Source organism: Anabrus simplex, chromosome 2 (genome assembly GCF_040414725.1).
Source record: "Anabrus simplex isolate iqAnaSimp1 chromosome 2, ASM4041472v1, whole genome shotgun sequence".
Classification (NCBI taxonomy): Eukaryota; Metazoa; Arthropoda; class Insecta; order Orthoptera; family Tettigoniidae; genus Anabrus; species Anabrus simplex.
Window position 1 is genome coordinate 233,049,616 of NC_090266.1, and position 1,153,433 is coordinate 234,203,048.

Below are 1,153,433 nucleotides of genomic sequence, written 5' to 3' on the forward strand. Positions count from 1 at the left end.
TCGGACCATTGGAATTAACCAATTAAGGTTAAAGTCCCCGACCCGGCCGGGAATCGAACCCGGGACCCCCTGAACCGAAGACCAGTGCGCTGGCCATTCAGCCAACGAGTGGGACTATTTTCAAGTAATTAACTGTTAATGTTTTGTTACGAAAGTGTAATACGTGGAAACACTGAAGTAAGCTAGGCAATTTTATGAACGACCTGGAGTAAATTGCATGATATTTTTAAAGGTGATCTATGATTGTTTTTGTTGCAGTTGTTCCTTACAGCAGTGTATTTGACCGACGACACCGGCGCCAAGCACTCAGTACCCGGGCTACGCGGGGGGAGGGCTGGAGGACGTCTGCTAGGAGCTTGCGGCGAGCTCCGGCAGATGGGCTTGTGGTCTTCGTCTGGCATAGATCGGTTGTCCGTACGGGACCGAGAAACAGCGTGGGCATAGGCACAGTCGGTTGTAAGCCAGCCGCGTATTCGTGTGTGAGGGGAGAATCCGATTAGCCCGCGAGAATCAACTGAGCACCAGGGCGGGTTATGTCCTCAGCCCTGAGTGTCAACACTCAGTTTGTTCTTAGTGTTCTTTCAATATATATGGAACTTAAAAAATCTGTGGGCATCGGTGCCTCGATGTGAAGTGTTCTCTGCAACTGACTTCGCACCGGGTATCTAACCCATGACAGCAGGTGGGCGTAATCTATTTACATTATCCGATGAATAACACCCTCAATTACTGCTTTTCTACATCCGCAGTTAAATCGCATTCTTTGTGAGTAACTGTGCCAGTGGAACAGATGTTCATATTGGACCACTTGGCAAAATAAGAGAAAGGAAATGAATAAAGCACGATATTTTACATAAATTAAGAAAATATGGTAGTTGTAGATGTTGATGCCTGTATGCCTCCTGCTTCAATCCCTTGGACTTATAAGTATTACCGTACGAATAAAATTGCTAAAGTAAAATACTGTATGCGCTTTTGTAAATATTTGCAGTTCCATTAGATGACTTCCTGTTGCTTCTGTCTTCTGCTCCTTTTGTTTTAAATAATTCATAGATGTTCTATCGTTATTAGAGAACGATGGTGATGAGAATTCCGGGTATTTGTTGCTTTGCGAAAGATCATTCTTAACATCAAAACATTGTGTTTTAAGAATTTTTTTCTTTTGCTATTTGCTTTACGTCGCACCGACACAGATATGTCTTATGGTGACGATGGGATAGGAAAGGCCTAGGAAGTGGAAGTAAGCACCCGTGGCCTTAATTAAGGTACAACACCGGCATTTGCCTGGCGTGAAAATGGGAAACCACGGAAAAACATCTTCAGGGCTGCCGACAGTGGGGCTCGAACCCACTATCCCCGATTACTGGATACTGGCCGCACTTAAGCGACTGCAGCTATCGAGCTCGGTTTTAAGAATGTTATGCTTAATTTCATTGTATATCGTGTTCCCTAATTGGCCTGTAAGTTGCATCGGGGTGGTTCTGCTTAGTCCTGTACTACTTATTTTTTCATGTAATTACGCGTCATGTTGTCCGCAAGGCATCACAGAAACATAAATTTAACTGGCATGTCGACGCGAATTAATCACTGCTTCTTAATGATATTTAGAACTGGCATTTTAAAGTCGACATTATAAAAACATGCTCTTAAAATTCTATATTCTCTCGTGAATAGTTGCTCTACTGTACGTCGCACCGACACAGATTGGTCTTATGGCGACGATAGGATAGGGAAGGGCTAGGCGTGGGAGGAAAGCGGCCATGACCTTAATTAAGGTACAGCTCCAGCATTTGCCTGATGTTAAAATGGGAAACCACGGAAAACCATCTTCAGGGCTGCCAACATTTGGGTTCGAGCCCACTATCTCCCGGATGCAAGCTCACAGCTGCGCGCCCCTAATCGCACGGCCAACTCGCCCGGTATATGCCAATTTCAGCGGCTCAATCGTTGTCCTTCCGCCGTAGGTAATGGTTCGATCTTGACTGGAGTTGATGGCAATTAAGGTAGACATGTTTAAACACGACAACACCGAATCGTTGGTTTCCAGTAAAAGAAATAATATAATGATATCATCCACATCATCATCACTTCTTCAGCCATTACAGTCAACACAGCTAGTACGGCCTGAATGGAACTTAAACTTTTTTGGAAGGCTGAGATGTTGACTAAATAAGTCATTAGCTAGTTAATATATCCATCAAATTTGGAAAGTAGACAAGCTGAATGGCTCAGATAGTTGAGCATTGGCTTTCTGAGTACAAGATTATAGGTTCGCTCCTCGTTTTATACTGTACGGTGATATTTGAAACTACTGTACACAAAGTACACCATCCTAATTTGGGTGGGGGCTCGACAGCCATGTGGCATCCTCACTAGCTCTTCACCCACGCGGCTACGGTTCTAATTCCAGCTAATTACTGCGTTGTTGGGTGAAAGTTCCCTTTGGGGATCATTGCAAATACCTAGGTATTAATATAAGGAAAGATCTTCATTGCGGTAATCATATAAATATGATTGTAAATAAAGGGTACAGATCTCTGCACATGGTTATGAGAGTATTTAGGGGTTGTAGTAATGATGTAAAGGAGAGAGCATATTTGTCCCTGGTGAGACCCCAACTAGAATATGGCTCCAGTGTACGGGACCCTTACCAGGATTACTTGATTCAGGAACTGGAAAAAATCCAAAGAAAAGCAGCTCGATTTGTTCTGGGCGATTTCCGACAAAAGAGTAGCGTTACAAAAATGTTGCATAGTTTGGGCTGTGAAGACTTGGGAGAAAGGAGACGAGCTGCTCGACTAAGTGGTATGTTCCGGGCTATCAGTGGAGAGATGGCGTGGGAGGACATCAGTAGACGAATAAGTTTGGATGGCGTCTTTAAAAGTGGGAAATACAAGCTCACAGCTGCACGCCCCTAACCGCACAGCCAACTCGCCCGTTATTATTATTATTATTATTATTATTATTATTATTATTATTATTATTATTATTATTATTATTATTATTATTATTATAGACAAGTTCAAATACATTTTGCAACTCTACTGAATTACCACGTTTGGGATACTCTACATCTACAAGATATTGGGTAGTTCTCACTGCGAAACCTCGTGTTGTATTGAAATAAAAATGATGGTGTAAATTCGTTTGGTTGGGCAGTGAAGTCCTGTGCTAAAATTTAGAAATATATTCCTCACACCGTCGTATGATATTCAAGAGTACATTTACTGCCATTATGAAACACCACTTCGAAGGAAAATATTCTAGGACTCTGCCTCCTTTAATAGCTGCTCTACCTGAAGAGACGTTTTAGGGGTTATTACTATTTGAGAAACTGAACATAAAATTGTTAAAAAAGCGATTCCATATATATGTACAGCAGCTTACCTGAATATATAATTTCTGCAGCGTCCTTAACTTACATCTGTTATCGAATGATGTGTTTATACACATAATTAGTTGTTGTGCCCGATCTTGACTGGAAAATCACCTAGCATGTGAGTGATTACATTTTTGACGACTCATCATGTTATTGCTGAAATCTGAGTCATGTGGGTGGGAACGCCTCTATTTGCCTGCGGCTTGTTGTGATAAACTTTTTTTCTGGCACTCTCTGGTCCTTTGCAGTTCAATCGCTTTTGCATTAGGCCTGTTGTTGTTCTTAATTTGGCCTCTCCTTTCTGATATAAAAATCGAGTACCAGGTTGATATTGAAAATGTACAGACGGTTGTACACAGCCTTTAAAACGTTGCTGGATGATCTCCATAGGAATTTTCCATAAAATTAGTTATCGGCTATTCGACCTTCACACGGCCACAGCAGATGTTTCCCTTGTTTTTAACTGTATGGTAAAAAGTTTGAGAAGAACAAAGTTTGTAAAGAACATTCTAAATCAGTTTAGTTTTGAGTGATTTTCCAGTAAAACCAATCGTAATTACGATAGGCCTACATGAAGTTTAATGTTGTAGAGGTCCAAGCGCGTTGGCTATGCGGTTTGGGTCACATAGCTGCGAGCTTGTATTCTGGAGACGGGGGATTCGTACCTCAGTGTCTGTCTCCCCGTCAGTGCCTATCTGTGGTTTCCCCATTCTCACGCCATGCAAATGCTAGGAATGTATCTCAATTAAGGACTACCCCTGTCCTATACCATCGTCGGCCTATCTCCTATCTGTGCCTGTGCGACGTAAAAGAAATAGCAAAGCATATACATATTTTAGGGCCCGTCTGAATCATCTTCTTGATTTTTTTATCAATCTATGGCTAAGATCCTTCTCGCCTTTATTCTTAACTTAAATGTCGGTTTTTATGGAATTCCGTCTATTTATTTTCCAATTATACTGTAATACACATAAAAACGGACAAACAGACAGACAGACAGGCAAAAATTAAACTTAACCCAATACAGGCAATTATTTGGCCTATTCCGTATAAAGTGCAAATATCAGGCTAACATTGAAAAAATACAGTTAAGAAGACCATTGTATATAATATGGAGATGAAATATCAATGGAAACTAACAAAGAAAGATGTATCAAATCTTAGGGGAGGGTGAGAGGATTCCAATGATTCTTAATTAACAATAGTTCTTCACGATGACCGAAAAAGTTCATCATATAAACCCAGCACATACCTACATAACCTTACGGGAACGAATCCAATGCAGGAAGAAATACGTTTTGTGCGGTTGATATGTAAGATCTGGGTGAAATATGCCACACATAATGAACATGAACGTGTCTCATGTTTCTCTGAAGTTCACAGATGATGGAGCAGAGCCTTATTTGCGATTCTAGGACACTTTTCCAAATATTAATCACCAATTAGTCATTGGTAAATGTTGGCTACTGAGTGTATGATTGGAGGCAGTGTGTCGATTCATTCAACTGTCCTAGTGAAACGAATCGCAGCAACGGTGTGCTCACGGCACACGATTCAACTGTCTAGCAGCAGACACTGCTGAATGGTGCACTCGCGGATCACTGAGACAACACACACACGGTTCATTATCGGAACAGTGGACATTGGCGGAGAGCCGAACTTCCGCTGCAGGCGAGACATGCAGACCTATAGCTCGCTGAAATAATCGTAGGCTACAACGGACTCTCGCTCTCAGCACATTTGAAAATAATATCCTCTTTCTTTCACTGTCCTGTTGTACAGAGAGGTTTAAGTAATCACTGGATTTATTTGCAGTGTTAAAATGGTAGTAAAAAATAGTTAGTAAGTAGGTAGGCTATTAGGGTATATTTTGATTAGGTTAATGAATTTTATAGCCTGCCTACTTTACAACTTGGTTGTTATTCGGCAATTAGTTCAACTCAGATCTCTAGCCTACCCTATGACTAAGAATCGTGCTGATGACCACTCAAAATTATCTGTTTTATTTCGGGAAGAACCACGCAGTATTCTCTCAGTTCGTACGTCGCATCATTGCATAAGATTTAAATAACCAAATTATGAGATCACAGGTGTACGTAGACAGCGAAAAAGCGAGCCGACTGACGAAATAATTTAACTAAGCAGATGTTGAATCAGGAAACCGTGAATACGGTGAAATATCCAAGTTATTTGAAACAATTTAAGAAAAGACTGGGCAACCAATTGGTAGGGAATTCGCCACCAGGGCGGCAGCCATAAATGCAGATCATTGATGACTGTGTGTACAGATATTTTTCATCCAATTCTATATACTCACTTAATGGAGCTTTCTCTGCGGGGAAAGGCTTTGTAACAGATTCAGTAACGTGAACGGAATTAAATGAATCGATTCAGTAAAATCACTACTGGTACGTACACCTATATCCTAGCCGTCGACTCTTTTTGACACTTTTCAGTAGACTAGGCACTTGGGGCTCATGATTATGATGCTGCCAGCTTGAAACATAAAGCAATGTTGAAAGCAATACATTTATAATATTTGGTAACGCTTTCACAAAATACGGATTTGATTAATCGACCAACTAACAAAACCCGTGGCCAATACAGTCCATTAATGGGTTAAGGTCTGTCAAGCTGACTGCTAACCAACTAGGTGTCGGGCTAATATTTGGATGTCACGTTGTCAAAGGACTTCTTCCCCAGCCGCATTGGTTGGTTTGATTGGCTGGACTCAACACCGCTCACATTAGTATGCTCCTCTTCTGACACAAGGGGCTAAATAAGCCCGTAGTCGCCTTCCGACTAAGATTAAATTCCTTGGACAGACGTGCTGGTACATGGGGAATTAAAATAATAATAATAAGAAGAATAAGGACATTCGTGGGCTGAACATATATGGAATCCGAAAATGAAATTAAATGAAATGTAGTATGGCTTTTAGTGCCGGGATATCCCAGGACGGGTTCGGCTCGCCAGGTGCAGGTCTTTCTATTTGACTCCCGTAGGCGACCTGCGCGTCGCGATGACGATGAAATGGTGATGAAAACAACCCATACACCCAGGCCCCGTGCCACTGGAATTAACCAATTAAGGTTAAAATCCCCGAACCAGCCGGGAATCGAACCCGGGGCCCTCTGAACCGAAGGCCAGTACGCTGACCGTTCAGCCAACGAGTATTCGAAAATTATTCTGAAGATCTCCAGAAACAACAACACGATATTCACCTTCGTGGACCTGAAGAAAGCGGTGACCCTGTGGAGAGACAGACCTTGTTCGACACGCTACAAGAATTTCGAGTGGGCAAAAAGCACATGTCCGCCTCTGTGGTGTAGTGGTTAGTGTGATTAGCTGCCACCCCCGGAGGTCCGGGTTGGATTCCCGGCTCTGCCATAAAATTTGAAAAGTGGTACGATGGTTGGAACGGGGTCCACTCAGCCTCGGGAGGTCAACTGAGTAGAGGTGGGTTCGATTCCCACCTCAGCCATTCTGGAAGTGGTTTTCCGTGGTTTTCCACTTCTCCTCCAGGCGAATGCCGGATGGTAACTAACTTAAGGCCACAGCCGCTTCCTTCCCTCTTCCTTGCCTATCCCTTCCAATCTTCCCATCCTTCCACAAGGCCCCTGTTCAGCATAGCAGGTGAGGCCGCCTGGGCGAGGTATTGGTCATTCTCCCCAGTTGTATCCCCGACCAAGAGTCTGAAGCTCCAGGACACTGCCCTTGAGGCGGTAGAGGTGGGATCCCTCGCTGAGTCCGAGGGAAAAGCCGAACCTGGAGGGTAAACAGATGATGATGATGAAAAACCACATCAGGGAACTGATTTGTGAGACACCCACAAACATAAAATTAAGGTGAATTTTTGGGCGAAATTGATTTCTTATTTTTTTATTTTTTATTTTTTTACAATTTGCTTTATGTCGCACCGATACAGATAGGTCTTATGGCAACTAAGGGAGAGAAAAGGGCTAGGAATGGGAATGAAGTGACCGTGGCCTTAATTAATGTACAGCCCCAGCATCTGCCTGGTGTGAAAATGAGGAACCACGGTAAAACTTCTTCAGGGCTTCCGACAATAGGGTTCGATCACACGATCTGCCGAATGCAGCTCAAAGCTCCGCGACTCTAACCGCACGGTCAACTCGCTCGGTGTGTGTGTCTGTGTGTGTGGTGGGGGATTTCTGACCCTTTTGAAGTACACCCGGGTGTTCGGGAAGGAGATTGACTCTCCCCTCTGCTGCTTAACTTGGTTTTCCATTAATTCATCAGAGAGTGGGAAAAGGATATCACAGGCATGAACATCGGGACTGCTGGGAACAACATCAAAGTGAAATGCTTGGTTTGCACAGATGGCTAGCGATCATCACTAAGAAGAAGTAGGAAACTAGGTATGCTATAGAGACATCGCGCAGATCAGCCTCCCAAGCAGGCCTTCAGATATTATTCATAAAAAACAAGAAGGCCTATATGCAGAAATTTCAGCGATTGTGCAAGAAAGATAGAATTGAAACGGCATGCGGGACAATCTCGTGGGTATCCCTTTCTAAATACCTTGGAGAAATAATTCCTCGTTGGAGATTAGAGAGTTTGGCCAATAGAGAAAATGCCTCAGAAACTTCGATGGGCATTTAGACTAACATGTGATCGCTACAGTGAAAGAGTTATGTCCCGTAAAGTTAAATTGAAACATTGCAAAACGTTTGCCCTGCCGGTTTAGGAGGTAATACTAAAATTGCAGATATTGAAATGCAAGGAACATTTTCTGTCTCACACAAGAAAATGGAATTTGGTTAAAAAGGCTAACTGCAACCTATATACCCACACAGATAGTTTCATCAATACAGAACGGAAAAGACGATTGATATTTTTGGGCACATTTTTCGGATGGAGAGCAATAAACTCACAAGTAGGTTATTCAAAGCAAAAAATACTCAAAGTAGAAAATACTGTACATTTGCTGAAGGAAACTTTTTGTTTAGAATTTGCTTTACGTCACACCGACACACATAGGTCTTATGACGACGATGGGATAGGAAAGGGTCAGGAGTGGAAGGAAGCAGCTGTGGTATTAATTAAAAGTTGCAGCCCCAGCATTTGCCTGATGTGAAAATGGAGAAACCACGGAAAACCATCTTCAGGACTGCCAATAGTAGGATTTGAACCCACTATCTCCTGGATATAAGCTCACAGCTGCGCGCCCCTAACCGCACGCCCAACTCGCTCGGTATTGAAGGAAACAAGAGGAGTTCTGAATGAATTGAACATCGGGGAAGACACCATGAGAAGAAGCGAAGTCGTCAGGACCTCAGTAAATAAAAACATATTTATGGTGAAAACTAGCAGTAGGACTGGTACAAAGTGGTCAGAAAAACGGAAGAGGCACCATAATGAATAGGGCCCGGATTTTTAGGTTTTAAACTATTTTATTCCTTGCTAGTTAACTGCAGTATTTTAACTTACTTATCCATTTCATTACCAATGGAGTAAATTACTCGAATATTATAAAACCTAAAAATAACTAAATAAGACGTTAAAACCTAAAAAAACCTAAATGGGCTATTCAAGACAGTATTACGTTATTTTGAAATAGAAGTACCAAATATTAATGAAATTGAATGATTTTTTTAAAAATAAACATTTTTCAAGACTTTTTGAAATGACTTCATGGTTTGGAACTGGAAGTGGTTTGTAAGTATAACTAGTGCGAGCGAAACAACGTGATACGATACTATTCCACTAGGGTAGAGCACAAATCAAGAGACAACCCCCTGGCGTTCACTGACCTGTATCTAGCAGGTACAAGCCCGCCTAACTTGCCAGCTTCAGTGCATCTCTCATTGTGTACGGTCGACTACCGCCAGCTACGGCGCTGTTCACTGTTTAGCTCTATACACATTATTACGCGACAGACTAAAATTAATTTTCCCTATAAATCAATTTATTATTGAAGGCAGTTTAAGAAGCTTACGCATCTCAGAAGTAGCGATGCCTAAAGGCAAGTCATCTCGAAGTTGGTTGATTCGCCAGTGGATTGGTAACGATCCGGACTTTACTACAGATGGCAAAATTATATTTAGTCAAGTCTGCCAAAAGCAGGTAAGGAATTATTTAGCATACATCCAATAAAAAAATTCCCCATTACTATAACGAAAAGTAAGTTTTTTTGCTATTTGCTTTACGTCGCACCGGCACAGATATGTCTTACTGCGACGATGGGATAGGAAAGGCCTAGGAACTGGAAGGAAGCGGCCGTGGCCTTAATTAAGGTACAGCCCCGGCATTTGCCTGGTGTGAAAATGGGAAACCACGGAAAATCATCTTCAGAGCTGCCGACAGTGGGGTTCGAACCCACTAACCCCCGATTACTGGATACTGGCCGCACTTAAGTGACTGAAGCTATCGAGCTCGGTAATATCCGTTTATGTGAAGCGCTGGTTTCGGCAAAATTGCCGTGGAATACGCTCACCATAGCTTGCACCGTCCGAGATGCTCTTCGCATTCTTTGGCCAAGAGAAAAACAGGATGGCAAGTTTTTACTTCTTTTGAGTGATAGTGCGGCATATATGACCAAAGCTGGTGAAGTATTGAAGAGTTTCTGCCCTAACATGCTGCGTGCAACTTGCATAGCCCATGGCTTACACAGATTGGCTGAAGAGGTTAGAAATAATTTTCCATGAGTAAACAGTATTGTTTATTCTGTGAGAAAGGTGTTTCTTAAAGCTCCTAGCTGCATTCTCACATTCAAGGAAATGTTGCCTCAAACTCCTCTTCCTCCCAAACCCATAATCACTCGTGGGGGGACATGGCTCAATGCAGCCCTATACTATGCCAATCACTTTGAGGACATTAAAAACGTTATAAATTCTTTTGATGTCGATGATGCACTCTGCATAGTGTAGGCTAAAACAGCTCTCACGAACAAGAACGCTATTTCACTTGCCTTCATTAGGGCACACTTTTCTGATCTTCCTGCAGCTATTGAGCGTGTTGAGTCGGCATCGTTGCCATTAAAAGATTCAATAGAAGTTGTGGACTCCGTTTCGAAGAAGGAAATACCAGGACCAGTGGGTGAAGCCTATTCACTCAAGCTCACCAAAATTCTACAGTGGAACCCTGGATTTTCAGCAATGAACAGTGTGTCTGCAATACTTCAGGGACAAGAAATTGCTGGCGAGGTACCATGGGGACCGAGAGCTATTGCTTCAATGAAGCTTGCTCCAATGACTTCTTGTTGTGTGGAGCGTACATTTTCCTGCTATAAGAATATTTTGAGACATAACAGGAAAAGTTTTACTTTGAAAAACCTGGAAATGTATTTAGTTGTACAATGTAACAGCAAGTGAAAACTGTGTTCTGTGCTTCTGAAAATGTTTCTTGATGCATTGGAAGTGACAAAAATTTAACCTACATGAACCATTCATTGTATTTGCGCATAAATATTTTGTTATTTTTAATTTCAGTTGGTATGATGTGTTTGAAATGCTTTCATTAAGTCATTCTGTCCCATATTTTGAAATGAGTGGTATAGTTTTGTACTAGAGAGACGTGAAAGTTACAATAAAGTACAAAAAATTTGAATGAATAGTATAACTTTAGTAATGATTGAAATGATCATTAAAAACTATTTCAGGAAGATAAAAACCTAAAAAAACTACTTTGAGCTATTAAAAAAACTAAAACGTGCTTTTTAAGAACCTAAAAATCCGGGCCCTAATAATGAATTCATGAAGAGATTTTAAAGAAAATGTAAGGCGAAAGTCATCAAGCCAATGAACGAGTCCAAACGTGCTCTAAGAATGTGCATAATAATAATAATAATAATAATAATAATAATAATAATAATAATAATAATAATAATAATAATAATAATAATAATAATGAAAAACCTACAACCTGTTTTCCAATCAATGACCGGGTCAGGGATGGGATGCATGAAGCCCCCAACTTGCGGCGAGGATGTGAATTGTGCCGGCTGCCGAGGCCTGGCTCACTCCTCTGGGGAAATGATTAATGACTGCCAGATGAAATCAAATGATAGTGGAGAGTGTTGCTGGAATGAAAGATGACAGGGACAACCGGAGTACCCGCAGAAAATCCTGTCCCGCCTCCGCTTTCTCCAGCAAAATTCTCACGTGCAGTAACCGGGATTTGAACCACGTTATCCACCGGTGAGAGGCTGGCGCGCTGCCGCCTGAGCCATGTAGGCTCTAATAATAATAATAATAATAATAATAATAATAATAATAATAATAATAATAATAATAATAATAATAACAATAATATTAATAATAATAATAATAATAATAATAATAATAATAATAATAATAATAATAATAATAATAATAATAATAATATACGTTAGACATCGCTAGAGTGCCAGTAAATTTAGTGACATGGATGTCTCACTTTCGCCTGTAAACGATGTGACCTCATCACGCTGGAGAGACTAGTGTGTCTTAATGAAGCGGATAACTGAGCCGTAGATGCGATCATTCTGGATCGTTACGCTCTCGGCCATTGCGGGTAAGGCCAGGATTATTAGTAAAAAGAGACTCATTGAGACAATTACTCGCTAGCCACTTACTCACTGTGATTTAATTCCTATCTTCTTATCAAAATGATGCTAGAAAAGAGAGATTGGTTTGTTCTGGCAGTGCACTCTGAGGTCCCACTGATACCAAATTAATTATTTGAAGTGTCCTTTAATCCCGCTACACAGCTAGATTTTCGCCACCTTCGAGATAGACAAGAGTGGTAAGTCACTGGTTTGCCGTAGTTACTTATTTAAAGTACAGACCCAACTTTTGCCGATGTGAAAATGGGAAACCATAGAATATTGTTTCCAGGGCTGTCGACGCTGGTGTTCAAACCCATCTCCTGAAGGGAATGGGATACGACCAGTACCCAGAAGCCAAATCACTCAATTTAGTGCCCTAAACTGTTATTATGCGATGTTCTCCCCTGAAGGACGCCTGCCCAACTTTTTCAATGCCAAAGAGCATTAGTCGGCAAGTGACAGCGAGCAATTTGTCTCATATTTTACATGTTTTTTTAAAAGTAGTTCAGTAGACCCCAGAGAGAAATTTGCGTAGCTTTCAATTAAGCGTCTGATAGGAGTGTAAATGATAAGCCATCTTGTAAGACGATAAAGAGTTTCCTTTTGTAAGTATGTAAGGCGAACATACTCTGACTTTAGAAGAAACAATTACCGCTAAGTGTATTATTGAATAAATTCGACACACGGATACAGTAAATTACTACACATATGCTGGGGCAGTACCTTAATTAAGGCCACGGCTGCTTCCTTCCCACTCCTAACCCTTTCCTATCGCATCGTCACCATAAGACCTATCTGTGTCGGTGTGACGTAAAGCGGATAGTAAAATTATTACACTTTCATAGCATACTACCTGGAGATGCTCCTATTTTTATTCCTTCTTTCTTTATTTCCGTCGTCGCCATAAGACATATCTGTGTCGGTGCAACGTAAAGCAAATAGCACCAAAAAAGTCTTAATTTCCTTCTTTCTTTCTTTCTTCCTTTCTTCACTCCTACATGTATTGCAAATTCGAGAACTACTTTGGGTACAATTTTGTCATCTGAACGGTTGTCGCAGCACAATAAGGAGATGATTAGTTTAACTTCATGTGCAAAAGAGAGCTGATTCTGAATCAGTCCCAAAAAACGAACATTTTACGTAGTTTCAACACCTCATTTTTAGGAAAATGCAAGAATGATGATCATAAAACACATCAAGGCTGCTTTCAATCTTCTTCTTTATCTGTTTACCCTCCAGGGTCGGTCTTTCCCTCGGACTCAGTGGGGGATCCCACCTCTACCACCTCAAGAGCAGTGGCCTGGAGCTTCAGACTCAGGGTCGGGGGATACAAATGGGGAGGACTGCTTCCAATCAAATGACCTATTCCACTCCTTCCCCCTATAATCACAAAAAATTGCTAGTTCTTATTAGATGGCAAGGTTTCGTAGACAGTTGCATTCCATAGTGATTGCAACAGCTTGAAGACAATGTCAGGAGAAGACAATCCTGTAGCTTTCAGTATGGAGTCTGGTGTACTCGATGTATTTCAAAGTAGCAGGGTTAGAAAATATGTGTTTAGCCGAGTGACATTGTCATTACTGTCTCACAAAGGTAAAAGCTGCTCAAAACCCAGTCACTACACGCAAAACTTCTGAAATGAAATATATCTCTGAGCTTCGTAATGCATATAGTACTGAAAGACCCCACTGTTATTCCAGTATTAACAGTTAGCTAACTGAAAGATTGTTCTAACGTCGGCCTTGACCGTTAAATGTTGGTCACCACAACTACGGAAAGCCATTTCTATAATGACTGAAATTGCGATATTTTATTTCCTCCATAACTTTATTCACATAATACTAACTGCGCCAAAAATTCTTAAATTCCTTATGGAATCATCCGAGTTTATCCACAAAATACGTAACATATTAAAATTTATGAAAGTAAGTTTCTTATCTAATGGAGATTGTAAGGCTGATGGCGTTACGTCAAAAATGAAATTAAACAATCCAATCTAAATCACGAACTAATGGGCTGTCACAAGGACATTCCCTTATTTTTAATAAATATTAAATCCCAAAGCATATTACATAGTTACCATTTTCGAAGTTAACTTTCATCAATGTTTTGTCAACATGGATGGGTTTGGAGTCACTCCTGGTGAAAAACCAACCTTTAAGAAAATAGACAAATTAGAAATAAAATAAAAGCCTGGCGTACAAAATTCTATAAAATTATTACTATTAAACCGAGGCATTAATACCTGGTAGCGTTTTATTTTAACCTTTTCCCAGTAATACATCTTGTGAAAATTTACTTTAATTAAATAAATCAAATATCCTATCTGACTCGAAATTAAACTTGAAATGACTGACTGGTATCTCAGTCTCCAAATACTACAGAAAAATCAAAACACTGTGTCATAAATGAAATAAGAGAAATCATCCCTGGACTGACAAAATTCTAGCGATAATATCAATTTGAAAAACATAATTTTCGTAAAATATATTTCAATGATCACAAAAAATACCATCTAAAAATCAAGAAATTGCGGAACATGTTAATCATTATACTCCGCAGGTTTTTATTTAAAAGATTATAGTACTCGAAATATTAAATTGCAGAACTACGACTACAAGTCATAGAAATCTAAGTCATCTCTCCACATAGCACATGTCGCGTTAAGGGTTGATTTGATAAGTAACAATTCACTCAAATAATCTGATATCAGGTAATCAGATTTGTAACATAAGATGCACACACTTTCTGGCAATAACTTAGAAATAATTTTGGGCATGTCAGTAGAATCTCCTGTTAATAACGCATTATTATGGGAAGGCTTTCCTAACTATTACATAACAACTTGAAAAATTGAGTGTATCTTCAAAGAAACAATCGCAAAAGTACGGTGTGGCTATTTATAATTTGCACAATCTCGCCAAATCATTCTTCGTAAGGAATCTATTATATCAGAGTAATCTAGATATTCAACCACTTACGTTAACATTTCACGCTAGTGCTGAGAACGAGCGGAGCCGAGCGGAGCCGAGGGAAGCCGGTGGTTCCCGCGCATTCAGTCTGAGGCACCGAGTACAACGGCAAGTGAAATCATGGCGGGAAAACAATCGTTTCCTTCGAAACCTCCGTTTCACTCACCGTTTCCTTTACATATAGTAGAGTTGCTGCATTTTCTTTTGGACGTTACGTACATCTGTACAACGTTTTAGAAAGCAATTATGATGAATGGGTGCTGGTTGTAGGCCTTATTAGCAAATTATAACAAATGAGGTTACAACTCGCAATCGTGTAACAACACACCTTTGATGTTCCGAATATTCATTTTGAGAAGGAACTATTTTCGTCATTGATGTCTGGCTGCATGTCTAAAAGGTTAGCGCGCTGGCCTTTGGTTGCTGGGATGCCGGGTTTGATTCCCAGCAGGGTCGGGAAATTTAACCATCATTGGTTAAAACATAATATAATTTTAATGTTCCTCAAACTGTAAACATGTGTCATCGAAACCTAATTGCCTCCTGTCAATAAATTATCATCTGCCTCTGAATTGATTAATGGCGTATGATATCACGTTCAACACCTCCTATAAACACGTGTTCAGATCTCACAATTTGTGCTGTAGAACCCATGTTTATTAGTTGTCGTCGCTGGTAGAGTTATTTTTGTCGTTTTTGGTTGGTCTTCTTTTCTGGATGCTGCGAAGGTAAGAACATGAAAACTGTAGTGGGTGTTTCTTGAACTGAAAGTCCGCATGACTTCATCTGGTCGATATCCTTCTCCATAATTGGTCATTGACAGATATCGTCTAGTTCAGCGCTCCCTCCTTATTTAAGACCGTACCTAAGGCCCCTTTTTTTCGTCGGGAAATATGTAGTCACGAACGGCTGCCCTTTCGCCTTCGAAGAAATATCTATCGTAGAAGGATGTTGTCTTTCTCATTTTTGCAAATACGTACTCAACGGTATCCGGTTTCATGATGTCCAATCTGGACAATATCTCACGTTGTAAAAACCGTTAGTTGCGCTGGTTGGGGTGAAGACTTTTCAAATTAGAAGTTCCTCCTCCTTTGCAAATGAACGCTTACACATTTTAGATGTGGCCCACTTATTGCCCGAAAAACGTGGGCACCGGACAGGGCTTACTAATACACTAACCACTCCTTCCTTCTTACGGTCCTCCGGTTGCTTCGGTGTCACTCGCTACTCCGAGTACTTCGCTGCCACTTGGTTACCACCGGTTATCTCCGGAGAGGCACTGTAATCGCTACTACCGATTCAATCACTCGGAGCAGGCGCTTCGCTCCCAGCACCATTTCACACAGAAGACTCCTATCGCACATTTCACTAATAAGTACTATACATCATTTCAAGTTCGAATCCCTTTGTCGGCAGCCCTGAAGATGGTTTTTAGTTGTTTCCCATTTTCACACCAGGCAAATGCCGGGGCTGTACCTTAAATAAGGCCACGGCCGCTTCCTTCCAACTCCTAGGCCTTTCCGATTCCTATCGTCGCCATAAGACATATCTGTGTCGGTGCGACATAAAGTCACTACCAGAAACATCATTTCAACACATCATGAATGACAAGACGGATCAAATGGCCGTGCGGTAAAGGTCACGCAGCTGTGAGCTTTCATTCAAGAGATAATGGGTTCGAACCGGACTTTCTGGAGCCCTGAAGATGGTTTCCTGTCGTCTCCCATTTTCACACCGGGCAAATGCTTGGTCTGTACCTTAATTAAGGCGCAGACCAGTTCTTTCCCATTCTTCGCCCATTTCCTATCCCATCGTTGTCATAAGACCTATCTATATTTCTTTTTTGCTAGTGGCTTTACGTCGTACCGACACAGATAGGTCTTATGGCGACGATAGGATAGGAAAGGCCTGGGAGTTGGAAGTAAGCGGCCGTGGCCTTAATTAAGGTACAGCCCCAGCATTTGCCTGGTGTGAAAATGGGAAACAAGTGGAAACCATCTAAAGGGCTGCCGACAGTAGGATTCGAACCCACTATCTCCCGGATGCAAGCTCACAGCCGCACGCCCCTAACCGCACGGCCAACTCTCCCGGTATCTATCTATATTTATATTAATTATTCAGTTCTTATTTATAATTTTTGTTATCATCATCGCTGATACTGCCTATCTGTTATGATTTATAATCATTATTTTTACATTATTTATTCTTACCATATTTCAACAGATTAATGACATTGGAAATAGAAGATACTGAAATTATTTTCTCCTCATATGATATTATCGAGGATAGTAACAACCTTCGAATTCCAGTGTCATAAAATGTATGCAAGAATTAGTAGCAAGTTTAAGATTAGTTTATCTCAGTGATCCGTAATTATTCATGTAATTATTATTATTATTATTATTATTATTATTATTATTATTATTATTATTATTATTATTATTATTATTATCTGCCATACACTCTACCGAAATTAAATATACGAAGACTCTATCATAGCAAACATGACAAAACACGACGTAGAAATAACATATTTCAATTAACACGCGAGGTTGGTGATGAACACATTATATTTCACAAACAAAGCAACCACCGAGCTCGATAGCTGCAGTCCCTTAAGTGCGGCCAGTATCCAATATTCGGGACATAGTGGTTTCGAACCCTCCTGTCGGCAGCTCCGTGGTTTACCATCTTCACACCAGGCAAATATTGGGGCTGTACCCTAATTAAAGCCACGGATGCTTCCTTCCCACTCCTAGCCCTTTCCTGTCTCATCGTCGCCATAAGACCTATCTGTATCTGTGCGACAGGAAACAACTTGCAAAAAACCCTTCCTATTTATAATCTAGGTTTACTAAAAGTCCTAGGCTATTCTAACAAAATCTATATTATAGAAAAAGGAAAGGATAGATACTTTCAGTTACTCGCATCACTCTATTGTCTGGTCTTCAGCTTTATGAAGACGGTGTGCAGGGTTTTAGCACTCCATTATATCTTCATGGTGCATACTCAAACTATCCATTTCCATCTTTGTAACTCCGCACGTTTCCAAAATATATCCAGGCGGAAAAGGATAGTAAGTAGTCCTAGTTTCCCGTTTCCTTGAAAATATATTTTGGAGTGATCTTGCAGTACAATTCTCAAGTATGAAACAAAAAGTCTGTAAGCACTCCACTGAACGCGGTCCTCCCACTTGGCAGCGTGGAAAAGGCACTTATATTATCAAGTGTAGAATAGTAACTTAGCTTCCAATCGAGAAGTTTCCAAGAGAGAAGTCTCAAAGGGAGTAGGAAGTTTCCTCTGAATGCACTTCTGATATGAGCGCAATGCTCTCCACGAGATGATAAATCGTCACTAACCTGCATTTAGGGCTGCCACCTAGGTTGCAGATTCTCTATCAGTTGTTTACTTCATCTTTTCTTAAATAATTTCTAAGAACACGCAAGTTTATCAAACAATTCCCTTGGTAAATTATTACAATTCGTAGACGTCCTTCCAATAAACAAACGTTTACCTCAATTTTTCCTTTTGAATTCCAACTTCATCTTCACGTTATGATCTTTCCTACCTTTAAAATCTCAAATTAAACTTATCATCTACCAACGCCATTCCACGCCATCTCTCCAATGACATCTCGGAATATGCCGCTCAGCCGGGCAGCTCGCCTCTTTACTACCAAGTCTTCCCAATTCAATGTTTGCAACATTTTCGTAACACTACTCGTTTGTCGGATATCAACCAGAAACAATCGTCCATCTTTCCTTTGCATTTTTTTCAGTTCTCTATCTCCTTTATATCATTACCACAACCCCTGAATAATGTCCTCGGAGGGTAGCGACCATAGCCTTAATTAAGGTACAATCCCAGCTGTGTTTTATTGTGAATAACTTAATTATCATAGATATATTATTTCTGTACTCCTCCAGTATCTGTAACCGTCTCTACCTGGATATTTTCCTTATATCCTGCTTTATTTAAATTATGCTGACTGAATATTTTCGCTTTCTGTAAGTCCTCACATACACGCCCTCTTGTTCATTCCTTTATTTACAGTTTCGTTAATGAGTTGACCCCAATGAAGATCTTTCCCTGTATTAACACCTAGATATTTACAGTGATCCCATTGAAGTACTTTCAACGCATCAACACAGTAATAGAAACTGAGAGGACGTTGCCTCTTGGTTAAACTTACAACCTGACTTTTCATTCCTTTTCCCATCATACAAATCTCTGCTGCCTATCTCCCAATATTTTCGAAATCATTTTGCAATCACAAACAATCCTGCAAATTACTCTGTACAGAATAACATGATATGCAAACAGCCTCATCTGTCTTTACTCATGTAATTTACATTCACAAAAGAATACAAAAGTCCATTAATAATACCCAACTGGACCCTCATGGTAGTCGTTACGGGATCAGATAATGCTTCACCTACTCTAATATTCTGAGCTCTATTTTCTATAAATTTAACCACCCATTCAATCACTCTTTTGTCTAGCCCAATGGCTGCCATTTTAGCCAGCAGTCTCCCATGATCTAACCTATCAAAAGAACTGGATAGGTTAATAGAGATACAGTCCATTTGACCATTTGAATCTAAAATATCTGTTATATCTTGCTGAAATCCTACAAGTTGATCCTCACTGGAATAACCATTCAAAACTCCAACAGTGCTTCCTTGGTCGTTTCTAGTCTAGCATATAATGCATTCTGTTCATGCTCTTGTTTCTGAATGCATTAATAAATTAGTTTCGGTACACTGAAGTACCTGACAGTTACTTAAAAAGCAGATTCCTGAATATTTACACCATTTACCACTTCAGTTTTTCTATAGATCTCATTTGGTTCAATCAGTATCACGTCTACAATAGTTTCCCCTCTATTTCGTGCCTTCACTTTCTGATTCAGCTGTCTACCCCAAATTATTAATTTATTTATTTCATCTTTTCCCAACTGAAGGCTGCCCCTGAGGATAAAGTATACAGTAAAACAAGATAGATTTGAACAGTATTTTTGAATTTATTACATAATGGTTGGTTAGTACATTTGACAAACAGTATGTTGTTGCAATAAAACAATTGGCATATATGGTTCTTCAGAATTTGGATGAATATTTCAAGGCGATCACTGCAACTTCTCTTATTAATACCTGATCTAGGTTAAAAGGTTCGCAGAACTTGACAGAAAAGACAGGAATGGTTCCTTTAGCGCAAACAATTAATCCGATGTCTTCGATACCATCCAACTGGTATTCCTTTAGGTAGATTGGAATGGTTGGTTCATAAGTTGTTTTCTCTTCGTAATGTACCTGACTGGGTTGTGTTTCAGATGTTTCGGACCTGATCGTCGGATCTAATATAAAGCCCTTTCGGTGGTCTTTGAAGGCTATCGTGTGAATTTGAAGAGTGCTTCCTGTAACAGAGAGAGTTCATATTTTATGATGCCTTGTATTTCGTAGAGCTTCCCCATGCGAACAGTAAACGAGCAATCGTTTCTACCTTGTTGTAGCAACGCCGACAAATGTCAGTGTCCATGGTCCTGCCTGGAATATCTCGTCAGGCTCGAACATTGCCTGTCATTTTCAAGTCATCACGCGATTCGCTACAAGATAAATCTTGAAGGCAACTAACCCACGGATTGGCTGGAGGGTGTTGACAAAAGAGGATAGCTCCTTTCCTTTTCAGTGGGAGGTCAAAAATTCCACTTCTCTCAAATTGTTTCATTCTCCCGGGGTCTAAAAGGTCATCCTTTTTAATGAACACACTGTCATCTTTTGTTAGATGATGCCAATTCAAAGAGTTCCTTTCTTTTCGTTCCCCTGTATTTACTATGTAAGGATCTCTGGAATTGAAGAGTATTCTAGAGGTATTAATGCCTTACAAACAGCCTCCCTACACGAATGGAATAGTCTTAGCCCTTGAATTTGTTAGGACTGTATAGAATGGTATCCGGCATATCAGCGGGAACTTGTAAGATTTCTCTCAGTGTGCATCTGATCATTTTATCTGAATTTTCCAGGAATTTTATATGAATTTACTCTGAGGGAATTGTTTGGAACTGGTAAATAAGAGACGGACAAATTGAGGTTGTTGGAATGCACACTTTTTAAATGCTTGCGAAGGATGTGGTCGTGGCAGAGATTTTAATCTCTTTGTTAGAACAATCATTAAGGCTTAAGTGTTGAATGTGATAATTCGAGACGAGAATTACAGGCACTAAAAACAGTTAAAATAGGCAGGCATATAGGCTCATAAATTAGTGAAATTAGTCATTTAAGTAGGTACTAACGTTTAAAATAGGATACAAAATAGGCATGAAAAATTACTGATAATTTAATAACACAATAAATTACAATAAAAGGAATTTATAAGCAACGTTTCAATGTTTTCCTGTAACAATCTTGTTCTCCTCTGCCACGACTTGGTGTTTGCACCTGGCAGTTTGTTAAAATTTGAAGATGCTCCGATTTATGCAGGGGCAAATTAGCTCCCAACATTGCAGTGCATAGGTCTGAAGATAATGGATTTTGGTCCCTGCCCAAAGTGGATTGGTAGAAACACTGCGTTGATACAAATTTCTGTACTCGTATCAGATGCATCGCTGTATTTCTAAGTTGATCTATGTGGAATTTTTCTCTTTGATCTGAAAAATAATAAAATTGACAGATTACGTTGTCCCTACATCTTAAATTTCTACAGTTGGGCTAATTGGCAATAATGAAAAGTATATATCATGCATTTGTTTCATTAGAGACTATTAGGGATGATGTTTTAAGAAGTAAAAATTTCTAAAGTAGGAACAAGGGAATTAGTAATATACGTGGAAATATGTCCTCAAGGATTTTCAGTTAAAATTTGGCAGTATTGTGTCGAGTTCACCGGGTGAAACATATAATTAAAAAAGGCGTGAAACGATACCGGAGTAGCGTAGAGGAGAGATCCGCCCTTTTTGCTTTCCGAGGACCCACCAAACTGGCCCTAGCAGTATTCTTACTTATATAGAAGAATGAAACTGGAGGCACTATAAATCTCAGATTTGTGAACATTTATTCGTTTCTATTCGCCGGCTTTGGTCAGCCGGGTCAGCTGTCATGAAGACTATTTTATGTTGCCTGCAATAGATCCTGCATCATGTGTGCCCACAAGCCCACCACCCTCGTTGAAAATTAAAACCAAGTTATTTGAAATTGATGTGACATGCGCCCATAAACTTATTTTTGTCACAATTTAGCAAGACTCTAGAGGGGATGCTAGAGGCTTGTTAACATGGGACTTTACGCCCCTCAGACTCTCTCTGCACCCCCCCCCCCCCCACCCAAGCACAACGGTTACTAACCGGTCCTCACCAATCCAGACCAACAGTCTTTTCGTTGGCCCGGTCTTGTAAAGATAGTCTTGGCAACCTTGTAAAACACGCTGTGGCATCGTCCTGGAATTCACGATTTTTAAAGGGAGTTTTAAAAATTGTACTCCAGTTGTAAATCTCTATTTTCACAGGGAATGAATCACAGTTCAAAATACCGATTCTGTCTATTCTGTGACAAGAGACCACCAGTGTTCTAACTCCTCGTTCAGTAATTTAATGATTATATACTGTGCCATATCACTGTTAGCAGTGAAGTTTTCTGGAGCAAAAATTTTCGCTATGCCGCGAGAACGTCGGAAATAACATGCTAACCTATTCATAAATGTCAAGAAATGGTGCTTTCACCAAGTATAATAATAATAATAATAATAATAATAATAATAACAATAATAATAATAATAATAATAATAATAATAATAATAATAATAATAAGTGTAAGCTGCTGGCCTCCCATCGGGTCACCCGAACAAGCTACAGTAGCTCAAGACAATCATGGCGGAACACAAGAACCTGATTATCATACCGCACCTGGTGCGAGTGCTTTTGTGCCAAGTACGACCTCTCGTATCAGTAAGCCCAAAAAACGCATTAAATGAAACAATGATATGAATGAATTTATCATGCGGACATATCTTCGAATAACTCGTCTTGAAACTGAAATTGCAGGATATAGGCCACAACTACACACAGCCTTTACAAATCAGTACCCAACAATGAAAGTTACTGAACAGCGCATTGCAGATCAACGAAGATCAATCATCAAGAACAATTTGATCCCGGGTCCTGTTCTTAGTAGAATCAGACAAGAAGTAACACAAGAACTCTTTCCACATCTTGAAAGTACCGAGTCTGACTCAACGGTTAACAGTCCACCTGATACTGATATAACAGTACATACAAGTACTCCCGAAGTGATACTTTCAGATAACTCTGACCTCCATGACAAGACACATGTTGAATTCTACAAGGCCCTTCTAGAATATTCTGGTACCGATCCTACACAACGACCCATACTGCCAAGGCAGCAATCATCCAAAAAGTTTGGAAAAATCATTGAAGAACTTAATTCGAAAGTCTTGCCAGAATATCTGAAAGAGCATCAGACGTTCCTTGAAGTACATACTGCTATATACTGTGCAGCACTTGCCGCAGTACGACTGAACAATGGAAAGCCATGTTTGCCTAACAATAAGTCTGTCAAGAAAAAATTGAGAGAACCACCTTGGGCAAAACGCCTGAAAGAACGCATCATCCAAATCCGCCAGGACGTGAATCGCCTGCAGCAATACAAGAATGGAGTAAGAGGGAAACGCCTAAATAACAGAATTATTCGAATTCTGAAAATCAGTTCAAGGCAGAGTCTGGAGGAACCTGGAAGCACAGTACTACTAGAAACCCTCGAAACCATGAAGCAAACGTTGGCCGCATTATCCAAGCGCCTCAAAAGATACCAAAACACCACAGAGAGAAAATCACAGAACGCAATGTTCGAAAGAAATGAGAAACAGTTCTACAACAATCTGAACGAGAGAACACAAGATGCAGCACAAGATGGAAATACGCCCAGCGAAGAAAAAATTCACAGCTATTGGTCGGGAGTATGGTCGAACCCAACAGAACACAATGCGGAAGCCCATTGGATCAGTGAACTGAAAGATAGAACTAATGAAGTGAAGCATATGGCAACCAAGGCTCTTGAGATCGGAGAAATACAACATAGCATCAAGAAACTGCAGAACTGGAAGGCCCCAGGCATTGATCGTATACACAATTATTACTACAAGAAATTTACATGTACTCATTTCCTTCTGACTCAACATTTCCAGAAATTTTTAGACAACCCAGCAACATTCCCAGCTTTCCTGTGCACTGGCATCACATATCTGAAATCAAAGGATGAAAATCTGCAAAATCCAGCGACGTATCGGCCTATAACATGTCTATCTACTCTATATAAGATATTTACATCTATAAAAGCCAACCGAATTCTGAAACACTGCGAGGAAAACCACATCATTGTCGAGGAGCAAAAGGGTTGCAAGAAGAATACCAAGGGGTGCAAGGAGCAACTGATTATCGACTCTGTGGTCCTGGAACAAGCACACCATAAATTCAGGAACCTATACACGTGCTTCATTGACTACTAAAAGGCCTTTGATTCAGTACCACACACTTGGCTCATACATGTTCTGGAACTATATAAAGTTGACCCCTCAATCATTCACTTCCTGAAGACGGTAATGGCAGACTGGAACACCTCACTTCACGTTTCTCTAAGAAACTGCAGTGTTGCAACAAGACCCATATAAATACGACGAGGGATCTTCCAAGGGGACTCACTGAGTCCATTATGGTTCTGCATGGCATTAAATCCACTATCCTACCTACTGAACACAAGTCTGTATGGATTTAGCATTGAGAATAAGCGAGAAGAGCTATTCAAAATCAGCCACCTACTCTATATGGATGACATTAAGCTGTATGCCTCTACCAAACCCCATCTCCAACATCTCTTCTCAATTACCAAGACATTTTCTTCAGATATAGGCATGCGGTTTGGATTGGACAAATGCAGAACCCAAACTGTCATCAAAGGATCCTACTCAGCACAAGGGACACCTTGGAGTTTAAGCGACGAACCCATACAACAGCTGGAGGAAGAAGAAATGTACAAATACCTCGGTTTTCATCAGAGCACTCGTATGAAACATGCCGACATCAAGAGAAATGTCACGCAGCAATATATAACACGTCTCAACAAGGTACTCTCATCAAAACTCACAGCTAAACATCTTACCAAAGCAGTCAATACGTACGCCGTACCACTGCTCACATACTCCTTTGGTATCATAAAATGGACCCAAACAGAACTTCAGCAGTTACAAACGAAAACAGCAGTTTCACTCACCCGGTACCATATGCACCTTCCTAAATCTGCAACCGAACGTCTTACACTCCCGAGATCAGAAGGTGGTAGGGGCTTCTTATCCATTGTCAATTTACATAGCAATCTGATATCAAGTCTAAGAGAATATTTCCACTCGAGAGCTGATACATCGTGTCTTCATCATGCTGTTTGCAGAGCTGATATAAACTATACACCTCTCAACCTGTCGTCGCCAGAAATGCCTGTTTCTAAACCACCTACAAAAGAGATAAATATGGCCATGTGGAAGCAAAAACCTCTTCACGGGAAATACCCCCATGAACAGGATCAGCCTCATATCGACAAACCTGCGTCGCACGCTTGGCTGACCTACTCCGGTCTTTTCCCAGAAACAGAAGGATTTGTTCTGGCCATCCAAGATCAAGTAATTGCTACACGGAACTACCGTAGATGTATCATGAAGGATCCAACAGTTGTCTCAGACAACTGCCGCCGCTGTTCCAGAACTACAGGGAGCATACAGCACATCATCCCTGGTTGCCCACACTTGGTCAACACCGATTATAAGCACCGACATGATCAGGTAGCAAAATTCATTCACCTGAAACTTTCTGTAAGATGTGGATTTCTTCAGTCATCAACTGCATATTGGAAATATACACCTCCACCCATTCTCTAAAACTCTTCATATAAACTACTATGGGACCGAGAAGTCATAACCGATGTCACGCTCAGCAACAATAGGCCAGATATTATTCTAATCGATAAATCAAAAAGATCCGCATCCCTTATAGAAATTGCTTGTCCAAATACCTCCAATCTGCAAACAACAATAGCCACAAAGATATCAAAATACACAGAACTGGCAATAGAAATACAACGCCTGTGGAAACTAGAATCAGTCACCACAGTTCCAATAGTAATATCATGTACCGGTGTCATTCCAAAATGCTTGCACAGCTCTCTGGCCGCATTAAACCTGCATCATCACACATGCGTAGAATTACAAAAAGCCACCCTCCTGAGCACTTGCCACATTGTGAGAAAGTTCCTAGAAACGACTTTTCCTCTGACTCACGCCAAACAGCATGAAGTTCCAGGCCGCAGTTCCAGTAACACTGAAGAACAGATTCCCAAAACGGGGACATAAGAAGTCTGAAGTTGTTTGTATTTATTGTATAAATGTACATGTTGTAATTATTTCTGTTGTAAATATTTGTACATATATGTACCTGTAGTTTCATAATCAAGAGGGTGACTCCTTGCTTAGGCCGAGTCAGCCCATTATGTTACCGGCACAAGCCGAGCCTTCCTAAATTGATAATAATAATAATAATAATAATAATAATAATAATAATAATAATAATAATAATAATAATAATAATAATAATAATAATAATAAGAGTAATAATAATTCCGTACGTCTATTTCTAGCCGAGTGCAACCCTTGCAAGGCAGACCCTCCGATGAGGGTGGGCGGCATCTGCCATGTGTAGGTAACTGCGTGTTATTGTAGTGGAGGATAGTGGCATGTGTGGTGTGTGAGTTGCAGGGATGTTGCGGACAGCACAAATACCCAGCCCCCGAGCCATTGGAATTAACCAATGAAGGTTAAAATCCCCGACCAGGCCGGGAATCGAACCCGGGACCCTCTGGACCAAAGGCCAGTACGCTGACCATTCAGTCAACGAGTCGGAATTTCACCAGGTACAAGTAAGGGAATGAAATATAGAAGGCGGTGAAAAAGAAAGAAGACGGAATATTGTTAAAAATTTATTATTGAAAAAAAGTCGATTCGAGAAAGAGCTACAAGCAGATCGCTACGGCAAACTAATTCAAGAAGAAGACAGCTTATAGAAGAAGGTTGAAATTAAAAGATAAACAAGAATAGTCGTCGACAAGAACCCTGCAAGACATCGGCGATACAGCATTTATATAGCTTCATAAAATAAAATAGAACAGCTGGATCAAATGTCTACCTAACTACTACGCCACGATATACCGAGAAGACGACGTTCCCAGCAACAAAATTCAATCTCAAGAAATTATAGAGAAATATTAACCAGTAGAGCAAGCTATAGGAAATTAAATAACATTACGATTGAAGCTTTAATAGCCATATTGACAGACTGCAGAATTCTAATAAGATACCATTATAAGAAGCATTAGTCGCATCATATTACTAGATTATAGCAGGCCTCGTAATCATAAGATGACGAAAATGACCATATCAATGTGTATTTCTGTTTCAACTGCGCAAGAAACCAGCTACGTCATATGCTAAGAAGTGTGAGGCGGAGACTACTTGGATTATGGGGACTCGAGTCGACAAATCTATTCCCTGATGACCGTAGAAGACCAAAGACCACCTCAGATGTGCCCAGAGGCTGATACGATGTCGTAATCGCAAAATATAGCATGTCCTACGCAGTTGGACATGTAACAGCGACGAGGGAAATAGGAGGAAAAGGTAAGTCATTAAAGCATTTCATATGTAAGCAATTCAAATAATGTTTTGTTTGTGAAGTGCCATTTTCTATTTTTGTGAAATATACATGTGAAGTGCTATCTTGAGTTATCCAAAGAAGTGATGTTACGCGGAAAGTCAACCAGATTAATAACATTAGAGGTTATTAGGTAGTCATCTGACCAGAATGACAAGTTCATTGGATTAGGAAGTATTTAACCAGAGATAATCAAACTTTGCGTTCGTAATGTTGTCAATGTGCAATGAAAAGGTTAACTTAGCTTAAATGCAGATATGATACCACATTGAGGTTAATATTAGGTCTACATTCGAGCATAGTACTGCGAAGTGGAGTTGAAATAAGGTCGTATACAGCTTATAGCAACATCTTACGAAGACATATGAAGATAATTAATGGAATCTGAGGAAAATTGAGAACAGAATGGGATAATTAAGTGGATGAATAATGATTACATAGTAACATGTGTCAAATTAAAATGGATTATTTTGCTCAGTGTAATGTAAAGTGAGACATGAGACGTGTAATATGAAGTAGATGATATATATGTGAAGAATGGTCGAGTATTATGAAGAGTAATGATGATGATTATTGTTTCGTCGAGAGTGAAGAAATAGATAATTTTATCGACGGTGTTAGGTCAATTGACGCAATTTTAGGGTTGAGGATAGTTATACTTGATTCCTTAGTGCATGTTACTTCTTCAGTAATTCCACATATAATACCGAGTACGATCTATATAACGTGCCTATATTAACTAAGTACCTGCAGATCATCAAATTAAATCCACATAGGGAAGATAACACAAACGTGGCCTATATTAGTACGAATTTCTGACCACAAATATTTTCATTCAAATAAGAAAAGTTAGGAAGCTTATTTGGTTACATTCAATGACATCACTAGTAATATTATCTATAATTGAAGGTTGACAGTGACTGATAGAGTCTTCTTACAAGTCAGACTACTGAATATCTAGAAGAATTTCATTGAATAGTTGTCAGATGTAAATGATAGCATAATGACAGAACTCATATGATTAATGTGTTGGCACTTACATTGATGTTTGAAATTAATATTTATTTGTGATGAACAATTTGAATATTTCGATAATTTTTAGACTGAAGTAATGACTTAATGAATTGTCTTCTCTTGCATATAAAGTGAATGACAAGCATGAGAACTTTGAAATACGCAAGAATTTTTTAAATGAAAGAGGAGACCAATGTTTTTCTCTTCATGACAATTAACAAACACTGATGCTGATAATTAAGTATGGACTGCTATTTACAGATGAACTAACTTACTATGAACTGATTAGTAAAGGTGATATTTGTGTAAATTAAAGGAAAAATTTAAGAAACTAGATTTTGTAAAGATGGATGAAAGGAAGAAATGTGACTTTTATAGTTGATTCCACCCTGAATAATCTGCATCAGAGACATTTTCCAGCTCCCAATCGAAGCTTGTATGTAATTTGAACTTATTCTTGTTTTCAGTTTAATTAAAAGTCTGTATTTTAAAATATTGTAAGAATAATAGGTGAACTTCGAAGTCAGCTGATAATAATTAGATTCCTTATTACTTGATATCAGATTATTTAATTTAGTTTTCAAGATTTCCTCTTTATTTAATAAAATAATATTAGGAAAACTTATTCACTCTTTCAATGACTTATTAGGCTAAGTATGTAGTCATAAGTAAACGTAGGTTAAGAATCAATGAAAATTTTGCGGAAATAAACCGTATCGCGAACTGGAGACGTCCAATGCATAGGTTATGTTTATTCAACCGTTTACCACGATGCGCCACTCTGGATATTGAACTCATGACCCTAATTCGACCCCGATTGAAAGTTAACGATACTTCGAGCTAGTCTGGATCTAATTGCGACTCGACCTGGGCGCGGAAACGCGCATTATATTTTAGCAATATAAATTGTTGAAAGTTCACGACTTGCCACAATACATAAAGTAATAGGCCTATCTATGCTACAATGAAATGCGATCATAGTTCTCAATCGCAGAAAAGATGAAAGGAACAAACGAATTTACCTCTTTACACCAAGTTTGACAGATCTGTAGTGAAATTGGGATCCCCTGTGATCCACAGCTTCAGCCACTAGAACTTAGATGATTTTTCTATGGGCATTGCCACAAACACTTCTTATTCTTATTCTTCCACTTCACAATAAATCTCAACACATTCTGAACATAAAGCGTACGCGTGCAACAGTTCGCATCGAAAGTGATGTACAGGGCATATGGGTTGTGCAACATAGTTCAACGTTGACTGGTTCTCGCATATGTCTTAGGAGATTGGAGGGGTTGAAGGCTTCGTGGTCAAATTGTTCCTTGTTTCTCCTGATGGAAACTTCCCTAGAACTATTTCTGGTAACTTCTGAGAATTCTCATTTTTGTTCGGGGAGTGAGAAGGTGCTAACATAAGGGCCTAGGAAAATAGGAACATTCCCAGAGAGGAAGCTAGGTGGACCGAGGTGAGGGAGCTTTCCATCTGTAAATCCATCTGTCTTTTATTCACTGACAACAACATATGTACAACATTATGTATAACATTATAGCTGAAACACACTCTTTAAAGGTAAACCAATAAACTTCTATTGGCCTCTTACGTATAAGACAGAACAGGAGATCTGTTATCCCCAGAAAATATAATAGAGACAAGTAGTTAACATTAAAGAAAAGAAACGGCCTTCAACTGGCCATAGGCCCCTGGACTACGAACCCGGCCCATCCAAACAGCACAGCACACACACAAGCACAACTCAAATCCACTTACACACACCCATTCGCGGCCACAAGCATTAACCATTCACTCAATACACACACATACAACATTCACTCACGACTTACGCTCCGATGTTCGCAGCCCAGAAGCCTTGGGTTCGAAAGGAAACTCCGAGTAGTTGCTCAAGAGAGCGACAAATAATTAGTGAGAATCTAACGCTGGATGCAACCAGCAACCAAGACTACGTTTGAGAAGGGAAGGGAAAGGGACAGGAGGGGGAACAACCAATGTAGAAACTCACTCACAGCGCAGGCGCACTTCAAGTGTCTGTTAGATTCTTGTGAGAGAGCGTAATAGAAGTTCCTCGTAACACAATTTCTTAAATAAAAAATGAAAATATTTCTTAAATAAAAATATCTGTGATAGGAGTAAACAGTTATATTGAGAAAAGAGAAGGTAATTCTGTCAAGAACACTAGCTACAATATAATGCACTGGAAGAAAATCGGCTGTTTTAAAATACAGTCAAAAGGCATCCAATAGACAATTAAACTCCAAATAGGCACAAACACCTGAAATAGGCATTTTAGGTACAATAAAACCAACGAAATATAGCTATAAAACCCTAAAACGGATTTAAATCTCAAAAGCCTACGTTTCTGAACACAGGAATGAAATAGGCAAATTGGCAAATTCCCGTCTCTTGTGATAATACTCTAAAATTCGCTCCCAAATATTTCATTGATTTTCTCGGAGAGATGCTCTTGACGTCCCCTCTGTACGTTCATATATCTTCACCAGTGAGGTTACCTCGAGCAACGTTGGCACATACCGACTTGGAAATATTGATATTCAAACCAGTCTCATTGAATCCTTGAACTGCCATTTGCACAAGATCGAGAGCGGATTGTTTATCTTTGCCGATGATGTCGGTATCATTCGCGAAGACGAGGACTGTTGACTAATTCGGGTTTTAATGGAAATCCATGGATTGTTGCAACAGGTTCTTCGTTGAGTACTCCAAAATATGATCCGTTGCAAGATTGTGTGGTGCTGGGTATAAACGAGATCCCTGAAAACCGCCTCTTCTAAACGGTATTGGCTTGGTTTGGAAGTGGTTATATTAAATTTGTGCTCGGTTTTCTTATTATATTGAGCCAACCAGAGAAGAAAGCTTTGAGGTAGCAGCGGAATTTTTCAATGTTGTTCTAGGATGTTCGTGACCCATGTTGTCAAAGGCCTTATGAATATAAAAAAATATAGTAGCATTGCTGCTATTTCTCATCGCCCATTGCAATATCGACTGTAATATGGATGTATTCGATATTGTGCCAGGTGAATTTGTGAAACCTCTTTGGTGCTCGTTAAACAAAAATAGGAATTCCCATGACTTCCGGTCGAGGACTCACTCGATCACTCTTCTGAGAATTGAAACTGTTGTTAATGGCAGACAATCTGAGCTTGACCATTCATCTCCAGATTTAAATATTAATACAATTCTAGCCTTGTTGAAAAAAGTTGGGGCCGATGACCTTCTATGTTAAGCCTCTTAAAACAACAACAAACAACAAAAAAGTTGGTAAATGTGATGTCACTACCATACGAGTAACTATAAGAGGAAATAGATCAAAACCATGTCCTCTCTGTCAATTCTCATTAACACGTGATCAGGGCCGGGTGACGTATCAAATGCTATTATCTGAACTTCTGATAGAATTTCCTCTTTCTAAATTAGTTACTGATACGTATCATCTAGAATAATTCTCTGAGGATCAGCTGATTGATTCGGTAGGAACTTCTGATACAATCGCTACTGACAGAAAAAATCTGGGAAAAATGTTCTAGATCCTGAAGAGAAATGTTTCATTGGGTCCCTCTATTAACAAGAACACTGTGAACTGCTTGTTGGTCATGCTTTTTGTCATTTTCATTACCTTACCAGTTAACATTCCGTAAATTGAGATCACTCGCTACAATAACGCTCCTGTCTGTGTAGTTCCTCACGTAGCTGATTTTCTTATCAAGCAACTCCGTGTCAGCATCAGTGCCACCCTTCCCAGGTGTGTACACTCCAAAAACATCAAGTTGCCTATTGCCTTTAGGGATGATTCTTTCGTGGCTTACAGATTCCTCCTTCACCAGTATGATTACTCTCCCTCGTACTGTCCCCACCCAGTTACTACGATTAACACGCCAGACATTTTTTACATCCAAAATATCACTTATTAGCCATATTCAACTCCTATTAACATTTCTGGTTGGTATGCATATACCGGGCGAGTTGACAGTGCGCTTAGGGGCGCGTAGCAGTGTCGGTGCGACGTAAGGCAAATAGCAAAAAAAAGAAAAGAAAAAAATATGCACACATTTATTAAATTACTTAATTCTATTATTTTCTTCATGTTAGTCATCCTTAGTCCTAGGAATACAGTATTGCTAATTGCGAGATGAACATCCGTCACCCTTCATTTCGTCCAAAAAGCATTGTTAACGGCACGATGAACATTTGTCATCCTTCTTCTTTGTCTCTTTTCCTGTACTTTGGATTTAAGGAATGGCTGTCTCAACATCGACGCCACATAAATATTCTTTAATAATTCTCTCATGGCACAAAATGTTAATTGTAATACATTTGGTGGTTTATACCATGAGAAACGAAACAAATATAAGGCGGTTACATTGTGCAGAATAAAACAGTGATCTTCCACCCACGTCCGAAGGGAGATGTATCAATATGAGGGGAATAACTCCTCAATGCGCAGCGATAAATTGAGTGCGCACACTGTGTCAGTGGAATACATTATACTGTTACTGGAAATAACCACAAGAGCAGCATTACACAAAATCACCTCTTTTGAATCAGCCGTTCCTCGCAGTAATAGAATGGGTTTTCAGGTACATAAAAGGGCGCTTCCATTAACTTCACAATGCTACATTTATCACATGGCTGATAAATGATCTAAGTAAGTGCTCACCAGAGAACGGATTATCATTGCTACCAGTTACAGGTACCGGTATTGAAAGAGTGAGGTCATAAAATCACTCTTTAATATTCAGAGAATATATTTAGTAATTATAGTAATAGCGACCTCGCTATTCAGCTCTGTTTCGGCTTCACTCGTTAGCATGGTATTATTAGGTACTTATGAGCAAGTATCTTCTAACCGATGGCAGATTATGTCCAATTTTGAGCCTTGACTTGTCAAGACGACAGCTATATAGCCGTGCGGCCTGCGGATATTAGTCAGTGTGACGTCATTCTCCAGTCTATTGCTTGGATTTCGTGACCGGGTCCGCTACCTCCCATATCAACAGAACTTCAGTTGATCTCACGATGCTGAGCGAATACCGTTTTTAGCTCTCAGTGCAGAATTCATATTCGTAGACTGGCCGCGAATCGAACCTGGGGCTTCTCGTAAGATGCAGATACACTGACCCTTCACCATGGAGGTAGAAAAAAATTGAACGCACAATTTATTTTTCTTATTTTCCATATGCCACGGGCATTAATATTTATGAAATACATTAATTAATCGACTGATTTTACGAGTAATGTACATCCTTTAACTTCAACAGCCGAAACAGTTTTAATTCAACATAACGTTGTGAATTTATTTATTTTATTTTATTTTATTTACCGTATGGCTCTTAGTTTTTTTTTTTTTTTTTTTGCTATTTGTTTTACGTCGCACCGACACAGATAGGTCTTATGGCGACGATGGGAGAGGAAAGGCCTAGGAATGGGAAGGATGCGGCCTTGGCTTTAATTAAGGTACAGCCCCAATATTTGCCTGGTGTGAATATGGGAAACCCCGGAGAACCATCTTCAGGGCTGCCGACAGTGGGCTGGCGACGAACCCACTCTCTCCCGGATGCAAACTCACAGCTGCGCGCTCCTAACTGCACGGCCAATTCGTCCGGTATGGCTTTTAGTGCCGGGAGTGTCCGGGGACATGTTTCTATTTGATCCCCATAGGTGACCTGCGTACCTCAATGTGGGATGATAGTGATGATGGTGACAATAATAATGAGGAGGGGAGAGGGTGAAACCCCGTGTCGGCACTTAGCCTACCCCTGTCGAATAACACCAAGTGGTCTGCTCAAGGCTTAACGAACCGTCGGACGAACGAATCACCGTCAACAGCGGCATATTCCCTCACTCCATCTGAGTACTGCGGAGGTTGGAATTTAATCCGGGATTTTAGTACGCAATCTGGTGATTAAAAATTGTATACCACCACCTTTCCTACCCTGCCGACCAACATTCTGATGGTGAATATTGTTTCGACCAACGGGACTCCAACCGGTTATCTATGGTGTCAGACGAGAAAGACTTCAAAGCCTTAACGATCATGGCCACCAAGCGGGTTCACGTTGTAGTGAAATGTAATGCTGCTGTAGTTGATTTATATAAGGGGCTCTGGTCATTATGTTATCAGTACCCTGTAATTGGCGTATGTGATGTGTTCGTAACGGCAATTGCATTTTGAAGTACCGTAATCGGGGCAGAATTGGGAAAGAAACTGCTAAGGCTTGCATGTTAATTACTAGCTGTGAATTCGTCGGAGCCCGCCTCTGTGGTGTTGTGGTTTGTGTGAATAGCTGCCACCCCCGGAGGCCCAGGTTCGATTCCTGGCTCTGCCACGAAATTTGAAAGTGGTACGAGGGCTGGAACGGGGCCCAATCAGCCTCGGGAAATCAACTGAGTAGAGGCCGGTTCGATTCCCACCTCAGCTATTCTGGAAGCGGTTTTCCGTGGTTTCCCAATTCTCCTCCAGGCAAATGCCGGGATGGTACCAAACTTAAGGCCACGGCCGCTTTCTTCCCTCTTCCTTGTCTATCCCTTCCAATCTTCACATCCCCGCACAAGGCCCCTGTTCATAATAGCAGGTGAGGCCGGCTGGTCGAGGTACTAGCCATCCTCCCCAGTTGTATCCCCGACCAAGATTCTGAAGCTCCAGGACACTGCCCTTGGGCGGTAGATGTGGGATCCCTCGCTGAGTCGGAGGGAAGAAACGACCTTGGAGGGTAAACAGGTAAAGAAGAAGAAGAATTCGTCGGAAGTTGAAGCAGAGCACCATGGAAAGCGATATGTAGGATAACGAAGAGTGGATGAAGAAACAACCCCTCCTCCCAGAGGTATAATCCTGTATACCAATTCCAAACCCTCAATCCAGGTTTCGATTCGTGACACAACCGGAACCGAACCTAGGTGTTACGTTAATCTCCGGCCGATTGCCGTGCTAGGAATAAATTTAAACCTATAGTATCCGTTGAATGTGTTGTGTTTTTGAGTCATCAGTCCATAGCCTGGTTTGATGCAGCCTCCATGCCATCCTATCCTATGCTAATATTTTAATTTCTACACAACTGCTGCATCATAAGTCTGCACCAATATGCTTGTGATAATCATACCTTGGTCTAACCCTACCGTTCTTACCACCTACACTTCCCTCAAAGAAAACTGAACAAGTCCTGGGTGACAATGCCACGCTCCGGATGAAAGTCTTAAGGAACATCTTTCTAATTCCTACATCAATGTATGAAGTGAGCAAATTTCTCTTCTTAAGAAAGCTCTGCCTTGCTTGTGCTAGTCTGCATTTTATGTCCTCCTTACTTCTGCCATCGTTAGTTAATATCTCCTGCATCAACTGCCTTCGTTCGACTGCACTCCATTACTTTTGTTTTAGACTTATATATTTTCATCTTGGACTCCTTATCCAAGACTTCGTCCATACCATTGAGCAGCTTCTTGAGATCTTCTACAGTCTCAGATAAAATAACAATATCATCGGCAAATCTCACGGTTTTGATTTCCTCGCAATCGATTGTAATTCCCTTTCCAGATTCCTCTTTGATTTCCTTTACTGCCTGTTCTATATAAACATTTCAAAGGAGGGGGACAAACTGCAAACTTTCCACACTTCTTTCTGGATTGCTGTTTCTTTTTTCGAAGCCCTCGATTCTTATCACTGCAGACTGATTTGTATACAGATTGTAGATAATTCTTTTTTATCGGTAGGGTCTATTTGATCTCGATCATCATCAGTATCTCAAATAGCTTGGTCCAATCGACGTTATCGAATGTTCTTTTTTCTAGATCTACGAGCGCCATGTACGTGGGCTTGTCTTTCTCATTTCGGCATTCTAAGATCAGACGTAAAGTCAGGATTGCTTCACGTGTTCCTACATTTCTTCTGAAGCCAAATTGATCTTCTCCCAACTGTTTCAACTTGTATTTCCATTCTTCTGTAAATAATAGGTGTAAAAATTTTGCAAGCATGAGATACTAAAATAATGGTGCGGTCGTTTTAACACTTGTCAGCACCACCTGTTTTTGGAAATAGTTACAACAACATTCTGCTGAAAATCAGATGTCACATCTCCTGTCTCATATATCTTACACACTAGATGTTACCACGTCGCCATGCTGGTTTCTCCTAAGGCAGTCAATAATTCAGAGGGAAATCATCAATTCCAGTTCCCTTGTCCCTATTTAGGTCTCTCAAAGCTCTATCAAATTCTGACCTCAAAATTGAGTCTCCCATTTCATCAGTATCAACAGCCCCTTCTTGCTCCACAGCCATATCATCTACGTCTTTACCTTTACACAACTGTTGGATATGTCCCTGTCATCTTTCTGTCTTGTCCTCGATCCCTTGAAGTGTTTGTCCATCTGAGTTCTTAATATTCATACACCTAGATACCCTTTCTCCAAAGGTTTCCTTTTTTTCTTGTATGCAGCATCTACCTTTCCTAGGACCACGTAATCCACAACATTCTCGCACTTCTCCTTAAGCCATTCTTCCTTATCTGTCCTGCACTTTCTATCCACCTCATTCTTTAATCGCCTATATTCATTTTCCCGGTCTTCATTTTTATGCATTCTTGTATTTTCGTCGTTCATCAATCAGATCTAATACTGTAATTCCTCAGTTGTCCATTGATCCTTAGGTGTCCTCTCCTTTCTTCCTAACATTCCTTCAGCAGCCGTACTGACCTCATTCTCCACGACTGTCCAGTCTTCGTCTATTGTGTATCCTTCAGTCTCTTCATTTAGTCCTTGGGCAACGTGTTCTTTGAAACAATCCCTTGCTCTATTCTCTTTCAACTTGTCTAGACCCCATCTCTTTGCACTACTTCCTTTCTTCAATTTCTTCAACTTCAGATGGCATTTCATGACCAAGGTGTTGTTGTCAGAGTCCACGCCTGCTCCTGGGAAACTTTTGTAATCAATACCTGGTTTCTTCATCTTTGCCCAATCATAATGAAGTCTATTTGATACCCTCCGGTGTCTCCAGGGCTCGTCCATGTATACAGGCGTCGTTTTTGGTGTTTGAACTATGTATTAGCAAGGACTAAATTATGACATGTGCACAATTCAATCAGCCGAATTTCTTCTTCATTCCTTTGACCCAATCACAATTCTCTTACTGTATTACCTTCACTTCCTCGCCCAACCACTGCATTCCAGTCTTCCATCAAAATTAGATTCTCCTCACATTTTGCATATTGTATTAACTCTTCTATCTCCTCATATATTCTTTCTTCATCATCCGTTGAGCTGGTAGGCATATAGACTTGCACTATTGTGGTGGGCATTGGTTTGGTGTCTATCTTGACGATAATAATCCTTTCACTATGCTGGCCGTAGCAGCTTATCCACTGTCCTATTTTATTATTCATTATTAAACTAACTCCTGTATTTCCCCTGTTTGATTCTGTGTTGATAATTCTGTAGTAGAAACTCCGCGGCTCAGACGGCAGCGCGTCGGCCTCTCACTGCTGGATACCGTGGTTCAAATGCCGGTCACTCCATGTGAGATTTGTGCTGGACAAAGCGGAGGCGGCACAGGTTTTTCTCCGGGTACTCCGGTTTTCCCTGTCATCTTTCATTCCAGCAACACTCTCCATTCTCAATTCATAACATCTATCAGTCATTAATAAAATCACTTTGGGAGTGGCGACCCCATCGTACTAATAGCCTATATATGATTCATTCATTTCATTCCTGAACCGGTCAATGACTGGAAATCAGGTTGTAGGTTTTCATTTTTTTCAATTCTGTAGTGACCTGACCAAAAGTCCTGTTCTTCCTGTAAACGCATTTCACTTATACTAACCACATCTAACTTTAGCCTGTCCATCTCCCTTCTCAAATTCTCTAACTTATCACAACGATTCAAACTTCTAACATTCCACGCCCCGACTCGCAGAATGCCGGTATCCAGCTTCCTGATGATTGCACCCGGAGATCCGAATGGGGGACTATTTTACCTCCGGAATATTTTACCCGGGAGTATGCCATCATCAGTACCTCATTCATAGAGAGAGAGAGCTGCATGTCCTCGGGAGTTAGTTACGGCTATAGTTTCCCGTTGATTTCAGTCGTGTGGCAGTGTCAAGGCAGCTAAGCCATGTTCAGTGTTATTACAAGGCCATATCAGTTAATCATCTAGACTACAGTCCTTGCGCCTTCCGAAAGACTGCTACCCCCCTTTCGTTGAACCATTCGTTAGTCTGGTCTCTTGACAGATACCCATCCGATATGGTTACACCTGCGGCTTAGCTATCTGCTTCATTGGGACACGCAAGCCTCCCCACCGCAGCGAGGTCACATGGTTCGCAGGGCAGGGTCCACTGAATAATAATAATAATAATAATAATAATAATAATAATAATAATAATAATAATAATAATAATAATAGTCCGACTCGTTGTCTGAATGGTCAGCGTACTGACCTTCGGTTCAGAGGGTCCCGGGTTCGATTCCCGGCCGGGTCGGGGATTTTAATCGCTTCTGATTAATTCTTCTGGCTCGGGGACTGGGTGTTTGTGTCCGTCCCAACACTCTCCTCTTCATATTCACACAACACACTACACTACCATCCACCACAGAAACACGCAATAGTGATTACATCCCTCCATATAGGGTTGCGTCAGGAAGGGCATCCGGCCGTAAAACAGGGCCAAATCCACATGTGCTACACAGATCGCACCCGCGACCCCACAGGTGTGGGAAAAGCGGTAGGAAAAGAATAATAATAATAATAATAATAATAATAATAATAATAATAATCCATTCGTGCATAAGCGAAGTTTAAAGAAGGCTGTAATGCATTCCAGTGTACATTCTGCAAGCCTGTTTGGATGGATTAAGGACCTCCATAATCTTCCAGTTATGGCTGTCCCTGTAGCTCCTTACACACAGCTTGCGTTGAAAATTTTTGGCCAGCGTCAGCGTCTAGGCCTTCGGCCCTCGGCATCCAGGATTCTATTCCCGGTTCTTCCAGATTAATTCCCATAGTTCAAGTCAGGGTAGTTTTGCTGTACCCAACATTCCTACAACTCAAATACCGCACACGACACCATCCGCCACGACACCAATAAGCAGTTCCCTATACAGGAATGACACTGCCCGCCCTTGTCAAATTGTCTGCTTTATTCGGGCTGAATCATGCTAGCGATAGCCTCACATTACTATTTTACATTGAAATAATCAACATTTTATTCTAATGATTATTGTCTTGATCTCCCTCTGCTTTTGACACTCCAACGCTGAGTCCATTACTCCCTTACCTAATTTATCCTCGTACATTCGCTTCATATGACCTCATCAAAGAAGCCGTTTCATGATGACAGAGCTATGCAACGCTTGTGAACACAATTCTTCTTCTTCCGGAACTTTTGCGCAATTTATTGGCGTAGGCACCTGATGTAGATTTCTTTTCTATTGGCTTTACGTCGCACCGACACAGATATGCCTTATGGTGACGATGGAACAGGAAAGTGGTAGGACTGGGAAGGAAGCGGCCGTGGCCTTAATTAAGGTACATCCCCAGGACTTGCCTGGTGTGAAAATAGGAAACCACGGAAAACCATCTTCAGGGCTGCCGACAGTGGGATTCGAATCTACCATCTCCCGAATACTGGATACTGGTCGCACTTAAGCGACTGCAGCTATCGAGTTCGGTCCTGATGTAGATTTAACCCAGTTTTATGGCCGGATGTTATTCCTGAGGCCAACACTATGTGGAGGGGTGTATTGCCTATTGCATGTTTCTGTGGTGGTTGGTTGTGTGATGTGTTGTATGGAGACGGAAAAAAAAGTATAGTAACATGTACTCAAACACCAAGCCCCCTTGCCAGAGGAATATTAGGCATACGCTATTAAATTTCCCGGTCTGACTGCGAATACCGAGCTCGATAGCTGCAGTCGCTTAAGTGCGGCCAGTATCCAGTATTCGGGAGACAGTAGGTTCGAGCCTCACTGTCGGCAGCCCTGAAGATGGTTTTCCGTGGTTTCCCATTTTCACACCTTAATTAAAGCCACGGCCCCTTCCTTCCCACTCCTAGCCCTTTCTTGTCCCATCGTCGCCATAAGACCTATCTGTGTCGGTGCGACGTAAAGCAACTTGCAAAAAAAAAATGACTGCGAATAGAGCAGGACTACGATTATTATAGTTGTCAGTGATTTAAAAAATATCTAAATCTTGAAACCAGAACATGTAAGAAAACACAAATTTAATATCGAAGTGACTATAAAGGTTTCCAGCATATTGCAATCCGCTGACTAGATAAAAATATTTCTGACAGGTCTACGTTCCTCGTGTCAGCCATGGTCTCTTCTTATCTATATCTTTTCGAAGGATGAACAACACATGTACCTCCGTGGATCTGACGGATGGTCCCAATTCATGGATTCGAGAGTTGTTTGAAGCTTACCCAGTCTGGTATTTGCGACAGAAAAAGTTATTATTGACCGAATTATGATCACCTTCAGTGAACTGTATTACGATCGCCGAATCTACTCTACATATTCCTACCTTGTTTACTGCTGCTCGCTTCTACTTCCTTCTCGCCGCACCATGCACCTCGCTCACCTGTCGTCTACTTGACTGATTACGTCATCTTTGCTGCCCTTCGCTCTGCCTGTGCGTTGTGTAACCACGTGACATTATGTTTCTAGAACTCACTGGCTTGTAGCCTGCGTTCTTTTTCTGGAATCTTCCTTTCCATTATATATTGCTCTCTCCGCCTTTCCACCGTTGAGTCGGGCTTCCTGGCGGAGTGGTGGACCGCACACTAATACAGTGCTTATTGTAATCATGTCAAATTCATCTGGACACTATCTACAGCGACTCGGTGAGCAAGACTTATAATATTTATCTTCATTTGGACTCTAAACTTTCATTCGGGCTAATGCCTGCTGTAATACTTTCTTCTGTCGAGTAGTTATGCTTTCCTTTAAAAACTCATAACTTAGACTGCTTCTACTCACGCACTGCGCTACGGACGATTGTAAATTATTTCCAGACGTCATCCTAGATCTATGCTATTACTAAACTTCAAGAATACCCGGTGAAGAAAATCCTTTCCCCGTCCTAATCCTCATCCTACTTCCCTTCCCCCTCCCTTTCATGCTTTTTCTCTTTCAGGGTTCAGTTTCGATGTATATTGTACACTTCCAATGTATTCAACAGGCTTTCTTTTTATCTACCATTGGATAATCATTTGTAAATGTGGCACACTTTTGGATTTTTCTTCTACTTGCAATTATTTACCTTGTTGTTAAATTATGGTTGTTAAATATATATTCTATTTCGCATTGTTATTTTGGTGATCTTCTATTGGGCCTAGCTTCTTCCTTACTGCGCGATTTTCCTTTATTTATACTACTCCTCATCGTCATTTATTATTATTATTATTATTATTATTATTATTATTATTCTAGTACGCTGAGCTTTCTACTGTATCGCTATATATCTTTGCATATTTCACTGCGTACTTCTGATTTATTATCGTTACTTGTACTTTTGTCTAAACACGCTACCACCCCGACTGTTATGGTAGCGCTATTATTATAGTATGATAGCAGAGGTCCTCCCTCACTACAACTGTGACGGAGTTTTGTGTCATTATTTGACCAAGTACTTGTATGAAACAAAAATGGTCACGATATAATTGCAACTATGCGCTAAAAACCTTCAAATTTGTACTTGAATATCGATTAAAAACTTCAAATTTCGCACTTAGATATGCATTAAAATTGAAAGTCAACAACTTATGAAGCTCTTCAGCGCAAACCGGGCGATTTGGCCGTACAGTTAGGGGCGCGAATCTGTGAGCTTGCATCCGGGATATAGGGGGTTCGATCCCCCTTTTCGACAGCCCTGAAGATGGTTTTCCGTGGTTTCCCATTTTCACACCAGCCAAATGCGGGGGCTGTACTTTAACTAAGACCACTACCGCTTTCTTCCCATTCCTAGGCCTTTCCTATCCCATCGTCGCCATAAAACCTATCTGTGCCGGTGCGACGTAAAAGCAAAAATTAGAATCTTCAGCGTAATCATAAATGATAATGAATAATTGTGTAATAATATAAGAAAAAAGGTTGAGGAGATAGAGTGAGATATGCAAACAATTCTAACAATGCCTTCTCTGTGAACAGAACAATAGTTTAATCGCAAATTAATAATAATATTTTAAAGAATATTTGCGTAGTTCAAATGACAGTAAACCACAATAGTTTTTTCAAAGTTTACGGTTCTGAAGGAATGCAGTGGTTTAGTAAATACAAGCCTTTGTACTGAGAACGAATGGTCAACCTCACAACTTGTAGTCGGGGAACAATTAAAAAAGAAGAACTCTGGAAAGTTAGCCAATATTTAAACCAGAGTCCCTTTGACGCTATAGAACACATACCACTTCCTGTATGTACATTAACCCTGAATTCTCCCGGCATATAGTTTTGCATTTTCACAAAATCATTCAGAGGGTACTGAATTTAGCTTGACTTTTATATATGCCACAGCTACCATGGAATCCAGAATATGCAGGTACTCTAGTCTCAAGCCTCTCAGTGGCCAGAGTCAGGAAAGAATAATGTGCTGCCTTAAACACCGGATTCTCCTGCAGACCAGTATTCCTTGGCTCCGTCTTAAACGAAGTTTATCCTCTGAACAGAAGGATATTACAACCTACGACATAAATATTATCATCCTCAAATAAATATTCTAGTCTTCAGATGTACACATCTGTTAACATGGAGTTTAAATATATACCAGGTGGCTCTCGAACGCCGTGCATTCTACTTATAAATGGCCCGCATGCACAAACGATAAATGGGATGTCTACGAACTGATTTTCACAGGCGAACTACTGCCAGCGGGCAGGTTGCGTCAGAATATGAAGAGATAAGAAACGGAGTGTCGCTCGCAGCACGTTATTCAGCGCTACCGATCTAATGCACCCCTTGTATTTGTGAACATCGTTTTCGACCGTATAGTTCTAGGCTGGTGTATGGTACAGCCGCACTATATTTGCTGTCTGCACATCAGCAATGGCTAGTAAGATCAGCAGCGACGAATACACAGACATTATTTTAATTTGGACAATCTGGTCGGAATGCAGCCGAAGCTCCAAACAGACGTATGCCTTCTACACATGTACTTCACCGAACAGTATTAGTTTTTGTTTCATACAAGCAACTCTGTTATCGAGTGGAATGTCTACATGTGTATAAATCAATAAGTTGCCCGTTGGCAGTAGTTCCCCTGTGAAAATCAGTTGGTGGACATCCCATTCATCATCTTTGTATGCGGGGCATTTATAAGTAGAGAGTACGGCGTTCGAGAGCCATCTGATATATATATATATATTGTTAAAAAAGTGATACAAAATAATTTTCCCAAACCTCTTCCTTCTTCCTGTCTTGAATTAAATACATCCAAATTTTCAGTTTTTTTTTGTAATACCAAGAAAAGAATACAAATGTCTTAATTGCGTCAAAGTATGAAGAGAAAAGCGTTAGTGGTAGTCTTCTTCAGCATTTGTACTTTTGTTCGGAATAAAATAAAATTAATGGCCTGATGCCAGGAAGAGATATGCCATAAAAACTTAAAATGTAAAAATCAGTATGCTAAATTGTATATATGCATGAAAAATTGAAAAAAGTGGCAATTATATGCGAAGTAAAATGAAAAATAAATCATTTATCTTCCAATCTCAGAAAATATGTAAAAAGAAATGTCGTGTATGGCTATTTCTTTCCAAAAACGAAGAAATATAACGCTTCATTGAAAACACGCATGCATACATACAGTATATATACACATAACCCCATGTCGGCAACCCTAGAGATGGTTTCTGTGGTGTTCCATTTCCATACCTGTCAGTACCTTAATTAAGGTCACGGTCGCTTATTTCTTACTACTATCCGTTTCCTATCCCATCGTCATCAGAAGGCTTCCCTGTGCCGGTGCGATGTAAAACAAATTGCAATTTAGTAGTAATACCTGTATGTTCACTAACTAGTTTTAATATTTTCGGGGGGAGATAGTGGGTTCGAGCCCCACTGTCGGCATCCATGAAGATGTTTCTCCATGGTTTTCATTTTCACACCAGGCAAATGCTGGGGCTGTACCTTAAACAAGGCCACGGCCGTTACCTTCCCAATTCTAGCCCTTTCTTCTCCCATCGTCACCATGTCGGTGCGACATAAAGCAACTTGCAAGAAAGAGTATTTTCGGAGACGCCGAACTAGATACTTTTTGTTTCTTGAACCTTCCCAAACAAGGCTTGCGAACTTGAGCAAATGTTTCCACTTAAGCACCTTCGAGTACAACAGGAATGAGCCAGGATCAAATCCATCAGTCTGGGCTCGGAAAGTTAAAGTTCTAACATTTGAGCTACTTAGCCCAGAAGTAGTTTATGGCGGCCAGTAGTTACATATTTTCAAAGGAGACAAAGGAATATACGTAATGCATTCCTGCTTAGCGTATAAATATAATCATCAGAGAAATTACACGATCAAACTTCGGTAAATTAACCTTTATTTGGGTATATTCTTTCTCCACGTGCTCTATTTTAAATAATACATTCCATCAGCAGTTGAGCAGTTTACGTCGATACTGAGCACAGGCATCTCATTTAGATATCCCATCTAAAGTTCTCCCTTACCCGTTCACCACAATTTGATGGGAACTTTCTTGGACGGAGACTTTGGCCACAATCCAGGTGGCACTGTTGTAGATGTTTCTACTAATTTATAGAACTTTAAGTGCTTGTATAGTTAAAAAACAGTTTTCTTCTTCGCTTTCGTACGGGAAATAAATAACGAGGAGTGTTCATCGGGAAGAAAGCTTTTGCACTCGCAACATAGTGTGCAACAAAGCCATCTTTCACGTAGCGAAAATGTCTGAGTATGTTCATTGGCGTCTCTAATTAGCGTAATGGCTCTTTCATTGACACCCAGAAGGCCTAATCCACTCAAGGCGAGGCCCCTACAAGTGTAAAGTAGTCATTCCCATTTAATGCGTACTCCAGTGACACACTCTCATAGTCATTGAGCGAATAGAAGCTGGTTGACTCCAGTGCAATATATTACAGTGAGTAATGGAGAACTTTACGAGATGAGTACATTGCAGCTTCTGTCGCGGGGACATTGATGAGTGAGGTCGGGCGTGTCTGCGTCGATTATTAATGACGTTATAAATTTCGATCTTAAAAAGTACCAAAGGTTAGTGTAGTAAAGCGTCCCATATGGGAACGGCGCAACGACAAAGGAAAACTATTTACCCCCAACCCCTCGTATGGAATAGTAACACCAACCGTGCAGTGTTACCCATAGTCCAAGCTGTGTCACGCAACTGTCGTCGGCGTGCCGTACATTTAGTGATGGTACACTTAAGCATGAAATGTGAATGTCTTAAGCCTGTTTCTTCTACAGATCTTATTTTACGAGTACGAAGTTCAGTAAATCTCCGTGAAACATATACTGGAATGGCTGAAGAGGACTCTTGTTTTACAAATTGCTTTGTGTCCCATCGACAGAGATAGGTCTTATGGCGACGATGGGAAAGGAAAGGGATAGGAGTGCGAAGGAATCGGCTGTGGCTTTAATTAAGGTACAGTCCCAGCATTTACCTGATGTGAAAATTGGAAACCATGGAAAACCATCTTCAGGCCTGCCGACAGTGGGGTTCGAACCCACTGTCTCCAGAATTCTGGACACTGCAACTATCGAGCTCGGTGAGGAAGGATTTAGGGAGCCAACCGAAGTTAGTTATTGTAAATGTAGTTAACCAGCTCACGTATTTTGTAAACTACAGAAATGTGTAATGTTAGCCTTCACTCGGGTCAAGGACGTGTATATGAAGCAAAATCTACTCCTCTGTACAAAACAATGCTGGTGCCCCACAGGAAAAAGTATAAAGAGGAGAAACTCTTATGTTTCTAATAATCTCGACACTGAAAACCATAAACTATTCAAAATTCTGATGCAGATTAATTATGCAAACAAAAAATACTCACTGTGTCTTGTACAGCGTACGATTTCAGCTATCACGTTATCGATGCTCAGCTAGTGATATTTATAGCGCCACTTTCAGTAGAAACTAACATACCTATAAAAACCAAACCCCATGGTACAGCAGCCCCGAAGGGCCACAGTCTTCCAAGTGATCGCTTGCAGGTTATGATGTGCCGTTTGGTCTGCACAACGAATCATCTCGGCCGTTCTTCTTGGCTTCCTAGACCGAACATACACAAAAAGAAAAAAGCCTTCGGACAAATATATAATTCGAACGATTTCCCAGTTATTCCTGCAGATGGAATTTTGCGGGCAAGAAAGAATGATAAATATCCTCGCGTATTGAAAATGTCAACATACGATTTCCTGGTCTAAATACAGGGCACTTGGTTTTATTGTGTTTTTTTTTCACAGTTGGCTTTTCGTCGCACCGACACATAGGCCTACAGGTCTTACGGCGACAACGGGGTGGTTCAGGAATCTTGGCGTCTCAGAAAATCGTAAAAGTACTTATTGGGTCGTAAACCTATTATTATTATTATTATTATTATTATTATTATTATTATTATTATTATTATTATTATTATTATTATTATTATTATTATTATTATTGCAGGCCTCGTGGTGTAGGGGTAGCGTGCCTGCCTCTTACCCGGAGGCCCCGGGTTCGATTCCCGGCCAGGCCAGGGATTTTTACCTGGACCTGAGGGCTGGTTCGAAGTCTACTCAGCCTACGTGATTAGAATTGAGGAGCTATCTGACGGTGAGATAGCGGCCCCGATCTACAAAGCCAAGAATAACGACTGAGAGGATCCGCCTTGCTGACCACACGACACCTCGTAATCTGCAGGCCTTCGAGCTGAGCAGCTGTCGCTTGGTAGGCCAAGGCCCTTCAAGGGCTGTAGTGCCATGTGGTTTGGTTTATTATTATTATTATTATTATTATTAGTATTATTAGTATTATTATTATTATTATTATTATTATTATTATGAATAAATAATAAGAAGTTAGTATTTTAAAATGAAAATATAAGAGAAGTAAAAATAAAAATGATAAATAATACAACAAATATTGTACTCTTGTTGTTTGCAGCAGTATGTTTAGTAAAAATATTAATGTTATTATAAGAAATAAAATTTTTCTAACATTATATTTTAACAAAAACCTGTTATATCCGTATTTTATTTACACTAACTGCCAAATAATGATATGGTATTTGATTTTAGATCAGAGGATTTGATTTTAGATCAGATGATTTGATTTTAGATCAGAGGATGTTATCTGTGTGAAACTACAGTTTCCACATGATGCATGAAGTCTCGAAGAGACATAGTAAAATCAGTTCTCTGATACCTGCAGCTATTTTGTTGAAATATAACACATTCGAACCACTGGAGTATTTTTTTATGGATCACTGTTTCAGATTATTCGCAATAAGACGTGTTCTTGTCTGTAAATTCGTAATGTTCACATTAAAGTTCACTCTAGCAAGTAGATCACTGTCATCACTCACATTATTTATGAGTTTGTACAACAATATTTGTTGCAGAATATCCATTCTATACTGTATAATGAAAATGTTTAAATTCATTTAGTAAGTTATTAACTGAAACAATTTTCCAGTGCTGAAGTATGGTGTCTTTTGTAATACGGAATGCGAAGAAACTTTTCCTGAACATTCTCGATCTCATTTATGTGGGACTGATAATGTTGTGTCAACGCAACACATTGCATATTCAGTTTAATGCGTACAAATGTATTATAGAGAGTAATTAATGTACCAACAATTTTAGTTCCCTCGAATTCCGAGCCACAAAACCTAACGATCTGTAGAATTCGTTTGTAACTTTTTCAGTGAGCCCTTTTAATGGATATTGTACTATCCATTAATATTCACAATTCTTTTACTAATTTAGATCTTCCCAAAACATTGTTATGCATTTACATTAACATTTGTAACTTTTTCAGTGAGCCCTTTTAATGGATATTGTACTATCCATTAATATTCACAATTCTTTTACTAATTTAGATCTTCCCAAAACATTGTTATGCATTTACATTAACATATTACTGTAGATTTACTCCCTGAAAAGGTTACTATGAGAAACTTTTTGATATTGAAATGCTTTTTGTTGTTCCTACTCCACATATACATATTACTGATATCAGTTTTTTGATTTTAAAGCATCATGATTGGCGAGAGATCAGCGCAATTTAATATCATCAGCATACATTATACGTTTTGAGTACCTGATGACCATTGGTAATAAATATTGTGAATAAAGGAGACCTAGATTCGAGCCTTGAAGCATACCAGATTAACACTGAATACAGATGACTTTTCTTCGAGAATCTTTACAAATTGTTTTCTGCCAGAGAGATAAGATTCAATTAAATTCAAAAACTCACGGGACAGGCCACAGTTAGAAATTTTTTGCCATAGTATATCGTGATCCAATTTATCAAAGGCTTTCGAAAGAATCATTGTAAATAACATCTGTTTGATTCGTAATATCTGTTCTATCATAAAAGTCTTGAGTAAAATTTACAAAATTGTTAACTGTGCACCTTATCGGAAGAAAACCATGTTGAAAGGGATTAATGTAACATTTTATTCGAGCAAAAATTCGGTAATAAATTATTTGTTCCAAAACCTTCGCCGGAGAACACAGTATTGACAAAGGTCTATAATATTCCAGCTTTGCGTTATCACCAGACTTGAAGATAAGGCGTACTCTGCTAATCTTCCATAAACGTGGAAATGAGTACTTATAATTAAGCTATATATTTTGCATAAAGGCTTCATAAACAGTTCAGAACAACCTTTTAATACGTACACTGGTTACCATCAGTTCTACCAGACTTACTCTATTTTAGATTTTTCAATTGCTTTCCGATACTCATACTCGCTAATAATATATATTGGCAAGATGTGAGATACTTGCAATTGATCTGACTCGCTGTTAACGTAATAAGGTGCTTTTAAAATACGTTTAAAATCTCACTATTATTCAGTGATGTTCCATTAAATTGATATCTCTTCCTGTGATATTATTTTAGCTTGAATACAGAAATAATATCCTTGGTTTACCAATATGGATAGGTTCTGATTTTATAGCACATTTTTGTAGTACAGCATCCTCCATCATCAAATTAATTGTTCTGTAGAAACAAGTAAGTGACTTATTTGGATCTCTCAGGTTGTCTAATTCCTCCACGATTCCTCTCGTAGTTGAACACCCACTTTAAAATATTAGCCTAACGAAAATTGTGACTTTCAACCACTTGAGGTTTCATAGAAAAATTGGATCGTTTAATAGACAATTCAATCGCAGAGTTGGATAGTAAGGGTATTCAGGCATTAAAGGAAGAGTTTATCTGATTACAACTGTAATACTGGCGAAGCTTGTAAAATTAAGACTAGAGTTTTACTGTATGAATTCTCACGGAATTAACAGATTCAATTTTTTGTAATTGTAAAAAAATTGAAAGGAGTTTTGTGGTGTACTGAAGTGTAGTAAGCAATCGCTGTATGAAGCCAGTTATGCAATGCGAACAGGAAAATTTATAAGACATTTATAAGACATACAGCATTGCCACATTATTTATCATTTTTAAACTTCAATAATAGAATATACGTCCACACCACTGTTGAAAAGTGATAAGATCACTTCATCCCAATGCCGTATAAATGAGTCTTCTTTCAGGGCTACCTGACATACACTGTCAGTCATACCCTCCACAAGGTTCTGTTATACAAAAAGGTTAAATGTCCTTCATACAGAATGTATAGGTATATTCAATTCTTTGACAGTGGAGTACTGCTTCCCTTCTTCATATACAGTCCTGCAAGGGAATGCCCGCAAGTTTTCAGTAGAATTGTGGTCTGGAGAAACGGCTGTCCACTCCATTACATTAATATCTTTGCGCTGAAATATGTTATTTTTGAACATAGCGCTATGGATTAATGCTTTGACTTCTAGGAATGCCCGGGATTCTCTCTGAACTTGTAAACGATGATCTACAAACAGTTTCTGGTAGTTTTTGGTTTTCACACGGCACGGCTGTCTGAAAATATCTGTTCTACATGTCTGAAGTCATGCCAATAGTATAAGCAACCACCAGGACCATCCCAACTGAATTTATCTTCATCGCTGTATACCACCTACTTTCATTCTTTCTTCCAATTCACATGCTGTTGGCTTAAGAAGTGTCCAGGGTGCTAACTATACGGCGTAACGGAAAACAGTCCTTGTAAGTGACGTAATTTTACTTGCGGTAACTGACACAGAAACGGAGGTCAAAATTCTTCATCTTCTTCTCCTTCTTTTTCTTCACCAAGACCACTGGTGACGACCACGGCGGTTCGAATCCTAGATGACTTCTAGCTGTTTCATGTCATCCAGCATTTGTTAAATTTCCGCCTTCATGGCCAGGGGCAAACTACGGTGTGGTTGCCGGACCTGGGTGGCGTCGCCGGTGTTGATGCTATGATACAACCTGCCTGTCATTCAGTAGTCGCCTCGTGGATGTGTTCTTTTAGCTCCCTAAGCTGCCCCACCTCCAGATGTGTCCGGGCGTTGGAAATAAGCTTCCGGAGCTTGTCCGAGTTTTTACTTGCTTCCGGGGTCTGTGCATCCGTGCCGTCTACGGGTACGACACACGTGACTGGATCACACTCTCAAGCTTGGTCCCGCATGGCGTCCCTCTGATTCCACGACATCGCATTCAGTATTTGTACCGGTACGCAACTTCGTGCAGCGACAAGCGTCCTAGCCAGGTGAAGCCCGTGCCTGGCGATCGTCGGTCCATGTTCCACGAGCACGCTCCCCCCTTACGTGTATCCGTCAATCCACGTTTTCACCATTACCTCGCTGCCGGTGGGCATCACACCGTTGCTAGGAAGCGTTAGTTGCACTAATCGTTATTGCGTTCATGGGCGTCGGAGCGTTATCTCCTCTCTGCCGAGCCACGGCACACGTAGTCCCACGTCGACAGTCAACTGGTACGCCCGCAGAGCGTTTAGGCCTAGGATGACCTCGTTCGTGACTCCAGCGACGACAGCCCACACTCATAGGCGTTGTTGTCCCTGCGCCAGGTTGAATAACGGCTCCTTCAGGATAGCTGGTGATATTGCAGGGGCTTCAACATCTCGGCCGAGGGGCGCGCCGCTCTAATGTTGCTGGTTGAACCTCCAGTGTGTCCTCACTCTTCAAGGCTCTTACCCTTGGTGACGGTGTCGCGGTTCCCTTCACTACCTTTATCTTAAGGACTATCGTCAAGGCCCCACTCAGCGTCGACCCATGACGAATCTCGTCGTCGTGAAGCCCATCGGCTTAAGTATAGGTTGCGTCGCATAGGGTGAGAGAAAGCGCCCAGAGCCTTGTGAGCTAGCTGGTCTACCACGGTGGCTAATACTTGTACAGTTTTTTTTTTTTTTGGCACGTTGTTTCCCCTTCTTTAGTTGGACTCGTTGGAGATCTAACTTTCGAGTTGGTCCTGGCTATATTTTAATTCCCTCTGAAATTCAGTGAGCATATTAAGAAGAGCCTGGTACAGTTCGGTATCCTTTTTCATGTTTACTAGTTATGTCTATCAGCTACAAAATACGCTACCAACCGATCCTGATTTTGACACATATTATATTACGAACTAACCAATGTTTTAGCGGTATAATTTAATTCTAGGATTGCCTGAATTAATACAGACACACAATTCTATTCAACCATGAATGAACAGACCCCGCTAATTACTGACTATTCACATATCTCACAGCAGGACTCCAGCTGTGCAGTTTTTACCTGCACAGGCGTTAATCGTTAATAGAAGGCTCCATCTTTCACTTTTGCTTGCACGCTTAATCACTTCACACACAACAGCTGCACGGGATAGGTTTGAAAACAGGACTGCTGTACCCAGAACACACGAGGACTGATCCTTGGCCCGACAGCCAACACTACTGCCGAACCAGTTCAACAAATCCCATTACTGACTCTCTGTTCGCTTCTTTTTCTTAAATTTTTCAGGATGGGGGGCGAAACCCGCTCTTCCCGCGTGGCAATCGCCAACATTCTACATTGCCTCCGACATGCTATTAGTTATAGAAGAAAAGGATAGCAGGACGGAGTGGGAGTGTGATACTACTGGTTCGGCAGTAGTGTTGCCTGTCCCCATGCTCACCATGTTACCAGGCCAGATGTGGTGATGGGTATCAATAACGGCTAGCCCACTTTTTATATTCTAATCATGGAGTACTAGACACTTCTCGGCTCGACTAGAGATAGAACATTCTCGTCGCACTTTCCAGAAGGCGCACGGGGAAACCGGACGACGACAACGATACAAGGAAAGGCTGGCTGGGTGCTCACCGGTCCGACTCACAAATCCCTTCCAGGAAATACCGAAGGAAGCTACGACAGGGCTGACACGTAAAACCAACATCGTGTTCCGCTTCATTCTTTGATGGAGAGGAGTGCCTTTGCTCCGTCATTCCAGAATTATTCCTTTACATATTAAAATGAGAATGAAGCCTTGATGTAATCATCCTTTCATTAGAATAGCGAATACTGATGCTATGTAAATTATTATTATAGTAATTATCATTAACAGTGTCCTGCACCATGGCTAAATGGTTAGCGTGCTGGCCTTTGGTCACAGGGGTCCCGGGTTCGATTCCCGACAGGGTCGGGAATTTGAACCATAATTGGTTGGGGTGTATGGGTGTGTGTGTCGTTTCCATCATCATTTCACCTTCATCACGACGCGCAGGTCGCCTACGGGAGTCAAATCGAAAGACCTGCACCTGGCGAGCTGAACATGTCCTCGGACACTCTCAGCACTAAAAGCCATACGCCATTTCATTTTCATTAACAGTAATAATATGATACTTCGTACTTGAAATGCACAACGCACCATAATATTGACCACCTCAAAAATGCGTGATACTGAACATAGTCCTCCGCATGGAGTGGGAATCGAGAAGAGTATCCGACTGCACTACTGGGATTAATCCACATTTTATGCCGATCTGAAGTAATTAGAAAAGGACCTGAAAAGAAAATAAGCTTCCAGTCTTGATATAGAGATTAAAGATTTAATTGTTTCGGCACGTCATCGGCTTTGTAAGTTACAACCAAGCGTCGTTTAAGTGTAATTTGTTATATTCTACTCCATTCTCGATTTGGTTTGTCTAGATGGAACAGGGAGGCATCTCGTGGTATTGATTTATTTAGCGTTGCTCTCATGTTACAAGATGGAGAATGTTACACATGTGTCATGGCTAATAAGGACGTTAATATACCTTTCCTTAACTCTACGGCACATTTTGTATACCATGAAAAAATACAACTGAATATCCTTTGAAGCTCTATCCATGATGAATATAAACAATCAGTGCGTTCACTGGTAAGACATGTGAGAAAGAAATAGTAAGCATGAAGGATGCAAACTTACTTCACGCTTGTTTTATGAAAAGTAAAAAAATGAATTTAAAATTTGTGCCTTATTTGAAGCTCATTTAAAAGTTTTCCAAAGGATACGTTTATTTGTAAAGTACCCTTCAACTTTAAAGTTGAAAAGAAACAGGCATATACAGTATTTTAAATATTTCTTATGGTACAGAGAATGTATTTTTAGGTAAAATAGCTTAGGAAGTAATATAGGGAAAACATATGATCGGTTGAAAAAATGGTTAGAGTGAACACAAAACCCAGGAAACGAGCCAGAGGAATTAACCTCAAGCGGCTAAAATCCTAGAACTGAACACAGCGTCCTATGAACCGAAGGCCACTACAATGACCGTTCCACCAAAAAACTGGACTCAATGCATGAAGCGATGGTTTACATACTTCTGAATTTTCTGAAGTCTTTAAATGTATGGTCACCTTTACTCTACTGACACCGAGGGGCAGTTGGGGAAGTAATGTTTGAGTGAATGAAGAGGACTCTGAGAAATTTAATTATCTCATGCGAATGGATTTGGCCCAACTTATCAAAAAGCCCAACTTATCCATGAGAGTCAACAAGTTGGAACTTGCCTGTCGACTGAAAAAGAACACGTATAACAATAAATGCCTGTCACGCAACATGAAACTGGAAGCACTATATGTCAGTCATACGTCCAGAAGCTCTCTATGTCATGGAGTGTCTTTCATTGAACGGAAAGGTCTGATGGAGAAAATGAAGACAGAGAAATGCGAATTCTCAAGAACATTTTAGGTCCAGCAAAGGAAGATGAGGAATTTCGTATAAGGCACAATTCCAAGATCTACGAGCATATAGAGAGGCCCTCTGATTGTTCTAGGAAAAGAAGAGTATCTTTCTACGCCCATATAGTAAGACTGCCCTTCAAATTACTGACCAATCACGTGTTCATCTTCCGGCAGAAGAAGAAGATTCATACCACTTGGCTGACAGAAACTGTAAAGGACATTAAAGGCTGGGAATATTAGATCTTCAAGACTGACGGTCTGTACGACATACCCTGAAAGGAGTCCATGGATTTCAGGAAAAACCCCGGAAGAACGGTACTTCCCGCACAGATGAAAGAAAGGCGTTACACAGGCAGAAAATGAGACAATACTGGGTAAAGATCAAAGCCCAACAGTTGAAAAGCGTGGTCCAACTAGGCGCACTCAAACAAATACTACTACTACTACTACTACTACTACTACTACTACTACTACTACTACTAATAATAATAATAATAATAATAATAATATAATAATAATAATAATAATAATAATAATAATAATAATAATAATAATAATAATAATAATAATAATAATAATAATAATAATAATATGTTTTATTTATTCTAGCAAAGTTAGGGATGTACTTCCTATCTTACACTTAATCTGTCTTAACCTATAACACTTAACAATAACTACTGGTAACCATAACATGATAGTATTAACAATAATAACAGTAATAGTATTAATAAAAGTAACCACACTTAAAAAATCATATCATCTATTTAATACACATCGTACGTAGAGTACATTAAAATACATGAATTATGAGTACTCTAACTACTTAAAAGAGAAAGTTTAGAAAATTTATACATTTCTACAGTACACCGAAATATCGCCTTCAATTGAGAGGTGAAGAGAAGGATTAGTAAGAAGAAGAAGAGGAAGATAAAGATCTGTGAAAGGAAGATGGAAATAATGATTAAGAGGAAGTAGGAGGAGGTGTTTTCAGGTCATAATTTGATGATTCATGCATGTTTACCTAGTATTTCGACACAGGCATGTTTGAAAGCTGAGCTGCTGGGCATGCTTCTGACGTCCACTGGTAAGAGATTCCATTGTCGGGCTGCGGTAACGGTGAATGATTTCGTGTAGATTACTGTTCTGTGTACAGGAAGGGATAAACACATGGTGTTACAGGATCGGGTATTTTTGTTATGGTCTGTTGAGAGGAGCTTGATGCGATCATGGATATAGGCTGGTTGGGAAGTTTTAAGAATATTGTGCAAAAAGCAAAGAGTATAAAGTGTGCGTCGTCCTTGCAGGCGAAGCCACCCGAGCCGCGTGACTGGATGAACCCTCGACTTACACTTTACCATGAGAAACACACATAAATTCATATAGTAGAGGGAATGTATCACAATATTGGTCAAAATACTCCACAAATCCAAAGGGACCACCATATATAGAACTGGACCCTAGATACCAGTAATTTACAATGATGATTATCATTAAGGTACAATTCTACGAGCTATGTAACGATGCTTAGGAGAAAGTTTAAGTTTCGATTATAAAATAGTCAGCTAGGGAGACTAGGTTGAAACCTAACCTGAAATAGGTGTGCATGAAGTGACAGGTGCCAGATATTAGATTTTGCCGTGAATCGTGAGATACTAAGATTAAAAATCAATAGGAGGACGTAGACAGAGAAAAGGTAAAGAGTGAGAAGGAAAATGTTAACACCTCATTACACCCTTCCGGGCCTCGAATGGGCGACCCGCGCATAAGAATGCCTCCGCGTAACCTGGTAACCAACCACGGATGAGACTATAGTGAAGAGCGGCTCGAATTGCCTAACGAGCTTCGAACCGCTCCTCTCCTATTTTCTGTGCTGGCCTCGGCAAGGAAACCTTTCGGGGTGAGATGGGTGTTTGACCCGAACTTCTTCGGCTCGTCATTCGTCATCCGGATGAGATTGTATACGGGAAGTGCTCCGCTCTCTTGCGGGGTCGACCTTCCCCGAGGTGCGCTGTGCAATGGCCCAATTTCATTTCCCTGCGAAATGTCAGCGTTCGCCTCGTGGCCAATACTACTGGGCGGACTCACTCGGTCAACGCTCTCCTGCTTCTTGAGGATCGATCGCATCACGATCTCACCTCTCGCCTCTTGGAACTTTAACAACTCGACCTCCTCTCGGATCTCCTTGATAAGCTCAGTGTGGACCTCTACTTGGACGGCAGCCTTGTGAGTTTTATTGTCCCACTCTTCCACTTGCCGATTCAGGCCTCGGATCTTCCCTCGGATTTCTTCTTGTCCCGCTTCCATCTCTTCGGTCACCTCCTCCCGAAGCTCCATGACTTCCCCATGGGCCTGAGTCTGGACTTCCTTGAGCTTGGTGGTCGCAGTATCCTGCACATGGGCCAGGCGGTCACTGAGCTCATTCGCCACCTTGTCGAGGGACTCCGTCGTCTGTGTCCTTAGCTCTCGGACTTCCGCCTTGGTATCCTGCACGTCTCTAGCGACATCCTCTACACGGGTGCTCACCATCTCTATCTCTTCCTCGCACGCGCTGACCCTGTTGACCGTCAGGTCGATCCTATTCGTTACCCTAATCTCCAACTGCCTTAATTGCTGGATGATGTCCTCTAACTTCCCCTCTAACGCCTCGGTCATCTTTGCCTCCAATCTCGCGGCGTTCTCGTCGCTACGTTCACGACCTTATCTCATATCCTCTGCGAGCTCGTCTAACGAAGCCTTTTTCGTAGCCGCCTGAGCCTGGCAAAGCTCTGCCTGATTGTCTGTTTGTTCTTTTAAAAGTTCCCCTTGCTTTTCGAACTGCGCTTTAACGTCTGTCACCTGCTGATCCGCACGTTCCGTCAGTCTCTCTAATAATTGTTCTTTTAAACGTTCCCTCTCTTCCTTTGCCTTTTCCTGGTGTTCTGCCAACAGTTGGCGCATCATCTCCCTCATGGCCTGTATATCCATATTAGATTCAATCTTCGAGAATGCGGATGTCCCGTGGGCAGAAATTTGACCACCGGTGATCGACAGAAAGCATAGATACATATAAGATTTAATATAAATATCAGCGTGACTTCTCTTTACTTGAAATTCCAACAAATTAACCCAAACTGAGACTACAAACGACTTATGTCACGCCCCCTATCACAAAAACGTCACAATTCAGTTTATAGAAAATTTTATCATATCACCCGACAATAATAATAATAATAATAATAATAATAATAATAATAATAATAATAATAATAATAATTCTACGTTAGCCCTTAACCTGGAATAAATTTGCCGGTCTCGCACGCGACCTACCGTGGACTCGATCTTACGTATGCCGGAAACATGGCATACTCAAGTCACAAATGGATGTTATCACCTTGAGATTGGCAAGATGGCATTAGCAGACAATTGTCCGTCTCAAACTGGCAACATCGCATCCGTCACTGCGCAAAAACTAGAGCATGGGTTGAGGTACCCTGCTCTCATCCGCGGCATCTAAAGTCCTCTCGAAAGAAATATTTACTTCTGCCAAAATATTATTACTCAGCGCACAATCCTTGCCTGATAACCGTAGCTGGCGAAATTTGAAGAATTTCACCGGCCGTTATAACCTCACACTGAGGGAATCATAACCTTGTCTCCCAATGAACTGACGACTTCGTAGTCTGTTCCAGGTATCAATTTTAATTTATGAGCGACACTCATGTGGGTTTCCACTTAAACTGGACACAAGATTTTGTTGTTCTTGTCATTTTCCTATCCTATTTATTATTCACGTCGCTCCCTCTCGTGGCTCATCTTGTGTGAATTATTATCACGAGTTGTGACTTCCGCACACCCGTACGATAACCTTGACTGTCATGCTGAGTATATACAATCTGAACAACTACTGCAGTATCCAATTTATAATTATGAATCTTAGCACTTCGGAAGTGTGCTTAACGTCTCCATCCGTTCGGTTACGTGGCGGGTACTCCACTTCAAATAACTGCCAACCAGTTAGATACCAAATGTACTCAGATAGTGGCACGAACCTGGCTGTTTGACTCCATCATAGCACACTATCCTTCCCGTGGCGGCCTATCTATTACAAAAATGCTCCAGCGTAAAATATGAACAATGCCTGCCATGCAGGGCGCCAAGCATACACCCTTCCGGGCCTCGAATGGACGACCCACGCATAAGAATGCCTCCGCGTAACCTGGTAACCAACCACGGATGTGACTATAGTGAAGAGCGGCTCGAATTGCCTAACGAGCTTGGAACCGCTCCCCTCCTATATTCTGTGCTGGCCTCGGCAACTCGAGCATAAGGGGGGTGGTACGTTCACAAAAAAAAAAAAAAAAAAAAAAAAAAAAAAAAAAAACTTAAGATGGAGCCTTATATAATATGAAATTAGGATCTCTGGGTTCAACTATCTACTGGATACTGCTTAGCACTACTACAAATGACAAGAATCATATAATGGGGGTTACGAAGACTAATTTATTCAGAATTATGAGATTAAAAAAGGACAACCCTATACAATGAATTGTCCGCATACGGGAGGAAAATAAAATAATTAACACTTGAAATTGACTCGCCTGAGGGCGTCGTCTGCACAAAGGTATAATTGAGGTTTTGCGACCAATATCGTCTATCTTTCTCTCATTATTTTCGTACCTTTGTCGTTAAATATATTATTCCGTCGATCACACCGTGTTAATCTAAGCTGATGTTCTCCTACATAATACATTATATTCTTACCACGTAATTAACCGGTTCCTTCACTACACGATTGTCATATTAAAAAGGATATTTACATAATACACATAAACAAAGACACACATACGACTGAGCTAAACTCCGGACTCCCTTAGTCTGGCACCAAGAAAAACAACGTTGAACATCGGTTCTGTTTGAACTCAAAGTAATGCACACTAAGCACCATACATACTCATATGTATACATCATGTATAAATGTGGCCATTCCTGTAAGAAAAACATGGTTATCAATACCTTCTGACCCCGGTGCAAGCCTAGTGGACCTTCTAAATCTCCGTGATATTATAATTTACGTAAGTGTTCTTAGGCGAACCATTTAAAACAAACAAACAGGCACGATGTGAAAAATCCAGAGCCCCGAGTCTTTAACTACAGTAGCACGGCAGGGCCGCCTTTTTGCGAGGGTTATTCAGAATTGCCTCACGAAAAACTAATCACTAAGGAAGAAAAAAAAAAAAGAAGGGAAGGTCATTCGTGCTCCTACTGTCACTCATTCATTGGCTACGCGGGATTTCTGACCCCTCTCAATTACAACAGCCAGCTCTCCTTTCCCGGAGACCATATTTCTGGCCCACTTCATTTGTTTATTTCATCTTACCGCAGAATTTCCAAGAAATACTCATTTATTCTCTACCCTCTCATTCTTATCGTAGAGCGCCGAATGTGGGCAACATCACTTCCGAATTATCTCATCGTAAAACTATCTGGCCTTCGGCCCTCTCATTACGTCTCATATCGCGTATCTTCTTTCTTTGGGCATAAGACTCTCATGATTCCTCTGTTCCATGCTTCTCATTTTCTTCGCTCATCGCCTCTAAGAAATATGTATATTTTATGTGTTGACCATACATTAAAGACTCCGGCCTTTCTGTGTCTCATCCCGATTACAGACAAAAAAAACACTCCAGACAATTCTGGTCAAATAACCAAGAATCGAGGGAAAGTCGCAAATTGTTCCTCACAATTACCTAAATAACACAGTTATGTACCTCTCTCAGCCGGGACTTCTTCTTTCTTGCTGCACATGCCATAATCATATATAAACTACGCATGCATCATCTGACTGACCCATGAGTTTCTCCAGCATATACGATAGCCATATTGGACATTAACCAACAACCTTTAGACATGGTCTTCCCTGCTCATCAACACTATTATTCCAGCCACCCCTAGGGGAACTCAAAATATTCTTCTATCCTTGCTTCCCATACTTGCTAGGATATTCTACATATTACTAATAATAACTCCTCACGAAAAACTAATCACTAAGGAAGAAATGGGTCGTCCGGGGAGTTAGCTCCCTTGAATTTACGTTTTCATGACAAAGAACAATAACATTTCCATATTAGGACATGCATTATTTTACAACATTTAAGTATTACAAAGGAAAATCTCATCCTATGACCCCAGTTATACATTATCGTGCTAAGAAAATTATATTTTGACATCAACTCATCTGTTTGGTGGCCATGGTTTTTCCTTCCACGGGAGACCCATGCGGAGCTTACTGCTGCATGGCCTCGGCGCTGGAGACTAGCGTGTTGTCCTTCGACCCTGGTCCACACAATTCCGTCATCCTGGTTGGCTCGTTCACTGCTACAATCTTAAAGTATTCCAAAGGGGTAACACTCCACAACTCGTCACACGGTCCTCTGTTTACCGCGACACAAACACAGTATTTACACAATAAACAGGCAGGTCATTATAATCACAGGCGGATTCATTCACAGCATGAATCAGGTGGCTCACAGTATTTGGGGACCCTGACTCAGAGTAGCGATTTGGTTTATACTAGTTTATTGATACCACGTACTCATTTAGGCCGACACTGTCCATAGCTGACTCCCGCTATTCGTTCATAAATTATGCTCGCATCTTAAATAATTGACACGCGACACTGAGACATTTGCCTAGGCTCGCTTAGCTATTACTTGGCTTCCCATCTACACTTCACGAGGCTTTTATAATTCACGGCCACGACGGACACAATAACTCTGTCTTAGTAAGCGGTCAATAGGTTTAGGACTGTAAAAACTGGAACACAATGTAACACACTGTCCTCTCTAAACGACCCGCTAGGAAGTGTGTCCAGTGAGGGCCAGCCTGGCCTTTATTATCTTCACGCCGGAAGACTGGGGGCGTAAACCTTTTACGGTTCATTAAGGACAACAGCTCCTTTCATTACGGGAATCCAAGACATTTAAATGGTGCGTATTGTAACCCTCTATTCCTTCGGCCATTTGAGTCAGGTGCGATCGACCTGTGATCGGCAGTTCTCACTTAATTTGATTTCCGCCTTTGATTATTTCATTAGCGTCCTTTGGTAGGTGGAGTCATCTTTGAGCGTGATTCTTAGCTTGGGGGACGCTTTACATTCACATGTGTTAGCAATACGTTACAGCTGGACATCTGGTGACCTCCTTTCGCCCCTTGAATAAAGTATTCCATATTTTCAGTCTGCGATACGCAGAAAATTCAGCTCTATTCATTGGTGTGCCTCCCATAATTTTCCCAGTCTGAATCAAAATATCTTAAAAATTTTACGCGCCAAAATTCGACGTTGGCATCCGTGGAACGTGCATAAAAAACCTGAAGTTCCTTCTGTTAGCTTGGATCCCTGGGAAACTAGGCCACATCTCGGGGCGTGTTTGACTACCGTAGCGTCACGTCGTATCTCCAACTCTGTCTGCAAGTTGAAAGGGCTTTATCACGCGGGCTTGGCTCCAGCCCAACCTTTCCTTTGTTTTCCAGGCGATCTTTCGCGGGTTTCGTTCTGGCCACACGCTGCTCGGTCCCCTTCGCCCATCATCCTACAAATTACGTGACTTTCAGAAATGATTTTAGTAGGGTAGAAAGGCACCTATGATTTCAATGAGCAGTACAGGACACTGTACGGTTTCAACATATACTATTCTCGGTTATCAAAAGTTAACAACAATATAATTGATATTATCTAATATACAAAGTCTAACCGCAGATTACAAAACTGTATGAAAATATTTCTTAAGACCTCATAGGCTTGTTCAAAACTCGACATCGTAAAATGGCCCGTGATTAAAAAATCCCAAAAACAAAGGAGCTTATAATCTACTAATAGACAACGCTGAAAGCACAACATTCGTTAACCAGACGATTTTAGAATTATAAAGACTGTGTATAAAATCTTTGCATATAATTGAAAGAAAATCTGTTGTTTTTTTCTTTGCTAGTTGCTTTACGTCGCACGGACACAGATACGTCTTATGGCGACGACGGCACAGGAAATGGCTAGGAGTGGGAAGGAAGCGGCCGTGGCTTTAATTAAGGCACAGCCCCAGCATTTGCCTGGTGTGAAAATGGGGAAACCACGGAAAACCATTTTCAGGGCTGCCGACAGTGGGGTTCGAACCTACTATCTCCCGAGTACTGGATACTGGCGGCACTTAAGCGACTGCAGCTATCGAACTCGGTGAAAATCGTTTAGACTAACAACTTAAGCAATTAAAATAACCTATGTTTACATTACCGAGGACACAGAAAGGATATTTACATGAAATCCAAAAAAGGAGTGCATTCATTTAAAACCTTTACCATAAATAGAAAAGCCTATTTCGATTGAACGAATGTCAAATGCAAGAAAAGGAAGAGGAAAGACGGGGATTATTCCCTCAACCAAAATATAATTAACAGGTTAATAAGAAGATATTAAAGGAGTCCTATCATTCAAACAACAAACAAGAACATCTAATCATACTCAATCGAATGCTAGTAAAATGAATGAATTAATACTCAATTATTCGTGAGTGGCTTACAATAATTAAGTTCATAGTAATACTCGAAGAAGGGGAGAGTGTACTCCAAATTTACATACTGTGCACCAAGTAATTTAAGTTCATAATTGCGCATTAGTGGGGAAATTCTACGTATACGCGATTAGAATTTAAAACCCAGGATGGGTTGTACGGGGAAAATAATTTCATCTTAACGTTTGAGTTCGAATGCATCCACAGGAAGATTTTTGCGAAAGTGTCTTAGGCCCAGTTAGTTCCTTTGGCAAGAAATTCAATTTACAGTTGGTTTCGGAACAAAGGTGAGTTTTAGAAAGAAGAATGATAATTGTCCCACTGATTCTTCCTTACTTCCGTAAATGCACTGCATAATGATTTCTCATTGAAATGTGTAAGTTCATAGTTCAGTAATAATCACATCTACCGGAGAAGTTTAAGAAGCAATTCCTTGTAGAAAATTTAAGGGGTCATTCTGTCCTCTTATCTTAAAATGTATGTCGATGTTATACGTGGGAGAAAAGCTCCCGACATAAAACTGAGACCTCCACCTCGACACTCGACGCACCGAAAGCAATGACGAACGCAAGGAGCATAGCTCAATGCATAGTGGTCGAGGAGGGTTGAAAATGAGGGGAACACACGCACACGAGGAATTCCAGCTTATTGTGAAATAGAATTCAGTGACATCAGAGGAAACCAAAGTTCAAAGTTGTGCACTCAGTCAGTTGTTGACATCGTGCGAGTTCGGAGCAGTGCAAACATGTAGCGAAGCGGTGAGTAGCGGGTTCGATTTGGCAGCGGGTGACGAATGGTAAGTAGGATAAAGCAAAGCAAAGTCAAAGTAATGGTAATGAATCATATTATGCTGAGAAACAAAAAGAATTCATGTTGGAGAAAGAATGAGTATAATACTGCTTGGTACCGGGGTGAGTAAGTCAGATGGTAGAGAGTTAGTCTTCTGAACTCAAGTGAGTTCGACCCCGGCTCAGTCCGGTGGTATCTGAAGATGCTCGCGTCAGTAGATTTAATGCAACGTAGAAGTACTCCTGTGGAACAGAATTCTGGTTCCTCGGCGTCTGTAAAAACCATACGAGTAGTTAGCGGAATATAAAGCTGAATACATGATAACATAATGAATAATTATATTATTATTATTATTATTATTATTATTATTATTATTATTATTATTATTATTATTATTATTATTATTATTATTATTAATTACGTTTGTTGATGGATTTGTGATTGATGAAAGGATGAGAATGAGATCGAAAAAGCGTCTGTTTTAGTAAATGAGAAGTTCGAAAGTATAGCGAATGTTAACCTATGAGGAGGAAAGGAGATGGAGAAATGACAGACCAGCTATAGAAATTGGATATAAAGGTACGTAAGTGGTGGAGAGAAAATAGGTCGACGTGTATGAACTTACCGCATGGTGTAGGAGTCATGTAGGTACTGTACAAGAATATACTGCCCTCTTTGTAACACTATACTGGACTGAAAAACATGAAGAGACCATTTGCCCTGAACTGTAAAATTCCCCAGGCTGTTATTACCCATAAAACCCTACATCTCTTATGATAAATCAGAGCAAGATATGGAGTATGTCTTGAATTACCGGTATTGATGGACATGCTAGGAATTAATTGGTAGTTAATGAGACATACCTCCGTGTATAATCAGAACATGTTTGCTTCGATCGATATTGGTTCAGCATGGCATGACCTCGTATATGCTACTGGGGGTTCAGCTTATTTCATAAACATATCAGTGTATTCCAGATTAACTCTTGAATGTAATAATAACAATAATCATATTAGTTCTACTTCACATCGACGCGGATCCTTCTCCTGGTGACGAAGATATAGGCGAGGTCTAGGATTGGGAAGAAAAATGCTGTGGCCTTAGTTAAGGTGCCACCGGGCGAGTTGGCCTTGCGGTAAGGAGCGCGCAGCTGTGAGCTCGCATCCCGAAGATACTGGGTTTGAACACCACTATCGACAGCCCTGAAGATTGTTTTCCCTGGTCTCCCATTTTCACACCAGGCAAATGCTGGGGCTGTACCTAGGCCTTTTCTCTCCCATCGTCACCATAAGATCTATCTGTGTCGGTGCCACGCAAAGCAATTAGCAAAAAAAAAATAAGGTGCCGACTAAGCATTTTTCTTGTTTGTGAAAGGGAAATCACGGAAGAACATAATCAGAGCGGCAGACAGTGGAATTCGAACCCTTCAACTTCCGAACGCAAGCACAGAGTTACGCAACCCAAACCATACAGGAGACTGGCTCGGTAATAATAATGAATAAATATGTCCATTTTAGATAGTGGATAATCTGTAAGCATTCCTGAAATAAATATTGTATTTGTATTATTTTTTTTCATTCGCTGCTAGAAGTGATGCCTCATTTGCCTCTGGGCCCTTTACTTTAAAATCATTGAGAACGAGACCAGAATCGTCGCCTACGTGTCCCTCGACATCCCTTGGGTGAAATACTGTAATACCATTCGATTCGCACACTCCACCACAAAAGCCGAAACATAATATATGTGTTGCATTTGTTTTCACTTACACACAACAAAAATAATATCCTCTCTGCAGTCATGTCTATTGCCTTCAGCTAGTGAAAACTATATCCATAGTACACTGCTGCCGTACAATAAAGTTCAACTTAGAATCAGAATATCGTAGTTGCGCCTGGGAAAAACGCCATGTGATATTTCAGCTTACAACTCTGACCAGAAAGGTTCTGTCATCCAAGGTTCAGTATTCCGTGAACTACGAGTATAAAAGAGAAAGTTCGTTCATAACTGTATTTCGAGGCGCAATGACGATATTCAGAAACCGTTCTGTTGGAGTAATTATATTCTTCCTTTATAACTTGAAAACTTACTAAGTTTAGCTTTCCTTCAGAATAGTTGAAATTTTTTCACTGAAGTTCAAACGTGCTGAAAGGAGCAGTGACCGAGTATTGAAATGGTATACTGGTTCCAATTACCTATTTCATATCTGGTATTCAATAATGTTAAGCCCCTATCTTGAAAACATCATTAACTTACAGTTTTGAAGATGTTGATTAACTTAACTTACTTATAGAGTCAGCTAAGCAGGATATGCACGTGAGTGAACATTTTTGCATGCTGTCCACCTAACTTAACCCGGTCCTGTCATTTTAAATATTTCATTAAATGATCCAATTGAACTTCGAAAGAAACAGTGCGAAGATTCGTAAATGATATATGCAAGTTCTCTCAGCCAGAACATCATTTTATTACCGTCTCTCACAACATATTGTTTAGAGATATAAACGAATTCTATTTTTGTTATGTAAATTTAAGTGTGTGTGTTTTTCATGAAATATTGAGGATAGCCTGGGTAGCTGTGATGTTGGTAACTGCCGAGTTTCTCTAATTACTTAAGGCTAAGTTTTTTACAGTCCATTAGCTCAGCATCGTGTCCGACTCGTTGGCTGAATTGTCAGCGTACTGGCCTTCGGTTCAGAGGGTCCCGGGTTCAATTCCCGGCCGGGTCGGGGAATTTAACCTTAATTGGTTAATTCCAGTGGCCCGGGGGCTGGGTGTTTGTGATGTCCCCAACATCCCTGCAACTCTCACACCACAATAACACGCAGTTACCTATACATGGCAGATGCCGCCCACCCTCATCGGAGGGTCTGCCTTACAAGGGCTGCAATCGGCTAGTAATAGCCATACGAAATTAATTAATTAGCTCAGCATCGTTACTGAACACAGAAAGCCACTTCCATGATAACTGAGAGTGAAATACCAAGCCACACCTCTTCTCAGTCGTGTTTCCGAGGCTGATCATACCACGTTTCAAATCGACAAAACTAGTCCAAAATATCAGGCAGGACCATGAATAGAGACATTCCTTGTATCTGATTGAACTCAGTTCCCCTTGGTAGCATAATACCTGATAATGATTAATATACTGAACTTCAATTGGTAATACTATGTTTCTCCTGCAGGTCTATAAAATATAAATATAGGCTACGAAAGATATACGTATTAGTGAATTAATGATTGTTGAAGTGAAATAAGTCAGTTATAACGAACATACATAAGAGAAGAAAAACATAATTATAGAAATATTAGATGTATTTTCACCTAATAGTTTACCTGCTTCTTCAGCGTCTAACCCGTAATTTTTTAGGATTGTTTTGTGCCTTTCACTAACATGCGATATTTTTGTTTACATTTAATACATTAACCTATACTGTTTCAGCACTCAACAGAATGAAAAATACAATATTTTGTATTGTATATAAACAAAATTCCTTTATGTTAATTCTAGAAATTAAGTATTAAACCGAGATGGTAAATTTATCATAGCAGATTCATTTTTTCAACATTTTGTACGTGGAATTTTCCATTCGCTTCTCCAGCCCTTAATCTTATGTCCATGTTGTAGGCCAAGATGGTTTATCATGATAAAAGTCCTGAGATGCTATTGGCACATATTGAATTACCCGCTGTGCAGGGATATATTGATTGAGTCTTGAAATGAAGTGTCACTGACTCATTCAGTTTTATACATCGCTAGAAATGTTGTACCGAGCTCGATAGCTTCAGTCGCTTAAGTGCGGCCAGTACTCAGTATTCGGGAGATAGTTGGTTCGAACCCCACATTCGGCAGCCCTGAATATGGTTTTCGGTGGTTTCCAATTTTCACACCGGAAAAATTCTGGGAATATACCTTAATTAAGGCCACGGCCTCTTCATTCGCACTCCTAGCCCTTTCCTGTCCTATCGTCGCCATCAAACCTATCTGTGTCGGTGTGACATAAAGCAAATTGTAGAAATAATGTAAGGAGGGACGTGCCATTTTCTGTTTCAAAAGCTAACGAAGGGTTATACCTTTTTTCTGTTTTAACACAATACAGTGAAATATTTGATATAAGGGGCTATAAAAAATATTCCGTTCGACGGCCGTACAGTCCCGAATCAGGATGCCAATCAGGCAAAATCACCGTGAGCATTGAGGCGTACAACCCGAAGACACACTAGGTTGATGATCCCCGTGCGGTAAAACACTGTGACCTGCTGGGTAAGAAAATCCGTAACCACCTGCTGCACAGCTTCGCACGACAGGAAGCGTGGAAACTTCAAGGCCTCTTTCATGGGACCGAGGGTGTGATAATCGCATGGAAAGAGATCAAGACAACAAGGCGCGTGCTCGAGTGTCTCTCACCATCCGCTTATTGTTGTCCGTAATGGATGAGGATGGCTTCCCAGATCGTCTTGTGTTGAAACGCGAGCCGCATGGAATTTGGTTCACCATTCCACAGCGGTGGTTTTCAACAGACATGCTGCCCTATACACAGTCTTCATTCTCCTATGGATGTTCACCGGTGTTTGTACTTCTACAGCCGAGAACAGAATAACAGTACGTTGGTCCTATTTGGTAACAACATCGCCATAGTTAACGCGCCCGCATTTGACGGACGCACCTCGTTCGACACGACTGCCACACTAATCCCTTTGCAAATATATCCGTGCTTATATACGCGCATCGGATGCGCGCTACGTTGCATACCCATTGCAGCAATACCCTCAAAAGTAAACTTATTTGATCACGCCTTGTACATTAAAAAAACAAGTGGTGAATAGTGAATTTTGACATATTCTGTTTTAACACTCGTTCTTGTTGTTGTTCGAGTTATCAGTCCATAGACTGGGTTGATGCAGCTCTCCATGCCAGCTTATCCTGTGATAACCTTTTCATTTCTACGTAATTATTGCATCATACATCTGCTCTAATATGCTTGTCACATTAATGCTTTGGTCTACCCCTACCGTTCATACTGCCTACACCTCCCTCAAAAACCAAGAAAGCAAGTCCTGGGCGTCTCAAGTTGTGTCCAATCATTCTATCCCTTCTTCTCGTCAAATTTACCCAAATCGATCTCCTCTCACCAATTCGATGAAGTATCTCTTCATTTGAGATTCGATCTGTCCACCTCACCTTCAGCATTCTTCTGTAACACCACATTACAAAAGCTTAGATTCTTTTTCTTTCTGAGCTGGTTATCGTCCATGTTTCACTTCCATACAATGCCATACTCCAGATGAAAGTTTTAAAAAACATCTTTCTAATTCCTACATCAATGTATACCGAGCTCGATAGCTGCAGTCACTTGAGTGCGGCCAGTATCCACTATTCGGGAGATAGTAGGTTCGAACCCCACTGTCGGCAGCCCTGAAAATGGTTTTCCGTGGTTTCCCATTTTCACACCAGGCAAATGATGGGGCTGTACCTTCATGAAGGCCACGGCCGCTTCCTTCCCACTCCTAGCCCTTCCCTGTCCCTTCGTCGCCACAAGACCTATCTGTGTCGGTGCGACGTAAAGGAATTAGCAAAAAAAAACATCAATGTATGAAGTGAGCAAATTTCTTTTCTTAAGAAATCTCTGCCTTGTTTGTGCTAGTCTGCATTTTATGTCCTCCTTAATTCTGCCATCGTTGGTTATTTTACTACCCAAGTAACAATATTCATCTACTTCCTTTAAGACTTCATTTCCTAACCTAACTGCCTTCGTTCGACTGCACTCTATTACTTTTATTTTGGACTTATTTATTTTCATTTTGTCTCCCTTACCCAAGACTTCGTCCATACCATTCAGCAATTTCTTGAAATCTTCTGCAGTCTCAGATAAAATAACAATATCATCGGCATATCTCAAGGTTTTGATTTCCTCTCCTTGGGTTGTGATTCCGTTTCCAAATTCCTCTTTGATATCCTTTACTGCCTGTTCTATGTAAACATTGAAAAGGCGGGAGGACACACTGCAGCTTTGCTCACTCCTTCCTGATTGCTGCTTCTTCATCGGAGCCCTCGATTATTATCCCTGCAGACTGATTTTTTTACAGATTGTAGATAACTCTTCGTTCTCGGTATCTGATACCAGTAACCTTCAGAATTTAAATAGCTTGGTCCAATCAACATTATAGAATGCCTTTTCTAGATCTACGAACGCTATTTACGTGGGCTTGTCCTTCTTGATTCGATCCTCTAAGGTCAGACGTAAAGTCAGGATTGCTTCATGTGTTCCTACATTTCTTCTGAAGGCGAATTGATCTTCTCCCAACTCAGCTTCAACTCGTCTTTCCATCCTTCTGTAAATAAGACGTGTTAAAATTTTGCAAGCATGAGATACTAATCAATGGTGCGTTAGTTTTCACACTTGTCAGCACCGGCTTTCTTGGTAGTAGGTAAAACAACATTCTGCCGAAAATCAGATTGCACTTCTCGTGTCCCATACATCTTGCACACTGAATGGAATAACTTTCCCGTGCTGGTTTCTCCTAAGGCAGTAAGTAATTCAGACGGAATGTCATCAGTTCCAGGGGCCTTGTTCCTATTTAGATCCCTCACAGTTCTTGTCAAACTCTGACTACAAAATTGGGTCTCCCATTTCATCAAAATCAAGAGCCTCTTCTTGCTCCAAAACCAAATTATCTTGATACAACTGTTGGATATGTTCCTGCCATATTTCTGTTTTGTCTTCTTTCTCTCGTAGTGGCTTTCCATCTGAGCTCTTAATATTCATATACCTAGATTTCCTTCCTCCAAAGGTTTCCTTGACTTTCCTGTATGCAGTATCTACCTTTTCTAGGACCATACAATCTTCGACATACTTGCACTTCTCCTTTAGCCATTCTTCATTAGCAACCTTGCACTTTCTATCCACTTCCTCCTTTAATCGACCGTATTCTTTTCTGCCCTGTTCATTTCTAGCATTCTTGTATTTTCGTCGTTCATCAATCAGGTCTAGTATCTCCTGGGTTATCCACTGATTCTTAGTTGATCTTTTGTTCCTCCCCAGCGTTTATTCAGCAGCCATACTTACTTCATGTTTTATGACCATCCACACTTCCTCTATTGTGTTTCCTTTAGCCTCTTCATTCTGTTCTTGTGCAACATGTTCCTTGAAACAATCCTTCACACTATTTTCTTGAACTTGTCTATATCCCATCCCCTTTCATTTGCTTACTTTCTTCAGTTTCTTCAACTTCAAATTCCAATGCATGACCAACATGATGTGTTCAGAGTTCACGTCTGCTTCTGGGAAAGATTTGCAGTACAACACCTGGTTCCTGAATCTCTGCCTAATCATTTTGAAGTTTATTTGATACCTTCTAGCGTCTCCAGGTCTCGCCCACGTATACAGCCGTCGTTTGTGGTCTTTGAACTATGTATTAGGAAGGACTAAATAATGATCAGTGCAGAATTCAACCAGCCGACTTCCTCTTTCGTTCCTTTGTCCCAATCGTAATTCTCCTAACGCATTACCTTTCCTTCCTTGGCCTACCACTGGATTCCAGTCTCCCTTCACAATTAGATTCTCGTCATCTTTTACATATTGTATTAAATCTTCTATCTCTTCACATATTCTTTTGATTTCCTCACCATCCGCTGAAATAGTAGGCATACAATCCTGCACTATTGTGGCGGATATTGACAACAATAATTATTTCACTATGCTGATCGTAGTAGCTTACGAGCTGCCCTATTTCCTTATTCGTTATGAAATCAGCTCCTGAATTTCCTCTGTTTGATTTTGTGTTGATAATTGTGTAGTCGCCTGACCAAAAATCCTTTTCTCTCTGCCAACGTACTTCGCTTATACCAATTACATCTAATTTTAGTCTATCCATCTCACTTTTCATATTCGCTAACCTACCTCAACGATTCAAACTTCTAACATTCCACGCTCCGACTCGCAGAATGTCAATATCTCTCTTCCTGATGATCGCCCCCTCTCATGTAGTCCCCACCTGGAGATCCGACTGGCGGACTAGTTTACCTCGGGAATATTTTAGCCGGGAGGGAGCCGTCATCAGTATATCATTCATACAGAGAGAACTGTTTGTTCTCGGGAGGTAGTTACAGCTGTAGTTTCCCGTTGCTTTCAGCCGTGTAGCAGTATCAACACAGCTAAGACATTTTGAGTATTATTACAAGGCCATATTACTTAATCATCTAGACTGCTGCTCTTGCAACTTCCTAAGTGCTGCCACCCCCCTTTCAATGAACCATTAGTTAGTCTGGTCTCTCAACAGATACCCGTCCGATATGGTTGCACCTGCCACTAACCGGTTCAATTGTCTATTTCTCCTTTGTCTATTCTCAACGCAAAGAAACATTGGCTCTGCTAACCTATTGTCATCAAAAACCACTCTGCATTTCATTCACCATTTTCTGCACTCAAGGAATCTATCTTTCTACTTTCAAGTTCAGCTCCATGGCTGAATGGTTAGCGTGCTGGGCTATAGTACAAGGGTCGCCGTGTTCGATTTGTAGATTTTAACCTTAGTCGGTTATTTCCACTTGCTCGGGGACTGGGTGTGTGTGTGGTTCTTAAATATAAAATAAAAAGAAATATTGAGAAAAATAAGAAAAATATCGGTAATTAATACAAAATAAAAAATATTTAAAAAAGTAAAAATCTCCTTAGCCATAATGTAGGACCTTGATGGTTGTTAAAAACCTTGACAATCCCTTTCCTGCACAGTATTGTTATATATACCTTCGTAGAAATAGAGAAGATATTACCAAAATCATACATTAGAACCATTATTTCACTCCCACCTGACAAATATATTTCACCACCCCTACTTACATGCATCCACTCTTGTAATACTGCGATACAGTATACTTTAATCAGTAATTTTACCAATAATTAATTTTTTAATATATTGTTAGCATCATCATTATCAACCCGCCGAATTCATTACTTCATGATATCAAAGAAGAACTCCCATTCATATTCAACATATTTTCAAAGTATTTTTGCAATATATTCAGTACTTAAATTGGATATCGCTTCTTCGATTAATTATAAGGCATATTCTTTCGCCACTGAGCGATAAACCGACCGTCTTACCTAACTGTTAATGCTAATTTTAATATTCCATTAACTTGTTGTCTTTTATAGCTTCAGGTAAGAATCCATAAACACGGCTATTCTGTTGTGATAACTTTTCTCATATTCCTCCTTGTGTTCTTGAGTTTTCCATTCGCTGCTCCAATCCTTAATCTTATGTCTATGTTGTAGTCCTGAGCTGCGATTGGTACGTATTGAATTCCTCGCTGTGCTAGTAAATATGCATGAGTGTTGAAGTGAAATGTCTCTGACTCATTCGGCAAATTCATTTGCAACTCTACTATTAACTATTATTAAACCGTTACCTTCATTCCCGAGTAGATCTAGAAACTATTCATTTCATTTGGCTTGTGGTTTATATGGACCTGCACACTGTTCACTTGATTTATCCTCCATTTAGTGGACTTTTGCTACACTTCAGAACAATTTTCTGACGTCTGGTTTAACTTTTTCTGCACTTGGTAGAGAAATATGAATTGAAATTGACCGATTTGTGAAATAAATTTACATTCACAGACCAGAGCATAAACGAGTATTTCAGTAATAGTAAAAGTTAAATTATGTATTGATTCTAGGAACAGGTAACGTAGAATCCTACCATCGATAGTTTAAGGAAGGTTCAGTTGTTTCCCAGCTTAACTCTAGTTAAGCGCTGGGATGTTGTCTGATTCCTAATCGGTGGACACTTACTTGCCTATTCACGATTTAAATTAGGGATAAACGGTAACATTCATGAAACACAATGCTGATTACACTATATTAGGTCATACAGCGGTCTTCAGGTTAGCGTGTATATGTGTACTATATGGACTGGTGCTGATATACATAGAGCTGTTTGTAAAATACAAGAGCTGAACAACTACTGACGTGACCACATATGCTTCAAAATCATTCGAAAGCAAACATAAAAAATGTGACTGATACGCCTATTTTGGAACTCTAATCCGTTTTTAATATCATGAATCACGTTCTTATACTTCATTATTGTTTAACAAGATTTTTACGTGACTATGTAAAGACCTTCATAAGTTTGCAGCAAAGGAATATTGTTAAGTGTTGACATACGATATTTTCATAACAAAGAGGGATATATAATATTACAATGGCATATGCGTATGCTTCTATAAGTTAGTTATGATTTCATGTCCATAATTTCAAGTTTATTTTCAGTTAACTTGTCAACTAGAAAGGGTCTTCTTGTGTATGCGAGAGTAGTATTGTTAAAATGTTTTAGTTCCGAAGAATATGTCGCCAAGATGTATAAAAATAACCCTGATAAGTTCTTTCACGTCTATAGTAATGTAATTGTTTGAAAAAAGGCAAAAAATTCAGATAAAACATTTTTATGCTTTGGTATGAAAGTATCTGATGTTTAAACCTTCTTGGTATCGAAGTTCAGTTAGGATAAGGAAGGTGAGGGTTGTATTTTATTACTTGTTTTCGGTCTCTGCAATTCTCGAAATCAGATACGAACAGGACTATATGACTTAAAATAGTGCATTATACACCTTAATATTGAATTACCACGCATTACATGGCATCGACGAAAGGAAACTGAAATCCTGCCCCAGATATGGCATAAACCAGGTCTCAGTATTGAAATGAGACGTACTGGTACCTCACTAAAGAAGGAGCTGCCTACCCCAGGCAGCAATAGCGTCCTCGGTTCCCTCGGAAGGACATGGATTCGATTCCCCGTCAGTAAGTCGAAAAATTTTGAAACAGACTTACTACTGCTGAAAGGGAACGCAGCTCTGATGTTCATTGAGTCAGTAATCAAAATGAGTACCAGCTCATTCCTGAGGGAAAAGGCGGCCAGATATAATGATAACCATTTTGTCCCATATAGTATCCAGTTTACGAGAAATAGAAGCCTTCAACTTCCACTGCTTTAAAAACGTTACTGGCCACTACGAAGATGGCTTCGCATTGCTTTGTATTTGAAATAACTACATTGATCTCAATGCTTCCAATCCGAAATAATTTGATCTATCTGATACATTAGTAACATTATATTAGATGAAACAACTTACATTTTAATGGTACTCTAGGGACAGGTGTGATCTTCTTAACCATTTACCTAGTTAAAATTTTACTTTTTTTTTAATGAAAACACACTTCCATTAGAGTAAAAGTAGTTAATTGTGTTCATTGTTACTTCTATTGGTTACTAATGTAGAGTAAGTGTTTGCCTTAGTACAGAGTTCTGTACGTGCAGAGAATGCCCCATAAACTGTTTTGTTGCTGGAGTGGAAATGATGTACTGAAATATAATGGGACTGATTGCAATTTGGAATACGTGCCCTGGAATTTGAAATGACGTACATCTGTATCCAAGCAATTATTAATATTTGGCTTGACAGGTAAACGGTATCAGTACCAAAGTTAAAACTAATGTTTTCCAAGTGACACAGTTTTCCAGTTGTCTTCATTGTCTTTATACATAAAACGTGCTATAAATTGTAAATATATACCCAGTGTGACTCTCAGTGTAAGTAAGTAAACTCGTGTCCTCATCCCGAGGTGGTACAGCTCTTTTCAGGCACACCCCATTGGAGGTGAGCTGCATGTACCATTTCAACCACATACCAGCCCTCCTGCCAATTTTAAATTTCTGGCAGTACCGGGAATCGAACCCGGGCCCCCGAGGACGGTAGCTAATAACACTAACCGTTACGCTACGGAGGTGGACACTCTCAGTGTGATTCGCAGGTTGAAATTGATTGCTTAAACAATCGCTAGTTCGCTTTTACAGTTTTCCAAAATCAGATTATTATATAATATTCGATGTGGAGAGTGTATACATTAGTACCTGTGATGGCAATACCTAGTTTTTATAGTGAACTTTCTTTTCTGGTAAGCGTTAGATCAATTCTGTTATTTTCTTCTCATCCTTGGTTTTGACGATTTGAAAGTGACTGAAGTATGAGCGATGCTTCCACTTAAATACTACATCAGGAGGTGAACACGATCCATGGTTGATGCATGCATTTCAGTGGGCTTGACAGATTTATATATAATAGCAATATCTGTCTAGGGGAGGGAAGCAACGGGTATCTACCTCACGCTCCTTTCTCTTTAATGCCACTTCAGTGTCACTTAAGACATTTATGACAGCTGGTGGCGGAGATGTTGAGGATCAAACCAGCCTTCGGTTTGTATAATCAACTGTAAATACATTAAGCAAATAAAATATTACATTGTTTCTGAATATCATGGCCACAGATTATTTCATAGCATCTCAGGCGCTCCTTATGTATAATTTCGCACTTTGGAAAATGTTTTAAAGAACAGTTACAAACTGTATGTTTTAGACCGAACATTGTAACTTCTAATTAACAAAATGTCGTTCTATAAGATGGTAGCGGGTCAATGAAAATATAACTGTGAAGTGATTATACGTAGAAGTGAATAAAAGTTAAACAGCTCTTTGTGAACTGTCATTTGCCAAATGGATGTATGTATATCTAGTAACTTATTTTCGTATGTAAAGCGTAGTATTGGTGAATACACGATGTAAAAAGCAAAGCAAAGTCACCTCCGTACAGGCCATGAATGCCCTTGGAGGAGTGGAAGGTAAAGGCTTCCGCCATTGTTAACCTCGGCACGTGATAGGGTAGAGTAGTTAGCCATACACCAGGCCGCCTTTTCCCCTAGGAATTAACCTGATACTCATTTTTGGTGTAGGCTGAGTGAACCTCAGGGCACCTTCGGAAGTGGAAATCATGTTTCTTAAATTTTACGACTTTCTGACGGTGATTCCAGCCCACGTCCTTCCAGGCGAACCAAGCACGCCTTTACCGCCTCGGCCAGGCAGCCCCTGAATACAGGATGTATACTGTATAAATGTTGAAGAACCAGTGTATTCATATGAGAGTCACATTGAGTAAATATTTACAATTTATTACACGTATTAAGTATAAAGATAATAAATATTCTATTTTACAGTTTTAATACACCGCTTTTATATCCCTTACTTGTGACGTCATTACTACTTTCTCACTGCACAATTCTCCAATTCAGTTTACAGAAATGAGGCATTTCTTCCGCCATTGATGGAATAAAATGAACATAACGAAATTAATGAAATAATGAACTTAACGAAATAAAGTGTTAAATGATTCTTCTTATTCTTTATTGCAGACTTTGGTTGGAATCATGCATTTCCGGTACTGTGCTGAAAAATGATTTTTTTTTTTTGCTATTTTGCTTTACGTCGCACCGACACAGGTCTTATGGCGACGATAGGACGGGAAAGGCCTAGGAATGGGAAGGAAGTGGCCGGGGCCTTAATTAAGGTACAGCCCCAGCATTTTCCTGGTGTGAAAATGGGAAACCAAGGAAAACCATCTTCAGGGCTGCCGACAGTGGCATTCGAACCCACTATCTCCCGGATGCGAACTCACAGCTGCGCGCTCCTAACCGCACGGCCAACTCGCCCGGTAAACTGAATACTGCAGTACTGAGAATTATTGAATATAATCTTACAAATTACAAGGAACGCATAATGAAGAGACATCCAGTCTGATTTAGTGATTATTGTGATATACTATAGGTGGAAGGGGAGCCTCTCTCCTTGTATAAATAGTCGGTGAGCTGATCTTCTGTTGTTAAATCGTAGTTAACAGTTACCTCACAGTTAATCTCATCATATAATTCATACGGAAATTCACCAATAATTTATAGTGAAATGCAGAAGGTTTGAATATAAGCATATCCAACTTACTACCAAACATTTTATTATTTACTTGTATAAGAATGTGTGAAATATTTTACATTGATTGAGTATTCTAGGCAAGTATTTATTGTCTGTAAAAAAAGGTGCATTGTTAACTTTTATATAACATTATTTCATGTTGGACTGTACGAAGTAGATTTTATTTCTGTCTGGATGTAATTGTGCTGTCTGTTGGCGAGCCCAGCGTTGCATGGTCGGCAAGACAGATATCACACGATATGATGGTAACCCTGTCACTATACAACAGCTGTTTAGTTTCAGCATAGCTGGCTTGCTTGCTTGACGTGAAGGCAGAATGTAATATGAATCGTGAGGTTATGGAATTCAAATGCTCGCCTTCTATGTCGAATATAATCCCTCCGTATGTGTGAGACAGGACCAGAGATGGAGAGACATAGGGAACAGTAGGAAGTTATATTTTGGTCTATTTAAAATATTTTATGTGAATAACCGAAGTGTATTTTGAAATTTCTGTTAAAAATATGAAGCATGCTATTAAGCTTTAAAAAGAGACTCTGCAGTCACTTAAGTGCGGCCATTATCCAGTATTCGGGAGATAGTGGGTGCGAACCCCACTGCCGGCAGCTCGGCAGGTGGTTTTCCGTGGTTTCCACATTTTAACAGGAAAATACTGGGGCTTACCTTAATTAAGGTCCGACTCGTTGGCTGAATGGTCAGCGTACTGGCCTTCGGTTCAGAGGGTCCCGGGTTCGATTCCCGGCCGGGTCGGAGATTTTAACCTTCATTGGTTAATTCCAGTGGCCCGGGGGCTGGGTGTTTGTGCTGTCCTCAACATCCCTGCAACTCACACACCACACATAACACTATCCACCACAATAACACGCAGTTACCTACACATGGCAGATGCCGCCCACCCTCATGGAGGGTCTGCCTTAAAAGGGCTGCACTCGGCCAGTAATAGCCACACGAAATTATTATTACCTTAATTAAGGTCATGGTCGCTTCCTTCCCACGCCTAGCCCTTTCCTCTCCCATCGTCACCATAACACCTATCAGTGTCGTTGCGACGTAAAGCAACTTGAAGTGAAAACTTTCAAGGTTCTCGTCATACGTACCACGAGGGGCGTAATATATTGTTTTACACTCTGTTTGTTTGTACGTCTGGGTATTGTTCACATTTCACTTTTAAAGGTGGTAATGTGTAACTAGTGTTTTGTTCCACCGTTCGGCAGCAGCACACGCACAGGGGCCAACGAATGCACTCGTCATAGCCATTTCATAAGAACACTATCAGCGTAGGAGAAGACAACATTGTAAGCAACTGCCAGGGACTGCGCTATACGACTTGATTCCTATGAAAAAAGGCGTGACTACTACATACATTCATCGGCGACAGTCTGTGGAGGACATACCCCGTCACGGAAAACAGTTTACAAGTGGGTGGAAGCCTGGAAAACAGGGCTCATGCTAATGGAGCAATGTCTCATCACCAGTCACAAGCCTAGCCGTGAAGTCGGCTGGATCTTGATCATGGCGTTGCAAAAGTTCTCTGCACACGTGAACACGCCACTGCTTTTCGTCTGCAGACAAGAGTCTAGGCAGCCACGTGGATAACAACTTCCCCAACTGTAAGTGGCCGTGCACGATCCGCTGCAGGGTTTTTCGGCTAATTCCCGTGGCTGACTCCATTTCCGTAAATGTGATACATTTGTTTCCTTGGATGGCCTGTTCGACCCGGACAATGTTGCTGGTGCTGACACTGTCACATTCCTTCTATAACTGGTTCCTTTGTCCACCGATGTGCGCACTAGGTCAAATTTAGGTAAATTTCCAACTTCCTTGAAATTACAGGCATTTTAGAAACGAATAGGTAAAAAACTGAGAGGGAATCTGCCGCCTGGGGAACTTCCGTAAGTGCATGTAAAAGTGATTTATTGTATGAATTTCTATTCTGGGACAGGTATATTGAACCCTTCTTAGGTCCTTCGTAGGATACCTACCTCTCACACCTATCAGCAAATCGGCATTAAATCTTTTTTGCTCGTCTAAGGGTTCTTAGTCACCTGCTTAGGTAAGGGGTGGGTTTCAGTAATTTAAAATATTTTCTACCATAAGATGTTTTATGTATCATAAAATTTAAATCGAAGCAACTTGTGACATTTTATCACTTTAAAATAACAAACTCAGTCTAGTCCGTTAAAATGTAATAACAATAATAGCGATGATGAGAGATACTGGCTTTGGGGACTTTAATTCAATTGCCTGAGGGGTATCCTTACTAGAAACCACCGTCTTAATTTAAGAATGAAATAACGAAAGTCTGGAGATTCCTAAGATGGGTTTCCATGTGAGACTGCATGTACCACCATAGTGATTCGCGATAATCCAGCTCCTTTAACACGAGCTCTGGACTCTTGGTATAATTAAGGCAGTCCAATCGGTATGTGCCGCACAGTGGTTGTAAGGCATGGACCCTTCATTGAATCGATGTGACCTGCGACTATATCATGGAACGACATCTAAATTTGTGATTTACCTTAAAGTCATTGTGGGTGATGACCGCAAGGAAAATGATGCTACAATGGCAGATGGCCATAATCCAAGTCACTGAAATTGATGACCCCATGACCATCCAACTTCTAAACTGAAAGCTGAGCACATTTTTTTTTGATCAAGTTTTCCACATTAATAATTTCCCAGCACATCTAATGTTCAAGAAATCAAAATCGAAATAACAACAACAACAAACGCTCAAAACACTTCTGGCAGTTAAATCCCTTGCCATCGGGCATGTCCCCTTAATCGTTACGTTAATAAGTTGAAATATCCCAGCAAATAAAAATAAGATTTCCAGAATACATTTTCAAGTTAGTCACTTCGTTTTAAGCTAATTATCAAAATACGATTCCACTGAATTAAATAAATTAATAAATGAAGTAATCTCATAATCCTAATTAACAACAAATTTTATCTATCCGCACGAATGGGTTCTTTAAACTAGCTAACTATTTAACTGCATTTGATTATCATTCGGACCTGTTTATAAGAAATATTCCCTTTGACGGATATATTGATCTAATATTATTTATGCTCTAAGTTTTCTTCACAGCAGCTAAATAGCGGAATACATTTTCGTAATTACCAGTACCATTTATTTATTTCATGACATCACTCAAAAATTTAAATTATAACACTAATAATTAATAAGTAACTAGCTTGGATAACCCTAAACTTACATCCTATAATCTGCATAAATTTATACACAACGCAAAATAAAACAACCCACGTCAATCGCATATAACGCCTACGGTTATCCCTTGGACTAATTCCAGCACCTCCTTTGATATGATTTCAGGCCAATGAGACCCAAGTGTCGTAATGCACTTACCCATCTCTAGGGTGGATGGTCTACTGCACTCCATGTGCTCCACAATCATGACCTCATACCACATAAACCTACACTTATGCCTTGGAAACCAACAACAACAACAACATAACCATCCATCAGGAACTCTATGGATTGACGAGCTATTGTGACATTCAAATAAAATAAATAATCATAAGACTTTGGAAAGCCCTCTACAACACGAAGCAATATCACTAATTCTCAAATTTTGACACCCCTGAAAATGGTTATTCACAACATAACACAACATCGTACGATCCCCGTAACACCGATAACGAATCTCAAGTTCTCTACTAAATGATTCTCTTCTTAAATAACGAAATCTAATTACAAACATTTATTATGAATGACATTTCAGTTACAATTCCTTTCTGACAATGAAATGGCTCGCTTCCCCAAAACTCAGGTGGCTTATTATCTTGAAAGAAGGCCCCTCCTCGCTATATCTTAAAAACACACACGTTATCTAGAACTGAATCAAATGAAACCTGACCTCGTTGTCAACTCGCGTGAAATACAATTCTTAACCAACACAGAATATGCGAAGAGATTTAATGTAAAACGTCACTTGAAATATTACTATCCATCACGGCCCTAACGTTTCACGTGGGATCCTAACTATGGATTGACCCTATTTCCATATCATCAAATTACACAAAATAATTTCTTGATTTGCCTATAATGAAAAATCCCGGCACAAACATCTCTTCAAAACTACAGGTTTTCAATAACATGAGCCACAATTCTTCCTAACTCTGCAAGACTTGAACCACTTGCTACTCCAAATTCCCTACACGACAATAATATGGAATATTTCTCTTACGTGATGCACTATATTATTACATAGAGCAATCTGTGACAAACTAACTATCCCTCCTCGCATATCTGAATTTGACAACAAACATATTTCAAACCGAAACTCACAACATGACATACACAATTTTACCGTTATTTTCCTCTCATCAATTTCACACAGATTTTAACAGACCTGTGGAACAACACTTCCCTTTCACAAATCACACGCCAGTTTGGCCTCGTACCTTCCTTTGACAAATTTACCGCTCCGAACACATGACGGTGTGCTTTGCGCAACAGCTGGCATCCCATAATTACTACGCAACCGCTCTAAATGGTAAACGGCAGATTACACTTACAGGAATTGCATATTAACATTGAAAATAATTTCGTGGTAAATTATTATTTCAACTTTGGCAAACAACAAAATATCGGAAATAAACGTACGGAAATGATACTTCCCTGTAGACATTACATTCGTTTTTACAACTATCAAATCTACTACTGTACAACATTTCACACGCCAGTTTTGCGGCTCTACCGATTATCCAAGAAACATAAAAAAACCTTTCGTCGTATTCCTCTGATATTTTAACGAAATAAAAGGGTGAACAAAGTGCGTCACAGATACACAAATAAAATGGTGACATAATGACATCAAAAAATGCACTTTACATGGGTAATTTAACATACTTGGAAGTCGTACGTGGCCTTGCATCATAACAGGCCCACCTGCCTGTCTCAGTCTCTTATCTAGCCATCTCGAAAAATAGTGGTCTTACAAAATATACTCTACCTTTCGTTTTTATTTTTATATCATTCATCTGAAAATAACGACATAAAATGCCCTTCACAGGGTTTCTTCCTCGCGAACCGAACACGTTCTTCAAATCACCAATCCGCACACGCAATAAAGTAAAACAATGATATTTTCTAATTTATCTGCAGAATTTCGGCATTACAATGACCGTCTGTTACCTGGACGTAAATCTACATGGCGGTTCCACATTCCGGAATACTGTCAATTTACCTTCTAATCTATCTTCACTTGGGGATTACGTTATATAGCTATCTTTGGCCAAAACTAACCTTCCCTTCTGCGGACTTAGTCTTCCCAATAAGTGTACAATACTAGTCTGAACTACGTGCAGTCACCTCAAATTCACTGGGCACAATGCGGGAATTGCAAATGGCGCGGCGTGTTTTTATAAATGTCTCTCACACTGATATGCCATCCGCATTTACCGCCAAACTTTACTGACACTGTCTTCACCTCACAGAAATGTAATTATGACTGATTCTGCCATAACACATAATTGTTTAGTTTAGGAGCTGTGTTGATGGTAAGCATTAAGGGGTTTTCTTAACAAATTTGAGTCGTTAAATTAACTCAACTCGATAGGCACTATATTGTGTTCGATGTAACAGAGTTTAAAAAACAGCCGCGTCCTTTCGACAATTTTCCTTCTGGAGCTATTTAGCGGTCTGAAGTCCTTACCACTAACAACCAAATTGTTTCACTTATGATTTCCCGAAGTTTACCACAGCGGATTTCATTGCCAATTCTTCTTCAAATGGACTTATACCCACCCAAAAGGAAATAGTTCCGCCAAATTACTTTGTATCCCTGCATATTCTACACGAGTGGGTGCCATAATTTCTGTAGCGTGAGAATGAGAATTATCCCACCTGTTCTTCACGTGCCGTCTCTGGTCAGAAATAAAAATGCAACTACGGCTCCTCATGACCTGTAATTTAAATGGTGCCTCATGTAATGAATTTAGGACTCCGGCTCCTTATGACTCAAAAGTCAGGGATTAAACATTTAGAAAATCACTGACCCACAGTTTATGTTCATTCAAAGGAAACGTTATGAATATGTGTGTTTATACAACAAGGAGAAAAGTGTAACTTTGAGAGTTCCCTTCTTTCTTTCAGAATGGAGAATACTCCGACCTCACTACTTCAGCTTTGCTACACCTTAAAACAATTTCACTTAATACTACTCCGGGAGAATTCACATACAGAGTATTGGAATGATCAGTTTGTTCCAGTTCAGTATTCTGCACCTCACATTCACTCATATTATTTTTCTATTTTCAAATTTTGCTTTGCTTCACGCCGATACAGATAGGTCTCATTACTATGCCAGTATTCTTGGGTTTTTTCAGTCTTCGGTTACATTAGGTGGAATTTCTATCCCAGCGTAGTGAAACCTGTATTGATCTTCTGATTTCCTTCCAATATATGTCCTTCAAATCCGTATTCAGCACTTTTCCTCATAATGTTAGTGATTTCTGAAACCACCGTATACTACAGTTCAATATAAATATTCTTCTTGGGGTTTAGCTGAAAAAATACAAGACTCAGCTACTGAGAAATTTCCCTAGTGCGCCCCCCTCTCTCCCATGCTGAAAATGACAACTTTATCGGATACCAATCTCTCAAATTTCACTGGTCGGAAGCGGGTACATTGAGAACATTTCCGTGATTGTCTTCTGGATGTCTTCAGGAGGTTGGGCATTGGTCGGTAAGGTTCTGTCATAAAAGGTTCAACATTTTGCGAACATTTCAAGTAATTTCCGCTCTCCATAATATTTGTGCTGCGCGTCAGTATTTCCGCCGCCCACGGCACCTAGAGGCCCCGGTTTCGATTCCCGGCCAGGTCAAGAATTTTTACCTTGATCTGAGTGCTAGTTCGAAGTCCATTCGGCCCACGTGATTACAATTGAGGAGCTATCTGACGGTGAGATGGCGGCTGCGGTCTAGAGAGCCAAGAAGAAAGGCTCAAAGGATTCGTCATGTTGAACACACGACACCTCCTAATCGGCAGGCCTACGGGCTGAGCAGCGGTCGCTTGGTTGGCCATGGCCCTTCGGCACTGTTGCACCCTGGGGTTAGGATTGGTTTGGCTTGGTCAGTATTTCTCCAAAAAATATTTTCACGTAGCAGTTTTCGCAGACGTAACGACGATATGATTTTTTATTACGCCTTCTCTGTCAGTACATGGGGCTGGTTGAAATTCGGCATTCCTTCCGACTGTGTACTTCTGCTTCAGTACACTTTCCATTCCTGGACGTAAACCGGGTGTTTATCTACAGTTGGGTGCACGCTCCATGACCAGAGCTTTGTCTAAACAGCCGCTGATGAATAACTTCTTCTTACGCGACGTTTTCTTCTTCTTCTTCTTATTATTAATTTTACACAAAATATTCTAGGAATGCGTAAAAAACTGTACATTTCTGTATCATTTATATTGTTACTGCTTCAAAAGAGCTAATTATAACACAAATATCCAAAGAAGAAATTACTCGCAACGCTGGAGCAAGATCACCCGTGAATATATTTCTGTATGAAACGGACTTAATGAAGTTTAAAGTCTACAGTTTTTCTTACCTGTCGGAGAAAGTCGCAAACGTCTTCACAGGTCGAGCTAACAATGTTATCACAGAGATAGACTCAGGGACAGAGGGTATCGCTTTCGATTGAGGATGGGTAAGTGGATTACTGAACGGTCTGCTAAACTCAAGATGACTCTTAGATTGCCTCTGGCTTCTATATAATAGCTTGGCAGGAGAAATATCGCGCTTGGAAGAACATTATTTCTCTTTCATTTTCTTCCTAGAAATGGCAGTAGTCCTAATGAGGTTAAAATTTCACCAAACATGAAGTGTATGGGAAATATTTCCCTAACACCAAGTTTTTATTATGAGTGGTAACATTGAGCAGAATTCAGCGACCTTCACGAAGGTATAGACGGGAAAATGTACAGTTGTTCAACAAAATTTCATATTTGATCACAACAAAAGACCCTTAAAGCCTTAAATTAATTATTTCCTGTTTTAATATTCCTTTATTGTTATTTGATTCGCTTGAAGATCTTGAGAAAGATGTAGATTGATATTCCAAAACAATAACCAACAAAACACATTCTACGTATTAATATCTGACATAAACGTCTTACACAACATTCCTCTACATGCCTTAACTACATATGCGCAAGTAACTAGTGTTTATCCCTTAACAACAAAATTAAAATCTGACAACTGCTGGATGGTCGTTGGGACATTTGGACATGCTGCAATACTTTTTCCCAACGCATCCCACACGTGCTCGATGCGATTTGCTGTACATCGAGGGAACGGGAATACCAGTCCATTCGCCGAATATCATCCCGTTCCAAGAGTTCGTCCACCTGCGCTGTTCAATGCGGTTGCGAATTGCTGTCTATTAAAATGAATTTATGGCCGAATGCACCCTGAAAGTAACGCACGTGGGGAAGGAGTACACCTTCACAATAACCGTGGAGGTCAGTATGCCCAAGCAACATTATGCCTGCACATACAATAACACCTGGACCACCGAAACGATCATATTCGACAATGTTCGTGGGTGCATTACGTATTCCCACCGCTCGCCAGATGAGGGTATGTCTAGAATCACTACTGAGACTGAATTTGCTCTCCTATGAGCAGAGCACGTGATCCCACTCTTCGTGGGTCCAGTTCTGATGCTCATGGCTCCATCGCAAACGGCGCCTCCGATGTGCATGTGACAGCGTAACACAGCGCAATGTTCGTTAGCCAAGAAGGCCACTCCCATGTAGTCAGCGTGCAACTGTGGAGCGTGAGATTGCGTGGCTTGCCGTCCTGTTGAATGTGGTTGCAATTGCATCCGCTGTTTGACGTGGATCCCATCTTGCGTGTAGCACAATATAGCGGTTATCTGCTGCTGTAGTTGGCGGTGGTCGACCACCTCCTCCCCTTCGGGCAGCAGTGCCTGTGGTTTAAAAAGCTCCCCATGTACGGGAAACGATGCAGTGAGCAATACCAAATTCCTGGGCTACAATCTTCACACTTCGTCCTTCCTCCAATTTCTCAATGATTCTCCCTTATGTAAAATCATCCAAATGTTGTCTCCGGGCCATGTTGTAATGAAGAATACCTCCACAGTGTATCGTAACAGATTACTGATTGACAAACACTGACTTCTCCCGTTCCTTCAAGTGCCTCGTTTTGCTGGACCAGTATCATTTGGCGCTATAGTCGCGCTGATGTCACGACAACTTTTTGTACATGTGTGGGAGACCTCTTGCAACATGCTCCCGAACATTAATTAATTTCCGTGGAGTAGTTAATATGTTACGTCACTTCATCTATATCGCCCTTATGTTTTGTACAGCAGTGTACATACTCGTGTTATTATTGTATTAATGTTACTGTATTGATTTTCGTCCCACTACATTATATAATATATAACTTGCTCTTTATTACTGGATGTCGGTACTTAAGTGATTTTTTTTTTTTTTTTTTTTTGCTATTTGCTTTACGTCGCACCGACACAGATATGTCTTATGGCGACGACAGGATGGGAAAGGCCTAGGAAGTGGAAGGAAGCGGCCGTGGCCTTAATTAAGGTATAGTCCCGGCATTTGCCTGGTGTGAAAATGGGAAACCACGGAAAACCATCTTCAGGGTTGCCGACAGTGGGGCTCGAACCCACGATCTCCCGATTACTGGATACTAACCGCACTTAAGCGACTGCAGCTATCGAGCTCGGTAAGTGATATTTTTGAGAAGGATACACCGTTAGTTTACTGTGTATGTTTTCGAATGAAATTAAAACTCGTAAATCCAATGTTAGTGACAATACAGATCTCTTTTGTGCCCAAATGTCGATTTGGAGATATATTATATAGATATGGACAGTTATTTCCACCACCTAAAGATGAAACCTTTTCCATGTGGCCTAGGGTTATTCCAGGAATCTGAACAACTTTTAGGCGTAAATCTGCTGTTTGTGAAAGTCATATATTCAAGGATCTCTTAATTATATCAAACTCGTTCGTTGTGATTTGTAAACATGTAGTAATTCCCAGAGTTAGGTGGAGTGTGATGTCGGGAAATTTTTAAATAATTTTCCTAACTTGCCCTGAAATTTCAGTGATGTTTTAACGGTCGCTGATCCCATGTCACTGAGAATTACGTGAATAACACACTGAGATTTGCAAAGTAAGGTAACAGCAGAAGCTAAGAAATAAATTACACCAATCATTATCTACCACTTACATCTAAAACAATAAATTCTGACTTAGTTGTTCCCCGTGCCATTCTAAATTTTAAGATTAGAATTAACGATTTAAACATGAATCTGAGAAGAATAACTTTAAACAAAGATAACATTTCTTGGAATATTGGGCATTCCAGAACTGGTAGATCGAAGGTGAAAATGACTTAAATTGCCCTATTCAGTATAAGAAATGATTGTGAATACAATGGTGGGGGAATATAGCGCTAGTCGGAAAAGTTTGCTTTGTTCAAATAGTTCATATTGCATAATTTCTTTGTAAAAATAAAGTCACTTGGGGTTGTCTGAGCAACTACTGTCTTTGCTTGCAGAATCTCACCTTGAAGAGTTATTTAGAGTTTCCAAATGTAATTGGGCTGTGAACGGGAATTCACAAACGCATTCGAGGGAGTTTACGGACAAAAAGAAACATAAAAAAGTCCATTGCTGCTCTTTTCTGAATATATATATTCATGAGGAGGCAACCGTTTTAACCCATACACAATTAATGCCGATGGAAAAAACATCTTGAGGGCTGTTGACTGCGGGAATCGAACCCACCATCTTCCGATTGCAAACTAACAACAACTCGATCCAAACCATACAGCCAACTTGCTCGGTGTCAGGTTAGTTCTTGTACCACTGCAAAATGAATGTCGTCTAGCCGATGTGAGTGGCTGCAGAACAGAGAGATCACACGTCAATTGACCTGCTAATGAGTTTGTATTCACCGGTAGGTTCACTACTGCTCGTGGCAGATGGCCTATCTTCTTATGAAATACGCGCGTGTTGATGTTGTTCATCGATAGAGACTAAACATATTTTTGTGTCTCTTTGGATGTATCTGTGACTAGCCTCAACTGTCGTATTTTGTAAACAATAATGGCGGGCCAAGTAGGTCGCAAAATGAAGAAGAAAAATTACGAGATATTACAAGTGCCGAGTCACACAGAGATGAAAACCGATTTCAGTGTGTTAGGGGATGACACTTTGTCAACAGTCATCAGTGTAGTTCACGACAGTGAAGGAAGTTGAATGTGTAGTTAACGAGAGCGATAGGTCTACAGATATATATTTTTTAGCAAGTTGTTTTACGTCGCACTCACACAGATAGGTTGACGTAACCACACAGATGCACATGAGATGCTGTCAGTTGGTACAATTAATTTTATTCAACATATATTCACATATATTCATAAATTAACACACACATAACCTTAACCAGAGTATCAAAATATTTCACTTCGAGAATATCAACAAAGCCGCCATTATTAAAAACAACTGCCAACACTTCAATATGGAGGTTACAACCAAAACATTGAAACACATTCGAAAACAGATGACTGCTTATTTCAATTTGGAGACTGCAAATAATCCATGTCAGCCCGGGATATATACTTGCTACACCATAACTCTACTAAACAACAACTAAATTCCAACAACTCTCTGTCAAAGAGTAACTTCACCGTCACGATCGTCTCCTTATTTATGTGCCTGGCCAGTGTGTCTAGAAAGTTACCTTACACAAATATACCTTCTCGAAAACTCGAGATTGCATAATACACAGATTATAATGTATAGAATATTCTCTATCGTTCTCGTTCCTAGACCATTCTGGAAGTTACAGTGTTTTATCAAAATTATGGATTACAATTTATATATACAGGTAAGAATAAATTATAATATTAATTTAGAGGCATTTAAATTAACTGAACTGATATAAATGTTTATATACAGTGCCTGTTTCATGGCATAACCTCAAAAATAACGTGATCATATCGCATGTACACATGATGCAATACTAATACCAAATGGATGTAACATTTCACAGCTATACATACAATAATAATAATAATAATATTGTAAAATAGTAATAATAATAGTGGTATCAGACTTTCGGTTGTTGCAAGGGCAGCAGTCCAGATGATTGACTGATATGCCCTTGTAATAATACTCAAAATGGCTTAGCTGTGTTGATACTGCTACACGGCTGAAAGCAACGGAAAACTACAGCCGTAACTAACTTCCGAGGACATGTAGCTCTCTCTGTATGAATTACACTGATGATGGCTTCCTCCCAGGTAAACTAGTTCCCCATTCGGATCTCCGGGTGGGGAATACACTAGAGGGGGCGATTATCAGGAAGATGGATACTGATATTCTGCGAGCCGAAGCGTGGAATGTTAGATGTTTGAATCGTTGTGGTAGGTTAGAGAATTTGAAAAGGGAGATGGATAGACTGAGGTTAGATGTAGTTGGTATAAGTGAAGTATGTTGGCAGGAAGAACAGGATTTTTGGTCAGGCGACTACAGAATTATCAACACAAAATCAAACAGAGGAAATGCAGGAGTTGGTTTGGCAGTGGGTACGCTACTACGACCAGCATAGTGAAAGAATTATTGTCGTCAAGATAGACCCCAAACCAATGCCTACCACAATAGTGCAGGTCTATATGCCTACCAGTTCAGCGGATGGTGAGGAAATCGACAGAATATATGATGAGATAGAAGATTTAATACAATATGGAAAAGGTGATGACAATCTAATTGTGATGGGAGACTGGAATGCAGTGGTAGGCCAAGGAAGAGAAGGTAATACAGTAGGAGAATTCGGATTAGGACAAAGGAACGAAAGAGGAAGTCGTCTGGTTGAAATCTGCAATGATCATAATTTAGTCCTTGCCAATACTTGGTTCAAACACCACAAACGGCGTCTGTATACGTGGACGAAGCCTGGAGACACTGGAAGGTATCAAATAGACTTCATTATGATTGGGCAGAGATTCAGAAACCAGGTGTTGGATTGCAAAACTTTCCCAGGAGCAGGCGTGGATTCTGACCACAACTTTTTGGTCATGAAATGCCATCTGAAGTTGAAGAAATTGAAGAAAGGAAAGAATGCAAAAAGATGGGATCTAGACAAGTTGAAAGAAACGAGAGTGAGGGATCGTTTTAAGGAACATGTTGCACAAGTGTTAAATGAAAATGATGAAGGAAGCACAATAGAGGAAGAGTGGATAGTCATGAAAAATGAAGTCAGTAGTGTTGCTGAAGAAATGTTAGGAAGGAAGAAAAATCAACTAATAATCAGTGGATAACTCAGGATATCCTAGACCTGATTGATGAACGACGAAAATACAAGAATGCTAGAAAATGAAGAGGGCAGAAATGAATACAGGCGATTAAGGAATCAAGAATCAAGTGGATAGAAAGTGCAAGGTAGCTAGGAAAAATGTCTGAAAGAGAAGTGCAAGTATGTCGAAGGTTGTATGGTCCTGGGAAAGGTAGATGGTTCATATAGGAAAATCAAGGAAACATTTGGAGAAAGGAAATCTAGGTGTATGAATATTAAGAGCTCAGATGGAAAGCCACTTCTAGGGAAAGGAGACAAAGCAGAAAGATGGCATGAACATATCCAACAATTGTATCAACGTAAAGATATAGATAATTTGGTTCTGGAACTAGAGGAGGCTGTTGATGCTGATGAAATGGGAGACCCATTTGAGGTAAGAGTTTGACAGAGCTGTGAGTGACCTAAAGAGGAACAAGGCACCTGGAATTCATGACATTCCGTCTGAATTACTGACTGCCTTAGGAGAAACCAGCATGGCAAGGTTATTCCATTTAGTGTGGAAGATGTATGAGACAAGAGAAGTCCCATCCGATTTTCGGCAGAATGTTCTTATACCTATTCCCAAGAAAGCCGGTGCTGACAGGTGTGAAAACTATCGCACCATTAGTTTAGTATCTCATGCCTGCAAAATTTTAACACATATTATTTACAGAAGAATGGGAAAACAAGTTAAGGCTGAGTTGGGAGAAGATCAGTTTGGTTTCAGAAGAAATGTAGGAACACGTGAAGCAATCCTGACTTTACGTCTGACCTTAGAGGGTCGAATCAAGAAAGACAATCCCACGTACATGGCATTCGTATATGTAGAAATGGCATTCGATAATGTTGATTGGACCAAGCTGTTTAAGATTCTGAAGGTGATTGTGATCAGATACCGAGAACGAATAATTTTCTACAATCTGTATAAAAATCAGTCTGCAGTGATAAGAAACGAGGGCAAATCAATCAATACTGAAGAAGAGATGAAATGATAGGACACATCTTAAGACACCCAGGACTTGTTCAGTTGGTTTCTGAAGGAAGTGTAGGCGGTAAGAAAATAGTAGGCGTGGACCAAGGTATCAATATGACAAGCAGATAAGAGCTGATGTAGGATGCAATAGTTACGTAGAAATGAAAAGGTTAGCACAAGATAGGTTGGCATGGAGTGCTGCATCAAACCAGTCTATGGACTGATGACTCAAACACGCAATAATAATAATCGGAAAATAATATTAATTATTCGAGCTCGATATCTGCATTAGTTACCCCTGGGAGCGAGAATATTGTTTTCAAGTTATACCTGTTACCGCATTTCTGTTATCGCACTTGCGTCAAGGTCTTGTGGCGACGATAGGATAGGAAAGACCTAGGAGTGGGAAGGAAGCGGCTGTGGCCTTAATTAGTGTACAACCCCAGCATTTACCTGGTGTGAAAATGGGAAACCACGGAAAACTATCTTCAGGGCTGCCAACAGTGGGGCTCGAACCCACTAGGTATCTCCCGAATACTGGATACTGGCCGCACCTAAGCGACTGCAGCTATCCAGTTCGGTTAGTGACATTCAGCCGAAACTCGGGTGGTATATAAGTTACATCAATTCAAGAGAAATTTCAACTGAAAATCAAACTAATGAGAAATGAGTTTTTCAAAATGTGAAATATAACCACGTACAGGAGGCAGTTCCGCATGTTCGACACGTAGGCCGTATACGGTTGACAGAAATCAGGCTGTGCAGTCCTATAAATGAGTAGCTGTTTGCATAATTTTATCCGTAATGTCATGTAGCGGCAACAAGTGATGGCAGGAGAAGACACAGATGACACCTTAACCAACAACAGTCAGTCAGCGTTATATTCTTGTTGATCAGGCCATTGCAGGCCATCACATTTGGTTTTCATTCGGTTCTGTGATATAAGAGAATACGAAGCCTAGAAGGCCTCCCTCCCGCTTCTACGTTAAGTTTCCTTTTCCCCTCATTCTTAGACTGCTCGTTCCTTCACGTATTTTACTCGTTTTGCTAGTCAGATAATATTCCTGATTAAAAGTGGCAAATGATCACAAGGTTATGCAAAGACAATCACGACTACAACTGCCACTAACCACATGACGATATAACGATACTCCCGTGTCAGCGAAACTAGCCGCTGATTGACTGGCAATTAGAATATCAACTAGTGGATATTTCCGCTGGGGCTGTCATGACATAAATGAACAAAATTAATTTTAAACTGAATTCTGTTTGAAACTAATCTCTATAAAGCTCACCGTTTTCAAAATATTAACAGATGGTTTTCATGTGTTACATGTGGAACCAATTATAAGAAGAGATGCATACATACTTACATATATTTTATACAGGAATTGATCCGGTGGTCACTATAGTCTTTACATGGCATGGGAAGTTTTTCAGTAAAAAGAATAAATCATTTATATAATGCACAAAAAACGTAATTTTCAATTGGGCCTATTTAGAGATTAGTTTTATCGGCTTAGGATATCTACAATTTTTTATAAATGCCCCATAACTTTGAATAAGGTACTACCACAGCTTTTTCCGAGAGAGTACGTAATACCTTTGGAGAAAACTACATCCAGTGCACTTGCATCGTTAAAAATATTACCTACAGTTACCATGTAGGGGCTGCCTGGCCGAGGCGGTAAAGGTGTACTCCTACAAGTCCAAAGAGTCAAGAAAATACCTTACATATAGTTACAGCCCAAGTCGTAATATGTTATTACAATTTAGAGTGAAGTTAAACGTACCTTTCAAAATCTCTGAAACACATAATTGAAAAAGGGTAAAATCGGAAATATCTAAACTTGGCGCAGAGGCCAGTTCAACTAGGTCACACACCAAAAACACTTCTGATGCGGGGAAGTGGAAAACTAGCGTGCATCAAGTGACATGGAACTACCAGAGGCAAAACCTCAAGGTAAATACATAAAGCTACAATTTACATGTTACGGAAACAAGGAAAGGGGAATGCCTCGAAAACAAACAGGCAAGCCCAGCTGAAAAGCATAGGCACCTGAAATAATTGAGTGGCGAGTCTGGGTGAGGTTAGGGCAAACTCCTATATGAAATGCAAGCGAACATTAAATGAAATTTAGGGTGGAACAGAAATCAAGAGTGCTTACCCCAAAATGGCCCATCCCGGTAGCGAGGTGTCGCTGACGACGTCAAAAATTCGGACAGTCAATAGATAGAAGACAGACAGACAGACAGACAGACAGACCACGAAATGCTGCCTCGCTCTCTTTGAAAAGGGAACCCTGGCCTTGGAGTAGCCAATCAGAACGCAGGAGCCCGCCTATCACCACCCAGCTTCACCAATCACAACACTTACTTCAGTCGCGATGTTTAAATAACTTTCTCGAATACACACGATCGCGAATCTTCCATTTCCATACTTTCTAGAACACCTAACTAACAAAGGCCAACACACCCTGTTCCAAAATTCATGTCACCTCTCTGGACAGTTCCAGTAAATATAGAAATGAAATCTAGTTGTTACAAATACCATATGTTACCAAAACATTTACACTGTACAGGTTAGGTCGTTACATGGGATACAAATGAAACATTCTATCACCGCACTTCAGATCATATAGTAAGTACTACTTAACAAGGTTTACAAATAAAATCTTCTATAAACACTTTCCACTTCCAATATATTTTACACCTATGTCAGAAGTATTCCTTGAGAATTGGAACTGTAGAGCATTTATAGATAAATAATGGGGAAGAAGGATAGGACTGGTGACTCGTAACTTGAAATAGGTTTTAGCCCTGCATCTCCGTGCAGGGAGTTTTGAAAACTATTCCTAGGAATGTCGCTAATTACTGTTCATCATGAAACGAATCGTACCGAGCAATTGGCTGCGGGGTTTGGGTTACGTACCTGTCAGCTTTTTAAATAAAATGCTATTTGTTCGGGGCGTCAACCTATGAAGATCTTTTGCCCCTACTTGCACCATATGTGAGGAACCTGCGTGTATTATGAAAACGGCGGAAGTTTAAAGTGTTGAATGTGAGGAAAGGAACAGCTGTCAGTTTGCATTCGGGTGTTAGTTGGTTCGAACCACACGGTCGGCATCCCTGAAAATGGTTTTCAGTGGTTTCCAATGTTCACACCATGCAAATGTTGATCCTGTACCTTCATTAAGACGACGGTCACTGCCTTCCCACTCCTAGTCCTTTCTTGTCCGATCGTCGCCACAATGCCTATCTGTGTTGGTGCGACGTAAAGTAATAATAATAATAATAATAATAATAATAATAATAATAATAATAATAATAATAGTAATAAAGAGAACCTGAGAACCTCCGTAAAGTACTCAATTACAATTCTACGAAGGCGAGTTTGCAGTTACCAGCATTCATTTTATTAAACAAGAAAGTAGCTCAAATACGGACACGGCGGTAATGGAAGTGCTTTCCGCCTAAAAGACGGAAATTTTATTTATATGTTGGTTTTTATAAACAAATTTGTATTTTCGAAAATACACAAGTGTCTACGCAAACAGCGAGATTATAGCTGGAATTGAAAGCTCTCCCAGACAGCTCCGATATGTCACGATAATTCCCTTCAGTATGCTATTTGCAGATATTAATTCATATTGCAAAAAATTTATTACATACAGATTGTCAGACCACATTACCAGCCCATCCCGCAACGGGAGCCTGTCACTGTCCAATGTTGGCGATGGAAGGTAAAAATGAGCGCTTGTTAGCTTCGACGTCCCTATATCATGTTTACAATCGTGCCATAGTTTGAACCTAACTTTATGCGGTATGTAACACGTTAATACTTCCTATTGCAATGTTTGGCGCTTAGTCCACAATCTGATAAAAAGTTACCTTTGACAACCTGTGGACCTGTGTCATTAAAAGTTTTAAAAACCGTTTAATGAAACTGTAATTACAAACGATTCACCTTTCTCCCGCCTAAGCGTTATCAAGATGAAATAACGTCCCTCCAACGTAAATATACATTCAGCTATGATTTTTGTTTGTTTGCTAGTGACAGTGATTTAACGTCGCACTAATACATCGAAGATTTTGGCGACACAAGGACGGAAAAGGAGTGGGATCGGGGAGGTAGTGACCGTGGCCTAAAGATATATCCCCAGCATTTGTCTGATGTGAACATTGGACACCACGGTAAATATCCTCAGGGCTGCTGAGGATGGAGCTCGAAACCGCCATCTCCCGAATGCAAGTTCACAGCTACGCGACCAGGACTATGCGGTAACTTCGTCGGTTTTTTGCTTTGTAGGTTGATTTTTCACCTCAAAGTATATTATACTAAACTGGAATTTCCTTGCGGTACGGTAGCTTCTACTTTTCTACTCTTAACATCTGATACCGCTAGATGATCATACAACCGGTCATCCGGTGAGTTAAACGCCTGATCTCGCGCCTTATTCAGAGTTTCATTAAGAGTACGACGCTGGCGCATAGCCATATCATAGACATAATATAGGATTTTAGGCTTATGCCATGTCAAGGAAATGAGGTGAAATTTTTTACCTTTCGCAGAGAACTTTGCTCTGCGTCATCAGAAGAAAATCTCGACTGTCCACGAGAAAGGCTTCTCAAACAATGAGCTATGAAGTTATACGTTACAATAGAAGTGGAAATGTACGTTCAATGGTCACCAGATGGCTCCCCGGCTGCGGTACAGCGCTAGCGTTCGAAGCGGAAGCTGACGGAACCATCAGAATCAGTCTGAGACGTTCACATAACATAACAGGTGTACGCAACATATGACATTGACACAAGCCCGGAATGAAACATCTGGCGATGAGGAATGTGCGAATTTGTAAAACACCGAAACGAAATAACAATAGTGAAGGGACAGGGGAAGGTACTACCTACGTAAAACTTTAATGGCTGGCAACCAGATATTACTTAACTGATAGCCAGTGTCCCTGATGAAATTGTTGGGATTTCTACGCATATAAAAACCGTGTTTGGCACCGTCACTAAAATTCGTCACAGTCTAGGTAAAACGAAGGACAAATTGTTCCCACTTTTACATCCTGGGTTATACGAAATTCCCTGCACTTGTGGTAAGGTATACCTTGGCCAAACATGCCGGTCCATAGGTACCCGTATCAAGGAACATGAACGTAATATTCGTCTCTATCAGCCAGACAAATCAACCGTAGCAAAGCACGCTCTATCGTCGGGTCATGATGTCATGTTCCAAGATGCTCGAGCTCTTACCCACACAAGACATTACAGGTCCAGGATTATACGTGAAACTGTGGAAATACGTAGAAATCCTAACAATTTCAACAGCGACACTTTTTATCAATTAAGTAATACCTGGTTGTCAGCCATTAGGGATTTACGTAGGTAGCTCCCTTCCCTGTCTCTTCACTATTGTTATTTCGTTTCGGTGTTTTCTAAATTCGTACGTTCCTCATCGCCAGATGCTTCATTCCGGGCTTTAGTCAATGTCATATGTTGCGTACATCTGTTATGTTATGTGACACTCTCAGACTGATTCTGATGGTTCCGTCAGCTTCCACTTCGAACGCTAGCTCTGTACCGCACCCGGGGAGCCATCTGTTGACGAATGAACGTACCATTTCCACTTCTATTATAACGTCTAAATTCAAAGCTCATTGTTTGAGAAGCCTTTCTCGAGGACAGTCGAGATTTTCTTCTGATGACGCAGTGCAAAATTCTCTGCGAAACGTAAAGAATTTCACCTTATTTTCTCGACATGGCCTAAGCCCAAAAGCCTATATCGTGTCTATAAGTACGAACAGTGAAAGCGTCAATAGCCATATAATTCTTGCCAGTGGACAAACAACTTAACACGGTTTAAAACAGAAACCGAACTATAACATGAGCGATAATAATAATAATAATAATAATAATAATAATAATAATAATAATAATAATAATAATAATAAAAGCCGTCCTGAGTGTCTTCGATGACGGTGTGTCTTGCTTTCTTAGCTCAAAAGCGGCGAGTATGATCGCAACTCGGTCCGGTGGTAATCAAAGGTGCTTAAATCCACAGTCTCGTATTGGTAGATTTGCTGGCAATTATAAGTAATCCTGTTTGACAAAATTCCGGGACTTTATTTTCCATGAAAACCATGCGAGTAGTTAGTGAGACGTGAAACCTGTGATATAAATAATTTCGTGTGGATATTTCTAGCCGAGTGCCGCCCTTCTAAGGTAGACCCTCCGATAAGAGTGGGCGGCATCTGCCATGTCTAGGTGACTGCGTGTTATTGTGGTGGAGAAAAGTGTTATGTGTGGTGTGTGAGTTGCAGGGATGTTTTGGACAGCACAAACACCCAGCCCCCGAAACATTGGAATTAACCAATGAAGATTAACACCCACGAACCGGCCGGGAATCTAACCCAGGACCCTCTGAACCGAAGGCCAGCACGCTGACCGTTCAGTATAGGGGTCGGACAAAGCCGGTGATATTATTATTATTATTATTATTATTATTATTATTATTATTATTATTATTATTATTATTATTATTATTATATTAAAGCCGTGCGTATAAATCGACCTCGGTGGTGGTGTTATGTGAAGTGGGTGTAGAAGGATAGGTTATCTAGGAGAAAAATTGACCGACGGTGTAAAGTAAGACGGGCAGTCTCACGTTAAAACACATGTCTCATTGTCTTAGTTGTCCGCCTCCTTAGCGTAACGGTTAGTGTTATTAGCTGCCGTCCTCGGGGACCCGGGTTCGATTCCCGGTACTGCCACAAATTTGAAACTGGCAGGAGGGCTGGTGTGTGGTTGAAATGGTTCCTGCAGCTCACCTCCATTGGGGGTGTGCCTGAAAAGAGCTGCACCGCCTCTGAATGAGGACACGAGTTTACTATTGTCTTTCGTGCTCTTAAGGGTCGCTCACGTTCTTCAAAACTGGTGAGATAAGCCGTTCATTCAGAGGGTACCCAGAATCACCTGCGTTATTGCGTCTGGAAATGTATGTCATCCAGTATTGAAACCCTAAATAAATGTACTATTTCGTAGCACAGGAGTGAACACATCCAGGTAAATTCGCACTTGCATAGTAACCCTTAATATCACGACCGAGCGCTACCATGCAGCTAACGGAGGCATTCTCATGTGCCACTAGTGAATCAGTAATTGTCAGATTTCCATCCATACATCCACACACCTGGGGCATGAGAGTAACATCATGGAACTGTCGAACTGTTTGCTCGATATCTTCTAACCTGTCAACAACCGTAGGAAATTTAATGAACTGCTATGCATACACTGGATTTTGACATACCATGAATATCACTAACAATATGGTATTTTCCAATATTTCCATCCAACGTAAATCAATACTCAGTTGCCTTTTGGCGAATGACCACAACTTCCCTTAGAAGCATGTTTAAATTGACTGATTTCCTATATCTTGTAAGAGCGACTTTAGCTCATTCCAAATCTTTCACCGTATTTTTAAAATGTTGTAAATGCCATGTTAAGTCTGTTACTGTAAGCTTTTCTACGTCTTTGCCAATCAACAACAAGATAACCACTATCACTACTACTCGAACAGGAATTCATACTTATGTACACAAACGTTCCTCAAATGAAATTAACAAAATATTAATCGACTAAATCAATGGCATTTAAACATTTATTTTAGCGTATTCCGAATATCCAATTGTTTTGCGTTCGTATCCCCGAAGTCCGAGTTGCGATTATAACAGAAACAACAAGGGGTTGTTGGTGGATTGTAGAAAATATTAACTATAATAATAATAATAATAATAATAATAATAATAATAATAATAATAATAATAATAATAATAATCACCACCATCATCGCCATCGTCATCTTTCGCAGCTTATCCTGCTTGCTCAGAATGCCTGCATGCACTGAGGCATGTGAGTTGTGGTCGGGGATTAAAGTGAATGATTGGATTTCGAAACGAAAAATAAACAAAAGCATTGCAGCCTAAGTAAGCATTATTAATAACTAGTCAATGGGAGGTACAAACTGGTACATATTTGAAATGCATAGTTCGGAATTGGGACTCTGTCCACTGGTAGACAAAAACTCTAAATCAAAACAAGATTTTATTGAAAATGAGCTGGTTCAACTATTTTCTGAACCGACCACTAAAAAACAGAAGCTACGATAAGTTTGCGTACCCCTTGAGAAGACTCAACGTACCATACTAGAGGACCCGTGCTGCTCCACTGCATTCTTTATAAATAGTTCAGATAACGTGTCTTGATATAACATTGCTCCATGTGTTGAATATTTACTTTTAGGGTTTGTATTACCTGTTAATTATGTGAGAAGTGAAATTCTGTAGATGTCCTTATTGTGATGACGAATGATCTTTTACGAAAGAACTTTTTATGTTTTACCATTTGTTCTATGCCGCACCGAGATAGATAGGTCTATGGCGACGATGGAATAGGAAACGGCTAGCAGTTGGAAGAAAGCGACCGTGGCCTTAATTAAGGTACAGCCCACACCATTTGCCTGGTGTGAAAATACGACCACGGAAAACCACCTTCAGAGCTGACGACAGTGAGGCTCGAACCAACTCTCTCCCGAATTCAAGCTGATAGCTAGGTGACTCAAACAACGCAGCCACTTGCTGTAGTTTTATATTATTTTGTTCTGCGTGGAACTTCGACTGTTTGGCAGCACAGATTGCCGGCCGTGAACCAGCAAGTGGCCTTGAAGTACTGGCGAGCTCTTTGGCCAAACAGAATGCTACATTTTTCTTCAATAATTTACTTACCGGTATAACAATAACTTTTCAATTATAAGTGATAACTGTATATATTTACACGTCTCGCTACAGATATGATGTACACGATTCTAGCTTCCATTGCGAATGTCACTAATTAGCTAAGCGGACCCGAAAACTGTACGTTAAATATTCTCGACAAACCACGAGTCAACGACCGACCACTCAGCTATGTAGACTACTACAGCGAGTAGACGTCATACTAGACGGCGCATACGTGTGCACCCTTTAGAATTTCCGTCTGGTATATGGCCGGCAGTGGACCAGCAAGTGGTCTTGAAGTACTGGCGAGCTCTTTGGCCAAACAGAATGCTACATTTTTCTTCAATAATTTATTTACCGGTATAACAAGAATTGTGTATGCTTTTAAAGACACTCTGCACATCTACATGCCAAGAACTTTCGTCAGAATACTTTACGATGTCAATCGGTTCAGTCGATCTGTCCAAATCATGGTAACATAAATCAACGTATTTTACTTGTTCACAAGACTTGTAATCCAAATCAAACCCCATGGTACAACAGCCCCAAAGAGCCATGGCCAACCAAGCGACCGCTTGTAGGCACAGCGAATCCTCTTGACCGTTATTCTTTGCTTTCTGGAACGGGACCGATAACTCATTGTCAGGCAGCTCCTCAATTGTAATCATGTTGGCTGTGTGGACCTTGAACGTGCCCTCAGATGCAGGTACAAATTCCTGACCTGATCTGGAATCGAACCGGAGCCTCCGGGTAAGTGACAGGCATGCTACCTCTACACCGCGGACCTGGCATGACAAGAATTTTAACCTGCACAAATTCACTTGTAGCAATAAGCGCTTTTTTCAGAAACGATAAAACATGCTTTTCTACAACTTGTAGGACATTTTACTTTGTAGCCTGCAGACTTGTAGCTAAATCAAACAGCCCCGTGGCAGTAGAGGTGGAAAGGGGTTACTGGCACAGGGCCCCTCACAAGATGGTGACTGTGCACACCCACCAAGGGAATCCCATCAAACGTTCAGAGGGCATGGGGCTTCTGGATAGGCTGTTTGCAACAACCCTAACCGATTAATTCGCGATGACATAGCATCAACCATTCATGTCAAGTGAAATGGAGTACCAGAAAATACAGATGACCATTAATATCACTGATTGGATTGCGGTGTTGTCTGGTCAGTACGTAGCTAGTACTATACAAACCTCAGGATGGTTTTGTCGCCGCATTCTCCTCCTCCTCCACAAGCGTTACGGGGAGCATTTCGTCCTCTCTTGAGCATAGTGCGGTACGTGGTCTGTATTCTTATAAGTGAGGGTGTGAGTAGTGCTTCCTTGCCGTGGACTGTAAAACTCATTATAGTTCTCGAATAATTGTACGATAACTCTATCGACCTCCATTGGTCATCACGTTCTCTTCTCAGTAACAGGGCATCCGAGAATTAATGTATATTTCTTCCTCATTTGCAAGCTCTAGGGTTAAGTTACGTTGCTCGTGTGTGTATATATATTATAACGGATAAACAGTACGAAAGTACGGGTATCAACCCTGTATGCTTGAAATGTTAAGAGGTAACATTTGTTATTGTAGTTTCTGCAGTGTTGGCTGTGTGTAAAGTACAGCTATTGTTATAGATGTTGCACAAAATTGTGGGTTGATGTAGGAGTTGAATATAAGTTTCAAACAGATTTCCTCTCTGATAATTGTAACATCATAGTTATAGAAGAATATCAGCAGTCTTGCATAAAAACTTGCCGTCTCACAGAGAAAGCTCTAAATAACAGCTTAAGGATCACGAACTGTTCTTATCTCTCCTTCACATGAAATCGGAACCGTAAAATATCATGCGAAATCAGATATTTGTGGCCAGGAAATTAGCAAGCTCTGAAGGCGATAGAAAGTAGTTTCTGCTGTGTGCATTGTAAATTATCCGGACTTGTGTGGGAATGAATAGAGGGTTCTGCCCCTCTCGCTTGTAGAAACGTGAAAGAATCCAGGTAAATAGTGAACATAAGAAAACTCGCATCAAGTATTACTGTTTACATTGTGCATGCTTTCTGATAGACTCCCTTTAAGGCTAGCGATAAGAAAGGTGGCCTAGTTTTCTGAGAAGCCGGCTTCGATTCTTAATAATTACACAGGGAACCAGGGTTCGATATCTAAACGATAGATCAGAAGGATTAGGTATAATAATAATAATAATAATAATAATAATAATAATAATAATAATAATAATAATAATAATAATAATAATGTTTATGTATCACTAACTACTTCGACGGTTATCAGAGACGCCTTAGTTTCCGGAATATTGTCCAATTGAGTTCTTTTCCATGCCATTAAATTTACCTACACGAGACTGGCGTGTTTGAGCATATTCAAATACCAGTAGTCTGAGCAGGGATCGAACTCTCCAACTTTGCCTCTACCCTCTAGAGCACTCATCCCGGCACGTGGAAGAAGGGTTAGGATTTTAATCTTTGTCCGAGGGTTAGAAGGGTGGATTCATTCAAATTACCGGTCTTCTAGGACTCAAACCATGTGAGACGAGGATTGCGTGGTTGGGTTCGTGATTGTTTCTATTTACGTACCTCCTAACTCATAACACACCTTACGTTCTTGTACCGGAACCCTAAGAACCTCCGTTGGTCATAGATTGTTCTCTTCAAAGTATGTGGGCATTCCAGGTCAAATGTAGTGTATTAAGTATCTCTAGACATAGGGTAAAGAAAGCGAAATCTGCAAACGAATAAGGGTAGAGGATCTCCGGGACAAGGAAATTAGACAGAACTACATTGATATAATTAGTGGAAAGTTCTCGCCAATAGTCAGTAAGCAAGTTCAGGATATAAACAAGGAATGGTTGGCTTAAAGTGATAATGCATTAGAAGCAGTAAGTGAATGCCTGAGAACAACTGGGTATAAAGATGGAGGAAAAAGCGAACATCTTCGTGAAATGATGAAGTGAGAGCAGCTCATAAACTTAAAAGTCGTGTCGGAAATGGCTCTAAACAGACAGTGGACTGAACGCAGAAACAGAGCTAAACAAACAATCGTTGATTCCTAGAAGAAGTTAAGGGGTGATTTCGGTAATAACATGAAATGGTGAGACCAAGCGACAGGGAAAACGTCTGGACAGTATTTAACAATATTAGGAAGGGAGAAAAAGGGAATACTTTGGGTAAATCAGGTTAACTCATAACAGATCCAAGGGAATTACTCGACGGGTGAATTCGTTCTAGTGACGCCACGAACACGCGAGCTGATGGGGAGGAAGACAATGATATTGGTGAAATTACTCTTGAGAAAGGTGGAAGTTGAAAGGATGGTAAATAATCTCAATTGTAATAAAACAGCAGGTATGGATGAAATTAGATCTGAAATTGTGAATTGTGAATGAAATGGATTTTTAGAATAATGGCGTTAGCTATGAGTATTAGTAAAGTAACTTGTGAGTAGTCTTAAGCACTAATTGCACTTATCTATATACAAGGAGGATTGTAATAGCTATCGGGGTAATTCATTAAACAATATACCAGGCAAGGTGTTGGACGTGGGGCGCGATCAGTGGATGAAATTAAAGTAAATGAAAACTAGTGTGGTTTTAGACCACAGGGCCGATGACCTTCGATATTAGGCCCCTTTAAACAACAAGGAAGCAGGCATTTTAGACCACAGGGGGACTGTCAGGTTCAGATTTTCAACATGCGCCAGGAAATTAGAAAATGCTACGAGCGGAATAGACAGTTATGTTTATATTTAGTAGATCTAGAGAAGGCATGTGGCAGGGTACTGAGGGAAAGTATGTTAGCTGCACTGGGGAACTATGAGAGTGCGAGTAAATTATTAAAGGCAATCGAATTCATTTATGTTGACAATTGGGCTGCAGTGAGGATTGATGGTAGCATGAGTTCTTGGTTCTGGGTACTTTCAGGGGTTATTTGTTAACAAGGAGGCCGTACTTTCCAGTATTGACTCAGTTAAATGTACTGACGAGCAGGGAGAGCAGTGGCTTATATATCACATCCTTGCGTATTGCTAAATGTAGTACATCCGGCATCTAAAATATTGTAAAATGTGTTATGACAAGTTATGTATAAGTATTACACTATAAAATACCCATAAAAACCGAAATTTAGAAACAAGGAATGGTATAATTTTTAGTGAAATACCTGCATAGTTGTTGTAGTCCTTCTTAGTTCCCTTGCTTTCATATAAGTCCAGTCACAAGATACCTTACTAATATTTCACGCTAATCATAATAGCGTGTATTTTTATTCCTTTTTTCATAATATATAGGTCTGTAAAGGGATTAATTTATTCATTTTGTGGAACTGAAAGCATTTAGAGCTGGGTTTGGGGAGAATTCCTACTAACTCCATTTTTGCAATATTGCACCAACTCAGGAATGTGTAAGGGAAGAATATTTCAAACCATTTTGAGGTCATTAAAGGACTTCCGGGTTTAATTGTTTTTAACTGGGAACTTCGGCTTTTTAATGTCTAGTCTTTGCTCTAACTGGATTGGTGACAATAACTTCGTGCTTGTGTTAGTTGGGTTGTGTGTAACATATTATGTAGTGAATACAGGGAGAACAGTGGCTTATATGTCACATCCTTGCGTATTGCTAAATGTAGTAAAGCTGACATCCAAAATATTGTAAAATGTGTAATGACAAATTAAATCTAGTTCCTAGACACAAAGTCTTCTGAATAACGCTCCATTTGAGCTATTCAGTTTATGTCATTTTCATCATTTCAGAGTCCCGTGTCTCATTCTTTATAAGTGTGTTATAAACCCTGGCTGCTTTCGACTTAATGAATACTGCATACTTCACTGATATATGACTGGAAGATACTCACTTGATGAGCAGGTCGCGCTAGTTATAAAAAGCCGTGTGGTCCTGTGGTCTTGTGGAATCGTAAAAGTTTGTGACTCACAACTGCACCATACGCTTACTTTCATCGTTAAGAGTTTTTCTCGCCACGTTATACGTCCTTAGGGATTCATGGTGAAGATTCTGCAGTGTCTTGCCTCCGTTTTCCGGGAAATTAAACATCTCTATTCTCCATCCTCTCTCTCTCTCTCCCTCCCACCCTCTGCGTTCCTAATTATTATCAACCCGCTTACCCTCTAATATCTTCCACCATTTCTTCCCAGATAGGAGGTGAGAGGCCCGCGGATGGCTTACAGTAAAATGACTAATATAACACATATATAGCCACTATCACGCTCCGCCAGTTAACGGGTGCACCATCGTAAAATTTGCTATCTCCGTGCTCGAGGCACAGATTCGTAAAGCTATTTGCCTTCGCAAATAGGATGGTGTGATGACGCGGCTAAATTATGATTGAAATGGTATCGCATGATGTATACTGATGCGTTTAAGTATTTTAATCTCGCTCTTATAGACTATGCGGCGTGCCCTCCCCTCCGAGATGGATCTTCTCACTTCCCGCTTCCAATTATGCGTGACATTGGTGCAGTGTGTTGTAGCTCTGAATAGCATCTGCTGTGTACACATGTCAGACAGTGCCGTTTCTATCAAGATCTGGCAGGACCAACTGGTAGAACTCCCTAACTGTTTCAATTATTCCAGTGATTGGTTATGACAGTTTATTAAATTATATTCATTAATCTCTTCATCCAATTCATATCCCCATTGAATCATTTTAACTACAAATCACTTGATCGTTTTAGAGTATATATTGTCGTAGTATAATTAATTGTGGCAAACTAGTAGTGATATATTCCGCTGTTAAATTCTGATTGTATATCACAAATCATTCATTTTTTCTCTGGTTTAATCGTCTTCCAATTGTCGCCATAAGACCTATCTGTATCGGTGCGGCGTAAAGTAAGTAGCATAAAAAAGCGTCTTCCATTGCTATAGGCAGGGACCTCTAGGTCTGAGCGGAACATCCTGGTAATCTGCAACTGAGAATTGGGCTTTAAATGTTCTCCTTAAATTTTAAAATGATTTCTTGACATTCATTCACATCATTCATTGACATTCACATTCACATTCACAATCACATTCATTGACATCTACGGGGGTTCTAAACTTAATTAATGCGACTTTCCATTTCGATAACAACACTGATTCCCATTTATTCCACACGTATCTTAGTCAAGTAACTAAACGGTTGCTCATGAGGTTTCTAGTCGCATAAGTTACATAATAATTGGTATAACAACACACGTTAGAATAGAGGCTACTATAGAACACATCAACCGTCATCATGCATACACACTAAGTACATGAGAAAGATAAATCACCTTCTCCAACCCACTAAACTGAAGCAGGGAAATAATTCACACGAAATCAAATCTGTGCTGTTAGAAAAAAATTGACTTATATACATATGAATTTTCGGACTTTCACTACTCCAATTTTGTTCATACCGGGCGAGTTGGCCGTGCGCGTAGAGGCGCGCGGCTGTGAGCTTGCATCCGGGAGATAGTAGGTTCGAATCCCACTATCGGCAGCCCTGAAGATGGTTTTCCGTGGTTTACCATTTTCACACCAGGCAAATGCTGGGGCTGTACCTTAATTAAGGCCACGGCCGCTTCCTTCCAACTCCTAGGCCTTTTCTACCCCATCGTCGCCATAAGACCTATCTGTGTCGGTGCGACGTAAAGGCCCTAGCAAAAAAAGAAATGTTCATGGGGCCCATTGATAATGTACAATAGATTCTGTAAAACATATTCTATGAATGACGAACCAACCAAAGGACTACCAAACGAAACCTTCCCCATCGTACAGTATGGGCAAGAATATCTTTACATTCTTTAGGGAGTTTCGGTATATTGCAAGCGTATTTCAGAGAACTGCAAATAATCTCCCTTGCTTTGGGTGAAATTTAGGTTCCTATGTATGCTTATTCGAAGTGTGTCATCGGACATGATCATATTGCATGGCTATACATATTCGTAAACCATTACACTATAAAGGTGGACTGCCGACGCAAGTTGCATTCTCTTAAAAACTAAATTTAGTGTTTTGCATGGTGACCAGTGTTACTATAAAATCTTTTCTGTCCGTACAAACAATTGAAATAAATAATAGCAAATTTCAGTCATTGCTATGGTATAATTCCGCCAGAACTTTTCAGTTCAGGAGCAAGCTGTAACTTAAAATACTCCGAGTAACATGTCTGATTTCTAACAGAGAAGTGAAATTGGAGGGACAAGGAGTATGGGTAAAACTCAATATATATTTTCTTAATTTCTCTCCAGAAATTCAGTCTGCTTTCTTTTTATCTAATTACGATTATCGTTTGTGAGGTTCTAAGAGGTATACCATCGTTTTCATTCATAAATATCCTTTCAGTTAATATTATCTTTTTGTCTTACTATTGTGAGATTCAGTACTAAATTTATTAATTTATATTGATAGTAGATTATGAAAGGCCTCTGTGGTGTAGTGGTTAGTGTGATTAGCTGCCACCCCCGGAGGCCCGGGTTCGATTCCCGGCTCTGCCACGAAATTTGAAAAATGGTACGAGTGCTGGAACTTGGTCTACTCAGTCCTGGGTGGTCAACTGAGTCGAGATGCGTTCGATTCCCACCTCAGCCATCCTGGAAGTGGTCTTCCGTGGTTTCCCACTTCTCCTCCAGGCAAATGCCGGGATGGTACCTAACTTAAGGCCTCGGCCGCTTCCTTCCCTCTTCCTTGACTATTCCTTCCAAACTTCCCATCCCCCCGCAAGGCCCCTGTTCAGCACAGCAGGTGAGGCCGCCTGGGTGAGGTACTGATCATCCTCCTCAGTTGTATCCCCCGATCCAATTTATCACGCTCCAGGACACTGCGCTTTAGGCGGTAGAAGTGGGATCCCTCGATGAGTCGAAGGGAAAAAACCAACCCTTTATGGTAAACAGATTAAGAAAGAAAGTAGATTATGAAATAGTGATTATGATGAATAAATTACTTGCTCTTATTCTTGTTTCCATCTAACAGCTCAATCATTATAAAACATTTATTTATGCTTAAGTTACAATTTTAATTCAGCAACACGTTTAAGTACGTTTACGTTATGGTAAGTTTACGTTGTAGGGCTTGATGATGGAGCAAAACATTAGTATAAAAAACTGAAAATAAATTGTTAAAGTTGAGTCTCCAGGCAACCTATGTTTTTTTTAAACCCGTACTCCTGCTAGGCCTTACTTTGCCGTTATATTTCACTGTAATTTTGTTTTAAAAGTGTAGAAGTGTTTGTTACTCCACGTGACGGGCTAACATATTTTCAGGTCAGGGAAACTTCGGACCTAACAATCTGGAAGACATCTCGGACAAATATGATATAGCAGTTGTGCTTCATTCGCTACAGTATTTTAACATTGGTGAACAGTAACGTCTTATCCGTCCGGCCCCCCGGTGTAGGGGGCAACGCGTCCATTTGTCACCCGGCGGCCCCTGGTTCGATTCCAGGCCGGGTCAGGGGTTTTTAATTGTACCTATCCCTGGCCTGGGGACTGGGGTTTGTGTCGTCCTTAATGTTCAAAACTTTACACTTCCGCAATTTCCAAATACACGCAGGTTCATAACATATGGTGCAAAGTCTCATCTAATGTGTTCTGCTGACGTACATTATCACTGATTGCAGTACAATATCTGTGCTCGTTACATTATCTAAAAGTATGCCACGGAAAACCTGTCATAAGACTAACAGGTTGCATTGATGCGTCGGAAGAGATGACTGGAGGAAGGGATGGCATAATATCGTGATTTTCGAAATATCACACTCTCGTTTAGATATATATGTTTAAAGGGCTTCATGGTACTGCTCATTGACTTCAATTCTGGTAAATGAGTAACATAACTTTCGATGAAAGTGAAGCAGAAAAGAGTATATCTGTGGATCATATACCGCGTATCCATGGGCAAGATTTATATGGTCACGTATCTCACATACTGCAAAAGGGCGGACGGTTGATCATCTTAGTTATGTAAACGGAAGATCGCAGAAAATAACCCTCCACTATTATTCGTTTGTAAAATAATAGTAAAGTCATCTCCCTACAGGCCATGAAGGCCCTTGGAGGGGTGGAAGTTAAAGGCTTCCACTATCTGAAACCTCAGAAGTTGACGGGGTTGAGTGGTTAGCTTTTCGCCCGGCCGCCTTTGCCCCCAGGAATTAACCTGGTACACATTTTTGGTGTAGGCTGAGTGAACCTCAGGGCCATGTGCACCTCCGGAAGTGGAAATCTCGTTTCGTAAATTTTACAACTTCCTGACGGGGATTCGAATCCACGACCTTCCGGGAACCCCAGCACGCCTTTACCGTCTCGGCTAGGTAGCCCCTTTTGTAAACTAATGTCACTAGAAGATATAATGCTTTACCGACAGCAGTTATAAAGCACTTCTTCAAAAATGTACTTTAGCTTATTGAAGACATCATTGAAAATCACATCAATATGATAGTAACTATGATTCCTATGAGTCGGTGTTAGTGACGTTAAATTCGCCTTTCGTACGTGTCCTGGTCATTATAATACAACGATACCCGTTATGCAGCTGTTGGAATTATCTGAAGTTCTTTAAATCAGATGTATCTCTGCTGTAGAACAACCTCCTACGTACGATATGAGATCGGGTACCCATGCCAAGAAACATTATTATTATTATTATTATTATTATTATTATTATTATTATTATTATTATTATTATTATTATTATTATTATTATTATTATTATTATTATTATTATATTTGCCTTTATTTGTAGTGGCGAAGTTAGGACTCATGGTCCTCTCTTACACTTAACCACACTTCATTAACATAGTACATCTGAGAGCAATATTCATAATCTTATCTTAAAACTACCATTACAAACTAGAAACAAAATAACATAAACTCTATAAATATTCTTAGTCATGTCTTAAACTATCGTTACAAATTAAAAGTTGATTGACACTAAATACCCTAAGCACAGTAAACGTACATTCATACACACATTCACTCTGCCAGATTCATTCAGCCTGGCGGCACATATCGAGGAGATGCTCACGGCAAGACAACTTGAAGGAATTTAAGGATTGTATGGCTCTAATGTTGTGGGGGAGAGAATTCCATATTCTAGCTCCATTTGCAACAAAGGAACGGCTGAATGCTGCTGACCTGCTGAGAGGGATAGCAAGTGTACTGCCAGAGCGTGTATTATGCTGGTGGAAAGAGGATAGGAAATTGAGTTGTGAAGATAAGTAGTATGGGATATTCTCTTTTAATACTCGAAAGATTAATACTGCCACGTGGAGGTTTCTATATTGTTCAAATTTTAGAAGGGAAAGTTGTCGATAATAAGGGGTAACATGAACATCATAGCGTAAGGAAAAGATAAATCTAATACACGAATTCATAGCACGTTGTAATCGGTTTAGTTGTTCTCTCGTGGCATCAATTAGTACTACGTCACAGTAGGAAAATATAGGGAGGATAAGAGTATTTATAAGCCTAATTCTCATGTTTAGTGGCAGCATATTTTGATGATATTTTAGTGGGTGAAGGGACGCGTACACTTTTCTACAGATATTTGTAATGTGCTCTCCCCAGTTAAGATTCTCGTTTATAATTACCCCAAGATTTATTACCGAGTTTTCGTACGGAATAATTTTACCAGATAAAGTTAGTGGAGGAATGTTTTTGTTTTTTGCCGCACTGATTTGTTTCGTTTGCCCAACAATAATAGCTTTAGATTTTGATGGATTAATTAAAATACAGTTTTCATGAGCGTATGCACAGATATTATTTAAGTCAGAGTTCATATAACCTATTGCTTGATTGATGTCTGAAATTTTGGAATGGTAATAGATCTGCAGATCGTCAGCATACAAGTGGTATTTACAGTGTCTTAGCCGTGTCGATATATCGTTAATATAGATAACAAAGAGAAGTGGTCCAAGTACAGAGCCTTGTTGTACTCCTGAAAATTTCATTACCCATTCGGATGACCTATTCTGAATAATTACGCGTTGTTTTCGTTCCGTAAGATATGAGAGAAAGAATTCTAGGGCTGTCTGTCCAAGGTGAAGCGATTTCAATTTAGCAACCAGTACGTCTATATTTACTGTGTCAAAAGCGCTGCTAAAATCAAGAAGTGTAAGTAACGTCACCTGCCTTTCGTCCATAGCGCGTCTCATGTCGTCTGTAACTTTCAGCAGGGCAGTGGCCGTACTGTGTCCCTTTTTGAAACCCGATTGTAAAGGGTCAAGTAGTTTGTATTTATTTAAATAGTCGGTTAATTGCACGTGTACTATGCGTTCAAGAGGCTTGGAGGGAGATGAAAGTATGCAAACAGGTCGATAATCTGTTATAAGTACAGGTGACGAAGTTTTGGGAACAGGATTTATAATGGCATTTTTCCACATTTTTGGAAAGTGGCCACTTGTGAGGCACGTGTTGTATATATGAGTAATGGCAGGAAGAATAATGTCAATGATGTGTTGTATTATGAGTATGGGTATTTCATCAGGTCCTACAGCAGATGATGTAATTGATAATACCTCGCGTTTCACGCCAATCTCTGTGACTTCGCGAAATTCAAAGAATGGCCTATTTGGTGGTGGCTGGTTCAGAAGAGATTTTATAGTCTGTGATATTGTGCGTATTTCCGGTATAATTTTTACTTCAGAAAAATGAGCATTCAATCTCTCCAGAGAGATGTCTGGATTACATGGCTGGCGCAAAGCTTTCCCAATTCCAATGGAACGAAGTTGTTTCCAAGTGTTTGACGCATTTAAATTTCCAGCCAGGTGATTGTAAAAAGAGAATTTCTTATTTCGAATTATTACTTTAATTCTATTCCGAAGTTGTCGATACTGTTCAAGCGCACTGGAAGAGTGTGTGCGTCTGTAGAGCCGGTGTAACGCGTCACGGTGAGACATCATTTGTTTAATGTCATCGGTCAGCCATGGAGAAGGAGGTCGGGAGACTTTGGCCGTACGCTTAGGTGCATGTTTATCAAGGAGACCAAGTATCTTATCGATACCGTTTATATTTTTTACGTCATCCCAAGGTCTATTCAATGCGTCAACTCTCAGATGATCTAAGTTTATATGTTTAATGTCCCTGAATGTGATGTATCTGGACTTATACTTCGGTACTTTGAGCGAGTAAGATAAGTATATTAAGTCATGTGTCGATATACTAGGGGTAGGAATTTGTCCATGTGATACTATTTTCTGTGGGTTGTTAGTGACCATTAAGTCAATTAGTGTATGTGAAGATGAGGTATGATTTGTCGGTTTTAGTGGAAGTATTGTCATGTCACACGTCTGGAAAATACTTAAGAGTTGCTTTGTATCTCCAGTCTGTTCCAGTAAATTAGTACTGAAGTCTCCAAATATTAAAATATGTTCATAAGCAGGTAATAGTCTCTGCAGGATGTCTTCAATGTCTGAGAGGTGACCTACCCGTGGTGGCCGATAAACAACTCCTATTAGGGCTTTAACTGTTGTCACAGTTATCTCGGCAAAAATGAACTCAGGTCTCGGGTCAGGACAGTGGGCAGATGTGCATACGATTTTACATTTAATATCATCTCTACAGTACAAGGCTACTCCTCCGCCTCTTTTATCTATTCGGTCATGCCTGTAAATATTATAGCCCGTTATGTGTACCATACTACTAGGGATAGTTGCGCGTAACCAACTCTCACTGATACAAGCTACGTGTACATTACTGTTTTCAAGGAGAGTTGTTAGCTCCTCATGGTGATCAGGTAGGGATTGAGAATTTAAATGAATGCAGTTCAATGAACGTGCGTTGGCCTGAAATACTTTCGCTAATGAGCCTTGGCAGCGGGGTGTCTCCGTTATTTATCTATGATCTTGTCTATAATAATTCTTACAAATGTAACGTCCGTTCAGAACTGGACAGATTGATCCTGGTTCAGTCCTGTGGCATTTGAATGTGCTCTCGTACGTCGGCCTCGCGACGGTAGATTTACTGGCTGTTAAAGAACTCCTGCGTGATGAATTCCAACACCCCGGAGTTTTCGAAAACCGTGAAAGAGTTAGTGGGACATAAAGCCATTAATATAATTATCAACTGGACAGTTCATGTTCGAAGACTCAGCCGGTGCAAGAACTAAAATTATAAATGAACTTCTCTACAAGGAATTTGACGCTGACTGACATGAAGTAGATGTGGCCAATATGGCGATACAGTGAGATTCATCAATCAGTATCTAATACTTTTTTCTGGGTAATGAATAACATATGGCGGACTACGTGATTTCTTGTGGGAAACACTATTTATTCCCCACTTCTGGCCTATTCTTTTCAATTATTATTAGGTAACGTTTCACCATAGAGATCAGGATACACGAAGTAACTGTATGAATAGTTGTTGATAGTAGAGAATCTTTTTGACATTTACTGGACTAGTGCAGAATTTTCCGTTCATGAATGTTCCGTTTCCGTTCATGAGATACTTGACAGTTTGATCCAAGATTCATTCCTGATCTATATTGTCATAAAAAAATGTATCTTTGAACTTCTGCCAATATTACCTTCAAATGCAATATTTCTGGTGTAAGTTGTGTGGCATCCATACATCGTAACCATTAGTACATTGAAGCTACGTAAGAATTTCTAGGGTATTTTTAGAGTGTAAAAGCTTCCACCATCCCAACCATCAGCACTAAGTGCGATTGTCTCGTTATCTCGAAGCCCTTTGCCTCCAAGAAGTGATATGGTACTCATTTATGTTCTGGCTGAGTGAATATGGGGGTCTTATGCTTCATTAGATGTTAAAACACTCACCTATACATTTCTAGATTTTCTGACAGGGAAACGAGCCAAAGTTCTTTCCGTTTTCCTGAGCACTCCATTACTTCCTCGGCTAGGCTGAACACTGATAGGAAACATCATATTTAGGTGATGTTGTTCCTACTCTTCTATATTCAAAATTCATCAATAATACATTGTTTACTGCGTACATTCGCCGCAAATGCTTGTTGAATATTCTGAATTAATAATAATAATAATAATAATAATAATAATAATAATAATAATAATAATAATAATAATAGAATGAGTTTGGACGTGGAGCACAAACAAACTTGATCACAAAATTCTTGAATACAGTAATCGGACAGACACTATTAACTCCTGAACGTCTTTTCATTAAATATACGAAGTACGAAAATATTCTACTCTGTATTGTGATACGACTGCTGCCATTTTAATGCTCCTTCCCACATATACCATAAAAGGTTATATCCATGTCCATTGGAAGCTCTACTACAACAGTGATGTTGTATTTAAAGCGTGTTTGAAAAGAGATGATATTGGTTAACAGTTGTAATAAAACATGTCAGTTATTAATATTGTGGTTTTATCCATAAATATCACTCAAAACCGAACGTATAGTTGTACGCTCTTCGGCGTGGTGTGTTCTATATATTGGTCTCCCAGAGTGGTAAAACGAACCAGCTTGCAATTTCTGTGGTTCACTACTTTGTGGCGGGTGCTGGGCTCGTGACCCGGTCACATACCGTGACGTCAAGAGTCACATTGATTGTCCTGTGAAACAGACCGTTGGGTATTTGTCTACCTGTGCGAGTGAAGTTAATATTGTTATTAACTTTAAATTTTGTCGTTTGAGAACGAATGGGATGATATCAGAGTAGTATTTTACGATTGGTACATAGAAACTATGATTCACTTTTGTGTAAATTACCTTCTGTCTTTAACCCGCCATCGGTATCGTTGTTAGGTAGCCCCTAACAAAACATTCCTTATTAAGAAAAGTTTTTTGGTTTAAGACTCAAACTTTTCAAACTCCAGGTATCCTCAAATGAGTTTATGAGTCACATGTTTTCCTTCGTTACGCGATGATTCACGCACACGTGTCACGTGGAGGAGTGGGAGAAGTGCTTTCTGTCTGGCGTGTTAGTCCGCGCCTCGCTACGATACCGGTCGCGTCACAGGCAGTGTTAGGCACATTCTAGCCTCGATACCTTTGGCGTCACAGTTTTTGCGCATTCCGTGCTGGTGTAATGTTTTAGTAAACAGTATCACAGTGAAATTATAATGTCTAATAGGCCTAGTGAATCTGTTATTTTGAGCTGGATTGAAGACTCTTGCCGTGGAAATCGTAAAGCCACATCTGTAGAGACGTGATTTAGTCGATGTTCTGTCAACTGGTCTCAGAAATTCCATCAAAAATATCTTTGGACAAGAACTTCCCGTCAGAAATGCGACACCAGCAGCCCCAGGTAAGTATTGCTAAGAATTCTCACTTTTCCATTTTTACAAGTATCTAATTGAACACTTTGTAAAACTTGTTTATAATCATTACCACAAAAAGCTATGGTGTTTACTGTATATATTTTCAGACGTTTCCGGGCTGAATCCAAGATGTGCCTACTCCCAGTTCGAAAAAAAAACGATTTACGTCAGCTCGCTGTGATGCGTGCAAACGCTCAACGTGTAAAGAGCACACTGGACTAACAAAAGTAGTATGCAGTGAATGTTTTTCGCAAGAAGTTGAAAGAAATTAATGAACAGGACAATGATACAAAATAATGAGGTCTACAATCATGTTAACATTTGTTTTGTACTGTAATATGTATTTGTAATGCCAAGGATTTTTTGTTATTTTTCATAATATTTAGTAATAGTTATGTAAATTTATATAAATAGTTAGCATAAAACCAGTCTGTAAAAAAAACAAAATTATAATTACCTTCTAAAAGACCGAAAACAGTGTACGAGTCGAAATTGTAGTAGCAAATATTTAGGTAATAAACAATTGTGGATATATACAAATATGTAAGTATATATACTAAACAACCAAATACTAGTATAATTTATTCAAACTGCCGAGAAGAGCTCGTATAAGAACTAAAAACTTATACCAACCCGATGTAAGTGCGGACAACGATACCGATGGCGGGTTAAAACAAAACAATTTGTAATTATTTTGTATATTTACTGAGCCAGTTACTTGCTATAAACCACACCAAACTCCTTGGCGCATCACCCCCCTAGGGCCATGGCCTACCAAGCGAACGCTGCTCAGCACGAAGGCTTTCAGATTATAAGGTGCCGTGTAGTCAGCACGATGCATTCTCTCGGCCGTTATTGCTGGCATCATAGACCGGGGCTGCCATCTCACCGTTAAATAGTTGCTCACTTGTAAACACAAAGGCTGATTAGACCTCGAATCAGCCCACAGATCCGGGTAAAAATCCCTGACCAGGCCGGGAATCGAGCCCCGGGGCCTCTGGGTAAGTGGTAGACACGCTACCCCTACACCGCCGGGCCGGCTACTTATAACATGGTGCATTTATAAATAAGCCAAAAATGCAGAAAAGGAAATATAATAACTTATTAATTTATACGCGTGCAGACATTCCATTCTACAAACGATATTTTTGTATAAAACAAATGCTAATACATATTATTATAGCTTCAAAGCTCAGAAAACTAAAATGTCACAATTGGATCTAGCAGAACGTTTCCTTGTACAACTGCTCATAATAGCTATGCTCAGAAACATGTCCCTGATGTGCAGGTAGTGTTGAACATGTCGTGCAGTGTCTGCATGGACACGTCATAACATTTCAGGAGTCACAATAGCACAAGCCTCGCGATATAGTTGTTGTAATTGTTCAGAATTTTCTCGTTCTGTTTCGTAGAAATTCGGTTTAATATACGGTATCCCAAAAGGTTAAAGTCCAGAGGAGTCAGATCAGGTGATCGTGGTAGACACTGTCAGGGTCCACCACGACTTAGCCACTGATCGGGATATCGCGCATTAAGATGTTCCCTAACGGCTCGAAAATAGTGAGGTGGTACACCACTATTCTGGAACCAATGTTGTGGTACTAGCTGCAGTGGAATATCTTGTTAGACGGTTTCCTAGAGATGAGTCAGTCTCTCAAAATTCCAGATAACGCCTACCAATGAGCCTAAGGGCTATAAAAACAGGCCAAATTATGTTGTCTACCATAATACTGCACCACCCTTACCCCTCTCCTCCATTCCCGTACTCTGGAGTTGAGTATGCTGCGCTGGAACCCAGTGGAGGTTTGCTGGAGCCCAATAATGAAGATTGTGAGTGTTGGTGAAGGAATCATTCGAAAAGTAACATTCATCCCTCCACAGTACATTCCTGCTAAAATGTGGATCTTGCTGCATTGTCGCGACCATTCTTCGACAGTATGTTACCCGGCGATCAAAATCATCTCCATAGAGTTGCTGAAGTAGGTGTGCTTTATGCTGGAGCCATTTCTTTCCCTTCAGGATCATTTGTATTGACGTTCGGGATCCTCCTAGCTCATCTGCAAATCGTCTTTGTCTTAAGTAACATTGAACATGTGCACGTTGTAACAATTATGGTTTATTATTATTATTATTATTATTATTATTATTATTATTATTATTATTATTATTATTATTATATCAACACAGTAAGGTGAAGATGGACTTACTGTGCGAAGGATTGTGTTCAAAGTGCTGCAGTACATTCTGCACAACCACAGCATTGTTGAAGAAGGGTCTGTCTTTGCTGGTATGGGCCTTAAACGATAAATCAGTTCTTAATTGCAGCTCTGTTCGACGAAATACTTGTATAGAAGGCAGACGTCTATTTGGAAACTCCTGCGTATACCGTCTGCCAGCTTAGTCTGCATTCAGACCAGATTCTGCGTAGATTAAAATGATGTCTGAGTATTCTTCGTTGCTGAACACACCAACCGCTGTCGGTATGTTGACAGCAACTGTAGTGCTACTGTACCGTATAACAGCCTAGTGCTATGCTGTCGAAAATGAGGCTTACTAAAACAAAGGGGCGCATTAGGTGGGTAGCTCTGATGAACATGCTGCGAACAACTGTCCGGTTGTTATCACCTCATATTCTGACGTAATCTGCCTGCTGGCAGTAGTGCCCCTGCGAAAATCAGTCAGTAGATAACCCATTCGTCATTAGTGCATGCGGAACATTTATAAGAAGAAAGTACGGCGCTGGTGGGCCACCTACTACTTATATAGTATAAAACTGTGTGAGTGGCTGCACAGTTAGGGTCACGTAGATATCGGTTTGAATTTGGGAGATAGTGGGTCCGAACCCCACTGTAGGCAGCCCTGAAGATGGTTTTGCGTGGCTTCCTATTTTCACACCAGACAAATTCTGCGGCTGTACTTTAGTTAAAGAAACGGCCGATTTATTTCCACTCCTAACACTTTCTTATCCCATCGTCACTATAAGACCTCTCTGTGTCGGTGCGACGTAAAGGAACTTGTAAAAGGAATAATGTGGAGTGTAGAAAACTCCCACCATGTTGTTGCAACACACCAAAAAAGGATAAATGACGCTAGGCTACCCTCAAAATAAAAAAGGAGAGGTGGTCCCAAGGAATTACGAAACAATTCACACAATAAACGACACCATGATTTACAAGAAAATTTATAATAAAAATAATTAATAAATAATGTTTACATTACAATTTAGATTGGAAAAAATTAAATAACTCTGAGAAAAAGAAAAAGAATGCTTTTTTTTTGCTAGTTGTTTTACGTCGCACCGACACAGATAGGTCTTACGGCGACGATGGGACAGGAAAGGGCTAGGAGTGGGAAGGAAACGGCCGTGGCCTTAATTAAGGTACAGCCTGGTGTGAAAATGGGAAACCACGGAAAACCATTTTCAGGGCTGCCGACAGTGGGGTTCGAACCTACTATCTCCCGAATACTGGATACTGACCGCACTTAAGCGACTGCAGCTATCGAGCTCGGTTAATAATCCTTCTAAGGAGAAACTTGCAAATAATAAAATATTAGGGAGTAATATTCAATAAATAAATAATCTAGATGTAAATAAGGTTAGTTCTGAAGTAAATCAAAACATTCTGTCACCCAAACTATACTGGTGCACCAGCACCTAACATAACACATATTGGTAAAATATCTGCATTAAGTGAAATTTAAAATTTAACGCAGGAAAAATGGGTTGAATGGCAAATAGAGGGCCTTTGACAGCACCCAGTGGAGGCTAGTTCCCCACAATACCCACATAAATGAATGTCACCCGACAAGTACCTTGAACATAATCAGAACACAAATACCGACATAATGTCACCATCCGAGCTCGCCCAGAATAGAAATATAGCCGAAATTAAAAATAATTTAAAATCACAAAATCATAGTAAGCAAGGGCAATAAATAAAAAAACCAGAAACACATTAAAAGGGATGATCCAGTTCATTCATAAGACTGAGACCGAAAAACGAAGACGGCTTAATAAGGAAACAATTCATTGTAATATTAACGGAGCAATGCACAAGATGCTGTTATCGCGGCCAAGACAATCCACAATAATCATAAATTACATAACCGCCAAGAACGAAGAGATAAGCAACAATTGGCAGAATAATAAGACCAGAGCCCCATATCTCTCGCACTAGGGCTGTCCAAGACCCTCGATATAAAACCCCTAGACGTTACAAGTACATTGTTGAAAAGTTAAGATAACATTAATGCGGTATTACACGAATAATTTGAGTAAGAATTACATGAAACGCCCGCAATAGAAATGAAAATGAAGCATACCAACCCAAATAAAATATTCCCCAAGAGATATAAAATTTACACACTTACGAAAGTAGTAATAATATAATAACAAAATTTTGAAAAAAGAGATACTAGTAGTAAGCGCAGTATTAACTCGAAACGCGGGCAAAGAAGTCCGAAACACATGAAAGGATGCAGTAATAATGAGGAGAAATACCCAACACAAAATACACACAAATCCTAGCACAAAACACTGCCACGTTAGCAGTAAATAAAAATGTAAATGAATATTTTAAGGTGAAAACCCCACACGCATCCAAGATAAAGCAAAGAAAAACACTCACAAAATGCACAGGAAATTAGAATTAATCCAAGGGGAAAACAAATTTAGATAAAAGCAACGGATAATTTTGACGGTTACCTACTGTAAGCATGACACTGGCCTCAGTATACCATACAATACTCACTTGAAGCAAGACGCCACACCGGAAAACTTAGATACATTTCACGTTCAAATTAAAATACAAATAGAATCTACATGCTACACACCAATAAAATAATATTAACACAAATACTTCATAAGGCGTACTTACAGGAATAACATTCATGCCTAGATAACTCACTCGTGTTTCGAATTAACTACTACACCTACCCGTGAGAAAAAATTACATACTGCATATTTACACTAGAAGAACTATTATACAATAAATAAAAAGTTAACACAATTCCCCTGGTGGGGTGGGTTTTAGGGCTTCTCCCATTTCCAGATGGTAAATACATTGTGTTAACAGCGGTAACATAAGCCACCGCTCCAAATCAACGTCTGCTTTCAAACAGTCTTAAAGTGTAGACAGCCGCACTTCACTATCCGCCGCTGGAAGCGACACAGTCTAGTCTTGGTACACGACCTGGCGGGCACTGTCAAAACACACACTGTAGTTGCAATATACGCACACAGGGCGTGAGAATACGCGTTGCTGTCCACACGCCAGATACAACTTGCAGGATACCTAGGTGCTGTCATATTCTAATAGCCATACATACAATGAGTAGTTTACAAGTAGATCAAATGTCCAATGCGCCCATGCACTAAAATTATAGGAGCTCACCAGATGTGTAGTTTAGTCATCCAATACGTCAAATAGTGTTGGATTTCAGTGTCATATAGTTATGACAGTATTACAGCTCACTATATAGGCACCTGGCTCAGAATGGAGAGTTCAATAGCAGAATGCATAACTCACAAAGGTTACTTGTGCCGATAATGTACACAATTTAAATATGTGTCGCGTAGACTGTCCAAATTAAATCACGTTATTACTGTGGTTTGCATAATAACGCCTCAGACACCTCCGCCTGAAAGAGGACCACAGGGGCCGAGAATAGTCAGGTAGCGTACAGTCATATGCACATGAAGAAGTTCCACTCAGTCACAGAGTACAAGAGTGTCCAAAGAGTTTGGCGTCGGTCACAAGGTAAGTCCATTTTTTTGGCTATTTGTTTTACGTCACACCGACACTGATAGATCTTATGGCGAAGATGGGACAGGAAAGGCCTAGGAAGTAGAAGGAAGCGGTCGTGGCCTTAATTAAGGTACAGCCCCGGCATTTGCCTGGTGTGAAAATGGGAAACCACGGAAAACCATCTTCAGGGCTACCGACAGTGGGGCTCGAACCCACTATCCCCCTATTACTGGATACTGGCCACACTTAAGCGACTGCAGCTATCGAGCTCGGCAGTCCAATTATTGAGGCGATACGAGTTTAATATCAGAGTTTCTCGACGTCAATTATGTTTCCTTTCATGCCAAGAGAATAAACTTTTGGAATAGTCTTACTTGGTATTAGATGACATCGAAGAATCAACACAGGGCATAGCACGGACTGTTCACTGTGCAGGAAGACGGTATTCAAATGGCCAGTAAGGATACCTCCAATGACATCCTTCGATGTACCACTCCTCGGGTACTTAGGGAATAGCAGCTTCAGGGTGGAGAACGCGGGCACAGAATGCAACATGAACGAGGAACCAGACAACGAGGAACAAGTACACCACATATATACTGAGGAATTCAAAATGGTCCAGTCACGTACATTAGGGAATTCATTTAATTACAAACTTTGTTCTCACGACCCGAAGTAACAGTAAGATTTTAGAAAATCAACACTTACAGTGACACGAGATATCATCTCAAAATTTTCCATGAGAAAATACGTGCACACAGCGCGGTAAACTGTTTTACAATTTGCCTAGGGCTACCATAACAGGTACCAACCCACAAAATGATCACAAGGCGTGATAAGGAGGACATAATCATCAGTTAGTTACATAGAATTACTTAAGCCATTAAGGCCATACACATGAAATGGCACATATAAGGGCGGACATCATCATCATCATCATCATCCGTTTACCCTCCAGGTTCGGTTTTTCCCTCGGACTTAGCGAGGGATCCCACCTCTACCGCCTCAAGGGCAGTGTCCTGGAGCTACAGAATCTTGGTCGGGGATACAACTGGGGAGTATGACCAGTACCACGCCCAGGCGGCCTCACCTGCTATGCTGAACAGAGGCCTTGTGGAGGGATAGGAAGATTGGAAGGGATAGGCAAGGAAGAGGGAAGGAAGCGGCCGTGGCCTTAAGTTAGGTACCATCCCGGCATTCGCCTGGAGGAGAAGTGGGAAACCACGGAAAACCACTTCCAGGATGGCTGAGGTGGTAATCGAACTCACCTCTACTCAGTTGACCTCCCGAGGCTGAGTGGACCCCGTTCCAGCCCTCGTACCACTTTCAAATTTCGTGGCAGAGCCGGGAATCGAACCCGGACCTCCGGGGGTGGCAGCTAATCACGCTAACCACTACACCACAGAGGCGGACAAGGGCAGACATATTAAATCATACAACTGGGGCTTTATATTACAACTGACATAAATTAACAATGTAAGCGGGTTTTACTTTGCTGAGATGTACTCGACGGATTCTTTTAAAAGGGGGTCATTTATCAACACAGAAACAGGGGTCAAAAACTCAAGAATAGGACAAGGACCATGAAAACGGGGAACAAGCTTTCGAGTAAATTTGTCAACTGCCTTACTTTGGTAATGTGTGTTGACAAAGTCTTCGTCACCAACAGCCAGGTCAGTAGGTCGACGATCCTTGTTATATTGCTTCTCCACTTTAGCATATGAAACTTTTAATCTATCTTTGGCTTTCTTCCACATTCTTTTAATCACCTCATGATCTTTTTCCTCAGGAAGCAACTCATCAATCCTCAGCAAATTAGAAATGGGGGAAAATGGTGTGAAAGTGAACATAAGTGACATAGGTGTTTGCATATGAGACTCATGAACAGCGGAATTTAATGCATTTGTTAACCAGTGTAGAGAGGAATCCCAATTTTGATGATCTTTATGATGAAATGCAATCAAAGCAGACTTAAGGTTCCGATTCACTCTCCCAGCATATGATGGGGCAGGGTGACAGGGAGATATAGTGACATGGGGAATAGACAAGTTGATACTGAATTTGTTGAACAGATTACATGAGAAGTATTTAGCATTATCCGTTAAGAAAAATTTAAGTGGGCCAAAGGAACAAAAGATGGAGTTCAAACACTTAATAACCGTAGGAGCGTTATCTGAACGAGTCTAGAAGGTCCAGGAAAAGCGAGAATATCCGTCTACACACACAAGTCTAAATCTGGAGCCTCGCCTCGAACGAGGTAACGGACCCGCGAAGTTCACAAATAGCCTCTCCATGGGCTTAGAAGCGCGGGATGATGCTAACATACCAGTCTTAGTGTTCAACGCCGGTTTGATAATCGCACACATATGACAAGATTATACCATCTCAGTAATCGGAAAATCCATACCCTTCCAAATGAAGTAATGTCTGATCATTTGACGAGTTTTAAATATACCAAGATGTCCGCCAATAGCAGAATTATGATAGTACTGGAAAACAACAGGGATTCAATCAATATCATCAATCACTGCTGATCTTCATTTAGGGCAATCGTCCAGGTGGCAGATTCCCTATCTGTTGTTTTCAGAGATTTTTCTTAAATGATCGCAAAGAAATTGGAAAATTATTGAACATTTCCCTTGGTAGGTTATACCAACCCTAACTCACCTTCCTATAAACGAATATTTGTCCCAAATTGTACTCCTGAATTCCAACTTTATCTTCATATTGTGATCTTTCCTATTTTTAAAGACACCACTCAAACTTATTCTTCCACAGATGTCCTCCCACGCCATCTCTCCACTGACAGCTCGAAATATATCACTTAATCGAGCAGCTCGTCTCCTTTCTCCCAAGTCTTCCCAGCCCAAACTTTGCAACATTTTTGTACGCTACTCTTTTGTCGGAAATCACCCAGAAAATATCGAGCTGCTTTTCTTTGGATTTTTCCAGTTCTTGAATCAAATAATCCTGGTAACGGTCCCATACACCGGAACCATACTCTAGTTGGGGTCTTACCAGAGACTTACATACCCTCTCCCTTACATCCTTACTACAACCCCTAAATACCTTCATAACCAAGTGCAGAGATCTGTACACTTTATTAACAATCATATTTATATGATTACCCCAATGAAGGTATTTTCTTATATTAACACCTAGGTACTTACAATGATCCCCAAAAGGAACTTTCACCCCGTCAACACAGTAATAAAAAACTGAGAGGACTTCTCCTATTTAGATTTATTCTATTTGTGGAACTCACAACCAGACTTTTAACCACGTTTATCAACATACCATTGCCCACCGTCCATCTCACAACACTATCGAGGTCACCCTGCAGCCGCTCACAATCTCTTAAACTTATTTATTACTCTGTACAATATAACAGCATCTGCAAACAGCCTTATCTCTGATTCAACTTTTTTTACACACTTCATTGATATATATATATGAAAAAAGGTCCAATATTACTGCCTTGAGGAATTCCCCTATTAATTATTACAGGGCTTCGCCTACTCTAATTCTCTGAGTTCTATTTTTTAGAAATATAGCCACCTATTCAGTTACTCTTTTTTCTAGTCCAATAGCACTCATTATTGTCAGTAGTCTTCATGATCTACCCTATCAAATGCCTTAGATAGGTCAATCGCAGTACAGTTCATATGGCCTCCTGAATCCAGGATATCTGCTGTATCATGCTGAAATCCTACAAGCTGAGGTTCAGTGGAATATCCTTTCCTAAACACAAACCACAAACTACCTTCTGTCAAACCAGATATTAAGTTCGCAAACATGTCTAATATAATCAGAAAGAATATTTTCCAAATCTTACATGCAATGCATGTCAAACTGACTGGCCTGTAATTTTCAGCTTTATGCCTATCACCCTTTCCTTTATTCACAGGGGCTACTATAGGAACTCTCCATTCATTTGGTATAGATCCTTTAACCAAACAATAATCAAGTAAGTATTTCAGATATTTCAGTATTTTGAGCATGGTACAATAACCCAACATATTGCCTTTAGTATATCCCCAGAAATCTTATCAATTCTAGCTGCTTTTCTAGTTTTCAACTTTTTTATCTTACTGTAAATGTCGTTGAGTTGAGGACATACAATTTCTCATTTCATGTCATTACGTGCCTTGCAACACAAGGCACCAATGCGCATACAATAGGTTTTTACACTTTTACCACCTTCGATATCATTGATTATCAATTTCAATTCAGGGTCTCAATTCTGAGGCTTACTAATGTCTTGATATAACAATGGGCCGTCAGATAATATTACATTGACACAACCAGAGACAAAATGACATGGTTGAGGAAGATCGATTTTCACAGGTTCATTATTCTCAACAGGGGAGTCACAAAACATACGGCTCAGACAGTCGGCAATGGCGTTGTCAGTTCCTTTTATGTGACGTACCTCAAATTTCAAGGCGGAAGTACGAATTGCCCATCTAGTAAGACGACCAGTACGATGTGGGCGATTCAGAATCCAACTTAAGGCCATGTGATCAGCTTCCAAGCGGAAAGGAGTATGCTCAATATACATCCGGAATTTCTCCAGAGCAAGAATGACCGCCAAATATTCGAGTTCACACACGGCGTACTTATATTCTAATGAGCTCAATGCACGAGATGCGTAAGCAATAGGACGCCTACCGAGTTCACATTCCTGAAGAAGAACTCCAGCAACAGCAGAACAAGAAATATCAGTTTGTACGATTAATTTTTCGGAAAAATCAGGAATGGCCAAGACGGGAGAGTTAAACAATGCAGTTTTCAATTTTTCGAAAGCTTCCTTCTGAGGCAGATCCCAAACAAACATAGCATCTTTGCGTCTTAACGCATTGAGAGTGGCAGCTATGTCAGCGAAATTTGGTACAAATTTACGGAAGAATTTAGCCATGCCAATGAAACGAGCTATATTTTCTTGATTTTGGGAAGAGTGAAGTCGTGAATCGTTTGAGTTCGACTTTTATCGATAGCAACTCCTTTGGGAGACCAAATGTGGCCAAGAAAGGACATCCTGGGTTTAGCGAACTACACCTTAGCAATTTTGATTGTCAGGCCAGCTTTCTTCAACCGAGTAAGGACCTCATGAATATGTTGGACATGTTCCTGAAAGGTTTTGGAATAAATGATCAGATCATCCAAATAATGATATACGTGCTAAAATTTAATGTCCAAGAGGACAGAATCTAGGAGGCGCGTGAGAACTGCAGCTCCAATCCAGAGGACAAAGGGCACGCGACAGAATTCATACAGATTCCAGTCCATTACAAAGGCAGTTAGATGACGAGACTCTTCGGCAAGAGGAATTTGGAGGTGCGCACTGTTCAAATCGAATGATGTGTAAAATTTTGCTCCATGGAACCAAGAAAACAAGAATGAATATCAGGCAACGGCACACACTGGAGAGCCACCTTACGGTTCAAGGCACGATAATCAACTACAGGATGAAAACCACCATTAGGTTTAGGCACAAGAAAAATTGTTGAGGAATAAGCAGAGGTCGATGACCGGATGACACCCTTGTTCAGCATAATTTGGATAATGTCCTTCAAAATTTTCATGCGGGGAGGAGCAAAGCGATAAGGAGGTGATCTGACAGGAATGTTATCGGACACATCAATTTTGTACTCAAGGGCGTTAGTCAACCCAAGGTTATCGGTGAAAACATCAGGAAATTTAGCACACAACTCACGAATTTGTACAGCTTGGTCACTAGGTAAATGCTCTACATTAATTTGAGCGGAATCAACATTAGCAGTGCTCTCGAGGGAAGAAATTAAGTTTCAGGCAATAATATGCCTGCCAAATAATGGAACATTAGAATCAGGAGAAAACTTGAAAAACAATTTCCTTTCCTGAAGGTCAATCACCAAACCAACATGAGTCAAGAAATCAGCTCTCAAGATGAGGTTACAGCATAATTCCTTAACTACTACTAATTTAAATTTCCACGTGAAGTTCAAAATTATAATTTTGGTAACAGTAGACCCGATAACACATACAGCAGAACCATTAGCAGTGACACAATTTATAGTTACCGGTTGTAGCTCAGGAAGGTTAGAAGAGGACTTATACCTTTCGTACCAAGACATGTTGGCAAATAAATACACGCTCCCACAATCCACGAGAGCGAACACGGGCTCACCGTTGATCTCAGCTGCAATAAAAGGCAAGTTAACACATACATGGGCAGAGATACACTGACAATTAATATGACACTGGACATCATTAGACTTGTTACGCAAGTTCATATGTTTTGTTGAGACAGGAGAAAAACTCACTGTATCCTTAGTTCGGGTAGTCAAATACAGGATTGATTGGGATTATTTGGGCAAGAACTCTTACTATGTTGCTTGGATCCACAAATGAAACAGGCGAAATTGGGGTTAGTAATATTATTAGATGTTGTGTGTTGTTTCAGACTCGGACACTTGTCCCGAAGGTGTTCCCCGGCGCCACATGCGTAACATTTCTTAACTGGCTTACTAACTGGAGTTAACGTCTGAGAAAAACTGGGTGGTCAAGGTAACGGTGGAGGAATGTTCGTTACACGACAATAATCCTCATGTCTAACACTCTCCGCTTCGACACAAGCAGCCTCAAGTTCCTTAAGGGTTACAAGTCTACCAGTAAAACACATTTAGGACCGATACTGCGGCGAAATGCCCCTGATCAAGTGGTTCACCAAATTAGTTACACCGAGCTCGATAGCTGCAGTCGTTTAAGTGCGGCCAGTATCCAGTATTCGGGAGATAGTAGGTTCGAACCCCACTGTCGGCAGCCCTGAAGATGGTTTTCCGTGGTTTCCCATTTTCACACCAAGCAAATGCTGGGGCTGTACCTTAATTAAGGCCACGGCCGCTTCCTTCCCACTCCTAGCCCTTCCCTGTTCCATCGTCGCCATAAGACCTATCTGTGTCGGTGCGACGTAAAGCAAGTATTAAAAAAATATTAGTTTCAGGGATGGATTGCCTCAAGACTTTGCAATAATACTTGTCGTCTTTTATGTAGTTCGATAACTTTTCATTTAAGGATTGCCTCCTACAACAACAAGTCTGAATAAGGGACTGATGGGCAGTCCAAGGGATATACTCGTTTAAAATAGCATCATGAATATTTTCCACAATAACATTTTCAGAGATGGTGTCACGTAATTCATCTTTTAACATCCCCTGACAATGAGGGAAGCAGAGCCTGGAGACATTGAAAGAAGTTAATTCGAAAACATATGCTGCTTCCAACAAGTCGACCCAGAACCTCAAAAATCGAAGGGTTCCTTCGATGGAATCAACGGTGAAATCGGCCAAACCCTTAAATAATTCCAAGACCGGAGATAGTACAATGAACGAGTTATCAGGTGAGCTTCCTAGACATTTATTTTTACTCCGGGGAGACAAGGTACCAGTCGGACTAGGGTTGGATGAATTAAGATGTTCGACCCTACTCGCCTGGGTATCAACATATGTGAGGGTAAGCTTCTGGACATCAATAAACACTTCAAGTGCGTGGACATCACATGACAAAGAAATGGCTTTATATAACAAATCCGAAACTACTTGACGATTATCTGGGCGAAGGATTAAAGAAAGCAGATCCTTAATTCGATTCAAGTAGTGCTCTACCCGTACATTGATTATTTTTAATTGTGCCTTAGACGGCGTAATATCAGCAAATGAACATAATTCAGTCAACTCACCACCATTTTAAGTAACAAGGACAATCGACTCACTGACTGACCGTTGATCCAACTCCGGTACATTAATGGGAAGGTGGGCGACTTCCAAGAGCGTCTGTATCTTATAAGCATTGGTCCCACCGCTTTCAAGTCTTCTAATCTCCATTTCATAGGCCAACTCAGCACGTCGCAGGAACTGGGGGGATTATGGTGCAGCCATCATGGAAGGGTACATGCAACAATAAAACCAAAAGAATCAGTAGGTTCCTCCTCAGCTCACAAATTCTTGCACAAAATTTCACTTATTTTTGGTTTCATTTTGGGTGCCTGCCTCGGAATTCTACGACTAGCCATTCAGCGTAGGTTCAACACAAAAAACCTTGCGACGAGGCTACCAACTGCAACACCCCTAAAAGAGGTAAATGAAGGGGGGCTAGTGTAGCGTCATTGTGGAGTGCGCACACAAGACAAGTTAAAAATAGAGCAAATGATTCAGAATAAATCAATTAATAACACATCAAACATACTAGGAAGCAAGGATGAGTACTGGAACCTACCCGTCAAATAAAATAGGAGAGGTGGGGACCACAAGGAATTACGAAAAATTCACCCCGAAAAAGACACGAATATTTACAAGAAAATAAAAATAAAAATGTAATGAATAATATTACATTACAATTTAGATGGGAAGAAAATTAAATAACTCTGAGAAAAAGTAAAAATATTGATTTTAAGGAGAAACTTGCTAATAGTAAAATATTAGGGAGTATAAAAATATTCATTAAATAAATAATCAAGATGTAAATAAGGTTAGTTCTGAAGTAAATCAAATCATTTTATCACCCAAACTATCCTAGTGCACCAGCCCCTAACATAAAACATATTGCAAAAATATCTACATTAAGTGAAATTTAAAATTTATCAAACGAAAATGGGTTGAATGGCAAATAGAGGGCCTTGGACAGCACCCAGTGGAGATTAGTTCCCCCACAATACCCACATAAATGAAGGTCACACGACAAGTACCTTGAACATAATCAGAACACAAATACCGACATAATGTCACCATCCGAGCTCGCCCAGAATAGAAATATAGCCGAAATTAAAAATAATTTAAAATCACAAAATCATAGTAAGCAAGGGCAATAAATAAAAAAACCAGAAACACATTAAAAGGGATGATCCAGTTCATTCATAAGACTGAGACCGAAAAACGAAGACGGCTTAATAAGGAAACAATTCATTGTAATATTAACGGAGCAATGCACAAGATGCTGTTATCGCGGCCGAGACAATCCACAATAATCATAAATTACATAACCGCCAAGCACGAAGAGATAAGCAACAATTGGAAGAATAATAAGACCAGAGCCCCATATCTCTCGCACTAGGGCTGTCCAAGACCCTCGATTTAAAACCCCTAGACGTTATAAGTACATTGTTGAAAAGTTAAGATAATAGAATGCGGGATTACAAGAATAATTTGAATAAGAATTACATCAAATGCCCGCAATAGAAATTCAAATGAAGCATTTCAACCCAAATAAAATATTTCCCAACAGATATAAAACTTACACACTTACGAAAGTAGTAATAATATAATAATAAAATTTGGAAAAAATAGATACTAGTAGTAAGCGCAGTATTAACTCGAAACACGGGCAAAGAAGTCCGAAACACACGAAAGGATGCAGTAATAATGAGGAGAAATACTCAACACAAAATACACACAAATTCTAGCATAAAACACTGCCACGTTGGGAGTAAATAAAAAATTTAAATGAATATTTTAAGATGAAAACCCCCACACGCATCCAAGATAAAGCAAAAAAACACTCGCAAAATGCACAGGGAAATAGAATTAATCCAAGGGAAAACAAATTTAGATGAAAGCAACGGATAATTTTGATGGTTACCTACTGTAAGCATGACACTGGCCTTCAGTATACCATACAATACTCACTTGAAGCAAGACGCCACACCGGAAAACTTAGATACATTTCACGTTCAAATTAAAATACAAAGGGAATCTACATGCTACACACCAATAAAATAATATTAACACAAATACTTCATAAGGCGTACTTACAGGAATAGCATTCATGCCTAGATAACTCACTCGTGTTTCGAATTAACTACTGCACTTACCCGTGGAAAATAAAATTACATACTACATATTTACCCTAGAAGAACTATTATACAATAAATAAAAAGTAAACGCAATTCCCCAGGTGGGGTGGGTTATAGGGCTTCACCCAATTCCAGATGGTAAATGCATTATGTTAGCAGCGGTAACATAAGTCATCGCTCTAAATTAACGTCTGCTTTCAAACAGTTTAAAGTGTAGACAGCCGAACTTCACTATCCGCCGCTGGAAGCGACACAGTCTAGTCTTGGTACACGACCTGGCGGGCATTGTCAAAACACACACTGTAGTTGAAATATACGCACACAGATGGCGTAGGAATACGCGTTGCTGTCCACAGTACGATCTACACGCCAGATAAATCTTGCAGGATAATTAGGTGCTGTCATATTCTAATAGCCATACATACAATGAGTAGTTTACAAGTAGATCAAATGTCCAATGCGCCCATGCACTGAAATTATAAGAGCCCACCAGATGTGTAGTTTAATCATCCAATACGTCAAATAGTGTTGGATTCCAGTGTCGTATAGTTATGATAGTATTACAGCTAACTATACAGGCACCTGGCTCAGAATGCAGAGTTCAATAGCAGAATGCTTAACTCACAAAGATTACTTGTGCCGATAATGCACACAATTTAAATATGTATCACGTAGACAGTTGTTATTTCAAATTATATCACGTTATTAATGTATTTTTCATAATGACGCCTCATTATCCAGAGGCACCTTCAAGAGTTTTTCTCCTTAGGGTACGGGTAGGCACTGCATGGACACAGGCCTATTTATTGGCCTCGTTACATAGTAGAACTCTACTTGCTATTTTTCACGGATATGTTAGTGGAAGAATATACTTAGAAATGCGTGATTCCTACGTGGTGGTGCGCCCTCTCAATTTTCCCGACCTGCATGCCAGATTTTAAGTAACACATTTCTGGAAAACCGGACTGGACTTGGAAAAGTATTAAAAGTATTTCGTAAATGTGAGATAGGAGTAATGGAATGCAGTCGAACAAAATCAGGTCATGGAAACGGATTCTGTAGGCTATTACATGAAAATTGTTTCTTGGTCAGTAGAGCAGTCAGTGGTGAAAGAAGTAGGAAGGTCATAGACTAAGCAAAGGAAGAAGATAAATTTACTCAATTCACACAAAAAAAACCAAACCAAACCCCATGGCGCAACAGCCCCGAAGGATCATGGCTAACCAAGCGACCGCTGCTCAGCCTGGAAGCCTGCAGATTTCGAGGTGTCGTGTGGTCAGCACGTCGGATCCTCTCAGCCGTTATTCTTGACTTTCTTGACCGGGGCCGCCATCTCACTGTCAGATCGTTCCTCAATTGTAATCACGCAGGCTGAGTGGACCTCGAACCAGCCCTCAGATTCAGGTAAAAGTCCCTGTCCTGGTCGGGAATCGAAACCGGGGCCTCTGGGTAAGATGCATGCACGCTACCCCTACACCGCGGGGCTGGCACTCATTTCACACACCGATATGGATTCCGAAAAGCTGTTTCGGGGGACTTAGGAGTCAATAAAGGTGGTTGAATGAATTAACATCAATCAGTTATGACAACCTATTTTCATACAGGAGAGAAAGGAAGTACTGTATATTACTCACAGTCGATCGTACGCAGTACGTCATAGGAAGACCGAAGCCTGCAGTACACCACGTATAAATTAGTCGTGGTACCTATACCATTGGTGTGACAAACAGTTTTATTTCTGCCTGACTCTAAGAGCACTTATGTCGTACCAAGGGCCACGACACAGTGCTCTGTGAGATGAAATGTGGACAGTAATTAGTGCAATAACAACGAGCAGGTCATTGAAACGTGATGCTACAGATGAAAGTCAAGTGTGATATGCGTACTTTGGATCGCAATATTTGGATACTGAATCAGGTCGATGAGAGGAGAACGAGTTGGTTAAATTCCACCATGGAACGATATATTTAAAGATCACTTCTTGGGACACCAATGATTCATGCGCTTAGTTTCTTAAGAAAGTGCAAGTGGTAAAAATGGTAGTGGGTGATTATCGTGTGAATATGAAGAATGGATAGTATAATATCGCTGGCTGAGAACAATAGTCCTCTCAACCGAAGGCGACTGCCATTCAGCCGAGCAGTGGACGATGAAGACTGGCTGTAATATTTGATATTAAAAATTCCACATACATTAGCCAGTATACGAAATGAATCCGCCAAGGTGAGAATCCAGTGACCATGATACTAGCCTATCATGTTCTCGCCTCCGTTAGAATTTATTACTTTGGCATGAACTGATTAATTAGTATGAACCCGTATAATTTGATGTACTGGCGGTGAGTGCCACATTTCTGAGTGTTCGAAGTATTAATCGAATGTGGTATTAAGCTCGTGGTTTAAGTTAGGTTCGACATTGGGAATGGTTCTTATTCATTATTTGCCTCTTTTGTGATCTCATAGCTGTTGCGCTAGTGTAGCCACTTGGCTCTCAGTGTAAGCGTCCCCGCAGAACTCGGTTTATATTTTCAACAAGACCAGAGAGTGGCGACAGGAAGGGCATCTGGAATAAAACCCTCAGCCTGTTCATAAAACGAGCTTGGGTACTCCACATAAACGTGGGAAGATAACACTGAAATTCAAAGGAGGACCAAATAAGGACACAGAGCGGCAGCTATCCGAATGTACAGCAGCGTTATATCTGCATAAATGAATGAAGGGAAACTGGTAAGGTTTTATTACTCGCTTATTTACTTCCATTGTCAGTCTTAGCAAGAAATGTCTGATACAATGCAAAGTTATTGCAAAATTTTTCATAATTCACGAAATGGATGATCGAACAGTAAAATTGAAGACAGGATTCAGAAGCCTGCTTAATCTGTAAATTCATACATGTACAACAAGCTCAGAACATGCCATATTGTACTAAGAACGCTGGTCAAGCATTGGAGTTTAAAATTTCAAACTTAAAATACGCGCCGCTTGCCAACAGAGAAGCTGGCGACAGCAAGCATGCATGTCGCGAGTGACGTAGGAGCCATTCCCGGCTCGCCAAGGCTAAGTTGCATCATCTATAAAACTTTCTAAACATTCTATCATAAATAACTCGTATAGGAATTGAAATACGAATATAAAAATAACATCGCCGTATACACCCTATTAATATTTCCAATACCACCAAGGTTCCTTAAAATCCACGTCGGATTAGGGAAGATATTGAAAGAAATGAAACAGCTGCAATCTCCGCGACTTTGCTATCAAAAAGGAGCGAGAATTCAACACGGCACAGCCTTGTCCCACAGTCGAACCAGAACGATTTGCTGCCGGAAGTTCGTGCCGCGATGTCACAGTACGGAATCGGAGTCTACAGCTAACCATACGGTGAGAAGTGATTGAAACATTTCGATAGTCTTGCAAACTTGGAATCTTGGACAGTGCATTAGGACTTGTATTTGCTTCGGTGGTAAACATCTCAAAGTGATTGGAATATTTCTGTAGGGTGCGAATTTAGATTATTGTACATTGCATTAAGACATGTATTCAACATGATTAAAATATTTCTACTGATAGCAAACTTAGAACATTTAACAGTGCATTAGGACTTGTATTTTTCAAGTGAAATCTGAATGTTAGGAAAACATCAAAACTTCACACGTTAATTAACTTTGCCTTTCACGGTAAGGACCTTTAGTGAACGGAACTCATTTTCACTATCAAAGTTACACTGACTGACAGAGCAAATGCAACACCAAGAAGGAGTGGTTCGAAAGGGATGAAAGTTGGTGAAAAAACAGAGACGTCACGGACGAATAATTGATGTTTATTTCAAACCGATATGCAGGTTACACAATGCGCACGGCATCGACTCAGTAGGATGTAGGACCACCGCGAGCGGCGATGCACGCAGAAACACGTCGAGGTACAGAGTCAATAAGAGTGCGGATGGTGTCCTGAGGGATGGTTCTCCATTCTCTGTCAACCATTTGCCACAGTTGGTCGTCCGTACGAGGCTGGGGCAGAGTTTGCAAACGGCGTCCAATGAGATCCCACACGTGTTCGATTGGTGAGAGATCCGGAGAGTACGCTGGCCACGGAAGCATCTGTACACCTCGTAGAGCCTGTTGGGAGATGCGAGCAGAGTATGGGCGGGCATTATCCTGCTGAAACAGAGCATTGGGCAGCCCCTGAAGGTACGGGAGTGCCACCGGCCGCAGCACATGCTGCACGTAGCGGTGGGCATTTAACGTGCCTTGAATACGCACTAGAGGTGACGTGGAATCATACGCAATAGCGCCCCAAACCATGATGCCGCGTTGTCTAGCGGTAGGGCGCTCCACAGTTACGGCCGGATTTGACCTTTCTCCACGCCGACGCCACACTCGTCTGCGGTGACTATCACTGACAGAACAGAAGCGGGACTCATCGGAGAACACGACGTTCCGTCATTCCCTCATCCAAGTCGCTCTAGCCCGGCACCATGCCAGGCGTGCACGTCTATGCTGTGGAGTCAATGGTAGTCTTCTGAGCGAACGCCGGGAGTGCAGGCCTCCTTCAACCAATCGACGGGAAATTGTTCTGGTCGATATTGGAACAGCCAGGGTGTCTTGCACATGCTGAAGAATGGCGGTTGACGTGGCGTGCGGGGCTGCCACCGCTTGGCGACGGATGCGCCGATCCTCGCGTGCTGACGTCACTCGGGCTGCGCCTGGACCCCTCGCACGTGCCACATGTCCCTGCGCCAACCATCTTCGCCACAGGCGCTGCACCGTGGACACATCCCTATGGGTATCGGCTGCGATTTGACGAAGCGACCAAACTTCCCTTCTCAGCTCGATCACCATACCCCTCGTAAAGTCGTCTGTCTGCTGGAAATGCCTCCGTTGACGGCGGCCTGGCATTCTTAGCTATGCACGTGTCCTGTGGCACACGACAACACTGACTGTCGGCTGAGAAATCACGGTACGAAGTGGGCCATTCGCCAACGCCGTGTCCCATTTATCGTTCGCTACGTGCGCAGCACAGCGGCGCATTTCACATCATGAGCATACATCAGTGACGTCAGTCTACCCTGCAATTGGCAAAAAGTTCTGACCACTCCTTCTTGGTGTTGCATTTGCTCTGTCAGTCAGTGTATATAAAGCCTTACCAATGTTATTATTCAGATTTTGAACATAGACATGACCGTGTGAGTGAAGGGAACAATTTCACGCCTCCAGTAATAGTCTAATAGTGCGACTTCTTGTCATCTAACAGTGCGTGTGAACGGAACTAATTTCACATGTAAAGTATTTACCTCCTTCTACGAAAGTGAAGTAATTGCCATTCATAGTGCCATCACAGTGCTAAATAAACTTTGTAAATACGTGCAAAGCAATCATAAAAGAGTAGGACTCTACAAATAATCGTGTTGTATTCTTCGAATGTTAAAAGCTTGAGTGAACTATTTGTGAACAATATCATAATTTGTGTCAAGTGTCACGTACTTTAAAAATAATGCGGGTTCGATTATATTGACATTCGGCCCCATGAAAATTAATTTCTTTATTTCCTCAAGTGACCAATTTATTTGCGGGTTCGATTCTATTGACGTTCGGCCGCAAGAATGTTAATTTATTTATTTTCTCAAGTTACTAGTTTATTTGCCTTAAACTATTTGCGTCGAATTCATTGACATTCGATGCGGCATCCTTTCACTTAGTTTCTTATCCTGTCATGGGAATTCTTAAAGTGAGTTCAGAAATGGCACCTCACACTAGTACCTCCAATATGTACAAATGCTGTATTCGCGCTATTGGCGAACCAAATCCCCAGACCTTCAAGATCTTCAAGAACTTCAGGAAATTCTAGAATTTCTAGAACTTATAGAGATTTCCTCGTTGGAATGGACGTGGTTCTATGGTCCTGAGAGCTGTTCCATGGTGAGGACGAGAGGAGTTGCAGAGCAGCGCGGGACATCGTCAGCCACATGACGGAGAAAGGTCATGCTCAATCCATCATCTACTGTACTGAGGTGATATGAACTTGAATGTTCAAAATAAAACAAACAGTTTCAAATTTGTTTTAGAAATTCATTCAAAGCAAATCCTCTCACTCTCTGTACCACTCCAATTTAATGTGTCGTACACGCCCAGCGTACCATCTCATGCTCTTCAAGCATAAATTACGGGAATCTCTTGTTACAATATATTCAATCTTCTGCATATTTGGGACACTGGATATATATCTAATTTTAAGAAGACTTCAATCCTCACATTGTAGGCTACGTTGAATTTCATTAGCTTCTTAAATGTTATCTCTGATGAACTACCACATTACATTCAACACAATTGTTCTTTCCTGTATCTGCGTAATTAACCTAACAAACATTATTATTATTATTATTATTATTATTCATAATTATAATTTCTACAGATAACAATGTGATGACGGAGAAAATAGTCTTGGACATTAGGATAATATAACTGTCTACGAGCTAAATTGGTACCTGTAAATTAATCTGCCTCTTTGTAAGATGAATCGTGTAACAGATCAGAGTTTAGTTATTTACTTACAATTTCCATCCCATACCGTGAAATTTCGCAGTCGAAACTTCCAGTGGTCAGTTGTGCGACAATGCGGTATCAGTATCACATAGCTGGGAAGCAAGTACTCTATTCAATTTGGATTGAGTAGGAGATTGCAAGTAAATGTACGTATGTATAAATATTACAATCCTCAATGCATATAAATAAATCCCTTCTAATTCTCCTCACTAGACTTCAACTGAAATGAAAGTGTCCAGTCGTGATATTGAGAAATATTTCTCATCAGCATTTTCATAAATCACTCGAGGCATCACTGCATAACTGTGTGACAAATCATAAGTGGACATTGAGAAGAAAATGAGCCACTTATTACAAACTGGGCCCGTAGTAACGTTGAGCGGCCACTTTGAGAATCAAAGCAAAGCCAACTTCGTACTTTTCATGAAAGCTCTTATTGAAGTGGAACGTGAAATATACATAAACTCGGCGCTAAGTGGGATAAAGTGGTTAGCCGCATTTTTGGGCACCTTTAACCTGGCACTCATTTTTTGTCGACACTGAGTGAACCTCAGAAGCCTGTCCAGAATTTTGAGTCTCATTTTTATATGTTCCAGTTCACTTCAGGGGATACGAACACAATTCTTTCCAGGAGAACCGAGTATGCCTTTACCACCTTAGCTAGGCAACCTCTGGCAATGAATTTGACTGCATGTTATTTTAATAATTATTTTTCTAATGCTGTTGGTTCACCTTTTATACAACCGACTTCAACCGCGTTAATATCTCATAAGAGTAAACATAACGTGATAATACAAAACTTACGGCAAGTTTACACACGTAGTAAAAGAACTAAAAGTTGATTTTTCCAACCTTGACGGGGAAATCACTTCGAATGAGTTGGACAGTAAACAATACAGGTCAACTAAATAAACAATGACATTTATTATTATTATTATTATTATTATTATTATTATTATTATTGATATATACAGTCGTATCAGCACACACTTTATTAAAACATAACCGGATTTCGGACACTAAGGTCCATCATCAGTGTTAATATTTAAATTTTAAATTTAATTTCACATAAGTATGTCGTCAAAATGAGTTAAAATAAGTTTAAACTTTGTAGCCCTGTTGACATCAACATGGTAAGGCTGGCTTTTCTTCGTGCTCAGGCTGTTGGTCGAGTATAAAGATTATAATTCGTTAAACAATGACACTCACACAACAATATAACCTCCATGAGGTTTGCATGGCTGGGTGCGAATATACGTGACAGACTGAAAGATCGAAACGACTCAGGCAGGAAGTCGAGCCGATAGGAAGGCGAGTTTTCCGACTCTCACACTTCCCTCTCCTCCCAGACACCTTACTCGTCGTATAAGAAAATGAGCAAGCGGTAGAATATGGGAGATGAGGTTTACTCCAGCCTTAATAATACGTACTATTCCGATGCGTATAATATTAACTTAAGGGAGATTTTACAGATTCCTTTGTTATACTTGTGTTCATGCCTTCCTCTCAACACCCCTCCTATACAATACGAGCATCCAAGACTGTAATCAACCTTAACCTTGATTTACATTTTCGGAGTGACCCGAATTTTTACCCAGTGATGATGAAGCCTAACAGACAAAAATTAAACTGAATCTGACATTGGTTATTCTTTCCCCATCCGACATTTAAAAAAATAGGCATGAAGTTAATATTTGAAACACTGAGCTGACAAACTCAGGCGTGAGGGTGCAAGCCTTCTGAGCCCAAGTTTGTGGATTTGATCATGGTTCTGTCCGGTGGTATTTGAAAGTACTCAAATATCCAATTTTTATGTTGGTAGATTCACTGGCATATAAGAGAACTCCTGCGGGACAAACGTCCGGAACCTTGGCTACTACTAAAACCCAATTATTCAAGATACACAGACAAAAATACTATTATGGTATTTTGGGAGATAAGTAAAACTAACTTTAGGTAAGGTAGGGGTGAATGTTCGCATTTCATAAAACATGCTTTTGTTTACATTTAGGGGATGGTTCGTCCGAGCGAGGAGCTTCAAGTAGATTGAGATGTTATTAAGGTGGGTAGTAGTTTCGTTTGCCTCTCAGCTTGTACGACCCGCCGTACCACGCTTCAGCCAGTACGCATGCTTAGAGTGTAATGAGCAATTCTTAGTACAACATTGGACTGCAACTATATGTATCACTTCACTGAGACTTCAGGGCATATTCTTCATGCGTATCTTGTATGAAGCGATCCTAAATATATCACTGCACTACATATTCAGATAGTAGACATGAAAAAGCGGTATGAAAACGTTCTACGTTCATGAAGCGAACGTTTCCTCAGTGGAAAATATTTTAATTTATGTCAGGAAACCTCTGAGTCGCACCTAATCAAATACTACCTGAGATACTTAAATCAAATATTCAACTTCATTTTTATATTTTTTAAATAGGTCATTATTTCGAAGTCATATGTATTGAGGGCCCTACCAATAACCAAAAACACAGTAGTTATTATCAAATCGCTTGGCACTCGTGAAATAAAGCCTCTTCACCATTGACTCAGGCCTCTTTACTTCTATTGGACATGACAGAAGACAGATATCCGAAATTTATCCCGTAAACGCTTTCTTTAACTTGCCAGTAAATCACCTGATAGAGGTGTCTACAGAAGGTATACATTTCACATTATTTGTTGGCTGTAATAAATAATGTTGTCATATCAGTATCCATTGAAGTGCCAAGGACCATCCACACCGGAGAAGATCAGCACATACTTTAGTACTTAGAAACAAGAACTGAGTGTGGTTACAGGGAAAGAGAGTACATCTTCAGACCTTACCTTCTGCTTAGTGAAATTACATTGTTTTTCAATGAAAACCACAAAAGCGCTGTCTATATGAACTTCGAATTCTTCGACACTGGCTCTTCACAGTGAACAGTACTGTCAATGATATCGACCCTTGGCACTTGTTGGGTTGAAGAACTTATTTAGGACAAATTTCCTGGGTGCTAATGTCTCTTCAAAACCATAAAAACTTAAGGGACATGTTCCTGAGCCTTTACGTGTTAGTAAACGTTGTGTAAGAGTTGTTAGAATGAATGTTATGGAAGTGCTGTAGGAAATGTCGCTTGTTGATCGTTCCTTTCTATGTGCTGTCAGCTAGAAACAATTTTTCTCTAATGACAATTAACTGAAGCAATTGGCAAGACCAATTGATATGCACTGCGTTGTTATGTGTACTGTACTTTCTATGTAACTGGAATGGATGGCAGATAACACTCTTACTCCTTATAGGGCTATATCGGCGGAAAGTGTTCGTTCTCCGTAGGTAAACTGTCTTCTCACGCGGGGCAGCAGAGATCTGCATTGTGTACTTCGTTCTCTTTTAGAGATTAGGTTTTCTTGTGTCGAATGCAATAAGGATGTTATTGGACACAATTTCTCACAATGCACAGCCTACTGTTCTCAGAAATTCCCTGCAGTATAGTACGCATCAACCTAGTGTGAATTGAATGGATCGAATCCATGCCTTTCGGCAGCTTTATACAGTTTTCAAAATTTGTGTCCCCAACGAAAGCAAGACTTACTCAGCAAAGTGTTAATGAAGTTTCGTAACAACCTAATCAATGTACCAAAGAAAAATGTGCTGATATAAACATCGTAAAATAAAACTAACGGTTACATTTTTTATCTGAATTTTACAAAGTCGATAATTTCTACCATTTACTCTAGTTCTTTGCATCGTTCAGTGTATGAAGGTCTGTGGTCATCTGCAGTCCCTCAGCTACAGCTAAAGCCCCCTCGTCTCATTTTACATATCTACGCAATAATAGAGGGCTAAAATAGGAAATTGGAAAATTATGATGAATATTTATGTATTTAATTTGGACATTTTCAAGAACGTTATTATCTCTTCTACTGTGGATACTTCATTAACTAGCATTACGACTGATTTCTCACCTTGTACTCTTAAGTATATTTTTCCGATAGACAGTCTCTGCTAATCCATTTGCATCATTAACACTAGTAAGGAAATCCCATTATCAGATTGTGTCTCATACAACGTACCCATTACTGTTTACGCACTTATTTCATTAACGGTAACTCCACTCATATCCTCCAAAATTTTGCAATGGTAATTATCGTCGAATTAAAGTTCACTACTAATAAAATACTTCATTGTCCACACTCATCTTCGACTTTTGAAACAAAAGTGAGTCTTCGGACGGATCGGTTTGTTTCCTTCTCGGAAAAACAGTTAATGTAGCAGACATTTCAATGAACTTAGATGTCATAAATTTGATTAAATGTAATTCATAACATTTCAATAAATGTTGTTAATCCATTTTCAGATGTAATACGAAATGTTTAATTTATGACGCTTGTTGCTTAAACGGGCCTAACATCTAAGGCCATCGGCCCAAATTTGTAACTTCAATGATGTATGTGGGGCTTATTGCACATCTCACCACCCATTTATGCCACGGCTGCTTCTCAGGGAGGAAACTAAACATGCATACATACATACATACATACATACATACATACATACATACATACATACATACATACATACATACATACATACATACATACATACATACATACATACATACATCATTTTAGACCGATATGCCTTTTAGCGTTCAGTCTGCAAGCCTCTGTGAATTTGTTAAGCGTCAGCACAATCCTCTATTTGCAACTACTGCTGTGGCCTCTTTAGTTCTATACCTCTTATCTTTAAGGGCCGGTTTCATCAACTTGGGTTAAACCTTAACCCCGAGTTATACAGTTTTAACTCTGAATTTGACTATTCATTCTGTTTCATCAAGGAGGGTTATTTTTAACTCTAGGCTAAGATCGGAGTTAAGTTAACCCTCTTTTCACTTGGGTTAAACTGTTTATTCCAGGTTAATACGTAGCAAAATGACCGCCGCAAAAGATGCGTTCTATGAAGAGTTGCTTTATTTAGATTTGTTAAACGGTGTACCTAACATAAATAGGCATATAACAAGAAGGAAAGTCTTTCAAAATGTATCTGAGGAACAATTTCTGAAGAGATAGACTGTCAAAAACCGTCGTCAGTAAATTCATCGATGAAGTTCGCGAGATCGAAACAAACTTGGGCTTGCGAACTAAACTAGAAACTACGTTGACCGTAATAGTAGCAACAGCGGTATTAAACAATATTGCTGTGGAGACCCGAGATGAACTTCCCCCACGGGACTTGACTCTGCATCAGTATCTCAGAGGAAGGAGAAGGAACAGGAATGTTGGAACTGAGAATAACATCATTCATCACACTGATAACGACAGCACTGCAGTGGCATACAGGAATGAAGTTGAACAACACCACTTCAATAGTACAACACTTATGAACATTATACTGTGTATTACGTAGTGGTTATACAGAAATGCACTTTGAAATTGAACTGTGTATTTACTTTCGTGTGTGTTATTGCTGTGAAAGTGTGCCTACTTTCAGAAAAACAACTCTTGGCACAGAGAAGCTACTCTTTTTATAGAACTGTTTTATTTGTTCCTTAGATCGCTCTCTAACGTGGGCAATACTATTAAATTCCCTTGATATTATTTTCCATGTGTCCTCCTTTTCTTTTAATTTTATACCGTCAGTCTTCTTGCATTCTATAGTGCTTCGGTACTCGGTAGCTAATTCAATAAGTAATGCATTTTCTAAAGCAAAAAATTCGTGTCGCTATTTCTCTTCTGCACTTCTTCCATCTTTCGATTACGATCACGAAATAATAAAGTCTATCGCTGACCTGAGGAAGAAAACAAAATACCACGCAAGAAATGAACAAAAGAACCACGCAAGAAGTGTGTTCATGATCTCTGATTTTTAGTCACTGCCTCCTTGATCAGTACGGCAGCTGTTTCCAGCGAAGGTTAATGCGGTGTTAGTTAACCCTGTGCCGAAATAGTTTGGTGACTCGTAAGAATGAGTTAAAATATTAACCCTAAGTCAACAAACCCAAGGTTAGGGTATATTTAACCCACGTTGATGAAACCGGGCCTAAATCGTTAAAAATTGAGTCTAACCACCGTCGTCTAGGTCTTCCCTTACTCCTCTTACCCTGTAAAACAGAGTCTATTATTCTTCTAGGTAACCAATACTCTTCCATTGCCTGACATGACCTCACAACTGAAGCCGGATTATGCGTACAAATTCATCCATCGAGTTCATTCTAACTCAGCCTTTATCTCCTCATTCCGAGTACCTTCCTGCCATTGTTCCCACCTGTTTGTACCAGCAATCATTCTACCTATTTTCATGACCGATACGCCGCTTTCACTCCCGTAAAGCAAAGTTAGTCTGAAAACAGACCGATGTATGCATAGTTTCATCTTTGAGCTGCTTCCTTCTTACAGAATACTGTTGATCGCAACTGTGAGCTCACTGCTTTAGCTTTACTTCACCCTGATTCAGCATAGGTCAGACTACTTACTACATTTCCACCTAAATGAACACCTCCCTGCCATTATATATCTTTCAGCAGATGATCCATGTAAACTACGAACAGCAAAGGTGAAAGATTACAGCCTTGTCTAACTCCTATAAGTAACCTGAACCAAAACTCATTCTACCATCAATTCTCACTGCAGCGCAATGGTCAACATAAATGCCTATGATTGATTATAATAATCTAACCTTAATCCCATAGTCTCCTAGTATGGCGAACATCTTTTCCCTTGGTACCCTGTCATTTGCTTTCTCTAAATCTACGAAACATAAGCACAACTGTATATTCCTCTCGTAACATTTTTCAATTACCTGGCGCATACTGAAAATCTGATCCTGACAGCCTGAAACCACACTTGTTTCCAACCAACTTCATCTCAACCGCTGATCGCACCCTCCCTTTAAAGATGCCAGTGAATACTTTGCCTGATATATTAATCAATGAGATACCTCGATGGTTGTTGCAATACTTCCTGTTCCCTTGCTTATAAATAGGCGCAATTACTGCTTTTGTCCAATCTGAAGGTACCTTACCAACTCCCCATGTTAATCTTATTACTCTATGAAGCCATTTAATCCCTGTCTTTCCACTGTACTTCACCGTTTCAGGTCTAATTTCATCCATTCCTGCTGCTTTAAGACAACGGAGTCTATTTACCACCCTTTCCACTTGCTGAAGCGTAATTTCACCAACATCACATCCCTCCTCCCCATGAGCTCGATTGTTCGCGACACCACCAGGTAGTTTTCCTTTTACGTTGAGAAGATTTTCAAAATATTCCCTCCACCTGTCCAGTGATTACCTGAGATATATACTGAGTTCACCTGAATTACCCAAAACACTGTTCATTTACATTTTCTATCACTTCCTAAGATTGTTTTTTACTGTCCAGAAATGTTTCCCAGCTGCTTGTCCTAGCCTTTCCAGGCTATTACCAAAGTCATACCACGACTTCTTTTTGGTTTCAACAACTATTTGTTTCGCTCTGTTTCTTTCATCTACGTGCACTGCTCTCACTTCATCATTCCACCAATATGTTAACTTTTTCCCACCTTTATACACAGTTGTTCCTAGGCATTCCCTTCCTCTTTCTACTACAGCATCCCTGTATACCACCCATTCTCTTTCTATATTCTGAACCTGCTTACTGTCCAATTAACTTCTCACTAATCATATCCATGTACTTCTGACTAATGGAGGATCTGTAAAATAATAAGTCTAAATAAGTTGGTGTGAAGATACATAACTGCTGTGAGAGAAGAAGTCAGTAAGTAGTGTTTTACAAATATACTACTCTTAAACATGAGAAATAGAAAGCATATCATTAATAAAATTCACTAATAATTCGGTGCATGTTCAAGCTACAACTTTGACAGCCTTACCTGCTATTATTTGGATTTTGGAATCCTTTACTTTGGGAAATCAAAATGACTACCTCTTATAAATGTTGGGCTGGGGACCCTAGGATTTGATAATTAACACGGTAGTAAATAATATCGCACGCATCCAATGTCCCGTCATCATTCCGGGAACGAATATATACAAGAAATAACATAGCACAATATCAAGTGAGACCCAACACAAGTAAACACACTCACCCAAAATAACACAGAAGCTAATATGCGAACATGCCACACGCCACCCGACAGGACTGAACCTACGACCTTGCCGTCAGATATAAACAAAAGAAACATTCCATGCACGGTAACAGAATGAAAAGCAGCACAGATATATTTACATTACAACGATACTATTTTAAATGTTATTATCTTATTTAGAAGTAGATACGCATCCGACTCCTTCTGGTGGTAGCTCTGGAACCATTTAGGCCCTACTGACAATTTAGCATATCATTACTACACTGCTGGAGTCCTCAGAAGACACCCCGATCCAACGATGGAAGTTCCATACTCCACTGAAGTCTCCTTCACCCGTGATGTTGACACAGTCTGCTGCCAGCAGGACAATGACTCGTTACTGGCTGAATGCTTGATTACAGTTCCGAAAGAACCGTTCCAAATGTTTTCTGTATGAGTCGGGCCGAAATTTGAACAGGCCTACTGCGCAACCCTCAACACCCAAAACATCACTATATATAACTAGTGTCTTATTCCACCGTTTGGTAGCAGCGCACGCACAGGGACCAACGCATGCACTCGTCATAGCCATTTCATAACAACACTCTCAGCGTAGGAGCAGGCAAAATGGAAGGCAACTGTCAGGGACAGCTCTATACGTCTTGGTTCCTGTAGAAAGAAGGCGTGACTACTGCAGAAATTCATCGGCGCTTGATGGCAGTCTGTGGAGAACATGCGCTCTAATGGAAAACAGTTTACAACTTTTGTGGAAGGTTGGAAAACAGGGTGCATATCGGTGGACAAGGGAACCAGTTCTAGAAGGAATGTGACAGTGTCAACACCAGCCAACATTGCTCGGATCGAACAAGCCATCCAAGGAAACAAATGCATCACATTTACGGAAATTGAGGCAGCCACGGAACTTAGCCGAAGTACCCTGCAGCGGATCGTGCACGGCCACTTGCAGTTGGGGAAGGTGTCATCCACGTGGGTGCCTAGACTATTGTCTACAGACGAAAAGCAGTGGCGTGTGGACGTGTGCAGAGAACTTTTCCAACGCCATGATCAAGATCCAGCCGACTTCATGGCTAGGGTTGTGACTGATGATAAGACACTGCTCCATTACCATGAGCCACAAACGAAGCAACAATGCAATTTGAAGCATAGGGGCAGTCCACCGCCAAAGAAATGTCGAACAGTGATTATCACCTGTTCGGGAATATGAAGAAACCTGTGCGTGGTCACCGTTTTCCGGATTTTGCAGAAGTGGACACAGCTGTCAAGGCATGGGTACGTAGCACTCCGTAAGAATGGTTTCAGGAAGGTCTGGAGAGACTCACACATCGATGGCAAAGGTGCATACAGTTGCAAGGAGATTATGTTGAGAATGTGTACGTAACAACTGATGTGTAATATACGTCAATTGGTAGGAAAAAATAAAGTGTAAACGATATAGTACACCCTTCGTATATATTATTATTATTATTATTATTATTATTATTATTATTATTATTATTATTATTATTATTATTATTATTAATATTATTATTATTATTATTTTGCTTTCGTGAATTTATCTGTTAATGCAGTCACTTCCTTCGTACACATTGCCTACCACATCGTGAATTCAACTAAGTTATTGAAAACGTATTGGTTAATAAGTCATTCTCTATAATTTTCAGCAGTATGTTACTACATAATGCGCGATTTCCATGACGGAACGGTACAAATCCGATCAGCGCGAACTTCAGACAGACAATCTCTCCCTTCATTGTGAGCAGCTGGGGTATATTGAGGGTTCTGAAATGGGTCAGATGAGGCACATTCATAAGGTAAGTTCCGCTGTTCGGCCAGCGATCTTGCTCAAATTATTCTTCGGGATAAAAGAAGAATTTTTGACATACTCTTGTATCAAATCACATTGCAGACTATTGAGACATCAATTAATGACGGATAGCATCCTCATGGAATCCCATAAGCTGCACAGGGGAATTTCTTCAACCGTCCTTTTCCATCTTTCCGCAGTGACATAGATTCTCGCCAACGGTTTCAACCGTCTGTATATATTTTAAAATCTTACTCTTAAGACCAAATCTTCTTCTACATTATTCCAAAAATTCTATATTTATATGCTTAAGAAGTATTATTCGCACTACTTTCCTTCCACAGGCAAGAAATCCGAATATTTAAACTGCTCACATTTCTTGGTGGATCTGTCCTGGCTGTCATGGCTCCCTTATGCGCTTACATTTTAGGTCTTGACCTCGATACCGGTAAGGTAGAGTGTTATATCTTTAAAAATGAATAACTTAGCAAAATACAGTTGTAAATTTGCCGCGAATTTTCCGTGAATGCACTGTGTAAAATTAAAATGTAAACCTATTTTTTTAAATGATATATTAGAAATTTAGTAATGAATGGGCTGGCGGTTCAATTTAAGGATATATCTTAATACGAAAGCGTGCTGCGTATTTCAAGCGGAGTGTAGTTTTGACACGTCTAATTCATAAGCGTTTTACCTGTCAAGGCAATGGCATTACTCAACATACATAGTGTGGATGTTTAAAAATTGTCCCAAATCTTTAATGGGACTAAGTAGCAATACTCATTAAGCTTTATAATTACCATTTGATCAAGGGTATCCGAACACATATTCGAAGATATCCTCCATGTGTCCCACGGATATACTATTTAGATGAGTAAAAATAAAATATCCGACTCGTTGGCTGAATGGTCAGCGTACTGGCCTTCATTTCTAGGGGTCCCGAGTTCGATTCCCGGTCGGATCGGGGGTTTTAATCGCTTCTGATTAATTTTTCTGGCAGCGGGACTGGGCGTTTACGTCCGACCCAACACTCTCCTCTTCATATTCACACAACACACTACACTACCAACCACCACAGAAACACGCAATAATGATTACATCCCTCCATATAGTGTTGGTATCAGGATGGGTACTCGGCCGTAAAGAAAGGCCAAATCCACATGTGTGACGCAGGTCGTACCCGCGAACCCACAGGTGTGGGAAAAGCGGTAGTAAAAGAAGAAGAAGGTTAGTAACAAATAAAAAAACTCGAAGAAAATGTTTCTCCGTTGTCAATCGATTTAGACTTCTGAAAACTTGTCAGATGAATACAATATTTATAGTAAGTTAGGAGACACTAGTGAGAAAGGAAAATAAATGCAGTAAGAATTCAAATAACGAAGTTGTAAAACTTTACAACTTACAACTAACTTATAAGTGCACTTATTCACATCATCTGGTATAGAGCTACAGGCAGTCTTCTTTGGAAACTTCGTCCTAAGGCTCGGTGCCATGACACTTCAATTCAGCCATGTTCTTTGGTTTCAACTCACCAAACTTAAAGCCACGGTATTCCAAGTATTCGATAAATTTTCTATTATTTTTAAGATGTACTGCGTGATAAGGCAGAGGTTCGACTTCATGGTCCTCAAACCTTAGTTTAGTGATTTTTGATTCGTGTACTGGCTTTTTTTTTTTTTTTTTGCTTAAAAATATTTTTTTCACCAAGGAGGTCAGTGAGGGATGGCTGCACCATTTCTTCTATTGCTTCACAATACTCAGCACCACTGATTGATCCATTAAACATTCTCAACTCCCCAGGGCCTCCGGTCATAATGCAGCCCAATATCAAAATCGTCTCCCCAACTTGCTGGACGGCGGGAGCAACGAACAAAAGAAAGTCTCTGTCTCTGTACGTCAAACTAAAATATTTCTCTTCATAAACAACTGCACAAGTGATTATTCTGAGAAAAAACAGCACGTCTACGTGCTCCTTTTAACCAGAGACGACGCTACCCACAAAAGTGCAAGCGTGCTTTCCTGTGCACCCTAGACGAAAGAGGTTTTGGAATAGCATAAATAATCTTCGGGCCTCTTTCATGAAACCTTGAGGAAAATGTGTTAAAACTACTATTAAAACCGTAAATATTCCTTAAATGTGTTGCGCAGCAGAACTGGAATCCTCTGAATACACATGGTGTCAAAGGCATAGGTTCATAATATTTAAGTCCGACTCGTTGGCTGAATGGTCAGCGTACTGGCCTTCGGTTCAGAGGGTCCCGGGTTCGATTCCCGGCCGGGTCGGCGATTTTAACCTTAATTGGTTAATTCCATTGTCCCGGGGGCTGGGTGTTTGTGCTGTCCCCAACATTCCTGCAACTCACACACCACACAGCACACTATCCTCAACCACAAATAACACGCAGTTACCTACAAATGGCACATGCCGCCCACCCTCATCGGAGGGTCTGCCTTACAAGGGCTGCACTCGGCTAGAAATAGCCACACGAAATAATATTAAAGATGATTTTCTTTCCCATTATTTTATATCATTTACTCCTAAAATTCAAAAACAAATCAACACACTCTCAAAATGACGCACAGTTGTTTAGTTCCATGATCGAAGCAGATACATTCTATTATTAAAAAAATACATCGCAATTGGGAAATATCCCGGTGCGAATGATCACTTACAGTAGTGTGATAATAAAGTAAAGTTAAAACATAATTACCCAATAACAATAACAACAAAAACAAAAACAACTACAACAAGAGCGCAACAAGCAATTCCATGGAAAGAAAATATTGCAAGAAGTGTTACTAGTTTAACACTGTAAATCCAGCAACATCATATACAAATTCACACACAAAATAAGTACTGTATTTCCAGTGCTTCACACCACGGCTTACTGTACTATAGGTTCAGCTTACTGCTAGCTTAACATTACAACACTGTCATATAAAAATTCACACGAACCCTAAGTATTTCAAAATTTTACCCGTTGATTTACAACAACAACAAGAGTACAGCAAGCAATTCCCTGGAATGAATATATTACGAGAAATACAACTAGTTTTACGTACATCTGTGGGCGATACTTCATTAATTCAACTTCAAAAATCAACAACTACGAATATTTTACCTTAAGAGGCCGAGTGCTTTGACCATGTGACCTAAATTTGCAAATACTTATAAATCATTAATAGATAAAAAAATGGCTGGGGTTCTCACTGAAAAACTCTATTTTCAAAGTATTATCGTATACAAATATTTAATGTTTAGATTATTGATGGAAATATAGGAAGACGAGCTGCTAAACTACTTTGCAGGGGTGTCCCTAAAGCGCAATACTTGTTGCATTCACAAACAGGTTGCTATGGAAATTCAGAAGAAGCATATCGATAAAACAGCATACACACTCAGACTGATCGAAAGGAACCAGTTGCTTCTAATACCTTCATTCATGGCACTACATTACGTCCAATCGCTTTGGAACATAAGCGGTTCTTAGTCCAAATATACCGCGCACAGCACTGTAATCTTGAATGGTAGAGTTCAAACGACGGAAAATACACATCGTAGTGGACGAATCTATTCAGATACACTCATCGACCGTCCAAATAAGGATGATACTTTCACTGAAAAGTGAGAAATCTATTTTTTTCGGAGGAACTTCAAGGTGGCCACTTATTTAACGGACTTGAGTCGATTTGGCATAGAATCATTTAGTTCACATACATATACAAAGGAAGTTTTCGGACCTCAATGTAGCAGTCTTCTCGAAACTTTCTAAGGTGAGCAAGCAAGAGACTGAAGTAACTGATGTGAAGTGCGGAATTTCGAAATCAATCCACAACCCATTAAAAACGCTTATGAATGTCGGATGTGACTGCAATGATTGCCGTCATCACGTGCCAAACATGTACCTGTAAAATACGGTACACGTAAATGCTGAGATTAAGCATCATTGCTGCAACGGTCATCTTTATACTGTTGTATGCATTTCTGTTTTCCAAAAAAATATTCGTGTACATTTTTCCATTTCACTCTGTTTTATAGCAACTGGAACTGGCTGTCCTCATGATCACTAACTTCAGGTAAAATGTCCGATGTTCTGTCAGTGTCACATGACAAGGTCACCACGATTATGTAGACCAAGTAGGCTATACAACTCCTGTGCAATACGCCATTCGATGTACATTGGAGGTGTGCTGTCCGCTTGGTAGTTCGTCACCTCATTTTCCAGTATTTATACAACAGCATGAGGGCTACAATAAAATTAATTTTTCTAAATACATATAAATACACAATAGTACACACGGTACTTCACATACAGTATATTTAGCCTGGGAACACATCCATAAATGCAAAATAAAAGCTTTAAATTTCTCAATTTGTTGTTTCTATGTCATAGATCACTATCCCTTTCTAGAAATTTATGGTAGTTTACTTTAACGATTTTAGAGAACGTTTTATTGATACAATTGTTATAGTATCACTTAAAACAGGCTGCTTTCATTTATTTATGCCTTTATTTACATGGCGTGACTCAGGCCATGACGCCCGCTATTCTGCCAGACCATGTCTTACAATGTACATACATTTCACAGTATATTACACATATTACACATAAAAACGCACACACTATAATACCAAACGGTACACTTGGTTATAAAAAGCATTAAAGGAAAGGAAAAGAAACGTATCTAAAATAATTCCAGAATCAATAAAATGGTCCTAATGGATCAATAAAAACAATTTAAATAAAACTTAGTGACACACGGAAAGAAATAACCAAACAGGAAAGAAGAATTCATGAAATTACACTCAACATTTCTTTTTAAATACCGGTTTATAAAGGGTGTCCCTCAGGTCATTAGGCAACGAGTTTCATATTAAAATTTTAGTGACAACAAAGGAGTTGTTGTAGACGGTTGATCTGTGATGTGGTATTTTGAGGCTTAGGTTAGCTGCATCTCTGGTAGGCATGTTATGAATGGTTGAGGGCAACTGGAAAGAATCTAATTGATGCCTGTAGGAGATAATATTTAAGATTCTGCATTCGATTAGAATCGCGTACAGAGGAAGAAAAGAAATCAGCAGCAGTGATAATATTCGGGGATGTGAAATAAAAGTGACTGTTCATTAAATTAATCTAATCTTCTTTTTCTGACCTAATATGTCTGGCAGCATGGCTGATACAACTGCGTACTGGCCTTTGTTTCAGGAAGATGTGCTTTGATTGCCGGCTTGGCCTAGGATTTTAATTACGTATATTTGATTCCTTTTCTTGAGGATCGGGTATTCATGTCAGTCTTAATACATTATTCATAATCCACATAAACACATCACACCAGCAACCAACAACCACAGAAATACGCAAGAGTGAATCCATCCCTCCATGTAGGGTTGGCGTCAGGGAGGTCATTCAGCCATAAAAATAGATCAAATTTGTATACATTTGCAGTACGGCAAAGAAGGAGTTGAAGAAGAAGATTAAGAGGAAGAAGAATAAATTTTACCTTGTAGAAATTTACTGAGGATGAGAACACTGACGTGAACAATATGGACACACTATTGCAAACAGAGTTCAAGATGAATTTTAAATAAATATGGATCAAATTTAATCCAAGTAATACTATCGAGACGAGTGATATCAGATTAGAAATTCTAATCGTGAAGAAAGTAGATTATTTTCTAAGGATGGTTAATTAACATATGTCAAAGGAACCACCGAGGATAATGCGTGAAGATTATCATAATTTACAATATTCCTTCTGAATAGGAAAAATCATACTAATTTCATGTCTAGTCATATATGAGGTTGTAAGAACCAAGGCACTGAGTTTGAATGGTTCATGGAAAGGAACTTGTGGTGAAGGGAAGTAACTACAAGAGCTAGAATATCCTGGCAAAAAATAATTACAGATGTGATGGTACAGGTGTGTAGGTAAGTTTAAGACAAGTATGACGATGCATTTCTAGAAAGTGCATGCCATATTAGTTAGTGGAGATTAAAAATATTGCAATTGGTAGGAAGTCAAACAGAGCTGCGTCATAAAGTTCACTGGGTTGGTGATCCATAATATGAATCAATACTTTAGTTTCGTGTTCCCTAGCCAGTATTCCAAGAATTACAAGGAGTAGGGCCAGCGTGTTGACAGTGACCATTTGGTATATGTTGCAATAAATTACAGTGAGGTTAAAGCAATGAACGCTTAGGGTCACAGAGGCTCTCACTAGATTTCTCAAGCGCTCCTTGTTTCTGGAAGCTTGCCAGCAACTGTGGTACATATTTTATATTCTCGGAAGCATTTGTACCTACTACTGCACATGGTTTTATGAGCATTCTCCTGGGGATTACATCATAAGCTCTCCTCAGGCTGTGTTAAAACCGGAATTTGCATAAGGATGCAGCCGCTAATTAATAGAGAAAATAATCCTCTGTGCTACCGAGTTTACCGTAATCTGGAAATTATGAAGCAATGGTTGCCGATACATCTCTCGCTTTCCATGAATCAGTTACCATAGTCCTCTAATTCATATTCATTGAAGTAAAAGATAAAATTATCCTAACATATGGGTAAGATGGATAACATTCTGTAAACTACATTTGAATTCACTTATTCTATATGAAGAAACTAAATAGAGTTAAATATTTCAGATATTTATTCATTTCGGGATCAGGCTCCCTTAAGTATTATCGAATATATGCTTAAAGGAGGAGTGTAAAGGCTCATTGGATTCCCAGCTGTTCCGTCGTACGATGTTATGGATTGCTCATGTGTCACCAAAGAGACGTGTTAGCAAAATGTGGAGTGAGGCAGTTCCCTTTATTTCTCCACTGATGTATTAGATGTTATGAGCGACGTTCACTGAACCATACACATGTATCCACTTTGTAAGCCAAATTTTCGCTCCATTCTACACAGGGATTGGCTTAATAAAGAATGGAGTTATTCACAGAGTCTAAAATCCATATAGTAATACCCGAGAATATTGTGCAGTAAAATTAATATATTTCGTCAAAGATAGGTATCCACATATGAGCAATTACATTTGTTATAAAAATACTGAATGAAAAGTTAAACTGATAAAAATAGAACTCAACATCGTATTTTCCCAAATATTGAAATTAGTCCCTAAAGTGATTAGAAGCTGTTACAATCCTCATAGACCTGTGTGTGTATGTGTATGTGTGTTTGTGTGTGTGTTGTGGTAGAGCTGTAAAAGAAGCAGCCGTAGCCTTGAGCCTGCAGTTGAAATGGAAACCAAAGTAAAATATAATATACTAGCAAGATACCCGTGCTTCGCTACGGTATTATACTGAAATTTGTAATTGAATGCTTATTGTTTTAGATATATAATCCGCCGAAATTCGCGATCTGATTCCTTTTCTGCGAGAATCCGCCAAAATTCGCGATCTGTCTCGTTTTCTAATACGTTACGGCAAGCTTCCTCCCATTTTTCAATCTTTCTTTCCAGCAATCGATTTCATACTTCCCGGGCTAGGTCCAGGTATTCCACCCAGTTAGTTGGGTCCCTAAATCTTTGCCATCTTTTCCTATAAGCATTTTTAATATGGATCAAATCCTTCAGGGGATCTGTCGTGGCGTCGTCTTGAGTGCATTGGCGGTAGCCTACTGAACCCGCGGCCGGACTGCATTCTTAGTCAGTAGCCGTCCAGGAACCGTTTCCAGCGTTGGCGGCACATGTGACGACGGTCCAGAATATTATCATTATTATTATTATTATTATTATTATTATTATTATTATTATTATTATTATTATTATTATTATTATTATTATTATATGTTCTGGACCCCACAGCAATATGCAAGACCGCTACTTGGCGGTAAATTACATCTGCTGCCATTGTCATTGTTGACAATGTGACCAGCACCATTGTCGCGCGTAGGCAAGTGTGTGGGATTTCTGGCGATACGAATGACATACCTCCGTGTATTATTGACCTTATTATAGAGGTGAACAATTTGACGGCCAATCTCATTCCTACCGTTTATTTCAAATGTGTTTAAATTTTTATTTATATGCCAGGAGAATCTACTGTAATCTAAGAACGTCCTCCGAAGGAAAAGTTGGCTGTTGAAAAAGAACCCAGGAAAGATTAAAAATGATCGGTTAATGATCAGAATAAGTACATCGAAAGTCTACAGCCTGTTTCCTATCATTCGACAGGATCAGAGATGGAATGAATAAAGCCCAATCTAGCGGCGACAATAAGAATTGTGCCGGCTGCCGAAGCTCCCCTCTAGGGCAATGATCGATGGGTGACAAATGAAATGAAATATTGTACAGTGTTGCTGGAATGAATGATGACAGGGAAAGCCGGAGTATCCGGAGAAAAACCTCTCCCGCCTCCATTTTCTCCAGCACGAATGTCACATGGAGTGACCGGGATTTGAAACACGGAACCCAGCTGTGAGAGGCCGGCGCGCTGCCGCCTGAGCAACGGAGGCTCCTTATAAGTACATTATGAAGAGAAAAATCAATTGGTCTCACCTTCTTTTACACCCCACCGACGTTAAGTTTATTTACCCCCCCCCCCCAAGAAAAAGAAAACTAAAAGAAGGCGTGTTTCTTTATGTTTAATGGAGATTCCAAATACCAATGTTCACGTTTATTACCTTCAGTTTTGAGATATAAGTATCCCCTTAAAAATAATTCACTTTTTTTAACTTCCTTTCACACTACCCTCCCTTCACAAAGTGATATTAAGGCAAAAAATACTTGTTCGTTTAATAGGATTGGATCTTCTAAATACCAGTTATCACCACTCTAACCTCTTCAGTTTTTGATTTATGTGTCCTCATGAAAGGAATTCAACTCCTTTTCACTCCCGCTCCCCCCCCCCCAAGATTGTTTCCCCCCAAAACGCGCTTTTCATTGTTTTTAAAGGAGATCAAAATACCAATTTTCACGCCTGTAACAACTTTAGTTTTTATTAGATGTATGTATTCTCATACAATTAAGTCAATTAATTTTTTCAATCCTTTAACCCTCCAAACCCCCTTCATTGGATTCTCCGAGAATACGTGTTTGTTTACTTTTAAAGCAGATTCCAGAAATAAATTTTCACGTGTGTAACATCTTCATTTATGAGATATCAGTAGCCTAATTAAAATAATTCGACACCATTTTCAGTCACTTTTACCCCCCCCCCCACTACCCAAGTGGTATTTCCGAAAACTAAAAATACACGTTTCTTTATTTTAATAGAATAAAAAGTTACCATTTTTCACTTGTGTAACATGTTAAGTTTTTGAGATATACTATAGAAATTCTCATTTTAAAATTTCACCCCTTTTTAGTTCCCCTTAATTGGAGTTTCCAAAGACAAATCACCTATGTTTCTTTACACTTACAGGAGATTCCAAATACCCATTTTTTACGTCTGTAACATTTTACGCTTCTCAGATATTCTGTAGATATAGTCTTTCAAAAAATTCACCCCAATTTGCCACTCCTGTTTAACCGCCATTAATTGAATTTTCCAAAAGCAAGAATATACGTGTTTCTTTATTCTTAAAGGAGATCCCATTTACAAATTTTCAGTTCTGTAATATCTTCAGTTTCTGAGATATATATATCCTCGTTAAAGGCATTCAACCCATTATTCACCCTTTTACACCCCTCCTATTGGGATTTAGAGAAAACAAAGAAATACGTGTTCCTTTATTTTTAAGGGAGACTCTAAACACCAATTATTACATCTGTAAACGCTTAAAGTTTTAAGATGTGGACACACTCATTTTAAAAATTCACCCCCCCCCCTTTTCACCCCCCATTATTTGGATTCTCGAAAAACGACAAAATACCTGTTTCTTTATTTTTAAAGTAGATCCCAAATACCAATTTTCAGGTCTGTAATATCTTCAGGTTCTGAAATATAAGTAGCCTCATTAAAGGCATTCAACCTATTTTTCACCCTTTTCCACCCTTCCTATTAGGATTTTCCGAAAACAAAGAAATACGTGTTTCTTTATTTTTAAAGGAGATTCTAAATACCAAATTTTACATCTAAAAACTTTAAAATTTTTGAGATATAGATACACTCATTTTAAAAATTTCATCCCCCCTTTTTACCCCACATTATTTGGATTTTCCCAAAACGAAAAATACCTGTTTCTTTATTTTTAAAGTAGATCCCAAATACCAATTTTCAGGTCTGTAATATATTCAGTTTCTAAGATATAAGTATTCTCTTTAAAGGCATCCAACCCATTTTTAACCCCTTTTCACCCCTCCTATTGGGATTTTCCGAAAACAAAAAATACGTGTTCCTTTATTTTTAATGAAGATTCTAAATACCAATTTTTACATCTCTGAACTATAGAACTTTTGAGATATAGATGCACTTATTTTAAAAATTAACCCCCTTTTCGCCCTGGCATTAATAGGATTTTCCAAAAACAAAAAAATATGTCTTTCTTTATTTTTGAAAGCGATCAAAAGTACCAATTATGAGGTCTGTAATATCTTCGGATTCTAGGATATAAGTATTCTCTTTAAAGGCATTCAACCCATTTTTCACCCCTTTTCATCCCTCCTATTGGGATTTTCGGAAAACAAAAATATACTTGTTCCTTTATTTTTAATGAAGATTCTAAATACCAATTTTTACATCTCTAAACTTTAAAACGTTTGAGATATAGATGCACTCATTTTAAAAATTCACCCCCCCTTTCACCCTCGCATTAATTGGATTTTCCAAAAACAAAAAAATATATGTTTCTTTATTTTTGACAGCGATCAAAAGTACCAATTTTGAGGTCTGTAATATCTTCAGTTTCTGAGAAATAAGTAGCGGTATCCTGATTAAAGGCATTCAACCCGTTTTTCACCCTTTTTCACCACTCCTATTGGGATTGTCTGAAAACAAAAAAATACGTGTTTCCTTATTTTTAAAGAAGATTCTAAATACCAATTTTCCCATCTGTAAACTTTTAAAGTTTTGAGATATAGACACACTCATTTTAAAATTTCACCCCCTTTTTCACCCCCTTAGCGACGGAATATCCAAAAATCCTCTCTCAGCGAGCACCTACATCTTAATGTGAATACATCCCCAAACTTTCATTTCTTTATGTCCAGTAGTTTTGGCTCGGCGATGATGAATCAGTCAGTCAGTCAGTCAGTCAGTCAGTCAGTCAGGACAAGCTACTTTATATATATAGATATACAGGTTTATCCCGAGTTCGTTCATAGCATGAGTCTCAAAGAATTCGAAACACGTGGTAGTACAGTATTCAATCTGGAACTCAGGGTGGCTTATTTACCTCTTATCCCTTCAGACATGAAAGTCAACAGGCTGTAATTATAAGCCCACACTTACCATCGGCTTTAGAATTTCTAACATCACTAACAGTTATGTTGTTTTTCTTCTTGTTGTAGTGCTTGCTTGGGTGACTAGGATGAAGATGATAAACACCAGAACACAGAGAAATGTTCCTCCTGATCAACATGTCTACAAACATTGTACCCCATTATACCAGTTGGAGTATTAAAGTATGACATATAGCTAAAGTTTTTTGGAGCTATAGAGATTAAAATGTAAACATTTACTTCAAGAATATTTCGGAATCAGGTCTCCCTTAAGAATTATGGAGTATGTGCTATCCGAATATTTAGGGCAAATAATGTTTCCACCCAAGTAATTTCTAGAGTGTCTGTGGATAACTCTGAAGAAATTCCACCTTATTATGCCTGCTAACAGTCACTGAAAGCGTTACCAAACTTCCTCTCATTGGCTTCTCTATCCTATCATACAACGTATCTTAGGGCGTTCAGTCACCATACATCATGTGACATTATTGTTTAACAATTTTGCATACAATTCACAAACAAAAGTATGTTCTCTCACATATCCAACAAGAATGTGATGGTACAGGCATCGCACACAAATATTACGATTAATTTCTAGAAAATGCATCCTATATTTAGTTTAGACTAAAAATATTACGAAGGTGGTCCCTTTATAACTTAAGTCACTTTAGTTATGTTATAAATACTTGTGGGCTTCTTAAATCTTTGTACTTAATTTATGAGCTCTATTAGTTTCTACCTACAGTATAATTATTTCCGTGTTAAGATCGTTATTTCGAGGAGAAAAAATAACACTTTCGGGACTATTACACACGGAATAGATGACATTCACCACAGGATGTTAACCCTGGTCATTCAAGGGATGAATCTACCTTTCATCATCTATATCGGAATGTGAATTAAAGATCAACGCGAAGAGATGTTCTGTATGATCCTTTAGTCCATGAAATACATGAGGTCTTCATACCACGGACTGCTGTGGGATCCTTACGAACACTGCTCCTCATGAAAGAACTGTACACCATGAAAAAACAATGGAAATATTCTGAGTTAGTCAGGACAGGTTTGCAATGCAACGGCGGTAAAATGTTTAGCATTGTGTTTTCATTGATCAAAGTATTCTGTATAGTGATCTTATAAAGTTATGTGATATTGAATGTAAATTAACTGATCGGTGGATCACGCTGTTTATATGTACAAATATGTTTCAGTAAGGACAAAATATATTCTACAAGTCTGACACTGACAAAATGTTAAAGAGTATTTCTACCTTGTCAGTACTACAGTGAGTAATTGCTCTGCTTTATCTCTTGCATTAGTGTCTCATTGGTGAATACATTGACCAAAGTCTTGTACAATAGAACGTTATTGAGTATGACTGTAAAACTTGCGTACCATTGCCCTGACTGATATCCATTGTTGACAAACTATCAGAAAGCTAGCTGTCTGAATTTTTGCATGGAACTGAATGAATGGAATCGGAGAATGACAGAATATTTCATTTCCCGATGTACGATGTTTTTCAAAACGACGATCTTGTGAGCAGTGTCATCAGATTAGTTACTCGTATTCGCACGAGGCATATCCTACAAATGCACGGGTTTATGGTTTGTTATGTTACTGGGTAATTTAGCAAATCATATGGAATTGGAATTCGTACCACTATTACGAGTGTACCTTGTATCAATGATATTCTGAGACCAGTATGGCGTTCGTTCTTTAGCATACATCACCAAGACTCTAGCATCCAGTAGCTTCGACCATATAAGACTTACTGTTCTGCATAGTTCCGTAGACCGGAAGAATTGTCATGCAATATAAATATCTGGACATAAACAAAAAAGCACTGACAACTTTATTTTATATTTGTAACCAGAGAAGTATAAACCAACTGGATAAGCAGGATAGGAAGTCTCTTGAAAAGAATGAATGGCCAGCTGAACAAGGAGACGTAACGGGCCTAAATGCTTTATCCTTGAAGTTTATAATAATGATGATGATGGTGATAATGGTGGTGGTGGTGGTGGTGGTGGTGGTGGTGGTGAGGATGATGATAATGAAAAATCGACTGCACGACAAACCGGAATAAATGAGAAAATTGGACGACTATCACAACTTCCGTCAGGTGATCAGATATTTATTAACAGTGGCATATTTTTGGGGCCACCGTTATTTATTTCACTGTATATTTCTTGATATTCTCTGCAGTTAAAATAGCTAGTAAATATTATTTGCTTGATTTCTGATTTAATTTAGAACACGTATTAACGATTGCTAGAGGAAAATTTATATGAGATAGAGACATAATCTCTATTTCAAATATTACTTATTATATAACATTACGAGGACATAAGGCTTCCTCCTTACCAGTGTTATGCTGGTCGCTTACTTATAATTTTTCAATCCTCCAGTAGTACAAATGTTTTTAAGACGAGTAGTACAATATTGGACTTCATCTCTTTATGTTGCAATCACAGCTCAAATTACAATTTGCATGTTCGATAAAATCTTCTTGTTTGGATTTCACTCACTTCAGTAATGCTTCGGCATATTTCATTAATTTCCCGTCGTCTCGAAGAAGGCCTTGCCAGCTGGCACATTTATACACATTGGCGCTGAATATGGCACTCGTCCGTTGATCCTGTACTTGGCTGGAATTAGATAACTAGAGTTTAACGATTACTTCTAACAAACGATAAATTAAAATGAGCTAACACTGGTGACAATCCTCTGAGTTATTTAAGATACTCGTTGGTGCCGCAGTATATTCCCCTATCACGAGAGAATTTAATTTCAAATACTCAATTAACAACAGATTTTTAAAAACTTACAGATTGGATATCACAACATAATTTAGTATTGCGTGTCCTAATGGTTACCAATATTGAGAAACATTAAGAATTTTACAATCTTTTAATGCAACTGTCGATCAGTAGTATGGACGTTTCAGCACAGTATTGTGTAAAGTGCTTAATCTGACATTATATCTCGGTTATCAATTTTCAAGTGAAAATTAGGGCTATTCAATCGCGTGCATTCCAACTACAGAGGAAGTGTGAGATAGCAATGCATGTGGAGAAGGACTGCTCTGGTTGTGGTGCTTAATGTTCGATTTGTATCTGAAGCCATTTTGTCAAAATTTTGAATGATCACCAAACCATTTGCATTAGAACTCCTGAAGAAAATGTTTATCCAGTGCTGTCTGAGGATCCAATTAATGTCCCGGCTGATGAATTAGCAGATAGACTTGAAAATGGAACATCCACACAATATTTCTTTGAATTGTGTTCTATTTCTAAACTATAAATTCCTGAACTCTATCCGGAAGCATCTAGAGAGCTGTGGCTATATGAATATTCGTATGTATGTTCACGGTATTTCTCCATGCTTAAAACTACTAAACCAAGAACGTCGTGTTCATGAACACAAACTTGCCAATCATTCACAAATTCAATATCGATTCGATATTTTCTCCTCTTAATTCAGTTCTTTATTCATAGACGACCCAAACAGGAATAAATAACGTGTCATATTACTTATTTTCGTCCTTTAAAACATACTTGTAAAGTTTTAAGCAGCGTGTGTTGGTTTGGAGACAGCTCAAATCGTAGTGCGAGAACTCACAAAGAAGAGAGCGCGAGAGGGAGAGAGATATAGATAGATAGATAGATAGATAGATAGATAGATAGATAGATAGATAGATAGATAGATAGATAGATAAAGAAAGAGAGGCTGGGGAAGTGTGACATGGGGTTACTTTCTCAACACAAATTGCTTACCCAGGGTGCTATGCCAAGCTCCGTGCACAACTTTATTCTAAAAGGTTTTGGTTTCGGTCTCTGGCCCTCTGTCTATTCTTCTATTCGCCAGTCAATATTATTAAGCTGCAAAATGATGGGCACATTTCAGACAGGTTATAGGATAAATATTATTGCACAAAAATTAACAGAAATTATGGTTTTACAGTTAGTATTCGCTGTTGTAGGGAATCTGAGTTAAAAGTTGTTGTTCCATAATCATTTCTATAACCGTTCTACATAGGAAATTAATTCAGAAATACAGGTGTGGATATGATGGCCTCCATAGAATGTTGCTTCAAGAGAGAACCATTTCTTAAATTAATCTATATCTAGATAAGTTAAGGAACGGTTGTATAAATGGTGTTCTGCGGAACCATGTGTACAGGTATCCGTGTAAAACATCTCCTGAAAGATGGAAGTAGACCTTATTTTTTTCTTGGACACGGTAAGTACTTTTATACAAATGTAAATTATTAGATCCATCGATATAAATGAATGAATAAACAATTTTTTCTTCAACAAAGATGTTTATTGGTATTGTGAATGCTCTTCTTATTGACTCCTTACACCGATGATTAGAATTTATGAGAGTAGTAAAAGCAAATTGCGGCGCCATGGTGTAGGGGTAGCGTGCCCACCTATTACCCGCAGGCCCCGGGTTCGATTCCCGGCCAGGGCAGGTATTTTTACCTGGACCTGAGGGCTGGTTCGAGGTCCACTCAGCCTACGTGATTGGAATTGATGAGCTATCTGACGGTGAGATAGCGGCCCCGATCTAGAAAGCCAAGAATAACGGCCGAGAGGATTCGTCGTGCTGACCACACGACACCTCGTAATCTGCAGGCCTCCGGGATGAGCAGCGGTCGCTTGGTAGGCCAAGGTCCTTCAAGGGCTGTAGTGCTATGGGTTATGGTTTGGTTTGGTTTTGAGTAAAAGCAAATTACCTTTCAATGTAGTGCTACTGTTGCTATTGTTATGGCGTTTAATGTCAGTAGCAGTTGGGTGACTTTCAGTCCCTTGTAAAAAATGCCGTAATGTGATATCGGGTACACCAGTTGTATTTTTGTATACCTTATTATTAACAGCGCCATCCAGCAAGGTTTGGTCAGCGTGTTGCGGCGCTAGCTGGATTAAAGGAACTACAGCTATTCTAAATTTGATTTTACTTGGATGTCCATACTCTCTGGAGGAAAATATCGAGATTATGTCTGTTTTGTAGATTGTGGTTGTTTGTTTGCGCACTTAATGTAAAATATATGTTAGATGAGATCCGATCGGATGGCGCAGAGAAGAATCGGCTGCAGGCACTCATAATTCGAACGCTAATCTACTTCATCCCTATCTCTGCGAATAAATGAGACAAATACAGAATATGACAAGGTATAGTCGGCTAGGAAAATGTACCACTGTTGAAAAAAGTACTTGATAATTAAAATCCGTCCGCCTCTGTGGTGTAGTGGTTAGCGTGATTAGCTGCCACCCCCGGAGGTCCGGGTTCGATTCCCGGCTCTGCCACGAAAATTTGACAAGTGGTTCGAGGGCTGGAACGGGGTCCACTCAGCCTCGTGAGGTTAAATGAGTAGCGGTGGGTTCGATTCCCACCTCAGCCATCCTCGAAGTGGTTTTCCGTGGTTTCCCACTTCTCCTCCAGGCGAATGCCGGGATGGTACCTAACTTAAGGCCACGGCCGCTTCCTTCCCTCTTCCTTGTCTATCCCTTCCAATCTTCCCATCCCTCCACAAGGCCCCTGTTCAGCATAGCAGGTGAGGCCGCCTGGGCGAGGTACTGGTCATTCTCCCTAGTTGTATCCCCCGACCAAGAGTCTGAAGCTCCAGGACACTGCCCTTGAGGCGGTAGAGGTGGGATCCCTCGCTGAGTCCGAGGGAAAAGCCGAACCTGGAGGGTAAACAGATGATGATGATGATGAATTAAAATCCACATTCTATTTCCAGTCATTTGACCGGGTCAGGAATGGAATGAATAAAGCTCCCATTTAGCGGCGAGGATAGAAATTGTGCCGGCTGCCGAACCCTTTCGCATCCTCTGAGGCAATAAATAGTGACTTATAAATGAAATGATATTGGAGAGTGTTGCTGGAATGAAAGATGACAGGATAAGGAGTGACCCGGATTTGAACCACGGAAACCGGCGGTGAGAGGCCGACGCGCAGCCCTCTGAGCCACGGAGGCTGACATGCCATAATTAAATTTCAAGTTGTCGACATGCATCTGTCAGCAGAAATGACCGATAATCATACGAGAACATATTTCTATATAATATAATATAATATAATATAATATAATATAATATAATATAATATAATATAATATAATATAATATAATATAATATCCTTAGACGAGACTTCATTAGCGTATAAGTTCATTAGTTACCGGATTTGTAACATCACTAGAAATTGTTACGTACGTAAATACCGAGATATTTCCAGAAACAAACAACACTATTTTGTAATTTGTAAAACGATGATCATATATTTTATGACACTATAAGGGATTGTGAATCCTGGCAATTTTAGAAATGTCGTTCCAGACGTCACAGCCTGGGATCCTCGTTCTTCACTTCCTTATAACCATGAGTTCCAGATCATTCTACAGTGAACCGAGCCGCTTTCAATTTTTATCTCCCGGTTTATGGAGAGTCAAATCATCACGCGGATTCTGATGTTGGATCCTTACGATATACCCTTGAATTTTTCTTCACTCATTCCAGCTTCCTGATGCGGGGTCGGGGATGAGGTAAAGATGAAATTTTATGGCTTGTGTTTATGTCGGACGCTAACCTCATTTGAGGAGCTATTGCAGAAGAAATGAATGATGGTGAATGAAATTGATTGGGGAGGTGGAAGGAATCGGCCATCTCCAGCGAATAGAAAATTTTCTGGCCTTTGTCTGCAAATGCAAATGGGACACCACAGAAAACCATTCTCAGGACAGCCGAAGGTGAGATTGTAACCCACTCGTCTCGCTCATGCAGAACTTGGATTAACGGCCGTAACGCGGTTAACATGTGCGGCAAATCCTCGTGGGCAACACTTTTCTTCCTAATTGGATAAATGTTGAAATATGTGAATCCTTGAAGAATTTATACACTGACGTTCCAAAAGTCCTGGGATAACATATTTAAAATTAAAAGTCATTGGCGCAACCGTACATTGATGTTTTCGAAGTGCACAGACCTTTATCAGGTGTAAGTAATGTGAAATCTAGAGGGTGAATATAAACACCACCAGTGCTGATCCTAGAAATAAGAAGTGAATTGCCGTCTTTCGTTCGGTGCATGGTAGTGGGGGTCAGTCAATCATTCACTACTGATCTGCATTTAGGGCAGTCGCCCAGGTGGCAGATTCCCTACCTGTTGTTTCCCAAGCCCTTTCTTAAATGATTGCAAAGAAATTGGAAATTTATTGAACATCTACCTTGGTAAGTTATTCCAATCCCTAATTCCCCTTCCTAGAAACGATTATTCGCCCCAAATTTTCCCCTTGAATTCCAACCTTGCCTTCATATTGTGATCTTTCCTACTTTTAAAGACACCATCCAAACTTATTCGTACCGAGCTCGATAGCTGCAGTCGCTTAAGTGCGGCCAGTATCCAGTAATCGGGAGATCGTGGGTTCGAGCCCCACTGTCGGCAGCCCTGAAGATGGTTTTCCGTGGTTTCCCATTTTCACACCAGGCAAATGCCGGGACTGTACCTTAATTAAGGCCACGGCCGCTTCCTTCCACTTCCTAGGCCCTTCCCATCCCATCGTCGCCATAAGACATATATGTGTCGGTGCGACGTAAAACAAATAGCAAAACTTATTCGTCTACTGATGTCCTCCCACGCCATCTCTCTACTGACATCTCGGAACATACCACTTAGTCGAGCAGCTCGTCTCCTTTCTCCCAAGTCCTCCCAGCCCAAACATTGCAACATTTTTGTAACGCTACTCTTTTGTCGGAAATCGCCCAGAAAAAATCGAGCTGCTTTTCTTTGGATTCTTTCCAGTTCCTGAATCAAGTAATCCTGGTGAGGGTCCCATACACTGGAACCATACTCTAGTTGGGGTCTCACCAGAGACAAATATTCTCTCTCCTTTACACCCTTACTGCAACCCCTAAATACCCCCATAACCATGTGCAGAGATCTGTACCCTTTATTTGCAATCATATTTATGTGATTACCCCAATGAAGATCTTTCCTTATATTAATACCTAGGTATTTACAATGATCCCCAAAGGGAACCTTCACCCATCAAGGCAGTAAGTAAAACTGAGAGGACTTTTCCTATTTGTGAAACCCAGAACCTGACTTTTATCCCCGTTTATCATCATCCCATTGCCTACTGTCCATCTCACAACATTATCAAGGTCATTTTCCAGTAGCTCACAATCTTGTAACTTATTTATTACTCTGTACAGAATAACATAATCTGCGGAAAGCCTTATCTCTGATTCCACTTCTTTATGCATATCATTGATATATATATATATAAGAAAACATACAGGTCCAATAATACTGCCTTGAGGAGTTCCCCTATTAATTATTACAGGGACAGATAAAGCTTCACCTACTCTAATTCTCTGAGTTCTATTTTCTAGAAACAGAGCCACCCATTCACTCACTCTTTTGTCAAGTCCAATTGCACTAATTTTTGCCAGTAGTCTCCCATGATCTACCCTATCAAATACCTTAGACAGGTCAATCGCGATACAGTCCAATTGACCTCCTGAATCCAGGATATCTGCTATAGCTTGCTGGATTCCTACAAGTTGGGCTTCAGTGGAATAACCTTTCCTAAACCCAAAGTGCCTTTTATCAAACGAGTTATTAATTTCGCAAACATGTCTTATATAATCAGAAAGAATGCTTACATACAATGCATGTCAAAATGACTGGCCTGTAATTTTCAGCTTTATGTCTATCACCCTTTCCTTTATATACAGGGGCTACTATAGCAACTCTCCATTCATTTGGTAAAGTTCCCTCATGCAAACAATAATCAAACAAGTACTTCAGATATGGTACTATATCCCAACCCATTGTCTTTAGTATATCCCCCGAAACCTTATCAATTCCAGCTGCTTTTCTAGTTTTCAACTTTTGTATCTTACTGTAAATGTCTTTGCTGTCATATGTAAATTGTAATACTTCTTTAGTATTAGTCACCTCCTCTGTCTGGACATTATCCTTGTAATCAACAATATTTACATATAGCTGACTGAATACTTCTGCCTTTTGAATATCCTCGCATACACACTCCCCTAGTACATTAATGATTCCTGGAATGTCCTTCTTGGAACCTGTTTCTGCCTTAAAGTACCTATACATACTCTTCAATTTTTCAATAAAATTTTTATGGCCACCAATTATGCTTGCCATCATGTTATCCTTAGCTGACTTCTTTCCTACATTCAATTACCTAGTAAGTTCCTTCAATTTCTCCTTACTTCCACAGCTTTTTCGAACTCCATTTCTTTCCAATCTGCACCTCCTTCTTAGTTTCTTTACATCCCTGTTATAATATAGTGGATATGTACCATTCATTACCACCTTTAAATGTACATGCCTTTTTTTCACATTCCTGAGCAATTGACTTAAACCCATCCCAGAGTCTTTTTACGTTTTTATTTACCGTTTTCCACCGATCATAGTTACTTATTAAAAACTCCCTCATGCCTGTTTTATCAGACATATGGTACTGTCTAATAGTCCTAATTTTAATATCTTCCTTTCTTTCACATTTATTTTTAATTACCACATAAAAAAAAGCTTCGTGATCACTAATACTGTCTGTTACTTCGGTTACTCTATAGATTTCATCTGGTTTTATCAGCACCACACCTAGGATATTCTTCCCTCTAGTTGGTTCCATCAATTTATGAATCAGGTGCCCTTCCCATATTAACTTATTTGCCATTTGTTGGTCATGCTTCCTGTCGTTCGCATTACCTTCCCAACTGATATTTGGTAAATTGAGATCACCCGCTACAATCACGTTTCTTTCCTTATCGTTTCCCACATAGTTGATTATCCTATCAAATAATTCTGAATCAGCATTTGCGCTACCCTTTCCTGATCTGTAAACTCCGACAATATCAAGTTGCCTATAATCTTTAGAGATGAGCCTTACCCCTAGAATTTCTTTTTTGTCATCTTTAACTTTCTCGTACCTTACAAATTCTTCTTTCCGAGAAAGAATTCTCCCCCTCCTACCATTCCTACCCTATTTCTACGATACACCCTCCAGTTCTGTGAGAAAATTTCTGCATCCATTATGTCATTTCTCAGCCATGATTCAACTCCTATTACAATATCTGGTAAGTATATATCTATTAAATTACTTAATTTAATTTTATTCCCTTCTTTACAATACTTCTACACTTGAGCACTAACAGTTTTATGCCATCCCTACTTGATTTCCAGTTCCCTGTTCCCTTAACACCGCTCCCTAGCCCACCATGTTTCCCTGAATGTACTGCATCCGCCCCCTCCCTAATAGGCACCGGCATGGAATCTACAGGGTCGCACATGGGTCAAGAAAAAATAAAATAAATAGGCGCTGAACTAAAGTAATATTAAAGGCGTACAGGGGAGGAGAAACGGGGCATACTTAACTAAAATGAGAACACATTCGAATTAAAAATTTAACTCACAGACCGGTTTATTCAACCTTAATGATGATGGAAAATGGCGCATTAAAATACACTAATGAACTACATTAAAATTTATAAATGTTTGTTGTGAATTATTGTGTGGACATCTGTCCATTATGCTTGATAGAAATGAGTACGTTTATCGAGAAGCGATGTATCGTGACATGAAGCGAATGGAAAATCATACCATAACACTGAGGCTATATTATCACTAACACATAAAACTCACATGCACCGACAACGTGTCTGAGCAATCTCTACTCTAATAGAAACCTAGATTTACCAATGAAATGACGTAAAAGGAAAATGCACTCATATGAAACAACACCTGGGTTCGAACCGACCCTCGCTATTATAGACATCGCCAGGCTGATGGACAGAACCACCACTGACCTTATTTACAACCACACATGACATAAAGAACACATAAAATCATACATGATATGCAACAAAATACGTAAGGCACTTTGATTTTCCTTCGGACACCGTAAACCTCCAATGTCTACGTTGAGCATCGAACTGACAACCTCTTGCGATGACGACGGGGTCCTGTAATCCCTATCTATATTATACTCGAACAATTAACAATTATTCACTGGCAAACATTAACATCATCGGCCGGGCCACTTGTTAATAAATACACTACTCTGGCGTGTTGATTAAATCACATATTTTAGCCGTCAAACAGGCCTCTTTCTCTTCACTTTAAAAGCCCTTCCTCTTCGCTGGGACACACAAAAAAAACGCGACCGGTGGCAGGGACAGACGAAATGCTCCCTTCTCCACGTGCGGTCAACAGCCCACCATTAACAGGCGTAACATTCCCTTTCATAAGGACACAAGACCACTCCACTCGGAAGTACGTCGACAATAAACTGAGGTCTCAAAGACTCGCGCAAATCACCTCCAATTCAACACATATTTTCCCAACAGTATCACGTCACTTTCACAACGCGGCTCCGGTATTACAATGCTAATATTTGCCCGATCATTATTATTATTATTGTTATTATTATTATTATTCCTGCCGTTCTACATAACTTACCCGCAACATTAATCATACCTGGTCATCGTGCGGAATCTATCCAGCAATTACAACACAAATACGTGCTCGCACGGCACTTAACATCTGATTACTGACTGATAATTAATCGATGATCAGCACTTGGTTACTTTATCGTCACACGGCAATACCTTAATTAATTAGTTAATTAATATTAACATGGATTGATATTTGACACTCGCACTATGATCACATCCTGGTAAGCTTAATCACATAATCAATTTAAATCATAACGCTCCCTATCTAAGTATTTCAAAGGGGGGGTTGGCTGTCAGTTCGGCCGCTGAGCCTCGTAGTTACGTGCCTTACACACTGTAGTACTTACCGTTTTTACTTGCCATGCACTTATCAAATAATAATTACTCTAATTAATAACTACTCCCACTGCACTCCCCTAAACTCATTACTCCCGGTCTTCTGACGCAAATAATCAAATAAAATTTCCCAAGAAAGAAATAATTGAATAAGTCTATACCACATGCAAAACTAAAGTATTATATTCCCTAAATTATTTACAATCAATTACTCAGGCCTGTCGTCGGTTTTCTAAACTAAGAATTAACAACTACGCGCCCATTTCGGCGCTCTATTTCAACTGGACTACATCTTTAATCTTTTATAGCGTCAGCTTACGATAAACATTTCCCATCCCCTCTAGGCATGCCAGATATTACAAATTAGTACTCATCTCTATCACATGATGACACCTTCGTCAGCTCAGGAGGTCCATCCTGGGCTTACTCCTGGTCCATGGGCACCGCGCTGATTACTTCCATTTCCATACCACCTTGAAGTTGAGGGTCCATGGTTCGATGCTGGTGGAGCCGCTGGCGGTTAGTCCTGTGCACACACAACGTCACTGTTTAATTCCACACTCCGGTTAACAGCGTCCGGTCACGATCTCGGATAGGACTACGTAGTCCGCGGTTCAGTCCCGAATCCCGTCTATCTCTCAGCCACTATTCAGTCTGCTGCTACGTAAGATTATTATGCTATAGTAATGATAATAATATTACTTTACACATCACGGTTTATAAAAAGTTAACACTGATATCACGGAGACCAAAACTATACATTGTTTATGCGAATTCTATTATTTCACTTGAAATGGGAGTTAACTTCACTTGAACAAAGAACTAACGAGGCCTTAACCAAGCATAGCTTCGCCGTCGATGAGCCCCGAGTCCCGAGTGACGCTCGTCCCTTACTGCAGTGGTTTTTAGAAGGGAGCGATACCCCTTCCACTAATTTGCGTATTGCCTATTCACGGCATAATCGAGGTGTAATAGTACGGCTAATCGGTGACCAGTATTTAGTTGATGCGATTGAGACATAACCACTCAATTATCCTTCAGTGGATCTCCTCCAATTAATTAAAATCTGTCCGGCTTCCCCTTACACACGGGGTGAAGTCCCTCCGTCGAGGACGTGTCATGAGAATAAACAGATGGCCCCAGTACTTTTCCACGCAGAAGCAACACAGTATTCTTTCTTCTTCTGAAAGTTATCAAGAAAAGGGGACGTTAGACACTCTAAATAAATGTCCCAGTGACATTTATCCCTTTTAAATCGGGAGACGACTCCATAATTCGAGTTTCATTAATTTTCTAGATCGTAGTTAATTAAGTTGGCTAGTCCGAATCCAAGATGGCTCCTATATTTCGTTTCGAAAAAGCTGGTTTCCCCTCATTCCCTGAGTCTTGAGGAGGAATGTCTTCTCTCGAGTGATGTCACGGGGAATCCCCATTCATAACCCCTCCCAGGGCTGGATGAGCTTGCGTTCCTCTGCGGGCCCCCGCTGCACAAAGGATAATATGGCGCAAACAAAGAAATCTCGTAAACTAACTTCCAAAGCCTCAATTTATCTATCTTAATGATATGAATATTAATTAGTTTCGGTATCACCTGTAATAATGTTATGAATATTAATCAATTCAGCATTGTTTTCCTTAAACAGCATTGCGTGCGTAATTACGAAGATCAATATCAACCAAAGGTCCTTGGGTCATGCCCCTGTCGGGTTCAGTACCTCCCTATAACCCTTCTAAACAAATTTCCTAACTTATATGTACCACTGTGGTTTAAGTGAAGGCCATCTGAGCGCTGTTCCCTATCTCCTACCCACCCATTAGGATCTAGAAATCTCACTCCCAGTTTCCCACATACCCACTCCATAGTCTTACTTAAATCCCCAATCACCTTCCAGTCAGTATCCTTCCTACACAGTATTCCACTGATAACAATCTCCGCTTCCTTAAACTTCACCCTTGCTGCATTTACCAGATCCCACACATCCCCAACTATGTTGGTACTTATACCTGCGTGTCTTACGTTGTTAGTACCAACGTGAAACACTACCACCTTCTCCATTCCCTCCTCCTTCCCTTCTACCTTCCTCAACTTCTGCGTTAACCTAATTCCTGGATGAAACTCTACCCTGATACCCTTCCCTCCACACACTTTACCGACATGTCTAACGATAGAATCCCCCATGACCAGAGCCTCGACCCTACCCACCTCATTTGATCCCCTCTCCTCCTGTTCGGTCCTATCTTTCCTGACAGCCGCAGAAGCTACTTTCTCCTCCCTTTTCTCCATCCCGTGACCCTGTTCCACCTTTCTTTTCCTATCCACTACTCCAAATTTCCCTTTCCTACCTCTTCCCTTTCTCCTACTTCCACACTTCTCGGAAACAGTTCCCTGTTCTACGTGCAGTGACTCGTACCGATTTCCCACCGACACCTGTTCTGAATTTTGATCCTGAATTGATCCCTTGGACTGAAATCTCCTTCCCCTTAAAACATTGGACAACGTGTCTTCTAAAATTCCTCTTTTTCTTCCCATCGTTCTATTACACCTACTGTATTCTGTACATTGTTTGGAGGCCTTCTTTCCTTCCTGTCCTCTGAGAGAATCCTAATTAACGACGGCGACGCATGTGTATCGGGAATGCCTCGTTGAATGCATTACCACCCATATTTAACACCTCAGTGATAGACTAAGAATGCTTAATGATCGTGATTGGCGACGTCTGGCTAGAAATGTCCGTGGTAACAAACAAGTCACATTGTCTCAGATCACATCCACGTTCTATGCAGGAGATACCAGATGCATACCCAGCGGGTCAGTGCGCTTTTTTAACGTCAATGGGATATGGAAGATGAAGACCAACCAGAGTGCGCTCGTTAACATCACGGCACTGGGCACAGCTTCTCACCTGGGTGCGTGACGTTATCGATTGGACCCTGGGGGACTTGCTCCGATGCGTCACTGTTCCAGTAGTTTCGAGCTGATGGTAGGGTACGAATATGGTGCAGTCCTCATGAAGGCAATGGTTCCAGTTGTCAACGAGGCATTATACAGGCTTATAGTAGCTCCACAATACTCGTATTTGGCGTGTGTTCATATGGCATGGGCTGGATCCACTGATCCACCTGAACAGGTCATTGACGAGAGTCTTCAACTTTGAAATGTCTGGTGACCACTTTGCAGCCCTATCAAGGACTTCAGGTACCCCAAAACGGTGAGATATTCCAGCAGGATAATGGAACGTGTCATCGGACACAAGTTGTATAGAATTGGTTGGAGGAACGTTCTGGAGAGTTTCAATTACTGCTGTAGCAACCTCGTTTGCCTGATATGAACCCTAACGAGCATTTAAGGCACATAGTGGTGATTATCATTCACACCCAAGCCCATACACCCACAAATAGCAGGAAGCTGTGGGTAGCTATCCAAACGGCATGGGTCAGAATCTCTCCGCAGGTGTTTCTTCCACTTGTAGAATCGAGGCCATGACGAGTTACTATACTTATCAGAGCTAAAGGAGGACCTATACAATACTAGAACACTATCCCGTGACCTTTGGCATGTTAGTATACAATACATTGCGAAATATTACTCCATACTCTCCATTCACCTCTCTTCTTAACACTTACAGGACGTACGGACGACACATCATCTACGCCTGTCATTGCTAAAAGGATTCTCTGATGATACCGCCGTAGCCACTGCGACTAGGAAGTTCGATTAGAGGTATTTGGTCAATGGAATGAATCTAAAACATCCCTAAAATATTTATTTTATTCAAAGCGTCATTATTGCATTTCCAGTAAATTAAAAAATGTTCTGTCAACATTGAGAGAAAAAGTAATGTAGAAATTATAATAACTTCTTATCTTATGGATTTATGAAAATGGAACTGTAAACTGTTCCACAAAATGCTTGGACTTTGAATCACAATGACCTGGTAAGCACCATGCCTTCTACGTGCACTCTCCTTGAACAAGCTATCGTAAGAATGTTATTTAACCTACGTCCCGCTAGCTACTTTTACCGCTTTTCGAAGAAACCGAATTGCTGGAATTATGTCCCGCCGAAGTTCTGAATGTAAATCTACCGACACGAGGCCGGCGTATTTGAGAAACTTGAAATACTAGCGTACTGTGTCTGAATCGAACCTGCCGACTTGGAGTCAGAAGGCCAGTGCTTCACCGTCCGAGGTTATCACCCCAGTAAGCTGAGTCCGAACTGGGTTAATAGGTCAACAATTTTTATTTGAGTTCTCCTTTTAAATATTACAAGCATGTTTATGTGTCAAATTTAAGACGAGAGCTCTTGTTGGCACATGTTAGTACAGGATGGATTTATGAAACATGCATTGTGTCTGTCGTCGTAGATATTATAACTAAAGATGTTTCATTGAAAACTAATTCGAAGTTAATAATTTTAAGTTCTGATTACCTCCTAATGTTGATTCAGATGCTTTTTTTTAATGTACAGAGATAATTGAATTCTTTAAATCTTTCAAATGCTAGGAGATCAATTTTCTTCATTTTATTGTTAGTTGATCAATAACTTACCAACTTCTGTTTACTTGTCTTCCGTGCAGTGGCTCTTGGTCCCGTTGTCTGGGATACGGTAATGAGCTTCTTAACTGTATAGCTCTATAAATCACGGGATCTAGAGACTATAACAACGACATCTGCATAAGCAACAACTTGATATACTTTGTCGTGTATGGTGCGTTTACTTTCTGTGACCAAGTCTCTATCTTTTCTGGGATCACATTGAAAAGTTTACACGACAATTGGTTATTTTTGAGCCTTGACTCAGCAATGCACACTTTGCGCATTGATCTCAGCTTGTAAAAGTTTATCACTTCACTAGGAAATTCGACAGAAGACCTAATCCCACGCTTCCTTCGACTGCTGTTTATTGGGCAGATTTTAAGCACACTTACGTTCCCAGAGTTGTTAGTCGGTATGTACCAAGATCCAAACCTAAATTAAATGCGATTGTTATCAGTTCGAGGGATTTAATTTCGATGACTACAGGTGACGGAAACTGGACTTAAATTAGTCATCTCGAATAAACTCCTTATGTCAAGTGCAGGAGGGGATGGAGTATAGATTACGTTGTCGAGAGAATTCTCATTCTTGGGATTAAATTAAAAGTTGAGATCAGTATTATGAAGCTTTAGTGCAAACTTCATAATTAAAAATGGAACTGTACCGTTATTTTAGCTCTATCTTGTAATTACTTGCGCTGCATCTTTCGTATAATTGTGGTAAAAGTTGAAATAAAACCACTCGACTTGGATATGAACTCTCCGGGCGAAGATTAAATGTGTTTAGCCAAGAAATGTAACCGTTTCAAGTTATGTTCTAGCAGCGTATATCTCTGCCCTCACACGGTTTATAAATGTACAATTTATTTCGGATTTTATTTCAGCAATCCCTTTCAGTGTATTAAGAAGTTTCTAGTGACATTTGCATCCTACAAACCCATACATACATACAAACATATAAGTTAGAGACTGTTTTACCTACCGGTGTTCAGTCTGCAAGCTGCTGTGAATTGACTATATGTCTAGAAAATCCTCTATTTGCAATGGTGCTTTGACTGTGTTTATTAGCTCATTTCTCATCTTTAAGTTGTTAAGACCTGAATCTAAGAATTGCCATTATGGTCTCTCTCTTAATTGCGGAGCAAAATTTTCTCCTAGGGGTCCTCGTCTATTCGCCATTCATGACTACACCACCAACGCCGGTTTATACCCACAGGTTCAAACACCGATTTAATGAATGAATGAATGAATGAATGAATGAATGAATGAATGAATCAATCAATCAATCAATCAATCAATCAATCAATCAATCAATCAATCAATCAATCAATCAATCAATCAATCAATCAATCAATCAATCAATCAATCAATCAATCAATCAATCAATCAATCAATCAATCAATCAATCAATCAATCAATCAATCAATCGATCAATCAATCAATCAATCAATCAATCAATCAATCAATCAATCAATCAATCATCTGCACTTAGGGCTGCCACCCAGGTAGTAGATTCCCTATCGATTGATTCAGAGAATTTGTAAACTTATGGAACATTCCCATTGATAAATTATTCCGTTTCCTAATTCATCTTCCTCTAAATTAACATTTGCCCCAACTTTCCTCTTGAATTCCAAATTTTTTGAATATTGTGGTCTTTCCTACCTTTAAACGATCCACTCAATCCTGTTCGCCTACTACTGTACATACACGCCATCTATCTACTGATATCTTGGAACCTACCAGTTTGTCGAGCAGCTCGACTCCTTAGTCCCAAGTCTTCCCAACCCAATGTATGCAACATTTTCATAACACTGCTTGGTTGTTGTAAATTACCTATAACTAATCGTGCTGCATTCTTTTGGACCCTTTTCGGTTCTCGTATCAATTAATCCTTGTGCGGGTCCCATACACTGGAACCATACGCTCACTGGGGTCTTACCCGCAACTTATTTGTTCTCTCCTTTCAACTATCTCATAACCTACGGGGTCTTAGCCTTTATATTCATATAGCGAGTACACTCCCTCCGTTATTCCCATCCGATTTACCAGCAAGTATCACCTATAACTTCATGTCTGTTGTATTCTGTTTATAAATTACGCTGGGTCCATCTAAGTTCCGTTCCAGTAAAGTAAAATCGATGTGAGTGGTAAACGATAAATAGAATAGCATTCCTCGCAACTGTGAGCTCACTGCATTTCTTTTGACATCTAAAGTACATTTCACTAACAATACTGCCACCCTGTTAGGATACATATTGGAAATTATCCACCTAAATCATTTTTGTATCATCCAACATTTCAGTTATATTAGGCCAGTTCTTAGGTGATATCACTTTAGTCTTGGAAATGCTGATTTTCATATCAAATTTGCTTTATCTCTTGCGAAACCCCAGGATATTAAGATTGGTATCTGGAACCAACACTACAAACCTTGTCTAGCCGAATTTTACTTTAGCAAATTTTCGGTTATCGGTATATAACGCGTACCTTTTACGAAAGGAATGCGTATTCTCACGGTAACCATCAGGATATGCTACATTTATCATTAACTGTTATGCTCATTATAAATTAACTTTGGTTTTCTACGTCCACGTAAGTTATGATTTAATTGAAGTGGTATTAAAATTAAAAGTCCTATTTAACGAATTTCAAGCACTATTGATGACAAATCGCTTAAACATTAGTGGATGAGGAATGATGCGATTAAGAAGGAAATTGAGGACTAGGTAGTCACTATAGTTTAGCATGATAATATTATTTCATCCGTACTTGAATGACCTCACTTAATTAGAAATGTTGTTCCCACTGCATTGGTGGATATAAAAAAGAACAACACTGAGAACGTCTAATAACATATTTGACATTTAACGAGAAGTTGGTAGTTATAAAATCATGTTATTGATTTGAATGTGGTATTTGTCTTACTGAAGATGAGTTTGTGACTCAAGATGTACTGAAGTACCGTGCATAGTCACTTCGTTCTAGGACGGCTAGATACCGGCATTGGAGGTATCGTATGCTGCTGAAGCACTGTTGAAATTGCACAACGGTATTGGAGAACAGTGAAACGTTATCCGATGTCTTGTACTCTAGATTGTCTCTGTGTGGCTTCCACACTTGCCGTCTGAATGTTCACCGATGACAAACAATTACAAGCTTATCATGGCTTAAGGAACAGTGTAACTGGAAAGAGAATTATGTGAATGGTGCCTTTCCGTTGAATAAAGCTTCTGTTTAAATGAGCATAATAGACATTGCCTTACCGGATAACGACGCACAGTGTGTCGAATCCCATATATAGGTGGAAAAAATTCACTGTCGCCAATCAAAGCGCAACCTGGCTCATTCGATAGTAAACAAACCAGATGTTGACCTTCAGTCTTTCTTTTCGCTTTCTGGTACGTAGGATGGAGGGGACAGGTGCTGAAACATCTTCCTTGCAGTTATCAACTCAGTTGATAGGAGGTGTCGGAGAGAACCGAACGTTGTGTTTCTAGTAAGTTCAACGAGGTGTGGTATTCTGTGGTTCATGGAATAGTGAAAAGAGGTATGTGTTCTCATTTTAAGCATAATACAAGCGTTCTGCAGTAAACAAGTTATTTACAGTGCGTTGTAAAAGGAAGCAGTTGTAGAAAATTAGATTGTTTTTACGATTTGCTCGAAAAAAACTTTATGAGTGCCTCATAGTGCCACTTTACTTTAAACGTCATTCGATGGGAAATTTAATGTAGATTCAGGATCTGTAGTGGTTTGGTTGCGCACGAATGTGCATGATGGTTTATTTTCTTATTTTCAGTGACTATGTGGGCGTTACCGCGAGAAGAATATTTCAACGCGTGGCGGTCATGTCGTAATGAGGGGCGTTTAGAAGTCATATTTCAATATGTTATGGATAAATTAGAGCCTACAACTCTTACTGACACTCAATTTCAGGAGCTAAGAAACAAAATTATATTGATATCCCGTAATATCAACAAAAATGCGAGAGTGCAGGAAGAAAAGAACAACGATACCGAGAAAAATTCGGTGATTAGGGAAATGTGACGGATTTCATCGTGTTAAGTGAACAAGACGACATTGATCCAGCGTATGATCCAAAAACAAGTTGTGTTCCTAACAAAGCCGGCCGTCACCCTAAGGAATTTAAGGACTCTTCCATAAAGACGAAGAAGCAAAATGTTTGTGATATTACCGAATCGCGTAGTTTGGAGGAAGTCGCGTTTGCTGCTGAAGATTCTTTTCGATCAAGCGGGAAAAGATGAAGGCTTAATAAAAAGATATCGTGTATTACTAGCTGCTCTTTCTTCAGGCTCTGAAATAAATGTGAAAAAATTCAAAGAATTTCGTGCGCAAACTGCGGCTTTGTATGTCAAACTATATCCATGGAATCATATGCCCGTAACTGTGCATACCATATTAGTACACATTACTCAAGTAATTAAACATTTCCTTGTGCCAATAGGAACTTTATCTGAAGAAGCTCAAGAAGCTAGAAATAAAGATTGTCGGAGGTTTCGTGAACTTCATACTCGAAAATGTAGCAGCTTAAGATGTTGTTGATTACATCAAATCCCTTAATAAACAAGTACCGAACAATGCCACGTAAAACTCCTGGTAATCTACATATGGAAGCTATTGAGTTACTTACTGACTCCCAAGATCCTTTCACATCAAATGAAGAAGACCAGTATAGCAACGACTACGATTCTCTGGACTCTACAGACGAATCAGGGGACGATTGAACATTGGACATGTTGTTATTATGAACAGGATGAGATTGATGAGACAATTACTTGCAAATACTGTAATATGATCCTTTCACGTTTTTTATGAAATGTTTCTGAGTGTAATCTTAACCTTTTTATATGGAAATATAATATATATAATATTGTTTTCGTGTGTAAGGTGTGTTTTACGTATTTAAAATAAGTTTTCAATCTGGAAGAATTTACATACAATGCCTTCGTCTATTCCCTCAAATAAGGTGTAACAAGAATACTGGACTGAAATTCTCATTGTTATTCATATTTTATCCAGTTTTAAATAGTATGTTTACCACTGTTATAAACTATAATATACACATCCAAATCGTGTTTTTACTCCCGTAAATGGACGATTCTTTTGTTGCTTTCGGTCATTTTTTAAATCTCCCCTTGCCCCTCACCCCTATATATTTACCCCCGAACATCGTACACTTTAGACGATGCCAGATATGAATTCAGCGACCTTGAAAACGGTATAGTGCCAACTTGTAATAGGATCCCAGGACTATTAACGACGTTATTAATTTTTTCCACCTAGATCGGGGATTCGGCACACTGTGCGACGTGGTGAGGAATGTACTGAAAGATATGAAGTGTAATTTTGTATGTCAGATAATCGCTTTCGAAATAACAAGATTAAATTTATTCCTTATCCCACCAGATTGCCTGATTTGCCGTCCAATAGAAATATCTATAAATAATCAAACTAATCGTGCAACGTGCTGACTATTGCAAGGAAATCTTACTACAGGACAAAGTTAAGCAACGTAAGTGTGACTATTCATGAGGTCAATATTAAAATCCATTTTATTCCAATGTAAGACGAATGCAATAGGTTATACAAGCATACAGTCAACACAGTAATTAATGGTTTATTCCACACAATTTGTGCTTATGACAGTGAAGCGTTAAGTGATTCTTTCACTTCGGGTTAATAAACATACCCGGTGGAAATTGGGTGAATATCTCAGGTTCTACATTTAATTCCGATATTTATGCTCAGAAGTGTAGTTATTCTACGGCTCTTTGGCTGAATGATCAGTGTAGTGACCTTCTGTTCAGAGGGTTCCCAGATTGATTCCCGAGCAGGTTGGGAATTTTAACCTCGTTTTTAACCTCCTTTAGCGGCTGGAGCTGGATGATTGTGATCTACATACGTTGCCGGGCTGAGTAGCTGAAGTGGTAGAGCTCTGGTCTTCTGAGCTGAAGTTGGCGGTTTCAATTCCGGCTCAGTTCAGTGGTGTTTCAAATACGTCAGTCTCACGTTGGTAGATTTAATAATACGTAAATGAACACACAAACAACGACATGATCACAAAATTGAGAATACCTCTCTGCACGTAGTGTGGGCGGCTGGGCATACTGCGTAAAACTAGGCTTAATTATCACTTTGTCTACTCTAGACACTTAGCGTGAAGGCCAGAAAATAGAATAAATGTACTTAGATTCATAACATTATTAGATCTTGTGTCCCCATCGTTCACGTGTTAGTTTTATTTCATTGTACCACTAAAGGCAGTGAGTGTAGAGCACATCTCAACATTCGTCAGACAGTGTAGTGTTATTTCTAATAATTGTTAAGCGGTTAGTACGTTGTACGTTGTAGGGCATCACACTTTTTTAAAATTCTGGTTTGGCGATGTTAGGGTATTAAAATCCCTCTTTCACCCTGTATTTTATTATTCATATTCTCCGTATTCTCCGAGTGAGCGTCCCTTCAAATTTTATCTGTTCATTTTGATAGCAGTATTCATTATCTTCTCGATATATAGGAGATGATGACCACAAGATTTTGCACCTTATAAATGGAATCATGACAGGAACCACAATTTTTCAAACGTATTCCCTTACCATGCCGATTGAAAGATGTTTGCACGTCAGCGATGATCTTCTTTTTTTGTTTTTTTTTCTTGCTAGGGGATTTACGTCGCACCGACACAGATAGGTCTTATGGCGACGATGGGATAGGAAAGGCCTAGGAGTTGGAAGGAAGCGGCCGTGGCCTTAATTAAGGTACAGCCCCAGCATTTGCCTGGTGTGACCGCGATGATCTTTAAGGGCTATATAAATTTGATGTGCTTTCGAATTAGCCATTTGGTGGCTCTTGTGTAACTGAATGATTTATTATTAACTGTACCAATTAATCTATTTCTCCTTTATATCCTACAAATGTAACTCGCTGACTTTTGTTTAATCCATATGTAATCATGATTCAAATTACTTATATTTTATTTGTTTTTATTATACCTTTTGTTTATTTGCTTATATACAGATTAGTTAATAATAATTTACTGAATGACTTATTTTGTGTTGCTTAATAATTATTATAATTTCCTATTTTCACCCTACATAACCTTGCAAATATGTTGAACAACTAAAACACAGTATGCGTATCTTGCATATGATGTAGACCTATATAAATGTATATATTTTAAGACATAAGTTCCTATTTCGTAATGATTAAAGAGTTTTGTTTAAACTTGTTATACTTTTAATTTAGTTAGGCAAAATAATTTTGTTATTAGGGTCTACTGTAATTACTTATTTTATATTATTTAATAATTTTGTTTAAACTATTTCGAATCTTCTAAAAGTGTTTAGCAGATAAAACACAATATTCATATCTTGCCTCCTTATATACGCATGTTCTTTTAATATTATCTGTTACTGGTAATATATAACTTAGGGATATACTTATATACTGTAGTCGTGAACAATTTGCTGTAAACAGTCCTTTAAAGCAGTTAGATGTAAGAGAAGGATGAATAATTAATTAATTTTTCATTAATCAATCATTTATGGATTTAGCTATGAAACTTTGTACTAGTTAATAAATCATATGCTAAAGCGTATTTGGCATGAATGATTGGAAATTACGTTTTGTACATACCTCATTAATTACAGCTTTTAGATAGGCCCAGCTAATATTAACAGATCAATTGACCTATTTCTGTTTTGTCCCCTGATGTTGCTTCGTTATTAAAGCCTACTAAACTCAAGTACACTTAAGAAAATGGAAATTGCAACACCATGAAGCATTGATGGTTTGTGTTAATTTTCAAGATATGGAACGATGCCAGGTAGCTATGTAAACGATCAAAGTTTCAGACCCATTGGATTGTTGCTCAAGTCTCCCCACGACATTGGTCGCGGAGGAATCAACTCCAGTATACGGACTCTGGTGTAGCGTAGTTGACTTGCAGTCTGTGCAGTGAAGTCTTCCCCGTCAAACATGCCTCGACGACACAGAAGAGCACGCTATCAACAGCTGTCGCCGTTTAGAGGGCTCGGATAATTGGGCTGTGTGAGGCTGGATTATCGCTAAGGACTGTCGCTGCACGTGTTGGCCGACAGGCATCTATGGTACAACGTGTATGGCAGAAGTGGTTAAATGAAGGTACCCACACTCGTAGACCTGGCACCGGCCCAGCGCGACAGACAACTGTGAGAGAGGATCGCCGCATCATTCGGATGGCCCGGATGGAAACGCATGCAACAGCAGCGCAAATTCAAGCAGCTATGGCACCCCACGTTACACAACAGACAGTTGGTAATCGCTTGCGTGTAGCTGGCTTACGAGTCCGTGTCCCTGCAGAAGGTGTTCCATTGACCCAGCAACAGCGATGTGCAAGGGTGGCCTGGTGTCGAGAAAGATCGACGTGGGTCGACGAATGGCATAGGGTCGTCTTTAGTGATGAATAGAGCTTTTGTCTTGCCCGCAGTGATCGCCGGAGTCGTATGCGCCGACGTACCGGGGAGAGGGACCGCCCAGATCTTATTGCCGAGAGGCACACAGGGCCAACACCAAGCATTATGGTCTGGGGAGCTATTGGCTTTAATGTGAAATTACAATTAGTGCTTGTTGAGGGCACTATGACTCCTCGACTGTACGTTGATCGGGTACTCAATCCAGTGGTTGTCCCTATGATGTCGAACATTGCTAATGGGATATTTCAGAAGGACAGTGCCCGGGTTCACACTGCACGCATCTCCAGAGAAGCTCTCCACGACATCACAACCTTAGAATGGCCCGCCAGATCACCGGACCTCAGTCCTATTGAGTATGTGTGGGACATGATGGGTCGACAACTGGCCACCCGTCCTCAGCCACTCAAAACTCTGGAACAACTGACCCGTGCAGTGCAGCAAGCATGGGCCACAATTCCTCAGGAAGCGATACAGGGCCTTAATGACTCCATGCCTCGACGAATTCATCAATGTATTGCAGCTCGTGTGGGCACATCCTGTATTGATTGTTGTCCAAACTTGCGGTCAGAGGGACGTGAAAGTGTAATCATCGAATCACAACCGAACACTCGTCCTGCATGTTCAATTGCAGCAATGTAGCACCACTCTTTCTGGGTGTTGCAATTTCCATTTTCTTCAGTGTAATACATAGCCTAGTACACAACCCGACAGACCTGAACTTAAATACATGGCTTCGAGAATTTCTGTGTTGCCGTTTAGTGTTATGTTTTAAGAAACCAACAAACAGACAGACAGAAGCACCCAGACCAATTTTAACTGAGCTTTCTTTCTACATTTCACTATCTATATATAGATATATTAAAACTTAAAATATTACATGTACGGAAAACGATATAATTTTACTTATATAGACGTCATAGCCTGTGTAAAGAGACGTTCTGGATACCACACGTTAAAATCCTAGTATTCTAACTGCAGCTGTGAAGTTAGCGGATCACAGTTTCACAAGTTGGGAACAGAACACCTGAACGGCCATCCCTGCCTCGAACTCACATGATCCCTCCCTCCACTAACTATAAAGCCCAGGTTCACTCGCAGGAATGACAAACTACTTCAACAAATTTATCAAATGTTGCTCACAGGTGGCCTAGTAATACGATGGTCTTTGTTAAGTTGCCAAGTGTGAAGTTATCAAATCCGTAACAATATTTATTGTTGAAGCAACGATCTCATAAATTGTCTTAAATTATCCTTCTGTTAAGGTTTCAAATTTACTGCGGAATCGAATCGATGTTTCAGCCACGTATGTTACATATACACTGTAATTCTGGCATTAATGATACCAGGACTCCAGTGTCACGGACTTACACATATGAAGTCTTCATATCTCAAGGAGTGATTGCTGTTAGTTGTAGTCACATCTTCTTCTGATTGGCAATATATATATGAAGATATTAACTACTTGAAATTCAAGAAAGAGATTTCCTGTACTGAGATTTATTTCGCCCAAGACGAATGAAACTTTAAAAGGTGAAGATAAATTAAAAATGAATTTATTCACCAAAACAAATTAAACTTGAAAAGGCGAAGAAAAATTAAAAGTAAATTATGTCGCGTCGACAAATAAAAATGACATTATCAGAGCAAATTCCATGAAAAAAAACATGACCAATACATTAATCTAACCTAATTAATGGCTTTCTAAGATTGAAATTCATTTAGTGATAAATTGTGAAACGGCGAAAAAATTTAAAAGTAAATTATGTCGTGTCGACAAAGAAAAAAGACAGTATCAGAGCAAACTCCACGAAAAAAAAAAACATGACCAATACATTTGTCTAACCTAATTAATGGCTTTCTAGGATTGAAATTCATTTAGTGATAAATTGTGAAAAAGAGGAAGAAGAAAACGAACCTGAGAACTAAGTCGGATTTCAAGTTAACAGCAAGTTAAGTTGTCTGCGTGTGAAGATTCGGTTTCTCGTACACTGGATTGCAAAACTTCACCTACGTTGAAGATGTAAAATGATTAAAATCGCCAACATGGTACCAGGCAGTCACCGGATAAACCCTTAACTGTTGCGACCTAACCATCCGACTCGTTGGCTGAATGGTCAACGTACTGGCCTTCGATTCAGAGGGTCCGGGGCTCGATTCCCGGCTGGTTCGGAGATTTTAACCTTCATTGGTTAATTCCAATGGCCCTGGAGCTGGGTGTTTGTGCTGTCCCCAACATCCCTGGAACTCACACCCCACACTCAACGCTATCCTCCACCACAATATCACGCAGTTACCTACAAATGACACATGCCGCCCACCCTTATCTGGGGGTCTGCCTTACAAGGGATGCACCCGGCTAGAAATAGCCACACGAAATTAAATACGACCTAACCTTCCATCTAACATGTACCATCGCTAATTCTTAATCAACATTTTATGAAGTCAATGTGCTTCATCGAAAATGTTAATACAAAAATGATTTAACTTTTCTAAAAACAAGGAATGTGTCCTACACTTTCATGAAAATCACTACTACTCTTTTACTAATAAAGCTAGGGTTATCCTACTACTTTTCCACACGAAAATAGCGAACTGCACATGAAGTTAAATATCATTAAAAAATTAGCCATGACACTGGAACCTATCACGCCGAGTCTGTTCTCCATTTTAGGGGTGTCTGCAAACAGTGTTTGTTCTCCATGTTAGGGGTGGTTGAACAAGAAATCCAGAAGGCAACAGGAAACCACTGCATCAATATATTGACAAGATTCACAACCATGGATAAGAGTGCAGATGGAGATGTTTTTACTGATCATGGGCTTCGAATCCACGATCTGGCAGATCCAATTAGCAGCAAGGCGTCTCAGATCGTTAGTATGCGAAGTCCTTGCACAACAACTTGATAAATGTACGTTCTTAAAATGTGAGAACACTTTCGAGAGCGGGAAATTAAAATAGATAAAATATGTGATGAGAAAGAAAGGTATGAATATTCTATGTATATAGGATGGCAGGGTATTTTAGACTTCTATTCTGAATTATTCAGAGTTATTCACGGCGGAGTAGAATTACCTGGGATGAATGGAATAGTACTAATCATAAGTGCTAAGTACTCACGTAATGTAATAAACACTAATCACATCAGTGACATGCTGTTTATGATGAAGATGAGTAGTCGACAAAAAGAGTTAGTCATCATTCAGGCATACTTTCCCACATCCATCCAAGATGGCGAAGAGGTAGAACTACTTATTTTATGAGCAAATCGACGATCTACTCAAGCTGAGCAATTGCAAAGACAATGTATCTTAATGGGTGATTTCAATGCAGTGGGTGGCTCACACAATGACAAGCAAACCACAGGAAATTTTGGTTTAGGAGAAACGAACCAGAAGCATGAAAGTCTTCTAGAACTCTGTGAAGAGCATGAAATGGTAATTACAAATACACCCTGTGAAATGCGTGATATAGGAAGATGTAAATTGTAAGCACCAGATAACATCATATGATTCCCGATATATTACATTTTGGTTAAACAACGTTACCGCAGTCAAGTTAAATCTAGCCACAGTTACTCAGGTCCAAATGTTGACAGTGACCATAGTCTTGTCCTAGCTAAATGCAATATTCAGCTAAGAAGAATACAGGAAACCAAAAAAAAAGTCACTTGGATGGTGTGAAGAATGAGGAAACAAAGCAACTATTCAAATAAAAGACCAATGAAGTGATATCAAGACATGAAGGACAATTAAGAGGATGGATTAAGATAACGGATGGAATAGTAGAGGCTGCAAATTAGGTTTTAGGTCAGAAGAAATTGGAGCATTAAATTTGAATTCTTCTTGACCGGACATTTAACAATTATACACAAAATTTATCCCTCACTGGTTCACTTGACTCTGCCTTCAACACTTTGAGTGTAATTACGACATATTCCTTTGAGTTGGTGTTTGCTGTAGATGTATCAAGCCTAATTTGGTGATGTGTCCTTTTTGTTTCACTAACGACTAAGTATCCATGTGACTGCTGTTTCTCCATCCACATGACTGACTACTATCATCTCAGTACAACACTTCTTGGCAAGTGTCTTCATCCATATGACTTCTTGGCAAGTCTCTCCTTCCAATACACATCATGACAAGTCTCTCCCTCCCATTCAAGTAACTGGCCGACTGAGGTCCCTCCTTCCAATTGACGCACTCACTGTTCACTATCCATTTGCCTGACCGACCAATTGTGGCCTCACTCTCCCAATGACCAATGACTGACGCTACAATATACAGCCACCTGATAAAGTCATTAGTTGACACACCTACGCAATCTCCTCAAATAACTATGATATTCTCCCACCCGGCTCCAAATGTTACACACTACGTTGAAATTGCCTGGGGCAGAGTAGGTTTCTCCAAAAAAGGAGCTCACCGCTAATTGCACATATTGACGGAGCGATGACTAGGCAGTTACGCTAGCAGTATTGCAACATGTGCCTTGCAATGTCAAAACTTACTACAAAGCATATTCATATAAATGATATTATGTAGCAAGTCTTACTGTATATGGTTAGATGCTAATATTCACACACACACATATATACACACAATAAATGAAATACAATCACGCAAGCGATAAACATTGCAGAATTGATTTGAATAACAACAACAACAATAATAATAATAATAATAATAATAATAATAATAATAATAATAATAATAATAATTCATGGTGTGGGTTAATGTAGTCACGTCCTACTTCGTGAACCATGGGCAACGGCTGAATGGCCTAGTAAGTGGTCCTGAGAGTCGGGATACCAGTTGCAATGGAATTGGAGTGGGCATCTCAGAAATATTCTGGGTCATGGCCCTCCTTGTGCTCAGGACTATACAATTCAACGGCGGTCCATAACCCGTTAGAGCAGAGATTCTCAATTGGACTGTGTGCAAGTGGAGTAGCATCCTGCTTCATGAATATACCGAGCTCAGAACATTTTAAGGAAGCCTGTGACCTATGGGAGTAACGGAGTCCCACTTCCATTTGACAGGCGAGGGACTCCATATAAACAACTTGGCGAACGAAATGGAATTCGATGGGGAGCTACCAATGTTAATGGGGCTTATGGAAGAAAGAAGGTAGAACTGGCTGAGTCAGCAAAGAGGATGCATCTGGATGTGCTAGGAGTAAGTGATATTCGGGTAAGGGGAGATAACGAGGAAGAGATAGGAGATTATAAAGTGTACTTGACGGGTGTTAGAAAGGGAAGGGCAGAGTCTGGGGTAGGGATCTTTACCAGGAATACCATTGCACGGAACATAGTTTCTGTTAGGCACTTAAATGAGCGAATGATGTGGGTAGATTTGTCAGTTGGAGGAATTAGGACTAGAATTGTCTACGTGTATTCACAATGTAAGGGTGCAGATGAGGATGAAGTTAACAAGTTTTATGAAACATTGAGTGACATCGTGGTCAGGGTCAAGAGCAAGGATAGAATAGTGCTAATGGGCGATTTCAATGCGAGAGTTGGAAATAGAACTGAAAGATACGAAAGGGTGATTGGTAAATTTGGGGAGGATATGGAAGCTAATGAGAATGGGAAGCGTTTGCAGATCTTCTCTGCTAGTATGGGTTTAGTTGTTTTGAATACATTCTTCAAGCATAAGGCTATTCACCGCTACACATGGGAGGCTAGAGGTACCAGATTCATAATAGACTATATCTTAACAGACCTCGAATTCAGGAAATCTGTTATTAATGTACGAGTTTTCCGAGCATTTTTCGATGATACAGACCACTATCTGATCTGTAGTGAACTAAGTATCTCTAGGCTTAGGGTAGGTGAAGTGAAATCTGTGTGCAAACGAATAAGGGTAGGAAATCTCCAGGACGAGGAAATTAGACAGAAGTACATGAATATGATTAGTGAGAAATTTCGTACAGTGGACAGTAAGCAGGTTCAGGATATAGAAAGTGAATGGGTGGCATACAGGGATGCTGTAGTAGACACAGCAAGGGAATGCCTAGGATCAACTGAGTGTAATGATGGGAAAAGGCGAACATCATGGTGGAATGATGTAGTGAGAGCAGCCTGTAAACGTAAAAAGAAGGCTTATCAGAAGTGGCTCCAAACAAGGGCCGAGGCAGACAGGTATTTGTACGTAGATGAAAGAAACATAGCGAAACAAATAGTTGTTGAATCCAAAAAGAAATCATGGGAAGATTTTGGTAATAACCTGGAAAGGCTAGGTCAAGCAGCAGGGAAACCTTTCTGGACAGTAATAAAGAATCTTAGGAAGGGAGGGAAAAAGGAAGTGAACGGTGTTTTTAGTAATCAGGTGAACTCATAATAGATTCGAGGGAATCAACGGAGAGGTGGAGGGAATATTTTGAACATCTTCTCAATCTAAAAGGAAATCATCCTGGTGGTGTTGCAAAATGCCAAGCTCATGGGAAGGAGGAAAATGATGTTGGTGAAATTATGCTTGAGGAAGTGGAAAGGATGGTAAATAAACTCCATTGTCTTAAGGCAGCAGGAATATATGAAATTAGACCTGAAATTGTGAAATACAGTGGGAAGGCAGGGATGAAGTGGCTTCATAGAGTAGTGAGATTAGCATGGAATGTTCGTAAGGTACCTTCAGTTTGGACAAAAGCAGTAATTGCACCTATTTATAAGCAAGGGAACAGGAAGGATTGCAACAACTATCGAGGTATCTCATTGATTAGTATACCAGGCAAATTATTCACTGGCATCTTGGAAGGTTGGGTGCGATCAGTTGTTGAGAGGAATTTGGATGAAAACCAGTGTGGTTCCAGACCACAGAGAGGCTGTCAGGATCAGATTTTCAGTATGTGCCAGGTAATTGAAAAATGCTACGAGAGGAATAGGCAGTTGTGTTTATGTTTCGTAGATCTAGAGAAAGCATATGGCAGGTTACCGAGGGAAAAGATGTTAGCTATACTGGGGGACTATAGAATTAACGGTAGATTATTAAAATCAATCAAATTGGGCTTCAGTGAGAATTGATGGTAGAATGAGTTCTTGATTCAGGGTACTTACAGGGGGTAGACAAGCCTGCATTCTTTCACCTTTGCTGTTCGTAGTTTACATGGATCATCTCATGAAAAGTATAAAATGGCAGGGAGGGATTCAGTTAGGTGGAAATGTAGTAAGCAGTCTGGCCTATGCTGACGACTTGGTCTTAATGGCTGATTGCGCCGAAAGCCAGCAGTCTAATATCTTTGAACTTGAAAATACAGTAGGTGCAATGAGTATGGTATGAACATTAGCCTCTCGAAGACTAAATTGATGTCAGTAGGTATGAAATTCAACAGAATTGAGTGTCATATTGGTGATACAAAGCTAGAACTGGTCGGTAATTTCAAGTATTTGGGTTGTGTTTTCTCCCAGGATGTTAATATAGTAAGTGAGATTGAATCAAGGTGTCTTAAAGCTAATGCACTGAGCTCGCATTTGCGATCAACATTATTCTATAAGAAGGAAGTCAGCTTCCAGACGAAACTATCTTTACATCAGTCTGTTTTCAGACCAACTTTGCTTTACGGGAGCGACAGCTCGGTGGACTCGGGATATCTTATTCATAAGTTAGAAATAACAGACATGAAAGTAGAAAGAATGAACGCTGGTACAAACAGGTGGGAACAATGGCAGGAGGGAACGCGGAAATAGGAGATAAAGGATAATTTAGGATTGAACTCGAAGGATGAAGTTGTACGCTTAAACCGGCTTCGGTGGTGGGGTCACGTGAGGCGAATGAAGGAGGATAGGTTACCTAGGAGAATAATGGACTCTGTTATTGAGAGTAAGAGAAGTAGAGGTAGACCAAGAAGACGATGGTTAAACTCGGTTTCTAACGATTTAAGGATAAGAGGTATAGAAATAACTGAGGCCACAACATTAGTTCCAAATCGAGGATTGTGGCGACGTATAGTAAATTCTCAGAGGCTTGCAGACTGAACACTGAAAGGCATAAGAGTCTATAATGATAATGTATGTATATATGTATGTATGTATGTATGTATGTACGTATGTAAGTAGGTATAAGAATAAGAATAAGAATAAGAATAAGAAGAAGAAGAAGAATAATATCACAGATGAAATATTAATAATAATAAATATACAGATATCAACTTGTAACGGGATTTGAACCGTTACAGAATGTTATGCGTGATACATTGAAAGATTAATATTGAACCCGACAGGGGCATGATCGAAGGACCTTTGGTTGATATTGATCTCCGTAATTACGCACGCAATGCTATTTAAGGGAAATAATGCTGAAACTGATTAATATTCCTTTAAAAATTATTCTACGAGATTTCTTTGTCTGCAACTTATTGCGCAGTATTGTCCTTTGTATGGCGGGGGCCCACAGAGGAAGCCAAGCCATCTTAGACCCGGGAGGGGTTATGAATGGGGATTCCCCGTGACATCACTCGAGAGAAGTCATCCCTCCTCAAGACTCACAGAATGAGGGGAAACCAACTTTTTCGAAACGAAATATAGGAGCCATCTTGGACTCGGACTAGCCAACTTAATTACCTGCTATCCAGAAAATTAATGAAACTCAAATTATGGAGTCGTCTCCCGATTTAAAAGGGATAAATGTCACTGGGACATTTATTTAGAGTGTTTAATGTTCCTTTTCTTGATAACTTTCAGAAGAAGAAAGAATACTGTGTGGTTTCTGCGTGGAAAAGTACTGGGCCATCTGGTTAGTGTCATGACACGTCCTCGAAGAAGGGACTTCACCCCGTGTGGTAGGGGAAGCCGGACAGATTTTAATTAATTGAAGGAGATCCACCGAACTATAATGGAATGGTTATGTCTCAATCGCATCAACTAAATATTGGTCACCGATTAGCCGTACTATTGTACCTCGAGTATGCCGTGAATAGGCGATACGCAAATTAGTGGAAGGGGTATCGCTCCCTTGTAAAAACTACTGCAGTAAGGGACGAGCGTCATTCGGGGCTAGCGGCTCATCGACGGCGAAGCTATGCTCGGTTAAGCCCTCGTTAGTTCTTTGTTCAAGTGAAGTTAACTCCCATTTTAAGTGAAATAATTGAATTCGCATAAACAGTGTATAGTTTGGTCTCTGTGACGCCAGTGTTAACTTTTTATAAAACCGTGATGTGTAAAGTAATATTATTATCATTACTACGGCATAATAATCTTACGTAGCAGCAGACTGAGTAGTGGCTGAGAGATAGACGGGATTCGGTACTGAACCGCGGATTACGCAGTCGTATCCGAGATCGTGACCGGACGTTCCCTTCGAACGCTGTTAACCGGAGTGTGAATTAAACAGTGACATTGTGTGTGTACAGGATTAACTGCCAGCGGCTCCACCAGCATCAAACAATGGATCTTCAACTTCAAGGTGGAATGGAAATGGAAGTAATCACCGCGGTGCCCATGGACCAGGAGTAAGCTCAGGATGGACCTCCTGAGCTGACGAAGGTGTCATCAGGTGATAGAGATGAGTACAAAGTTTTAATATCTGACATGCATAGAGGGGATGGGAATGTTTATTGTAAACTGACGCTATAAGATATTAAAGATGTAGTCCAGTTGAAATAGAGCGCCGAAATGGGAGCGTAGTTGTTAATTCCTAGTTTAGGAAACCGACGACAGGTCTGAGTAATTGATTGTAAATAATTTAGGGAATATAATACTTTAGCTTTGCATGGGGTAGAGATTCATTCAATTATTTCTTTCTTGGGAGATTCTGTTTTGTTTATTGGCGTCAGAAGACCAGGAGTAATCAGTTTAAGGGAGTGCAGTGAGAGTAGTTATTAATTAGAGTAATCATTAAATTGATAAGTGCATGGCAATTAAAACGGTAAGTACTACAGTGCGTAGGGCACGTAACTACGAGGCTCAGCGGCCGAACTGACAGCCAAAAAAAAAATACCCACCCTTTGAAATACTTAGATAGGAAATTATATGATTTAAATTGATTATGTGGTTAAATTTACCAGAAAGTGATCATAATGCGTGTGTCAAATATCAATCCGTGTGAATATTAATTAATTAATGAATGTACTGCCGCGTGACGATAAAGCAACCATGTGCTGACCATCGATTAATTAGCAGTCAGTAATCAGATGTTAATTGCCGCGCGAGCACTTAATTGTGTTGTAATTGCTGAATAGATTCCGCACGATGACCATGCATAATTAATGTAGCGGGTAAGCCATGTAGGACGGCACGAATAATAATAATAATAATAATAATAATAATAATAATAATAATAATAATAATAATAGTGATCGGGCAAAATTACCATTGTAATACCGGAGTCGCGTTGTGAAAATGACGTGATACTGTTGGGTAAATATGTGTTGAATTCAAGGTGATTTGCGCGAGTCTTTGAGACCGCAGTTAATGTAGACGTACTTCCGAGTGAAGTGTTACTGTTTCCTTTGAAAAGGGAATGTCACGCGTGTTATGTGGGCTGTTGACCCTTGGGGTGGCGGACGCGCCCGTCTGACCTTGCCCCAGTTGTGTTTCCTTTTTTTTTTCTTGTTTGGGTGTCCTGTAAGCTGAGGAAGGAGGGACATTGCTGTTAAAGAGAAGTTGGCTTCTTTGAACGGCAAAATATGTGATTTACCTAACACGCCAGAGTAGTGTAGTTATTGACAAGCGACCCGGCCGATAATGATAATGTTTGCCAATGAATCATTGTTAATTGTTCGAGTATTATATAGATAGGGATTACAGGACCCTGCCTTCATCGCAAGAGGTTGTCAGTTCGATGCTCAACGTAGGCATAGGAGGCCTACAGCGTCAGAAGAAAGATCAAAGTGCCTTTACGTATTTGTTGCATATCATGTATGATTTATGTGTTCTTTATGTCATGTGTGGTTGTAAATAAGGTCAGTGGTGGTTCTGTCCATCAGCTTGGCGATGTCTATAATAGCGAGGGTCGGTTCGAACCCAGATGTTGTATCAAATGTGTGTATTTTCTTTTACGTCATTTCATTGGGGAATCTAGGTCTTCATTAGAATAGGGATTGCTCAGACGTGTTGTCGGGTGCATGTTAGTTTTATGTGTTAGTGATAATATAGCCTCAGTGTTATGATAAAATTACCATTCGCTACATGTCACGATACACCGCTTCGCGGTAAACGTACTCATTTCTATCAAGCCTAACGAACAGATGTTCACATAACAAGTCACAACAAACATTTATAAATTTTAATGTAATTCATTAGTGTTATTTAATGCGTCATTTCCCATCATCATTAAGGTTGAATAAACCGGTTTGTGAGTTAAATATTTTAATTCGAATGTGTTCTCATTTTAGTTATGTATGCCCCGCTTCTCCTCCCCTGTACGCCTTTAAGTTTACTTTAGTTCAGCGCCTATTTATTTCATTCTTCTTGACCCATGTGCGACCCTGTAGATTCCATGCCGGTGCCATATAGGGAGGGGGCTGGTGCAATATCAATGGTAAGAAAATCAATATTTTAGTCGTGAGCAAAGATAGGAGGGGCAGTAATAGAAACATAAGAATAGGAAGTTACCAAGTAGAACAAGTACAAAATCTCTGTTTCATAGAAATCATTATAACTGAAGACAATAGATGCACAGAGGGTATTAAAAGAAGAATAGCTTTTGCTAAACAGGCCATTCAAAATAAAAGATATCTTTTAACATGTATCCATATACGTTTAGAAACAAGGCTGGAGTGCACTACTTTAAGGTTGTGGGAGCTGGACTATCGGAGGAAAGGACAGAGATTCATTTGAAGGAACTGAAATGTGGATTTGGAGTAAAATGAATAGTAGATGCTGGACTCAAAAGAGGAATAATGGAGTTGTTCCAAAGGAAGTCAATGAGCAACGGAGACTGATAAAGGATATGGATAGAAGGAAGCTGAAACGTGTAGGTCATATCCTGAGACATAATGACTTCCTATAATATATGCCTTTGAATTAAAACTAGGAATGGGAGGAAGAGGAAGACCAGGGAAAGAGAAATTTTATTGGATGGAAGGACTACAAGGAAGTGAAGAGAACGACAGAACTGGGAGGAGAATGTTTGCAGGGACAAGGCATAGCGTTTAATGTAAGATTAATACTATTATTATTATTATTATTATTATTATTATTATTATTATTATTATTATTATTATTATTATTATTATTATTATAACATTGAAATAGGTGACTTACTGAACCTGCTCTACCTTGTGTATGACTCATATTTATCGACTGACAATTCTCTACTTTGACACTTGACACGTTATGAAAATAACAAATATATTTCGTCGTGGAAAACGATTCAGCGAAGAGCAGTTTAATATCTATTACTGATTGTACTATCTCACATACTATCCTCTGTAACATACAATTAGTTTGCATTGTTAACTTCCTGAAGTTGATTACTAGATGATATAGACCTATGTATGTGTGTGTACTTGTTTCATTTCAATTACTAAATACACTCCATATTCGTTGAGGATTGTACTACTGTCGATACTATGTATAGGCATGAATGAGTGCCTAAATTTGGATGAAATAGTATTAACCGTCCCAAATATAAATGAATGTCGACGACTTGAAAGGCAGGAAAGAAAGCGACCTTGGCCTTAATGCTAAGAACCATCCCCACTTTCACTTGGGGGTGAAAGGAAAACGAATTTATGGAACTTCGAGGATGACCAAGTTGTATCTCTGAGACAAGGAGCTCGTGCGTTCATTAGGGCGGTAAGTCGGAGTAAGCAGAATACTTCAGTTTAAATGGCATTTTTATTCTTGAATGTTTAAGAGGTGAGGTTTAGTCATTTGCTGACACATATATATTTTCTGATGGTCAAAATGTAGACTGCTTACGTCCGTGTGAAATATAATTATTAGAATGGACGGGGTTATTTCAGAATAACTACAAGCTACAAAGTCAGTCCTTAAGCATTAGATGATACTGTGCCACTACACATGAGTCAGGGCCCACGAGGCAGTTCACACTGAATGGATTAAAAAAACGATTTGTTCCAAGTGATATCCAAAATGCATTCTAAGTTGAACTTCGGTTGGTAAAGATGGATATTCAAATACCGAAACTATCAACGACATTGAATTTTGTAGTCTCATCAGATCTGTTAAGCATGTGTGGAAGTATAAAAATATTTTTCAGCATTAGTCTGCAAACGAGCTTACGGATCATCAATTCGTAACACACGGTAGCCTATATTTGCAGCTCATAGCAGTCGACGTAATTTATATTGTGGGAACCTTCACTTTGCTGTATATTTAGAAAAGCGATAATGCGTCTATTTCACCGAAGATATCGCAAATACTCTTTGTGAGATGACTAATATAATAATTCAAATAATACATTGACGATGGATTTCCAAAAAAGCCCTTCTTTATCGTAAATTATGGTTAGAATTTTTGAATATTTTAATTACTTTTTCTTTGAATCTTTTGAGGAAGTAACCATTATGACGTATTATAGCTATGATGATTTTGAAAGAGCCCTAAACGCTTTTCAGACTGTACGTAGTCCACCCCAACAAATGTGGAGTGTTTCGTGTTGAAAAGTCGTAATTCGTTTGAATATCTGAGAACTGTAGAATATATAACATATGTAGTAACGCGCGGATTGATGGAACTGGTGGAATACGATCTTCATTGGAAAGGATATTTGCGATGTCTTTGGTGAAATAAACGCATTATTGCTTTTCTAAATATACAGTAAAGTGAAGGTTCACACAATATAAATTACGTCGACTGCTATGAGCTGCAAATATAGGCTACTGTGTGTTACGAATTGATGATCCGTAAGCTCGATTGCAGACTAATGCTGAAAAATATTTTTATACTTCCCCACATGCTTCTACACTCTCATCCATGTACTTTGATTCAATCATTATCGTTCTTTCCGTAGAGTAACTGATCTAGTGAACCCACAATCTACCAAACGATAACGCGCATCTGGAGAAATAATAATAATTTCGTGTGGCTATTTCTAGCCGAGTGCAGCCCTTGTAAGACAGGTCCTCCGATGAGGGTGGGCGGCATCTGCCATGTGTAGGTAACTGCGTGTTATTGTGGTGGAGGATAGTGTTATGTGTGGTGTGTGAGTTACAGGGATGTTGGGGATAGCACAAACACTCAGAACCCAGGCCACTGGAATTAACCAATTAAGGTTAAAATCCTCGACCCAGCCGGGAATCGAACCCGGGTTCCTCTGAACCGAAGGCCAGTATGCCGACCATTAAGCCAACGAGTCGGACATCTGGAGAAATATAGCACTGAGAACAGATAGAGTAACCTTTGCAAAAAGTAAACCAGGGATGTGCAGGTTCGGCTCGCTAGAACGGCCAACGAGCAGCCACCAACAGTGAACTAGCGATGACCTTCCGAATGCCAACAGCAACCCGTAGAGTACGGTCACGGAAGGTTTTTCCTTTCAAGCATTGCTTTTCAATCTACTGGCCTACCACTATCATAAATAATTTTTTTCTGGCGTAATACTATCAGTTGAATCTTATAGAAGAAAATATATTACTTACCTTTTTAATTTAATAACTTTCCATAATAATGGTCAGCCATGTATACAAATTACAAGTATTTTAACCCGAGAGGGGGTCGCGTCCGGTCGTTTCAACTATTTATGTTTATTTTGATCAATCCTTCCGCGAACACTCTTTATTATACTTCTTCCCTCTCAGTACCTTTCAGTGGACTCGTCCACACTTCTGTCACACCACTGTTAATCCTCTCCACTCCTTCAGTGAGTGACAAGCTAGCTATCGGATCGTCTCGTTCGCACGCGACTCCTTACGTTACCTGTCCCCGGTCTATTCAACCATACGCGACTAAAGGCGTAGATTTATTTATAATGCGGAATTTGCACTGTTATCAATAATTGTTGAGTAGTGGGAGAAGAACCATTGTCTAGATGTGTATTAAATGAAATTAAACATTATTTTAAAAGCATTTTCCATAGACAGAATTTGATTTATTTTAAATTCCATCAGCAAAAGGCACTCTCATTATTATAATGTTTATGTTAAAAGTGTTTGTCTATGCTTAAATAATATTACCGTATATTACTGTAACAACAAATAGCGTATCAAGTAAGTGTTTGGTGTCTTATTGATTTCCGGTCGAAATGACCGTACGCGACTCCTGGCGTTACACTCGGCACGCGACCCCTCGAGGGTTAAACCAGGTAAATTCTCAGAACGTAAGAAAAAAATTGGCCACAGAGGAAGATATGATATGCATGAATTATATTTTGTATAGGTGGTTTTTTACAAAGAAATTCCTTATTAGGGCTGCAAGAGCTATTATGATACCATCTTTATTATTATGAAAGGAATTATACTACTATTTTTGTTCAAGAGAGGAACATACTTTCATTGATTGCATTTTTATGAATAATTTTTTTCGGTGTTTGATGTTATGTTTTTATATGAATGAATTGTTAAACCCTGTTTAAAGTTTATATCTGGTTGTCTACTTCTACAGCTGACTTGCGTATTTTCATCACTGAGAAGAGCTGTTCAGATGAATGCGTCGATCGAAACTTACTCAAAAACTTTCCATTCATTTCGAAGCAAAGTCGACAGCCTCTGCTTCGGCAGTAAGCTCCATTATGAGAATAACTAATGCAGCCTGCAGTTCTACAGTGCACTAGAGCACATGGACTGTGACGTCACACCTCTCTGCCAATACAATGTCCTCGCTGCCCGCGTAACCGTTCGTTGCCAGTTTCCCAGCATCTGCATATCGTTGACCTAAACCATAAACAAAATACTGTATATTCAGTGAAGCATTAGTTCACGAAGGAACATATAGAAAAACACTTTAAAGCCAAACGAAAATTAATACTATATATACTTAGAGTAAGAGAGCACTTACAAGCGTTCTCTTAGAAAGGAAGAGATATGAATTATTTTTAGAAATATGCTAATAATGACCTCATTATTATCTAGAGTAATAAGCAATGTAAACGGGACGTTTGAGGTCGGGGGATGCAGAGAGGGTCTCGGCCTACAAGTGGTCCGACAGCTCTGCATTCCGACCGGCTCCACGCCTCTGTATTCGGGAGACGGAGAGGGGCTGGTCTCCACCGTCGGCTGTCCTGAGAATGGTCTCCCGTGGGTTCCCATTCTCCTGCACTAAGGTGAATGCCCAGACAGTTCCTAGTGTAGGCCACGGCTGCCAACCCCCTCACCTTCTCCGAGTATCTCCTTCACCGTGACAAATCTCCTGCCCTGAGATTTGGCGTCAATATCTAAGAGGCCCGCTTCCCCCTTCAGGGGAGGAATGAAAACAATTTAGTAGAAGTAGACGTCCAAAATGCCAGGCGTCATTGGAAAAATCAGACGGTGATATTACTCTTTCCGTAGCATAGTATGGACGTCAGGTATTCATTTGTAAGGGTAGAGAACGGCACACGTGACAATCAAAGGCAGGGCCTCTCAGGGTGCATGCGCTTGGTGTATGCACTGTGCACGGTGCAAAAGACGACTTCACTTGCTTGGCCAGAGTACAGACCCCCCACTCCTCCATTTGGAGCAATAGGGCTTACTCTCTCTTTTCTCACGCCTGTCTCGCTCGCTTCCTCTGTCTTCCTCTGCCCATTTGTTCCATAGCGCTCCAAATCTGAGCTGAGTTGAGCCGAGTAGAGGCGAGCTTAGCCGAACTTAGTCGAGTAGCCCAGAAACGAAGCGTTGGTCCGAGCCAAGCCGACCGGCACCGATGCACAGTGCACGGAGCTCTTGCGCCTCGATCTGCACGCGTGAGATTTTGGGCGTTTGAGAGGCCCTGTTCTAAGGTTGTTCTGAAAGTGTATAATGTAATGCAAGTCAACGTAACACAAAATTAAATGTAAGACCACCAAATACCCAAAACTACGTGGAGGGATGTACAGTAACGTATTTCCTACTGGCATTTGTACCCGCTCATCGTACGGGAAAATGCCGCGGATTAGATGCTACCGTCACATATTTATGCGAAATAACATGACTCTATTCACACGTTTAATGCGAAATGTTAAAATGATATTTTCGTGTGGCAGTAACGTGAAATATGATGAAACTGTACAAAGTCGAGAGAAAATGATGACGATTTCCGAATTTATTGTACGGTACAGTTCCTGGACTGAAGTTGTGTGAAATTCGCCATGGTTCTTAGGTTGCGTATTGCATCTCTGACCACTGTCGGGGAGCTATGACATCGGTGATGCTTCCCATAATATCTGTCTTATCGAAAAGAGTAAATGGCTCTTTAGTTTTTCCCGTTGCCCATCTTTAAGTGACATGCACGACATGTCCCACGGGACTTGGACTAAAAATAGAATTTTCCGGAATCATCTGCGTTATTTTCCGTCGTACGATAAATACGTACATGGAATAATGGAACGGAAATAATATATGCTTAAACGTTTGTTGTATACAGTCTTTTGATAGGCCTAATATTAACGAAAATAAGAGAGAATAATCTTCTTATAAATACCAACTCCATGCGACGACCATCACATAGGAACCTGATAACACAATCCTGAGTGAGAAGAATCCAAATACGTACCTTGATTGAAGTAAGTCCAGCGGTTTTCCACTTTCGCAATATACAGACAGATAACCAGACAGACAGGCAAGCAGAAAGACCAGAGAGACAGACATACTGACACCAAAGGGAAATACTCTACCTCATGTTACCTCACTGTTCAGATACATTTTAAAACCGAGAGAAATATGATGCATCCGGTTGTGGATCTCTCAAATAAATGTACGTCTGCGAGGGTGTCCGTCAGTGGCTGCAGAGCATGGAGCTCGTAGAAAATAGCCATTTTCTCCCTCATTAGACGAGTAAGTGAAATTATGTACAAAAATATTAAAAATGAAGGGGCGTTTCACATATAGTGTATATATTTAATATAGATATGGTCAATAGAGTACGAGAAAATTGAAAATAAAACGTTCTCTTCTTCCTATAAACTGCCAGCCTATTCAGTGATTTTTAAATGATACGCATGTGGAAACCTGATTCTGGTTGAGTAGACACAAAATATGAAGTTTGGCCGAGAAAGAAAACACTTCTGGTCTTCTTGTAAACCCCAGTCTATTTAGTGATTTCAAAATTATTTGCATATTAAAACATGCTCCTGGATTAGTAGACTCTAAATATGAAGTTTGGTCGAGATATAATCAATAGTCTAGGAGAAAATGGAAGAAATCTCTTCTGCTCTTCGTATAAATCACCAGTCTATTTAGTGAATTTTAAATGACGTGCATATCAAAACCTGCTCCTGGATGAGTAAAATCCAAACATGAAGTTTGGTGGAGATATAAACAACCGAGTAAGAGAAAAATGAAAAAGAATCTCTTCTGGTCTTCGGACAAACCCCTAGTCTGTTCTGTGACTTTTAAATGACATGAATATGGAAACCTGTGCCTGGATGAATAGGTTCTAAATATGAAGTTTCATCTAGACATATTCAATAGTGTAAGAGAAAATTGAAAAATACTCTTCTTCTCTTCCTATAAACCCCCGGCCTATTCAGGGATTTTTAAATGATATGCATAACAAAACCTCCTCCGGCATAAAGACTCTAAATATGAACTGTAAAAGAAAATTTAATTAAAAAACTGTTCTGTTCTTTCCATAAACCCCGAGTGATTTCTAAATGACATGCCCACATGCATATCGAAATCAGATCCTGGATGAGTAGACTCCAAATATGAAGTTTGGTTGAGATCTATTCAGGCGTTTACCGTGATGGCGGAACAAACAAACAGGGTAACAAATAAACAAACAAACAAACAAACAAACAAACAAACAAAAAGCCAAACAGACACGAAAGCTGAAAACTTCTGATACGACCTTGAATTGACCTGAATCGGATAAATGTATCAAAATTTGGCGGAATTAATGGCATTACAGACAACGGAGCCTCTAGAATTTTATATATAAGACTAGCATTTTTTGCCCGTTCTTCGTGCGGTAATTTGCAGTGGATTACACGTTACCTTCAGGAATTTATGCGAAGTAACATGGCTCTATTCACACGTTTAATGCGATATGTTGAAATGTTATTTTCATACGAAAGCGCGTGTTAGTAACGTGAAATACAATGAAGCAAAGTAGAGAGGGAATGATGTCGATTACCGAATTTATTGTATGGTACAGTTCCTGGTCCGAAGTTGTTCGAAATTCTCCATGGTTCTCAGGTTGCATACTGTAAATCAGTCCAATCAATCAACATTTATCTGAATTTAGGGCAGGCACCCAGGTAATCGTAATCGTCTGCGTTATTATCCGTCGTACTATAAATACATACATGGCATAAAGGAACGGAAGTAACATATTCTTAAATGTTTGTTGTATACAGTCTTTTGATAGACCTAATGTTAACGAAAATAATATTGAGAACAATCTTCCTATAAATACCAACTACATGTGATTACCATGGCATCATATGCACCTGATAACACAATCCTGAGTGAGTGGAATCCTATAAACATAGTTCGGTTGAAATAAGTTCAGCAGTTTTCCACTTTTAGAAATAGACAGACAGACAGACAGACAGACAGACAGACAGACAGACAGACAGACAGACAGACAGACAGACAGACAGACAGACAGACACACTGAAACCACAGGGAACTGTTCTACCTCATGTTACCTCGGTGTTCAGATACATTAGGTGGCGGGTTTTAAAGCTGAGAGAAATACAGCATTCTCTGATTTTCTCCTGTTACGGATCTTTCAAATAACTGTAGGTCTGCGAGGGTATCCGTCACTAGTGCAGAGCATGAAGCCAGTAGTAAATAGTAATTTGCACTGTCATTTGAAGTGTAAGTGAAATTATGTACGTAACGAAATGAAGGGGCCTTTCACATATAGTCTACAGATTTTGTATATAATGAATAGTGTAAGAGAGAATTCAAAGAACTCTCCTGCTTTCCTAAAACCTGCCAGTCGGTTCAGTGATTTTTAGACGATATGCATATCGAAACCTGCTCCTGGATGAGTAGAATAGATATAAAGTTTGGCCGAGATACTCTAAAAGCAATAATGTAGAAGAAAATGCAAAAGGAAACTGTTCTGGTCTTCCTGTGCACTCCCAGGCTATTTAGTGATTTTAAAATTGTATGCTTATCGAAACCTGCTCCTGGATTAGTATTATCCGCACACTTTATCTTGGTGCATTTACACCCTAGTGTGAATCGGTCGACCTCGGTGATCTTCGAGATTCGTACTGGCATCCTTTGAAACACAAACCATGAATCGCTTAAGCATCGTTGTGCGACATCTGGCGTACACTTTACGTACTAGTACTGTTGTTGTTTACACAACAAAGCCAAAGTATAGAATTCATGCTAGGAACAAGATTCGCACAGAGAAATGTTTTATAATGTTATATAATGTGTATGTGGCATAGTTGTTGGCTTAAGATGATAACGGTTTAGAAATTTCATATCGATCGATCATATTCTCGATTCAATTCAGATTTCATTTTCATTCAGTTGGCAGCACCAGGCAGCACTATCGATACCTGGACAGCTCCCTCCCTACTCCTCACCCCCGTACACTTATGCACCAAGATAAAGTGTGCGGATAATATACTTTAGGGTATAAAGTTTGGCCGAGATATAAGCATTAGTGGAGGAGAAAACACCCCCTTCTATTTAGTAGATTTTAAATGATATGCATATTGAAACCTGCTCCTCGATGAGTAAACTGTAAATATAGGGTTTAGTCGAGATATAATCAATAGTGCAAGATAAAATGGAAAAGAAATATCTTCTGGTATTCGTATAAACCCTCAGTTTTTTCAGTGATTTTTAAACGATATCGGTATGCATATCGAAACCTGCTCCTGGATGTATAGACTCTAAATTTGAAGTTTGGTCGAGATACATACGACAGCGTAAGAGAAAATTTAAAAAAATCTCGTCTGGTCTTCCTATTAAACCGCAGTCTCTCCAGTGATTTCTAAATGATACGTGTATCGAAACCTGCTCCTGGATGAGTAGACATTAAATATGAAAGTTGGTCGAGATTACTCAGCCGTTTAATGGTGATGGCGGAACAAACAGAAAAACAAACAAATATGCACGAAAGCTAAAAACTACCGATACCATCTTGAATTGATCTGAAACGGAAAAATACAGTATAACAAGATTTGGCGAATTAAATGACATTAACGGACCCCCTAGAATTTTGTTTATAATATTGCGTGTTTCTGCTGTGGTTGGTAGTGTCGTATGTTGTATGTATATGAAAAGAAGTGCAAAGTCAAAAACTCAAACATCCAATTCCAGATGCAGAGGAATCAGCCATACGCAGTTAAATTCTCAACCCTTTCGGGAATCGAATCGGGAGCCTTCTCAACCGAAGGCCAGTACGCTGCCCATTCATACAATGAGCCGGAATACTTGTCAGATGGAAATTATACACAAAAATGATGAAACTTGATGTCTTCCATTTTGGAGTTTTCCACAGTTATATGGGGTCAGCGCTGATGTAGTTAATTCCTTTTATTGTGGCTGGATGCTTTTCCTAACGCCAACCTTAAATATTCACATTTGCATGTTTCTGTGTTGATTATTTTGTAGTATTATATGTGATTAACCAATAAATATAGCGAAGTTGTCCGGCTCCATGGCTAAGTGTTTAGCGTGCTGGCCTTTGGTCGCAGGTGTCCCGGGTTCGATTCCCGGCAGGGTTGGGTATTTTAACCATCATTGGTTAATTTTGCTGGCATGGGGGATGGGTGTAGGTAGCCTACGGGCATGAAATTACAAGAGCTGCACTTGGCGAACCAAACATCTCTTGCGGCCCTCCTGGCACTAAAAGCCATACTCCATTTCATGGCCAAATTTGATTGATCAATCTCAGAGTAGGTGTATGTAAATTTCCATCACAGTTTCTATCGGACATTGATAACCATTTGCGATGTGCTGGGTTACCGCAAACTGCCCTAGTAAGACGATGAACGTTCGAGGACGGGGTTTAACTAAGGCCGGGTGGAAAACGCATGTAAAGCATTTCAACATTGCTCAAAAGTTGCCCCGACTTGATGATGATCATTTCATTATTTGCAGAGATCTTCAACTAAAAATGTAAAATATATTGCCATATCTGGGCATACGATTCGATGAGGACACGACGTCAAATTCCGGGTGTTGGATGCGCACTCAGATAGAAAACGATGTTATGAAGAATGTTGCTAGCTCCTTCATAGAGAGAAAGAAGTTGAAGTTTAAGGGCAACATCTGAAGGCTAACTCAAGGGTGACGCACCGTTTTTCACGGCACGTTATTCATTACTCGTGTTCTGGTTTGTACTCGAACTTGTATATCTGTCTTATGCTTAATTCAGTGACTCTACAAAATTCAATATTTCCGATTTTTGTCGTCAGATGGCAATGCTACGCCATCTTTAATTTCCAGGCCTTGCTTCCTGCCGAAAGTAGGTAATGATGGTTACTCCTTGTTTTTTTTTTCTTAATGGGATCGCGAGGAGAAACAAGAAGATGGACTCCACACTAAACGAGACCGCTTTTCTGACCTATCAGAAGGTTTTTAGCAAATTTAAGCCGTGATTATCCCTATCTGACCATTTTATATTTCTCAGGTACGTGCATTTTTATTTTACCCTTTGGTGCGTGTTGTTCTGTCCTTGAGCACACGGTTGTGTGCGTGTAGATGTGTCGGGCGTGTTATCTGATCGTCTCATTTGGTGACCCTGCTTAGAGAGGAAACCGCTGTAAGTGAAGTTACTCTTTGACGGGCCAATGGCCTCGCAACACATATTTATTACTAGCAAGATACCCGTGCTTCGCTACGGTATTATACTGAAATTTATAATTGAATGCTTATTGTTTTATATATAATCCGCCGAAATTCGCGATCTGACTGGTTATCTGAGAGAATCCGCCAAAATTCGCGATCTGACTCGTTTTCTAATAGATTACAGCAAGTTTCTTCCCATTTCTCAATCTTTCTTTCCAGCAATCGATTTCGTACTTCCCGGGCTAGGTCCAGGTATTCCACCCGGTCAGTTGGGTCCCTAAATCTTTGCCATCTTTTCCTATAAGAATTTTTAATATGGATCAAATCCGTGAGGAGATCCGTCGTGGTGTCCTTTTGGGTGCCTTGGCGGTACGGAACGCGCGGCCGGATTGCATTCTTAGTCATTACCCGTCCAGGACCCGTTTCCAGCGCGGTCTGCACATTTGACGACGGTCCTTAACATTATCATTATCATTATTATTATTATTATTATTATTATTATTATTATTATTATTATTATTATTATTATAGATGTTCTGGACCCCACAGCAAGATGCAAGACCGCTACTTGGCGGTAAATTACATCTGCTGCCACTGTCATTGTTAACAATGTGACCAGCACCATTGTCGCGCGTAGCCAAGTGTGCGGGATTTCTGGTGATTCGAATGACATATTCCGTGCATTGTTGACCTTATTATAGAGGTGAACAATTGGACGGTCAATCTCATTTCTATCGTTTATTTCAAAGGCGTTTAAATTTTTATTTATATGCCAGGAGAATGTACTGTAATCTAAGAATGTTCTCCGAAGAAAAATATGGCTCTTGAAAACGAACCCAGGAAAGATAAGAAATGATAGGTTTATGATCAGAATAAGTACATCGGAAATCTACAGACTGTTTTCAGTCATTCGACAAGGTCAGGAATGGAATGAATAAAGCCCCCATCTGGCGGCGCCAATGGGAATTGGGCCAGCTGCCGAAGCCTGTCGCACTCCTCTGGGGCAATGGACAATGAATGACAAATGAAATGAAATGATATTGGACAGCGTTGCTGGAATGAATGATGACAGGGAAAACCGGAGTATCCGGAGAAAACCCTGTCCTGCCTCCGTTTTGTTCAGCACGAATGTCTCATGGAGTGACCGGGATTTGAACCACATAACCCAGCTGTGAGAGGCAGGGGCTCTGCCACCTGAGCAACGGAGGCTCCTTATAAGAACATTATGAACAGTAAAATCAATTATTCTCACCTACTTTTACACCCCACCGCCGTTAAGTTCATTTACCCCCCGCCCACCCCTCACAAAAATAACAGAAAGGCATGTTTCTTTATGTTTAAAGGAGATTCCAAACACCAATGTTCACGTCTATTACCTTCAGTTTTGAGATATAAGTATCCCCATAAAAATAATTCACTTTTTTCACTTCCTTTCACACTCCTCCCCCCCCCCAATTGAATTTTCCGGCAAAAACCTTGTTTCTTTAATAGTAAAGGATCTTCTAAATACCATTTATCACGACTCTAACTTCCTCAGTTTTTGATTTGTGTGACCTCATGAAAGGAATTCAACTCCTTTTCACACCCGCCCACCAAGATGATTCCCCCCCTCCCAAAAAAAACCCCGCGTTTTCCTTGTTTCTAAAGGAGATCCAAATACCAATTTTCACGTCTGTAACAACTTTAGTTTTTATTAGACGTAAGTATTCTCATACAATTAGGTCATTTAATTTTTCAATTCTTTCACCCCCCCCCCCACTTCAATGGATTTATCGAGAATACGTGCTTCTTTACTTTAAAGCAGAATCCAAATATCAAATTTCACGTCTGTAACATCTTCATTTTTGAGATATCAGTAGCTTAATTAAAATAATGGCATTCAACCCATTATTCACCCTTTTTCACCCCTTCTATTGGGATTTTCCGAAAACAAAAAATACAAGTTTCTTTATTTTTAAAGGAGGTTTAAAATACCAATTTTTACATCTGTAAACTTTTCAAGTTTTAACATGTAGATACACTCATCTTAAAAATTCACCCACCTTTTCATCCCCCATATTTGGATTTTCCAAGAACGAAAAATAGCTGTTTCTTTACTTTTAAAGTAGATCCCAAATACCAATTTTCAGGTCTGTAATATCTTCAGGTTCTGAAATAAAAGTAGCCTCATTAAAGGCATTCAACCAATTTTTCACCCTTTTCCACCCTTCCTATTGGGATTTTCCGAAAAGACAAATATACGTGTTTCTTTATTTTTAAAGGAGATTCTAAATACTAATTTCTTACATCTATAAACTATAAAAGTTTTGTGATATAGATACACCCATTTTAAATATTTACCCCCTCTCACCCCCCATTAATTGGATTTTCAAAAAGCAAAAAAATACCTGTTTCTTTATTTTTAAAGTAGATCCAAAACACCAATTTTTCAGGTCTGTAATATATTCAGTTTCTGAGATATAAGTATCCTCATTAAATGCATTCAACCAATTTTTCACCCCTTTCCACCTTTCCTATTGGGATTTTCCGAAAGCAAAAAAATACGTGTTTCTTTATTTTTAATGAAGATTCTAAATACCAATTTTTACATCTGTAAACTTCCAAAGTTTTGAGATATAGATACACTGATTTTAAAAATTCACCCCCCTTTTCACACTCTCATTAATTGGATTTTCCAAAAACAAAAAAATACGTGTTTCTTTATTTTTAAAAGAAATCAAAAATACCAATTGTCCCAATTTTCAGGTCTGTATTACCTTCAGTTTCTGAGATAGTAGTATAATTGGATGGTTCGGCGGCCACCGCCACCTCCGGCTCCCAGTGGCCACCTCCACCTCCACCTCAGCCAGAGGCCTCCCAGTGGCCACCTCCACCTCCACCTCAGCCAGAGGCCTCCCAGTGGCCACCTCCACCTCCACCTCAGCCAGAGGCCTCCCAGATGCCTCCTCCACCTCCCGCGGGAGATTTGAATTTGTAAACAAAGCCACGTGCTTTTTGACAGCTGTCATCGACAACAACGCATCGCAAACCTCAGTACTGCCATCTTGACGGGCCTAAACCTCAGTAGTGCCAACTTAACCTAACTAGCGCGAGGTAAACAAAGCCACGTATTTTTTGACAGCCACGTGCTTTTTGACAGATTTGTAAACAAAGCCACGTGCTTTTTGACAGCTGTCATCGACAACAACGCATCGCAAACCTCAGTACTACCATCTTGACGGGCCTAAACCCCAGTAGTGCCAACTTAACCTAACTAGCATGAGGTAAACAAAGCCACGTGTTTTTTGACAGCCACGTGCTTTTTGACAGATTTGTAAACAAAGCCACGTGCTTTTTGACAGACAACAACGCATCGCTAACCTCAGTACTGCCATCTTGACGGGAATAAACCTCAGTAGTGCCAACTTAACCTAACTAGCTCGAGATAAACAAAGCCACGTGCTTTTTGACAGCCACATGCTTTTTGACAGCTGCCATCCGCCATCTTTAAACTACAGAGCGCTGTGCTGCCCTCTTGCGTCACCTGTCATCGGCAGTGCTGCCATCTTGGCGGGCCTAAACCTTAGTGCTACCAACTTAACCTCACTAGCTCGAGATAAACAAATCCACGTGCTTTTTGACAGCCACGTGCTTTTTTGACAGCTGTCATCCACCATCTTTAATCCATAGAGCACAGTGCTGCCCTCTTTAGCTACTTACCTTTGAAATGTGGTGGCGGATAATTTGAAAAATGCTTTTTGACAGCAGCCATCTTGCATCGCAAACCTCAGTGCTGCCCTCTTTAGCTAGATACCTGTGGTAGCAGACAATTCCACGTGACAGCAGCCATCTTTAATCAAGAGAGCACCGTGCTGCCCTCTATGTGGTGGCGGCAAATTGAAAAATTCCACGTGCTCTTGTTTGGAAACAAACTCACGTGCTTTTTTGACAGCTACCATCCACCATCTTTAATCAACAGAGCACAGTGCTGTACTCTTTAGCTAGATACCTTTGAAATGTGGTGGCGGCAATTTGAAAAATTCTATGTGCTCTTGTTGGGAAACAAAGCCACGTGCTTTTTTGACAGCAGTCATCCGCCATCTTTAATCAATAGAGCACCGTGCTGCTATCATGCGGGCAATTTCATCACCTATCACCCGCCATCTTTAATCTACAGAACATCGTGCTGCCCTCTTTATGGCTACTACCTTAAGCATGTAGTAGCGGGCAATTTGAAAAGTTCTGTTAGCTATCATCCGCCATCTTTAATCAAGAGAGCACCGTGCTGCCATCTTTAGCTAGATACCTTTGAAATGTGGTGGCGGCAAATTGAAAAATTCCACATGCTCTTGTTTGGAAACAAACTCACGTGCTTTTTGACAGCTACCATCCGCCATCTTTAATCAACAGAGCATAGTGCTGCCCTCTTTAGTTTGAAATGTGGTGGCGGCAAATTCCACATGCTCTTGTTTGGTAAACATAGCCACGTGCAGCTATCATCCGCCATCTTTAATCCAGAGAGCACCGTGCTGCCCTCTTTATCGCAGTAGATGTAAATTCGTCACCTGTCATACGCAGTGCTGCTATCTTTAGCTAGATACCTTTGAAATGTGGTGGTGGATAATTTAAAAAGAAAAATTCTACAGCAGTCCTCTCTCGACGCTAATTGCATAAGATGGCGGCTATACATGACTCCTTAAGGGTGCTTACGCAAGATGGCTGCTATACACAGGTTCTTATGAGACGCCCTTGGGATGCTTGCGCAAGATGGTGGTTATACAAGGCTCCTTATGAGACACCCTAGTGATGCTTGCGCAAGATGGCGGTTGCTCTTATGAGGCGGCTTAAGGGTCCTTGCACAAGATGGCTAGAGACGCCCTAAGGATGCTTGCGCAAGATGGCGGACACAAGATGGCGGCTATACACGTCTCCTTATGAGACGCCTTAAGGGTGCTTGCGCAAGATGGCTGCTGCTCTTAGCTTAGAGGCTAACGTGTCGTGCTAGTTCGATTCATTAAATTTAGGGCTTAAATGCAAAATGTTAAATATCTCGAAAGCAGTGCACCGTAGAGCAAAACGGACAAAATTTTTCTGCCTAATACCTAGGTTCGCAGTATGAGGAACAAGAAAATCATAGTCTAATGATGGGATCAACGGTTCGGTTCCTACTTAGGCCCTTTGGCATTTGCTCTGTTTTAGCTTGTATTGAAGCGAGTCTTCGTAACATGATCAGGTTTAGCTATGGTAGAGAGTATAACGTGCCGTGCAGGTTCGATTCATTAAATTTGGAGGCTTAAATGCAAAATGTTAAATATCTCGAAAACGATGCATCGTAGAGCAAAACGGACAAAATTTTTCCGCCTAATACGTAGGTTCGTAGTATCAGGAACAACAAAAAACATAGTCTAATGATGAGATCAACGGTTCGATTCCTACTTAAGCCCTTTGCCATTCGCAGCTATCTATTTCTACAAGATGGTGGCTGCTCTTATGAGAAACAAGATGCCTTGAGACGTCCTAGGGATGCTTACGCAAGATGGCAGACACAAAATGGTGACTATACATAGCTCCTTATGAGACGGCCTAGGGGTGCTCGCACAAGATGGCGGCTACTCTTATGAAGAAAGCTAGCTTAGAGGCTACTGCGCAAGATAACAGCTGCTGTTATGCATGTGGTGGAGGGCAATTTGAAATTCTATGTGCTTAATCAACAGAGCACCCTGCTGCCCTCTTTAGCTGAAATGTGGTGGTGGATAATTCGAAAAATTCTTTTGACAGCTATCATCTTTAAACAAAGGCGACTATACATAGGCTGTTAAGGCCTTATCATTCTCCTCCTCCTCCTCCTCCTCCTCCTCCTCCTCCTCCTCCTCCTCCTCCTCCTCCTCCTCCTCCTCCTCCGCCTCTTATGTCAAGGCATAGCTTTATATCGAACAAGTTTAAACCTGCATCGCGAAGGCAAGCGTGTGCAGCGATAACATTATTGTGCATGTTTAGACTTTCGAAACATAAGAAGAGTAGAATCAAACGCTGTACTCGATACGACATGTGATCAGAACATTGATTGATGCGTTCAGAAAACAAAATAAGTGATCAAGACTAGAATCGAACAATGTACTCAATACATCATGTGTTTAGAATATGTCAGGGGATACGCTTGTTCTAAGAAGATCAGATTGAAACATAACAAGACTAGAATAGAACACTGTAATCGATGTTGTTAACTTCAACATGTGATCAGAACATTGATTGATGTGTTCAGAACACAAAATAAGTGATCATGACTAGAATCGAACACTGTACTCGATACAACATGTGATCAGAACATTGATCGATGTGTTCAGAACACGAAATAAGTGATCAAGACTAGAATCGAACACTGTACTCAATACAACATGTGTTTAGAACATGTTAGGGGGTACCCTCGTTCTAAGAAGATCAGAATGAAACATAACAAGACTAGAATCGAACACTGTAATCGATGTTGTTAACCTCAACATATGATCAGAACATTGTTTGATGTGTTCAGAGCAAAAGTACAATTTTGATGATTTGCGCAGCTAACTCGCTCGGTAAACGATATAGCCAAAGTATAACTTCAAATTATTTACCTTCCATCATTCGTCTTGTGTGTAAAAATCAGTAGAACAAGTTATCGCATAAACATGGCTGAAAAAAAATCGTGATAGGGTATGGAACCCAGGGGTTACATCTTATCAGAAGGGCAAAAAGGATGAAAGGACTCTTCCTCCTCCTTACCGCACATTCCTTGGCTAAAGGGCTAATGGGCTAAAGGGCTAATGGGCTAAAGGGCTAAAGGGCTAATGGGCTAAAGGGCTAAAGGGCTAAAGGTGCAACAACCTCATCGATCGCTATCAGCAAGAACGCTTGTACTTTGTTAAGTGTAGAAAATTAATCTTTATTGGTAAATGGTTTTATGTTCAGAACAAGGAATGGAACCTAGGGGTTACGTCTTACCTAATAAAATCCCCGAGGTGCGATGAGTTACGTTTTTCGAACTAGTGTTTGGAACACTGAACTTTTCAAGATGGCAAGAGTGAGGTTAGCAATGTTCTGTTGTTGGATTTTAAATTCCGCGCTACAACATGCATAAGGTGGCAGCCCTTGAGGTTTACTCCCGTAAAGATGGCAAGAGTGAGGTTAGCAATGTTCCGTTGTTGGATTTTTAAAATTCCCCGCTATAACATGCAAAAGGTGGCAGCCTTGAGGTTTACCACCGTAAAGATGGCAGCAGTGAGGTTAGCGACGCTCCATTGTCCTTCAAAGTGAGGTTAGGGTTCGTCAAGAAGACAGCTGTCAAAAAATCACGTGGCTATGTTTACCAAACAAGAGCACGTGGTCGTGACGTCACGGTCACGTAGTATGCTGCCTCAGCATGTAAAGTTCAATGTCTACACCTACGTAGTTAACACTCTGCTATGTTCACAAGATTTTTATACATCACTATTCTTTAAGCTTTAAGTTCATTCACATAGGCTATGCTAAGATAGCAGCACAAACACATGCGAACTTTGTACATTCTAATGGAATAAGTTTAGTACTGTGTGCGTCATGGATACGTGATGTGTGCACGCATTTAATCTTAACTATACGTAATGCTGCTGCTTTGTTTACAAGATTTTTATACATTGCTATTCTTTATGCTTTAAGTTCGTGCACGCACAAGCGATACTCGTACGCTCTAGCAGGAGAAGTTTAGTACGATATTCGATACATACATTATCGATAGGTGATGTGTACACGCTTTAGAACATAGCTCATCTTTATGCTTTAAGTTCATGCACATGGGTTAGGGATACTCAAAAGCGATTGCTACATGCTCTAGCGGAAGAAGTCTAGTACGATAGTAGATGCATGTAAAATCGATAGGTTATGCTAAGATAGCAGCACACTTACATGATTTTAGCACAATCTAGTGGGAAATGTTTAGTATGATAGTCGTTTCGTGCAAAATCATTAGGTAATGTGTAAACGCTTCGAAACAAGGCTATTCTTTGTACTTTAAGTTCATGCGTACAGGTTATGCTAAGATAGCGGCAAAATCTAGCGCAAGAAGTTTAGTACGAGAGTCGATGTATGTAAAATCGATAAGTAATGAGTACACGCTTTAAAACATGGTTATTCTTCGTACTTTCAGTTCATGCATCTTAGTTATGCTAAGATAGCAGCACAATCTAGCGGAAGAAGTTTAGTACGATATTTGTTGCATGCAAATCGATAGGTGATGTGTACACACTTTGAAACATGGCTATTCTTTTTACTTTAAGGTCATGCGTATAGGTTATGCTAGGATAGCAGCACAATCTAGCGGGAGGAGATTAGTACGAGAGTCAATGCATGCAAAATCCATAGGTAATGTGTACATGCTTTGAAACATGGCTATTCTTTGTACTTTTAAGTTCATGTGTATAAGTTATGCTAAGATGTCAGCACAATCTAGCGGAAGAAGTTTAGTACGAGAGTCAATGCATGCAAAATCGATAGGTAATGTGTACACGCTTTGAAACATGGCTATTCTTTGTACCTTAAGGCCATGCGTATAGGTTATGCTAAGATACCAGCACAATCTAGCGGAAGAAGTTTAGTACGAGAGTCGATGCTTGTAAAATCGATAGGTAATGTGTACATGCTTTGAGACATAGCTATTCTTTGTACTTTAAGTTCATGCGTCTTAGTTATGCTAAGATAGCAGCACAATCTACCTGCAGAAGTTTAGTACGAGAGTCGATACATGCAAATTCGATAGTTGATGTGTACACGCTTTGAAACATGACTAATCATTGTACTTTAAGTTCATTGGTATAGGTTATGCTAAGATAGCAGCACAATCTAGCGGAATAAATTTAGTACGAGATTTGATGCATGCAAAATCAATAAGTAATGTGTACACGCTTTGAAACATGGCTATTCTTTGTACTTTAAGTACATGCGTACAGGTTATGCTAAGATAGCAGCACAACCTAGCGGAAGAAGTTTAGTACAATATTTGTTGCATGCAAAGTCGATAGGTAATGTGTACACACTTTGAAACATGGCTATTCTTTTTTACTTTAAGGTCATGCGTATTGGTTATGCTAAGATAGCAGCACGATCTAGCGGAAGGAGTTTAGTACGAGAGTCAATACATGCAAATTCGATAGTTGATGTGTACACGCTTTGAAACATGGCTATTCTTTGTACTTTTAAGTTCATGTGTATAAGTTATGCTAAGATACCAGCACAATCTAGCGGACGAAGTTCAGTACGAGATTCGATGTATGCAAAATCGATAGGTGATGTGTACACACCTTTTTACTTTAAGGTCATGCGTATAGGTTGTGTTAAGATAGCAGCACAATCTAGCGGAAGGAGTTTAGTACGATATTTGATGCATGCAAAATCAATAAGTAATGTGTGCACGCTTTGAAACATGGCTATTCTTTCTACTTTTAAGTTCATGTGTATAAGTTATGCTAAGATAGCAGTACAATCTAGAGGAAGAAGTTTAGTACGATATTTGTTGCATGCAAAATCAATAAGTAATGTGTACACGCTTTGAGACATAGCTATTCTCTGTACTTTAAGTTCATGCGTATAAGTTATGCTAAGATAGCAGCACAATCTACCTGCAGAAGTTTAGTACGAGAGTCGATACATGCAAAGTCGATAGGTAATGTGTACACGCTTTAAAACATGGTTATTCTTCGTACTTTCAGTTCATGCATCTTAGTCATGCTAAGATAGCAGCACAATCTAGCGGGAGAAGTTTAGTACGAGAGTCGATGCGTGCAAAATCGATAGGTAATGTGTACACGCTTTGAAACATGGCTATTCATTGTACTTTAAAGTCATGCTAAGATAGCAGCACGATCTAGCGGATGAAGTTTAGTTCGATGGTCGATGTATGTAAAATCGATAGGTGATGTGTACACGCTTTGAAACATAGCAATTCATACTGCTGCTCTATTCCCAAGACTTTTAAGCATAGCTAATCCTAATGCTGCTCTTAGCGACGTCGAGCTAAGGATTGATTACGTGACCGTGACGTCACGACCGCGTGCTCTTGTTTGGTAAACATAGCCACGTGATTTTTTGACAGCTGTCTTCTTGACGAACCCTAACCTCACTTTGAAGGACAATGGAGCGTCGCTAACCTCACTGCTGCCATCTTTACGGCGGTAAACCTCAAGGCTGCCACCTTTTGCATGTTATAGCGGGGAATTTTAAAAATCCAACAACGGAACATTGCTAACCTCACTCTTGCCATCTTTACGGGAGTAAACCTCAAGGGCTGCCACCTTATGTATGTTGTAGCGCGGAATTTAAAATCCAACAACAGAACATTGCTAACCTCACTCTTGCCATCTTGAAAAGTTCAGTGTTCCAAACACTAGTTCGAAAAACGTAACTCATCGCACCTCGGGGATTTTATTAGGTAAGACGTAACCCCTAGGTTCCATTCCTTGTTCTGAACATAAAACCATTTACCAATAAAGATTAATTTTCTACACTTAACAAAGTACAAGCGTTCTTGCTGATAGCGATCGATGAGGTTGTTGCACCTTTAGCCCTTTAGCCCTTTAGCCCATTAGCCCTTTAGCCCTTTAGCCCATTAGCCCTTTAGCCCATTAGCCCTTTAGCCAAGGAATGTGCAGTAAGGAGGAGGAAGAGTCCTTTCATCCTTTTTGCCCTTCTGATAAGATGTAACCCCTGGGTTCCATACCCTATCACGATTTTTTTTCAGCCATGTTTATGCGATAACTTGTTCGACTGATTTTTACACACAAGACGAATGATGGAAGGTAAATAATTTGAAGTTATACTTTGGCTATATCGTTTACCGAGCGAGTTAGCTGCGCAAATCATCAAAATTGTACTTTTGCTCTGAACACATCAAACAATGTTCTGATCATATGTTGAGGTTAACAACATCGATTACAGTGTTCGATTCTAGTCTTGTTATGTTTCATTCTGATCTTCTTAGAACGAGGGTACCCCCTAACATGTTCTAAACACATGTTGTATTGAGTACAGTGTTCGATTCTAGTCTTGATCACTTATTTCGTGTTCTGAACACATCGATCAATGTTCTGATCACATGTTGTATCGAGTACAGTGTTCGATTCTAGTCATGATCACTTATTTTGTGTTCTGAACACATCAATCAATGTTCTGATCACATGTTGAAGTTAACAACATCGATTACAGTGTTCTATTCTAGTCTTGTTATGTTTCAATCTGATCTTCTTAGAACAAGCGTATCCCCTGACATATTCTAAACACATGATGTATTGAGTACATTGTTCGATTCTAGTCTTGATCACTTATTTTGTTTTCTGAACGCATCAATCAATGTTCTGATCACATGTCGTATCGAGTACAGCGTTTGATTCTACTCTTCTTATGTTTCGAAAGTCTAAACATGCACAATAATGTTATCGCTGCACACGCTTGCCTTCGCGATGCAGGTTTAAACTTGTTCGATATAAAGCTATGCCTTGACATAAGAGGCGGAGGAGGAGGAGGAGGAGGAGGAGGAGGAGGAGGAGGAGGAGGAGGAGGAGGAGGAGGAGGAGGAGAATGATAAGGCCTTAACAGCCTATGTATAGTCGCCTTTGTTTAAAGATGATAGCTGTCAAAAGAATTTTTCGAATTATCCACCACCACATTTCAGCTAAAGAGGGCAGCAGGGTGCTCTGTTGATTAAGCACATAGAATTTCAAATTGCCCTCCACCACATGCATAACAGCAGCTGTTATCTTGCGCAGTAGCCTCTAAGCTAGCTTTCTTCATAAGAGTAGCCGCCATCTTGTGCGAGCACCCCTAGGCCGTCTCATAAGGAGCTATGTATAGTCACCATTTTGTGTCTGCCATCTTGCGTAAGCATCCCTAGGACGTCTCAAGGCATCTTGTTTCTCATAAGAGCAGCCACCATCTTGTAGAAATAGATAGCTGCGAATGGCAAAGGGCTTAAGTAGGAATCGAACCGTTGATCTCATCATTAGACTATGTTTTTTGTTATTCCTGATACTACGAACCTACGTATTAGGCGGAAAAATTTTGTCCGTTTTGCTCTACGATGCATCGTTTTCGAGATATTTAACATTTGCATTTAAGCCTCCAAATTTAATGAATCGAACCTGCACGGCACGTTATACTCTCTACCATAGCTAAACCTGATCATGTTACGAAGACTCGCTTCAATACAAGCTAAAACAGAGCAAATGCCAAAGGGCCTAAGTAGGAACCGAACCGTTGATCCCATCATTAGACTATGATTTTCTTGTTCCTCATACTGCGAACCTAGGTATTAGGCAGAAAAATTTTGTCCGTTTTGCTCTACGGTGCACTGCTTTCGAGATATTTAACATTTTGCATTTAAGCCCTAAATTTAATGAATCGAACTAGCACGACACGTTAGCCTCTAAGCTAAGAGCAGCAGCCATCTTGCGCAAGCACCCTTAAGGCGTCTCATAAGGAGACGTGTATAGCCGCCATCTTGTGTCCGCCATCTTGCGCAAGCATCCTTAGGGCGTCTCTAGCCATCTTGTGCAAGGACCCTTAAGCCGCCTCATAAGAGCAACCGCCATCTTGCGCAAGCATCACTAGGGTGTCTCATAAGGAGCCTTGTATAACCACCATCTTGCGCAAGCATCCCAAGGGCGTCTCATAAGAACCTGTGTATAGCAGCCATCTTGCGTAAGCACCCTTAAGGAGTCATGTATAGCCGCCATCTTATGCAATTAGCGTCGAGAGAGGACTGCTGTAGAATTTTTCTTTTTAAATTATCCACCACCACATTTCAAAGGTATCTAGCTAAAGATAGCAGCACTGCGTATGACAGGTGACGAATTTACATCTACTGCGATAAAGAGGGCAGCACGGTGCTCTCTGGATTAAAGATGGCGGATGATAGCTGCACGTGGCTATGTTTACCAAACAAGAGCATGTGGAATTTGCCGCCACCACATTTCAAACTAAAGAGGGCAGCACTATGCTCTGTTGATTAAAGATGGCGGATGGTAGCTGTCAAAAAGCACGTGAGTTTGTTTCCAAACAAGAGCATGTGGAATTTTTCAATTTGCCGCCACCACATTTCAAAGGTATCTAGCTAAAGATGGCAGCACGGTGCTCTCTTGATTAAAGATGGCGGATGATAGCTAACAGAACTTTTCAAATTGCCCGCTACTACATGCTTAAGGTAGTAGCCATAAAGAGGGCAGCACGATGTTCTGTAGATTAAAGATGGCGGGTGATAGGTGATGAAATTGCCCGCATGATAGCAGCACGGTGCTCTATTAATTAAAGATGGCGGATGACAGCTGTCAAAAAAGCACGTGGCTTTGTTTCCCAACAAGAGCACATAGAATTTTTCAAATTGCCGCCACCACATTTCAAAGGTATCTAGCTAAAGAGTACAGCACTGTGCTCTGTTGATTAAAGATGGTGGATGGTAGCTGTCAAAAAAGCACGTGAGTTTGTTTCCAAACAAGAGCACGTGGAATTTTTCAATTTGCCGCCACCACATAGAGGGCAGCACGGTGCTCTCTTGATTAAAGATGGCTGCTGTCACGTGGAATTGTCTGCTACCACAGGTATCTAGCTAAAGAGGGCAGCACTGAGGTTTGCGATGCAAGATGGCTGCTGTCAAAAAGCATTTTTCAAATTATCCGCCACCACATTTCAAAGGTAAGTAGCTAAAGAGGGCAGCACTGTGCTCTATGGATTAAAGATGGTGGATGACAGCTGTCAAAAAAGCACGTGGCTGTCAAAAAGCACGTGGATTTGTTTATCTCGAGCTAGTGAGGTTAAGTTGGTAGCACTAAGGTTTAGGCCCGCCAAGATGGCAGCACTGCCGATGACAGGTGACGCAAGAGGGCAGCACAGCGCTCTGTAGTTTAAAGATGGCGGATGGCAGCTGTCAAAAAGCATGTGGCTGTCAAAAAGCACGTGGCTTTGTTTATCTCGAGCTAGTTAGGTTAAGTTGGCACTACTGAGGTTTATTCCCGTCAAGATGGCAGTACTGAGGTTAGCGATGCGTTGTTGTCTGCCAAAAAGCACGTGGCTTTGTTTACAAATCTGTCAAAAAGCACGTGGCTGTCAAAAAACACGTGGCTTTGTTTACCTCATGCTAGTTAGGTTAAGTTGGCACTACTGGGGTTTAGGCCCGTCAAGATGGTAGTACTGAGGTTTGCGATGCGTTGTTGTCGATGGCAGCTGTCAAAAAGCACGTGGCTTTGTTTACAAATCTGTCAAAAAGCACGTGGCTGTCAAAAAATACGTGGCTTTGTTTACCTCGCGCTAGTTAGGTTAAGTTGGCACTACTGAGGTTTAGGCCCGTCAAGATGGCAGTACTGAGGTTTGCGATGCGTTGTTGTCGATGACAGCTGTCAAAAAGCACGTGGCTTTGTTTACAAATTCAAATTTCCCGCGGGAGGTGGAGGAGGCATCTGGGAGGCCTCTGGCTGAGGTGGAGGTGGCCACTGGGAGGCCTCTGGCTGAGGTGGAGGTGGAGGTGGCCACTGGGAGGCCTCTGGCTGAGGTGGAGGTGGAGGTGGCCACTGGGAGCCGGAGGTGGCGGTGGCCGCCGAACCATCCAATTATACTACTTGAGATATAAGTACCGGTATCCTTATTAAAGGCATTCGACCCATTTTTCACCCTTTTTCACCCCTCCTATTGAGATTTTCTGAAAACAAAAAAATACGTATTTCCTTATTTTTAAAGAAGATTCTAAATACCAATCTTTTACATTTGTAAACTTTTAAAGTTTTGAGATATAGATTCACTCATTTTTAAATTTTACCCCCCTTTTCACCCCCTTAGCGACGGAATATCCAAAAATCCTCTCTTAGCGAGCATCTACATCTTAATATGAATGTATCACCAAAATTGCATTTCATTATGTCTAGTAGTTGTGGCTCGGCGATGATGAATCAGTCAGTCAGTCAGTCAGTCAGTCAGTCAGTCAGTCAGTCAGTCAGTCAGGACAAGCTATTTTATATATATAGATTATGTTCGGGTGGTTGGTTGTGCGTGCGTCAGTGTTAGGTGTATGGACTGGACGCAGCAGAAAGCCGCACCATATTATGTATATTTTTCCCTTATTAATTCATGTGATGTCTCTGTATTGCCCTTTCATTTATGCTCATACTTGACAGGACCAGTATTTGACTTATTTTTGATTCCTATGGCCGTCATTTTATTTCTCATTTCCCGCTTCCTTTTTCTTTTTCTTCTGCGATACTTGACTTATAGTGTGCGCAATCTCGTGGCTTCCAGCCATGGAGGTTTATGACTAATTTGCTCGGATCCCTCGTCCGTTTTGACGCATGTTTTTCTTTTCGTTCTGATGGGTCGTCTAATGAAATATATAATTAATAAGAGGAAAGATATAAGGAAATGAACATTGACCGTGTGGGCGCTTTGGGATATATGTAAGAAAGGAGAAGGAATAGAGTATTTTGAAATATAATTTTTTGGTTTGAGCTCTTTTACCGTTTGTAATTCGGTACGTAGCCTGGCTGAGAAGAGGCTTAAGCATTTATTTGTGAAACAGATTTATATGATAGAAATTTGACGTCCGCCCGTAAGGAGTGGAGGAACTTGTATCTTTCCTTGGTAATAAAAGTGGATGATCTTGGGAAACAACATCCTGGTCCAGCGCTGTCGAAATTGGATGTTTATGCTCTCTACGTATGTATTTCCTTTTAACTTTCTCCTTTCATTGTATTTCTTTCCATGTTTATTTATTAATTTCTCCTCAATTTACTCTTGAATAAAATTGAGATTTGTGTGTTAATTTGCATTTGTTTCATAGTAGGTAGTCCTTTGGCATTATTACTATTATTAAGGGACTGACCACCAGTTCGAGGCTTATATGATGTGGCCTTTCCCTATCGCGATCGCCGGACCTCGTGTTATTTAGTGTATTCGTTTCCTCGCGTTTCCCTTATCATTTCTCCCTTGTCCCCTTTACCTGGATATTGGTGCGGATATCGGCTCAGAAATGGTAGCAGAACGAGCTCCATGGGGATGTCTCTTCCGAAATTGCATCGGACGGGGTCGAGCTGGAGATCTTGACGCTACAACTATCGTATCATACTAACTTGATAGTACTGTTCTGTTTTACTAAGTATTACTTATACTCCTTCATTTATACAAATGGATTTCTCCGTTCACGTATTTTGAAAAGTTTCCACGTACGTTGATCATTTATGACATAGTTGTAACAATGGAAAATGATGACGATATGAGTTTGAGTAAAGAAAGTGAAATATTTACTGGGGAAGTCTCTGGTGTTGAGAATTAAAAAAGAAAAAAGTTACCTGTTTGCGACGAAGTGCTTGTATCGAGACACGACAACGTTGATGAAGTTTAGGGTGACGTTGTTGCACGTTGTGGGAACTACATGTTAGTTGATGGTCCATCTATATAGGAGATTAACATGTACTAAAACTATTCTTAAAAACTATTTTTTCCAACAATTTAAACTAATGTATAAAAACATATGGTACATTTGTAAATGAACTGGCAGATCTTGTCTTTTTAATAGAGATTCGCAGTTCTTTAAGAATGTAATGTTGATAGATAGAAGATTTTGGCTATCCCAAAAACCGTACGAGCCGAACGTGTTTGATCTCCAATATATGCTAAAATAAATGTGTAAGTGTTGTGATTCCAATAGTCTTAAATTGCCGTCCCAGTATCGGCATTATGGGTGTTGATATTTGTATATTATCTCCATTGAATGTGGACATGAGTAGGACGTCGCAATAGAACTTTAAGACACGAATAGTCAGTGCGAACTCCCAAAAGCGATTATAATAAAAAGTAATAATAATAAACCGAACGAGATGGCCATGTGGTGAGGGACGCGTTACTGAGCATCTTCACACACCACCGGACAGAGCCAGCACCGAACCTGCCAAGTTGGACTCAAAAGAGCAGGGCTCTACTGTTTAAGTTACTCAACCTTGCACTTCGACTCCTAGTTGGATGTGTAATGTTTGTTCAAACTTCACTTCATAGAGTAAGAAATACGTGGTCATTAACTTCGCGTAGTTCAACTGCTTGTTTGTGCATCAGTTTTCATATCCAGAGCCCACTGTAGTGGCGCAGAGGGTTGAATATTTGTATTCTGTTCTCAAGAGAGCGGGTTCGATCCTGGCTGTATCGCGGGCAATTTAATGCAGCTTCAATGTGACAAGTCCGTATTGCACTCGGTTTCTAAGCAGATAAAGTAACTACAAATAATCTTACATTTGAATTTTGGCATGATCATAATAATTTTGATGATAGTAATGATGTCCACCACTATGGTTTGGTGTCTGGTGTGATCAGCTGCATCCCCGGAGGCCCGGGTTCGATTCCCAGCTCTGCCACGAAATTTAAAAAGTGTTACGCGAGCTGGAACGTGGACCACTCAACCTCGAGAGGTCATCTGAGTAGAGGAGATTCGATTCGATTGAAGTGGTTTTCGGTGGTTTCCTACTTCTCCTCCAAACAAATGTCGGGATGGTACCTAACTAACTTAACGCCACGGCCGTTACCTTCCCATTTCCTTGCCTATCCCTTCCAATATTTCCATCCCCCACAAGGCCGCAATTCAGCATATCAGGTGAGGTCGCCTGGGCGAGGTACTGGTCCTCCTCTCCAGATTATCCCCAACCCAAAGTCTCACGCTCCAGGATACTGCCCTTGAGGTGGTAGAGGTGGGATTCTTCGATGCATCCGAGGGGGAAACCAACCCTAGAGGTTAAACGGATTAAGAAAGGAAGAAAGAATGTGTGGAAGAAAGAAAGAAAAAAGAAAGAAATTATAATGGTAAATGCTAATTCTGAAATAAAATAATTTAGATACTTAGTACAAAATATCCATTCAAAACTTCTTGCTCTTGAACTTCTGCCCAATTTATTGCGTAGACACTTACAGTCGAATTGGCCCAGTTTTTTGATCGGGTGCCCTTTGTGACGCCATCCCAATTAAGAGAGATTTATGCACTACTGCGTGTTTCTCTGGTGGCTGTTATTGTGATATGTCGTATGTGAATGAAGACGTATGTATTGTGCCCTTTTCAAGGCCAACGATGCGGTATTCTTCTTTCTCGATTGATGCGCCGGCTGCTCCTCTAAACAAATGACAGTTACATAATACCTACCGCTCATGTAGACTCTTCTCTTCTCAGGGATGGTTACGTCCTTCAGCTTTCCTCGGGGTTGACAGGCCACACACAATCGGGGGTGAGGAAGTGAAAGACGAGGGGTCACAAACTACTAAAATTACGGTACCCAGAGACTGAATTAAATTTGAATAATAAAATAGTTTATTTAACAAAGTCGGCAAAATGTGTAAAAATAAAATAAAATGAAGATAAATTAAATTAAAATTAATAAGGTTACTGGAAAATATTACCACACAAAATCTCCTCAACAAAATATAGAAACATCTTCCTAAATGAATTCGACTGAAGGTCAATAAATTTTAATAATACTTATCACCATCGAACTGGTGCCTCTTATGTACGAGATACAGCCACAACAGACTACAGGTCCATTAATATCCAGCATTTAAATAAGGCACCATGAAATGCATCTAAATCATATATCAAATAACTGGACTTGCGTAACATTAAATAATTAATTAATTAAATGATTTCATAATGTGGATGTCCTAGACTTGTTGACACTAAGTTCAATTAAGTTGATAACTGCCCAACTGTAAGAATATTATTGTGTACAATACCCATTGTTAATAAAGAAAATCCATGAACACTGTGTCTCACCACCATTCTATTTCTTAGCCACAAACTGAATAAACATTGGCTGAACCAAGAAAAGTTATAAATCAAACGTTGATGACGAATAGTTACTTATTTAGTTAATTTACACATTACCAGCTGTGATAGCCTGGACACTTTACAAATGAAATAGAACAAATTAGGCCAAATGCCTTAGTTTTACCTTATTAAATGAATTCGACCCTTTTACAAATTTATTTATTTTACCTTGCCGCTGTCTGTATTTACACAGAGAGTGATTAAAATTATATGGCATCACCATCGATGGAGGCAGATTCCATCTTGACTACTCATTTTACGGCACTTATGACACAACTCTTTTTTTATCAAGGGTCGAACCATTTACCTACTTTAACTTTTGTAGAGGGGTTCAAAGTTTTGTGAATTACGATGTCCTAGAGCATAAATGTTTACTTTGACATTGGCTATGAACGATCTGTGGTCTTGCTAACCTAACACAGTGAAATTATTATTTACAAAGTGTACATGACAATGGAGTAATCACAGTGCTCCAAAAGAAAACAAATAAATTAAAAAATAACCTAACTACTCCTATCTTATTTACATCAATTAAATCATGAACAATCTTTCACGTACCGATTGTCACTACAAAAAAAATATTAAAACACGGTGCTCAAAAATAAAATATCCGTGCAAAGCAAAAAGAAACCGTATAAGGAAAATCGCAATAAAATGGACGTGATCACTGCCTACCAAAATTTAAATAAAAATACGCACAGATGCAGAAAAATTCGTAATCAAACAGATTTTAAGTAACAATAGGGTGAATTTGATGGCAATCTAGTGATATCAGGCGTAAATGTTTGGGCATGACCTCTCACAACTTTCAAGGATTCTAACTAGGAATATTACATGTCAATTATGATTATAATTGATTTTCAAAATTTCACACATTGCTTGGTCAGTCCGTTCCATGTTTTAACTCGGTCTTTGATTTGCATATTTCCGAGTGTTCTATTCATCCCTGGAAAAATTATAAATATGTAAGCCTTCTACCTGCAAATGTCACATATATCGTCGAAGATTTAACTATCCTAGTTAAATTGTTTACCTCTCAATTCATATCCATCTTATTATTCTCAAAGTGGCATTTCTTTGCCAATGCAGCCTCGCTCATTTGAATACGGGCCAATCATTAATAATACATTGTGTCGTACGCATCCATTTATTACGACACCATAATACAACATGGTCCTCAAGCTTCTTATTCTCCATTTTTCAAATGTTATTATCAGGGATATTACCATCTCATTGCTCATCTATTTCATCTTATTTCGACATTCACATGCCACGGATTATCAGATTTGACCTGCAATGGTTTCCCTATCCTTATTTATTGACTGTAACAACAAGATTTGCCTGTCAAATACCCAGTTGTCGAAAATGTGAATCCACGTACACACAAAGAAAATAAAAACATTAAGGTAAGATGTCCAACGAAAACGATCATCTAAAAATGTGATAGTGCAAAATGAATAACAAAATTGGATGCGCTATAATTACAGTTAGTTAAAAATCCAAAACAACTCGGCAGCGTCCATAAAAATCAAAATGTTACCAAAACACCTATATTATTATGTTAAAAATCAGAACTTGAACAGGGCATAAAATATCTACAGAAATTTTTAGATTCACGACCTGGTCTCACATCTAACTCTAACTACAAATAACATCGAAGAATATAATTACACCATCCTGTACGTAAAATTTATAATTATTAAGCCTACATAAATCGCTACCCTAAATTTGACCACTGATTGTTCATAGCCCTCAAGTAAATTGTTACATGATTATAATATGCTCACTTTACCTTTGTGCTGAAAGGCGGGTTGGATCCTCACAGTCCCCGCTGCATGATTTTATTCCATCTTCTTCATCTTGCGGAGGCTATTCAACACTGTATACCCACGAATTGGATCCATTCTCATGCTTGCGTTGCACACGTAAGATTATTTCACACGCCTTTTAACAATCATAAGAGAAAAAAACATAAATTACACTGCAATAGCTCTCGATGAGTTGACGTGCACTGGAAGAAAAGATCTATCTGGCGATTCTCCTGCTGGGCGTCTCTGTTCAGCACCCTCCTTCTACCGCTTGTTTACACAAGGGATTTTAGCAGCCATCGACCTCTCTCTGACAAACGAAAGTGCATACCAGTCCTTGTACCGTTAAGCTCCAGTAGTAAACAAAGTTTAACCCTGCAATTTGCTCACCTAATATTTCCTCCCAAATGTCTCAGATGAAATAACCATTTTATAGACTGCTCACGTTTAGTTGTAATGTTCCCATGTAAGATATGGAGAAATGTTTATGAAAATACCGTCCTCCAAAACAATACTTCTCCACTAGAATCGTAACGTGCAAGCTAATTGTGAGCTAAGGAAAGTTATATAATTACAGATTAAGCAAACTCCTATTGTCCGTCTCTGTTGTCCGCCAGCCTCATTACATTAAATGTTCATTTATGAAAAGTTTGTAAAACAGCTACCATTTTCATTTTTGCTAGGATAATTGTTTGACTGATTCCTAAAATCTGATATAATTTTAGAGTTCTCCCTAAGTGTTCTTTGCTTGCCTAATTCTTTACTCACACAAATGTTAAGTCGTCTCTTGGCGCTGCACTCACTGTAGAATCAGCTGTCTGCACTAAAATTTCAAGTAGGACTGATATATCACCACACTGCGGCTACTGCTTTTGTAAATTATCACACCCTCACTTCAAAATAGTCCGATTGGAGGGGATGCGGCGTAGTAATACGGTACCTTGGATCGTTTTTCCACTTGTCCGTAGGTTAAATTGTTCGGAAATGCACTCTAAATACTCCAAAATTTGGTTTGCTTTGAGTGTTGACTGCGTTATCAGGAATGATCGTAGCTTAATTTTTAAATTGAAAAGCGTCATAGGACGTATTTACACTGGGAACATGGCGCCTTGCCGCCATGACACTCCGCTCTCTGGGGGCAACCACTCTTCCAAACAATGTTGAAAACTTATATTTTGAGAAATATTTAACCACGTATTTGCGTGAAATATTCGTTAAATATTATTTGCAAGTCAGGACACTGTATTCCACTAATACTTTCGACACTGAATCACGGAAAACTGGATACAGATTCCCGCTAGGACATGACACTTAAATTTCGTAAATTGCGATTGGTTGAAATTTTGCCGCTCCTCGTGGCTTGGGTTGAACCACATTCTTCCGAGGGGTGACAGGTATTTTCTTTTTCTTTGTCGCACACTAGGGATGGGCACATTCCATAGTGCCGATTTCCCTTGAGAAACCAGATAGACGGTCTGCATTCTGCGGTGTAATAAAACTTTATTAGAGGGAGGCTTTTAGTTAGCTATTTCCTGTTCGTGACTTGAAGCATATTTGACGGATGTACTTCCAGCCAACACGGCTCCTGGGTGGTGCTTTGTGAGACTGCTAGCTTTTCCCTGCCTGTGCAGTGCTCACATATGCGAATTTCAATAATTTAACTATCATTTTCATTAGGCTCATTCGATTATGGGTGCAGTATAGACGAACATAACCAACACAACCCGGACCGCAAATTGAGGAATTAATCATGAGAAGATAGAATCCTAGGCTTGGCTGGAAATCGAACCCGGGACCCTCTGAATCGAGGGCCACTACATTGACCATTCAGTCAAGAAACTGAAGTATTTTAATATCAATCCCGGTAATTAACTATTTGGTAATTTGGAAATTGAGTGTAAATGCCAGTGTTGTGACTAGAAGCCACTGCACCTACACGTTTTTGTGAAATTCGAAGAATGAAAATGATATTTGATGATCCATTCTTGCAGATTTAAGCCACAATAACTTCAATGGCTAGCTATACGCGATGTTTCCGGCCCATTTTACGTCCTCCTTCTACATTGTCCTTCCGTTTCACAAGGTACATCGAGCATATCAGGGACGTTGGCATTCCAAGACAGCTGCTGCCCAGCCAGGTAGCCGGCAGACTGGTTTACTGCCTTATGTTCAGCCTAACGACATCCACAGTGTACTGCTTGGCTCTCATGCGCGGATCTGCGTCTTTCATATCAAGCTGCTCATCAAATGACCCCGCGTGGTAGAGTGAACCCCGTTCCAGCCCTTAGTCCGGGATTAAAATCCTTGGACAAACCAGGAATCGAATCCGGGGATCCTGGTTAGCGGAAGACCCTTACACCATGGTACTGGTTGTGTAACCTATTTTTACAACTGGGTTTATGTCACACCGACACACACAGGTCTTATGGCGACGATGGTCTAGGAAAGGGTTAAGAGTGGGAAGGAAGCGTCCATGGTATTAATTAAGTTGCAGCCCCAGCATTTGCCTTGTGGAAAAATGGGATACCACGGAAAAGCATCTTCAGAGCTGCCGACAGTGGGATTCTAACCCACTATATCCCGAATGCAAGCTCACTTCTGCGCGCCCCTAACCACACGGCCGACTCTCCCGGTGGTTCTGTAACTCATGACTTTAGAGATATTAGAAAATTTCTGACTACTGTATATAACTTTTCAGTTGTTTGTGTTTACTGTTTATTATAAGAAATATTTGTCTCTAATATATCACTTTCATCCTTGATTTGGTCATATTTTGATGGCAAATAGGAAATCATGAGTGTTCAAATCTATATCTGTATCTACACTACTGTATATCTTTATCCTTGGCGATATTAAACAGGCAGCCTCTGTGTGGTATACTGAAGGCCAGTTGCAAAGACTTCACTTGTACTGTTGAGTTTCATATTTCAAGAATGAGCATTAATCAGTGACTCTCAGCCAACATTTTCTCGTCCCAGCTCCCCCGCACATCCCTTTGGGAGATCTGCTGAACATGGAGACAGACAACTCGGAGCCAGAACAGAGTCAATGCGAGTTTCAAACAAGTAATATATGACAGCGCTACGTCGCGTGGGGTTTGAGACTCGACGGAGTCGGTACTGGCTGCTAGAGCGGAGAGGAGAATAGTAGCTCGCATAGACATGAGGCTTCGCTGGCTGGTTTTCTTCCTACTTATTGGCACCGTATACCACCCTGGCCCCCACGGAAGCTGAAAATACGCTGTTGGCTAAAATAATATTTTATCTCAGCTCTTTTAAATCCCATGCATGTTCGATCTAAGAACGAGAGGGAGATTCATCAGTTTTTAATCAATCAATCAATCAATCAATCAATCAATCAATCAATCAATCAATCAATCAATCAATCAATCAATCAATCAATCAATCAATCAATCAATCAATCAATCAATCAATCAATCAATCAATCAATCAATCAATCAATCAATCAATCAATCAATCAATACTGATCTCTATTTAGGGCAGTCGAACAGATGGCAGATTCCCTATCCGCTGTTTTCCTAGCCTTTTCTTAAATGATTTCAATGAGACTGGAAATTTATTGCACATCCCCCCTGGTAAGTTATTCCAATCCATAACTCCCCTTCCTATAAATGAATATTTGCCCTAATTTGTCCTCTTGAATTCCAACCTGACCTTCATATTGTGATCTTTCCTACTTTTACAGACGCCACTCAAACTTATTCGTCCACTGATGTCATTCCACGCCATCTGTCCGCTGACAGCTCGGAACATACCACTTAGTCGAGCAGCTCGTCTTCTTTCTCCCAGTTCTTCCCAGTCCAAACTTTGCAACATTTTTGTAACGCTACTCTTTTGTTGGAAATTGCCCAGAACTAATCGAGCTATTTTTATTTGGATTTTTTCCAGTTCATGAATCAAGTAATCCTGGTGATGGTACCATACACTGGAACCAGAGACTTGTATGCCCTCTCCTTTACATCCTTACTACAACCTCTAAATACCCTCATGACCATGTGCAGAGATATGTATCCTTTATTTACAATTATGTGATTACCCCACTGAAGACCTTTCCTTATGTTAACACCCAGATAGTTACAATGATCCCCATAAGGAACTTTCACCCCATCAACGCAGTAATTAAAACTGAGAGGACTTTTCCAATTTGTGAAACTCACAACCTGACTTTTAACCCCGTTTATCATCGTACCATTCACTGCTATCCATCTCACAACATTATCGAGGTCATGTTGCAGTTGCTCACAATGCTGTAACTTATTTATTACTCTATACAGAAAAGCATCATCGGCAAAAAGCCTTACCTCTGATTCCACTCCTTTATTCATATCATTTATATATATAAGAAAACACTAAGGTCCAATAATACTGCCTTGAGGAACTCCGCCCTTAATTATTACAGGGTCAGATAAAGCTTCGCCTACTCTAATTCTCTGAGATATATTTTCTAGAAATATAGCAACCCATTCAGTGACGCCTTTGTCTAGTCCAATTGCACTGATTTTTGTCAGTAGTCGCCCATGACTACCATATCAAATGCTAATTCTTCCTTGGCACATTTTACATTTCATATGAGAGATTGATTACTTCCGCAATCGACATTTAGCCTGTGATCTACTGTCCAATGATCGACTGTGTACTATTTGATTTATAGCTTGTTTATTCATTGCATCATGGGCATCTGAGCCTCAGCTCGTGTAGGTTCACTACATGCATACTTGTTTCTCAGCAAGAACTTTGGAGTAGCGCCTAACGGACTACTGAGCGGGCAATTTGCAAAACTGTCGTTACCTGTCAGAGATAATTTTCCACTAATGAGAAATGTAATTGCTTAGTAAAATAAATCTTCTCCTGACGTAATAATATATTTTATATCCCACTAACTACTTTTGACGGTTTTCGGAGAAGCTGAGGTGCCAGAATTATGTCGCACAGGAGAACGTTTACGTGCCAGTAAATCTACCAACACGAGAATGATGTATTTGAGCACCTTCAAATACCACCGGACTGAGCCCGGATCGAATCTGCCAAGTTGGGGTCAGATGGCCAGAGCCCAAACCGTGTGAGTAAAACAGTTACAGACGAATGAGTTGTTTTCAGAATTACCATAAATATTATTCTAAAAGCTTTTAGTTTTATTTGAAATAATATCTCCGAAAGAAAATAATTTTGTTGCAAACTAGGCGAAATGGTCAGGTTTTAGAAAAGAAAAAACTCGTTAGACTGGGAGAGATTTGAAACAGGAAAATCAGATTTTCAATTCATACGAATTTATTGTTTTAATTATACAGTAATAATGCTAAGAGGAAGAATGCAATAACAATGCAAGTTATTGAACAGCATAACACTAAATTTTCATCTTCTTAAAAAATTTACAGGCATCACTTGGTGTAGCAGAGAGGTGAGATGTTCAACGTTAATCCACTCCCTACCAAAATGTTTGGACAAAGAGTTGTCAACATCATCCAGTTTAGCGCTTTCCATTGGACCAGAACGTTACCAATATTTCTAGATTCATGTAATCCACAATCATTCCCCTCTTCATGAAGGAGAAATCTATTCATATAACAAGAAGGATATGCAGTTAACTTGCCCTCTAACACAGAATCATCCACGTAGATTTTTATTTGGAATTATCCTCTGGCACAAGTTTAACCGTAAGTGCCGTGGATTATTATTATTATTATTATTATTATTATTATTATTATTATTATTATTATTATTATTATTATTATTTATTGATGTTCTGGACCCCACAGCAAGATGCAAGACCGCTACTTGCCGGTGAATTACATCTGCTGCCATTGTCGTCGCTGAAAATGCGACCATCACTATTGTCGCGCGTAGGCAAGTGCGCGGGATTTCTGGCGATACGAATGACATAATTCCGTGCATTATTGACCTTATTATAGAGGTGAATAATTGAATCTACTCTAATCTAAAAACGTTCTCCAAAAGATGAGATGGCTTATTGAAAACGAACCTAGGAAAGATTAAAAATGATCGGTTTATGAGCAGAAGAAGTACATTGAAAATCTACGGCCTGATTCCAGTCATTCGACCTATCAGAAATGGAATGAATAAAGCCCCATCTAGGGGCGAGGATAGGAATTTTGCCGGCTGCCGACGCCTGTAGCACTCCACTGGGGCAATAAATGATGAATGACAGATGAAATGAAATGATATTGGATAGTTTTGCTCGAATGAATGATGACAGGGAAAACCGGAGTACCCGGAGAAAAAAAATCTGTCCGTCTCCAGCACAAATCTCACATAGAGTGACCGTAATTTGAATCACGGAACCCAGCGGTGAGAGGCCGGCGCGCTGCCGCCTGAGCCACGGAGGCTCCTTATAGGTACATTAAGAACACTAAAATCAATTAGTCTCAACTCCTTTTTCACCCCACCGCTGTTAAGTTGATTTACACCCCCTCCCCTCCCAGGAAAAGACAGATGGCGTGTTTAATCATGTTTAAAGGAGATTCCAAATACCAATGTTCACGTCTCTTACCTTCAGTTTTGAGATATAAGTATCCCCATATATGTAATTAACCTGTATTTACTTCCTTTCACACTCCCCCTTAAGTGAATTTTCCGGCAAAATACTTTCTTCTTGAATAGTAAAGGATCTATATACCAATTATCACGACTCCAATATCTTCAGTTTTTGAGATATGTGGCCTAATGAAAGGAATTCAACTCCTATTCCCTCCCATCCCCCAAGATGATCCCCCCCCTCCAAAGTATTTTTCTTTGTTTTTAACGGAGATCCAAATACCAGTTTTCACGTCTGTAATAACTTTAGTTTTTAATATATGTAAGAATCCTCATGCAATTAATTCAATTCATTTTACAATTCTTTAGCCTCCCCCCACCTATTCATTGGATTTTCCGAGAATACGTGTTTCTTTACTTTTAAAGCAGATTCCAAATACCAAATATCACGTCCGTAACATCTTAAGTTTTTGTGATATCAGTATCCCAATTGAAAGAATTCAAACCCAGAACCCGAGTGTTTTTTCCGAAAACTTAAAATACGCGTTTCTTTATTTATAATAGAGATTAAAAATACCATTTTTCACTACTGTAAAATGTTAAGTTTTTTATATATACTGTAGAAATTCTCATTGTAAAATCTCACCCCATTTTTATTTCTCCTTATGTGGAGTTTAAAAAAGCAAATCACCTGTTTTTCTTTCCCTTTACAGGAGATTCCAAGTACCAATTTTACGTCTGTCACATTTTACGTTTCTGAGATATACTGTCTTTCAAAAATTTCACCCCTAATTGTCACTCCTGTTTAACGCCCATTAATCGGATTTTCTAAAAACAAAAAATCGTGTTTCTTTATTTTTAAAGCAGATCCCAAGTGTCAATTTTCAGGTCTGTAATATCTTCAGTTTCTGACATATAAGTATCCTCATTAAAGGCATTCAACCAATTTTTCACCGTTTTTCACCATTCCTATTGGGATTTTCCGAAAAAAATCGTGTTTGTTTTTAAGCGAGATTCTAAATATCCATTTTACGCCGGTAATATTTAAACATATGAGATATATATATACACTCATTTTAAAAATTCACCCCCATTTTCACCCCCCCCCCACTATTTGGATTTTCCAAAAACAAAAAAGCGGGTTTCTTTATTTTTAAAGGAGATCCCAAATACCATTTTTCAGGTCTGTAATATCTTCAGTTTCTGAGATGTAACTATCCGCATTAAAGGCATTCAACCAATTTTTCACCCCTTTTCATCCCTCCTGTAGGGATTTTCCGAAAACAAAAAATGTGTGCTTCTTTATTTTTAAAGGAGATTCTAAATTTAAATTTTTACATCTGTAAACTTCTAAGTTTTGAGATATAGATACACACATTTTAAAAATTCACCCCCTCCCCCACATTATTTGGATTTTCCAAAAAAATACGTGTTTCTTTATTTTTAAAGGTGATCCCAAATATCAAATTTCAGGTCTGTTATATCTTCAGTTTCTGAAATATAAGTAGCCTCATTAAATGCATTCAACCTATGTTTCACCCTTTTTCACCCCTCCTATTGGGATTTTCCGGAAACAAAAAAGTACATGTTTCTTTATTTATAAAGAAGATTCTACATTCCAATTTTTACATCTGTAAACTTTAAAGTTTTGAGATATAGATACACTCATTTTAAAATTTCACCCCGTTTTATCCCTCTTAGCGACGGAATATCCAAAAATCCTCCCTTAGCGAGCACCTACATTGTAACATACATGTATCCTCAAAGTTTCATTTCTTTATGGCGAGTAGTTTTGGCTCGGAGATTATGAATCTGTCAGTCAGTCAGTCAGTCAGTCAGTCAGTCAGTCAGTCAGTCAGTCAGTCAGTCAGTCAGTCGGTCAGTCAGTCAGGACATGTTCTTTTATATATATATACCAGCAATTACCCGCGGCTTCGCTCGCGTGGATTTCGTAATTTGATCAAAGTAATCGTTCCTTGGTATTGTACTAAGACATTATCTGAAAATTCCTAAACCCAAAAATTGAGTTACAATTACCGTAGAAATTCTTTGTTAATCATATTTGTGGTATTAACCTTTGGGGCTAAGACGACCATGCGACATAGAACTGCACATGTGAGAAACAGCTTTCTCTCAAGTCGAAAAAATAAATACATGTTTCTTTATTTTTAAAGGAGATTCCAAATACCAATTTTTACGTCTGTAACATCTTCATTTTTTAAGAAATAAAAAATTATTCAACTATTTTTCACTTATTTTCGTCCCTCGTTAAGTGCGTTTTCCGAAAACAATAAGGTGCATGTTCCCGTATTCTTAAACGACTTTCTAAATACAACTTTATTGTGTCTAACATGTTAAATTTTGGACATATAATGAAGATATTCCGGTACTCATTTTAAAAATTCACGCACTTTTCCAATTCTTTTCAGCTCCTTAACTGAATTTTCCGAAAACAAATAAGAAGTATTTTTATTATTTTTTAAGGAGATTCCAAATACCAGTTTTCATGTCTGTACGTCTGTAACCCCTTCAGTTTTTGTGATAAATGTATACTCATAAGAAAAATTCATCTTCTTCTACTTGACGTATTTCCAACCCTCTGCTGCCATAAGTGGACTTCCGAAAAAATACGTGTTTCTTTATTTTGAAAATAAATTCAAAATACCAACTACAAGAGCTTCAAATTTTAGGATATCAGTTTTTAAGATAAAGTATAATCATAAACATATTTCAACTCTTAATTTATTTATTTTCAACCCAACACCCCTAACGTCGGTTTTCCGAAAACAACAAATGCGTGTTTCTTTATTTATAAAGGGAATTCCAAATACTAATTTTCACGTCTGTAACGTCTTCAGTTTTGAGATATAAATATCCTCATAAAAGTAATTCAACTCCTTCTTCACCCCCCATTTCCTACCCGTTAAGTTGATTCCCCCCCTCCCCAAAAGTGCGTGCTTCCTTTTCTTTTAAAGGAGATTCAAATACCGGTACCAAATTTCACGTCTTTAATATCTTTAGCTTTTGAAATATAAGTATCGTCATACAAAGAATTCAACTAATTCTTTAATTCATTCACCCCTCCTTAAGTGGATTTTTCGAAGACAAAAAACACGTGTTTCTTTATTTTGTATGAATATTCCAAATACACCCGTTAATGCCTTTTAACATCTTCAGTTTTTGAGATATAAGTATCCTGATGAAAAGAAAACAACACCCTTTTCACCCCAGCCCGTTAAGTTGATTCCCCACCCCCTCCAAACAATGCGTGTTTCTTTATTTTTAAGAGATTACAAATACAAATTTTCACGTGTGTAACCTTAAGTTTTTGAGATATAAGTTTATTCATAATAAGAAATAAATTCTTTCACTTCCTTTCACCCTTCCCCCCATTAAGTGAATTTTCCGAAAACAAAAAATGTTTCTTTATTTATAAAGGAGCTTAAAAATGTCATTTATCATGACTGTAACATCTTCAGTTTTGAGATACATGTATCCTCATAAAAAGGAATTAAACTTCTTTTTCACCGCCCCAAGTTGATTTTCCCTCCCAAAATTCATGTTTCTTTATTTTTTAAGGAGATTCCAAATACTAATTTTCACGTCTGTAACATCTTAGGTTTTGATATATAAGTATCCTCATACAAAGTATTAAACTAATTTGTCAATTAATTCATCCCCCCCTTAAGTAGATTTTCCAAAGACAAAAGATTACGTGTTTCTTTGCTTTGAAAGCAAATTCCAAATACAAACTTTCATGCCTGTAACATCTTCAGTTTTTGAGATATATGTATCCTCATTAAAAGAATTAAACTCCTTTTTTTCACTCCACCCCCGCACGTTAATTTGGTTTCCCCCACCCAAGAAATGCGTGTTTCCTTATTTTTAAAGGAGATTCCAAATACCAATATCCACGTCTGTAACCTTCAGTTTTGAAATATAAGTTTCTCCAGAAAGGAATTCATTTTTTAACTTCCTTTCACACTCCCCACTCATGTGAACTTTACAAAAACAAACAGTACCTGTTTCTTTAACAGAGCTTCCAAATACCAGTGATCACGACTGTAACATCTTCTGTTTTTGAGACACATATATCCTCGTAAGAGGAATTCATCTCCGATTTCATCCCCCCTCTACCAAGTTTATCCCCCCCCAAATGCGTGTTTCTTTATTTTTAAAGGAGATTCCAAACACCAGTTTTCAAGTTTGTAACTCATTTAGATTTTTTGGTATACATATATATGCATTCTCACACAAATAATTCTACTATTTTTCAATTCTCTAAACCGCCTCCCCTGTTAAATATTATTTTTACGAAAACCAAAGGATACGTGTTTCCTTATATTTAAGGGATATGCCAAATACCCATTTTCACGTCTGTAACACGTTATGTTTTTGAAATACTGTATACTGTATATACGATAACTTTAAAAATTCACCCCCTTTTTCACTTCCCCTTAAGTGGATTTCCCAAAAAAAAAGTTTTTTTACTTTTACAGGAAATTCTAAACACCAGTTTTCAAATATGTAATATGTTACCTGTCTGAGATAATTTGCAGATATAGTCTTCTTAAAATATCACTCCGTTTGTCACTCCTGCTCACCCCCTATTCATCGGATTATCCAAGAACAAAAAATACGTGTTCCTTTATTATCAAAGGAGATTCCAAATTTCAATTTTCAAGTCTGTAATATCTTCAGTTTTTGAGATATAAGTCTCCTTGTATAACGTGTTCAACACGCATTCCCCCTTTTTCACCCCCCCCTCAGTATGATTATCCGAAAACAAAAAAAGTACGGGTTTCTTTATTTTTAAAGGTGATTCCAAATACCATCTTTTATATCTGTAAACTTTTAAGTTTTTGAGATATAGATATCCTCATTTTTAAAATTCACCCCCCTTTTTCACCCCTTAGCGACGGAATATCAAAAAAAATCCTCCCTCAGCGAGCACCTACATGTTAATGTGTATTTGTTCCCGAAATTTAATTTCTGTCTGTCCAGTAGTTTTGGCTCGGCGATGATGAATCAGTCAGTCAGTCAGTCTGGACAAGTTATTTTATATATATATATACAGTGGATATAGATAGATTGAGGGATATGTGAAACACCATTCTGTAGAGGTGTTCTTGATTTATGCCTTTGCTAGTGGCAAAGAAATGGTTCTCGGCCCTTTCGTACACTTAAACACATTCTGGATTACAGGTTGCATTAAATAAATTAGGTTATGATTATGATAGCGATAAATCAATCAATCAATCAATCAATCAATCAATCAATCAATCAATCAATCAATCAATCAATCAATCAATCAATCAATCAATCAATCAATCAATCAATCAATCAATCAATCAATCAATCAATCAATCATCTGCATTTAGGCCCGTCTCCCAGGTGACAGATTTCCTATCAATTGTTTATCTAATATTTACATTTATTTATAGTTGTTTACCTAGCTTATTCTTAAATGTTTTCAACGAACTTTGAAATTTACCGAACATTTCCTTTGATAATTTATTCTAGTCCCTTACTCCTCGTCCTATAAGTGAATATGTGCTCCCATGTGTCCTCTTGAATTCATATTACGCATCTTTTGTACTTTGAACAGCTCCACTCAAGCTTATTCTTCTACTTATGTCATTCCACTCCAACTCACCACTGACAGCTCGAAACATACCACATCCTCGAGCATCTCGTCTCCTTACTCCCAAGTCTTCCCAACTCAACATTTGTAACATTTTAGTAACACTACCCCTTTGTCGGAAATCACACAGAACAAATCGTGCTGCTTTCCTTTGGATTTTTGGTGCCATTCCTCGTATCAAGTAGTCCTGGTGAGGGTACCATACACTGCGAACTTACTAGAGATTTATACGACCTCTCTTTTACATCCTTTCTACCACCCCTAAATACTCTCATAACCATGTGAAGAGATCTCTAACCATTGTTCACTACCTCATTACTATGATTACCCCAATGAAGATCATTCCGTATATTAACACCTAGGTACTTACATTATTCCCCATGAGGTACTATTAATCCATCAACATTATAATTAAAACTGAGAGGACCTTTTCTCTTAATGAATCTTACAACTTGACCTATCATCCCATTTACATTCATACCATTGTCTTCTGTCCATCTCCACGAACCTGCTACGCAGGCGTAGCAGGGGGAGAGGTGATACTCCCACGTGGCGCGTCCCAGGTGGGGGATAGGGGGTTCCTAACCGGCTTGCCGGCGGACTTGAGGGAAAAAAAATACCTCTCGTGGACCAAACACACTACCCCCTGCGTGTGGGGGACGCACATGTAGAATACACCCGCGGTATCCCCTGCCTGTCGTAAGAGGCGACTACAAGGGGCGACCAAGGGATGATTGAATTAGAACCATGAAACTACTCTTGATTCGCACCATCATGCGGGGAACACCATGGGTTGCATGTACTTGCGAGTTGTATCACTAAATTGGTACGAAATAGATTTGTGATTAGTTGCAGTAAAAAGCCTGGCCTGGTGGATTCCAGTACCCGTGCGTTGTACCCATGTGAGCAGCACTGCGGGTCTGGGCGTAGCCTGTGAGTTGTACCGCTATATGAGCGGCACCGTGGGTCAGCGTTGCCTGTGATTGGTACCCACTATGTGAGGAACACCACGGGAATACCGGAGCCCGTGACTAGTACACCTAGGTGAGGAGCCTTACCGGTTTGCGTTGGCTATGAGTGGCGCCATTGTGTGAGAAACACCATAGGTCTGCGTTCCCTGTACGAATTGCAATACTTGTGAGTAGTACCATCTTGTGTGGACCAGCGTGAGTCTTAGCTACTTTTGATCAGTACCCCAAAATGACAAATACCATGGTTCTACTTTACTCGCGACATGTACCATTCTGTGGGGCCTTAGACGTGAATTTAGCACCTTCAGACATCAAGCATCATTGTGCTTTATAAATGGTCCCTGTCCGACTCGTTGGCTGAATGGTCAGCGTACTGGCCTTCGGTTCAGAGGGTCCCGGGTTCGATTCCCGGCCGGGTCGGGGATTTTAACCTCCATTGGTTAATTCCAATGGCCCGGGGGCTGGGTGTTTGTGCTGTCCCCAACATCCCTGCAACTCACACACCACACATAACACTATCCTCCACCACAATAACACGCAGTTACCTACACATGGCAGATGCCGCCCACCCTCACCGGAGGGTCTGCCTTAGAAGGGCTGCACCCGGCTAGAAATAGCCACACGAAATTATTATTAATGGTCCCTTACAAACCAAACCAAACCCCATGGCACTACAGCCCTTGAAGGGCTTTGGCCTACCAAGCGACCGCTGCTCAGCCCGAAGGCGTGCAGATTACGAGGTGTCGTGTGGTCAGCACGACGAATCCTCTCGGCCGTTATAAATGGTCCCTTGGTCAGTAATTCTCTAATTAACTACCTTCTTTTTGAGTCTGATCCACTGTTTTTGTTTGTTTGTTTGTTTGTTTGTTTTTGATTTTTGTAGGGTTCATGTCCATCCATTCATTCTTTATGACATTTTTTATTTTATTTTAGTCAGTGGATGAATTTGAAATTTTTGTTATTTCATTTCGTACCATTAGGGGCCGATGACCTCGATGTTAGGCCCCTTTAAACAATAAGCATCATCATCATCATCTGTCCATCTCAGTACATTGTATAAGGCACCCCGCAGTCACTCACAATACTGAAACTCATTTACTACTCTATAGAGTATAACATCATCCTCAAATTCTATGATTACAGATCTCTACTCATAGCATTTATACATGAGAAAGAATAAAGGTCCAATAATACCCCCCTGCTGCACCCCTTCCCCCTCTTATTCATAACAGGATCAGATAACGTTTCACCTACTCTAATTCTCTGAGTTCTATTTTCTAAAAATGTAGTCACTGTTAATGGCATAGGGGTTTTAACAATCAGTCTGCTTTGAAAACAGAAAGTATGGTAATTTATAGACTTAAACATAGTTCTGTGGAAAACTAGATTTCTGGAGAAAATAATAGTGATACTAATGATAATAAGAAAGTAACTTGCAACCTAACAAACACAAGAAGCACGCATAACGTAAGGCGTCGTATTACAATTATATTATTACATGGAAACACTTGAGAACTACGCCATTCATTCTCACATTAACCCACGCATTCATACAAGATGTTACGCCGTTAGGGGAAAATTCCGGCAACATCGTTTAAAAGGAAATAAAGTAGCTCAGTTCCTAACACTTAGTGAGAGAAAATTCCATAGTCTAGCACCAGACACGAAAAATGAATGAATGTACACTGATGCATGGTCCACAAGTACAGTGAACGATATTCCTTTAATAATAATAATAATAATAATAATAATAATAATAATAATAATAATAATAATAATAATAATAATAATAATATTTCTTGAGTGTTTCTGTAGACGTCACTGTCCCGCAGTATTTCCTTCACGTTTCGCTGATTTGGAACAAAATAGTACCGTGAACTAATCGCGCGAGTACAAACATGGTTAAAGGATGGCATTTTCAATCATTGCTGATTGCTTGCCTGAAAGTGGCAATAAGTGGCATACACATCTGTATGTCATCCATAGATGCAAGACACCAAATAAGGCTTCAGTAGCAGTGTGAACAGCATGAGCCACGAAGCTAAGGTGAGGGAACACGCACCATGCACCGACGGCACATTCGATCAGCCTTAGACCAGCTAGATGAGTTTGAGAATGACAGTATCATTGGACTAAGAGAGACAGGTTGAGCGCTTCGACGCATTGCTCGCCACTTGAACCGCTCTGATTACACTGTTTGTCGGTGTTGGACGCAGTGGGAACGGCTGGGTACAAACATGTGTTAAGGAGTAGACCCCAGTGGGCCCCCATATGGGATGAGTGTTTCATCGTGTGACACGTGTAAGCGCTACACGGGCGTCACTATGCACCATCTAGAGACGTGTCACGGAAGCTGGGGATACACACCAGCACCATATCTAGGTGGCTAGCAGAGCAGCGTCTTCACGGCGTCCTTTACGACGACCTGAGCATCGCCAAGCATATTTGAACATTTGCCAGGAACGAGCAGCTTGACAACTTGGAAACTGGCAATTAATGGGGTTCAGCGACGAATATCGATTCTGAATGGCTATAAACGACCGACGAATTCGCCCCAGCGAGACGTGACATGATGCAAGGTGCCATTTTCTACAGTTCCTGCTCTGCACTGTTGGTAACTGAAGGAAACCTGACATCCAGGAAGTTCTGCGACCATGTGTGCTTCCCTTCCTGGTGCACTTCGATCACCCCATTTTCCAGCAGGTCAATGCCCGGCCATACTCAGCACGGGTATCTGTGACCTGCCTTCGTGATGTCAACATGCTTCCTTGACTAGCTTGTGCTCCAGACCTCTTGCCCTTCGAGCGCATTTGGGATCAGATTGCATGGCAAATTCGACCAGCGATAACTACGGCAGATTTGGAGGGTCAGTGGCGCAGCTGTGGCGAATATTTCTTAGGAGAACATCGATGTCTGTATGTTTCGATGCCCGACAGTGTCGGCATGTACCTATCTGCTGCAGGCCCTCCACCGTCGTACTAACTGTATCTTCGAAGTGTTTGCAAACGTATCATAAATGCTCGGTGTGGCTTCAATATTTTGATCCTTCCTTCGTAGTACCACATCCTGTCTTTTTACCAACTCACGTGCCTCGGTGATAGTTCCTTCTGTGTGTGTTATTTTAAATGAGTGTATATCATCTCTAGGCTAGCGTATATGAGCACTTTCAAATACCGACGGACTTAGCCAGGGTCGAATCCCAAACATGGACTTAGAAAGCTATTGCTCAACTGTTTCAGTCATTCAGCAATGCCCATTATAAGTGAACGATGCTTGTTGTTTATTCCTTGTTGTTTAGGGAGGGTCACAAGCCGATTTCATAATAGATGAAAACTAGGAATGATAGGGGCTATTCAGAGGGTTGGTCTATTAATGGTGCAAGCATAAAAACTCCAAGGGCTTCTCAGACCAAATTTCTCAGCTGAAGGAAGATAACAAGTATTAGAAAAAAGAGAAATAAATAAATAAATAAATAAATAAATAAATAAATAAATAAATAAATAAATAAATAAATAAATAAATAAAACTTAAATAAATAAATAGTTAATAAGTGAATCCTGGAAAATATCTACTGGAACCGTGGATTCTGTGTATATTCGTCAGTTTGTCAGGTATTTGTTTCGTTATTATTATCGATGGTATGATTGAGTAACTCTTTAGGAGTGTCTTGCTTAATAATTACGTACAGTTTGAGAAAACCGGAGTGTATCTTACTAATAAGTAGCTGATGTATCCGTGCTTTGCTACGGAATTCAACATTCTATACAGAATTCTAGGCTAAGTAGTGTTCATGTTGTGAGTAGGATTGTATTAAATTGCATAGCTCTTAAAGTTACCACAGAAATACGACGCGAAGTTACCATACGTCTTTTCTCGTGTGAAAACTGGGTTAGGTAAGGAATTTTCATTGTAATGAGAGGCCCTCTTGACTTCTATCAGTCACTATCAATTTGAGGAGATTTAACTTATTATGGCAGGCCCACTTACCTACTGGCAGTCACAATCGAGTTGGGCAGTTTTCATTTCCCGTCCTCAGAAAGACCGCCTTTGTGCTTTACAAACTGAAGTCAACATAGGTCACTAAAATGACGTCGGTAGGAGTGTCGCGATTAAAAGGAATGTTAAAATATGAAACACTCGATCAAATGGAAAGCCGCACATTATCTCAGTTTTAACGAACAGTACTGCGCTGCTGATCAAACAGTCCAAAGTTCCAGGGCTGGAATGACCAACCCCAAGACAGCCGTGAACATTCCTCTGCCGTTATTCCGTTAAGTGTGCACACTGCTCATTCCCATGAGCTCCTGAGAGTAAGGATTTAACAGGTTGAATACTATGATGTACCTGTGTGTTACGTACTAGTATTACCAGATAATTGAGGGACCAGAGGAATGGCATACTGAAGAAGAAAGTTATCTAACTCCCCAACTACTTTCCGCCAATATTCAGGCATGCAGTTATAATTGGTAGGCAGCAGTAATCCCATATATCGGAGATGAGTGGCAGCAGAAGGGTCAAAGTATATCACAACAAAAAAACAACGGTCAATGTAATGTTATTGTTGATCAATTTTATGAGCAGATTGTTTATGAGAGTTACCGGGCGAGTTGGCCGTGCGTTTAGTGCCGCGCGGCTGTGAGCTTGCATCCGGGAGATAGTGGGTTCGAATCCCACCGTCAGCTGCCCCGAGGATTGTTTTGCGTGATTTCCCACTTTCACACCAGGCAAATGCTGGGGCTGTACCTTAATTAAGGCCACAACCGCTTCCTTCCCACTCCTAGGCCTTTCCTATCCCATCGTCGCCATAAAACCTATCTGTGTCAGTGCGACGAAAAGCCACTAGCAAAAAAAGTATAAGCTTTCGATATCGTAGGCCTCAACATTTAGTTTTCTTCCGACTATGTGATATTAGGGTATTTAACGTAAAGGGAGAACTCCTTTCTTTCACGATTCCCTCTTGTCTTAATCATCAAGCGATCGTTCCTTCATATTTTTCTTATTTTACAATCAGCTTCACAACTTTCCTTGTCGATATGGATGTATGACCATGCGTTTATACACCTTAAGACAATCACGACAAAAATCGTCGCCAGTTAACTCGATTAAACAATTTTTCCACATCAGCAATGCTCGGTGTTGATATAGACTAATGAACAAAAGTCTAAGTTAATTTATGATCATGAATTAACTTATCACAGTCGTTCCCCCTTGGGTGGGAGGTGTAAAAAAGCATCCACGGTATCCCCTTCGTGTCGTAAGAGTCGATCAAAAGTGCTCCAACGAACTTGGGAGCGTGGATTGACGACCAATAGGGTATTAGCCGAGTCCTGGCTTTGCTTCCACTTTCTTGTCCCAGGGATCCTCACTTTCATATATCTTATCCGACCTCCCTTGGTCAACTCTAGTTCTTTTCTGACTCCGACATTTTATATATGGAGGTCTAGAGAGTCGTTCATTGTCGCGCCCTTCGTGGCCCTTGTCTTTGTTAAGCCGATACCTTCATTTTTCGAAGTGTCGTACACTTTCTATTTTTTCTCTCTGATTACTGTTAATAGATGATGGTTGCCGAGTTGTATTTCCTCTTAAAACAGTAATCTCTACCACTAACACCACTGTTATTATAGTCGGTACGGTAAAAGTGATTCAGACATAAATGATCGGAAATTTGTTCTCTAGGCCTATACCATTTTAAGCAGTAATTTTCGGTAAGACCAATAACATAGGTATATAAAAAATAAATTTTAGGTGTCTTCCTCTAAATTACCATTTCATCCAGGGCGAGTATATTTTTTATTTTTTTTTGCTTTACGTCGCACCGACACAGATAGGTCTCCTGGCGACGAGGACAGGAAAGAGCCAGGAGTGGGAAGGAAGCGGCCGTGGCCTTAATTAAGGTACAGCTCCGGCATTTGCCTAGTGTGAAAGTGGGAATCCACGGAAAACCATCTTCAGGTCTGCCGAGAGTGGGGTTCGAACCTACTATCTCCCGAATACTGGATACTGGCCGCACTTAAGCGTCTGCAGCTATCGAGCTCGGTGTAAAATTGTTTATAGCCTAGATTGTAGTTCCTCAATCCCCGACTTTACATACCGATTTCCATTAAATTCTGTTTACCCATTTTCTCGTGGCTCGGCGTTGGTATGGATTTTGCAACAAAAATTTCTAATTCATGAATATATCTCTTATCATAGCCGGTACGGTAAAAACATACAACAAATAAATGATCAGAAATTTAATTTTGTGCAACTTAAGTTATACACTATTTATCGATATTACCACTAATAACATAAATATTTGAGAATTCAACTTGAGGCCTTCCACTAAACTACCATTTCACTCATTGTGAATAACATTATTTATGGCCTAGATCTAGCGGCTCGTTACCCGGCTTTACATACCGATGTTAATTAAATTCTCTTCAGACATTTTCTCGTGATACACATACATATATACATACATACATACATACATATAGACAGACAAACAGACAGACAGACGACAGACAAGGAGACACAGGTGACGGAAAAATAATGCAATTCCTTGTTACTGTCGACACGACCGATACATAAATACCATATTTTGAAAAATTCTGAGCAATGTACAGACAAAATTATTATTTTATATACAGTATAATACATTATTATCATACTGACGATAATTACAGTAACAATAGCGAACCTTACACGAACAACAAAATGATATTGAGTATCACCTTTTTGTGCATTACACTATCACAGGAAACATTATAAGGTGTTGTTGTTGTTGTTATTTGTTTTACGTCCCACTAACTACTTTTGCGGTTTTCGGGGACACCGAGGTGCCGGAATTTTGTCCCGCAGGAGTTATTTTACGTGACAGTAAATACAGCGACACGAGGCTGTCGTATTTGAGCACCTTCAAATACCACCGGACTGAGCCAGGATCGAATCTGCCAAGTTGGGGTCAGAAGGCCAGCGCCTCAACCGTCTGAGCCACTAAGCCTGGCCATTAAAAGGTGTAGACATTTCAAATCCTTCCTGTTAGAATGTACAATGTTTTAAAAAAGGAAGATCGTATTCTCTTCATATTTGTTACCCACAATGTAATAAAACTCTTGTATGATTTGTCTTCAATTTTTATGTCAAACGTACAATTTTAAACAATATCCGTATGTGCTCCTAATGGACTCATAAACTGATTATGAAACTAGAAGTGATTTATTGAAATAATGAATCGTATTAATTGTTTCCACTATAGTGGTAAAAACCGCACAATACCGGGATGCAATAATGTACGTACGCTGTGTTATATTTCGCTTCAGCACGCTGTTCTGTACCCAAATCAGATGTATCACTATTCTGGTACTCAGTAGGTCAACTCATTGGGCAGAAAGCATGTACGTAAATATCTTTATATTAACATTGAAATCTTTGATTTATAAACAACGAGCGCTGTAGTTTCTTACAGAAAACGGAACACATTTCTACATTTTCTGTCAGTTGAAACAGTAGACATGTTGGTTTAAAAGAAGCTACCATTGATGTAGGTAAAGATATGACCTAACAACTATTTTCTGCCCGCATCGAATTTCATTGTTCGGTTCCAGAGCGCACTATGCATCGTCAACAACCTTACTTCGTCCATCTTGCAGAGCGACCAACTTAACAGAGCATTTTATCCTGACTGCAACTCCAGCTGACGTCATTGTCGTTCATGTCGTACACTGTCTACTATTTACAATTTACTAGAACTTTCGATCCCCCTACATGCCCCTCTCAGTTCACTTAGGCCCCAACTAAAATAATACCCAACGCTTCTGCTGTCTCTACAGTCCCTGTTCAGCTACTGTTGTTCAAGATGGAGGGTAGTTGGGCTTATCATGGAGCTAGTTCTCCTTATTGCTAAGTCTGCTATTATTGAGGTAAGATAATGAGAGAAAGAGACATTTATTGTGTCAAATTACACTGCGGGGTGGAGTGTAAAACTTTAGTTAGTCTTAACTTGGAGTCATACAGACTCTTTATTTACCCTTGATGTATAAGTAAAGTAAACGGCCAGTCATTGCAGTGGCACGGCTAACATCTCCACCAATACTTTCGATTGTTTGATCGCCCTATTTATTAAAATAAAATTTACTGTGTTTTCAAGCGCTCTTATTGTGGTACCACTCTACTAATGATCAATATGAGACACTTTTTGAAATTTACCTTCGGAAACTAGATGTTTCGGTGGATCAGGGACACTTAATGAGTGTATGAGTGTATTTTAAGCCTTCAAACTATAATTGTTTTGGAATTCTTGTAATTGTTTTCGGTACATGTACCGGTATGCTTGCTACTTCGTCACACCCACTTCTCACTTCTTAGTTCCCACTCTCACTTCTTGTTTCTCACTCCGATTCTCACCCCATTCCTCCCCGTCCCCTCTAATCCTCTCCTATTTTTTCACTACCACTATCTCTCCATACTACATATTTCCTAGTATGTTACCGTTAAACTAAGGGTTAGAGAATATAAACGTTAGATGTCTTCTCCTTTACTGTAAAAAGGTCTGATATTGTGAGTTCGAGGGAAAGGTCTTAGAAAAGTTTCTCCCAAGTATCAGCTTAAACGTTTGTTATCGTACTTGTTTCTTCTACATTCTTACCGAGCTGTCCTCTTACTTCTTGTAAAAATACAGGAAAAAACGGTACTTTCCGACGGACACTGGAGATGAACTGTGCAACACAATTAATGAAAGGATATGAGACCAAAAGTTGCAAATAAAAGAAACTACACGGAATGAAGAAAAGACAGAATGAGAATAAAATACACAAGGACACAGTGCGGAGCAGACTTAGAAATGAGAGAGGGATATTTTACCGATATGTTAATGAAGGAGCATAATCTTTTAAACCAAGGAATGCAGTCTGAATATAGAGGCGGTAAGAGTTTAAATCTGAAGACCGATATTTTAGGAAGATGGAATCACATAATCTTTGCATTTTTCCACTTACCTGGGGTCTGCCTTCTTACAATGTTTCCTCCACTTCTGTTGTTCCATAGCGTTCCGGGGGCTCAGTTTTATATTCTTATCCGGTCCAGCCAGAGTGTTTGAGGTCACCCACGAGGTCGGCGATACTCCACGTTCAGTTGAAGGACAGTCTTTGCAACTGAGGTTTCACTGCTACGGAATACATCCCCATACCATCACGGGCGGGATTCACGCATTTTCTCTCTGATTGGGGCAACCTTGAATTTCTTCCGCACAGCATAGTTCTTGATATGATCTAGTCGAATCAAGCCATTTTACCACCGCTGCATCTGCATTTCCATTGTATGACGTGCCTGTTCATGATTTGATGTTGTAAGCTGGCTTTTAGCTTCAGAAAGATACATTGCTGTGGTCATTGTGCGATAGGCTTAAGATTTTAGATGCGATGGAAATTCCTTACGCACATGACTCCAGTAACCTGGCGCCATGTTATCCATGCGGCACTGACTCTTGCCTGTACATCTAGATTCGTACTGCAGTCCGAGGTGGTGCATGACCCTACGTATTTGAATTGAGAATCTTTATTAAGTTGAACTCTACACGCAGTCACCGTGCCATCAGTTTGGTTACCTCATTCCAGATACTCAGTCCTCTTCAGATTTAATGTCACCCCAAAATGTTTGAGACGCAACTTCCACGCTTATATTTGCTGTTCGAGACGCTTACGTGTCTTGTTTGCTAGAATGACATCGTCAGCGTATAATAACATCCACCCATGCCTCATCTGGCTGTCATTTGTGATTAAATTCATGCAGAGTATGAAGAGCAACAACAACATTGATTTGGAAGCTACCGATTATTCCTATTGCACACCGCATTGAACTTGTGGACTTTATGTACAGACGTTTCACCCCGCTGACATAGGCGTCAGGTACATTGTGTAATCTCATTGCCGTCCAAGTGAGATCAAGTAGTATCCTGTCGAACGCCCTTTCCAAATATAAACAGCCATGTGAACTGTCTTCCTTGTCCTCTTGGTGTCTTTCCGTCAGTAGAAGAAGTACACGGATGACGTCTGTTGTTCCGCATTTTTTTAACAAAGCCATACTGCTTAGGTGAGTCAGCGTTGATGGTTCGTAATCTTGCATCGAGAATACGTTCAAATATTTTTATAGTGGGGCACAAGAGGCGGAATGGGCTATAATTTGAGCAGTCATGTATGGCTCCTTTTCTTTTCCAAATTAGAATTGTAATACAGGTCTGTCAGGCCTCGGGTGCTGTATCCTCCTTAATAAACTCGTTGAAGAACTCAATAGGCTATGGTATACCTTGTTCTTCAAGAAGATTCCATACATCGTCCGGGATATCATCTGCACCAGTGGCTCTCACAGGCTTCATTTTATTGATGGGCGTGGACACTTCTTCTGTAGTAATTGTGCAATGGGCAGTGGATGTGATCTGCTGTAGGCAGAGGTGGATGATAGAAGACCTTGTTGCATGTATCCTCAAAACACTTTTTTCCAGTGAGGGAGTATACCATGTCCCTTTTGTAGCAGGAACCCACTTTTGTCTTTGTCATTGTTAACATGACCTAGATCTTGTGTGGCTCGATCGCGAGTGCAGGCAAATTTTATATATTCTACTCGTGCTATCAGACTTATTCAGCTGGTCCATGATGACTTTGTAATGTACCGCTCTTGCAGTTGCTACACCTCGAGTGTACTTAAGAGCCCGGTACCATTCTAAATCCTCCTTGCTGCGTGTCTGATGCCATGTCTTATGACCAGCCTTGTTCTGCCTGGTTGCCTCTTACACATCATCATTCAACCACCAGATCTGCTTGTCGACAAGGCATCGATGTGTTTTGGTGACACATATGGTGCATGTGGTACATGCCTTGATGGATTCAGACAGTGTGTAAGTTCAGCTCATTTTACGTTACTGACATGCCAAATAGACAGTACGGACCAGCCGTGTTGCGTGCCATGGATCTTGAGGGACTGGTGGACCACTGTTTACAGCGCTGTTTGTTTGATAGTAGGCCTACCTCCTGCTGCATTTTCAATTGATTTTGAGCTTTTGGTATCACTGGATTAAACATTTCAACTATTATGTCAAAAACGACATTTTAATGACATTTTGGGACAGAATAACGTAAATATCACATCTCTTCGTGGTACTGTATTCACTTTATGACAAAGATGTTAACTAATGTCAGCAATATTGATGAACAGTGAAATTAAATGGCGTATGCCGTTTAGTGCCGGGAGTGTCCGTGGATTTATTCGGCTCGCCAGGTGCAGGTCATTTGATTTGACGCCCGTAGGCAACCTCCGCGTCGTGATGAGGATTAAATGATGATGAAGACGGCACATACACCCAGTCCCCATGCCAGCGAAATTAACTAATTATGGTTGAAATTCCAGACCCTGCCAGGAATCGAACCCCGGTCCTCTTTGACCACTGGCCAGCATGATAACTATTTATCCATGGAGCCGTATATTGATGAACAGTTATTTCTGAGTAGCTGGTTGATGTTATGTAATTCACCACTAAACATCAAGGAGACATTTTACTGATATTTCATAAACATAGAGCGGCCATAGCGATTTATAAATAGGTATTCATTGGATATAATTTCATTCAGAAAGTAAATCAAATGCTAATTTTAGATTTAACGGTAAACAATATTGTTCCAATTGCTGTTGAGTTCAAGTGACTTCAATTAATCTTATCTTTTTTCCGAAGGGAGACCGTTCTATTATCACATAACGTCTGTAAATGAAGTTCATACCTATCACAAGTATAGAATAGATATCAAACCACTGAAAGTTCTGAAGAATAGGGCTATGAGAAATTTGTTAAGAGTACCACTTTAAGTCGTACTAATTTTTTTAATGAAAAGTATAGGATACTACATTTGGATTTAGATATGAAGTTCAGTGCTACTGTTTATATTCGTATTTGCAAAACTGTTAACTATGAAATACATAACAATTTCTTTACAATATTTTGAAGTTATACATCAGAATACACTCTCAAAATTCTGAATATTTATATCTGTCAGTCAGGAACAATAACTATGGAGCAAAGGGTTTAAAGAATGATCTGTCTAAAATGTGTAACGAACTGCCCATGGAATAAAGAATATTTCAACTCTTAATACACTCAAACTTCAATTTTTAAAAAAATCCAACTTTTGTCCTTTGCTAGGCTATAGTTTAATTTTAAAATGTTTTCTAGTTCTTTGATTAGATTAACCAGAATAATTTACTTCAAATTCCGTTCTACCTTATTGATTTTTCACCCATATTGAAATGGTTACAATTCCATCATCTGTATGTTATTAATATGCCCAACCTATAAAACCCATTTTGAAGCAAGATTTGCTCGTCAGAAATTTCCAAGCATAAATTACATTTAAGAACAGCTTGTGCTCTTGTGTGAATTACCAAGCGAGCAGGGAAGGGTCATGTGAACTTACCCTCATTAAATCAATTTTATTGAAACTTTCCACGTCACATTGAATGCGAATGTTTAGTATTAACAAAAACATGGCGGTAGGCTGTCACTATTATAACGGCCGCAGTGTTTTGAGGGTTTCAAGGACTTACTTTCTTTTGCACATTTTTGCAGAGTCCTAAGCAGATCTTTCTTTTCCATTGTTAAATTTGTTATTCTGTACAACTAAGAACGATCAATTCACGACGGCAGCTAACTTCCAACTGAGCGCGAGAATCAACACAGAGCCATCTTCTAAGAGAGGACGAGTGTGGATTCACATATTTAGCATAAATTTTGCCTTATTTGAAGCGCAATTTTAAGAAAAATGCGTTCCGGTTCTTCATGGTTTGCAACAGGCAGCCTCCTCTTTTATATGACAACTGAGACTGTAAACATAATCGTAAGTTAAATAATCTCGGCAATATACGCGTACTACCCAAACACTAGAGCGTCTTACATTTTTTCTTTCCATGCAGGTCTACCCGTTTTCGAGGACCTAAGTCCAAGTTAAAAGTTCAAGTGTTACGAATACGTGACAATTAAATATGTTTGCCACGTAGTATTACGGAGTGATGCATGAAGACCAACAGACGGTGCTTTAAATGTACAACACACACACAGTGAAAGAAAACACTAAAAACAGAAGTGAAGTACGTCCTTGCACTGATAAATTTCGAGAATGAAGACGTTCTGACACCTTTTAGAAAATGAGTTGCAAAACTTACGCATTCGTGAAATTAAGATTCTAACTACCAGGAAATTTAGGATGATCACAAAAGTGAAATTTGACATTTTTAATTGCGACCACATTTGACAAGGGAAATAAGACATTTCATATGGATAATGGCAATGTAGATTAATAGTTAACATTGTCAGACTTGTACAGAAAGCATAACGTCCTACCTTCTAACACAGAGGTCCTGGAATTCATTTGAGCCAAGTCTAAGGATTTTAATCGCGCTCTCAGCATTGAAATGGGGTTCACTATGCTTCATAAGACAGGCTAAAGAATCGTTCGGTTTGAAAGGTGGTTAATCTGTAAGGAGCGTGAAGTCATACAGGTGAGGAATTCGTAACGCCGTCCAATGGCCACTCCAGTAATGCAGGTTGTCAATCAGCTCAAGAAACGATCTATGTAGATTGCGGTACGTCTTTGGTCTTTATTTCCGTTAATTATTGCACAGCAAGTAATATATGTTACGGAGATTTCCGTGGTAGGTAGAGGTGAAAGAAGGTGCGGGTGTGAATAGGTCTCCAGCTACGAAAGCAAAATTAATTTAAAATTTAACAAGGTTATATTTTCTTTTCAAAAACAAAGAAATAACAAGCATGGCAGGTACAAAGTAGCAAATCAAAAAGGATAGTTACAATATTTACAGGAATTGGGCTTCGCGCCCTGATTTTACACTGCTTGGGCAATCAGCTCAGTTTTACCCCAAACACGAGTTTTAACAGAGGGGCAGAAAACCCCATTCATACCTAGGAGCCCTTGCTCCAAATTACACAGAAAAGCCTCCACGAGGCATACAACACTCAATTTTCAAAAGAGCCACTCGCTCTCAAAATTTAAGCCTCTCCCAGGCCACACCAAACTCCACCTTCAAGTTGTCCTCACTGGACATAGACACAGGGGTAAAATACCCAACCTACTGAGGTCTATTAAATAAAAATGGGCAATTACATGACCTCTAAAATAACAATTTGAGAGGAGGCGATCTTGCACTCCTAATACACTTGTTTTTAAAAACCTAATCTGGCTCTAGGCCACTAATGCAAGGGCTAATCCCATACTACCGAGGTGACTTTAGAAAAGAGCAATTTGTTTTACATTAACGAAGAATAGGTTGAGAAAATAAGTTCACCTCAAGACAATGTGAGTGGGAGCTCGAGAGGGTTAGCACTCTCTATCCCAATATGCAGCTTGAAAGAGAATAGAAGAAAAGATCGTTACATTTTAGGAAAAGGTTACATGGAGGAACGCTTCGCACCCGCCCTGAGAGTTAAACTGCTGAGCTAGCAAAGAAAGAATTTATTAATCGGCCATTACCTTATTGATGACCGCTGCCGAGGAAAGAGGCGCTTCCCGCCTCCTGCTATGTACTTTATACACTGAAAGATGGAACAGAAGTGGCCCGGAGACCCTAAAATCAGCAGTTTAAATACTCTCGCAGAAGGTTCTAGGCGTTAGGGGAATGAAAACACCCTCCCGCGATGATTTTATTGGTAGATCAATAAACCCCCTACACAATACTAAGAAGAAACACATAATTGGTGGAAAATTAATTCAAGAAATTCGGGATAGGCTAGATTTAAAACAAGGGGAAAGAAGGGGTTAATATTGCCAACTTAACCAAAGACTGAAAAAAATTTAGCAAAGAACAAACATTTGAAATAAAAATTTCTCCAACAAAATAGTTCTTTGACTCCGCACTAGGTTGCACTATTGTTGATCTTCAGTAGTGTCCTCTAGAAGAGAAAGTTCACACTTCTTACTTCAAGCGAAACAAAACCACATCAAAAATGACACAGTTCAAAAACTCAAAATTTTCCACGTGGTGACATCTTCAGAGAAAGTAAAGAATTAATAGCGTAGATAAAGTTCAGACTTCCTCCAGCAGAGGAGTTTCAACTGGCGCACATTTTAAATTAGCGGAGTGGAGGTGTACCGCCCGGTACAGACCTCCCCCCCCAAAAGTTCCTCCCGGGGTGACACATGAAATTGTTTGAAAACAAGGTCCAAGTTTTGATGTAGATATGGAGATTAATTGCCAAAAAAATTTATAAGATTTTCTTAATTTGGTTTGATTTAGTTTCAAAATTTTGTTGTTGCAGATGAAGAATAGTTTTTAAGTTTGTAGAAGTAGAATTCTGAGGATAAACTTTTAATACTTAAAAGTGATGAAAAATTTTGCAATGTCCACCAAATATTGCTGTTGAATTCCCGAGTGTAGTCATTGCTTATCGTAACTGTCCATGTAGTTGAGGTTGATGAAGTTGGATGGCCAGACCGGCCGTTGCAGCTTGCGTCCAAAGGAGGCCGCTCGGACCCCTCAAGTACCCTGAGATACCGCTCGCCCGCACTATGAGGGGAGCAGAGGTGTTGAAACACGCCGCGCCCGCGGTGAACATATACAGGCTGCGGGCAAGTAGCAGTTCGTGCGCCGCACATCAGCCTTGGCCGGGAGGGGAGCTCCGGCTCGCCGTGCACATGTCGTCCTCGCTGGGGCCGAGGGGGCCCTTCCTCAAACCCAGTTTCGGCGCGGCGCCGCGCGGCTGCGGGGGCACTGAAACATTAAAGCTAGGCGGCAGAATTGTGTTGGACCATCATGTTTCTTTTGAGGGCACAGGCATGTAGAGAGATTGAGGAGCCAGCGGCGTGCAGATATCCATGGCATTTCATCTAAGCCAGCCACTGTGTGTAGTGGAGCAGGAGACGGGAGCGTGGTAATGGCCGTGGCAAGGACAGGATGGCAGTTTAACAAATCGGGGGAGGTTTCACAGAAATGCTTACATATAAAATAAAATAGAAGGAGCAGAATGCCATAAGAGTGGAACTCAAAAAAAAAATATAACCTTCATATTCCTATCAAATGATATGAAGCAAGTTGACACAAAATTTACACCGGTTTCACCTGGGACAGGTGAACCCTAAATATCCTCTCGGTGGTTGGATTGCTTACTAACAATGTAACCGGCGTAAGAAAATCGAGAATGATGCATGGCCCATGAAATCTGGGGGCAAGCTTGCCCGCGGGAACAAAATTCTTGACCATCACCTGGTCACCTACCTTCAAAGTGGTGGGTCTCCGTCCACGATCATACTTTTCCCTAGCCTTTTCATGAGATACCTTAAGATTGGCTTTAGCCTTCTTCCAAAGATCTTTAATATTATCCGGATCTATTGTCTCGGGTAGAATGTCACTCAGAGACCAAAGGTTAGAGAGCGGCGTGTTGGGAACAAACTTGAACATCAAGGAAGCTGGAGTGAACTTATGAGATTCATGAACCGCCGAATTCAAAGCAAAAGCTAACCAATGCAGGGACGTGTCCCACCTGGAATGATCTTCATGATGATAGGCAATAAGTGCGGACCTGAGATTACGATTAACCCGTTCAGCCAGAGATGGTTGAGGGTAATAAGCAGAAGTAGTTACATGAGAGATGGATAAGTCAAAACAGAATTTACGAAATAAGTTAGATGTAAAAGCCTTAGCATTATCAGATACAATATATTAGCACGGACCAAAAGAAGCAAAAATAGAATTTAAGCAAGTAATGGTAGACTGAGCGGTAGCCAGCTTAGTCGGAAATAACCAAGAAAATCTGGTAAAACCATCTACACACACAAGGATGAACTTGTTGGCATTACCCTTTGACTGGGGGAATGGTCCTACATAATCAATATACAGGCGTTCCATGGGGCGCGACGCTTGCTGAGAAGACAAAAGGCCTACCTTGGTGGACATGGTCGGTTTACGAAGCAAACAGGATTTACAAGCCTTTACTAGTTCACGGATTTCACCGTCCATACCTTTCCAGATGAACATTTCACGAATCTTTTCACGGGTTTTAAAGATTCCAAGATGCCCTCCTAATGGGGTCTCATGATAATACTTGAAGATCATAGGTACAAGAACCGCTGGAACAACAACTTTCATCATCTTATCATGCCTCGAAGGGCAACATAGAACACCATTCCTCAGAACATAAGGGACAACATGTTCCCCAGAAGAAAGGGTTTCCATTATCGAAGCCAGCGTCGGATCTTCACGTTGGTATTTCTCGATATCCCTAAAGAGCATGGGAGCATCTGTTAGGATGGCATTAACCTTAGATAGTATGGACTCGGAAGGTGATGAACTGTCGACCGGTTCGTGGGTCTCGACGTCGTTAGAAAACATACGGCTGAGTCCATCAGCAACAACATTTTCGGTACCTCTGATATGTCTAACATCAAACTGGAAGGCAGAAATACGGATGGCCCAGCGGGCTATACGACCAGTACGACGCGGCCTACCTAAGACCCAGCTTAAGGCTTGATTATCTGTCTCCAGGTCGAATTTGACATGTTCCAGATAGAGACGGAACTTCTCTAAGGCGAATAAGACTGCCAAACCTTCGGGCTCATAGATGGAATACTTGGCTTCTTGAGCCGACAATGTCCTAGACGCATAGGCAATGGGGCGCCTCCCTAGTTCAGTCTCTTGAAGAAGGACTGCAGCTACTGCTGACGACGATGCGTCGGTTTGGACAATGAATTTCTTCGAGAAATCAGGCATAGCAAGTACAGGGGCATTACAAAGAGCTAATTTAAGGTCTTCAAAAGCGGCTTGTTGAGAAGGTCCCCACTCGAATTTGATGCCTTTCCTACGAAGAAGGTTTAAGGGCGCCGCTCTATTAGCGAAGTTAGGAATAAACGTCCTGAAGAAATTCACCATACCAATGAACCTGGCGATACCTTTAATGTCCTTGGGAGGTTTAAAATCACGGATGGCCTGTGTTCTAGAATGATCGACTGCTACACCATCCGGTGACACAATATGCCCTAGGAAAGACATAGAGGGCTTAGCAAAGGCAACCTTGGACAACTTAACAGTTAACCCAGCCTTACGAAGGCGATCGAGAACTTCTCGCAGATGATCTAGATGTTCTTCAAAAGTCTCTGAAAATACGACGACATCGTCCAAGTAGTGATATAAGTACTCAAATTTGATGTCGGAGAAGACCCTATCTAGTAGCCTAGTGAGTACAGCTGCTCCCGTGGGGAGCCCGAAAGGCACGCGGTTGTATTCTTATAAATTCCAGTCCGTGGCAAACGCTGTAAGATGTTTAGACTCTTCGGCAAGGGGAATTTGATTATAGGCCTGATTCAAGTCCAAGATAGTAAAGAACTTGGCCTTACGAAACCATGAAAAACAAGAATGAAGGTCGGGAAGGGGCACAGATTGTAACACCACCTTCCGATTGAGAGCCCTGTAATCAATGACAGGCCTGAAGCCTCCTTGGGGTTTCGGGACTAAAAAAATAGGCGAAGAATACGCTGACTTAGAGGGCCTAATAATACCGTCCTTCAACATCTGATCGATGATTTCTTTTAGAGCCTTCATTTTAGGTGGAGATAGCCTATAAGGTGGAAAACGGACAGGAATCGAATCCGTGACCTCAATTTTGTATTCAATAAGGTCAGTAACACCAAGAGTATCAGAGAACACCTCGGGAAACGACTGACACAATTTGCGAATACTATCAGCCTGCTCCTCAGGTAGATGTCTAAGGTCTAACAACATCTCATCCTGGGTAGGCGAAATAGAAGAACATGATGCAGAATTACACTTTAATAGAGGGATATTACAATTAGAGGCAAATTTGAAAGTGCAAGACCTACTCTGAAGATCGAGCACAAGACCAGTGTGAGAAATAAAGTCCGCTCCCAATATAATGGGGCAAGACAAATGCTTGGCCACAAACAATTTAACTTTCCATGTGAATTGAAAAATACGAATTTTGACATATAAGGAGCCGAGAATTTCTAATGGAGAGGAATTAGCCGAAACGTATTGGATCGCCGACAAACAATAGTTAGGAAGCTTACAAACAGATTTCAATTTTGAATACCAATCAGCCGAAATAATAGAACAAACACTACCTGAATCTAAGAGAGCTGTTATAGGCTCGTTATTTAACTCAATTTTGAGAAAGGGGACCGGTGCGGGGGAATCCGCCGCAATCCTAAGACACTCTTTGGGACCTTCAAAAGATGAATTTGAAAATTGCTCGTTCCCTTAATTTACAACCTGTTTACCCGGGGCTGAGTCTCGGGAAGATGGATTAGTCGACTCAGCCGAAGCCACTAGTCACTTTTTATTATTGGCATAGGTGGAATTTGCACCAGAAGTTGAGCAGGAGGGGGTGCTATTCGAATTGGGACAATTCTTGGCGATATGTGAGAAAGCCCCACATTTAAAACAGCCTTGTGATGACCCGGCTCCATTCCTTGTCCCACTTGACTTGATCAGTGGACACTTGTCGCGCAGATGGTCAGGCGACCCGCAAGCATAACATTTACGGGGATTGACTGGTCGGCGAGGTGGAGGCCGAGTATTACTAAAGGAAGGCGGGGGTTCTTTCGCGACACGCAAAGAATCGGCGTATCTAACTCCTTCCGCTGAGACGGCCAATGCTTCAAGTTCAGAGAAAGTTTGCGGGCACGCCGCGAAACACAAATATGACCTGTAGGGTGGTGAAATCCCTTCCACAATAGCTTGTACAATCTGATCCTCAGGGAAATGAAGAGCAAACACCCTAGTATAAAACTTAATGTCCTGTATGAAATCAGCCAACTTTTCATCCAAGCGTTGTACACGGTAATAGTACTTCTGAATAAGGGAGGACCTGGCCCTAGCCGGGATGAAGTTAGCTAGCAAATGGGCATGGAAATCCTCAATAGATGATTGCTCGGCAATGGCTCTTACGATTTTATCTGAGAGAATACCAATAGCATACGGATAGATAATTTGCAAAATTTGACATGGAGAAAGAGAAAACACAAGGGCATGATCCTGAAATTCAACTAGAAATCTTAAAAAAGAAATTACATCACTGGTGGTATTAACGGAAAACTTAGAGATACCTCTGAGCAACATTGCCAATGGATGAGGCAAGCTGCTAAACCCGGGTGACATAGTAGGTAAAGGTTTCAATGGCAAGGAAGTTAATTCAGAACGGATGTTACTCAATGATGCACGACGTTCAGATTCGTTGTCCAATGGGGCAGGGATAGTTTGAGCAGCAACGGTTATCCTATTAACTTCTCCCTTGGGAGGCGCTTCCTCACTACCTGCATTCACTGTGGTGGGTAGATCGCTTTTGGGAGGAACCTCCCCTGTTAACAATTGAGTGACCTTGCTAGATAATTCAGACATATTTTCAAGCAGCGTACTAGCTTCCTTCTTCTGAACGTCATTCAACTTTAGAGACAACAGATCGTTAACCCTATTCGAAAAGTGATATAGCCTAGCTTGCACACGCTTAATTTGATTAGGAGAAGGATCATTTTCATCAAAAAAACTAACTACAGAAGCTAGCCCAGTAATATTCTCCGTGATCGTGGAAAGAGAGTCGTCAATTTATTTCTCTCCCAAATTGGGGATGGAAATGGGCAAATCTAGGGACTCTCTAAGCTTGTTTGTGTCTACTGCAACCGTGCCTCCAGATTGTACATTTCTAATAGTCAATTCATAGATCAACTCCTCCTTGCGCAAATAGTTAAGATGGAGAACATCGCGAGGGCCGGGCATGGTGACAGAACAATTTTGAAAAACTCAAAAAATTCCACCAACTGGGAAAATAGTTAGAGTTCGGAACAAACAATGTTTAGCCGTCAAAAGGGGCTAAATTGAGACCCATTCAACCACGCTCTGCTACCACTTGTTACGGAGATTTCCGTGGTAGGTAGAGGTGAAAGAAGGTGCGGGTGTGAATAGGTCTCCAGCTACGAAAGCAAAATTAATTTAAAATTTAACAAGGTTATATTTTCTTTTCAAAAACAAAGAAATAACAAGCATGGCAGGTACAAAGTAGCAAATCAAAAAGGATAGTTACAATATTTACAGGAATTGGGCTTCGCGCCCTGATTTTACACTGCTTGGGCAATCAGCTCAGTTTTACCCCAAACACGAGTTTTAACAGAGGGGCAGAAAACCCCATTCATACCTAGGAGCCCTTGCTCCAAATTACACAGAAAAGCCTCCACGAGGCATACAACACTCAATTTTCAAAAGAGCCACTCGCTCTCAAAATTTAAGCCTCTCCCAGGCCACACCAAACTCCACCTTCAAGTTGTCCTCACTGGACATAGACACAGGGGTAAAATACCCAACCTACTGAGGTCTATTAAATAAAAATGGGCAATTACATGACCTCTAAAATAACAATTTGAGAGGAGGCGATCTTGCACTCCTAATACACTTGTTTTTAAAAACCTAATCTGGCTCTAGGCCACTAATGCAAGGGCTAATCCCATACTACCAAGGTGACTTTAGAAAAGAGCAATTTGTTTTACATTAACGAAGAATAGGTTGAGAAAATAAGTTCACCTCAAGACAATGTGAGTGGGAGCTCGAGAGGGTTAGCACTCTCTAACCCAATATGCAGCTTAAAAGAGAATAGAAGAAAAGATCGTTACATTTTAGGAAAAGGTTACATGGAGGAACGCTTCGCACCCGCCCCGAGAGTTAAACTGCTGAGCTAGCAAAGAAAGAATTTATTAATCGGCCATTACCTTATTGATGACCGCTGCCGAGGAAAGAGGCGCTTCCCGCCTCCTGCTATGTACTTTATACACTGAAAGATGGAACAGAAGTGGCCCGGAGACCCTAAAATCAGCAGTTTAAATACTCTCGCAGAAGGTTCTAGGCGTTAGGGGAATGAAAACACCCTCCCGCGATGATTTTATTGGTAGATCAATAAACCCCCTACACAATACTAAGAAGAAACACATAATTGGTGGAAAATTAATTCAAGAAATTCGGGATAGGCTAGATTTAAAACAAGGGGAAAGAAGGGGTTAATATTGCCAACTTAACCAAAGACTGAAAAAATTTTAGCAAAGAACAAACATTTGAAATAAAAATTTCTCCAACAAAATAGTTCTTTGACTCCGCACTAGGTTGCACTATTGTTGATCTTCAGTAGTGTCCTCTAGAAGAGAAAGTTCACACTTCTTACTTCAAGCGAAACAAAACCACATCAAAAATGACACAGTTCAAAAACTCAAAATTTTCCACGTGGTGACATCTTCAGAGAAAGTAAAGAATTAATAGCGTAGATAAAGTTCAGACTTCCTCCAGCAGAGGAGTTTCAACTGGCGCACATTTTAAATTAGCGGAGTGGAGGTGTACCGCCCGGTACAATATACATATAGTACTTGTCATCATTTCCTCTAATCTAATCACGACTCTTATCAGGATGTGGAGACACAATGGGAGTATTATTATTATTATTATTATTATTATTATTATTATTATTATTATTATTATGTGGTTCAGCTCTATGCACAAGGTAGCTTAAAAAACGAAGGCAACAAGAGCTCACATGTAGAAACTTTATTTTACCGACCGATATAAAGATACAGATTTGGAGGGCACTTATACGAATTTCTATTCAACTGTCATCTTTCTTGTCCAAGTGCTTCTTTCAACGGTACACCAAGGCATCAACGCGGGCTAGAAGGAAATCTGCGTCCGATTCAAGAAAACACGTCATGACCGCATGCTGAGCGACAGTAGCTTCGTTTAATCGCTTACCACCCAGGTGCTTATTCAAAGGTGTGAAGAAATGGAAATCATTTGGTTTCAGGTCGAGGCTGTAGTGAGGATTGTCCAGTACTTCTCACCCGAACCTACGAGGCAGTTCACGCGTACTGTTGTCCACGTGTTGTCTGGCATTGTCGTGCAGCAATAAGACGCCTGTTGAAAGACGTCCAGGTCGTTTTCTGTGAACTGCTACGAGAAAACTCTTCAGCATATTATAGTAACCAGTACCGTTCACTGTAACTCCTTTGATGATGAAATTAACTCTTTGGACCATTGTCCTTACAGCCCCGGTCTGGTACCCAGTGATTTCCATCACTTCGGACCAATGAACAAGCACCTGGGAAGTAAGCTATTCAACAACAATACAGTCGTATAGCATGCTGTGATGACGTGGAATGCTGTAACTACAAGCAGATTTCTTCCATCGATGCCTTGATGCACCGTTGCAGTAAGTACTCGGGCAAGAACGGTGACTACGTTGAATAGTAATGTGTGTCAGAGCCCAGCTATTGTGTATCCTCATAACTGCCTGCAAAGAGTTCCTTCGTGCGAGATCTCGTTACATATTTTTTAAATTTAATTGTAATTCACTGAAAATCATATATTAGTACTAATAAACAAATCACTCCTGCGAAAAAATAAAAAGTTTACGAGGAGTGATAAGGAAGGAGATAATAACAATAATAATAATAATAATAATAATTTATCATTATTTATTCCTTAAGGGAGACATATGGTATTAGAAACGTTCATTTGTTCAACGTCCTTTCAATTGCTATACAATTTAAGATACACTGAGGTGTCGGAAATTTTGCCCATAGAAGTAATTAAATCTACCGAAGTGTAAGGATATGAAGTCGTCTCACGACTCTTATCCGGATGTGCAAAAACAGTGGGAGAATTATTATTATTATTATTATTATTATTGTTATTATTATTATTATTATTATTATTATTATTATTATTATTATTATTATTATTATTATTATTATTATTATTATTATTTCTTTCTTTCTTTCTTTCTTAATCGGTTTACCCTCCAGGGTTGTTTTTTCCCTCGGACAGAGCGATGGATCCCACCTTTACCGCCTCAAGGGCAGTGTCCTGGAGCGTGAGACAATGGGTCAGGGATACAACTGGGGAGAATGACCGGTACCTCGCCCAGACGACCTCACCTGCTATGTTGAAGAGGGGCCTTGTGAGGGGGATGAGAGATTGGAAGGGATATGCAAGGAAGATGGAAGGAAGCGGCCGTGGCCTTAAGTTAGGTACCATCCCGGCATTTGCCAGAAGGAGAAGAGGGAAACCACGGAAAACCACTTCCAGGATGGCTGAGGAGGGAACTGAATCCACCTCTACTCATTTGACTTCCCGAGGCTGAGTGTACCCCGTTGTAGCTCTAGTACAAATTTTCAGATTTCGTGGCAGACTCAGATATCGAACCCGGGCCTCCGAGGGTGGCAGCTAATCACACTAACTACGCCATCTCAGAGGCGGTCATTATTATTATTATTATTATTATTATTATTATTATTATTGCTATAGGTTTTACATCTCTCTGTATCAGGAAGTTCTTATGGAAGAGGACAAGGCTAGGACTGGGAGGGAAGTGACCGTGGTGTCAAGATGTGCCGGGAGTGAAATGGGTAAACACAGGAAAACATCTTCAGGACTACTGATAATGGGCTCGTGCCCACCATCTCCCGAATGCAAGGTCTGAATCTCGCAGCCGTCTCGCTAAAAATTATTATTATTATTATTATTATTATTATTATTATTATTATTATTATTATTATTATTATTATTATTATTATTAACTTGCCACAGCTACTAAATTCCATCTGAAGTTTCGCCCAAGTACCCTACTACTGAACAATGTTTTATCACTCGTGTTGGAATAACGTCCGAATTCTACCATTCCCGCAGTTTCAGAGTAGTGGATTGCTCGCGTAGTGCATGTTTCCTCGTTTTACCTCTCATGATGCTATAAACTTCTTTGCTCGGTCAGAAACTCAATATTAGTGGTCTGAGAATGCAGGCATGCAGCCAGTAACATAACTTGGAACTCAAGCTCATAAACATCTTTTGTAACTTTTCACCTGCTCGTGACTCTTGGGTCCCGTTGCTCAATAAAAGTCTATGATTGTAAAATATTGTTCGGCTGGAAATGCTCTGTTTCAATAGCCTTCCACGCCTTGCCTTACTTTGAGGAAGTTTATTTCTCTGGGAATTCGATGCCTGTGGCAAGAACGACAACTAAATAAACAAAAGTGTGAGTAGGTCTCACTAATAGCTCAACATTATGTAGCACGTCGCCATAACTGGCATTGCCAACTTCCAAGACGTGAAATGAACGGAATGATATTTATTTCCTACGCATAGAATTTTAATGCTGTTTCATTTTATTTTATCTTTTGGAATTGCACAAACGCACTTTTGAATTACTACCCTCAGTTCTGAATGAGAGCAAAATGAATGATAGAGTAGAATTGCACGTTTTTAAGATTACACTGGAACTGATGTTATATTCAGTTTAGATTATTATTTAATTAATTAATTAATGTATTTATTTATTTATTTATTTATTTATTTATTTATTTATTTATTTATTTATTTATTTATTTATTTATTTATTTATTTATGGTTTGAATTGGATGAAATATGATACTTATTTTCATACGTACATATTTAAACCACTGCTAATATCATAACGAAATCTCTTGAAGGGCCATATTCGGGTAAGAGGATGCGACACTGTATCTACACATACTTTAACCCTTCTCCGTAAATGGTTTACATAATATATATTGTTAGTTATCTAATAATGGGTAAGTGTTTTCATTTCGCACGTATGTTCTTATATTCAGTTTTCGATTTTGTTACTGCTGTTAGTTCACAGTCACAGGTTGTGAGTTTCATTCCCACAAACTCATTCCAGCTCTTTCCGTCCGCTTTAGAATCAATCAATCAATCAATCAATCAATCAATCAATCAATCAATCAATCAATCAATCAATCAATCAATCAATCAATCAATCAATCAATCAATCAATAAATCAATCAATCAATCAATCAATCAATCAATCAATCAATCAATCACTACGGATCTGCATTTAGGGCAGTCGCCCTGGTGGCAGATCTCCTATCTGTTGTCCCCCTAGCCATTTCTTAAATGATCGCAAAGAAATTGGAAAATTATTGAACATTTCCCTTGGCAAGTTATTCCAATCCCTAACTTCCCTTCCTATAAACGAATATTTGCCCCAATTTGTCCTCTTGAATTCCAACTTTATCTTCATATTGTGATCTTTCCTACTTTTAAAGACACCACTCAATCTTATTCGTCTGCTGATGTCCTCTCACGCCATCTCTCCACTGACAGCTCGGAACATACCACCTAGTCGAGCAGCTCGTCTCCTTTTTCCCAAGTCTTCCCAGCCCAAACTTTGAAACATTTTTGTAACGCTACTCTTTTGTCGGAAATTGCCCAGAACAAATCGGGCTGCTTTTCTTTGGATTTTTTCCAGTTCTTGAATCAAGTAACCCTCGTGAGGGTCCCATACACTGGAAACATACTCTAGTTGGGGTCTTACCAGAGACTTATACGCCCTCTCCTTTACATCCTTACTACAACCCCTAAATACCGCCATAACCATGTGCAGAGATCTGTACCCTTTATTAACAATCATATTTATGTGATTACCCCAATGAAGGTCTTTTCTTATATTAACACCTAGGTACTTACAATGATCCCCAAAAGGAACTTTCACCCCATCAACACAGGAATCAAAACTTAGAGGACTTTTCTTATTTGTGAAACTCACAACCTGACTTTTAACCCCGTTTATCATCATACCATTGCCCACCGTCCAAACGTTGTTCTACCTGTGAAGTATATTTCCTTATATCATTCATGTAGATCATTGCAACATACCGCCTGCAATTTTTCACTCAGATTTCATATTGAAATTACCCTAGATGTTCTTATTGTTTTAAAATAAAGGACATTTCAAGAATTTGAATGTACTGTTAAGAACTGAATTCCTGTTTAGACCGAATTCTTTCAGCTTTTTCTCAATAATTCACATAAGCTCCTCTAACTTCCGTCGAATTTTGTATAAGGTTCTTAACACCTATTCACATGGAATTTCTGAATATATGACTTCACATATTATAAAGACAAATTCCACATAAACCTATGACCTCGACATTTGACCCGTTAAAGCAGAATTATTGATCAAAATCCGTAAACGGTTTACTTTTAAAGCTCATTAATGATGTACGCACTGCAAGACTCTTTTTACTTGAAATAAGTATACCGTATTTAGAGAAAAATTACTCAAAATGTACAGATCACATATGCGTATGAAACTGAAGTAAAAAGGCTATGTACACAAAAGAAAACTGAAGAGAAAGCATCTTGAATGACGTGAATAATGAAAACATACTTGTACATGCAATAGGGGAAAGCAGACGGTAATATGTTCAAGAACTCAGCACTGTGGAAATATCAGGGCCCCACTATTCTCGGTAGAATATATGAGCCTAATGCGCAGTGGTGTACATGCTTTGACATCTCCTTATTGTGCTTGAAAAATGTTTTTAAACATGGTTGATATGTGAAGATGGTGTAGGCTTGCACTGTTTCTGCAATGAACGAAGTTTGAGCGAGGCTGTGTAGTGGTTCTCTATGACGCTGGATGGCTACACTTGAAAACAACGCGAAACTTTGCGCACGGGGAAGTGCATCGACGTTGGCTTTGTTGACTAAAGAAGGGTACACATATCAGTACACCTTGTTCCGTTCACCAGCAAAATAGAGATACCAGTACTTAAAAACAGTCACATCGTACGAGTTGCCATAGCAGACCACACAGCGACACAGAATAGGTTAGTTGCGCCGAATTTGTTCACGCTAAGACTATGCGCAACTCTGCCTGAAGCTGGTTTGTATGCACATATGTTGTTAGTCAGACAGTCACTCACATCTGAGCACCTTGCAAATCGCTCATAATGGTATCGGAAATGGAGTGCCAGAAATGCGAAAGACGTTGATCGAGAATATCAGGTTTGCTCCGGAGCTAAGGATGTTTGTTTGCATGTGAAGCATCTTCCAGGAGAGTAAAAACATTCACAGAGTATACGATGGTGACAAAAGATTGCCACATGGAAGCACGCCGTAGGAAACTACAACCTCAAGTAACAGTTCGCAGCTGTTGTTTGCACCATGAACGATACATTCAACTAATCGTCGCAAAATCATTCTTCAGACATTCGTGGGACGACAGGGATTTGTATCTACTTTCCCAATAGGGGCATAATCCCCCCTTCCCCCCATATCCTACGCACTATTCAATGCTCACGCCGAGTTGTTTGGCAAATCGCCAGAGCTTTCCCGCATGTGTTTTACTAGGCCAGACCCCGTCTGATCCAGCCTTCTGCAACAGTAAAATCGCTGGCCCAAATACAACATCAGTTTAAATGTGGTGGGAGCTCTACCGAATAGGATGGTATTCATCACCTCTACAGACGTTCCCGGGCGAGGTTTCCAGCCTACGCTAGTACGTCAAATACCGATACCGATCACTTGAGTGAATGGTCAGCGATCTTGTCTTAGATTCAGAGTGCCCCTGGTTCGATTCCCTGACGGAATGCGGACTTTAACTCCATATGGTTAATTCCTCCATCACAGGCACTCGGCTTTTGTGTTCGTTTTAATACACTTCTTCTCATCTCCACACAACGCATCACGCAACCTACAACCAAAAAACTTGTAATACAGAAAACATTCCTCTACATGGGGTTGGCGTCAGGAACGAAATCCTGTCGTGAAAGTAGGACAATTCCACACCGGGTACATGCACCAATGAATTGGGTAAAGGCCAGAAAGAAGAATAAATAAGTGGAATATAGTATAAGTCTTGATCCTCCCTGGCTCAGGCGGCAGCGCGCCGGCCTCTCCGCTGGGTTTCGTGGTTCAAATCCCGGTCACTCCATGTGAGATTTGTGCTGGACAAAGCGGAGGCAAGAGAGACTTTTTCTGGGTGCAAATGTTTTCCCTGTCATATTTCATTCCAGCGAGACTCTCCAATATCATTTCATTTCATCTGTCATTCATTAATCATTGCCCCAGAAGAGTGCGACAGGCTTCGGCAGCCGGCACAATTCCTATCCTCGCTGCTAGATGGGGCTTCATTCTTGCCATTCCCGACCCGGTCGAATGACTAGAAACAGGTTGTGGATTTTCATTTCGTAGTATAAGTCTTTTGCATGCATAGCGGAACGTAGTATGTCCAAGAATGGCCTCGTGCAAAGGACTGTGTACGGTGTGTTATCTGCAGTGTGTATGTGTGTGCGTGAATTGTCCCAGAACAAAGACTTCATGATGTTTCTTTCTTTACTTTTTGTTAATGTAGAAAGAAATTAAATTTACGAACAGAATATTTCAGAATCTCTAGGGAAGCATTAACCGAATTATATCTTGTAATTGTTCAACTCAGCTACAAGCATTCCTCATCATAAATTATTATTATTAATTAAACATCATCATTTTTTGTATTCTATTCCGTCATCATGTAATTTCATTAAACATATATTCCATTGGGATTGATCATATGTATATATGTATTATATTTAAAGATAAACATTTGTACGTACGCTGAAATTTGTCGAAGTAGAGTAGATGTTAACATGCAACAAATTCAGAAGCTGGCACAGTTGCGTAACGCAGGTATTAATAGTTAGTAGTGTGGGCATGCTTCGGAATATCCACTTCCCAAGGGCAAGGTGGGACACAACAACATCAGGCTAACAATTTCAGTAGCGTTATGGCGGGGTGGTGGAGAGGGAACAATTCAAACAAAGCGTCATCACGTGTGAGCTTTGCGGAGAGACTATTGGCTGGTTGTCTGATGGATGTCGTGAGCGGGGATACTCGTAATGGGAGAAGCCACGTGACTTTGCAAAATGATTAAAGGGATTTCATCCCTTGTACTGGCACATTATAACCTGGAAAACTTCTGTTCTGCTGACATCTAACATCTGTGTATCACAGATCTCGTACCACAGACTTCTAGCTTGTCCTCATTTGAAGGAAGTTCTGGATCGAATCTGATCTCACATGGTTTGGCATAGCTTTACCGTAATGGGAAATAAGTTCATCATCATTATCATCTGTTTACCCTCCAGGTTCGGCTTTTCCCTCGGACTGAGCGAGGGATCCCACCTCTACCGCCTCAAGGGCAGTGTCCTGGAGCTTCAGACTCTTGGTCGGGGGATACAACTGGGGAGTATGACCAATACCTCGCCCAGGCGGCCTCACCTGCTATAGTGAACAGGGGCCTAGTAGGGGGATGGGAAGATTGGAAGGGATAGGCAAGGATGAGGGAAGGAAGCGGCCGTGGCCTTAAGATAGGTACCATCCCGGCATTTGCCTGGAGGTGAAGTGGGAAACCACGGAAAACCACTTCGAGGATGGCTGAGGTGGGAATCGAACCCGCCTCTACTCAGTTGACCTCCCGAGGCTGAGTGGACCCCGTTCCAGCCCTCGTACCACTTTTCAAATTTCGTGGCAGAGCCGGGAATCGAACCCGGACCTCCGGGGGTGGCAGCTAATCACGCTAACCACTACACCACAGAGGCGGCTGGGAAATAAGTTTCTAAATAAAATTGAGTTGAGTTGAGATTATGCGCAGTACCGCTAGTTAAATCTATCTGAAATGTAAGTAGAACGTGTGAAGTTATCATAGGAAGCAGTTCGCCTAATTATTTCAGTCAATGCTTACGGCTATTTTCCTTGGCGAACCACGTATAGGTCGTGGGATGGGATTAGGTCACCAACATTAAAGTAGAACTTCCAGTTATATAAGTGGAAACACTACACGAGCGAACGAGAAAAGGTCATTGATGTCCACAGCCAAAAATGAAGTTTGAGCAACACCCCAGGCTGTTTCAGGGTAACGTGAATCAGCGGAGTTTAGACCACATTTACTGAGACGCGTTATCATCCACCGGACTGTAATCTCAAATAAATTCCTGTAGTTTCATTTTTATTGCCATTTCAGTACGGCTTCATGGCTAAATGGTTAGCATGCTGGCCTTTGGTTACAGGGGTACGGGGTTCGATTCACGGCAGGGTCGGGAATTTTAACCATAATTGGTTCATTTCGCTGGCACGGGGGCTGGGTGTATGTGCTATCTTCATCATCATTTCATCCTCATCACGACGCTCAGGTCGCCTACGGGAGTCAAATCAAAAGACCTGCATCTGGCGAACCGAACTTGTCCTCGGGCACTCGAAGCACTAAGAGCCATACGCCATTTCATTTCATTATTGCTATTTCAGACTTAGATAAGGTTCAACCATGCTGTAACAGAAAAACTCATAATTTCCGATTTAAATTCGCAGAATATAACTTTGTTTAGTTATAAATCGAGTAAATTAATTATGTTATGTAGTAAAACCTTAAGTAATCATAGATTTAGGGTGGAAATCTAACCACCATATCCTTTCAGGGAACAGTATCATGGTACGTTGCCAAGTAAGCATATTAGCTCACACCTTTAAGATAATATAACAGTCATGCTTTAGCCGTTTAATGTATATCAATCAGTCTAATAGTTGTGACGGGAATAGTATATAGATTTTGAAAATAGTCATGACCAGGTTAATGTGAATAAGGGCAGAGCCCTATATTATACTCAGCCACTACATTATGGTCATAAAGTTAGTTTGCTGTCTTGCATACCACTAATCTATTATTTCTCTCACAGCACAATTATTCCTACCTTGAGGATGGCCCTGTGTTCAGATTTATTGAATCACGACAGGTTTGTTTGCAATTTGAAAAAAGAAAATCGAAAAACATCAAAATTCGTCAAGTTTATCATAAAAAGAATTACATATCTATATATATAAAATAAGAGTTTTGTCTGTACATTGCTCAGAATTTGAAAAGAATGATATATTTGTATCGGTCATGTTCACAGTAACAAGAAAATGCATTTTTTACTTTTCCGTAATTTCTGCCTGCCTGTCTGTCTGTATGTATGTATGTATGTATGTATGTACACGCATCACGACAAAACGGCTGAAGAGAATTTAATGAAAATCGGAATGTAAAGTCGGGTGATGAACCGCTACTATCTAAGCTATAAATTATTTTAATCGCGCTGAGCGAAATGGTAGTTTAGGGAAGGCCTGAAATTTAATTCTCAAATATTTATGTTATTAGTGGTCGTGTCTTACTGAAAATCGGTAGACAAAGATGGGAAATAAGTCGCCACAATATAGGCTATACTCGCTGAGAATAATGGTAGTTTAGGGAAAGGCCTTAAATTTCATCATCATCATCTGTTTACCCTCCAGGTTCGGCTTTTCCCTCGGACTCAGCGAGGGATCCCAACTCTACCGCCTCAAGGGCAGTGTCCTGGAGCTTCAGACTCTTGGTCGGGGGATACAACTGGGGAGAATGACCAGTACCTCGCCCAGGCGGCCTCACCTGCTATGCTGAACAGGGGCCTTGTGGAGGGATGGGAAGATTGGAAGGGATAGACAAGGAAGAGGGAAGGAAGCGGCCGTGGCCTTAAGTTAGGTACCATCCCGGCATTCGCCTGGAGGAGAAGTGGGAAACCACGGAAAACCATTTCCAGGATGGCTGAGGTGGGAATCGAACCCACCTCTACTCAGTTGACCTCCCGAGGCTGAGTGGACCCCGTTCCAGCCCTCGTACCACTTTTCAAATTTTCGTGGCAGAGCCGGGAATCGAACCCGGACCTCCGGGGGTGGCAGCTAATCACGCTAACCACTACACCACAGAGGCGGACAAGGCCTTAAATTTAATTGTCAAATATTTATTGTATTAGCGGTCGTATCTTCACAAAAATTGGCATGCAAAGTCGGGAAATAGGTCGCTATAATCTAGGCTATCAATAATGTTATTCACACTGAGTAAAATGGTAGTTTAGGGGAAGGCCTGAAATGTAATCTATATACAGAGTGAAGCGTAATTCGCGCACTCGGGCGTCACAGTGCGACTCCCCACATGCCAGCAATAAAAAAATGTATTTCACAAAAGTGCGTCCTGCGAGTATATCAGGCAGAAAAAGGACGTTGAATAGTGGCAATCTGGCAACACTGTAACCACATGTACGGTAAGTACCTCTGTCAGCAACGTTTACCCGTGCTGTACAGTGGGTGCAGTGGATATAGGTTAGGGTTGGCATGCAGGAGGTAGAGGGTTCGATCCTTGGTTGAGGCGCAATTCTTTATTTACTAATTCCCATCGGACATTACATACTGTTATACATTACGACACCGTACCTTAGGTCTCATGTATCCTACATGTACAACATTTTGTAACGCTGAACACAACAAATACTTTGCTAGGCCTACTGGTAACGTAAGCCCTAACGAAATATAATGGACTTTAACGAGGCAAGAATAATAGTTCCTACTAATCTATGAGATCATTGGAGGAGGGTAGAAAGAAAACAGGTTTCGCATTTAGTATATGAAGTGGTGCGAATAAATTCACGCCCACGAAGTGGAAAGGACGTCTTTCAAAGCTGACCAAGGAAAACAATTGTTCGTCCATTTGTAGGATCGTAGTATGTAAGTACAAATGGTTTCTAGAGGACCCGCTGCAATGGCTGTTGACAATTAAGTTGCCACATACCATACAACCTGGACTACATTTATGAAATAGAAAAACACGCTTCAACCCAGGATCGACCCCTCGACCTCCTGAATGCTAACCCAAGACTGTATCCACTGCACCAACTGTACAGCACGAACAATACGTGCTGACAGAGGTAGTTACCCTACATGTGGTTACAGTGTTGCCAGATTGCCACTCTTCAACGCCCTTTTTCTGCCGGATATACTCGAAGGACGAACTTTTGTGAAAGACAATTTTTTATTGCTGGCATGTGAGCAGTCGCGCTGCGACGCCCGAGTGCGCGAATTTCGCTTCACCCTGTATATAAAATAAGAATTTTGTCTGTACATTGCTTATAATTTGAAAAGAATGGTATTTCTGTATCGGTCATGTTCACAGTAACAAGAAAATGCATTTTTTACTTTTCCGTAATTTCTGTCTGTCTGTCTGTCTGTCTGTCTGTCTGTCTGTACACGCATAACGAGAAAACGGCTGAAGAGTATTTAATGAAAATCGGAATGTAAAGTCGGGTGATTAACCGGTACAATCTAGGCTATGAATTATTTTAATCACGCTGAGTGAAATGATAGTTCAGGGGAAGGCCTGAAATTTAATTCTCAAATATTTATGTTATTAGTGGTCGTGTCTTAATGAAAATCGGTAGACAAACATGGGAAATAAGTCGCTACAACATAGGCTATACACGCTGAGAAAAATGGTAGTTTAGGGGAAGGCCTAAAATTTAATTCTCAAAAATGTATTGTATTAGTGGTCGTATCTTCTCGAAAATTGGTATGCAGTGTCGGGGAATAGGTCACTATAATCTAGGCTATCAATAATGTCATTCACACTGAGTGAAATGGTAGTTTATGGGAAGGCCTGAAATGTAATCTATATATAAAGTAAGTGTTTTGTCTGTACATTGCTCAGAATTTGAAATGAATTGTATTTCTGTGTCTGTCATGTCCACAGTAACAAGGAAATGCATTTTTTTTACTTTCCCGTAATTTCTGTCTGTCCGTCTGTATGTATGTATGTACACGCATCAAGAGAAAACGGCTGAAGAGAATTTAATGAAAATCGTCATGTAATGTCGGGTGATGAACCACTACAATCTAGGCTATAAATTATTTTATTCACGCTGAGTGAAATGGTAGTTTAGGGGAAGGCCTGAAATGTAATTCTGAAATAAGTTATTTATGTCATTAGTGGTCGTATCGATAAATCTATATATATCAATCTCACAGCTGCGCGCCCCTAACCACACGGCCAACTCGCCTGGTCGTACCGACTGAATCAGCCTGCCTGTATATTGGCGGGAGGTAGCTGGGGAGTAAGATAACGTTCTTCTTTAGCATGCCATTCCTCTGGTTCATACATTTTCTGGTATATCTGGTTCGTAACACACTGGTTCATCATAGTATTTGAGCTAATCAATACCTACTCTGAGGCACTGATTGGAATGAGTAGTGTGCATGTTTAACGGAATAATGACAGAGGAGTGTTCACGGCAGTCTGCGAGCTGTTTATTCCAGCTCTGGAACTTTGGACTCTTAGATCGGCACCGTAGTACTGTTCGTTGAAAGTGTGCGGTGTTTCATTTGATCGAGTATTTTATATGATAACATTGCTTTCAATCGCTACATTCCTACTGACGCTTTTGTAATGACCTATGTTGGATTAAGTTAGAAAAACCACCAAGTCAGTCTTTCTGAGAATCCCGTAGCGAAGCACGGGTACATCAGCTAGTAAATTAAAAAGACAGTATACCTGATATGACTGCTTAGGTATTGAGGGATGTCGAATCTAAGTCTGTATTCGTATTTTATCTGTCGTGCTCCATTTTATGTAATTTTTAGAAATAAGAACTAAAACTTCAAAATTTGATCAAGAACTTCGATAAGATTACATATAATATTACATAAAATATAATAGTCTAGTGCATAAAATTATCTATGAAATATTGATTTATATTCATAAATGTACTTACAGCCATTCAGATGTTCAATGTCATCATCATCATCATCATCTGTTTACCCTCCAGGTTCGGTTTTACCCTCGGACTTAGCGAGGGATCCCACCTCTACCGCCTCAAGGGCAGTGTCCTGGAGCTTCAGACTCTTGGTCGGGGGATACAACTGGGGAGTATGACCAGTAAATCGCCCAGGCGGCCTCACGTGCTATACTGAACAGGGGCCTTGTGGGGGGATGGAAAGATTGGAAGGGATAGGCAAGGAAGAGGGAAGGAAGCGGCCGTGGCCTTAAGTTAGGTACCATCCCGGCATTTGCCTGGAGGAGAAGTGGAAAACCACGGAAAACCACTTCCAGGATGGCTGAGGTGGGAATCGAACCCACCTCTACTCAGTTGACCTCCCGAGGCTGAGTGGACCCCGTTCCAGCCCTCGTACCACTTTTCAAATTTCGTGGCAGAGCCGGGAATCGAACCCGGGCCTCCGGGGGTGGCAGCTAATCACGCTAACCACTACACCACAGAGGCGGCCGGATGTTCAATGTTCCGTTCGAAATATTGCGCCGTTTTGATGCCCTGCTGTGATTTCGAGATGTAGTCCTCTTTATGCAACAGCAATAATACGCTAACATTGCTTCATTTTACTTGCCAGTGTGTCTTATCTCCATCGTTTTAATGTGTTAATGAAATCTATCAAGAAATGGAATTAATACAAATGTACAAATGAACTGAGCTTTTCCAAGTGTCCTTGCAATATTAAGCAAGAGAAAAAGAATTGTACGACACTTCGTTCAATTTCAAATTTTCAGTTGTTTTATAAGGTTTGAATGATCTCATTACGTCTAAATTACCAGCTTTGATGCATTAATAGTAGTAAAATTTATGTAAGGATATATATTAATTTCAGTACCGTTTATTTAGACATTTTCATGAATTTCAAAATAAGTTTCTTTTAATTGGACGTGATGAAACGAAGCTACATATGGGCTCTGTAACTACCCATGGGGGTGGGGGTGGGGGGCTACTGAAAAATATAAACAGTTTCTCTGTGGCGAAATGGTTGCACATCAGTGTATGAAGTGAATAATAATTAATATATGGCTATTACATAGCATAAAAAGTTTTAGTCTGCATGTAGAACCCTTTGTAATAACGCAGTGTAAAGGTAGTTATTAGCGTTTTCAATGAAGGTCTTTTGAAAACCAAATCAGACAGTTTGAGATTTCAAACAGAATTCTGTGAAAGTTTTGCGACATTCTGTAGAATGCCGGGAAGCAACCAGAAGAAATACCTGTGAGATGTATAACAATCAACGGGAAGAGTATACTGCGATGTTGAGTATGTTTAACAGTCTATCTTTTGATCAATTAGAGCAAATAAATATTTGTGTATTTAAGTGAACGAGGAAGGAATGGACCAAGGCTAGTAGATAGATAAAGACGAATTTGGTACCTAGGGAATTTTCTCTAAGCCCACATGGTGTGTAAGGCCACTATTGAAGAGCGCACATCCCTTTTGAGTCACTCATATTGAGATATTCAGATTCTTCTTATTCTTGCTCGTCGCATTAACTACCCTCCTGTTGTAAGAGTCACGAATCTTCTCTTTGTCTAAGACACAGTTGTAAGTGCAACGTTAGTACACAGTATGTACGATGTGAATTTAAAGTACAGCTGATAAAACATTCCATCTATTATGCGTAGATGTTTCGTGCAAGAAGTGCTAGATGTGAGTTCTACTACAAAGTCTCGTACACTCAAGCAGACACTAATTCAGTATATGGGTCTACATTACGGACACACTGCCATAGTCTAATTAGCGCGAATGGAAAATAAGGTGTACTAATTAAGACACTCAGTTCTGCGAGTTGCTATCATGGGAATAGACAATAAAGGTTAGATGTACGGTATTCTTTTATTCAAATACCATCGTGTGCAAATGGTGTATATATATTCTATGGATGCAAAATATGTGTAACTGCGTTGAGCAAGACACCAACTGCATTGCAGAACCTGGAGCAAGAGATCGACTCTGCGAGTATTACGGTAACAAAGTATCTAAGCAAATTTCGTGCATCTCGTAAAATTAGGAGGATCACGCACCTGACTAATAAGTTGTCATTCTATTTTGAATGTAATTATGTACATGGAAGTTCTGTGGATAGGAAAATGTACAGTGAGAGGGTATGTAATATTATGTATGTATGTATGTATGTATGTGTGAGTTTATTAAATTTTTAAGAAAGTATGATTCAAGCTAATTTGTTGTTTTGATAGAATGTTTAATCCTGGTATATTCCCACTTTATTTAAATTATTTCAGCAGTTACTAAGGTAAGATATTATAGTCCGCCCATGATCCACGCTTGAGAGGTAAACACATTTCAGAAAACATCTACAGGGAAGAACATTCTGGACGTAGTGCTGGTAAAACCAGATGAGGTCTATAGAGAAACTGAAGTAATAGAGATATTAGAGATAACGAAGTTGTTTTTCTCGTAGTTAAAAATAAATGTGATAGAAATCAAAGTCTTAAAAGTAGGACACTTAGGCAGTACCATACGGCTGATGAGACAGGCATGAGTGAGTTCAAAAAAGTAATTATGATCGGTGTAACACGGTAAATATAAATGTAAACAGACTCTAGGATGGGTTTAAAGCAATTGTTGAGGAATGTGAAACTAGGCTTTTACCTTTGAAGGTGGTAAGGAATGGTAAAGACACACTATATTGTAACAGAGAAGTAAAGAGACTAAGAAGGGGGTGCAGGTTCGAAATAAATAGAGTCAATGATTATGATGATGAATGACGATGAGAATGATGCTTGTTGTTCAAAGGGGCATAATAAAAAATAGGGTTATGAATGGCTGTGGATGTTTGGAGAAATTGAAAGAACTTACTAGGAAACTGAATCAAGCAAAGGATAACAATATAGCAAGCATAATTGGGAGTCATACAAATTTAAGTAAACGATGGAAGGGTATATATAGGTACCTTCAGGCAGAAACAAGTTCCAAGCAGGACATTCCAGGAATTTACAATGAACAAGCGGAGTGTGTATGCGAGGATCTTCAAAAGGCAGAAGTATTCAGTCATCAGTATGTAAAGTTTGTTCGTTTGAAGGATAATGTCCAGATAGTGGAAGTGACTAATACTAAATAAGTATTAAAATTTACATATGCTAAAATAGATGCAATACAATAAGATACAAAAGTTAAAAATTAGAAAAGCAGCTGGAATTGATAATTCTTGGGATATTTTACCAGATGTATGCATAAATCTTTTACGGTTTCACTAAGAGTTGGCACCAGAAAACAGTACACAGCTTTTCAATTTGACACATACGTCAGTTTGTTCATCTGACATTAATCTACCAACACACAAAAGTTGAGTCCGCCAAACACAAGCATCTGTGTTGTATCGTTCAGTCGACGATTGTGCCTGAAAAACAATATTTTTGGCACGCATATCTTTTCGTATTTAATCAAAAGAAGAATGCTGTAAAAAGTCATCGTTTGCTGGCAGAAACATATGGTGAACACGCTCCATCGATTAGAAGATGTGAAACATGGTTTCGAAAACTTAAACATGGTAATTTCAATGTGAAAGTCATTGCGCGCTCTGGATGATGACCCAACTCAAACTCAACAATAATTGGCACAAGCATTAAATGTGTCACAAGAAACAATCAGCAGACGTTTACGAGCAATGGGGAGATCAATAAACTCGGTAAATGGGTCCCACACGATTTGAATGACCGAAGGAGAAGCGGCAAACGGAAAATCGCATAGTCACTTGTGAAATGCTGCTTCAACGCTCCGAAAGAAAATAATTTTGCACAGAATTGTGACGGGTGATGAAAACTGGATTTATTTTGAAAATCCGAAGCGGAGAAAATCGTGTCTGTCACCTGGCGAAGCCGGTCCTTGAACACCAAGGCCAAATCGCTTCGGAAAGAAGACCGTGATTTGTGTCTGGTGGGGCCAAAGCAGTATTGTGTTTTATGAACACTTGAATCCCGACGAAACCGTTAATGAACAAATGATTAATTTAAATCACGCCTTGATCGAAGGATGTCTGTAATGGGCCAGACGACATGGCAAAGTGATTTTGTTACACGACAACGCGCCGTCTCACACAGCAAAACCAGTGAAAGACACCTTGAAATCGCATGGATGGGACATCCTTCCGCACCCGCCGTACTACTCCAGCCTGGCGCCATCTGACTTTCACATCTTCCCATCAATGGGGCACGCGCTCGCAGAGCAGCACTTCAGCAATTTCGAGGAAGTTGGAAAATGGTTCGACGAATGGTTTGCCACAAAAGACAAGCAGTTTTCTGGCATGGTATTCATAACTTAGCTGACAGATGGGCGATGTGTGTAGAAGCCGATGGCCAATATTTTGAATAAACAAAAATGATTTTCCATTGAAAATTATGTGTTTCCTTTACCACAGAAACGGGAAAATATTTATGAAAACACATGGTAAAAACAATGGTTTTGGATACCAAATCTGTAGTACTTATTTGATTATTGGTTGCATGGAGGAGCTATACCAAATGAATGGAGAGTTACTATAGTAGCCCCTGTGTATAAGGGAGAGGTTGCTAGACATAAAACTGACAATTTGAGGGCAGTCAATTTGACATGCATTGAATCTAAGCTTTGGGAAAGCATTCTTTCTGATTATATTAAACATGCTTGCGAAATTAATAACTGGATCGAAAGGAGGCATTTCTGGTTTAGGAAATGCTATTCCAGTGAAGCTCATCTTGTAGAATTCTAGCAAGATATAGGAGATACCTTGGATACAGGAGATCAAATGGACTCTATCGCGATTGACCTATCTAAGGCATTTGATAGGGTAGATCATGGGAGACTACTGGCAAAAATGAGTCCAATTGGACTACACAAGAGAGTGACAGAACTGGTGGCTATCTTCTTCTTCTTCTTCTTTTGCTACCGCTTTCCCCACACCTGTGGGATCGCGGGTGCGAACTGCACGGCATATTTGGATCTGGTCCTGTTTAACAGCCGGATGACCTTCCTGACGCCAACCATATATGGAAGAATGTAATCACTACTCTTCGTGTTCCTGTGATGGTTGGAAGTGTGGTATGTTGTCTGATTATGATGAGGAGAGTATTGGTACGGACACATACACCCAATTCCCGAGCCAGAAGAATTAAATAGAAGCGATTAAAATCCCCGACCCGGCCGGGAATCGAACCCGCGATAATCTGAACCGAAGGCCAGTAAGCTGACCATACTGAATTGGTGGCTATATTTCTAGAAAATAGAACCCAGATAATTAGAGTAGGCGGAGGTATATTTGACCCTGTAATAATTAAGAGGGGAATTCCTCGAGGCAATATTATTAGACCTTTATGTTTTCGTGTATGTATATAGGCCCTACGTGATATGAGTAAAGAAGTGGTATCAAAGATAAGGCTTTTTGGGCATGATATTCTGTATGTTGCAAGCTTGTGAGCAACTGCAAAATGACCTCGATAATGTTGTGAGAAGGACAGTAGGCAATGGTATGAAGATAAACGGTGTCAAAAGTCAGGTTGTGAATTTCACAAATAGGAAAAGTCTTCACAGTTTGAATTACTATGGGTTAAAAGTTCCTTTTGGGGATCATTGTAAGTATCTAGGTGTTTTTATAAGAAAATATCTTTTTTTTTTTGCTGGTGGCTTTAGGTCGCACCGACACAGATAGGTCTTATGGCGACGATGGAATTGGAAAAGCCTAGGAGTTGGAACAGTTGGAATTCAAGGGGGCAAATTGTGTCAAATATTCGCTTGTAGGAAGGGGAGTTAGATTTTGGAATAACTTATCAAGGGAGAATATCAATACACTTCCAATTCCTTTGCAACCGTTTAAGAAAAGGCTAGGAAAATAACAGACAGGGTATCTGCCACCTGGGCGACTGCCGTAAATGCAGATCAGTAATGACTGATTGATTGATGCTAAGTAATATTTGTATTTATTCTTCAACATGGTCATTTTGCCACCTACAGAATGTGTTTTGATTGTGATTTCAATTTAATGGTCCTCGTCTGGAGTTTGATCGATATTTTTTAAATTAATTTAATTTGAATTAAGGGGTACATGTGATGTGGATCAATGCATGCCAGTATAATGATACATAATCATTTCGGTAAAATACTGTATAGCCTACTTTAACATCATGCAACACTGTATTCCAAAGGGCGACTTTGCCAGACGGTGAAGAATGGCAGAATATTCTTAAGTGCCCTGATATTATTGAATTAATTTCCGACTCGTTGGCTGAATGGTCAGCGTACTGGCCTTCGGTTCAGAGGGTCCCGGGTTCGATTCCCGGCCGGGTTGGGGATTTTAACCTTCATTGGTTAATTCCAATGGCCCGGGGGCCGGGTGTTTGTGCTGTCCCCAACATCCCTGCACCTCACACACCACACATAACACTAGCCTCCACCACAACAACACGCAGTAACCTACACATGGCAGATGCCGCCCACCCTCATCGGAGGGTCTGCCTTACAAGGGCTGCACTCGGCTACGAAATTAATTAATTAATTGAATTAATGTTTCACTTCATATTTAAAGGGGGATGTAAGGGTAAAATAAGATTTTTCTGATTAAAAAATGTCGGAGGTAAATATACATGAATGATGACCGGAAGTTTCAGATATTTATCTGCATGTAAATCATATGAACTGGGGATAAAGGAGAGTTAAGTTCATCCTCAAATTTATGTGTTCGCTCCTCAGTCATGACGAAGAGTCATGAAATTTAGGACAGAAGCTTCCATTTCTGATAAGTCACACTGTAATAGATTACTTATTCCTATTGGCGAAAGCGACAGGATTTTTAGCTGATCATTTCATCCCATTTATGACAGAGGTTTCTGATCATCATCATCATCACCATCTGTTTACCCTCCAGGTTCGGTTTTTCCCTCGGACTTAGCGAGGGATCCCACCTCTACCGCCTCAAGGGCAGTGTCCTGGAGCTTCAGACTCTTGGTCGGGGATACAACTGGGGAGTATGACCAGTACCTCGCCCAGGCGGCCTCACCTGCTATGCTGAACAGGGGCCTTGTGGAGGGATGGGAAGATTGGAAGGGATAGGCAAGGAAGCGGGAAGGAAACGGCCGTGGCCTTAAGTTAGGTACCATCCCGGCATTCGCCTGGAGGAGAAGTGGGAAACCACGGAAAACCACTTCCAGGATGGCTGAGGTGGGAATCGAACCCACCTCTACTCAGTTGACCTCCCGAGGCTGAGTGTACCCCGTTCCAGCCCTCGTACCACTTTTCAAATTTCGTGGCAGAGCCGGGAATCGAACCCGGGCCTCCGGGGGTGGCAGCTAATCACGCTAACCACTACACCACAGAGGCGGCGAGGTTTCTGATATTGGATACAATTAGTTTCCACTTTCCATTGGCTTGTGACGGGTTTTTTCTGCTTTATATTATACCCAGTGTAGAAATTGTTCATTTTATCCCGCAGCCTGAAAACTTTGATACCACCTTATTAATTGTACACACGCCCTCGTGAAAATGAACTGCGTCAGTGACCAAAGGGTCAAAAAGTACATTAGCTTAATCACTTAAAACAGAATAATCCGGTAAGTAGAGAGTGACATAGCAACATAATCAGAGCTATTTGGCTGACTGGAACTATGGTTGTTATCCTGGAAGGCTTGCAGTGTTGAGCAAAAACAGAATTACTGGAAAATACCATAACTTTAATATAGAGTAAATGGTTAACTAGACTGACTGAAGGTCATTTACATTTAGGCCATCAACCGTCAGTCCTAGTGTGATAGGTCTGATAGATAAAAGTGGGTGTGTGATGCTGGATGCTAAAATGAAAAGAGCACGGTTATGTGCCATATACCGGGTGGTACAGCTGCCCCTATTCACGCAGTTTTATGGAACCCGCAGATTATAGTCGAACCTAAAAATATTGACCTTAACTACTCACTACAATGTCTGCTCTTACAACGCTTTCCATAATTCGTTTATTCGTGTCAAGCAAATCAGCATTAATGATAAAATACCGATTGATGGTAAAGAATCGTGAAAATTATGTGTCGCAGAAACGTCCTGTACAGAGAATATTATTGGCGAATGACTAGAAGTACAAGCAACACAACAGCGCTAAACAGCAACCCGTGATAGCCGAGCTTGCTAAAAGTTAGAGGAGAGTACTGGTGTTCGTTAGTAGGCGGCTCGAGTCCTGTGTACGACGAATATTTTTATTGCGTTGTTGATGTTCGTGAGAGTCGTGTTGTTGACGACAAATCTAAATCATGATCAGTTCTCATATTGCAGGTACTCAGATATGTTTGTTTTTTAAGGAGCTCTTAAAAGAGATATTTGCAATAAAGTGACATTGTACCGACAGCGGTGCGATGGGCTTATGCATGACCATTCGATTAATGAAGCAAATGTTCAAAATGACCACCTGCTTCGTTAATGCACATCTGAGCACGGTGGAGGAGAGACATTCTTGCTTGCTGCAACATATGTGGTGGAATCTGCCTGCAGGCTTCCGTGATGAGCCGCCGTAAATGATTCGGGCTCTCAGGCTCATGCTCATAGACTCTTTCCTTTAAATAACCCCAGAGGAAAAAGTCGAGTGGAGTAAGGTCATGTGATCTAGCCGGCCATGTGACCGGACCCCCTCGTCCAATCCATCGTCCAGGATATGTCCTATGCAAGTGGTTCCGTACTGCCAACGACCAGTGTGGGGGAGCTCCATCCTGCTGGAACCACATCCGTAACCGTGTCATAAGGGGCACATCCTCCAATAAGAGTGGGAGGTACTCACAAAGAAACTCTAGATAGCGTCGTCCTGTGAGGTTTCCTTCGAAGAAATATGGTCCAATTATCTTGTCGCCTAGTATACCGCACCACACGTTGACGCCCCATTGTACCTGAAATCGAGCTCCCCTGATCCAATGAGGATTTTCAACGCTCCAGTAATGGAAGTTGTGACGATTAACAGTTCCGTTGTTGTGAAATCTGGATTCATCACTAAAGAGAATGTCCATTAAGAAATTCGCATCAGCTTCAACTCTTTGTAATATCCATTGCGAAAATTCTATCCGTTTTGGAAAGTCATCTCCGTGAAGTTCCTGGTGCAGCTGTTGATGGAAAGGGTGGAATTTATGGCGGTGCAATATTCGCAGTACAGATACATGACTGATGTTCAGTTCATTTCCTATGGCCCGTGAGCTTGTGTGCGGGTTGTATGCAATTGCATTTTGAACAGCTTCGTCGTTATTTCCAGACGTCACTGGAGCATCCCGAACGGGGGGTAATGTATGAAATGACCCCGTTGCACGCAACCGTCTTTCAACACGTCGAAATGTATCTGCAGTTGGCAGCCTTCGTCCAGGAAATCGTTCTTGATACAAGCGTCTGTCTTCCCGTGCATTTTGCCTTGCTTCTCCATAAAGTAGTACCATATTCACATAATCATCCCGTGAATACATAATGTTTGCTTTCGTGCTAACCGTACAGTACGTGCTCACACGTTGCTGCTAGGATTACGATATGCTGTTTCATGTGCCCTACGTATGAAGTGTAGACCACTGTTAGTTGGTCTTCGAGTCGAACGTGCGCAGTTGCTTGGTTGAATGGGTGGGTCAGAATGTTGACAACACGTGCACTGCGCTTCATTCCCTGTAGTCGTTTGCCATATGGAAGTCGCATATTATTATTCCTTTCGTATGTATGCTTTCTTTGTAAAGGTGGCAAATTACTTTTGAGACTTAAGAACGTTAAATATTTATTACGAATGGCCTTACAAGTATAATATAAAAATAAAATTGAATAGCTCGTAACTAGATTCGAACTCTAAATGCCTGCTAACATATCGTATGCTCGCTGCGATTGGTGCCATGTAGCCACTGCAGGCGACAAAGAATTAGTCTCGTAGCTCTGTACTAATGGAATTACCTAGGCTATCGCTTCGATACTGATCGTTGATGTAAAAAGTTCTGAACTCGAATGTGCAAACACCACAGTGAACTAAAGAATCGCGTCTCTCTTACGCCCAGAGAGTTGCAACCATTTTCTACGCGTTACTTGGTTGAATGAGTCCAGCGTTATGTTTCAGGTGGTATTCACAATCGGTGCGTATGTGGCGATATTTATGATACCTGTTTATTATAACTTCCGTAGAAGAATATCGGAGACTTCAGAAAGGTCTTCGTAAACGATGCCTAGGCGAATACGAAATGACATTGAAAAAATGCATGACTCAAGAAAGGTTGGAACCCTTCCTGCTTCAGGTAATCTATCTAGGTACGTCTCATCATCATCATCATCATCATCTGTTTACCCTCCAGGTTCGGTTTTTCCCTCGGACTGAGCGAGGGATCCCACCTCTACCGCCTCAAGGGCAGTGTCCTGGAGCTTCAGACTCTTGGTCGGGGGATACAACTGGGGAGTATGACCAGTACCTCGCCCAGGCGGCCTCACCTGCTATGCTGAACAGGGGCCTTGTGGAGGGATGGGAAGATTGGAAGGGATAGGCAAGGAAGAGGGAAGGAAGCGGCCGTGGCCTTAAGTTAGGTACCATCCCGGCATTCGCCTGGAGGAGAAGTGGGAAACCACGGAAAACCACTTCCAGGATGGCTGAGGTGGGAATCGAACCCACCTCTACTCAGTTGACCTCCCGAGGCTGAGTGGACCCTGTTCCAGCCCTCGTACCACTTTTCAAATTTCGTGGCAGAGCCGGGAATCGAACCCGGACCTCTGGGGGTGGCAGCTAATCACGCTAACCACTACACCACAGAGGCGGACCTAGGTACGTCTTCCATACGCAATTCCGCGCAGCTATTTTTTTTTTTTTTTAGCCAACGATTTTTATTTATTCTATACTTCAATATTTACATTCACACATGAAATAAATCGGCACTTGCCAGGTATTGGTGAAATAGTGTTGAAATAGTTCATTTGTTCATGCACTGTCTGGTATTAAAAAAAAATCACTGATACCTTCGAGGTGTTCATTCAAAACTAAAACGTAAAAACACAAAGACACATTATATATCAAGACAGTTCAAGTAATGGCCATATCTATCTTCTAGCTGTCCACTTTCACTCAGTTTCCATCTCTCTTTCCTTAGGTGGTACAAGAGAGCCGGTAGTATGACACCATCAACACTGTCCAACATGTATGTAATGTAGTGACCTAGGAGCCATACAATCGCTTGCTGTTTTATCTGAGGAAAGGCCGTTACAGACAGGCGAATCAGTTTCCTGTCATCGATGTCTCCAAGAGGAAGGTTCATGAGGCGACACACCTGTCGTTTACACCAGCTCCATGTGCGCACGGCATGTGTGCATGTTGTCAAGCGATGTATCACTGTGTCCATCTGACCACACACCGTACACCAAGGCGATTGTTCCAGATGTATTTGGTAGCGACGTTGTGCTGTTGGTACCAGATTGTTTAGGAAAAGGAATATTTGGGAACGTGCGTGGGACGAGAGTTTCATACGGCTAAAGTTGACCCACACCGTTGACCAGTGGGTGTAGAGTGCCGTGGACTCAATCCGCGGGGTGAAGTGCACAGCTCGTCGTAACATAGTGTAGATGGTCTTGGTAGTAGCATTCGTTCCAGACGGGAGTTCACTGACGAACTTTTGGAGTTTCAGGTGGTGATCTCTAAACATTTTCGGCAAGGAACTAGAGTCACAGTTATCTGGGCTCCAAGTGTCTTTGTACAGTGCCTTCGAGAAATTGTCCGATTGTAATAATATAGAAATATCATTTTTAAGAAGTAGGGCTTGGCATTTCGTTCCGTGTGCGATGAGTCCTAATCCACCAAGTTTACATGGAAGATACAGCTGTTCCCGTTGTACTCTAAATAAATAGCCTTGCCAGATGAACCAGCCAATATATTTTGAGAGCTGGCTTTCAAAGTTGTTGGGTAGCGGGAACACTTGAGCTAAGTACCAAACCTTTGAGAGAGCATAGATGTTTGTCACCACAATCCGTTGAGTTATATTCAAAGTTCGTGTACGAAAGTTCATCATCACACCCCTAACATTAGCAATAACAGTAGCCCAGTTGGTTTCTAAAGTACCCATCACAGTTTTTGTCCATTTAATACCAAGGATCTTCACTTCATCAACAATGTTAAACCAGTCCTTCTGTACGATGCCGGGCCCATCGTTTAAGTTCAGTAAAGTAGTTTTCCTTGGATTGGCTTTTGCCCCTGAACCGGCGCTGTATGTGCTGAGAGCTTGAGAGATATGTTGAATGTCCTGTTCACCTCTGACTAATATCGATATGTCATCTGCGTAAACACACATTGAAAAGGTATGGATATTCACTCTGTATCCTTGTAACTTTGGTTGAAGTGTCCTAATAAATGGTTCCAGGCCTATGACGAAGAGTAACATGGAGAGGGGGCATCCCTGTCTTACTGATCTTTCTATCGGTATGGGCGTCGAGAGGAAGCCGTTAACAAGGATTCGAGATATAGAGTGGCAGTTTATCATTCGAATGTAATCGATCACTGTGTCAGGGAATTGGAAGTGCTTTAAAACGATGTAGAGGTACTGATGGCTAATACGATCAAATGCTTTATCAAGATCTATATTCAGGAGACTGAGGTGGTCACTCGGCTGAGAGGCTGTTTTCAGATGGATATCACGTAGTGTTCTTAAATTGGTCAAAATTGTACGTCCGGGAACGCTGCAACACTGTTCGGGTCCAATTATATCTATGAGGACTGTCTTCATACGACGGGATAACACTCTGGTTAGTATTTTATAATCACTGCATAGTAGAGTAATAGGCCTGAAGTCCTCCACCTGAAGGGTTCCTTTCTTTTTGGGGATGAGAACTATGATACCTTCATAGTGGGTTTTACATAGGGAACGACGTCTTAAGATAGTGCGGATAACGTCACAAAACTCTTTGCCAATAATAAACCAGTACTGTTTATAAAATTCATAAGGGACCCCGTCGATTCCTGGAGAGCGATTGGTCGGAAGATTTCTTATGACGGCTTGAATTTCATCATCAGTAATGTCCATGCCAAGCAGTTCTTTACTTGCTGGAGTAAGGTGGGCATCGCAGGACTGAAGCAAAGTATTGACTTCGTGTACATCGATAGATTCCCTGGCATAGAATTGTTGATACAATGAGGAAATTTCTCTTCTGATGTCTTCTTGTGACGTCACCTCTCTTCCATCGGACGATCTTATTGTATGAATGTACCGGCGTTGTTGCTCTCGCTGTGTACGTGCAATATAATAGACACTTGCAACCTCATCAGGTAGTGCCGTCTGATCCTTCAGGGTTACGTTTAATTTTGTGAGCGTCCTCTGCTGTACCGTCAACAGTTTATCTTTAACATCTGTAATCTCATGGTAATTTCGTTCGCCAGCGTTATTCCTCTCCTGGAGCTGTCGGAGAACCCTGTAATAGAAGTCAGCTGTATCGCGTCTCTCTTGGGCCTTTTGATACGCAATATTTTTGAAGAGTCTTCTTATCCCCGGTTTGATTAACTGGTCCCACCATTCTGCACTATCGCTATATTTACATTTCTGAAGTAACCATTTGTTCCATTGTCGTAGAAAAGCTTCCGTGCATTGATCATCCTGTAACAGTGAGCAGTTCAGTTTCCAGTACCCTCTCCCTATATAGTATACTTTGTGTGGGAAATTTATTTTACATACAACTGCGTGGTGATTGGTGAAGCTAACGGGGATCACCTCGTAAGTTCTAGGGTGAATGAGTGTTCGGGAAACATACATACGGTCAAGGCGGGAGGAGGAGTTATACTGGATGTAGGTATAGTGGGGAAGGGGTACATGCAACTTATCCACAACATCGATCAGGTTTAATGAGGTTATGAGATCATTTAAGGCAGGGTTGGTCGCATAAGTTTGCCCCGTCGAATCTTCTGTTCGTTGAACACAATTAAAGTCCCCGGCGAGGATTGTTTTTTTCTTCCATATTATGCAGGTGTTGGAGTATATCGTTCTGAAAGAAGTTCTTACGTTGAACACGATTGTGGGTCCCTGATGGTGCATAAATATTTATTAGCGTAGTGTCATTAATGTGTCCAGATATGATCCTTCCTGAAGGGTGACTGTGAACATCTTCCAGTTTCAGGTCGTGCCGGGTAAGGAATCCTGTTCCCCTACTAGCATTGCCAATGTTGATATATTGGTTGAAGTATGAGGATATGGGTAACACAGGGAGTGCGACTTCTTGTAAAAAAGCAATGTCAATATCATTAGAACGAAGAAATCGTTCAAACACTTGAAATTTAAGGTGGCTTTGGATGACATTGATGTTTACAGTAGCGAGAGTCAGAATCTGCACCATCAGCAATATAACCAACTCCCTTGTACACAATATCCTATCAAAGGTGCGTCCCATTATCAATCTATTTACGAGCCTCTGGAGATTTGCGGCGGCTTCGGGAATTACTGCGGGGTTGTGTACGATACGGTTTAGCTCCCTCTCGAGCACTATTTTTACTGGCAGCTTTCGTTGTTAGAGTGAACGAATCTTTAGGAACTATAGGCATGGGTTTCTTATTATCCAGATTTCCAGTAGGTAATATTCGTTGTTCTACGGCTACTAAGTCCGTCCTCAGGTCAGGTGTTAGTGTAGACTCAAGTTGCTGTACGATGTCAATATTAGGAGGTGCGACTTCAGTGTCTTTAGTGACATCTACAGGCACTAATTGGTGTTGGTGTGACGGCATCATATGGTTGGCAGGCTCATGGTGAATGTCCACTGGAAGGAGTTTATGGAACTGGGGCTCATTGTCTTCTAGGACGTCCATCTGTTCCGCCCATGAGGAGGATTTCACTACGGTAGCTGCATTAACATTAAGTTTGCTATCCTCTGGTCCCTGTTCAACAGTCTGGCCTGTCACTGTGTTATGTGTGTGTCCCTCAGCAGAAGGTTCGAGTACTACTTCTTCAATATCCTGTGTATGTGAAGCTGGTTCATCCGTGTTAATGTGCTGTACGGCTGGTTCCATGGTGTTGTCTATGTCTGTGAGATCTGCAGGTGAAGTATTAAGGTCTTCTAAGCTAGGAAGTGGTGGTGAACTAACGTCTCCACCATCCTCAGTAATGTTATTTATATTGCCAGTTCCGTCAGAAGCAGTCAACACAGTGCTGTATGTCGGCTGCCTGACGTTCAAAGCCGGTCGGCTTCTACGATGCGGACAATCTACTTGTAAATGTGTCGTTTCCTTACAGTAAAAACATGATTTCATTTGGCCCTCATACGTTAGGAGAATTCTACAGTCATTAACAGTTAGTTGAGTGGGTATAGGGTACTTAAGTTCAATATTGACAACACGAATGCCGTTACTCACGTCAGAAAATTCGTAGGGGTCACTCCACTTCTCGTCCCGAATGTCCTTGACCAGCCCGTAAGTTGACAGCACGCGGGCAAGCCGTTCGTTGTTTACTTCAGGTGGTAAGTTGAATACACGCACTCGCTTAGTAGAGGTGTCCGCAGCAGTAATTGTCACATTAGTTGAAAGACCAGTAGAAAGACGGAATACTTTCACACCTTCATGCCGTGATAATAAGTTTTCATATAGTACAACAGAGACTAATTTAATATACACTGCATTTTCCCCATTATGAAGTTGAATGCCTATAATTTGGTCCTTGTTAAGTTTGAGTTCTATTCCTATCCAGCGATGAATTTCCAGTGGAGTAGGCCTATTATTCCTATCCTCAAACACACATTTAATAGTATTTTTCCGTATACTTGCCATATTAGTACTGAGGCTAGTTCCAAGGAAGTAACGAGAACACAAGTCGCAATGACTTTCGCACTAGCTCACTGTCACCGCTTGGCTGCTTGCCGTGTTACCTCGACCGAGGTTGCGCACGAACTACTATTTGCAACGTGCAAGACCCATCCTTGTAACTCTGTATTCACGAGGAGAGCGGAAGTTCCCGCTTCGACAAGTTACTGATGAGTTACAGCCTTATGGTCCCGTTTTATGCCTTTTTTGATCGCTCTAACGGTAGTAATTACATGGCGTAAGCTATCACATCTGCTGTACAGCATTTGCGTGCCACAGATTATAAAGTACAGTGCAAAACACGTTTCTATCAATTTCGATGTGATGAGATTGTACAAAATGGTGGTGCATTGACATGTCTGTAATTGGTCTTACCCTATCACGTTTTCTATGATACCACGACCGCCCTTTCTATCAAAAGAAAATGGCCTCTTGGACCAATCAGGTGCGCAATTCTCTATCGACAGCTATAGGCGTGTTTATGGTTTATACAGTATAGTAACATTTCGTAAAATTTACTAGAGTATTGGACACCGCTCTACATACAATGGTTCAGTGTTTTTGAGATGGACCTCACTTACTGCCTCTTGTACCATTTTTCCATTGTGCGGAGAAGTCTACATCGGGTTAACTGCACATAACATTGCTGTAAGGTGTTGCGCAAGATGGGACTAAGAGGCATTTACGTCCTAGCTGGTTGCATATATATTCGGGAAAAAGTAGGGGCAGCTGTACCACCCGGTATAATGCCTATACGAAGAAGCCAGCTAGGGGAGTGTTGAACAGTCGACAAGAAAAGCCATTCTACATAAGCAGCACCTATCATTCACGTGAAGTAAAAGTGGATTGCAGATAAATAGCAATGGTAAATACAGGCGGAGTTCGTCGTGCTATTGTTGGAGCGCAGCTGTCAGCTTGCATTCGGGAGATAGCGCGTTCGATTCCCACTGTCGGCAGCGCTGAAAATGTTCTTCTGTATTTCCATTTTCACTCCAGACAAATACTGGGAATGTACCTTAATTAAAGCCACGGCCACTTCCTTCCCACTCTTAGCCCTTTCCTATCCCGTCGTCACCCTAAGACCTATCTGTGTCGGTGCGACATAAAGCAACTTGTAAACAATGGCAAATATGCGTTTGTAATTCGGAGAAATGATAATTGGAATGCGTTACATGCAGCAGCCTTCGAGACTTTTCCCCTGAAATGTAAGTTGCTTCAAGTACTGACTCCAGTATCTTGTAAATTCTGTGTAAATGTCTATGTGAAGTGGTTAAATGTTAAGATCTTGGTAAGTCATCGTACCGTACAATCGACTGTAAATCGTGGCGTTGAGGTGTTGGACATATTTAAGTTCATCATCATCATCATCTGTTTACCCTCCAGGGTCGGCTTTTCCCTCGGACACAGCGAGGGATCCCACCTCTACCGCCTCAAGGGCAGTGTCCTGGAGCTTCAGACTCTTGGTCGGGGATACAACTGGGGAGAATGACCAGTACCTCGCCCAGGCGGCCTCACCTGCTATGCTGAACAGGGGCCTTGTGGAGGGATGGGAAGATTGGAAGGGATAGGCAAGGAAGAGGGAAGGAAGCGGCCGTGGCCTTATGTTAGGTACCATCCCGGCATTCGCCTGGAGGAGAAGTGGGAAACCACGGAAAACCACTTCCAGGATGGCTGAGGTGGGAATCGAACCCACCTCTACTCAGTTGACCTCCCGAGGCTGAGTGGACCCCGTTCCAGCCCTCATGCCACTTTTCAAATTTCGTGGCAGAGCCGGGAATCGAACCCGGGCCTCCGGGGGTGGCAGCTAATCACACTAACCACTACACCACAGAGGCGGACCATATTTAAGTTACTTGTGAATTTTGTATTTACAATTTTTAGCTAGTAGTAAGTCATTGCTTCGTTCAATCTACTATCCGTCGTAATATTAGGGCAGTGGGTTTAATTTTTGTGTGAATTTGAATGTGATCGTGTAGTATTTACAATGTTAAGCTAATATTAAGTAATTTTATTAAGTCATTTTACCTTTCTGTCTACTTTGAATCGTAGTGTTAAGGCAGTGGCAATATTTAAGTTACCTGTGAATACGCATGTGGTGGTGCTGTATTTATTTATGCTAATAACTCAATCATAGGAAAATCGTAGTGTTAAGGTACTGGAAATAATTAATTTATACGTGAGATTGTATATACGTTCTACGTGTTCGTGTACGGACCTACAAAACATAAGCCAGGAGCGGTTTGACTTATACCTATACCGTAATGCGGCATTGTGCTGGCGTAAAAATAATTTGTTTCATCAAAGTCGATTGTTGTATACAACATGGTGGCATCCTCGCATGCTCTGTATTTAACTAATGCAGCTCTCGAACGCATATTACGTGAAAGTAGTGACGAGAATAATCCGAGTGATAATGAAAATATTAGTGATGGTGATTATGCATAGCACGAAATTACGTGTTATATAGGCATACATAATGATAGTGAGGTAAGTGAATGCTCACCCAAGTGGTCATGGACACCTGTTGATTCGAATTTTATTCCAGCAAGTAGGTAATTTGGCATTCTTTACTTTGCATGCCACCTTTTAGTATATAGATACGACATCTGCATCATATCAACTGCGTATCCACTTATTTTGAACATAATCGGGCAAGTCATTTAGAAGTTATAGCAATGTTTGTGACAGCATGTAAAATTGTGATGCTTGCTTGATGATGCTTGTTGTTTAAAGGGGCTTAACATCGAAGGTCATGGGCCCTAAAATTGTGATGTATTTCTAAAATTTATTACCGCTGTAGGGTAAAACTTGGCAAAAGTATAATACCGGGTACGTGTACGGACTAGGCTAGCAATGTTTTAGATTTACTCCCGTTTACAAGACTCTTGTCATCATGTTTCTCCGATTTCATTTCGTCAACGCTCGATATTTTCCAACTGGAATGACGGTATGTTCATGAAGTCCACGGAAAGTTCGTTTTCCGGTGTTTCATATTTCTTCTAATGTTCTATCGATACTCTTAGATGCATCGCAGTCCAGCTACTTGGCTGAATGTTCATCATAATGGTCTTCAGTTCAAAGGGCCTCGAGTTTGGTTGCTGGCCGGCTCGGAGATTTTATCAACGTCTGGTTCATTCTCGAAGCTCGGGGACCGGGATTTTGTGTTCGTTTTAATGCACAAATGCATTTTTACACTACACTATCAACCACCACAGAAACACGCTTTAGTGAGTACATCCGTCCATACAGGCTTGGCGCCAAGAAACGCATCCGGCAGTAAAGCCAGGCTTAACTCACTTCAGTACCGAACAAAGGCAATTAATATAAGACCAGGAAAAAGAAGAAAGAATACTCGTAGAGCTTTGCAGCTGTTCTCTATCGTCCCTTGCGGTGATGTTACAAGGGACAGGTTACATACTTAGCTTGTTACTCAGAAAAACAAATACCAGTATATAAATCCTTCATGCTTGACAATGATTATTATTTTCTCTCTCACGAGGAATTTCAAACATCCGGTAATAGATACTGAAATGGATACGGATTGTGAGAATTTCGAGGATTGTGAGCTGCTCCCTGAACTGGTTCAGAAATGTCTGAGGTTTCTTTTTGGATATTAAGTCAGCAACAATTTTACTGTCGACCATAAATATCAACTGTGTAGCTCTATACCGAACACCTAATTTTATAATTTATCTCCTTAAAATTACAAAACTTCAAATAATGCAACCTAGGAAATTAAAAAAATATGTTTATATTGTCATGTTGTACATTCTACAATCATTTCTATTACTATTACTACCCCCTTTTTTGATATTAGTACTACTATATGTTTTTTCTCAAATGAATTGTTGTATTTTTTAAAATTATATTTCTGTTAATTTTTTAAATGTTGTGGTTAAGTGTAAGAGAGCGCCTTAAGCCCTAACTCCGCCACGAAGAAAGACGAATTACTTACACTCATCATTTCAGGTCAAATCTTTATTCAGTTCGACAGGGATGACAAACAATCTTCAAAAATGCACTTTCAACTTCAGAATTCACGAATCTTTCATTCATTAATTTACTTTCACTAACGCACTTTGTGAGTGACTGTATCATTGGCGTAAACATTCTTCATTCACAATGAGATACATTTCTGGAAGAGAGCCTCAGCCCTGGAAATTGTTAAGATGAATACTGCCCAGCCTGATGGTCTCCAACTGAAACAGTGTAATGTGATCAGTGTGATGACATCCCAGGTCGTACTGTCTAGTTTTCATGCTTAGGTCAATCGTCTCTCATACCAGGCAGCTTCTCAGTTTTACTCACAAGTCTGAGTGAAACACATGCCAACACTCATTCCTGAAATAAAAGATTTGAACAAGCCAGGAATGTAACTGGAGACCTAGAGTAAGAAGCCGCCGCGTTACTCCTATACCACGTGGCTGGTCACGTGCAAAAGATGAAATGTTGATTAAATCACATTTCATTGTCGTGCAGGCGAATGAAGAGAGATCTTTTTGCTCAGAAGCTCTTGCGCAAAGCATCGGGGGCTGATTGCCGAGATGCCATACCATTCTATTGAGGTACTGGTCTCATTCAACATATCAATTGAAGTTCTAGACGCGTGATCCACACATCAAACAATGCACAACTTCCTACACAGGACTTACGGCGGAAGGAAATCTCATTATTGGTCGTGATATGAAATATCTGCCGTTATTTATATTGTACGGTATTATGGACAATTAAGAGGCAGTTTACCATTGAGGGGATGTCTTTGTGCGGTTTGTGGGGCATCATTATTGGCGTGGAATGCCGGGCGCTCCACCACGCGATATGAGGTAGAACCCAGCGCTTCGCACACGTGTCGCGACATACGTAGTCTGGCCAAGAATGCAGTAGGGCCTATGGTAGCCTTCGTGTTCGACGACCGATAGATGTGCACTGCTGTGGCACTCCAGCTATTCCAATATGAGTCCGCCCCTTCTTCGTTTCCTTCTCCTTCGTTCCTTGCCATTTCTTTCCGACACACCACGTTCTGAAGACCTAACTTACACTAAAGAAACCTATTATACACAATTACAAAGAATATAATGTTACCATTCAATAAATAAAGCTCCAAAACTAGTTGCTACCTCTTGTAAACGGAATATTTCTGAATATAGGGAGGTATTTTAATCATTAATAATCATAATCATAATAAAAATACGAAAAACAAGAAGAAGATTATTATTAACCTGGACGTTAACATTTGCCATGAAGTGCTCTAGTTGAACCACCTACTTAGATATGCATGTGAACTAAGAGGGTAGCCGTGTATAACTAGTGTTACGTCTGTCAATTAGAGTCAAATTCTGTGGATTTATTTCAGCATTTTTGGTTGTGCTATAATGTATAATTAGCGATTATCGCTTCTTAATTTATTACTCAATTGATTAACATAACTCAGTCATCCTAAATGGGCATCCTAATTGAAGAAATTTGCATGTCGAATAACCCGTGACTAAGTGTGGGATCAGGAGTCCCACAATTTACCGAGAGGCTATTTTTACTGAATGCAGCCTTAATCACTTCCACTAATTCACCTTTTTTAGCTTTTTGGTGTTTACTTACGTCCTCATTATCGTCCCATTTATGGTTAAACATACAACTAGAGCACTTCATGGCAAATGTTAACGTCCAGGTTAATAATAATCTTCTTCTTGTTTATCGTATTTTTATTATGATTATGATTATTAATGGTATATATTTCTGCTTACAACTAGAAAGTTGTAGTATTACTACAGTTTACTTTAATCTGCTAGACCCGTGTTGCAAATACAGTATAACGTAACAGCAACTTACAAGGAAGCTCAAGGTTCGATTTCCGGTCTGTAGAATGATTTTTATTACTCGAATGGGGTTTATTAAGCTTCGTTGGAAAACTGGGAAGCTGTCTAATATGAGATACAGTGGACTTTATTAGAAAAGCGAGCAATGCTGCCGAGGATTTTATCACACCGCTTCAATATCTGCAAGTCTTCTGGCTAGGCAACAGTCTTCGTGACGGGTCAGGACTTATGATGGATTGTACAGCAAACGTCACGGATGTGCTTGTTTTGTTACGTTGTATTAAATTGTTCAGTTAGCTTTTGCAAACCATACACACACTTGTTAATTATAGCGTAAGTCGATGACCTGGAGTTTAAGCACCAGAAAACAATAATCGTCATCATCATCATCATCGTCATCACAATGTTCTATATTTAGTCCTGCTTCTCCTCCGAACTGTCATCAAAGGTTCTTTCGGTTGAGAGCACCCCAGCTTCGATTCCGGTGTGTCCAGGGAATTTACCTGCGTCTTAGAGTTGGCGTCAGGAAGGGTATATTGCCTAACCAACACATACGACAGAGATCACATCCCAAGATGAGTAAAAAGGGGTGCAGAAAGAAAGGTTGGTGGTCATTAAATATCACCATAAATTGGAACACAAAGAAAATAATTAACTGTAGCTCATGCGTAAAGGTCTTACGTTCATTCCCAGTTACAGGCACTTTGGGTGCTATCCTGAATATGAACAACACCGGTATCAATCGATTATCATTTTGGATGAAAGGTCCCTTATTATCTAATTTCTGGTCTTCGTGAACGTTCACCAATCTTCGCTGGAGTTTCTTCAATCAATCAATACTGATCTGCATTTAGGGCAGTCGCCCAGGTGGCAGATTTTTCTAGCATTTTCTTAACCGAGCTTGATAACTGCAGTCGCTTAAGTGCGGCCAGTATCCAGTATTCGGGAGACAGTGCGACGTAAAGCAAAAAAAAAAAAAGAAGCATTTTCTTAAATAATTTCAATGAGATTGGATTCTTCTACACACCACAGCAATACAATTTATCAAATGTACTTCACTAATAAAATATACAGATTGACCAGAATGTCTGCAACAATGACATCAGTAAGAAGACTACATACTTGTTTACAAGCAGAGGAATCAGGGATTGAAATTCAGTAATTTACCAAGGTAGAGTTTGATAAATTTTCCACATCTTTGAAATCATTTAAGAAAATACTAGGTAAACAACTAATAGGGAATATGCCACTTGCGTGCCATCCCAAAATGCAGATCAGTGGTGAATGATTGATAGATTTATTGATTGAATGATTTAACAACTCCGTAATAAAACATTAGAAATCTTCTTCTCAACTTACTAAGTCGACTTTGTATTATCTTCCACCATTATATCCTATATAAGGATCTGTTTGCTACTTTATTTTATTTACCAGTCGTTGATTCTTCCATTGCCTGCCCCGTGGTGTAGGGATAGCTTGCCTGCCTCTTGCCCGGAGGCCCCGGGTTCGATTCCCGGCCAGGTCATGGATTTTTACCTGGACCATATTGCTTGTTTCGAGGACCACTCAGCCTACGTGCTTAGAATTGAGGAGCTATCTGGCGGTGAGATAGGGGCCCCGGTCTAGAAATCCAAGAATAACGGCCGAGAGGATTCGGCGTGCTGACCACACGACAGTTCGTAATCTGCAGGCCTTCGGGCTGAGCAGCGGTCACTTGGTAGGCCAAGGCCCTTCAACGGCTGTAGTGCCATGAGATTTTGGGGGTTTGATTCTTCCATGATATCTGGCTTCATGTGTATCACCTGTCAGCCTTTATCCGATAAATCGACCCTCATGCTAACAGTCAATAAAAATTGAAATATTCCAGTTTGTAAATAGTCCGACGTGTCTCTGATATTTAACATGTATACGTTTTATTTATAGTATTATGTGAAAAATCTCTGCGTTGTCCATGTGAAACGTACGTTAATAAATACGAAATGTGTAATAAAGAAACGATATAGATATTAATTAGAGAATCCTAAGAAGAGAACAAATTTCAATAACATGTAAGTAATTCAACTACCCTCATACCTAATGTGAACCATCGGTCGTTATGTCCAGACACTGTTGAATTTACTTCGTAACCGACAGGTATGAGTGATTATAATGTTGTCAATAATTCAACGTCAACCTTGTCTGTTGCTTTTAGTGCCTATCAAGTCTGCCACAGTTGTGTTTACACGGTCTTCTTTATGGATGTGTATGTTTATTACTTTATGGAAGATGATCCATTTCAATGAATGTTATATATATATATTACAAGAGCCCTGATGGGCAGCAACCGCTGCTGAAACCAAAATGCCTAGATATTACGAGGTTCCATCCCATCAGCGCAACGAATCTTCTCGGCCATTACGCTTGGCTTTCTAGAAAACATTTAATGAATAAGGAAAAAAACAAGAGGCGTTGGAATAGCTTATAAACATTATAAGTAAAGGCAGACTATCAAGGAGAACGTCTAAGGGAAGAATACCAAGGTGATCCCGGCTACAAAGTAGGCATGTTGAATGTGTGACTTTAATGGCTTTTTTCCGCAACTTCTATCTTGTGTGCCGCTGAGATACCACTGCAAGCCTCCTTTGTAAGCCGGAAGAGTATTGGAAAGTCGTGCCCAGGGTTGCCAATGTAGCCACTCTGTAGATAGATCTGGCCATTTCGTGTATTAAGTCAGCCATAAATTTTAGAAAAATCCACAAGCAGCATTTTGGCCACTTTCTTTTCCTAACTTCACCATTTTTAGCCATATTTACTCTGAAATTAAATGGTGTATGGCTTTTAGTGCCAGGAGTGTCCGAGGACAAGTTCGGCTCGCCAGGTCGAGGTCTTTTGATTTGTCACCCGTGGGCGACCTGCGCGTCGTAATGAGGAAGAAATGATGATGAAGACGACACATACACCCAGACAGGAGGCCATCGGGATTAACCAATTATGGTTAAAATTCCAGACCCTACCGGGAATAGAACACCGGACCCTTGTGACCAAAGGCTAGCACGCTATCCATTTAGCCATGGAGCCGGACATATTTACTCTAAAGGTTTATATTACGCGCTTCAGTGTAGCAACAAGTTCTAATGTTTCTAGTTTTAGAATTTTGTGAAATAATTCTTATATTAATGACAAAAGTAATTGAATATTTCTGTTTCGCTAATAACCATAGAAAACTTTTCTCACACGTTGATCCCTTGTATGCAAAGGATATATTGGTTCGTTGCGAATGAAATAATTTCCAATTTGTCCCATGACACCAAGGAGAACATAAGAGAAATTGTATACATTTCACAAACAAAAAATAGTTGAAGAAACTGAAATTGAAGATCGGCTACCGGTACCTATCAACTTCGGAATTCTCAGAAAAATGTCTTGAAAACAGTTTAGTTGCCTGCAATGGACTTGGCTTTAAGATTTGTAATGAATGTTGAAAAAGATGAAAATTAGTGAAAGAATATATGTTTTCAGTTATGGATAAATACGGCTTCCAAGAGTGACTCTATTCTTTCCTTTTCTTTATCCGTTTACACTCCAGGGTTGATTTTTCTCTAGGACTCAGCGAGGGATCACACCTCTACCGTCTCAAGGGCAGAGTCCTGGAACGTGAGACATTGGGTAGGGGTGATACTTATGAGGAGGACCAGTATCTCGCCCAGTCGGCCTAACCTGCTATGCTGAACAGGGGGCTTGTGGGTGGATGGGAAGATCGGAAGGGATAGACAAGGAAGAGGCCGTGGCTTTTTGTTAGGTACTATCCCGGTAATTTGTCTGGGGGAGAAGTGGAAAACCACGGAAAACTACTTCGAGGATGGCTGAGGTGGGAATCGAACCCCTTCCCACCCCCCTCAACTCATTTGATCTCTCAAGGCTGAGTGGAACCCGTTCCAGTGCTCGTACCACTTTTCAAACTTCGTGGCAGAGCCGGGAACTGAAGCTGGGCCTCCGGGTTGGCAGCTAATCACACTAAAACTGAACCATAGATCCGGACCCATGAATGAATTATGGCTGGAATTCATTAAGTAATACGGTGCTGCAATGAAATATCTCAACTTAGAATTGGTTTAGTTTGCTCCTTCAGCCCTAACTTCGCCTCATTGAAAAACGTAAGTCGAGCGTGTGTCCAGTCAAGTTATCATTGTCAAGAAAAGAAAAAGAAACAAGAAAATAAGCCGCATGGGAAGTGTCGTTTTCGTTAGAGGTCCCGTCGTAAATTCATCGATTTGTTGGAACAAGTGAAGCTTACACTTAAAAAAATATATGTGCGAGTTTAAGTGTGAACCGACACTGTTTTATTTTTACACCCATGCATATAGCGACTATTTGCAAGCTACTCCATATATTAAAACATTTGTGTCAATTTTCCATACGGCTCAGTTTGTAATGAAAACAACCTTTTTTCCATACGGGTTACTTCCTGGTTTATTTTTCTTTTCTTAACAAATATATTTACAGTACGCTATTGATGTTGGCAACACTTGCCGTGGCAGTCCAACTGACGAACCAGCTGCCATACTGGGCCAAAATGCCGGTGATTTCACGATTAGAAAGTCCCAAAGAGGTTCAATCGGTTAAATTAAATTATGGTTTCCTTCTGTAACTTAAAATTTGATATATTACCTTACTTTTTCCCAGTTAACGCTTGGAGAAAATTCCGAATTCGAGGATCCTCACATTAATTGTGCTTATCCCTTTCATCTCCACCGGTGATGATTGGACACATCCTATATATTCCACTAAAATTATGATTTCTATTTTCGACAGCTGAAGCTAGGAAATAAAAATTAAGGACAAGTCTGCGTTCTGCTCTTCGTTAGCTAACTGCGTTTGACAAAATCAGATATTTTTCACTCCATGGTGAGAGAATAAAAGGAAAGAAGAGAAATCGCTGTTAGAATTAGATACCGAAATAAATGACCGTTAAGTTCATAAATACATTGTAAAACCGGGCAACATATTTTTAATTTCCTTCTTAACTCATCCATATCTCTATTTCCAAGTACACATACAGCATTCTTATTAATTCGTGTCGATATATTCTTCTGCTCATATAAAAAACGTAAAGACATATACGTACCATTATTATATTTACTGGATCGTGTGCTGTGTACTGGTAACTGCTGACTAATATAGATTTGTGAAAATGGAGAATAGTAGAAGTAATTTGGCAGTAAATGTACTGTAACAGTAAGACCTCAAATACAATTCTGCCCTTTGTGGAAGTTCACATAATTGATAATATGCGATGGATCAGCTGGTGTATTTAAATATTGATTTTGCGTGTGTTCCGAGAGATATATGTCCAATATCCTCAGTTTAACGGATACAATCTCTAATGAATCTCCCGCTATTTCCATTAGTTGCACCCCTACTCAATAGCGGTGCTCGCCTTTGGGAATTCGTGAATTCTCTCAGGACGGCTGTTCATACTGCGGGTTCATAATTGCACCATATTCTTCCCCTTCCCTCGCACCTTCACCTTCAGCTCTGCACAATACAGCTTCCTATTGAGTAAAATGTCAGAACAAGTTCATTTGGATTATTGACAGCTGGAGGGAGAAAACATTGAAGAAGACTGCGTTCCGTTTCCTTTCAGATAATAATCAATATCCAAAGCTTATACTACTGAATAACCTAATACATTTTACTTTTCTTAACTGGAAGAAATTAAATGCTTGGATCTGTGGTAGGAGTGGGTATGACGTGCAGAAAATGGACAGAAACAATTAAAATGTACTGTAATGTCATCCACTTAATACATTATCTTATTGTGGGAGATGCGACGAGTTCTTTCATAAGTGAGAGCTGATGAGAATCTATAGACAAAATACAGTTCGCACACTGATTGGTGGGAGCCTCCTTGAAAGTCTATGAAGAATTTCGATGTATTTCCACAAACGAATCTATAACATGAGCAGATATCGTTGCCGTTGACCGGGCAAAATATACGTTTATGGTGATTGATCCCACTCTAAGTTTCGAGGACAAGAAACCCCTACAGTATATGTACCATGCACGGAGGATGTCGGAAGGAAGCATGGAACAAAAAAATGAAAAATCGTTGGGCGTATGACTGGTGATAGAGGGATAATTGCTAGCAGAAATTCTTATGAATGGAAGAAAATTCTGGACATCATCAAAGAGGCCATAGTGAAATCTATGCTCAAACGTTCGCCGGGATGGTTAGACATCAACTGTACCCCTATCCTGAAATACCATATTTGATTTGTTTTTCCAAATAAATGTGAAAAAGGAATTCCACCTGATGGCTGACCATTTCAAGGTCAAGAACTAAATCTATATATATAAAGTAGCTTGTCCTGGCTGACTGACTGACTGACTGACTGACTGACTGACTGACTGACTGACTGACTGACTGACTGACTGACTGACTGACTGACTGACTGACTGACTGATTCATCATCGCCGAGCCAAAACTACTGGACATAACGAAATAAAAGTTTGGGGATATATTCATATTAAGATGTAGGTGCTCGCTAAGAGAGGATTTTTGGATATTCCGTCGCTAAGGGGGTGAAAAGGGGGGTGAAATTTTAAAATGAGTGTGTCTATATCTTAAAACTTTAAAAGTTTACAGATGTGAAAATTGGTATTTAGAATCTTCTTTAAAAATAAGGAAACACGTATTTTTTTGTTTTCAGACAATCCCAATAGGAGTGCTGAAAAAGGGTGAAAAAGGGGTTGAATGCCTTTAATCAGGATACCGCTACTTATATCTCAGAAACTGAAGATATTACAGACCTCAAAATTGGTACTTTTGATCGCTGTCAAAAATAATGAAACACATATTTTTTTGTTTTTGGAAAATCCAATTAATGCGAGGGTGAAAGGGGGGTGAATTTTTAAAATGAGTGCAAATATATCTCAAAAGTTTTAAAGTTTAGTGATGTAAAAATTGGCATTTAGAATCTTCATTAAAAATAAAGGAACACGTATTTTTTTGTTTTCGGAAAATCCCAATAGGAGGGATGAAAAGGAGTGAAAAATGGGTTGAATGCCTTTAAAGAGAATACTTATATCTCAGAAACCGAAGATATTACAGACCTCATAATTGGTACCTTTTATCGCTTTCAAAAATAAAGATACACATATTTTTTTGTTTTTGGAAAATCCAAATAATGCGAGGGCGAAAAGGGGGGTGAATTTTTAAAATAAGTGCATCTATATCTCAAAAGTTTTAAAGTTCAGAGATATAAAAATTGGTATTTAGAACCTTCATTAAAAATAAAGGAACACGTATTTTTTGTTTCCGGAAAATCCCAATAGGAGGGGTGAAAAAGGGTAAAAAATGGGTTGAATGCCTTTAAAGAGAATACTTATATCTTAGAAACTGAATATATTACAGACCTGAAAATTGGTATTTGGGATCTACTTTAAAAATAAAGAAACAGTTATTTTTCGTTTTGGGAAAATCCAAATAATGGGGGTTGAAAAGGGGGGATGAAATTTTTAAAATGAGTGTACCTATATCTGAAAACTTTTAAAGTTTATAGAAGTAAAATTTGGTATTTAGAATCTCCTTTAAAAATAAAGAAACACGTATTTTTTGTTTTCGGAAAATCCTAATAGGAAGGGTGGAAAAGGGTGAAAAAGTGGTTGAATGCCTTTAATGAGGCTACTTATATTTCAGAACCTGAAGATATTACAGACCTGAAAATTGGTATTTGGGATCTACTTTAAAAATAAAGAAACAGATATTTTTTTCGTTTTTGGAGAATCCAAATCATGGGGGGTGAAAAGGGGGGGAGGTGAATTTTTAAAATGAGTGTGTCTACATCTTAAAACATTAAACGTTTACAGATGTAAAAATTGGTGTTTAGAATCTCCCTTAAAAATAAAGGAACACGTATTTCTTTGTTTTCTCTAAATCCCAATAGGAGGGGTGTAAAAGGGTGAATAATGGGTTGAATGCCTTTAATGAGCATACATATATCTCAGAAACTGAAGATATTACAGAACTGAAAATTTGTAAATGGGATCTCCTTTAAAAATAAAGAAAAGCGCGTTTTGGGGGGAAACAATCTTGGGGGGGGGGGCTGGAGTGAAAAGGAGTTGAATTCCTTTCATGAGGACACATAAATCAAAAACTGAAGAGGTTGGAGTGGTGATAACTGGTATTTAGAAGATCCTATCCTATTAAAGGAACAAGTATTTTTTGCCTTAATATCACTTTGTGAGGGGGGGGGGGGTGGAGTGTGAAAGGAAGTTAAAAAAGTGAATTATTTTTAAGGGGATACTTATATCTCAAATCTGAAGGTAATAAACGTGAGCATTGGTATTTGGAATCTCCATTAAACATAAAGAAACACGCCTTCTTTTAGTTTTCTTTTTTTGGGGGGGAGGGTAAATAAACTTAACGGCGGTGGGGTGTAAAAGAAGGTGAGACCAATTGATTTTACTGTTCAAAATGTACTTATAAGGAGCCTCCGTTGCTCAGGCGGCAGCCATCTTTTTCTTCGGAGAACGTTCTTAGATTACAGTAGATTCTCCTGGCATATAAATAAAAATTTAAACACATTTGAAATAAACGGTAGGAATGAGATTGGCCGTCAAATTGTTCACCTCTATAATAAGGCCAATAATACACGGAGGTATGTCATTCCTATCGCCAGAAATCCCGCACACTTGCCTACGCGCGACAATGGTGCTGGTCACATTCTCAACAATGACAATGGCGGCAGATGTAATTTACCGCCAAGTAGCGGTCTTGCATATTGCTGTGGGGTCCAGAACATATAATAATAATAATAATAATAATAATAATAATAATAATAATAATAATAATAATAATAATAATAATAATAATAATAATAATAATAATAATAATAATAATAATAATAATAATAATAATAATAATAATAATAATATTCTGGACCGTCGTCACATGTGCCGTCCACGCTGGAAACGGGTCCTGGACGGCTAATGACTAAGAATGCAGTCCGGCCGCGGGTTCAGTAGGCTACCGCCAAGGCACTCAAGACGACGCCACGACAGATCCCCTGAAGGATTTGATCCATATTAAAAATGCTTATCGGAAAAGATGGCAAAGATTTAGGGACCCAACTAACTGGGTGGGATACCTGGACCTAGCCCGGGAAGTACGAAATCGATTGCCGTAAAGAAAGATTGAAAAATGGGAGGAAACTTGCCGTAACCTATTAGAAAACGAGACAGATCGCGAAATTTGGCGGATTCTCGCAGAAAAGGAATCAGATCGCGAATTTCGGCGGATTATATATCTAAAACAATAAGCACTCAATTACAAATTCCATTATAATACCGTAGCGAAGCACGGGTATCTTGCTAGTATTAAATAAATCTATGTCCTATTTGCAGCCAGTCCCTGTTATGAATGGTGTGAAAATATCGCTCATGGGGTCGGTTATTGCAAGCATTTCAGTGGGCTTAGCAGACTGATATGTAATAGCAACGTCTGACCCGGTGAGGAAAGCAACGGGAAACTACCTCACTCCTCATTTCCTTAGTATGCCTCTTCAGTGACATCTAGGCTATCTATTACAGCTGTTGGTGGAGCTGTGGAGGATCAAACCAGCCTTCGGGCTGAATACTCAACATACAACATACGTGTACTAGTATTATATAATAACAAACAATATTACATGAAAACAACATATTGGAAGGAATTATATTGGAACGAGAAACATCTAAAAGGCGGACCACCGGCTCTTAACTTGGGAAGGCAGGTTGGCGACCACGGTTCCCTAGCTGAGTTCAGCATTACAACCACTTACCTGTGTCAGGCTCCTCAACTTCATCTTTGCTATCAAACCTCACTTGGTCATCTCTTCTTCTTTTGCGATCCCGTCGGTATTAGAGTTTCGGCCAGTATCCAGTATTTGGGAGATACCGGGTTCGAACCCCACTGTCGGCAACCCTGAAGATGGCTTTCCGTGGTTTCCCATTTTTACATCAGGCAAATGCTGGGGCTGTACCTTAATTAAGACCACGGCCGCTTCCTTCCCACTCCTAGCCACTTCCTGTCCCATGGTCGCCATAAGACCTATCTGTGCGACGTAAAGCAAATTGCAAAAAAATTAGAGTTTGAAGGCCGAGGAAGTCTTTCATATACATACCCTTCGTGACCCTTCCTTTCCTTTTATTTTCACGAGAGCTTCATTTTTGAAGTGCCGGACTTCTTCCTCCCCCCCCCCCCGATTGCCCAGTTTTACTTCCTCTTAAAACAGTAAACACCACCACAATCACTCATTCTGGCATGAATTGCCACTGCCGCCCAACTGTCAATGTGAATGCCTTTGATTTCCTCTAATAACCTACTTGAAGACCGTAATTCCACGTTATTGCTATCCCATTGTTAATATAAAATCACAACAATTGCTCAATAACAAATAATCATAATGTTTTAGGTTGTTTTCCAACGTGAATGTACCTCTTCTCACAAATATACTGGCACAGACAGCGATGTTCTTTTCCGAATTCTGCATACAGTATGAGTGAAGAAGCAGAAATACGCCATCCTATCTCGTCTATAAATTATTGATTTGAATCCACTCCAATGAAATATGTTAGCCTAATCGTATATCTATTTTATCTATTTTATTCTATTTTATGTTGTGAGTGTCTGTTTAAGTGAAGGTTTTACTTCATATTCAATCATGTATCTTTTGGTAAAAATTAACATGTGCGATTCTATTAATGTCTTTTACCTTGTATCGTTTAATGAAGACATTATGAGTCGGTAGTACGTGACGCTGAATGTCTGGTTAAGGAACATTATCTCTTTCCTAATTATCTAGATGGTGTGCCTGCACTGTAATATCTCCACCAATGTTTAATATTATTACTCCGTAATAACGCTGCGGAATGAATCAAGATGGCCACTCCACAAGCCGGATGATATTGGTGTCCTGATCAGGAATGCTGGATGAACTCGAAGAGAGCCTAGTTGAGGAGTGCTTATTCAAAAGACAATATTTGTATAATAAGAAAGTTTTGAGAAAAAACGCAAGTCTTGTATAATAAGAGGCACAGGGAAAGTGCCCATGATCGTCTATGGTACATATTTTAAGGAATTACATCATTTTGGTCTGGATTTCTCATGTCAGTCGATAGTATTCAACTACTGCAATGCATTTGAACGAAATAATTTTTGTTTTGAAGTGGAAGTAGCAACTTTTGAACGGAGACTCGTCAGTTCATGTACCCCATCATTGCCAAAACTTCGCCACGAACCTGTTTTCTATTGGCCATATCCACGAGTCAGAAGATTTATAACGAAATAATCTGACAAGCTTGCCAGTACCTATGTAGAAAACTTAAACAATGCACATTAGTTAGGGTGACACTCTTTTTGCTCCGAGAAAAAATTCTCCATTCTGAACACCGCTTCGTGCTTTAGTGTAAAACTCTATATATACCGGGTGGTTCACCAGCCCCTTATTTATTTCGGAGGTAGTTAACCCAACTAACTCGTATATCATAGTCATCGGAAAAACATCAGTACCTGCTCCTTTATGGCCTTAGTACAACTACACCGTTTGGTATAATGCTCGCGAATATGGTAGAAATCATTAGCGGTAGTGATATTTCTATTATTTAAAATATAATGAATGTGTTAAAACGATCACAGTCACCAATAACACGTTTAGACAGGAAGTGTCTATAAGGACTACAACGTGCTAACTGTGCACCATGGCTCGCGAAAGCTAAGGTGGGTAAACCAGGCATCGCTGCTGTTGTATCAAGCATGCTGTCTGGTAGAAAGTGCGATTCACAGGCTGGTACACTCTCTTTTATTCGAATAACACCGTTTACAGTGACTGTAATATAGCCACATGTCATCCTGTTCGAAAGAGTGAATCTTTATTCGGTCCTTGAAAGGGCCGTCTTTATCCGATGTTACGTAGCCAGGTTGGACTACGACACGATGATCTTTAGGTAGGAAGTATAGTACACTGCACATTCAGTATAACAAGTGTTCGAATCTTTGACCACCTTGGTTTATGCAGATTTCAGCACGACGTTTCGAAGACATTCTTGCACGTTGTAACATGTAAGATGTAACAGCTTGGCATGCCTCGGAGATCAGTCGCCGTAGGTGACCAGGATCTTCAGTCTCCTGTTCATACATTACCTGCTTTAAGTGATCCCACAGAAAGAAATCAAGTGGCGCTAGATCGGGTGATCTGGCGGGCCAGTGAACGTGTCCGCACCTTCCTACCCATTTATTTGGATATGAAGCATGAAGATGTTTCCGGACGATTACTGCTCCATGAGGTGGAACCCCGTCATGTTGAAATCACATTCGTAATTACTCGCGCAGTTGAACGTTCTCCAGCAACTATGAGAGGTCATTCAGAAGAAAATAAAGGTAGCGTACTGCCGTCAGATGTCCATCGAAGAAATGTGGTCCGGTGAGATAGTCACCCAAGATCCCACACCAGACATTTACTCCCCTCTGCACTTGAAATGGGCCCTGTCTTACCCAATGGGGATTCTCCGCGACATATTGTGCCGATTTACAACGCCATTTTTTTAAAATCGTGATTCGTCTGAAAAGAGGACTCTTGACAAGAAAAAAGGCTGCATTATTGGTCACCCTGCGTAATGCCCATTGACAAAATGTTACTCTAGCCTCGAAATCACGTCCATAGAGCTGCTGGTGTAACTGCAGTTGGTATGGGTGAAATTAATTGTTATGCAGTATACGCATGATTGAGAACCAGCTGATGTTTGCCTGTTGTGCAAGTGTCCGAGTACTAATATGAGGGTTATTATGGACAGCGTCCGAAAGAGCCCTTCCTTTGCACCAGTCGTTATAGGAGCATCTCTAACGAGAGTTACCCTTCCAATCGTCCCAGTTGACTGCAATCTTCTTTCAAGGTTTCGGAACGTATTGGTAGTCGGTAGTTTTCTGTCAGCAAAATGCTCGTGATAGACACGTTGCGATTAATCGCGTTCTGCCTAGTTTCTCCATAAATGAGCAACCTATCAATGTACTCGTAAATGGAATACATCGTGAGTGAATGAATACGTGCTGTGATGTGCTCTGGTGTGTGTGCATAAACTTTATGTGTCCGCTAAAATGGGGCGAGATCTGTCGTTCAAAAATAAATAATACATGCATAACGTTGCATTCGAAAGACTGTATTACCTGTATTCACATACCTTGTGTCACCGGCCCTTAACCGACTCAGCCGCAAATAAAACCAACAAGACGCTCGCTTAAGTAAGGCCGTTCGACATCGAACGTTAATATCCGTACCCAAGTCTTCAGTTACAGTGTTTATTCAACTTTTGACTATTACGGAGCATGTGGCAAACATATCAATTCGATCGTACATTCTCCATAAATTTGTAACAACTCAACGTACTTTTCATAGTAATACATCGTGAGGAAATGAATAAGTGCTGTGAAGTGACCTCGTATGTGTGGATTATTATTTATGTGCGTTGGACTCGGAAGGTTGTGGATTCGAATCCCATGCTGGCCGTCCTGAAAATGGTTTTACTCGGTTTCCCATTTTCACCACCAGGAAAATGCCGGGACAGTACCTTAGTAAAAGACCAAGGCCAATTTCCTCCCCAATCCTTCCCCCAGCCATCCTTAACGCAAAGACGCCAAATCGGAGAACATCCCTAAAAAAATAAGAAAAATATTGATTATCACTGTACCTCCACTAAAATGGAGCAACTCTGTCGTTCAAAGAAATTGCCTTGTGCTAGATTCGAACTGCTACACTGCCAATAATCAAATACCTTGCGCTCCAGCCCTTAACCGATTCGGGCACGAAGGCACTGCACATGATACTTCCTAGACGTTTAGTACTTAATTATGGCCGTTCCACGTCGAAATTTAATATCCGTGTCAAAGTCTTCAATGATGTTTTATAGCGTTCATTTAACTTCTTTACGTTACAGAACACGTGGAATAACCTATTAATTCGATCGTATTACGAGTACCTGTTTTATTTCAAGGCATAATAAATCACATTTCTGCAGAATGGTTGTTAGTGGCGCGGACTTTTGCATAGTAGAATTCCTTTGCTAGGTCCATGGATCAATTTACAGTGATGACACCCAGGTAGCGGTTGTTGGAGTCTGGAGGGAGGCTGGAAGACAATTAAGAAATAATGTTTGTTAGCTTGTAATGGCCATCCTAACTGAGATCACTGATTTTAAGACAAGAAAAATTCTTGATTATGATACTATTTAAGTTCCAGGTCACCTCTGATGAAGCAAACTTAATCATAACTACAACTATGGTACAGGAAACAAAATCGTTTATCAGACTGGTTTTCATATACACGTATTCAACCACACACGTACATGGATAGTGAATCATATATTTTTTACATGAAATTTGACGTTATTGCATTACTGTTTAAACATGCATACTCTATTAAGTTTTCACGGTATGATTGTGATGCTATAAATGCACATTAGGTTACTTCTAGAACCTGACTTGTGCCACTAAGGAGGTTAGTTACCACTACCTCGATTCAACTTCTCTCAGCGTAGTTTTACTCTATATATTAATCCACTAAGTGGAACACAGTCATTGTGCAGAATGCACCACTACTGGCCATTTCCACATTATTCCTCGATGTCCATATTATATTATTTCTTATACTCTTTCTTCTTAATTCTCAATCCTAAGATTGGTTGGCAGCAATTCGTCTTCTCCACTCTTCTCTGTAATCCGCTAATCTCTTCATTTCCACATATGAGCCTGTTCCTACGTCATCTCTGATCTGTCTTGCATATTGCAGTCTAGGTCTTCCTCTTCCTCTTTTACCTTGAATCTTTCCTTCTATGACATTAACTATGAATCCATTGTGCCTATAGAGATGGCCAATTAACTGGTCTCTTCTTTTTCTTATTGTTGCTAAAAAGGTTCGTTTTTCACTTATTCGTCGAAGAACTTCTTCATTGGTGAGTTTTTCTGTCCATGAGATCTTTTCCATCCTCCTCCAGCACCACATCTCAAATGCTTCCAAACGTTTCTTATCACGTGCACTAATGGTCCACGTTTCTGAACCATACAAGGCCACACTCCAGACATAGCACTTAACAAAACTCTTCTTGGTCTCCACATTTAAATTCCTTGATGTAAGTAGTATCCTTTTCTTGAAAAAAGCAATTTTTGCTTGGGAAATTCTGCTCTTTATGTCTGTTACCAAGTTTTTGTGGTAGGTACAGGTGAAAGAAGGTGCGGGGGTGAACAGGTCTCAGGCTACGAAATTAAAGTTAATTTAAAATTTAACAAGGTTATATTTTCTTTCCAAAATTCAGAAATAACACGAATGGCAGGTACAGAGTAGCAAGGCAACAAAAGTACAATTACAGTATTTACAGGATTTGGGCTTCGAGCCCCGAACTCGCAATTCTTGGGCAACTAGCCCAACTTTACCTCAAAACAAGATTTAACAGAGGGGCAGAAAACCCCATTCATGCCCAGGAGCACTTGCTCTAAATTACACAGAAAAGCCTCCTCGAGGCATACAACATTCAATTTTCGAGAAAGAGCCACTCGCTCTCAACTTTAAGCCTATCAAAGGCCACACCAAACTCCACCTTCAAGTTGTCCTCTAAGGACATCGACACAGGGGTAAAATACCCAACCTACTGAGGCCTATTAAGTGAGAAAAAGGTTAATTACATGACCTCTAAAATAACAATTTGAGAGGAGGCGATCTGCACTCCTAATACATTTTGTTTAAAACCTAATCTGGCTCTAGGCCGCTAATGCAAGGGCTAATCCCATACTACGGAGGTGACTTTAGAAAAGAACAATTTACATTACATTAAGGAAGAATCGGTTGAGAGAAATAAGTTCACCTCAAGACAATATGAGTGGGAGCTCGAGAGGGTTAAGCACTCTCTATCCCAATACGTAGCTTAAAAGAGAATAGATACTAAGAGTCTTTACATTTTAGGGAAAGGTTACATGGTGAAAAAGCTTCGGACCCGCCCCGAGAGTTAAACTGCTGAGCTAGCAAGAAAAGAAGTTATTATACAGCCATTACCTGGTTGTTGAACTGCTGTCCGAAGAAAGAGGCGCTTCCCGCCTCCTGCTATGTACTTTACACACTGAAAGATGGTAGAGAAGTGGCCCGAAGACCCTAAAATCAGCAGTTTATATACTCTCGCGGAAAGTTCGAAGCGTTTGAGGAATGAGAACACCGTCCCACAAAAACTTTATTGGCTAGGGTTAAGCAATATATCCCCTCTGGGGAAGATACACCTGATTGGTTATAAATTAATTAAAGAAATTCGGGATTGGCTAAATTCAAAACAAGGGGAAAGAAAGGGTTATACAGCCAACTTAAACAATAACAGAAAGAAATTTAACAAGAAACAAACTTTTGAAATAAAAATTTCTCCAAAAAACAGTTCTTTCACTTCGCACTAGGGTGCACCATTGTAGTTCTTCAGTAGTGTCCTCTAGAAGAGAAAGTTCACACTTCTTACTACCGGAAAAACAAAAATACGTCGAAAACGACCCAGTTCAGAAACTACAAAATTTCCAAGTAGTGACATCTTCTGAGAAACTTGAAAATTAACACCTTAAATAAAGTTCAGACTTCCTCCAGTAGGGGAGTTTCAACTGGCGCAAATTTTAAATTAGCGGCGTGGAGGTGTACCGCCCGGTACAATGTCGGCTGAACTTTTTCCATCTGGAGTGATTTTACTTCCTAAGTAGGTAAAGCCATTTACTTGCCTTAGTGGTATATCACTAATTCTGATGTCGACTGCAATATGCTGGCGGTTGCATACCATAATTTCGGTCTTTTTTGTATTAATTTTCATGTCATACTTATCTCTCAATATCGTATTCATTCTTATTAATGCACTTTGTAGTTTCCCTTTGTTCTCCTCTATGACAGCTATGTCATCAGCAAATCGTATCATTTTGATTTCTACTCCATTTATCTTTATCCCTTCCATTTCCTCTTTGCATTCTTCAATTCCTTTCTCAATATGCAGCTTGAACAGCACTGGTGACAAATTACATCCCTGTCGTACTCCTTTCTTATACATCAACAACTAATTTTAGCCTAATCCAGAGCAGTGTAAACTTATGCAACATGTTGAATATAATCAGTTCATAATTATACTGTGCTTAAACGCGGTGAATTTATTTTGAAGGATGAAAATGGAGTTTGTAGACTTGAATGTAGAAGAATGATTTCCGGTATGATCAGGTGGGAACAATGCCATGGCCGTTTTCATGAACAAGATATTTCGATAATGAACAAGTTAAAGAAATGTGTTCGTGTTATATAGTATTGGTGATGGTATGCATTGCTCCGTATCAGTTTCATGAGAGTTTGGCGTTCTCGACCGTAGACTCCTAGAGATTAAAGGAACACCTAGGTGGTTTTTATCTCCCGTATGCAGTTATCAGACTGTGCTTCATAAATAAGCTTCTGATAAGCTCACCTGCATACACCCCAGCGTCAGTGGGTAGGGTCTGACACATCCCACTCTGAAGAGTCTAGTGTCAGACCTAAGACGAAACGCTGGTTAATAGAGAAACGCCGGAAAAGCCATCCATCTAATTTTTGATCTGATTTTTGATATGCTCTATTGGTGGAAAAGAATCTAATTCCCTCCATGGGAACTTAGAATTTCCATTTGCTTCTGTCTGCCATGAGTTGGCCTAATGGAAACTCAAGTGGCTAGGGATCGGTTTATGTACGTCCACGATTTTGAGCAAAGTACGGTACCTTAGGAAGGTATAATCAGTGAATTAGTCTATTTCAACAGAATAATGATCCCAAGCACACGTCACAAAACGTGAAGTTTCTCGCTATAATATATATTCCTTCTGGTACCTCAGATACCCGACATAAATGTGGTTGTTCACTGATAGGAGGAACTTAATCTGTTAAATATAGGAAATAAAGAAGCGAAAGGGTCATCACGACACGATTGTTAAATAAAGTTTTGAAATACGTCTAATTTGTCTTTTTATCTTACATCTTGAATAATTGTTCATGATGTATCTATTTTCAAAATAAAGAAGCCAGGATGAAGCAGAACTGTAATTACTTGATTTTCTCAGTTCTGAACGACGTAAATAAGTTACAGTCCGATCTCGATAACGTGGTTCTGTGGTGCAAAATAAATAGAATGTGTGTAAATGTACAGAAATGTAAATGTATCCGCTTTACTAGAGCAAGATCACAGTTACAACACGAAATTTCACTGTGTGGTAAAAACCTGATGCCTTGTACCTCAATAAAATTGCTTGGCATTCACATCTGCAGCAATTTAAAATGGAATAAGCATGTTGAGGAAATAAGGTGCAAAGCATACAGAGTCCTGGGATTCATCCGCAGATCTCTACTGGGAGCCAGGAAGAAAGCCGTTCAGACAGCCTATTTGTCATTAGTACGGCCAAAACTGTTGTACGGGCTTCCTTCCTGGCACCCTACTACAGTGGAGAACATGGCGAAACTAGAGAGAGTTCAACGCCGAGCAGAACGACTAATTACTCAACACGGTCATTTAAATACAGCCAGGTCACTGCCCTCCATAACATCCCTCTGTAAACAAATAGATATTATTTTCCTGAGGAAATCCCTCGCAGGTAACATTCATATAAACCCTTTCAACCGCTTACAGCTGAACTATCGTTCCGCTCAAAGAGGTCGAGGTGTGTCCCTTTCCCCTCCATTTACAAGAACAGCATCATATCAAAGTGGCTTCTTTAGTCGTTCTGCTCGGTTGTGGAATGAACTCCCAGCGCAGATAAAAGACCTACCTGCAGAAAAATTTGTTAAAGACGTAAAAAGGATGTATATATATAACGAAACCCTCTGTACAAAACATAATTTATCTACTGTGAGAATGTTCAGTATGAGTGGGAGGATGGATGAAAGTTATGGGGTCCCGAGTGATTGAGACGGTAAATGGGTATGAGTGAGCCAGCCTAGCTAAAATATATGTGGGGTTTCTAGAGAGAGAGAGAGAGGGAGAGAGAGAGAGAGACTCTGTGGGTGGGTGGGTGTGGGTGTGGGTGTGTCGAATGACTTGAATGTTGAACAGGTCTTGTGAGTATTATGTAAATATGCCTATGTAAATACGGTAACTGTATATAAGAACACCATGTAGAATGTAATTGTATATTATAATTTTAAGTGGTGATGGAGGCACTTTTGTGTATGTGGGGCTATGCCCTTTCTCCATTCACCATCCCTAAATTGTAATTACAGTTAGTGGAAAATAAATAATAATAATAATAATAATAATAATAATAATAATAATAATAATAATAATAATAATAATAATTCCCTCTTTCCTGATATCTCGCTCGATTGTATTCAATTAATTCATTATCAATACACTTTTACATTTCCGATATTAAACACTTAGTTGGAAATATAGAGCGCCACTATCACAAAACAAAGGACTTAAGTTCGACAATGATTAGAATCTCTCACTACGTGAATACGCACAGGAATCTGAAAATCCACATGAGTAAATACAAGATTAAAGTACACAGATTCATAAATACATAACAACCACACAATCACCTCAAAATTACGGAATTAATTAATTGACGTTTGGGTTTATTATTATTATTATTATTATTATTATTATTATTATTATTATTATTATTATTATTATTCAATTTTATTATTATATCACAAACCCTCAGATTTTGTAGATGGCCCTACTATGACGACACACGCGACTCGTAGCAATGAATACAGACACAGAATGAGATGACAAATGATCACGATCAGACAAAAATGATTAACCACAGCCACGTACAATCAAGGATACATTCATATGACACATGTTCAATCGCATGAAACAAAATCCTAAATCATAGCAAGCAAATATTTAATTTGCTGTTGTGTTTATTTGATCATATTATTTTTATCACTAATGACCAACCTGTACCCTAGTAGTCACCACGTGGTTATAATTCACTCCCCAATTCAATTAGTCGATCATGCACCACCTTCGCCGTATGGATTCAATTCCACATCATTACAGTCGAATTGGGTATTTTCGGCATTTCCACAATCACTTCAACAAAATTTATAACTCAACAACTCGTTTTATTTTCTCGCCCTAACTCATTACTTTTATTTTCATGATTATTATTCTCGATCTCAAGAAATATTCCGAAGAAATACCTATTACGTGACTGCAAAAAATGAAATAAATCTTACGATCAGATTTAATTAATCAAAATACGTCTCAATTTCTATAAATATTCTAATTTATCATCACTTCAATACCGACTACTGATCATATTATTATCATCCGTATTATTAATAGAACACTTCATCATTATTATTATCATGGCCTCATTATACCAGTGATAACCTTTGAAGATCCTAAGTAACTTTACTTAACCAACACCAAAGTGAAAGAAAATCCGAATCTAATACTAAGGAAATCTATCGGTCTGGAATACAACCTTACGAAATCTGAAGAAAAGAAAAAAGTATGGTTTATTAGCCTATGTACTCATGTTTTCGATGCAGACAGATTCAGCTGGGATGTGTAGACATGAACGCAGGTTTCCTCTCTCGATTACGTTGGGTCGTACAAGTTCATTGTGCTGGCTCACACAATTACAGCTTAGAAGTATATGTTGTCTGCACAGTCAGGCAATACGAAGTTGTGGAGATAATTTCTTGAAATTCATGTGCAGATCCTCCCTCGCTGATCCATAATTGAAGATCTAGCTGTCGTAGTTAGGCTGAAACTGAGATTCAAATTAGAGGTTTGATCCACTTGTATTACATCACTAAGATGTGCACTATCACATTTAACTTGTCTAACATTTGATGCAAAGATGTAAAACAGTTGATGTCCCATTTCCTCTGGCACCATTGAATAATGTCCAATACATCCAACTCCTCGTTGATCTCTTGGTTATATGTCCTACACTTGCACACCACATGCCTTAAACTGCTTAAAACTGTCTCTCGACTCACGCCCTGTAGTACTCTATGTCGTACATTTCCACAAGTTCGCTTGTTAAATAATAACCTCTTCTCGACGACCTGAAATGTTCTGAGTGTACTTCGGAACGAAGTAATCCGCACAAAATCGTGGAATGTAATTCGAATTCGAAGTCAAAATACGAAATTTTTAGGACATTTTACAGACCAAGTCCATAAAATAAGGTAAACGTATTCGAAGTTTCCAGACGTTTCCCCTCCAGACGAAGTTGTATCATTTAGACTCCTTCAAAAGAAAATGTACGTCCCTTGATATCGTCTTTCCCTTCAGAAAAAAACAGATAAAGAATATGACTCTTCATGACTAAACAAGAAGAAGACTGTATTTGTTCGCTGTCTTACACCGTACTACTGTTTCGCATCTCTCACACCGTACTGGCATTCACTTCTCTCACACCGTACTAATGTATCTGTTCGCTCCTCCTCCGATGTTCTCTTGCATAACGAGTACAGCGCTGTGACGAATTTCAACATTTCCTTGACCGCTCCACCAAGTTCCGGCTCACATTGCTCTCAACTGGACGGCCTGGCTATCAGCTGATAACTGGTCCGTGCGTATGCATGAAATTTACGCATATTGAAGCAAATCTCCATTTGTTCTCATAAAGTACCATTTGGACGGGTACAATACATACATACATACATACATACATACATACATACATACATACATACATATATACATACATACATACATACATACATACATACATACATACATACATACATACATACATACATACATACATGCATACATACTTCTTTACCTTCTTCTACTCATTCTTTGCTGTTATTATTATTATCTTCACATTCCAACTCTTTTTTAAACTATGCAAGGGATATAAGTATCAGCCTATTACCCTGTATACCACTAACTTACCGTTAAGTCATTTTCCCTTGCTTCAACTCTTTTTGAACAGTACTTGCAGTTTATTATTATCAGATTCCGACTCGTTGGCTGAACGGTCAGCGTACTGGCCTTCGGTTCAGAGGGCCCTGGGTTTGATTCCCGGCCGGGTCGGGGATTTTAACCTTAATTGGTTAATTCCAATGGCACGGGGGCTGGGTGTATGTGTTGTCTTCATCATCATTTCATCCTCATCACGACGCGCAGGTCGCCTACGGGAGTCAAATAGAAAGACCTGCACCTGGCGAGCCGAACATGTCCTGGGATATCCCGGCACTAAAAGCCATACGACATTTCATTTCATTTCATTATCAGTATTTTTACAAATGTTTACAAAATAATTGTAGTACAAGCATAATAATAATAATAATAATAATAATAATAATAATAATAATAATAATAATAATAATAATAACAGCAACAACACTAATAATAATTGGAGCATTAAAATAAAACACTTAGCAATAATAATACAGCATGTCACTGACCTAGCCAGAGGCCTACCAAGCGACCGCTGCTCAGCCCGAAGGCCTGCAGATTACGAGGTGTCGTGTGATCAGCACGAGGAATCCTCTCGGCCGTTATTCTTGGCTTTCTAGACCGGGGCCGCTATCTCACCGTTAGATTGCTCCTCAATTGTAATCACGTAGGCTGAGTGGACCTCGAAACCACCACTCAGGTCTACGTAAAAATCCCTGACCTGGTCGGGAATCGAACCCGTGGCCTCCGGGCAAGAGGCAGGCACGCTACCCCTACACCATGGGGCCGGCAGAAACAAAGATACATGTTTATTTATTTCTAAATATTTGAGTGTGATTTAATGGAATCTGTGGTGTTCTTTCAAGAACGAAACCTGTCATTTTATTTTAAGTTGTTTCGTTCAAGTATAGTTCTGTTACGGTACCATATGTTTCCTTTTCGCGTAGTTTGTACATACGGTATATTACCCTAAATTCGTTTCGGCAGACTGAAGAACTATCAGTTATACATTAACTGAGTCTAAACTGAAATGATATGACTTTCGGTATTATATCTTATCATAAAATCATTAAAATTATTATTATTATTATTATTATTATTATTATTATTATTATTATTATTATTATTATTATTATTATCATGGTTTTCGTCTACCTCTATTTATCTTACCCTCCACCGCCGAGCCCATTATTCTCCTGTGGAACCGGTCCTCCCCTATTCGTCTCTTATTATGACCTCTCCAACGAAGGCTGTTAATGCCCAAAGGTGCATGTAGTTGAACTCACTTCTTAAAAGGAGTTATTTGCAATTATTAAATAGATTTCAAACTTTTCAATTGCTCGCATACTCTTTGTTCGATCATTAGACGAGAATGACTAACGCTTTAGCCCGATAAGTGCGTCGTATTCTACTCTGTAGTGTTCGACTCGATGGCTAACTGGTCAGAATGATAGCCTTTGACCCAAAGGATCATGGATTTTAAACTTCACTGATTGTTTCTTGTGGCTCGTGGACTTAGTAATTGTGCCATCCCCAACATGAGATATAGTCCTAGATAGGGTTCTTTCTACACAAACTCCCAAAAGCGATTACTCGACAGATTTTCACTAGGTCTCCCTGGAAGTCACACGCTATTGAATTAAACTTTGTGGTGCCAGATGGAAAGCTTAAAATTGCACCGCTACTAAATGAATGATATGTTGCTGTTGCTGACAACTAGTTACTGCATTTGATGCAAAGAAGTATACATATTGTATATTTTTGAAAACTGACAAATTTAATTATTTAAAATTGTTTGTCAAATATAGATAACTAAACAAAGAAATTGTAAAAGAATTGGCAATAATTAAGCGTTTGCATTAATGATACATTTTATAATATTTGCTCTCACTAATAAATATTGTTTAGCATTATGGTTACCAACTATAATAGGAAGATAGTCTGTCTCTATGGAAAACAACACATACTTCAGTGCCAACATATGATGAAACGAGAAACCTGAGAGATAAGAAAGAAATACCTTTAATTTTCTAGACCTTCCTCAGAACGCAATCCACTACCATTATGTTAGAGTCAAATGTACTCTGTAAAAAAATGTCATATTTTTGGACCCTGACACCAGACATCAGGATCTGTGCTGTCAAAAATATAGACCTCGACACTTACACAAAACACAGATAAATTTTGAAGTACCATTTTATACATACTTTGGAATCTTGATGATAAATACGCTAATTTTGCAGAAAAACAACTAAGAATGTAAATGTTCACTGTAAGTGAGCTTTTATGTTTTCTGGAAATTCAGTGAAACAGAATAATCTGAAGAAATGGAATGTGATGTTCTGGGCAGGAAAGATAGAAATTATTTTTAAGCAATGTCCATTTTTTTTAGTTTTATACATTATTCAACGTATTGTAACCTTACCACCCACGCCATTGCCCCATAGAACCACATGGCAGCATCACTGTCCCCATAATTTCGGGCTACCGCCATATAGAACCATACGCCAAGCCGTTTGATGGTATGGGACCTTTTTAGTCTAGTCAGATGCCACCTCATCTAGGAAACGAAGAAAAATAAACTTCAAAGTGGTGGGTGAGCAAAAGCTCTTTCGACCGTGCAAAGATCAACTGCACTCCTCCGTTATAAAGAATCAAACCAGCGGCCTCCCATGGCCATGGTGCGTTCGCGACAAAAGATCAAAATGTAACACTTAACTAACTGAAATGCATAAATGAACGGAGGGAAAATTTAGGATGCAATGTTTTTCCGGCACAATGACAAGCAAAGAAAAATTTAAAAAATACTATTTATTATTCCTTGATAAAATCACGATTAATCGAAATTAACCCTGAATAATTTTACTATAATGAAAATAAAATATACAATGTCCGATGGACTAGATACGAATTTGGAGAAGTCACTCCTTCCATTGGGAAAATTTTAATGATTCATATTTGTTAATATTTATCGATTAAATGTCGAAGTTGTTTGTTCCATTCCCTTTTTGACATGGCAATAAGTATTACATTAAATAATCGGTACAAAATCCTTTCTAAGAACAGAAATATCCTTGTAAATGCGACGGTTCTCATTACAAGCCCTCTTGACTATTAGAAGACACAATTATTATCTATGCAAAAAAATTGGAAACAACTTGGAATGGTCGCCTAACAAATTAATTACACTACTAATTAAATAAATAAAAGAATAAGCGAACACTAGTGTACAAAATCAAAATCATCAAAATAAAATTTGACTGATGTCGGGTCCAGAAATCGAACCCACATCGCAATGAATCCGATGACAAATAACGAGACAGAACCCGTTTTTTGAATTAAAACAAAAAATTAAACACAACTCAAGGAGCATATTCAAAAAAATTATATACACATATTTTAAAACAAAGTATAAACAATATATGCATGCAACTGGCTGTATAACGTAAAAGAAATATTGTGTGGCGAAGAAAATCCATGGTCTGCCTTGGAGTTCGAACCGATGATCACCAGGATGCCATCGACAAACGGGTCTCTAAAAACTACCTATCTCAATTATTCATAAGGTCAACAAATCAATAATAATACTGGCGTTCCAGTTATTTCATTTCTTTATAGATATAAACATGAATGAGTTATAAATAATCCTTTAAATGAAATCGTGTTCATGTGAAACTCCAAGCATTCAGTCTTAGTGGACAGGGTTGAACAATAATATTGGCAGTGACTCTACCCACAAGGGAAGTGCTGACGCACCCTTTCTAAAATCATAAATCATACAACGTCTAACCACACCTAATAATGGTCTGCCGCAGAATACTTCTTGTCAACAACTCAAGGCGAGACCAATCGTCTCCCTGAAAATACATCATGGTAAATAATATAATTTCAACTGATATCTTCATATCATATTCCAACGGTTCACTGGCTTATTAATTCGCTGCCCGGTTACAATTCTTTAAATCAACATCAAGCCACTATTCATCTTTCCAATTTCACATCCATGGACTTAGAATGCCCAGGTTCACATCCATCCGATTACAAAGAATATCTCAGCCTATGTTTTCCCACAGTTTGAACTCAAACAAAAAACAAATATGGATTTAAACGTATCCATAATATTATTATAATATTACAGAAAAGCAAATACTTGACATAAAAGGAAAACTTTTATCTAAAATGGGAGGTCGTTTGTTCGTTGTCCAGGCTTGTCACAAGTTGCGCATATAATTAATACAGCCATCTACGTATTCTTATCATGCAAAATTGCATTAAAACAAGAGTGCCTTCCTATCATCATGATTATTAAGCCGATAGTGGCATTTTGAAGACACTGTCGCCACGCATTGCTAAAACAGGCTTGAATATTCCATAAAATGAAATGTACATATCACGGTTTTATATCATCAATAATACAAATCTACATTTTGCGCTCCTAATCTAAAGCACTCTCAGACTTACTGATATTTTTCCATTAAATCACGTACATGCATTACATTAAAATTATATTATACAGGCCAGAAATTTTAGCCCACACAATAGAATTTCAGTCCCCATCTAGATGAATATATAAACAACATGAAGACCACTCTCAAGTCTTTCTCTAATTCAAGAAAACATGCAATTTACATTACTAACCTAATTTATGTGATCTACATATTACATAACCGTGCATTTATTTGGATAAAGATTTAAATTTTTTTGTACTTATGATCATGTCGTGAAATCCATGGTTCGGGCCCAGGAAAAGGCCCTTATCGTCGCTTAGCCTCTCATGGCGCTGACGTGGATCACAGGTTCGAATACTCTTCTATTCCTGCTGAACACGTTCATTATCCCAGGGTCCTCTTCTTCACTCTAATGACGTTGAAATAAGTTGCGTCACTCAAAAACACAATTTTTCAAAACTGTAACACAGTTCTCGCGGTCACGTTACTTAAATACTTTCAATACTATCACTTGGACAAGGTTTTTCACACCGCGTATTTAAAAAATGTATATTATCACTTCCGAATACAGGTAAGGTCAGAACTCCAGCGGACCGTGGGTCTGCCTTCAATCTTTCGCGTCAAGTGGATATTGTATCATCATGGCTGCCCCTTTTACAACATTATCCCTACACAAACAATAGACGGCGGTCAGTCCCCACCACTTTTTTCAAATTAGTGGTTCTACGGGTTGTATGATATCAGTAATGCGCTCAAATGTGTGACTCAGGCTCTTAAGTACTCTTGTTATGTGCGTAAAACGCATCGATCGGCAGTTTATTTAAAATTTATTATCAAAATGATGCCTTTACGGGGATCCCCCGTGCGGAGTCTGCGTACTTAGTTGGCGTGGGTACGCTACTATTGGTTATATAATCAAATGGTAGCGTATTTTTCTACATGTTAACATTTTATAAACAACTCGAATTTTGGCAGAGGTCTATTATGAAAACATATGACATGCCGAGGTTTCCCTTACTAATTGTTATGCATATCTCGAAATCTTACCATAAAAATCAAGCTTGAACGTTGGCATTGCCGTGTTTCGGCCATTTTATTGGGCGGAGTTATTAGTATTGATTTTCTTTCCTTGTCATTTTTCATAGCTCGCTCTTCTGGGAATTCCTCCAGCTAAGACGGACTCGTGTTTACCAAGTTAGAGGCGTTGTGCAAAAAGATGCAACCCAATGCAACTTTCTGTAATATGGACAAGGGAGCTTAACAAAAGTTTTCACAGCTTCAAATAATTATTAAATAAACAAGTACTTGACCGATACGGTCACAGTATATTGTGTGCTCGATTTTCAAATTAACGTTTTACATTAGGGAATCATTTCTCTTGTTTATCTGTGCGACGTAATAAGTGTCTATCACCCTAAGATCTGTCCGGCTTGCTGGCTGATTGGTCAGCGTACTGGCCTTCGGTTCAGAGGGTCCCGGGTTCGATTCCCGGCCGGGTCGGAGATTTTAACCTTCATTCGTTAATTCCAATGGCCCGGGGGCTGGGTGTTTGTGCTGACCCCAACATCTCTGCAACTCACACACCACACATAACACTACCCTCCACCACAATAACGCGCAGTTACCTACACACGGCAGATGCCGCCCACACTCATCGGAGGGTCTGCCTTACAAGGGCTGCACTCGGCTAGAAATAGCCACACGAAATTATTTTACCCTAAGATCTAACTCATATTCTAACAATGGAATATAACTGCACAAGGCTGAAAGCAGTAATGTCTCTATTCAAGTAAAGAAATACAACAAAACACTTTCCTTCACCCTGAACATTACATTGAATATTTGGAAATTATTTCTGAAGAAGATTTTTCATTTCTTTCACAGATTTATAAATGTCACGTCTACGGAAATGGTCCATGGTGAAAGTGTACCCCATTCGCGAATGTCTACCTCTTCTATTGCAATTTTATGCAAGCAGAGTGATGTCAACATCGGCTGCGAACTCATATCTCAATCTCTTTTTGCTCACTGTAGTGTTCAATAATTCAGTCCACCTCTGCTGACTGCCCGTTTCAAGTTCTATTGTGAATAACTGACGCCGTATTCTGCCATAACTTGCAAGAAATGTGCTTAAAGGGAAAAGGACAAGAACAATATTTCACACCTGGTGTGTAATGTAAGCTTCCGATTTCATAACATTTGATAGATGGCTTTATGGTGTGATTTAAAACTTTAATATTTCACGAGTCATGGAAACGGGAATATCGTGAACATTGCATTTCAATGCGATCTCCTTAGAATGTCTGCGTCACACTAATACCCTGTCTCAATATAGAATACTGTAAAGAAAATTACATTCCAATTAGGCACATGTATGTGTAAGGAAGTATTCTGTAAAGAAGTGCAATTATTTTATTATCCGGAATGCACCTTCGAAGTCATCATGCCACTGATTGTTACAATTGAACAATTATGTCCCAAGGTATTAAGTGTTAAGACATGTTTTCGAGTTATATCCTATAACCAGAGAACGCCTGTTTTCTTTTATACACAGAGCAACCTATACGTACGGATAGCAATAAAGCATGCTACTTCACTTTTACAATCAGTCCCATACATTGTGATTACAGTGTGTTGAAACAGCGGGAAAGCATCTCTACAAAAACGGGACTTTGAAGATATGTGGCCTACTAGAGCTTACTTGATTAGAGATCATTTCTACAAGAAATCCCAAATAGCTCTTCAAGATCATGTGCTATTATGCATGTGGAATCTATTGAAAATATCTATCCTGTCTTGATCATAACGGCTGTTATCCATTTCAGAAGATTAAATCTTTAATTACCACTTCTGTTACCGTATAATGTCATCATCATTATGCCTATAATTGTTGTTATTCTCTTCCATTATTACCATTCCTCAGACACAACCAAAGAAGAAGACAAGCTTAAAGAATCATTTTCCTAGATTATGAAAACAAGTGAAACGAAGTTGAATTACCGACAAGTTAATATTGATATTGCCTAACTGTACTTTAAAGTGCAACCTATTACTTTTTAATTAAAGTGTGTGATGTGTTTACTGCAAAAAACCTATAGATACACCCCGCTACGAATATAACCGATGAGTTTGTGACTGATATATTCATAAGTGATAATCTTCAGCTATTTCAATGGTTGCGGTGGAAGATTATGATACTGTTACTGTGCAATGTTTGGAAGCATTATTAATAATTCTGTACTTATTGTTTATCTCTTAATATTCCATGTATTGTACCCTGATGAGATATCCCCTAGTTTCATGATTTGATTTTGATATGAGAAATACAGATATATTGGAATATTAAATAAATACAGTGTCAGTTTTGTGTGGACGGGAGAATTTCAACATGATCGCGACAGTCCGGCGCCACGGTAAGCTTGTCATTAAGGGGAAGAAGGTTTCCTGGTCAAAAGATAAGAGGATTAAAATCTAGAGCTCACAACAACAGAATAATTACTACAAGGAAGTGAAAGAGTATATATTTCGGACCAAGGCCGAGCAGGTGTATCGCCAATACCGAGAATCTGACGTACCGGGTATTTTCACGCCCGAGGCATTTGGTGTGGCCACGTTTAACAGGGAGAGATTTAAAACTAACCAAAGCGGTGTTGACCAATGAGAAAATTTATCGTAGGCCGCAGATGAACCAACATGAGAAAAACTCAGAGTGAACTCCAGTTAGCTTCTCCGATAACAATAATTAAATTATTCCAACCACATGATTGAATAGAGGGGATTTTTGTGATATCATTCCCATGTTGATTAATGGTAATCGTAATAAATTAAAGTATTGAATTCGTGGAAATGACCCACGCTATCTCGCCATTGGTCGAGATGAGCACGCCATCAGGGACGCCGAGTTAGCGCGCGAAAGGTGGAGGACAGAAATTAAGTGATATTTCCATGATCACCGAACGATAGGAGTTCAGAATACGACACATGAATGTGTATCGCCAGTGTATTAAGTGGGATAAAGCAGGAGATCCAAATCCACCTGCATATGCCGATTTAGGAAACCAACCCCCCCTCTCCAGGAAGTGACCGCGGATGACCCCGGCGGGAAATCATATCGTCCATAAAAGTCCAGTAGCGGACCTCACATCACAGCAGTTCTTACCAGCACTCAGTTCTTACCAGTCACCAGTCGTTATCGGTCACCAGTCGTGTCAGTCGTAATGAAGTAGTTGAGACTCTGACATGTTGACTCTGTAAGTCAGTACCTCGGGACGTATTCGAAGTCAATTAGAGCTGAAAGTACGTGAATTATTAGGAGAATGAATACGAACAGTGAAATTATCCATAGTACCGAGTGTGTATAATCAGTACAATTGTATGTTGAAATTAATGAATGTCATGTGTTTAAATAATAACTAACTAACGGAACGCCGATAGTACCTTTGGAAGGCAGTGTGCGGAGCCTGAAGTAAACACCTCAAGATAGACGGTGAATAACTATCCGAGCAGGGAATTATAGGAGCTAGGCGATGATCAAGACGGCTTGAAAATAAACCAGGAAGTGCCGATTGAAGACGCGATACGCGCCGGTTCAAATGAACGACATTTCGTCGTAATGTGTCACGACGTGTGTTTCGGGCGTATATGAAGAGTATATTGTGCGAGTGTCAGGGGTCTAGGAGCACCGATAAGTGTTTTTTTTGTTATTAGTATTCTTGTGTAAATTAGTGTAATAAGGTATTAATCATGGGTAGTCACCCAGAAGTGTTTTATTGTGTAAAATTTGTATTGTGCGACATGATGGACGTGTAAATCACCATGGGGCCGTAAAGCCTATATCTCCTCCGCTACGAGACAATGGAATTCTACATAGGAATGAGTACACAATTTTGATATTTAGGGGATGTTATCGCGACTAAACGGGGTTCAGTGTAAATTAATTATGGTTACTTAACATGGTCCGCTTCCCGAGTCCATGATTTTATTTTTTTGTTAGACGGACGAACTAATTTATATTAACGTAATAATGGGTTAGATTAATTAATTTGAGCATTTGTTTGTTGTATATAATGTAAATATGGGATATATTTCTTTCAATTAATGCATGCTGTTTGTAATACTTTGACTTAAGTTCATTTCAAGTGTTAAATTCTTTTTTTGTGCTAACCCATTTATTTGAATTTCATTCACTGCGGTGATCATTTGTATTTTAATTAGGAATATTTTCTATTAGACATCCAGATTATGAAAGAGCCAGAGTATGTAAGATTTGTGTTGCGTACGGAAGGTCATTAAAATACTAATAATAATAATAATGTTTGTGAGTTGACAAAGGAAAGTAAAGTAGTAATAATAATAATAATATTTATGCGTTTGCGGGTTAAAGTCTAATAATAATAATGACAGTGCTTCGTGAGTTAGCCAGTGCAAATATAATAATCAATGTGGAGATGACATGTAGCGTTAAAGACTTTCATTCGCGTAGTCAGTTTGATTTTACGTAAATTTTTTATTTTTACGTTTTTGGACTTTATTTTTACCATTAAAATTTTTGTTTAAAAGCAATAAAGGCACGTGAATTAGAATGGTCACGATATGTTAAAAGCCCAGAATGATTTGAGCCCATATAAAGTTGGAAGTCATGAGGGACGAATATCCGGCGTGAAATAAATTGAGCCGTATTGTTTGTAATGATGAAATAGATGAATCTCAAGGCCTAAGATGATATAAATGCATATGCCGGTGTTCTTAGTGGTAGAATCCACGCACCGAGGATTAATTTATGAATTAAATGTTTGAAGAGTTCCGATGAAAGGAAATGGACTTCAAATTGGAAGGAATAGTTTAGCAATCGCCGGCATTGGAGGTATTTGCCCAGCCGCGATGTGCCATAGGTTGTGAGATGTATCTTGGGAGGACGTGTGTCCCCATATAAAATTAACGGCAGTACGAAAGTGAAGGTACGGTCCCGAATACCGTGTTCCCGCCCGATATAAAGCAGATATTAGTGGTTCATAACGGGATTTAACATATGTGATTAAATTCTAAAGAGTGGAAATTAAAATATCATCTTTCCATTTTTAATAATAATAATAACAATAATCATACTCCAAGTGAATCTTGTCTTAAATCAAGTGCTTAGTGCCAAGATAAATCGAAATTGTAAAAGGGGTTATGCGTTAAACATATTAAGAGTGAACTACCGTGTAACAGGCGAATTTAAGTTTTTTAAAAATAATAATAATAATAAATATTAAGAAAAGTACTTTTTTTGAAGAATAATTTTTTTTATATTTTGGACATAATAATGATGTTGGGAGATGAAATGAAAGATTTGAGATTTTTAACTAATAATAATAATAAATAACATATTTGAAGAAGGAGAAGAAGAATAACCAATGAAGGTACTTTTTTTTAAACTTATTTTTTTTGATGAATTTAATAAGAGCGAGAAGTTGAAGTATTATAGCGAGGTTGATTACGGGTTACGATAATCACGATTTCCACTATTAATAATAATAATAATAATAATAATAATAATAATAATAATAATAATAATAATAATAAAAATATTTATGAGGAAGCTGATCATTATATTGTGCGGATAATTTAGGAGGAAGAACTAACCTTCGTTTGAAACGCCGGCAAGGGTTGGCATATAATCATCCCGGATGACAAATGATAATAATCAAATACCGGATTATAATTGAAATTAATGATATAATAAAATTAATTGATGGTAGTCAAAGTTTATGCTAATGATCAGACAGAGAATGGTAATGATATTATTTGATAATCATAGGAGGGTATGCTAGGGACAGTCATCCTGTGTCGAACTGCTCCGACCCACATGTTGGGTTTTCACGGGGAGATAGCGGTAGATACGTAAATAACCCACGGACGGCACATGTTTGCAGGGTCAGAGCATAGTAATGAACCTTTCCGTACGTCTTGTCGTATTGACAAGTGTAAATATTAAAGTAGCTTTTTGAGTTAATGAACTCTACCTGGTGTGTTTGTGAATCTGGAATAATAGGCTAGAGTTTGTCCGTACTATAAATTCCCGTTTTTTCGAGGCGATAACATTTTCTACGGTGGGTGTCCGGCTCACCAGAATGTACATACCGGAAGTGTCTCATGTCCAAACGGAACGAGGAGACGACAGTAAAAAGTTACTGTCGTGCCTTCGTCACCGAAAGAAGATCTCCAGCGGTGAAACGTCCAATCATACGGCTGTGAATTCGATCCCCAGTAACCAATTGGGACGAATTCACCAGATGTTTTACACTACCAGAGTAGTGAGGTAAAATCCAAATATTATGTCATTTATTTTTCAGGATTAAAAGTGTCCCAATGTAAATTTGTCATCATGTGTAGTATGCAAAATAAGTGAATAAATTGCTCCTCATTGCAATTTCAATAGGAAACAGCTTCCATATCTTTTCATTGTAGTTAGTCCAGTATGCCCATGGAATTTAAGTTGTCACTTCCCATTCCTATTGTGGAGTCAGAATTTTGTATCCATGAATGAGTCGTCCCCCGTAACCTTAAATTTTCATGCCCCGTTCATCCCTGTGTTCATTTGATGCGCCAATATATATATAATTTTTTTGATATAAAATTTTTTATCGTTTTCGAACTGATCACCCCTGAGAGAAATGCTAGTCTGGGACTCAGGAGGTGGGCGGGTGCATAATGGCGCCCAACGTAAAAGGGCCTATTGCATCATGTTTGAGCAACGGGTGACTTTATAATTTTTTACGCAAAAAAAAAAAAAAAAAAAAAAAACAATCTGAACTTTTTGTTGTATTAGCGACGATATCATTAGCGAGCAGCTCAGTGCCCGATTTCATTATAAATAGGCCCAGTTGTTTAACTTCAATGTAAACCCAATCGGGATATTTAATTAAATTTTGACCGCATCACGGTTAAGTTAAATAGTGGTTTTTGATATGTCAAGTAGTAATTCATGTTAAAGTAAGGTTAGTTTCGAACGGGGCTAGACTTGATAATTATACAAGAGTAGTTTATTGCTATAAAGACTCATTAAATTAATAATTCCCTATTCTATGAAATTAAAATTTGTTGTGATCTAGTGAGACTCCACATAAATGTAACTATCCATGGGCAGGAATTTTATATAGGCAAAATTTATTAGGAATACTGTATTTGGTAAAAATGTGACTGAGAACCAGATTCAAGTATTAATAAAAAGATAATGGAACTGTGTAAATTAAATGTAAATTATTTCAAGACAGGTGACTTCAAGTTTTTTTATCGTGGTATTATCGATTGTTGTTGTTGTTGTCATAGTCTGGAGTGACTAATGATATGAATTTCACTCATAATAAGCACGTGATGGCAATTAATATGCAAATTTGAATTACGTTATATAAATTATTCGCTATGTGAAAGCGAAAAAAATTGTTTTGGTTTTGAATTTGGAAATTTAAAAATTCTAGAAAATATTAACGAGGATATAACCGTATGATAGGGCCTAGACCCAACATTGTCGTAATCGTGTGCGATAGGATAAGAGGCTGATCGGCCCTCTTTTCTCATTTGATATAATGTCAGACGAAGGTGGGGAGCGTCCCCAAGGTGAACAGTTAGAAGGACAGGGAGAGGTGAAAGCTCTCACTTTGGAAGATTTGATGCGAGTTTTGGCTATAACTACGGAACAAATTCAGGCCGCTAATGTTTCTACTAAACAGGAACTGACATCTATAGTTCAGGCCGCTAATGTTTCTACTAAACAGGAACTGACATCTATAGTTCAGGCCGCTAATCTTTCTACTAAACAGGAACTGACATCTATAGTTCAGGCCGCTAGTGTTTCTACTAGACAGGAACTGACGGAACAAATACATGCCGCTAATAGTTCGTTAGAAATTAAAGTGGACAAGGTGCAGGCCGCTAGCGTTTCTTTGGAAAATAAAGTCGATATGGTACAGGCCGCGTGTGAATTTAATAAAATGAAACTCACAGAACAAATAGCTGAGGTTCATGCCGCCAGCATTTCACTGGGACAGGAATTACGGGACCGAATGACCCAAGTCCAGGAGGCGTGTCATTTCGCTAAGGACGAATTGAAAGGGCATATCGACTCTTGTATTATTAGTGTCAATGAAAAGGTTGACCGATTCAGGGATGAGGCGTTACTAGAACGTAATGAAATTAAGGAGAAATTAAAGGCCAGTATTCAGGAGATTTCAGCTCAGAGGTTGGTCGACCGCGAAGATTTAAAGGCGCACATCGATGAGGTGAGGGGTGAATGTCGCAAGGAAAACGATATCATCCGAAGCCACGTGGAAAGTAAAGGTGCACATACTGCAAGTACTTTGGACAGGCACGAAAAGGGAATCGATGAGTTACGAGGTGAAACTGTTCGTACCCTAGTACTAGTAGCCGGTCTCAGAAATGAAATTCAGGATATAAAAACGAATTCGGAAGATCGTAGCCGTAGACTCACACAGTGTGAGGAGGCAAATATAGCATTGTTCAGAAAGACTGATGGGTTAGCGGAACAAAGCCAAACGATCGCTGACACAGAGGTCAGAATAGTGGAACAATTTAAGGTCCACACGGGGCAGAATTCAGTGTCCAAGCAAATGTCAGACAGTAATACCGAAAGGCTGGAAGAAATTAGAAAGGATCTGGAACAGGTCAAGGCCAGGTTAGAACAGCCAGGGTCGGTTCAGGACTTCCATCTCCAGTACCGAGAGTTCGAGACCCCAGACAATCAGGGCTTTCATAAAAAGGAAGGCATGTCACAAGCTGATACGACCGGACTTAAGTTTGAAGTAGGAGACGGATCGTCATCATCATCAAATGCCCTTCCGACATCAGTGGTCCACGTCATCAAAATGTCAGACGACAAACCACCTAGATACGACGCTCGAGGACATATAACCCCTAAAGGCTTCATCCGCGAGATCACTAACTATATTAGTGAAAATAAAATTTCGGCGGAGCGGCAATTGCGAACGGTAGAGAAGTTTTTGGACGGAGCACCTGCAATGTGGTTCAGGGCCTTCTTATACACATTCGAGGATTTCATAGGATTCCGACAGGCGTTTTTGCAAAAATTCTGGAGTATCCAAGAACAGCAAGATCTTAGGTTGGAGTTGTATTCTAGACGTTATTCAACATCGTCCCCAACTAAATATTCAGAGTATTTCGTATCCCAATTTCATAAGATGCGGGAATTAGATAATCCGGTCAGTGAGACAGAACTCATTAGCGCTATCGGGAAGCAGTTACCATTTGAGGTCCAACGGATGATGATTGCGTCGAATATTCAGACTGCAGTGCAAGCGGAAGCTTTGTTACGTCAATTAGATCAGACCACGTATCACTCTAACCAGAGGCAACCCAGGCCTAGAGAGCAACAGATAAATAACGTTGAGAGGCAGACGGAAACTAGAACCATCAGTACTAGAAGTCAAGGAACGAGTACCGATCCAGAACCCAAGAGGATGTATGATCCAGGATGGAGACCTCGACAATGGAATAACCGAGGAGGATTCGCGGAAAGCAACCGGCAAATGAATCATGATAAATTCCGAGGAGAAAGGGGATACCGTGGATATCAAAGGGGAAGGAGCGAAACTCAGCCATACCACGGAAGAAATCACAGTAACCGAAGACCTTACACGGAGGAATCCCGTAGAGATATGGAGGATCGGCACCAAGAAACTCAACAGTACCTCGCTGAATTAAATAAGAGGAAATGGAAGGATGCTATCCAGAATCGAAGCCGTGACGAGGAAGTTGGCGGCGCAGAAAGCTTGCCAATGCAACAGGCAAGGAATGACGGTGGAAATTTGAACCCGAATGCACCTACGTTCAACTCAGAACGAGTGCTTGGGGCGAAAAAAAAACGTCAATTTTTAAACGATAAATGGACCATCGCGGAAGTCGACACATGGATCGTGACTTCCGATGAATTGATCAATGACCCTGAAACACGGAGTTGTAAGGAGGTGAAGCGCTTACCAGTAATTTACACGAGGATTAGCCACTTAAGGGTACGCTCACTCATTGACACTGGAGCGAGCGTATCAGTCGTTTCGCAAATCCTGATAAACGAATTACAATCAAATATAAATATTCCTATAATTCCGGTTTCTAACCTCAAAATTCGTGGTATAATCCCAGATAAATCCGTGGTGTGCAAAAATCAGGCCTTGTTGGATATAGAAATCGGTCAATCCACTTTCGCACATTCCTTTATCATCATGAGTAAAATAAATTATAACCTGATCATAGGGGCTGACTTCATGACTGAATACCACGCTGTAATCGACATGGGAGATAACTCCGTCAAATTTAGGCACGAGGCAGGTGTTGAGGATACCATTATGAATCCAGAGATAGAAAGGGAAGAAGGTGAAGAAGTCTGGAACGCCGAAGTCGTTAAAGAAAAACCGATAGGGAAACCCTTAAGCTCTATGAAGGAAATGGAGGTTGAGGTGGTGCCAGATGATCACGAATTATTTGCCGCAGATTTGCAAGAACAAGATGGAAATTGTGAAAGGGCCATTGCAGCTAAGGTTAACGAAGCAATTATTGATCCAAATGAGAAGAAAATCTTAAGTGAAATCCTAAAGAAACATCGGGATACTTTCGGCACAAAACCGGGAAAAATTCAACATTTTACCTACGAATTAAATGTAAATGACTGGTCTCCATACAAGAAAAAGGTTTATCCAATTGCTGAGAAATTTTATCCGCAAGTTAGAGAAGCCATTAGAGATATGGAAGAGAGTGGGTTAATTTCAAAATCACCGACGCCATTTTTAAACCCACTGGTAGTGGTCCCGAAACCTGATGGTTCCGTGCGCATTTGCTTAGATGCGCGGGCCATAAATGAGAGATTGGTTCCGGAGTATGAGCAGGCTCCGGCAATCAAAGAAATCTTGAAGAAATTCAGAAGTATGGAATATTTTTCAACTTTCGATCTGACTGCATCCTTTCACCACATATTGTTGGAGGAAAAATCCAAATTGTTAACAGGATTTTTATTTGACCAGCAAACTTACGTTTTTAATCGTCTCCCGTTCGGTATTAAAAATGCGGGATCAGTACTTATCCGAGCTCTCGACAGGAATCTCAGTCCGAAGGTCAAAGAAGCAACTATAAGATATGTGGACGACATCTTGCTAGCCACGGAGACGCTTTCAGAACACCTGGAAAACATCAATGAAGTTCTCACGGATTTAGGAAGACATAACTTTAAGGTAAACTTATCGAAATCGCATTTCTGTCAGAAAGAAGTTTTGTTTTTGGGTCACCTCGTCGATGGAGAGGGTGTGCGGCCAAACCCGTTGAAAATTGAGGCGATTAGGATGTTTCCGAAGCCTACGAAGATCAAACATGTTCGGCAATTTCTCGGAATGTGTCAGTTCTTTGCCGACCATTGTCCGGATTACACTACAGTAGTCGCACCGTTGCAAGATCTCCTTAGAAAGAATAATCGCTGGAAGTGGGACCAGTCATGTGAAGAAGCCTTCGCGAAAACCAAACAGCGGTTATTACAAAATGTAAAACTAGGATATCCCGATTTCAACATCAAGTTCATTATTCAAACGGACGCCTCTACCATAGGCATAGGAGCCGTGCTACTCCAGGAAGATCCTAGTGACTCAAGTAGGAAAACGTATATCGCGTTCATGAGCCGGAAATTACGGAAACATGAAGTGAAGTATACCATCACTGAATTAGAGATGTTGTCCATAGTCAGCGCTTTACAATACTGGAAGAAGATTGTGTATGGTTTTCAGGTTGTAATTCGCACCGATCATAAAGCGCTGACATTTATAATGAAAACAAACATGGCAAGTGAAAGGGTCAGCCGATGGGCTTTATTCGTTCAACAGTTCGATTTGACCGTTGAACATTGCCCCGGGAAGCTAAATATTTTGGCGGACACTTTGAGCCGAAATCCAAACCCGGAGGAGGTCATGATTTGCCGGATCGAGTTGATTGAGGAAGACCAAGAAGTCTTAGAAAGTCTTAGGGAGATCGGGCAAATGCAGAAGAGAGACGGTTTCGACAACATGATGGTCGATTTCTTCACTAAGAAATTGCCACCAGATAGTCCACAGTTCGCGAGGGCGAACAAGTTGTCAGCTAATTACCATTACATAAACGGAATCCTACACAAGTTCGTGGATGAGGATCACACGAAACTTCGGATCGTAGTACCGTCAGAGATGCAAATGCCGTTAGTAAACCATGTACATCGTGTCATTGGACATGGAGGTATTGGGAAGGTCTTGGCAACTCTTCAGGAGACTTTCGTGTGGGCCAAAATGAATCAAACGGTTCGAAATGTATTACGGACTTGTGATATCTGTCAGAGGATAAAACCGAACCCGTACCTACTCAAGCAATCTCCACGCCCTTTGCTACCCACAGAGCCACGGGAAACCTTCGCAATGGACCTATATGGGCCGTTACCAAAAGCCCGCAGGGGAAACCAGTTCATCCTCGTCAGTTTAGACGTATTTTCAAAATTTGTAGCACTATATCCACTGCAGAAAGCTAATTCCAAAACCGTTTTGAGAGGAATAACATCACATATAATTCCGAGAATGGGGAAGCCCAAGTTCATCCTTACTGATCATGGCAGTCAGTTCACTTCCGCTGCATTTGCGAATCAGTTGCAACAGCTAGACATTAAACACGTGCTAAGTTCGATTCGCCATCCCGAATCAAACCCTTCAGAAAGGATTATGAGAGAGATCGCTAAATTCTGCCGAATCTATTGCTCAGAAGCACACTGGCGTTGGATTGACGTGGTGCCTATCATAGCCGAGTGCATTAACACCACGATCCACGAAGCGACGGGTCAGATTCCTGAAGTGATACATTTCAATAGATATCCGACCAGGCCATGGCACGACGCGGTATCATGTCCCACAGATCCCCGGGATTCAAACGAAATATGTGTCAGGAAAACGCGAGAACACTTGGAAGCACAAGCCGAGCGCAGATTAAGGAGACTCAGGAATAAGCGATTCCACCGTCCATTGAGAGTTGGCGAATTGGTTCTAGTTAAGAAACCTGCAGTTTCTAATCCCGAACGCAAGGTGTACCACAAGTTTTGCCAGTTATTTGTGGGGCCTTACAAAATCATACATACTTATGAGAATAATTCATATAAGGTCCAGAGCTTGGATGGTAGCACAGAAAACGTGTATAACGCCGCCAATTTAAAGCTGTACCATACACCGGCAGATCAGAGAGAGGCTGAGGATGCACGAAACGAGGCAGAGGATGACCAAGAAGAAGATGAGGACGAAGAAGAGGATGATGAAGAAGAAGATGGAAGAGATGAAGAAGTCCAACTGATCCATAGGCAAATAGAAGCAAGACCATGCCCAGAATGCGGAGAGATCGACAGTGATGTCCAAGATTTCGTTAACAGGATGCACCTGATTCAACGAGAGAATGAAGAATTGAGACTCAATAACCAGAATCTGCGGGACGAGATCAGTCACCATCAAAAAGGAACGAAAGCAGTAATCAAATCATGATGAAAGTATGATGCGGATATATAAAAAAATCTCATGATTATCACAAGATTTTTTTTTACCGAGCAACAGGAAAATGTACCCTGATGAGATATCCCCTAGTTTCATGATTTGATTTTGATATGAGAAATACAGATATATTGGAATATTAAATAAATACAGTGTCAGTTTTGTGTGGACGGGAGAATTTCAACATGATCGCGACAGTCCGGCGCCACGGTAAGCTTGTCATTAAGGGGAAGAAGGTTTCCTGGTCAAAAGATAAGAGGATTAAAATCTAGAGCTCACAACAACAGAATAATTACTACAAGGAAGTGAAAGAGTATATATTTCGGACCAAGGCCGAGCAGGTGTATCGCCAATACCGAGAATCTGACGTACCGGGTATTTTCACGCCCGAGGCATTTGGTGTGGCCACGTTTAACAGGGAGAGATTTAAAACTAACCAAAGCGGTGTTGACCAATGAGAAAATTTATCGTAGGCCGCAGATGAACCTACATGAGAAAAACTCAGAGTGAACTCCAGTTAGCTTCTCCGATAACAATAATTAAATTATTCCAACCACATGATTGAATAGAGGGGATTTTTGTGATATCATTCCCATGTTGATTAATGGTAATCGTAATAAATTAAAGTATTGAATTCGTGGAAATGACCCACGCTATCTCGCCATTGGTCGAGATGAGCACGCCATCAGGGACGCCGAGTTAGCGCGCGAAAGGTGGAGGACAGAAATTAAGTGATATTTCCATGATCACCGAACGATAGGAGTTCAGAATACGACACATGAATGTGTATCGCCAGTGTATTAAGTGGGATAAAGCAGGAGATCCAAATCCACCTGCATATGCCGATTTAGGAAACCAACCCCCCCTCTCCAGGAAGTGACCGCGGATGACCCCGGCGGGAAATCATATCGTCCATAAAAGTCCAGTAGCGGACCTCACATCACAGCAGTTCTTACCAGCACTCAGTTCTTACCAGTCACCAGTCGTTATCGGTCACCAGTCGTGTCAGTCGTAATGAAGTAGTTGAGACTCTGACATGTTGACTCTGTAAGTCAGTACCTCGGGACGTATTCGAAGTCAATTAGAGCTGAAAGTACGTGAATTATTAGGAGAATGAATACGAACAGTGAAATTATCCATAGTACCGAGTGTGTATAATCAGTACAATTGTATGTTGAAATTAATGAATGTCATGTGTTTAAATAATAACTAACTAACGGAACGCCGATAGTACCTTTGGAAGGCAGTGTGCGGAGCCTGAAGTAAACACCTCAAGATAGACGGTGAATAACTATCCGAGCAGGGAATTATAGGAGCTAGGCGATGATCAAGACGGCTTGAAAATAAACCAGGAAGTGCCGATTGAAGACGCGATACGCGCCGGTTCAAATGAACGACATTTCGTCGTAATGTGTCACGACGTGTGTTTCGGGCGTATATGAAGAGTATATTGTGCGAGTGTCAGGGGTCTAGGAGCACCGATAAGTGTTTTTTTTTGTTATTAGTATTCTTGTGTAAATTAGTGTAATAAGGTATTAATCATGGGTAGTCACCCAGAAGTGTTTTATTGTGTAAAATTTGTATTGTGCGACATGCTGGACGTGTAAATCACCATGGGGCCGTAAAGCCTATATCTCCTCCGCTACGAGACAATGGAATTCTACATAGGAATGAGTACACAATTTTGATATTTAGGGGATGTTATCGCGACTAAACGGGGTTCAGTGTAAATTAATTATGGTTACTTAACATGGTCCGCTTCCCGAGTCCATGATTTTATTTTTTTGTTAGACGGACGAACTAATTTATATTAACGTAATAATGGGTTAGATTAATTAATTTGAGCATTTGTTTGTTGTATATAATGTAAATATGGGATATATTTCTTTCAATTAATGCATGCTGTTTGTAATACTTTGACTTAAGTTCATTTCAAGTGTTAAATTCTTTTTTTGTGCTAACCCATTTATTTGAATTTCATTCACTGCGGTGATCATTTGTATTTTAATTAGGAATATTTTCTATTAGACATCCAGATTATGAAAGAGCCAGAGTATGTAAGATTTGTGTTGCGTACGGAAGGTCATTAAAATACTAATAATAATAATAATGTTTGTGAGTTGACAAAGGAAAGTAAAGTAGTAATAATAATAATAATAATATTTATGCGTTTGCGGGTTAAAGTCTAATAATAATAATGACAGTGCTTCGTGAGTTAGCCAGTGCAAATATAATAATCAATGTGGAGATGACATGTAGCGTTAAAGACTTTCATTCGCGTAGTCAGTTTGATTTTACGTAAATTTTTTATTTTTACGTTTTTGGACTTTATTTTTACCATTAAAATTTTTGTTTAAAAGCAATAAAGGCACGTGAATTAGAATGGTCACGATATGTTAAAAGCCCAGAATGATTTGAGCCCATATAAAGTTGGAAGTCATGAGGGACGAATATCCGGCGTGAAATAAATTGAGCCGTATTGTTTGTAATGATGAAATAGATGAATCTCAAGGCCTAAGATGATATAAATGCATATGCCGGTGTTCTTAGTGGTAGAATCCACGCACCGAGGATTAATTTATGAATTAAATGTTTGAAGAGTTCCGATGAAAGGAAATGGACTTCAAATTGGAAGGAATAGTTTAGCAATCGCCGGCATTGGAGGTATTTGCCCAGCCGCGATGTGCCATAGGTTGTGAGATGTATCTTGGGTGGACGTGTGTCCCCATATAAAATTAACGGCAGTACGAAAGTGAAGGTACGGTCCCGAATACCGTGTTCCCGCCCGATATAAAGCAGATATTAGTGGTTCATAACGGGATTTAACATATGTGATTAAATTCTAAAGAGTGGAAATTAAAATATCATCTTTCCATTTTTAATAATAATAATAACAATAATCATACTCCAAGTGAATCTTGTCTTAAATCAAGTGCTTAGTGCCAAGATAAATCGAAATTGTAAAAGGGGTTATGCGTTAAACATATTAAGAGTGAACTACCGTGTAACAGGCGAATTTAAGTTTTTTAAAAATAATAATAATAATAAATATTAAGAAAAGTACTTTTTTTGAAGAATAATTTTTTTTATATTTTGGACATAATAATGATGTTGGGAGATGAAATGAAAGATTTGAGATTTTTAACTAATAATAATAATAAATAACATATTTGAAGAAGGAGAAGAAGAATAACCAATGAAGGTACTTTTTTTTAAACTTATTTTTTTTGATGAATTTAATAAGAGTGAGAAGTTGAAGTATTATAGCGAGGTTGATTACGGGTTACGATAATCACGATTTCCACTATTAATAATAATAATAATAATAATAATAATAATAATAATAATAATAATAAAAATATTTATGAGGAAGCTGATCATTATATTGTGCGGATAATTTAGGAGGAAGAACTAACCTTCGTTTGAAACGCCGGCAAGGGTTGGCATATAATCATCCCGGATGACAAATGATAATAATCAAATACCGGATTATAATTGAAATTAATGATATAATAAAATTAATTGATGGTAGTCAAAGTTTATGCTAATGATCAGACAGAGAATGGTAATGATATTATTTGATAATCATAGGAGGGTATGCTAGGGACAGTCATCCTGTGTCGAACTGCTCCGACCCACATGTTGGGTTTTCACGGGGAGATAGCGGTAGATACGTAAATAACCCACGGACGGCACATGTTTGCAGGGTCAGAGCATAGTAATGAACCTTTCCGTACGTCTTGTCGTATTGACAAGTGTAAATATTAAAGTAGCTTTTTGAGTTAATGAACTCTACCTGGTGTGTTTGTGAATCTGGAATAATAGGCTAGAGTTTGTCCGTACTATAAATTCCCGTTTTTTCGAGGCGATAACATTTTCTACGGTGGGTGTCCGGCTCACCAGAATGTACATACCGGAAGTGTCTCATGTCCAAACGGAACGAGGAGACGACAGTAAAAAGTTACTGTCGTGCCTTCGTCACCGAAAGAAGATCTCCAGCGGTGAAACGTCCAATCATACGGCTGTGAATTCGATCCCCAGTAACCAATTGGGACGAATTCACCAGATGTTTTACACTACCAGAGTAGTGAGGTAAAATCCAAATATTATGTCATTTATTTTTCAGGATTAAAAGTGTCCCAATGTAAATTTGTCATCATGTGTAGTATGCAAAATAAGTGAATAAATTGCTCCTCATTGCAATTTCAATAGGAAACAGCTTCCATATCTTTTCATTGTAGTTAGTCCAGTATGCCCATGGAATTTAAGTTGTCACTTCCCATTCCTATTGTGGAGTCAGAATTTTGTATCCATGAATGAGTCGTCCCCCGTAACCTTAAATTTTCATGCCCCGTTCATCCCTGTGTTCATTTGATGCGCCAATATATATATAATTTTTTTGATATAAAATTTTTTATCGTTTTCGAACTGATCACCCCTGAGAGAAATGCTAGTCTGGGACTCAGGAGGTGGGCGGGTGCAGTATGTACGTTGATAGATTATCTCGAATCCATTGTTGATACTGAATATATTCCCAGACTAATAATAATAATAATAATAACAATAATAATAATAATAAATGAAATTATCGTGGTATTTGCGAGTTCCGTCACGATATTTGAGTCATTTCGCTTATGATCATACGATAGTGCAGTGAGATCTACCGCTGATATGAAGCTGATATGATAAATTTTAGGGTTTCGAACTGCCAGGACGAGATGTAGGCCCTAAATGAAATGATTTATGTCAGTAAACCGCGACTGTATTTGTTTTATTGGGGGATATATATTTAGCTGACTTTGAAAATACAGTTAAAGGAGAGGAAGATGAGGATGGACGCGGTTGTGCGCTTCCATCATTTGATAAGTTTTGTTTGATTGTAGCAAATTCGGCTACTCGAGAAAAGACCAAGCCCCTTCCATGAACGACACCTCGCCTCCCCAAAGTATCAATGTCGGCACTGTACAGGTTAGTATCTATCGTTCGCTTAGCATTCACCACACTAAAATCTGTGTTCTGTCTGTCATATTGTACTGCGTGACCAGGGGCGCGCCCTTTGCACCACGAAGGCGTTGCTAAGCGTTCATCGGAGGAATTTTCAGGTTTTATGTGTTTGACTGAGCCTTAAACGACAGTTTTTGTATCTCCTGGCACAATTCACGCATGTTGTTATCACACGGAAAAATGAAATGGCGTATGGCTTTTAGTGCCGGGAGTGTCCGAGGACAGGTTCGGCTCGCCAGGTGCAGGTCTCTCGATATGACCCCCGTAGACGACCTGCTCGTCATGATGAGGATGAAATGATGTTGAAGACGACACATACACCCAGCCCCCGTAAGAGATAAATTAACCAATGTTGGTTAAAATTCCCGACCCTGTCGGGAGTCGAACCCGGGAACCCTGTGACCAAAGGCCAGCACGCTAACTATCTAGCCATGGAGCCGGACTATCACACGGAAACCTGCACTATTAGAGTTGAGGCGTTGTGGGCTAATGACCTTCAAATCACCTCATAGGAGAAAAATCCAAGTGCTGGTCTCAGTGGAAGGCAAAAGAGAACGGTAGAAGCCTATTCGTGCCAGATTATTAACAACTAGCCAACCGAGGAACACATTTTGTTAGCTTCATCAAACTAGAGGCAAGTGTGCTACGCTCTGTGAAAGGAGAACAGTCTCGCCCACATTCAAGGTTTACGACATGTGGAATTCTTTAAGTTTTGGTGAAGAAAATATTGTTTTTCCGTATTTCACGATACAGAAGTGTGAATAGAATAATGAGTGCAAAATTACTGGCTGTATGATGTTCGTTATAGTCTTTTGTATGAAAATCTAAAGCCAACAGTGTCCGACGATACTTAGAAGTACAAATATTTAAGCAATTTTTAACATTAAACATCGAAAAATATTACACATACAAATTGCTATTAATTTTAAACATACAATTTAAGGAACGTAATAAGTTTATTACATTCTATGTTCAGACAACTAGGAGTTATATAATCAACTTGGTTTGAAGAACATAAAAGGTCCCACGTACGATAACCTGTACAATTGTTTAGTCTACACTAGCGGATGTGTTTACATTGCATGGACAATAAGTCCGGTACCATCACAACATTCATCAGAGCAACCAATCGAACTTGGAACAACTGAGGAGTGAAACTAATATCTTATACCTGAGAATATACATACTGTAGTCTATCCTGAGTCCTATCGAAGAAAATAATAATTTAATCCTGCAATAGCATCCGACAGACGAGATCTGAAAGGGATATTGGCTATTTGAATTGGGAATACATGATGGCAGTTCACTTTCATGTATTTAGGAATATCGTAGTGTTGGCCGTGCGCTTGGGGGTGCGCAGCTGTGGAACTGCATTCGGGAGATAATGGGCATGAACCCCACTCTCGGCAGCCCTGAAAGTGGTTTCCGTGATTTGCCAGTTTCACACCAGGCAAATTGTGGGGCTGTAATTTATTTAAGGCCACGGCCCACTTCCTTCTCACTCCCAGCTCTTTCCCATCGACATAGACTTATCTCTATCGGTGCGACGTAAAGCCAATTGAAAAAGTATGTATTTTGGTAATGTGAATATAATTTGTTATTTTTCGAAATGAGTTTCCCATGTTTATTTATTTATTTATTTATTTATTTATTTATTTATTTATTTATTTATTTATTTATTTATTTATTTATTGTTACCAAATGAATATATAAAGTAATAGGAAAAACTATCCGTGAGTGAGAAAGTATTGTGCTTAGGGGGAAAGGATAATTTATTGTCAAATAACCTGAACGACAAAGTATACAAATGTATTCAAAAGAGAAATTTATTAAATAATAATGAACTAAATAAATATCTGTAACAATAAATATAGTAAGTCATGTAGTTAATTTAAATTCAAAAACATTAACTTTGTTGCACATATCATTTCGTTATTAGTACTCAGGATTAAATGAGAAAGAAAAATTTAGCCGGGCTGAGTAGCTCGGACGGTTGAGAACTGGCCTTCTGAGTCCAAGTTGGCAGATTAGATCCTGGCTCAGTCCGGTATCGGTAGATTTACTGGTACAACTCCTGCGGGATATAATTCCGGCACGTCGGCATCTCCGAAAACGGAGAGAGTGTTAAGTAGGATGTAAAACGATTTATATTATTATTATTATTATTATTATTATTATTATTATTATTATTATTATTATTATTATTATTATTATTATTATTATTATTATTATTATTATTATTGAGTAAGATAATTTCCTCAAGTAATGGTTACAATAATAAACACATAAGGGAGATAAACTTATTTAAAACATTTAAAAAATTCCTCATTCGTTCTTTGTACTAATTTGATTTGTGCGTTTGAATTTAAAAATATAACTTTGCAGCGTTTTTGTTACTTAAATTTTACATTCTTTGACCTAGATTGCTGTGGTTGACGGCTGTAATTGTTAAACGTTTACGTTCCAAAAACACACAGTCGGATGAATAATTTTGTAACCATGATAATACAAAAGAATTACAGCGGATTTTGTGTGTGTAATTTACTAAACATTATAATAAATTTGGTGAATTTTGAGTACACTGAATAAAAAAAGCAGATGTTCTCTTGAATCATTAATAGCTTTCTTCGGACACAACGTTAGTGATAAACGAACTGCCCCAACTTAAAATACCGTGTTGAAGAACTGATTGATCCAAGTACCAATATACGAGACACAAAATATCAACAGGCAAATATTGTCCACAATATGACAAGAAACGTAATTATTTGGTTAAGTCTGTCGCAAACGTATGTTATTTGTTTATCCCATCGTAATTGCTGGTCCATTATGATTCCTAAGTATATAGTTTGATATGATTCTGTTGTAATAGGACGATTAAAATGATCAAGAAAGCAATCACGATGATGAATTTTGATGTGTAGAAGAGAATCAATGAAGTTAAGACCAACAAATGATAAAGGGAAAGGAATAGCTATTGTTTGGAATTTAAAGAGAAAAAGTTGAGTAGATCTATTAGAAAATTTGAATCATGCCATTGTCAAGTTCAGTAATTATCTTAGGAAATTAACTTACTTTTTATGCATTTCACGAAATTTCACAAAAATTATGATTAATTAAATATGACCGTTTCATAATCAAGGTAAATAATCTTACGGATATGAATTGTGAGGTATTTTAGAAATCCGAACGCTGATTATGTACGCTTCACTTAGATTTAACAACCTGTGAGAAAACAGGACTAATAAATGTTCACTAGTCAGTTTGCACAATTAGTATATGATGGTTACTAATTTAATTCATTTAATTCACCGATGATGAAATTAGTCCATTTTTCGAACGGTGAGATTTCTAACAGTGAATGACTTAATAAAATTCATTATACCATTATATTCTCAGTCCAGATGTCGCATATATTAAAAAAGCTTGTCACCTTTCTGCTAGGTATCTCACACAATTGGCTGCTAAATTATCTGGCCAAAATGCCTTACCAACGCATTATAACTCTGTATTGTTAACGAAGTGCATAGAATCTCACTTCATTTCATTGTGGCAAGGTATCTGAAATTGAATTCAATAATGTTCACATGTTTAATCACTTGAACGGTCTGCACACACAACTTGGGACATTCCTTTGTTACATACTTCTAGCACTGAATTGCTGCACTGCAAGTTACATAAAAATATGTTATCTAAAATTACTTTATTCTTAAAGTTATTAAACTACTTATTGATTGGAAATATATATCTTATTTGACACCCAATTTTTAAAATTCTCCAGTAGATAAAACCTGATTTAACTGGGTAGTTACCCAATTGAATTACATTCTGTAATATCCCAGCTTCAATATTTCCGATAATTCAAAAAGCACAAATTTCGAGATACAATCACATAGCTATTTAAGTCCGTTATCATCGGCAGTACCAAACAACAGGAATTCACTACGCTGAGTGAATTAATTTTACATGTTTCTGACCGTTATTAGCCTTGAGACGTTTTGCAACATATTATTTAGAAAGTATAAGCTGAAACTGCTCTCGCTTGTCAAATCATTCCTATTCGGTTTCGTTGTCATCCCTTCTTTTCCCTCACACGCAAGTTCGAAGTAGGACATGTGTTCAGAAACACCATATTTTATAACTTGAAAGCACAGTTGCACATAGATTCATAAACGAGTAATCATGCTTTTCCACTATTCATGAGATTCTATCAAAAGCGTAGGTACACAGTCATTGGTGAGATCGACTGAGAGATGTTCGTTAGTTCTATGTGAACATTTTAGAAGTTAAATAGATCGCAAAAGGGAATGTTTTATCGCTAACATACGAGATAGCAGAGAATTATTGTAAGCCATACATGAAAAACATTTTTACTTTTAGAACGTACTGTAAACAGTGTGATGGTACGTATATGGAATTTTATAACACATCACGTGTATTCAAGGTAATACAGTGGGTGAGAACATGCGCACGTGCAGAGTGGCTTGCTGCTAGTCACTCCTGTCGCAAAGCCCAGCAACCTGGTGTCACAAACACGACGTACCCGGGTGAAGCTCAGAGTACGAGCACAAGGATCTGGTTATTGCTAGACTGATGACGTACATGGTCTATCTGTAGACTGCAAGCACAATAACACTGAAGTCTGTTGATGAAAAATATAGTTTTCTACAAACTACTTGTAATTCAGAAGCTTCCGTCCGATTATAAAGAGAACGATTCTCTGATCACCGCACACCCAATAGGCGGACGTTCGTTGCTGAGTACCAGCGAGTCAATTTTAGTAGTAGTAATGTATTGTCCTATCGAGACTGTGGATGGCAATGATCACGGCAAGTGCTTGCATTGAAAACTGCATTCTGGATGTAATTGAAAAGCACCCGGAGATAAGCACACGAAGTGTTAGGTGTGATGATGGTGCGCCCTAGTGAACTATGCATCGGGTCCTGCGTGAAAAGCGCCTGCAGCAGTATCATGTGCAAAGTGTTCATTATCTGCAAGTGGGATTTTTACGATGAATGGGGTGTTATATTTCTATAATACCCATATACGGGGCTGTCCATAACGCACATATGATTCGGCAGGGGTGATTTATAGTGAGTGCGTTGTCAGTATCGTTGGTGATTGCCTAATTCGGCCCGACGTACGAGGGCAGATCAGAAAATAAGTTGCACTTCCCAGTTATGGCCATTTATTACACCACCTATACAACTGCAACACGACTATAATCACATACACTGTAACGTCACTTTTCCACATAGTTTTCAAGAAACTCCAAACATATCGGCGAACGCACAACCAACTTGTCGATGCCGGATGCATAGAAATATCCTCTAGCGTTCTGCAACCACTCGGAGACAGCGGCCTTCACCTCCTCATCGGTCTGGAAACGTCGACCACCGAGCTGCGTTTTGAGCTTACCGAACAGATGAAAGTCTCATGGCGCTAGGTCGGGACTGTAGGGTGGATGTTGCCAGACCTCCCACTTGAAACGCAGAAGCAGTTCTCTCGTTTGGCGGGCCTTGTGAGGTGTTGCGTTATCGTGCAAAAAATCACACCGGCGCTCAATTTTACCCCGGCGCTTCTCTTTAATCGCTTTACGCAACCGGCGCAACGTTTGACAATACGACGCCGCATTGATCGTCGTTCCTTTAGGCATGAATTCCACGTGCAGCCGACCCTCCATGTCAAAGAACACTGTCGCCATAACCTTACCGGCTGAAGGTTGAACCTTGGCCCTCTTTCGTTGTGGTGATGAGGGGTGCACCCATTCCATTGATGTTCGCTTCGTTTCGGGGGTGAAGTGGTGGACCCACATTTCGTCGCCTGAGACTATTCGCAGCAGCAACCCGTTGCCGTCCGCGGCATAGCGTTCCAAACTTGCCAGGGAGGATTGGAAACGTTGTCCCTTGTGCTCACCGGTGAGAAGACGTGGGACCCATCTTTTACATAGCTTACGATATCCAAGGTCCTCGTGAACAATGGCGAACACACTGCCATACGACATGTTCAGCTGCGTCACGATTTCTCTCAGATTAATGCGCCGGTTCTGTCTAATGATCGCATTCCCACTGTTGACCTTTGCACAGGTCCTGGACGTTGCGGGCCTGCCTTTGCGATGGTTGTCCGTGATATCCGTGCGTTCGGCTTCGAATTGCTGACACAACTTTAGATACCTTGCCGGGAAATGGCCCGCTCCCCATACACAGCACTGATTTCACGATGGATGTCCGTGCAATTCTTCCTTTTGTCCCATAGGAATCGGACTGTCGCACGTACCCCATATTTGGAGTGAACGTTCAGTTGACGCGCCATTGCATTTGGCCGCTATTCACACAATACTAGATGAGACACCACAGCGACCTGCCTAACAGACATGTGGGCAGTGCCTGTCCCTTTCACCGCTGTGCCCACGTTTGCGACACACAGCGCGCTGCTGCGGCGCGTTAGTACAACTAACATTTTGATCCACCTACGTATTACCCACACGTCTGATAGGTTCATATTACCTAACGTACTTTAAAGATCATGAGAAAATACTGTTGCAAATGAGCATTAACGTGTACTTTCCTCATGATGGTGCAGCACATTGCATGAGCAGCGGCGTACGTGAATACCTCGAATGTATCTTTCCACGCCGTTGGACAGGGTACAATGGAACAGTATTTAGATGGCCAGTTCGGTTTTCTGAATTGTTGCCAGTGGGGCCATATCAAAAGTCTGGTATATGAAAGTGAAATTCACGCTGAAAGTGAGCTCCGCCAACGTATTTTTGCTGCAGGGGAAACCATAAGGGCGGGCCCGCAAGTGTTCGTGCATCATAGATTCGTCGGTGTAAATTATGTGTTCGAGCAATTGGTTGACAAATAGAATACCTGATTTAGTAGTTTAGACGTTCTATATATCCATTCGAAGGTGACCCACTACTTCCATCATCGTGTCTGTGCAAAGGTCAACGTCCACAGTATGTAACCTGTTGTTTACCTACACTCACTGTGTGTCGTAGATAGGAACACCTGTGTCATGGTTGTTTGGCTGACGTTCACCAGAGTACATATGTTTTACAAACCCTCGCCACGCCTGCGACGTAAATCAAAACGGAAAACATTGACTTTTGTCTTTCTGGACTGTAACAGGACCTCAAATACTGTACCATATTGTAGCAAATATATTACTCATATACCTCTCACGTTTCCAATATAATTTTCCACTCTGTTTTGTATATACAACTTGTTCATTTTCGTACAATTCTTTAGCCAGTATTTCACGATACTTCTGTCAAAGAAAAGGGGGTAGCGATACTTAGATGTCCATAATATACTTACGTAGAACTGAAACAGAATCTATCATAGATAACTCCATGAATCATCACAAATAAATTCCTTTCAAATTGAAGAAAACAATTTCTTGTTCAAAAGTGACACATAGTCTTCTTATTTGTACTTGCCTTTCCAAAATATATTAGGGTCGGCACTTTTGTGAATTTGACCATATTTTACATGTGGATGCCCTTCCCGACGCTATAACTATATGTAGGGATGTGTTCACTATTGCATGTTTCTGTGGGGATATTTTGTATGTAGGTGAAGAGAAGTGTATTAAGACGATCATGAACACCCAGTCCTCGAACCAAAGGAATTAATTGTACACAGTTAAAATTCCGGCCCGGCCGGGAATCATATCGGAGGCACTCTGAACCAAGAATCAGAACGCTAACCATTCAGTGAAGGAGCCAGACAAAAGTGATACATATTACTACATTTAAAAGTCTTTATAATTTCATTATCGATTTCTTATAAACGGCATACTCACTTCAGTTTCTGGGTGAAGGAAAAGGAGTACTGCCTGTTTGATTAATCAGAGGAGGCTCACGTACATTGTTAAGTGTGCTTCATTATCTTGTGCGAATTGATACAAGGGGGAGAATGTGCGTTCAGGAAATCAATCACACTACGTAATAGATCGATTAATGCCAGTATCAATTGGTAACATGGGACCGAGGTGAGGGTATGGCTATTACTGTATTGTTACACCCAGGTGTAATGCGCACAACATACAAGCCATTAATTGGCCAGATGCAATGTGCAGTAAGGGATCGAATTGCTAACTATTAACTTAGGGATACATGTGTAAATGATTGCATGATTTTCTCTTGAACATTCTTCACGCAGTAAATCCGAATCAATGATCGATTCTAGTTCTACTTTCAGTTTTAGGTCCTCAATCATCATCAAACATCAGTCAACACTGATGTGCATTTAGAAAAGACGTGCAGGTGGCAGCTTCCCTATCAGTTGTTTATACAGTATTTTCTTAAGTAATTTCAAACAATTTAAAAACTTATCGAACATCTCTCTTGGTAAATTTTTCCAGTCCATAACTCCTCTTCGTGATGAATATTATTTGCCCCAATCTGTCCTCTTGAATTCCAACATTTACATTCATATTTTGATATTTCCTATTTTTAAAAACACTAGAAATTTATTCGTCTACTAAAGTCATTCCACGCAATCACCCCACTGATAACTCGGAACATACCACTTAGCCGAGCAGCTCACCTCCTTTCTCCCTGTACTTCCTAGCGCAAACTTTGCAACATATTCGTATCGCTGTTAATTTGTCGGAAATTATCCAGAACGAATCGAGCTTCTTTTCTTTGGATTTTTCCACTTTATGAATCATGTAATACTCGTGAGGGTCCCATAAACTGGAACCAAGGTCATTGTTCGAATAATTATTTTTCAGAATGAAATATCGTAGGTATACACATAATCATCAAGAAACTATTCTATGAAGAAATTGTTTAAATCGAGATGACTTACGTATTATAACTATGGTCTTCTAAGCCAATCACATCGCACTTAACAGGAGAAGGATATACCCTTTATTCACAGATTATTATGCTTACAGTTAATTAATCTTTTCATTATATTATGTTCAATTACTATAAGTCAACAGTTTTACAATAGGTTAGAATATCTTTCTTCACAATATTGTAAACAATCAATGGACTCATAGCACTGCAATCGTTTCTTGAAGTAGTCATTGAAAACATCAAAGGAGAGATATCTGTAGTGGATACAGATTTTTCAGGGTTCTTTCGTTATTTTCATATAGTCAGTTGGGAGATAAATGCTTTATTTTTTCAGTTTCCACTCCATGGTATGCATGTACGCTATAACACTGCATTTGCCTACGGCACCTCGTAAAATATATGTGAACTACTATCCCCTTTCCCTACCTTTAAGGTAATCTGCCCCAGACTAATCAGCCGCTCCCAGTCGTGCTCAGTTCGAACAACTCAAACTATGAAGATAACTAAAAATTACACCCTGGATTTGATGGGGAACATATATCTAATATCGACGAGACGAGGTCAACTAATAACTATAAATGACGTATGTCGAAGCATGACGTCAGTTTTGAGGAAAACATGTTTATTATAATAAAGAAGAAAAATGGAAATAGACCACTGAAATCAGTGTGTCACAACTTTTTTACATATTACAAAGGTTGTCTCAAACTTTAATAGACGTCATCTTGAGGAAATATGCATTAAGAAATAAGCGGTCGTACGCCGACACACGTACTAAACATTTACATAAACAAACAAAAAAGTTATTAACTTCAACACTTCTTAAGAGTCGATTTGGCTATCGTGCCCGCACCACGTGCTTCGCTCGTTTGTTAATTCTTTCCACTTTAGATTAGTGTTTCTCATTTCCTGCACACCTTACATTGCAGTGAGGTTCCCTAACCTTAAAAGAAAAACTTGTTTTAATGCGCTTCGGGGTGAAAATAACCTATATAACTGTACGCATAAAGTTACGCTGAGTGGTAAAACATCCTTCCAAAATATACACCTCGATGATAAGTATCCACATGAACACAAATCAGCTGTTGGTCAGAGTCCCACACAATAAAAATCGCATCAATGGAAAAATATACACAAATTAAAGAGCAGAAACATGTCATATTTTCCTTGCCATTACCAAGGTAAGCATGCCTGATTCAGGAAACTCTCATTCACACCGTCTCGATGGGAAATATTAATGAAATAAATATACACAGTGAGCAATCACTATCTTTTCAACGTTGGTACCTGAAATAGATTACATGACATAAAACCAATGATCGGGTGGGCCTTACAACGTCATGCATAAATCAAAGTCGGTTTCTGAAATAAAATGCATGGCACAAAATTCAAAAAAATAAACAGAGTGGGCTTTTACTTTCATCACCTAACTCAACGTTGGTTTCTGAAAGTATTTGCATGACACAAATAATCTTCAGTGCTGTCATATCATAAAGGACAAGTTAAGATCTAAGCGTCGCGCTATAAAAGCATCAGCATCAACCGTAGTGATATGGAAAAGCTATCAATAGAATCAACAAGATAGGCCGCTATTCAAAACTCTCCTTGCCTTCCACACGGTCGAATGACTCAAAAGCGGAGATTCAGTCTCCCCAAAATTGCAGCGAATACTAAAAATATCCGGTGTCCAACACTTTACACACGCTGCTCACAAGTCTACCCGAGGCAAGTTACTCAAACATGAAAACGCAGGCCTTTAAGAATTAGGAACGCGTCCCATTACTCATCATCACACAATATATCACATGTCCTAAAGTTGCCAAACCTAATACAGATATAAATGACGTCGTCTTACTATCACTCTCGAAATAAACAATACCTCGCTGGCCACATACAGGAGCACTCCTGCTCGTTAAGTTACATTTTAAATAGAATGATCAACTCTGCTATAATTCAATAAGTAGAAAACTGTGAAATTACCACCAAAGATATAACTAGTGATTGAAAATGTGGAAATAGCTTACATGTTCAACTCGAGAAAATCGCACTAATAATAATAATAGCAAGATTTAAAGAAATCAGTTTCTAATATTCGGAACTTGAAATACGAAACTGCGATCGAGGAAATTGGGAACCAATAACAAATTGAAACCAATAATGACAATGAGCTCTTGACGCCACAAGGTACACTCATCTTTTCATTCGAATAACCATAAAGATGACGGTAACAATGCTCGTGGGTCCAAGCTCCAAAAACACACACATTCTCATCCACACCTCTTGCAATAAATTTGAAAAACGTGAGTGCTTGTTCTCGTACAAATTGAAATCCTATTATCTAATTAATCTAGTCTTTCCTGTTTTTAATTTTAATCCATCTTACATTTACATTTAATCTCTGAGACCTTCTTTGCGTCTCAAACATCAGAGAAAAATAAATTAAGGAACATGTCTAAAAGCAAGAATTTTACTTATAAGGAAATGACATTAACCACTGAGCTATAGAATCGTGATAAAAGAAAAAGGCAAGCTGTGACCTCGTGCAATCGGTCCACATGTACTTTACAGTTATTTACATTTAAATATACAAAGTCTCCTACAGTTTACTGAGATAGGAGGTCGTCCTCCCAGCCAACAGCTAAACATACTGAAATTAAATAATGAACACTAACGTATCACCTGTGCCACATTAAAACACGTGCGCAAGTACATTATGACATTGCAAATCTAATACTCACCCTTAGTCGATACCACCACCTGCTTTCGGTCAGCCGGCTCCCATTCCTTTTTAGTTAGCAGCCGTTATTACTGTGATGTCTTCAAATTGAAACTTTTGCAGTCCGTGGATCTCCATCCTGGCGTTGAAATCACGTTCCCGGTGTCTTGCTGCTTCTGCCGGTTCGGAAAATGACTACAACATTCCGTTCATTCATGGTATTATAACTGTGTCAATGCAACCTGCCACAACACTCTGTCGTAATTTGCCGTGACCGTGAAAACCAGTTCTCATTCAGCCGCGCGACAATTTACTCCTTATCTAACACTGTAACTGTATCAGTCTTCCCTCTCACTCCGTATTTTACCTGCATTATGTCACAACTCTACATTTGGTAACAGTACACAGTGCTGGACTAGAAACTCTGGTATCTATCAGGCGTTCATATCCTATGAAAATCTACCTTACTCCACCCACGTATAAACTTGAAATAGGCAGGCAACAATACGCGTAAATGCACATATCGAATTGTCCTCTCCACCTAAATTTTGCAGACACAAATATGTTGAAATTGTCAAGTTCACCTCCACCCAGAAATGTTAATGCGTAATGATCAAGTTGTTAATTCGGCATTGTCCTTACAGGCTCCCATGACAAAAAATTTTCTTATCTCACTTCTAATTATGGATAACTAAGTAAAGTCTGAGAATATTGAGCTAGTGTTAGAAAGTCCCAACACACGACCAAGACTTATAATACCTGACAGCTCTAACTCCGAACACGCGGGAAGTAGACACTTTTTCTCAAGACTTGACTGCTTCGAAGACTCCTGCCGAATGGACAGCTGGTGATTTTATTAATTAATTCTCCTCCACAGCCGGTGTCCTACATTCGATCAGGGCACATCTCTCGTTTTAACCAATGTCATGCCAATAGATAAATGATGCTACCCTTCCATTGGTCCAAATCATCGCGTCTCCTACTTATGACATATGACGTTCTAGCCTCGTGTCGGGCTGCAGAAATGTGGTCCACTGGTCTCTGCTATTGCCTTCCGTCATTCTTTAGTTCTGAATAATGTACGTGAAGGTCGTGTGCGCGTCAAGTATTAACCCTTCTTTCTTAATTTAGCTTGCAGACAATAGTCCACCGGCGCCAATCTTCCTGTCGATATTGTGAAACATATGCCCCGGTCAATTCAGGTTACCAAGACATAATAAAATGAATGTTCACTGTACGCTCAATTGAAATGAGCACTTTAATAAGGGCTCATTACTTCTACTTCGTTGTGGATTTAGAAGCTAACATGAGCATTTAGCATCACATAATTTTTATTCTTATATGATCACCAATCACTAGTAATTTGAAGATTGGGCTCCAGACAGTGTTCTTCCAAATAGTTTACGATATGTAAAGCGGGGATAGGTGTTACTACGCAACCTTCAGATACATTCCACCAATAATTAGTGGCCTCGTGACTTGCAGCATAGTAGATAGTGAAGTTACGTCCACACAATAATGTGTTATAGTATATTGCTTCAGCTTAAACAAATGGACCTGTTGTACACACTGAAAATCCATTGATACGGTGCAATATTGTTTCTTTATCTTTAATTTCTCCTAACCATCCCTGTTCTTCTTACAGTGAGTTATCCATTCCATTTCAGTTATGTATCCTAACTCATACTAATTAATTGCAATATGAAACAATGATCTCTTGTTGATTAGCACAGGGAAAGTTGAAGATCCTCGAACATTTCACTGAAAATGAAGTAGCTAACTTTATATAATATTTCATCCCTATATTTTTCCATTTATATGTCATAATGTTGTTTTCTTGATGAAAACATTAGCTCGAAGTAAAGTTTTTTGTGTCTTCCCTGTAATAATTTGAGGTCATATGCAGTATAATGCTCAAAACATGTCTTAAAATGCTTATTAATTTTCCTATTCTCTTTTCCTACTTTCTTCTTATTTACTGTTCCTGAATATTCATCTTTAGAATTCTGGACTTATTGTGTTTTTGTATTATCATGGATTTGGTGATGTTGTATATTATTCTCTTCCATTATGGACGTGAAGGAGCTTACATTTATATGGTTTTGAGCAATCTGGTCGTTAATTTGCAGTGTACTCAAAAAGGTTTCCGTGCATACAGTTATTTCTTACGTCGCTCACATTTAAGCAATACAGGTAAATTTCAGGTTTTCTGATCTTGAACCGAGCGGTTTTTGGAAAAGTTTTATTAACACGAAGCTCTGCATAAAGCTAAGTATTACAAATAATCACCTTATCAACAATGCTTCTTCCGTATTATTTAAGTATTTCCGAAAGAGCACAGCACTTAATATACACATCAAAACACATGGAAAACTAACACAAAATGTGCTGTGATTCCCCATTTATAGAAAAGTGATGGATTTTAACTGATGAAATTGTTCATTGTTGATTGTGCGTGCAATGCAAATATGTCTGGCGCGTGGTGTTAACAGCTGTATATAATGTGAAACCTAAACGCGATATTAGAATAAATCCACTTACATGGTATTATGGACAGTTTTCACCTCGATCTGATATTAGATTCAATAACCCACCGTTAACCCGAACTTCAACAGTTCAACTCTGCGCATGATCCGAAAATGATGAAGCTACTTTCATTGTAGGAATGTTGGCACTTGAAACGTTATATAAAATACATCGTTGAGTCAGTCAGGTGGTGATACTTGACGGAACAATGCATTCTGAAATTTTCTTCGTGATTCTTTATCATTAATTTATTTCTGTTAGGTTTTTCAGTCTGTCGACATTAATTTATGAATAAATAACTTTTAGAAAATCCTGAACAATGGAAACATTTAATAACAAGTCAAACATGAAAATGTATTTAACAATCATATTTTACAGGTATAATCTGTTATGAAATATTGTTACAGTGATAATCATTTTCTTTTTCAGTTATCCTCAAAATTTTTCTTCATTTTAAATTAGTTTCACCGGATCCCGTGAGATCTCCGAAGTTAAGCAACATTGGGCGTGGTCAGGAGTTGGATGGGTTGCCACGCGCTGTTGGTGGGGGTAAGGGAATGGAGGAGCGGAAAGGAACTGGCCACCCTACCGCACGTAAACTCTGGCTCAGGAACACCTCTGCCGAGGTTCGGACCTGCCTTCGGGCAGAATAACCCTTACCTTAAATTAGTTTCGATAGACAGAAGAACCTAACTAAATAGAAACTGGAAAGAAATGTCTTCTCCTGTAATAAAAAAATATTCGTCATTAAAGCAGTGTTTCTTGACATCGTGAATAGTTATTACGTTTTACAGTAAACATTTGCATTGAGTTGCGTAATCGTAATGTTATGACAACCAAAAAGTGTAAAAACCTTGCGGTGACATTAGAACAGAAGTTAAAAAGGTTTGAAAGTTTAGAGAAAAGTTGAGTTGGGCCGATGACCCTAGATATTAGGCCCCTTTAAACAACAAGCATCACCATCAAAAGTTGAGTCCGTACAAACATTTTCAAATGAAAATAACGTGGGCTTTACTATGATTAAAGAGTGAAGAAAGAAGAGGAATGGACTAGAAACTCATTTAACGCCGGCTTTTAAGGAAAAAGGACATAATCGATGGCCTAGAATGAAAACCTCGTATCTCACAAAGTTCTTCCTATCCATTATTTCCCTTAAGTCTGGTTACGCCTCCCAGCCACACATGAATATGCAGTCCATCAGAACAATGTTCGTTGTGTTCTTTATTCCTATGCCGACGTGTGAAGGAAAATGAACCTTACCGTACCGTACTATAGGAAAGTATGTCTGCGTGACGTATTTACTAACTCCTAGAGTATAATTTTTATAAGGTTCATTTTCCTTTATGCGTCGGCATAGGAAAATAAACCCTACGAACATTGTTCTGATGGACTGCATATTCATGTGTGGCTGGGAGGCGTGATCAGTCTTAAGGAAATAATGGATAGGAAGAACTTTTTGAGATACGAGGTATTCAGTCTAGGCCATCGATATACAGTATATCCTATAACTTTGGAAAAGCCTAAATCTGAACTGTCAATTCATTCTTTGTGCATATGGTTTTCTCAGGAAAGAAGGAAAGGAACTCCTTTGCCTGGTCCTATTATCAAATAAAAGGCGCTTACTTTGAATTTCAGTATTGGAAGGAGAAAATTATTTTACTGCGAGTGCATCTAAAAATATTAATTTTTTACCCCTGGCAGCATATCATCGCCATCAAAAAATCGACCAGGATGTAAAGCGGACTTTTAAATCATGGTTGTTTGAGCAGTTTGTGCCTGCAGTTGAACTATATTAGCCTGTACGTGTCCTTTGTATGTTGGTTAGCGTGCCATTGAATCAATCTGAACAGAAAATTAAAGGTGATGGGGGGAAATTAAGATGTGTTTATTCCACCCAATGAAGCTTCCTTCATTCAACCCATGGATCAAGTGGAAATTGAATTATTAAGAGGAGATAATGACCGAAATAACCGCATTAATTTTAGAGATGACAGAAGAAGACACCAACCTATTCGAGGCAATGAAATAATTTAATTTAAAAGTTGCTGTTTACACATTTGCTGAGGCTTGGAAAGAAATGAAAACATCAACACTTGAAAAATCCTGTAGTATACTTTGGCCGACAATGGCAGTTATGATGGCTGCATAACTGAAGAAGAACTATATAGCGATCACATCATCGCAGCTGTTATCCAAAGTGTAGACATTACTGAAAACTACAAATCTCCTGGTCGACTATCCGATGCAGACGCCAAGCATTCTTACGATTTAGTTCTCCTTTACACTTAACAGGATTCTTGTTCCTCGCCTATGGACGTTTTGTTAATGAGGTAATGGAGGGATATGGCAGCAAAATCAGCAAAGCAAACGAGCTTTATCAACCTTTTTCGTTTTTAAGTGTTTAAGCTTTGCCTATATATAATTTTATTTCATTTAGTTATGGTAATTTTAATAGTATGTAGAGTATAACGGTAAATACTATTGCTCTACTGGTAATCCGACCATCTTCGCGTTTCGACAATGCACTCAGTCCCGATGGTGACAGATTATCGACGTTCTACTGTATGAGAAAAGTCATTTAAAATATTAAATCATTTGTTAGATACGCGGGATGGGAATAATTCTGTAGAGCATGACATTCTACTTCTCTAGACTATATATCAAAAATATATTTTCATCAAATTTATTAGAACTAGACTCTCAATTAGCAATATGTTTGTCCAGAATTAACCTAATAAAATGTTCAGTGATTATTTTGGGCTCTATTTGCAAACCGAAATGATTATACACGGGCAGGGTATAGAATTGAGATGATATATGGTGGGGAATATTTGCTGCAACTTACACCTTTCGCTTGCTTAAATTTAATTCAGTTAAAATTATTTTTAGTTTTGCAACTACAGATGGCCAGTTAAACAACGTTCTGCATCCTTGGTGTGCAATTTTTTTTACCATTCATTAAATAAGTTCAGATTTTGAAAAATCTCTGCTGTTAACCTTCCACATTTTTATCGAATTTGCATATTCATTTTTTTCAGGGGAATGGTTTTTGTACTGTGAACTCTGGAGTTCAATGAACAGTTTAATGATTCTTTGCTTAAATGATTTAATGTACTGTATCAACAGAATACTCTAGATTCTGTAAGTTACCGGGCGAGTTGGCCGTGCGGTTAGGAGCGCGAAGCTGTGAGCTCGAACCCGGGAGATAGTGGGTTCGAACCCCACTGTCGGCAGCCCTGAAGTTTTCTGTGGTTTTCCATTTTCACACCAGGCAAATGCTGGGGCTGTACCTTAATTAACGCCACGGCCGCTTCCTTTCCATTCCTTTGCCCTTCCTCTCCCATCGTCGCCACATGACCTAACCATGTCGGTGCGACGTAAAGCAAATAGCAAAAAAATAAAAAAGATTCTGTAAGTTAATCGTTTGGAAATTATTTCACTCATATTCTCTATTCTTTGTGTCATTTCTTCCAATTTTTCATTACCATTTCTTAAAGTTAAATTTATCATTCCGAAGGAAAGCGCCAAGTACATGTGGATCATATACATAAAATAAGATAAAGTGCCAAATTCGACGCAAATGTCGTGAATGGGTTTTGAATTTTGTTTAAAGCCGTGAATAAAAATGAAATATACGGAAAATGAGCAACAAACTTATGAAGCGATGGGACGTAGTAAGCGATATACATGGATATTTATAAATGTATATTTCGAAGTTTCTCACCAGATTAATGAGACACTATTTTCTAAACACAAACAAAAGTAATTACATTTAAGAATGTTTCCATTAAGGTGTACCTTCCGCGTAAAATAGAACATGAAAATGTATACGTGAGCTGTGCATTTATGTTCATGGTAGTTCGTTTCTTAACCCAAAATATCATCGAAATGATAGTGCTTTATTCACTAACTTCATAGGAAAACAAATTAAATATTACCTATATATCACGTGAAGGTACAATTAACCGATAATTTTATTAAGAAAAGTTATAATGTACTGACAAACATACTTATCAGCCATTGATATGTTCTTAGGCGTAGTTTACACAACCTGTCCTGCGATATCATCTTTAAGAGAAACGTCGGTATTGATAAACCAGAGTTAGTTAAACCATTACAGTCCCGCCACAAGAGTACAATATTTCAACGTCCGATGCAAAGCACGAGCATGATAAATGCCCCTGGTTACAATAAGAAAAGTAATATTTTTGGTGAAACAACGATACATCATGTTCTTTTATTTTCTTTGCTATTCTTGCCGTAATAATGTAACGTGGGGACTGGTCTGCTTAGAAAAATATCATAGATATTGCTTCATATAAAGCTTTTACCTTAATCATCTGAAACCCATGCAGTGTAAGCGACGGATTCACAATGACTCCCAATAAGTCGTACGATGTTCGCATTTCTTTTTGGGCTTTTCTTGGGTTTTCCGAGCTCTAAGCGGGAAATTCTGCCTTGTACTTTGTTATATTCTGTATACAATGGTCGCCTTCTTAATCGGCCTACTCAGGACCGGTTCTTTGGTCGGATAACGAAACGGTCGGTTAAACCGAAAATACTAAAAGAATGTACCTATCTACCATTTTATAGAACAACATTTTAATTTAAGATGTTTGAACAATGCTCAGGAAGGTTTTTTACTTATAAATTGACGTTAAAAATCTTATATTATGTGACGTTATGTGCAACACACTTAAACCACTAAAACGAGGTCTGTGCATAGGCAACACTGCAGCGAGGAGTCGATCACATAAAACAAGAAAGCAGCAGAGTGAGCAGAAGCAATACTGGGGGAGGGATAGTAGGAGAGGTTTACCGTGGATGGTACCAAAAAAGAAAATCAAAAAAGAACACCACGTTGCTAAAAGTTTTTAAATGACCAACTGTATTGGAAACAGCAGCTTTAACGAGAATACAGCACACATTAACATTTTTGGAAAAAACAAGATCCTCAATTATACTCTGGGTATTGTAGGAAATAATCAAAGGGATAATTAAGCTAAAACCTACAGAATAAATTTGACCAATATATATATATATATATAATATGCACCTTGTTAAACAAGAAAAATATAGTCCGAGAAAAAAAATCCCAGGCATTGATTTTACAAAGACAAAACAGCTCGGGTCCCCGTTTTAGAAAGGGGACTAACCCTCAGATAAGTTAGGACAAAAAATTTAAAAAAAAAGAAAAATCGTTACAATAGAATCACTGTGTCAGCGTGAATCTCGGCCAAAACCAGTTTTCTCAAATATTACCATTTATATTTTGAATAGAGAGGTGTCACACACACAATCACCTCAGAAGATATTTCTAAATATTATTATCTGATCAAATTTCGAGACAACAAGTAACAGTTTTTACCATGAGGATCAAGAAAATATTTGGCCACACTAAAAAACCCAAATACGCCTCCAGGGCGCCCTAATATAAAAAGTATACACACCTAATAAAAGAAAAAAGGGTAGGATAAAAAGGAGGATCAGTACAATAAGGACAAGTGAGGATGAAAAGAAAGGAAACTCCGACTGCGTAATGCTGGAGAATGTCAGATCTGCCAATAGATTTTTTTTGAATCGTCTAAAGTTGTGAAAATTTTCTGTTTGACGATGTTTAGGCTCAGTCCACATCACCAAGTATTCAGCACTAAGAATCAATTAAACTTAATCAGTTTTGAAGGTGGCAATAAATTAAACTCGATGCCAAGGCCTTGAAAGTTTTCATAGCATGCCATCTCTCAACATGCCGAAACAGGCCGAATATTAAAGTTTCCAAAAACAAGTATAGCAAATGATATGTTTAGCTCACCAAAGTCCTTTCAGAATAATTCCATCAGCTCGTAGGGAAGAAAATGGCGCAGCACACGGCAAGCCGTGCGAGGTCCGTAGTCCCTCCACACACACACACTATTTACAAAGGATGATGCCAGTCTGCCGAAGACGGGCCAAGCAGTCCAATATATACACGCCCGAAAGCGAAGACTAGTTCATTCGAGAAAGATCAAGTGACGTAGCAGATGGCGTAGTAGGTGCGAGGCAGACAGAAAGACAGCGGTCAGTGTGTCGAGAAAGGTCGGAGGGTAACGACAGGTGAGCAAAGTAAGGTAATTCTGATGATAGGAAGAAGTATTGATAAGCAGAGCAGACAATAATAATAGCATTATAGTCTTGTAGAAACATAAACTTGTAGAGTATGTGGAGATGTACATGCGACGAAGTTTGCAGAAACTCGTAGAACGTCGATGTAGAGGTTATGGCAGTAGGACGTTACATATTCCTGCCACCGGGCGGAATCCGAAGGATGGGCGAAAGCAAGTAGGCGTAGCAGCAGCAGCAGCAGCAGGGATGTCCAAGAGCAGCTTCTCCACCGGAATCGATGATCGGCGACCAGAAGAAACGCAGTATCGGAAAAAAGAAAAAGGAACAACAGAAGTATGGAAAACAAGAAGCAAGCAAAACAAGGAAAACAGAGAAAAAGAAGGGAAAGGGAAAAAGGAAAGAAGAAGGAAGTAGGAACAATGAAAAGCGGTCGGACCAATACATAGTAGACTAAGTGGCCAAATATAAAAATGACAGGAAGTTTCCCATGAAAATAAAAAGCAAGAACAATACAAGAAAGGGGCATGGGAGAGTCTGACATCAAAAGTGTGTGTGGGTGGAGGGAAAAGAAAAAAAAAAAAGGGACTGGGTGAGCCAAGAGAGAAAAATAAATTTTCAGAGATGTGGACCAGAACAAACAAAGCAAACAGAAAATAAATCCAAATACCAAATAATAAACAAAAAGAGACTCTCCCTCAGTACGCAAGAAGGTTCAGGAGGAAAACTTCTTAAGTTCGGAAAAATGGGCCTGCCGAATATCCTGAGGGTTGGAGAGAGACTGCAATTGAGCAGTAACCAAAGAAGGGAAAGAAAGAATTCGGTATGGGCCAATCCATAAAGGGGAAAGCTTAGCCGAAATATGATGTTGGGTAGAACTAATGGGATGGTTTTTTAACAAAACCTGATCAAAAAGCTTGAACTTAGGCGGACGAAGACGGGAATTACATGTTTTACGGTAAAGGTCCCTGGCATGATTTAAATTACCAAGAGCTTCCCGAAGTTGAGAGTCAGTGAGTAAATGAGGAGGGGTAAGCAATAAAGAGGGTAGGTTCCAGTTTAAAGATAGAGGAGTATGAAGATCTCTTCCCAAGAAGAGTTTAGCGGGAGAAAAGGAGGTAGAGTCATTAACAGTAGCATTTAAAGCTAGACAAAAGTGAGGGAGTTCAGTATCCCATGAGTTTTGATCTTGGGAATGAAAAATGGAAAGAAAAGATTTAAGATTCCGGTGGTAACGTTCAACAACATTTGCCTGAGGGTGATAGGGTGAGGTACAGACCTTTTTGATACCATAAGAAAAACAGAAATTATAAAAAACTTTTGAAGTAAAAATTGACGCGTTATCAGAGACCAGAATTTTAGGAATGCCTATAAGAGGAAAAACGTGATTAGTTAGTAAATTAATGATAATCTGGGAAGAAATATTACGTAATGGGCGTACAACAAGAAATTTGGAAAAACCATCCAATAAAGTAAAGATGTAGGAGTTTGATTTGGAAGATTTGACCAAAGGACCGACAATGTCGATATAGAATTTCTCGGCCGGGTAAGTAGAGGGAGAGGCTGCATATGTCCCAAAAGGTTGATGATTTTGGGGCTTATGCTTTTGGCACAGGTCGCAAGATCGGACCCAAGAGAAAACATCCTTTCGCATTTGGGGCCAATAAAACTGAGAGGCAATGCGAGAATAAGATTTCGCCATTCCAAAATGTCCACCAGTAGGGGATCCATGAAAATATTGAAATATCATGGGGCGTAATGCGGAGGGGAGAACCAGACGAGGAGTAGCCCGAGGAGTAGGTTTAAAGACAAGAAGTTGATTTACAATGCGAAAAGGCCCAGAATAATCATTAGAAGAAATATCGTTTTTCAATTGTTGGCAGTATGGATCGAGATTTTGATGGTCTTGGCAGGACTGAAAGGACAAAGGAAAATCAGTAAGAGAAGAAATAGAATTTACCATAGCAACCGGAAGGTGGTGTATTTCGGAATCAGCAAGATGATGATCGTCAAATAGGCGAGACAACGCATCAGCGACCGAATTTTGAAAACCAGAAATAAATTTCAAAGAAAATTTGAAACGTGACAAACGAAGCAACCAGCGACCAGTACGTCCGATTTTCGGAGCATTATTAAGTAACCAAGAAAGTGCCTGGTTGTCAGTGCTGACGATAAACTCGCGATGATCGAGATAGTCGGAAAAATGTTCAATTGAAAGGATTAAAGCAAGTGCTTCCCGTTCATAAACGGAATATTTACGTTCCACAGGTGATAGTAAACGACTATAATAGGCAATAGGGCGGGTTTCGCCCTGTATAGTTTGTTGCAAGACAGCGCCAATGGCGACATCGGAAGCATCAGTAGAAAGCTCAAATGTAATGTTAAAATCAGGAATTTGTAAGAGAGGAGCTTGAGATAGTTTGGTTTTTAAACAGGAAAAGGCATTTTGCTGTAAGTCACCCCAGTGAAACTTTACGCCTTTGCGTTTCAATAAGTTAAGAGGTTCGGAAATATGGGAAAAATTAGGTATATATTTTCCATAAAATCCGACCATACCAAGAAAGGAACGTAACTGCTTTAAGTTCTGTGGGGGTGGGACTTTATGGATGGCAGAAACCCTATCCGGATCGACAGCAACACCATTAGAAATGAGAATATGACCTAGAAACTTAATCGAAGTTTGAGCAATTAAGACTTTAGAAGGATTAACCGTTAAACCCACGGAACGAAGACGCGTTAATACTTCACGATCATGCTGTAGGTGAGTGGAAAGATCAGGGGAATAGATCAAAATATCATCAATAAATGGGAACAAATATTGATATTTTATGTCAGAAAAAAGTGAATCAACAAAGCGTTGCATAATTTGAGAGCCTAAATTAAGTCCGAAAGGAACTTTCATAAACTTAAAAAGACCATTAGGAGTAATAAAGGCAGTGTAACGGGAGCTAATTTCATCTAGGGGAATTTGATTGTATGCAGAATTAAGATCGAAAATGGAGTAATATTTGGCGTTAGAAAAATGTTGAAAAGCGGACTGCAATTTGGGCATAGGATAGGAATCGTAGAGTATACGCCCATTTAATTTACGATAATCCACGATAAATCTCGAAGATCCATCGGGTTTATCGACAATAAAGGCAGGGGAAGCATAATTAGAAGAAGAAGGAATTATGGTTTTGTCCTGAAGCATTTTATCAATTAATTGATTTAAAATTTTCATGCGAGGAGGGCTGAGAAAATAGGGGGATGAACGAACAGGAGTAGAATCAATTAAGTCAATATGAGCCTTGAAATTTTTGACCGTACCAAGAACAGGAGTAATGACATCAGAAAATTCAGTTAACAAAGAATCAATTTGATCAGAATGAATAGAATTGATACTGTGAGACATGGATGAAGTTGAAGAAGGATAATCAGCAATATTAATTAATGGAATAACCGTTTTTGAAAAATGAAAAGAAATCGTAGAGTTCATAGAATCAAAAATAAGACCAGTGTGGGAAAAAAAATCATAGCCTAAAATAAGAGGACAAGATAATTCCGAAACGACAAGAAAGGTAAACGGCCAAGAAAAATGTTGAATTTTAACAGTGAGAGAAATATGACCAAGAACATCAATAGGGTAATTAGAAGCCGAAACACAACGGACAGTGGAAGGAAGAAAATGAAGGTGAGAAAATACCTTTTTCAGAGATTCAAAGAAAGATAAACTGATTAAAGAAACAGCAGCCCCTGAATCAAGAAGAGCGACGGAAGGGACATTATTAATAGTCAAAACAATATGAGAAGTAGGAGGTAAAAATGACGAACTTTCCGTCAAAATAAGTTGAGAAGAAAATTCAGACGGCAAAGATCGAACATTTGAAACAAGAGTAGAGGGGGACTGAAGAAGAGAAGACAGATTTTGCCCATTGTTACGCCTACTGTCTAATGACGCGGGTAAACTACGTTTCCCGAATAGGGAGTAGCACAATTCCGAGATATATGACCCTTTCCTTTACAACGGAAGCAAATAATAGGAGAAGGAGTATTAGCAGGAGAAACAGATGTAGAAGGTAAAGGACGAGAATGGAGAGGAGGGGGGATAGATGAGTAATAAGAAATATCTCCAAGAGAATGAATGGCGTGAGATTGAGCTAAATTAAAAAGCTGAAACATGGACGTAGGAGGATTTAAGGCATCGAAAAGCTGCCGAAAGGAAGGAGTAGCGTAGAATTGAACGATAGAAATTAAATCATTGACCGAGTGAGCAATGTTTAAAATATCACTATAGGTCGTAATCGAATCAAGATAGTCATGAGCAGGTTCAGTGGGAAGTTGATGACGACGAATAAATTCAAGGCTCAGCTTGCAACGTATTTCATAAGGTAAGAAATAGTTGTGTATGACATTCCGAAGTTGATACCAATTGGAAAAACTTGACATATTATCAACCCAAAATTTAGTAAAAAACCCGGTTGTTTTAGGGGACAGTAATCCCATTAACTGAGGAAAAGAAGCTAAACCAATATTTAGAAATTTTCGTGCAGAAAAGAGCCACAAGGTCAAACTCCGAGGATCAGTAGATTGTAATTTAGGGACTTGATCAAGAGATTGTTTTATGATCTGTACATTGAGAGAGGCATCAACAGGCGTGTATTGAGGTAATGAAGGGGGAGGGGGGTAGAAATGTGGATCGGGAGGCATAGAATGAAGTTGAGGTAATGAGGAGGGCTTGCCCTCTGAATCACTGAGCAAAGCGGAAGAATTAACAGGGGAAGATAATGTTGGGGTATCAGAGAAGGAGATGAAGTTACTAGTCGAAACCTCAGGTAAAGACCGAGTATGATATAGTGGGGGTGGAGATGAAACGCTATCGGCGCCCAATCGAAAATTATCCGAAAAGCAAGCCATAGTGTTACTAGAACAACCAATATAAAATGCGAAAAGATCTAAGGAGAAACCAAAAAAGTGTATCAATTTAAACAAGAGAATATGATGAAAATGGGGAAGAAAAAAATGTCTGCTACCATATGTGACGTTATGTGCAACACACTTAAACCACTAAAACGAGGTCTGTGCATAGGCAACACTGCAGCGAGGAGTCGATCACATAAAACAAGAAAGCAGCAGAGTTAGCAGAAGCAATACTGGGGGAGGGATAGTAGGAGAGGTTTACCGTGGATGGTACCAAAAAAGAAAATCAAAAAAGAACACCACGTTGCTAAAAGTTTTTAAATGACCAACTGTATTGGAAACAGCAGCTTTAACGAGAATACAGCACACATTAACATTTTTGGAAAAAACAAGATCCTCAAATATACTCTGGGTATTGTAGGAAATAATCAAAGGGATAATTAAGCTAAAACCTACAGAATAAATTTGACCAATATATATATATATATATATAATATGCACCTTGTTAAACAAGAAAAATATAGTCCGAGAAAAAAAATCCCAGGCATTGATTTTACAAAGACAAAACAGCTCGGGTCCCCGTTTTAGAAAGGGGACTAACCCTCAGATAAGTTAGGACAAAAAATTTAAAAAAAAAGAAAAATCGTTACAATAGAATCACTGTGTCAGCGTGAATCTCGGCCAAAACCAGTTTTCTCAAATATTACCATTTATATTTTGAATAGAGAGGTGTCACACACACAATCACCTCAGAAGATATTTCTAAATATTATTATCTGATCAAATTTCGAGACAACAAGTAACAGTTTTTACCATGAGGATCAAGAAAATATTTGGCCACACTAAAAAACCCAAATACGCCTCCAGGGCGCCCTAATATAAAAAGTATACACACCTAATAAAAGAAAAAAGGGTAGGATAAAAAGGAGGATCAGTACAATAAGGACAAGTGAGGATGAAAAGAAAGGAAACTCCGACTGCGTAATGCTGGAGAATGTCTGATCTGCCAATAGATTTTTTTTGAATCGTCTAAAGTTGTGAAAATTTTCTGTTTGACGATGTTTAGGCTCAGTCCACATCACCAAGTATTCAGCACTAAGAATCAATTAAACTTAATCAGTTTTGAAGATGGCAATAAATTAAACTCGATGCCAAGGCCTTGAAAGTTTTCATAGCATGCCATCTCTCAACATGCCGAAACAGGCCGAATATTAAAGTTTCCAAAAACAAGTATAGCAAATGATATGTTTAGCTCACCAAAGTCCTTTCAGAATAATTCCATCAGCTCGTAGGGAAGAAAATGGCGCAGCACACGGCAAGCCGTGCGAGGTCCGTAGTCCCTCCACACACACACACTATTTACAAAGGATGATGCCAGTCTGCCGAAGACGGGCCAAGCAGTCCAATATATACACGCCCGAAAGCGAAGACTAGTTCATTCGAGAAAGATCAAGTGACGTAGCAGATGACGTAGTAGGTGCGAGGCAGACAGAAAGACAGCGGTCAGTGTGTCGAGAAAGGTCGGAGGGTAACGACAGGTGAGCAAAGTAAGGTAATTCTGATGATAGGAAGAAGTATTGATAAGCAGAGCAGACAATAATAATAGCATTATAGTCTTGTAGAAACATAAACTTGTAGAGTATGTGGAGATGTACATGCGACGAAGTTTGCAGAAACTCGTAGAACGTCGATGTAGAGGTTATGGCAGTAGGACGTTACAATTATAAGCAATAAGTATTATGGAACAAGTGGCATCTTTTTCGCGATTGGGTTGGGATGGAGTAAAGCACAGGCACTCGCGACTGTGAGAAACAGGAAGCTGCATTCTTCACCGAGGTGGCCGGTTAAGAGGGCGTCCACTGTTTATTAATAGTAGGCAGATACACAGACAACTTTCTTTTAGTTCTAGGTTCAGTTACTTACAAAAACACACAATCACTACAAAATCAGTGCAACACACGTTCTGAGGTATACGTCCACTATAATTACACAGGACTCTGAAGTATAATATCCATGTTAAAGATTATACATTGATAGGAGCACCTCCCGTGGACTCATAGTATGTTTAAAATTGTATTTCTGTTCTTGTTTCAGGTATGAACTGCAAATCCGATATGACAGTAAGAGTTTTGAACTGAGTGCATGCAGTCAACTGTGTACCAAGTTGTTCCAAGAATGATCAACTGACCTTTTCATCAAGCTAGGTACTCTCCGATACTCACTTTCTTTTATTGATCATTCTCTGTAAATTGGCTATAGATTCACGATTTTCTTTCAGTCTGGTAAGTAGGGCTATTTTAGATTCAGAGGCCTTCTAAGTGTGCTTTGGATTGGAAAAGGAGCCGTTTTCCATAAACCACTATACGTCTAAGTAGCATATTGAGTGTAGGGAAAGTATTTTTCCCGCAACCCTATTTTCGAAGTTATTAAGTTGTGGAGCTTAAACTTATTTTTTTCTTCCAAATTGTACTTGTTACAGGTTATAATAGCAGTAATATAGAGATTATGGTTTGTATGGATTTGACTCCTGGAGTACAATTATTTCCACATATTCGAGAAAAGAAATGGTGGATCCCAAAAAGAAATGTCGACAAAATGACGATGAATATCTGAAATGGGGATATTTGTCAGCGCCTACAAATCAGAAGCTATAAGTGTTACCAATAAATGAAAAATTGTAATCTAATGAGGCTATGAAACCTTCCAGTATACCTCAGTATTTGAAAAAGGTGAACATGTTATTAAATTACCTTTTGCCTCTCCGAAATTTGTTTGAGAAGCGACCCACTCTCTGAAATATGTCTTGCAGTCTTTTACAACAAAATATTTATGATTTGCCTGCAGAATACAACACTTCCTTTCTGAAAGCTAAGTCCGGAAAATCACATAAAATAGGTGAAGAACTCATCCTGTCAGTTGCTAGTGAGGTGAAAACAGTTGACCATTTAAAATTTAGCTGACTTTCTTCCTAAGATCCGTGCCATCGTACTGGTGCTAAATTGTATAATTTTAACTTCAAGCGTCTGTGGGATTATTTTTCACATCCTGAACGAGTGAACATTTTAGGTTGAAGCGCCGTGCTCTCGGCCACATGAGCCCCTGTTGCCTGACGTTGCTGAGTTTTCCCTTTACTCAGACCTTGATGTTAAATAATATTCTGGTCCAGAAAAATCACGGAAATTCTGAACATTCTGTAATTCTAACTTTACTTCTAAACGTGCCTTAACAGTTTCACTTTCTTCAGAAAAAATCTAGAATAACACGAAACAACACGAACTATTGCGACTGTCTAGTGCTTACGCCTACTTGGAGATTAACCTTGTAGAACGATCCATTTCCCCTAAAAATCGGAAACTCGAGGTCCCTCTCTCTCTCTCTCTCTCTCTCTCTCTCTCTCTCGCGGAAAGCAAACTCGTGGCATTGGACCAAAGTATTGACGGGTTTGAGAATTGTCAAGAAAGAGACTATATTCGGAGGCTAAAGTAACGGTACTCTACACACAGAAACCTTAGCTCTTTGCAGAATGCAGCTGTTAGACGAGGACGATTTGGTGGATTTTTGTCTGGTCTTCGCACAAGTATCTGCTATCCACTCCACAGTTAATATGATATAATTGTAAAATACTAATTAAAGGGGCCTTCGGACATGATATCCAAAGCCCTAAACAAAAAAGATATTCATTCGAAGTAATCTTCTAGATATATATGAACAAATTGGTTAAATAAAATTAATAATACTGCTGAGTTTATAGCTGGGACTTCAGGGGATTGGAAGTATATGAAACAACATCAGCAAAATGAAAAATCAATAAAACTGCTTCAGAATTTTTTTATCAGATGAACAGCACCATGTTCCGTTGAACGTACAGGATACGGACTTACAGTAGAAGTAATTCCTAATAGTATTTATCGCATCTCAATTTTTATAATTGACGTTTCACGTGTTAAATATCTCAGGATACAAGTATCACACATAAGATTCAGCCTAAATGAACAGTACATTTATTACGTTAGTTCACATACCGCTTCACGAGTTCAATACTAGGGCACCTTAGAAAATGAAATGTTCATATGCAAAAGAAAAATAATTATTATACATATCCACATATAGTGGCCGGAAATAATGTGAGCCAGGTATATGAGCATTAGAGGTTCCATCATGCTGATAAATACTTTGAAAAAAATATTTCTATATCTCGCACGGTTTTCATTTTATCAGCTGCTGAAGTTAGCGAGTCAGATCGCTTTGCGGGCGAAATCAAATGGGTTTGCGAGACGATGTTGCTAATTCTGCACGTGGATTGTGACCGGATTAAGAGCACCAATCAAGGTAAAAAAAAGGAGGGCACTGAACATGGGCCTATGAGATGACAGCTACGCTACGATGGCACTGGCTGAAACCCATGGTGTGTTTTTGTTTGATACTGATTTCTCGGCATGTGACTCAAAGCTGGTCTTGAGCCACTTGCAGATTTAGTAACAACGCCTCGCAAAGCCCGTTTGAATACGCCTGCAAAGGGATCTGTTTAGATAACGTCTGCAGCTGATAAAATGTCATCGGCGCAAGATATCGAAACAATTTTTCAAAATATTTATTAGAATGACGAAGCCGCTAACGCTCACATACCTGATACACATTATTTCCGATCACCATGTATATCATAGTTTTGCTCTCTCTGATTCTACAGTAAGTTGTCTTGAATTTAAGTTCTTCGCACTGCGAGAGCGATGTAGTCTTTTCGTACTGCACTTCTGAATTACAGCATAGTAACTGAATGCTCAAATTCTCTTACCTCAAGAGAGTCCGCTTTCAGGGAGGATTGGCTCTATGGGTTCGATTCCCGGCCGGGCCAAGGGATATTACTCGTAAAAGGTAGATTTCATTCGCTCGGGGACCGGGAGTCAGTGTTTTACGCAACTCAATCCCCACTCATCCTCGATCAAATATCTGCTCTGTAATGGCTGCACCAGACACATGAAATTATCATTATTATTTAAAAATAGCGATTGTTCAAATGTCTCAGTATTGAACTAGTGCAGAGACATATAACATATTATTTATTAACTTTTCCACCATTTGAAACGTTTAAAATCGTTTATTATACCAATGTTAACAAGCCTGTACAATTTACCTCACCGTATGAACTATAACTCTAATTATAAAGAACATGAGAAGGCATTTCTTTAACGAGTGCCAGATTTGTAATTCTCGTTAATGAATCTGAAAATACTCACTCCTTGAACCCACTACTTTACCAAACACTATTAATTATACAGTATGTGATATACAGGGCCCAATGGCCTCAACATTTGGTCCGTTAATACAATTTTCATCCCTGGAATTTTTTTATATATGCATATTATAGTTTTCTAAGATATGTAGTTCGATTTTCGTGTATTATTCTTCTTAGTTTGTACTACTTGATTGTACAAGCCGACGGTTTACTTCTAAGACCTCGTATGTCCCAAAGCTCTTCCTGCCCATTATATTCCTTAACACTGGTCACGCCTGCCAGCCACACATTTATATGCAGTCCATGAGAATAATTTTCGTAGTGTTCATTCTCCTGTGCTAAAGTGTAAAGGAAACTAGACCTTACCATACCGTACTGTAGGGATGTTGTTTGCAAACGAATTTGCTCACTCCTACAGCATAATGCATTTAAGGTTCATTTTCCTTTGCGCACAGCTATAGGAAAATGAACACAACGTACATCGTTCTAATGGGCTGCATATCCATATCTAGCCGGAGACGTGACCAGTCTTAAGGAATATAATGGATGGGAAGAGCATTTGGACATACGAGGTTTTATAATTAAGCCATCGATGTTCTATTACAATCCTTCTACTTTACTAGTACATTAATACGCATTTATTAATTTAATGAAACTCTTACCCTAGGGCTATACTTTGGGCATTTATTGATCGCATGAAAATGTGAGTTATTTGAATTTCCAGCAAGGTTACTCAGGAAAATATGACTCCAAATCAAACCTACCTTCAGGTAATAGCGATTGAAGTAGGCATCACACGGGTGAATAGAGAAAGTACTGGCCCCTGTCATGGAGACTCGTTGTGTCGATCTTCCATCAGGCGTGAGACGCAAACACGGCCGGTTTCAAGCTCATTGAAACACTGCACGTCCGCATCTTCTATTTGTCGTCGTCCCGCACATTGGCAGATGTTTAATATTCATATTAATAACTAGCAAGATACCCGTGCTTCGCTACGGTATTATACTGAAATTTATAATTGAATGCTTATTGTTTTATATATAATCCGCCGAAATTCGCGATCTGACTGGTTATCTGAGAGAAACCGCCAAAATTCGCGATCTGACTCGTTTTCTAATAGATTACAGCAAGTTTCCTCCCATTTTTCAATCTTTCTTTCCAGCAATCGCTTTCGTACTTCCCGGGCTAGCTCCAGGTATTCCACCCGGTCAGTTGGGTCCCTAAATCTTTGCCATCTTTTCCTATAAGAATTTTTAATATGGATGAAATCCTTGAGGAGATCCGCCGTGGTGTCCTTTTGGGTGCCTTGGCGGTACTGAACCCGCGGCCGGACTGCATTCTTAGTCATTAGCCGTCCAGGACCCGTTTCCAGCGCGGTCTGCACATTTGACGACGGTCCTGAACATCATCATCATCATTATTATTGTTATTATTATTATTATTATTATTATTATTATTATTATTATTATTATTAATATTATTATTGTTATTATTATTATTATTATTATTATTATTATTATTATTATTATTATTATTATTATTATTATTATTATTATTATTATTATTATTATTATTATTATTATTATTATTATTATAGATGTTCTGGACCCCACAGCAAGATGCAAGACCGCTACTTGGCGGTAAATTACATCTGCTGCCACTGTCATTGTTAACAATGTGACCAGCACCATTGTCGTGCGTAGTCAATTGTGCGGGATTTCTGGTGATACGAATGACATATTCCGTGCATTGTTGGCCTTATTATAGAGGTGAACAATTGGATGGTCAATCTCATTTCTATCGTTTATTTCAAAGGTGTTTAAATTTTTATTTATATGCCAGGAGAATGTACTGTAATCTAAGAACGTTCTCCGAAGAAAAAGGTGGCTCTTGAAAACGAACCCAGGAAAGATAAAAAGTGATCGGTTTATGATCAGAATAAGTACATCGGAAATCTACAGGCTTTTTCCAGTCATTCGACAGGGTCAGGAATGGAATGAATAAAGCCCCCATCTTGCGGCGGCAATGGGAATTGTGCCGGTTGCCGAAGCCTGTCGCACTCCACTTGGGCAATGGATAATGAATGACATATGAAATGAAATGATATTGGACAGCGTTGCTGGAATGAATGATGACAGGGAAAACCGGAGTATCCGGAGAAAACCCTGTCCCGCCTCCGTTTTGTTCAGCACGAATGTCTCATGGAATGACCGGGATTTGAACCACATAACCCAGCGGTGAGAGGCAGGCGCGCTGCCACCTGAGCAACGAAGGCGCCTTATAAGTACATTATGAACAGTAAAATCAACTATTCTCACCTACTTTTACACCCCACCGCCGTTAAGTTCATTTACCCCCCGCCAACCCCTCACAAAAATAACAGAAAGGCATGTTTCTTTATATTTGAAGGAGATTCCAAACACCAATGTTCACGTCTATTACCTTCAGTTTTGAGATATAAGTATCTCCATAAAAATAATTCACTTTTTTCACTTCCTTTCACACTCCTCCCCCCCCCCCCAAATTGAATTTTCCGGCTAAAACCTTGTTTCTTTAATAGTAAAGGATCTTCTAAATACCAATTATCACGACTCTAACTTCCTCAGTTTTGATTTGTGTGACCTCATGAAAGGAATTCAACTCCTTTTCACACCCGCCCACCAAGATGATCCCCCCCCCCAAAAAAAAATAACCCGCGTTTTCTTTGTTTCTAAAGGAGATCCAAATACCAATTTTCACGTCTCAAACAACTTTAGTTTTTATTAGACGTAAGTATTCTCATACAATTAGGTCATTTAATTTTTCAATTCTTTCACCCCCCCCCCCCACTTCAATGGATTTATCGAGAATACCTGTTTCTTTACTTTAAAGCAGAATCCAAATATCAAATTTCACGTCTGTAACATCTTCATTTTTGAGATATCAGTAGCTTAATTAGAATAATGGCATTCAACCCATTATTCACCCTTTTTCACCCCTTCTATTGGGATTTTCCAAAAACAAAAAATACATGTTTCTTTATTTTTAAAGGAGGTTTGAAATACCAATTTTTACATCTGTTAACTTTTCAAGTTTTAAGATGTAGATACACTCATCTTAAAAATTCACCCACCTTTTCACCCCCCATATTTGGATTTTCCAAGAACGAAAAATAGCTGTTTCTTTATTTTTAAAGTAGATCCCAAATACCAATTTTCAGGTCTGTAATATCTTCAGGTTCTGAAATAAAAGTAGCCTCATTAAAGGCATTCAACCAATTTTTCACCCTTTTCCACCCTTCCTATTGGGATTTTCCGAAAACAAAAATATACGTGTTTCTTTATTTTTAAAGGGGATTCTAAATACTAATTTTTTACATCTATAAACTTTAAAAGTTCTGTGATATAGATACACTCATTTTAAATATTCACCCCCTCTCACCCCCCATTAATTGGATTTTCCAAAAGCAAAAAAATACGTGTTTCTTTATTTTTAAAGTAGATCCAAAACACCAATTTTCAGGTCTGTAATATATTCAGTTTCTGAGATATAAGTATCCTCATTAAATGCATTCAACCAATTTTTCACCCCTTTCCACCTTTCCTATTGGGATTTTCCGAAAACAAAAAAAACATGTTTCTTTATTTTTAATGAAGATTCTAAATACCAATTTTTACATCTGTAAACTTCAAAATTTTTGAGATATAGATACACTGATTGAAAAAATTCACCCCCCTTTTCACACTCCCATTAATTGGATTTTCCAAAAACAAAAAATACGTGTTTCTTTATTTTTAAAAGAGATCAAAAGTACCAATTTTCAGGTCTGTATTACCTTCAGTTTCTGAGATATAAGTACCGGTATCCTGATTAAAGGCATTCGACCCATTTTTCACCCTTTTTCACCCCTCCTATTGGGATTTTCTGAAAACAAAAAATACGTATTTCCTTATTTTTAAAGAAGATTCTAAATACCAATCTTTTACATTTGTAAACTTTTAAAGTTTTGAGATATAGATTCACTCATTTTAAAATTTTACCCCCCTTTTCACCCCCTTAGCGACAGAATATCCAAAAATCCTCTCTTAGCGAGCACCTACATCTTAATATGAATGTATCACCAAAATTGCATTTCATTATGTCTAGTAGTTTTGGCTCGGTGATGATGAATCAGTCAGTCAGTCAGTCAGTCAGTCAGTCAGTCAGTCAGTCAGTCAGTCAGGACAAGGTATTTTATATATGTAGACTAGCAAGATACCCGTGCTTCGCTACGGTATTATACTGAAATTTAGAATTGAATGCTTATTTTTTTACATAATCCGCCGAAATTCGCGATCTGATTTGTTTTCTAATAGATTACGGCAAGTTTCCTCCCATTTTTCAATCTTTCTTTCCAACAATCGATTTCGTACTTCCCGGGCTAGGTCCAGGTATTCCACCCGGTTAGTTGGGTCCCTAAATCTTTTCCATCTTTTCCTATAAGCATTTTTAATATGGATCAAATCCTTCAGGAGATCCAGCGTGGTGTCGTCTTGGGTGCCTTGGCGATACTGAACCCGCGGCCGGACTGCATTCTTAGTCATTATCCGTCCAGGACCCGTTTCCAGCGCGGTCCGCACATTTGACGACGGTCCAGAACATTATTATTATTATTATTATTATTATTATTATTATTATTATTATTATTATTATTATTATTATTATTATTATTATTATTATTATTATTATTATTAGATGTTCTGGTCCCCACAGCAAGATGCAAGACCCGTACTTGGCGGTAAATAACATCTGCTGCCATTGTCATTGTTGAGAATGTGACCAGCACCATTGTCGCGCGTAGGCAATTGTGCGGGATTTCTGGCGATACGAATGACATACTTCCGTGCATTATTCACCTTATTATAGAGGTGAACAATTGGACGGTCAATCTCATTCCTATCGTTTATTTCAAATGTGTTAATATTTTTATTCATATGCCAGGAGAATCTACTGAAATCTAAGAACGTTCTCCGAAGGAAAAGATGGCTGTTGAAAACGAACCCAGGAAAGATTAAAAATGATCGGTTTATGATCAGAATAAGTACATCCTAGATCTACTGCCTGTTTCCAATCATTCGACAGGGTCAGGAATGGAATGAATAAAGCCCCCATCTAGCGGCGACAATAGGAATTGCGCCGGCTGCCGAAACCTGTCGCACTCCTCTGGGGCAATGATTAATGAATGACAAATGAAATGAAATTATACTGGACAGTGTTGCAGGGATGAACGATGACAGGAAAAACCGGAGTATCCGGAGAAAATCCTGTCCCGCCTCCGTTTTGCCCACCACGAATGTCAGATGGAGAGACTGGGATTTGAACCACGGAACCCAGCTGTGAGCGGCCGGCGCGCTGCCGCCTGAGCAACGGAGGCTCCTTATAAATACATTATGATCAGTAAAATGAATTGGTCTCACCTCCTTTCACACCCCACCGCCGTTAAGTTTATTTAACTAAAAGAAGGCGTTTCTCTTTATGTTTAAAGGAGATTTCAAACACCAATATTCACGTCTATTACCTTCTGTATTGAGATAAAGATAATTCACTTTTTTCACTTTCACACTCCTCTCCCCCCATAAGTGAATTTTCCGGCAAAAAATACTCGTTTCTTTAATAGTAAAGGATCTTCTAAATACCAATTATCACGACTCTAACTTCATCAGTTTTTGATTTATGTGTACTCATGAAAGGAATTCAATTCCTTTTTCACTCCCGACCCCCAAGATGATTCCCCCCCCAAAAAACATGTTTTTTTTTAAAGGAGAACCAAATACCAATTTTCACGTCTGTAGGCCCTAACAACTTTAGTTTTTATTAGATGTAAGTATTCTCATACAATTAAGTCAAATAATTTTAAATTCTTTCACCCCCCTCCCATTCATTGGATTTTCCGAGAATAGGTGTTTCTTTACTTTTAAAGAAGATTCCAAATTTCAAATTTCACGTCTGTAACATCTTCATTTTTGAGATAACAGTAGCCTAATTGAAAGAATTCAACACCATTTTCAGTCACTTTTACCCCCCCCAAGTGGTATTTCCGAAAACTAAAAATACACGTTTCTTTATTTCTAATAGAGAAAAACTACCACCATTTTTCACTTCTGTAACATGTTAAGTTTTTTAGATATACTGTATAAATCCTCATTTTAAAATTTCAATCCCTTTTTAGTTCCCCTTAAGAGGAGTAAATCACGTACGTTTCTTTACATTTACAGGAGATTCCAAATACCACTTTTTACGTCTGCAACATTCTACGTTTCTCAGATATTCTGTAGATGTAGTCTTTCAAAAAATTCACCCCAATTTGTCACTCCTGTTTAACCCCTCCTATTGGGATTTACAGAAAAAAAGTGTTCCTTTATTTTTAAAGCAGATTCTAAATATCAATTTTTACCTGTGCAAAATTTTAAAGTTTTGAGATGTAGATACACTCAATTTAAAATTCCAACCACTTTTCATCCCCCCCCCTATTTGGATTTTCCAAAAGCAAAAAAAATATCATGTTTCTTTATTCTTAAAGGATATCCCAAATGCCAATTTTCTGGTCTGTAATATCTTCAGTTTTTGAGATATAAGTATCCTAATTAAAGGCATTCAACCCCTGTTTCACCCCTCCTATTGGGATTTTCCGAAAACAAAAAATACACGTTTTTTATTTTTAAAGGAGATTCTAAATACTTTTAAAGTTTTAAGGTGTAGATACACTAATTTTAAAAATTCACCCCCATTTTCACCCCCATGATTTGGATTTTCCAAAAACGAAAAAATACCTGTTTCTTTATTTTTAAAGTAGATCCCAAATACCAATTTTCAGGTCTGTAATATCTTCAGGTTCTGAAAAATAAGTAGCCTCATTAAAGGCATTCAAAACCTTTTTTCACCCTTTTCCACCCTTCCCACTGGGATTTTTCGAAAACAAAAAAATAAGTGTTTCTTTATTTCTAAAGGAGATTCTAAATACCAATTTTTACATCTCAAAACTTTAAAAATTTTTAGATATAGATACACTCGTTTTAAAAATTCACCCCTTTTCACCCCCCCCCCCATTAATTGGATTTTCCAAAAACAAAAAATACGTGTTTCTTTATTTTAAAAGGAGATCCCAAACACCAATTTTCAGGTCTGTAATATCTTCAGTTTCTGAGATATAAGTATCCTCATTAAAGGCATTCGACCCATTTTTCACCCTTTTTCACCCCTCCTATTGGGATTTTCCGAAAACAAAAAAATACGTGTTTCTTTATTTTTAATGAAGATTCGAAATACCAATTTTTACATCTGTAAACTTTCAAAGTTTTGAGATATAGATACGCTCATTTTAAAAATTCACCCCCCTTTTCACCCTCCTATTAATTGGATTTTCCAAAAACAAAAAATACGTGTTTCTTAATTGTTAAAAGAGATCAAAAGTACTAATTTTCAGGTCTGTAATATCTTCAGTTTCTGATATAAGTACCGGTATCCTGATTAAAGGCATTCAACCCCCTTTTCACCCTTTTTCACCCGTCCTGTTGGGGTTTTCTGAAAACAAAAAATACGTGTTTCTTTATTTTCGAAGAAGATTCTAAATACCAATTTTTACATTTGTAAACTTTTAAAGTTTTGAGATATAGATACACTCATTTTAAAATTTCACACCCTCCTTTCACAAATACAAATACAACATAATTCGAAAATGACATGCGATATGGTATTTTAACAGCGTTTAGGGTTGTGTTTCCTCTTTTGGCAATTAATGGTGAATGCAGTGATTCATCCTGTCCCAGTATCGAAAGAAATAAGAGAATTATTCGTATCTAAGCAGTAGTCAATATCCACATACGAATGTTATATTTCTTGATTCAGGAAATCTACACAAGGAAGTAAAAATATAAAGGATGTGAACTTTTGATCAAATTTCACGACCTGATTTACTTAAGTTCTGCCCTGAACGAAAGTTTCCACATGGGGACTAGGACATTTTTTCTTCTTCCTGGCCTTTTTAATTACTTGCGGTAGGCAGAATATATAGATGAACCCCAGTTTACCGGCCGAATGCACTTTCAGACGCCAATCCAGTTGGAAGGATGTATTCATTATTGTGTGGTTCACTGGTGGTTTGTAGTGTGATGTATGTGAATAAAGTTGTATATTTAGGCGAACACAACCACACAGCCCGTAAGCATGAAGAATTAATCCTATGCGGATAAAATCTCCGATACGGCCGGGTATCGAATTCGGGTCACTTGAAACTCAAATTCACTGAAGCTGATCAGAAGCTGGGAAACAACGTAGCCAAAAAAGCAAGAAGTTAATTTAGGTGCCAACTTTGTACCCGAGATATTAGAGTCATTAGAAACCTGGTACTCTTTGTAAAGACTCAAGTGTGAGTATTTCAAGTAACAGAGTAAGGTAACATTTTATAAATATGTATATACAGTATACAGACTTGTCACCAGCCCCTTAAAATTATTGGAGATACGCAACCCATCCAACACTTCTAGTCCTGAAGATCGATATTGCACCGCTTGCTACTTGAATGTTATGTCAGCAATGCAAAGAGAGCCAACATGCTCAGGGGAAACGAACGTACGCAATCTTCGCACCAAGATGAAAGGATCAATTCCACGCACATACTGTTTATTGCGTGTTTTTATTACACATGTACCGCTAATACGATCAAGTTCGTAGGTTGAACAAAGTGTTCTGTGATGACCGAACCTCAATGAAAAGTGTAAAACATTAATCGGCGGTTTGACGCAGAAGCCGAAAGTCGAACTGAAAAGGCCTTGTGTAATTAGTGCGCTTCCTGGGAGCAAGGAATGTGCCGTCATTGTGGATGAGACGATAAGGTACCAGTAAAATCTTCGAGATCTGAAAATGGATCCACTGTTCTAATTGTATTCTACACAGATCTTTTCGACGATGTTCACAGTTTCATTTTACTTATGAATGACAGAACGTCTCCTTTGAGACGAAAACAGTGTTATTTTTGAGCTTACATGCTGCCTGAGCTCCCCAAAAATGTCACAACTCATGTAGTGGGAGCGCACATATTGTTCTTACAAATCTACACTTGCGACATAGTTCAGTGATAAATATATCAATATGTTCCTCATCTATGTACATATTATATGACAAAAGTGTCCGACTCGTTGGCTGAATGGTCAGCATCCTTGCCTTCGGTTCAGAGGGTCCCGGGTTCGATTCCCGGCCGGGTCGGGGACTTTAACCTTAATTGGTTAATTCCAATGGCCCGGGGGATGGGTGTTTGTGCTGTCCCCAACATCCCTGCAACTCACACACCACACATAACACTATCTTCCACCAGACAGACAGACAGACAGACAGAAATTACGGAAATGTAAAAAATGCATTTTCTTGTTATTGTGAACATGACCGATACAAAAATAGCATGGCAGATGCTACCCACCCTCATCGGAGGGTCTGCCTTACAAGGGCTGCACTCGGCTAGAAATAGCCACACGAAATTATTTTTATTATATGACAAGTAATTACAGTCACAATGCCTGTATCACACGCGATTTCCCGAGGGAATAAAACCGAAAGCCATTACGTGCTGGAACCTCGAACGACGTTTGTGTTTAACTGAGCACGTGGAAGGAAACCTTCTGTTAGAGATACGCCTATAACATCAGTTCTGCTCACAATTAAGAGCTCCTTTCAGACACTGCCGGGAATGTCCTCATATTGGTACTCAGGCACTTAGACTATACAACAGATCAATATTTGCCGATCATCTGTTGTGCGAGTATTACCTAACAATAATCCGGCTCTATGGCTGAATGATCAGCATAGTGCTCTTCGGCTCAGAGAGCATCGGGTTCTATTCTCACCCTACTCGGAGATGTAAACCTTATATGGTAGATTCTTTTTGCACGAGGACTGGGTGTTCGTACTGTCCCCAACATCCCTGCAACTCAACACAGTACACACACCATTATCCTCCACTACAGCAACACGCAGTTTTCTATGCACGGCTGATGCATCCCACACTCGTCGGAGGGTCTGCCTTACAAGAAACCATAATAGAAATAGTAACACCAAACTATTACTACCTAACAATTAATTTCATCCGTATCATCTGTAATTACACTGAAAGCTTCACGGTCTTACTTCGATAAATGTGCATATTTTATCAGAGAATACACAACAAAACTGGGAATCGATGCAGCCTTTTTATCAATAGGCCTTTTACCGGATGATTCATTATTTTCTAAAATTTACACTGCGTAACATTCAATACAGCGAACCTTTACAATGCCAAATAAAAATCCATTCTTTGTAAATGTGTAAGTATGTGTCCATATCATACCCACAGTTATACTTAAGAAAAAGGTACTGCTTGGGATTTGAACCTGTCTTTTCACGGTCTGGTTTCTTAACGACAGAGGTGCTTCATTTGTTCTGCATTAACTGGAGCGAGACCCAGCAGTCAGCAAGATGTTTTCAGGGTATTGCTTAATATACGATTCCTGTTCTAAAGTAATTGCAATTCACACCTGCGGTCGTCTCATGCATTCATTACTCTCTTCATCATTGAATTACGACTGGGGCTTACGATTCCGGATCCACTGTCGGGATTAAGCTCAAACACATCGTTGTAGTAGCCTAATCCAGTATAGGAAATGGGGCCGATATTTTCTGGTTGCCTAAAAATTGCGCGTTGCACAAAACTTAATTTTATGGTGCTGGTGGTTTATTCTGTAGATGAAGTAAAGAAAGAATAAATACCAAGACTTAATTACCTCTGCCAAATATTCCAAAGATGTGGGATGGTTTGATTAGTAGTCAATAGCAAAATTCGCTGCTGTCTACAGCCAATGAACGTAATACCGTAAACAGCTTCCTTGCACGTTCTGTAAAGCTAAGCCTACCAACCCAGTTGATAGTTTAGGACTTGGAGGAGAGATTCCGGTGACATTCACTGCTATTTTAAGTAACTACCAAATGACAATGATAAATTATATGTAGGGTTGCGACGATGTTTAAAACCAGTTAGATATATTTGGTAAAATGTGACAAGCTTGGTTTGAATCCATTTAATACCAGGTACAATTGGTGTAATTGGTTAGATTGGCAATTTCAATGCGTGTAAAGAAAATAACACCTACAACTGTTACAATGGGTCACTTACTTTTTACATATATTCCATGGTCCAAAATCTAGAAGTACATTATTATTCAATATGTAACAGGGATCCAACATATTTGCCGCAGCATGAAAAGCTTTACATGCAAACTTGTGCCACAGGTTCTCAGCGTCTTTAATGGAAGATTTGTCTACTGAAAAAGTGCATTACGTTCCACTAGTACAGCGTGTACAGTCCTACAAATGCTATCACAGAATTCATGTACATACGAAAGTACAGAATTATCGTCTTAAATCTTGCGTATGGCTTCTGACGTTGGTCGCAAGAGACGCCTTGTCTCATTAAATTACTACCATGCTTCATCAGCTAACACAGAAGTTTTAAGTGTTCTCTCGCACTGCACAGTTCAGTATACAATAGTTTCTAACTCAGCCTCTTTATCCTTAAGTAAACTGTCCAAACAAATCACAGTACCTACCCAACGGGTTGGCGGGGAAGCTTCAGCGTCACAAAAGTGTGACCTTATTTCTCTTTCCTCTTGGTTTTTCAATAAAGCATGGCGGGAGGGTGGGTGCATGGCGATCCTTAAAGAATTTTACTATTTTCTCCGCTAGATGAAAGCACTTTTGCAGCGCTCTGAGTGATATTATGTTGGTTTTTTTTTTTGCTAGTTGCTTTACGTCGCACCGACACAGATAGGTCTTATGGCGACGATGGGACAGGGAAGGGCTAGGAGTGTGACGGAAGTGGCCATGGCCTTAATTAAGGTACAGCCCCAGCATTTGCCTGGTGTGAAAATGGGAAACCACGGAAAACCATTTTCAGGGCTGCCGACAGTGGGGTTCGAACCTACTATCTCCCGAATACTGGATACCGGGCGCACTTAAGCGACTGCAGCTATCGAGCTCGGTAGTGATATTATGTCCTGTATTCGCAGATTAGATATATGTGCTGCACAGCCTATGCAAGATATGTGTGTATATTACTCCTCTACTAGTTTCTACGCTGCACGCACATTTCGCACATTGTCTGTGACCACTGCTACGAACCTCTCCACACATATTTCACTAAACTTCAGTTAGTTTAGAAGCAATATAATGTGCAGTTCCCCATTTCCTCTTCAAGTCTTATAATTTTATAGAATATTGACTGACGTGTTGTTACGGTAAAGTTCACGACATTATTCCCTGATCCATAAGTCCATCCATCTGAAGTCAATGCAAGAACAGTTGAACAATCCAACTTCTTTGTGACAAATGTCTTCACATGATGATATTCGGCAGAGAACAAAGATGTGCTAAGCAGGTGGCGACCAGGAGGCTCATAGGCAAGCCGTGTTTTTTTAAACGCTTCCCACCAATATTTCGAATTCAGCATCGATAGTGGAGCAGATGAAACATATATAGCCCTAGCAACAGCTTCGTCAATGTCACTATCAGTTGTTTGATGGGTATTCTTATTTCCAGTTGAATAAGGTTGTGGTGAATCTGCGTATGTTGTTCGCTGAGAGAAGAACCAGAAGGTATAGATGATAGCGTAGATGAAGACGCTGTCCTTGATACTTAAATATTCTGCACCCCATTATTTTCTGACGTACACTGGGGGAAGAAAATGTCCAAGCACCCAGAAGGGGTCGTGCTAGATTAACGAACGTTGGTAGGCATGCTTATACATCTGAAAGATGGCGTTCATTCAAATTTACCGCAAATCGTATTATAGCGTAGCGCTAGTAGCGGCCCCACCGCGTTTGCTTTTAAATACGGGCTGTACTGTGCTAGAGCGTTTAGTTACTTGTGAGATTGGACGTAGTGACTGTGAATGGATCAAGAATGCACTTACGACGACGAAGAGGCTAATATCAACAGCTCACTGCGGTTGAACGAGGTCGTATAAACTTCAGTTAGTTTAGAAGCTTCCGCGCTATTGCAGAACGACTTGGCAGGAATGTTTCCACTGTGCATGCGTGCTGGCAGCAGTGTTCATGAGAAGGTACACTTGAAAGATATGACCGGGCTCCGGACGTCCCCGTAGCACCACCGAGAGGGAGGACCACCGTATTCGGCGCAGCGGACTGCGTCTGCAGCAGCAATTTGAGCGAAAGGTTACACCGCAGTGACGCATCGAACTGTTCGAAATCGGTTAATTGAAAGACAGCTCCGAGCCAAACGCCCTGCTGCATGCATTCCACTTACCCCACACCACCGCCGTCTGCAGTCTAAGTGGTGTCAAGCGAGAGCTCATTGGGGGATAGAGTGGAGGTCCATTGTGTTTTCTGACGAAAGCCGGTTATGCCATGGTGCCAGTGATGGCCGTGTATTGGTTAGAAGGAGGCCAGGTGAGCGCCAGCGTTCCACCTGTCTGCGGCGTCGACATACTGGATCTACACCGGGAGTTCTGGTCTGGGGAGCAATTTCTTATGACAGCAGATGCACTCTCGTGGTTATCCCTAGGCACCCTGACTGCAGATGTTTACGTCCGCCTGGTGATTCGATCTGTTGTGCTGCCATTCAAGAACGGCATTCCCGGGGGTGTTTTATAAAAGGATAATGCATGCCCCCGTGCCGCTGTTGTAACCCAACGTGTTCTACGGAGTATCGACAGGTTGCCTTGGCCTGCTCGATCCCCCGATCTGTCCCCAATAGAGCACGTAGGGGATATCATTGGACGACAACTTCAGCGTCATCCACAACCGGGATTACCCGCCCCTGTATTGACCAACCAATTGCAAGAGGCATGAATTCCATCCCACAAGCTGACATCCGTCACCTGCACGACACAATACATGCATGTTTGCATGCCTGCATTACACAGTCAGGCGATTACACCAATTATCAATGGACCAGTATGGCATTTTTGTGATGTCCTTCCTCTCGCCGATATTAACCTGTAGTCTTCTACCTTTAATCAATTAAATATGTTACCTCGACAAATATATTGCCAACATTTCCGTATTCTGCATTCCTTACTTCATGGTGTTTGTATACATTTTCCGCCAGCGTATTTGTCTTTTTTTTTTCCTTTTTACTTGAGATGCATCATCCGAATCTACCCGTTTAACAAATTGATGGCAAACATCACATCTCGTAAGATGTTCTTTTAATCGTGACGCCGGGGCGTTGAGATATTTAGTTTTACAATATATACTTGTTGCTTCTGTCTTACCACCAACTTGTCTTAAAACGAATAGATTACACACCTTTGATCGAGGACCGATTTCATTAACTGAACTGTTCGGTTTTACTGCTTAAGATAGCTCAGCCTCATTGTAACGTTAACTGAGGCGTTTCAGCACTGTCTGGCTTCATATAGACCTGTGATCTTGTTTCTAGATGTTTCTGGATTCATTCCGTTCATTCCAGTATGAGAGCCTCTGATGCCTGTGCAGTGCATGCCACTGTGTGGTATAGCCGGGTGCGTGGCAACCGGGATAAAAGAACCATTCCTACCAGTCTTACAGGGTTTAAAACGGTTTAAAACGGTTTAAAACAACAGTTTATCAATTCAATAGTATTAAACCCTGTTTTTACTTCTGCAATTATTTGAAATGTGTAATGAGGTTATCAAGATTGTCACCGTACAGAAGTCTGTAATTCCAAGACGACGACTGTTATCATCCTTGTAATTATCCGTTCATTACGTCATTTCAAGAGACAAATCATCGGTCCCTGAACTGTAACAAACATGTTCCAGGAAATTTCCCGCCAAGTTTAAGCATCCAACTTGATGTCATGATCATTATTTAACAACATTTGTAATATGATTCATGTCTCAATTCATGTACATTTAATAATAATAATAATAATAATAATAATAATAATAATAATAATAATAATAATAATAATAATAATAATAATAATAATAATAATAATCTTAATACTGTTTATCCAACTCTTGTCCCGTTTCTTTACTGGGTCCCGTATGAGGCGAGTTTATATGAACGGTTGCCCTTCTTGATGGCAACCTTATCAGAGGAGTTAATGAGATGAAATGAATTACGTGATATATGGTAATAGGAAGGGAGAGGGTGAAATCCGACGCCGGCACATAGCCCACTCCTATCGAGTAGCACCAAGGGGTCTGCTCAATGCTTAACGTCTGCATCCGACGGACGAATCACCATCGACAACGTCATATGCTCTCATTCCATACGAGGATTGCGGAGATGTTTGAAATTTAATCCACGCTTTTGGCACGCAATCTACCGATTAGAAATTGTATACTAAAACCCCCACTGCCCTGCCGGCCAACATTCGGATAGAGAACGCCTTTTCCACCAACGAGACTTGAACCGGCTAACCACGATGTCAGACCGTTTGGACTTTAACGCCTTAATGATCATGGCCAACAGGCGGGCTAATAATAATAATAAATATGCCCTTTTTTCTCTGATTATGAATCGCTTTTCCGATTTTGTGAGGCCTTCTGACATAGATATGAACGATTCGTCGTCTTGGTCTACCTCTACTTCTCTTACCCTCCATAACAGAGCCCATTATTCTCCTAGATAACCTATCTTCCTCCATTCGCCTCACATGACCCCACCACCGAAGCCGGTTTATGCGAACAACTTCATCCATCGAGTTCATTCCCAAATGAGCCTTTATCTCCTCATTCCGAGTACCCTCCTGTCATTGTTTCCACATGTTTGTACAAGCAATCATTCTTGCTACTTTCATGTCTGTTACTTCTAACTTATGAATAAGATATCCTGAGTCCACCCAGCTTTCGCTCCCGTAAAGCAAAGTTGGTCCGAAAACAGACCGATGTAAAGATAGTTTCGTCTGGGAGCTGACTTACTTCTTACAGAATACTGTTGATCGCAACTCCGAGCTCACTGCATTAGCTTTACGACACCTTGATTCAATCTCACTTACTATATTACCATCCTGGGAGAACACACAACCTAAATACTTGAAATTATCGACCTGTTCTAGCTTTTGTATCATCAATCTGACATTGAATTCTGTTTAATTTCTTACCTAATGACATCAATTTAGTCTTCGAGAGGCTAATTTTCATACCATACTCATTGCACCTATTTTCAAGTTCCAAGATATTACACTGCAGGCTTTCGGAACAATCTGCCATTAAGACCAAGTCGTCAGCATAGGCCAGACTGCTTACTACATTTCCACCTAACTGAATCCCTCCCTGCCATTTTATACCTATTCCTCTCGCAATTACCTGGCGCATACTGAAAATCTGATCCTGACAGCCTCTCTGTGGTCTGAAACCACACAGGTTTTCATCCAACTTCCTCTCAAACACTGATCGCCCCCTCCCTTCCAAGATGCCAGCGAATACTTTGCCTGCTATACTAAACAATGAGATACCTCAATAGTTGTTGTAATCCTTCCTGTTCCCTTGCTTATAGATAGGTGCAATTACTGCTTTTGTCCAATCTGAAGGTACCTTACCAAAACTCCATGCTAATCTTACTATTCCATGAAGCCATTTCATCCCTTCCTTCCCACTATACTTCACCATTTCAGGTCTAACTTCATCTATGCCTGCTGCCTTATGATAATGGAGTTTATTTACCATCCTTTCCACTTCCTAAAGCAAAATTTCACCAATATCATTTTCCTCCTCCCCATGAGCTTGGCTGTTCGCAACAACACCACCAGGATGATTTCCTTTTACATTGAGAAGATGTTCAAAATATTCCCTTTACCTCTCCAGTGATTCCCTGGGATCTATTACGAGTCCACCTAAATTACTCAAAACACTGTTCATTTCCTTTTTCCCTCCCTTCCTAAGATTCTTTATTACTGTCCAGAAAGGTTTCCCTGCAGCTTGACCTAGCCTTTCCAGGTTGTTACCAAAATCTTCCCACAACTTCTTTTTGGATCCAACAAGTATTTGTTTCGCTCTGTTTCTTTCATCTACGTCTGCCTCTGGCCTTGTTTGGAGCAATTTCTGATAAGCCTGCTTTTTACGTTTACAAGCTGCTCTCACTTCATCATTCCACCAAGATGTTCGCCTTTTCCCACCTTTACACACAGTTGTTCCTAGGCATTTCCTTGCTGTTTCTACTACAGCATCCCTGTATGCCACCCATTCACTTTCTATATCCTGAACCTGCTTACTGTCTACTGCTTGAAACTTCTCACTAATCATATCCATGTACTTCTGTCTAATTTCCTCGTCCTGGAGATTTTCTACCCTTATTCCTTTGCAGACAGATTTCACTTTCTCTACCCTAGGCCTAGAGATACTTACTTCACTACAGATCAGATAGTGGTCTGTGTCATCGAAAATTCCGCGGAAAACTCGTACATTCCTGACAGATTTCCTGAATTCGAAGTCTGTTAAGATATATTCTATAAGTTCTGGTACCCCTAGCCTCCCTGTGTAGCGGTGAATAGCCTTATGCTTGAAGAATGTATCGTAACAGCTAAACCCATACTACCACAGAAGTCCCGCAAACGCTTCCCATTCCCATTAGCTTCCATATCTTCCCCACGTTTACCAATCACCCTTTCGCATCCTTCAGTTCTATTCCCAACTCTCGAATTAGCACTATTCTATCCTTGCTGTTGACCCTGACCACGATGTCACTCAATGCTTCATAAAACTTGTCAACTTCATCCTCATCTGCACCCTCACATGGTGAATACACGGACACAATTCTAGTCCTAATTCCTCCAAATGACAAATCTACCCACATCATTCGCTCATTTACGTGCCTAACTGAAACTATGTTGCGTGCAATGGTATTCCTGATAAAGAGCCCTACCCCAGACTCTGCCCTTCCCTTTCCAACACCCGTCAAGTACACTTAATAATCTCCTATCTCTTACTCGTTATCTCCCCTTACCCGAATATCACTTACTCCTAGCATATCCAGATGCATCCTCTTTGCTGACTCAGCCAGTTCTACTTTCTTTCTTCCATACGCCCCATTAATATTGATAGCTCCCCATCGAATTCCATTTTGTTCGCCAAGTTGTTTCCAAGGAGTCCCTCACCTGTCAAATGGGAGTGGGACTCCGTTACTCCCATAGGTCCGAGGCTTGCTTAAAATGTTCTGAGCTCGGTAAATTCATAAAGAAGGATGCTACACTACTTGCACATAGTCCAAGTGCGGATCTCTCCTCTAACATGTTATGGACCACCGGTGAATTGTATAGTCCTAGCCTCCTGAGCACAAGGAGGGCCAGGACTCAGAATATGTCCGAGATGCCCACTCCCATTCCATAGCAACTGGTATCCCGATTCTCAGGACCACTTACTAGGCCACTCAGCCGTTGCCCATAGTTCACGAACTAGGACGTGACTACAGTAACCCACAAACATGAACCATTCCAGAAATACCAGTAATAATATTATTTGTTTGTTTAATGCCCCTTCAATTGCTATGCTATGCTGTGCCAGGTTGCCGTACTTTTGTCTCACATCGGTTCAGAAATGTGTCAAGGACGTGCAGATGCCACATTGCAATAATCCTCAAATGCCAGTGAACTTATCCAGAATCGAACTTGCTATCTAGGGGAGAAGAGGCCAAGAATAGACCACTGCGTCGCTCAGATATTTCCTAAATTATCAATGTGTTCAGTCTCTTCGTTATATTAATTGAAATATCTGACTCGTTGGCTGAACGGTCAGCGTACTGGCCTTCGGTTCAGAGGGTCCCGGGTTCGATTCCCGGCCGGGTCGGGGATTTTAACCTTAATTGGTTAATTCCTACGGCACGCGGGCTGGGTGTATGTACTGTCTTCATCATCATTTCATCCTCATCACGATGCGCAGGTCGGCTACGGGTGTCAAATAGAAAGACCTGCACTTGGTGAGCCGAACCCGTCCTGGGATATCCCGGCACTAAAAGCCATACATTTCATTCATTGAAATTTGTGTACATGATTCGCAAAACTCAGAAAAATGTTATAATAGTATACATCTTTAAATATACGATACTTGTTTGCTCATATATAGATCAAATAACAGACCGGCTCATTGTCTGAAAGGTCAGCTTACTGGCCTTCGGTTCAGGGGTCCAATGTTCAATTCCAGGTCGGGATGCAGATTAAGACTGTGTGTGATTAATTACCCTGGCTCGGGGACTGGGTGCTTGCATTTGTCTTATTACATTTACCTTCACCTTCGCGTAGCGCATCACACTGACAACCACCACAGAAATATGAAATAATGAATACACCCCTCCAGATGGGTTTGGCGTCAGGAAGGGCATTCCGACGTAAAGCTGGGCCAGACCCTCATGAAGTACCGACACCAATAAAGTAGGAAAAGGGACATAAATAATAATAATAATCATAATAATAATAATAGTAATAATAATAATAATAATAATAATAATAATAATAATAATAATAATAATAATAATAATAATAATAGCCTGGCTAATGCAGAAATACGAGTATGTCTTCTAGAAGAGACGGCCAACATGGCAGGCTGAAGAATTTCGGCAGAGAAAACAAAATTCATGACGAATATAAAAAAATGATCCAAAATTGCTAGGAATAGATGTTTCAATCGAAAGGGTAAAGGAATTCAAATATTTGGGGGAACAATCCAAAAAAGTGGTTTGGAGAAATATGCTATAGAGCCAAGGATACACAAAATGGAAAAAAGCGTATAATGTAATAAAAAATTCATACAACAACGCATGTTTATATAACAATCTTAAAATAAAGCACTACAACACAGTTGTGAAACCAGAATGCTCATATAGCAGTTAATGCTTAGTACTCAGTTATAAACTTGAAAGATTGGAAGTACTAGAAAGAAGAATTTTAAGAAAAATATTATACCCTCTATAAACTATAGAATTTCGGAAATTAAGAAGTAATAACGAAATTTATCAGAACATAGAAAACATATCTGTAACAGTACGGAAGAGGAGACTGCTATTTCTTGGACATATTTACAGAATGGACGGCAGTAGACTAACCAAAAGATCTTCATGCATCTTTGGAAGAAAAAGTCAACAACCACCTGATTCAAGAGATCAAAAAAGACGTGGATAGAAACAACATCAGAGAAGAAAAAGTAATGGAAAGAGAAATTTTCAGGAAGAAAGTTTGATGATAGAAGGATTCCAAGGAAGGGAGGCAAAGAAATCCGGCACAAAGTGGTCTGAAGGAAGGAATAAGGAACATACGGTAGTGAAACACTGAAAAAATATAGGAAGGAAAGGAAGGAAGAACAACAAATAGTGAAGAACTGAAATTCGAACGTGGTCCCTAGTAGGCCTTTACATAATAATAATAATAATAATAATAATAATAATAATAATAATAATAATAATAATAATAATAATAATAATAATAATAATAATAATAAATGTTGAACAGATCACAAATGAAGAGATATTGAATATAATTAGTGATAAAATAAATATTTGGTTAAATTTGACCCAGAAGAAGGTCTCGATTGAGAGAACACACCTTGAGACATCCAGCTCTTAATCAGTGCGATTTTGAAAGTCGTGTAGAAGATATGAACAAATGGAGTAGACCAAGGCATGAATATGAAAACAGATTGTAGAAGATATAGAATATACTCAATGTAACAATGAAAAGAATACAAGGTAAGAAACCATGGATAGCTAAATCAATACCACTTTATTGCATAATAACCCTAACAACAACATCATCAACAACAACAAAGCACACATATTCGCATACCTGCAGGAGACCATGTTAAATAAGAAATCGAGCCACTGTTATATTAAGGAAAATAAGAGCATTGTACTCTACATAGAATAGTTCACGTATAAAGTATTGATTTCTAAAGGGGACTACGCCAGAGTGGCAAGTAGAAATGAGTTCAGTCGGAGAACATCAATTACCAGTCGTCTGTTCAGACGACGCGACATCCCTGAAATAGAACTCGTGTTCGTACTTGAAGTATTATTGGGTTGGAAAGAAGACACGCAAATTATCGTAACTTTAATTTCTCGTTTCTAAAACTGTAGCGCCAGTTTGTCTGATGTTGAAGCCAAGTCAGGGCCTGATCCCATCTCATTTGAACTAGTTTCTGTAGCATTTATCCATTAGTTTGTTATTCCTTGCTCTGACAAATCGGAATGTCCGATAACACTTCCAGATGAGGAATTCAGAACGACGAGACTTCTAGGATAAATTTATCTTCTCTTGATTTTGGCACTCTTATAGAAAATATTATCACTTATTTATATGAAGCAATAGGGAGATTAGATGTCAGGTTCATGTATAGTCATCATTTTAGTCTTCTATTGAGGTGAACTATGTTCTTCCCTGCAATACTATTTGAAACGAAGTGTTCGAAGAACAGATATCCTCCTCACGACTAATTTCATTGGAGAGAAGGAAGCTATCACTCTTCAATATAATACAGACACACAGAGGTTATTTTTTCAAACTCAAGTAGGTTTAGTTACACAAGGTACAATCAAAGTTATTTTAACGATATTGCTTATTCCTCATTTTCAATGTTAGAGACAACTTGTATTTTTAAAAAAAATACAGTAATAGAGTCTACATTCGCAAATTTAAATAGAGTTAAATGAAGCAAATACATAATTTTCATCTGAATTAGGTTCACTTCACTCAGAATGAGAAGGAATTTTTTAATAAATTAAGAGGAAATGTATGTTTCTTTCTGTGCCAATTTTAGGTACTGAATCCAAGTACCAGCGGGCAAATATCAATATACTAATATTATGGCCAACATTACACCCTAACTGCATGAATAATAGTTCTAGATGGATGGATATTGGTCTCTGGAATAAGATATCCTGTTATATAGTATCACTAGCACCAGTGGTAGGTCACATATAAATGTTTTTTCTTTAATTTAAGATTAATTAACCTGCCTTTCTGTCCCTGTTATATCCGCTTGTAGGGAAATAGTAATTAAGCTCATCAAATCGAGCAGTAAGAGAATTTGAAATCCCACTACTGTGTGGTTCCGATTCTGTTCAGGGCAGCCATCAGAAAAAAAATGTAATCATAAACTTTATTTCTAATTATTTATACAGTTTAATAAGAACTAAGACTTCTTCATTCGGTCCATTGTGGGCAACTGCTTCAAAATACTGTGCCCTTCTCAAGGCAACAACTGCGGTGAACTTCTTCCTTCTTCTGTGCGCCGGCTGCTCCTGTAATAAATGACATTTAAATGATACTCACCGCTGCATGTAGACTCTTCTTCCTCAGTCGCGATGCGTCCGATGATATCCCCGAAGATAGGCCACACGTCGATCAGGGAGTCAGGAAATGAAAAGATGGGGTAAACTAACTATAAATGACGGTACCCAAAGACTGAATTAAAATTTAAATAGCAAACTGATTTATTGAACAAAGTGCAAAGTGCCAAAATTATGAAAATAAACTGGTAAAAAATAAACAAAGTGTAATGGAATAGAAATTTAAAAAAAGATTGAAGATCTGCCTTACAATAACTCAATTAGCTGCCAAATAAAATTGACTAAAGGTCAATCAAATTAATAATATTCCAGGTTATGTTGACACTGTCTTCAAGACGATGACGTGAATAAATTCAAAACTCTGATCAGAAAATACCACCTCACTTGAAATACAGAATTGTACTACATAGGAGAATGTCTCTCAAAATAAATTAGTGTAGTTGAATAATTAATTAATTAATTACGTCGTCAAATCAACACTGACTCAGAGGTGTTTACTAAATATTTAAAACATGTGACTCAGTTGGGAAACACCCAACTTTAAACTAATCGTGGACTGCACTAACCATGTGTAACAAATAAAGAATAATTCAAAGAAAACAGCCATGAACATCGTACTTCATTTACCACATAACCATTGTCACACTCAAACTACTCATGGTTGAAAAGAAAATTATTGGAACATGAACCTGAGTGTTACATTTACTCATCTAATTATTTAAACTTCACTTGCATGACTGTGATAGCCAGGACTTCTTTAAAATATAAGTAATTAGTCCAAGTGCCTCATGTTTACATTTCAAATGAAAGCGATCCTTGTACATTAAAATTTTACTTAATTTGCCGCTAACTGCATTTCATTACGAACTCATTATTTGTGGTACCACCACTAGATGGAGGCAGACCCCATCTTATTTACCTCATTCATTGCGGCAATTATTATACAACTGGTTTATTAAAGATCGCTTCATTTCCTAATTAAAATGTAGTGGATTTTAAAGGTTTGGTAATTACTGAATGTCTGGTATGAGCGTACCACTACTATGGTTTTGACTATGACCTAATCGATGATCTCTTATCCTAACACATGAATTCTTATTTACATAATTAAACTTGTTAATGGAGAAACATTGCTCCAACAAAGAAAATACAGAAATCAAAACTAGCCTAACTACACCTATCTATTTACATCAAATCAAATACAAATAATTCACACATGATCAGATCCAAAAATAATACGGTGATAAAGTACACAAAGAAAGAATAATAATAAACAAATCTAGATCCCAACATCGCTGCCTGCTGAAAATTAATGAAATAAATAAATGCGCGGATATCGGAGTCTACAGAAAATTTTCCCCGCTACGAGTAGCAAAATATTGTGAATTTGACGGCAATCTCTAACCTCAGACGACAAATGTCTGGCCATGACACTATTTAACCTTTATGGACAATAATTACTGCTATTCCATGTCATCCATGATTCTACATGACTATCAAAATACACATTGATTCGTCGCTCTGCCCACGTATGCCTCATACTTTAACTAGCATATTTGCCGAGCATCTACTTTCCCTGGAATTATTTGAAACAAAATACAGGCTTCTGCCTACAATCATAACCCATGTCGTTACGTATTTAACACTCTTGGTTAAAATATTCATCTCTCAATTCTATTTACTCATCATTATTCTCGACGTAGTACCTCATAATACGGCCTCGCTCGTATCCGGCGGGCGAAATATCTGTCGTGCACATCTCTATTTCTTACGACAGTTCATGACATGGTCCAAATATCACATTTCCATTATCAACGTAGATCATCAGGGATATCATTCACTTAGCTCGATCTCTAGATCATTCTCTGCTTCACATGTTACAAAATATCAGAGGTGACTCATCAATGGCTTCCTGTCACTAACTGTTTACTAAAATGACGAGATTGCCTCTCAAAACACAGCTATTGAAAAATGTGTAACCGCAACTACACACAGAAATAAATACTCGCGTCCACCAAATCGTCGCAAGATACACGGTATAAGAACTACCAGAAACGGTCATCTGAATGATGATTCCACAACATAAAACAAGCTAAAAGCGCAAGTAGGAAAAAGCATTAAAAATCAACAAGGCGGCGTCTACAAAATTATAACTCCAACAGAAATATCGCTCAAAACTAACGTTATAACAACATGATTATTATTATTATTATTATAATTATAAAAATCGGCATTACACTCATTGAAATCTAATAATATAGCATCCTAAACTGTCAAAGTGACTTACTACAAATAATCCATAATAATACGCAAACACGTCTACGTAAAGGAAGTGCGCAAATAACCCTAGCTCAAAGTGCAAAAATAAATATTATTATATTATTATTATTATTATTATTATTATTATTATTATTATTATTATTATTATTATTATTATTATTATTGTTATTAAATGTGAATTATTTACAATCCTATCTAACAGTCTAAGCTACATTTGATCATCGATTAGTTCACAGTCCTACATATTCTATTTACACATTATTTTTGTTGTTGCTCATACCTGGGTGCTGGAGGCAGGTTGGATCACCCTCTGGGCTCCGTCATGATGAATTAGAATTCCATCTTGAAGCTGATGTGGTATTCCGAATTTTCACACACGCATACTTGATTCATTTTTATCATGGCGTTACACACGCTCACATTGACATAAACACTCGCATTTCCTAGCACTTCAGTGAAGATTATACAACAGCACTGCATAACATCTGACGTGAAGTCGAAAGTTTCCTCTCCGCTACCTGCCTGACGGCTCCTGCTGGTCTCTCACACCCCTCTCAGTTTGTTTACTTACAGCTTACCGGTTGTTCACCTCTTCGGAACATAACAGTTTGCTCAAGGTCTTTAACATCGCGGCCTTCCATTAATGAAAAGTCATTCTCCTCCCTGTCTGCTTTAACAAGTTTCTCCCCGCAACATCTCGCTTGCCATAACAGTTTATTGTAAGTGGTAAAAGCAAGCTAAAAGTGCAGTTTCCAATGATGTGGGGAAATTTATACTGATCGTCCTCCCAAAATGAAATAATAAAATAGCTTTCCAACAAATGTCAAACTACACGTGGATTAGAAAGGTTTTATGAAGTTACGTCGCAACATGTTCCATTGTCCCTCTCGGTTGGTAATGTGAGTTCATTTTAGGCAAGTGTTGAAAAGTGTAGCTATTGCCTGTTATCTCTGCATAAGCTCAAAGTAAAGTAAAAGTTTGTTAAAGTGTTCATTTCTCCTGAAATATTATTCTCCCAAGTAAAATACATGGCTCACTCGGAATGCCGACAAGTGTCTCTGATCGCGTTCCTACCAGACTCAGGATTCATAAAGGTAAAGTTCACCCAAGACTGAATTTGAAAGCTGACTAACTGAATTAGCTGACACACTCTAAACACAGTGAACACACTAACACACAGTGAACACACACTGAAGAATCACCATTCTGCTCGCTGGTTTTATAATCAGTTCTCTCCCCACCTCGACAATAGTTCTGTGGAAGGGATGTGGCGTAGTAATCTAGCACCTGGGAGCGCTTTATCGTATATCCGTAGGTTAAAGCTTCAAAAATTATGTACAAAATCTTCCTAATTTCGGTGTGACCTACTTGTTATATTGCGTCGTGGGAAACGATCACAGGGTAATCCACCCGACGGTGCGCGTCACCGGCGTTATTTTCTTCCAGCGAATGGCTTCTTCCCGCCATGACGGTTCAATTCCTGGGCGATACTACTCTTCCGTGTAAAGTTAAAATTTCATTAATTAGCCAATAATTGACCACACCTTCGCACCGATAAATTTTCAAATATTATTAGGAAGTCAGGACACTGTTTTTCACAACTACTCCGGGCTCCAAATAGCGAAATACTGACTGCAGATTCCCGCTATGACAGGACATTCAAATTTGAAATTTTGTGATTGGCTGAGACTTTCGCGCTCTTCGCAGCATGGATGCTTCCACTTTCTCCCAAGGGTTGGTGGGTGTTATCGTTGTCTCTTTTGTCCTTCTAAGTAGGTCAGGCCTCAACGCGTGATTTTCTCGTGAGAACCAAGTAGAAAGTTGCCACTCCTAGCCGGTACCATAAAATTTATTGGATGCAGCACTCAGGGCCGGTCTATAAGTTGTTCGTGCACTAAGAAGAGTTTCGAGGATTTCCTCGCCGACTGACTGGCGCCAGAATGTTGCTTTGTGACTGCTAGCTTCACAGCCTACTGTAGTATTCCAATATGCGAATTATTCAACTTTTAATTCATGAATTAATTACGTAAATTCGCTTATGGGTGCAATACAAATATAAAATTACTTCTTCAACTTCACATCATCATCATCATCGTGTTCACCTTCAATCGCTTTTCAAGATAATTGCTTCGCCATTTTCAACTGACGTTAACTCAGCACCGTCCGGCATCCAATCAGTGTGTGACAACTTTGTCCGAGAGAAGTGGAGAGTTGTCCTTAATATAGTTGGTATTTATTCATTTGTTCAGCAAGATTCATTTCTTTCCTTTTTTATTTCGTTCGTGAAGAAATCAAACCTCCTATGACACAATTCCCTTCCTATCCATTATGTTCCTTAAGACTGGTCACGCCTCCCAGCCAATATGGATATGCAGTCCATCAGAACAATGTTATCATTGTGTTCATTTTCCTATACGTGGGGGTAAAGGAAAATGAACCATAAATAAAATATACTTTAAGAGTGAGAAAATTGGTCGTGCAAACATTCATTCCTCAGTACATTACAGTAAGGTTAATTTTCTTTTACACATAAGCATAGGAAAATGCTAGTTGTTTTACGTCGCACCGACACAGATAGGTCTTACGGAGACGATGGGACAGGAAAGGGCTAGGAGTGGGAAGGAAGCGGCCCTGGCCTTAATTAAGGTACAGACCCAGCATTTGTCTGGTGTGAAAATGGGAAACCACGGAAAACCATTTTCAGGGCTGCCGACAGTGGGGTTCGAACCTACTATCTCCCGAATACTGGATACTGGCCGCACTTAAGAGACTGCAGCTATCGAGCTCGGTCATAGGAAAATAAACACAACGAAACAAGTTCTGTTGGACTGTATATCTATATGTGGCTCGGAGGCGTTATCAGACTTAAGGAAAATATTGGATAGGAAGATCATTGTGACATACTAGGTTAGGTTTATTCTACGACGATTTGATTTACGTTGCACGGACACAGATAATGTTCATAGCGACGGTGGGATAAGAAAGGGAAACTGGGAAACCATGAGAAACCACCTTCAGTGCTGTCGACAGTGGGGTCCGAACTCCCTACTATCTCCCGAGTGCAAGTTCACAGCAGCGCGCCCTTAACCGCAAGACCGACGGTCAGCAAGATCGATTTCCACGTCTTCATAGGCGAGTAGATATGGTAATGAGCATTTTTGGTTCCACGTTTTTGTGCGAACAGATTTTCCTGCCCTGAAATATATTTTGTAAAAATAGACACAGGTCGCTCTTGTCAGACGATCGCTTCAACTGTCTTATCCAGTTGCATTCTTCTAGCAATATCCTGGCAAATATTAACGCTGAGAAACAAATTATACGTTTCATTTTGAACTGAAAGGGAAATTTGCTGACTACAGTAAGAGAGACGAGAGGTGAGAAGGAGTGCAGAAGAAATGAAAGGACAGAAATGGTTTATTTAAGTACTAGCAATATATCCGTGCTTCGCTACCGAATTAAAATGAAATTTGTAACTGAATGCTTAACTTTTTATATCTAATCGACCGAAATCCGCGATTTGAAGTGTTTTCTGAGAGAATCAGCCAATATTCGTGATCTGACTCGTTTTCTGAGAGATCACGGCAAAGTTCCTCCCATTCCTCAATCTTTCTTTCCAGCAATCGACTTCGTACTTTTCGGGCTAGGTCCAGGAACTCCACCTGGTTAGTTGGGTCCCTAAATTTTTGCCATCTTTTCCTATAAGCATTTTTAATATGGATCAAATCCTTGAGGAGATCCGGCGTGGTGTTGTCTTGGGTGCCTTGGCGGTACTGAATCCACGACCGGACTGCAATCGTAGGCATTACCCGTCCAGGACCAGTTTCCAGCGCGGTTCGCACATTCTAACGACTGTCCAGAACATTATTATTATTATTATTAGGGTGGGTGATATTAGTTGAATTTAGGTTATTATTATTATTATTATTATTATTATTATTATTATTATTATTATTATTATTATTATTATTATTATTATTATTATTATTATTGATGTTCTGGACCCCACAGCAAGATGCAAGACAGCTACTTGGCGCGTAGGCAAGTGCGCAAGATTTCTGGCGACACGAATGGTTTACTTCCGTGCCTTATTGACCTTATTATAGACGTGAACAATTGCACGGTCAATGTCATTCCTATCGTTTATTTCAAAAGTGTTTAATTTTTATTTATATGCCTGGAGAATCTAATGTAATCTAACTTTATGTTCTCTTAAGGAAAAGATGGCTCTTGAAAACGAACCCAGGAAAAATTAAAAATGACCAGTTTATGATCAGAATAAGTAAATCAACTGGTCTCAACTCCTTTTCAACCCCACCGCCGTTAAATTGATTCCCCACCCCAAGAAAGGCGCGTTTCTTAATGTTTAAACGAGATTCCAAATACCAAATGTTCACGTCATTTACCTTCAGTTCTGAGATATAAGTATCCCCATAAAAAGAATTCACATTTTCCAGGACCCGTCCCCTGAAGTGAATTTTCCGGGAAATATACTTGTTTATTTAATAGTAAAGGATCTTCTAAATACCAATTATAACGACTCTAACATCTTCAGTATTTGAGATATGTGTCCCCATAAAAGGATTTCACCTCCTTTTCACCCACACCCCCAAGATGATTTTCTACAGACAACGCTTTTTCTCTTTGTTTTTAAAGGAGATCCAAATACCAATTTTCACGTCTGTAACAACTGAAGTTTTTATTAGATGTAGGTATCCTCATGCAATTAATTATATTAATTTTTCAATTCTTTCACGTTTACCCCCCTCTTCATTGGATTTTCCGAGAATACGTGTTTCTTTAATTTTAATGCGGATTCCAAACACCAATTTTAACGTCTGAAAAATCTTTCATATTTGAGATCATCATATCCTCATACAAATAATTCAACTAATTTTTCAAACACCCTCCCCGCCTTTAGGTGGATTTCCGAAAAAAGTACGTATTTCTTTATTTTTAAAGGAGATTTAAAATACCAAATTTTACGGCTGTAACATCTTCATTTTTTGAGATATCAGTATCCTAATTAAAAGAATTCAACCCCATTTTCAGTCAGTTTTAACCCCACCCCAATACAAGGGCTTTTCCAAAAAAACATTTTTCTTTATTTAAAATATAGATAGAAAATACCATTTTTCACTTCTGTAACATGTTAAGTTTTTGAGATATATTGTAGAGATGCTCATTTTTAAATTTCACCCCCTTTCTAGTTCCCCTTAAGTGGAGTTTCCCTGCAGTCGCTTAAGTGCGGCCAGTATCCAGTAATCGGGAGATAGTGGGTTCGAGCCCCACTGTCGGCAGCCCTGAAGATGGTTTTCCGTGGTTTCCCATTTTCACACCAGGCAAATGCCGGGGCTGTACCTTAATTAAGGCCACGGCCGCTTCCTTCCAATTCCTAGCCCTTTCCTATCCCATCGTCGCCGTAAGACATATCTGTGTCTGTGCGACGTAAAGCAAATAGCAAAAAAAAAGTGGAGTTTCCAAAAAAATCACCTATGTTCCTTTACTTTCACAGAAGATTCCAATTTCTACGTCTGTAACATTTCACGTTTGTGAGATATACTCTTTGTAAAAATTCACCCCAATTTGTCACTCCTGTTCAACCCCCATTAATTGGATTTTCCGAAATCAAAAAATAAGTGTTCCTTTATTTTTAAAGGAGATCCTAAATATCAAATTTCAGGACTGTAATATCTTCAGTTTCTGATATATAAGTATCCTCATTAGAAGCATTCGACCCATTTTTCCCCCTTTTTCAATCCTCCTATTGGGATTTTCAGAAAATATGCTTGTTTCTTTACTTTTAAAGGAGATTCTAAATACCTTTTTTTACATTTGAAAACTTTTAAACTTTTTGCTATAGATGCACTCATTTTAAAAATTAACCCCCCTTTTCACTCCCCATTAAATGTATTTTCCAAAAAAAACGTTTGTTTCGTTATTTTTAATCGTGACCCAAATACCAATTTTCAGGTCTGTAATATCTTCCGTTTCTGAGATATGAGTATCCTCATTTAAGGCATTCAACCCCTTTTTCACCCTATTTGACCCCTCCTATTGGGATTTTCCGAAAACAGAAAAATACGTGTTTCTTTATTTTGAAAGGGGATTCTAAATATCAATTTTTACATATGTAAACTTTTGAAGTTTTGAGATAAAGATACACTAATTTTAAAATTTCACCCCCCTTTTCATCCCCCCAATTAATTGAATTTTTTTAAACAGAAAATACGTGTTTCTTTATTTTTTAAGGAGACCCAAAATACCAATTTTCAGGTCTGTAATATCTTCAGTTTCTCAGATATAAGTATCCTCTTTAAAGCATTCAACAAATTTTTCCCCCTATACACCCCTCTTATTGGGATTTTCCGAAAACAAAAAATACGTGTTTTTTATTTTTAAAGGAGAAGCTAATTACCAATTTTTACAACTGTAAACTTTTAAAATTTTTAGATATAGATACACTCATTTTAAAAATTCACCGCTTTCTAACCCCGTTAGCGACGGTATATCCAAATATTCTCCCCTAGCAAGCACCTAAGTTGTACTATAAAAGTATCCTCAATATTTCATTTCTTTATGTCCAGTAGTTTTGGCTCGGCGATGATGAATCCGTCAGTCAGTCAGTCAGGATATGTTCTTTGATATGTATTGACTAGAAAGATACCCGTGCTTCGCTACGGTATTATAATGAAATTTATAATTGAATGCTTAACGTGTTATATCTAATCCACTGAAATTCACGATCTGACTCGTTTTCTGAGAGAATCCGCCAAAACTCGTGATCTGACTCGTTTTCTGAGAAATTATGGCAAAGTTCCTCCCATTTTCAATCTTTCTTTCCAGCAATCGATTTTGAACTTCCCGGGCTAGGTCCAGGTATTCCACCCGTCAGTTGGGTCCCTAAATCATTGCCATCTTTTCCGATAAACATTTTCAATATGGAAAAATCCTTGAGGAGATCCGGCGTGGTGTCGTCTTCGGTGCCTTGGGGGTACTGTATCCGCGGCCGTACTGCAATCGTAGTCATTACCCGGCCAGGACCCGTTTCCAGCGCGGTCCGCACATTTTAACGACTGTCCAGAACATTATTATTATTATTATTATTATTATTATTATTATTATTATTATTATTATTATTATTATTGTTATTATTATTATTATTATTATTATTATTATTATTATTATTATTATTATTATTATTATTATTATTATTATTATTATTATTATTATTATTATTGATGTTCTGGACCCCACAGCAAGATGCATGACCACTACTTGGCGGTAAATTACATCTGCTGCCATTGCCATTGCTGTCAATGTGACCAGCACCATCGTCGTGCGTAGGCAAGTGCACGAGATTTCCGGCGACACGAATGATATACTTCCGTGCATTATTGACATTATTATAGAGGAGAACAATTGCAATGTCAATTTCTATCCTATCGTTTATTTCAAATGTGTTTAAATTTTTATTTATATGCCTGGAGAATCTAATGTAATCTAACTTTATGTCCTCCAAAGGAAAAGATGACTCTTGAAAACGAACCCAGAAAGGATTAAAAATGACCAGTTTATCAATTGGTCTCAACTCTTTTTCCACCCCACCGCCGTTAAGTTGATATAGCCCCTCACCCCCAAAAAAAGAAGGCGTGTTTCTTTATATTTAAAGAAAATTCCAAATACCAATGTTCACGTCTGCTACCTTCCGTTCTGAGATATAAGTATCCCCATAAAAATAATTCACTTTTTTCACTTCCTTTCACATTCCCCCCCACCCCCTTAACCCTTAAGTGAATTTTTCGGCAAGAATGCTTGTTTCTTTATAGTCAAGGATCTTCAATATACCAATTACCACGACTCTAACATCTTCAGTTTTGAGATGTGTCCTCATAAGAGGAATTCAACTCTTTTTACTCCCGCCCCCCCAAAAAAAATTCCCCCCAAAACGCTTTTTTTGTTTTCAACGGAGATCCAAATACCAGTTTCCACGTCTGTAACAACTTTAGTTTTTATTAGATGTAAGTATCCTCATACAATTAATTAAATTAATTTTTCAATTCTTTCACCTACCCCCATTTCATTACATTTTTCGAGAATACGTGTTTCTTTAATTTTAAAGCAGATTCCAAATACCAATTTTACGTCTGAAAAATATTTCGTTTTTGAGGTAGTAGTATCCTCATACAAATAATTCAATTAATTTTTCAATTCCCCCCTCCCCATCCGCCAATTTATGTGGATTTCCGAAAACAAAAAATACGTATTTCTCCATTTTTAAAGGAGATTCCAAATACCAAATTTCAAGTCTGTAACATCTTCAGATGGTTCATGTTTGTGGGTTACTGTAGTCACGTCCTAGTTCGTGAAGCACGGGCAACGGCTGAGTGGCCTAGTAAGTGGTCCTGAGAGTCGGGATACCAGTTGGTATGGAATGGGAGTGGGCATCTCGGACATGTTCTCAGTCCTGACCCTCATTGTGCTCAGGCGGCTAGGACTATACAATCCTCCGGTGGTCCATAACCCGTTAGAGTAGAGATCCTCACTTGGACTATGTGCAAGTAGGGTAGCATCCTGCTTCATGAATCTGCTGAGCTCAGAACATTTTAAGCAAGCCTCGGACCTATGGGAGTAACAGAGTCCCACTCCCATTTGACAGGCGAGGGACTCAATGGAAACAACTTGGCGAACGAAATGGAATTCGATGGGAAGCTATCAATATTAATGGGGCTTATGGAAGAAAGAAAGTAGAACTGGCTGAGTCGGCAAAGAGGGTGCATCTCGATGTGTTAGGAGTAAGTGATATTCGGGTAAAGGGAGATAACGAGGAAGAGATAGGAGATTATAAAGTGTACTTGACGGGTGTTAGAAAGGGAAGGGCAGAGTCTGGGGTAGGGCTCTTTATCAGGAATACCATTGCACGGAACATAGTTTCAGTTAGGCACGTAAATGAGCGAATGATGTGGGTAGATTTGTCATTTGGAGGAATTAGGACTAGAATTGTGTCCGTGTATTCACCATGTGTGGGTGCGGATGAGGATGAAGTTGACAAGTTTTATGAAGCATTGAGTGACATCGTGGTCAGGGACAACACCAAGGATAGAATAGAGCTAATGGGCGATTTCAATGCGAGAATTGGAAATAGAACTGAAGGATACGAAAGGGTGATTGGTAAATGTGGGGAAGATATGGAAGCTAATGGGAATGGTAAGCGCTTGGTGGACTTATGTGCTAGTATGGGTTTTGCAGTTACGAATACATTCTTCAAGCATAAGGCTATTCACCGCTACATATGGGAGGCTAGGAGTACCAGATCCATAATAGACTATATCTTAAGAGACTTCGAATTCAGGAAATCTGTTAGGAATGTACGAGTTTTCCGCGGATTTTTCGATGATACAGACCACTATCTGATCTGTAGTGAACTAAGTATCTCTAGGCCTAGGGTAGAGAAAGTGAAATCTGTCTGCAAACGAATAAGGTTAGAAAATCTCCAGGACGAGAACATTAGACGGAAGTGCATGGATATAATTAGTGAGAAGTTTCGAACAGTAGACAGCAAGCAGGTTCAGGATATAGAAAGTGAATGGGTGGCATACAGGGATGCTGTAGTAGAAACAGCAAGGGAATGCCTAGGAACAACTGTGTGTAAAGATGGGAAAAGGCGACCATCTTAGTGGAACGAAGAAGTGAGAGCAGCTTGTAAACGTAAAAAGAAGGCTTATCAGAAGTGGCTCCAAACAAGGGCCGAGGCAGACAGGGAGTTGTACGTAGATGAAAGAAACAGAGCGAAACAAATAGTTGTTGAATCCAAAAAGAAGTCCTGGGAAGATTTTGGTAACAACCTGGAAAGGCTAGGTCAAGCAGCAGGGAAAACTTTCTGGACAGTAATAAAGAATCTTAGGAAGGGAGGGAAAAAGGAAATGAACAGTGTTTTGAGTAATTCAGGTGAACTCATAATAGATCCCTGGGAATCATTGGAGAGGTGCAGGGAATATTTTGAACATCTTATCAATGTAAAAGGAATTCATCCTGGTGGTGTTGTGAACAGTCAAGCTCATGGGGAGGAGGAAAATGATGTTGGTGAAATTATGCTTGAGGAAGTGGAAAGGATGGTAAATAAACTCCATTGTCATAAGGCAGCAGGAATAGATGACGTTAGACCTGAAATGGTGAAGTATAGTGGGAAGGCAGGGATGAAACGGCTTCATAGAGTAGTAAAATTAGCATGGAGTGTTGGTAAGGTACCTTCGGATTGGGAAAAAGCAGTAATTGCACCTATCTATAAGCAAGGGAACAGGAAGGATTGCAAAAACTATCGAGATATCTCATTGATTAGTATACCAGGCAAAGTATTCACTGGCATCTTGGAAGGGAGGGTGCGATCAGTTGTTGAGAGGAAGCTGGATGAAAACCAGTGTGGTTGCAGACCTCAGAGAGGTTGTCAGTTTCAGATTTTCAGTATTCGCCAGGTAACTGAAAAATGCTACGAGAGGAATAGGCAGTTGCGTTTATGTTTTGTAGATCTAGAGAAAGCATATGACAAGGTACTGATGGAAAAGATGTTTGCCATACTGGGGGACTATGGAATTAAAGGCAGATTATTAAAAGCAATAAAGGCATTTATGTTGACAATTGGGCTTCAGTGAGAATTGATGGTAGAATGAGTTCTTGGTTCAGGGTACTTACAGGGGTTAGACAAGGTTGTAATCTTTCACCTTTGCTGTTCGTAGTTTACATGGATCATCTGCTGAAAGGTATAAAATGGCAGGGAGGGATTCAGTTAGGTGGAAACGTAGTAAGCAGTCTGGCCTATGCTGACGATTTAGTCTTAATGGCAGATTGTGCCGAAAGCCTACAGTCTAATATCTTGGAACTTGAAAATAGGTGCAATGAGTATGGTACGAAAATTAGCCTCTCGAAGACTAAATTGATGTCAGTAGGTAAGAAATTCAACAGAATTGAATGTCAGATTGGTGATACAAAGCTAGAACAGTTCGATAATTTCAAGTATTTATGTTGTGTGTTCTCCCAGGATGGTAATATATTGAGATTGAATCAAGGTGTCGTAAAGCTAATGCAGTGAGCTCGCATTTGCGATCAACATTATTCTATAAGAAGGAAGTTAGCTTCCAGACGAAACTATCTCTACATCAGTCTGTTTTCAGACCAACTTTGCTTTACGGGAGCGACAGCTCGGTGGACTCGGGATATCTTATTCATAAGTTAGAAGTAACAGACATGGAAGTAGCAAGACTGATTGCTGGTACAAACAGGTGGGAACAATGACAGGAGGGTACTCGGAATGAGGAGATAAAGGCTAATTTAGGAATGAACTTGATAGATGAAGCTGTACGCATAAACCGGCTTCGGTGGTGGGGTCATGGGAGGCGAATGGAGGAGGATAGGTTACCTAGGAGAATAATGGACTCTGCTATGGAGGGTAAAAGAAGTAGAGGTAGACCAAGACGACGATGGTTAGACTCGGTTTCTAACGATTTAAAGAGAAGAGGTATAGAACTAAATGAGGCCACAACACTAGTAGCAAATCGAGGATTGTGGCGACGTTTAGTGAATTCACAGAGGCTTGCAGACTGAACGCTGAAAGGCATAACAGTCTATAATAATTATGTATGTATGAATGTATGTATGTATGTATGTATGTATGTATGTGTGTATGTATGTATGTATGTATGTATGTAACATCTTCAGCTTTTGGGATATCAATATCCTAATTAAAAGAATTCAACCCCATTTTCAGTCACTTTTACCGCTCCACCCATGTGGTTTTTCAAAAAACAAAAGTACATGTTTCTTTATTTTTAATAGAGATAAAAAATACTACTTTACACTTCGTTAACACATTAAGGTTTCGAGATAAACTGTAGAAATACTCATTTAACCCCCTTTTTAGTTCCCGTTAAGTGGAGTTTCGAAAAACAAATCACCCATGTTTCTTTATTTTTACAGGATATTAAAAATACCAATTTTTACGTCTGTAAAATTTTACGTTTCTGAGGTATACTGTAGATATAGTCCTTTGTAAAAATTCACCCGAATTTGTCACTCCTGTTTAACCCCCATTAATTGGATTTTCCAAAAACAAAAAACACGTGTTTTTTATTTTCAAAGGAGATCCCAAATACCATTCTCCAGGTCTGTTATATCTTCTGTTTATGAGATGTAAGTATCCTCATTTAAGGCATCCAACCCACTTTCCACCCTTTTTCACCCATCCTATTGGGATTTTCCGAAAACAATATAATATGTGTTTTCTTATTTTTTAAAATGATTCTAAATACCAACTTTTACATGTGTAAACTTTAAAAGTTTTGAGATATAAATACACTCATTTTAAAAATTCACCCCCTTTTCGGCCCCCACCATTAATTGGATTTTCCAAAAAACGTGATTATTTTTAAAGGACATGCCAAATACTAACTTTCAGGTCTGTAATATCTTCAGTGTCTGAGATATAAGTATCCTCATTAAAGGCATTCAACCCATTTTTCCCCCTTTTTCAATCCTCCTATTGGGATTTTCAGAAAAAATGCTTGTTTCTTTACTTTTAAAGGAGATTCTAAATACCTTTTTTTACATTTGAAAACTTTTAAACTTTTTGCTATAGATGCACTCATTTTAAAAATTAACCCCCCTTTTCACTCCCCATTAAATGTATTTTCCAAAAAAAACGTTTGTTTCGTTATTTTTAATAGTGACCCAAATACCAATTTTCAGGTCTGTAATATCTTCCGTTTCTGAGATATGAGTATCCTCATTTAAGGCATTCAACCCCTTTTTCACCCTATTTGACCCCTCCTATTGGGATTTTCCGAAAACAGAAAAATACGTGTTTCTTTATTTTGAAAGGGGATTCTAAATATCAATTTTTACATTTGTAAATTTTGAAAGTTTTGAGATATAGATACACTCATTTAAAAAATTCGCCCCCCTATTCAACCCCCCGAATAATTGGATTTTCCAAAAACAAAAAATACGTGTTTCTTCTTTTAAAGGAGATCCCATATACCAATTTTCAAGTCTGTAATATGTTCATTTTCTGAGTTATATATATCCTCATTAAAGGCATTCAACACATTTTCAGCCCTTTAAACCACTCCTATTGAGTTTTTTCGAAAACAAAAATACGTGCTTCTTTATCTTTAAAGGAGATTCTAAATACCAATTTTTACATTTGTAAATTTTGAAAGTTTTGAGATATAGATACACTCATTTAAAAAATTCGCCCCCCTATTCAACCCCCCGAATAATTGGATTTTCCAAAAACAAAAAATACGTGTTTCTTCTTTTAAAGGAGATCCCATATACCAATTTTCAAGTCTGTAATATGTTCATTTTCTGAGTTATATATATCCTCATTAAAGGCATTCAACACATTTTCAGCCCTTTAAACCACTCCTATTGAGTTTTTTTCGAAAACAAAAATACGTGCTTCTTTATCTTTAAAGGAGATTCTATATACCAATTTTTACATATGTAAACTTTTAAAGTTTTGAGATATAGATACACTCATTTTAAAAATTCACCCCCACTTTTCACCCTCCCATTAATAAGACTTTCCATAAACAAACAAATCGTGTTTCTTTATTTTCAAAGGAGATCCCAAATACCAATTTTCAGGTCTGTGATATCTTCAGTTTCTGAGATATAAGCATCCTCATTAAAAGCATTCCACCCTCTTTTTACCCTTTTTCACCCCTGATATTGGTATTTTCCGAAAACAAAAAATACGTGCTTCGTTATTTTTAAACGAGATTCTAAATACCAATTTTTACATCTGTAATCTTTTAAAGTTTTGAGACATATATACACTCATTTGGAAATGTCACACCCCTTTTCACCCCCTTAGCGACGGAATATCCAAAAATCCTCCCTTAGCGAGCACCTACGTTGTACTATAAATGTATCCTCAGAATTTCATTTCTTTATGTCCAGTAGTTTTGGCTCGGCGATGATGAATCCGTCAGTCAGTCAGTCAGTCAGTCAGTCAGTCAGTCAGTCAGTCAGTCAGTCAGTCAGGACATGTTATTTTATACACATAGACTAGCAATTACCCGCGACTTTTCTCGTGTGGATTTCGTAATTTGATCAAAGTAATCGTTCCTCGGCATTGTACTAAGATATTACCTGGAAATTCTTAAAGTATAAAAATTCACCTAAAATTGAGTTTCAAATAAATTCATGTTCTTTTTCGTTTTTAAAGGAGATTCCAAACACCTATAACCACATCTGCAACATCTTCAGTTTTTGATTGTACATAACAAAAATACAAGTTTCTCTCCGAAAACAAAAAGGTACATGTTCCTGTATTTTTAAAGGACTTTCCATATACCAAGTTTCTTGCCTCTAACATGTTAATTTCATGGCATATAATGCAGATACACCGGTGCTAATTTTAAAAATTCACCCGCTTATCCAATTCCTTTTCAGCAACTGAACTGGATTTTCCGAAGACAAAAAAGTACGTGTCTCATAATTTTTAAAGGATATTCCAAAAACCAGTTTTCATGTCTGTACGTCTGTAGCCCCTTACGTTTTTGAGATAAATGCATACTCATAAGAATAATACAACTTCTTCTTCTTCTTGACTTGAATCCACCCCTCTCCCGCCTTTAGTGGACTTTCCGAAAACCAAAAATACGTGTTTCTTTATTTTGATCGGAAATTTAAAATACAAACTTTCACATCTGTAACAGCTTCAGTTTTTAAGATAAAGTAACCTCATAAACATATTTCAGCTCCTTATTTACTCATTTTCAACCCCACACCCCTTACGCCGATTTTCCGAAATAAAGCTTGTTTCTTTATTTGTTAAAGAGATTCCAAATACTATTTTTCACGTCTGTAACATCTTCATTTTTTGAGATATAAGTATCCTCATAAAAGTAATTCAACTCCATTTTAACCCCATCCAAAAATATGCTTGTTTCTTTATTTTTAAAGGAGATTTCAAATGCAAATTTTCACGTGTGTAGCCTTACGTTTTTGAGATGTAAGTTACTCCATAAAAAATAATTACTTTTACAGGAAATTCCAAATACCAGTTTTCAAATCTGTAATATGTTACTTGTCAGAGATAATTTGCAGATACAGTCTTTTAAAAATTCACCCCGTTTTTCACTCCTGTTTGCACCCTATTCATCAGATTATCCAAAACCACAAAAATACGTGTTTCTTTATTTTCAAAGGAGATTCCAAATACCAGTTTTCATGTCTGTAAGGTCTTCAGTTTTTGAGATATAAATCTCCTCATAATAGGTGTTCAACCCCTATTCCCCCTGTTTTTATCTCCCCAATGGGATTTTCTGAAAACAAAAAATACTTTTTTCTTTATTTTTAAAAGAATTTCCAAATACCAATATTCATGTTTTTACACTGTTCCGTTTTCGAGATATCGATACAGTCATTTTAAAAATTCAACCCCATTTTCACCCCCTTAGAGACGTAATATCCAAAAACCCTCTCTCAGTGAGCACCTACATTGTAATATTAATATATCCCCAAACTTTCATTTCTTTATGTCCAGTAGTTTTGGCTCGGCGATGATTCATCTGTCAAGTCAGTCAGTCAGTGAGTCAGGACAAGTTATTTTATATATATAGAAGATTAAATTTTGAAGTGCTTTTATTTTTTCCAGTGGACAGAAATATGCTTCATTTTCAATTTACTTTGAAGGAAATAAGTTCTTTCTGTTCACTGCAGTTTATGCATGTTGACCAGATACGCTAAAGAGCTACAACCGCGAATATGTTAATACTGTACGTAATGAATCACAATTTTCACTATTATACTTTAAAATGGGCTTTCGAATATGACCACGAAGTTAAAATATATAATCTGTGGCTTGTGCTTGCTTGGGTTTACATTATCTGATAAACTCACCAACAATGCAATCATGCTTACAGGGAATAACATCTGTTATGTTATTTATTTGATGGCACACTGTATATCTATTTGGTAGATGCTTGTACAATGTTGTTGTTCTTTACTCTTGAACAGTAAATATTTGTATCCTCACTCGTGATGAATCTCACTCGTCATTTAGAGTCCAGGTATTGTCATCGGTCGCCTGATAAGTTTTAAATACTATTTCCAGAAATTGAGTGAACAGGGAAAGCTACGTAACACTAAATCACTGTGTAAAATCAAGCATTAACTTGATCTAAATGTATTATGTTTTGCTGAATGAATGTCAGGAATTTTACTTACCTTAAAGGAAATACTACCATTCCCATAGAAAGAATTGTAAATCATTGCTTGTACGCTTAAACCCCGTATCTTAGTAAATTGTTGTTGCTTGTTGTTTTAAGGGGCGTAACATCTAGGTCATCTGTCAGTAAATTGTAACAAACATTGCAACGTGTCAGTTTTCTTTCAATGATTAAATATAAGAAAATAAAAACCGACTGTTTATATCGAGCGATATATAAATCAAACAGGAATATCTTGAACAGTCTTGAAAAATTCGGTTTCCTTGCGATGATAGTTTTTTTAAATACCGTAACCCAATCAACATTTCGCTAAGTGCTGGAGAAGAGCTTCGTAGTTACAATCGAATGTCATTGCTTCACTTCCCTGCCAAGTATATTCGGTCTCACGCTTCGTTGTGACGTATACTTGCTACGTAAGCTGCCCGCATTTACGTCAGGCCAGCCCGGCCGCACTCGGCTAGCCTCAGCGGGCGCCCTGATGAGCACATTTGGCCTAAAATGAAGGTATATGTTTTTGTTTATTCAATTACAGATTTATTTGTTTATTTATTTATTTATTTATTTATTTATTTATTTATTTATTTATTTATTTATTTATTTATTTATTTATTTATTTATTTATTTATTTATTTATTTATTTATTTATTTATTTATTTAAATTATTTATTTATTTATTTATTTATTTATTTATTTATTTATTTATTTATTTATTTATTTATTTATTTACTTAATTATTTATATTCGTTTATTTATTTATTCATTCATTTATTTATATTTTAATCAAATATACTTGAGTTTATAACGATCTTTAACCCTTATTCCCGGGTAATGTCGCCTGTAGATCTTCATTCATTGTGTCTTATTGCACAGCTTAACTGATAGTGTATTCCTTGGAAAGTTTTTCCTGTTGTGGACGCGAACTTCTCGATTTGTCTGGTCAGAGCTAGACCTACACTGGTTCGAAGAGGGAACACTTAAAATGTTCCAGTAAGCTTAGATTTTGTTTTAAACTCCTTCACAATCTCAGTTTTAATTAAAAACACAATCTAATTTATCTCCTACCTGGTTAATATAATCTCCGATATACACATTGTAAAATGTATATCCATTAAACAACTACAATTGGTGATTACACCCGGAGGCATTAAATCATACAGCCTCGTTCCATCATGCACCATGCTTAGTCCCAATTCTTGAGAAATGCTAGAACTGAAAAAGCCCCGTTTTGCAGCGAAAATACCTCCCTTCCTGCGGAAGAATATAAAAATGTTGTTCATACTGGTTGAATCTCTATTTATTGCACACAACATAACAAACGGGGCAGCTAAATATCATGATATCCTTGGAGCACTTGATAACGAAGTGGCAGAGTAAATTTCTGAACTCATCTCCCTCACTCCTTACAGAGATCTCAAGATTTGTCTAACAACCGAAGCTGCAAATCAAAGAAAGAAATTGCTTACTTAGGTAGAGTTAGGAGGCAAGAAATCCTCAGCCTTCCTATTACAAATGCGAACTTGTGCCGGATGACACATAACGGAAGATTTCTTTCTAAATATATTTCTACAGCGTCTCCCAACAAATGCACGATCAATTTTAGCAGCCATTCAAGACACAGGACTTGGCGCTATGGCCTCTAAGGCTAATAAAATCGTAAAAATCATATCATTCACTCAGGTAATTTGTCGTGTGGCACCCATACGTTCATCTCGTCTTCAAGATAACAGACGTCTGTGGCTAGGAACACAGCTCTCAGAAATAACCTCCTACATTCAAGAACTACGAACTCGCTCACACCCAAAATCAAGTTCGGAATCACCAAGACTCACACCAAAATACGCCGTTTACTGGTGGAATTACACATTCGAAGGACACGCCAATAAACGTACTCAACCATCCTTCTTCCCTGCGCAGACCCCTAATGACACATCAGGAAACCTCTAGACCCATCACATGACGCAGCACGAGAGGAGAGGGCCAGATGTCAAGCCATGTGTTCTTAAATGACAGCAGTACTGGACTAAAATTTCTAGTCGATTCTGGAGTAGGTATCTCAGTTGTTTCTACAACATAGTCAGAAAGGAACAATTTTTACAATTTGTTTTACGTCTCCCCGGTACAGGTAGGTTTTATGGCGAAGATGTGATAGGAAAGGGCTAGGTATGGGAAGGAAGCGGCCTTTGCCTTAATTAAGGTACAGCCCCAGCATTTGCCTGGTGTGAAAACATAAAAATCGCGGGAAAACAATCCTCAGCGCTGCAGGAAGAATGTTAATATGTGGCAAATCTTCACGGCTAAAGCCACCACAATAGAAACATATGGTGAACGCGTATTTCTAGCAGATGTTAAACATTACATTTTTGTTGGGACTTCTTACACTATTTCGGCGTTCTGTTACATGTTCAGTCCAAACGGCTGTTCGACAGAGAAACTCTCATCTCCAACAGAGGTGTCCTAACCTGTCACGATCAACTTTAATTTTAAGCAAATGCTCCAATCTACTCAATATAAAGGCCAATATATACCAATCTACAGTTAGTTTGCATAGCACTGTAAACACAGGAGGTCCACCACCGCTGTGTGCGCTAGAAATGGTCACAGCGAAACTTGTTTCAAGAAATAATCAACCTATGCAGACCTTCCAATACTTGGTGGTCTGGCCCTCTTAGTTCCAAAGAAAGACGAATCGTGGTGACTTGCTTTGATTATCGGGCTTTAAAAGCTTTTAAAGTGTTGGACCGTTACCCCAGTTTACAGGATTTTAATTTCCAACTGAGTGGGAATTCCGTATTTTCCAAGGTGGATCGCGTCTGTATCTACAACCATATTCACGCAGCACATTGAGATATTCCAAAGACAGCACTTCATCGCAACGAAACACAAACATTCCAGCGTTACGGGCATAGTGAACACTGTCAACTTCAGAAACTGTTCGAACGTCTGCAACAACACAGCATACTATTAATTTGTCAAAGTGCATTTCTTGTGAAGAAGAGGTATAATTTGCTGCCCGAGTAAAAACTACTGTCAACATTCCTAGCCCTAACACAGTACCAGAACTAATTCGATTTCTGGGACTAATAATTTTCCACCGACGTTTCCTGCCAGGCAGGCAAAAACTCAACTGCCGCTTCTTGAGCAAAGCAAACATACTAAAAGGGAAGGTAATCGACCGATTCATTGGAATGTTTCAGCATATCAGACCTTCGATGCACTAAAGGTAGGGCTTTCTAAGGCTTGACTGCACGCACTGCCATCATCTGACCTCTCCCTCGTCCTGGTTGTTGATACATCAGACTAGGCTTGGGGTAGCACGCACCACCAACTTAGGATTGTCATCTTGCATTCTTCTCAAGATATCAGACATAAACACGTTGCAACTAGAGTACGTACGACCGGGAGCTGTTGGTAGCCTATTCTGTCGGACAATTCACTATCTTCACGGATCTCAAGCCACTAACCTTCTCCATCTGGCAACGCCGAAATAGAGCGAAGCCAAGGTAACTGCACCACCTAGTCTACATAGACCAATTCACCACAGACATACGCTAGGTTTGAGGGAGAGAAAATTTTCCATCGGACACGTTTTCTAGAACTACATATATCACGTTGCCTGCGATAATTTCATTTATAAACATCACAGTTCTTCAGAAAGTTGACGTAGAACGAGCCAATCTTATGAAATCAGAGCACAGCTCACTACAGTTCACCAAGATGACTTTGCCTGGTGGTTCCGAAATCATTCGTAATCAGTCGATAGTGAAAGGTCCTCCACACATTCCATCAGACTATCGAGAAACAGTCTTCCGTTCACTGCATCACTCGTCTAATCCTTGGATTAATGGCTCAAATAACTTGATTACACAGCGATTTGTTTGGCCTTCAAGGGAACAAGATATTAAATTGCGGGCACATCAACGAGCTGAAGTCTAGATACATGCAAACATACACCGCTAACGGCAGCTGCATTGAAGCAGATGACCGTTTAACACCACAGTAATCTTGACGGTGTTGGACCTTTACCCAATTATTAACGCTATACTTGCTCGTTAACAACGACCGACCGACAAATTTTCACGTTGGCCAGAAGCTGAACCTCTCGAAGACACTGACGCAGAAACTGTTGCCAAGACTCTTTTCTCTTCATAGACTGCTCATTTTGGTACCATTACCTGCATTAAAACTGACCGTGGAAGACAATTCTACAGCCAACCTTTCACGAAAACACGAATATCACCATGTTATTAGGTATGCACCATATCAGGTCCACTGCTTACCATCCTGCAGCTAACAGTAAAATAGAGCGTTGGCACAGAAATCTAATGGCAGCTTTACGAGCTCAGATTTCGTACAATTGTTTTGATAAATTGCCTACTACCCCGTTCGTACGTAATCCCAGAGTAACGTACAAATCCCCAGTCATTACCAATGGCACTCCCGTAAGATTAACAGCGGACTTAGTAGATTTATATAGCCCAAAATAAGATGTCCATCTAGAACTTATGATCAGATCACATGTCTTCATCCGTGAGGACACTGTGAAGAAATTTCTACATCCCTGTTACAACGGACCATACCGCGTTTATACTCGCTCTGATATAACCTTCGTGGTAGAAATACCAAAGGGCAAACATAACATCTCCTTCAATAGACTTATAGAAGCCTTCTTGCTAAAGAATCTAGATTACCCATCCTCCATCCCACTCCATTTACCTCTGCGTCAGATGAACATGAGGAAGTAACCATCAAATGATAAGTTCTGGTGGTACGGAGGTTACCGGACGTTGTCACTGGGGAGGGACTATGTGGCTGTGACTCAGGATCATCTTGATTTTGTCTAGTCAAAGCTAGACCTACTGTCCACTGGGTCAAGGGAAACATCAGTTTTAAAAGTTTCAGTAGGCTTAAACTATTGTTTTAACTCCTTCATAAGCTTGTGTTTAAATAAATAAATAAATAAATAAATAAATAAATAAATAAATAAATAAATAAATAAATAAATAAATAAATAAATAAATAAATAAATAAATAAATAAATTTTCTCTTTTACGGGGTTAATATCATCTTCGATATAGTCATAATAAAATGTAGTTAAAATAATGAGTGTAGTTCCATTGTGCCCTGCTAACAATTGAGTGCAGGTAATCATTTGAAGAGTTAACTCTCTCTAATCGTTATTTGTTTAGAAGAACACACCAATTACAGTTATAGTGCACTGTTTCCTTCCACAATAATAATTCCAGAATGCCCAATTTAATAGCGTCACATATTTCTCCTATACAGAATTACTCACATGGTCAGTATTTTCCATTGTTATGAATAGTTGCTAGATAAAATTAACTAGGAATTAAATGTATCGCACTTCCTTAGTAGATTTCTTACGCAAAATATTGAACTCAGAGGGCAATACATATCAATAGATGCAAGATTTTTGAGGGAATTTCGTTTCTGCAGAGCGTAAGTTGGCCACAAGCCTCCTCACATACAGAAACCTATCTTACGAACGAATATGGTGGGAAGTAAAGTGATTTCCGGTCATTTTACAAATAAAGTATCTTTCGATTGGAGAAGGCAGACATATTTTATCATCTTCGGGTACTAATGAGTACCTGCCATCTGAGAGAAAGTACGAACGTTCTCAAATTCATCACGAATTTTCCGAGTGCCAGTTGGTGCATGAAAGTACAGGAGGATGACATCGGTGTTGCTGAGCGTGAGATTCTGATATCGATGTTAAGAAAACTTTTCACTCAAAAAAATTACTGACTTTAGTCATTTCGTTCACGTTCGTTCATATATTATATACTTACGGAAATTCTAAATTCAGTTGATGTAAAATTGCATTTTATGCAGTCTCATTTGTTGGCTAGCTGCCTCTCGTAACCTGCCAGGCTGGAGCTCTCAAGTGGCAAAATCTTCATATTTCATAAATAGATATAAATAATTTTCAGATGGAAGGTCGGAAATTTTAGCTACCTATACTGACTCGTTCATTTATACTCTGTCAATTAAATCTGTTCGTAATTCCGGATAAACACATAACGTAGCAAACATTTCAACTGGTACAACTTTCCTTGTTCAACATTCTGATGTGTAATTTCTTCGTCAACGTAAGAAGTTCGTCAAACGTTTTTGTTAGTAAGTTTTACTCCTCAACACTGATATTTGACTTCCAGAGCCAAATGATCATAAAGCATTCCTGGAAGAAAGTTACATTTCCAGTTGAATATGATGCCTTTCGTACTCCTGACTATCTTATCTGGGATTCCATAGAAGATTCTAGTTGCTCTGCTCCCAACTGTACAAATGCAACATTAATTCAATGTGATTATAGTCGTTTACATTTCTGCTTAGCATACAGTATCTCTACCTCAAGACCTACAATGATTTTTACTTATATGTTACGATCTAACCGTCTCGTAGCTCCCTTCGGTATCTCCTGGAAGAGATTAGTGAGTCATACCGGGGCACTTGCAGCAAGTCTGTAAGACATGGCCGGTCTCTCCCTGCATTGTTCTCCCCTTCTGGTTCTTCGTTGCCCTTTTTGGAACGGGAAACGAGAAATTTCCTTCTCTAGCCGCATCTTTAACCACATCACCCGAGCGATGTTAAAGGAGGCTAAGCGTGAACAGTCATTTAGTCAGTTATTATTTGAGTTCAGTCTTCGGACTGTTGCGACAGTAGTGCTGGCTGTCGTCAATGTCCCTCCGGAGTCTGAAAGAGAAATTGTTGTTGTATCAGAGTGTCGAGTAGTTGGAAGGATACGGCAGTAGTGCTCGCTGTTGCCACTGTCCCACCAGTCTGAGTACAGCCGCGCTGGAAAACGTGTACTACCATGAACTGTACTCGAGGAGTCAGCGCTTGGAACAGCTGGTGTGCGTAGAAGTGGAGAAGTGATAACTGTCATTGTTGTGAGGAAAAGTGTAATGTTTGCTAGTGCTGTTGAGTTCTTGCTGTTATTTGACCGCTGTTTAGTTGTCAGTGTAGTGTAGTTCACTGTGTTTGGATGTGACAGTGGTGGAACTTCTCTGGAGTCGAACAAAGGGACATTGACCGTGTGTTGTAGGCCAGTAGCCCTGTGTTCAAAACTACCCTTCTGTTAGTAGCTGCTCTACCGGGTGACTAGAGTTGCGAGCGAAACTGAAATGTAGCCTGTCAATAAGGACTATCATCCATTCAGGTATAGACTGCAGTCCTGCTGTGAGAGACTTGTAATAGACAGCAGTTATTGGAGTCCTTGATGATGATGATGATGATGATGATGATGATGATGATGCTTGTTTTTAAAGGGGCCTATCATCTAAGGTCATTGGTCCAGTTTTGATTGGAGTCTGGTCATTCATAGCTGAATTGAATTGTTTATGTGTATACGAGTTAAATTAGTTCAGGCCATCATAGAATTAAATTAGTGTGATAAAACAGACGGTGTTTCATTTGTAACAAAAGTAAAATCAGATTTGGGAAAAAATCCCATTTGTGATACATCATTCTAATCAGCGTGAATCAGCGAAAAGGATACTGTAGATTTCGACCACCGGGAACATTCCAGAACATCTGTGTACAGTGAGTACAAACACATATAAATCGTTCGACTTTCTTCTTGCGGTAATTTCTGCATGCAAATTCAGACCAGAAGTCATGCGAGAATGGAGGCTCAGTTAAATGGGGTCTTCGATATGGTGATGAAATCGGGGGAGAAGTTGAAAGAAGGCTAAAAGGAGATGAAAGAAGACCAGAATATGTTGCAGAAGGCGATGGGGGAGGATAGTAGAAAGCCAGAAGTTGATGACAAAGGAAATGGAGGATGCGTGAAAAACACGGAAGGCAACCAGAATAAGATGGAAGGTGGCCAGATGAAGATGAAAGAAAGCCAGAAGAAGGCGGAAGAGGGCCGCAAGGAGAAAGAAGGCCTCCATAAGGTGAAGGAAGACATCCAGAAAAAAATGAGAGACGGCAAGAAGATGATGAAACACGGCGAGAAGAAGACGGAATACGACCAGGAGATGATAGAAGACGGTCAGAAGAAGACAGAAGATGGCCATAAAAAGACTGATGAAAGCCGGAATAATGTGCTAGAAAGACAGAGAAAAGTCAAGGAGGATCTCCACGACACAAAGTACATTCTGTAGGTCAACGCACCATCACGAATTTCCTGTCACGAAAACCCTATCGAGAAGACTGCGGGTTCTGTTCTACGAAGTAGAACGAGCACGAATTCTCCTGCTGAATGATCACAAAGGAATTGAAGGGAAGGTGGAGCCACGACGCCTATTTGGAAGTGCATAGAACGAGCACGAATTCTCCTGCTGAATGATCACAAAGGAATTGAAGGGAAGCTGGAGCCACGACGCCTATTTGGAAGTGCATAGGGATGGGTATTGTCATTTTGTCCTCTTTCCCCTCACTTACCAGTCTGCAGAGCACGTGGTCACGGTATTTGTGCAAGCGGGGATGCCGTCTGGAAGAGAGTTGCACAGTCCTTTGGATTTGACGTTCGGCCGACCTGAGGACAATCCTGCCTCGACCGACCCTTACTGCCTGGTTCTGGCAAGGAGACCGGATGATTTGCACGCCACTGTTCAGAAGAGTTCGAACATGACTGCGACCGATAGAGGATATTGTAAAATTGTAAAATTTCAAGAATAATCTGCGTATCACTAACTGATATTCACCCAGGTCAATTTTCTAGAGATCGGGTCGTCGCTTTCCTAGGCTTTCAACTTGTGTTCCATTCTTTTCGGGCAATATTATGGGTAGATTTTTCATTCGTATCCGCAGCCTTTGCTGCCAGTACACTTGCTTTCTGGAGAGGAAAATAACTCTTCTCTTCTTAACTACTTTACAAAATGTTAGCACTTATTAATTATTTTCCTGCTTTGAGAGTGTAAATCGTCCATCGATATGTTTCCCGGAGGCAATGTCTCCATCGTTTACTAGACAAAGAATTACTACTAGACGAAACTAACAAGTACTGAAAACATTAAGTAAAGCACACCGAGTCGTGCAATGAGATACCCTACGTCACACACATCATTAAAGGAAGTGGTATATTTCTGAAAAACTTTAAGTTAAGAAAATGCTCGTGTTAGCGGAATGAATTTGTTCGCAGTATGGGACAGTATCAGACAGTCGATTACATATTGTAATACACAATCACACCGGGCTTATGGGGCCCTCTCCTGTACATCTTGCAAATGATTCGCCAGGATCACAAAAGACACATGAATAAAATATAACAGCTGATATTTGTCTGATTACTGTGGCCAATTTACTATAGGAACTCACTTTCATTTGAAGCATGAAATATGTATGAATGACCTATTGCCTGATGCCTCGTTTAAAAAGTTCTCCTGTCATGCTATAAGACTCTAAGCGTGGTTTGATTGATTAAGAACCATGCTGTTCAATGTCGACTTGGTAAGAGTGGAACCTGTACAACCGAATTTTTGAAGTTAAACACACTATTAAGATGAAAGGGACGGAACGAAGGGCGTGGTTAAATACGGAACCGATTGTTGCTGTCCTCTAATGAGTGACCGTATGAAGAATAACTAAGAATTTGACATCAAACGACAACACCGCAGGAGTGTTTGAGTGCTTTTAAACGAAATGTGTTGCATTTTGTTGTATGAATTACTTTCTCTGATTTCTTACATTTTCATATATATAATTTCCAGTATCTTACCTCCTGGAACGTTTTCTTTGATTAAGAGTATAGTAGTAAAATATTCTTACATGGCAGGTATATTCCGATTTCAGATGAATAAAACACTGGTGTAAACGAAATGATGTCAAACATTGTAATTAACATCAGAACTAATGAGTTTTGTGCAACTGTGAAATGTACTGGGGGACGATTATTTATAAGTTTTCTAACGTCACTTATTTTACAGCCAACGGCCGTAGCCGTGTTGAAACACCGGATCCCATGAGATTTCCGAAGTTAAGCAACATTGGGCGTGGTCTGGAATTGGATGGGTTGCCACGCGCTGTTGGTGGGGGGTAAGGGAATGGAGGAGCGGAAAGGAACTGGCCACCCTACCGCACGTAAACTCCGGCTCAGGAACACCTCTGCGGAGGTTCTGACCTGCTTTCGGGCAGAATAACCCTTTATTTTACAAATTGAGTATGACAGATGTGAATGATTCTCGGTCTCAAATTGGTCGTTGTAAAAGTCGGTGTGAAGATTATAGGCGAGAAGTAACGTTATTTTTTTTTTTTTTTTTTTTTTGCGTGAACAATATGTAATGGTACATATTATACAACACCCAGTAGAACTGGAATCTTACAAAGCTTTCATATAATGGAGTTATAAAATCACGTATTTTTGCTCATTTTTTAAACACGCACTAAAGAGATAAGGCTGATTCCATACTATAATATTCCTATTCATATAGCCATCCTGAGGCTCTGTAAATGCATATCTGCTGAGTGTTTCACGCGTGCGTTCGATATTGCAATTGGGGATTCTGTGCATCCTCTTGATTTTCATGTCCTGGGTGGTTGTATAACTGAATTACCACCGTCTTCCTTCAGTCCCTTTGGGAGCGGCGCTTACGATAATTATGATGGTCACCTCGAATGGCGTCACGAAATCCAATTAAAAACTCACGATGGTGGTTATTTATTTATGAACTGACTTGGGGGAGTACTTACTGAAGTACGTTCAACCTGTCATTTTCATGATTAACCATTAAGTATGCAATATTTTGTTTCCTTAAAATATGATGGTTTTTCATTCCAAAATTAATACAGTATTAACAGAAAAATATTAAAAAATTATATGTAAAAATTAACATTTTTTATTTGGATCAGTCAAGCCGTTAATAGTTTTGAATGTTTTACCTCCCGGTACATGCATAACTGTACGATTACTGTAGCTATTGCCACACTTCAATCTTAGGGATATCCTTGCTCAAGAATTATCTGAGGTAATGAACATTTTATTTGTTTTACCTTAACTGTTCAAAGTTTACACTTCACTCCAGCTGAATATAAAGAAAAACCACAAAATAAGAATATGTTCATTTTTAAATACCCTGGCGAACCCTAGCGAGTTTGACTCCAAAGTAGAATTAATTTCACACTTGTTAAATCGTAAAGCAGATACAACAAGCAAGTAAATTCTCCTTTGCACATATGCAATGCTGTGCATTTAAAGGTGAACCATATTTCATTACAAAGCGTAGCGGTCTTTCTGAAGGAATGTGTTCCACAGTCTGCTGTGAAGTTCCACAGTCGCAGTCGTGCAATAATGAGGATAATATTTTTTCTGATAAAATATAAATATAATTGTATAGCGGAAAGTCAAAGTTATGATTTATTAACGTACAGTTGAGACTTCCTAGTAACAGTCTCACGCATTTCATAAGTATTAAATCTGTCTCATAACCTTTATGACCGTGGTATGTTTATTGGTGCATATATTTGTTACTTTTGGCATCAGGATAATTCCTGAACGACCACACTATTACACTCCTTCCTAAGTCTATTTATTCAAGGAGCATCCGTTGCTATACTAGGCTAAAGTAATAGAAACCACGTGGCTTGACTTTGACGTGCTCTAGGAATAGATATGCCCATGGTGGCTTGAGTATGTACTTATTTGAGTTCGTTCCTTAACTCCAACCAGGTTGAAAATTTAAACATTTCATTCTTTTACATTAATTCCCAGATAATAAGTATGACTTTGCACAACATATATCTTAAGTTTAATGGAAAGCTGCGTTTGAGTGTCCTTGTGTCTGTGTGCGTCTACATGGATGTAAGTATAAACAGAAATTACTGCTGGAGTGAGGCGATGGCTGCATAACCGTGAAATATTGAACTTAGCATAGCTTTCTTAATATTTGAGTTGGATCAACAAAATTTTGCAAACATATTCACACTGTATTTAATGATTTTTCGTATTTTTATCGACAACTTATCACACAACTCAGGTACATTTCTCCGAAATCCAGAAATAATCCACTTTGAAAATTTATATACACGATTTATTATACCAGGAATTTCATTCGCTGGAAGAGTTTCTCCACATTTTATTTATTTTAATTTTAACAGATTTTAAAAATAATTGTTCATTTTATGCCGTCACAGGATACCAATACAATAAATATATCAAGAAAAGGTTAGAGAAAGAGTTACATTTTTTATGCACAAGGTGTAGGTCCAGTTTTGTTAATATCCTATGAATCGTACTCGGAAGAGATGTGCCTATGCTATGAACATTGCAAAACTTGAAAAAAAGAAGAGGACTAACTAGAGAAGTGCAAAGTATTATAAAGAAGATTAAAAGTATATTTAACTGATCGTATGCAAATTTCTCCTCCCACAATCTTTGCATTGGCAAAATGACCTAATTATTTCACTCAGCAACGATAAATACGTTATTCTGAACCATGTAATTTTGTTTTGCTTCGTTGAACACTTTACCAAACTTTCTTTTCCTGAAGTACCTAACTTACTATTTAATATTTGTGGAATGAACATTATGCCACTATTTTCTCGACAAATTATCATTCAGAGTACAAAATCTAGTGCCAGCAAATAGTCACCGCCTTCTTTACCATTGATCTAAGCACGCTTATCGAATAAGCAAACGTTACAACCACACTGAATCTCAAACTACCAGAACACATATCAAAATTCTTCTGAATAATGATCATGAGAAACAACATTTGGCAGAACACAGGGCGTGGCTCCTCTTAGACCACTAATTTTAGATAATTTTACGCATTAATAATTTTATTTCAGGCATGCCAATTTGAAGATATTTTCTCAAACTGGTATACATTCGAATAAATTCATTTAAATGAATATTTTTCAAATATATCACCTTAATAGCAGAGAATTTCCTCCTAAAATTTGATTTTAAGTTGTCCATTTTTGCCAACAAGCTCGCTGAAGTGTCTGTACTGTTGACTGGATTTTCAACTGACTGTGACTGTAAGTGGTATTATTATTATTATTGTTATTATTATTATTATTATTGTTATTAGCAATAATTGCACCCTAACATTAGTAGCTGTAAGTAGGTTGTAATAGCGCCAGTAGGCGAGATCTTGTAGTTCGAATGCTTGACTGGCGTCGCGATGATTACGTGCTTTATCTTAATCGTAGTGAAGATTACGTTTTGCCTGATGGAACTGAGTGATGAGGACTGGGAAGCTTATTGGTATAAGAAATAACGTGCCCTGGCCGTGTAATGAAGGCTGAACGACTAATGACAGTATTCTCGGACGTCCGAATGGAATGTAGCATATTTAACCTGTTATGCCAGCCATCAACTGGATTACCGGGAGAACACGACCGTAATAGTTCCAAATGGCCATGGGATATGTAGGCTGTTGGTGTCCCGACCTGATCGTCGACCTAGCAGATAATTTGTTTCGATATGCTCGATCACAGGAGCAATAACACCCTCTGAGTTCTATCGCAGCTCGTTGAAGGCATCTTTTAATTCATTACCGTTATCATGTCTATCGTATGATGTGAAAGCCAAACCGATAGTTGTGTGAAACTGCGAGCGCAGTTCCTCGTTTCTTACCTACATATAAGCTGTAGCAATTTCTGCACCTTGCAATTTGCACCACATGATCTGAGCAAAAGGAAACATGCATCTGCAATTTTAGTGTCCGGGAAAACTTCCTTAGTGGCGTTTCAGGCAGCAAATTCCCAATCAATCGACACGAAGGTAGGTTATGGTTTCGTTCGTAACTGCCTTTGAACCTCTTCAGCGAGAATTAAAGTGAATACGATATAAAATTCATCACTACTAAAACAAGGAACAAAGGGAACCACTATCATCTAACATTAGCATGCATTGAATACAGCTGACACTCATTATGTTTGCTACTGATCTAAATGTACCGTCACTTATCCATGAATCATATTGTCTCAATCGTATTAGATGGTCGGAAGTAGCGAATATTGCCAGTTTAGTGTTGGCTCTGAAAGAGAGAAGCCACTGTCTCTCGTCCTTATAAATATGGAAACCGTCAGTATGACTTCCAAATTCTTAAGGGATTAAGTATCAGGAGGTACATGTTATATGTGATCTCTCTGAACCTAGAGAGCTATGATTGTTTCTTTCTTTTTGGAAGTTTTAAATACGTCTCACCCGACGCCATGCTGACAGGACAATTCCCTATGTAAGAAGTTGCTTCATTGAATGACTCCGATCTCTGTTGAAACTTCCCTAGATCTGCGCTTTCCCCAATCAGGAGCATGTGTATGATCACTTTCATTCCGAAAGTTCTTTTACATCCCCATTTTATTTATTACGTCCGTCCGTATGCCCGGTATACAAATATCCTTTCAAAATTAATTTGCATCTGACTTTATCAGACTTTTTGAGATGTGATCCAACCAAAATGTAAGCCAAATTTTCACAAACGATTTTCTTCCTCTAAATTAGCAGTTGCTATTAAGCAATGGCTATAAATTATTTACAAAAACGTATATATACATGCACTGACTGACAAAAAATAGAAGCACCAAGAAGTAATGTTCGGATATCAATGTAACGTCGCACACGTATATATAAATGTAAATTATTAGAGCTGCAATTCTCTGTGACACGTAGAACGACCACCAGTGTGCATTTAGTGTTGTTCGTGTTTAGTATTGTTACCAGGCCTGGTGACCAGGGGCGTGACCAGCGTCAGATGTTGAGTGTCACGGTGAAGGACGTGGAGATGCCCTCGTTTGAGACAGCGTTATCAGCACACGACAGAGTTTGAAAGGGGCGTCATTGTGGGTCTCCATTTGGTCGGCTGGTCGAATCGTGCAGTATCCAGATTTGTGGGGAAATCGAATGTGACAGTGACTCGATGTTGGACTGCATGGAAAGGTGAGGGCAGTTATATTCCTCTTCAAGTTTCCGGTCGAGCACATCTGAGCACCAGAACGGGGGATCGCCTTATTGTGCACTAAACACATCGTAACCCATTGGCATCTGTGCCTGTCATCTGAGAACATTAAAGGAGTCCCTGCAACATCATTTCTCATCCCGCACCATCGGTCGGAGACATGCAGCAGCCGGACTAGGGAACTACCGCCCCATGCATAGGCCGCTGTTAACATCAAAACACAATCGGCTGCGTTTGGAGTGGTGTCGTGACCAGTGAGCATGGGCTGCTGATGGATGGCGTCGCATTGTGATCAATGATGAATCGCGGTTCTGCACTACCCCGGACGACTATCGTTTGCAAGTACGACGGTGACCTGGGGAGAGATCCCATTCTTTCAATGTTTAGGAGAGGCACAGTGGCACTATTCCTAGCGTTGTGGTGTGGGGAACTATCGGGTATAACTTCAGGTCACGGCTGGTACCGTAGTGATTGAGGGAACTCCAACGGCATAACGGTCACGGAGTTCCTGCGTCTTCATAGGTTACCTCTCATGGAACAGTATCCTGATACCATTTCTCAACAGGACAATGCTGTTTACATACGGTACGTGCCTCTAAGAACTGTTGGCGTGTTGAGGTACTCCCGAGGCCAGTAATATCGTCAGATCTGTCCCAGAGAGAACATGTGCGGGACCAGCTCGGAAGTCAACTCCGTCCTAGTGCCAGTATCCAGGATATCAAGGACCAGTTACAACAGTTGTAGGCCAGCTTGCCTCAGCAGAGAACAGAGCGCCTTTATGACACCCTTGCCAACCGATTCAGTGCATGTTTCAAGGCCAGAGGGGTGGAATGTCATACTGATAAATGCGCTCTAACTGCCAAATTCTTTGTAAATTTGATTATATTTTGTAATCGCTGAAATAACTTCACATGCCCTCTCAACACGTGAAGTTTCATTTTGTTTCCTTCACTCTTTCTGCGTGATACATTTTTTATCAGTCAGTGTATTGTAACATTTCCTCAAAATCACGGGTAGGACGGACGAATTGTCGTGTTGTGAATTTCCCGGTAGATATGTAACGAAATAACGTGGGGAAAATAGTAGCATTGAGATGAATTATCGCGGTACGAATTTACCGGTTCTAATGGTCGGGATACCATCCGAATCAGGCATTTATCTGGTACTGTGTTAGAGAACACCCGGATGGTAGTCTACGATTAGATGAAATATTATCGGAGATTATACATTGTCTTGCTACTTCTGGTGCAAACAAAATAGAACAATGACAGGGGGGTACGTGGAATTAGGAGAGTCCAGTCTAGAAATGAATGCGATGCATGGAGCTGTGCATATAAACCGGCTTCGGTGAAGGGACCGTGTGTGGTAAATAGAGGAGGATAGGGTACCTAGGAGAACAATAGACTTGCCTATGGAGCGTAAGGAAAGTATAGTGAGGCGACGATAGTTAGATTCGCTTCTTAATGATTGATTTATGTAATCATATTATAATTGATGTGAAGCTAAATGGAGTTGGAGAGCTAGTTGCAAATAGAGTATCGTCAAGGCACTCAGACAGTTCACAGAGGCTTGCAGACTGAACACTGAAACGAATGATAGTCTTCAATTGACGTAAATATTTATGTATGTACGTACTTTACCAAGGTTTTATTCTTATTATTTTTATCCTCCTACTCATTATTATTATTATTATTATTATCGTCGGTAAAACAACCGTATATCAGCCACGTCATCTTAAATATAATCCGATGTCTCTTTATGAAATAATCAAAACTCCTATCAGGCACGAGTTTTATTAAATGATATATTCTACTGCGCGTTTCAGTGACCTCTCCAAATACTCAGATGGTTAAAATTGGGACCTATCATTGTTGCTCAACTTCATACACAATGGTTTTCGAAGAATATTACACTATTGAGTTTAACAGTGGGAGCTATGTGCTTTACAAATTTATTACTCTTATGTTGGGTCAAATATAGGATATCTCGTCTCAGAAAGATACAGTTACTGCTAAATCTTAATATTGATTTTAAATATTCTTTGTCAATACTATCACGGAGCATGTGCTGAGGACATATTCATGAAAAAACACACTATTTAAAAGATGCACCAAACCCACAGTTTGTAACGTACGGTAATGAAATTTTGTAACATGGTTTATATGAAATTAACACGTTCCCTATTAAGTCCCTGAATTATATACTGTATATCTATTAAATTTTTAAATTTTATATTTGTCAAAGAATATATGTGTTCCTTTTTCTCAAAAAATAGGCAAGGGATTTCTACAAAAGTTTCTCTGTATAATCTCTTTGTATATAGTAAGCTTCTCTCATGAGGTTTTCTGAATATATCGAATAGGAGAATTTTAATATTATTTTATTTATAATTTTGTAAGTATGATATAAAGTTCATACAAAATTCCAAGCACTTTGCCCCATATCTCAGCTTACACCCAGATTTCCAAAATTTACTCTTGAGACACACTTTACTAGGTTTATAGAAATAATTTACAAAATTTTATAATTCTACCCTTCATAGAATCTGAGTAAATGGTACATAAACCTTTGAAAACATAATTTTCAGGAAATGCAATTTAAATTTGAACCTACTGTTGTTTCCTGGATCACCTCTTCAGACGGCCCAAGATTTGTACTCAGGGTCCTCATTCCCTTCAATCCTTCTCTCCTGGTTTCTTGTTTTCTGCCTTCTTTGCTTTACCAGGTCTTCAACTGACGTTTCAGCTCCAAAGAGGCGTTTTAAATCTATTTTTCTCAAGATGTCTTGAGTGAAAATTCCTACCATAAAGTCCATTCTTTCTAATACCTTCATCCTCCCTACGTTCCCACCATTAAATACAAGAACTGCATCATAAGTTGGAATCATGACAACTGTAGTGGATGAAAGAGTGGTGTTTTGTCAAGAACACACTTTTTGAGAAGTTCAGGATAGGCCAGAAACATGTAAGTGGGCTTGACGGCATGTAGGATACATTTTGGAAGTCTCTGATTGTGAATGTAGGGGATTTTATCCCTCTGATCCTGTAGATATTTACACCAGCTAATGTGACACAGATTACGCATGGGTTGTTCATCTGTTGACACCATGTGAAATATGTAGCCCATACTGTTCTTACTTCGGGCCTTACCTCATTGCTGGTTTGTTTCATACGTCTTGCGTTCACTAACTTCTGCAAACGTAGTTTATCCAGTCATCTATACAGTCTTTGTGACCATGGCATTATTGAATGATGAAAGAATCGAACAGTTGCGTAAATCTCCGTCAGTAGCACAAGGCAAAACAATATTCATTGCTTCTTCATAAACAAAGCAGCTGATTTGGTATTGTTTCTAAGATACTGAACACAGTCAAAGATGATCTATAAAACCAAAGAGTATGTTTCACAGCCTTCTAGATGTATCCCGTGCAAGTTTGCTTGAAAGAAATCCACGGAATCATTCTTCACCGAGCTAGTACTGAAGTGTTGCTTCGAAAGTGGGCGTGACAGGAAGGTCGTGTCACACATTTAATTATTATATTTCAGGCACTTCGGATGCGATTTCATCCTTGATACTTTGGGAAATTATTAGCAATGAGTTCTACTATTAAATAACAAATAAGTTGAACGTTGAAAATTTGGGCCCATTTTATGAATGTTCCACCTTAATAGATGTCTATACATTTCTAGATTTTCTAAAATGTTCCAATTTATCGCTTTTCGATATGTGTGTAAACTAGTGAGAGAATTACGGTATGTATAATGTTTCATGTCTTGTGTTATGTAGATGTGCAGCAACTTCTGATTTTTCATATTTACGTAGCCGAAGTATCGCCAGGTGTTCTTGAAATCTGATGTCAATTCTCTTCCAGTTTGTCAAATTTAAAAACATAAACAGTTTTTATAGGTGATTCTATATGTACACCGGTCTGTTTGCATTTATCTGGTCCATTGACTGAGTGTGGCAGGATATAACCCAGGTTGTTTATGGTTGACAACCTGATGATTATATTTTGCTTCTCGAGGGCTCTGGCTATTTGGTATACTCCTTTTCCAATTAATGGTGTGTGATGAAACTGCATGTCTTGTTTTTGTTGTTCACTTTTTCGCACTAGTGTTTCTACTATTTTTCTTGATGTTCTTAACATTTTATCTATCATGTTTTCAGAAATGTTAGTACGATGTGTTATTTTCTGTGCAAAGTAGAACATAGGCCGCTTTCCTTTACAAGCCAAACCTCCCAGAGTTTGAAGAGGGTTGTGTAATTTCCGCTCTTGTGTTTGTATTTCCGAGCTAAGGTTTCGTAACCAATCAGTTTATGAGCACCACCCTGCAGTCAACGACATTGCTCATATCACGAAAAGCCACTAGATTAAAGATTGAGTAAGCATCCCCAAACAAATGGCATGAGTAGCAAGGGGTGCGGTGGTGCGGTTTACGGCACGCCCTACTATTAATTAAACATGAACTGAGGGTCATGAACGCCTACTCATGCTGACCCTTGATCTTAGCTTCGTGTTATTAATTGGCTTAGTATGTTAGGGGTGAATACGAATAATAAGTTCTTTTGAAGCCGCTGCATATCTTTCCGAATTATTCCTCCATAATATTTGAAACGAAGGGTCAGCGTGATGGATGTTGTTAAAACCCATTGCGTGAGTACTTCCTGGTGATTAATTTCTTTCTTGTATGCCATCATTTCATAAAAATACACCGTTAGACATTTCATCGCAGTATGATCAACTAATAGATGAATTTTGTCACGAATATAAGGACCATATTAGGGTTTTTCCCCACTGTTTGACACCGTTCTTAAAATTACATCGGGTAGTCTCTTGATAAGATATTAAGGCCTGACTATATCCAAGGATAAATATCGGAAGGAAATAATTAATCATTAATAATCTATAACGTATTGCATATTAATAGTACGAGTATGTAACAACACCTATTATAACATACCGGAGCTGAACATCTGAAAATAATTTATTCCTTATTTTTTTCCTATTTGAATGTGACTAGCATGAGAACTAGAAAGGAGGATTATAATTACGTTGGTGTGTTGTTTATTTTTATTATTATTAATACTTAATAGTGTCATTCGAAGTTCATATTATACACACTATCTATCTCAATCAAGCCGTAAAGTTCTCAAATTTCAACGGTTAGCAATTTTGTATGAAACAATCACCTAAAGAAATCGTTCACAACCTCTTTCAGTTACTGTATATGATGAACAAATTACGTAGTGACATTTTTCAGCGTATCAACAGACTTGAAAATCTTTGTTGATACCCTTGGACATCAATTAAAGGATTAGCCGTATATGCACGAAATTTCGTCAGGCTGTTACGAATTCCACGTGCTTAAGAGTTTTTTTACGATGTGTGAAACTGGCAAACATCATTAGTTGAAATTCTGAAATCTTCTCCAGTCCTGAAGTATCATATATGAAATTGGGTGTACAATTAATTCCACGAGGCATGATGTAACATTCGTTTCGGGCCTGGGATATCATTTGTTACACTGATATCAATATTTGACAGTGATTTTCTTTATCTAGGTGTATTCGCAAGAAGAATGTATAATAGCCAAGTTTCCCCAACTTTGTAATACATAGGTGTTAGTGTTAATTTACTCATCACTAATATTTTATCAACAAATGCCCTAGATTTTTCATCATAACACAAGAGGTAAGACAAGGGAAATAGGGAGGTACAATAATAAACTTAGGAAAAATATTGCATGTAAGTATTTTAAACAGAATAAATGCATTCAGTTGCATTTGTGATCTCGGTTAAGAGGACCAAGTCATGGATTTGGTAGTAATCGTTTCGTTTTAATTAACTAGAACATACATACATACATACATACATACATACATTATCATTATAGACTGTTATGCCTTTCAGCGTTCAGTCTGCAAGCCTCTGAGAATTTACTAAACGTCGCCACAATCCTCGATTTGCAACTAGTGTTGTGGCCTCATTTAGTTCTATACCTCCTATCTTTAAATCGTTAGAAACAGAGTCTAACCATCGTCGTCTTGGTCTCCCTCTACTTCTCTTACCCACCATAACAGAGTCCATTATTCTCCTAGGTAACCTATCCTCCTCCATTCGCCTCACATGACCCCACCATCGAAGCCGGTTTATGTGTACAGCTTCATCCATCGAGTTCATTCCTAAATTAGCCTTTATCTCTTCATTCCGAGTGCCCTCCTGCCATTGTTCCCACCTGTTTGTACCAGCAAACATTCTTGCTACATTCATGCCTGTTACTTCTAACTTATGAATAAGATATCGTCAGTCCACCCAGCTTTCGCTCCCGTAAAGCAAAGTTGGTCTGAAAACAGACCGATGTAAAGATAGTTTCGTCTGGGAGCCGACTTCCTTCTTACAGAATACTGCTGATCGCAACTCTGAGCTCACTGCATTAGCTTTACTACACCTTGATTCAATCTCGCTTACTATATTACCATCCTGGGAAAAAACACAACCTAAATACTTGAAATTATCGACCTGTTCTAGCTTTGTATCACCAATCTGACATTCAATTCTGTTCAATGTCTTACCTACTGACATCAATTTAGTCTTCGAGAGGCTAATTTTCATACCATACTCATTGCACCTATTTTCAAGTTGCAAGATGCTAGACTTCAGGCTTTCGGCACAGTCTGCCATTAAGACCAAGTCGTCAGCATAGGCCAAACTATTTACTACATTTCCACCTAAGTGAATCCCTCCCTGCCATTTTATACCTTTCAGCATATGACCCATGTAAACTACAAACAGCAAAGGTGAAAGATTACAGCCTTGTCTAACTCCTGTAAGTACACTGAACCAAGAACTCATTCCACCATCAATTCTCACTGAAGCCCAATTGTCAACATAAATGCCTTTGATTGATTTTAATAATCCACCTTTAATTCCATAGTCCCCCAGTATAGCGAACATCTTTTCCCTCGGTACCCTGTCATATGCTTTCCCTAGATCTACGAAACATAAACACAACTGCCTATTCCTCTCGTAGCATTTTTCAGTTACCTGGCGCATACTGAAAATCTGATCCTGACAGCCTCTCTGTGGTCTGAAACCACACTGGTTTTCATCCAACTTCCTCTCAACGACTGATCGCACCCTCCCTTCCAAGATGCCAGTGAATACTTTGCCTGGTGTACTAATCAATGAGATACCTCGATAGTTGTTGCAATCCTTCCTGTTCCCTTGCTTATAGATAGGTGCAATTACTGCTTTTGTCCAATCTGAAGGTACCTTACCAACACTCCACGCTAATTTTACTACTCTATGAAGCCATTTCATCCCTGCCTTCCCACTATACTTCACCATTTCAAGTCTAATCTGCTGCCTTATGAAAATGGAGTTTATTTACTATCCTTTCCAGTTCCTCAAGCATAATTTCACCAACATCATTTTCCTCCTCCCCATGAGCTTGGCTGTTTGCAACACCACCATGATGATTTCCTTTTACATTGAGAAGATGTTCAAAATATTCCCTCCACCTCTCCAGTGATTCCCTGGGATCTATTATGAGTTCACCTGAATTACTCAAAACACTGTTCATTTCCTTTTTCCCTCCCTTCCTAAGATTCTTTATTACTGTCCAGAAAGGTTTCCCTGCTGCTTGACCTAGCCTTTCCAGGTTATTACCAAAATCTTCCCATGACTTCTTTTTGGATTCAACAACTATATGTTTCGCTCTGTTTCTTTCATCTACGTACAAATCCCTGTCTGCCTCGGCCCTTGTTTGGAGCCTTTTGCGATGAGCCTCCTTTTTACGTTTACAGGCTGCTCTCACTTCATCATTCCACCAAGATGTTCGCTTTTCCTATCTTTACACACAGTTGTTCCTAGGCATTCCCTTGCTGTTTCTACTACAGCATCCCTGTATGCCACCCATTCACTTTCTATATCCTGAACCTGCTTACTGTCTACTGTTCGAAACTTCTCACTAATCATATCCATGTACTTCTGTCTAATTTCCTCGTCCTGGAGATTTTCTACACTTATTCATTTGCAGACAGTTTTCACTTTCTCTACCCTAGGCCTAGAGATACTTAGTTCACTACAGATCAGATAGTGGTCTGTATCATCGAAAAATCCCCGAAAAACTCGTACATTCCTAAAAGAGTTCCTGAATTCAAAGTCTGTTAAGATATAGTCTATTATGGATCTGGTACCCCTAGCCTCCCATGTGTAGCGGTGAATAGCCTTATGCTTGAAGAATGTATTCGTAACAGCTAAACCCATACTAGCACAGAAGTCCAGCAAACGCTTCCCATTCCCATTAGCTTCCATATCTTCCCCACATTTACCAATCACCCTTTCGTATCCTTCAGTTCTATTCCCAACTCTCGCATTGAAATCGCCCATTAGCACTATTCTATCCTTGTTGTTGACCCTGACCACAATGTCACTCAATGCTTCATAAAACTTGTCAACTTCATCCTCATCAGCACCCTCACATGGTGAATACACAGACACAATTCTTGTCCTAATTCCTCCCACTGACAAATCTACCCACATCATTCGCTCATTTACGTGCCTAACCGAAACTCTGTTGTGTGCAATAGTATTCCTGATAAACAGCCCTACCCCAGACTCTGCCCTTCCCTTTCTAACACCCGTCAAGTACACTTTATAATCTCCTATCTCTTCCTCCTTATCTCCCCTTACCCGAATATCACTTACTCCTAGCACATCCAGATGCATCCTCTTTGCTGACTCAGCCAGTTCTACCTTCTTTCTTCCATAAGCCCCATTAATATTGATAGCTCCCCATCAAATTCCATTTCGATCGCCAAGTTGTTTCCAAGGAGTCCCTCGCCTGTCAAATGGGAGTGGGACTCCATTACTCCCATAGGTCCGAGGCTTGCTTAAAGTGTTCTGAGCTCGGTAAATTCATGAAGCAGGATGCTGCCCTACTTGCACATAGTCCAAGTGAGGATCTCTCCTCTAACGGGTTATGGACCACCGGTGAATTGTATAGTCCTAGCCGCCTGAGCTCAAGAAGGGCCACGACTCAGAATATGTCCGAGATGCCCACTCCCATTCCATAGCAACTGGTATCCCGACTCTCAGGACCACTTACTAGGCCACTCAGCCGTTGCCCATGGTTCACGAACTAGGACGTGACTGCAGTAACCCACAAACATTAACCATGAACCATGTTAACTAGAACAGAAGTTTTTTTTCTTCCTCACATAGGGGAAATAGAAGTATGGTTAGCAGTTTTAGATAATGATGACGATGTTTGTTGTTTAAAGGGGCCTAACATCTAGGTCATCGCCCCCCAATGGTTAGGGTTTAGACAAAATGTAATGACAATTAGAATTCCAAAATTCAACCACTTACCGGAATTCAAAACATGACGATGAAGAATGAATGAATATGAATTTAAAATAATCAGCGCATCCAACTCTCGATATTGAAAGTTAAAATAATTCCAAAATTCCACTGACTAGAATTCAAAAGGACGACGATGAGGAACGACTATCAACTTAAAGCAATCAGTGGATTCGACCCGCAGTGTCCAATTTTCCCTTAAAATAACTGAAAACAATGGTCTAATCTGAACAAGGGGCTGCTTCCAAGTCCATAGTGCTTGTTGTTTAAAGGCGTCCAAAATCCAGGACACGGGCCCCTCATAATGGTACTAATCGCCGGTAAAGTAGAACCATGGTGTTTCTCATGTAGCGGTACTAATCACAACTGACCCGAGACTTACGGTGTTTGTCACATAGTGGTGCTAATCACAGGTAACCCAGACCTATGGTGTTCCTCACATAATGGCACCACTCATAGACAACACAGAGCTATGGTGTTCCTCACACAGTGGTACTAATAATAGCAACACAGGCCCACGGTGTCGCTCATGTGTTGGTACTAACCACAAGCAATGCCCAGACCCGAGGTGTCACAGGTAATCTCATGATTCAGATCAACCATCCCATGATCATCCCTTTTAGTCGCCCCTTACGACCTGCAAGGTATACAGAAGGTGTATTCTTCATCTGCGTCCTCCACCCACAGGGGGTGGTTAGCAGTTTTTTACTCTGGATTAGTAGCATAGAAGTGTGGTGTGAATATGAGGGTCTCAATATGGCCTTGCTCGGTTTTATGTATATAGTCCTGGAATGAACTAAAAAAGGAATTTAAGATAAAATTATATTCATCAAAACAGTGGAATAGGCTACAAGTTCAGTGCTTTTCAAAAGGTTTGAATCCTCTTCACTGTTGCTCATAACTGATGTAAACAATAAGTTTCTAAAGATAACCTACATCTCATCGTAACGGCAATGGTGTTCATAAAATGTACACTATTACAATGTTACGTGCCAGCGCTGACGTAGCCCTTTCGGTATTTCCTGGGAGGAAATAGTAGATCAACTTGAAGCTCCCAAAGTGAGGGCATGGTCGGCTTCCTCCTGTATGGTTCTCTCCTTCTGGTTCCCCCGTGAGCTTTCTGGAACGCGAAACGAGAAACATCCACCTCTAGCCAGATCCCGAATATTCCATTACCTTATCACCAAGAGGCTAGACACGAACATTGAGTCAGTGTTGGAGTTCATTCGTCGGATTGAGGCAACAGCAGTGTTGGCTGCCGCAAGTGTCCCACCGGTGTCAAGGTATCTCAGCAGAATACAGTGTATGTACTGCCTTGGAGTACTGCACGTGTACCGACATGGAGTGAACGATTGGAGCTTGACGGCAGAAGTGCTGGTTTCCGTCTGCGCCCCGCCGGAGTCGGAGTATCGTCGTGTACTGAGCATAGTGCTAACTGCGCACTGCCGTGGAGTACTGCATGTTAACTACTGTGGTCTGAGGGCCGTCATGGAATCAGCGTGAGGAGCAGCTCTCGTGAATGTAATTGAAACAGTGTTAACTAAGGTTGCTGTGGGAAGAATTGTTAACTAACGTTGCTGTGGGGAGAATTGTAGTGCTGGCTAGCACTGTTGAGCTGTTGCTGTGTAGTCGTCAATTTTAAATAGGTCACTGTATATGCGTGAATTACTGGACTGTCTGTGGAGTCGAATCAAGGGACAGTCGTCGTGTGATGTGGTGGCCAGAAGCCTTGTGTTTGGGCCTGTCTACGAATGGCTGTAGTGTGTAAACTCACTGAACGTGCAGGAGAGAATGAGAAGCCTGTCAATCAGGATTAGCTTCAGTTAATACCAACGAGCCACTCGTGTAGTAGCTGTACGATTTGATACTGTTGCCCTTACAATATGACGATCTTGGTGGGTGTCTGTGTTGTGTGGACGTCCAGAACCTCGTCCACGAGTATGAGAATGTTCCTTTACTCACCGCAAAACCGACGCCGATCCTCCAAGCTGTGTGGTAATTATCGGAAAAGACAATCCCGGCAATCGAAAGGCCACAATTTGACCCTTCTCAAACTCAAACTGCTTTAGTTGGCTGTAGGAAGCATTAGTGCATCTTCGTGGCGTAGTGTCTGTTTGCTCTACACGTTTGCACCACGATGAACCACATTGTTGTTTGAAGGAACAAGGTTGAAATGAAAATGCTGATGGAAACACAATATATATGAAGAGTAGACTGTCATGAAGGGTGAGATCAGTACGGCTGCTGAAGAAACGTTAGGAAGAAAGGTATGATCAAGTAAGGATCAGTACATAAATCATAAGTTATTGTACCTGAGTGACGAACTATGAAAATAAAAGAATGCAAAAATTAAGGAGGGCCGAAAAGAATGCAGGCTATTAAATAATGAATAAGACAGTAAGGGAAAGACAGCTAAGGGATATTAGCTGAAAGCAAAGTGCAATGAAATTGAAGGTTGTATAGCTGTAGGAAATGTAACTTCAGCATACAGGAATATCGGGGAAACATTTTGGGAAAGGAAATCCAGGTATATAAATATTAACAACCCGGATGGAAGACCAATTCTAGGGAAGGAAGATAAGGCAGAAAGATGACAGGAACATGTCCAACAACTTTATCGGGGAAATAACTTGATGATAAGGTTATGGAACAAGAAAAGGCTGATGGTGCTGATGGAATGGGAGACCAAATTTTGAACCTTACTTTTCTTGATATGAAGATAGCTAATTAATACTTATGACATGGCTATGTCCCTGATTGTGATAGACACATGTATATTTAGTATCCTCTCCCTTACCGTGCAATTTGCAGGAATAATACATGCTCTGGGATTTTGAGAGCTATGAGCAAGTATTGCTTGACGACTCCCGTGGGTTCGATGCCTGATCGGGTCGAGCGCAATTTAAAGCTTTTCGTTAACACTCCACCGTTCATAGTTTCATACCATCGAGGGAGCTCATTGATCTAACAAAGTACATATTACTACGGTTGTGCTTTAGGTTGCAAAATTACATGTTTATATCTATTGTGTGGAACAACCAAGTGTTTATACGCCAATTTACTTAATAGAGATACATTCTATGAACTACACTCAAGGCTTTGGAAAGAAATTTACCATTGATAACACATACATCCACACATATTTCTCCTATTCCTTTTATACTGTCATGTTTCTTCCATTCATTCATTTTTCGTATCACTGCACAAGCATTACTTACAAGAAGAGGGTATTATCGGCATTACTAGCCGTAATGCAAATTAAGTACTCGCTCTTGAAACTTAGTATGAAACAGCACAACAACATGGGTTAAATGTGAAGAGCACCATTTAATATGAAATATAATAAAACCTTGGTGGATCTATGGACGAAGAACCGTGATAATATATCAGAACAATCTAATTTTCAGCGGCCTAATTACTTGTGTTCATTCATTAGTATCTACTACATTCTTAAAAGTGATATTTCAGTTTTCTTTAAATTCAATGTACATACAGGGTACAGAATTATCACACGAGAAGGAATGTCGTTCTGCACACTTCCATTATCAAATTTTGTATTTTGTACCAGTAGAATGATATATAAAAGGGAAATATATCGACCAGGTTAGTTCAATAAGATATTCGCTGGCAAGAGGGCCCTTTTTTTGCATTCTTTCCCTGTCTTTCAAGGATATTCTTTGAATTGATTTATTCAACTTTCACAAGACCCCTATCCATATACTTCCCAAGCTCCATTTCATGCTGATGTAGATTAATACATATATTTATCACGTACACTTGGGATTAAATCCAGATTAAATCTCTAAAACTGAAGCAATATGACATCTAAAAATTCCTTCGGTTAGTGACAAAGCATGATTGTGTGAATATTTACTCTACTATAAGAAATTGATCTTACTGACCTTCTCCGTCGGAAACTTCGAAGCACATCCTATGATGAGTGATAGGGAGACGGTGACGTTCGGGGATTGTCTTTCAGCGTTCTGTGCATGATGATCACTGTTACTCCTGCAAACGCTTATATGGTAAGCTCAGTCTAATAGTAAAACAATTATCATAATTCTAATATTAAACCAGCGCAGTCAAAACATGTCTGCTGATAGAAATGGAAATGTGTGTCTTGAGTTTCCTTAAATGGTACTAAACCCACAGCAACAACATTAACAGTTCGTAATTCAGGAGTGGACTCACAATGAAGGAATGAGTACCGGTAGTTCATAGCCAACACTACGAATCTCCTGGATTATTCTTCAGTGTACTGTACACTACATTTGATAATAATTACTCTCCAAACTTCGTTACGTAACAACTTCGTATATCAGATATTATATCCCTTTCATGACTAAATTATTTCTGTTAATATTTTTAGCGAAATCTGCTGCTAATCATAAATAAATGGAACCATATAATGGAGCAGGACGTTGTCTAAATTTTTTCCATGAGTCATTTCTGAAAAAAAATAGTGGGGAATATACGTCCCAGTGGTCTCCTCCGGGCTATAATGCTGTGATTACATTAGCATTTCAAATTGATAAATTATGGTATGGAGATGCTCAGAAATAAACAATAATAACACAGTAATATATGTACATGTATTCTCAAACATAAAACCAATACATTTCAAAAAAAGAAGAGTAACAACTTGACACACAGATCGTAATCAATTTTCAACCACCACTGTAATGTTTATAGTGTTGCATACTGATAGTCCGAATGTTTTGGTTCAGTAGGTAGTTTACTACTCATGAAATTGAGCAAAACAATGGACTGCACAAAGTGGTTCTCAACAAGCCAAGCTGATAATCTTGAGCGTTTCTCCTCACTTTTTGTACATTACCTACATCTACACCAGTCTTTGCCCTGAGCTGGAATATGAATACCTACTTGTGACAGACGAATGTCATCAGGTACTCCAATAACACCTCACTTTGGTACCTAGAATGCCACTATACCTCGCAGCTTTCTTGAATGCAGCCGTCAGTTAGCTTTAGAGCCAATCCTTTCCTAAATGTCACCTGATCAGTGACTCCAAGTTTGTTGAGTCTCCCCTCCATAACCATAATCAATGGATTCCTCAAGTATCATCAAGTTGAATTCAAACAGATTAGCCATCTTTGCCACTACACCTTCATCATGTTCCTCCTCAGCATCGTCATCACCATCAGGAAGAGAATACAAAGTCTCCAGTAATAGTAGATCTGACAACCCTTTCGGAGCCATCTGAAAATATTTCACATTCGTCATACAAAGGTTATGATAAAGGAAAATATATTGGGATAATAATAAATTATCCACATAGTTTGATACTTGAGGTGACTAAGTATGTATATGCTTTAGAGATAAATATATGATCTTTTATCAAAATTAAAACGTATATATGCTTGTAATAAAAATCGGGTAACACGTGCTCATGGCGTATGAGCAGACTAATGGTAATATATTTCCCACTAACTAAATGGGCTATAATTCTATAGATATTCATTATTTATGACCTAATATGATGGTAGCACATTTAAAGATAAACTAACAATATATAAAAATTGAATAAAACATACTTGTACACGGATTTCAGAACTAAGGATGAAAAATCTTCAATTTTTCGCTATTTCAGCTCTGTTTACATCAATTCACAGACGTTTTGGACAGATATCCATGTCTGACAGACATACGAGTCAAAGAACTTCATTGCAATATTTTTTCACGTTTCCTGGACTCTTCGCTAGATGACAGCACATACTGTTTGTGGGAATTATACATCCCAGTGGGTTTAATCTCACAAAAATATTAGTGGGAAGTAGGTATCCCACAGAGCATGAAAGAGATATTCTACTAATTGGAATACTAGCATGGTGTTCACAGTGTCATTAACATTGGAATAACACAACAATAATTGTAGTATTTACTGTGATGTATGTATTTCGTATCTAGTGGATGATCCAGTACACCTGTAGTCGAAGCAAAACATGCTATCTCTCTGTGTAGTCATTTCAGTTTTAAGGACTCTAACATCCCGCGACAATATTTTGTATCAAATACTTATAATAGATACTCATGGAAGTTAAATTCATGAAACGAATAGCACTGGGGGACAAAGGAACGTTCCTAATGAGCCCTCTTGAATGAAGATTGATTACTGATTTATTTATCCTGGCTAGACTAAGGCCAAGTGGCCTTCTCTTACATCTAACCAGTTTAATGCAATATGTACACGAAGTTGTTCGCAACTATATATCCTTGATCCTGTGCCAAAACGGCGAATGTGACAATATTATTCCTATCTATTACATCCGTTAAGACTGGTCACGCCTCTCAGCTGCTTAATGATACGCAGTCCATCAGAAAAATTTTCGTTGAGTTCCATTTCCTATGCTCGGGTGTAAAGGAAAATGGACCTTAAAATCATAATACTCTAGGAGTAGGTAAATATGTCATGAAAACATACATTTCTACAATACGGCACAGTAAGGTTCATTTTCCTTTATATACCCGCATAAGAAAATGAACTCAACGAAAATTGTTCTGTTGGGCAGCATATCAATATGAGGCTAGGAGGCGTGACTAGTCTTAAGGAAAATAATGGACAGAAAGAACATTGTCACATTCGCGCTTTTGGCACAGTAGCGACGATTTATACAATCCTGCATTTAAATTACATCTTAACTGAAGGCCTCTCCATAATAACTTAAAAGTAGTTAGTGGGACGTATAGCAAATAACATTCTTTATGATGATGATGATGATGATGATTATTATTATTATAATTATTATTATTATTATTATTATTATTATTATTATTATTATTATTATTATTATTATTATTATTATTATTATTAACTGAAACTGTGTAAAGAACATTTATATATAAATAGACATCTCGAACGACTGAAGCAAAACCAGATCGCTTACAGTTATTGATGTCCCATGTGGTCAACGTGGGTATATTCTCAGTTGTGTTGCTTGATTCTTCATTTTGGTGTTACGGGGCTGAGTGCATCCCGAATCAGTCATCGGTGTACGATTCTCTTAGAGGGGCAAGGAATCAAACTATCGTGCAAGAGACAGACACGGTACGCCTACACAACGTAGTTGACGACAAAGTAGGCAGAGACCAGAATTAGACATGTGGACGGTACCAATCACGTCATTCTATTGATCGGACTTATGGCGACGATGAGGTACGAAAGGCCTAGGAGTTGGAAGGAAGGGGACCTGGCCTTAATTACGATACAGCCCCGGCATTTTCCTGGTGTGAAAATGAGAAACCACGGAAAATCACTTCATGGCTGCGGGCAGTTAGGTTTGAACTCACTATCTCCTGATTGCAAGCTCACAGATGCGGGCCCCTAAGAGCACGGCAAACTCGCTCGGTGATCGGTATCTTACTTGCAACGTCGCTGATCTTATTTACTCACGGTATTTTTCATTCAAGGTGACATTGAAATTCACCTAGAAATGTAAGATCACAGGTTGAACTTACAAATTGTACTAGTTTTCGGACTCTTCCATATCCATTTATGTCTGATAACGTGGAATTCAGAAACCAGGTGTTGGATTGCAAAACTTTCCCAGGAGCAGACGTGGACTCTGACCACAACTTGTTGGTCATGAAATGCCATCTGAAGTTGAAGAAATTGAAGAAAGGAAAGAATGCAAAAAGATGGGATCTAGACAAGTTGAAAGAAAAGAGTGTGGGGGATTGTTTATAGGAACATGTTGCAAAAGGACTGCATGAAAACACTGAAGGAAACACTATAGAGGAAGAGTGGAGTGTCATGAAAAATGAAGTCAGTAGGGCTGCTGAAGAAATGTTAGGAAGGAAGAAAAGATCAACTAAGATTCAGTGGATAACTAAGGAGATACTAGACCTGATTGATGAACGACGAAAATACAAGAATGCTAGAAATGAAGAGGGCAGAAAAGAATACAGGCGATTAAAGAATGAAGTGGATAGAAAGTGCAAGGTAGCTAAGGAAGAATGGCTGAAGGAGAAGTGCAAGGATGACGAAGACTGTATGGTCCTGGGAAAGGTAGATGTTGCTTACAGGAAAATCAAGGAAACCTTTGGAGAAAGGAAATCTAGGTGTATTAATATTAAGAGCTCAGATGGAAAGCCACTTCTAGGGAAAGAAGACAAAGCAGAAAGATGGCAGGAGCATAGCCAACAGTTGTATCAAGGTAAAGATGTAGATAATTTGGTTCTGGAACATGAAGAGGCTGTTGACGCTGATGAAATGGGAGACCCAATTTTGAAGTCAGAGTTTGACAGAGCTGTGAGTGACCTAAATAGGAACAAGGCACCTGGAATTGATGACATTCCCTCTGAATTACTGACTGCCTTAGGAGAAACCAGCATGGCAAGGTTATTTCATTTAGTGTGCAAGATGTATCAGACGGGAGAAGTCCCATCTGATTTTCGGCAGAATGTTCTTATACCTATTCCCAAGAAAGCCTTTGCTGACAGGTGTGAAAATTACCGTACCATTAGTTTAGTATCTCATGTCTGCAAAATTTTAACACGTATTATTTACAGAAGAATGGAAAAACAAGTTGAAGCAGAGTTGGGAGGAGATCAATTTGGCTTCAGAAGGAATGTAGGAACACGTGAAGCAATCCTGACCTTACGTCTGATCTTAGAGGATCGAATCAAGAAGGACAAGCCCACGTACATGGCATTCGTAGATCTAGAAAAGGCATTCGATAATGTTGATTGGACCAAGCTATTTATGATTCTGAAGATGATAGGGATCATATACTGAGACCGAAGAATTATCTACAATCTGTATAAAAATCAGTCTGCAGTGATAAGAATCGAGGGCTTTGAAAAAGAGGCAGCAATCCAGAAAGGAGTGAGGCAAGGCTGCAGTTTGTCCCCTCTCCTTTTCAATGTTTACATAGAACAGGCAGTAAAGGAAATCAAAGAGAAATTTGGAAAGGGAATCACAGTCCAAAGACAGGAAATCAAAACCTTGAGATTTGCCGATGATATTGTTATTTTATCTGAGACTGCAGAAGATCTCGAGAAGTTGCTGAATGGTATGGATGAAGTCTTGGGTAAGAAGTACAAGATGAAAATAAATAAGTCCAAAACAAAAGTAATGGAGTGCAGTCGAACGAAGGCAGGTGATGTAGGAATTATTAGATTGGGAAATGAAGTCTTAAAGGAAGTAGACGAATATTGTTACTTGGGTAGTAAAATAACTAACGATGGCAGAAGTAAGGAGGACATAGAATGCAGACTAGCACAAGCCAGGAAGAGCTTTCTTAAGAAAAGAAATTTGCTCACTTCAAACATTGATATCGGAATTAGAAAGATGTTTTTGAAGACGTTCGTGTGGAGCGTGGCATTGTATGGAAGTGAAACATGGACGATAACTAGCTCAGAAAGAAAGAGAATAGAAGCTTTTGAAATGTGGTGTTACAGAAGAATGCTGAAGGTGAGATGGATAGATCGATTCACGAATGAAGAGATACTGAATCGAATTGGTGAGAGGAGATCGATTTGGCTAAATTTGACGAAAAGAAGAGATAGAATGATAGGGCACATCTTAAGACACCCAGGACTTGTTTAGTTGGTTTTTGAAGGAAGTGTAGGTGGTAAGAACGGTAGGGGTAGACCAAGGTATGAATATGACAAGCAGATTAGAGCAGATGTAGGATGCAATAGTTACGTATAAATGAAAAGTTAGCACAGGATAGGGTGGCATGGACGGCTGCATCAAACCAGTCCATGGACTGATGACTCAAACAACAACAACAACAACAACGTGGAATATTGATGGACCAACTTCATATCTCTTACTTTTAAATCATCACAAATTGAGTAGAGCCACCTTTGCTTTGGTCTCCCTCTGCTTCTCTAAACTTCTATGGCCGAGTCCATTATTCTGCTAGTTAACATACTCTTCCCTTCTCCTTATATCTCCATACAATTGTAGCTGATTCGTGCGCACAAATTCACTCAAATACTTCGTTCTTAACTCAGTCTTTATTCCATCATAAGACAACCTGTACCAGCAAACAATAAAATGGTTTCACATTTTACTGTACTTATAGTACATTGCGTTGCTGCCATTATGTTTACTAAAGACAGGATTTGCGGATGGCTGTTAAGGATCAGCCTGGATGATGTGCACGAAGCGAGATGTAGCTGACATGGAACGCGCACCTACAATTTGCATGGGTCGTGGTGTCCCTCCACTACTACCTGTACATGTTTGATAGTGGACGACATGCATTATTCGTGCGCCCAGTTTCCGACGAGCTGGGATTGACAGCTGCACGGCGCATTCTGCAAGCCACACGGGGCATCAGGACAGCCACAGAAATGGACTTTCCCTCGACGGGACACGGGGGTCTCTTGAAATAAATATGTGATTGTGGCAGAATTTGATAAATTAGGTACGTCCTTTCCTGTGTCTACTTTTTCCACTACTGATATCCAGTTTAATAAATAATATACAACCATGAGAAGTGAAGAATCCAAAATCGAAAATATCCCTCTCGGAACACCTGGTGTTCTCATGTCCCTCATGGTTCGTTTTTACCTCCGAACCCGGGGTTTAGGGGTAGCATGCCTGCCTCTCACCCATGGGGTTCTGATTCGATTACAGGCTAGGTAGGGATTTTTAACTGAATCTGAGGGCTGGTTTGAGGTACAAACAGTCTACGTGATTATAGTTGAAGGGCTATGTTATGTTGAGATAGCGGCTCAGGTCTAGAAAGAGGAGAGCCGAGAGATTTTGTTCCTCTGACCCATTTATCTACAAGTCTTGGGGCTGAGCAGCGGTTGCTTGGTAGGCAAGGTCCATCAGGATCGTAGTGCTCTGGACTTTGTTTGCTTTATGTGAATACAGTATGTCAGACTAGGTATACAGGGTGATTCAGCCGCCCCTTCCAATGTAGTTTTATGCAACCCACAATAATCATTCCGACCTACCTGTATGCTTAAACAACACAACCGGATATCATGGTATTTACCGTCTCACGATGATAGGACGACGTAATCTTCTACTCGTATTAAACACTGGAAGACATGCGTGTGCCATCTAGATCAGAATGAACCTGACACGCCGGCGGAACAGTAAATTGATAGCCTATTGTGACCGCAGTAAAACTGGTACTTGCTATAAGCTGCCTAGTCAGTCGTCGGGAACCGTGGTGTAGTTGGTAAGGGCATGGCGAATCGGGGATATATGTCACGTGGGAGGTTCGGGTCCGGGACGAAGATATTTAAAAAAAAAATATTTGTTTAATACGTACCGCACGCAATGTAAGTTCAGCACCCACTTTCATGCAATTTGTGTGTGAATGAATGTGTTTGTGGCCCTAAGTTGTGTCGATTAGTTAGCAGGCCGGACACATACACACATACTGCACCGTTCCCGCGTCCAGGTGAGGATACATGTGTTCCAGACTAGCTCTTGATAACAATTCCATCTGTTTAACATTGCTGGGTTGTAGGTTCCGCGTGAGAAAGTACGCCGATGGCCTATGGTAAATCTCAACCTACGCAGAAGGACGTCTCCAACACGCTATCAGTCGGATACCATACTCGCATGTCGCCGAAATTTATCGCAAAATCCAGGTTATTACGGCATTTCAAGGAATTCGTGCATGTTGCTATCGAAATCGCAATCATAAATTGAGTCATTATAACCTTATATCTAGCTCTTATTCTAAGTAGGCATTAAAGGAATTTTTATATTTTTCACTACTCAGCTTTTATTGGCAAATCAGTCTAAGTATCATTTAAAAGTTACGTAAAATATCGTTAGAAATTGTCTCATATAACGTAGATAGTTTCATAACGCAATCAGCATCTGTATGCGCTGTAATTATGTTGCAATGAAAGAAAAACAGGTTTTGAAAAACCTTTAAAAGTAATAAGAAACCAGGCTTCAATCATCGATACGCTAATTCTGGCCTGTCGAAATATTAGGTTGTAATTAAGTAATGTCCGTAAAAATCAAATTAAAAAGAAAAATTAAAATATATATATTCAAGTGAAACATATTAAATATAGTTGAAATAATTAGATGCATCCAATTGGTTTAAATGAAAACAAAATTATACTCCCTACTATATACAACATTTCAAATTGTGGTTTCAATTAAGAATGTAAAAACGCAGTGAAAATAACCAATAATTAATTAATTAATTATTTAAGATCTGGAATCTTTCTTAGTGAGCTGGATTGCTCCTCAAAATTACCAAAAATTCTATCATTTGAACTTTAATTCACATGTGACTAGTGAAATGAATATCACTTTGCTGAAAACTTCACATCTTTGTCCATGCACAGTAGGAAAATCGTGTGAGAAAGCAATGTTTGTTCTCTAAGGATTTCCACTAATTTATAGGTTTGAAAATTTCCATAATCGTTTCATATTTCATGCCGTCTGATTTCCATATAAGCAAATTCAAGTCCACTTTAAGTCGTAATTAATCTCAAATTAATTCTATCATAAGGCTTATGTGGCTAACTCACTCAATTATTATTTTAATTCAAGGTTGAAATTCAATTAAAGTGCGTATCTGGCTCAATGTAGCATTGCCAAGTGTATTTAACTAACTTTCCAACAAATTATACCATAATTGGAAAAATTGTCATATTAGAAGACTCTACCTTCGTCTAAAAGTCTTTATGAATGACTAAGTTACCAGTGATGTGTCAAACTGCTCCCATAAAACCATAAGTTAAGTTGCCGTATGTGAGAATACTTAAAAATGATCGTAGATAAGTCAGTGAAGGCCTAAATATTAACGTTATTGGCCTCTCGGCTCCTCTGATGATCCTACATACTCAAATAACTCTATATTGATGGCATTGAGATCGTATCCTAACCTATTTTGTATATCAGGGAATAAAAACAGCAATTGAAAACTGTACGTTTCAATATATACCTTAGCATGCGCAATTTACACATACTATCATCTCTCGGAAGAATACTATGACCAACTTTCCAAATAACAATAACTATCACCATCATAACTTACTATCGACTCATATTATTATTATTTCATTCACTATTCATCACTTCAAATATCACGTAGCATTCATATTAGTGCGTCTCAGGCACTCATTTCATCAAATACGCTGCATATGTGCCATAACCTACATATATAAAACATTATCCTTACCGTCATAGTATCAAAGAAAAATACATCACAATATTAAACTGTGCTACTATACTTCGTCGTAATCATTCCCTAAATACGATCTGCAAGCTTGTTATTCTGTTAAAGCCATCACGCATGTATATTAACCTCCACATAATACTCTAACACTTCACTGACAACGATTTAAAAATATCAATCGCTTTCTCTAACACCACATTGATAAATTTGCGAACGGCATTCACTGGTATTTTACGCCTATGTATGGGATTAACGGTAACTTCAGATGAATACCTACTTCCTTGTAACTACACTTGAATATTATCTACGCACGCACAATGTCACAAATCATGTTACAGATAGCCAAAAAAAATAAAGGTTTCTACTTACGAAACGACTCATAGGGGACTTAACTTTGCTTATTGGGTAGTGTCTCCCATCTCGCTGTTGTTCATCGGGAATGGTAGGCCTCGCTCCATGGTTCGGCTTAGGTAATCGGGTCCATCTCGTCCTCTCAGCTGATTACCAACCCTCCTGGGTCATCAATCTCGTGAAGCGCCACCATAGTCGGAGTAGTCTCTGCCTCAGTCTCTTAGAACATCATAGTGGTCTTCAGTACGTCAGGGACAGAATAACACAATGCATTAGTTGATATTGACATGCTGTAATCTGTTTCGTACTGCCAATGATAAAGGAATATGTGTGCTCTAGGCCGTCTAATTTAACTATAACAGCTCTAAATGTGCTCTTATTTGTCAACTCTTTTTCTTGTTGGACGAATGTAAATTTTCTGTGCTTTTTAGAATTGCACTTTATAGCCAGTTGAATTCCGCTCTCTACGGTGTGCAGTATCGGACAAAATATAATGCTTCCGAGCCCAACCGTGACGTAGTAACTGAACCAAACTTGACGTTTCCTTATAGCTGGTCTTTAATTTCACGTATATATGTCAACCTACAGTTGACGTTGAGCGGGCTATCGCGGATTTAATTTGTCTTCTATAATTGATTATAAAATCTGATATCTAACTCGTTTCTTTATACGATTCCTTCCTTTCTTCACTGCAGTGCTGGATTGAGTTTTTTGTTCTAATGGAAGTTTCTTTTTCAATAATCAGTTTAAATAATCCGCTTCTGTCATTCTTTTCTCACCGCCTTCTAAGAATGGTTCTTTCGGTGACTGCCGGTTGAAATTATTATCTTTTCGGCTCGTACTGCTGTTAATTGCTTTTATATTGATCCTTTAATGGCTGGAACACCATTTTTATTCCTAATACTGTAACTATAGAACGGTGAAATGGCACAATACACAATAATAGGAACACAACTGCCCTGACAATGTTTTATCTCAGCAAATGCTCGATGTGATGACCGTTTCGGTTTAGGCACATTCGAGCCCGCTGTCCAATAGATCGTCTTGAGCGCAGAAGCATTCCAGGTGTAATTGCTCGGCAGGAGTCCGTGATTTGTTGACGGGGCTGTTCGGGGTTTTCCGGCGCTTGAGTGTAAACGACGTTCTTCAAATGTCCCCACAAGAAGAAGTCTGACGGCGTTAAATCCGGTGATCTGCCGGACCAAGGAACAGGGCTTCCTAGTCCTATCAGTTGCCTTGGCAGTTCCTCGTTCAGATGGTTACGAACGGGCAAAGTCGAATGTGGTGGAGATCCATCCTGGTGCAACCACATCGTCAAACGATCGTGCAAGTGCACATCCTCCAGCAGCAGTGGTAGTTCCAGACACAGAAATTGCAGGTAGGATGGGCCCGTCCAATGGCTCACAAATAAGTAAGGTCTAATCAGGCGATCCCCCAAGATTCCACACCAAAGATTCACTCCCCATCGTACTTGATGGGCCGCCTGCCACACCCAGTGAGGATTGTCCGGACACCAATAGTGCATGTTGTGGTGATTTGTGTTCCCATTATTGTGGAAGCGCGATCCGTCCGAGAACAAGGTATGCGATACGAATGCTGCATCATTGTCCAGACACCGACAGAACTTCATTCGAGCTCCGAAACCCCGCCCATGGAGCTCTTGGTGTTGCTCAGGATGGTATGAGTGAAATATATGTTTATGCCGTGTTCGCCAGACGGACGGCTGGCTGTTGTTCACCTATCGTGCGCTAGCCTTCATACCGATGTGTGGATTATTACGAGCTGCCAACAGAATGGCCTCTTCTGTTTCGCCCGATATAATGTTTCTATCGCGGACTGATGGTTGGTTGGAAATGACGGCTGTTGTCGTTAGGCATCATTAAACACGGCCGAATATCGTAGCAGCCGGGTGTCGCCTGTCAGGATACCGTTCCTGGTACAGATGTATTATCTCGCACGAGTATGTTCTAGCTTCCCCATAAATGAGGAGCATGTCAACGTATTCCTTTGCGTGAAAACATGCCGAATGACAGCAGAGACTAGAGTCCATTCAGACCCTAAGCAGCGGAGTATGCGCAGGGCACAAGATGAATAACAGTGACATTCTACAGTTTGAATGTGGCAAACCTTGGCCTGTGTTTACGTATTCAAACGTCATACCGATGCGAAGATATTTGAACGATGAAGAATTCGAATCACCACTGGCACCTTCCGTCGATTGCTAGCTGAACCACTAACCACATCCGTTACGCTACACTGCTGCAAATATGTTGGTAGTACGACGAGAACAGAGTATATACGCTATCCGGTTTGGTGTTTAAGACATTAATTACTGCACTGTTACCTAGTTTTTGCTTTGATTCCCCTCTTCGTTACACCCGGTCACAAGGCTCGACACAATAACATAGTTACATGTTAAAAGGACGTATCTGGATGATTTCAAGTCGTCATGTTTTGTGAACGGATGATATAACATTTCGTTAGGGTTCATAGTCGTGTGCAAAATGCGCTCACTGAACTTTAGTACCATACAGTACGCTTGCAGGGGAACAGCACCCCTATAACCATGTGCACGTTAGTTGGGCTGCAGCTGTTGATACTGGAAGGCGCTGCTGAATCACACTGTTTAAAAGTCGACGGTATATACGAAATTTTTGTGTAAGTCTATTTCTTTGCTTGTTTGGAATGGCATCTTGTGAAAACGGCTAACAGGATTTATGGAAACTCGGTATTTAGAGATAAGCAGGTAGTGTAATCGGTAAACTATTTTTTAATTGAAGTCAGTATTGTAGCAATATTAAGGGGCCAATAAAGAAAATGTCATCTCGATTAATATTAGTTGTCTTGACAAACTGTACGTGATAAAAGTTTTCATTATATAATTTGCCTATACTATCTGTTTAATGCGTTTTACCAACGAGGAGTAATAACGGAGATATTCTGGTCATAATGCACTTTATGGCTGTGAATAGTATACGTGACATGACTATGAAGACAAAGAAGTTGATATTTGATTTGTTATTGTAGAGTAAGGCCAATACCAGTTGAATGTTTCGTATCCGCAATGACATATCAGAAAGAAATGCAAATAACTCGAGGTAGGCAGACTGGTCACTTTTGTGGGGAATTGACGTAAGAATAGGTGGTGATCAGTTTCTCAATGGCAACAAAATTTGCAGTCGACAAGTAGTAAAGGAATGTGGTGAGGACGTCCAAAGAATACGTGACTGACATCAGCAACTGCATCACCGGAACAAGAATATAATGGAGATCGCAGTACAAGGATTTTGTACAGGTGGCGGTGGAAACAGTGTGATGGATTTTCGTTCTTGCAAATGCTCTGATAAATTGGCGGAAGTAGGAATGCTCAGTGTGCCAAAGTACGTTCGAAATAACTGGATAGGTAGTTTCCACGTTGTTGGGAGGTGCCGTGCCACTCGTTCCAAGCAATCACTTGCCATCGACGAAGAAAGGAGTTGTAAACCGATGATGGAACTGTAGTGTAATTCTTTTAGTTAAAGCTGATCTTGCTGATGTGTCTGGTAGCTCATTGCCTGGGATTCCCACCCATAAAATATTTTCTTTCCCTGTATCTCAAATCCTTGTACCACCTCATTAATCCTGTGCATGAGGGTCAAGGCTGATTTACCTGTATTACTAGTTTGTAGGCTCTGCTACGCTGATATAGAATCGGACTACACGGCAATAAACTGTCCAGACAAATATGTAGATACTGAACGGACGAACCCTATAATTACTGTAAACTCCGCCATAAAATGGATGGTGTCGGAGGTAGTTTTAGTTTACCACAGTTGTCCAGAGTTTACTTCGATATAAGCATTACCTACTGTATTACAGTCCTCGATTCTATCTGTTTAGATACGTGGGGCATACCGCCAATCTACCAGGTGACCTTTCAAGCTGCAGGTTGTGTGGAGAACAAACGGTGTTTCTAGGATTACTGTATATCCACGCTCTTAATCGTTATTTCATGTGAACATTTCTAATTTGGATGAGTAAGTGTAGTACTAAAATACGTCTGCGGCCACTGACGTTGGTAAATTTATCCACTAGGACCGGTAGACAATTCCATTGCCAATAGCGTGTAGTCAGTACAAGGGTAGTCAGCTTGGATATATTACTGAGTATTGAAGAGAGATTCCATATAGGGGCAGCTTGAAAATGCAATTTCCCACTAGATGCTTCCCTCGTAGATTGAGAGGGTTTCAACTAGCAGAACGTTTGCTTGTGTTTTTTGCGTTGCAGCGATGCATAGCCTGAGGGCCAGCTGACATTCCTGCTGAGATAGTCGTTGATTATTAAGCCAAGGAGTGAATGCCTGCAGGCATAGCTTCTGTGAATATGCATATATCATCTGCATACTGAAGAACATGCATCTCAGGAGAAAAGATAAATGTGAGGTCTCCTGTGTAAATATTAAAGAGCAATGGTGCCTTGTCGACGGTCCTGTAAAGTCATTTGAGGTCCAACGATCGGGCCATTGTGAATCATGATAAAACGTCCATCTTTCAGTAGGTGGCTGGGGTTCCCAATAAGTACTTATAGATGATGTAGGATGAGTAATTTACCATTTAATATCTGCATAGTATTCTGTCGTACTTAGAAGAGGGATAAGTGTACAATGATGCTACGTAATTTCTTTTACTCAGTCCAAGTTAGATGTCTGTAATGAGACGAACAAGTGTAACTATTGTACCTTCCCTAAGATCCAAACCTATCTGTTGAAGTGATACCAGCTTGCGATGTTCTACTCACTATTTCATTCCATGTTTAACCAACCCTTGTATAATTTGTCGCAGTATGTCTTTGTTATTGATATCGCACATGATGAGGTAAACTGCGGGCAATTTTTTGAGTTTCGAAAACGACGAATATTCTGCCAGAACATAACAGGAGAGATGGAGGAATTGAGTAAGTTGAAATTTTGGCGCCAGCACTGTCGCATTTTAAGTTTCAATACCAAAAGCGGCTTGCTTTCGGTTGAGTTTGTTGTAGGCAGAGGTGTTATACCAAAGACGGGTCCTATTTGCACTGATGAAGTGCCTGACAGCTGTCATGCAAATCAGCTTGACATTCTTTATCCCACCAGGAAAATGGTGATCGTTGGCTGTTGGCGTATTGTCTACTCTATTGAATTTTAAGGCAGGCTGCCTTATTTAGGGAATCGCAGGAGGTTTTATAGTTTCCTAAAATGTAATTCCTTTCATGATATTCTTCCAGGATGATACGTGTTGTCTCCTTGTAACTCGCCCTGTCAGCATGTCGAGTGTTCAACGGTATATTTGGTAGAAGTTGGAAGGAGAGGTTGATGGATCGTTGGACGTTAATGGGATTGGAGAGTGGTCAGATCCAAGAATGTCATGTAGAACCTGCCAGGATAAGTCGAGTGCCAATGATGGAGATGAAAACGTAACGTCTACAGCCGTAGGGTTTGATTATATCGGGAAACCCTTTATTCATGAGCACTCATTTTTATTCTTCATTCAGCTACTCCCATTAGTTGTATTCCATGTCAGTCTTAGAAGAGCTTCTCCAATTTCACTGATGTGCGTTGAAGCATCCAAGGATTAGTACAGGCTGTGCAAAATGTCGACGCAGTTCTTGTTCAGTTACTGTTTGGTTATGTGTTTGGTAAACTGAACCAATAGTTAGCGGTGAGCTCCTGTAATTGATCTCAATGGCAGTTATTTCCAATCTAGTCCCTCTGATGTTAATAATTAATTAAATAAATTAAATAAATAATTCCGACTTATCCACATCCTGTACTTCATCACAATCCTTTCTTATCAAACTGTAGTCTGGGAACTGAAATGGGGTTTGGTATCCTTCAGCCAGGACTCAGTACCTGCGCACGTCGAAAAGAAGTAATTTTTTATCTGACTCAGTTTATGTGCTCGGATTGAGTGACAGTTCCATTGCAATATTCTATTCGGGTATAGTGCGATGACCATGGGTATCCTGATTCAGAAGTAGTGAGATCACGTCATGTATGCTGTGTGAGAGGGATCGATTCAGATGGGCCGTGTGTTTAAGCGTCAAGGTAAACTGTAAAAGTTTTCAAGCAATGGAGTTGTAGTTTTAGCCCGTGGTATTGTTTAAGGCTGCTGCTGTGGTTGGAATTGTTGTGACGGAAAGGTATGTCCAAGGAAGTTAACAGGAGGACTCTGCGCATTGGAGTGTGTCTTCCACTGCTTGTGAACTGGAACTCTAGTCTTAGAGGTGGTAGGAAGTTTGCAAGTTATACGAGAGGACATTTTAAAGGTATCAGCGTAGATATATCTTGCCAGGTTATTGATGCGAATTGTTGCAAGTAGAGAGGAAGAAAGGGATGGATGATGTAGTATATTCTTACTGACGGAGTGTTCTCGTTCAAACAATAAGCATAAATACATCTGAATTCCATTTCCCTTGCGTACACAATAGTGATGTTAATGTATGTAACATTAAATTTAATCCTACCTGTCGTTCAAATTTTGGAACAGATCGGTCGTCTGTACGATGTGGACCAAAGCAATAAATATATATAGGCGGATCTGGAGTAAGGCAGTCTTCGGTTTCTTGACTGTCACCACAGCTTGTGAGTAAGGGCAAGAGATGCTCGACTATGTAGTATGTTTCCAGCTGTCGGCGGAGAGCTGGCGTGGAATGACATACGTAGAATAATAGGCTTGAGGGGAGTTTTTAAAAGTAGGACAGATCATAATATGAAGATAAATTTGGAATTGAAGAGAAGAAATTGAGGAAAATATTCATTTACAGGACGAGGAGTAAGAAAGTGGGATAAATTATCAAAAGAAATGTTCGATAAGCTTCCACGTTATTTGAAAATATTTAAGGAAAGTTAGGTAAACAATTGATAGAGAATCTTTGACTTGGGCGACAGCCCTAAACGCAGATCATTGATTGATTGATTCATTCATTCATTGAGCATGCAGAGCATGGTTTGCTACGACAATGTTTGTGTGCCCGTATTTCAGACACTGATAAAATAGGGATTGAGTATTAAAGATGTATCCAAAAAACTTTCAGCTACAACACGCACCAGATGTCGAGGCACTAGTACGGCCTCTCCGTCTGGCACGATTTGATACTGAAAGCAATGTACTTGTAATATCATCTTATCTGACTGTATATCTGAAAATAATTCTTTCTCTGAGAATGTAGTATCTACCGCAGGAATTAGACGTGTGTGCACCCTTAAGTGGCTTGATGCGCAAAGACTGAGGGAGAAGTATTGTAAATGGGCAAGTCTGATTGCATAGGTCGTGGATGAAAGTTCTATTTGCACTCTATTACTAGACATGTCGCATGTCTGGTATTAATCTATATATACAAAATAACATGTCCTGACTGACTGACTGACTGACTGACTGACTGACTGACTTATTCATCATCGCCGAGCCGAAACTACTGGACATAAAGAAATGAAATTTTGGGGATACATTTATTTTAGGGTGTAGGTGCTCACTAAGGGAGGATTTTTGGATATTAGGTCGCTAAGGGGGTGATAAGGGGGTGAAGTTTTAAAATGAGGATGCCTGTATCTCAAAAATTAAAAGTTTACAGACGTAAAAATTGGCATTTGGAACCCCTTTAAAAATAAAGAAACACGTATTTTCTTTTCGAAAAATCCCATTAAGGGGGGTGAAAGAAGGGGGAAAAGTGGTTGAACACCTATTGTGAGGAGACTTATATTTCAACAACTGAAGATGTTACAGACATGAAAATTGGTACTTGGAATCTCCTTTGAATGAAGAAACACGTATTTTTGTGTTTTTAGATAATCCGATGAGTAGGGGTAAACAGGAGTGACAAACGGGGTGAATTTAAAAAAAGACTATATCTGCAAATTATCTGAGACACGTAAGATATTACAGATTTGAAAACTGGTATTTGGAATTTCCTGTAAAAGTAAAGAAACATAAATTCTTTTTGTTCCGAAAATCCACTTAAGGGGAACTGAAAAAGGGAGGGATTTTAAAATTAGCATATCTACAGAATATCTCAAAAACTTAACTTGATGCAGACTCAAAAATTGGTATTTTGAATGTGCATTAAAAATAAGGAAACACGTATTCTTTGGTTTTCGGAAAAAAAACCCTTAACGGGAGGGGGGTGAAGGAATTGAAAAAATAGTTGAATTATTTGTATGATAATGTGTGTATACATACCAAAAAATCTAAAGCTGTTACAAACTTGAAAACTGGTACTTGGAATCTCATTAAAAATAAAGAGACATGCATTTTCAGGGGGCTGGGAATCAACTTGGTAGGGGGGGGGGGGTGAAAACGGAGATGAATTCCTTTTACGAGGATACATATATCTGAAAAACTGAAGATGTTACAGTAGAGATAATTGGTATTTGGAAGCTCTTTTAAAGAACTGGTACAGTTTGTTTATACAAAATTCACTTGAGTGGGGAGTGTGAAAGGAAGTAAAAAAGTTCAATTCCTTTTCGGGAGAAAGTTATATCTCAAAAGCGAAGGTTACAGACGAGGAAATTGGTATTTGGAATTCCCTTTATAAATAAAGAAACACGCAGGTTTTTAGTGGGGGGAAACCAACTTAACAAGCGGATGTGGAGTGAAAAAGGAGTTGAATTATTTTCATCAGGATAATTATATCTCAAAGACTGAATATGTTACAGGCATGAAAATTCGTGTTTGGGATTTTCCTTCAAAGTAAACAAACACGTAATCTTTCGTGTTTGGAAAATCCAGTTAACGGGGGTGAATTATTTGAAAAATTAGTTAAATTCAAAAACAAAAGATGTTACAGACGTGAAAATTAGTATTCGGAATCACCTTTAAAAGTAAAGGAACATGCATTTCGGGGAGGAAATCAAACTTGGGGGCGGTGGCGGTGAAAAAGGTGTTTAATTCTTTGTTTTGAGGATACATGTACCGGTATATCAAAACTGAAGATGTTACGTTCGTGATAATTGGCATTTTGAAGCTCCTTTAGAAATAAGGAAACAAGTATTTTTGGTTTCCGGAAAATTCACTTAAAGGGGGGGTGCAAGGAAGTGAAAAAATTTAATAATTTTTGTGGAGAAACTTAGATCTCAAAAGCTTAAGGTTTCACACGTGAACATTTTTATTTGGTATCTCCCTAAGAAGTAAACACTCCTTTTACTGAGGTGGGGGGGGGGAAATCAAGTTACCGGTCTGGGGTGAAAAAGGAGTTGAATTTTTTTATGATGATACTTATATCTAAAAAAACTGAAGGTGTTAGAGGCATGAAGATTTGTATTTTGAATCTTCCTTCAATGTAAAGAAACATGTGTTCTTTTGTTTTCGGAAAATCCACTTGAGGGGGGTGAATGAACTGACAAATTAGTTGAATTCTTTGTATGAGGATACTTATATCACAAAAGCTAAAGATGTTAAAGACGTGAAAATTGGTATTTGGAATCACCTTTTAAAATAAAGAAACACGCACTTTTGGGGAGGGGGGAATGAACGGGTAAGGGGGGGGGGTTGAAAAACGAGTTGCATTACCTTTATTAGGATACTTATATCTCAAAAACTGAAGATATTACGTATGCGAAAATTAGTATTTGGAATCTCCTTTAAAAATAAAGAGACAGCATTTGTTTTTGTTATGGGAAAATCGACGTAAGGAGTGTGGGGTTGAAAATAAGTAAAAAAGGAGTTGAAATATGTTTATGACGATACTTTCTCTTTAGACCCGAAGAACCGAGCTTGATAGCTGCAGTCGCTGAAGTGCGGCCAGTATGCGGTATTCGGGTGATAGTTGGTTCGAACCCCACTGTCGGCAGCCCTGAAGACGTTTTCAGTGGTTTCCAATTTTCACAGCAGGCAAATGCTGGGGCTGTACCTTAATTAAGACCACGGCCGCTTCCTTCCCGCTCCTAGCCCTTCCCTGTCCCATCGTCGCTATAAGACCTATCTGTGTCGGAGCGACGTAAAGCAACTGGCAAAAAAAGAACTGAAACTGTAACAGACGTGAAAGTTGGTATTTTAAATTTCTTTCAAAATAAAGAAACATGCATTTTTTGTTTTCGGAAAGTCCACTTAAGGGGGAGAGGGGAGGAAAGAAGTCAAGAAGAAAAAGAAGTTGAATTATTCTTATGAGTATACATTTATCTCAAAAACTGAAGGTGTTACAGACCTACAGATATGGAATCTGGTATTTGGAATCTCCTTTAAGAATAACGAAACATTTGTTTATATCTTCGACTTGAGAGAAGATTGTTTCTTTCATGTAGAGTTCTATGTCGCATGGTCGTCTTACAAGGGGCATTCCCTACTCGTCACCACCGATTTCGCTGAAATTTATAGAACATGCAGGGCTTGGCTAGAAAGGAAAGTACTCGAAGTGGGAACTCCAGATGGCCAAGCGTATATAAAATAAAAATAAAATTAAGAACTTTGACGCGCCTCTCGCTCTGCATAAGCCACTTACGTTAACTCGCACACCGAGCAGTAGTTGGCGTGGCGGTAAAAGCTGGGATTAGTAATTCGATGGTCGTGGGTTCGACACCCCGAACGGATTTTTTTTATGGAGAAGTTGAAACAACGATGTGGTTGTAAAAATGCGGCGTTTATGACTTGTGCTAGATGCAGAAATAATTAGTGCTTCCCCTGTTTCTACGATAAATATCATACCGACACATGTAAAGCATCCAATGTCAATGAATAAAGTTTTGAATTTTCATGTACGTCCGCCTCTCAGGTGTAGTGGTTAGCGTGATTAGCTGCCACCCCCGGAGGTCCGGGATCGATTCCCGGCTCTGCCACGAAATTTGAAAAGTGGTACGAGGGCTGGAACGGGGTCCACTCAGCCTCGGGAGGTCAACTGAGTAGAGATGGGTTCGATTCCCACTTCAGCCATCCTGGAAGTGGTTTTCCGTGGTTTCCCACTTCTCCTCCAGGCGAATGCCGGAATGGTACCTAACTTAAGGCCACGGCCGTTTCCTTCCCTCTTCCTTGCCTATCCCTTCCAATCTTCCCATCCCTCCACAAGGCCCCTGTTCAGCATAGCAGGTGAGGCCGCCTGGGTGAGGTACTGGTCATTCTCCCCAGTTGTATCCCCCGACCAAGAGTCTGAAGCTCCGGGACACTGCCCTTGAGGCGGTAGAGGTGGGATCCCTCGCTGTGTCCGAGGGAAAAGCCGAACCTGGAGGGTAAACAGATGATGATGATGATGATGATTTTCATGTACAAAGTCTTTTCGTACGCGCTTTAATTACAGTCTGACAATGAAATCCCAATTGTTTTACCTTTTCTATGCCTTTTGAGTATAAATAAGTAAATAAGTAAAAATTAATTATTAACCTATTTGCTTAATTGGAAAAATAATAATTTAAAAGTTGAGAGGGAAAACAAGTAGTCTCCACACGGGGAGTCGAACCCACGACCATCGAATTACTACTCCCAGCTCTTACCGCTACGCCAACTACTGTTCGAGGCGCGGGTTAACGTAAGTGGTTTATACGGTGCGAGAGCCGCGTCAACATTTTTATTTTTATTTTCTATGCACTTGGCCATCTGGAGTTCCCACTTCGGGTACTTTCCTTTCTAGCCAAGCCCTGCATGCTCTATAAATTTGAGCGAAATCGGTGGTGACGAGTTGGGGATGCCCCCTTGTTAGCCTCAAAAGGTAATACAACAAACATGGTTTATACTGAATTTCTGACCGAGCTCGATAGCTGCAGTCGCTTAAGTGCGGCCAGTATCTAGTATTCGGGAGATAGTAGGTTCAAATCCCACTGTCGGCAGCCCTGAAAATGGTTTTCCGTGATTTCCCATTTTCACACCAGGCAAGTTCTGAGGCTGTACCTTAATTAAGGCCACGGCCACTTCCTTCCCACTCCTAGCCATTTCCTGTCCCATCGTCGCCATAAGACCTATCTGTGTCGGTGCGACGTAAAGCAACTAAAAAAAGGATTTCTGGGGTAAATGAAACTCAGTTTTTGGGTGAGTTTTTATACTTTAGGAATTTTCAGATAATGTCTTAGTACAATGCAGAGGAACGATTACTTAGTTCAAATTACGAAATCCACGCGAGCGAAGCCGCGGGTAATTGCTATTGCTTTAATGTACCTTCCAACGATCATAATATAGGATGAAACAGACCGATGTCTTTAGGAACCTTACCTACACATTTTGGGGTATATTCTGCGTACACAATAACTGGGCCTTCGTCGTGTAGCACGTAGGAGTATGACTCAATCTGAGGAATACTTCGCACCAGTTGACTTTGAGCGAGTTGACTTGCTGTAGGCTGTGATATAACAATCCCCACAGGCTGTACAGCTGGAGCTGACAAAACAATGGCATGTAGTCTGATGTTGTTGGGCATTTAGTTTCTTCATACTGATTCCCTCTTCATTCCGATGATCATGATGTAGGTCAGCGGGTCCACGATCACGCATTTTAGACACATTAGAATTTAATTATTTTACATTACCCACCCCGTCCGCCTCTGTGGTGTAGTGGTTAGCGTGATTAGCTGCCACCCCCGGAGGCCCGGGTTCGATTCCCGGCTCTGCCACGAAATTTGAAAAGTGGTACGAGGGCTGGAACGGGGTCCACGCAGCCTCGGGAGGTCAACTGAGTAGAGGTGGGTTCGATTCCCACCTCAGCCATCCTGGAAGTGGTTTTCCGTGGTTTCCCACTTCTCCTCCAGGCGAATGCCGGGATGGTACCTAACTTAAGGCCACGGCCGCTTCCTTCCCTCTTCCTTGCCTATCCCTTCCAATCTTCCCATCCCTCCACAAGGCCCCTGTTCAGCATAGCAGGTGAGGCCGCCTGGGCGAGGTACTGGTCATACTCCCCAGTTGTATCCCCCGACCAAGAGTCTGAAGCTCCAGGACACTGCCCTTGAGGCGGTAGAGGTGGGATCCCTCGCTAAGTCCGAGGGAAAAACCGAACCTGGAGGGTAACCAGATGATGATGATGATGATGACATCACCCACCCGCTCGGCTTATAATACAATTGGAAGACAGTACATACAGATGAAATAATTAAGTTATGGTTAGATAGAGATCCTAAATCATCATCTAACAATTCCTCCATTCCTACTGGATCCTGAGCACACTCGTCCTCACTATCAATTAACACTAATCCGAACGTAACTGTTTGAATGTGCTGCATTTAAAAGAAGAAGGCATGACTTGGAGCTCTCGTTTAAATTATAGCAACATTGAATTATCAAAACCCCTGTATCATTTGTTTATGAAACCATGCTGTTACAAGTATTTTATTAACTTCATCCACTTCGTTTTCTGCCGATTACATACTGTACATGAATTCATTTTCATTGTAAAATTAAATATATATTTTAACAATAACCCTAGTATACTATGTAAAGTAGGGTTCCAAACTGCTTTGGATATTCAAAAACAATAATAATAAGGAGAAACATTAGGTAATTGAAAATAAAATCGATCATAACCTTCGACAAATTCTTCATTAGTCCAAGTTTTATTTGCGAAGGTGACAATAAGTTTTTATCGTGGATAGCTAAAGGAATGTACTGGATATTCGGTTTTTCCCGGTCTTCGTAATTTTTCTATCAAGCCAGTTATTTAATTTATTGTTAAGACGAATCCCAGTTGTCCCACACGCATAGAAATCAGAAATACTCGGTATATTCTCACTGCATTCCGAGTTCATACTTCAAGAAGCAAATCAATATTTTCATAGTGCTCCTTTATGCGTGGAATGCGGCCAGGAGAAACAGGCGGAAGTGTACTTCCGTTATGAAACATAACAACTTTCAAGCTTAACTTAGACGGGGTTGTGGAATTTCCCCAATTTGGGGATTATACAGGGTTATTCACCTAACAGGTTACACGCAAATAACTTCTAAACCATTAAAGATATCGGCATTCTGTTTCATATTCGTAAATGGTACCCAGGGGCTTGTAATTTTCTTTTGTTGCTAGGGGCTTTACGTCGCACCGACACAGATAGGTTTTATGGCGACGATGGGATAGGAAAGGCCTAGGAGTTGGAAGGAAGCGGCCGTGGCCTTAATTAAGGTACAGCCCCAGCATTTGCCTGGTGTGAAAATGGGAAACCACGGAAAACCATTTTCAGGGCTGCCGATAGTGGTATTCGAACCTACTATCTCCCGGATGCAAGCTCACAGCTGCGCGCCTCTACGCGCACGGCCAACTCGCCCGGTGGCTTGTAAAATAACGTGCTACTTAGTCTCATTGGGTGGTTAACAACCGAGATATTGATACTAACTCCATATTTTTAAATGCAGTGGCACAAATTTATACAGCTGATTTAAAAGTTCATCTGCGTACAAGTTCATATATGTAACTATTTCCAAAATCGGATAATAACTTTTTGAGATATAAGTAAGAACAACATGCGCGGTTTGGCTTGCCGCATCAGATGGCGTGAAGTCGGGCAAGGACATATTGAGGCGCAAGCAGTTTCCTGGGAGTGAGTTCAGCCACAGAACGGATACCAGGCATGTAAGCACCTCGCACACATGTGATGGGTTTGCAAAGTGTGTATGACAGGCGAACACAGGACAGAAAGGGTTGATGTGTTTAAAAGGAATAAAATAAGTACTTTGCCTTGAAAGGAACATAACGAAAGCTATAATTGTCACTGGTTTTAGTGTACAGTTAATACTACTCTATGAGTTGAGAAATAAACATAACACAAAACACCGGAAGACCTCCTTCTAGAGAAGCAAATGTTCAGAGCTGATCGTGGTGAGATGGCAGCAACACTATTATTTATGTTTTAATTTCCGCAGAGCTCCAGCGCGTCTGTAGTAGCATGCATTCGGGTGGGGCGTAGGTTCGAGTCCTGCTTCGCCCAACCTGAAAGTGATTTTCATGGTGTCCCATGTTCAACACCAGGCAAATACCGGATAGGTACCTTTGTGATAGGCCACGGCGACTTCCTTTCCAAATCCTTCCCATTCCCATCCGTGAGAAGAAAAACGCTAAACTGAGCGCAACCTATTACGTGTCAAAACAAAACAATACATCTTAATGTCCCTCCCCGTTGTGTGTTCGCCAGTCATACAATAACGTTGCACACCCAGGGTATGTTACGATACATCACATTTTGTTTACAGTACATGCCTGGCATCCGTTCTGTGGCTGGAATCAAGGTCAGGAAGCAGCTTGCGCCTCAATATGTCTTTGCCCGACTTCACGCCTTCTGATGCGGCAAGCCAAACCGCGCATGCTGTTCTTACTTATATCTCAAAAAGTAATCGTCCGATTTCGAAAATGCTTACATATTTGAACTTGTACGCAGATGAACTTTTAAATCAGCTGTATGAATTTGTGCCACTCCATTTAAAAATATGGAGTTAGTATCAATATCTCGGTTATTAATCACCCCCATGAGACTACGTAGCACGTTATTTTACAAGACCCTGGGTATCATTTACGGATATGAAAACAGAATGCCGATATCTTTAATGGTTTAGGAGTTATTTCCGTGTAACATGTTAGGGGAAAGACCCCGTATTTAAAGGTATGCTCCGTTCCCAAACACCATTTACAGCATTGCATGTTACAACATTGTGCTAATTTTGAAGAATGAACTTAGTGAATGTTTACAGGATGTATGCACAGAGTGAGCCTCTCCTCTATGATAATAAGCAACGAGGTGATTCGGGAGGTGATAACGAAAATAACGAAGCGATTTGAATAATCCAGTTCACTTCCCCTCTTGTACTAAAAACTGTACGCTACTAGCAAAGAACCCTCGAAGTGCGAGGTCGCGAACAGCCAATGGTATTGAATACGTTAGAAGCCCCTTACATCGTCTACCCCACATGCGCTGTATTGGCTGCTAATGGCAAGAGGAGGCAGGACTGTAGGTATCCAACAGTGAATAGAGCGTGAGTCCGCCTCTGTGGTGTAGTGGTTAGCGTGATTAGCTGCCACCCCAGGAGGCCCGAGTTCGATTCCCGGCTCTGCCACGAAATTTGAAAAGTGGTACGAGGGCTGGAACGGGGTCCACTCAGCCTCGGGAGGTCAACTGAGTAGAGGAGGGTTCGATTTCCACCTCAGCCATCCTGGAAGTGGTTTTCCGTGGTTTCCCACTTCTCCTCCAGGCAAATGCCGGGATGGTACCTAACTTAAGGCCACGGCCGATTCCTTCCCTCTTCCTTGCCTATCCCTTCCAATCTTCACATCCCTCCACAAGGCCCCTGTTCAGCATAGCAGGTGAACCCGCCTGGGCGAGGTACTGGTCATTCTCCCCAGTTATATCCCCGACCAAGCGTCTCAAGCTCCAGGACACTGCCCTTGAGGCGGTAGAGGTGGGATCCCTCGCTGAGTCCGAGGGAAAAGCCGACCCTGGAGGATAAACAGATGATGATGATGATGATGAATAGAGCGTGAGGCTATGAGACTCAATTACTACTACTAAACGTTTTCATTCCTCCCCTGAAGGGGGAGGCGGGCCTCTTAGGTGGTGACGCGTCTCCCAGGCCGGGAGATTTGTTACGGTGAAGGAGATGTGCGGAGAAGGTGGGGGTGGGCGGCCATAGCCTACACTACGAACTGTCCCGGCATTCGCCTTAGTGCAGGAGAATGGAATACCACGGAAAACCATTCCCAGGACAGCCGACGGGTGGGGCCAGGCGTGAAGTCCGACACTGTGCCCCAGACCCGTCTACCGAATGCAGAGGCGTAGAGCCACGGTAGAGCCATGGCCACCTTCCCTTTGCTCGGTTGGCCTCTCAGAGTACACAGCTTTCGGACCACGGGCAAGCCGTTGCCTCTTAAGGGACGAAATCCACTCTGCATCTACCGACGAACTCAATTGAACGGCAAAATCGACAAGTATTTCACAACAGTGCTATACTGCTAGTAGTATTGAAATAAACCAGTGCAACGGCAACCATAAACAAAGCAAACATTGCCATATATCTGCAGGAACAGTTGCGGACGTTGACATTCCGTCAGAAAGGAATGTAAGATATTTCGCAGTGTGAGAAGGAAGTGGCAGATGACATATTAGAGTTTCTGCACGATGAGTCAGTGGAATGTGTAGCGTCGTATACTATCGACTTTGTGGACACTGCACATGCGGATTACACTCATGACGATGCGGGTGAAAGTGATATAGAAACAGATGTCCAGGCATGTAGTTCGTCATCCATGCTGTAGCCACAACTCTCGGCTCTAGTGAAACGTACTAAAACAATCGTAGTCCAGCAAGCGGGTACCAAACAAAATTGCGTAGATGAATAATCATCCACAACATGGCAAAACACAATTACTAACAGATTTAGAAAAAGTCCGCAGCAATATGACCGTGTGGTGCATAAGAAAAACTCTGGTACTTCAAGGGAGGACAGGTGAACATGTTTAGAAGATTGTTGTTTGGGCGATTCAAGGACGCTCGAGACAAGTTAGACGATGTGCATGATAGTGACCTACTACTGTGCGTTATAGGCAACAAATTGTGCAGGACATAGGTTACAGTGACTTCAAGGGGTGTAGTGGACGGTTGCACAACTTCAAACTGAGCTACAGCATTCAACGACACAAAATAAAAAGATTTCAATAAAAGCTGCAACTTGACAATTCACAGCAAACTGCATAATCGGCTCGAGCATTTGTAGATGAGGTAAACAATTTTATCCTATCGTTTAGTGCGGAATTCGTTTTCAACACCGACCAATCGGGATTTGACGAGGAAACGCATACGGAAGAGATATCAAGAGAACTGCAGCACGAGCAACGAACATCAATACCCTAGTGCATTCGTATATAATTATGCCTACTGTTAGTCAGGATACGTCATAAATTTTGGAACATAGCTTGTGAAAATAACTTGCTGTTGCTTGACTCCTGGTCAGCCTATAAAAATCATACTGCATTAGAAAGAAACATCCATCCAGGAAAGTGTGTGATATTGCTATTCATACCACCTGGAACCAAGGGACAAATTCAATTTCTGGATGTCTGTTTTCTTCGTGTCTATAAAACACACCAACGCACCATCTACAGCTAAGCCATACAAGAGAGGCAGTCTCACAATCAACTGTACGATAAGCTGATTCGCATTTCGGTGCATGCCAACACTTTCCATCAGTTCTCGTCACCACGTTTTATCAGTATGGTTATTCGGTAAAAGTGGACACCCAGCTGATCGTCCTGGGTGATTTATAACATCCAAGGAGTTCGCCTTTGATTTGCCTGGCGCTAACTTTTGTGATCACTGTGGTGAGTCATTTTCATTCGGTGCTCATAGTGCAAGTCAAAGGTTTGTTTGGAACGTTGTGTGAACGTGGATGAAATCCATTTTTTGAAGTGCAACACATACATCCCATAAAGAGCTGATCTCTGTCCCGCTCGGACACCCATTTGCTGTCGCCCTCGAATGCACATGGTGCGTCATTAGCAGCTAATATTTTTTACCTGTATACAGAAGTTTCAAATGAACCTTACTAGACATCGTACCTGCGACCTCGCACTAGTGAGGGCTCCTTGTAAGACCGCGAGAATGATGGGGGTGTACGAGACCTTTCGTACTGAAATCTGCGTGCGGACTTTTGATGAGTGCACCTAGTGTAAGAGGGCGGGTGAGAAAAAAGGTTGTGCAGCGTGGTGGGAGCTTCCGCTGTAGCGGGAGAGTTGGCCGTCCAGCTGTGAGATCGCATCCGGGAGATAGTGGGTTCGAATCCCACTGTCGGCAGCCCTGGAGATGGTTTTCCGTCGTTTCCCATTTTCACACCAGGAAAATGCTGGTGACTCTACCTTAATTAAGGCCACGGCCGCTTCCTTCCCATTCCTAGGCCTTTCCCGTCCCATTGTCGCCATAAGATATATCTGTGTCCGTGCGACGTGAAGCAAAATAGCAACAAAGCTTCCGCTGTAGTCAACGTAGAGTTGACATGTTTTGCTTGCTGGAGGCAATTTGCTATCATCCACAACGGTTCCCATATCGTTACCAGGAACTTAATCTTCAAGGTGTAGGACGCTTTCATAAGTCATTGTATGGATCGTACGAGAAAGGACGCCAAGATTGCTTCGTACTGTATTATGTGATAGTACCCGAAGAAAAGCCTCTCACGACCAGGAGATATAAAGAAGAGTTAAACTATGACCTTAATATATAACAACTAATCACTATCCACTGAAGAAACCCTAGTCCAAGTTTGTGAAGATGCGTTTACTGAACTTTAATTTCGAACGTGTCCAATGGAAGGATCCGCAGACTTGGCAAATAATATATTTAAACAGGATCATCACCAGGAAAGAAACGTGGAGGTGACAATCTATTGAGGAAAAGATTCAAAGTGAAAGAATTTCATTGAGTCCTGGTTACCACTTGAATCTCTCTACCTTAATGAGAGGAAAATGCTATATTATCTCTCTTCCAAAGTCAACAGTAAAAGCTTACGGAGGCAAATATAACAGAGCTGTTAACGACTTAAACTGGAGGGTATAGTACAACATTTTTGTGAAAATTTTTAAATTTTGAATGCAACATGAAGTTTTGTAGTCCCGCTTCTGGCAAATGCTCGAATGGTACAGAATTAACTGAGAGAGCAGAAAGAGTGCGTGCGACGGGAAATACTACGGAGAAAGATAACCTATAGGGGGGAGCTTCGGATACACAAAACTCACTCAAAGGCATTTGTTAGAATCTTGAGGACCGGCAGGCATAATGAAATTACAATTTCATTTGACTGCCAATAATATCTTCTATTACACAAGTTCACAAATCAAGCAGCCTATTATAGTAAGCAATTTTACTAGTATAATTTCACGATTTGCAAAAATACATCTAGGAGTTCAACTGGTTCATCTGGTACTAAATAGATGTACTTCAACGTTCTAACGAAATAGCATCTTGTGCATTTCAAAGGTTATCCAATAAAGTTTTCCCTGAATATATTGACAAAGTCTTTCGTTTGGATGATAGGCGTGACGGACAAAATAAAAATCACGCCATAGTTGAAACGCTTAAATTTTGATGGAAAGATATATTCTTTTCCACCACGAGTTATTCGAAAGAGAGAAGTAATTGCAAACTTGAAATAGCATTTTAAAATATTTGAAATTTAAGGTGCAGTGATACACCTTGGAGAATTTTCTGATATGAAGAACGCTGTAAACGAAGTTCTCGAGTGACCTAAATTCTTCGCATTTCAAATTTGTTTAACAAACATTCATTCTAGGAAAAAACAAACTAAAATTTCAATCAAGGTGAAGTTATTTTAATACCGATGCTGGCGCTTCTAGGAGTGTGGGTAAGAGAGGGAAAGCTATTACCAATATCCAGATCAAACATATTTATTTAGGGGTTCTCCTACGGTGGTGAAGGTCACATATGTTTTAGTTCTTTCATGAAATCACCTCCGGAACTAAACTTTTGCAAGAATGTTACAGGCAATATTCAAGAATGGACAAACAACAAAGAAACATAGTGATAATAGTATTTCAATGGGTGATTTAAAATCTCTAATATAATAAATTACGTTGCCGTAATATTAACAGAACTGGTGTTTCACGCAACCAATTTGCTTCATGTTTCACTTCTGCTTTCAATTTTGGTGTTATTATAATATTTAGACTTAATTTCCTAAGTAAATTATTTAATTATATGATTATAATAGGTATATAGTTACTTTACAACGGGACTGAAGCAACACAAAGGCTGACTTACAGGTCGATCATTCTGCTAATATCTAATATTTCGTAATACAATTATTTTCAAATTAAACTGACACCTTAGTCATTCAGCTGACATAATATTTACTTATATGTTTTCAAACTATTCAAAATAAATGTTTCTGACTTTAAAAGCAATAAAGTGATTTGTTTTGCTACGAAACAGTGATTATTTCGTTCAACAAGTGGACATGTCCACAATAGTATATTCCAAAACTGAAAATGTCCAGTACCATATTCCAAAACTTAACGCGTCCAAACAATTTTCTATTTTTCTATCTGGTAAGATCCTTCAGATTTCATTCACAGATAAAGATAGCATTTTTTTTTTAAATTCATAACCTGGCCAGGAAACTTACTGGAGGTCTGTTGTAATGTACTAAAATTTCAACTATGTGGACACGTTCACTTTTGTATCTGGACGGTGGAGCTACTTGCACCATGGAACATTGTCTCATACTACGCCTGGCTAGGAGACTTTAACAATGTAGAGATGGCAACGCAATTTTTATTAATGAACTCAATAGGGATATTAAAGCTCGTATAATATCATTGTAACCTCTATATTATACTATTCTTCTCCACATCAAGTGAACATTGAGGAGGAGAGAGGCTTGGGAATAAAAGGCCGTCCAGTAGGTGTAATCAAACTGGCCACAACCTTTCATCAGGCGTACCCTTTATTGGCTAAAGCAATTCCATAGTGTTAATATCTGTATCCTTTCTGCAAACTACTGTAACTTAGAGATAGCTATCATGTTGCAAGGTAGCATTTATTTTATATTCAATTCTTCTGCATGTACTAACTTAAATTTTCCATGGCCAAATCAGGTCAAATATTGCACTATTCTTCCTTTTCAAGAGATTTCTAACCTAAATGTTTACCTTACTCGGCCTATGAACTAATTTTCTCTTTCTAGTTCTCGACTCTCTGACGTTGCAAGGAAAAAAAAGATATCATTAGTCGACATTAGGATATGACAAAGTGCCAGAAAACTTGCACAACAGTCATTTCTATATTTTATAACAGTTAGGTTCCTCAGTTTACCGGAACTAATTTATGAAAAAATAAACTTATAAACTATCTGGAAAGAAAACATATGGTAACAGAATTATGCCCTAAAAAGAAAGAAACCGGGCAAGTTGGCCGTACGATTAGGGGTGCGCAGCTGTGAGCTCGCATCCGGGAGATAGTTGGTTCTAATCCCACTTTCGGCAGCCCTGATCATGGTTTTCCGTGTTTTCCCATTTTCACACCAGGAAAATGCTGGGGCTGTACCTTAATTAAGGTCACGGCCTCTTCCTTCCTATTCCTAGGCATTATTATTATTATTATTATTATTATTATTATTATTATTATTATTATTATTATTATTATTATTATTATTATTATTATTATTATTATTATTTTACAACCAAACGGACCACTTAGGATCACGCTACAACTTCATTTCTGTCTCTTCGTGAGAAGTTTTCTCTGTGTCCGTTTCTCCTTCATGTGTTCGTTGGCCTGCTTCCGCTGTTAATCTGTCCAGGATCGTCCGGTTTCTTATTTCTTCCTGCGGCTTGAACCCCTTCCAAATTTTTCACTGTGCTCCTAAAAGTTTTACCTAACTGTTGGTCCTCTGAGGTGTTTAACCTTTCCACATCCTTCTTCGTTTCCTTAATCCATGCTGTAGTGGCCTTTTCTCTCCCGAAGGTATCAATTATTTAACAGTTTGGTAAGTCTGTAGGCATTCATTCTGTACAGATATCCGAGAAACGCCAGTCTCCTTTTATTCATGGTCTTCGAGATACCTTCCATCTTCCGGTAAACTTCTTCGTAACTCCTAAGTTTCTATCCGCTTTCAGTTTGGACTGCTACCATAATTTGTCAAAGGATTCTTCCTTCCAAGAACTCTAGCTTCTCCAGTCTGCAGTTCATGGGTAGGCATTCACTGGTATACATGCATTCTCTTTTGACCACGATATAGTAATGTTTATTTTGGCATTCCAGAATAATCACTTAGTATTGTAGATTTTTCAAACCATTTGCTGTCTCTATTTTTGAGATCCGATCTTCCAATGCCGCATTTTCTAGACCATTCTTGTGAATGGTCTCGCCAAGGTGTTTGAAATTCTTGACTCTGTCTATCCGTCCCATCTCTGTTTCCAGGAATTTTGTCCCATCTTTGATGTTCGTCATGAATGTGGTCTCTTATACTGAGATCTTCAGTCCAGTTTGGCTGGCGAATCTTTCCAAGAGATTAAGCTGGATGGTTGCAACCTGTGGACTTTCCGATAATATAGCAAAGTCATCAGCGAAAGCCAGGCAGTTGACTTTAAACCCTCCTGATTTTCTCCCTAGACAGATCGGGATTATCCCTTGATGTTCAAGTTCGGAGTTTCAAATTTTCACAACATTTTCTAGGACGCTGTTGAATAAGAGCTTATACTTCGTCTTGCCTCACGCCTACCTTGATCTCAAATGATGGCGACAGACGCCGGAAGAATTTCACTTTGGAGGTTGTGCGTGTTAGTGTCTCTTTGATTATATTTGCCAATTTGGTTTTGATTCAAAATTCCCTGATGATCTTATCCAAGGTTTCTGTGTCCACCAAATCGAAGGCTATTTTGAAGTATATAAACGACACCACAATTATCTTACCACTCAAAATTCTATGGCCGAGTACTGACTTCAGGTTGAATTTTTCTTCCATACAGGACAGGTCTTTCCTCAACCCTGCTTGGTGTTCCATTAGTCGTTCGTCCAGACTCGCCTCTATTCTATTAAGGAGCAGTTTTGAGAGGATTTTACAGGCGATCTGGAGAAAGAAAACGCTCCTATAGTTGTTGACATCCTTCTTCTCCCCTATCTCATGCAGAGGATGGATAACTGCTGTTTTCCACTCTTCTGGGATGTCCTCTTTCTTCCAGATTTCCGTGATGATTTGACGAATATCATCTAAGGTTTTCGGTTCTGCCCACTTCAACATGTCTGCCGTTATGGAGTCTTCTCCACTTGCCCTATTATTATTATTGTTACCGGGTTTTTGTGGTAGTTAAGCATGAAAGAAGGTGCTGGGTGGTGAATAGGTCTCAAGCTACTAAAGAGAAATTAAATTTTAAAATTTAATTAGGTTATATTTTCTTTTCAAAATTAGGTAACAACAAATAGAACAGGTACTTAGTAGCCGAAATACAACTTGAAATGTACAATTACAGGGATTAAAGAATTTGGGCTTCGAGCCCTGAAAACACAATTCTTGAGCAACTAGCTCAACTTTACGATATACCAATTTCAACAAAAGGGGCAGAAGACCCCAATCAAACCCTGGAGCCCTTGCTCCAAATTACACAGCAAAGCCTCCTCGAGGCATACAACTCTCAGTCTTAGAAAAGAGCCACACGCTCTTAAAGTTAAGCCTCTCCCAGGCCACACCAAACTCAACTTTCAAGTTGTCCTTAATGGACATATACACAGGGGTAAAATACCCAACCTACTGAGGTCTATTAGGTGAGAAAAGATTAATACATGACCTCAAAATACAACTTGAGAGGAGGCGAACTTGCACTCCTAATACACTTTGCTTAAGACCTACTTGGCACTAGGCCGTTAATACAAGGGCTAATCCCATACTACAGAGGTGACTTAATGGCAATTTACATTACATTACGGGAGAATTGGTTGAGAAAAATAAGTTCACCTCAAGACGATGTGAGTGGGAACTCGAGAGGGTTAGCACTCTCTATCCCATAATGTATCTTTACAAGAGAATAGAAGAAAAGAGTAGTTACATTTTAGGAAAAGGTTACATGATGGAAAACGCTTCGAACCCGCCGCGAGAGTTAAACTGCCGACCTAGCAAGAAAAGAAGATATTAATAGGCCATTACCTGGTAGTAGATCGCTGCCGAGGAAAGGGGCGCTTCCCGCCTCCTGCTATGTACTTAATACACTGAAAGATGGAACAGAAGTGGCCCGGAGACCCCAAAATCAGCAGTTTATAACCTCTCGCGGAAGATTCTAGGCGTTAGGGGAAATAAAACACCCTCCCTCAAAGTTTTTATTGGTTCGGGAAAAGAAACCCCTACATAGAGGAAAAGAAACACATTATTGGTGGAAAATTAATTAAAGAAATTCGGGATTGGCTAGATCCAAAATAAGGGGAAAAGGAGGGGTATACAGCCAACTTAAACCATGACAGAAAGAAATTTAACAAAGAACAAACTCTTGAAATAAAAATTTCTCCAACAAAATAGTTCTTTGATTTCGCACTAGGTCGCACTATTGTTGATCTTCAGTAGTGTCCTCTAGAAGAGAAAGTTCGCACTTCTTACTTCAAGCGGAACAAAAACACATCAAAAGTGACACAGTTCAAAAACTCAAAATTTTCCATGTGGTGACATCTTCTGAGTAAGTAGAGAATTAATAGAATAGATAAAGTTCAACCTTCCTCCAGAAGAGGAGTTTCAACTGGCGCAACTTTTAAATAAACGGTGTAGAGGTGTACCGCCCGGTACAGACCTCCCCCCCCAAAAGTTCCTCCAAGGGGTAACACAGAAGAACATAAGCTTTGTTTCCAAAATAAGGTCCAAGTTTTGATGTGTATATTAAGATTAATTGCGGAAGCATTTATAAGATTTTAGTAATTTGGTTAGTTGCAATTTCAAAATTTTGTTGTTGCAGGTGCAGTAAAGTTTTTCTGTTGTAGTAGTTGAATTTCTGAAGATAAACCTTTAATGCTTAAAAGTGAAGAAAAGTTTTGCAATGTCCACCAAATATTGTTGTTAAATTCCCATATGTAGTTATCGCTTAAGGTGACTGTCCATGTAGTTGATGTAGATTGAGTCGAATGGCCGGACCGGCCATTGCAGCTTGCGTCCAACGGGGGCCGCTCGGACCCCTCAATTACCCTGAGATACCGCTCGCCCGCACTATGAGGGGAGCAGAGGTGTTGAAGTACGCCGCGCCCGCGGTGAACAGATACAGGCTGCGGGCATGTAGCAGGTCGTGCGCCGCACATCAGCCTTGGCCGGGAGGTGAGCTCCGGCTCGCCGTGCACATGTCGTCCTCGCTGGAGAGGAGGGGGCCCATCCCCCTCCCCAGTCGCTGCACGGCGCTGCGCGGCTGCGGGGGCGCTGAAACATTAAAGCTAGGCGGCAGAATTGTGTTGGACAATCATCTTCTTTGAGGGTACAGGCTTGTGGAGAGGTTGAGGGGCCAGCGGCGTGTAGATATCTATGGCATTTACTATTATGAAGCCACAGTGTAAGGTGGAGCAGGAGACGGGAGCGTGGTAATGGCCGTGGCAAGAACAGGATGGCAGTTTAACGGGTCGGGGCAGGTTTTACATAAGGCTTACATCTAAAACCAAAATATTACAGAAGGGGCAGAATGCCTTAAAAGTGAAACTCAAAAAAAAAAATATAACCTTCATATCCTTTCAAAATACTATGAAGCAAGTTAACACAGAAATTACACCGGTTTCACCTGGGACAGGTGAACTCTAAATATCCTCTCGGTGGCTGGATTACTTAACAATAAGGTAACCGGCGTAAGAAAATCGAGAATGATACAAGGCCCATGAAATCTGGGGGCAAGCTTGCCCGCGGGAACAAAATTTTTGACCATAACCTGGTCACCTACCTTCAAAGTGGTGGGTCTCCGTCCACGATCATACCTTTCCCTAACCTTTTCATGAGACACTTTAAGATTGGCTTTAGCCTTCTTCCAAAGATCTTTAATGTTATCCGGATCTATTGTCTCGGGTAGAATGTCATTCAAAGACCAGAGGTTAGAGAGCGGCGAGTTGGGAACAAACTTGAACATCAAGGAAGCTGGAGTAAACTTGTGAGATTCATGAACCGCCGAATTCAAAGCAAAAGCTATCCAATTCAGGGACGTGTCCCACCTGGAAGGATCTTCATGATGATAGGCAATGAGTGCGGACCTGAGATTACGGTTAACTCGTTCAGCCAGAGATGGTTGCGGGTAATAAGCAGAAGTAGTTACATGAGATATTGATAAGTCAAAACAGAATTTACGAAATAAATTAGATGTAAAAGCCTTAGCATTATCAGATACGATATATTGACACGGACCAAAAGAAGCAAAAATAGAATTTAAGCAGGTAATGGTGGACTGAGCGGTAGCCAGCTTAGTCGGAAATAACCAGGAAAATCTAGTAAAACCATCTACACATACAAAGATAAACTTGTTGGCATTACCCTTTGACTGGGGGAAGGGTCCCACATAATCGATATACAGGCGTTCCATGGGGCGCGACGCTTGATGAGAAGACAAAAGGCCTACTTTAGTGGACATGGTGGGTTTACTGATCAAACAAGATTTACAAGCTTTTACAAGTTCCCGAATTTCACCGTCCATACCTTTCCAGATGAACATTTCACGAATCTTTTCACGAGTTTTAAAGATACCCAGATGCCCCCCCAATGGGGTCTCATGATAGTATTTGAAGATCATAGGCACGAGAACAGCTGGAACGACAACTTTCATCATCTTGTCATGCCTCGAAGGGCAACATAAAACACCATTCCTCAGAACATAAGGGACGACATGCTCCCCAGAAGAAAGGGTTTCCATTATCGGAGCCAGCGTCGGATCTTCACGTTGGTATTTCTCGATATCCCTAAAGAGCATGGGGGCATCAGTTAAAATGGCATTAACATCAAATAGTGTGGACTCGGGAGGAGATGAACGGTCGACCGGTTCATGGTTCTCAACGTCGTTTGAAAACATACGGCTGAGTCCATCAGCAACCACATTTTCAGTACCTCTGATATGCCGTACATCGAATTGGAAGGCAGAAATACGGATGGCCCAACGGGCTATACGACCTGTACGACGCGGCCTACCTAAGACCCAGCTTAAGGCTTGATTATCTGTCTCCAGATCGAATTTGACGTGTTCCAGATAGAGACGGAACTTTTCTAAGGCGAATAAGACTGCCAAACCTTCAAGCTCATATATGGAGTACTTTGCTTCTTGAACCGATAGAGTCCTAGATGCATAGGCGATAGGACGCCTCCCTAGTTCAGTCTCTTGAAGAAGGACTGCAGCTACAGCTGACGACGACGCGTCCGTTTGGACGATGAATTTCTTCGAGAAATCAGGCATAGCAAGTACAGGGGCATTACAGAGAGCTAATTTAAGATCTTCGAAAGCGGCTTGTTGAGAAGGTCCCCACTCGAATTTGATGCCTTTCCTACGAAGAAGGTTTAAGGGCGCCGCTCTATTAGCAAAATTAGGAATGAACTTCCTGAAGAAATTCACCATGCCAATGAACCTGGCGATACCTTTAATGTCCTTGGGAGGTTTAAAATCACGGATGGCCTGTGTTCTAGAATGATCGACTGCTACACCATCAGGTGACACAATATGCCCTAGGAATGACATAGAGGGCTTAGCAAAGGCAACCTTGGACAACTTAACAGTTAACCCAGCCTTACGAAGGCGATTGAGAACTTCTCGCAAATGATCTAGATGTTCTTCAAAGGTTTCGGAAAATACGACGACATCATCCAAGTAGTGATATAAGTACTCAAATTTGATGTCGGAGAAGACCCTATCTAGTAGCCTAGTGAGCACAGCTGCCCCCGTGGGGAGCCCGAAAGGCACGCGGTTGTATTCATATAAATTCCAGTCCGTGGCAAACGCTGTAAGATGTTTAGACTCTTCGGCAAGGGGAATTTGATTATAGGCCTGATTCAAGTCCAAGATGGTGAAGAACTTGGCCTTACGAAACCATGAAAAGCAAGAATGAAGGTCGGGAAGGGGCACAGATTGCAACACCACCTTCCGATTGAGAGCCCTGTAATCAATGACAGGCCTGAAGCCTCCTTGAGGTTTCGGTACTAGAAAAATAGGCGAAGAATACGCTGACTTAGAGGGCCTAATAATACCATCCTTCAACATCTGATCGATGATTTCTTTCAGAGCCTTCATTTTAGGTGGAGATAGCCTATACGGTGGAAAACGGACAGGAATAGAATCCGTGACCTCAATTTTGTATTCAATAAGGTCAGTAACACCAAGAGTATCAGAGAACACCTCGGGAAACGACTGACACAGTTTGCGAATACTATCAGCCTGCTCCTCAGGTAGATGTCTAAGGTCTAACAACATCTCATCCTGGGTAGGCGAAATAGATGAACATGACACAGAATTACACTTTAATAGTGGGATTTTACAACTAGAAGCAAATTTGAATGTGCACGACCTAGACTGCAGATCGAGCACAAGACCAGTGTGAGAAATAAAGTCAGCTCCCAATATAATGGGGCAAGACAATTGCTTAGCCACAAACAATTTAACTTTCCATGTAAACTTAAAAACACGAATTTTGACCAGTAAGGAACCTAGAATTTCTAATGGAGATGAATTAGCCGAAACGTATTGAACAGGAGAAGAGACATAGTCAGGGAGTTTACAAACAGATTTCAATTTAGAATACCAATCAGCCGAAATAATGGAACAAACACTGCCTGAATCTAAGAGAGCTGTTATAGGCTCGTTATTTAACTCAATCTTAAGAAAAGGAACAGGTGCGGGGGTATCCGCCGCAATCCTAAGACACTCTTTAGGGCATTCAAACGATGAATTTGAAGGCTGGTCGTTCTCTGCATTTACAACCTGTTTACTAGGGGCTGAGTCTCGGGAAGATGGATTAGTCGGCTCAGCCGACGCCACTAGTCACTTTTTATTATTGGCATAGCTGGAATTTGCACCAGAAGTTGAGCAGGAGGGGGTGCTATTTGAGTTTGGGCAATTCTTGGCGATATGTGAGAAGGCCCCACACTTAAAACAGCCTTGTGATGACCCTGCTCCATTCCTTGTCCCACTTGACTTGATCAGAGGACACTTATTCCGCAGATGGTCAGGCGACCCGCAAGCATAACATTTACGGGGATTGACTGGTCGGCGAGGTGGAGGCCGAGTGTTACTAAAGGAAGGCGGGGGTTCTTTCGCGACACGCAAAGAATCGGCGTATCTAACTCCTTCCGCTGAGACTGCCAATGCTTCAAGTTCCGAGAACGTTTGCGGGCACGCCGCGAAACACAAATATGACCTATAGGATGGTGAAATACCTTCCACAATAGCTTGTACAATTTGATCCTCAGGGAAGTGAAGAGCAAACACCCTAGTATAAAACTTAATGTCTTGGATGAAGTCAGCCAAGTTTTCATCCAAGCGCTGTACACGGTAATAGTACTTCTGAATCAGGGAGGACCTGGCCCTAGCCGGGATGAAGTTAGCTAGCAAATGGGCATGGAAATCCTCAATAGATGATTGCTCGGCAATGGCTCTTACGATTTTATCAGAGAGAATACCAATAGCATACGGATAGATAATTTGCAAAATTTGACATGGCGAAAGAGAAAAAACAAGAGCATGATCCTGAAATTCCACTAGAAATCTTAAAAATGAAATTACGTCACTGGTGGTATTAACGGAAAACTTGGATATACCTCTGAGCAACATTGCCAATGGATGAGGCAAGCTGCTAAACCCGGGCGACATAGTAGGTAAAGGTTTCAATGGCAAGGAAGTTAATTCAGCACGTACATTGTTCAACGATGTGCGGCGTTCAGACTCGTTGTCCAATGGGGCAGAGATAGTTTGAGCAGCAACGGTTATCCTATTGCCTTCTCCCTTCGCAGGATCTTCCTCACTACTTACATTCACAACGGTGGGCTGATCAGATTTGGGAGGAACTTCCCAAGTTAACAATTGAGTGACTTTACTAGACAATTCAGAGATAGTTTCAAGGAGCGTATTAGCTTGCTTCCTCTGAACGTCATTCACCTTCAGAGACAACAGATCATTAACTCTATTTGAAAAGTGATATAGCCTGCCTTGCACACGCTTAATTTGATTAGGAGACGGATCGTTTTCATCAAAAATGCTGACTACAGATGCTAGCCCAGTAATATTCTCGACGATCGTGGAAAGAGAATCATCAATTTCTTTCTCTCCCAAATTGGGGATGGAAATGGGCAAATCAAGGGACTCTCTAAGCTTGTTGGTGTCGATTGCAACCGTGCCTCCAGATTGCACATTTCTGATAGTTAACTCGTATATCAACTCCTCTTTGCGCAAATAGTTAAGTAGGAGAACATCGCGAGGGCCGGGCATGATGACAGAACAATTTTGAAAAACTCAAAAAATTCCAGCAACTGAGACAATTATTAGAGTTCGAATCAAAGCAATGTTTAGCCGTCAAAAGGGGCTAAATTGAGACCCATTCAACCACGCTCTGCTACCACTTGTTACCGGGTTTTTGTGGTAGTTAAGCATGAAAGAAGGTGCTGGGTGGTGAATAGGTCTCAAGCTACTAAAGAGAAATTAAATTTTAAAATTTAATTAGGTTATATTTTCTTTTCAAAATTAGGTAACAACAAATAGAACAGGTACTTAGTAGCCGAAATACAACTTGAAATGTACAATTACAGGGATTAAAGAATTTGGGCTTCGAGCCCTGAAAACACAATTCTTGAGCAACTAGCTCAACTTTACGATATACCAATTTCAACAAAAGGGGCAGAAGACCCCAATCAAACCCTGGAGCCCTTGCTCCAAATTACACAGCAAAGCCTCCTCGAGGCATACAACTCTCAGTCTTAGAAAAGAGCCACACGCTCTTAAAGTTAAGCCTCTCCCAGGCCACACCAAACTCAACTTTCAAGTTGTCCTTAATGGACATATACACAGGGGTAAAATACCCAACCTACTGAGGTCTATTAGGTGAGAAAAGATTAATACATGACCTCAAAATACAACTTGAGAGGAGGCGAACTTGCACTCCTAATACACTTTGCTTAAGACCTACTTGGCACTAGGCCGTTAATACAAGGGCTAATCCCATACTACAGAGGTGACTTAATGGCAATTTACATTACATTACGGGAGAATTGGTTGAGAAAAATAAGTTCACCTCAAGACGATGTGAGTGGGAACTCGAGAGGGTTAGCACTCTCTATCCCATAATGTATCTTTACAAGAGAATAGAAGAAAAGAGTAGTTACATTTTAGGAAAAGGTTACATGATGGAAAACGCTTCGAACCCGCCGCGAGAGTTAAACTGCCGACCTAGCAAGAAAAGAAGATATTAATAGGCCATTACCTGGTAGTAGATCGCTGCCGAGGAAAGGGGCGCTTCCCGCCTCCTGCTATGTACTTAATACACTGAAAGATGGAACAGAAGTGGCCCGGAGACCCCAAAATCAGCAGTTTATAACCTCTCGCGGAAGATTCTAGGCGTTAGGGGAAATAAAACACCCTCCCTCAAAGTTTTTATTGGTTCGGGAAAAGAAACCCCTACATAGAGGAAAAGAAACACATTATTGGTGGAAAATTAATTAAAGAAATTCGGGATTGGCTAGATCCAAAATAAGGGGAAAAGGAGGGGTATACAGCCAACTTAAACCATGACAGAAAGAAATTTAACAAAGAACAAACTCTTGAAATAAAAATTTCTCCAACAAAATAGTTCTTTGATTTCGCACTAGGTCGCACTATTGTTGATCTTCAGTAGTGTCCTCTAGAAGAGAAAGTTCGCACTTCTTACTTCAAGCGGAACAAAAACACATCAAAAGTGACACAGTTCAAAAACTCAAAATTTTCCATGTGGTGACATCTTCTGAGTAAGTAGAGAATTAATAGAATAGATAAAGTTCAACCTTCCTCCAGAAGAGGAGTTTCAACTGGCGCAACTTTTAAATAAACGGTGTAGAGGTGTACCGCCCGGTACAATTATTATTATTATTATTATTATTATTATTATTATTATTATTATTATTATTATTATTATTATTATTATTCCTTTGCTGGAGATATAGTGTTTACAGTGCACTATGACTTCTCGTATGGGCTATATCAAATTCGTTACTTTCATTGAACTGTCTCAGTCTCATCCTTGGCTGTGACAGTATGAATGTGACTGAGGTATGAGTGATGCTAGTAATACCATTCCTTATGCAGCCAGTCCCTGTTATGAAAGGTGTGGAAATATCGATCATGGGGTCGGTTGGTACATGCATTTCAGTGGGCTTGGCAGACTGATGTGTAATAGCAGCGGCTGGCTCGGTGAGGGAAGCAACGGGAAACTACTTCACTCCTCATTTCCCTAGTACGCCTCTTCAGTGACGCCTAGGCTATTTATGACAGCCGTTGGCGAAGTTGCAGAGGATCAAACCAGCCATCGGGCTGAATACCCAATATACATTATTATTATTATTATTATTATTATTATTATTATTATTATTATTATTATTATTATTGTTGTTGTTGTTGTTATTATTATGATTACGAGCCTTCTTTCAATGCGTCTCTTCAACTTAGAAAGGGTTTCGCTATAACTAAGTTTCTGTCGACATAAATCGCATCAGGTCTTTTGCTCACTGTCCACAAGAAATACAGCGTAAAACACGAAATGCAAATTGGAAGGACCACTGCGAGCTGTTTCGAGAAACTACGCTCCTGTATATATTACCACCAGTAAGTCCAGCTCCATGGCTAAATGTTCAGCGTGTTGGCCTTTGGTCACAGGGGTCCTGGGTTCGATTCCCGGCAGGGTCGGGAATTTTAACCACCGTTGGTTAATTTCTCTGGCACGGGGGCTGGGTGTATGCGTCGTCTTCATCATCATATCATCCTCATCATGACGCGCAGGTCGCGTACTGGCGTCAAATCGAAAGACCTGCACATGCCGAGCCGAACATGTCCTCGGCCACACCCGGCACGAAAATCCGTACGCCATTTCATTTCATTTCATTTCACCACTCATTTCATCACCAGTAACCCTAATACTACGCACTTCAAATAACTGAAGTATATCTGAAACCGGCCAACAAGTAACCTGTAAGCTGTTAAAAATTAGTGCGCCAGGCGAGTTGGCCGTGCGGTTAGGGGCGCGCGGCTGTGAGCTTGCATCCGCAAGACAGTGGGTTCGAACCCCACTGTCGTCAGCCCTGAAAATGGTTTTCCGTGGATTTCCACTTTTACACCAGGCAAATATTGGGGCTGTGCTTTAATGAGGGTTGCGGCTGCTTCCTTCCCACTCCTAGGCCTTTCCAATCCCGTCGTCGCCATACGACCTATCTGTATCGGTGCGACGTAAAGCAAATAGCAAATATATATTGCTGGCACCAGCACAGGTCTGCGCGCTTAATCGAGCAGCAGTGCTACGTTATGGAGTCTAATATCCCTTAGTCAATCAGAAACTCATTTCCCTACCCTTTTCCCTTTACCCTCATTTCCCTTTTTGCTGAGACGGTTACTTTTGTATTACGGTCTGCGGTTGACAGCGATCATGTTACGATATTTAACTCCCATCTCTAATTGTCACATACTACGCTTGGCTAGGATATTTCTCTGACTCAAGCGTCTGGTGTTTAATACATCTCGATCAGCGAATATGTTGCCAGCAATATACAGCATAGCGTATTGCAGAAAAGTCACTTTTTAACTATCATGAATCTGCCACGTTGGCGATCTTATTTTACTTGTATCTGCAGCGAAAATGTGTATGTTAATACAGGGCACAGTGAGTTTAAGAAATGAAGGAATATTATCCAATATTCACGGTACAAGAATGCAGATTGAATATTATTAATACAGCTCCTTAATTGAAATATTGGCAGATAAATAATTTCATTAAATCATTCTAAAAATTAAATCTCGTCACTTCACCCTGTACAAATTGAAAATAACTTAATATATTTGTTAGTATGTATCGCTGGCATGTAGTTTTGTGTTGTAAGAACAAGCAATAGCCAGTCATTGTGATTGACATGGGATGAAATTATTGTAATTGTGCTAATAGGTTCGTATTACTTATATCTTGTTGAATATCTGCTTTTAGGAGTTATGTTCCAGTAGAAATTTATCATGAATAAATTCTGGTAGACTGATATAAAGTGCATCAATTATTTATTAATATATTTTCTATATATATCGTGTCTGTTGACTGTTACGACGACGGCTTATCTAGTGTTATTAAATCCAGTAAATTTCCTACGTTTTCAATTTTAGTACAGTTGTTGGAGAGGCGTAAATGGTTTGTTCAAATTCTGTGAAGTTATTAAAACAGACATAGCTGAGGTCCTTAAAGCAATTAAATTCAATTACCTCGTTACTATAACAAATATTATTTAGTGCACCTACTATAAATTCTCTATCTGAATTTAATACTGCCACTGCTTACTATATACATCTAAGCTAGGTAGCTCATTGTCTTAGCATATCTTGGCCCACATAGTCCGCAAGTTTCCTTACCTAGCATAATTAAACTCAACCTGTCCTGATATGCGGACACGGTAAGGCTCTTATTGCACCTCAATACAGGTAGCTGATTATCGGGACTTCGAGTCCGGTTCCATGGCTAAATGGTTAGCGTGCTGAACTTTGGTCACAAGGGTCCCGTGTTCGATTCCCGGCTGGCACAGGGGCTGGGTGTATGTGCCGTCTTCATCATCATTTCATCCTCATCACGACGCGCAGGCCGCCTAAGGATCTCAATTCAAAAGACCTGCACCTGGCGAGCCGAACATGTCCTCGGACACTCCCGGCACTAAAAACCATACGCCATTTCATTTCATTTATCGGGACTTGGAGCGCATTCCTGGTGCGAAATCCCTGTTGGCTTGTTCAGCGTCAAAGATAATTTTATTTTTTTAATTCAAAAGGTTATTTCAACTCCTAACCCAAGAGGGTTAGGCGGGCCATCAACTGAACGGGCGGCTCTTGGGCCATAGAAGTACAAATAAAAATTAGTAAAACATGTAAATATAGGAGTATGCATCGTGCATACAAAAAAAAAAGAACATTGTTAAACCGGCATAGAGCCCAGCGTAAACATTTACAGACCGGGCGAGTTGGCCGTGCGCGTAGAGGCGCGCGGCTGTGAGCTTGCATCCGGGAGATAGTAGGTTCGAATCCCACTATCGGCAGCCCTGAAAATGGTTTTCCGTGGTTTCCCATTTTCACACCAGTCAAATGCTGGGGCTGTACCTTAATTAAGGCCACGGCCGCTTCCTTCCAACTCCTAGGCCTTTCCTATCCCATCGTCGCCATAAGACCTATCTGTGTCGGTACGACGTAAAGCAGCTAGCAAAAAAAAAAAAAAAAAAAACATTTACAGCGAAGCGAAGCGAAATGAGTTAGTTCCCAAAAGAGGGAAAGCTGGCCATCAGCTCAACGAAGGAGCTCTTCGGCCTTAGAGAAGGGAAAAGGTCGTCGATGAAGGTAAAATGTAGAGGGAATGCGTTGTACATACCATAGAGAGAAGACGGTGAATGAGTTTGGCGCAGGGAGACCGCGACAACAAGCCGGGACCCAGGGAGGACCCGCAAAGTCCCCGCACGAGCGAACTCCTACAAACACTATGGGGAAAAGGGACGAGAAATTTATTTACATAGCAAAGTATCCCGGGCGCGCATTTCGGAAAATGAAAAGTGTTACAGAATAAAACATAAATAGTGAGAAATACAAGAATTACATAGACTTACGAACTAGAGTTTTACAGATGATGCGTTGGGACAGGTTGCGGGTTTGGTGGGAAGGTGGTGAAAGGAGGACAAGGGAAGTGTTGCAATATGAAACAGTAGAGGGTGGTTGTGATATTGGTAATCGAGGTAGCGAGTAGGCGAAGGAGATCTAAAATTGGGAGGGACGGCAAAAAAAGAGGCGGGTTGGGAGTAGGGCGATAGACCGGTTGCGGGGGTCGGTGGCGGGTCCGGTTGAGACCGACGAGGAGAAGTGAGAGGAGGGGAGCGAACAGTATGGGGTGGGGAGCTAGAGAGTGTTCCACTCGGTGGTGCCGACGACGGAAGCGGACGCCGGAGGTAACCAGATGATGGACGTCTTCATCGCAGGGAAGTTGGAGACGGACCATGAACGTTGGGCCATGAGTGTGGTAGATACGAAAAACTCTATGGGCGGGGATGCCTGCCGTGTGGAGTTCGTTCATGATGTCCTCCTCCGTTATAGCTGGGTCAACACCGCGGACGACACAGCTCGGCGGTGGAAGGAGACGATGAACTGTGGTAGCTGCGGCTGCTTGTCCTTCTGGGGCCCATTGAGCTGTGCTGGTGGCATCTCGGGAGGTGGTAGGGGATGACTGAGAACAGGGGAGGGTGGTAGGGAGGGAGGCGGTGATCGGTGACATGATAGGGGAGGAGTGACTGGTCGTGGTAGTAAGGGTAACAGTAGTGAAGGTAGTAGTAGTAGTAGTAGTAGTAGTAGTAGTAGTAGTAGTAGTAGTAGTAGTGAGGGTGGACGTAGGGGGAGGTGGCGACACCTGTGGTTTGAAAGGGAAGTCGGGAAGGGAAGCCATATGTTGCAAAAGATGCTCTAGAGTAGGGACCGCTTCATAGATGTCACCTTGGTGTAATACACCGTTCCGAATGAATGATGCCGGCGGCTCCGGATATCGAAAGAAGATCACGATGTTCGGAGAGGGTTGACCAGAGGAAGCGTCCTGGAGGCGGAGAACCGCGTGAAAAGCGATTTCGGAGCGGCAAAGTTCATCTCGAATGTCGGATGGAGAGTAGGTGGTGGCCACGCCCTTGATGAGAGAGGTGTGCATTTGGGAAGGTAACAGCCAACGAGGCGTCTGCCTATCTGTTTGCATTGGGCCGGCTCAGTCAGCGATGAGAGGAGAGCCACCCAGCCGCAAAAATTTTGAGGCGTGACGGAATATTGATGGATGCATTTAGAGCTGTGTGTCCTGTGAAAAGTTTTCATTCCCCACCCTGAAGGGGTGGGGCGGGCCACCTAAAGGGTTACGCCCTCCCTCTGGCCGAGAGCTTGGGCGGGGAAGAGGAGATGTGTGGAAATTGGGAGTTGGGAAAAGGCGATGTGAAGAAGGCTGGATGGAAAAGGAAAGGCCTCGTGACTAAGGGGGCATTAGTATAATGATGAGTTTTTTATTGTTTCCATTAAATTAAAGTACAGAGATGGAATATTAATGATACAGAGCAGAGATATAGCCTAATGATTTATGAGAGTGGGCTAGGGAGAAGGTGTAAGGCGAAGGTATTGTAGAATGAGGAGAAGTTGGTGAGGGAAGTAAGAAGAAGGCGGAGTAGATCAGGGGTTGTAGGAGTGGGGGTGGGATAGGGTGGCAGGGGTGGGACAGTAGGTGATCGAAGATGTGGACGAGGTGAGATAGGAGGAGGGTCAGGCCGGGGACGACGGCGAGGTGTGTTAGCACGGTGCAGGGGTTGTGGGGGAGAATGCGAAGGTTCCACACGATGATGGCGACCATAGATGTGAATTCCGAAATCGATGAGGCGCTGGACGGCGTCTGAAGTGGGTAGTTGAATCCGCACCAGGAAAGTAGGTCCGTCTGAGTTGTAGATGCCGAAGGCGCGCTGTACAGGGATGTCTGCCTGGTGGAGGTCGTGGGCAAGAACGGCAGGCGCTATGCTGGGATCGATCCCTCGGATGACGCAACTATAGATAGACGGTGGTGAGTGCTGAGGTAGGCGTACCACGTTCTCCGGAGAAGCGACAGTATGTCCCTCGGCAGATGGCTGCGTAGAAGGAGGGTGAGATGTTTGAGCAGCAATGGGAGGGAGGGGGAGAGAAGCTTGCGAGAGGAGGAAAGGATGAGACATAGTCAGAGTAGTAAGAGAAGCAGAGGTATGAGCGACATTGGTGGTAGTGGTGGTAGTCATAGTAGTGGTGGTGACAGATACGATACAAGGAGTAGTAAGGGAAGCTGGAGTAGATACGGTGGTAGTTGTAGGAGGAGGAGGAGGGGAAGGGCAGGAAGACACAGGTAAAAGGGGTGGTGGGGACTGGGGAGGAGTAATGTCAGCACTAGCAGCCAGTTTTCCGTCTGCTTCAATCTCAGCTTGGATGTGAGCAGGTGTAGAAACCACGGAGTAGAGGCGGTGATGGATGAGAGCGCCGTTTTTCTGGACTGAGAGACAGGCAGTGGCAGATTTGTAGTAGAGCAGGACCTCTGGTGCTTGATCGGTGCCTTGGTAGAGGCGGTGAACAAAGTAGACACCGGTCGAGAGAAGGGCTTCACAGATGTCCTCTTCCGGGGTATCGGGATCAATGTCCTGGATGATGCAAGTGGATAACATTGCTGGGGAAGGCCGTCAACCTACTTAGGGACAGCCAATTATGCTATTTGGCCCGGCGAGGTGAGAGGTATAGTTGAGGTGTCACCCCGGCCGAGAAAAATATAGGATACGTGAGAGAATGTCTGAGTCCACTTAAAAGCCCCCGCATTTGCAGTCTGTCTGAGAAAGTTTTCATTCCCCACCCTGAAGGGGTGGGGCGGGCCACCTAGAGGGTTACGCTCTCTCTCTGGCCAAGAGATGCGGGCGGGTTGGGGAGATGTGCGGGAAAAGGGAGTTGGGTAAAGGATGTGAAAAATGAAGGAGATGGAAGGGGCATTTATGGCCAGTGGGTTAAGTTTTATTGAATTTCATAATTGATTACAATATTGTTTAGACCCGGTAAATAATTAAATATATAGAAATAGGTGAAGACATTTAACAGCAGTATATTGTTTCATTAGTAGCTTTTTTTCAATCCTACGCCTGATATACATGAAAATTATTTGGTTATGAATACATATACAGGATAGGTAATTGCGTGATTCTGAGTGCACTTACACCCCTATGTTATGCTTGATGTGGTTGTCCTAAGTGCATGGCAATGTAACATGATGTTACTGGATATGGATCTGAGGCGGAAAATACCATGAAAAGGGTTATACAAGAGTTTCTAAACGTGTAAAGGTGAAATGGGTATTTAAACCGGAATGTGTTGTGAGGAAGTGTAAATTGAACGTCTGATTTGCTGCAGCCTGGAGATGGTTGAGAACTAGCGATCTATTGTATGGGTGGATATTGAGCAATGCAATTGTTACAAATCTGATCAGATCTTCAATTGTAGTATGGGGAAATAGTGAACGAGTTGGCGTGGTTGGTGGGTCGATAGTGCGAACGGGGGCTATTAATTCAGGGTGGTTTGGGGGAGGTGCAGGACGGCCTCGACATCGGCGAGAATAAACTGCATGGTTGCCACCGCAGGTGTGACAGCGGCGGGTTTGAAGAGTGTTGTGGCACTTGTTGGTGAAGTGGTGTTGAGTGCAATGCCCGCAGATAGGATGATTTGCTTTGCACTGTGTAGTTGGGTGTTGATTATAACAAAGACATTTTTTGCATCTCAGAGACTGGGGACGTGGAGCGCGGGACGGCTCAACGTTGTGATGATGATGATGATGATGGATTGAGACACCACTGGCAAGTAGTCTGTCCACGTCGGCAGATGTTGGGAGGATGATCCGCACCATGAATGTTGGCCCTGCCGCATTCCTGATGCGGAAGGCCCTCAGAGCTGGTATTCCCTCCGCATTAAGCTCGGCGACAATCGTGTCCTCTGCGAGTGAAGGATCCACACCACGGATGACACAGCTTAGCTGATTATAACGAGGTGGAGGAATTGGGGGTTGCATGGGTGGTGGTGGGAGGGGTTGATGAGAGGCGTTTGATCCGAAGGGGTTTGCTCCGATTTGATTGGCGAGTTGATTAGCTGTAGTGTCTCCATTGATTTTGATGATTATTCCTTTTGATGCCTTCCGTATATCGGCGATGTATTCTCTGCGCAGGTTATAGTTGAGAAGCGTGGAGAAAATGGCTTGGGGTGACTGAAGTTCTGAGGAAGGATTGGAGAGTAGAAATGCATGTGTTCCAGAGGGGGTGGGCTGGAGAAAACGGAGGTGGGTAATGGGTCGTCTAGTGCCGGAAATGGAGGAATATGTGAGCTGGGAGCTGGTGGTGGTAGTGGGGTTGGAGGTAGTGGTAGATGCTGGAATGTGCTGTACTCCGGTATCCATGGGAGGAGATGTATCTTCTGCTGTGGCCAAATCCTGTGCTGGCGCTGGTGCTGAATCTACTGCCCTGTGACGTGGTGCTCGTTCCTCTCTGTGGGCTGGTCGAGTGACCCCTTTCGTAGATGGTGTTCGGGAGGTGTAAGGATGATGAGCTGATGTCCCAGGTAGAAAGCTGGCTGCATGGCTGGACATCAGTGCTGTGTGAAAAGCAACGGCGGCGGTGTCTGCGGCGAATTGTCCGAAGGTGCAATCGAGGCAGTTGTGGTGCTTGTAGTAGCAGTAGTACTGGCAGGAAAATATGGTGTGTATGGGTACATGGTTGTTGACGCAAGTCCCAAGAGAGATGGATAGAATGCCGGAGAATGTGGTTCGACACTGGAATACAAGCTGATGCACCTACAGTGCGATGAAGCACGTCCCGAGGTGAGACCTCACTGATTTGCTTTCGTCTACCTGGCTACTCCACAATTTTCAAGAGGCAATAAACCTCCGTGGCTGCTTGAAGTGTTGCAAACAGTCGGACGGCGAAGGACCTCCGCATTTGCAGCAACAGAAAGAACATATATAAAAGTTAAGAGAATACATCGAATATGGGTAATAAGTCAGTACACAGTTGAAGTAAACGTGTTGAAAGGTTTGAAGTGAAAACACGTATTAGAAAACTTAATCAACGCCATTAAGGGCACTTAACGAAACTCAGAATTCAACAGGGGAAGAACGAAGTAAGGAACAACACTGCGAAAAAGGAGCTTGAGCACCAACACTGCACTGGAAACACACAGCTCACAGATGGCACTTGCGGTGCCGTAGATATATGTCGGTGGGAGGTGATGTACCACCGCAGCCAGGAGCATAGAGAAATGACAACATGAGGAAAATAAATCTATGAAACCATATAGAGCGGGGGAGAGCGGGGTGGTTGGAAATTGATAAGGGGTGGGAAAAGGATGAGCATGAGTAGGGGTTCGAATGTCATGGAGAATAACGTTAGCTAGGGGGTATAGGGGAAGTGCTTCTGTAATAAGTGGATTATTGTAACGAATACAGTTTTGTAAGATAAGTGAAACGGAGAGAATGGAGATGTGTAAGGATAGTAGGAAAAGTATACAATGGTTGAAAATTGACAGAGGGAGTATCATAAGTCAGTCGATAAGCTATGCGAAGTGCGTGTCGGTCATATTTTAATAAATGATAGTAGTCTAAGGGATGGGTGTTAATCCAGGTTAGGGAGGCATAAGTGACAACTGGGCGGATAAAAGCAAGGTAGACGCGTAGGATTTGGGCGGGTTTTAATCCCCAGGAATGATCCGTAAGGGAGCGGAGGGCACGGAAACGACCTAAAACTTTACGATGTATTGAAGAAAGATGTAGAGTCCATTTAAGGTTATTTTGAAATTTTATGCCCGAAGTACGTTAGTTGGTTAGTTTCGGTGAGAGGTTGATTATACATTGTTAGATGGACTTTGTTAGAGGGACGACAGATGAGGGATTTGGAACGGAATAACATAAATTGGGTTTTACTAGGATTAACGGATAAATGCCAAGAATTGAGCCAACATTCAAAAATATTCAGATATTGTTGGAGCTTGGATTGTAGGGAAGTATAGGTGGGGCAAAGAGCTAAAACAGCAAGGTCGTCCGCATATTGATATAGACGTAGGGGAACAGAGGGGTGGGGAATGTCATACATAAACAGGGAATAGAGGAGAGGGGAAAGAGGGGAACCTCGAGCAAGACCCGAGGTGATAGGAAAAGTAAAAGTGTCGGTGCCACGCATGACAATATCAGCGCTACGGGAATGGAGATAGTTATAAAGAAGGCGAAGAACAGTGGTAGGCAACGGTAAATGGCTGAGTTTATAGAAGAGGCCTGGATGCCACACACTATCAAAGGCCTTATCGACGTCCAAAGAGAATTCACTAGTATGTACATTTACGTTGACTGTCGAAGTGAACATGGTAAGAGAAATGTAGACTTGCATTGCTACTATTTGCTCTACACCATGTTAATATTTCATTTCTTTATTATCTAGACATCTGTCAGTTATTTGAACATCGTAGCCAATAATACTCACACCGAAGTAGTATTTCTGACTGCCACCTCTTTACTGCAGAGTCCATTTAACACCGGAGATTGAGAAAACATCTAGTGTTGAACGAATTACCTTTATGGGGTTTGCTTTAAGTGGAAGCGAAGCTGGAAATCCGCTTGACGCTTGCGACATCTGGTGATGACGAGTGTACACTCACATGATGCTGGAGGAGAGGAAGTTGCAACCAGTTCTCTCCTTCCCCTATTCCTATCCACTCAGCATCGCGGACTGTGAGAGCCACAGGGCATTTAAAAAAATGGAAGTTCTTCAAACGAGACATTTGACACACGCACTGAGGAGATAAACTCTTCCTGAACACAAGTGGACTGCTTCAATTACTAAAATGTGAAGGTATAAAGAAAGTTGTTTTTGTTAAAAATTAATTTTGTGACGAGAAAAATGGAATTAAGTGTTGTCGAATATACTCTGAATTATGCTCCATTCGAACGAACTTAAATGAAACATTTTTGTTTGTTATTACTTCATGAGTGTGTTACGCCCGTTTCTTTTATCTTTTCCCTCTGACCTCCCTCTGTTAAATCCTACTCTCTTCCAATATGCCAATATGTACGTTAATTCTTGAGTGAAGTTTGCGATGAGTGATGAACACCAGTATGACGTATTTCAGCACGATCAAATACCTCTGGACTGAGCCGGGATCGGACCCGCCAACTTGAGCTCAGAACGTCAGCGCTCCATGGCCAGTTTTAACATTACGAGTACGAATACAGACACCATTGTAGTACACAATTTTATGTAATATTTGAGTTCGTTAATTACACGGAATCGATCCCCACTTTTATCTTCACCGACTAAATTAATTTCCCTAGCTCAACCATTCCAAGCAATTCAACTTTTAAAAAGAAAATAACTGATGGGCAGAATTTGTGGAGGACAAACAACATTTGCGATTCGCTACAATGTCGATGATGGTGGTGAGTGTTATTATTATTATTATTATTATTATTATTATTATTATTATTATTATTATTATTATTATTATTATTATTATTATTATTATTATTATTATTATTATTAATAATAATATTATTATTATTATTATTATTATCATCATCATCATCATTAATATTTCAAGGATGCCTCACACTTAGATCATCAGCACTTAATTTAGCACATGGCCTTAAATTTATAAGCAGAAAGTCATACATACATTTCATCACAGTCATTGCTCTGAATAACATCACTCACCACCAGCCATATCCAAGCAGCTCTATACTGTCACAGATATAAGGGCTTCACAAACATTGCATATAGATCATAAAACCAAACCAAACCCCATGGCACTACAGCCCTTGAAGGGCCTTGGCCTACCAAGCGACCGCTGTACAGCCCGAAGGCCTACAGATTACGAGGTGTCATGTGGTCAACACGACGAATCCTCTCGGCCGTTATTCTTGGCTTTCTAGACCGGGGCCGCTATCTCACCGTCAGATAGCTCCTCAATTCGAATCACGCGGGCTGAGTGGACCTCCAACCACCCCTCAGGTCCAGGTAAAAATCCCTGACCTGGCCGGGAATCGAACCCGGGGCCTCCGGGTAAGAAGCAGGCACGCTACTCCTACACCAGGGGGCCGGCATATAGATCATAATATACTTATAAATGCGTGTAGAGTATTAAGAACCGCCTCTGTGGTTTAGGGGTTAACATGATAAGCTGCCACACCGGAGGCACGGGCTCGGTTCCCGGCTCTGCCACGAAATTTGAAGAGTGGTACGAGGACTCGAACGGGATCCACTCAGACTCGGAAGGCGGATTCGGTTCCCTCCTCACCCACCCTCGAAGTGGTTTTACGCGGTTTCCCACATCTCCTCCAGGCAAATGCCGGGATGGTACCTAACTTAAGACCACGGCCGCTTCTTTCCAACTTCCTTGCCTGTCCCCTCCAATCTTCCCATCCCTCCACAAGGCCACTGTTCAGCATAGCAGGTGAGGCCGCCTGGTCGAGGTACTGGCCCTCCTCCTCTCTCCAGTTCTATCGCCCGACATAAAGTCTCACACTGCAGAGCACTGCCCTTGAGGCGGTAGAGGTGGAATCCCACGCAGAGTCCGAGGGAAAAACCAAACCTGGAGGGTAAACTGCTTAGGAAGAAGTATACAATTGAGTCCTATTTGTTAGAAAGCAAAAATTTTGAGCTAAGTATATTTTATTTGATTATTACAAAGAGATATGGTGGCCAAAGCATTTGTCGTTAAGTTAATTCAAAGACAGTGACTGGAAGTAGGGGAATATTACGTAGGACACATAAGTTTAAGGTTAATCTTTTTAGAAATCCTTTACTTAGCCGCTGTATTGTCTAGAAGGGTGCAGTATGTTCTCCATATCCCTCAAGCTCAACACACAATAATCTAACGATTCCTCTAAGTCCATTCCCAAACCATCTTTAACAATATTAACAAGAACTACAAACTTGACATACAATGAAGTAAAGGCTTATTCCAGGGCATGATATAAAGTCTCTTCATAAACGTTACCGGTGAAGTGAATTTACTTGTTTGTCACCATCTTGACCTATGACGACTTGGCTATGGACACTCGCATGTTTTCCGATTTGAACCGCTGTTATTTACGGAAATGAGGGCTAGTGGACTAGACAAACGAATGTTTGAATAGGTGGCTAAATTTCTGGAAAATGGAATAGGTGAAGCAATATCTGATGCTGTAATTATTTAGAAGGTGTCCCCCTAAGCAGTATTATCGGACCTTTATATTCCTTTACGCACATAATTGATATGAATAAAAAACTAGAATCACAGATAAGGCATTTTTGTAGATGAAGTTTTACTGTATAGTATAGAATAGTAAATAAGTTATAAATTGTGAGTGAGTACAAAAAGACCTCAACAATGTTGTGCGGCAGGCATCAGACAATGGTATGACGGTAAACGGGACGAAAAGTCAAGAAGAAAATTCCTCTGAGTTTTGATTGCTGTGTTGACGGGGAGACAGGACTTCACGTGGGTCACTGTAAGTAGAGAGATGTTAACATAAGAAGCGATCTTCATTGAGGTAATCACATAAACGAGTTTACCGGTATATAAATAAAGGTTATCGAATTCTTCATGCGGTTTTGAGGTTATTTAAGGAGATAATAATAATTTCATGTGGCTATTTCTGGCCGAGTGCAGCCCTTGTAAGGCAGAGCCTCCGATGAGGGTGAGCGGCATCTGTCATGTGTAGGTAACTGCGTGTTATTGTGGTGGAGGATAGTGTTATGTGTTGTGGTGTGTGAGTTGCAGGGATGTTGGGGACAGCACAAACACCCAGCCCCCAGGCCATTGGAAATAACCAATGAAGGTTAAAATCCCCGACCCAGCAGGGAATTGAACCAGGGACCCTCTGAACCGAAGGCCAGTACGCTGACCATTCAGCCAACGAGTCGGACATTTAAGGAGATAATAATAATTTTACTAGATTTATGTCCCACTAACTACTCTTTTACGTTCTTCGGAGACGCCGAGGTGCCGGAATTTAGTCCTGCAGGAGTGATGGATAGCGTTGAATGACATTTTTAGACAAATAAATATGACTGGAGCTTTTCAAGTGGAAAAGATCACAATTGGAATTCAAGGGGAATAATTGGGGAAAATATTTATTATTGGAAAGAGGAATCAAGTATTAGAACACTTTATCAATGAAAATGTTCGGTAAATTTAAATGTTCTTTGAAATTAGGTTTAGGTGAATAATTGATAGTTATCTGTCACCTGGGAGACAGCCCTAAATGCAGATGAAGTATTGAACCCTTGACGTACCATTCCATCGTTGGTCGGCCACAGCTGCTGCAGTAAAGCAATATTGAGCTCTTAAATCTTGGGGTCGTTGCGGGAATAATTCGGTCACGATCATAACCAAACGATGGGGTTCAGAAGAGAGCCTAACTACTTGAAATGAGGAGCAAATATGTGCTTACTATCTTTTATTGAATCAATTAACTGCACAAAAAAAAGTTATTTATATAAATCCTTGATCAAAAAAATTATTAAATGTTTCAAACGCAGTCACATTGCATGGCGTTTTTTTATTGATTACAATATCGAAGAAATTTCTTCGGGGAAAAGTAGAAATCTCACAGATTAGTGGACAGCTAAACTGAAAATGTGAAAAGAAACATGAAAATCGGACACCTATTGATCCAAACGGTAACTGAGAATTAATCCACACGATCCGTGGAAAATCTGACCTTCAACAAATAGAGTTCCAGATTTAATCTTAATTAAGGTTATCCACCAGTCAAATACCCTGTCGGATACGGAAACGCCCACCGAATGGACCCTTAATCGAACCAAATCGACTATCAGTTGCTTTGGACAGGTTGCGAGATATTATTGGAAACATGGTGCTCACTACAAGTTGACAGCAGCATTCACAATTGAAAAAAAAATCCACCATGTATTGTCATTTCATGACACCCTTAAGTTATAAAATAATCCCGATGCTGAAACGTGCATCACCCAAACAGCTGTTCAGAGGGAACCAACAACAACACGATCCGCGAGGATCTTACGTTACGTCGTTCTGAAGGAACAAAACTGCGGAATGCAGGATACACTTATTCATCACTCATTTAGAAGAAATGCCAAACACTGAAGTTAAGTGAAAAGTGGTAAATCACTTGAAAATTATTATTATAAAACCAACTCTCAGGTTATAAATGGTTACGTTACGCTGAATTAAGTTACAAGTCCACATGGTAAAATAAAAAAACACAGAATTCTTTCCTTTATAACAATGACTACCATCACAGATCCATCTACTTATTGTTTGTCGCAACACACTACCTACACAGTTATCACTTGACAACACTCAACTATAGTACGTATAAAAATGAAATAACCTCAAAATTGAAAATAAAATATATTACCGGCTGACGAACCGAACCCGCATTCGTAAGTCAAGTCTCACGTATTACTAAGTGTCAACACGCACACTAGCAAAGCACTCGAACGCCAGAACGACAAAACAATTAAGCCCGTAAAGTAAAATACTGAAGTTCATTGAACTCAAACACGCGTGGCACACTGCAGTAAATATTCAATCACCGTTAGCTCAGTACCCAATATTGGACAACCCTCACGTTCTGCCCATTAGTGGTTCCATAATCTTAGGTAAACACCATCCAGCTGGTGAGGGCTGCGCACAAGCACGGTATCATCATTACTTAGCCAACAGTCTTAACGGTGCATACACTACTGCAGACACTACCATAGCTCAAGTCACTTCGCAAAAACATCTAATCTAAGACTTGAGTATATACAGCTGACATCCCAGACCTATCGTCGGGCCTACCTAATGCCTGTACACCCAAACATTAACCTCTATGTACACACACAGACCCCTTCCTAAACCTATCGTTGAGCGTGAACTAGGATGTCTCATCATCAGTATACTCCGAGGATAACATGTGACGTCCTTAATCTATTGTCGAGCGGAAATTGGGTCGTATACGCTTCCTCTAACATATCAGGCGAAATCGTAACTTCAAACACACTCTTAGACATTTCAGCTGTAAACCTGGTCGAAACTAATAGCACACAAAAGAAACGAATCTTGTCAAAGAATGAACGCAAGTCGGGAAATGCAACTAAGTCCCTATCTTGTTACTAAGACGTGAAATTGAAAATAAATAACGCGTGGCAAGCAATCCACAACTCAAACACGATCTCGGCATGCGCAATGAAGTTTGGAAAAATAATAGTGACTTCCAACACACGTCTAACATTACGTGAATATCGCCAAAAACAGTTATCATCACCACCGCAAAAATCCACACTGTAATTCTAGGGTGAGGCCCTCAAATCGCCTACCATCTCACCATTCCAAACATCCATATCCATTAGCTATCCAGTGAAGCGAAATTCAATGAACCTACACAGCCAAACTATCGCTTTAAAAACGTCCAATAACTCATCCCACAATGTGTCCGATTTAATGATAAATTATCGTCTCGTAATTTATGAAATTTACTGATTGGAAACTTGTAATTACTGTCAAATAACACCAACTGTGTATTCAGAATGCTCTTCTACGCTTGAGGTCATATAAAATAATAGTCATTCTGCTGACTTTACGTAAACTAGTCACTTGGATTTTACTACCAAAAACTACAATCTTCAACAGAAATTGTTTTTCACTTGGGATTTTAACTTGAAATCTTACTGTGCCTCACACAATAATCATCTCGAACCAACTTTCGCCTGGTCAGCTGTCCCGAATTGTAAGCGGAATATACTACAGAATACCTCAGAAATATCACATTTAATATACAGCCTGTCTCAAAAATTCTTCGCCATCAGCAAATATAGCCTGTCTCAAAAATTCATTCTCATCGCCTTCTCACGGCGGCATTCCATGAAATACAGGCTTCCTCTGCCTTTGAGATCTACACAACTCTTATCTCAACATATCAAAATTCCGACACAATCCTTTTCTTCTGTTCCCAGACTTTTCAAACCTCAATCCTCTCGTGACAGACAAATTGTATAAAAAATACTTTTTTCATTTATTTTTACTACAACTTTCGGACCTCAGGAATACAACAACACACCGTGATTTCCCATATCACCGACATACACGATATCACAAAATTTAATTTCCCATGAATAAAAGATAACTTTATCAGGTTTTACTGGATTTTTCTAGACACACGAAAACCTTATTGAACACAACTGTTAAACCCACTTTCAATATAGAAAAATGTTATGCCGTGATAAACATTATTATTATTATTATTATTATTATTATTATTATTATTATTATTATTATTATTATTATTATTATTATTATTATTATTTCGACAAAAATTTTCTGAATTCATACGATATTCGAAATTAATTCATTCATCGCGATTACATGATCTTTATCACCTTCCTAATTTTACTCAATTTGGACAATATCTCAAAGAATATTAACACAATATTTAAACTTCACTTTTTATAGTTTTTCGACGTGCATTTTACAGCAATGAAGAGTTTCACACGACGACCAGAAATGGAATACCTTCGCCTGATCATTATTAAATATCAACACGACACACGTAATGAAAATTGGTTGGGACAAACAATATTCTAACTACAACATTGATACAAAGATATTTACAGACCTGCAATCGTAGACATCATCCTGGATTCTGGCTGTATTTCAGCCGGCAGGCTTTGTGCCTAGCCCTCCGTGGTTATATTTGACATCTTCTTATATATATATATGTATATAAAACTTAAATTACACAATTTACACTCGGGGTCGATTGACACCGCAAACAACGCACTTTCAACACGTTTAACAGGCGACGAGCACTCTTCTCAAATGGCAACGGCCACTGTTTTCCCATGATTCTGCTTTCGTTCACCCTACTAAGGGCCAGGTGTTCCAAACAGATAAGAAACCAGACCTCGCGACCAACCTCCAGACTTTGACAAATATTAGACGCACACACTGAATACAGAGAGGAACTCAACTACGTATTTAACCAAATCTCTAAACCTTCAAAGTTTCCATCAGCGGCAGCTCAAGAAAATTTCTATCATCTTCTACTTTAATATTATATTTGAACCATAGACACGAGTATGTAATAAGATACTTGGAGAACAAATCTCCGCACTTTCCTGCTGGCGAGTGACGTGAGCTTCGTCGTTGCAACAACCAGATAGAGTGTGTAAAACAGACGGAGGGGCATTTCTTTAATACCCTATGGGAGGAAGCTACCCTTTCCACGAGGCTTGTTTGCACAATCTGCTAATTCCGCATCCAATAGACCAATTTTCCTGAAATTTGTTCCATAACTTCGGACAGACTTACGATTCATTACGGTGTTAATTTCATATTTTTCCCATTCTCGCAACGGGCGAAATGAATTATTTCTGCCCTGTCGTTTCGCGGCATCTTCTTCAGAAAATGACCTTGCCTCGTGTCTCCGATCTTCGAGAAGGAGGCAAACTTTTCTCCAGGATTAACTGCATTTATATTTACCCTGGGGGTTATATCGTCACATACGGTTTAAGAATAATTTAGATCCTTTATTCCTCGATTTACCATGTCGCCAAAATCTCCCGTTATGAAGAATTTCTTGAATTTGACAAATTGTTCAATATTCGTAGTCCACCGAAGTGTCCCGGTATTTCACGAGCTCCAGGTTTGCTTGTCACGGAGAGTTCGTTCCCCCGAGACAGAGCCAGACTCTTGAAATAAAAACATGGCTGCTCTCAAAATGTAGTTTTTACCTAAAGTAAATATTTGGAATTAAAAAATAATTTTCTCATTGTAGAATTATGGGTTCAGTATATTTTAATTATTTATGTTACAGGTATACCGTGGAGCATAGAGGTGAAGGATGGCGCGGATAGAGAATAGATCAAATTTAATTTTAAACTCTAAAATTTGGAATTCTGTTTTTTTTTCCAGATATTTTGTTTCTTTTCAGATTTGAAACTTTGTTAAACAATAAAAAATAACAACAGGAAAAAGGTTAGCTTGTGAGTTCGAGAAACAATTTTAGAAAAGTCTAGAACAATTATTTTTAAAATGAGCTTAAACTCCCAAATAACACATTTTACAAAAGCACCACTGCTCAATTCAATAAATCCTCAAGGAGACTGTGCTTCCTCCATTTTCTATATTTACACAGAGCGTCTTTGTTTCACATAATTAAGTAGGAAACAATTCTCGGAAATTTACAAGTTTCAGGTCTCTCCAAGGCACAACCTACTGTAACTTTTTCAAAACAAACAGTATCTGCTCAACAGTCGAATTTACATTGGAAACAGAATACTAGTGGTTAACTTTAACAGGGGAAATAAGTACCCATTCTACATGGCCTTAAAGCCTCCGTGGCTCAGGCCTCTCACCGCTGGGTTCCGCAGTTCAAATCCCTGTCACTCATTGTCAGAATTGTGCTGGAGAAAGCAGAGTTGCTCGTTTTTCCCTGTCATCTTTCATTCCAGCAGCACTCTCCAATGTCGTTTCATTTCATTAATCACTGGCCCATAGGAGTGCGTCAGGCCTCGGTAGCCGGCACAATTCCCATCCTCGCCGCTAGAAGGGGCGTCATCCATCTCATTCCTGACTCGGTAAATGACTGGAAATAGGCTGTGGATTTTCATTTTACTACATGGCCTTGATGAAAAAAGAAAAAGTTAACGTTATGGGCCGAAAATCAAAATGTAAGGAGGCGAACACCTGCACTCCTTTGAAATTCATCAGAACATAATTAAAAACCCTATGTGGGCTCATGGCCCCATGTTACAGAGGTTAGGCATATACTACAGAGGTGACTACACAGAGAGGAAATTTAAATTACAAAAGGAAGAGATTAATTTTAAGTTTACGAAGTCATCGTCACCTCAATTCCAAGTTGAAGGGGAATAAAAGAGGGTTCCCACTCTTATTTATTTCCTAAGTGAGACTAAGATCGTTATACTATCTTTAAAGTTTTACATGGACAGAGTTACATAAAGAACGGATATTGAAACATTTCCCTCAAACTAACTTTCTGAGACTTTTTTTTGTTGCTATTTGCTTTACGTCGCACCGACACAGATAGGTCTTATGGCGACGAGGGGACAGGAAGGGGCTAGGAGTGGGAAGGAAGCGGCCATGGCCTTAATTAAGGTACAGCCCCGGCATTTTCCTGGTGTGAAAATGGGAAACCACGGAAAACCATCTTCAGGGCTGCCGACAGTGGGGTTCGAACCTACTACCTCCCGAATACTGGATATTAGCCGCACTTAAGCGACTGCAGCTATCAAGCTCGGTCTGAGATTATTACACGATTAGAAGGTGTCTGCCATTACCTTTCGCAGGTGGATCTTCCGGAGATGGGCGAGGCAAGTCCTCGCCTGCCACCTCCACGAACACACTCTACTGCTGGATTGGAGCGATCGAAAGACAATATGTTCCGAAAGGTCTCAGCTTTTATAGCAGAGGGGAAAGTCCCAGAATTCTCTGGACCGAAGGCCTGGACACACCATCAAATATCATTGCATAATCAAATAATATCAAAAATTCCTGATTGGTAGAAAATTCGAAGCCGGTGGGAAGAGACAGAAGTGCTGTTAACCTTAGAATATCATAAACAATCTACAAACATTTCACTTTTACCAACTAATGAATACAAAATTTCTCTTTAAAATTAATTGTCCATGCTATCACCAGAGGGAGCTCATAAGTTGACAGTAAAGGTATCTGATGATAAACGTTCAAACTTTTTCCACTGGAAGTTTCGCAGTTCATATCACAGATGTCCTTTTAAAAGGCGCTCGTTTTAAATGCAGGGAGCGGGTGTACTTCCGGTACAATTTATTTTTATTTTTTATTTATTCATTTATTTTCATGTACCTGATCTTGGTACCAGTTTTGTATGCTATCTACAGTATATTTTTTAATAATTCTTGACTTTCGTTCAATCATCTGTTGGCAATATGAGTAAGAAATACATCCTTTTTTCTCGTCCCCTTAACTTCTTCATACCGACGTTTACCCATCTCTCTCTTATCTCAATTCTTCCCAACCCCGTCTAATCTCCTGGCCAGAGAGAGGGCGTTACCCTCTAGGTGGCCCGCCCCACCCCTTCAGGGTGGGGAATAAAAACATTTAAACAACAACATCCGATTCCTATTTGTTTAAATCGCATTAAAATTCACTGGCCAGTGGTTAAGTGGGGTGCTCCCTTCAATCCCTGTAATTGTATATTTCATCAGACAATTACACACAACCTTAGCGTTGTAGGTGTCGAGCATTGTTGCTCTACGTCATGTTTCCTGTGTGAGAGGGAATTCCTGTATTTAAAGAACCCTGTTACAACTGTGAGCGCTATGATCACCCTTGACCAGCAACGGAACTAATGTATATACCTTTGATGCTTAAGGAAGAAAAGTATTCGTATTCATCGACCTAGACAAAAGCAGAGGACAACATATTTATTTTAAGTACCGGTATAATAGATTGTTTTATATAAGTAATACATTACAAAATTGATTTTCTCTTATTAAACTACGTTTACATAACTATGTTACAGTATTTACTTGGGGATGTACTATGATCCTAGTCATTCCCACGATGGTGACGTAATTGCCCTTCAGGCAGTTTCACACTGATTTCATGTACTATGTTCAGGTGTTTTAGCATGGTGTTTGTATTTCTGTAGTAACTTCAAGTGTTATTACATATGTTGTATACAGCATTATTGGGATCAGTTTCAGAGACATCAAAGACGACCCATACAGCCGATCCCTACCTACTTGACATTGTTGATGTGTACAGCACTGCTTAAATCCCGCAACTATTCTTCGACCTTCGCTCAACTTCTAAAGACTGCAATACACTCGGTTTTGTTCCTTTATGCAGTCATGTGTTGCAATGATAAACGTCAAAACGGAGGGTGTATTTTGTTCATTGCGCTCCATCAGCTGTTTAGCTCGAACAGAATGACGTTCTGTCTGATGATTTTCTGCGTAGACCTATACATACATCATATTCTGGACGCCTAATCTTAATACCGTGTATTATATCTGCCGAAAGTACGATGTAGGTGTCAACTATTCACCTGTTCACCCGGATGATTGTAGGCTTTGGCGCGGTCAGCAATAAGCTATGGTTAAAATAAGACTGTCATACTACCGATCATGTCAGGATATCTATGGCATAACGGCTACATGAGATCTTCCTTTCCAGTAGCGAGGCAATACAATGTGTGCAGAAAGAACGTGTATAAAAATAACACGTACTTAAAATACACTAAATATAACATATATACCATGAAAGTGATTTTAAATAATAATAATAATAATAATAATATCTGGGTGGGGTGGATGAAAACGGATATAGGAAGTAAGTGATGGGGGAGGAGGGGCAGGCCAGGGACGCCGACGAGGTGAGGTAGGTCGGGTCAAAGGTTGGGGAGGCGAGCGGGAGGGTTCTACTCGATGGAGGCGGCCGTATAGGCGGATGCCATGATCGATGAGGCGTTGACTGTCTGCAAACGTCGGAATTTGGAGGGGCACGGGATATATGGGTCCATCGGCGTTGTAAATCCTGTACGCTTTCCGTACGGGGATCCCTGCCAGGCGACGTTCGTGTACGATGACGACAGTTGAGAGATTGGGATCCATGCCGCATACAACACAGCTGTGGATGGTGTGATGGTCTGCCGATGGTAATGGTGGAGATGGTGGGCACGCAGTGTCTTGAGTGGTGGCATTTTCCTCAGCAGGCGGCTGGTTTGTTGCATGTTGTTGACTAAGGGAGGGTGATTTGAGGAGAGCAATCGTCATAAGGGGGAGGAATGGGACGTAACTGTAGTAATTAGAGGAGTATCAGTGGAAGCGTGGACAGAAGTGTTGGTGGTAGTGGGGATGGTGGTGATAGAAGTGGTGGTGGCGACAGGGAAGTTGTAGGAACAGAGCGATGTCAGTGGAGGCGGAAGTCCTTAGGGTAGTATGGGTGCGGTGGGTGGCTCAAAGGCGTCGTCGAGATATGGAGGGCAAAGTTCCACACAAAGCGTAGAGAGGTCGAGGTACAAACTGTCTTGGAGCAGTTGTTGTACGGCACCTTCTGCTGGAACTTGAGCAAGGATCCGTCGAGTCGGAAGAGAATTGTTCTGTACCCGAGATACTTTGGTAATCGGATAGCTGTTCTTGCGGAAATATTGGAGAAGTTCATCAGCAGAGTGGGTGAGCGCGACATCGTGAATAATGCAATTCGGCATGGTGTTGATGGGAAGGCCGACTTCCTACTCGATGTCAGCCGATATGCTTTTATAACGCGGCGGGATGCTGAAGTAAAGGTGCAGCGTCACCCGGCCGATCAAAAGAAGAAGTACAGACGAGTCCACCTTAAAAACGTCGAGGCGCGTGATTGTGCCTTCAGGTCTATGATCCGTGAATGCCCGTAATGTAGATTGAATATTGCCATATATTATACCCTTACAAATCCATTTACAATATTAGTAATAGTAAAAATGTTTAAGTAATAATAAATTATATTCCATTGCATGTAAACATGTATTACATACGATGCTCGTACACGAATTCTAGTTCACTTATCACTGAAGTATTAGAACTGATTGGAATTCCTTATATGCTGTACCGGGCTGAGTGGTTCAGACGGTAGAGCGCTGGCCTTCAGAGCTCAAGTTTGCGCTATCAATTCCGACCTAGCTCGGTGGTACTTGGAGATGCACATATACGACAGCCTCATGTCGGCAGGTTTATTGGCACATTAACGAACACATGTGGAACAAAATGCCAGCACCGCGACGTCGCAGAAAAACCACGGAAGTAGTTAGTGGAGCGTAAACTAATAATAATCTTTCTTCCTTAATCAGTTTACCCTCCAGGTTTGGGTTTACCCTCGGACACAGCGAGGGATCCCACTTCCACAGCCTCGAGGGCAGTGTCCTGGAGCATGAGCTTTCGGGTCCGTGATATAACTGGTAAGGGGGACCAGTACCTCGCCCAGGCGGCCGCACTTGCAATACTGAACAGGGGCTTTGTGGCTGGATGGGACGATGGGAAGATATATACAAGGAAGAGGAAAGGAAGAGGCTGTGGACTTAAGTTAGATAACATACCGTTAGATACCACAGAAAACCACTTCGAGGATGGCTGAGGAGGGAATCGAAACCCCCTCTCCTCTACTCAATTGATCTCCTGAGACTGAGTGGACCCCGATCCAGCCCTCGCACTACTTTTGAAATCTCGTGGCAGAGCCGGGAGTCAAACCCGGACCAAAGGTGGTGGCAGCTAATCACACTAACCACTACACCACAGAAGTGGACAATAATAAAAATAATAATAATAATAATAATAATAATAATAATAATAATAATAATAATAATAATAATAATAATAATAATAATAATAATATAAACAAACACTTGTAACACTGATGTAAATGTGATTAAATTACACAAACAGTAAGGCGGCAGAAGAGTTTTAGCAGGTATTATCAAGGCCATGTTTCGGCATAATTCTGACTAGCCAGAAGGTGCTCCCATAAAAGCGTTGCATCAGTTGTGGCATGAAGATGAGTGTTTTCCAACATGGAAACCTAGCTAATGGAGATTGATTATTACTGCTTAGCCGCGTATGTTCAGGTTCGGTGAAATTTCGTTTTTTATTTTCTTTCTTGAGTAATAAATTTATTGTTTGTATGCCCGACATTTTATGATAGTGCCGTGTATTGACACTTAGATGAATTATGTAGTATTTACGTTACGAATGTGGTTTCGATTCGTCAGCTGTTGAAAATGAAAACCTACAACCTGTTTTCCAGTCATTGACCGGGGTCAGGGATGGAATGAATGAAGCAGATATAGGCTGTTAATACGATGGGGTCGCCACTCCCAAAGTGATTTATTAATGAATGATAGATGCTATGAAATGTGAATGGAGGGTGTTGCTGGAATGAAATACGACAGAGAAAACCCTGTCCCGCCTCCGCTTTGTCCAGCAAAAATCTCACATGGAGTGACCGGGATATGAACCTTGGTATCCAGCGGTGAGAGGCCGACGCGCTGCCGTCTGAGCCACGGAGGCTTTTTCGTCAGCTGTTAATATATTTTATTTTCAATTTTCGTTATTTCAATTTATATTAGGTGAGACGTTGGCCTACCGATTATTTGCAGTTTGGTTCAATGGGACAAGTGTAGGTAGACAGATTTATAATGGTAGTCGTAGTTAGGGAAAATTGGAAAGATTTCTGTCATGTTTTTGTAGTGTGGACTTGTAATTTAACTAACTTAACGACATTATTATTTTATGACTTGAAAGTTGTCCGCCTCTGTGGTGTAGTGGTTAGCGTGATTAGCTGCCACCCCCGGAGGCCCGGGTTCGATTCCCGGCTCTGCCACGAAATTTTAAAAGTGGTACGAGGGCTGGAACGGGGTCCACTCAGCCTCGGGAGGTCAACTGAGTAGAGGTGGGTTCGATTCCCACCTCAGCCATCCTGGAAGTGGTTTTCCGTGGTTTCCGACTTCTCCTCCAGGCGAATGCCGGGATGGTACCTAACTTAAGGCCACGGCCGCTTCCTTCCCTCTTCCTTGTCTATCCCTTCCAATCTTCCCATCCCTCCACAAGGCCCCTGTTCAGCATAGCAGGTGAGGCCGCCTGGGCGAGGTACTGGTCATACTCCCCAGTTGTATCCCCCGACCAAGAGTCTGAAGCTCCAGGACACTGCCCTTGAGGCGGTAGAGGTGGGATCCCTCGCTAAGTCCGAGGGAAAAACCGAACCTGGAGGGTAAACAGATGATGATGATGATGATGATGATGATGATGATGATGATGACTTGAAAGCTGGTTTAGTAAGAATATTTTCAAGTGACTTGCCACTTTTCTGTAACTTCAGTTTTTGTCATTTCTTCTAAATGCATGAAGAATTAATGTTTTTCTGCATTTCACAGTTTTGTTTCTTCAGGACCACGTAATGTAAGATCCCCTCGGATGAAGTTGTTGTTGGTTCCTTCTGAACAACTGTTTGGGTGATGCATGTTTCATTATCGAGATTATTCTGTAACCTAAGGGTGTCATGAGGTGATAATAAATGGTGACATTTAATTTTGATTGTGATCATTTTTGTTAACTTGTAATGAACACCATGCTTTCTAGTAATATTTCGCAACCTATCCAAAGCAACTGATAGTCAATTTGGTTCGATTAAGGACCCATTCGCGGGATGTCCCAATATCCGAGAGGATACTAGACTGGTGGAAAACCTTAATTAAATGTAAGTCTGGAATTCTACGTGTTGAAGGTCAGATTTTCCACGGATCGTGTGGATTAATTCTCAGTCACAGTATCGTTTCGATTAATGGTGCCCGATTTTAAGGTTTTATTCTTGTTTTCTAGTTTTGCTATGCACGAATTTTATAATACATTTCATTCTTTGAAACATAATGTTAAACAGTAATAAGAAGATAACATTCACGTTGAGTATTGTGACTGCGTTAAAACTTTATAAATTGGTAAGTGATTATTATGGATGATTTTAATAAATATCTTTGTCCTGATTTAATTGAATAAAACGTTCGTAAGGACATTTTTGCTCCTCATTTATAGTAGTTAGGCTCTCTTCTGAACCCCATCGTTTGGTCAATATAGTGACAGAAATAAACACGCTACGACCCCAAGATCCAAGAGTTCGATATTGCTCTATTGAAGCAGCTGTGACAGACGACCAACGATGGAACGGTAAGTTCAAGGGTTCAATATTTCGAAAACGAACAAAAAGGAGTTTTTTTAACCTTCCCGAGTACTGGAGGCAGCCATCTTGGAAAAATCAAAGTAGCAACTAGTCACGTAATCGTCCTCCTGATTTACCTCCACACTTTCCCTAGTAATAACGATTATTCAAACAAAAAAATTGTTTTATTTCATGTTCCCACAGTTGTGACTGTAGACAAGTAGGGAGTCAATACTCATTTTTACTGTATAGTGGTCCTGTAATTTGGCCGTGCATGTGATATTCTTCGAACATGAGTGAGCTATATAATATTGACGACAAATGCATGATAACTTGTCCGTATTCGAGTTGTACAATGGCCTGCACGACTGTCCACAGTAGCAAGAGGAAATTGATTTACAGTTTCAAGTGGCTCACGGTTTCAGCAGCTTTGTGGCAGCCGCTACCATAGCAACGACTACAAGTACCAGGAATCCTTGCCCGTCTCAAAGACTGGCTACTGGGAATTCCACCCAGTAACAGTTTTCATTACATGATAGTAGCTGATGTCATTCGTTACTTTGGTTTAATTTTACAAGCTACAGGCACTCCAACCAGACATTTGCTTTATTACTCCGTTCTGCGATACTAGGGGAAATCAAATTATTGCAGACAACGAGAGGTAATTGAAAATACTGATGATAGAATTCAGATTGGACTCCGGGACCTTTAATGAATGCACGCTTTCATATGTTGCACTATAGTGCACGTCACCACACATAGTCAAAGGTATGATTTCAGCACGGAATGTATCAAACAAGCATTGGTGGGTAAACATTGCGTTCTTGTCATCCAGGCTACGTCAATGGATAGACCGATCAAATGTTTCAGTCTGTGATTGTGAAGTATTTTTTTTTTTTTGCTACGGGCTTTACGTCGCACTGATACAGATAGGTCTTATGGCGACGATGGGATAGGAAAGGCCTAGGAGTTGGAAGGAAGCGGCCGTGGCCTTAATTAAGGTACAGCCCCAGCATTTGACTGGTGTGAAAATGGGAAACCACGGAAAACCATCTTCAGGGCTGCCGATAGTGGGATTCGAACCTACTATCTCCCGGATGCAAGCCCACAGCCGCGTGCCTCTACACGCACGGCCAACTCGCCCGGTGATTGTGAAGTTAAACGGCAATTAATTACTTTGGACGAGATACGTTATTTTCCTATAACTAGCAGAATCAGACAGTAGTGGCGTTTGGGAAATATAAGTGTGTGGTGGTGGGGGGGAATTTACAGATGAGAAAAAGCACCCGGGTTTGTTAATAATAAAATAAAATAAAGGAACGAATTAGCTGATAAGCCAACAGGGCATGTAAAAAGAGCAAATTACATCATCACAGACTTCTGAACAATGTGACTGGGGTTCCATCCTGGCCCATGTACGTGGGACATTACAAATGAAAGTTCACATGCTTGTGTTTCAGATTCAAAGCAAAACGGGACTTCCGTGGTTATTATCGTGATATTGACAGTCCCATGAAACTACAAGCTTGCTTGCTTTTAATTCCTTACCGAATCATTCGCTGTATTATTTGGGAAAAGGGGCAATCATTGTTACTGTTAAATCATATTTCACTTTCTCCCATGTTTTAAGTAGGCTACCGTCGTACGTATCTTACTAATTTACCGTAGGATGCTTATCAGTAATTATGCCACTTTCTGTGGACTCTTTCCAGTTCTTCCGCTCTCATATTTGGACAAAAATTGAGTACTGGGTATGATCACTGACGTCTGCTGCCATTCAGGTTGAACCGCAGTTAAATGTCGGACATCATATGCAGTCCTTAGGTACATTCGGGAGACAGTATGTTGGAACCCCACTGTTGATAGCCCTGAAGATAGTTTTCCACAGTTTCACATTTTCACACCAGGAAAATGTTGGGGCTGTACCTTAATTAAGCCTAAGGTCACTTCCTTCCCACTCCTAACCTTTCCTTATCCCATCGTCGTCATAAGACCTATCTGTGTCGGTGCGACGTAAAGCAAATAGTAAAACAAGAAATGAATCCTTAGACATAACCCATTCTCACAAACGCTAATTATCCATATCATCTCAAACTGTGACAATTATTGCTAACGGCTATCATCCTACGTTCGCCCAGGCATGAATGACAGAGAATCAGTCCACTTTACAGTCTGGAAGTCATAACAATGAAGTGATGAAAGGTTTTCCACCCATTTGGCCTAGAATAATGCAAGTTGTAATGTAGGCCGTATTTTTAATTAACAACTACTTCTTACTTTCCTTTCAGGGAGCTGATTTTCTTCTTTTAATGTTCTGGATCAGGGTTAAGCTTCAACAAGTTACAAGGTAGAAATTGTTGAGTAGTTGGGTTTAAAGGTTTCCAGGAACTATACCAAATTATGAGGATGCTGTCTCTGGCCCCTCCGGAATAGATGTGCGTTCAGAACTCTGGAAAATCCCTACTGTACTGATATGTTTTCATTATTTCTTCATTACCATATTTAGTTAAAGAATGCTTAATATATATATGAGGGCCAATCAAAAAGAAACGAGCCGGAGGCTACAAAATGAAAACCGCTGAAATGATCGTAATCCAATTGCCTACGGAAGAATGTGTGGTTCCTGCAAGACTGCTGAACTCCTAAGCTCGGCGCTGGAGTGACATGGGTGCACAGCACGTGGCGACAGAGCGAGCACGCGCACCCGGCAATTTACGGTAGCAGCCACTGCCTCAAAGGTCGGAATGAGCGTCGGAAATCTTCATGCCTTCATTGAGACAGGTTGAAATTTCGCTAAAATTTGACAAATGGGTGCCTCACAGTACTCAACCACAAGAGGAAGCATGACGAATGGACATCTCTCTTCAACATCTGCTGCACTATGCCAAGGAAGGGGATGAGCTCCTTTCACGAGTGGTCGCTGGAAACTAGATATGGTTAGAGCCCTGCACGGATGCAGATTTCCGCGAAGTTGGTATCTTGGCGTATGCAAACTGAATGGCAGTGCGGATAATTTTGGTGATAATTTCTAAATAATAATGTTTATTACTTTTCATTCAGGTACATTCTTATTTTTGCTTCTGGTTAGGTGATCAATGGCAGTGGTATGGGAGAATGGTGATATATAAAGTGCCTTGATACCATAAAGCCGTAAATCTTGCCTACGCCTAACTGGCTCCTGCCCGCTATTAATTGAAGGAAGGAACAAAGGTCAACACGCCGGTAGTTACTCCAAGAGAAATTCCCTCATAAATCTGTGACTGAAGGGGTTCTGGTGCCAGGTATCAGGCCTATTGTGTTATGTTAATAGATCTATCCGTTTCAATATCTTGGGTTACTTAAATAATTACAATATCCGCGGATAACCGTTCGCTGATGCGGATGCGGGTACGTTTGAAGGAAGTGCGGATGCGCAGCGGAAGTGGACAATATTTTGTATATCCGCTCAGGGCTCTAGACATGGTGTCATCACTTCCAACCCTAGTCAAAACGACAAAGTCTCCAGTAGAATCATGCAGATTCGCCGCGAACTAAAAATCCAAGGTGAGCTAAAGGCTTTGAGAGCCAAACGATTTACCTCGGACGACGACGTCAACCAGTACGTTCGGAACTGTTTCACAACACAGCGCCACGAACTTTACAAGACGGACATTCACCGCCTTGTTTCGTAGTAGGACAAGTACCTCATAGTGTTTGGTGGTACTTTTGAAATAACGGCACAGGTTTTCACTTTATAGCCTCCAGTTCATTTCTTTTCGAACGCCCCTCGTAGTTTATCGGTCGAGGGTCGCGGAAGACTAGATATTCCCACGGAACTAATATACAAGTCATCTGATCTTACATTATAAACACATAACGTATTAATTTCCCTCCGTGTGAGAGTCTACTACTTACTTCAGAAAAATGCATAATCTGATATTAGTTTGCTTATCACAATAATGTCGGTAAGATTTAAGTCCCTGGTTTTTATAATATGGTACTTCCTCCAAAGCCTGTACTCATGATATTATAATGTCTAATTAAGAAATTGTTGCTAAGAGCTATATACCGTTTAAATTAGTATAATTTATAGAATTGTTATGGCATTATTCCACCATTATGTATAGGCTTCCACAGCATTGTATTGCCCCCATTTTTCCCGAGCTAAGCCCAGCCATCGAGCGATGAGTCCCAAGGTGGACCGTTCGATCGTTGGCTATCACTTTCTAGAGGCATTTAAGGGTTGTAAGGATTGATGACCAAGCAGGATAAAAAGAAATATTAAAACAACACTCTGACATTTATTCACATAAGCAATTAAACAACAAAATATTCTTGATGATATTTTTCTTTTAACATAACAGAGCTTTCATAATATCGGATTTCTTCCTCGATTTAGAGTGACACGTGTTCATATCTCCAGCTCTACTGTGCTGTAAATGAAACCAAAGAAGTAATTAGGCCACTTGCCTTTTTAAACCAAACATTTGACTGAAAGAACTAAATAAATTAACATCTGTTCAAAGTTTCACCAATTTAAAGTTGCCTCAACACGTGGTCTTTACGATGTACACAACTGAATTAGTCATTTACAATATTTAATAATGGTTAATGACACTAACATGAACTTCAGTAGCAAAGAAAAACTGTTTCCAAAATTCTTAAAATTAATTAATTATTATCTCGATTATTATTATTACTATTATTATTTTGTCATACAGTTAACCTGTTTCATTGTCACACGATCGTGTTCTTACTAATTCTCCACCGCATCATTTATCTAATGTTCATCATTAGCATTTCAGAGTAATGATTTTTAATTAATTATTAATGACTTATTTTCACAATGTTTCAAAGCAATCATGCGGCTGACAAATTTCTACCTCTGATCTTTGCATTTCATTTCTATTCAAATTAATCTTAAAGTATTTCGGATTTTTAGAAATTTACATTACCAACGTGTGAGCTAGTTAAATAAATTTTCTTACAAATCGAGTGCCTTCTCAAAGTAACGAGATGATCTTTCTTTTAAATCTCGCTAATTAAAAAATTAAATTCCTTCCTAGTCTTCCTTGACTTAATTTAATTAAACTTTCCCTTAAGGGCATGAAATTATCTCTTAAGGCAACACACAACGATGAATGTGATCCGCGTCACGGCGAGTGCGCGACCAGATCAAAATTAAATGAAATCAACATGGCACAAGAGAAATATACACACTTACACACACACATTCACACTGGGGAAACACGTTTTTATGTACACTATTTACATCGAATCCTGATTTGGCAAATTTTATTTATGATTTTTATCGATGGTCGGGACGCGTAATGTCTAGCAGAATAATCCGTGTACAGAAATTCTCTTATATTAATGGTGGCTAGTGATCGAAGTCATGGGTATCACTTGGTAGAAACACATTTCACATATCAGCGCAAGTTCATCTAATTCATGAGATTATAATGGAAGATTCTAGTAAAAATCCATAAGCACTACCATCATGTGGGCTACAGGTTGAATTTACCGCAAGCGTGAGCCTTACTCGCATTATTTTTACTTCCTACCTGTGAAATACACTCGCAAACACGTGCTCCACAAATTATAATCTATCTTGCGCTCCAAATACACAAGAATAAATCAATATCACCACTAATTCATCATTTACTCAATTATGCAACGAATATCCCTCAGGATAGGCCATATTCCAGACCCTTCATGAACAGAGCACATTCCATCTCACATTTAGGAACTCTACAGTAGTTTTACGGCTCACGAGCGTTTACATCTGTTTTACCCGATCTTTAGTCAATATTATTATTATTTAAGTGATTATTATATCTACTGATTCTCCTGGAATGTCGTAAAATTAGATGACTTCATCATAAAAACAACAAGTGATTTTAAAAGACACTAGGTTCGACCCTATTCACTCAAGATGTACACGCAAATTTTCCGTCCGGTAACTTTCAATATTACAAAGAAAGTAGATTTATCGTGTGGTCAGTGATTATTAAACTTAAGCTCCTTAAGCATGGGAAGTCATTCAAAGACAACCTACATGTCTACTCTAATAGATTCCAAAATTTCATTCACACGTACCTAGTCTACCACGACACCTTAAGAAGTAGGAAAATGAAATATTTCTAACTACTGCAAACTGATAGATCTACGACTTAAGAAGAAAGACCTCTAGTTGTACAAAAGATAGGACAGATAAATTAAATTAAAAAGGTACTCAAGTTTTTGTAGAGTTCGATTCCCGTCGACAGTCAGTTATTTCAGCATACTCCGGCCAGTCTCCTTCCAATTACCAGAGACGCCTTACATTTTACAGCTCCATGGAGGCTCTGCGATGGATGTCCCTCGATGAAATGATGTTGGTAATTGCGGAATTCTTCATCTTGAGATGTTCAATTCCAAGACGTCTTCCGATGATTGCTGGTCACAAGCTGTAACTGAGATGACAAAATTGAGTATTTTGCACAAGCACACGCAGAATATAAACAGCTCGTCTACACTGTCACACTTAACATGGCTCCTAGACGTTTTTATTCCACAGAATTCACTAATTATCAGACTAAATTCTGGTAGAACGGGCGTCGACTTGTCTTGAAATTTCTCCTTCCACGTGGTCCGGTAATGTGATGTCTCTCACAGCAAACAAGCATTAAGGAAAGCGTAAAGAGAAGAGAACGATTCACTCGAAGCAAGGCCTTTTATCTAATTAGCCCGGGGAGGCGTGTTCTTCAGCGAGAACGGTAATTGGCTGATGATCTCCTTTAATTTGCGCAGACTATTCCAGAAACAAGCTGGGTCGCGCGTGCGAAGGCAGTCACGTGGTTAGCTATAACCTTGGCACAGTCTCGCCGATGACGTATCGCACCCCTCTGAACGACAAAAAAAACTCGTTCTCACCTCGCCACGACTTCCCAAGTGATGTGTTGCGGCTTCAAGCAGACAATAAAATTTTTGCTTTCCACTTGTTAAAATATTCATAAGATCGCCAATTTTCACGGGGACATCTCTCCCTTGGTTGGAATATAATTTCGTTTGTAGATGAAATTATAACATAACAGTGTCCATTACTATTGTTCCGGAAAATTGGCTGTTGAATCACCTGGTAATAACTTAATTGAGCTCGTGACAGGTGTGAGACTCGGAGTTCTTCGTTCCGCTCCTGGTATCCAGTAGCCTAGTCTCTCCATACAGGGTGTTCCTCAAGTTTTATTTCCATCTTCAGTAACTTATTTTTCCCTTTTAACAGATGGTTACACGGTGTCAGCTAGTGGTGTAGGTGTTCGGTAGAGTCTTAAATTAGCGGCATTGTGGACAGCTTCGTAAGATTTATCCAGACTTTGTATTTTATAGGAGTTGTTGCCAAAGACTTTAATGATCCTGTAGGGTCCCACAAACAAGGGTGCAAATTTAGCATAAAATTTGCTTGTAGGCTCGGACACAGCAGGTCTCCTCAATAATACGTATTCGTTTAATCGGAGAGGTCGGTGAAATTTTCTCCCTTGAACCCTTCGGTTACGTCTCTCAGCGTGGCGTCTCAGTGATTCCGTTGCCTTCTCAATGTTTTCCTGGGGAGTAGGTCTTACGGTTCCAGGACACTGAATGATGTGATCCCAAGATCTCACAGGGTAATTATTAAAATGGAGCACTGATGGAATTTGGGAGGTAGCTTCGTGAATAGTGCCATTAGAACATTCCATAATAATCGGAAGTACATCTACCCATTTCCAATGAGCATTCCCGCAGAATATTCTACAGAACTTGGCCAGCTCTTGCATTACACGTTCCGCTGGATTACTAGACGGATGTCTCACGGAATTTAGTACATGTTTGATGCCCAGTTGGGTCATGGCTTGCTTGAATTCGGCCGAGGTGAATTGCGGTCCGTGGTCTGTTAGAATAGCCTGAGGCTTTCCCATGTGAGGAATTATATTCCGGGTGATTCTCCACAGAACGGCTTTAGTAGTGGCCTTCTGGATTGGATATAACGTCACGTACTTGGAAAACACATCGATGGTCACAACCACATGACGGTTCCCTCGCTTAGAAGTTGGAATCTGACCGAACAAGTCCATTGCGTAGAGTTCTTTCGGAGCAGATGGCAAAATAGGAATGGGACTTTGCTGTAATAAATGAGAGCTTGGTTTGACTCTCTGACAAGTGTCACATGTCCTGACGACATCATTTACAAAGGTTCTCAATCCTTCCCATGTGAATGATTCTAATATCGTGGCAACAGTCTTATCTACTCCACCATGACCTGTAATTCTATGGACGTGCCAAGTAAGAAGTTCCCGTAGCTTCGGCGGTATAACAGCTCGTAGTTTCGTCCTAGCAGAGTCAATGAACTTATACAGGATTCCATTGATATAGCGGAAATTTCTAGCTTGTCTCCTTATTTTCCGAAATCCTGGCTCGTTTGGGGTAAGTTTGTCTTCGAGACAGTCAATGATAGGCCGTAACTTAGGGTCCCGCTTCTGTGCCTGTCGAAGGTACCCAAGTTTGCGTAGGAACTCGTGGTCTTCCTGTATTAACGTTATCTGATGTATCTCTGCGACTTCAGAATTAGGGTTTCGACTCAGGCAGTCGGCTAACAGGTTGTTCTTCCCGGAGCAATGTTCTAACTGGAGGTTAAATTGTTGTACAAAGAGTGTCCATCTGAAAACTCGTTCGGAAGCCATAGTTGTTTTTAACATGAAAGTTAATGCACGATGGTCAGTCCTGACAATGATGGGAAATCCGTAAATTAATTTCTGCCAGTATTTGAGAGCGTAGACTATGGATAACATTTCCAGTTCAGTTACGGAGTAATGTTTTTCGTGCTTCCTTATCTTCCTGCTGACGAAAGCCAAGTATGTCCTGTTTTCAGGGTTCTCCTTATCTTCTTGGAAAAGAACGGCTCCTATCCCAATGTTTGAGGCATCAGTTTGTAGAATAAAGGGCCTAGTAAAGTCAGGGTATCCCAGCTTAACGTTGTTTACGAGCATTTCTTTCGTCTTAGCGAAGGCTTTGTCACATTCGGCGCTCCACTTCCATCCATTGCCCTTCTTTAGGAGATCCTGCAATGGAGCAACTGTCTGAGTGTAGTTAGGACAGTGGTTCGAAAAGAACTGGGCCATTCCCAAGAATTGCCGGACCTGTTTCACTCTCACAGGCTTAGGAAAATTACTAATGGCTTCGATCTTGACTGGGTTGGGTTTCACGCCATCGCCGTCTATGATGTGTCCCAGAAATAAAATCTCGGACTTGCAAAAGTGAGACTTCTTCAGGTTCACGTGGAAGCCAGCGTCGGATAAATTCTTAAGGAGTTTCTCCAATTTAACGAGGTGTTCCTCTAACGTCTCACTCGCTAGGAGGAGATCATCAACATACCTCGTTGTAAAGGCTTTAACCTCGTCGGTTAGGCATCTTTCGAGTGCTCGGATAAGCGCGCAGCCAGCGTTACGGATTCCAAAGGGCAGCCTGCAGAAAACATAGGTTTGCTGGTCGTATATGAAGCCTGTCAATAGCCTGGATTTTTCTTCAAGCAGAATATGGAAGTAGGATGACGTAAAATCAACAGAAGAGAAGTATCTCATACCCCTGAATTTCCTAATGACGTCTTTGATCGTCGGAGGCTGATCATTCTCCGGAATTAGCTTTTCGTTCACGGATCGAGCGTCTAAACACACGCGCAGCGATCCGTCTGGCTTAGACACGACTACTAAAGGGTTAATGAATGGACTGCTAGCTTTCATGACGATTCCATCCCTCTCCATTTCTTCAATAATCTTGCCGACTCTGGAGTAAAATTTTTCCGGTATCGGATACGGCTTCTTCTTGAAGGGTAGCCAGTCTGTCACAAGAAGTGAGTATTGAAAGTTGGGAATAAGACCTGGTTTGGAATCGAACAAGTTCTTATATTTCAGTAGCAAATTCTGCAGCTGAATCTGTTCTTCTTCCGTCCCCATGGCTTGCCTTGACTTCTCAGAAATGAGATCGAAGGGGTGTATGTCGTTCTCGCCTTCTTCTAACACTTTATCCATAGCCATTAAAATTTCCTCAGAGGCCTCATGGTCTTCGGTTTCCCTCGGAGATAAGGCGTCTGTTTCCCCGCAATAAACAGATGGATCGTTTACATCTGAAGGGTTTAGCATGGCAGTCTCGGAAAAATCCGCCTTCCTGAATTGAATGGAGTTTGACTGCATGTCAATCATGGCTTGGTAAGACATTAGGAAGTCTGCACCCAAAATAATATTAAATTTAATGTTGGACATGGCTAGGAATACTTGAGGAAATATCGTCCGTCCAATCTCGACATCCAACAATGTCTGTTGTTTACACATGACAGACTTGTCCGGTATTATGCCCTTAATTTTTACGTGAGATACCGGTATGACAGGTATATCATTTCGGTCCCTCAGGTCTCTCAAAAATGCCGTCGAAATGACGCTAATCGTCGATCCAGTATCTATGAGACATTTTACGTGAACATTGCAGATTCGTGCTGAAATGATGGGTAACGTCGATGGTATTTCGCTGTTACGCTGACCAACTTCGTCCAACAAGTCTTCGGGCTTGGTAGTCCATGAGTCGACCTGTACCACAATCCATTCTTGAAGTTTAGTGATTTTGCCTTCAGGATTCAGGCTATCTCCTCTTACTGGAGATGGAGTTTTTTTTTTGTCGGCACCTTGGCTGTGCTCCTGACTCGAGTTGTTATGTTGGCTTCCCCGAGCCTTGGCCTCTTGGTATTGAAGGCTTTCCGCCCCCACGATATCAGGGTTGGTATCCTGGGTTTGGATTGCTCTTCGCCATCGTTCGTTTTCCTGTGTCGAGTTTTGAAGGTCCTTTAGATATTTCTCCTTTTCTTCTTCTCGCCAGTCTCTCCTTCCTCTTGAGTGGCGGAAGTCCTGGTTTCGCTTCCAGCTCCTTCGGTAATCTGAGTATGGTCGCTTCCTCTCGTTACGTCTGGAATATTCCCAGTTTCTAATGGGTCTATTTCTGCGTACGGGCGATCGATCACGAGGTGAATCTTGCCCTCCAGGGTTACGTTTCCACGTTCTCCCTTGGTTGACTGATTTCGATTCTTCCTCCTTATTCGTTGTTACTTGATGGATCTGAGGTTCCGAGTTTCGTCCCTGACGAACTGGTTCCTTGGACGTCATGTCTAATTGTCTTAACAACGCCTCAGCCTGAATTGCAGATTGTGTATTTGAGGCTATCATGATCCTCTGCACATCTGGTGGTAACTGTCGTGTGATCAACTTAACCAACTCAGGTTCTGATGGTGGTGAGTCTAGTTCCCTTAATTTTCTTAATTGACTGGATAGGAAGTCCGCATATCTCGTGGGCGTAGATGATGCATATTTCCTGGCGTATAACTCCGTCCTAAGGTTGTATTGGACGTCGCTATTCCAGTACTTCTCCAGGAATGCTTTCTTGAAACTTTCGAAATCGTCAAACGAAAATCGAAATGCGACAAACCAGGTATGAACTGAGTCTTCCAGGAATTTTTCGGTGACCCTTAGCTGCCTTTCTGGTGGAATTTTCGCATCGCGAAAGTAATCCTGCAGTTCCCGAATAAAGCCTTTCGGAGTCACGTTTCCTCTAACGTTATTGAATTTCTTGGGTTGGTCTTCGTGAAGACGAATTATATTTACTATTTGCGTCTGGCCGGTTGTATTCATTTGAGACGCATTTACTGTCGGCTCTGAAGAAATGTCAATTGTATTCGCAGCGCCTGTCCCTGCAGTTGCAAGCGGAGTTGACGTCAGACCCGTGCCGGTTACACGTTGCTCCAGTAATGCCTGCTTCTCTAGCAATGAGTTGGTGACCTTGCTAGTGTTCTCGTTCTGGATTTTCAGGAGATGCATTTCATGTACAAGCTCCTTAATTCCATCCGTGTACTCCTTTCGAATCCCTTCGGTTTCAGTTTTTGACTCAGTCGTGACCTTGTGTATGGCATTCATCAGGGTGGTTTTGATGGTTTTTATTTCGCCCCAACTATCCTCAAGCGACTCGTGGATATAATCCATCGGTTCTGAGCTATCGACTTGGGATGTCTCGATTTTGTCGAGAATGCCCTTTTCGACTTGTTGTAGTTTCTCGTTTAATCCAATGAATTTCTTCGCCCAAGCCGTTTTCGTAACCTTAAGGTCCTCTGAATTTGTGTCAATCTTTTCCTCAATATTCAGGAATGATTGTTCAACTTCGCCCTTGTATTTGTCGATTCCAGTTAATATGTCCTGCTGAACGTTTGCCAGTCGTTCACTGAATTCATTGGACATGCCCGCCATAGACTTGGCAATGTTTTCGTTTACCTCCTTTTTCATAGTAGCGAAATCATTTTTGACTATTACGAGCTCGCTCTGCATTGAGGCTAGCTTGCCGTTAAAAAGTTTAATGTCCGAACATATTTTTCCTAAACCTTCTTCAGTTTGGTTTTTAATGTCCGTCAACTTTTCTTCAATAGCTTCCCCGAGAGATTTTTCGAGGTTTATTTGTGCGTCACTGAGATCACTAAGTCCTTTTTCTAAGTGTACCTGACTATTGTGGAGTTCAGAGAGTCCTTTCTCTAAGTTTTTCTCTAAGTTAGTTTGACTATTATTGAGTTCAAAGAGTCCTTTCTCTAAGTTTTTCTCTAAAGTGTTCTCTAGGTTGGCCTGATTTTCATTAAGTTTTTTCTCTAAGCTTTTCTCTAAGTTAGCATTGATCCTCTCCTCCATTGCCAACAACATCTGCCTTAAGTCCTCCATAGTTACAATTATTCATTAAATGGCTATTCTGGTATTGGAAGGATTCTAACCGGACTACTGAAATATTGGGAATCGAACTCCATCAAATTTGTGAAGGCACCGATTTGTCGATATCATGAAAGTTCCAAATTTTCACCAATATCGGTCGCAATTATGAATCTAACTTTAATTAATTATCATCGCAGCAAATTCAAATTTCTAATTACCAGCAAGAATTCGTTTTTAACAATATTCATACAAGTTACATTTAACATGTGCTTATGTTAGCCACAAGAATTTGGGCGAATAAATGTGTCAGAGTCAGCCTAATTTAATTGGTCATCTGATCTTGTCAATGTCATAAACACTGGACAGCACAAGATCATTTTCGAGCTTGGATAAGCCAATCTCGAGCCCCACGCTTGGATTAAGCCATCTTAAATGCCCCCATTTTTCCCGAGCTAAGCCCAGCCATCGAGCGATGAGTCCCAAGGTGGACCGTTCGATCGTTGGCTATCACTTTCTAGAGGCATTTAAGGGTTGTAAGGATTGATGACCAAGCAGGATAAAAAGAAATATTAAAACAACACTCTGACATTTATTCACATAAGCAATTAAACAACAAAATATTCTTGATGATATTTTTCTTTTAACATAACAGAGCTTTCATAATATCGGATTTCTTCCTCGATTTAGAGTGACACGTGTTCATATCTCCAGCTCTACTGTGCTGTAAATGAAACCAAAGAAGTAATTAGGCCACTTGCCTTTTTAAACCAAACATTTGACTGAAAGAACTAAATAAATTAACATCTGTTCAAAGTTTCACCAATTTAAAGTTGCCTCAACACGTGGTCTTTACGATGTACACAACTGAATTAGTCATTTACAATATTTAATAATGGTTAATGACACTAACATGAACTTCAGTAGCAAAGAAAAACTGTTTCCAAAATTCTTAAAATTAATTAATTATTATCTCGATTATTATTATTACTATTATTATTTTGTCATACAGTTAACCTGTTTCATTGTCACACGATCGTGTTCTTACTAATTCTCCACCGCATCATTTATCTAATGTTCATCATTAGCATTTCAGAGTAATGATTTTTAATTAATTATTAATGACTTATTTTCACAATGTTTCAAAGCAATCATGCGGCTGACAAATTTCTACCTCTGATCTTTGCATTTCATTTCTATTCAAATTAATCTTAAAGTATTTCGGATTTTTAGAAATTTACATTACCAACGTGTGAGCTAGTTAAATAAATTTTCTTACAAATCGAGTGCCTTCTCAAAGTAACGAGATGATCTTTCTTTTAAATCTCGCTAATTAAAAAATTAAATTCCTTCCTAGTCTTCCTTGACTTAATTTAATTAAACTTTCCCTTAAGGGCATGAAATTATCTCTTAAGGCAACACACAACGATGAATGTGATCCGCGTCACGGCGAGTGCGCGACCAGATCAAAATTAAATGAAATCAACATGGCACAAGAGAAATATACACACTTACACACACACATTCACACTGGGGAAACACGTTTTTATGTACACTATTTACATCGAATCCTGATTTGGCAAATTTTATTTATGATTTTTATCGATGGTCGGGACGCGTAATGTCTAGCAGAATAATCCGTGTACAGAAATTCTCTTATATTAATGGTGGCTAGTGATCGAAGTCATGGGTATCACTTGGTAGAAACACATTTCACATATCAGCGCAAGTTCATCTAATTCATGAGATTATAATGGAAGATTCTAGTAAAAATCCATAAGCACTACCATCATGTGGGCTACAGGTTGAATTTACCGCAAGCGTGAGCCTTACTCGCATTATTTTTACTTCCTACCTGTGAAATACACTCGCAAACACGTGCTCCACAAATTATAATCTATCTTGCGCTCCAAATACACAAGAATAAATCAATATCACCACTAATTCATCATTTACTCAATTATGCAACGAATATCCCTCAAGATAGGCCATATTCCAGACCCTTCATGAACAGAGCACATTCCATCTCACATTTAGGAACTCTACAGTAGTTTTACGGCTCACGAGCGTTTACATCTGTTTTACCCGATCTTTAGTCAATATTATTATTATTTAAGTGATTATTATATCTACTGATTCTCCTGGAATGTCGTAAAATTAGATGACTTCATCATAAAAACAACAAGTGATTTTAAAAGACACTAGGTTCGACCCTATTCACTCAAGATGTACACGCAAATTTTCCGTCCGGTAACTTTCAATATTACAAAGAAAGTAGATTTATCGTGTGGTCAGTGATTATTAAACTTAAGCTCCTTAAGCATGGGAAGTCATTCAAAGACAACCTACATGTCTACTCTAATAGATTCCAAAATTTCATTCACACGTACCTAGTCTACCACGACACCTTAAGAAGTAGGAAAACGAAATATTTCTAACTACTGCAAACTGATAGATCTACGACTTAAGAAGAAAGACCTCTAGTTGTACAAAAGATAGGACAGATAAATTAAATTAAAAAGGTACTCAAGTTTTTGTAGAGTTCGATTCCCGTCGACAGTCAGTTATTTCAGCATACTCCGGCCAGTCTCCTTCCAATTACCAGAGACGCCTTACATTTTACAGCTCCATGGAGGCTCTGCGATGGATGTCCCTCGATGAAATGATGTTGGTAATTGCGGAATTCTTCATCTTGAGATGTTCAATTCCAAGACGTCTTCCGATGATTGCTGGTCACAAGCTGTAACTGAGATGACAAAATTGAGTATTTTGCACAAGCACACGCAGAATATAAACAGCTCGTCTACACTGTCACACTTAACTTGGCTCCTAGACGTTTTTATTCCACAGAATTCACTAATTATCAGACTAAATTCTGGTAGAACGGGCGTCGACTTGTCTTGAAATTTCTCCTTCCACGTGGTCCGGTAATGTGATGTCTCTCACAGCAAACAAGCATTAAGGAAAGCGTAAAGAGAAGAGAACGATTCACTCGAAGCAAGGCCTTTTATCTAATTAGCCCGGGGAGGCGTGTTCTTCAGCGAGAACGGTAATTGGCTGATGATCTCCTTTAATTTGCGCAGACTATTCCAGAAACAAGCTGGGTCGCGCGTGCGAAGGCAGTCACGTGGTTAGCTATAACCTTGGCACAGTCTCGCCGATGACGTATCGCACCCCTCTGAACGACAAAAAAAAACTCGTTCTCACCTCGCCACGACTTCCCAAGTGATGTGTTGCGGCTTCAAGCAGACAATAAAATTTTTGCTTTCCACTTGTTAAAATATTCATAAGATCGCCAATTTTCACGGGGACATCTCTCCCTTGGTTGGAATATAATTTCGTTTGTAGATGAAATTATAACATAACAGTGTCCATTACTATTGTTCCGAAAAATTGGCTGTTGAATCACCTGGTAATAACTTAATTGAGCTCGTGACAGGTGTGAGACTCGGAGTTCTTCGTTCCGCTCCTGGTATCCAGTAGCCTAGTCTCTCCATACAGGGTGTTCCTCAAGTTTTATTTCCATCTTCAGTAACTTATTTTTCCCTTTTAACAGATGGTTACACGGTGTCAGCTAGTGGTGTAGGTGTTCGGTAGAGTCTTAAATTAGCGGCATTGTGGACAGCTTCGTAAGATTTATCCAGACTTTGTATTTTATAGGAGTTGTTGCCAAAGACTTTAATGATCCTGTAGGGTCCCACAAACAAGGGTGCAAATTTAGCATAAAATTTGCTTGTAGGCTCGGACACAGCAGGTCTCCTCAATAATACGTATTCGTTTAATCGGAGAGGTCGGTGAAATTTTCTCCCTTGAACCCTTCGGTTACGTCTCTCAGCGTGGCGTCTCAGTGATTCCGTTGCCTTCTCAATGTTTTCCTGGGGAGTAGGTCTTACGGTTCCAGGACACTGAATGATGTGATCCCAAGATCTCACAGGGTAATTATTAAAATGGAGCACTGATGGAATTTGGGAGGTAGCTTCGTGAATAGTGCCATTAGAACATTCCATAATAATCGGAAGTACATCTACCCATTTCCAATGAGCATTCCCGCAGAATATTCTACAGAACTTGGCCAGCTCTTGCATTACACGTTCCGCTGGATTACTAGACGGATGTCTCACGGAATTTAGTACATGTTGATGCCCAGTTGGGTCATGGCTTGCTTGAATTCGGCCGAGGTGAATTGCGGTCCGTGGTCTGTTAGAATAGCCTGAGGCTTTCCCATGTGAGGAATTATATTCCGGGTGATTCTCCACAGAACGGCTTTAGTAGTGGCCTTCTGGATTGGATATAACGTCACGTACTTGGAAAACACATCGATGGTCACAACCACATGACGGTTCCCTCGCTTAGAAGTTGGAATCTGACCGAACAAGTCCATTGCGTAGAGTTCTTTCGGAGCAGATGGCAAAATAGGAATGGGACTTTGCTGTAATAAATGAGAGCTTGGTTTGACTCTCTGACAAGTGTCACATGTCCTGACGACATCATTTACAAAGGTTCTCAATCCTTCCCATGTGAATGATTCTAATATCGTGGCAACAGTCTTATCTACTCCACCATGACCTGTAATTCTATGGACGTGCCAAGTAAGAAGTTCCCGTAGCTTCGGCGGTATAACAGCTCGTAGTTTCGTCCTAGCAGAGTCAATGAACTTATACAGGATTCCATTGATATAGCGGAAATTTCTAGCTTGTCTCCTTATTTTCCGAAATCCTGGCTCGTTTGGGGTAAGTTTGTCTTCGAGACAGTCAATGATAGGCCGTAACTTAGGGTCCCGCTTCTGTGCCTGTCGAAGGTACCCAAGTTTGCGTAGGAACTCGTGGTCTTCCTGTATTAACGTTATCTGATGTATCTCTGCGACTTCAGAATTAGGGTTTCGACTCAGGCAGTCGGCTAACAGGTTGTTCTTCCCGGAGCAATGTTCTAACTGGAGGTTAAATTGTTGTACAAAGAGTGTCCATCTGAAAACTCGTTCGGAAGCCATAGTTGTTTTTAACATGAAAGTTAATGCACGATGGTCAGTCCTGACAATGATGGGAAATCCGTAAATTAATTTCTGCCAGTATTTGAGAGCGTAGACTATGGATAACATTTCCAGTTCAGTTACGGAGTAATGTTTTTCGTGCTTCCTTATCTTCCTGCTGACGAAAGCCAAGTATGTCCTGTTTTCAGGGTTCTCCTTATCTTCTTGGAAAAGAACGGCTCCTATCCCAATGTTTGAGGCATCAGTTTGTAGAATAAAGGGCCTAGTAAAGTCAGGGTATCCCAGCTTAACGTTGTTTACGAGCATTTCTTTCGTCTTAGCGAAGGCTTTGTCACATTCGGCGCTCCACTTCCATCCATTGCCCTTCTTTAGGAGATCCTGCAATGGAGCAACTGTCTGAGTGTAGTTAGGACAGTGGTTCGAAAAGAACTGGGCCATTCCCAAGAATTGCCGGACCTGTTTCACTCTCACAGGCTTAGGAAAATTACTAATGGCTTCGATCTTGACTGGGTTGGGTTTCACGCCATCGCCGTCTATGATGTGTCCCAGAAATAAAATCTCGGACTTGCAAAAGTGAGACTTCTTCAGGTTCACGTGGAAGCCAGCGTCGGATAAATTCTTAAGGAGTTTCTCCAATTTAACGAGGTGTTCCTCTAACGTCTCACTCGCTAGGAGGAGATCATCAACATACCTCGTTGTAAAGGCTTTAACCTCGTCGGTTAGGCATCTTTCGAGTGCTCGGATAAGCGCGCAGCCAGCGTTACGGATTCCAAAGGGCAGCCTGCAGAAAACATAGGTTTGCTGGTCGTATATGAAGCCTGTCAATAGCCTGGATTTTTCTTCAAGCAGAATATGGAAGTAGGATGACGTAAAATCAACAGAAGAGAAGTATCTCATACCCCTGAATTTCCTAATGACGTCTTTGATCGTCGGAGGCTGATCATTCTCCGGAATTAGCTTTTCGTTCACGGATCGAGCGTCTAAACACACGCGCAGCGATCCGTCTGGCTTAGACACGACTACTAAAGGGTTAATGAATGGACTGCTAGCTTTCATGACGATTCCATCCCTCTCCATTTCTTCAATAATCTTGCCGACTCTGGAGTAAAATTTTTCCGGTATCGGATACGGCTTCTTCTTGAAGGGTAGCCAGTCTGTCACAAGAAGTGAGTATTGAAAGTTGGGAATAAGACCTGGTTTGGAATCGAACAAGTTCTTATATTTCAGTAGCAAATTCTGCAGCTGAATCTGTTCTTCTTCCGTCCCCATGGCTTGCCTTGACTTCTCAGAAATGAGATCGAAGGGGTGTATGTCGTTCTCGCCTTCTTCTAACACTTTATCCATAGCCATTAAAATTTCCTCAGAGGCCTCATGGTCTTCGGTTTCCCTCGGAGATAAGGCGTCTGTTTCCCCGCAATAAACAGATGGATCGTTTACATCTGAAGGGTTTAGCATGGCAGTCTCGGAAAAATCCGCCTTCCTGAATTGAATGGAGTTTGACTGCATGTCAATCATGGCTTGGTAAGACATTAGGAAGTCTGCACCCAAAATAATATTAAATTTAATGTTGGACATGGCTAGGAATACTTGAGGAAATATCGTCCGTCCAATCTCGACATCCAACAATGTCTGTTGTTTACACATGACAGACTTGTCCGGTATTATGCCCTTAATTTTTACGTGAGATACCGGTATGACAGGTATATCATTTCGGTCCCTCAGGTCTCTCAAAAATGCCGTCGAAATGACGCTAATCGTCGATCCAGTATCTATGAGACATTTTACGTGAACATTGCAGATTCGTGCTGAAATGATGGGTAACGTCGATGGTATTTCGCTGTTACGCTGACCAACTTCGTCCAACAAGTCTTCGGGCTTGGTAGTCCATGAGTCGACCTGTACCACAATCCATTCTTGAAGTTTAGTGATTTTGCCTTCAGGATTCAGGCTATCTCCTCTTACTGGAGATGGAGTTTTTTTTTGTCGGCACCTTGGCTGTGCTCCTGACTCGAGTTGTTATGTTGGCTTCCCCGAGCCTTGGCCTCTTGGTATTGAAGGCTTTCCGCCCCCACGATATCAGGGTTGGTATCCTGGGTTTGGATTGCTCTTCGCCATCGTTCGTTTTCCTGTGTCGAGTTTTGAAGGTCCTTTAGATATTTCTCCTTTTCTTCTTCTCGCCAGTCTCTCCTTCCTCTTGAGTGGCGGAAGTCCTGGTTTCGCTTCCAGCTCCTTCGGTAATCTGAGTATGGTCGCTTCCTCTCGTTACGTCTGGAATATTCCCAGTTTCTAATGGGTCTATTTCTGCGTACGGGCGATCGATCACGAGGTGAATCTTGCCCTCCAGGGTTACGTTTCCACGTTCTCCCTTGGTTGACTGATTTCGATTCTTCCTCCTTATTCGTTGTTACTTGATGGATCTGAGGTTCCGAGTTTCGTCCCTGACGAACTGGTTCCTTGGACGTCATGTCTAATTGTCTTAACAACGCCTCAGCCTGAATTGCAGATTGTGTATTTGAGGCTATCATGATCCTCTGCACATCTGGTGGTAACTGTCGTGTGATCAACTTAACCAACTCAGGTTCTGATGGTGGTGAGTCTAGTTCCCTTAATTTTCTTAATTGACTGGATAGGAAGTCCGCATATCTCGTGGGCGTAGATGATGCATATTTCCTGGCGTATAACTCCGTCCTAAGGTTGTATTGGACGTCGCTATTCCAGTACTTCTCCAGGAATGCTTTCTTGAAACTTTCGAAATCGTCAAACGAAAATCGAAATGCGACAAACCAGGTATGAACTGAGTCTTCCAGGAATTTTTCGGTGACCCTTAGCTGCCTTTCTGGTGGAATTTTCGCATCGCGAAAGTAATCCTGCAGTTCCCGAATAAAGCCTTTCGGAGTCACGTTTCCTCTAACGTTATTGAATTTCTTGGGTTGGTCTTCGTGAAGACGAATTATATTTACTATTTGCGTCTGGCCGGTTGTATTCATTTGAGACGCATTTACTGTCGGCTCTGAAGAAATGTCAATTGTATTCGCAGCGCCTGTCCCTGCAGTTGCAAGCGGAGTTGACGTCAGACCCGTGCCGGTTACACGTTGCTCCAGTAATGCCTGCTTCTCTAGCAATGAGTTGGTGACCTTGCTAGTGTTCTCGTTCTGGATTTTCAGGAGATGCATTTCATGTACAAGCTCCTTAATTCCATCCGTGTACTCCTTTCGAATCCCTTCGGTTTCAGTTTTTGACTCAGTCGTGACCTTGTGTATGGCATTCATCAGGGTGGTTTTGATGGTTTTTATTTCGCCCCAACTATCCTCAAGCGACTCGTGGATATAATCCATCGGTTCTGAGCTATCGACTTGGGATGTCTCGATTTTGTCGAGAATGCCCTTTTCGACTTGTTGTAGTTTCTCGTTTAATCCAATGAATTTCTTCGCCCAAGCCGTTTTCGTAACCTTAAGGTCCTCTGAATTTGTGTCAATCTTTTCCTCAATATTCAGGAATGATTGTTCAACTTCGCCCTTGTATTTGTCGATTCCAGTTAATATGTCCTGCTGAACGTTTGCCAGTCGTTCACTGAATTCATTGGACATGCCCGCCATAGACTTGGCAATGTTTTCGTTTACCTCCTTTTTCATAGTAGCGAAATCATTTTTGACTATTACGAGCTCGCTCTGCATTGAGGCTAGCTTGCCGTTAAAAAGTTTAATGTCCGAACATATTTTTCCTAAACCTTCTTCAGTTTGGTTTTTAATGTCCGTCAACTTTTCTTCAATAGCTTCCCCGAGAGATTTTTCGAGGTTTATTTGTGCGTCACTGAGATCACTAAGTCCTTTTTCTAAGTGTACCTGACTATTGTGGAGTTCAGAGAGTCCTTTCTCTAAGTTTTTCTCTAAGTTAGTTTGACTATTATTGAGTTCAAAGAGTCCTTTCTCTAAGTTTTTCTCTAAAGTGTTCTCTAGGTTGGCCTGATTTTCATTAAGTTTTTTCTCTAAGCTTTTCTCTAAGTTAGCATTGATCCTCTCCTCCATTGCCAACAACATCTGCCTTAAGTCCTCCATAGTTACAATTATTCATTAAATGGCTATTCTGGTATTGGAAGGATTCTAACCGGACTACTGAAATATTGGGAATCGAACTCCATCAAATTTGTGAAGGCACCGATTTGTCGATATCATGAAAGTTCCAAATTTTCACCAATATCGGTCGCAATTATGAATCTAACTTTAATTAATTATCATCGCAGCAAATTCAAATTTCTAATTACCAGCAAGAATTCGTTTTTAACAATATTCATACAAGTTACATTTAACATGTGCTTATGTTAGCCACAAGAATTTGGGCGAATAAATGTGTCAGAGTCAGCCTAATTTAATTGGTCATCTGATCTTGTCAATGTCATAAACACTGGACAGCACAAGATCATTTTCGAGCTTGGATAAGCCAATCTCGAGCCCCACGCTTGGATTAAGCCATCTTAAATGCCCCCATTTTTCCCGAGCTAAGCCCAGCCATCGAGCGATGAGTCCCAAGGTGGACCGTTCGATCGTTGGCTATCACTTTCTAGAGGCATTTAAGGGTTGTAAGGATTGATGACCAAGCAGGATAAAAAGAAATATTAAAACAACACTCTGACATTTATTCACATAAGCAATTAAACAACAAAATATTCTTGATGATATTTTTCTTTTAACATAACAGAGCTTTCATAATATCGGATTTCTTCCTCGATTTAGAGTGACACGTGTTCATATCTCCAGCTCTACTGTGCTGTAAATGAAACCAAAGAAGTAATTAGGCCACTTGCCTTTTTAAACCAAACATTTGACTGAAAGAACTAAATAAATTAACATCTGTTCAAAGTTTCACCAATTTAAAGTTGCCTCAACACGTGGTCTTTACGATGTACACAACTGAATTAGTCATTTACAATATTTAATAATGGTTAATGACACTAACATGAACTTCAGTAGCAAAGAATAACTGTTTCCAAAATTCTTAAAATTAATTAATTATTATCTCGATTATTATTATTACTATTATTATTTTGTCATACAGTTAACCTGTTTCATTGTCACACGATCGTGTTCTTACTAATTCTCCACCGCATCATTTATCTAATGTTCATCATTAGCATTTCAGAGTAATGATTTTTAATTAATTATTAATGACTTATTTTCACAATGTTTCAAAGCAATCATGCGGCTGACAAATTTCTACCTCTGATCTTTGCATTTCATTTCTATTCAAATTAATCTTAAAGTATTTCGGATTTTTAGAAATTTACATTACCAACGTGTGAGCTAGTTAAATAAATTTTCTTACAAATCGAGTGCCTTCTCAAAGTAACGAGATGATCTTTCTTTTAAATCTCGCTAATTAAAAAATTAAATTCCTTCCTAGTCTTCCTTGACTTAATTTAATTAAACTTTCCCTTAAGGGCATGAAATTATCTCTTAAGGCAACACACAACGATGAATGTGATCCGCGTCACGGCGAGTGCGCGACCAGATCAAAATTAAATGAAATCAACATGGCACAAGAGAAATATACACACTTACACACACACATTCACACTGGGGAAACACGTTTTTATGTACACTATTTACATCGAATCCTGATTTGGCAAATTTTATTTATGATTTTTATCGATGGTCGGGACGCGTAATGTCTAGCAGAATAATCCGTGTACAGAAATTCTCTTATATTAATGGTGGCTAGTGATCGAAGTCATGGGTATCACTTGGTAGAAACACATTTCACATATCAGCGCAAGTTCATCTAATTCATGAGATTATAATGGAAGATTCTAGTAAAAATCCATAAGCACTACCATCATGTGGGCTACAGGTTGAATTTACCGCAAGCGTGAGCCTTACTCGCATTATTTTTACTTCCTACCTGTGAAATACACTCGCAAACACGTGCTCCACAAATTATAATCTATCTTGCGCTCCAAATACACAAGAATAAATCAATATCACCACTAATTCATCATTTACTCAATTATGCAACGAATATCCCTCAGGATAGGCCATATTCCAGACCCTTCATGAACAGAGCACATTCCATCTCACATTTAGGAACTCTACAGTAGTTTTACGGCTCACGAGCGTTTACATCTGTTTTACCCGATCTTTAGTCAATATTATTATTATTTAAGTGATTATTATATCTACTGATTCTCCTGGAATGTCGTAAAATTAGATGACTTCATCATAAAAACAACAAGTGATTTTAAAAGACACTAGGTTCGACCCTATTCACTCAAGATGTACACGCAAATTTTCCGTCCGGTAACTTTCAATATTACAAAGAAAGTAGATTTATCGTGTGGTCAGTGATTATTAAACTTAAGCTCCTTAAGCATGGGAAGTCATTCAAAGACAACCTACATGTCTACTCTAATAGATTCCAAAATTTCATTCACACGTACCTAGTCTACCACGACACCTTAAGAAGTAGGAAAATGAAATATTTCTAACTACTGCAAACTGATAGATCTACGACTTAAGAAGAAAGACCTCTAGTTGTACAAAAGATAGGACAGATAAATTAAATTAAAAAGGTACTCAAGTTTTTGTAGAGTTCGATTCCCGTCGACAGTCAGTTATTTCAGCATACTCCGGCCAGTCTCCTTCCAATTACCAGAGACGCCTTACATTTTACAGCTCCATGGAGGCTCTGCGATGGATGTCCCTCGATGAAATGATGTTGGTAATTGCGGAATTCTTCATCTTGAGATGTTCAATTCCAAGACGTCTTCCGATGATTGCTGGTCACAAGCTGTAACTGAGATGACAAAATTGAGTATTTTGCACAAGCACACGCAGAATATAAACAGCTCGTCTACACTGTCACACTTAACTTGGCTCCTAGACGTTTTTATTCCACAGAATTCACTAATTATCAGACTAAATTCTGGTAGAACGGGCGTCGACTTGTCTTGAAATTTCTCCTTCCACGTGGTCCGGTAATGTGATGTCTCTCACAGCAAACAAGCATTAAGGAAAGCGTAAAGAGAAGAGAACGATTCACTCGAAGCAAGGCCTTTTATCTAATTAGCCCGGGGAGGCGTGTTCTTCAGCGAGAACGGTAATTGGCTGATGATCTCCTTTAATTTGCGCAGACTATTCCAGAAACAAGCTGGGTCGCGCGTGCGAAGGCAGTCACGTGGTTAGCTATAACCTTGGCACAGTCTCGCCGATGACGTATCGCACCCCTCTGAACGACAAAAAAAACTCGTTCTCACCTCGCCACGACTTCCCAAGTGATGTGTTGCGGCTTCAAGCAGACAATAAAATTTTTGCTTTCCACTTGTTAAAATATTCATAAGATCGCCAATTTTCACGGGGACAGTATGGTCATGGTGAATACATTTGAAATTATCATCTATGCTCCAGAGGGCACAAATTAACACCTCGACAAATTTAATTTCTCCATATCTTGTGTATATATCAGCACAAACATAATACTCCAATGATCTAGAAAACATCCACAGGATACCTGCTGAGTGGTGTAGGAGTCATTTTCACGGACGAATCTACATTCGAGCCCTTCGTTATCACCAGAGGAACGTAAGTCAGCCGAAGTAAAGGAGTGCAGTCTCTCATTTGTGTATTCTTCCAGCTGTGAAAGATGATGTTTTTTTTTTCACCGTTAACTTAATATTATTATTACATATTGAACCCTTCAGGTCCATATCGAAGGATACCTACATTTCTTACCCATCAGCAAAGTTCATGAGATATGTCTCTTGGGTCGTATCGGGTTCTTCGTCACTTGCTGAGGTAAAGGTAGGGTTCAGTAATTCTAATCTATCTTCTCAAATGAAAGGTTTGTTTAAAAATGTTCCTATTTATTCAGTTATATCTTGTAGCTTTTCTGCTATATCCACGGTATCATTTAACTCAATTATGTCCACTGGACACCACAATTATTTTACATAGAGGGTCAGAACACTGGTGTGAGCCTTTGACGTAACTGCCTGATGAGCATTCCTACTAGAAACCATTGTCTCAATTATTAATTAAAGAAAGGAAAGTCCGGAAATTCTTAAATTCGGCTTCCATGTGAGACTACATGTACCATCATAGTGATTCTTTATGGTCCAGCCCTCGTAACACGAACTCTGCACTCTGGGTATAATTAAGGCAGTCCAATCGGTGTGTGCCACACAGTGGTTATACAGCATGGACCCTTAATTGAATCGATGTGACCTGCGACTTTGTCATGGACCGACATCTAAACTTCTAAGTTACTTTAAAGTCATTGTGGATGATGACCGCAAGGAAAATGATGCTACAGTGGCATATGGCCCTAATCTAAGTCACTGAGGTTGAGAGCCCCTGACCATCAAAGTTTCTAAGCTGAAGGCTAAACACAATTAAATTACATCGGTTGATGACCATAGTTTCCACTTTACTATCCCCAGCACATTCACTACTCAATCAATCAAAGTAAAATAATACAACAATAGCAATGCTCACAATACTTTGTGGCAGTAAAATCCATTACCTTCGGATATGCCCCCTTAATCGTTACGTTAACATTTACACATTCCTCAGAAAACAAACTAAGATTTCCAGTATGCATCTCCAAGTTATTCGCTTGATTTAAAGTTATTTCAAAATGCGGTTTCACTGAATTTAATAATTAAATAAATTTAAATGATTTAATGACATCTTAAAGATAACAAATTCTATCTCCGCGGACTAATGGTTTCTTTACAAATTCCTACGCAGTTGTGACGTAAAAATTTTAATCCTGTGATGTTTATGTGTTGATTTCGATAGCTGGAAAAGAACTATTACATCATTCATGTCCAGTTTATATCTTGTTTCATGACCTCACACTTTAAGTCTAATCTAATCCTAGCCATTATTAACACTTGGATAACCCTAATAATCTAAGTATAAACCAAAAGCAACTCGCCATATAATTACGATGCCATATCTCGTCATAACATTTTATAAAGTTTGCGCACCCCTCACAGACAAACAATCATCACTACCATCGCTCTATATTTTGGACAACCCTGAATTTGGCTAATCTTGTTCATTATACTCTAAGTCCATGGCATAAAATGCACATTACGTTCCCAATTAAACAAATTTACAGTGTCTAATAACACACACGTTATTACCGGATGAAAATTTCAACTAAATCCAACATTTAACGTTATCCCCTGCCGAGAAATGAAATCTCAATTCAGTGCGTAACACACTCGGCCTGTCCCGTTATCCCCGCGGTGAACCCCTATCAGCTGACGGCATTTCGCCCCAAGCCTGCTTGGCAGTGATATGAGACATCTGTCGTTCTATCTAAGTGGCCTCGCAGAATGCAACCTTTAAACTCTGCTGACATAATTAAACAAATACGATATTTCTAACCAACAAAATGCACATAGATTATACTTCAAATGCCCACACTAATTATACACGTCGCAAATTAATACCGCCATGGATTCCCTACTTCTACTTTCCATCCCCAAACATTATACAAAACCTTCCTCGGGCTTCCACAAGTCCCGGCTTCATTGACAGGTTTTCAACCTGATTCACAAATTTCATCTCGACTCACACGACAAAACTAACCTCTGTTTTCCAAACTCACGACTATCACTGACAAAAAGAACTGGAATAAAATCCTTACTAGAATCCACGACGTCTAATAACGCGCAGTGCTTTAATAATGAATAACTTCGCATAAAATGATATCGTATTTAATAACTGGATTTTCACGAAAATGACTGAAAAATTCTACTAAGTCTTTTCATATTGTCAGTCAGACACAGTTTAAATTGGCCTAGAAAAACGTTTCACTCCGTGTCCAAATTCATCACTCTATACTCTCACCCGACAGCGCGCTTCCACTCGATTGAAAATGAGTAACCATGGATTTCTTATATTATTTACGTCAAAATTTCAGACAGAAAAATTTTACGTCGAATGAACATCTTAATTTGACATCACAAAATATAGGCAATAAACACAATGACGATCTATATTGGACGTGATATCACTTCGAAACACTATTTAATAACTTTTTACAACATCATACGGCACTCGCAAGACTTCAAAAATTTATCCAAGTGGAAAATAAAACAAATGACCCTTATTTCGTCGTATTCTGACATTTACAAAAACCACATAGGGGCGACCAACTACGTCGTATATACCCCTTTCAAATACACATTTTAGACATCATGAAGATGGTAAGTCATATACCTTACGTCACGCCATCGGTCATCATTGGGCTCACCAGCGACCCTGGCATTTTTATTTAGCCATTTTTACATTTTTGGCTGTACAGATTATTTTTAATTTTTCCGGTTTCCTGGAAATAAAGCATAAAAAAAGAAAATACCCTTCACTTGTTTTTGTTGAGCGCACACGGTAGACTGTAATTATTTCCGCACACGAATTACGTTCTTCATCCACTCCAAATTTTATTCGGTCCCTTGAACGTCCTATTTGGTACAATTATTTCCACTCAAGAAACTATCTCCACATGGAGACAAGACCCCAGCCACATCGGCTGAAATATGTTGGTTGAACTTAGTCTACTTTTGTCGTTCGATTTTACAGAGCAGCTCAACCCTCTGTCTTCCGCCTCGCGATATAAAATGCAGGGGCTTCGTCATGGCGTCAATTCTTATTTATAGCAGCTACCCCCTCTCTCCAGGCATCTCCCCTTGCCGCCAAGAAAATTTCTGTAACTTTTCTGACTTAACTAAACTGTAATTACAAGAGTTTTGAAGGTGACTAAATACTTGCTACATTTCCGGCGGTAGTGTTTATGGACATTTAAAATTTATACATGTTCAATTTGTGAGCTAAATGACCTCATTTGATAGCCACTATATTTTCGACTTGGCCTGGGCACGCCATATACACGCGCTCTTCTGAAATAGTTCACAAAAATGACTTAAGATTATTCCGCCGTTGACACGTGCGACTGACGTCACGTATCCCAGAGCGTGGGACAGAAGGTAATCACCCCCTCGCCACGTGTCAATTCCATGCTATCAATAATCGAACTTCTTATCCAATTGACAATTAAATACATAATATTCTTAGGGCACAAAGGTAATGGGTTCAATATATTGTATTAGAATTATAAATCACTTAAAAGCATCACGTCAAGTTAATTCACCATTATAAGATGTTAAATTAGATTTCACGAAAGTATGATTTTGTGAACAATTTATTACAAAGGTAGCGGCAATTAGGTAATATGGTCATTGTGTAGAGTAAATTTATAAGTGCAGTGAATATTTGAATGGTGTAGACAGGTCATGTCCTCACTAAAAATCACTGCAACCAACCACTAGGAAATTCTTTTAAACTAGGTGGTAAGGCATGTAATTACAGAAGTTTTTGCAAGGTAATGGAGGGTGAATGTCATAATTTAACTATGGGCAGGAGCCAACGTCCCATAGTATAGTTCTTTTCTTTTGATAGTAATGTGTGAGGGGTGACCGAGTTACAGTTGCTGCAGACAACTTTTGTTTTATTTCTTTGTGAGTCAGTAATGCTCTTGGGGTTAATACAAGTCACTGTAGGTGAGATGCAGATCTGCTCGGTTACCAACCATGAGTATTTTGTTACAACCTAGTCAGAGGTGATCAGCACCAAAGTGTGAACCCCAAACTAACTATCAGTTGTTTTTACCATCTTGTTGTATTTTATTCCAAGAGTGAATGCATTTCGTTTATATTTGCAGGCCATTGGGGGTTTTGATTTTCTCGCGTTGCATTCTTTGTTCGCTTTTTTTTGTTGTTGCTGCTGCGTTTTCTATCCACACATCATGTTTTGGGACCACCAGTGTTCAAGCTGGATTTCTTTTAAGTTGAGTCCAAATGTAGCTTTTGTGGTTTATCTGTGTGTTATAGTGGGGGATGTTAATAAGACAATTATTCTAAAATGCAGTAGTTCTTCAAAGACAGGAAGGTTGTATTGTTTCACTTCAAATAAACTCACGACTTATTTATTTGGACTTACTTATTTTAAACTTAACGTCATTAACTTATATAATAACAGTTTATTTTACTTTACCATGGTTATTAAAATTATGTCTCAGTTATGCAACTGATATGACTTTTTATATTTAAATATCATTTAAGCTGTTATTGAGTTAAATTATACTCTGAAATGTGCTTGACATTTACAACCATTCCAAAGTGAACTTGAAATTTATTTTCTTTTACTCAGGGTCCACTCAATAATTATTCTATAATTTTATTAATACTTTTGACTACCGTAAAAACCTGTTGCTTCTTGTAATGTAATCGTTAGTATTTTAAATCTTAACTTACTCATTGCTGGGTATATTAAGGAATTGTATACGAGACTTCCATGACTGTAAATATTCAAACTGCGATTTCACTTGGAAGCCAAATTTTATTTTTATAGTTTCATTTGATTTTGTTTTAAAATCGAGGAATCTTAACAAGGCAGTATAACATACAGGTGTAAGAAGACACTGCGTTATTTTGGTAATAGTAATAATGTGTCTTTTAACATTTGTCTTTAAACTTTATATGTCTTGAGCTTGGGAGCCTCCGTGGCTCAGGCGGCATTGCATCGGCCTCTCACCCCTGGTTTCCGTGGTTCAAATCCCGGTCACTCCATGTAAGATTTGTGCTGGACAAATTGTAGGCGGGACAGGTTTTTTTCCGGGTACTCCGGTTTTCCCTGTAATATTTCATTCCCGCAATACTCTTCAGTATCATTTCATTTCATGAGTCATTCATTAATCATTGCCCCAGAAGAGTACGACATGCTTTGGCAGCCGACAAAATTCCTGTCCTCGCCGCTAGATGGGGCTTCATTCGTTCGATTCCTAACCCGGTCGAATGACTGGAAACAGGCTGTGGATTTTCATGTCCTGAGCTTCAATTAAATTGCTTACACTTCACTTGACTTTGTTAATATATCTGAGTCAGTAACAACTCTATTATTTTATTTCGAGTAGAAATTCGTATTCTTATTTCATCTATAACCCTAAGAGGTGACTTTCAAGATCAGAAGATACCACTGAGATATAAAGGAATAGGTATGTATTTACTCCCGTATCTACAGCCGTTCCAAAGTCCTTACCACACCCTATGGGACTGCTATGCGACGTAGTGATATGTGGTATCCGGGAATTGTATTTGAGAAGCAGAAATGTTATCAAAATAGTGTGTCAGGGTGTAAGATCGAAATACCTCCAAGAATGTATAAACCTAACGTCTACGAATTGTGAGGCAGTTATCTAAAGCGATGTGTGCATATTTTGATGAATCGAGTTTTTCCTCCATCACTTCATATTTTCGCCTTACAGTCACATTTCTTTTTGCTGATTATTCTTTGCACATATAGTGATTTCAGAAATTTCAGATTGAATTTGTATTGAAATCAATGAGCGGTTGTGTAGCTCTATCGTACGTGTGTCCAGGACAAAGGTCCCTTAATTAGGATAATAATCAGCACTTCATGGGTTAAACTATGGAACGTGCTGAAATTATGCACCCGTACAACAGCGAAGTAAGTGCCTTGTTGTAATAGAGTAGGCCTACATTACACATACCAGGACGGACACACAATTAATCGGAGTTCAAGAGCTCTAAGGCTAATGGATTCGTAGCTCGTAATCTGATGTACATTTAAATAAATAATACATATTTTAGAAAAGGGGTAAATCACTCATTTCTCACATTGACATTGTATTTCATATAGTAGGTACATTAAAACACAGGGGGAACCATCCAGCTCAACGTTGTCTTAAGCTCGGTTGAATGGCTAGTTAATGAGTCTCTAATGCCAAGTGGTTGTCAATGGTAAATAAGGGTACATACTCGCATATACGCTGACTGACAGTGACAATGCAACACCAAGGAGGAGTGGTTCGAAAGGGATGAAAGTTGGGGAAAAAACAGAGACGGCACGGATGAATAATTGATGTTTATTTCAAACCGATATGCAGGTTACACAATGCGCACGGCATCGACTCAGTAGGATGTAGGACCACCGCGAGCGGCGATGCACGCAGAAACACGTCGAGGTACAGAGTCAATAAGAGTGCGGATGGTGTCCTGAGGGATGGTTCTCCATTCTCTGTCAACCATTTGCCACAGTTGGTCGTCCGTACGAGGCTGGGGCAGAGTTTGCAAACGGCGTCCAATGAGATCCCACACGTGTTCGATTGGTGAGAGATCCGGAGAGTACGCTGGCCACGGAAGCATCTGTACACCTCGTAGAGCCTGTTGGGAGATGCGAGCAGTGTGTGGGCGGGCATTATCCTGCTGAAACAGAGCATTGGGCAGCCCCTGAAGGTACGGGAGTGCCACCGGCCGCAGCACATGCTGCACGTAGCGATGGGCATTTAACGTGCCTTGAATACGCACTAGAGGTGACGTGGAATCATACGCAATAGCGGTAGGGCGCTCCACAGTTAGGGCCGGATTTGACCTTTCTCCACGCCGACGCCACACTCGTCTGCGGTGACTATCACTGACAGAACAGAAGCGTGACTCATCGGAGAACACGACGTTCCGCCATTCCCTCATCCAAGTCGCTCTAGCCCGGCACCATGCCAGGCGTGCACGTCTATGCTGTGGAGTCAATGGTAGTCTTCTGAGCGGACGCCGGGAGTGCAGGCCTCCTTCAACCAATCGACGGGAAATTGTTCTGGTCGATATTGGAACAGCCAGGGTGTCTTGCACATGCTGAAGAATGGCGGTTGACGTGGCGTGCGGGGCTGCCACCGCTTGGCGGCGGATGCGCCGATCCTCGCGTGCTGACATCACTTGGGCTGCGCCTGGACCCCTCGCACGTGCCACATGTCCCTGCGCCAACCATCTTCGCCACAGGCGCTGCACCGTGGACACATCCCTATGGGTATCGGCTGCGATTTGACGAAGCGACCAACCTGCCCTTCTCAGCCCGATCACCATACCCCTCGTAAAGTCGTCTGTCTGCTGGAAATGCCTCCGTTGACGGCGGCCTGGCATTCTTAGCTATACACGTGTCCTGTGGCACACGACAACACGTTCTACAATGACTGTCGGCTGAGAAATCACGGTACGAAGTATGCCATTCGCCAACGCCGTGTCCCATTTATCGTTCGCTACGTGCGCAGCACAGCGGCGCATTTCACATCATGAGCATACCTCAGTGACGTCAGTCTACCCTGCAATTGGCATAAAGTTCTGACCACTCCATCTTGGTGTTGCATTTGCTCTGTCAGTCAGTGTATATTGTACATTACACAAATGAGCGCACTTAGTATCACACTGAAACTAATTTTCGTTCTCCTGTCAGAATAAAATTTCTCATTTTTTAGTTTAACATGGTGCAGAAGATATTTGAATGTGCTCAAATACGTCATTATTCTTTATACTGATTGCCCTTGCGGGACAAAATTCTGTCATCTCGACATTTCCAGAAACAGTGTAAAGTAGTCAGTGCGACAAAAAATTAGAAGCGTTTGTAACACTGAATTAGAGAGTGAGGATTTTGTAAATTACGCGAGGGTGGTACTGTTGCAATAGTGTTGTAAGCTTAGTTGTAGCGTACCTACTTTTTTTTCAGACGATGATACGGTATTCAATCTATAACTATCCTGTGGTTGAGAACCTAGGAGATGAAAGAGATGATCACCGGGAATGAACCGATTTGACGTCACTTTTGTTCCTGCCCATATTGATATTTTCACCTTTCCTATCCATCCATCCTCACTCGCCTTTATTCTTTTATGACTGCGGCATCTTAATTTTGTGAGACCTAGAGCGTTTTATGTTCACTTTAATCATAGTTATATCCATTATCATCTCGACACCATCATTCTTCGAGTGTTCAGAATACGGTTCCCTTCATTGGTCATGAGACTGAAGCTATGATGTTTAATAACCATAAACTGAGCGCAACATTGAAGTAATTCCTGATGAATTCTTTACAATATATGGTCACTTGTCTTTAAAAGCTAAGTTATCCTAATTACATATACACGCCGATACAGTCATGTCGACGATCCTTATCAGATAACAATACGTAAAAATTAAGAACACTGGCTGATAACCTCAAAGTTCTAGTTTTTAATATGAATCAACAATAACTCTAGAACATCCCGTATCCGGTTTAAATAATATGGTGACTTTATATAACGCTGTCGTACTGAGGTGCAAGAAAATCGTACCTCACTTCATCTTTCCATACGCTCGAGAGTGATGGAGACTCTTGAGTGAATGAATAATAGACAATAAAAATAAAAGTTCCACGCTCGTCTACCATGCCGCACATGAGTAAAACAACAAGGCCTGAGCACCTGCCACTCACAATGTCTGACAACCTCCCTCTAAAACGTAAGTTTGAATCAGGTATTAAATCGAAGGAAAAGAACGAACTGCTTGGTGTGGATCATAGAATTGGCTCTAAGTCGACCTGCTATAAGAAACCACGCTTCATATACCAAGAATCGCTCTTGAAACGTTACTCTGCAGTAGGAGGTGGAACACCAGCTAGTCTTTCATGGTTAGTTTACCGGAACGAATGGGCATTCGTACTCCTGAAGTAGAAGCCCATATGCATCCGTTCTCAGCTAGCTTGTCAGACTCGACTTTAGAGATTTCTGACAGCATCTGCTTTCCAGTTTTGAACAAGAACAGAATTGCCTTCAGAATTGAAGTTCGGACTTTTGCAATGCTGTAAATATTCAAATGTTAAAAACGACAATCGGTGAACATATTCCATGACTTTCATCACTCAGAATAAAGTGAAGTATTAATCAGAATGTTTTCTATGTGAACAAATTTCTATAAATGAGTAAATCTCCCCATTTCTAAATTTTTTAGTGAGCTGACATGGCTACAAACTCTTTCAGTGGTAGAAGACGAAGGGAAATGATTTAGTGCTCATCAGGGAGGCACTACATACTAAGATCAGATGTCTGAAAACCCATAGGTGCATTTTTGGAGTTATGTATAAAACGAAAACAACTGGAAAAGATATAGGTACAAACTAAAAATTATATTAATCGAATTGTTCCCACGTAAATAAGTAAAACTTCGAATGACAAAAACATTCTACATGTAAATTTATTTTCACGTATTCCGGAACGGTCTATGCTTCCAATTAGGTAAAATCCTCTCTCAATGGCTTCCTCCACTTTGTACGAAATGTCAATGCCTGTCAAAAACTCGATTCAGATTTGAACGGTGAAAACTAGTAATCACATTTTCCTCCTTCCACACTATGCCAATTGTAAATGCCCGAGACTCTATATATTCCTGAAGGACAGAAAATAATTTCTAAACGACTGCCTCAATTTTGAAAAATTTAACGTAAGTAATTTAGTAAATACATTTACATTTTTATAAAAATATTACCGTTATTCTCCTGATTAAATGCAAAGTATAAGGTTTCTGGTTCAAGCATCTATATGATATTTATTTTATTGAAATATTTTAGAAAGATCGATGCAAATTTGACAAGATGAAGTTTGTAACTCACTTATTTCACTTGGCAATGGAAAAATATTCTAAATCAGTGTGGGAAATAGCAAGTGGGTCACCATCTTGATTAAACGACGAGGTTAAATTCGGGACTAAATTTCGGAAGATTTGAGAAAATCATTTCAGTTAATCAGGACACTCCAGTAAATAAGGTACCACTCGTTTCTTAAACAATGCTGATATTCTGATGAAAAATGAAATGTCGTATGGCTTTTAGTGCCGGGATATCCCAGGACGGGTTCAGCTCGCCAGGTGCAGGTCTTTCTATTTGACTCCCGTAGGCGACCTGCGTGTCGTGATATTCTGATAAGCAGTGCCCTTTAGGAGTTTAAACAGTTGCTGTTAGATACAACAGACAATAAGATATGTCAAAGAAAAGGAAGTTCAGAGGCCTTGGACTATTCAAAACAAATTGGAAGCCTTCCTTTAGAAAATAAACTGCCAGTAGCTAAAGTATGTTAAAAATATTTATGTTAACCTTACAAAAGTTTAAGACCATGATATCAAAGAATATCTGCAGAAGCTCAATATCCATAAGACCAGGTACATATGCACAGAAAATGTGATATTATTGTCCGTAAAGTTAAGAAACAGCTCCATGAAAGTGAAGTTGAGAACTGGTGATGGGTCAAGACGGTACCCAATGCAGATACTCTCTGAGTGAGAAAGAGACCTTTGGTCAAGTCTTGGAAGCTTTGGCCTAGACAAGAGCCTAACAAAGAACAGTGCATTCAGTACCCTGAAGGGTTCCATAGCTATTCTCAGAAACTACTTGTGTGGATTGGGACAAGTGCCCATGAATAATTCGTTTATCATATAATCATTTTGATGTATATTTTAATACAAATTACTTTTTATAATATGAATGTAACCTTAATTTGCTTTAATTCTATATTACATTTATTATACCGGTGTTCTTAGTATATTCTGTCCATCGGGGCAGCCTCAGTACTTGTGAGTATGTAAAAAAAACTGTACTTCAACTCTCACCTGGCAAGCAGTATCTACTGGGTACTGTGAATTCTATTTACTGTCATAAATAATCAACTATAAAAGTTGTTCGACTGAAACTTAACGATTTAGTTTCTCTTCCTACGTTCTCCCTCTCTAAGGAAATGCTTAATTAATTTTAAATTCATTGGCAAAAAAGGTTGTAAGGGGCACTGTGTAAGTTCTAAACATAGAAGCAATGCTTAGGCAAACAGTATTCAACAAATTGATTAATGCATTTTTCCCTCCATTTTAACTCGCATCATTATATTACTCCTCAACAAATTAGCACTAGTGATAAAAGCTCACCGTTGGATATTGCATTGTATTGCTCGGTATTTCAATATAATTCGGGTACGTGATAAAGGAACAGTTGTTCCATGAATGCTCCTCAAATCCTGTATTTGCCTGTTACCTTGCTTGCTTGTTGTTTTAAGGGGCCTAACATCGAAGGTCATCGGCCCCCCCTGTTACCTTTTCCTTTATCATAACTTAAGTCATAATCACTCTCATTACTAAAGCCTCTCGGACAATCCTCACAACATGTTGACAAAAGCTGTCTTGAAAATGAAGGAGTCACTGTCAAAAATTAAATCAGTGCACATCGATCCCGTTTTGACGGATACGAAATAACCGCCATATTTTCTCTCTGTCAACACTTCCAAATCATGCACACCAGCTGCCAACTCTTGATGGAGAAGGATGGTGTATAGTGGCCTCTTCTCCATCTCCTTCCTACGACATTGCACACCCAGTGAAGCGAGCAATGGATTCTGAGTGTGGTCCATATCATCCCGCCTGATATATACAGTATACCGGGTGGTACAGCTGCCCCTATTCACGCAGTTTTATGCAACCCGCAGATTATAGTCGAACCTAAAATATTGACCTTGACTACTCACTACAATGACTGCTCTTACAACGCTTTCCATAATTCGTTTATTCGTGTCAAGAAAATCAGCATTAATGATAAAATACCGATTGATGGTAAAGAATCGTGAAAATTATGTGTCGCAGAAACGTCCTGTAGAGAGAATATTGGTGAATGACTAGAAGTAGCAGCAACACAACAGCGCTAAACAGCAACCCATGATAGCCGAGCTTGCTAAAAGTTAGAGGAGAGTACCGGTGTTCATTAGTAGGCGGTTCGAGTCCTGTGTACGACGAATATTTTTATTGCGTTGTTGATGTTCGTGAGAGTCGTGTTGTTGACGACAAATCTAAATCATGATCAGTTCTCATATTGCAGGTACTCAGCTATGTTTGTTTTTTAAGGAGCTCTTAAAAGAGCTATTTGCAATAAAGCGGTGCGATGGGCTTATGCATGGCCATTCGATTAATGAAGCAAATGTTCAAAATGACCATCTGCTTCGTTAATGCACATCTGAGCACGGTGGAGGAGAGACATTCTTGCTTGCTGCAACGTATGTGGTGGAATCTGCCTGCAGGCTTCCGTGATGAGCCGCCGTAAATAATTCGGGCTCTCAGGCTCCTGCTCATAGACTCTTTCCTTTAAATAACCCCAGAGGAAAAAGTCGAGTGGAGTAAGGTCAGGTGATCTAGCCGGCCATGTGACCGGACCCCCTCGTCCAATCATGTCCTATGCAAGTGGTTCCGTACTGCCAACGACCAGTGTGGGGGAGCTCCATCCTGTTGGAACCACATCCGTAACCGTGTCATAAGGGGCACATCCTCCAATAAGAGTGAGAGGTACTCACGAAGAAACTCTAGATAGCGTCGTCCCGTGAGGTTTCCTTCGAAGAAATATGGTCCAATTATCTTGTCACCTAGTATCCCGCACCACACGTTGACGCCCCATTGTACCTGAAATCGAGCTCCGCTGATCCAGTGAGGATTTTCAACGCTCCAGTAATGGAAGTTGTGACGATTAACAGTTCCGTTGTTGTGAAATCTGGATTCATCACTAAAGAGAATGTCCATTAAGAAATTCGCATCAGCTTCAACTCTTTGTAATATCCATTGCGAAAATTCTATCCGTTTTGGAAAGTCATCTCCGTGAAGTTCCTGGTGCAGCTGTTGATGGAAAGGGTGGAATTTATGGCGGTGCAATATTCGCAGTACAGATACATGACTGATGTTAAGTTCATTTCCTATGGCCCGTGAGCTTGTGTGCGGGTTGTATGCAATTGCATTTTGAACAGCTTCGACGTTATTTCCAGACGTCACTGAAGCATCCCGAACGGGGGGTAATGTATGAAATGACCCCGTTGCACGCAACCGTCTTTCAACACGTCGAAGTGTATCTATCCAGGAAATCGTTCTTGATACAAGCGTCTGGCTTCCCGTGCATTTTGCCTTGCTTCTCCATAAAGTAGTACCATATTCACATAATCATCCCGTGAATACATAATGTTTGCTTTCGTGCTAACCGTACAGTACGTGCTCACACGTTGCTGATAGGATTACGATATGCTGTTTCATGTGCCCTACGTATGAAGTGTAGACCGCTGTTAGTTGGTCTTCGAGTCGAACGTGCGCAGTTGCTTGGTTGAATGGGTGGGTCAGAATGTTGACAACACGTGCACTGCGCTTCATTCCCTGTAGTCGTTTGCCATATGGAAGTCGCATGTTATTATTCCTTTCGTATGTATGCTTTCTTTGTAAAGGTGGCAAATTACTTTTGAGACTTAAGAACGTTAAATATTCATTACGAATGGCCTTACAAGTATAATATAAAAATAAAATTGAATAGCTCGTAACTAGATTCGAACTCTAAATGCCTGCTAACATATCGTATGCTCGCTGCGATTGGTGCCATGTAGCCACTGCAGGCGACAAAGAATTAGTCTCGTAGCTCTGTACTAATGGAATTACCTAGGCTATCACTTCGATACTGATCGTTGATGTTAAAAGTTCTGAACTCGAATATGCAAACACCACAGTGAACTAAAGAATCGCGTCTCTCTTACGCCCAGATAGTTGCAACCATTTTCTACGCGTTACTTGGTTGAATGAGTCCTGCGTTATGTTTGAGGTGGTATTCACAATCGGTGCGTATGTGGCGATATTTATGATACATGTTTATTTTAACTTCCGTGGAAGAATATCGGAGACTTCAGAAAGGTCTTCGTAAACGATGCCTAGGCGAATACGAAATGACATTAAAAAATGCATGACTCAAGAATGGTTGCAACCCTTCCTGCTTCAAGTAACCTATCGAGGTACGTCTTCCATACGTAATTCCGCGGAGCTATTTGCAACGTACAAGCCCCATCCTTGTAACTCTGTATTCACGAGGAGAGCGGAAGTTCCCGCTTCGACAAGTTACTGATGAGTTACAGCCTTATGGTCCCGTTTTATGCCTTTTTGGATCGCTCTAACGGTAGTAATTACATGGCGTAAGCTATCACATCTGCTGTACAGCATTTGCGTGCCACAGATTATAAACTACAGTGCAAAACACGTTTCTATCAATTTCGATGTGATGAGACTGTACAAAATGGTGGTGCATTGACATGTCTGTAATTGGTCTTACCCTATCACGTTTACTATGATACCACGACCGCCCTTTCTATCAAAAGAAAATGGCCTCTTGGACCAATCAGGTGCGCAATTCTCTACCGACAGCTATAGGCGTGTTTAGGGTTTGTACAGTATAGTAACATTTCGTAAAAATTAGTAGAGTATTGGACACCGCTCTACATAAAATGGTACAGTGTTTTTGAGATGGACCTCACTTACTGCCTCTTGTACCATTTTTCCATTGTGCGGAGAAGTCTACATCGGGTTAACTGCACATAACATTGCTGTAAGGTGTTGCGCAAGATGGGACTAAGAGGCATTTACGTCCTAGCTGGTTGCATATATTCGGGAAAAAATAGGGGCAGCTGTACCACCCGGTATAGCGTCATGCACCGTTCACTTGCTTTTCTTTCTGCATAAATCTTTGCCGGTAAGTTTATGTTTTTCACGAGTGGCTTATTCAGTGCACGAAAACAGAGGGAGAAATTAGGATATTTAGTCTGTAATGGCCTATTTACACGCGGACAGTAATTTAGTGGTAACTAAATTTTTAACTTAATTTTAAGTGACTTGCAGCGTGTGAACTGTGACTTTAGTGGTAAGTGGTAAGTAAACGATTAAGTAACAATTTAGTCAAGTGGAATAGAATCCAGTCTATTTTTCCTGTCAAGTAGACTTCTCACCAGCTGCGCGCGCACCCATCGGAGTAGTGGGGGAGCACTGTGCTTGCAACTTACCACGTGCGAACGGGCGCAATTTAGTCAAGTTCATAAGTTGTGGGTAAAGCTACGGAGCTGATCATCGTTGTGAGTTCCTGTTTTCTTTTGATCGTTCATTCTAATTGCCGACAACAATGGCTAGATGGACAGAAGCTTTAAGTCACTGCAGAATGGAAACAATACTAATTATTGTGATAGGTTTTTGATGTGTATTCACTGAAATTTAAAAGCAATAAACCTTTGATAATAGTCGTTTTGCTAAACAATTGCTTATATATACTATTGTAACCAATATGTGTTTGCATTTTTCCTTACCTGTATGAAACCTTTCAGAGCAGTATATATATATATATATATATATATATGTGTATATATATATATACTGGCTTTGGAAATTCTGAAGAAATGATGAAGGCTTCGGACATTATTTCCCGTCGCGAGCATGTACAGCACGATATGCAGTTTCAGCTTTGCTGATAATGCTCTACGCATGATGGTATCTGTCTTTTGTATCATTGGTTCAACTTTATGCAGTAACTCATTAAATGTTACTTGTGACATTCGCAAGGATAACATAAATATTCCTGTCGATCCTCCTCGGCTAATTCTTAAAAGAGAATTGTACTTGCCCCGAGATTATTCCTTCTGGTAATCCATTTTCGCTCCCATTCTCTTTTTCTCCTAACTTTGGTCACCTTATCCTCAACTTCCTCTAAAATGTTATCTAACACGTTGTTGATGGCCGTCCATCTTATCTCTGATCTAGTTGACGACACAGGAACGACTGAATCACGTGGCTTGAGTGACAAACTGCCATGTACCACTGTACTAAACGCTGTCTTACGTTTAAACAAGCCTACGTGAGCTAAGTAGTAACTTACCACTTACTACTGTACTAAACACTGTCCACGTGTAAACCATCCATAAGATCGGATGAAGAACGTTCTATACACACTTGTGCGCAAAACAAATCTGACCTACTCCTGCAGAACACAACAGCGTTTTATTTCTTCCACAAGGTTTCCACATCTACTTAACTAACACTCGACCCTACCTAAGCCTTACCATTCTGTGACTGGCTTGAAGTAAATCCGGAGGGACAAAAATAAACCAATGAATAGTGTTATGCCCTCGTGGCAAGGGTTAAGGGTCAGAAATAGCCTTATTTAACGTAATTTGCTGATTGGAGTAAAGTACGGAAAGATGGGCTAGCCCAATGGTTGGAGACTCGATCTTGGAGAGAGGTGTGTGAAGTGCTCAACCATACGGGGACAAGGTAAATTGTCAGTCTTGTTGAAAGTAGTGAACTAAGCTCGGAAGGTTTAGGAAGTCACTGTGGATGCTATTCCTAGTAAATGTTATCAGGGCATTTGCCGATAAGGACGATTGCTTCCGCAGTTTTCTTTGCAACAGTACAAGTCCTTTAAATATTAATAAAGTAACCACGTGAGCAGTAAGACGAATGTTATTTTACTAAACGAAGTAAACACTGTCGAGATGCCATGAATTATGTCTTGGAATAGTCGTTGTTTACATCATCTCTGTTACTATTTTTACCAAGAGATTAATTACAGGTTACTGCACTATATCTCGTATTTAAATTGTCTGAATTACTAAAGAGAAAAGTGTGCTTCCGTAATACGCCCTTTTAAATCGTGGACAGGTCTGCATTTGTTTCTTGAGGTGTGTTGTTCGAAATAGGGAAATATTTTCTTGCTTTCTTCATCATCATCATCATCATCTGTTTACCCTCCAGGTTCGGCTTTTCCCTCGGACTCAGCGAGGGATACCGCCTCTACCGCTTCAAGGGCAGTGTCCTGGAGCTTCAGACTCTTGGTCGGGGGATACAACTGGGGAGTATGACCAGTACCTCGCCCAGGCGGCCTCACCTGCTATGCTGAACAGGGGCCTTGTGGAGGGATGGGAAGTTTGGAAGGGATAGGCAAGGAAGAGGGAAGGAAGCGGCCGTGGCCTTAAGTTAGGTACCATCCCGGCATTCGCCTGGAGGAGAAGTGGGAAACCACGGAAAACCACTTCCAGGATGGCTGAGGTGGGAATCGAACCCACCTCTACTCAGTTGACCTCGCGAGGCTGAGGAGTGGACCCCGTTCCAGCCCTCGTACCACTTTTCAAATTTCGTGGCACAGCCGGGAATCGAACCCGGACCTCCGGGGGTGGCAGCTAATCACGCTAACCACTACACCACAGAGGCGGACTCTTGCTTTCTTAAGAGAGTGAAATCTCCATTCAGCCGAAGGTCCTAACATTTTCAAGTTCATCTTGTATATGAAATACGAAGACATCGCGTGTTTAGGTATCGTATTAGACCGCATTGGGGTAGATACGTGTGCTATGTTGTTAGCTATAAAAATGAATGTTGAATAAATATGATAGATTAGTTGAGAATGAAAGCCACAGGGAAAACATAGATTTTGTTTTGTTTTTAACTGTCTGCTAGTGGGTTAACGTCGCAACAACACATTGAAGGTTTACGGCGAGCCAAAGATGGGAATGGGCCAGGATTGGAAAGGTTGTGATCATGGTCTTAATTAAGGCAATTGCATGTGGTGGAAATGGGAAACCACGGAAAAACATCTTCACAGCTACCGATCCCACCATCTCCGGAATACAAGCTCACAGCTACGCAATCCTAAATGCACAGCCAACTCGCTCGGTTAGTTGTGGTTTAATTCTAATAATATTATTATATCTCTGCTTTGCTTCTAATGATATCAGTTTAGTTTTGTTTTGTTTTATTTTTGGTGAAAATGAGTAATATCTTCAAGAAACGTCATGCATATAGTGCGGTTTGTTTCCAGTCACTGGATATAAATCCCCCATAATATCACAACTATTACTCTGAGCTGAGATGGCATTAATCAGAACAAGAATTTCAAAGGTAAATATTTTATTACATACGAAATGGTGCACCTTGAATGAAGTATGTAATCTTAGAATTAAAATAAAAATTCCATGTACGTTGCAATAGCACTTGACTTTCTCTTCGACGGGTCTTTATGGTACGTCGAAATAGACGTCAATTTCTTACACTCATTCATTATCTAATCTTATCTTGAGGAAAAACAATTATTGCACCGTGACTTGGCTATTAAGACTGAGTGGAGGGTGCGATGGCCGTTTAGATGACTAGAGGCTGCACGCGCGTTCCCCGCCGGCCAGACACGCGCACGTCAGTCTAGTAGTGTCGTGTATGACGGCCGCGGTGTCCAGCACGCGACCTTACATGGCATCCTGTTGCTGTGCCTACATGAGCAGTCCTCGATACTGTAACTCCATTTTTATCACAACAACAAATCCAAAACGCCATACTGAATTCAGAATAGCTCTAGTTTACATGAGTTATGCATAAAGGATGCGTGGTGTAGCACATGTTCAGAGTGGAATTGAAATGTTGTTCATTGGGAGATTGTGTGATGGTGAGAATAATAATAATAATAATAATAATAATAATAATAATAATAATAATAACTTAAATCTTTAGGAAAAATTTCAGAGCTATTCCTAATTACAACAGGAGTCAGACAAGGCGATGGATTATCACCACTACTTTTCAATTTAGTTCTGAAAAAGTAGTTCAAGAATGGAAAAATTAAACTAAAAGTATCAATATTGGTAGACTTCTCAAAAAGAAAATTCTCCTTTATTGTCTCGCCTTTGCAGATGACTTGACAATCTTCTCCAACAACAAACAAGAAGCACTCCAGTCCGTAGATAAACTTAATGAAATAAGGGCAAAAACAGGTCTGAAAATTTCATATGAAAAGACAAGTTATATGGAAGGTACAATATCAGGATTTAACAACCATCCTCTAATCACTAGGTATGGTAAAATCTCCCAAGTAGATAAATTCAAATACCTAGGCGAAATTATACAACCAAACGGGACAAATCAGCATGCAAACAAAGAAAGAACAACAAAATTATAGAAAGTATACAATATTGTCTGGAGCAGATACAACAAACAATCTATATCCCAAAACGCAAAATTACAACACTACAACATAGTTGTCAAGCCAGATGCCATTCATGCATCAGAAACTCTGATCGTTGGTGGCAGATCACAAATAAAAACATCGAAAAAAGGGAGAGGTAAATTCTCAGAAAAATTCTAGGACCTAAATGCGAAAATGGTGGTTGGATGAAAAGGAAATCGCAGTAAATCTATCAAGTAACGGAAAAATGACAGACACCGTTGGAAAAAGAAGATTAAATTTATATGGTCACCTGAGCAGGATGGATAACAATAGGCCAACAGAGAGAATACTTAATATCGCATTATCTCTAGAAAATAACAACTGGCCTACAGAAATAAGCAAAGATCTTCAGAAAATGGGTATAAATGAAAAAATTTGCAAGACAGAAAAACTTCAGATATCTCATAACAATTACAAAGTTGCTCATCATCCTAAAAGGCAAGCTACAGGATGGACGGGAGAACGCAAAAAGAAGCACAGCGAAAGGATGAAGAGATTTAGGGAAGACAAGAAGACATGTTGTGCTACATAAGTTCACTCGCGCTCCTTAGTTGGGCACAACGAATCAAAAAAATAACAATAACTCTGATCTGGTGACTACCGTCTCTTAGGCTACCAAAATGTATGAGACAGACATGTTTGACAAATTGATGATCTTAAGGAACTGTGTTTTATGGTACCTTTATGTCTTTTTCCACACACACACACACACACACACACACACATACAACACCCTCAGTGGCGAGGGTTTAGTGGTGTTGGTTTACTCGATGCAGGCGGTCGAAGTTTTCGAGAGGTCATTTAAAGTGCAAACCACCATGAGTATTACATTTTGTGTACTGCTATTGTCATAGTACACATAAATCAGGTGTACTACTTCCGACTGTCTTTGTTATTTTCTATATTTCTAACGTGGAAAGTTTCGTTAGTGTTTTATATGTACACTAGTGGAATTTATACGCATTTCCGTCGCCGTGTTCTTATATAGTTTTTTTCCTTCTCTGTATGTGAGGAATCCAACCCTGAAATTATACTTTGTACTTTCGAAACACCATATCGATGGCTTTCTTTTAAAACCTCGTATGTCCAAATGTTCTTCCTACCAATTATATTCCTTAAGACTGGTCACGCCTCCCGGTCATATATTTGTATGCAGTCCATCAGAATAATTTTCGCTGTGCTCATTTTCCTTTGCTAACGTCTAAAGGAAAATGGACCTTACCGTACTGTATTGTAGGGATGTTGATTGCATGGCAAATTTACACACTCCTACAGTATAATGTATTTAAGGTTCATTTTCCTTTACGAGTTGGCAGAGGAAAATGACCATAACGAAAATTATTCTTTGGGACTGCATATAAATATGGGACTGGGAGGCGTGAACAGTCTTAAGGAATATAATGGATAGGAAGAGTATTCGGACTTACGAGGTTTTTAAAGAAAGCCATCGATATATAGCAATAAATAAGAACTAAATATTTCGTGAAAAGTTACCGTTTACCGTATTGAAACAATAGGTAGCTGAGTATTTGTTGCAGAAAAGCGAATAATTTATCAGTTCCGAATCCTTTCTGTTGGAGGTCTTACAGATATTTATGAATATTTATGAACTCTGTATGTCACTGGCAAAGAGATAACGCGTCCGAATCAGTGGCAATTTGTGTTACCAATCGACAGCCTGATCTTTAAAGCTGTGTACACTGACTCACATACCACTCCTATTTTATTCCCACAAGAGGATGATGAATGTTGTATGTCTCTGAGTTAGGTCTGGCATTCTTTTCACTCCTTCTGGGCTCTTATCCGCCAACATCTCTGCCTGACCTTTGTTGGTAGACAATTTTTTCTATCTCAAACTGGGGTATAGTATTCGAAGTTTGCATTTCTATTTATACCTATTTAGGGTCAATGATTTCATCCTGCTGCGAATTTCTTGGTGAACATTTTCGTGCATGTGTTTCAAGAGACCCTCAATACCATTCATAACCTGGATCTTGATCCTCAGCTGAGAAGGTTTATGGAATATTCTTATATTTCTTAAACTATCATTCTTGGCTGTTATTACATGAGAGGCCGATACCCACGATGAGAGTATTCTTATATCAACAAATACCATTATAATTCCTTCGATTGCGGAAAGAAATATGACAGGTTCAATGTTTACCATCAGTAAGGCCTCTCCCTAGTGGTAGGCAACGCCTTAAACACCTGAAGGTGGTGAAGTCTTCTGGAGACTGACTGAATATTATAAAGAACACATCGGTCATTAAATACAATAACTTCATAATTCAAAAAAAACTTTCAGGAAGAGAAGTTGAAAGTTTTAAAGGGCTGCCATTTCAAGACAAATGTATTTACAAACATCATGTTTGAATATGTGAGAAAGTAAACGATTGAAATAATTATGAGTGTATCAGATTTATTTTAACTGTTATCAAAAAAGACAATATGAGCCTCAGAGTAGACTCCATGCGGACTTATGTCACTGTTGCTACAAACATTAAGCTTAGAGTACGACGTAAGTCAAAATGTGGCATTCTTGACAGAAATTGGAATCCTATTGGCGATAGTTATATCACCGGCGTCCATGTCTCCTTACATACTGAAATAGTACCATGCAGTACAACGAAACATGGGCATCTGCTGACGGTCATCAGAGGTGAAATGAAGATGATGTCATTGCTTTCGTGTTATCACTCAGGTTATAAAGACATATAAAAGTGTGCTTAAGCCTTTGGAATGGAAGTCTTTTCCAGTAAATCTTGAAGGTCTTCTTTCTTCTTAGGATGTAGGCCTGGTTTGCAAAGAAATGGTGGTTTTAGGAGAAAGTCTGCAATTATCTTCCTCTCCTTAATTATACTTCCTTGTTTAACATCCTCGCTGCAGGACTTCTTCGCAAATATAGAATATGGAGATTCACACATAACATTGACAAGTTTCACATCTGTCAGTTTTAATGTGGTCAGATTAAGAAGACCGACCATAGAAGCAATGTTTTTCACATCAGAGAAATCTTCATGGCACAATTCGTGCACATGAGAAGGTTCATCCTGTTTCTTTTCAGCTCGAATAGCAGCTATAAACCGTTCAGTGGTATACACAGGTCCACCTCTCAATTGGCGTTTGATCTATCTCTCAATCAGAGAATGAGCCGAGTCTCCTTCATTCTGAGTGTGTCCTTTTATGAGATAATTGCGGATTATGAATTTTATTCCCAGAGAACAAACAGCATATATATACAGGCCCAACATTTCTTTTTGCTGTCCGGCACAGTTATCAGAGTATCATCAGCTGATTTAGCTTTCAGCTTTAAATACATTAACGCGCATCGACCTAATTCATTCACTCTCCGATTATTTTTGACTCATCCCACACATAGCAATCACATGAATTTGTCTTGAGGTCATATACAGCAAAGTTAAAGACATTCAGTTTTGATTTATAATAAAATCTGGAAACGTCACACTTTGGCCACTGTACAACAGCCTGAAGGTCATACACTGCTACTGTACCGTCGACGTTGTCTTTGTCATATTTATTTTTCTGCTCTGGACAAATTTTTTCTCAACCGAATGTTCATCATATTTCGCTGTCCGGCTCATTGGCTAAATGGTTAGCGTGCTGGCCTTTGGTCGCAGGGGTCCCGGGTTCGATTCCCGGCAGGGTCGGGAATTTTAACCTTAATTGGTTGATTTCGCTTGCACGGGGGCCGGGTGTATGTTCCGTCTTCATCATCATTTCATCCTCATCACGATGAGCAGGTCGCCTACTAGCGTCGGATCGAAAGACCTGCATCCGGCGAGCCAAACTTTTCCTCGGACACTCCCGGCACTAAAAGCCATACGCCATTTCATTTTTAAAATAATATTTCGCTTTTAGATGTCCCTTTTCTTGATCATCAGAGTTTTCTTAGGCAACGCATGTTACATATAAATCCGTATTAGGCATAAAAGAAGATAAATTGTACTCTTGCGTGAACACACGATGAAACACTGCATAGTTTGCTTGAGGTTCATTTTTTGTATCGCAGATGGCAACATAATCTCTGTGAATATCAGCAAGTGACCAGCTTCAATCTATAAATTGCCTTGAAATGTTCGCCCGAGTGTAATGGCTTTCAATTTTGGGTATACCTTCATTATGCTGCCGAATACCAGCATGTATACATGGATCCAGTGATTTCTGTTTGCCATGTTTTCCTCTTTAATCCACTTCGCAACATTTCTCTGCCCTTTCACACCTTTCCTTGAAGGACTCTCTAATTGGTGGTCGATGTTACCTGCACGTCGGCTATTGAACCACTGTTAATGTCAGTAGAAGAGGACTGGAGATATTTCAGCTGGCATTTCCAGCAATTTCAGGCACACCAGAAATAGCAGTATAAGAACTGTCCTCACTATCATGTCCACCATCATCCTTGGGAGAATTCGTTTTGCCATTAAACACGTCAGCGCAGTCTTCAGAAGATGTTCTACTTGATGATGTATTTGATAACGAAGTACAGGAAGATGAAGATCCGGTACGAGAACTTGACTACCTTGTCGAAGCTTCAGTTGCAGGAATCGGGTAACTTGAATTTCCTGGATCAAAACAGAGAAAGGAATAATTGTACTAGTAATTACTTTCAAAGTGTACTTATTAATAAGTCTATGAAATATGAACACTGCACTATAACTACGAATATGCTTATTAAGAACAATGTTGACCTTGTTCCGCTAAGGACGTCGAAACGACAGACTCATTATACGTTAAACACTGTTTTGTCCCATCCGGTCCCTTCGCAATTGCCTCCTTTCTTTCAATCCATTCCATATCAGCGAGGGCTAGCTGAACGAGCACTTTACCGCGAGAAGTCATGGTCTACAGAGATGGAAAAAAGAAGTGCTTCAGTGGAGATTATAAAGAATAACCTTGACCTGTCTGAGCACTTGTTACAACTTATTCTAACAATAACGGCATAACTGAAAATAATCGGATGTAGTTTCTTAAAAAAGAGACAGTCTTCGTAGCAAGAACGACATGATAGCATTTAGTACCTTTACTTCTACCTGAAATGACGTATTTGATTTGTAGCAATAATGTCACAAGGTGAAATAGTACAAATAAAATAACTATATCTCGGAGCAAGATGGTCATGTTTCCTTATAATACGCACAAAATCTGGGTTGATTTGCAGTGCATACTGCATTAAGTCTAAATAATACGTTATGCATGGGAAATTATATAACATAATATACTAACCTTCCTCACAGTAAGGGTGTCACAACTCCAAATATGTCACTCTTGCACAATAACAAGCGCATGCCTTCCACACAGCGCCAAGGTCGCAACTCAAATGGTACGTTATTGCTGCTCGCTCAAGGACCAAAGCAGGAAGGGGAAATAACGGCACAACTGCTCTCCCTGGCCGCGCCATTTAAAAGTGCCTGCCATAACACCTACACTGGCATGCATAACTCAAAACAGGCTGTTTTTAAGTTATGACGTTGTTGTATTTAATGATCGACATGATTATCATGTTTGTTATCAGATGTCAATACTTTGGTTTCGAGTGACACCTAGGAACTTGGTATGAACTCTGTTTAGTGGAGTATTGCAACTATTAGAGTTTGTCACAATTTAGCGCATTCCTTCTGTTTCTAAATTGCCACTACTGTGATTCTAAATTAAATCAACCAATTATTACCCAGCTCGCCACCATAAATAGGAGGAAACTTGGACTTTATGCTCCTATCTTCATCATTGCGACGAAGGCTGAGGTTCTCCTCACACTAGTCTACAGGGGAGCTCGGGCAACATCTAAAGTAGGCATCTAAAGAATTTTCTGTATCATGTGAACTTATTGACGTGCGGTGCCGGGAAGGTACCAGTGCTTCCCTCTAACACGTAACGGTTAGGATCTAGTCACGTTTATGTTATTTTAATGTAGATATCATTTAATTTAGATTTACATTGTAAAACGTAGATTTCTAGGCTTTATTGCTACAAAGCGTAATCACCCGAGTGGGTACAGTGGACTAAGGAGGTGCAAGTGTAGACCCTCGTTTTTCTTGTTCACTTCTGTATTTTTTTGACTGAGCCTTTCCAAATTTAAATTATTTTCTCCTTGCTCTGCGGTCTATTTTTCTTTCCCGTCTTAGTCAGAAATGTAGTATATTTTTTCCTCTGTGTCACTGGGCTTTTTACCCCGTTAGGATTTATCGTAGACATCTCACGGGATTGCTTGAGTGAGTTCAGGATCATATTCTTATTTGTTTTCGGTGTTTTCTATTTATTTCCATTCAGTTATTATTCCTTGCCTTGTAGTATGAGCTACTGCTTCTGTTTTTATTTGGATCCTTCGGATCCCAGAAGTCGTGTTGTTACTTCCTCTTCACATAGGCTCAATGAGTGTCAAATCGAGTAAAATGTGATAAGCTTTTATGTGTATTATGAAGTACCTTGAAGTGGGTAATGGGCCCGTAAGGTCATTGAAGTTTAATGTTGGTAGTTCGATATCCCTTGGATATGTAATATTTATTATTGGAAGGTCACGTTTATTCTTGTTTCTGTGTACAAATATTTGTTCAGATGTCCTAGAAATTGAGAGTAGATCTTCCCCGGTAATTTCAGAGGCTCTAAAGCTATTTTATCTTCGTTAATTGTTGCTGTTCTTGTTTTGAGTATATAAACAAGAAAGAAAAATATTTAGGAAATACATAGATTCAACAAAGAAAGTTTCCTTGTGTGGCTATTTTTCCAGTTACTTACGCTCTGCTGCTTCTTCCCCTCTACTGCATTTGTTCCCGTAACACGATTCACAATTTTGAATACACGATCAATCCTGAGTATGGATTACACTACCTCGTTCTGCACGTAAGCTCAAGAAAATTATTTGAATGGATTTCTGATGGACGTTCTCAAACTTCGTCCAATTTTTTACTGAACATATATGTTCTAGGTGAGATACTTGTTCAGTGCTAGTTATGGTGTAGGTTTCATTCCAGCAGCCCACAGGACAGTCACATACTACAGTAAAATATCTAATGCACTCCTTAACAAGTTGCAAATTCCTTCAGTTGTCCAGACACATACCGTTATGGTGTTGCTTTATTCTCCTTGTTACCACTTTAGCCTTATTGTAGAAGTACAACAGTGTGATGCCTCCTTATTCTCTTCACATCGTATTTTGGGAATACACCAGCAGGGTACGTTATGTGTTCTGCTGAGGAAGTTTGCACTATCCTTTCTTTACTTATTTCGTGTATATACTGGTGTGGTTTATCGTATATTCTGCTTAATGATGTTACATTATCCTTTCCTTACACCAGATATCAGTATGACGACAGTTGTTTTCTCTTGAGACAAGTGGAGCTATACAGTTTGGCCCTTGTAGGGCCGGCGAGTTACTTCACTAATGAAATATCTAAGAGTCCCACTTTCTCCGGTATGAGCGATAGAAGTATCTCACTTCTCATCCTTTTCTCTACATAGTAGAGCATCTAATCGTATTACATTGCGTAGGATTACCTCTCCTCATTTGCTCAAAATATAGAAAATATCCCGAAGAGAGGCTATTTACTACCCCTCTTAATTTCACACCAATCATTAAGTCGTTCATTGGTTCTTTTTCCTTCCCCCATATTTATTTCAAAACAATGAACAGTATGTGCTGGTTGAAGTTAAGTGCTGTTTAAGTAAATGTGAAAACCTCATGGAAGAGGAATGCTACTGCAATATACGGGAAAGGGCCAGGTTTTCTGCTCGCAAGTGTACCTCGTGACTTCTCCTATGACACGTCAAACAATCCCTCCTTTACTCCAGACACGTACCAACGTACACCAGTTCTCGTGTAGCACGTCGTACACTTTTTCCTTTACACCAGATATGAACTTAAATTATATCTTGTTTATATTAACGAAGCACGTCGCAACATTACTTTCCTTTCACCAGATGTATACCAACATTGTGCCTGGTCGCTTAACAAACAATATAGCGTATCTGACCATGTCGTACTGTAGGAAGGTACGTTTACATGACGGACTTAGGCACTCCTAAAGTTCATTTTTCTTTACACGTATGTATAGGAAAATGAACTCAACGAAAATTGTTCTGATGGAGTGCATATCCATATGTGGCAGGGAGGTGTGAACGAACAGTCCTACGGAAAATAATGGATCGAAAGAACATTGTCACGTGGTATTCTTTCTTAAGCAATGATATACAGTATATTTCTGCAGCAGACTGGGTAATCCTCTTACAGCACGCATTCAGAGGTTAGGTGCCCGGTATATTCTTGTCAACGGGAATGGTCATTCTCCCTGCTGGTCCTGAAAAACACTGTGATTTTAGGTACTATTGTGAAGTTCATCACCAATAGCATCTTTATCTCTCAATGTATGCGTACAGTATTGGTCTGAAGGTGTATTGTCATTATTATACTGCTCCTTGTTACTACTTGGTATTTCAATGGTTAATGAACCCCACAAATGGTCCTTTTCAGGACCAAAGCTGACAGTTGTATCAGTTAACATAGAAGGCATAACATCAAACAAGGAAACCCTGTTACAACAACTTTGCCAAAAACACAGGTGTGACGTTCTCTGTGTTCAAGAAACTCACAGAAGTAGCGACCAAAGACGACCAAGAGTATTAGGAATGCGTTTGGTAGCCGAGAGACCACATGAAAACTATGGTAGTGCTATATTCACAAGGCCAGAGCTGAACGTAATATCTACCTCATCTACAGACAACAATGATATAGAAATCTTAACAGTGGAGCTATCGAACTGTTTCATAACATCTGTCTATAAACCACCGAGCGTTCCATTCCACTTTACTGATTCAGCTGTAGGGCTAGAGGAGAAGGTTCGTGTCATCGTGGCGGATTTCAACAGCCATAGCTGCTTATGGGGATATTGAGAAGACAATGAAGATGGAGAAGCTGTGATTACGTGGTCAGAATCTAGTCAACTGTCATTAATACACGACAGTAAACTTCCCGCTTCTTTCAACAGTCGTCGATGGAGACGTGGATACAACCCAGATCTCATCTTTGTCAGCGATGCTATATCACAGCAGTGTGTGAAGTCTGTCTGCGAACCTATACCCAACACACAACATAGACCCATTATGTGCCAAGTTCTCTCAGCAGTTCATCCACAATCTGTGCCATTCAGAAGGCGGTACAACTTTAAGAAAGCTGACTGGTTGAAGTACTCAAAGCGCTTAGATGAAATGGCAGCAGACATCGAACCTGTTCCAGAGGTATACGATGTGTTCATCGATGCCGTGCAAGAATGATCTCGCACATCAATCCCAAGAGGTTGTAGGTCTCAGTACATACAGGGTCTAGACGCTAGTGCAGTAGATAAATTAAATGAGTACCTACTGCTCTATGAAGAAAATCCCTTCAGTGAAGACACTATTCAGGCTGGTCAACAACTAATCCAGTCCATGGGCGAAATAAAGAGAGAACGTTGGGTTAAGCTGATGGAAGAACTAGACATGGCAAGAAACAGCAGAGAAGCTTGGAAGCCACTTAGACGTCTGAACAATGACCCCACGAAACGTCCTCTACATAGCAACATTACTTCCAACCAGATAGCTCATCAGCTCCTAATAAATGGCAAAACAGGTAAGCGAAAAAGACCACCAAAACTTCAAAGAAATATCGAACAAGAAACATCCAGTCTGTCCAATCCCTTCACTATGAACGAGCTGGAAAACGCCATAAAGATGAGCAAAACCGCCAAGGCAGCCGGTCTAGATGACATGCGTATGGAGCAGATACAGCACTTTGGGAATACTAGCAAACAATGGATCCTACAGTTTTTCAATAACTGTCTGGAACGATGTCAAATCCCTAAAATCTGGAGGAAGACTAAGGTGGTCGCAATCCTGAAACCTGGTAAGCAGCCTACGGATCCGAAGAATTTCAGACCAATTTCACTCCTGTGCCATCTATATAAATTTTTTGAAAGAATACTTCTGAACCGTATAACACCAGTGGTCGAACCTTTTCTAATCCCAGAGCAGGCTGGATTTAGACCAGGAAGGAACTGTTGTACACAGATCATTAATCTGACACAGCACATAGAAGATGGATTTCAACGTGGTGATATTACTGGAGTGGCTTTTGTTGATCTCTCTTCAGCATATGATACTGTACAACACCAGATAGTTCTAAGGAAGTTTTACCATCTTACTATGGATTTCAGGCTCACAACGATTATTGCCACGTTGTTGCAGAACCGACGCTTCTTCGTTGAATTTCAAGGACAGCGGAGTAGATGGAGAATACAGAAGAACGGTCTCCCACAAGGCAGTGTCCTAGCACCAATGCTATTTAACATATATACCAACGACCAACCTCTTCCACTTCACACAAGGAGCTTTCTGTACGCAGATGACCTGGCCCTGGCAACTCAGAGTAAAAACTTTGAGCAAGTGGAACAAAACCTTACTGCTGCTTTGAAGATGCTCTCAGATTATTATGAGGAAAATCACCTCAATTTAAAGAACAAAGAAGCCCTGCGGAAGCTGCGTGTGAAATGGAAAGGAATGGAGCTGGAACATAGCAATACTCCAGTTTACCTTGATGTTACCCTGGATCGTCCGCTGACCTTCACCACACACTGCACCAAACTCAAGGCAAAAGTTTCATCACGAAACTGCCTACTGCGTAAGGTAACTGGTTCTGGATGGGGTGCCCACCCCCAGACAGTAAGGACAACTGCCCTAGCACTCTGCTACTCTGCTGCTGAATATGCTAGTCCAGTGTGGTATAAATCAGCTCACGCAAAGAAAGTCGACATTGCCTTGAATGAAACCTGCAGGCTAATTACAGGCTGTTTAAAACCAACACCCACACAGAAGTTGTATTCACTTGCAGGTATAGCCCCACCTGATATTAGACGTGAGGTGGCCGCTAATATCGAGAGACAAAAGGTTTGCAGCATCTCAGCCCACCCCCTTCATGAACATCAGCCACCTCCAGCTCGACTGAAATCTAGGAAGAGTTTTCTACAGTCTTCTGCTCCACTTGATTCTGACCCAAAAAAGGCCAGGGTTAAGCTATGGAAACAAAGGTACCCAGATCATCCGGAACGTGTTGAAATTGAAGAGAAGTTGCCACCTGGTCACGAAGAGGGATGGTGTATATGGAAGTCATTAAACAGACTGCGGACCGGCCTTGCAAGATCTAAGGACAATCTTGTGAAATGGGGCATCGTACATGGTGGGGACTCATTATGCGAATGTGGAGAGGAACAGACTTCTACGCACCTCTTGCACTGTCGTCTATGCCCAGATTCATGTACAGGGTTGTAATTGGCACTGGCCGGAAACAATGCCATCAATGTAACCAAATACTGGTCACAACTTGTGTAAATAATGTATATATAGTGTAGATATTTTCATGTAATACTTCCTTTCTCCTTTTTTTAATTTTTTACAATTAATTTGTTCATATGTCTTTCATTTTGTGTAATTAACATACTTCACATTTTTATTATTTAATTTTTTGAATTGTATTTGAATTGATTTCTTATATATTGGTACCTCTGACACGAATAAATAAATAAATAATACTGCTCCGCCCTACTATTAATCCATATACATTACAATATGACATTTTCTGTGTTAATCTGAAATACCCTGTCGATTTCATTTCTATTTGTACATGTTTATTTTGATTTTCCGTGCATTACCTTACTGTTCTTTTCAATGCTTACTGCGTAGCCCAAGCGAAGCCGTTTTACAACAGTATTTTCCTTTCATTTCTACGTAAATATACCAAACTTCCTTATCATATTGATATCTGTGCTCATTCTTCCCATTCCTACCTGTGAAATTCTCCTTCGTGAAAATATGGATGGAACTTCGTGTTTATGTTCACAGACATGCATTCCTTTGCTCGACATGTATACCAGGTTAGCAGTTTTATGCAGTCCTAAGATGACTTAACTAATTTAATTTTTTGCATACGTTACCATAGGCACTACGTATTATACGACCGATAAGAGTCAATTAATATGTGATGGGTAATTTACGAAATTATGGGAATGCAGCTTTGAATATTTAAAAGGAAATTTCCTAACATATTCACAGTAAAATTCATTGTGAGAGTTAGAGGTGAGTGTGGATATGGAGATGTTGAACAATGCTGATTCGGTGAATAAATGGATTCATAAGTCTAATACATTCATGCATAATGTATCTGTTCTTGTCAATGTTTACTGCGTTGACCAAGCGAAGCCATTTTACAGCAGTATTTACCTTTCATTTCTACGTAAATATACCAAACTTCCTTATCATAATGATATCTGTACTTATTCTTCCCATTCCTACCTGTGAAATTCTTCTTCAGAACTACGTGATATGTCCAGAAATGTAAAATGTGTATATGCACTAATGATGAATGTATGCATAATCGCTAGTTTTCAAAGGAGCGCTACTTCCTACACGTATAGATACTCCTGTCTACCAAAGAGGTGATTGTATGAAACAAAGACTAATATATATTACAGATTCAAAGCATAGGAGATTTAAAAAAATACACTTGGACGTACCAGAATATTTCCTTCTACAGCTATTCATAATAAATATACTCAAAATATGACTCTCCTGGTGCATGCAGTGCTGAGCACGTCTCGCAGTCTTAACATTTCAGACGTCACCCCCGTACAGGCGTTATGAATTCGTTGTTGTAATTGTTCAGAGTTTTCCGGCTCTGCTTCGTACATTTCCGATTTACTATGGCCCTACAGTAAAGTCCAGGCTCTTTAGGTTAGGCCACTACCAGTGTCCACCACGACCTATTTAAAACTCAGGTATCGTGCATCAAGTTCTTCCCTAACGACTCAAAATTTGTGAGATGGTGTCCCATCACGCTGGAAGTAATTTTTCACTACTAGCTGTTCAGGTTATGTGAACGAATCCGATCCACGAAATGTCACTGTAATATTTGTCCCAAATGGAAGATAATAATTGCTTTTACTAAAATAAAGTGTAAAATCTGCGGTAAATTAAGAAATATCGTCGTTGCTAGAGAAATATCTTCTAGAAGGTTTTCTAGAGAAAAGTTGGTCTCTATAAATTCCATACCCACCCCCACTGTGGGTTTGCTGTAGAACAGTCATGGAGACAGTGCGTATTAATGGTGGCATCATTTTAACAGTGACATTCAATGCTCCACAGGATATATCCTAACATTGCTATAACGCAACGGCCGTTCTTCGGAGAAATTACACCCTCCAAACAAAATCATCTCCAAAGTGTTACTGATGTAGAAGCGCATTATAACGGTGCCATTGTCTCTTCTTCGGGATCCTGTGTACTGACGTTCGGGGCACACCTTGTTCAGCTGCAGCTCTTCTTTACCCTAAATGACAAACGTATGAGTAGTCCAGTTTCAAAACTAATCATCTAACATTTGACCGATTTTACAGGGGAAGCGAAGCGAAAAGCTGCCCCAGAGCGTACCTAAAATGCAATGGCCGAATACTTAGTGCAGTTTGATTCCTTGTCATCCCAAATAACTACTGAATCATTGTAAACGTAATTACAGCTGTGGAAATAGGTTTGATTAGAAAATAAAGTATGTAGATGATTAATTTTGTAATGGTATGTGTTAGTTGATCAATTGTGAAACAGCAGTATGAGCATCATTACCTATGATACTGAAATAATATTTATTTAAATTGTTGATAATTGTTAACATTATTAAGTGTTTTAAGGAAGCAATAACACAATTGCCTTGAAGAATATGAAAACAAATTCACGATACCATTGAACAAATCAAACATTAAAACTAACATCATTAATTAGGAGATTATTCCCCTGGTCATTGTTCGCTGTGCGGGCGATCTTGCACCGCTCTCCCCAAAGCGTCCTTGTGGAATGAGAGACTACTCAGGTGATGTGAACGAATCCGATCCACGAAATGTCACTGTGATATTTGTCCCAAATGAAAGATAATAATTGCTTTTACTAAAATAAAGTGTAAAATCTGTGGTAAATTAAGAAATACCGTCATTGCCAGAGAAATATCTAGAGAAATATGTATACGGATTTAGGGCTGTAATCAGGGCTCCATTGTGTTGTATTCCGCTGCTCGTCCCGTCTTTTCTTTCTTTCTTGAGGTCCAGGGCTAGGATCAACGAATGGGAGTGCTATGTCTGTGGATTCTCATTTTTTGTCCATATATGATCCCTGCTCCAATAAATATATTACTGTTTTGTTGAAAGGAAAATGGCATGATCCCTGGGCCAACAAAAATGAATGAGTTAGGGCACAAAACGAATGAGCAACATGAAGAAAACTACACCTAATTAATTCAAACAACTTCAGTGAGCAAAGACATCACACACGAAAGTGTTAGGCAAACAAAACACGTACGGAAGTGCTGCGAAGTAGCAGAAAAAATAGTTGTAATGTAGTAAAGTATGTACTCATATTATTCTCTACACGTAAAATATTTCGTACTTTTTCTTAATTTACCGCAGATTTTACACTGCATTTGAGTAAAAGCAATAAATATCTTCCATTTTGGACAAACAATACCGTGACATTTCGTGGATCGGGTTCGTGCACGTAACGCAGGCGCTCTTTGCATTATTGAAGTCCATATTGTATGCATGTTCTCCCCTAACAAAGACTTGGACTTTGCCCTTGGATTTTGTTAAGCAGAACCGCCTTGCAAATTTAAACTGAAAAACGTCAGGCGGCTTTATTATGTCTCCTACAGCGGTTTGCCACTCGTAATGTAACAGTAAATATGGTACTTTGACGAGCATGAGTTAGACGCTGGGCGTGTACAGTTCTGATTGAAGTGCTTACAGAGGAAGAGGGTTTTTTGAAAAAATTCTGAAGTTTTTCCTGAATTTATTAACAAAGTTCAAAATTATATCACCTTCATACAGCAAATATGCAGGAAATGGCTTTTTTCTCGTCGAGGCTGGGAATGTACTCCAAATCCGGCTGCCCTCCTCGTACTGCCATCAGTCTCCTCTCGGCACCATGGAACCACGATTTCCCCCACGATGGAAATTCTAGAAGTTCTGGAATATCCATATGACGTCCGGAAGATCGGAATAACGTAGTAGTGTGAACATTGATATTTGGTTGCACGGAGAATGACTTATGATTGTACACATTAGCACCTGGGACACGGAAAGAGCTTCTTGAATGACAGATTTGAATGTTGAACGAAAGAGTCACTTGTAGTGTATCGTAAGCAAATGTCAATAAAATTGATTAAAGAAAATGTGATACTTGAAACAGTTTGAAATTATCGCACAGAAAATACTTGTTTAGGGTTACGTGCAATTTAACTCAGTCACTCGAAAAAGAAAATGTTTCACTTGTAAACCGATTTGGTTCACTCATTTGAAATTAAATGAAATAGGTTTGATTCCTCCACAGTCCGTGATTTGATCACACAAAAGAAAAATACTGTCTATTGAAAACTCACAGTTTGAATGCACAGTTCATTACTAGTCATGAATAAACAGTTTAATTTGTTGTAAATGTACACCTTAAACACAGTCTAATGTCTACCATGAATGTAAAGTTCAAACACAGTTCAATGTCTACCATGAACGTAAAGTTCGAATATGTAATTCACAGTCTATCGTTAACTCACAGTTCAAAGTCTGCACAGATTAAATGCGTAGTACCCGGATTGGAACTAATCACAGTCCAATGTCTATTCTTAATACACAAGATATTGCAAAACCTCACGATTTCTATAAGTCCGAAGACACAGTCATAGATTGAAATTAATTCAATAATTAATCACTCGTCACAGTCTGAAGAGCTTCAAATCCGACACACAAAATTAGCGAAGTATTTCAATTAGTTGGCAAGGTGAATATCGTTCACAATTTATCACTGTTCGGATTGTTTCATCAATCATGGGTTATAAACACTCGTAAGAAATGTAAGGTTTGAAACATCTGTCCAAATAAATCACCATTAAAGTTTAAAGCAGTCTTAAATGAGGCTAGATTCTATCGCTCGTGAATCACGGAAATTCGGCGAAATAAAATTATCACTTGTAACTCGCTGAAATATTTATAAGTTCAAATGTGGAGTTTAAGTCTTTAACTCGGTGAAATTAGACTACCACTCGCGTAGCGTTGAAATGCTTTAAAGTCCGAACTCAGTACTGTGGAGTTTAAGTCTTTAACTTGGCGAAATGAGACTATCACTCGCGTAGCGTCGCGGTCCCCACGAGCCGACCGCCCGCTACTCGCCACACACACTGTGACACACACTGTTCTGCTGATTTTTTTTACGTGGGTCCCCCGTAGCCCGCTCCCCCGCCGTGACCATCGACTCAATCTACATGGCCTCCGACATGCTATTAATTTCTAAGAAGAAAAGAGATAGCTGGGTGGAGTGGGAAGAGATACAATGAGTATCTGCCGGTTTCCGAGTCAGACTCGCTACCACGGCAAGAGTTTGTGTTAGGTATATGGTGTTGAAGTATGTTATTGAAGGGTCAGGGAAAAACCACATAGGCAGAAAGAACAAAGAGCCTACATGTAAAACCTGACATCTTTTGATAGCACATGCAAGGATGTGGGCTGGATAAAGACCAGAGCTTGTGTTAGTTAGTAATAGGTGTCATGCAAACATAACCATTTCCTTGCAATTTCTGTTATTATGGGGATCAGTCCTTCTTGTCACTGCCGGGTCGGCTCGGGTCTGCTAGCGTCTGGGCTTTGGATCACAGGTTCGTCCCATTGTCCAGCAGCCAACAGTCCCTGGTGCCAAGTCTCCTTTTGGAGAGGGGGAGAATTAGAGCCAAGCCTTGCATGCAAGGGGCTATCTTCTTCCGCCCGTCGATGTCCCTCTATGCGGTGTTGTTGGAACACACTTGTCACTGCAGATCTAAAAGTAAGGTTATTAATAACATATGTATATACAGGTTCTCATTGGAGTGCCGGCTGTTTGCCTGCTCTCATGTCCAGCGTTCAACCTAGATAGGAGTGAAATAACTCATTAAACAGATAGATATTAGTGCTGTTTGTAGGGCGCGGGCTGGTGTTCCGCTCCCATGTTTCTGTCAGGGGGCGGGGGATTGATACGCCCTTGGCCCTCTGGCTACGTTGCCGTCGTCTTGTTAGGTTGTACTTCTTATCAATCTTCCTTGTCTGGTCCCTGGGTCTAGGACAGCTGAAACATATTTACATATTTTCATATTTTCATAGGTGTCTGCAGTGTGTGGGTTTATGTGGTATATAGGTGTCAGCTTGGCGGGGGGAGGGGGTTTGGCTATCGGCCCCTCGCCCACCCAACCCTGTGGCTGAACAGAATGTGCTTCGGTGTAGGATACTTTGTGTAAAGGTCGACGTCGTAGCGTCCGATCCCGTTTATTAACGGGTTGATCTTATTACTCCATGACTTTCTGTACATATTTAGTGTCCGTTTACGTATTTGGTGCCTTAGTGAGCTGGCTTTCGCAATACTGCGTAGTTGGTGTATTGGCGTGTCGTAAGGGAGTCTGGCCGTTGTTCGTATGCATTTATTTTGTATTAATTCCAGCTTATCCAGGTTCGTCACTGCAGTGAACCCCCACGCTGCGGATGCGTACATGATTATTGGTCTGATTAGGGCCTTGTACATGTTTATGGCTACTTCCGTGTTAATACTGGACTTTTTGTTCAGTATAGGATATAGCTGGCTAAGTCGTGTGTGTGCTTTTCCTTGGATATCATTGATGTGGTGTAGCATGGTGAGCTTTCTGTCTAGGACTAATCCTAGGTATTTGACTTTGTCATGCAACACTATATCTTCGTTGAAAAGCTTTAGCGGTTTTATGTTGACTGGTCTGCGTGTGCGTCTGTTCTTCTTAGTGAACAGCACGGCTTGGCACTTGTCAACATTGACCTTGATGCGCCATTTCGTTAGCCATGGCTCGAGAGTTCTTAGTGCTACTTGTAACCTCTTTCGAGCGCACGCTAGCTGTGGATGTTGAACTGTGATAGCGGTGTCATCAGCGTAGAGGTGTGTGGTAGTGAGTTCTGTAGTAGGCATGTCGTTTGTATACAGGACGAAGAAGATTGGGCCGATAAGGGGCCCTTGGGCTACACCCTCTCCAATCCTGCGTGTACTTGACAGTGTGTTTTGTACGTCTACTTTGAACTCTTGGCCCTCCAGATAAGATTTTATAAGTCTTATATAGCCTGGGTGGAATTCGTGGTCTATTAGTTTCGCTAGTAGGCCTTCGTGCCAAACTTTGTCAAATGCTTTCTGGATATCAAGGAAAACCGTTCCTGTGTCTCTTCGTTTGTTGAGACCTATCGTGGCTTGTTCTATGAATCGAGTGAGCAGTTGTGGGGCAGAATGTCCGTTCCTAAAGCCAAACTGCTCATTGCGAATTATACCTTCTTCCTTGATATGCCCTATTAACCTTTTCAGTAGTATTTTCTCGAATACTTTACTGAGGGCGTCCAGAAGGCTGATGGGCCTGTAGTTGTTGGGGTCTGACTTGTCTTTGCCTGGTTTTCCAAATACGAGGATCCTAGCCCTTTTCCATTGTTCAGGGTAATATTGGAGTCTGAACATTGCATTGAAGAAGCTGGTAAGTAGTGTTAGGGCTTAGTGAGTTAATTTCTTAATTATAATATTCTGGATCTCGTCTGGGCCAGGCGCCTTCTTGGAGTTAAGATGACCTATAATCCACTTAATTTCGTGTGTATTTGTCCTCTTAACCTCCGGCTTGGGTGCGTTTTCAAGGAATTCTGCTACCTTTGTCTCAGTTTGCCTGATAAAGGCTGGGTCAGATGGTATTTCGTTTGGAGTGAAAGCCGCCTCTATCGAGTCCGCTATGATTTCGGCTTTATTACGGTTCCCGAATACCGGGCCGTTAGGTCCCTTAATGGTAGGGATGCTGTGTGTTTCTCGCGTGAAGTGTCTCGCTAGGTTCCACACTGGCCTGGTGTTGGTGTCGAAAACTCTGAGGTAGTTGTTCCACTTTTTCGACCTGTATTCCAGTAGTTGAGTTTGTATTTCCGTGTTTAGTTCGTTTTTCATCTCGCGGTCTTAGTCTCTGTGATGTCGAGCCCAGTTACGCCTGTGGCTGTTGAGCCTGCGTATTAACTCTTCTATGTGAGCTGGAATCTCGAAAAGAGGGGATTCTTTGTGTTTGCTTAGCGGAATGCTCGCAGTTGTGGCTGTTTGAATTGCTTCTACTACGGTTTTGACTGCTTCGTCAATTTGGGCTGTGCTGTCTAATAGCATGCCTTCGCTTCTCTGTAGGAGTGTGTCTAGCTTGCGTTCGAATTTTCCCCAGTTGGCTGCTTTATAGTTGAGCCGGCGTCTGGGGTTTTTCTCATATTCCTCTGGGTTCGCATCTAGTGTAAATATCACTGGTTGGTGCCTCGACCCCAGGTCGTTCACTACCTTTATGCTATGCCTTTGAGGAATATGTCGCAATAGGGCTATGTCTAGTATGTCGGATACGTGATACTTCGGTGCTAGGAACGTGGGCTCGCTGGGGGCTGTTACCACGTAGTCCTGGGATAGCATGTGGTTATACAGCCTTGTGCCTGCTGGGTTTGGTTTCAGGCATCCCCAGGTGTCGTGTTTCGAGTTTAAGTCTCCTTCTAGCACTGTGTTTCGATTTAGCCCTAGTACTGTTTCTATGTCCTGAGTGTTTAGGCTTGTCGGTCTGGAGTATGCTGCTATGACATTTATAAGTGTTCCTTGCACTGGTAGGGCTATTCCGCATGCCTCCAGCGTGACCAGCTCTGGCATGTCTACCTCCATGTGCTTGATGTCCTTCCTTACCAGGACTGCCACTCCTCCAACTTTGTTAGCCTTATCACTTCTGTGCATTGTGTAGCCTCTTATGGTGAACTTCTTCCCCGGTGGGAGGAAGGTTTCTGTTAGGAGAGCTACGTGTATGGTGTTCGCGGCTAGGAAGGCTTCGAGTTCATATTTCCTGGATCTGACGCCCTGGCAGTTCCATATTAGAACTCGAAGCTCCTGCGTGTTATTATTATTATTATTATTATTATTATTATTGTTACCGTGTTTTAGTGGTAGGTAGAGGTGAAAGAAGGTGCGGGCGTGAACGGGTCTCAAACTACGGAATAAAAGTTAATGTAAAATTTAACAAGATTATATTTTCTTTCCAAAATTCAGAAATAACAAGAATGGCAGGTACGGAGTAGCAAGACCACAAGGTACAATTACAGTATTTACAGGATTTGGGCTTCGAGCCCTGAAAACACAATTCTTGAGCAACTAGCCCAACTTTACGATATACAAATTTCAACAACGGGGCAGAAGACCCCAATCAAAACCTGGAGCACTTGCTCCACAGTAAAGCCTCCTCGAGGCATACAACACTCAGTTTTCAAAAAAAAAAGAGCCACTCGCTCTCAACTGTAAGCCTCTCCCAGGCCACACCAAACTCCACCTTCAAGCTGTCCTCAACGGACATAAACACAGGGGTAAAATACCCAATCTACTGAGGCCTATTAAGTGAGAAAAGGTTAATTATATGGCCTCTAAAATACCAACTTGAAAGGAGGCTCTCCGCACTCCTAATACACTTTATTTAAAACCTACTTGGCGCTAGGCCTTTAAAGCAAGGGCTAATCCCATACTACAGAGGTGACTTCAGAAAAGAACAATTTACATTATATTAACGAAGAAAAGGTTGAGAAAAATAAGTTCACCTCAAAACAATATGATTGGGAGCTCGAGAGGGTTAAGCACTCTCTATCCCGATATGCAGTTTAAAAGATGAAATAGGTATAAGTTTCTTTACATTTTAAGGAAGGTTACATAATGAAAAAATCTTCGGACCCGCCCCGAGAGTTAAAACTGCTGAGCAAGCAAGAAAAGAAGGAATTAATCGGCCATTACCTGGTTGTTGACTGTCGAAGAAGAAAGAGGCGCTTCCCGCCCCCTGCTATGTACTTTACACACTGAATGATGGAACAGAAGTGGCGCCGAGACCCAAAAATCAGCAGTTTATATACTCTCGCGGAAGGTTCTAGGCGTTAGGGGAATGAAAACACCCGCCCACAATCACTTTATTGGGTAGGATACAGCAACATATTCAAGTTGGGGGAAGATACCTCGGATTGGTCAGAAATAAATTGAAGAAATTCGGGATTGGATACATACAAAACAAGGGGAAAGAAAGGGTTAATATTGCCAACTTAACTAATGACTGAAAGAAATTTATCAAAGAACAAACTTTTGAAATTACATTTTCTCCAAAAAAAAAAACCAGTTCTTTCACTTCCCACCAGGGTGCACTATTGTTGATCTTCAGTAGTGTCCTCTAGAAAAGAAAGTTCACACTTCTTACTTCAAGCGAAACAAAAACACATCAAAAATGACACAGTTCTAAAACTCCAAAATTTCCAGGTAGTGACATCTTCTGAGAAAGTAGAAAATTAATACCGTCAATAAGGTTCAGACTTCCTCCAGCAGAGGAGTTTCAATTGGCGCACATTTTAAATTAGCGGCGTGGAGGTGTACCGCCCGGTACAGACCTCCCCCCCCCCAAAAGTTCCTCCAGGGGTGACATATGAAATTTGTTTGAAAACCAGGTCCAAGTTTTGATGTAGATATGGAGATTAATTGCCGAAAAATTTATAAGATTTTCTTAATGTGGTTTGATTCAGTTTCAAAATTTTGTTGTTGCAGGTGAAGTAAAGTCTTTATGGTTGTAGAAGTGGAATTCAGAAGATAAACTTTTAATACTTGAAAGTGAAGAAAAATTTTGCAATGTCCACCAAATATTGCTGTTGAATTCCCAAGTGTAGTCATTGCTTATAGTAACTGTTCATGTAGTTGATGTTGATTAAGTTGGATGGCCAGACCGGCCGTTGGAGCTTGCGTCCAAAGGAGGCCGCTCGGACCCCTCAAGTACCCTGAGATACCGCTCGCCCGCACTATGAGGGGAGCAGTGGTGTTGAAACACGCCGCGCCCGCGGTGAAGATATACAGGCTGCGGGCAAGTAGCAGGTCGTGCGCCGCACATCAGCCTTGGCCGGGAGGAGAGCTCCGGCTCGCCGTGCACACGTCGTCCTCGCTGGGGTCGAGGGGGCCCGTCCTCAAACCCAGTCGCGGCACAGCGCCGCGCGGCTGCGGGGGCACTGAAACATTAAAGCTAGGCGGCAGAATATTGTTGGACCATCATCTTTTTTGAGGGCACAGGCTTGGTGGAGAGGTTGAGGGGCCAGCGGCGTGCAGATATCCATGGCATTTAATAGAAGCAAGCCACAGTGTGTATAGCAGGAGACGGGAGCGTGGTAATGGCCGTGGTAAGGACAGAATGGCAGCTTAACGGTGCGGGGAGGGTTTACAAAAATGCATAAATATGAAACTAAATTTTATAGAAGGGGCAGAAAGCCTTAAAAGTGAAACTCAAAAAATATAACCTTCATATTCCTTTCAAATTATATGAAGCAAGTTGACACAAAATTTACACTGGTTTCACCTGTGACAGGTGAACCCTAAATATCCTCTCGGTGGCTGGATTACTTAATAATAATGTGACCGGCGTAAGGAAATCGAGAATGATACAAGGCCCATGAAATCTGGGGGCAAGCTTGCCCGCGGGAACAAAATTCTTGACCATAACTTGGTCACCTACCTTCAAAGGGGTGGGTCTCCGTCCACGATCATACCTTTCCCTAACCTTTTCATGAGAAACTTTAAGATTGGCTTTAGCCTTCTTCCAAAGATCTTTGATGTTGTCCGGATCTATTGTCTCGGGTAGAATGTCACTCAGAGACCAGAGGTTAGAGAGCGGCGTGTTGGGAACAAACTTGAACATCAAAGAGGCTGGAGTAAATTTATGTGATTCATGAACCGCCGAATTCAAAGCAAAAGCTAACCAATGCAGGGACGTGTCCCACCTGGAATGATCTTCATGATGATAGGCAATAAGCGCGGACCTGAGATTACGATTAACCCGTTCAGCCAGAGATGGTTGAGGGTAATAAGCAGAAGTAGTTACATGAGAGATGGACAAGTCAAAGCAGAATTTACGAAATAAATTAGATGTAAAAGCCTTAGCATTGTCAGATACAATATATTGGCACGGACCAAAAGAAGCAAAAATAGAATTTAAGCAAGTAATGGTGGACTGAGCGGTATCCAGCTTAGTCGGAAATAACCAGGAAAATCTTGTAAAACCATCTACACATACAAAGATGAATTTGTTGGCATGTCCCTTCGACTGGGGGAAGGGTCCTACATAATCGATATACAGGCGTTCCATGGGGCGCGACGCTTGATGCGAAGACAGAAGGCCTACCTTGGTGGACATGGTGGGTTTACTAAGCAAACAAGATTTACAAGCTTTTACAAGTTCACGGATTTCACCGTCCATACCTTTCCAAATGAACTTTTCACGAATCTTTTCACGAGTTTTAAAGATTCCGAGATGCCCGCCCAATGGGGTCTCATGATAGTACTTGAAGATCATAGGTACAAGAACAGCTGGAACGACAACTTTCATCATCTTATCATGCCTCGAAGGGCAACATAAAACACCATTCCTCAGAACATAAGGGACAACACGTTCCCCAGAAGAAAGGGTTTCCATTATCGGAGCCAGCGTCGGATCTTCACGTTGGTATTTCTCGATATCCCTAAAGAGCATGGGAGCATCTGTTAAGATGGCATTAACATCAAATAGTATGGACTCGGGAGGTGATGAACTGTCGACCGGTTCATGGGTCTCGACGTCGTTGGAAAACATACGGCTGAGTCCATCAGCAACAACATTTTCAGTACCTCTGATATGCCTGACATCGAATTGGAAGGCAGAAATACGGATGGCCCAACGGGCTATACGACCAGTACGACGCGGCCTACCTAAGACCCAGCTTAAAGCTTGATTATCTGTCTCCAGGTCGAATTTGACGTGTTCCAGATAGAGACGGAACTTTTCTAAGGCGAATAAGACTGCCAAACCTTCGAGCTCATAGATGGAATACTTGGCTTCTTGAGCCGATAGAGTCCTAGATGCATAGGCGATGGGTCGCCTCCCTAGTTCAGTCTCTTGAAGAAGGACTGCCGCTACTGCTGACGACGACGCATCGGTTTGGACGATGAATTTCTTCGAGAAATCAGGCATAGCAAGTACAGGGGCATTACAGAGAGCTAATTTAAGATCTTCAAAAGCGGCTTGTTGAGAAGGTCCCCACTCGAATTTGATGCCTTTCCTACGAAGAAGGTTCAAGGGCGCCGCTCTATTAGCAAAGTTAGGAATAAACTTCCTGAAGAAATTCACCATACCAATGAACCTGGCGATACCTTTAATGTCCTTGGGAGGTTTAAAATCACGGATGGCCTGTGTTCTAGAATGATCGACTGCTACACCATCAGGTGACACAATATGCCCTAGGAATGACATAGAGGGCTTAGCAAAGGCAACCTTGGACAACTTGACAGTTAACCCAGCCTTACGAAGGCGATCGAGAACTTCTCGCAGATGATCTAGATGTTCTTCAAAAGTCTCTGAAAATACGACGACATCATCCAAGTAGTGATATAAGTACTCAAATTTGATGTCGTAGAAGACCCTATCTAGTAGCCTAGTGAGTACAGCTGCTCTCGTGGGGAGCCCGAAAGGCACGCGGTTGTATTCGTATAAGTTCCAGTCCGTGGCAAACGCTGTAAGGTGTTTAGACTCTTCGGCAAGGGGAATTTGATTATAGGCCTGATTCAAATCCAAGATAGTAAAGAACTTGGCCTTACGGAACCATGAAAAACAAGAATGAAGGTCGGGAAGGGGCACAGATTGTAACACCACCTTCCGATTGAGAGCCCTATAATCAATGACAGGCCTGAAGCCTCCTTGGGGTTTCGGGACTAGAAAAATAGGCGAAGAATACGCCGACTTAGAGGGCCTAATGATACCATCCTTCAACATTTGATCGATGATTTCTTTCAATGCCTTCATTTTAGGTGGAGATAGCCTATATGGTGGAAAACGGACAGGAATCGAATCCGTGACCTCAATTTTGTATTCAATAAGGTCAGTAACACCAAGAGTATCCGAGAACACCTCAGGAAATGACTGACATAATTTAGGAATACTATCAGCCTGCTCCTCAGGTAGATGTCTAAGGTCTAACAACATCTCATCCTGGGTAGGCGAAATAGGTGAACATGATACAAAATTACACTTTAACAAGGGAATTTTACAATTGGACGCAAACTTGAATGTGCACGACCTACTCTGGAGATCGAGCACGAGACCAGTGTGAGAAATGAAGTCCGCTCCCAGTATGATGGGGCAAGACAAGTGCTTAGCCACAAACAGTTTGATTTTCCATGTAAATTTAAAAATACGAATTTTGACCTTTACAGAACCGAGAATTTCTAATGGAGAAGAATTAGCCGAAACATATTGGACAGGAGATAAGCCATAGTCAGGTAGTTTACAAACAGATTTCAATTTAGAATACCATTGATCCGAAATAACAGAACAAACGCTGCCTGAATCTAAGAGAGCTGTTACAGGTTCATTATTTAACTCAATCTTAAGAAAAGGAACCGGTGCGGGGTTATCCGCCGCAATCCTAAGACATTCTTTAGGGCATTCAAAAGATGAATTTGAAGACTGATCGTTTCCTGAATTCACGACCTTTTTATCAGGGGCTGAGCCTTGGGAAGCAGAATTAGTCGACTCAGCCGAAACCGCTAGTCACATTTTATTATTGGCATCGGTGGAATTTGCACCAGAAGTTGAGCAGGAGGGGGTGCTATTTGAGTTTGGGCAATTCTTGGCGATATGTGAGAAAGCCCCACATTTAAAACAGCCTTGTGATGAACCAGCCCCATTCCTTGTCCCACTCGACTTGATCAGTGGACACTTATTGCGAAGATGGTCAGGCGACCCGCAAGCATAACATTTACGGGAATTGACTGGTCGGCGAGGTGGAGGCCGAGGATTACTAAAAGAAGGAGGGGGTTCTTTCGCGACACGCAAAGAATCGGCGTATCTCACTCCTTCCGCTGAGACGGCCAACGCTTCAAGTTCGGAGAAGGTTTGCGGGCACGCCGCGAAACACAAATATGACCTATAGGGTGGTGAAATGCCTTCTACAATGGCTTGTACAATCTGATCCTCAGGGAAGTGAAGAGCAAACACCCTAGTATAAAACTTAATGTCCTGTATGAAATCAGCCAAGTTTTCATCCAAGCGTTGTACACGGTAATAGTACTTCTGAATCAGAGATGACCTCGCGCGGGCGGGAATAAAATTTGCAAGCAAGTGTGCATGAAAATCTTCAATAGATGTCTGTTCCGCTATGGCTCTTACTATTTTATCAGAGAGAATACCAATTGCATAAGGATAGATAATTTGCAAAATTTGACATGGAGAAAGAGAAAACACAAGGGCATGATCCTGAAATTCAACTAGAAATCTTAAAAATGAAATTACTTCACTAGTGGTATTAACTGAAAACTTAGAGATACCCCTGAGCAACATTGCCAATGGATGGGGCAAACTACTGAACCCAGGTGACATAGTCGGTAAAGGTTTAAGTGGCAAAGAAGTTAATTCAGAACGTACATTAGTCAATGAGTTACGACGTTCAGACTCGTTGTCTAATGGGGCAGAGATAGTTTGAGCAGCAACGGTTTTCCTATTTGCTTCTCCCTTAGGAGGCTCTTCCTCACTACCTACATTCACTGTGGTGGGTAGATCGCTTTTGGGCGGAACCTCCCCCGATAACAATTGAGTGACCTTGCTAGATAATTCAGACATATTTTCAAGCAGCGTACTAGCTTCCTTCTTCTGAACGTCATTCAACTTTAGAGACAACAGATCGTTAACTCTATTTGAAAAATGAAACAGCCTAGCTTGCACACGCTTAATTTGATTAGGAGAAGGATCATTTTCATCAAAAAAACTAACTACCGAAGCTAGCCCAGTAATATTCTCCGTGATCGTGGAAAGAGAGTCGTCAATTTCTTTCTCTCCCAAATTGGGGATGGAAATGGGCAATTCAAGGGACTCTCTAAGCTTGTTGGTGTCTACTGCAACCGTGCCTCCAGATTGCACATTTCTGATAGTTAACTCATAGAGCAACTCCTCCTTGCGCAAATAGTTAAGATGGAGAACATCGCGAGGGCCGGGCATGATGACAGAACAATTTTGAAAAAATCAAAAAAAATTCCAGCAACTGAGAAAATTGTTAGAGTTCGGAACAAAATAATGTTTAGCCGTCAAAAGGGGCTAAAATGAGACCCATTCAACCACGCTCTGCTACCACTTGTTACCGTGTTTTAGTGGTAGGTAGAGGTGAAAAAAGGTGCGGGCGTGAACGGGTCTCAAACTACGGAATAAAAGTTAATGTAAAATTTAACAAGATTATATTTTCTTTCCAAAATTCAGAAATAACAAGAATGGCAGGTACGGAGTAGCAAGACCACAAGGTACAATTACAGTATTTACAGGATTTGGGCTTCGAGCCCTGAAAACACAATTCTTGAGCAACTAGCCCAACTTTACGATATACAAATTTCAACAACGGGGCAGAAGACCCCAATCAAAACCTGGAGCACTTGCTCCACAGTAAAGCCTCCTCGAGGCATACAACACTCAGTTTTCAAAAAAAAAGAGCCACTCGCTCTCAACTGTAAGCCTCTCCCAGGCCACACCAAACTCCACCTTCAAGCTGTCCTCAACGGACATAAACACAGGGGTAAAATACCCAATCTACTGAGGCCTATTAAGTGAGAAAAGGTTAATTATATGGCCTCTAAAATACCAACTTGAAAGGAGGCTCTCCGCACTCCTAATACACTTTATTTAAAACCTACTTGGCGCTAGGCCTTTAAAGCAAGGGCTAATCCCATACTACAGAGGTGACTTCAGAAAAGAACAATTTACATTATATTAACGAAGAAAAGGTTGAGAAAAATAAGTTCACCTCAAAACAATAAGATTGGGAGCTCGAGAGGGTTAAGCACTCTCTATCCCGATATGCAGTTTAAAAGATGAAATAGATACAAGTTTCTTTACATTTTAAGGAAGGTTACATAATGAAAAAACTTCGGACCCGCCCCGAGAGTTAAAACTGCTGAGCAAGCAAGAAAAGAAGGAATTAATCGGCCATTACCTGGTTGTTGACTGTCGCCGAAGAAAGAGGCGCTTCCCGCCCCCTGCTATGTACTTTACACACTGAAAGATGGAACAGAAGTGGCGCCGAGACCCAAAAATCAGCAGTTTATATACTCTCGCGGAAGGTTCTAGGCGTTAGGGGAATGAAAACACCCGCCCACAATCACTTTATTGGGTAGGATACAGCAACATATTCAAGTTGGGGGAAGATACCTCGGATTGGTCAGAAATAAATTGAAGAAATTCGGGATTGGATACATACAAAACAAGGGGAAAGAAAGGGTTAATATTGCCAACTTAACCAATGACTGAAAGAAATTTAGCAAAGAACAAACTTTTGAAATTACATTTTCTCCAAAAAAAAAAAAACAGTTCTTTCACTTCCCACCAGGGTGCACTATTGTTGATCTTCAGTAGTGTCCTCTAGAAGAGAAAGTTCACACTTCTTACTTCAAGCGAAACAAAAACACATCAAAAATGACACAGTTCTAAAACTCCAAAATTTCCAGGTAGTGACATCTTCTGAGAAAGTAGAAAATTAATACCGTCAATAAGGTTCAGACTTCCTCCAGCAGAGGAGTTTCAATTGGCGCACATTTTAAATTAGCGGCGTGGAGGTGTACCGCCCGGTACAATTATTATTATTATTATTATTATTATTATTATTATTATTATTATTATTATTATTATTATTATTATTATTATTATTATTATTATTATCTTCGTTGGGTTGTTCAGCCATCCGGAGTTAGGAGTTCGGAGATTGCATTAGCCAGGTCCCTTAGCCAGGGGTAGGGGAGCATGTTGGCCATCATAACCCCAGTGGTTATGGTTACCGAGAGGTTCAGGTTCGGAAAGAAGGTTTTCAGGATTTCTTCTATCCTTTCCCTGAACGCCTATACTGCCATGTTCCCCGCTGGCTTTTGTGCCTGTACCTGTGTAGTTGGTGTGATTGGTTTCGGTGAGAGGGGGGGGGGCGAGGGGGGTGGTGGCGCGGATGCCGGCTGACTCTCGGCAGGTTCTCTGCGGGGGGTGGAGCTGGCCTGGGGCGGGCCCTCTAGCAGCTCGGGAGGTGCTGGCGTGGACTTAACCTGCCTTTGTTTATTTACATGGGACTGGGCCTTCTTGTTTTTGTTGCTTGAGGTCTTAGCTCGGACGGTGGTGGTGGCTGGTTGGACTGAGGGGCCAGGGTTGTGTTTACCTACCGTCCGTACTGGCTTGAAATTTAAAATGCCTCCGCCTGATGGGCGCTGGTTGTCTGAAGGACCTTGCTTTTGGCCCTTTGTGCCTGACGCGCCTGCGGGACCTGAAGGGTCCTTTTTACCTGAGGGGCCTGGGTTCTTTTTGCGTGAAGCGCCTGAGCCTGAAGGGCCTGCTTGGGCCTTAGGGTTGCCACGCTTGTTACCCTTTGGCCCTTTGCCTTGATGGGCGGCTTCGTAGTCCTTGCGGCTAGGCCAGTCTTTAAAATTGGCCGCGTGTTTTCCCCCGCAGTTAGCGCACTTGGAGTACGCGGGGTCGTTGCCGTGGGGGCAGTCGCGGGACAAGTGGGAGGCGGCGCATCTGCGGCATCTGGGCTCCAGTCGGCACGCCGCCCCTGGATGGCCATGCCTCTGACACACTCCACATTGGGGGCCAGTGGCTGGGGGGCGGTATGGCTCGACTGACACCAGCATGTTCGCGAGCATCCGCATTTTCCGCAGATTGTCCGCGTCTGGGGTGTCCGCCACAGCAACTAGGAATAGGTTGCCCTTGGCTGGCCTATTCCTTGCTCGCACCCGCACAACGGAGAATGCGGGGATATCTTGTGTTTTCAATGCAAGCTGGATTTCGTCCGCATTACTTCCGTTAACGGGGGTCCTCACTACGAACCGCTTCATTGTGCTGTTGGGCAATACTTTTACAAAATTAATATTTAGCCCTTTTAGCACTCCGATAGCAGTTTCGTAGCTCTCGAAGCTTTGCATGTGGAGCCGGATCGCTTCATACGCGTCAACTCTCGGCCTGTCTCTGGTCATGCGGCAGCCTTTTGAGGAGGTCCGTTTCGAGTGTCTTGGTATTACTAGTGTAATCCGTAAGGGGTGGGGGATTGACCCCTTACGGGTGATCTGTTTCTTTTGTTGTGGTGGTGAAGGTGGGCTCTGACGAGTCTGCCTCGTGTGTGTGGAGTGCTGGGGTTGGGTTGAGCCGATAGATGTTTCGGTGCTACTATCGACTCGGGTACTTGGCTTATTTCCCCCGCCTGCCTGGGCCTTGCGGCTCAGGGGCTGGGTTACTTTCCCTTTCCCCTTCCCCCTCTTCTTCCCTTTTGCCTCCCTGAAGCCGTCACCCTGGTTTCCCGGCTGGGTGGCTGGGACCTCGGGTTCGGTCACCCCGTGCTGGCTGAGTCTCTCTCCCTCGGAGCTCTCAGATTCGGCCTCCCGGGATGCGCCTGAAAGGTCAATCACCAGTGGGGCCTCGTCCGACTCCGAGTCAGAGTTTCCCGCTCGCCCGGGTGGGGGTTGGACTTTAGTTGGCGCCATCCGCCGAGTCCGTCTCTCCCTCTTATTCCTTCCCTTGTGCGCTGTTGTCTCCGCGCTCGGGTTGGTGGAACTGGGTCCCGCTTTCCCGGCGTCCGGCAGGCTGACCACTGGGTTGGGTTTGAGGGTTCGGTTCATGTTAGGGAGAGGAGTAGCCTCCATTTTATGTTTGTGTTGCTCCACAGTCGCTGCCTCAGTGGAGCCATACGACTGTTCCTTCCCGTATTCGGGTTCCGGCACATTGGGGGCTAGCCCCGGTTCCCGGTCGCCCTCACACAACGTCACGCACTCCAGCTCAGCTTCCAGGCTTCGCCTGCTCTTATTTCGGGGGTCAGCCCTGTGGCTGGCCGGCCGATTGGGGAGCGGCTGCACTGGTATGTGCGAGCTGGCTTGTACTGACGGGGTGGTGATCGGAGATGTCATGGTGGTGGTAGTATTTGTAGTGGTGGTGCACGCATAGGGAAGCAGCTTTCTATTTATACACGATCCAAGCCAAAATATGTCTTTACATTTCGCTCAACAACTTCGTAGTCTCTTGCCGGATTTTTAAAGGAAGTTGTTCACCAATGTGCATTTTACTGCTGAAAATTTCCAGATACAAAGAAAACTAAAGAATTTATCACTGAGAAAGTTAACGAAAGAATGAGTTAAACATTCCTCAGTATGATCATAAAGACATGTTTTTTCGTAAGTGACCGAACCCGATAGCTGCAGTCGCTAAAGTGCGGCCAGTATACAGTATTCAAGAGATAGTGGGTTCGAACCCCTCTGTTGGTAGTCTTGAAGATTGTTTCCCATGGTTTCCCATTTTCACACTCGTAAAATGCTGGGGCTGTACCTAAATTAAGGCCACGGCTGCTTCTTTCGTACTCCTATTCCTTTCCTGCTCCATTGTCGCCATAAGACCTATCGGTGTCAGTGCGACGCAAAGCAACTTGTAAAAAGAAAAAAAACCTAAGGTTCGAACATAAAGAAAGCTTTCAAAGATCATAGACGTTTGCGTTGTGCTGCACACTGCATAAATACAGCACTTGAACACGTATTTGATGAAATGAGATTTATTTCGGAAGGTGCTCCAAAATCTGAAAGCGCAATAAACGCCGCAAAGGCTGTGATGAAGTATTTGAAAGAGAAAACAAAGGGGGTCTTCCTACCCACCCTCAAACAACGGTACAGCAAGAAGTACATACTGTATAATTACGTGGTTGAATTATCTCTATGTGATATTACAGTCCGTGAATTAAGCAGTATGACAAAATTCTTGCATTGTTAAATTGTTGCGAAATGATAATGCCTTGCAGAAGTTTAGATGGCTTCAGTTATGAGGTTTCAGAAATGTGGTAGCTTTGCTAAGCCATTCAAAGAAGCACGGATGACCTGCAACACGAAAACCACTAACAATTCACTTAGTACTCTGGCGGTACCATAAACTGCGGCAGACCTGCTCATTCAGTGAAGCAGACTGTGAGGTACTTGTAAACGATTGAGTTCTGCAATTTATGTCAATTAAGTAATATGCATACAGCCGTTATATTACTATTATGTTGAACATTGAATTTGTTTTCAGGAAATCTGTAAAGGAAAATTCAGAGCTCAGAAGCTCTTAAGTGAAAAGGTACATGTCTGAAACGTACACAAAATATGCACATTTCAACGGCCTCTGTTTAGCGCCTGGAAATGCTAGAAGAAGTTGAATGGACGAAGGCAGATATATCTGCAGAACATACGATATATCGGGCTCGTAATAATTTGCTGCCTGTGGTTACATAAGTAATTGTATTCTTACACCCATTAAACATTTTGTTTAATTATATTTTTCTTTCTTTCATTTTGTTTAGTTACTTAATCTCCAGTCTTATATATTTCTTTTTGTACATCCTTCACGTCGCAGTGTGCATGAATCTACCAATGTATAATAGCCTCCGAAAGAAAAAAAGAACACATTTGGTGAGTTGATAGCGACATATCAGCTGCTGGTGACAAAGTAGGGATGTGCTGCGATATGAATGCTGGTGATGACAATGACGTTCAAATGCACTCCTAGAAAGAGAATGAAATCAGGCTGCCTACAGTGCACAACGTACGTCTGGCAATTGCAGCTACCAGTGCAAACAGTGGAAAAAACTTTAGTAAAGCTAGAATGATTTGAAAGAATCGTAGGAGTCAGATAGACCCAGATGAAATCAACGACTGACATTAATTCATAACTATCATGACAATAAGTAATGATTTTCAATTCATTACCAATTTCAAGCTAGAGTTTCTGATCTAGCCATATCTCCTTGTATAGGAAACCTTGAACAAAGAGGACTTTCAAAATCAATTTTGAGGTCAATATACACTGACTGACAGAGCAAATGCAACACCAAGTAGGAGTGGTCAGAACTTTATGCCAATTGCAGGGTAGACTGACGTCACTGAGGTATGCTCATGATGTGAAATGCGCCGCTGTGCTGCGCACGTAGCGAACGATAAATGGGACACGGCGTTGGCGAATGGCCCACTTCGTACCGTGATTTCTCAGCCGACAGTCATTGTAGAACGTGTTGTCGTGTGCCACAGGACACGTGTATAGCTAAGAATGCCAGGCCGCCGTCAACGGAGGCATTTCCAGCAGACAGACGACTTTACGAGGGGTATGGTGATCGGGCTGAGAAGGGCAGGTTGCTCGCTTCGTCAAATCGCAGCCGATACCCATAGGGATGTGTCCACGGTGCAGCGCCTGTGGCGAAGATGGTTGGCGCAGGGACATGTGGCACGTGCGAGGGGTCCAGACGCAGCCCGAGTGACGTCAGCACGCGAGGATCGGCGCATCCGCCGCCAAGCGGTGGCAGCCCAGCACGCCACGTCAACCGCCATTCTTCAGCATGTGCAAGACACCCTGGCTGTTCCAATATCGACCAGAACAATTTCCCGTCGATTGGTTGAAGGAGGCCTGCACTCCCGGAGTCCGCTCAGAAGACTACCATTGACTCCACAGCATAGACGTGCACGCCTGGCATGGTGCCGGGCTAGAGCGACCTGGATGAGGGAATGGCGGAACGTCGTGTTCTCCGATGAGTCACGCTTCTGTTCTGTCAGTGATAGTCACCGCAGACGAGTGTGGCGTCGGCGTGGAGAAAGGTCAAATCCGGCAGTAACTGTGGAGCGCCCTACCGCTAGACAACGCGGCATCATGGTTTGGGGCGCTATTGCGTATGATTCCACGTCACCTCTAGTGCGTATTCAAGGCAAGTTAAATGCCCACCGCTACGTGCAGCATGTGCTGCGGCCGGTGGCACTCCCGTACCTTCAGAGGCTGCCCAATGCTCTGTTTCAGCAGGATAATGCCCGCCCACACACTGCTCGCATCTCCCAACAGGCTCTACGAGGTGTACTGATGCTTCCGTGGCCAGCGTACTCTCCGGATCTCTCACCAATCGAACATGTGTGGGATCTCATTGGACGCCGTTTGCAAACTCTGCCCCAGCCTCGTACGGACGACCAACTGTGGCAAATGGTTGACAGAGAATGGAGAACCATCCCTCAGGACACCATCCGCACTCTTATTGACACTGTACCTCGACGTGTTTCTGCGTGCATCGCCGCTCGCGGTGGTCCTACATCCTACTGAGTCGATGCCGTGCGCATTGTGTAACCTGCATATCGGTTTGAAATAAACATCAATTATTCGTCCGTGCCGTCTCTGTTTTTTTCCCAACTTTCATCCCTTTCGAACCACTCCTTCTTGGTGTTGCATTTGCTCTGTCAGTCATCTATATATATAAAATAACATGTCCTGACTGACTGACTGACTGACTGACTGACTGACTGACTGACTGACTGACTGACTGACTGACTGACTGACTGACTGATTCATCATCGCCGAGCCAAAACTACTGGACATAAAGAAATGAAATTTTAGGGATATATTCATATTAAGATGTAGGTGCTCGCTAGAAGAGCATTTTTGGATATTCCGTCGCTAAGGGGGTGAAAAGGGGGGTGAAATTTTAAAATGAATGTATCTATATCTCAAAACTTTAAAAGTTTACAGATGTAAAAATTGGTATTTAGAATCTTCTTAAAAAGAAGCAAACACGTATTTTTTTGTTTTCAGAAAATCCCAATAGGAGGGGTGAAAAAGGGTGAAAATGGGTTAAAATGGGTTGAATGCCTTTAATCAGGATACCGATACTTATATCACAGAAACTGAAGATATTACAGACCTGAAAATTGGTACTTTTGATCTCTTTTAAAAATAAAGAAACATGTATTTTTTTTGTTTTAAAAAAATCCAATTAATTGGAGGGTGGAAAGGGGGTGAATTTTTAAAATGAGTGAATCTATATCTCCAAACTTTTAAAGTTTGCAAATGTAAAAATTGGTATTTAGAATCTTCATTAAAAATAAAGAAACACGTATTTTTTGTTTTCGGAAAATCGCAATAGGAGGAGTAAAAAGGGGTGAAAAATGTGTTGAATGCCTTTAATGAGGCTACTTATATCTCAGAAACTGAAGATATTACAGACCTGAAAATTGGTGTTTGGGATCTCCTTTAAAAATAAAGAAACATGTATTTTTTTGTTCATGGGAAATCCAATTAATGGGTGGGGGGAGTGAAAAGGGGGTGATTTTTTAAAATGAGTGTATCTATATCTCAAAACTTTTAAAGTTTATAGATGTAAAAATTGGTATTTAGAATCCTCTTTAAAAATAAAGAAACACGTATTCTTTAGTTTTCGGAAAATCCCAATAGGAAGGATGTAAAGGGGTGAAAGAAGGGTTGAATGCCTTTAAGGGGGCTACTTATATCTCAGAAACTGAAGAGTTTACAGGCCTGAAAATTGGTGATTGGGATCTCCTTTAAAAATACAGAAACACGTATTTTTTTGTTTTTGGAAATCCAATTAATGGGGGGGGGGGAAGTGAAAAGGAGGTGATTTTTTTAAAATGAGTGTATCTACATCTTAAAACTTTAAAATTTACAGATGTAAAAATTGGTAGTTAGAATCTCCTTTAAAAATAAAGTAACATGTATTCTTTAGTTTTCGGAAAATCCCAATAGGAAGGGTGTAAAAGGGTGAATAATGGGTTGAATGCCATTAATGAGGTTACTTATATCTCAGAAACTGAAGATATTACAGACCTGAAAATTGCTGTTTGGGATCTTCTTTAAAAATAAGGAAATACGAATTTTTTCGTTTTTGGAAAATCCAAATATTGGGGGTGAAAAGGGGGGGTGATTTTTTTTTAAAATGAGTGAGTCTCCATCTTAAAACTTTAAAATTTACAGATGTAAATATTGGTAGTTAGAATCTCCTCTAAAAAGAAAGGAACACGTGTTTTTTGTTTCCTGTAAATCCAATAGGAAAATCCAATTAATGGCGGTTAAACAGGAGTGACAAATTGGGGTGAATTTTTTGAAAGACAATATCTACAGAATATCTTAGAAACGTAAAATGTTACAGACGTAAAAAGTGGGTGTTTGTAATCTCCTGTAAATGTAAAGGAACATAGGTGATTTATTTTTCGAAACCCCACTTAAGGGGAACTCAAAAGGGGTGAAATTTTTAAATGAGGATTTTTACAGTATATCTAAAAAACTTAACATATTACAGAAGTGTAAAATTGTATTTTTTATCTCTATTAAACATAAAGAAACGTGTATTTTTGGTTTTCGGAAATACCACCTTGGTGGAGGGGGAGGGGGGTAAAAGTGACTGAAAATGGTGTTGAATTCTTTTAATTAGGCTACTGATATCTCAAAAATGAAGATGTTACAGACGTGAAATTTTATATTTGCAATCTGCTTTAAAAGTAAAGAAACACGTATTCTCAGAAAATCCAATGAAGGGGGGGGGGGGTGAAAGAATTGAAAAATTAATTGATTTAATTGTATGAGAATACATACATCTAATAAAAACTAAAGTTGTTACAGACGTGAAAATTCGTATTTGGATCTCCTTTAAAAACAAAGAAAAACGCCTTTTTTGGGGGGGACCATCTTCGAGGGCGGGAGTGTAAAGGAGTTGAATTCCTTTCATGAGGACACATAAATCAAAAACTGAAGAAGTTAGAGTCGTGATAATTGGTATTTAGAAGATCCTTTACTATTAAAGAAACAAGTATTTTTTGCGGGAAAATTCATTTGGGGGGGGTGGGGTAGTGTGAAATGAAGTGAAAAAAAGTAGATTATTTTTATGGGGATACTTATATCTCAAAACTGAAGGTAATAGACGTGAACATTGGTGTTGGGAATCTCCCTTAAACATTAAGAAACAAGCCTTCTTTTAATTTTTTTGGTTGGGGGGAGGGGGTTGTCGGTAAATAAACTTAACGGCGGTGGTGTGTAGAAGGAGGTGAGACCAATTGATTTTACTGTTATTAATGTACTTATAAGGATCCTCCGTTGCTCAGGCGGCAGCGCGCCGGCCTCTCACAGCTGGGTTCCGTGGTTCAAATCCCGGTCACTCCATGTGACATTCGTGCTGGACAAAACGGAGGCGGGACATGTTTTTCTCCGGATACTCCGGTTTTCCCTCTCATCAGCCATTCCAGCAACACATAATAATAATAATAATAATAATAATGTTCCGGACCGTCGTCAAATGGGCGGACCGCGCTGGAAACGGCTCCTGGACGGGTAATGACTAAGAATGCAGTCCGGCCGCGGGTTCAGTGCCGCCAAGGCACCCAATATGACACCACGCCGGATCTCCTGAAGGATTTTATCCATGTTAAAAATCATTATAGGAAAAGATGGCAAAGATTTACGGACCCAACTGACCGGGAGGAATACCTGAGCCTAGCCCGGGAGGTACGAAATCGATTTCTGGAAAGGAAGATTGAAAAATGGAGGAAACGTGCCGTAAAATAATAGAAAACGAGTCAGATCGGGAATTTTGGTGGATTCTTGCAGAAAATGAGTCAGATCGCGAATTTCGGCGGATTATATATCTAAAACAATAAGCATTCAATTATAAATTTCAGTATAATACCGTAGCGCAGCACGGGTATCTTGCTAGTTGTGTATATATATATATACTAGCTGATGTACCCGTGCTTCGCTACGGGATCCTCAGAAAAACTGTCCTTGTGGTTTTACTAACTGAAGTCAACTAGGCCGTTCCAAAAATGTCAGTAGGAATGTAACGATTAAAAGCAACGTTATCATATAGGCCTAAAATACTCGATCAAATGAAAAACCGCACATTTTCCCACTTATAACGAACAGTACTAGAGTGCCGATCTAACAACCCGGAGTTACAGTGCTGGAATGACCAGGTCGCAGACAGACATGAACAAACCTCTGCCATTATTCCGTTAAATACTCACACTGCTCATTCCAATCAGTGTCTCAGAGTAGGGATTGAATAGTTCGCATGCTATGATGAACTAATTTGTTACATACCAGTAGTATCAGAAAATTTATGAACCACGGAATGGCATGCTAAAGAAAAAAGTTAACTAACTCCCCAGATACTTCCCGCCAATATTCAGACAGGCTGTTATGCTCGGTCGACTGGTCAAGTTGGCCGTACGATTAGGGGCGCGGTGCTGTGAGCTTGCATCCGGGAGGTACTGGGTTCGAACCCCACTGTCGACAGCACTGAAGATGGTTTTTCGTGGTCTCCCATTTTCACAGCAGGCAAATAAAGTACCGTAATTAAGGCCAGGACCACTTCCTTCACACTGCTAGCCATTTCCCATCCCATCGTCGCCATAAGACCTATCTGTACCGGTGCGACGTAAAGCAAATTAAGAAAAAAATACTCTGTATACAGTAGTAATCGAAACCTATCGGAGATGTGTGGCAAGAGAGACACAAAGCACATCACAACAAACAATGGTCAATGTAACGTTATTGTTGATCAAGGTTATGAGCTTTCTGTATTGTAGGCCTTCACATTTAGTTTTCCTTCGACTATGATATTAGGACGTCTTACAAAATTATTTATAGCGTAAACTGTAGTTCCTTATTCCCCGACTTTACATACCGATTTTCTTCTTCTTTCCTCGATGTTGGCCATCGAAGGACCACAGAAAACAACCATGCGCATTCATCTTAATCCTTTTTTTGACTTCCAATAGTTCTTCATCCTTTCATATTGCTGCTTACTCCTCTCATGTGTCCAGATGTTATTATTACCTTTCCTCTTTTCCTTCTCCTGGAAACCATTGGAATTTTGGATCAAACATCTGAAAGTTGTTCTGTCTTGTATTACATACAGATTTTCATTAAATTCTCTTTACCCATTTTCCCGTATCTGGGCGCTTGTATGGACGTAGAAAAATAATTCAAATTCATGAATATCTCTGTTATCATAGCCGGTACGGTAAAAGTGTATTAGATATAAATGACCGGAAATTTAATCATATATAACTTTAGTTATGTAGTTTTTGTCGATAGGACCACTAATAACACAAATATTTGAGACATAAACATTTTAGGCCTTACGCTAAACTACCATTTCACTCAGCGTTAATAAAATTACTTAAAGCCTAGATTGCAGCGACTTATTTTCCGACTTTTCTTACCGATTTTCATTAAGATATGTCCTCTAATAACATAAATATTTGAGAATTAAGTTTTGGGTCTTCTCCTAAACTACCATTTCTCTCAGCGTGAATACGATTATTTATAGTCTAGATTATAGCAACATATTCCAGGACTTTACATACCAATTTTTATTAATATAGGACCACTAATAACATAAATATTTGAGAATTAAATTTTAGGCCTTCCTCTAATCTACCATTTCTCTCGGCGTGAATAGGATTATTTATAGCCCATATTGTAGCGGCCTATTCCCGACTTTACATACTGTGCCCTATAATGCCCATGGTCGCCGTCAAGCAAATGCTGTGATCCGACCAAGTTCACTATAGTGGACAATACACTCACGAAGTGGTAAGTGCCCTTTGGCACATAGCTTACCTGCCCGTTAATATCCCCTTCTTCAGCTCGGCGTAACACAGTCGTCAACGGGGAAAGGTGAGTGAATATGGGTCAGCGTAACGAAGAAATGAAGAGGAATATACGCACAGGGCATAAGCTAACTTAAGCAAACTAAGAAATAATAGATGAGCTGCAACTTCGCTTAAATAATACTATTTTATTACAATAATAGTTGAAAATCTGATATAAAACAAAATTAATATGTGAAATTTGCATAATAGACAGTCTTGTCATAAAATTTTAATACAAAAAGATGGCTCATAGTCTGAAGTCGTTTCCTGGTGTTGGAGATTCCTAGCATCGTACCCCATTGATACTGCAACAGCCGGCATAATGGCTCCCTCAAAAAGAAAAATAATACAAACTGTAAGTTTCCGCATAGCCAAACCATATCTACATACATCATTACATATTTCTAAAATGAATCTATGCCACAGGACTCGTGATTAATATAGGCTCTAAAACTGACCATGCAGTACACAATCTGCCGTCTTGGAATCGAACTCGAGACTATACCGAATCCTGCGACAATACAACTTATAGTATGATAAGGAACACATTATTTACACGGTGCAGACATACTATGGATAGCTACGTACACCTATAAATGACACATACAGTCGTGTATATATTTATCTTTCAAACAGCAGTACAAATAACTTAACGCACTTTTCTTCCCTTGACAGAAACCGTATTGTTCCACAAACGCAGACTTTCCTGTTGTGACATCAGAACGACCTTCCTTTGTTTTCTTTTAACACGTCTCGGCTTTTGTATAAACTGAGCGGCTATCTTTTTGCTGCCATAAATTTCGCTCGTCTGACAACTAGTAAACAGACCCAGGTGAAGACTCTCACTAGCATACTAGCCCATTGATCTACCCCTCGTGGTGCCCTCTTAATTATATAGTTCCCATGTAATTACCACATATCTATTCATTCCAGATAGTGCAATGTTCAGCACATTATTCTATTTATAACTCAAATACAACTGGCACATTTATTCAAATCCACACTGGTGCGCTTATTGGCACACAGAACTATCAGATTACAACTTAGGCCTTCATTCGTCATGCTATTATGGGCCTTACCTCTTGACTCTAAGCCTATCAAACATATCCCTCATTTCGTATGGGCTTCTACGTTCATGACCAGCTCAATTTAGTACGTTATTCCGAGTGCATTAAAGAAATATCGAAGATCTTATGCTTTTCCTCGTTCATAAATATGAACACTACAGGCTACCATGCTTCATGCATCTAGCTAGTCCCTAAACATCTTGTCCTGCCTATGACCATTCGAGACTGTGTAAGTCTTGGATAGAAGAACGTACATGACCCTAATTTCCATAGATTGAAACGTTATGTATTTCATGTGACACTAACAAAGTAACATGAGAAACAACAGCATGCAAACATTAACTATCCTACAATCATTGAGTCCTTGGCATAAATTCTATATACATGGGCCCCTGATACCTTTCTATTTACATACAGGCGAAAGGCCTGCGTTCATTTAACGATCCTTCCATTATGCTATCTGCTGCATGCTAAGAAATTGAGTGGTCTGACCTGTGTCTTGTGGTAGCATCTGAAAAGTTGTCCTACAGGAAACAGCAGGCGGGTTTGAGTAAGTGGTGACATCCTGGTCTGCTACGACATTCAACTGCAACTCGTTCAGGTGAGTGGATTGCTGCCTCCTCGATGTGTTCGGTGTGTTAACTGGACGTTGCTGGTGGTCCACGCTCGTACCTCGATGCCGTGAAGGATATTCTGCTGCTCCCCTCGCAATTACTGCCTCAGCGTGATGGATGTGCAGCGTCTGGTACACACGTGACGTAAGAGAAAAAGTTACTAGGACAACGTAGTCTCTAACTGTGATACTCGTAGACAAAGGTAACCTTTCCTTCGCTGAGTCGCCGTGCGCAGACACCTTCCTGACAGCGATACACGCAGAGAATGACGCTCACGCACTTGCCGGCTGTATATATTAACGATCGTGAACCCACGCTAAAGAGCTCGCTGTGTGTGGGCTCTTGTAAGCGTGCCCGTGGAGATGAGAATTATCCCACGATACTTAACATAATTATTCAGTTATTCACTGTGATAACAACTAGTGTCATGTAGCATATCAAACTCTGCAGAAAAATATGCTCATTCCGATTCTTGTATTCAAATTTCTATATTCATCTTGTGAGCGGAGATATCGAATACATTCGTTTCCCTCCAAGTTAGGCGTCTTCGCGGTTTCTCACGCAGTTGCTCGCGTCCCACGCTGCAAGTCTAAAGGTTCGCTTGGGATAATGATCATCCTAGGAACTTCAGCTCGCTTCTGACGCTCAGTTCTCTTGAAAAGCGCGCAATGTTAGGTATTATTGCACAATAAAATGCCATCTAATATCCTTTCTTTGTGGTCTCATATGATTACCATAACTATCAGTATATCAATGTTCTTCGACCATGAACAGAATGGTTCAATACCGATTTTCATTAAATTCTCTTCAGCCGCTTTCTCGTGATGCGTGTACATACATACATACATACATACATACATACATACATACATACATACATACATACATACATACATACATACATACATACAGACAGACAGACAGACAGACAGACAGACAGACAAACAGACAGACAGAAATTACGGAAAATTAAAAAGTGCATTTCCTTGTTACTATAGGCACGACCGATACAGAAATACCATCCTTTTTAATTTCTGAGCAATGTACAGACAAAACTCTTATTTTATATACGTAGATATATACCGGGTGGTGCTCAACCCCTTATTTTTCGGAGGTAGGTAACTCAACTGTCCGCCTCTGTGGTGTAATGGTTAGTGCGAAGAGCTGCCACCACCGGAGGCCAGGGTTCGATTTCCGGCTCTGCCACGAAATTTGAAAAGTAGTGCGAGGGCTGGAACGGGGTCCACTCAGCCTCGGGAGTTCAACTGAGTAGAGATGAATCCGATTCCCACCTCAGCCATCCTGGAAGTGATTTTCCGTGGTTTCCCACCTCTCCTCCAGGCAAATGCCGGGATGGTACCTAACTTAAGGTCACGGCCGCTTCCTTCCCTCTTCCATGTCTATCCTTTCCAATCTTCACATCCTCCACCAGGGCCCCTCTTCAGCATAGCAGAGGATGTCGCCTGGGCGAGGTACTGGTCATCCTCCCTGATTGTATCTCCCGATTCAATGTCTCACGCCCCAGGCCACTGCCCTTGAGGTAGTAGAGGTGGGATCCCTCGCTGAGTCCGAGGGAAAAACTAACCCTGGCGGGTAAGCAGATTAAGAAAGAAAGGTAACTCAATTAATGCGTATATCACAGTCATCCTAAAAAAATCATTACCTGCTTTTTTATGGTCATATGTCACGACCGCGTGTCGCGACGTGCCCCCTTTTATGCCTCAGTGCCGAGCAACGAGCTAAAAAGAGGACTATAGGGTGGCTAACATGGCTGCTACAGCGCTCTAGGTGGTGCGAAGGTGAAATAGCGACTCCATAGTTTAAGTGCCATTCGTATAATTTCTTCCGCTTACGGTGCGTTACTTTTAATAGATTAGATCGAATAAATTATGCTCTCTACGTGTGTGGAATGCAATTGCATAAATTGTAAAGAAAACACGAAGAATACTGCATATATCATATTTCAAATAAGTTTTTTTACTAAAGTACACAGTTATGGGCGATTAGCAGAATTACGTTGCCTGTGTAGCATAAGCCAGCGCGAGTACTTTAGGCCTACTTTTATTTTCTTGTGGGATTTGACCAAACAGCGAAACACGATAAACGGTATCCCTCCTGACTGAGTGGCTCAGACGGTAGAGCGCTGGCTTTCTGAGTCCAAGTTGGCATGTTTGGTTTTTGAAGGTGCTCAGATAAGTCACCCTTGTGTCAGCAGATTTACCGGCCTTAACGGAACTCCGGCGGGACAAATCTCCGGTACTTCAGCTTCTCCAAAAACCGTACTAAGTAGTCGGTAGGACGAAAAACCAATAACACTATTTATTATTACATTTTATGCTACAGAGCACATTTACCCAGCATTTTGAATATACATATGAAGTGAACAACGATGATACAAGACGCTTGCTGTCCACCACCACACCTACAATATTTAGAATTTCCTAGTCACCTCATCTCCTTTGCCAACATACGGAGTAATATGACGACTTTCGGTCCTACATCACCACTACTACTGAGTGAGATGGCTACGTGGTTCGCGAAATATAGCTCTTAGCGTGCATTCGGGATATAGTGAATTCTAATCCCACTGCCGACAGCACTGATAGCTGGTTTTCCGTGGTTACCATTTTCACATCAGGCAAATACCGGGGCTGCCGTGGCTTAATTAATGCCACTACCAATTTCTTCGCAGTCCTAGCCTTTTCCTATCCCATCGTAGCAATAAGACGTATCTGAGTTGGTGCAACGTAAGGCAAATAAAACAATCAGCGTTACCCATGGGCGCCCGCAAAGGGGGGTAGGGGGCAAGGTCCCCCCTGGAATTCTTAAAAGGTTGATGTTCAATTGTTTAATATCATACCAGGTTATTTCATAAACTGAACTTACTGACAGTCATGTAGCATCTGTTGTAACCGGAAATTTCTGTAGACAATTTAATATTGCTGACGGTATATTGGTTTTTATATTCAAGAAAATTGTTAATGTGCCCCCTCCCACTGGAAAAGATCCTGCAGGCGCCCATGGCGTTACCATAATCTTCTTCCAAAAATATCAAAGTGAATTATTCAGGAAAGTCGTATGTGATTTAAGATCATTAACACAAGAAGGACTGTTCTATTTTCTAAGAATTATTTCAAATAGTTTATCCTACAAATTCCTGTTCTGATTTTAATTTTATTACTATTATTAATATTATTACTATTATTATTATTATTATTATTATTATTATTATTATTATTATTATTATTATTATTATTATTATTAAGGGATACTTTAGGGGCAAAAGATCCACATGGGTCGACGCCCCGAACAAATAGCATTTAAAAAAAGGGATACTCTATTACACCATTGTTCATTTCAAACCTTGTACTCCACGACTCTAGAATACTTATTATTCGTAAATTATTATTAGTTTTACGTCCTACAAACTACTTTTCCGGATAAGCCGAGTTACCGGAATGTTGTCCAACAAGAGTTCTTTTACGTGCCAGTAAATCTACTGACACGAGGTTGCGGGATTTGAGCACCTTCAAATGCCATCGTACTGAGCCAGGATCGAACCTAACAAGTTGCTTACTGCCCGGTAGTTAACCAGGTAGTCGCCAGTTAATTCCTATGGATCGGAGACTGTATAAACTTCTGCATCTACACACAACAGAACATACTACAAACCACTACAGAAACACGCAATAGTAAATGCCTCACTCCATCCAGGGATGGTGTCATCAGGAAGGGCATCCGGTCGTAAAATTAGGCTTAATCTATACAAAATGCCAAATCCAGGTGACTGGGAAAAGACCGTGTTTTATTATTAGTATTATTATTATTACTATTATTATTATTAATATTATATGAATTATTTCCTCGATATTGTTACATTACTTTATTCAAGGTTTTCTGTTCTATATTTTCATTCCCTGTAAGTAGGTCTAAATTAATTTAATGGCAATGTATTGTGATTTGTTTTGTAATTATGCCTACTGGAAATGCGCTAATTTTCTTTCTTTATACAATATGTAAGTATGTGTCTTGTGTTTTTAATGTCCTTTTAAACATACATTATGCATCTTTTAGTGCTACCCTAATAAAGAAAACTGTAAAACTGTATTTATTCCCGCAGCCTCTGTACTTGCTTCATTACACGCCCACTCGATTTGATCGCTTACGATATGGCGGACGTGGCTTTCAAGTAGATTCAAATATGTCGGTCCACTTGCCACTCTACAGTCCTCTTTCTAGCTCATTGGTGCCGAGCAAACGGGCTCGAGCGATTCTCGAGTCCGCTACCTACGAGACTAAGGATATTGAGTATTGGTCTAGAGTTTATATGATCATGTAACAGTGGCATGAAGTCATAGTGCTTTAAATGTTTGAGTAATAATTTTATTAAGTGAAAAATTACAGGTGTTTAAAGCATAATATTTTATACAATTTTACTTGAAGTAAGCTGGTGCAGCGCAAAGTTAATGCCTGTGTAATGTTGTGTAATAGCCGACAACACTTCGTCATTGTAAAACGGAAAAAGCAATATAAGTTCTGAAGGTATTTCTAGAAGGAAGTAGTGCGTAGAATTACTGACGCAGTAAGTAGCGATGACACTACCCAATAGTTAGTGGGAGGGACACACTAACCAATCAGGCTTAAAGCTACATACTTCTGGGGAAGTAGAGGGGAAAAGCTTCGAGTAACTTCGAACGTAAGATATAGGGAATGATACTTCGCCAGATTGAGGAGAATCTGTCTAAGTACAGCGAAAGTAGCATGTGCGTGGCAGTGCGCCACAAAGTTAGAGGACCTGTCCAGCTTCCGTGCAAGAGTGGCTGTGAGCCAGAATAGTACAGAATTTGTAGGTTATGTGTGTGGCTAGGCAAAACAGTCCAGTTATTGGAAAGGATTACTATAGAAAGAATTAGAGCTGCAACGACTAAGTTACTTGTCGTACTTGTGAGCCTAAAGACTGGGAAAGAACATCGAACTGTTTACGAGGAAGGTTGTACCTATCCTATCAGTAAACTTAACCTTGTAACCAGAACTGTTTTGAGATAAGTTATTCTGATCGACGACGGAGTTTGTGGGTGTCGTGTTCGAGTTTTGCACACACACATCCACTTCTCCTAAACTCTGTGTCAGACTGGACGACTACGGCATCACCGGTGCGGAGAAGGAAGTCAAGAAAGAAGACGGACGCAGATGGAAGAATAAGTCTTCAATCACATGTTAAGTAATTACCAAGTTTCGCAGGGTTTGATCTTATTGTATTGCAGTGTGTTAATGACCTGGGAAGTCAAGGACTTTGAGAGAGACTATCTAACCAAGAACTACACTTGTAATTATACAAAGATTTTCAAGAATCATAATTGTACATTGTGTATTTGTACAGTGTGTGTCTATTTGAAATAATACAGGTGAAGGAAACTGTGTGTGTTGTAATGTTGATTCTTGTCATGTTTAACCCTAGCTCCCGAAAAATCGAACCCGGGTCCCTAGCCTGCAGAATCCTTAGGATCACAACACATAGTACAACTATACTGTTTATATGATGCTCTCGAATATGGCAGAAATCGTTAACGGCAGTGTTATTTCTATTACTTAAACTATAATGAATGTGGAAAATTCTCACAGCTGCGAAGGACACTATCTTACGTTTGGACAGGAAGTGTCTATAAGGACTACAACGTGCTATTTGCACACTACGGCACGTATCGTAGCTGTTGCATCAGTCAAGCTGTGTGGTAGTAGGGTCGAGTCACAGGCGGGTACACTTTCTTTCTGACTAACGCCGTTTACAGTGACTGTAAAACGGCCGCATATCATCCTGTTTCGAAGAGTTATTTGGAATTGAAAAAGACCATTTTCATCCGATGTTAAGTAACCAGGTTTGACTATGACATGATGGTCTGTAGGTAGGACGTATAGTACCCTGCATATTCAGAGTAATATGTGTTCGAAATGTTGACCACTTTAGAGTGTTCACTTTACTTTTTACAATAACGGAGCACGTGGCATACATTTTAATTCGACCGTACTTTCTCCTTAAATTAGCAACAATTCGGCATACTATTCATACGAATACATCAAAAGGAAATGAATAAATGCTGTGATGTGATCTCGTAGTTATGGATTATTATTTGTGTGCCTTGGATTCGGTAGGATGTGGATTAGAATCCCGTGTTGGCCGTCCTGAGGACTGTGCTCCTCGTCTCCCATTTTCACCACCAGGCGAATAACGCGACGGTACCTTAATAAAAGACCAAGGCCGATTTCCTTCCCAATCCTTCCTCCACCCACCCTTAAGGGAAAGACGCCAAATCAGAGCGCACCCCTTAAAACAAAGAGCAAAAAGTAATTATTATTATTGTATCCCCGCTAAAATGGAGTACGTCTGTCGTTCAAAAAACTTGCCTTAAGGTGGATTCGAAACACTACCCTGCCGATACTCACACATCTTCTGCTGCAGCCTCCGTTTCAGCCATGAATTCAGCATACATGATGCTTGCTAGAGGCTTGTACGGCCGTTCCACCTTGAAAGTTAATATACGTGTCAAAGTCTTCAGTGATGGTTTACAGTGTTCATTTAACTTCCTTACGTTACAGAGCAAGTGGCATAACCTATTAATTCGATCACATTACGGGTACCAGTGTTATTTCAAGGCACAATAAATAACATGTTTGCAGAATGGTCCCTAGTATTTGGCGCGGAATTGTGCATAGTAGTTTTTCCTTTGCTAGGTCAGTGGATCAATTTACAGGGATGACACACAGGTAGGAGAGATCTTATTATTATTATTATTATTATTATTATTATTATTATTATTATTATTATTGAACACAAATAGTCCATTTTTCTTATCCTGTATTATAGCCTCATGGAATTTTGACGTGCGAGAAGAAGCTTAAGTCAATAAAATATGCGGAGTGAAATAAAGAATTTAACGGTGAGCGGAAAGGAACGGCGCTAAACACCAAGTTCAGTCGTAAAAGAATACTAACAATGGCGGAAGCAATAACTGTTCGCTATGCGCTGAAAGAGTGTAGCTTCGAAACACAGCCTAACCACTTAAGAAATTCTTCTGTAGTCTATCTATCAAGGGGAATGTATGGATCTCCAAGTATTTCACGTCTAACGACTCAGGAGGTACATATTGATAGAAGTCAGTTCTTATTTGCGGTGCAATCGAATGAACATGAAACCTTCGAAGTATTCATTTAGTTTAATTTATGGGACTTGAGCTTGTTTATGCTCCTTAACAGCTTTACAGTAAGTTCTATTTTATTAGTTTCCAAAGAAGCCATATCTTTTCGCTAATATGCGCATTCGTCATTTATGCTTGTGATTTATTCATATCCAGTTTTTTGAACTGGATTCAATCGAAGTGGTTAAACTATCGTTTCTTTTCAGCGCAGTTCATGGTCTGACATTTGTGACCACTGTGTAAGAAAGGATTAATGGTTTTTATTATGGCGCGTAATGTTATAAATTTAGCTACCGGTTTTGTAATGATCTTCGTGACAAGCAAGCTAAAAGCAAGGACAAATTGTCCCCACATCTGTGGTTTACAAAATCCGCTATACTTGCGGCAAGGTATACATTGGCAAAACATGCCGGACCCTTGTGCTCGTATCAAGGGACACCAACAAAATGTCCGTCTCAACCAGCCATAAAAGTCGTCAATAGCTTAGCACGCCCAATCGTCGGATCGTAATGTCATGTTCCAAGATGTTCCAGCTGTTACCTACACTAAACACTAGAGGTCTATGATTACACGACGACGCAAGAATGGGGAAAAGCTAGGACTGGAAAGGACGCGGCCGTGGCCTTAATTAAGCTAAAGCCCCAGCATTCGCCTGGTGCGAAAATGGGGAACCACAAAAAGTCATCTTCAGTGTTGCCGACGGTGGGATCTGAACCCACCATCTCCCGAAGGCAAGCTCAAAGCTATGCGACCCTGAACGCTCGGCCAACACGCTCGGGTGTATTATTATTATTATTATTATTATTATTATTATTATTATTATTATTATTATTATTATTATTACCACATGAGCAAGCAATGTAATGCAATAAAATGTACACATGACACAGGCTACCGTAATGACGACACCATTTAGCAGCAAAGGCTCGAAATAAAATTTCTGCGTATTAGATCATCATGTTCAGTACATTTACTACATAATGAAGTGATGCTATGTACATAACAAAATTGGCCAATCAGGCCCTAGTAGGATCTGAACAATCCACGTTCCAAATTTAGCTTACATACTTTACAACAGAGCAAGTTGACATCTTCCGCCATAGCTTGACGCAAGTGGGATAAACTGATATAACTTGAAAACAATATTATCTCACCCATGGGTAAATAATGCAAGTGTCGAGCTCGAATTATTATTATTATTATTATTATTATTATTATTATTATTATTATTATTATTATTATTATTATTATTATTATTATTATTATTATTATTCGGGTTATGATTTGTTCATGTCCGTGGACGTGTCAATATACTGGTCGCGTTTACTGGTATTCAATATTCAAAGATCGTTAATATTATCACGATTATTATTATTATTATTACTTTGATTACTATTATTTGTCACCACCATAACGTTATGATTATTGTTATCGGTGTTAAATCTTTAGTTATATTTCTCCTTAACATTTTCAACATTGTCCTTTCATTAATAGGGTCAAATTCATGGATCTGTAATATTTATTATTACTATTATTATTATTATTATTGTTATTATTATTATTATTATTATTATTATTATTATTATTATTATTATTATTATTATTATTATTATTATTATTATTATTATTATGACCGTCACTTGTCATTGTTAATCGTTAAAATTACGGTCATTTATGCGGACTATCAACCTCTTTAATCTCTGGGCCATAGTAAAAGTGACTACGCACGCAGCCCATCCATCTCGTACGTACAATAACGGGTGCGATCCCTGCACTCCCCGTAACTCAGTCTTTTAAGGGGCCCATTCACAGTCGAGCGGGTTGGCGAGCCCGTTCGTGTCCTTGGTCGCGCTGACCGGCTCGAAGGTGTATGGGGGGTTGTTGAAGGTTGGGCTTGAGGTTGGGTCCGTGTTGGCGGTTCGACTGCTAAACCAGCGAACCCGACCGGTTCGCCAACCCGTCAGTGTGTGTATGGCCACTACCTGACCGGCTCACTGTGGTTTCGTCTGTAGCTTAATTTGGTTTCTGTGTGAGTTAATTAGGCCTACCTCAAATAACAATGACTTTTGAAAAGAATAAGCAGTACGGGGAAGAATTTATTGAAATGTACTGGGCGAGTCCTGGAGCTTTCCCATCCTTGCGTCACGCAATGCCTTCCATGTGTTAGTGCGACATTCGAACACTAATAATAATAACAATAACAACAATAATAATAGTAATAATAGTAATTTGAAGAAGAAGAATCCATGGTCCCCCGATACTCTCGTACAGATATTATTAGCCATTCTCCTATGACATATATGACTCTCGCGCCTCTGCACTTAACTTGTTAATACTGTAAGTATGTATCATACATTACTACAGTGGTGGAATTTTCTGTGTTTCATAATTAGTAGTGAAATAACAATTCCCAAACTAATCACTTTCAAAAGAATATTACGTTTGTTTTATAAAAACGATCTTATAATACATCACAATCAAAATTGTGTAGGCCCACTTACGTGCAAATATTCCGACTGCAACGTATCGAAGATTGCCCAACACGTCTCAGGAATGATTTTTCCAATTAGCTGAGGAGATATTACGCTGCTAAATTTCAGGTCTTCATAACTTTTCCCTGTCGCTAGAAATCGCAATGTTACAATTAAACTCTCTTCAGCACAGATGGTATCTCTCATGTGTGTCTCCTGTTTCTCTATGTTTGGCCGAATCAACTCCAACAATTTTTCGCAAGAACTGTCGCTATCCATATGCAGAAAGGTCTTATAATCTGCAGGTTATTGTACGCACAGAGTTCTTAATAGTCTAACGTGTGAAAATCCTAGTTTATCTCTCAACCATTCCTTCATTCACATACGTTTCTTCTTCTTTACTTCATCATTGCACAAATTCTGCAACAGCTACAGCCACTTTGGATTGTTTTCGTTGGGCCATAACAATAACTTTTTTCTGCTAGTGGCTTTACGTCGCACCGACACAGATAGGTCTTATGGCGACGATGGGATAGGAAAGGCCTAGGAGTTGGAAGGAAGCGGCCGTGGCCTTAATTAAGGTACAGTCCCAGCATTTGCCTCGTGTGAAAATAGAAAACCAAGGGAAAACCATCTTCAGGGCTGCCGACAGTGGGATTCGAACCCACTTTCTCTATAACAAAAACTAGGCAATGCACATACTATTTGCAATACAGACTGGCGGGCTGGTCCGCCAACGGATTCGCCAGTGTATGGTCACCGTCGAGCCAGTCGGGTTCGGGGTGTGGATTTTATACATGGACGGGCTCGCCAACCGGCTCGACTGTGAATGGGCCCCTTTACTCTGCCTATACTGCCCGTACTCGGACACTACTATTCTCTGTGTTTATCGTAGTTTCACATAGTTCATAGTATCATATTATATTTCAACATAGCTTCATTATAAATAATTTATAATTTCGTGCGGCTATTTCTAGCCGAGTGCAGCCCTTGTAAGGCAGACCCTCCGATGAGGGTAGGCGGCATCTGCCATGTGTAGGTAACAACGTGTTATTGTGGTGGAGGATAGTGTTATGTGTGGTGTGTAAGTTTCAGGGATGTTGGGGATAGCACAAACGCTCAGTCCCCGGGCAATTGGAATTAGCCAATGAAGGGTCAAATCCCCGACCTGGCCGGGAATCGAACCCGGATCCTGTGAACCGAAGGCCAGTACGCTGATCATTCAGCCAACGAGTCGGACTTCATTATAATTTCCCCTAATACGGAATTCCATCTTTCCTCATCTTTCAACGTAATATTATTTAATTATTATTCACAGAGTTTACGACTGATTTATATTCCATCGACGACATAGTACGATATATTTATATATTGGCTGCTTGATCTTTATAAATTCTCCCTTCACACTTGATCTGTTTTTGAGGTTAGTCTCCACAAAAAATCGCAAGAGTGTGACTTTCTATTCGCATAATTTTGACAATCGTGAGTATATAATCATTAGGCCTACGTGGTCCTAAACCACCACTTGCACATTAAACTTCTGACCATTATGTATAATATATTAGAACCGTAATTTAAACAATAAGTCTATACCATTATTTAGTATTTATTATAACCGGAGGCAACATTCTTACTCATAATTACACAAATTTAATTAACACCATATTTTAAATCCAATAAGAAATGTTAGTATGACATTAGCGATTCCCATTTATCCTAGTATTTTATCCTTTTAACATTCAAAGTTTAATACTGTTTACATTTGAATATTGCATTTACACCCCGAAAATTTAATCCCTTTTCATAATCACAGCAAATCTCGGCATCATGAATTATTATTATAACTTGACCTTCATAACAAATACGTGATAATACATTTTTAAAAATCTAAAACAAAGGAAAACACTGACATTGCATGTGACCGGATATCCCATAGAACACGATCTAATTTTACACTACTTGTCATCAAGTGACTGATATAAAAAAAAAAAAACAGCAAACTATGGGTCAGTACAAACACTACACAAAAACATCATCGAGAAAAGCTCGAATCAATTTACACTCTAATACATACATGAATTAAAATACTACCCCGAACCTACTGTAGACTATGTACAAGTGACAAAATATATTACTGAATCTGACCCAACATTTACGTTACCAGTTTTAAACTCCGTCCGTCTATCGTAAATTAATCATGCACTGGGGAAGCGATCCATTTATTAAATGAAGTAACCAAATCTAAATAATACCGTTTCCCTCCTAATCACGGTAACATTCGCAAATAATTTACGGATTAGTACTCATCTATTTAGTTGATTCCTGGTCGGCATATTACGAATGAGAGGCCCATTTCGGCCCTCATTGGTCTACTCCTGCATGGTGGCTGGTTTCTTTTCACAAATACACTTCACACTATGGCGTTCAGGCATTATAACACTGGTTTGATATTTAACACTTACACATTGAAATTTACCTTAACACATTATTACACTGAGGTACCTAAGACCCAAATTTTATTTGCACTGATTATTCTTCGTCTTCGTCTGGGACACGTAGGACGTAGTGTCGTGTATATCGCCCAGCGCGTTTCACGAGTACCGATACGGCGCGTCCAAAATGTTATCAATCCGCACTCTTGATGCGTTCGTGGTTCCGGCTCTTCACGTGGCTCATCTCACCGTCCTACAATACAGGCTTAATCACTGACCAATAACGTTTACTACAGCTTGTACTGACTGTCCGTCGCATTGCTTGCTACTTATGCACTCAACGTTAATTAATGAAAGACTGTTTATCACTCTTTGATAGCTACCCATCTGCCTGAATTCATAGTTTTAACTAATAGTCAGCTCAGATCGTAACAAGATCTGGCTGGATCTAAAGTTCACTCGAACGCGGGTGACTGGGTCACGAATACAACTTTCTGAATCAGAATGACATGTCACTTCGCCCAAGATCAGAATATGATTGAGAGCGAGGTTTGTTCCTTTCACTCGTATTTCTGGATGGAAGGCCTTACTGCTGGGTCACCTGACGTCACGCCTTGGAGAGAGGGGGTAGCTTTCCTTAAATATGCACTTGCAGTCCGAATAGAAGGTTGTAATTGATACCAATTAATCCACTCGTATGGAACACACACCTGGTTTAATATGATCTAATAGCGATCGTAGATCTCAGAGATATTAGCAGATATCGCTCCTGCACATTTCGGGGGCTCAAGCGCGTCCACCATAATGTGGTCACTTCCGACCAATAGCGTTCGAGATGACCCAGTTCCGGGAATTTCATTCTTCAATTTATTAAACTTATAACTGATTCTTTTATGCATGACATCTATCAAATTCTTGGATGTAATTCATATAATTAAATATTTAATTAATAATTAATTTCGTAAATAATTGATGTTTCAATTCATTACCTTCAAGCTTGTATTCCTGGGTGGCCATGTGAATTTTGTGATTGGGCGAATGCGGGCGGTTAATTCGAATCTTCCTCCGTGACAACTTAACAACACTTTCGCCTTGAGGCGCTGGGATCTCCAACCTACAGCTTCCGAGAATTTGTGACGTATTGGAAAGTTCTGCCTGACAGAAATACATCATTGTAACGCTCATGTTGTAACTTAGGCAATTGCCTTTGGCTGCCCTTTCTCTTCTTGTGCGAGGCACATTGGGTTATCCAAATCTTCCTGTCGGTACACTAATGGGCCCCCTGCTGGTTGTGGCTACCCTGGCCATTTTGACAGAATAATCCTTACTGCTCCATTCCGTCGCGCACCCGATTTATACATTTCCATACTTCCTTCGACCTGAACATTGATAACTGATTTTTCCCATTTCAATATGTGTAACTATTCTCCTTCTAATATCAAATCATGGTTAAATTATGGGCTATACCACCTGGGTTCAAGATATAAATTTGTATTCTTTCTTTCTTGCTGGTTGTTTAACGTCTCACTAACACATACGTGGTTTTCGACGACGGAAGAATGGGTAAAGGATAGGATTGTGAAGGCAGCGTCCGTGGCCTTAATTAACACACAGCCACAGCATTTGCCTGGTGTGAGAATGAGAAACTATCGTCCGGGCTTCCTACGATGGGATTCGAACCCACCATTACCCGAATGCAAGCTCACAGATCCGTTACCTTGACCGAGAGTCCAACTCTCTCGGTATAAAGACTTGTTTGTCACACGCATCACAATTATACAAAGCATTACTAAGGTGGTGTTTAAATGACACACGTCACGCGCATGGACCTAACACTCGTAATATTTCACAATTTCTCGTAATACACGTTGTTTAAATGTTCACTCGTCACCTCAAAGAGCAGTCAACCAATAAACTGGCCTGGCTAACAGGTAACATCTGCTTCCCTCGCTGGATGGAAAAGGAAAAGAAGAATACCGCAAACTTAACTGGGCCCCGATAAACAAAACAAGTCATCGACAGGCTAGTGCCAACAATAATAATAATAATGTTATTTGTTTTACGTCCCACTAACTACTCTTTTACGGTTTTCGGAGACGCCGAGGTGCCGGAATTTTATCCCGCAGGAGTTCTTTTACGTGCCAGTAAATCTACCGACACGAGGCTGACGTATTTGAGCACCTTCAAATACCACCGGACTGAGCCAGGATCGAACCTGCCAAGTTGGGGTCAGAAGGCCAGCGCCTCAACCGTCTGAGCCACTCAGCCCGGCAGTGCCAACAATCGTCTCTAGGCCCTGGAATCTAGGGTGACAAAGGAGTCAATATATATGTGTGTGTGTGTTATTACTAGTATATATAAACATTCGTAATAAAATGTGTACACACATGCATTAGTGTTCGTTAGATACTGTTATGCCTTTCAACTTAGAGTTTGCCAGCCTCTGGGAATTAAGTAATTGGCTCCCCAATTCTCAATTTACAACTTTTACTGTGATATTATTCAGTTCTACATATTTTTGTCTTTAAATGACTAAAAGCTGAGAATAACCAGTGTCAATGTTGTTTTCCCTCACATCCCCTTACGCTCTTCGCCCGAGTCCATTGTTCCCCTAGCTAACCTATCCTCCTCCATTCGCCTTACCCACCGTCGGCAGTCCTGAGGATGTTTTACCGTAGTTTCCCATTTTCGCACCAGACAAGTTCTGAGGTTGTACTTTAATTAAGGCCACCACCGCTACCCTCCCAATCTTAGCCCTTTCCCGTCACTGCGTCACCGAAGACATTCGATGCGTTAGTTCGATGTTCAAACCACCACTGTTATCCTCATATGACTATCGAAGCTAATATATCCACACAGTTTCATCCATCGACTTTAACGTCATGCTCGCTACTTCCTTTATTTCTCTTTTACAATTTGATTTACTTTGGGATAGGAAAGGCCTAGGTGTAGAAAGGAAGCGATCGTGGACATAAATAAGGTACAGCCTGGGGTGAAAATGGGAAAGTACGAAAATCCATCTTCAGGGCTGCCGACAGTGAGGTTCCAACCCATTATCTCCCGGATGCATGCTCACAGCTACGCTCTCCTAACCGTATGGCCGACTCGCCCTGTACTCCTACTTCCATGTTCGAGACCATTACCGAAATTCATAGGCACAGTGACCATGTGTGATCGATTCCCACCGTCGGCAGCCTTGGAGATGGTTTTCCATGGTTTCCGATCTCCACACCAGGCAAAGTAGTTTTTTTAGCTACTTACACATCGAAGGTTTTAGGCGACGGAACGATGGGAAAGTGTTTGGATAGGGAAAGTAACGGTCGTGGCCTTAATTAAGGTAAAGCCCCAGCATTTGCCTGGTGTGGAAATCGTAAACGACGGGAAGCCATCTCCAGGGATGCTGATGGTCGGATTCGAATAGACTAGTTCCCGAATGCAAGCTCACAGATGTGCGACTCTAACCGCACGGCCAACTCATTCGGTCCAATTTCATTAAGAGCAATTCATTTGATATACAGAGTTATTCACCTAACACGTTACACTAAAATAAATTCTAAACCATTAAAGATATCGGCATTCTGTTTTCATATTCGTACATGGTACCCAAGGCCTTGTAAAATAACGTGCTACTTAGTCTCATGGGGTGATTAATAACCGAGATATTGATACTAACTCCATATTTTTAAATGGAATAGCACAAATTCATACAGATGGCCTAAAAGATCAACTGCGTACAAGTTCAAATATGTAAGTATTTTTAAAAACCGGACAATTACTTTTAAAGATATAAATAAGAACAGCATGCGCGGTTTTGCTGCCGCATCAGACGGCGTGAAGTCGGGCAAGGACATATTGAGGTGCAAGCTGCTTCCTGGCCTTGATTCCAGCCACAGAACGGATACCAGGCATGTACTGTAAACATAATGTGATATACCGTAACATACCCTGGGTGTGCAACGTTATTGTATGACTGGCGAACACACAACGGGGAAGGGAGATTAAAGTTGTATTGTTTTGTTTTGACATGTAATAGGTTGCACTCAGTTTAGCGTTTTTTTTTTCATGGATGGGAATGGGAAGGATTTGGAAAGGAAGTCGGCCGTGGCCTACCACAAAGGTACCTATCCGGTATTTCCTGGTGTTGAACATGGGACACCCTGAAAATCACTTTCAGGTTGGCCGAGGCAGGACTCGAACCTACGCTCTCCCTAATGCACGCTACTACAGTCGCACTGGAGCTCTGCGGAGATTAATACGTGTAAAATAAAACATAAATAATAGTGTTGCTGCCATCTCACCACGATCAGCTCTGACCATTTGCTTTTCTAGAAGGAGGTCTTCCGGTGCTTTGTGTTATGTTTATTTCTCAACTCACAGAGTAGTATGAACTGTACACTAAAAGCAGTGACAATTATAGCTTTCGTTATGTTCCTTTCAAGGCAAAGTACTTATTTTATTCCTTTTAAACACATCAACCCTTTCTGTCCTGTCCTGTGTTCGTCTGTCATACACACTTTGCAAACCCATCACATGTGTACGAGGTGCTTACATGCCTGGTATCCGTTCTGTGACTGAGCTCACTCCCAGGAAACTGCTTGCGCCTCAATATGTCCTTGCCCGACTTCACGCCGTCTAATGCGGCAGCAAAACCGCGCATGCTGTTCTTACTTATATCTCAAAAAGTAATTGTCCGATTATGAAAATACTTACATATTTGAACTTGTACGCAGATGAACTTTTAAATGAGCTGTATGAATTTGTGCCATTCCATTTAAAAATATGGAGTTAGTATCAATATCTCGGTTCTTAATCACCCAATGAGACTAAGTAGTACGTTATTTTACAAGCCCCTGGGAACCATTTACGAATATGAAAAAACAATGCTGATATATTTAATGGTTTAGAAGTTATTTTCGTGTAACATGTTAGGTGAATAACCATGTATATCGTGAGTGGTAATATAGTAAACATTTTGGCCTATGCCAATGGCTTGCTCTAAATGGCCGTTCAAATTCGGGCCAAAGAACGTTGAACTTGTGATTTACCAGAATTTTGTCCACCAGGAGTTATTTTCCAGCCAGAAATCTACCGCCACGATCAATTTGAATGCACGGTGTGAGCCTGAATCTAGCCTACCAACTGGGCCTCACTTTGACAGTGCTTTTGTTTTGTCGCTCAATGCTACTTCACAGCAGTATATGAATACCTATCGATCATAACGTTTTTTCCCACCAGACTAATGCATGTTATCTCATTAATTCAACCCAAAAAACAAACCAAGCTTCCATCTTACGAACATAGCCTAGGGACCTGTTACCTTTTTAAATGGAATCTGATCTACAGGAACGAAGATATTCGTATCATGAATTCAGCATCCTTTAGCCAGAATGTGAATGACAGCCACCTCTTTGGCAAGCCACACACAATGTTACTCGGCCATCACACCCCGATTGTCTCCTTTAAATTGCTTTCAAGTCACTCAGAAGAGACATTTGGACTTGCATGTAACGCAAATCGGAATTTTCTTTTTTATAAGCCCTTTAATGTGTTAGCAATGACATCACTTCCAATGCTTGACGTTTTCATATTACCCATCATGGCTCAGTTCCGTTGGTAATCCTTCAGAGCTCGATCAAGATATTAGCATACTGATAATGGAGCCGCATTTGAATGTACCTGGATGGAATAAGTTGGAAACATTGACTTATTCCGATATAGGAGCACGTACAACGTTGTTCCCATAACTTTTAGGAAGGACTGAACGGAAGTAATGAAATTATTTAGTTCTCTTTCCGGGTTGAACCGAGTTGTTGTTTTCTGTATATTACCTACAGTTTGCCGATCTTTCGAATACATTTCAGTATTCTTTGTCAAGGCGACTGAAATACCCCTACTCGATCCGAGGTAATCAGTCTCCCAGGCAGCAATCACACTACGAGAGTGGTTCCTGACCTTGGTCTTATATATCTTACCCTTTCTGGCTGATGTAAGCTTCCAGGCTGTCTCGTGAGAATTCTGTAAAGTGTGTGTTACAGCCAGGTAGTGTGACTTGTCCGGGCTGTTATGTACACTGACTGACAGAGCAAATGCAACACCAAGAAGGAGTGGTCAGAACTTTATGCCAATTGCAGGGTAGACTGACGTCACTGAGGTATGCTCATGATGTGAAATGCGCCGCTGTGGTGCGCACGTAGCGAACGATAAATGGGACACCGCGTTGGCGAATGGCCCACTTCGTACCGTGATTTCTTAGCCGACAGTCATTGTAGAACTTGTTGTCGTGTGCCACAGGACACGTGTATAGCTAAGAATGCCAGGCCGCCGTCAACGGAGGCATTTCCAGCAGACAGACGACTTTACGAGGGGTATGATGATCGGGCTGAGAAGGGCAGGTTGGTCGCTTCGTCAAATCGCAGCCGATACCCTTAGGGATGTGTCCACGGTGCAGCGCCTGTGGCGAAGATGGTTGGCGCAGGGACATGTGGCACGTGCGAGGGGTCCAGGCGCAGCCCGAGTGACGTCAGCACGCGAGGATCGGCGCATCCACCGCCAAGCGGTGGCAGCCCAGCACGCCACGTCAACCGCCATTCTTCAGCATGTGCAAGACACCCTGGCTGTTCCAATATCGACCAGAACAATTTCCCGTCGATTGGTTGAAGGAGGCCTGCACTCCCGGCGTCCGCTCAGAAGACTACCATTGACTCCACAGCATAGACGTGCACGCCTGGCATGGTGCCGGGCTAGAGCGACTTGGATGAGGGAATGGCGGAACGTCGTGTTCTCCGATGAGTCACGCTCCTGTTCTGTCAGTGATAGTCACCGCAGACGAGTGTGGCGTCGGTGTGGAGAAAGGTCAAATCCGGCAGTAACTGTGGAGCGCCCTACCGCTAGACAACGCGGCATCATGGTTTGGGGCGCTATTGCGTATGATTCCACGTCACCTCTAGTGCGTATTCAAGGCACGTTAAATGCCCACCGCTACGTGCAGCATGTGCTGCGGCCGGTGGCACTCCCGTACCTTCAGGGGCTGCCCAATGCTCTGTTTCAGCAGGATAATGCCCGCCCACACACTGCTCGCATCTCCCAACAGGCTCTACGAGGTGTACAGATGCTTCCGTGGCCAGCGTACTCTCCGGATCTCTCACCAATCGAACACGTGTGGGATCTCATTGGACGCCGTTTGCAAACTCTGCCCCAGACTCGTACGGACGACCAACTGTGGCAAATGGTTGACAGAGAATGGAGAACCATCCCTCAGGACACCATCCGCACTCTTATTGACTCTGTACCTCGACGTGTTTCTGCGTGCATCGCCGCTCGCGGTGGTCCTACATCCTACTGAGTCGATGCCGTGCGCATTGTGTAACCTGCATATCGGTTTGAAATAAACATCAATTATTCGTCCGTGCCGTCTCTGTTTTTTCCCCAACTTTCATCCCTTTCGAACCACTCCTTCTTGGTGTTGCATTTGCTCTGTCAGTCAGTGTATTTAGAGGTTCGTCCTGCGTGGTTATTTTGTGGTCGGTATGTCTTAATCTATGTATGATATACATCCAAGTATTGCTGATTTTTGTATTCTTCTTCTAAATTCATGTTGTTCGGGTGTTAATTTTATTTCGATAGCATCATGGATTCTCCTTTGCAGATTCCAAGGGATAGCTGCTAGAATCTTGGTCTTGTCAAATGTTATTCCGTGTCTTGTTTCATAGGAATGCTACGCACATGCGTTAAGGTTCTTGGTGTGACGGATGTTTTCTTTTACGCCGGTAGAGATCAGACTTTTTGGTTCACCGTCATAGCGCGTTCCGCAGCTACAATCGTTGTGGTATACTCCTGGAGCCTGTCTGTTGTGACTTTTACTGGTGGCAGATAACGGGCTAGCTTCCGGTGTGGTTTATAGAGGGTTTTATGTCGTATTTATCCAGTATCTTGCCGATCCTGCCTGTATTGTTTCTAATGTATGGAAGTATAGCTGTTTCCGGGCGGGTCAGTTCTTCCTTCCCGTTATTTTCTCCTATGGCGGCCTTTTCTTTGTTTTCTTCCGATTTTCTAAAGACTCGTCGGATGTTATTGAGCGAGTAGCCATTTGTCCTGAGCGTTCTCGTGAGGGTTCTTTATCTTCTTCGAGGTGTTCTTCGTCTGATCCTTGTTAACCAGTGATGTTAGAACAGCTTGATTTTGTGATGGGTGGTGATGAGAAGAGGCGTGCAGGTACCTATATGTATGTGTGGGTTTCCTGTATACTATGTGACTCAAGAGTCCCATTGATGTTGCGTTTCTCTAGGAAAGCTAAATTCCGTACTTTTCTCGTGGATGACGTGTTAATTATTAAAGGACAAATTACCTAATTCAAATTTGAATCTACCCTTTAAGATCCATGGTCGTCATTAACATTAGAGTTGTGTTGATTACTGTCATGGTGAAATATGACGTCATTTGTAGCTATTGGGCCCCCAGCAGGCATTGATATCCAATCTCCGTCGGCGGTTGTTGAACAGGAATCTTGCTGCATTGCGGTTCTGTGGGTTGTAAATTGCCCCATTGGGTGCGACTGTTGGAGCGAGGGGCATAATCACGGGCACATATGTAGGTGCCGGATTGGTTAAGCACATTACCACTTGAGAAGAGCGTCTGATTTCTAGTTGGATTATCAACACTTAATTCTTAATTTTGTTAGACTGTAAAATAAACAATACAATGCTCTTTCAGTACGAAATATGAAGCACCATCAATGCATATTATTCACCGGCAGTAATATTTCGACCGAGAGAGTGGCTGCGTGGTATATTCCATGTAGCAGCTAACTTGCATTCGAAAGATAGTGACTTCAATTCCCACTGTCGGCAGCCCTGAAGATGGATCCTTCGCGGTTACCCATTTTCACACCAGGATAATATTGGGGCTATACCTCAATTAAGGTCACGATCGCTTCCTTCCCAGTCCTAGTTTTTCTTATCCCATCATCTCCATAAGACCTTTCCGTGTTGGCGTGACGTAAACTAAATAGTAAAAAAATAATATATCGTGTTATTTTAAGGAGAAGTTTGCTGCAGACAGCTCATATATGAATCACGTAAGAAAATGGTAATATTTCTAAACTTTAATCCCAGTGTCTTGGGGTTGACACTTCGAGTGCATCTGGCCTAGTTTTGCAGCCGAATGTCCTTCCTTTTGCCAAATCTATGTGGAGGGCTGTATCCACAATTGAGTATTTCTGTGGTGGTTGGTAGTGTGGTGTGTTACGTGAAGATGAAGAGAAGTGTGCTGGTATTAAGGTGAACACAAACAACGAGATGGAGAAATTGTATATACTCAGTTTTAAATTTCCGGTCCGTCCAGGAATCAACCTCTGGCCCCTCTGAACGGAAGATCACTATGCTGACCATTCATCCAAGAAGCTAGATTTTTAGACGAAATATTAATGATGATAATAATAATAATAGTAATAATAATAATTTATTATTATTATTATTATTATTATTATTATTATTATTATTATTATTATTATTATTATTATCGAGTGAGTTAGCAGCACTATCCTGGCCACCTAGCTGTTAACATATATTTGGGTGATGGGCTCTAACCTCACCCTCACCAGCAATGAAGATGGCTTCCATGATTTCTCATTTTCGCACCAGGGAATGCTAGGCCTGTACATTGATTAATGCCCAGGCCACTTCCTTCCCTGTCCTAGCCATATCCTATCCCAACGTTAATCCACTACCAAAGAAAATTGATAATGACTTTCAGAGATATACCGGGTGGTACAGCTACCACTATTTAGTCGAACATATGCAGTCAGCTAGGATGAGATTGACAGTAGGCAATGGTATGTTGATAAACGGCGTGAAAAGTCAGGTTGTGAGTTTCACAAATAGAAAAGTCCTCTCAGTTTTAATTACTGCGTTGATGGGGTGAAAGTTCCATTCGGGGATCATTGTAAGTATCTGGGTGTTAATATAAGGAAAGGTCTTCATTGGGGTAATCCCATAAATGGGATTGTAAATAAAGGATACAGATCTCTGCACATGGTTATGAGGGTGTTTAGGGGTTGTACTAAGGATGTAAAGGAGAGGGCACATAAGTCTCTGGTAGGACCCCAATAGAGTATGGTTCCAGGGTGTGGGACCCTCACCAGGATTACCTGATTCAAGAACTGGAAAAAATCCAAAGAAAAGCAGCTCGATTTGTTCTGGGTGATTTCCGAAAAAAGAGTAGCGTTGCAAAAATATTGCAAAATTTGGGCTTGGAGTAACTGGGGGAAAGAAGACGAGCTGCTCGACTAAGTGGTATGTTCCGAGCTGTGAACGGAGAGATGGCGTGGAATGACATTAGTAGACGAATAAATTTGTGTGGCGTCCTTAAAAGTAGGAAAGATCACAATATGAAGGTAAAGTTGGTATTCAAGAGGACGAATTGGGGCAAATATTCACATATAGGAAGGGGAGTTAGGGATTGGAACAACTTACCAAGGGTGATGTTCAATAAATTTCCAATATCATTGAAATCATTTTAGAAAAGGACAGATAGAGAATCTGCCACCTGGGCGACTGCCCTTAAGGCACATCCGTATTGATTGATTGATTGATTGATTGATTGATTGATTGATTGATTGATTGATTGATTGATTGATTGATTGATTGATTGATTGATTGATTGATTGATTGATTGATTGATTGATTGATTGATTGATTGATTGATTGATTGATTGATTGAGGATTTAAATATATCTTAGTCCTATCTTGTGCAACAACTTACAGCAACTTTACGTGCAGTTAGTCAGATATAGACTTCCCCGCACAATGCAAAAACGGTACAAGAGGCAGTAAGTGAGGACCATCTCAAAAACACTGTACCGTGTAGAATGGAGTCAACATTACTGTCATTTTTTAAAATGTTACTGTACTACACAAACCATAGCCACTTCTTTAGCTGTCGATAGAGAATTGCGCACCTGATTGGTTCAAGAGGCCATTTTCTTTCGACAGAAAAGGGTGGAAACGGTATCACAGAACATGTGATAGGTTAGGACCAATTACAGACATGTCAATTCACCGCCATTTTGTATAGTCTCATCACATCAAAATTGATAGAAACGCGTTTTTCACAGTATTTTATAATCTGTGGCACGCAAATGCTGTACAGCAGATGTGATTGCTTACGCCATGTAATTACTACCCTTACAGCGTTCAGTAAAGTCTTAAAACTGGACAATAAGGCTGTAACACATCATTAACTTAACGAAACGAGAACTTTCCATCACCTCGTGAATGGGCTACATAGTTGTAAGAGCTATACGCTTAAGTAGGAAGTAGCTGTGCGAAATAACGAACGTTAGTTATACCTGGATAAGCTGCAGGGAGCAGTGAGGCTTTCGAAACTCTTTTGAATCATATGTTTTAAATTTTTATTTCGTACATTTACACAAGTTAACAATAATCTTTACGTCGCACCGACACAGGTATGTCTTAAGCAGACCCTACACGGTCAGTAATACTGTCAGTACCGAAAAATATTGACAGTAATACTGATCGCGTGTGGACTGGAATGATGGAATGAAGGCCAGTACTGAAGCAGATCCGGATTTCCTGATCTGCGAGCATCAGTACTGTAGAGTGGTGGGGATACTGACAGTTATACTGACCGTGTGAGTGCGCTTGTCATTATTTCTGCCAGTATCAACGGAGCAGCGGTGGACGACAAATGCGTTTCTCACCAAGGCCAAGTAGAGGTGCTTGTGGAACCGTCAAGTAGGCCTATTGCAAAAGTTTATCGAGCTATATGAAACGCTGCCAGAATAAACGTACTTAACACAATACTTTACATGTTTCCACAACTGCTGTACTGATGGAAACTGGTGACATTATAGCGGAAAACTTTAAATCTTCAAAATTTATACCAGTTGTAAGATACCTCACTGTCACCGCTAATCTCTCTGCCACCGATAAACAGCACCGCATGTTTGTATTTTGCCTTATTACAAAAGGCTCTACCAATCTTCAAAATTTATACCAGTTGCAAGATACCTCACTGTCACCGCTAATCTCTCTGCCACCGATAAACAGCACCGCATGTTTGTATTTTGCCTTATTACAAAAGGCTCTACCATTCGTAGTAATTTCGAAAAAGTACCCTCACGCATTCGGAGATAGTTCTGATAATCTTCTGCTTCGGTATATTGTGTTTCCCTCAACACTTCATATGAGAATACTTTTCTCTTTTCCTAAGCCAATCTTTAACCCATCGTTTACGTTTAAAACTGCGTTTCGTGCAGTACTAATATGATAGCTACAAAATGCCCGTCTTTTACGATCCATTTTGATAGAATACCGCAATTGCATGTTATAAATCTCATTCCGTAGTGACGGTTATTGACTTTATTTCTAAAGTGAGAATGCCGCAATGGTAAGCTAGTGCACTGGTACTGACCAAAATATTGACAGTAATAATGATCGTGTAAGGTCGCTACAATATTGATGCGTACTGTCAGTATTATTGACTCAGTATTACTGATCAGTATTACTGACCGTGTAGGGTCTGCTTTATGGCGACGATGGGACAGGGAAGGCCTAGGAGGGGGAAGGAAGCGGCTGTGGCCTTAAGGTACAGCCCCAGCACTCGCATGGTGTGAAAATCGGAAACCACGGAAAACCATCTTCAGGCCTGCCGACAGTGGGGTTTCGAACCAACTATACCCCTTTTACTGGATACTGGCCGCACTTCAGCGACTGCAGCTATCGAGCTGGGTTTTCGTACATTTCTTGGCATCCATTACGAGTACTTAACTTTCCTGACGTCTCAGATATTCTTCTAAGGAAGTTATAATAAACAGACATAATAATTATCGCCACGTAAGCACCGATTATAACGCATTGTGAATACCACCAAAGACATAATGTTGGACTCATTCATCATCATCATCATCATCATCTGTTTACCCTCCAGGTTCGGTTTTTCCCTCGGACATAGCGAGGGATCCCACCTCTACCGCCTCAAGGGCAGTGTCCTGGAGCTTCAGACTCTTGGTCGGTGGATACAATTGGGGGTATGATCAGTACCTCGCCCAAGCTGCCTCACCTGCTATGCTGAACAGGGGCCTTGTGGAGGGATGGGAAGATTGGAAGGGATAGGCAAGGAAGAGGGAAGGAAGCAGCCGTGGCCTTAAGTTAGGTACCATCCCGGCATTCGCCTGGAGGAGAAGTGGGAAACCACGGAAAACCACTTCCAGGATGGCTGAGGTGGGAATCGAACCCACCTCTACTCAGTTGACCTCCCGAGGCTGAGTGGACCCCGTTCCAGTCCTCGTACCACTTTTCAAATTTCGTGGCAGAGCCGGGAATCGAAACCGGGCCTCCGGGGGTGGCAGCTAATAACGCTAACCACTACACCACAGAGGCGGACTGGTCTCATTCAACCGAGTAATAGGTACATACTCTACTCGTAAGGAATGGTTACAACTATCTGGGCTTAAGAGAGACATGATTCTTTAGCACTCTGTGGTGTTTGCAGCAGGACAAATCTGTCTGCACATTCGAATTCAGAACGCGTAACATACAAGATCAGTTTCGAAGCGATAGCGTAGATTACTTTGTTAGTACACAGACGAGACATATTCTTTGCCACCTGGAGTGGCTGCATGGTCTAATCGCAGCCAGCACGATATTTGTATGTTGGAATCAGAGTTCGGATCTAGCCACGGGCTTTTCATTTTTATTTGTATACTCTTAAGGCATTCGTAGTTCAGGTTTAACTTACTAAGGTTTAACTTCCTTAAGTCTCAAAAGTCACTTTTCACGCATAGAAAGAAAGTGTACGTCACAAAGGAATAAATACGTGCGATGTTCAGATGGTCCACCTCTGTGGTGTAGTGGTTAGCGTGATTAGCTGCCACCCCGGAGGTCCGGGTTCGATTCCCGGCTCTGCCACGAAATTTGAAAAGTGGTACGAGGGCTGGAACGGGGTCCACTCAGCCACGGGAGGTCAACTGAGTAGAGGTGGGTTCGATTCCCCCCTCAGCCATCCTGGAAGTGGTTTTCCGTGGTTTCCCACTTCTCCCCCAGGCAAATACCGGGACGGTACCTAACTTAAGGCCACGGCCGCTTCCTTCCCACTTTCTTGCCTGTCCCAACGAATCTTCCCATCCCTACACAAGGCCCCTGTTCATCATAGCAGGTGAGGCCCCCTGGGCGAGGTACTGGTCATTCTCCCCAGTTGTACCCCCAAACCCCAAGTCTGAATCTCCTGGGCACTGCTCTTGAGGCGGTAGAGGTGGGATCCCTCGCTGAGTCGGAGAGAAAAACCGACCCTGGAGGGTAAACACATTACGAATGAACGAACGAACGAACGAACGAACGATTTTCATTTGGCAAACGGCTACAGTACGCCTCTGTGGTGTAGTGGTTAGTGTGATTAGCTGCCACCCCCGGAGGCCCGGGTTCGATTCCCGGCTCTCTCACGAAACTTGAAAAAGTCAACTGAGTAGAGGGAGGATCGATTCCCTGCTCAGGCATCCTGGAAGTAGTTTTCCGTGGTTTCCCACTTCTCCTCCAGGTAAATGCCGGGATGGTACCTAACTTAAGGCCACGGCTGCTTCCTTCCCTCCTCCTTGTCTATCTCTTACGATCTTCCCATCCCCCACAAGGCCCCTTTTCAACATAGCAGATGAGGCCGCCTGGGCGAGGTACTGGTCATCCTCCCCAGTTATATGCCCCGACCCAATGTCTCACTCTCCAGGGCACTGCCCGTGAGGGGGTGCAGGTGGGAACGCTCGCTGAGTCCGAGGGAAAAACCAACCCTGGAGATTAAACAGATTAAGAAGGAGGAGAAACGGCTACAACGAATGAAGCTCACTGCACTTACAGTATTAACAGCAGTATGACAAAACCATTCAACCAAACAACTGCGCACGTTCGACTCGAAGAACGATTGGAATTCATACGTAAAGCACCGAGCTCGATAGCTGCAGTCACTTAAGTGCGGCCAGTATCCAGTATTCGGGAGATAGTGAGTTCGAACCCCACTGTCGGCAGCCCTGAAAATGGTTTTCCGTGGTTTCCCATTTTCACACCAGGAAAATGCTGGGGCTGTACCTTAATTAAGGCCACGGCCGCTTCCTTCCCAGTCCTAGCCCTTTCCTGTCCCATCATCGCCATAAGACCTATCTGTGTCGGTGCGACGTAAAGTCAACAGAAAGAAAAGCATACATAAAACACATGAAACAACACAATAATATTACAATTTACAGCAAAGTGCAGGCAGGTTCTACCACATACGCTGCAGTAAGCAAGAATGACTCACCTCTACCGTACTCAGATTTGCATTAAGGAAGGAGGTGGTCATTTTGAACATTTACTTCATTAATTGAATGGCCATGCACAAGCCCATTGCACCTCTGTCTATAATAGCTTATTTTACTGCAAATATCTCTTTTATGATCTACTTAAAAATGAACATAACAGAGCACCTGCAACATGAGAACTGATCATGATTTAGATTTTGTCTTCAACAACGCGACTCACACGAACATTTAACAAGGTAATAATAACATCCTCCTAGATCGGACTCGAACCTTCGACTAACTAGCACCGCTTTCCTGCTCTAACTTCGAGCACGCTCGGTTACCACGAGCTGTCGTTTCCCAGCGTTATATCAACACTACTTCGAGTCATTTCGTCATCATATTATCTGCACATTAACTTTCTGTGATGCAGAAATTTCACGATTCTTTACAATCATCCTGTAATTTATCGTTAATGTTGATTTCGTTCATACGAATAAACGAATAATAGAGAGCGTAGTAAGACCAGACATCGCTATGAGTATCCAAGGTCAATGTTCTTAGGTTAGGCTATAACCTGCAGGTTGCATAAAACTGAGTGAATAGGGTCAGCAGTACCACCCGGTATATTGACTATATTTGCCTTTGCTGGCGAGGTGTAGTGTTTACAGTGCACAAAGTCTTGTAGTATGGGCCAGAATATATCTGTTACTTTCATTGACCTGTTTCAGTCTCATCCTTGGCTTTGACAATGTGAAAGTGACCTACAGGGTGGCGCACGAAATGTCATACATCGGAAATGTTTTATAAAATGTGTAAACCTGGGCTCACAACCATGGCCTTTCGTGAACAAAAACCTTATTTCATGCGTGATGCGACAGGAAGCACCACATGTCGCGCATGCGTACCGACTGCCAGTTATACAACATGGCGGACAAAGGGAGATTGACGCGTGAACAGAAGGTGAAGATAATGTTGTTTTATGCGGAAACAAGAGCTTAGCTCGGACCCAAGAAAGGTTTCGTGTTCATTCCCGTACTCGGTGGGCTCCTTGCCGGCAGACGGTATACAGACTGGCCAGGCAATTTGAAACAGAAGGCAACATACTGGAGAGAAAACGGCCCCGCCTCAAGCCGGTCCGCTCACCGGAGAATGTTGCTGCTGTGAGAGCGGCTGTGGCTCGGAGCCCCTCTAAATCCACTAGAACTGCATGTGTTCAGCTGGGCATCTCTCGTCGGTCAATTCAGAGAATATTGCAGTCTGACCTTGACGTGTTTCCATACAAACTGACAACAGGTCTTAAACTAACGGCGCTTGACAAGCAACAGCGAGTACAGTTTGCTGCGTGGGCTATTGCAGAAGGTGATCCCGTATTGCACAGCACATGGTTCAGTGATGAGGCACACGTCCATCTCAGTGGTGCACTGAACAAACAGAATGTCCGGTTTTTAGCGAAAGAACGGCCTGCTATTGTGCACGAGGTTGAAAGTCATGGTGTGAAAGTGTGTGTGTGCTGCAGTTTCCAGTCATGGAATTATTGGGCCAATCTTTTTCAATGACACAGGCAATAGTGCGCGTTACTTGGACATGTTGACAAAAAGTCTTCTTCCAGTACTCTTTGCATCACGACTACCAATAGAGACACAATGGTTCATGCAAGGCGGAGCTCGTCCGCACACAGCAAATTTTGTTCTGGACTTCCTGAATGAACATTTCGGGTCCCGTGTGGTGTCCCGTCGATATCCCGAGCGTTTCCAGAGCGGCTCAATCTGGCCACCGCACAGACCCGTTCTCAATCCCTGCGACTTCTTCCTGTGGAGATATTTGATGGAGAAAATCTACCGCCATAAACCAGAAAATGTACAGCAATCGCAAGCGGCCATTGTGACTTTCTTCCGAGGGTTGAGTGAGGACTTGTGTCGTAGAGTGATCACGAACATGCGGATTCGTCTCGAAGCTGTTGTACGCCGAGAAGGTGGACATGTTGAACATGTCCTACACACGGACTAACCATGCACATGTCAGTGAATGTTGTAACGCTATTTCGTATTCAATATGTTGTACATTACATTTTCTATAAACAATTTCCAGTGTATGACATTTCGTGCGCCACTCTGTATGTATGAGCGATACTATTAATAATAATTAATTCTTAATCCAGTCAAACCCTGTTATGAATGGCATATAAAATATCGCTTATAGGGTCCGTTTATTCATGCATTTCAGTTGGCTTTGCAGACTGATATGCAATAGCAAATTCTGGCTTGGTGAGGAAAGCAACGGAAAACTATCACACTCTGCATTTCCCTAGTATGCCTCTTCAGTGACGCCTGGGCTATCTACGACAGCTTTCGGCCGAGCTGTGGAGGATGAAACCAGCCTTCGGGCTGAATACCCAACACACAACATACATTAACTTCATATTAATATATCGAACTATGGGTGACAAGATTGCACAGCAAGTGTTACAATGGATAGATGAGGTGATAATGGAGATAAAAAAGAAATAAGAAGCAGGTGAAGATTTACTGCTCTAGTGATAATGAAGCGGATAATGTTGAATGAATTTAACAAAATCGCGAAAGCGAGTTTTCGGGAATTGAAATGGGATCTGTCGTTGCAAATTCTGACCAACTGGTACTAAATAGACCCATATAGACAGGGAAAGACAGAATTACCATGTGGAATATACACTACAGAAACGAGACATATAAAATTAGACACAGCAATCTCGATAGATACCTAAAAAGTGCCAGAGAACAAGCACAAAATGAGAAAACTCGGCAATGGAAGTATGGAATTTATTTTTTCTCTGAATACACTATATAACAAATTGTACATGATACTAACCTCAAACTGACAGAAATGCGTAAAAGTATCACACGTGAAAGAGATATTCTTGGTAATGATTACGAAGATATGTTAACTCTTCTAGATTTGCAATATTTACCGGATACGATGAAGAGCTATCGTATATATTTGAAAGACCTTTGGGCTACTCATGGAACAGGTCCAGAACTGTTTCGTTTGGTCATGTCACAAAAACGCTTATATATGCTTGTACAAGATCTTCGCTCTGATGACATCAACACCAAGAAGCAAAACAAAGAAGAATATCTAGCTGATATACGGGCATTATTGAAGAATAGGAAATATGAGACTTTCTGGGCATCTCATGAACATGTACCTGTTGATGCAATGCTGAAGTCTTTCAGAGAAAGAAGTTCTTTTCGGTGTTATATGTCAAGTAAATTCCGCGTCTGTGGTGTAGTGGTGAGTGTGATCTGCTACCACACTTGGAAGCCCGGGTTCGATTCTCGGCTCTGCTACGAAATTTGAAAAGTGGTTCGAGGACTGGAACGTAGTTCACTCAGCCTCAGTAGATCGACTGTGTAGAGGGGATTAGATTCCCGCCTCAGACATAATCTAAGTGGTATGATATGGTTGCCCACTTCTTTTCCAGGCAAATGCCGGGATGGTAACTAACTTAAGGCCTCGGTGAGGAACTGCTCTTCCACTCCAGTTCTATCCACAGCCAAATGTCTCGCACTCCAGGACACTGCACTTGAGGTGATAGAGTTGGCAGCCCTCACCGAATCCGAGGGAAATACCAAACATGGACGCTAAATGGATTTAACAACAATAATAATAATAATAATAATAATAATAATAATAATAATAATGTCCGCCTCTGTGGTGTAGTGGTTAGCGTGATTAGCTGCCACCCCCAGAGGCCCGGGTTCGATTCCCGGCTCGGCCATGAAATTTGAAAAGTGGAATGAGGGCTGGAACGGTGTCCACTCAACCTCGGGAGGTCAACCGAGTAGAGGTGGGTTCGATTCCCACCTCAGCCATCCTGGAAGTGGTTTTCCGTGGTTTCCCACTTCTCCTCCAGGCGAATGCCGGGATGGTACCTAACATAAGGCCACGGCCGCTTCCTTCCCTCTTCCTTGCCTATCCCTTCCAATCTTCCCATCCCCCGCAAGGCCCCTGTTCAGCATAGCAGGTGAGGCCGCCTGGGCGAGTTACTGGTCATTCTCCCCAGTTGTATCCCCGACCAAGAGTCTGAAGCTCCAGTACACTGCCCTTGAGGCGGTAGAGGTGGGATCCCTCGCTGTGTCCGAGGGAAAAGCCAACCCTGGAGGGTAAACAGATGAATAATAATAACAATAATAATAATAATAATAATAATAATAATAATAATAATAATAATAATAATAGTAATATGCGAAATCAGCCGAAAAATACGGCATCAAAATTCATTCCTTACCGCATGCGCATGTCTACTACACAGTGAGAATGGAGATTTATCCTGGGACACAACAGCCACGGGGGCCCTACTTTTAGGATAATAATGCAAGTGCAGTTGCGAAACGTCTCATTCAAGCCATTACTAGATCTGGCAGGAACTTGACAACGGACAATTTCTTCATTTAAGTTCCTCTGGCGCTAGATCTTCTAAACAATCACTCTAAAGAGTAACAAACCACAGGTCCCTGTTGCGTTCTTGAGTACAAAGGGAAGACCACTGGCATGCTTACTTATGGAAGAAACATGTCGCTTTGATAATATGTGTCAAACAGAACAAAAATATATTGTTGCTCTCCACATCGCGTGAAGGAGAATACATTGATGAAGCAACAGGGGCTTAGACTGAGTTGATGGGTTGTAAAATCTCCACACGGTTGTCAGAAAATACAAAACGTGGCCATTACAAATCTTCAATACACACCTTGATACTGGTGCTCTGAACAGTTACATCGTATGCCCATACGTTTCATTGTGAGAATGTTTGCCCAAGAAGACCCTTTCACCGTGCTCGATAGCTGCAGTCGCTTAAGTGCGGCCAGTATCCAGTAATCGGGAGATAGTGGGTTCGAGTCCCACTGTCGGCAGCCTTGAGGATGGTTTTCCGTGGTTTCCCATTTTCACGCCAGGCAAATGCCGGGGCTGTACCATAATTGAGGCCACGGCCGCTTCCTTCGAACTCCTAGGCCTTTCCCCTCCCATCGTCGCCATAAGACCTATCTGTGTCAGTGCGACGTAAAGCAAATAGAAAAAAAAAAAGAAGACCCTATCAGAAAAAGTTAGCAATGGAACTCTGCAAGCCTCATTTCACTAGGAGAGCAAGAGTAGAATGCTTGCAAACACTTTTGCGATCAAAAATGAGAAGAATATTCAGTGGAGTGCAGGAACTGTGCCCTCCGAATTGCCACAAGGGGATGGTGATTAAAAAAATGCTCAGCTTCCGTCCAAGGAAGAAAAGTCGTTACACCAAAACATGTTGTGCAGACTACTTGTACCGGTGTGCAAGGAGCACGCACCAGCCGTTCTCTGTAGTGCATCAGGTGCCGAGAGCGTGATCAATGTGAAGATAGTGATAACTTAAAATTTTGCATTTAAATGTGAGTGATTGAATAAACAGCAGCTTACCATTTTGTTTATTCGTTTGCTTCTTTTTTATTGCGATTTTGTGTCTTTTTCTGTATTATTGAATAACTTACTTTGTTGAGTAAAGATATAATGAGTGGCTCAGACGGTTAAGGCGCTGGCCTTCTGACCCCAACTTGGCAGGTTCGATCCTGGCTCAGTCCGGTGGTATTTGAAGGTGCTCAAATACGTCAGCCTCGTGTCGGTAAATTTACTGGCACGTAAAAGAACTCCTGCGGGACTAAATTCCGGCACGTCGGCGTCTCCGAAAACCGTAAAAGAGTAGTTAGTGGGACGTAAAACAAATAACATTATTATTATTATTATAATTATTATTATTATTATTATTATTATTATTATTATTATTATTAAGATACAATGAAACAAATTAGAATACACTACATATGTAACTAAAATATTCTAAAGCTACAATAATTCTTGAGAAAATAAATACAGAAATATTTTATGAACCAAATAAATCTAAAAATATAGGCTACTATAGAAATGATTTTCTTCATTTAGTTCATGGATGAGGGAAAATCGTACCACGCACCCGCTTCCGTTCCTAGTAACCTCGCGCTCTGTGCCGGGTTAAGACTAAAATGCCTTCGTTTGCATGAACGCACGCACGCACGCACACAAACACACACACGGGCGCGCGCGCGCGCACGCGCACGCACAAACACGCACAGCGCTCGCAGGCGTACACTCATGTATTGTTGCTGTTACATGCCGAAAGGTAATTGAGGTCAGCGTCACCACCTTCATTCAGTGGATATCTACGTCATGTATCACGACAAGACACAAAACCCGATCTATCTCACTTATTTCAAAGAAATGCTGGTTTTGTAGCCTGAGGCCATCTTCACCACAATGTATCAATTATAAAAAGGCATGGCTCACACATATGTCATTGATAAAAGATCTAATGGATGAAGCATCCTCGGAGAATCAAACCTGGGCATCGAGGTCCCATCCATCCTACTTTCATTCCGCGCAACGGCTTCGCTCAAGAGCATATGGGTCGTAGTACTCTACGGAGAAAATAATGTGGGCGTGTAAAATGAGTATCTTGGTAAGGCAATGTAGTGAGAGGAATACAATAATCTAATAAAAAATAAGAATGTATTTCTAATTTGTTGGGAACAATTTATTCACAATGGAAGACACTTCAGTTTGACTCTATACAAACGTCGATGCCTACTAACTTGCCTGAGTGGAAATTATTTTGATTCGTTATCTACTCATTCCACCTGGTATGATTATAATCTCTTACGGATGATTTCTGTCCTTCCAGTTTATTATTCCTTACAATTACTATACCTGCAGATCTAGGTTCGAAACTCATCGATTTGTTACACCATTATTATTTTGCATAAATGCTTATAGCCTCTTGTTTATATAGGTTATGAAAAATCCCTTACGGATGAATACAAATTCTAATATTAACTTAATTAAACACACGGAGAATAACACACTAAATCACTCCTTAACCTTTATCAGCTAGTTGGCATGTCCTAATTTTATCACACCTTCGTCGCTTATAACATCGAATAGTCTCTCTGAAAGTACTTTATTATCCTGCCATGAAATCTGTAGTCGCTATAATTATTAGATTACAAATGAACACGTACTCATAATTAAACATGCGATTTCGAGGTACACGGTCTCTTAGGGTGATTCACTTATAATTAATATATTCAGCAGTTGACATACAACGTTGAAGAATGGCGACTCCAGTTTGAGCCTACAAACAATTATAAAAATAACTCTGACCCACACAAGAAATAATACACTGTACGGAGGAGCGTCATCCTGTTAAGAAAGACAGAAATAATATCCTCAACGCTCTATGAAGTCATTCGGGCCGGCAAGGCCTCGTGTGTCAAACCCGGAAACCCATACCGGACTGGTGTCGAACCACTAAACCCCTGACTCGAGTTGTGCCCGAAAATCCCTATCTACGGCTCATTACACTACCCTAGTTGGGAAAAATACATCATCATCTATCCGCTTCTTAACGGAGATGTTAAAGGTAAGTTATATTGTAAGTGAATATTTTAAGTTTCTTGCGGTTTAGATTGGACGGAGATATTCCTGCAGGCTAAACTGTCACACTTTTGAGAAGCAGAGCCAGCCAAAAAGAAGGCACTAAGTGTCGAGGAGGAAGCCTTCTTCTCACCCCTCACCGTGAAGACCCATATTTCACTCGCACAGGGTGACATGACACACCCTAGCCAAACAGCTGAGCGGCTGCCAATAGTACATCCGAACCAAGCGATACAATTAACAATTTATATTTATCGCATAATATTCCGGGCATATTTATCCTCAATGGATATTCGTCATATATCCTTATTACTCACTTTCTTCAAATGTTTCTTGCAACACTCCGCATATCTTCCCACTGGCTTTCTTCTTATCAATACTCGTCTCTTGCATATCTCTCTCTACCGCCATCAATTACATGCACATTAACCTAATACCCACACTAAACAATTGCCTTGAGAGTATAATTTGAAGATCCTTACCGATGGGGGAAATTTGATAAAACACTTAACACATTCACGTACTATCTAGGTCAAGGGTTCACAACTCGGTCAACATTTCTTTCTTCACATCACAGCATCCTTAAAACTAAAGGAAGGTGTCTACAACCGTGCACATTTAATTCCTTGAAACACTATGCTATTATATCTCACTAAATTAATGGTCAAAGTTTAAGAAGATCTTGCCAATTGATTTGTGTCATCTCAATCGGAAAATAGAATGAAAATCTAGCAAACATTATGTGAGTCCCTTCCTCTGCTGGTGTTTCATTAAACAAATAGGCCTATAGTAATCCATAAGGGTACATCAATATACACTAGTTCATGCATAATTCTCATAATTAACCCTTGGACATCTTAACTAAATATCTATATTTCCACCTTTCAACAACGCCTATCTCAAACCCTACACGCATAAAATCATCAGAGTGCACTTTGGCGCACTCAGTTACATTATAATTACTCCGCGACTAACTTCTTTCATGCCAAGAAATTTTTAAAATGTACTCAGCCTAGACCACATTGAGACCTCGTTCATCACCCAGGGCGTCTACCCCACTGCTAGGGCTAGGCTGATTGCATGTCTTGGATTCTCCGGGCTCTGTGCGGCTTCCATACTATGTGTGATGACGTCTGCTTGAATCGCCTACCAGGATGTCCCGTCTGCTGGCACATTGGCGCGTTTATGCTGGGGTTCGTATCCCGCATCGTCAATGGTCCTGTGTTGACGTTAGGGCATTCAGAGGCGTACAACACAAAGCAATGAGGCACTGTGTTATTCGCGTAATGTTTTCTGACCTCTGATATTTATCTATCACTGAATTAGTATCTACCCACTCGTGTAACTCGAGATCGATTTCTACAATAGCAAATGAGTACATATAATGCCCTTCCTAATAAGTGTCACCTTACCACAATCCCATGCCGTGCCACCGCCTAATAATTATGTTCATGTCAAGCTCTTGTTTATATTTTGTTGTACACCTCCCTAACTATTGTCATTTAACCCTACAAGACAGGCTCTTCACATTCACGCACGGCTCATTGAATTTAATTATCAGTTTCACTGCTTTTCAAATTCAACAAAACCTCAGCACTGACTATCTCACAATTATTATTGAGCAGGACGGCAACTCGGACATTTAATCCGAAAAATTACGTGTGAAGTGCGGTCATAGCCTCATCACTCTGTAAACAGTGAACCATAAATATTCTCGCACAACGCACATTGATTTGTGTTACACATATCTTCCTTGAAATAGAGAAAGTACATTATAAATCTGAGCGTAATAAGGTAGCTTCCAATAAAGAAGATCTTCACTCAAAATATGTAACTTGTAAACTGAGAATGAGTCTCCCAAGCAGAATGTCACTACCGCACCAAGAAACGAAGTAAGAGTGCATAGTTGGGGATAGCTGCAATTTCCTTTCTAGTCTACGGGTGGTTTTCACTCGGGAGGGGGTAACCACGCTTTCTTTTATAACTCACTCCGCTAATAGCCGGTTCTCAGAATTAGCCTCTCTTTACTGATCGGTTTTCATCCAGAAGTGATCGTTCGTTCGGGAGAAATTACAAATGCACATTTTGTATTTAGGCACGCGTTGTTGGGGGTGAGGGAAATCCCCAGCTCTGAGTCAAGAAGCCCCCAAGGGCAATCTGGTTTCCTGGAATGCTATGCTGTTCTATGTGGCGTCATTAAAACTGCGTCGAGAAGTAAACTACATTTTTACATATTTGGATACTGCAAATCATGCGAAGTTTATTGAACCTTCTTATGTAGTTTTCCTGTGCTTATGGTGAATGGTCATTATTATTATCATTATTGATGAGCCCGCGAAATCTGTGGGTTGGTATCCACGGAATAAGCAGGGAAGTGTAAATTAGCCACGCCTCCTGTCACATGCAGATTCTCAAGTGTCGCGTTACCTTTTCCACTTTCTTGCACGATGGAGAGGGTAATACCGAGGGCAGGCTGTACACAAGCTTAGCTCCCTACTTAACAGTAACTAAAGTTCCAATTTCCGAACTCGCCCAGCGTCGTTCGTATCCCGAACAGGTTACAAAATGCTATTTGCAACCAAATTCTTCACAAATTGGTGTGGAAAACGGCACACTGAACTTACTAGGATTTCGGACATTTCTGTTAACGTAGTATGGAACAGTTTCAGTATTTAGTACTTGAAATGCTATCATGTTGAACAAATGCCAGCTATTCTCAACTACAGTTATACAACTACCACACAAGTTGATAACGAATTTTAGATACAAGAATAGTAATACCGTAATAATATTAGTAATAATAATAATGGTAATAATAATAATAATAATAATAATAATAATAATAATAATAATAATAATAATAATAATAATAATAATTTCTTCCTATATTGACCACGTTAATGTATTGACACTTTCACTCATGCTATGATGTGGCAATTTTCCGTGTCAGTAGAATTGCAGTACTGCAGATACAGTATTGGAGAGGAAAATATAAACAGTGAAAGGGCCAAGTGAACTGGTTTATTGTACTCACGGTGCCTTTCTGTGATCAGTTGCACAGTTGCACAGTTCCCTTCACGAAGCCACACCGTTAGGGTTTGATCTCAACTACGTCATAGAGGCGACATTCAGTTTAATGTATGTTGTTATCATAAATAGGCTTACGATTTCCATGCTATGAACTTTACTCTTCACACTTTCGTGCCATTAATTTTAGTTTCTTTTTATTATTAAACCTCCAGATTGCCAAGTTCTAAGGCTAACACAATTACTTAAACCAAGCTACCTTAGCCTACAAGAGAAAGCACTTGAAATATTGAATGAAACCAATATGTAAACAACCTACTTCAAAAATGTTATTAAATACACATCGTGTTGAAAATACGCTATATTTATTCACTGAGTTCAGGAAGCTTTGAAATACGTGTATTCGAATTTCACATGATTTTCTCATTGAGTCTGAATTCTCAGGGATGCACCTGTAAGTCCCGAAGACACACTCCGACAATATTGTGAAGTGTTCAGCACGTGACTCGTGGTAAATTCTTATAAAAGGATATTCCATATTTACATGTATAACTTTCATAAGTATGCTTATTACCTCTATCATAATTTTCATTAGTATCTCTCTTTTCTATTTCATCTACCGTTTCTTCATATACAGCTGGTTTTCTTCTTTTCTTTATTCTTATTCTTATGACAGATCAGCTGCTTCTTCATTTTCACCCACTTCCATCCAGTATGATATGAATCACCAGTGCAACATGCACTTCATTATGCAGGTAAAATATTTTATTTTTGAGATTTTTATACATCAGAAACAGTACTCATTTAGGAAACAGAATTAATATAATAATGTACTGAACTGAAAGTGAATACAAATTACCAACAAAAATGGACAGCATCTGAGCTCAACTTGGCAGGTTTGATTCAGGCTCAGACTGGTGGTATTTGAAGGTTCTCATATACATCAGCCTCATGTCGGTAGATTTACTGGCACGTAAGGAACTCCTGCGGTACTAAATTCTTGCACCTCGGCGTCTCTGATAACCGTAAATGTAGTTATTGGAACATAAAAGCAATAACATTATTACAATGGACAGTCAATTTTAAATGCTGGAAAAGCATGCTAACAAAACATTGGGCGAAAAGAAAACAGCGATGGAAGTGTTGTACTACAAAAAATGCCAACAAGGTTCTAAGGAAACCCAGCTGAATAAAATAATTATTCTCCTAGAGAAGAAACTGTTATGTACCCAAAATAGCAACATATCATATTGATCAAATCTGACACAAGAGTAAGTATCAATATACACAAATGGTTTTCACCTAATAAGGTTATTTTTGCTTTGGGATCTCATCTGAACACACTTAGTAGTCTGAAGATGAAACAATCATCTATATTTAATCATCCATCTAACGAGTGCTCTGACGCTCTTCAATTAGGTCGCATACCCAAGTATTTTTGGAAATTCACCACATGTTAATCAGTGAAATCTTGAAGTTATTATTATAGGTCATTGCCCGCACAACCTCTAAATGCACTAACCCACGTCATTCAACTAATACGACGCCCTCCTCCTCTGGAGAAAAGTACTGGGAAAATCCAGATTAGAGGAAGTGTGTGAACATTAAGTGTCTTGTGGGGCGTGTGTTTGGAGGCAATGAAGCATACAGTGAGCAGGAAACTCGGTCCGTATGCTATATCACGTACTAGACGGCGAGTGGTTAGGGGGAGATGAAATCGACAAAATGCATGAAAAATTACTCCCGCCTGTGGGAGTTTAACACGCGTTATTAGGCCCTGACTTGAAGTAGAGCTATAGAACGTTAACTCGGAGGAGGGGAGAAGCCAGGCAGACGATTACTGGTGATAATTCCAACCAAAACTATGAAAACTAATACAGAATTGCAAATGTATTTCCACTCCGTTCATCAAGACGCTCACCTCGAACAATTACTCTTATTCTTCTCAAAGATGCGATTTTCAGTAGGCACATCTAGGTAATTTCAGTGCAAATCCTAAATCGAAGATAATATTTCATTCAAATATTTCACCTCAATTAAAACCGAACCAATTAAACAAACCTTGTGGTTAATCTTGGTACGTACTTCTTGAAGGTTGAAGTGAATTCGCATCCTCGTCCCGAAGTAGTTCAGCGGTTTCAGGCACAATTCCACCCCCACCCCCACCCCAACAGAAGGTGAGTTGCATGTACCATTTTAACCACATACCAGCCCTCCTGCCGTCCTTAAGTCTATGGTAGCACCAGGAATCCAACCCGGGTCACCGAGGACGGCAGTTAATAGTGCTCACCGTTTCACTACGGTGGCGGACGGTGGTCTGAGATAAGCTACCGGAAAGACCAAGTAATTCCATTTTCTTACCTAATCTATTTATCAACAAACAGTTTTAATAAATATATACCTACTAGGTCGTGTGGCTCGGATGGTGGAAGCGCTGGCTCTCTGGGATCAAGTTGGCGGGTTCGAGCCCAGCTTAGTCCTGTGGTATTTGAAGTTGGTCATACATTTCAGTCTCGTGTCGGTAGATTTACGGGCACGTATAAGAACCCATTCGGCATAACATTCTGGCACCTAGTGACTCCGAAAACCGTAAGCATAGTTCGTGGAAAGTGAAACCAAGTACAAAATTATAATAACAATTATTATTAACAAAAAAATATAAATTAAAATGTTTGAGGCCACCGTATAAAGCGATAGAAATTATGTTTACTCAACATTTCTTCTTCTTTAACATCTGTTTACCTTCCAGGGTTGGTTTTCTCTCGGACTCAGCGAGGGATCCCACCTCTACCCCCTCAAGGGCAGTGTCCTGGAACATGATATTATGGATCGGGTGATACAACTTGGGAAGAAGACCAATACCTCGCCCATGCGGCCTCAAGTGCTATGCTGGACAGGGACCTTGTGGGGGATGGGAAGATTGAAAGGAATAGAAAAGGAAGAGGGAAGGAAGCGGCCGTGGCCTTAAGTTAGGTACCATCCCGGTATTTGCCTTGAGGAGAAGTGGGAAACCACGGAAAACCATTTTCAGGATGGCTGAGGTGGGAATCGAACCCTCTCTACTCAGTTGACCTCCCGATACTGAGTGGACCCCGTTCCAGCCCTCGTACCACTTTTCAAATTTCGTGGCACAGCCTGGAATCGAACCCGGGCCTCCCGGGGGTGGCAGCTAATCACGCTAACCACTACACCACAGAGGCGGACTACTCAATATGTAATGCCATAATTTCTGAATAACATACAGTATGTCTGTAAATAAACAAATGAAACCCAAACCCAAGCCCATAACGCAACAGCCTGGAAGGGCCATGGCTACCAAGCGGCCGCTGCTCAGCCCGAAGACATGCAGATTACGTGTCTTGTGGTCTGCACGACGAATACTCTCGGACGTTATTCTTGGATCGCTAGTGCGGGGCCACTACCTCATCGTCAGATAGCTCCCCATTGTAATCACGTAGGCTGAGTGAACCTCGAACCAGCCCTCAGATACAAGTAAAAATCCATGCCCTGGCAGGGAAACGAACAAGGGTCCGCCCGGTAACGTGCAGGACGCTACCCCTACACCACGCGGCCACCTGTGAGTAAATAAACACATAAATATATAGCTGGTGTTCTCGTTAAGAAGTTACGACAATGGTACGATCTTGGTGAGGAGTTGTTGCTATGAGGAGACCTGTGAAGGCCTTGTTATACAAAGGGTTTTTCTTGATTGTTGTGTTCTTGTACCTGGTCTATTCAAGCTTCAAAGTTGCGATATATTACCATGAGACTTCTTAGTTCCGACAATGATTTGACACTTGAATTTGTCACTCATTTTTCTCCCGAAAGTATACACAAGGAACTTATGACTTTCTTGTTGTAGTGGACTATGACAACCGAGCGCTAAGTTAAGAATAAGGTGGTAATTTTCCGAGTTAGAACTAACAATGTAAGGTAAGCAGGAATAAGTACTAACGTAGTTATGGTATGTGGGATCCAGTTACGACTGAACGACAGACGTTTAAGGCTGCCGGGCTGAGTGGCTCAGACGGTTGAGGCGCTTTCCTTCTGACCCCCTTGGCAGGTTCCATCCTGGCTCAGTCCGGTGGTATTTGAATTTTTGCTCAGATACGTCAGCCTCGTGTCGGTAGATTTACTGGCACCTAAAAGAACTCCTGCGGGACTAAATTCCAGCACCTCGGCGTCTCTGAAAACCGAAGAAGTAGTTAGTGGGACGTAAGGACAATAACATTATTATTACGTCTTATGGAGCAGAGATTCTAATCAGTGGGCTCCTGCGTACGGCGGATACTGACTGGAGGGTGATCTTGGATTTAAAACAGACTACGGAGATGATATGTGGGAAATTATAAGTGAGATTAATAGATCCTAATTGGTAGGTAGGAGATACGGATCTACGTTCAGATGGCCTTCACTTGAACCACAATGATACATATAAGTTAGAGGATATGTTCAGAATGGTAACACAGAGGTACATTCAGTGAAACGGGGTGGGCTAGGGAACGGTGATGAGGGTATAGGGAACTCGAAGTCAAGTAGGCATGGCATAAAATTCCTAGTGTTAAACTGTACAAGTACTGTAAAAAGAAACAGAATGGAGTAATTTAAGAGGTATATATGAACCTATATTCTAATTAATAAGTGTTGAATCATGGCTGAGAATTTATGTTATAGATACGGAAATTATCTCTCGGCACTGGAGTTTTTATGTTGGAGAAATGATAGGATTAAAGATGAGAAACATGACATTGTAGGTGTTAGGATCATATCTGAAGACGAAATGCAACTTGAAGTTATTGGGTTGTATAGGCCTGGCAAGGGTGGGGGTAACGCTGATGAGGAATTATTTGATAAGTTAAGAATCTATGTGCGATACGACACAGAGAGGAACGTTATTGTAGCTAGTGATCTCAATTTACGAAATGTTAACTGAGAGCGTAATGTGAATGACATAAATCATGACCTAAAGTTAAATAACTTAATCTGAGAAGCGCGGGTGAATCAGAAAGTGATAGAACCAACTGGAGGAGGAAAATATTTTGGTGCTGATAAAATCAGACTAGCTCTATAGAGAAACAGAAGTGGAAATGGCATAAGTGATCACGAAGCTGTGTTTGTCGCAGTTTAAAAAGAAAACTATATAGAGGAAGGAAATACCATATTGTAGATAAGAGAAGTTAATTATGATCAACAGAAAATGGTAAATAAATGTATAAACGGCCTATGGGATTAGTTTAAAACAATTTTTCATAAGTACGAAAACAGGTATGAACCGTTAGAGATAGCAAGAGATTGTAAAGACTCGCTATGTAATAATAATTAATGAAGATATTAAGAAGGAGGTTCAGGTTAGAGTCCGCCTCTGTAGTGTAGTGGTTAGTGTGATTAGCTGCCATCCCCGGAGGCCCGGGTTCGATTCCCGGCTCTGCCACGAAATTTGAAAAGTGGTACGAGGGCTGGAATTAGGTTCACTCAGCCTCGGGAGGTCAACTGATTAGAGGAGGGTTCGATTCCCACCTCAGTCATTGTGGAAGTATATTTCCGTGGTTTCCCGTTTCTCCTCCAGGCAAATCCTGGGATGGTACCTAACATAAGTCCAAGGCCGTTTCCTTCCCTTTTCCTTGACTATCCTTTCCAATCGCACCCCCCCCCCCCACAAGGCCCCTGTTGAGCACAGCAGTTGAGGCCACCTGGGCGAGGTACTGGTCATTCTCCCCAGTTGTATCCCCCTAACCAAAGTCTCACGCTCCAGGACACTGCCCTTGAGGTGGTAGAGGGGGGTCCCTCGCTGCGTCCGAGGGATAAACCAACCGTGGGGGGTAAACTGATTAAGAGGAAGAAGAAGAATGTTCAGGTTAGAAAGAAGTACAGTTAGGATTGGTTGTGGAAGTAAGGAAAAATTTACGGAACTCGTTAGTAAACCGAATTTACCAAGAAAGTTAGGTAAGAGTAACATGATGGGAAAGAAAATTGACAGTAATACACTTTGAGAAAAAATGGAAGGATATGGATAAAGTGAGTGTATATGGAAGATTACTGAAGGCAGAAAAACTAAGTCAGCAATATATCAAGACAGTTGACTATAAGGATAAAATCCAGTTTGGGAAAGAGACTAATACAGACGAAATACAGAGAAATACCTATGATAATAAGAATATTTACAAAATGATAAATGTTTAAAGCTAGATAGACAGCTGGCATTGATGAGATTTCTGGGAATGTACTAAAGGCACTGGGTTGGTATACAGAGTGTTAAGTGTATTCGTGCAAATATTTTGCTAGGCGGTAAAGAAATATACATCTGAGAACATATGCAATGTATTTTTACATTGTCCTATTAGGTTCCCCATAAAGGAGCGAAATATTTCAGGACCTAATGGTTTTTGAACGTCCGTAGTAGGAAATCTGATTTTGTTATACTGCCCTCGTGTAGTAGAGCAACAGTAGCAGAGTATAGGGGTTATTCAACCTGTACGTTATAGCAAGCTAACTCATGTCGCTGTGCCTCCCCCTAGCCCAAGCGATTCCAACTGAGGTGCTTCCACGGCACGGGCCGGCCTAAGGCCAACAGGCCATAAGGCTCCCCCTCCACTTCCGGCGCTACGTCACACGAAGAGCCATCTGCTTCATTTTTCGCCAGTGACTTGTAGGCTGATATGAACCTCGCATCAGTAAGGCTATCAATGGTGTTGAATGACTTAAACGTGTGTGAACATTGTGAATTATGCCCACGTCGTGTTGTGTACCTGGTTGTAGAAGCAACTATAGTTCAGAAGAGCCCAGTATTTTGAGTGTTTAAATTTCCTACTGATTTAATTCGGAAACAAAAGTGGATCTTAGGCATCCATCGGACAGAATTTGTCCCTTCGGCAAGCTCAGTTGTGTGCATAAAACACTTCGACGAACGTTTCGTAATTAGGGAGGATTCTGTTAAAAGACCTGATGGGTCTATTTTAACAGTAAAACGTAACCGTTTAAAACTCTCAAAAGACGCTATTCCTACTAAGTTTGAAAATGTGCCTGCCTATCTGTCTAAAAATCTTCCAAGATTGTTAATGTTAAGCATGCTTTCAAAGGCGATAGATTTAACGACCCACATTGTAACGCAATATTTTCAATTCATGACGACAATGTTTTATTTCTGCGCAAGTTTTTAACATGGTTAATTAGATGGGATAATCTGTCTGTTCAAGGGGATATTACACAAAAAAACAGAGAGTCGTCATGGAAAACTTACTAATGAAACTCAAACAGCCTTAGTTCACACTACAAACACTATTTTAGAGTTAATAAATTTCTTGAAAACAAGTTTAGGATTCAAGTATGTATTGTTAGGGAAATTTCAAACTGACGAACTGGAAGCAAGATTTGGGCAGTACAGGGAAATGAGTGGTGCCTGCTACCATATTTCAGTGAAGCAAATCCTTGAGTCAGAACGAAAAGTGAAAGCCCTGACGGTAATAAATGCATACTCTGCTAAACATGCAGCCATCCCTATTAGTGATATTTCATTAAGTATGTGGATTGCAAGAGCTCAGATTGTAAAAGCTTCAAACCAACAGACATTTCACATTTTGAAAATGTGGTAGTTGAGTTAAATGATGTTATTGTATGTGAAAACATTTTGTTAGGTCTAGTTTATATTGATGGATATATTTGTAAAATAATTATGAAAAATTGTACATTTATAAATTGTGAAGATGTTTTATTGTTAAATAATGATAATGTAACGTCAGATGTGTTAAAGCCGGAGGACAATTTTTATTTCAATATAATTGACAGGGGAGCTTTGAAATATCCATCAGATTTTATTGTTAACATTTTGATCACACAGTTTAAATTATTTAGTGTACTTATAAGAGATAAATTTGAATCGAGGTTTTTACATGGTGATTCTCAAAGAAACATTCTGATTTTGCTTGTCAACAAAGTTCTGGAAAATGAAAACGTCATGTTTGAAACATGCAGTGATTGTAGAAGTAGTTTTAAAGATTACGTTGACAAATGTATATACATCTTTTGTAATATATTATTGAATAACTATAGAAAAGTTATCGCAGACAAACTCGTTGCTAAGAAGAAGAAATCCTCAAGTAAGGATAGCCATAATTCGGCAAAGAAAAGGAAAATTGATAAACTGAAACCTTAAGAATTGTTAGATAAGTTTTAAGTTGAAGCCTAATTTCTAAGAAAGGTTCCAGACTATTGTTCTGAATTGCTATCATGTATTTGCATAGTAACATTAAAACTATTTTTATACGTATTATGGGTTTTAATCTTTTGCATGAAACCGTGTTCCGTTACAAATGACAGATGTCAGCTTAATTTTACGTAAATAAATGTACATAAACTGTTCCGCTAGTTTTCCCCCGCAAAAAACTGATGTAGTGCACAAGCCTAAATAAAACCACAATTAAAGGCGTGTTCAGTTATATCGTTAAGGTTCAATAAATTAATAATATCATGGAGACAGTGAGAGCGGGCCGTATACCGCCATGTTGAACGCCAACCACTGGCGTGACCTCACGGTCCGAGCCTTGTGGCCTGTCTATCTAGTGTGGCCTTGCATAGGCCGTCAAGTCAGCGTGCAGCTTATGAAAACAATATTAGTTATGACAGTTCTGTGAACACATAAACACACAATTCATTCTGTACATACTTTGCGTTTGCCTTAATGTACATTTAGCTTTTAAGTCGATTGCTGACATCGTTTTGCTGCAACTAATTTACCAATAATGGGTACAAACGATTTGGCGGTAGAAAGTCTAAGTACAACCTCTAAGTCTGCATCAGACAGAGAAGTACTAGTTCTCCATTTATTAAAATCAAAATTGAATATATATACCGGTATATATATATATAATCTATTTTCGCAATTTTCAGAACAACATTAGCCCATAACGTGCTCGAACTGCGCCTTCTACACTATTGGGTTCAAGTATCTGTGGGACAGGGAGACAAAATAATTAAAATAATTATCTTTGCGGGTTCTTTTTTGCAATAGGTCTTATGGCGTTGATGGGATAGGAAAAGGCTATGAATGGGAAGGAAGCGGGCGTGGGCTTAATTAAGGAACAGCCCCAGCATTTTCTTGGTTTGAAAATGGGAAACCACAGAAAACCATCTTCAGCGCTGCCGACAGAGGGGTTCGAACAGACTATCTCCCGGATGCAAGCTCAAAGCTGAGCGCCCCTAACCGCGCCGCCAACTCCCCCGGTGTTTTTTCTTAGCAGTACATCTAAGTCTAATTCTAAACAGTTCTTAATAATACAAAACAAGAAACGAAAACAAATATCCTAAATTGCATGTAAAACAATTCTTAATGAGTAAGTTATTACGTATCTCTGAATAACTTGGCAATTCCGATTTTACCTTAGCAATTTGTTCGGTTCTTGGTGTGCCAACAATGTCATCATAGGTGGAAACATGTTTATTGTGGTAGTGTCGTCGCAAGGGTTGAAGACTTTACACTTAAAATGACATGACAAATTAAACACTGAGCTTTCCCTTCGGTATTGAGAACAAAATATGAATCCACCCACGAAGGATTAAACGACATGTTTAACGAAGGTGAAACCAACTGCTCCCCTGTCTGTTCTATCGAATAGATTCTACTGAGAATGACACACACGCACAGAGAATAAGAATGAATGTACTGTCTCTTACGCACACATGCACCGACCACTGCGCGGGTCAGGTGGGGAAGGAGGGGAACTATGCTGCTGAGTGCAGCGCTGGTGTTCGAGTTGGAAAGGCCTGCCCTAGCCGGTAGGCAAGTAGGGTTAGTGCTAGCACATGCGAGACCACTTCCTGTACTCGAAAAACCGGTCTAGGGTACGCTGTGAGAAGTACACATAATCCTTACCGAGGTATCCACATTTGTACCTTCTCATGTTGCCGCCGAGTGCTCTTTTTTACTCGTGTGCGTACAGTATGTGACGTGAATTATCCGTACCAGCGCATACATGCGAATCAAATATTGTGCAGTTTTGTGGAATCTATAAGACGTCAATGCAATTTTTCAATGATCGAAGCTGAAAAAAGTATGAATGGAAATAGTTTATGAGTTAATGACGAGTGGGTGCACCATTTCAGTGCTGTTATTGTGTCAGTCTATGTTGAATTTCTGACATCAGACAATGCGAGTTGTCTATGCTATTTTCATAATATTTTCAGGTTAACGAAAGAACGGTGGACACTGAAAAAACCAACGCTATTCGTAGATTGAGTAAAATTGTTATTCACACCACAAATTTCAAAGGCCGTAGTTGCAGCCATGCTTTTGAAAATTGCTAGAAGGATGAAAAACTACTCTGAAAGTGCCACGCCGGGCTAAGCGTCTCAGACGGATGGGGCGTTGGTCGTTTGACCCCAGCTTGGCAGGTTTCATCCTGGCTCAATTCGGTGGTATTTGAAGGTGTTCAAATACGTCAGAATCGTCTAAGTACATTTGATGATGATGTTGATGATGATGATGGCGTTTACTGCCTAAAGGTGCCTAAAAGCTAGGTCATCGGCCTCTAATGGTATGAGGTGCAACGAAAGCGAAGCGACAATTAAAACTTCAAAATGTATGCACCGACTAAAATCTAAAACGAATGATGACCAAAAATGATTATATGTATCCGAAAAATCAGTGGATCCAAAGCACAATGCCTCATATTGTGAGATGATGCTTGTTGTCCAAAGGGGTCCAAAATTCTAGGTCATCGGTCCCTCATAATTGTACTAATCACTTGTAAAGCGGAGCCACGGCGTTCCTCATATAGTCGTACTAATCACAAGTAAAGTAGTATTATGGTGTTCCTCGCATGGTGGAACTAATCACAGGTAACATAGACTCATGGTGTTCCTGGCATGCTGGTACAAACCACGGGTAATGTAGACCCATGGTATGCCACACACAATGGCACCACTCACAGGTAACCAGGCCAATGTTGTTCCCCACCTAAGGCTACTACTCACAAGTAACGCAACCATAGTGCTCCTCACTTAGTGGGACTAATCACGGTCGCTGGTAATCACGTGGTGTTCCTCACATTGTGGAACTAATCACAGGCCACGTATATTCATGGTGTTGCTCACACAGTGATAATAATCATAACAATGTAGACACACGGTACACCATACATTATGGTACCACCCACAGGTAACACAGACCCATGGTGTACCTCACATAAAGCCACAACTCACAAGCAACGCAGACCCATTGTACTCCTCGTATAGTGGTACTGCTCATAGGTAACGGAGTCCCATGGTGCTCCTCATATAGTGATACTACTCATAGGTAACGCAATACCATGGTGCTCCTCTTATAGTGGGACTACTTATAGGTAGCGCAAACCCGTTCTGGTTACATGGGAACCAGCGCAATTTAGCTCGGCGCACGGCAGCACCTCCCGCACGGACGCCATTCCGTGATGCCGCGCGCCCGCTCCCCTCCTCGGTAGAATGCACATGATGGTACTAATCATAGGCAACACCCTGACCCATGGTGTTCATCACATAATGGCACTAATCGAAAGTAACTTCGAACCATGGTGTACCTCAGATAATGGTACTAATCACAAGTAACCTCATTGCTCCAATTACACCATCGCTTGGTCGCCCCTTTTAGTCGCTGCTTATACGAGAAACTTTTTGAGAACATTCACTAACGACCTATAAAAATTACTAAGCACCTAGTTTATGTTCAAAGGCCCGGATGGGCTCCTGGAAACAAATAGTAAAGAAAACTGCAAACCTCTGGCAAACTACTTCCATGAACTTTTAAACTGCGAACCTCTGGTAGAACAACTCTCATTTGAACAACCTACTCGAAATCCACATTCAGAACCCCCCTTACTATAAGAAATCAAGCAAATAATCAGTGGACTTAAAAAATAACAAAGCCCCAGAGGAAGATGTTATTATCGCTGAAATGTTTAAATTAGGAGGTGAAAGCCTAGCTCAGAGAATTCAAGTAATCCTTGAAAACATCTGGATTACGGAGAAGATTCCTGAAGACTGGAAATATGCCCTTATTCACTCACTCCACAAACAAGGGGAAAGAACAGACATTTATGACTAGAGAAGAACAACCTTTTATCAGTTATATACAAAATTATCTCCAAAGCCCTGCTCACAAGACTTGAAAAAACAAACTGAACACCCAATTGGCGAATATCAGCCAAGATTTAGAAAAGGCAGGTCTTGTGTAGAGAAAATTAAAAATCTCAAAATCATCTTGCAAATCCGTAAAACTAGACAAACAGTGATCACTTTTGTAGATTTCAAGAAAGCTTATGGCTCAGTAGACCGTGTTGACAAGAGAACTAGAGACTTAATTCGTAATACGTTGACTGGCACAACTTCAAAAGTTCAATTTCATTGCGAACTTTCTGACCCCTTTGATATTACCACAGGCCTCCGACAAGGAGATGATTTATCCCCGTTGTTGTTCAATCTTGTGCTTGAAAAAGTTATCAGGACATGGGAAAATGACACAAAAGGAATAACTATTGGTCGACTGCTCAAAAATAAAATTCATTTGCAGTGTTTGGCTTTCGCAGATGATCTAGCTATTCTTTCTATCAACAGACAAGAAGCAGTTCAGGCCCTTGAAAACTTCATGAAATTGCACCTAAGACGGGGCTCTAAATATCGTATGAAAAATCTCAGTACATGGAAGGATTTGTCGTTATCTAGATGGGAAACACCTTAAAACTAAATTCAGAAAAATTAATCGAGTGAATAAGTTCAAGTACCTAGGAAAAGTGATTCAGCCATCAGGCTTGAACCGTCATGAAAATTCGAAGAGGATCTCTAAATTTCAGAAGGCCTGTAGACTCATTTGGCACAGATACAACAAAAAATCAATATCTAGGGTGGCAAAATTAAGACATTACCACTCAGTTATCAAACCTGAAGCACTATAGGCCTCGGAAACCTTGATCATTGGAGGCAAATCACTTATTAAAGACACAGAGGAACAGGAGAAGGAAATATTGAGGAAAATCTTTCGTCCAGTCTGCTCAGAGGGAATCTATATGAAACAGAAGTCTCGGGAGCTTTATCAGCATTCTGAAAAGATCACCAACACTATAAGGAAGAGGCGATTGAAGTTCTATAGTCACATTCTTAGAATGAACAATGACAGCCTCATCAGAAGGATTCTCAACCTTGCTCTCTCAGTGAACGTCAAGAACAAGTGGCTTAGCGAAATAGAAAAGACCTTCAAGAAATTGGCATCCAACAGGAAATTGTTCAAGATCAATTCTAGTTCAAAAATGCAGACAGCAACCCTCATTTTTCTGAGAAAATTAATACCAGGACCAATAAATCATGGACTGAAGAACGGAAGAAAAGGCTCAGTGCCTAGATGAAGAGACCTTGGGAGAAGAAGAAATTAGTATCAGCTAAATAAGTTCTATCGCGCTCCACAGATGGGCATAACGCTGTAATAATATTAATAATAATAATAATAATAATAATAATAAGAAGAAGAAGAAGAAGAAGATTAAAAAGAAAAAGAAAAAGAAAAAGAATAAGAATAAGAATAAGAATATATATTTCACGTTACACTAACAAATTTTTACGGTTTTCGGAGAAGCCGCTACTTTGCTATTTGCTTTACGCTGCACCGACACAGATATGTATTATGGCGACGATGGGATAGGAAAGGCCTAGGAATGGAAAGGAAGCGGCCGTGGCCTTAATTAAGGTACAACCCCAGCATTTGCCTGGTGGAAAATGGGAAACCACGGAAAACTATCTTCAGGGCTGCCGACAGTGGGGTTCGAACCCACTATCTCCCGATTACTGGATACTGACCGCACTTAAGCGACTGCAGCTATCGAGATCGGTCGGAGAAGCCGAAGTGGCAGAATTGTGTCTCGCAGGAGTTCTTATACATGCTAGTAAATCTACCAACTCGAGATTGACGTATTTGAGCACCTTCAAATATCACCGAACTGAGCCATGATCGAATATGGCAAGTTGGGACGACAAAATCAGTGCTTTAACTGTCCGAGCCACTCAGTATGACAACTCTTATTGTGATAAGTTTAATAAGCACTGCGAAAGCAGCAGTAAGTTATAATGACTTAATTTACCATTACACATGTTCTTTCCGTTTGGAAGCACGAAATGAAGAAATGCTTATTTTAATTACTTTTATAACGTGTCCATTATTGGTACGAAGCAAAACGATCGATGTGCTTCGACAATTGAGTTCAGATACTACTCATTTGGATGTTCAATCCAATGCATTTTTTCGTTGACATAAGAAGCTTTGTTTACGTACACGTCAACACGACATCACCTTGTTCCTGTATCCTTAAGCAGTGCAAAACCGGGATCGTACCATATTTCACGTCCCGGAGCCCACATTCCAAACACGCTGGAATAATTATAACACCACACAATCGTACAGATCCCGCACCGTCACAGTCAGGTCATTTCCAAACTCACTAGAGCATTGGGCTGATGACCACGTGCAGGGTGGGGTTTTTAACTCGGCAGCCGCGAACAAACTATGTTCGACCGGGCGAGTTGGTGGTGAGGTCAGGGGCATGCGGCTGTGAGCTTGCATTCGGTAGATAGTGGGTTCGAATCCCACTGTCGAAGCCCAGAAGTTGGCTTTCCGTTGTTTCCCATTTTCACACCAGGCAAATGCTGGGGCTGTACCTTAATTAAGGCCACGGCTGCTTCCTTCCAACTCCTAAGCCTTTCCTATCCCACCGTCGCCATAAGACCTATCTGTGTCGGTGCGACGTAAAGCAACTAGCAACTATGTCCCAGGTCAGTAAGGGCTGAAATACGCGCAAATCGCGTAGTAAATTGTGAGTGGTTTGGCGAGAAAAATATTTCACTTATGGTATTTAGAGATATCTAGCATAATAACAGGACGTCCTGTAGGCTTTGTGTTTGCACTATGCTGTGCATTAAAACGAAATGAAGAAGTGAGGTCCGGAGTGTCCCTGTATACGGCGAGTATTTTCCCCAAAAATCCATGATAATGAAATCACACTGTGGGAGATAATTCAAAGTAAGCAGTTCGGTGACAGCACTAGACGTGTCACGTGCCGATGTCATGCTCTCCTGTTTCTAGCGACGGGGATGTGGTTAGGAGGACTCCCGCCCCCTCCATGGGTTATGAGCTGCCTTCGCCTTCGCGCCCGCTATCTCCAGAGTTCTGGATACTGGCCGCACAGCGACTGCAGCTATCGAGCTCGGTGATTATTACTAATCAAGAGTGGATTTCTGTCTCTCGTTAATTGGTCTAGCATGCAATCAAGACTTTCTGTCGAGTGTATTTGTGAGAGATGAGGCACACGAAACGAAATATTTAATACACACAACCCTCACTCATGGGCTGTTGAACATCCCCATGCATTACATCAAGGCAACTTCCAGCACCGGTTCTCAGTTTATATCGGGATGATAGTAGTAAGAGGTCGTTTACTTGAACGAATCATCTTTTGTAACGTTATTTTGCTTTACGACCCACTAAGTATTTTTACAGTTTCGGAGACTCCGAGGTGCAGAGTTTAGTCCTGCAACAGGTACTTCAAGTGCCAGTAAATCTGCCGACAGAGGCTGACGTATTTGAGCACCTTCAAATACCACCGGACTGAGCCAGGATCGAACCTGTGAATTTGGGATCAGAAGTCCAGCACTTGAAGTGTCTGAGCCACTCACCCAGGCAGGAAGCACAAAATGTAGATACGTTTAACTTGTTTAGTTTTATAACATATTCATTCTTCGTTTGGAACATCACATTCGATATGATTCGATAATTCACTTCCGAATCGACTCATTTGTACATCCTGTCCCATGCATTATTTCGCTGAGGAAAGGAACTTTTTTATGTACACGTCAACATGATTTTGCCTTGTTCTTCTTACTTTTAAGTAATACAAAATAGGGATCATACCATATTTCACGCCCTGGAGCGTCTATCCTAACTTTAAGCTCGAATAATTATATCACAAGCTCGTACAGATTCCGCGCGGACACAGGTTTTCAGGTAATTTCCATACTCACTGGAACATGGGGCTGACGACCACAGATGTCGCAATCACCTCAAGGACGTAACAGCAAAAGAACAAGTCATATTACCTATTCTAAAAACATCGTATCCCTTTGCTCACGAAAGTAACTTCCGAGGATTACTAAAAGATGTGTAGTGGTTCGCCACATCGGTCTCTACGTCTACAACAAATATCTGCGCATTTACCCCTAACATTCTGTATAGTGCCATATCTGAAATAAATATATTTACTGTTTACATGAAGGAGTTATACCAAGTTAATGGAGAGTTGCATTTGTAGCACCATGGTACAGAGGAAAGGGTGATAAACGTAAAGCGGAAAATTACTGGCCAGTCAACTTGACACGGGTTGTTTGTAAGCTCTGGAAAAGCCTTATTTCCAATTATATTGGACACGTTAGCGAAATTACTAACTGGTTTGAGAGAAGGCAGTTCGAGTTTAGAAAAGTTTATTCCAGTGAGGCTCAGTCTGTAGGATTTAAGCAAGAAAGGGCAGATATTTTAAATTCAGGAAGTCAAATGGACTGCATCGCTATTAATCTATCCGAGGCTTTTGATACCGTAGATCGTGGAAGTCTACAGATATAAATGAGGACCACTGGACTGAACAAAAGGTTGGTTGAATGAGTGGCTAAATTTATAGATAATGAAACTCGGGGAATAAAAATCGGTTTTTTTGCTAGGGGCTTTACGTCGCGCCGACACAGATAGGTCTTATGGCGACGATGGGATAGGAAAGGCCTAGGAGTTGGAAGGAAGCGGCCGTGGCCTTAATTAAGGTACAGCCCCAGCATTTGCCTGGTGTGAAAATGGGAAACCACGGAAAACCATTTTCAGGGCTGCCGATAGTGGGATTCGAACCTACTATCTCCCGGATGCAAGCTCACAGCCGCGCGCCTCTACGCGCACGGCCAACTCGCCCGACATTAAAATCGGTAAAGCATTATCCAGTAACGATTAAGAGTGGGGTCCCGCAGGGCAGTTTTATTAGACCTTTATGTTCTCTTGTGTATACACATGATATGAGTAAAGAATTTTAATAACAGAACGATTTTTTGCCGATGATGTTATACTATATAGAGTAATAAATAAGTTGCAGGATTGTGAGCGACTACCTCGACAGTGTTGAGAGACTGACAGTAGACTATTGCATGGTGGTAAAGAGGATAATAAGTCAGGTTGTAAGTCTTACGAAAATGATAAATACTATCCGTTATAATTACTGTGTTGATGGGGTGATAGTACCTCATGGGTATCATTCGATGTACGTAGGTGTTGATATAAGGAAAGATCTTCATTGGGGTAATCACATTAATGAAATCGTAAATAAAGGTTAAGGATCTCTTCACATACTTATGAGAATATTTAGGGGATGTAGTAATGATGTAATGGAAAGAACGTATAGGTCTCTCGTAAGATCCCAATTAGAGTAGGGATAAAGTGCATGAAACCCACACCAGGATTACTTGGTACGTGAAATGGAAAGGATCCGAAGGAAAGGATCACGATTTGTGTTGGGTGATATGAACAAAGGAGAATTGTTACGAAAATGTTGTAAAATTCGTGCTTGGAAGACATTGCAGTGAGGAGACGAGCTGATCGACTAAGTGGTGTGTTCCGTAAGGTCAGTGGGTAGAGGAAATGCCACAATATGAAAATAAAGATGGAATTCAAGTGGAAAAATTGGGACGAATATTCGTTCATAAGAAGAGGAATTTATTCTTTTATTATTTATTTTTGACGTTAACAGTGGCGAAGTTAGGGCTCGTGGCCCTGCCTTACACTGAACCACGTAAATGACATGATAATATACATGATCATTATCTCATCACCATTCGTTTTAGATTCCAGCCAGTGGATATCTTTCGATGTATTAATTTTCATTACTTTACACCTCGTACCTTTAGGGGCCGATGACCTAGTTCTTAGGCCCCTTTAAACAACATCAAATATCATCATCATCGATTATAATATCAAACCTAAATGACAGATTTGGAGAACATATAATGAAGAAAGAACGCAAAGATCAACAAATACAAGAAAAAGACCAAGAGCATAAAAGCAAAAAGAAAGAGAAAATTCATAATTAAAAACACGTAAAATACAAACGGAAAATTATAAGCAAATACGTAAACAGAACAAAATACAGTAACGGAAGAACAAGTACGGCAATAATTAGTGATCTATGTAAATGAGCTAAAAGCTAAATATTACGTACATTTACATCAAGTAACAATAAAAATGTTAATAAACTAATATTAATTATAAGGAACAACAGTGGTCTTTAGTTGCACACTAAAAAGTCTAAGTTACTAGCTTACATATCACAATCGCACAACCTATCACACATCACCAAACACACGAAACTATCAGCGGTATTCAATAGGAAATATCTGTATGCAGTCTTAAATTTTAATATTGTCTTAGAGTTCCTGACAGCAGCTAGAAGTGAATTACACAGTCATGACCCAGCCAGAACGAAGGATCCAAGGTACATTAGTGTTTGACGGGAATAGTGAGGGAAGTTGCAGTTCTAGTGTTACTCTAATAGGATGGTGACAATAAATGGAATTTTGAAGAAATGTATACGGGTAGATTTTCATCCAGAGTTCGATATATTAACTTGAGTTTATGGAACTTCCTCTGCCTGTCGAGTTTCAGCCAGGAAGGAGCTGTGTAGGTAGGAGATATTTGAGAACCTTAACTCAAGTTAAAAGGAAATCGAAGACCAGAGTGGGGCGGATGACCTAAATGTTAGGTGCCTTTTAACAACAAGACCAAAGTTCAATGCTCGTTGAAGTTTCGTAGTATGTTCACGGGTCGCGTCTGCGAGGACAATATCGCAATAGTTAAGTATTGGTAGTATCAAAATATGGAGATGTTTTATCTGTACATCTTGTGGCGAACTAACCTTATGTCCTTTTAGAGGGTGTACATCATTCTACATATATTTTTTACGTGTGCAAACCAGTCAAGAAGGGAAAAAAGTGTATGTCGTCTATTAAGTGGATTAAATTGAATCCTCTCTTATGTGATATAGGCGTTCAGCTTGCCAAGTGGAATGTCGGGTACTTGGTTCCTTCACCTCGGTCTACCTATGCCCAGAGTTCGGAGAGGATTCCAGCCGTATTTAAGTTACTTACTGATTCACGAACATATTTAAATTTCAGATTACGTATCATTTATTTGGTTCATTCCTAATCTAGACATACAAAATAACTTGTCCTGACTGACTGACTGACTGACTGACTGACTGACTGATTCATCATCGCCGAGCCAAAACTACTGGACATAAAGAAATGAAATTTTGAAGATACATTTATAGTACAATGTAGGTGCTCGCTAAAGGAGGATTTTAGGATATTCCATCGCTAAGGGGGTGAAAATGGGGAGAAAATTTTAAAATGAGTGCATCTATATCTCAAAACTTTAAAAGTTTACAAATGTAAAGATTGGTATTTATAAACTTCATTAAGAATAAAAGAACACGTATTTTTTGTTTTTGGAAAATCCCAATAGGAGGGGTGAAAAGGGGTGAAAAATGGGTTGAATGCCTTTAATAAGGATACTTATATCTCAGAAACTGAAGGTATTACAGACCTGAAAATTGGTACTTTTGATCTCCTTTAAAAATAAAGAAACAAGTATTTTTTGTTTTAGGAAAATCCAATTAATGAGAGGGTGAAAAGGGGGGTGAACTTTTAAAATGAGTGCATCTATATCTCACAAATTTTAAAGTTTACAGATGTAAAAATTGGTATTTAGAATCTTCATTAAAAATAAATAAACACGTATTTTTTGTTTTCGGAAAATCCCAATAGGAGGGGTGAAATTGGTGAAAAATGGGTTGAATGCCTTTAATGAGGATACTTATATCTCAGAAACTGATGATATTACAGACCTGAAAATTGGTGTTTGGGATCTCCTTTAAAGATAAAGAAACACGTATTTTTTGTTTTTGGAATATCCAATTAATGAGGGGGGTGAAAAGGGGGTGAATTTTTAAAATGAGTATATCTATATCTCAAAACTTTTAAAGTTTATAGATGTAAAATTGGTATTTAGAATCCCTTTTAAAAATAAACACATATTTTTTTTTCGGAAAATTCCGATAGGAAGGGTGGAAAAGGGTGAAAATGGGTAGAATGCCTTTAATGAGGCTACTTATATTTCATAACCTGAAGATATTACAGATCTGAAAATTGGTGTTTGGGATCTCCTTTAAAAATAAAGAAACATGTATTTTTTTGTTTTTGGAAAATCCAATTAAAGGGGGGAGGGTTAAAATGGGGTGAATTTTTAAAATGAGAGTATCCATATCTCAAAACTTTTAAAGTTTACAGATGTAAACAGTGGTATTTAGAATCTCCTTTAAAAATAAGAGAACACGTATTTTTTTGTTTTTTTTGAAGAGGATACATATATCTCAGAAACTGAAGACATTACAGAACTGAAAATTTGTATATGGGATCTACTTTAAAAATAAAGAAACACGTATTTTTGTTTTTGGAAAGTCCAGTTAATGGCAGTTAAACAGGAATGACAAATTGGGGTGAATTTTTCGAAAGACTATATCTACAGAATATCTGAGAAACGTAAAATGTTACAGACGTAAAAAGGGGGTATTTGCAATTTCCTGTAAATGTAATGAAATATAGGTCATTTGTTTTAGGAAACTTCCCTTAAGGGGAAATAAAAAGGGAAGAAATTTTAAAATGAAAATTGCTACAGTATATATCAAAAACTTAACATGTTACAGAAGTGAAAAATGGTATTTTTATCTCTATTAAGGATAAAGAAACGTGTATTTTTAGTTTTCGGAAATACCCCTTGGTTGGAGGGGGGGGGGGTAAAAGTTACTGAATGGTGTTGACTTCTTTTAATTAGGCTACTGATATCTCAAAAATGATGAAGTTACAGACGTGAAATTTGATATTTGTAATCTGCTTTAAAAGTAAAGAAACGCTTATTTTCGGAAAATCCAATGAAGGGGGTGGGGGTGAGGGAATTGAAAAATTAATTGACTTAATTGTATGAGAACACACACATCTAAAAATATTAAGTTGTTACAGGCGTGAGAATTGGTATTTGGATTTCCTTTAAAAAGTAATAAAAACGCGTTTTGGAGGGGGGTGGCCATCTTGCGTGGCGGGAGTGAAAAGGAGTTGAATTCCTTTCACGAGGACACATAAATGAAAAACAGAAGAAGTTAGAGTCGTGATAATTGGTATTTAGAAGATCCTTTACTATTAAAGAAACAAGTATTTTTTGCCGGAAAATTCACTTGGGGGGGGGGGAGTTTGAAAGGAAGTGAAAAAAGTTAATTATTTTTATGGGGATACATATATCTCAAAACTGAAGATAATAGACGTGAACGTTTGTGTTTGGAATCTTCTTTAAACATAAAGAAACACGCCTTCTTTTAACTTTTTTTGGGGGGGGGGGGAATTGGTAAATAAACTTAACGGCGGTGGGGTGTTAAAGGAGGTGAGACCAATTGATTTTACTGTTCATAATGTACTTATAAGGAGCCTCCGTTTCACACTCAGCAACGCGCCGGCCTGTCACAGCTGGGTTCCGTGGTTCAAATCCCGATCAGTCCATGTGATATTCGTGTTGGACAAATCGGAGGCGCGACAGGTTTTTCTCCGGATACTCCGGTTTTCCCTGTCATCATTCATTCCAGCAACACTGTCCAATATTTAATTTCATTTGTCATTCATCGCTCATTGCCCAGAGGAGTGCTTCGGCAGCCGGCACAATTCCTATTGTCGCCGCTAGATGGGGCTTTATTCATTCCATTCCTGACCCTGTCGAATGACTGGAAACAGGCTGTAGATTTTCGATGTACGTATTCTGATCAAAAACCGATCATTTTTAATCTTTCCTGGGTTCGATTTCAACAGCCATCTTTTCCTTCGGAGAACGTTCTTAGATTACAGTAGACTCTCCTTGCATATAAATAAAAATTTAAACACATTTGAATTAAACGATAGGAATGAGATTGACCGTCAAATTTTTCACCTCTATAATAAGGTCAATAATGCACGGAAGTATGTCATTCTTATCGCCAGAAATCCCGCACACTTGCCTACGCGCGACAATGGTGCCGGTCACATTGTCAACAATGACAATGGTAGCAGATGTAATTTACCGCCAAGTAGCGGTCTTTCATCTTGCTGTGGGGTCCAAAATATCTAATAATAATAATAATAATAATAATAATAATAATAATAATAATGTCCTGGACCGTCGTCAAATTGTGCGGACCGCGCTGGAAAGGTTCCTGGTGTGGTAATGACTACGAATACAGTCCGGCAGCGGGTTCAGTACCGCCAAGGCACCCAAGACGACACCACGCCGGATCTCCTTCTGGATTTGATCCATACTAAAAATGCTTCTAGAAAAAGATGGCAAAGATTTACGGACCCATCTGACCACGTGGAATACTTGGACATAGCCCGGTAATTACTAAATCGATTGCCTGAAAGAAAGATTGAAAAATGTGAGGAACTTTGCCGTAATCTATCAGAAAACGAGTCAGATCTCGAATTTTGGCCGATTATCTCAGAAAACGAGTCAGATCGCGAATTTCGGCGGATTATATATAAAACGTTAAGCATTCAATTATAAATTTCATTTTAATACGGTAGCGAAGCACGGGTTTCTTGCTAGTTATTCTATAATTTTCTTACTTTAATTGGTCCCAAATCCATTATTTGTAGCATCGTAAAAGAGTAACACGCCGAGACATCATGTTTTTAACTTCAGAGGTTGGCCATGGATTAGGTTTACGGAAAACTCTTATCTGTCTCGTCGGTGCATTTGTTATTTAGGTTATGCATTAATGAATGGAATTTACTAATTTTTGTTTCAATAGCTTCTGGATTTAAACTGTCATGTCACGGAAGACTGTAGGCATCGCATCTTAACTTATTCATGTCGATGTCTTTTAAATGCCTGCATGTTACATATCAAGGTTTATATTTTGGAATACGAAGCGAGTAAGCAAGAAATAGGAGGTCATGAGTGGGCACGGCCGATAGTGAAATTTGTCCATGAGTTACAATTTTATGAGGGTTTTTAGTCACTTTAAGGTCAATTAATGTATGTGAAATGAGCTTAAGAGTATACACTTGGTTTGTCGGGTGAGAAGGAAGGATCGTTATATCACATGACGAGTATGAAGTCTTCTAATTTCTTGGTGTCATAGACATTTATAAGTAAATTTGTCTTAAAGTTCCATAAACATTTTAACATTCTCATACGGTAGTAATAAATTAAGGGAATTCGTCTCAAATTCGGTGATAGGAGATATTTTATGTGGTCAATAAACTAGTACTGGGATGATAATTTATCAACAGGAATGTTCGATAACGTTCCATGTTCATTGAAAATATTTAAGACATGATTAATTAAGTAAACAACTGATAATGAAACTGCCACTCGGGCGACAGCTTTAAATGTAGATCAGTGATGATCGATTTATCACTGAGTGCTTCAGAAATGAGATTTTGAGGAAGAAACTGACTCAGGCAGATCGTTTAGTGACTTCATAGTTAATGTGAGAAAGGCGATGGAAAGGATTATTTCCATTTAGCCCAACATTATAAATAATTACTAAATACATGTTTTTGTTACTATCCATTCATTTAAGGGCCATTTATTTCAAAACAAGGGAATTTCGAAAATAATTGAGAGTGTGCAGTATTTACTGCATGGAACGTTTTCGACCTCATCATTTAATTCGACGGTTACCGACATAACTACGCGTTAAATTTCACTTCCAAAGTCCAGAGACAAACTTGTTCGATAATTCGTAATATGTCAGCATTCTATCCTAACTGGAATTAATTTCAAAACTCTTGTCTTCAGTAACCTCAAGATAGGTTTTATACAGCACGTCCCAAAGCCTACGTCTTGGGACCATTTCTCGAAAATAATTATATACATTCCGGAATGTCCCTTTGGTATTATTGACTGATCATGGCATTATACGATAGAAATTAAATACAAGCACTATGGGTCGTATATGAACCATTGAAAATGGGTCAATTTCAGCTAAGCTTTGAAATATATTCAATCGCAGTACACCATTTTGTTCATTTATCTCCAAGCGGGGCTCATGTCACTTCATATCCGACAAGAAATATTGGTAGCAATACTCACACAGATATGGAATACAAACTGCAGTGTTTGCGTGAGGGATGCTGTAAGGCACTTGTATCAATTTGAGATAGGGACGACCTGTCCGTAAACGCCTCAGTCGCATCTTATACTGTTTCCCGCAGGTTGCATATTTGTCAATGCTTGTGAGTTCAACACGGTCTGGCCCACATTTGACTTGCTAATCGAGAGAACTTAATTAATACGGGAAAGTGGATAGGAAGACGAGATCCTGTTGTGTGGCCACCTCGTCCACCTTATCTGATCCCACTTGATTTCTTCTTGTGGAGTTATGAGAAGTGTATTAACTACGAAAGGCTGTAGAGGCACGAAAAGAGCTCCTGCCATAAATCCCCACTGCTAGTAATATTCGTAGAACGATGCCAGAAATTTTCGACTGGATACGCGAGAACTTTCCGACACGTTGTCATGCCTTCATCGAAGCAGAAGATGCTGTTTTGAACACCTGTTGCATATGTCTTCGTAGTGTGTGCGTGCAGTGCAGGTATATAAAGTTATTATATCTTCACACAAAGATATTAAGTTTTATTTCACTCTTACTTTCGTAAGGATTCCAAAAGAAAATTGGTTTGTACCCAACGCCAGGGATGTATTCGGACCGGTTTTTCCTATATCTGATTGATACATGTATGATACTCTCCTCCAGCGTCTCTGAAAGCCAATTACATCACGGAAACTGTCCGTATATTATATCCTTAAAATCAGTTTACCCTCTTGGGTTAGTTTTTTCCACGGACTTTGCGAGGGATCCCACCTCTACCGCCTCAAAGGCTGTGTCCTGGAGCGTGAGACACTGGGTCGGGGGATACATCTGGGGAGGAGTACCAGTACCTCGCACAGGCGACCTCATGTGCTATGCTCACCAGGGGCCTTGGTGGGGATTGGGAAGATTGGAAGGGATAGACAAGGAAGAAGGAAGGAAGTGGCCGTGGCCGTTAGGTACCATCCCGGCATTTGCCTGGTGGATAAGTGGGAAACCACGGAAAACCACATCCAGGACGGCTGAGGTGGGAATCAAACCCACCTCTACTCGGTTGACCTCCCGAGGCTGAGTGGACCCCGTTCCAGCCCTCGTACAATTTTCAAATTTCGTGGCAGAGCCGGGAATCGAGCCCGGGCCTCCTGGTTGGCAGCTAATCACACTAACCACTACACCAGAGAGGCGGCAGTCTCTATATTACTTCTCTAAAAGACGCAATATTTCGGAGAAATATAACGTAGTTAGACCTAAATATTCAGAGGAAGACTCACTTAGTTTACAGGTGATACTTCATATTATTCGAATATGGTCCTTAATTGTTGACCGATACTATAGGTTCTTGATGGTTACTTCAAAGGGTATAGAGTGTGCTTATACGTCTAAATCATTCGGATCATTGGTGCACATTTATGCTTACACAGTCCACAGGTCCAGGGAGAGTAATTTTGAGGTATTATTCCTTTTTGCCACCCGTAACTTTCTTCAAACTAAATAGATAGCAATTGATCCTTTGAAATCTAAGCTCGAACTCGTCGACAGAGTTTGGAACTGAGTTTATATATAGATATACATATATTGGATTGAAGAAGTTATAATGAAGACGGTGCTTCGGGACGGATGAAACCCTGCAGCGCTTTATAAAACTCCCACAGACATCTTATTTGTCGCTTCGTCGAACACGATGCTCAGATCCACATCTATGCCTACACAAAAGATTGTTTGCCTTACTGTGATAGTCTTCATGTTTGTGTAACGAAGATATCACAAACTTAATTATATAATCCGTTCCAAGAATCCTCTGACTTACATCCTGTCAGATACACCTGTAATGTTTGCGGAAGCATGTTTGTTATATATCCAACTCTCTAAACTTCACCAGTACATAATGTTGCGAAGGGGGTAATGCTTCTTTAATTCTGCGCAAGTGGTTACGCGATTTGGGTTACGTAGCTGTCAGCTTGCATTCGGAATATAGTAGGTTTGAATCTCATTGCCCGCAGCGCTGAACATCGTTTTCCGTGGTTTTACAATTTCACACGAGGCAAATGCTGGAGTTGTACCTTCATTAAGATCAGTCCACGGTCGCTTCCTTTCCACTCCTAGCCCTTTCCTATCCCATCGTCGCCGCAAAACATGTCTGTGTCGGTTGATGTAAGGCAAATCTTTAAAAAAATATAAAAAGTAGTGTTATTTCCTAATGTCGTTTTTCAGTTTTTATTACAATGAATGATTCCACGATTTTTAAATATGAAATTTCAATGTATTTGAATGTTTTCATGAAGAGATAACCAATGTATGAGAAGTAGTTAAGTTATGCATCCTGTATAACTACTTTACCAGTCTCGTCACTAAAGTACTTTTTAAAGACCTAAGATGCTTTAGCGATGGTTTTACAACAACTTGTTACAGTTTCCCGGTTCACCAATAATCTACAAACCGCTGGAGCAGAAGACAACCACCTCGTACGCACATGTCTTAAAATTTACACCATTCACTGCAAAAAAGAAAAAGATACAAAGAATATCATTAAATCCTCCATTCACTTTGCACACTGAAAATTGTCCATAAATGTTAACAATTGACGTTTCTATATCTAAACCTAAAATACCACCAGCACGTTTCATAGAATTGTGGATTATATTATGACTACTACAGTTTAAAATATTTGGCTAGCAACAGGTAAGTTGTTCATCTGTTCGATGAATGAGATTTCATAAGGAATTGCTTTGACTGCATCTTGTAGGATTTCATATCTTCTATATAATATGTACCTCTATCTGACAAACTACTGAACGGATAATAATCAAATTTTCATCAAATTATGAAAACGAATATGAAACACCTCTGCTATAAAATAGTAGTAAGACTTTTCCCACTGTCTCAATTATAAATATTTACATTACATTTCTTCCCTTCATAATGTCTTTATGTAAAAGGACATCCTGAATCTTAACCATATTATAAAATTACCAGACTACATTGAAATAATATGATATACCAAAAACTGCGCTGTCAATTTAAACGTTGTAGCTACTGATGTTCAAGGGATAGTTCTAGTGATACAAGGGCATACATTTCACAAGATAGGACATTTCTGCTCCCCTTAATAGCAAATCGCCAGTGCTTAACTCCTCCCAAGGAGTACATTAAACAAGTAGTATGTTATATAAATATAAAGATTTTCATTCTTTAGGTTTCCATGCAGTTTCTTATTTTGACTTCTTCTTCCCGAGAACACAATATCTGCACTGCCATTTTCTGATCATTTACTTGTCCGCCTTGATGGCTGAGTAGCGAGTGTCTTGGCCTTCGGAGCACAGGGCCCGGCAGTGTCGTAGGATGTTAAACTTAAACGGCTCATTTCTTTGGATCAGTGACTGGGTGCTTGTGCTGTCCCAGACATTGCATGAAACCACACACTTCATACAACACTATCCTCCACCACAATAATATACAGTTTCCCAAACAATGCAGATACCACCCATCCTCATCGGAGGACATATCTGACAATGACTACACAAGTCTGTAACAGCATCACGGCATGAAAAATTATAATCCTAATTGCAATACATAAATAACATTTGGCTGTGATAATAATAATAACAATAATAATAATAATAATAATAATAATAATAATAATAATAATAATAATAATAAAGCCTCCTGATAAGAATAGTTCAGGTCATTGCTTGTAGACGTCCTATAGGCGGCCGGCAAGTCTGTGAGGATGGGGTCCTACCTAAGATGATTTCTGATGTTAAGATCATGACAAATACCCAGCCTCCGAGCGAGAATATTTAAACAGTTAAGGTTAAACTCCCCGACCCTGCCGGGAATCGAACCCGGGACTCTTTTGAAGTTATTTGGCTGTTGATGTGATATTACAAAAAGCACGATTATATTTTACAACTGGACTTTAAAACACTTCGAACGAAGTCGTGCAGGCCATGAAGGCCCTTGGAGGAGTGGAAAGTAAAGGCTTCGACCCTTGTTAACCTCGGCACGTGATGGGGTAGAGTGGTCAGAACTACACCCGGCCGTCTTTGTCCCCAGGAATTAACCTGGTACTCATTTATGGTGTAGGCTGAGTGAACCTCAGGGCCATATGCACCTCCGGAAGTGGAAATCTCGTTTCTTAAATTTTACGACTTCCTGACGGGGATTCGAAGCCAAGTCCTTCCGGGCCAACCAAGCACGCCTTTACCGCCTCGGACAGGCAGCCCCTTATATATAAATTGGTTCTATAAAATGTTGATATCTATTAGACCAAGGGTCCGATGATATAAATGGTATAACCTACTAAATGTTCGATACGATACCTGATGAAAGGCCACATAACTCATAAGCGTATTACCTTAAGAGGAGACTGTTTATAATAAGATTTTTTTTTTGCTAGTTGCTTTACGTCGCGCCGACACAGATAGGTGTTATGGCGACGATGGAACAGGGAAGGGCTGGGAGTGGGAAGGAAGCGGCCATGGCCTTAATTAAGGTACAGCCCCAGCATTTGCCTGGTGTGAAAATGGGAAACCGCGGAAAACCATTTTCAGGGCTGTCGACAGTGGGGTTCGAACCTACTATCTCCCGAATATTGGATACTGGCAATAAGATTAATTAGTCATACAGTCAACAGTATATCTCCTCATCACATTATTGTCAAATTCAGGTCGAAAGGCATACCTTTAATCCTTTTAGTTGAAAATAGATTCCGCCTAAATTTGTCGGTTATTTACAAGTGGAATGGTGAAAAAAACAGCTTTTATCTGACTTTATCCTTTCATAAATCCACAGTTTGAATTATTATAATGATTTTTATCTATGTTGATATATAAGTAGGAAGGTGCAAAGGGCCAAATTTATAAAAGGTTACAATTTATTTGATTTTTTGAAAAATAGTTCAAATAAACTAACGACTACTTTTACAGTTGATTTAAGATAAATATAAAATTTCTTGTGAGGAGTGCCATGTGTAATATTTTTGTACTTCATTGAAAAGCGGGAATCATGGACTTCAAATCGTTGTGTTTCCTTGTGAGTGACATAGAACGTGTATTGGAGCTAAGTTCTAGCATTACTGTTCGTCTGTTACGTGTTTCTAATTTCTCACTATTTCTACCTTAATCCCATTGTGTGTTCATTTCAAATCGGCACATGCTAATTCTGATAATTCATGAGTGATGCTGAGAACTTTGAAAAAATTATAGATTTTTTGTATTGACAATCTTATGTGCCATAGTCTGAATATGAAATATTTCTTTGTTTACACTTTTGAATTCTTCCAACAACAAATGCAGCGAATGGAAATAAATCAAAACTAATGAATGACGCATTGAATTTTTCACATGTGGTAGCTTGAGACTCAGCACCACTGCCATATTTTGGTGGACTTCTCTCGACCTAGCCCCGATGATATGTAATACTCTTTGACACTTTGTATTCTTCTAGTGAAAACTGCAACTTGTTAAAAATTTGGAACTTTGAACCTTCTTGACCTTTCTCCGAATTTACTGACCTCAGCACTTCATGTGTGTGCGGCCCAGTTTTATGTTTGGATGCGCTTGTTGATACCAAGCCTGTGTTGAAGAATGCACACATTATTGCGTTTTTCTGTGTTAGTTCCTGGTATAGTGTGCTACATGTTTGTAATGCGGATAATAATAATTCCGATCATTTAAGAATGATGCTGAGAACTTTGAAAATATATATAGTTTTGTATTTTTCATTTTGTATTAAGCGAAACACAAAATCCCAGTCCACATACTAGAATAATTAACCATTTGCAGTTAATACTCCCAGCCCGATCGGGAATCGAACCCTGGGCCTTTTGGACTGAAGGCCAACATATTAACCATTGAGCCAAGAAGCCGAACAAAACATGTTTCAGATTATCTCAGTTACTTCGGGGATCACTGGAGCCATGAAGGCTCATTCTACTTTGACCGTGGGCTTAACCCTTTAAGCTCGTTTGTTGGAGACTTCCGACATTCGACATTACTATTTTCTATTGTGCTCATATGTCGGAAATGTTTACTCCAGAAAAACGTGTTTTAAGGGAATAATTTAAATAACAAGCGATTTTCGGGCAATACCTTTACTTTAGAGAATTCATGGCCTTCTGAATATAATTCTTAGCGTGATTTGGGCAGGCACACCACGGAGCGTATATCGAACACTGTGTTTACAGTTGGAAGGTGCAAAATGGCTTCAAGGAAAAGTTAGCTGAGCCGAACTGACATAAGCGTTATTGTGAATGATTTGAAATCTAGTGAATATGATTGACTTTCGGAACTTGAATCGGGAAGTGAGTATCGGGGTGCTTCAGAAATATTCTTTGAATCTGAAGCTGAAGAGGGCTCCAGTTCATTAGATGACGACTGCTCTGACTGGGTAACCTAGAAGTCTACCCACGCTGATTTGATGAAGTTCCCGCATAATTGGCAAGTAAATACACATAGGGACATTTGTAAATTCTGCATGCACCGTATTCAACGTCTGTGTAAGCATGTAAAGTCATTTATTCCAGCTTAAGTCTCCGAAAACCGATGTAGTATTTAGTGGGACGTAAAACCAATAACATTATTGTTATTTATTAGTTTTGAAAGTAGTCTGTGAATAATACATAGGAAATATTTTAGTTAGTAATAGACATTACTTCAGAAATTGGTTCGTCAGTAATCAGTGTCTCAAACGTTTTTTGCTGTGTTGCGTTAAGTGTTCTCGCATTAATTCGCCACGAAACTGACTGCGTACCAAACTCTGTTCCAATTATCAGTTGCACCCTACGAAAGAAATGTCAACTTTTAGTGTACATGTTGCGAAATATATCGTAAAAATCATATTAAACCTCTGCAGACTGCCACATTATTGTTATTATTATGTATGATAAGTGCAATTCTTTTATAAATACATGATTCGTGTGCTATTTGGCTCCGCTAAATCAAAAATATTCCTTGTAACTACCTCTGGAGATGCTTAATTCCCTTATTTTTTTTAAAAATATGAATACCCCGTGATTACTGCACTAACCTTTGAGTATGAACGGCACTAGAGAATACAGAGCTAATACTAGGGCAGTCCTGTATGGAGTAATCATGAATGGAGGGCACATCTGATTTGGTAGATTGGTGTTGATATAGAGATCTCATTACTATGATGTTTCAGGGTAAATATATCGGAAGATTTGGAAAAATGTGTGGGACTACTGTGGGATCCAGTCTTAGAATTTCCACTTTTTCCGCATTAATAATGAAACTCTCACATTTTTGGATAATTCGGCCGTAAATTGCAGATAATACATACGACATTTATCACTCAAAGGCAGACATTGTTGTGGAATAGCCTTCGACCACATGGAGTGGGGCGGAAAAAATGTTTTTCATTCCAATGCTAATCATAACCCGACTTACAACCCGGGACATAGGAAGTTGTAGCCATATTCACATGTGGTAGAAATTTGAAACATATGGCGATGTATACGCCATACATCTGAAATACTTAAAACTTTTCACTTCTCAGTTCACGAAAAGTTAGCACGAGGTATCTGGCGTGTATACAACGACCGAAAATGACCACAAAATGTTTACGCACTTCCGCTTTAAGTCGAGAAACCGTGGGCCTACTTGCCTTCCCATCGACAGCAGCACTGCAGGTGATTCAGAGGTAGTCGTCAGTCACACTGTTGATTTCTATTCGTTCTGGTATAGACGTGCATTTCCTGAAAAATAAATACGAGTAAATGTATGTGACCAGCTAAACAAATTCGATTGCTGATGGTTAAAGCCCTTCCGGACGCCCCACAAATTGGAGATAAAAATGCCGATCCATGATTGACCTGGATTCGGAATCAGCCTTCTGGATGGAAAGCCAACAGCTAAACCACTAAGCTAATCATGCCCCACTTGCACCTTTATAGAAGAATAGGCATATAGACCTATATTTAAAATGTCGAGAAACTATCCTCTTCACAGAAATTTAATAAGGACAACGTTGTTCGAATCAAGGAATTGCCGATATTTCAAAGAAGTTTTGAAGTTCGTAAAATACCGCCAATCGGTCTTTCTAGTAAGTACCGCCATTGGCAATATATCACCAGTCGGTCTTGTTTTTGGCAAGATGGGCAATCGATCAATCTTTCTAGCACCGAGTTCGATAGCTGCAGTCGCTAAAGTGTGGCCAGTATCCAGTATTCGGGAGATAGTGGGTTCGAACCCCACTGTCGGTAGCCCAGAAAATGGTTTTCCGTGGTTTCCCATTTTCACACCAGGTAAATGCTGGGGCTGTACCTTAATTAAGGCTACGGACGCTTCCTTCCCACTCCTAGCCCTTTCCTGTCCCATCGTCGCCATAAGACATATCTGTATCGGTGCGACGTAAAGCAAGATGTAAGTCTTTCTGGCTTTTGCTGTCATGTGCAGTATACGTCAGTCGGTCTTTTTCGTAAACCAAGCATTGACGGTACATCGTCAGTTGGTGTATTTCAAATTGCGTTATCATTGACGGTACCGGTATATCGTCAGTCAGTCATTTTAGGCAGTACAGCCATTGGCGATATTTTTTCATTCGGTGTGTTTTAACTACAGACTTCATTGACGATACGTCGTTGGTCGGTATTTTTAGGTAGCAAAGCGATTGAAGATATAGCCCACCGTCAGTTGTTCCTGTAAGAGTTATATCTTCATCCGCCCCAGTATTTTTCATCTTCAGTCTGCGCTTCTTGTAAGCCAATCATAGGCGGCATATCGTCGGTTGGTCCTTTTAGGTACCGGTACTGCAGCCATAGACGGTACATTGTCGGTGTACATTATGTTATGTCACCATTGACGGTATATCGGTTTAGCTAGTGCAGCAATTAACGATATTTCCTCAGTCGGTATGTTTTAGCTTGTGCGGTCATTGACGATATAATGTCAGTCGTTTTCTAATTTATTTGGTGCAGCTACTGACGATATGGTCCGGTAAGAGTTAATAACTACTTGTTTTCCAGCGTTTTAATGATCTGGGGCAGCACTACTTTTGATTAAGCAATTTTACGGCTGGATGCCCTTCCTCAAGCCAAACCGCATGTTTTTGTGGTGGTTGGTAGTGTGATGTGCTATATATAAATGAATATGTGTATTAATACGAACACATAGGCCCCGCTCCCGAGGTAGAGGTCGAACTCAGGGCCACAATGCTGAAGAATACCTAATCCGTAATTAAAACCCGTGCATTCTTTATACAATATTCCAGGCTCGCTTTACATGGAAAGAATGCCTCTCGATTTTTTATGTACACATATGAGTCATCAACTTGGCAACGTGGGTTCTTGAGACCAGAGCAATCTTTACGAGAGATCATTAGGAAGGGAATGAGTGGTCATAATGTGACAACTGTAGGGGCGGGGAAAAGGAAGGGAATGTGGCACTGAAACTGGGGAGTTGAGTTGGAATGAAATGATCCTTGGGAACAGTAGCGAGCTCCAGACTGCATGAAGTGTATGAAGAGGAAAAGAAATATCTTCCACAGGTCCATCAGTCGCACTAGGGACGCAGATGTTACAGGCACTTCTATAATAAAGGGATCGGTGTAGTTCTACTAAACCCCGTCTTTTTTTCTCTCTCTTGGTCTCGGAACACTTGTCTTGTTTAACACAGAACCAACCCTGTGTTTCACAGCACACACTATAATCATCTTCTCAGTTACAGCTGTTAACCCTTAATGACGGAGTGGCACACCCAACCACAAAAACACCTCACCCTCTCTTACAATTTGGATGGGTATCATCCCTGATGGTTTTAAATGATATCATTCCTGCGGAATGTAAGTTAGAATGAACTAGCCGACAAGGACGTCACTGGCGTGACGTGGTTGAATTCTGTGGTAAGAGAGGAAAAAGTGCCCAAATCACTGTCAGGGAATGTTCTATAGGCGTAGTTAGATTACGTCGGGAAAGGCGTTAACTAACCTGACAGAAGTAAAGCAGTAAGATGATAATGGTATCTACCTCACATACTAAAAAAGCATTCTAAAAATCAATCCGGATTACAAAAATAGTATTTCTGTGCGTATTTTTTATATTATCATAATGCAATGGTTTTGATAATAAGTAGGAAAAATAATGATCTACGTTGGGTCGAGTTAAATTTTCGTTTGTTTGGTACAGCATAACAAGAAAATGGACAGATGTATTTTCATGAAACTTTGAAGTTTAGGGTATGTGCGAGGATCTTAACTATAAGTAGAGCTCTGCATGGATGCCGATAACCGCGGATTTATCCGCAGATATCCGCGAAGTTAGTGTCTTGGCGGATACAAACTGTATGGCAGCGCGGATGGTTTTGATGATAATTTCTAAATAATGAAGTTTATTGATTTTCACTCAGGTATACCCTTGTTTTTGCTTATGGTTAGGTGACCCGTAACAGTGGTAATAGAGAACCGTGATATATATATAAAGATCGTTGAAACCATGAAGCCGTAAATCTGATCTAAGCTAACTGGCTCCTGCCCGCATTTAATGGAAGGACGGAACAAAGGTCAATACGTCGATAGTTATCACAAGAGAAAATCCCTCATAAACCTGCGACTGTAAGGGTTCCTGTGCCAGGTGTCAGGCCTATTGTATTATGTTAACAGATCTATCCGTTTCAATACCTTGGGTGTAATATACTGTAGTGAAATATTTAAATTATCCTTTGATAACCATTTTGCTGATGCGGATAAACATTAGCGGATGCGGATTGTAACGGTTCAAATCCCGTTACAAGATGATATCTGTATTTTTATTATTGTATGATTTTATCTGTATTATTATTATTATTATTATTATTATTATTATTATTATTATGTCAGTATTATTATTATGTTATCTGTGATATTGTTACTATTATTCTAATTATCAGTTTTATTCAATTCGATTTTGCAATGCCTGTTGCTTGCAAGATTGTACTTAGATGTATGCATATATACGTATGTGTAGAATAACACTCAATACCTGTACAATGAGAATTGTTGTATATATCAGATGTGGAAGTGACGTTGTTATATTGCTATACCACTGGCGATTCTGCCAAGTCATCGCCACTTCATGGCTACGTCATCGTATTTATTTAGCAATGCGCTCAGAGAATCAGCCGCCCCGGGATATTTCACCTTTGTATGTAATATCTGTCGCGTAGGTGGGAGTATGTCATTGTTATTTCTGGAGATTTCGTAGCTGTGTCAACCAACGTCTATATAAGGTGGATGCATATTGTAGCGTCAGTCATTACTTAAACGGAAGCAGTACAGTGAAGAAGTCTACTAGATCAAGAGGCCTCAGTCGGTCAGTCAAGGAGTGTGAACGAGAGATGGAGAAGACTCAGTGAGCCATTAATTATTGGTCATTGAGAGAGTGAGGCCAAACTTGGTCTGTTACTTAGATGAAGACACGGACGCAAAGGCTTACCATGGAGTCACAGAGGGACCCACCTGCCAAGAGGTAATACCATATTGACTTACAAAGAAGTCAGATGATATGGAGAAGAAGCAGTCACAAGGATGTATCACCAAGTTAGGCGTGAGACATCTACAGTAAACACCAGATCAAAGGAATACGTCGTAATTACACTCAAAGTTTTGAAGGTACAGTCAAGTGAATCAGTGAGGGAAATATTTCGTATAAATTGTTAAATGTCCGGTCAAGAAGAATTCAAATTCATGCCTAGTTTCTTTCAGTTGCAATGTCATAATTTCATATTTTCATCTGTTTTATCGCAACAAGACTCATTTTTTTAAATATATTATTTAAAGAATATATTTTGTTCCATCAAACGAATTCATAGTTTTATTTCAATTACAGTAAAATACCTTAACCTCAAAATTAATGGGGAAACCGAACGCCAATCTCCTTTTCCCAGAACTTATATGATATGTTGTCAACAGTAAGCTTATTACCCCACACCCTAGAGATAGTCAAGAGTCTCATTCTATTATTGCTGCACTGAGTGGCAGCTGGCGCCCTTAAAATAACGTATGTGTAAGTAAGCAGGTAACAGGAAAGTGTGAGTACAAGGTTCGACGAGGGTGTATTTTATTTAATGAATGTTAATTTTCAGATTTCAAATTAAATGCAGATATTTAATATTTTTCAAAATAAAATCAGATTAATATGTTTCAAACGTCAGTCAGACAGTTAGGAAGATTGCAATGTGGCTCCGCAACGTGGTGCACGAAGAAATTCAGAATTTGTTCTGAATGACAGCATATCATAGGTTCATTTGGGAAGAGTGTGCGCATTTAAGCCAACGGAAATTATTACCGGTAAATGTCAGGAGTGTAACTTTGTGATATATATTTGTATTTTGGGGATATGTCAAGGGATTTGAAGAGGGAAATTAATTTGAGATCGCGGACTATTACTAGTGAACCAAAGATGGACACGGAAGACAGTAACAAGTCATGTGACGACGAGGTCATTGCTTCGGCGGACATCCAAGGTGAAATTCAGAGTAGGGAGCAGGTGAATACGATGGAAGCTTCTGAGATAATTCAGGAAAGTGCAGAAATTGAGAAGCATACTGAAACTCAAAAGGTTGTTTTAGTGGGGAAGGACCTACAACTTTTTAATTTGCTGATTGCCAAATATACCGAACTCCTTGAAAAGAATTACGAAAAGTTTATGAAACAAATGGAAGAAATTAGTAGTAGTAGTCGTGAAAATAATAAGAAACAAATGGAAGAAATGATTGGTAGCTGTAGTAAGAGCGAGAAAGAGATTGATACTTGTAATGAAAATAATAAACAGATGGAAGAAATGATTGGTAGTTGTAACGAAAAGTTTAATGTGATCGATGATAAAATAGATAGGTTAAGTGAATCACTAAATTCTAAAATAGATACTAAGGTAATAGAGGTAACTAATCAGATATCTAATTTAGAAAATAAGGTAAATAAAGAGTGTGTTGACCTTAGAGGTGAAATGGAGTTGAATCGGAGCAGTCTTCATATTCAGACTGAGCAAGTCAAAGAAATATGTGCAGGGGACAGTAATAATATCGTACTGTTAAGTAATAAAATTTATAGTAATCGGGAAGAATTTCATGAGGTAGTCGAGGAAGGATTGGACAGGATTTGCAATGCAGTTGGGGAAGATACGAGGGAACAGATTAGTAGTAATGAACAAATTGAAAGCAAATTTGTGGAGGTCACTGAAATACGGAACGAACAGGAAACGCTATCACAGCAGGTAAGAGAAAGAGAGGAAGAATTGAAGGAAGGCGTGAGAATAGAGGAAGAGAAGGATGAGAGAGGAGCGGAAGAAGAAATTTTGAGTTGCCAGGAAGTGATACGGCAAGAAGGTACAGGTGAGATGACAGGAGGAGTGACAGTGGCGAATGGTTTATTCAGTAGGGATCGTGATTTAACCGAGTTTTCTGGAAAACAGTTTAATCCTATAGAGTTTGTAAAAGTAGTCGAGAAAAAATTTGCAAGTAATTTGAGGAATAACACTGAATGGGAATACGTACTGGAAATCTTGTCGAATGTTTTTGTCGGTGAAAGCAGAATATGGTTTCGAGTATACTGGAATAATATGTCTAATTTATGAGAGTTTAAAGTGTTCATTGATAGGCTTTGGGAGGAATGTGTGCAAGGGCGCGAACGAGAGAGAGAGCGCATGATGTCTGGGGAAAGTGGTATTGTAGAGAGAGGGGGAAAAATGTTAGCCGTGTATCAGAGGAGAGGGGGTGATCATGATGAGCAGAGGATTAAGAGTTATGTCGATGATGATAATGGTCAGAGGAGTAACCAGAGAGGATCGGAAGATGGGAGGCGTATGTATTTGAGTTACGAGAGAGAAAGTCAGAAGAGTAATCAGAGAGAATCGGAAGATAGGAGGCGTAGGGATTTGAGGTATAACAGAGAGGGTCAGAGGAGTAACCAAAGAGAATCGGAAGATGGGAGGCGTACGGGTTTGAGTTATCAGAGAGACTATGATAGTCTTAATATGAATGCTATCCAGGTGTCGTTATCGAGCCAGAGTATTTCAAATTCACAGGGAATCGGGTAAATAAAGTGAACAGTCCGAAGGTAGAAGATGAACTGATATTTAGTATTTATTTAGTATAAGTAGTTATGTAATGAAAGTAGATTTAAGAGTATAGTGTGATTGTGACCTAAGTAATGTTAAGTGAGATATTTAAGTAATGACGTAGTCGTAGATAATGAAGTAATTAATGGTAGTAGTAAGGTAGACGTAAGAAGTGTTCTGATAAGTGATGAAAATACTTATAATACCGAGTATGTGATGTAAGTAGTGAGGTAGTAACTCCGATTATGGAAATTGTGATGTGAAGAAGGTACTATTTTATAACAGCCGTTGGGTAAGTCACAGTGAGTAAATAAGATGATAGCGGTAGTAATCACGATAAAAGATGATTGTAAGTTTCATCTATGCCTTGTTGTACAAAAAATTGTGTATTCAGTTATTTTAGGAGCTGTCTTTGTTGCAAATCATGGAAGTAGAGTAGACTTTAATTTAGGTAGTGTGTGTTTGTTCTATGAGGAAACTAGCAAAGACGTATGTGTTAATTATGATGGTCTGAGGTAAGTGTGTTGGTGACGTGTGTTCTTTGAAATATATGAGAGGTAAGTGAAGTTGTTCCTAGTGAGAGGAAATGTTTTGTTGGGTGTGTTACGTGCCTGTACGACCAGTATCCGAGGGATAGTCGGTATGAGGCAGTGACGTGATGTAATTTGGGTGAATTACAGGAGGAGTAATTGTGTTCGATGTTAGGTAAGCATCGAGATGTATTTAGTGGTAAGTGAGGAAGAACACGTATTTGAACATAAATTTGTAGTACATGACCATTCATCGTTTGTGGGAGGTAAGTACCCCATTCAACTTAAAAATGCTAGTGACGTCTAAGAACAAATAAACATTATGCTGGATTACGGAATAATTGAACCATCTTGTAGCTATGGTATTGAACCTTTAATTATTGTTGCCAAGAAGGATGTGATTTATTGAGATATGTAAGTTAATAAGGGCAAAATTGATTCAGTTTGAGTGACAAGGTGCTACTCAGAGTTCCATTTCATCATCTGCAGAGGCGGGAAATATGTTGAAGTTATTCTTTTGTATCAGGGGTATTTCACTATTGTGATCCGTATCGGGAAGTGTGCATATTCCTTAAAAGATCTGGAAGGGGATATTGTCGGTGTTTATAGTATTATATATGTAAAGAAGTACGTCACGTGAGATTTGTTGAGATAATAATAAGATGATTAATTTTTGTAAGAAACTGGCAAAATAAAACTAACATATGTGAATTTGGGTGTGAACCAAGTGTCGTATTGGTGTATTGGAAGAATAAGTGCTACATTGCCATGTACTGTGTGACAAAAAACGGAGACCAGGACATTGGACAGTTATCTACGATAACAATATGCGAGAAAAGTTCTCATATAAGTGATATTTCACAAAAAGTTTTGATATGTTAAAAAAAAGGAAGAATGTAGTGTAATCATTTAAAATTATTTGTATGTGTTAAATTGAGTGCTATACTCTTGTGATTTGTATGAGAGAAAAAGAGAATGGGACACTGAACAGTTATCTACGATGGCAATGTGCGAGAAAAATTCTCATACCTTTGATATTTTATAAAATGTATGGATGTTGAAAAAGAAAATTATTGTTGTATACTCATTTAAAGTGTTTATCTGTGTCAGTGTTATATATATAATTTTGTTCATAAATCAATCGATTCTTTGTTCTTCGATTTATTTATGAGGGAGGCGAATTGTAACGGTTCAAATCCCGTTACAAGATGATATCTGTATTTTTATTATTGTATGATTTTATCTGTATTATTATTATTATTATTATTATTATTATTATTATTATTATTATTATTATTATTATTATTATGTCAGTATTATTATTATGTTATCTGTGATATTGTTACTATTATTGTAATTATCAGTTTTATTCAATTCGATTTTGCAATGCCTGTTGCTTGCAAGATTGTACTTAGATGTATGCATATATACGTATGTGTAGAATAACACTCAATACCTGTACAATGAGAATTGTTGTATATATCAGATGTGGAAGTGACGTTGTTATATTGCTATACCACTGGCGATTCTGCCAAGTCATCGCCACTTCATGGCTACGTCATCGTATTTATTTAGCAATGCTTCAGAGAGTCAGCCGCCCCGGGCTATTTCACCACTGTATGTAATATCTGTCGCGTAGGTGGGAGTATGTCATTGTTATTTCTGGAGATTACGTAGCTGTGTCAACCAACGTCTATATAAGGTGGATGCATATTGTAGCGTCAGTCATTACTTAAACGGAAGCAGTACAGTGAAGAAGTCTACTAGATCAAGAGGCCTCAGTCGGTCAGTCAAGGAGTGTGAACGAGAGATGGAGAAGACTTAGTGAGCCATTAACTATTGGTCATTGAGAGAGTGAGGCCAAACTTGGTCTGTCACTTAGTTGAAGACACGGACGCAAAGGCTTACCATGGAGTCACATAGGGACACACCTGCCAAGAGGTAATACCATATTGACTTACAAAGAAGTCAGATGATATGGAGAAGAAGCAGTCACAAGGATGTATCATCAAGTTAGGCGTGACACATCTACAGTAAACACCAGATCAAAGGAATACGTCGTAATTACACCAAAAGTGTTGAAGGTACAGTCAAGTGAATCAGTGAGGGAAATATTTCGTATAAATTGTTAAATGTCCGGTCAAGAAGAATTCAAATTCATGCCTAATTTCTTTCAGTTGCAATGTCATAATTTCATATTCTCATCTGTTTTATCGCAACAAGACTCACTATTTTTTATATATTATTTAAAGAATATATTTTGTTCTATCAAACGAATTCATAGTTTTATTTCAATTACAGTAAAATATCTTAACCTCAAAATTAATGGGGAAACCGAACGCCAATCTCCTTTTCCCAGAACTTATATGATATGTTGTCAAAAGTAAGCTTATTACCCCACACCCTAGAGATAGTCAAGAGTCTCATTCTATTATTGCTGCACCGGGCGAGTTGGCCGTGCGCGTAGAGGCGCGCGGCTGTGAGCTTGCATCCGGGAGATAGTAGGTTCGAATCCCACTATCGGCAGCCCTGAAGATGGTTTTCCGTGGTTTCCCATTTTCACACCAGGCAAATGCTGGGGCTGTACCTTAATTAAGGCCACGGCCGCTTCCTTCCAACTCCTAGGCCTTTCCTATCATATCGTCGCCATAAGACCTATCTGTGTCGGTGCGACGTAAAGCCCTAGCAAAAAAAAAATATTATTGCTGCACTGAGTGGCAGCTGGCGCCCTTCAAATAACGTATGTGTAAGTAAGCAGGTAACAAGTAAGTGTGAGTACAAGGTTCGACGAGTGTGTATTTTATTTAATGAATGTTAATTTTTATAATTTCCATTTTAAATGCAGATTCATAATATTTGTAAATTTAGTCAGCAAATTAGGAACTTCACAGGATGAAGGAAGTGCGGATGCGGAGCAGATGCGGATATTATTTTGTATATCCGCAAGGGCTCAAACTTTAAGTTGTTCAAAACTTTTCAGCAGGACGGGGGGGGGCGGGGGAGGGGCAAAACCATAAAAATCAGTGTATGCACTTTACGATTGGTTTTACAGGGAAATTACAAAAAGACAACATTTATTTATATTATTTTCAAACGTTTTTGTTCTATACCTTTTTCCGATGCAGTGGAAAATATGGGTATGTCAGCGGTGGTCATGTGGAAATATAAGTCCAAGTGTCGACAAGGAGAGTTGCACGGATTGCATCCTGGAAACGTTTTGAAGAATTTGAATACCTGAGTATTTACCTGATACTAGGTTCTGATTTCGGAAGACAGAGATCTGATAAAGAGCACCATTAATGCTAAAAATGATGGAACTTCAAAGGGCCGGAGAGAGTCAGAAAACGATTACGTAACGACAAGCCATTCAAAGGGAGAGGTATGATCTTCTACGAGCCTCAGAATGCCAGCAACAGTATGAACGGGATCGAAACCACCAACTTGAGCTCAGAAGGCCAGATCTCTACCGGCTGTGCTACCCAGCCCAGCACAAAGCGTCTAAAGAAGGTAAGTGGTTTAGTCACGTCTTTGCGCTTCCATATCTAGCTCCTGAAGAAGTGAGTGACTTTTCTGTGTTTGATCTGTGTGAAGAGAAGTCAGACAATGAAATGATTCCTGAATTTTATGATAACATTGTCGTTAGGTATGTGTCAAAAGAATGACGTTTCCCTCCATTAATTTGGACAGAACAGTCTTCAACAAAGTTTGTGAATCATTTCACATAAAATTAAATTCCCTCTTCTATTCTCTAGGTCCTTGTATAATAAATTTCGCCAAGGTAACAAATTCTATGCAAACCGGAACGTACATGAACGTAAGTAGTGCACAGGGGACGCCGAATAAAAAGGGTGGTTTGTGATAATAAGATGAGGATGGACTCCATTCTAGAAACGTGCCATTCTGGGATGATAGCATGTGGAGGCAAAGCAAAGGCAAAGTCATCTCCGTACAGGCCATGAAGGCCCTTGAAGGGGTGGCAGGTAAAGGCTTCCACCATTCGTAACCCCGGCACTTGGTGGGGTAGAGTGGTTAGCTCTACGCCCGGCCGCTTTTGCCCCCAGGAATTAACCTGGTACTCATTTTTGGCGTAGGCTGAGTGAACCTCAGGGCCATGTGCACCTCTGGAAGTGGAAATTTCATTTCTTAAATTTTGCGAATTCCTGACGGGGATTCGAACCCACGTCCTTCCGGGCGAACCGAGCACGCCTTTAACACCTCGGCCAGGCAGCACCTGGCATGTGGAGACTAGGTCAAAAGAACTTCTCATCTCTACATGGTATTATAATGATAACCGGCATGAACAAATTTTGAAAGAGGCTAGAATTATAATCATTAAATAAATGCACATCAATTACAGAAAATGAGTACAAATGTGAAAAGAGGCTAAAAATATGGTTACTTATATTTTAATGTTATTAGTTTTGTGTTGCACCATATTTTTAACCATACCAGGTATGCTCGATATACTTGCCAGTCCACAGTCCGGATTACGATCTACATAGTATTCATTACCTAAGTTGGTCGTAAAATCGGGCGGAAGTTATACCAAAAAAATCATAGCTTTATCAGTTGAGTGGGGAGTTTATACCAGCTACCAACCGATGAAGAGGAAAAGTTACTAACACTTACAAGGTGCATGACTTTGCGCTAGTGGTCGTGGCGCAAAAATGGCTTCCGGCTATAAAAGCTATAGTGGTTTTCACATTGTAAAAGCACAAGTTCTTATGGCCAATGCGCATCTTACAGGAGAGTAAAGCGCGCTATGTTCAAGTATGTTAGTTATCGAATTTAGCTAAACGAAAATAAAATACGCAGATTTGTAAGAATTATTTTTGATAACACGATGTTAGCACAAAAAATATGTAACTATTTTATATCCATGTACATGCATTAAATAAAGAAATTATTTCTCTTCGGAAGCGAACTTTATCATATTTTTCATTCCAAATTCCAACTAATGGCGTGATATTGAATGAAATGTCAAAAAATCGTCAATATTAGTCATTGTTACAGGCAATGGTGCTACTTAGATCTTATCGATGTATTTAAGCGGATTCCTGTAGAAACATATATTTTCAAGGGAATGTGAGAATGTTTATTATTTGTGCAATAGAGAATGTCGTCACTCGACAATCATGATTTTTTTCGGAGGATGGTCCCCAGAAACATTACTTCCACGAATCTAGAGTTTCTTTGCGGACAGCGCACGCGAAGAAGACGTCTGTCTGCAGGGTCTGGCCTGCAGTAACGTTCTGTGTTCATTGATTCCTGTGCGGGCGTCCATGGTCATTTATTCCTTCTATTAAACATTAAATTCATAAGGTAATTCAATAAAATAAATAAATAATGATTTTCCCATGGTTTCCAATTTTTACACCAGACAAAGATTGGAGCTATGCCTCAGTTAAGTTCACAGTCATTACCTTCCCAGAACTGATCCTTTATTTCCCATCGCTGCCGAAACCCGTCAGTGGTTAAAACGTAATTTGACGTTAAATTTTTAATAAAATTTGTTATATAGTGTATAGTAAGAGAACTGCAATTACCTGAATATAACGATTAATTAGTAATTTCCTTGTCCTAAGTGACACGTGTGTGGTCGTAGTACACGAATATTCTTCACATCTGACGGGATTATTTTTGGAGTATTGGTATTAGCACTCCACAATTTTCTCCGCAACATTCCAAGCATGCACAATATCAGAGACAAGAAAAGGTCCCATACACTTACATAACTTGAAAGCAGCACATGTTAAAAGAGAGGTTACAGGCTTAGCTGAAAGCAATATGAAATACTGAGTTATGAAAACGTGTTATCAGTTCAGCTGGACGATGATTCATTTGCTTATATTAGGCCCATCTCATAAAGCAACACACTTACCGAGTTATCATGTACCTCACTTCACCAGCAAAAACACTCTTTGCCTGTGGTAGCATTCCCGACGGTCTGAAGAATTGTTTTCGGTTGTTTTCCGCCATCTTAGAGCTCGGCGATTTTAACAGTGGCTAATCGCGGATTGAACTTGTAAGTGTTCAGTGATCACATTCGATCTGAGGTAAAAGAGTAAAAATAATTAAAATTGGTGAAATGACCCGATTTTAAGAGTTTTCGACTTCTTGGAAGAGATGAACCCAGGACGTAGTTAATCATTCATTGTTAGTGAGCTTTGTAGGACGGCTGGCGTCGATAGGTGTACATGCATTAGGTCAGGTGTTATTCACAGGGTAAATAGTGCTGCAATAGCTTCTGGTCTAATGAGAAAAGCAATGGCACACTCTCTCATGCCTCATTTTGCCCAGTACGCCACATTTTTGGCGCTGCATTTAGTCTTTGTGGCTTGGCTATACACCTACTTCCTGTCTTAAATTCTTCCATGCAAAGCAATGTTCTGAAGTTCTAAACCGCAGGGGCGTTTAGGAATTGTATGAAATTTTTTCCGGAACCCCGAACGAAGAGTAACTTTTAGGGCACGTGGTGTCTCCCTATCCATACCATTATGATCCGAATCCCATTGAAATGGCATAGAGTCGAATAAAATGGAATGTTGGATGACATAACTTTAATTTCAGGGTGAAGGAAATGTAAACAGTACTAAATAATGCGTGGAAACATAATTTTATTATTGTTATAATTTTCCATAAATTGTTCATTACGATTTAGGGACGCACACCAAGGTGCCTCCATCAGACATAAATTACAATATTATAATAATTACAATTATTGGACAATACAGGCGTATATAAAATCATCGTAATTAAATTAGCATTCACAGGTTGTCTCGTGTATCACCAATTCATTCTACAGTACTTACATACATGCATTCCCGACATAGGCAGGACGACTCATTCATTCTCACCTAAACTCTCACACACTCAGAATCACGTAAAGGTTCATCCACCCTCCCACAGGTACGAAAAAATTCACTCATGTAAAATAAATCGTTATTCAGAGGTTTCATTAAATGCACAGTACCTTCCCTTTACAAAACTTTGAAACAGGAAGTACTTCTTCCTGTGGCGTGAGTTCAGTCGTCACGGTAACGAACTCCTAGTGATGGTCGGCTAGTGTTGCTATCGTGGTTGTTTTATAAGTTGCAAAACCATGTGGACATCAGCCCCTATTGATCAGGAAGAAAAGGGTTGCTTCTAAAATGAAAATGAAAACATGAGCGAACGATCACTTGAAGAATGAGGGAAAGAGGAAAATATAGACGGTGGGGCATAGAGAGAGAGAGAGAGGTGGGGGTTTGGTAAGGCACTAATATATCTGAGTGGAGTGAAAACAAAATGTGATAACTTACAATTTTCCAAGCCCCTTATCAACGATAACGTTGATACTAGGTTCGAACCCCACCTTCACATCAGGAAAATGCTGGGACTGTTTCTTAATCAAAATCATGGTCGATTCCTTCAGACTCTTAACCCTTTCCTTTCCCATCGTCGCCATAAAACCTGTATGTCGGTACGACTTCAAGCAAATTGTAAAAATAAAAACGTTGTGCTGAAGAGGACAAACTTGGCAAATATTTGTTTATGGGAAGAGGTATTAGGGATTGGAATAATTTACCAATTGGCCATAACATAAAGGTCCCCTTTTCCGGGGTCACTCAGCTGTGCAACACGACAGTACCCAGGGTGGTACGTCCGTGGTGGCCGATCATAGCTATGTCGGGACATTTAATTAAAATTTATAGAACGAGGGTTTGTGGCTGGATAGGCGATGGCATATACAGGAATCAATTCAATACAAACAAGGTGGCCTTTTAAAACTAAATCAGATGACCGTCATTCTTCTTGTCCAACATTCTTATGAGGAAAGAAAATGTTACAACCTTTCCTTTGAACTTCACTTATGTGACTCGATAGAAGCTAAATAATATTATATATTATGTTTCAGATCTTCTTCCAAGTTCCTCGCGATGACAGATTGAATTGAAAATCAACCCAATAATTCTAAGATTAGTGTAGATTCCACTATATCTTCCGAAATGAAAAGGAACATTTCCCGTCACTACAACAGTTCTCCTCTAATTATTTCCGCTAAATTCCACCTTTCCAGCTCATATTTACTTCCTTGACGTACACAATCCATTTTATAAGAATTATTTTCCCTAAGAAATGGACAATTCAACAAATTTTCACCTTGTTTGAAGTCATTATTAAGAAAAGACTAGACAAACAACAGAAAGGTAATTGGCCACCTGAGTAACAGCCCTAAATTCAGATCAGTGGTGACTGACTGACTATTGTTTTCAGTAGAAGTGTATTTTGCCTCTTCTGCTGTCATTCGCCTCTACTAGATGGAATAACTGCTGCAATTACAAAATCTACCCGTCAACGCGGATACAAAACAGATAGTAGAAAATAAATTAGTACGAAACACGTTGTGAACGGACTTGGTCTTTACATGAAGTAGCAGATTTCCCGTTACAGACTAAGTGGGGAAATATGAGAATATAGAAGCCAGGTACCACACGAATCCAAGGAGCTTGGAATGATGCTCGATAAAATCCGCTTAAAGTGGCTGGTCTGACGCGAAGGTGATATCTATCGCAGGCTTCCCGAATGTCTAACAACTGTGATAGATCACTGAATGACCTCCGAGTTCTTGAATACGAGTTGTTGGCATTATAATTCGTTCGGTATATTTCATGATTATTTTATGACGCTTTTTGTAAAAAATTAACTTCCAAGATTGTCTATATTTCAATTCACAGACATACGTGTAGTCGTGAAATATTTTTGAGCTGTCGCGACATAAATTCGTGAATCGTATTCGAAAATTCACGGGCGTACTTTCAGTTTAAATTTTGAAGATATTTATGGCAGTGAGTGTAGTGAGGCTGTGAAGTAACCTCTTGTGTCTTGACTCGTGTTCCTGTTTCGAATATCGATGGAATATGTAATACGAGCCATCTGTTCAAAAGGGCTGGACATACCACCCCAATATCCCAGCTAAAGTGCCTTCGCGGCAGTGTGAATATCGCTGAAAGATGAATAAATCTTCTCAAACTGTATACGTGATTGTGTTCACCATTATTTGTTCCACTCTCGGCAACCTTTTATCAACTGCAGTGAACATAGAAAGAATCATCTCGAAATATTGAGGAAATACGTTGTAAAACGTTTATTTACTTGTCTTCCAGAATTCTCCGAGAAGGCATTTCCATCCCCAAAATCAGAAATCATAGTTAATATTGTAGTACCACAAACTCTGTTACATACTGTGATTTTAAAAATATAAAACTGAATTCATATGAAACAATATTAAAATATTAATGAAATAAAATACTCAATCGTCGGACTATGTACTCACACTTAGTACTTATCTGATCACTTACACATACAATAGTTGATGGGTGCCAGCTACAAATCAATGTAACAATAATAGAATGAGAGTCTTGAATATCTCTAGGGTGTAGGGTAATAAGCTTACTTTGACAGCATAACATTCAAGTTCTGGGAAAAGGAGATTGGCGTTCGGTTTCACCATAAAAAATTGAGGTTATCTGATCTACTCCAGGGGCTGCCTGGCCGAGGCGGTAAAGGCGTGCTCGGTTCGCCCGGAAGAACCTGGGTTCGAATTCCCGTCAGGAAGTCGTAAAATTTAAGAAACGAGATTTCCACTTCCAGAGGTGCTCATGGCCCTGAGGTCCACTCAGCCTAAACCAAAAATGAGTACCAGGTTAATTCCTGGAGGCAAAGGCGGCCGGGCGTAGACCTAACCACTCTACCCCATCAAGTGCCAAGGTTACGGATAGTGGCAGCCTTTACCTTCCACCCCTCCAAGGGCCTTCATGGCCTGTACGAAGATGGGTTTGCTTTCCTTTGATCTACTTTAGAAATGAAACAATAAATTGTAATTGATACTAAACAAAATATATCCTTTAAAAGTTGACTTTAACGAGTGAGATTTACTGCGATAACTCAAAAGATAATATAAAACTCTGGCATTATAACTGCAGGAAACTGTAGGCATTAAATTTGAAATCTTCTTGACCGGACATTTAAAAGTTGTACAAGAAATGTATCTCTCACTGGTTCACTTAATTGTACCTCCAACACTTTGAGTGTTACAACGAAGTATACCTTTGAGTTGGTATCAGCTGTAGGCATCTCAAGCCTAATTTGGTGATGTATCTTTTCAGTTTCACAAACGAGATATAGTATGGCTTGAAATTATATTTACACTTCACAATCAAATATACAAGTAATTCACTGATAACCGTTAGTCTGAATTACGACGACTCAATATTCGGCTGTCACCTAACTGACACAAGGACTCGACCGAACAGATTCACGAAACGCATTCCGAACATATAATCCACTTGGTCACTGACAATTACGTATCCATATCACTGTTCCCCATTCGTCTCCTTCCAATTGACTCATTTGACTTCGTGGCAAGTCTCTCAATTCATCTCCTTCCAACTAATTGCTTCTAACCAACTGAACTATCCAACTAACTTCTCCAACTGACTTCTCCAACTGAACTCACTGACCATCTGTGTCCTCACTATCCTTCCTACTCATCTGATCGCCTGAGGCCTCACCATCCAAATGACTGCCGCTATAGGATACAGCCCATATATCACATGGTATAACTCCCACGATAGAACTCAAAATAGATATGATGCCACTTACACCCAGCTTCAAATGTTACATACTATGTTGAAATAGCCTCAGGCAAATAAGGGACTCCCTAAACAAAAGTGAAGAATTCATTTTATAACATTTCTGAAATACCATTTGCTGTCTAAAAATCTGCTTCTCACAAACCCATTGTGGACTACGGCAGCATTAGGTGTCTGTACGTCTTCTACGCCAATTATTCCAGAAATGTTAACTGAAATAACGAATTACGTCGATAATTGTTGTAATCATCACGATATTCTTTCGTGAAGGTTAGAGCAATTACATTTTTCGTTCAGTAATGTGTAAAGATTATCATATTCATCTTTGCTCGTAAACTATCAATTCCAGTAGACGCAAGTGACTATAAATTGATTCACCAATTCCTCCACACCTTCAGCCGTGCTAGAATTTCAAGCCTTACTCACATCACACTGATGTCTGAGAGTCGAGATTTTATCAATTCAGTCTCCCATTATAATAAGCAGGTTTCCAAACCATCTTCCTTAACACCTTCAATGCACTCATCTGACTTGCCAAAAGAGCTTTTTATGTCATTTGTGTTTTTCTAAGGTTGTTCTTTTGCCTGCCTTGCTATATGGGTAGGAACATCAATAGTGGCAACTATTTATTTACTACTGATGCGAAAGTGATACCTGCGTGAAACATGTGTACAGTAGTCTTTCAACGTAGTCAGCAACATTGTCTATAACTCGTTGCCAGCGATGTGGAAGTCGTAGAATCGCTGTAGCAGCTCCTGTTCTGATGATGTCTCTCATGGAACGATCTACTGCCTGCAGGATCTCGGGAGCAGTCCCGAAGCGAATGCAACGAAGCGGTTCCTTTTTCTTTGGGTTCAAGTTATAATCACAAAAGTTTAAGTACGGTGAATATGGTGGATGGAAATTCCCAATGACAGTACAAATCGGCTACATGGTGTGCCAATAGTGGCCGTACATTTTCCTTCTGAATGTATTGCCGCTTTCTTCGCAACGCTGGTTTCAGGTGATGTTCCAAAACGAATTACAGAAATACTGTGTGTTAGTAGTCTGTCCTTGCGGTAGGGCACGTTTTAGTATGACATCATGGTATTGCTAGACTAGAATCACCATAACTTTCACATTCGTATTGGTCTAACGAACTCATTGGATTGTTGCTTAAGTTCATGTTCCCTCGATCTGGCCCACGCCTCATCAGGCGCAATCATATAGCGTAAGAAATGATCTACTTCACGACCACAGCGCTCCAAGTTACTTTGAGTGGCGTTCTTCCGTAACCATCGCTGTGCTACCGTTAACTAATGGGGAACGCACAGATTTGGAATTTTCCGCATTATCAGCAGTTTCTTTAGAATACCCATCATAGTCCTATGCGATAATTCCGTCCTGTGACAACTCACAAATCGCCTGACGTCTATCTGTGTCTGATAGCGCACTTTCTCTTCACAGGCACTAGGGTGACCAGGCCGAGCAATGCCCGGCACGCTTTCACGGCCCTCATCTAACCCACCTCTCCACTGCTCTGTATGGTAACGCCGTTTCCTTACCTGCTTCAAGAAGATCATGACATCTTGCAGTACGGCAATGGGCACATTACATTTTTAGACAACATCGCTGTTCCTGTTTCGTAAACATGTTGAATTCTGAACAACACGGTTTGCAGCGGCAACTCACACAGGACTGGCTTTATCTCGCCAGAGCATTGCGCGTTTCAGCGGGGGGACAATTCCATTTACATTGAGTAGGTTATACATGTGTCGTAGAAGTGACAATCATTAATTCCATTTCGTTTCGCGCCCACAGTTGTGGTGCCAAAAGTAAAGTTCCAAACGGACGTATTTTTAATGCTATCTCCAATAATTGGTCTTCTTAATCTTCCTGTTTTTCTCTTCCTCTTTTGATAGAAATGTACTTCACTAAAATAAAGAAAGGAGATGCATTTTTCTATGTACAATATGCTGATACTGACACAAGGAATAAGAGAATATGATCTAGAATTTCTAAAAGAGGCATGTTATATTAACATTCATTCTTGTCCCCTGCCGAAGTTGGGTGTAATGTACCCTATTGGGGGTGTAAGCCGCATCATATAATGATTTATTGAGGAATAAATATTACAGATACGCCAAAGTATAAAATATTTCATTCGGCAGGTCAGTCCACAAGAAGATGAGACATCAGATAGACTGTTGTCTCCAGTGGGCTTAAGGAGTGGTCAGGAACGACAAACGGAGTGTAGCAATATTCCAGCTCGTGTCTTTATATTGGTGGAACTAGAATTTAGTAGCTATTTACGAAACGAACAGGGAAACTACATCACTTCAAGGCCGATTCTATGAAATGACGAGAGGGATAGAAATCGTCACCTGGGGCGTTAGGAATTCTACAGTTGGCAAAACGATATGCTAGGTCAAGATTTGAATTCCCGCTTAGCCATAAGCCAATGAAAAAGGTCGCTTAGGAATTCTTTACAAATATATTCGTAGCAACGTTGAATTGTGGGAGGTGCTACCCGGAACAATTTTGCCTATAACATTAAATGAAATGGAGTACAAATTCAGAATGAGGAAGAATTCAGAAGCTTGACCTCCTTATATCAAGATATGTGTTTTAGATATATTTACAGCGGTTATTCACAGAAATCCGTGACGCTACTCTCTGGTTGGTTAAAAACAAAGAACGCCATCAATGGCGCGATATTGCCGCCAAAAATACGGGAGATAAATTTTTAAATAATGCAATAACCCACGATGGATACGAGTTACTATTTCGCACAGAGGAGAGGGGTGATTGGTCACACGTGTGGACCACGACTCGAAGCCCAAACAATCCTGCATGTAGCCGAAGGGGAGAATTGGGGTTCATCTCTCTAACATAACCTTCCTTGAATTCGGAAAAAGGGTGAAACTATTATACAAGGAGGTCATAAAGTTGGCGTCACAATCATTCTGGAAAGTATATTCCGGCCGTCACCACGTTTGTCAATGCAGTGTTATAGTACGCGTTACAGACTCTTAAAATTGCAGCATTAAAATCAGTTCTGATACCGAAGAAAATTGTGCCAGTCATAGCTTACCGGTAAATAACTAGATTTGTATAAATAAAGACCGTCGGCCCAGTGATGTTAGAGAAAGGTCGTCTCTGATGTAAATTTTGGTACCGAGCTCGATAGCTGCAGTCGCTTAATTGCGGCCAGTATCCAGTATTCGGGAGATAGTGGGTTCGAACCCCACTGTCGGCAGTCCTGAAGATGGTTTTCCGTGGTTTCCCATTTTCACACCAGGAAAACGCTGGGGCTGTACCTTAATTAAGGCCACAGCTGTTTCCTTCCCAGTCCTAGCCTTTTCCTGTCCCATCGTCGCCATAAGACCTATCTGTGTCGGTGCGACGTAAAGCCAATAGCAAAAGAAATTTGTGTGGGAAAATGGATTTAATATAAATCTACTGTGGCAGGATTGCTATAAGAAATTTCTAGGAATTGTGAAAATTTCACTAGAACAGTCTCCATTGTTCGACGTAGACGCCTGTAAACGTTCGATTTCTAAATGATACCTGGTCAGCCACACGAACGTTAGCCGGCAAGAACATAAACATTTACGGGAGTGGCGGGTTAAAATATACAGTGCGCCCCATGCCATTGAAGATGGCACTGTGGTATCACCTGTTCCTTAGCGCAGGGAAGGAATGATGATTGTAATTTGTAAATGAAGCGGGCTGGATAAAAGGCCAGAAGTGTAATTTTTTCTTTAAATATTAGTGTGTGTGCAAATTTCAAATGTTATTATCTATAATTTAAAATGTATACATATGAAAAAACATTGAATTAACTCTATATAGTGGCTTCGAAACCAGTAAGATAATGTTCTAAACTGGACGAGCTTTGTGTTTCTCGTCTAGTTTACAGACTACAGGCAGAGATGAATACAATACCATTTTAATTATGTAGATTTGATAACGTTAACGGGGGGGGGGGAGAGAATTAAATTTCTTAATGTAGGGGTACTTAAATGTTTCAAACGTTTCAAACTCATTTTGAGGTAGGTAAAGGGACCAATGAAATGTAAATAATTGTAGCAAGAATCCTTCATATTCCTATTTAGCTTAGAGTCATTTAGGGTTTATTTTATTTTGTGCTTGATTTGTTTTTGTTTTTTTATTGTTAGTTAAGGTGCATGATTCAATGTCATATAATCTTAAATTCCAGTTAAGATTGCTCAGAACTGTTTGACTGACTTACGTCAGGTTCTCTTTTCTGTAGGTATATCAAGGCATGTTGTATGAATATCCAAAGGTACAGGATTGCCAGTGAATTTAAATGTTGTTGTGCAGGAATGATGCCCTCTTGGTGTATTGCAAAAGGCAGTGATTTATGTGTGTCGCGGAGTTTCGCCAGAGGACGTCAGATGAAACAATCCGTCAAAGTATCGTGATCATCAGTGGAAACGAGTTATGTTTTATATGAGTGTAATAATATTAAATTGTTAAAAAGCATGGGCTTGATTTTTAGGGAGAGGTTAAAGTCAATTATCCAGTAACCTGTGGCACGAGAAAAACTTCAATTCGTTGTAGTTAATATGAATTATTAATTATTTGGTGATTTAATGCTTTTGGAGGAACCGATAATAATAAGAATAATGTGTTTAGAAGCGAGAGAGGCAGTGGGGTATCATGGTCACACCTGTTGAAGGCCCAGACTGGGTTGAGCCCATTTTTGTTCTTCGGAAGTCATGAGGGACGCAAACCCGACATGACAGAAAATTGAGCCGTGCTGATGTTGATGAAGAGATAGATGAATCCGGAGGACTGCGTCGATGTTATTATCCAGATTCCGGTGTTATGGATGGGAAAGAATTCCCCACACCGAACATAAATGAGATATATTATTCGAAGAGTTCCTGAGAGAAATGAACTTCAAATGAGAAAGGAGGAATAATGTATCACTCGCAGAGACTGGATGAAGGTATTACCAGCCACGAGATGCCATGGGATTTAAGATTTGCGTTGGGATTTGCCTCCATAAATTATTTGCAGTACGAGTGAAAAAGTGTTGCGGTTCGATTACCGCTATTGTGTCCCGACCGACAAGAATACGGAAGTCTGTTGATTATCTGGGATTTCATATGGGTGATTCGATTCTAAAGAAGGGAAAGTAAGAATAATGCTAATTGCAAATAAGTCATAAAACTGACCAATCAGTTAGTGCCAAATACAGTTACGATGTACTCATCCGGGAGATATTGGGTTCGAACCCCACTGTCGTCAGTCCCGAAGATGGTTTTCCGTGGTTTCCTACCTTCACACCAGGCAAATGCTGGGACTGTATACTAATTAAGTCCACGACCGCTTCCTTCCCATTCCTAGGCCTTTCCTGTTCCATCGTCGCCATAAGACCTATCTGTGTCACTGCTACGTAAAGCAACTAGCAAAAAAAGAAAAAAAAGAACAGTTAGGATCGTATGAATTGTGGGGTTATTAATAATAGTTAACTGCTGTGAGAATAATTACACATAATAATTGATGATGATCATGGGTTTAAATGATAAAGGTAAACTCGTGTCATGGCGGAATTAATTACTGGATCGATGGAATCCGAACGATACCGGTGGTCATCGTAATAATCTTTTATTTTTTTTGCGAGTTGCTTTACGTGGCACCGACATAGATAGGTCTTATGGCGACGATGGGACAGGGAAGAGCTAGGAGTGGGAAGGAAGCGGCCGTGGCCTTAATTAAGGTACAGCCCCAGCATTTGCCTGGTGTGAAAATGGGAAACCACGGAAAACCATTTTCAGGGCTGCCGACAGTAAATAATCTTTTAAGATGATATCCGGTGATGATGTTGACGGTGACTGGTGATGTCAGCTAGCGGAATTACATAATAAATATCAAGTTATGCTGTAAATAGTAAGTTAAGATGTAACCGAATTATTGCTGGCAAATCCCTAAATCTGGATGCTTAGGTTATGGTCCCTTTGTCATATACCTTCCGTTAACCATAGCATGTCTTGAGTTAGGAGCCCAGGATGGTATTGAACACTCCCGAGTGGGTCTCATCTCGGAGAAGGTGGAGGCGATGACATAGATTTTGTGCTCACGCCCACATTCCCAACAGGTAAACTGTCTCGACCGTACAGGCTAGGAGGCAGGGTTCGCTGTTTCGACACTCGGCGATCGTGGGTTCAACCACACAAATGGATTGGTGGTAAACAGATTTTGTAATAGGATTTGCTTGCTTTTCCAATTTTGTTTGTCAAATTATTTGCCATAGGAGGGTCGACAATGTTTTGATTTTCATTCAGTTAGAGGTGAATACAATTCTCCTTAACTGTTTGCAAAGGAAACAGTTCCACGTTCTTGTTGTTGTGGACACTAGTTCCACCCTTGGTGACCGATTAAAATATCCGTCCCCCTTCCTACCGCGGAGCCTCCAGTTTCTCCCTTTTCTCTGTTTGAGTCCCACTCGTGACTTAATCTAAGTGAGCCTAAATTCTACCCCTGTAGTACTAATTTCGTATGCCATCATTGTAACTGAAGATTCAAAGTCTTTAGTATTTATGCTTATTTACGCCACATGTCGAACCTTAACACTCTCTGAGATAACATGCTGGTTAGGACTCAGTCGCGAGCGGGTGAAATAATAGTCATTAAATCTTCCTACAAATGTGATTGTCGTGTATCTTTCCATATGCCTATGAGGAATAGAGGAATGATCACCGTGATTCATATTCTACGTAAACCTTAACACATAAAATCACAGAATTTAAAAGAATGAAAGCGTGAAATGAATGCTCAATTGTTTCCCTTTTAATTTAATTCCTTCATGAGGTTTTCCCAAATTATCGAATCCAGGAAAGAGTTAATAAAGAATAGGAATAATAGGAGGTTTTTCTCAATTATCCCGGAGGAAACGACTGTCTTTTTGGAAATAACGCTACTCCCTCTCACAGTTTCTTTCTCTAACGATAATCAGCTGAGTGAACACTTATATTATACTAGCAAGATACCCGTGCTTCGCTACGGTATTATACTGAAATTTACAATTGAATGCTTATTGATTTATATATAATCCGCCGAAATTCGCGATCTGACTGCTTATCTGAGAGAATCCGCCAAAATTCGCGATCTGACTCGTTTTCTAATAGATTACGGCAAGTTTCCTCCCATTTTTCAATCTTTCTTTCCAGCAATCGATTTCGTACTTCTCGGGCTAGGTCCAGGTATTCCACCCGCTCAGTTGGGTCCCAAAATCTTTGCCATCTTTTCCTATAAGAATTTTTAATATTGATCAAATCCTTGAGGAGATCCGGCGTGGTGTCCTCTTGGGTGCCTTGGCGGTACTGAACCCGCGGCTGGACTGCATTCTTAGTCATTACCCGCCCAGGACCCGTTTCCAGCGCGGTCTGCACATTTGACGACGGTCCAGAACATTATTATTATTATTATTATTATTATTATTATTATTATTATTATTATTATTATTATTATTATTATTATTTTCTGGACCCCACAGCAAGATGCAAGACCGCTACTTGGCGGTAAATTACATCTGCTGTCACTGTCATTGTTAAAAATGTGATCAGCACCATTGTCGCGCGTAGCCATGTGTGCGGGATTTCTGGTGATACGAATGACATATTCCGTGCATTGTTGACCTTATTATAGAGGTGAACAATTGGACGGTCAATTTCATTCCTATCGTTTATTTCAAAGGTGTTTAAATTTTTATTTATATGCCAGGAGAATGTACTGTATTCTAAGAACGTTCTCCGAAGGAAAAGTTGGCTCCTGAAAACGAACCCAGGAAAGATAAAAAATGATCGGTTTATGATCAGAGTAAGTACATCGGAAATCTACAGACTGTTTCCAGTCATTCGACAGGGTCAGGAATAGAATGAATAAAGCCCCCATCTGGCGGCGGCAATAGGAATTGTGCCGGCTGCCGAAGCCTGTCGCACTCCTCTGGGGCAATGGATAATGAATGACAAATGAAATGAAATGATATTGGACAGTGTTGCTGGAATGAATGATGACAGGGAAAACCGGAGTATCCGGAGAAAACCCTGTCCCGCCTCCGTTTTTTCCAGCACGAATGTTTCATGGAGTGACCGGGATTTGAACCACATAACCCAGCTGTGAGAGGCAGGCGGGCTGCCACCTGAGCAACGGAGGCTCCTTATGAGTACATTATGAACAGTAAAATCAACTATTCTCACCTCCTTTTACACCCCACCGCCGTTAAGTTTATTTACCCCCCCCCCTCCACAAAAATAACAGAAAGGCATGTTTCTTTATGTTTAATGGAGATTCCAAACACCAATGTTCACGTCTATTACCTTCAGTTTTGAGATATAAGTATCCCCATAAAATAATTCACTTTTTTCACTTCCTTTCACACTCCCCCCCCCCCGAATTGAATTTTCCGGCAAAAACCTTGTTTCTTTAATAGTAAACGTTCTTCTAAATACCAATTATCACGACTCTAACTTCCTCAGTTTTTGATTTGTGTGACCTCATGAAAGGAATTCAACTCCTTTTCAAACCCGCCCACCAAGATAATACCCCCCCTCCAAAAAAACGCGTTTTCTTTGTTTCTAAAGGAGATCCAAATACCAATTTTCACGTCTGTAACAACTTTAGTATTTATTAGGCGTAAGTATTCTCATACAATTAAGTCAATTAATTTTTCAATTCTTTCACCTCCCCCCCCCCCTTCATTGGGTTTTTCGAGAATACGTGTTTCTTTACTTTAAAGCACAATCCAAATATCAAATTTCATGTCTGTAACATCTTCATTTTTGAGATATCCGTAGCTTAATTAAAATAATGGTATTCAACCCATTATTCACCCTTTTCCACCCTTCCTATTGGGATTTTCCGAAAACAAAAATATACGTTGAACCCTTTAGGTCCATATTGAGGGATACCTACCTTCCTTACCTATCAGCAAAGTTCATGCGATCTGTCTCTTGGGTCGTTTCGGGTTCTTCGTCACTTGCTGAGGTAAAGGTAGGGTTCATTAATTCTAATCTATCTACTGGAATGAAAGGTCTGTTTAAAAGATTCCTATTTATTCAGGAAATTCTGAAGCAATCTGTCATTGGTATCATAGAAGCCAACTGTATCCACTGGACACCACAATCATTTTTACATAACGGTCAGAACACTGGTGTGAGACTTTAACGTAACGGCCTGATGGGCATTCTTACTAGAAACCATTATCTCAATTATTAATCATTTAAGAAAGGAAAGTCTGGAAATCCTTAAATTCGGCTTCCATGTGAGACCACATGTACCATCATAGTGATTCGTTATGGTCCAGTCCTCGTAACACGAACTCTGGACTCTGGTTATAATTAAGGCCGTCCAATCGGTGTGTGCCACACAGTGGTTCTACGGCATGGACCCTTAATTGAATCGATGTGACCTGCGTCTATGTCATGGACCGACATCTAATCTTCTAAGTTACTTTAAAGTCATTGTGGATGATGACCGCAAGGAAAGGATGCTACAATGGCATATGGCCCTAATCTAAGTCACTGAGGTTGATGACCCCCTGACCATCCAAGTTTCTAGGCTGAAGGCTAAACACAATTAAGTTACATCGGTTGATGACCAAAGTTCCACTTTACTATCCCCAGCACATTCACTGCTCAATCAATCAAAGTTCAATAATTACAACAATAGCAATGCTCACAAACTTTGTGGCAGTAAAATCCATTTCCTTCGGATATGTCCCTTTAATCTTTAATTTATTTTAATATTCCCCAGACAACAAACTAAAATTTCCAGAATGCATCTCTAAGTTATTCGCTTGATTAAAGTTATTTCAAAATGCGGTTTCACTGAATTTAATAATTTAATAAATTTAAATGATTTAACGAAATATTAACAAACAACAAATTTTATCTCCGCGGACTCTGGTTTCCTCACAAATTTCTACGCAGCTGTGATGTGAATTCAATATTGCGATGTTTATCTGGCTGGAAAAGAATTTGTTACATCATTCATGTCAAGCTATATATCTCATCTCGTGATATCATGCTTAAAAATCTAATCTAATCCTAACCGTTTAACACTTGGATATCCTAATAATCTACGTACAAACCAAACAACTCGCCATATAATTACGATGTCATCTCTCGTCATTACCATTATGAATTTTGCACACCCCTCACAGACAAATCGATCATCACGACCATCGCTCTATATTTTGGACAACCCTGAAATTGGGTTACTCTGTTCCTTATACTCAAAGTTCATGGTTTCAAATGTTCATTACGTCCCCAATTACAGTACTTCGCAATACTTAGATCATTACCGGCTATGAAATTTCAACTAAATCCAGCATTTTAACGTTTTCCCTGGCCGAGAATACAGTCTCAATACCAAGCCTGTCCCGTTAGATAGCTGAGGTGTCTCACCCCCCTCGCTCGCTTGGCAGTTACAGGAACCACCTGGTTTATTCACAGTTGACTGACTTCTCAAAATGTTCCCTTTAAACTCTGCCGACATAATTAAACAAATACGATATTCTAACCAACAAAATGCACAGATATGCTTCAAGATGCCCACACTAATTATACGCGTTGCCAATTATACCGCTATGGATTTCTATGAATTTCTTTCCATTCTCAACATTATAAATATTCCTCGGGCTATCATATCCCGGCTTCAATGACAGGACTCTAACCTGATTCGCACATCTCATCTCAACTCATATAAAACATTCCTCGGGCTTCAGTGTCCCGGCTTCAATGACAGGTCCAACCTGATTCACAAAACTAACCTCTGTTTCCCAGCTCCACAATTATCATCGACCAAGAACTGGAATAAAATCCCCACTAGAAATCCCAACATCTAATATCGCACAATGCATTACTCATGAATAACTTCGCATAAATGATATCGTATTTAATAACTTGATTTTTACGAGAAATGACTGAAACATTCTACTAGATCTTTTTATTGTCAGTCAGACATAGTTTAAAATGGGCATTGAAAAAAAAGAACGTTTCTCTCCGTGACCAAATTCATCTCCCTTGGCTCTCACCCGACAGCGCGCTTCCTCTCGATTGAAAATGAGTAACCATGGATTATTATTATTAACGTCAAATTGCAGTCAGAAGAATTTTACGTCGAATGAACATCTTACTTTGACATCACAAAATACAGGCAGTACACTCACACGGATGACGATCTACATTGGACGTGATATCACTTCGGAACCCTATTCAATAACTTTTTACAACATTATATGGCACTCGCAAGACTTCAAAAATTTATCCAAGTGTAAAATAAAACAAATGACTCCTTTAGTCGTACTCTCACATTTACAAAACTTAGTAGGGCGACCACTGCGTCGTATATCCCCATTCAAATACACTTTAAGAAATCACGAGACGAGATATAAGAGGCAGTAAGATGGGAAGTCACCTACCTCATGTCTTCATGCCAGTATTCATCTTAGGGCTCACCTGCGACCCTGGCATTTTATTTAGCCATTTTTACATTCATGGCTTCACAATTTATAATTATTTCTTCAGGTTTCCTGGAATAAAGCATAAAAAAAAGAAATACCCTTCACTTGTTTGCGGAGCGCACACGATGGATTATAATTATTCCCGCACACGAATTACTTAATCACATTAGAATATTTCAGTACTTTGACCGTCCTATCTGATACACTTATTTCTCTCAAGAAAACTATCTCCCCATGGAGTCAAGACTTAGCCACACTGGCTAAAATCTGCAGTCGAACTCAGTCTACTTTCGTTGATTTGATTTCGCGGAGCAACTCAACAATTTCGTCCGCTTTGTATCACAAATGCCGGAGAAGGAAGCTTCGTCATGGCGTCCCTTCATATTTATAGCAGTTACCCCCTCTCTTCGGATCTCTCCCTTTGCCGCCAAGAAAATTTCTCTAAATTTTCTGACTTACCTAAACTGTAATTTCAAGAGTTTTGAAAGTGACTACATGCTTGCTACATTTCTGGCGGTAGTGTTCATGGACATTTAAATTTTTTACGGGTTTGATTTGTGAGATGATTGACCTCCTTTGATAGGCACTATATTTTTTTGACTTGGCGTGGTCACGCCGTGTACACGCGCTTTGAAATAGTTCATAAAAATGACTAGAGATTCTTCCGCCGTCGACACGTGTGGTTGACGTCACGTACCCCATAGCGTGGGACCGAAGGTAATCACCCCCTCGTCACGTGTCAAATCCATGCTATCAAGAATCCAACTTTTAGTTTAATTGTTACACTATGCATAATGTTCTTAGGGCACAAAGGTCATGGGTTCAACGTGTTTCTTTATTTTTAAAGGAGATTCTAAATACTAATTTTTTACATCTATAAACTTTAAAAGTTTTGCGATATAGATACACTCATTTTAAATATTCACCCCCTCTCTCCCCCCCCCCCATTAATTGGATTTTCCAAAAACAAGAAATACGTGTTTCTTTACTTTTAAAGGAGATCCAAAACACCAATTTTCAGGTCTGTAATATATTCAGTTTCTGAGATATAAGTATCCTCATTAAAAGCATTCAACCCATTTTCACCCCTTTCCACCTTTCCTATTGGGATTTTCAGAAAACAAAAGAATACGTGTTTCTTTATTTTTAATGAAGATTCTTAATACCAATTTTTACATCTGTAAACTTTCAAAGTTTTGAGATATAGATACACTCATTTTATAAATTCACCCCCCTTTTCACACTCCCATTAATTGGATTTTCCAAAAAAAAAAAGTGTTTCTTTATTTTTAAAAGAGATCAAAAGTACCAATTTTCAGGTCTGTAATACCTTCAGTTTCTGAGATATAAGTACCGGTATCCTGATTAAAGGCATTCAACCCATTTTCCCACATTTTCACCCATTTTCACCCCTCCTATTGGGATTTTCTGAAAACAAAAAAATACGTATTTCCTTATTTTTAAAGAAGATTCTAAATACCAATTTTTACATTCGTAAACTTTTAAAGTTTTGAGATATAGATTCACTAATTTTCAAATTTCACCCCCCCTTTTCACCCCCTTAGGGACGGAATATCCAAAAATCCTCTCTTAGCGAGCACCTACATCTTAATATGAATGTATCCCCAAAATTTCATTTCATTATGTCCAGTAGTTTTGGCTCGGCGATGATGAATCTGTCAGTCAGTCAGTCAGTCAGTCAGTCAGTCAGGACAAGCTATTTTATATATATAGATTTACATGAATGAAAGCAATTTGTATTCGAAGAACAATTGACTTCCTGATATGCATTTGAACTTGGCTGATATTTTAGTAAGTTCCCAATAATAAAATCGACGGTATTATTTGTGTCCAATGTAGTAGTCAGTAGCGGCGACAAAGGGGGGCGAGGGCGGGCAGTTGTCCCCCACTTTGTGGAGAAAAAATTATTCCATTTTAGCCGTCTAAAACTAGGAATATAGGAGTAATGTTTTTATAAAAGCACTTTGTACAAGCCCTGTTTTCTTATCAGCTAATTCTTTACTTTATTTTCGTTAATTATTAGCGGAAATACGCACAAAATGTCGCTCGTCGCCGCTAACTTATTTGCATAGCGCCACAGCAAGTGGTGGGGACGTTGCATATGCTGTGAGAAAGGGTACCAGGGGTATAATTTTTTTGCCAAGATCATGGACACTGAGGTATGATTCACCGACTTGCCGTGCACATTCGTCCGTCTAGCAGTCTCTTTACTGTCTAGTAGTTTCTTAGTGTACAGGCCTAGTCAAATACTAAATGATTTTAATTGCATAATCACAACGTACTTCTATTTAATTGTAATAGATGTATATATTGTTCCTTTGGTGAAATTTTTATTGTATAGTCTATTATAGAATCAGAATCTCAAATTATTGCCACACTGAAGTTGGTAAAACATTTACCTCTCTACGGAAATTAGTTCAGAGAGCATAAATAGTTCCCACTTTGGAGGTTTTTTTTCAGCTTACATGCATACACCACGCCGTCTTCCTCCCTCCTACCCCCCCCCTCCCGGCCACTATATCCCACTAACCCATGTACTTTTTGTCTGTACATTTTTTGCCTCCCCACTTTTAATTCCCAATCGCCGCTACTGGTAGTAGAGACATAGAAAATACAATGTATCGTGATCCCATTTCTTGTTACAACATTATTCGTTGACCTGATTGTCGTGGCAGCACGCGCTAAAGTGTACTCCATCCCAAAACAAGCATTTAAGCAAGTGCTTTAATGGGCGATCGATGCTACAGCTCATTCAAACTGTTTGGCCTTTGCAATCAAACAGTCAGTGCTTACTGGATCAGTGCCACCCGATCAGCATGACCAGTTAGCAAGAGCGGTCCGTTCCATTAACTGGTAAGTGGCTTGGCAGACGCTCAACCTGCCCCTGTCATGACCCCGGCATTCCAGGTCTAACCTTATTTCACCTTCGTACGTACGTTGGAGAGGGCGTATAGAGCATCCTGATTTTAAATAGATATATTACTTTTGTAGGAATGTATATCCAATACAATAAGATCTACCAAGGATCCTGTCGAATGTTACCCTGTATATTTTATATAAGATTGGTATATCATAGAAATGAAATATGAAGGAAAGGCCGCGGTGACCTTCTACTACAAGATCATGAAATGCATACTGAAATATCAGAAGGAATATTAACTTAAATTACCGACTGGATACTTCAGGGTCAGGCGAGTGAGGTGTGAATGGTCGGATAAGTCTGGTAGTTCTTTCTTAATAACTGCTTTTCGCAGAAGAACTAAAGTGAAGCAGAAACTACTTAGGCTGATTGTGTGATGGAAACAAAAGTTTTCCTGACACCACGCCCAAAGTACAAGCACTTTCATGCCACACAGCTCTTCCCTTACGTTAGCTGCTTATTTGTCTGTAGTCACTACGAAGTCCTAATTCTGTGCATAATTGGCTGATACAATGAATGCTTGATAATGCTCTGGAGTCGCAGGAAATTAAATTGGATCTCAGAAACCGTAAAAGTAGTTAGTGGGACGTGAAAAAACAATAACATTATTATTTTTCATTAAATTGGAAAGAGATATTTCCACGATGAAACTCACTGGAAAAATTAATAATAATATTATTTTCTTTAAGTCCCACTAAGAACTCTTTTACGGTTTTCTGAGGGAATTTAGTCCCGCGGGAGTTCTTTTACGTGCCAGTAAATCTATCGACACGAGGCTGACGTATTTGAGCACCTTCAAATACCACCGGACTGAGCGAGGATCGAACCGGCCACTGGAAACATTTAAAGCAATTTCTTCAGAATTGGTCAGGATTTCATTTAATTTCAATTAGGTACTGGAATAAACCACATTTATTCCATCGTAGAGTTGATAACCTGGATACGTTCCATGCTATTTCCAGGAGAAATGACTTTAAGAAAAGGTTTATCGCTGTGGGAGTTTCATGAAACAAGAATAAAGGCGCAATTTTTGTCTGAGGAAAGGGAGAAGTTTCCCTTAAACCAGGCAATCGGTCTCGGGCTCACATTTCCCCTCATGTATAGGTAACAAGGCGTTTCGTCCTGAATATTGTTTTCGAAACTCAGAAGTATCACAATTCTTAGTCCGGTGCTGCACAATTAAATAGATTTTTAACATAAATGCTTTTGCAGTTGTTCATAATATTCATCAATTATTTTTAAATGTTTTAATAATAATAATAATAATAATAATAATAATAATAATAATAATAATAATAACAATCATAATAATAACAGCAATTATAATAATGATGATAATAAAGTGTGATTTTATAGAACCAGGCGATGTTCTTTGAGGAACGAAACGTACCACACTGTTATTAATGAAATATATTAGATTTTTAGGAATATTATGCTACTAACTAAATAATTAATTTTAAGTTTTCAACATCTAATATTAGTTTCGACAGACAGAAAATCTTCGAAGGTATATATAGAGGGTTTTTAAAATAAGAACCATTATTTTTTTCTGAGGTATTGGAACGAACCATCACAACAGCAGAAAAAGAAATTGGTCTACCAATTACGTAACTTGAATTGCAACAGTGTAAAGAGTTTTCCATTTTCAAACTAGGAAAATACTGGGCTATTTGTCCAGTCCTAACCCTTGCCCATACTTTCAATTCCGAAAGACTTTTCTGTGTGTTAGTGCAAGGTTGATTCACTAGAAATACAGTATATATAAAATACTTACTCATCTACATACTAAACTCGTTATGGGCAGAACATCATTATGATGAGTTCTGGAAATGACTTAACCATTTCTCAGTGTTTTCCTTCGTGATCGTCTGGAGATGGACCAACAATTGTTCGAAGGCCATGTGTTTACTATTAGTAAAAGGGAGATATCACGAGTCTCCATTGTCGTAGGAAACAGCAGTGATACACAAAATTTATATCCAAGCAGGAGGGGGGGGGGCACACATAATATGTGAAGTTTCCTGTTTTTAGAGAACTATTTTCCTGCAAATTTGAAGAAATTACAGAATATTTAGAGATGGAATTAGAACTACAGAATGCTAGTAATAAAAGTGATTTTCCTGTATCATAAAAGAATAACAATGAAGAATAAGGTCTGTGCAAAGTTTAATTCAGCATGTGTCACAGAAGGTGGCGACAAGGTTAACTGCACAGCCTTTTTGTTTAATACGGCTACTCCGTTTAAGGACGACAAGATAGATCTCAAAATGCTCATGGAATTACGCCCAGTATCTACGAAGGGGAAATTATCTTTAGCACCAGTGCAATAGCCTGAATTCTTGGAACCAGGCCAACTATTTTAAAGCGAAAAACCCGCAGATCGCAGAAAGAGACCTGTTCACATGGTAATTGCGAGGGAAGATTGCCGCCAAAATGTTTGCATTTTGGAGTAAATTTTTGAACTTGTAAGCTCTATAATGTAAAATAAGCGAGACTCAAGTCTACTTAGGCAGTCAGCGCTTGAACCTCTACCGCTTGTCAGCGTGAAAAGCGTTCCGGTATTGTGGAAGAGATATCTGGAATCAGAGAGGTAGTGTTGGCAAGGATATGTGCAGCCAGACGAATATTTACATTGGACGATATCGTTTCTTTTAGTCGAGGGCAGAAAGTTGTCTGAAAATCCCGATAATGTAAGCAAAACACACTGCATTTTCGCGGACGGCTCAGGAGTGATCTGCAATAATTACACGTTCGATATCAATGGGAATTCGTTTTTAATAAAGAAATGTTTTGTTAGCCTGAGTGCAGTTTGTAAATTTATTTAATAAAAAATGATGAACATGTTCAGTGTGAATCTAAGAGGCAGCATGTGAAGTATTGTAACCGTATCGGTAATATATATATAATTAATCGGCAACTGATTGAGGAATTGAGGCATTCTTCGGCCATCTTTGTCCGTATGGAAGTTAGGTTACGTTGGATTGCGCAACAGTTCCGACTTGGTGGCGTCGACTCAAGAATTTCATACCTTGAAAAATGCCCGGAAAGAGAACGCTAAGTATGGAAAGAACAAGGAGGGAAGACACATTCTAATAACTCCGCCCACTAAAACTGGCCGATAAACGGTAATGCCAACTTACTAGATTGGTTTTAGACTGCGTATTACGAGATAATTGCATCACTTACTAAGGGAAACATCGGCATGCCATATGTGAACATATTAGAACTCTGCCAAAATTATAAAGGGTTATAAAATTACAGCGTTAGTGAAATTGCGTCGCATGACGGCGATATACTCGTAAGCGTTACAAGCGTATCCACGCCAGCTGTGAACCCAGACTTCGGAAGGGAAATCCCTGAAGAAGCTTCTTATTTGACTGAAGATGGGCCGGTTCTACAATCTGCTGGTAAAGTGGCTGGAACTGCCCGGGAGGTAAACTACCTGGGAGTGTACATCAGCTGGTACTTTGCCTTGGGTGCAACCACCTCCGCGCAAGCGCTGGGTAACTACCCGGAGCTAGACACCGATATACGAATTTGGCTGGACTGATTTTCAGCGACTTCTCGCTTACGAGTGTTGTGCTATTTATCGTCAGATATATGAAGCTCACTTCGATTGTCTATTTCCCTGTGCTTGCATCTGCTGATTATCACCAAAAAGCCTTAATAAGGGGAGTTTAAAGAGTTATGGACAACGATTTATGTCAAGCTTTCGCGATTTTAATCTATGAGCTTCAAAATCAATACCTGATTGGGATTAATCTCTCGAGATTAATTTTCTTACGCCAGTTATAACCTGTCATGTAAGGTAACGGTTTGGAAAGTATTCTCGTAGTAGATTAGTCAAGTCGCTCGCTCCGGAATAGATGGTATGCAGGTTTACATCGTCTTTCTAATTTACATTTAAAAAATTTATTTCGTTCCCTGCCGTTGTTTTTAACTCTTTTTTATCTTCCTTACGGCCTTTGAGCATTCTGTCTGCTGGCCTCTGTGAATTGATTAAGTATCTCCACGATGGTCTATTTGCAACTAGCTCTGTGACCTCGTTTCGTTCCACATGCTTCCATTTACTGATAATGCATTTCATTGTAATGTTTAACTTTATGAAGGAAGGTACTGATAAAGAACTAATCGGGGTAAATATCCATTTATAGGAAGAGGAATTCGGGAATGAAATAGTTTCCAATTTCTTTGAAATTATTTACAAGAAGACTATGTAAACAACTGATAGGGAATCTGCTACCTGGGCGATACTCCTATATGGTATATTAATCATAACATCACTTTCTATAAGTAGCACACATATAGAGCATTTTCGTAGTAGACATAATATTGTGATTAAACATTTCAATGAAATATATTATTAACAAATTAATGTATGAAAAGAGGCGTACAGATTAACACAACGCTAATAATAAAAATAAGAAAGATTCGTCATAATGAAGACTCGAACCTGGATACTCACTATTATGAACTGAGAGCATTGGTCATTATGCTACGAGAAAGGTCGGGGTAATTCGGATACATACAATATGTTATACCTGGTATCTTAAAACTGAAAATGTAGAAAATTAAAGCCCATTTGAAATGATTTCCAAATAGGTTTTGATTTTATATCCTTTTAAAGTTTCTTTGCGAAAGCTTGACGTATAAAATATGTTCCCTGCGCTACCAAGGCGAGAGGCTGGTGTGACCGTTGCAACTCAATGGAAGCATTAATGTTCAAAATCCTGCAATAAACTATCGATCACTGTTACAGTATCATGCTTTTTTCAGTATACTAAGCGAATTTAAGTTGTATGTCACCAGAAATACAGCTCAGCTCGCAAAACTTGCCCGGCAGGTAAAGTCTTATCGGGCCCTCGAAGTGGCCGATAAATTACGTACCGGGTAACTACTATTTATGCTGCCGATAGCGCTACCTAGGAGTGGTCGAACGGAAACATCCTTTTACGCGGAGGCCAAGTTACGCGCTACTTTACCAGTAGGTGGTAGAACCGGCCCGATATCAGCTAAATTACCGAGTGAATTGCTTTCCGCATATGATCATACGTGAAAGAATTCTGAGCTACAGTACACGTTTTGTCCGCATTACTGATGTCGGAGGACCTGCAGAACTGGAGAATCGGAAATTGTGGTGGGGATATTTGGCCATCCATTTTACGAGCTGCGTTGAGCTCATTTAGGAGACCACCCTCTGGAGGACAGGGGGATTTGCCGTGAAGTGTTTGGAGCAGACAGACATTCCGATAGTGTCTCACCACAGGAAAACTACTATCTTTGTGTGGGAGTGGAAGTTTGAATTGTGTGATCACGCTGTCTGTGAGACAATTTCGAGTAAAATATTTAAGTGATCCGCACGCTGATTACGAACACACATGTGAAAATCCCGGTGAGGTGGAAATAACGTGAAAATTTGAGCGAGCAAAAGACGATTGTATCGCTGTATGACTGCGGAGACTGTACAGGTTTCTTGATAAACAGTGTTGGTGAAAATTTTAAATAGATTCTACCGTACCTAGCTTTGTTAAACAGTGCCAGGAAGAAACTAAGGAGATTCCACCATAATATAATTTAAAAACAGTTTGGAACGAAGACGTGGTTAATTGAACGTCCTTTTGTATTAGCCAGTTCCAGTGGATCCGATCTCAAGACCATGAAGGTGCCGACGGTGATCGCAAGAGGAGACTTCGAACCAGTGATCCGGGCCAGCGTCATGCAGGAGTAAACATTCACCAGGGGCCTCTTCGAGACTCGAGCCATGTACATCCCAGCATGACGATAAATACATTGATTTGAAATATTATATAGTCTTGTAAATGCGGGGGTTTAATTTTTTTAAATATATAAATTACGTGCACTAAGATTGTAAAGTAAATAGGGATTTGCATAGAAACGTGGGACAGCTATGAGTCGGGCTTTGTATTTATCAAATAAGATAATTAAGATGGGAAGTACTTTGGAATGGGATGTACATTTCAAGAATGTACAATTTGAATTTGAGAGTAATGCATGAGCTTGAATTGAAGATTATACATCTACAGATTTAGAGTGTTTTTAGATAAGTTGGGTAAAGTGTAATTTTATTTGACAATTTCAAACGGTAAATTTTCTATCTTTTTATTTGGGATACCGGGCGAGTTGGCCGTGAAGTTAAGAGCGCGCAGCTGTGAACTTGCATCCGGGAGTTAGTGGGTTCGAACCCCCACTGTCGGCAGCCCTGAAGATAGTTTTCCGTGGTTTCCCATTTCCACACCAGTCAAATGCTGGGGCTGGACATTAATTAAGGCCACAGCCACTTCCTTCCCATTCCTAAGCTTGTCCTAACCTATCGTCGCCATAAGACCTATCTGTGTCGGTGCGACGTAAAGCAAATAGCAAAAAAATATTTTGGGATATTCATTTTGTATCCGTAATGCATGACGATAGGGTCCTCTACACGCCGTTATTGACGTGTTGATCGTTGGATTAGCATCTGGTTTTAGAGTAATTTAGTATGCTCCTAATATAGAGAAACAGCTGTATGAATTTGTGTGATGTGTGACATGCCTGAGGGCTCGAGTACATGTCTTCCCAATTTACATAGGGTTTTTCTTTTCGGTTAAGAAGGTAATAATTTCTATTGACTGCAAATAATGGCAACGTTCATATCCATTTGAATGTTTGTTTGAGTTGAGTTAGAAGCAAACCGTAGGTTATTTTCTGTGCCATCGCTGAGTCGTGAACTCAGATCATTTGCGTTTAAATTCTGTGGATGTCATAGGATGAAAAATGGTTTGACGTGTCATAAGAGAGGCAAATTTGTAGAGTACAAATAGATGAATGAAACTTGGAAATATGAAGTATTTAATTATGACTGAAATGAGATTTACCACGATATTTCTTGAGAGTATGCTTCGCTGTTAAGAAGTTTTGAAAGAGAAGGGTTACTGGACTGACAAGTGAGGCAGGACCATGTGGTGAGAGATTTATGGCCGTCGAAGGGAGTGGTCTAACAGTGTTTGTTAAAGGGAGAACTCTGCAGGGTGAAAGTGTCAAGCCTGCACACAGAATGAATGAAATGCCGGGGCTCACAAAATTAAGTTCACAGTAGTAAATTGTTCCCAATTGTTTTATGTTCATTTCTGTAAAGTATATGAGTTACTGGAACGCCAGGATAATGTTTGTTATTGATTGTTGTGATGATTATCACAGGTAGGTATTTTCAATGATCCAACCTCGGTGGTGTGCTGGAGACCTCCGGTTCGAATCCCAAGGCAAACCCAGGATTTTCCGTCACAAAAATTTTTTCCCTTCTTTCATGAAATACAGCCATTTACACATGCATTCACATTCACATTCTTATTATTTTATTTTTATTATTTTCCAGTGTAGTTTTTCTGTAGTATATATATAGTTTTTTTTCTTGAACGTTGTTATTTTGATGGTTTTATTACGTCGTGTACTTCGAAAGCGGGTTCTGCCCCATAGTTTGGTCTCTTTGTTCAATGCGATGTGGGTTCGATGTTGGACCCGACGTCTGCTTACTTTGTGTTGTTTGTTGTGTCGTATCTACAGGTATTAATTTTATTTTGGTGTCAATTGGGATGGTAGTATCTAGTTAATTAGGCGTTAACTCAAAGTTGTTCCCGAAATTCGGGAGTGTTGTATTTGTTTTCCGATAGAGAAGAAATATATTACTGAATTTACAAACAAATTCATGTGTTAGAGTATATTTCAAATTACTGTTCAAGGAATCGGTGTGCTCATCGTTGGGTCCAGATATATAAAAGGAACGATCAACTCGATATTAAATTTTATTTTAAATGGAACGGAATAATATCTCCTATATTATGTGTTCAATTCATCCGATATTTATAGTTTTCCTTGCAATTATTATTCCGGGTTTTATGTGAAATTGTGTTTTAACAAGAGGAATTAAAGTTGTGAAAAAGATTTATGCTCTTATCATTTGTTGTTAAATGCGTCCTAGTTTTCTTCCATTCTATTATGCTTAAAAGTTTGTCTTAGAAGAATTATATTTACTTTGACATTATGGGGCGAACGCACCATAGCCTTGGGAGGCCGGATGATGTGTTATAGGAACGGGGAGATGTGCGGATGATCCTCGCACGGTCGGAAAGGCATTTGTTCACCCATTGATTTGGATTAATTTTGTCGGTTTTTCCAGATGAGGTGGCTTTCGACTCTAGACCATGAAGGTCCCATACCATCTAGCAACTTGGCTTATGGTCCCATATGGTTGTAGCCTAGTATGGATCAATTGTCGGCGCGGTGGTACGGTTCCAGTATATCCATAAAAATGCAGAATGTGAGGAAATAAATCCCGATTGAGACAGCCAGCTGGGCTGATGACCATGGGGGCGAGGCGGAGAATCGAACGTTTGGTGTAGTGATGTGATCAACACGTATATTTTGTAAGTTGTAATGTTTAGTCATGTATTGTTTCTTTTTAGGATGAGTAATGCCATATTCATATTTTGTGTGTTAATGTGCATGCCGGTTTTGAGAATTCAGATTAGATATGGATATTTATAACAATGTATTTGCACAGCGCGAACATCGCAATCGTATATTAGTGTCAAAAAGTGTTTTTCATTTTGTTTTGGAGATTGTGTCCGAAGTAAAATTCGAAGTTAAGCAGTTCGCGACAACAACAACAACAACAACAACAATAATAATAATAATAATAATAATAATAATAATAATAATAATAATAATAATAATAATATATTTCGCCACGTAAATAAAGCGACTCATACTTGATTACATGATTATTAACTTCTAGTGGATTTTCTGAGTTGCGAAAAGCTATATTTGTAACTATTTTGAGGTATATTTGAGACCCAAGATTTAAGCGAAGTTGTACGTCATTACAGTTACAATAGGAGATATTTTGTTACGTGTTGGGGAACCATATGATTTCAGTCCATGCGGTATATTTTTCCAGAGAGTGGAATTTTATAAAGGTTGTGAGCAAGAGCTGATGTGAATTCTAGTGTGTATACGACTTTTTGGGACAGGGTGTACTTAAGTGAAGCCCTTTGTCGATGTTAAGTGTGTCGTATAGTTTGGGATTATGAGCACACGATTTTTGTGTCCTTGGTTTAGCCTAAATGGGACACGTGATGGTTTTGAAACTCTGAACAATATATGTGAATTTTCGTCCCCGTGTTTCTGATTCCGCGCAATACCGATAGTTCGGTGAAACATGCCTATTGATTCCCAAGAAGCTTATTGAGAGTAGATCTTTCTGCGGCCTCATTGATCTGATTGTTTTTTTCGAACATGGCGGCAGTGTAAGTGTGGTGTGACGATCGGCTCCTGAACATTGTGTAATATCGTGTGTAACATAAGGATACATATAGTGTGCAATCAGTGTAAATGTGAAACACTGCAAGCGTGAACGTATAAACGTAACTAGAACTAGTTGGGAACGGCAGTTTCATTTATTATTACAAATTTCTTTGTGGAGCCAACGAAACACAAGAACATGGCAACCTGTGCTGTGTGTGACAAGGAGCTGGGCAAGAAGAAGTAAGGACAGTGGGGAATACGTGAAAAATGGACTCACGGTAAATGTAGTGAAATGAACAATGGCAAGTTATGTGGGGCAAGTACGAATCGAAAGCAGTGCTATTGTATTGAGGACGTGATAAATTTGCTACTAGAGCTGCAAAGTGAAGTAAGGGAACTCAAATAGTAATAATAATAATTTCGTGTGGCTATTTCTAGCCGGGTGCAACCCTTGTAAGGCAGACCCTCCGATGAGGGTGGGCGGCATCTGCCATGTGTACCTAACTGCGTGTTATTGTGGTGGAGGATAGTGTTATGTGTGGTGTGTGAGTTGGGGACAGCACAAACACCCAGCCCCCGAGCCATTGGAATTAACCAATGAAGGTTAAAATCCCCGAGCCGGCCGGGAATCGAACCCGGGACCCTCTGAACTGAAGGCCAGTACGCTGATCATTCAGTCAACGAGTCGGACAGGGAACTCAAATATGAGCAAATGAAGAGTGAGTGTGGGCCAGGGAAGTCTATAGATCACTGCCATGAAAAGACGGACAGCAACACTAAGTCTATTGCTGAGCAAGACGACCTTATAAGGAAAATGAGTGAAAAGGTGGAAGCAATCTGGGTCAAGAACTCTAATCTTACAGCTCAGTTGAAAAGTCTCGGCAATCGATTAACAGAGTCTGAACAATATTCTCGCTGGAACACACTTGAAATATTTGGCGTTCCAAAGTGAGTCAACGAAGACGTGCTGGAAATTATAATGGGCATAGGGAGTTATCTGGACCTAGAAATAGAAGAAAATATGATAGATGACTGTCACCGGTTACCTAGACTACCCTGCCAATCTCACAGTGGTATCATCGTGAGGTTTGTTCGACGTTCCGACAAGGAGGACTTCATGCAGAGAACGCGAGTTATTCACAACTTTTCTACATGGCACCTAGGAATTCCGGACGACATCATTTATGTGAACGAATGTTGGCGCAGGAGAAGAGGAAGCTGTTAGCACTCGTTCGTAGATTTAAGACGGAGCACAACTACAGGTATCTATGTGTAAAAAATGGAATCATACGACTAAGAAAGCGTGAAGGTTCGAAGAACTGTGTAATTAATCAAACTGAATACTTGAATAAGGAGAATTAGAAATGCCAGCTATGACTTCTGTTATGTTTCATGTCCTTTGTATTGTCTGTAGTACTAGGAAAGTGAGTGTACTCCGAGTCAGGTATGTTCCGAGAGCAGCGGGGCTAATCTTCTTTGCTTTCACTTTGCAAGGGCTTCTTTTCATAGTTATCGGCATTCCTCTCTGCATTACTTGAAGAGTTCCAGAACTGTAGAGGTCTAAGAATCAAGCTTCGTTTATTTTATACAAACTTATTAGGTGAGAACATCGATTTGTTGGCTTTGACGGAGAGCTGGCTAAATTCTTCTATTAGCAATTATGAGCTCATTGATAAAGGATATAACGTATTTCCACGCGATCGTAATAAAATGTCAACAGGTAAAGAACTTGGAGGAGGTATTGTACTGACTGTCAGCAATAAATACAAGGCCTCACAGGTTGACATAGACGCTTCAGCTGAGCATGTATGTGTTAAATTTCTGAGGGAAAATCTTGATAGTATCTTTATGTGTGTGGTATACTTTCAGCACAGTACTAACTGGCTACATATAATGAATTTTACGAAGTATTGAAGCCAGTCCTATTTTAAATAGTAAACTGTAATATTAGGATACTTTAATTTACCACAAAGTATTGTGGAAAACGATATAACGTGTACATCCGCACACTTAAATAATTTCTTACAATTCATGGCATTAAGAAATGTAAACAGCGTTGTTAATAACAATGGCAGAATGCTTGACCTAGTATTATCAAATATCACTCCCATTACAGTCGACACAATCTCCCATCCTCTCGTACCAGAGGACAAACATCATCCGGCCTTAAACATTACTTTCTGTTACCAAAACAGGGAGTAAAATATAATGACGCGGGAAATAAAATTGTATACAATTATAACGAGGCAGATATTGAATTGTTGTACAGACGACTTTCGCACATACATTGGAGCTTTCTGAAAAATGACACTGATGTTAACCAGGCATTAGATATATTTTATTCTAAATTTTATTCAGTTATAAATTCCTGTATTCCGGCAACCGTCAGGAAAAATAAACGATACCCCTGTTTGTTTACGCAAGAGATAATAAGAGATATTAGACGGAAAGCAAACCGTCACAAGAAAATGCGGGAAGGGCAGAGAAATCAGGCTTCCCATTTCACGAAATTCAAAGAATTGAGAAGAAGTGTGAAGAAAGATATAAGAATCGCGTATAAAGCCTATATTGGGCAGGTAGAGCATGAAATAGGCGTACATACGAAGAACTTTTGGGTATTCGCTAAAAGTAAGCAAAGAAACCCCTATGTCAGTATATTGAAATGCAATGGAAAATAACTATTAAGCGACAAATCGGTTGCTGACTGTTTTGCAGGCCATTTCTCACCTCTATACTCAGAGAAACGGGCGCGGTATGATTTTTTTTTTTTTGCTAGGGGCTTAACGTCGCACCGACACAGATAGGTCTTATGGCGACGATGGGATAGGAGAGGCCTAGGAGTTGGAAGGAAGCGGCCGTGGCCTTAATTAAGGTACAGCCCCAGCATTTGCCTGGTGTGAAAATGGGAAACCACGGAAAACCATCTTCAGGGCTGCCGATAGTGGGATTCGAACCTACTATCTCCCGGATGCAAGCTCACAGCCGCGCGCCTCTACGCTCACGGCCAACTCGCCCGGTGCGGTATGATTTACCGAAATATGTGAATACGGAAATTGATCCATTGATGAATGTACTAAATGTTAATGAAATTAGTTCTACCGAAATTCAAAACGCATTACGCAAGTTGAAACCTAAAAAGCCTCAGGTCCAGATCTAATCACTCCGTATATAATTAAAGGCTGTGGAGATATTTTATTATATCGTCTGTCAATTATTTTTAACATTTCGATAAAAACTGGAACTTTTCCTACAAATTGGAAACACGAGTTAGTCCGCTTCACAAATCCGGGGATAGGTCAGTAATTTTAACTACAGACCCGTTGCAATTTCTTCCGCGTTAGCAAGTTTAAGAACAAACCCTATATCGGCATGTGTTCGAAAACGTAGAGAATATAATCAGTGACACCCAATATGGCATCAGACCGGTGAAATCGACAATGACAAATCTGTTGGAGTTCACTCATGAACTATCGGCAGCCATGGATGCAGGAGGCCAAGCTTATGTAGTTTTCGCAGACTTTAGAAAAGCATGCGATTAAGTTGATCACGATGTACTTTTAGATAAATTGGCTTATTATGGACTCTCTCACAGCTTAATCAAATTATTTGCATCATATCTTTCTGATACACAACAATTTGTGTCTTATAAAGGGTTTGAATCTGAGTATTACAATACTCCATTTGGTGCCCCACAGGGCTCAAATCCTGGATCACTTCTATTCTTACTACTTATTAGTGATCTTCTTAAATGCATAGAGTATTCAAACATATTGCTATTCGATGTAAAAAATTTCATATCCATTCGGTCACAAGAGGACGATAGATTTCTTCAGAAAGACCTCAATAGCATATCACATTGGAGCGTTATTAACAAGTTAGATTTCAACATGAACGAGTGTCATGTAATGGTATTTTCCAGGAATAAAAATAAAATTAGTTACTCGTATAATATTTCGAATACTAAGCTGTCATCAGTAAATTCTATCAAGGATCTAGGTGTGCATGTTGACGCTAAATTGACGTTCTCTCTACACATAAACGAAGTTGTTGCAGATAATCACAGAACATTAGGATTTATTAAGAGATGCACACGTGACTTAACAAATCTCGAGGTAATAAAGCTATTATACAACTCCTTTTTAAGAATTTGGCTAGAATACGCAACGAAACTTTGGAATCCCAGCTTTAAACTATATGAAAACAAAGTTGAAATGTTGGAAAACCAATTTTTAGATAACTTACGCACAAAATAAATAATAATTACCCTAAATTTGATTCGTATGATGACTTAATGAAACAACTTGACTATAAGTCCTTAGCAAAGAGACGAGTAATTGCAGTCTTTCTATTTGTCTACAAATTATTTAACAATCTTATTGACAGTCCCAACTTGCTCTCTCTGTTCAACTTGTCTGTCCCTAATCCATCTACACTCCCAAAACATATTACTTACTACTGCTCTAGGTCAAGAATCTAACAGCATAATAATTCACCGTAGTTAAACCCAATGAAAGTATTTAATAAATATAGCAAAGAGTACAGACTAGATATATTCTTTCAACTACATACACTTCCATAGTAAAACAATGTAAGCAAATAACTTAACTGTTTTCTCTTCTAAGTTAAAATCTCACTTTGCTTACTCTTATTGTTAAGTTCATAACTAGTTCTTGTTCTAGTCTCCAGTAATACCATATACCTCATCATCATTATTATCTTTGATAACATCACTACCGTCATGTATAACTACAGTACTAATGAAGCTTTAAAGCCGTTAGTAAATCATTTTAATTGTGATATTTTAAATACCTTGTTATACTATGTGCATATGCAACTGAATATTTGTAATATTATGTTACTGAAGAAAAGTGTATTTTAATTTCGTTCATGACTTTATTTTACAACAACTTTCATAAGGGATAATATAATTTTAATTTGATATTTGTTTTTATCCAATGTAATAGTATACGTATATGTATATGTGTTTCACATCATTAGGTTTATACCGGTCTGAAGCGCAATAAATAAATAAATAAATAAATAAATAAATAAATAAATAAATAAATAAATAAATAAATAAATAAATAAATAAATAAATAAATAAAAGAGATCTTCTTATGCATCTCATGTAACGCTAACCCATGCTAATAATTTAATGTTAAGTTAAGCCTCCGCGGCTCAGACGGCAGCGCGCCGGCCTCTCACAGCTGGTTTCTGTGGTTTAAATCCTGGTGACTCCATGTCAGATTTGTGCTGGAAAAAGCGGAGGCGGGACAGGTTTTTCTCACGGTACTCCGGTTTTCCCTATCATCTTTCATTCCAGCAACACTCCCCAATATCATTTCATTTCACCTGTCAGTCATTAATCGTTGCACCAGAGGAGTGCGGCAGGCTCCGCCAGCCGGCAGAATTCTTATCGTCGCCGCTAGATGGGAGCTTCATTCATTGCATTCTTGACCCAGTCGGATGACTGTAAACAGGCTGTGGATTTTCATTTTCATTTTTTATAATTCCGTTTGAGACCGCCGTAGGTTGACCCTAGTTTTGTATTAAAGAGTAGCATTGTTTTCATGACAGCTTAGGACACATTTTGTTTGCGGAGTGGTGTTGTCTTTGTTTTTATCTTCTGAATTTTTCACCAACAATTGTTTAGTTTCGAATTGTAATATTTCACGGAGAAACCACCGACATTATAGGTATATTTTATCCTCAACAGTAACCACCAGCTGTGGAAGTCGGAAGGATCCTAAATAATGACTCGTTATGACAAAGGAGGATTTTAATTGTTAGTAATTATTTGTAATGCCAGTGATGTAACTTTATTATGTGAAAAAGGAAGTCATACAGTGTCGAGTCAGTTAAATATAACTTGAAAGAATTCCAGTCTGTCAAATAAATAAGTTCAACATCAATTTTACACTATAATATACCTGCAAAACACATTATTAAACAAGGGATAAAAATACACACTATTACACAAAGAATGACATGTTTCATTCTTCAAAGGACATCATTGATTCCATCAAGTCACACTCAAATATTTAAAATATTGATGTTTATTTCTGTTTAATACTTAGGTACTTGAAATATGGAATTTATCTTAATAATTTCCTCCCCTGTCTCTACTCCAGCATTTATGTGTCGCAAGTAAAATTGGAAAACATAAATCCGGAAAGCACAGCGAGCAAGACGACCAGTACGACGAGGCTTCCCGATTACCCAATTCAATGCCTGATTGTTCATCTCAAGCTCAAATTTAACATGTTCCAAGTACATGTAAAATGTCTCTATTGCAAAGGGCACCGCAAGTCCCCCTAGCTCACAGAGTACTTCGCTTCCTGAGGTGAAAGAGTTTTTGAAGCATAGGCGACAGAATCCTGCAATAATACAGCAGCGACGATAGATGAAGATGCGTCAGACTGCGCTATGATCTCCCTAGAAAAATCACACATGTCAAAACCGGGGGCATTACAGACAGAAAGTCTCAGGTTAAAGGCAACTTTTTGTTAAGAGCTCCACATGAACTTGGCATTTTTACGTCGTAGTGAGTTAAGAGAAGCACCACGATTAGTGAAATTAGGAATAAACTTCCTAAAATAGTTGATCATTCCGATGAATCGGGCAACACTCTTAACATCGTTAGGAGATAATTTAGGAGCATTGCAATTAATTGCTAGGATCTGGGGTGATCCACATTTAAAAACACCGCAGAGGCAGAAATTCCCCATTTAGATGACTTAGACATAAGAAAGGATCACCTGTTTCCAGAGATGGTTAGCAGACCCACACGAATAATACTGACGAGGAGCAACAGTTCTACGTAAGGAAGGGCGAGACACGGAATTTGAAGGTGGAAGATCACCTGTAATAAGAAGAGTATCGGCGTGTTTAACTCCCTCAACAGAAACTGGCATAGCTTCTAACTCGCTAGAGGTTTGGGGTCGGGATGCAAAATAAAGATAAATTCGATAAACATGCCAGGTGCCTTCAATAATAGTTTGGACCACCTGAGTTTGGGAATAATGCAGAAAGAAGAGTCAGGCATAGAATTTAATGTTCTCAATAAAATCGACTAATTTTCATTGAGGCGTTGTTTTGTAAATTTTCACTCCTGCACCAAAGAAGAGAGTTAATTTGATGGGATAAAATGCGCAAGGAAATGCGCGTGGGAGGATTCCAACAATATTTTTATCAGATATAGCCTTCACAGACTTGTCCGAGAGCATTCCTACTGCGTAGGAATAAATAATCTGGAGAATATGCGAGGGAGAGGGTGCGAAGACAAGGGCATGGTCCTGGAACTCAACAAGGAAACATATAACGATCACTTCGCTAGTAGAATTTTAAGAGTAACTGGAAGTTCCTGAAAAAATAGGTAAGAAGGTAGGGAAAGTCACCAAATCCTTGAGAAAATACCAGTGTTACAGGGGGTGGATTGGGGTTTCAGAAGACACAGAACTCATGTAAAAAGGGGGATAACTGATGGAGCACAGACATGTTGTTCCGATGAAAGTACACTTTCAGATGTCTTATTGTGGTCTTCCTCCACAATGCCAACAACCGATTGTGTGCCGTCAGTCTTGCTACTGGCAGATCCAGTCAACGACTGGTTTACCTTATCCCATAAAAAGGAAATTTTAAGACATAAGGACTCTGCAGATTTTTTATGATCCTCACGTAACTTAAAAGACAATACATCACCAATTCCATTATGAAACTGGAATAGACGTGCCTGAACGCACTTAAGCGCATGATGGCCCATCCCCTTCCAAGAAATTAATTAGAGAAGTAAATTCCTTAACATTAGATTCGAACACGAATAACGACTCCCTAAATTCCTATTCCTCGTAGCTCGGAATAGAAATGGGTTGATACAAGACTTCTTTAAGACGGGGCACAGCCGCATGATCAGTGCCACCATATTGCACCTTTCTGCCTAAAAGTTCATAAATAAGGCCCTATTTAGGGAGGTACCATGGAGCTACGGCATTCTGAGAATTAGTGAAAATTTTGAAAAAATAAAAAAAATTAAAAATCCTAATTTTCAGAGTTCTGGTCAGAAACATAAAAATGGTAAAACTGGGCTTTGTCCAGGCCTTTTTTACCACGCACTGCTACGACATGTTACGGGGTTACCAGTGGAGTAGATGGGAAGAAACGGCAAGGCCAGGGCACTGGACAAATCCACACGAAGAATTAAATTTAGATTGTGTTTTCAAGGTTATATATGTTCTTTTGTTTGATTGTCTTTTCAGAACAACAACAACAACAACAACAACAAGAAGAAGTTTAATCAAACATGAACGAGTAGGATTTTAAAATAGCCTGAGTTTTAACAGGTAAGTGTAGGGGAAGCTCCCATTTAACAACACAAGACTTGGTAAGTCTCCTCCAGACCAACAGGCCTGCCTAATTCTTTGGCAAGTGAGATGCAAGGGAGGCTTTAGACTCTATTATCTAATTTACCCTTCAGAAGAGTAATAGAACATTAAATTTTGTTTAAATATAGAGAGTGAAGTTAGAGCTTCGAAAACCAATTTACAATGCGAGGGGAATCAAACCCTCATTTCCAGATGATTACAAATCGGGATGCTCTCGAACACCGAACTGCAGTTTCAATTTTCCGCTGCCGAACGGGTCAAGAATTCACATCACGAACCTCATTTACAACTTGCTTTACGTCACACCGACCCATGCAGGTCTTATGGCGACGATGGGATAGCAGAGAGCTAGGAGTGAGAGGGAAGATTTTATTTTGCTAGGGGCTTTACGTCGCACTGACACAGATAGGTCTTTTGGCGACGATCGGATAGGAAAGACCTAGGAGTTGGAAGAAAGCGGCCGTGGCCAAAATTAATGACCAGCCCCAGAATTTGCCTGGTGTGAACATGGGAAACCACGGAAAACCATCTCTAGGGCTGCCGACACTGGGATTCGAACCCACTATCTCCCGGATGCAAGCTTACAGCCGCGCGCCTCTACCCGCATGGCCAACTCACCCGGTGAGAAGGAAGAGACCATGGCCATAATCAAGGTACAGCCCCAGCATTTAACGTGTGTGAAAATGGGAAAACAGGGGAAACCATCTTTAGGGCGTCGGACAATGGTATTCAAACCCACTATGCCCGAATGTAAGCTAATAGCCAGGTGACCCAAACCGCACAGCCATTTGCTCGGTCAGGTACCTTTACTTAAGAGGTGACACTCGCTGTCCTTACTAAATAGTGGTGATGCATGAAAATATACGGATGGAAGGATCCCGAAAACCAGGAGCCGCAGCTCATATATACGGCGAAGGAAAGGTTAATCGAAAGGCTGAGAACGAAAATAAATGGGATGCTGAACACCTCAAGCGCTTTCATGGCATGACTTGTCATAAAACTGAATTGGGCAGAAGGCCCGGTGACACGTGATGACTGAGACCAGGGAAAAAGTTAAAGTCCGCAGTACGGGATATAAATTTTACAGTTTAGAAAAGCTTAGGTACGGGAAAGAAGGAAATACACTCTTAAGTCTTTAAATTTCATTTTACCCACAAGGGTTTACACTCCGTCCGCAGAAAGCCTATACATCAACATAATACAAATTAGGAAACATACATAAAATGTTAAGGTATTCGCAGCACACATTAACTGCTACAAGCTAGAGGGGAACGCTGATATCACCCCGTTGCCACAAGCAGGAAAGTTCACATTGTAGGTTAAATTGCTGCCTACCTTATTGCTGTCTCTGCCCCGCTCGTCGTCTCGTGGGAGGAGAACCACACGTAAAGTCACACCGTCCCAGATTCAGATAGATACAAAAAGGGTCAAATCTTACAGTATTTATAGGAACGAGTTGGGTGCTGATTGGTTGTTTGAGAAATGCACAGGCAGTAGTGGCAAATTAGAAACAAAAATCTCAAGCCAGTATGCGCCGAACCAAAAACAGAAGCAATTCTCAATCAGGCTGAACACAATATATGACCCTATGTGGCACTCAGAAACAACAGTAGGGACATGTTTTAATTAGCATGAAATTTAGGTAAACATCATTCAGTTCAGCCCATCACCGACAGAATTCACTATTTTCAGGCCTCAAGAAGGGGATGCATTCAACTAGTGAGAGGACGTGGAATTGTTACATTAGTATTCGTTTCATGGTTTTAATGGGAATCATCGTTCTATTAATTTCACAGAACAAAATAAATGTAGATAGCGTTTTCCTCTCCAGAACAGAAACGTTAGCGTGCTATCGGCAGAGAAGTGTGTCACCTATTATAAATTGTCACCAGCCCCATGGTGTAGAGGTTGCATGCTTGTCTTTTGCCCAAAGGCACCGGGTTCGATTTTCTGGCAGGTCAGGGTCTTTTACCTGGATCCGAGGGCTGTTTCGAGGTCCATTCAGCCTATATTATTGCAACTGAGGAGCTGTCTGACTGTTAGATAGCAACCTGGTGTAGAAAAACAACAATAATGGCGAAATGATTTGACATGCCGATCACAGGACACCTCATAATCAGTGGGCCTTCGGGAAGAGCGGCGGTCGCATTGTGATCCAAGGCCTTACGGGGCTATTGCGTCATTTGATTTGGTTTTGGGTTATATATTTTTACAGAAAATCATCCATTGTACGGAGATCTACGATATTGCTTTGATTTACAAAGTATTTACATGCCTGATAGGACTTTTTAATATACGGCAACATTATTCAGGTGATGCACTGACAGGATTCAGAATGGATACGAAACTCTTTGTCTATTTCCAAAATTTTCTGAAGTAAAGGAATAAAACTGAACAATGATATATTCATAATATAATATTTATGCACTGCAATAACCAAAGACCGTATTTTAATGGCGCTGTATAAGTCTTTGCAGTAAACAGTTGTAATAATGAAACGATGAGTGTATGTGCTTTTAAATAGATTGTGCTGAAGGATGGAGTGAATTTATTTATCTGCCTTTGGCAACGCCGTTCAGATCCCTTCGTATGAGGCCATGCTGCTAACCTGTCTTTCGCGCAAATGAGTCTACATTCAGCGCTTTGAAAGTGAGAGAAGCTGTATCAACATCGTAAATAATGAGCATTCTGAAGCAGTGTAGCCTATCTTGTCGTCTTGTTGTACTTACGCAGGGTTCATAGAATATTTCAGTGTTAACTTCACTTTTATTACTGAGTTCAGCTTCAATTAGTGTAAAACATATTCAACAAAACCCCATCAATATTAAGACTACCCCTCGTTACACACTACTTGACTCAGTGATAAATTCATTGTTCTAATCGGCAGCATTTTAAATGTTATATTGCACTCGATTTACAAGGTATTTAGAGTAATTTAGGTGATGTAGTGAGAGAGGTATTTTACACGATAATAACAGCGAATTAGTAGTCCACATATGTGCCATATTTTACTCCCATTTCCAAGCTGAATATTATGAAGGTATTCTGTGTATGTTACTTAGATAATCTGTTACGGTCAGAAGATTTTATTCATTTTGACTAGTAATGCAGTTAAACAATCAAGACACATATAAGCGAAATAATATGAAACGATAAAAATAAAAAGTAAAAGGAGGAAGGACAGAATTCCATGAAGATCACGCTAATGCATAGTATTAGTTGTAAGCAAATTTACATTTAAACTTCTTCACTAAGTTATTGTTAGTTTGATTCTTAAGAGGAAAAGAAACATTTCCCGAAGCATTACTCTTTTAAATCTTGAAATTACATTTCTTCCTTCTTTAAAATTACAAAATATGTCGCAGAGCAATCAAATATGCAGATCTCAAAAGCACACATAGATGTTCAATCTGTTGAGTATATAACCACTAGCTGTATGCCTGTTCTTCGAATGGAATAATTGGTCATCTTTTATTTATTAGTCACAAATTATCGGAGTGGTTCATGTTTGTGGGTTACTGTAGTCACGTCCTAGTTCGTGAACCATGGGCAACGGCTGAGTGGCCTAGTAAGTGGTCCTGAGAGTCGGGATACCAGTTGCTATGGAATGGGAGTGGGCATCTCGGACATATTCTGAGTCGTGGCCCTCCTTGTGCTCAGGCGGCTAGGACTATACAATCCACCGGTGGTTCATAACCCGTTAGAGGAGAGATCCTCACTTGGGCTATGTGCAAGTAGGATAGCATCCTGCTTCATGAATTTACCGAGCTCAGAACATTTTAAGCAAGCCTCGGACCTTTGGAGTATCGGAGTCCCACTCCCATTTGACAGGCGAGGGACTCCTTGGAAACGACTTGGCGAACAAAATGGAATTCGATGGGGAGCTATCAATATTAATGGGTCTTATGAAAGAAAGAAAGAAAGTAGAACTGGCTGAGTCAGCAAAGAGGATGCATCTGGATGTGCTAGGAGTAAGTGATATTCGGGTAAGGGGAGATAACGAGGAAGAGATAGGAGGTTATAAAGTGTACTTGACGGGTGATAGAAAGGGAAGGGCAGAGTCTGGGGTAGGGCTCCTTATCAGGAATACCATTGCACGCAACATAGTTTCTGTTAGGTACGTAAATGAGCGAATGATGTGGGTATATTTGTCAGTTGGGAGAATTAGGACTAGAATTGTGTCCGTGTATTAACCATGTGAGAGTGCAGATGAGGATGTTGACAAGTTTTATGAAGCATTGAGTGACATCGTGGTCAGAGTCAACAGCAAGGATAGAATAGTGCTAATGGGCGATTTCAATGCGAGAGTTGGGAATAGAACTGAAGGATATGAAAGGGTGATTGGTAAATGTGGGGAAGATATGGAAGCTAATGGGAATGGGAAACGTTTGCTGGACTTCTGTGCTAGTATGTGTTTAGCTGTTACGAATACGTTCTTCAAGCATAAGGCTATTCACCGCTACACGTGGGAGGCTAGGGGTACCAATTCCACAATAGACTATATCTTAACAGTCTTAGAATTCAGGAAATCTGTTAAGAATGTACGAGTTTTCCGGGGATATTTTGATGATACAGACCACTACTGATCTGTAGTGAACTAAGTATCTCTAGGCCTAGGGTAGAGAAAGTGAAATCTGTCTGCAAACGAATAAGAGTAGAAAATCTCCAGGACGAGGAAATTAGACAGAAGTACATGGATATGATTAGTGAGAAGTTTCGAACAGTAGACAGTAAGCAGGTTCAGGATATAGAAAGTGAATGGGTGACATACAGGGATGCTGTAGTAGAAACAGCAAGGGAATGCCTAGGAACAACTGTGTGTAAAGATGGGAAAAGGCGAACATCTTGGTGGAATGATGAAGTGAGAGCAGCTTGTAAAGGTAAAAAGAAAGCTTATCAGAAATGGCTCCAAACAAGGGCCGATGTAGACGGGGATTTGTATGTAGATGAAAGAAACAGAGCGAAACAAGTAGTTGCTGAATCCAAAAAAAATAATGTCATGGGAGGATTTTGGTAACAACCTGGAAAGGGTAGGTCAAGCAGCAGGGAAACCTTTCTGGACAGTAATAAAGAATCTCAGGAAGAGAGGGAAAAAGGAAATGAACAGTCTTTTGAGTAATTCAGGTGAATTCATAATAGATCCCAGGGAATCATTGTAGAGGTGGAAGGAATATTTTGAACATCTTCTCAATGTAAAAGGAAATCATCCTGGTGGTGCTGTGAACAGCCAAGCTCATGGGGAGGAGGAAAATGTTGGTGAAATTACGCTTGAGGAAGTGGAATGGGTTCTAAATAAAATTCATTGTCATAAGGCAGCAGGAATAGATGAAATTAGACCTTTAATGGTGAGGTATAGTGGGAAGGCAGGGATGAAATGGCTTCATAGAGTAGTAAAATTAGCATGGTGTGTTGGTAAGGTACCTTCATATTGGGCAAAAGCAGTTATTGCACCTATCTATAAGCAAGGGAACAGGAAGGATTGCAACAACTGTCGAGGTATCTCATTGATTAGTATACCAGGCAAAGTATTCACTGGCATCTTGGAGGGGAGGGTGCGATCAGTTGTTGAGAGGAAGTTGGATGAAAACCAGTGTGGTTTCAGACCACAGAGAGGCTGTCAGGATCAGGTAATTGAAAAATGATACGAGAGGAATAGGCAGTTGTGTTTATGTTTTGTAGATCTAGAGAAAGCATATGACAGGGTACCGAGGGAAAAGATGTTCGCCATACTGGGGGACTATGGAATTAAAGGTAGATTTTTAAAAGCAATCAAAGGCATTTATGTTGACAATTGGGCTTCAGTGAGAATTGATGGTAGAATGAGTTCTTGGTTCAGGGTACTTACAGGGGTTAGACAAGGCTGTAATCTTACACCTTTGCTGTTCGTAGTTTACATGGATCATCTGTTGAAAGGTATGAAATGGCAGGGAGGGATTCAGTTACGTGGAAATGTAGTAAGCAGTCTGGCTTATGCTGACGACTTGGTCTTAATGGCAGGTTCTGCCGAAAGCCTGCAGTCTAATATCTTGGAACTTGAAAATAGGTACAATGAGTATGGTATGAAAATTAGCCTTTCGAAGACTAAATTGATGTCAGTATGTAAGAAATTCAACAGAATTGAATGTCGGATTGGTGATACAGAGCTAGAACAGGTCGATAATTTCAAATATTTAGGTTTTGTGTTCTCCCAGGATGGTAATATAGTAAGTGAGATATAATCAAGGTGACGTAAAGCTAATGCAGTGAGCTCGCAGTTGCGATCAACAGTATTCTGTAAGAAGGAAGTCAGCTCCCAGGCGAAACCATCTTTACATCGGTCTGTTTTCAGACCAACTTTGCTTTACGGGAGCGAAAGCTGTGTGGAGTCAGGATATCTTATTCATAAGTTAGAAGTAACAGACATGAAAGTAGCAAGAATGATTGGCGCTACAAACAGGTGGGAACAATGGCAGGAGGGTACTCGGAATGAGGAGATAAAGGCTAATTTAGGAATGAACTCGATGGATGAAGCTGTACGCATAAACCGGCTTCTGTGGTGGGGTCATGTGAGGCGAATGGAGGAGGATAGGTTACCTAGGAGAATTATGAACTCTGCTATGTAGGGTAAGAGAAGTAACCACGACGACGATGGTTAGACTCGGTTTCTAATGATTTAAAGATAAGAGGTATAGAACTAAATGAGGCCACAACACTAGTTGCAAATCGAGGATTGTGGCGACGTATAGTAAATTCACAGAGGCTTGCAGACTGAACGCTTAAAGGTATAACAGTCTATAAAGATTATGTATGTCTGTAAATTATCGGATTAAATGATGCTTACTTTCCTTAGATTGTTTGTAAGATACACTGTGTCAAATTTAAACCCTCTACCTTCGTGGCACTTGAGAGATTTATTACATAGTTTTTACCCCACTTTTACCCGGTTTATCATAAAACATAGGAATAAACATATTTACGTTATTTAATTAAGCTATAAGAAACACTGTGCCAAATTCCTGCTTCCCAGCTTCGTAGGAATCGAGTGATGTAGTGATATTGGTTTAGGATAGTTACACCACTTTCACACCCTTTACCACAAAACATCCGAATAAAACTTCACATTGTCCAATTACCTTATAAGGAAAATTTGCGCAGGATTATACCCCTCTAACTTTGAAGAAATTGTGCGCTTTAGTGATACTGTGCTATCTTTAGGGTCTTTTCGTTAACTTCATAACCTTAAATGGTTGGTGGGTATCATTCTATTCCTCACGATAGCTTTAATCTCTCTAGTGTCCGACTCGTTGGCTGAATGGTCAGCGTACTGGCCTTCGGTTCAGAGGGTCCCGGGTTCGACTCCCGGCCGGGTCGGGGATTTTAACCTTAATTGGTTAATTCCAGTGGCCCGGGGGCTGGGTGTTTGTGCTGTCCCCAACATCCCTGCAACTCACACACCACACATAACACTATCCTCCACCACAATAACACGCAGTTACCTGCAAATGGCAGATGCCGCCCACCCTCATCGGAGGGTCTGCCTTACAAGGGCTGCACTCGGCTAGAAATAGCCACACGAAATTATAATTATTATCTCTCTAGTGTTGCTCCTTTACTGGTGCGTAGGTTCGGCCATTCTAAAAGTCCGTCATGAACTATTTTCTTGGTCTTTCTATTCTTCTTTGACCTATATTAGAATGCTGTACCAGTTTGAATGTCTTGGAAGGTGACCAATTAATCTATTCCTTCTACTTTCTAATCTTATCTTTCATTCAAAATTTTCAGCACTTTTTCATTGCTTACTCTATTGGTGCAGGATATATCTATCATGCGTTTCCAACCCCACATTTGAAAGTCCCGATTTTCTTTTTGTCGCAGTCTAGGAGTGCAGCTTTCTGGCCTATACAGTCCAACACTCCATACAAATGTTTTGATTTGCTTCTTGCGAACGTCTATGCTATATGGTTCAGATGTCAGGAATGATATTTGTTGTAGAAGGATTCCAGGAATTATTTTGAGGCAGATGTTGAGAAAAGTAGAACGGAAGGAGGAGGGAAAGGTGAAGGTGGTAGTGTTTCACGTTGGTCCTAGCAATGTAAGATAAGGAGGTATAAGTATCAACATAGCTGGGGATGCGTGGGATCTGGTAAATGCAATAGGGGTCAAGTTTAAAGAGCGGAGATCGTTAGCAGTGGAATGCCGTGTAGGAGGGATACTGACTGGAAAGTGATTAGGGATTTAAATGAGAGTATAGAGTGGGTATGTGGTAAGCTGGGAGTGAGATTTCTAGATCATAATGGGTGGGTAGGATATAGGGATCTGCGCTCAGATGGCCTTCACTTTAACCGCAGTGGTCCATATAAGTTAGGACATTTGTTTAGAAGGGTTATAGGGAGGTACATTAAGAGAAACGGGGTGCCCTACGGAGCGGTGATAAGGGAACTAGGAACTGGAAATCAAGTAGGGAAGACATAAAATTGTAAGTGCTCAACCGTAGAAGTATTGTAAAGAAAGTAAATGAATTAAGTAATTTAATAGATATAATATTATCTGCGCACTTTTTAGCGATAGATTTGCACCCTAGTGCTGAATCGGTCGACTTTGGTTATCTTCGACATTCGTATTCTTAACCTTTGAAACACAAACTAAGAATCGCTTACCATCCCTGTGCGACATCTGCCGTACACTTTAAGTACTCGTACTGTTCTTGTTTACACAGCAAAGCCAAACTATATAATTCATGTTAGGAACACGTTTCGCATCGGGAAATGTTATATAGTATTATATATTGTGTGTGTGACACAGTTGTTGGCATAAGATAATAAAGGTTTAGAAAATTCATATCGATCGATCATATTATCGATCCAATTCAGATTTAATTTCCATTCAGTTGGCAGTACTACCGAAACCGCCAGTACTCCCTTCTTACTCCTCAACCGAGTACAAAAATCTATCACTAAAACGTGCGCGTACTTTACTTATCAGATATTATAATAGGAGTTGAATCATGGCTGAGAAATGATATAATGGATGCAGACATATTCTCACAGAACTGGAGTGTGTATCGTAGAGATAGGATAGGAATGGTAGGAGGGGGAGTACTCATTCCAGTGAAAGGAGAATTTGTAAGATACGGAAATGTTAAAGATGACAAACAAGAAACTCTAGGTGTAAGGCTCATGTCTAAAGATAACAGGCAATTTGATGCTTTTGGAGTGTACAAACCGGGAAAGCGTAGCGCTGGCGCTGATTCGGAATTATTTGATAAGACTATCAGCTGTGTTGGACGATATAGAAAGGAATGTGACAGTAGCCTGTGCTCTCAATTTACAAAATGACAATGGGGAAGGTAATGCGAAAGACTGGAAGCATGACCAACAAATGGCAAATCTATATATAAAAAATAAGTTGTCCTGACTGACTGACTGACTGACTGACTGACTGACTGACTGACTGACTGACTAACAGATTCATCATCGCCGAGCCCAAACAACTGGACGTAAAGAAATGAAATTTTGGGGATAAATTTATATTAACATGTAGGTGCTCGCTAAGGAAGGCTATTTGGATATTCCGTGGCTAGGGCGGTGAAGAGGGGGTAAAATTTTAGAAAGAGGATATTTAAATCTCAAAAACTTAAAAGTTTACAGACGTAATAATTTGTATTTTGAATCTCCTTTAAAAATAAAGAAACACATACTTTTTGATTTCGGAAAATATCATTAAGGGGGCGAAAAGGGGAGGAAAAGTGCTTAAACACCTTTCAAGGAGGGACTTATATCTCAAAACCTGAAGATGTTACAGACATGAAAATTGAAATTTGGAATCTCCATTGAAAATAAAGTAACCCGCATTTTTGTGTTTTTGGATAATCCGATGAATAGGGGGTGAACAGGAGTGACAAACAGGGTGGGTTTTTAAAAACACTATATATGCAAATTAACTCAGACACGTAACATATTACACATTTGAAAAGTGGTATTTAGAATTTCCTGTAAAAGTAAAGAAACATAAATATTTTTTTCTGAAAATCCACTTAAGAGGAACTGAAAAGGGATATGAAATTTTAAAATTAGCGTATCTCCAAAACTTAACGTGTTGCAGACGTGAAAACTGGTATTTGGAATCTCCCTTAATAGTAAGGAATTACGTATTCTGTGCTTTTCGGGAAAAACTCTTAACGGGGGGGGGGGGGGGAGGAGGAGGAAAGGAATTGAAGTATTTGTTTAATTATTTGTATTAGAATGTATATAGGCCTATATACCAAAAATTCTAAACATGTTACAAGCGTGAAAACTGTTATTCGTAATCTCCTTAAAAAAAGAAACACGCGTTTGGTTGGGGAAATAACTTGGTAGGGGGATGAAAATGGAAATGAATTCTATTTACGAGGATACATATATCTCAAAAACTGAAGATGTTACAGTCGTGATAATTGGTATTTGGGAGCTCTTTTAAAGAAATTGGTACTGTTTGTGTTTGGAAAATTCACTTGAGTGGGGAGTGAGAAAGGAAGTAAAAAATTAAATTCTTTTCTGGAGAAACTTATCTCAAAACTGAAGGTTAGAGATGTGGAAATTGGTATTTGGAATCTCCTTTAAAAATAACGAAACACGCTTTGGGAGGGGTTGGGGTGGGGGGCGAATCAACTTGCCGGCGGGGGCGGTGGAAAAGGAGTTTAATTCCTTTTTATGAGGATACATATATCTCAAAACTGAAGAAGTTACAGTCGTGATGATTGGCATTTGGAAGCTCCTTTATAAATAAAGAAACATGTATTTTTGGTTTTCGGAACATTAACATAAGGGGAGGGGGAAGGGTGAAAGGAAGTGAACACATTTAATTCTTTTCATGGAAAAAATTATAACTCAATACCTTAAGGTTACACACGTGAAAATTTGTATTTGGGTTCCCCTTAAAACGTAAAGAATCATGCATTTTTGGAGGAGGGGAAAACGCTTAACGGGCTGGGGTGAAATAGAAGTTAAATTGTTTTTGTGAGGATACATATCTCTCAAAAGCTGAAGATGTTAGAGACGTCAAAGTTAGTATTTGGAATTTCCTTTAAAAATAAAGGAACATGCATTTGTTTTTTTTTTCGGAAAATCGACGTGGGGTGTGGGGTTGAAAATCTATATGTATAAAATAACTTGTCCTGACTGACTGACTGACTGACTGACTGACTGACTGACTGACTGATTTATCATCTCCGAGCCAAAACTACTGGACGTAAAGAAATGACATTTTGGGGATAAATTCATATTAATGTGCAGGTGCTCGCTAAGGAAGGATATTTGGATATTCCGTCGCTTAGGGGGTGAAAAGGGGGGTGAAATTTTAAAATGAGGATATTTAAATCTCAAAACTTAAAAGTTTACAGACGTAAAAATTTGTATTTTGAATCTCCTTTACAAATAAAGAAACACGTATTTCTTCGTTTTCGGAAAATCCCATTGGGGGGGAGGTGAAAAAGGGGGGGAAAGTGGGTTAAACACCTTTCAAGATGAGACTTATATCTTAAAAAATGAAGATGTTACAGACATGAAAATTGAAATTTGGAATCTCCTTTGAAAATAATGAAACACGTATTTTTGTGTTTTTGGATAATCCGATGAATAGGGGGTGAACAGGAGTGACAAACAGGGTGTGTTTTTAAAAACACTTACATGCAAATTAACTCAGACACGTAACATGTTACAGATTTGAAAACTGGTATTTGGAATTTCCTGTAATAGTAAAGAAACATAAATATTCTTTTCGGAAAATCCACTCAAGGGTAACTGAAAAGGGGGGTGAAATTTTAATATTAGGATATGTACAATATATCTCAAAAACTATACGTGTTGCAAACGTGAAAACTGGTATTTGGAATCTCCCTTAATAGTAAGGAATTACGTATTCTGTGCTTTTCGGGAAAACTCTTAACGGGGGGGGGGGTGAAGGAATTGAAGGATTAGTTGAATTATTTGTATGATAATGTATATATACGAAAAATTCTAAAGATGGTACAAGCGTGAAAACTGTTATTTGGAATCTCCTTGAAAAGGAAACACGCATTTGGTTGGGGAATGAATTTGGTAGGGGGGGGGGGCGGATGAAAACGGAAATAAATTCTTCTTCGAGTATACATATATCTAAAAAACTGAAGATGCTACAGGCGTGATAATTGGTATTTGGAAGCTCTTTTAAGGAAACTGGTACTGTTTGTGTTTGGAAAATTCACTTGAGTGGGGAGTGAGAAAGGAAGTAAAAAATTAAATTCTTTTTCTTGAGAAACATATATCTCAAAACTGAAGGTTAGAGATGTGGAAATGGTATTTGGAATCTCCTTTAAAAATAACGAAACACGCTTTGGAGGGGGGGGGGTATCAACTTGCCGGCGGGAGCGGTGGAAAAGGAGTTTAATTCCTTTTTATGAGGATACGTATATCTCAAAACTGAAGATGTTACAGTCGTGATGATTGGCATTTGGAAGCTCCTTTATAAATAAAGAAACAAGTATTTTTGGTTTTCGGAAAATTAACTTAAGGGGTGGGTGAGGGTGAACGGAATTGAAAACATTTAATTCTTTTTATGGAAAAAATTATAACTCTATAACTTAAGGTTACACGCGTGAAAATTTGTATTTGGGTTCCCCTTAAAAATAAAGGAACACGCATTTTTTGGAGGAGGGGAATCAACTTAATGGGCTGGGGTGAAATAGGAGTTAGATTCTTTTTATGTGAATACTTACATCTCAAAATCTGGAGATGTTAGAGACGTCAAAGTCAGTACTTGGAATCTCCTTTAAAAATAAGGGAGCACGCATTTGTTTTTTTCGGAAAATCGACGTAAGGGCTGTGGGGTTGAAAATAAGTAAATAAGAAGTTGAAATATATTTATGAGGATACTTTATCTTAAAAACTAAAGCTGTTACAGACGTGAAAATTGGTGTTTTGAATTGCCTGTCAAAATAAAGGAACACGTATTTTTTTGTTTCTGGAAAGTCACTTAAGGCAGGAGAGGCGTGGAAAGAAGTGAAGAACAAAAAGTTGAATTATTTTTATGAGAATACATTTATCTCAAAAACAGAATGTGTTACAGACCTACAGACATGAAAACTGGTATTTGGAAACTCCTTTAAAAATAATCAAACACGTATATTTTGTTTTCGAAAAATTCAGTTAATGGGCTGGAAGAAATTGCAAAAGCGGTTTAATTTTTAAAATGAGCACCGGTATATCCGCATTATATGTCAAAAACTTAACTTGTTAGAGACAAGAAACTTGGTATTTAGAAAGTCCTCTAAAAATACATGAACATGTACCTTTTTGTTTCCGGAGAAGGCACTTAACGGGGGTGAAAAGAAGTGATCAATAGTTGAATTACTTTTTATGAAGATAGTTATACCTTGAGCCTCCGTGGGTCAGACGGCAGCGCGTCGGCCTCTCACCGCTAGATACCGTGGTTAAAATCCCGGTCACTCCATGTGAGATCTGTGCTGGACAAAGTGGAGGCGCGACAGGTTTTTCTCCGGGTACTCCGGTTTTCCCATTTCCAGCAACACTCTCCATTATCATTTCATAACATTTATCAGTCATTAATAAATCATGTTTGGATTGTCGACCCCTTTGTAATAACAACCTATATATGTTTCATTCATTACATCCCTGACCTGGTCAAAGATTGGAAAACAGGTTGTAGGTTTTTATTTTCACTTACACCTTAAAAACTGAATATGTTAAACACGTGAAAATTTGAATTTGGAATCTCCTTTAAAAATAAGGAAACAATCATTTGTTTTTTCGGAAAATCGACGTAAGGGTTGTGGGGCTGAAAGTAAGTAAATAAGGAGTTGAAATATGTTTATGAGGATACTTTACCGTAAGAACTGAAGCTGTTACAGACGTGAAAGTTGGTATTTTGAATTTCGTTTCACAATAAAGAAACACGTATATTTTTCTGTTCGGAAAATCCATTTAAGGCGGGAGAGGGATGGAAAGAAGTGAAATAGAAAATGTTGAATTATTTTTATGAGAAAACATTTATCTCATAAACTGAAGATGTTACAGAACTACAGATATGAAGACTGGTATTTGGAATCCTCTTTAAAAATAATGAAACAAGTATTTTTTGTTTTCAAAAATCTAATTAAGGGGCTGAAAAGAATTGGAGAAGCGGGTGAATTTTTTTGATGGGTACCAGTATATCTACATTGTATGTCACCGGGCCAGTTGGTCGTGCGGTTAGAGGCGCGCGGCTGTGAGCTTGCATCGGTGAGATAGTGGATTCGAATCCCAATGTCGGCAGCCCTGAAGATGGTACTCCGTGGTTTCCCATTTTCACACCAGGCATATGCTGGGGTTCCACCTTATTTAAAACCACGGCCATTTCCTTCCACCTCCTAGGCTTTTCCTATCACATCGTCGCCATAAGGCCTATCTGCGTCGGTGCATCGTAAAGCCAAAAACAAAGGAAACACTAAATGTCAATAATTTAACACGTTAGAGACAAGAAACTTCGTATTGGGAAAATTCTTTAAATGTACAGGAACATGCACCATTTTGTTTTCGGTAAAGGTAAACGAAGTGAAAAATAGTTGAATTATATTTATGAGGACTCTACCCTTATATCTTAAAAACTGAAGATGTTACAAACGTGAAAAATGCTATTTGGAATCTTCTTTAAAAATGAAGAAACTTTTTTTCTTTTCCGAAAATACGCTTACATGGGGTGAGGGTGGGGGAATTATCAAGGAGTTAAGTTATTTTTTATAGGGATACCTATATCTCAAAAACTGAAGATGTTAGAGGCATGAACATTTGTATTTTGGATCTTCTTTCAATGTAAAGAAACACGTGTTCTTTTGCTGTCGGAAAATCCACTTAATGGGGTGAATGAATTGAGAAATTAGTTGAATTCTTTGTATGAGGATACTTATATTTCAAAAGCTAAAGGTGTTAAAGACATGAAAATTTGTATTTGGAATCTCCTTTAAAAATAAAGAAGCACGCACATTTGGGGAGGGGGAATCAATTTATCGGGATGGGAAGAGGGTGTGAAAAAGGAGTTGAATTACTTTTATGAGGGTACTTATAACTCCATAACTGATGATGCTACGGACGTGAAAATTAGTATTTGGAATCTCCTTTAAAAATAAAGATACACGCAATGGTTTTCCGAAAAATCGACGTAAGGGGTGTAGGCTTGAAAATAAGTAAATAAGGAGTTGAAATATGTTTATGAGGGTACTTTATCTTAAAACCTGAACCTGTTACAGACGTGAAAGTTTGTATTTTTAATTTCCTTCCAAAATAAAGAAACACGTATTTTTGGTTTTCGGAAAATCCACTTAAGGTGGGAGAGGGGTGGAAGGAAGTCAAGAAGAAAAAGTTGAATTATTCTTATGAGTATACATTTATCTCAAAAACTGAAGGGGTTACAGACTACTGACAAGAAAACTGGTATTTGGAGTCTCCTTTTAAAAAATGAAACACGTACTTTTTGTTTTCGGAAAATTCAGTTAAGGGGCTGAAAGGAATTAGAAAAAAAGGGTGAATTTTTAAAATGAGTACCGGTATATCTACCTTATATGTCAAAAACTTAACATGTTAGAGACAAGAAACTTGTTGTTTGGAAAATCCTTTGAATTACAGTATTGTTACGGGGATACTTGTATCTTAAAGCAGAAGATGTTACTGACGTGAAATTTGGTATTTGGAATGAACCTTTTAAAAAACATATATTTTTGTTTTCGAAAAATACACTTACATGGGACCGGGGATGGGGGAAGGACTGATAAAGGGGTTGAATTCTCTTTATGGGGATACTTATGTACATATCAAAAACTGAAGATGTTACAGGTTTGGGAATAGGTATTTTGAATCTCCTCTAAATAAAGAAACATGTATTTATTTCTTCCACTTGAGAGAAGTCTGTTTCTCACATGTACAATTCTATGTTGCATGGTCGTCTTAGCCCCAAAAGGTAATACCACAGACATTGTTTACAAAGAATTTTTGGGGTAAATGAAACTCAATTTTTGGGTGAGATTTTATACTTTAGTAATTTTCAGATAATGTCTTAGTACAATGCCGAGGAACGATTACTGGTTCAGAATGTGATGGAACCAACTAAAGGGTAGAATATCCTGGACGTGGTGCTGGTAAAATCAGATTAGCTCTATAGAGAAACCGAAGTAACAGATGGTATTAGTGATCACGAAGCGGTTTTTGTCATAGTTAAGAATAAATGTGAAAGAAAGGAATTTATTGAAATTAGGACTCTTAGGCAGTACCACATGGCTGATAAAACAGGCATGAGGGAGGTTTTAAAAAGTAATTTTGATCGGTAGAAAACGGTAAATAAGAATGTAAACAGACTCTGGGATGGGTCTAAAGCAATTGTTGAGGAATGTGAAAATAGGTTTTAGTTTTAAAGGTGGTAAGGATTGGTAAAGGTCCACTATATTATAACAAAGAAGTAAGGAGACTAAGAAGGACGTGCAGGTTGGAAAGAAAGGAGAAATTGAAGGAACTTACTAGGGAATTGAATCTAGCAAAGAAGTCAGATAAGGATAACATGATGGCAAGCATAATTGTGGGTCATACAAATTTTAGTGAAAAATGGAAGACTATATATAGGCACATTAAGGCAGAAACAGGTTCCAAGAAGGACATTCCAGGAGTCATTAATGAGCAATGGGAGTGTGTAAGCGAGGAACTTCAAAATGCAGAAGTATTCAGTCAGCAGTATGTAAACATTATTGGTTACAAGGATAACGTCCAGGTAGGGGAGGTGACTAATACTAAAGAAGTATTAAAATTTACGTATGGTGGCAATGACGTTTACAGTAAGATACAACAATTGAAAACCAGAATAGCGGCTGGAATTGATAAGATTTCTGGGGATATACTAAAGGCAATGGGTTGGGATATAGTACCATTTTTGAAGTACTTATTTGTTTATTGTTTGCATTAAGGAGCTATACCAAATGAATACAGAGTTGCTAAACTGGCCCCAGTGTATAAAGGAGAAGGTAATAGACATGAAGCTGTAAATTACAGGCCAGTCAGTTTGAGTTGCATTGCATGTAAGCTTTGGGAATGCATTCTTCCTGATTATATTAGACATGTTTGCGAAAGTGATAACTGGTTTGATAGAAGGCAGTTTGGGTTTAGGAAAGGTTATTCCACTGAAGCTCAATTTGTAGGATTCCAGCAAGATATAGCAGATAACCGGGATTCAGGATGTCGAATGGACTGTATCGCGATTTATCTATCTAAGTTATTTGATAGGATAGATCATGGGAGACTACCGGCTAAAATGAGTGCAATTGAACTAGACAAAAGGGTGACTGAGTGGGTGGTTCTTTTCCTAGAAAATAGAACTCAGGGAATTAGATCAGGCAAAGCTTTATTTGTCCCTGTAATAATTAAGAGGGGAAGTCGTAGGGCCTACTGGACCTTTATGTTTTCTTATATATATCATTGATATGCGTAAAGAACTGGACTCAGGAATAAGGCTGTTGGCAGATGATCTTACACTATACACAGTAATAAATAAGTTACAAGTTTGTGAGCAACTACAAAATGACCTCGATAATATTGTGATATGGACAGTAGGCAATGGTATGATGATAAACGCTGTTAAAAGTCAGTTTGTGAGTTTCACAAATAGGAAAAGTCCCCTCAGTTTTAATTACATTTTGGGGATCATTGTGTGTACCTAGGTGTTAATATAAGGAAAAATCTTCATTGGGGTAATCGCATAAATATGATTGTAAACATGGGGTACAGATCTTTGCACATGGTTATGAGGGTATTTCGGAGTCGTACTAACGATGTAAAAGAGAGGCATATAAGTCTCTGGTAAGAACCCAACCAGAGTATGTCGCCATAAGACCTATCTATGTCGGTGCGACGTAAAGCCACTGGCAAAATGCAACTAGAGCATGGTCCCATCGTATGGGACCCTCACCAGGATTATTTGATTCAAGAACTGGAAAATAATACAAAGGAAATCAGTCCGATTTTTTTCTGGCTGATTACCGACAAAAGAGTACCGTTACAAAAATGTCGCAAAATTTGGGCTGAGAAGACTTGGGAGAAAGGAGACGAGCTGCTAGACTAAGTGATATGTTCCGAGCTGTCAGTAGAGAGATGGCGTGGAATGACATCAGTAGGCGAATAAGTTTGTGTGGGGTCTTTGAAAGTAGGAAAGATCACAATATGAAGATTAAACTGGAATTAAAGAGGACAAATTGTTGCAAATATTCGCTTATAGGAAGGGGAGTTAGGGATAGAAATAACTTACCGAGGGAGGTGTTCAATGAATTTCCTATTTCTTTGCAATCATTTAATAAAAGGCTAGGAAAACAACTGATAAGGAATCTGCCTCCTGGGCGACTGCCCTAAATGCAGATCAGTAGTGATTGATTGGTTGATTCTTTGGCTTATTCTATTCTGTTTCTTATCTCCTTTTCGCTTTTTCCGTCAGGTTTAAGCAGCCAAGGTAAGATACGTTTTTAGGGCAGTTACTTCACTTTCTACCCCCATATTACAAAACTTAGGAATAAAATTAATTTGCTTAAAAGAAATATTTGTGCCAAATTTCAGCCCTCAACCTTTTTGGAATGTGTGCTATTTATTGGTATTGAGTTTAGGTTATTTACTCCAATATCACACCGTTTATTACAAAACATCTGAATAAAAGTCCGGCTCCATGGCTAAATGGCTAGCGTGCTGGCCTTTGGTCAGAGGGGTCCCGGGTTTGATTCCCGGGAGGGTCAGGAATTTTAACCATCACTGGTTAATTTCCCTGGCACGGGGGCTGGGTGTATGTGTTGTCTTAATCATCATTTCATCCTCATCACGACGCGCAGGTCGCCTACGGGAGCCAAATCAAAAGACCTGCACCTGGCGATCCGAACCCGTCCTGGGATCTCCCGGCACTAAAAGCCATACGTCATTTCATTTCATTTTTCATCTGAATAAAATATCGTTACTTTTCTTAAATTGCTTATGAGGAACACCGTTGCCAGATTATGTCCTTCCAGCATTGTGATATTGTGTTTAGAGCGATTACCCCACGTTCACACCCTACTCGCTAAACATCGGTATGAAACATCTTCGCTTTTCTTAGGTAGCTTATGAGAATCAACTGTGCGAAATTTTTTCCCTCTAGCGTTGTGCGATGTGTGCCATTTAGTGATTCTGTTTCCAGGGTAGCTACCTAAAATTCACAGCCCCCCTCTCCCCACGCCAAAATATCGGAACAAATCATCTTTACTTTTAATTATTTCCTTACAAGGAACACCTGCCAAATTTCAGCCCTTTAACTTCATGGGAAGTGTGAGAATTAGTGATGAATGGGTGAATCAAGGGATTTTTCTTTTGTGGAGCTACATATTATATATCATCTGGAAGAAAGACAACATAATAAGCGTTCGTAGGTTTCCATATTCATATTCTGACGGTGTCCGGCATGCTGATTCCGAGCCGAGATGTGTGAGCTACTCTGGCACCGCCCACAACCGAGCGCCATGACAGCTGAGCTTTCGTAATCTTAATAATAATAGTGTACGATGTTCGTATACCAGTGTTCTTTCTAATGTTACCAGTTCTATCAGTGCCAATTTGAAATCGAAATTCCTCGTCTGTATTGCCACCGTATTACTTTAACCCTAGATTTGCTGGTGGTTCAGCTGTCAGGTGCTCCATTTATTCTTCAAAAGTACACTGTATAACAGAAAATACTGTCTGTGCATTCATCTTATTGTTAAGATATCCCTGGAAAGCTACCATACCAACATAAAACTGAGTCTTATTTAAAATTGTAACAATTGTAACAAATAATATTATAATCATATGAAAGTACGGTAAACTCTATTAATAAGATGATTTGAATATCAGGAAAGGTAGTATTTTTGCATAAAGAATGAAATATTTTCAAGATGTACAGTAACTTAATTCAAAACATGATTTTTGAACGTTTTGGGTATTTTCCTACTTATATAATCAAAAGTTTTTATTATTTCCTGTTAGTACTTCAAACAAATCTAGCCTAGCACTTCTAAATTAACTTACATCTGCCTGTTGACGAACAGAATTACCGGAACATTTTTGAACGTCAACGGCAGCCACAACTTTCAGCGCTTTCATCAGTTGCCTAGTGCGCAGTCTAAGGGTCACCAACAACGTTGGCAGAAGTCTTGCTTCTCAGCTCTCAGACGTGATGGAAATTTTTCCACTTCTTAGCGATATAACGATCTGCAAGTCGTCATTTACTTCTGAGCATCTTGCAGATCGAAATACAAATCACTCCGGAGCCACGGCAATCAAAAATCGGTACTATTGATGACTGACTACAAAATTTAGTTTGAAGTTAGAGAACGTATCTCGGAGAGATGTTCGTATTAGACAAAATACCTCACCGATTTACAGGAAGGCAGTCCGTAGTTCTAGGGAAAACATTATTATTAAAGCAGAACCAGTTAAAACTCTGAAGACAGAGATAAATTTCTTTTACATAAATTAACGTAGTATATAAGTACTTATCCAGCAATTACTCATTGCAATAACAGGAAAAGTTAAGAATCACCATGCGTTTCCGCTATATTTATTTTTCCCATTTTGATTTCAGCGAGTGATTGCAAATCTCACGTTAATCAGAGGTGAGTTTTCGAAAACTTACATAGTATGAACCTATATTTTAAACATATCAAATTTTTTTATCATTAATTTCTAAATTGCGTGCAGTTAAAACATGGCCTGAATTACGATTAACACTAGTTTCGCTCTCACAGTTATCGAACATCTCTAAAGACTGATAAGGAAATAATAATTTGGTAAATAACTTCTCATCCTTTTCTCGCTTCTTTCAGCTACACATTTTGCTTTCCACTTTCAACTCTTTTATATTCTTCTGTCCTGTTAATCTTTCATTGCACTTTATGTTGTCTTATCACTTCATTTAATTTTTATTTACTCAGCCGCATCTGTCCTTGATTCGTATGATGACCTTACTGATTATTTCGTATGCACGTACGATGGAATAAGAAACATCTTAATTGGAGCTTGGAAGGCTAGCGCACCGTGAGCGAACGAAAGTATCAATTACTGTAGACCAACGGTAAAGCATTCTTTAATTCAAAACTTCATTATTAGAGAAGTATTTCTCGTGAACAGACGAGATTCCCATCTGAAGATGAGGAACAAATTTCACTGCGAAACGTGAATTATTTCACCTTGTTTTCTTGATACGACAAAATCCCAAAAGCTTATCATCATGTCTACAATTACGAGCCGTGAAAGCATCAATTTAAACAACTTTTCTGATACATTCCTCTCTTCTGGGCAGATTACGTTTACACTGGAGAGAATATAATCCTTAGATATTCCTCTGCACTGTGGGGTGAGTCACTGCAGCTAGCACAAGTCCAAGACTATTGTAAAAGGAACTATTAATCTTCCAAATAGATTAAACTTCATGTGAACACCTCAGCGTTAAATATTTGCACTTATACAGGGTTTACCTGTTATAAACAACCATGCAGTACAAGGCTATCATACGAATAGAATACAAGTCATTACCTTCATGACGAATGACTCAGAGATATTTTTCTAGGGCAGGATCAAAAGAACAAAGTTGTTTGGTTCGATCCCTAACATCTGTAGTTACATGTGACTAATCTTCATGGGATATATAAGAATTTAACTATAAAGATGCTCAGGTATCACCTTATTTTCAATCTCGAACTGTATTTTTAAATCATAATCTGAAATATGTTTAAGGAGATTTCACATATGTCACATACAGTATAATTTCAGTTGGAATCACTCTCAAGTAAACTTTGTTTTGTCACCTAATTTGCATTACTTACTGTTCGCATTTAAAAAAGGAAATAAGAAATAGTACTCGAGCGTATTTTGTGGCAATGTACCGCTTTTCAGATTCACAACAGCTATCATGTCAAGTAATTTCAATATAAATACTGAAGATATAGATAAGCGTGTCTTATCATATTGCACTTAATATTTAGCAGTGTGAAAACGTGTTGTCGACATTTCTGTCTTTGCAACATCAACGTAATACATTCAGCGTATATCGGACCAGAGCATGATACATGAGCAATTTTTAGTTGTTAAATATCACACAAAAATGACACATTTATAGAATTATTGAAGATGATTCATATAGCTTAACTTATTAACTTAAAAGTAGTACAACGACAAATTCATGGAAGCATTTCAGAACTATTTGCAAACATACCATTTGTTGAATGATACGTAAGAAATGTTCACGATATTTAATCGAAGTTCCATATATACATAATTTTGGAGCATTTCTTAACTAAAGAATATTCTCCTAAGCATTGTTGAAGTTTGTTATTACGGGTATACTTACACTTACGTCTCTCAAATTATAATACCATTCTGAATATATCGCAAAGCATAGTGTCGATGCACATGATACACTGAGGGTCATATTTCCTTAACAAAATTACATTCTAGGTGGAGTGTCATGGAAATGAAAAATTAAGTTAATCATTACAACTTTGATTGGCATATGGCATACTTATGATCTCTCATCATTCGGATAACTATTGCATGTTACATGGGATGGTAGCACTGATATTTCGATACTATAAAAATACAATTTATTTGCTGACCTCAAAGTGTCTCAAGATTCTTGTTGACGCAAATAACTGTTCCGAAGATACTGAGTTTACGGTAGAAAGCCAGAAAGTAGAATATTTATATTAAGGTTTCGCTAATTCTGTAGGATACATAAGTTTGGAAAACATACAGACACACACTGAGTTCTTAAACGTGATGAAAGTAGGCTAAAATATTAATGTAATAGAAGTAGAATTATATATTCTTAAAATGACAGTATGTTCAAAGTAGGAAGTAGTTGGAAACATACTAGTGATTTAATGATAAGCAAGCACTTTTGAGAAATAAGAAAAATAGTCAGGGACATCATAGTAACTTCGTTCCAATGACTGTGATTATAGCCTGTGTTTTGAAGTTTCACCATAGATGTCAACTGTCCTAAGAACGATTCCCCTATTCGTGATGTTATTGTATGCAGGCAATGCAATGAACGAGGAGCTGAAGGTTATGTTACTCACAATGGTACTAGGCCCCATTATCTTAAGGAACTCTATGAAGGACGCTGTATCGTTCGCATTACCGATGGCACTTTGTAGCCTAAAACATTACTTCTTAAAAAACGAGGCATTTCTCGTTCCCATCCAGAAATCGCTGAAATCTAGAAAGTCATTTTAGCCTGAATTAGTGTGGTACTGAAGATCTATGACGCTGACGGTACAGTTTATAACGGTTTCTAGAGCAGGGTTCCTTTCTAAATCATTTCCCCTTTAACGCCTCCGGTTTATGTCCCTTTATGCCGTCACTGTATACGTTTGATGTTTGCATGCAAACCTATATAGCACGCACGTAATTAGCATTACGTCTTGTAAGATAGTGACACGTGTTGTTCGCTGGCTCGCTTGCTTTACCTTCTCTCTTCTGACAACGAATGAGTGAACACATTAAAGTTCGTTTGAGATATTTTAGCTTTATCCGTATTATTCATTTTAACTCTCTCTCCTTGTTGATATTGCAGAGCGGGAGTAAGTGAGGATAATCTCCAGTGTACTTTCTCAAGACTGAGGTAGATTTAGTATCGAGATAGTGCGGAGCATGGAGGATAGAAGGACGTGAGTACTTCTCCCTCGCCTCTCTTCGCTGTCTGCTTGCCTTCGCTCAAGACAAAATCCCAAGTTACTGTAGTCCTAAAAGAGATTGAGCCTTTGCTAAGCCTTCTTGTAATCCGTTCTGTAACCACAGAGAAATTTTAGTGAAGTTTACATTGCGTCGGTGGGTGTATATAATTTCTCCTTCAACGTTGTTCTTGTTCTTCTTTTGTATACAAAATAGTCTTTGTTATGGAATTATGAAATGCCTAAAATAGTAACTTTTAATTAATTTCTGCTTATTTCTTCTGCTTTGAAACGCAATTTTCATTAAGCATATCTTGACCTCCATTTCTCCAGCATTTATTAGAGAACACATTAGTATAATTCGTACAGTATTTAAGTGTAGCTGACCGGTTAGTTAATTATGCATGTCTACTCCGCTATTCTACGGCATATTGGCCTTTGTTATACGCTGCGTAGGAATTGTACACATAATTATGGTTTTCGTATATAGCTTTCCAGAATACATATTCGTGATTGAACCAATGATTAAGTAAACAACATCGCATCGTGAATGAGATTTCCGTACATTGCACACTGAGGAGCAAACATACTATATTTACTTTTCAGAAAAGAATACAACTTTTGAAATAGGCATGAAATAGCTTGAGAGAAGTACACGTACTTCAGTCTGAATTACTGACTAATGAGTCTATTGTTAAACTGTATACGGGAATGTGTCAATACCATTGGCTGGTAAAGGTCATTTCTCTATTTATATATTTATCTGTCTATCTGTCTGTTATTTAAATATGAATCTTTAGAATTGCAGGGAAGAATCTGATTTAAAATAATTTTATTAACATTTCAATACCCGAAAATAAATTTTTAAATCTATCAGTTATCATAATTCCTCCCCAGCTTGCAACTAGCGTGGGAGTAGTTAACCTGTCTGGTCTCAGTGACCGCATGCTTGAAAACAAAATAAATGCAGCATACCTGCAACGTTGGGAAACAATTTAACTATCAGTTTATGTACAGATTTCGCGAAGTCAACAATAATCCAATAACAATAGAGATTTAGTCGTACTGATATTTAAACCCAACTGTGGCAATGATATTGAATATCACCGATTGATTAACTTCTATTCAAAAACTAGTTTAAACTGACAAGAATTAATAGAGCAAACGCCTGAAAAGCCATACATCTAATTTTTGATCTGATTTTTGATATGCTCTATTGGTGAAAAAATATCTAATTCCCTCCATGGGAATTTAGAATTACCATTTGACAAGAATTAGCCATGTCGAAGGTGTCGAAAGCTTGATACTTTGTCCTGTCTCAGGAATACAGGCAGGATTGCATTGACACTATTTGTAATTCAGAAATCATGTTGGATGAAAATCAACAGCGAGACCGTGTCCAACAACATATTTCCTGATCGATGCATCAAAAGAACAAGACTCTTAAAAACGCGAATCTTCCGACAGTTTCTATTACGAAATACCCTTGAGCAGTGTTCTACGAAATCCAAAATTTAAAGGACTTTTAATAACAACGACATGTATGCAGCTTTAACACAGGTATGAATTCCAAACATTAATACAACCATCCTGGCTTGATTGAGCTTCTAAAAATATATATCTATATATAAAGTATCTTGTCCTGACTGACTGGCTGACTGACTGATTCATCGTCGCCGAGCCAAAACCACAGGACATAAAGAAATGAAATTTTGAGGATACATTCACATTACAATGTAGGTGCTCGTTAAGGGAGGATTCTTGGATATTCCATCGCTAACGGGGTGAAATGGGAGGGGGGGGGGTGAATTTTTAAAATATGTGTATCTATATCTATATGTTTTGTTTTCGGAAAATCCACTTACAGGGGGTTAAAAAATTGAAAAATTACTTTTATTATTTGTATGAGTCTACTTATATCTCAAAAACTATAGATGTTGCAGACATGAACATTGGTGTTCGGAATCACGTTTAATAGTAAAGTAGCACATATTCCTTTTGTCTTCGAAAAATCCAATTAAGGGGGATGAAGGAATTGAAAAGAAATATTGAATCATTTGTATGAGGATACTTAGGCCTATAATATCTTATGAAAATTAAAGTTGATACAGACGTGAAAATTGGTATTTGGAATCTCCTTCAAAATAAAGAAACACGCATTTTAGGGGAAAAGTAGACTATGGGGGAGGGAGGGGGTGAAAAGGTATTGAATTCCTTTTATGAAGACACATATTTCGGAAACTGATGATGTTACAGTAGTGATAATTTGTATTTAGAAGCTCCTTTATAAATAAACACGTATTTCTTTAATTCGGAAAATTCCCTTAAAGGGGGGGGGTGAAAGGAAGTGAAAAAATTGAATTCCTTTTATGTGGATACTTATATCTCAAAAACTGATGGTTACAGACATGAAAATTGGTGTTTGGAATCTCGTTTAAAAATAAAGAAACACGCATTTTGGGGGGAATCAACTTAACTGGGGTGGGGTGAAAAAGGAGTTGATTTATTTTCGTGAGGATACTTATCTCAGAAAAAGAAGTTACACACGTGAAAATTGGTTCTTGGAATCTCTTTTAAAAATAAACACGTATTTTCATGTTTTCGGAAATTCGACTTTGTTGGGGGGTGGTGTGGAGGGGTGAAAATAAGTAAAGGAGTTGAATTCTGTTTAAGAGGGTACTTATATCTCAGAAACTGAATATGTTACAGAAACGAAAGTTGGTATTTTGAATCTCCTTCAAAAATAAAGAAACACACACTTTTTGTTTTCGGAAAGTCCTCTTAAAGGGAGAGGGGTGGAAAAAAGGAAAAAAAAAGAAGTTGAATTCATTTCTTGAGGACACTTATATCTCAAAAACTGAAGATGTTACAGACGTGAAAGTTGGCGCTGTATTCTGAATCTCCTTTAAAAGTAAAGAAACACGTACTTTTTGTTTCCGAAAAATCCACTTAAGGGGTTGAAAACAATCGAAAAAGTGGGTGAATTTTGAATATCTACAGAATATGTCAAGAACTTAACATGTTACAGACATTAAACTTGGTATTTGGAAGTCCTTTAAAATACCGGCACAAGTACTTTTTTCGGAAAAGGCACAAAGGGGGGGTGTGTTGGAAGGAATTGAAAAAAGAAGTGAATAATTTTTAATGAGGATGCTTATATATCACAAACTGATTATGTTATAGACGCGAAAATTAGTATTTGGAATCTCCTTTAAAAATGAACAATTTCTTTTCAATTTGAGAGAATACTGTTTCTCATACGTACAGTTCTCTGTCGCATGGTCATCTTAGCCCCAAAAGGCAATAACACAAACGTGGTTTACAAGGAGTTCCGGGGTAAATGAAATTCAATTTGTCGGTGAATGTTTATACTTTAGGGATTTCCAGGTAATGTCTTTGTACAAGACCGAGGAACTATTACTTTTATTATTTTATGAAATCCACGCGAGCGAAGCCACGGGTAACTGCTAGTCTATATATAAATCTATATAAATCCTTTGTCAGGGATAATAAAACTGTTATGGAAGAAATAACTAAATGAGAATATCACGTCACCATATCCAATTTCTATTCAATGCTCCACCATGTGCTGTTGATCATATCCGTCATTCACTCATACCCATACTCGTATTTCAGGCATCATTTAAAATATATTTCTCACTATGTAATTAATATTCTAAATTACCACACACAAGGTTTCACCTTACGTGGTATTTTACTGATATCTACTCGACTCTGTTGAGGTTGGTGTGATTTTGTATAATAATATTAATAATAATAATAATAATAATAATAATAATAATAATAATAATAATAATAATAATAATAATAATAATAATAATAATAATAATAATAGTAATAATAATGTATTTAATGTGTGCAAGAGATAGTTAGAAATTCAATTTATTTTAAGTATTAATATGTTGATAATAATACTACTACTGCTTCTGTAATATATGTGGTTTAGTTATAAGATTAATATTTCTCAAGTAATAATGTTATTAGAAGAGTCATGTATAGATAAAACAGAGTCCTGTAAATATGTAAACGACATGATGAATGAATAAATACTACTACTACTACTACTACTTGTCCTGATTGACTGACTGATTCATCAACGCCGAGCCAAAACTACTGGACATAATGAAATAAAATTTTGGGTATACATTCATATTAAGAAGTAGGTCCTCGCTAAGAGAGAATTCTTGGATATTCCGTCGCTAAGGGGGTGAAAAGATGGAAGGGTGAAATTTTAAAATGAGTGAATCTATATCTCAAAACTTTAAAAGTTTACATAGGTAAAAATTGGTATTTAGAATCTTCTTTTAAAATAAGGAAACACATATTTTTTGTATTCAGAAAATCCCAATAGGAGGGATGAAAAAGGGTGAAAAATGGGTTGAATGCCATTAATCCGGATACCGGTACTTATATCTCAGAAACTGAAGATATTACAGACCTGAAAATTGGTACTTGTGATCGCTTTTAAAAATAAAGAAACGCGTATTTTTGTTTCTGGAAAATCCAAATAATGGGAGAGTGAAAAGGGGGAGAATGTTTAAAATGAGTGTATCTATATCTCAAGTTTACAGATGTAGAAATTGGTATTCAGAATTTCATTAAAAATAAAGAAACACGTACTTTTTTGTTTTCGGAAAATCCCAATAGGAGGGGTGAAAAGGGGTGAAAAGGAGTTGAAATCCTTTCATGAGGACACATAAATCAAAAACTGAAGAAGTTAGAGTCGTTATAATTGGTATTTATAAGATCCTTTACTATTAAAGGAACAAGTAATTTTTGCTGGAAAATTCACTTGGGGCGGGAGTAGGAGTGTGTAAGGAAGTGAAGAAAGAGAATTATTTTTATGGGCATACTTATATCTCAAAACTGAAGGTTATAGACGTGAACATTGGTGATTTCAATCTCCTTTAAACATAAAGAAATACGCCTTCATTTAATTTTTTTGGGAGGAGGTTAAATAAACTTAACGGCGGTGGGGTGAAAAAGGAGGTGAGACCAATTGATTTTAGTGTCCATAATGTACTTGTAAGGAGCCTCCGTTGCTCAGGCGGCAGAGCGCCGGCCTCGCACAGCTGGGTTCCGTGGTTCAAATCCCGGTCACTCCATGTGATATTCGTGCTGGACAAAACGGAGGCGAGACAGGATTTTCTTTGGATACTCCGGTTTTCCCTGTCATTATTCATTCCATCAACACTGTCCAATATCATTTCATTTCATTTGTCATTCATTAATCATTGCCCCGTAGGAGTGCGACAGGCTTCGGCAACCGGCACAATTCCTATTATCGCCGCCAGATGCCTGACCCTGTCGAATGACTGCAAACAGGCTGTAGACTTTCGGTGTATTTATTCTGATCATAAACCGATCATTTTTAATCTTTCCTGGGTTCGTTTTCAAGAGACATCTTTTCCTGCGGAGAACCTTCTTTGATTACAGTGGATTTTCCTGGCATATAAATAAAATTTTAAACACATTTGAAATAAACGATAGGAATGAGATTGACCGTCCAATTGTCCACCTCTATAATAAGGTCAATAATGCACGGAGTATGTCAATCGTATCGCCAGAAATTCCGCACACTTGCCAAAGCGCGACAATGGTGCTGGTCACATTGTCAAGAATGACAATGGCAGCAGATGTAATTTACCGCCAAGTAGCGATCTTGCATCTTTCTGTGGGGTCCAGAACATCTATAATAATAATAATAATAATAATAATAATAATAATAATAATAATAATAATAATAATAATAATAATAATAATAATAATGGGTCTTGGACGGGTAATGACTAAAAATGCAGTCCGGCCGCGGGTTCAGTACCACCAAGGCACCCAAGACCCCAGTACATCGGATCTCCTGAAGGATTTGATCTATATTAAAATGCTCATGGGAAAAGATGGCAAAGATTTAGGGACCCAACTGACCGGGTGGAATACCTGGACCTAGCCCGGGCAGTACGAAATCGATTGCTGGAAAGAAATATTGAAAAATGGGGGGAAACTTGCCTTAATCTATTAGAAACCGAATCAGATCGCGAATTTCGCCGGATTATATCTAAAACAATAAGCATTCAATTATAAATTTCAGTATAATACTGTAGCGAAGCATGGGCATCTTGCTAGTATATATATTGTGACGGTTTCGATAGGCCGGATGGCCCGAACATGTGAGACCAAGTGGCATATCTTGGAGTTAGTGCTCTTTGCATTCATATTGGTTTCACCTGTGGACTTAGTTCTCTTCTAATTAATTGATTTAAGCCATAAGACTTCGTACTGGTGTCGGCGATTTTGGAATGAACCTGTTTAAGAACGAAAAAAAAGAAAGAAGGAAGGGAGAGAAACGCGCCTCGCGAGCATACGATAAACCTGAAGGTTGTCACCAGCTGTGTCCAACTTAGCAAATGACTAATGATACTATTAAACAGCGTGCTGGAAAGGCAATATGTATTCCAATAATAATAATAATAATAATAATAATAATAATAATAATAATAATAATAATAATAATAATAATGACAACATTTCTGCTTATTATTTTGCGAGTAAAACAAAAATGGGATACCAATAACATAGTTGTGAATTTGACGAGGTTTCCGGTTTGAGCAAGCGTGCGCAATTCTTCAAGGACTCTAGCTGGCCAGCTGATGTTGGAAGTAGGTTACTGGGTCAGTGAGTCGCTGAGCGTTAGTCTTCCTCGGCACGCCGTTCAGTCGAAGGACTTGGTTCGATAGCGGACAGTTATACCTTCTGCGGGATCTGAAGAAGTAGAACTTTGATTTGAAGTAACTGTATGTCCCGCAAATATATATCACTTGGGCTATTCTGTTTGTCAACGCACATAATATACCAGACGCCAAGATAAGTCGAGTTTCCTTCAGTACATATTCTTTGGACAATATTTCCAGGAGTTGGTGGTGTGAAAAATTTACTAATTATTATTGTACAAGTTTCAGCTTGAAATCCAAGACGGGGACAGCTACGAATTTCAGCATGGTGATGTGGCCTTACGCCGTGTGTGTTTATGCTGAGATGGAGGCGTAAAACATGAGCCCGTAGCTGACAGCGATGGGTTAAGAGGAAAGCACATATAATTGTACTATTGAGGACGACCAGCCGTCCAGCATCATGAAGACATCTTAAAGCTAAGACGACGCCGTCGTATAATAAATATCTGTTCTGTAGTGGGATAGTTATGTAGTTATAATTGGTAAATGGTCTTGCATTTTGGTATAGTTGTGTAGTTGTAGTACTTTGCCATATAGTAGTATCAGTAGATGATCTTCACATCCTTGTTTCCGTTTGATAGGCTTAATACAACATTGAACGGTATAACTAATTTTGAATTATGCTAGACGAATGAGTTGGTAATAATTCTCAAGATTCAAATGTATAAATTCACTACGGACATGACTGGTGGAGAATGATATCAGAATCATCGAGTAGGTAAATCAGATTTTCTCGGATGTACAGTCGTCGCACTGAAGCGGTTTATAATTCCAAAGGGTATCTGTTAGAATATAATGGTGTGTTATCTTTGAAATTAAGTCTTGAAAATGATTCCGTTACTTTGAATCAGAACTCGTTAATGTAAATGCAGTATAACAATAGTTAAATCAAGATACGAGAACCGGTAGATGTATTCGATCTTTGAGAATTCAAGTATGAGAACCGGTAGATGGATTGGATCTTCGAGAATTCAAATATAATTGTATACGCATAGGACTTGTTGCGTGAGGACATTGTGATGAATTTGTGACATCCCGGGGCGGATCACAAATGTATCGTCGTGTGATAGGGGTCATTATTATCGATTTCACTATTATTAACGTGATAATTTTGGGTCTTCGAGAGAGATTAAATGGTAGTGCATAATAGATGTATTATGTCTTCGAGAGTAAAGTCACGCCATGATTATAGAAGGTGATTATTGATGCAAATTACAGTTAGGTATTGTAATATGTTAAATATTTGCGTGATTCTGGATAATTAGTCTGCGTATTTTTTATTTTGACTACGTCTTCGATGAATTATGTCTAATTTGGTTCTATCCCGAGTTCTCCTTCATTTGTAACTTTAATAATTGCGTTAATTCACAGTGGTTCTGGATCAATCTTCGAGATCTTTCCCGAATTCGATACCTTTCCCAAACGTCGAGGACTTTCATGCGGGTCATCTACCTGAATATTAGAAACCGTGAAGTACGCTTAACGATGATAGGAATATTCGACGGTATTTTGGACGTTAGGATCATCTTCCGTGTTGCCAAAAGTATAGATATTGTAATATATTTCGTAGATATTAGTGTATCATAGCGTTTGGTCATGGTTATCGTAGTTTGAGCTCATCTTGTATTTTATTGTCTCGGATGTTATTTTGCTATGTGGGCAGTGTTACTTTCTTTGATATTCGCATCCAAGATTGTTATTTGGCGTTTCAGGAGTTAGATTTTGTGTTAGGCAGACCATTTGAAATGATTGAAATGCTATTTTCAGACTTCAGTTTATTTGTTTCATTTCGCTAATCCAGTAAGGGACTGGTAACTGAACAGGTAGTTACGTTGAGTCGATTAAGTTTAGAGGGAAATTATGGCATCAAATTATGTAAAAAGAGATTGGAATTATGGCTAAATAATTGAGAATGTGATATAATTATCGCACAGAATTTAATCTTCTTTTTCACTTTGTTAATATTACAGATTGGATCGTCAGGACACAGATCTTTCAGTTAGTTAAATGAAAACTATTCACTTTGACAAAATCATCGAAAACAATCTGTAACTGTGATTTGTTAGGACAAGATAGGGCGAAGAATCATCTACCTCCCCATTTGACTTATTTTGTTTGTACGTCAAGAACTGCATTTTAATTTTTATGAGTGATCATTTCCACAATCGTAGTTATTAAAGGATGACAATCTGATACTTATTATGTTAATAAACCATGCCATATATGAATTTTACTCTGTATTTTTCTTTATTACATGCCACAATATCAATTTATTTTCCTATGCATTCCACATCCTTGGTTATTTTACTTAGGCGTCCTATTTCCGAACTGAGCACTCTCTGAGGTACCTCAGTGGTCTCCGGCTGTTGACTAGTTTAACGAGAGCAAATATATATTCTAAAGGCAGCTACCGATAAGCGTACTTTAAGATAAAACTATCTTGAGCCTACTTATGAAGGAACTATACAAGGAATTTGGGATAAAGTTTCGGATTAAGTTGTGTGAATCATACTGGATTAAACCACAGACTCATTGGTTTGAATATTATGAATGTTTTGACTTTTCCCCTGCTAGGTGAGGAAGTTAAGCCCATGGTGGTGAAGTTGTAGGAATTGCAGAAAGCTGATACCAATTCATTAATGCAGTCATGTACGAACCTTCGTAGAATGTTATGGCCTGGTGGAACCCAGTTCGAAATCCATTTTTTGGCGGTTACGCACACGGCCCCGTACATGCTTTCGGCAGTTAACCAATTGAAGTCTTTGTTCCCCAAGTTAAATCATGTATCCTGCTTGGTCCGTGCTCTTCATAGGCTTTGTGATTCTATTGGAATGAGTACGATAATGCTTGAGAAAATTCTGCTGAAAGCTGCGAATCCTACTGTTCACTGCAGAGAAACAACAGGTCTATCCCTTCCGAAATTCCCAGCCATTACTCGCTGGAGAACATAGATTCGGTGTACTGCTTTCTTGAATGAACATGTTGACAAAATTAATGAATTTATGCTTTCTCTGTATCCAACCGATGCAGGTGCAATTTCCAAGACGCAGCATATTCTGTTACCAGAGAAGATACATGATTTGCAGACGAAACTATTTTGTATCCATAGTTACAAGGAAAATGCCTGATGGTAGTCATTGGAAACTTGGAACAACACGGCTTCGAAAGGGAAAACAAGGTATATCTTCACTTCCGTGAGGGAAGAGTTAGATGGTTTTACAAATAAATGCTTGAGGCATGCTCGGATAAATCCGGGTGTTGTGAAATTGTTCACGTCCATTCAAAGTGATTACGGAACTTGCGCCACTGTTTTATGTGAATGTGTAAAGAAGTTTAAGCATCTATACAGACATCTTATCTGCAAAGAGAAATGAAGTAACTGTTAAAATCTTAGAGTTGCTCTACATTTTGGAGTACAATATCTTCATGATTTTCCTTTCTCTGATGGATTACGTATGTAACCTACTGGGATGCACAGTTTCACGTGAGTTGGATCTCGTGATATCGATCGCTGACTGGTCACTGAAAGCCCATTGTAGTGTCTAATGCAGTTTCAGACTGAAGTATAATGGGTTTATGCACTGTAGATTCTTTATGTTGTAATAATCTCTTACCTATATTTTCTCGTACACAAAGGTCGAATTGAAATAGGAAATATTTCATATAAACTGAAATGAGTTCATGTGTTATACAAAATGTAATTTCATTCGTGAAACACACGTGTACCCCGCAAATATCTCATGGTAAATGGTTTATTAATGTTCATACAAAAAATGACAGTCTCATATCTGTGAACCGCAATTAAACGTCCATATTTTTTTTTTACGAAATTGAACACTTGACATTCGTTCACTGTAATTACTGCACTCATTTCCTAGGTGCAAACCACCATCCCCTACGCGCAAAAAATAAGTGTTCCTGCCAGTTTGAAGTATTAGGCACCAAATACCTTCAAAACAAATGAAATAAGTAATCAAATTTTGAGAAATGAATGTAAAAATTCGAAACACATTTGCGTTAGTATGTAAAAAAAATTACGAAGCTTATCATTAAAAAACGGGAAAATGAAGAAAACACTGAAAAACACCCGTTCAGTTCTTCCGAAAAGAATTGTATATTGAGACAAAGTGCCCTTCACGTCCGGGACATAGATGCCAACTTGTAGACTATGTTGTACCCGAGTGAGAGGGGTCGAAATTCAATCATGATTTGATATCCGAAGGAGAATATGGTACGCATATTGAAATGAAGAAAATTTGTGTTTCTTATTAAGGATGGACATTATAATTGTATTGTCACCATTTGCGGTGAAGCAAGTAATCTTATAATTTGATGTGTTCTAAAACCAATGTTTTTATGTTTTTTTTAATTGTATCTAAATTCAGGGCGCCGGATGGCGCAATAAATTGCTTCTTCTGGCATTTATTTTCAAAGGAAACCATTCTCATAATCGTTTTATTGTAGTTAGATATTATGCCCTTGAAAATTTTAAGTGTCACTTCCGAGTCTTATGTGTACAATTGAGCGTCCCCCACTTTATTTTTGCATGCCCCGTTTATCCCTGTCTTCACTGATGCCTCTACATTTATACTGAGATTTATGATTTTGTTGACTTAAAATATGAACCGACACCCGTGAGATTAATGCTAGTCTGGGACTCAGAGGGTGGACGGGTGCAATGTATCTACTTGATGTTAGGAATTTAAGTAATGTCCTATGCTATAATACGGATCACTTAACTTATCATGCAATGCCTCTTAAATATATAACTGCATATCTTCGTTGCGCCTCGAAATAGCGGTATGTGACAATGTTGACCCATAGCACATTTATCACTTAGAACGTAAATAAGTTGATATAGTTCATGCAATACTGAACCTTAGAAGAACGTTTCAGGTCAGTGCTCCAAGGTGAGATATTATCACATAGCGATATTTCCAGGCGCAACCACGATATGTTATTAAGAACAACAAATAATATTAATATTGAACAAATGTGAATTACTGTTGAATCTCTGAGTATTGAAATAATCTATATATATAAAATAGCTTGTCCTGACTGACTGACTGACTGACTGACTGACTGACTGACTGACTGACTGATTCATCACCGCCGAGCCAAAACTACTGGACATAATGAAATGAAATTTTGGAGATACATTCATATTAAGATGTAGGTTGTCGCTAAGAGAGGATTTTTGGATATACCTTTGCTAAGGGGGTGAAAAGGGGGTTGAAATTTTAAAATGAGTGTATCTATATCTCAAAACTTTGAAAGTTTACAGATGTAAAAATTGGTAATTAGAATCTCCTTTAAAAATGAGGAAACACGTATTTTTAGTTTTCAGAAAATCTCAATAGGAGGGGTGAAAAAGGTAAAAAAGGGGTTGAAAGCCTTTAATCAGAATATCGGTACTCATATCTCAGAAACTGAAGATATTACAGACCTGAAAATTGGTACTTTTGATCTCTTTTAAAAATAAAGAAACACGTATTTTTTGTTTTTGGAAAATCCAATTAATGGGAGGGTGAAAAGGGGGGAGAATTTTTGAAAACAGTGCATCTATATCTCAAAACTTTTAAACTTTACAGATGTAAAAATAGGTATTTAGAATCTTCATTAAAAATAAAGAAACACGTATTTTTTTGTTTTCGGAAAATCCCAATCGGAGGGGTGAAAAGGGGTGAAAAAGTGATTGAATGCCTTTAATCAGGATACTTATATCTCAGAAACAGAAGATATTACAGACCTGAAAATTGGTGTTTGGGATCACCTTCAAAAATAAGAAAACACGTATTTTTTGTTTTTGGAAAATCCAATTAATGGGGGTGAAAAGGGGGGTGAATTTTGAAAATGTGTGCATCTATATCTCATAACTTTTAAAGTTTAGAGATGTAAAAAAATGGTATTTAGAATCTTCATTAATAATAAAGAAACATGTATTTTTTGTTTTCGGAAAATCTGAATAGGAGGTGTGAAAAGGGGTGAAAAAGTGATTGAATGCCTTTAGTGAGGATACTTATATCTCAGAAACTGAAGATATTACAGACCTGAAAACTGGTACTTTTGCTCTCTTTTAAGAACAAAGCAACACGTATTTTTTGTATTTCGAAAATCCAATTAATGGGGGGGGGGGTGAAAAAGGGATGAATTTTTAAAATGAGTGTATCTATATCTCAAAACTTTTAAAGTTTATAGATGTAAAAATTGCTATTTAGATTCTCCTTTAAAATAAAGAAGCACTTACTTTTTTTCCGGAAAATTCCATTAGGAAGGGTGGAAAAGGGTGAAATTGGGTTGAATGATTTTAATGAGGCTACTTATATTTCAGAACCTGAAAACTGGTGTTTGGGATCTCTTTTAAAAAGTAAAGAAACTCGTATTTTTTGTTTTTGGAAAATCCAATTAATGGGGTGGGGGTGAAAAAGGGATGAAATTTAAAATGAATGTATCTATACGTCAAAACTTTTCAAGTTTATAGATGTAAAAATTGGTATTTAGAATCTCCTTTAAAAATAAAAAAACACGTACTTTTGTTTTCGGAAAATCCCAATGGGAAGGGTGGAAAAGGGGGAAAAAGGGGTTGAATGCCTTTAATGAGGCTACTTATATTTCAGAACCTGAAGATACTTCAGACCTGAAAATTGGTATTTGGGATCTACTCTAAAAATAAAGAAGCAGGTATTTTTTCGTTTTTGGAAAATCCAAATAATGTGGGTTGAAAAGGGGGGGGTGAATTTTTAAAATGAGTGTGTCTACATCTTACAACTTTAAAAGTTTGAACATGTAAAAATTGGTATTTAGAATCTCCTTTAAAAATAAAGGAATACGTATTTTTTGTTTTCTGTAAATCCCAATAGGAGGGGTGTAAAAAGGTTGAATCCCTTTATGAGGATACGTATACCTCAGAAACTGAAGATATTACAGAACTGAGAATTTGTATATGGGATCTCCTTTAAAAATAAAGAAACGCTTATATTTTGTTTTTGGAAAATCCAATTAATGGCAGTTAAACTGGAGTGACAAATTGGGGTGAATTTTTTTAACGACTATATCTACAGAATATCTGAGAAAGGTAAAATGTTACAGACGTAAAAATTGGGTATTTGTAATTTCCTGTAAATGTAAAAATCATAGGTGATTAGTTTTTGGAAACTCCGCTTAAGGGGAAATAAAAAGGGGTGAAATTTCAAAATGAGAATATCTACAGTATATATCAAAAAACTTAACATGTTACAGATCTGAGAATGGTATTTTTATCTCTATTAAAAACAAAGAAACGTGTATTTTTAGTTTTCGGAAATACCACTTGGGTGGAAGGGGTGTGTGTAAAAGTGACTGAAAATGGTGTCGATTTCTTTTAATTAGGCTACTGATATCTCAAAGATGAAGATGTTACAGACGTGAAATTTGATATTTGGAATTTTCTTTAAAAGTAAAGAAACACTTATTCTCAGAATATAAATTGAAAGGGGGGTGGAGGAATTGAAAAATTAATTGACTTAATTGTATAAGAATACATACATCTAATAAAAACTAAAGTTGTTACAGACGTGAAAATTGGTATTTGGCTCTCCTTTAAAAACAAAGAAAAGCGCGTTTTAAAGGGGAAACCACCTTGGGTGGCGGGAGTGAAAAGGAATTGAATACCTTTCATGAGGAGACACAAATCAAAAACTGAAGAAGTTAACAGTCGTGATAATTAGTATATAGAAGATCATTTACTATTAAAGAAACGAGTATTTTTTGCCGGAAAATTCACATGCGGTGGGGGTGGGGGTGAAATGAAGTGAAAAAGGTGAATTATTTTTATGGGGATACTTATATCTCAAAACTGAAGGTAACAGACGTGAACATTGGTGTTTGGAATCTCCTTTAAACATAAAGAAACACGCCTTCTTTTAATTTTTCTTTGGGGGGGGGGGAGGGTAAATAAACTTAACGGTGGTAGTGTGTAAAAGGAGGTGGGACCAATTGATTTTACTGTTCATAATGTACTTATAAGGAGCCTCCGTTTCACACTCAGCAGCGCGCCGGCCTCTCACAGCTGGGTTCCGTGGTTCAAATCCCAATGAGTCCATGTGATATTCGTGTTGGACAAATCGGAGGCGGGACAGGTTTTTCTCCGGATACTCCGGTTTTTCCTGTCATCATTCATTCCAGCAACACTGTCCAATATTTAATTTCATTTGTCATTCATCGCTCATTGCCCAGAGGAGTGCTTCGGCAGCCGGCACAATTCCTATTATAGCCGCTAGATGGGGCTTTATTCATTCCATTCCTGACCCTGTCGAATGACTAGAAACAGGCTGTAGATTTTCGATGTACTTATTCTGATCATAAACCTATCATTTTTAATCTTACCTGGGTTCGATTTCAACAGCCATCTTTTCCTTCGGAGAACATTCTTAGATTTCAGTAGACTCTCCTGGCATATAAATAAAAATTTAAACACATTTGAAATAAACGATAGGAATGATATTGATCGTGCAATTGTTCCCCTCTATAATAAGGTCAATAATTCACGGAAGTATATCATTAATGTCGCCAAAAATCCCGCGCACTTGCCTACGCGCGACGATGGTGCTGGTCACATTGTCAGCAATGACAGTGCAGAGGATTTAATTTACCGCCAAGTAGCGCTCTTGCATCTTGCTGTGGGTTCCAGATCATCAATAATAATAATAATAATAATAATAATAATAATAATAATAATAATAATAATAATAATAATAATAATAATAATAAAATAATAATAATAATAATAATAATAATAATAATAATAATAATGTTCTGGACCGTCGTCAAAATATGCGGACCGCGCTGGAAACGGATCCTTGCCAGGTAATGACTACGATTGCAGTCCGGCCGCGGGTTTAGTACCGCCAAGGCACCCAAGACCACACCACGCCGGATCTCCTCAAGGGTTTGATCCACATGAAAATGCTTATAGTAAAAGATGGCAAAGGTTTAGGGATCCAACTGGCCGGGTGGATTACCTGGACCTAGCCCGGGAAGTACGTAATCGATTGCTGGAAAGAAAGATTGAAAGATGGGAGGAAGTTTGCCGTAATCTCTCAGAAAACGAGTCAGATCGCGAATTTCGGCGGATTCTGTCAGAAAACGAGTCAGATCGCGAATTTCGGCAGATTCTGTCAGAAAACGAGTTAGATCGCGAATATCGGCGGATTATATATAAAACGTTAAGCATTCAGTTATAAATTTCATTATAATACCGTAGCGAAGCACGGGTATCCCGCTAGTAAGTGATAAAATTCTATAATTGTGAATGTGAAGTTATCCGGTAACCGCTAAATGACGGCGAATGTCTACACCGATGGAAACAATACACATCACGAAATACGGTTCGCGCAATGATGCATGCACATGCGTCACGCGAAGCAATGTCAGTCGCTATTAGCGTTGTTTATGTAGCCATCTCCCATAAAACGTAAAGTGATTTAATATGTAAAATGCGATTGATAAAGCACGAGACAATTAACAAATGGAATTTAAGACAGGATTTTTAAGTGAATTTCGGGAGGTCAGGGGAACGGCACGCCGAATTGCGTACCTCTAGGGCAACGGATTAAACAGGTTGATTGTGTTGAATTGAATGGACACATAGCTATTCACTCATGGTGGATCAGTTCCATGCGATCTAGACAGATGGATGGGAGGAATAATCGTTTGATTGTCAGAAGGGCAAGAACAGTTCTAAGGCTTTCACTTTTACTATCGAGAGATATGGAGACATTTGCAACCTCACTGGAGAAACTAATCTCTGCTAAAAATATTTCTGAACATCTATTATTGTAAAATATGGGATTTCAACAACTGGAGTGTTTGTTGTTATTAACACCTCAAAATCCTTGTTACTAGTAAGTTCTGACCCTGTAATTTCACAGTTAACTGCAGTATCAAGGAGGAAGAAGAAGAGACCATTACTAATGGACGTCCGTTGTTTGCTTAAGGAACGAAGGGTAACCAGTGCCGCATCTGAACAGGAAAGTGACAAGCACAGTGGCGATGAATACAATGACAGTGATGATGATGATGACTAGGACAGTGATTAGGAATATGATCATCCTACAGATGACAAGTGTAACAAATGTCTACCGCAGTTCCTAAGGGGTAAGTGGTTTCTTCTAAAATGTAATATTTATGTGTGACTGACCTCTGTGCTCAGGGGAATTTGTTGCTTTTTTTCTCACTTTTATGTGATTTTTACGTTACCTTGCCTTAATTAATAACACCGTACAATGTTATATCATTACAGTACCTATTCAAACTGTATTTTATGAAAAGCAAGTTTGTCCCGCTTGAATTGAATTCTAGACCACTGCGCAGTGTGATAGAAGACTGTAGTTACACATCAGGTCTCGGTCGTTTAATGAATTAAAGTTGCTTAGTGGATAAAATGCCTTAATATAACGCTATACTAGTGTTGCACTCTTCAAAGAGAGAGTAGTTTCATTCGGCTCCATACATGTTTGCAACTATCAAGGATATTTGGAAGCTAAGTGCCATTTCACGTGTTTGTATTTTGAAGACATGCGTATGATACTGCATATTGGCGGTAGAAGACGAGTGTCCGCTGTTTTACAACGCGTGCTCTCATGTTTAATAACGCCTATAAATTTAGCGGTTCCGTCGTGAGGAACTAACCTAGTTTCACGGATGTTCTATAGGACATAAAACTGGATCTCGCTGTTGCTATCCATCCACATGACCTTCAAAACAGGAAACCGAGATGGAGATACAATATTTTTCTCATACTCCCTTAAAACTTTCAATGTGTCGTGGTTTAAAAATAACTGTCGCATTCCTCGAGCAATGTGCACCACTAAAGTTTGCAGTTGGGAAGTAGATCTCCTGAAATGGTTAGGTATTCGCATTTTCTTTTCGTGCTAGTGTATTTGGAATAGAAAACACTTCCGAAATATTAACAGAACATGATGGAATATCTCAGTCGTTCAAAATTTTCATCAGGTGTAGAATATCAATTCTGGTGTCCTAAAGCAGAAAGGGTTACCTGCTTGGAATTTAAAATTAGAAATATAATTCTTTATTCATAGTTATCAGATATTATGTGCCTAAAACGAGAAGTTTCTTTTTTCCGTATATGACATATTCAAGTAATATTTTACGCAACGTTAATTCCGTAACTTTTGTTATATACAGTGTATTTAAAATAATAATGCTTTACGTACTTCATAAGTAGGTGAATTACTATACAAGCTTACACACAGGCATTCCTCAGAAATCATTCATAGAACTCATTAACTGAGACTGGTCTATATTCTGACTAAAACAGTTCAGCCCTATGGTTCCTACGTTTTTTGACAGGTGCATTTTTCTAAGCGACTTTGGAAAAAAATATGGACACTACGGGAATAACATGGATAGCCTGTGCTTTAAGTTACTTGTACAAACGTGTTCAGTGACTACGGCTATGTTTGGCTGTACTTAAAATGTTGAACTAGTTTTCGCTAAAAAATAAAATGAAAGTATTGAAGCTGTGTTGAAATATAGAGACAGTTGCAGTATGTCACCTGCCCTCCCTGGTGTTTACCTGTATTGTTGTGTTATATTGTTGCACATGAAATATCAGATTTGGTAGTAAAATTCAAAAAAAAAGGAACTCTTTGACGAAGAGTCTCTTTTATTCAAAAATAGAAACAATTAAATGCAATATCCTTTTTCCTCTAAGATCGCGAATGCATTGATACCCGTTTCAATTTAGTGCGCATGTCTTGACGCAAGTAAAAATACTCGTATCTGGACCATTTTCTCAACAGGAAAGATGAAAATATAAATTTTAAAAAGGGAAAATTCTCGACGCCTTCGACGGCTGCTCTATACCAAAAAATTCCCAACCCTGAAAGCATGGGGTAGTGAATTTATTAGAGGTCTGATAAGTATGGTGTTTCAAATACATTCTCATAGTGCAAACTGTGCAGTTTTGAACAGTTCTTCTTAACGCATATATTCGCATACTATCACGAAGAAAAGTAACTACACCTCCGTTCATTAATCTAGGTCACTTCAAACGACATTTCTCATGAAATTTATTTAGCTCTGTGTCCTACTTCACAAAAGCAATTCTGAATAAGTTTTTCTTCATAGTACCAGTTATCACTTTCCTCAACGGATAGAGGATCAGTTTTGGTAAATGGTTTGGGGACTCAATTGCATCTGTCCTTTGTGCAAATCGTCGATTATGATTTAACATCCATTTTTCATGATACATCACCAATTGCGCGGGTGGTCAATTTTGAAAAATGGTATGGAACCCCACTGAGGGCAGCCCTGAAGACAGTTTACCGTGGTTCCCCATTTACACACCAGGAAAATGCTGGTACTGTACCTTAATTAAGGCCACGGCCGCTTCCTTCCCACACTTAGGCTTTTCCTATTCCATCATCGCAGTCGGTGCGACGTATAGCAAATAGTAAAGAAAATGAAAAGCTAGAGAATACTAACGGGACTAAGCTGTGTTAAATGTAGCAATTTCCTTTTCCCTCCTCTTATGGGGCTCAGATAGCCCTATCATGACAGTATTAACAAGGTTCTTACAACGTAATTAGTAATACTGCGAGTTGAGACTGGCATTTGTTTTCAGTTTAAAGGCTGATATCCTAGCCGTAATGCAGCACAGGCCTTTCTGTACGAGCAAATATAATCGTTTTCTTTGATATTAAATTTTACTTAATTTTCCTTGGTTATCAGTCGTGAAACGTCGACAATGATTATTTATTTAAAAAACGGCCTCGTTGAAGTAAAAATGAGGCTTACTGTGCAATTTGTACTATGTCTTCCCTGTCTTGTTATTCTTTCCATGTTCCTCATTCAGTAGCATTGACACGTTCCTTGTCCACCACTAACAGTAACCGCACCATGCTAAATCCTACATTTAGCCTTATCCTCTCGAACACTTCTCATCTTACTGTTTTACCAATCAACCTTGAAAGTTTTCCGTTAAATCATGTACACCGGGTGCACGCGGCTGTGAACTTGCATCCGGGAAGTAGTGGGTTTCAATCCCACTATCGGCAGCCCTGAGGATGGTTTTCCGTGGTTTCCCATTTTCACACCAGGTAAATGCTGGGGCTGTACATTAAATAAGGCAACGGCCACTTCCTTCCAACTCCTAGGCCATTCCTATCCCGTCGTCGCCATAAACCCTATCCGTGTCGGTGCGACGTAAAGCCACTAGCAAACAAAAATCATGTGCACGAAAATGCACACTTTATATGCACTTAAAGTTGCTTCTTCAGTCCTTGATCAGATTAGGCTATTTACGCTCTCGTCTGGATTCTGCATTTGCTCATGGAGATATTTCTTCAACAATTCAGAGGAAGTGCCCTTTATATAACAAAAAGCCATTTTGCTAGAATCAATGCCATTTTGACAATTCCCTGCGGTGCTGCGCCCTGGATGTTTCATTTCAAACTGTTGTTAAATGTACTTACGGAGTAGATAACTGGAAAGGGGAAACTGATGGATTTATAATATGCTTATTATGAAACACTCCACATTCAAGATGTTGTTTGTTACAGATTGTAAAATGTTACTGTGTTGGTACATTGAATGGGGAGAGAGTATGGAACATTTATATAGAGAGAGAGTATAGAATATGTATATATTTTTCAATATTACATATTCAGTGTTCTCGATAAAAAGAAGCCATTGAATCGGTTAATGTGATATACTGTATCTTACTCAGTCGAAACCGATTGATTACGTAGTTTCTCATAATGAACATGTACATCACCACAACTTACAAACAATTTACCAAATAGCGTACCATTAATGAAGCAGTTGATTGCGTAAATAATGATTCCGTAGATAATGAAGATATAATTAGCAATGTAGTGTGGATTTATCCATGAGTATCTAGTCTAGATTCTTGGACAAATCATCTCTCCAAATTGATAAAGGCTGTGCGATTCAGTGCGATGATCATTATTGATAGTCGTGCTTGGAAGAACCTTATAGACACATCAGCGACTTCAACAGAGCTCTCATCAGTGACGTAAGAGACGGGAACGAGACTTAATGTGACGTTTCCGGGTGTACAAGTGACGATGCCTGTGGCTTTCAGAATCTGTGGAAAATAGTAAAGAGAGGGATGTCGAAAGTAGAACAGATCACACCTGAGAAACGTCGTCATCTCAGGAGTGTGGCTTTGACCGATCGGGCAGCACCTTCAATGACATAAGTGCAACTGTGGGTACGCTGTTACACATTCCCACATGTGGCCGTTAAAGCACTTCACCGTTTTTCATAGTCTGGACTGCGTCTACATTGGGCCCTCGATATGCTACCATTGACACACGGCATATGGTTAAATCAATAGCACTACTGCAAGGAACAACGCGAGTGGCCTCACGATTGCCAAAATTTTGAATTTGCCTGATAATTATGCTCCCCTTTAGGTGAAGATATTGGCAGGATCTCTATCGATAAACAGGAAGGGGAGAGATGTCGACCAAAGTGTATTCGCACCAGGCACTATGGATTCAGGTCTAAGATACTATCGGATACGACAGGATAACGCCTCTCACGTGAGTCAGTGCTACTCAAATGAGAGTCACTAAGTTATCCTTCCGTACATCAAGGCATCCCAGGGATCATGCTTCAAAATAACATTGCCAGATTATTAACTTGCGGCACCTCTAGGTGCCTACCACTATTGTGGCCAGCAAGATGGCCCAATATTTCACTCATTGGAAATGTGTGGGATATGCTCCAAGGATGAGTGCAGCGGTAAGAACATCCACCACGAGATCATAATGAACTTTGTATATAAGCAAATGAAACTTAGTAGAATATGTAATAGGGCACAATTCCAATATTACTTGAGTCACTGCATAGGAATGTAAAGCAGGGGATGTATTTCAAAATTTGGCCATTTCACTTTATCGAACATCATGAAGTACTGGGTATTCAGGACACTGAAATATAAATACTAGTCAGTTATTTCATATTGCCCAGTGTATAAACATCACACCACAACTTCTCTTAGATTTCTTCAAGGTCTGCGCAAGATACAAATTTGTCTATTACACTTTCGGTTGGTAGAACCTACAAGAAAATCACTACCACAACTAATTGAATTGAAATACGATCATCATCTCACACACATAATGACTATATTACAAATTGCGTTACCTTCATGGAACCATTTCTTCAGACACCAATGTGTAAGAGAGGGACTGGACCTTTGGTTCCTAACATAAAAATTGCGGACAGTAAACGGAAACATCTCGCACTAAAGTTGGACGAAACAGAATAGAGTGTCAATGAACTTACTGTGGATCATTGAGCCATTATGGAATATTTTTTGATGAGACATGTCGATCCATATTCATAAATAATTATGGAAATAGCTAGAACAAGATGCATTAGAGATACTTAGTCCGTGTTATAAAGTGTGAATTAAGTTATCTTATGGGGAAAACTTGATTTAGAGGTTACCCACTACGATACTTTATTTAAATATTCTATTACTGCTGTTTCTTAGATTTAGTCCTGAACATTGACGTAGCAAAACTAGTGCATGGTAGTCATGTTCAGGAGTTGTTTTCTTACACGTACTTCGAGAATTACGCGATCGTTTCGGTAAATGAAACCAATTTAATAAGACATGTTCTAAAATGCCTCTGTAAAATCATCAAGTGTAAGGTTAACTAGATTCAAGGAAAACCACTTCTCCGATATGTAATAGTTTTGTTTTAATCTATTTGTGGTGGATTCATATAGTTTCACTATTTAATTATATAGATAAAATTGGGATTTGAATGATAAGTTAAATCCAAGTCTATATCTTGAGAGTTAACGTGAAAGATTTAGATTTTGCAGTTGTGGAGAATTAAATTCAGTGACTTAAAGTAAAGGACTGTTCGATTTAAAAGAACATAGTTGTGAAAATGTAATATTGAATATTTGTTTCATTTTTATGCTTGAAATTGTTGGCACAAGAAGTGCGGAGATTTATTATGTGATCATCAATCATCATGCTCCAAGCTTAGGGGTCATGTTGGCCATCAGCCTTAGTTCCTTAAATCTGTACCGTAGTAATTGGTATAGTTTTCGGTCTGTAACACAGTCGAAAGTCACTCCGACTCAGTTAAGGGCCCATACCGCGTGACTGGTATCCTGCGTTGATATCACGCTGATGGGCAGCATTAATTACAACAAGATTCTCTAGCTAAGTCCCGGAGAGCTGGACTACCACAAGTCTAGATGGTATAGCATTCGATCTCACATGGAAGCCGAATAACAAGCACTCCCAGAGTTTTTTGTTTAGCATCCTAAAATTAAAGGAATGGTTCTCAATTTAAATAGCCCCCTCAGGCAGTAAACAAAGATACATCGTGAAAGCATGCGATCTCATTTTATTTCAAACAATTAATTGTTAGAATTTATTCATTTTCTAAGGCTTTCAAGTTTGTTTTTATAAAATCGTTATTGATATACCGTCATCAGTTTTTGATAAGTAAATAATTCAGTTAACCCATATCATCCTTTAATTTCAAGTAGTTAGGTTACTCATGAACCCTCTTAAGTTATGTCAGCAAGTGATGAAGAGACCATAAGCGTCCCTGTAAAGAAGAATGCAATAATGATGCTACGGACCAAGCCGAGGTAAAGTACTGTATATGCGACATAATCTTGCTTGCATGGTCCAGTATATTAGTGATTCTTAGTTATATAGAGTACATCACTTTTAAATTAAATTTAGTAAATATGATTACTAGTACAGCACAGTATTATATACCTTATACGTAGAGTAATCTTAAAATAAAGAATATTATTTTAATCTTAAAGAAGTAGTTCTGATTTTAATTAAACTGAATTTACAATATTACGTCTCACAATAAACTACTTCTGCATACTGGTGTCTTGTACATTTGGGAACTGGCCATACCTCAAAACCAGTTTAAGTATTCCCTCCTGATCATTGTACGTTTTCTAAAACGTATTTCTTCATCTTCAGAAGCAGCCATAACGAAGAAGACACAACGATGCGGACTGCATACTGCTATGAGGATAAATAACCTGCTGAGTGTATTTCATAGGGAACATTTCTACACTAAACATAATTCCGGTCTTCACTCCATCGGGCTTCCGAAGACCACTCCACTGTAGACCGTCATTGCGATGCTGAGGATGTAAATGTTGTAAGCGGGGACGTATTCACTAGTTGATACAATACTTCCCAAATTTTAGTTCCTTCTTTCTAGTCAGTTTATTTAAGATCATGAAAAAATTATGATTATACATATTTACATTACACGATTTTATCGAAGCCGTGTTCTTTGTATCGACTTGCCGAGAGAGAGAAAAATAAGGAAACTTATCGGCTGACCGAAACGGATCATCTTTTTCATATCACGTAACAGTAACCACCTAGAAATACACAATAACCAGTAAACAGGCTAAGTAATATTGAAGTATCACGAGCGAATTAATTTTTTCTTTAGCTTATTAGTTTATTCATTTATTCCATAATATTTATTAAGTGTATTTAGAATCATTTGTGTTGTATTTCGGGGGCCAGTTACGAAGAAATGCTCCGCTTTATCGGCTTAAATTCTACATATCTGAATACATCGTGTTAGTTCCTAGTGGTCGTTGACTGCGGGAACTTGCTTTGCAATAAAACGCAATAAACCTCCTTTGTCGCGTTTCTCGTGTACAATTCACAACCTTATCTCAACACTTCATCTCATATACAAAGTTTAATAACGTCACACTTGTTATTGTAGTTTTTGTAGGCGTTGATAATTTGATAAGGGAAATTTACGATTCTCTTCCCTCTTTGTGTACTTCCTCCGGTGCAGCGACTGGACTTGTGGTAACTCTTCACGATGTAAAAGCAGAAGCGCTAAGTCTACGAATATCTTTTCGGTCTTAAATTAACAGTAATTAACTTTCTTCTTATAGTATATTTCAAATGTACTTAATTTCCTTTTTGTAGGATATTGGAAACATTAATTTAGTACGGAACTTAGGATAAAGGAATCACTGCGTGTGTGATGTTTAATTTTCACACGATAGACAGCACTTGTTAATATTGGCCGGTTGTATATTGAAGACAGGTGTTTCAATCTCTTGTCCAATTCTACGTGATCGAATGCCACCACAGGTTGTCGACATGTAAGTACAACTACGCTTGACATAACGGCATCAAGAGATATTCTGCCTATACACACAAATCTAAATGTAAGCTTGAATTCGAGAGATGGTAGGTTCGAATTCCACTATTGGCATCCCCGAAGATTATTTCGTGAGGTATTTCACCCTGATGCCAGACAAATATAGGGTATAAACCGTAACTATCTTCCTTTTTCCTATTGGTTTTACGTCTCACCGACAATTAAGTCCGTAAAATAAAATAAAATATCGAAGTTATTTTAACTCAACACGCATGGAGAATTAAAGTAAAATATTCCATCACCATTTAGAAGAAATCCAATGTTGGGCAACCCTCATTCGCCGATAACGGTCCCATATCTTAGGGAGCATCTTCCAGCTGTTGGAGCTGCGCACAAGTTGGCCTCATTATTACCGATCTAACCCTCTTCATATTTCGTAGATTACTGCAGATGCTACCTTCGCCCAGGTCACTTAGCAAAAACAAAAAAAAAACATCTAATCTGAGACTTGAGTATGTACAGCTGACATCCCAGACCTATCGTCGGGTTTATTTAAAATCTGTACACCCTAACACTAATCTCTATGTACCCGATACCTTCCTAGTTCTATCGTCGAGCGTGAACTAGGACGTCTCATCATCCGTATACTCCAACGATAACATGTGACGTCCTAAATCTTTTGTCGGGCGGAAAAATGAGTCGTATGACGCTTCTCTTGGCATATCAGGCGAACTAGTAATTTCATACAAACTCTGACATTTCAATTGTAAACCTGGTCAGACTAATAACACACAACGGAACAACGTCTCTTACTATTAAACAAACGCAAGTCAGAAAATGCAGTAAGTCTCTATCTCGTTACAAAACGTGAGCTCGAAAATAAATATACGTCACGAACAATCCCCCAACTCAAACACGATCTCAGCATGCGCAATGAAGTTTTAGGGAAGAAATAATAATTCCTAACACACGTCTACCATTTAGTGGATGTATTCAAAAATAATAATCATCACTACCGCATTGGAAATCCTCAAATCGCCTACCGTCAATTTCAAAGATTTATATCTATGACTATCCAGTGAAACGAAATTCTATACAACACCAACATGTATTCTAAATTCTCTTTTATCCTTGAGGTCACATTATCCTAATATTCATACTGACTTTACGTAACTAGTCACTTGACTTTTACTACCAAGACTTTTAATCTTTACTAGAATCGTTTTCACTTGGGATCTTACTAGAAATCTACGGTGCCTCACACAGTAGTCGTCTCAATTTTAGGATTGTTAGCGGAAAATACTACAGCCTGCCGCAATACAGCCTGTCACACAAATCCTTCGTCGGCAAACATAGCCTGTCTCAAAACTCATTCTCCTCGCCTTATACCAGCGGTATTACTTAAAATCCAGGCTCCCTTTCACCTTCAGTATTCCTATCACTCTCATCTCCACATATATAAATTCTTCGCTCTCAATCCATTTTTCTTATATTTCCAAGACCCTTTTCATATTTCAATCCTCTTGTGAAAACAATAACCGTTATAAAATACACCTCTTTATTTTACTGTTACTACACATTTCGGACCTCGAGAATACAAGAACACACCGCGATTTTCCGTATCATCGACATACACGATGTCACAGAATTTTTCCTTCCCATGAATAAAACATAACTCTATCGAATTTCACTGGAATTATCTAAATGCCTGCGATCCTTGTAAAGCATACTTGTTAAACGCACTTTTAACATAGTAAAAATTTACCCCGCGGTAGACATTATTATTATTATTATTATTATTATTATTATTATTATTATTATTATTATTATTATTATTAATATTACTAGTTATTATTAGTATTATTATCATTAATTTCGACACACATTTCTGAATTCAAATAAAATTTGAAATTAAGACATTCGCCACGACTACTTTACCATTATCGCTTTCCTAATTTTCCTCACTTTGGAAAATATCTCATAGAACATTAGCACCAGATTTAAACGTCGCATTTTACAGTTTCTTGACGTGAAATTTACAAAACTAAAATTTTCACACGTTGACCAAAATTATATCACTTCTCGCCTGATAATTACAAATATCAACCCGACGCACGTATTGAAAAAACTGATTGGGACAAACAAAAAATCTAACTACAACATAATACCAAATATAGACAGACCTGCAATTGACGTTATCTCCAGTATTCTGGCTACATTTGCCAGCTGACCTCGTGCTTAGCCGCACATTGGTACAGGGAACATCATCTTCTGAAACATATCTATCTTAGAAATACTGCCTTTTCACACGTTATGAAATGACAACACAAATCACGCACTTTCTTCGTTATAATTTGTACACCAAACCTCCTTCGTTCTGCAGTCAACTGCGACTGTCTCCCTTCTCCCCAGAGTCGGGTTTCTGTCACCCTAATATAACAGGTGTTCAACAGATAACGAAATCAGAACTACTCTGACTAGCTTTCCAACTCCCTTAACACTTTCCAACACACACGAGGTGATAGAATAAAAATCTGCTATGTACTTTAACAGACGCCTATGCTTTCACAGTTTGTCGGCAAAAGTTCTGAAAAAATTTCTATCACCTTCCCTTTTTAACAGAAGATGTGGACCTCAGCTACGAACATGTACTAAGTTATTTGTAGATTAATCTTATACAATTTTCTGCTGGCGACGGGCGTAAGCTTCCGCTGCTTTAGAACCCAGATCGACACTGAGAAAACTGCAGAGGGGGGTTTCTTTTATAATCTTAGGAGTGACGCTACTCACACCACTAAGCTTGATTACGTAATCTGCTAATTTCGCGTCCAATAGACCGATTTCCATGAAACTCGTTCCAGAATTCCGGACAGACTTGTGATTTATTTAGATGTTAATCTCATAATTTTACCACACTCGCAACAGGTGAAATAAATTATTTCTGCCCGGGCGTTTCGCGGGTTTTCTTCATCCATTGACCTTGGCACGTGGAGCTAGTCCTCGAATCTGACGCTGATTTGCACTTAAGCTTAACTGCATTTATATTTTACCCTGGGGGCTCTGTCTTCACGTAGGGTTTAAGAATAATTTAGATTATTTATTTCTGTATTTACTGTGTTGCCAAAATCTCTCGTTACGCAGAATTCCGTGAATTTGAAGAATTGTTGTGTACTCGAAGTCCACCGAGGTGTCACGGTATTTCACGAGCTTGTCGTGGGTGAGATCGTTCCCACGCGACAGCGAGGGTCTGGAAGCGCAACATGGCTGCTCTCAAAAATAAAAGTAGCTTGTTGTTTGAAATAAATATTGAGAAAAATAAAAAAAAATTCCTTTCGTAGAATTATGGGTTCAATATTAACAACTCATGAAATACGTTCAAACCTTAATCAACAAAGCGTACAATCGTTATATCTCTGAAATTCAAAACAACATCACGAAAGACACTAAATAATTCTGGAATTTTATTAAAAGTAATCGAACTAAAAAAGATCCACCCTTAGAGAGTACGAAACTTAATAATATTACATTAGATAATAGTTTATTTCCAATGGTTTTGCAACGTTCTTAAAATCAGTATACCCTTCTTATCCACCTTCTTACGCTATTCCGGATACACCGCGGTTACTGGTAAATGATTCCCTAGGAGTAGAATTTATAACCACAAGTGAATATAAACCAGCTATTATGAAATTAAAGTCCAAAAATCATGTGGCCCTGATGGGATACCTCCCTATATCCTAAAAGCATGTTCTGAAGTGTTACTCATTCCTCTTCTGAGACTGTATAATTTGATACTTAAGAAGCAGACATTTCCCAAAGCCTGAAAAATATCGAGAGTTTGTCCATTCTTTAAATCTGTGGACAATAAGATGATTGAGAATTATCGACCTGTCTGTATTTTATGCGCTCCGTGCAAAATCCTAGAACAAATTTTATATTGTCGTGTTTTTGCTCATGTAAAGAGGGCTATAAGTGAATATCAGCATAGCTTTATACCTGGTAGATCAATAATAAGCAATATTGCTAATTTTGCGCAGTATTCTTTTAATGTTCTACATAGGCAGGGAAATGTTGATGTAATTTACTTGGATTTTTCGAAAGCCTTTGACAAAATTGATCACGATATTTTATTGAAAAAGCTCTCTGAATTTGGAATGACTTCGCCTAAGCTATCACTGATTTCATCCTTCCTTAGAGACAGGCAACAGTATGTAGCATATCGAAATCGTAATTCAGACATTTTTCTGTCTATTCTGTTGTTCCACAGGGTTCAAACCTGGGCCCGTTGCTGTTTAAGGTTTATCTCAACGATCTCCCATCTAAGGTTAAGTTTTCAAGCTGCCTTTTATATGCGGATGATGTAAATCTTTACAAAGAAATAAAATGTGATGGTGTCATCGACAAACTACAAAACGATTTAAATCAATTATACGAATGGAGTATAGAAAATAATTTATATTTCAATATAGAGAAATGTTGCTTCATGAAAATTACACACGGAAAATTACCTAAAGAACACGTGTACTGTATCAACAACGAATTACTAACGCAGGTTACTTCAATTAATGATCTAGGAGTACGCATCGCAAACAATTTGTCGTTTAACCCACACATTTATGACAGTTAATGATGCCTACAAAAACTGGGCTTCTTAATCCGACACACCAGAGACCTGGATAATATCCAAGCCCTCACACTTTTTATCAACACACTTGTGAGGTCCAAACTTTAGTACGCGTCGGTAATTTGGTCTCCCTTTTAAAAATCTTATCAAAACCATGTGGAGAAAGTTCAAAAACTTTCTTACGTTTTCTTTATTTTAAAAATATAACAGGTTTGTTCCCAGCGGCATAATTCACTATAAAGATCACCTGAAAGAATTTAACTTAACTTCGTTATTAAACAGACGTATAATAAATAATCAAAAGTACCTCCATAGAGTTATTAATAATGTGGTAAATAACAGTTACTTTCTACAACAATTCTCGTTCAATACCCGGAAAGGAAGTTAAAGACACATACATCTCTTGTTTCTTCCGATCTCTAAAACAGTATTTTACAGAAGCTCACCACTGTTCAGAATGTGCACTACTTATAACGTCACAGTTCATAAATTTCCAGATCTTGATCTAGACTTTGCTGTTAGATACAATTATTATGTAAAATTATTGAAGAATGCACACAGTTAAAGTAATGGTCGCACTATGCTGGGCACTTTGAGTTCAGTTCACTATTTCTGAAGGTTTAACCTATAGGTGTATATATGTACTATATTTACTTATTTATTGGTTAATTTGTGTTTCATTTTAGCGATTTATTTTAAATTCATATAATTTAAATATAGATAAAGAAAATGTGGGGAAAACTGCAAAAAAAGGTCATTGCTAACGTCTATTTGTACTTTAGATTTAATGTGCTGTTCATAATGATTGCCACAACTCATCTCTTACGAAACACATATATTTCATGCATTACTTTCCATAATTTTCTTTTTATATGTCAGTTTCTTTAACTTGTGTCAGTCTAGGATTGGAGTTATTTCTTTTGTAGATACTAATTCCTAATTTAATTTTTGTTTATGTATTTCTAAATTTTAATTGATTTTTAGATATTAAGTAATTTAGGTCAAAAGTCCACTTAGAACCTGATAAAGTCTACTTTTTATTAATTTTTAGATATTAAGTTCTTTCTAACAATTGTTATTTTTAATAATTAATGCATAGTAACTAAGCCACGTGTAATTGGAGAAACATCTCTCTTGGTGGTATGAAAAAAAATCTCACAAACTGAAGATGTTACAGTCGTTATAACTGGTATTTGGAAGATCTTTTAAAGAAACCGGTACTGTTTATTTTTGGAAAATTCACGTGAGTGGGGAGCGTGAAAGGATGTAAAAATTTGAACTCCTTTTCTGTAGGAACTTATATCTGAAAACTGAAGGTTACAGACGTGGAAATTGGTGTTTGCAATCTCCTCTGAAAATAAAGAAACACGCATTTCTTGGGTGGGGGAAAGCAACTTAACGCGCGGGGGTGAAGAGAAAAAGGAGTTGAAATCATTTCATGAGGATACTTATATCTCAAAAACTGAAGATGTTACAGATATTGACATTTGTGTTTGGACTTACTTTCAAAGTAAAGAAACACGTAATATTTTGTCCTTGGAAAATCCAGTTAAGGGGGTGAATTAATTGAAAAATTAGTTGAATTCTTTGTATGAGGATACTTATATCTCAAAAACTAAAGATGTTACAGAGGTAAAATTTGTATTTGGAACCTCCTTAAAAATAAAGGAACACGCATTGGGGAGTAGGGGGGAATCAACTTGGGGCGGGGGCGGTGAAAAAGGAGTTTTATCCTTATTTGTGACGATAAGTATATATCAAAACTGAAGATGTTACGGACGTGATATTTGGCATTTGGAAGCTCCTGTATAAGTGGAGAAACACGTATTTTTGGTTTTCGGAAAATTCACCTAAGTGGGGAGGGTGAAATGAAGGGAAAACCTTTATTTCTTTTTATGGAGAAACTTATATCTCAGAAACTTACGATTACACACGTGAAAATTTGTATTTGGTATCTCCTTTAGAAATAAAGAAACACTCATTATCGGTGCGGTGGGGGGAATACATTTTAAGGGCTAGGGTGAAAAAGGAGTTGAATTCTTTTTATGAGGCTACTTATATCTCAAAACCTGAAGATTTTAGAGGCGTGAACATTTGTATTTGGTTTCAAAATAAAGAAACATGTGTCCTTTCGTCTTCGGAAAATTCACTTAAGGGGGTTAATGAATTGAAAAATTAGTTGTATTCTTTGTATGGGGATACTTATATCTAAAAAAAAATTATGTTAAAAACGTGAAAATTGGTGTTTGTAGCCTCCTTTAAAAATAAAGGAACACGCATTCGTTTTTTCGGAAAATCGACGTAAGGGGTGTGGGGATGAAAATAAGTAAATAAGGAGTTGAAATATGTTTATGAGGATACGTTATCATAAAAACTGAAGCTGTCGGAGACGTGAAAGTTGGTGTTTTGAATTTTCTTTCAAAATAAAGATGCACGTATTCTTTGTTTTCGGTAAGTCCACTTAAGGGGGAGAGGGGTGTAAAGAAGTCAAGAAGAAGCTGAATTATTCTTATGAGTATACATTCATCTCAAAAACGGAAGGTGTTACAGATGTACAGACATTTAAACTGGTATTTGGAATCCACTTTCAAAATAATGAAACACGTATCTTTTGGTTTTCGGAAAATCCAGTTAAGGGGCTAAAAAGACGTGGAAAAGCGGGGGAATTTTTAAAATGAATACCGTATATCTCCCTTATATGTCAAGAACTTAACATGTTAGAGACATGAAACATGGTATTTTGAAAGTCCTTTTAAAATACAGGAATATGTACCTTTCTGTTTTCTGGGAAGGCACTTTATTTTTAAAGGAGATTCCAAATACCTACCTTCACGTCTGTAACTTCTTCAGTTTTTAAAATATAAGTGTCCTCATGAAAATAATTCAACTATTTTTCAATTCTTTTCACCCCCTGTTAAATGCCTTCTCCGAAAACAGAAAGGTACATGTTCCTGTATTTTTGAAGGACTTCCCAAATACCAATTTTCTTGTCTCTAACATAATTTTGACATATAATGTAGATATACCGGTACTCATTTTAAAAATTCATCTGCTTTTCCAATTCACTTCAACCCCTGAAGTGGATTTTCTGAAAACAAAAAAATACGTGTTTCATTATTTTTAAAGGAGGATCCAAATACTAATTTTCACGTCTGTAACATCTTCAGTTTTTTATATATATGTATAGTCACAAAAGTAATTCCACTCCTTTTTCACACCATTCCTACCCGTTAAGTTGATTCCCTCCTCCCCAAAAGTGCGTGTTTCGTTATTTTTAATGGAGATTCCAACAACCAGATCTCACGTCTTTAACATTTTTAGTTTTTGAGATAAAATTATCCTCACACAAAGAATTCAACTAATTTTTCAATTCGTTCACCTCCCCCCTAATTATATTTTCCGAAGACAAAAGAACACGTGCTTCTTTACTTTGAAAGAATATTCCAAATACAAATTTTCATGCCTCTATCATCCTGAGTTTGTGAGATATAAGTATCCTCATAAAAACGATTCAACTCCTTTTTCACCCCAGCCCATTAAATTGATTCCTTTCCCCCTCTCCAAAATTGCGTGTTCCTTAAATTCTTAAGGTGATTCCAAATAAAGAAATTTAGTGTGTAACCTTAAGTTCTTGAGATATAAGATTTTCCATAAAAATAATTAAATATTTTCACTTCCTTTCACCCTCTCTCCTTAAGTGAATTTTCCGAAAACATAAAAAACTTGTTTCTTTAATTATAAAGGAGCTTCCAAAAGAAAATTATCACGACTGTAACATCTTCAGTTTTGAGATGTATGTATCCTCCTCATAATAAGAAATTAAACTGATAAATCAGTCAGTCAATCAATCAGTCAGTCAGTCAGTCAGTCAGTCAGTCAGTCAGTCAGTCCGGAAAAGTTATTTTATGTATGTCGATAGTACGGAGTTATTTTCCATTGAATGGTGAGATAGAGTATAATTTAACTATAGTGTCCGCATATTTGTTATTTCCCAGAAGGGAGCCACTCAAAAACAACCATTTTAAAACGTTTACATATTCGCATTACGTACAGAACTTATCCTAGGGTTTCGCTAACCAAATCTCTTAGCTTAACTAGTGTAGACTGCAGCTTGCACCGTTGTGTTACTCAGGCTTGGGTTAGGGAAATTTGGAAGAGAACCAGCATTTTTAAGTTCGATGCTGAGCTTGAATTTCAACAGCCTCAAGTGACGGACAGGTGATAGTTCCACTACTACTATTGCTATTCAGTCAAAAACGTATCACTTATCCTACACCGGTGTTTAGGGCAATTAGGACTCCGACTATGTTTCGGAACTCGCTGCTTCAGATGACTAAAACCATCACTCTCTTGTTCCAAGGAAATGATTATACTGTCAATATAACATTAATTCCATTCCTTTTCCGATATTCGCCTTGTAGTTCCTCAACATACGAGACGTTGTCAGTTCGGTCCACTAACTCATATCCCAGGAAAAATCCCGTACTTTCCTTCGCTATGAACTTGATTGAGCATTATTATTATTATTATTATTATTATTATTATTATTATTATTATTATTATTATTATTATTGCTAATATACAAGTACGGTCATTATATATTCATCCATGACAGGAGAAGCAAGTTCCTCAAATTATTCCATATTTTATAAACTGACATTTAAAGTCCTAGGCAATCGGCTCAGAATGTAGTGGGTTCGATTCCGGGATAGGTACGTATTTTAACTGCGCATGGCTTGATTCCTCTGATTCGGTAACTGGGTGCTAAGGCCACGGTCGCTATCTTCCCAATCCCTGCCCCTTTCCAGCCTTCCGTCGCTGAAAACCACTGATGTGTAGTTCGACTTTAAATGAGGAGCAGAAAATACATAGTTACGTTGTTTTCTCTTACTCCTCATTTAAGTTTGGCCAATTCACGTTCTATTGGGTTAGGACAAACATTTTGCAAGTGACCGAGAAACCGAAAGTATGCATTCATTCTGGAGGTTACTTTTCCTGTTTTTTTAAATTCCATAGCTCCAACAAATTTATAATATATTTGATTCGTCGTTGGTTCCCAACACCCAACTCCTGTCTTGCTCGGCCAAGTTACCGCAGATTAAAGACAGAACTTCGAGAAAGTACTTTATTTACCTGTACAGAGTGATGAGGGACATGGTCTTAATACTATAATGCATGAGGTTGGGAACTTAGGTGCAAGTTTCTCTTGGACTCCAAAGTTCACCCCGCTAATTTTCAGGTGATAGTCACCACTAACACTTAGGGCTTTATACGCAAGAAAATCGTTTTCTAAAAAAATTTCACACTGATGGCGTGCGTCACTAGGACCCTATTGCCAGAATGTAGGGTCTTCACTTGTCTTCACTCGTTGCATTCAGGAGATAGTGAGTTTGAAACCGCACTGTCGACAGCCCTGAATATGATTTTCCGTGGTTTCACATCTTCACTTCTCGCAACTGCTGGGGCTGTACCGTACTTTAGGCTACGGCTGCTCTCTTCCCACTCCTAACCCATTCCTATGCCATCGTCACCATAAGATCTTCCTGTGTCGGTGCGACGTAAAGCAAACTGTAAAAAGTTGTCTCCACTCCCATTTTGTCGTCTCTTTGCCAACACGTTTTGAAAGTCAAGTTATCATCTATCAAAATAATACATCTTTTCTCCAATTTTCCCCAGTTTTTTAAATTTTTAATGAGTGATTGTGCCACTGTAATAAAATACAGGAGTTTGCAGAGATCACGTTTCTTTTCTTCAGAGACTTTTCCATACGAACATCACGAACTTACGGTACGGTTATCCCAGCACGTAAATGTTACATGGAATCCAATTATATAAATACAGTCGCCACAGAAAGTGTTCGAAAAGCCAACATTTTAACGTATAACTTGTATATTAAGCACCATGAACTAATCTATATATAAAATAGCTTGTCCTGACTGACTGACTGACTGACTGACTGACTGACTGACTGACTGACTGACTGATTCATCATCGCCGAGCCAAAACTACTGGACATAAAGAAATGAAATTTTGGAGACACATTCATATTAAGATGTAGGTGCTCGCTAAGAGAGGATTTTTGGATATTCCGTTGCTAAGGGGGTGAAAAGGGGGGTGAAATTTTAAAATGAATGTATCTATATCTCAAAACTCTAAAAGTTTACAAATGTAAAAATTGGTATTTATAATCTTCTTTGAAAATAAGGAAACACGTATTTTTTGGTTTTCAGAAAATCCCAATAGGACGGGTGAAAAAGGGTGAAAAAGGGTGAAAAAGGGGTAGAATGCCTTTAATTAGGATACCGGTACTTATATCTCAGAAACTGAAGGTATTACAGACCTGAAAATTGGTACTTTTGATCACTTTTAAAAATAAAGAAACAAGTACTTTTCTCTTTTTGGAAAATCCAATTAATGGGAGGGGGAAAATGGGGTGAATTTTTAAAATGAGTGTATCTATATCTCTAAACGTTGAAAGTTCACAAATGTAAAAACTGGTATTTAGAATCTTTATTGAAAATAAAGAAACACGTACTTTCATGTTTTCGGAAAATCCCAATAGGAGGGGTGGAAAGGGGTGAAAAATGCGTTGAATGCATTTAATGAGGATACTCATATCTCAGAAACTGAAGATATTACAGACCTGAAAATTAGTAATTGGGATCTCCTTAAAAAAAGAAACACGTTTATTTTTGTTTTAGGAAATTCCAATTAATCGGGGGGTGAAAAGAGGGTGAATTTTTAAAATGAGTGTATCTATATCTCAAAACTTTGAAAGTTTACAGAAGTAAAAATTGGTATTTGGAATCATCATTAAAATAAAGAAACACGTATTTTTGGTTTTCAGAAAATCCCAATAGGACGGGTGAAAAAGGGTGAAAAAGGGGTTGAATGCCTTTAATCAGGATACCGGTACTTATATCTCAGAAACTGTAGATATTACACACCTGAAAATTGGTACATTTGATCTCTTTTAAAAATAAAGAAACACGTATTTTTTGTAAAATCCAATTAATGGGAGGGGAATTTTTAAAATGGGTTTATCTATATCTCAAAACTTTAAAATTTGTTCATGTAAAAATTGATATTTAGAATCTCCTTTAAAAATAAAGGAACACATTTTCATTTCCGTAAATCCGAATGGGAGGGGTGTAAAAGGTTGAATCATGGGTTGAATGCCTTTAATGAGGATACATATATCTCGGAAACTGAAGACATTGCAGAACTGAAAATTTGTATATGGGATCTCCTTTAGAAATAAAGAAACACGTATTTTTTGTTTTGTTTTTGGAAATTCCAATTAATAGCGGTTAAACAAGAGTGATATATTGGGGCGATTTTTTGAAAGATTTTATCTACAAAATATCTGAGAGACGTAGAATGATACAGACGTAAAAAGTGGTATTTGTAATCTCCTGTAAATGTAAAGAAACATAGGTGATTTGTTTTTGGAAACTCCTCTTAAGGGGAACTAAAAAGGGGATGAAATTTTAAAATGAGAATACAGTATATCTAAAAAAATGAACATGTTACAGAAGTGAAAAATGGTATTTTTATCTCTATTAAAAATAAAGAAAGGTGTATTTTTATTTTTCGGAAATACCACTTGGGTGGTAAGAGTACTGAAAGTGGTGTTGAATTCTTTTAATTAGGCTACTGTTATCTCAAAAATGAAGATGTTACAGACGAGAAATTTGATATTTGGAATCTGCTTTAAAAGTAAAGAAACACATTCTCGGAAAATCCAATGAAACGGGGTGGACGTGAAAGAATTGAAAATAAACTGACGTAATTGTATGAAAATACATACATCTAATAAAAACTAAAGTTGTTACAGACGTGAAAATTGGTATTTGGATCTCCTTTAAAAACAAAGAAAAACGCGTTTTGGGGGGCAAATCATCTTGGGGGGCGGGAGTGAAAAGGAGTTGAATTCCTTTCATGAGGACACATGAATAAAAAACTGAAGAAGTTAGTCGTGATAATTGGTATTTAGAAGATCCTTTACTATAAAAGTAACAAGTATTTTTGCCGGAAAATTCACTTAGGGGGCGGGGGGAGTGTGAAAGTGAAGAAAAGTGAATTATTTTAATCTCAAAACTGAAGGTAATAGACGTAAACATTAGTGTTTGGAATCTCCTTTAACATAAAGAAACAGGCCTTCTTTTAGTTTTTTGGAGGGGGGGGGTGTTGGGTAAATAAACTTAACGGCGGTGGGTTGTAAAAGGAGGTGAGACCAATTGATTTTACTGTTCATAATATATGTATAAGGAGCCTCCCTTGTTCAAGCGGCAGCGCGCCAGCCTCTCACAGCTGGGTTCCGTGGTTCAAATCCCGGTCTCTCCATGTGACATTCGTGCTGGACAAAACGGAGGCGGGACAAGTTTTCCTCCGGATACTCCTGTTTTCCCTGTCATCATTCATTCCAGCAACACTGTCCAATATAATTTAATTTCATTTGTCATCCATTAATCATTGCCCCAGAGGAGTGCGACAGGTTTCGGCTGCCAGCACAATTCCTACTGTCGCCGCTAGATGGGGGCTTTATTCATTCCATTCCTGACCCTGTCGAATGATTGGAAACAGGCTGTAGACTTTCGATGTACTTATTCTGATCATAAACCGATCATTTCTAATCTTTCCTGGGTTTGGTTTCAAGAGCCATCTTTTCCTTCGGAGAACGTTCTTAGATTACAGTAGATTTTTCTGGCATATAAATAAAAATTTAAACACATTGAAATAAACGATAGGTATGAGACTGACCGTCCAATTTTTAACCTCCATAATAAGGTCAATAATGCACGGAAGTATGTCATTCGAATGGCGAGAAATCCCGCAAACTTGCCTACGCGCGACAATGGTGCTGGTCACATTCTCAACAATGACAACGGGAGCAGATGTAATTTACCGCCAAGTAGCGATCTTGCATCTTTCTGTGGGGTCCAGAACATCTATAATAATAATAATAATAATAATAATAATAATAATAATAATAATAATAATAATAATAATAATAATAATAATAATAATAATAATAATAATAATAATAATAATAATAATGTTCTGGACCGTCGTCAAATGTGCGGACCGCGCTGGAAACGGGTCCTGGACGGGTAATGACTAAGAATGCAGTCCGGCCGCGTGTTCAGTATCGCCAAGGCTCCCAAGACGACACCACGCTGGATCTCTTGAAGGATTTGATCCATATTAAAAATGCTTATAGGAAAAGATGGCAAAGATTTAGGGACCAAACTCACCGGGTTGAATACCTGGACTTAGCTCGGGAAGTACGAAATCGATTTCTGGAAAGAAAGATTGAAAAATGGGGGAAAACTTGCCATAATCTATTAGAAAACGAGTCAGCTCACGAATTTTGGCGGATTCTCTCAGAAAACGAGTCAGATCGCGAATTTCGGCGGATTATATATAAAACAATAAGCATTCAATTCTAAATTTCAGTATAATACCGTAGCGAAGCGCGGGTATCTTGCTAGTATAAACATATACAGTGAGACATGTGTATAAAGAAAGACTACACCTTGCTGTACAATTGCTATGAGATTTACAGCGCTCAGTGTAATAAACAAATAAACTCGTCTTTTAACACAAAAAAGTATTCGTACACTATTAGATAATTCAAAACTTGCCGAAGTCTTTGTTCAAACACAGTATTAATATTTTGTATGCATGCCTTTAACTTTGATTACTTGTTTCAGACGTCTTGGCATTGAGCTAACTAAACGTTCGCTGTACTCTTCACATATGTTGGACCATGCATCTGAGAGTATCTCTTTAAGATGTTCTTTACTGGTAGGACGGCGTTTTTGCACTTATTTGCCTAGATGATCCCACAGGTTCTCTATGGGATTGAAATCTGATCTCCGCGGTGGAGTGCGAAGTCTTCTTGTGGCATTGTACAACAACCATTCACGGATTATCATGGCACAAGCTTAGGATCATTGTCCTATTGGAAGTCCTTCCAGATGAAGCTTGTGTGCACTGCTGCTTAAATTACGGCGCAACACATCTATGTACTTCCTGGCATCCATAATACCATCAATAAATGGCAGGTTTCCCACTCCATTCTCACCCATGCAGGCCCAAACCATCACACTCGTTCTTCCTTGTTTAACCGTGAGGATTACTTGTTGTGGTTCAAGTTCGGTGTTTGGCTTCCCGCCATACCTTGCTGCTTCTACCAGTTCCAAACTGTGTAAACTTCGCTTATTTACAAACAGTAACGGTGTTCCAAAAATCCATTGTCTTTTCTCTTTCGCGAACTGTCGGCGCTTCTGCCTATTTCTTTCACTTATAAGTGGCTTCATTCGTGGACATCTACATCGCAGGTTCGCACTGTGCAATACATTCCTTATAGTTGGCACATTCACCGTTTTGTTGGACCTTGAAGCAAGTTCTGTAGCAATGGATGCAGCACTCCGGATCGGTTCCTTTCGTGCCGGATGCACAATAATGCGTCGCTCCCGTACTGTCAGCATATTTGGACAACCAGATCTTGGTTTGTTTTATTTTTGTCCACTGTTCTTTTATTTATTAACCATTGAACTCGTCGTAGTATAGCTGATGTCCAGCTGTTTTCCAATTTGACGATAAATTTGACCTTTTTTGTACACTAACACTATATCCTCTCGTTGACTCATTGAACGTTCAGTCTTCTTTCACCCCATACTAAATAACCTTGCGACAATGACAGCACAGTGATGACCGAAGAGATAACAACCCCTCCTGCAGACATAGTGGCGTAAACCTGTGCGACAAATAATTTAAACAGCCACAGAGGCAGTACATCCGCACTGTACGAATAGTTTCTTGGCGGTTCGATCTCCAGTTTGTATACAGTATCGTGCCGATCATGTTACATTTTTAAATGATCTGTATGTTCAGCGTGTATGTCTGATTTCTGTCGTTATGCCGTTTGTAAATCTAACTTCAGCCCGTTTGTCGTAATGATGTTCCATCACATTCCATAGGTGTGCGAATACTTTCTGTGGCCACTGTATATTAAACACTAGTGTCTACACCCAAATTGAAGGATGGGCGAGAGAAGGTTAAAGGTTTTGAGCAACTTGTATGGACTTGTAATCCAGAATTGTCAGTTAGTACATGCTTATTTCATCCGTCTCACTCTGTTGTTCTCTTCTCTCACTTCCTTACCCTCTAGGAGTCACGAGCTGGGAATCGGACAGAACGCTAAATGCAATATCTAATAGATAAAGTAATCGACTTAGGAAAATGTATGGGAAAACAGAGGGATGGTATTTAATCCATAGGCCATCGTTAATCTTATCCCCAATCACATACAAATGAGCACACGAATGCAAATACTGCTGTCATAATCACACTTTCATGCTAAATAACATTCAAAATGATTTTAAATTCTTGTGAACAATATTACCGAATGGAAATATCTGTGAACACCATTGTGTAATGAAAGCACGGGGGTATGCAACACGCGGTGTGGAATTCGTTGCTCAATTACAGAATAATTAAAAAAATAGGGTATTTAGGCTTTTTGAATCGTGAAATTACCAGCGATTCGCCCCAGTGTACCAGTGGGCCCATCAGTCGGATGGCTACACCTTTCCTTCTAGGAACCTTATTTTTGATACAAAAGAATTGTTAACATTTGTCAGCTAGGTTTGATGGGAGAGCGAAACGTCGACCACGCTTTTTTATTTAAAGCTTATTAATTACGAAATTGGTAGCCTAATGGTTAGCTTCAATTTTTTGCTTTTTATCTTATTCATACTTGACGAATCGTTCCTGCAGTCGTCGGAGAGGTCAAACCACATAATAAGATATATTCTTTTCCTTAAATCCTTAAAGACCAGTCGACCTCAGCCATGGTTGAGTTTGTCTGACGGGTGGCAATGTACTCTATAGGGACGTTCAATACATTTTTAATTAAACCAAACCAAACCAAACCCCATGGCACTACAGCCCATGAAGGGCCTTGACCTACCAAGAGACCGCTGCTCAGCCCGAAGGCCTGCAGATTACGAGGTGTCGTGTGGTCAGCACGACTAATCCTCTCGGCCGTTATTCTTGGCTTTCTAGACCGGGGCCGCTATCTCACCGTCAGATAGCTCCTTAATTCTAATCACGTAGGCTGAGTGGACCTCGAACCAGCCCTCAGATCCAGGTAAAAATCCCTGACCTGGCCGGGAATCGAACCCGGGGCCTCTGGGTGAGAGGCAGGCACGCTACCCCTAAACCACGGGGCCGGCTTTTAATTAAACAGCATTATCAAAACAGCATAATTGCCGTTAACAGTCCCGTACTGCTGTGCAGGCCGTACAAAATTATAAATGTGGTGCTTGAAAGGAATATATCTGACGGGGTAATGGCGTGCCAGACGCATGTGGGTCAAGGCCGGCATGACTGACAGCTACAAACCGAGCTGTGATAGGAAAGATGTGTACTCTCTGTGGCGCAGCACACAAGAGACAAGATATGGATCATTTTCTCGTGAAGGAAATAGAATTGTATATATGTACAATTTAGATTCGATCTTTCTTTCTTAGCTGGACAGGTCAGCTGCGGAACATAGACAGCGTGATCGACTAATAATATAAGATGACGAGTGATGCAGGGGCTTCGCTCCAAGTGCCATTTAAGAAAACGTGCAGTTGTCAAAACGATGCAGTTAGGTAGTAAAGAGTACATCTACACTTAGAAGAATGACAAAAAAGGAAGTGACATCCATCAAGTGTGGAATATCCGCAAATACAAGATGAGGTGAAATAGAACTACACTCAAAATTGAAATCAAAGCTGCCACTCAGAAACAGCCGTAGCTATATTCAAACACTAAGTTAAAAATAAAATAAAAAATAATACAGTATAAAATTAAGTGAGGCAGGACACAGATGTTAAGCTATGGTGGTTTGAGTCACATAGCTGTGAGCTTGCATTCAGTAGATGGTGGGTTTCGAACCCCACCATCGGCAGGCCTTGTGGTGGTTTTCAATGGTTTCACATTGTCATATCAGCAAAATGCTGGGACATGACCTTAATTACAGATTAATCCCAGTTTTAGCAATTTCCTATCTCTTGCTTGCCGAAAACTGGAGTTAGTTTGACGTTGAAACAAGAGCATGAAACAGGTACTAAAAATCAGGTTAATAGTGAAGACTAGACTGATGTTGACATCACTTAGAGATTAACGATTTGTGTTCAGAACCGAAAAAAAAATTCGCGCTACAAACGGCAGGGAATGGAACACAGAGCTCTTCCCTTTGGACTGCTGAATATCATGCAATAGCAAATGACTACGCATTGAAAGCTTGCGTTAAATTAAAAAACACCCAACAATCGAGGTACAAGATATCGCCGACCTGACTAGGAGTCGGACCCGCGACTCCTCTACGTGGGCAGCAAACAAACTAGACTGTAAGTTAAAAGCTTGTGCATTTAATTGAAACACCTGATTATAGCGCCACAAGTCATTAAAGAATCACCGACCGAATAGGGTTTCGAACCTGGAGCTCACTCGGATATACACACAGCTCAAGTGCTATTGTTTAATTAGAAACACCTAATGTTTGAGCTGCGGGAAATTAAAAATCCCACCCCTACTAGGATGCGAACCAGGAGCGCGCTTACACTGAGAACTACAGAGCTTAAGTGTATAAAAGGGAAAAATCGATGGCGAGCTTTTCTTTCCCCGAAGACTAATTATTAGCTGTTCATATGGAGTGAGAATGCTGCTAAAGTGATGTCGTGACAGGATGTGCATTTCAGCAAAAACAGACTGCACGAGCAAGTTGATTGGACTTGGAAGTAGGTTGACTAGACGTGGAAGTAACTTATCTGCTGAGACAAGGAATACAAAGTTCATTGTTTGCACAAGTTCACGACTTATCATGCACCCTAATAAAAATAATAATAATAATAATAATAATAATAATAATAATAATAATAATAATAATAATAATAACAATAATAATAATAACTGAGAGGAACCAACTCACTTCCATTCGGAATATTCAACATGCGTACCCAATAAGGAAAATAATCTAGTACCGAAATTTAGTCCCACAAGTGTTCATGACTTATTAAGCACCCTAATACTAATTTTGAGGAACCAACACACCTTCGTACTGAATACTCAACATCCACAATTACAAAAACAAAATCTGGTACCTGAATTTTTATTCCCGTAGGAGTTTGCGTATTATCAGAATTACCCAATAAGAAATAAAATCCCGGCTCCAGCCGGGGTGCTCTTCCATACACCCTGGTTAAACGTGCAAGCTTATCTTCCGTTGACCACGCGTTAACATAACTTAACCTCTCCGGACTTGGAGCTGAACTTGGAACAAGTTGGAGTCCCCCATGACCAGAGCCTCAACCATACCCACCTCATTTGATCCCCTCCCCTCTTTGTCAGCCCTATCCTTCCTGACGGCTGCAGAAGCTAATTCCTCCTCCCGTTTCTTCCTCCCATGACCCTGTTCCACCTATCTTTTCCTATCCTCTACTCTACAGTTCCCTTTCCTACATTTCCCTTTCCTCCTACTTCCACATTTCTCGGCAACAGTTCCCTGTTCCTCATCTTTCCTCTGTTGTTCTACCTGAAGCGACTCGTACCGATTTCTCACAGATCCCTGCCCTGAATTCTTATCGTAATAGAGCCACTAGCCTGCAATCTCCTTCCCCTAAAACATTAGACCACCTGTTTCCTACAATCTGCCCTTTCCTTCCCATCCCGCTTTTACAACTACTGTATCCTGTACATTGTTTGAGGGAGGCCTACTTTCCTTTCTGCAAAGAGTCTGAGCGAGCTCCAGGTTCGAATCCTAGTCGGGGTGGGGATTTTTAATTTTTCGCAGCCACAAACTTTAGGTGTTTCGAATTAAACAATATCACTTAAGATGTGTGTATTGTAACCGTTCATCACCATGCCATAGGCATGTTAGGAGGTTTAGTCAACTATATATGCCGTTTCCGCAACATTCTGCGACATATAGTGTCGTAATTAGCCATTTACGCCCCAAACCGGGGCACGAGTTGCGGTACGCAAGCTCGAAGGGAGCAGCTCTCTGTGCAGTAATGAGAGAAGGATAACGTATTACCGCGGACCCCTGAAACTGCACTCTCACTCGGAGCGAGAAGGAAGAAGCGATGACGCTACGCGTAAAATTGTATTTTGTCAGAGAGTGGGGTAAATTAAGCTGAGTTAACCCCAAGAAATAGAAATCCTTACTGATTCAACACCGCATTCATTGGTTCCATTCCACCAAATTTAACTAATAATAATAATAATAATAATAATAATAATAATAATAATAATAATAATAATAATAATAATAATAATAATAATACGTTTTTGTGATATAACCTATGGAAATGTATAAGTCATGACTCATTCGAACCGGCGTATTTTATGCAAATTTTTGATGCACATAAACGCTATACTTTAACAGTGGATCGGTAATGACGCACGTTATATAGCAGTGCGCAGATTGAAGCCAAGTGCTAAGATTTGGCAACGTGAGGAAAAAGGTGGGAGTTGTTACCAGATAAATCATGATGCGGGAATTTATAAAAGGACGCTTTTGAAATTGTGAACGACCCACTGATCGGATAGACATAAAACATAAGACATAAACATAAAACAGTGGTCAAGAGCTATAATTTGATTATTCTCACGTCGCTGAAAGATTACGTTTAGCGGAGCGGAATTTCGATTAGGGGCGTGGTTTAGCACCTCTCCAACCATTCAGCCAAAATACTATAAATGAAACCCGGACCTAGATGCAGGAAACCATTGTAATTTGTGCGGCCGCAGTACTTACGCGTCAGCGATGAATGATGCAACAATAGAAAACAGTTTGTGAAGTGCTGTGTCGAAGAAAACATATCAGAGCGGTGTAAATATAGCGAAATAAGCCGTGTGGTGCAAGACAAAGTACAGTAGTGATTAATAGAGGTGTTATTTCAATTTCAAATCCTTAAAATATTTGTGGCTTCAATAACGGCTCATGATGCAATTATCAAAGAACGGGCAAACACATCAGGTTGCTTAGAGATAGTGAGACAGCCGATTACATTCAGTAATTAATTGTGGCAGATTTTAAGGCATTTAAACAGTGAGTGACGCTCAGTAAATTAAAAGAACGATGTTCGTGATAGGAAAACGTTTGCATACTCCATGGGCACACGTGGTAACAATTAGTCAAGCTGTGTGGTAAAAAGGGAAATAAATAGTAATTTATATAAACCTACCGCTATTCGGGTTAGTCCATTTGAATCCATAGGTGGATCTAACCACCAGCAGGTTCTTTGAAAACACATAAACAATGTTCATTAACCAATTTCCCATTTTTGCCTGTGTGTTCACGAGTGATCGTCGAACCCAGGATTGGAATCAACTAGAGTTGCGCCTAGTGTCAGCATTCATCTCTTCAGGCAACGTCCAGAGGTTCCAACAGTAGAAGACCACAGTTCGAGACATGGACGGTACCACGAGGGAGAGGAACCAAGTTCTATTTAAGAGTGAAGCTGTCGTCACGAAGGTCTTTTTTTTTTGCTAGTTGCTTTATATCGCGCCGACACAGATAGGTCTTATGGCGACGATGGGACAGGAAAAGCCTAGGAATGGGAAGGAAACGGCCGTGGCCTTAATTAAGGTACAGCCCCAGCATTTGCCTGGTGTGAAAATGGGAAACTACGGAAAGCCATCTTCAGGGCTGCCGACAGTAGGGTTCGAACCTACTATCTCCCGAATACTGGATACTGGCCACACTTAAGCGACTGCAGCTATCGAGCTCGGTCATGAAAGTGTAAAAACCCATGGTGTATACTCGAGATGACAGCAAACCACACACAGTATCGATAAGTACCCTTTCTTAAATATATTAAGCATGAGATCTGCACGTTCGCATATTGATATAATTTTAAATGAAAGCCATTTATATTTTATGTAATTATTAATATTAATTGTAGGGAACACTATACGCTTGTGACTGGGAAAGATTATTTTATTAATTACATTAGGATTTCTTCTGTGATTTAAGGATAATCACTAATATTTTAGCGGACGTATTTGCATGAATTAGTACATAAGATCCCATAAAATTCTAGTGCATGTGAAGCGTACATTTCAAGGGAGAATGGCATTCCAGCTCTAATAATTTCTTCCTAATTTTACTAACTGGTATGGATCTTCATAATAATTTGAATGTAGATGATGTAATTGCTTTACATGGTAATGCACGTGTTTTTATAAAACTCATAATAATTAAGAATATGGTCATTGAAGATGTACAAGCCCGAGGTGCAATTCATGAATTATATAGATACGCGAGTGAGATGGTATTACTTAAGTGACCTGTGGGAATAGAGTCTTCCATATAAATTAATAAGGTGGATTTGAGATGCAGTAGTGTGACAATGGGGAAGGTGAGACTTGTGAAATGTTTGGGATGAGAGAATGATAAATAATTAGAATAATGATGGTTATGGCGACGTATTGAATTAGGATGTATATGGCCCGAACAATAATAAATAAGAATTGGTGGCTCTTGAATAATTGCGTACTTAGAAACGAGCAAAATGAGAAGAAAGAAAGAAAGAAAGAAAGAAAGAAAGAAAGAAAGAAAGAAAGAAAGAAAATAGAAAGTATCTTTGTGGACGCAGGGTAGAACACTGACCACAGCAAGTAAGACATATTTATGATGTAAGGGATTTGCCCGTTCCGTGCGGACCGAGTCGCCTTTAAAAGCCCTCAGAACATTCGACCTAGTAAGTCCCCTTTCACTCACCACTGCATTAACAAACCCATGCTAATGATATATTATGACTAGTTTTGAGAATTTTATTATTCTGTGAAGGACGTATTCCTCCCTATTTTCATTTATTAAATTAACTTGTGATAGGAGTTTCAGATTTTGAACCTTGGAAGCTGGTGAACGTGGGTTCGACCGGCGTCAGAAAGATAGATTTGAGCTGACGTTATATGGCTTGACTAGGCCATATCTTCAAGATTTATTGTTTACTAATTCTTTAATGTTTCTTTGTGTATAGTATTCATGTATTTATGTTGCTCTTAAGTGTTTATGGTGATGGGTACGAAACCAACGTTATGTTGATCCGCTTCGTATATAACATGGTCAGGTAAACCCAGAAATACGTGTATGTATTCAGTATAATATGTAATTGATTTGGTCAAATAGACGATGTGTTCGATATGCGGCTATGTGATCTCGTGGATGATAAACTGTACTAATTTATCTGCCTAAATTCCATAACCATGACGGCCAATTAATAGTATGGCTTAATGAGATAGATGTATTAAACCTTATGGTCAATTTATTCAATGAATAGATACCATCGAGTATCATTGCTCAGTGATAAAACCTGTGGATGTGTAAAGCAAATATAATATTACACTCGCTAATAACTGTGATTCAAAGTATGCCAAGTGATAACCAATACAGTGTATGAACTGATGAAGACTTTGGGGCATACTGTATACAAATGATTTTTTTGCTATCGTTTACTTTTTATGTGTAATAATATGGCATTATCTCGTGTATTTTATCGTGTGGTTCTATCAGTCTAACAAAATTCTTAGTAAATACTGGGAACAAAATTCTTCTCATTTAATAATATTAGTGTATTTCTCTTACATCATAGAGAATCATACTATCGTTATATTTAATGTAGTGCCCAGTTTTCTTTTACGAACATTCCATTACCCGTATGCTCTCGAGCTCTAGCCGTTGACGCAATGAATGTAGGAGGATGGGACTTCGAGCCCGGGAAGTGATTTCCGAAAGTTCTCATCCAGGAACTCCATTTATATATTTATTTGTGAAGCCGAATTATTTGATTGTTGCCCTGATATGCCCGGAATGGGTACATTATATCCAAGTGAGCTTCAGGTTCGAAACCCAATTCAGTCGGTGATTTTTTAATTACTTGTGGCGCTAAAGTCAGGTGTTTCAATTATACGCACATTCTTTTATTGTAAAGTCAAGCTTGTTTGCTGCCCACGTATAGGAGTCACGGGTTCGATTCCTAGTCAGGTGGGCGATTTTGTAGCCCGATCGTTGGGTGTTTTTTAATTTAACGCAAGTTTTCAATGGTAGTCATTTGCTTAGAATGATACTCAGCAGTCCAAAGGGAAGAGCCCTGGATTCCATTCCCTGCCATGTGTAGTGCGATTATTTCTTCGGTTCTGACAAAAAGTTTTAACCTCTAGGTGATGTCAGCAATATTGTAAGCTACTATTAACCTCCAGAGTTTAAATCTGTAGGCACTGAAGACCAATAGCGCGTTACGCATCAGTTCACACGCTAGCGTACTGGACTCAGCAGTCGCTTAGCATCGAGCCTCAAACATGCTTCCCAATATTACGCCCCTATGAATAAAGCATATGTATTAAGCCTTACACCATCACCATAGTCCAATGTGTAGCCACCATCGTGTTCCACGTTCATCCTCCAGCGTTGCGACTATCTTCATAGTCCCATTTGTATCCACCACCTTGTTCCGAATTCAGCTTCCAACGTTGTCCCCTATAAATAAAGCACATGTACTAAGCCTTTCGTCATCTCCCCACTCCTATCAGTACAACGCGTAGCCGCATGTCGTTAATCCTGTACATTTGCCAGGTTGTAGGGAAGTGCAAACGGTTAGCTTAAAGCCTGGTTAGCCAGGGTTTAGGGAAGGGCAATGTTTTAGGTTAATGCCTGGTCAGCGTAAAGTTAAGCATGCACTTTTAGCCAGGGTGTAGGGAAGGGCAACCGGTGAGGTTAACGCCTGGTCAGCGTAAGGCTATGCGTCCAGTTTTTCCATTAACACAATGTACGTTAATGCCCGCACTGTTATGCTTTTAGCCTCGGCATCGAACTTGGTGTGGAGGCAAGAGGAAAGGGAAAGGTAGGAAAGGGAAATTAGAGTAGAGGACAGGAAATTATAGGTGGAAGAGAGTCATAGGAGGGAGAAAAGGGAGGAGAAAATAGCTTCTGCAGCTGTCAGGAAATATGTGGCTGACCAGGAGGGGAGGGGATCAAATGTGGTGGGTAGGGTTGAGGCTATGGTCATGGGCGATTCCATTGTTAGACATGTGGGTAAAGTGTGCGGAGGAAAGGGAACCAGAGTAGTGTGTTATCCAGGAATTAGTTTAAGGCAGATGTTGAGGAAATTAGAAGAGAAAGAGGAGGGAAAACAGAAGTTGGTAGTTTCACTTTGGTACTAACAACGTAAGGCAAGCAGGTATAAGTATCATGATAGATGGATATGTGTGGGATCTGGTAAAGGCAGCACGGGCGAAGTTTAAGGAAGCTGAGATTGTTATCAGTGGAATACTGTGTAGGAGGGATAGTGACTGGAAGGTTATTGGGGATTTAAATGACAATATGCAGTGGGTATTTGGGAAACTGGGAGTAACATTTCTAGATCATAATGGGTGGGTAGGAGGTAGGGATCTGCGCTGATATAGCCCTCACGTAAACCGCAGTGTTACGTATAATTTAGGAAATTTGTTAAGAAGGTTTATAGGAAGGTACATTCAGGGAAACTAGATGATCTAGAGAGAGGTGTTAAGAGTATAGGGATCTGGAAGTCAAGTAGGGGTGACATAAAAATGTTAGCGATGAACTGTATAAATATTGTAAAGAAAGGAATATAATTAAGTAGTTTAATAGATGTATATTTACCACATATTCTAATAGGAGTTGAGTCATAGTTGAGAAATTATATAGGTAGTGGATGCAGAAATGTTCTCATGGAGCTGGAGTGTGTATCGTAGAAATAGGATAGAAAAGGTAGGAGGGGGAGTATACATTCTGGTGAAAGAAGAATTTGTAAGCTACGAAAAAGTTAAGATGAAAAACATGAAATTCTAGGTGTAAGGCTCATCTCTAAAGAATATAGGCAACTTGATATCTTTGGAGTGTTCAGACCGAGAAAGCGTAGCGGTGATACTGATCTGGAATTATTTGAAAAGGTAATCAGGTATGTGGGAAACGATATGGAAAGGGACGTAATAGTAGCTGGTGATCTCAATTGATCAAATGTCAACTAGGAAGGCAATACGAACGACAGGATGCATGACCAACAAATGGCAAATAAATAAATATCAGGACAACCGATTCAGAAAGTGACGGAACCAACTAGTGGGAAGAATAATCTGAACGTGGTACTGGTGAAACCAGATGAGCTCTATAGAGAAACTGAAGTAATAGATTGTATAATTGATCACGAAGCTGCTTTTGTCGTAGTTCAAAATAAATGTGATAGAAAGGAAGGTCTTAAAAGTATGACTATTGGGCAGTACCATATGGCTGATAATACAGGCATGAAGGAGTTTTTAAAATTTAACTATAATTGGCGGGAAACGGTAAGTACTAATGTAAACGGACTATGGGATGTGTTTAAAACAATAGTTCAGGAATGTGAAAACAGGTTTGTACCTTTCAAGGTGGTAACGAATGGCAAATATCCACTGTTTTATAACAAAAGATTAAAGAGACTAAGAAGTAGGTGCAGGCTGGAAAGTAATTGAGTTAGGAATGGCCGTGGAAGTAAGGAGAAATTGAAGGAACTTAACAGGAAATAGAATATAGCCTGGAATAAAGGATAACATGATGGTAAGCATAACTGGCAGTCATACGAATTTTAGTGAAAAATGGAAGGGTATAAATAGGTACTTTAAGTAAGGCAGGAACAGGTTTCATGAAGGACATTCCAGGAATCATTAATGAACAAAGGGAGTGTGTATGCGAGGATCTTCAAAAGGCAGAAGTATTCAGTCAGCAGAATATAGAGATTGTTGGTCACAAGGATAATGTTGAGATAGAGGATGTGACTAAAACCAAAGAAGTATTAAAATTTACCTACGTTAACGACATTTACAATAAAATACACAATTTGAAAACTAGAAAAGCAACTGGAATTGATGATATTTCAGGGATTTACCAAAGACAATGGGTTTGGTCATAGTACCACATCTGAAGTACATATTTCATTATTGTTTGCATGAATGAGCTATACCAAATGAATGGAGAGCTGTTGCTATAGTAGCTCCTGTGTATAAAATAAGGGTTGGTAGACATAAAGCTGAAAATTATAGGCCAGTCAGTTTGACTTCCATTGCATGTAAGCTTTGGGAAAGCATTCTTTCTGATTATGTTAGACATGTTTGCGAAATTAATAACCGGTTCGATATAAGGCACTTCGGGTTTAGGAAGTGTTATTTCACTGAAGCTCAAGTTGTACGATGACGTTATTCTGTATAGAGTAATAAATAAGTTACAAGATTGTGAGAAACTGCAAAATGACCTCAATAACCTTGTGAGATAGAGAGTAGGCTATGGTATGATGATAAACGGGGTTAAAAACCAGGTTGTGAATTTCACAAATAGGAAAAGTCCTCTCAGTTTTAATTACTCCGTTGATGGGGTAAAGTTCCTCCTGGGGATCATTATAAGTATCTAGGTGTGAATATAAGAAAAGATCTTCATTGGGGTAATCATGGGATTGTAAATGCAGGGTACACGTCTCTGCACATGATTATGAGTGTATTTAGGGGTTGTAGAAAGGATGTAAAGGAGTGGGCACGTAGGTCTCCGGTAAAATCCAGAATAGAGTATGGTTCGAGTGTGTGGGAACCTCACCAGGATTACTTGATTCAAGAACTGGAAAAAAATCCAAAGGAAAGCAGCTCGATTTATTCTGGGTGATTTCCGAAAAACGAGTATCATCACAAAAATTTCGCGAAGTTTGGGCTGGGAAGACTATGGAGAATGGAGATGAGCTGCTCGACTAAGTGGTATGTTTCGGAGCTGTCAGTGGAGAGTTGTATTGGAATGACATTAATAGACGCATAAGTTTGAGTGGTGTCTTTAAAAGTAGGAAAGATGAAAATATGAAGACAAAGTTGGAATTCAAGAGGACAAATTGGGGCAAATATTAATTGTGTAGGAAGGGTATTTAGGGACTGGAATATCTTACCAAGAGAAATGTTCAATAAATTTCCAATATTTTCCCAATCATTTAAGAAAAGTCTAGCAATACAAACGATAGGGAATCTGCCACTTGGGCGACTGCCCTAAATGCTAATGATTGATTGATTGATTGATTGATTGATTGATTGATTGATTGATTGATTGATTGATTGATTGATTGATTGATTGATTGATTGATTGATTGATTGATTGATTGATTGATTGATTGATTGATTGATTGATTGATTGATTGATTGATTGATTGATTGATTGATTGTGGGGATGTAAAATCACACAATACGATATGACGCGGAGGTTAACCTCAGGGAAACAAGTCAAGTGTTGTATTGTGTCAGTAAATAACATTGTTGTCGTCGAGGAATATTTTGCTCTGGTGTGTGAGCGGGTGAACGATCCCCACACCGTGGTGATAAATAAAGAATCTGCGAGAGAAATGATGAATATATAAACGTCCGGGTGACTGGAAATATTGAATTATCGGCCCTAGATACGTATGTGAATTAAGACTGAATTACAGAATGTACATGGGATCGCACCCCAGTACAGTAAGAACGAACAAGTTCAGGCTGGGGGTATGATTATATTCAAGTGTTACAACCGAAGAGGTCGTAGAGGTTAATTCCGGTTGATAATGTGGTGGAATTCCAATGATTACAATTTAAATAAAGTTAGACACGGTTACAAATAATAACCATAATAATGGTTGTTGCCGTGAATCAGGGTATGTAGATGCCAACAAGTTAGTTTTGTCTTGGGAGCCGAGATTCATGAAGCCTTGTGATTATGACCACGGCTGGTGAATGGAATGGTTATGTGAAGTTTCAGAAACATCTTTCTAGGATTTTATGTGATGAAATGACGATGTAAATACATAAGATTCATCAAGTCCAGCTGACAATGGCGTGCTCGTACATCTAGGCGGTTAAGTTAGTGTCCCTCCGTCGAATCCCTTCTAGTAAACGATAGCATTTCATAGGTAGGATTCCAGCCTAGATATGGTAAATAGCTCTGTGGTAGCTCATCTCGGGGAACTTAAAGGCAACTTCGAGGTTTCTTTTGCATTCGCGCCCACGGCCCAAGATATCATTGGTTCGACCCATACGGATCGGGATTTACCGATACAGGTTAATATCATACTGTAAGTTTCGCTGTTCGACCCCAATTTGTTTCGGCCATCAGAATGATCTGATCAAAATTGTATGATTTTTATGTGTTTATTTTCAAGGCTAAGCGTACGTGAATTGTAAATTTTACCCCTCAATTTAGTGATATACATTTCATTAACTTAGCTGCATAAATTGCTCCTTGCGCATTTGAGAAGGAAAGAGTTCCATTATCCTTTCCTTGTAGATAATTCATGCTGCCCGTTGTGATCGGTAATGTTGTCTTCCCAATCCAATTGTGGAGCCTCCCATCACAGCCCCGTTGATTTTACGTGCATGAGCCCTTCCCATATACAATTCTGCATGTCCCGTTCACCCTTGTAGTATTGCTGAGCGCCTTAGAATATCATTTTATTTCAGATTTTTATAAATTAACCGAACATTCCTGAGCTAAATGCTGGTTGATAACTCAGGGGTGAGTGGGTGGAATAACTGATACAAAGGCATCTTGCGCTTCTCCTTTGAAACGCGGACTACTTTCGGTTTACTCATACCGACTTCAATGCTTATTTTATTACCTTGGATGAGATCAAATAACCAGGTCTCTTGGATTATTAGGCATATTAATACGATATATACGTCTATTGACATGCTCATGACCAACATTGTTATACGCTTTGGTTATATCAAGCAGTCCTATTCAGCAGTTCCCGCGACTGAGTTCAGCATTTATCGAGCAACCATTTATGATAGTAGCGTTAATATGCGTCTAGCAGTCTGATATGATTTGAAATTTCCAATGATAATTCTATCTACACCTGATGCTGTATGAATTCTCATTCACGACATAGCGAATTTTACTTCTTCCTCTGATATATGAATATCATCCTCCGTGTACACTGGATAACAAATATTTGAAATGATCAGATACAATGTCAATTGGAATTTTACATGTTTCGCCGGAATGATTTTTCATTATATTTCTCGTCATCCCTTCTCTTTTGAATATAGTTATAATAGTGAGCAAAATCGTAATCGTGTAGCAGCTTATCCTTATCGCGTATTCTCCGCGCAATTCTCAGAGTAATTTTGTTTAGCCGGTGTTCTACAGTTTTATCAACCTGACGTTGTTACCTAGCGTTATGATATCTCACCGCTGGATCATTTGGTTCAGGAAGATGAGCATTAGATTTGGAAAGATATTAAAATAATTAATCAACAGTTAATTCCTCAAAGCATTCCATACTACCATCAACGATGCGGTTTTCTAACTTCTTTTGAAATTCCGTTACTCGTTCTGGTTTAACATTCGTTGTATGGATTTCTTCTTCTGCAGCAGTGAGACTCGCCATAACAATTTCTTCAGTAGGTAAAGTACGAGGTCCCCATTCGAGTTGTTTGCGTCATACTTCAACGCGACGTTACCTGTACCATTTTCTGCATGTGCTTTGCTGACATGAATGGGAACGGTTCTAAAGAATTTTCCGCTAGTTTGGCATGGCTATTCAGATTTCTTCAAACTGAGGTGGTTCAAGGGTTGGTTTTCATGGTCTACTGGATTTTTTATCGTGTGGTTCACTGTTTACTGGTGCAACATTATTTCTAGAATCTTCAGCCATGAATGTTAAAAATATGGATTTAACTTTGATTATAAGTTAAGGCAGGCTATATGCTTACATTAATTTTATCAAATTTCCCCACTATTTTAAATTTCAAATTATGGAATCATGGAATATAGGCTAACTCAAAATTATTTTATGTTTTAGACCTGAATATCATTCCACTTATTTTTCGAAGTACATTTAGAGTATAACTCCGTTCCTCCACCAGATATTCAGCAAATATAATTTTCTTCAAAGTCCCCCTACAACAGCTGCCATGACACTTCCGGGTCTTGTACACCTAGAATCTAGTCCAACTTATTGCGACTTCAATTGCTAATATGATATTTTCTTTTCTTCTTATTTCTTTCGATTTTTCCTTTCTTTTTACTTCATCTTCAAGTAAACTTCCAATGACGGACTCACAGCCTCTCTGCTATGAAAATGAAAACCTACAACCTGTTTTTCCAGCCTTTGACCGGGTCAGGGATATAACGAATGAACAATATTGTGACCGTTCGTGGATGCGGGTGGTTCGAAATGACATAATTTTCTTCAATTAAACCTCGACTATTATCAACGGTTCGCAAGAAATTCTACTCACGGACATGGCCATTCGGCGAGTACTGGTCAGATCTCTTCCAACATCAGCTCAAACACAAAGTACTTTCCACGCCCTACCTGACTGTGTAAAGGCTCTTAAATTGTAATTTTAAAATGAAAAGATCGCAATAAAATTTTGGAAGGATACTCCATTTAATTAATTACTGATGAAATAAAATATAATAATAGTAATAACCATCTGACTAGACAACATGGCGGAGAATTACAAGTTGTTGGTTCCACAAAACACATTATAAATACTAAACTTCCTAAAATTCTTGAATAATTCATCACAATATCTGAAATATTTTCCACAAAATAATAATGAAACCATTAACAGATCTCCGAAAAATCTGCCAATCATAAAGTATCATTCACTTTGTTCATTCATCTGAGTCAATATCTGCCCATAATCTGCCTTCCCATGTTCTATCTGTTTGATCATTTAACTGTCTAACTATCTAACATACAACTTGAACATCCCGACGGTTAGTCTCCCTAACGTAGCATGAGAAAATATGATCATCTGTCAATCATCCAATGGGACACAAATACATTCAATAAATAAACAATCATGGTGATCTCGACACTCATCTGGAACATTCAGCATCGCCGTACCTAAAACCAACAACATCTAACTACTGGCATGTTCAATGAAACGGTAATATCGGAATGTCCGTACTGCATTTGCTCTCCTCCAAAATTTCCTGAAAATAACACTACTGCCCAAAATTAACTACAGCGAGCAATTACTTTGAACGCTAACGCACTTCAACAGGTGGCATTAACCTCTTAAAACAACTTATTTTATCTTTTATATATGTCATTTACCGAAGATCCTAACAATTCACCCTCTAATACATTCGTTTTACCTTCATGCCGTGCCGTAAATTCGTATTTTGATTATTTCCACACGCTTAACATTCAATCTCTCCGGGATACCTTTGAAAATACTAACATCACATTATTTCGCTTGCCTACCCAAAATCTTTAAAAACACACTATGAACATCTTACATAAACATTACTACCATAGGTTCATTGACATTCTCGAAGATTTACCACATTACCGTAGTATCAATCTCAACAAACCACATTATTATAATAATCACATTATCTTATCACAATATATTCGACGACCCTAATATTTACCACATCTCATCTCAAAATGTGCACCATGTCTACATCATCCTTCAAATATACAAGCGCAGGTATCGAAGAACCTTAGCTACACGCGTATAAAATCATCATATCATTTACAGCATACTCGCACTTGATTAAATTATTCTGGGGCACAAGTTATTCTAAAGAAGATCTCGACACTGACATTAATTACGTATAATCACTCACTGAACTTACATACGCAGCACTCAATATTATCTCATTGCAAATAGATTCTCACGATTATTCAAACAGTATCAGGAAATTAGATGCAATTTGATCGAGCTTGTATACCTTTACTACTTGACATTCACGATAGACCGAATTTCACTCTAACCAATGATCAGATCAACATCTCTCACAGATACATAATGACAGACACGTTAGGTTACTCAAGCCGTATTCTTTAAATCACCTACATTATGATGACAAATTTACCACTTCTATAAGATTTTCTACAGATAGAATAAAGGAAGAGAGCCTCCGTGGCTCAGACGGCAGCGCGTCGGCCTCTCACCGCTGGATACCGTGGTTCAAATCCCGGTCACTTCATGTGAGATTTGTGCTGGACAAAGCGGAGGCGGGACAGGTTTTTCTCCGGGTGCTCCGGTTTTCCCTGTCATCTTTCATTCCAGCAACACTCTCCATTATCATTTCATAGCATTTATCACTCATTAATAAAATCACCTTGGGAGTGGCGACCCCATTGTAATAACAGCCTATATATCCTTCATTCATTACATCCCTGACCCGGTCAAATGACTGGAAAACAGGTTGTAAGTTTTCATTTTCAAAATAAAGGAAGACAATGCTTGGATAGGCCTACTTATCATCCGACGACTCTGTTGTTCATCCCAACCTGTAGGTTGTGGTAGCTATGGACATCTATTTTCATATCAATGTGGTTATTCCATCAGAACTCGGATCCATCAAGATCCCAGTCTTGACTTATGCCCACATCTCCGTTTTAGTTGGATCGTTCACCAGAATAATAACCAGTTTCGTTGTTCTTCCACCCTGAAACTCTTACAAATCAGATTAGTATAGTGCCAAATAGATTTTAAATTCTCAAATTCGTTTACTACACTCGCCTTCGTATATTGACATTGTATAATTGGTTATTGAGATCTTTAAACCTTGCGATATCTTAAAACTCTTATAATCTCATCAATTCCTTTCAATGTGCATCAGAGCTATTCTCAAATCAACCTTCTACGATGTTTTATCTCATACATTGTCATAAAAAATCTCATTTTAATAACATCACAATAATACTTTGGTTAGCATTTTATGATTCATACTAAAATTACTATGCCGAAATCTCCGTTACCTCTGTTTTTGACATTTGAGGAACATTTTGCCTAACACAGTCACTCTCTTCATTCATGGAAATGCACAAAGGAACACATTCTGCCAATTCATTTATCTTCTCAATGCATACAAGCCATCACTCCGCATACACCTTCTTGATGATTAAACTTGCACTACTCCAAACTGTTCCATGGCCTCCGCCGCGTGACGTTTCTGGACCTGAATGTTACATATGAAATTTCTCCTTCACTGCTATTGATGCGAAATTTTATTTGCTGGTCTCTATTTGTATCCCAACTCATGTTCTTAATTCAATCATTCGAATACCACGGGGTTCTGAGCTTGTGAATTTTCTGATTTCACTCCATTAAATTTCCTTTTAATGAGCGAGTTGTCTCGGTTTACGTACGTAGTTGGACGTATAGATTGGACGTATTCCGGCTGGATGTGTACTTATGCACCGCTTCCGTTGGTCTATTTTATTTATAACTTTCAATGGCTCCTTTGTACTTGACCTCGAGACCATTGAAAGGTTATAATATGTAGGCTATTTGTTATTATTACAATGGGGTCGCCCCTCCTAAGGTGATTATTAATGACTGATAAATGCTATGAACTGATAATGGAGAGTGTTGCTGGAATGAAAGATGATGGGGAAAAGCGGAGTACCCGGAGAAATACCTGTCCCGCTTCCGCTTTGTCCAGCACAAATCTCACATGGAGTGACCGGGATTTGAACCACGGTTTCCAGTGGTGAGAGGCCGATGCGCTGCCGTCTGAGCCACGGAGGCTCTCCTCTCTGCATATAATTGATCTAAAAGATGTAATTATTGTGTAACAGAAACGCTTTGGACCTATGAAAGAAAATTGCAACCTCTAAGTATATTCTGCAGCATGATATGTAAGCAACTGTTTTCTTACTTTTATAGGTTGGAATTTCCCAATTACACTCGTACATACGTAGGAAAACGTATTAACTGCTGTCGTTTGTGAGATCCGGTTAATAATTCTTGAAATCCTCGCCTTCTTTGCCAAAATCACACACCTAGAATCTAGTCCAACTTATAGCGACTTCAGTTGCTAATATGATATTTTCTTTTCTTCACATTTCTTTTCATTTTCCTTTCTTTTTTCTTCTTCTTCAAGTAAACTTTCTTCCGATCATTTAATCATCGGAGTATCCATCTATTCTACCACGCTTTTAATTTTCCACATTTTCATTCAGCCATTCGCCAACCAACCTCCACCACTTACTCTCACACACATTGTCATCCCACAATCATCTTCAGTCGTTCATATCTCATCTCATGAAGTGTAGAACCTGAACACTGCCAACAATTAGCCAACACATGTCACCAAACCTAGTTTTCGCCATAGCCAAGAGGCCCCACCTCACTATAACAATTCAGTTATTTCCTTTGTTATCTATCTCACTTTTCTTTTTCACAAACAGGCGTATTCTCCTGGTGAGAGTGATGGCGTTACCCTCTAGGTGGCCCAATTAACCCTTTCACGGCATGGAATGACAAAATCGTAAGTATGTAAGTAGCCTTACTCAACATCCGAGAGTCCCCAAATATTTCACACTTTATGTCAATACTTCGTGAAACTTGATATTATCTCTGTACGAGAAGGTCATGGCTAGAGACATGGAAAGTTGGACAAGCACAAGTTACCCGAGTCGAATATACCGGCGTATAAAAGTACAAAGAAATATTTCAATTTTCATTTTTGCGAAGGTATAAAGTTGAGGCTCTCTAGCCGAGATACTAAAGGTGTGTTCATTTCACCAAAGGTGGCAATGGAGGTTCTATTCCCCGTCAGGAGATCGAAAATATTAGAAACCAGATTTCCACTTCTGGAGAGGCACATGACCCCGAGGTGCACTCATCCTAAGCCTAAAATATTGGGGAGAACGTTGCCGGAAGTAGCGCTAACCACTCTATCCCTCATAGCGCCGAGTACGAAGATAACTTTGCTTCTTTCAAAGTACAAGGAATGGCAATGCTCAAATGTATGTGATGCAAACGAGAGAGATATAAAATAGTGAGTTATTATGAGCAATGGAACGGATCAGTTTCTGAAAATACGGAGTGCTACCAAAGAGACAAATGCTGACACGCCAATATGACGTTGCTTTACATTTTATATCCAACTAGCATGGTACCCGTGCTTCGCTACGGTATTATACTGAAATTTATAATTGAATGCTTATTCTTTTAGATATATAATCCGCCGAAATTCGCGATCTGACACGTTTTCAGCGAGAATCCACCAAAATTCCCGATCTGACTCGTTTTCTATTAGATTACGGCACGTTTCCTCCCATTTTTCAATCTTCCTTTCCAGCAATCGATTTCGTACTTCCCGGGCTAGGCTCAGGTATTCTTCCCGGTCAGTTGGGTCCGTAAATCTTTGACATACCGTATATTCCTATAATCATTTTTAATCTGGATAAAATCCTTCAGGAGATCCGGCGTGGTGTCTTATTGGGAGCCTTGGCTGCACTGAACCCGCGGCCGGCTGCATTCTTAGTCATTACCCGTCCAGGAGCCGTTTCTAGCGTGGTCCGCACATTTGATGACGGTCCGGAACATTATTATTATTATTATTATTAATGTTATTCTTATTCTTCTTCTTCTTATTATTATTATTATTACTATTATGTGTTGCTGGGATGAATGATGACAGGGAAAACCGGAGTATCCCGAGAAAAACCTGTTCCGCCTCCGTTTTGTCCAGCACGAATGTCACATGGAGTGACCGGGATTTGAACCACGGAACCCAGCTGTGAGAGGCCGGCGCGCTGCCGCCTGAGCAACGGAGGATCCTTATAAGTACATTAAGAACAGTAAAATCAATTGGCCTCACCTCCTTTTACACCCCACCGCCGTTAGTTTTTACTGCCACCCCCCCCCAAAAAATAATTAAAAGAAGGCGTGTTTCTTTCTGTTTAAGGGAGATTACAAACACCAATGTTCACGTCTATTACCTTCAGTTTTGAGATATAAATATCCCCAGAAATATAATTTACTTTTGTCACTTCATTTCAAACTACTCCCCCCCCCCCTAAGTGAATTTTCCCGCAAAAAATACTTGTTTCTTTAATAGTGAAGGATCTTCTAAATACCAATTATCACGACTCTAACTTCTTCAGTTTTTGATTTATGTGTCCTCATGAAAGGAATTCAACTCCTTTACACTCCCGCCCCCCAAGATGCCTTCCGCACCAAAACGCGTTTTTGTTTGTTTTTAAAGGAGATCCAAATACGAATTTTCACGTCTGTAACAACTTTAGTTTTTATTAGATGTATATATTCTCATACAATTAAAGTCAATTAATTTTTCAATTCTTTCACCCCCTACCCCGCTTCATTGGATTTTCCGAGAATACGTGTTTCTTTACTTTTAAAGCAGATTGCAAATATCAAATTTCACGTCTGTAACATCTTCATTTTTAAGATATCAGTAGCCTAATTAAAAGGATTCAACACCATTTTCAGTCACTTTCACCCCCCCCCCTCCACCCAAGTGGTATTTCCGAAAATTAAAAATACACGTTTCTTTATGTTTAATAGAGATAAAAATACTATTTTTCACTTCTGTAACATGTTAAGTTTTTTCAGATATACTGTAAAAATTCTCATTTTAAAATTTCACCCCTTTTGGGTTCCCCTTAAGTGGAGTTTCCAAAAACAAATCAGCTATGTTTCTTTACATTTACAGGAGATTCCAAACACCCACTTTTTACGTCTGTAACATTTTACGTTCCCAAGATAATCTTTCAAAAATTTCACCCCAATTTGTCACTTCTGTTTAACCGCCATTAATAGGATTTTCCAAAAACTAAAAAAAATACGTGTTTCTTTATTTTTAAAGGAGATCCCATATACAAATTTTCAGTTCTGTAATATCTTCCGTTTCTGAGATATATGTATCCTCATTAAAGGAATTCAACCCATTTTTTACCCTTTTACACCCCTCCTATTGGGATTTACAGGAAACAAAAAAATACGTGTTCGTGTATTTCTAGAGGAGATTCTAACTACCAATTTTTACATCTGTAAATTTTAAAGTTTTAAGATGTAGACACATTCATTTTAAAAAATTCACCCCCTTTTCACCCCTCAATATTTGGATTTTCCAAAAACGAAAAAATACGTGTTTCTTTACATTTAAAGTAGATCCCAAATACCAATTTTCAGGTCTGTAATATCTTCAGGTTCTGAAATATAAGTAGCCTCATTGAAGGCATTCAACCCATTATTCACCCTTTTACACCCTTCCTATTGGGATTTTCCGAAAACAAAAAATACGTGTTTCTTTATGTTTAATGAAGATTCTAAATACCAATTTTTACATCTGCAAACTTTAAAAGTTTGGAGATATAGATTCACTCATTTTAAAAATTCACCCCATTTTCACCCTCCCATTAATTGGATTTTTCAAAAACAAAAAATACGTGTTTCTTTATTTGTAAAAGAGATCAAAAGTACCAATTTTCAGGTCTGTAATATCTTCAGTTTCTGAGATATAAGTACTGGTATACTGATTAAGTGCATTCAACCCATTTTCCCCATTTTCACCCCCTTTTCACCCCTCCTATTGGGATTTTCTGAAAACAAAAAAATACTTGTTTCCTTATTTTTAAAGAAGATTCTAAATACCAATTTTTACATCTGTAAACTTTTAAACTTTCGAGATATAGACACACTCATTTTAAAATTTCACCCCTCTTTTCACCCCCTTAGCGAAGGAATATCCAAAAATCCTCTCTTAGCAAGCACCTGCATCTTAATATGAATATGTCCCCAAAATTTCATTTCGTTACGTCCAGTAGTTTTGGCTCTGCGATGATGAATCAATCAGTCAGTCAGTCAGTCAGTCAGTCAGTCAGTCAGGACAAGTTATTTTATATATATAGACTAGCAAGATACCCGTGCTTCGCTACGGTATTATACTGAAATTTGTAATTGAATGCTTATTGTTTTAGATATATAATCCGCCGAAATTCGCGATCTGATTCCTTTTCTGCGAGAATACGCCAAAATTCGCGATCTGTCTCGTTTTCTAATAGGTTACGGCAAGTTTCCTCCCATTTTTCAATCTTTCTTTCCAGCAATCGATTTCGTACTTCCCGAGCTAGGTCCAGGTATTCCACCCAGTTAGTTGGGTCCCTAAATCTTTGCCATCTTTTCCTATAAGCATTTTTAATATGGATCAAATCCTTCAGGGGATCTGTCGTGGCGTCGTCTTGAGTGCCTGGGCGGTAGCCTACTGAACCCGCGGCCGGACTGCATTCTTAGTCATTAGCCGTCCAGGACACGTTTCCAGCGTGGGCGGCACATGTGACGACGGTCCAGAATATTATTATTATTATTATTATTATTATTATTATTATTATTATTATTATTATTATTATTATTATTATATGTTCTGGACCCCACAGCAATATGCAAGGCCGCTACTTGGCGGTAAATTACATATGCTGCCATTGTCATTGTTGACAATGTGACCAGCACCATTGTCGCGCGTAGGCAAGTGTGCGGGATTTCTGGCGATACGAATGACATACCTCCGTGTATTATTGACCTTATTATAGAGGTGAACAATTTGACGGCCAATCTCACTCCTACCGTTTATTTCAAATGTGTTTAAATTTTTATTTATATGCCAGGAGAATCTACTGTAATCTAAGAACGTTCTCCGAAGGAAAACATGGCTGTTGAAAAAGAACCCAGGAAAGATTAAAAATGATCGGTTTATGATCAGAATAAGTACATCGAAAGTCTACAGCCTGTTTCCTGTCATTCGACAGGATCAGAGATGGAATGAATAAAGCCCAATCTAGCGGCGACAATAGGAATTGTGCCGGCTGCCGAAGCTCCCCTCTGGGGCAATGATCGATGAGTGACAAATGAAATGAAATATTGTAGAGTGTTGCTGGAATGAATGATGACAGGGAAAGCCGGAGTATCCGGAGAAAAAACTGTCCCGCCTCCATTTTGTCCAGCACGAATGTCACATGGAGTGACCGGGATTTGAAACACGGAACCCAGCTGTGAGAGGCCGGCACTCTGCCGCCTGAGCAACGGAGGCTCCTTATAAGTACATTATGAACAGTAAAATCAATTGGTCTCACCTTCTTTTACACCCCACCGCCGTTAAGTTTATTTACTCCCCCCCCCCAAAAAAAAGAAAACTAAAAGAAGGCGTGTTTCTTTATGTTTAATGGAGATTCCAAATACCAATGTTCACGTTTATTACCTTTAGTTTTGAGATATAAGTATCCCCTTAAAAATAATTCACTTTTTTAACTTCCTTTCACACTACCCCCCCCCCCCTCACAAAGTGATATTAAGGCAACAAATACTTGTTCCTTTAATAGGATAGGATCTTCTAAATACCAGTTATCACCACTCTAACCTCTTCAGTTTTTGATTTATGTGTCCTCATGAAAGGAATTCAATTCCTTTTCACTCCCGCCCATCCCCCAAGATCGTTTCCCCCCCCAAAACGTGCTTTTCTTTGTTTTTAAAGGAGATCAAAATACCAATTTTCACGCCTGTAACAACTTTAGTTTTTATTAGATGTATGTATTCTCATACAATTAAGTCAATTAATTTTTTCAATCCTTTAACCCCCCAAACCCCCTTCATTGGATTTTCCGAGAATACGTGTTTGTTTACTTTTAAAGCAGATTCCAGAAATAAAATTTCACGTGTGTAACATCATCATTTTTGAGATATCAGTAGCCTAATTAAAATAATTCGACACCATTTTCAGTCACTTTTACCCCCCCCCCCACTACCCAAGTGGTATTTCCGAAAACTAAAAATACACGTTTCTTTATTTTAATAGAATAAAAAAATTACCATTTTTAACTTGTGTAACATGTTAAGTTTCTTGAGATATACTGTAGAAATTCTCATTTTAAAATTTCACCCCTTTTTAGTTCCCCTTAATTGGAGTTTCCAAAGACAAATCACCTATGTTTCTTTACACTTACAGGAGATTCCAAATACCCACTTTTTAAGTCTGTAACATTTTACGCTTCTCAGATATTCTGTAGATATAGTCTTTCCAAAAATTCACCCCAATTTGCCACTCGTTTAACCGCCATTAATTGAATTTTCCAAAAGCAAAAATATACGTGTTTCTTTATTTTTAATGGAGATCCCATTTACAAATTTTCAGTTCTGTAGTATCTTCAGTTTCTGAGATATATGTATCCTCATTAAAGGCATTCAACCCATTATTTACCCTTTTACACCCCTCCTATTGGGATTTAGAGAAAACAAAGAAATACGTGTTCCTTTACTTTTAAGGGAGATTCTAAACACCAATTTTTACATCTGTAAACGTTTATAGTTTTAAGATGTAGACACACTCATTTTAAAAATTCACCCCCCCTTTTCACCCCCATTATTTGGATTCTCCAAAAACGAAAAAAACCTGTTTATTTTTAAAGTAGATCCCAAATACCAATTTTCAGGTCTGTAATATCTTCAGGTTTGAAATATAAGTAGCCTCATTAAAGGCATTCAACCTCTTTTTCACCCTTTTCCACCCTTCCTATTAGGATTTTCCGAAAACAAAAAAATACGTGTTTCTTTATTTTTTAAGGAGATTCTAAATACCAAATTTTACATCTATAAACTTTAAAAGTTTTGAAATATAGATACACTCATTTTAAAAATTTCACCCCCCCTCTTCACCACCCATTATTTGGATTTTCCCAAAACGAAAAATACCTGTTTATTTTTAAAGTAGATCCCAAATACCAATTTTCAGGTCTGTAATATATTCAGTTTCTAAGACATAACTATTCTCTTTAAAGGCATTCAACCCATTTTTCACCCCTGTTCACCCCCCCTATTGGGATTTTCCGAAAACAAAAAATACGTGATTTTTAATGAAGATTCTAAATACCAATTTTTACATCTCTGAACTTTAAAACTTTTGAGATATAGATGCACTTATTTTAAAAATTCACCCCCTTTTCGCCCTCGCATTAATTGGATTTTCCAAAAACAAAAAAATATGTGTTTCTTTATTTTTGAAAGCGATCAAAAGTACCAATTATGAGGTCTGTAATATCTTCAGTTTCTGAGATATAAGTAGCGGTATCCTGATTAAAGGCATTCAACCCCTTTTTCACCCTTTTTCACCCCTCCTATTGGGATTGTCTGAAAACAAAAAAAATACGTGTTTCCTTATTTTTAAAGAAGATTCTAAATACCAATTTTCACATCTGTAAACTTTTAAAGTTTTGAGGTATAGACACACTCATTTTAAAATTTCACCCCCCTTTTCACCCCCTTAGCGACGGAATATCCAAAAATCCTCTCTTAACGAGCACCTACATCTTAATATGAATATATCCCCAAACTTTCATTTCTTTATGTCCAGTAGTTTTGGCTCGGCGATGATGAATCAGTCAGTCAGTCAGTCAGTCAGTCAGGACAAGCTACTTCTATCTATCTATATATATAAAATAACTTGTCCTGACTGACTGACTGACTGACTGACTGATTCATCATCGCAGAGCCAAAACTACTGGACGTAACGAAATGAAATTTTGGGGATATATTCATATTAAGATCTAGGTGCTCGCTAAGAGAGGATTTTTGGATATTCCTTCGCTAAGGGGGTGAAAAGAGGGGTGAAATTTTAAAATGAGTGTGTCTATATCTCGAAAGTTTAAAAGTTTACAGATGTAAAAATTGGTATTTAGAATCTTCTTGAAAAATAGGGAAACACGTATTTTTTTGTTTTCAGAAAATCCCTGTAGGAGGGGTGCAAAGGGGTGAAAATGGGGAAAATGGGTTGAATGCCCTTAATCAGTATAGCAGTACTTATATCTCAGAAACTGAAGATGTTACAGACCTGAAAATTGGTACTTTTGATCTCTTTTAAAAATAAAGAAACACGTATTTTTTTGTTTTTGGAAAATCCAATTAATGGGAGGGTGAAAAGGGGGTGAATATTTAAAATGAGTGAATCTATATCTCCAAACTTTTAAAGTTTGCAGATGTAAAAATTGGTATTTAGAATCTTCATTAAACATAAAGAAACACGTATTTTATTTGTTTTCGGAAAATCGCAATAGGAGGGGTGAAAAGGGGTGAAAAAGGCTTTGATGAGGCTCCATATATTTCAGAAACTGAAGATATTACAGACCTGAAAATTGGTGTTTGAGATCTCCTTTAAAAATAAAGAAACACGTATTTTTTTTGTTTTTGGAAAATCCAACTAATGGAGGGGGTGAAAAGGGGGTGATTTTTTAAAATGAGTGTATCTATATCTCAAAACTGTTACAGTTTATAGATGTAAAAATTGGTATTTAGAATCTCCTTTAAAAATAAAGAAGCACGTATTCTTTTTTTTCGGAAAATCCCAATAGGAAGGGTGTAAATGGGTGAATAATGGGTTGAATGCCTTTAATGAGGCTACTTATATTTCAGAACCTGAAGATATTAGAGACCTGAAAATTGGTATTTGGGATCTACTTTAAATGTAAAGAAACACGTATTTTTTCGTTTTTGGAAAATCCAAATATTGAGGGGTGAAAAGGGAGGTGAATTTTTTAAAATGAATGTGTCTACATCTTAAAACTTTAAAATTTACGGATGTAAAAATTGGTAGTTAGAATCTCCTCTAAAAATAAAGGAACACGTATTTCTTTGTTTCCTGTAAATCCCAATAGGAGGGGTGGAAAAGGGTAAAAAAATGGGTTGAATGCCTTTAATGAGGATACATATATCTCAGAAACCAAAGATATTACAGAACTGAAAATTTGTATATGGGATCTCCTTTAAAAATAAAGAAACACGTATTTTTTAGTTTTGGGAAAATCCTATTAATGGCGGTTAAACAGAAGTGACTAATTGGGGTGAATTTTTTGAAAGATGATCTTGGAAACGTAAAATGTTACAGACGTAAAAAGTGGGTGTTTGGAATCTCCTGGAAAAGTAAAGAAACATAGGTAATTTGTTTTTGGAAACTCCACTTAAGGGGAACCCAAAAGGGGTGAAATTTTAAAATGAGAATTTTTACAGTATATCTGAAAAAACTTAACATGTTACAGAAGTGAAAAATGGTATTTTTATCTCTATTAAACATAAAGAAACGTGTATTTTTAATTTTCGGAAATACCACTTGGGTGGAGGGGGGTGAAAGTGACTGAAAATGGTGTTGAATTCTTTTAATTAGGCTACTGATATCTTAAAAATGAAGATGTAACAGACGTGAAATTTGATATTTGGAATCTGCTTAAAAAATAAAGAAACACGTATTCTCGAAAAATCCAATGAAGCGGGGGGAGTGGGGTGAAAGAATTGAAAAATTAATTGACTTTAATTGTATGAGAATATATACATCTAATAAAACTAAAGTTGTTACAGACGTGAAAATTCGTATTTGGATCTCCTTTAAAAACAAAGAAAAACGCGTTTTGGGGGGGAAACCATCTTGGGGGGCGGGAGTGTAAAGGAGTTGAATTCCTTTCGTGAGGACACATAAATCTAAAAGTGAAGAAGTTAGAGTCGTGATAATTGGTATTTAGAAGATCCTTCACTATTAAAGAAACAAGTATTTTTTTGCGAGAAAATTCACTTGGGGGGGGGGGGGGGGGAGTAGTTTGAAATGAAGTGACAAAAGTAAATTATATTTATGGGGATACTTATATCTCAAAACTGAAGGTAATAGACGTGAACATTGGTGTTTGGAATCTCCCTTAAACATAAAGAAACACGCCTTCTTTTAATTTGGGGTGGGGGGGTTGGCAGTAAAAACTAACTGCGGTGGGGTGTAAAAGGAGGTGAGACCAATTGATTTTACTGTTCTTAATGTACTTATAAGGATCCTCCGTTGCTCAGGCGGCAGCGCGCCGGCCTCTCACAGCTGGGTTCCGTGGTTCAAATCCCGGTCACTCCATGTGACATTCGTGCTGGACAAAACGGAGGCGGGACAGGTTTTTCTCCGGATACTCCGGTTTTCCCTGTCATCATTCAACCCAGCAACACATAATAATAATAATAATAATAATAATAATAATGATGATGTTCCGGACCGTCGTCAAATATGCGGACCGCGCTGGAAACGGCTCCTGGACGGGTAATGACTAAGAATGCAGTCCGGCCGCGGGTTCAGTGCCGCCAAGGCACCCAATATGACACCACGCCGGATCTCCTGAAGGATTTTATCCAGATTAAAAATGATTATAGGAAAATACGGTATGGCAAAGATTTACGGACCCAATCGACCGGGAAGAATACCTGAGCCTAGCCCGGGAAGTACGAAATCGATTGCTGGAAAGGAATATTGAAAAATGGGAGGAAACGTGCCGTAATCTAATAGAAAACGAGTCAGATCGGGAATTTTGGCGGATTATATATCTAAAACAATAAGCATTCAATTATAAATTTCAGTATAATACCGTAGCGAAGCACGGGTACCTTGCTAGTATATATATAAAGTAACTTGTCCTGACTGACTGACTGATTCATCATCGCCGAGCCAAAACTACTGGACATAAAGAAATGAAATTTTGGGCATATATTCATATTAAGATGTAGGTGCTCGCTAAGAGAGGATTTTTGGATATTCCTTCGCTAAGGGGGTGAAAAGGGGGGTGAAATTTTAAAATGAGTGTATCTATATCTCAAAACTTTAAAAGTTTACAGATGTAAAAATTGGTATTTAGAATCTTCTTTAAAAATAAGGAAACACGTATTTTTTTGTTTTCAGAAAATCCCAATAGGATGGGTGAAAAAGGGTGAAAATGGGGGAAAAAGGTTGAATGCCTTTAATCAGGATACCGGTACTTATATCTCAGGAACTGAAGCTATTACAGACCTGAAAATTGATACTTTTGATCTCTTTTAAAAATAAAGAAACACGTATTTTTTTGTTTTTGTAAAATCCAATTAATGAGAGGGTGAAAAGGGGGTAAAATTTTAAAATGAGTGAATCTATATCTCCAAACTTTTAAAGTTTGCAGATGTAAAAATTGATATTTAGAATCGCCGTTAAAAATAAAGAAACACGTATTTTTTTTATTTTCGAAAAATCGCAATAGGAGGGTTATCTCTATTAAACATAAAGAAACGTGTATTTTTAGTTTTCGGAAATACCACTTGGGTGGAGGGGGGGTAAAGATGACTGAAAATGGTGGTGAATTATTTTAATTAGGCTACTGATATCTCAAAAATGAAGATGTTACAGACGTGAAATTTGATATTTGCAATCTGCTTTGAAAGTAAAGAAACACGTATTCTCGGAAAATCCAATGAAAGGGGGGGGGGGGTTGAAAGAATTGAAAAATTAATTGACTTAATTGTATGAGAATACATACATCTAATAAAAACTAAAGTTGTTACAGACGTGAAAATTCGTATTTGGATCTCCTTTCAAAACAAAGAAAAACGCGTTTTGGGGGGGAAACCATCTTGGAGGGCGGGAGTGTAAAGGAGTGGAATTCCTTTCATGAGGACACGTAAATCAAAAAATGAAGAAGTTAGAGTCGTGATAATTGATATTTAGAAGATCCTGTACTATTAAAGAAACAAGTATTTTTTTGCGGGAAAATTCACTTGGGGGGGGGGAATAGTGTGAAATGAAGTGAAAAAAGTAAATTATTTTTATGGGGATATTTATATCTCAAAACTGAAGGTAATAGACGTGAACATTGGTGTTTGGAATCTCCCTTAAACATAAAGAAACAAGCCTTAATTTTTTTTTGGGGGGGGGGCGGTGGCGGTAAATTTACTTAACGGTGGTGGGGTGTAGAAGGAGGTGAGACCAATTGATTTTACTGTTATTAATGTACTTATAAGGATCCTCCGTTGCTCAGGCGGCAGCACGCCGGCCTCTCACAGCTGGGTTCCGTGGTTCAAATCCCGGTCACTCCATGTGACATTCGTGCTGGACAAAACGGAGGCGGGACAGATTTTTCTCCGGATACTCCGGTTTTCCCTGTCATCAGCCATTCCAGCTACACATAATAGTAATAATAATAATATTAATAATAATAATTATAATAATAATGTTCCGGACCGTCGTCAAATGTGCAGACCGCGCCGGAAACGGCTCATGGACGGGTAATGACTAAGAATGCAGTCCGGCCACGGGTTCAGTGCCGCCAAGGCACCCAATATGACACCACGCCGGATCACCTGAAGGATTTTATCCATATTAAAAATGATTATAGGAAAAGATGGCAAAGATTTACGGACCCAACTGACCGGGAGGAATACCTGAGCCTAGCCCGGGAAGTACAAAATCGATTGCTGGAAAGGAAGATTGAAAAATGGGAGGAAACGTGCCGTAAAATAATAGAAAACGAGTCAGATGGCGAATTTCGGCGGATTATATATATCTAAAACAATAAGCATTCACTTATAAATTTCAGTATAATACCGTAGCGAAGCACGGGTATCTTGCTAGTCTATCTATATATATAAAATAACTTGTCCTGACTGACTGACTGACTGACTGACTGATTCATCATCGCAGAGCCAAAACTACTGGACGTAACGAAATGAAATTTTGGGGATATATTCATATTAAGATGTAGGTGCTCGCTAAGAGAGGATTTTTGGATATTCCTTCGCTAAGGGGGTGAAAAGAGGGGTGAAATTTTAAAATGAGTGTGTCTATATCTCGAAAGTTTAAAAGTTTACAGATGTAAAAATTGGTAATTAGAATCTTCTTTAAAAATAAGGAAACACGTATTTTTTTGTTTTCAGAAAATCCCAATAGGAGGGGTGAAAAGGGGTGAAAATGGGGAAAATGGGTTGAATGCCCTTAATCAGTATACCTGTACTTATATCTCAGAAACTGAAGATATTACAGACCTGAAAATTGGTACTTTTGATCTCTTTTAAAAATAAAGAAACACGTATTTTTTTGTTTTTGAAAAATCCACTTAATGGGAGGGTGAAAATGGGGTGAATTTTTAAAATGAGTGAATCTATATCTCCAAACTTTGAAAAGTTAGCAGATGTAAAAATTGGTATTTAGAATCTTCATTAAACATAAAGAAACACGTATTTTTTTGTTTTCGGAAAATCGCAATAGGAGGGGTGAAAAGGGGTGAAAAAGGGGTCGAAGCCTTTGATGAGGCTACATATATTTCAGAAACTGAAGATATTACAGACCTGAAAATTGGTGTTTGGGATCTCCTTTAAAAATAAAGAAACACGTATTTTTTTGTTTTTGGAAAATCCAATTAATGGGGGAGGGGTGAAAAGCGGGTGATTTTTTAAAATGAGTGTATCTATATCTCAAAACTGTTACAGTTTATAGATGTAAAAATTGGTATTTAGAATCTCCTTTAAAAATAAAGAAACACATATTCTTTTGTTTTCGGAAAATCCCAATAGGAAGGGTGTAAAAGGGTGAATAATGGGGTGAGTGCCTTTAATGAGGCTACTTATATTTCAGAACCCGAAGATATTACAGACCTGAAAATTGGTATTTGGGATCTACTTTAAATGTAAAGAAACACGTATTTTTTCGTTTTTGGAAAATCCAAATATTGAGGGGTGAAAAGGGGGGTGAATTTTTTAAAATGAATGTGTCTACATCTTAAAACTTTAAAATTTACAGATGTAAAAATTGGTAGTTAGAATCTCCTCTAAAAATAAAGGAACACGTATTTTTTTGTTTCCTGTAAATCCCAATAGGAGGGGTGTAAAAGGGTAAAAAATGGGTTGAATTCCTTTAATGAGGATACATATATCTCAGAAACGGAAGATATTACAGAACTGAAAATTTGTATATGGGATCTCCTTTAAAAATAAAGAAACACGTATTTTTTTTAGTTTTTGGAAAATCCTATTAATGGCGGTTAAACAGAAGTGACAAATTGGGGTGAATTTTTTGAAAGATTATCTTGGGAACGTAAAATGTTACAGACGTAAAAATTGGGTGTTTGGAATTTCCTGTAAATGTAAAGAAACATATGTGATTTGTTTTTGGAAACTCCACTTAAGGGGAACCCAAAAGGGGTGAAATTTTAAAATGAGAATTTTTACAGTATATCTAAAAAACTTAACATGTTACAGAAGTGAAAAATGGTATTTTTATCTCTATTAAACATAAAGAAACGTGTATTTTTAATTTTCGGAAATACCACTTGGGTGGAGGGGGGGGTGAAAGTGACTGAAAATGGTGTTGAATTCTTTTAATTAGGCTACTGATATCTTAAAAATGAAGATGTTACAGACGTGAAATTTGATATTTGCAATCTACTTTAAAGGTAAAGAAACACGTATTCTCGGAAAATCCAATGAAGCGGGGGGAGGGGTGTGAAAGAATTGAAAAATTAATTGACTTTAATTGTATGAGAATATATACATCTATTAAAAACTAAAGTTGTTACAGACGTGAAAATTCGTATTTGGATCTCCTTTAAAACCAAAGAAAAACGCGTTTTGGGGCGGAAGGCATCTTGGGGGGCGGGAGTGTAAAGGAGTTTAATTCCTTTCATGAGGACACATAAATCAAAAACTGAAGAAGTTAGAGTCGTGATAATTGGTATTTAGAAGATCCTTCACTATTAAAGAAACAAGTATTTTTTGCGGGAAAATTCACTTAGGGGGGGGGGGGAATAGTTTGAAATGAAGTGACAAAAGTAAATTATATTTATGGGGATACTTATATCTCAAAACTGAAGGTAATAGACGTGAACATTGGTGTTTGTAATCTCCCTTAAACATAAAGAAACACGCCTTCTTTTAATTTTTTTTGGGGGGGGGGGTGGCAGTAAAAACTAACGGCGGTGGGGTGTAAAAGGAGGTGAGGCCAATTGATTTTACTGTTCTTAATGTACTTATAAGGATCCTCCGTTGCTCAGGCGGCAGCGCGCCGGCCTCTCACAGCTGGGTTCCGTGGTTCAAATCCCGGTCACCCATGTGACATTCGTGCTGGACAAAACGGAGGCGGAACAGGTTTTTCTCCGGATACTCCGGTTTTCCCTGTCATCATTCATCCCAGCAACACATAATAGTAATAATAATAATAATAAAAATAATAATAATAAGAAAAAGAAGAAGAATAAGAATAACATTAATAATAATAATAATAATAATAATAATAATAATAATAATAATAATAATGTTCCGGACCGTCGTCAAATGTGCGGACCGCGCTGGAAACGGCTCCTGGACGGGTAATGTCTAAGAATGCTGCCGGCCGCGGGTTCAGTGCAGCCAAGGCTCCCAATAAGACACCACGCCGAATCTCCTGAAGGATTTTATCCAGATTAAAAATGATTATAGGAATATACGGTATGTCAAAGATTTACGGACCCAACTGACCGGGAAGAATACCTGAGCCTAGCCCGGGAAGTACGAAATCGATTCCTGGAGAGGAAGATTGAAAAATGGGAGGAAACGTGCCGTAATCTAAAAGAAAACGAGTCAGATCGGGAATTTTGGTGGATTCTCGCTGAAAACGTGTCAGATCGCGAATTTCGGCGGATTATATATATAAAACAATAAGCATTCAATTATAAATTTCAGTATAATACCGTAGCGAAGCACGGGTACCATGCTAGTATATATATAAAATAGCTTGTCCTGACTGACTGACTGATTCATCATCGCCGAGCCAAAACTACTGGACATAATGAAATGAAATTTTGGGGATACATTCATATTAAGATGTAGGTGCTCGCTAAGAGAGGATTTTTGGATATTCCGCTGCCAAGGGGATGAAAAGGGGGGGTGAATTTTTAAAATGAGTGCACCTATATCTCAAAACTTTAAAAGTTTACAAATGTAAAAATTGGTATTTAGAATCTTCTTTGAAAATAAGGAAACACGTATTTTTTAGATTTCAGAAAATCCCAATAGGAGCGGTGAAAAGGGGTGAAAAAGGGGTTGAATGCCTTTAATCAGGATACCGGTACTTATATCTCAGAAACTGAAGAAATTACAGACCTGAAAATTGGTACTTTTGATCTCTTTTAAAAATAAAGGAACACGTATTTTTTTGTTTTTGCAAAAGCCAATTAATGGGAGGGTGAAAAGGGGGTGAATTTTTAAAATGAGTGAATCTATATCTCCAAACTTTTAAAGTTTGCAGATGTAAAAACTGGTATTTAGAATCTTCATTAAAAATAAAGAAACACGAATTTTTTTGTTTTCGGAAAATCGCAATAGGAGGAGTGAAAAGGGGTGGAAAAAGGGTTGAATGCCTTTAATGAGGCTACTTATATCTCAGAAACTGAAGATATTACAGACCTGATTTCGGTGTTTGGGATCTCCTTTAAAAATAAAGAAACACGTATTTTTTTGTTTCTGGAAAATCCAATTAAGGGAGGGGAGAAAAGGGGGTAATATTTTAAAATGAGTGTATCTATATCTCAAAACTTTTAAACGTTATAGATGTGAAAATTGGTATTTAGAATCTCCTTTAAAAATAAAGAAACACGTATATTTTGTTTTCGGAAAATCCTAATAGGAAGGGTGGAAAAGGTTGAAGAAGGGGTCGAATGCCTTTCATGAGTCTACTTATATTTCAGAACCTGAAGATATTACAGACATGAAAATTGGTGTTTGGGATCTCCTTTAAAAAGAAACACGTATTTTTTTGTTTTTGGAAAATCCATAATTGGGGGGGGTGAAAAGGGGGTGATTTTTAAAAATTTGTGTATCTATATCTCAAAACATTTAAAGTTTATAGATGTAAAAATTGGTATTTAGAATCTCCTTTAAAAATAAAGAAACACGTATTCTTTTGTTTTCGGAAAATCCCAATAACAAGGGTGTAAAAGGGTGAATAATGGGTTGAATGCCTTTAACGAGGCTACTTATATTTCAGAACCTGAAGATATTACAGACCTTGAATTTGGTATTTGTAATCTACTTTAAAAGTAAAGAAACACGTATTTTTTCGTTTTTGGAAAATCCAAGTATTGGGGGGTGAAAAGGGGGGTGAATTTCTTAAAATGAGTGTGTCTACATCTTAAAACTTCAAAATTTACAGATGTAAAAATTGGTAGTTGGAATCTCCTCTAAAAATAAAGGAACACGTATTTTATTTGTTTCCTGTAAATCCCAATATGAGGGGTGTAAAAGGGTGAAAAATGGGTTGAATGCCTTTAATGAGGATACATATATGTCAGAAACGAAAGATATTACAGAATTTAAAATTTGTATATGGGATCTCCTTTAAAAATAAAGAAACACGTATTTTTTAGTTTTTGGAAAATCCAATTAATGGCGGTTAAACAGGAGTGACAAATTGGGGTGAATTTTTTGAAAGACTATATCTACAGAATATCTTGGAAACGTAAAATGTTACAGACGTAAAAAGTGGGTGTTTGGAATCTCCTGTAAATGTAAAGAAACATAGGTGATTTGTTTTTGGAAACTCCACTTAAGGGGAACTCAAAAGGGGTGAAATTTTAAAATGAGAATTTTTACAGTATATCTAAAAAAACTTAACATATTACAGAAGTGAAAAATGGTATTTTTTATCTCTATTAAATATAAAGAAACGTGTATTTTTAGTTTTCGGAAATATCACTTTGGCGGAAGGGGGGCGGTAAAAGTGACTGAAAATGGTGTTGAATTCTTTTATTTAGGCTACTGATATATCAAAAATGAAGATGTTACAGACGTGAAATTTGATATTTTCAATCTGCTTTAAAGGTAATGAAACACGTATTCTCTTAAAATCCAATGAAGCGGGGGGGGGGGGGTGAAAGAATTGAAAAATTAATTGCCTTAATTGTATGAGAATACATACATCTAATAAAAACTAAAGTTGTTACAGACGTGAAAATTCGTATTTGGATCTCCTTTAAAAACAAAGAAAAACGCGTTTTGGGCGGGAAACCATCTTGGAGGGCGGGAGTGTAAAGGAGTCGATTTCCTTTCATGAGGACACATAAAAAAAAACTGAGGAATTTAGAGTCGTGATAATTGGTATTTAGAAGATCCTTTACTATTAAAGAAACAAGTATTTTTGCGGGAAAGTTCACTTAGGTGGGGTGGGGGGGGGAGAAGTGTGAAATGAAATGAAAAAAGTAAATTACTTTTATGGGGGATACTTATACCTCAAAACTAAAGGTAATAGACGTGAACATTGGTGTTTGGAATCTTACTTAAACATAAAGAAACAAGCCTTCTTTTATTTTTTGGGGGGGGGGGTGCGGTAAATAAACTTAACGGCGGTGGGGTGTAGAAGGAGGTGAGACCAATTGATTTTACATGTTATTAATGTACTTATAAGGATCCTCCGTGGCTCATGCGGCAGCGCGCCGGCCTCTCACAGCTGGGTTCCGTGGTTCAAATCCCGGTCACTCCATGTGACATTCGTGCTGGACAAAACGGAGGCGGGACAGGTTTTTCTCCGGATACTCCGGTTTTCCCTGTCATCAACCATTCCAGCTACACATAATAGTAATAATAATAATAATAATAATAATAATAATAATAATAATAATAATAATAATAATAATAATAATGTTCCGGACCGTCGTAAAATGTGCTGACGCGCTGGAAACGGCTCCTGGACGGCTAATGACTAAGAATGCAGTCCGGCCGCGTGTTCAGTGCCGCCAAGGCACCCAATATGACACCACGCCGTATCTTCTGAAGGATTTTATCCATATTAAAAATGATTATAGGAAAAGATGGCAAAGATTTACGGACCCAACTGACCGGGAGGAATACCTGAGCCTAGCCCGGGAAGTACAAAATCGATTGCTGGAAAGGAAGATTGAAAATTGGGAGGAGACACGCCGTAATGTAATAGAAAACGAGTCAGATCGGGAATTTTGGTGGATTCTCGCCGAAAACGAGTCAGATCACAAATTTCGGCGGATTATATATCTAAAACAATAAGCATTCAATTATAAATTTCAGTATAATACCGTAGCGAAGCACGGGTATCTTGCTAGTCTATATATATATAAAACTAGCAAGGTACCCGTGCTTCGCTACGGTATTATACTGAAATTTATAATTGAATGCTTATTGTTTTAGATATATAATCCGCCAAAATTCCCGATCTGACTCGTTTTCTATTAGATTACGGCACGTTTCCTCCCATTTTTCAATATTCCTTTCCAGCAATCGATTTCGTACTTCCCGGGCTAGGCTCAGGTATTCTTCCCGGTCGATTGGGTCCGTAAATCTTTGCCATACCGTATTTTCCTATAATCATTTTTAATCTGGATAAAATCCTTCAGGAGATCCGGCGTGGTGTCATATAGGGTGCCTTGGCGGCACTGAACCCGCGGCCGGACTGCATTCTTAGTCATTACCCGTCCAGGAGCCGTTTCCAGCGCGGTCCGCATATTTGACGACGGTCCGGAACATCATCATTATTATTATTATTATTATTATTATTATTATTATTATTATTATGTGTTGCTGGGTTGAATGATGACAGGGAAAACCGGAGTATCCGGAGAAAAACCTGTCCCGCCTCCGTTTTGTCCAGCACGAATGTCACATGGAGTGACCGGGATTTGAACCACGGAACCCAGCTGTGAGAGGCCGGCGCGCTGCCGCCTGAGCAACGGAGGATCCTTATAAGTACATTAAGAACAGTAAAATCAATTGGTCTCACCTCCTTTTACACCCCACCGCAGTTAGTTTTTACTGCCAACCCCCCCACCCCAAATTAAAAGAAGGCGTGTTTCTTTATGTTTAAGGGAGATTCCAAACACCAATGTTCAGGTCTATTACCTTCAGTTTTGAGATATAAGTATCCCCATAAATATAATTTACTTTTGTCACTTCATTTCAAACTACTCCCCCCCCCCCCCCAAGTGAATTTTCCCGCAAAAAAATACTTGTTTCTTTAATAGTGAAGGATCTTCTAAATACCAATTATCACGACTCTAACTTCTTCACTTTTAGATTTATGTGTCCTCACGAAAGGAATTCAACTCCTTTACACTCCCGCCCCCCAAGATGGTTTCCCCCCTAAAACGCGTTTTTCTTTGTTTTTAAAGGAGATCCAAATACGAATTTTCACGTCTGTAACAACTTTAGTTTTATTAGATGTATATATTCTCATACAATTAAAGTCAATTAATTTTTCAATTCTTTCACCCCACTCCCCCCGCTTCATTGGATTTTTCGAGAATACGTGTTTCTTTATTTTTTAGGCAGATTCCAAATATCAAATTTCACGTCTGTTACATCTTCATTTTTAAGATATCAGTAGCCTAATTAAAAGAATTCAACACCATTTTCAGTCACTTTCACCCCCCTCCACCCAAGTGGTATTTCCGAAAATTAAAAATACACGTTTCTTTATGTTTAATAGAGATAAAAATACCATTTTTCACTTCTGTAACATGTTAAGTTTTTTCAGATATACTGTAAAAATTCTCATTTTAAAATTTCACCCCTTTTGGGTTCCCCTTAAGTGGAGTTTCCAAAAACAAATTACCTATGTTTCTTTACTTTTCCAGGAGATTCCAAACACCCACTTTTTACGTCTGTAACATTTTACGTTTCCAAGATCATCTTTCAAAAAATTCACCCCAATTAGTCACTTCTGTTTAACCGCCATTAATAGGATTTTCCCAAAACTAAAAAATACGTGTTTCTTTATTTTTAAAGGAGATCCCATATACAAATTTTCAGTTCTGTAATATCTTTGGTTTCTGAGATATATGTATCCTCATTAAAGGCATTCAACCCATTTTTTTACCCTTTTCCACCCCTCCTATTGGGATTTACAGGAAACAAAGAAATACGTGTTCCTTCATTTTTAGAGGAGATTCTAACTACCAATTTTTACATCCGTAAATTTTAAAGTTTTAAGATGTAGACACATTCATTTTAAAAAATTCACCTCCCTTTTCACCCCTCAATATTTGGATTTTCCAAAAACGAAAAAATACGTGTTTCTTTACATTTAAAGTAGATCCCAAATACCAATTTTCAGGTCTCTAATATCTTCAGGTTCTGAAATATAAGTAGCCTCATTAAAGGCATTCAACCCATTATTCACCCTTTTACACCCTTCCTATTGGGATTTTCCGAAAAAAAAGAATACGTGCTTCTTTATTTTTAAAGGAGATTCTAAATACCAATTTTTACATCTATAAACTGTAACAGTTTTGAGATATAGATACACTCATTTTAAAAAATCACCCCCTTTTCACCCCCTCCATTAGTTGGATTTTCCAAAAACAAAAAAAAAATACGTGTTTCTTTATTTTTAAAGGAGATCTCAAACACCAATTTTCAGGTCTGTAATATCTTCAGTTTCTGAAATATATGGAGCCTCATCAAAGCCTTTTTCACCCCTTTTCACCCCTCCTATTGCGATTTTCCGAAAACAAATAAAATACGTGTTTCTTTATGTTTAATGAAGATTCTAAATACCAATTTTTACATCTGCAAACTTTAAAAGTTTGGAGATATAGATTCACTCATTTTAAATATTCACCCCCTTTTCACCCTCCCATTAATTGGATTTTCCAAAAACAAAAAAATACGTGTTTCTTTATTTTTAAAAGAGATCAAAAGTACCAATTTTCAGGTCTGTAACATCTTCAGTTTCTGAGATATAAGTACTGCTATACTGATTAAGGGCATTCAACCCATTTTCCCCATTTTCACCCCTTTGCACCCCTCCTACAGGGATTTTCTGAAAACAAAAAAATACGTGTTTCCCTATTTTTCAAGAAGATTCTAAATACCAATTTTTACATCTGTAAACTTTTAAACTTTCGAGATATAGACACACTCATTTTAAAATTTCACCCCTCTTTTCACCCCCTTAGCGAAGGAATATCCAAAAATCCTCTCTTAGCGAGCACCTAGATCTTAATATGAATATATCCCCAAAATTTCATTTCGTTACGTCCAGTAGTTTTGGCTCTGCGATGATGAATCAGTCAGTCAGTCAGTCAGTCAGTCAGGACAAGTTATTTTATATATATAGATAGCTTGTCCTGACTGACTGACTGATTCTTCATCGCCGAGCCAAAACTACTGGACATAATGAAATGAAATTTTGGGGATACATTCATATTAAGATGTAGGTGCTCGCTAAGAGAGGATTTTTGGATATTCCGTTGCCAAGGGGGTGAAAAGGGGGGGGTGAAGTTTTAAAATGAGTGCACCTATATCTCAAAACTTTAAAAGTTTACAAATGTAAAAATTGGTATTTAGAATCTTCTTTGAAAATAAGGAAACACGTATTTTTTAGATTTCAGAAAATCCCAATAGGATCGGTGAAAAGGGGTGAAAAAGGGGTTGAATGCCTTTAATCAGGATACCGGTACTTATATCTCAGAAACTGAAGAAATTACAGACCTGAAAATTGGTACTTTTGATCTCTTTTAAAAATAAAGGAACACGTATTTTTTTGTTTTTGCAAAAGACAATTAATGGGAGGGTGAAAAGGGGGTGAATTTTTAAAATGAGTGAATCTATATCTCCAAACTTTTAAAGTTTGCAGATGTAAAAACTGGTATTTAGAATCTTCATTAAAAATAAAGAAACACGAATTTTTTTGTTTTCGGAAAATCGCAATAGGAGGAGTGAAAAGGGGTGGAAAAAGGGTTGAATGCCTTTAATGAGGCTACTTATATCTCAGAAACTGAAGATATTACAGACCTGAAAATCGGTGTTTGGGATCTCCTTTAAAAATAAAGAAACACGTATTTTTTTGTTTCTGGAAAATCCAATTAAGGGAGGGGGGAAAAGGGGGTAATATTTTAAAATGAGTGTATCTATATCTCAAAACTTTTAAACGTTATAGATGTGAAAATTGGTATTTAGAATCTCCTTTAAAAATAAAGAAACACGTATATTTTGTTTTCGGAAAATCCTAATAGGAAGGGTGGAAAAGGTTGAAGAAGGGGTCGAATGCCTTTCATGAGTCTACTTATATTTCAGAACCTGAAGATATTACAGACATGAAAATTGGTGTTTGGGATCTCCTTTAAAAAGAAACACGTAATTTTTTGTTTTTGGAAAATCCATAATTGGGGGGGGGGTGAAAAGGGGGTGATTTTTAAAAATTTGTGTATCTATATCTCAAAACATTTAAAGTTTATAGATGTAAAAATTGGTATTTGTAATCTACTTTAAAAGTAAAGAAACACGTATTTTTTCGTTTTTGGAAAATCCAAGTTTTGGGGGGTGAAAAGGGGGGTGAATTTTTTAAAATGAGTGTGTCTACATCTTAAAACTTCAAAATTTACAGATGTAAAAATTGGTAGTTGGAATCTCCTCTAAAAATAAAGGAACACGTATTTTTTTGTTTCCTGTAAATCCCAATATGAGGGGTGTAAAAGGGTGAAAAATGGGTTGAATGCCTTTAATGAGGATACATATATGTCAGAAACGAAAGATATTACAGAATTGAAAATTTGTATATGGGATCTCCTTTAAAAATAAAGAAACACGTATTTTTTAGTTTTTGGAAAATCCAATTAATGGCGGTTAAACAGGAGTGACAAATTGGGGTGAATTTTTTGAAAGACTATATCTACAGAATATCTTGGAAACGTAAAATGTTACAGACGTAAAAAGTGGGTGTTTGGAATCTCCTGTAAATGTAAAGAAACATAGGTGATTTGTTTTTGGAAACTCCACTCAAGGGGAACTCAAAAGGGGTGAAATTTTAAAATGAGAATTTTTACAGTATATCTAAAAAAAACTTAACATATTACAGAAGTGAAAAATGGTATTTTTTATCTCTATTAAATATAAAGAAACGTGTATTTTTAGTTTTCGGAAATATCACTTTGGCGGAGCGGGGGGGGGCTTTAAAAGTGACTGAAAATGGTGTTGAATTATTTTATTTAGGCTACTGATATATCAAAAATGAAGATGTTACAGACGTGAAATTTGATATTTTCAATCTGCTTTAAAGGTAATGAAACACGTATTCTCTTAAAATCCAATGAAGCGGGGGGGGGGGTGAAAGAATTGAAAAATTAATTGCCTTAATTGTATGAGAATACATACATCTAATAAAAACTAAAGTTGTTACAGACGTGAAAATTCGTATTTGGATCTCCTTTAAAAACAAAGAAAAACGCGTTTTGGGCGGGAAACCATCTTGGAGGGCGGGAGTGTAAAGGAGTCGATTTCCTTTCATGAGGACACATAAATAAAAAACTGAGGAATTTAGAGTCGTGATAATTGGTATTTAGAAGATCCTTTACTATTAAAGAAATAAGTATTTTTGCGGGAAAGTTCACTTAGGTGGGGTGGGGGGGGGGGGAGTAGTGTGAAATGAAATGAAAAAAGTAAATTACTTTTATGGGGATACTTATACCTCAAAACTAAAGGTAATAGACGTGAACATTGGTGTTTGGAATCTTACTTAAACATAACGAAACAAGCCTTCTTTTAATTTTTTTTTTGGGGGGGGGGGGGTGCGGTAAATAAACTTAACGGCGGTGGGGTGTAGAAGGAGGTGAGACCAATTGATTTTACTGTTATTAATGTACTTATAAGGATCCTCCGTGGCTCAGGCGGCAGCGCGCCGGCCTCTCACCGCTGGGTTCCGTGGTTCAAATCCCGGTCACTCCATGTGACATTCGTGCTGGACAAAACGGAGGCGGGACAGGTTTTTCTCCGGATACTCCGGTTTTCCCTGTCATCAACCATTCCAGCTACACATAATAGTAATAATAATAATAATAATATTAATAATAATAATAATAATAATAATAATAATAATAATGTTCCGGACCGTCGTAAAATATGCTGACGCGCTGGAAACGGCTCCTGGACGGCTAATGACTAAGAATGCAGTCCGGCCGCGTGTTCAGTGCCGCCAAGGCGCCCAATATGACACCACGCCGTATCTTCTGAAGGATTTTATCCATATTAAAAATGATTATAGGAAAAGATGGCAAAGATTTACGGACCCAACTGACCGGGAGGAATACCTGAGCCTAGCCCGGGAAGTACAAAATCGATTGCTGGAAAGGAAGATTGAAAAATGGGAGGAGACACGCCGTAATGTAATAGAAAACGAGTCAGATCGGGAATTTTGGTGGATTCTCGCCGAAAACGAGTCAGATCACAAATTTCGGCGGATTATATATCTAAAACAATAAGCATTCAATTATAAATTTCAGTATAATACCGTAGCGAAGCACGGGTATCTTGCTAGTTATATATATAGATAATACCCGTTTAACAGACTATTACAAAAGGGTTCCTCCTCTCTAATATCAGTTATGACTCTCGGTTGTGAAGTATCAAGGTAACCAAAAAGACCAATCCTGAATAGGTCTCTGGGAAGTAGAAATTAAATATTTCGATTATCCGTAACCTCGGCTTGTGAAATATCAGACTGAAGAAGATGTAATCAATAATAATTTTATTGGTTTTACGTCATACTGATTGCCTTTACGGTTTTGGAGAAGTTACACTAGGGTGACGAAAATTTGCCCCACCAGGTAAAATATACCGACACTAAGCTGAAGTGTTTGGGAACCTTAAAATGATGAGCCGGGATCGAACCCGCCAACTTGGGTTCAGAACCACTCAGTCTGACGAATAAAATGTACTGTATATTGATGCATGCACATATGACACGCATGAATAACTGGAATAAAATTTAATGATGATAGTTATGAAGGAACATTTGCTCTCTGCCCACAGGTCACGGGAAGTTCCAACATAATAGGTTACATGCATACAAATGTAAGTTTACTACGTTTTCTTAGTAAGTACTACGATCTGTATGTGTAATGTTATTTCTTAAATGATTTTACTCTTAGCGAAGTCTAAGAAACTTAGCATTAGCTAAGATAATTAGTGATTACTAGGAAAAGATTGTAATTGAATCTAATCCCAACCATTTTCCATGCAAAATCGTGGCATGTTCAAAGCTTGCATTAGCTTCCTTAAAATCTCATGATTACCAAATTATTTTTCAAATGTATAAGGAAACACACTGAGAAAGGTATGTAAAAGAGTACCCGGACATTTTACATAAAAACTCTATAGTTCATTCATACACCAGTTTTGGCATCGAACGGGGTCAAATTAGAATATAAATGGGCAATATTGTGCAACGCCGGGAGGGTAACATCTGCAGGATGTTGGTCAGTATAAGCAGACAAGTTTGATTTTACAAGTTGCTTTAGGTCACACCGACACAGAAATGTCTTATGTTGATGATGGGACAGAAAAGGGCTAGGACAGGAAAGGAAGCGATCGTGGACTTAATTGAGGTACAGCCCCAGCATTTGCCCCGTTTGAAACTGAAAAACAACGGAAAACCATGTTCAGGCCTATCGAGAGTGGGGTTCGAACCAACTAACTCACGAATACTGGATATTGGCCGCACGTAAGTGATTGCAGCTACCGAGCTCGGTCATAGACATATCACTAACTACGTAATAGTAGCTAGTAAATATTTTTCATACGTTGATAAATATTTTGACGAGTTACTGTAAAGACTATGTTGATAGCAAAGATGATGATCGAGAAATTCCAGTACACAAGGCAGGAAAACAGAAACGGATGAAATTACTGCAATAATTTAATACACGCGTCGTGGATGATTTTCTGTAACTTTCGATATCTTCTCAACTCACAAGCTCACTTTTAATAAACCCTAAAATTGATAGGCCGGGCGGACTAGGGGTAGTGTGCCTGACGCCCACGTGGATGACCCGCGTTACATTCCTAGGTAGATCACCTTTTTTACCTGAATCTGAAGTTTGGTTCAAGGTCCATTGGGCCAACCCTAGAAAAATATTGAGCAGCGGTTTGACGGTGAGCTAGTGGTCCCGGATCAGAAAGGTGAGGATAACGGTGGAGAAAATACAGGCCGAGCATCGGCCGCCTGATAGGTTAAGGTTCGTGAGGACTGTAGCAAAAATGTCTTTTTATGGAGTGGATAGAAGGAGAAATGGTATTGTAAAATAAATCAATCAGGCTTATATTTCAAACTGAGATCTAAGTCCATACTGAAGATAAATTCATGTTCTTAGAACCTACGCTGTTCTGTGGAGGACTAATTTTTATTTTTCTCTACCCCACAGATTTTCAGTTCGTCTCGTTAAGGTATTAATGTTTACACTATAATTAATGTTTTAACATTTTTTAGGTGTTGAAACCCATACTGATCACAACGGAAATATAACACTAAGTTATTCATTTAATCCTTGAACAGATTTTTCATTTTCAGTGTGTAATATTTTCTTGCAAGGTTGGTTAATTGCAATTGTTTCCACCAAAAAACGATGTAATTTTGCAGTGGATAAACTCTTGACCTAAAGTAAATATTTTTGCCAGGGAGTCAATTATATTTCCCTGTAAGATTTTGCCTTCAAATCACATTTTGGATTCACTTCATCTTTCACATTAAATGTCTCCGTCACTAACTTATCTTCAACAACTGATGTGTTTCATATTTTTTCGCTTCAGAGGGCCAGGCCGGAGATTTTCACTGTCTAGAATTAATTCCTCCATTTCGCGGACTGGGTGTATGCGTTCTTCTTAATACACATCTATATATATAAAGTAGCTTGTCCTGACTGACTGACTGACTGACTGACTGATTCATCATCGCCGAGCCAAAACTACTGGACATAAAGAAATGAAATTTAGGGGATATATTCATATTAAGATGTAGGTGCTCGCTAAGAAAGGGTTTTTGGATATTCCGTCGCTAAGGGGGTGAAAAAGGGGGGTGAAATTTTAAAATGAGTGTGTCTATATCTCAAAACTTTAAAAGTTTACAGATGTGAAAATTAGTATTTAGAATCTTCTTTAAAAATAAGGAAATACGTATTTTTTTGTTTTCAGAAAATCCCAATAGGAGGGGTGAAAAAGGGTGAAAAAGGGGTTGAATGCCTTTAATCAGGATACTGGTACCTATATCTCAGAAACTGAAGATATTACAGACCTCAAAATTGGTACTTTTGATCTCTTTCAAAAATAAAGAAACACATATTTTTTTGTTTTTGGAAAATCCAATTAATGCGAGGGTGAAAAGGGGGGTGAATTTTTAAAATGAGTGCATCTATATCTCAAAAGTTTTAAAGTTTAGAGATGTAAAAATTGGTATTTAGAATCTTCATTAATAATAAAGGAACACGTATTTTTTTTGTTTTCTGAAAATCCCAATAAGAGGGGAGAAAAGGGGTGAAAAAGGGGTAGAATGCCTTTAAAGAGAATACTTATATCTTAGAAACTGAAGATATTACAGACCTGAAAATTGGTATTTGGGATCTCCTTTAAAAATAAAGAAACGCGTATTTTTTTGTTTTTAGAAAATCCAATTAATGGTGGGGGGTAAAAGGGGGATGATCTTTTAATATGAGTGTATCTATACCTCAAAACTTTTAAAGTTTATAGATGTAAACATTGGTATTTAGAATGTCCTTTAAAAATAAAGAAACACGTATATTTTGTTTTCGGAAAATCCTAATAGGAAGGGTGAAAAAGGTTGAAAAAGCGGTCGAATGCCTTTCATGAGTCTACTTATATTTCAGAACCTGAAGATATTACAGACCTAAAAATTGGTATTTGGGTTCTACTTTAAAAGTAAAGAAACACGTATTTTTTCGTTTTTGGAAAATCCGAATACAGGGGGGGGGTGAAAAGGGGGGTGAAATTTTTAAAATGAGTGTGTCTACATCTTAAAACTTTAAAATTTACAGATGTAAAAATTGGTAGTTAGAATCTCCTCTAAAAATAAAGGAACACGTATTTTATGTTTCCTGTAAATCCAAATAGGAGGGAGGGGTAAATGATGAAAATGGGTTGAATGCCTTTAAAAAGGATACATATATCTCAGAAACGAAAAATATTACAGAACTGAAAATTTGTATATGGGATCTCCTTTAAAAATAAAGAAACACGTATTTTTTATTTTTTGGAAAATCCAATTAATGGCGGTTAAACAGGAGTGACAAATTGGGGTGAATTTTTTGAAAGACTATATCTACAGAATATCTTGGAAACGTAAAATGTTACAGACGTAAAAAGTGGGTGTTCGGAATCTCCTGTAAATGTAAAGAAACATAGGTGATTTGTTTTTGGAAACTCCACATAAGGGGAACTCAAAAGGGGTGAAATTTTAAAATGAGAATTTTTACAGTATATCTAAAAACTTAACATGTTACAGAAGTTGAAAATGGTATTTTTTACCTCTATTAAACATAAAGAAACGTGTATTTTTAGTTTTCGGAAATACCACTTGGGTGGAGGGGGGTAAAAGTGACTGAAAATGGTGTTGAATTATTTTAATTAGGCTACTGATATCTCAAAAATGAAGATGTTACAGACGTGAAATTTGATATTTGCAATCTGCTTTAAAAGTAAAGAAACACATATTCTCAGAAAATACAATGAAGTGGGGGGGGGGGGTGAAAGAATTGAAAACTTAATTGACTTAATCGTATGAGAATACAAACATCTAATAAAAACTAAAGTTGTTACAGACGTGAAAATTCGTATTTGGATCTCCTTTAAAAACAAAAAAAAAACGCGTTTTGGGGGGAAACATCTTGGAGGGCGGGAGTGTAAAGGAGTTGAATTCCTTTCATGAGGACACCAAAATAAAGAACTGAAGAAGTTAGAGTCGTGATAATTGGTATTTAGAAGATCCTGTACTATTAAAGAAACAAGTATTTTTGCGGGAAAATTCACTTGGGAGGGGGGAGGGGTAGCAGTATGAAATGAAGTGATAAAAGTAAATTATTTTTATGGGGATACTTATATCTCAAAACTGAAGGTAATAGACGTGAACATTGGTGTTTGGAATCTCCCTTAAGAATAAAGAAACAAGCCTCCTTTTAATTTTTTTGCGGGGGGGGGGGGGGTTGGCGGTAAATAAACTTAACGGCGGTGGGGTGTAGAAGGAAGTGAGACCAATTGATTTTACTGTTATTAATGTACTTATAAGGATCCTCCGTTGCTCAGGCGGCAGCACGCCGGCCTCTCACAGTTGGGCTCCGTGGTTCAAATCCTGGTCACTCCATGTGACATTCGTGCTGGACAAAAGGGAGGCAGGACAGGTTTTTCTCCGGATACTCCGGTTTTCCCTGTCATCAGCCATTTCAGCAATACATAATTATAATAATAATAATAACAATAATTATGTTCCAGACCGTCGTCAAATGTGCGGACCGCGCTAGAAACGGCTCCTGGACGGGTAATGACTAAGAATGCAGTCCGACCGCGGGTTCAGTGCCGCCATGGCACCCAATATGACACCACGCCGGATCTCCTGAAGGATTTTATCCATATTAAAAATGATTATAGGAAAAGATGGCAAAGATTTACGGACCCAACTGACCGGGAGGAATACCTGAGCCTAGCCCGGGAAGTACGAAATCGATTGCTGGAAAGGAAGATTGAAAAATGGGAGGAAACGTGCCGTAAAATAATAGAAAACGAGTCAGATCGCGAATTTCAATTCATTCAATTATAAATTTCAGTATAATACCGTAGCGAAGCACGGGTATCTTGCTAGTATATATATAAAATAGCTTGTCCTGACTGACTGACTGATTCATCATCGCCGAGCCAAAACTACTGGACATAATGAAATGAAATTTTGGGGATACATTCATATTAAGATGTAGGTGCTCGCTAAGAGAGGATTTTTGGATATTCCGTTGCCAAGGGGAAGAAAAGGGGGGGTGAATTTTTAAAATGAGTGCACCTATATCTCAAAACTTTAAAAGTTTACAAATGTAAAAATTGGTATTTAGAATCTTCTTTGAAAATAAGGAAACACGTATTTTTTAGATTTCAGAAAATCCCAATAGGAGCGGTGAAAAGGGGTGAAAAAGGGGTTGAATGCCTTTAATCAGGATACCGGTACTTATATCTCAGAAACTGAAGAAATTACAGACCTGAAAATTGGTACTTTTGATCTCTTTTAAAAATAAAGGAACACGTATTTTTTTGTTTTTGCAAAAGCCAATTAATGGGAGGGTGAAAAGGGGGTGAATTTTTAAAATGAGTGAATCTATATCTCCAAACTTTTAAAGTTTGCAGATGTAAAAACTGGTATTTAGAATCTTCATTAAAAATAAAGAAACACGTATTTTTTTGTTTTCGGAAAATCGCAATAGGAGGAGTGAAAAGGGGTGGAAAAAGGGTTGAATGCCTTTAATGAGGCTACTTATATCTCAGAAACTGAAGATATTACAGACCTGAAAATCGGTGTTTGGGATCTCCTTTAAAAATAAAGAAACACGTATTTTTTTGTTTCTGGAAAATCCAATTAAGGGAGGGGAGAAAAGGGGGTAATATTTTAAAATGAGTGTATCTATATCTCAAAACTTTTAAACGTTATAGATGTGAAAATTGGTATTTAGAATCTCCTTTAAAAATAAAGAAACACGTATATTTTGTTTTCGGAAAATCCTAATAGGAAGGGTGGAAAAGGTTGAAGAAGGGGTCGAATGCCTTTCATGAGTCTACTTATATTTCAGAACCTGAAGATATTACAGACATGAAAATTGGTGTTTGGGATCTCCTTTAAAAAGAAACACGTATTTTTTTGTTTTTGGAAAATCCATAATTGGGGGGGGTGAAAAGGGGGTGATTTTTAAAAATTTGTGTCTCTATATCTCAAAACATTTAAAGTTTATAGATGTAAAAATTGGTATTTAGAATCTCCTTTAAAAATAAAGAAACACGTATTCTTTTGTTTTCGGAAAATCCCAATAAGAAGGGTGTAAAAGGGTGAATAATGGGTTGAATGCCTTTAACGAGGCTACTTATATTTCAGAACCTGAAGATATTACAGACCTTGAAATTGGTATTTGTAATCTACTTTAAAAGTAAAGAAACACGTATTTTTTCGTTTTTGGAAAATCCAAGTATTGGGGGGTGAAAAGGGGGGTGAATTTTTTAAAATGAGTGTGTCTACATCTTAAAACTTCAAAATTTACAGATGTAAAAATTGGTAGTTGGAATCTCCTCTAAAAATAAAGGAACACGTATTTTATTTGTTTCCTGTAAATCCCAATATGAGGGGTGTAAAAGGGTGAAAAATGGGTTGAATGCCTTTAATGAGGATACATATATGTCAGAAACGAAAGATATTACAGAATTGAAAATTTGTATATGGGATCTCCTTTAAAAATAAAGAAACACGTATTTTTTAGTTTTTGGAAAATCCAATTAATGGCGGTTAAACAGGAGTGACAAATTCTGGTGAATTTTTTGAAAGACTATATCTACAGAATATCTTGGAAACGTAAAATGTTACAGACGTAAAAAGTGGGTGTTTGGAATCTCCTGTAAATGTAAAGAAACATAGGTGATTTGTTTTTGGAAACTCCACTTAAGGGGAACTCAAAAGGGGTGAAATTTTAAAATGAGAATTTTTACAGTATATCTAAAAAAAACTTAACATATTACAGAAGTGAAAAATGGTATTTTTTATCTCTATTAAATATAAAGAAACGTGTATTTTTAGTTTTCGGAAATATCACTTTGGCGGAGGGGGGGGGCGGTAAAAGTGACTGAAAATGGTGTTGAATTCTTTTATTTAGGCTACTGATATATCAAAAATGAAGATGTTACAGACGTGAAATTTGATATTTTCAATCTGCTTTAAAGGTAATGAAACACGTATTCTCTTAAAATCCAATGAAGCGGGGGGGGGGGGGGGTGAAAGAATTGAAAATATAATTGCCTTAATTGTATGAGAATACATACATCTAATAAAAACTAAAGTTGTTACAGACGTGAAAATTCGTATTTGGATCTCCTTTAAAAACAAAGAAAAACGGGTTTTGGGCGGGAAACCATCTTGGAGGGCGGGAGTGTAAAGGAGTCGATTTCCTTTCATGAGGACACATAAAAAAAAACTGAGGAATTTAGAGTCGTGATAATTGGTATTTAGAAGATCCTTTACTATTAAAGAAACAAGTATTTTTGCGGGAAAGTTCACTTAGGTGGGGTGGGGGGGGGGGGGGAGTAGTGTGAAATGAAATGAAAAGAGGAAATTACTTTTATGGGGATACTTATACCTCAAAACTAAAGGTAATAGACGTGAACATTGGTGTTTGGAATCTTACTTAAACATAAAGAAACAAGCCTTCTTTTATTTTTTTTTGGGGGGGGGGTGCGGTAAATAAACTTAACGGCGGTGGGGTGTAGAAGGAGGTGAGACCAATTGATTTTACTGTTATTAATGTACTTATAAGGATCCTCCGTGGCTCAGGCGGCAGCGCGCCGGCCTCTCACAGCTTGGTTCCGTGGTTCAAATCCCGGTCACTCCATGTGACATTCGTGCTGGACAAAACGGAGGCGGGACAGGTTTTTCTCCGGATACTCCGGTTTTCCCTGTCATCAACCATTCCAGCTACACATAATAGTAATAATAATAATAATAATAATAATAATAATAATAATAATGTTCCGGACCGTCGTAAAATGTGCTGACGCGCTGGAAACGGCTCCTGGACGGCTAATGACTAAGAATGCAGTCCGGCCGCGTGTTCAGTGCCGCCAAGGCACCCAATATCACACCACGCCGTATCTTCTGAAGGATTTTATCCATATTAAAAATGATTATAGGAAAAGATGGCAAAGATTTACGGACCCAACTGACCGGGAGGAATACCTGAGCCTAGCCCGGGAAGTACAAAATCGATTGCTGGAAAGGAAGATTGAAAATTGGGAGGAGACACGCCGTAATCTAATAGAAAACGAGTCAGATCGGGAATTTTGGTGGATTCTCGCCGAAAACGAGTCAGATCACAAATTTCGGCGGATTATATATCTAAAACAATAAGCATTCAATTATAAATTTCAGTATAATACCGTAGCGAAGCACGGGTATCTTGCTAGTCTATATATATATAAAATAGCTTGTCCTGACTGACTGACTGATTCATCATCGCCGAGCCAAAACTACTGGACATAATGAAATGAAATTTTGGGGATACATTCATATTAAGATGTAGGTGCTCGCTAAGAGAGGATTTTTGGATATTCCGTTGCCAAGGGGGTGAAAAGGGGGGGGGTGAAGTTTTAAAATGAGTGCACCTATATCTCAAAACTTTAAAAGTTTACAAATGTAAAAATTGGTATTTAGAATCTTCTTTGAAAATAAGGAAACACGTATTTTTTAGATTTCAGAAAATCCCAATAGGAGCGGTGAAAAGGGGTGAAAAAGGGGTTGAATGCCTTTAATCAGGATACCGGTACTTATATCTCAGAAACTGAAGAAATTACAGACCTGAAAATTGGTACTTTTGATCTCTTTTAAAAATAAAGGAACACGTATTTTTTTGTTTTTGCAAAAGCCAATTAATGGGAGGGTGAAAAGGGGGTGAATTTTTAAAATGAGTGAATCTATATCTCCAAACTTTTAAAGTTTGCAGATGTAAAAACTGGTATTTAGAATCTTCATTAAAAATAAAGAAACACGTATTTTTTTGTTTTCGGAAAATCGCAATAGGAGGAGTGAAAAGGGGTGGAAAAAGGGTTGAATGCCTTTAATGAGGCTACTTATATCTCAGAAACTGAAGATATTACAGACCTGAAAATCGGTGTTTGGGATCTCCTTTAAAAATAAAGAAACACGTATTTTTTTGTTTCTGGAAAATCCAATTAAGGGAGGGGGGGAAAAGGGGGTAATATTTTAAAATGAGTGTATCTATATCTCAAAACTTTTAAACGTTATAGATGTGAAAATTGGTATTTAGAATCTCCTTTAAAAATAAAGAAACACGTATATTTTGTTTTCGGAAAATCCTAATAGGAAGGGTGGAAAAGGTTGAAGAAGGGGTCGAATGCCTTTCATGAGTCTACTTATATTTCAGAACCTGAAGATATTACAGACATGAAAATTGGTGTTTGGGATCTCCTTTAAAAAGAAACACGTATTTTTTTGTTTTTGGAAAATCCATAATTGGGGGGGGGTGAAAAGGGGGTGATTTTTAAAATTTGTGTACCTATATCTCAAAACATTTAAAGTTTATAGATGTAAAAATTGGTATTTAGAATCTCCTTTAAAAATAAAGAAACACGTATTCTTTTGTTTTCGGAAAATCCCAATAAGAAGGGTGTAAAAGGGTGAATAATGGGTTGAATGCCTTTAACGAGGCTACTTATATTTCAGAACCTAAAGATATTACAGACCTTGAAATTGGTATTTGTAATCTACTTTAAAAGTAAAGAAACAAGTATTTTTTCGTTTTTGGAAAATCCAAGTATTGGGGGGTGAAAAGGGGGGTGAATTTTTTAAAATGAGTGTGTCTACATCTTAAAACTTCAAAATTTACAGATGTAAAAATTGGTAGTTGGAATCTCCTCTAAAAATAAAGGAACACGTATTTTATTTGTTTCCTGTAAATCCCAATATGAGGGGTGTAAAAGGGTGAAAAATGGGTTGAATGCCTTTAATGAGGATACATATATGTCAGAAACGAAAGATATTACAGAATTGAAAATTTGTATATGGGATCTCCTTTAAAAATAAAGAAACACGTATTTTTTAGTTTTTGGAAAATCCAATTAATGGCGGTTAAACAGGAGTGACAAATTGGGGTGAATTTTTTGAAAGACTATATCTACAGAATATCTTGGAAACGTAAAATGTTACAGACGTAAAAAGTGGGTGTTTGGAATCTCCTGTAAATGTAAAGAAACATAGGTGATTTGTTTTTGGAAACTCCACTCAAGGGGAACTCAAAAGGGGTGAAATTTTAAAATGAGAATTTTTACAGTATATCTAAAAAAAACTTAACATATTACAGAAGTGAAAAATGGTATTTTTTATCTCTATTAAATATAAAGAAACGTGTATTTTTAGTTTTCGGAAATATCACTTTGGCGGAGGGGGGGGGGCGGTAAAAGTGACTGAAAATGGTGTTGAATTCTTTTATTTAGGCTACTGATATATCAAAAATGAAGATGTTACAGACGTGAAATTTGATATTTTCAATCTGCTTTAAAGGTAATGAAACACGTATTCTCTTAAAATCCAATGAAGCGGGGGGGGGGGTGAAAGAATTGAAAAATTAATTGCCTTAATTGTATGAGAATACATACATCTAATAAAAACTAAAGTTGTTACAGACGTGAAAATTCGTATTTGGATCTCCTTTAAAAACAAAGAAAAACGCGTTTTGGGCGGGAAACCATCTTGGAGGGCGGGAGTGTAAAGGAGTCGATTTCCTTTCATGAGGACACATAAATAAAAAACTGAGGAATTTAGAGTCGTGATAATTGGTATTTAGAAGATCCTTTACTATTAAAGAAATAAGTATTTTTGCGGGAAAGTTCACTTAGGTGGGGTGGGGGGGGAGTAGTGTGAAATGAAATGAAAAAAGTAAATTACTTTTATGGGGATACTTATACCTCAAAACTAAAGGTAATAGACGTGAACATTGGTGTTTGGAATCTTACTTAAACATAAAGAAACAAGCCTTCTTTTAATTTTTTTTTTGGGGGGGGGTGCGGTAAATAAACTTAACGGCGGTGGGGTGTAGAAGGAGGTGAGACCAATTGATTTTACTGTTATTAATGTACTTATAAGGATCCTCCGTGGCTCAGGCGGCAGCGCGCCGGCCTCTCACCGCTGGGTTCCGTGGTTCAAATCCCGGTCACTCCATGTGACATTCGTGCTGGACAAAACGGAGGCGGGACAGGTTTTTCTCCGGATACTCCGGTTTTCCCTGTCATCAACCATTCCAGCTACACATAATAGTAATAATAATAATAATAATATTAATAATAATAATAATAATAATAATAATAATAATAATAATGTTCCGGACCGTCGTAAAATATGCTGACGCGCTAGAAACGGCTCCTGGACGGCTAATGACTAAGAATGCAGTCCGGCCGCGTGTTCAGTGCCGCCAAGGCACCCAATATCACACCACGCCGTATCTTCTGAAGGATTTTATCCATATTAAAAATGATTATAGGAAAAGATGGCAAAGATTTACGGACCCAACTGACCGGGAGGAATACCTGAGCCTAGCCCGGGAAGTACAAAATCGATTGCTGGAAAGGAAGATTGAAAAATGGGAGGAGACACGCCGTAATGTAATAGAAAACGAGTCAGATCGGGAATTTTGGTGGATTCTCGCCGAAAACGAGTCAGATCACAAATTTCGGCGGATTATATATCTAAAACAATAAGCATTCAATTATAAATTTCAGTATAATACCGTAGCGAAGCACGGGTATCTTGCTAGTATATATATAAAATAGCTTGTCCTGACTGACTGACTGATTCATCATCGCCGAGCCAAAACTACTGGACATAATGAAATAAAATTTTGGGGATACATTCATATTAAGATGTAGGTGCTCGCTAAGAGAGGATTTTTGGATATTCCGTTGCCAAGGGGGTGAAAAGGGGGAGTGAAGTTTTAAAATGAGTGCACCTATATCTCAAAACTTTAAAAGTTTACAAATGTAAAAATTGGTATTTAGAATCTTCTTTGAAAATAAGGAAACACGTATTTTTTAGATTTCAGAAAATCCCAATAGGAGCGGTGAAAAGGGGTGAAAAATGGGTTGAATGCCTTTAATCAGGATACCGGTACTTATATCTCAGAAACTGAAGAAATTACAGACCTGAAAATTGGTACTTTTGATCTCTTTTAAAAATAAAGAAACACGTATTTTTTCGTTTTTGGAAAATCCAATTAATGGGAGGGTGAAAAGGGGGTGAATTTTTAAAGTGAATGAATCTATATCTCCAAACTTTTAAAGTTTGCAGATGTAAAAATTGGTATTTAGAATCTTCATTAAAAATAAAGAAACGCGTATTTTTTGGTTTTCGGAAAATCCCAATAGGAGGTGTGTAAAAGGGTGAATAATGGGTTGAATGCCTTTAATGAGGCTACTTATATTTCAGAACCTGAAGATATTAAAGACCTGAAAACTGGTATTTTGGATCCACTTTAAAAGTAAAGAAACACGTATTTTTTTCGTTTTTGGAAAATCCAAATATTGGGGTGTGAAAAGGGGGGGTGAATTTTTTAAAATGAGTGTGTCTACATATTAAAACTTTAAAATTTACTGATGTAAAAGTTGGTAGTTAGAATTTCCTCTAAAAATAAAGGAACACGTATTTTTTTTGTTTCCTGTAAATCCTAATAGGAGGGGTGTAAAAGGGTGAAAAATGGGTTGAATGCCGTTCATGAGGATACATATATCTCAGAAATGAAAGATATTACAGACTTGAAAATTGGTGTTTTGGGATCTCCTTTAAAAATAAAGAAACACGTATTTTTTAGTTTTAGGAAAATCCAATTAATGGCGGTTAAACAGGAGTGACAAATTGGGGTGAAATTTTTTAAAGACTATATCTACAGAATATCTTGGAAACGTAAAATGTTACAGACGTAAAAAGTGGGTGTTTGGAATCTTCTGTAAATGTAAAGAAACATAGGCGATTTGTCTTTGGAAACTCCACTTAAGGGGAACTCAAAAGGGGTGAAATTTTAAAATGAGAATTTTTACAGTATATCTAAAAAACTTAACATGTTACAGAAGTGAAAAATGGTATTTTTTTATCTCTATTAAACATAAAGAAACGTGTATTTTTAGTTTTCGGAAATTCCACTTGGGTGGAGGGGGGGGGGGTAAAAGTGACTGAAAATGGTGTTGAATTCTTTTAATTAGGCTACTGATATCTCAAAAATGAAGATGTTACAGACGTGAAATTTGATATTTGCAATCTTCTTTAAAAGTAAAGAAACGCGTATTCTCGGAAAATCCAATGAAAGGGGGGGGGGGGGGTGAATGAATTGAAAAATTAATTGACTTAATTGTATGAGAATACATACATCTAATAAAAACTATATCTGTTACAGACGTGAAAATTCGTATTTGGATCTCTTTTAAAAACAAAGAAAAACGCGTTTTGGTGGGGAAACCATCTTGGAGGGCGGGAGTGTAAAGGAGTTGAATTCCTTTCATGAGGACACATAAATCAAAAACTGAAGAAGTTAGAGTTGTGATAATTGGTATTTAGAAGATCGTTTACTATTAAAGAAACGAGTATTTTTTGCGGGAAAATTCACTTAGGGGGAGGGGGGAGTATTGTGAAATGAAGTGAAAAAAGTAAATTATGTTTATGGGGATACTTATATCTCAAAACTGAAGGTAATAGACGTGAATATTGGTGTTTGGAATCTCCCTTAAACATAAAGAAACAAGCCTTCTTTTAATTTTTCTTGGGGGCGGCGTGGAGGTGGCGGTAAATAAACTTAACAGCGGTGGGGTGTAGAACGAGGTGAGACCAATTGATTTTACTGTTATTAATGGACTTATAAGGATCCTCCGTTGCTCAGGCGGCAGCGCGCTGGCCGCTCACAGCTGGGTTTCGTGGTTCAAATCCCGGTCACTCCATGTGACATTCTTGCTGGACAAAACGGAGGCGGGACAGGTTTTTCTCCGGATACTCCGGTTTTCCCTGTCATCGTTCATTCCAGCAACACATAATAATAATAATAATAATAATAATAATAATAATAATAATAATAATAATAATGTTCCGGACCGTCGTCAAATGTGCGGACCGCGCTGGAAACGGCTCCTGGACGGGTTATTAAGAATGTAGTCCGGCCGCGTGTTCAGTGCCGCCAAGGCACCCAATATGACACCACGCCGGATCTCCTGAAGGATTTTATCCATATTAAAAATGATTATAGGAAAAGATGGCAAAGATTTACGGACCCAACTGACCGGGAGGAATACCTGAGCCTAGCCCGGGAAGTAGGCCTACGAAATCGATTGCTGGAAAGGAAGATTGAAAAATGGGAGGAAACGTGCGGTAAAATAATAGAAAACCAGTCAGATCGGGAATTTTCCTGGATTCTCGCAGAAAACGAGTCAGATCACGAATTTCGGCGGATTATATATCTAAAACAATAAGCATTCATTATAAATTTCAGTATAAAACCGTAGCGAAGCACGGGTATCTTGCTAGTCTATCTATCTATATATATAAAATAGCTTGTCCTGACTGACTGACTGACTGACTGACTGACTGATTCATCATCGCCGAGCCAAAACTACTGGACATAATGAAATGAAATTTTGGGAATACATTCATATTAAGATGTAAGTGCTCGCTAAGAGAGGATTTTTGGATATTCCATCGCTAAGGGGGTGAAAAGAGGGGTGACATTTAAAAATGTGTGTGTCTATATCTCGAAACTTAAAAAGTTTACAGATGTAAAAATTAGTATTTAGAATCTCCTTTAAAAATAAGGAAAAATGTATTTTTTGTTTTCGGAAAATTCCAATAGGAGGGGTGAAAAAGGGTGAAAAATGGGATGAATGCCTTTAATGAGGATACGTATATCTCAGAAACTGAATATATTACAGACCTGTAAATTGGTATTTAGAATCTCCTTTAAAAATAAGGAATCGCGTATTTTTTTGTTTTGGGATAATCCAATTAATGGGAGGGTGAAAAGGGGGGTGAATTTTTAAAATGATTGCATCTATATCTCAAAACTTTTAAAGTTTATAGATGTAAAAATTGGTATTTTATAATCTCTTTTAAAAATAAAGAAACACGTATTTTTGGTTTTCGGAAAATCCCAATGGGAACGGTGGAAAATGGTGAAAAAGGGGTTGAATGCCTTTAATGAGGCTACTTATATTTAAGAACCTGAAGATATTACAGAGCTGAAAATTGGTATTCGGGATCAACTTTGGAAATAAAGAAGCAGGTATGTTTTCGTTTTTGGAAAATCCAATTAATGGCGGTTAAACAATAGTGACAAATTGGGGTGAATTTTTCGAAAGACTATATCTACAGAATATCTGAGAAACGTAAAATGTTACAGGCGTAAAAAGTGGGTATTTGGAATTTCCTGTAAATGTAAAGAAACATAGGTGATTTGTTTTTGGAAACTCCCCTTAAGGGGAAGTAAAAGGGGGTGAAATTATAAAATGAGAATTTCTACAGTATATCTCAAAAAACGTAACATGTTACAGAAGTGAAAAATGGTATCTTTACCTCTATTAAAATAAAGAAACGTGTATTTTTAATTTTAGGAAATACCACTAGGGAGGAGGGGGGGGGGAATTGACTGAAAATGGTGCTGATTTCTTTTAATTAGGCTACTGATATCTCAAAAATGAAGATGTTACAGACGTGAAATGTGATATTTGAAATCTGCTTTAAAAGTAAAGAAACACGCATTTTCGGAAAATCCAATGATGGAGGGGGGGGGGTTGAAATAATTCAAAAATTTATTGATTTAATTGTATGAGAATACATACATCTAATAAAAATAAGGTTGTTACAGACGTGAAAAATGGTATTTGGATTTCCTTTAAAAACAAAGAAAAACGCGTTTTTTTGGGGGGGGGATCTTGCGGGGTGGGAGTGAAATGGAGTTGAATTCCTTTCATGAGGACACATAAATCAAAAACTGAAGAAGTTAGAGTAGTGATAATTGGTATTTAGAAGATCCTTTACCATGAAAGAAACAAGTATTTTTGCTGGAAAATTCACTTGGGGGGGGGGGGCTGAAAGGAAGTGAAAAAAAAAGATTATTCTTATGGAGATACTTATATCTCGAAACTGAAGGTAATAGCCGTGAACATTGTTGTTCCTTTAAACATAAAGAAACACGCCTTCTTTTAATTCCTTTTTGTTTGGGGGGGGGTAAATAAACTTAATGGCGGAGGGATGTAAAAGGAGGTGAGACCATTTGATATTACTTTCATAATGTACTTACAAGGAGTCTCCGTTGCTCAGGCGGCAGTACGCCGGCCTCTCACAGCTTCGTTCCGTGGTTCAAATCCCGGTCACTCCATGTGACATTCGTGCTGGACAAAACGGAGGCGGGACAGGTTTCCCCCGGATACTCCGGTTTTTTCTATCATCATTCATTCCAGCAACACTGTCCAATATTTCATTTCATTTGTCATTCATCGATCATTGCCCCAGAGGAGTGCTTCGGCAGCCGGCACATTTCCTATTGTCGCCGCTGGATGGGGTTTTATTCATTCCATTTCTGACCCTGTCGTATGACTGGAAACAGGCTGTAGATTTTCGATGTACTTATTCTGATCATAAACCGATCATTTTTAATCTTTCCTGGGTTCGATTTCAACAGCCATCTTTTCCTTCGGAGAACGTTCTTAGATTACAGTAGACTCTCCTGGCATATAAATGAAAATTTAAACACATTTGAAATAAGCGATAGGAATGAGATTGACCATCAAATTGTTCACCTCTATAATAAGTTCAATAATGCACGGAGGTATGTCATTCGTATCGCCAGAAATCCCGCACACTTGGCTACGCGCGACAATGGTGCTGGTCACATTCTTTAAAATGACAATGGCAGCATATGTAATTTACCGCCAAGTAACGGTCTTGCATCTTTCTGCGGGGTCCAGAACATCTAATAATAATAATAATAATAATAATAATAATAATAATAATAATAATAATAATAATAATAATAATAATAATAATGTTCTGGACCGTCGTCAAATTGTGCGGACCGCGCTGGAAACGGGTCCTGGCCTGGTAATGTCTACGAATACAGTCCGGCCGCGGGTTCAGTACCGCCAAGGCACCCAAGACGACACAACGCCGGATCTCCTTCAGGAATTGATCCATACTAAAAATGCTTATAAGAAAAGATGGCAAAGATTTAGGGACCTAAATGACCGCGTGGAATACCTGGACCTAGCCCGGGAAGTACGAAATCGATTGCTGGAAGGAAAGATTGAAAAATGTGAGGAACTATGCCGTAATCTCTCAGAAAACGAGTCAGGTCGCGAATTTTGGCGGATTCTCTCAGAAAACGAGTCAGTTCGCGAATTTTGGAGGATTACATATAAAACGTTAAGCATTCAATTATAAATTTCAGTATAATACCGTAGCGAAGCACGGGTATCTTGCTAGTCTATATATATAAAATAACTTGTCCTGACTGACTGACTGACTGACTGACTGATTCATCATCGCAGAGCCAAAACTACTGGACGTAAAGAAATGAAATTTTGGGGATATATTCATATTATGATGTAGGTGCTCGCTAAGAGAGGATTTTTGGATATTCCTTCGCTAAGGGGGTGAAAAGGGGGGTGAAATTTTAAAATGAGTGTATCTATATCTCAAAACTTTAAAAGTTTACACATGTAAAAATTGGTATTTAGAATCTTCTTTAAAAATAAGGAAACACGTATTTTTTTGTTTTCAGAAAATACCAATAGGAGGGTGAAAAAGGGTGAAAAATGGGGGGAAATGGGTTGAATGCCTTTAATCAGGATACCAGTACTTATATCTCAGAAACTGAAGATATTACAGACCTGAAAATTGGTGCTTTTGATCTCTTTTAAAAATAAAGAAACACGTATTTTTTTGTTTTTGGAAAATCCAATTAATACGAGGGTGAAAAGGGGGTGAATTTTTTAAATGAGTGAATCTATATCACCAAAATTTTTAAGTTTGCAGATGTAAAAAATGGTATTTAGAATCTTCATTAAAAATAAAGAAACACGTATTTTTTTGTTTTCGGAAAATCGCAATAGGAGGGGTGAAAAGGGGTGAAGAAAGGGTTGAATGCCTTTAATGAGGCTACTTATGTTTCAGAAACTGAAGATATTACAGACCTGAAAATTGGCGTTTGGGATCTCCTTTAAAAATAAAGAAACACGTATTTTTTTGTTTCTGGAAAATCCAATTAGCGGGGGGGGGGGGGGGGGTGTGAAAAGGGGGTAATATTTTAAAATGAGTGTATCTATATCTCAAAACTTTTAAAGGTTATAGATGTGAAATTTGATATTTAGAATCTCCTTTAAAAACAAAGAAACAAGTATATTTTGTTTTCGGAAAATCCCAATAGTAAGGAAGGGTGGAAAAGGTCGAAGAATGGGTCGAATGCCTTTAATGAGTCTACTTATATTTCAGAACCTGAAGATATTACAGACCTGAAAATTGGTATTTGGGATCTCCTAAAAATAAAGAAAGGCGTATTTTTTTTGTTTTTGGAACCTCCAATTAATTGGGGGGTGAAAAGGGGGTGATTTTTTTAAAACGAGTGTATCTATATCTCAAAACTGTTGAAGTTTATAGATGTAAAAATTGGTATTTAGAATCTCCTTTAAAAATAAAGGAACACGTATTCTTTGGTTTTCGGAAAATCCCAATAGGAAGGGTGTAAAAGGGTGAATAATTGGTTGAATGCCTTTAATGAGGCTACTTATATTTCAGAACCTGAAGATATTACAGACCTGAAAATTGGTATTTTGGGTCTACTTTAAAAGTAAAGAAACACGTATTTTTTCGTTTTTGGAAAATCCACTATTGGTAGGTGAAAAGGGGGCGTGAATTTTTTAAAATGAGTGTGTCTACATCTTAAAACTTTAAATTTACAGATGTAAAAATTGGTAGTTAGAATCTCCTTTAAAAATAAACGAACACGTATTCTTTTGTTTTCGGAAAATCCCAATAGGAGGGGTGTAAAAGGGTGAAAAATGGGTTGAATGCCTTTAATGAGGATACATGTATCTCAGAAACGGAAGATATTACAGAACTGAAAATTTGTATATGGGATCTTCTTTAAAAACAAAGAAACACGTATATTTTAGTTTCTGGAAAATCCAGTTAGTGGCGGTTAAAGAGAAGTGACAAATTGGGGTGAATTTTTTGAAAGACTGTATCTCCAGAATATCTTGGAAACGTAAAATGTTACAGTCGTAAAAAGAGGGTGTTTGGAATCTCATGTAAATATAAAGAAACATAGGTGATTTGTTTTTGGAAACTCCTTTTAAGGGGAACTCAAAAGGGGTGAAATTTTAAAATGAGAATTTTTACAGTATGTCTAAAAAACGCAACATGTTACAGAAGTGAAAAATTGATATTTTATCTCTATTAAACATAAAGAAACGTGTATTTTTAGTTTTCGGAAATACCACTTGGCTGGAGGGGGGGGGTGTAAAGGTTTCTAAAAATGGTGTTGAATTCTTTTAATTAGGCTACTGATATCTTAAAAATGAAGATGTTACGTACGTGAAATTTGATATTTGCAATCTGCTTTAAAAGTAAAGAAACACGTATTCTTGTAAAATCCATTATTGGGGAGGGGGGTGAAAGAATTGAAAAAATAATTGACTTAATTGTATGAGAATACATACATCTAATAAAAACAAAAGTTGTTACAGAGATGAAAATTCGTATTTGGATCTCCTTTAAAAACAAAAAAAACGCGTTTGGTGGGGGGGGGGGAACCATCGTGGGGGGCGGGAGTGTAAAGGAGTTGAATTCCTTTCATGAGGACACATAAATCAAAAATTGAAGAAGTTAGAGACGTGATAATTGGTATTTAGAAGATCCTTTACGATTAAAGAAACAAGTATTTTTTTGCGGAAAAAATTCACTTAGGTGAATGAAGTGAAAAAGTAAATTATTTTTATAGGGATACTTATATCTCAAAACTGAAGGTAATAGACGTGAACATTGGTGTTTGGAATCTCCTTTAAACATAAAGAAACACGCCTTCTTTTAAATATTTTTTTGGGTGGGGGGTGGTGGTAAATAAACTTAACGGCGGTGGGGTGTAGAAGGAGGTGAGACCAATTGAGTTTACTGTACTTAATGTACTTATAAGGATCCTCCGTTGCTCAGGCGGCAGCACGCCGGCCTCGCACAGCTGGGTTTCGTGGTTCAAATCCCGGTCACTCCATGTGACATTCGTGCTGGACAAAACGGAGGCGGGACAGGTTTTTCTCCGGATACTCCGGTTTTCCCTGTCATCATTCATCCCAGCAACATATAATAGTAATAATAATAATAATAATGTTCCGGACCGTCGTCAAATGTGCGGACCGCGCTGGAAACGGCTCCTGGACGGGTAATGACTAAGAATGCAGTCCGGCCGCGGGTTCAGTGCCGCCAAGGCACCCAATATGACACCACGCCGGATCTCCTGAAGGATTATATCGATATTAAAAATGATTATAGGAAAAGATGGCAAAGATTTACGGACCCAGCTGGCCGGGAGGAATACCTGAGCGTAGTCCGGGTAGTACGAAATCGATTGCTGGGAAGAAAGATTGAAAAATGTGAGGAAACGTGCCGTATTCTAATAGAAAACGAGTCAGATCGGGAATTTTGGTGGATTCTCGCTGAAAACGAGTCACATCACGAATTTCGGCGGATTATATATCTAAAACAATAAGCATTCAATTATAAATTTCAGTAAAGTACCGTAGCGAAGCACGGGTATCTTGCTAGTATATATATAAAATAGCTTGTCCTGACTGACTGACTGATTCATCATCGCCGAGCCAAAACTACTGGACATAATGAAATGAAATTTTGGGGATACATTCATATTAAGATGTAGGTGCTCGCTAAGAGAGGATTCTTGGATATTCCGTTGCCAAGGGGGTGAAAAGGGGGGGTGAAGTTTTAAAATGAGTGCACCTATATCTCAAAACTTTAAAAGTTTACAAATGTAAAAATTGGTATTTAGAATCTTCTTTGAAAATAAGGAAACACGTATTTTTTAGATTTCAGAAAATCCCAATAGGAGCGGTGAAAAGGGGTGAAAAAGTGGTTGAATGCCTTTAATCAGGATACCGGTACTTATATCTCAGAAACTGAAGAAATTACAGACCTGAAAATTGGTACTTTTGATCTCTTTTAAAAATAAAGGAACACGTATTTTTTTGTTTTTGCAAAAGCCAATTAATGGGAGGGTGAAAAGGGGGTGAATTTTTAAAATGAGTGAATCTATATCTCCAAACTTTTAAAGTTTGCAGATGTAAAAACTGGTATTTAGAATCTTCATTAAAAATAAAGAAACACGTATTTTTTTGTTTTCGGAAAATCGCAATAGGAGGAGTGAAAAGGGGTGGAAAATGGGTTGAATGCCTTTAATGAGGCTACTTATATCTCAGAAACTGAAGATATTACAGACCTGAAAATCGGTGTTTGGGATCTCCTTTAAAAATAAAGAAACACGTATTTTTTTGTTTCTGGAAAATCCAATTAAGGGAGGGGGGAAAAGGGGGTAATATTTTAAAATGAGTGTATCTATATCTCAAAACTTTTAAACGTTATAGATGTGAAAATTGGTATTTAGAATCTCCTTTAAAAATAAAGAAACACGTATATTTTGTTTTCGGAAAATCCTAATAGGAAGGGTGGAAAAGGTTGAAGAAGGGGTCGAATGCCTTTCATGAGTCTACTTATATTTCAGAACCTGAAGATATTACAGACATGAAAATTGGTGTTTGGGATCTCCTTTAAAAAGAAACACGTATTTTTTTGTTTTTGGAAAATCCATAATTGGGGGGGGTGAAAAGGGGGTGATTTTTAAAAATTTGTGTATCTATATCTCAAAACATTTAAAGTTTATAGATGTAAAAATTGGTATTTAGAATCTCCTTTAAAAATAAAGAAACACGTATTCTTTTGTTTTCGGAAAATCCCAATAAGAAGGGTGTAAAAGGGTGAATAATGGGTTGAATGCCTTTAACGAGGCTACTTATATTTCAGAACCTAAAGATATTACAGACCTTGAAATTGGTATTTGTAATCTACTTTAAAAGTAAAGAAACACGTATTTTTTCGTTTTTGGAAAATCCAAGTATTGGGGGGTGAAAAGGGGGGTGAATTTTTTAAAATGAGTGTGTCTACATCTTAAAACTTCAAAATTTACAGATGTAAAAATTGGTAGTTGGAATCTCCTCTAAAAATAAAGGAACACGTATTTTTTTTGTTTCCTGTAAATCCCAATATGAGGGGTGTAAAAGGGTGAAAAATGGGTTGAATGCCTTTAATGAGGATACATATATGTCAGAAACGAAAGATATTACAGAATTGAAAATTTGTATATGGGATCTCCTTTAAGAATAAAGAAACACGTATTTTTTAGTTTTTGGAAAATCCAATTAATGGCGGTTAAACAGGAGTGACAAATTGGGGTGAATTTTTTGAAAGACTATATCTACAGAATATCTTGGAAACGTAAAATGTTACAGACGTAAAAAGTGGGTGTTTGGAATCTCCTGTAAATGTAAAGAAACATAGGTGATTTGTTTTTGGAAACTCCACTTAAGGGGAACTCAAAAGGGGTGAAATTTTAAAATGAGAATTTTTACAGTATATCTAAAAAAAACTTAACATATTACAGAAGTGAAAAATGGTATTTTTTATCTCTATTAAATATAAAGAAACGTGTATTTTTAGTTTTCGGAAATATCACTTTGGCGGAGGGGGGGGGGGGCGGTAAAAGTGACTGAAAATGGTGTTGAATTATTTTATTTAGGCTACTGATATATCAAAAATGAAGATGTTACAGACGTGAAATTTGATATTTTCAATCTGCTTTAAAGGTAATGAAACACGTATTCTCTTAAAATCCAATGAAGCGGGGGGGGGGGGGGTGAAAGAATTGAAAATATAATTGCCTTAATTGTATGAGAATACATACATCTAATAAAAACTAAAGTTGTTACAGACGTGAAAATTCGTATTTGGATCTCCTTTAAAAACAAAGAAAAACGCGTTTTGGGCGGGAAACCATCTTGGAGGGCGGGAGTGTAAAGGAGTCGATTTCCTTTCATGAGGACACATAAATAAAAAACTGAGGAATTTAGAGTCGTGATATTTGGTATTTAGAAGATCCTTTACTATTAAAGAAATAAGTAACGGCTCCTGGACGACTAATGACTAAGAATGCAGTCCGGCCGCGTGTTCAGTGCCGCCAAGGCACCCAATATGACACCACGCCGTATCTTCTGAAGGATTTTATCCATATTAAAAATGATTATAGGAAAAGATGGCAAAGATTTACGGACCCAACTGACCGGGAGGAATACCTGAGCCTAGCCCGGGAAGTACAAAATCGATTGCTGGAAAGGAAGATTGAAAAATGGGAGGAGACACGCCGTTATCTAATAGAAAACGAGTCAGATCGGGAATTTTGGTGGATTCTCGCCGAAAACGAGTCAGATCACAAATTTCGGCGGATTATATATCTAAAACAATAAGCATTCAATTATAAATTTCAGTATAATACCGTAGCGAAGCACGGGTATCTTGCTAGTATATATATAAAATAGCTTGTCCTGACTGACTGACTGATTCATCATCGCCGAGCCAAAACTACTGGACATAATGAAATGAAATTTTGGGGATACATTCATATTAAGATGTAGGTGCTCGCTAAGAGAGGATTTTTGGATATTCCGTTGCCAAGGGGGTGAAAAGGGGGAGTGAAGTTTTAAAATGAGTGCACCTATATCTCAAAACTTTAAAAGTTTACAAATGTAAAAATTGGTATTTAGAATCTTCTTTGAAAATAAGGAAACACGTATTTTTTAGATTTCAGAAAATCCCAATAGGAGCGGTGAAAAGGGGTGAAAAAGGGGTTGAATGCCTTTAATCAGGATACCGGTACTTATATCTCAGAAACTGAAGAAATTACAGACCTGAAAATTGGTACTTTTGATCTCTTTTAAAAATAAAGGAACACGTATTTTTTTGTTTTTGCAAAAGCCAATTAATGGGAGGGTGAAAAGGGGGTGAATTTTTAAAGTGAGTGAATCTGTATCTCCAAACTTTTAAAGTTTGCAGATGTAAAAAATGGTATTTAGAATCTTCATTAAAAATAAAGAAACACGTATTTTTTTGTTTTCGGAAAATCGCAATAGGAGGAGTGAAAAGGGGTGGAAAAAGGGTTGAATGCCTTTAATGAGGCTACTTATATCTCAGAAACTGAAGATATTACAGACCTGAAAATCGGTGTTTGGGATCTCCTTTAAAAATAAAGAAACACGTATTTTTTTGTTTCTGGAAAATCCAATTAAGGGAGGGGGGAAAAGGGGGTAATATTTTAAAATGAGTGTATCTATATCTCAAAACTTTTAAACGTTATAGATGTGAAAATTGGTATTTAGAATCTCCTTTAAAAATAAAGAAACACGTATATTTTGTTTTCGGAAAATCCTAATAGGAAGGGTGGAAAAGGTTGAAGAAGCGGTCGAATGCCTTTCATGAGTCTACTTATATTTCAGAACCTGAAGATATTACAGACATGAAAATTGGTGTTTGGGATCTCCTTTAAAAAGAAACACGTATTTTTATGTTTTTGGAAAATCCCTAATTGGGGGGGGTGAAAAGGGGGTGATTTTTAAAAATTTGTGTATCTATATCTCAAAACATTTAAAGTTTATAGATGTAAAAATTGGTATTTAGAATCTCCTTTAAAAATAAAGAAACACGTATTCTTTTGTTTTCGGAAAATCCCAATAAGAAGGGTGTAAAAGGGTGAATAATGGGTTGAATGCCTTTAACGAGGCTACTTATATTTCAGAACCTGAAGATATTACAGACCTTGAAATTGGTATTTGTAATCTACTTTAAAAGTAAAGAAACACGTATTTTTCGTTTTTGGAAAATCCAAGTATTGGGGGGTGAAAACGGGGGTGAATTTCTTAAAATGAGTGTGTCTACATCTTAAAACTTCAAAATTTACAGATGTAAAAATTGGTAGTTGGAATCTCCTCTAAAAATAAAGGAACACGTATTTTTTTTCTTTCCTGTAAATCCCAATATGAGGGGTGTAAAAGGGTGAAAAATGGGTTGAATGCCTTTAATGAGGATACATATATGTCAGAAACGAAAGATATTACAGAATTGAAAATTTGTATATGGGATCTCCTTTAAAAATAAAGAAACACGTATTTTTTAGTTTTGGGAAATATCACTTTGGCGGAGGGGGGGGGGGGGGCGGTAAAATTGACTGAAAATGGTGTTGAATTCTTTTATTTAGGCTACTGATATATCAAAAATGAAGATGTTACAGACGTGAAATTTGATATTTTCAATCTGCTTTAAAGGTAATGAAACACGTATTCTCTTAAAATCCAATGAAGCGGGGGGGGGGGGATGAAAGAATTGAAAAATTAATTGCCTTAATTGTATGAGAATACATACATCTAATAAAAACTAAAGTTGTTACAGACGTGAAAATTCGTATTTGGATCTCCTTTAAAAAGAAAAAAACGCGTTTTGGGCGGGAAACCATCTTGGAGGGCGGGAGTGTAAAGGAGTCGATTTCCTTTCATGAGGACACATAAATAAAAAACTGAGGAATTTAGAGTCGTGATAATTGGTATTTAGAAGATCCTTTACTATTAAAGAAACAAGTATTTTTGCGGAAAGTTCACTTAGGTGGGGTGGGGGGGGGGAGTAGTGTGAAATGAAATGAAAAAAGTAAATTACTTTTATGGGGATACTTATACCTCAAAACTAAAGGTAATAGACGTGAACATTGGTGTTTGGAATCTTACTTAAACATAAAGAAACAAGCCTTCTTTTAATTTTTTTTGGGGGGGGGTGCGGTAAATAAACTTAACGGCGGTGGGGTGTAGAAGGAGGTGAGACCAATTGATTTTACTGTTATTAATGTACTTATAAGGATCCTCCGTGGCTCAGGCGGCAGCGCGCCGGCCTCTCACAGCTGGGTTCCGTGGTTCAAATCCCGGTCACTCCATGTGACATTCGTGCTGGACAAAACGGAGGCGGGACAGGTTTTTCTCCGGATACTCCGGTTTTCCCTGTCATCAACCATTCCAGCTACACATAATAGTAATAATAATAATAATAATATTAATAATAATAATAATAGTAATAATAATAATAATAATAATAATAATAATAATAATAATAATAATAATAATAATAATGTTCCGGACCGTCGTAAAATGTGCTGACGCGCTGGAAACGGCTCCTGGACGGCTAATGACTAAGAATGCAGTCCGGCCGCGTGTTCAGTGCCGCCAAGGCACCCAATATGACACCACGCCGTATCTTCTGAAGGATTTTATCCATATTAAAAATGATTATAGGAAAAGATGGCAAAGATTTACGGACCCAACTGACCGGGAGGAATACCTGAGCCTAGCCCGGGAAGTACAAAATCGATTGCTGGAAAGGAAGATTGAAAAATGGGAGGAGACACGCCGTAATCTAATAGAAAACGAGTCAGATCGGGAGTTTTGGTGGATTCTCACCGAAAACGAGTCAGATCACAAATTTCGGCGGATTATATATCTAAAACAATAAGCATTCAATTATAAATTTCAGTATAATACCGTAGCGAAGCACGGGTATCTTGCTAGTCTATATATATAAAATAGCTTGTCCTGACTGACTGACTGACTGACTGACTGATTCATCATCGCCGAGCCAAAACTACTGGACATAATGAAATGAAATTTTGGGAATACATTCATATTAAGATGTAAGTGCTCGCTAAGAGAGGATTTTTGGATATTCCATCGCTAAGGGGGTGAAAAGAGGGGTGACATTTAAAAATGTGTGTGTCTATATCTCGAAACTTAAAAAGTTTACAGATGTAAAAATTAGTATTTAGAATCTCCTTTAAAAATAAGGAAAAATGTATTTTTTGTTTTCGGAAAATTCCAATAGGAGGGGTGAAAAAGGGTGAAAAATGGGATGAATGCCTTTAATGAGGATACGTATATCTCAGAAACTGAATATATTACAGACCTGTAAATTGGTATTTAGAATCTCCTTTAAAAATAAGGAATCGCGTATTTTTTTGTTTTGGGATAATCCAATTAATGGGAGGGTGAAAAGGGGGGTGAATTTTTAAAATGATTGCATCTATATCTCAAAACTTTTAAAGTTTATAGATGTAAAAATTGGTATTTTATAATCTCTTTTAAAAATAAAGAAACACGTATTTTTGGTTTTCGGAAAATCCCAATGGGAACGGTGGAAAATGGTGAAAAAGGGGTTGAATGCCTTTAATGAGGCTACTTATATTTAAGAACCTGAAGATATTACAGAGCTGAAAATTGGTATTCGGGATCTACTTTGGAAATAAAGAAGCAGGTATGTTTTCGTTTTTGGAAAATCCAATTAATGGCGGTTAAACAATAGTGACAAATTGGGGTGAATTTTTCGAAAGACTATATCTACAGAATATCTGAGAAACGTAAAATGTTACAGGCGTAAAAAGTGGGTATTTGGAATTTCCTGTAAATGTAAAGAAACATAGGTGATTTGTTTTTGGAAACTCCCCTTAAGGGGAAGTAAAAGGGGGTGAAATTATAAAATGAGAATTTCTACAGTATATCTCAAAAAACGTAACATGTTACAGAAGTGAAAAATGGTATCTTTACCTCTATTAAAATAAAGAAACGTGTATTTTTAATTTTAGGAAATACCACTAGGGAGGAGGGGGGGGGAAGTGACTGAAAATGGTGCTGATTTCTTTTAATTAGGCTACTGATATCTCAAAAATGAAGATGTTACAGACGTGAAATGTGATATTTGAAATCTGCTTTAAAAGTAAAGAAACACGCATTTTCGGAAAATCCAATGATGGAGGGGGGGGGGGGTGAAATAATTCAAAAATTAATTGACTTAATTGTATGAGAATACATACATCTAATAAAAATAAGGTTGTTACAGACGTGAAAAATGGTATTTGGATTTCCTTTAAAAACAAAGAAAAACGCGTTTTTTTGGGGGGGGGGATCTTGCGGGGTGGGAGTGAAATGGAGTTGAATTCCTTTCATGAGGACACATAAATCAAAAACTGAAGAAGTTAGAGTAGTGATAATTGGTATTTAGAAGATCCTTTACCATGAAAGAAACAAGTATTTTTGCTGGAAAATTCACTTGGGGGGGGGGGCTGAAAGGAAGTGAAAAAAAAGATTATTCTTATGGAGATACTTATATCTCGAAACTGAAGGTAATAGCCGTGAACATTGTTGTTCCTTTAAACATAAAGAAACACGCCTTCTTTTAATTCCTTTTTGTTTGGGGGGGGGTAAATAAACTTAATGGCGGAGGGATGTAAAAGGAGGTGAGACCATTTGATATTACTTTCATAATGTACTTACAAGGAGTCTCCGTTGCTCAGGCGGCAGTACGCCGGCCTCTCACAGCTTCGTTCCGTGGTTCAAATCCCGGTCACTCCATGTGACATTCGTGCTGGACAAAACGGAGGCGGGACAGGTTTCCCCCGGATACTCCGGTTTTTTCTATCATCATTCATTCCAGCAACACTGTCCAATATTTCATTTCATTTGTCATTCATCGATCATTGCCCCAGAGGAGTGCTTCGGCAGCCGGCACATTTCCTATTGTCGCCGCTGGATGGGGTTTTATTCATTCCATTTCTGACCCTGTCGTATGACTGGAAACAGGCTGTAGATTTTCGATGTACTTATTCTGATCATAAACCGATCATTTTTAATCTTTCCTGGGTTCGATTTCAACAGCCATCTTTTCCTTCGGAGAACGTTCTTAGATTACAGTAGACTCTCCTGGCATATAAATGAAAATTTAAACACATTTGAAATAAGCGATAGGAATGAGATTGACCATCAAATTGTTCACCTCTATAATAAGTTCAATAATGCACGGAGGTATGTCATTCGTATCGCCAGAAATCCCGCACACTTGGCTACGCGCGACAATGGTGCTGGTCACATTCTTTAAAATGACAATGGCAGCATATGTAATTTACCGCCAAGTAACGGTCTTGCATCTTTCTGCGGGGTCCAGAACATCTAATAATAATAATAATAATAATAATAATAATAATAATAATAATAATAATAATAATAATAATAATAATAATAATAATGTTCTGGACCGTCGTCAAATTGTGCGGACCGCGCTGGAAACGGGTCCTGGCCTGGTAATGTCTACGAATACAGTCCGGCCGCGGGTTCAGTACCGCCAAGGCACCCAAGACGACACAACGCCGGATCTCCTTCAGGAATTGATCCATACTAAAAATGCTTATAAGAAAAGATGGCAAAGATTTAGGGACCTAAATGACCGCGTGGAATACCTGGACCTAGCCCGGGAAGTACGAAATCGATTGCTGGAAGGAAAGATTGAAAAATGTGAGGAACTATGCCGTAATCTCTCAGAAAACGAGTCAGGTCGCGAATTTTGGCGGATTCTCTCAGAAAACGAGTCAGTTCGCGAATTTTGGAGGATTACATATAAAACGTTAAGCATTCAATTATAAATTTCAGTATAATACCGTAGCGAAGCACGGGTATCTTGCTAGTCTATACAGGGTGTTAGGTGTATACGTGCAGATATTAAGCTAGTCGGCAAAGAAAAAGACATCTCACAATATATGCTATGTACTTTTTATCTTGTCCTATTAGTTTGCCCATAACTGAGCCAAATATTTCAGGACCTAATGTGTTTTGAACGGCCGTAGCCGGATATGCCGGTTACGTCATTCTGTCCACGCGTAGTGGAAGTACAGTAGCAGAGTCTAGGGCTTGTTGAACCTGTTTCTTATCGCAGGCCAACACATGTTGTTGTGCACTTCCCCTAAAGGCTTGGCAAGTAGGCGAGGATGACTCACGTGCCAGGCCACTTGCTGTACTCGAAAACCGGTCTAGGGTACTCTGTGTGAAATGTACACAGGATCCTTACAGTGACCTCGAAGATACGCACCAGCACATACGTGCGAATAAAGTATTGTGTAGTTGTGTGTGATTTATAAGACGTCAATGGCATTACTCAGTGATCCAACCTGACAAAATGAAAGGAAATAGTTAATAAGTAAATGAAAAATGAGCGCAAAATTTCTGTGCTGTTATTGCGACAGTCTACGATGAATTTCTGACAATAGACAATGCGAGTTGTCTATGCTTATTCATAAACTTTTCAGGTCAATGAAAGGACGGTGGACACTGAAAGAAAAGGCTGTAAGTATTCAGTCATATTGTTATTAATGAGACAGATTTCAAAAACCGTACTTGCAACCATGCGTGAACATTGCTCGAAGGAACAATAGCTACTGTGGATTTCTTTTGCTAGATGCTTTACGTCGCACCGACACAAATAGGTCTTATGGCGACGATGGGACAGGAAAGGGCTAGGAGTGGGAAGGAAGCGGCCGTGGCCTTGATTAAGGTACAGCCCCAGCATTTGCCTGGTGTGAAAATGGGAAAACACGGAAAATCATCTTCAGGGCCGCCGACAGTGGGGTTCGAACCTGCTATCTCCCGAATACTGGATACTGGCCGCAGTTAAGGAACTGCAGCTATCGAGCTCGGTCTACTATGGAATTGCCGCCGGGCATTTCTAATAGAAGGCTTATTCTTCTTTTTCCTAATCTGTTTACCTTCCAGGGTTCGTTTTCCCTCGGACTCAGCGAGGGATCCCACCTCTACCGCCTGAAGGGCAGTGTCCTGGAGCGTGAGACATTGGGTCGGGGGATACAACTGGGGTGAATGACCAGTACCACGCCCAGGCGGCCTCACCTTCTATGCTGAACAGGGGTCTTGTGTAGGCCTTGCGGGGGAATGGGGAGATTGGAAGGGATAGACAAGGAAGAGGGAAGGAAGCGGCCGTGGCCTTAAGTTAGGTACCATCCCGGCATTTGCCTGGAGAAGTGCGAAACCACGGGAAACCACTTTCAGGATGGCTGAGGTGGGAATCGAACCATCTCTACCCATTTGACCTCCCGAGGCTTAGTGGACCCCGTTCCAGCCCTCGTACCACTTTTCAAATTTCGTGGCGGAGCTGGGAATGGAACACGGGCCTCCGGGGGTTGGCAGCTAATCACACTAACCACTATACCACAGAGGTGGACAGAAGGCTAATTACCGGACAGTAAGTGCCGATAGGTAATGTAACGGACCCGTTAAATTAAAACGTCCGTAATAATAATGTTCCTACTACTACTACTACTACTACTACTACTACTACTATCTTTACGTTCCACTAACTAATTTTCAAGGTTTTCGAAGACGCTGAAGTGCCAGAATTTTGTAAAGCAGTACTTTTGTAAATGCAAGTAAATCCACAGACACGAGACTGGCGTATTTCAGCACCTTCAAATACCACCGAACTGAGCCGCCTTCGAACCTGCCAAGGTGGGATCAGAAGACCAGCGCTCTATCGTCCGAGCTACGCAGACCGGCATTGGGGCTTAGAGTAAGTTGATCGTGCGGTTAGGGGCGCGCAGTTGTGAGCTTGTATTCTGGTGATAGTGGGTTCGAACTCCACTGTCGGTACCCGGGAAGATGGTTTTCCGTAGTTTCCCATTTTCACATCAGGGAAATGCTGGAACTGTACCTTTATTAGACTTCGAACGCTTCCTTCCCACTTGTATCCCTTTTCTCTCCCACTGTCGCCGTAAGACCTATTTGTGTCGGTGCGACGTAAAACAATTTGTAAGTACATGCTTCGGTAATTTCTGAGACATGTCTGCAATTATATTATTAATAATAATTCGGACCTGTTAAAAGTTCACAATTTTCTTTAGTGTTTTCTGACAGATTACGAGCTACGAAGTTTGAGTGGGGCGATTAACTTTTATTTACATAACAATCAGTAATAATAGACTAACACAGTTTGTATAATAATATTGTTAGTTGCTTTTCGACGGATGCAAGCTAATCGCACGGCCAACTCGCCCAATAATAATAATAATAATAATAATAATAATAATAATAATAATAATAATAATAATAATAAATCTTCACGTGCCAATGGAGACGCTTGGTGTCGGAATTTTGCCCACTGGTATTCTTTAACGTGCCCGTAAATCCACCGATCAGAAGCGGTCGTATTTGAGCACCTTCAAATACCAGCGGACTGAGCCAGGATCGAGCCTGCTAAGTTCATGAAACCAGTGCTTGAACCGTCTGAGCCACTCAGCCTGGCAACGTTTATTTTGATACGTTGAATAGGCACTGCAAAATCAGCAGTAAGCTAGAAGGTTCTCATTTACATTTAAACATGTTCTCTTCGGTTGGAAGCACGAAAGGAAGGTACGTTTAATTAATTTATGTTTATAACATGTCCCTTACTTTATGAAGTAAAACGTTCGATGTGTTTTGACATTTCAATTCCGATACTACTCACTTTGAAATTCTATCCCATGCATTCTTTCGTTGACGTAATAAACTTTATTTACGTACACGTCAACACGGGTTGTTTCTGCATACGGCGAGTTGGACTCCCAAAAGACCATGATATTGAAATCACACTGTGGGAGAATATTCCACGTAAGCAGTTCGACAAAAGCACTAGACCTGTCACATGCCGGTTGTCTGCTGTTCTTAGCGACGGAGATGTCGCTGGACGGGTTCCCCACCCCTACATGAAACCGGTCTGTCTGACCTTGACCTGAATAACAGCTGTCAGAGATGCGAATTATCGTCCTTACTAGTACGCGAGTTACTTCGTAGAAGTAGCATCAGTAGTAGTATTTGAATAATGCCAGTGTATGAATACCACGAATACCATTATATGCTGCTAGTGTATCGTGTGGCAGAACAGAACACGGGTCGCCCTTCATGAATCTATCGGGAAAGGCTTCCAGCAATTTATATTATATTTCTTATTCCCTACGAGTTAAAACAGAGGACACTTTGCGTTTTAAGGGTCGATGACATTAAGGCAGCAATCATCATCATCATCATCATCGTCGTCGTCGTCACGTATAAATATTCAATAAAATAATCGTTTTATATTCATCATTACTGAAATAGGAACTATAAGTTAACATTTAACTTAAGAAGATTGCCTACAGTGTTTTGTTAATGCGACTGTAGTTCCCGCGACCACGCCACTCTTATGTCTGTGTCACTAATGTGCACTTTGTTCAGCTGTGTGCTGCTTGACTATGTGGCTCTCGTTACCTTCTTCTTCCTCTTCTTCTACTGCAGCCTTATGTCTTAACAGGTATACTGTATTCTACCGACATCATCTCAACACGCTGTAGCGTAATCTGCTGCGATTTACCGAGCTCGATAGCTGCAGTCGCTTAAGTCCGGCTCCATGGCTAAATGGTTAGCGTGCTGGCCTTTGGTCACAGGGGTACCGTGTTCGATTCCCGGGAGGGTCGGAAATTTAACCTTAATTGGTTAAATTTCCTGGCACGGGAACTGGGTGTATGTGCCATCTTCATCATCATTTCATCCTCATCACGACGCGCAGGTCGCCTACGGGAGTCAAATCAAAAGACCTGCATCTGGCGAGCCGAACTTATCCTCGGACACTCCCGGCACTAAAAGCCATACGACATTTCATTTCAGTGTGGCCAGTATCCATTATTCGGGAGATAGTGGGTTCGAACCCCACTCTCGGCAGCCCAAAAGATGTTTTTCCGTGGTTTCCCATTCTCACATCAGGCAAATGCTGGTGCTGTACCTTAATTAAGGCCACGGCCGCTTCCTTCCCTGTCCTAGCCCGTTCCAGTCCCATCGTCGCCATAAGGCCTATCTGTGTAGGTGCGACGTAAAGCCAATAGCTGCTGCGATTTGTTATTAGCACCATCATAGTAAAATGTAATATAGTTGTGGCGGAATCTTCTTAGATAAGTTCGACATCTGTAGATTGTGTATAATTTGATAACTCATCTGTACTCATGAAAGCGACCGTCGGCCTGGCGTTCAGGTTAATAGCTACATGTCTCTAACGTGTAACCTTGTTTATGTTTCTTATATTTATTGATGTGTATGTTTGATGTTTATACACAATAAGAGATTACAGCTGACTCATCCCCACGAGCTTCACCTGGTTCTCGTTTTACGCATAGTAATCTGTAGGTAACTACTGCGAACGATGCTAACTCACGTGACATACATTTCATCTTGTTTCCTCTTAAACCACGCATATTTTACTATTTTCTTCCACGTATTTCAGCTTTTGATGACCTAATAATAATAATAATAATAATAATAATAATAATAATAATAATAATAATAACGTTAAGTGCTTTACGTCCCACTAACTACTTCTACGGTTTTCTGAGACGCTGAGGTGACCGAATTTAGTCCCGCACGAGTTCTTTTTATGTACCAGAAAATCTGCCGACACGAGGCTGACCTACAGTATTTGAGCACCTTCAAATACCACCGGACTGGACCAGGTCCGAACCTGTAAAGTTGGAATCAAAAGGCCTGCACCTCAACCGTCTGAGCAACTCAGCCCGGAAGGAGGCACGAAATGTAGGTACGTTTAATTTATTTAGTTGTATAACATGTCCAATATTCCTTTGAAACGAAACGTTCGATGTGTTTCGATAATTCAATTCCGATCCTACTCATTTGGGCATCCCATAACTGCTTTCGTTGGCGTAAGGACCTGCCATCTTTCTTGTACCTTTACGCAATGCACAACGGGGATCTACTGTATTTCACGTCCCGGCGCGCCTATACCAACCAATAATTATATCACACGCTCGTACAGGTCCCTCACCGATTCAGGTTTTCAGGTCATTTCCATACTCACTAGACCACGGGGCTGATGACCACACGTATCCCAATTCCTTAAAGGACATAACAGCAAATGAACCAGTATTAACACTGAGAATTCGGTACATCCAGGGTCCGAAACCGATGACCAGGGTTGTCTGAAGCCCCTAAGACGGAAACTGAATACTGACAACTACGAAACCAGTCTGGCGAGAATGTAACGTAACAAGGCATACGCTACTGTAGTAGCCACCTTCAGCTGTTATCGTAGCTCAGTTGCTCTTAAACATAAAACCAGTTTGACAAGGATGTTACGTAACATCTCGTGGTAGCGTTCAGCTGTTGTACGTAAACATAAACAGAAGCCAGTTTGGCACGCATGGCGCGTGACTCGCCTGTTCTCAAAGGGAAGCTATTCATTCACAAGAACAAGGCATACTACCTATTCTAAAAACATCGTATCTCTTTGCTCTCGAAAATAACTTCCGAGAATTACTAAAAGTTTGATATATAGTGGTTCGTCACATCGTTCTCTATTGCTAGAAGAAATATCTGCAGGTATACACCTAACACCCTGTATATGTAAAATAACATGTCCTGACTGACTGACAGACTGACTGAATGACTGACTAATTCATCATCGCCGAGCTAAAACTACTTGACATAAAGAAATTAAATTTTGAGGATACATTTAAATTAGAGTGCAGATGCTCACTAAGGGAGGGTTTTTGGATATTCGATCAATAAGCGGGTGAAACGTTGGGTGAATGATTTAAATGAGCATATCTATATCTCAAAACCTTAAAAGTTTACAGACGTAAAAATTGGTATTTGGGATCCCCTTTTAAAAATAAAGAAACACGCATTTTTCCGGAAAATCCTATTAAAGGGGCAAAGAAAAGATAAATAAAGTGGTTGAATACCTTTTATGAGGACACTTATATTTCAAAAACTGAGGATGTTACAGACATGAAAATCGGTATTTGGAATATCCTTTAAAAATAAAGAAACGAAAACTTTTCCGTTTTTTATAATTCAATTAATGGGGGGAGTGAACAGGAGGGGAAAAGGAGCTGATTCTAAAAAACTGTATCTACAGTATGTCTAGGAAACGTAACATGTTATAGACGTGAAAATTGGTATTTAAAATCTCCTGTAAAAGTAAGGAAATATAGGTGATTTTCTTTGGAAAATCCACTTAAGTAGAACTGAAAAACAGGGGTGAACTTTCAAAATGAGCATGTCTACAGAATATATCAAGAACATAACCTGTTACAGGTGTGAAAATTGGTATTTTTGAACTCTTTGGAAATAAAGGAAAGTGTATTATTTTGTTTTCGAGAAATTCACATAGGGGGGGGGAGAGAATTAAAAAGTTAGTTGATTTTTTGCACAAGGATACTTATATCTATAAAACTAAAGATGTTACAAAGCTAAAAATTGATATTTGTACCTCCTTTAAAAATAAACTCCATTTTCGGAGGAAAATCTACTTTGGGGAGGGGAAGTGTGTTAAAAAGGAGTTGAAATATTTTTATGAGGATACTTATAATTCAAAAACTGAAGATGTTACAGTCGTGGTAATTGGTATTTGGAAGCTCATTTATAAATAAAGATGTACATCTGTTTTTATTTTCGGAAAATTTACGTAAGGGGGGAGAGTAAAAGTAAGTGAAACTATTTAATTCTTTTTATGGGGATATCACAAAAGCTGAAGGTTACAGACGTTAAAAATGATACTTGTAATCTACTTTAAAAGTTAAGGAATACGCATTTTGGTGGGGGGGGGGAGGAGGAGGGTGTGATCAACTTAACGCGGTGTGGGGGCTGATAAAAGGGGTCGAATTTTTTCTATGAGGATATTTATAGTCTCAAAAATGAAGATGTTACAGACATGAGAATTTGTACTTGGTATTTTCTTTAAAAGTAAATAAACAAGTATTCTTTCGTTTTCATAAATTCCACTAAGTGGAGAGTGACTGAACTGTACAATTTAGTTGAATTCATTGTATGAAGGTACTTATATATCTCAAAAAATAAAGACGTTACAGACACTAAAATTGGTATTTGGAATCTCCTTTAAAAATAAAGAAACCCGTACTTATTTTTTCGGAGAGCCCATTTAAGGAAGGGGGTTGGGCAGGGGTGGAAATAAGTAAAGAAGTAGTCTAATTCTTTTCATGAGGATGCTTATATCTCAAAAACTGAAGATGTTACGGACGTAAAAATGGGTATTTGGAATCTCATTTAAAAATAAAGATACATGTACTTTTTTGGAAAATTCACTTAACTCTTTATAGGTCTTTGGGATATTATCTTCCCACCTCGTATATACGTAACGGTTTTAGGGAGATTATCTTCCCAGCTGTTTCAGAACATGCAGTTCCACTTCCTAGTGTAAAAGGGCTGCACAATTTCATTTCAAACTTAATAACCTGATTGCTACTACCACCTAGATCACTAGGTGGGAAGTATATATCCCAGTGGTTCCTAGCGCGCGTGCAGTGGCAGTCTCATTGTGTTGAGCTGCAGTGAAACGGTGTTTTTAGGAAGAAGGTGTGGAATATTGAAGACAGAAGATTACCAAAGGTTAGTATATAATTTGGAAATGCAGTTTATCATGATTTATTCAAGGAGAAAATCTGTTTGTGCCACAGATATAATAATGATCCATCCATTGTGTCATTCAGAATACTAATAACAGAATCAATGGTAATTTCATAGTTTCTCTGCAACTTAGTAAGATGCTATTTCAAAATTATTTATATATTTTTCAAACTTACTACAATTCTATATTCTAAAACTGTTTTAAGTTTCCCCTTATGATGATAGACAAAGATGTTATAGTCACTTGCACTTAGTCAGTACTTGGGTTTTATGTAAGATCTAGGCCTAATTTTGGTTTTGACTGTATTTGTGCTATTTAGTCTTCCTAATAAGTGGCTTCAAATCATAAACATTGGTAAAGCTTGTTTCATCTAATAATAATAATAATAATAATAATAATAATAATAATAATAATAATAATAATAATAATTTTATACAGTATTATGCTGGAATTATGTGGGTTGATTACTACTGCTCTGAATATGGAAGCAAAGATTGAAGTCTGGCTGGATGAAATATCCGAAGAACAAGCTCTGGACTCGGAGGAAGGTGGGGACTCTGATGGTGAAGACGATGTCCAGTGCTATGGTAAGCAAAAACAATGGTCAACCCATACAACTTATTATGTTTGGAAATCCTATACATAGTGTCTTATAGGTTCATGTTTGTTTGTTTTGTTTTTTTTTTTGTTTTTTTTGGCAGGTCAAGAAGTCTAGAAGATGGTGGCTCAAAATTTTTTTTTACTTCCTGGACAGTATGATTGTCAGTTCATACAGTGTACAGAGCGGAAATGAAAGAGAAGAAACAAAAGGTACGTCACACCTGAAGCTTAGGTCACAACCAGTAAATGAACTGATACGGTAATTTTCGAGCAAGAAGCGCCCTGGTTATTCCCCAGCGAACGGGTGTGGAAGGTGGACAAACAGATCTGTTGGGCAAGCAACGATCGAAAATACGGTGAGGTTATCAGATATCGGCAGCCTGAGCTAATAAAAACATATCGTCGCTGTGCACAATGTAGTACTGTGCAGAAGGATAAACGCAGTAACATTAAATGTAATGCTGCGTTATGTAAATAATGCTTTGGACCATTTCACAAAACACAGACAATGCTTTCAAAGTTTTCTACATCCTAATTAAATTAAATTTGAGAGATTTCATTATCATTTATTATTCCATAGGCCATGTAGTTATGCTATGTTATTGTATTATGTTGATGTCAATAAAGTAATTAATACGTAATGTGCGCATTATCATAAATATTTTTAAGTGGGAAATTATTATCCCACTGCCCACCCATAAACATTACCCATCTGGAACGGTCAGTGGGATAATAATTTCCCACCCCATATTTTATGAAATAAGGTGTAAATCCATAAACTAGTTGTACATCCCTTGCCATACATACATTTCAAGTACAAATTAACCATAAAATTTATTTTTTTTAATACCCCCAGTCTTTTGCCCTATAAAGGGTTAAAGGGGTGAACAAAATTGAAAAACCGTGTTAAAATTTGTAATGAAAGTATCTACAGTTTATGTCAAAAACTTAACATGTTGCATATATGAAACTTAGTATTTTGAACGTCCTTTGAAACTACAGGAACATGTATTTCATTGGAAAAAAGCACTTCACGGGTGTGAGAAGAAGTGAAAAAAAGAGTTGATTTATTTTTTATGAAGATACTTATATCTCAAAAACTGAAGACGTTACTGACGTGAACATTGATATTTGAAATCTTCTTTGAAAATAAGGAAACATTAATTTTTTCGAGAAATCCATTTTGGTGGCGTGGGGGCGGATAAGGGTGGGGAAGGACTGATAAAGGGCCTGAATTTTTTTTATGGGGATACATATATCTCAAAAACTGAACATGTTACAGACGTGGAATTTCGTATTTTTAATCTCCTTCAAAAATAAAGAAACATTTCCTTTAACTTGCGAGAAGACAGTTTTTCTCATGTTCAGTTCTATGTTGCATTGATATCTTAGCCCCAAAAGGCAATACCAGTAGCGTGGTTTACAGAGAGTTTCTGGGGTAGATGAAACTGAATTTTGTAGTGAGTTTTTATACCTTAGGGATTTCCAGATAATGTCTTAGTACAGTACCCAGTAACGATTATTTTAACAAATTACGAAATCCACGCGAGCGAAGCCGCGCGTAATTGGTAGTATCTTCATATACAAACAACACACCGAACTGCTAACCACCACAGTTGTTTACACGATGAAATTAATTAAAACTCAGCCATAATTAGCCAAAAGTGTTCCGTTTCTCTGCCAACTGGTAGAGAATTCGGAAAGTCAAAACAGACATGAGGCAGCCCAGATGGCTTATTTTCTTCTTCTTCCTCTTCTTCTTCTTCTTCTTCTTATTATTTTTATTTTTATTTTTATTTTTTATTTTTATTTTTATTTTTATTTTTATTTTTATTTTTATTTTTATTTTTATTAGAGTAGGAAAACACTGACATGTTGGAAGTCATGGGATGACAGTATTTAAAGGTAATAAACAACGACGCTACTCTACCGTGACGTCTAGGAAGTGCCCAGACCTGTATCAGGTGTGATCTGACATCTCCTGAGGGTGCATAAAGGTTGTTTGTGCTTGTGGTGACGGGGCACGCTAGTGGAGACCAGATGAAAGAAACATTCCATTGTCGAAGTTGTGCAGACATATAACACGGTGTCAGGTGTGTGTCGGGGACATTCCGTGGAAGGCATTAACGCATCGCGTGGCCGAACACAGATGCTTAATGATCGCGATTAGCTGGATCTAGCTAGAATTTTCCGTGGTAACATACATGCCACACTGGCTCAAATCACGTTAATTGCTGGAGTTAACTGACCAGTATCGAGCAGGTCAGTACAGTGTTCTTTAACGTAAGTAGAATTTGGGAGCAGACGACCTACCAGAATGCCAATGTTAACACCACAACACCGGACACAGCTTCTCACCTGGGCGCGTGACGTTGCCAATTGGATCTTGGAGGACTGCCGACATGTAGCTTGGTCCGATTAGTCACTGTTCTGGTTGTTTCGAACCGTTGGTAGGGTTCGGATATAGCGCATCCCCCATGAAGTCATTGATCCCAGTTGTCAACAAGACATCATGTTGGCTGTTGGCAGCTCAATAATGATGTGGGGTTTATTCATGTGGAAAAGGCTGGGTCCGCTGATCCATATGAAGAGGTCGTTGAACAGTGACTGCTACGTTGAACTGCTTGGTGACCACTTGCAGCCCTTCATGAACATTACGTACCCGTACTACAATGAGATATCCCAGCAGGACAATGAACGGTGTCATCGGGCCGAAGTTGTCCAGAATTGGTTCGAGGAGAGTTTCAACGACTGCTGTAGCCACTTCGTTTGCCTGATATGAAAACTGTCGAGAATTTATCGAACGTGGTGTTCAGGTCAATTCACACCCAAGAATCCGCACCTACAAATAGCAGAAAGATGTCGGTAGATATCCAAAGATCATGGGTCGTAATCCCTCCATAGGCGTTTCATCTACTTGTTGAATCGATGCCACGACAAGTTGCTGCAGTTGACAGAGCTAGAGGTGGACCTACACCGTATTAGATCCCTATCCAATGACTTTGGGCATCTTATTGTACCCGCGATTATTATATGTTTCACCATCTTCGAAATAACTCGGAAAAGTTCTATCTTTAACGACAGGAAATGCAATTTCAAATTTATTTTAGCTGATAGCCAAATTTTTTACCGCATGTGTTAGAACAATGGAGACATTTATATACGGCGAACATCACTGACACGGAAATTTTGTTTAGTCGAAGTTGTAACCGGGTAACTGACCATGGCGATGGTTGAAGTTGCTAAGTACATAATCCGCTATTCGTATACCTGCAAACAAGCATACTTCTGGAGGTTTCAGAAACAATCTAAAGGACATTTTTCTCCACTGTTGCATGACTGAAAGTATACCATTTTGACAAATGACACGGGCTCTCACGTCAACAGAGTGATTTAATATCAACCTTTCCTGCTATGCCTGTAGTTGTGAGGTGTTCAATAACCTGTCAGCGACGGAAAGTAGGGCTAGTATTGATAAACGTACCACAATGGCGTTGGTAAATCGATTGAGCAACAAATTGGCGTTACCTGTTTTGCGCCTTTTCACTTCCAATACAGGCGACGGAGTGTCAGAAGTCATGCCACAAAATTTATTTAATGTGCAGGAAGCCAACAACACAGGGCAACGGAATATGAGCTCTATCAAATGCTATCTACCTTAGAAATGTTTTAACCAGTTGTCTTGGTAACACCAGGATATCACATAACCAACTACTCCACCGAGGTCGTCTGTTGTTGATCAAATATGTTTCTTTCATCTACAGTTAAGACACAGAGGATCATTTCATCTTCTTCCTATGTTTTAAATGACGCGGATTATACATTAAACAGATTCCGACCATTTCCAAAGTACAACAATCCTGCTAGGCATTGAAATTAATCGTCTAAAAGCTTATAATTTTTAATCTTTTCAAGTTCTAAGATATTCACACAGCAATATTTCTGAGTTTTATTTCATGACTAACATTAGGATCCGAATCACTGCGCTAAAATTGCCCTGATCCTCAAAGCTGACAATTATATGAAATCTTCGCTCAACTTCAGAGAGATAACAGTGCTTATTTAATGCTCTTGATATCTCTGCGATCAAGATAACCAGACCACAGTGATTTATCTACCGTGATTTTTCAGAATAACATTTAAATTTTGAATAGAAAATTAGTGTCGAAATTTCTTAGCACTCATCACAGTGCTATATTCTACATACCTACTGCTTTTCCCCACCCCTTTCCTTGTTACGTCTAACAAGCGAATGTATAAATAACTACAATCTGTGAATGTTTGTATAATGTGAAAAAGATTGCTTGAACTGACATAAAACATAAGAATACCTTTCTCCGCCTTGCCAATGATGAACAGTTATTGACCCAGAGAGTATCGCAAGGAAACAACAACACTTACAGACGAAATAAACGAACATGTGGTTTTATAAAGCCCATTTTGCTTTAAATAACGTGATTAGCTTGAAACATTTGATATCTCGACATTCTACAGTCATCTTATAGCACCTTCCATCTGGTTAGACCTTTTGCACTCAACTGCAATTTTGAGTGTTAATAACTGCGTTCGTACTCTAAAGCATTGTTTGGAGTTACGTTTAAATTACGAACGTCGGTAATTCATCGGATGGAAGATAGAGTGTTTTCTAAATGATCCATCCGGCAATATTGCTCTGTAGTTTTATGATGCACTCACTATTTTTACGGTTATCAAAGAGAGCTGCTTAAAATATCACGGGACTGAGCTAGGATCGAACACGCCAACTTGGGCTCAGAAGGAGTACCATTAGACTAGCACCTGAGAGACTCATCTCGGGTGTGTGATACATTACACAAGCAATGTCTTCCGCGTGACCACAGACATGATGAAACTATGGGTCCGGTTTCTATTAACGGCTCTGCCACGAATTCACGTTACACTGGGAGTCTTGTGAGCTTTTAACTGAGCTCTCAGTCTCACAAGAGGAAGTGAGGATAGGAGTGCGCAAAACCCCCGCTGTCCTTCTTTCATTCTAAAGGTGGTTTAACGAAGCTCCTTACATAAAACAATAACAACAGCAGGAGTAACGTTTCATTAGACATCCTGAGGGAACTTTTGAATCGTGTTACGGAATGTTCTCTTAAACGCAGCTCTCTTCTCATTAGTGAATTAGCATTTGTCTGGCTTCAAATAACACAAATATATGAAATAAAGAACCTACTCTTCAAATCAAACTCAAAGGAATGTAACGTTGTGAAATCAAATGCAAATTTTGCCTTAATTAGTGAACACACTCGGTACCGAACTAGTAATACTTTTTGCGTGTATATTCGAGATCGACTGAGGACTCTCAAAAATTGAAACGTAATTTTTCCTTGTACTCGTTGATGAGGGTTAAGTATGGAACCAGTCAAGTGCACTGGCCATCACTATTGGATTATTCAAAATATCGTAAAACTGGAACAGGTAGATAATTTAAAGTATTTCGAACGTGCATCTCCCAGTATGGTAATACAGTGAGACTGAATCCAGGTGCAGCAAAGCAAAAGCAGTGAGCTCGCAGCTGAGATAAACAGTGTTCTGTAAGAACGAAGTCAACTCACGGATCATATTATATGTTTACACCGGCCTGTTTTCATACCGACTTTGCTGTACGGGAGTGAAAGCCTGATAGACTCATAATATCTTATTCTTATCCATAAATCAGAAGTAACAGACACAAGAATTACAAGAATTGTCGCTGATACAAACGGGTGGGAACAATGGCAGTAGGATATTTCGAATGAAGAGATGAAGGCTGAATTAGTAATCATCTCGCTGGATGACGTGGTATTCATAAACCGGCTTCGGTGGTGGGGACATGTTCATGAATGGAGGAGGATAACTTACCTGGGAGAATGATGGAGTCGGTCATGGAGGGTAAGAGAAGTAGAGGGAGACTAGGGCGACGATGGTTGAATTTGGTTTCGGGTGATTTAAATATAACAGGTATATAACTAAACGAGGACATAGAGCTAGTTAGAAATAGAGTATTGTCGAAGCGTTTAGTTTACTCACAGACTCTTGTAGACTGAACGCTGATAGGCATAACAGCCTTTAATGAATGTGATATGTTGGCATCTTATTAGGCATTTCCTGACTGGAATGTGTAGATCACTATCCTTATTTTTCAGATACCTGAAGCCCATACAGAAAAATGTACCGCCATTTTATTGGAACACAGAACTTTGCAGATATTCCTAAAACAATCCACATTTGATACAATCATTCATCACTAATGTAAATTTACGGCAGTCACCCCGGTGGCATATACCATAACCTTCGTTTACCTAGATTTTTCTGTACTATTAAAAAAATGCATATTTTACAAACATCTCCCTTAGTAAATTATTCCAATCCCGAACTCCTCTTAGCATATTTGCCCCGATTTGTCCTCTTGAATTCCAACTATATCTTCACATTGTGTTCTTTCCTACTTAAAAAACACCACTCACACTTAATCATCTACAAATGTCATTCGTCGCCATCTCTCCACTGACAGCTCGTCTCCTTTCTCTCATGTCTTCCCAGCACAAAGTTTGTAACTTTTTGGTAAAGATACTTATTTGTCGTGAATCACCCAGAACAAACCGAGCTGTTTTCTTTTGGATTCATTTTCAGTTCTTGAATCAATTAATCCTGGTGAGCGTCCATTAAATTGGAACCATACTCTAATCGTGGTCTTACGAGAAACTTATATGCCCTCTTCTCTACATCCATACTACAACCTCTAAATACCGCCATAAACCACATGAAGAGATATCTAACCTTTATTTACATCTCCTTTCCATCCTTATTACAATCCTTCAATACCCTCATAACCATATGGTAAGATATCTAACCTTTATCTACAATCAAATTTATGTGATTGCACGAATGGTCGTCTTTCCTTATATCTTTAGCTGAGAACAATAGTGACGTGACTCAAAATTAGCAGTTCTGAGAAAACTTCCTTCGAACTTTTGACTCAACTTCAATCTTCCATTCCGCCGTCACCATTCAATATTTTTTGAATATGCATTTTATTTACATACAGCACACTTTAAGTTAACAAAATATGAAATTATTTTTGCATTTTAATAAATGTTTTTGTTTTTTCTGACTTTCGTCGCTAATGAATTAATTGGTGTTATATTACAAGAAAATACGGATCCCATAATGGCGTAATTAAAGTTATTTATTCTTAAATAACTGTTTACTCCACTAAAAGACCTAAAATATTGACAGCATTATACAACCAATGAATGTTCAACAAAAACATATACTTGTTAAAGGAGAAAAATACAACAATATTCATTATAATATACTTCAGATTTCTCACTGAATAAAATCAGAAAGCAATCATCATACAGGGAGTCATATCAAACGAAACGAAGAAACTAAATAAAAATGGTAATGATAATGCGAGTACTGTCAGTCGACATTGATGAATAACATTTTTGTATCCTACTCGGATTCTAAGCTTGCAAAAGAGAAGCATGGGGAGAAGGTTGTTGTGAAGAAGCTCTATAAATCGTCAAATTTCTTCTTCGGGATTGGCAAAGTTCCCAAATAAGCTGGGGATCATTCATAATATTCTGTATGATATGAATCTTTCCTTTTCTATCGGCGGATTATTAAATCCACAGCCTGTTTGCAGTCGTTCGACTGGGTCAAGAATGGAATAAATGGAGCCCCATCTAGCGGCGAGGATAGGAAGTGTGCCGGCTGCCGAAGCCTGTCGCACTCCTCTGGGGCAATGATTAATGAATGACAGATGAAATGAAATGATACTGGGGAATGTTGCTTGAATGAAATATGTCAGGGAAAATCTGAGTACCCGGAGAAAAACCTGTCTCGCCTCTACTTTGTCCAGCACAAATCTCACGTGGAGCCACCTGGATTTGAACCATGGACCCGGTGGTGAGAGGCCCTCTGAGCCACAGATTATTACCGACCTAAATTCATCTTCAGTGTAAGAGCCTTCGTAGAAGTAGCGGTCCAGATGGTCCTTGGTGACTTTCAGCATTACGATGCAACTGAAATGAAATTTCTCTCAATTAGTGTTTTCATTGAAGTGAGAGTTGATCAAATCAGATGTAATTTTCTTCACGTCAACGAAATCGGTTGAAGCCACATCGTTTACTCTAAATGCACTTCCACATTTCTTTGCACTACTGATTATAGTCGAATAGTGAGCTGGTACGTAGCTGCGTCCCGATTTCAAGGTTCTCCCAACATTTCCTTCCAAAACGGAATGGCAGAAGTCAACATTTTTGACTGTGTCCAAATTCATAGAATGTCAGACTAATTTGATTATAACAGGCTACCGCGTACAAGAATGCAGAGACTGTAAATTTATTCTTCCCTGACTTCCATAGTTATTTGAATAGAGAACTATTTCTAACATCAGTCACAAGTGAAGCGAACTCGCATCTCTTTCCACGGCAACAGATTGCCACAGACTGACATGCGTCTCTAATGCACGAAGAGGAGGGGCGGGGATGAATGCCCTTGTGCAATACTAACGTTGAGCGCTCCGTAGCGGCGCGGGGCCACGTGAAATTTCCGCGGCTTATGCATCGTAGAGAGGAGTATGTTGTGAGGATTACTATCGACCTAACTCAAAATAGGCAATGTATGAGTTACATCACTGTTGTTCTCAGCCAGCGATATTAACACTATGGTGCTTAAAGTGATCACCATGAGAACTTCTCCACATCAATGCAAAGTCTGCCAATCGTGGCCCATGGCTCTCAAACTATAACATGGTTTTAGAAATACTTATTGCAATAGATTCTCAGTCAGTCGTCTAAAGTCTGCAGCAAAATTTCTTTCACGATAATATACACTGTCGTTTAATGTACGCGTGGGATACTACAATAATAGATTGTTTCGTAGAAGAGTACATTACCAACATTTATAAATTTATCACCGACAATTTTAGGGATATAATTCACAATTGGGTGATACTTCGTCCTGAAAAAATTACTAGATATGCTGTTACTGATAAATTTTTCTTGATCCTACATCGTTCTAAGTTAGTGAAATACTTGTCATTATGAACTTCAGCGGATAATTATCTTCAGAGGTATTATCAGAAGATGAGCCTAGATGAAGTAATATATCTTTGTCAAAAGACCACAAGCCTTGACAGATCAATGTATAACATGCGATCCGATTCTGTTATGGTAAATGATAACCCACTAAGTAACCAGATGGAAATGTGCAATATTCGATGGGTTTCCTCATTCACCAGATTGGTGACTTGATAAACTCCTTCAATATGTACTGTATCAGGGAGTAGGACATCACATTTAAGTACTGCGCTTTTGAGTAGTGCCAGCTTAACCTGTCTGCTTGGGTCAGAACCAGATACATACGTTTTTAATCCTAACAATTTCTGTTAGAGAATACTTTGATGGTTCTTATTAGATGCTTTCTCGATGAAGGAGCAACATGATCATCTTGTGGTGTCTGTTGCATGTTTTCTAAATGCTCCTATTAATGCAGTGTTTCTCAACAGAGTCTGTATACAGTATTAATTGGGTTGTGACTGAAGAAGAAAAGGGCTTTGATACCTGAAACAAAGTAACATTCGAAATATAATTTGGTCTGAGGAAAGAACATTTTGAGCCTCAACCATCCAAATTTGTGCATTACTCATTACCCCGGTATAGGATAAATATTAATAATGATGCAGACCATGTACAGTGTGTGTGGTGTGCTTAAATTTCTGTTAAAGTACGTTAAATTTCCCAGCTTATTACAATAAAGGAAATCGCTATTCAGAATGTAATTTTTAAAATATTCAAACTCAAATTGAAGGGGAAATGAATGCACGTCTTCCCCTTCTTCCCCTGTGACGAAATTAATTTCCGGCTTCTTTTGCTGGGGATTTCTATTTGTACAATTCAAGAATTGTACATATGTTTTCGACGAATAATTAAGGTTACATGTTGCTATGATCATTTGTAGACGGCGTTAACTAAGTGTCAGATAATGTGCATGTGGGGCTATACAGCTGCCAGGAGATTGTAATCACACCCTACCTTGGGTTGTACCTACACTTCACCCACAACAAAAGTGATACTGCTGTGTCTTTCTCTACCAGTATGTCACAAGCACTTCACGAGGATTTCTCTATAGTCGGGTCTAGCTAGCGACAACCGGCATCTACTGAGCTACAGGCATCTGCACGAAAATTAGTAATGCAATTACCCATTCCATGCTTCCCGTACTGTGGAAATGATGGAATAAATATTAAATTCAGGGATATGGATTCAGTTTGATAACATAACTTCACCTTACGTTTCTCAATAGGTTATATTTCAATGAAACGTAAATATGCCCTTTTGAGTGCTCTGGTAGCTCTTATGGTAGGCAGTACGTGAAAACAAGTTAAATATCCTATGTGCTTCGTCCTAATTTTCGGAAGTTCCAAACGGTACACATCAAGCTGTGGACATATTTATCATAGTAAATGGGTTTCATCAGAGGTAATCTTAGTACCCATGAATAATGCGTAGTATGTGTCGAAATGAGTCATAAAAATAGCCCCCCCCCGCCCTATTATTTCAGGAAAATAAAGTGTTTCAAAGTAAACGACTACAAAGCGATACCCGGAATATTCAATGATTCTAAATTCTCCATCCAGGCTTACCATGAGAACCCAGATTTTAGCTGGTAGTGCCAGGATAAAATGTTACAATTATCATTTCATTCTTTACTAGCATTTTTGCAATATGTTCTTCACATGCTATGAACATGTAAAACAAAATTACCGCTTGCTACATCTAATATTACTACCTTGTTACCTACATTATAGGATTAACGTCTGCGGAAAAATGAATCTCTGCACATCAATGCTATACTGAGCGTTACTATATTGAAAGCTAAGAATTTGTCATGATAATATTGGAATTTCATATCTTTCTTCAAAAATCAGGTGCCGTATTGGTTAAAAGGACTAAAGAAATTATTTAAAATCTACTCGATAATTAATGTAACATGTAATGCTTTTTTCACAGGACTTCAAAAGCATTACAAAGGTTACACATGAGAAGATGAACCACGAGAAAGTTTGTTGTAGTACTTCCATGAAAATGGTAATTGTCTCTCGAAGAAGGGAGAGAAAATTACTCCAAGCATTTTGTACATTCTTCTGACAGATCGTCTAATCCGACCGCTCCGCCCGACAAACAGCAGGGGCACCGAGAGCTTAAACGCATTCATGATAGTCCTTCCAGAGGTGCTAATTGCTTCCAGGTGATTTAATGTTGTTACTTGCGCTAGATATACAGTTACAGTAAGCCTGAGTGAACATCAGTACAATTTAAGTGCATGGCTGAGCCTGAAATTGAGCCTGTAGCCAACAGATCCAGAAGTACACTATAAAGCACGAACCTGACAGATACCTTGATCAATATACACTGTTCATCAGAGTTGAAACATCACTACATAATTCGATATTACGAGAAAGTTTTACCCTCGATCCACCTGACGAATCTCAAATTTGAGATCACTATAGAATAACACAAATATTCTATATTCTTTTCTGAATCGGGCTCCCTTGTCCGAGTTAGCGGTTACATGCGATTTGGGGGGAAACATCGTAATACACACATCAGAAGTTTTCACACCGAAAATATTCATTCCTCTTCTGCGAAATAGTGATAGTACCAATCCATCTTTAAACAATATAAATGATTCGGATTGGTAAGAAGGAAGCCATCTATTTATATAAAATAACTTGTCCGAACTGACTGACTGACTGACTGACTGACTGACTGACTGACTGACTGACTGACTGACTGACTGACTGACTGATTCATCATCGCCGAGCCAAAACAAACGGACAAAAAGAAATGAAATTTTGGGGATATATCCACATTAACATGTAGGTGCCCACTAAGGGAGGATTTTTCGGTATTCCGTCGCTAAGGGGGTGAAAAGGGGGGTTACATTTTAAAATGAGTGTATCTATATCACCAAACTTTAAAAGTTTACAGATGTAAAAATTGGTATTTAGAACCTTATTTAAAAATAAGGAAACACGTATTATTTGTTTTCGGATAATCCCAATAGGAGGGGTGGAAAACGGTGAAAAAGGGTTTGAATGCCTTTAATGAGGATACTTATATCTCAGAAACTGAAGATATTACAGGCCTGAAAATTGGTATTTGGGACCTCCTTTAAAAATAAAGAAACATGTAGTTTTTGTTTTTGGAAAATCCAATTAATTGGTGGGTGGAAAGAGGGGTGAATTTTTAAAATGAGTATCGATATATCAAACCTTTGAAAGTTTACAGATGTAAAGTTTGGTACTTAGAATCTCCTTTAAAAATAAATAAACACGTATTTTTTTGTTTTCGGAAAATCGCAATAAGAGGGGTGAAAAAGGGTGAAACATGGGTTGAATGCCTTTAATGGGGATACTATTACCTCAGAAACTGAAGATATTACAGACCTGAAAATTGGTATTTGGGATCTCCTCTAAGAATAAAGAAACACATAAGTTTTGTTTTTGGAAAATGCCATTTAGAAAGATTATACATACACTATGCCTCAGAAACAAAAAATGTTACAGACGTAAGGATTGGTATTTGGAATCTCCTGTAAAAGTCAAGAAACATCGATGATTTGTTCTTGGAAACTCCACTTAAGGGGAACTAAAAAGGGGGTGATATTTAAAATGAGCATTTCTACGCCATATCACAAAAACTTAACATGTTACCTAAGTGAAAAATAGTATTTTTATCTCTATTAAAATATAGACACATGTATTTTTTGTTTTCTGAAAAGCCACTTGGGTGGAGGGGTAAAAGTGACGGAAAATGGGGTTGAATTCTTTTAATTAGGATGCTGATATCGCAAAAGCTGAAGATGTTACAGACGTGAAATTTGGTATTGGGAATTTCCTTTGAAAATAAAGGATTATTCAACTTTTGTTTTCGGAAATCCACCTAAAGTGGGGGAGGGAAATTGTAAAACTAACTGAATTATTTGTATGATACTATTATCTCAAAAACGAAAGATTTAGCAGACGGGAAAATAAATTGGTAATTGGAAACTGCTTTAAAATTAAAGAAACACGTATTCTCGGAAAATCCAATGAAAGGGGGAGATGAAAAAATTGAAAAATTAATTGAATTAATTAAAACCAAAGTTGTTACAGACGCGAAAATTTGGGTCTTCTTTAAAAACAAAGAAAACAGCGTTTTGGTGGGAAATCATCTTTGTGGGCGGGGGTGAAAAGGAGTTGAAATCCTTTTGTGAGGACACATAACGCAAAAACCCAAGATGTTAGGGTCGTGATAATTGGTTATTTAGAAGATCGTTTATCATTAAAGAAACAAGTATTTTTAATTTTAAATTCACTTAAAGGGAGGGGGGGGGCGGTGAATGAAGTAAAGAAAAGTGAATTCTTTTTATGGGGATACTTATATCTCAGAACTGAATGTATCAGACGTGAACATTGGTATCTGGAGTCTCCTTTAAACATAAGGAAACACGCCTTCTTGTTTTTATTGTGGGGGGGGGGGGTAAATCAAATTAACGGCGGTGGGGTGAGAAAGGAGTTTAGACCAATTGAATTTACTGTTCATAATGTACTTATTCTGATCATAACCTGATCATTATAAATCTTTCCTGCATTCGTTTTCAAGAACCATCCTTTCCTTTGGAGAACATAAAGTTAGATTACAGTAGATTCTCCTGGCATATAAATAAAAATAAACACATTTCAAATAAACGATAGGAATGACATTGACCGTGCAATTGTTCACCTCTATAATAATGTCAATAATGCACGAAAGTATATCATTCGTGTCGCCAGATGGTGCTGGTCGCATTGTCAGCAATGACAATGGCAGCAGATGTAATTTACCGCCAAGTAGCGGTCTTGCATCTTGCTGTGGGTTCCAGACCATCAATAATAATAGTAATAATAATAATAATAATAATAATAATAATAATAATAAAAGTAATAATAATAATAAAAATAATGTTCTGGTTTGATTGCAGACCACTTATCATTGTATTATTGTTATGATACGATCCGGATCGTTCCTTTGTCCTCCTCCTTTCCTCCCCCTTTCCTCTTTTTCTTGTTTCTTCTTTCTTGTTACTCATTCTTTCGTTCTTTTTCTTTCCCTTTGCTGCTGAATCCTGCCGGGCCCCGGAGATGGCGCCACGTCTGGACCTCGTCGGATCTGCGTCTCTACGTTTCTTCTGCCTTCTTCTGTTCCTGCTTTCATCTGTTCATCGTGGGATCCGCGCTGCATCTTCACCATCCTCATCTGTGCTGGCTCCACCATCCATCGTTTGCTCGACGTGCTTCTTCATCGTTCATCGCACCAATCCTTCGGATTTTTTCCGTGTGGTGGGAGTATATGTTGCGATCTGTTTGTGCTTACCTTACGTAAAAAAAATTCTCCCCTTCGAATTGGTACTCTTTTCTCCGTCTGCTGTTACGAACTGTCGGCTTCCCGGCTGCTTGTACTACTGCTGTCTCTGCTCTCCTGCATGGCGCATCCACTCTGACGTCACGCCTATAGTATGTTCTCGATCTACCCCGCTGGCATATATATGGCCTTGTGTCGTTCATTCGGCAGGTCAGTTGTGGTATAACCTTGTTAAAGACAGTGGGAGCTGGAAATCGGTACACGGCTGGACCGTGTCCATTTTACTTGTAAACTTCGTGCTGGACTTCTGTCAAGGGTGAGCAGACACTGTTTCTTTCTATCATTTAACGTGCCCTAACTTGCTATACTTGGGCTTCGCCGTAATAACGAAAATTGAACTTTGGTCCCTTCAGGACACATCTGAGTATTCGTGCAGCGCAAATGTTCTGCCTTTTGGACATTTATATTCCTAAATGTGGTGTAAATGGTGTACTGGACAGCTGATCTAAAATTCTAGTTCATACACATTCCTACCTTCTGAGATGAACTTTTGCATCGCGTCTGTTAGTGCTGGGGACTTGGCGCCTTGATCCTTATCCTATCCCATTCCTCCGTTTCTTATTTCCTTGTTTTCTTTTCTTATCCCATCTATCTGTTAACTTTGCGTAAAAATGGTGCTTGCTCAAAAGATGTGGTCTGCTAATTTAATTTGTATGTTCATCGGTTAGCTTCAATTTCATTATCGCTTCTGCCATGCATGTGTGTTTTAATCCCTTCTGCGATCACTTGTTAGAATTCCTTTTTTTTTCTAATCTACCAAAAGGATCACTCCCTGGATTGGAGATTGGTTTATTTCAATTCTGAATCTCTAGAATTGTTTGGCATGAGGTTACATTTTTTTATGTCCTATTGTAAACATTGTATCAATTTGTGAGCTTATCTAGCAAGTGTATGACACTACCAACTTTGTATTCTACTGGCACGAGCCTGAAACTTTAATTTGATGTACCTCCCTTCTAGCGTATTGTGTAATATAATGCAAAGAAACTGATTTCAGAATCTATGGGTTCCCTCCCAATTTTTCTCTTTCCCCTAATTGAAGTGTCGGAACGTATGTCCAAAGATTGTAGTGATTGGTGCTTAGGAATTCGATTATGACGATGTAATCAAATTTAGTATCACCTACGTGTTTTAAAATCAAACTTAATGCTTCTATTACGCCGTATGCTGGTTCATACTATTTGTTCTGATGTAAAGATAATTTGTTACCCCTTTGAGATTGGTATAATATATTTCTTATTTTCAAACTTGATTACCAAAATTCTCTTTCACGAGTTCGTTTCCCTTATTACTTCTGTTTTCACGTGTACCTACCACGGCAATTCTCTTGGGTAGCGGCCCTTTAACTTCTTTATGCACATGTATGGAGCTCTGAATTCCACTGTTTACGGTAATGTTGACACGATGTATTGAACTGTTATATTCTCATGATGCACGCTTCTCGGCACTCTGCGCGCTTGTGTACTGTTAGTTCTGAGTACTTTGATATCTTGTTGTCTAGTATCCCGATCAAGGGCACTCTCCTAAAAACAAATCTCAATTACAACGCTAGTTCTAGCCAGTTGATAGTAAGCAAAGATACTATCAAGTACAAAGAGCGTTACAGTACGTGGTGTAAGACATGTCACACAATCCATTCCTTTACCAATGGAGGTATTGTTTTCCTCATTGGTGCCAATGAATCCTAAAAAATATAGAAGAGCAAATCCTGTGTAAAGAGCTAATATATCCCTTTTCGCTGCAGTCTAATCACGACATGAAACCCTCCAATGTAAGCTTAGCGGACAAAAAATTAGTCACCCCTGGAGAAATCATTACAAGCATAATATGATATAGTATAACTCCGCCTCTGGACTTGTTAACCGCCTGGATTCCGTACGGAAGTGAGTCCATAACGTTGTGTAAGTACTCGCATCAAGATTAAGTTATTCGCTGAGGATTTGATAGGGGAATTCCACCAAATTGCGGGGATGCTGATGTCTGCGTTTTACCCGCTGTTCCAACATGTCCTACTGATTGTCAGTGAGGTTCATGTCAGATGATTTTACAAGCCAATCGAGATGTGGGGGAGTGCTCATAAACCAGTCATATATCATCCAGAGAGATGAACTTTGCTGTTGTCATATTGAAACATCGGGATATCAATAGCATGCTCATCATACGGATGTTGACCGAAAGGCAACGCCTGATCATCCAGAATGTTTCAATTAACATTCTGGTTCATGTTAGTGGTCATATCAGTGAGCGGGCCCAATCCATGATACGAACATCATCCCCAAAGCTTGAACCTGACCTTGTAAACATCCAGCAGGAAATGTTTCATTTTGCCTTCTGTGCACTCGACGAGTGCGTCTTTGGAATACAGGCAAGAACGTGATTCGTGAGATAACATTTCGTTCTGCCAGTCATCTATTGTCCAAGTTCGATGACTTCTAGGCCATTGAAGACATGCAGGTTTATGTGCCTGTGTGAGCAATGTCCTCTTGCGAGGTGATCGACTCCAAATGTTCATTGCAAGCAGTTTCCGTCGCAATTTTCTTTCGCTAAGAGAATGGGATGGATCAACGTTTACTGACTGGAGGAATTCCTGTCGGATTTGGAAGAGGTTTTGATTCAAAAGCCGTGAAACGCTTCTCCGGGCTGTAGCACTTAGAGCAATTAATGACACTATCACCCCAAGTGACAGCACAAATGCTCTGACCATGCAGCCAAGGCACAGTTCAGAGTCATGCAAACGTGCGATATCAGCACTTATGAAAGAAAAAAGGAACAAACACTCACCATTTAATTAACCGATGACAGCAGAGGGGTGGATAGAAGTAGACCTGGTCATCTCAAAATTCCCCCTTTTAAGAAAAAAACACCAACTTTTACTTGGAAACAAAGGGAGATTTAATCACAAACTTTATGTAACTTACAAATTAATAAAGGTATATTCTCGCTGGAAAATTACATTTTAAAAGTTACTGCTCAAAGATCAGAAAACCTACCGTCGACCTCTCATAAAAATAATTAATTAATTAAGGAATAAGAAAATTAACAAGACTACGTACAATTCTGAAACGCCTCTTCAACTCGAAGGTATCTTTTAAATACCAATAAATTACCTTGACAAGTACTTAGTTCTATAACACATCTTATTCAACCTAGAATCAATTTTACTTAAACAGTTATTTTGTTGATACTGAAACGTTCTTTAAGGTATTTCCAAAGGAGCTCCTACAAGGATGTGTGGGAAATTACGAACAAGTTTCCAAGAGGAGCATCCACAAAATAATAGTAATAATAATTATATCCGCCATACCGCGTATAAAAATATGCCAGTAGGGATAGAAATATGCCAAAATCAACTAAAGGGAAACAGGTTGAACCACCCACAAAGCTAAATTAGTAACAGGGACATCAATTCATATCCATCAACATTCATAAACAATATCAACCTCTTTTGCATTTTCATAGCAACCAAACTACGATAGGTCAGTCAAGGGAAAGGGCCAATCACAGGCCGCCAATCAGCAATAGACGAAAACATCATAAGAGACAAGAGAAAAATGGGACGCTGAAAAAACACCCAAATACCAAGCAAATAAGTAATAAAATTAAATAAGGAATTCGGAAATGAAGTTAGAACGGAAACAGAATACCCACGTTAACCCCACACCCTTGTAGCAACTCGCTTGGTTAGTAACCCAGCTAAAACATTGCGTTTACCATCTACTTATTAGGCCTAGAAGGCCATAATCAAACATTAAGTTTGGAATTTACAGTCTTGAAGAATACGAAAACAAAAGTTGTTCGCTTACAGTACACGCAAGTTCCAAGTAAACGAACGTTAATTAAATATACTGTAAGTTCATTTTAATAACCCAAATATGTTCAAATACCACAGGGAAAAACGTTGATTTTAGAATTTTCAGTTCGCCACATAGAATCGGTATAAGGTGAGTTGGAAAAACACTTACAGTTTAGCATGCCACCGTAGTTGTGAGATCGCTCCAGCATCATACCCTTACTTACATATAGTAGAAGAAATCCTTAAAATGTACTACAAATTCCAGGCGAGGAAGATAAAATCTAAAGAAAACCTTCGAGGTTCTCTAGGGCTTAAGCCCTACCAAAGTAACTTCAGCCTGAGTCCACCATAATTTCACAATTCATCTCGCTAGGGAGAGAGGCACGCCGCACTACCATGTCGCTTCACTTTCAGAACCGTAATGGCGATTACCCAGGATTCATCAGACAGTCCACGGCTTCCACGATAACGTGCGCACACGCGCCCAGAGGAAGAAGGAGCGAGTGGTGACGTAGTTCATACCTACGCCACTAGAATGCAGGGGAATACAGTAAATACACCGTCAATACTTACAAGTCAGAAGGGTATCTTAATAACATTTCAAGCCGGAGAAGGTTCCAGTTTATAAGTTTTGAAAATAAGGGTATCTTTGACCATGAATTACTTAATGAATAACGAAGCGGCGAACCGCTATAAGAACGCGAATTTCCACAACTATGCAGTTAGTCGAAAAATATTTACGGAGAGGGTATAACTTATTTCGCTGGTAGTAGTCTCCCTCCCCGAAGCTTCACATGTAGAGCACATGATTACCTTCATAAGGCGGTGGTCTTGAACCAATCTAAGTTTTTGGTGGAATAGTCCGAATGTGAAAACGACCACCAGTCACCAGTCTCAGTTTATGCACCACCAGCAGGATGAATCAAACAGTCATTAAGAACCAAAACACATATGATTTGAGTAAAAGAAACAATAAAGTTCACTTAGACGACACCAGATGTCTAGTCACTTCCAATCATAATGAAGTCCCATGCACCAAACTGGTGCTACACACAAGTCGCAGGTAAATTTATTAATGGTCCAGATCAATCCTCCGGATTGCTTGTTAAGCTTTAATTCGAATAATCAAATTCCGCAAGTTCATATGCAACATCTTATCGAAGGTTACGTTACCTTGTGGTACACACACAATTAGAACAAGTCCTTAAATGTTTGCTATCAGAACATTAGACCTTCTTGGTCTTAACTGCATGCGATCACATACCTAGGCTTCAACTACTATATGTTGGGCAAATTAGTATTATTATATGACTTGCGCTAGATAAGAAACGCCTTCATTTGGTTTCCACCCTATTGTTTGGATGGTAACTACAATTAATAGAAGAAAAACAACGCCCAGAAAGGGAAGGAAGAAAAGAACTAAAACAACATTGGTGAGCGAAAAACACGATTCCAAGGTCCAACCGGGGAATACTTAACCTAAACTTAAACTAGATTAACATGACCTAAGACTACGGTATGGCACAGGATAAAACTACAAGAGAAGGAAAGGACAAACAGGATTTGAATGCAATAATGACTTGAACAACCCTTAACCATTTACAAGAAAATACATTACCATAAAGATATCGTGCCTAAGTTAAGTATATGGGCAGGGATACAATGTACAACATATAAAGAAAACGATAAACTTGAAAACCAAAGATAGTTATCTCCTCAAAATATCTTTCCATACATATGACCAACCCAATCAGAATGCTACACAATGCGTCACCATCAACAAACTGAAAGTAGGAGGCTACCGTTACATAGACATAAAACTTCAGACAAACACCAACCCACGGTCGCAGAATAGTTCCCAGAATAGAAAAGCTAAGGGAAACTCCCATCCACGCATGATATTACAAAACAAAGACGCTGACCAAAGAAGAACATGTTGCGAAGCGATAACACGTTACACAGAAATACAAGTTAATTAAGCTTAAAACCTCCTCCTTTTTTTAAACGGTGTAGAACCACTAATCAGTAAGCCAATTAAAAAGTTTTTAAACCCTTTAAGCACATGACCAAGGTCTAGAAATAAATTTTGCAATAAATCAATTTTAACGCCACGTATACACTCCATACAAAACCCAAATTAACAAGAAACATGATAGGATATATAATTTTGTTCACAATTAAGAGAAACTCCCAGAAACAGTACAGAAGGTAAAGATCAAAATTCATGGGTTACAGTAAATAATTACTCAAGACAAAATGAATATAGTAACTGCAGTTGGAGACTTCAAGATCTTTCAGACGGATGGTACGCGTATAGTTGGTCATCAGCAACGAGCTTTTAGCAACACCAAGCCAAGAGTAATATGAGGATAACACCATCTTTACCACCATGGTGGAACAGGACAGAAATTGGGAAGAAGGAAACAGGAGTGTTGCCCAATCTTAAATCTTATTCCTCACTACTTCACCGAACATCCAAACGTATACATTAACAGTGGGCTACTCAATCACATAAAAGGTTCCGTAAAGCACCCCAATTAAGCAGTCACCTTTGAAATGTGGGAGCAGAGACCTGACAAGATTTCCTACCGGCTATCCACAAGAGATCTCGGACAAATCCGGTCTAGAAATAAGTGATATCCGTAGACTCACACTGTAGCCACAGAGCCAGAGGCACCTCACCAAATATAGAACAAGGTAAATAAGATATAAATGGTAGTTCATGAACTAGGTTGCTGGAAAACGCTCCAAATAACAGAGAAATGGAGAACACCACTAAACAACCATATCACCAGATAGTGGGGAGGTTTCAATGCCACCTATGAAGCACTAGTTGATCCCAAACTCAACTGGCGCACCGCGGTACCACAAGATAACTTACCAATAGCCAAGGATCCTAACACTCCAGAAGTAAATGGCCAATAGGCTGGCAGGTTGATTCGAAATGGACATTATAGTACCGGATAAATGCATGATGACGTCTGATTACTAGGGTATGCGGAGAATTAAAACCAAAGGAACAGACCAGGTCATACAGGAACCACACATTATATACAAGCAGATAAGACACATCTAAAGAGAGTAGTAAAACCATGCCAGGGTTTATTTCCCAATCTACGGGGACACAGGGTAAATAAAAGGCAACACCGCCCATACCGAAGTGCCATAACAAATAACTAATACCTCACGACAACAACACAACCATAATGGACCACAACAGACATGCGTTAGCTAAAAAGGGAAGGAAACACCAACTACCCTCAACAACATGCCGTGAAGCCATCATACCACCTCATAATGTAAGATTAAAACCAAACCACGGTGCCGTTTACAAGTAACTCAGGACCGAAACCAATACCTACTAGGCACGAAAGAAGACCGCGCTCCTCAGGTTGGGGATCCATTAGTGCAATACGTGCAAAACACCACAATATCAAATAGACCGGGCAGGACAACATTGAGCTAAAACTCGATTAGATAACATACTAAAATAATAATACACCACATTAGAGACTAAAACCAGGCAAGTAAGGTCTTTAGAAGAGTGTAGAATTAATACCACCTGCAATCAGAACTACGATAAGAAACCACCTAGATAACCACTACTATCAGGAAGGAAAAGCCTAAGCAAATTTGCAAAAGAAGGTTAGCCGGGGCAGGATTTTACTCACCAGAAAATCATAGGTACAAGAATGATTAGGAATGGATAACTCAGCAAACGGGGAATTAACAACAGATAACAGAAATGCCCCAGAGGAGGACATCGGAGTAATCGCCAATTAGGGAATCATGCAACCAGAAGTTGGAGACGGAAGCCAGTGAAGACTGTGAAGTCCATGCCCTAAAGACAAACAGCCAACCACCACAATTCCGATCGACAGAGTTCCGCCATAGCCCATATCCACAGGCAAGACCAAAACATAACCAATAGGACCTAACACCGGGTATATCCAATTCCTAGTCAACCTACACCAACAAGGCAACCTAAAAGATAATTCGGTTCGACAAATGCACACCAAACAATACCACAATTGGAATAGACAGCCGAAACATCACCCCAAAGGAATCGGCTAATAAGAACTAGGATCAAAAACTAGAACAGTTCAAGATAAATAGGGGTTAGGAGACTTTAACAGTTTTCATACCAGATAACGACAATGCACAGAGCAGAAATTGCCTACTATTTTCCAAAATGACTACAAAACCAAGGCAACTACAGCACAAGAGCCAATAATTAAATTTATGATCAAAATTTTGCAATCGTTAATGATCAGGATATAATCGATTTAAGATGGACGGAGCAAGCCTGCACCAGACCAAGGAGCAGTAAGATATTAACAATTAAGAAATTAGGTACCAATAGTGCAAGTGAATGTATACACGCTTCCCGCGAACCACAATTACTTTTTTAAAATTAAATGGTAAAAACAAGTACACGCTAGTAAATACTACACGGTCATATCAAGATTCACCGGAGGCATGAACGCAGGAGATTTGGTACGGAAAGCTTAAACACGTGGTAAAAATTCGCACCCTACTAAGCAACCATTTTTGACAGAAAAAAGGTGGTAAGTGCAACAAGCAATACCCAAAACTCCTCAAAATAAATACAGTACACGAAAAAAAATACTAGATTAAATTCACACCTGACCAGAATAGTTACATAATAACCCAGGGTGACCCACAAAATTTGCTCACTAAAATGTAGTTCTCATCCGCAGATCCAAACACGCATTAACCTGATTTTAACTGGGATAAGTGGACCCGCCTAATCCTCTTGGCGATGGGGTCACTCACCAGTACCGACACAGGAGATAAAAGCTGTAATATAATACAGGGACCTAGATACCGGGGAGCAAGTTTAGCAGAAAATTTATTAATAACCTTGCTAATGGGATAGGACCTAACAAAAACTTGATCGGCAACCTTCAACTTAGGTGACTTTCTACCCTTGTTATACTTATCCCTGACTTTCTCATATAATACTGACAATTTCTTCTTGGCTTCATCCTAGATTTTCTGAACGTCATTGGGTTTAGACAAGTCTGGAAGAAGATCATCGATGCCCAGTACGTTGGACATAGGAGAATACGGGGTGTAGCAGTACATAAGTGACATGGGGGTTTTACCATGAGATTCGTGTGTGGCAGAATTGAAGGCATGAGCCAACCATTGCAGGCAAGAATCCCACTTGGATTGGTTATTGTGATGATATGCAATTAGGGCAGATTTTAGGTTCCTGTTCATTCTTTCGGCGTAAGAAGGGTTAGGATAGTATGGGGTAGTGGTGACGTGGGAAATGTTGAACTCAAAAAGGTACCTCTTAAACAAGTGACTAGTGAATGCACTGGCATTGTCAGAAACCAGAAACTTGGAGGGGGGGGGCTAAAGATGCTAAGATAGAATTTAGGCAACTTATAGACGTACGAAAAGTCGTAGATCTAGTGGGAAACATCCAAGAAAATCGAGAGAACGCATCAATACCAACAAAGATATGAGTATTTACCAAGGTAGAGCGAGGGTGTGGACCTACAAAATCGATGAATAACCGTTCCATTGGGCGAGAGGCTTGTGAGGATGATAATAATCCCACACGATTGTTCTGACTCGGTTTACTGATAGTAAAAATTTTACAGGACTTAACCATGTTTCGGATTTCACCATCCATCCTCTTAGAAATGAAGAATTGTCTAATTTTCTGCCTAGTTTTAAAGGTGCCTAAATGACCACCATTGGGACAAGAGTGATAGTACTTGAAGATGATTGGCACTAAAACCTTGGGAACAACAATTTTGAAATTAGCGTCGCTTCGACCTTTACAGCATATACACCCTTCACCAGAGAATAAGGTTTGACCTCGATTCCATCACTAATTTTGTCGATGATTTCTTTCAAATCAGGATCAGCCTTTTGTTTATCTGCATACTCATAGTATAACAAAGGTAGATCCGAAAGAATGGCACCCACGCTGACAACATTAGTTTCATCAATTTCTTCAACCTTAGATTTTACATCAAGACCAAAACTCCCTTCAAACATTCTACTTAGGCTGTCAGCGATGACATTCTCCGAACCCCTGATATGCTTTACCTGAAAACTAATGGCTGAGATCCTAAGCGCCCATCTAGTGATTCTGTCCGTTTCTTTTGGGTCTATTCAAGGCCCACGAGAGAGCCTGATTATCTGTTTCAAGGTCGAAATTTACATATCCAATGAAAGGTCTGAATTTTTCAAGCGCAAACAGCACGGCCAAACATTCCAATTCATAGATGGAGTACTTACACTCCAGGTTGTTTAGGATCCTAGACACATAGGCAACGGGTTTGCGACCATCCTCATGTTCCTGTAAGAGCACACCGGCAACAGCTTTTCCTGAGGCATCAGTTTGTACAATGAAACGTTTACTAAAGTCGGGTATGGCCAACACAGGAGCGTTCGATAAGGCAAGTTTCAGGGTTTCAAAGGCTTCTTGCTGGGGAGGGCCCCAGATGAACTTAACATCCTATCGCCTCAAAGAGTTAAGAGGGGCAGCTACCTCAGCAAAATTTGGGATGAATTTGCGGAGGAAGTTCACCATTCCCACAAAGCGAGCAACGCCTTTTACGTCCTTAGGTGGTTGGAATTCCCTCATAGCCTAGGTTCTTGAATGATCAACTGAGACTCCATCCGGCGACACGACATGACCAAGAATGGACAAATTCCGCTTGGCGAAGCTTATTTTGGATAGTTTCACCGTGAGACCAGCCCTTTTCAAACGTTCCAGGACTTTCCTGACATGATCCATGTGTTCTTCAAAGGAGTCCGAGAAGATCACCAGGTTATCGAGGTAGTTAAAAACAAACTTAAATTTTATATCCCCAAGAATAGAATTCAGCTGAGAAACTAAATTTGATCCAGACTATTGTATAAGGTGTCTGAAATCATGTCCCCAGATCACACCATCAAATGAATATGACACTGACTTTGAAAGCAATTAATTTTAGCACAGTGTAAATAACGCCGTTATTCATGGAATTTATTCTTCCCTCTAGAGTGCACAAACTAAGTGGGAGTTTCCATTAAAGAAGACCATCTTAGTACGTCCATTTTTTGCGTCCCTGCATTTCCTCGTTGTCTTCCTGTGAAAGTTAGTAATGAACTAGTGTTCCTCTCATAATTAATATTCCAGGACTATATAGATTATTAGAAGATGATCGCCCCATCGGACGGTCCAGTCAGACCAGAAAAGGAAAGTTCCTTTAGCTGTTATCTGAAATATATTAACAGAGGTAGGCTTAATAATGTTTGGTAATCACTCTCTATACAGATTTCAGGAGAGAAAGACATTCTAACGCTTGCCTTCTGAGTTGAATTCTCACACGTTCCATGTAAATCAGTTTCACCTATTCCAATTCCATTATACAAAAAAGAACTAAGTATTTCGCATGTTTCCTTATCTGTCAACGTTTGACCTTTGAAAACTATGAGAATGACTTCCAACAATTCGTTCAGTATAAACAAAATACAACATGTCTCCCAAGACGTAAGTGTTTCATAACACTTAGCCATGAGATTAGGTATAAAAAACTGGCGCACTAATGAGCCATTTTCTCACAGTCATCTCGAACTGTAATGATTGTGCTGGTCTTGCAGAGCATGTTTCATTTATTGTTGTTACTGTGGCTGGACAGCAGTGTCGGGCCTTGAATTTATCGTTGCAAAATTCGAAGTAAAACTCGCTCTGTAAAGGGTAGTGTCTACCTGTACTTATCAAAGGAAAACAACATTTTAAATAATCATAATAATAATAATAATAATAATAATAATAATAATAATAATAATAATAGTAATAATAATAATAAATAATTATAATAATAATTATTCTTTACGAGTCAGTAAATATAATGACACGAGGCTGGTGTATTTGCGTACCTTCGAATACCACCAGCCTAAGCAAGGATCGAACCTGTCAACTTGAGTTTAGAAGACCACAGCTCTACCATCTGAGCTACTCAGCTCGACTAATACAATAACTGTTCTAAACACGTGTGTACTGTTAAGAAATTGCCTGCTTGAAACTATTTCAGTGGAACATCTGAGTGAATCTTTTTCATATTAATGGCACACACGTATGCTAAAAGTTGACGAGATTATAATTGACTGTCATTAATTTGGTATTCGTGTCTAAAATAATTACGTAGGAACCGTTTAAAGTATTTTACTTCTACCGTTCCTTCGAGTTAAATAATGAGAAGAAATGAATAATGACACCTAACACGGTTATACTTATACCTTTCAGAAGACGAATGGCAGAAATATTGCCCTTAGCAATATTTTCATTTTTTCAGACATCTTAGTATTTCGTAAAACGTATCCTTAAAGAGAAATTAACATAGGGGAATGGGATAATAAGCTGATGTTCATCACCTCCTCTCAGGTTCTAATTTAGATTCCAGGAAATGGCTGAATAGATGGAAGGGATATTTTGAAAATCTTCTCAAAGTGAAAGGAAGCTCACGTACTAAACAATGTTCGTGAGAAGGTGAACAACGATGACAGTGATATTACGCTTGACGTTGTGGAAAGGATGGTAAACTATGTTGTCAAAATTGTAACATACAGAGCTATGGAAAAACAGTATAGTCTATAATGTATGTATGTACGATCTGTAGCATGTTATGCTATCGGGTGCAGTATCACTATTATTTTATGCTGTCAAGCTTTTTCTCTTTTTTCATTGTTTCCTTATCGTGAGAACACTCACAATATCGTACGTGCCGAACGTTTGAGAGCTGCTCTACGTAGGGGCGTTGCGTGATCACTCACGTAATTGTTTACATGGTGGAAGCTGGTCGCATGGCCACTTATCCTTGATTCTCACTTGAGACTTCAGAGCTGTCCAGACTTCTATTCTTACGACCGTTTGCACAGAAGTATTCCTCCACAAAATTTATTTAACTCCCTTCTAGCAGCTCTCACCGTGTGGATGTATCCATCGTAGAAAATTTCGTGAAAATGCTGAAAACTGTTCTTTTATATCCTATAGCGAGTCCCCAGTCACCAGCTGAGCATGGCTCTGTCAGACTTTCCGTTACTCATCAAGTTACAAATAATTTATCTTATGGACCGCACAGATTCCTCAGCAAGTGTACGTGACATTAATTGAAGAAAGGAATTACAGAATAATGATACAAAGTAAGCATACTTTCTTCAAGTGAGTATATAATATTTCTTCCATAAACCAACTTACGTTATCGGACAGTACACGTTATTTTCCCACTAATTCCTAGGTATATGTTGTGTCAATACGGTACCATCCAGATATATTTTAAATACAACCACCCTATGTTGACTCCTTGACTGAAACAATACACAGCTCTGTTTATGTTTCTAGCTCCTCTAATATTTAACACATTACATGCTTAGTCTTGACTGAACCACTCTGCATATAAATACTTACAGACATTTCCATTAGGGGTTGTTTTGTCATTCCGTGTTAGTCTGTAAGTCCATATGAATAAACTGCGTACTTCCATAAACATCCACGCAATGCCATCTGTCTTTCTTTCTCTGTTGCTACGTGTTTTGTCCCTATGTCGTTAATCACCAGGTCTAATCATCATCTTATTGATCTCAATCTTCTTCCTTAAGCCTAAAACTTGGAAAATTCTAAAACAACGTCTCACACTTACGTATTGACAGACAATGTCGAGTGATCTCCATTGTTATTAACAAAAAAGGATGCCATGCATGGAGAATGCTGCCACTGCTGATGCCCCGTCGTGCTTCTTATAACACAGACTCTTCCACCAGACTACACTGTCATAGTAGGCCTTTCCTATCCCATCGTCGCCATAAGACCTATCTGTGTCGGTGCGACGTAAAGCAAAATAGAAAAGACTGTTATAGATACTACTGAACTATTAACACCCCTCCCAAAAGACTTGAGTTCGATATCCGTTTGAGGTAAGAAAGATTTAAATCCGAGCAGGTGGTTTAGAACAGAGTAGAAGGGTTGTTAGTTCACATCTCCATCTCGAATATCCTTGAAATGTCATTTATAGGTTTGAGTCCTCTATATGAGGTGAATACAATAATGGAATATAACTTAGAGAGCGGGTCCACTTCCATTTCAAATCTAACCAGAATGAGTGACAAATACAAGCATGACTACAGGCAGTACATAGATTCAAGTTATCGGACCTACTTCACACATTACCGAGCGAGTTGGTCGTGCGGTTAGGGTAGGGCAACTGCGAGCTTGCATTCGGGAGATAGTGGGTTCGATCTCCACTGTCAGCAGTCCTGAAGATGGTTTTCCGTGGTTTTCCATTTTCACACCAGGCAAATGCTGGTGCTGCACCTTAATAAACGCCACGGCCGCTTTCTTCCCACTCCAAGCTCATTCATATCCCATCATCGCCATTAGACCTATCTATATTGATCAGACGTAAAGCAACTTAATCAAACGAATTCACACAATAAGTACACGGGGCTGATGAACACAATGAGTCAAGCCTGTACACTGAAGTGATAATAATATCCTCAGAATGGGTAATATAAATATCATTAGCAAACTTACCGGTAAAACATTGTCCGTAACAAATACATTTACCTACGTAAACGGTGAGTAAAGATAAGGTAAATTAATTTCCTGCACCTATATATATCTAACATGAAATAGAAGAGAAACACGATGTTAGATAGCATATGTTGAAAAATAAAAATCAAATCAAACTTGCAATTTTACATGAATGTTAATATCCTGATCATGATCACGTGACCTCAAGTTTCACGTGACATCTGAGATATTAGGTCTTAAAATTTCATTTCGTAATTATCACCGTGTTCGCCTTGGTGATAAGTAATTGACGATGTCTCTCGTCTATCACGCTCATAGAAGAAATAAGACCTGAAATTCTCCGTTACTTTTAAACTGCTGATCGCGAGACACGGGAACCGTATATTTAGGTGCTATCAGAATTTCAAATATCTCTCTTCATTGATCGGTAATCGGAAGGTATTGTTGTGCAAAGACTAGGCATCACCCTGCATCTCATGATGGAGATACGAATGCAGAATAAAGGAGATGTATATTCCTGTACGATATGTGGGCAATTTATGATTTTTGCCATCAGCAGTACGAAATTACATATTCATCAGTGCCATCAATCTAGTCCTCCGGATAAGAGATTATACTACGATTACATTACTAACATTCCAATATTTCCGTCAGCTGCTGCCTACATCCAGTGAGAGCGACCAAACATAAACATGCAAAAATAGCATTATGACCATTGTTAAACAAACCAATAAAGTCTTTAAGTTGGAATATTATATAGCTAAACATTAGAGAAATTCTACATAAAATTCGAAAAATATGCCTTTGTTGGCGGGACCTAGTGTTTACAGTGCACTATGTCTTCTGGTATAGGCTAGAGAAATTTTGTTACTTTCATAGACCTGTCTCAGTCTTATCCTTGGCTTTGACAATGTGAAAGTGACTCAGGTATGAGTGATGCTAGTAATGCCATTCCTAATGAAGCCAGTCCCCGCTATGAATGGTGTGAAAATGTTACTCATAGAGCCGGATGATGCATTTCAGTGGGCTTAGCAGACTGATATGTAATAGCAACTTCTGGCTCGGTGAGGAAAGCAATGGGAAACTACCTCACACCTCATTTCCCTAGTACGCCTCTTCAGCGATGCCTAGGCAATCCATGATAGTTAATGGCGGAGCGTTTGAGGATCCAACCAACCTTAGGGCTGAGGACGAAACATACACAGACATTCGAAAAATGTGAATTAACGTTAAATAAGCGTTTTAACGTAATAAATAAGACGATATATTCCGGGTCCCTAGATCGTGGTCCAGCTAGATTCCTAGAGTTTTCGAAGGAGTTCAAAACACCGGATGCAGTTTCGGGGAAATGTTTGGAGCTAGAAATCCAACTGGACGACGGCTATAAGCTGAAAAATTGTGTTCATTGTTAATAGAATTCCTGGTCGTGAAACCTTAAGCTGTCATGATAATAAAGTTTAATGAAAGTACCAGATAAACTTATTGTTCACTTGTTATCAGAGAAAAGCATACGTTCCGAATTCGCAGTACCGTACTATTAAGTAAATGACCGCCAGAAATACGCCGGCATCAAGGAATAGGAAGAACGTGACTGTCACACATCTCTTGAGCAACCACTGGACATTGACGTTATATAGAATTTTATACTTTATTCGTATTAATGCTACGTTTTACATGCTTTGCACATTATTTGCTTTAATATCTATGTAATTGCGGTACTAGAAGAATCGTAATTGATAGGAATGTAGTAGCCGTGGCCTGTATATTACTTGCAACCCTCGCATTTTCCTTCGGATAAGAGAAAATGACGGCCTCTAGGATGGTCGAGAGTACAAAGCGACCACTTGCTGTCATTTGCCCTTATGAAGTTCAGTGAACCATGGTATGGTTGAAAATCTTCACGACAAAGATTTGCGGACCAGGCCTCTACGGTTATCCAGGATTAAATCGTCCATTTTCCGACAAGACATCTTAATAATAATTACTGTTATTTGCTTTACGTCCCACTAACTACTTTTTAAGGTCTTCGGAGACGCCGAGGTGCCGGAATTTAGTCCCGCAGGAGTTCATTAACGTGCCAGTAAATCTACCGACACGGGGCTGTCGTATTTGAGCACCTTCAAATACCACCGGTCTGAGCCAGGATCGAACCTGCCAAGTTGAGGTTAGAAGGCCAGCGCCTTAACCGTCTGAGCCAGGATCGAACCTGCCAAGTTGAGGTTAGAAGGCCAGCGCCTTAACCGTCTGAGCCACTCAGCCCGGCGACAAGGCATCTAGGAAAACGTTTGTGCGAAGAATGCAGTTACTCTTATATTTTACTTGCCACTCATAAGGACGTCAGTTAAATGCACTTGATTCTACATTATGTACCTCAAATTAATAATAAATCATAATTTTCCAGAAATGAAGGTAAATGGGAGCCAGAGGTCGCCAAATTATACTCCAAATTTTGATGATAATAATAAGAATCATAGCAAAGGAGCATTACACATCTTTCTCAGATTGCGTATATATGCTGGAAATCTGGTATTCTGTTGACTGGGCCTTGCCAGATAACCTCTGAAAAGGAAAGAAAACTGATATGAGCATGAAATTAGGCTGCTATAAATTAATTTTATTAACTGTAAAATAACACTTGCACATTATTTGCTCTAAAATAAAATGACAAAGACAAATGATCTGTAAAGCCTTTTTAAAAGAATCAAAATTTGTTTTTCTTGTGTTCACTAAAACTTATTGCTATTTCTCCTTGTAGTTGTTAATCAGACATGAGGACTGGGTCTCCTGGATTTCCCTCCTTGGATCTGGTTTAGCAAAAGGTCCTAATGTACCACTGCAGTCCTTTGTTCAGTGTCCCGGCTGTGACGTCCACAATACCAGATAGTCTTTATGTTAGTTCACGTAATGTTGAAGTTCTCTCCTAGTGCTGACTTGTAACCGTCGACTTCCGCGTCGTATTAAGAAACTCGTAGTCATTAGCAACACAAGTCATAATAATGATCTACAGTAGTAGTACATGAAGGCTCACCTAGTAATTAACAGTGCCTCACCACAACCGGCGCGCATAACGACCTATGAAATAATCTTGACCACCGATGAAAATTTTTGACTAGTGACCATAGTCATGAAAAGTGCTCAATCACAACTGACATATATGACTTCGTATTCATGAATAATGTCCACACTTCCTCATACTGTTTATTCGCATTGATACACCATTCTCGAAAATTATTTTCCCTGTTCTGGGAGTTATGACTGAATGTCTCTTCATTTGGAAATAATAAAAAACTTCACTGGACATAATGTCCAAATACATCCTCCTTCCATAACGTTAAATATTTCCCCTTTGTAGCCTCAGACAACTACCTCTAGCGTTCCAATTTAAAGGCTATGCACTAAAATAACTGGGTTACTCAAGAATGTTACAATGACCTTTTTATATGCACTCTCTTATTTACATCGTGCGTTCAAAGTATAGATATCATTACATATATTAACCTTAACATATTTATAATTTGTTAAGTGATAATAATAATTTCGTGTGGCTATTTCTAGCCGAGTGCAGCCCTTGTAAGGCAGACCCCCCGATGAGGGTGGGCAACATCTGCCATGTGTAGGTAACTGCGTATTATTGTGGTGAAGGATAGTGTTATGTGTGGTGAGTGAATTGCAGGGATGTTGGGGACAGCACAAACCCCCAGCCCCCGGGCCACTGGAATTAACCAATGAAGGTTAAAATCCCCGACCCGGCCGGGAATCGAACTCGGGACCCTCTGAACCGAAGGCCAGTACGCTGACCATTCTGACAAAGAGTCGGACTTGTTAAGTGATTATAAATAAATATGACTGAAATTAAATTTTGGCTTAAGAAATGTATCATACTGTACTATAGCTGTAATTCCCCGTATAGTACAATTAGAAAAGAAAACAATGGTGATCAATTGTCTATTTACGTAGGTGTAACGTAATGCATATTAATAGTGAAGCACCCGAAAAGACACTGACTAAGTCACAGAGAAAAACATTAGTCTGTGTGATAGAAGGGCAGGTACATAGTGTAACCGTATTGCACAGAGGGCCATATTGATAAATGAATGAACTATTACTTGTGTTATTATTATTATTATTATTTCTATTTTTATTTTTATTTCTATTTTCATTTTGATTAATGCTTTGAAATCATGGAATGATTTACGATATCTGAAAAATAATGTTCTTTTTCACATTCAATGATTTGCAGAGTGGAAGACATGACCGAGTGTAGGATCACAATCTGCCTTCGCAGATGCTCTCCTGTAGTTCGGATTATCTCGACTTAGACCTTCAAAACAAAGTCATTAATGCATTGGATATTTGAGAACTGAATTGGTGCGTTTGACTACAATAGCAGCCTGTCGTACAATATTATTATTATATGTTTGTCCATCTCCATGGCTAAATGGTTAGCGTGCTGGCCTTTGGTCACAGGGGTCCTGGTTTCGATTCCCGGCAGGGTCAGGAATTTTAACCATAATTGGTTAATTTCGCTGGCACTGGGGCTGGGTGTATGTGTCGTCTTCATCATCATTTCATCCTCATCACGACGCGCAGGTCACCTACGGGTGTCAAATCAAAAGACCTGCACTTGGTGAGCCGAACATGTCCTCGGCCACTCCCGGCACTAAAAGCCATACGCCATTTCATTTCATTACATGTTTTATGATAATTATTAAGGTAGTCTCAGTACAAGACTAAACTCGTAAAATAAGGATACTGAAGAGAGAAATTCAGTGAAAATGTAATATCTGACAAGGATTATTATGGCTACATTGGTTGGGAATGAATATGGCCGTAGGATATCGGGGAGCACTGTTGCGTGCGGTGTATGTCGATAATGAAGTGCCTTCAACCCCTGAAGTATGTGGCTTCCATCGAGTCCGTGATATTGGCTGACAGGAGCAAAGCAAGGCAAGGCGCTGATATTGCGCTTACGTGCTTACGCGTCACAAGACCACTTCAAAGAAGAAGCGCTGACTAAAGGTTACCCAAACACGGCCTACAGACAATAAACTGCTCCCCACTCACTGAACTACATGTGATTACTTTAAAGACAACCTCTACATCTGTAAACAGGGCACCATCTAATCAAATAATGTTCGTGGGATCGACCTGACTCCACTAATACGTTGGCTTAGACATTCTTCAGCTCTTCGTTTCCAACGTGAAACTCACATTTAACCGCAGTGCCTTTTGCCGGAAGATGTAAATACTCTAATGTAAACGAAATATTCCTCAATTTATCAAAAAAGAAAATATAACCCATATAAGCATTTCAAAATGCTATCTTTGAAGTTTAATGAATCCTGCATCTCATATTGTGAACGTTGAGGTTCAACTACGTTGTCGTTTCTTTTGTTACTGGTGTTCATTTCGGGGCCTTCGAACATAATTTTCAAGATTTCTGTATCATTACTGTGAGCGTGAGTAAGATATGGATTTAATACCCCTCCAATTGTTAAATCTTTAAGAGCAGTTTGTCACAGGTTTTAACATGTCAGTAAATCTTCTAACACGGGTCACTCCTATTAATTCTCAAATATAGAAATAATAAGTTGGTATTTGACCCCACAACCTCAAGCACAGGCAGTGAGGCTTATGCAAATACATTAATAATCGATCATTCTGCGAACATTAGTTCTCTGTTTAATTTGTACATTTGTAAGTAAATAAATAGTGAATCAATTGTGCACCTCGCAACAATCCTTTTTTTTTTTTTTTTTTTTTTTTTTTTTGCTAGTTGCTTTACGTCGCACCGACACAGATAGGTCTTATGGCGACGATGGGACAGGGAGGGGCTAGGAGTGGGAAGGAAGCAGCCGTGGCCTTAATTAAGGTACAGCCCCAGCATTTGCCTGGCGTGAAAATGGAAAACCACGGAAAACCATTTTCAGGGCTGTCGACAGTGGGGTTCGAACCTACTATCTCCCGAATACTGGATACTGGCCGCACTTAAGCGACTGCAGCTATCGAGCTCGGTCGCAACAATCTAGGACTTAGCGTAGTGTGTACTTTTTATTAACTAGTGCGAAGATTGGAGGAGGCGTTCGTAGACTGTATGTAAGGTACCATCCGGACATAGACCATAACCAATTCGTGACATTTCCAGAAAACGATGTTCAACAACTCCACCACCAGCTCTCACTGAGCCTTATGATACCGTTACACATGAATATTCCAAGCCCAGAGAAACGTATACACCAATCGACCTGACGAATTCTACCTTCACACTATTCATCACAGGCAATGGCTGAATTAGGTATTACGCTACTAGCATCGCTCATACCTCAGGCACTTCAGTATTGGCAAAGCCGAAGATCAGACTGAGTCAGGCTGAAGGAAGTGGCGAGCTTGTTGTAGATCCCATCAGAAGATACAGTTCACTGTCAACTCTATATTTCCGAAGATGGATTCTGCCATACTAATAAAGACAGCGTATGAAGTTCTCTCGGACTTTGATTCTTAAAGAAGAAATGCCGATATATAACGAGAGCGTAGCTAGAAGATGAAAGTACACTGACTGACAGAGCAAATGCAACACCAAGAAGGAGTGGTCAGAACTTTATGCCAATTGCAGGGTAGACTGACGTCACTGAGGTATGCTCATGATGTGAAATGCGCCGCTGTGCTGCGCACGTAGCGAACGATAAATGGGACACGGCGTTGGCGAATGGCCCACTTCGTACCGTGATTTCTCAGCCGACAGTCATTGTAGAACGTGTTGTCGTGTGCCACAGGACACGTGTATAGCTAAGAATGACAGGCCGCCGTCAACGGAGGCATTTCCAGCAGACAGACGACTTTACGAGGGGTATGGTGATCGGGCTGAGAAGGGCAGGTTGGTCGCTTCGTCAAATCGCAGCCGATACCCATAGGGATGTGTCCACGATGCAGCGCCTGTGGCGAAGATGGTTGGCGCAGGGACATGTGGCACGTGAGAGGGGTCCAGGCGCAGCGCGAGTGACGTCAGCACGCAAGGATCGGCGCATCCGCCGCCAAGCGGTGGCAGCCCCGCACGCCACGTCAACCGCCATTCTTCAGCATGTGCAAGACACCCTGGCTGTTCCAATATCGACCAGAACAATTTCCCGTCGATTGGTTGAAGGAGGCCTGCACTCCCGGCGCCCGCTCAGAAGACTACCATTGACTCCACAGCATAGACGTGCACGCCTGACATGGTGCCTGGCTAGAGCGACTTGGATGAGGGAATGGCGGAACGTCGTGCTCTCCGATGAGTCACGATTCTGTTCTGTCAGTGATAGTCACCGCAGACGAGTGTGGCGTCGGCGTGGAGAAAGGTCAAATCCGGCAGTAACTGTGGAGCGCCCTACCGCTAGACAACGCGGCATCATGGTTTGGGGCGCTATTGCGTATGATTCCACGTCACCTCTAGTGCGTATTCAAGGCACGTTAAATGCCCACCGCTACGTGCAGCATGTGTTGCGGCCGGTGGCACTCCCGTACCTTCAGGGGCTGCCCAATGCTCTGTTTCAGCAGGATAATGCCCGCCCACACACTGCCCGCATCTCCCAACAGGCTCTACGAGGTGTACAGATGCTTCCGTGGCCAGCGTACTCTCCGGATCTCTCACCAATCGAACACGTGTGGGATCTCATTGGACGCCGTTTGCAAACTCTGCCCCAGCCTCGTACGGACGACCAACTGTGGCAAATGGTTGACAGAGAATGGAGAACCATCCCTCAGGACACCATCCGCACTCTTATTGACTCTGTACCTCGACTTTTTTCTGCGTGCATCGCCGCTCGCGGTGGTCCTACATCCTACTGAGTCGATGCCGTGCGCATGTGTAACCTGCATATCGGTTTGAAATAAACATCAATTATTCGTCCGTGCCGTCTCTGTTTTTTCCCCAACTTTCATCCCTTTCGAACCACTCCTTCTTGGTGTTGCATTTGCTCTGTCAGTCAGTGCATTATCCCCATCAGCACCAGTTCCATTTCCGACGCTCTAAAGAACCATGAATCTCTATATATCAATCGTCCTTTGCTCCCTCAGCAGGGTGAAGATAATTTCCTATCGGATTGCTGACCTGCAATGAGAATTAGGTTTTCATATTAATCCATAGAACTAGATTTTGGTCTACAAAGCCCGTTCTAGAACCATCATTGCTTCAGAGAAGGGTATGAATGTGTTTGGCGAATTGCTCGGGGTAAATATATACGTGGTGGTGCCACCCGTGATACCGTCACCCACCTTCATTGGTAAACACTGATATATCTGGCACATTGCCCTGACATTACCCATTCCACTTGCCCTTATACCAGTCATTGAACAACCATTTTGGATGATACCAGTTCTGAGCACTTAATAGGGTTGAAACCGATAGGTGAGATGAGTAATGGAGTGCCCCTCAGCCAGGTTAAACGAGACTAGTCCTTGAAAGCGGCAGCCATATTGTTCGGCACCACGGCCGGCTGGGGAGCAGTGTGAGCTCCTTGCTAGTGGTAAGTTTGTATTCACCCAATGAGTTGCCTGTTACAAGCTGCGTAATGTAAGCGTTGTTTATCATGGGTCTTTATTTTGTGTATGGGTACAACAATAGAAGTGATAGGAACAGTAAACCGGGCATTGCTTTTCATTGATAAGGTTTCCTTCTCGTAGGTTAGTACATATCAAACGTACACACGCTGTTTACTTTTCTTGCACAGAACGTCCTTGTTTTAAAATATGGATTGGTGTAGGTTCCCTAAGAACCCAGGCTGTCGCGCCATGTGGACGAAGACAGTTAAGAGGAACTTGGTGTTCATAGTGTTATTTGTTCGGAGCACTTTAGGTCTGACCAAATTAATGCTAGTCTACATACATATCCGGGCCGAGACTGAGAGAGAATGCCTTCCCAAATGTATTCCCTGTCTATCCCAGTTACTTACGGCCACCTGAGCTTGAGGTAATTATCACTTGAGGACTTAAATTAAGATAGTGGCTGATATGTTTTATTGTTCCGTTTGGATGGCATTCTAAATAATAATGGTTTGCAGAAAAGGAAGGGACCATAATCGAGGGATGTTGACACGCTCGAGCCAAGTAATATCGTATTGAAGGGTGATATCATTGCCATTAATACTGCTCAGGTACAAAAGTGAGAATATTTCCTATTTTATTTCGGGAAGAGGTCTGAAGGCAATATACGCCTATCATAGTTCGGTAGTCCCCATTTTAAGTAATAATATTATAATTTATTTATTCAGGGTGTTCAATCCCCGGAGGAGGAAAATTTTAACCTGCACAATTTTAAAAGAAAGAAGAGAATTTGAAATTGATAATTTTGAAAATGAGGGCTTCATTGAGACGTGCGAGAATGATCATTAAAATTTTACGAAGAAGGAATGCTAGGATGTAAAAAGAAAGCGACAACTATGAAACCTTTATTTCTCGAATTAAATAAAAAAGTTCAATTACAAATGAGTGCGCTATTCAGATTAATGTTATTTACGGTGTTCGACTAAGAGAGAAAAATGGAAAGTTCCAGGGAACCAAATTTAGACACCATTTCACCAAACTTACGCAGTTCAAAGGACAGTAATACTCACAGTTGGACAGTGATTGCAGTGCTTGTTTAGCCAATCTGTGATCTGTGAGCGGATTTAGTTTGATCAAAAGTACAGTTTTTATGTTATTTTGTGTAAAGTTTAGTATGTTATAATTAGGTGCCTTGTGATTGAATATGAAGAAAACACAGTTAGTTTTAACCACATTCTCACTCATTCAGTAGCGCATGGTTTTGCCGAATGGGCGTGGCCTAAAGGGCTTCCCCTTCCTGCGAAGTGGGCCCACTTTCTCAACAGGCTAGCTTGCGGTGAAGGGCCTCTCCATTTCTCACCTCCCTGGTTGAAACCGTACTGGACGACTTCTTTGGTTCTATTGCAGTGGGATCGATGATCTTCCAGAGCATTGGGGAGAGATAATTTTTGCGGTGTGGACGTACCTTATCTTTCAGACAGGTCTCAATTCGTGTCATGACTTTCCATTTGTAGGGTCAAGATACGAAAGAATTTATTCGTTACCTGTATGCACACAGATATACACGGACACGATGGTACTATTGCTATCGTTACAACATGATAGTGAGCTCCGAATCAGTGTTTTTTTTTAAGTCGCGCCCTTGTTCGAAATCCAGTTAAACATGTACGTACCTCTGCGTACGATGACTCAAGAAAGCTCGTGTAATTTTTCACCGATAAAACACATTATTGATATTAATTTTCTGATTTGAGTTAACCTTATGGAGAGGGAAGAAGTGTTGTTTATCTTTTTTTTTTTTGCTAGTTGCTTTACGTCGCACCGACACAGATAGGTCGAACCTACTATCTCCCGAATACTGGATACTGGCCGCACATAAGCGACTGCAGCTATCGAGCTCGCGGGAGGGGGGCGGGGTGTGAGCTAGATACTGTAACGGTTCAAATCCCGTTACAAGATGATATCTGTATTTTTATTATTGTATGATTTTATCTGTATTTTATTATTATTATTATTATTATTATTATTATTATTATTATTATTATGTCCGTATTATTATGTTATCTGTGATATTGTTACTATTATTGTAATTATCAGTCTTATTTAATTCGATTTTGCAATTGCCTGTTGCTTGCAAGATTGTACTTAGATGTATGCATATATACGTATGTGTAGTATAACACTCAATACCTGTACAGTGAGAATTGTTGTATATATCAGAGATTGGGTGTGACGTTGGGGCATTGTGCAATATTAGTGGCGATTCTGCCAAGTCATCGCCGCGCCATGGCTATGTCATCGTATTTATTTATCAATGCGCGCACGGACTCAGTCGCCGCGGGGCTATTTCACCACTGTCTATAATATCTGTCGCGTAGGTGGGAGTATGTCATGGTTATTTCTGGAGATTACGTAGCTGTGTCAACCAACGTCTATATAAGGTGGATGCATATTGTAGCGTCAGTCATTACTTAGGCCTATACGGATGCAGTACAGTGAAGAAGTCTACTAGATCAAGAAGCCTCAGTCGGTCGGCCAACAAGTGTGAACGAGAGATGGAGAAGACTCAGTGAGCCATTAATTATTGGTCATTGAGAGAGTGAGACCAAATGGTTGGTCCGTCACTTAGTGGAAGACACGGACGCAAGGGCTTACCATGGAGTCAGAGAGGGCAACCCTGGACCTGCCAAGAGGTCATACCATATTGACTTACAAAGAAGTCAGATGATATGGAGAAGAAGCAGCCACAAGGATGTATCACCAAGTTAGGCGTGACACATCTACAGTAAACACCAGATCAATGGATTACGTCGTAATTACACTCAAAGTGTTGAAGGTACAGTCAAGTGAATCAGTGAGGGAAATATTTCGTATAAATTGTTAAATGTCCGGTCTAGAAGAATTCAAATTCAAGCCTAGTTTCTTTCAGTTGCAATGTCATAATTTCATATTCTCCTCTGTTTTATCGCAACAAGACTCACTATTTTTTGATATATTATTTAAAGAATATATATTGTTCTATCAAACGAATTCATAGTTTCATTTCATTGACAGTAAAATATCTTAACCTCAAAATTAATGGGGAAACCGAACGCCAATCTCCTTTTCCCAGAACTTATATGGTATGTTGTCAAAAGTAAGCTTATTACCCCACACCCTAGAGATAGTCAAGAGTCTCATTCTATTATTGCTGTACTGAGTGACAGCTGGCGCCCTTCAAATAACGTATGTGTAAGTAAGCAGGTAACAAGTAAGTGTGAGTACAAGGTCCGACGTGTGTGTATTTTATTTAATGAATGTTAATTTTTATAATTTCCATTTTAAATGCAGATATTCAGATTTTTCAAGTTAAATGCAGATTTATATGTTTGTAAAATTAGTAAGAGAGTTAAGGAAAAATTTCAATGTGGCGCCCAACTTGGGGCTCGAATAAAATTCAGAATTTGGTCTGAATGACAGCATATCATAGGTTCATTTGGGAAGAGTATGCACATTTAAGCCAGCGGAATTATTACCGGTAAATGTTAAGAGTGTAATTTTGTGATATATATTTGTATTTTGGGGATATATCAAGGGATTTGAAGAGGGAAATTAATTTGAGATCGCGTACTATCACTAGTGAACCAAAGATGGACAAGGAAGACAATAACAAGTCATGTGACGACGAGGTCATTGCTTCTGCGGACATACAAGGTGAAATTCAGAGTAGGGAACAGGTGAATACGATGGAAACTTCTGAGATAATTCAGGAAAGTGCAGAAATTGAGAAGCACACTGAAACCCAAAAGGAAATCGCGGGGGGAATGAACCAAGATTTTCTAAATTTGCTGATGGCCAAATTTATCGAGATCAGTAATGAAAGTCAGAAACGAATGGAGGAAAATAATAAAGAGATGAAAAAAAATTTTTGTAGTAGTGAAAATAGTCAAAAACGTTTGGAGGAAAAGATTGATACTAGTAGTGAAAATAATAAGAAAGAGATGAAAGAATTAATTGAAAATCATAATAAAGAAATGGAAGAAATGATTAGTAGTAGTATCGAAAATAGGAATAAACAGATGAAAGAAGTGATTGGTCACTGTAGTAATAAAATGGAACAAATGATAGGTATTAGTAATGAAAATAATAAGAAACAAATGGAAGAATTAATTGGCAGTAATAAAGAAAATTGCAATGCGATCATTAGTAATATAGATACTAAGACATTAGAGATAAATAATCAAACATCTAAATTAGAATCTAAGTTAGAAAATAAGTTAGATGAAGAGTGTGTTGAAATTGGAGGTGAAATGAAGTCGAGTCGGAGCGAGCTTCATACTCAAATTGAACATGTCAAAGGAACTTGCACAAAGAATATCAAAGGAACATGTACGAACAAGATCGTACTGTTAAGTAATAAAATTTCGAGTAATCGGGAAGAAATTCATGAGGTAGTCGAGAAAAGATTGGACAAAATTTACAATGCAGTTAGGGAAGATACGAGGGAACAGATTAGTAGAATTGAACAAATTGAAAGCAAACTTGTGGAAGTCAGTGAACTACGGAACGAACAGGAAACGCTATCACAGCAGGTGAGAGAGAGAGAGGAAGAATTGAAGGAAGACGTGAGAATAGAGGAAGAGGAGGATGAGAGAGGAGCGGAAGAAGAAATTTTGAGTTGCCAGGAAGTGATACGGCATGATGTTACAGGTAAAACGGCGGTAGAGGTACTAGTAGCGAGTGGTTTGTTCAGTAGGGATCGTGATTTAACCAAGTTTTCTGGAAAACAGTTTAATCCTATAGAGTTTGTAAAAGTAGTTGAGAAAAGATTTGCTAGTAAGTTGAGGAATAATAATACTGAATGGGAATACGTACTGGAAATCTTGTCGAATGTTTTTATCGGTGAAAGTAGAATATGGTTTCGAGTGTACTTGGATAATATGTCTAATTTAGGAGAGATTAAAGAGTTCATTGACAGGCTTTGGAAGGAATGTGTGGAAGGGCGCGCGCGTGAGAGAGAACGCATGATGTCTAGGGAAAGTAGTATAGTAGAGAGAAGGGGGAAAATGTTAGCCGTGTATCAGAGGAGAGGGGGTGATCATGATCCGCAGAGGATTAATAGTTGTGTTGATGGTGATAGTGGTCAGAAGAGTAACGAGAGAGAATCGGAAGATGGGAGGCGTATGTATTTGAGTTATGAGAGAGAAGGTCAGAGGAGTAATCAGAGAGAATCGGGAGATGGGAGGCGTACGGATTTGAGTTATCAGAGAGACTATGATAGTCGTAATATGAAGGTTATCCAGGTGTCGTTATCGAGCCAGAGTATTTCAGATTCACAGGGAATCGGGTAAATTAAGTGAACAATCCGAAGGTAGTAGATGAACAGGTATTTAGTATAAGTAGTTATATAGTGAAAGTAAATTTAAGAGTAGTGTGATTGTGACCTAAGTAATGTTAAGTGAGATATTTAAGTAATGACGTAGTCGTAGATAATGATGTAATTAATGGTAGCAGTAAGTTAGAAGTAAGAAGGGTTCTGCTAAGTGATGTAAGTACTAGTAATACTGAAAATATGATGGAAATAGTGAGGTACCAATTCGATGATGGAAATTGTGATATGAAGAAGGTAAGTGAAGGTACTATTAGATATTATAACAGCCATTGGATAAGTCATAGTGAGTAAATAAGATAGCGGTACCAGTCAATTGAAGATAATTGTAAGTTTCAACTATGCCTTGTTGTACCAAAACTTGTGTATTCAGTTGTTTTAGGAGCTGACTTGGTTGCAAATCATGGAAGTAGAATAGACTTTAATTTAGGTAGTGTGTGTTTGTTCTGGGAGTAATCTAGTAAAGAAGTACGTGTTAATTATGATGGTCTGAGGTGAGTGTGGTGGTGACGTGTGTTCTTTGAAATATATGAGAGGTAAGTGAAGTTGTTCCTAGTGAGAGGAAATGTTTTGTTGGGTGTGTTACGTGCCTGTACGACCAGTATCCGCGGGATAGTCGGTATGAGGCAGTGACGTGAGGTAATTTGAGTGAATTACAGGAGGAGTAATTGTGTTCGATGTTAGGTAAGCATCGAGATGTATTTAGTGGTAAGTGAGGAAGAACACGTATATGAATATAAATTTGTAGTACATGACCATTTATCATTGTGGGAGGTAAGTACCCCATTCAACTTAAAAATGCTTGTGGAGTTTAAGAACAAATAAACATTATGCTGGATTACGGAATAATTGAACCATCTTGTAGCCATGGTATTGATCCTTGAATTATTGTTGCCAAGGAGGATGTGATTTATTGAGATATGTAAGTTAATAAGGGCAAAATTGATTCAGTTTGAGTGACAGAGTGCTACTCAGAGTTCCATTTCATCATCTGCAGAGGCGGGAAATATGTCGAAATTCTTTCTTTTGTATCAGGGGTATTTCACTATTGTGAACCGTATCGGGGAGTGTGCATATTCTTATAAAGATCAGGGAGGGGAAGATTGTCGGTACTTATAATATTAAGAATTTAAAGAAGTATTTCACGTGAGATTTGTTGAAATAAGTGTAAGATGATTAAATTTTGTGAGAAACTAGCAAAATAAAATTAACATCTGCGATATGCGTGTGAACCAAGTGTCGTATTGGTGTATTGGAAGAATAAGTGCTACATTGTCATGTACTGTGTGACAAAAAAAACGGAGAACAGGACATTGGACAGTTAACTGCGATAACAATATGCGAGAACAGTTCTCATATAAGTGATATTTCACAAAAAGTTTTGATATGTTAAAAAAAAGAAGAATGTAGTGTAATCATTTAAAATTATTTGTATGTGTTAAATTGAGTGCTGTACTCTTGTGATTTGTATGAGAGAAAAAGAGAATGGGACACTGAACAGTTATCTACGATGGCAATGTGCGAGAAAAATTCTCATATGTGATGTATTATAAAATGTATGGATGCTGAAAAAGAAAATTATTGTTGTATACTCATTTAAAGTGTTTATATGTGTCAGTGTTATATTTATATTATGTTGTTCATAAATCAATCGATTCTTTGTTCTTCGATTTATTTATGAGGGAGGCGAATTGTAACGGTTCAAATCCCGTTACAAGATGATATCTGTATTTTTATTATTGTATGATTTTATCTGTATTTTATTATTATTATTATTATTATTATTATTATTATTATTATTATTATGTCCGTATTATTATGTTATCTGTGATATTGTTACTATTATTGTAATTATCAGTCTTATTTAACCCCTCAGCGCCGACCTCTATACGTGGTATAGACCCCCTTTTCTTCCGTAGCCGCCGACCTCTATACGTGGTATAGACCCATACATGGTTTCGCATTTACGGCTATAGCGCGAAGAGTTTTGGTGTTATGGATATGCAAATTGTTTTGTTTCCAAGAAGACATTTTCGGGTTAATCAGTGTTCTAAATAAGTATTGAAAATCGTTAAAGTGTAGCTGCTTTTGCAAGGATAAGTATATGTCAATTATGTCTGAGCACCAATCCCTGCTTTTTTAATAGTCCGTTTGCTTCTTTCTTTCCCACAGAATAAAATAAAGAAATGATGATCTGAGAAGTTTGCCTTTTCGTGTGATGTTCTTTGCTCTAATTTTGTATTAAGAGTGCGGTTTATTTATTATATTTGTCTTTATTTCTCAGCTTGTAGTCTTTTCGTAACTCTCTACGAGTACTCTGTATAGGCATCAGTTAGTGCTGCTTTCTGTCATACGACACGAGAAGCAGTTGTGCATGGTATATATCTCGTTTGAAAGACGATGTATCGACCTTTTAATCTGAAATATGTATCGAGTTGTTTTGATTCGTCATAAATGTTATTCCCCTCATTCAGTTTCGTCCTGCCGCTTTCGGTCCCGCTGCAGCTTCATCAGCTTGTGTGACGCACCGCGCTCAATGGCTAGCTCCTGCTGAGTGTAGCGTGCTTGAAATATTGTATAATTCAAATGAAAGTTTAGTCGGAAGTAGTAGTGGCAGTATTAGCAGTAGTGATAATGAAATAGATGATGTAGCAGTGGTAAATGATGAGAGTGACGATGAGGAGGAACCAGTACTTGGAAATTTCGTGTAGGAGGCTATAGATACGCATACATGTCAAAGGGAAGCTTTCAACAGTGAATTATGATTCCTAGATTCTCCAATAATATTTAGACAAGTCACAGGGACAAACATTGAGCAGTTATCTTATCAGTTTCAGCTGATGGAAGGTTTGTTTACGTAGTACAAAATACGCTTCGCGGGCGGGAAACGAAATATTCAAGGCCGGCGCGCATGAGATAATACAGTTCCAAGGTTGCAGGAAATACGTTTTATCAGGAAATTAGCACCCAAGAGTGAGAAATCCAAACCTCAGAGACGTTGTATCGCGTGTTCAAAACACGGTGAAAAGAAGACATCGGTGTACCGCTGCCAGGAGTGTGCCTTGGGTCTCTGTCTCGAAGAGTGCTTCGAACTCTATCACACGGAACTAAATTACTAAGGCAATGTGAAACAATTATGTAATTATCTTCATGTACATAGTTCTACCATAAGGAATTCCAAATTTCGTGAATATCGGGCACTCTTATACTAGTAGTAACGCTTTAAGTGAATCAATGTATTTCAGTCGCGCGTAGTTGAAGTCTAATCCGGCCGCGGGATAGGAAGCTCTTTAAACGGCTGCGACGCTGAGGGGTTAATTCGATTTTGCAATTGCCTGTTGCTTGCAAGATTGTACTTAGATGTATGCATATATACGTATGTGTAGTATAACACTCAATACCTGTACAGTGAGAATTGTTGTATATATCAGAGATTGGGTGTGACGTTGGGGCATTGTGCAATATTAGTGGCGATTCTGCCAAGTCATCGCCGCGCCATGGCTATGTCATCGTATTTATTTAGCAATGCGCGCACGGACTCAGTCGCCGCGGGGCTATTTCACCACTGTCTGTAATATCTGTCGCGTAGGTGGGAGTATGTCATGGTTATTTCTGGAGATTACGTAGCTGTGTCAACCAACGTCTATATAAGGTGGATGCATATTGTAGCGTCAGTCATTACTTAGGCCTATACGGATGCAGTACAGTGAAGAAGTCTACTAGATCAAGAAGCCTCAGTCGGTCGGCCAACAAGTGTGAACGAGAGATGGAGAAGACTCAGTGAGCCATTAATTATTGGTCATTGAGAGAGTGAGACCAAATGGTTGGTCCGTCACTTAGTGGAAGACACGGACGCAAGGGCTTACCATGGAGTCAGAGAGGGCAACCCTGGACCTGCCAAGAGGTCATACCATATTGACTTACAAAGAAGTCAGATGATATGGAGAAGAAGCAGCCACAAGGATGTATCACCAAGTTAGGCGTGACACATCTACAGTAAACACCAGATCAATGGATTACGTCGTAATTACACTCAAAGTGTTGAAGGTACAGTCAAGTGAATCAGTGAGGGAAATATTTCGTATAAATTGTTAAATGTCCGGTCTAGAAGAATTCAAATTCAAGCCTAGTTTCTTTCAGTTGCAATGTCATAATTTCATATTCTCCTCTGTTTTATCGCAACAAGACTCACTATTTTTTGATATATTATTTAAAGAATATATATTGTTCTATCAAACGAATTCATAGTTTCATTTCATTGACAGTAAAATATCTTAACCTCAAAATTAATGGGGAAACCGAACGCCAATCTCCTTTTCCCAGAACTTATATGGTATGTTGTCAAAAGTAAGCTTATTACCCCACACCCTAGAGATAGTCAAGAGTCTCATTCTATTATTGCTGTACTGAGTGACAGCTGGCGCCCTTCAAATAACGTATGTGTAAGTAAGCAGGTAACAAGTAAGTGTGAGTACAAGGTCCGACGTGTGTGTATTTTATTTAATGAATGTTAATTTTTATAATTTCCATTTTAAATGCAGATATTCAGATTTTTCAAGTTAAATGCAGATTTATATGTTTGTAAAATTAGTAAGAGAGTTAAGGAAAAATTTCAATACTAGGTAACGGAACGGAGACTTCTACTCATGACATTAATAATAATAATAATTCATAAATTATGTATTATTAATATTACATTATTATTATTATTATTATTATTATTATTATTATTTTCTGTGATAAATGGGAAGCTGTTTTTGTTGCTGTCGTTTTCATTAAATCAAAATATTTTAGCGTGGAGTAAGTGATTTTCAATGCAGTGAAATTTTCCGCGAAGCGCAGAGCAATGAGAGAGTTTAAACGCGACAAAATAGCAGCCCTTTAGTTGCGCAGTTTTGAACCCTCTCGAGGCCAAAAAGCTCCCCATGTGACACAGACCATAACTGTATTTGCGATTTTCGAAGACTCTGAAAGGTTGACACTTTGTTCCACAGTAGTTCTTTTACATGGCAGTAAACTTACCGAAATGAATCTGAAGTATCTGACAAACCTTCATTTGCAATGAAACTTGCACACCATGAACGAATCGCGCGAGTATAACTAAGGTTACCACACAATATCCTCATAGACCGTCCTTATGTTCAGGGCTGATGACCTATACGACAAGCCCCTTTAAGCAACAAGGATCATCATCAGCATGACTTGTACCCCCAATTGCGTTTAATGCTGATTGCTTGCACGGATTTGCCACGAGGGGCCGTACATATCCATCTCTCATTCATAAATGCAAGACACTGTAAAACGCCTTAGCAACAATGTGAGCAGTGTGAGTCACAATTATCTGGCCTGTTCCAACGGCACATACGACAAACCTTTCACCAGCTAGATGAGTTTGAGAAAGGTCCCATTGCTGGACTAAGAGAGGCAGTTTGGACGTTAGGGAGCACTGCTCGCTACTTAACCTTTCTAATTCCACTGTGCGCCATTGTTGGTCGCGGTGGGTACGCGAAGGTACACACACGTGCCGATATTGTTCAGTTAGACCCCGGCTGATCACCAGTTGGGAGGATCGTTCGCTCGTGAGACGGACTCTAATCTAGGGCCTCTCAGACGCCCAAAATCTCACGCGTGCAAACCGAGGCGCAGCAGCTCTGTACACTGTGCATCGTTCCGACTCGGTTCAACACGGCTTGACTCGGATGGTGTAGTGCGCTGAGAGCGACTAAGCGTTCGTTAATAGACGGCTTATTTATCAGTGAAATGGATAAGTGCAAAACAACAACATAATAATGGAGCAATCTGTTATGAAGAAAGCAAAGACATTCGAAAGTCCATTTCAATCGAACTGGGAACTATCGTATTTTTTCTCAGTCGTGACGATAAAGCCAAATACTTAATCTGTGGGACATAGGCTCTTGTGGTTTCCCTATAACCGCATAGCCTTTAGTGGTGCTATTTGAGGATCAAACCAGCATCTGTGCTGATGACCTGAGAGGCAGACAAAAATATCTCTTTTGTAATACAAAGGCCTTGCTCGAATTCTACGAGAATTTTTAGAAGGAAGATTTTCCTAAGCTGTATCGAAAAGCATGCATATGTGAAAGGTTAATTTTTTTCTGTTTTGACTTGTACGACAACTAGAGTGCGTGCGAGTATTTATTATTGTAATTTAAAGTACGCTCTTAGAATTACTGTCAGCCAGACACTACTGGTATAATTGCAACATTGTGTGCCCGCTCACCGCACATAAACACTTCGCAGTGAGGGGAGAATCAGTGGGGAAGGTATGAAGGCGAGGACAGGCCGAACGGGTGAGATAGGTGTAGGGAAACATGAGTAGGGATTTGCGCTCTGGTCAGCCTAATGAAGTCGTCTCATGCACCTTGCGCTGTGCAATGCATTGGCGCATGCACCTTGACAGGCCCTGCTCTAATCTTTCCTCAGGCGTCACTGTGCACCATCTAGAGACATGTAATCGCAGCCGGGGACCAGTATCCACCAGTAACATATACCGGCGGCTAGTAGATGAGGATAGTCCTAGTAACGTCCCTTGTGACTTCTGCCATTACGACCTGGGCATCGTCAAGCTCGCTTCAAATGCTGCCAGGAATGGACAGCTTGGCAGCTTGCGGACTGCGATGTACTGTATGGTGTTCAGCGAGACGAATTACGGTCCAGACGACCCTTGCTGGACACATTCTGGCTGGTGTAATTATCTTCTCCTCAACACAAAGCAGCACCCCAAGAAGAGGTGCCATGGTGTTGACACTATTTCCTACGATTCCTACTCCCCACTGTTGGTGATTGAAGGCTAGTTGCTTTACGTCGCACCGATACAGATAGGTCTTATGGCGACGATGGGACAGGGAGGGGCTAGGAGTGGGAAGGAAGCGTCCGTGGCCTTAATTAATGTACAGCCCCAGCATTTGCCTGGTGTGAAAATGGGAAACCACGGAAAACCATCTTCAGGGCTGCCGACTGTGGGGTTCGAACCCACTATCTCCCGAATACTGGATACTGGGCGCACTGAAGCGACTGCAGCTATCGAGCTCGGTGATTGAAGGAATCATGATGGTGCGGCGATATGTCCAGTACTTTATGTGTTTCCTTCCTGCTGCAGTTCGTCAACCCTTTTTTCCAGTTGTATAATACTCGGTCTCAGTCTGCATTTCCGTCCTGCCTTCACGATGTCAAGATCGATAGGCCATCAGGCTCTCTATATCTTTCGCTTATCACAAATGCTTGGGACCATATTAAACGGCAAATTCGGCCAGTGGTAACTAAGCCATATTTGGAGGGCCAGTTGCGCCACCTGTGGCAGGATCTTCCTCAAGAGAATGTCCGATATCTGTATGCCTCTCTGCCTGTCTCCGTGCTACGGGTGGTTCAAGACTACTAGGTGCATCCTGCAAGTGTTTGTAACCCAGTTATAAATGATTGATGTGGAACAACTTTTAAATGAGTTCCTTTCCTTATCATGTCCTGACCGAGTTCGATAACTGCAGTCGCTTAAGTGCGGCCAGTATCCAGTAATCGGGAGATAGTGGGTTCGAGCCCCACTGTCGGCAGACCTGAAGATGGTTTTCCGTAGTTTCCCATTTTCACACCAGGCAAATGCCGGGGCTGTACCTTAATTAAGGCCACGGCCGCTTCCTTCCACTTCCTAGGCCTTTCCTATCCCATCGTCGCCATAATATATATATCATGTCCTGTGCCTGTACCAATTTGCATGCCCCTGCAATGGCTACTTCATGGTCAGCATTTCAAACACTACCGTACTGAGCGGGATGGAACTCGCCAACTGGGGCTCAGAGCTACTCTGCCCGTCTAATAATATTAACTTACCTCGACAACTCTCTGTCTGAATACTAATACGATTACTCTTTCTCTGTAATACGTTAGTCTATACTTCTTTCAGTCCCAGGTGACTAGCGATTGGAAACGGAAACTTACTCGTTTTAATTTGGTTACACTTTCGATTATAACCTCAAGAAATGAAAAGTAGATTAACATCGATTTTTTTTTCTATTTGCTTTACGTCGCACCGACACATATAAGTCTTACGGTGACGATGGGACAGGAAAGGGTTAGGAGTGGGAAGGAAGCGTCCGTGGCCTTAATTAAGGTACAGCCCCAGCATTTGCCTGGTGTGAAAATGGGAAACCACGGAAAACCATCTTCAGGGCCGCCGACAGTGGGGTTCGAACCTACTATCTCCCGAATACTGGATACTGGCCGCACTTAAGCGACTCCAGCTATCGAGCTCGGTAACATCGATTTTATTCTGAACAGAATCCTTAAATGTAAGACGGAATGATACTATTTTTCCTTAAGGATATAAAATCTCACTGATAGGAAGGATAACTTACTAGTTAGCATTAACCTTCATAAATCGAATACAAAGTACAGTAAGTTTGGTTGTTTATGCAGCCTTACTATATTTATTTTAGTGGAAACTTATTGGTTTATTTCTGTCTATTCTAAAATTAAAACGTTTTTATACAAACCTCAGAAGGAAATAAAATGTTATACATAATTCCAGTAATGCTGGTATTACCGGTACAGAATTTGTAGATATGTTTCCCTTATTCACGATTACTATCTGCCCAGTAAGTCTCGTAGTAATCACCTAGATGAAGGCTTCATTTCGAAGGCGAGTTTTCGATGAAAAAGTTGGTTTACTTTCGTGTTTCTTTGTTCTCTCTGACACTACACTCAACACAGTCAGGTACAATAGTATTCCGAACGTGCGGCTTGGTGGTGTGTAACTTACCGTTTAGTGGCTCCTTGTCTTGGCGGAAGAAATCTATACCAAAAGCCATGTAACGTATTCGTGGCATGTAACTTAGGATGTAACCCTTGTGAAAAAGACAAGATGCAACAAGTTGTGTAATGAGGAGAGTAGATACGCAATAAGTAGCCTAATAATCAAGACGTCATGATAGAATAGGTTAATTCTTCGCAGAGGCACAATGATGGTAATGGGCTTAAAGCCCTATGTGACAGCTGTAGGGTCGTAAATGACAACAACAACAACAACAATAATAATAATAATAATAATAATAATAATAATAATAATAATAATAATAATAATAATAAGCGTAGGTAGATCATTTCAGGTTTTAAAATAAAAAAAGGGAGAGATGGAGGGTTGGAAAATGAGTATGATAAAGAAGTTTTCTGTACATATTACTATAATACAAAACACTTTAACAATGAGAACCGGAGAAAATTCTCAAAAACATAAACAAAAACCTAATAATTACTACTACTACTACTGCAATGTTTTCATTCCTCCCCTGAAGCAAGAGGTGGCTGTCTTAGACAGCGAAGTCGTCTTTCAGGCCAGAATCGTGGTGAAGGTGGGATGGTGGGCGTCTGTGGCCTGTGCTAGGAACTATCCCGGCATTCACCTGAGTGCAGGGGAAAGGAAAACGACGCACCAATCTCTCAGGACAGCCAACGGTGGGACCAGCCGCTCGCCGTCTCCCGGAAGCACAGGCGTAGAGCTAAGGTAGAACAGTGGCCGCAATACCTCTGCTCGGTTGGTCGGTCGGAATGCGGAATTGTAGAGTCGAGGACCAGCCGCGGCCACCCAGAGTCTGCATCCACTGACCACACAGCATTACAAGAGCACAGTGTTCAAGTAGAAATGAAATATTAGATGCAGCCCGCGAAAAATTTCAAAAATCTTAAACAGCCCAATACCAACCCTACAATTAAGGAGAGGAAACCGATTTAGAGTGAGAGAAGGATCTTTACAATGAACAAGGGACGTTAAAGAGGAAATTATACAAAAATAGTGAGGATAATAGCTACCAACAGAACCTCTAATTGACTGGAAAACGTGCAGATACCCACAGCGGCCAGCACCAGGGACAACGTTGCCTTGAGGTGACCTGTCATCTCAAAACCAGCTACTGTTCGGTAAAATTTTATAACATGTATAGTTAAAAGAAAGTACTGGGTGCACAAATGAGTAATTAAGAACCAAGAATTGTAAGTTTACTTAACAACAAGCCTCTAATTACCATAGAGAAACATCGTACAATAGGCAGGTTTCCCAAAAAGCTTTCCACAAGTTCAAAGTTTATAGATTTCCAAACAGTGAAAATTTCACAATAATGTTGATAACTCGACTATGTTTCGCATCTTTGTCATACCGTCCAATTAATTTCAGAATGCCTTAATATAAATAATAAATACGAGGGCTGTAAATTAATAAAGTAGTGGTAACATAATTAGAACGCAATATTTAATGAACTCACAAGTACAATTGCATAACATTTCTTCAGTGTAGTCACCCGGAAAGTCTATTGCCCTTTTCCAAATGTCAGGAAGTCGTTGAGGACTGTTGGTAAGGCTTTCTCGGGTGATGACACTGCGCGGGGTACAGGTAACACGTCAGGAAATCGGCGGCCTCGGAGGGGTTCTTTCAACTTCAGAAAATTGATTGACTTCACAAGGACTCTTGTCTGGTGAGTACGGAGGGAGTTCCAAGACGTCCCAATGCCACCGTTGCAAAAAGAGCTTGATATTGTTTGCACCATGACAACGCACGGATAGGGCGATTGGTTCGCGAAAATTGTGAACGATTACGCCGCATAGCCGGACGCAGATGTCGCTCCAGATATCGGCAATACTAGTCATGGTTGTCGGCTTGTCCCTCAGGCACAGCATGTGAAAGAATAACACCCTCGTAGTTGTACGCCACGATCAGCATAAGCTTCAATCGGCCGGGCTCCTGTCGAAATTTCTGTGGACGTGGTGAACCTGGTGACGCCATTCATCGACTGACGCTTTAATTCAGGCTCTTAGACTCGTGCCCATGTCTCATCAATGGCGACAATACGCCTCAGACATGCGTCTCCTTCGTTGTGGTATCTTTCCAGGTAGCGGCTTGCCGGTGTACACCGGTGACATTCTTTTACGTCGGTCACTTGATGTGGAACCCAACGGGATGTGTGAAGACATTGAGTCTGGCTGAGAACAACCTCTACGGATAATTTCCGGACAGTCCATCAATGGTCTACGGCAGGGCCTCTCAGGGTGCATGCGCGTGGTGCATGCACTGTGCACGGTGCAAAAGACGACTTGGCTTGGTTGACCAGAGTGCAGACCCCCCCACTCCTTGATTTGGAGCAATAGCGCTTACTCTCTCTTTCCTCACGCCTGTCTCGCTTGCTCCGCCTGTCTCCCTCTGCCCCACTTGCGCCGTAGCGCTCCAAATCCGGGCTGAGTTTAGCCGAGTAGAGCCGAGTAGAGCCGAGCTTAGCCGAGTAGCCCAGAGACGAAGCGTTGATCCGAGTCTTGCCGAGCAACACCGATGCACAGTGCACGGAGGTCTTGCGCCTCGATCTGCACGCGTGAGATTTTGGGCGTTTGAGAGGCCCTGGTCTACAGAAACGAGACCGCTCCATCTGATCATGAGAAATGGACGACTGACCTGTGTGGTACAAGTCCGCAGTCTCATTCCGACCCGCACGAAACGCTTTGACCCATCGTACGAAGGTCCTCTATGGTAATACATTCTCGCCAGAGGCTTCACGTAATCCTCGATAAGCCGGGCTGAGTGGCTCAGACGGTTGAGGCGCTGGCCCTCCGACTCCAACTTGGCGGGTTCGATCATGGCTCAGTCCGGTGGTATTTGAAGGTGTCGGTAGATTTACTGGCACGTAAAAGAACTCCCGCGGGACTAAATTCCGGCACCTCTGCGTCTCCGAAAACCGTAAAAGAGTAGTTAGTGGGACGTAAAGCCAATAGCATTATTATTATTATTAATCCTCGATAACATCCTGATTCATTTTTGCCTCGGGCAATCTCGATTTCTATATACAAACGCTGATCACCTTTTTAAAACATGATTTAGAGGTGTGAGATAGACACTCTTCACTTCAGCGCTACATAGCAACAACACTCCTAAATGAACGCCCGTCAAATGCTCGCTAAACATCGACAGCAGCGCCATCTGACCGCTCCCATATTCTATTTGCGCATGCCCGATCTCTTGCGAGTGTCTGAACTACGTTACCACTAGTTTATTTACAACCATCGTAGTTGTCCAACCGGCCCCGTGGTTTAGGGGTGGCGTGCCTGCCTCTTACCCGGAGGCCCCGGGTTCGATTCTCGGCCAGGTCAGGGATTTTTACCTGGAACAGAGGGCTGGTTCGAGGTCCACTAGGCCTACGTGATAAAAAAAATGAGGAGGTATCTGACAGTGAGATAGCGGCCCCAGTCTAGAAAGCTAAGAATAACGGCCGAGAGGATTCGTCTTGCACCCCAGTTATTACTGATATGGAAGGTGCAATTGATGTGCTGTTTTGACAGAAATTAAATGTAGCGAAGGGCTCATAATTATAGCTCATACACAGATCTTAATAATTATTAGAATATGTATTATCTTAGAAAGTTACATTTCTTCAAATGGAACAATGCCATTTGGCATTGTCAGAATAAAACTAGAGTAAATTCGAATTTCAATTACGTTTTCTTCACAGTTCTAGTACAAGTGTAGTTTACGAACTATTATAGTTTGAAAATTCTAAATACCGACAGTTGTGTGCTCCCTTTAACTTATTATTTACAAGGTTATGATGTTATGGTATCTGTTTCCTTTGCAGTACACTGAGTGCATTGCGACTTCCTTGTCAGTTACTTTGTGACAGTTCGAGAAGCATGGCGTGGTGGAAGATAGTATTTAACAATGTTGATAAAGCCGTCATGTTAATGGTGCATGGGGAATGCTGTTCGTTCTTGTGGACCAAACTCGAAACGATACCCCAATAGACGTCACCCATCTCGACAATTATTTGTGAACCTCTTCAACCAATTGCGTGAAAGTGTAACGCCTAGAAAACATTACAGGAAGAAACTAGAGACTGGAAAAGTGGGTGAAATTAATGTTCTAGTTGCTTTTGCTTTAGATCCACACGATACTTCCCAAGCAATTGCACGAGGCAGTGGCTTGAGTCAGGTATGTGTACTACGCGTTCTCTACTGTCGTAAGTTCAATCCGTAACACACACCTCTTCATCAACAGCTTCATGTTAATGATTTTGAGAATCGTGTTAACTTTAGCAAATGGAATTAAGACAGAATAAACCACATGTATCTTATTTAGTGATGAAGTAACACTTACAAATCATGGCCATGTAAAACCCCGAAAAAATCAATAAAAATGAAAACCTACAGCCTGTTTTCCAGTCATTGACCGGGTCAGGGATGGAATAAATAAAACACATATAGGCTATTAGTACGATGGGGTCGCCACTAACAAAGTGACTTATTAAACGACTGATAGATGCTATGAAATGAGAATGGAGAGTTTTGCTGGAATGAACGATGACAGGGAAAACCGGAGTACCCGTAGAAACATCCTGTCCCGCTTCCGCTTTGTCCAGCACAAATCTCACATGGAGTGACCGGGATTTGAACCGCGGTATCCAGCGGTGGGAGGCTGACGCGCTGCCGTCTGAGCCACGGAGACTCCTTCGAAAAATGCACTATTGTTCCGTAAACAATCCCCCATTGGCTTCGTCAGGTGGTACGTTAACTTCCATGGAGATTAAATGTGTTGTTTGGAATAGTGAACTATCAGCTAATAGATTATTTTTCATAGAATTTGCACTAGATTCTCAAAAAGTATCTCAACCTTCTAACAGACCAACTTCCACTGCAGACTAGGAGTGAGATGTGGTATTGCCATGGTGACTGTTTAGCGCAGGGCCTCTCAAACTCCCAAAATCTCACGGGTGCAAATCGAAGCTCAAGAGCTCCGTGCACAGTGCATCGGTCCCGCTCGGCTCGGCTCGGACCAACGCTTCGTCTCTGGGCTACTCGGCTAAACTCGGCTCAACTCGGCTCGGATTTGGAGCGCTACGGAGTAAGTGTGGAAGAGGGAGACAGGGGGAGCGAGCGAGACATGCGTGGGGAAAGAGAGAGACAGCGCTATTGCTCCAAATCGAGGAGTTGGGGTCTGCACTCTGGTCAACCAAGCGAAGTCGTCTTTTGCACCGTGCACAGTGCATGCACCAGGCGCATGCACCCTGAGAGGCCCTGGTTAAGCGCATGGTGCACGACATACTACAGCTTGCCTTCAACGATTGTTTCCAAATCGTTGGATTGGACGAAGGGGACCTGTACCTTGCTCGGTCATTTCATCAAATTTGAGCCGTATAGATTCTTTTCTCAGGGAAAAGATAAATGGTGATGTTTACAACGACAAACCGACTACACCAGATGATATAAAACGACGTTTTACTGCTACCAACGCTGATATTTCTGATGCAATGCTGGAACGTGTACTGTATTTCAATCTTCACGTGTCAGACTAATGTTATTTGCTTTACGTCCCACTAACTACTTTTACGGTCTTCGGAGACGCCGAGGTGCCGGAATTTAGTCCCGCAGGAGTTCTTTTACGTGCCAGTAAATCTACCGACACGAGGCTGTCGTATTACGTGTCAGACTGGAAGCTTGAATTGAAGCTGGGGGTCGTCACTTTGAACACAACTTATAAAGGAAAATACTCTATCTTCTTGAGAATTCAATGAATTTATGTATTTACTCTTTCTCTTAAGTTAGTGCTGACACACGGAGGAAACAACTGCCGGTACTTTCTGAAATGAATGGTGCTATATATGTGCTGTTTTCACAGAAACCAAGATATCATAACTGTAGCCCACGCTCAGATTTTATCAATTAATAGAATGTGTATTTATTTTAATATGATAAATTTATGAAATACCAAAAATGCCTATTGATAATAAAAGAATAAAACTATAGAAAATTCGAATGCACATGGTGTTTTTCTTACTTTCAGAAATATTTGGTGTGCAATTTTCGGGTGGTTCAAACTTTACAGTCTGTAATTCTGAGGAGCAGCCAATCACCAACGTAATGACGTCACAGAATATTCTAGAACGTTTCCATCAGGTGGCAGAAGATATAGTATGCGCAGAGGCGAATAGCTGAGTATTCGATGTTTGTTGACAACAATAGCACTATGGCTCGCGCACGGTTGATATCATAATAATGGTACAGTAAAACAATGTAGAATTGTTTGCAAATGATGATGGGGGCTTCTGGCATAGAGGCGAAAGATAGCTTGTAACTGAAGGTACAGACGAAGAAAGTAAAGTTCGTTATAACCAAGAACTGATGCATTACAGACGTGATATTGCCTAACAGTTGATAAAACATTTTTCAGTGACGATAACGCTTGCTATTCTTGGAATAACAATTCTTCGGAATAATAACGAAATTCGAGTATGACAAATCATCCTGTAGACCTATATAGATAAATCATGCTACTGACTTCGGTAACCCGGTCCCTATCAATCAGTCAAACAGAACTTATTTCATGGAACACATTTTTCTTCGTTATGACTAGCAAATAAAGTAATGATCACCTATAGAACACGATGTAGAGCATGTAGAGGCAGATGTATGTACATGGTATTTAGTCTAATTACCAAGTTCCCTACTGTGACCGAAATTAGACAGGGCAATACAAGCTCTCCTGGATTATCTCTAGGACTGTAGACTACAGTAGCATCTGGCAGAAGCTCGTGTAGCCAGCCAGCCGAGGAATATATCATTGTGCATAGAGGGACATTTGAATTACAGCTGGGCGATTCGCTAATAGTCGGAGCGGGCTCAATGGGCCGACTCGGCTGGGATCAGCGCTTATAGACGTCAGCAAATTATGTAACCGTGTACCCTCCAACAAGCATTTGAATTATAGACATGCCCTTGGCTGAAATGAGTCATTATATGATGCTCCCTGTTTTTACTTCCTTTCTGGTACCAAAACACGACGTACATATACCAGGTACTACCTTCACAAAGTTGACTTGGAGCATGAAGTTACGATTTATTTTTTCAATTTTATGAACCTGCATTTCTTTAAATTATATCATACATACCACGACGTATGTTGAATGATTATTATTGGATGACTTCCTCTTTTTCGTTTCTTTCACTTTAATCTACTTTCAATTTATGATAAATTATGAAAGATGGATAAATTCCAACATACGTTTCCATGATACCAGTGGATAGAGAACTCATGACTTTTGCATTAAGAAGTGAAGAAAATAATAATATTTCCTTAACTGCCCTTATCCTGAGCTGAAGAGTAATCGTAGCTACTTTCTGTTCAGCCGGTACCGTGTTCTATTGTCGGCCGAACCGGGAATTTTGATGCTGGTTAACTGATCTGATTCGGTGACTGTACGTCTTGTGCTTGTATAGATGCATATTCCTAAATTTACACACAACAAAGCTCATTGTCAACCACTTCCGAAAGAAGCGATAATGATACATACCTCCACTTAGAGTTGACGGTGGGAAGGGCTCGATGACATAAAGCTGTTGGATGGAATACGCTGGTTCCAAGTGGCTTAAGACCGAAGACGATGGAAGCATATGGAAGAGGACTATATCCAGCAGTGGACTGAAGTAGGCTAGAAATGAAAGAAGAAGAAGAAAGAAGAAGAAGTAGTGCCAACCCCGAGTAAATGGAAAATAACAAGAGGGAGAAGGAATGAATTTCCCGGCCGTGAGTTACAGTTCTGTGTAATAGAGAATTCCAAATTGATTCAATAACTGCATTGTAGATATTGTATCACAATGTTTAAATTCCAATCGCCTCATCTCTCTCACGTGACACTCTGTTTAACGTAGATAAATCCTCAATTAGGTATTCTACTGTTAATGAATTGGTTTAATTCTTACGAGCACTTTACTTAGATTTGCACTCAGAAATATTGCAGGAGAAATTCATATTAGTAGTGGCTTACAGAAAATTCAATTCCCTCTACATTGATTTATTTTAAGGTCTAAAAGGACGTCATTTGGATTCGTTGGACAAAAGGAAACTCACAACGTTGGTGAGATGATTTTGTACAGGGAATTATCAGGAAGTGACTAACAATGAAGTTAACACTGTAATAAATTATAACTTAGATTCTGTACACTTATTGATTTGATACGGAATGCTTAAGATTCTGTGCACTTACTGGATTAAATGAATTATATTTAGGAATGCTTAACACGTCCATTTTTTTCTGCAACCTACCGTAAATGGAATTTCTGCAGCTTCCTTTTATTTTTTGATAGATATAACAAGGTTAGGTTAATTCTTTTAACAGTGCTAACAGTTCATTTTCTATGTTTTACCGTCTATGTTTTCCTGCACGACGTGTGGAACACGACGGCCCACAGGAAGTCGGAGCATATACCACCTGTGGTACACACATGATCTACGCCTTATTCTCGTCGAGGCTACCTCGAATGATTGTGTGGTTTATTTTAGGAGAGACTGGTAATCATTAACACAGTTGACAAAATTAGTTTTCCCGTCAATATTTAGGGTTCCAGGAGTTAATTCTCTTCGGTGTACATCTCATATTATTGCCCACAAAGCACGATGGACAGTCTCATCATACACTATAACTTCTATTGTACTCGTATGACGGGAACAGAATGACCCAGATTTATGTACTGGAAAGACATTTTCTTATGCTAGGGGCTTTACATCGCACCGACACAGATAGGTCTTATGGCGACGATGGGATAGGAAAGGCCTATGAGTTGGAAGGAAGCGACCGTGGCCTTAATTAAGGTACAGCCCCTGCATTTGCCTGGTGTGAAAATTGGAAACCACGGAAAACCATCTTCAGGGCTGCCCAGAGTGGGATTCGAACCCACGATCTCCCGGATGCAAGCTCACAGCGAATTAGTTGTAAAAGAAACGTTATCTGTACAAGCCTTTGTGTCTTATCTGAAAATTCTTTCCTTTATTTTCCTTAATTATTAACATAATTTTTGGCGGAAATAAGCACCAAATGCCGTTCGTCGCAGCTAACCGATTTGTATAGCGCTACGGCAAGTAGTGGAGACTTTGCATGTGCTGTGGGGAAGGATAGTAGGGGTATAATGTTTTTGCCAAGGTCGTGGACACTGAGTTATAATTCACCGGTATGCCGCACGCATTCGTCAGTCTGGCAGCCTCTTCAGTGTCTGTTAGTTCCTTAGTGTGTATTAAAATACTAAAGATTAAAATAATGTCTATGTATTCGTCGCTGCTGAACACACTAGCCATTGGCGATAAACGGACAGTAAATATAGTGCAGCTGTACCATACACCAGCCTAGAACTATGCGGTCGAAAACGATGTTTACTAATGCAAGAGGTGCATTCGACCTCCAGCGCTGAGAAACATGCTGCGAGTGTGACTGTGTTTCTTATCTCTTCATATTGTGACGTAACCTGCCCGCTGGCAGCAGTTCCCCTGTTAAAATCAGTTGGTAGACACCCCCACACATCACTTATGCATGCGGGACATTTATAAGTAGAAAGTACGACGTCCGTGAGCCACCTGGTATATATAATAAAACTTTTTTAAGTACACTGTTCAGTATAAAAAGTGGTATTTCCGCATCGGCCGTGTCCTCAGTAAGAAGGAAATGCAATTTATAATTTTCCGTTGTCTATGTCTGTCTGTCGTCCTGCCTGCCTGTCTCTCTCTACGTATGTATATATGTACGCGCATCACGAGAAAAAGGGTAAACAGAATTTAATGAAAACTGATGTGTGAAGTCGGGGAATAAGGCCCTACAATCAAGGCTATAAATAATATTATTCTCACTGGATAAAATTTTATTTTAGAAAAGGCCTAAATTTAATTCTCGAATATCCGTGTTATTAATGGTCCTATGGATAAACACTATGTAAGAAACGTTATAGATGATACAGTTTATAGCCTATAGTTTTGCGTACCGGCTGCGATAACAGAGATCTCCATGAATGTAGTATTTCGTTGATTAGTCCACGTAAACACCAAGTTTGGCTAACATGGATGTATTGCTCAATAGTGGTGGTTATTATGGTTTTGCGCGTTTTTATTAAGGTGAAATCCTCGTGGTCATCAGTACATATCGGCAAGGGAAATAGTAAAGGTGACTACTAAACAGTAGAACAGTACAACAGCCTGCCTGAATATTGGCAGGAACTAGCTGGGGTATTATTATAACTTTCCGTTGTAGCATGCCATTCCTGTTTCATGTAAGTTGTGATAATTAATGGTACGTGACACACTCGTTCATCATAATTTTCCAGATATTCAATCCCTACTATCAGGCGCTGATAGGAATAGGGAGTGTGCTCACGAAAAGCGGCAGACGAATGTTCACTGCTGTCTGTGACAGAATCATTGCAGCTCTGGAATTTGGCACTGTTCGAATGCCAGCATTCTACTGTTCGTAAAAGCTGAGAAATTCTGCAGTTTCTAATTTGATCGAGCATTTCATATTACAGAATAAAAGAGATCACACATGCGATTACATCATGACAAGCCGCTAACAGGGTGAGCAATGCCCAGTAATGTTCCTCAAAATCTGAGGAACAATGTAGCCTGCCTGGTGGCCATAGACTTTAAGGCAACAATTCTATATGGTCTGACACCGTAGTTAGCCGGTTCGAGTCCTGTTGCATGAAAAATTACAGAATTGAATATCAAAAGCCTGGATTCAATTCCAAAACTCGCCCCAGTGTACATATGGAGTGAGGGATATGACGCTGTTGATGGTGATTTGTCCATCGGATGTAGACGTAAGGCTTTGATCAGAGACCCCTTCGTGTTCTTCTACAGGAGTAAGCTACGTGCCGACACCGAGTTTCACATTCTCCCTATCTAATTATCGCCATCCCACATCCAGACGCCTACTGCACCAGACGAGCCGTGCAGGTCCTCGGACACTCCCGGCACTAAATACTATACGATAAGTAGGTGGGGGAAGATATCAGGGGTGGACAAAAATTTAATCATGCACAACCTAAGCGATTGTCCCAGCAACGACAGGTACTACAGGTAATGCTATATAGTAATGATAACAAATTAATATTTACTAATCACTGATTCGACGAATAATGCTTCCCAAAAACCTAGTATAAGAACATACTGCCTACTGGTTGGCGCAAGCTTAAGAGCAAATTTAAGCCTAAAATAATGATTTAATATCTAATTAAGTGGAAATGAATGCTTGTAAGAAATTAATGTCTACATCAAGACTGCTAGACTGGAAAAACCTTTTAATGATATGATCTTAATTATTGACGTTATATAAATTCTGTACAGCTCCTTGGCTGACTGATCAGCGTAGTGTTCAGAGGGTTCTGGAATTATTTCCCGGTCTTCCGTGGATTTCAACTACGGGTGGTTGGCTTCGAACCTCACCATTTGCAGCGCTAAATATGGTCTTCCCTGGTATCCAATTTCCACATCTGGCAAATGCTGTGTTTGCATTTTGTACCTTGATTAAAACCACCCCCACTACTTCACCCTTTCCCTTTTTTGTGTCGCCGGGAACCTTCGATGTGTTAGTGCGAAATTAAACAACTAGTAAAAATATTGTCAATATTTGCTTACCCGTGAACCTACTTGAGTGTTGGAGAAGATGGAAGGAGAATAATAATAATAATAAGAAGAAGAAGAAGGTATACGTTCGGGCTGAGGTTTTCTTTTGAAACTTCTTCTCCTTGCCTTCATAACAAGTAAAGGTGTCATCAGTGTCCAGGTGTAGTTACAATACAGTAATTCTGGCAACGTGTTGAGTGTTTGCAATAGTTCAAGTCAGACTATGTGTTACGCTTTAATCGCCAGTAATGGCCATGACTTGTTGTTGGAAGCTGGACTGGATGACTCAGACGGTAGACCGCTGGCTTTCTGAGGCCAAATTGGTGGGTTCGAGTTTTTGGTGTTTTTCTTGCTGTTGCACACTTAAGGGACTTTATACGTCTGGATCAGCAGCTCTGTATTATTATTTTTTGTGTATTGTCTATTGACCTGTGATGCTGATTTGTGTATACTAGAGTGTATATTGGGAATTAACTTCAAGTTAACCGACCATGGCTTGCCTACTAGATGCCGACCCAGCATTTGTTTGGAGATGGAATGAGGGAACAATGAAGAAACAATAGTTGGATTGCCGAGAATGGAATTTTGACCTACTGCTCCTCTCAAATTTGCTAAGAAGGAAGCCATTTTTTGACAAAATGAACAGCTTATATCGACGGCTTACTTCTAAAACCTCGTATGTCCCAATGCTCTTCCTACCCATTATATTCCTTAAGACTGGTCACGCCTACGAACCACACATTGATATGCAGTCCAACAGAATAATTTTCGTAGTGTTCAGTTTCCTGTGCTGCTGTGTCAAGGAAACTAACCTTACCATACCGTATTGTAGAGATGTTGCTTGCAAGCGAATTTATGCACTTCTACAGTATAATGTATTTTAGGTTTAATTTCCTTTACTGATGACCATAGAAAAATGAACACAACGAACATCGTTCTGATGCGCTGCATATCCATATGTAGCTGGGAGGCGTGACCAGTCTTAAGGAATATAATGGATAGGAAGAGCATTGGGACATACGAGGTTTTAGAAGTAAGCCTTCGATATGTTCTATTATCTTTCTAATTCGTTACGGCCGGGCTGAGTGGCTCAGACGGTTAAGGCGCTGGCCTTCTTACCCCAACTGGCAGGTTCAATCCTGGCTATTTGAAGATGCTCAAATTCGTCAGACCTCGTTTCCGTAAATTTACTGGCACGTAAAAGAATTACTTCGAGACAAATTTCCGACACTTCGGCATCTCCAAATATTGAAAAAGTAGTTAGCGGGACATAAAGCCAATATTATTATTATTATTATTATTATTATTATTATTATTATTATTATTATTATTATTATTAAATTCGTTACCTGAGGCTGAATGAATGCCACTGGAACCTTATCTTCCTGATAGTTCCAAGAAACGGACCAAGCTAAACCAGGAGTGAAGCTAGTAAATCTGAATTGCGTTATATTATTCACTAGTTACAATTCATCTTTCATCAGTCGAAATCAAGGAGCAATTCCGTAAAATCTGTGTCAAATCAACAAGGAAGACCTTTTCGTTAAACATCAGATGTGACGGTAGTTTAAACACACGGCCGGCTACTATTGGAATGGAACACGTCCCCGGGGTACGGCGTGCAGCTCTCAGTAATTGAATTAGACACAACTCGTAGCTTGCGGCTAAAACAGGCTGCCGTTTGGTTGAAAAGCAAAACCGTGGAATAGCTCATTTAAACAGTTACGTACTTCACTGCGTATTTCAAAGTAGATAATTGAGTCACAATCACGGCTATTTGCGAGTTGTAGGGATTCCTTTCCTAGCTGGGATTTACTTCCCAATAGTTCTAATTGAATCCCAATGAGGCAATGGCTGAGTGAATTAAGTATCAGACTAATTATCGACTGTGACTGTGTCACACGAATACATTGTGTTAGAAGAGGAGAAATTGGAGAAATCAACATGTGTTTATTAAGTGACATTGCAGGGAATGTAACTGTGTGGAGTGTACAAATTGTGGGTTGAATTATGAACTTTTTTTCTGAGAACTTAAAATTTTTGCCACCGGGCGAGTTGGCCGTGCGGTTATGGGCGTGCAGCTGTAACGTTGCATCGGGAGGATAGTGGGTTCGAGCACCACTATCGGCAGCCCTGAAGAAGATTTTCCGTGGTTTCCCATTTTCACACCTGGCAAATGCTTGGGGTTGTACCTAAATTAAGGCCATGGCAGCTCCTTCCCACTCCTGGGCCTTTCATCTCCCATCGTCGCAATGTCCTATCTGTTTCGGTGCGACCTTAAACAAATTGTAAAGAAAAAGAAACCCTCATAACTTTTTTGTAAATCTTAGATTAGTTATACGGAAGTTGAAAGTAGGTTCAGTTCAGTTTGTTTGTTTGTTTGTTTGTTTGTTTGTTTGTTTGTTTATTTGTTTGTTTATTGTGACATCGCAGAAAAATGGCTAGACATAATTTCTCGAAACTCGGTACTAAACTTCAGGGATAGCTGCATTTGTGCATTAGGCTAAATAATATTTGGAGTTAAAGAGGAACTGTCATATTTCTTTGTTAATATTACCTGTATCCATGAATCGTATAAAATAAATGTTGTATCACATAAACATTTGATCTTTTACATCCATGCGTTTTTACCGAACGAGGGATATATTACCGATCAGGCACGCTATCGCCGGCATTCCATTTCTCACAAACTTCCAAATATCTCCGGAATTATTAGCTCTATCGAAAGCATGTACGGTACGTAAGAAATATTGTAGTACTGTAAATGTAATTTTAAAACTTTTACATACGATACATTTTGCCGCACGAACTAATTTAGATGTTTAGTACTTAGTCCAATAACGATCATCGCTGATGTACAAGTATTCTTCATTCGTGATGGTAACGAGCTAACTAGTAATGGAGGTGGCTTTAGTCGTGATAGCATTTGTAATCTGCGAAAGACGTGGTCAGTAGCCTCTGCTGAACAGGAGCATAATGAAGCTGACTATCGAAATGAGAACAAAGCCAAGTAAGAACGATTATTCGAAGAATGAGGACAAGAAGTAGTCATGAAAATACTTTGGTCGTCTGACGGGAAGTCGCTTGGTTGCTGAGTAAGGGGTGCGAGGGGAAAGTATAGCTGCTGCACACGCGCTTATCTCAAGTCTGAAGGTCTGACAATAAACATCTGTTCCGTCCGCGATGTGTCTTGCGAACTGAGGTACTGTTGTGATGTTTTGAAGTGGAAGTACAATTGTGCTCTTGTTACACATTTACTATAAGTACTATATAATGAACACTTTAATTATCAACATGAAACTCTTTCAGAGAGGGGAGTCTCCGTGCTTCAGGAGGCAGCGCGCTGGTTTGTCACCGCTAGGTTCCATGGTTCAAATCCCAGTTTTTCCACTTGAGATTTGTGCTGGACAAAGCAGAGTCGGGGCAGGTTTTCCTCTGGGTACCCCGGTTTTCCCTGGCATCTTTCATTCCAGCAACACTCTTCAATATAATTTAATTTCACCTTTTAGTCATTAATCATTGCCCCAGAGGAGTGCAACACGTTTCGGCAGCCGGCAAAATTCCTATCCTGGCCGCAAGATGGGGCTCCATTCATTCCATTCCTGACCCGGTCGAATGACTGGAAACAGGCTGAGGATTTCATCTGTTTCAGAGAACTCGCACAGTTTCCACGACTAATGTTTGTAGCTTTGTGTGTAGTATCTATTCCTCGTGCCGTACCTACAGGCTGCCACGACTTCTCGTTAGACGAAGATAGTAGCGGTTGTAAGCCAAGGCCTCGAATGCTGTGATATAGCCATACCGGAAGGAAACAGAAAGTGGTGACCTGCAATATCCCAAGCCACTTCTCAACAATAACAAATCACTAATTAACTATTGTTGACCTTTGCGGTATGCTTTGGCTCTTCCGCTGCCACTCATCTCCGCTAGATACTTTTTACGTACTGCTGCGACCAACCTTGGGTTTAGAACGACTAGTTGCATAATACACTGAAAGTACTCTTTGCCTACGTGACGAAATGTAAATTTGCGCCTGTATAATTTGGGCTTGTATTCAGCTTTGGCGGTCATCTATGAAATCATGACTACGACTCTGTGCCCTTTTCATTATTGTGTGGGACATGATTAAATTTATTGTTATTACCTTTATAACCTAGTATATTTAACTCAGGTAAAATTAAAACTAGGTTGTAAGAGAAGACGAGGTGCCTTAACGTCGCCACATGAAAGAAGTAAATAAATAAATAAATAAATAAATAAGTAAATAAATAGATAGTAGCTAACAACAAAGGAAACTTGTCATTTTGTCGCAGATTATTTCAAAATGTTGCTGAATTGTGCAGAACCTGTGGAAAGATTGGATACGAAAAATTCTATCTCAGGATAACCATGATTAAAAGCCACCGAGTATATAAGAGATCAAGGAGATAATAAATGAGCTTAAAAACAACAAAAGACCCGGTTAAGATGGAATTATTGCAGAAATGTGGAAGTTCGGAGGAGAAACTGCAGCAACAGTAATCCACGCAGTCATACGCAAAATCTGGAGAGATGGAAAGATCCCCAATTATGTAAGTGTGCTCTTATACACCCACTTCACAAGAAAGGTCTCCGGACGAACATCAGTAACTATAGAGGCAACTCTTTACTCCCAATAACATATAAGAAACTCTCTAAAATACTAATGCGAAGATTTGAAGAACAAGCAGACCATCTCATTAGTGAGTACCAAGCTGGATTCAGAAAAGGATCTTAGAAAAGGAAGATCATCCGCAGAACAAATATTTAACCTGAAGAGCATTCTCAGAATAAGAGCTTTGAGAAGCCAGAGTACCGAGATAATATGTGTTGATTTTAAGAAAGCGTATGATTCAATTGACAGGCAGACTCTATTTAACGTCTTGGAGGAATTCGGGATTGACAGGAAAACAAAAATGTTAATAAAACACACCCGGACAATAAACTTTTTCAAAAGTCAAATTTTTCGGAGAAATTTATGAACCATTTGAAATAAAAACGAGAGTCGGGCAAGGGGACTACCTCTTACCAACTCATTAACATTTTCTATAAAAAGTCATTAGAACCTGGGAAAAAGTTTTGGAAGTGAAAGGAATAAGGGGAATACGTTTAGGGATGAAAGGACAGAATTTAGAAATTAAGTGTTTGGTTTTCGCAGATGATCTTGCCCTCTTGGCTCACAACCGAGCAAATGCCAAAATTATACTGAATGCTCTACATGCGATCGCTGAGAAAACGGGTCCCAAACTCTCATACGTGAAGACGGAGTACATGGAATATGGACATCAAGGGGAGAGACACTTAGAAATGAAGCATGGGACTGTAAAAATAACTGAGAAATTTAAATATATAGGGGAATGGATAGAACCTAATTTATTAGATAAAGAGGCGAATAGGGCAAGAATTAGAAAACTAGAATTAGCTTCAGGTAAACCCAGAACAGATGCAACAGAAGAACAATATCTTACAAGGCGAAACTTAGACACCACAGCACAGTGGTAAAGCCAAAGGGTCTCTACGCTTCTGAGAGCCTGCCAAAGAATAAAAAGGTGAGCTTCAAGAACTCCAAAAAAAGGAGAGGAGAATCCTAAGAAGAACTTTTGGACCACAGAAAAATGCTGATTGGGAGTGGAGGAATAGAAAAAATTTGTGATCTCTACAAATACACCAAAAAATCACTGTCACCGTGCGAAAGAGAAGGCAAAAATTCTATGGGTATCTACAAAGAATGGATGAGAAACGGCTAACAAAGAAAATATTCAAGTACATCACTGAATTGAAAGCTTCGACGAAGTGAGTCGAAGAGGTAAAAAGAGATGCAATAGAAGGTGGACTTACAAAATATATGATTCACACAAGAGAGAATTTATAAGCCGAGTGGACAGCATGAAAACATTCCAGGAGAAACCACCAAAAATGCAGACCCAAAATGGTCACATCTGAGAAAGAAAGGAAGATTAGAAGTGAAAGGATGAAGAGGTTCTGGGAGGAGAAGGAGAAGAAGAAGAAGAGAAAGCCGTAGGTTCAATGTGCCCCATAGGCGGCCACATTCGGAAACAAGAAGAATAAATAAATAAATAAATAAATAAATAAATAAATAAATAAATAAATAAATAAATAAATGTGAATAATTTCATTGCATGCTAGAGTAACAGTTAATACTGCCGTGAATTTTATTCCTACACGAATTTCTAATTCATATTTGTATCTTTCTGTTTTAAATTCCTGGATAAACACTCCGTGTAACAGCCTCATATATTTACACATATTCTTTTCAATTCAAACATCCTAATGAAGCAGGTTGTTGTACAGGCTTCATAAGAATAACAGCACACCTAATTATCTTGACGTTGTCCTATATCAGCAAACGAAATAGTAGTCAATTAAACAGGAAAAATAACTACAATAATTCCGTAAACTCACATGTATTCAATTGCTAAAGGCACAGTCAGTGTGAGCCTCAGTTGAATCGTCCATTATTGCCTGTGCCGTATCTGGGCGAGAGGATGATGCAATAGCCGCGTAGCCACCCAGTGAAATCATGGTCACATCTAGTGTGCGATAAGCTTCCGTATAGCGCACAGCGCGGTTGATATTAATACAACTGTAAATGATCGGTTTAGTGCATTTCGTGGCTTCTGAATTAACTGGTGGATTAAAGTACCATTTAGTGTTGTTTTCGATGAGATGGTGTTTCATTCGAATGGACGTGAAAATTGAGGAAAATAATCGTTATTGGTCACGCGTGTATCCAAGAATAATTAAGGAAACTCCACTTTATAATCTTAAAATAGGGGTTAGGCACGCTATTTGGGCGAATGTTTAACGACACAATTCTGACCGCTACATAGAATTAATGCTGAACGAGAGTCTTTATCAACTGACTAAACAGGAAAGGTCACTTGGATATTCCCAGTAAGATGGTGCTAGAGCCCATACTGCTCGTGATTCATGCAGCGAGTGATGGTTTCAGTGACAGAATAATTAGTTCAGGTTTATGGCCAACTGCCTCTCTCGATTTTACGCCTTGCGACTTACATTTATGGGGCAGTTTGAAGGACAGAGTGTACAGAAGAAATCCCAGCACCATAGAAGAACTGAAAAATGGAATTCACTCCTACATTTGGAAGATTCATAAGACTGAGTTACAGAGAGCGAACAGGATTCATCACACGCTACAACACGTATCTACAGGCTGATGTAACGTACTGTAATAGAAAAATTTCTATTAGTTTTCCATCTGTTCTTCAATCGGATTATCAGTTCATCGAATTCGATAGATTTTCTACGAGTGTGCGGGAACGGTGTGACTGCGACCACGATCTCACGACATGCGGCACACAGAAAGGACGGCAACTCTTGAACGACTCGCTCATTGTAGGAGAATCTCAGTATGAATACAGAAACGCATTTCTCAGATAATAAAAATTTCCTGTGGCTATTGCTAGCCTGGTGAAGTCCTTGTAAGGCAGACCTGGAGAGGTTGGGCGGCATCTGCCGTGTCAGGAAACTGCGTGTTATTGGAGTGGAGAGTAGTGTTGTGAGTGGTGTTTGAGTTGCAGGGATGTTGCGCACAGTGCAAATACGCAGTCTCCGAGCCAGGGGAATTAACCATTATGGTAAAGATCACTAACCCGGCCGGGAATCATACCCAAGGACCTCTGAACCGTAGGCGACTATGCTAACCAATCATCCAAGGAGCCGGACAATTTGTGTCCTCATCCCTAGGTGGTGCAGCTCTTTACGGCACATGGGGGTGAGCTGAATTTTCAATTTTAGCCACATACCAGCACTCCTGCCATAGTTAAATTTATGGCAGTAACGGGAATCGAGCCCGGGCTCCCGACGACGGCAGATAATAACACAAACCCTAACGCTACGGAGGCGGATATTTCGCAGATGCCGGGAGATAGTAGGTTCGAATCCCACTATCGGCAGCCCTGAAAATGGTTTTCCGTGGTTTCCCATTTTCATATCAGGCAAATAATGGGGCTGTACCTTAATTAAGGCCACGGCCGATTCCTTCCAACTTCTAGGCCTTTCCTATCCCATCGTCGCCATAAGACCTATCTGAGTCGGCGCGACGTAAAGCCCCTAGAAAAAAAATCGCTGATGCATCACTGTTAATGCCATCATTGAGGGAGGGAATGTTATTTGAAGGTATTTAACAGTGTGTTAGTTCCCGAATTTATTCTTAGGAGAGGAGCTCGACTCCTTTCTCCCAATTCTTCCCAGCCCAAACTTCGCAACATTTTTGTAACGCTACACTTTAATCGGAAATCACCCAGAACAAATCGAGCTGCATTTCTTTCGATTTTACCAGTTCTTGAATCAGGTAATCCTGGTGAGGGTCCCATACACAGGAACCATACTCTAGTTGGGGTCTTACCAGAGATTTATGTGCCCTCTCCTTTACATTCTTACTACAACCCCTAAACACCCTCATACCCACGTGCAGAGATCTGTACCCTTTATTTACTATCCCATTTACTATCCCATTTATGTGATTATCCCAATGAAGGTTATTCCTTATATTAACACCTAGATACTTACAATGATCCCCAAAAGGAACTTTCACCCCATTAAAGCAGTAATTAAAATAGACAGGCTTTTCCTATTTGTGAAACTCACAACCTGACTTTTAACCCCGTTTATCAACATACCATTGCCTGCTGTCCATCTCACAACATTATCGAGGTCACGTTGCAGTTGCTCACAATCTTGTAACTTATTTATTACTCTGTACAGAAAATTATCACCCTCATAAAGCCTTACGTTTGATTTCAATCTTTTACTCACATCATTTATATAAATAATAAAACATAAAGGACCAATAATACTGCCTTGAGGAATTCCACTCTTAATTTTAACAGGGTCAGATAAATCTTCGCCTACTCTAATTCTCTGAGATCTATTTTATAGAAATATAGCAACCCATTCAGTCACTCTTTTGTCTAGTCCAATTGCACTCTTTTTGCCAGTAGTCTCCCATGATCCACCTTATCAAATGCTTTAGACTGGTCAATCGCGATACAGTCCATTTGACCTTCTGAATCCAAGATATCTGCTATACCTTAATGGAATCCTACAAGTTGAGCTTCAGTGGAATAACCTTTCCTAAAACCGAACTGCCTTCTATCAAACCAGTTATTAATTTCGCAAACATGTCTAATATAATCAGAAAGAATGCCTTCCCAAAGCTTACATACAACGCATGTCAAACTTGCTGGCCTCTAATTTTCAGCTTTATGTCTATCATCCTTTCCTTTATACACAGGGTCTACTGTAGCAATTCTCAATTCATTTGGTATAGCTCCTTCGACCAAACAATAATCAAATAAGTTCTTCAGATATGGTACAACATCCCAGCCCATTGTGTTTAGTATATCCCCAGAAATCAGCTTATCAATTCCAGCCAATTTTCTATTTTTCAACTTTTGTGCCTTATTGTAATTGTCATTGTTATCATATGTAAATTTTAATCTTTAGCATTAGTCTCCTTCTCTATCTGGACATTATCCTTGTAACAAACAATCTTTACATACTGCTGACTGAATACTTCTGCCTTCTTTTGTCTAGTCCAATTGTCACTTGTATATTAATTATTCCTGGAATGTCCTTCTTGGAACCTGTTTCTGCTTTAAAATACCTATACATACTCTTCCATTTTAAACTAAAATTTGTATGACTGACAAATATGCTTGCGATCATGTTATCCTTAGCTGCCTTCTTTGCTAGATTCAAATTCCTAATAAGTTCCTTCAATTTCTCCTTACTTCCACACCCATTTCTAACTCTATTTCTTTCCATTCTCTATTTCTCTATTATAATAAGGTGGGCCTTTACCATTCCTTACCACCTTTAAAGGTACAAACTTGTTTTCACATTCCTCAACAATTGCTTTAAACCCATCCCAGAATCTGTTTACATTTTTATTTACCGTTCTCCATCGATCATAGTTACTTTCTAGAAACTGCCTCATGCCTGCTCTATCAGCCATATGGTACTGCCTAATGGTCCTAAATTTAAAACCTTCCTTTCTATCACATATATTTTTAATACCGACAAAAACAGCTTCATGATCACTAATACCATCTATTACTTCGGTTTCCCTAGAGAGCTCATCTGGTTTTACCAGCACCACATCCAGGATATTTTTCCCTCTAGTTGGTTCCATCACTTTCTGAATTAGCTGTCCTTCCCATATTAGCTTATTTGCCATTTGTTGGTCATGCTTCCTGTCGTTCGCATTTCCTTCCCATTTGACATTTGGGAAATTTAGATCTCCCGCTACAATCACGTTTCTTTCCATGTCGTTTCCCACATAGCTGATTATCTTATCAAATAATTTTGAATTCGTGTGAGCGCTACCCTTTCCCGGTCTGTACCCTCCAAAGATATCAAGTTACCGATTTTCTTTAGAAATGAGCCTTACACCTAGAATTTCATGTGTGTCATCTTTAACTGTTTCGTAGCTTGTAAATTCTTCTTTCACCAGAAAGAATACTCCTCCTCCCACCATTCCTATCCTATCTCTACGATACATACTCCAGTTCCGAGAGAAAATTTCTGCATCCATTATATCATTTCTCATCCATGATTCAACTCCTATTACAATACCTGGTAATGATATATCTACGTAGGTCTCACTATAAGTCGTGGCAACTATTTCTTTTCTCGCGAACCGGAGACAACGCGGAAAATCTAAGATATGCATTTGGAAACTTACGGTATGTACTTACGTGTGATGCCACTAGATAATGTATGTAAACAACACTGTGAGTCTAAGCATGCCCCCATATTCAGTGTGTGAGTGGGAGCGTCACAAAATGGAAGTCAACAAGCAGGAGCAACGATCGTATATTAAAATAGCAGTTCTCCGCGGCAGAAATGCACGCCAATGCCATGCAGAACTGCGGGAAGCATTAGGTGTGCCTGCCATGCCCTCTAAAACAGTGGCGAGGTGGGTGGGGACGTTCGAACGGGGTAGAGTATCAACTGCCGATTTGCCTCGCCCAGGTCGTCCAGAGTCCATGGACAACGATGTGCCGCTGGCAAAGCACAGTGGAAACCTTGCGTGAATATTTTGAAGAACTGTAACCTGTGGAGACCTGTCCTTTGTACGTAGTCGTGTGTATTTGCTGTCTATACCATAATAAAACAATGTTTACCAATGGCATGTGTTCTGTCACTTTCCTACGAGAATCTTCTGAAGTCAGAATTTGTCTTCAGGCACTATGCATAAGTACATGCCCTACATTTCCAAATGCATAACTTAGATTTTCCTTGTTGTCTCAGGTTCGCGAGAAAAAAAGTAGTTGCCGTGACTTATGACTCGACCCTCGTATTAAATTACTTAATTCTATTCCTGTCTTTATAATACTTCTACAGTTCAACACCAACATTTTTACGTCATCTCTACTTGATTTCCAGTTCCCTGTTCCCTTATCACCGATCCCTTGGCCACCCCGTTTCCGTGAATGTACCACCCTAGTACCCTTCCAAACAAATTTCATAACTTATACGTACCACTGCGGTTTAAATGAAACTAGACTGACGTTAGAGAACTAGAATGAAATGAATTTTATTTCTGTTAATGGTCAACGGATGGCAGTCACTATATGTAGGGACATAACAAGAATCATTGCTTATTTGGATGTGAGTCCAATCTCCCTGAAATGTCCTGAATACTTTCATATTTATTCCCGAACAGGACGTAAACTATCTGTTATTGAACAAATGGTGTCACAGTAGAGGAGAACTACGATAAGGACTGGAGGGTAAACGGACTAAGAAAGTATGTATACATGTGTACATATGCTGTCCTAGCTTTTAAATGTAATCTCCCAGTTCACCTTCCCATTACGCTCTCGTAATCCGAATGCAGCTGCACTTTGAACGGAGAAAATGGTTCGACGATCGCATTACCCTTAAATTGTTTTGGTATAACTCTACCTTTGCTGTTTGGGTTTGAAAGCCCGGTGGACTCAATATATCTGATTCGTAAGCAGGAGGTGTTAGACTTGAACGAAGTAAATATTATGTCTGATAATATCTATTGGAAATAACTGCAGGAACCATTCACAGATGTAAGATAGAATCGAATTTATGAATGATCATGTTGAATAATGATGTTTACATAAATTCTGTTTCGTGGTGGGGTCATGTCAAGAGAACGGAGAGGACAGGTTAGTAGAATGATGGGTTAAGTCATGGAGAAAAATCTGGGGGACTGTTTGACTCGGATTTTGTTCAAAGCAAGAGAAGTAGGAGTAGAACAGGCCTCAGTACTAGTTTCAAATAGTAGGTTCTGGAGGCACTTAATTCATTTACATAAGCTTCTTCCATGACACCTGAAAGACGTAACATTATACTGCCCCCTTTATTGCCAAACTAAGCCCAGCCAGCGAGCGAGAGATCCCAAGGGGGACCGATCGTTCATGGCTTCTGTTTTCTAGGGGCATTTAAGGGAATAGGGGTGACGACCAAGCATAAAGAAAATTAAAAACAACATTCTGACATTTATTTACATAAGCATTCATTAAGCAAACAAAATATCCTTGCTGATGCTGAATACATTAGTACCTTCACGTTCTCTTGTCTTCCAGTATTAAATGACAACAACAAAATTAATCTTCGTCCTTCCAATCTCAACGGTTAGACTCTGAAATCAAATAATATGAGAAGGATTAGGCTAATACTGCCTTAAAAAAATTAAATGAAAGTATAACTTGAGCCTCCTATAATTTATAATTACATTTACAAAAGAAATCAGCTGGCAGCTATCTCGTCTATTTTTCAGTAACAGAACAAAATTAAACTGAAGTCTTCCTTTGAACTTCAACACGTGGTCACTGTTTGCTAATAAACAATTACGTTAATTAAGGTACGTAACACTCGCTAATGACATGTAGAAACTTCACTATTAAATATGAGTCAACTCCAAAGTCGTAATTAATTAATTATTATCATTAATAATTTTCAGTAAATTATCTAGGTAATATTTACTTCGGTTATCACACGATCATGTTCACAAACTCTTGTATTTCATCAGATAACTCTCACTCTGATCATGACACACTTGTCAAATTAATTAATTAATTAATTAATTATTTAATTATTATCATTATTACTCGTCACCTCCTTAGCTCAAATCAATTATGTCGTTTGTAGACACTTAATTTTTACTTGCACATTTAAAGTTTAGATATTATTTAGAAATTCTCCGGAAATTTAATTATAAATGCACTGAAAAATTTATTATAACCTCGTGTGAATTATTTGAAGACTTATTAATAAATTCGCTTGCCTTTGCTGAACATGAACTAGACGAGCTTTCGTCTAAATCAGCATTAAATGAAAATTAAATCCTAATCTAGTCTTACTTGACGTTATTCTCAGCAAATTGTTCTTTAAATTTCACCAAACAAATGATCAAGGTGGCAAATCAACGCTGAAATAATCTGTGTCGTCACGATGAACGCACTACCAGATTAAAGCACAATAAACAATTGAAACATGAAAATATTCTTAACTACATCACACACACACACATCACATTCACACAAGGGTAACACGTATTTTATGTACACAATATTTACAACGATTCCTGCCTTAATGAATTAATGAATTATTTTTACATGGTCGCGTCAATCAGTCCGTAGATGAACTCATGTCCTGTAACATTAACAACTCAATTAGTGGTTAGTTATCGAATTAGTGTAATCACATTGATTGAAATAATCCTTACATAACAACGGAGATCCATCTAAATTTCAGAGATTAAATTGAATATTCTAATATAATTCAATAATCATCACCATCACATGGGTTACAAATCGCAAGTCTAGCGTTCGTGAGCCTTAATCACTTTATTATTATTCCCTACTCATGAAATATATTCAACACGTGCTCCACATTTATTATAATTCACACTGTGTTCCAAAGACACAAGCAACAAATTACTCAAATACTATCCCGCAGGATCACCAATATTCCACGCGCAATTATGAAGAGAGCACTTCAAATATCATAGGAGAACATTCTAAGTCAATTTATAGCTCACGACCATTAATTGCATTTTAACCCGGTCTTCTATTTGAATTTATTACTATTATTTTTAGTGATTACTAGGTCTATCAGTCCTACTGAAATGTCGTGAAATTAGATGACACTATCCCAAAGAAATGCAAGTGTACTTAGATGACACTTACTTCGACATTATTTCACAAAATTATGTACAATTCCATATCACGATATTTCAAATATCACAGGAAAGCAAGTGAATTTTATCGCATGGTCAGTGATTTATAACATGGCTAAATCCTGCATTCGAGATTTCATTCCAAGAACGACTACACCAACTAGTCTAATAGATCTCAAATTTCAGTCACACACATGTAACTCAACTACCATCACACCTTGAGATTGAAAATTGAAATAACTCAAACTACTGCAAAAACTAATAGAACTACGATCTAGGGAAGAAAGATCATCTACTTTTACGTAGATGAGAAAGATATCACACAATTAAAAATGGTACTTAATTGTTAGCTAAGTTCGATTCCCAATTGAGGTCCGTTATTCCGGCATTTCCCTTCGGTCACCTTCTCCAGCCAGAAATGCCTTACATGTTTAGCAGATCATGGAGACACAGCAGTAGACGTCCCACGATGGAATTACGCTGAATCTTGTAGAAGAAGAATCCATCTTGAGGTTAACCACGATCTGATGGGTTGAGTCTTGAGTAATGTTAAGCTGCAACTAATACAATAAGCATTGAAATTTGCACACACCAGTCGGAATGTTTAATATTCTAGTGGAGAAATGAACTTAACTTGGAACCACTAATTTCGTAAGCTTTATAGTAAATAACTGCAGGAAGTTATCAGAGTAACTTACCGTCTACACGGCTGAATTTATTTCCACGTGGTACCGATGAGCGTAGTCGGCAGCACAGCGCATAATAGTCAAGAATCCGAAGTAGAAGAAGCAGCACCAGAGAAGCAGAGAGGGATTTAAAGCGAACACGAGGTTTTATAGCTTTAGCTCGGGGGGTGTGTCGTTTCTGAAGACGATCATTCGTTCAGTGTCTCTTGTAATTGGTCGTGACTGTTCTGGAAGCTTGTCACCTTGCTCGATCTCTGGTCGGTCCATGCGCACTTCTCTCTCTGGAAACCCGTCTAACACGTGATCAAACCCTGCACAATCGAAGACGGATCAATACTCACTCCCTCTAAATTGAAGAAAAAACCAGTCTGGTGCACTAACACAGCTCTCCCAAATGATGAATTCATCTCTTGGCGAACAATAAAACTTTCAATGTAGACCTGTAGTAAATGATCTAATAATGACCAAATTTGACGGGGACAGCACAAATAAAATATTTATTTACTGATGATGGGGTAAATCATTTTATTGTTCAGCCCCATGACCTATAATTTACCGGTTAAATGTCAAATATCCTCATCTTTATCATCATAAAGTCTGGCTCCATGACTGAATGCTAGCTTGTCGGCCTTTGGTCTAAGGGGTACCGAGTTCGATACCCTGCAGCGTCGGGAATTTTTACATTCATTAGTTAATTATGTTGACTCATGGGCTGGGTGTTTATGCTATCTTCAGCATTAGAATTCATCTTTGGTAGTATCCTTTCCTCAAAGACATTAAGATCGTCTATAAGGCATCATCTCGTAAGATCTGCACTAGACCTCTTCAGAGGCTATACGCCATTGATCATCATAAACATAGTCTTATTTTTGTAACATAACACTTTTAGAAACAGTTTCAGTCAAAGATACGTGCCAAATACTATTTCATCGCAGCCGTTAGAGTAAATTATAGGACACTGTTTCTGTTGTTGTGGTTGTTGTTGTTGATATTATCATCGTTATTAGTACTATTATTGCTATTGAAATGATATCATCTGGTTTTATACCAAGTGGAAGGGACAAAATACATGAGGACTTTACGTTTCGTTAAGATCTTGCTGTGTTTCTCCAGAAGAGAAACCCATCGTCCGTAGTCCATGTTTCTGTTCACTCTATCTATCTTTCCTTGATCTTGGTTTTATTTTTGTGGATATTACTCCTTCTATTCTGTCGTTAGTCCAATTATCTTGTTATTTCTTATCTCCCAACGCACGCCGAGAATGGAGCAAAATTGTCGACATGAAATTCTTCTCGGAACATACTAGTGCATTGTTAACTATCTGATGACGAACGAGAATCATCGCCAGCAGAGCAAATGCCACTTAATTCCAACCTTTCGACATTGTTGGAAGAAACATAGTCGTCACGAAACGTGTGGTTTTTCTGCAGCTCGTCTCTTCCATAACGTATAAACCCAACCGAGATCATGTCTATTGGTTTCTTAAGAAGTTTTATGATTATATTTAATGGTTGTAGCAGAGATGATGTGCTAATTATTCACAATGTTGGATTTATATGTAGCTTTTAGCATGAATTACTCCAGTTCAGATACTCAAGTTTCGGCTTCATTCAAAGTAATCTTCAACCTACAAATACAACAGAAGTACCATGGTAATTTTTGTTACTAAAGTACAGACTCCATACATTAGTCTTACAAACTAAGAGCATACAAATATCAAAAATACTAAGTAAGAAATATATTTTAAAATACCTGGACAATCCTTCTTGTAGTGGGAATGTTAGACGTCAACACAAGGTACAGAAAAATGAGAATCAGGTAACGAAAATAAGTCAACGGGCTGAACTCTACAATATGTTATCACATAGAGCTCAGGGAAGAAATTTTCTTTATTTATACATGTATGTTGGTTATTTCTGGCACACTTTCGTATTTTTATTATTTCAAATTGTATTAATATGGAACACTTGGTTGCAATGTATAGAATTTCGAAGATGTTGATCCGCCATGAAGAAATGGGCTGATGAAGGTTCCATGCTCTAGTATCTACTTTTGTCCTGTCCTGTCCCGTTTGACTGACGTGAACAGAGTTGCAGTCATCATACTGTAATTTATACACACCACTTTCATGTTTCTTGCTGATGGTATCCTTTAATTTCGATAATTTTGACGAATAAAATTTACACTTAAACACTACAGAATAACTCTGTCTTTGTAGAAGAGTTCCTAGTTTTTCAGAAACTGGACTGTAGTATAGCAGAACTATCCACCTTCTCTTTTCATGTTGAAGCCATGAGTACAATGAAATCATGCTTAATTTCTTTTGTTTTCGTGTGACTAATTTGCCAGTGGGGTTCATCTTGGGGCAGTTCCTCACAACAATTTCCTTAATGTGAGAAATATACCAAACCTAGAAATACCAACTGCATACATCGATACTCATTTTGTCCACAACCATGACCGCATTCTGAAGGTAAACTGCACACCACCTACGAAGAAGTGCAACCGTTTAAATACAATGATACTGGTGTTTATTATAGCACAGTGAAGAACAAAATCAGTGATAACCTCATAATTGTCAAGAGGGATAAAGGATTTTCCTGTGTAATTGTGTCATAACCATACTTATGGCTGCTCAGAATGGAGTTCGAACCGACTGACTTCGAAATGTAAGCTAACAGATATGTGAAGTGAAACATGCAGTCAACATACAGTACATACAGGAAATTAATATCTCCTAGGTATTTGCATATGCCATAGCTTATGTCCTAGCTTTATATTATCCGGATGCCCTGTGTTACATTCCGGCCAGGTAAGGAATATTTAATTTTATCTGACCTCTGGTTCAAGGTTCACTCAGCCTACGTGAGAAAAGTTGAGGAGCTATATGATTAAGAGAGAGCAGCCCCGTTCTAGAAAGGCTTGACAACACCCGAGAGGATTCATCGTGCTGATGACGCATCACCTCGCAATCTGCAGACTTTCAGGAGGAACAGCGATTGTTTGATAGGTCGAGGACCTTCAGAGTTGTAGCACCATGGGAGTTGTCTGTTGGTTTGTTATTTAGGTATTTGTAAGTGCTTGCGATAAGTTGCGCTGGAGAGAAAGAGTAAATATTGTTATAATTGGGGACAAATCATGACGACCTCGCCTCACACCACTACTTTCCAGCGGCAGCTCTGTGTCTATTAGCGACTTATAGGATTTACTACCTCTACTACAACCAGAGTTGCCAAATCGGCTACTGCACCCTACATGAAGAAAGGGTAAATACTACAGAGAATGAGGAAGAAAGTAGTTTGGCAGCCTCTCCAAAACAAACAAGGATCACTTAGAACTCGTTAACTCAGCAGGGTGCAGGGTGTGATTGACTACTGGCTTTCAGCTCGCTTCCAGGAACTGAGGTCGTCATGTTTTGTCCCCAACTATACGAGCCAGCCCCGTGGTATCTCCGTTTGGTACTTCCAGGAAGGGGTTAGTGACTCAGACGACCTGGGATCTCCAAGCCGGTTTGTGGGGTGGGGCCGTCCTTTCCGTGCATTGTTCTTGTCTGCCGGCTTACCTGTGAGTTTCATGGAAATTCAACGGTAACTTTCTGCCTCTAGCCACTCGCGAAAATTCTGGCTCAAACTACCCGAGCAACAAAAATGAATTTTTTCAATCAATCAATCAATCAATCAATCAATCAATCAATCAATCAATCAATCAATCAATCAATCAATCAATCAATCAATCAATCAATCAATCAATCAATCAATCAATCAATCAATCAATCAATCACTACTGATCATCATTTATTGCAGTCGCCCAGGTGGCAGATTCCCTATCTGTTGTTTTCCTAGCCTTTTCTTAAATGATTGCAAAGAAATTCGAAATTTATTGAACATCTCCCTTGGTAAGTTATTCCAATCCCTAACTCCCCTTCCTATAAACGAATATTCGCCCCAATTTGTCCTCTTGAATTCCAACTTTATCTTCATATTGTGATCTTTCCTACTTTTAAAGACGCCATCCAAACTCATTCGTCTACTGATGTCCTCCCACGCCATCTCTCCGCTGACAGCTCGGATCATACCACTTAGTCGAGCAGCTCGTCTCCTTTCTCTCAAGTCTTCCCAGCCCAAACTTTGCAACATTTTTGTAACGCTACTCTTATGTCGGAAATCATCCAGCACTAATCGAGCTCCTTTTCTTTGGATTTTTTCCAGTTCCTGAATCAAGTAATCCTGGTAAGGGTCCCATACACTGGAACCATACTCTAGTTGGGGTCTCACCAGAGACAAATATGCTCTCTCCTTTACATCCTTACTACAACCCCTAAATACTCTCATAACCATGTGTAGAGATCTGTATCCATTATTTACGATCATATTTATGTGATTACCCCAATGAAGATCTTTCCTTACATTAATACCTAGGTATTTACAATGATCCCCAAAGGGAACTTTCTCCCCATCAACGCAGTAATTAAAACTGAGAGGACTTTTCCTATTTGTGAAACTCACAACCTGACTTTTATCCCCGTTTATCATCATACCATTGCCTACTGTCCATCTCACAACATTATCGAGGTCATTTTGCAGTTGCTCACAAACTTATCACTTATTTATTACTCTGTACAGAATAACATCATCTGCGAAAAGCGTTATCTCTGATTCCACTTCTTTACACATATCATTGATATATATAAGGAAACACTCAGTCACAGTGTTGGGCTCCGTGGTGAAGTCAGTGTTGGTGCTGGACTCGGGGTCAGTGTTGGGCGCTATGGTGGAGGCAGAGTTGGTGCTTGACTCGCGGTCAGTGTTGGACTTCGTCGCAAAGTCAGTGTGAGACTCAGTGTGTTGGGGTTCGGTGACTGGACTGACAGCGACAGAGAGGTTGGCTGTCGCTAGTGTCCCACCGAGGTCTGAACGAGGAGCTGTTGTTGTGGTGTTGGAGAGACCAATGAGTGTGTGAGCAAGAGACAACGGAACGGAAGGCTGTAGAGTATTTCTGTGGAGTGACGCTCAGCGTGAATCAGCGAGTGAATCCGCTATCGTGAATGTGAGGATAAATGGACCTGTGTTAATTTTCGCTGTTGTGAGTATCGTCCTGCTCTTGAATACTGTTGAGCTGTTTTGTTGTGCACTGCACGTGACTGTGTGAATTACTGGACTGTCTGTGGAGTCGAACCAACGAACAGTCATCGTGTGTCGAGTGGCCCGTAGCCCTGCGTTCAGATCCAGCGGTCTGCACAGAGCTACACTATGAGGTGACTGGACTTGTGGAAGTGAAAGTAAGGAATAACCGTCCCAAGGCAGAGTAACTAGCTGGACCGCCTGATGTGCCGCAAGGAAGAGAGAGACATGTAAATATACTTGTAATAAGTAAGTGTGGCCATTCATAGCTGATTAGAATTATGTGTGTGTGTGTGTGTGTGTGTGCATTCATTAAGTCATCCTGAAATAAATTAGAGTAATGAAATTGTCGGAGTTTTATTTGTAACATTATCATTAACTTCCTGAGTGCTGTCTACTGCCACACTAACACGTACTTCCACTTACACGGCAGGTGCCACCCATCCTAAGCAGAGAGTTGCCTTAAAAGTCTGCCAGTTAAAATTCAAAGTATAGCGCTACGTTATAGATGAAGTTACAATTGGCACACGTACGTTTACTTATATTACCTTTGAAAGACTGTCTACGGTACTTGTAATTCTGTGTGTATTATCCTGAATCCTTCATAATCGTGATTGAGATGTGCCTTCACTACTGGTGATGTCTTCTAAGTCTTTTTCTTATTCATCCAATAGTCGATCAGAATGCATTCTTTAAATATTATGTTCCGGTACGTCAATAGATAATTTCTTATCTGGTATATACTTTGACACATGAAAGTAATATTTCTGGTTCTAAAGACCGCCACGAGACGCCTGGTTAATTCTACAGCCTATGTACATCTGTTACCAACTCTCCCTGATAAGTGTGTTGATAGTGATGGAACCTTTCATCAAAGAGAGATTCGTACAGAAAGAGGGACTGCAATTTAACACTGAAAGTCGTTGGATGACGAGCCGAAAATAAAATGATGACATGCTTCTCTGTCATCAAATACTAGAGTAAATGTACAAAAAATTCTGCATAACCTATAATACATACAATAGACTTAAGTCGGTACCTATTTATTTCCAAAATTAAGCATTAACAAAATGACAAATTTTGAAAGAAAGCCGAAACCCACTTAAATTCAAACTTCACGATATTCGTTTACTGGAGGGACACAACTCTAACTTAGAATTCCATTGATACAATCAATCGAATTCAAATGAAACCAAGTCTATACTATATATTAAAAGCTTATTTCACCGTGCGCTTCAGATAAATTAGAAACTTATATTCCCCCTGGCCCAGAAGCATATTACCGTAGCTTCTTCCTGGCTCAGATCCACTGCCTGTTAGATACAGTTTTTAAAGTAAACTGTGCCCTCCAGTAGAGGCTACAAAAATGTAGTACTTTAGTTTTAATGCTTTCATCCAGCCTCACTCTTGACTTCGACTGAGGTAAAGGCAATGCACTGCTAGTAACACTGCTTCTTTGCTACCACTCTCTGTTATAAATTGTGTCAAACGTTTGGTCTTACGGTCGGATGGTGCGTGCGTATCAGAGGCTTGGAAGAACGATGTGCAACAGCACATTCTGCCTCCGCGAGGAAAGCAACGGGAAACAACCTCACTGCTCGCTTCCATAATACTACAACTGCTGTTGTGGATTCAACCAGACTTCGGGCTGAGGAGTAAATTAGAGTATCGGTTCGTATACTATCAAAAAAGACCAAAAAATCCCATAGCACTACAGCCCTTGAAGGGCCTTGGGCCCTATATCAGAGCCTGCGATTACTGAACAGCAGTTTTCGTATATGTTGTACATTCGGTATTGTCTCCGGAAGGAAAATTCGAAATTTAAATTTTGATGTAATTAATAACTAAAAATATTGCAGGAGTTACGTCATAGTATCTACTTTTACGATTCTTTGTTCGGCTTCTTGGCTTAATTGTTAGGGTGTTGCTCAGAGGGCCCCGGGCTCGAATCTTGGCCAGAGTTTTGGATTTATACTGTGTATCGTTAATTCCTATGGCTCCAGGACTGGGTGTTTGCGTTCGTCTCAATACACATCTACATTCAACATGTCACACTACTAATCACACAGAAAAACGCAATAGTATTTACACTGATTGTGAGACTCAGCATTCTATTATTTCTGTTATGATATCATCAACGTGAGCATTTCGTCGTGTTTCACGTCGGATAATTCTTAAGCGTCCCTAGTAATGGAGCCAGTGCAGCATTGTCCCTTACCTCGAACTGTACTCGTTGATATCGATCCTAGAAGTAGTGTGACAAGAATGATAGAGCAGCTGGGTCCAGCTGGGGAACAATAGAACAGTCGACTCTAAACGTCTCTTAAAATAAAGGTAAGAGTATGTTACGTTAAGTAAATGAAAATGCTGTAAAAACAATCTTTGGTAAATATTCGTTTGTAAATTGGGATGGGGGTGGGTGGGTGGGGGGAGCGTGGGAATACACTCTACAGCTGGCATAGAGCCTTTTCCAAAAAATGTAAGATACTTCAAGGAAAGACCGCGATATTCTGTAATCCTTTGTAAATTTTTATTTACTATTATAATCTAGTAGCACAGCATTGTTCTGCTCAATCGACTCTAAATTGTATATAATTCATTTTTTCTTTAAATTTCGTTGTTATATTATTTTAGACAGATGTCTTCGAATTGCAATGGGCTTGCTAATAATAATAATATTAATAATAAAACATGCCTTTGCTGGCAAGATGTAGTGTTTACAGTGCGCTATGTCTTCTGGTATGGGCTAGAATAAAATTGTTACTTTCATTGACCTGTCTTAGTCTCTTCCTTGGCTTTGACAATATGGTAGTGGCTGAGGTATGAGTGACGCTAGTAATGCCATTCCTTATGCAGCCAGTCCCTGCTATGAATGGTGTGAAAATGTCGCTCATAGGGTCGGTTGGTGCAGGCATTTCAGTGGGCTTGGCAGACTGATGTGCAATAGCAACATCTGGCTCGGTGAGGAAAGCAACGGGAAACTACCTCACTCCTCATTTCCCTAGTACGCCTCTTCAGTGACACCTAGACCATCTATGACAGCTAATGGTGAACCTGTTGCGGATCCAACCAGCCTTCGGGCTGAATACCCAACATACATATAATAATAATAATAATAATAACAATAATAATAATAATAATGATAATAATAATAATAATAATAATAATAATAATAATAATAATATACCGAGCTCGATAGCTGCAGTCACTTAAGTGCGGCCAGTATCCAGTAATCGGGAGATAGTGGGTTAGAGTCCCACTGTCGGCAGCCTTGAAGATAGTATTCCGTGGTTTCCCATTTTCACACCAGGCAAATGCCGGGGCTGTACCATAATTAAGGCCACGGCCGCTTCCTTCCAACTCCTAGGCCTTTCCTATCCCATCGTCGCCATAAGACTTATCTGTGTCAGTGCGACGTAAAGCAAATAGCAAATAGCAAATAATAATAATAATAATAATAATAATAATAATAATAATAATAATAATAATAATAATAATAATAATAATAATTAGACTGGTGACTTAGATATTAGGTCCCATTAAACGACAAAATTCATCATTTTCATCATCATCATCATCATAGTAATTCGAGAGGTAGAAATTGTAATCATCTTCATTCCAGATAGGAAGATTTTGCGCGTTTCATTTCTGTAATAATTTCTACGACGTCTTGACGTGAAACTTTTATGCCCTTCTCCATAATATCTTTCATGTTTTTGTAATTGTTTGTAGAGATAGTGGAGAAAGGAGTTGCCTGAAAATGGACGACACCTTAATTTTTTTCATTAAACGACGGCACCAATAAAATGTCACTCGAGGCGGTGGGTGACTAAGGTGATAAGGATCAGTAATTAGCTGGAAGAGTAAGCGCAAGAGTGAGAGGGAGCGATAGATTTGTACTCAGTGAATAGCGGTGATGCGGGAGAGAGATAAGGCAACCTCAATGCAAAAGAGAAGAGCCAACACAATACTTGAGATATGAAAGACGATGCAGCCCTGTAAAACAAGTGCAAGTTATAAGAGTAATAAGCAGAGCTCGGATAATTCGCAAAATAATTTTTGACGTAGGTTAGAACTGTAACACTTTTAGAAAGAGAATATAATTTTCAGTACCTTTAGTGTTATTAAACACCGAGCTCGATAGCTGCAGTCGCTTAAGTGCGGCCAGTATCCAGTATTCGGGAGATAGTAGGTTCGAACCCCACTGTCCGCAGCCCTGAAAATGGTTTTCCGTGGTTTCCCATTTTCACACCAGACAAACGCTGGGGCTGTACCGTAATTAAGGCCATGGCCGCTTCCTTCCCACTCCTAGCCCTTTCCTGTCCCACCGTCGCCGTAAGACCTATCTGTGTCGGTGCGACGTAAAACAACTAGCAAAAAAAAGTGTTATTATTGTCGTGACCTACCTGTCCTGTGAGACGATCTCGAAGGTTGGTCACCAGGCACTTGGATGTTGAAGTATTACCTGACCTGCCGAGCGGAATGTAGGAAGGTAATTTGTAGGTATGACTCGTCCCGCAACTCCCGATATAAAAGATGAAATTATTTACCTGTCCTTTATTACTGAGGACAACTACAACTACTATGTACAGTATATTTACAAGTCTGAAAGTAATGATCTATTGAGAGAGCGAGCTTGTTTCACGCGCCTACTGTTCTACTACGCGTCTATCTGAATCTTGCCCTACGGCACTTGGGCTATGCCCGAACAGAATATCGTTCTGACTAGTACGAACTACTGGCTGGAAGAAGGCCCCGCGCCATCTTGGCCAGGGGTTATATCTCCGCTCCTGAACTCAAAGTTCTATCCCTACCTCCTTGGGTCTTACGGGCATTGCTAAACTGATCATCCAGTCACTAGCGCCCTCAAGTGGCTATTCTCAATAGTTGTCACAGTAAGTGCTGCTACCTAGGCACTACTGTCTTCTGTCTTACTTTTTCCTCATCTTTCCTTGTTTTTCTAAAGCGCATCTGTAATGGCCTTGACTGGCCGTGTACTCAGTTTTGTCTCTTTGTCGGGCGTCAGGCGGCCCGCTGCCATACTAGCTCTGTTTGTCGATACACAGTAAATATCTTGTTGTGATCAACAAGTCTTTCGTAAGCTAGCGCGTTTCACAAACCGCTCTCCAATACTTAACTGAAAGCTTCCTTCTGCTTTTCAATTATTAAATCTAACTATAATTATTATACTTATTATACAGTTACTCAAGTACTACAAGGTGTCTCATGTCGATGACTATCATTATTCTAACACTAATTAATCTCCTCTGACACCTTGAGCTCTAGACTCGGCTGCGAATCCCGGCTGCCTTCCACCTGGCAGTCCGCCGGTTCGAGTCCGTGGGAGGTCGGTACACGACATCTCCCCCCTTAGGGAAGAAATGGATGCAACCATACGTTGCGTCCATTTCTGTCCTACACTATTTATACTCTGATGTTGCCGGTACGTAAGGATCGGCGACCCTGTGGTGAAGGGGAAGGTTGTTCTCTACTCTGATTATCACTTGCGTCTATTTCTATTGCTTCTATAGATCTCACAGGCGTACTAGGGCGTCCCCCAGCAGGCCTGGAGTGTAATTCCATGATCTCCGCAGACATCTCCGGGCGTCCCCGGATCCGCCTGGGACGTTGGAATATAGTTAAATCCTCATCTGAAGTCTTAACCTTATCTCCCTTCGTGATTACCGTTTGTTTTATACATATATTAGGGCAATGAGCCCGTGCATCATCAAACCATCTCTTTGCTGGAAACCCTAGTTTCGGACAGCAACAATTACAACAGTAACAAATTAAAATTAAACCTATGATACCAACAACTATCCATACAATATATCTGTACACATTAATATGTTGATAGACCATTTGTCTTTGCAGTTCTTCTTCTTTTTGTCTCACCATATCTTCCACTTCTTGTGTCTTATGGGTAGCCCATTGTAAATCGTTAATGTGATTTAGTAAATTGTTTAATGACAACTTATTCATTTCGGGTATCTGTTCTAACTTGATTTCACTACCTATCTGTTCACAACAGTCATAATCAAGTGTGACTTCTGGTACAAAGTCTTTACTTTGTGTAGTGTTCACTTCACCTACACCTTGTATTTTATTATGTGGCCCATACACTGTGCAACCTGCACTTAGAACAAGAATACCAGTGCCTGTTAAACTGATATCACTGGTGGTATCCTTACACATACATGTTACTTTAACTTCTTCTGGGGATACGTATATATATCTGTTAGCTCTGATAGGTATCCACATGAGCTGTTGAACGGGAAGTATTCTTTTATCACAATAATCTGGAATCTGACTAACTCCTAAGATAAGTTGGACAGCACAACTCTTTTGAGTGTACACTGTATTAATAGGGAATTTAACATGACATAGTCTCCAACTGGGTGTTACTACCTTACATTGATTTACCTGATCCTTGTCTAATTGAACATAAGTTTGTTTCTCCTTGTCCATAAGGATATAGTCCTTGGTCTCTTGAATATGAACAAAATGGTGTGGATTACTCTTCATATATGTGGGGAATGGAATCATGTGATACAATGTATAAGTTACCCTATCTGTAAGGGGTGTCTTGATGACGTACACTAGATAATTTTTGTTGGCGAACACTTCCACTGTGGCTACCTTGTAAATCAAGTAGCCGTAAGCTGATTTTAAATCAAATGGCAAGGACAATCCTTTAGGGAAATCTCCCTGAGCTTTCTTATAACCTTTAATAATATCATCTGGTGAAATTATTTGCACCTGAATGCCTCCTACGTGAGCATTCATTATACCTGATAATACAACACTGTAATGCTCATACAGTTGTATGAGAAGGCCTTCAATCTCAATTAAATGCCTATTCACTGAGTTTTCTAGTTCTACTTCCTTAAGTGCTTCTGTAATCTGAAGCGTGCTATTGGCAAGATAAGATCTAATTTCTGCAATGTTTTGAGTTAATTTCTGCTCATTGGCTGTGACATCGTAAATGGTGCTGTTCATAGATTGCAGTGTAGATTTTACTACTATCATCTGGTCTTTTGCAATTTTCATAATTGAAAGCTGTTCCTGCTCTAACTCACTAATTTTTGACTCATATTTATCGGCATCCTCTTGACTTAATGTTCCAAATAATGCCTTTGCGATGGAACCTACTGCGTTAATTAGGCCTCGTTTTCGCCTAGTGTTATCCGTTTCCCCTATTGATTTAGTAATCCTCGTAATTAATTCCTTCGATTCCCTAATTCTATCTAATTGTGCACTTAGCATTTTAACATCCTGTTGACATGTTAGGTTAGTACTTCTTTCTAACTGTGTACATATTAATTGAGTCCAGTGTATGTGTCTCTTGACATTTGAAAATACATCACTTAATTTATTCAGGTTTACATAGGTAACTAATGTCCATTCCGTATGGTATAACTGTATCTCACCCTGATTGTCGAAGTATGCCCCTGGAGTACTCTCATATGGTGTCACCTTGACATCCAGTACTTCTCCGGCTATTCTGTAGCGGTGTGACGTCACGACTATCACTGCTACTACGATGGACAACAATTCTAGCATTCGCGCCATATCTGCTGTCTACCTGCAAGGTAAAGACAGGATGTGTGTTACCATTCGCTTCCCAGTTCTCGTTTCTACAAGTACAATTTCAAACGATTCTTATGTACTTTAACCCTTTTCCCCTTCTTATTCATCTGTAGGGTGCAGTTCACCCCTGAAACATCTACTATTTCGTACGGACCTTCGAATGGTGGGCTTAGCTTTCTGGATTTTCCTCTTCGCAATGCGTCATTGCGCAAGAGAACCTTATCACCTACCTGAAAGGTGACCTCATTTTGCTTTTTGTCGTAGTGTTCTTTCTCTAATTCCTTTCGCTCTATTAAGGTCTTTCTGGCGGCCTCGTGATTTCGCCTAAGCTGTGCCGTCAGTTCCTCCACCACGTTCTGGTGTTCGTTGTAATTCATTTCAGGTGGCTTTTGCAGCACACCTGGGATATTTGCCTTCCTTCCAAAAATTAATTCGTAGGGTGTGAACCCTGTACTTGTGCTCTTTGTGGTATTATACACAAAGCTAGCTGTAGGCAAATACTTGTCCCAGTCATTCTGCTTCCCTGAGCAGACATAATGCCTTAGGTACTCCGTGAGCACCTTATGGGATCTTTCTATGCTACCTTTCGACTGCGGCCTAAAGGCCGTAGTGTGTGTTTTCCGAATGCGCAGCGTTTTACACAGCGTCTTAAACACATCACTCATGAAATTACTACCCTGGTCAGTGAGAATCTGCTCTGGTATCCCGTAGATACTTATTACGTTATTGATTAGCGTCCGTGCCACGGTTTCTGCCCCCTGATTAGGCATGGCACTCGCTACTAGGTACTTTGACAGCTGATCTTGGCATGTCAGTATGTACCTGTTTCCTGCCTCTGTCAACGGAAGAGGTCCAACTACGTCTAGGGATATTTTCTCAAAGACCGTGTTCGGGGTATCTGTAATTCTCATGGGAGCCCTGACGTCTGGTCTGGTCCCTTTATTCTTTTGGCAGGAGGGACATGTGCGTACATAGCGCTCAATGTCCCCTTTCATGCCCTTCCACTGAATTCGTTCACGTACCCTGGCGTACGTGCGCGCTATTCCTTGGTGGCCTCCCACCAAAGAATCATGACATTCTTTCAAAATGGCTAGCTTTTCAGCTTCGCCTAGTTCGTTCTCTTCCTCAGATAAGCTACCTTCGGGTGAAATCTCCTCTGTGTTAGCGTCCTCGGAAACCTCGCTACCGTCCGCTTCAACTCCCTCTGCCGTAGCGTCCTCGGGTTTTGAAGACAGTACCTCCTCTCTATTCTCGTCTGAGGCCTGAGTTTCTACTGTTGTCTCTGAGTGAGACCTGTGCTGAGCCGAGTTAACTACTCGCGCTTGGCACTTGGGTTCAGTGGGATTCCTACTCAGGGCATCTGCATTGCAGTTCTGTTTGCCCTGCTTATATACGACGTCGAAGTCGTATTCCGCTAGCTTCAGCCTGAACTTTAACAGGCGTGAAGACGGATCTTGCACGTTGTAGACCCACTTCAACGGCTTATGGTCTGTCACAACAGTGAATTTTCTACCAAACAGATATCGTCTGAAATACTTTACTGCCCACACTATTGCCAACAATTCTTTCTCAGTTACGCTATAATTCATTTCTGCTTTGTTAAGCGTTCTACTTGCATAGGCTATTGGAAGGTCTTTCCCGATAGGTCCTTGTGACAATATTGCCCCAACCGCTTCGTTGCTCGCATCAGTGGTAACAACGAATGGTTTTTCAAAGTCCGGATATTGCAATATAGGTTCCTCAATTAGCTTTTGCTTTAGTATCTGGAACGCTTGTTCCTGATCGTCTCCCCATACAAAGGGAACGTCCTTCTTCACTAACTGATACAGCGGTTTCGCGATTTTGCTGTAGTTAGGTATGAACTTCCTATAGTACCCACTCAGTCCGCAGAACTGCTTGATCTGGCGGCTAGTGGTCGGCCTCGGAAAGTCCCTAACGGCCTGTACTTTACGTGGGTCTGGTAAGACACCTTCGTCAGTGATTACATGTCCTAGAAACGCTACTTCGGTTCTTAGGAATTCACACTTATCTGGCTGGAGTTTCAGCGTGTTCTCTCTCAGCCTTTGAAATACGTCTCTTAGCTTCGCATTGTGCTCCTGGATTGAACTCCCGTACACAATGACGTCATCCAGGTAACACAGACATTTTATACCCGTTAACCCTGTGAGCACATTGTTCATCAGCCTCGTAAACGTGGCTGGCGCGTCTTTCAAACCCATGGGCATTTTCCTGAATTCGTACTTGCGTCCTAGCGCAGAGAATGCTGTCTTTGGCCTGTCTTCAGGCTTCAACAACACCTGGTGATAGCCACTCGCGAGATCTAAGGTCGAAAAGTATCTCGCCTTGCCAAGGGCGTCTAACAGTTCTGAAATTAATGGCAGGGGATAACTGGTTCCTATCGTTATCTCGTTCAATTTTCGAAAGTCGATCACGACCCTCCATTTTTGTTTCCCTGAGGCGTCTAATTTCTTTGGAATTAAAAGTAATGGCGCATTCCAGGCTGATGTGCTAGGTGTGATAATTTCATCATTCAGCATCTTATCTATCTGAGCTTGTATCTCCCCTTTCTGTGCTTCGGGAAGTCTATATGGTCGTACATTAATTGGAGGTTGATCTTGGGGTGTAGGGATCTCATGCTGTAGTACATCAGTGTGAGTTAATTTGTCTCCCTCAAGATGGAAGATATCATTGTACTCAGCACAGATGGCGTATATCCCTTCCTTATCTACCTGCGTGAGGTGATCAACTCGCAAACAGTCTATGACCCGCTGTGATCGGGGCTTCTGAGTGGCCGGTTCTCCGTTTGCCACTCTACTGTTCTGCTCTACCTTTCGCACTTGTGCCAGGCAGGTTTTATCTACCTCCTGTATGTGCACTCGTGGACTGTGTAAAGTCACCGCCTTTTCAGTGGTATTCATCATGCTAACCACTGCTTCATGGTGCTCTGATTTGGTTAGGCACCCTGCGAGGTACACCCCTGGTATCACCTCTTCCTTCTCAATAATTCCTAAGGGTAGATTCCGATCTACTTCTATAACAACGACCTTCTGGGTCCTTGGTTCGAGACGGATCACCTTCGTCTCTCGCGCCCCCATAGGGTATTGTCGCCCTCTTATGGTGACATGACCTTCCCTATAGTCAATCACGCTATCTGTCAGGAGGTCTCGCCCAACTATACCATCCTGTGTTAATTGGAAATCACTCCCTACCACATGAAATGTGTGACTTGTGTTTCCTATGGCAAAACGTACAGTACCCTGTGTGTAAATTATTCCCTTACTTACACCCGCTAATTCAATTGATTTGCTCCCGTCAATCAGGCATTCCTTGGGTACCGATTGCCTCTTAACTAGGCTGACATCGGACCCAGTATCTATCAAAAATCTCAACGGTCTTCCTTGGTTCGCAACCTGGATCAGCACCGTGCCTTCTACGTCAGAATTCTTGGGACCTTCTGGTGTGCGGGCCTCCATAACTGTCCCCTTGCTACGGGCCCGTTCTAGTTTGCCGCCTGAGCCATGGAGGCTTTCGTGGCTTGCGTACTGCCGCCCTTCTTTTTGAACCAACAGTCTTGGGTTCGGTGTGACCACCTATCACAATGTTCGCATTGGGCTCGGTATCTTACGGCCTTGCCCCCTATGCGATCACTCTGAGTTTGGCCTTTCATGGCCCTGTTGCCCGTGGACTTGCCTTGGGCTTTTCGACAATTTCTCTGAACGTGGCCCTGTTGGCCACACGAATAGCACCTACGGCTATCCATTCGCATCACCGGAGTGTGTGCACCTTGTGTGCGTGAACCTTGGGTGTGTATACTTTGTCGGCAATTCACCTGTATATGTCCTTTCCGACCGCAACGGTAACAAGTTCTGTTTTCCCTTGTCACTGTGTTTGGTTGTGTGCGTACTATGCGCACTGTCTCTCGTACTTCTGTTTCCTTATCCCTTTGTTTCTTTCTACATTCACGTTCGATGTGCCCTGTCTTCCCACAATAGCGACATTTTAATTTACTGAAGGTGCCCCCTGTAGCTGTATTGGAACTAGCGGTCTGTGTGGTGTGAGCCCCTTGCGTTCCTGTGTTCTTACAGTTCTTTGCTATGTGGCCTTCCTGGTTACAACTGTAACAGACCACCCTAACACTAGCATGTGTTGGCTTAGTATGCCACTGTGGTGCTGCACTGCGCTCCCTAGCATGTTTTGGCTTAGTATGCCACTTTGGTGCTGCACTGCGCTCCTGTTCTGGTCTGCGCTTGCTAAACCCTGAACTATGTTTGTGTTGTAGACCTTCTCGTGCCTTCTTTGACAATATTACGGTTTCTTCCTGTTGTGCAAGTGCAACTGCCCTCTCAAAAGTAATGCCCTTCTCTGACTGTACCCTAGCTTGTATTCGAGGGTTGGCTAACCCTTGTATGAAACTAGCAACACATATTTTTCTCGTTATTTTCAACTGCGCGTCACGATCCTCCTCTAATTCATCCTCAAGTATTGCCTCTCTAAAAGAAGCTGACAATGTTTCTATTTTGTGTGCCCAAAGTGCGACTGATTCTCGCGGGTCCTGCGCTGTTTGGAACATTTGACAAATGTACAAATCTAACGTGCCTTGCTGGCCATAATATTCTATCAATGCCCGCATGGCTTTCTCCCACTTATGTATATCACGTCTGTACAACAACTTATCTCGGGCTCTGCCCGTAACCTTAGTTAAAATATACTTGAAAAACAACTCTTGATCCTCATCCTTAATCATACGAACAGCAGCATCTACGTTAGCTATGAACTCATGCAATCTATCTGGTTGACTGCCATCAAACTCTCGTCCAATGAGACGATGTCCTTCTACTACTGTAACAAAAGGCCCACTCATACTTACTGATTCCACCTCGTCCTCGAGCATCTCAGTGCCTCGGTCTGCTGGTACTGAACTATTCTGTCGTGCCATTTGAAATAAATATTCAGCTTACCTTAATCTGCAATGCTGCTTCACTGCTGGGCTGGATGAGTAGTCGGCTGTAGTGCTGCGTCTCCACCGGATGGCGTTGTCTGCTACTGGACTGCTACCCCTCTGCTGGGCTGGCTTAGTAGGCTGCGGTAGTGATGCTCCTCTTCTGCGATGCGCGGCACACGAACGAAACTACGCGGTAGCGCGGTTCGGACAATCTTCTGCGAAGTCGCGATTTTCTCACACGGAAATCTTCTGCGAAGTCGCGATTCTCTCACGTTATTTCGGTGAGTTGACACTGTTCGAGGATCGAACTCGGGACCCTGCACTACCTGACACCAAATTTTTATACGTGCCTGTCGTGACCTACCTGTCCTGTGAGACGATCTCGAAGGTTGGTCACCAGGCACTTGGATGTTGAAGTATTACCTGACCTGCCGAGCGGAATGTAGGAAGGTAATTTGTAGGTATGACTCGTCCCGCAACTCCCGAAATAAAAGATGAAATTATTTACCTGTCCTTTATTACTGAGGACAACTACAACTACTATGTACAGTATATTTACAAGTCTGAAAGTAATGATCTATTGAGAGAGCGAGCTTGTTTCACGCGCCTACTGTTCTACTACGCGTCTATCTGAATCTTGCCCTACGGCACTTGGGCTATGCCCGAACAGAATATCGTTCTGACTAGTACGAACTACTGGCTGGAAGAAGGCCCCGCGCCATCTTGGCCAGGGGTTATATCTCCGCTCCTGAACTCAAAGTTCTATCCCTACCTCCTTGGGTCTTACGGGCATTGCTAAACTGATCATCCAGTCACTAGCGCCCTCAAGTGGCTATTCTCAATAGTTGTCACAGTAAGTGCTGCTACCTAGGCACTACTGTCTTCTGTCTTACTTTTTCCTCATCTTTCCTTGTTTTTCTAAAGCGCATCTGTAATGGCCTTGACTGGCCGTGTACTCAGTTTTGTCTCTTTGTCGGGCGTCAGGCGGCCCGCTGCCATACTAGCTCTGTTTGTCGATACACAGTAAATATCTTGTTGTGATCAACAAGTCTTTCGTAAGCTAGCGCGTTTCACAAACCGCTCTCCAATACTTAACTGAAAGCTTCCTTCTGCTTTTCAATTATTAAATCTAACTATAATTATTATACTTATTATACAGTTACTCAAGTACTACAAGGTGTCTCATCTCGATGACTATCATTATTCTAACACTAATTAATCTCCTCTGACACCTTGAGCTCTAGACTCGGCTGCGAATCCCGGCTGCCTTCCACCTGGCAGTCCGCCGGTTCGAGTCCGTGGGAGGTCGGTACACGACATTATTGAAGTTATTATAATTCTCTCGGTTTGATTATTTGGATATCTTATTCATGAATTCCGTACAGAGGGTAGAAATAAAAAAGTTAAAGGTCACCAAAGTGAGAAAGACGCCATTCTAGCGTACCGTTGAAATTGAATTGCATAATTAAGGCAAATATTACGCAACGAGCCTATACTGGAATTTATTAAGGCGCGAGTATGTTTTATTATTTTCATACGAAGGTCTTAAATATTGTTATAGTCAAAATGCATATGACTGTTTTCGTTCTATTATAATTAAATCTCTAAGTTTTGAGTTTCTACAATGAAACGTTGACGATCCAGCTTGTTTCGACTACTGCGACAGATGGCAGGAATGATTCTCGTGTATATATTAGTGCATACGGCAAATTTATACGTAGAAAATACGAGGCTGTAGGGCCACCTGGTATATATTTTGACCCTACGTGTACCTGACTATTTGAACAGATGGTGCCGAAGATTCTGATAGCATCTACCAATTTGTTGGATGTCGCCCGACACACGTACTTCGGTATGCACCCAATAGGGGAACGTATATGAAAGCAGCGACATCTTCTATGTTCTCTGTGATGTAACCTACTATCTCGGAAGTATAAACAAAGAGTACGAGGGAGAATCGAAAAGTAAGTTACATTTCCAAGTTATGGCCATTTATGAAACCACCTACACATAGGCAAGACCGCTATAACAACATACAATGTAAATTCACTTTCCCACATAGTCCCCAAGAGACTATAAACATTTCTCGGAACGGTCAACCAATTTTTCGATTCCCGATGAGTAGAAATCACCTCCAGTGCGCTGTGTAACCATCTGGAGACAGCTGCTTTCACCTCTTTGTAACCACATGGAGACAGCTGCTTTCACCTCCTTGTAACCACATGGAGACAGCTGCTTTCACCTCCTTGTAACCACATGGACACAGTTGCTTTCACCTCCTTGTAACCACATGGAGACGGCTGCTTTCACCTCCTTGTAACCATTTGGAGACAGCTGCTTTCACGTCCTTGTAACCACATGGAGACAGCTGCTTTCACCTCCTTGTAACCACATGGAGACAGCTGCTTTCACCTCCTTGTAACCACATGGAGACAGTTGCTTTCACCTCCTTGTAACCACATGGAGACAGCTGCTTTCACCTCCTTGTAACCACATGGAGACAGCTGCTTTCACCTCCTTGTAACCACATGGAGACAGCTGCTTTCACCTTCTTGTAACCACATGGAGACAGCTGCTTTCATCTCCTTGCAACCACATGGAGACAGCTGCTTTCACCTCCTTGTAACCACATGGAGACAGTTGCTTTCACCTCCTTGTAACCACATGGAGACAGCTGCTTTCACCTCCTTGTAACCACATGGAGACAGCTGCTTTCACCTCCTTGTAACCACATGGAGACAGCTGCTTTCACCTCCTTGTAACCACATGGAGGCAGCTGCTTTCACCTCTTTGTAACCATCTGGAGACAGCTGCTTTCAGCTCCTTGTAACCACATGGAGACAGCTGCTTTCACCTCCTTGTAACCACATGGACACAGTTGCTTTCACCTCCTTGTAACCACATGGAGACAGCTGCTTTCACCTCCTTGTAACCACTTGGAGACAGCTGCTTTCACCTCCTTGTAACCACATGGAGACAGCTGCTTTCACCTCCTTGTAACCACATGGAGACAGATGCTTTCACCTCCTTGTAACCACATGGAGACAGCTGCTTTCACCTCCTTGTAACCACATGGAGACAGCTGCTTTCACCTCCTTGTAACCACATGGAGACAGCTGCTTTCACCTCCTTGTAACCACATGGAGACAGCTGCTTTCACCTCCTTGTAACCACATGGATACAGCTGCTTTCACCTCCTTGTAACCACATGGAGACAGCTGCTTTCACCTCCTTGTAACCACATGGAGACAGCTGCTCTCACCTCCTTATAACCACATGGAGACAGCTGCTTTCACCTCCTTGTAACCACATGGAGACAGCTGCTTTCACCTCCTTGTAACCACATGGAGACAGCTGCTTTCACCTCCTTGTAACCACATGGAGACAGCTGCTTTCACCTCCTTGTAACCACATGGAGACAGCTGCTTTCACCTCCTTGTAACCACATGGAGACAGCTGCTTTCACCTCCTTGTAACCACATGGAGACAGCTGCTTTCACCTCCTTGTAACCACATGGAGGCAGCTGCTTTCACCTCTTTGTAACCATCTGGAGACAGCTGCTTTCAGCTCCTTGTAACCACATGGAGACAGCTGCTTTCACCTCCTTGTAACCACATGGACACAGTTGCTTTCACCTCCTTGTAACCACATGGAGACAGCTGCTTTCACCTCCTTGTAACCACTTGGAGACAGCTGCTTTCACCTCCTTGTAACCACATGGAGACAGCTGCTTTCACCTCCTTGTAACCACATGGAGACAGATGCTTTCACCTCCTTGTAACCACATGGAGACAGCTGCTTTCACCTCCTTGTAACCACATGGAGACAGCTGCTTTCACCTCCTTGTAACCACATGGAGACAGCTGCTTTCACCTCCTTGTAACCACATGGAGACAGCTGCTTTCACCTCCTTGTAACCACATGGATACAGCTGCTTTCACCTCCTTGTAACCACATGGAGACAGCTGCTTTCACCTCCTTGTAACCACATGGAGACAGCTGCTCTCACCTCCTTATAACCACATGGAGACAGCTGCTTTCACCTCCTTGTAACCACATGGAGACAGCTGCTTTCACCTCCTTGTAACCACATGGAGACAGCTGCTTTCACCTCCTTGTAACCACTTGGAGACAGCTGCTTTCACCTCCTTGTAACCACATGGAGACAGCTGCTCTCACCTCCTTATAACCACATGGAGACAGCTGCTTTCACCTCCTTGTAACCACATGGAGACAGCTGCTTTCACCTCATTGTGACCACATGGAGACAGCTGCTTTCACCTCCTTGTAACCACATGGAGACAGCTGCTTTCACCTCCTTGTAACCACATGGAGACAGCTGCTCTCACCTCCTTGTAACCACATGGAGACAGCTGCTCTCACCTCCTTATAACCACATGGAGACAGCTGCTTTCACCTCCTTGTAACCACATGGAGACAGCTGCTTTCACCTCCTTGTAACCACATGGTGACAGCTGCTTTCACCTCCTTATCGTTTCGGTATCGTCGTCCACCGAGATCCTTTTTCACCTTACCGAACACATGACAATCACATGGCGCTAAGTCTGCACTGTTTGGACGATGTTGCAATGCCTTCCACTTGAATCTCTGCAGCAGTTCGGATATTTGCAGGGCCGTGTGAGGTGTTGTGTTATCGTGCAACAAAATCACACCGGCGCTTAATTTTTCCCGCCGCTTTTCCACAATTGCCTTAGGCAACCGGTTCAACGTTTGACAGTACGAAGCCGAGTTGATTGTCGAGCCTTTCGTCATAAAATCCACGTGCACAACACCCTCCATGTCAAGGAACACTGTCGCCATTTCATTTCCTGCTGAAAGTTGGACCTTGACCTTCTTTCGTGGTGATGCTTTGGTTTGCACCGATTCTATCTAATTTCTCTTTGTTTCTGGGGTGAAATAATGGACCCACGTTTCATCCCCTGTGACAATTCGCCGCAGAAACTCGCTGCGATCCACAGAATACTGTTGCAAAGATGCCAGTGACGATTGGAAACGTTGGCACTTTTAAACACCGGTGAGCAGACGTGGGACCCACCTTTAGTACTGTTTACGAAATCCAGGCTGCTGATCAACAAAGGAGAACACACTGCCATACAAAATGATCATCATTCTGGTAAATTCCTGCAGTGTTATTCGCCAATTCTCTCTAATGATCGTATCCATGCGGTCAACATTTTCAACGGGCCTGCCTTCGCGATATTCATCCGTGAGAACCGTGCGTCCGGTGTCACATTGCTTACACCACTTTACAATAACCGGGCAAGAAATTGCACGCTTACCATATACAGCAGTGATTTCACGACGTATGACCCTGCAAATGAGCCATTTAGCCGACAGGAATCTGATCGATATTTAGTATATCTGTGTCACATTTCCTCCTCTTTTCCTTTACTTCAAGATGTTATTCTGATACCCGGTGCTATACAGTACAAACTGAGGATAAATGAAGATTGCATCGTAATCAGTGTAGTGGTTAGCAGGGGGACTCTCTCCCAAAGTACGTACAATGTGATGTGTTAATTGATATGTGATCACACATAACACTATCCTCCAGCACAATAACACGCAGTTACCTACACATGGCAGATGCCACCCACCCTCATCGGAGGGCCTGCCGTACAAGGGCTGCTCACCGCTAGAAATAGCCACACGAAATTATTATTGATAATTGATAATATGGTGGGTGTGTTACCTTATCGGTTCATTGCCCTTGACCATTCCTGGAGCAGACTTAAACTTCTGACATTCCGCGGATACAGGACAGGTGTAGAGGCCCTAACTCAACTCCTATCTGCTTTGCGGGTGTACTCGCATGATGTTAAACATTTGAGTGCATTATAGTACTTCCTCAAACTTCATCTCGTCAATATTCAGTGGGATGAATAGAGTAGTTCCTTCTTGGTCTACAATAAAAGTATAAATTAGGTCGATAAGTACCCTTAGATTGCATAACGTCCTCCGATTAACTCATGAACTTCTTTGTAATGTAAATAGACTGACTAATGGATATTCTATTCGCTTTTATCCTAACTTTGTGCGCCTTAACCCGTTCAGTTGCATTGCCGTCGAATGAAGACAGAAGTGTGCATAGTATTTCTGAATTTGCCGAACTTTATAATCATCAAGACAACAATATCCAGTTACAAATAAAAGCAAGTTTGATTTGCGTTTATGACTTCTGGTATAATACTTTTATTTTTCGTATTATTTAACCCCTCGGAATTCGAGTCTTCCAATCATCAAACAGATGTTCAAAGGACGTTATAATTATTTTTTTGTGTGTTTAGGTATAACCATTATGAATTTCAACTACATCAAATGAACAGATATTGGCGAAATAAATACTAGTGCAGGTATTTTAGTCCTCAAGTGAAGAGAGTGGGTACTTGAAGTACAATGGGAAAAATACTAATGCTAATAATTACTTTATTTCTATGTTCAAATATTGTTTCCATTGTCGTCGTTGTTGCTTTATTAAGAGATAAAGAGAATGGGAACAGCCATTGAACGCTGTAATTATATATTTAGAGTGGGCCATTGTGCGTGAATTTAGGCTAGCTATGGAGCCGTGCAGACGGGAAGGTATGTGAGAGCTCAACTTTCGCCCGTCCAGATATGTGTTTTTGCCTCTCTCTGGTAGCCACGAAGCTGCGGGAGAGTTTTGTATTGTGCAGACCCACAGAGTTAAGGAGAATGAAAGCTGAGAGTGGTTCCTGTCAGGCATATCGTGTCCCAGTTTATGTTTAATTCGGTAATTCAGTTTATTTCTGGGTTCAACCCGTTTGAATAGGAGTTTATTATACAGATAAACAATAATAATAATAATAATAATAATAATAATAATAATAATAATAATATAAATGTTCAGGCCTACTAGATGGCAGGTCGAGTAAACCGAAACTCTCTTGGGCGTCTAAGGCTGAGAGTGAATAAATTTTGTCGGGTGAACACGAAATGTGTCATCAGAGATCTTTTACATGGAGTGTCGAATGGACTTTTATCCGCCCTTCAAAAATCCGACTACCTCTGCCGGGTCTCAACCCGCTATCTTGGGATCCGGAGGCCGACACTATCACTGACCCACAGAGGCAGCTAATAAGACAGGCGGTAGGGTCTTAACAACTAGTATTTCCCCTTTCTTTAGAATATATTGGTCTCCAGACTCCCATCTACGATTGGAAGGTCATCAGTCGATACCCTAGATCTTCAACCTGAAAGTGGCTACATTCAGTGTTTTATGTTTCTTTTGCAGGAGTGACAATGGATATTTTTTTTGTATTTCCCATGTCCTAATGATATCTTTGTTTTCGTTGTGGAATCATTCCATTGTATTGTGCTTATCCTGAGTTCTTTTATCAGGGACATCCTTTGTGACGGTCGGACGTCCTTTAACATCAGTGAAGTTTGTACATTGTGGAAGGTTTATTTGATTTTATACTTGTTAATGTGTTATATATTAGTAATTGAATCCTACTCCATCTCAAATGTATTATTATGAGGGTGTCCGCTTGTCGGATTAATTGCTTGATATCTTCTTTCTTTCTTAATCTGTTTACCCTCCAGGGTTGGTTGTTCCCTCGGACTCAGCGAGGGATCCCACTTCTACGGTCTTAAGGGCAGTATCCTGGAGATTGACACTCTGGGTCAGGGATACAACTGGGGAGAATGACCAGTACGTCGCCCAGGTGGCCTCACCTGCTATGCTGAACAGGGGCCCTGGTGGGGGATGGGATGATTGGAAGGGATAGACAAGGAAGAAGGAAGGAAGCGGCCGTGCCCTTAATTTAGGTACCATCCCGGCATTTGCCTGGAGGAGAAGTGGGAAACAACGGAAAACCACTTCCAGGATGGCTGAGGAGGGAATCGAGGCCACCTGTACTCAGTTGACCTCCCGAGGCCGAGTGGACCCCGTTCGAGCCCCCGTACCACTTTTCAAACATAGTGGCAGAGCCAGAATCGAACCCGGAATTTTTTGATATTGCGTTGCTAAGGGGGTTAAAAGAAGGGTGAATTCTTAAAATGAGGATTTCTGTATTTCAAAAACTTAAAAGTTTACAGACGTAAAAATTGGCATTTACTTCTTTTCGGAAAATCCACTTAAGGGTGTGGGGAACAGGTGAAAAAACGAGTTGAATACCTTTCATGAGGATACTTATATCTCAACTTCTTTCAAAATAAAGAAACACGCATTTTTTGTTTTTGGAAAATTCAATTAATGGGGGGCAAACAGAAGTGATAAAACGGGTGAAATTAAAAAAAGACTATATCTACAGTAGCCTATATCTCAGAAACGTAACATGTGACAGACATGAAAATTAGTATTTGGAATCCCCTGTAAAAATAAAGAAACATAGATAATTTGTTTTCGAAAAAGTGGGTGAATGTCTAAAATGAGCAAACCTACAGTACATCTCAAATGCGTGACATGTTACAGAAGTGAATGATTGGTATTTTAATCTCTTTTAAGAAAATAAACATGTATTTTGTTCAGGAAAACTACTTAGAGTGTGGAGGGGGGTAAAAAGGACTGAGAATGGAGTGGAATTCCTTTTATTTGGATACTGGTATCTCAAAAACGGAAGACATTTTGGACGTGAACATTGGTATTTTGAGTCTCCTCTAAACCTAAAAAAATACGTATTTTTTGTTTTCGGAAAATCCACTTAGAGGGGGGCGGGTGAAAGTGATGGAAATTATTTGAATTCTTTGTATGAAGATAGTTTTATTTCAAAATCTAAAGTTGTTGCAGACGTGAAAATAGGTATTTGGAATCTCCTTTAAAAATAAAGAAACACGTATTCTTTTATTTTCGAAAAACCCACGGAATTGGGGAGGGGGGCGAGAGTATTGAAGAAATTAGTTGAATTATTTGCGTGAGGATACTTACATTAAAAAAACGAAAGATGTTACAGGCGTAAAAATTGCTATTTCGAATTTCCTTTAAAAATAACGAAACACAAATTTTCGAGGGAAAATACCCGCGGGGTGGGGTGAAAAAGGACCTGAATTCTTTATATGACGATACATATACCTCAAAAGCTGAAGATGTTACAGCCTGATAATTGGTACTTGGAAGTTCCTTCATAAATAGAAGAATTTAATGTTTTTTGTTTTTGAAAAATTCACTTAAGGTGGGTGGGTGAAAGGAAGTAAAAAACTGAATTATTTTTACGGTGATACTTAAAACACAGCAGAGCCTCCGTGGCTCAGACGGCAGCGCGTCGGCCTCTCACCGCTGGATACCGTGGTTCAAATCCCGGTTACTCCATGTGAGATTTTTGCTGGACAAAGCGGAGGCGGGACAGGTTTTTCTCCGGGAACTCCGGTTTTCCCTGTCATCTTTCATTCCAGCAACACTCTCCACTATCATTTCATTGCATCTATCAGTCATTAATAATCACCTTGGGAGTGGCGACCCCATTGTAATACTAGCCTATATATGTTTCATTCATTACATTCCCGACCCGGTCTAAGACTGGAAAACAGGTTGTAGGTTTTCATTTTCACTTAAATCACAAAAATGAAGATTACAGACCTGAAGATTGGCATTTGAAATCTCCTTTAAAATTTAAGAAATACGCATTTGGTTGGGGGGAATCAACCTGGCGGGGTTGAAAAAGGAGCTTAATTTTATATGAGGATACATATATCTCAAGATCTGAAGATGTTAAAGTCGTAATAATTAGTATTCGGGAGCTTTTTTATAAATAAAGAAACACACATTTTTTGGGGAGAGAACTCAACCTAATTAGGGGGGGGGGTGCTGAAAAAGGAGTTGAATTCTTTTTGTGAGGATACTTATATCTCAAAAACTGAAGCTCTTGGAGACTTGAAAATTGGCATTTGGAATCTCCTTTTTAAAATAAAGAAGCATGTATCTATTTTTAGAAAATCCACTTCGACAGAGGTGGGGTGGGGGGAAAAGGCACGCTTGGGGGGAAATCAACTTAACGCGACGGGCGGTCTGAAGAAGAAGTTGAATTATTTTATGAGGATACTTATAATATAAAAAACTGAAGGTGTTACAGACGTGAGAACTGGTATTGTGATATCCTTTAATAAAGGAACACATATGTTTCATTTTCGGAAAAGCCATTTGAGTTGCTGAAAAGAATTGATGGAGCAGATGAACTTTTAAAATGAGTACCAGTATTTCTACTTTATACGTCGAAAACATAACATGTTACAGACATGAAACTTGGTATTTGGAACGACCTTTAAGAATATAGGAACATGTATTTCCTTTCTGTTTTCAGAAAAGGCATTTAACGGGAGTGAAAAAAGTGAAAAAATAGTTGAATTAATGCTTACGAGGATAGATACGTATATCCCAAAACCTGTAGATGTTACGGATTTGAAAATTTGTATTTGAATCTCCTTTGAAAAAAAGAAACATGTACTTTTTTGGAAAATCCACTTAGATGGAGGAGGGGTTGGGGGAGAGGCTATTAAAGGGGTGAAATTATTATTATGGGGATAGTTATATCTCAAGAAACTTGAGATGTTATAGACGTGGAAATAGGCATTTGGAATCTCCTTTAAAAAATTAGATACACATACATTGTTTTGACTTGAGAGAAGACTGATTCTCACATGTAAATTTACAGTTCTATGTCGCATGGCCACCTTAGCCTTAATATTTGCAGTAATCAACTTTTAAGGTTTAACCTTGGCTCCAGCATTAGCGTTAATTTGTTTGTTGGAATTTTATGTCTTTGAAAGTTCCCGATTATTTCGTCTTACGTGCCTTAAACGTCCTTCATGCTAATTCAGAAAATTAGTTATTTCTTTTGCTTAAAGTGTGATCTGCAAATATACGTGAGACTATTCTTCGGTGAGTTTTTATACTTTAGGGATTTTCAGATAATATCTTAGTACAGTACTGAGGAGCGATTAATTTCATCAAATTACGTAATCCACGCGAGCGAAGCCGCTGGAAGCTGCTAGTTTAAGAAATGAGGTCACAAACATTTTCCTCTTATTGCCCACGGTTACTAAAAAATGTATTTACATGTCGTCCATCTTCGATCAACATAAAAGACTTCATTTTATAGGCTTCCGCACCATTAAGTGACGTTTATATCACCGTAATCACTGCTTCAAACAATCTATTCCATGCCAAGTTTCTACTCGATTCAATCATCATTCTACAAGTCCTTAATATTTGCAGTAATCAACTTTTAAGGTTTAACCTTGGCTCAAGCATTAGCGTTAATTTGTTTGTTGGAATTTTATGTCTTTGAAAGTTCCCGATTATTTCGCCTTACGTGCCTTAAACGTCCTTCATGCTAATTCAGAAAATTAGTTATTTCTTTTGCTTAAAGTGTGATCTGCAATTATACGTGAGACTATTTATGAGTTCGCCAACGGCTTTAGCCGTGTTGAAACACCGGATCTCGTGAGATCTCCGAAGTTAAGCAACATTGGGCGTGGTCAGGAGTTGGATGGGTTGCCACGCGTTGTTGGTGGGGGTAAGGGAATGGAGGAGCGGGAAGGTACTGGCCACCCTACCGCACGTAAACTCCGGCTCAGGAACACCTCTGCGGAGGTTCGGACCTGCCTTCGGGCAGAATTTAAAAAAATTGAGTTCTGACAAGTGCAACGACTCTTGAACAGAGATGTTGTCTAAGTAATTTCGTGATGCTAGCGTGGAAAAATTAAGAGGAATATAGCAACGGTCGGCGCAATCCATACCCATACAGATCAGCTATAATTCCATGATTATATGTTTATATATATATCTTGGTATACTGTTAAAACAAATATTCAAGTAATTACATTATACGTGTGTGAAAGGGGTACCTAAACGATATAATTTTCAGCACGCATAACGTCATATAGTGATTGTTTTTTAGTGCATTTTTGATTGAAACGCTTTGTGTGGAGCCTGGAGCTTTCGGTGTGGACAGACAGGATTTGGGAAACATTCCTTTACATCACATTATTATTTACCCGTACGTTTGACACGTTTCATTCAAGCCGTGGAAGAAATTAAAAGTAACGTTGGAGGAGTATCATGAGCAACAAAGCGTATTGATTCATTTCAGCTAGCCTATTTCCATCCTTTCGCCTCGCCATGTCGTTCCCCTTCTGTTCCTGCGGCCGAAGGAAATGTCCTTACATATATCGTGTCATTACACGTTATAATCTCACACATTCTGTTTGCCCGTGCAGTGATATTTGCATCCCAATAAGTTGACCAAAAGAAAATACTGACAAACTGGGTCACCTTCACCGCTCATGAAGATACACTGACTGACAGAGCAAATGCAACACCAAGAAGGAGTGGTCAGAACTTTACGCCAATTGCAGGGTAGACTGACGTCACTGAGGTATGCTCATGATGTGAAATGCGCCGCTGTGCTGCGCACGTAGCGAACGATAAATGGGACACGGCGTTGGCGAATGGCCCACTTCGTACCGTGATTTCTCAGCCGACAGTCATTGTAGAACGTGTTGTCGTGCGCCACAGGACACGTGTATAGCTAAGAATGCCAGGCCGCCGTCAACGGAGGCATTTCCAGCAGACAGACGACTTTACGAGGGGTATGGTGATCGGGCTGAGAAGGGCAGGTTGGTCGCTTCGTCAAATCGCAGCCGATACCCATAGGGATGTGTCCACGGTGCAGCGCCTGTGGCGAAGATGGTTGGCGCAGGGACATGTGGCACGTGCGAGGGGTCCAGGCGCAGTCCGAGTGACGTCAGCACGCGAGGATCGGCGCATCCGCCGCCAAGCGGTGGCAGCCCCGCACGCCACGTCAACCGCCATTCTTCAGCATGTGCAAGACACCCTGGCTATTCCAATATCGACCAGAACAATTTCCCGTCGTTTGGTTGAAGGAGGCCTGCACTCCCGGCGTCCGCTCAGAAGACTACCATTGACTCCACAGCATAGACGTGCACGCCTGGCATGGTGCCGGGCTAGAGCGACTTGGATGACGGAATGGCGGAACGTCGTGTTCTCCGATGAGTCACGCTTCTGTTCTGTCAGTGATAGTCACCGCAGACGAGTGTGGCGTCGGCGTGGAGAAAGGTCAAATCCGGCAGTAACTGTGGAGCGCCCTACCGCTAGACAACGCGGCACAATGGTTTGGGGCGCTATTGCGTATGATTCCACGTCACCTCTAGTGCGTATTCAAGGCACGTTAAATGCCCACCGCTACGTGCAGCATGTGCTGCGGCCGGTGGCACTCCCGTACCTTCAGGGGCTGCCCAATGCTCTGTTTCAGCAGGATAATGCCCGCCCACACACTGCTCGCATCTCCCAACAGGCTCTACGAGGTGTACAGATGCTTCCGTGGCCAGCGTACTCTCCGGATCTCTCACCAATCGAACACGTATGGGATCTCATTGGACGCCGTTTGCAAACTCTGCCCCAGCCTCGTACGGACGACCAACTGTGGCAAATGGTTGACAGAGAATGGAGAACCATCCCTCAGGACACCATCCGCACTCTTATTGACTCTGTACCTCGACGTGTTTCTGCGTGCATCGCCGCTCGCGGTGGTCCTACATCCTACTGAGTCGATGCCGTGCGCATTGTGTAACCTGCATACCGGTGTGAAATAAACATCAATTATTCGTCCGTGCCGTCTCTGTTTTTTCCCCAACTTTCATCCCTTTCGAACCACTCCTTCTTGGTGTTGCATTTGCTCTGTCAGTCAGTGTATTTATCGAGTTCTTACTACTTTAAATTGGATGGAGATCTCTTCAGTTCTTCTGAAAATCTTGCTAAGTATGGTGGGAGACGGGCTCATTATCTTCGATGTCTGTAGACTCATAGGCTCTTTCTTCCATTTACATAATGTTCCATATTCCTTCGCTTGCCATTCTCCAGTAAGTGCTATACAAACCGTAAAAGTCAATATACAGTCTACAGCTTCATCATTTAACATAGAAATGTATTTTAATTGGCATTAGTAGAACATAGGGATTACAGACTAAAGAAGAAGAACAAGGCGACACTTTGTTTCGTCAAATGCAACCATGCTGGCCGTGATGATATCTAACTGACGACTAACCTTTCACGGATACCCGTATGAACTCATGACCCCCATACGACTGGGGAACTAAGTTGTCCGAATAATTAAGGTTCAATTTCCGACGTTGGGGTCAATTTAACTATCATGAATTATTTTATCTATTTCATGCCAAATGTCTCAACCTATACGTTGTTAGATATTTTTATGTCTTTTAATACCAACACATCCCCTTACCTGAGGATATCTAATGTTGAAATGTTTCACTTTCTCTGTGAATTCATCTAGGAAAAAACAATAAAAACAAACATCGTGGCAAAATTTAAAAGTTCGCCAAAACCAAAAGGTAAGGTGAGGGTTGTTCTGCCCGAAGGCAGGTCCGAACCTCCGCAGAGGTGTTCCTGAGCCGGAGTTTACGTGCGGTAGGGTGGCCAGTTCCTTTCCACTCCTCCATTCTCTTACACCCCCCCCCCACCAACAGCGCGTGGCAACCCATCCAACTCCTGACCACGCCCAATGTTGCTTAACTGCGGAGATCTCACGGGATCCGGTGTTTCAACACGGCTACGGCCGTTGGCAAAACCAAAAGCCATCCCTCATATTCAGGTTGTGTGATATTTAATGGAGGGATCACAATCTTTATTGGCACTACGGTGGAATGGCGTGAATCTAATAACGTAGAAGGATCACTTTGCTCTATATTGACTCCGAGTCCATTTTAATGTTCTTCGAACTGATAGCAACTTCGTGGTCCTTCCTGAAAGAAATTTGTTTCTTTTTTCTTACAATTTGCTTTACTTCGCACCGACACAGTTAGGTCTTACGGCGACGATGGGACAGGAACGGGCTAGGACTGGGAAGGAAGCGGCCGTGGCCTTGATTAAGGTACAGCCTGGTACAGGTACATTTGCCTGGTGTGAAAATGGGAAACCACCGAAAACCATCTTCAGGGCTGCCGACAGTGGGGTTCGATCCCTCTATCTCCCGAATACTGGATACTGGCCGCAATTAATCGACTGCTGCTATCGAGCTCAGTGAATTTTGTTTCATCAGGTAATCTAAAGCATAGTTCTATTAAGTGAAAATGAATCCAAACCAAACCCCATGGCGCAAGAGCTACGGAGGGCCATGGCACACCAAGTGACCACTGCATAGACAAAAGGCCTGCAGATTACGAGGTGTCGTGTGGTCAGCACGACGAATCCTCTCAGGCGTTATTCTTGGCTTTCTAGACCGCTGCCTCCATCTCACCACCCGATAGCAACTCAATTGTAATAACGTAGGGTGAGTGGACCTGGAACCAGTACTCGGTTAGAAGTCAAAATCACTGCCTTGGCCGGGAATCGATGATATGCTCTTGGTTAAAGGGATAGAGAGGTCATGGTGTAAGTGATGGCGCAGAAGGTTGGTATATATATATGAAGAGTATATAGCAAATATATACGTTTTGAATGGTAGTTGAGGTGATGCAGAGATGTCAGAGGACTGTGTATTATACTGCATGGAGGAATAGGATTTCAATTCAAGCCGATCACTACGAATTAAGTACAAAAAATTGGTTGAATCACATAATGATGCTTGTCGTTTAAAGGGGCCATCAGATCGGTAGAATCACAACAATTAGATAAACTGTAATACTAATGTTGAATGTCCTATATTAATAATGTGTTCTCATAATTCTCACTCCATTCACTTTCACACGTTACGAAGAAAAAGTGGGATGTATTTAACCACCCCCTCTACAGCCTGGACCTGTCACCTTACGGAGGGGAAACGCTTCCACACTGAAGATTTACGGAAAGCTGTGGTAGAGGAGAGGTTTTAGGAGCAACAACGGTCTTTCCTTTCGGACGATATGCGACACTTGGTGAAACGGTGGAATGCATGTCTAAATACACACGGTGACATTTTCTACGAAGACAGTACTCTATATTATTCCCTAAGCATCGTTGTTTCCGTTTTGTCTGAAATTGTGCTACATTGTATTACGTTTCTTAATTAATGAATTACACTACCCAGGTTTCAGTTGATCACGTATCATTTCCGGGTATTACCTCTCAGTTAATTACAGATAACTACATTGGCCAGTATACCTGCTATAATTACACGACTTACCCTGAACGAAATTCACATATGTAGTTAGGTTCCAGGTGTTCTATGGACATCATTCTATAGCAGAAGCAACTCCAAAGGTTTATTAATGTATAGTATTTTAACGCTATTTTTAGGATGAACCTCTTTCTATATGTTCGTTTCCACTATTAATTTGCATAATTTTTAATAATTAAGAGCAAAGTTTAGACCTATATTAGTGCAAAATATAGAAATTTACAACATGTATTGAAATGTATTCAGTAACATCTAACCTTATTCACATCGTCTTGAAGGGTATTTCTTTCAGATAACGCTCATCTTAGTATCTCCTCAGTGACGTCCTTTTCAAGTACGGCGCCTTTTCGATTATTACGAAAAAATATTTATTCAGATACTGTATGTTCGGTACCATGTTAAACTAACGAATGTGAAATTCTCTACTGTACATTTCAGCAGAGAACAGTTACAATTGTGATATTGCATATTGGTCTTTCACTTCAACTCCCCTTGGCTTACATTTCCAGTGTCGGCGTTAAAATTCTCACAGCCACTTTAATTTAATTATTTTACTGCAATGTATGAGGCATTAGTTACATTACACCGCATACAAATATTTAGATAGCTCCATAACTTGAAGTGGCAAACTCAAAAGTATGCCTAAATTTCAAACTGTCACATTCGCCAAGTTAACTCTACAGGTAATCCCGATTATACTCAAAAGATTTGAAAGCAAGCATTAATATTCAATCAGTGTAGTTATTGCCTTCAGAAAAAACCGTAAGGGGGTGGAGAGGAAGAAAGGGAATAAAAATTCTGTCCCCACATTCCCATAGATATGATTGATTGATTGATTGATTGATTGATTGATTGATTGATTGATTGATTGATTGATTGATTGATTGATTGATTGATTGATTGATTGATTGTTTGATTGATTGATTGAGATATTATTTCCTAATTTATTTCATTGCTTGATGGATCCACTGATAATTTACTAATATTTTCCTTTATTTCCTTCCTTCATTGATTGATTGATTGATTGATTGGTTCATTCATTCATTTGGTAGTTTCATCTTCCTCATTGCTGGAAACCATTGTTTTGGTCGGACATGAATTAGGTGGTTTAAAACAATACTTTTCTCTCACGGGGTTGTGTAAGTTTGTTGAGTTTATTTCAATCACAACTGGTTTGTATTTAGGTCTGTCTCCCAAATGGATGATTTATAATCAATTCACATATTCTTCTTGTTCTTGCTCTTGTTATTCTTCTTCTTATTATTATTATTACCTATGGTTTCAAATTAGAATTTATCTAAAATTCTCGCTTGGTAAATTATCCCAACTTCTAATTCCTGCTACTATAAACGAATATTTGCCCCAATCTCTCCTCTTGAATTCCAAACTTTTCGTCAATCTTTTGTACTTCTGAAAATTTCACTCAAGCTTATTCGCCTACAAATGTCATTCCACGCCATCTATGACGGATCATTCCGCATAGTCGAGTTGTTTGACCTCCTCTCACTGCTACGTCTTCCCAGCAATGGTTTTCATCATTTTCGTGACAATACTCTGTTGTCGGAAATCACCCAGATCAAATCGTGCCTCCTTCTCCAGGATCATTTCAAAGTTATCCAGTCATGTAACTCTGGAATCATACTCTAACTGGTTTCTACGCCCTCCCTTTCACATCTTCAATACAATCTGGAAGTACTCCCATAACCACATGTAACCATTATTTACAATCCCGTTTACGTGATTACCCCAATGAAGAAGATATTTCCTTATGTTAACATCTGGGTATTTACAGAGATCCCCATGAAGTAATTTCACCCCACCAACGCAGTTATTAAAACTTAGATAACATTTTCCTTTGGTGAAATTAACAACCTGACTTCTTACAACGCTGTCGAGGTCTTTTTACAATCTCTCACACTTATATGATTTATGTATTACTCTATACAGTACGTCATATTCCGCAAAAAGCGTTACCTGCAAATCCAATTCTTTACTCATATCATGTGTATATAACACAACGTAAAGTTTCGATATAAATGCCTTATGGACACCCCCGCCACACCCACCCCTCTCTTCTTCACTGTAGGATCAGAAAATGCTTCACCCTCTCTAATTCTCTGAGTTCTGTGTTTAACCAATTCAATGACCCATTCAGTCACAGTTGTGTCTAATCCAATTACCGTCATTTTCGACAGTAATGTCCCATGATCTACCCTGTCAAAAGCTTTGGGTAGGTCAATGGCGATACTGTCCATTTTACTTCCTGCTTATAAAAGATACACTAGAGCTTACTGGAATCCTACAGGTTGAGTACCATTGGAAAAACCTTTCATAATACCAAACTGCCTGCCATTAAATCACTTAATAATTTTGCAAATGTGTCTAATATATAATCGGAAGATATCCTCCTCAGAGCCTACATGCAGCACGTGTCAAGTTGACTGGCCTATAATTTTCGGGTTTATGTTTGTCATTTTTCCTGTGTACACAATGGCTACTATGGCAATTCCCATTTATTTTGTATAGATCCTTCTTTAAAACTGCATTCTAATAAGTACTTCAGATGTGGTACTGTGTTCTAATCAACTATCGTTAGTTGTTGTTGTTTGAGTCATCAGTCCATAGACTGGTTTGATGCAGCCCTCCATGCCACCCTATCATGTGCTAACCTTTTCATTTCTACGTAACTATTGCATCCTACATCTGCTCTAATCTGTTTGTCATATTCATACCTTGGTCTACCCCTACCGTTCTTGCCACCTACACTTCCTTCAAAAACCAACCGAACAAGTCCTGGGTGTCTTAAGATGTGTCCTATCATTCTATCTCTTCTTCTCGTCAAATTTAGCCAAATCGCTCTCCTCTCACCAATTCGATTCAGTATCTCTTCATTCGTGATTCGATCTATCCATCTCACCTTCAGCATTCTTCTATAACACCACATTTCAAAAGCTTCTATTCTCTTTCTTTCTGAGCTAGTTATCGTCCATGTTTCACTTCCATACAATGCCACGCTCCACACAAAAGTCTTCAAAAACATCTTTCTAATTCCGATACCAATGTTTGAAGTGAGCAAATTTCTTTTCTTAAGAAAGCTCTTCCTTGCTTGTGCTAGTCTGCATTTTATGTCCTCCTTACTTCTGCCATCGTTGGTTATTTCACTACCCAAGTAACAATATTCATCTACTTCCTTTAAGACTTCGTTTCCTAATCTAATATTTCCTACATCACCTGCCTTCGTTCGACTGCACTCCATTACTTTTGTTTTGGACTTATTTATTTTCATCTTGTACTCCTTACCTAAGACTTCATCCATACCATTCAGCAACTTCTCGAGATCTTCTGCAGTCTCAGATAAAATAACAATATCATCGGCAAATCTCAAGGTTTTGATTTCCTCTCCTTGGACTGTGATTCCCTTTCCAAATTTCTCTTTGATTTCCTTTACTGCCTGTTCTATGTAAACATTGAAAAGGAGAGGGGACAAACTGCAGCCTTGCCTCACTCCTTTCTGGATTGCTGCTTCTTTTTCAAAGCCCTCGATTCTTATCACTGCAGACTGATTTTTATACAGGATGTAGATAATTCTTCGTTCTCGGTATCTGGTCCCTATCATCTTCAGAATCATAAACAGCCTGGTCCAATCAACATTATCGAATGCCTTTTCTAGATCTACGAATGCCATGTACGTGGGCTTGTCCTTCTTGATTCGATCCTCTAAGATCAGACGTAAAGTCAGGATTGCTTCACGTGTTCCTACATTTCTTCTGAAGCCAAATTGATCTTCCCCCAACTCAGCTTCAACTTGTTTTTCCATTCTTCTGTAAATAATACGTGTTAAAATTTTGCAGGCATGAGATACTAAACTAATAGTGCGGTAGTTTTCACACCTGTCAGCACCGGCTTTCTTGGGAATAGGTATAACAACATTCTGCCGAAAATCGGATGGGACTTCTCCTGTCTCATACATCTTGCACACTAAATGAAATAACCTTACCATGCTGGTTTCTCCTAAGGCATCCAGTAATTCAGAGGGAATATTATCAATTCCAGGTGCCTTGTTCCTATTTAGGTCACTCACAGCTCTGTCAAATTCTGACCTCAAAATTGGGTCTCCCATTTCATCAGCATCAACAGCCTCTTCATGTTCCAGAACCAAATTATCTACATCGTTACCTTGATACAACTGTTGGATATGCTCCTGCCATCTTTCTGCTTTGTCTTCTTTCCCTAGAAGTGGCTTTCCATCTGAGCTCTTAATATTCATGCACCTAGATTTCCTTTCTCCAAAGGTTTCCTTGATTTTCCTGTATGCAGCATCTACCTTTCCCAGGACCATACAGCCTTCGACATCCTTGCACTTCTCCTTCAGCCATTCTTCCTTAGCTACCTTGCACTTTCTATCCACTTGATTCTTTAATCGCCTGTATTCTTTTCTGCCCTCTTCATTTCTAGCATTCTTGTATTTTCGTCGTTCATCAATCAGGTCAGGTATCTCCTGAGTTATCCACTGATTCTTAGTTGATCTTTTCTTCCTTCCTAACATTTCTTCAGCAGCCCTACTGACTTCATTTTTCATGACTCTCCACTCTTCCTCTACTGTGTTTCTTTCGGCCTTTTCATTTAGTCCTTGTGCAACATGTTCCTTGAAACGATCCATCACACTCTTTTCTTTCAACTTGTCTAGATCCCATCTTTTTGCATTCTTTCCTTTCTTCAATTTCTTCAACTTCAGATGGCATTTCATGACCAACAAGTTGTGGTCAGAGTCCACGTCTGCTCCTGGGAAAGTTTTGCAATCCAACACCTGGTTTCTGAATCTCTGCCTAATCATAATGAAGTCTATTTGATATCTTCCAGTGTCTCCAGGTCTCGTCCACGTATACAGCCGTCGTTTGTGGTGTTTGAACCAAGTATTGGCGAGGACTAAATTATGGTCAGTGCAGAATTCAACCAGCCGACTTCCTCTTTCGTTCCTTTGTCCCAATCCAAATTCTCCTACTGTGCTACCTTCTCTTCCTTGGCCTACCACTGCGTTCCAGTCTCCCATCACAATTAGATTCTCGTCACCTTTGACATATTGTATTAAATCTTCTATCTCCTCATATATTCTTTCAATTTCTGCATCATCCGCTGAACTAGTAGGCATATAGACCTGCACTATTGTGGTGGGCATTGGTTTGGTGTCTATCTTGGCGACAATAATTCTTTCACTATGCTGGTCGTAGTAGCTTATCCGCTGCCCTATTTTTTTATTCATTATTAAACCAACTCCTGCATTACCCCTGTTTGATTTCGTGTTGATAATTCGGTAGTCGCCTGACCAAAAATCCTGTTCTTCCTGCCAACGTACTTCACTTATACCAACTACATCTAACTTTAGCCTATCCATCTCCCTTTTCAGATTCTCTAACCTACCACAACGATTCAAACTCCTAACATTCCACGCTCCGACTCGCAGAATGTCAGTATCCATCTTCCTGATGATCGCCCCCTCTCGTGTAGTCCCCACCCGGAGATCCGAATGGGGGACTAGTTTACCTCCGGAATATTTTACCCGGGAGGAAGCCATCATCAGTACATCTTTCATACCGAGAGAGCTGCATGTCCTCGGGAGGAGGTTACGGCTGTAGTTTCCCGTTGCTTTCAGCCGTGTAGCAGTATCAACACAGCTAAGCCATGTTGAGTATTATTACAAGGCCGTATCAGTCAATCATCTAGACTGCCGCCCTTGCAACTACCGAAAGGCTGCTACCCCCCTTTCGATGAACCATTCGTTAGTCTGGTCTCTCAACAGATACCCATCCGATATGGTTGCACCTGCGGCTCGGCTATCTGCATCATTGGGACACGCAAGCCTCCCCACCGCGGCAAGGTCACATAAATCTTATCAATTCCAACTGCTTATCTAGTTTCCAAATTTTGTGTCCTTTTGTAAATATCTTTTTCTATCATAGGTAAATTTCAGAACTTTTAACTATGATCTCTTCCTTGAAACTGTGTCTGCCTTAAAGTACGTACACATCCCCTTCAACTTATCAATAAAATTCAAATGCTTCCCAATTATGATTGCCATCATGTTATCCTTTGCAGACGTTTTTTGCTACATAGATTTCTAGTAAGTTACTTAACATTCTCCTTATTTCCACGACCGTACTTAAATATACTTCTATACAAACTGCACCTCCTCCTAAACCTCCTTCATTCTTTGTTGCAGTATACCATGTCCTTACAATTCCATGACGCCTCTAAAAGTGCAACATATTTTCAGAATCCCCGAAAATTGCTTTAAATCCAACCCCTAAGTGTTTTACATTTTCAATTACAGTTTTCAAATTATCATACATTTTATTTATAACCCCCGCACCCCTTTCTTATCTTCCACATGGTACTCCCCTAAAACTTCCTAAACCTTCGTTTCTTTCACATTTCTTTTTAAGTACAACTAAAATAGCTTCAGGATCACTTACACCACTTATCACTTCAGTTTCACTACAGAGCTCATGTGTTGTTATGAGCACAACATACAACATCCCTCTATATGGTTCTGTCACTTTCAGATCCATCCAACTTTCCAAGATTGACTTATTTACCATTTGCATTCCCTTTCCTGCTAACATTTTGTAAATTCAACAATCACCACTCTCTTTACTATCAATTATCTTCATGTTAGGAAAAAATGAAAATTATTCCTTATATATCCTAATCCGGTACTTTCTAATCGTCTTCCCTTCTCCTTTCAAGTATGTTCTCTGTTAAGTGTAACGGGACAGATGCAAGTTTTTACCTATGTAATTTTTTTCTTTCTGGAGGGTTTAATTTTCCAGTGGCATTTTGGAAAATATTTCATACCCTCCACTCTCTCAGCTTTGCTATAAGTGTTATTTAATTACAGCACCGTAACATGTAGAAAATCTGGGACTATAAAACTATATTGTTCTGAGTAGTAATACATCGTGTTTCATATATAAATAAATATTCAGTGTTATTCGGGCTGTACTTAAATAGATCTCCATCATAATATCCAATTTTAACAAAAAAAAAAAGTCCATGAGTTTGATCTCTTTCGTATGAGTTTTTCGACACTTTCCCCGAAATTCAATTACACGTTCGCTAGTTTTCATTAACCTGCTGGTTAACAAGCCTCATTGTCACAAAGTATGTCCGCCTCCATGGGTAAATGGTTAGCGTGCTGGCCTTTGGTCACAGGGTCACGGGTTCGATTCCTGGCCGGGTCAGGAATTTTAACCATCATTGGTTAATTCTGCTGGCACGAGGCTCGGTTTATGTGCTGTCATCATCATCATTTAAAACTCATCACGACGCGAAGGTCGCCTACGGGCGTAAAATCAAAACACCTGCCTATGGCGAGCCGAACATGTCCACGGACACTCCCTGCACTAAAATACATACACCATTTCATTTCATCATAAGGTATGAAGTATGGCTGGTTGTCAGCAAGGACTTCCTAATCAGAAGCAAAGCAATCGCGACGAATAGCGAATGTAGCGTATTCGTTACCTTACTGCACGTCAAAACGGTATAGCAGAATAAAAAAAGCGACACATAGTTACGAATATGACCAATATGACTCTAGCACGGCAACTTTAAGAACAATCCCATATTCGTCAAGGTGCAAGGGTTAATTTTAGCCGTTCACTAACAACTTGGTGGGTAACCCACAGTAGCGTTGGGAAATGTCAAAAATTAAAAATGCTTTTTTGCATATTCGTTACCTTATCATGGTTCCAATTTCTTCGGAAAAATGATGGGAGTAAAAACAGTGTGGAAAGGCTAAGCAAAGCATCAATTTGTAAATGGAAGTTAATAAATATCGAACATCTCAATTCCATTTCACATACTACGTAAAAGTATGTTTCATACTGCCTACGTAACACTTCAATTTGTCCACAATACAGAACTGGAATCATTAACAAACGTAACATTGTTTCATTGTAAAATGTGCTGAATAGAAACCTTACCACTGCTATGGGTCTAGAAAGACACCTGAGTTACTAAATTCCGTTCCTTTTTTTCATTTATGCCCTTTGCCAGTATATTTAACAGCACGGGTCTCTGTGTCAGGGATATTTAAAAAATGTATGGTTTGTGAGATAGTGACTTCGAACGCCACTTCGGCTGCCCTGAGATATTTTTCCGTGGTCTACCATTTACGCACCAGGCAAATGCAGCTATGCCTTAATCAATGCCACCTCGATTCCTTCACCCCTAGCCCTTTCCTGTCCCATAAGACCTATCTTTGTCGGTGTGACATAAAAAACTACGGAAATTTCTGTTATACGATCTCCCATCAAACAAGAAATAATAAACTAATCAACTTTGGTAGCCAAAAGGCCCAATCGGTAATGGTCAATTAGATCCAATTTTTCCCAAACGGGAATATTGATGTCCAACGTTACTGTTCAGGTATTATTAATGAGTTCCGATATTTATTTATTTGTCTTCTTTCAAGTGGCGAAGTTAGGGCGCCTGGCCCTCTCTTACACTTAAACAACATTTACGATACTTCTCTGAATATCTATATATATATATATATAAAATAACATGTCCTGACTGACTGACTGACTGACTGACTGACTGACTGACTGACTGACTGACTGACTGACTGACTGACTGACTGACTGACTGACTGACTGACTGATTCATCATCGCCGACCTAAAACTACTGGATGTAAAGAAACGAAAGTTTGAGGATACATTTATATTAGAGTGTAGATGCTCACTAAGGGAGGATTTTAGGATATTCCGTCGCTAAATGGGGGAAAAGGGGGGTGAATTGTCAAAAACTAAAGATGTTGCAGACGTAGAAACTGGTATTTGAAATTTCCTTTAAAAATAAAGAAACACGTATTCTTCCTTTTCGGAAAAATCACTTAAGGGGGATGAAAGTTTTGAAACATTAGTTGAATTATTTATACGAGGATACATATATCTCAAAAATGAAAATTAGTATTTGGGACCTTCTTTATAAATAAAGGAACACGTATTTTTGGTTATCGGAAAAGTTTATATAAGTATATATAAAATATTCCAATTAAGGGGGGGCGATGAATTGAAGAATTACTTGAATTCTTTGTATGAGGATACTTATATATCCAAAAAACTAATCATGTTACAGACGTGAAAGTTGGTATTGTGAATATCCTTTAAATAAAGAAACAAAAAATTGAATTTCTTTTATGAGGATACTTATATCTCATAAACTGAAGGTTACAGACGTGCAAATTCGTATCTGGAATGTTTTTCAAAAATAAAGAAGCACGCATTTTGGGGTGCGGGAGTTGAAAAAGGAGTTGAATTCCTTTTTTATGAGGATACTTTTATCTCAAAAACTGAAGATGTTCCAGACATGAAAATATTTTATTTGGAATCTTCTTTCAAAGTAAATAAACATTAATTTTTTGTTTTCGGATATTCCACTTAAGGGGAGGGGGGATGAATTGAAAACTTAGTTGAATTCTTTGTATAAGGACACTTATTCTCAGAAAACTAAACATGTTACAGGCGTGAAAGTTGGTATTTTGAATATCCTTTAAAATAAAGACATGGAAAGAAGTGAAGAAGAAGTTTAATTTCTTTTATGAACATACGTATATCTCAAAAAGTGAAGGTGATACAGTCGTGAAAACTGGTATTTGGAATCTCCTTTAGGAATAAAGAGAGTGGTAATTTTTGTTCGGAAAATCCACATAAGGGGCTGAAAAAATTGAAGAAGCGGGTGAATCGTTAAAATGTGTACCGGCATATCCACAGTTTGTGCCAAAACCTAACGTGTTACGGACATGAAATTTGGTATTTCGAAAGACCTTTAAAAATAGAGGAACATGCATATTTTTGTTTTCGTAAAGGACGCTTAACGGGGGTGAAAGGAAGTGAAAAATAGAGTTGAATCATTTTCTATGAGAATACATATATTTTAATAACTGAAGATGTTACATATGTAAAAATGAGTATTTGGAAACTCCTTCAAAAGTAAAGAAACATGCATTCTTTTTTTCCGGAAAATCCACTTAGATCGGGGTGGGATGGGCGAAGGGCTGAAAAACGGGTTGAAATCCTTTTTATGTAGATTCTTATATCTATAAACTGAAGATGTTACTGACGTGGAAACAGGTATTTGGAATTTCCTTTAAATAAAAGGAATTTCTTTTTTCGACTTGAGAAAAGACTGTTTCTTACGTGTACAGTTACATGTCGCATGGTCATCTTTGCCCCCAAAAGGCAATACCATAAGCGTGGTTTACAAAGATTTTATGTGGTAGATGAACATTTTTGGGTGAGGTTATATACTTCAGGGATTTTCAGATAATGTCTTAGAAGGCTACAGTACTGAGGAAAGATTACTGTTATCAAATTACGAAATCTACGCTAGCGAAGCCGCGAGTAACTGCTAGTTACCTTATAATTTATCAGAGTTACATTATACCAACATAAATGCTCTCAATCTCATTCACACTTATAAAGGAAATTAAGATTGTATACTATACATTAACCAATATGAAATAATATTGCTCAAACAACTGTCAACTAGGTCTACATATAAAAGAGATTCACAGTCTATCGTCATTCACACACGCAGCCGTACAGAGCACACGTCAGTCGGTAGCTTTCAACAGGTAATCTCGACAAGATCTCTTGAATTCAGTTAATGAATCACTGTCCCTGACACTGACTGGTAAGAAATTCTAAAGTCTGGAATCGGGCACAGTAAAAGAGAATTATTATACGTACATGAATGGTGAGAAACTATTTCAAGGGTAAAGCCAGAACGAGTATTACAGTTACGAAATTATGGGAAAAATTAATATTTATAGGAAATATACTAAGGCGAATTTCTATATAGTAGTTCCTGTATTAATACAAGTAAGTGATGTTTACGTCTTCGGTCAGGTTTTAGCCATTTCAGACTTTGATATTAAGGAGTTATATGCATATCATAGCTCAAGTTAAAAATGAATCTGAAGCAACAGTTGAAAGCTTGCTGCAGTTGATCGGTTGTTCCTTAGTTGCGTCAACAAGGATTACGTCACAGTATTCAAGCACAGGAAGAATTTAAGTCTTCACTATTCTTTGTCACGTGTCCGGTCGTAAGACGTCTTTGTTTATTTCAAATGGATTAAGCGAAGCATAAACCTTTAGACATATATTTTGATATGTATATCACACTGAGTATGAGTCTTCACGTACTGCAGCCATTACTCTTTGTTACTGCGGAATTGAAAGGTGAATCGGTACACCGAAAGCCGGAAAAAAGCATATTCAGGTCACCCAGACCTGCATGATAACGTCATACAAATTTGTAGTCACAATATAGCCCGTCAATTAAATCCAAGAAATGATATTGGCCTAAAATAACATCCTGCATCAGCACGCTTAGAAATGCGATTGGAGAACACAGAGCCTGTTCCCTCTACAAACAAGATGGACCAGCTTTTATTCTCTCGAACGCTAGTTAGTGGTATGATGATATACACGCCAACATCACTTTGGGCAGTACATTCCAAATCGTTCTTTTTCACCTGAATTGTAGCGGAAGGTCGTAGCATAGTCTCGTCAAAAGGTAAGGAAGGTGTAGATTCTGAAAGAGGAACGCCCTAATGTGTTCAGCTTCGAACGATCTGACTCCAGTCCTGTTGCACCCTAACTTCGGTTTTCGCAGGCTACATTAGAAATGAGTACCAGATTAATTCCCTGGACAAAGATTAACTCGATATTTCGGTATCTCGTCGTTACCGTATGGAACCATTGTACCCTAACTAGTACATCCTGCTTTGAGGATATCTATATATATAAAGTAGCTTGTCCTGACTGACTGACTGACTGACTGACTGACAGATTCATCATCGCCGAGCCAAAACTACTGGACATAAAGAAATGAAATTTTGGAGATATATTCACATTAAGATGTAGGTGCTCGCTAAGAGAGGATTTTTGGATATCCCGTCGCTAAGGGGGTGAAAAGGGGGGTGAAATTTTAAAATGAGTGTGTCTATATCTCAAAACTTTAAAAGTTTACAGATGTGAAAATTGGTATTTAGAATCTTCTTTAAAAATAAGGAAACACGTATTTTTTTGTTTTGAGACAATCCCAATAGGACGGGCACAAAAGGGTGAAAAAGGGGTTGAATGCCTTTAATCGGGATACCGGTACTTATATCTCAGAAACTGAAGATATTACAGACATGAAAATTGGTACTTTTGATCTCTTTTAAAAATAAAGAAACACGTATTTTTTTGTTTGGGGGAAATCCAATTAATGGGACGGTGAAAAGGGGGTGAATTTTTAAAATGGGTGCATCTATATCTCAAAACTCTTAAAGTTTACAGATGTAAAAATTGGTACTTAGAATCTTCATTAAAAACAAAGAAACACGTATTTTTTTGTTTTCGGAAAATCCCAATAGGAGGGGTGAAAAGGGGTGAAAACGTGGTTGAATGACTTGCATGAGGATACTTATATCTCAGAAACTGAAGATATTACAGACCTGAAAATTGGTGTTTAGGATCTCCTTTAAAAATAAAGAAATACATATTTTTTGTTTTTGGAAAATCCAATTAATGGGGGTGTGAAAAGGGGGTGAATTTTTAAAATGAGTCTATCTATATCTCAAAACTTTTAAAGTTTAAAGATGTAAAAATTGGCATTTAGAATCTCCTTTAAAAATAAAGAAACACGTATTTTTTTGTTTTCGGAAAATCCCAATTGGAAGGGTGGTAAAGGGTGAAAAAGCGGTTGAATGCCTTTAATGAGGCTACTTATATTTCAGAACCTGAAGATATTACAGACCTGAAAATTGGTATTTGGGATTTACTTTAAAAATAAAGAAACAGGTATTTTTTTGATTTTGGAAAATCCAAATAGTGGAGGGTGTAAAGGGGGGTAAATTTTTAAAATGAGTGTGTCTACATCTTAAAACTTTAAAAGTTTACTGATGTAAATAATGGTATTTAGAATCCTCTTTAAAAATACAAGAACACGTATTTTTTGCTTTCTTTAAATCCCAATAGGAGGGGTGTAAATGGGTGAATAATGGGATGAATGCCTTTAATGAGGATACATATATCTCAGAAACTGTAAATATTACGGAACTGAAAATTTGTATATGGGAGCTCCTTTAAAAATAAGGAAACACGTACTTTTTGTTTTTGGAAAATCCAATTAATGGGGGTTAAACAGGAGTGACAAACTGGGGTAAATTTTTTGAAAGACTATATCTACAGAATATCTGAGAAACGTAAAATGTTATAGACGTAAAACGTGGGTATTTGGAATCTCCTGTAAATGTAAAGAAAGATAGGTGATTTGTTTTCGGAAACTCCACGTAAGGGGAAATAAAAAGGGGTGAAATTTTAAAAAGCGTATTTCTACAGTATATCTCAAAAACTTAACATGTTACAGAAGTGAAAAATGGTATTTTTATCTCTATTAAAAATAAAGAAACGTGTATTTTCAGCTTTCGGAAATACCACTTGGGTGGAAGGGGGGGGGTAAAAGTGACTGAAAATGGTGTTGAATTCTTTTAATTAGGCTACTGATATCTCAAAAATGAAGATATTACAGACGTGAAATCTGCTTTGGAATCTGCTTTAAAAGTAAAGAAACACGTATTCTCGGAAAATCCAATGAAGGGGGGGTGGGGGTGGGGTGAAAGAATTGAAAAATTAATTGAATTAATTGTATGAGAATACATACATCTAATAGAAACTAAAGTTGTTACGGACGTGAAAATTGGTATTTGAAACTCCTTAAACAAAGAAAAACGCGTTTGGGGGGCGGGAGTGAAAAGGAGTTGAATTCCTTTCATGAAGACACATGAATCAAAAACTGAAGAAGTTAGAGTCGTGATAATTACTATTTAGAAGATCCTTTACTATTAAGGAAACAAGTATATTTTGCCGGAAAATTCACTTACGGTGGGGGGGGGGAGGGGAGTGTGAAAGGAAGTGAAAATAAAGTGAATTATTTTTATGGGGATACTTATATCTCAAAACTGAATGTAACAGATGTGAACATTGGTGTTTGGAATATCTTTTAAACATAAAGAAACACGTCTTCTATTTTTTTTTGGGGGGGGGGGGGTGTAAATAAACTTAACGGCGGTGGGGTGTAAAAGGAGGTGAGATCAATTGATTTTACTGTTCATAATGTACTTAAGGAGCCTCCGTTGCTCAGGCGGCAGCGCGCCGGCCTCTCGCAGCTGGGTTCCGTGGTTCAAATCCCGGTCACTCCATGTGACATTCGTGCTGGACAAAACGGAGGCGGGACAGGTTTTTCTCCGGATACTTCTATTTTCTCTCTCATCATTCATTCCAGCAACACTGTCCAATATTTCATTTCATTTGTCATTCAACGATCATTGCCCCAGAGGTGTGCTTCGGCAGCCGGCACAATTCCTATTGTCGCTGCTAGATGGGGCTTTATTCATTCCATTCCTGACCCTGTCGAATGACTGGAAACAGGCTATATAGTTTCGATGTACTTATTCTGATCATAAACCGATCATTTTTAATCTTTCCTGGGCTGGTTTTCAACAGCCATCTTTTCCTTCGGAGAACGTTCTTAGATTACAGTAGATCCTCCTGGCATGTAAATAAAAATTTAAACACATTTGAAATAAACGATAGGAATGAGATGGACCGTCAAATTGTTCACCTCTATAATAAGGTCAACAATGCACGGAAGTATGTCATTGGTATCGCCAGAAATCCCGCACACTTGCCTACGCGCGACGATGGTGCTGGTCACATTGTAACAATGACACTGGCAGCAGATGTAATTTACCGCCAAGTAGCGATCTTGCAGCTTGCTGTGGGGTTCAGAACATCTTTTAATAATAATAATAATAATAATAATAATAATAATAATAATAATAATAATAATAATAATAATAATAATAATAATAATAATATTCTGGACCGTTGTCAAATGTGCGGACCCCCCTGGAAAATGGTCCTGGACGGGTAATGACTAAGAATGCAGTCCGGCCGCGGGTTCAGTACCGCCAAGGCACCTAAGACGACACCACGCCGGATCTCCTGAAGGATTTGATCCATATTAAAAACGCTTATAGGAAAAGATGGCAAAGATTTAGGGACCCAACTGACGGGGTGGAATATCTGGACCTAGCCCGGGAAGTACGAAATCGATTGCTGGAAAGAAAGATTGAAAAATGTGAGGAAACATACCGTAATCTATTAGAAAACGAGTCAGATCGCGAATTTAGGCGGATTCTCGCAGAAAACGAGTCAGATCGCGAATTTCGGCGGATTATATATCCAAAACAATTAGCATTTAATTATAAATTTCAGTATAATACCGTAGCGAAGCACGGGTATCTTGCTAGTCTATATATATAAAACTAGCAAGATACCCGTGCTTCGCTACGGCATTATACTGAAATATATAATTGAATGCTTATCGTTTTATATATAACCCGCCGATATTCGCGATCTGACTCGTTTTCTGAGAGATTACGGCAACGTTCCTCCCATTTTTCAATCTTTTTTCCAGCAATCGATTTTGTACTTCCCTGGCTATATCCAGTTATCCACCCGGTCAGTTGCGTCCCTAAATCTTTGTCATGTTTTCCTATAAGCATCTTTAATGTGGATTAAATCCTTGAGGAGATCCGGCGTGATGTCGTCTTGGGTGCCTTGGCGGTACTGAACCGGCTGCCGGACTGCAGCAATCGTAGTCATTACCCGTCCAGGACCCCTTTCCAGCACGGTCCGCGCAGTTTGACGACGGTCCAGAACATTATTATTATTATTATTATTATTATTATTATTATTATTATTATTATTATTATTATTATTATTATTATTATTATTATTATTATTATTATTATTATTATTGATGTTCTGGACCCCACAGCAAGATGCAAGAACTCTACTTGGCAGTAAATTACATCTGCTGCCATTGTCATTGATGACAGTATGACCAGCACCATTGTTGCCCGTAGGCAGGTGCGCAGGACTTCTGGCGATACGAATGACATACTTCCATGCATTATTGACCTTATTATATAGGTGAATAATAGCACGGTCAATCTTATACCTATCGTTTATTTCAAATGTGTTAAAATTTTTATTTATATGCAAGGAGAATCTACATTAATCTAAGAAGGTTCTCCAAAGGAAAAGATGGCTCTTGAAAACTAACCCAGGAAAGATTAAAAATTATCGGTTTATGATCAGAATAAGTACATTAAAAATCCGCAGCCTGTCTCCAGTCATTCAGTCGGGTCAGGAATGGAATGAATAAGCCCCAGCTAGCGGTGAGGATAGGAATTGTGCCTGTTGCCGAAGCCTGTCGCACTCCTCTGGGGCAATGACTAATGAATGACAAATGAAATGAAACGATATTGGAGAGTGCTGCTGGAATGAATGATGAGGGGGAAACTGGAGTATCCGTAGAAAAACCTGTCCCGCCTCTGCTTTGTCCAGCACAAATCTCACATGGAGTGACCGGGGTTTGAACCAAGAAACCCAGCGGCGAGAGGCCAGCGCTTTGCCGCCTGAGCCACGGAGGCTCCTTATAAGTACATTAGGAACAGTAAAATCAATTGATCTCACCTCCGTTTTCACCCCACCGCGGATAAGTTGATTTACCCCCCCCCCAGAAAAAAAGAAGGCGTGTTTCTTTATGTTTAAAGGATATTCCAAATACCAATGTTCACGTTTGTTACCTTCAGTTTTGAGATATAAGTATACACATAAAAATAATTCACTCTTTTTCACTTGCATTCACACTCACCCCCCCCCCTCCTTAAGTGAATTTTCCGGCAAAATATATTTGTTTCTTTAATAGTAAAGGATCTTCTAAATACCGATTATCTTCAGTTTTTGAGATATGTCCCCTCATGAAATGAATTCAACTCCTTTTCACACCCGCACCCAAAGATGATTCCCCGCCCCCCCCAAAAAAACGCGTCGTTTTCTTTTTAAAGAAGATGTAAATACTAATTTTCACGTCTGTAACAACTTTAGTTTTTATTAGATGTAAGTATCCTCATACAATTCAATTAATTTTCAACTTTTCATCCTCCCCCTCCCTTCATTGGATTTTCCGAGAATACCTGTTTCTTTACTTTAACAGGAGATTCCAAATACCAGCTTTTACGTCTGTAACGTTTTACGTTTCTGAGATATACTGTAGACATTGTCTTTCTAAACATTCACCCCAATCTGTCACTCCTGTTTAACCCCCATTAATTAGATTTTCCAAAAACAAAGATTAAATGTTTCTGTATTTTTAAAGGATATTCCATATACTAATTGTCTGGTCTGTAACATCTTCAGTTTTTGAGATATAAGGATCCTTATTCAAGGCATTCAAAAATTTTTCACCCCTTTTCACCCCGCCTATTGGAATTTTCCGAAAACAAAAAAATACATGTTTCTTTATTTTGCAAGTAGATTCTAAGTACCAATTTTTACATGTGTAAACTTTGAAAGTTTTGAGGTATAGATACACTCATTCTAAAAATTCACCTCCCTTTATTTGGATTTTCCAAAAACAAAAAGTATGTGTTCCATTATTTTTAAAGGTGATTCCAAATTTAAATTTTCATGACTTAAAATCTTCAGTCTTTGAGATATAAGTCTCCTCATAAGAGGTGTTCAACACTTCCCCCCCCTTTTAACCCCCCTTTCATGGGATTTTCTAAAAACAAAACAATATGTGTTTCTTTATTTTGAAAGGAAATTCTATGTACCAATTTTAACATCTGTAAACTTTTAAAGTTTTGAGATATAGATACACACATTTTAAAAATTCACCCCCCCCCCTTTCAACCCTCCACTATTTGGATTTTCAAAAAACAAAAATACATGCTTCTTTGTTTATATAGGTTATCCCAAATACCGATTTTCAGGTCTGTAACATCTTCAGTTTCTGAGATATAAGGATCCTTATTAAAGGTATTCAACCACTTCTGCACCCCGCCTACTGGGATTTTCCGAAAACAAAAAATACGTGTTCCTTTATTTTTAAAGGTGATTCCAAATACCGATTTTTACACCTGTAAAGTTTTAAGATGTAGATACACTCACTTTAAAAATTCACCCCCCTTTTCACCCCCCATTATTTGGATTTCCCAAAAACGAAAAAATACCTGTTTCTTTATTTTTAAAGTAGATCCCAGATACCAATTTTCAGGTCTGTAATATCTTCAGGTTCTGAAATATAATTAGCCTAACTAAAGGCATTCAACATATTTTCACCCTTTTCAACCCTTCCTATTGGGAATTTCCGAAAACAAAAATTATACGTGTTTCTTCATTTTTCAAGGAGATTCTAAGTACTAATTTTTTTACATCTATAAACTTTAAACGTTTTGTGATATAGATACACTCATTTTAAAAATTCACCCCCTCTCACCCCCCATTAATTGTATTTTCCAAAAACAAAAAATACGTGTTTCTTTATTTTTAAAGGAGATCCAAAACACCAATTTTCAGGTCTGTAATATATTCAGTTTCTGAGATATAAGTATCCTCATTAAATGCATTCAACCCGTTTTTCACCTCTTTCCACCTTTCCTATTGGGATTTTCCGGAAACAAAAAAATACGTGTTTCTTTATTTTTAATGAAGATTCTAAATACCAATTTTTACATCTGTAAACTTTCAAAGTTTTGAGATATAGATACACTGATTTTAGAAATTCACCCCCTTTTCACACTCCCATTAATTGGATTTTCCAAAAACAAAAAAATATGTGTTTCTTTATTTTTAAAAGAGATCAAAAGTACCAATTTTCAGGTCTGAAATACCTTCAGTTTCTGAGATTTAAGTACCGGTATCCTGATTAAAGGCATTCAACCGCTTTTTCACCCTTTTTCACCCCTCCTATTGGGATTTTCTGAAAACAAAAAAATACGTACTTCCTTATTTTTAAAGAAGATTCCAAATACCAATTTTTACATTTGTAAACTTTTAAAGCTTTGAGATATAGATTCACTCATTTTAAAATTTCACCCCCCTTTTCACCCCCTTAGCGACGGAATATCCAAAAATCCTCTCTTAGCGAGCACCTACATCTTAATATGAATGTATCCCCAAAATTTCATTTCATTATGTCCAGTAGTTTTGGCTCGGCGATGATGAATCAGTCAGTCAGTCAGGACAAGCTGTTTTATATATATATAGACTAGCAAGATACCCGTGCTTCGCTACGGTATTATACTGAAATTTATAATTGAATGCTTATTGTTTTAGATATATAATCCGCCGAAATTCGCGATCGGACTCGTTTTCTGCGAGAATCCACCAAAATTCCCGATCTGACTCGTTTTCTATTATTTTACAGCACGTTTCCTCCCATTTTTCAATCTTCCTTTCCAGCAATCGATTTCGTACTTCCCGGGCTAGGCTCAGGTATTCCTCCTGGTCAGTTGGGTCCGTAAATCTTTGCTCTCCTTTCCTTTAATCATTTTTAATATGGATAAAATCCTTCAGGGGATCCGGCGTGGTGTCATATTGGGTGCCTTGGCGGCACTGAACCCGCGGCCGGACTGCATTCTTAGTCATTACCCATCCAGGAGCCGTTACCAGCGCGGTCCGCACATTTGACGACGGTCCGGAACGTTATTATTATTATTATTATTATTATTATTATTATTATTATTATTATTATTATTATTATTATTATTATTATTATTATTATTATTATTATTATTATGTGTTGGTGGAATGGCTGATGACAGGGAAAACCGGAGTATCCGAAGAAACCTGTCCCGCCTCCGTTTAGTCCACCACGAATGTCACATGGACTGACCGGGATTTGAACCACGGAACCCAGCTGTGAGAGGCCGGCTCCCTGCCGCCTGAGCAACGGAGGATCCTTTTAAGTACAATAATAACAGTAAAATCAATTGGTCTCACCTCCTTCTACACCCCACCGCCGTTAAGTTTATTTACCGCCACCCCCCCCCCCCCAAATAATTAAAAGAAGGCTTGTTTCTTTATGTTTAAGGGAGATTCCAAACACCAATGTTCACGTCTATTACCTTCAGTTTTGAGATATAAGTATCCCCATAAAAGTAATTTACTTTTTTCACTTCATTTCACACTACTCCCCCCCCCCCCCTAAGTGAACTTTCACGCAAAAAATACTCGTTTCTTTAATAGTAAAGGATCTTCTAAATACCAATTAGCACGACTCTAACTTCTTCAGTTTTTGATTTATGTGTCCTCATGAAAGGAATTCAACTCCTTTACACTCCCGCCCTCCAAGATGGTTTCCCGCCCAAAACGCTTCTTTTTTGTTTTTTGTTTTTAAAGGAGATAAAATACGAATTTTCACGTCTGTAACAACTTTAGTTTTTATTAGATGTATGTATTCTCATACAATTAAGCCAATTAATTTTTCAATTCTTTCACCCCCCCCCCCCCATTCATTGGATTTTCCGAGAACACGTGTTTATTTACTTTTAAAGCAGATTGAAAATATCAAATTTCACGTCTTAACATCTTCATTTTTGATATATCAGTAGCCTAATTAAAAGAATTCAACACCATTTTCAGTCACTTTTACCCCCCCCTCCCCTCCACCCAAGTGATATTTCCGAAAACTAAAAATACACGTTCTTTATGTTTAATAGAGAAAAAAAATACCATTTTTCACTTGTGTAACATGTTATGTTTTTTTAGATATACTGTAAAAATTCTCATTTTAAAATTTCACCTCTTTTGTGTTCCCCTTAAGTGGAGTTTCCAAAAACAAATCACCTTTATTTCTTTACATTTACAGGAGATTCCAAACACCCACTTTTTACGTCTGTAACATTATCCGTTTCCAAGATATTCTGTAGATATAGTCTTTCAAAAAATTCACCCCAATTTGTCACTCCTGTTTAACCGCCATTAATTGGATTTTCCAAAAACGAAAAAATACGTGCTTCTTTACTTTTAAAGTAGATCCCAAATACCAATTTTCAGGTCTGTAATCTCTTCAGGTTCTGAAATATAAGTAGCCTCGTTAAAGGCATTCAACCCATTATTCACCCTTTTACACCCTTCCTATTGGGATTTTCCGAAAACAAAAGAATACATGTTTCTTTATTTTTAAAGGAGATTCTAAATACCAATTTTTACATCTATAAACTTTAAAAGTATTGAGATATAGATACACAAATTTTAAAAAATCACCCCCATTTCACCCCCCCCCATTAATTGGATTTTCCAAAAACAAAAAAAATATGTGTTTCTTTTCTAAAGGAGATCCCAAACACCAATTTTCAGGTCTGTAATATCTTCAGGTTCTGAAATATAAGTAGACTCATGAAAGGCATTCGACCCTTTCTTCAACCTTTTCCACCCTTCCTATTAGGATTTTCCGAAAACAAAATATACGTGTTTCTTTATTTTTAAAGGATATTCTAAATACCAATTTTCACATCTATGACCTTTAAAAGTTTTGAGATATAGATACACTCATTTTAAAATATTACCCCCTTTTCACCCCCTCCCTTAATTGGATTTTCCAGAAACAAAATAATACGTGTTTCTTTATTTTTAAAGGAGATCCCAAACACTGATTTTCAGGTCTGTGATATCTTCAGTTTCTGAGATATACGTAGTCTCATTAAAGGCATTCAACTCTTTTTACACCCCTTTTCACTCCTCCTATTGCGATTTTCCGAAAACAAAAAAATACGTGTTTCTTTATTTTTAATGAAGATTCTAAATACCAGTTTTTACATCTGCAAACTTTAAAAGTTTGGAGATATAGATTCACTCATTTTAAAAATTCACCCCCTTTTCACCCTCTCATTAATTGGATTTTCCAAAAACAAAAAAATACGTGTTTCTTTATTTTTAAAAGAGATCAAAAGTACCAATTTTTAGGTCTGTAATATCTTCAGTTTCTGAGATATAAGTACCGGTATCCTGATTGAAGGCATTCAACCCATTTTTCCCCATTTTCACCCTTTTTCACCCCTCCTATTGGGGTTTTCAGAAAACAAAAAAATACGTGTATCCTTATTTTAAAAGAAGGTTCTAAATACCAATTTTTACATCTGTAAACTTTGAAAGTTTTGAGATATAGATACACTCTTTTTAAAATTTCACCCCCCTTTTCACCCCCTTAGCGACGAAATATCCAAAAATCCTCTCTTAGCGAGCACCTACATCTTAATATGAATATATACCCAAAATTTCATTTCTTTATGTCCAGTAGTTTTGGCTCGGCGATGATGAATCAGTCAGTCAGTCAGGACAAGTTATTTTATATATATACTAGCAAGATACCCGTGCTTCGCTACGGTATTATACTGAAATTTGTAATTAAATGCTTAACGTTTTATATATAATCCTCCGATCTGACTCGTTTTCTGAGAGATTACGGCAAAGTTCCTCACATTTTTCAATATTTCTTTATAACAATCGATTTCGTACTTCGCGAGGTAGGTCCAGGTATTCCACGCGGTCAGTTCGGTCCCTAAATCTTTGCCATCTTTTCCTATAAGCATTTTTAGTATGGATCAAATCCTGACGGAGATCCGGCGTGGTGTCGTCTTGGGTGCCTTGGCGGTACTGAACCCGCGGCTTGACTGTATTCGTAGTCATTACCAGGCCAGGACCCGTTTCCAGCGCGGTCCGCACAATTTGACGACGGTCCAGAACATTATTATTATTATTATTATTATTATTATTATTATTATTATTATTATTATTATTATCATTAGATGTTCTGGACCCCACAGCAAGATGCAAATTACATCTGCTACCATTGTCATTGTTGACAATGTGACCAGCACCATTGTCGCGCGTAGGCAAGTGTGCGGGTTTTCTGGCGATAGGAATGACATACTTCCGTGCATTATTGACCTTATTATAGAGGTGAATAATTTGACGGTCAATCTCATTCCTATCGTTTATTTCAAATGTGTTTAAATTTTTATTTATATGCCAGGAGAGTCTACTGTAATCTAAGAATGTTCTCCGAAGGAAAAGATGGCTATTGAAATCGAACCCAGGAAAGATTAAAAATGATCGGTTTATGATCCGAATAAGTACATCGAAAATCTACAGCCTGTTTCCAGCCATTCGACAGGATCAGGAATGGAATGAATAAAGCCCCCATCTAGCGGCGACAGTAGGAATTGTGCCGGCTGCCGAAGCACTCCTCTGGGGCAATGAGCGATGAATGACAAATGAAATTAAATATTTTACAGTGTTGCTGGAATGAATGATGACAGGGAAAACCGGAGTGTCCGGAGAAAACCTGTCCCGCCTCCGATTTGTCCAGCACGAATATCACATGGAGTGATCGGGATTTGAACCACGGAACCCAGCTGTGAGAGGCCGGCGCGCTGCCGAGTGAGAAACGGAGGCTCCTTATAAGTACGTTATGAAAAGTAAAATCAATTGGTCTCACCTCCTTTTACACACCACCGCCGTTAAGTATATTTCCACCCCCCGCCCAAAGAAAAATTAAAAGAAGGCGTGTTTCTTTATGTTTAAAGGAGATTCCAAACACCAATGTTCACGTCTTTTACCTTCAGTTTTGAGATATAAGTATCCCCATAAAAATAATTCACCTTTTTTCACTTCCTTTCACCCCCCCCCCCCGCAGGTGAATTTTTCGGGAAAAATACTTGTTTCTTTAATAGTAAATGATCTTCTAAATACCAATTATCACGACTCTTAACTTCTTCAGTTTTTGATTTGTGTGTCCTCATGAAAGGAATTCAACTCCTTTTCACTCCCGCCGCCCAAGATGGTTTCCCCTTCGAAAAGCGTTTTTCTTTGTTTTTAAAGGAGAGCCAAATACCAATTTTCACGTCTGTAACAACTTTAGTTTTTATTAGATGTATGTATTCTCATACAATTAAGTCAACTAATTTTTCAATTCTTTCCTCCCCCCCCCCCACTTCATTGGATTTTCCGAAAATACGTGTTTCTTTACTTTTAAAGCAGATTCCAAATATCAAATTTCACGTATGTAACGTCTTCATTTTTGAGATATCAGTAGCCTAATTAAAAGAAATCGACACCATTTTCAGTAACTTTTACACACAGCCCCCCTTCCACCCAAGTGGTATTTTCGAAAACTAAAAATACACGTTTCTTTGTTTTTAATAGAGATAAAAATACCATTTTCACTTCTGTAACATGTTAAGTTTTTTGATGTATACTGTACATATTCTCATTTTAAAATTTCACCGCTTATAATTTCCCCTTAAGTGGAGTTTCCAAAAACGAATCACCCATGTTTCTTTACATTTACAGGAAATTACAAATACCCACTTTTTACGTCTGTAACATATTACCTTTCTCAGATATTCTGTAGATATAGTCTTTCAAAAAATTCACCCCAATTTTTCACTCCAGTAAACCGCCATTAATTGGATTTTCCAAAAACATAAAATACGTGTTTCTTTATTTTTAAAGGAGATCCCATATACAAATTCTCAGTTCTGTAATATCTTCAGTTTCTGAGATATATGTGTCCTCATAAAGAGATTCAACCCATTTACACCCCTCCTATTGGGATTTACAGAAAACAAAAAATACGTGTTCCTTTATTTTTAAAGGAGATTCTAAATACCAATGTTTACATGTTTAAACTTTTAAAGTTTAAAGATGTAGACACACTCATTTTAAAAATTCACCCCCATTTTCAACCCCCATTATTTGGATTTTCCAAAAACGAAAAAATACCTGTTTCTTTATTTTTAAAGTAGATCCCAAATACCAATTTTCAGGTCTGTAATATCTTCAGGTTCTGAAATATAAGTAGCCTAATTAAAGGCATTCAACCTATTTTTCACCCTTTTTCACCCTTCCTATTAGGATTTTCCGAAAACAAAAAAGTACGTGTTTCTTTATTTTTAAAGGAGATTTCTAAATACCAAATTTTACATCTATAAATTTTAAAAGTTTTTAGATATAGATACACTCATTTTAAAAATTTCATCCCCCTTTTCACCCCCCATTATTTGGATTTTCCCAAAACGAAAAAATACCTGTTTCTTTATTTTTAAAGTAAATCCCAAATACCAATTTTCAGGTCTGTAATATATTCAGTTTCTAAGATATAAGTATTCTCTTTAAAGGCATTCAACCCATTTTTCACCCCTTTTCCTCCCTCCTATTGGGATTTTCCGAAAACAAAAAAGTACCTGCTCCTTTATTTTTAATGAAGTTTCTAAATACCAATTTTTACATCTCTAAACTTTAAAACTTTTGAGATATAGATGCACTCATTTTAAAAATTCACCCTCCTTTTCACCCTCGCATTAATTGGACTTTCCAAAAACAAAAAAATATGTGTTTCTTTATTTTTGAAAGCGATCAAAAGTACCAATTTTGAGGTCTGTAATATCTTCAGTTTCTGGGATATATGTATTCTCTTTAAAGGCATTCAACACATTTTTCACCCCTTTTCACCCCTCCTATTAGGATTTTCCGAAAACAAAAAAATACGTGTTCCTTTATTTTTAATGAAGATTCTAAATACTAATTTTTACATCTCTAAACTTTAAAACTTTTGAAATATAGATGCACTCATTTTAAAAATTCACCCCCCCCTTTCACCCTCGCATTAATTGGATTTTCCAAACCCAAAAATATGTGTTTCTTTATTTTTCACAGCGATCAAAAGTGCCAATTTTGAGGTCTGTAATATCTTCAGTTTCTGAGATATAAGTAGCGTATCCGGATTAAAGGCATTCAACCCCTTTTTCACCCTTTTTCACCCCTCCTATTGGGATTATCTGAAAACAAAAAATACGTGTCTCCTTATTTTTAGAGAAGATTCTAAATACCAATTTTCACATCTGTAAACTTTTAAAGTTTTGAGATATAGACACACTCATTTTAAAATTTCACCCCCCTTTTCACCCCCTTAGCGACGGAATATCCAAAAATCCTCTCTTAGCGAGCACCTACATCTTAATATGAATATATCCCCAAAATTTCATTTCTTTATGTCCAGTAGTTTTGGCTCGGCGATGATGAATCAGTCAGTCAGTCAGTCAGTCAGTCAGGACAAGCTACTTTATCCTGACTGACTGACTGATTCATCATCGCCGAGCCAAAACTACTGGACATAAAGAAATGAAATTTTGGGGATATATTCATGTTATGATGTAGGTGCTCGCTAAGAGAGGATTTTCGGATATTCCTTCGGTAAGGGGGTGAAAATGTGGGTGAAATTTTAAAATGAGTGTATCTATATCTCAAAACTTTCAAAGTTTACAGATGTAAAAATTGGTATTTAGAATCTTCTTTAAAAATAAGGAAACACGTATTTTTTTGTTTTCAGAAAATCCCAATAGGAGGGGTGAAAAAGGGTGAAAATGGGGAAAAATGGGTTGAATGCCTTTAATCAGGATAACGGTACCTATATCTCAGAAACTGAAGATATTACAGACCTGAAAAAGGTACTTTTGATCTCTTTTAAAAATAAATAAACACGTAATTTTTTGTTTTTGGAAAATCCAATTAATGGGAGGGTGAAAAGGGGGTGAATTTTTAAAATGAAGGAATCTATATCTCCAAACTTTTAAAGTTTGCAGATGTTGAAATTGGTATTTAGAACCTTCATTAAAAATAAAGGAACACGTATTTTTTTGTTTTCGGAAAATCGCAATAGGAGGAGTGAAAAGGGGCTAAAAAGTGGTTGAATGCCTTTAATCTCAAAACTGAAGGTAATAGACGTGAACATTGGTGTTTGAAATCTTCTTTAAACATAAGAAACAAGCCTTATTTTAATTTTTTTTGGGGGGGGGGTGCCGGTAAATAAACTTAACGGCGGTGGGGTGTAGAAGGAGGTGAGACCAATTGATTTTACTGTTCTTAATGTACTTATAAGGATCCTCGGCAGCGCGCCGGCCTCTCACAGCTGGGTTCCGTGGTTCAAATCCCGTTCACTCCATGTGACATTCGTGCTGGACAAAACGGAGGCGGGACAGGTTTTTCTCCGGATACTCCGGTTTTCCTGTCATCATCCATTCCAGCAACACATAATAATAATAATAATAATGTGCGGACCGCGCTGGAAACGGCTCCTGGATGGGTAATGACTAAGAATGCAGTCCGCCCGCGGGTTCAGTGCCTTCTAGGCACCCAATATGACACCACGCCGGATCTCCTGAAGGATTTTATCCATATTAAAAATGATTATAGGAAAAGATGGCAAAGATTTACGGACCCAACTGACCGGGAGGAATACCTGTGCCTAGCCCGGGAAGAACGAAATCGATTGCTGGAAAAGAAGATTGAAAAATGGGAGGAAACATGCCGTAATCTAATAGAAAACGAGTCAGATCGGGAATTTTGGTGGGTTCTCGCAGAAAACGAGTGAGACCCCGAATTTCGGCGGATTATATATCTAAAGCAATAAGCATTCAATTATAAATTTCAGTATAATACCGTAGCGAAGCACGGGTATCTTGCTAGTATATATAGATAGATAACTTGTCCTGACTGACTGACTGACTGACTGACTGATTCATCATCGCAGAGCCAAAACTACTGGACGTAACGAAATGAAATTTTGGGGATATATTCATATTAAGATGTAAGTGCTCGCTAAGAGAGGATTTTTGGATATTCCTTCGCTAAGGGGGTGAAAAGAGGGGTGAAATTTTAAAATGAGTGTGTTTATATCTCGAAAGTTTAAAAGTTTACAGATGTAAAAATTGGTATTTAGAATCTTCTTTAAAAATAAGGAAAAACGTATTTTTTTGTTTTCAGAAAATCCCAATAGGAGGGGTGAAAAGGGGTGCAAATGGGGAAAATGGGTTGAATGCCCTTAATCAGTATACCAGTACTTATATCTCAGAAAGTGAAGATATTACAGACCTGAAAATTGGTACTTTTGATCTCTTTTAAAAATAAAGAAGCATGTATTTTTGTGTTTTTGAAAAATCCAATTAATGGGAGGGTGAAAATGGGGTGAATTTTTAAAATGAGTGAATCTATATCTCCAAACTTTTAAAGTTTTCAGATGTAAAAATTGGTATTTAGAATCTTCATTAAACATAAAGAAACACGTATTTTTTTGTTTTCGGAAAATCGCAATAGGAGGGGTGAAAAGGGGTGAAAAAGGGGTCGAAATCCTTTGATGAGGCTACATATATTTCAGAAACTGAAGATATTACAGACCTGAAAATTGGTGTTTGGGATCTCCTTTAAAAATAAAGAAACACGTATTTTTTGTTTTTGGAAAATCCAATTAATGGGGGGGTGAAAAGGGGGTGATTTTTTAAAATGAGTGTATCTATATCTCAAAACTGTTACAGTTTATAGATGTAAAAATTGGTATTTAGAATCTCGTTTAAAAATAAAGAAACACGTATTCTTTTGTTTTCGGAAAATCCCAATAGGAAGGGTGTAAAAGGGTGAATAATGGGTTGAATGCCTTTAATGAGGCTACTTATATTTCAGAACCCGAAGATATTACAGACCTGAAAATTGGTATTTGGGATCTACTTTAAAAGTAAAGAAACACGTATTTTTTCGTTTTTGGAAAATCCAAATATTGAGGGGTGAAAAGGGGGGTGAATTTTTTAAAATGAATGTGTCTACATCTTAAAACTTTAAAATTTACAGATGTAAAAATTATTAGTTAGAATCTCCTCTAAAAATAAAGGAACACGTATTTTTTTTGTTTCCTGTAAATCCCGATAGGAGGGGTGTAATAGGGTGAAAAATGCGTTGAATTCCTTTAATGAGGATACATATATCTCAGAAACGGAAGATATTACAGAACTGAAAATTTGTATATGGGATCTCCTTTAAAAATAAAGAAACACGTATTTTTTTTTGGAAAATCCTATTAATGGCGGTTAAACAGAAGTGACAAATTGGGGTGAATTTTTTGAAAGATTATCTTGGGAACGTAAAATGTTACAGACATAAAAAGTGGGTGTTTGGAATCTCCTGTAAATGTAAAGAAACATAGGTGATTTGTTTTTGGAAACTCCACTTAAGGGGAACCCAAAAGGGGTGAAATTTTAAAATGAGAATTTTTACAGTATATCTAAAAAACTTAACATGTTACAGAAGTGAAAAATGGTATTTTTTTCTCTATTAAACATAAAGAAACGTGTATTTTTAATTTTCGGAAATACCACTTGGGTGGAGGAGGGGGGGGTGAAATTGACTGAAAATGGTGTTGAATTCTTTTAATTAGGCTACTGATATCTTAAAAATGAAGATGTTACAGACGTGAAATTTGGTATTTGCAATCTGCTATAAAAGTAAAGAAACACGTATTCTCGGAAAATCCAATGAAGCGGGGGGAGGGGGGTGAAAGAATTGAAAAATTAATTGACTTTAATTGTATGAGAATATATACATCTAATAAAAACTAAAGTTGTTACAGACGTGAAAATTCGTATTTGGATCTCCTTTAAAAACAAAGAAAAACGAGTTTTGGGGCGGAAGGCATCTTGGGGGGCGGGAGTGTAAAGGAGTTGAATTCCTTTCATGAGGACACATAAATCAAAAACTGAAGAAGTTAGAGTCGTGATAATTGGTATTTAGAAGATCCTTCACTATTAGAGAAACAAGTATTTTTTGCGGGAAATTTCAGTTGGGGGGGGGGGTAATTTGAAATGAAGTGACAAAAGTAAATTATATTTATGGGGATACTTATATCTCAAAACTGAAGGTAATAGACGTGAACATTGGTGTTTGTAATCTCCCTTAAACATAAAGAAACACGCCTTCTTTTAATTAATTTTTTTGGGGGGGGGGGGTGGCAGTAAAAACTAACGGCGGTGGGGTGTAAAAGGAGGTGAGGCCAATTGATTTTACTGTTCTTAATGTACTTATAAGGATCCTCCGTTGCTCAGGCGGCAGCGCGCCGGCCTCTCACAACTGGGTTCCGTGGTTCAAATCCCGGTCACTCCATGTGACATTCGTGCTGGACAAAACGGAGGCGGAACAGGTTTTTCTCCGGATACTCCGGTTTTCCCTGTCAGCATTCATCCCAGCAACACATAATAGTAATAATAATAATAATAAGAAGAAGAAGAAGAATAACATTAATAATAATAATAATAATAATAATAATAATAATAATAATAATAATAATGTTCCGGGCCGTCATCAAATGTGCGGACCGCGCTGGAAACGGCTCCTGGACGGGTAATGTCTAAGAATGCAGCCGGCCGCGGGTTAAGTGCAGCCAAGGCTCCCAATAAGACACCACGCCGGATCTCCTGAAGGATTTTATCCAGATTAAAAATGATTATAGGAATATACGGTATGTCAAAGATTTACGGACCCAACTGACCGGGAAGAATACCTGAGCCTAGCCCGGGAAGTACGAAATCGATTGCTGGAAAGGAAGATTGAAAAATGGGAGGAAACGTGCCGTAATCTAATAGAAAACGAGTCAGATCGGGAATTTTGGTGGATTCTCGCTGAAAACGTGTCAGATCGCGATTTTCGGCGGATTATATATCTAAAACAATAAGCATTCAATTATAAATTTCAGTATAATACCGTAGCGAAGCACGGGTACCATGCTAGTTTATATATAGGCCTACAAGTTTCTTGAATTGTAAACTGTGAATTAATGTGACTAGAATAACAATAAAACGATTCACTTCAAAAAGTATGTTTTACTGGTGTTGAGACAATATGAGTACACAGTCTATAATATATCAGTACATTCACTTCGGGTACATTTATAGATGTACTGCAGAGGAAATTAAAGCATACGGTGATAGGCTGTTCAAAGTCACATTTGGTGACAATTGATTTAGATAGGATGGACGCATTTAAGACTGGACTTACAAAGAATATTACCGGGCGAGTTGGCCGTGCGCGTAGAGGCGCGCGGCTGTGAGCTTGCATCCGGGAGATAGTAGGTTCGAATCCCACTATCGGCAGCCCTGAAAATGGTTTTCCGTGGTTTCCCATTTTCACACCAGGCAAATGCTGGGGCTGTACCTTAATTAAGGCCACGGCCGCTTCCTTCCAACTCCTAGGCCTTTCCCATCCCATCGTCGCCATAAGACCTATCTGTGTCGGTGCGACGTAAAGCCCCTAGCAAAAAAAAATAAGAATATTATTGTCGTTCGTTCCCTTCAGTGGCTGGCGACAACCTACCTAATTACCACGTGTGGAGTAGAATCTCGAAGGTAACGTACATCTTACTGAGGACATTACAAGTGTGGTATACTTGAATATTATTTTGAGGTGTAATGGTTCAAGTTGCCACTGGCTTTCTGAAAGAGTGACCGTGATGTGAACCTGAGGAAGATCTACTACAAAGCAGACAACGTCAAAGCTGCGTCTCAAAACTCAGGACTCAAATGGCACAAGTTGTTTAACTGAGAAACCTGATAGTTAATTCCCTTGGTCTCGTTTAATTTATATTCTTCGTAAATTTCATCATAGTTCATTTAATTATAACTTTTGGAGCTGCATGAAATCCAATATGTTGGACATACAGTCACTCCCATAAATATTCGGCCACTGATAAAATCCGCGAAAAAGTGATGACACTAACGCACCCATGAGCCGAATATGAAACCAAATGTGTCCAAGTTATGAAACTACATTTGGTTGCTTAGGCCGAAGAGGAATCACGGAACATTGATGTACAGTATGCTGTAAAAGAAAGGACATAGTGGACATGGGTGAAATAACACGCCTCAAATATATTCGGTCACCCGGAAAGGCCGGAATTGCCGTTGTGTTTATTGACAGAGACGGGGCAGATAGCGTTGCAAAACCTTCAGTTCAGGAGTGCGGTGCCGCGAGACACGTCGTGCAGAAATCATTTGCTGCAGTGTTGCGGAATGGTATCAAATGGGGTGCAAAAGACAACACAATACCACTTTTGAAGAACGCCAGCTCGTGATATTCCATTGTGCTCGAGGTAAATCGCATAGAAAGATATCGCAGATGCTTAACATAACCAGAACAACAATTGGAGATATAATAAGACGATGAAAAAAATAAGACAGAATTGATTCAATTCCCCAGACAGGCAGAGCAAGAAGGCTGACACAACGAGAGGAGCGGTTGTGCTTCAGAATGGAAAACGAAATCCGAAAATTAGTGCTCCGAAACTGGCAGCAGCTGTTTTAGAGGAGTGTGGAAAGAAAGTGGGTACTGATACCGTGCGAAGAGCACTGCAAAGGAATGAGTTCTTTCGGAGAAGAGTTAGGAGGAAACCATACATTAGTGCAGTAAATAAAACAAGCGGCTAGAGTTCGCAAAAGCCTTCGTATGCAAACTCAGTGCTTGGTGGGAGGATGTGTTATTTGTTGATGAGTCAAAGTTCAACGTCTTCGGGTCCAGTGGAAAGCAATTTGTGAGGCGGAAACGTCACGAGGAACTGAGAACAAGCAATTTACAAACAACGGTAAAACATTGTGGAGAAAGAGCAATCGTGTAGGGATGTGTAACATCGAACGGGGTTGGTGCACTGAGTTTCATTGAAGATACTTTGACAAAAAAGGGGGTATTTGGCTATCCTCAAAAACAATTTGCGACAATTTGCGGAAGAACTTGGTATACAGTATACTTTCAAGTTCTACCAAGACATCGACCTCAAGCACAAGTCGTAACTTGTCAGGGAGTGGCTGTTGTTCAACTGCCCGAAGGTCTTGAAACTCCACCACAATCACCCGACCTGAACCCCATCGAGAAGGTATGGAGTTGAATGAAGGTAGCTCTGCAATTGCGGCGGCCAATTTCCTTCAGATAATTGAAGAGGAGACTGCTGCAATAATGGGCGGCATTAAGCCCTGATTATATCAAGAAAGTTATCGCCAGTACCCCGAATCGACTGGAATAGGTCCTAAAACATCAAGGTGGACATACAAAGTACTGAATGTGTAACATTGTTGTGAATTATGCGAGTTTATGTTGCTTTATGTATAGTGGCCGAATATTTTTGAGGTGGCACTGGAATTGTTGCTTTTATTTAATGTACGACGGAGGGCGTACTGATGACTGTCAGAAGATTTTGAATTACATCACAATGTTCGTAGAACGTGTTACTATGTTGCTATACATGTTTCGTTGTATTAAACTTTATCACTATAGTGTAAGAATAACTACCCAATAAAAGTGTGCGAAAAATCAGACTGACCGAATATTTATGGGAGTAACTGTATGTGTGTGGAAGTGAAGACACTTACGGAACCACTTGTAGTCTGCCGCTTACGGTCTGTTGAGCGTATATGAGATTAGAGATGATGTGATCTATATTTGTAGTCCGGACAAGGTCAGCTACACGCAGCTAAAGAGGACCGCGCTGTGTTTAGACTGTGAACCGTGAGTCATGACATGCAACTTGTATCCTGTTGGACTCCGAGGAACTTTTTAAAGTCATTTCCGTTCATAAATCTACACATTTCAAGTTTCGCCAAGTTTATATGTTAAGGCAATCCATATGACGCCACGAAGATGAATATTCGAGCTGATAATCTTACCTCGTGCTGTGTGCCCAATTTGGGCTCACGTGGACCCCCGATGATATGTAGGGAAATATTGTGGTTTACGAATCAGATCAACCGACCGGTTTAAATTCGCGATTTAGGTATCTTTATCATCAGAACACGTTTCCCGGATTTGGCAGATACATGGTGTTCGAATCCGACTGTCAGCTGTTCATGATAATAAATTTTAAGGTTTCACATTTTCAACTCAGGACAAACAACGGAAGAGTACCTTCCTGAAAGACCATCGCCAGTTACCAGCCAATTACTTGCTTAGACTCTCCGCATTCCTGATACGGAAAACAGTACAGCTCGTAATCTGCTAGACAATATGACGATATTCTGTACAAAATATTACATCCGCAATCATTAGTAACTATTAGGACTCTAGCGTAGACCCTACTTACTTAGTCCAAGCTTGAAGTTGTGATGGTGGACGACAAACCAGTAGTGTTAGAAGTCAAAAATAAATAAATAAATAAATAAATAAATAAATAAATAAATAAATAAATAAATAAATAAATAAAACAGCATTATTCTTTTAATGTTCGGTTTAAATAATCTGTTGCTGGCTAAGACGCTTGGACGATTAGAGTATTGGCTTTCTAAGCCAAGTTAACAGTTTAGATCCTGATTCAGTCCTGGGGTATTCAAATATGCTCAAACACATCAACAGCACATGTTAATAGAATAGCCAGCACGTAAACGAACTCCTGAGGGACAAAATTCTGACAACTCTACATCTCTGAAAAAGACTTAGTGGGAGGCAAAACCAATAACATACACCAGGGAATCGCAATGTTGTTCCGTAGGAGTTCCTTAACGTGGCAGATGTAAACGACACAGAATTGTCAAATGTAAACACGCTTCAATATAACTGATTTCATATGGGACATCTAGAGAAGGAGAAGCTACGGAGATCTTTAATAAATTAATGATAAATATCATGTTGCGTACATAATCTCCATGTCATGTGAATTCACAACCAGTTCTCTTATTCTTGTGAAAATGGTTAATATCATCCATTGATTCAATTTTATCTCACGTTTGACGATGAGACCTGAAAATATCCAGTTCAAGCGGTGATGAACTATTTCTAGTTTCTAAAACAAATACGCTTGCAGTTTATCGAGTTGCTTAACCTTACGCATTTACCTGGAATATTCATTTGGACCCGACTTTCAATTTCTGAAACGCCAAAATTATTGTCTGAGTTTCGAATCACTGTCTAACTTAATTGGTGAAACAAGTAATCATTTTGTTATATGCCGTCACAAGCCTCAAATTTATTTTTACATTTCCTCAGTGATTCCAGGTAAGCACTTAAATTATAGTGTACTAGCTGATGTACCCGTGCTTCGCTACGGAATTATACATTTTATACAGAATTCTAGGTTAGGTAGTGTACACGTTATGAGAAAGATAGTATGAAACTGCATAGCAGTTAACGTTACCCTAGTAACGCGACGGGGAAGTCACCAACCATAATTTGTCATATGAAGACGGAGTTAGGGAATTTTCACTGTAATGGTAGACCCGCTTGCATACCATCTGTCACAATACGGTTGGGGAGCTTTCATTATAATGGTAGACACTCACTCTCCACCTGCCTTTTTATATCATCAGAAAGCCTGACTTAGTGGTTTTCCCAAATGAAATGAACATACATTACAATGACGTCAGTACGAATAGCGCGATTAAAAGCAATGCTTTCATACGAAATACTCGATCAAATCAAACACCACACATTTTCTCACTTTTAACTAACAGGGCAAAGCTGCCGATCTAACAGTCCAAATTTCCAGAGCTGGAATGACCACGCCGCAGACAGCCGTGAGCCGTGAACACTCTTCTTCTTTTTTCGGCGTGGGGAAGTCGAATATTGGAGTGTCCCAGAGCAAAAACTATGCCCTACTAATCTCTTTCCTAGGAGTACCCAATGAGTCGGGATGTATCAATTCACTGCACTGGCGGCGGAAAAATCTGACTTGGAGGCAAATTTTTCCCCATCTTCACTGCTAATTTGGAATAAAATGAATGCAGAATTTAATAAAAATTAAGAATAATAAGCTTTTCTTAAGAAACGGCTTTTTCAGGGTAGAATTTTGTGTTATTTTGTGAAGTGTGGTGTTATAATTTGGAATAGCCCTAATTGTTAATCTAGACCAGGCCATATTACTACTACTGTACTAAGTGAGCCTCTGCCTTAACTGTACCCACTGCTCATTCAACACAGCGCGTCAGAGTAGGGATAGAATAGCTGGAATACTATGATGAATCAGTGTGTTACGTACCAGCTGTATCAGAAAATGAATGAACCAGAGGATTGGCATGCTAAAGAAGAAAGTTTCCTAACCCCTCAGGTATTTCCTACCAATATTCAGTCAGGCTGTTATACTCAGTACGCAGCAGTAATCCCATCTGTCGGAGTTGAGTGGCAGCGTAAGAGACAAAGAACATCACAACAAAAATGGTCAATGTAATGTTATTGTTGATAAACGTTATGCGCTTTCGATATTGTAGGCCTTCACATTTAGTTTCCTTCCGACTCTAAAATACCACTATTATCGTAGCTGGTACGTTAAAACTGAATAAAACATAAATGACCGGAAATTGTATTCTCTATAACTTTTGTTATGTACCGGTAGTACTTTCCGATAGGACCAACAATATAGGTATTTAAAAATTACATTTTAGGTGCCTTTCCCTAAACTACAATTTCATCCAGGGTAAATAGAATTGTTTATAGCTTAGACTGTAGTTTCTTATTCCCCGACCCTATATGCCGATTTTCATTAAATTCTGTTAACCCATTTTCTCGTGGCTCGGCGTTGATACGGACTTAGCAACCAAAATACAAATTCATGAATATCTGTGTTATCATAGCTGGTACGGTAAAAATGTATGAGACATAAATGGTCGGAAATTTAATTCTATATAACTTTAGTTATGTAGTATTTATCGATACGACCACTAATAATGTAAATATTTGAGATTAAAATTTTAAGTTCACCACTAAACTACCATTTTACTCAGCGTGAATTAAATTATTTATAGCCTGGATTTTAGTGGCTTATTCTGCGACTTCGCATACCAATTTAATGAGATATGACCACTAATAATGTAAATATTTAAGAATTAATTTTCAGGCCTTCCCCTAAACTACCATTTCACTCAGCGTGAATAAAATTATTTATAGCCCAGATTATATCAACTTATTCCCTGACTTCTCATTCCAATTTTTATTAGGATAGGACCACTAATAACAGAAATATTCGAAAATTAAATGTTAGTCCTTCTCCCTAAACTATCATTTCAATCAGCGTGAATAAAATTATTTATGGCCGAGATTGTAGCGACTTATTCCCCGACATTGCATACCGATTTTCATTAAGTTCTCTTTAGCCGTTTTCTAGTGATGCGTGTACAGACAGACAGACAGACAGACAGACAGACAGACAGACAGACAGACAGACAGACAGACAGACAGACAGACAGACAGACAGACAGACAGACATTACGGAAAAGTAAAAAAATTGCATTTCCTTGTTACTGTGGATATGACCGATACAGAAATACTATTCTTTTCAAACTCTGAGCAATGAACAGACAAAACTCTTATTTTATATATATAGATTTCAATACTCGTCACATCTGTTCCAGTTTTAAGACACAAATAACCGAAATTATAGTAACCAGCACAGACCCAACATTCGTAGATTACAGGGGAATACTTTCAAATCGGGTAAAGAGGACGATAACTTCCTTCTATACAGAAATTAAACAAGAAAACATTAACAAGCTATGGCATTTACAATAAAACATTATTGCTATTATATTCATTTTGCTACTTGCTGCTTTCCTACTTCTTACACAAATTTGAAACAAATCACTGTTTCAGTGACCATTTTAGTTTATACTCATATATGGCCCGTATATAGCCTTATTAGTTTATCGCTCAGGAACGCATGTTTTATTAAATTACACAACCTTGCCTTCGTATATTAGTTTACCTTCGATAGTTGAAGGTGGAGCCATGAGTTCAACGGTATTTCAGTTGAGGAGTATCTGTTACAAAGGCGCTATTTTCACTTTAAGAAAACCGAGCTCGATAGCTGCAGTCGCTTAAGTGCGGCCAGTATCCAGTATTCGGGAGATAGTGGGTTCGAACCCCACTGTCGGCAGCCCTGAAGATGGTTTTCCGTGGTTTCCCATTTTCACACCAGGCAAATGCTGGGGCTGTACATTAATTAAGGCCACGGCCGCTTCCTTCCCAGTCCAAGGCCTCTCCTATCCCATCATCGCCATAAGACCTATCTGTGTCAGTGCGACGTAAAACAAATAGCAAAAAAATTCACTTTAAGAAAGATATGGGGAAAGCGCGAGAACGTAAAATAAATAGTACGTGCAACGTACCCACGATCGGCTTTGGTAAATTTTTTAAGGACATACATCCTTCTGGTCGGGAATGCTCCTGGCAATCGTTAATATTCCAACTAATATAGTGTATTTGGATGAAATACTGGTATTTTTCTGGAAGTGGAAGTAGCACCTTTTGAACAACAGTCCAAGTTATCTGTATTCTTCCTTCCTTAATCCCTTTACCCTCCAGGGTTTGTTTTTCCTCGAACTCAGCGTGGGGTACCACTTCTATCGTCTGAAGTGCAGTGTCCTGGAGCGTGAAATTTAGCTTGAGGATACAACTGGTGAGAGGACCAGTACCTCGGCCAGGTGACCTCACATGCTCTGCTGACCAGGGGCCTTGTGGGAGGACGGGATGATTGCAATAGACAGGCAATGAAGAGGGAAGGAAGAGACAGTAGCCTTAAGTTAAGTATCGTCCCAGCATTTGCCGGGAGGTGAAGTGGGAAACCACGGAAAACCACTTCCGGGGTGGCTAAGGTGGGAATTGAGCCCTTCCGAGTCTGAATGGACCCCGTTCGTGCCCTCGTACCACTTTTCAAATTTTGTGGCAGAGCCGGGAATCGAACCCCGGCCTCTGGGGTTGGCAGCTAATCACACTAACCACTACACCACAGCAGTGGACAGTTATCGACTGTATTACGAGAAAAAATAGTGCTAATTGTTTGCCCTTAAAGGCGTACAATTTAAAATTTTTTTGCTAGTGGCTTTACATTGCACCGACACAGATAGGTCTTCTGGTGACTATGGGATAGGAAAGGCCTAGGAGCTGGAAGGAAGCAGCCGTGGCCTTAATTAAGGTACATCCCCAGCATTTGCCTGGTGTGCAAATGGGAAACCACGGAAAACCATCTTCAGGGCTGCCGACAGTGGAATTCGAACCCACTATATTCCGGATGCATGCTTACAGCCGCGCGCTCCTAACCGCACAGCCAACTCTCCCGGTCAATTTTAACTTGTCAGCACATTTAATGACAATGTCTCTCATGGCTGTGTACTCCCAAATCCCACTTACTGCGCCGGAATTTCATTCCTTAATTTGTTAAGAAGGAAACCAAACTCTCCAGTGTTGATTCCGTTAAATGTAACTTAAAATCTTTTCAGTTAAACATAAATATTGCCCTATGACATATCTTTAAAAATAGCACATTATTAAACAAGGAAAATATACACGCTAAAACATAGAACATCATCAGATTTTATCAAGTCACACACAATATTTTGAAATAATTATGTTTATTTCTCTCTAAATACAAAGCAATTTGAAACTTGGAACTTATCTTAATGAAGTCCTGCCTTGTCTCAACTCCAGGATATGTTTTGCTCTTGGTGATTACACTAGGTGTTATTATGTCTCTTGATCATTTCTACCACCCACTATAGAATATTCTGCATATCCCACGGGCTCAGTGATTTCATTACCGTAATGCAGCTTATAACCTTGTTTTTTGGGGGGCGGAACTCCTTATCTGAATGGTCAGCGTTGAGGCCGCCGCTCTTCTATGGTCCATTGGCGATGTCCGCAAGTCGTTGAGCTCTATGTCGAGGTGACAGCAAAGGGACACGAGTTTGTCGACGGCTGGTGCAGTCTGTGCGGTGCAGTTGGCTCCTTACAGTCCTGGTAGAATAGCGTTCCTGATTCCCAATATTCAACTGGGTGGTGATCTGACTCACAGTAGCCTGTCGAACGCACAGTATGGTTCTGCGGAGACGACGAGATGTCTGTTAGTCAAACATCTGTGGGTCACGACAATGGCATCTGTGATAGACTGCTCAGCTACGCCGCAGCAAGTCGCAACGCTCAGGGGTTATACACGGCACATTTTCTCATGGGACGCGGCTTTCCGTGACTTTTAGCCCCTCAATGCATATATCGTGTTGCTTTTCAGTCTATTTCAGCCATTGTATATACGTATAATCTTACTCGCACGTTGGAGCGCGAGGAGAATATTGTATCGTGTAACATAGTAATCTGCATAATCACCACCAGTGAAGCAACTACAGATTACCGTTCATGCATACACCATCCGGCTCCTTCACTGAATTGTCAAAGTAGTGTTCTTCGATGCAGGGGACCCCAGGATCAATTCCCCACCCGGCCGGTGATTTTAGCAGTGTTTGGTTAAAACTGAAGGCTCTAGGTTTGTATGTTGTATTAGACTAAACACTTTGTATTCGTCTACATAGAACATATAGCACTACCAGCCATCGCAGAAACACGCAATAGGGAATATATTATTCCACATAGTGTTTGCTTCAAATAGGGCGTCCATTCGTAAAATTAGACCACATTCGCATCAAGTGCTGGTGCTAAAATGGCAGAACTGTCAGGAAAAGTGCATGCATCACATTGTGCCAGTTTGGGCAGAACATGAGACCATGTTCAGAGCATACTAGTTCGTGAGGTGACTTAAAGGTAGAGGCATTAAACTTAAATAAAACTGATAGAAAATATTGGTAGTATAATCAAATTTCTTTCTTTCTTTCTTAATCAGCTTACCCTCCAGGGTTGGTTTTTCCCTCGGACTCAGCGAGGGATCCCACCTCTACCTCCTCAAGGTCAGTGTCCTGGAGCGTGAGACATTGGGTCGGGGATAAACCTGGGGAGAATGACCAGTACCTCGCCCAGGCGGCCTCACTTGCTATGCTGAACAGAGGCCTTGGTGGAGGATGGGAAGATTGGAAGGGATAGACAAGAAAGAGGCCGTGGCCTTAAGTTTGGTACCATCCCGGCATTTGCCTGACGGAGAAGTGGGAAACCACGGAAAACCTCTTCCAGGATGGCTGAGGTGGAAATCGAACCTACCTCTACTCAGTTGACCTCCCGAGGCTGAGAAAATCAAATTTAATATACAAAATCATTTGCCATGTTCTATGATTACGAGAACGATCGCTGCTTTACTTCGTTTTTATATAATGAAATGGAAATAAAATCTAAAACTGCAAAAATTTAAACGCATACCAATAGGTCAGAGTGAAGAATTACTTGAAGAGTCAAATTAATGAACATAATAGATTTACAAGAATGATTTCAAACTTAATTCTGTAATGAACTCCTATCTGACGCAATGTCCGACTCGTTGGCTGAATGGTCAGCGTACTGGCCTTCGGTTCAGAGGGTCCCGAGTTCGATTCCCTGCCGGGTCGGGGATTTTTACCTTAATTGGTTAATTCCAAAGGCTCGGGGGCTGGGTATGTGTGGCGTATTCAACATTAGAATTCATCCTAGGTAGGGCCCTCATCTTCACAGACATGCAGGTCGCCTAATAGGCCGTCTACTAGAAAACGACCTGCACCAGGCCTCTCCGGAGGCCAAACGCTGTTATTATTATAATCTGAAACAATGAGATATTAGCTCCAAAAATTTTCATCATGTTACAAGATATTAACAGCTCTGCATTCGGGAGTCGAGACGTTTCGAACACCACCGCCAGCTGTGGATTCCAATTTCATCTTCTAGGCAAATGCTGGGACAGTTCCAATTCATAGGTCACAGCCGACTCTTTCTACCTCCTTACCCATTTCCATTCACCATCATCACTAAGCTAACAGTTTAAGATGTACTGATATTAACAGCTAATGGTGACGAGTCGGTTCGAACCCCACCGTGGAAATGTATGAGGAGACGCAAAGCGTGCAATTTATTTTACGTCTCACCGACATAGATAGGTCTTATGGTGTCTATGGGACAGCAAAGACTAGGAGTGAGAAGGAAACGAGCGTGCCCTTAATTAAGGTACAGCACCAACATTTGCCTGGAAATAAAATGGGAACCCACAGAAAACCATCTTCAGGGCTGCCGACAGTGGGGTTCGAATCCTCTATCTCCCGGATGCAAGTTCACAGCCCATAACCGCACGGCCAACTAGCCCTGTGAGACGCAAAATTTACTGTAGCTAGGCTAATCATCTACACTTGTGACCTTGTGAACAAAACAAAAATCACACATCCCAGCACAGTCACAAATTAAAGTTAAATAGCACATCGCCGTAATATTTACCATATGGGAACTCACATTAATTACCACAACATTTTTAACCGTAGGGATTATGATTTCCAAATATGTTTTATTAAGAATTGACATCTAAGGCATGTATAACACAGGAAAGGCGTGCTGTATTGTTTTACACTTTATTTTTCTACCGAAATGAAGTACATTACACATCAGTTGTTACGTCCACCTTCTCAACATAATCTCCTTGTAACTGTATGCACCTTTGCCATCGATGTGTCAGTCTCTCCAGAACTTCCTGAAACCATGCTTTCGGACTGCTGCGTACCCATGCCTTGACAGCTTTGTCCAGTTCTGCAAAGTCCTCAAAACGGGGAACCGAAAATATGATAATCACTTGATGCGAAGTCGGGAGAGTATGGTGGGTGTGGCTGTTGTTACAGGTCCACGGTCCTCGGTTCATCTCCGGTGGCTTCCCCATGGTCTTGCGTCTTCTTGATCGTTGATCCTGGGCTGCTGGCTCCTTCACCATCGTGTTGATCCTGGCCTCTGCTTGATCCTTGATCCTCTTCTCCCGGCAGCAACTGTTGTGTTCTAACAGCCTCTCGTACGTCTGGGATGCGCAGTTGTATATCAGCGCTTAGAGATGAGCGTACGTGCGGTTTAACATTAACGGCAAGGAAACACTACACTAATGTCCGTATTTGTTTACGTGCATATTCCCTTACTAGAACCGTTGCTCTTGGTATATTCTTGACTGAAAAATTTTAAGCAGATCAACGTGCTAAACAGCACACGCACCTCTGCCCTAGCAAATTGTATAGCCAAGTTCTATGCTAGTTCATCCTTCCTCCTGCTATGCTTACTACTGCTGGTATTAATCACAATCACTGTTCTAGCTTCATCTGGCTTAGCGCCCTGTCCATCTGCAGATTAAATTCTTTCCACATAAAAGCCCAATTAACGAGACTTCTAATTTCTATAGTTTAGCCTGAGTTCACACAGTTCTTAGAGCAAGTTGGCAATGAAGCTTTACTGGATTTTCTCCTACATCGCGGGCGATCCTAGCTAGAGTGAGAGTATCTTTAATTCTAACCATAATTAACTGATTGCTGTTCGACTTTACAATACAGTCTAGAAGTAACTGACCGTATTTTAACCGTGCAGATAATGAAAGTTTCTCCAAACATCTAAAGCTGTTCAAAGATGCTTTGTTACACAAGATTACTCTTCAGCGCGATCGACACACGTCACGTACTTTCACGAACAGAATTGAGTATAGGGTGGGTTCCTGGTCGCATCTGCTCAGTATTTATTAGCCCGATAACCCAAGCCAAGCCAAGCCAAGATTTTCCCCGGCTAACAACTTGAGATCCACTTGACTCCCTTGTGTGTAGTTGGCGTGGTTCTCACGGTACTTACAGTGAACACCAATTAATTACAGGTGATGGTAATTAGCATAGCCATGCATGTCAGATCACTCGGAAAATTATTTCTGATCTTTCTATCATTTTATTTTCTCCAGATTCCGTCTGTATGCAGAGATATGTCTCAAGTTTATTTTATAGTCAGCCCTGGAATCTCCTGCGCTTCTTATCCGTGGATTGGCATAAGAAAATCCCCTAGCATCAAGTGGTTGGCTTCCCTTGTCTCTGTCCTTGTCACACAATGAACCACACCCGATACTGACGCGGTGATTCTCCCAAAAGCACGCTATTGCTCCAGTTCGCGCCCTTTTCCTGTTGTCTGATATAATTACTGTCAGTGCATTAAATATTAGGGGCTGCCTGTGCAAGGCGGCAAAAGCGTGCTCTGTTCGCCTTTAAGGACGTGGGTTCGTATCCCCATGAGGAAGTCGTAAACTTTAAGAAACGAGATTTCCACTTCCGGAGGTGCACTTGGCCCTGAGGTTCGCTCAGCCTACGCCAAAAATGAGTACCAGGTTAATTCCTGGGGCAAAGGCGGCCGGGCGTAGAGCTAACCACTCTACCCATCAAGTGCCGAGGTTGCGGATAGTGGAAGGCTTTACGTTCCAACCCTCCAAGGGCCTTTATGGCCTGTACGGAGATGACTTTGCCTTTGCTTTTGCATGAAATATTGCTTCAATTGACCCATGAACAGAATGGTTCAAGTTGTATTGTGTCATTTCTAACACGTTATCTTATATCATTACCGTATAACTACACTCATTCAAGAAAATACACTATTAAAGAGATACTTTCACTACCTATACACTGCACGTTACCTCGAACAGATTTATCTGTCTTCAGTAAATCAATCAATCTACTTTGAAATCTGAAATAAATAACAAACCAAAACAAAACATCCCCAAAACACGACCCGGTAATATATTCTTCAGAATTTACTAGTGGGTGTTAATCTTGTCTGTAATAATTCACTCCATCAGGTTATACAGGGTTGCATTTCCAACCTTCCAGAACATGGTAGTATCCAATGTTGTAATATGATGATCCATTACTCAAGTCCAGTCTCCATCCTTTGCAGTCTTCCCCATGGCACCATGACATTTGTAAATCCCTCCGTGGTGTGGATTACCTTAATACGTATTGCTCTATTCGTACCACATCACGTTAAGTAAATTCGTTACTAATCTGGCGAAACAGTTGACACATGCATTTATTGCACGTGGGTAGTGAAATCGATGTATCCTTTTACTCTATTTTTATCATGCACATACCTTCCATTCCCATTCCGAATTACACATGCATATATTACACGCATTCTTTCCAGAAACCTGTCCATGCTTTACGCTCACCAATATGATAACAAAATTTGACTCCATTTAATTGTTAAAACTGATAACCATGGCTATCGTATCTATCCACGCGATGCACTTTATTTTATCGTCCCAGAGGCTGACAATAAGAAGTTCTCGTAAATCACAACTACTACTACTCCGATGTTAACACCATATGCTGCTACATCGTAAACATTATAATTCTTCGTGGCACCCGCATACATCTGTCCAGGAATGAATTGCTTACGACGAGCTTCAAATGAAGACACACGTCACCAACCGGTACGATACGCGTATTATTTGTCCACGTGCATATGAAGTTGATTTTACCACTGTGCGATAAATTCACCGTGTAATTAGCACAATGTAGCATACCCGTTAACACAAACCAGTCAAATAGGACGACATGATCATACTTACAAGTTCACGACGATTCGGCGGACGGTCTTAATACTACTCGCATCCTGCCACTGTTTGTTATACTGTTGATGTAGAAGAGACTTGCTGTATACACGCAGTATTTTTATAGAATCCAGTTTTTAAAATAGGTGAGATTGTGCGCATCTTGACATTTGCTTTCAACCATTATTGATCAATGGTAGGACATGCAGACATTAACAGTCTTAATTCAACATCAGAGTCTCATTTATAATCTTCAGCAAGTACAATAATATGGTGAATTGAATACAATATGACTTCCGTTCATCAAGCGTCCCTAACAGATTTATTTCTACCTGCTTGTTGGCTATCAACAGGTGTGAATTCGTCTCAGAGAGAGTTTGCACATCGCTACGTTTAAAAGATTTTCACCCTGGAAATCACACGTATTCGTTTCGCAGACTCATATATATTACTGATGGAAGATGCGTATTGTTTCAGTATAACATACACACATTCAAAAACGTTTCGTTTTATGGCGACGGTGGGGGAGGAAAGTGCTAGAACTGGTAAGGAAGCGGCCGTGGTCTTCATTAAGGTACAACCCCAGCATTTGCACAATGTGCAAATGGGAAACCAAGGAAAACCACCTTAGGGCTGCCAACAGTGGTGTTCAAACCCACTATCTACCGAATACTGGTTACTGGCCGTACTCAAGCGACTGCTGCTATGCAGGTTGGTTCCATGAGAGTTTTGCATTATTTTGGACCAAGAAGATCTTGACTGTATGTCTATCCTTAGTCCTGTTTCCTGATACGGTGTGGGGTATGAGGTGAGATGAAATTATGACGCATGTTTTACGGCCTGACGTCATTCCTGACGTCAACCTTGAATATATACATAGTGAAGATGATTTAATTTTTAATTTAGTGTGGCTATTTCTAGCCGAGTGCAGCCCTTGTAAGGCAAACCCTCCGATGAGGGTGGGTGGCGTCTGCCATGTGGAGGTAACTGCGAGTTATTGTGGTGGAAGATAGTGTTATGTGTGGTGTGTGAGTTGCAGGGATATTGGCGGCAGCATAAACACCCAGCCCCCGGGCCACTGGAATTAACCAATGAAGATTAAAATACCCGGCCCAGCCGGGAATCGAACCCGGGACCCCTTTGAACCCAAGGCCAGCACGCTGACCATTCAGCGAGCGAGTCGGACAATGATGATGAATGTTGGAGAATTAAATTTGGCAAGCAAGTTGAAGGAATCGGCTGTGGCTTGTGCTTAGGTACTCTCCCAGAATTTGCTTGAAAGTGAAAATGGGAAGCACAGAATATAATTCTCAGGACAGCGGACGGTGCGGCTCGAAGCAACTAGCCTCCAAAATTTTGAACTTTGCTCCGCCACCGTAGCGCGTTCTCGCACATGGCCGCTCCGTTCAGATAAAGATATCCTGACTCCTTACAAAAGAACATGAAAGAGAGATTTACAGAAGTACCGTATCAGGGCTATTCATTACGCAAATAAACGACAAATGAGACCCTCTACGACAATAAAGCTCCGCTTTCTTAATTTGTCTAACTTAACACAGCACATACCACTACCTTTAATACCGGGTAACGTGTCCCCTTACATTGACGCATGCCTGAATTCGTCTTGGCTTACTGTCCACTAGTTCATCAAGGTAATGTGTTTAGAAATATCGCACTCCTCAATGTGATTCGGTGTAGATCTCGCAGAGTGGTGAAGGCCATAAACAACCTTCTTTAATGTATCCAGGGAATGTTCGGTTCATGGTCGGGTAACATTACGGTCAATCTACTCCAGCGATATGGTGATCACGAAGGAAGTCATTAATGAAAACAACAGGGTGGAAGCGCGCATTATTGTCCATTAAGACAAATTCACCTCCAAAGTACTGGCGACTGGAGCATGTAGTCCGTATATCGTACTACCGCTGACATGGTCCTGCATGCCTGGGAGTGGTATACGGTGGTCCCATATACTGCCACCTGAAATCATCAGGAAACCACCACCTTATTGCATGTGCTCGATAGTGTCTGACACGTGAAGCCAGACCAGATTGGCGTCAATCGTCAGGAATACGGCTCATAAGACACTAATCGATGAAACGGACTTTATGGCAAGACTAAAGAGACCATTCTGCAAAATAGTGGATCCATCTGTACCGCGCCCCATTGAATCTAAATCTCAGAGTCTCGCCTCGCCATGGGCACTGAGAGTGGAATTTGTGCTTTCTGACAACCTGTTGCTCACATTCTGAGTTGAAATTCGGTGAACAGCGACAGCCCGATGATCATTATTTAGTATAGTGGCATTGCATCCGGGGTTCTTCCGAGCTGAAATTCAAAGGCAAACTTCAACGACTGCAGTCATGGCCCTCAGATGACCTTGAAAGGCAAGTGATTAACAGTTCCTCCCTCCCGGTAACGCTTCCATGTTCGAACTACTTCACATGTTTTACGGCCCACACGTCGAGCAACTCCTCGTGTTGACCATCTTTCTTGACGTGATGTGATTAGGCGTACACGTTCATATGTCGACATTGCACGTCGCGGTGTCCGGGACGCTCACTACACTGCTTAGAATGTTTCCAAACTACTGCTACATCTTGAACTGAAATAGTGGCTCCCATTTGAGCGTGGCATTCTGCCTATGGTTTGGGGAACGTGAAGTTGTGAGTATGTTTACAATCATCATAAGAGCCGTCCCTCCGATCTGCACAGAACAGGACAAGATAGACACTCAGTTAAATGACGCACAGTTATGATCAAAAGCTTGTTTTTATGTGTGTATATACATTAATTTACATTCATAGTAAGCATGTTTTACGAGCCTCCGTGGCTCAGACGGCAGCGCGTCGGCCTCTCACTGCTGGATACCGTGGTTCAAATCCCGGTCGTTCAATGTGAGATTTGTGCTGGACAAAGCGGAGGCGGGACAGGATTTTCTCCGGGTACTCCGGTTTTCCCTGTAATCTTTCATTCCAGCACCACTCTCCATTCTTATTTCGTAGCATCTATCATTCATTAATAAATCACTTTGGGAGTGGCGACCCCTTCGTACTAATAGCCTATATCTGCTTCATTCATTCCATCCCTGACCCGGTCAAAGACTGGAAAACAGGTTGTAGGTTTTCATTTTCAGTAAGCATGTTATGGTGCAGTACTTTTCACGTACACCCCGAGAGGAGGTGAACTGCATATATCTACTTAACTACATACCATCTCTCCTGGCAGCTCAAATAATCGAACAGGAGTCTCCAAGTACGGCACATAACAACCCCAACTTTTACACTAATACATGGTTCCGAGATTTTCAAACTCCCTTCCATATCAATCTAAAATCATTGTGTTTTGAAACATTTCAGGCTGTGTCATGCTAATTGTCGTAGACTAACCACTCCTTATCTCGAGTCACCATTAGTTTCGAAAATGCCTCCTTGACATTGTATTCTAAGATGAAATACTACTCCATGTACATTGCCTGTGATCCAAATATTATAAAAAAAGAGCTTGCCATAGCTTTAAGAAATATAAGCTAATACCTATGGAATGTAGATACCGGGGCGCAAAGAGAAGCCAGTGTTCATAAGGAAGCAAAGAAAAATGTTTCATTTAACAACATCCTTTCAACAATTAGATTGCATTGAAAAGAGCATAGACGAAGTGAAGGAGAAATTGAAAGGTGGAGTAAGTCTGAACGTATATATGGTCAGATTAGGACATAATGCAGCTCATATAGCAGGCAATGTTGAAACTTTGGAAAAAATGCAGAAGTCTTCAAGCTACCTAACATGAAGCAGAACCAAAAAAAAGTCTAAGATGAAGCAGTTTCGACACTACTGCAGTTATTCCAATGGTTTCGGTGACATATGAGCTTAAATTTCCCGCCTTTGTGTCCGTAGTCAATCGTTAAATATTATATGATGCAATAGAAAATTAGGTAAGTACTGATACATGGCATATTTGGGAAGCTAGAAGTTGTACCAAGATACAAGTATAGAGGAATGGTAGAACGTCCATCGCAATGCACTGGTGAAAATGAAAATTGCAACATCACGAAGTAAGAGTCATTTGTGCTGATAGTGGATATATGGAATGATATGAATGAGGTATATAAACGATACCGATTTCAGTAAAATCGTTTTGTTCATATGCTCTCGCCACTTGGTTGTCACAGGCGAATAACTTCCGGAATCCGAAGCCCAGTAGAAATTAGTTAACGTTTATCTGTGATGTGCAGGGTCTTGAAGTGTTCGTTACCGAGCTCGATAGCTGAGGTCGCTTAAGAGCTGCCAGCATTCAGTATTCGGAAGAAAGTGGGTTCGAACTACACTGTCTGCGGCCCTGAAAATGGTTTTCCGTGGTTACCCATTTTCAGACCAGGCAAATGCTGGGACTCTACCTTAATTAAGGATTCCTTCCAATTCCTAGCCCTTCCCTGCCCCATGGTCACCATAATACCTATTTGTGACGGTGCGATATAAAGCAACTTGTTAAAAATAAAATAAGTGTTCGCTTGTGAGCATACCTCGCCGGCATGTTAGAGTAGAATATAAGAAACTAGCTGCAGTACCTGCCGTTGAGGGGACAATCATTTAGATTTGCATGATTACACTTTTGTCTGCCCCTCATATTATACACCATATTCTGAGGCATAAAATTGGACACGCCTCTACCTGCCAGTGGGTTGTCGTGATGTACTCGCTTCCTTGCTCCCAGCGGCCCTTTGCAGTTTTATACTTTGTTTCCATGTTTGCTGACTTTGTTTCGATCTCTTTTTTTCTGGCAGAAACAGAAAGCCAAAAATGCATATCTTAATACACAATAGTTATTGTGATGTTATTGTAGATGAATGTGAACTTTCGATAGAGTAGGCCTTCGCATTTAATTTTCTTCCGAGTCTGTGGCATCAGGGAATCCAATGTAAAGAAAGTCCTTTTTCCTCCTTTCATGACTCATGATGGTTCCTTCACTTTTTTCTTGTTTTGGTGATCATCTTCATAACTTTTCTTATAGATATCGACTATTCATAACGCTGTTTTTCACCTTGAGATAATAACGACAAAAAGCACCACCATCGCCAGGTAACAACAGTGAACAATATTTACAAGTCAGCGAGGCTCGACGTTGACATGGTCTAAGCAATAAATGGTATGAATTACAAAGTATGAATATGATACTTCTGATGGCCTGTGCGGTGAAACGGTATAATTAGTTATACATTTTCATTTCGACTCACTTAATTTATAACTGTTAGGTTATTCACTCTTCCGAAACTAATTTTGAATATTTAAACATAAAGAACGTTGCAACCAATGAAGCACTAAAAATAATCAAACTAAGAAACTCAGAAAATCAAATGAATTTTGAAACTCTAAGCTCGTTACTAAAATACCACAAAAAGCAAAGTAAAGATTGATTATGTGATCCCGACAAACGCAGATAAAGGGAGCATAACAGTCGTAATGAAGAGAAAGTTGAATACATAAAACAACTAACGAATTAATCAGCAGCAAAGGAATACAAGAGATCAAACGCAAGCCAAAGCAGCATAAAACAAGCATTAAGAAAATATATTTAATTGTCACCAAAGAAGAAAAGGAAAACCGTATCATAACGAACCACAAAATCCCAACACTAAGATCACTCCCCAAAATACACGAAGGCTCATGTCCCATCAGATAAATACTAAATTACAAAAACGAACCAACTTACCAAGTAAACAAATTTCCCAACGAAATGTTAAGAAAAAGATATAACTTAAAGAAATATGTACGGTATCGATTAAAATATATTAGATGTAAGGAAAGAATGAAATAAACTGGATATAGTGTAAGGCAGAAGAATAATACATTTTGACATAACCAACATGTACATTAACATACCAACAGAAGAGTCGGTTAAAATTATAGAAGAGCGTCTCAAAGGAAGCAATTCAACGTGGGAAACAGAAGAAATAATCAGTCTGTTAAAAACGACTTAAACCAAATCACGTTCATGATTAACGAGAAAGAAGGATTAGCCATTGGTTCACCGTTAGTGGGGAATATTAGCTAACATATTCGTAAATAGCATTGAGAACAAAGTCTTAACCGACAAGCGTGCCAAAGAACTAATGCACTGGAGCAGATGCTTTGATGATAAATCACGTTACAAATGCAGAACACTTACTGGACATTCTAAACACTTAACACAATACAATCAAGTTCATAATGCAACCAGAAACAAATTGGAGGATCGATTTTGTTGACGTTCAGTGTAAGTAGGGGTAATCTGTCTTACAACATTTAGAGGAAACCTACTCACACTTCACCCAACCTCACACAAATGATCAGGACTGAATGCGATGGTACACAGATCTATAACTATACCACCGAGCCTAACCAATTTTAACCACGAAATACAAACAATAAAACAAATCGCGGCAGGAAACAACCATCCAACATAATAGAGCATCTACTACTAACTAGCAACGGTTAAACATAAATAAACGCCTACCTGAAAACGATAAAAATTTGTTTCTTAATCTGATGAATACAAATACGTACAAAATAACAAATGTGTTCAAAAAGGAATGATTCAAAATCACATTCACAACACACAACACACTACAAATACAAACTGGTTAATCTAAGTAAAACGACTATTTTTCTATGTCAGCAATTTATGAATTTATGAATCGAAATACAAAGTGGTTAATCTAAGTTAAAAATACTATTTTTCTAAATCAGCAATTTATGAATCGAAATACCAAGAACCAAATTGAAAATGCCAAGTATACCAAACGAAAAGTAATTTCCACACCAGATACAAAGAACACAAACATGCAATTAGGTAAAACAGACAATCAGCATTCGGCAATCTAGTACATGACAACACATCACAGATCCAAAACTTTTACACATCGAAAATAAAAGCAAAGCATTAAATATTATAGAAGGTATCAACATTTGCATCACAAAAGTAGCTAACCAAGGCAACCTCGATGATCACACACATCTAAAAATTCACCTCTATTCGCGCTACGTAATTTATGAACAACATTCCACACTTTTTGTAATAGCGCTCAATTAATCCCCCAGGAGTTTACTCTGCTTTAAAAGTCTTGAATGAGAGTTAGGATGTTCTTATGTGTAGCGTATTCTCTGCATTTACGCAGCGTCTTTGCCAGTCCAGACGTTTAAGTAGGTTATTACATATCAATAAAAATAATATTTTACAAGGTACACTTTAATTCAATTCATAATTGCTCAATTAAACCATTAACATAAATGTAATACCAAATTTTTGTTGTTGTTTGAGTCATCAGTCCATAGACTGGTTTGATGCAGATCTCCATGCCACCGTATCCTGTGCTAACCTTTCCTACATAACTGCTGGATCCTACATCTGCTCTAATCTGCTTATCATATTCATACCTTGCTCTACCCCTAGCGTACATACACACTACACATCCCTCACAAACCAAATGTACAAGCCCTGGCTGTCTTAAGATGTGTCCTATCATTCTATCTCTTCTTCTCGCCAAATTCAGCCACAACGACCTCCTCACACCAATTCGATTCAGTAGCCCTTCATTCGTGATTCGATCTATTAATCTCACCTTCAGCATTCTTCTGTAACACCACATTTCTAAAGCTTCTATTCTCTTTCTTTCTGAGAGAGATATCGTCCCTGGTTCACTTCCATACAATGCCACGCTCCAATCGAAAGTCTTCAAAAACATTATTCTAATTCCTATATCAATATTCGAAGGGAGCAAATTTCTTTTCTTAAGGAGAGCCTTCCATGCTCGCGCGAGCCTGCATTTTATGTCCTCATTACTTCTGCCATCGTTAGTTATTTCACTGCCCAAGTAACAATATTCATCCACTTCCTTTAATAATTATTTTCCTAATCTAATATTTCCTGCATCACCTGACTTCGTACGACTGCATTCCATTACTTTTGTTTTGAACTTATTTATTGTTATATTATACTCCTGACACAAGACTCCGTCTATACCATTAAGGAACTTCTCCGCATCTTCTGCAATCTCAGATAAAATAGGAATATCATCGGTAAATCTCAGGGTTTTGATTTACTCTCCTTCGATTGTGATTACTTTTCCAATTTTTTTTTATTTCCTTTACTGCCTGTTCTGTATAAACGTTGAAAGAGAAGGGGTAAAAACTGCAGCCTTGCCTCACCCCTTTCTAGATTGCCTTTTCTTTTTCATGGGCCTCAGATCGTATCACTGCATTGTGATTTTTATGTAGATTGTAATTCATTCTTCTTTCTCGGGACCTGATCCCGATCACCTTCAGAATTTCAAATAGCTTGGTCCAGTTAACATTATAAAATGCCTGTTCTAGATCTACGGACGCCATGTATGTGGTCTTGCCCTCCTTAATTCGATCCTCTAAGATCAGACGTAAAGTCAGGATTGCTTCCCGTGTCCATAAATTCCTTTTGAAGCCAGATTGATCTTCTCCCAACTCAGTTTCAACTTGTTTTCCATTCTTCTGTAAATAATACATGTTAGAATTTTGGAGGCGTGAGATACTAAACTAATGGTGCGGTAGGTTTCACACTTGTCAACTCCAGCTTACTTGGGATTAGTTATAACAACACCGGGCGAGTTGGCCATGCGCGTAGAGGCGCGCGGCTGTGAGCTTGCATCCGGGAGATAGTAGGTTCGAATCCCACTATCGACAGCCCTGAAAATGGTTTTCCGTGGTTTCCCATTTTCACACCAGGCAAATGCTGGGGCTGTACCTTAATTAAGGCCACGGCCGCTTCCTTCCAACTCCTAGGCTTTTCCTATCCCATCGTCGCCATAAGACCTATCTGTGTCGGTGCGACGTAAAGCCCCTAGCAAAAAAAAAAAAAGTTATAACAACAATCTGCCGAAATTCGAATGCACTTCTCCTGTCCCATACATCTTGTACACTAAAAGGAATAAAATCGCCATGCCCGTTTCTCTTAAAGCAGTCAGTAATTCAGAGGGAATGCCATAATTCCAGGTGCTTTGCTCCTATTTAGGTCTCTCAAAGCTCTGTCGAATTCTGACCTCAAAATTGTGTGACCCATCAACAGCCTCTTCTTGTCCCTGCACCATATCATCTACATTCTTTGATACAACTGTTCAATATGTTCCCGCCATCCCCCTTCTTTGTCTTCTTTCCCTAGAATTTGTTTTCCATCTGAGCTCTTGATATACATCTCACTTCTCCTTCAGGCATTCCTCCTTAGTTGCCCTTCACTTCCTAACCACTTCATTCTTTAATCGCCTGTGTTATTTTCTGATCTCTTCATTTTTTGCATTCTTGTAGCCTCCTCGGCATCAATCAGGTCTAGTATCTCCTGAGATGATGATGCTGATGATGCTTGTTGTTTTAAGGGCCTAACGTCGAAGGTCATCGGCACCTAATGGTACGAAATGAAAGAATAAAAATTTCAAAGACATCCACTGACCAAAATAAAAATAAAATATTGTCATGAAGAATGAATGGATGGACAGGAACCCAACAAAACACAAAACAAACAAACAAACAAAAAACCAGTGGATCAGACTCAAAACAGATCGAAACTAACATTATTACCGACCAAGGAACCACTTATAAAGCACAATGATGCTTGGTATCTAAAGGGGGTGCAAAATCCACGTCTAAGGCCCCTCAGAATGGTATATGTCGCGAGTAAAATAGAACCATGGTATGTGTCATGTTGGGGTATTAATCAGAAGCAGCGAAGACTCACGGTGTTCCACAAAAGATGGTACTACTCACAAGTATTGCAATACGTACAAGCAACGCAGACCTATTGTGTGTCTCACACAATGGCGCAACTCATAGCCAACGCAAACCGAGAAGGTTCCCCACCTAGGTGTACTAAACACGGGCGCCGGCATTCCCGTGGTGTTCCTCACATAGTGGGTACTAATCACAGGCAACGCAGACCCACGGTGCTGCTCATATAGTGGTACAACTCACAGGCTACGCCCAGACCCGCGGTGTTGCTCACATGAGTACGACGCACGGGTACTGGAATCCACCAGGCCAGGCTTTTACTGCTACTAATCACAAACCTATTTCGTACCAAATTTAGTGGTACTACTCGCAAGTACAGGCAACCTATGGTGTTCCCCGCGTGATGGTACGATTCAAAATTAGTTTCATGGTTCTAATTCAGTCAGCCCTTGGTCGCCCCTTTCAGTCGCCTCTTACGACAGGCAGGGGATACCGCGGGTGTATTTTACATGTGCGTCCCCCACCCGCAGGGGGTAGTGTGTTTGGTCCGCGAGAGGTATTTTATTTCCCTCACGTCCGCCGGCAAGCCGGTTAGGACCCCCCCATCCGCCACCTGGGACGCGCCACGTGGGAGTATCACCTCTCCCCCTGCTACGCCATCGTAGTAGGTTCGTGGATACCTCCTGAGATGTCCACTGATTCATAGTTGACCTTTTCTTCCTTCCTAACATTTCTTCACATTCCATGACCACCCACTCTTCCTCTATTGTGTTTCCTTCAACCTTTTCATTTGGTCCTTGTGCAATATGTTCCTTGAAGCAATCCCTCACATTATTTTCTTTCAACTTGCCTAGACCCCATCTCCTTGCATTCCTTCCCTTCTTCAATTTCTTCAACTTCAGATGGCATTTCATGACCAACAAGTTGTGGTCAGAGTACACGTCTGCTCCTGGGAAAGTTTTGCAATCGAACACCTGGTTTCTGAATTTCTGCCTAATCATAATGAAGTCTGTTTGATGCCTTCCATTGTCTCCAAGTCTCGTACGATTGTACAGTCGTAGTTTGTGGTGTTTTAAACCAAGGACTGAATTGTGATAGTTGCAGAATTAAACCAGCCGACTTCCTCTTTCGTTCCTTTGTTCCATTCCAAATCCTTCTACTACATTACATTCTCTTCTTTGGCCTACCACTGCATTCCAGTCTTCCATCACAATTAAATTCTCCTCACCTTTTACATACTGTAATAAATCTTCTATCTTGTCATATATTCTTTCGATTTCCTCATCATCCGCCGAACTAGCGGGCACTACACTATTGTAGTGGGCATTGGTTTTGTGTCTATTGTGTCTATATTGACAACAACAATAATCCTTTCATTATGCTAGTCGTAGTAGCTTACCTGCTCGCCTATTTTCTAATTCATTATCAAACTAACTCCTGCATTTCCCCTGTTTGATTTTGTGTTGAAAATTCTGTAGTCACCGACCTAAAATCCTGCTTTTGTTGCCAAAAGTACTTCACTTTATACCAACTACATCTAAGTTTAGTCTATCCATCTCATTTTTCAGAATCTCTAACCTACCACAACGATACAAACTTCTAATATTCCACTCCGACTCGAAAAATGTTAGTATCCATCGTCCTGATGATCGTCCCTCTCGTGTAGTCCCCACCCGGAGATCCGAATAGGGGACTAGTTCACCTACGGTATATCTTTTCCGGGAGGAAGCCATCAGCAGTACATTATTCATTCAGACAGAGCTTCATGTCCTCGAGAATCAGTTACTATTGTACTTTTCCGTTGCTTTCCAGTTAATTTGTTAACATGTTATAAATATAACTTTTATTAACTCCTTGAGGAACAGTTTTCACTATTCTTTTGATGTAATTTGACAGACTTGTCAAATTCATATACTTAATTATAGTCAAGTAGAAACGATTGGGGATTAATGTTATTCAGTGTTGTATTATTGACACGATAGGCAAAAATCCAGTTTGGTGATATTTTGGGAACAAATGAACTGAAAGCAATACTTAACTGATAGTAAAATGCAGAACTACTTTTAATTCTTGTACATATTGAAAATGCATCAGCAAATTCCATGTGAAGCTGATATGAAGTCTGTCGCAAGGAGCATTTTGTACATGGCAATGAGCTGATAATATGTTTTAATTTAGAAAAATGCATTTCGGGTAAGGGGAGATAACGAGGAAGGGATAAGATATTATAAAGTACCGGTGTTAAAACGGGGAAGGGCAGAGTCTGGGGTAGGGCTGTTCATCAGGAATACTATTTTACGCAACATAGTTTATGCTAGGCACGTAAACGAGCGAATGATGTGGGTAGATTTGGCAGTTAGAGGATTTAGGACGAGAATTGTATCAGTGTATTCACCATGTGAGGGTGAAAATGAGGATGAAGTTGCCATGTTTTATGTAGGATTGAGTGACATCGTGGTCAGGGTCAATAGCAAGGATAGAATAGTGCTAATGGGCGATTTCAATGCGAGAGATGGAAATAGAACTGAAGGATACGAAAGAGTGATTGGTAAATGTGGGGCAAATATGGAAGCTAATGGGAATGGGAAGAGTTTGCTGAACTTCTGTGCTAGTATGGGTTTAGCAGTTACGAATACATTCTTCAAGCATAAGGCTATTCACCAGGGGTACCAGATCCATAATAGAATATATATTAACAGACTTCGAATTCAGGAAATCTGTTGGGAATATACGAGTTTTCCGGGGATATTTTGATGCTACAGAGAAGTATCTGATCTGTAGTGAACTAATTATCTCTAGGCCTAGGGTAGAGAAAGTGAAATCTGTCTGCAAACGAAAAATGGTGGAAAATCTCGAGGACTAAAAAATTAGACAGGAGTACATGGATCTGATTAATGAGAAGTTCCGAACAGTGGACAGTGAACGTGTTCAGGATATAGAAAGAGAATGGGTGGCATACAGGGATGCTGAAGTAGAAACAGACAGGGAATGCCTAGGAAAACCTTTGTGTAAAGATGGGAAAAAGCGTACATCTTGGTGGAATGACGAAGTGAGAGCAGTTTGTAAACGTAAAAAGTAGGCTTATCAGAAATGGCTCCAAGCAAGGGCTGATTGTGACAGAGAATTGCACGTTACTGAATGAAACAGAGCGAGACAAATAGCTGTTAAATCCAAAAAGAAGTCGTGGGAAGATTTTTGTAATAACCTGGAAAGGCTAGGTCAAGCAGCTGGGAAACCTTTCTGGACAGTAATAAAGAATCTTAGAAAGGGAGGGGAAAAGGAAATGAACAGTATTTTGGGTAATTCAGGTGACTTATAATAGATCCCAGGTATCACTGGACAGGTGCAGGGAATATTTTGAAAATCTTCTCATTCCAAAAGTAAATCTTCATGGTGGTGTCGCGAACAACGGAGGTCATAGGGAGCAGGAGAATGATGTAGGTGAAATTACGCTTGAGGAAATGGAAAGAATGGTAAATAAACTCCATTGTCATAAAGCAGCAGGGATAGATTAAATTAGACCTGAAATTGTGAAGTGTAGTGGAATGGTAGCAATAAAATGGCTTCATAGAATTTTAAGACTAACATGGAGTGTTAGTGAGGTACCTTCAGATTGGACAAAAGCAGTAATTGCACCAATCTATAAGCAAGGGAACGGGAAGGATTGCAACAATTATCGAGGTATCTCATTGATTAGTATACCAGGCAAAGTATTCACTGGCATCCTGGAAGGGAGAGTGCAATCAGTGGTTGAGAAGATGTTGGATGAAAACCAGTGTGATTTCAGACCACAGACGGGCTGTCAGGATCATATGTTCAGGATGCGCCAGTTGACAGGACCGTGTTACGAGAAAATAGATAGTAATATTTACGTTTCTTAGATCTACAGAAAGGATATGGCAGGGTGCCGAGGAAAAAGATGTTCGCCCTACTGGGTGACTATCGGATTAATTGTGGATTATTAAATTCACGCATTAATGTTGACAAATGGGCTGCAGTGACAAATGACGGTAGAATAAGTTAATGGTTCAGGGTACCTACAGGGGATAGATAAGGCTGTAATCTTTCACCTTTGTTGTTCGCAGTTTGGATGGTTCGTCTGCTAAAAGGTATAACGTGGCAGGGACGGATTCAGTTAGGTGGAAATGTAGTAAGCAGTCTGGCCTATGCTGATGACTTGGTCTTAATGGCAGATTGTGCCGAAAGCCTGCAGTTTAGTGTCTTGCTACTTGAAAATGGGTGCATTGAGTATGGTATGAAAATTAGCCAGTCGAAGATTAAATTGATGTAAGTTGGTAAGGAATTCAACAGAATTGAATATAAGATTGGTGAGACAAAAATGGAACAGGTAGATTATTTAGAGTATTTAGGATATGTGTTTACCGAGGATGGTAATATAGCAAGTGAGATTGAATCAAGGTGCAGTAAAGCTAATGCATTGAGCGCGCAGTTGCCATCAGAAGTATTCTGTAAGAAGGAAGTCAGCTCCCGGACAACACTATCCTTACATCGGTCTGTTTTCAGACCAACTTTACTTTACGGGAGTGATAGCTTGGTGGACTCAAGATATCTTATTCATAAGTTAGAAGTAGATAGACATGAAAGAAGAGAGAATGATTGCAGGTAGAAACTGGTGGGAACAATGGCAGGAGGGTACTCGAAATGAGGAGATAAAGACTGTTAGGAATGAACTTGACGTATAAAGTTGTATTCATAAACCGGCTTCGGTGGAGGATCATGTGAGACAAATGGAGGAGGATATGTTACCCTGGAGAATAATGGACTCTGTTATGGAGGGTAGGAGAAGTAGAAGGAGCCCACGACGACTAGGGAAATTGAAAACAGTTGAAAATAAATTTATAGAAAAGTAAATTGATATTGTACTTTGTGTATCAGGGTATATTAGACTATCTTTCTAACGACTTAAATATATAAGGTATGGAACCAAATGAGACCACACATCTAGTTGCAAACACAGAATTGTGGAGACATTTACTTAAATCACAGAGGATTGCTCACTGAACGTTGAAAGGCATAACGGTCTATTATGGTGATTGTATGTGTGTAAAATGCAATTCAAAGTTTCAAGAAACCTACTCTGCATTAGAACTGCTCTGGTTTTAAATTACTCCCACAGATTTCTGTCTCTAATTATTCACAGCCTAGGCCTACTGTTAGGTAAATATATTCTCCGAAAGAACTTTGAAGCCAATATTCTTCGACACCGTGGGAAAAAGTGGCGTGTAATTGCTCTATATTTGCCATATGCTGATACCCTTTCAATACGGCCTTTGGAGCTTTAAATATGGCGTTAGGGGAAAAGTGATAACGCATTTTGAAAACGGAGGAATTGGAAAAATATTAAGGTTAAAATTGAAAATTCGAAATTTTGGTTAAAAACTACAGCATTACAGTCATATCTCACCTTAATTGATTTTTTATTACCCCAGGAGTAGTATAATTGGACAGTTCTGGCGCCACCGCCACCTCCGGCTCCCAGTGGCCGCCTCCACCTCAGCCAGTGGCCTCTTCCAGTACTGCCAACTTAACCTAACTAGCGCGACAGTACTGCCAACTTAACCTAACTAGCGCGAAATTTGAATTTGTAAACAAAGCCACGTGCTTTTTGACAGCTGTCATCGACAACAACGCATCGCTAACCTCAGTACTGCCATCTTGACGGGCCTAAACCTCAGTAGTGCCAACTTAACCTAACTAGCTCGAGATAAACAAAGCCACGTGCTTTTTGACAGCCACGTGCTTTTTGACAGATTTGTAAACAAAGCCACGTGCTTTTTGACAGACAACAACGCATCGCAAACCTCAGTACTGCTATCTTGATGGACCTAAACCTTAGTGGTACCAACTTAACCTCACTAGTGCGAGGTAAACAAAGCCACGTGCTTTTTGACAGCTACGTGCTGTTTTGACAGCTGTCATCCGCCATCTTTAAACCACAAAGCACTGTGCTGCCCTCTATATCGCAGTAGCTGCAAAATTCGTCACCTGTCATCGACAGTGCTGCCATCTTGACGGGTCTAAACCTTAGTGCTACCAACTTAACCTAACTAGCGCGAGGTAAACAAAGCCACGTGCAGCTGTCATCCGCCATCTTTGAGCACAGTGCTGCCCTCTTTAGCTACTTACCTTTGAAATGTGGTGGCGGATAATTTGAAAAATGCTTTTTTGACAGCAGCCATATTGCATCGCAAACCTCAGTGCTGCCCTCTTTAGCTAGATACCTGTGGTAGCAGACAATTCCACGTGACAGCAGCCATCTTTAATCAAGAGAGCACCGTGCTGTCCTCTATGTGGTGACGGCAAATTCCACGTGCTCTTGTTTGGAAACAAACCCACGTGCTTTTTTTGACAGCTACCATCCACCATCTTTAATCAACAGAGCACAGTGCTGTACTCTTTAGCTAGATACCTTTGAAATGTGGTGGCGGCAATTTGAAAAATTCTATGTGCTCTTGTTGGGAAACAAAGCCGCGTGCTTTTTTTTGACAGCTGTCATCCGCCATCTTTAATCAATAGAGCACTGTGCTGCGGGCAATTTCGTTAGCTGTCATCCGCCATCTTTAATCTAGAGAGAACAGTGCTGCACTCTATGTGGTGGCGGTAAATTCTATGTGCTTTACAAACCTATGTGCTTTTCTGACAGCTGTCATCCGCCATCTTTAATCCAGAGAGAACAGTGCTGCCCTCTATGTGGTGGTGGCAAATTCCACGTGCTCTTGTTTGAAAACATACTCACGTGCTTTTTTGACAGCTGTCATCCGCCATCTTTGAGAACAGTGCTGCCCGGTGACGGCAAATTCCACGTAGAAACAAAGCCATGTGCTTTTTTGACAGCTGTCATCCGCCATCTTTAATCCAGAGAGAACAGTGCTGCCCTCTATGTGGTGGCGGCAAATTGAAAAATTCCACGTGCTCTTGTTTGAAAACATACTCACGTGCTTTTTTGACAGCTGTCATCCGCCATCTTTAATCCAGAGAGAACAGTGCTGCCCTCTATGTGGTGATGGCAAATTCCACGTAGAAACAAAGCCATGTGCTTTTTTGTCAGCTGTCATCCGCCATCTTTAATCACCGTGCTGCCCTGTGACAGCAAATTCCACGTAGAAACAAAGCCATGTGCAGCTGTCATCCGCCATCATTAATCACCGTGCTGCCCTGTGACGGCAAATTCCACGTAGAAACAAAGCCATGTGCAGCTGTCATCCGCCATTTTTAATCACCGTGCTGCCCGGTGACGGCAAATTCCACGTGGAAACAAAGCCATGTGCAGCTGTCATCCGCCATCTTTAATCACCGTGCTGCCCGGTGACGGCAAATTCCACGTGGAAACAAAGCCATGTGCTTTTTTGACAGCTGTCATCCGCCATCTTTAATCACCGTGCTACACTCTATGTGGTGGCGACAAATTCTAAATGCTTTACAAACCCATGTGCTTTTCTGACAGAGCTGTCATCCACCATCTTTAATCACCGTGCTGCCCCGGTGACGGCAAATTCCGCGTGCTCTTGTTTGGGAACAAAGCTTTTAATCCAGAGAGAACAGTGCTGCCCCGGTGGCGGTAAATTCCACGTGCTCTTGTTAGTTCGTGATTTAAAATCTAAGCTAGCTGTAAATCCCCGATTCTCGACAGATTCTTAATCCGAGTTGTCAGGAAGGGCAACCAAGAGCTTAGATACTGCTAGTTTTGCATCAGGGAGGGCGACTAGTCTTAAAAACAAATTCTTGCGATTTAAAATCTTAGTCAGGAAGGGCATCCAGCCGTAAAACAATAGTTCGTGATTTAAAATCTAAGAAGTGGATCTAGCTGTAAATCCCCGATTCTCGACAGATTCTTAATCCGAGTTGTCAGGAAGGGCAACCGGTCGTAAAACTATGAGGTTAGATACTGCTAGTTTTGCATCAGGAAGGACAACTCAACACATTCATGTGATTTAAACACATTTTTATCCCCAAGAGAATCGAACCCGAGACTACCGGGTGAGAGGCATGCATACTGTAGGCTATAGATTTGTCCTACAATCCTCGAAGTATCGGCACAGTCATTCTGAGCGAGTTGTGTGGAATGCATGTGTTAGCTGAAATTGTATACGTATCTTCCGGCTCGACCTTGAACGAAGACACTGATAAGCGGCTTGTAACTCGCGAACGTCTTCTTATGTGAGTACCATTCAAGCTCTTAAAACACAGTACTAATTAAGGTTGTAAAATATTCTGAAATAGTCCACCTCTGTAGTGCAGTAGTTAGCTGCTACCCTCGGAGGTCCGAGTTCGATTCCTGGCTCTGCCACGGAATGTGTAGCATTTAGCCTATGTAAGTTCCTAACGTAAACTATCATGATTGTACGGAGAGGTTAAAACACACACAGTGCCTACTCCTATCGAAAGAACCTGCACGGTACCGGCATGTAGGCTTCTCCTGGTGAAGGAGCTTGCACATGGTTTAACGCCTCCTATCAACAGCCCTTACTTAATGCTGGCTTTTTTGCACACCCCGCCTCACATCATACGACCGGCTGCCCTTCCTGACTAGGATTGTAAATCGATATCCCGACATAGCCTACTCCTACCGAAGAAGTCAGCTTAACGCCTCCATCCAACAAATGAATCACACTCAAACACTCTTCAATCATTCTCGCTACTTCGGAAGATAGCGGGTTCGAACTGGAAGCCGTAAATGTTAGGCGAGGGACCTGCGTGATCGTCATTGCATGATCTAGCCGGATGCCCTTCCCGACGGTATAAGTTGCCAGGATTTGAATCGCGTACCCTGACTAGAAGAAGCCTGCACATAGCTTAACGCCTCCATCCGACGAATGAATCACCCTCAACACTCTCCAATCATTCTCACTACTTCGGGGGATAGCGGGTTCGAACTAGAAGCCGTAAATGCTAGGCGAGGGGGGCCTGCGCGATCGTCATTACATGATCTAGCTTTAGCTCAATACCTACAGGTAAGGAATACCGCGTATGTACCCTCGAGAAGTCGAGGATCGCGCGCTAACTTTCCAAGGCTCGAACTCTTAAATTCTGACACCTCGGCATCAACAGGAGGTTTGAATACGTCAGCCTGCAGGTGGGAGCTCTTGTTTGCATTCGTTCCGACTGTACCGCAGTTGTCAGCTCAGCGATTATCATATCCGCTTGGTAACAAGCAGCGAAGTGCTCACAGTTCTCTGTATGCGTTTATTACGTACACACGCATCTCCCGTCTGCAGTGAATATTATTCTTCAGCTTAAGGTAAGGTAGAACTGTTAATTACCTTTTTTTTTATTTGCAAAGCAACTTCTACGCTAGACATCTACATTCATATATGTTCTTTTCTTTTTAGGTACCGTTCGAAAGTACGCAATTTTATTCATCCGAGTAACAGTCTGCAGCACGTGCATTTTTAAGGTATGTTTTCGAACTTTGAGTTGTAAAGATAATTAGGTTAGATGATGCACCCTACACTACATTCATATATGTTTCTTCTTTTTTTTAGGTACGACCAGAATATTATCATTCGAGTTTCAGGCTTGAACGCACGCATTTTATACATCCGAGTAACAGTTTGCAGCGCGAAGATTTTAAGGTATGTCTGACCTCTATTCGTTGAAACTTGGTTTCTTCTAAAACATCGTAACTTTAGTCTATTGATGAATAGTTGTTCTCTTTAATCCTCACGCTATAGACGTGGTATAATTTCAAACACGTACACATAGCTATGTCTGCCCTCAACTGGCTGAAAATTGGTTTCTTCCGTAACTTTAAGCTAATCATAAATAGTTGTTCTCTTTAATCCACATACTATAGACGTAGTGCGTACATAGCTATGTCTGCCCTCAACTGACTGAAAATTCGTTTCTTCTAAAACATCATAACTTTAAGCTAATCATAAATAGTTGTTCTCTTTAATCTACATACTATAGACGTAGTATAATTTCAAACACGCACACATAGCTATGTCTGCCCTCAACAGGTTGAAAGTTGGTTTCTTCCGAACATCGTAACTTTAAGCTAATCATAAATAGTTGTTCTCTTTAATCAACATACTATAGACGTGGTATGATTTCAAACACGTACACATAGCTATGTCTGCCCTCAACTGACTGAAACTTGGTTTCTTCCGTAACTTTAAGCTATTGACAAATAGTTGTTCTCTTTAATCTACATACTATAGACGTAGTGCGTACATAGCTATGTCTATCCTCAACAGGCTGAAACTTGGTTTCTTCTAAAACATCGTAACTTTAAGCAATTGATAAATAGTTGTTCTCTTTAATCCTCACGCTATAGACGTGGTATAATTTCAAACACGCACACATAGCTATATCTACCCTCAACGGGCTGAAAATTGGTTTCTTCCGTAACTTTGAGCTATTGATAAATAGTTGCTCTCTTTAATCTACATACTATAGACGTAGTGCGTACATAGCTATGTCTATCCTCAACAGGCTGAAACTTGGTTTCTTCTAAAACATCGTAACTTTAAGCAATTGATAAATAGTTGTTCTCTTTAATCTACATACTATAGACGTAGTATAATTTCAAACACGCACACATAGCTATGTCTGCCCTCAACAGGTTGAAAGTTGGTTTCTTCCGAACATCGTAACTTTAAGCTAATCATAAATAGTTGTTCTCTTTAATCAACATACTATAGACGTGGTATAATTTCAAAAACGTACACATAGCTATGTCTGCCCTCAACGGGCTGAAACTTGGTTTCTTCCGTAACTTTAAGCTAATCATAAATAGTTGTTCTCTTTAATCAACATACTATAGACGTGGTGCGTACATAGCTATGTCTGCCCTCAACGGGCTGAAACTTGGTTTCTTCCGTAACTTTAGTCTATTGATAAATAGTTGTTCTCTTTAATCTACATACTATAGACGAGGTGCGTACATAGCTATGTCTGCCCTCAACAGGCTTAAACTTGGTTTCTTCCGTAACTTTAAGCTAATCATAAATAATTGTTCTCTTCAACCTACATACTATAGACGAGGTGCGTACATAGCTATGTCCGTCCTCAACAGGCTTAAACTTGGATTCTTCCGAACATCGTAACTTTAGTCTATTGATAAATAGATGTTCTCTTTAATCTACATACTATAGACGTAGTATAATTTCAAACACGCACACGTAGCTATGTCTGTCCTCAACAGGTTGAAACTTGGTTTCTTCCGAACATCGTAACTTTAGTCGTTCTCTTCAATCCTCATGCTATAGGCCTAACTCACAGCCATGTCCAACCTCTATAGGTTGAGCATCGCAACTTTAGGCTAATCTCTATTGGTTGTTCTCTTTTCAGAACTTGTTGCATACGCTGTTCACCTAAACACTTTATTCGAAGAAAGAGAAGACACTATGTTCCCATGCGAGCTGTGTAAGGCAATGTTCACAAGACGTGACAGCCTTGCACGCCATGTAAAAACAAAACATCATCAGCTATCTGCTTGCGACTATAACCCTACTATGTTCCCCTGCGAACAGTGTAAGGCAACGTTCGCAAGACAGGATAACCTCGCAGGTCATATAAAAGCAAAACACCCTAGCATAACATCTGCTTTATGTGATGTTTGCGGGCTGTACTTCGCTAATGTAGAGCAATACCAGGCTCACTTAGCAGAGGTACATCAAATATCTACTTGCCCTCAGGTAGTAGTAGGGAAAAAGCGTGCAGCTACTGATGTAGCTGTAGAAAGTACTAGTAGTAAAAAACCTAGGAAAAATGAACTTCAAACTATTCACTGCGAGCACTGTAACACTGATGTACCATCTTCGCATTTTCAGGGACACTTACGGAGTAATGCGCATAAAAATAATGCGTGTAGAAGTGGTAGTAACGCAAACATCGAGGAAATTAATACAGCATTTAAAAGTAGGATTGCTAGTTACCGAATTCGCACCAGTCAAAAGTTTCAGAGCACTTCAAACTTTTTAAATTGCGTTCAACCGGATGTACAACAGCTTCTTGCTAAATCTTTGTCCAATCATAGTTTATTTAAAGTTAATTTTGAACTTTTCGCCTTGTACATTAAAAGCACGGATGAATCCGAAATAACGGACATTAAATCATTTAATACGAAGAATTTTGTCATAAGTGAGTCGACTAATTTTGGTGATGTACTTAGGGATGTCTCTAACATTATTTCAACTAAGAGCGAGGGATTTCAGGAAAAGGAATCAGGGTGGGCTTTAGTTGAGATAATGTATCTAGAAGTTAACATCAATAAGTACAATCCCATGCGAGGTTCATCGTACATCGAGCTGCCGACATGGATTCAGCAAAGAAAAGCTGTTGTAAACATCCAAAACAATGACGAAGCATGTTTTGCATGGGCGGTGATGTCAGCTTTAAATCCTGTGAAACGGAATGTAGCGAATAGAACATCATCCTATCTACACTATTCAACGCAGCTAAATTTCGATAGTATAGAATTTCCCGTACAGTTAAAGGATATTAAGCGCTTTGAGGAACTAAATAACATTAGTATCAATGTGTATGGTGTAGAGAAAAAGTCCGTAGTAGGTCCTCTGTATTATACATGTCATAAGAAGAGTACTCACGTTAATTTACTCTATATTGAAAACAGTGAGAATAGCCACTTTTGCTGGATTAAAAATCTGAGTAGACTTGTTGGCAGTCAGTTGTCAAAACATGATGGTAAAAAGTGGCTATGTGATGGATGCTTGCAGTATTTCAGAAATGAAGATCAGTTAACGAAGTATTCCAAGAATGACTGCAATCATGTACGTACAGAGATACCTACTACAGGCAATAATGTTTTAAAATTTACAAATTTTCACAAGCAGATGTGGGTACCGTTCGTGATTTATGCAGACTTTGAAGCCATCCTCACGCCATGCAACACATGCTCACCTAATCCTGACAACTCTTTCACTAATACTACGCACATGCATGTCCCGTATAGCTTTGCGTATTACATCAAGTGTAGTTACGATAGTACGCTTAACAAGTTAGAGCTGTATCGAGGACATGATGCTGCTAAAGTATTTTTAGAAAGACTTGAAAGTGATGCAGTTCGTCTCGGTCGTATTCTGAATAGTAATATTCCTATGAAGCCACTCACCGACATTCAGTTAAATGATCATGAACGTGCTACAAAGTGTAGCATTTGTGATGGGGAATTTTCCGAAAATGACCCTAAAGTTTTTGATCATGATCATTTAACTGGTTTCTACAGATGTGCCGCTCATTATAGCTGTAATCTTAAGTATAGAGTTCCTAAATTTATCCCTGTAATTTTTCATAACTTATCCGGTTACGACTCTCATTTCATCATTTCACAATTTGGAGCTTCAGATGAAAAAGTAGATATAATCCCTCAGAATAAAGAGCGGTACATTGCGTTTGCAAAGTCTGTAAAAGTAGATGCTGAGCATTCTATAAAACTGAGATTCCTTGACTCGTTTCGCTTTATGGCGAGTAGCCTCGATAAACTTTCTAGTCATTTACAGCCTGAACAATTTACAGAAATTCGACGCGTTTTCCCTGAAGAAGCGCAGTTTAATTTACTTCGGCGTAAGGGTGTTTTTTGTTACGAATATCTCGACTGCTTAGACCGCCTCGAAGAACGTGCCTTACCATCGAAACAATCCTTTTACAGCTCGCTGAATTCAGCAGATATTAGTGATGATGACTATTTACATGCACAACATATCTGGGAGCAGTTCCACATTCAAACGCTGGGTGAATACTCCGATTTATATTTAAAGACAGATGCACTTTTGTTAGCTGATGTTTTTGAAAATTTTCGCTGTGTTTGCATGAACACCTACAGCCTTGACCCATGTCAGTATTTTACTGCACCTGGGTTAAGTTGGGACGCGATGTTAAAATACACGCGTGTGAATTTGGAGCTGCTAACGGATATCGATATGGTGCACTTTATAAAAGCATCCATTCGAGGTGGTCTGAGTCAGTGCAGCGGCCGGTATTCGAGTGCTAATAATAAGTACATGCCGAGTTTCGATTCCAGTCAGGAATCTCGGTATATCGTTTACCTCGATGCTAATAATCAGTATGGGTGGGCGATGAGTCAGCATCTACCGGTGAGTGGTTTCCGCTGGCTGACGCAGTGCGAAATTGATGCTTTACAGCTACACGCCCTAGGTGATGAAGCTGATAAAGGTTATTTCCTCGAAGTTGACTTACAGTATCCTAAAGAGTTACACACTTCTCATAATGACCTACCGTTCTGCCCTGAAAATATGAAGTCCCCGTACATTGCATCAACGACGAAAATGCTCATTGCTAATTTATGCGATAAATCTAAGTATATCATTCATTACCGAAATTTAAAACAGTGTTTGCAGCATGGTTTGAAGTTATCCAAAATTCATCGCGTACTAGAATTTAATCAGTCACCGTGGCTAAAGCCATATATCGATCTGAACAATAATTTAAGAACGAATGCGGTTAACGAGTTTGAAAAAGATTTCTACAAGCTCATGAATAACAGTGTGTTTGGTAAGACTATGGAGAATGTTGACAAACGCGTTGATGTAAAATTGATTACAAACTGGGATAATATTAAGAAAAGGTATGGTGCTAACTATTTAATAAGTAAACCAAATTTCCACAGCTGCACCATCATACATGAGAATTTAGTTATTATACAGATGAATCGTGTCAAGGTTAAGTATGACAAACCTACCTACGTCGGCTTCACAGTACTTGAATTGGCTAAAACACTCATGTATGAATTCCATTACGATTATATGATGAAGAAGTACGCGCATAATGCGCAATTGCTCTACACAGATACCGATTCGTTTATTTATCAAATCAAAACTGATGACTATTACAATGATATAAAGCCTGACTTGGGTAGGTTTGATACGAGTAACTATCCTGCAGATAATCAATATCATCTACCGCTAGTGAACAAAAAGGTTCTAGGTAAAATGAAAGATGAATGTGCTGGGAATATTATCGATTCATTTGTAGGTACTAAATCCAAGTCATATTGCATAAAACTCTTAAATGAATTACAAATAAAGAGATTGAAGGGGGTTAAAAAGAATGTCGTTCAGAATCAGCTAAGTTTTGAAAACTATAACAATTGCATTAAAAGTAATCCACCTGTTTTGCATAAGCAAATGTCTGTCATTAGAAGCAAGAAGCACCAGTTGTACACTCATTTAATTAGTAAGGTAGCCCTTAATAGCGATGATTGTAAACGGTTTGTCATTCCAAATTCTACCAACACGCTAGCCTGGGGGCATAGTAGTATTGATAAGTACTACTTTACATAAACATTATGCTAGAGGTGTGTGTACTTACGTTACGCTGTCTTACATCACAATTCGGGAGAGGAACGCTGGTACGGCAAGTCTAAACTTGTACATTCAAGAATTGCATCGAGAAGTACGCTAGGGTGAAATGATTCGAGATAAAACTTGTACATACAAGATGTAAATAAATAATGTAGAATTGGCATATTCTTTTATTTTAGGTTAGGTATCACCTTCCTCCCGCTCCTTATTTGCAGGATAGAGTTTTTGTTTATTACTAATAGAAGAAGAAAGAAGGTGATGAGCAGTTTCGTGAGTATAGTTCGGTAAGTATCTCGAGAGCAGAATTTTTTTTTTGTCAAAAAAGCACATAGCTTTGTAAAGCACGTAGAATTTGCCACCACCGGGGCAGCACGGTGATTAAAGATGGTGGATGACAGCTCTGTCAGAAAAGCACATGGGTTTGTAAAGCATTTAGAATTTGTCGTCACCACATAGAGTGTAGCACGGTGATTAAAGATGGCGGATGACAGCTGCACATGGCTTTGTTTCCACGTGGAATTTGCCGTCACCGGGCAGCACGGTGATTAAAGATGGCGGATGACAGTTGCACATGGCTTTGTTTCTACGTGGAATTTGCCGTCACAGGGCAGCACGGTGATTAAAGATGGCGGATGACAGCTGACAAAAAAGCACATGGCTTTGTTTCTACGTGGAATTTGACGTCACCACATACAGGGCAGCACTGTTCTCTCTGGATTAAAGATGGCGGATGACAGCTGTCAAAAAAGCACGTGAGTATGTTTTCAAACAAGAGCACGTGGAATTTTTCAATTTGCCGCCACCACATAGAGGGCAGCACTGTTCTCTCTGGATTAAAGATGGCGGATGACAGCTGTCAAAAAAGCACATGGCTTTGTTTCTACGTGGAATTTACCGTCACCGGGCAGCACTGTTCTCAAAGATGGCGGATGACAGCTGTCAAAAAAGCACGTGAGTATGTTTTCAAACAAGAGCACGTGGAATTTGCCACCACCACATAGAGGGCAGCACTGTTCTCTCTGGATTAAAGATGGCGGATGACAGCTGTCAGAAAAGCACATAGGTTTGTAAAGCACATAGAATTTACCGCCACCACATAGAGTGCAGCACTGTTCTCTCTAGATTAAAGATGGCGGATGACAGCTAACGAAATTGCCCGCAGCACAGTGCTCTATTGATTAAAGATGGCGGATGACAGCTGTCAAAAAAAAGCACGCGGCTTTGTTTCCCAACAAGAGCACATAGAATTTTTCAAATTGCCGCCACCACATTTCAAAGGTATCTAGCTAAAGAGTACAGCACTGTGCTCTGTTGATTAAAGATGGTGGATGGTAGCTGTCAAAAAAAGCACGTGGGTTTGTTTCCAAACAAGAGCACGTGGAATTTGCCGTCACCACATAGAGGGCAGCACGGTGCTCTCTTGATTAAAGATGGCTGCTGTCACGTGGAATTGTCTGCTACCACAGGTATCTAGCTAAAGAGGGCAGCACTGAGGTTTGCGATGCAATATGGCTGCTGTCAAAAGCATTTTTCAAATTATCCGCCACCACATTTCAAAGGTAAGTAGCTAAAGAGGGCAGCACTGTGCTCAAAGATGGCGGATGACAGCTGCACGTGGCTTTGTTTACCTCGCGCTAGTTAGGTTAAGTTGGTAGCACTAAGGTTTAGACCCGTCAGGATGGCAGCACTGTCGATGACAGGTGACGAATTTTGCAGCTACTGCGATATAGAGGGCAGCACAGTGCTTTGTGGTTTAAAGATGGCGGATGACAGCTGTCAAAACAGCACGTAGCTGTCAAAAAGCACGTGGCTTTGTTTACCTCGCACTAGTGAGGTTAAGTTGGTACCACTAAGGTTTAGGTCCATCAAGATAGCAGTACTGAGGTTTGCGATGCGTTGTTGTCTGTCAAAAAGCACGTGGCTTTGTTTACAAATCTGTCAAAAAGCACGTGGCTGTCAAAAAGCACGTGGCTTTGTTTATCTCGAGCTAGTTAGGTTAAGTTGGCACTACTGAGGTTTAGGCCCGTCAAGATGGCAGTACTGAGGTTAGCGATGCGTTGTTGTCGATGACAGCTGTCAAAAAGCACGTGGCTTTGTTTACAAATTCAAATTTCGCGCTAGTTAGGTTAAGTTGGCAGTACTGTCGCGCTAGTTAGGTTAAGTTGGCAGTACTGGAAGAGGCCACTGGCTGAGGTGGAGGCGGCCACTGGGAGCCGGAGGTGGCGGTGGCGCCAGAACTGTGAAATTATACTACTCCCAGGTATAATTATGTTACCATATGTTTTCTTTATCAGATAGTTTATACATTACGTTGTTCAAAATTAGTTTCGGGAGATTGAAGAACCTAACAGTTATGAAAATCTATATGAGGCATGAATGATCGGATTGTATTATCTATAACTTTTTCATTTAGCATTTATCTCTAAGACCTAAGATATTTGAGAATTAATTTTAAGGCCTTCCCCTAGACTACCATTTCACCCTGGTAGAACACAATTATTTATAGTCAACATTGATGTGCTGTATATTACGACTTTATTTACCGGTTTTCACCAAATTCTGTCATCCATTTTCTCGTGATGCGCCTACATACATGCATACATAAGCCTACGTACATACATATATACATACGTAACGTACATACAGACAGATAGGCGGACACACAGGAGACTGATAGGCGGAGACAGGCAGATAACATTGCATTCATTTGGACCTAACCGGTACAGAAATATCATTCTTTTTTAATTCTGAGCAATATACAGATACAACTCTTATCTTATATACTAAATTTTGTAGATTTTCACCGGTTTAGAGGGCCCAGATAATTGGTCTGCGTGAAAGTGTGTGTTACCTGTGGTGGCTTTAAATGCACGCGTTTGCCAAAATGCATCTACGTATGAATATGTATGGCAATAATTGTCAAATGAAGTGACGCATGGTTGTAGACCTGGAACGGAGTCAATCTGACCGTCAGCATTGCAGGACGATTATGTCGTTATTTGGATGTCTCGGACAGGCACGCAAGCATCAGCAGAGGAAATCTGAGGTACAGTGGCACCACATTTTACCCGACAAACTAAAGGCAATCTTTTACATGCAGCTCGCTTATGTGACCATGTCCTCGCGCAAATGTTACACTGACCCGATACAAACTGGCGTCGAGAACGGTCGCGTTGGATAGAAGAGTGACATAATGTCGAGTTATGTGATCCCTTCACACCACACTTTCGTCTTGTTAGCAGTGGTAGTCGCAATTTGGTCTGACTGCCTACCTGGTAAACTGGCCCTGGCGATCAAGATCAACACAGGACAAATCCCAGACATTACAGTCTGGGAAGCTATTGTATTTCACGTGAAATCGCCATTAGTAATTGTTGAGAACACAATGACTACTTGACAGTACATGGGTGTGTTTGTGAATCCAGTGGTTGCCTCCCTGATGATGACAGTAGCAAATTGGATATTAAAGCAAGACAATGTCCACATCATACAGCAGGCATCTCCAGGCAAGCTCTTCAAAACATGTCGCTGAAAAGTGACCCAGCAGATCCCCAGACACAAGCTTTACTGAACATGTGTGAAAATTGATTGGAAGGTGCCTTCACTATTTCCTTCACTAATATATGGGAGAACTGATCCTTTTGGTGTAGCAATCATCAGCCGCAGTTTTGTAGTATTTGATTCCATAAAAATTTCCGTAACATTGCAACGTCTGTAACTCTTAAATGTGATAAATAGGTACACCGATGGAAGAGACTCAAGCGATAATAGTTTCTCAGTGCTGATATCCGAGCTGAGCGAGAGCGCTTTAATCACTATTCCTGTCGCTTTTATGAAGGGTCTTGAGAACATCGCCTGTGATTGACTCCATACCACTCAGAACACAGCAATATATTTCAGCTTGGTGTGGCACTTGTATACTGATCTGTGTCCACGTGTCTACAGAGAGGTATCTGATTTTTACCATCACAACATTGCCGCACACCAGTTCATAAATACACTCAGCGCGTGGTGGGCACACCCTTGCATGGTGTTACACTTTCGATTCCATTTTCTCTTGCATATAAAAATTCATGGCATGAACGTTGAGACCGTTAGCGTCCGTCAACCCTTGCTCTAGGAAAGCTATCGCTTGTGGGGTTTTTCTTCACAGTGGCAAGTTTATTCCATGAAAAGAGCCCTGACTTTGTAATTGTCTCAATCCCAAACAATTCTGTAACTCTTAAAGGTGATAAATAAGTACACCGATGGAAGAGACGCAAACGATAATAGTTTGTCAGTGATATTGTTCGAACTGAGCGAAGGTGTTTTAGTCACTCTTCTGTGGCTTTTATGAAGGGTATTGAGAAAATCGACTGTGATTTGATGTGCTCGATATTTGCAACCAGTGTCCGTGTACGATGGACATATTCAGGAAATGCTCGACACATCAGTACAAACAATTGGAGGAATTTGTGCACGACCGTATAATCAGATTTTGAGAGACAATACGGGCTCCTCATTTCGGTCGTTTGCCTTCGATGTTGGATCATGCTTGGAGTAATGGCGTGTGAAGGTACCCTTACACTGCTTATCAGTTCTCGACGGCCATAGAAGACCACCAGGAGGGAAGTTGGTTTTGTTGTCAGACAGAGACAATCACATTCCAAGGCTTCGTTGTCCATATTTTAAGGACTTGTGGGAACTTCACTGCAGTACCTTAGCTCTGTCAGAAACACTAGTCACATAACAAAAGCGTAGCTAAGCAAGCCTCTGACTATCACATCACATCCACATCGTCACGTTCACTTTTAGAGGTGTCAGCAGAGACTGAGGTGGAATTCTATGGACTGATGACGTACACTATTCAGAAACGATACACATTTTCCTTTCAGAGCAAAAGAACACAATGTTACTCTTTGAGAGCCCAGAGGTGAACAAAAATTCCCTGCCTCGATTTAGAGTGGCGAAACCCGTAGCGTAATACTCCTGGTCGCTGTAGCATATAACCATCATTCATCAACGGTAATGGTATGGGAGCTGATGAATTTACAATCTGCACTAAGAAAGTTCAGCTAAGAAAGTGCGGCGTTCAGTCCTGCCTTTCGTGGCTGAGAAGCCATTTCCCAACTAGATAACGCTCGACTCCACACCCCAGTGAGTGGACGTAAGTAAGGCTACGCCCAGTCTAACTCACAAGACTGTGAGACTCTAACTCAAGGTCATGAGCCTACACGAACAATGGACAATCTATTGTCGAAGATGGGTGTTCGTTCGATGTGTTTCTTATTTACAACTTCTAGGACCTACTCATGGCCAAGAACGCCTCAAGCTGTGTCAGGAAGGAGGGCGATTGAGACGTGACTAAAGAGCAGTGGCATGCAATGGCAAGAGTTGTTTCTGTCTCTGATAAAATAACGGCCATGTTTCATATAGGTAAACTTGCAGGTGAGCATGAAAATCCATAACATGTTCATATCTACATCGTCACTTTCATTTGAATTGGTGACAGAGAACAACGTGGAATTACGTGGATTGATGACGTACATCCCTTAGTATGGAATTCCAATTTTTTCTTGAGAATCAATCAATCACTACTGATCTGCATTTAGGGCAGTCGCCCAGGTGGCAGATTCCCTATCTGTTGCTTTCCTAGCCTTTTCCGAAATGATTTCAAAGAAATTGGAAATTTATTGAACATCTCCCTTGGTAAGTTATTCCAATCCCTAACTCCCCTTCCTATAAATGAATATTTGCCCCAGTTTGTCCTCTTGAATTCCAACTTTATCTTCATATTGTGATCTTTCCTACTTTTATAGACGCCATTCAAACCTATTCGTCTACTAATGTCATTCCACGCCATCTCTCCGCTGACAGCTCGGAACATACCACTTAGTCGAGCAGCTCTTCTTCTTTCTCTCAATTCTTCCCAACCCAAACATTGCAACATTTTTGTAACGCTACTCTTTTGTCGGAAATCACCCAGAACAAATTCGGAAATCACCCAGGAATACCATGCTACTGTTTAGAAGGCTACAAATGAAGGTAAAATCCCTCTCCCTAGAGTGAAAAACTACTAACGTAATACCTCCTGCCATTCAGTACCCACGCCTGAATTATGGTAGAAGATGCAAAAAAATTACACGTCAGGATCAACTCTGATATCCACTTATAGGTCTACGATGCGTACTTCGTACATCCATGACGTCATCAGTTTTGTCATCCGACCTTACACGAACACTTTACGAGACCCAATCTCCATGTAGGGTACAATGTGTTCCCATCTCAAGGGAAATCTGCCTACTCTACATAGTATATAACTTCTTGCCTGAACTCCTAAGTCTCCAGAACTCAACCTCATCTAGATTGCAACGGAATACCATAATCCATTCAAATATTCCGGATTTTTCGAACGATTACTCTCTAGATGAACTGTATGTGTAAACTCACTGGGTGGTTATACTCTTTATTGATGTGTCCAGGATATATGTTTCTCACATCTTGTATTAAATAATGTCTTACGGGCTACATGTGTTTATCATTACACATCACATCACCATCCTCTAGTGTGCTGACTTTGAGGTATACGTGAAATTATTCTGGAAGTTCCTTAGTGCATATATTTCTTTTTACACGGGTTGGCTTTTGGAAGAGATGGTAAGCGGAGACGATTAAATCATATCCAGCTAGTCTAAATTACACAATAGCAATGGCTTTTTGACCACTACAGCTCTTTGAAAATAGTTGTCTCCTTAGTGGCTCGTATTATACGGTGATTTTAAGCAATCAAAATGATGCTTGGAGTTGTGATTAATGAATAACCGCAGCTAGATGAATATTTAGTCGGCAGTGAAGAAACGTTTTATTGTTTCCATTGTTCAAAGTTATACTCACGTACATTTGGTGTTCTGTAAAATATGAACCTCGATTGCAGAGAAATATTTTTAAGCCTAACTAAACGTACACCTGACCGCATGGTGGAAGCTACCACAAGCAATGCGCACTGAGATTCTCTTGAAATGTGTGTAGGTATGTAACGAAGTGCACTCAGTTTAACTTGAGGTTTAAGTTTCGTGTGAGGAAGTTTAGATATTTACCGACTGTATGTGAGAATCGCAACCCCGGCGACATCATCCAACTGCGAAAGGGCTGCAGCAACTCTTTCCAGGTGGTAGTGTGGATATCCGGCGGTATTTCATAAGAATCCTCTAGAACCTATATGTTAACCAGCACGCCAGTAACGTATGAGTAAAATTCCGATTTAACGAAACAACAAATCAGAGTCTCATCATTTTAAAAACGATTCCTCAATTTTATGGCTGTGAATACTTGAGATGAAATTAAATACATCGTTACGGCCGCCAAAAATTGGCTTTTACCTATGAATGCCAATAAAGAAAATTTAACTCATCACTAGTGGGAATGAGATCACCCCTGTTGCTTAAGTTCAATCCCTCGCGACATCATTCTTTCACGAAAGCAGTAACTCTCCTCTCTTCCTGATCACTATCTGTACGTGTACTGCGGTAGTATTCCTGAGAGAACAAGCTTCATCGTTTGCATCGAGATCCGTATAAAAGATTTCACATTTGCCTCAGCGGGGAGGGTCGATATATCCAGGGTTTTTCTCTATTTTATTAAGTACTACCGGTCTTATCCACCGCCTGACTACTTAGCTGAATAATCAGTGTAACTGTGTTCGGTTCAGGGTGTCCTAGGTTCGGTTTCTGAGAGGACCGGATAATTTTTCCGCATCTGGTTAATTCCACAGGAACTGGGTGTTTGTGTTCGTTTTAATATATACCTCGCCATATACACACATACACTCAACACACAGTGCTGTCAACCTGCTATGATCAAAGCCCACTAGAAGGTATTCGTCAGGAAACTCAACCAGGCATACGGAAAAATCCTCGTATAATGCTGTAACCAAGTTATTGGGAACAGGCCACAAAGGAAAGATTTCATCTAATATGCTGTTGTGTATTGTACCCCAGTGTGGATGAAATGTGAACATAGAGAGTAGATACGAAACTGAAGTACATTCTTCGTTATATCTCTGGTATCGTGAAGTCAATCCCTTGCCAACGATTAATAGTTTGTAGATATATTTAACTAAAACATCTAAGGATGGAGCACGCACTGCTGATAGAAGGGACGATGGTCAGGGCATCGCTATCATTGTCATTACTGCAAGACCTCTGCCACCACTACAAATACGTCGATTTAGAAGACCGGCATTTCTTACTGCCGGCATACTCATCGTGAATCACTTTTGACTTGAATCAATTCTGGAAGAATGATAGATCTCAGTAAACATCTGGAACACGATCCATCAAAGTGGCTGATTGGACCTGACCTCCTATGGAACCTGTGGTGTTGTCTCGTGGCACTCAAAACTGAGCACGTCTGCTGCAATTACTTCTGTCACAAGTGCGGATGGATAAATCCGGCAACATGTGATTATTGTGCGGAAGGTTAGACCATTGAATATATCATTCTGTGTATCCCTCTGCATTATTTCCCTGACAGTCGTGTTCGATCTCACTTCCGACACTGACAAGTGATTGCAAGTCGTTGACGTGAGTAAGTCAGGAAGTAAGTAATTCGTCTTTATTCGTGGCGAAGTTAGGGCTCAAGGCCCTTTCTTACACTACTTACTGTAGTCATATGAATTATTTTTTGGGAATTACCATTAGATTACAAAGTAAAGAATAGGCTACATTGCGCTGTATTTACATTATATACATCTTAATTTACTTTCACATTCACTTGCATAATACAAGATTATTATGAACAATTACTAACCAAACTTCGTGAAGAGCCTTTGCTTCCTTGTTGCTAGTAGCCCTATCCCTTTGTCAACTGCAGTAGGTGCGTTTCCCGACAAACGCCACGTAGTAACGAGGCTTCCACATGTGGAATGTTATTTGACCCTAGACCTTCTTCACTCACAACGGAAATTGCGCTAAGTGAATCCCCCATATAGTACCGAGTTTATGAGCACCGGACACTTTTCCTTTTCACAACTGTACGACTTGTAACGAGAATGACAAATGTTTCTGAAATAATGTAGTGCTATGGCGATAACAAAATATTACCCAGAAATCTGTGAGACACTAACTCCTTGGATTTTTCTAAGCGATAGGTGCTTGCATTCTGTGGACGTACACCAGTAGGTAAAATCAGCAATTTATTCAATCGTTAATTTGAGGTTTAGGACATTTTATCCGGTACATACTGTTTAACAAAGAAGAAGAGAAAGGGAAAATATGGTGGGGGTATGGAGCGTTGAAAAGGAATAATATAGAAATTGAATGGCCAAGATTATACAGTTGATGACAAATTAGAACAAATAAATGGTGTTACATGAAAACTTACCTCAAATAAACAATGCTAAAAGAGTTTATCAAACCAGCAAAGTTGTTGCAATACATATTCTAAGCTGATTCGACGTATTTCAATGAACTTATTAGGTAAGGTTACTGAATTTATATATCATAATAGGCAAGTGCCTTAACTCTCCGTCCAGTAGATATCTTTTAAACGTCCATTGGGAGACTGGAGTTTCAAAACTCAGAATCACAAGAGTTTTATCGACTCATTTCAGGGGTAGGCTAATTGGTACAGTAACAGTTTTAATGATGTGCCAAGGCGTACAGATATAAAAATAGTGTGATGACAGTCGCTGGTCGATATGTTACTGAGCCCTTATTGAAGTGCTCATTTAATTGATCATTCACTTATTGAGAGTACAGTGAATATATTGTTTGATTGAGTCATAGTAACTTGTAGATACCGAGGTATGAGCTTCACAATTTCAACAGGAGGCTTCGAGCCAAGGGTCTATTTGTTCGCAAGCTATATTAAGAAATAAGGGCTGCTAGATGGCATCCCGACGTACAGGTACTTCCTTTAGAACAAGGAAATAATGGAAGACAATGGCGTGGAAAAATGGACCACATTTCGCAAGCCCGGCGAGAGGCTAGGAAATCATACGACGTGAGTTTGAAGTGAGCGTCGGGGATGCGATGATTTGAACCAATGAAAAGGCAGCAACATTCTAATATTGGCTATTCATTGGTTAAAGCGAAAGATGGCCCTGAACGAACATAGGACGTCTCTGGAGGCGAATTAATAAAAGTGACCAGCGCGTGGGCTGGCTACCCTTATTCGGTAGGAGTCTTTGAAGTAGTAACGTCGTGAGAAGAAGTGTACTTACGGCGAGTGAGGAGTCAGGTATTGTGTGCCTTGATTATGTGGGGATTTTCCAGCATTTAGCTCAATACGCCCAGACTTTATTTAATTACTCATGATTTAGGAGCGAGCTAAGGATATTTTCAGGCATGGGGGCCTGTACGTAACTTCGCTTACTCTTCAAATGACGGAGAATTATACTATTTTCTAGAGACTTCATGCTCTGCATCCAATGACCGACACCCTCGCAGACCTACAGTTCACTGAATTATCCTTAAGAGTAGAAAATCAGAGGAGGCTTAATATTTCTCTCGGCTTTAAAATTATCCCCACATAATTTATCTGAACACCGGGGTAACATAAGGTAGAACTTTTCCCTTTGATGTCAGTGTGTCTGTCTGTCTTCTGTCTATCTGTCTGTCTGTCTACAGTCTGTTTGTATATTCAGAAACTGAGAAACTGCTGGACTTTTTGGGTTCTGCTCACTCAGGATTGTGTTTACAGGTGAATATGATGTCGTGGTAATCACATGAAGTTGGTATTTTTGAACGATTATTCTCAAATACTTCCGTTAAGATTAGGTATATCGAGAGACTGAATACAAGAAACATTTAAAAATATGTTATTTCCGTTACTTCATGCCATGTACGTATTTATCATACGAGGGATATTAAGGCAGATGATTGCGAAAATTTGGATGTTTTATCCAAGTCTCGCGGGTCATGTCGTGCATGATGCTTCAAGGTGAGCAACGGTAAAATCTGAAGGCCTATTTTACTCTTTTCGATAGAGCAGATAATATTAGAGGTATCATTTTCAGAGCTCCACGACAGTGGTCAGAGGTACAATATTCAACCTGAGGATCTTGGAGAATTTCGCACAACTTCGGGCCAGGAACTGTACCGTATAATAAAATCAGAAATCGTCACATTCCCTCTCGACTTTGTTCAGCTTCATAATATTTCACGTTACTGCCACGCGCTTTCGTACCACAATATCATTATAGCACGTCGCATTAAACGTGTGAATAGGGCCATGTTACTTCGGATAAGTTCCTGGAAATAACATGTAATCCACTGCAAACTCCCGTGCGAAGACCGGGCACGAATGCTAGTTTAAGATACATGTTTGAAGAAATAGATAAAAAGTTCCTTCTTCCGAAAGAATCGGTGAAAATGCGTAGGAAATACAATTGTACAATGGGTAATGACTTCAGCAATTGAATTGTCAGCATATTTATCAATATTTCAAATGTACAAATGAAGTTGAAGTAAGTGATATGTCAGTAATTCACCACGAAAATGACTGCATATCACATTTGGTTGGAAAGATTAGTTACATTTTTTAAAACCTGAAGCCAACTTTTCTTCAGTTACGACTCAGTTAACTTATAACTGTTAGGTTTGTCTGTGCCCCGAAACTAACCTTGAATAAAGTGTATAAGCTACCTGAAAAAGAAACAATTTAATTAAAATAGACTGACATATTTCGTTCCTAAAATAACATAGACATATCCCAACAAATCTCACTCAAAATATTCAGAATTGTACACTGACTGAGCAAATGTCATGGGATAGCGGAGCACTGATGCTCAGGTGTGTTGACTGCCCACCACATGCCCCCTGTGCCAGCGGCACTTGTATAGGAGACCTTGTGAGCAGTGGCTGTGCACGTGACAGGTGTAACATGGAACGTCGTCATGTGCTGACACCGTTCGAACGGGGTATGGTGGTCGGTGCCCGACGGATGCGAAGTGCGATTTCGGAAGTGGTGCGGGAATTCGGCTTCACTCGATCAACCGTGTCCAGGGTGTATCGTGAATGGTTGAATGCGGGTGTCACCGTCCAAAACAGAAGAACGACCGGACGTCCAGCCACCCTCAATGACCGTGACCGGCGACGTGTGAAACAGATTGTAAATAGTGACAGACGGGCAACCGTGCAACAAATCACGGCTCAGCTCAACACAGGCCGTGCTAGACACGTCTTCCAGTGGACAATCCGAAGGAACATGGGTTATATGAGGTATGGGAGCCGGCGCCGCACACGAGCGCCACTGTTAACCCAACGTCATCGGGCACAACGACGCGCATTTGTCGCCAGTCACCAGGGATGGACACTGGAGCAATGGCATAAGGTGATATGGTCGGACGAATCACGATTTCAACTGCACCATGCCGATGGGAAGCACCGTGTATGGCGCAAACCACATTAAGCGATGGATCTCGTCTGCCTCGAAGGTGAGGTCTAGGGCGCTGATGTCTCTCTTATGGTCTGGGGTGCATTTTCATGGTATGAAATGGCCCCCTAGTTGTTCTAGAAGATTCTTTGAATGGTACGCGATATGTTGAGCTGCTCGGAGACCATCTCCACCTATTTGTGGCCTTCCAGCGCCCAGACGGTTCTGCGGTGTTTCAAGATGATAACGCGCCACCACATCGCTCCCACGTCGCCCGAGAATGGTTCCAGGAACATGCAGCGGTGGTCCAACGACTGCCATGGCCACCCAGGAGCCTCGATATGAACCCTATCTAGCATATCTGGGATGTCCTGGAACGCAAGCTCCATACCATGGATCCTGCACCCACGTACAGACCAGCATTGGCGGCCGCTCTGCTAACGATTTGGTGTCAGCTGCGTCCAGAGGACTACCAGGGACTTGTCGACTCACTTCGACGGCGTCTCACTGCAGTTCGCAGGGCCAGGGTAGGTCCCACACGCTGTTAGGTGACTATCCCATGACATTTGCTAAGTCAGTATATAAGCATTTATGCATATTTGGGTTTAAACCCTTAAAAACTTGAAATTTGGAACTTATATTAAAGAACAGAAGTGCTGACTTTTGATTTATAAGCAAAATTCGTACATTCTTCTCTGTGCAATTCTGCTAGGCGGACTGCAGCATGACAGTAAATAAAGCACGACATAAGCGGAGCTAAATGTTATTTTAAATTAATAACATTCTATCAAAATATGCACAGCTAGAGACGACTTTCGAATGCTCAGTTCTGTTCGTATAAAGAAATTACTTATTCTATTATGTATTTGCCAGCGCAACAATCATTTCATCAGAGAGAGTTTCAGCTTATCAGTTTTCAAATCCATAACATGATACCAAGAAAGGTAGCATTTATTTTCATCGTGAGGGCCATTCAAAGAGAGGTATAAAGAAGTCTACAACTTCCTTAGCCTTTAGATCGAAAACTTTTGTCTCAGACACGTGAGAGTGCCACATTTGTTTTCTGATAAATGCGGAGACTGAAATAGGACTCATATTTAATAAGAATGTAATTGACCTTAATAGGCAGCTGCAGACTTGATAAAATCTACATTCCTTCCCCGATCCTATGCAATCTACCCGCCCGAAACTTAAGCGTCACAAAGAAGGTGGTAATGAACCTGCTACGGTAAGTTCCTGGGCAATATGTCACTCGTCGCTCAATGGCTTATGTAGCATACTTATTGTGTCCTCTATTGGTGAGAAAATATAATTCCCTTATTTGGAATTTAGATCTTCTATTAGGAATTGCTAGGCGGGCAATAATTCCATTGTGGAAATTTCTCTCTCCTATCCAGTTACCTGAAAAATGCAACGGGGGCGTCGGCTGCAGGATGGCCTTCAGCCTACACGTGGCCACGGTTGATCGACGGCTCTGCACTCCGAATGACCAACCGAGCAGAAGAGGACTGGCCGCGGCTCTGCAGTGGCTCTACGCTTATGAATTCGGGAGACGGAGAGTGGCTGGTCCCCACCGTCGGCTGCCCTGACAATGGTCTTCCATGGTTTTCCATTACCCTTCACTAAGGGGAATGCCGGGATACTTCCTAGTATGGGCACGGCCGCCAACCCACTCACCTTCTCCGAACATCTGGTTCACCGTATCACATCTCCCTGGCCTGAGAGGTCGTGTTACCGTCGAGGAGGTCCATCGTCCCCTTCAGGGAGGGACTGAACACGTCTTTAGTGGTAGTAGCAATATTCAACTGGGGCGGTTGCAGAATAGGCTTCGGCCGACAAGTGGCCACGGCTTGTTCATGGTCCGATAGCTCTGCACTCCGAACAAGCAGAAGAGCGATGGCCGTCGCTCTACGCCTCCACATTAGGGATAGGGAGAAGTGCTGGCCTCCACTGTCAACTGTCATGAGAATGGTTTTCTATTCTCCTGGAGTAGGAGACGGCGTCTCCGTCTTGGGGAGAAATGAAAACATTATTAAATAGTAATTCATCTGCATATCCCCTAGCGTCAGTCGGTAGGGCCTGAAACATCCCGGTATGATGAGTCTAGAATCAGGCTTAAGACGAACCGCTAGTTTTATATAGCAAACTTCCGAAAAGCCTTTACATATAATTGCAAATACAAGTTAGCATTTTAAAACTTGTTGAATTCCTTTGTAGAAATATTTCACGTTCTTAGTTGAAATAATTGGAAATGGCACTAATATCAATGAACAGTTTATTGTTCGCTCCCCAGGAGTTTCTATAAAATGCGTACGACTAATAAAGGGAAACGACAAATCGTTGCTAAGCCATGTATCGGTGAACTCTTTAGCTATACACCTACGTTTACAGAATCTAGCATCTTTCCTTGTTTAAAGAAAAGGGAGTATTGCCCAAACCACAATCATACGGATTGAAAGTTTATATACGCGTAAAAGAGAAAGTGGATGTTGGGAAACAGTTACAATATCTAGCAGATCCACATCTTTAGAAACACTTTAAGGAAGCGAACACTCTGACAAGACCAGCATGTAAACAACCAGTATTAGAAGCCTTTCATGCTCTGACAATTTTACTGGCATTAATATTTATAACCGACATTAATATTTATAACCAGCTGTGAGCTTGCACTTGGGTGGTAGTGAGTTGGAACCTCACTGTTGGCAGCCATGAAGATGGTTTTGCGTGCTTTCCCATTTTTACACCAGGCATATGCTGGGGCTGCACCTCAAATAAGGCCACGGCCGCTTTCTTCCCCTCTCCTAGCCCTTTCCTATCCCATCGTCGCCAGTATACCGATCTGTGTCTGTGCGACATAAAGGAGATCGTAAAAAAAATTACACTTGCACAAATCAACGATTTCAGCGATTTTACTGTTAAATGTTGAGGCATAGCAGCTTGGATATCATGCTATGTCAAGCAAATGTACTTAATCAAACGTGAACATTTTAAATGAGTATCTTTCGACTGAAATAGTGAAATCTCTTGTCAACATTTTCAGGGAATATCTGTTGTGATTTAAGTACAGTTTGTAAAAATGTTCAGTTTATTTTTGCGCAATTTACAAAATCAATCGTATATTTTAATATTTTCAACATTTATTGTTAAAAGGGGAAATGTTCAAGTTTTATAAACCACTTTAGTAACGAAAAACATTTTCAAAGAGGTAAAATTATACACGAATGCTCCTTGCTAGGAAATGGCAGAAATAAAATCAGTAGTTAAATGAGTACATTATTAAAGGAGTATGTATATATTTCCTGAAAATCTGTAAAAAAGGGTTGATTACATTTAAAATATAAGCGATTCAATTCCATTAGGATGTCGGAATGAACTTAAAATTGTCATCAGTATATTTCTTGAAAACTATAAGAATCTCTTAAGAAGAAACTAAAAAAATCAAGTGAGCTTGGATGTAATACGAGATTTGAAATTCCGTCTCACAATCACCATGCCTATTTTCTTGATGCTCGAGGTGCTTTCACCTGGGAGATAGGTGATATGGTTCATCACGGTATTAAATATTACGAAAAAGTGGATCTGGGAGAGTGGAGCTTCAGTATGATGACAGACTTCTGTTGGATGATGTAAAGGAATGAAGCCTACAGCTAGCTACAGTACATCATCATCAGTGTTTTGAACGATTTCTCCCAGATATCGGGTGTGATTTTAGTGAATAACTTCCTTAACTTATTTTTAACCATCATCTGGTAAGGTGAGAATTAAATAACATTGTTAATGGCGTTGCGTCTGAGAATCTCCCTGAAATAATTTCCAAATCATGGACTGTTATCATAAGTTTTCCTGAGCAAAGTATTATCAGTAGGTTTAGCACGTATCATAGAAAGCGTTTTAGTGTAAGATTCGGCATGACATGCTTTCTGACTTGTAATAAACATGACATAATTTTAATGATCGAAACATCGTTAACACTTCACATTTGTTGTCATCAAATAAAAACTAAACTGTTCATAAATGAATAAATACCAGATTACTACATTATCAGGCATGGTAAATAAAAATTTACGGAGTATATTTCTTTCATCATTCCAGTTTAAGAAAACTGACACGACAACGTCATACATAGTACTGACGTGGATTGTGTGGGGCTTCTTCACTTCTTCAGGCATTATTATTTCGGTCCCACATTATAGTTCAACAACGACGAGCTGCGTGGTTGCTTAAGACGATGAAAGAAGAAGGTACGAGTAATAACAAGGATGTTAAGTCAAACGTCTGAATGCAAGCGAAAGACTCATCATCTGCAGTAGTCTGTGAGACCCACTTCAGTAGCTGAAGGTTAATTTAAACGTCATAATATGAATTTCATTGCAATTATGTATGCAAAATTTCAAGTAAGCAACATGTAATCTTAATGGTAGCAAGTACAGAATTTTAATGATCTAGTTTTAAATTTATTGAATGTTTGTTGTGAATCGTTCCGTGATGATGTGATATGGTTTTTGGAACCAGAATATTGAAATTTTGTTGTGACATTAATGGAATTCCAAGCAGTTCACAAGAAGTTTCATTTTTCGGGCTTGTATTATAAGATGCGACCAGTACTTATTCTACAGCTACAAGAATTACCACTGTAGTAAGAGATTAAGTGGAACCACTGGATATCGAATTTACCCTCAAGTTAGAAGAAATGCTTCTAACAATGATACTGAGGATGCTCCCGTTTAGTTGTTTATGTAATGGGAAAAACTTATTCTTGACATTGGGATATGTTTCTATAGAGAAGAGAACTCTTTCAAAATATGTTCTCGTGTGCAAATGGTGAAAATTGGAGATATCACATTTGTTAGTCACAGCTTATATCCGTGTCTCACTTCTGAAGATCTCAATCATATTATCGTAGTTCCATACCTTACTTTCTTGACGATGTTCTGAGCAGGTGTAATACACTAATAGTCTGCTCCTAAATCTATCCCATAACGGCACATGACAAACGACAAATTCCAACAAATATTTTGAAGACAACTGTACAATTCAGCGAGAGTCACATCTGAATAGAAGCGAATTTACGGGTACTGTGAATAACTGACTTGAGGAAGTCGAATATGATTCAATTTGGGTCATGCTGTTTACCGTTATATGAATAACTAAATTGAACAATTATTAACATTCCACTATTATTATTATTATTATTATTATTAGTAGTAGTAGTAGTAGTAGTAGTAGTAGTAGTAGTAGTATTAATATGGCGTGTGGTGTATCAATATCACTATAGAAGTAGAAGACTGTTATTGTTTTCATAGACTGGAAATTCGGGAAGGTGAAATCACAATTGAGTAAGAAACAAAATTCCAAATTGAGAGATAGTGTTTGCTCCCGTTACTTTTCATTGAAACAATGTACTTGCATACATGCCTATCAAGTAATATCCTAGTTCCGTACCCTATGATTCATCTGTCTGACTTTTGATGAGTTTCAGTTTCTTTAAACCGCGATACCTATCGTCACTTTCCTCCTCTTCCATTCATTGAAGTATTAATGTCGATATATCACTCTACACAAATCCTTTCTCCAGATGGTCTAGATGAATTATCTCTCTATCTCTCTCTCTGTTACGCTCTCTCTCTCTCTCTCTCTCTCTGTCTCTCTCTCTTCACTTCCCATTTCGCTTCCTATGGTTGTTAACTTTTCGCTTGGTATTGTTCGGAGTTCCCTTGAGAGCAGGCAGCCCAACAAACACGCGAGTGTAGCGTGTGGTCTGTATCCTCAGGGGTAGTGCTACCTGGCTGTTTCCACGCGTGCATTGCTAGGGGAGAACGGGGGTACTATTGATCGGGGCACACAACGCGAAGGGCTTCTATATACGGAACAGGGTCATTACTGTAGGGGAACGCCCCGAGGGGGGCATTAAAATGCCGACCAGATGAGGGAGAAGTGAAGAGAGGGGAGTGAAGAGAAGGTACGCAAGCACCTGATCATACTCTCGCACTTACGGGAAGAGGGATAGAACTCGAGACAGTTGAACACGTTGCCGTAGGGTATAACCATGTGAGACAAAACACATTCGTGACATTTTCTTCTTGACAACGTTCGACAAACGCTGGCGGCAATTTGACTTTCTGTAGCTCTTTCGTAACAAAGTAGAATGGATGATTTTACTCAAAACGGAAAGAGAACAATTAATATTAACTGTTATAGCATAAACGGTAAAAAATCCATAGCCGATATGCATATGTACAATTCCTTCCAGGAGAGAGTAGAATCCATAAATATATTTAAGACGATAGTATGTTACCCTAGTGTCTTAAATTCCCTTTCTTTTCTAAGAATTTATCCATGAAAGAAATTGTCCCCCTTAAATTTTACTAGATTTCTGACACTTTCTTCCCTAGGACCTGGAAGTTACAGAGTTAAAATCCCAGTTATGAAATCTAGTGTTGTAAATATCAGTCAACAGTAGTCCAATATGTGTTATTTCATACTCAGAAAGTTGCGAAGTTTGTAGCTCATTTTATATCGTAGGAAGTCTCGTTTAAATGTAGACCCAAATAATAAATGCTACACACATGACCTCAAACCCGCTAATAAAGGTGATTGTCGATCATTTAAAACACCCTACTAATCAAGGTTTATCTCAAATCAGTATCATACTGTTACAATGTTAACTAAGTGGGAGACCATCAAGCATATAACCTGCCATGCACAGGAGATAACTATGAGACACAACTCACATTCGTGGTATATTAACCGAACTGATAGTTTGACTACATATAAAAACCTAATGATAAAATGTAAATCCACGGCCTTTTTCCAGTCATTCGACCGGGACAAGAATGGAATGAATGAAGCCACATCTTGCAGCGAGGACAGGAATTGTGCCGGCTGCCGAAGCCTGTCGCACTCCTCTGGGGCAATGATTGGTGAATGACAGATGAAATAAAATGTTAATAGACAGTGTTGCTGGAATGAAATATGAGAGGGAAAACCAGAGTACCCGGATAAAAACCTATCCCGCCTGCGGTTTTTCTAGCACAAATCTCACATGGAGTGACCGGGAGTTGAACTACGGAACCCAGCGGTGAGAGGCCCACGCGCTGCTACCTGAGCCACGGAGGCTCTATGAAAACCTGATGATTTACACCAATATACGTATATAATAATATTTCAAGTATCGCGAAAATGGAGGAAAAACTTGTCAGTCGTGAAGATTTTAGCTCAAATTGTACGCTCAATACACATAGCGCATTAAATTGTCTTAAAGGCAGAATGTAGATTCCTATACCAGTACATTAATACATCAAGTGGTGAATACTTCAGTTATCAATTATATTTAATATTTATACTCATATGTAGAAATAAACTACGGCTACTGACTGTAATCTAAATATTTGCTATGAATAACTTAAGCAAATATCGATCGAATCTAACGGCAGCCCAGTACTTTGCCTTGTACTCATAATTAAGTTCGTGACGTCGGCACTGCAATCATCTCATAAAATTTAATTTCATGTTTAGTGATAAATTTATGTAAGTATCTAACACATGGCATGAATAGTTAGTAAGCTGTCACTGCATATTCATAACGGGAATATCACGTAACTTGATTATACTATTCGTTATTAAAGAATTAATTTACACCAATTTTCACCCAAATTAGAGCAGCCATTTTGGAGATTAGTCGCAGACACACGATCAGTTATGTTCGTATCGTAGAAGGAATATTTGGGCGATGAATACTTCATCTTACTAACAAAGACGAAATATTCTGCACGAGGTTTACTCTCGCCCTGTATCGTAGACAGAAAATTCTGCATGGCTTAAGAACGTGTTGCCGGATGACTATAGTGCGCCGTATCCATGAAAGAACGTTCTATGACTGGTTGTACATATCTGTGGTCTTTCCAAATTATATATAATTACAGCTCTAGTCAAACCGAGATTTGTTATCTTCAGTTTTGTCAAGTAATGTCCTAGCCGATGTATAATTCGGGAGTAAACATTACAGCCTGCCAGCCAGCATGGTGACGTACGAGACCATGTAAGAATATACCGTGTTCACGAAATGTTGGATAATACGAGTGATTCGTAAGGAGAAGGTAAATTTGGTATTACGGACACCAGCGATAATATATTTATTGAAAATTCGACAAGCGCCATGGGGAAAAGCAGATGACAAACGTGGCGTACGGGATGAGGTCCTCTTGTTGTACTAGTCAGCGACCACCACAGGAAAATGGGAGGAATTCACAGAAGGCTAGGGACTTTACGTCGCACCGACACAGATAGGTCTTATGGCGACGATGGGATAGGAAAGGCCTAGTAGTTGGAAGGAAGCGACCGTGGCCTTAATTAAGGTACAGCCCCAGCATTTGCCTAGTGTGAAAATGAGAAACCACGGAAAACTATCTTCAGGGCTGCCAATAGTGGGATTCGAACCAGTATATCCCGGATATAAGCTCACAGCCGCGCGCCTCTACGCGCACGGCCAAATTCACAGAAGGAATGTGGGATGTTCACTTCAAAAGCCTCCAGGGGAACGCCTTAAACTTATTAATTATACACGTTATAAGGACATAAGAAAATTGACATAGTGTTGTGTTTAGTGTAAAATTAATAGTGTAAGACAAATATTATACTGTTTCCAGGTATGTTTTCAAAAGCTCTTCTAACATCCTTCAGGTTGTTTTGAGTCCCACCACAGGGGAATGACTCTGTAAATTAGCCATTGAAATGTATCATGCCATAGAATAAAATGGCATGCCATAAATAAAGGAATAAGAGCCCAAGTTCATGGAGACTCTCCTCTACATCGGCTCAGTACAGCAACTCGTCATGGCGACGATTTCACAAGGGGAAGAAACACCTGTGGAGAGATTCTGACTCATGTCGTGTGGATACACACCCACAGCTTCCTGCTATATGTAGGTGCAGGGTCTAGGGTGGGAATGGAGCTCACCACCACGTCATATAAATGCTCGGCAGTGTTAAAGTCAGGAGAGCGGGGTGGCTACAGAAGTTGGTCAAACTCTCGAAAAAGCTCCTCGAGCCAGTTCCGGACAACTTGGACCCTATGGCACGATATATTATCCTGCTGGGATAGGTCTGTCTCATAGATGCAGGGGTATTTAAAGTCCATGAAGGGCTGCAAGTGGTCACCAAGCTGTTCAACGTAGCAGTCACAGGTCAAATACCTGTTCAGGTGGATCAAAATATCCACAAATGTGGAACAACCTGAATGGCGCCTTGTTGACAACTGTGGTTCATGGCTTCCTAGGGAATGCGCCATAACCTAACCCTAACATCTGCTGAGGAAAATGATTGTGCTTGTTGTTTAAAGGGGCCTAACATCTAGGTCACGGCCCGACAGCTGCGAACAACTGGAACAGTGACTTATCAGTCCAAGCTACATGATTTTTTTTTTACAAGTTGCTTTACGTTGCACCGACACAGACTGGTTTTATGGTGACGATGGGATAGGAAAGGGCTAGTAGTGGGAAGGAAGCCGCCTTGGTCTTAACTAAGTTACAGTCCCAGCATTTGCCTGGTATGAAAATGGGAAAGAACGGAAAATAATATTTAGGGCTGCTGACAGTGGCGTTCGAACCCACTACCTGCCGAATGCAAGCTCATAGCTGCGCGCCCCTCACCGTACGAGCAACTGGCTCGGAAAACCTACACATTACCAGTCTTTTACGTTCCAATTAGCAACGTCATGTGCCGAGGTGAAACTCTGTGATCGGTGTCGTGGTGTTAACAAGGGTACTCTAACAGGTCTCCACTGACATTAATGAACGCTGCACTGACCTGCTTGATATTCATCTGGAACCTCCTGCATTAAATGTGGATTTGATTCGAGTTAGCGTAACTTGTCTCTTACCATGAGCAATTCTAGTAAGACGCCGCTAATCGTGATCGGGCACTGCGCTCTTTATTGATGGTGGTAGTGTCTTCCATGTGATATTGCCGATACACACGTGACATCGTCGATCGAGAAATGTTAAATGTCCGCACAACTTCGATAATAGATTGTTCGATTCATGTGGCCCCCATACCATGCCTCGTTCGAAAGACGAGAATTCACGTCGCCTTGCCACGAGCAGCACAAACAATGATAACACACAATTGGGATGTCAGATCACACATTATACCAGTATAGGCACTTCCAAGAAAATATGATCCGGTGGCACCACCGATATTTCTTTTAACTTCAGATATCCCATGACGTTTAGCATGTCTGTGTGTATTCCATTAGCTTATGTTACATGCCACATTAGTTATTTATTTGCAATACTGGACATGGAGTTGCTCAGCATTACATGTACAAACCACATTACGCAATAAATCAAATGTATTTCATTTTTCTGGCCTTGGACAGACAAACTACTTTACTTTTACTGACAGTATGAAATATATATATGTCGTCCCCTGTGCACCATGTGACCTTGCAGTGGTTGATAGGCTATTGCGTCCAAATGAAGAAGAAAACCGAGCCGAAGGTATAACCTTATCGCATGGGTATTTGTTGAGAGGCCATAATATCGAATGGTTCATCTTAACGGGGGTAGCAGTTTACGAAAGTTGCAAGGGCGGGAATCTGAGTGATTCACTGAAATGGGCTTCTAATTATACTTAACACATTTAGCTATGTTGATACTGCTACACACCTCAAAGCAATAGGAAACTACAGCCGTACCTAACTCCCGAGGACATGCAGCTATATATGTATGAAAGAATGATATAGAGATGATGAATTTCCCCCAGCGTAAAATATTCGGAGGTAAAATAGCAGCCCAATCCGATCTCCGGGCGTTGACTGCAGGAAAATGGGTAATCATCAGGAAGATTAATGCTGACATTCTGCGAGTCGGAACGCAGAATGTCAGAAGTTAGAATCGTTGTGAGCAGTATGTAATGGGGCATGTCTGTCGTATAAAGTTAATAGAAGTTCGTTGGAATGAGATACTTTGTCGTCAACGTCCTTTATACACTGAATTGTGTGCCATGATGTGCTCAGAGCGTCCTCAATGAGGGCGTCTTCGTTCAAATTTTTGAAATCCCTGTATGTGATTATCTTAGGCTTGTATTTTGGACAATTCAAAGAGTGTGCAGCGTAAACCATATCATGGCGGGAAAGGCCTGGCAGAGGCATCTGTCCATGTGACAATATAGGTCATTATTGTTTAAAATGATTAGGTCGAGGAGCGTGTGCAAGGTTGCAAAATGGTGTGTGGGTTATAAGTGCAGAATTGTCATATTAATGGATTCAAAGATGCACGTTAGTCGCCTAGTCTCAGTAGTTTATTTTGCCAGGTCTGTGTTAAAGACTCCCATTAAAATGACATGTTCATACCTGGGTATTAAATCCTGTAGCGCTTCCTCTAGATCCGTGATATTTCCATTCTTGGTGGACTATAAGATATACCCTACACCGAGTAAACACTTCTTACCATCAACTTCAATTTCTACGAACAAGAACTTCGGCTTGTGATAGTATACACTTGGCGATTCAAATATTACCTTATATTTCAAATCAACACGTATGAATATTCCGACTCCACTTACGGGCTTTCCCTTTCTATCATTCCTAAATAAAATGTATCCACTAATTTTAACCAGTGCTGAAGGGATAGACTGGCGCAGCCATGACTCTGAAATCATTATAGCACGCAGATTACAGGTTGAAAATATTAAGGAAAATTCTGAGAAACGTGGGACAATGCTCTGTGTATTGACATGTGCTATTTGTAGGGAAGTAGTGTAGGGCACAAGAATGTCTTTAAGACGGTTAGCGGTATTTTACGAAGGGGCTGGCATGACGGGTTAATGACCTGTCTGGGACAGTGGCGAAAGGAGGCTGAAATTAGAGATGGTATTTTTCCTGGTTGCATTAAGCTGCCACCTTGAAAGTTAAATAATGACAACTGATAGTAAGAAGTACCTACTGCAACTATAAGATTAGTGCCGAAATCAATACAACAACTATGTGGAAAATTAACTTAAACGAACTCAAATAACTATGGCGGTCCTTACATTGCAGGGAGTCTGCTCATGACTAGTGTATACTGTTAAAATTTGAACCATTAGTAAAGGCTATTTTATGGTTCCCTTGTTTTACATATTTGGTTCCACTCCTAGATCATACGTTATGGACGGTAAATTTTGCGACTGCGTCCAGGAGAAGTGGGAGGCATGCTGGAGTTAGTTCCTCGAGGACGGTTTTATTGGAGCCCTTATGTTTCTTTATGTTCATGAACATAGCATGTCTCTTACGGTATGATACAAACTTGACAATTATGGGTCGCGGACGCCAGTTCTGGTTTCTCCAAACCCTATGAGTCCTATCAATGTCATCCACTGAAAGACTGGCCCCGATTTCTTTCGCAATGTCAAGAACTAAGTTGTCAGTGTTCTCTCGATGCGAAGTCTATATTTGATTTCCAACTATTTCTTAAAAGGGTTATTTCATCAGGCGGAAAAAGGAAAAATCAACGTCAGGCGACACTGCATTTTAATGACACTATCTGAGTTCTAGCATGGTTATCTGAAAATGCCATCTCCCATTTACTATATGAAGCGCCATGTTGCACCTGTACGGAGGGAGATTTAGCCATATCAGACTTTTCCAGGAGGCAGTAAAGAAATAAGAAGAGGCGACAGAACTACGATGGAATTGGAATATGTGACCGACGACCTAGTGGGAGTGATTTTCACTCACATATACGAATTACACGTTTTATGTAGTATCAATCACTTAGCACTTGATTCTCACTAATTCACTTACCACTTGCTACCGGTCTAACTCTTCATCCTGAGTAAATTTATTCGACTGCTTGCAGTTTACTTCGAATTCGGAGTGGACCGAATTTTAAATCGAGACCTGTTAAGTCCTGTTCCAATATTGTTAGATATTGATATGTATTTAAATTATTTCCGTAAATTTGAAGAATTTTTATCGTGTATTCTCTCCACAAAAGCAAACCCATTGTGTTTTATATGAAATCAGGGCGGATATTCACGCTTTGAATGTTGGCATAACAGGGAGTGGTAAGGATAACCAAGCCACCATTCAGTTAGTGATTGATGCATACATGAGGCAGGATTGGTACTGAGCTGGTGAGCTGACTCACTCTACTACAGATGACCATTAGGAATCTACGCCCACAGAAGTAGCCCAGACGAAAGAATGTACAATTGGTGAGCGATTGAATAAATTGATGCAAGTCACCGCGTTAATTATTTTCTTAGTAATGTGTCATTTTCTATCTTCATTTAACGTTAAATTTCTAATCTTAGTACAACATCGTAGTTGTGTTTTTAAATTGAATAAACTTTTGTTTTTCGCATTTTAAGTTCGAACAAATGACGTTAATTCTCTTCCGTTTCCTCTCAAAAATGTACTTAATGATTAGTGTCCCATCACCTCATTCTTGGGAAATTCAAAAGTTTTCCTTTCTGTTTATAAATTTTGTCTATGAGCCTTCTGATCTGGACTTGCGCCCATTCTCTGAAAAGACGAGTTCATGCAAAATCAGACGGGGAAACCACGAATATTGCGTTACATAAAGCTTATATTTTTACACGTTGCATTTAGCACCCTAAGGAGTGGCGTATCTTTTGGGTACGTCACAACAGGGGACGGTAAGAGTCATGGGAATTTATCAATATGTATGGGCTTCAGTCTAATATATTTAGCCTACATTAAGAGAAAAATAACTACCTTTCTACCCCTCAAGAAGAAAGGAAATTGACATTTTAAGTGAATGGGTTTTAGCAATAAAATCACTGGGCATACGTCACTGTAAATACTTTTACGACTTTCGAAGACGGTTGATGCGTTTTCCTTCCATATTTAATCATTCGAGATTCCCTGTAAATGCACAACCTAAATTGCTTCATACGTTGCTAGAGAATCTATAATTGTCTGGTTACAATTGTGTTTTCATCCAGGCAATGATTGTCAAAATTGTAAATTTTTTAATACCTTTAGTCAGTTTTGTATTATCGGCACACTTTATCTTGGTGCATTTACACCCTAGTGCTGAATCGGTCGACCTAGGCAATCTTCGAGATTCGTACTGACAACCTTTGAAACACAAATTATGAATCGCTTAAGCATCGTTGTGCGACATCTTGCGTACACTTTACGTACTAGTACTGTTGTTGTTTACAAAGCAAAGCCAAACTATAGAATTCATGCTAGGAGCAGGATTCGCATCGAGAATTGTTATATAATGTTATACAGGGTGTTAGGTGTATACGTGCAGATATTTCTTGTAGCAATAGAGAACGATGTGACGAACCACTATATATCAAACTTTTAGTAATCCGCGGAAGTTATTTTCGAGAGCAAAGTGATATGATGTTTTTAGAATAGGTAGTATGCCTCGTTCTGCGAATGAATAGCTTTCCGTTGACAACAGGCAAGTCACGCGCCATCCGTACCAAACTGGTTCTACTGTAACAGCTGAACGCTACCTTTGTAATGGCACGAGATGTTACGTAATATACTTGCCAAACTGGTTTTATGTTTACGAGCAACTGAACTACGATAACAGCTGAAGGCTGCTACCGGTGTTCACCATGTTACGTTACATTCTCGCCAGACTGGTTTTGTTGTTAGTATTTAGTTTCTGTCAGACAACCCTAGTTATCGGTTTCGGACCCTGGAGCTGTATCGAATTGTCAGCGTTAATACTGGTTCATTTGCTGTTACGTCACTTAGGGGATTGGGATATCTGTGGTCGTCAGCCCCATGGTCTAGTGAGTATGGAAATGACCTGAAAACCTATGTCTTTACGCCAACGAAAGCAAGCATGGGATTGAATTGAATTAGGCAAGCACAGCCAACGTTTTACTTCAAACGAATAATGGACATGTTATACAAATAAATAAATTAAACGTACCTACATTTCGTGCCTCCTGTCGGGCTGTGTGTCTCAGAAGGTTGAGGTGCTGGCCTTTTGACTCCAACCTCGCAGGTTCGAACTTGGCCCAGTCCGGTAATTTTTGAATGTGCTCAAATAAGTCACACTCGTGCCGGTAGATTTAGTGGCACGTAAATAGAACCCCTGCGGGACTAAATTCCGGCACCTCATCGTCTCCGAAAACCGTAAACGTAACGCAAATACCATTATTATTATTATTATTATTATTATTATTATTATTATTATTATTATTATTATTATTATTATTATTATTATTATTATTATTATTATTATTGACTACTCGCCAGTAATGTCTGCCTAGAAAATACTTCTCATCGTTTATAACTATGGATCTCGACAGTTGTATAATGTCCTAATTATGATGATTTCCAAATTGGCTTTAAGTCGCACCGACACAGATAGGTCTTATGGCGACGATGGGACAGAAAATGGGTAGAAGTGAGAAGGAAGCGTTCGTGACCTAAATGAGGTTCAGCTCCAGCATTTTTCTGATGTGAAAATGGGAAACCACGGAGAACCATCTTCAGGGCTGTCGACAGTGGAGTTCGAACCCAGTATCTTCCCAATGAAAGTTCACAATTTCGCGCCCCTAACCGCACGACCAACGTATTCCAAGCTCTAATGCCGGGCTGAGTACCTCGGACGATAGACCGCTGGTATTCTGATCCCATCTTGGCAGGTTCGATGGAGACTCAATTCGGGGGTATTTGAAGGTGCTGAAATACGCCAGCTTCGTGTCTGTAGATTTACTTGCATTAAAAAAAGTCGTGCGGTACAACATTCCAGCACCTCGGCATCTCCAAAACCCGCCAAAGTAGTTATTGGGACGTAAAAAATTACATTATTATTTCGTGCTTGCAAACGAAAAGCATATGTGTAATGGTAAAATAAAGCAAAATAAAAGTGGCCAGTCTGACTTGCTCAGACGTTTAAAGCACTGGTTTCTTGTTTCCAACTTAGCAGGCTCGATCTTGGGTCCGTCCGGTGGCATTCGAAGGAGCTCGTCAGCCTCGTGTCGGTAGATTTACTGGCACGTAAAAATAACTCCTGCGGGACTAAATTACAGCGCCTCCAGAAACAGTATGAGTAGTTAGTGGGACGTAAAGCAAATAACATTACCGGTATTATTATTATTATTATTATTATTATTATTATTATTATTATTATTATTATTATTATTATTATTATGATTATTATTAATCAGTCTTATTATTATTGCTACTACTCATATTGAACTTCTTCTTATTACTCTTTTTTCTCGTTTGATGATGATGATGATGATTATTATTATTATTATTATTATTATTATTATTATTATTATTATTATTCACCTGTTCATACTTTCGTCTTATTCCTCTTTTTACTCTCCTTTTAAGTCGTATACTTGTTATTCATATTTGATGTTTTGTTATTAATATTATTGTTATTTTGATATTATTATTTTTATTATTTAGTTTAGCTTCATGTGACACAATACTTTTTCCGTCTTTAATTCAACTTTTGTGTCGTGTGCCGGTATACTTCTATGTTTCTGTCCTGTGCTTCAAGACAGTGCTGCAAGATCTGTGTTTGTTTCCCCAGCCCGGGTGTGTTTCGTTTCTCATGTGACAGAGTTACATCTTACGTTCTGTTACATGTTTAAGTTCGGCCTTGTGATAGATCGCCTTTAATCTGCTCTGTAGCCTTTAAAAGTGTAGCATGGTCAATGACCTCAGTGCTTGTTTTGTTCACATATCTGGACTAAGAACTCGTCTCACTCGGCACAGCAAGTTCAAGGCCAACTACTTCTATCTGTTTGTTTGTTTATTTATTTACACAGGTATGTATGTCAACATTGTACTATGTCAACATCGTACCACGAACATTTACTCAATAAACGGGGTGTTTGGGGGGTCTCTGTCCTGGGTGGTGTGTTCTGCGGGCCTACTCTGGGGTCCGTGTTGTTGCTGCGGTTATCTCTCTGTGCGTTCAGGTATTTACTAACATGTTCAATTCAATTTATTGTATGTACAAGACATACGTCCAACTTGAATTATTTCATCCTCACAACTCTACTTCCTTACTCCATGGCCCAAGAGCTACACGTATAGCTGACGGCCCACCCACCCCTCTACGAGTGTGGGAATGAAATAACTAATTTGATTGAATTTTTTTCATATTTCAGTAGTGATGAATATAAAACAAGAATTTTTTGAATTTTTATACGTGTTAATGATGATGATTGCTGTTTTAAGGTCATCGACCCTTAAAAACGCAAAGTGTCTTCTGTTTTGACTCGAGCTCGATAGCCGCAGTCACTTAAATGCGGCCAGTATCCAGTATTCGGTAGATATTAGGTTCGAACCCCACTGTCGGCAACCCTGAAAATGGTTTTCCGTGGTTTCCCATTTTCACACCAGGCAAATGGTGGGGCTGTACCTTAATTAAGGCCACGGCCGCTTCCTTCCCACTCCTAGCCCTTTCCTGTCCCATCGTCGCCATAAGACGTATCTGTGTCGGTGCGACGTAAAGCAAGTAGCAAAAAAAAAAAAAAAAAAACAACATGCAGTGTAGGATTGAGCAACTGCCGAAATGCGTTCAAGGTCAATGTCTAGCGTTTTAACAAGCACGTCTTCCGCACTCGCGCACTGAAACTCTCGATTATAATTTTTGTTACCGGTACATAAGTTTCCCTGCTCGGATTTATGAGAATATCGACCTATCGAGACTCAAAATACTATGACGATACTGTACTGTACTCCCAAGCCATTACGTTGCACAAATGGCGTAACATCTGACATACCAAAGTAAAACTCGTAGCAATTGTTCAAAGTGATCACCCTGGGCTTCCCTGCAGGCTTCACTTCTCCGAATCCAGTTGCGACGCATTCGAGCCAAGACACCAGGGTTGTGTCCGACTCGTTGGCTGAACGGTCAGCGTTCAGAGGGTCCCGGGTTCGATTCCCGGCCGGGTCGGGGATTTTAACCTTAACTGGTTAATTCCAATGGTACGGGGGCTGAGTGTATGTGTTGTCTTCATCATTTCATCCTCATCACGACGCGCAGGTCGCCTACGAGAGTCAAATGGAAAGACCTGCACCTGGCGAGCCGAACTCGTCCTGGGATATCGCGGCACTAAAAGCCATACGACATTTCATTTCATTTCATTTCATTTCACCAGGGTTGTTCAGAATATCCTCTGCTGCTTAAACAATACGTTCACGGAAGTCGTCCGAAGTGGGTACTTCAGTTCGATATAGTTTGTGTTTCATGTTCCCCCAGACATTAAAGTCAATTGGAATAAGGTCTGGAGATCTGGCTGGCCAATTGATAGTTCCACATCGTCCTGTCCACCGTTGAGGAAATGTCTGCACCATCGTGTAAAATCCATGTGGTTCTGCGTAGTCGAAGTGACACGTCCCCTGAAAGCTCAAGTAACGTACTGTATCTACAGGAGCAAGGTAACATTAATAAAAAGGTGATTAGTCCACGTAACCGACTTCCTACTACACCCATCCAGGTATTAATTCATAACCGGTGCTGGAAATTGCCTTCTCCTACTGAATGGGGATGTTCCACAGCCCATGAGTGGGATATAGTGGGTTCGAACTCCTCTGTCGGCAGCCCTAAAGACGGTTTTCCGTGGTTTGCCATGTTCACACCAGGCAAATGCTGGTGCTGTTCCTTAATTAAGGCCACGGTTGCTTCTTCACCATCCTAGCCCTTTCCTGTCCCGTCGTCGCCGTAAGATCTATCAGTGTCGTGGCGACGTACATCAACTCGTAAGAAAATAGTAATCAGCTGTCAAAGACACTGCACCTGTTGAATATGGTTAGGATGCACTAGTTCTTCATGCAGTGTCCTACGTATGGTCCAAGTTGGTACACCAACGGCACGTGTTATACTACGCGTACGGCGCCCGGGATCATCGTTTACTATTGTTAGGATGCCCGGCTCCATGGCAAAACTGTTAGCGTGCTGGCCTTCGGTTACAGGGGTCCCGGGTTCGATTCCCGGCAGGGTCGGTATTTGAACCATCATGGTTATTTTCCCTGGCATGGGGCTGGGTGTATGTTTTCTCTTCATCCTCATTTGATTATCATCAAGGTGCGCAGGTCACCTACGGGAGTCAAACCAAAAGACATGCACCTAGCGAGCCGAACCCGTTCTGGGATCTCCCGGCACTAATATCCATACGCCATTTCATTTCCATTGTCAGGATGTCTTCTTCCGCGTCTAGAATTACACGTGGCCGTTTAGGCCATCGCTTCTGAAAGCGTGATGTAACACAACTTGCATCGCGAATACGCTGCAGTACAGCTAGTATCGTTGCTGGATTCGGCACCCGTCTGTTGGGAAGCCTTTTCCGATAGATTCATGGAGGGCGACCCGTGTTCTGTTCTGCCACACGATACACTAGCAGCATATCATGGTATTCGTGGTATTCATACACTGGAATTATTTAAATACAACGACGTTGCGCAACACATCTGCGCAGCGGTTCATCATATATTCGCGGGCGTTTGACTGTCGCGACCGATCGACCTTGAAAAAAAAATAGCCCTCGTACTACTACGAAGTAACTCGTGTACTAGTACGGACGATAATTCGCCTCTCTGACAGCTGTTATTCAGGTCAAGGTCAGACAGACAGCTCATACCTCTAGTCCGGTGGTTTCATGTAGGGGCGGGAACCCGTCCCACCACACCCCCGTCGCTAGGAACAGCACACGACCAAACCGGCACGTGACAGGTCTAGTGAATTTGTCAAACTGCTTACGTGAAATATTCTCCCACAGTGTGATTTCAATACCATGGATTCTTGGGAGACCAACTCGCCGTATGCAGAAACACCCCGTGTTGACGTGTACGTAAATAAAGTTTCTTACGTAAACGAAAGAATGTGTGGGATAGGATTTCCAAGTGAGTAGTATCAGAATTGAATTGTCAAAGCACATCGAACGTTTTGCTTCATATCAATAAGGGACATGTTATAAAAATAAATTAATTAAACGTACCTCCTCTTCGTGCTTCCAAATGAAAAGAACTTGTTTAATGGTAAATTAAAGCATTCTGCTTTTGCAGTGCCTATTAAACGTATCAAAATAAACGTTGCCAGGCTGAGTGGCTCAGACGGTTCAAACTCTGGTTTCATGAACTTAGCAGGCTCGATCCTGGCTCAGTCCCCTGGTAGTTGAAGGTGCTCAAATACATCCGCTTCTGATCGGTAGAATTACAGGCACGTTAAAGAATACCCGTGGGCAAAATTCCGAAACCGCGCGTCTCCATTGGCACGTAAACATTTATTATTATTATTATTATTATTATTATTATTATTATTATTATTATTATTATTATTATTATTATTATTATTATTATTATTATTATTATTATTATTATTATTACTGAGCGAGTTGGCCGTGTGATTAGGAGCGCGCGGCTGTCAGCTTGCATTCGTCGTAAAGCCACCTACCAATATTATAATAAAAACTGTGTTAGTCCATTATTACTAACTATTACTAAAATAAAAGTTAAACGCCCCACTCAAACTCCGTAGCTGGTAATCTGTCAGAAAACACTACAGAAAACACTGAACTTTTAACAAGTCCGAATTATTATTAATCTTATAATTGCGGACATGTCTCCGGAATTACCGAAACATGTACTTACAAATTGTTTTACGTCGCACCGACACAAGTAGGTCTTACGGCGACGATGGGAGAGAAAAGGGACACAAGTGGGAAGGAAGCGTTCGAGGCCTTAATAAAGGTACAGTCCCAGTATTTCCCTGATGCGAAAATGGGAAATTACGGAAAACCATCTTCCCGGCTGCCGACAGCGGAGTTCGAATCCACTATCACCAAAATGCAAACTCACAGCTGCGCGCCCCTAACCACACGACCAACTTATTCTAACCTCTAATGCCGGACTGAGTAGCTCGGACGATAGAGCGCTGGTCTTCTGGTCCCACCTTGGCAGGTTCGATGGCGGCTCAGTTCGGTGGTATTTGAAAGTGCTCAAATAAGCCAGTCTCGTGTCTGTAGATTTACTTGCACTAAAAACACTGCGGTAAAAACTTCTGGCATTTCAGCGTCTCCGAAAACCGTGAAAATTAGTTAGTGGAACGTAAAGACATTATTATTATTATTATTATTATTATTATTATTATTATTATTATTATTATTATTATTATTATAAGTATTAGTAGTAATATTATTATGATTACGGAAGTTCTAATTAAGCGGGTCCATTACAGCCATCACTTTACCTATCGGCACTTACTGTCCAGCAATAAGCCTTCTGTCCGCCTGTGTGGTATAGTGGTTAGTGTGATTAGCTGCCACCCCCGAAGGCCCGGGTTCGATTTCGAGCTCTGACACGAAATTTGAAAATTGGTACGAAAGTTGGAACGGGGCCCATTATGCCTCGGGAGGTCAAATGAGTAGAGGTGGTTTGATTCGCACCTCAGCCATCCTGAAAGTGGTTTCCCGTAATTTTCCACTTCTCCAGGCAAATGCCGCGATAGTACCTAGCTTAAGGCCACGGCCGCTTCCTTCCCTCTTCCTTTTCTATCCCTACCCATCCCCCGCAAGGCCCCTGTTCATCCTAGCAGGTGGGGGCCGCTTGGGCGAGGTACTGGTCATTCTCCCCAGTTGTATCCCCTACCCAATGTCTCACGCTCCAGGACACTGCCCTTGAGGCGGTAGAGGTGGGATCCCTTGCTGAGTGTAAACATATTAGGAAAAGGCAGAATAAGCCTTCTATTACAAATGCCCGGCGGCAATTCCACAGTAGCTCTTTTTCCTTCGAGCAATGCTCACGATGGATGAAACTACGGTTTTTGAAATTTGTCTCATTAATAACAATTTCACTGAATACTTATAGTCTTTTCTTTCAGTGCCCACCGTCCTTTCATTGACCTGAAAAGTTTATGAATAAGCACAGACAACTCGCATTGTCTATTGTCAGAAGTTCATCGTAGAGTGTCGCAATAACAGCACAGAAATTTTGCGCCCATTTTTCATTACTTATTAACTATTTCCTTTAATTTTGTCAGCTTGGATCACTGAGTAATGCCAATGACGTCTTATAAATCACACACAACTACACAACACTTGATTCGCATGCATGTGGTGGTACGGATCTTCGACGTCACTGTAAGAATTCTGTGTACTTTTCACACAGACTACCCTAGACCGGTTTTCGAGTACAGCAAGTGGCCAGGCACGTGAGTCAACCTCTCCTTTAGGGGAAGTGCACAACAACATGTGTTGGCCTGCGATAAGAAACAGGTTCAACAAGCCCTATACTCTGCTACTGTACTTCCACTACGCGTGGACAGAATGACGTAACCGGCGTATCCTACTACGGCCGTTCAAAACACATTAGCTCCTGAAATATTTGGCTCAGTTATGGGCAAACTGATAGGACAAGGTAAAAAGTACATAGTATATATTGTGAGATGTATTTTTCTTTGCCGACTAGCTTAATATCTGCACGTATACCCCTAACACCCTGTATAACATTATTATATAACATTATACAGAATGTTAGGGGTATACGTGCAGATATTAAGCTAGACGGCAAAGAAAAATGCATCTCACAATATATGCTATGTACTTTTATCTTGTCCTATTAGTTTGCCCATAACTGGGCCAAATATTTCAGGACCTAATGTGTTTTGAACGGCCGTAGCAAGATATGTCTGTTACGTCATTCTGTCCACGCGTAGTGGAAATACAGTAGCAGAGTATAGGGCTTGTTGAACCTGTTTCTTATCGCAGGCCAACGCATGTTGTTGTGCACTTCCCCTAAAGCATTGGCAAGTAGGAGAGGATGACTCACGTGCCAAGCCACTTGCTGTACTCGAAAAGCGGTCTAGGGTACTCTGTGTGAAATGTACACAGAATTCTTACAGTGACCTCGAAAATACGTACCAGCACATACATGCGAATTAAGTATTGTGTAGTTGTGTGTGATTTTTAAGACGTCAATGGCATTACTCAGTGATCCAAGCTGACAAAATGAAAGGAAATAGTTAATAAGTAAATGAAAAATGAGCGCAACATTTCTGCGCTCTTATTGCGACAGTCTACGATGAATTTCTGACAATAGACAATGCGAGTTTTCTATGCTTATTCATAAACTTTTCAGGCGAATGAAAGGACGGTGGACACTGAAAGAAAAGGCTGTAAGTATTCAGTCATACTGTTATTAATGAGACAGATTTCAAGAACCGTAGCTGCAACTATGCGTGAACATTGCTCGAAGGAAAAATAGCTACTGTGGATTTGTTTTGCTAGTTACTTTACGTCGCACCGAGACTGATAGGTCTTATGGCAACGATGGGACAGGAAAGGGCTAGGAGTGGGAAGGAAGCGGCTGTGGCCTTAATTAAGGTACAGCCCCAGCATTTGCCTGGTGTGAAAATGGAAAGCCACGGAAAACCATCTTCAGGGCCGCCGACAGTGCGGTTCGAACCTGCTATCTACCGAATACTGGATACTGGCCGCACTTAAGCGACTGCAGCTATCGAGCTCGGTCTACTGTGGAATTGCCGCCGGGCATTTCTAATAGAAGGCTTATTCTTCTTTTTCCTAATCTGTTTACCCTCCAGGGTTGGTTTCCGGACTCACCTCTACCGCCTCAAGGGCAGTGTCCTGGAGCGTGAGACATTGGGTCGGGGGATACAACTGGGGAGAATGACCAGTACCTCGTCCAGGCGGCCTCACCTTCTATGCTGATCAGGTGCCTTGCGGGGGAATGGGGAGATTGGAAGGGATAGACAAGGAAGAGGGAAGGAAGCGGCCTTGGCCTTAAGTTAGGTACCATCCCGGCATTTGCCTCGAGAAGTGGGAAACTACGGGAAACCACTTTTAGGATGGCTGAGGTGGGAATCGAACCACCTCTACTCATTTGACCTCCCGAGGCTTAATGGACCCCGTTCCAGCCCTCATACCACTTTTCAAATTTCGTGGCGGAGCTGGGAATGGAACACGGGCCTCCGGGGGGTGGCAACTAATCACACTAACCACTATACCACAGAGGTGGACAGAAGGCTAATTACTGGACAGTAAGTGCCGATAGGTAATGTAACGGACCCGTTTAATTAAAACTTCCGTAATAATAATGTTACTACTACTACTACTAATATCTTAACGTTTCACTAACTAATTTTCACGGTTTTCGGAGACGCTGAAGTGCCAGAATTTTGTACCGCAGTACTTTTTCAAATGCACGTAAATCCACAGACACGAGACAGGCGTATTTCAGCACCTTCAAATACCACCGAACTGAGCCGCCATCGAACCTGTCAAGGTGGGATCAGAAGACCAGCGCTCTATCGTCCGAGCTACTCAGACCGCCATTGGAGCTTAGAGTAAGTTGATCGTGCGGTTAGGGGCGCGCAGCTGTGAGCTTGTATTCTAGTCATAGTGGGTTCGAACTCCACTGTCGGCAGCCAGGAAGATGGTTTTTCGTAGTTTCCCATTTTCACATCAGGGAAATGCTGGGACTGTACCTTTATTAGACTTCGAACGCTTCCTTCCCACTTGTATCCCTTTTCTCTCCCATCGTTGCCGTAAGACCTATTTGTGTCGGTGCGACGTAAAACAATTTGTAAGTACATGTTTCGGTAATTTCGGAGACATGTCTGCAATTATAATATTAATAATAATTCGGACCTGTTAAAAGTTCACTATTTTCTTTAGTGTTTTCTGACAGATTACGAGCTACGAAGTCTGAGTGGGGCGATTAACTTTTATTTTCATAATAGTTAGTAATAATAGACTAACACAATTTTTATAATAATATTATTAGTGGCTTTTCGACGGATGCAAGCTGACAGCTGCGCGCTCCTAATCGCACGGCCAACTCGCCCAGTAATAATAATAATAATAATAATAATAATAATAATAATAATAATAATAATAATGATAATAATAATACATCTTTACGTGCCAATGGAGACGCGCGGTGTCGGAATTTTGCCCACAGGTATTCTTTAACGTGCCTGTAATCTACCGATCAGAAGCGGTCGTATTTGAGCACCTTCAAATACCAGCGGACTGAGCCAGGATCGAGCCTGCTAAGTTCATGAAACCAGTGCTTCAACCGTCTGAGCCACTCAGCCTGGCAACGTTTATTTTGATACGTTTAATAGGCACTGCAAAATCAGCAGTAAGCTAGAAGGCTTTCATTTACATTTAAACATGTTCTCTTCGGTTGGAAGCACGAAAGAAGGTACGTTTAATTAATTTATGTTCATAACATGTCCCTTACTGGTATGAAGTAAAACGTTCGATGTGTTTTGACATTTCAGTTCCGATACTACTCACTTGGAAATCATATCCCATGCATTCTTTCGTTGACGTAATAAACTTTTACATAGACGTCAACGCGGGATGTTTCTGCATACGGCGAGTTGCACTCCGAAAAGACCATGATATTGAAATCGCACTGTGGGAGAATATTCCACGTAAGCAGTTCGACAAAAGCACTAAACGTGTCTCGTGCCGATTCGGTTGTCTGCTGTACCTAGGGAAGGGGATGTGGCTGGACGGGTTCCCCGCCCCTACATGAAACCGGTCTGTCTGACCTTGACCTGAATAACAGCTGTCAGAGATGGGAATTATCGTCGGTACTAGTACGCGATTTATTTCGTAGTAGTAGCATCAGTAGTATTATTTGAATAATGCCAGTGTATGAATACCACGAATACCATGATATGCTGCTAGTGTATCGTGTGGCAGAACAGAACACGGGTCGCCCTTCATGAATCTATCGGGAAAGGCTTCGAGCATTTTATATTTTGTTTTTTATTCACTACGAGTTAAAACAGAGGACACTTTGCGTTTTAAGGGCCGATGACATTAAGACAGCAATCATCATCATCATCGTCGTCGTCGTCGTCATCATCATCATCATCATTAGGTATAAATATTCAATAAAATAATTGTTTTATATTCATCATTACTGAAATAGGAAGTATAAGTTAACATTTAACTTCAGAAGCTTGCCTAGAGTGTTTTGTTAATTTACAAAAGAAAAATTAAACTTTCTTTTAGTGTAAGGTAATCTGTATGTTTTTGTTTTCTAAACTGTTGTACTGTAATGTTTAACATAGGTACATTTTTTTGTTCATAGGCGTTTTCGTGTACGTTCGTAAATCCGTACTTTTCTATTCGAGATAGTCTTGTTACCGTCCACCTGGAATTACGGAGCCCGTACTGTATATTAGTTATTTTTCTACAACAGAGTGTTACTCATGCGACTGTAGTTCCTACGACCACACCACTCTTATGTCTGTGTCACTAATGTGCGCTTTGTTCGGCTTTGTACTGCTTGACCATGTGGCTCTCGTTACCTTCTTCTGCCGCTTCTACTGCAGCCTTATGTCTTATTCTACCGACATCATCTTAACACGCAGTAGCGTAATCTGTTGCGATTTACCGAGCTCGATAGCTGCAATCGCTTAAGTCCGGCTCCATGGCTAAATGGTTAGCGTGCTGGCCTTTGGTCACAGGGGTCCCGGGTTCGATTCCCGGCAGGGTCGGGAATTTAACCTTAATTGGTTAATGTTGCTGGCACGGGAACTGGGTGTATGTGCCATCTTCATCAGCAATTCATTCTCATTACAACACGCAGGTCGCCTACGAGTGTCAAATCGAAAGACCTGCTTCTGGCGAGCCGAACTTGTCCTCGGACACTCCCGGCACTAAAAGCCATACGACATTTCATTTCAGTGTGGCCAGTGTCCATTATTCGTGAGATAGTGGGCTCGAACCCCACTCTCGGCAGCCCAGAAGGTGGTTTTCCGTGGTTTCCCATTTTTACACCAGGAAAATGCTGGGGCTGTACCTTAATTAAGGCCACGGCCGCTTCCTTCCCTGTCCTAGCCCTTTCCAGTCCCATCGTCGCCATAAGGCCTATCTGTGTAGGTGCGACGTAAAGCCAATAGCTGCTGCGATTTGTTATTAGCACCATCATAGTAAAATGTAATATAGTTGTGGCGGAATATTCTTAGATACCTTCGATATCTGTGGATTGTGTATAATTTGATAACTCATCTGTACTCATGAAAGCGACCGTCGGCCTGGCGTTTAGGTTAATAGTTACATGTCTCTAACGTGTAACCTTGATTATGTTTCTTAGATTTGTTGATGTGTATGTTTGATGTTTATACACAATACGAGATTACAGCTGACTCATCCCCACGAGCTTGACCTGGTTCTCGTCTTACGCATAGTAATCTGTAGGTAACTACTGCGTCCGATGCTAATTCACGTGACATACATTTCATCTTGTTTCCTCTTAAACCACGCGTATTTTACTATTTTCTTCCACGTATTTCAGCTTTTAATTACCTGATTATAATAATAATAATAATAATAATAATAATAATAATAATAATAATAATAATAATAATAACGTTAATTGCTTTACGTCCCACTAACTACTTCTACACCGAGCTCGATAGCTGCAGTCGCTTAAGTGTTACCAGTATCCAGTAATCGGGAGATAGTGGGTTCGAGCCCCACTGTCGGCAGCCCTGAAGATGGTTTTCCGTGGTTTCCCATTTTCATACCAGGCAAATGCTGAGGCTGTACCTTAATTAAGGCCACGGCCGCTTCCTTCCAACTCCTAGGCCTTTCCCATCCCATCGACGCCATAAGACCTATCTGTGTCGGTGCGACGTAAAGCAAAATAGCAAAAAACTACTTCTACGGTTTTCTGAGACGCTGAGGTGCCCGAATTTAGTCCCGCACGAGTTCTTTTTATGTACCAGAAAATCTTCCGACACGAGGCTGACGTGTATTTGAGCACCTTCAAATACCACCGGACTGGGCCAGAAGTTGGAGTCAAAAGGCCTGCACCTCAACCGTCTGAGCCACTCAGCCCGGAAGGAGGCACGAAATATAGGTACGTTTAATTTATTTAGTTGTATAACATGTCCATTATTCATTTGAAACTAAACGTTCGATGTGTTTCGATAATTCAATTCCGATGCTACTCATTTGGGCATTCCATGACTGCTTTCGTTGGCGTAAGGAACTGCCATCTTTCTTCTACCTTTACGCAATGCACAACGGGGATCTTACCGTATTTCACGTCCCAGCGCGCTTATCCCAACCAATAATTATATCAGTCGTACAGGTCCCGCACCGATACAGGTTTTCAGGTCATTTCCATACTCACTAGACCACGGTGCTGATGACCACAGATATCCCAATCCCCTAAATGACAAAACAGCAAATGAACCAGTATTAACGCTGAGAATTCGGTACATCTTCAGGGTCCGAAACCGATGACCATGGTTGTCTGAAGCCCCTAAGACGCAAACTAAATACTGACAACAACGAACCCAGTCTGGCGAGAATGTAACGTAATATGGCATACACTACTGTAGTAGCCACCTTCAGCTGTTATCGTAGCTCAGTGGCTCTTAAACATAAAACCAGTTTGACAAGTATATTACGTAACATCTCGTGCATTGCATTGGTAGCGCTCAGCTATTACACTAGCACACTTGCTTGTAAACATAAACAGAAACCAGTTTGGCACGAATGGCGCGTGACTCGCCTGTTCTCAAAGGGAAGCTATTCATTCACAAGAACAAGACATACTACCTATTCTAAAAACATCGTATCTTATTGCTCTCGAAAATAACTTCCCAGGATTACTAAAAGTTTGATATATAGTGGTTCGTCACATCGTTCTCTATTGCTAGAAGAAATATCTGCAGGTATACACCTAACACCCTGTATAATGTGTATATGACATAGTTGTTGGCTTAAGGTAATAACGGTTTAGAAACTTCATATCGATCGATCATATTCTCGATTCAATTCAGATTTCATTTTCGTTCAGTTGGCAGCACTATCGGAACCGGGACAGCTCCCTCCATACACCTCACCCCGTACACAATTGCACCAAGATAAAGTGTGTCGATAATAGTTGTGTTCTAAAACAGTAAAGAGAATATACATACATTTGTAAAGAACAGATAACTACAAACAACGTTTGGCTTTCCACAATTTTCCGTAATCAGAATAATGCTCTTCTACAGGTTGACAAGTTTGTGGTGTTCCCGTGCGCATGGCGCGGTCTTCACGGACCGCGCTGCCTGTACTCGCGGCCAGACGCCAACAGCATTACGCGTTAATCGAACTACAAATACAAAACTAGTCACTAGTTAATAATATTAATAAACAGAAGCATTTGTGCTCACCAGTTATAACTTAACTCGCTAGTCATTCGTTCAGAGCCGTAGAAAATTCCAAATTGCTGAGAAAGACGACAACGAGGCTTTCTAGAGGAATTTCCTAGGCCGTGCTGATGTCATGGAGAACTTTTCCTGCGAATGCTGCGTTTGGTCGTCTTCTCTTTTTATCACCAACATTCCCCGTTTCCAAAAATTTGTTTTCTAATGTATGATTTGCAGTACGACATGGGAGAAGTATTTCTGGAAATAATCTCCTGATAGCACGAGCAACTGTGAACATACAAACCGTAAACAAATACTCGTTGTGCAATAGAAATGCCCATCACTAGCCGTAGTTTTATTAGCACACTACTGCTCACGTGCGGGTTTAGCTGAGACTGATAGCGTTCACACAGTTCACAGGAAGCTCGGGATTTCCTGCTTGTCGCCTTCGGGCCTGGCTGACAACAGAGCTGGACTTGCCCCACTGGGCGCACGGCTAATTCATATTCTGTTCACTAACGAGGAACGAGGTTTCTCTCTGATTTCTTGTGTGAACCCCCACTTTGATAATTGACGATCCCTCACTGTTTCATTACTTAAGGTAAGACGTAACTCAGATGGGGGACATTTCTTATTTGTTTCTTCACCTTTTCAGTCACAATTAAAGTTTTGGTTCTGTAGAACACGGATATGAACTTCAAAATAAATTTGAATCAAAAACAGGGTCCCATCTCGCATATAAAGTACAACCCTGCGCAAGAATATGCCACGCCTCTTTGTACAGGGTTGCATTTTGTGTTTTTAAATCGTAAGCGGCCAAATATAGACTTCTAAACGCACCCATTTATTATAGTGCACTATTAACACTACCAGTCGGTACCATTTCAACTTCCAGTTGGCCTTCTGTTTTTCCTCAAAAGCGCGGTAAACAGTTTTGTTTCCATTGTACCTCACAAGCGTGCTAAAGAATTCTCTTTACTTTCTTACTGAAGAGAGAGTTCTAACAGGGAAGAAATTATGTGATAGCAAGGGTACTGGTGGTGCAAATAAACTGACAGATAGTGTTATTGACAAGATCTAAAGGTATTATGGTCAAGCTATAAGAAATAATCTTGAGAATTTAGAGGAAATGCGACGTGTAGTACCGGCCACTTACTTCCACGAACTGTCAATATTAATGACAAACCTCAGCATTAACTCTGACCAAATGGGGATAAATCATGTTGTAAATACAACAGAGATGAACTTGCCTATAAACATCATGATCAACCAGAGGCTGTTATGAATGAAATAAAACACATTTCTAGAGATTTATCTAATCCAAATCAACTAAAAGCAATTTTTGCATGGTAAAATGCAGAATTCCAAAGAAACATTTAATATTGCTCTGTGGTGTAGAATACCTAAAACATTGTTGTTGGCGTATAACCCCTTCAACTAAGACTTTATAATAACACAATAACTTTCAATGATAATAGAATAAAAATGCTGTACAGGTTGGGCATAAAACCTGGATAGAACACAACCACCATCCTGAAGGGTTTCGACAAGTTACGTGACTTCAAAGCCAACCTCGGGGTTGAAAAAATTATAAAGAAGGCCAAAAATTTAAAGATAAATGAAGGAATGCAAAAAGGGGATGAAGAGTATAAAGATTATGGAGCTGGAGTGTTTAAATTTTTAAAATACTTAAGTAAAATTTAAATACAAATTTTCACTGTACCAACATTTTTTATTTATTTCGGTGCACATTAGACTTATACTATCAAACCTGAAGCTACAGAAATTTAAATCGGTATTTCTGGTATCTCTAGGAGTAATAATAAGTATTTCTCCATTGTTAGTAGTTTTTAATTCGTTGTGATTTATTTGCTGTTTTTCGTGTTTATCTGATGTTTACAAAATTTTATACAAAATGAAACTAAGAACACTTTTTAAACTGCTTCATACATATAAATAATTAGAACAACCTCAGAAAATTTTGGATCTGTAACTACAGTACATTTTATGTAATGTGCGCCACAAGTTGGCAAATTCAACATGGGCGGTGTAGGGAGTTACGTCTTAGATTATTGTAATTAACAGGTAAGTTACATTCCTTTTATGATTATGTCACGCTAGGGAGATTTGTTTGTGTGCGTTGTAGCGAAAATATGGGGAGGAAGGTCTGCAATGGCAATGCAAGACATACATCCGTGATTATATATAGCGATACTAGGAATTCAGTCAATGTCATCAAACGTCTTTATAACAGTAAACATCAATTCGTCGATTATACTTCGTAACTTTTAAGCTTTACTTCCCACTGCACATTCAAATGCATGTTAAATGGTAACTGAAAAGTGTTGAATAATACGCAGGTTAGGAAATTTATGAGCGTAGGTATTGTCATGACCAGGGAAGTTACAAATCTTTTTTTTTTTTTTTTTTTTTTGCTAGCTGCTTTACGTCGCACCGACACAGATAGGTCTTATGGCGACGATGGGACAGGAAAGGTCTAGGAGTGGGAAGGAAGCGGCCGTGGCCTTAATTAAGGTACATCTCCAGCATTTGCCTGGTGTGAAAGTGGGAAACCACTGAAAACCATCTTCAGAGCTGCCGACAGTGGGGTTCGAACCAACTATCACCCGAATACCGCATACTGGCCGCACTTCAGCGACTGTAGCTATCGAGTTCGGTAGTTACAAACCAGATGAACAATGAAACTGTCCTTAAAATACAAAATCGAGCTTACCTGTTTATCTATTAAAGTACTAAAAGGGAATTAGGTAAAGTCATGTATGATATCGGTCAACGTTTCAGGTCAAAATGAAGTTCATGTACATCTGTCTAAAGGAACCGAAGTAGCATTAGTAGACCTAATAGTCATGATGCCAAGATGCTATAAGTTCATTACCTATATTACTTAAATGTTTATCTTATCTTAGAGAAAGACAATCCTAGACCCGCAGTGTAAGTTTAATGTGTGTACCTTTTACTCCGAGGTCCCTGGTTCGATTCCTGGCCACTGCAGAAATTGCAATTCTGGACTAAAGGCTGGAAACGGGTACACTGACTTGTGAAACCATCTGAAAATCTGCCTCACAACGAGTTATAGGATTTCGTTACCGTCTAACGGAAAACAAATTATCTTACTGGAGAGCTTTTAACACTTTTTGAAAGACTATCCTCAGTAACTGACCCTTGGGACAGGAATAGTTGATGTGTAGCGTCCGTTACAATCATGCTTGTTACAGTGTCAGTATTCTATGAAGTGTTTGTGTGTTTATTTAGAATACTTTAACTAATATACAGCGTGATTCAGCCGCCCTTTCCAATGTAGTTTTATACAACCCACTATATTGATTCCTTCATGAAAACATCTGCCCTGCCGGTATGCTCAGACAACAAAACCGGATATCTTGGTATTTACTGCCTCACCATGACAGGAAGCCGTAATGTCATACTCGTATTAAACACTGGAAGACATGCGTGTGCCTTCTAGATCATATGAACCTGAAACGCCGGAGGTATACTAAATTCATACTGTGACCCAATAAACCTTATCTTGCTATAAGCTGCCCACTGCCCCGTACGGAACCGTAGTGTAGTTGGTAAAGGCGTTGCGGAGCCGGCTTGCTTGTCAGGTGGAAGATTCGAGTCAGCGGTGAAGATTGCAAATGTGTTGATATATTTGTTCAATACGCAATGTAAGTTTTATATCCGCTTTCATGCAAATTGTGTGTGAATGATTGTGTTTGTGGCCCTGAGAATGGACGATTAGTTAACAGGCCGAAAACATACAGACCGGAAATAATACGAACAGAACTGCCCTGAGAATATTTTACCGCAGCGAATGCTCGATGTGATGATCGTTTTGGTTTATGGACATTCGGGCCCTTTGTTCAATAGATCGTCTTGCGCGCTGAACCATTCCAGGTGTAATTGCTTGGCAGGCGTTCGTTATGAGCTGCCGGAGCTTACCGGGATTTCCCGGCTCTTGAGTGTAAACGGCGTTCTTCAAATGTCCCCAAAGGATGAAGTCTAACGGCGTTAAATCTTGTGATCAGGCAGGCGAAGAAACAGGCGCTCTTGTCCTATCCATTTCCTTGGGAAGTTCCTCATTCACATGGTTACGAACGAGCAAAGTTGAATGTGGTGGAGCTCCATTCTGTTGCAACCATATCGTCAAACGATCGTGCAAGGGCACATCCTCCAGCAGCAGTGGGAGTTCCTGATGCAGAAAGAGCAGATAGCGTGGGCCCATCCAATGGCCCTCAAAGAAATAATGTCCAATCACACGATCCCCCAAGATTCCACACCAAACATTCACTCCCCTTCGTACTTGAAGGGCCGCCGGGACACTAAAATTAGACATAAGTATATTGATATGATGTTAAAAATTACAAACCATAGACTACGAGCATTTACAGGATATAGAAAGAGAATGTGTACCATACAGGTATCCTGAAATAGAAACAACAAGGAATGCCTAGGAGCAACTGTGTTTAAAGAAGGAAAAAATGAACGAATTGGCGTAATAATTTAGCGAGGGTAGCTTATGAAGTGAAAAGGAAGGCGTATCAGTAATTGCTCCAAACAACGCCTGGCGCAGACAAGGAATTTTACGAATATGAAATTAACAGAGCGAAAACGTAAAGTGTGGAATCTAAGAAGAAATCATGGGAAGATTTCGGTAATAGCCAGGAAAGGCTCGGCCGAGTAGCAGAGAAACATTCCATGACAGTAATAAAGAATTTTGGGGAGGGCGGGAAAAAGGAAATGAATAGTGTTTTTTTCCTTTCTTGCTATTTGATTTACGTCGCACCGACACAGATAGGTATTATGGCGACGAATGTATAGGAAAGGCCTAGGAGAGGGAAGGAAGCGGCCGTGGACTTAATTAAGGTACAGCCCCAGCATTTAACTAATGTGAACATGGAAAACCACGGAAAATCATTTTCATGGCTGCCGGATGCAAGCTCACAGCCGGGCACTCCTAACCGCACGGCCAACTCGCCCAGTGAATAGTGTTTTGTGTAAATCATTTGAACTCATTGTAGATTCCAGGGGATTATTGGACAGGTGGAAGGAATATTTTGTAAAATCTTCTTAAAGTGGTTAAAATGGTTCATGTTTGTGGGTTACTGTAGTCACGTCCCAGTTCGTAAACCATGGGCAACGGCTGAGTGGCCTAGTAAATGGTCCTGAGAGTCGGGATACCAGTTGCTATGGAATGGGAGTGGGCATCTTGGACGTATTCAGAGTCATGGCCCTCCTTGTGCTCAGGCGGCTAGGACTATACAATTCATCGGTGGTCCATAACCCGTTAGAGGAGAGATCCTCACCTGGACTATGTGCAAGTAGGGTAGCATTCTGCTTCGTGGATTTACCGAGCTGAGAACATTTTAAGCTAGCCTCGGACCTATGGGAGTAATGGAGTCCCACTCCCATTTTACAGGCGAGGGACTACTTGGAAACAACTTGGCGAACGAAATGGAATTCGATGGGGAGCTATCAATATTAATGGGGATTATGGAAGAAAGAAAGTAGAACTTGCTGAGTCAGCAAAGAGGATGCATCTGGATGTGCTAGGAATAAGCGATATTCGGGTAAGGGGAGATAATGAGGAAGAGATAGGAGATTATAAAGTGTACTTGACGGGTGTTAGAAAGGGAAGGGCAGAGTCTGGGGTAGGGCTCTTTATCAGGAATACCATTGCACGCTACATAGTTTCTGTTAGGCACGTAAACGAGCGAATGATGTGGGTAGATCTGTCAGTTGGAGGAATTAGGACAAGAATTGTGTCCGTGTATTCACCATGTGAGGGTGCAGATGAGGATGAAGTTGACAAGTTTTATGAAGCATTTAGTTACATCGTGGTGAGGGTCAACAGCAAGGATAGAATAATGCTTATGGGCGATTTCAATGCGAGAGTTGGAAATAGAACTGAAGGATACGAAAGGGTGATTGGTAAATGTGGGGAAGATATGGAAGCTAATCGGAATGGGAAGCGTTTGCTGGACTTCTGTGCTAGTATGGGTTTAGTTGTTACGAATACATTTTTCAAGCATAAGGCTATTCACCACTACACATGAGAGGCTAGGGGTACCAGATCCAAAATGGGCTATATCTTGACGGACTTTGAATTCAGGAAATCTGTTAGGAATGTACGAGTTTTTCGCGAATTTTTCGATGATACAGACCACTATATTATCTGTAGAAACTAAGTATCTCTAGGCCTAGAGTAGAGAAATTGAAATCTGTCTGCAAACGAATAAGGGCAGAAAATCTCCAGGACGAGGAAATTGGACAGAAGTACATGGATATGGTTAGTGAGAAGTTTCGAACAGTAGACAGTAAGCAGGTTGAGGGTATAGAAAGTGAATGGGTGGAATACAGGGATGCTGTAGTAGAAACAGCAAGGGAATTCCTAGGAACAACTGTGTGTAAAGACGGGAAAAGGCGAACATCTTGGTGGAATGATGAAGTGAGAGCAGCTTGTAAACGTAAAAAGAAGGCTTATCCGAAATGGCTCCAAACAAGGGCCGAGGCAGACAGGGATTAGTACGTAGATGAAAGAAACAGAGCGAAACAAATAGTTGTTGAATCCAAAAAGAAGTCATGGAACGATTTTGGTAATAACCTGGAAAGCCTAGGCCAAGCAGCAGGGAAAAATCTTAGGAAGGGAGTGAAAAAGGAAAAGAACAGTGTTTTGAGTAATTCAGGTGAACTCATAATAGAACCCAGGGAATCACTGGAGAGGTGGAGGGAATATTTTGAACATCTTCTCAATGTAAAAGGAAATCATCCTGGAGGTGTTGCAAACAGCCAAGCTCATGGGGAGGAGGAAAATTATGTTGGTGAAATTATGCTTGAGGAAGTGGAAAGGATGGTAAATACACTCCATTGTCATAAGGCAGCAGGAATAGATGAAATGAGACCTGAAATGGTGAAGTATAGTGGGAAGGCAGGGATGAAATGGTTTCATAGAGTAGTAAAATTAGCGTGGAGTGTTGGTAAGGTACCTTCAGATTGGACAAAAGCATTAATTGCACCTATCTATAAGCAAGGGAACAGGAAGGATTGCAACAACTATCGAGGTATCTCATTGATTAGTATACCAGGCAAAGTATTCACTGGCATCTTGGAAGGGAAGGTGCGATCAGTCGTTGAGAGGAAGTTTGATGAAAACCAGTGTGGTTTCAGACCACAGAGAGGCTGTCAGGATCAGATTTTCAGTATGCGCCAGGTAATTGAAAAATGCTACGAGAGGAACAGGCAGTTGTGTTTATATTTCGTAGATCTAGAGAAAGCATATGACAGCGTACCGAGGGAAAAGATGTTCACTATACTGGGGACTATGGAATTAAAGGTAGATTATTAAAATCAATCAAAGGCATCTATATTGACAATTGGGCATCAGTGAGAATTGATGGTAGAATGAGTTCTTGGTTCAGGTTACTTACAGGGGTTAAACAAGGCTGTAATCTTTCACCTTTGTTGTTTGTAGTTTACATGGATCATCTGCTGAAAGGTATAAAATGGCAGGGAGGGATTCAGTTAGGTGGAAATATAGTAAGCAGTTTGGCCTATGCTGACGACTTGGTCTTAATGGCAGACTGTGCCGAATACCTGCAGTCTAATATCTTGGAACTTGAAAATAGGTGCAGTGAGTATGGTATGAAAATTAGCCTCTCGAAGACTAAATTGATGTCATTGGGTAAGAAATTCAACAGAATTGAAAGTGAGATTGGTGATACAAACTAGAAAAGGTCGATAATTTCAAATATTTAGGTTGTGTGTTCTCGCAGGATGGTAATATAGTAAGTGAGATTGAATCAAGGTGTAGTAAAGCTAATGCAGTGAGCTCGCAGTTGCGATCAGCAGTATTCTGTAAGATGGAAGTCAGCTTCCAGACGAAACTATCTTTACATCGGTCTGTTTTCAGACCAACTTTGCTTTACGGGAGCGAAAGTTGGGTGGACTCAGGATATCTTATTGATAAGTTTGAAATAACAGACATGAAAGTAGCAAGAATGATTGCTGGTACAAACAGGTGGGAACAATGGCAGGAGGGTACTCGGAATGAGGAGATAAAGGCTAATTTAGGAATGAACTCGATTGTTGAAGTTGTAGGCATATACCGGCTTCGTTGGTGGGGTCATGTGAGGCGAATTGAGGAGGATAGGTTACCTAGGAGAATAATGGACTCTGCTATGGAGGGTAAGAGAAGTAGAGGGAGACCAAGACGACGATGCTTAGACTCGCATTCTAACGATTTAAAGATAGGAGGTATAGAACTAAATGTGGCCACAACACTAGTTGCAAATCGAAGATTGTGGCGACGTTTAGTAAATTTTCAGAGGCTTACAGACTGAACGCTGAAAGGCATAACAGTCTATAATGATAATGTATGTATGTATGTTCTTAAAGTAATAGTAAACTATTGCGTTGACGTCGAGAACAACCGAGCTCATTGGGAGGAGGAAATTAGTGAAATTGGGACTGAGCAGGTGGAATGTGTGTTAGGTAAACTGCATGGTCATAAAACAGCCAGATTAAATTAGACCTGATATTGTGTAATATAGTACGAAGACTGGGATGAAATGGATTCATGGAGTAATATGATTAGGAAGGAATGTTAGTAATGTACTTTCTGATTGGACGAAAGCGGTAATTGCACCTATGTGCAGTATAAGCGAGAGAAGAGGAAGACTTGCAAAAACTGTCGGGGCATTTCATTGATCGGTATGCCAGGCAAGGTGTTCACTGGAATTTTAGAATAGAGGTTTCGATCAGTGATTGAGGGTAAGTTGAATGAAGAACGGTGTGGTTTCCGACCACAGAGTGTCTGCCGGGTACATACTTTTAGTGTGCGCCAGATTATTGGAAAACTCCAATAGGAGAATAGGCAGTTAGGTGTATGTTTCGCAGATGTAGAGAAGGCATGTGACTGAGATCCATGGGAAAATAGGGTAGATTCACTGGCGGATTATGGGATTAAGTACAGATTACAAAATGCAATCAGTACATTTATCTCAACAATTGGGCTACATTGAGAATTGATTTTACAATAAGTTCTTGGTTCATGTTACCTACAGGATGTCAGACAAGGTTGTAATCCTTCACTTTAGGTGTTACATGGATCATCTGCTGAAAGGTTAAAATGGCAGAGAGAATTTCAGTTGGGCAGTTCGGCCTCTGCTAACGACTTGGTTGTAATGGCACAATGTGCAGGAAGCCTGCAATCCAATATCTTGGAACTTGTAAATAGGCGCAATTAGTATGATTTGACAAGTATCTTTTCCAAGGATGAAGTGATGTCAGTAGGGAAGAAAGCTGAGAGAACTCAATGTCAATTTGGAAATACAAAATTATAATATGTAAATCATTTCAACAATTTAGGATGCGTATTCTCCCAATATGTTAGGATAGTAAATGAGGTTTGAGGCTCCGTGGCTCAGACGGCAGCGTATCGGACTCCCACCACTGGATACCGTGGTTCAAATTCCGGTCGTTCCATGTTAGATTTGTGCTGGACAAAGCGGAGGCGGGACTGGTTTTTCTCCGCGTACTCCGGTTTTCCCTGTCACCTTTCATTCCAGCAACACTCTCCATTCTCATTTTCATAGCATCTATCAGTCATTAATGAATCACTTTTGGAGTGGCGACCCCATCGTACAAATAGCCTATATCTGCTTCATTCATTTCATCCCTGGCCCGGTCAATGACTGAAAAACAGGTTGCAGGTTTTCATTTTCAATAAATGAGATTGAATCAAGGTGCAGCAAAGCTAATCCAGTGAGCTCGCAGTTGCACTCAACTGTATTCTGTAAGAAAAATTTCAGCTCCCGGATGAAAGTATCTTTACAGCGGTCTTTTATCAGACCAATTTTGCTGTAAGGGAGTAAAAGCTGGCTGAACCCAGGACGTCTAATTAAAATTTAGAAATAATTGTCTTGAGTGTCGTGAGAATTATCGCTGGTACAAACAGGTGGAAACAATGGCAGGAGCGTACTCCAAATGAGGAGATCAGGGCTAAGCTTCGAGTGAATTCGGTGGAGCTGTACTTATCAACCAGCTTTGGTATTTGGGTCATTTGAGGCGAATGGCCTTGCCCAACTATTGTATGATATAACCCTGTCTTGAAAAGCTGTCGTGGTTATATTTAGCAGAGAGAGATAAAACCTCCACTCGGTATCGCTTGTCCACAACATCCCCTGTAGAGGCACACCAAGTTTTCTAAGGACAGATCTTACATTTTTGTCACTCCCAAGCAGTATTTCTACATTGTCAGAAATCTCTTGCCTGTGGAGCTTCCCAAATTACCGCACGACAATTTGCGGTAATTCCTTCATACCTGCAAGCATGTGGTAATGGAATTCCCTTCAGTCTGTAATTAGAGACATACATTGCAGAAAATTATGTATTTAAAAAGAGTTGTTGTAAATAGTACTTAGACATAAATAATTAGTTTATAAGTTCGTTGTAGTAACTGTCATAAATGTATCTTTTGTCTATAACTATTATTTAAGTTTAATTACATGATTATAATTAGGGCAAGGCATTGTAGTTTATACAATGTAGCATATATAATATGGTTTGACGTTACGGTAGGCTTCATAGTCTGAGCCACGTCATATACAATAATTCAATACATGAAAACAAAAGTATATGCAGGTTGACAAGTTACTCAGCAGCATAATGGACTCCGCCATAACGGATAAGATGTGACAAAGAAGCGATGATGGTTAAACTCGGTTTCTAATGGCATAATGAAGATAGGTATGGAACTAAGTGTGGACACAGAGCCAGTTATAAATAGAGTTTTGTGGAGGCGTTAAGTAAATTTACAGAGGCTTGCAGACTGAACGCTGAAAAGTGTAATTGTCTACTGTGAAATGAATGTATGTACCTGTATGTATGTATGTATGAAATGTCGTATGGCTTTTAGTGCCGGGATATCCCAGGACGGGTTCGGCTTGCCAGGTGCAGGTCGTTCTATTTGACTCCCGTAGGCGACCTGCGCGTCGTGATGAGGATGAAATGATAATGAAAACAACACATACACCCAGCCCCCGTGCCGTTGGAATTAACCAATTAAGGTTAAAATCTCCGACCCGGCCGGGAATCGAACCCGGGACCCTCTAAACCGAAGGCCAGTACGCTGACCGTTCAGCCAACGAGTCGGACTATGTAAGTATGTATGTATGTATGTCTCACATTTTTTGTAACTTTAATGTATTTATGTAGGTTTAAAGAACATTCCCGTAATTTTAAACCAAACCCCTTAATATTTTGTTTTTGGTTAACTGGAAAGTAAACAAAGACAGTTAGGCCATAAGAATGCTCCAAATATATTTCAAGGAATGCCAAACATATTTGATTAAAATATGGCTTTCTTGAGGTCACCTAGCAACTTCTAAAATGCATTTATAGGAATGTTTCTTTCATATAATGATAGCATTAGTATTCTTGATGTCTCCTACTAAATATATTGGTTTATCGCCATTATCCCAAAAAATTTACATATCATTTCAAAAACGCAAAATTTCAACAGTATAATTCTCCTTTCCTTCTATTCAGTTCTTGAGTGGGATGTAGTTTTCCTCAGTTTTAGAACAGGACATTCCCAATGCAATTACTTTTATTTTCGGAACTTGTTGAGGTACAGACGTGCACATTAATGGTGTCCCGACATAAACAATCAACACTGCCCCACTCCAGTACTGAAAAGAAGAGGAGAGAGTGAAGGGGTAGTGTTGAAGGCCAATCCAGTACAAAACATGGGGGAAGGGAGTGAAGGGGTAGTGTCGAAGGCACAATGACTCACCTTCTCGCTTAACGCATTGCTGCATGGACTGCATGCAGACAGCCCGCTACAAGACTTCGTTGTGATCGAAATGGGCACAATGGCGGATGTATTGAAGTACAGCATTAGGCTACCTACTCGTCCGGCCCCGCGGTGTACGGGGCAACGCGTCCGGCCGCCCCGGGTTCGATTCCCGGCCGGATCAGGAGGTTTTAATTATAAATGATTATATCCCTGGCCTGGGGACTGCGCAATTCCAATTCCAATTACATGCAGGTTCGTATATTGTGCAAGCAGGGGCAAAAGAACTCTACAGTTCGACGCCCCGAACAAATAGCATTTTAACATTTAAAAAAATTTAAAAGTAACCTACTCTGTTAATTACAGTATTAAGAGGTAAAGGAGGTTTTTAACCGAAAAGTATTTTATACTAGTTAGGAATATTCTGTAGCTGCGTTATATCGGGTCTACCAATCCTTCTTCACCTCGTTCTTGCCATATTTCTATCCATCTCGTAACCGTCTTAAGACTGCATGGTATTGCTTATGCTATTGCTTGGGACCATGTGAGCCTCCCACATGCCAATAATACGGCCTCAATTCACCTGTGATAGGATAGGAGCCATCTTATTACAATGTTACAATATAACGCCGGAATACACACACTGTGTATTCAGCACTACCTGTTCACTCCCTTCCCCTCCTTTTCAGTACTGGAGTGGCCTTCAACACTATCCCTTTACTCTCTCCCCTCCTTTTCAATACTGGGGTGGGGCAGTGTTGATTGTTTATCTCGGGACACCATTAATGTGCGTGTATGTACATATCTGAATTAGAACTTGATTTATTGCCTTCTGAACCTGTACAATTACACATTTCTTAGGTTTTGAGTAAATTAAGTTGAAAGTTTTGCGTTATGATTAGACCTTTTGCTCCAACCTAAATGTATTAGAATCCACCTGCTGCATACGAGAAACCTTTATTTTTTCAAGCTTTTGTCGTTTTTCAGATTTCTTCTTCCCATGTGGTACCTCCTTCGCTCTTTTTTTGTTTAGCACTGCTCTGAAACTGACTTCTGCGTACACGCGTCTCATCTGCTTGTGATGCTGAATAAGTACTAGGCACAAATTTAATTCTTCTTAAAACCACTATTTCAACCTTCTTTCCACAATTAATGTGTAAGATAGCACCCATGACACCCAGTTTGAGTTTTGACAGTCCCACATAAAATGTCTATTACCTACACTGCTTCTATAAATTAACGTTGAATGAACACATTGGTATTTTGAGTCAAACCATGAAGAAACTCCGAAAGAATTTTTGGGTCACAGAGGCTTTCATAACAGGGTTTATTGCACGTAGGACTTCTAGTTTTATTCCTGCTTTATGTTTATAACTGCCTAGTTGATTGTTAGTTTTCGCTGGTTGGTATGGACACCAATTGGCTGTTCCTCTAGGGCACCTGCGATGGGAAGGGCCTGTCTTTATTGGCAATCAAATGACACAATGTTGCCCAGAGAGAGTATGTTTCGTATACCGGTTACCACGAAAACTCTGTTTGAACTAGGGGTCACCTCAAAATCTTCGTCACTAAATTAATGACACCTAGCAACCATGCAGGCGGTTATGTGAATTCCTGATGGATGGTCGTGACTGAGGGTCATGCCATCAAATAGGGGCGGTGGAATACAGATGGTCGATGTGATCTTGCAGGCTGTGATGTGAAATATTGACGAATGATCCTCACTACATTTATCGATACCAAACGCGAAAACGACACCTTGAATGCAAATAAATTAATCGTTAACATATTTATGGTCATTTATTTTCCCACAGGAAAATTTGACATAATTTGTTTTCGCATTTTGATATTTGAAGTCCATGATAACGAAGTTACACCCTAGGTTACACAAATAAACAGGAAACGTCACAATATTTTCATTCAAATCATGTAGTTCTGTAACCATTGGAAACTGCCATTCTGCTACATTTAAAAAAATGCGCCCTTGGAGCCATCCTAAGAGAGCTATCTTGCGGGGCTGGATAGTTCAGACGGTAGAGTAGTGACCTTCTTAATGCAACTTGACAGGGTGGATCCCTGCTCAGTCCGGTAGTATTTGAATATGCTCAAATACGTCAGCCTCGTGTCGGTAGATTTACTGGCACATAAAAGGACAAAATGACAGCACCTCGGTGTCTCGGAAAACAGTAAAAGTATTTAGTGGGACGTAAAGCCAATAACATTATCCATTTTCTGATCGTATTTTTGCACGAAACCTGTAAAACCCATTCATTTTCTTCAAGTAGAAGAATTAAGCTTTCATCAGGAATAAAAATTAATAAGTGAAATTCCGTCGAAATACGTCATTTCAAACGTATGAACTATGATTACCATAAAACTCAGAATATTGAATTTTGAATTTTTATTATAATTATAATTATAATTATAATTATAATGCTTGAAGCATAATTGTATACTAAGTTAAACTTCAATTTGCTCAGTGCTTTACCTGTGTATTATTATTACTTTTATTATTATTATTATTATTATTATTATTATTATTATTATTATTATTATTATTATTATTATTGTACCAGGGGTACACCGTCCCCGGATAGTTGAAGTGCGCACCTATTCCAAAGCCATCTATGCCAACGGACTTGAATTTTTTAACTTCCAAGGATTTTGTTGTCTACCGATAGATGGCTAGACCATCGATGTGTAATTACTTTGTAGAGTAATGTTTATTTTGAAGTTTGTAAACCTGGTTCTGAAGATTTTTTAATGTACCGAAGTTGTCAAAACTTCAGCCGGTTTCTCCTCGATTCTAATCTACCAATCAAATACTTGGAAATATGTTCTCTAGGCAATTAAATCCTATCAGTAAAGAATTCCGGAAGCTTTCCCTTTATGGTACTATAAAAGTAGGGCACTTTAGGGCCGGTTTGTCTGAATTGGTCCAGTGCTTGGGAGTGTGACGTGGCCAAGGGAGGGAGGGGCGAGGACTGCTTGAGGAGGACACAGCGGCAGAAGGTAATAGGTGAATTTACCTAGAGATGTGATAGCTCCTGCGGATAGTTTGAGAGGAAAGTATCAACCTCTTTTCTTTTAATGTAATTTTGTAGTCTTTTGGTTTCAATGTAGACTTTTCGGCAAGTTTTATTCCCTGCTGGGAAATACGTTATGTAAGGGAACAAAGAGTGATGACCCTCTGTCGTTTCCCATTCAGCCTTGCATTGGCTGACTAAACTCTTCGACCTCAAAATTTCTTAAATCTTGTCTTGGCATTAATGTTTCTTCTTTAGTCACCCCGACGTAGCATAGGATTAGCATCCCTATTTTCGGCCCGCAAGCCCAATTAGGGTTTTAACAATCTCTAGAAGGAGTGCATGTGTTTCACCGCCTTGCATTTTGTTTATGGCCAGTTATGTGTAACCATTTCCTTTTTTCATTAAGGCCATATAGTATGGACAATTATGCACCTGTTTATTCATTAACTGTTTCTGGGTCTTGGTTCCCTTCAGGAACAGTGCTTAATGTTGTTGTAATTTTGGAATAATTGATGAACGCTCTAAAGTGAGGTCACTCGATGGGTTTCCTGGTGTAATTTCTGTGACTGCCTCGGCGAGGCTATACTATGGTTTTTCAGAGTTCAGACACATGATTACTGTACCTTTTTGGAGCAATTATTGCTCTTATAGAATATTTGTACCTGTCAAGAGCAATAATGCTCTTTTCTATGTAAATCAACAATTGATAATTATCTCATGTTTTGTACCCGATTTTCGGACTTCTAATTCCCTCATTAATAATCTGTTCTATTTGCTTGTTCTTCATTCAGATTTTCTATCTCACAATTTTAAAAAAAGGAAAGAAATAAAATTTCCGAATTTGTTGTATTTAAATTAGGAGATAGTGTAGCCATCTAAGACTGTCTTATTATTGCAGAGCAATATAAGTTATACTTCTTATGAGATTGATGTTGTTGGACCTTTCGATTCCCTGTTCAGTTTGTTGCCATGCAATTCATCATTTTGGGACAAGTTTGTTGTATTAATCCGTACACGTAATGTAATTGGTATTATCTTGAAATTATGTAATATAGTTTAGATAGCATTAATTTTGTTCCTGTTTCTTCATTTCCTTTTTGCTTCTCTTTCTTCTCCTCAGTAAACATATCTTGAAGCACATCTAGTGACAGTGTACTTGGGGAGAGTTTTACCTCCACTTGATATAAATGTTTGCCATTGGTTTTATATACCGGTAAACAAAACGCATCACTGACCAATAGATAATGTGACATGGTATTCTCACAGGAATTATTTAATGTGGTGAAAGACACGAAACGGATTTCCATTTTAACACCTTCACATGCCGCCGACGTCATCCAGGATCTTATATACGAAGTGAAAAACTTCGTAGCAACTTTCCCACTGACATCAGGTGATCATTCAGCTGCCTGGAAATGAAAAATTGTCAACCTCGATTACGATCACGAAAATCAAATTGCATACAATATGCGGCTCCCAGAATTCGTATAGTTGGAAAGACATACTTCTAATAATATATTTTACATTCATACAAAGAATACCACATTTACAGATATTTTGTTTACCATCGTGAGTTTATTAAGTATTTGTTAAAGGAAATATTACCATCTAAACTGGAATAATGAAAAATATCAAAAATTCTTACTCTGGAGACGAAACATTGAAGGTTTGAAGTTTAATTGAAGTTTGAACAGCCTTAAGTATGTCATAACACCGAAGTTACCAAGCGTGAATGGAGTATTTTCTTTGAATCATGTTAATTCAGTTCATGGGAATACTAAGTGTATCATGTAAATCGCGGTGAATGGGAAGATCCCGTTTGTGTATATCTTAGCCAAACCGAACCCCCGTGAGACTTCGAACTAAGCAGTATTTAGGACCCTCGCCCCCCACGCACACTGATAGATTTCTCTTCTCACCACCACCATAAAAATGCAAGCTGTTCTGAACTCAATAATTAATAGGATTGTAGCACTGTCTGACGCAAGAAACGAGGGATAGGTAGAAACATTTTACCAGAACCCTCAGAAAAAATGGAACTTGTTATACAGCATTCAACGAGTTCTAAGAAAAATAGAATATACATGCAGCGGGAGCGGGTGGGAGGAACCGACCCATACGAGGACATCCGTATTTCCGTACACCTGAAGCACGACAGATAAGATTGGAACGATACTAAGTGACTATCACATCAGGATCATTTAGAAGCCGCATAGGATGTTAGTTCGTTATCTGTAGAGCCCGGATTCCCATACACAATCAAATCTCAAAATCTGCATTCATGCACCATCAAATGGTGGAACATGCGCAATAAACTGGAAAAATTGCACTATCAAAATTCACTTTAACATTGTTATATTTTCAATTTCTTTTGAAACATTGTACAACAACTAATTTCTCCACATTTTCTTCATTCATTTAATTCGATTATCTGACAGAACATTCCTGAACGCTCAAAATCATCTTTCTACGGCACAAGAGTGACAGGTTCATACTTAAATGAAGATATTTAGGATGAAGTACACCTGAAGTTATCACTTTTCGAAAATTAACTTATAAAAATCCTTACCGCAAACCATTTAGACACGACGTCTCTTCGTAGATTTTTACAGGTGGTATGACAGCAACACTTTCCAGCACAGTCCTGCACTAAATTACACTTTGAAGCGAATACGCGTGCTGCTTTCCAACTCCCTTATTTTCGCAATTATTTTGTCCTCCGACGTGTGAACAGTGAGATTTAGGAGTTCGGAGTGGGAAATTCTAGGAAAACAAATCAGGGTTCAGTGCAAAACCAAGGTTCCTAAGCGGCTATCTCAGTAACGCAGCGTCACGTTTGTGTGATTCGAGTTTTTACTTCCTCGTCTACCACAGACGAAAAAGAAATAACATTTATTAATGCAAAATTTAGGGTTCAGTTTTTACTGGGACACCTTATTTCTAAGGATAAGAGCGGTCGTGGCTGGGTCTCTCCGCTTATGTCAAGGTTTACTCAAGCACTAGGTAAGAAACTGCTTGACTAACTGGATTGTAGGACCTCTATGCAACTAACTTTGTTTGTCAAATAGTGTGCCAGGAATACATTTTCTTTCTCTCTCAATAATATACAAATAACGTGGACGTACGGTCCCAAGGTCTGCAAACTCATGTTCAAAAAGGGCTCTATCATGCAAGTTAACATAATATTATATGCGTCAAAGTCAGAAGGAAAGTCATGCAATCCAATATAAATATCCAGTTATTCCCTATTAAAACAAAATTTCAAAATATGCATTGTTCATGAATTTTCTCCCAAAAAGGCCAAAACATGCAAACATGCACGGAATAGGTATGTTTGTTTGAAATTGATTAGTCATAAAACGAATGTATGCAAAGATTCAGAAGTGTTACCAGCTTATTTAGGAACATGCATTTGCATGGAAATCCGGGCTCTAGTTATATGCAACCACCCGAAGACGAAACATAATTACAGGTCCCTTGAGTCTACCGCATTGACCGCATTGAATTAAACTGCGCTATCTGCTACGTAAGTGAAACGAGGCGACATATTTCTACCAGACGTAAAAGACCTATCTGTCACAGCAAGAACTAAGACACAGAAATATCAGCTGTAGCTAAACATTCCTGCATAGCACACCACGAATTTTTTTTCACGGAATTATCATTTTCGTTTTAGAAACTGAAGCGCAGGATCTTGAAACGAAAAATCCCAGGGGCTATAAAAACTAACAACACTTGAACAATATGAACTTAGAGGAAGTATACAAAATCCGTGAATCCTGGAAGCATATTATACAGTACAAAAAATAACTAATGTACCGGTCATGTAGGGTAGCCAGTGGGGTGAAAAAGATATTATACTTCCGATCACTTGGAAGCATTTTCACCAAATCCATGACAACAGACCCACCAACTCCAAGCTGTTGGTTGGTGTTCCCTGTATTTGCTCGTTGATATGGTGTACCTGATGAGGTATCCCAAGCGAGTACTCATACGCCATACTTTATACCCAAATCTTACGTGTTTACTGTATAAATAATGCTTGGTGGCATGCCTGCCATAGTAGAGTATCATCGCTTCATCTACTGCAATATTTATGTCCTCAGGGTAAAATTGAAGCCACCTTTTTTCAGTGCACTCCACGAAGGTGTGACCTTGACAGACTTATCACCTGCTTCTAGGTGGTCACTGTCACAAACGTGCAAATGTGACATAATTTGTATGAATATGATTCTGGACATGGCATTGTCATGACAGTCCGGACTCTGTTCCCATTACATTCTAAGCCTGAAGACATGAGATTAACCAGAAACTAACAGTATTGCAAAAAAAAAAGACCCTAAGTTCTTCATGTGTAACATTCTGATTTGCTAAGCCCTTCTGGAAAGCATTCAGTCTGGAAATGTTTTCAAAACATCGTCATCAAAGAATAGTCTCGAATATTATTACAAATTTTTTAAGTCCACCTGTTCAATACAATACAAAAAAAAATTGTAATAATATTCGAGACATACGTCATACGGTATATTCAAGTAGGGTAGCCAGCGGGGTGAGGGTGGGGGCGAGTGTGTTAAGACTATGTGAGGCAACGCATAGTGACCACCGTTGTAATCTTAGGTTCGTGGTGGGACTACTCTATACAGTATAACATCATCTGCAAAAAGCCTTATCTGTAATTCCAGTTCTTTATTCATAACATTTATATACGTAACAAAGCATAAAACTCTGATTGATTGTGCACCGCGAGGCAGAATCAGTTAGTGCTTCACCCAATCTAATTCTCTGAATTCAGTTTTTTAGAAATTCAGCCAACGATTCACCACAATTTTGACTATTCGAAAAGCCATCATTTTAGCCAACTTTCTCGCATGAGCTTCCCTATCATTAACAACGCAGTTCATATGGACCCCTAAATGTCAAACATCTGTTATAACTTGCTGGAATGCAAACTGTCTTCTATTTCGCAAACGTGGCTAATACGATAAGAAGGAATGTTTCCCAGAGCTTGCATACAACACATGTCAGGCTGACTGATCTGTATCTATCCTCTTTATTTCCACCACACTTCGCCTTGTACACTGCAGCTATTATAGAAGCTCTCCATTCATTTGTAAAAACTCTTTGATGAAAACCGTAATCAAATAAATTATCAGTTAGAGCATCATGTCAAAAACATTGTCTTTGGTATATATCCTAAAATCTTACCAATCCCAGCTGCTTTTCTGGGTGTGACATGTGTATCCTTTCTGTATATAACTTTATTATTTTTAGTAAATTTCAGTACTTCACCAGTTTCCTCTACACGGATATCTCAGTTATGTTCAACTATGTTTACACACTGACGATTGAATACGTCAAACTTATGTAAGTATTCACTGATATACTTACCTTATTTATTAATGATCCGGTAATATCCTTCCTGGAAACTTTTCTGCCAAATATTCATCTGAATATCAATATATTAAGTTTGCCATCATGTTATTCTTAGCTGACGTCTTTGCTAAATTCAATTTCTATTAAGGTCCATCACTGTCTCATAACTCTTACAAGCGTACCCAAATCTATTTCATTACAAACGGCACATTTTTAACTTCTTTGTTTCTCTTCAATAATACAGCGGATTTCCCCCATTACATTCCACCTTTAAAGGTCATATCTATCGCACACTTCTCAACAATTGCTTAAACCCAAACCATAGACTGTTTACTATTTTCACTGATCACAAATTTTCTTTAAGTCCCCTTGCCTCTCTTATCAAGCATATGGAACTGTATAGTAGTCCTAGTTTCTCAGCCTTCCTTTACATGTAATTTATTTTAACTACGGTAAAAACAGCTCCGTGATCTCTTCTACAATTTACCATTTCAGTTTCTCTATAGGGCTCATCTAGTTTAATCAAGAGCACGCAGGAATTTTTTTTATCTCTAGGTGGTTCCGTCAGTTATTCATTCAGCTGTCCACCCATGATTAACTTATATACCATTTGGTTATGATTTTTGCCATTTACTTTACTTTTCCAGTTAACGTTTTGTGAATTGAGATCTCCCACTACTGTAATGTGCCTCTAAACATCGTTCCCCACATAGGTGATTATGTTATGTAAAAATTTCCGCATCAGCCTCAGCACCACCCTTTCCAGGTCTGTGCACCCCAAACCATGAAGTTGCCTACTATATTTAGAGCAGAGCCTTACAGCAGAATTCCTTTATTCCCATACTTAACATTTTCTTGGATTACATATTCCTCTTTTACCAATATGAATTTTTCCCCTCATAGCGTTCCCACACTGTCTCTACACGATTAACACTCGGATTCTCTGGGAAGATTTCCGCACTCATAATATCACTTCTTATCCACGATTCAACTCCTTTTAAATATCCGGTAAATTCGTTTCTAAGACATTACTTATTACTTAATGTAGGCAGTATTCCAGCTTTACTTGGTAATTTTTAACCAGTGCCCATTTGTAAAATACTACAAAATAAATCTACATGTTAACACTAACAACTGTATATCATCCTTACTGGGCTTCCACCTCCTTATACGCTCATCGCTGCTTCCTAGTCCAGCCTGTTCCCGTGAATGAACCTCCCTATAATTCTTCCAAAAGGAATCCCTAATCTGTACTTACCATTACGGTTTATGTGAAGGCCATCTGAGCGTAGACCCCTATCTCCGGCCATCTGTTAGGATCAAACAATCATACCCAGTTTCACACATACTCATTTCAGAGTCTCAGTTAAATCTCAGTTACCTTGAAGTCAGCATCCCTTCCACCCAGTATCCGACTGGTGTCGTTCTCTGCTCCTTTAAATTGAACCTGTGCTGTCATAACGTCTCCCCATAAGTGTGTTAGTATCTACTATTCCTTGCCTTGCCTGGTTGGTACCAACGTGGAAAATTACCACCTTCTCCTCACCCTCCTCCTTCCTTCCTACTTTCCTGAACATCCGGCTTAAAGTAATTGTGGAGGAAACTCGTTAGATTAGAGATTATCACCAGGACTATGCGTAATTACGGTAGAATCCTGCTTCAAATATTTTTTACTGAGCACGATCAGAACGTTTTAACAAAGCCTCGGATGCATGGGTGAAAAGGAGACACATTTCAATTTGATAGGCGATGGCTCCTAGGAAACAGCTTGGCGAACGAAACGGAATTCGATGAGGAGCTATCAACATTAATAGGGCTTGTGGAGTAAAGAAAGTCGAACTGGATTAGTCAGCAAGAATGATGCTGCTGGATGTGTTAGGAGTTAATGATATTCGGGTAAGGAAAGATAACAAGGAAGGGATACGGGGTTATAAAGTGTTCTCGACGAGGGTCAAAAAGGAAAGGGCATAGTGTGGTGTTTGTCTCTTCATCAGGAATACTGTTGAATGCAACATAGATTCGCAGTTGGAGGAATTAGGACGTGAACTGTCTCAGTATATTAACCGTGTGAGAGTGCAGTTGGTGAGAAAATTGACTCATAGTTCGGTTCAACAGCAAGAAGGGACAGTGCAAAACGGCGATTTCAATGCGAGCGTTTGAAATTGAACTGAATAATATGAGAAGGTGATGGGTAAATGTGGGGAAGATATGGAAGGTAATAGGAATCGGAAGCGTTTACTGGACCTTTGTGGTGGCACTGGATTAGTTATTACGGATACATCCTTCAAACATAAGATTATTCAACGCTGTAAGTGGCAAGGTAGGGGCACAATATCAGTAAGAGACTGCTGTATATCATAACCGACATTAAATTCAGGAAATCTGTTAGGAATGTGCGGGTATTCAGGGGATTTTTTATGACACAGACCACTATCTGTTCAAATGACCTCTAAGCCTACGATAGATAAAATGATGATGATGCTTGTTGTTTAAAGGGGCCTAACATCGAGGTCATCGGCCCCAGATAAAATGAAATCGGTCTGCAGACGAGTAAGTCCAACAAACGTCCAGGACGGGGAAATTATACAAAACTACATGGATATTGCACCCATAAGCGAATGTGCATAATTAATACATGAATTAAATGTTTAATAATTCGCACATGGGAATACAGCAGTAGGCTGGGAAAAGATTGCAGTTTCACAAAACAACAGCTAGGCGCCGTTCAGACTGAAAATATATCCACAGAATACGTTTCAAGGCACGAACAGGATGTAGCTAGCCTGAGTGGGACGTCCAATGATGTTTTATGATGCCGACGGGAAGTGAAAACTTTCTATCCAGTTCCCACGTGGATTCGCACCTTGTAATGCGCTTGACCCAGAAGAGTGATTGAGACACGAATAATACCCGTCATCCCTTAGCAGAAAATGGAAGAACCCAAACTACTAAGAGCGCGAACGTCTCAGCCAATCACAAAATTGCAAATTTTAATGTCTTGTCATAGCGGGAATCTACAACTAGTATCTCGCGATTTGGTGCCCGAAGTAGCTGTAAAATATTGTGTCCTGACTTCCAAGCAATATTTAAGGATTTATCAGTGCAAATGCGTGGTTAATCAGTGGTTAAATAAGAAATGTTCAACTTTACATGGAAGAGTGGTATCGCCCAGGAAGTGAGCAGTCATGGCGGGAAGGCGCCATACTCTGACAGAAATAGAGCCAGGGACGCGCGCCGTCGTATAAATTAACCTGTGATCGTTTCTCATAACGCAATGTAACACATAAATCGGACCAAAACTAGGAATGTTTTGAGCACATTTCCTAAATTCCAACCTATGGACACATGATAAATCGGTCCCAAGTGCAGGATTATTACGCCACATCCCTTTCACAGAACTATTTTCGAAGTGGGGGAAGACTGTTTACAAAAGCAACGACACCAGTGGGGTGAATGAGTAGTCTTGTATTAAATCTCAGTCTCGTAGGAAATCTTCACTCTCTTCGGAATTCTCAGTCTTGTGATCAATCGCAGTCCTGTGAGAATTCGCAGTCTTATAAGAATCTTCAGTGTCTTATACAGTAGTTGACATCCGAGTGAGTAATGTATTTATCTGTGTGAGTAATATCTTAGCCAAAATGAACACTTTGACAAACTTTTATTCAACTTTAGATTATGCAGATATAATCAGGCAATTAAATTAACAAATGACAATGGTAGTTATACTCTCAACACTTGCCACGCATGAACTTAAAGTGCTAGGACCGAGGTGAACATTGAATCTCGTCGTAACACGTAGCTGGGTAACATTTTCACTATTTCACGTGTAGCTTGTATATTTCGTGGAAAAGTCATATTTTGGAGGACGATTATTATAAAATTCTCCACATCATCAGGAACATTACATTTAAATTTTTCCACACTCTCATAGAACTATTATTGCAAGTGAGATATTTGGGAGCAGAATTAGTCAAGCCAGTTACAGGGAGAAAAACTTTGTTTTCATAATTGGAATGCTGCCGCACTCAGACCTCGAGTCCAGTGTCATGGTCAGAGAAGGTGAATAACCAATAATCCTTCACACAAACAATCTGAGAGGGGTGAGAGAGAGGCAACAGCAGGCAGGTAGTGGAGTCCAGACGTTCGACTTCACGTCAGGTGATCAACGCAGTGTCATTGAATATTCTTCGTAGGAGTGTTAAAAATGCGAGTGCTAATATAAATAATGGACGTGTTCAACGATATTGTAAAAATGCATCAAGTTTGCGTGTGTGACCTCTTGGATAACATCAACTTGAAGATGAAGTACTAAATTCATCATGACGGGGTCCGGAGGATGATCTGACCTGCCTCCAGTACAAATAAGGTAAATGAGCAAAATGTAAATATATAAACATGTAGGGCTATGAACAGTCGATGATCAAAAATGTAGTTTAGAATTTTAGATAGGATTGTAAATAATTCACGGATCGGATGGTAATTATAAAAATTAGGATCGTAATAATAACAACAACAATAATAATAATAATAATAATAGTAATAATAATAATAAATAAGTGTTAGGGAGTATTACTTTCGTAGTCTCCTTTTGAAGTAAGTCATTGTGACATATGAGAATCCTATTTTACTAAGAAAATTTACATACGGTGTAGTGCAGATTTTTAAAGTGATGATAATAATAATTATGGTAATGAGTGTTATTTTGTTGACGCTTTGTTTTTGTGGATGCCGCCATGTTAATTTAAATGTTTATTTTGCTATTAGCGCATTAGGTTTATTATTTCACGTCCTGTAATCATTATTCAAACGACCGTTTCCGGTAGCTCTTATACTTTGTATTTCGAGACGAAATGGTTGATACGCAATATTTAATTTCTTTATGTAACGTGGTTACACATTTCGATAGCTGTGTTTTTGAGAGGCAATCTCGTTAGTTCAGTTAATTAATTAGTGAAAGGAAGCCATTGATAAGTTAGCTCTGATATTTCATAATAGGTGAAACGGTGGATGATCAAAATAACGAGCAAAGTAATAGTAATATCCCTGATGTTCTGTGTTGAGAAATGGAAAATGTGATATTTGGACCATGTCATTAATAGTGTCGTATAAATGGATGCGTATTTTTTAAATATCATTATTTTTCAGGAGCAGCCGGCGCACATATCAAGAAAGAAGACCACCGCATTTGGGTGCCTTTAAAAAGGGCACAATATGATTGGTGAATAGTTACAAACAATAGACAGTAACCTTGTCCAGGATATCAAAGGAGAATGGGTGGCATAAGGCATGCTGTAGTACAAACATCAAGAGTATACCTACTAGCATTAGTGTGTAAAGATGGGGAAATCAAGTGATCGGTTACGATTAAAGGATCCATTAATTACTGAACTCGATAGCTGTAGTCACTTAAGTGCGGCCAGTATCCAGTAATCGGAAGATAGCGGGTTCGAACCCCACTGTCTGCAGTCCTGAAGATGTATTTCCGTGGGTTCCCATTTTCAAACCAGGCAAATCCTGGGGCTGTATTCCAACTAAGGCAATGACCGCTTCCTTCCCACCCGTAGCCATTTCCTGTCCCATGGTCACCAAAATACCCATCAGAGTCGGTGTGACGTAAAGCAAATTGGAAAAATATTGATCCATTAATTCCAATTGTGACCACTTTAAATTTATTGGGAATTTTTATTTAACTGTGTGTTTATATTCCTGGCCCCCAACACTTATTTTATATCTTTGAGAACAAATACAATTTGCATTCACATGATATAAGCAAACATGTGCAGTATATTACAATATGGAAATAAAGACTGACAGTTAAACAAGTGAGGTATAAAGAACAATAGTAATTTCCATTAGTCAGAGGAAAATATCCTTGTATCAGTTGGCTTCTAGTTTTATAGCCTATCCAGCTTGATATTAAACCATCGTGCAGCGTATGTTACCTAAATCCCGTGCAGTGTGCAGACAAATATATCAAAGCAAGTAGCTTGTGATTATGCTATTCTTTTTTTGCTATTTGTTTTACGTCGCACCGACACAGATAGGTATTATGGCGACGATGGGATAGGAAAGGTCTAGGAGTTTGAAGTAAGCGGCCGTGGCCTTAATTAAGGTACAGCCCCAGCATTTGCCTGGTGTGAAAATGGGAAACCACGGAAAATCATCTTCAGGGCTACCGACAGTGGGGTTCGAACCTACTATCTCCCGAATACTGGATACTGGCCGCACTTATGATTAAGCTTTAAGGGTATTTATTTTGATATATGAGCTAGTTCTGACTGAGTATATAGAATTAATTTCCTCTGTAAATCCAGTGCAGACTTATCAGTCCTTGTTCAACTCTTTCCGATACAGTATTTTTGAATCACCTGGTACAATGCTTTGAGTCCTTTCAACTGAGGGCTATTATTACGCATCTCACAACAGATCGAGCCTTACCGGAAGGCTTTACAAAGCCCTATTGGCCGTGCGGACAATCGCCGCCCATTGTGTGACTTTCAGAGCATTAATAGTTGATGAGTAGGTAGCTTGACGTGAAGTGAGGTAGCATGTCTCTAGTCTCAATCGCACTCGCCAGACTACCATTGATTTGCCACGTCAGCTCTTTAAGACATCTTGGAAAATCTTGGCGGTATGTAGTTCCTTGTCTAGCGCCCCCATCCACACTAGATTAACCGGAACAGAAATTGCCGCGTAAATAATGCGAGTAATAGTTTTTAAGAAATTGAAGTATGGTTCCATAAACAGCAGCATATTGGCAAAATAGCTGCCTAAAGCGATATGTTATAACTTACGTACTGCAAGACAAGGGAAGGAAAGTCTCTTGTCTGTAGTGATGATAGCAATAACTGTTGCTTCAAAGGGAAGTAAAATGAGGTAACATGCCCAATAGCACCAAACACTAGAGAAAACTAGAGGAGTTCTGAAATTTTGAAAAATGAGGGTACCGGTATTCGGAAAAGGAAAAGAACGTCCATGCGAGGCTTGGAAATGAAACACACTCTTAGACTCGCAAACCTCATACTAACCAAATAGAAATAGAACATTAGTTAAGCAAAAGTAGGACGAATGAGGAGGATGAAAATGAGTATCCTAGCACAGGTGAGTGGGAGCAATAATAGTGGGCCTTGTGTACACCCCGAAGTTGACAGCGCTTGGAAGAATAGTATACCATAAGACATGTTAATCTGCATATCACAAGCCAAGCAATTAACGATTGGTTGTCATACATACACACATACATGCATACATATATACATACATACATACATCATCATCATCATCATCATCTGTTTACCCTCCAGGTTCGGTTTTTCCATCGGACTTAGCGAGGGATCCCACCTCTACCGCCTCAAGGGCAGTGTCCTGGAGCTTCAGACTCTTGGTCGGGGGATACAACTGGGGAGTATGACCAGTACCTCGCCCAGGCGGCCTCACCTGCTATGCTGAACAGGAGCCTTGTGGAGGGATGGGAAGATTGGAAGGGATAGGCAAGGAAGAGGGAAGGAAGCGGCCGTGGCCTTAAGTTAGGTACCATCCCGGCATTTGCCTGGAGGAGAAGTGGGAAACCACGGAAAACCACTTCCAGGATGGCTGAGGTGGGAATCGAACCCACCTCTACTCAGTTGACCTCCCGAGGCTGAGTGGACCCCGTTCCAGCCCTCATGTCACTTTTCAAATTTCGTGGCAGAGCCAGGAATCGAACCCGGACCTCCGGGGGTGGCAGCTAATCACGCTAACCACTACACCACAGAGGCGGACACATACATACATACAATCCTTAAAAATGAGCATGTGCGTAAGGTATTGTGTAAGTTCCTCACAGATACACCTTTCCCAGAAACAACTGGACTTTTCGATGTAATGTTTGGTTTGTGTGTCATGGGGTTTGTATCCACATGTGAGTTGAATTATATTTTGATAGTAATCAGAACTGAGTAATAATAATGGCGTGTGGCCTCCGGAGAAGCCTGGTGCAGGTCTTTTTCTTTTTTCTTTTTTTTTTTTGCTAGGGGCTTTACGTCGCACCGACACAGATAGGTCTTATGGCGACGATGGGATAGGAAAGGCCTAGGAGTTGGAAGGAAGCGGCCGTGGCCTTAATTAAGGTACAGCCCCAGCATTTGCCTGGTGTGAAAATGGGAAACCACGGAAAACCATCTTCAGGGCTGCCGATAGTGGGATTCGAACCTACTATCTCCCGGATGCAAGCTCACAGCCGCGCGCCTCTACGCGCACGGCCAACTCGCCCGGTGGTCTTTTTCTAGTACACGGCTTATTAGGCGACCTGCATGTCTGTGAAGATGATGGCCCTACATAGGATGATTTCTAATGTTGAATACGCCACACACATCCAGCCCCGAGCCACTGGAATTAACCAATTAAGGTTAAAATACCTGACCCGGCCGGGAATCGAACCCGAGCCCCTTTGAACTGAGGGCCAGTGCGCTGACCATTCAGCCAACGAGTCGGACATCAGAACTGAGTGATAAAATGTTAAATGTGATAACATTCTGTTTTCAGAACATATGAGGGTGTTCTGTAAGTAAGTTTTTATCTGCAACGCACAAGTCTACTCTACATCAGTAGACATTTACACACAGTCACCTTAAAATTCTAAGCATTTATTGTAACAGTATAATGGGGCGTCTAGCTAAGCATAGAAGAACGTGCCGTCAAATGCCTGATCTGAAAGCATGAGAGCACACTGAACTTTATCGTAAGGACACGGTTGTATCAAAATATTCCAGGTCTAGCTCTGAAGTGTGAAAACAGAAGGCAGCCAGGGTTGCGATTGCAGCTATGGTGACCTTAAACCTTGATAACGCAGTGTGCTAGAAGATATCACTATGTTTTATAGTGGTGCTTTTGTGAACAGATTACATCATGGACGGAAAAGTGGATCAGTGAGCTAATGTGTAATATTACGTTAAGCTGTGCTAGCCGGCCCCAGAGATATTGAGAATATTTTGGCAAGCGAACGACAGAAAGCATGACCAACGAATGGTTAAAAACTTAATATGAGGAGGGCAACTAAATCAGAATTTCACAGAACCAACTATAGTCAGCACCAACTATGGTGCTGATAAAACCAGATGACCTCACTAGAGAATATGAAATGAAATGGCGTATGGCTTTTAGTGCCGGGAGTGTCCGAGGACAAGTTCGGCTCGCCAGATGTAGGTCTTTCAATTTGACACCAGTAGGTGACCTGCGCGTCGTGATGAGGATGAAATGATGATGAAGACGACACATACACCCAGCCCCCGTGCCAGCGAAATTAACCAATTAAGGTTAAAATTCCCGACCCTGCCGGGAATCGAACCCGGGCCCCCTGTGACCAAAGGCCAGCACGCTAACCATTTAGCCATGGAGCCGGACCGAATATGAAATGATGGATAGTAGGCCTATAAGTTATCATGAAGTCTTTGTAGTAGTTAAAATAAATGTGACAGAAAGGAATGTTTTAAAAATAGGAATATTAGGCAATGCCACATGATTGATAAGAGAGGCACGGCGAAAATTTTTATAAAGCAATTACGATCAACGTAAAATGGTAATAGAAATGTAAACAACATATGGAATAGGTTTAAAACAATATTGGGGAGTGTGAAAACTGGTATGTACTTTTAAATGTGATAAGAAATGTTAAGGTACCTTAAAATTATAACAGGGAAATAAAGATCTAAATAAGGATGTAAAGATTAGAAAGAAATAGAGTTAGGAGTAGTTGAGGGAGTAAAGGGAGATTAAAGGACCTTACTAGGAAATGTAATTTATCAAAAAGCTCAACTAAGGATAACATGATGGCAAACAAATTTGTCAGTCATGGGGAGGAAATAAGCACGATTTTTCTTGGTGATTTCCGTCAAGGGAGTAGTGTTATAAAAATGTGGCAAACGTTGAGTTGTGAAGACGTGGGAGTAAGGAGATGAGTTGCTCAACTAACAGGCATGTTCCAAGCTGTCAGTAGAGAAATGACGTGGAATGATGTTAGTAGACGAATAAGCTTGAGTGTATCTTTTAAAAACAGGAAGGATCATAATATGAAGATAAAATTGCAGTTCAAGAAGACAAAAATGGAGCAAATATTCATTTATGTAAGCCGCCTCTGTGGTGTAGTGGTTAGCGTGATTAGCTGCCAACCCCAGAGGTCCGGGTTCGATTCCTGGCTCTGCCACGAAATTTGAAAAGTGGTACGAGGGCTGGAACGGAGTCCACTCAGCCTCGGGAGGTCAACTGAGTAAAGGTGGGTTCGATTCCCACCTCAGCCATCCTGGAAGTGGCTTTCCGTGGTTTCCCACTTCTCCTCCAGGCGAATGCCGGGATGGTACCTATCTTAAGGCCACGGCCGCTTCCTTCCCTCTTCCTTGCCTACCCCTTCCAATCTTCCCATCCCTCCACAAGGCCCCTGTTCAGCATAGCAGGTGAGGCCGCCTGGGCGAGGTACTGGCCATACTCCCCAGTTGTATCCCCCGACCAAGAGTCTGAAGCTCCAGGACACTGCCCTTGAGGCGGTAGAGGTGGGATCCCTCGCTAAGTCCGAGGGAAAAACCGAACCTGGAGGGTAAACAGATGATGATGATGATGATGATGATGATTCATTTATATTATGAGGAGGAAGCAAATGGAGTAATTCAACCAGGGAAACCTTCGATTATTTTCCGAGTTCTTGGAAAATATTTCAGATAAAGGTAGGTAAACAACAGATAGGAAATCTGCCACCTGGGCGACAGGCCTAAATGCAGATGATTGATTTATATGCTAAAATGTTGAAGAGGACGTCTTAATCTCGTTAAACCTGAAACAAGCCATTCCTTTCTCTCTTCGAAATCAGTTTGCAAACTCACTTTCTGCAGTGCTTGTGTCATTTTAGCACGATGCTAGTAAGATACCCAGAATTTTCTGCTTGGCAGAATTGCGGGTGTGGCTCTAATGGAGACCGATTTGTTGATGGAGGAGAACTGAAAGTGCCCTCAAACTTCTTAATTCGACCTCGTAGCAGAATGAGTGTATTCCTGTTATTTGTTCTATTTAACTTTATGAATGTTTACAGGGCTACAGCTGAAAAAGTATTGACGTATAAATATCACAGATATTGGACGTAGTAATAGATTAGAAATGAAACGACAGTTATGAAATTACCATATATCCATAGCAGCTGTAGGTAATATATTCCACTCCCCCTCTGCGAATAGAACTGATTATACGTCCCATCAAAAGTTACGTCCGACTCGTTGGCTGAATGGTCAGCGTACTGGCCTTCGGTTCAGAGGGTCCCGGGTTCGATCCCCGGCCGGGTCGGGGATTTTAACCTTAATTGGTTAATTCCAATGGCCCGAGGGCTGGGTGTTTGTGATGTCCCCAACATCCCTGCAACTCACACACCACACATAACACTATCCTCCACCACAATAACACGCAGTTACCTATACATGGCAGATGCCGCCCACCCTCATCGGAGGGTCTGCCTTACAAGGGCTACAATCGGCTAGTAATAGCCACACGAAATTATAATTATTATCAAAAGTTACAAAAGTTGAATTGGTGTAATTGTTTGATTTTTCATGTATGTTTTGTTATTGTTGCATAAATGTTGGCATTCACACACCTATTTGTAGTCATTACCACGAAACTTTACAGTGGTACAGTGGAACAGTAAAATCAATTGGTCTCACCTCCGTTTTCACACCACCGCGGTTAAGTTGATTAACCCCCCCCCCCCACCCAGAAAAAATGAAGGCGTGTTCCTTTATGATCATTTCGATGGAATATCTAGATGAAAATTTTTCCCTCAATAATGTGCATACACATATACATCATCATTGTAGACCTGTTATGCCTCTCAGTGTTCAGTCGGTAAGCCTCTGTGAATTTACAAAACGTCGCCACAATCCTCTATTTGTAACTAATGCTGTGGCCTCGTTTACTTCCATACCTCTTATCTTTAAACCGTTAGGAACTGAGTCTAACCATCGTCGTCTTTGTCTCCCTCTACTTCTCTTAGCCCTCCCTAACGAGTCTATTATTCTCCTACGTAACCTACCCTCTTCCATTCGCCTCCCATGACCCCACCACCGAAGCAGGTTTTTGCGCACAGCTTCATCCCTCGACTTCATTCCTAACTTAGCCTTTATCTCCCCATTCCGCGTACCCTCCTGCCATTGTTCCCACCTCCTTGTACGAGCAATCAATTTCGCTATTTTCACGTCTGTTACTTCTAAGTGATGAATGAGGTATCCTCAGTACACTCATCTTTCGCTCCCGTAAATCAAAGTTGGTCTGAATACAGAGCGATGTAAAGATAGTTTTGTCCGGGAGCTGACTTCCTTCTTACAGAATACTGTTGATCGCAACTGCGAGCTCACTGCATTAGCTTTACTACACCTTGATTCAATCTCACTTACTATATTACCATACTAGCAAGATACCCGTGCTTCGCTTCGGTATTATACTGAAATTTATAATTGGATGCTTATCGTTTTAAATATAACCCGCCGATATTCGGGATCTGACTCATTTTCTGAGATTACGGCAACGTTCCTCCCATTTTTCAATCCTTTTTCCAGCAATCCATTTCGTACTTCTCGGGATAGGTCCGGGTATTCCACCCGGTCAGTTGGGTCCATAAATCTTTGCCATCTTTTCCTGTAAGCATTTTCAATGTGGATCAAATCCTTGAGGAAATCCGGCGTGGTGTCGTCTTGGGTGCCTTGGCGGTACTGAACCGGCGGCCGGACTGCAATCGTAGTCATTACACGTCCAGGACCTGTTTCTAGCACGGTCCGCACATTTTGACGACGGTCCAGATCATTATTATTATTATTATTATTATTATTATTATTATTATTATTATTATTATTATTATTATTATTATTATTATTATTACGGTGGGTGAAATTAATTGAATTTAGGTATTATTATTATTGATGTTCTGGAACCCACAGCAAGATGCAAGACCTCTACTTGGCGGTAAATGATATCTGCTGCCATTGTCATTGATGACAGTATGACCAGCACCTTTGTCTCCCGTAGGCAAGTGCGCAGGACTTCTGACAATATGAATGAGATACTTCCGTCTATTATTGACCTTATTATAGAAGTGAACAATTGCACGGCCAATCTTATACCTATCGTTTATTTCAAATGTGTTTAAATTTTTATTTATATGCCAGAAGAATCTACTGTAATCTAAGAAGGTTCTCCAAAGGAAAGGATGGCTCTTGAAAACGAACCCAGGAAAGATTAAAAATGATGTTTATGATCAGAATAAGTACATTGAAAATCCACAGTCATTCAACCGGGTCAGGAATGGAATAAATAAATTCCCCAGCTAGCGGTGAGGATAGGAACTGTGCCGGCTGACGAAGCCTGCCGCAATCCTCTGGGGCAATGATTAATGAATGAAAAATGAAATGAAGTGATATTGGAGAGTGTTGCTCGAATGAATGATGACTGGGGAAACCAGAGTACCTGGAGAAAAGCCTGTCCTGCCTCCGCTTTGTCCAGCACAAACCTCACATGGAGTGACCGGGTTTTGAACCACGAAACCCAGCGGTGAGAGGCCAGCGCGCTGCCGCCTGAGCCACGGAGGCTCCTTATAAGTACACTAGGAACAGTAAAATCAATTGGTCTTACCTCCGTTTTCACACCACCGCGGTTAAGTTGATTAACCCCACCCCCCACCCAGAAAAAATGAAGGCGTGTTCCTTTATGATTAAAGAAGATTCCAAATACCAATGTTCACGTGTGTTACCTTCAGTTTTGAGATATAAGTATTTACATAAAAATAATAAACTTTTTTCACTTATATTCGCACTCCCACCCCCACCCCCTTAAGTGAATTTTCCAGCAAAAAAGATTTGTTTCTTTAATACCAAAGGATCTTCTAAATACCGATTATCTTCAGATTTTGAGATATGTGTCCTCATGAAACGAATTCAACTCCGTTTCACACCCGCCCATAAAGATGATTCCCCGAACCCCCGTCCCCAAAAACGCGTCATTTTATTTTTAAAGAAGATCTAAATACCAATTTTCACATCTGTAACAACGTTAGTTTTTATTAGACATAAGTATCCTCATACAATTAAATCAATTTTTCAATTTTTCACCCCCCATCCTCCCTTCATTGGATTTTCCGAGAATACCTGTTTCTTTACTTTAACAGAAGATTATAAATACCGGTTTTTACGTCTGTAACCTTTTACATTTTTGAGATATACTGTAGATATAGTCTTTCTAAAAATTCACCCCAATTTTTCACTCCTGTTTAACCCTCATTAATTAGATGTTTAAAACAAAGGTTCTGTATTTTTAAAGGAGATTCCATATACTAACTGTCTAGTCTGTAATGTCTTCAGTTTCTGAGATATAAGTATCCTCATTAAAGACATTCAACCCCTTATTCACACTTTTCACCCCTCCTATTGTGATTTACAGAAAACAAAAAATACATGCTCTTTTATATTTAAAGGAGATTCTAAATATCAATTTTTACATCTGCAAACTTTTGAAGTTTTGAGATATAGATACACTAATTTTTAAATTACAACCCACATTCGCCCCCCACTATTTGGATTTTCTAAAAACAAAAATACATATTCCTTTATTTATAAAGGAGATCACAAAAAGCGCTTTTCAGGTCTGTAACATCTCCAGTTTCTGAGATATAAGGATCCTTATTAAAGGCATTCAACCATATTTCACCCCCTTTTCCCTCCTCATATTAGGATTTTCCGAAAACAAAAACAAAAAGTACGTGTTTCTTCATTTTGGAAGTAGATTCTAAGTGCCAATTCTTACACCTGTAAACTTTGAAAGTTTTGAGATATAGATACACTCATTTTAAAAATTCACCCCCATTTCAACCCTCCACTATTTGGACTTTCCAAAAAAAAAAAGTACATATTTCTTTATTTTTAAAGGAGATCCCATGTACCTTTTTTTCACGTCTGTAATATCTTCAGTTTCTGAGATATAAGTATCCTCATAAAAGGCATTCAACCCATTTTTCACTCCTTTTCAGCCCTTCTATTGAGATTTTCCGACCGGGCGAGTTGGCCGTGCGCGTAGAGGCGCGCGGCTGTGAGCTTGCATCCGGGAGATAGTAGGTTCGAATCCCGCTATCGGCAGCCCTGAAGATGGTTTTCCGTGGTTTCCCATTTTCACACCAGGCAAATGCTGGGGCTGTACCTTAATTAAGGCCACGGCCGCTTCCTTCCAACTCCTAGATCTTTCCTATCCCATCGTCGCCATAAGACCTATCTGTGTCGGTGCGACGTAAAGCCCCTAGCATGATGGGATTTTCCGAAAACAAAAAAATACCTGTTTCATTACTTTGAAAGGAGATTCTAAATACCAATTTCTACGTCTGTAAACTTTTACTGTTCCGAGATATAGATACACTCATTTGAAAAATTCACTCCCCCTCCCCCTTCTTTTCACTCCCCATTATTTGGATTTTCCAAAAACAAAACAATCTGTGTTCCTTTGTTTCTAAAGGAGGTTCCAAATTTAAGTTTTCATGACTGTAACATCTTCAGTTTTTGAGATATAAGTTCATCATAAAAGGTGTTCAACCCCTTTTTCCCCCCATTTTCATCCCCTTTCATGGGATTTTCCGAAAACAAAAAAATACGTGTTTCTTTATTTTGAAAGGACATTCTAAGTACCAATTTTTACATCTGTAAACTTTTAAAGTTTTGAGTTATAGATACACTCATTTTAAAAATTCACCCCCCCCCCTTTCAACCCTGCACTATTTGGATTTTCCAAAAACAAAAAGTACATATTTCTTTATTTATAAAGGAGATCCCAAATACCGATCTTCAGGTCTGTAACATCTTCAGTTTGGCATTCAACCATTTTTCACCCCTCTTATTGGGATTTTCCGAAAACAAAAGAATACGTCTTTCTTCATTTTGAAAGTAAATTCTAAGTACCAATTTTAACATCTGTAAAGTTTGAAAGTTTTGAAATATAGATACACTCATTTTTAAAATTCACCCCCTATTCACACCCCCATTAATTCGATTTTCCAAAAAAGTACGTATTTCTTTATTTTTTAGAGAGATCAAAGGTACTAATTTTCAGGTCTGTAATATCTTGTGTTTCTGAGATATAAGTACCGGTATCCTGATTAAAGGCATTCCACCCTTATTTCACCCTATTTCAACCGTCCTATTGGGATGTTCTGAAGACAAAAAAATGCGTGTTTCCTTATTTTTAAGGAAGATTCTAAATACCAATTTTTACGTCTGTAGACTTTGAAAGTTTCGAGATTTAGATACACTCATTTTAAAATTTAACCCCCCTTGTCACCCGCTTAGCGACGGAATATCCAAAAAGTCCTCTTTTAGCTAGCACCTACATCTTAATATGCATGTATCCCCAAAATTTAATTTCTTTATGCGCAGTAGTTTTGGCTCGGCGATGATGAATCAGTCAGTCAGTCATTCAGTCAGTCAGTCAGTCAGGACAAGTTCTTTTATACCTGGTGGCTCACGGACGCCGTACTTTCAACTTATAAATGTCCCGCATGCATAACTGATGAGTGGGGAGTCTACCAACTGATTTTAACAGGGGAACTACTGCCAGCGGGCAGGATACGTCAGGATATGAAGTGATAAGGAACAGAGTCACACTCGCAGCATGTTACTCAGCGCTGCCGGTCGAATGCACCCCTTGCATTAGTAAACATCGTTTTCGACCGCATATTTCTAGGCTAGTGTATGCTACAGCCGCACTATATTTGCTGCCTGCATATCGGCAGTAGCTAGAGTGATCAGCAGCGGTGACTACACAGACATTATTTTAAGCTGGACAATCTGGTCGGAATGCAACAGAAGCTCCAAACAGACGCACGCCTTCTACACACATATTTCGCTGAACAGTATTCGTTTTTGTTCCATGCAATCAACTCTTTTATCGAGTTGAATGTCTACACGTGTCTAAATTAATAAGTCATTAAATTTCATCTACTGCATCTCTGGCGTGTCTACAAACAGTAGCGGCCGTGTAGGGGGTGGGGTGAGGAGGGACAGTCGCCCCCACCCCCATTCTGTAGAATAAATATGACATTTATTCCATTTTAACTAGCTGGAACTAGGAATTATTTTAAAAATGCTATTTGTACAAGCCTTGCTGTCTTATATGCTACATCTCTCCTTTATTGTATAGCGCTACGGCAAGTATTGGAGACGTTGCATGTGCTGTGAGGAAGGGTAGTAGGGGTACACATTTTTGCCGAGGTCGAGGCCACGGAGTTATAATTCACCCCCTTGCCGCGCGCATTCGTCAGTCTGGCAGTCTATTTATTGTCTGTTTGTTTCTTAGTGTGTATTTAAATACTAAATAATTATTAATTGCATAATCTATGTTATTGTACAGGACAATCTGGCCGTAGTGTTACGGGCGTGCAGTTGTGAGCATGCAGTCGGGAGATAGTGGTTTCGAATCCCATTGTCGACACCACTGAAGATGGTTTTCCGTGGTATCCCATTTTCATACCAGGCAAACGCTGAGGCTGTACTTTAATTAAGGCCACGGTTGCTTCATTCCCGTAAGTTATATCTGTGTCGGTGCGACATAAAGTCAATTGTAAAACAGATATATTTAATTGTAATTGTAATTTCAACGCGAGAGAATACCAACTTTACATTCACCGGAATAAATTATTTCGTTTGTATTATGCTTTTTTATAAGTAAATGTAATCAATCAGCCCAGTGGATTAGGCCTATTCATATTAATAGTTTTTATGAGATTTTGATTCAATGCTGTAAAATTTTCACCAGGTCTCACAAACATACTACGGGGCATTTACTTAATAAATAACATAACACAAAGAAATAACTTATGAACGATGGTATTAGCTCCTGTTGAAATACGATTACAACTGAATATTTGTTTTTAAAATTGGCTTTACGTCGCACCGACATAGATAGGATTTATGGCGACTATGAGACAGCAAAGGGCTACGCGTGGAAAGGAAGCGACCGTGGCCTTAAATAAGGTACAGCCCCAGCACTTGCCTGGTGTGAAAATGGGAAACCGCGGAAAACCATCTTCAGGGCTGCTGACAGTGGGAATCGAAACTACAATCTCCCGAGTACAAATTCATAGCTGCACGCCCGTAACCCCACCGCCACCTCGGCCGGTATAATTACACAGAAGTACGGCATGATTATGCAATTAAACGTAATTTAGTCTCTGAATACTCACTAAGGAACTAACAGACACTAAAGAGACCTGCCAGACTGATGAATGCGCGCGACAAGTGGGTGAATTTTAACTCAGTGGCCACGTCCTCGGCAAACAATATATACCCCTACTACCCTTCCTCACTGCACAGGCAAAGTCTCCAGTACTTGCCGTAGTGCTATACAAATTGGTTAGCGGCAACGAACAGCATTTTGTGCGTATTTCCGTCAATAATTATGTTAATAATTAAAGAAAATAAACGAAGGAATTAGCAGATAAGATAACAAGGTTTGTACAAACAGCTTTTTAAAATAATCCCTAGTTCCAGCTGGCTAAAGTGGAATGAAAATATAATGTGTACTCCACAAAGTGGAGGGGGGAAGCGACTGTCCCTCGTCGCCGCACCCCCTAATCACCGCTTCTGTTTGTAGACACGCCATAGATGTAGAAAAGGAAATCTAATAACTTATTTATTTATACACATGTAGACATTCCATTCGATGGAAGAGTTGCATGTATGAAACAAAAACTAATACTGTTCGGTGAAGTACGTATGTAGAAGGCATACGTCTGTTTGGAGCTCCTGTTGCATTCCGACCAGATTGTCCAGATTAAAATAATGTCTGTGTAGTCACCGCTGCTGATCACACTAGCTACTGCCGATATGCAGACAGCAAATATAGTGCGGCTGTAGCATACACCAGCCTAGAAATATGCGGTCGAAAACGATGTTTACTAATGCAAGGGGTGCATTCGACCGGCAGCGCTGAGTAACATGCTGCGAGTGTGACTCTGTTTCTTATCACTTCATATTCTGACGTAACCTGCCCGCTGGCAGTAGTTCCCCTGTTAAAATCAGTTGGTAGACACCCCATACATCACTTATGCATGCGGGTCATTTATATGTAGAAAGTACGGCGTCCGTGAGCCACCTGGTATATATAGATTGGGAGAACACACACCCTAAACATTATCTACCTGTTGCAGGTTTGTACCAACAATCTGACTTTCAGTTCAGTTGAATTTCTTACCTACTGACATCAGTTTAGTCTTCGTAAGGCTAATTTTTAACCATACACATTGCACCTATTTCCAAGATATTAGACTGCTCGCTTTCGGCACAATCTGCCATTAAGATCAAGTCGTCAGCATAGGCCAGACTGCTTACTACATTTCCACTTAACTGAATCCCTCCCTGACACTTCACACATTTCAGCATATCATCCATGTAAACTACGAACAACAAGGGTGAAAGATTTTATGTGCTAGTTGCTTTAGGTCGCGCGGACACAGTTAGGTCTTTTGGCGACGATGGGGCAGGAAAGGGCTAGGAGTGGGAGGGAAGCGGCCGTGGCCTTATTTAAGGTAAAGCCCCGGCATTTGCCTGGTGTGAAAAAGGGAAACCACGGAAAAACATCTTCAGGGCTGCCGACAGTGGGGTTCGAAACTACTATCTCTCGAATACTGGATACTGACCGCTCTTAAGCGACTGCAGCTGTCGAGCTCGGTAAGGGTGAAAGATTACAGCCTTGTCTAACCACTGCAAGTACCCCGAAACAACAACTCATTCTACCATCAATTGTCACTGCAGCCCAGTCGTCAAAATAAATGCCTTTGATTGATTTTAATAGTCTACCTTTGATCCCATAGTCCCCCAGTATGGTGAACAACTTTTCCCTCGTACCCTGTCACATGCTTTCTCGAGATCTACGAAACAAACAACACAGCTGTCTATTCCTCTCGTAGAATTTTTCAATTACTTGGCGCGTACTGAAAGTCTGATCCTCACAGCCCCTCTGTGGCCTGAAACCAGACTCTTTTCATCCAATTTCCTCTCAACCACTGATCGCATCCTCCCTTCCAATAAGAGAGTGAATACATTTTCAATGAGATACCTCGATAGTTGTTGCAATCCTTCCTGTTCCCTTGCTAATCGATAGGTGCAATTAATGTTTTTGTCCAATCGTAAGGTACCTTACTAACACCCCACGCTGATCTCATTATTCTATGAAGCCATTTCATCCTTGCCTTCCCACTAAACTTAACCCTTTCAGCTCATATTTAATCTATCCCTGCTGCTTTATGACGATGGAGTTTATTTACCATCCTTTCCACTTCCTCAAGCTCCGTTGTTCGCGACATCACCAGGATGATTTCCTTTTACTTTGAGAGATGTTCAAAGTATTCCCTCCACCTGCCAAGTGACTCCCTGGGGTCTATTATGAGTTCACCTGAATTACCCAAAATGCTGCTCTTTTCCTTTTTCTTTCCCTTCCTAAGATTCCTTGTAACTGTCCAGAAAGGTTTCCCTGCTGCTTGACCTATTTTTTCCAGTTTATTACCAATATCTTCCCACGACTTCTTTTTGGATCAACAACTATTTGTTTTGGTCTGTTTCTTTAATCTACGTACAATTTCCTGTCTTCATCAGGTCATGTCTGGAGCCATTTTTGATTAGCCTCCTTTTTTACGTTTACAAGCTGCTCTCACTTCATCATTCCACCAAGATGTTCTCTTTTACTCATATTTACTCACAGATGTTCCTAGGCATTCCATTACTGTTTCACTACAGCATCCCTATTCTCTTTCTATACCCTGAACCTGATTACTGTGCACTGTTCGGAACTTCTCACTAATCATATCCGTTTACTTCTGTCTAAGTTCCTCGTCCTGGAAATTTTCAACTTGTATTCGTTTGCAGACATATTTCACTCTCTATATCCCAGGCCTAGAGATACCTAGTTCAATAGAGATCACTTAGTCGCCTGTATCATCGAAAAATCCCCGAAAAACTTGTACATTACTAACAGATTTCCTGAACTTGAAGTCGGTTAAAGTATAGTCTATTATGGAACGGGTACCTCTACCCTCCCATGTGTAGCGGTGAATAGCCTTATGCTTGAAGTATGTATTCGTAACTGCAAAACCCATACTAGGACAGAAGTGCAGCAAACGCTTCCCATTCCATATCTTCCCCACGTTTACCAATCACCCTTTCGAGTCCTTCAGTTCTATTTCCAGCTCTCGCATTGAATTCACCCATTAGCAGTATCATATCCTCGCTGTTGTCCCTGGCTACGATGTCACTCAATGCTTCATAAGACTTGTCAGTTTCATCCTCATCTGCATTCTCACATAGTGAATACACTCAGACAACTCTCATTCTAATTCCTCCAGCTGCCAAATCTACCCACATCATTCGCTCGTTTACGTGCCTAACAGAAACTATGTCGCGTGCAATGTTATAACTGATGAACAGCCCTACCGCAGACTCTGCCCTTCCTTTTTTCACACCCGTCAAGTACACTTAGTAACCTCCTATCTCTTGTTCATTATCTTTCCTTAACCGAATATCACTTACTCCTAGATTATCCAGATATATCCTCTATGCTGCCTCAGCCACTTCTGCTTTCTTTCTCCCATAAGCCCATTAATATTGATAGATCCTCGTCGAAATCCATTACGTTCGCCAAGTTGTTTCCAAGGAGTCCCTCGCCAGTCAAATGGGAGTGGGACTCCGTTATTCCCATAGGTTCAAGTCTTGCTTAAAATATTCAGAGCTCGGTAAATTCATGAATCAGGGTGCTACCCTACTTGCACATAGTTCAAGTGAGGATCTCTCCTCTAACGGGTTAAGGACCACCGATGGATTGTGTAGTCCCAGCCGCCTGGGCACAAGGAAGGCCATGACTCTGATTTTGTTCGAGATGTCCACTTTCATTCCATAGAAACTGGTATCCCGACTCTCAGGACGACTTACTAGGCCACTCAGCCGTTGCCCACGGTTCACGAACTATGACGTGACTACAGTAATCCACACCATGAACCATCAATAATGTAATGAGTATATAAATAATCTGGGTGAAAAGGGGAAATAATTATTTTTAATCTACTGTACTTCATTGAAAACACTGCATACCAAGAAGTATGGTACATTGAATATCACATCCAGTCATCTAAGTCCGACGGAGTTGCTATAACGCCGGGATTTGCACAGGGTCGTGTTAATGGGTAACTTCTATTTACTGTATGATGCTTGTCAAAGATCCGACGAACGAAAGCCGTAGTGACTGCAGATTGGGAAAGATCGCATAATAATCAGGAAAATCCGAAACACTGGTTATTACAAGCCCGCTTATGCTGATTGCATAAATGTGCACACGAGAACAAAATGAAAATGAGAAATACAAGGGCGAGAGTGATTTCAATATTGTCTAGGATCGTGCACTCTTGTGGAGAGTGACACATGTAAATACCTTGGAGTTGGAGTAAATAGAGATCTAAAATGGTAATCTCATGTTGGAAGTGTCAGTACTAAAACGTATAGAAGCTTTTTACATCTCATGATGAGTGTGCTGAAGGACAGCAATATCTGGACGAATCCGCTGGGCTATCTACTGCTGATGAGGCCAGTCCTGGAAAACGGAGTAGCCATGTGGGACCCGTTTCACACAGAGTTCATGAATGAACTAGAGATTGTAGAATGAGAGGCTGAAAAATTCATCCTTAATGACTTCAATCCCAGGAGTAGTTAGACAAGTATGATAGAGAAACTCGGGAGGAAGACACCGGAGGGTTAAAGAAAAAAGAACACGATAATGCACCATGTCCAGTACAATGCCTATAAGATGCCTGGCTTGGGGAGATTTGAACAATCGACTAGAAAAGCCCTGATAAATAAGCACGTGAAGGGAAGATAGACCGTACCAAACATACCATGGTAAATAATTTTTATAAATCGCAGAACTTATAACTGGGTTTCCTAAACTGGTGTAGTCTTAGAGTTGGCTGACTAGCCGTCCTACATTTTCCGGACATGTCCTGCATTTCGACTGTATGTACAGGAATCCGTAGAAAGTGCTAACTGCCCTGTGTTAGAAGATTTATTGCTTTTGTGTTTTTGAATATATTTTATTTATTCAGATAAAAACAAAATCTAAATTATAAATTTGACATGGAAAGGAAATGGTTAATTATTTACAAATTATGAAAATTTTGAGCAGTATCCTGAATTCCTGAAGATTTTAGAGTATTTATTTCCATTCGTAGGTCAGTGTTGGTGAAGGAAGGTTGTTTTCTTCAACGTTCATACAATGGAGTGATACTTGTAATCAATTAAACATTGAATCACTGAAAGGTTTGCTATTCGGGAAGTGGAATTTGAAACGTTTTGATTGCACGGAATTGATCAAGAAAAATTTATTCGTAATAATCACATCAGCAGACAGGTGTAAATATTACTACAGTGTCACAAGATTTTAAGAAAATCAATATTCTTGATAGTATGATGTATGTCATTTTTAAGTTCATTCCAGAAGAATCTAGCAACTGACTTGATGACCTTTGGAAATCCTGCATGCACTGAAAGTTACGGAAAAGAGCTCGCTCATCACAGGCTGCTTCCGCCGAACTGTAATAATTGTTACATTCGATATCCATATATTAATAGGTGATTAATTGTTACCGCTAAATTCCGAACTATGATGTTTTTATCGGTGAGCAAAGGATAGGGTAAGGCCGGGTGACGCGCCACACCGGTTGACTCGCCCCACCCCTTCCAGTTTGAAAGTTTGGCGCTGGATGTCACTATCTGTGCCGAGATTAGTTGAGTTAGTTCAGTATTAAAGGCTTATATCACTTGAGTTCACGATTTCAAAAGATTGCAGGTTTTAAACATGGAAGTACAATATTTTCCTTGCGAAAGTTTTAGGGACTTCTTAAATTATTATTTTGTTATCTGTGTTTTCTCAATTATCTTGCATTTAATAGTTTTAATAGACTGTAATTGATGTTGTGAAGGTTCTGCATGAGGAGTTCGCCATTTTTACATCAATACAGCCTTGAAAGCAGGGTGCGGCATCTTTCCTATAGGCTTGGGACACGTAACGCTGTGCTCTCACGGGTGGCACGCCGCACCATGTTTTGAGTTTTATACTGTACAAAATAGATGTTCCTTTACTTTTCAGTTACAGGTTTAATAATGCCAACTGCATATAAAAAGTGAAGGAGAAAAGCAACGTGGCCAATTGAAAAATAATGTTTTATTATTATATGATTCGACTCCGTGAATTGTTCCCGTTTCCTTTCTAAGGAGGTTAAAATAGTCTGAACTCTTTCCTCTTGGGAGCATACATACATACATACATACATACATACATACGTACATACATTATCATTATAGACTGTTATGCCTTACAGCGTTCAGTCTGCAAGCCTCTGAGAATTTACTAAACGTCGCCACAATCCTCGATTTGCAACAAGTCTTGTGGCCTCAGTTAGTTCTATACCTCTTATCTTTAAATCGTTGGAAACAGAGTCTAACCATCGTCGTCTTGGTCTAACTCTACGTCTCTTACCCTCCATAACAGAGTCCATTATTCTCCTAGGTAACCTATCCTCCTCCATTCGCCTCACATGACCCCACCACCGAAGCCGGTTTATGCGTACAGCTTCATCCATCGAGTTCATTCCTAAATTAGCCTTTATCTCCTCATTCCGAGTTCCCTCCTGCCATTGTTCCCACCTGTTTGTACCAGCAATCATTCTTGCTACTTTCATGTCTGTTACTTCTAACTTATGAATAAGATATCCTGAGTCCACCCAGCTTTCGCTCCCATAAAGCTAAGTTGGTCTGAAAACAGACCGATGTAAAGATAGTTTCGTCTGGGAGCTGACTTCCTTCTTACAGAATACTGCTGATCGCAACTGCGAGCTCACTGCATTAGCTTTACTACACCTTGATTCAATCTCACTTACTATATTACCATCCTGGGAAAACACACAACCTAAATACTTGAAATTATCTACCTGTTCTAGCTTTGTATCACCAATCTGACATTCAATTCTGTTGGATTTCTTACCTACTGACATCAATTTAGTCTTCGAGAGGCTAATTTTCATACCATACTCATTGCACCTATTTTCAAGTTCCAAGATGTTAGACTGCAGGCTTTTGGCACAGTCTGCCATTAAGACCAAGTCGTCAGCATAGGCCAGGCTGCTTACTACATTTCCACCTAACTGAATCCCTCCCTGCCATTTTATAGCTTTCAGCATATGATCCATGTAAACTACAAACAGCAAAGGTGAAAGATTACTGCCTTGTCTAACTCCTGTAAGTACCCTGAACCAAGAACTCATTATACAATCAATTCTCACTGAAGCCCAATTGTCAACATAAATGCCTTTGATTGATTTTAATAATCTACCTTTAATTCCATAGTCCTCCAGTATAGCGAACATCTTTTGCCTCGGTACCCTGTCATATGCTTTCTCTAGATCTACGAAACATAAACACAACTGCCTATTCCTCTCGTAGCATTTTTCAATTACCTGGCGCATACTGAAAATCTGATCCTGACAGCCTCTCTGTGGTCTGAAACCACACTGGTTTTCATCCAACTTCCTCTCAACGACTGATCGCACCCTCCCTTCCAAGATGCCTGTGAATACTTTGCCTGGTATACTAATCAATGAGATACCTCGATAGTTGATGCAATCCTTCCTGTTCCCTTGCTTATAGATAGGTGCAATTACTGCTTTTGTCCAATCTGATGGTACCTTACCAACACTCCACGCTAATTTGACTACTCTATGAAGCCATTTCATCCCTGCCTTGCCACTATACTTCACCATTTCAGGTCTAATTTCATCTATTCCTGCTGCCTTATGACAATGGAGTTTATTTACTATCCTTTCCACTTCCTCAAGCATAATTTCACCAACATCATTTTCCTCCTCCCCATGAGCTTGACTGTTTGCAACACCACCATGATGATTTCCTTTTACATTGAGAAGATGTTCAAAATATTCCCTCCACCTCTCCAGTGATTCCCTGGGATCTGTTATGAGTTCACCTGAATTACTCAAAACACTGTTCATTTCCTTTTCCCCCCCTTCCTAAGATTCTTTATTACTGTCCAGAAAGGTTTCCCTGCTGCTTGACCTAGCCTTTCCAGGTTATTACAAAAATCTTCCCATGACTTCTTTTTGGATTCAAGAACTATTTGTTTCGCTCTGTTTCTTTCATCTACGTACCAATCCCTGTCTGCCTCGGCCCTTGCTTGGAGCCATTTCTGATAAGCCTTCTTTTTACGTTTACAGGCTGCTCTTACTTCATCATTCCACCAAGATGTTCGCCTTTTCCCATCTTTACACACAGTTGTTCCTAGGCATTCCCTTGCTGTTTCTACTACTGCATCCCTGTATGCCACCCATTCACTTTCTATATCCTGAACCTGCTTACTGTCTACTGTTCGAAACTTCTCACTAATCATATCCATGTACTTCTTTCTAATTTCCTCGTCCTGGAGATTTTCTACCCTTATTCGTTTGCAGACAGATTTCACTTTCTCTACCCTAGGCCTAGAGATAATTAGTTCACTACAGATCAGATAATGGTCTGTATCATCGAAAAATCCCCGAAAAACTCGTACATTCCTAAAAGATTTCCTGAATTCAAAGTCTGTTAAGATATAGTCTATTATGGATCTGGTACCCCTAGCCTCCCGTGTGTAGCGGTGAATAGCCTTATGTTTGAAGAATGTATTCGTAACAGCTAAACGCATACTAGCACAGAAGTCCAGCAAACGCTTCCCATTCCCATTAGATTCCATATCTTCCCCACATTTACCAATCACCCTTTCGTATCCTTCAGTTCTATTCCCAACTCTCGCATTGAAATCGCCCATTAGCAATATTCTATCCTTGCTGTTGACCCTGACCACGATGTCACTCAATGCTTCATAAAACTTGTCAACTTCATCCTCATCTGCACCCTCACATGGTGAATACACGGACATAATTCTTGTCCTAATTCCTCCCACTGACAAATCTACCCACATCATTCGCTCACTTACGTGCCTAACAGAAACTATGTTGCGTGCAATGGTATTCCTGATAAAGAGCCCTACCCCAGACTCTGCCCTTCCCTTTCTAACACCCGTCAAGTACACTTTATAATCCCCTATCTCTTCCTCCTTATCTCCCCTTACCCGAATATCACTTACTCCTAGCACATCCAGATGCATCCTCTTTGCTGACTCAGCAAGTTCTACCTTCTTTCTTCCATAAGCCCCATTAATATTGATAGCTCCCCATCGAATTCCATTTCGTTCGCCAAGTTGTTTCCAAGGAGTCCCTCGCCCGTCAAATGGGAGTGGGACTCCATTACTCCCATAGGTCCGAGGCTTGCTTAAAGTGTTCTGAGCTCGGTAAATTCATGAAGCAGGATGCTGCCCTCCTTGCACATAGTCCAAGTGAGGATCTCTCCTCTAACGGGTTATGGACCACCGGTGAATTGTGTAGTCCTAGCTGCCTGAGCACAAGGAGGGCCACGACTCAGAATATGTCCGAGATGCCCACTCCCATTCCATAGCAACTGGTATCCCGACTCTCAGGACCACTTACCAGGCCACTCAGCCGTTGCCCATGGTTCACGAACTAGGACGTGACTACAGTAACACACAAACATGAACCATTCTTGGCAGCATACAGACTTAAATTTCTGCTGAATTCTAGCGGATGTATGTGCCATCATACGACGTCTCCTAACGGAGATTAATACTATAAATCGTAATCTTCTCACTGATATGGATGTTGGCATCATCCGGTGAGGATTCCTATATTATTTTTAACGCCTTGAAACCTCTTAATTACTTGACTAGCTATCACTTTGAAATACGATAATGTGTGGTGCAAAAGTATGGCACGGTGCTGTTTGAATGAAAGAGAAGTGATTAAGTTTTATTTGATAATACGATAGCAGTAATAAAACAGACAGAACTGAGCGAAGTTACAGTGGACGTTTAACATTAGGGATGGAAGCACATGGTGCTCGGTACCAAGTAACGGACGATAAAACACGCCAAAGTAAATGCCCTCTTTTTCATGAAATAATTGTCCCATTAAACTGGGAGTTATGCTAAATGAATATTTGAACAATTTTTCCTGGTTCTTCTGCTCAAAGTTTCTGAGGCAACGATTTCCCTACTTTTTGTGGCAATGTGAAACAACCCATGCAAATACCAGAACGTCACTTTCATTCCGTATAAAATGTATGCCTCTTCTCCATTAATAGACTAGAAGGTAAATATAAAGTCAATGAATGCAAACCATATGTTTTCGAGACTCTACTATAAATGTTTGAAAAAAATCTGAGCAAAACTGGTGTAACAGTGAACTGTTAGAGAGATGCCTGCATTTTCTCAGTGCTCACACCTGAATAGCCTCCGTCCACTGGGCAATTTGTTGAGTTCAATCAACAAGTTTAATTAGAAATGAAATTATTTGTTAAATTTATATGTAATCATTCTATAACGTTAAGTAACATATTTAGCAAATGTTTTACACACATTCTCCACACTGGGTGTTATAAAAGTAAGAGTACGTATTTCTATAAATAGTCTATCATATCTACCTCATTGTTTTATCTCTCCCGGGTGTGTGGCATATCACCCGTCCTTGCGGCAATTATCCCATTACGTACCCTTCTATTCTTTGGTTCATAGTTGACGTAAATTAGTTTTATATAGCAAACTAAGTGTTAAATAATCGAGCCAACACGTTGTTCTTCCTTTTCTGCAATCCCAAAACCATTACTAAAAAATAGATGCACTTAATAGAAACATGCGGCTCGTCACCCGGTCTTGCCCTATTAATAATTGCGAAAAGCTCTCTCCACAGGTGATACGTGCTTTCAGCGCTCGAATACGCTTAGTCAGTAAGGTTCGGGGCGCGACGCCATAGCGTGAAAGCGTCGACTGATTTAAAAGGTTCCCCTCTAATTTTTCGCAAATAAACTGACCGTTATGTCGACAATGTTATAAGTATAACAGCCTGTCTGAATATTGGCGGGATGTAGCTGGGGAGTTACATCCCTCTCTTTTTTAGCATGCCATTCCTTTTCTCTGGTTCATACATTTTCTGGTACCACTGGTACGTAACACACTGGTTCATCATAGCATTCCACCAATTTAGTCCCTACTCTGAGGCACTGATTATAATGAACAATGAGCACATTTAACGGAAAATCGCAGAGGAGTGTTCACGACTGTCTGCGGCCTAGTCATTCCAGCATTGGAACCTTCGACTCTTAGATCGGCAACGTTAAAAGTGAGAAAATGTGCGGTTTTTCATTCGAAGGAGTATTTTATATGACAACATTCCTTTCAGTCGCTACATTCCTACTGACGTCATTGAAATGATCTATGTTGATCTCAGCTGGGAAGACCATAAAGACACTCTTTCTGAGAATTCCGTAGCGAAGCACAAGTACGTCAGTTAGTGTGAACATAAAGTAGGAATTCAAGAGGACAAATTTGGGTTAATATTCATTTATAGGAGCCTCCGTGGCTCAGACCGCAGCGCATCGGCCTGTCACCGCTGGATACCGTGGTTGAAATCCCGGTCACTCCATGTGAGATTTTTGCTGGACAAAGCGGAGGCGGGGCAGGTTTTTCTCCGGGTACTCCGGTTTACCCTGTCATCTTTCATTCCAGCAACACTCTCCATTCTCATTTCATAGCATCTATCAGTCATTAATAAATCACTTTGGGAGTTGCGAACCCTTCGTACTAATAGCCTATATCTGCTTCATTCATTCCATCCCTGACCCGGTCAATGACTGGAAAACAGGTTGTAGGTTTTCATTTTCATTCATTTATAGGATGAGGAATAAGGGTTTGGAATAATTTATTAAGGGAAATGTTCGATAAATTTTGAAGTTCCTTGAAAGCATTTAAGTAAAGGGTAGATAAACAATTGATAGGGAATCTACCACCTGGGCTATAACCCTAAATGCAGGTGATTGATTGATTGATTGATTGATTGATTGATTGATTGATTGATTGATTGATTGATTGATTGATTGATTGATTGATTGATTGATTGATTGATTGATTGATTGATTGATTGATTGATTGATTGATTGATTGATTGATTCGGCGTTACCGCAAGATCGAACTATCTAGATATTATCACTGAAGTCACCCTCGTATCTGACCGTCTTTTTCTCCATCAAGGTCGTGAGTGGAACAAATACCCTGGAAATAATTTCCTGCTACGATCCTCTAATAGGCTGCACTGATGAGAAAATGAATGAGTTCTGGAACTGCCAAAAATTCTATCTGAGGTCTTTAGATGTACATATTCGTCAATGAGGATCTCATCGGACGTATTGGCCGTAAGAAGGATAGTTTTGGCACTGTCGAGAGGGATTCAAGGTTTTGGAGCATGAAATTGCGACAACGATCTACTTCTTCAAGATTCGGTTTGATACCTACGTGAAATTCAAAAGGCCAGGTCTGTCTGCGCCATATGTTGGAAACTAAAGCAGCACCACACTGTGCAGAAAACATCATCGAGTGATGTAAGTCGTGTAGAACGTGGTATAAATATCATCAAGTCCTTGCGATTTGGTAGATACCCATTGAGCACGTAAGAGTTAGTGAAACAATGATACTTGGCACTAACATACCAGGGCAACATTCCATAGTTAAGACGGTCTGGTGGTGAATTGACTAGATACAAGACGACGTCAATACGAAAAAGTAAGCCTACAGGACCTGGCTGAAGTCAAGACTGGATGTGGATGAGCGACACAACCGAATGTTAAAAGCGTTTGCGAATCGAAAAGTCTAAAAAGTGAAAGAAGCACACTAGAGTATAAGATTGTCTATGAACAACCTGACAGTCGAAACGGCACTAAAATGGTCTGCTGTCTGGTAAGGAAGTGTCGCCTTTAAACGCAGAAAATTTACCATGAAGTGCACATCGAGGAAGTTAACCAGCAATGATTTCATAGTCAAGTAGATATTCTCAACCATTGGAAGATATATTTTGAGGAAATCTGCAATGAGGAATTTCCTCATGCACCATTACGAGTATAATAGCAAGTGTACGCCCAAGCTCCTGCTGTCAATGTGGGTGAAATAATTTTTACCATCAAGAAAATGAAAACCGGACAAGTAACAAAATGTAATGACATCCCAGCTGATGTGCGGAAATTACTAGGATCTCAAGATGCATAATTCCTGGCAGAGAAAAATACAATTCCGTCCAATTGGCTGTATAACATTACCGTCCCAATTTCGAAAGCTAAAGGCGATATCTGCCACTGATCCAGCAGTCGACCGATGCGTCTGCTTTGTGAAACTACGAAGATTTTTCAGCCATAACTGTATGCGTGTCTCCGCGACATCGTTCAAATTTCACCAAAGAAATGTGGTTTCCTACGGGATAAAAGGACAACCGATTCTATACGTACTATACGCCTCCTAATGGAACACCACCGCTATACGTAGAAAACAGTCCAGATGACGTTCTTCGATCTAGAGAAAGAGTTTGACCGAGAACTGCATGACCTTAACTGGCGCACGCTCATGTTACCTCGTACAATCAACATTTTCGTTCATTTGGTTCAACTCCTATACAGAAACATCGCCAGCTCCATTCCATGCATAGTGGGTAGATATATTAGAAGTACTTTTCATCCTCATGTACACTTGAGAATCTCGTCCAGGTCTCAGAAGGCATCGCTGGAAAGCACGATTGGATGCAAATTAACGCACAGAAATCAGAGTACTAAAAATGTGGTGAAAAGAGCATTGAATCAATTACAGTTGACAACACGAACAAAACAAGTGAATTCATATATTTGGTATCATTCACCTCTTCAGATAGTAGTACACTGGCTGACGCACAACACGGAGTGAATGAAGCCAGGACAAATTGGCGCCAATTTACGGAAGTCCTTCTTGATCTAAAGATATCACTCTACCTAAGAACGATCTATAAAAGGACTGTTAACCCGGCGGCGTTAAACGGAATGAAGTACTGTCCAGCCACAATAAGCAAACGATGCATGATACGGAAATAAAGACATTCCGATGGCCACTGGGGCTCAGCAGGGTGGATCTTATCCCCAGTCAGGATGTTATGAAGACATTGGGTGTGGTGCAAGTCGCCGATAAAGTGCTCCACGCTTGACTGCTTTGATACGTGCACCTCATGCTCAGCGGTGGCAACTCCACTCTCTGAACCTCACTGGATGCTGACCAAGACAAAAACCCATGAAACGATAGCTTGAAACACTACAAGAACTTGAAAGCTAAGTGCAGGAAAGCGGACCGTCTTATTTTTCGAATTAGTATTAGTAGTAGTAGTAGTAGTAGTAGTAGTAGTAGTACACAACCGACTGCTGAAAACATCTCAGGGAAAACAAATCCAAGTCGTAGATATATTGTTTGAGGACACACGGTTTTAGGACGAAAAGGTGCAGCGTTTGATTAAGGAGAAAATGTTGACCTACAATAGGTTGCATACAAAACTTTACGAGGACCTTGAACAGTACCACATATTGAAATAAGATGCCAAGAGAGCTGCTAAGAAGAACCACCACCACGACCTGTATTACCAGCTCGACAAGCCAGGAGAAGCAACGAAATGTATACTGCCTCACCAAATCCCACAATTATACATCCCAGGACACTGGAAAAGTCATAAACGTTTAATGGGCCTGACAAAAATATCCTCAGAGACCCACCAGCTATCCTTCAATGCTCGTCTGACTACTATGCCAATGTCTACACTGAAGGATTACCACATCCGCCACTACTAGCCTATGTTCTCAGCACACATTCAGCCCAGTGGTAGAAATCTCAGCAGAAGATGTGATATTGGCCGTCAGGAATATGAAGGACGGATATACAACTCATTTAAATGAGGTGATTAAAAGTAGATGAGTGCATGGTACTGTATGTTCCTAGCATTCATTATTTCATCAGGCTTACTATTAATTATTACCAAAATAAAATCCACCTCCCATGGAGATACAGCACTCTAGATATCCACAACAAATATTATATCTATAAGTTCAGCTGTTTCTAAGAAACTTATAATACCCTGAGCTCATTCCTATTTGAGTGATATGCGTGCAGAAATGTGGAACATACTGGGAGCGCATTGGACAGAATTTCTTGCATAATAAAATCGTAAAGGTGCATTTTTCGTTGGACTTTCCTTGATATACATCTAATTCCTACATATATCCTGACATGTCAGTAGGACAGCGTAGCTTATAAACTCTCTTGATAATTTTATTTTGGATTATATTATTTGAGAATGGTGCGGCCCTAGAATAGTATTACGCTCTCATCGATTCACTGTTATTGATCATGAAGTCGAAGTGTCTGGAAGTTGTCATTGATTGACTAATTTGAAAAGGGTCCAGTAACCTAGTATATGTGAAGATTTGATTATTTGATACTGCGACAACGTGCTCACATAAATATCTACATTATTTCGCATAGATTATTTCCTAATTAGGAAAACGCGTGGGCCTTAAGAAATAGCTTGCGAGAAACCACTGCTTACGGTCGTTATTTAACGACAGAGATAAACATGGCAAACAATTAAATGAGGACCTTCTATAGGCTTCATAACAATATTTATGATTTTATGCCGACCTAACCACTTAAATGGTTTTTGAAGGCGCAAAGACACCGGAGAATTTGTTGCGACGAATTTCTTTTACGTGCCCGTAAATCTATCGAGACAAAGTCGGCTCATAGAAGCTCCTTCACATATCACAAAACTGATATGGGACTGAACCCACTACCTTAGCACCTGAAAGCCACAACGAAATGATGTGAACTTAAATTTACGTAATGAGTTTTAACACGCAAGTTAATGGAACTAGCTAACGGATATTGATAAGTTACAAGTATTTCGATTCCTTTGCATACCTAGGAGTGAGGAGAGATGATAAACACATATCGACATAAACAAGAGATACACTGTCATAGTAGATCTGTTTGTAATCTTAATGAATGAAAATTAATCATGGCAAATCTGCTTGAAAAATCCTACAGGTTGCCAGTAAAATCTGATCTAATTACATTAAATAAAGATCATTTCAGAGAACTCTGGATAAGATTATTTACGGGTCAAGGGCGATAAAACTGGAGTCAAACATAGGATACACATTCTGTCAGCTCTTCCTTCAATTCTCTTGCATCATATTTTCCGCCAGCGATCATAAACGGCCAAAGCTTGGTTAGCGTCAGTAACGTTCTACTGTGAGATAAACTGAAAATTAATATAAATAATGATGTTATTTCTTTACCTCCCACTAACTACTTTTTGGCGGTTTAGGGAGGCGGCCATGTAACGTAATTTTGTCCCTGAGAAGTTATTTTATGTGCCAGTAAATCTACCAACAAGAGGCTGACATTTGAGCACCTTCAGATACTACCGGACTGAACCAGGATCGAATCTGCCAAATTGGGATCAGAAGGCCACTGCCACAATCGTCTGAGCCACTCATCGCGGCGAAAATGAATATACTTCTCCACATACATACATACATACATACATACATACATACATACATACATACATACATACATTCATTCATACATACATACATACATACATACATACATACATACATACATACATACATACATACATGCGTACATATCTAAGGTGATTCATGACTTCTATTTAGTCTCCTACCGGGTGAATTAGCAGTGAGGTTAGAGGCACGCAACTGTGATTTTACATCCAGGAGCTAGTGGGTTCGAATACTACTGTCGGCAGCCCTGAAGATGGTTTTCCGTGGTATCTAATTTTCACACCAGGGAAATGCTGGGCCGGTACCTTAATTAAGGCCACGGTTGCTTCTTTCTCACTCCTAGGCCTTTCCCATCACACCTCAGCCATGTAGTTGCTGCAGCGTAAACAAAATTGTTAAAGAGACGTAGTCTTTCAGTATTGCAATCTGAATTCAAATGTTCTGGACGGAAAATATTTTCGTACTGGATAGGGTCGGAATTTCTCTAGGATCTGTAGTTTCTGCTGGCACTTTTATTCCGCTTATTCTTATGGTTATCATTTGAAATTCAGTAGAAAAAAGTTAACATGCCGTACCATTCGGCATTTATCCCTGTATTGACACTAGTCGACTTGTCTTAATGCGCCTGACTGGAATCTGATTCTTGTGTTCTATTACCTACACCGTGCAGAGGTCGTAGATGCACATTGTGTCACATTGTAGATTTGTTCTGGTAACATATCCGGATACCCTTCCTGATATCAACCACATATAAGTAGAGAAAAGTAGGCTATTTACTTTTGCGTGTTCCTGTGCTGTTTGGAAGTACAGTGTGTAGTATCAGTACTAAGAGATCTGTATTTAGAGAAACTCGAACATTCTTTCCCTCTAGTCTCCATGCCTGAGAAATTGACTACATGCGGCTTAAATCCCGTACACCGCCGGAAATCGAACCCAGGACCACCCAGAACCGAAACAGTAGACCATTCAGACAAAGAGCTTGACTGACTGTAATTTAAGTTGAACAAGGTAATACACACACCTAACTCAAGCAAGATAGTGTACTTCAAAAACTCTGTAAATTATTAATCGCGCTAATTTTTGAAAGAACACACAGGCCACTATATTTCCTTCAAGCAAAATTAATTTCGCTCGTCTTCTTACTTCAGTATACCTATTGACTTAATAATAATAATAATAATAATAATAATAATAATAATAATAATAATAATAATTAAAGAATAGTTATATCCAAGTTGGTGAGTAAGAAGCAGTATGGCGACCACAAAAGCGGAAGGATTTTAACAGTAAAAATCATGGTGCACTTTTAAGTGTCGTAGCCACTGGTCTCGATACTAACTAAATAGCTGTAGAACTCATTCGTTGGGGACAAAGGGATTATTTACATCTTTCCAGAAAATTTAAGATTCCGTGCGTCAAAATTACAATTAGTTCTGGAACATTACCCCCATTACTTCCAGACAATGGCTGAGCTTTCTGAACTAAGGACGACCTCACTCGGAGTATTTCTTCCTTGTTATTCTGTAATGAAAAAATGTTGTCTCGGTAACGTCAGGTCTTATGATGGGTGCCCCTCACATATAACAATTTCTACGGCAGTTTTTCATTTCTTATAGTCTGTAGTCAACATTCCGTACAAGATATTAGTACGTTATGTAAGACGTGTCGTGGAGGGACATTCCACAGCTCGTTGTGCCATTTTCTTCTACCGTCTACGTGCCCACGTATGTGAGTATAACTGTCAACTTGTAGGGTTTCTATTTGTATATCTCTACTCCACCCAACTAGTTAGTCATGGAGTCATTGTGATGGGAGTGGGTAGGACTGCAGGACATCTTTATGTCTGAGGCATTCTATGTGTGTGGAGATTAGCGGCATCATGCTGGAGCATGGAATAGCTTCTGCAGCTTCTAGTACTTTCAACTGATGTCATCTGTCTGGCTGTTGTTGACCTTTCCTCCTCTCCTAGCCCCTCTCTGTTCTCTTTTGCATGCTATTGTTCCCGATTGTTTGTGTGGATAACAGAGGAGGAGAGAAGATAGTCTATGTGTGTGTGTGTGTGTGCAGAGAAGAAGGAAGAATAGAAATGCTTTACAATGGGGACTGAGAAGAAGAAAAGCAGGAAGAAGAACCTCAATGAATGGACGAATGTACGTTAAGGAGCGTCGGCACATTCAAGACCAGCCACATACATGCGGGTAACTACAGAGTGGCACTCTAGTTCATACCTGCAGTGTGACGATGTTAAGTGACAATAAGAGACAACTCGTACAGTTTCATACGTCTAGATAGAGATACTGATTAATGTTGATGATAGATTATATTATCAATCAATGGCAGACATTTTCACTGCCCTTTCAAACCAATCGGAACATTTTCCTTACAAACAGTATGAGTTCTGTACTTTTTCATGCCAGAACAAAATAAAAATTACAGGAAAAATACAAAGAAATAAAAAATACACAACTTCTTTACACACATTTACGACCTATACATCTGTTCGATTTTTCAATTACACGAAATTTTTACCAATTAATAACACATATTTCTTAAGTTCTTCAGTTCTACGGGTGACACACAAATCTACATCACTTCGTGAGATTTTATAAATTCTTTGAAATGCTCAAATACACTCTAATTTTCTAGATTTTAGTAGCTGAATGACGTGTTCCATGAACTTTTCTGATAGCGATATAACAAAATAGATAGAGAAAGATACATATTGACATTTCAGAACCAAGTACCGTAGCTCCGTGGTGAGAATTCGAGCATTAGCCATTTGAAACAAAGGGAGAAAAGTCTACTATAAATTGTGGTGAAAATTTACACTGTTTATCAGTAAATTAGAATCCAGAAAGACATATGCTCCTTATCTACACGTATGTATGGACGATGTCACAAGGGAATAAGAGGTTGGGGGACTGCATCGTTCTTCTTAACGCCTTATGGCCTACGGAGAGGACCTGGTGCGAGTCTTTCGGGTTGACACCTATGGGCCACTTGCGTCCGCGAGGATGGAGCTCTACCTAGCATGAAATGTAATGTTAAAGATCGTGCGTACACCCAATTCCCGAGCCAGAGAAGATATCACTCAAGGTTAAAATCCTCCGACGCAGTCGGGATTCGAACCTGATATCCCCTAGACCAAAAGCCAGATTGCTAACTAGTTAGCCACGGCGCCGGATAGCATCGTTCTGAGAGGAACGTCACCATTCGCAATATTTCATTCACAATAGGGCAGCCACTTCCATCATTGGACTACTTTACCATTCATAGTTTTTTTTTTTTTTTTTTTTTGCTAGGTGCTTTACGTCGCACCGACACAGATAGGTATTATGGCGACGGTGGGAGAGGAAAGACCTAGGAATGGGAAGGAAGCGGCCGTGGCCTTAATTAAGGTACAGCCCCAGCATTTGCCTGGTATGAAAATGGGAAACCACGGAAAACCATCTTCAGGGCTGCCGACAGCGGGGTTGGAACCCACTATCTCCCGGATGCGAGTTCACAGCTGTGCGCTCCTAACCGCACGGCTAACTCGCCCGGTAATTTACCATTCTAAGAAACAAAACAAACTCCATGGCACAGCCTCAAAGGGCAATCGCCTACCAAGTGGCGGTTACGCAGTCCGAACGCCTGCAGATTTTGAGTTACGTATGGTCAGCACGACGACCCTCTCTGTCGTTATTCTTGGCTTTCTAGACCGGGGTTGCAATCTCACCGTCAGATAACTCCTCAAATATACTCACGTAAGCTGAGAGGACCTCGATCCAGCACTCAAATCCAGGTAAAAATCCCCGACCTGGCCGAGAATCGAAACCTGGTCTCCGAGTAGGAGGCAGGCACGCTACCCCTACACAGCCGGATCTGAATTTTACCATTCTAAGCTCGAATAATTTAAGCTACATGCTGTAAGTTCCTACATGTCAAAGATTTCAAAAGACATTTTTGCACTCACTCAAGTGATCAACTCCTAAATGAAGTAATAGTTACATACGTATGATTTAGAATAAATTATACATAATTGGTAGACAGTTATATCATTATTATTCAATAAATATAGTCTTGTTCGTCACTGAGCCTCGAGTACAGCATACTTCGACTTAATAGCGACTAGTTTCACTAGCCTTGCAGCTCAATATTCGGGAGGCGGAAGGGAGAGCCCGCATGATCGGCTGTCCTGAGAATGGTTCTCCGTGGTTTCCCATTTTCATGCATTCTCATGCGAATGCCGGAAGAGTTCGTATTTTAGGTCACGGCATCACCCACCTTATCTCCTCCGCAAAACACATCACCGATACAAATCTCAGTAGCCGAAAAAACAGTCTGGGGGGGCCATCATACCCCATCAGGGTACGGATGGAAATGTATTAAAATACCTTAAAAACAAGGATTAAGTTTATAAAATGTAACATTTCATGCGAAGATATGATAGCAATAGGACTAATCATTTCACAATAATTATGGTTTGAAAGAAAAATTTACCACATTCGGACATATATTTCGACTAATACTTGGAGTAAGGGAGTGGAGTTTATTTAAACACTTGTTCTCGGACCCGTCGTTGTCAGTGAAGTTTTTAAATAATTCTTTCTTAATTCATTTGCCCTCCAGGGTTAGCTTCTCCCTCGGACTCAGTGAGGGATCCCACCTCTTCCACGTCAAGGACAGTGTCCTGGAGCGTGAGACATTGGGTCGGGTGATGAAATTGGGAAGGAAGACCAGTGCCTCCCCCAGGCGGCCTCATCTGCTATTCTGAATAGGAGCCTTGTTGTGTATGTGTGGGGGGGGGGGGGGGGAATTGGAAAGAATAGAGAAGGAAGAGAGAAGGAAGCGGCCGTGGCTTTAAGTTAGGTACATTTGCATGAGGAGAAGTGGGTATCCACGGAAAACCACTTCGAGGGTGGCTGGGGTGGGGATCGAACCCCCTCTACAAGTATTCTCTTGAATCCCCGAGTCTGAGTGGACCCCGTTCCAGCCCTCGTACCACATTTCAAATTTCGTGGCAAAGCCGAGAATCGAACCCGGGCCTCAGAGCATGGCAGCTAGTCGCACTAACCACTGCACCACAGAGGCGGACTTTTGCATAATTGCTGCAGTAATTTCATCTAGCGGAGATGCGTGAGGAAAGGTGTAATTCAACTAACAATAGTCTGTCACATATACTAAGTGTAACGTTATTGTTGATATGTTTCAGGGACTGAGGACTATAGTTTATAGGCCATCACATGTTTTTTCTTCCGACTCAGTGATATTCAAACTTTCGAATCCAAGACTTGAACAACACTTTTATTATTATTATTATTATTATTATTATTATTATTATTATTTTATTGTTATTATTATTATTATTATTATTATTATTATTATTATTATTATTATTATTATTATTATTATTATTATTCGTCCTAGTAATATCGGGCATCTTAGATATATGGTCCGCGTAGTAATCCACGGTTTATGTGGTTCCAGGATAGATTCACATCCAGTATGGTGACTGTAGCTGTGGTTAGTGAATACCACTTGTTCAGGGTTCAGGTGTTTGTGATTTTCTTATCACGTACCTCTTTATTTAAACACAAAGCATCACAGTACGTAGCACCATAGCAACGAGAACTTGTTGAAGACATCCGTCAACATAAGTTTATTATGGGTATATAGTCGAAGCCAAATTTCGTGGCATAGCATGGAATCGAACCCGGGCCTCCGTGAGAGGCAGATAATCACAATAACCTCTACACCACAGAGGCGGACTTGTGTATAGTTGCCGCAGTAATTGCATCTAGTGGAGATGCGTGAGAAATGGTATAACTCAACTAACCATATTCTGTCACATATGTTAAGGATATAGTTATAGTTGATAAGTTTTAGGGGCTGTGGACTGTAGCTTATAGGCCATCACATTTTGTTTCTTCCGGCTAAGTAATATTAAAACATTCGAATCCATGACTTCGAAGGGCTCTGTTTTTATTATTATTATTATTATTATTATTATTATTATTATTATTATTATTATTATTATTATTATTATTATTATTATTATTATTATTATTATTATTATTATTATTATTGCTAGTAGTAACAGGCTTCTTGGATATATGATCAGGGTAGTAATCCATGGTTTAGAGGGTTTCAGAATCGATTCCCAACCAGGACGGGGACTTTGGCTGTGATTACTACTACTAATGGTCACGTACAGGTTTATTGACACCAACTTCGGTTATTAAAGAAACTGTGATAATTTCTGACAATAGCAGAAAAGTTCATGCATCAGGTATGTAAGCATGAGTGCCTAGATGTACTTCCACTAAAACAATAATCACCACCAATTTTTGAAATACCAATAATGCTTCAAGTTGCGATTCTATTGACTGAAAATAGGCATTGCTCTTGCTGAACACACAGCGTTTAGTGGCACAAGGACGTTGGTTTGGTAACAGTTTACTTGCTGTGATTCCAGCCATTTAACTGGTACTCTACAGTACGTACAAGTGGCTGCCCTAAATCCAAGATGATGCATCCCTTGGTTTTTAAACGTTTTGTGACAGGAGCACTGAGGATGGAATAGGAATGTTTATGTTTTTGAAATAAATAAAATAATAATTTTGGTTTCAAAGGAACGCAACTAAAGCTCTACTGTCTACCTTTAAATAATGTATTACATGTTAATTGAAAAATGAACATAAGAAATAAAAAAAAAGAAGAGCACATTTTAGAAAAGCAAATGAATAATATCCCAGTTCACTGGTAAAGATCGAAGTGGACTAGGCACGAGCATCATCTGCTTGATTGTTATGAAATTAATGGACCGAGCTCGATAGCTGCAGTCGCTTAAGTGCGGCCAGTATCCAGTATTCGGGAGATAGTAGGTTCGAACCCCACTGTCGGCAGCCCTGAAAATTGTTTCCGTGGTTTCCCATTTTCACACCAGGCAATTGCTGGGGCTGTACCTTAATTATGGCCACGGCCGCTTCCTTCCCACTCCCAGCCCTTCCCTGTCCCATCGCCGCCATAAGACCTATCTGTGTCGGCGCGACGTAAAGCAACTAGCAAAAAAAAAATGAAATTAATGGGAGTTTTGCACTTAGAAACATTGTAGGCAACGAGAATTCTTCTTTACGCCATAAAGCCACTCTGCTGATTCTTTACTCACTGTCAATCGTTGGTTGAATGCAGGTAGAATGATCACAAAGCAACGAATATTGAATGCAAATATATTAAGAGACGTTCAAAAAGAAGCTCCGCAATTAGTGATTCTCATAATAATAAGTTTTATGTATTATTACGTGCTCAAAATGTTGACCATCAACGGCGATGGAAATTTGAAGACCTGGATGGATTATTTATTTATTTATTTATTTATTTATTTATTTATTTATTTATTTATTTATTTATTTATTTATTTATTTATTTATTTATTTATCTGAAAGTACACAGGTTTTACACCCGATTAAGTACCTTCTTGACATTCAGTAAAAATCTATATCTATGAAGTTAAAGTTTAACAAAAACAAAGTTAAAAGTGAACAAAAAGAAAATAGAACAACATTTACATTATATACTGTATGATACCATTTACAGTTGATAATAAATGAAAAATTCACTAAGAAATCACACGGTAATACAAAGCAAAAGACAATGCAAAAACAAAGAAACGTAAAACATGAATGAGTACACTGGGAAATATAAAGAATACCAGAAAGAAGGAATTATCAAAAATTTACAAATTGTAAATGCAGGCTTCTAGTTTCTTACTGAATTCTTTGTCCGATTTGGTGAATATATCGACTTCTTTTTTTACAGTGTTATAAAGCGTTGTCATTTTTACGAAAGTTGAATTTGACTGATGCAATGTTCTTGACGTGTGAACATGAAATAATTGGTGCTGACTTGATCTTGTCTGCGGAACATGGAATGAAATGCGTCTTAACAGGTCCAAGGAATCAAATCGTCCTGTTACAATTTTTCTTAGTATTTGTATAGAAATTAGGGACCGTCTGGTTTTTCAATGAAGTAAATTGAAATATATATCAAAAAATTGTAATGTCTCTCTCTATTTTACAGCACATGTTGCGCTGACACCAACCCAACACCATTATTTTATTCCTTTTTTTTTAATTTTGGCTTTACCTCGCACCAACACAGACAGATTTTATGGTAACGATGGGAAAGGGCTAGGAGTGGGAAGGAAGCGGCCGTGACCGTAATTCACGTACATCCCCTCCATTTTCCCGGTGTGAAAATGGGAAACCACGGAAAACCATCTCCAGGGCTTCCGACAGTGGAGTTTGGGAACCAATTTCTCCAGAATGCAAGCTTACAGCTAGGCGCCCCTAACAGCATGGCTAACTCGCTCGGTTATTTTATTTCTCTTAGAAACAAAAAATTCCCTTTCCCGGTTTCAGCTCGCCTGTCGGAAAAAACATTGCAAATCGAAGGGATACATCGCATTCTACTTACGAGACATCATTCTACCTACTATAAGTACAAGTTGAGTCACACAGATTGGATCACATCAAGGAAACAGCTTGAACTAACGTTCTTGCTCCAGCGAACGCTGTCAGAAAGGCGTGTCCAGCACCCGCTCTCGCCCTCTGATATCGTAAGCTGATATTTCAAAATAAATCAATAAACTTTTCGATGTATAGATTAATTACATGCGTGAATTTGTAATAGTTCGAATATTTCTGCCAGTGTAAAATATTCTACAACTATGCATAAAGAAAACGAAGTTGGTGTGGAAATATCCTTTACTAACAATCCCACGGGAAAATGTGGCACAATATTTCAGAAAATCCTTAATACAATTCAAGAGTACGAAAACAGAATATCGATTTCTTTAATGGATTTCAAGTTATTTCGTTTTTTTTGATAGGGGCTTTACGTCGCACCGAGACAGATAGGTCTTATGGCGACGATGGGATAGGAAAGGCCTAGGAGTTGGAAGGAAGCGGCCGTGGCCTTAATTAAGGTACAGCCCCAGCATTTGCCTGGTGTGAAAATGGGAAACCACGGAAAACCATTTTCAGGGCTGCCGATAGTGGGATTCGAACGTACTATCTCCCGGATGCAAGCTCACAGCCGCGCGCCTCTACGCGCACGACCAACTCGCCCGGTATTTCGGTTTAATATATTAGGTTTATGACCGTTTTTAATTCATGTACCTCCTCCCCAACATAAAAGAACGCTTCCTGTATTAATTAGGATACGTCAGATCAATGTCCCTTCCTGGTCACATGTAAGCCATTCTTTCCCATTAAATAAGTATTTCGCCATTTCTGTAGCGGTCTACCTATCGCTTTCACCAGTTTTAATACCTCAATTCTACTTCCTTTCTTTGCTTCTCCCTTACTTCCTTCTTCCTTTCATAATTTTCAGTATTTCGCGATGTTTCTCATTGGCAATGAACATGTATCATTGATGTTTACATATGTAAGTTTGTAATTTACTTCATGATGTTAACATATTCAATTTTTGAAAGAATGTAACAAACCAATGGTTTTCTGTTCTTGTAATGAATGATTGCACAGAGAGTTAAGTTATTTGTCAAACGCTTATTGCTGAGAAATCTGATGATGTAAGAACTTGCGTGAAAATTTCGAAGACTGCGAGACAATTATACTGGCATGAATGGTTCACGAAGCCCATCATAATTGTATTTAGGAACTCAAAGGTCGTTCCAAATATTTCAGCTGAGGATTTAAGTTTTAATGTGTATGTATGTTCAGTCCTCAGCCTAGTTGGATAGTTTGATTCTCAAAAGCTCCACCTTTAGCTGTCATAGATGGCCGAGGGATCACTTAAGTGGCGTACTGGGGAAATGAGGAGAGAGGTAGCTTCCCATTGTTTTCCTCACTGTGCCAGAAGTTTATATTGCATATCAGTCTGCCAAGCCTCCTGAAATGCATCCACCACCCAACCCTTCAAGCAACATTTTCACACCATTAATAACAGGGACTGGTTGCATAAAGAATGGCATTAGTAGCATCGCTCATACCTCAGTCACTTTCATATTGTCAACGCCAAGGATAAGACTGTGACAGATAAATCAAAAAATAACCAATTTGTTCTAGCCCATACCAGAACACATAGTGCGCTGTAAACACTAGTTCCCGCCAGCAAAGGCAAAGTTATGACATAACCAGTTTAATTTATACTTATTCTTCTATTCATTACTAAAATAAATATACCTTGTTTTGTTTATAAATATTTACAAATATTCCAACCTGTAGCGTTACATCAATGAGTATTTGAATATACATAGCCTATAATGACCTTTTCCATATATTAAACTGCCCAGGAGATAATGATAAACTTTGCGAATGGTGTGATTAGACTAATTGTCTTGTGATATATCTTAATGTCCCGCTTATTTCCTGGGTTACGGAACTATAAACTATAAAATTCATGAAATTAATTCCCTTTTGTCACAATGAACGCAGAGTTCCGAGACTGAAACGATGCTTCTACCGTCTAAATCAGGGCCTCTCAAACGCCCAAAATCTCACGCGTGCAAATCGAGGCGCAAGACCTCGTGCACTGTGCATCGCTCCCGCTCGGCACGGCTCGGACTAACGCTTCGTCTCTGGGCTACTTGGCTAAGCTCGGCTCAACTCGGCTCAATTCGGCTCGGATTTGTAGCGCTACGCAGCAAGAGAGGAAGAGGGAGACAGGGGGAGCGAGCGAGACAGACGTGGGGAAAGAGAGAGACAGCGCTATTGCACCAAATCGAGGAGTGGGGATCTGCACTCTGGTCAACCAAGCAAAGTCGTCTTTTGCACCGTGCACAGTGCATGCACCAAGCGCATGCACCCTGATAGGCCCTGGTCTAAATCTTAATTATTGACCCTTTGTAGCAAAACAGTGTAGTCTGAGTCCGCCCGATACTCCCACGCAACACTATAGTGCGGATATGAGTGTTATAATCAAATTGAAGTATACCCTCAGCGGGATACGTCTAACCCAACCAATGACTAGGGTGCTAATGAAATTAATAGAACAATGACTTCCGGTCGGCGGTCTTTATATTGTCTTTATCAAAGTTCACCGCATTGATATAAAACTGATTTTATATACCCTCCTAAGTGAGTAGTTGACTATAAGTGGTTCTCGTTGAACATGGCTAGGTCAGTTATTAGACTAGATATGGGGAAGTTTGTGTTATAGGACATAATTCGACCACAATTGATGGTTGATTCAGTCCAGATTTAAAGACAAGTGAAACTGCTCCGCGAGATCGTGTCATTAAATTCATTCTATGGAGAGATAAGCAGCTTCTAGTTTTATATCACTTTTGGCATCGTGAATATAGCAAGGACAGATAAGATTTTCATAAAATGATTCCCAACACCACTGTACAAAGATTAAGTTCGGCATGTTTATGATAATATTTACCGTGAATTTGAAATAATAATAATAATAATAATAATAATAATAATAATAATAATAATAATAATAATAATAATAATAATAATAATTGTACCCAAGGTTCACCCGCCCCTTGCCCTTAAAACTAGCCCCTTGGAGAAGGCCATCTAGATCAGGAAATCTGAAACTCATTTTGGAAATAGTTTGAACATTTCTCGACATATTTCGCTACTATCAACTTACGTTGCGCCCTCTGGGGTGAAGATGAACTACTAATTTTTAAAGTAATCTCGTATGTCAAGCTTTCCTAAACTGAATTGTTTATTGGTCGTCTTTGGTATTCTAAAATTATCAACACGTCTATCTCTTCCCGCGAAATTAATTTGTTAGCCGACGGGCTGAATGGCTCAGACGGTTAAGGCTCTGGCCTTCTAACCACAACTTGGCAGGTTCGACCCTGGCTCAGTCCGGTGGTATTTGAAGGTGCTCAAATACGGCAGCCTCGTGTCGGTAGATTTACTGGCACGTAAAAGAACTCCTGCGGGACTAAATTCCGGCACCTCTGCGTCTCCGAAGACCGTAAAAGTAGTTAGTTGGACGTAAAGCAATTATCAATTTGTTAGCCAATTAGAACATTTCTACATGTATTTAAGTAACCAGGTTTTTTAATATTTATTTGAATGTCCAATGAAAATTGGAGGTGTGTCAGGGTTTCGACCCAGAAAAATGTGGAACCTCTCCGCTATAAAAGCTGTGCCATTTCGGGTCATGTTGTCTTTGTTATCGCTCCGGTCTAGTGTGTGTTCGTAACGGAGGCAGGGGCAAAGGGCTCCCTCGTCCATCTTCGGAAGGTCCAGCAGATCAAGGTAATGGCAGATTCTCCTTAACAACGTAATAGTGTTTGAAAGCTAGCCCGAGGGGAAGGTTTCAAATTTCTTACGCTACGTAACTTTTATTTCTTAATGTAAATTCTCAAACAAGCCTAAAAATTTACTCGAACTTAGGGAATAAAGAGT